The sequence below is a fragment of the Podarcis filfolensis genome, assembly GCF_964270895.1.
Source record: "Podarcis filfolensis genome assembly, chromosome: 10".
NCBI lineage: Eukaryota > Metazoa > Chordata > Lepidosauria > Squamata > Lacertidae > Podarcis > Podarcis filfolensis.
In genome coordinates, this window is record NC_139612.1 from 23,904,260 (window position 1) to 25,057,692 (window position 1,153,433).

Consider the following 1,153,433-nt stretch of genomic DNA (forward strand, 5'->3'; position numbering starts at 1 on the left):
AATGATGAGCCAGACAGCAGTATTTGGGCTAAAGATGGGCAACATTAAATAACAATTAGGATCTGAGAAGGGTAAAAGCATTAAATAATTAATGTGCAGAATCCTGTGAATCTGAAGCATATGAAAATCAAACCACACCCATAGGTGCTAACTCCCTGGGGCCCTGGGTGCCTGAGCACCCACAAATTTCGATGCCAGGGCCATGCACGCTGCATGGCACCCATGGCCTAGCCACCCACAGTCGCAGGGCCCAGTTGGCACTCCTGACCACATCTCTATTTTTTGAGTGAGCTCACAGCCTCAGAGTAGTTAACTTTTCATTCCTAGTCCTGCTGGCTTGCACAATAAGTGTGCTAAATGTGTAGTGCTGACAGGGTCCTATATTCTTTGTTCTGCATTACTGGTATATTTTCCGTTTACTAGGAGGATCCTAAGCTTGGTCTCATATTTGTTCCTGTGTAAGTGTATATAAGGGATGCGGGTGGCGCTGTGGGTTAAACCACAGAGCCTAGGACTTGCCGATCAGAAGGTCGGCAGTTTGAATCCCTGCGACGGGGTGAGCTCTTGTTGCTCGGTCCCTGCTCCTGCCAACCTAGCAGTTCGAAAGCACAAAGTGCAAGTAGATAAATAGGTACAGCTCCAGCAGGAAGGTAAACGGCGTTTCCGTGCACTGCTCTGGTTCGCCAGAAGCGGCTTAGTCATGCTGGCCACATGACCCGGAAGCTGTATGCCGGCTCCCTCGGCCAATAAAGCGAGATGAGCGCCGCAACCCCAGAGTCGGCCACAACTGGACCTAATGGTCAGGGGTCCCTTTACCTTTAAGTGTATATAAATATTGGTGTGTGTCCAAATATTCAGGAACGAACCCTATATTGTCTGAGTGACAGCTCAGAAATCATTAAGTGTCATGCAAACTGCACAGCACAGGTCTCTCTAGATATAGGGACACGTTTTAGGAGAACTTCACAAAGAGGACACTCGTGGACGGATTTAATCCCTTTCACAGTCAGTGAATCTTTGTAAGCACACAGGCATGCCCAATGCCTGAAAAAGCACTGCTGCACTGGGCTACCCGAGTAGTTTACATGGGCATGAACTACTAAATTATCCCCATTCATGTTCAAATTACCTTTTACAGCCCAATCTTATGTACGTTCACATATAAGTAAGTCCTATCATTGAGGCTTACTCCCAAAGCAAGTGTCTGTGTGACTGCAGCCTTGTTCCTGTCTGAACAGGTCACAGTGGGGCACAATAGTTGGAGAAAAAACATGAACATGGTGAGCTGCCTTAGACTGAGTCAGACCACTGGTTCATGAAGAGTTTTGTACTGTCCACACGGACAGGCAGGGCTCTCTCCTGGTCCTACCTGAAGATGCCAAGGACTGAACCTGGGACCTTCTGCAGGCAAATCAGAAGCTCTTCTACTGAGCAGGCCTGTTATTGCTTTGGAAGCCTCACGGATTGTCGCCAATCCAAACGGCTATTGCTTAAACGAGCTTGTTGGCTGAGCGGATCTGCCAGGAACATGTCTTCCCTGAGATGTCATCGTGAGATGTCAAAAGCATTGGTGCTGATCTGCGCTAACTAGGAGACCGTATGAAAGGGATGTCATCCATTCAAGGAACAAGATGTGGTTAAACAGCAAAACAACAATAATTGCCCCTAATTTCCCAAGCAAGAAAGACACAAGCCTGCAAATATCAGAAGAGTCTCAGCCCTGCGTTTCCATGCGATGCTTTATTTCAGTTCATGAATAATGGATACCGTTCTTTCTGTGTCTCGTTGCTTCGCACAACGCAAAAAGATGTGCATTATGCAAATATAATGTCTTAAAATGGTCTCCTGTCAAATACATATTGTTTTCTGTTTCTGTTTTTAATGTAATTGACAAAACACTTGATAGTACTGATTATGCCTCCCCCTGTAAACAAGTTGTTTTATGGGTATCAGCAGCTGTGTTTATGCCTCTATGAATTTCTGACTTCAATATGAAGTTGTCATTGCACTGTGAAAGAGCACTGCACAAAATCCTAAGCGTGCTACACAGCAGCTGGCAAATAAATAAATAAATAAATCCTTTCAGTAATAAAGACAGGTAAAACAATATTGGTATACTCCAAAGCAGCATCAAAAAGTTTTATTGGATTTGCTCTTTTAGATTTTACGTACATGTTTGTACTTTAACTAGGAATACCAAGGAATATAGGAAAAAACCTAGATGTTCATGCAAAATTTATGGCATGATTCAATCACCTTGGCTAAAGCAGGGCAAGGCATACTCACATTAGCAAAATCCCAGAGGTGTATTCAAGACTAGAACTGCACTACTATTCTTGGTAATAAACAGAAAGACCGAGAAACAGTTATTATGCTCATAGGCATAATAACCCAGCCCAGAAAGTTTCCAAGCCTGAGAAAACGTTGCTCTACTTGCTTTCATTTTATTTTATTTAGACAGAATATTGTTTTGAAACTTTTGTTAGATGCCTTTTGGGCACGTCAAGGGGACAAAAAGCGAGGTGTGCGTGGTAACACTAAGAGTACAGGTATTTCCTTTCCTGTTCAGAAACAATTTTATGCACAGTGTTCTGAATTGATATAAATGAGTAATGTTATAGCACTGCATAATGTGGTCAACGGGCAAGTTCAAGTCACTCACGTTTATTTTGAAAAATCTTATGGGCCCTCTCCAGTTATAATATCAAGCTGTGTTTTATCTTTATGACTTGTGTAAATGCACAATGCAAATACCGGTAGATTTGTGGCCAGTGTAGGTTTTGGCATGCCAGCCACAAACAACTGAGGATCCTGAGAGCCGCACCAAGGAGGTACAATACAAACACACTCAATATATGCATATATTAATAAAGTCCTTTACTAAGGAGCAGAATACATTTTAAAGATTGCCAGTTTTAAAATATAGCATATTTTAAGCTCCACTGTCAAAAACATCACTCGATACCTTGCCATGTACCAGGCCACCATGATCCTGCTGAAAGCTGATTTCTTGTTCATGCATTCCAGCCTGTAAATGAACTTGATCTTTTTGCCACAGTTTTCTTTAATTTTTCACTGCCTAAGGAACAGGGAGGGGAGGGGTTACTGTATTCAGCATTCTCTCTTCTGTATTTTTGCATTAGTTTAACCATCACCAATTTTCAAACAGACTCCAGCCTAATTCATATAATATCTCTTATAAACAAAAAACCATTGTTTAGGGAAAGTTAGACTACAGCAGCGTCCTTAACTAAGAAACTGCCATGGTAAATTGTGCAGCGGAAACATGCAAACCACTCTCAATGATCTGGTTGTTCTCCTGTTGTGTGTTTGAGCTAGTCTGATTCACTCCTTGCTTACTAGAAGAGTACTTCACAGTAGCCATGGTGAATCTGTCAAGTTTATCTGTTTCTCATTTTTCAATCTCAAGTTCAGTTCTCCACAACAATTTTGGGTTGTTGTTGTTTTTACAAATCCTCATGAAAATTCATCAGCACTTTAGTGTGAATTTCTCTTTATACAAACTTCTGTATGCAATTTTGCCTAATACACATGCTTTTTCTAAAACAATTTCCTTACTATAATGTGTTTTTATAGGTTATTTGCACCTATAGGTGTGTTTCAATGCAAACTTGACCCTAGTATATGCATTTTCATACACAGTATCAAATTTTATTTCTGTCACAAACCAGCATAAGATAAAACATACAAATAAACTGAACACATAAGACTTAAAACAGGTAGGGGATACACATTATTTGGCCCTTCAAAATTCAGAAAGGTGCAAATTTTTTAGGAAATGTTTCAGTTTGCATATTGCTTGGGAAAGTGCAAACTATCTGGGTTCACCTTTAAATGCAAACTAAATTGAATTTCTCCCCCATACTTAAATCATGGTAAGTCCAACTTTAAGTTGTCAGTCAATAGGGTTGCAGAATAGAGAGCAAAGGCATTGCAGTATCCCTAGAACATGGTGGGAGGAAAAAGCTTTGTCGTACTCATTGCACGATCCATTGCAGGATTCTTAAGAAGCAAACTTAATGATCTTTGAATGTCACATGAAGGTGGAGGGTGGACCTCCTGACTATCCTATGGAAGGTTACTGGTGAAGGTTACTGGCCCAAGGAAGCTGCTCCATGCAGAGAAAGGGCTCCTATACCATTGCTGGGGAGGCAGTGAGCCTGAGCATGATAATCTAGGCAAGACACTCTGTAGCCCCTCTACTGTTCATGCTTCTAGGAAGTCATACTTGTGCACTATGAGAAATACTCCCAGGCAGATTAGGATTCTGGGGCGAAGAGTGCATCTAATCTTGACCCAAGGGTGCTCAGCAAACAGCCTTGTGTCATTCCTTATCGCTAGGTGAAGGTGGAGTTTATCTAGTTCTGTAGGATTTATTTTTCTGCGCTACCAATGCAGGGTGCGACTGCAGCCTCTGTATGGAGTTGGACTTGAGAGTTACCTGTCTCTAGGTGTTGCTTCTGAGGAAAAATCCAGGCCCAGTAAACAATAGAAAACTAAGCAGCCTTATTCACTGAAATGGCCAGGGCCTAGAGAAGCTCAGAAGACAGCAGGGGGTTTCAAGTTTCCAAGAATTGCTAGCCATATGGTACTGCATCTCACAGGTAGTACTCTGGCTAATGGCAGGCATGCCACATTGGGGGGTGGGAAGAGATGGTTCAGTTGCTTGGCGAAAGGATTCCTGCCATGTGCTGAGATTGCACTGCGCTCCCCGCAATGTACAAAGTGCATCATATTCTCAGGTTTCCTTTCTGCAGCTTCTGTTGAACATTTTAAGGCCTTCAAATGCAACCTTTTTGAGATGGAAAACAATAATCACGGATAAGAAAAACTAATTGCCAGATTCCTGTGTGGCTGGCAAATGTGAGTCTTTCTTCACTGAAAACACCAATTCAGTAGTCAGGCACAGTTTTAAAAAAGGGGGGAGCAAATGATAAGATTTATTAGGAGAGCTATACTAAATATAACAAGAAGTATTTTTCCCTTGAAAAGGCATTGTATAAATCCAGTGTAGTCTTCGGGACTCTGCAGACATCATTTTTATTGTGCATTCCTGATGATTTGTGCTCGTGCTGCTATCAGAGAAGTCACATGTGATTCTACTTTAAATACTGTTTGCACCTACAAAGGTTGTGGGCTTTTACACAGCTTCATTTCTAATCAGCTTCCTGCCTGAAATCCTGTAATATTTTATACCACCAGTCTGGAGAAGCCGGTTGATTTATTTTGTGGCAGGATGATTATATTACTACAGACTGATCTAAGAGAAAGGTAGAGTATGGCAGCAGGGAGAACCACACAACTCACAAGCCAATATGGCTTTAAATATATGTGGCTCCAGCTGCTTGGAACATAGATTCCTGCCAGGGGATAAGATGGATTACATTGCCTGCATTATAATATACAAAGTAGATCATGTTTTCAAGTTTTCTTTCTGAAGCTTCTGTTGAAGCTTCCAGGGCTTGATGAGCACTTTAATATTTTGAAAGTATTTATATAAAAACAATTCTGGTACAAATTCTAACAATATGAAAAAATAAAATGATTACCAGATGCTGATGATAAACTGGAGCGATTCTTCCCTGAGAGCACCAATCCAGTATTCAGGCATAATAATAATATAGAAAAGCAAATGTTAGGATGTATTTAAAAAGCAACTGCACACACCTAACAGCAAATATAATATTATTAATATTATCAATGTGTTTTATAAATCTGCAGTGTAGTATTTCATTGATTTTGTGACTATTTAAGGAAATTACTGCGGACTTCTCTTTTCACAGGTTTTAATATACGGAGCCTAGGGCTTGCCAATCAGAAGGTTGGCCGTTCGAATCCCTGCGACGGGGTGAGCTCCCGTTGCTCGGTCCCTTCTCCTGCCAACCTAGCAGTTCGAAAACACATCAAAGTGCAAGTAGATAAATAGGTACCGCTCCGGCGGGAAGGTAAACAGCGTTTCCGTGCGCTGCTTTGGTTCGCCAGAAGCAGCTTAGTCATGCTGGCCACATGACCCAGAAGCTGTATGCCGGCTCCCTTGGCCTGTAAAGCGAGATGAGCGCCGCAACCCCAGACTCGTCTGTGACTGAACCTTACGGTCAGGGGTACCTTTACCTTTACCTATATTGTTTTTAGGCCTTTCTTCCTATTCTTCAACTTCCCTGAATCACCCTCACATAGCAGAAGGCCTGTCTATAAGGGTGGAAGGGGTAATGTGCAACACTGTTTCTTGAGCACAGAATCATATGAGTTGGAAGGGAGTATGCAGCTGCCCTTACGGGGATCGAACCTGCAGCCTTGGCATTATGAGCGCCACGCTCTAAACCAGGCTTCCTCAACCTCGGCCCTCCAGATGTTTTGAGACTACAATTCCCATCATCCTTGACCACTGGTCCTGCTAGCTAGGGATCATGAGAGTTGTAGGCCAAAAACATCTGGAGGGGCGATGTTGAGGAAGCCTGCTTTAAACCAACTGAGCTATTCTGTTCTGCCCCAGTTTATCCTCCACCCAAAACACTGTCTTGCTGCCTGCTGTGATAAAATTATATAATTTACACCGTTTACAAAATCAATAATGTGAATTATGTGGCCATTGCCTTATTCCACCCCATTCATTTTGATGCAAATGTGGGGGGGGGGAGAAACCTAATCAATTACGTATCAATCCTGGACTCAAAGCAACAACAGTGAATAGCAATTATATTCGCTGGATTGATAAGCAAACACCAGCAATTTCTACTCCTGTTTTCGTCAAAATACTCAGACATCCCTAGGTGCATGCATATGTTTGTGTGTGCAAGATTCAGTCTGTGCAAATGCAAGCACCTTAACAATCATAGCTACATTTCCAAGCTTGAAGCAAGAAAGCATCCTATTATTTTTTATGTTTAAGTATCTTTTAAGTATCTATTTAATTATTACCATTAATTCCTGTGACTGATGCCATGCTTTGCCGTGAGTACATCTTTCGCCTTAATAAGGAAATGTTGTCGGAATACGTTGTCAGAGAGCCACATTTAAATGGTCTCCCCAAGTTTTGTTCTTTGTTTTTGCTAATGGCTAATTCAAAAACATGAGAAATTATGTTATGCAATATATATATTTTCATAAGAAAAAGTTTTTTTCTGAATTAAAGGATTAAAACGAACTCTAAAACAAAAAAAGCCATGAAATATTTAGCTAAGGCAGAACAGAAATCAGAATGTAAGTAAACAAGTATCATATGTACAGCTTTCACTGCTAGAATAGCAGTCGCTTTAAGAATTCTGCTGACTTGAGGAGGCATATTTTTCTACGTAATAAAACCCAATTTAAGGCACACATAGCACAGTCATGTGTTGTATCCAAGACTTCTGTTCCACTTGTCCAACAGATTTCTTCTTAGGAGTGGAACTTCTCCCTCCTTCCGCCTGCAGTCCCACACCCGCCAAATCTGCTGATGAAGGCTGAAGGACCCTCGAGAGCAATTTCAGGGGCATGAAGGAAGAAGAAGTCCTGTTGCTCAAGTGGAATACTGCTTGCACAGCACCAGAGACAACCTTTAGTCTTTCCAGTAAAACATGGGGAGCACTCAGGAACAACAAAATGAAAAACTGGCATTAGGGTTCATCTTTCCCATAAAACCTGCTTTAAAAATTTCTTCCCCTAGGATCTGCTTGAGATGGGTTGAAAATTACTGAGGCCCACTGGTCACAGAACAATGTTGCAGTGGCAGAGCCTGCCACAAAATGGTGGCAGATAAAGGCAGCAGACACCACGTTCTGTTGCTATCACTGCATTCTTTGCCACGGTGTTTTCCTTGTGGCAGGGACTTGCATTGCTCAGCTTTCCAGAAGCTGAAAACAGATGTTTGTTCTAAAAGACTGTGTTTCAGCCTCCCAATTTTAAGGAGAATTTACTGATCTAGAGGCTCTAGATATGCTTTTAAAAACGTATATTTTCCTTCCAACCCTAGCATGACTCTCAATGTATTTTTACTTATCTCCTGTAATTTCTTCTCCAATCCTATTTTCACAATCAACTTGTATTTATTTATATTTATCACATTTCTATCTATCTATCTATCTATCTATCTATCTATCTATCTATCTATCACATTTATATGCCAACTTTATCTTCCAAGGAGCTCAAGGTGGTGTACATGGTTCTCCTCCTCCCCATTTCATCCTCACAACATCCCTGTGAGGTGAAGAAATGTTGACTGGCCCACGGTCACCCAGTGAGCTTCACGGCTGCGTGGGGATTCGAACCCTGCTCTCCCAAGTCCTAGTCCAACACTCTATTACGCCACACTGGCTTGTACCTTTTTCTCCCCTCCAAACTCCCAGTTTCTTTCATCCCTGTTTCCTGGTCATTCTACATTCACTTTTCCTGTAACCTCTTTTCCCTTACACCCCCTTCTTTTCTACTCCCAGTTTAATTATTATTAATAATAAAATTTTAACCCTTCATTTCGCTTTCCAATTCCCTTCAACATCTCTTTTGGCCCTTTCCCCTCAGAGGAGGGAGACCTTCCTTCCTTCCCTCCCTCCCTCCATCCACCAAACATCTGTCTCCCAGCCACTTCTGCTCAGAATGCAAGGACCTTCTGGTGATAGCACAGTCGAAAGGCTGCAGTACAGCCAGATGACAGGGCAGGCAAATGATGAGAGACTGGACAGGTTGTGGCACTGAGGCCCACCTCCACTGTTCGAGAATCAGTGCCATGAAACACTGTGTTGAATAACAGACACACTACGCAAGGCTCTTAACTGAGTAGCTTGGCCCTTGAGTGCATTTTCTTGAACGGGACCTTTGTGCAAGATTTTCTGAAAGCTTGGTAGGCAAAGGAGACAGGTATTTGACAGGCCTCTTAAATACCACACAGAGAAATGCAAAAATAGACCCACAACTCTTTGCAGGTGAAAGCTAGCTGTGTGAGCGGATTCTGTAGGTTTATAGTCCAAGGGCAGGAAGTGTTCTGGGGGGGGGGCATGGGGGAAAGTGCCTTTTTACTTGGAATTTTCTGCAGAATGACAACTGGAGAGGAAAGAAGCATTCCTCAGAACAATGCAAAGCAGACTGTGTGGCTTGCACAGGCTCTCCAGCCAAGCTAATAAGCACCGAATGGATTCTCCTCTCGTCTCTGCTCAAGGAATTTGTTAATTATGAAATTCCCATAAAGTACTGTTTAGTTGATGTATCTTAGTCTACAGTTGTTGTTGTTGTTGTTGCTGCTGCTGCTGCTGCTGCTGGGTTTATGGTCACATAGTCATAGAATTGTAGAGTGTAAGGGGCGACAATGATCACCGTCCTAGTCCAATTCCCTGCAATGCAGAAATCTTTCACCCAACGTAGAGCTTGAACCCACAACATGGAGATTAAGAATCTCATGCTCTACCGACTGATCTAAGGGTGAAGACACTTTACAAATTAGCAGCCTGTCACCATCTGCCTTTTTTTTGGGGGGGGGGGACCAAAACTTTAAAAAGTTTAAGTTACTGTAATCTAGAGTTCTGATGTATGGGGTAAACCAAAAAAAATTAAGTATCCTGAACAATCTACTTGCAACGATTCCAGACAACCAGATTCCTGCCACGCAGCAGGACAGAGCAGCTTTCAGGCAGCACCAGAAAAGATGAAGGCAGGAACTGGGAGCCTGAATGGTGCTGCAAAGGCTTTTAACCTATTGCCCCTAGCAGGGTGACATTGGGGTTCTGCTTCAGGCATCTTGCACCAGCACTTCAGAGAGCATTCCATCATGCAGGAAAATTGGTGGCAGCTGAACAAGAGGCTGTGTTTTGTGCTGGACAATATAGTGCAGGCATAGGCAAACTCCAGCCCTCCAGAGGTTTGGGACTACAACTCCCATCATCCCTGACCACTGGTCCTGTTAGCTAGGGATGATGGGAATTGTAGTCCCAAACATCTGGAGGGCCGGAGTTTGCCTATGCCTGATATAGTGAATTGGGCTCGTATGCAACTAAGTCCATGGAAATTAATGAACCTAAATGAGCTGTGTCCATTAACGTCAGTGGATCTGCGTCTGTGGTTTGTTAAATGAGTTTCCTAATATACCTAAGCCTACAGGCAGCAATAGCCTCCCGGCAGAAGCATCACTGCTATGTACATGGAAGGGGAGGGGAAAGGTGGCAGGTGAGGTTGGGAATCCTTGATGCACCAATGGAGCTACTCTGGTGTTTTCACCAGAGCAGCCATGCAGCCACGGCCTTGCCCTCTCCCTCTTAGTAAAGTAGCAGTGACACGGCTGGCAGGAGGACATAGCTGAGGCTCACCCCACTGAGGAAGGTGCTCCTATAGGTTTCTATAACCAAAGGACATTTTCAAGGAATCCAACTAACTGAAAGGCAAGGCAAAGCAGGCATTTGTAGCATAATCATTTCAAGTACATTTACTGGCTCTTACAGTTGGAGAGGAATCTAGCTCCATCAAACAGGTCTATTTCAGTCACGGTATGAAAAACATTTAGAGACCAGAGGTATCTATAAATAAAAAAATCATCAGAAGATAAGGAACTTGGTTTTATTAACATTTATGCATTGTAATATATTTATGCACTATTACCTTCATTTCATGGTTTATTCAACATCACAAAACGTAAGAACAAAGGAAACTGCTTTATACTGAGACAGGCCGTTGGCTGGCCGGGATTATTACAGTCTACAATGGCTGAATGAAGCTCTCTGAGGTTTCATGCATGAGTATACTTCCCTCGTGCTGTAATCCTGTGCCTGATTTACCTGGGAGTAAAGTCCCATTGAGCTCCTTCAGACTTACTTCTGAATAGACATGTCTAAGATCGCTCTGCTAATATATAATTTTAGAAGCCTTTCTGCCCAGATGCAGATTATTTTTTTTTTTAAAAAAATCAAGGTATGTCTAGGATGGATTGATTTAAATCATCAAGAAAGGAATCTTAATCAAATCATTAATCAAATTATTTAAAGATCTAGTTACTTAATTAAATATTTCCTAAAATGAAGTGCACGCTAATTGCTTAAGGTAACCACATTGTTTGATAACTCGAGTACTAACTGAGCAAATTGCAGCGATCAGTTAATTTCCGGGCATCAAATAGGATTCAAATGTCAATAAGATAGATTGGAGGATAACACCTGTGGTGATGTGCCCCACAATTCTTTCTTGAAAACAGCATTTCAAAAGACGGCTATTCATTCATTTTTATGAAGGTTATATATAAAAGGTCAGATTTAATTTTCAAACATGCTTTTTTAAAAAAGAAAAAAGAATATTATAGCAGGAATTTTAAAAATCCAAATTACATGTTAATAAATTATGATGATGATGATGATGTGTCTGTGTATTATTTATTCCCTAAGAACACAGGTGGCACTGTGGTCTAAACCACTGAGCCTAGGGCTTGTCAATCGGAAAGTCGCGGTTTGAATCCCCGTGACGGAGTGAGCTCCCATTGTTTGGTCCTAGCTCCTGCCCACCTAGCAGTTCGAAAGCACGTCAAAGTGCAAGTAGATAAATAGATACCACTCTGGCGGGAAGGTAAACGGCGTTTCCATGCGCTGCTCTGGTTTCGCCAGAAGCAGCTTAGTCATGCTGGCCACATGTCCCGGAAAATCTGTCTGTGGACAAACGTCGGCTCCCTCAGCCAGTAAAGCAAGATGCGCACCGCAACCCCAGAGCTGTTCGTGACTGGACTTAACTGTCCCTTTACCTTTACCTTTAATCAACTGTATATGTTATTTAAAAGTACATTCATTCTGTGCATTTCTGGTAGTGAAGGAATGATTCTGCAGTTGATTCATTCTGACCCTATATCACTGTGGATGCACACACTTAATGCACTTCACATGAGTATGTTGTGAAATCCTGGAACTGCTCTTAATACACAAACACACACCAATCATCCTTTGTGTATAGCAAGAAAAGCCACTTCAGGAAAGGGCAATTGGGAGCCCATTGTTATTTCCTCACTCCAAATCATCTCCCAAGTTATTTGAAAATCCCATGTCAGTGGAGATGAAAGCTGCCCGGAAAGGGATTTGGAATGGAGAATGGTTAAATATATCCCAGCAACACTTCAAGTCACCCATTCCCCAAATGGCTTTTCCTGGTTGTTGTTGTTGTTTTTAATTGCCCCGAAGGAGAAATCCAGTTTCTCTGTGAAGTACAGTACTGCTGCAATTACAGTGGAAGATACAAACTGAAATTGAATAAGTGCAAAGAGATTACTTTGCTACTTCAAGCCCTTTTCAAAAGCACAGCGTCCCCTCCAATAGTTTGCATTTGCTATCATGCAATTTTATACTGCATGCAGCAGCTGCTTGCATTCCTACTCACTTATCATAGAATGAAGGAATTTTCGGACTATAAAAATCTTCCACATCAAAGAAATTCCTGCTTTCCCAGGAAATATCAGATGCCTATTGGGAAACAAAAACAATTAAATAATCTTCAGAGACAGGTACCGGTGTGTTCAGAAAAATCAGTACTACTAGACACTGGAATATAAGGGTTGATTAAGAGCACGTGTAGGATTTCTAAAAGGTGCAATGCTGTAAATTGACTTATTTATTTGGAATCTGGATAACTCAGAATTTGATACTGGAGTAGAGGATCTTGGTTTTTGTTTTCATTGTCAGGGATGAAAATAAGTGGAAAGACTATTTTAGGCTGTGCCTATAGCATATGATTTGGTCCTTTCTTAGTATTGCAATGCCAGCGCTACTAGCCGTTCTACAGATGGGCAGTTGGGCAAACACAATGGAGACTTTCCTTCAAGGATGTAACATATAGACATATAGAGTCATTTAAAAGTGGGGATGTATCTATTGCAGCGCCAGATATAGAGGATAATGCTTTTGTAAAGAATATAAAAATGCTGTTCAAATCATGTCATCATGGGGGAAAGTCTGCATTTGACTTTCCTATGTCAGAGAATAACATTGGACTTAATTAAAAAGCATGCAAGTGGGTGGGTGATGTCACACTTCCTTAAGAATTTCAGAGTTAATCAGAACAGAAACACTAGAAATGTAATCATATCTGTAGAAGTCAAGAGATGGCTTCTTTAATGATTGTGTGAACCACTGAAATCCTGAAAAGAAACATGAGTGGGTTCCAGTAATAATGCATAGATTTCACAGCCACTGTCTTATTAATATTACACACAGAGAGAAAAGATTTTCAATATCTGACAAGGAAACAGAACCAGGCTACATAACATTCTATCCACAGTAAATACAGTTATCACATGATAACCTGAATGTATTAAATTGCTACTGCTGGCTATAGCCTTACTAGTCTGCCATGTCATGGTAATCATACATAATCACAAATAGTGCTTGTTTCTTCACCCTCAGTGCGGAGCTGTGTGGTGAAGAACATGAAATTGATAAGGATGAAAACAAGAGGTGTGCACTAAGCATGAGATTTGGTTCCGACTCCCACTCAACATTCTGAAAAAAACAGCCTGAGACAGTAGAAACCAATTTTTGAGTCTCCAATTTGGCTCAGGGTCACAAAACAAATCCCAGTTCAGAAAAACAAAGCTTTGTGGCCCTCATATTCACTATTATAATTATTATTTTAATATGACTATAACTTCCCCAGCTTATTGACAGTAATGAGTGAGATCTATAGCTGAACAGCCCCTAGCAAGTAGCTAAAGTCTTTCAAATTACATACTAATAGGTCCAGTGGTTTGTTTTTTTGTGCTAGACCTTTTTTCAGAATTGGATAAAATCTGGTAGCCCCTTCGGAGGCAATTATGAGGCAAACCAATGAAAACCATAAGTTTCAGGACAATGCCATTTACCTTTTCGTGATCTTTATTTTTCTTCGGAGGAGGCAGTTTCCCAAGGGAGTTTAAAATAGCTCCCCTTAAGATCATAGTGCAAATATGAGATGAATTCAGCTTGAAACTAAAGTTCAAATCAGTAAGGGCTCTCATTTTTTCTTTTGCTGAGCTCCACGCAAGAGCTCTGATACAGTACACATCCTAGGAAATAAAAAGTGTAGCAGTCAGCAAAAACTGGGGAAAAAAGGTGTTTTGTCTAAATCACAGCTTAAATCCACAGGTAACTTAAACTACCAGGTTCAAATCCCCACTCAGGGATGGAGCTCACCTTAGGAAAGTCAACACAGGAAGCTGTCTTATAATCAGTCAGATCATTGGTCTGTCTAGCTGTCTAGCTCAGTATTGAGTGGCAGCAGCTCTCTAGGTTTTCAGCAGGAATGCCCAGCTCTACCTGGGATTCAACCTGGGATCTTCAGCATATTACTACTGCCCCTCACCAGAAGTCACTACTTTTCAGCTCCTAACTTACTTCACAGGCCTCCCACAAAGATGAAATGGGTGAGAGAACTGCGTAGATCACAGACAGGCTACAAGGGTAGCATTACTCCAAACTGTACAGTTCAAAACAGCTTACAATAAAACTATATATATATATATATATATATATATATATAGTTCTACAAACACAAATCGCACAATGATTAAGCTAAGAAATAAACAGAGAAAACAGCTGAACTTTAAAGGAACACTTCAATGAAAGGCACAAGAGAGCAGCAGCCTTCCTTCTACCAGCACCCGCCACAGTAGGAAGACATACCTAGAGAAGATGTTCTCCAGGCATCCCACGACCACAGAAATGGTCCTCTATGCTTCTCTACATTCCTCACCTCCAAATAGAGGAGGAAACAGAGAAGAGCCTCTGCCACTGATTTAAGGTGATGAGCAGGTCCAATATTTCTGATAGCTAAGACCCAGCCAACTGAAGAGCTTTAGAGGTTAAAACTAGCACTTTGGAATGTACCCAGAAATTAACTAAGAGCCAGTGTGGATGCAAACTGTGGTGAGATTATGACTGAAGCCACACCACTGCATTTTAAACCTTTCTCAAACTGTGGTCTGTGAGCTCCAGATGATCCACGTTAACTACCAAGAATATCAAGACTTCATCCTGGCATGGACCAATTGCAATGATAGCGGTAGAGAGTGCTTTGACAAGGGGCAAATCATCACATAGGGCAAAGAGGACCCAGTCTTTATTGATTTCTGTAATATGCTGCTGGTACAGACTGCTACTTTTTCCTTTAAAAAATCACCAGTTGAAAGGGCGCTTCTCAGCAGCTTGGCCTCAGGTATATGGTGATGCCAGCATGGGGGGATTATTCATCCACTGCACTAAAAAGGCAAGACTACGGTTATTAAAATATGAATTATGTATGTGCTTTGATAAGTAGAACACCAAAAAAATTATTAAGAGGTTCACCAAGAGCCTCAGGAATTTCCAAGTGGTCTGCAGGGGGGCGAGGAGTTTGGGAACCACAGATTTAGGAAGTATTATTAATCCAGTGTAAGCACTGCACATTGTTTTACATTGTTATACATCTTGCTGTTAGATTTCTGAGAACAGGGCAATCCATGTGGATTAAGGCAACTCCCCGCCAGAATCCTGAAGGTAATAAAGGAGCGTTAACAGTCAAGAATGATGTATTCTAGGTCTCTGTGTGAAAAGAAACAAAAGAAGCTTCAGATTTGACTCAGACAGACAGAGAAACATACACAGAGAAAGAGGAGTTTTTATAAGCTAACAGCATCAGGAGATTCAAAGCTGCTTCTCTCTGGAGATCAGATGAAGGGTGGTAGATTTGGTTGGCTGATATGAATGTTAAAGATGTACCTTCTCCTATACCCAACCTGTATATCTGTAAATAAACTAAAACATTACAAAACACTGTAAGCATCCACTGTCCTTCTTCCAAAGGAAACCAAATTCAGCTACGTGCTGAGCCCTGGAATTTTTCGTCACTCAAGAGAAACAAGGAGAGTGCAACTATATGTTTGTGTTCAAGTAACAGCAAGTTCTACTAGATTCATAGACATAGTATAGCAAATGTTTACCGCATCAGCTTGTGTTTATATACTCAGTTTTATGGTGCAGCAGTCTAATTTTTATCAAATCATGAAATGGCTTTGTGCAACTGAGGCCTTGGACATGGATGCTTGCTTCAACTCTTCATGAGTCTGCAAAGAAATCTGTTATTTATTTTATTTATTTGGGCTTACCTCTTAGAAAATATGGCACAATTTCCCCGACCAAAAATCTTAAAATTCTACAAGGGTATAAAGTGGACATACAGCGAATCCTATAGTTACACGAACCACAGCATTACTACTCACAGGATTCATGGGGTCTAAATCCACAGCTCTTGTAGCATCACATATTGCTTTTTTGATTTTGCCTAGGAACAGAGCAGAGAGAGTTTCTTCTATGACTAGCAACCACCACAAAATATTATATCAGGCTTCGTCAACCTCGGCCCCCCAGATGTTTTTGGCCTACAACTCCTATGATCCCTAGCTAGCAGGACCAGTGGTCAGGGATGATGGGAATTGTAGTCTCAAAACATATGGAGGGCCGAGGTTGAGGGAAGCCTGTATTATATCAACTTGCTGCTTTTCATTAGTGCACATACAGGCCTGGTTTGCACATCACATTTAATTATGATTAAAAACAAGCTATAGTTTAGTATGAATGCACTATGTACTTGGGCATGCTGGTGAAAAGTTCTTGCTTCCCTCCTCCTCTGCTCCTGCTAAGCTGCCACATCTGAACCTGGTTCAAGGTTTGTTTCTCTCCAAACAAACCTTGAACCTGCTTCAAGGTTTGTTTCTCTCCAAACAAACCATAAGCAATAAGCCAAGAACCAACCTGAGTTACCACTAGTAGTTTGTTTGGAAAGAAACAAACCATGAACCCACGGGGAGGAGCAGAGTGAGAACTTCTCGGCAGCATGCACAAGAATCCTGTACATTTGCATTAAATTATGGTTTGTTTTTAACTACTGTTTAATGTGGCATGTGAAACGGACCACAGCCTTAGTAATATAACTCAGCATGAAGGCCAACTGATAACTTTAGAAAGCAACCAATCTATATCACTGCAAACTACATTTTGTTACTAAACCCAAAGACAAGGCTACATGTAGGGCCAGAAAATGTTGAGTTGCCATCCAGCTGGTTGGCATGTACTGTAATGCTTAAATCAATGGTTTAGTGCTATGTAAACAAGCTGGAACAAGTGCAACAAAACCTTTGTCTCACCTACCTATCTTCCTCCTGCAAAGAGAATGACTTCATTATTATTTAGAATTATTATTATTATTATTAAATTTGTATACCACTTTTCTGAGCCATAATTCAGCATCTTCTGCAAAGCACAAAAAAGGCTTCCCACTTACTTGTAAATGTACCTGCATAAATCTATCAAAATGCTGATAATGCAGTTACTTGATCCATTTAAGAATGCACATGTGTAAATCTGCCTCTGTTGTCTGTCTCCATGTAAACCATTTCAATGCAAATTCTATCAACGCTGCTAGATGTTTTGGTACTTTCAGCTCACTGGGTTGTTTGAAGCAAGCAAAAAATGCAGGAAACCTGCCATCTTGCATTGTTGCTGCTCAGGTAAACTATCAATTACATGCCTAAATGGGCACATAATTGGATTTCTGTGCACAGTAATCTATTCAACAGGTGGTGCTGAAGGAAAAATTTTCGACTTATTTTCCTAAATAAGTACAAACATGTCTTAGTTTTGGATTTGATATCCTGCTTTATCGCTACCCTAAGGAGTCTCAAAGCGGCTAACAATCTCCTTTCCCTTCCTCCCCCACAACAAACACTGTGTGAGGTGAGTGAGGCTAAGAGACTTCAGAGAAGTGTGACTAGCAACAAGGTCACCCAGCAGCTGCATGAGGAGGAACGGGGAATCGAACCCGGTTCACCAGATTATGAGTCCACTGCTCTTAACCACTACACCACACTGGACTGCAGGCATTTGTTTTTACTTAAACAGGCAAGAATGTTTTCTCTATGACTAGGTTGAACCGGGCACAGTTTAACTTAAGCTTGGCATAAGGGTGAAAGTGAAGCCTCATTTTTAAGGGAATCCAAGATCTGTAAAATATGGCATCTTAACAGAGCTGGATTGGTTTCGGACTAATTGCAAAACAGGCTTCAACTCTGAAGTAAGTGGTTGAAATTGTTAGGATATTTCCGTTCCACCTTAAAAGGGAGCAGGCTTTGTGAGTCACAGAGTCTGCGTATTTCCTGTTCACAGGAAGTTTATGTTTTCTATTGCTTTCGTTTCTCTCTTTTTGCCTGAACACGCAAGCAGGCAGTCATGTTTTTTCTTTGTTCTGACCAACGCTGAATAAACTTCTAAATAATGCTCTCCTGCTGTGCATCTTTCGCTGTGTGAATTCTGCTGATAGAGCGTGCATCAGCCCAGGAATGTGGCAAGTTATTTCTGGAGCTCATGTCGCTAATTGCTGATACTGTGTGTCTACGGGAGATCGATGGACGTCCGGAGACGACGTGGAGTCATGATGGACTTTGTCTCCCTGGCAGTATCCCAACAACAGATTATGGGCCCAGATTCACGGCACTTACAGGAGAGTAAGACTGCGACAGACTGCTGAGATATGTGTGGGAAAAGCAAAAGCAAAGACATTTCTGTTTGCCGCGGCAAGAGTCTCTGATGTCCGGCTGGCCTAATTGGCCTGGGAGCCGAGCCAAGCAGGCTTCGTGATTTATGAGGAGCCAAGATAAGGAGTCTCTGAAGTGAAAAAGACTCACGGCTCAAGTAAAGAGCTGGAATGGAGTTTTTCCAAGCCTCTGAAGCTGCTGAGTGCCCAGAGTTAAACAGGCACAATTATGAGACCTGGGCAAAATGGTGTGAGAGTTTGCTGCGTCAATCTATCTGTCCAGTTCCTCTGACAGATAGATAGAAGGCCCGAGATTCGAGGGCCATGGACGTAATAGTCTTATCCGTCTCTCTGGAGGAAATTAAAACGCTAGCTGGCAACACGACTGCACGTCAGATGTGGAATGCTTTGAAAGTAGCTCATCTGCCGGTCATCCCAGCCCAGAGTTTGACTGCATTGGAGGTCCTGGCTGTTTCCCAGAATGCGAGTGAATGCAGCGATGCCGAGGGCACCGGTTGCAAGCTGCAGGGGGAGCTGACTGTGATGTCATCCCAGGCAGCATTCCAGCCTCCAGGGGGAGCCAAGGAGTCGGCAGCTGAGAGCTCTGTTTCCCATGGGAGCCAAGGTCAACTTTGCAGAGGCCGGAAGGCCAGAAGTAAACAGAGACGGATGCCTGCAGATGGCCCGAAGCAGAAGGGGGGTGAAAGGCCCACGCCAGTGGAAAACAAGGCTTTGTTTGCTGGCACAGCTTCACCAAAGGCTAAAGGCAAGGTTGATGGCCAGGAGCAGGGGGGCAAGCAGCAAAAGCCCACGCCGGTGGAAAACAAGGTTTTGCTTACCAGAAAAGCTGATCCAAAGGCCAAGGCCAGATTTGTTATTGATTCTGGATGCACCCGCCATCTGACAAATGATAAGAACCTGTTTATCTCCTTCAAACCTCAAGATGGTGAGATCCACCTGGCTGATGGAAAGACGTTGCGAATTGCAGGAGTTGGGACTGTGAAACTGGCAAGTCTGCATACAACCATCAAAGATGTACTTTATGTTCCAGGTGCTGCAGACAATTTGCTCAGTGTCCCACAGCTGATTGGGCGTGGCTTTGAGATTTCCTTCAAGAGGAGCGTCTGTGTCATCAGGAAAGGCAAAGAGGACATTTTGCATGCAAAGTTTATAGATGGTTTGTTCTGTTTAACTTATGATGACAATGCTGTTGCTGTGTCTAATGCTGATTCTTGTTGTGTTGCACAAACTAACAAGGTTCTTCATGCAGGATGCATTCATGAAGCATATCGAAGATTTTGTCACATGTCTTGGCAGGCGCTGGCCAAGATGCCTGGGTTGGTTGAGGGTTTGAACATCAAACCCTGTAAGTTTCACATGAAATGTGTATCTTGTGCAGAGAACAAGGTGAAGGTTGCTCCAAAAAGCAAGGAGTCTAGCAGGCAGGCTTCCAAACCCTACCAGCTAGTCCACGCAGACCTGGTTGGTCCACTTGCGCCCTCTTTGGGTGGAGCAAGGTACTTCATGGTTCTAATTGATTCTTTTTCCAGGTACATTCATGTGTCTATGCTTGAGCAGAAATCGCAAGCGTTTCCTAGGTTCAAGGCATTCTGTGCTTGGTTGGAGAATGTTCACGGTAAACGTATCGGCTGTCTCTTTACTGATCGGGACGGGGAATTCACTTCTCAGCAGTTTGAAGCCTTCCTGACTGAGAAGGGAATCCAGCATGACTTGTCAATGCCTAGATCGCCATGGATGAATGGACTTGCGAAGCGAGCAAATCAGACTTTGCTTCAAGGCCTGAAAACCTTGTTGCATGATGCCAATCTCCCTGAGAAGTTTTGGGGGGAAGCTCTGTCGACGTTTGTTTATTCCTTTAATCGCAGACTGTCATCACCTATTGGTTGTACCCCCTATGAGAAGATGTTTGGTAAGAAACCTAACGTCAAGCACATGAGAATCTTTGGTTCTGACATGTGGGTACACACCCCACAGAGCAACAAGCTTGGGAAGCGTGGGGCACATGGTTTGTTCATGGGGTACGAAAAAGGTGCATACAGGGTATGGATGACTGATTCTAAGTCCATTAAGTTCACAAAGAGTGTTGAGTACAATCCTAAGTGGGGGGAAAATGTGGGAATTTTCCAGAGTTACCCAGAGGAGGATGAAGGTGATGTGAAAAAAGCAGATAGTGTTGAGGAAGAAGAAGAAGCTGAGGATGATGATCAGAGTTCGGATTCCAGTTCAGTGGGTGGCGCTGCTGCTGGTGTCAGTGACAGTGATGACACAGCAGACTACAAGAGCGCAAAGGCCTCAGTCAGACCATCTGATGCGTCTGACAATGAACTGGAAGAACCATTGTTCACCACTGGTCACTTTTCTCCTAAGAAGGAGAAGATGAGTCCAGAAGACTTGCGTCTAGTTCTCAGGTCTGAAAGGGCGACCAAAGGCAGACCTCCAAAGAGATTTGCTGGTGAGTTTGCTAAGACGGCAACTGCTGTTCTTAGTAGCTCAGAGAAGGTGTGGGAACCTTCAAGCTTCAAAGAGGTTCAGGAGTTAACCTCTAAAGATGCTGAGCCGTGGCTTAATGCCATGAAGGCTGAAGTTGATTATTTGAACAGGAACCAAACTTGGGAACTGGTACCGGTAGTCCCAGGAATGAGACTGGTTGGCAGCAAATGGGTCTTCAAGGCCAAGACAGACCAGAATGGCAAGGTTGTCAGACACAAAGCCAGATTGGTTGCCAGAGGTTTTTCACAGGTACCAGGACAGGATTACCACGAGACCTACTCACCCACCGTCAAATATGAGAGCAAATATGAGTCAAATATGAGTCAAATAAGATCGCTGCAGAGGAGATACTGCATGTTTCCCATCACGACATTAATACAGCTTTTTTGTACGGGGTTTTGGGGGAGGAGCTGTTTATGCTTCCGCCTGATGGAATGCAGATACAGAAGGGAATGGTCTGTAAACTGCGGAAATCCTTATATGGTCTCAAGCAGAGTGCCAGGTGTTGGAACACAAAACTCACTGAGACATTGCTTTCTCTAGGTTTTCACCAGGGCAAAGCTGATCCATGTGTGTTTGTCAAGGAGGAGGGGCAAAACAAACTATATTGTTTATGTTTTGTTGATGATCTTCTGATGTTTTGGAAGAATCAGGCTTTCTACCAAAGCACCCTAGCTCAACTGAAGGAGCACTTTGACATGAAGGATCTTGGTGAGGTATCCAACTATCTTTCTCTGCAGGTGGAGAGGGACCAAGCAGGTAATTTTCTGGTACACCAAACACAGAAAATTGCTGATGTATTAACCAGGTTGAATTTGGTTGATGCAAACCCAGCAGACACACCGATGGTGACAGGTTACCAGGTAGATAGTACTGCTGAAGCGTTTTCTGACACTACGCTGTACAGATGCATTCTAGGCAAGTTGAATTTTATTGCTAGATGTTCAAGACCTGACATAGCTGTAAGCACTAACCTGCTTAGCAGACATGCTAACAATCCTACTGTTCAGGATTGGAAAGCTCTGAAGCGCATAGCCCGTTATTTGAAAGGGACTTTGCGCTACAGGCTGAGGTCCACCAGTCAGAAGACTGGAGGTCTTGAAATCTTTGCAGGTGCTAGTTTTGTTTTTTTTTTAAATAAATTTTTATTAGAGTTTTACAAAAGAGAAAAATAAAAATTCACAGAATAGAAAACCATAGATAAAAATAAACATTACAAAAAAGAAAACACAAAAAATACACAAAGAAAAACAACAGCTAATTAAGAAAAACGAAGTTTAGAAAAAGAAATAAAACAAATCCATTTTTCCCAGTATCCTCAAATTCATGTGCTTATGTTCTTGACCTCCTCACACCTCCCCCTTTTTGTGTTCCCGTTTACATACTTAATTCAGCAAATTCTTACCCTTTTTCAAATATTTTAACTTTGTACCATAACATATTATACATCGATATTTTCAACCATTTATCAATACATTTTTTACATAATCTTATTAACTTTTGTCACTAATTACCACTTATTACCAATCCAAGCATAGTTTTAACATTCATTAATTTTATAGTATTTCTGAAGATAGTCTTTAAATTTCTTCCAGTCTTCTTCCACCAACTCTTCTCCCAGGTCTCGGATTCTGCCAGTCATTTCCGCCAATTCCATATAATCCATCAGCTTCATCTGCCACTCTTCCAGGGTGGGTAGCTCTTGTGTCTTCCAATACTTTGCGATGAGAATTCTTGCTGCTGTTGTTGCATACATAAAGAAAGTCCTGTCCTTCTTTGGCACCAATTGGCCGACCATGCCCAAGAGAAAGGCCTCTGGCTTCTTAAGGAATGTATATTTAAATATTTTTTTCATTTCATTATAAATCATCTCCCAGAAAGCCTTAATCTTTGGGCATGTCCACCAAAGGTGAAAGAATGTTCCTTCATTTTCTTTACACTTCCAGCATTTATTGTCGGGCAAATGATAGATTTTTGCAAGCTTGACTGGTGTCATGTACCACCTGTATATCATTTTCATAATATTCTCTCTTAGGGCATTACATGCCGTAAATTTCATACCTGTGGTCCACAACTGTTCCCAGTCAGCAAACATGATGTTATGACCAACATCTTGTGCCCATTTAATCATAGCAGATTTAACTGTTTCATCCTGCGTGTTCCATTTTAGCAGCAAGTTATACATTCTTGAAAGTGTTTTTGTTTTGGGTTCTAACAATTCAGTTTCCAGTTTTGATTTTTCCACCTGGAAACCTATTTTTTTATCCAAATTATAGGCCTCTCTTATTTGAAAATAGTGCAACCAATCTCGCACCTTGTCTTTTAATTTCTCAAAACTCTGCAATTTCAATTTATCTCCTTCTTGTTCCAATATTTCCCAATATTTCGGCCATTTGGCCTCCATATTGGACTTTTTCAGTGCCTTTGCTTCCATTGGTGACAACCACCTTGGGGTTTTATTCTCCAGTAAGTCTTTATATCTTAGCCAGACATTAAACAATGCTTTCCTGACAATATGGTTTTTAAATGCTTTTGCAGGTGCTAGTTTTGGAAGTGACACCACGGATGGTACAAGCACTTCTGGAGTATGCTACATGTACAACCACTGTCTGTTTGACTGGCTGTGCAAGAGGCAGACGACAGTGAGCCTAAGTTCCTGTGAAGCAGAACTCAATGCTCTGACATTTTCACTCATGGATTGTGAGTGGTTGATGCAACTGTTTAAGGACATCGGAGTTTCTGTGAAATGTCCTATACAAGTGTATCAAGACAATAGATCCTGTTTGGCTTTGCTGAACTCAGAGAGTTGCAAGCAAAGAACCAAGTACTTGCAGATTAAGCTACATCGTGCAAGAGAGTGTATTCAGAAAGGACTCATTCAGGTGTCCTACATGCCAGGAAATGAAATTCCTGCTGATCTGTTGTCTAAGGTTGTTAATAGAGAACAACTTAAGGTTTACGTACAGAGGTTGCAATTGGGTTGAACCACAGGTACTACAGGTTACACTGAAAGGGGGAGGATGTTAGGATGTTTCCGTTCCACCTTAAAAGGGAGCAGGCTTTGTGAGTCACAGAGTCTGTGTATTTCCCGTTCACAGAAAGTTTATGTTTTCTATTGCTTTCGTTTCTCTCTTTTTGCCTGAACACGCAAGCAGGCTGTCATGTTTTTTCTTTGTTCTGACCAACGCTGAATAAACTTCTAAATAATGCTCTCCTGCTGTGCATCTTTCGCTGTGTGAATTCTGCTGATAGAGCGTGCATCAGCCCAGGAATGTGGCAAGTTATTTCTGGAGCTCATGTCGCTAATTGCTGTTACTGCGTGTCTACGGGAGATCGATGGACGTCCGGAGACGACGTGGAGTCATGATGGACTTTGTCTCCCTGGCAGTATCCCAACAGAAATAGCCAGGTAGAGGGGTTTTTTTAGAGAGAGGGATCCCACTTCCTTAATGATTCTGAACTTACATTACAAAAATATCAGCCGGTTGAGGTAAGTTGGCAATTGAAAAAAAAAAGGATTGATTTGAATTGATTGATTTCAGAAACAAAACCCAAAGTATCTGCCCAGGATTCAGTGCACAGATGTCAAATCCCATACACACTAGGAACACTGACGATTCACAACAGAATACAGGATGCATCACAGCAAGATGAGGAACATGTATGCAATTCTGTGAAGACCTTCAGATGAATGTATACAGCCTAGGGGAGGTAGGGTCACAGTTGGTGTGATCCCAATCCGCCCACTACCTGTTGATTTTCACTGAATTTAGAAGAACATCTGCCTTTGGCACGTAAGACAGACTCATAACACTGTAGAATCCAAACTCAGATCTTATCACGCTGTTCCATAGTGATGCCAAGGCGGGTAGAATATATTTCAATTTGACGTATTACTTTTCCTACACAAGCATGCTTATTGAGCTTGGCTACAGAAGCAATATGTCTTACCGCATTTTACATATGCATAAGCTCTCCTCGCAAACGCAGGTGTCTGGTAGTAAGATCCAGAAACACAGCCAACATGACAGACACTCTGGAGAAAAGAGGATACTCTTGTGAGCTGCAATATTATTATATTTAATACAGCCCTGCAATGTGATCTACACAGCTATGCCACATAAACACTGCCATTGTGAATCTAATGGAATTCTTGAGCCATTCACATTAGCTCCATTGCTCTTTTATTTATTTCAAATTACTGGTCTTATTTACCTCAGCAGGGTTCTATGAGATTACTCCCCAGACTGTTCAGACTCCTATGGGGATGATTTATGTCATCATTCCAGTGCAGTGTTTCCCATAATTGTACTGAGTTTAAAAAACATTAGAACCCAAGGGGCTAGACAGGGAACTATAACATTAGCAGCATGCTCATATAAATCAATTTATTCCCTTGCAGAGAAAAAGGAACGGAGACAGAATTTAATGAGATTGTATGGGAACTACAAAGGAACCAACAACACTTTTAATAACTTATGTTTAATCTGAAGTACAAATAGATCACAGAAATAAAATTTGAAGGCAAAACAATACACACTCTCATTTTTCCATAACTAAAAGTGCAATGCTAGATGCAGAAGCATGTCTGAGAGTATATTAAGTTCAACAGTAGTTACCTGGGTGTTAGCTGCTTAATGCAATGGGACTTACCTCCAGATAAGTATGAACAGGACTACAGTGGTACCTCGGGTTACAAACACCACGGGTTACAAACACCTCAGGTTACAAACACTTTGGGTTACAAACTCCACTAACCCGGAAGTAGTACCTCGGGTTAAGAACTTTATCTCAGGATGAAAACAGAAATCGCGCGGCAGTGGGAGGCCCCATTAGCTAAAGTGGTACCTCAAGTTAAGAACGGTTTCAGGTTAAGAACGGACCTCCGGAACGAATTAAGTTTGTAACCCGCGGTACCACTGTACAGCCTTTGGACAACAAGAGAGTTAAAGGAGTGCTAAAGGAGGAAAATGAGATTGCAGAGAAGCTGAATTAATTATTTGCATTTGTCTTGACTAAAGAAGACGTACGGAAGATCCCTGAGCAAGTCTGAAGAACTGAAGCAAATAGTGGTGAAAAAATGAAGTTTTAGGTAACACTGACAAATTCCAAGAGTTCTTAAAGAACTCACATGTGAAACTGCTGATCTTCTAACAAAATCTGTAATTCATTTTGATTACTTCCTTTTGTACCTGAGAACTGGAGAGTGGCCAATATAGCACTTTTTTTAAAAAAAAGGATCCTGTGAGGGAACAGCTGCCATTTGTGGTGAAGCTTCCCCAATAACTGCATCTCTAGAAAAGGATTTTGTTGAGTTTCCACCATACAGCTGTTAAAGGCACAATAAAAAAAATTCCCACAATGCCATCCCTAAACCAAAGCCTAGGCTGCCATCACGCATCCGATTATTTGGGAGCGAAGCCCCATTAAACACAAAGAGACTTACTTCTAAGTGGGCATGTATACCATTGTACTGTGAGTTAATTATGAAATGAATTCTTAATGAAAGCCTGGTCTTTGGCACAGCAGGAAACATGCCTAAGCTCTTTGCAAAGTTTACACATTTGTCTTTTTGAGGGAAGAGGATTTCTAAACATCCACCCACACTTATTGTGTTATATCTACAGAAGATAACTTTAAGGGGCTACCTGATCTCAGATTAAGATGCATTTTGGTTGCTAGAGGGACAAGGAAGGCAAACTATCATGGTCTAGAAAATAAGAGAGAAGTAGGAAAAGGGCACTAAAGGGGAGGAGAAAACAACAAGGATTTCTATTGCCTGGTGCTCACTTATCAATCACAGCTCTCACATCACTCATAGGCTAGAAACACTGACAGGTGGGAGGAGCCAGGATGACTCATTTCAAAGAAATTGCTTAGAAGGGTATCTGCACATTTTGCCGAAAAACTTTCTTTCTAGGACAGCTAGACATTTACTTAAAAAACCCAAAAAAACTATCAATAAAGCCCCAATGCCTACATAATGTCTAATCAACATACTAAATAACATTATCAACACTACTTAAGTGACTCTACAGCAGTGGTTCTCAAACTTTTTTTCTCTGCACCATGCTTTCAAAACAAAAATCTGCTTACACAATGGTCTTATATCGTGTTTTGTTGCACTACAATTTGTATTCTATGGAATTCAAATTGCAATATGATAAAATATATAATAAATAAAAGAAGCAATAAAGATACAATTACAATTCATATAGTTTCTAGTATAGCACATTACAATTGCTACAACAAGCAGATAAAATTAAGCAATTTGCCAAGACTCTGAGCAATTTTCAATTTGTCAGTGGGGGGAAAGGTTTGGGAATAACTATGGCATAAAATATCCTAACATTTTGAGAAATTATTTCTTGCTAAGAGTCTGCAATGCCAAAATACTCATTTAGGTGTTAGTTCTCATGTGATGTACAGTAATTGTTAAATGTTACCACAACAGTAGCTTGTTAACCTAATTCCTCCTAATCATGGGGTGAATAGTATGTTATTTAAAAATTATGTACGTGAACAATGCATCTAAAACTGCATTCCTTTGATTCATTAAACTTCTCAAAAGGTAACAATTAAATGAAAACAATATGTTTCTCTCCCTACAATACAGAACTGCCGTACAAATTGTACACATAATACAAATGTTACGGAAGTTCCATACCTTGGGGACATTTGCAGCTTCTATTGCATTAGTAAACGCTTCCACAGCATCGCGGTGCAAATCTAATTTTTGGAGAGCAACACCTAGATGATAATAGCTTTCAAACACCTAAAATAAAAAAACCAGGATAGCACATTATTTATAATATTTTAGTACTGGAGTTCAAAATAATGAGTAATACCCACTAAAAGAAGATTTTGTGCTATGAAATAAGAATGCAACCAGGATTATTGGGACTTATAATCAAGAATGACTATTCCCCCAATGTTTAAAAGACAATATAAATAGATTACAGGCACACACACCCATTTACATGGGGGTTACATTTCAAGGTGGTTTCATGTTTGTGAAATCACGTATAATTGAAACCCATTGGAAAAGCCTACAAACACCGTTCTGCTCCAACCCGTTCCATACTTTTAGTGATGTTTCAGTGACATCCTTATGACGTTTCTGGGTCACTTCCAGGTTCATCGCGATGCACATATACATGGTCGCTTACATATTGAACGCATGTAAGCTGGGGGCTGCCTGGATACCGTAAAAACAAAACAACCGCCAGAACAGCTATAGGAAGCTTTGGTACCATACTAATTATAAAAATATCAGTCAATCAAAAACCAACCCATGCTTTACAGCCAAACCCACAAGTGTGTGCTTTGGTCCTATTTTTCTTTTAAATGCTAAACTGAAATTACCAGCCGTATACAGCTATGACCAGGAACATATTCTGCAGGAAACTTCATTTTGTTCAAGGAAGATAGCAGCTTTCTATAGTATTCAATTGCCTGAAAACAAAATAAAAATAGCATTAGGACCTCAAGCTGGGGTAAAAACTTCCAAGCTTCTGCAAGTAACAAAATTTCTGTTTCAAAAACAAAAAGCAGGTCAGAGCAGTTGCTCCTTTTTGTTGTTGCAAGATTCACATGAATGAAATATAATTGTGTGTATATTTGTGTATATGTATGTATACACACAACAGTGTGTATTTGTATCCAATATGACTCATGTATAAAGCACTCATTTAAAAACAGGAATTAAAACATATTAGAAAAGGAAAGGAAAATCACACTAGGCATCCCATTTCTCTCAAGCTCTGCCACACCCACTGGTGGAGGAACGGGGGTGCGAAGGGAGCCATCACAGCAGCCCCCCCAGACACGCGCCGTGCACTCCCCCCCCGGGCGCTGGGCGTCACGCCCCCCAAAACTCGCACCACGCCTGTGGGTGGTGCGCCACGCCCCTGTGGGCGGCGTGGCCCCCCTGGATGCATGCCACCCCCCCGGGGGGCGTCAGCTGCACCCCCGCCTGCTCTCTGCCCCCGGTTGCGGAGCATGCAGCTTCACCACTGGCCACACCATTGTGTCAAAGGAAGAAAACAAATGACTGTAATTCTAAAAGGAATGCAAAAGTTTAGTGTTTCAGAATGGTGTGGTGGTTAGTGTTGAACTAGGACCTGGGAGACCAGGGTTCAAATCCCTGCTCAGCCACGAAGCTCACTGGTGGTGACCTTGAGCCAGTCACAATCTCTCAGCCTAACCAACCTCATAGGGTTGTTGTTGTCCGTTTTCATCAGATTTAGGAGTTATGCAACCCCAGAGCCATCTGAAGACTGCCCTCTATAGGGAATTTTTAAAATGTTTAACATTTTATTATGTTTTTTATATATGTTGGAAGCTGCCCAGAGTGGCCGGGCAACTCAGTCAGATGGGTGAGGTAATAATAATAGATTAAAAGCGGTTCACAACAGAAATAGGTAAAAACATGCAGTAAAAACGTACTAAAAAGTTCAAAATAGGCATCAGTTAACCAGTGTGGAAAGATGTATTCTTACTTATGCCGTTTTAAAATGTGGGGTGTGGTTTTTGGACGGTTGGAGAGAGGGATGTCATTGGGCTGTTGTTATTATTTTTTGGTTTTATATTTTGATTTTATTCTGCGAGCCGCCCTGAGACCTCTGGGTATAGGGCAGTATATAAATTCAATAAATGATAAAGATTAGGACGTCACTATTTAAAATAGAGAAATGACGTATGGAACCCTACGTCACACAAACGAACGTGCAGCCCATCCAACATAGAAACTGAGGTGAAACTTCTTCGCGCGGGTCAAGCCAGATTATTATATCCGGGGGAAAAATCCCCGCGAAGGTTTCCACAGCCAGATTCGACCGGTGGAACCCGAAGGATTCACCACGCGCAGCTTTGAGAGGCGCGCCATTACGCGCGCTCTCGCGCCCCCCGGGCAGCCGCCCCAGCGAGCCGGGAGGAGGCAGAGGCGCCCGTTACCTCCCGCCAGCGCTTGGCCCGCTCGCAGCCTATGGCCGAGTGCAGATACGTGCGCGCCTCCGTCTGGACGCGCCCCACTCTGCAGACGAGCTTGGAGACGGCGGCTTCGAGGTCGGCCTCGGCCGGGTCCTCCGCCCCGGCGCTCTTGGCGAAGGCGGCGGGCTTCGTGCCGGCCGAGGGAGGCGCCGGACTCCCGCTTTGCCGCCGGCTTTGCCGAGAAAGGCGCCCTTGCTCCATTGCGGTGGGCGAGGCGCGCGAAACTGGCGAGCCCGGCGCGGCGCGGTCGCCATGGCAGCCTCCCCCTCCCTCCGCGCTTCGGAGCCGCAGCCATGGAAACGCGCGGGAAAGGGGCCGGACTAACGCACGGCACCGCAGCCCACTTTCTCTCTGGGGTTCCTGTTTGAATGGGGGGGAGTGTCTCCGTTTTGCACCGTCATGAATTGAAAGAACCCTATAAAAATCCTCAGGGCGTCTCCACCAGACGTCTGCATTCAGTAGGGAGAGTTTGGGCTGCTTGGCAGGCAATGCAATTTTTTTTATTTATTAAAAAAATGGGAGTAGTTTCGCCTTTGCTGCAACGCAGGTGGACGCGTTTTGCACGTGGGGGAATGTCTTGCAACTCTGCCAGTGTTATGTACCGAGTTGAATAGAATCCAAAAGGCAGCAGTCTAATTGGTTCTAGAACAATAGGATTCAGAATGCAGCAATCTGATTGTTCTTGAACAATAGGATTCAGAATGCAGCAGTCTGATTGGTCCTAGAACAATAGGACCCAGAATACAGCAGCCTGTTTGGTCCACAGGAGCCACCCAATCCAGCTCCAGGTGGAAGTGAATCCGCAACCTGATTGGCCAACAGGAGAATTCCGGAATTAGCCAATCATGTGGGGCCCATTGTGTAAATAATGCATATAAAGCAGACATTCTGGGGGAACTTCCATTCCTCACTACTATGAGCTGAATAAAGAGCATGAAATCCACTCGACTCCGAGTATGTTTCAGCCTGCTTCAGACGTCCCTGTTGCCGCCGTCGGGGCAGGCGACTTGGGCACAGCTACGCCTCTATGGGAGGGGGAAACACGCAGACGTAACGCATTAATATTCTTTTAATTTCTGCCGCCTGTCTGACTGTATCTTCCAACTTTTGCGTGCCTTATTTCTGAGTAAATGCACCCAAGGCCACGCTGCTCCTCGGTGGATGATCATTCCATGTATGGGTTAAATTGTCTCTTGAGGACCGCGACTGCAGAGTTACCAATGAAGAGGCCGGGGGAATTCATTTAATTCAAATTATCCTTTTCTGAAACAATGAGAAACCTTTAAAGAGACGTTTTTGCCTTTGTGTCGCAAGGCAGGCTTAGGAATAATTCACTCTGACATTCTCTCTTGCAATAAGGTAACTGATTTTAAAAGATACATACTAAGTTGTCATTCCAACTATCTTTATTCAGACAGCCCTTCGTAATAAAAGTGATTTCCCCCCGCCCCATTTCTCTGCTGATGGCAGATTTCCGCCACCTAGTGGATGAACTGTATGCTCTCCACTGGAATTCTGTGCAAACACTTTGTTTTCTGCAGACCTGTTTGTTCAGCATTCCTTCTGATTTATGCAGCGGTTGACTGTTTACATATCACTGCAGCCATTGCGCTTTCGCCACTGGGTTTTGAAGCTGTGCATGCACAATATTAGCCACAAGCCACAGCTAGCCTGTGATTTCTGGAGAAATACTGCTGCTAGGTAAGTTTCCCCAATAATCAGCCACTAAATAAATAACTTAAGTCACATTCACTTCATAGTCAAGTTGAGGTGCATACATTTGAAACAGGTGTTGTGCATTATATGCAGAAGACAGCTTCAGGAATAGGAGGCTCGGTGGGAGGGGGTTGCACGGTTAAGAAAACCAAATCCCACCCCTTCTCTGATGTGTACAAAACATGCAGGTGTGACTTGAAACACATCAAAAGGATGAGATCTGCATTTTAAGGTGCTAATGTGTACATAGCAGTGGTCTGAACTTTAGTTCTCATTTGTTTACCACAGGCATAGGCAAACTCCGACCCTCCAGATGTTTGGGACTACAATTCTCATCATCCCTAGCTAACAGGACCAGTGGTCAGGGATGATGGGAATTGTAGTCCTAAACATCTGGAGGGCCAGAGTTTGCCTATGCCTGGTTTACCAGGTGGTATGACAATGAGCATTCAACCTGATTTACTTACGAGGAGTTTACACATCTTCTCAATTCTCATCTGCTCATTCCACATGTTTCAATGGATTTTCCCATCACTTTCCAAACTGCAAAGAGTCCAGTTTGTGTTTCTTTGTTTTTATTTTTAATTCGTTGCACATAGGTCCCTCCCCACAAACCTTGACAGTTCAGGCACCCATTCAGTTTTCTGGAGACCAGCTGGTAAATGTCCTCATGTGACTCTGCTCAACAACTGTCTTCATGCAAATTCTCCAGTATGAGAATAGGAAGAGTCATTACCATACAGTGAGTGACTGCAAGGAAAGCCATTAACTTGAATGGCTTGTAAAGGCAATACTAAAAGTAGAAGCATTTGTGTTGAGCTCAGGTTAATATCAGAGCATTAGGAGAGAGTTGAAGGGCACCTTTTCATGCTACTTTGGTACTCAAGTGCAGAATGCAAACAATGTTTACTGGGCATACATGTGCATAAATTGCTACTTTTACCCTTCAAAATATATGGCACTGGGAGGCATTTATTTTCTGTTTATTTTTTTCATAGATTGATATACTTCGATACAAAGTATTCCCATGGTGGCTAACTACTTAAAACGTTAAAACATAAAACAACACATGAGACAAAACAAAAGTAAAATTAGCAGTAGATTTTGAAATTGCAGCTTGTATTACTTGCTTACATGTGTTTTAGTAAGAAAAGCAGCATGCATGCTCTTCATTTTGTACAATGCAATCCTATGCATGTTCACCCAGAAAAAAGTCAGAATCCAATAGGACTTACTCCCTAGCAAAACTGCATACAATTGAAGGCTTAAATATGGCTATATTCTGTATCCTATATACTACAGCTGGATAAAAACAACCCAACTGTACAATTAGTTTCAGACACTTAAGGGGCACCTGGTCTTCTTCTTGAAAAGCAACCAGCAACAAACACAACATAACAATTTGGTTTTGAAACAGGATATAGTCCAAAGCTGCTGCATATATGGCAAAGCAGCCTGCTGTTCAATTTTTTTTTTACACAAGCAAAAGAGAAAAAATTACAGTTCCATTGGGCATTGCCAAGCTTCTTTATATGCCTGAAATAGCTCCTTGGATTCCACCCAATGCTAACATTTATAAACTATGCATCTCAATTAAATAATAAAAAATCACATGTGAAAACGTCCTAAATGTTTGTGTCCTTGCTTTTAAATAACTCTTGACCACCAGGGGTCCTTCTTCCCTTAATAGTGCACAATACAATATTGCCTCACATTACAGGACAGTTTGCCACCAGAAAAAACAACAACTTTGCATAGGGGTTTTGCTTTTAACAGAAACTAGATACAGGACATTCACAACCTTCAAACACCAAGTTGACAGCAAAACGCTTACTGTACAATGTTAGGCATTTTAAAATGGATGGCCTGTTCCATTTTGTCACTAGAGGCAAAACAAGGTACTTTCCCTTCCCCGCCACCATCTCTTGCCACCCACTTACTGAAGTCTTGCTTGCGGGGGTCACAGGTGCGTGGCTTCCAGGTTCCCGCAAAAGGTCTGCAAGGTCTTGCTAGAAGCCACAACAGCTTTTCCTTACTTCTTTGGTGGTGGCAGTACAAAGGGGTGGGTGACACCCATGGCAGCGCCAGATAAGTAAGGAGAAACGGTGGCGAGCTCTCATGAGAACTGTGATATTTCATGATATCTTACCAGAAGCCGCCACAGCTTTTCACTTCTCTGGCAGAGGTGGGCTGAGCACTCTTGTGGCGCCACCCCTTGGAATTTTGCCACCTGAGGCGGCTGCCTCAATCTGCCTGATTGGTGGGACGGTATGTTCAGCATATTTTTCTGAGTATACTTGGAACAAAGGCCCAAATCAAAACTTCAGTGCTCAGAGTTTCCTGGGGCGAGGGAAAGCAAATGAAGTACATCATAATTCCCAACAGCACCCCATGATGCAAAATCAGCATTATTTAGGCATTTACGGGCATAATTATGCCACACACTTAAACTGCCAATAAGCAATCCTGTCTTTGTTTCAGCGGCAGGATTAACTTTTGTGGCATAACTTCTTTGCTTGAACTATTAAGATTGCTTTTACATAACCTATCAGTGGCCCTGTATTTGCTCAGTCCCACACCTCAACCTGGCAAGGTATTCATTAACTTATATTTACAAATTGCTTTTCTGGATCGGATTCTGCCCATGTAAAAGCATGCTGTAGGGAGAAAAGAGAAACATCCAGCTCTCTGGTGAATGTGTTTGCTGTTCTTTGCAACAGTTATACAGTACCTGAATATACCTGAAGGAGCGTTTTCACCCCCATCTTTCTGCCTGGACACTGAGGTCCAGCGCCGAGGGCCTTCTGGAAGTTCCCTCACTGCGAGAAGCCAAGTTACAGGGAACCAGGCAGAGGGCCTTCTCGGTGGTGGCACCTGCCCTGTGGAACACCCTCCCACTAGATGTTGAAGAGAGGAACAACTACCAGACTTTTAAAAGACATCTGAAGGCAGCCCTGTTTAGAGAAGCTTTTAATGTTTAACAGACTATTGTATTTTAATCTTTTGTTTGAAGCCACCCAGAGTGGCTGGGGAAACCCAGCCAGATGGACGGGGTATATTATTATTATTATTATTATTATTATTATTATTATTATTATTATTATTATACTATCTGAACTGACAGCCCTAGAAGCATTGACAATCTGTTCAGCAGCAGATATTCTTGCCCACACCCATCAATGCACATAAATATTTTTAGGCTGGGCTCCTGTTCTTTCTTTCATGGCACACTATACTCCAGATTGTATGTGCTGTTCTCTAGATGGCTATTTTTTACAACTGATAGTCAGCTGCTCTTTGTAGAGTTGATTGTTATATACAGGATGTATCAGTTGGTTTTTCAACAGTGGGCACTAAAGATCAAAGGAAAATCTCCTGATAGATGGGTATTGCTCTCCAGCTTTTGAAATGACATACCCATCGGGAATGAGGAAAGGGAGCAAAGAGGCTGGGTGGGAGGGAGAAATTTGCAGTTTCAATTGTCATAGAGAAGCACAAGGAAAAGAGATGAGAGTTTCTAGCTCACATTAGCCAGATCTGGGGATACAGCCTACAGGCAAGTTGCACAACATGTTTTGCTTCCTGGGGACAATCTGATGCCACATCAGTGGCGCTGCTACTTGCTGAAAGAACACTTATTTGCTGCCAGTATGCTCTGTTCACATGAAGCAAATGTTTAAAAGATACCATAAATCTCCAGAGTATTCTTTCATCCCAAGAAAATTAACTCCTGTAGTTCTGCCCCAGAAACCATTTATCCCCCCTTGGACAACGATAGAGAGCTTGTAACAATATGAAAATTCTTACTGTAGGAAATTGGACAGGATGACCTTCGGATCCAATTTGGTCCTTCAGTGTGCAGTGGTTATGTGATGTAATTTGCTCTCTTTTTGGCATAATCCCAAACTTCAGCTGATTCAGTGTTTTGTGCTTTAAGCTTATTAATGGTGCCTTGTCACTTTGCAGGTAATCTATACTGTATTCCTCAGCCTGGATAAAAGTGGAGTGAAGGGCTGCTAAGTAGAGGATACAACTGGGAAACAAAAGAAACCATAATTATTGATAAATGTTGAATGTGCCTTTCCACTCATCTGCAACATTGTACGTTCTTCGGGATTTTAAATGGGCTGCATAGATGTGAGTCTCATTCCTTTGGAACAAGCTCATTGCTATTCAGGACTTTAAATCAGTGCATCGTGAAGTGCATTGCAAACAGTGGCAAACCAGTCTAGAATACAGCAAATAGTCAGGAAATGCAGTTATATAAATCCATTCCTGAACTGAAAACGCTGGAGCTGGTTCTGATAGGCAAATGTAGTTGTTTACGATTCATCTCTGTATGTGAATCCTTTGTTATAAAGCTCAAACTGGCAGCAGACTGTAAACTGCTTGGATGTTTTTCCTCCCCTTTTGGCAGGAAGCACTAACTGTAATCATGCCAGACCTGGACTCTTAGCTAAGCACCTGATTTTTACAACGTTGAGTTGTCGCGATTTCAGAAATACAGTATTTGATTCTGTACCTTCTGACAATGACTTTTGCTTTCTTTGGGCTTGCATTTTCCTGGTGCTTTAGTTAAATGCTAGTTATACAAGATGTCAGCATGGCAGGTAAACCTTTAATCCATGGAGATATTCCCCATATACATGCCTGATTGTCACTCATTTTGTGTAGTGTTAGTATACCCATGGTGCAGTCAGGGGAGTCCCTGATTGCTGGCATGCAAACATAAAAAGCAAACACACACAAGAAGAACACTTCTGCGTTTCTGGAAAATTACCACAGCAAGAGCCATGCACAAAAAGAGTTAATAGTGTCACTGAGGGCCAAGCTACATGTTACAATAAACATGTTTTTAATAAAATAAAAGAGTGCTTTCATTTTGAAGAAAAAGCAGGCACAGGACTTCAATCTGGAACGTATTCTGAACCCAGAATGGGGACTGTTATGCATTCTGTGGTCTGTGTTTGCCTGAGGTTGAGTCTGGACTAAGGATTCTGAGCTCCTGTGTTCTGATTCGATACATGATGCCCAATCACAGAACATTTCAGGATTTGGGCCTCTGCCATTGGCCCTTGAACTCTGAGTCAGGATTCGCAGCTTGGGAGTTTAGACACCCAATCACAGTAGGAGTGGGAGTGGCCCAGGCTTTCAGAAATGTATATAAGCAGTTGCTTTGCCTCTGTTTCCCACTTATGTAGTTCAATAAAGGTTCTTGCTGTTATCACTGTGTCTTGCCTCGTGGGAACCCACCTACACTTCATTGTTTTCTGGCAATTTTTTTTACTCCCAAATGCTGTTTACTGCAAGTAGCACATTTAACGGGCAATAACAGCTGGGAGGGACTTTCAAAAGGATCTACCCAGTGCTATGTCTGGGATCAAGCAGCCTTCATTGAACAGGTTAATCACTATAGATAGAACTTTCATACACTAGATGTCATCTCAAACAATGCTTTTCAACAGAGACAATTCACACATTTGGCTGAGAGTCTTAAAGTGTTGAGAAAGTATGTGATGTATACACATGTGTGAAACCAGCCAAACATTTGCACTGCTGCAAATCAAGGGTTGCCTTAATTGTATAATAATAAAAAAACCTAAAAATGTGCTTTGCAAAGGAGTAAATCCCATCTACCTTCACTTGCAAATTTTATAACACAAGACAAAGCAGACACTTTATGATGTGCCACTATAAACATATGTAACCTTAGAGAAAGCAGATGCTAATTTTTTTGTTTATACTGAACAAGAAACGGGAACCACAATACAGGATGTTGCGCCATCTGCAAGTGTCTGTAGGTGTGGGATCTAGATGCATCACCTCAAAATCAGACGTATTTTAAATAACCACAGGAATGAGAAAGAACCTAGAAACTGCATTGCACCAATGCACCATAGTTCTAGAAACAAATGCTTAGCAGGCTTTTTAAAGTTCACTCTTAAGAGTTACGGAGCCTACAGAATGATTAATAAAAAGCTTTGTTGCACAGATGTCAGGAATTAGGTAAGTATACTGAGAGTGGATTTTATTGCAAAAATGACACACTCTCCTGATCCTTCCAGCTGCTCAATATTCCCTTAGTCAATAGCCTGGATGTGGTTCCCTTGCTTGCTTTGTGCTGAAGTTTCCTATACTCCCCATCCATTCTGTCTGATTAAGGTATTGCAAAATCATGTCATTTAATTCCTTAAGGTCATCAATGCTCTTCTTTTCTAGCACTATTTTTCTTGACACTTCATCCATCTTGTCTCCAGTGTGAACTATGGAAGAAAAGGCAATGTTTAAACCAGCACTCAGATTGTCAGATTGAATATGGTTCATAATACAGGGAATTGCATAATCAGGAAATTGCACCCTTCTCCTCAGCAGGCTGAAGCAACCTGCTTCCAGGCACAATGAGTCAAGGCATAGGTGAAGGCTGAAATTAATGTATGAATGGTGAAGCAAGGTTTTAAGAACATTTACGTTTACAAGACTGCTGCATTTATTACTTTGCAACGTCCCAAGCAAAGTTAACTGTGCTTAAGAGTGGGGGGCACCAGCAAATATACAGTTTTATCAGAAAATCATGACTAATAGTTTTTTGGCATCCACACGAACCCTGATCCACTGAGCCAAAGACTGTGTTCCTCTGCATTTATTTGGTGTTCATCTCTGCCTTCCTGGAGTAACATTTCAGCAGCAGGTCTCCATTTTAAATGACTTTAACCTACCCCCCCTACAATATTATACATTTTATTATATCATGTGATTTATAATTTCAAAACATTGCCTTTGTATTACCATTTGTGACAATCATAATCCCAAATTCCTCTGGGTTCCTCCCTTTTCATGTACAGAATTTAGCCCACCTCAAACTAACTTCCAGCCAAAATCACACCAACTGTACAATTTACACGCCCACATACTCCCATTCTCATTCTTTCCCATGCCTATCCTAGGAAAGTACAAAGGAGAGAGAGAAGGGGGTTGGAGAGGAACAGGAGAATCACATAGCATTTCTAAAACACCATATGAAGGGAGATCAAATTGCATTACCCAAGTCTCTTTTAATATAAACCACCTGTTCCCTCCCTGCCAGTTGCAAAACAAGGCAATGTTGACTGGATGGTGGGTTTTAGATTTCCATTCACATAAGATCAGCTTCTTAGCTATTCACACAGCTTTATACTAAAATATTTTTTATTGCCACTGTGAGCATTGTTCGTTCATTCATTCATCTATTCATTTATCCATTGTGCCGCATATCAAAGATGAGAGCATGCTACAAAACACATAGAATCTAGGCCATTAAATTCCATCCTATCCTCCCCTTGCAATCGATATCGTAAGAACTAAGGCATGCTTACTTACCTATTAAGATTATTACAAAAGAAACTAGTGCCAAGCTGACAATTAAAGTAATGATCAATGTGACAAAGAACCAGCTTTGGCATCTCATGCTGTTTTGAATTGTCAAACACCTCCGACTGTGTAAGTTCTCTTCCCAGACTGCTGTAAAACAAAGACAAAATTCTAAGGGGACAACATGCAATGGCCTTTGAGAATAAACATACCAAGTTGGCTCTGGTTTTAAGAAGACAGTAATGGGAAATGCTAATAATTTCTGAACTGGAGCCATGTATTCCCCCTGCTAAGTAATGCACCACCATCATGTCATTCAAGAAACTCTTAATTACAGCGTCATAAGCAATTATTCACTTAAAAGAGGACTTAAAACGCATCACGTGCTTACTCAATAGACTGTTACTTCAGATGTGTCCATGTGTGTGATTGGCCCATGTGGGGAGCCAACCAATCCAAATAACTTTATTGTACTAGCCATTGACCATGACAAATCTGAATCAAAAATAAATACAAGCAAAAGGGGTGCCGTGCCACAAATAATAGTCTCTATTTAGGTCTCTGTGCCTCCCTTACAGTTCACTGCTAAACTGTCCAGAGCATGCTTCCTCAAACTTGGCCCTCCTGTTGTTTTTGGCCTACAACTCCCATAATCCCTAGCTAGCATGACCAGTAGTCAGGGATGATGGGAATTGTAGTCTCAAAAACATCTGGAGGGCCGAGTTTGAGGAAGCCTGGTCCAGAGTCTTCTTTCTGATCTTTTTGGCTGCCAAAGCAAAAAGGATGTCTTTATGAGTCACTGAAGTGTTTACATTGCTAAGAAGCCAAAGGACCTTCTCCGCTGGGGAGAGACATCTTTCCTGTACGGATGGTCGGGTGAGAAATCGCCTCCTGGGTCCAGTGTATAGTGAGCAATATAGTAAAAAGTGTAAGATGTCTTCCACCTGTGGTTGCCCATGGGAGGAGCAATTCTGGCCCTGGACTGACTCCAGGTTGGTCAATGGACAGGAAAGGCTATAAGCGGCTGCTTGTTTGGAGTCCTTGCCTGAGCGACAACAAATTTCTGACTTTGATGTTTTCTTCTGCCTTCCTTTGACTCTGACTTCTTGGCACACTCTTGACTGGACGTGAGGCACAGAGAAAATTGTGACGACATAATAAGTAGCTGACTTTTAACAACCTCCTAGGACAGGTGTGGGGAACCTTTGACCTTCCAGTTGTTATTGAACTACAATTCCCGTCAGCCCCAGCAAACATGGCTAGGCATGGAAGGAAATCCGGCGGGTCAAAGTTTCCCCACAACTGCCCTGATTCTTCTCTGCCAGGCATGAACAGAACCATTTTTAAAGTATCTGTCACAGAAAGCCCTCAGAGAATCAACAGAGTGGACTAGCATAAATCCCTACTTGAAGAATTGGCTGTACTGGACAAATTTTGAGAGCAAGCCTAATTTTTCTAACACAAATCTTCGTGCCTGAGGAGAAACCAAAGTTTGCAGACTTTTAATAGTTGTCCCCCTCTTTCCCCCATTTCCTCCAATTCATAACAAACCTATTATGTGTTAAGTATATTGAGTTCCATCACGATGGAGGCAGCTTCCCAGTCACAGGAATGAAATGTGGAATACCCTTAGGGTGGGCTTTCAAACACAGTAAGCTATCTTTAACAAATGTCTCTTGTCCGCTCTGCTTAATGGGCAGTCCTTAGAAAGTGAGCTGGCCAAGAGAATTTAGATTAAAGTATTGAAAACCATCCGTGAGCAAGAAACCCTGCCAAGCTGCTAACAGTGTGGCGCTGCTGTGTTCTTGGCCAAAATAGAAATGCAGCCTTGCGTCTCTACCCAAGCTAAACTGAAGGGACCTATTTCAGAAGCTCATTTAAAATGGTTCCAGGCTTGCTGCGTTATATATCGCCCATGTTGAGATCCAATATAAATAAATGAGCACCTGATAATGCATTTCAGCACATAAATATGGTGGGGAGCCAATGTGGTATAGTGGTTAGCATGCTGGACTAAGACCTGGGAGATCAGGGTTCAAATCCCTGCTCAGCCATGAAGCTCACTGGATGACGTGGGGCCAGTCACTGTCTCTTAGCCTCATAGGGTTGTTGTGAGGATAAAAATGAAGAGGAAGAAAGCAGTGTATGCCACCTTGGACTTCTCGGAGGAAAAGTGGGATATAAATGTAATAAACAAAACAAAATAATGTAGAAATTTCAGTTTTCATATTTATCTTACCATACACAAAGGCATTGCATTAATTGGGTCATTTAAAAAATCTCATAAAACCATTACTTGAAAACATAATAATAAAATTCCCAAGGATGTTTGCAATTTAGAAAGCTGATCACAGATTCCTGCGTAAAAACAGCTGACAGCCATAAAGAGGGCATCTGTCTGAATGTTAGAGGGCAAGAGCACACATCTCCAAGGCTGCATTCCCAAACCGCATACTGTACTGGAGAGGAGCCCACTGAAGTCAAACGAAGGGAAAACAAATGGCTCTGAGAAGCAGTCCTTTAAAAACTCAAAGCCTGCATTGATTTGCAAACTCTAGTGCTAAGATGAATTCACCATACTGGAAGCCCACAGTAACCCTTAGCAGCGCTGAGTGGCACCACATAATACGGGTTATCAGGACACACACACCCCTACCCCTCTCATGTTTTATAATATTGTTATGAGTTTCTGGGTGTGATACCTGTATAATCCTAGCAAGCCTTAAAAGCTAATCAAGCCAGGCTAGCTTCCTGGTGAGATAACAGCCGGTAACAAAAGAAAGGCAATGGGCCATTAAGACAACAAAGGAAAGGCGGCTCCGTGCCAGATAAAAAATGGGTGGGCCCCCTCCTCCAGCTCTTAGAGAGTTAGAAGGACAAAGCCTGTGTTTGGAGGGCAGAGTCAGTTGTGATGCGACCTAGAGGGAAAAGCTGCAGACTGGCAAAGGGCACCACGCTGAGGGACTCAAGTCACTTGGAGATAGTCCTGACACGCCTGTCCATTTGATCACAAACAAACCATTCTACAGCACACATTTTACCGAGAACTTTCAGACAAATTGTATACAGGCACGCTTTCTAAGTTAAGGACAAGCCACAGGATTCTGTATCTGTTCCAGGATCAAAATGTGGAATGCTGCCAAGAGACAATAACTTCCAAAGAACTTTCAGAACACTGTAAGGGAGTTGAGCACAGAGAGCTAAAAATAATATTTGTTACCATGTGTACAGTAGAGACAAATACACATGAGAATAAAATTAGGGTGGAGCAACTGAAAAACGATTATCGGATGTGGCTATATGGAGCGGGGAAACTTATCTGTCTTGTCAAGGGAATATCATGGTCAACTGAACCCCTGCTGAAGAAACGATGATCCCAGAAAGGGTTGCATTTCCACAGCAGAGAGGGAAGCAGTGGCCCTTCAGATGCGCTTGGACTTCAGCTCTCATCAGTTCCACCCAGCGAGGCCAATGGTAAGAGATGATGGGAGCTGGAGTCTAACAATATCTGGAGGGCCACACAAAACCCTAAAATGTATTTTATATAATTGACTTTTTATTTCAATTATTTGTATATAGCATTGTTGTTTTATTGCTATGGCCGATGGCTGGCGCATATAAAGATTGTTTCTTTCTTTCATTCTGGAGGGCCACAGGCTCCCCATCCCTGCAATAGTGAAGTTTAGAGTCAAATGATTCAGATCGAAATAGAACAACCAGACAAAATGAAAATCTCATATCCTTCAAGCTGGTTAAGGGCACATTCTGAAGACAAAGGACGTAGCCAACTCGATGAAGCTAAGCAGATCTGGGTCTGGTCAGTGTCTGGATGGAGGATAATCTGGGAAGAATGGTGAAATATAAGATCTATCAAATAAATAAATACGGCGTTTTAAGGCAGTCCTAAATGTATTGATTTGGGAGCAAGCACAGTGGGACTGACTTCTCTGGGAACATGCATGGGATTGTGCTGTGCATGCAGCTAATTAATTCAGCGGGGAAATATACGGCAGCTAAAAAGTTCTAGAGAAAGAAAGAGGTACACATTGAAAGCAGCTAATGGACGAAGCACATTGTTCATAGCCTGAAAAGCAGTGAACAAGTAGACAATTAACAATTTTTTAACAGCCTCAGCATATTGTTCTATTTATAAAAAAAACAAAACCCTGTTTTATTTTCAGAGTGACTCAAAGCAGCTTAGTAGAATGCAATCACTACCAGTTCAGTGTTTATTCATAAATCAGTGATATTATCATATAACAGAAAGATCAAAGGAAACAGAAGACAGAGTCTCTGTACCGTTCTTTAACTGTTGTGCAGAACAGATTTTTTTGGCCACTGCAGTTTTTATTACCCCTGGAGCACTTTGGCACGACAAATGGCAGCTGCCAAAATTCACTCTTTGGAAGAAAATATATATCACCACTAAGCCCCATCTTCAAAGAAAATCATAGTTTGCACAGTTGTGTAAATAAACCTATAGTCATATATTTTGAACTATTATCTTTAAAATGTGCACAGAAGACAGATAGATTTAAGTTATGTCTCTCACACAAACCACGCTGTCCACCTATTGTGAATGCCAACTTGTTAATTTAACCTTGCAAGGTGCTGACTCAAGTTGGAGTCTACATTGACTACCCATGGTTTAGATGCACTGTTAACACCTGGTCCCTTCTTACTAAACCACCCTGAGAACACATTTATCTAGACAAATAAGCCACAAAATGAGTAGTGTTAATCTGATATCCTGAAAGGTCGTTGACAAATGGTCTGCACCATACATACCGGCGTGCCGATATCGATCTGCACAAAGATTTTGTTCATTTAAGTTGTTCAAAGAATCAACTGCATAAAGCTTCCTTTCTTTATGAAAGTTTTGCAAGTCACTTTCCACAGAAGAACTCTCCATCACCCCTATGATGAAGAAGAAGAAGAAGAAGAAGAAGAAGAAGAAGAAGAAGAAGAAGAAGAGAGTTTGGACTTGATATCCCGCCTTTCACTCCCCTTAAGGAGTCTCAAAGCAGCTAACAATCTCCTTTCCCCTCCTCCCCCATAACAAACACTCTGTGAGGTGAGTGGGGCTGAGAGACTTCAAAGAAGTGTGACTAGCCCAAGGTCACCCAGCAGCTGCATGTGGAGGAGCAGGGAATCAAACCCTGTTCACCAGATTACGAGTCCACTGCTCTTAACCACTACACCATGCTGGCTTCTTTTTTAAATGAAACTTGGCAACATGTCTCTAATCAATATATTTGCTCTTCTAGGCAGCAAACACCTATGATGGCAGCCTCCAAATAGGAAGCTGTTGTTGTTGTTTAAGTCTAACTTAGGGGCATTGATTTTATCACCAAGGTTTTCCGTATGACCTTGATGGCTGCTGGTATGGAGTTCAGTACCTCCTATGTCACCTGCTCAGTAAATATGCCCTCAAAAATCCAGAATGCATGAGGCACTGTTTGCTTTTCCTGCTCAGCTCCTGTTTGCAGTGACTCAGCTTCTCCTACTTTGAACACACATGCTTACACTTTTGCTAGGACCTTTCCCGGCACTCTGAACAAAGGAGAGGTGCCAAGAACTTGTCTCTGTGAGCGATCATGGTGATGGTGGCTGACACAGGCACCTTTCCCCCCCATTCATGGGGCAGCTAATGGGGGGACATGAGAAGTCTCGATCCTGTTTGCCGCAGGGCATGATTTGAAGAATGTGGAATGAAGGAGAAGACATGAAAACTAACAGCAGAAATGGAGGAAAATACTAAAGGGTGCAGAGAACCCCTGTAGCCAGGGTGCACTGTCTCCCTAGAGTTGTGTTTTGCCACAGCCCCCACCCCCACCCCCAGATTTGTTGTAGTAAAATTATCTTTTTAATTTGTTACAGGAGCAATTTAAGAATAGGATACTCTGAAAAATTCGGTGAAGAAGGCAGGGAAAGTGCACAAGATAAGCATCATCTGGAAGAGACAACCCCAAGTCTGCTCATGCAAGACTTTCCCTAAGAATGGATTTTTCATTATCACAACCACCCTATAATTGATCCTGACCAAAAAACAACAACCCCAGCCAATATAGTACCATGACCTTTGACAAGTTAAATATTAGAACTTTGTATTATGGGCTAGCATTAAGACTCCACCCCTTGAATTTTCCTTTGTTCTGCTTTCCAGGTTCAGTTTCATTCTTAACGCAGCCGGTAATGAAGAGGCATATTTGTATGCCTGCAGTGAGTAGTAAGAGTTTGTTTATTCTTCAGTTATTAAGATGAGTAGCGCAGGACTGGGTGCTTATTGCTAAAGTGTGAGATAAAGAGATAACTGAAAGCAATCTGAAAAAAATATCTACCCTAACTTACCCTTTACTTGTTTAAAGTGCACTCTATACTCACAATTAGGGTGGCTATTTTTTCTTCTTCTTGTGTACCTGATGGCAAAGAGTGTACACAGCCCTAGAGGAATAAAAACATGGCTGTGTACAATCTACAGTTAACTGACTGGTCACTCAGGCCTAATTTCTGATTTTCCCCAATGTGTGAAGCTCAGTATGAGACTTTTTCTGGGTTTCTGGGCAGAAAAATGAATGCAGCAACCAGTTTTTTTAAAAATCCATTTGCATTCCACAATTAGTTTCCAGTTGTTTTAGTTAGTACTTTATATAACATCCAGTTAACAGGAAGGAAAATCTGAAGGTCAGGAACAAGATTAGATTGAATTTTTGAAAAAACAAACTCCACACAAATCTTTAACTTTGCAAAGATTATTTTGTTTGTTTTATACCTTTCAGTTTCACCTTGTTCACTGTATCATTAACATCCCTTTTTCTTATAAAGCAAAAAAATATGCCAGTCATTTAATGCCTGGTGCTCAAACTAAATTTTCTGTTAACCTACATAATGGGCTATGTAAATATGAATTTTACTCTGCATGGAAGAGAAGGAGTAAGGGGAAAGGTCACTACCTTTCCCTCCTCCTGGCCTTCCCGCATCCTCTCCCACAAGTGAGTAGAGCGGGAAGTTGGCTGGGGCCATGTGCTTCCCCACCCCACAAAAAATGTTGCACTCAGAAATGTGGTCATCCCACCCAATAAGGAAATCTGGCTACAGGGCTGCTGCAAAGGAAGTTCTCAAACATTGCGAGAAGTTTCTTGTTTCCAACTTGTTCTGATGCAGTGCACAAATGTCTGCTCGGCTTCACCTTTTACCCTTCTGGCAGTTCACCAAGGACAAGCTGAATGACATTAAAAATATCTGGCCAACTTTCTTCCCTGTGCCTTGGTTTCTGTGCCACAAGTCTCCTGAGTCATCTTTTCTTCAGTATTGACTGTAAGGGGCCCTTATGCTTTTATCTCAAACTGAAAAATTAGACTGCTTCTTAGCAACGTGGAAGTATTACAGTGGTACCTTGGGTTACAGACACTTCAGGTTACAGACGCTTCAGGTTACAGACTTCGCTAACCCGGAAGTAGTACCTCAGGTTAAGAACTTTGCTTCAGGATGAGAACAGAAATCACGCAGCAGCGGCACGGCAGCAGCGGGAGGCCTCATTAGCTAAAGTGGTACCTCAGGTTAAGAACACTTTCAGGTTAAGAACAGACCTCCAGAACGAATTAAGTTCTTAACCCAAGATACCACTGTATTCACTGTATATCACTGTACCTCAGTCTACCTAAGTGAGGTGTTGGAGCAGGAGTGAGCAGCTTATTTTCCTGCAGGATTGGCAACGGCATTTCCTGGGTCTCTATTTGCCCGTCTTCCGTATGCCAAATAAAGAAGCCTTTCTCGGTGGAAACAGAGGAAGAAATAGGTTCCATTGGCAGGGCTAAGGCTTAAATTAAATTAAATTTGGAAAAGTCCAAAATCCATTAATTATGACCAACCAAAATGTCATACGCCAAGCTACTGAGTCCACCAGAACTCTTCATCAGGCGAGATGTCCTACTTACACTGTTGGAGGCAGCAAGCCTCTGAATGCCAGTTGCTGTGAACAAGGCCAGCCCAAGACATTTGGACCTTTGAGGCAAACCACAAAATGGCAGCCTCCTCCCTGCTAGGGAAGAAGAGGAGCGTGAAGCTCTACATTGGGAACAAGGGGGGAATAAAGATCCACATTGGGATCTGCTGCCCCTGTGGATTCTGCCGCCCAAGGCCTTGTCTCATGGGTGGGGCAGCCCTGGCTGTGAGTCACAACCGGGGAAAGTGCTTTTGAATTCAACTCCAGCTTGCTGCCTTCCTATAGGCATCTAGTTGACCACTGTCAGAAGAAAATATTGGACTAGATGGGCCATTGGACTGCTCCTGCAGGTTCGTCTTATGAATTTCAAGCAAAGTGGGGGAAAGCTGGCTTGGTATTACAGCCATAATAGGTTGGTTAATTCCCCCTTCCCCCCTTGTATAATATTTTTAGAATGGACGTGGCTATGGAGATGTGGCCGTAGGGGCTGTCATGAAGAATGTCTGCACATCAGAAAGTCCCACTGTACCACTGGTGTACGTTTGAACTGCCATATATAAGCTCTGTGGTGGGTAGAACGTCTGTAGGATGACATAACTTTTTCATGCAGCGTGTTGGCACTTGCTCCCACAGGAAGCAGTGATGACCTCAAACATAGATGGCTTTAAATAGAGGATTAGGCAAATTTGTGGCAGACAAAGCTATCAAGGGCTACTCGCCATTACCTCCACTGTCAGAGACCTCATGCATCTGAGTATCAGTTTCTGGGAAACTGGGCAGGTGAGCAGAATACTGTTGCACTCATGTCCAGGTATCCGGTTGGCCACTGTGAGAACAGGATACTGGGCTAGATGCTGAGCCATTGGCCTGATCTAGCAGACTCATCTTATGTTATCTCTTACTCATACTTCATCTCTTATGCACAGCATTGCAGTGTCGAAATGAGCTGGTTGGCTCTGTAAAGGTAAAGGTAAAGGGACCCCTGACCATTAGGGCCAGTCATGGCCAACTCTGGGGTTGCGGCGCTCATCTCACTTTATTGGTCGAGGGAGCCGGTGTACAGCTTCCGGGTCATGTGGCCAGCATGACTAAGCCGCTTCTGGCGAACCAGAGCAGCGCACGGAAACACCATTTACCTTCCCGCCGGAGCGGTACCAATTTATCTACTTGCACTTTGACATGTTTTCGAACTGCTAGGTTGGCAGGTGCAGGGACCAAGCAATGGGAGCTCACCCCGTCACGGGGATTCGAACCGCCGACCTTCTGATCTGCAAGTCCTAGGCTCTGTGGTTTAACCCACTGTGCCACCCGCATCCTAAAAGTACTAACAGCCAATCCTGAGGCACAAAGATGAAATCCCTGACAGCTGCATCAGCTTTCATCACATGTACCTGCACCATTCTGCATGCTTATTTGCTGTCAATCTCTCTTAGAACCGAGCATCAGGGTACTATATATTCAAATACAAGGAAGCTAAGCAAAAGGTTCCCATTAGAAGAAAAGAAATGGAGGAAAAAATACTGATAAGTGATAAAAAATAAGATTTGCAGAACTTTTCTGAACTAGTGAGGATTGCAAGGAAAGCTCTGTTTGCAATGAACATGCCCATTCTGATCGAAAATATGTTATATATGCAACACTGAGTTCAGGACGGAGGGATTATTGCTCCCATGGGAAACTGTGACACAGGGAAGGGAGCCATATCAAACACAGCCATATAATGATTCATTATTTCTATTTTTGGTTTCCCTCAACAAAGGACCAGACACAGTGCTTTAACCCAAGTTGCACAGAATTCTAAAGGTTCACCACCAGTATTCATAGCGTTTTTTGAAATCCCTGAGGGAGATGTTTTCCTCAACATTTCCTGTTAAGAGTATCAACAAGCAAGAACTATGGAAGAGTCTTCTAATTAACTCTGCTCTAGTCAATGTAATTTGCTTTGACTGACTGGTTTTAAGTATAGTTTGAAAAAGCCAGCTGTCCTGCTATGCACTTAAGTCTAATGAAAAATTAAAATCAAGAAGTTGCATGTGATTTGTGTTTTCTTTCCCTTGAGTGTGGCTGGAAGCAGAAGCTAACAGCATGAGCACTCAAAACTCAGCCGCTCTTAACACGGTAACTATAACCTTTCGTGCATTTGAGTGAGTTGGTGTCAGTATTGATTTGGTCTTTGACTCATCACTTGTCGTCCCCCCCCCCCCCCGTTTAATTTATTCAGGATGAAGAGAGAAGTTAGCAGAAAAGGTAACTGCAGTTAACCAAAGATCTGAAAATAAATCCAACTAACCAAAGAATAAATATTAGCAGATTTAAAACCATAAAAACTGAAGGTTACTTACATCTTTAACCATGTCCAGAATTCAGAATAATTCTCCAGAGTCTAATTCTAAATCATTTTAGAAGAATTCTGGTATTTTGTTCAAGTAGAAAACATACTGTATGCTATTCCTCTTGTCCTTTGGAACGCCATTGGAGTGTCTCAATTAAACTCACAAGCTTAGCTCTGAAACACAGTGTGCTTTCCATCTATATTTAGTATTCATTTGAGCCAAGTTGTCAGGTTTCAAATACTTCGCTAGAAGACAGTATAATTTTTAAACACACTTATAGAGAGAAAAATATATAGACAGGGTAAAGTTTATAACATTCGTGAATAGATATGAACCCACCACGTCAATAAAATATGCTGATGATGTGCAATGTTGTTCTCCGGTATATAAAAGTTGCAAACATGTATGTATTCACTATCCATTGGAGAGAACTGAACGCCTCAAGAGTTGAAGCTGATACAGCTGGTTTTCTCATCTAGTTGCACCATACCCTCCTGGGTAGATTGAGGCAGGAGCCTCATTGTTACGGTAGACAAAACCCATTCAACATAGCCAAGGCTTTTAACTGAATTATGGTCCTGCACCTCTCCACTGGTTTCCTTGTCTGCTGTCGCATTGATCTTAAGTCTTCTTTATTTATTTAGTATTCTAAAATATTTATAGGATGCTTTTCTGAACAAAAAAAACCCCAGCGTACATAGAGGGGTTGCTAACCTTTTTGGGCCAATGGGCAAATTTGCAGACTGCAGAAACTGTGCCTGGTGCCAAACACACACAACTACAAGTGCATGTCACAACCTATACTGTTGACTACAATATAATGCTTCCTTTAAGTCGAATTTCAGTGGAGGGAGGGGACTGTGCAGATGCCCCCTGGCTTACAACAATTAAAAATATTAAGTATTTTTTAAAATAAAAAAATCAGTATTATTAAAACATAAAACAAATTCACCAAAACAGATTCAATACTTGAGTAACAATGCTATTCCAGCTTTCATCCAGTTAGCAGGACAAAAATTACTCAGTGTACTACGTTTGCTCTTTCCTTTTTACCATTTAAAAAATAGATTTAGCATTACAAAGTTCTGGTTGTTTAATTGACACTTTGGGCACTTTTAGTAGGAAAGTGACTCAACTATTTAAAATAAATGGCATACCGGCCAGTGGCCAGTAGTCAATTTTCTCAGTGCATATGCAAATTCGCTTGTCCTTTCGTTTTCATATTTACATAGAAATACGGTAATTAATATTTTCACATACTGGTAAATAAAATCGTATTGGTTTGTTTTACTTCCAGCAAGGAGGCTCAGGCGCAAGATACCTGAAGTTTCACACATTTTGAGGGCTTGCTCTTAGATGCAGCTGGTGAGGAAAGAAGCCTTGTATATATATATATGCTGCATTGAGAGAAGTTACCACAGAACATACAGCTGACATTAGGGCAGTTTGTGAGATAAAGGGAGGAAAACCCACCGAGTCAATGAGATAGGGTCTGAAAGGTAAAGCTGCTGGGAAATAATTTATAATGAGTTGAAAAAAATGTTTAAAATAACTTTTTCTAAAAACCCCAAAGCTTTTCTTTTAGGAATTCTAGGTGCCAAAATCCCAAGGGAGCAGAAAAGGCTATTTATGTATGCGACCACAGATGTTATTGACCCAGAAATGGAAAGAATATAGAGTCCCCACCAGAGAAGAATGGCAGATCAAATTGATGGATTATGCCGAAATGGCTAAAATGACCGGAAGAGTCAGAAGTCAGCAAGAGCAGAATTTTAATAATGGGGGAACATTCATAATTTATCTTAAAAACCATTGTAAATAACACTTGTAGTTTAATGGTGACTTTTGGACATAATGGAGATGTAAAAGATTTGGATCAGGCATAGGCAAACTCGGCCCTCCAGATGTTTTGGGACTACAACTCCCATCATCCCTAGCTAACAGGACCAGTGGTCAGGGATGATGGGAGTTGTAGTCTCAAAACATCTGGAGGGCCGAGTTTGCCCATGCCTGATTTGGATTATCATAAAAGATGCAGGAGGAAATGATTAATAACAACAGGACCCACAAAAGGGAGGAGGGAAGTCCAGGCGATTCTTTGGAATCTTGTTTTATGTTGTGTATTGGATATGTGATTGTAAAACTTTGATCAGAAAACCAAATAAACAAATCTTTAAAAAAAAGAAAGGTGAAACTGCTGTGATCTATTTTAAAAGCAATCCTTAAAAAGGTAAAGGGACCCCTGAGCATTAGGTACAGTCGTGACCGACTGGGGTTGCGGCGCTCATCTCACTTTATTGGCCAAGGGAGCTGGCAGACAACTTCCAAGTCATGTGGCCAGCATGACTAAGCCGGTTCTGGCGAACTGGAGCAGCACACGGAAACACTGTTTACCTTTCCTGCCGGAGCGGTACCTATTTATCTACTTGCACTTTGAGGTGCTTTCGAACTGCTAGGTTGGCAGGAGCAGGGACCGAGCAACGGGAGCTTACCCTTTCGTGGGGATTCGAACCGCCGACCTTCTGATCGGCAAGTCCTAGGCTCTGTGGTTTAAACCACAGCACCACCCGTGTCGCTAAAAAGCAATCCTTAGGAACTGCTAAACCCTAGTAAGATTGTACCCAGCATGTGTACCAATATCCTAAGACCGTAAGAGGGGTTGTGGGCATCAACAGGTCACTTGTCCCTGACCATTTGCCGTCCTGGCTGGTGCTGTTGGGAATCCAACACCTAGAGGCCCACCCCTGGTGTAGAGTAGTTGGACGAATGGTCTGACTCCCTGCATTTCAGGGGGTTGGACTATATGACCCTCAGGTTCCCTTCCAACTCTACAATTCAGTGCTTCTATGGCAGCTTCCTGTACAAGGTTCCAACCCTTGTAAGACTTTTTTAATTAAATGAAAGCATATTTAAACCTAATTTTGATACAGCAAAAGCTTTTACAGATTACATCTTACTTCTGCTGCTGGATGGTACTGTGAAGATGTGCGTGTTTTCTGGTTCAAGGGTATCTAGGTCACATTGCACCATATTGGATATTAGAACATAATGATGCAGTTGCCTTCCATATAAGAAAAATAACTCATCAGCTATCAGGTCCTATTAGATCCCAAAGTCTCAAGTCTCATTTTTAAAATGAGAAGAGTAAGCAGCAGGTAATATCTACATCTAGAAGCAAAACTAAGTCCCCCATGGTACAGAATGGAAGATGTGCAGAAATGTTTAGCCGGTGATTGAAAATTGGGCACTTGAGCCACCTGTTGTTGCATAACCCCAAGTAGTGAGAAATTCTGGAAGCAGTGCTACCTGGGTGTGGCATCCATTGGAGGAGAAAGAACAGGACACTTTCATACACTGGTACCTCAGGTTACATACGCTTCAGGTTACACATTCTGCTAACCCAGAAATAGTGCTTCAGGTTAAGAACTTCATGATAAGAACAGAAATTGGGCTCTGGTGGCGCGGCGGCAGCAGGAGGCCCCATTAGCTAAAGTGGTGCTTCAGGTTAAGAACAGACCTCCAGAACGAATTAAGTACTTAACCCGAGGTACCACTGTATTTGATTTAACAAATATAGAAGAGATGTAGAGATGAAAAGCGGTGCACTTGTGACATGTTAACTGCCCCAGATGCCTCTATCCCACCAAGATGCTTTCAACCTTCATCTCTCCCTCCCTCTTGGCTTCTGCATCTATTTCGAACAGGTCCTATTTCCCCTCTCACCAATGTTTCTGCACCCACCATTATTCTGCGAACTTGGTGGGAGCGTCACCTTTGCCAAAGATGTACGGCTCTTTCCTTCTATTTCCCAACCATCTCTTGGCTTCCATGGAGACAATTCACCCAACCATTGTATCATTACAATATTAGTAGCCAGCTGGAAGTTGTAGCATTTAAAGCTGAGAGGAAGGCAGACTTGGAATGGATCTCTCCTATCATGAGGTACTGGTATAGAAACATCAAAATTCTTAGCCCAGCTGGACAATTGTCTAGCACTGAAGTATCAGGTTGAACTCAGGTTACTGTGGAAAGAGAATCTGGAATGGAAGATTTGGGGTGCTATAACAACTTGCCTGATAAGATGCTATCACCAAGGCAAATATTTGGGAAAGAAATTACTTTTGCCATTTTTATGGACCTTTATTGTTTGTTTAGGGACGCGGGTGGCGCTGTGGGTTAAACCACAGAGCCTACGGCTTGCCGATCAGGTCGGCGGTTCTAATCCCCACGACAGGGTGAGCTCCTGTTGCTCGGTCCCTGGTCCCGCCGACCTAGCAGTTCGAAAGCACATCAAAGTGAAAGTAGATAAATAGGCACCACTCCGATGGGAAGGTAAACGGTGTTTCCGTGTGCTGCTCTGGTTCGCCAAAAGCAGCTTAGTCATGCTGGCCACATGACCCAGAAGCTGTACGCCGGCTCCCTCGGCCAATAAAGCAAGATGAGCGCCGCAACCTCAGAGTCGGTCACGACTGGACCTAATAGTCAGGGGTCCCTTTACCTTATTGTTTTACAGACAGTTGACTTGGTGATATCATCTTGTCAATTGCAGTAGTCATTGCATCACCCCCCCCCTTCCGTTCATTGTTTTATTGATTATCTTTACTCTGCAATTCTTGATCCTTTGGAATAAAGCAATACCGGCTTGTCCATTTCATGGTACATACTAAGCAATATATTACATTAGTGCATTTGTCCCCACTTGTTGAGATTGACTTGAACTATGATTGGATAGGGATTGTTACAGCTTCTGAATCCTGTGCATTCAAGTACTCCATTTGACCAAGTTGCACCTCATCCAGGAAGGATACAGATGAAACTGACCTATGGAAGGCACAAGCCAGGGTGGTGGAAATGATCATGCCCTGAAGTCACACTCATCTGTCCTCACTTTCATTTAACTTAGACAGACCTTCTGACTATAACTGATTCATCAGCCATTAGAACCTTTTGCTAAGCTTTGGCTTAGGTAGAGCTAGGTTGATGAGAGTTCAAAAAAATATTGAGAACATATTGGCAACCGCTATTCTAGAGGACCATGTGGCATTTCATGAACTTTGGTGTATCACATTGAATTCTCTTCTGGGTAAGGACAGTCCTTCCAGCATTCAACGTTTAGCTAAGGGAATTACTGCAACACACTTTGCACAGAACTACCTTGTTAACTTATAAGGTAGGTGGCAACCAAGAAGAGGGCCTTTTCTGGGTGGCAACTGAACATGAATCTCTACCCAGAACAGTTTGGTTTTCTCCCCCTTTTCCTTTCTGGCAACAAGCAATAATTATTTTTGGCTGAACTTCTGGAGGCGAAAGATTAAGAACATGTAGTTTTCATTTTGTCTGCTGTTTTACTCCTGACATTTACCTGATTTGGGGATTTATGAGCTAATAAAAAGTCTAGATATTATCTACATATAAGCAGCTGTGGATCACCGAAGACAGCAGTGCCAGCACCGTTATTAATATTTACAAAGCAGTCCTACTGATAGCTCAACTCAATTTTACAATTAGTGTCAAAAGTGCTACTTCAGTTTAAACAGTTGTAACCCTTTTATTGCCGGTATATAATTTCCATGCAACACTCTTTCACACAATTTCATTTCAGACAGACACTTTGAGGAAAAGCAGCTTTCAGATATAAATAGCTTTTATTATCCAAGTTTCAGCATATGATGCGTAACATTTCTTGAAAGATTTCATGTGCTACTTCACTGTAAAGTCTGTGAGCTAAGCTAGAGGGGTCACTGCCACAGCCGGGATGTTTCATTTTAAAACACGGGTCTATAAAATAGCTTGTTCAGAGGCATGCTTAACCCTACAGATATTCTTATTAGAATCCCCCCCATCTTATTAGATTGCTAAAAACAATGAACCTTGAAACAAAGCAACCCTCAGCACCATTTAACCAAGTGTTAAGAATTATGCCAGATTCACGAGCTATCTTACTCACCAATAAAGTGCTACAAAAGCCGCCTCTCTCCCCCTCTCTCATCAGATTACATTCTAATCTACAGTACAGATCCATTTAGGGAGCTAATATACAACATTGTTCTATAGAAGGGCAAGAAGATATCTAAGAGATACATAGTTTTTAAAAGTCTCATTTCACTTTGAACACCACAATTAATCACACTAAACAGGAATTCAATTTAACCGAACGAAGTCGAAGGTCTTCAGAAGAGCTTGCTCTAGAACACTTCTCCCACATCGGCTCTTTTATCACGGCACTTGTTTCGAGCCTTCGTCCGGGCTTTGAATGCTGCAGAGTTGTACAAATGCTATAAAAACAGCAGAGAAATGCAATCAGCGTTAACATTCCTTCTGACAAGGTTTTGGGGTTATGCATTCATTTTGCACAGACACGCCCCAGTGTATTTGACAACAGTCAATGTGCAAAAATGAGAAAGATTTGTTAAATCTTGTATGCTGCCAGCTGACCTTTACATAGTTCTGCATCACCGAGTTCTAAATAATTCAAGTGGTGGTCTTAGCATTAAAAATTAAAATTACAACCACAATACTTTGTTGATGCAATTGTTGCCTAAGATATCGCACGGCTGGAAGAAAATTCTGCAATCCTTATGATTGCTAAGCAACCATGCCAACATAGTTGGGCTTCTCAGATTTATTATCTGTTTCCGTTCTGATTTTCCACCATACAAATGTATCACCAAGAACCTGGTAAGAGAGCTGATCGTAACACTGATATCCTGGTCACTGTGAAAGCAGATATGCATAGTAACTGTTGCCAGCAGCTGCCACCACTCCCCAACAGCACATTATGAAGGCTGTGCACACAAGTTGTGTATCAAGATAAATGGAATTCTAAGGGAAGGTTTACATACTCAATAAACGTCTCTGCAAAATGTTCCTGAAGAGAAATGGAGTTGCCAAAAGATTGCAGTTCAAAGATGCTCTGCTTGCAAAGGGACACTTATGTGGAGTCAAAGCTAACCACATAAATGAAGTCCCCATGTGAATGTCTATAAATTATATCACAACAACTGAAGCAATTTTTCCCCACCTGGTGAGACCCTTCTCGAGGGTTAACCCTTCTCATTCCAGCTTCAAGGCCCCACATGGCTTTTTAAAAGCTTCCATTGGCGCTAAGGCTTTTTAAAACCCTAAATGCTACATCAGGGTAGGGACAAACTGGGAGGAAGCCCTGTGGAGCAGAGGTCCCACAACACAAGACAGCATTTATTTTTGCAGGTCCCTCCGCCATGTGCTACTTTTATGATTCTGGGGACGGACTGCTGTTTATTTTTACACTAACCACTTCCTTAAAAGAACTATTTAAACTTATGAACTTCATAAATTTGGAAGCTGCAATATAGTGCTTTCCTTAGCCATAAGGTTAACTAGAAATGAACAATTTGATACACAATTGGAAGGTGTATGTTTCAGGTGCATGGGTGGCTGAAGTGCACTAGCAGAGAGCCCTCAATAATATGGTCTGTGTATACTTAGGATCATCTCTTCTCCGGCCTGTTGAATTTATCTCAGCCATCACCCCGGTTCTCTGTTATGCCACCTGTACATCCAAATACAGAAAGCCATTCACAGTTGCTATCTACAACTGTGAAACCACCAGCTTCTCTAACAGACTAGAGGGCTGTAACACCTTCTGAAAGAGTAGGCTGTCGGCCCAAACAGTCAAGATGGAACAGATCAAGTTCTTTAAAGTTATTTCTATCAACAAAGTCAAAAAGCAAAGGCTTTTTAGTAGTACGGCTCTGCATATCTGGGGAATTTATTTGGGGGTGGGGGACACCTACTCCAACTCTATCTGTACTGCTTTCCCCTCTTCTTTTCACCAAATTATAATGTCTGCCATGACGGAGAAACCCCAAGCCCAGGATTAGGCAGTGCTGAGCCACATGCTCAGGTTGTGCTACTGAAAGCTCTCTGAAGGTAGAAAAAGACCAAGCAAGACTCAGTTTCAAGTTAGATCAGGGTTTCCCAAACTTGGGTCTCCAGTTGGACTACAGTTCCCACCATCCCTGACCACTGGGGTCCTGGCTAGCTAGGGATGATGGGAGTTGTAGTCCAAAAACAGCTAGAGATTCATCTGGGAAACCCTGAGTTAGATGCTTTTGTCAGGAGACTAATTCCTGTGCACCCCAGGGCAAGTGGCAAAATCACAAGGCAGAAACTGCACCAAATTTCAAAACCAAACCAAACCATACCAAGTAAATCAGCTTAACAGAATGTGAGTAACATACCCTTTCAAAACGGGGAATCTTCATGGATTTAAGAGTTGCCTCATCAAGCATCAGTGGCGGCCCGAGTTCAAAGACATTCCGGAGAAGCTCATTGGACTGGATAAAACAAAAAGTCATTAGAGTTGAGCAAATGTTGCACCTTCAAGTGTTCAACCATTGCTTGTGACATATCGGCTGTCAAGAGCTGCTAAATGTGATTGTAGTACCATTTTTGTTTTCTTTCCATGGCTTTCCTACTCAAGTAGAGATGAGGTAGCACCATAAAGCAATTTCCTGTTCTCTTACCCCAGTTTGTGTTTTTAAAGTAGTTTAAAAGGCAATAAGTACCACTGCCATTCTATTGAAAGTTTTTAAGTTTACCTGCAAATGGTATTGCATCCCCGATCCTAAGATTTCCTTGAAAGTATCGTATGTTTGTTTTTTAACCCAGCAGTCAATGTACATGCGTTCAGGTCCAAATTTGACTGTCTCTGTAGGGAAGTCATGCTCCTGTCAAAATAAACAAGCAGTCAATCTCAGGAAAGTGTGGTTTTAGAAATGCAGCTTACAGCTGAATGCACCCTAGCTGCCGCTGCAAACTAAGACAGTACATTGCTTGACTCTATTTGTAAAAATCATGCTAATTTCATGACTTATTCTCAAGTGGAGATAGCTGAGCCAGACTCCAATGTATGCCTCCCAAATACTGTTGCAGGCCTTGGATTCTCGATAATTTGCTCTCATTATAAACATCAGATTAAAATATAAGAACTAAAAACAAATCCTGTGAAACACAATTTTTGGACCTAGTTGCTATCTCAATGTACTGGGTCCCCATCCCCCCCCTTTAATGAAAGCAATTCAGGAATTATTCATGACTCAAGATTCACCTTTGACTACAGGTTAGTCCTCTGACAGCAGTTTGCTCTTTAGACAAAGCCAGTATCTCTACTGAAAGACCTGAAGTTTCAAAAGCACCCCTCCCCAAAATGCTATTCCCTAAGCAAAAGTGGCCTCCATGGATGCCGTCATTAGTATTAAAAATAAAACAAATGAGATCAGGTACAATATATTCAATAGGTGTATCTTAGAACTGAGCAACGTCCCTTATACTAAAAAGAACAAGCTTTTCAAAGCACTTGCTTTTCAAAGATGAAGTCTTAACCAGTAACATTTTATACATTTTTTTACATTTGCTCATTCGTCTTTACCTCTACAGCTCGCAAGACATCTCTGAAGACAGACCGCTGTTTCCTTTTGTCCACTTTAGCACGGTGCTTGTTCCCATCTGTAGCTAGAGCCTTCAGTTTCTGTGTTAGAAGCTCCATATCTTCATAAAAGAAATCCTAGTCAAATGATGAGGGGGAAATAGCATGTTATTTGTGGGAGTTGAACTTCTTGAATATTTTGCAAACCGTATTTCACATTTCCGTTAGAATGGCTCAACTGTCATACAACTCTTCATTAAATGGAGAGATCAAGTTATAACAATACTAAAACCTAAGCGTTCTGAGAGGGTGCAGGGTAAAATAGCCCTCCCTTTAAGGGCAAAATGTCTTCTGAAGTCTACATTTGCTCATTCTATCCATCACCCTGAAATTTAGAAGAGGCAGATTATTCTTTGTCCTAACTGGAAACTGTAAATTAACCTGATGGTTATTGTGCATGCTTGGTTTTGTTGTTTTAAATTGTTTTGTTGCTGCGACCTGCCTTGGGACCTTTTGGTGAAGTGTGAGAAATCAATATATTATTATTATTAAGGCTATAAAGTGTCTTTTAGTAGGGGTTTGTTTGGGAATGTAGCCATCATTTCACTGCTCTGATGTGAGTAGCTTCAAGTGAGTAGATGCTGAAATGGTTCTGCATTTCAGAACTCTGGTTTAACAGGTCTCCTCTCTCCATTCATGACTACTAAAACTGAGTCAGCTATTGATTCCACCTTTTACCTCCCACATTGTTTATATGTGTGTTTCAGTAGCAACACTGAATATCTTATGTTTCCTTCTCAACTGACTACACCTGTCTGCCCAAGTTGCTCATCACATGATCCTATGTAATGTCTTTATTGGCTGTTCCTATGAGTGGAAAAATTTACTAGTGACAATCATTGAAACAATGAGTAGGCTGAAGGACTATTTGCTTTTTGGCAGTGTGTATGAGCCAATGTTAATGAGGTTAATGCCATTAACCAAAGTCAAATGCTGTAATCAGAGCTTAAAGTTTTGAACGCTCATTTAGATATCGTGCAATGGACTAGCTGTCTTGACGAATCTACAGTTATTCTTTTTTCTACCATCCTGGGTCACCTAGAGTTTTTATAGGTACCTTACCAAGACAGGTACATAGTTAACTTGAGACTTTTTTCTTCAGTACTGTTAAAGAAAACAGTAAAGATATTAATAAAGCCACTTTAAAATATGATAAAGCAAATTATGGAAGTCTGAAACAATAATGAACTAAGATGATCTTATTGTATCAGCTGCCTATATGCTACCAGGTTCAATTCAAGATTTTGGTATTTAAAGAAACTTGCAGTCATTGCAGGTTGTCCTGCCTCATGCTGTTGCTCTGTTTTTATTAACTACATTTTAAAAAATTCTCATTGAATTTTTATATATTGATGGAAAGCACCCTAGAATGATAATCAAGTTATGGGGGCAAGTCTACAAATTTGGAGATATAATTTCCCATATAAATGGTATCTCATGTAAGTTTATGATTATGGGAGTGATGTGTTCTCTCTCTCTCCCCCTCCCATCCTCACACACCGAACTAAAACAATGAAGGGTCACACAATCTATCGCACTCAAGGGACATGGTAAGACATAACATAGAGCATGACTTCAACTCCTCAGAAACATGATCCTGATTTTTGCAGGTGTTTGATTAGTTGCTACTGAAATATTACATTTGATCCAGATTCCAATAAGACCTATGTATGAACAAATGTTATTCATATGCAGAAAGCCATTATGTCTCCATCAGAATACACAAAACTCCCAAGATATAGCATAAAAGCTATTTACAAAAATATGCTCTCCATCTTTCCCTGCAGAATCATTCTCTGAACTTACCCCATCTGTTTCTCTTGCTAGTTCAAACAGAAGAGCCAAGGATTCCCCAGCAGCAATCCTCATGTTGACATCGTCACAGGATAACAGGATGGGAAATTTATGCAAATGCCTAGGAAATTTGGGAGCATGTTATTGATCTGCGTTACTGCACACAAAGCTATATTTGATTTAAACTGCACTTCTGGGTATGGTTTCCAAGGGAACAGAATACGCACATTTCAAGTTTCTTCTTCACTTCATTCATTGGGCAGATGGTTAACAGAAGCGTCCATGACAAGAGAGCGCTAATGTGAAGAACTGTATTCTGGGTACTGGAAATGCTATTTGAATTCCTCTCGTTCTGATAGGATTTTGTGAAGATATTTTCCAGGCATTCCATGGTTGTATACAATTCCTGGTTTAAGAAACAGACCGAGACCGTTTAATTCACTGTTTGATCTGGAATGGTTAATTCATAGCTAAATAATACCGTTCATAAAAACGTTTGCTTACTGTGATATCATCAGTGGCAATAAAGCAACAGACTCCTAAGCAGGTGGCACACTAGAAAAAAAGAAACAGAAGTTAATGCTTTTAACTTTACTGCTACATTTTGTCCTCACAGAACAAAAGACCAAAAATGAGTGAGTCTGTTCTAATTAAAAGTGGTTTAAATCATGTAACATGCTTCTGTCCTTGTCTTCAGACAAGATAACAAAGCATCCTTTAACAGATCAAACACACACTTTGCAAGTGGTTTCATACAAAAACAAGGGATGTTTACAGTTTTGTCACTGTCTTGGCCAGATCTCAATGTTTAAGGAAGAACGTTAGAGGAAAACACTCCCAGCTCCCTAGTGGTCTCTCCTTCCTTCCTTCCTTCCTGGCTAGCTCTAATACTTCCAAGGGACATTACCCACCAAACCTGCAAGAAACATTCTGAGTTACAATTGCTGTTTTTATCACCGTGCACCAGGGGTCACCAATGTGGTGCTTGCAAGCAAATCTACACCCACAGAGGCCTCCTTCTCCCTGGCGGTATCAAACTTGAAAGAAACGTTTTAGAAGAGGTTGTAGTGTATGCTTGGTTGCAGGTGTGTGTGTGTGTGTGTGTTGTCCACAACTGCCTCTCCATCCTGTGGAAGTTTCCATGGACCCAAAATGGTTGTCATGCGCTGTCGCCAGCAACCCTACCACGGAGAGTAAGCGTGACACACAGGCATTGCCTGAAGGTTCAAGACTAAGTTATAAGCCTTGATGCCAAGTCTTCCAAAGAATAAGACACAAATTAACCAGGGAAACATTTTTAGGCCCTCAGGTTCCAACACACATGTCACTGCAATATGGGATACAAGGCATCCACTTGCATTTCTTCATCCCAAGTACCAACTTTTTACTTACAGCTTGCCTTGCTTGTACACTTGCTGACGCATCACAGAGAATCTTCTTCAGAATCGGCGCAAGGGTCTTATATATTTCCTCACTTTCAATTCCTGACCCCAGCTGCACACAAAGCAGACAAGCCAATCCTGCTGCTGCACGCTGCTCATCGCTCTTGCCTAAACACAGAAAGCCAGTCATGACTTGGTAGAACTAAATGCGACAGCAATTAAACCTGATAACAGAATAATGCTATTTTATAGGAAGAGAGATGCACATTACCTTTCTTTATACAGCGTTCGATGCTATCTGTTAGCGTCATTCTCCTTTCCAGGATGAACTCGTACAGTATTTTTGAAGACAGGGCATTTTTAAGACCTTCAAGAGCTGACTGCCTTGTCTTCGCACTATTGGGGAGTTCATGGTAAAAGGTCAGTTGAAAGCTCTGTGCTGCAAATTTCAATCTGGTTGTGTTATGCATGCTTTAGATTCCACCTCTACCTCCTTCCCAAAAGGCAGAACAACATTTAAGGCTAAGATTTGCAAAGCCAAGATTTGAAAAACTACTTATCAGAGCTTCCCATACTAGCACTCAACCTCTGCTGTGGCAGACACCACATTCGCCCAATTTCTCATTCTGCAATCCTTAATGTCTCAATGCCAAGGAAACACTGCTCATAAAATGTTTTCTCTTCACAGCTCTTTTCCTTTTCTAGGCATAGGGAAAGACTCTTAATCCAACATCTTTAGGAAAAGAGCATTTGAGGGAATGGTAACTGGAGGAAGGTAGATATGGCAGGGAATAAGACTCAGGTTTAAATTGAATAAATTCCCAGTGCCTTTAGAAAATGACAGAGTGCTTTCTTGAAGTAGTGGTGAGCTGAGAAATCATGGCAGGCAAGAACATTGAAAAATGATGTGGGTGGAACAAGCTGAAAAAAGTCACTTTCCCTATTATCTATTCCCAAATTAAGACATGATGAAGGCTGACTTATACAGTAGCTATCCTAAATGTATCCTAATTCATAGGATTTGCTGCCAAGCTAAGATACAACTTCCTGAACAAATCTGCCCTTGGGTACAATAATTATTACTTATTAAACTTCTATACTACCCTTCATCTGAGGATCACAGGGCAGGGGTACAATATTATAAAGCTCCTATGACCTCATGGGAAAGCTCTAGCCCACAATTTGCAAAATCTTTTAAGCCAGCCTCCTAAACCAGGTATCTTCCAGATGGTGCTAGACTCTTAATTTGCCCACCAACCCCAGACAGTGCTCAAGGATGATGGGACAGGAGCCCTAAACATCCGGAGAACAAACATCCAGATGGCCAATTTAAGCTTTTACTTCTCAGACCTCCCATACCTCTTGTCCAACGTGAGGTCAATTAATCCCTTCAGCTTGTACTCCAAATCTTCTTGTGTTGCTTCCTCATCAACTTCAGGCCCTACACATATGTGACAAGACAGTACGATTACAATTAATAAACCTAGCCTCACAGAATGAGTCTTCAGAGTCTTGTGGAAATTATACATATCTGATTTAATCCGTGTAAGGTCTCCTCCACTTCTGCCTGGCCACCAAGCCTTCAGTGGAGGATCTGCTCTGTGTATTTCTGGTCTGACCCCGTAATAAATCAATTCATTCATACTTGATCTGCTCTGTGTTCCACTGCTGGGCAATAGTGGAGTTGGCAGATAGATGGGGCTGGACCTCCACTATGGCAGCCAGGTTTAGGAACTGGCCCCATTACTAAAGGTGTTTTGATGCCATGTAAAAACATTTATTCATTTGTGGAGGGGGAGAATAATCTGGACAAATAACCCCCCTAGAGTTTCTACTTGTACAGTGGACCCTCCGGATACGAATCAAATTCATTCTGGGAGTCTGTCTGCAACCCGAAAAGTCCGTAGGCAGAAACGCTGCTTCTGCGCACGCCGCAATTGAGCGCTTCTGTGCATGCGGCATAACCCAAAAGTTATGTATCCAGAGCGGTACGTAACTAGAGGGTCCACTGTATACTCTTTCAGAAAGGGGGCTTTGTGAGTACCCAACACAACTATTACCTTGTAGTAAGCAAAACTTGCTTCACTCAATGACTAGTCTACTCCAGATAATGTGAACGTGTAACACAAATACATGAAACATAAATTCTTTGACTTGCCTTAAGTTTCATAAAGGAGCTACAAATTAGACCCCCCCCCAAGTTATCTTGAGGGTTAGGTGCTTTTAAATAAAGTAGCATTTCGAAATAAAATATACCACATTCAACCCAAACCAAACTCTTTCCAAATGTAATAAGCATTTCATGTCTGCAGTAGTTTCCTAATAAGACACAAAGGTTAACATACCATCCTCAGTGATGCTGGAAGGATCACTGAAGCCACTGCAGTGACTCATAGTTTCAATTGATGCATCTTCATCACTAAAAGACTGCATATTTCTGTGCTGGGCACCTAGGAAAAGCATTTGGAGCAGTCAACATTAACACAGGGTAATACTCTGGAATGTCTACGCCATCAAGACCAATATACTGCCAATTTTCTATTTCTAAACCCTAGAAGTAGGGGTCCACTGCAGACAGAATTATGTGTTGGGAAGGAAGACCAACTGACAGCTATATCTCAAAGACAAATTATTTCAACAAGCCATAGTTCTGTCTTACCGTATATGCGTGGCAGCCTGTTTTCAAACTATTCTGCTATCATCTATTCTTAACTGCCTAAGTTCTTTTAACCTCCCAGTATCTGCACATTAAACGAAGTGTAACATTCTTCTGCTGTCAACCATTTGCAACATGCTACCCGGCAGAATTTCTCTGGCCAAAGAACAGCCTTGTTGGCATAGAAGTAAGCTTTTACTAAAACAAAATGGGAGGCATGCAGTCCAACACACAGCAAGTATACAAATGTGGCAGGAGCAGTTTAAAAGACTACCCTATTATGCATGTTGCATTTCTAGACTTCATCCAACTTCATTTGCAGGCCCAATCACAACTATTACTATGGGGCACCACTAAAAAAACCACTAAATATAGATATTTTTATAAAGTTTTAAAGTCACAGTATCAAACTCAGGTAGAATAAACAGAAAGCATCAGAATTCTCAACTCTTGGGGCGGGGGTCAAGCAATATCTAGCCAATTTCACTGGGTTAGAATTGCTGTATACTTACCACACTGGCCTCACGTTAATTTTATCAACAGCAACAACACATAATTACATCACTGAGGTTGCATAAATGTCTAGTGACTAATCGTCTTCCAAGATGCCTAGTTCTCATCTTTTTATTTTGAGCAATGAGCAACACCTTGCTGCTTTTAGACCTATTAGATGATACCTGTCACAGCCTTGCAGGTATTTTCAGATTACCAGGAGAACCGGAGAGTTTATTTCTGTGTATAATTTAAATGGTACCTAAGACTGAAATATATCACTGCATATGAAACAAAGCTAAACAGATTAGATTTGAGCAGCAAGTTGTATTATTAATCTGTGCCTTTACAATTTATATTGCATTTTGAATCTTTTCCCATCAAGCACACAATATGGGTCCGATTGCTCAATCTTTGTGAGCATTTGTTTAGGATAGAGGCCTGAAGGAACATAACCACATAGCTTTATTTATTGCTTCACCACAAAATCTAAAGCTGTCCATAGCAAATACCAAAATGATTGGAGACTTGTCCTCCCATTTAAAGCCTTTCAGTGTCCACAAATACATTTACATAAGTTGTTCTCTGTCTCGATTTCATCTTGGCCCGATATACCTAAAGGAGCATCTCCAACCCCATCATTCAGCCTTCTGAGTCTTCTGGCGGCTCCCTCACTGCGAGAAGTGAGGTTACAGGGAACCAGGCAGAAGTTCTTCTCGATAGTGGCACCCTCGCTGTGGATCACCCTCCCAACAGATGTCAAGGAAATAAGCATCTATCTGACTTTTAGATGGCATCTGAAGGTAGCCCTGTATCAGGAAGTTCTTGATGTTTGATATTTTATTATAAAGTGCTGGAAACCGCCCAGAGAGTCTGGGGAAACGGGCAGGGTATAAAAAATAAATTTATTAGTAGTAGTAGTAGAAATAGTAGTAAATCTGTCTGTGCTTGGCTACCGAGACCATAAACACATGACCTTTCAAACACATCTATTTGGAGGGGATCCCTAACCTGGCAGAGAGAGAGGACCTGAAATACAGGCCAGGTGGCAACCTTAACAGAGAACAAGAAGCTCGCTTCCCGCCACCCGTGGGGGGAAGCCAAGCAGAGAACTACAGCCCCCATTACGCCCCGTGGCGGGGGCGCATGCGCGCCGGCTCCCTCACCTGACGTTCCGCGCGGGTTACCTCCTCCCCGCCGCTTGGACTTGGGCATGGCAGCGGCCTTGTAGCGGCGACGGCTTCGCGCGCGGCTCCTTCCCGGTGCTCCCTCTCTGGGGTTCTCGTCGGCCTGGCTTTTGTTTCTCCCCCTCGCCCGGGCAGCGCTGACAATCAGCCGATGGAAGAGCAGGAGCGCTTTTTATTATAGAAACGTCTCTGTGAGGCCGGCTTCCCGGACCGAGGCAGCGGATGCGATTGAGGAAAGCAGGCGATAGGCAAAGCTGTAGCAGCGGCAGAAATCCCCGTGGATGCCCGTGAACGGAATCGATACATGTTTCTCCTCTCAGACGCCAAGGAACTAAAGGCGGGGGACTGACGCTGACGTGGCTTTTATAGGGAACCCAGCGGAGGCGGAGGCGGTGTAGTGACGTTACAGGGGCGTGGCTTGGAAACGACCAATGGCAATCGCAGGTTTCCGTGACGTACAAGAGGGGAGCCGCGCATTGACCTCTGGGGCGTGTGGTCCCCCCCCCCCCCAGCATCCCTTTCTCTCGAAGTTCCGCGGTCGTTTACAAGGGCGGTGCCTCTTGCAGCTGCCGCTTCATTTCTTCACCTTCCAGACATAAGGGATCGTTCCAGGCCCCCGTGGCATGCTGGGAACTGTAGTCTGTACCTTTTCCGGGGCCATTGCGGCACACGGCGGTCTCACGTCGGCCGCCTTGCCTCCGTCGTTGTCCTCAGATAACCTCCTGGTAGTTCACTGTTCCAGACAGAAACTGAGGCGAAGGTTATTCGCTTGCACAGCCCTCGAGCGGAGGGTCGGGATGCATGAAAAGATATCAGCTCCTCCTTAGCCCTGGAAACTTTGAAAGCCCAAATAGCACTTTAAGTATATTTTAACATAGGGACAGTGATTTATTATTTTTATTCTTTTATTATTAAGTTTATATACTGCCCCATGCACGCAGTTCACAGGATAAAATCACAATATAAAACCACAAAATACATAATCAAAATAAAAACAAGAACAACCCAATAACTCCCCGCAAATAATCAGAGAGGGAAAACAGAATTTAAAACACATGTACACAATACTTGTAATAAAAAAATAAGACTTGAAGAAATCACACCCTAAGTAGACTGGTAGTAAGTACATAGTTACCAGCATACATACTCTCCAACATTTCTCCATTGAAAATAAGGATATCCTCTTCAATAATAACAATCCTAATACAGTCACTCTGGGCAGCTTCCAACATACATAAAAATATAATGAAGCAATAAACTTTTTTTTTTAAAAAAAACCACCTTTCTTATACACTACATGCTTCAGATGATTTCTAAAGGTTGTACAGTTACTTATGAAAATAGGGATGTCCTAAGGAATAGCGGGACATTCCAGGATCAAATCAGAAACTGGGACAGCTTCTGTAAATCCAGGGCTGTCCCTGGAAAAGAGGGACACTTGGAGGGTCTGCAGAAGACACATACTTTAAACATATATTTGATTTTTCGGATCATTAGGATTTGGACATTGATACCCTTACACATGTTTATTCACAAATAACTGTAATCCTATCCCCACTTACCTGGGAGTAAACCTCACTGAATTACTTATGATTGCACAGCACGTCCCACTGAGTTTAATAGAGTTTACTTTCTTTTCTGTTTACCAGATTGGAGTGCAAATCTAAATGAAAATACCTACAACAAGAAGAGTACAGTAGGGGACATTTTTAGTACAGATTATTTTATTATGGCACAGCTTTTCATAGGCACCTGTCTACCAAAGTACGTAAGAGTCCTGCTGAATCAGAGCAAGGGTCTATTTAGTCCAGTCTACATAGATCTGGGTGACATGGGTGGCGCTGTGGTCTAAACCACAGAGCCTAGGGCTTGCCAATCACAAGGTTGGCGGTTCGAATCCCCGCGACGGGGTGAGCTGCTGTTGCTCGGTCCCTGCTCCTGCCAACCTAGCAGTTCGAAAGCATGTCAAAGTGCAAATAGATAAACAGGTACTGCTGCGGCGGGAAGGTAAATGGCGTTTCCGTGTGCTGCTCTGGTTCGTCAGATGACCACATGACCGGGAAGCTGTACGCCGGCTCCCTCGGCCAGTAAAGCGAGGTGAGCGCCACAACCCCAGAGTCGTCTGTGGCTGGACCTAACAGTCAGGGGTTCTTTACCTTTACATAGATCTGGGAATCTGGAGAGCTTCCCTTCTTGTCCCCCAGACAACTAGTATTAAGGGTTACCTGCCTTTGAATACTCAGTCAATTCCTTTGAAGAACCTCAAATTCTAGTGTTGTGAGACTGGGAGAGAATTTTCTGTCCAATTTATCCAAACCACATACAATACTATAATCTCTACCAAATCCTGCCCCCTGCCTGGTTGCCTTCATTGTTGATATGGCTGATATTAAACAAAAACCAACCAACCAACCAAGTCTATTATTTCTGTCCCTTGTAGCTCTTGTAGACTGTAGTTTACAAAAGCGTATGCCAGCATATATTCATTTTTAAAGCAATTTAAATTGTGCAATCCGATGCACAATTACTTAGTATAGGAGTAAATCCCATAGAACAGAGTGGGGATTAGTTTTGAGTAAAAATGCATGGAATGCATTGTCAAGTACTAAATAAAATAATATTACATCACATTTGCCCAGACACTATATAGCACTGATGGTCAGCAGAGAGCAGGTTTGCCACATGACCTCACTTTCCATTTGTAGCAGTTGTATCTGTGGAAGCTGCTAAAAATAGAATATATTTCTTATTTCTATGTCATAAACAATCTCTCTAGTTACATAGGTTTAGGCTGATTAATAGATACATGTGGTAAGAGACTGAGATCATTATGACTAATCTATTGTGTATAATTACTTAGGTCATACATTTCACAACATGATGACAAGAGCTTAGAAACAATTACATATACAAACTCTCTCTGTGTGTCACTCCCTTCAAAGTCAACTATGAACATTCCTTACATTAGGTTTTCTCCTATATAATTATTGGTCTGAGCTTGAGCCAAACTATGACAACCAACTTTGAAATCTGGATACTACTGATATTCAGTTCCAAAAACCAACATCCTGTCGAAATCCATGTTTCCTGGGGAAATTGTCTATCCAAATTGTAAACGGGACCTTGGCTTTCAGATGGAGACAGAACAGTTTTCTTGTTTGATGTTAATATTTCAGCATAGATGGGTGTCCTGTCTATAACCAAGGTACAGTTCACCCCCCTTGCTGAACAGCATTACCTTAATCTGTGTATGTATGGCAGTATACTAAATATTTAAACCTTTGGAAGGAATTTCACATTGTCTCTGTTCTATGGCAGCTGGGAGCCAGGACATTGTCCTTACATTATTTACTTTAGGCATCAGCTTAATATATATGTCTTCTCAGGCCTATGGTATTGGATCTAACTTTTTAGAAAACATACAGATTCAGGGCTAGTCTGAATTGTAATTGAATTTACTTCTGTTTGGTTCAGTGCTGAGGCCACAAGTATTTGCCTTCTGCTCCTCGGTTTGGATTGCATACAGTGACCAAAACCAACTAGCTTTCTCTGAAGCAACAGCTGGGATGTCTCAGATGATGCCTTGCTGTGGTTTCTGCTTTCAGTTCAGATTTTCACAGCTGCACGAAATTTGAAGGTATTAAAAAAAAAGCATTTAAAAAAACCAATTGCGTGGAAGAACACCTGCTACTTCTACCTTTTTAAAGTTATAATAACTAGAAGAATGGAATTTGTTCAGTCAAAGCAGGGACAATGGCTGGGATGAGTGAAGACAGTGAACTATATTGGCGTGGGATGAGACAGAAAACTGCACAGCACAGAAATTCTATGGGTGTGTGTCTGTGCAGTGTTTAATTACACAGCACCAGAGCTTTCTCTTGCTCTAGGTTTTTTTTGGGGGTGACATTAGAATACCATTGTAGTGACTAGTAGGGACTGACTCAGAGCTTTAATTATAGCAGTGGCAGGAAGTCGGACAGGAAAGGGGTTTTCTAGGCAAGGTGTAGTTCTACTAATCTATGTAATATACTTTCTGGCAGCAGCATTCTATTCCAGAGCTATGGTAAAGATCAAATTCCAAAGCTCTTTTCATTGGTCACCTGGAGAACTGGCTTTTTGATGTTGCATATTAAGAGACAAGGATTGTAAACTGTTATATACATGCATGTTATTTATAGGATACCCTATGACAAAAAGTTACCTAGGCAACTTGCAAAATAAAAACAAATGCAATAAAAATGCAAGATGCAACACAGCATTAAAACAACAGCTGAGGGAGGCAGTGGAAGACAGGGGTGCCTGGCGTGCTCTGGTCATGAAGAGTCGGACACGACTAAACGACTAAACAACAACAAATATGATTTTAAAAATACATATCAGTAGAGCTACAATTAAAAGGTACAACATGAATTAAAAGGCTTGGGGAAATGAAAAAGTATTTACCAGGTGCTAAAAAGCCTTTAATATAGTTGTAAAGCGGGCCTCTCTTGGGGTACCACCAGTGTTCAAAACTCCCATTGTTCTAGGTGCATTTTGTGACAGGGAATTTCATTCATGCGAGCAGGTTCTGAGCTCTGGGCGCAGTACTGAGCCTAAGATTTCAGATTAAAACTGCACAGTAGAAGGAAAGGAGGAGCCTTTTCTGCCTCCCCACTTCCAGCCACTCTCTGAAGACTAGAGAAGGCACCATCATAAGAATATTAGAGTGGCAGGCAGGGGAAGTATGGATTTGAGGGGTTTTTTTTGCATTCCTCAGATGATGACTAAACCATGTGGAAAATGAACATAAGATTTTAGCTGCAGCCCATTCATTTTCAGCTTTGTATTCTTGTTACAAAAATGGCGCGCCTAGGCACTCCATTGCGGTGCCCATAACCTAGGTTTACAGTGCCATTGAGCTCCTAGCTTTCATATTTCAGTTTCTAATACTGAGTACCACCACTGAAAAATGGTCCTTTCACCACCGCAGGGGAACTCAAAGAAGAATCTCATAAGAAGATCTCAACATCTGGGTAGGTAATTGAGGGAGGAGATTATTGTTCATGAAGTGCAATTGGAAGCACTGTGGAATAAATGATGAATTATAAATCTGTAAAATCAGTACATTTTTAACTTTAGTAATGCCCTACAGTACATATAGCCAGTTTCACAATGACAGTGTTATTTGTGCCTTGGCATGGTCTAGTGTTCATATATGTGTACAGACAGCTACATAAAGAAACATAACTTCTGAACAGAACCTAAGGATTTGCATTCTTATGTATCATTACTTGCTACTGTCATTACTTAACTGTTTGACTGATTTATTTGCTCTATTTTTTAAAATAACTTTGATTTTTTTTTGAACAATCAAGCAGTACATAAATTGCATAAAAATAAAAATATGAAGCCCCATTGAACTCAGGAGATTCAATGTAAATTTTCAGAGAAGTAGGCTTTTGAACACTAGATTTTTCCTTAGAAATTGGAGACTTGATCATAGTACATCATTAAGGATATTCAGTATGTGGGAATAGATACCTTCATTTTAAAGACAGAGGGCACTTCCTTAGTCTAAGTCATTTAGATTGCTGCATACACATATATTTCTAATAGCTTTTGTACGCAGGTGAAGGTACAATTGACTGAGCAGCATGAGCACAGTGAATCACCCTGAGTTACAGCGGGCAATTAGCAATTTCTGCCGAACTCTAATAGAGGCTCGCACACTGAGCAGCATTGCATTCTGGGAGCTGTTAGCTCTGCAATCAGCATTCCAAAACAGTGAGGCAGATATTTATTTAAAGCATTTTAATCCTGTTCCTCAGCCAAAAAAGTCTTCTGGAGAAGTTTACAAACTGAACCAACTAACCAAACAAACAAAAACTGTTAGGAGTGGGATCTGCTTCCTATTATTGTTCCCTCTGATGCTGTCTGGTAGCCTAGTAAAAGCCAAAGGGAGCTGATCTTTTAGTAGAGCTAATGAGATGGCGATTCTAAAATAGTATCAATCAGCTTGAACCTGTACGCAGAGAGCAGGTTGTAGTGGCCTTTTTGAAGGACCCAACCCACACTTCCCTGCCAATCAGTGTAGATCAGGGAAGGAGAAACTGTGGCCTTCCAGATGTTGTTGGATGTCTGCAAAAGCACACTGTGAGTTCACCTTTAAATAGTTAAGTGTAACTATTGTTTAAAGTGATATGTAAAACCAGGCCACTGAACCCAGTATCACATTATGGGTACAGGAAATGATTCTTATGGTTTTTAGCCTTTTTGCAAGATGAGGAGAAGCATGGTGTGATGGCTTTAGGGGTTGCTTGTGCGTAAGTTGCCGCCGCTCTGGGCTAGGTTGGCTGGTTAAACCATTTCTTGCTGGACAGCCATCCACTCCGTGGCTGTTCAGTTGCTGGCAGAATCCGTCAGTGGGCGTTTCTTAAACCTTTTCCAACATAAAAGTTGTTTGACGCCCAGTCTCTTCCTACTCTCCCTGCGCGGAAGTCTTCTGCGCAGGGAGGGCATGGGTAGCGGAGGACCTGTGCTCTCCCCGCTGGTGTCCAGTGAAGAGTCCCGGAGCCTGCTCTCTGCTTCCCCCATTGGCCCCCCTCTATCCCTGGTGTTGCGCTGATTTTCTTCCCCAACAGGAGACCTGCCCCTCTCCCTGCTTGGCCCCTCTCCAGCATCGCTGTGGAGCCTCGCCTCCTCCTCCTCTAGTTCCGATGGCAGTTCCCTGACACATGGTCTGCATCCTTAACCCTTCAGCAGCTTTGGGCTCCACCCTGGCTAGGCATGCCAACTCTAGGGGACAGAGGTGTCATCAGCCCCCTCAATATTCCTTAGCAGGGGCTCAGCCCTCCTCCCCTCATATTGAGGGGAGAGGGGAGGCCGAATCATCAACCTGAGCTCTGTGTAGCATCAAAGGCAGGCTCCTCCTGAGCGCAAGAGAGGAGCAGCCGCGGCCATTGAAGCTGCACGGCACTGGGCAAGGCCTCCTCTTGACGACGAGTGTGTGACATCACAGATGCGCAATGCGCATCACGTGCATGATGTCACACGCATGCTGTACCACTGAGCCCCACAAATATTCGGCCCAAAGCAGCGCCTCTGATTCTGCCTAAACCCTCTAGAGCTTCCTGGGTTCTCATCCCCTGGTTAGGAGGTTTTTCAGTTCATGAGTTAGTTCCGGAAAATCTTTAAGCATTTGATAATGAGTTCAACTGCTGTATGAAGCACTATTCCTTTCAACATTAATGTGCAGGGCAATTTCCACTCTTACCAGCGATAATGACTTTGGGTCATGCTGCCACTTCTCTGTTAGTAAATAAGTTCAGGTAAAACTGAGGAACAGCCAAGCCAACTTCTTAAGTGTAACTTCAAAATGCAGTTAAATTGAGAATCCGCTACTGCGTGTGGTGCCATTTGTTGCATGGAAATAGAAAACAAACAAACACATTTTATTATTATTATTTATTCATTTTTTACATTTCTATCCCAATTTCCCCCCTCATGGAAGCCAAGATGACATACTTGTGGTTCCTGCACCCATCAGTGCTCTAACCAGACCCAGACCTGTTTAGTTTTGGCAAGGTAGTGGCAACCTGTGCCATCCTTTAAACAATATCCAGAAACCAGATATTATTTATTAATTAAGTAATCTCTATACTGCATTATATTTTTAAGAAATATTTCAAAGCGGTTTACAGCATATGAAACCAATAAAACACAAATAAAACAATCTGAAGAAAGTTAAATATAGAGCATACAGTCAAAGCAACATAACAGAAAACTAAAATATTATCTTAAAGATTTCAAAATAAAACATTACAAAGGAGGTCAACTACAGAATACAGTGGTGCCCCGCAAGACGAATGCCTCGCAAGACGGAAAACTCGCTAGACGAAAGAGTTTTCCGTTTTGGAGGTGCGTCGCAAAACGAATTTCCTATGGGCTTGCTTTGCAAGACGAAAATGTCTTGCGAGTTCCTGCGGGTTTTTTTTCCTCCCCCCCCCCCTTCTTCTAAGCCGCTAAGCCGCTTATCCGCTTATCCGCTAAGCCGATAAGCCGCTAAAAGCCGCTAAAAGCCGCTAATAGCGCTAATCCGTCAATGGGCTTGCTTCGCAAGACGAAAAAACCGCTAGATGAAGAGACTCGCAGAACGGATTCTTTTCGTCTTGCGAGGCACCACTGTACTTATTTATCATAGTAGGGCTGGTGAGTGTGGGCCTCGCCCCCTAGGCCAGGTGGAAAGGGCATTGTAGGGAACGGCCTTCACGCCCCACAGCCGGGCAATGTTCCTCTGGCCTCATAAGGAGCCTCTTCAGTAGGGCTGGTGAGTGTGGGCCTCGCCCCCAGGCCAGGTGGAAAGGGCCTTGTAGGGAGCGGCCTTCACGCCCCACAGCCGGGCGATGTTCCTCTGGCTTCATGAGGAGCCTCTTCAGTAGGGCTGGTGAGTGTGGGCCTCACCCCCTAGGCCAGGTGGAAACGGCCTCACAGCCGGGTGATTGTCACTAGACCCCTCGCTAAGTTCATATTGAAATGTAGCTGATGGTGTATACCCTCAGCAAGTAGAGTACTTTACGTTTTACAGGAACACAGGGCCGTAGCTAGGGGGTGGCCAGGAAGGCCCCCGCTGGGGGCACAGGCGGCCCCCCCCCTGCAAAATCGGCTTTCTAATTGCCCATAAATATGTCTACAAATAAAAATATTGATTATTGCCTCATAAGAATTGAATGGGGGGGTTGGAAGAGAGGCAGAAAGAAGAGCTAATTTGTCTGTGGCTAGGGGGCGCAATCTGGACGGTTCTGCCAGGAGTGCAAGATCACCCAGCTATGGCACTGCTTGGATGCCCTCTTTATCTATCTTTTTGTTGGGATAGATTACAAAGGCAGGAAGCGTATAGTTTGACTACTTCCTACAACTTCCTCTCAGCTGACCATCTCCAGAGTGCAATTCTCTTTCTCCAACATTGTCTCTATGGAAGGTAGCAAGTGAGTTATCTGCATACTCATCCACAATTGAGAACCTTGGATCTGAAGGGGTTAGGTCACTTAATAATGAAAAAATAATAATACATTGGTCTTACGTTCAAACAAAGCCCAAAGGAAAAATCAGATGACTATGTTTAAAAATGTGTAGGGAGCCTGTGAAGATCAGTGCTCAACCAGGAAGGGTGAGCTGATCACCCTTTTCTCACTCCTGGACTGTTCTTCCACCTTTCGTGTTGACATCATCTGATTCTGATTCTAATATTCTCCTAGCCCCTTCCTCACATTCTGCAGGGTTACCGTAGAAACAGCAAGAAACAACTTTGCATCATCGCTATTCCGTTGCCCACTTCTTACCGGACGCTCGATCAGTAAGCAGTGCGAGGAGTTCTCTCAGCACTCTCTATTTGTGTTACTTCAGCATTCCTATCAACATGGCAGGTAGGAAATTGTGCCATCGTGATGTTCACATGTTCCGCTTCATTGTCCCATGAAGCAGACAGAGAAGCCAGCTGAGAAATTAAGGATTTATAGCTGGGGAATGGATTAAATCATTGGACAACTTAGAGACGGTAACATACATACAAGTGGATGCTATGATAGACAGCAAAAGAAAAGGGAGAAAGGGAGATGCCCTTAAAAAGCTACCCCAGTTAGTCAAGGTCCCAGTACCCCGCATGGGGCTTAGATAAGACATGACTAAGGCCCCATTCAATGGCCTTCAATGGGACTTAGTCTTGAATATATCTTTCACTAGATATGCCAATAAAGTCTGAGGCTCCTTCAAAATCACATTTATTTTTGGTACTACTGTCAATCTACATTGCACTTGTCCAAAGCAGCTTACAAACCAAGAGTTTCCAGGAAGCAACAACACAAAACATCAGTTTGGGAGAAAAAGCAGTAGATAAATATCCATGAATGATCCACATTGATCCAGAACCAAAAGCACTTTGGTTAGATCAGGCTTCCTCAACCTCGGCCCTCCAGATGTTTTTGGCTTACAACTCCCATGATCCCTAGCAAGCAGGACCAGCGGTCAGGGATTATGGGAATTGTAGCCTCAAAACATCTGGAGGGCCGAGGTTGAGGAAGCCTGAGTTAGATTCTGTTCTCATGTGAGAGCCTAAAATAGGAATTGTTCTTTAGATGAATGATGGTCTTTGTTTCTGTTGTAACCCCTATCTCACTGAATTATAGAAACAGGTAAGCATATCAGGTGTAAGATTTAGTGGGTGCCTGTGACTTCACAAGGTATCCAGATTAACCCAGTCAAAATTGGGGGGTACCAACCAGGGGAGGAGTTTATCGTAGGGCTTGTTGTGACTCAAACTTGTCATAACTTCAGTTACTCTTCTTCTAATGGATGTCTTTTCTATCCTTGCACCTTCAGTTAAGGCCAACTGCCCATCACTGCATCATAACATTCTCTGGCCAGTTAGAATCTTGGAGGTCACTGTGGTGACAGCTGGAAACAGGTTCACATAACCCCAGTTCCAGGGGCTCCCATTATGGATGCTGACTTGAATTAACACTCAGCGGGGTGCATTTGAGGGCCCCTAGGGGATATCACCCTCATAGAATCATAGAATCATAGAGTTGGAAGAGACCACAAGGGCCATCGAGTCCAACCCCCTGCCAAGCAGGAAACACCATCAGAGCACTCCTGACATATGGTTGTCAAGCCTCTGCTTAAAGACCTCCAAAGAAGGAGACTCCACCACACTACTTGGCAGCAAATTCCACTGTCGAACAGCTCTTACTGTCAGGAAGTTCTTCCTAATGTTTAGGTGGAATCTTCTTTCTTGTAGTTTGGATCTATTGCTCCGTGTCTGCTTCTCTGGAGCAGCAGAAAACAACCTTTCTCCCTCCTCTATGTGACATCCTTTTATATATTTGAACATGGCTATCATATCACCCCTTAACCTCCTCTTCTCCAGGCTAAACATGCCCAGCTCCCTTAATCGTTCCTCATAAGGCATCGTTTCCAGGCCTTTGACCATTTTGGTTGCCCTCCTCTGGACACGTTCCAGTTTGTCAGTGTCCTTCTTGAACTGTGGTGCCCAGAACTGGACACAGTACTCCAGGTGAGGTCTGACCAGAGCAGAATACAGTGGCACTATTACTTCCCTTGATCTAGATGCTATACTCCTATTGATGCAGCCCAGAATTGCATTGGCTTTTTTAGCTGACGCGTCACACTGTTGGCTCATGTCAAGTTTGTGGTCAACCAAGACTCCTAGATCCTTTTCACATGTACTGCTCTCAAGCCAGGTGTCACCCATCTTGTATTTGTGCCTCTCATTTTTTTTGCCCAAGTGCAATACTTTACATTTCTCCCTGTTAAAATTCATCTTGTTTGTTTTGGCCCAGTTCTCTAATCTGTCAAGGTCATTTTGAAGTGTGATCCTGTCCTCTGGGGTGTTAGCCACCCCTCCCAGTTTGGTGTCATCTGCAAATTTGATCAGGATGCCCTTGAGTCCATCATCCAAGCCATGTTTTCCCTGAAAAGAAGGGGAATAGCAGAGCATCTTGAAAGACAGAATCTTTTATGGCAACAGCAGTAGGGCAGGGTGATTCATCCACGGAAGAGAGAGGGGGAAGATGGGAGAAAGATTCTTTCTCAATGGGATCATAAGCAACTGGATATCAGGAAGACGTCAAGGCAGCAAAAGAAGTCCAACCATTAGGATCTTCCACAACCCTTTTCAAAGATCCAGTTGTTTAGAACCTCCAGCAACAGGAGCTGGGGAAAAGACATCTCTCCTTGCCACTGCACAGGGACTTTGCAATGGCCACACCTATGAATCAATTATATAGACCACCTCACCTCCAGCTAGTCCAGGTGCAGCCTCCTGGACTTGGACCCATCCAGTCCTGGCCTCTCTACCTCAAAACAGGTCTTTGAAACCTGGAAAAGATGGAAAAAAGTAAAACCAAAATTATCAAGGGGTTGGAGTAATTCCCTTATGTGGAAAGGTTGGGGCCTTTCAAAGTAAGTACGCTCTCTGTCAGCCCTCGTAGTTGTATTAATTCTAGAACCATTAAAAAGCAAACTAATCAATGTCCTCTCTCATACAGGAGTGGTTGCAAACAGAAATGAACAAGATCCAGGCCTCTTTGCAGAGAATATACTTTTATGCACCTCTGACTGTATCACAGCAGGCAAAATACTACGTACAGAATTGGAACAGTTCTCCAGGGTCTCAAGATTGCAAGTTACTTTTAAGAAAGCAGAGGTAATGTTTTTCATACACCAACCTATCCAACAGACTTTTATAGCAACGTTGAAGATTCCAATAGCCAGGAAAAGTTTTAGATATCTGGGGATGCAAATTACCCAAAATTTAAACAAGATGTATGAGTTTAAATATAGTGTGGTTTGGAAAGCTCTAAATAGGGATATAATACATTGGAATAAATTAAGACTCTTCATTATGGACAAACCAGTTGCATTTAAAATAACGATTGTACCTTCATTTCTTTTCTTCCAGACTTGGGTGAATGCGTGAGATGGAGGAGGACCCTGGAACCTATCCCTGAGGGTTTCAGAAAAAGCCTGCCTGCCTGTGGGAAGGAAGATAGGGGAGACCTGGCCATAAAAGGGATAGGCATACCTAACCCCCCAAAAAAGAACCCCCCAAAGAGAAAATTATACAAGGCCAAAAATGAAGCTGAAAAGGTGGAGAAAGGGGGCACCCAAGGCACCCGAGGGAACAAAATAACCCTTGAGGAAAGGCCTAAAAAACACTCCAAAAGCTTATTTTGGCCGGTGCCCCCTCCCTAGCCCCCCTCCCTGCCAAAGCCATCAGCCCAATTTGGGCAGAGGCTGGCACCCCTCTCCCTGCCCCCCCCATGTGGATTACCCCGAGCCATTAGCAGGACCATCTGGCTCGCATCCACATAGGTGGGCAACCATTTCTCACCTTTCCCTCCCTACCCACTGGAGACCCCTGCCCAGCATTGCTGGCGGGGGTCCCACCCTACCTGACCCGCCACCCTTGCCCACCCCCAACCCTCCATATTGCCAGACACCCAGCCCTCTGAAGTAACACCTCCAGCCCCACCCCACACAACCCCAGCCCATCAGGGGATTAAATATATACGAAGCCTCCGGAAAATATGAAACATCAAGTCAGGGGATTCCCTCCATTGACCAAGGTGAATTTGTGCCCGCTCACCACCTTCCCCCCACCTCCAAAACCTTCTGGCAGCGAAACAGGAGAATATTGACAACTAAATAGGAATCCCATCCACTCAGAACTCCTGTTTCCTGTCTTAACTCTCTCTGCCACTGACCTCATGGGCAAAATACACATGGATTGATACTAGTACAATTGCTGAATAGACACAGGAGCCATGCTTTCTGCCTTGAGTGAAAGCCATCTAAACCCAAGTAAAACTTCCTAGAGGTAAAGCAGGAGCACCCAGAGATACCTTGGGAACTGGAGGAGGCAGTGCCCCCTTGGTTATGGGGTACTACTCAGTAGAGTAGCTAGAGGGGTGTGGGAGGGATGGATTGCCCCAGGCAGCTCTGGGCCTGCAGGGCACCCGAGCTGCCGCATCCGTCCCAGGCGCCCCCCAGCTGGTGGGCACTCGGGGGATGTGATGCCTCAAGTGCCCTGCAGGCCCAGCGCTGCCTGATTTGGGGGGGGGATGAGAAGGTGTTTTGTTTCATTTTTACAGTTCTCCTGATTTTTACTGCATTCTAAAAGATTGCCAAATGGATATGCCCACCATGAACCCATGTTTGGTGCCATCATCTGGGAAGGAACAGGCTATGCTGGCCCGTACAAAACTGGAAATGACTCTTCTAAGATCATTTAATCATTTGCTGTGATTGTCTGACTTTGTACTAGAAATTATTTAATCTGTTTCTGTAACTGGATTCTGTTACGTATGTTTACTCTGAGTTCTAATTTGTTTATTTGAAACAAATTTTGAACTATCGAACCATGGTTGCGTCCAAAATATTTTCCTAGAACTCAAAATGAAATATATTATCGGATTCCATAAAGTTGTCCTAGCACTGTGTCAGTTCCTTTCCTCCCTCAGTATCTGTTTCTGTCAATGTTTGCCATTCCCAGAGACAGCAAACACCTTCCCAGCTCATGCAACCATGAACTGGCCCTCTAGATCACCACTGCTGACATGAAAGTGGGGACCGAAAAGGAGAGAAAGAGCATGATTTCAAGAATTAACGTCTCACTGCAAGGAATGAGTGTGGATCTTTTGATTTATTAGATGGATTGAAATATGGATTTTATCTGCCGTGTGACGATGCCCTGATTTGTTTCAGTTGAGAATCTGAAATGCTGCTATATGTGATGTGTATATTTCTTGCCATCTACTGGCAGAAATGCACTTCTTCATGCCCTTAAAATATATGCTGCAATATTTTTTCTGTGGCATGGAAGCATTTCTAAAGATGTTCGAGTCAAAGCAAAACAACTAAACCAATTTATATTTTAAGAAGCAACAAAATAAGATACTGAATTTCTGCACTGTTGGCTCTAGATTTCACCAGGTTGATGTCTAGAGTTGAGCGTTTCATTACCTTTTAAATGCATGCACCCTCTTCCCTAGCACTGATAAGGGCTAAATCAAATGTAACTGCAGCTATTTACTGGAGCTAATTTATATTAGAAAGAAGCTGGGCCAGTGGTCTCCCCAGTTGATTCTCCAAATTCACTGTAAAGCATTAAAACCATCAAATATTATGCTTAGTCAGCAACTTAAAAGCCATTACAGCTCATAAAAGCAGAGATGATGGGGTTCCTGTAGTTTTTGTTTCTGTGCTCATTTGGAAATCGGACGCACATCTGATAACATATACCCCACTCCTCTGTAAACTGCAAAAGCATAGTCCCTACCCAGAGCTCAAAGTAGATTCAACAAGCTTGAAGGCTGCTGGCCTTACAGGATCCTGTGGAGGCTAGAGATGTGAAACTCCACCCCCAAAAAACCCCCCAGAAAAATTGGGGGGAGTTTTTCTCATTTTTTATTATTCGTTTCCAAAAAAACCAACAACCTGGGGAAAAGAAACATAGGAAAATGCAGAAAGGCACCCCCCACATTTTTTTCTGATTTTCCCTAGGGCCTTCACATCTCTAGTGTAGGCAGAATGCAGTGGCGTAGCGTGGGTTGTCAGCACCCGGGGCAAGGCAAGTAATTTGCGCCCCCAACCCGTGGATTTGCGCCCCCTAACCCGTGGATTTGCGCCCCCTAACCCATGGATTTGCCCTAACCCCAGATGTTGCGCCCGGTGCGGCCCGCCCCCCCTGCACCCCCCACGCTACGCCACTGGCAGAATGGTCAACACAGCTCAGTCCTCCATCGTCTTACTGCTGCCCCCCCAAAACCTCCTGGCTGAGAAGCTGGTAGGACCCATAACACTCAGTTCTAAAAGCTTTATGCTAGTTAATGCTATTGACAATGACAATTTTGCTATATACATGCCCCTCGCTATTCCTACCCTGTTGCCAAAGACTAGTCAAGGGAGATTTTTCGTTCAGACTCCCCCTTTTGCCAAATGGAGTTTGCTAGACTGATGGAACAAGTACCTTTTTGCATGCCTGCACTGCTCAGAATTGCCACATTCACTGTGTCTTTCTATACTCAGAATAAGACCTGCTGAGTCCAATGGCACTTTCCCCCAGGTTAGTGGCTGCGATCCTATACCCACTTACCTGGCAGTAAGTCCCACTGAACTCAATTCTATTTGAGTTGCTGCAATAATCGAGCACCACCAAGAAGCCACTCTCAGCTAACTATAGAAAGCATAATCACCCAGCAGATTTATATCCCAGCATTATCTTCATCATCACCATCAACAGCTACACATGTGTATCTTAGCTTTCCTCCAAGGAGAGGTGGCATAGATGGTTTTCCTGTTTCCCATTTTGTCCTCACAACCCTGTAAGGTATGTTTGGCTGTGAGGTTGTGACTGGCCCAACATCACCCAGTGAGCTTCCTGACTTGAGTGGGGATTTGAACATTGGCTTCCAGCTACTAGTTCAAGACTCTAATCACTACACCACACCGATGAACAATGGATAGCTCAGTTGGCTAGAGCGTGGTGCTGATAACACCAAGGTTGCAGGTTCAATCCCTGCATGGGACAGCTTCATATTCCTGCATTGCAGGGGCCTGGACTAGACTAGAAAATCCTCAGGGTCCCCTTTCAACTCTACAATTCTATGCTTCTATGACTTGGGTGCCTGGAAAGAAATTTTGTCAGATACCCAAGCTATCTAGGCTTCTATTTATGCCAGGCTATTTAAGCCAGGTTTTGAATTATGGTGCTGGAGGAGACTCTTGAGAGTCCCATGGACTGCAAGAAGATCAAACCTATCCATTCTTAAGGAAATCAGCCCTGAGTGCTCACTGGAAGGACAGATCCTGAAGCTGAGGCTCCAGTACTTTGGCCACCTCATGAGACGACTCCCTGGAAAAGACCCTGATGTTGGGAAAGATGGAGGGCACAAGGAGAAGGGGACAACAGAGGACGAGATGGTTGGATAGTGTTCTCAAAGCTACCAGCATGTGTTTGACCAAACTGCGGGAGGCAGTGGAAGACAGGAGTGCCTGGCGTGCTCTGGTCCATGGGGTCACGAAGAGTCAGACACGACTAAACAACTAAACAACAACAACATTTATGCCAGAAATGCTATTCATCCTTTTCATTGGTCTTAACAAAGTATTTGCGACAACTTAGGGAATTTAGCAGCATATTTACCAGAAGTAAACCTCATTGAACTCAAGGGGACTGATTGTCTTCTGACTAGACATACATAGGTCTGCGCTGTAAATGTATGCAGTGCTGCATTTTAATAGCAACCGAGAAAGGGCTTTGGGGGGTTGGAATTCTGAAAACGGCCATTCATATCGATTTACAGGTGCAGGGGGTTTGTGTCGGGGGTGGTGCATGCTTTTAGTGGTGGAATATGAAGATGCTGCATTAAATTATGAATGTAAAAGTTAAGCTTTTGTTTCCACTTTGTGAAAATCAGGCAGACTTGCTGATACAGCATTTTTATTATGGTTAGCTGCATTTATTTTGCATCATGTCAACATACATCAAGGGAATCTGTGACCCATTTTTTGAAGGGAAAGAGAGACTCTTCGAGTGCATGTTTTCCCAGGGGTCCTCCCTCTCTGTATCTGTGCCACATTGCTTGCCTTGATTTCTCAGAAGGAAGATGCTCCTGAAGTCTTTGAAGTTCTGAAATTCTAAAGAGCTGAAGGAGTTCAGCAGTTCAGCATAACTCATACATCTATGCACAACTTTTTTCTCAAAAGACCACCAGCCATACACATCCTTTCCCTTCCCTTCCCTCTTCATCACCCACCAACTCCTCTCCTCCAGCACCCAACTGCTGCCTGCTGCACTCCCTAAACCATACCCTCTAACATTTCTCTGATGATTATAATGATGGTGATGATGTTGATGATTCCCCATCCATCTGACTAGGTTGCTGCAGACACTCTGGGAGGCTTCCAACATATGTAAGAACATAATAAAACATTAAACATTTAAAAAACTTCCCTATATAGATCTGACTTCAGATGTCTTCTAAAGGTTGTATAGTTAATAATAACATTAACAGCAATAACACTGCCACTCTGGGCAGCTTACAGCACATAAAAAATTATAAAACATTAGACTAAAAATTTCCCAATATGGGGTTGCCTTCAGATGTCTTCTAAAAGTCAGATAGTTGTTTATTTCCTTAACATCTGATGGGAGGGCATTCCACAGGGCAGGCGCCACTACCAAGAAGGCCCTCTGCCTGGTTCGCTGTAGCTTCACTTCTTGCAGTGAGGGAACTGCCAGAAGGCCCTTGGAGCTGGACCTCAGTGTCCGGGCTGAACGATGGTGGAGACACTCCTTCAGGTATACAGGGCCAAGGCCATTTAGGGCTTTAAAGGTCAGCACCTACACATTGAATTGTGCTTTGAAATGTACTGGGAGCCAGTGCGGGTCTTTCAGGACTGGTGTTATATGGCCTCGGTGGCCACTCCCAGTCACCAGTCTAGCTGTCGCATTCTGGATTAGTTGTAGTTTCCGGGTCACCTTCAAAGCAGTGGCGTAGCGTGGGGGGTGCAGGGGGGGCCGGCCGCACCGGGCGCAACATCTGGGGTTAGGGCAAATCCATGGGTTAGGGGGCGCAAATCCACGGGTTAGGGGGCACAAATTACTTGCCTTGCCCCGGGTGCTGACAACCCACGCTACGCCACTGCTTCAAAGGTAGCCCCATGTAGAGTGCATTGCAGTAGTCCAAGCGGGAGATAACTAGAGCATGCACCCCTCTGGCATGCGCTTATCTCCTTGGCTCAGGGGTTGTATAACAGGGAGGGTTGGTTTCTAGTAAGAGCAGGCCAGCAGACAGCCAAATTTGAGAGGCATTTGGATTTAATGGCTGAATACAAGAGAGAATGAAAGATGCTGTCTTGCATGCAAGAGAAGCAGCACCAGAATGAAGCAGATAATGTCGTTTTTGTGCAGTGGCACCATGCATGACAAATCCTGCCATTTAGGGAACTCTGCAGGAACTTAAAAGATATACAAAGTGATTTGCTAGACAATAAGATCTGAGTTCCTAAAAAGCCACCAGTGTCGTAATAGAACTCTGTGTACATTTCCAAGCTAACCACGGCAAATCTCTTGCTGCCCACCTGCACTGGGATCATTTAAATTCTTACAAAATATTAAAGCAAAGCAAGTTAAGCTATGTTCATTAAGCAGTAATCATAGCCTCTGGGTAGAAAGAACCATTAGAGAGTGATTGAAAGGGGAGGGTAATATACAAAGCTTGGATTATTATTTTTAATGTCTTAATGTAGCTACATTTTATGTCTCTTCAATTGAAATAAATGACTCCAGGCTGTCAGTATTCTGCAGGAAACATTCAAGTGCACAACCAGAAGTTAAGGCTTGCACACTTAAATTGGATTAACGCATTCTGTTTCCCTAGAGCAACAAAGGCGTTTTTAAAATTGACTTTTTGTGTTTGGAAAGTGATGGGGAGGCGCACTGATAAGCATGGGGTGAACAAATGATTGACAGGCAGACGTGTAAACACCCTGTAAGGAAGTGAGGATGAATGCTCATTGTCATATAACTGCCCTGTAAACAAATCAGAATGAATGCCTGAGAAAGAGCAGACATTGTCCAACCACCAGGCAAGCTTTGGGCAAGCAAATCAGGATGACACCTTGGAGAAGCCCCATAAGAAATTGAAATATTCTCAGAGTCCTGAAGTGACTTCATTCTCTTTATTGCAGCTTGTAAAACACTGGTTGAATTGCCCCCCAAACCTCAGGCTTTTATAAACATTATTTACACAATGAGTCCCGTCTGATTGGCTTATTCTGCTTCCCTCCTGGAGCCTGATTGGTCTTTTCCTGCAGGCCAATCAGTTGTTGCATTCTAGGATCCTACCAGCCTAACAGGCTGATTGACTTCTTCCTGGAGCCTGATTGGTCTTCTCCTGCAAGCCAATCAGTTGTTGCATTTTAGGATCCTACTTGCCTATTGTTCTAGGATCCAAGCTTAGTAGATAACAATTCCCACAGTTACAACCACCACCACCACCTTGGCACTGAGGAGAGCCTTTCCTGTGGTAAATGCTTGATGTGCTGAGCTTGTAGCTATGGGGAGAAGTGGGAACTGCCTTTCCTTAACAATATGCACCCACACATGAAACAACCACTTGGTCTCTCCAGCCTAACAGCGCTCCAGAAAATGTACTCTGAAATAAAAGTCGCTTCAGAGGAACTTGTCAAGACACTGCGCTGTTTACTGCTTATCTTTGGGGGTGGGTGGTTGACTTGGTGTATATTACCATGCCTGCCTTCCTAACATAAGAGAAAGGGGACTGAAACAAAATGCAAGGAATGAATATAAATATTACAATAAAAAATAAAATATTGTTTTCAAATAATATATTGCCTACTTTTTATGCCCTTTAAAAACAAATGTGTTGAGCGGCACGTATGCAAACGAACACGGTGTGTGTGTGCCAAACTGAGTCTTTGACCTAGGTGAAAGAAAGCCTAGTTTTGCCCCTGAGTTTGTGTGCAAATGTGCAAGGACAGTGTGCTTTCCTGCTCTGTCATTCTCCAGGCTGTGCAGCACAGAGTTGTCGCTTATAAAGAGGCAAGCGGTCGAGCAACGCAAGTTCTGCTCAGGCCAAACGGAATGTCTTGAAAGATGGCAACAACAGAGTGAGAGCGTTTGTGTCAACAAGCTCAGTGGTGGATAGACACACCCGCTCAAGGCAGACGGAAAGGAGACAGATAGAGCACAGGTGGAGAAAAAGAGACCTTTCGGGGCCAGATTCTTGTGAACGGCAATCAGGCGATAACAAGCCAATGGAGTATGTTCATTATGTAAATGGAAAAAACCCATCTCGGCAGAAAAAGAGGGCAGCCTTCTGAATAACAGTGATAAAAACACACACACAATCCTGATGCAGGAGTCCTGGGTAGATTATGGGGAAAGGCCAGGGGGTGAGCTGAGGTGGGGGAGATAGGGAAGCAAACTCCACAAATGGTTCCTTAACACACAGCTAAGCCTTAATCTGTCTCCTTGATTCCCATTATTATAATTGTCTTAGAGGCCAAGGCGTGAAGAGAAAGCCCTGGGGAGGGTCAATGTTTATCAGGAGGAAATGGCAGGCAGAGGCCTTAAATGCATATAGGACGTTTCAGGTCCAGTGGATCGCCATGAATAATTGAATAACTTCAGGAGCACCAACTTGTTATAATGGTGGCTGCCGTCGGGATGCTTCCAACTAGATGCATTATTCCTTGCACCGGCGTGCTCTCCTTCTAAAGTACAGTGGTACCTCGGATTACAGACGCTTCAGGTTACAGACTCCGCTAACCCAGAAATTGTACCTCGGGTTAAGAACTTTTCTTCAGGATGAGAACAGAAATTGTGCTCCAGTGGCACGACGGCAGCGGGAGGCCCCATTAGCTAAAGTGGTACCTCAGGTTAAGAACAGTTTCAGGTTAAGAACGGACCTCTGGAATGAATTAAGTTCTTAACCCGAGGTACCACTGTATTCTAGAAGGAGGATATCCCTACGCATTTTTTTTTGTGAGAGACCCGAAGCAGGAAGCAGCCACCGTTATGGGCAGTTAGCCCATTGTAAGGAAGGGAGATTACTGCGCTGAGGTATCGCTTCTCTGCAAGGCCCTGAACCCTTAAGCATAGGTGCCAGTTCTATGGGGCCCTGGTTCCTTTGCTCCCCCTTAAAATATTTAGGGGGGTCGTGTCCTCCCAATATTTTCTGCAAGTTGGCGTCTCCCTCCCTCCCTTGGGCAGCCACCTCCTCCCCAGCTGGGCACTGCTCTCTTTTCCTGGCTTGCCTTCCTACTTTCGGTGCCATTTCTGAGCATGTCTGAGGCAGGGCAACTGCTGAAGGGAAGCGGGCAGGCAGGCAGCCAGGCAGGAAGGGGAGACAGGTCGGTAGGAGAGGCAAGCAGGCAGCAGTGGGGTTGGGAACGGGCGGCGGACGAGTGTGTAGAAACTTATTGCATGTGTACAGGGGGTGAGAAGAGAGCAGGAAGGGCAGGCAGGGGAAGGTGCATTCCACAGAAGGGGGGGAAGTGTGGGGGGCTGGACACCGCCAATATTTTGTTAAAGTTGGCGCCTATGCCCTTAAGAATTGGTTAGTAGTAAAAGCTTACTGGGAGATGATATACAATGAAATGGAAAAAAAAGGTTAAAATAACTTTTGTTAAAAAAAACAACCCCAGAAGCTTTTTTTATTAGGAATTACAGGTACCGACATCCCAAAAGACCAGAAAAGACTTTTTATGTATGGAACAGCAGCCGCCTGGATGCTACTAGCCCAGAGATGGAAAGAAGACAAAGTCCCTACCAGAGAAGAATGGCAAACCAAGCTGATGGACTGTGCCAAAATTGCAAAGCTGACTGGATAACTCAGGAACCAAGAGAACAAAAACATTACAAAAGAATGGGGAAAATTTATAAGTTATTTAAGAGACCACATAATCAAGTTTGGAAGAAGACACAGTTTTAAATGTTTAAAATGGGACTCCAGGGGGGTGGAGTTCTGAAATTCAGAGGAATCTCTGTATATGGATATGTATTTGAATATTTTATAATTCTGTATTGTAAAATCAAATAAAAATGATTTCAAAAAAGAAAAGGGGGAAAAAATTGGTTAATAGTGAGGAATCTCTTATTTCCATTCTCTTGTTCATTTCCTGATTCCCACATTGTTGGTTGCCAATAGCTTTCACCCAGCCTTCTTTCGGTGCAACTTTCCTCGTTCCCGGTGATGTGTCACGCATTAACTTTCCCCATTTCCCATGAACTTTTCAATAACGTCTTATCAGCTGATAAATCAGCACCAACATTCCGATCTTGGCAGAGTTGCATCCATGAAGATTTCAGCACCTTGGCTGTTCCATTTATTAAGAAGGGGTCTTGTTCCATTTTTTCATATGCACTACAGTGGTACCTCGGGTTACATATGCTTCAGGTTACATACGCTTCAGGTTGCAGACTCCGCTAACCCAGAAATAGTACCTCGGGTTAAGAACTTTGCTTCAGGATGAGAACAGAAATCATGCTCCGGCAGCGCAGCGGCAGCAGGAGGCCCCATTAGCTAAAGTGGTGCTTCAAGTTAAGAACAGTTTCAGGTTAAGAACAGACCTCCAGAATGAATTAAGTACTTAACCCAAGGTACCACTGTACTCCTAGCACTTCTCAAGCAGGCATTTCAAATCTTTATTTGAAGCATAAACGTCCTCCAGTCATGGCATGTTGTGTTGTTTTTAATCTGCGCATTAGGCAATTAATATTTAATTGCTATATCCTTCCATTTCGGCACTGAGGAAGTGCAATCGTTTTTCAAGGTAAAGCCTTTTTTCCTCCCCCTAATTTGGTATGTTTTGTCAGAGCGAAGGAAGCAAGGAAGCTGTGTGAGGTATTACATGTGTAGTCTATAATGTAACAGGCCAACAGGGTGCAGTACTACGCTGCTCTCTGCTTCTCTTGAACACGGCATGGACCATTTTCTACTGTTAACTTTAAGAAAGAAAAAAAAAGAGGAGGAAGGGAAATGTTATTTCCATGCTTGTCACATAGAATGAGAGGCAGAAAATAGTTTGAGGGTGTCCGCTGCTAGAAAAATGTCAGATGACAAGGGGCAAAAGCTTTTGATTTCAATAAGCTCTTTGGCACCTGGTAGCTGCTTGAGTTTTTGCTGGGAGAGAAAGGCAGCATACAAATGGACTGACTGAGTGAACAATAGGCAGAAGGGACTGTGGACATTCTCCAGCCAGCAGATGAAGGAACAGCTAACAGAAACTGGCTTTGATTGGTGATGGTGAGGGGACCATGGCACTGTGGGTTTATCTTTCCTGTGTGCCCCAGGATTTCCCTCAAAGGGTCTACAGTACACGATCCCATCTTTGCATGGTAGGGGGGAAAGTGGATGGAACTGGGCCCATGAACCTTTGTACTAATGCAATATTGTGAGTACTGCTCAGGGCCAGCCCAAGACATGTTGGCACCTGAGGCGAATGACAAAATGGCGTCCGTCCCCCCAAGGAAGAAGGGGTGAGTGAAGATCTACATTGGAAACAAGGGGGGAATAAAGTTATCCCCACTCAGAGAAGTGAGGTGCACATAAGAATGGCATGCAACCACATAATCTCATGTCCAGTGAGGAAGCAGGAAGCAGCCTGGGCAGTGGAAAATGTTGCGGTTCTCGAGCATCACTCCTTAGTGAAAGGAAATCTACTAAGCTACCAGCTGGCCTGGGCTGAGCTGAAGTTCCTAGCGGCCTGTAAAAAATATGAAAGAGTGAAACTTACTATGGCATAGGTTTTAGTGCTAGAAATGTGGTGCTATAGTTACTCTTTAAAGTGCCATCATGACTTGACGTTCTTTTTGCTGCACTAATATACAGTGCTATTTTTCTAGAAAAAGAGGTGTCAGAAATCACCATGAACACCTCCTTTGTTCTCTTATAATGGCAATGGCACTCACCTGAGAGGTGCGAGAACTGAGTTCCGGCTGGAAAAAAAAAGCCCTGCTAATATAGCTTTAGGAATGCCCCAAAATGAAATAATAATTTTTGAGGTTGAGCCTTCTATATTTATTGCCACTGTTCATTTCACTTGATTTTGTATTTTTTTAAATAAAATTCTTATTGCGTGGCTTGTTATATATTGTTTTATGTCGCCGTTTTCTCCAGACTGGAAGAAGCATGGGATATAAAACTATTAAATCAATGAATGGCCACCCCTTTGCCACATGTCATCTGCATTGTGGCAAACCAATGGTACATTCACGGGCACAAGGAACTACAGGTGCACAAGTATAGCATGGCAGTGCTGTAGAGTGGGAAACTATTTTTGCTGCACACCTAAATCTCCTCCTGGAAGCAGTGGGTTGTAAAATGCACAAACCTTCTTTCCGTTCCACTGAGCCACTATCTGGTGGTGATAAACCACTGAAGAAACCACTACTGGGTGTAAAAGCAATGTACTGTCATCAGAAACGCTCCACTCAAATCAGCAGAGCGACACCTATCTATTTATCTTAGCTAATAATGCAACCAACTGCTATGTATTAAAATGCTGGCAATGATATGGAGCTGAGCAATTTCCCTGGCTATAATTCAAGGAGTAATCACACTGCATTTTCACCCCTGATGATCAAAGCACACACAAGTCAACTGATTTGTCTCTGTGGGTAACTTATAATAGATTGTTTTTCTAAAGCTATCTAATTATTATGAAACGTTCTTATATTTTATACTTGATTGCCTCTGCCAAACCCCTTTGGTTTTGCCTGCCTAGTAGGCATATGTTGAGCCAGTGGGGATAGACTGCGTGTAATATTTTTCTTGGAATGGCAAAAGGTGTGTGTAGCGGGGAGTTGTCCACTGTGATGCACAGTGTCACAGAAGATGATGTGAAACTTTGAATACTTAACTACTTAACTACTTAAATACTTAATACTTAGTATCCACTGATGCTTGGACATATGAGACTGAACTAGGGTTGATTCCAACATAAGAGGCATTCTGATCAGTCACCTAAGTTCTTAGCAGATATACATGTTGACTCCAAGATTTGCCTCTCAAGATTTGACGCCAATCATAGGCCTGGGGTCAATACCAGGCACCCTTGGACAATTGCTGGCACCCTAGATAGATAAAATCTTTATTTGCATCAGCCACTAGCCATAGCGGGGACACGGGTGGCGTTGTGGGTTAAACCACACAGCCTAGGACTTGCCGATCAGAAGGTCGGCGGTTTGAATCCCCGCGACGGGATGAGCTCCCGTTGTTCGGTCCCTGCTCCTGCCAACCTAGCAGTTAGAAAGCACGTCAAAGTGCAAGTAGGTATTATATTATATTATATTTATATTTTGGATATAATATTCAATTTGAAGATTGGGAAAAATTATGGAAGGAAAATTTAAAATTTACTGCATGCATGGTGTTGAAGGAAAATGTTATGAAAATGTTTTATAGATGGTACATTACACCGGTAAAACTTGCAAAAATGTATAAAACATGTAATAAGTGTTGGAAATGTAAAGAAAAAGAGGGAATGTTTTACCATATGTGGTGGGAATGTAAGAAAGTGAAGAGTTTCTGGGAAGCGATATATAATGAATTGAAAAAGATGTTAAAATATACTTTTGTTAAGAAACCAGAAGTTTTTCTTTTAGGGATCACAGGAAAAGAAAAAAGAAGAAAAGACTGTAAATTATTCCAGTATGCAGTCACTGCAGCAAGAATTTTACTGGCCCAGAAATGGAAACAAGAGGAAATACCGACGATTCAAGAATGGAGAATGAAATTGACGGACTATGCGGAACTGGATAAATTGACTGGGAAAATAAGATAGGTTTGAAACCAAAAGTTCATCGAAGATTGGGGAAAGTTTGTAGATTATCTGAAAAATGTATGTGATGTGCAAACAACGCTAGTGGGGTTTCAAGAAGCACTGTAAAAGTTTAAGAGGTATTGTCAAAAAGAAATAGAAAAGGGAGGGAAGACAAAGGGCAATACAATGAAGGGAATGCGTATTGAAGAGTAATTACGGATGATTACCAGAGAAACTGAAGGAAGTCCAAAAAGAGTAATTTGTTAAAATTTGGATAAAATTGTACAATTGTGTTGGAAAATTAATAAAAAATTAATATGAAAAAAAACCAAAGTGCAAGTAGATAAATAGGTACTGCTCCGGCGGGAAGGTAAACGGCGCTTCCGTGCGCTGCTCTGGTTCGCCAGAAGTGGCTTAGTCATGCTGGCCACATGACCCGGAAGCTGTACGCCGGCTCCCTCGGCCAATAAAGCGAGATGAGCGTCGCAACCCCAGAGTTGGCCACGACTTGACCTAATGATCTGGGGTCCCTTTACCCTTTACCTTTACTAGCCATAGCAATGCTGGCACCCTAGTTCTCCAATGGGGCCCACTGGTGCTGGTGCCTGTTCTGAGACCCTGCCTTACCAAGTGGTAGTGGTGGCCAGTTGGCAATGACACACATTTTCCCTAGAGCAACACCAGTCCTTCTAGTTGCCACGCTGCACTGGGACTGGCTGAGCGTGTTGTGTGAATGAGGCCAGAGGCCCATGATCTTGAGCAGGTGCACCTAGAAGTGCTTATTGTTTTGCACATCAGTGCCCAGTGCCAAGCCGTAAGTTCCTTTGGCATTAACATGAGACCCACGTGAAATACGTTCAAAGCCAAGGTGTCTACACCCTTTTCAAATTACACCCACCATCGTTTTTGCATTTGATCAGACATCCCAATTCATTTCTTAAAAATAGATAAATATTGTCTCGCTCCCTAGGCTTCCATTGCAGCCTGCAGAGAATTTAATTCAGTCTCATGTGTATCAGCCACCTGATGGGGGTTTCAGAGGCTTCTGCAGCACTCTCCAGCTGTGATCCTATTTTATTAAAAAGAAGTGGGGGAGAAAGAGATTGGGCTCATCTTTACAGGGAAATTAACTTCTAATGGCAGCATGCTTTCCAATTACATCTTGCTTTCCTGTGAGAGCAGGTGATGACATGAGTTATTTCTGATGCTCGGTAAACTGTTAGCATGTTTGGCCTTCCCACCCAGATGCCTCAATCCCGTATGGGTGGAACAATCTTCTGCAATTAATGCATATATTAACGATTGTTCACACTGCAAGTCCCATTGAACTGGCAGGACTTGTCTTTTGATGTGGATGGGATGCACAACCCCACAGGGCAGGGTGGAGACTCTAGTTGTAGGCAACCAGAGCTGGATCAGAGCTGCAATCTGTAGTGAATGTGTGTTTGGATGTGACTCCATATTTCCAAACCACAGGTTTTTCAGGGATGGTGCTGCAGCTGTGGGACTCCTTCTGGCAATAGCATTATTTAGTTTCCTAAATCAACCACAACCACCACTGCCCTGAGGTTCCTAAAAAATGTCAGTGCATTCACCCAACTTAAATTCATATCCAGCATTCAAAAGACTATGGTTGATTCAATACAATAAATCTGACAACACTATAGCCCACAACTCCTCCTTCTCCTTCTTATGTACACCAAACTGTATGTCCAATGCTTTACTCTTCCCTTTTTAAGGTGTAAGGTGCTTTTATAGGGACGCGGGTGGCTCTGTGGGTAAAACCACAGAGCCTAGGACTTGCTGATCAGAAGGTCGGCAGTTTGAATCCCTGTGACGGGGTGAGCTCTCGTTGCTCGGTCCCTGCTCCTGCCAACCTAGCAGCTTGAAAGCACTTCAAAGTGCAAGTAGATAAATAGGTACCGCCCTGGTGGGACGGTAAACGGCGTTTCTGTGCAGTGCTCTGGTTTGCCATAAGCGGCTTAGTCATGCTGGCCACATGACCCGGAAGCTGTATGCCAGCTCCCTCAGCCAGTAAAGTGAGATGAGCGCCGCAACCCCAGAGTCAGTCACGACTGGACCTAATGGTCAGGGGTCCCTTTACCTTTACCTTTAAGGTGCTTTTGCCGGTACCCTTTGGTCTTTTCTGTAAATTTTTTTTTTTACTTTATTTATTATTTCTGTATTGTATAATTTCAAACAGTTCCTCTTTTATACATTGTATTCAATTGCCGAATTTTTCTTAATTAATTAAAAAGTTATAGGAAATGAAATGAAACGCCAGGGCAGAATAAGGTGGTGGGCAGATTCAGTGTGGTATAGTGGTTAGAGTTTCAGACTCTTGACTAGGGAGACCCAGGTTCAGATCCTAACTCAGCCACGAAGGTCATGGAGTGAATTTTGCCCATCTCTCTCTCTCTCTGCCTCGCCTCCTTCACAGGGTGGTTGTGAACTGGAGGGACAGAGAACTATGTACAGTATGCTGCCATGGGACATCTATAACATATAAATAAATGTTCCAAGCTTCTATGCGTAGAAGTAATAGTAGTTAAAATAATATATTAAAAAAATGAAAGGGAGTTATCACAAACCAACAAACAACAAAGCTAAGATGATGTTCTCAGAATCAAGGATTCTCCACACGCAAGGAGGGTCTCTCAGTTTGCTCTCTCTGCCGGCTTTCAGGCCTCCATAGCAGGAGTGGGGAACCCTTTTCAGCGAAGGGCGACATTCACTTTTCATCAGCCATCCAGGAGCCATTGGTAGGCAGGACCAGAGGCAAAAGTGGGAAGAGCAACAAGTACTACTTTAACAGGTGGCTCATTTCTTCACATTTACACATCTATCTTCCATCCAGGCCAGCAATATCAGAGGTCAAGGACACATTCTAGCCAGGCAGAAACACTCAAGGAGGGTGTGAAGCAAGGCTGGTGAGCAGGGCCAGATTTAGGTTTGATGAGGCCCTAAGCTACTGAAGGTAATGGGGCCCTTGATATGTCCAGCTGTCCTTTGAAAACAACAAATTGTCACTGTTTTTTGTGTTGAATATATGCTATATGGTAATTTATGGACCTAATAGGTATCTAAAGCCATTTGCACATAACAAAATATGTATTTTATCAAAGTAATTGTTGAACTGAAATACAATTAAGAAGTATATTAATTTTGTTGTTGTTTAGTCGTTTCCGACACTTCGTGATCCCATAATTATTAAGCTCTAACTTAAAATGATGTGAGTTTTATGTTATTTGTTTTTTATCTTATATTTTGGAAATGTACATCCAGTTGTTTCAAAAATTTGTGGGCCCCCCCCCAAGAGAGTGGGGCCCTAAGCTATAGCTTGTTTAGTTTATAGTAAATCCGGCACTGCTGGTGAGGGTGGGGCTTAGTGGGGAGGGGAGGGGTTGCCTTGTGGGCCAGAAAGAGAGAGCTATTTTTTAAGCCAGCCTTTCCAGACATGTGGAATCATAGAACTGTCGAGTTGCAAGGGACCCTGAGGATCATCTAGTCCAACCTCCTGCAATGCAGGAATATGCAGTTGTGTGAATGCTGACATGTATTTAAATCTGGCTTTTACCTTTTCAAAAAACACCATTTTAAACAGTCATTTTAACTGCTTTTTTGCTGACAATTTTGTTGTTTTATTCTCTTTGCAAACCGCTTTGGGGTCTTATGACAATCAAGCGGTGTATAAATCTTGTGAAGTAAATAAATTAAAATAAAAATAAAAATGCTTCTACAACATAGGAGGTAAATCTACCCTCCTCCTTCTCTGCTGGCCCTGGGAATGTGAAAGTGTTTGCTGCATGGTGGCGCTTGCAACAGGACACTTATGCGTGCTTCTTATATACCCATCAAACTATCTTTCTCCTTCTCAGGGTTCTGTTGAATTCAGTACAGGTAACTGAAAGTAAGCGGGAATAGGATTCATAGCCCCAATCCGTCAATGAATCCGGCTGGGGAATCCTTAAAACCAAGGGCTGCTGCTGGAGCTGTCCTGCCATTCTTTCCCCAGGGTGAAAAAGAGAGAGAGAGAGAGAACACAATGTTCAAAGAGAAAACCTTGAAAAGAAGTAAATGGTAAAGCCAGACTTGAAAGGGAAGTGCAAGAGGAAACAAGGAGCTGGCAGGGTGCCTCGTTCCAACAGAAGAGTCTAACAAACAGCTCTCCAGTTTGTTCCTCTTTCCCGGTTGTTTTCCTAAGCAGCTTTCGGGCTCTGGAAGACTGCTTTGTAAAACAACCTAGGGTCGAGGCAAATGGTATACACAGTGCTCCTCATTCCTGAGTGCCGTCACAGGACTTGTTGAAGTGGCCCAGCAATCCACTGGTTGCATAATTGAAGCTTTAAAAAAAAGTGCATGCATTTTTATGCTCGGTCCGAGGTATACACTCTATAATTGTAATGATTGTTAACCACAAGTGCATAAGAAACCTTTTCTACTTACATGAAACTATTGTGCTTCATCCAATTTTAGGTTGTTGATAACACACTGCATTCCAGTGTTTTCTGTGTTTCACCGGTCATTCCCCCCCCCCCCCAGACCTGGTTTATGGAGATTTCTCCCTCATTAAAAATGCAATTACAGCACCAGTCTGTTCAGTCTGGACATACAATGCACTATTGGGTCGATGTGTCTTTAATTAGAAGCTTCCTTCTTTTGGCTTCTGTCCTAGAATTACTTCTTGTTCAATATGGCCTCGGCCAAGCTGGGGAACTGACTCTTTAATTGTCCCTTCATTATTCAGTTCCTTTTTTCCACTGTAGGGAGGGGAAGGGGGCTTTAATCCCTGGTGTTGTCTTCTCAATTAATAAGCCTATTAGCTTGAGTTTTCTGAAGTTTAGCTTACTCAGAAAATGATTGGGTTGGAGGAACACGTTCACTCCTCCAGATACTTTTAAAATAAATATCCTTTTGCATTGAGCATTCTTAGGTGAACCATCAACAAATGAGAATGGAGAAGGGAACTTATATATTCAGTTACCTTATTTCCTCTATTGAACGACTTCTGTTCTTGGGCCATCTGGCTGCAGAAGCACCTGTGAGATTAATAACATACCAGCTCTGCCATGTGTACAGTCACTGTTAGCTTAGTATTTGAGTCTAATTTGATGCCAACTGTGTCTGGGCAAGATGTTAAGAGAGTCATCTGGCTGAATAGGTAGGAGGTCTTTGTTATTTACAATTGGATTCAGGCAGTGAGGAAACTGACAGGACACCGTGACCTGCGCACAGCAGTGTGCCCCATGCCACTCCCATGTGGAAGGGTGAAGTATGCCCTTAAAGGGTATCTTTGTGTACACACACATGTACACAGTACAGCTGCATGTACAAGGTGCCAATCCTTTCCCCATAAATAGGAGTGCTGCTTTCCCAAAACCATCAGTGAAACCATGCTCCCAATACTGGTTTTGCCTCTGTCATCAGTCTCCTGTTTTCAACAGTCAAGAGTAGACCTTGGCTACAGCTCATAGTTAGCGGGTGGGGAGCTTAACCATGAGCCTGGGTTCTGACAACACACTAGGCCAAACCTTCATTTACCTCAGTGTGGCTTGCAATAAAAAAGACTGGGGAGGAGCTAAGTGGCTGTGCGCTCTTTGCAAGACCCCATTAAGCCACAACTACCATAGGAACCAACTCCTAGGGGTTGGGGTCCCTTCAGCCCCTCCAATAAAATATTTGAGCCCCCCCCATTGATGGGCATTACCATTCAAATGGTGCGCACACACCGCTTCATGAGATCCATTATACAGAGTGGAGTTTCCCTGTCTCTTTCCCTCTCCCCCAATATTTTGAGATGGCTCCCCTGACAACTACCATGCCATATGGATTGGCATGGCCAAACTTGGCACTCCAGCTGTTTTGGGACTACAATTCCCATCATCCCTGACCACTGGTCCTGTTAGCTAGGGATGATGGGAGTTGTAGTCCCAAAACAGCTGGAGGGCCAAGTTTGGCCATGCCTGGATTAGCCAAATGTGTATTACTTCATCTACTTAAAATGGCTATATGAGACTCTCCCCTTTCCTATGGTATTGATGTGCTGCTTCACTTGCTTCAACAGGTGGTAAATCTGCATGGGATGAGCTCCTGCTCATTCTGCTGAGTAAGGCCCTCAAGTATCGGCATGGTTGGGCCATGTGTGAAGACTCCCCACCCTAGCAGGGGACCTACTGAGAAGAATATTCTGGACTCGCGGCAGTGAGGAGGTAGATTCAACGAGGGAAGAGGCCTTGAAGGATGTGGTGTCCATGGGCCCTGCAAAGCATGGAGCTAACACACTGGCCCAAAGTGCACCACTGCAACTCAACCAGGACCAACCGCCATTTTGTTTTCCACTCCCAGGAGGCAGATGTAAGACAACCAGGCCTCGCCCCACAGCAAAGATCAACTGCCATTTGGGCACAGTTTTCCAGAACTATTTCCTACAGTGGTGTTAGTGCCTGGATCGCCTTATTTCCCCTCCCGCTTCCTTCCTTGACCCTTTCCCCCTTTTGTATCATGTCTATTCATTGTAAGCGATGAATATAAATGAGTGCATTGGCAGAAAGGCTATATATAAATGCAACCAAAAAGCGTCAAAATGCCTACAATTAAATACTCATTAGCTTCTGTGAACTAGGCAGATTTGAAATAACTATTTTAAACAATGTGGTCTGTTATTGCTTTAGTATATATATAAAAAACTTATATTTAATCCATGTGTAAGATGTTTTTGCTGCAGCAAAAGAGATGCTCATATATGTCTATTACGCAGGCATTGCTGTTTGCATCCAAACCAGAAAGGGGGAGGTGATGAATAGCTGGAAGAATTTAGCTCTTGTTGAAATAGGAATGCTCCAATTCCTATTTCAACAGCCATTTTTATGTTATAGCCATATTTATTCCTCTTCACCTGGGATTTTTACCTGAGGAAAATGGCAAAAAAGTCCCATTGATTTCCATGGAAACAAGCTCAGAAACTCTCTATTTATGTAAATGGTCTCTAATGTTCATATCTACTCTTAAGCACAAATATAAAATAGTCCTCTGGTGCCAGCTCTTTCGTAATCTATTCTGTCCCTCAGCCCTTTGATGATCACCTTTAATTAGTAACAGTGCAATCCTATACATGTTTACTCAGCTCCAGGCAGGTGTATAGGATTTCAGCTTCAGGAAGAATGCCTGTCAAAAAGTAGGCAATGCATTAAATATCATCTCTTGTTTCGCAACCATTTATAGCTTGCCCCTTGAACAGTTGCACTTAAATTTAGTATTCTTTTAGTTTGCCACTCTTGGAAGCAAAATAGCAGTGCCTGTCAAGGCACTTTTAATTTCTTCTTTCACGTCTGCAGCATTTGACTTAGCAAAAGCACCACCTCCTTCTGTATGGCTTTTCCGAGGGGGTGGCTTCTGTTAGTGTATTAAGTGGCAGCAATGGATGTAGAAAACCTGTGGCACTAAGCCTGTTTTCAAACTAGGTAATTTTCTGTTACTTGTCACAGGTGCCAACAACCATTTTTAAAGAGGAGCAAATGTGAACATCCCCCAAAGGTTGCCTGAAGTTCATTAATCAGGAAATAACGACTAGGTGACAGGCAGTTGCGCTACAATTTCTTTATAACTGCTCAGTAATTACTCACTGGGTTTGTGGAAGTTGCCATCAATTTGTCATGAGCCAGCTGCCTCAGGCCACTATTGTACACATATCTGCACAGGCAGACGTAAGTCAGCAGTTCTCTGCACAGCCACAATGATGGAACCAGAGGCATTTTCATGACAAGATTAAGGATTAACCAATGCTTTCCTGGCGAGTGAGTGTGTGTCGCAAGTTGCACCAAGAAATCACAAATGCCATGATCACAATGAAGTGTTCAGGTTGACCAAATTGTGTAACGGTCCTTGCTTTGCATAATTCTGATCGCATTTTTTTTTTTATTTCACACACTCCCGGCTTTCTCTTTTTTTGCACACAAGTGAGCTCGTCATGAACACATCAAACTACAGGCAACTCCCAATTTATGCAGGGTTTACATTCCAAGGCATCACATGTTTAAGTGAAATCACGTATACCTTGGGTTACAGACGCTTCAGGTTACAGACTCTGCTAACCCAGAAATAGTACCTCGGGTTAAGAACTTTACCTCAGAATGAGAACAGAAATTGTGCAGCAGCGGCGAGGGAGGCCCCATTAGCTAAAGTGGTACCTTAGGTTAAGAACAGTTTCAGGTTAAGAATGGACCTCCAGAACGAATTAAATTCTTAACCCGAGCTACATGCGCTTCAGGTTACATACGCTTCAGGTTACAGATTCTGCTAACCCAGAAAAAGTGCTTCAGGTTAAGAACTTTGCTTCAGGATGAGAACAGAAATCGTGCTCCAGCGGCCCAGCGGCAGCAGGAGGCCCCATTAGCTAAAGTGGTGCTTCAGGTTAAGAACAGTTTCAGGTTAAGTACAGACCTCCGGAACGAATTAAGTACTTAACCCGAGGTACCACTGCATTTGAAATACCGTTGAAAAAGCCTGCAAACATCCTATTCCACTTTTGCCCTGTCCCTTCTTTGTGATATTTTTGGGTTCTCCCCCAAGGAGTAACTGCATCCTTCCCTACTCAGCAGTAGCAAGACCACAAACCACTGTGCTCAGCTTCAGGTACCACTATTCAAAAGTAAAATGTTATAAAAAGAATGATAAATGAACACACAAGGAAACAATGCTGTCTCCTCCTTGGGGGAGAAGATGGTATCCCCTGCTGCCTAAATATGTGTTTTTATGATGCAAATAATAAACCAACTTCAACTGGAAAATAAGCCAAGGTTCTGATGTGGGGCAGCCCATTTGCTAATTCATGGAGGAAAATTGTCTGGCACAATACTAGACCTCTGCCATTATTTTGGGAACACCTTCTAAGAATTAAAGGAGAGCAAAATGTCAAAACGCCTTCATTAGTATGACACACTTAGGGTGGCCTTTAATAATTACTGATGTTTCAGCAGAATATCTTCAATTACAATATTGTAATTGTATTTGAAGAGTCACTATGAAGGTAGTTAAAACCATGTAGCCTAGATGGATAGTCATGTACTACTGTGAGTCTCGTTGCTCTGGATTTCTAGGTCTCATACTTCTTGTTTCTTTTTGCTCAAGGATACTCAGCAATGGTTGATTTGTCAAGATAACTTGTTCCAATTTGTGGTGATCAGAGATGACTAATACCTTGTTTTCACACCTGCCTGCTTATATCAACCACATCTCTGCATATGAATTCTCACCTTAAGCTTTTGTGTCATCTTTCCTGCTTTAAAGGTCAACGATCCCACCAAAGTTGGGGTCTTTTACTTTTTTCTTTAGAGCTGTTAGCATGGTTGCAAATTCTTTTCCTTGCAAAACAAACCCAGTGTAGTAAAAAAAATTTGTGTGCTCAAAACTGTCCCTATGCTAATTTATATGGTTAAACTAAAACGGTTTGAGAACTTGTTGACATTTTCCATATAACCATCAGTGACACCTTGTGACGACGTTCCTACCTTCTTTATATCAGTCATATCATTTCAATTAGGGAAGAGGAGCTTGTGGACTTCCAGGTGTTTTCAGACTGACCCCTGGCCATTCTGTTTGGGGTTGATGGGAGTTGCAGTCCAACATCTGGAAGGCTACAGGTAAGCCACCCTGACATAATTATATAGGCTTCTGATCGTGCTCCTTCTGGGGTAATTTGTCTACCTTTGGTCCCCACCCTGCACTTAGCTCTCACCTGTGACTCCTAGAAGCTGTCAGCATGTGACAGCAGCCACACCTGGGGGCAGCTTTGGTTGGCTCCCTAAACCAGTTGAGGGTAGCCGATGGGCTCAGGACTGCAATACCTCAAGGACCGCCTCTTTCCATATGAACCTACCTGGACCCTGAGATCATCTTCTGAGGTCCTCCTTCGTGTGCCTCCTTCTCGAAAGGTCCAGGGGGTGGCAATACGAGAACGGGCCTTCTCTGCAGTGGCTCCCCACCTGTGGAATGCTCTCCCCAGGGAGGTTCGCATGGCACTTTCATTATACAGTGGTACCTTGGGTTAAGTACTTAATTCGTTCCGGAGGTCCGTACTTAACCTGAAATTGTTCTTAACCTGAAGCACCACTTTAGCTAATGGGGCCTCCTGCTGCTGCGCCGCCAGAGCACAATTTCTGTTCTCATCCTGAAGCAAAGTTCTTAACCTGAAACACTATTTCTGGGTTAGCGGAGTCTGTAACCGGAAGCGTATGTAACCTGAAGTGTATGTAACCCGAGGTACCACTGTACACCTTCAGGCACCAGGCAAAAATGTTCCTTTTTAACCAGGTCTTTGGTTGATCAGTTTGACATCCTATACCTTTCTAAAATGTGGCTTTTTGGGGGGGGTGTTATTGGGTTGTTGTTTTTATTCTGGTTATATATCTTGTGATCTTTTCTGTGAACTGCTCTGAGACCTCCAGGTATAGGACGGTATATAAACATCATCATCATCATCATCATCATCATCATCATCATACCCTTGTTGAGTTAGGGACTTCCCCTACATGTGAAGATGGGCTCAGGTGGATTGAGCGGAAGATGCCAATGGTCAAAAGGGCAGTTTTGATTTTAGAACCCTCCACAATCACGATGTGGCTGTAGCATGGCAGCAATGCAAGAAGTAAAATGTTCACTGAATTTTATTGCATTCATTTCCTTCATGGTGCATCTTTCTCCCAAAACTCTCTAAGTTTTCCCCTATATTATTCTAGTTTTTTCTCCCTCCAGCAGGTTACTAGATTAGTATCCATAAGTAATAAAATACCATTTTCCAGTATGTCCAAGGAATGGATTTGTCAGCTCTGCCTAGGCAACCTGGTTCTTGCCCAAACATGAGATTCCATCCCTAAGGCAACGGGGGTGGGAACATGCTGTAGCTTTCCAGTCCTCAAGTTTAAGCTTGATATTGAACTAATATCTAAGTCCTTTCATGTACAAACAGCTTTCCTGAAAACTAGCTGCATATGGTTCAAACACAAGATGGCAAAGTCACCTTGGCTTTACTACTTCCGGCATCCTCACAGAATGATTATATCATTACTTGCTGCCGCCGTGTTAAGAACTACTTATTCATTTATAGTACTTATATCCCACTTTAGAGCGCTCAAACGTTCTTACAGCAACTTACTACTAGGGTGGCCACCTATTAACAAAAAATATTTCCACAATTTAAAAAAAATCAGACTCAAAAGTGGAGCACAGGAACAGATAGTACATGGTGATGATAGCATTATTCAGGTGGCAGTTTTTGGCCATTGTGCTTGGTCACCACCTAACAGACAGCAGCTCCTAGCAAAGGCAGAGAGGGCTGAGTAGCCAGAACCCACTCAGCCTGTGATAAAGGCAAATCTTCCCTTCCAGTGTTGGACTGAAGTTACTGGTTAACTTCCTAGCTCCTAGCACCTGCTTCTACCTCCACCAAGCTTCTGTTTATTGGCTTACCTGACCAAAAAGCCTCTTTCCCCCTGCCTGCTTTATGGTGGGATTTTGTAACCACTCAGAATATCATTTTGCAGATTTCCCAAAATTTGGTGTTCACTCCATCATGCACTAAAGGCAATGCAACCACCAGTCCTCTTCTTCCACATGGCATGGGAGCAACTACACATTTCCAAGTTGCAGTATTGTAAAGAATACTAAGCTTATGCCTGACAGACAAAACAGAAGAATAACCATCTAGAAATAATTTCACAGACTGGAGGAGGAAAGAAGTCTGCACCTTGAGTTACGACAATGCACTCCACATGCATAGAAAACAAAAAACCCAGTGCTTGTCTCCCATGGGAGATGGTGAGCTTCCCTTCCTTGGAGGTTTTTTTGGGCAGAGGTTGGATGGCCATCTTTCTTGGATGCTTTATTTGAGATTCCTGCATTGCAGGGGGTGGACTAGATGGCCCTCGGGGTCCCTTCCACTCCACAATTCTATGATTCCATGAAACACAAGATAGCAGAGAATGAAAACACTGAAGCTCAGTCACAGACCATTGTTTGCAATTTCTCTGGAACATAAGAAAACTACCTTATACTAGGGTCAGCCTACTTGTCCATTTTGCACTGAGCGGTCTACTTTGACTGCCAACAGCTCTCCAGGGTTTCAGGTTCAGATTTTTCCAAAACCTGCTATTTGCTGTTTTAAAAGTATTAAAAAAAGAACCCTGGAGATGTCAGGGGCTGAGCATGGAAGTTCTGCATGCAAAGGATGTGCTTTGCTGCCACTGAGCTTTGATCCCATCCCCTTGAGTATAGATAGCACTGAAGTGTTGGTGTGTTTTTTAAAAAAAAGTATTGTTCCTTTCTTTGAAGTCTTCACTTTTCTCTGAAGTTGGCTTCCTCCTTTCCTGCAGTACAGTATATAAAACCATCTCTTGCTGCAAAAGGCATTCACCATCCATTCATTTTGAAGCATTCCTTAACTCTGTCTCATGTTAGCTGTGTTCCAGAGAATCCCTCTTAAAAAAAACCCCAACAAAAACAAAACAAAATCCCTGGCATGTTTCCTTAGCTGTGGACATGCAATGTGGGGTAGCTATAAATTAATTTGCTTAAGCTTTTGTCTTGCATATTTCTAAGATACAGTTTGTTACAGAGGTTTACCTGTGTGCTTAACCATCCTGTATTTTTAGCTGTTGGTTTGGCACAGTAAGACCCTGAAACAAGTGTAATACCAACAAAATAACACATCAACACAACACCCAACTAAAAACAAATATACAGCTAAGCAGTAATATGAATGCCACAAGAATACAGGAAACCAGAAGCATTCTATTTTTGCCCAGTTCAAAATCATATCAAAGCATCAAATGTCTTGGCATGGCTTCTCAAGAAAAAGAACAACAGAAAGGGAACTTTGCAGAGAAGTCTAAAGCCTGGAGCTACCACTGAAAAGGCCCTATTCTATGTTTTCGCCCATCGCACCTTAGGCAGCAGAGGAGCATCTCCCCTGCTGGAAACCTGAGTATTTGGGTATGTTGCTAGACTCAAGGAAAAATTCTGATCCAATTTTTATTTTTACCATATTTTTTAATTAAATAAGAATTTTACAGATCTAGAACACCCCATGAGCCTCTCACTAACACTACAAGAACATCCTCCAACCCGACTTCTTAAAATTCATAATCTCTGGAGCACAAGATGTGACAGAGAGAGGGGAGGGGCAACAGCACAGTATCCATAGGAATAGAAGAAGAAGAAGAAGAGTTTGGATTTGATATCCCGCCTTTCACTCCCCTTCAGGAGTCTCAAAGCGGCTAACAATCTCCTTTCCCTTCCTCCCCCACAACAAACACTCTGTGAGGTAAGTGGGGCTGAGAGACTTCAAAGAAGTGTGACTGGCCCAAGGTCACCCAGCAGCTGCATGTGGAGGAGTGGAGACACGAACCCGGTTCCCCAGGTTACGAGACTACCGCTCTTAACCACTACACCACACTGGCTGTGGCTAATTCCTGTGTACTGTCTGCTATGAACAGAAGTGGTGCTCTGTGTTTGAACTTACGTATCTTTCCTGTTACCTAATCCTTTTAACAAGAGATACCAAAGATTGAACTTTCTGCACACAAAGCATGTGGTCTAACCCTGAACTATTGAGCCAAGTGTTGGAGCCAAGAAGAATTGAGCAGGACTTAGCAGCTCCTCTGCACCAGGTGAAAGTGTGAGTCATACACATGTCTAGTCCTAATCACACTCCAGTCATGAAATCACTGTATGAATTTACACAAACCATTCTCTCTTTGCCAAATCAGGCTAGGTGGCTATTGACCTTCCTAGCAGAAATGGAAAAACGGTATTTAAGAATAAACAAAGCAGGGAATTTGGAGCCTTGCGGACTAAAGCTAGGTGGCGTATACATTTTACCCAAACATGGAAATCTTTGCCAATAAGACGAAGAAGTTGTGGCAAATCTAGGCCTTTAGGGAATTGGATGAGGTCCACTTGGCTGCTATCTAAAGTTGCAGGTCCACTTGGCTGGTCTCTAAAGCTGCTTGGTCAACAGTGTTATTTACCCTAAGCAGAACTGTAACAATTCCGAAATGCCAAACTCACTCTGCTCCCACTTCTGTAACAAATATTGTCTCCCTCTTCAGTTTGGTGCCCCTCAATGTAGCTACATAAAAACCTAAGAAAAATCTGCTGGATCAAGCCAATAGTTAGCATCCTGCTCTCATAACAGCCAACCATATACCTATGAAAGGTACGCAGGCGGCACTAGAGTGCAAGACCACTCTCCCCTCCTGCAAATTCCAGCAACTCGTATTCAGAAATGCGCTGCCTCCGACAGTGGAAGCAGAACATAGTTAAGAGGGCTAGCTCATGTTCTTAATGTTTCTTAAATTACTGTTGGTGAATTATTCTCTTTACATCTGGTCTCTGGCCACCTTTGCCTCCTTCCTTGCTTATTTTCTCCAAATCTTTTCTTTTCAGTTCTAACCTCCACCCAGCCACCCTTTCCCACCTCCATCCCCTTTGACTTGGAACTCTCCCCAGGGATCTTTCAGCTTCCTTCCACTCTGGCCTCTCACCGGTCCAGATCAAGTTCTCCTCTCATTGTTACAACAAGCCTATGCATGTCCACGGCTAAGATCAGATTCATGTTACCGCGTTACTGGCCTTTCCTAAATGACGCTGTGTCCAAGTTAGCAGCAAGGGAAGAAGTGACAAGGAAGCAGTTCGCATACCACTGTGTAACATATGACCAGGCCCAGAGTAGAAATTAGCCTCAACATGAATATTTCACTCTATTATCTCCTGTATTTGCTTTAAACAAGAGATTTTATCTGAATGGAGGAAGCTGAAATCCTGTTCTGCTAATCAGACTCTAAACATCACGACATAGTATACATAAGGGGCTAGGTTGTCTCCTGTTTACAGCTGTAAAACAGCAGGCATAAAAGTTGCTTGATTGGAGATGTTCCGCTGAAAAAGCATCTATACCAATAAACATGACAGCATGTTTCTAACAGCTAAATTAATTCTGCATCTAGCGCTAGAGCTGCAATCCTAAACGGTTTCTCAAAAGCAAGCCTAACTGAATGCAGATCAACTCAGTAAATGTGCATTGTCTTGTAGTAATAATAATAATAATAATAATAATAATAATAATAATAATAATTTTTTATTTATATCCTGTACTCCCCAGCCGAAGCCAGGCTCACAGTGGCTAAAAACAGTAAAATAATACAGCATTCTAAAATCAATTCATTATAAAATCAGTTAAAATCAAATTGATGGCAACCATTGGGCTAGAGTTCTGTGAAGAATTACCAAAGAAGGGGGTCAGGCTAAAATAAGAACATAGAATTAGTTTCTAATTTATTTTTTTAGCTTCTCTCTCAGAGTGGGTCTATTGCAGCCTGTCAAAGTTACCAAATCACCTTTTGCTTTGCGAGGAAACTGCGTATTCAGAAAGATGCTTCACTTAATTATCAAGGTTCTCCATTATTTATCTCCTCACAAAGAAGTTGATTTAACACACTTGTCCGTTTCAGAGCCTCTATGTTAGAAATATCCTCGCTGATGACAGGCACATCCTCTTTCTGTTTCCCAGCTGTCAATTCATCCTCACTGTCCGAGAGCGTACAGAGAAGGGTATCGTTTTCATAGGTAGGAAAATAATACCTGGAAAGAACAGTGAAGAACAACGTCATACCTTGTCACTGAAAGTCCCCTTTACAAACATGCTTTTAACTGGCAACATTGGTCCTGCTTCCACACGGCATTACCTTACTGTTTGCATATCCCGGCTGACAAAGCCTAGTGTGGGGTATGCATATGAATATTACAACCATGTAGGTGGGTGCCAATCACATGGGAAAGAGAGACAATTTGAGACCTCCCACATGAATGCAATATTTGAACACATTTCCTAATACTGCTCCCCACACTGCTGGGGAAGCAGTCCCAATATTTGGATGGGCAAGTATATATGCACAGTATGTTTTCTTCCACATAAATCAACACATTTAGTTATTAGAAATCTTAACAGGAGTTTATGGGCTGTTTAAGGTAATAATACTGTATATTATTTCTAAACATCCACCCCGTTTTTGATTTATTCTGCTTGGAGTAATGACCTGGTTCCATCCAACTCACTGCACTGTGAGTTCTGGGTGCAGGGCAGGAGTTGGGTCCATTACTCACAGCCAAAGTGAAAATGTAAATTTGTGGTCGAGGACAGCTCACTTTCTAACTTTATCCATAACCTGGTAAAAGTCATGCACTCACCAACACACATATTGTATTCCTTGTATTATATCACTTGGGTAATACCCATGTTTCAGCCAAGCAAAGCGGACATTGCAGTCTGTTCTATCGCCCTTTTACTCTTAAGGTATGTGGCTATCAGATACTACACATAAAACTTATTAAGTCTTCGGAAAAGACCCATATGGTACAGCAAGGGCAGAGAATGCAGAATCCATGTCTCATTTACAAGACACTAAGCTGGTTCTCATGAAACAGTATGTCAAACTATGATTTACTGAGACTTTGCAGGCTCCAGGAGAGGAGCTCCCAGATATTTTGCTCCTCTCCCCAGTACTTTTTACTGATGGGTTGAGCTTAGCCAAGGTTTGGCTTAATGTGTTTATGGTTAAGCTGTCTCTGCACTAATTACAACCTGTAACCAAGGTTTGCTCTTGGCTACAGATCATGGTTAGTGATGGTTAGTCACCACAAGTCTGGGTTCAAAGGACACACTACTAAGCCGAAGCTTATTTTTCTCAGGGCAGTAAAAAAGATCTGGGGTGCAGCAAAGTGGCTGTAAGTTCCTTTCTGGTGGGGGAGGGCTGCACATTCACATGGACACACGGCTTACTGTGCCGTGCAAACCAGGTCACTATCATGCACTGAGCACAACACTGGAGAAAAACAAAAACACTCTTACTGTGGCTGATCCCACATGGATCTGGCTGGCAGAAGTGTTATATGTCTGGACTCTTCCATATGATTTACCAACTCCCTTTTCGATTGAAATTTCTCCTGGCAACTGTAGCATCGACACTGATGGACCTCTCTTCTGATGAAGTTCAACAATTTCACTTGTTGATAGAAATTCAAACCTAGCAGAGAGAAAAGGTTTTTTTTTTTTAAGGTGCAGGGGGAAAGGGGGACTGGAAGACACAAGCAGTGAAGGCAACCATTTTGGCCCATTAAAAAAATGAAACAAATCCAAATTAGGATAATACTTTTCTTAAGCCAACCAATATATCACAAAATAGCTAACGAGCTTTTGAGTTCCTAAGAAGTCTTCATCGGGCTAGGTGCTAAACAGAATATTGAGGGGGTTAGTGGGAGCAAAGAGAAAGCATTTTTTTTGGCTTATGTTCAACCCATGGAGTATGTGTCTAGTTGCAGTCTTGAGATGGAACAGGGAAGGAGGTATCTAAATCTTTTCTGCCGTTTCCCCCAATTCTCCAGAGCTGATTTGGGAAGGAAGCACATGTGAGAGGAAGCACAGGCTGCTTTGTTGGAGAAGAGTAAATCCTTGCACTAAAAGAACAAGAACAATACATACTGTCCTCAATCTGCTTATTACAGTGATTTCTTGAGAACCACTATATGTATCGCATGCTACCCTTTTACATTCAGGAAAGGTCAGAACTGCCAAAACTGAAACATTTGGGAGTGACATAGGTTGACCTCTGGTCCTGCACTTTTGAGAAGACACATTTCTAGCAGCAGTAGAGGTCCCTGATACAGTATATGCTTTTTACTCACCGTGCTCAGCCTTAATGTTTAGCAGGTCGAATCCATGAGCCTCCTGGAATTTGGGAAGAGCAAAAAGAGCTTCTAATTGTGAATAATTAAGAACTTTTCAAATTGAAAACATCTGAAGTTTATAAAGAACAGGTGCACCTTAGCAAGTATGCTGTGATTACAGGCTATGGACTACTGCTTCACGCTACTATTGTTAGGACGTTATAAGCAGCATCACAGGAAATTAAACTACCATTCCACCTAGCAGAGGGCTATTTTACTCTGCATGGTATTTGCCAAGCTTGCTCCTTAGAATTCGTTAACTGTGAACACCAGGGATTGAAACTCAGGCTTTCAGTACTCAGCGTGCATGTTCTATTAAGATAGACCTATTAAGAGAGACCTAAGTAGGATATGGGACACAGGTGGCACTGTGGGTTAAACCACTGAGCCTAGGGCTTGCTGATCAGAAGGTCGGCGGTTTGAATCCCCGCAACGGGGTGAGCTCCCGTTGCTCGGTCTCTGTTTCTGTCAACCTAGCAGTTCAAAAGCACGTCAGAGTGCAAGTAGATAAATAGGTACCGCTCCGGCGGGAAGGTAAACAGCGTTTCCGTGCGCTGCTCTGGTTCGCCAGAAGTGGCTTAGTCATGCTGGCCACATGACCCGGAAGCTGTACGCCGGCTCCCATGGCCAATAAAGCGAGATGAGCGCCGCAACCCCAGAGTCGGTCACGACTGGACCTAATGGTCAGGGGTCCCTTTACCTTTACCTTATGTAGGATATAGGTCTCTCAAGTGGATTACTGAAATGCTAACCTTTACAAGTGGGGCCCTGCAACAAAATGCTGCAGTGTGCCATGCTTCTGTTCAGGGTACAAGTGACTCTAAGCCACACCCACCCACCCCATCAGCCAGCCAGTATTCTGTGCCCATTGAGCTTCTTCAGTCCCCGCTGGGTTGTTTTTCATTTTCTTTTCCATTTTGTGTTTTATCAGAGAAGCCTGGACAAATTGTACCCAGTCCCAGCTGCATTAAAATATTTTATTTATTTACTACACCTGCCAATAATAACATAGCATGAGTACAAGAAGACTCGAATCAGTATGATGATGATGATGATGATGGTGATTCTAATCTTTCCTTATTATAAATGCAAAGTTTTAAACTCTGCCAAAACATTCTCTCTGCTGAAACTAATAAAGTACAGAACAGCTTTCCCCAATATGGTGGTCTTCAGATATTTTGGTCTGCAACTCCCACCAGCCCTGGTGGGCATAGAGAATGTTAAGGAATCATGGAAGTTGTAGTCCAAAGTATCTGGAAGGCACCATGTTGTGAAACAATGACATAAAACAGTGGGGTTTTTTGGACTAGAACAGGGCACCTGAACGCTATCAAATTATATCTTCCCCCTTTTCGAAAGCAAGATCTAATACAGAAAGTGGAACAATCATCTTACCTCCATGTGAGCATAGAGCTTTTCTGTAGTGTCGGCTTGCTTTTCACAGAAAAGGCACACTGCACAAACGGGATGTTCTTCCCAGCCGGACCAGTCTCTGCAAAAAAAGCAGTGCAAAAAGCCAGTTGAAGTTGGTGATTTGCAAAGGTTTCTGAAAGATATGGAGATGCTACAGACATGGGACCCAATTCTGCTTCAACTTATCCAACATGAAAGTAAACGGGAATCAACTTCACAGACTGTCAGGCAGCTACATCAATGCAAAGTAATGCCCCTTTCTGTGGAAACCGGAACAGAGTTGAAACCTATTTCACAAGAGTCTTCACCACATGCAAGGCAGCCATGATATTCCATTCCCCCACTGCAGTTTTCACCCCAAAACTCTTGAGCATTCCAGTCACTAAGCATACTCGGTCCTCATTGGATGAGTTTTGAGGGTTCTTTTTAGCTTTTCATGTTTTTTTCATGTAAACATTTTTTGAACTTCTGCAAACCTTGGGGCTCTCTGTTTCTCACAGGCCCTTGGCTACATAGCTTTCGGCACTCAGCATCTGACTCTGCTCTAACGGGGAGTGATAGCATAGGCTAGCTATAAGAATGCATGCAATACTGCCAGAAATCAACCCTTTGAACTGTCCTTTGGAGTAGGTCTTACCATCTCTAAGGTCTTACCACTACCCAAGGTAACGGAATTCCACAGCCCTTTCACATCAGGCTGCCATGCCCTCCCTTGCTAATCTGTGGCCAGGCATCTCTTCTATAAATCTAACAAGAACAGGCAGCATTCTTTCTCCTGGTTATGCAGACATGACTAACGCTTATTATTTGATAAGGCAAATCACTGTTTACAGTGGTACCTCGGGTTAAGTACTTAATTCATTCCGGAGGTCCGTTCTTAACCTGAAACTGGTCTTAACCTGAAGCACCACTTTAGCTAATGGGGCCTCCCGCTGCCGCCACACCACCGGAGCACGAGTTCTGTGCTCATCCTGAAGCAAAGTTCTTAACCCGAGGTAATATTTCTGGGTTAGCGGAGTCTGTAACCTGAAGCGTATGTAACCCGAGGTACCACTGTACTGCAGAAGGGTATGGGTGTGTTTACTTGTAAGGAACAAACGCAAGGTAAAGCAATACTTCATTTCCACAGAGGGTGGTTTGCTTCCAGTGTGCAGTTGGACAAAGCCACTTCCGAACTGGAGAGGAGGTGGGGTTGCGGGCCCACGCCCCCCCCACGCATGCGGGGGCTGACTCACAGCCCCCGCGAGAGTGAGGGAATCCTCGGGCGCGTCATCGTCCCGACCAGCCAATCGGCTGGCCGGGGAGGCGTGGCCTGGGCTACTTAGGGCTGACGTGCCCGAGGATTTTCCTCTCTTTCCCGTTCCAGCTGCTCTGGTTTCCCACCCCACCCTCTCTTAGGTTTAGCTCTCTGACATTGCTATGGACTTTGGTTGGTCGCCGTCAAGGGGCCTGGTAGGAATTTTTTCCACTTGGCAAATTGGCACCAGCCATTTGGTTTTTCGCCTACCTCGTAGCAAATCATCACAACTTCCTCGGCATTGGTGGTTAGGCATTGGTAGGGGTATTGTTATGTAAATGAGGGGGGAAGGAAGCGCCATCACCTTCCCCCAAAGCAAAGGGTAGTCCGGTAAAGGACTCTGGGGGGCGTTGCCCTGTCCGAAGCCTATGGAGGTGTGGGCCTAAGAGTGGTGACCCTGGGGGAGATCCTAGTTGATGTACATCAGCAGGACTCCCCCCACTGGTGGTTAACCCTTATTGGCCTTCATGCAATTGGGCTGAAGCCCGTTAGTCGATAGGACCAATGCCTAAGCCAATACCGCTCAATTCCTGCAATCAATAAAGTTGTGGCCTTTTACGCCCATTAACCTTAAAATACTGTGTCCTGTGTCTTTATTTCCCAAGTGGGGAGGGGGACTTGCCATGCAATGCCATCTCTATAGTAATCAAAACCATTAGCTAGTGGCCATGATCCGAAATAACAGCTAGAAAAGGAATTGTATTTTATTCCCACCGGCTCAGTTTCGCCTCCTCTTAACCCCCATTTCCTCTCCAACCCCTAACTCTAAATTTCTGAGAACTTTAAATGAAGGAATAAAAAACTGCTGCAAAATTTTGTAGTGCGCTGGGGCCTAGCTTTTCTGTGCTATCTCCCCTAGGGCACTTGCCCCTTTGCTTTGTTTTCTGACTCTCATGGGGGTTATGAGAGAATTGGGGAAATACGGTGGGCTCTGCTTCTTTAGAAGGGCAGTCCATACAGTTTATTGCTATGCCCTAACTGGAAAGGACATACATTAAAATGCAAAATTATTGTAAGTGGGGTGGGAATACATGGCATGTTGAACTGTATCTTCTATGGCTGTGGAGCTCCTCGTGGTTGCTAAAAAAACGCTGGAAATCCTATTCATCAACATTCTCGGCCATACCTACATTGTCCCCGAATGCCACTTTTTTTACAACATAATGTTGCCAAGCCCGCAGAACAGATTTCCCACCACTCTAAACTTTAAATACAACTCTTACTCTTCCTGGTTGTCCAACAATTCTCTGTCATCTTCGGACTGAACCTCTTCCCAGGTCTTGCCAAATTCCTGGAGGGGAAAGAAAAATGCACAGAGCAAACATGAATCCATTATACTTCAGCAACAGTCAATGCTCCAAGTCTTAGTCTTAGACAGTGGATGTAAATAATTCAAAATGAGGCCACTCAAGGTCATTTACAGCTAAATTAAAAACAGCTTAAAACACAGAAAAGAAAGCAATAATTAAAAAAAAACATTAATAGAACTAATATGTATATATGTATGTATCTATATGTATATGAGACCTGTTAAAATATACAAATCATCACACTACTCCTCTCCTTAAAAACAGTCAGTTCCCAAAACCAGTCGGAATAAGTTTTCACCTACATGTCTTACATTTTTACATTTCCAGTAAAGCATTTGCCTCCTTGTAATAGCTTGTTAGAGTTAAGATACTGTTGTTTTACTGTGGGAAAATGTACTATATGTATGTATGTATGTATGTATGTATGTATGTATGTATGTATTTTTATTGTTAGCCTGCCACAAAAGCCTAAACTGGCTGGTTTGGTAGTATAAATTATGTTTATTTTGTTTTAAAAATTGTTATATTTTGTGTAATTTTGCACACCACCTTGAAGGGTCAACTGTCCCCCAAGGAGGGTGTATATATCAGGTAATAAATAAATACAATAAATATTTAACTAAAAAAATATATATCATGAAGATTTCTAGGGCCAAATTGACAGAATTATGTCTGTGCCACCTTTAACATTGTTTGAGCACATAGCCTGACACGAAATCTAATATTGGGCTGGATTATGTTAAAATTCTGACTCTTTGTCAAGATGTGACTCTGGGTAAGTTGGAGTGCCACAGATACGACCCACTTTTATTTTATATCCTTTTCTGGCAATGCATGTTTTTTTTCTGGGGGTGGGGAAGACAGAAGGGCCATTATGTTTGAAGGAGCTACAACACTGAGGAGTAAGGTAAAAATGTTTGAAATAACAGTAAAGCACCATCTAGCTACTCAAATGCTAAGTGTATTATTAGCTAGATGCTTAGATCAGGAGTAGCCAGGTGGCATTTTATTTTAAAGGGTTTTTGCCTTATTCACACAACATTGTAGGTCCTTCAGACACAGTGTTCGTTATTACCACTTCTAGGTATGTCCTACCCTTGTTCCTTATTAAATAATAACACAGAAAAGTCACGGAGACAAGAGATTAAAATGGAGTCTTACAAATCTACAACGACCCTATTGCAATATTTTATAGCCAATGAAAACACACACACAAACACAAAAAGACCAGTCCCATAGCTCCATCAAAGCTGCTACAGCGTGTCAGGTAAACGGCGCACAGACATACATTTGTTAGAACAGCCTGCAACAAGATGTCAGTACAGATTAGGGAATTTGGATCCTGTAATTAATTCAGAGATGCTACTCTCGAGGGTAAACTCTCCAAGTGCGGCAGCCAGATTCATTAACGTTACCAGGATAGTGAGATAACTACCGGTACCTCACATTAACACCCCTCTCACCACACACACCCTCCATAGTACCACGCGGCCTCCCATGTCGAGTGGTCATGTCGAGCAGCTAGCTTTTTAATGAAAAGCTAATAAACAGGGGTGGGAAGGGGGTGGCAGAGGAAGAGTTCTCTTCCCTAACCACTTACAGTATAATGGTATCAAGTGGGGACGCGGGTGGCGCTGTGGTCTAAACCACTAAGCTCTTGGCCTTGCCAATCAGAAGGTCAGAGGTTCAAATCCCTGCAACGGGTTAACCTCTGTTGCTCTGTCCCAGCTCCTGCCAACCTAGCAGTTCGAAAGCACACCAGTGGAAGTAGATGAATAGGTACCACTGCGGCGGGAAGGTAAACGGTGTTCCCATGCGCTCGGGCTTCAGTCACAGTGTTCCATGGCACCAGAAGCGGTTTAGTCATGCTGGCCACATGACCCGGAAAGCTGTCTCAGGATAAACACCAGCCTGAAAGCAAGATGAGCGCTGCAACCCCACAGTCGCCTTTGACTGGACTTAACCGTCCAGGGATCCTTTACCTTTTTACCTAATGGTATCAAGTGACCCCAAGTTTAGAATAAACAAAAGCTTTAGATTTTTTAGGCTACATCAGGTTTTAAGTAATCTCCAGCTATACCGAAAGCAATGGGGAATTTTACCTCTTTCAACAAGTTCACTGCAGGAGAATTACAGAAGCAAACTGCCCAATGGCTTGTGCTTGTTCTCCGCTACTGGAATTAAAAGTCTTTACAGTGGTACCTCGGGTTACATACGCTTCAGGTTACATACACTTCAGGTTACAGACTCCGCTAACCCAGAAATAGTACCTCGGGTTAAGAACTTTGCTTCAGGATGAGGACAGAAATCATGCTCCGGCGGCGCAGCGGCAGCAGCAGGAGGCCCCATTAGCTGAAGTGGTGCTTCAGGTTAAGACCAGTTTCAGGTTAAGAACGGACCTCCGGAACGAATTAAGTTCTTAACCCGAGGTACCACTGTATTAACAGGACCATTTCATTATCTGCATAGGCACACAGGCACTCATGTAGTACGGCAGAAGGGTGAGCCCAAGGGCCAGGCAATCCCCTCCTTCCCCCATGCTCATTTACCTCTTCTTATTCCATGTGGTTGGTGGGGTTACACAAGCCTCAGACTTGCTCCTGTGTCCTGGCATATTGCAAACACACCTAAACTTTGTGAATAGCCCCTCAGACAGGCTTAAAGCAAGCCAGGCCAGTTAAACTTGTAAATTTGTAAATTGCCCTGTGGTCTTCCAATGAATGGCAAAATATAAATTTAATGAACAACAACAACAAACTGTGACACAGAAAACTACTTTAGAGTAACTAGCACACAGGATCTCCTAGCCATAAGGCACAAATAATCCCATTAAGTGAAATTCTAGTACACAGGCAATACTAGAAAAATTATTACTGCTATTTCAGTAACTCTTGAGTTTTATACAATATTTACTGCCCAATAAAAACACTCTTATAAGGCGATAGCATTACATTTCTGTCTTCTTAGAAAAATCAAACATGGTTTTGAAGAGCTGGTTCATGACCTCCAAATGCTTCAGGGTGTGCAATAATGAACGAGAGAGGCTACACATCTGTCATTTCAATTATGTCAGTCCACATTCAGTTAAAGAGAAAGGGAAAGCTTTAATAGTGGCTGGGAAACTAATTCAGCCTTAGTGAAATGCCAGTGCGATACCGGATATCAGAATGTTAGCACTGCAGTATAACACCTCCAATGCCTTGGGACCAAAGAACTTAAAAAGCATTCCTCAGTATCCACCATCCTGGGCCCTACGATCAGTAGGGGAGGCCTTGTTGGTGTTGACCTGTCTCCCCCTCGTTATTAACATTTGGGGGGTGGATTTAAAAACATGCCCATTCACCTTGGCTGAAAGAGGCATTTCCGTTTCTTGGCCACAATGAAATGCTAGTTTTGTCCCTTGGTCTCGCAGAACATGGCCAAAAAACAAGCAAGAGCAACAGTTACCTCATCCACTCCACATTTTACCAGATTCTCGGAAAGAATATCATGAAAGACTTGGTCAAAAACCTTACAGAAATCAAGATATACTATGTGGCAGCATTTCCCTGATCTACCAAGCTTTTAACTCTACAAGAGAGAGAGAGAGAGAGAGAGAGAGAGAGAGAGAGAGAGAGAGAGAGATTTGTCTGGTATGACTTGTTTTTGAGAAACCCATGCTGTGTTTTAGTAATCATAGCACCCTTTTTCAAGTGCTCACAGGCTGACTGTTTAATTATCTGTTCTAGAACCTTTCCTGGTATCGTTGTCAAGCTCCCTAGCCGGCAAAGCACTTGCATCCCATTGATTTAAAACTGGTGAGACTTAAAGCTGATTCAGTTTGATGGCATCATGCATACAATTTGCAAATCAGGCTGCAATTTCAGACATTCTTACTAGGCAGGAAGTCCCAGTGAACTAAAAAAATGAGTTGACACATAGAGGATTGCACTGTCAGTCAAATAAGAGTTGCATATACAGGGGACGCTCAGGTTGCAAACGTGATCCGTGCGGGAGGCACGTTCGCAACCCGCAGCGCTGTGTCTGCACACGCGCGGGTCGCGATTCGGCATAGCGTGATTTAGTGCTTCTGCACATGCGCCAAAACCCAGAAGTAACCTATTTCAGTACTTCTGGGTTCGGCGCGGCGTACAACCTGAAAACGTGCAACCTGAAGCGTCTGTAACCCGAGGTATGACTGTACATCAACTTACCAGATAATTAATGATATAAAATCTGTCATATTCTCTGTTTTTGGCGTTGATTCTGCGATGCTGCTTCTTTCTCATGTGGTCCTTGAGTGTGTTCTTATCTCGAAAGGTTTTTTCACAGTACAAACACTGCAAGCTAAGATTAAAAGTAAATAAATAAAATTACAAACTGGTGCTAGGGACATTACTGTAAGGAACTAGCCAGTTACTTCAAGTAACTATGATGACAGCAGCTTACTTTGAGAAAGCATTGTTAGATAAATTTAAAGCGAGAAAGACACCCCCCCCCCCGAATCAGGCAGCTCGTGGTTTTCAGGAGCATATGCTGAATTAGAAGGCTTAAGGCATGCGTTAACGCTCTGTTTCAGCAGCTGTTTTGATGCAAACTCCAACATAATCTTGGAGCACCCTGCAAGAGCTGGCATAGCTCAGTTGGCAGAGCATGAGACTCAATTTCAGAGTCGAGGGTTCGAGTCCCACCTTGGACAAAAAATAGCTGCATTGCAGAGGGCTGGATTAGAAGACAACAATTCTGTGATTCTGTGATTACTTGAAGGCACAATGGGAGTGCACTTTCAAAAGACAAACGTCGCCCAATGTCAGTTGATTGACAGGTAGGTGACCCCACCCGTTTTTAAAATTTGTCCCTGGAGGGGGAGAGCAGATATAGTATTGGCTCACCAGAGAAAAAACACATTAATCCCTTGTGTTAAAGGAACCACCACTGCCAACTGATGTAGTGTAAATATGTAAAATTAAATTATTTTTTGGGAATTATTGGTGGTTTGGCCTTGTATAATTTATATGACTGCTGATTTATTGGTACTACTGAGCTTTTTTTTTTTTACATGTTTACAATAACTTTTATAAATTTTCTGTATTGTATCCTCGTACAGTATTTGACACTGGAATAAACAAGTTACGCAGCCATGGAAGCAAAGAATATAAAAACACACACAACTAAATTTATGCAATAACAAATATATATATATACAAAAAAAAATATCAAAGCATAAACCACTGCAAGCACAACAGACTGAGCTTTAGCTGTTGGCATCATTTGGTACTGGATGAAAATGCCCTTCAACACAGAAAAAAATGGATTGACTTAATACGGCAAGAATATTATTTTAAAGATTGCTTATTGCAAGAGTGTTACAGTGTGGAAGAACCTTAGTAAGTCATGCTTCAGATAGCTTTGGGCAGAGTGACTCTGCTTGGCATTAATATAATGCTGATTGATCAGATTCCCATATATCTCATTCTGCTGCCTGAGCAAGAAGCACAGGGTCCCTTTGCGCGGATGCATGATTCGCAGATCAATGTAACTGAACTGATTTGAAGAACATTTTAACATGTTAGCATATTGCATTGGTAAGTAAAAATACTGCCCTCTCTCCAACCATCACACACACAAACACACATATTTCCTGCCTTCAGGTGCCCAGATTGGTCAGGGATTGCATTTAGAGACCATTTCCAACTTTTACTGTTACTTCATCCATAGAACTATGAAACAATATTACTTATTCAATTCCCAGGCTCCCTTTTATAAGCTCTTAAAAATCCATTTTCTACCAACTGAATCAGTTGCTTCTGAATACTCAAGGACCTATACATCAAGCTCTTTTTTTCATAAACACAATTCGGAGATAATCGAGCTGCTCCTTACTATTGATTTAATTCCAAACTTTTTAAAAAAATAAATAAATGCAAGAAGCACCCTCCCCACCTCCTTTCCAGTAGTGACTGTGGATGTACAATGGGTTGTTTTTATTTAGCGGATTTTCTGTGGTAAGGGGAAATTCAGATTAATGTTAAGGAAAGTATGGTTTGGGATAAGCATTTTCATGAAGACAAAACTATGTTTGTAAAAAACTGCAGTGGTTCCACAATGAACGCACATCTGGAAGCATCCCAAATCTTTGTACAGTGGTACCTCGGGTTACATACGCTTCAGGTTACAGACTCCGATAACCCAGAAATAGTACCTTGGGTTAAGAACTTTGCTTCAGGATGAGAACAGAAATCGTGCTCCGGCGGCGCGGCGGAAGCAGGAGGCCCCATTAGCTTCAGGTTAAGAACAGTTTCAGGTTAAGAACAGACCTCCGGAATGAATTAAGTACTTAACCCGAGGTACCACTGTATAAGTGACACTACTGCTCTTTCCAATCCTGATATACAAAAGCTATGTATATCAGGGACCTGGGTTCAAAGAGGAATGGTTTAGGTGAAGATAATGATGTGAAGAACCTCCAAAACAATATACAGAGTCTCTCGTGTACACTAACTTATTTGTTACAATTATCATATCCAGTCTTTGGGTAAACTTGGCTACTTAGCGCACCTGTCTAGTTTCTTCTGTAGAAGTTCCAAAAACTCCTCACAGTGTACAATGTTATCTGGCAGCCCAACATTGAATGCATGATCGTTTGCCATGTGATTGAGAAGGTCTGATCTACAAAGGAAGAATTCAAGCAGAGCGTTAGTTCCTTTAACATACTTTCACGGCAGCTTCAAAACATGGCTCTTTGGGTTGGTGGGTTGTGGGGGGAAGAAAGAGGCTGGTGCTATGGTTTAAGGAGCATCACTAAAAATAAATGTCCTTTCTCCCCTTTGTAAGTGTGCCTCTTTTCCCTGCAGAGGCCAACATGGAGAGAGGAAGAAAGCCCAAAGAGTCTTTCTGAAGCGGCTCTCTGTACTCGGAACACTTAAAATAGTATAAAACCGCAACTAAGTAACTGCACTGTTTCTTTTTTTGCGGCTAGACAAATTATTTCCACTTAACTGAAGAAAATGTGGATTTCACCCCTATAAAACCAACACTGAATAAGTTACAGCACTGTGCGCAGCTTTCCCAGCAGCGAAAGCAGTTGTGTGTAACTAAATGGGAAAATTTACATCTCAGATTTATCGCCACCTCACTGCAGCATTTCACAACCTGACCTGCCAGCTTGAAACCAAAAAGAATTGCTAATTTTAACCAATACTCTAATTACTCACCGGGGGCACCATTTGAGCAGATTTCAGTAGAAATGGGAGAATATATTAACGCTTTGCAGAGGTCACCAACCTTTTTGTGCCCAGGGGCACCTAGGCAAACTGGATAAACTGAACATGGCTCCCCTCCCAACCTATTCTATTGGCTACAACAAAACGATCCTTTCAGACCTAATACCAGGGTTGGGGAAGGGATCCTGCAGACACCCAAGAAGGCTTCTATGGGCATGTGCCAGTCAGTCCATCTTGGTGCCTTCTGAGTGGTAGCAACACAAGACAAACCCACACACCTTTTTTAAAAAAGGAAAGGACCTTGGCATGCAAAACAAGTACATAAATCAAATTCATTGTTTAGAACCAGGTACGTGATGAGAAAGAGCCAATGCAAAGCTAGAAGAGAATATTCCCACCACTAAAATGTGTGATGGGCTTGGTTTGCACACGGTTAACTATGTTTTAAAGATGAATGTGCAGCATGCTGGTGCCCAGGGCTAAAACCATGGGCAAAAACTCTTGGTTACGGATTGTGGTTTATTCTGAGAGACAAGCCACAAACCCAGCTTCAGACATAATACCAAGTCAAACCATGGCAATGTGTCCAAGATTTTAGCCCAGTATACTGCACAACACCTTGACAGTATTGTGGTTTAAAGTGATGTGCACAGCAGGCCACTGAGATTCATAGATCACTAATTCATAGATCTACTAATTCATAAATAACAATTCTGGTCCAACAACAATGGTATGTCAGACCGAAAGTGAGCTGTGTGCCCATGTCAACTAATGGCATAGTCAACTAGAATGCCAGTCAACTAATGATTCAGGACAGGCAAAACAAAAGAATTCTTTACGCTTCTTCTTTTATGGATTTCATTGCACATGATGTGATGATGGCCAATGGCTTACAAGACTTTGAAAGGGGATGAAGTCATGGACAATAGATCTATCAATAGCCATTAGTCATGATGGCTAAATCCTTGTTCCAAAGCATTGTGCGTTCCCCAAGTTGCTCATGGACTCCAAAACCCATCAGCCCCAGTCAGCATGGCCAATCATCAGGGATGAGAGAGGCTGTGGCCTTCCAGATGCGGCTGGACTACAAAATCTCCACCACTGCCTTAGCTAGTTGATGAGCATGTGTGAAATGGGATGTTGGACTGTATGGACCCTTTGGTCTTTCCACCAGCACTTTTCTGACACTGGGCTACCTGTAGGCAACTCTAACATTTTGCCAGCTATAAAATGCTGCTACAGCCACATCTGTACCAAAGCCTTATAGTGACATTTCCATTTCCCCCATTTGCATAGGCTTGGGATGTTCACGAGGATGAAAACGCGTAGTCAAACGTTCATCGCTAACCTGTTACCAGTAAACTCTTTATCACAGAACATGCATGCACCGTGAAAGTCGGTGTCATTTCTCTCTCGCTGCTGTTGCTCCAGATTCTCTCTCTGTTGAACAGGAAGAAAAACAACACATGCAATCACATTCATTTTTGAAAATAGCTTCATTGTAAATTATTCCTAGCAGTTTTCCATTGTCTCTCATTATCAGCTAATGAGCAACACAGGCACTTGATTCATTTGAAAACATGGTTTTCTCGCCGACGATTAGGTTCAAATGTTCACACAGCATGAAGGAAGAGTAACAGGCAAAACAGGAAGACCTGAAGGCTGGTTTAATCCAGTGCACTTCAAATGAAAACTGGAGAAAATGTATTTGCTCCTCCCAAAATAAGAATTTGGATGACACAAGGATTGATGGACTCAATCTGCGTAACGAAAAGATTTTAGCCTCGATAAATCAATATGATCATCAATGGCTCCTTGATGTATAGGTGCACCCTTGTGAATAAAAGGAGCATTTTTTTAAAATCTTAAATAATATAGGTTTAAGCCTTAAACCAAAGCAAAACATTTTATCATATATTCCTAACAGGTCTCCCAGAACACTTAAAAAAACCATTTTTGTATCTATTTCTAGGAATTTTCTCCTCCAGTTTAAATAAAAGCTGCATTTTACTGCTGAGTGTTCATAGTATGAAGCTGCATATTGCTTCAGGCAAGAGAACTGAGTTAAGAGAGGCTAGGTGTATCTTTTCCACGAGAGAGATTGAAGCAAGAAATCATTTATATTTTACACAAGTAACGGAAGACCTAGAGTGAGGAAACTGGAACTTGAAGATACTTAGGTTTCTCCTCAATGCACAGGAGATATAAAGAGCTCAAGATTTAAAATGTTGTAGAACTAAAAACCCTCGACACATTCTATATCATCAGGAAAAAACAGTTGTTTGGTGCCCCAGGGCTTTGAAACTAAGCAAGTCATCACTTTTTAAAAAAAAGATCCCTATTTCTTCACCCTCACACCCCGTAAGCACCTCAGCAGAGGAACAGGCAGCTTAATAATAATAATAGGCCAATGACTAAAGAATTCATAAGCCGTAATCAGCAACACCTAACGGGCACTGCATTGGCTACCCCTCTATGGTAAGCTTGAGTTGTTCTGGCAATTGGTTTATTTTTGAGGAAATCAGACAACCTGCTAGAACTACTTTGCAGGTTGAGCTTACCTATGCATGCCTGCTTCTCGGCAGCTGCAAAAAGTGGTGGACTCGGTATGTTTGAAAGAACACACACACCTCCCATGGAGCTTTCACATCTCCAAAACAACTTAACGAGAAGAAAGTTTCACCGCGGAGGTGCCATTTTAGGGCTTGCTTTATGCAAGAGCCACAGCAAGGTTTGAAAGGCCTGCTTTTGAACTGTCACTGAACAGAGCCTCCCCTTCAGCTGTTGAGTCATTAAGCGATAAGATGGCAAGAGCCCTAGAAACTCAGAGATATATGCATGTGTGAATCAGTTCAAAGAGAGCAAAAAGAGCAGAAGGACCTTTATCTAGCTGCTGCCCCCCCCCTTTCAAGAGGTTCCTATTTATTTTGCTTCTTCTGATGTTGGATAGCTCTGCAAATAAGAAGCCACGGCTGATAAACACATTCAGCTGCCTCTGGGAATGCTCAGCTGGTGGATTTCTGCAATTCCTTTGTTGAAGGAAGACCAGAGATTTATTGATAACAGGGTCACTAAGTAGGATTGGGCAGTGTTGCGGAGAGATCAGAATCCCAGGTGAAGAATCTTTACTCTTGTGGACAAACATATGACATATACTTTGTATTCAAAACTGCATCCTTGGATTCTTCTGAGTCATGTTCAGCACACCTTTAAACATACCCTCCAACATTTCTCCGATAAAAATAGGGACGTCCCATTCCATTATTCATTATTCATTATTATTATTATTATTATTATTATTATTATTATTATTATACCCTGTCCATCTGTCTGGGTTGCCCCAGGCACTCTGGGCGGCTTCCAACATACATAAAAACATAATAAAACATTAAACATTTAAAAAACCTCCCTATACAGGGCTGTCTACAGATGGCTCCGGGGTCGCATAACTCCACACCCTCCAACATTTATCCAATGAAAATAGGGACGTCCTAAAAAAAGTGGGACATTCCGGGATCAAATCAGAAACTGGGATGGCTTCTCTAAATCAGGGACTGTCCCTGGAAAATAGGGACACTGGGAGGATCCACTTTAAAGAAGTAAGTCCTACTGAGCTTTCTGGAACTTTTAAGTTAACTGTTGAGGATCAACTTCATTATTACTGAAAGAGGAAACCTTGGAATTAAATTAAATCCTCATTTTTTGTGCAGTTCATTTCATGTTTCGGGATGGTCACATGCAACACCACCTTACCAGCCTTTGTTGCTGAAGTTTCTCCCTCAGTGTTCTGTCTTCAGGCAAGGCATCACATAAAAGGAAGTAATTGTCTTGTTCCTCTGTTAAAAGATTACAGATCAAATGTCAGGAGAACACTTAGGTCGATACATTAAGCTTTTTAATGTAATACAAGTTTGAGTTATATTAAGTCACTGAGAGAGAGAGAAAGATGCAAGTGGTACGGTAATTCTATCCATTTAAGACAAACGTTCTTTCTAAGGGGTCTGTTCAGAAATTTCCTAGTCATGCTGGCAGTTGTGCTTCAGCCAGAAGCAAATCCATGAATATAGAGAAGCCCACCAGGGTATGCCGGTAGATTTTATTGGAACAAGGAAAATCAGCCCCAGGTCTTGTGTCTGGCTGCATTCAAATGTCACACTAAACCATGGTGTAATAAACACCCCTGCCAATTACTACTCCATGAAGAAATCTGAAGGTTTCCATTTCATTTTTATTAGCCACAGTTTAGCACTACTTTCAATCCTTACCTGTGATAAATATTAACTATAGTTTGTTGAAACAAGCCAGCTTCAGAACCCATGGTTTACTGTAACATCCAAATGCAGTCTCTGCATATTTCATACATTAAGGGATTAACTGTACACCAATGCTTCACACTGCCTGGTATGGAAAGAATTCTCCAAAAGAAAAAGAAAAAAAATCTGCATTCTGACTTTGTACTCAGAACAGGCTGAACTGGTCTTCTCACCCCAATCTTCCAGGCAGACAGGTAAAGGAACCAGCATCTGTTTAAAATGCCTGAAGCCCTTGTTATGCCTCTTTTTCTTTAGACTCTCCATTTCCTAAAGCTGAACTGCATTCTACAACTGCCAAGATTTTTCTCTCCTTTTTTAAAAAATGAATACCTGGTGCTAGGCCAGAAGCAGGGTGCCGAACTGATTGTGTCTCATAGCAGTTATTTGGAGGTTTATAATTTTATTTGACACAGCTACTATAGCCACCCTTATAAACCTCTAATCAGTGAAATGGAGCACTTCAGAAATATTATAACTAGTATGGGAATATCTATAATATTAAGGCAGAGGGCTCCTTCCCTAACATTCTATCATAATCATCCTTTGTTTGGCCCCAAGTATAGATGATGATGATGTATGCAAGATGTACAAAAATCAACACAGGCATTGCCCACAAGCTTATAGTCCAAGATATAATGCTAGACACTCACTCTTTGTATTTTAAAGTGAATCAAATAATCTGTTGAACTCAAGCCCACAAACAAGAGTGCTTCAGCATCTGATACAGTAAAAAGTGTCCCAACAAAATTGGTGGTCCAATGGCAGACTGTGGGGGAATTTTGCAAACCAGGGCTGTGCAGGCTACATTAACAACACACTCACCTAAAGCTGCTTCAGAATTTGTTCTTATCACACAACAGAAGTCTGTAATGGGCTGCTCTGAGAATCTTTTCTTCCAGTACAATGCATATCTTAAAAAAAGGGGGGGGAGGAAGCAAAAATGCAGGCAGCTATGTTACAAAACATTTCCCAAACTGTTGTTCGTTTCATTACACTCTTAATATGCAATTCTTGTTGCAGCATTTGGATACCCGAGCCACTCATTGCTACCAGTCTTTTGTAGAGGTCATTTTTCAAATAAGGCGACGTTTCTATTTAGCCAGAACAATCTTCCCAGTACAGATAAGTTGGAAATTGGAAATCTATTACCAGGTAATTTCAAATGTTCAGCTTGTATGAAGAAACCAGACACAATGACTAGTGTTTGATTTCTAAAAAACAAAAAAAATGGCAAGCTTACGGTGCTGAATAATCTAACCTTTTATACGGATTTTATTTGCCCTAGATTCTTTTCGTCTTATTACTTGGCTTTAAAACTTGATACTTACCAAAACATAAATGGGTGCTTTGTGCACGCTTGGTCACAAGTCTCTGGAAAAATGTATACTGCATGAATACCGAGACCTGCTTAGTAGTTTAATTATCCAACTTGACAGTAAAATACATTATTCCATCCAAGCAAATATCAAGAAACTCAGTTAGAGCCAGCTCTGTGCCCTAGTACCATATGGCATTCCCATGAAAGAAGGAAACTTCTGGATCTGAAAATACTAGAGCCATAATTTGGCAAGGAAAACAAACTGTCTTCGTGGGATGGGATGAAATGCAACAGAGGCACAGAAAGCTGACAGAGAACTTGAACACAGCAGTGCCAATAGTCCTACATATTGACTATGTATACTTTTTAAGAAGCAAATAGCCGCTTCTTAGTATCACATTTCCTGGTTTCTGGCACTGGCTTTCAAGTCTCTGTTACACGCTAACAAAAGTTATTGCTTTCAGCTGTTTTCCTTGCTCATCAATCAAGCATCTTAATGAACCAAAAGTGTGTGCCTTCAGTTCAATAGTGGACACAGATGTGGAGGGAAGGGTCTAGAGGAGTGGCAGATAGGGACCGGATCTCAAACAGTTGCTGGCTTCAATTATTTCCAGGTGCAATACAGACACCAATGTTTGCAAGCATAAAAATGTCCATGGAAATAGTTCACTTTACATGATGTAAAGTTGTGAGCATTGATCTGCACGTCTGAGGTTCTCTCAGGAGCCAGAAATTGAACAAGAGCTTTCTGGTTCTGCTGGGTAATCACTAAAGACAAAAGTGGCATGGAGATTTCCCTCTGAGCTGATGCTGCGTTGCTGAGAATCCATCTGAGAAGCTTCACAAATCCTTTTGCCTCTGATAAATGGTGATGCAGTGAGGCTGTGCTGGTCCTCAAACACCACTGAGGCATTTGGGATTGCAGCTGTGTACTCGCAGAGGTGGTGGGGGAAAGCAAATGATATTTTCTTTGCTCATCTGCAAGACAGATCCCGGCTTGTTCAGCAAACCATGTCTATAACAAACCATGGCTTAGTGTTGCATCCGAACTACCAATTTCATTTGTGGAGAACCTTTTGCAGCTCTGGACTGGATCCTGGATTCTCCACCCATGGGGGACCATTCTGACAGGTGGGACGCATTTTTTTCTCTGTGGTTTGTAGTGTGGTTTGAATTCATGTCACACTGCAAATGAAGGTCCTAGCAGTGCTTGAAGTCCATGCAGACCAGTGCCAACTTTAAACCCTATGTTCATCCAATGGAAACTTTGTAGTGCAGCCAAACCCAGCAGGCTTGAAGTCGCCACTGACAAGCAGTGACATTCCTGCTTTGCTCACTGGCTGCTGCACCTCTACCCAATGTTGTAAGTGGTGTTGGGGGAATTTGGGACCTGTACCAGACCTAGTTAGGATCCCAGAGCCCAGAGGCTCCATAATCTGACCTACCGTATTTTTCGCCCTATAGGGCGCACCAGCCCATAGGGCACACCTAGTTTTCAGGGGGAGAAATCAAGGAAAAAATATGATCCCCCCCCCGCAGCTCTGGGAGCAGCGGACAGGCTGCACGCAGCCTGTGCGCTACTCCAACACCTTCTTCCTGCTTTTGCGGGAGGTGGCGGAATTCCCCCACCTCCTATAAAAGCCAGCAGAAGCCGCGCACCCTTTAAAGAGCGCGCGGCTTTTGCCTGCTTTTGCGGGAGGTGGGGGAATTCCCCCATCTCCCACAAAAGCCCACAGGAGGGAGAAGGGAAAAGCCCCCAAGAGCGGTGCGCTCTTTAAAGGCTGTGCGGCTCCTGCGGGCTTTTCGACCCAGCTTGTGGGGCTGGTGATGGGCGGAAGTGCTGCTTTCCTACAACAGCAGCTAGAATACTCATTGCGAAGTACTGGAAGACGCAAGAACTACCCACACTGGAAGAATGGCAGATGAAGGTGATAGACTATATGGGCTTGGCAGAAATGACGAGCAGAATCCGAAACCAGGGAAGAGAAGCAGCGCAAGAAGAATGGAAAAAATTCAAGGACTATTTAAAGAAATATCATAAAGTTAATGAAAGTTAGAATGATGTTGGACTGGAAAGTAAATGGTTACTATTAGCAATGGTTAAGACAAGGAAAATAAGGAAGATTAGTCTAAATTTAAATTGAAACAAGGGAAGATTTGCTGAACAATCGATAAGAATTTGGAATACAGAAAGGGGAAGCATGAGGAAGTCGGGGAAGATAGGATATGAAATTAGGATATGAAATGATACATGTTTTTTGTTTTGTTTTTGTTTTTGTATGTTTATGTTTGTTGTATTGTGTTTTATGGAAAAATAAAAATATTTAAAAAAAAAAAAAAAAGGAAGTGCTGCTTTCCCCCACCAGCCTCAAAGCCGGGTCGCAGAGTAGCTGGAAGGCGTCGCGTGCCTTCCCGCTGCCCCCCCCCTCCTCTGGGGCTGGCGATGGGGGGAAGCTTTCCCCCACCGCCAGCCTCAAAGAGCAGACTCTTCTGGCTTCAGCGAAAGCAACGCGAAGCCTCCGGAGCTCAGGCTTCCTAGGCTTCGCGTTGCTATCGCTGAAGCCAAGAAGCCTGCATTCGCCCCATAGGATGCACACACATTTCCCCTTCATTTTTGGAGGGAAAAAGTGCGTCCTATAGGGCGAAAAATACGGTATATGCTTGTTCATTACACCCAGGTATACCTCTCCACTTCAGAGTTCTCTCCTTCCATCCAACCCTGCATGTCTCTATCTGCTTGTCTGATACTGTTCTCATCACCAACTCAGACTCAACATGTCCAAGATCAAGCTGCTTCTCTCTCCACCCCAGCCTTCCCTTTTGATCCTCCCCAGATCTGCCAACACCACTCAGACTGACTCAGCTTTATCATCAATTCTTCTCTCATTTGTTTGCCACATTCAATCAGTTGCCTTATATATACAGTACTGAAATGTAATAAACCAGGCCATGGCAACTCACCTGGATGCTGATAAGTGGACAGCATTTATTTATAGATCACCTTTCCTGAGTGACCATTCTTAAGTTTCTTGGAAAAATGAAACCATTGAGTCTGACATGGGGACAGATGATCACTCGGTTCCACTCACAAGTAACCTATGCAACTGTGAGTTTATGTATTTCAGTCTTCTTTGAACCATTTACAGTGGAAAAATTGATCCCATTCATTTTTGGTGCACATCAGTCGTCTCAAATCTGGCGTATTGACACATGCATGGTAAAAACTGAGTGCAGAAAAGGTCTTGATCTTTGCCATCTGAAGTCAGACACACATAGCAGCTTTGCAGATACCAAAGTGGAAAGAAGAGAGCAACAAAAAGAACACATGTACAGAATGGAATGCATGCTATGTGAAATTGCTAAGCAATAGCATTTAGTGTTTTGAATAAGGCTTGTCAATTAGAGAAAACATGTGCACCTTGAAAAGCACATATTGATGAGGGGCAGGTATATTGGTTTATTTAACACAGGCTGTAGATCAGGGATGGGCAACCTGTGGCCCCAGTCAGCACAGCTGTTGGTATAGGAACTTCTAGAACTTTAGTAATTAGAATATGCAATTAGCACTGAGGCCAATGCATTTCTAGAAGGGCGTCGTCATCACCTGTCAACTGCAACATGTAATACTTTTTAAGGGAAGGAAGTTCAACTGAGTTATCAGGATCTAGAGTTTACCATGGAAAGACAACGAAAAGGACATTTCAGGAGTGGATTCACCATGCCTTTCTCTCTACCTGTCCATTTTATTGCATGGGTTTCCTCTTCCATAAAGAAAGTGATCTACACTTGTATGAATCAGTTCATAGAGACGGATAGACAAGTTTTGACAGGCTTACAAGAAATAGCAACCAATCTGGAGAACTTAATATAAAGGCCTGAGCTCCAGAACAAAAAAAGGAAGCAGTTTGGTCAATGCAAAGATCTGCCTCCCTTAAGGTTCTCAACTCTCGTTCCAGCCCCCAAAAGGCTGATGCATCTGTTTTTGTGCTATGATCAGGGCTACTTTTGCAGAATGATTTACTCCCCATTTTTGAAGTTTGGGATTCCTTTGCGCACACACATTCACGTTCCAGCCTTGTTTCTACAGTCCCTGGGTCCAGCTCTCTCATCCAAGGCTCAGTTTCTTACATTAATGTCTAGCAAAATTGCCTTTTATTTATAAACAAACATGTATCTATCCTGCTGCATCATAAAACATTGATTAAATTATTATTTAATTTCTATACTGCTTAATATATTAAACATGTATCTAAAAAAACAGAAGAAACAGCAGACAACTTAAACAAAATATTACAAAAACACACAGTTGCATTAATACAAAGTTACTAATATATATAAATCAATATCAATTCATTTTCCTTCAGACACACATACCCTTTCAGCCTCCCTTTTACTGTTTTGGGGATCTGTCTGTTTTCTTTTGCACAATTGGGAACGTTATCCTGTGTTTTGGTTGTCTCAGTATATACCAGTTCTGGTTTCCTGGACATTTTCTGTCCTAGGTTGCTTTATCAAATTTTAAGCAAGAACTACATACCTCCGAAAATCTGCTACTAGCCTGACATCTGCAATGACAAGCTTGTGCTCTATAATCATGTGCTTCAGAAGTTGGTTTTGTTCTGATGCAGGAGAATATTCTTCACAGAATATACAAGGCACAGATGGAGAACCTTCTACAGCAGAAATGCCACCTGGACTTTCTGGCAGAGAAAGTGGCTCCAAAATGTAGTCTTCGTGGTCTAAAGAGAAATAATAATTATAAATCACAAATATATTATATTAGACTATCTCAGTGTCAAAAGCAATCTTTTTTTTTTAAGTCAGCAAACGGACTTGTTGTGCACTCCATAGAATGGAATGAAAAAGAATGGAAAGGTGTTTCTTTATTAAATTTCTATCCTGCCCTTGCTCCCAAATGAGCCAAGGGTGGCAATGAACTTCCTGTATGGCTGGTTTTGCATCAAAGACTTCTTGCATATTACTTTCTTACAGTGTTAGGTGCAGAGCAGGGGAGAGAAACCATGTCTGCCCAGCTTGGAGTTTGTAATAAATGTGACATCAGCCCAGGCTGGTATGTAGACCTCATACAGGTAAAATTCCCAGTTCACTTCAATGGAGGGCATATACAGACCTACAGGGCATACCTAACTGTGTCCACTCAGAAGTAAGTCCTACTAAATTCCACGGGGCTTACTCCAACATAAATGGGATTAAGCTTGTAGCCTTACTGCAAAGTGCACACAACTATCTGAAAAGCCAGTCTTCTGCAACATCCTAGTGGCAAGAATCATTTCACAGGAAAAACTTACGGTCTGCTTACTCAATGATTAAATGCTAAACCTTTGGCTACAAGTCAAATGTAAAATAAGTTCTACATGGACAGTTTCCGCTGCTCCCATTAGGAACAGCCAGATCAGGTGTTGCATCTCTAATGTCCCCAAAGATCAACGAGCAAATTTCAAGATAGGATTTAGCCACATACAGCAAAATAGTTCCCCGTTTGCAAATGAGAGGCTGCATTCTTGCAAGAGCGCATGTGCCGCGGCTGTCCTTTTATCTTGGTTATTGACACCTCACAGAGCACTACAGAAGGGTCACAGCTTAGTAGCAGAGCTCATGCAGCACATTACAAATTGGCAGAGGTTGACAACCTGTTTGGACTAGAGGGCACATCTCATATTTTGCGAGTGGGCTGGAGGCACCAGTCACCAAATGCCTGCCATGGAAAGGGCATGGCATAACACAAAATTAGAGCAACAATCATTTCCAACAACCATGGGAAGCCAACTATGTCCCGCTGGCCCTGGCTATGGAGATCACACATGTGTGCATGCACATTGATGCTTCTACTGCCTAATAGCAAGGGAGCATTTCAGAAAATATATACAAGGCAGCCACAATGTTCTCATTTCACAGAAATCCCTTAGGTACCTGCACATTTTGCTCCATGACCTTCTTTCTAGGAGAGCTAGAGGCTTGATTTTTCCCCCAAATGGCAGGTCAGAGTCAGGTGCACCTGCCCAGGAGTCCCACTGGGATCAGGGAGATCCCTGATCCATGGCATGTCCAGATAGGGGTGAAAAATAATCCTGCCTAAACTTCCCAAAAGCCAGTCTCAGAGAGTGTAGACAATGCTGAGCTATTTGAACCAGAAGTATGAGTTTGTATGAGAAAACTCCTTTTGTTCCACTTTGCCCTGGGATCCCAAAGCAAAATGACCAATGGGAGAATGGGGAAAGGGAGGGTATGCATCTTGCAGTGCAGATAGCGGACCTGAAGCTCTTAGCCCAGTTTCTTGAGGCTCTTGGTTGGAGATCATGTGGGTTACAAGCAGGAGGAAAAGCAAAATGCAGAAAGAGAGAAAGGAAGGGCAACAAGGGAGTGTCCTTATTTACCTTTCACTCTGGCATGAGGCCTCCAACAAATTATTCCCCCCTGCCACCCTGGAATGCAGCCCTCAAGGGAAAAAGGGTCACACACTCCAGTGTTACAAGGAAATGTGCATACCTGTAGATAAGGATAGAATAGGCTGCTTCTTCCTGACAAAACTTGGAAGGTACACTTCCTGCATACTTGTCTCACTAGCATAACCTATGAACAGCAGTCTGGAAGAAGGAAAGGTACTTGCAGTTCAAGCCTAACCATGTTCACTCAGAAGCAAGTCCTGCTGAATTTAATAGAACTTACTCCCAGGTAAGCGGAGTTAGGATTAGCTGAGGATAAAATTGACAAGAGCATTGTTGAAGAACTCTCTTTAGTCTCAACGAGGCAAGAGACACTCTACCTGCAATCATCAACGATACTGGAATTTATAGACTTAGTGTCTGCATGATAACATTTGTGACACAAGTCTTTAAGAGCAGGGCATATAGATATGGACATTGATGGGTCTGTCAGCTCATTGTGTAGAAATACAACTGTACCCAGACAAAATAAGAACATCTGCTGGAATGTTAAGTGTCTTTCTAATTAAATTCAGCAGTTGAATGAATCAATTCATTAGCAACAAGCCTGGTTTATTATCTCATTAATACAGCTGGCTAATACGAGGAGATTAGTTGAAAAACTTGACAACAATCCCAAAACAAGAAGGGATGCAGCAACAACAAAAACATACAGCCAAGAAAACAAGGTAGAACAATGAGATGGGGTTTTCAAACAAAATAAAAATCCTAAAATAATACTTAAAAAGAAAATAAAACAGTATGCCTGCTACATAAAGTTTTAACTAGAGAGGAGTTACATAATATTTATCTTGTGATCTTTGCTGCTTAGAATACTATGCACTAGATATAAAATTGCATGACATGCAGCCACAAGCCTTAAACAAGATATGCAATATTAGCAATTCAGTCTAGGGGCTGGTGATATCTATCATTATATTCTGAGATATCACCCTAAGAAGTTGCAGGACAATGCTTTTAGGCACAACTTTGAATTAGGGTTGCCATCATGAAGTCAGAGTACCTTGTAAATCATTTTCTCTAGTCCAGAGGCTTCATACAACATGAAAAAGAACAGGTACAATTACAGCACTTCTAAGCTACCATATAACTGTGCCTGTTTATTGTATTTTTGCAATATAGTGGGCATTACTGGACAGGCTGGGACCAATTAATTTGTGCTAAGGCAGCATTAAATGTCTAAACAGCCATCTGCTGGTCTACATATTGGGGTAAACCAATATGTGATGTGGCTGCCCCTGCCCTGGCTCTGGGTCCAAATGAACTCTGCATTTTGGACGCATCTAAGTAACACAGTGCACTAAGTCCAATACAAAGAAGTATGATACTCTTTACCCACTGAAAGTGAAGGAGGAAATTTTACGTATTTCAGACTTACACACGTTATATTCTACATTTATTGACATCTGACATTATAAACAGCTCCACCTAATGTGGGCACAGCTTTTAAAAGCAAGATAGAGAAGATCCTAATTTCTACAATTAAACTGTTCAGCACCTGGGCAATAGGGCTAGGACACAAATTTCACATTTTTTTGCAATGTCATGAACTTGGATTTCCTAAGTATGAAAATAGTCTCCTATATCTAAGCTGAGTGAATTTTTTAAAGACCAGCATAATAGATACAACCAGCTTTCTGACTAAAAGATGAGGGAAAGCTTATCAGTTGAGTAAAATTCATGAACGTTTTGTGAAATGCTTTAGATCTTCCTAATAAACTGAATTAGCATTTTGTTCAAGTTCATGGGAGTCATTTGTCTGTTACTTCACTCATTAACATGCTATTACTGCTACATGGGAATTAGCCAGAGCAGCCATGTGCTCCAAGACAGCACATCTCACAGATCAATCAGCCTCAGTATTCAGCAGTGATCTACTGAATGCAAATTTAATACTTCAAAAAGGCAACTCTGTCCTGCAGCTAAACTGGGTCAATTTTACATGAGCCGTGTATCGATCTTCTCAGACATTTGCTGCTACCCAAATACAAGGCTTCACTGCATAAATGCATCCAACAGTGTAGGTTTCAGAGGAGCAGAAAGTTACCAAAATCTTGTAATCCAAGTTTGCTTCAAACAGGTACTGCAGGAATCCAAGCCTGACGGAAATGCAACTGTATTTAACTGCAACATTGAACAGTTTTGTTCAGCACGGAAGTTTTTAGATGCTGCAGTTTCATTAGCATTAACAAGTGTTGCTATGGGTACCAGAGTGGAGGCGTCGGAATATAAGTGAATGGAAGAAATAGGAAACAGATGAACAAAAATCTTCAACAGTTGGAGGGAAACAGCCCAAATCAGGCCAGGCTTTAAAAAAGAAGACATCTTTCCTTCTCCTATTAGTTAGTGAGTCCATGTCACGATATAGGTCCTTTCTAAAAGAACAATGGAGTAATATACAACTCCATATAAGATATACTTGCACACATGTAGATCATTCTGGTAGATCTTGAAAACAAGAACATTTTTTTTAAAAGGAATAACTTTGGCAGCAATGGCGCATAGAATGCTATATTTGTTTTAGAAATGTTATTGATTTTATCTGTTTTAATCTGTGTTTTAATGATGATTGTTTAATGTATAATTGTTTTCTAATTGACTTTTAGTTGTACTTTATCTTTAGCCTTATTTGTATACTGCTGGGAGAGCTCTATGATCAAGCAAATTATAAATCATTTAAAATAAATATGAACATCATGGGGATAGCATATTATTCCCCGTGTGAACACCCAAAATTAATTGCCCTGCAGAAAAATATTGTCTGTCTCACTACAGGGAAAATGGACTAGTCCTGTTTTGTCATTAATATCTTCTTCAGCTACATCCTGTTATTAGAAAACTTTCAGTACATGGACTGCAGATGGATTAGAGAGAGTTGTGTCTCAGTTCGCTGGAGGCAGCAGGTTCGGAAATATATCAAGAGTTGTCACAGAGAAAGAGAAAATACCAACAGCCACTGGATAAAACTGGTTTCAAGACCCTGTCCCACGTCATGGTCTCTCAGTCCCCCCGCCCCCTGACAAGGCACTGTCTCAGCTTTAGAACACCAGATGTGAAACGCAAAGAGCTAACAAAATAAAAACCAGAGCATACTTTCTAATATAACTGATAAATACAGTCGTACCTTGGATCCCAAACACCGGAAGTGAGTGTTCCAGTTTGTGAACGTTCTTTGGAACCTGAACGTCCTGCAGCCAGCCAGAAGCTACGCCTTGGTTTCTGAATGTTTTGGAAATCGAACGGACTTCTGGAACAGATTCCATTCGACTTCCGAGGTACCACTGTGCTGAGGTACAACACATTCCTCCCACGTATATTCCAGGGTTGTTGTTTTTAATTATTAAAGGAAAATGCCTACTTCCGATTCCAACGTATGCAGCTCAAGCCATGGGTTGTGAAAGTTTTGAAATAAAGGAATACAGCAACTGCCTTATACAACTGGAAGCTAGTTTAGTATTGTCCACACTGCCCAGCAGCAGTTCTCCAGGAGGAGGAGGAGGAGAGGAGTTTGGATTTGATATCCCGCTTTATCACTACCCGAAGGAGTCTCAAAGCGGCCAACATTCTCCTTTCCCTTCCTCCCTCACAACAAACACTCTGTGAGGTGAGTGAGGCTGAGAGACTTCAGAGAAGTGTGACTGGCCCAAGGTCACCCAGCAGCTGCATGTGGAGGAGCGCAGACACGAACCCAGTTCACCAGATTATGAGTCTACCACTTCAGAGATTTAGCCAGGGTCTCTTCCAGCCCTACCTGGAGATGCCAACGGTTGAAGGTGAGTCCTTGGGCATGTGGTGCATGTGCTCTACCGTTGAGCTACAGTGATGTGAATTAACCAGTCCAGATCAAAACTGCCACAAATTGTTTGGTTAAAAGGCGGGGCCTGCTCCAAAAAATGGCAAGGCTGGGCCTTCGCGGATCAGCAGAGGGTGCATCATCTTGACAGCGATATTATTTTTGTTTTCAAGAGGATTGGATGCAGGCCAGGATAATCACTTTGCATATTCTACTTCTTCCAGGTTAGGAGGGCCACTGAGGGTCCTTTGCTCAAGAGCTCCCATCAGTAGCAAGACACCAGAATTTATAAGAGGGAAATCTTGTTTTTCCGATACTAAGTGGATGGATACCACCAAAAAGCATTCTACATTCATGTATTCGGACACTGATTAAGCTGCAACTGAACCACCAGCTCAAGGAAACATCTGTAGCTCCATCTCCCCCCACCCCTTTCCCCTTGTTCAGTTGATAAAAAAGGGGTGAGACCTGGTTAGAAAATGCTCTTATTTATGGCTTCCAAATCAAAAACTATTTTTCCCTTGGGTAATGGCCAATTCTGGAACAAAAGCTCCTTACAACTCTTTCTAAGTATTCCTTTTTCTAGTTCCGCAAGCTCCCAAGTTATTAGCATCTTACATTTCTTCCTTTCTGGTCACAAAACCATGGTGCCAAACACGGAACACAAACATATCCATGGCCAACAGCACAAACCTAGTACCTAAGCCGATTAACCCTGAAAATCACACTATTTTAGTTACAACAACCGTCTTTTCATTTTTCAATTCTCCAAAGCAAAGGGAACAGGGCATAACTATGTCTTTAAAAAAATGCAGAAAAACAATAGGGTTAGTATAAAATTAATACCACCACTAACCCAACTGGAGCTACAACAGGCTCTAGCTCTGCGCATCATTCTCTGCTTGTGCCTACTACCAATATGAAGACCCAGGTAATGCAGGCATCAGCAAGAACAACAGGTTGCTCACCCTTGCTTTAAATGGTCCAGTGTTATGACAGTACAAGCATCTGTGTCATTTCAATGATCAGCAGTGATTGCAGAGCCAAGCAACGGTTGGTTGAGAAAATGCTACATCTGCATTAATGGAGGAGGGTGTTATATGAGGCCACTTGAGGGTGTCACACACACATATGGATTATCCCATTATATTATTTACCACGTAGGTCTCCTTGAAAACCTTACTTTCTGATTTAGGTTCTCTCCGGAGGACAGAGATGGTGCACCAACTTTGTTTCTCAAAGCAAACGTTAAACACAGAATAAGACAGTGTGGTCTTTCTGCACGAGTGGCTCAGTCCTCAATTGAAGCAGCATAGATCCTGTTTAATTCTGTGTCACTGAAGCTTTGAATAAAGCCGACTATTTTATTGGCATGCTATTATGCTTCCTTCATTCCAATCTTGAGTGCCTTTGTTTCATAGTGGCAATTCTAGCAACTTGGCCCTTTAGTTCAAATGCTCACAACAGTAGTTTCTACTTCATTAGGAAACAAGATTGGTAGCGGCTTCAAGTCTTGCATCTCATTCTCAAACTCAGCTCTTTTGGCAAGCTTCAGTAAAAGTTTAGAAACACAGAAGATTTCCCCCCCTGCTAACAAGAGTATCTATATGCAACGTGTTCCAGGAGATTTTAAAAATGAACGCATCACATATTATCTGGATGAAGCCAGTAAACCTGGGATATCCGTTTCAAATAAATAAATTCAATATATGGCTTTGAACCCATTTCCATTTAAGTTTCACATGCATTTTTGTATATCACACCCCCTTTATACAGTGCACAACAGACAGAAGAACTAATAGTTTGCCACAGGTCAACCCAGAAATTTGCAACCTTTGGGGCGCAAGGGTATATTTGGAAATCTAAGAAATTTTCTTGGGTGGGCATGACGAAACACCCATCTCACCAAATAAAAAATTATGCTGCACATAGATTCCTCCCCACTCTTAGACAAACAAACCTAGAACACCTCACCCAAAATACATAGGGAGGCAAACCCCTTGCAAAAAAAGAAGAAAAAGAAAGGAAAAAGCCCAACTCTTACTTCCTTCTCCACACTGGACACCCCAGGATTAAACCAAGGCAATCACTGTTAACTCTATAAATTTTCGAACCCCGATATTATCAGTTCCACGGAGCAGCATCAAAGGAAAAATCCTTTCCTAGACTACGTATGTCAGTTCAGGCTGCTGCTAGGAGTTTGTATGTTTTAATGCTGCAGTGCTTGGGTGTGGCAGTAGGAAATTCTGTGTTTCCACCTACCCCTATATGCCCCCCCCCAATCAATTCAACCAACCTCCAGCATTGTGATGTGTGTGTGTGATGCTCATTTTTATTTTTAAAGAATAGCCAAGGGGCTTTATTTTATGTTCTATCTTAGGGCTGTGGTGCTTATCAACAAGATCAGAGATAAAAGATCTCTCTGGATACCCTTTAGAAAGGATCTCTGAAGAGCAGGCAGAGGAGTTTTATCTCCTGATCCAGAGATGTCCCAGAAGATGTATAAAAACCTTTGAATCAGTTTATAAAATGGGTTTTAGGTTAGCAGTCTCCCAAAAGCGATTTGTTCTGCGGTGCAGACCACCAACAGATCTCTGATCTATACCCCATTTCCTGGCCTTTCCCCAGATAGCCAATGCATTTACAATCCGCAAATGCTTAAATACAGCCAAATTGGCAGGTTATAGAGTTAAATCTATTTTTCTATTACAAATCAGCCTGGTAAAAAGGGAGTGGGTGAGAGGAAAGAGACATACCTTTGCTTTAAACATTAAAGTTTAATTCATTGCTATTCTAATAAAAAAAAACTCCTCAAGGCAATCACGAAACAATAATAATAATAATAAAAATGTTGTATTAGAGTCGTTCAGGAATTCCCCATAAGCTCCTTGAATGTCACATGTGTTTAGACAAGCCACCCTTCAGTGCTAGCACTCCCAGTGCGGCTTACGGTAATATTAAAGCAATCAAAATAGAAACAATAATACCAACACTACAATATGAGAGAAAAGCAGTAAAAAAACAAACCAACCAGCAGCAAAATTAAAAACCAGCACAAGCCATATTTAAGGGCCAAACCAGATGAGACTCCATCCATGCAATTAGCATTTGTGTAAATGACTTTCTAAAAGCCAAACAGCAGCTCCTGCTCCAGATTGGGACCATAGTTTGTGGGGTGATGTATGTGCGTGTGCAAATAACTCTCCCTCTCCATATCTCTCTCTCTCTCTCTCTCACACACACACACACACACACACACACACGTGTCTTGCTCCAGATTTGACCTCCCATGCCTGCTATCTACATTGGGGGAAAAGCTTTCAGATGCAAGGGGCAGGGGCAATATGGATCAGAAATGCAGCAAAAGCCCCTTTGCCTCACCCACAGCATTCTGGCTCAGGGCTCCCCTGCACCTATTTACTTTTTTTTTTAAAAAAAGGTCCCAGTTCCACAGATATCATCTTGTTTACTACTGCCCTTAAAGAGCCTGGGTTGTCTCCTGGGTGCTGAAAAACACGAGATTTTCAGGCAAGCCTTCCAGGAGAGCATTCCGAAAACAGGGCACAACAGCTGAAATGGTGCTTTGTCTAGTGTCACTCAAGTACCCTTCAAAGGCGCTAGAAAAGACCCTCTGAAGATGACCTCAGTGTGCAAGAAGGTTCATGTATTGCAGGGGAAGCACCAGCCAAGGACCAAGCCGTATAAGGCTTTGAAGGAGCGGTGGGGCATCTTCCACAGCTTGAGGGCTACATTCCTGAATAAGATGAATTCATAAAATCATGAGAGTTGTAAGGGGCCACAAGGATCATCTCGTCCAACTCCTGGCAATGCAGGAATCTTTCACCCAACGTGGGGCTGGAATCCATAACCCTGAGATCAAGAGTCTCGTGCCCTACCAACTGAGCTCTCTCTCCCTTCTGAGCAACATTTTGCCAGAGCTGGAGTCAGACGTAGGTCAGCAGCAAAACAATAAATCAACGGAGGCCAGTGAAGTTAATTATTTAGTCAAGGGAACAAACCGCTACTCTGGCCTAGTGGTCTCATCAACTCTTTCTGGGAGGTCTTGTCCCAATGAAGCAGCTGCGAGGACTGAAGGTCCCTGCCTTCCCAGAGCCCACTAGGACTCCTCTTCAGAGACTTTCTCAAGCAGCCTCAGGCTGCATCGGCACACAATCCTTTCATTTCTCTGTGTGTTCTAGGAGACCAGGGTTGAGGCAAGCTGGTCGCAGCAGAAGAGGGAGACTCCCCGGCTTCTGCCTCGGAGTCTGAACTGTGCTCTGCCGCAGCCTCTTCCTTTTCACAAAACCCTGTCGCCGCTTTTGCCTCTGAGACCTCCATCTCCCAGCCTGCTCCTTCTCCTTGTGACCACTCAACCCACCACCAACTGGCTGGCTCTGAGCTTTCTCCCCCTGGGGGGGTTCCCTGGCTGGTGCCTTCCACCAGTGCTCTGCACCTATCCGGTCCATGACATCTTCTGAGGGCTACATGCCAGGAGTGACAGAACCAGCAACAGAAGTGGACAGAGCAGTGGTTGCAAGTTTTAGCTTTGCACGTTTCAGTACCTACTCACATATACACCTCTAATCTCCACCCAGGCAGGCAAAAAACATTATCCGAGTTCAGCGACACATTCCAATCAGGTAAAAACATGGTGGGTGTGGAGCAAGCAAATGATATGGAGCAGGGAGGGAATATGGCCCAGGGAGAGTCCAGGGGGACAGACAGAGAGGTCTCAAGTGCTGTATTCGTTCCCCTGGCCTGAGATTCCCTACCCCTGCTTTAAAGATAGGCATGAGCCCTTTGAATGGTACTCTGGAAGGGATCCTCAGCCAGCGAAGCTGTTTTAGACCCAACAATATACACTTCCCTAAAGTTAAAAGGTAAAGGGGCCCCTAACCATTAGGTCCAGTCGTGGCCGACTCTGGGGTTGCGGCGCTCATCTCGCTTTATTGGCCGAGGGAGCCGGTGTACAGCTTCCGGGTCATGTGGCCAGCATGACTAAGCCGCTTCTGGTGAACCAGAGCAGTGCACGGAAACGCCATTTACCTTCCCGCCGGAGCGGTACCTATTATCTACTTGAACTGGCGTGCTTTCGAACTGCTAGGTTGGCAGGAGCAGGGACCGAGCGACGGGAGCTCACCCCGTTGCGGGGATTCGAACCGCCGACCTTCTGATCGGCAAGTACTAGGCTCTGTGGTTTAACCCACAGTGCTACCCGTGTCCCTAAAGTTACCCCTACTCAAATAATAAGGTTTAATCGTGATGTTAAACATAAGAAGAAAAGTGGTAGCATTTCAAAATGTTGAAATATACTATTCTGTATACCATTCCTATTCTAAAATTGTAATCCTATAATCTTAACCCAGGAAGAGCACAGGCATGCATAGTCTTGTGTTATTTGATGCTAAAGAACACAAGGTTTTTTTTACACTCTGCCAAGAATCAATACATGAAGCAGACTGCTTGACTTCCCTAGAAAGGACATTCTGTGCTTGTGGTGACACCACCTACGTGGCCCCAAATCACATATTGTGGAATGGGATTTATCAAAAAGAAGGGGGAAAATGCCACTATATGAAATGGTATGTGGTGGGGCAGGGGTTCTCAGGTAATCAGTGGGCATGATCATTACCTCCAGACTGTTGTATCTGGAGCTACGTATCTTGGTGGAGCATGCACACTTTTAATACTACTTCCCTGTAGCAGGGCTTACTTTTTTAAAAATAAAATAAAATGCCACTCCTAACAAGGGTGATTTCTTATTATTTGGTAGTTACTTCACAATTCTAGATAATTGTAAGAAAAGTAGGAGCAGGAACAAATGCTAATAATTCATGGGTGTTGTTGTTGTGCGAGTTAAATATAATGGACATAAAACCCAAGTAGAGATGTTTGAAACCTATTCATAAGATATATAGGAAAGGACTGGGTGCGGGAAGCTTGTTTTCCTCCCCATTTGTTGGATACTAGATGCTCTTGCTTCCAACCATCCATAACACTTAGTACAGTTATCAGATAATAACTTTAAAAGGTTTTACTTGTATGATAAAGATTTATTCGTATGATTTTAATTCAGTATAATTAACATCTACTATTTTAAGAAACCCAATTTTGGTAGTGATAATAACTGGAGCTTGGAATTTAATTAGAAAAGCTATTTCAGACATAATCACTTCTGCTTGTAATCATTACCCTTCTAACGGAACTGCACTAAAAGAATGTGCCTAAAACACCTGCTAAGGTTTTTCAGTAGGGAAGACATTGTTTTTACTCCTAAAGACAATTTTGAAAAGTCACAAGCCCGGAAACATCCTAAATTGCAATGTTAGCTGGAAGCACAGCCAAGACCAGATATTCCTAAGGGTCCTTTACGGCAGAGGAACAAGAAGGCTTTGGAATCTGAGAGCTTTCCATGAGTTTACTCAGGCCTTAACACAGCTGAGAATACTGCTGAATAATGAAATGGATCAACACCTGGGCACCTCTCTTCTTTTGCCAACCTGGCTTTTCCAGTTGTTTTGTACAACAACTCCCATCAGTCCCAGTCAGTATGTGCTTGACATACATTACTTCTTATCTTCACAACAAACCTATGATGGTGAGATGCAAGATGTGTGCAAGGAGATGGAGAGTGTGAAAGAGAATGGTAGCTTGCCTGAAGCCACTTAGTGAGTTCATGGCTGAGACAAGGTTTGAACTGATGACTTCCTGGCTCACAGGACACATTCGTCACCACTAAATCAGCTCTAAGATAAGTTAGGGTTAGAATGCCAAAAGCCACTCAGTGAACTTAATAGAAGAATGGGGATTTGAATCCAGATTTTTCTGATCTAAGGCATGTCACCATCCATTTAGTTATCACACTGACTCCTTAAACATCAGGTGACATTCCACTGGCATAACCTTATTGGTGATGGTTTTCCTACAAGGTGCTTGTACACAAAGGCCTGAACTTGAATCTAGGACACCTTAAGGACTGCCTGAGCCCTTATAAGCCCAGCTTTACCACCAATAGTATCCAGAGGAACGCTGTTAGTTGTCCATTGCATTTCAGATAGCTTCAGCTAGAACATAGGCATTCATTGTTGTTGGTCTCATGCTGTGGAATGCTCTTTCAGCAGATCCTTATTACTAACTTTCAGGTCTCTCTTGAAGACATTTTATACTGGTAGGTCTATTCAGTTTAGCTTTTTCCAAAGGAGACAGTAGTGGTAGTTATTTTGTATAATTCTCTTGATATCTCATATTTTACCTGCATATATTATTGTACACTGCCTTTACATTTTATGAGGGAGTAGTTTTATAAATATTTTTATAAACAGATAACATAAATATGCCGTAAATTAGAAGTCCCCTCACAAAATAGAGTGGCATAGAAATAATTCAAACAAACCCTTTTTTGTGTTCACCTGTGACAGAACTGAGCTGCTGTAACATAGTGAGTGCTGTTATGCACCACTATTATGTAAATATTCACAAGCAGCTTGTTTTCTTCTGCTTCCCTACCACATTGCCAGATTGATTACAATCAGACACAGGAGCAGGATTCCCCAGAAGCACAGTGGGAAAGGGAAGCAAGATCTAGAGATTACTAGGAGAACAACAAGTGCCCTGAAAAGATGAGAGATGGAAAAAGGCAAAAACTGCTCTTCAAGGGATGAACATCAAAGCACACTGAAATGTTGCACCTCAAGTATCTGTGCGCATACTGAAGTCTTGCAGTTTGTTCCAGTTCCTTCCTTATGCTGACTTTCATTACTGAATGGGATTTCATCTTCCTGAGGCTTCAGAGCTAGTGGCATGGCCTTTTATAAAAATCTGCAGGAAAGTGCAACAGGAGTAACTGCAGAAGCACTTGGTAGACCAACTGGCCATATCAGGGATGCATACTTATGATTCAGTAAAACCAAATTTTGTCATCTAGGACGCCTTTTACCCATTCTCTTGTACTTCAAAAATCTGAAGCATGTGCCACTGCAAGCTAAACCAATTTCTGACAAAGCTGGTGTTGTGTTCGATAAACACATGCCATATGTTTGTAGAAAATACTTGCTCATCCTGGATCTGTTTCCAGCCATTTCCCTTCCAGTCATCTCTTTACTTCAACTCATGCACATACGGTTCCAACGTTACATCTTCATTGGTGTTTAGAAAGAGACCGGCAAAAACAGGCATGTGCCTTTCTAGGATGGAATGCAACTGCAAGCTAAGTAAAATACATGGCAAAAAGAAATAACATTCATCCCCTTTCTGTTGCAGCAGCTTGGGCATAGCGTCCCAAAATACACCTGACAGTACAAGTTTATTCAGAAGGAAGACTGATGGCTTTCAACAGGATTTTCTCCCAAGCATTCAGGAAACTGCAGCTTGACAACACAGTCCTTTGCAAACTGACTCCCAAACACTTTACACTCTGATTGGTGGGGCTTACTCCAAGTGCATGCACAGAGTAACAGCCTGAATCCTTCAGACACCATGCAGAGACTAGCCACAGATCTGATTCACCTGCACTTGTAGGGTTCAGAAATATATTTGGGTGAAAAGCTATATAGAAAGAGCCCGCTCTCTGTGATGATCTAGCGGGCCAACAGCTCCACGCTGGGCAAAATATTCCTGCATTGGAGGGGGTTGGACTAGATGATCCTTGTGGTCCCTTCCAAGTGATTCAGGTATCTGTAAATATTTTAGAAAATTTAAGGAGGACATATTTATTTGGCTTTGAACTATTCAGTTTTACTCCTTAAGGGTGCACCTAGTTTCCTGGAAGTAAACCAACCGAACTCTAATGAGCTTACATTGAGGACCCACAAAGGAACACTGCCCTATAAAGTAGTAACGCCATGGTACTTCTCCCAAGACACGTGAAAGTATTTGTATGATGGTTTGCACACCGGGTGACGATGCCTACACGTGCTGCAGACCCTTGCAACAAGCAGGCAAGGAAACGCTGTCATTTCCCTTTCCTTGCCACGGCCTGTCAATTTTGCCACGCACCTAACTATATAAAGGGGTTGGCTCAGTCGGTACAGCACGAGACTCTTAATCTCAGGGTCGTGGGTTCGAGTCCTGCCTCGCAGGGGGTTAGACTAGATGACCCCTCGTGGCTCCCTTCCAACTCTACGATTCTAATGATACCACGGAAGAGGCTCAAGTGTCACGTCGGCACACAGCGCATGAAGCAGCCACCGGCTGTAACGTGGTCTCCGGAACTCACCGCTCTTCCTCGCCCGCTCCGCCGAGCCTTGGGGAGTTGCCATGGCCACGGTCTGCAGCCGAGAGGATATCGCGCGGCGAGGCTACGCAGGCACGCGGGGGATTCCACCGGGCTGGGCCAATGGGAGAGGACGAGACGCCCCTTCCCACCGCCCCTCGTCGTCGGCGACGCAAGGGATGTCGGGAGCGCCGGGCTCCGTCTTTTGTTGCGGCCGCGGGCTCTGCCCGTGAACACACGGCGCGGAACGGGAGGCGTGGCTTTCCGGAAAGACTACACTTCCCATCATGCAATTGGAAATTCATGAATGGGGGCGTTGAGAAAGAGGCGAGCGAGAGGGGAAGGCGGGGCAAGGGGGCGGGGCTGGCGGCGGCTGTCCCAGAGCGCGAGCTGGGCTCCGTCAATCAGAACAATGACTTCTCCGCGGTCGCCTGAGGAGCGGAGCTGAGGCGCGCACAAGCGAGCGGGAGCGCTGGCCGGCGGGCAAAGGGGGCTCGCCGCTTGGCGGTCGCTGCTGCTGCTGCTGCTGCTTCTGCTGCTCTGAGGCGGAGGGGAGCCGCGGCTGCTGCTCCTGTTATTGTTTGGCCAAGAGGGACCGAGAGCCGCCTTGCACTCTTTGGAGCATGTGGATTCCCACCGAGCACGAGAAATACGGAGTGGGTGAGTGAGGAGAGCTCCCCTCAAGAGACCTCCTTTGGCGCCCTTCGGCTTGTCCTCGCTTTGCCCTCCCCGGGTCTTGCTTGCTGCTCCGAAGGGGGCGAGTCGGGAGAGGAGAAGGCGAGGCACCCATCCTTTGCACTCGCCGCGCACCCTTTTGCTCCTTCCAACCTTGATCTTGGCAATTCGTGCATCGGTCTGTTTACTTTCCAGTCGGATGCTGTTGTTTGGTGCGAGCGAAAGACCCATCATTGCATGAGATCAATTCTCTTCCCGTTCCTCATCCTTCAACATATCACACACACACAGAAAAAGTGCCTTTTTGTGGTTTTGGAAATGTGGAGCAAAGGGGGCGGGGAAGGATTGGATCTCTATCTTATTATTAAAAAAATAATAATTGGCGACCATTGCTCGTAAGAAGAGTAAGTGGCTTTTTTAAAGAGTCTGCATGCAACGCGATATCCAAACAATGTATCCAATTAAGCAAGCAACATCGTTAAAAAAAGGGGGGGGGTGTTCCTCAGTCCTCTTGGCGTCCTGGATAAAAAAGAAAAGCAGACTAAGCAAGCTCTCGATTGTGCGAAAATGTGTATTTTGGCATAGGATTTAAAGACAGCCTAAAAACTGCTGCCATCTTTCGTGTAGATTGCGAGAGGCACCAATGCGCGGCTGAATGTGATGTGGGGTGTGTGTGTGTATTGGGGTTGGCCGAGGAGTGTTTTTGTTTTAATCTGGATAGTAACCTACTTCCAGTAGTGGTGTTTTTGTTCTCGGCTTTAATGGAGTACAAAAGTGTATGGATTGCCCAAGGAAACAGACAGGGTGGTGTATTGTCAGTTAGGGAACTTGCGATCCTGTTGGAGGAGGAAAGGCTGCTTCCATCCTCTCTTACAAAAGGTGAACAACAAAGGACGTTAGATGTTGACTGATGAATGTGGAATTTCGCATCTTTCCCTTCACCCCGCCTCCCAACAGCGGCATGTAGGTTTTCTTCTGATTTTCCTCTCTCCTTATACACACACACACAGCCTTGCCTCAACTGACTATTTAAAGCTCGCATTTTCTCTCTCCTTCGTCACTTACACCAGATTCTTCTGATACTACTTGGGGCTATTAATTTCAGCCAGACAGATAGCAAGCTTTCCGTTTTAAAGAAAACAAATGTTAAGCCTGCAATATTAATTATTTCTTACATTGTGCCTCATTTTAAATTTACTTTCTAAATGATGTGAACATCAAGGATATCTTCCCTGCTCTGGGTTTTGGATAGCAGTTGCCAATGGGCGATGGGGTTATTTTGCCCACCTCTCCTTTGGAGATGAGATTGCAGGGTCTCTTCAGCTGATAGACAAAGTGATGAAGAATTGCTTATTGTTTTGTTTCGTAGTTGCTGGCTAGTTCACCCCAATAGCAGCTGCTTTGATTGGCTTTACAGGTGAAGGGCATGGCAAGAATGTTGCTCGCTCTGGTCTTGAGGTATGCCTGCATGCTGAATTGCAGGTGTAACGAAAAATCCAGCTGGAATGCAAAGACTTTCTGTATATGTGTGTGTGAGATCTCTCTGTATTTAACCATGAGCATGGGAGCCAGGACGCATGCCATGCAACTGCTCCATTTGGAAATGATCCCAGATGCTGCTCTATGACCCAAATGTTAAATTATACAGATCATTGATGGGCTTTATTTTCTTGACTTCTTTATGTACCCAGTCACAGCTGGGCTGCTGGATATTGATTAGTCCTCCCATTGATCTTTGCGGGGAAAATACACACACTGAGCTATGCACATGGATTGAAAAGCCACTTTGGTATTTCCTGGAATGGCATGTGGGATATTATTGGTCAAGTATTTCAAGCTATAACATTTGCTTGCATTTTTTTAACACTTTGAAAGGGTCCCACCCCCCCAACAACTGAAACAGATTTTCCATACACGAAGAACAATCTGAATGCTACAGTTTATTTCATGGGAAGGAATACACACACACACACGCAATCTGAATTGCCAACCTAGAGTTGCTGGACCATAACATTTTCCTTGAAAGATGTCTCTCCCCAGTGAACTTTGTATTGTGCTCTGGTTGCGTCCTCTCTGTTGAAGTGGAAAAGGTGTGACAGTGTCGCTAAGCTATTATTCTTGTGATCTCAGGGGAAATACAACATACCCTTTCCTGAATAAAAAAAACAACCCTTTGAACATGCCCTTTCCTGATCTAAATATTTGGTTCTCTTTCTTGAATTGCTTTCAGCATATGCCACTGTGCTACACGGAGAATGCACCAGGCAATTGTCACTGGTTGAGTAGAGTACACGTGCTGGCTTATGAAGGGCTTCAGTGTTGAGACAGTGATCGCTTTGGTGTATTGCCTGAACATTTGCCAGAAAGAGGCCTTAGGCACCTCTTCATTAGCGCAGTTAGTCACCAGACAGGCAACTGGCTTTTCTTTCATCACCTTAAAAATGAATTGCTGTTGAAGCAAACCCATAAGAATCCTGAGATGTGAAGAGCAGCAAGTGCAGGGAAATGATAAAACGTGTGTGATGGGAAGTACTGTTAACTCCCTTATTACATGCAAACCTAAGAGCTGTATTTTATTAATATGAAGGGTTCATGATTTTTAGTAGGCCTTTGCTGCCTGCTTGGTGTACAGCCCGATACTGTGCATATTTGCACAGTAATGTCCTCCTGAGTGCTGTGGGACTTCTTCCCAAATAGTAAGCATTAGACAGCAGCTTCCAATATGGAGTTCCTCCCAGCCTTTCTCAACCTGTGGGTCCCCAGAGGTTGTTGAACTACAACTCCCATCACCCCTAGCTAGCAAGGCCAGAGCTCAGGGATGATAGGAGTTGTAGTCCAACAACCTCTGGGGACCCACAGGTTGAGAACATAAGAGTGCATATGGCAGCCATGCAGCCTGGCTTAAATACGTGTTTAAGTAACTCTTGCCTAGGATTACAGCCCTAATACTATATATATTCATACCAAAGCCCCAGTGTGTTCAGTGGGTCTTAATTCCAAAAAAGCACGTACTGGTATATAGATTCAGCCTTACGTTGCAATCCTAAACTCATTCACTAGGAGTAAATTCCTTTGAACACACTGGGACATACCTACGAGTAAACATATGATTCCTCTATTACTGTGTATGTAATTATGAGCCCCCCCCTGCCCAAAATATGACCAATTTGTTTTCAGTCCAACTTTCTCCCAGGTAAATAAGAATTGTCGTTAAGTTTGCTATTCTCCGCACACTTACCTGCAAATGAGCAACATTGACCATAAACATGCGTTCAGTTTGGTTATTATTTTTCATCCTAACGATTTTATTACAATTTTTAAGGTTCCTGCAGCCCAGTTAGAGCTTACATCAAACACCATCATTTGAATTTTGCATGTCCAAGGGGGCTAATGCTATAGAGTTGTTGCACTTTAGAGTATGTATTGAGCTTATTCCCATCCCCCCATGATTCTGCTCAGTGTGTCTGATATGGAACTCAGCCCATGCCATGAAAGATGTCCATAAAATTAATCTGGAAGCTGTAATTTTTTGTGAGATATTTAATTCTCCTTTAGCTCACACCAATCTCAATTCATTTCTTGAATATATCAGCAAACTGAAAGTTGACATGAATTCCATTGGTAACTTGACTTCAGGAGAACCTGTTTAAAGTTCTCCTATTAATCTAATTTTAACGTGGCCAGTGAACATTTTGCAGAGTTATTTTGTAAGTCATGGCTTTTAACTGAAAGTCAACTAGCAAAACCTGAAATGAATGGGCGAAACAAGTGTGGAATGTGTTCTTCCTGAAATTAACAGTGGAGGCACCTGGTTGTATCTGGGGAAGAATTTGGAGCTGGCCAATGTGAAATCAGTGTCATTTTAATATACTTTGCACATTGTTTGACTAGTTCAATGGGTTGCTCTTTTACCTGAGGTGAGGTAGCTAAAATAATGGCCTGGGGCCTCATTTAATAATTTTGGTTTTGATTTTAAGCACCATAGGCACAGACGGTGGGGAAAGCTGGATTTTGTTGTGGAAGCAGAAGGCGAAACCTTGGCTGGCTGGATATAGCTTATGAGCTGTTCAGCCTATGAGCTGTGCATGGCCTTCTCTTAGATTAGAGGATTAAGTTGTTATCTATTAAAAGTGATGAGAGACTCATCTGTCTCTGCTTATTTTGCCAAATGGAAGTGATATCTCCCAAATTCCCTTGGACTTCAGCTGATCCAGAATTTTGCTTCATGTTTTAATGCACTGAAATTTAAATACAGCTGGTCATGTTACTTATTCAGTAGAGAAGTCCTAGTTATTGAAGAATCTCAAGAAAAGGTACCCATGGCCACAGGTCGGCTGGGTCACTCGTTTTGCTCATTACGGAAGAGGAAAACTATGGGAAAGACAATTGCAAAGGAGAGAACCTTCCCATCATAGGATGTTTACACCTCATTCCTTTTCTAAACAGGCTTTTTTCCTGACTTGTCTGTTTACTCAGACCCTGTCTTTGAAAGTGCAAATTGAAAGACTCTTGGTTCATTTTTTGCTATTGTGCTGTTATTTTCTTGATTTTTGAAGTGTAATCTTTTGCCAGTAGTGATAATTTTTGGTGTTCCCAAAACCTGGCAGTTTCATGTTACTTCCTAGGTGGCATTAAGCAAAGCAAAGTATGCAGTTTTACTTGCAAATACGTACAGTTAAAATCGTCTGACACCAACAAAAATATATAGATATGATGATATGGATAGAAGTTATTCCAATGGCGGGGGAAATTGTTCTGTATCAAACTCTCCTTTGGTTCATATTGTCCAGGTTCCCAACTGGGAACTCATGTAACATGTGTGTAAAGTATTTAAAGTTTTCAGTGAAACTTCTGATGAGAGTGTAAAAAAAAAAGAAGTTATTCCAATGGAAGGAAGAAGGTTTATACATCTTATGGTGTTATTGCAATTCAGGCAAAAAGTACCATACAAAAAGTGACTAACATCTCTTCTCTCTGTTGATGGTGAAATCATATACTGAAAATATGCAAAATAGTTTATAGGAAGGAAAGTGCATATGGAACCAAATTTGATATAAAATCTGATCTCCTCAAGAAATGGAGCAGTATTATACTAAGTAATGAAAAAATATGACCCTGACAATATGATAGCATAGCACATGTAATATGAACTGTTCAGTTTTATTACATTATGCAAATGAGTCTTAATATCTGATAAAACCTTTATGATTGGGGGAGGGGGACGGCAGGCAGCCTTGCAATAAGGGCAGTCCTGTGCTTTCAAAACGAGTACTCAGGACTTAACAGAAGAGTTAATTTGCAGGGTTTTAACAGATTGTGTTGCACACAGTCACTATGTATTAAGGTGATCATTATTATGGTGAGCGGTTCTGTACCTACCCTCTGCTGCTGTTCATGGCTCAGGAGTGAAAGCACTGTCAGGGGCTCCCATTTTTGCTTCTTCCATTTTTTGTAACAGTTATGCAGCCCAGAAGTCAGTTAATTACATCAAATTTGCTTTAGACTTGAAAGGTTGGCAGATCAAGTAGTATCCATTCCGTGTGTGAAGATTTATAAAACCATATAGAATAATCATTTCTTTTCACCAGAACATAGCTGGAGTCCTCAAATCTCAATGTTGAACAGAAACATACATAATTTAAGTTTTTAATTTAAGAGTCAGAAGTTGAAGCAATGCCCAAGGTAACACTTCAGCACTGAACATTTGCATGCAACATTTTTTTTATTCAGAGAGTTGATGTCATGGACTGGCTGGATGCAGAGGAATGGTGGGGGGGGGCACACCTGCTGGGAAACCCCCAGGAGAAGAAGGCCAGAACCAGAGGATTGGTGGTGGGATGACGATGAGTGGTCAGAGGGAGAAGAGGATGGGGGTGGGGTAGGTGTTGGAAGCTGAAGAGGTAACAGTGTTTAGTGAGCAGGAAGAGGCTGTGCAAGAGAGAAGTCCAGAATCTCAAGCTGAAACAAGAGAGGAGAGAGGCAGAGAGGAGGGTGGCTGGTGAAGAGGCATTGGTGTCTCCCCCTCCTGCTGAGACCAGTTCCCCTCCCCCCGGTCTCCCAGAACCAGAAGCGGTATGAAGAGGGTGGAGCAAGCAGTGGCGTAGCGTGGGTTGTCAGCACCCGGGGCAAGGCAAGTAATTTGCACCCCCTAACCCGTGGATTTGCGCCCCCTAACCCATGGATTTGCCCTAACCCCAGATGTTGCGCCCGGTGCGGCCGGCCCCCCCTGCACCCCCCACGCTACGCCACTGGGAGCAAGTACAGATGCATTAACAGAGTCTCAGATTGCTTGGGAAGGACTCAAGGGACAAGGAAAGCTGTGGGAAGGTGGGAACCTTCAGTTCTCACAGCTACCTCATTGGTGTAATATCTACCAGGAAAAGTTGTTGTGCTCACTAGCCCTGGCCTCCTGAGCCATGTGTTTCTTTGAATAAAGAGTTAACTTCACTAACACTGTGAGTTATTGCTGACCTCCTTCTGGCACCTGACCCTGACACTCACCATGTGGGCTTCTGCATTATCAATTTGAACTGAATCATTTTCTATAAGGGGCCATCCATGTAGTTTATGCTCTAATCCTGAAAATATGCTTCTTTTTCATGTTGTCTTAACTAGCCATCTTATCACAAGAAGCAACTTATCTAGCATCTATTCCTCCATAAAGCTGGTTCATACATCCATGGGATGCTACTTGGTGTCTCCCCACTCGGTGACTTGCTCCTTCTCTAGAGTTGATATTGTTAAGCAAGTCAGCAAGTGGACATAGCAGAGTGAAGGAAGGAATGGGTGACACAAGGGATATGTGGAGCTAATAAATGCATATGCATGCCACAAGGTTATCTTATCAACCTTCTGTGAGATTTCACTGAGCCCAAACAGAATCAAAACTATCACCCAGAGAGAATATAGGCTTGTTCGCAGGTTACACTGAGCACGGGTACAAGCTGTCTGTACACATGTACAGGTGTTTGTATGAAAGAGTGTATCTCTGTTTATTTTTACAGTTCAGCTCAGGTGGTGCCCTCTTGGTAGCTCCACCACCCTTGCAAGCATGGGAGAGGGCTTCCAAAATGTGGCGCTTACATCAGACACGTGTAATTCATCTTCAGGTCATTTGCTGAAGATTCACCTCTTTACCATGCCCATTGACTGTTTAGATTTCTGTGATTTCTGTGATACCACCTCTATAGTCTGATGTATATTCCTCAGTTAAATTGTTCTGTTGGATTTTAATATTGTATGCCTATATGGCTATAATCTGCCCTGGGACCTTGTGGTAAAGGGCAGAGAAGGGAATCTCCTAAATAAATAAATAAATAAATGTGTTTCGTACAGAGACGGTACACTTGTTTAACATTACATATTAACTGTGTTGAGCTGAACTATTTGTGCACATATTTACTCATTGGATTAAATCCCTTATAGGAAGAACCTATTCCCATGTACCATAGTAGCACGATGGCAAGGAGTTGAAATATTCTGCTCTGTCTGCGTGGCAGACAGTCGTAGTTGCCTGATTTAAAGTTTGCTCAGTGCACCAACACTAAAACGTTTGCCCTTGGTGGGTGCTGGCATGAAAGACCAAAAAATCTTTAATCACTGAAACAGTTGAGCACTTTCAATTTACATACGATGTAAAAGCTACAGGGCAGTGCTCTTTTCTCAGTATGTCACTGTCTCATTAGAAAGAGTTTCCTATTGAAGGTCTACTGGGTGCATATACCTTCAGTGTAGCAAGAAGATAGAATCCAGGAAACAAAATACCTCAAGGTAGTATGTCAATGTTCCTTTTTTTAAAAAAAACCTGTCTTTATATTACCCAGTCAGGTATAATTACGGTTTTTTTCAGAGTTGCCACTTTAAATTAGCGTGCGTATCCCTGGCCTGCTACTATCTTCTCTGTTAACTGTATCACTAGTACAGCACTTCTGTTTGTGGAATGCAGAAAGATATGGTTATGCCATATTCCTACAGAACTGAATTTGCAAGAGGTGATGAACCAGCGATGAATATACCACTTATGATCATCTTTCACTAGGTGGACCAATGTGGCTTTAGTTTGTTTCCAAAAAGTTGAACAGCCTTTTTCCATATGTAGAAAATGGACACTTGACATTTCAACATGAACTATATTCCACTTTACATGCTGTTATTTTCTCCTGGTTTGTACAGAGCACAGTACAAGCATTAAATCATACTGTGTACCCCACTCTTCAAAGCCACTTAGTGTTCCCAGGATATCTTATGCAAGGTGATTGTGTGGCACTTCTCCAAATAGGAAAAACAAACAAACACATAACATCCATGGTTAACTTGTGCCCTGTTGCATGCAGTGTTAGAAACTGAGATACGAAAGCTAGGAGCTAAATGGCACCTTAAACCTAGGTTATGGGCACAACAACAGAATGTCTAAGTGCACTTTTTATAACAAGAATACAAAGTCGATAATGAAGGTACTGCAGCTAAAATTCATGTTCATTTTTCACATGGTCTAGTCCTTCCCCTGCCCACTACCCTAATGTTCTTAAGAGGGTCTCTTCTTCAGTCTTCAGATAGTAGCTGGAAGTGGGGAGGCAGAAAAAGGTCCTCCTTTCCTTCCACTCTACAGTTTTAATCTGAAATCTTGGGCGCAGTACTGCGCCCACAACTCAAAAACTTCTTGTGCTAATGAAAGTCCCTGTCGCAAAATGTGCCTAGAACAATGGGAATTTTGAACACTGGTTGCATGCTTACCTAATACGTTGTTTACAATAATGGTCATTTGTTGTATAGAACTTGTGACCTGGCCACATAAATTCAAAGGTCCTCTTGAAGGTAGAAATCACATATTGATTGTCTCAAACTACTTAGCCCTTCTTCCTAAAACAGCATTCTGTGTCCTGCTCTTGCACAAGCCATGGCTAAAACCAGTCTTGTTTGACTTCAGAAAGCTATGCCATCCAGACAATCAGTGGGCCCTGAGACAAGTCTGGGTGGTGCATTCTGATGATGATGATGATATATGCCCCACCCATCTGGCTGGGTTTCCCCAGCCACTCTGGGCCGCTTACAACATATCTAAGACTTCCCTAAACAGACTTTCTAGTTTCCAGGCAGCCTGTAACATTAGGCAGAGTGAGGTAGCTACCACAGGCAGCAGAAACTGGAGTGTGGGGAGGACACACACAGTCAAGGTGAAGTGCTGGAGGACAGAGCAGGGTTGGCCTTTCCCACACTCCACACCACCCAATTCAAATTCAGTGGAAGCTGCTGTCCAGCCTGCAGTGTGAAAATTTCAACAACAATCTTTATTACGGTCTAGAGACCCAACAAATCGTTACAAAGCAATACATAATTCATACAGCCTACCTCCAGGTTAAACAAGCATTTTGTTCAGAATATAGTGATCATTGGTTCTTGCAACCACCGATAAAAACTTTGCCACTGCTAATGTTCTAGCATTTGTCCGGTGAAAATAAGATTCAACTGCCAGTCCAGTCGGCTACTATATGGGGACTAGGGGTGGAGGAGGGGGCTTCAGGCTGAAAAGTGTCTTGGGCTAGCCATGTCCACACCACTTTTTGTTGGAAGTATTGCAGAGTGCCCACAGTAGGAGAAGAAAGGAGAGAGACTGAGCCAATGCATTGAGGTGGGGATGGGGAGAACAAGCCATAATATTGTTCTCAAATCTCCCAAGCCTGTTTCCCACCCAAGGGAAGGAACTGCCCATATCCTAATAGTAGTCTGCATGGTTGTTGTTGTTTTTAAAACACTTCACCTTTTAAGAGACTAATTTCAGAAAGTCTAACTGTGCAGTGGGTTGTGTGAGAGCAGAGAAGTGGTTGCAAACACTCCTGAATTGTTTCTTGCGTGGCTTAGTGGATATTTGGATGTAGAAAGCTGGAGATGCAGGGTATCATTGGGAATTATCCCTGTGACACAGCCTGTAATTTGCCCTTCTTTTTTTCCCTAAACAAACAGATGCAAGAGTCCATCTTTAGTCTTTCACTGTCTTATGGTAGTCAAGAGTTATTTGCAGATGTGTTGGTAAAGATCATGGTAATGACTCACAGTTGCAATGCCCTCCCTCCCTCTTTCTCATTACTTGACAACACAAAACAATTTCCCCCTCTAAACTCAGCAAACCTGAGAGATGAATTTTGGTTCTTTATGGATGGGTTGATATTTGCTTCATGGAAGGCAACTTTTGTTTTCTTACTTGAAAAGAAGGCTGGCTTAAACACATAGCTAGGTTGTTCTTGTTCTCGATTTGGATTGAAGTTGGTTTGGGGAAAATGCATCAATATTTCATATGAAATATGGATAGTAGTTAACGTCATGTGTACCCTTGCTTCCCAAACCAGTATTCGGAGTGCATTGAATGCAGAGTAATTTGGAGTGTGTACACAAAGTCTAAGATACTATCATTGATTAAGACCTGGGAAAATATGAGCTTAGTTGAACTCCATTCCTCTTGCTGATGGAGGTGACAGTATCTCAGGTGCAAATGTAAAACCAGCATTGTGGTCAATGTGTAAAGATGTGGGTATACTATCTAATCAGAGGATGGGTGTTTGATATACAATGAGATGTTAATAATGGTTCAGTGTTACGTTTCCCTCCTGAAGAAACGTATGCATTCAGTGTAAGTTGAATGTAAAATAGTGGCTCTGGAAAACAGTGATTAAAAGTAGGATATGATACCCCCCACCGCTATACTTTTTATCTCAATGAAAGATTGACTTTTCTTTCATTAAGATAATCATAAACCGGTTCTGCCACTACCATCAGCAAGAGTGGATAGAAATCACAGCCAGTTTTGCTCATAAATTAGAAGAAAAGGCAATACCTTTTAAATGAAGCTTACTTGTGGCAGTTGTTCTTTGTGAAAGATAAATAATGACAACTAATGCTGTACTGCCGTTCTTACAATTTCAGAATTCTCTTAGGTGACAGTAGTAAACCTAGTTTCCTGGGAGCAAGTTTCATTTACAATAATGGGACTTACTTCCAGTGAAAGCTGGTCCTCTGGGGCAAATGGGATACTGCTCCAGCAACTTCAACCTGCCATCATCTGCCTTCCTTTCTACTAACAACAGCAGGTGACCCTGGCTATCTGATTTCTCCTTCTCACTCTGCTGTTGCCTGTTGTAAAACTCAGCAGGGAAGAGGTTGGGGACAAAAGTGCAATTAGTTGCCTCTGCCTGTCTTTGTGACTCTCACTCTGCTTGCTGTTGGTCTCCCTACTTTCTGCCTTGATACTCCCAATGGCCACCAGACCCGGCTGCTTGCTTCTGAGAAAATACGCAATCAGAAATGAAAGTTTGATTAGATGGTGGTGGCAAGGGAGAGACCAACTTTTATCCCTGGATAATCTCAAGTGTGGCATAGTTAAATGCGAAAGTAATTTTAGTGGCGCAGCAATAAAACTGCTAGCCTATTTGCAAAGCTAAGCAGGGTCTTTGATGGTTTCAAACTGGGCAGAATGTTGAGATTCCTGCATTGCAGGGGGTTGGACTAGATGACCCTGGTCCAAAATCGTAGAGTTGGAAGGCACCCCAAAGTTCACCTAGTTCAACCCTCTGCAATGCAGGAATCTCAACACACGGTCTTCCATCCAATTTGAAACCATTCCGGACCCTGCTTTTACTTTGCAAATGTGCTAGTGGTTTTATTGCTCCACCATTAGCCATTGTCATGCAACTTTCAATCTCTAAAGGGTATCTAATAGAATGCCTTTAATGCTTGCTTACTTTAGAGGTGGTCCCAATACATAGTAGTGCACTATGGTATTGGCTTGGTTACCTCCTCTTGATTTTAAAGTGGCCAGTACTAAGCATGCTTATGAATGAAATTAAGAATGCAGTTGGAGATGGATTATTTTTAGAAGAGTGACTTGGCTTGAAAAAAAGATTACCAATGTTATGCATTCTGAAATAGAAGACTTCAGGAAAGAAGGTCCATGCAAAATCAACTGAAAGACACCACGTGTCAGACCGAAGGAGGAGAATGACATTATAGGAAAGATCTTGATATACATTTGATTTAAAATGCTACTGACAGCACACAGTATTTCTTGCATTCTTTCATTACTGTGAATATGCCAATCCCCAATTTTTTCTTACTGTCGTTTTTGCTGTTGCATTTTCGATGTGTAGTCGCTTTCTATTGAATTTATCTAATGAGCCATACCCAGGAGGATTGAATGCCGTATGAAGGCGCTATTACCTTTCCCATTAATGTAGAGGGAAGTTTCCACTCTTGCCAGGAATCATAACTTTGGTTCATTCTGTTCCCTCTCTATTAGTAAACAAGTTGCAGTTAGAAGCGGCATAACAGTCAACTTCTTGAATATGATTTCAAAATGCAGTTAAATTGAGGATCCACTATTGCATACATTTGTTGTATGGGAACGGAAAATCAAAATAGTATCGCTACGGTTTGAAAAACAGCCTCCCAAGGACTAAGTGATTCTGCCCTCTGTGGTGCAGCTAGGTAACTTCATACCTTCGACTCAATGACCTTCCAGGGTAGTGGTCTTCAGACGGCCAGGTGTAGTACTTCCGCCATGCATTGCACAATTTAAATTTATTTTCTCTCCACTGTCCCTACCACTGTTCTATGGAGCAGGTTTGTTTTCTCCTGCTCTGGAGCGTAGGACCTGAACAAATGGCTTCAAGTTACAAGAAAGGAGATTCCGACTAAATATCAGGAAAAACTTTTTGACAGTAAGAGCTGTTCGACAGTGGACAGACTCTCTTGGAAGATAGGGGGATCTCCTTCCTTGGAGGTTTATAAGCAGAGGTTGGATGGTCACCTGTCATGGATGCTTAAGTTTAGATTTCTGGATTTCTAGGGGTTGGACTAGACAATTATATGATTCTATATTATGTGTGAATGCTAAAACTCCTGTTCATATCTGCTTAGAGCCACCTTGATATCAAAGTTATAAAAACTTCAGTGTGGTAACTATCTGCCTTCAACTGCGTACTTTAAGTGGCAGGTGACAACTTTTTTGTGTGGGAAATAAGACTTTTGCATTGGGCTAGAACCATGTTCAACTTCATTTTTGGCTTACCGACCACTTGAGCTTAACAGACTCCCAAAGCTGTTGTTCAGAGAGCTTTCTGGAAGCTTATAGAGTTGGCAGCCAGCTTTATTTAGAAAACAGAAAAGTGAGAGAGAATGAGAATGTGCCACTAATATTTTAAACAACATAACAAAAGGCCTTTGTAGGCAATGCAGTAGAAAATGAGAACTTGCATTATTTTGGATTGTGTATGGCATCATTATAACCAAAGCTCACTTTAAAAGTGTGGTGTCGCCTGGGGATCCAGTCTGGGTTGCCTGTTTAATTGCACATGTGTTTATTTCTCCCTTTCTATTTGTTTTGAAGGCTGGTGTGAGTTAACATAGCTGTTAAGTAAGTTAAATAACCACAATACAGCTGTGTATGCTAGAGGAGGTAATAATGGCCTCAGCAATGACTGAATTCAAGCCATTCAGTTGCTGTCCAAACATTCTGCCAGCTTAGCTACTTGACCACCTGCTTATGTTTTTTCTCTTCTGCTTTCAGTTGCAGGCACAACCAGGCTTTCTTGCCCGCCCCCCTTCCCAAAATAGGTTGTTGTGTGTAGAAGTTGCATTTGCCTTCCATTTTCTCAGGAGGTACTTGGGTTACAAGTCTGTATATTATTATTTTTTTCGTACCATATAATGTCATTGTTCAGTGGTTTTCAAAGGGTGTGGCGCGCCACACTGGTGTGGCTGGAGAGGATGGCAAGTATGATGGGAAATTCCAAGGACAAAGAAACATTTCAGTGTAGTATGGTATAGTTGTACAGTGTAGTAAAGTATTGTATAGGTGTTGTGACGTGGGGTTTGTGATTTCAGCTCTCTTGACATAATACGCTGGAGACAGTTCTGTAGTAACACTTCTTTATTAAAGCAAACAAGACTGAGAACTGAGGAGGGGAGAGCTACATTTATAGGGACAGGGAACTAGCTACAAAGGATACATTTTGGAGGGAACAATATCAGGCAATCACAGTCCTGCCTTTTGGAGGAAACCAATAAGACAGAGGATCCAAATACAGCAGCTTAAATGAACCAATAGTAGCTGTACCCTCTGGAACCAAAAGGCAGTTACTTTACCCTAATGCAAATACAGACAACAATAATACAGATATAAAATCCTTTGACTCAATACACAACACCCCTCCCCCCCTAGTGAGCACTGCAGACGTAATCTCTCAGGTACTGTGGGGGCCTACAACTTCTACTTGATCTCCTGACAACAGGTGTTGCCGGTTCTGTTTTTTTTTTTTTTAAATACATATTTATTAAGATTTTACAAAACAAAGAATTTCATCATTTCAAAATGCATCATTTCCATACATAAAGCTCAAGAAAAACAAAAATATATGACAGAAAAAAAGAAAAAAAGAAAAATAGAAAAACAGAAAAAGGAAAAACACTCTTTCTTAAATTTATAAAGTTCCATACCCCTCTGTCTTGACCTCCTCACATCCCCCTTTTTTGTGTTCCACTTAACTCCAAACAAATTCAGCAAATTCAGAACCTTGTTTCAACCGTACTTAATGTTATATTCTAATTATTATGTCCCCATTTTCCATTTTTTTTTTTAATCCGTACCTCATCTTATAAAATATGACATAATATTGTTCTGTTCAAAACCCCTTATCCTTTTTTTTTCTTAGATTCTTCTTTTCACACACCTTTGACCAAAGTCACACAAACCCTGTTACTTTTACTTCCCACATCTTATTGACACTCAAAGATTTTACAGTATTTTTGTAGATAGTCCTTAAACTTTTTCCAGTCCTGTTCCATCGATTCTTCTCCCTGGTCACGGATTCTGCCAGTCATTTCAGCCATCTCCATGTAGTCTATCACTTGCGTCTGCCATTCCTCCACGGTGGGTAGATCCTGTGTCTTCCAATATTTAGCTAAAAGTATTCTTGCTGCTGTTGTTGCATACATAAAGAGTGTTCTATCTTTCTTTGGCACCCATTGGCCAACTATGCCCAAGAGAAAGGCCTCTGGTTTCTTGGGGAAGGTACTTTTAAATACTTTCTTAAGTTCATTATATATCATTTCCCAGTAAGCCTTAACTCTTGGGCAAGTCCACCAGAGGTGAAAGAATGTTCCCTCAGCTTCTTTACATTTCCAACATTTATTGTCAGGCAGGTGATAAATTTTAGCAAGCTTGACTGGGGTCATGTACCACCTGTAAATCATTTTCATAATGTTCTCCTTTAAGGCAATACATGCCGTAAATTTCATACCGGTGGTCCACAACTGTTCCCAATCAGCAAACATAATATTATGACCTAGATCCTGCGCCCATTTGATCATTGCTGATTTGACCGTTTCATCCTGCGTATTCCATTTCAACAGCAAGTTATACATCTTTGACAAAATCTTAGTTTTTGGTTCTAACAATTCTGTTTCCAGTTTCGATTTATCCACCTGGAAGCCAATTTTTCTATCCAAATTATAGGCCTCTCTTATTTGGTAATAATGAAGCCAATCTCGCACTTTGTCTTTTAATTTTTCAAAACTCTGCAGTTTCAATCTGTCACCTTCTTGTTCCAAAATTTCCCAATATTTTGGCCATTTAGCCTCCATATTGAGCTTTTTCTGAGCCTTAGCTTCCATAGGTGACAACCACCTTGGGGTTTTACTTTCCAGCAAGTCTTTATATCTTATCCAGACATTAAACAAAGATTTCCTGACAATATGGTTTTTAAATGCCTTATGAGCTTTAACCTTGTCGTACCAAAGATATGCATGCCACCCAAAAACATTATTAAAACCTTCCAAATCCAAAACGTCTGTATTCTCAAGAAGCAGCCAATCTTTCAGCCAGCAGAATGCCGCTGATTCATAATACAATTTAAGATCTGGCAGGGCAAATCCACCTCTTTCCTTTGCATCAGTTAAAATTTTAAACTTAATTCTGGGTTTCTTGCCCTGCCAGACAAATCTAGAGATGTCTCTCTGCCACTTCTTGAAACAATCCATCTTGTCCAAAATTTGCAAGGATTGAAATAAAAATAGCATTTTAGGCAATACATTCATTTTTATAGCTGCAATTCGACCCAACAAGGAAAGCTTCAAGTTAGACCAAATTTCTAAATCTTTTTTAACTTCTGCCCAACATTTTTCATAGTTCTCTTTAAATAAATTCAAATTTTTCGCCGTCATATTAATCCCTAGGTATTTCACTTTCTTAACCACCATTAAACCTGTTTCATTCTGAAACCTATCCTTTTCCATTGGGGTTAAATTCTTCTCTAATACTTTAGTTTTTACCTTGTTTAATCTAAATCCCGCCACATGACCAAATTCTTTTATCAGTTCCAAAGCTCTTTTCATACTGGATTCCGGCTCCTGTAAAGTTAGAACCAAATCATCTGCAAAGGCTTTCAATTTATATTGTTTGGCTCCGACCTGAATACCTTTTACAAATCGGTCCCCCCTTATCATGTTTAGCAGCACCTCCAGGACCGAGATAAATAATAATGGAGAGATAGGGCAGCCCTGACGTGTTCCTTTTTCTATCCTAAAATCTTAGGTGTTGCCGGTTCTGGATTGGATGTTACCTGTGGTAGGGGGGGTGCTATAGGGGTTTCGTCAGGAACAGATGGAGTCCCAGACATCGCAGGGTCCCCTACCTGTACCTCGTCATCCTGAGGACTAGCAGAACCTGGTTCCTTTGCTGAAGCCCCTGGTGACTGCACCTCTGGGCCATTTTCACTCTGGTCTTGCAGCTCTGCGTCGTTAGCCAGGGATGAATTATCTGACCCCTCCCTGCTGAGCGCCCGGCGCCTCAGCTGATCTATATGTCTCTTCCAAACTTGCCCATTTTCCAAGGTCACATAGTAGGACACTGGTCCACTAGTCCGGGTGACCACACCAGCCACCCACCGCGGACCTCGTGAATAGTTCCTCACCCAGACCAGATCTTCAGGGGCGAGATACCTTGTTGTGTCAGCCTCAGCCTGGGGGGTTTCTCTTGAATTACGGTTTGGCATTTTATCGGGGTGGACATAATCCAGCACCGTTACCAGTCTTCTACCCAAGAGCAGCTCAGCTGGCGACTTGCCCGTCGCAGTACACGGCGTCGCATGCTGCAAAAATAACATTCGCGCGATGCGAGCTGACCAGTTACCCTCCATTAAGCGCGCAATGGATTCTTTGGCTGTTCTTACCATGCGCTCAGCCTGCCCATTGGAGGATGGGTGAAAGGGCGCGGATGTGACCCCTCTTATGAAGTTATCAGCCAAGAATGCCCTGAATTCTTGGGATACAAAAGCTGCCCCATTATCTGATACAATGGTCTCAGGTAACCCGTGGGTTGCAAACAGCTGCCTCAACACCTTGATTACGGCAGCTGATGCCATGCTAGGGACCATCGCCACTTCTAACCATTTGGAATATGCATCGACGATAACCAAAAAGACCTTCCCCTGGAATGGCCCAGCAAAATCTAAGTGCAGCCGGCTCCAGGGAGATCTGGACTGCTCCCACCAGTGAACTGGTGCTCTGGCCACTTCTGGCCGCACCTCTTGGCATGCCTTGCATGTTCGTACCCATTGTTCTATGTTCTGGTCCATTCCAGGCCACCACACATAACATCGGGCTAGCGACTTCATCCTGACCATTCCCGGGTGTCCCATGTGAAGCGTCTCAAGAACCCTGTTTCTCAGTGGTGCTGGGATGATCACCCTATCTCCCCACAGGAGACAACCCTTATGCATGGACAACTCGTGCTGCCTTGTCGCATAAGGCCTGAATTTGTCTTCATGCGGACCACCTGGCCACCCCCTCCCCACCCAAGTGAGCACACGGGAGAGAACAGCATCTTTCCTTGTTTTCTCAGCTATATCAGTAGCCGTTACAGGAGCCCCCGGAAGTGTTTCCAGCATCATTATGTGCTCCGCTGGAGCAGGATCCACATTGCTCCCGCCAGGAAGAGGCAATCGACTCAGCGCATCAGCGTGGCACAACCGTTTCCCCGGCACATGGGTCAAGGTGTACTGGAACCCGTTCAGGAATATAGACCAACGCAACATTCTGGGGGAGAGAATTTGTGGCGTTTGTTTGTTCGGGTTGAACAACCCTAACAGTGGTTTGTGGTCCGTTTCAATGGAGAAATGGCGACCATACACATAATCATGGAACTTTTTGATTCCTGCCACAATTGCAAGCGCCTCTTTGTCAATTTGAGCATAGTTGCGCTCCGTGGGCGACAACGTATGGGAATAGAAAGAGATGGGCTTTTCCGACCCATCCGGTTCCCTATGACTCAGCACCGCCCCCAGGCCGTATTGAGAGGCATCACATGCCAGGACCAGCGGCTTCGACTCATCGTAATGAGCAAGGACGCTCCTGCTACTCAGCATTCCTCGCAAGGAGTCAAAAGCCTTCTGCTGCCCCTGCCCCCATCGCCACACATTCTTTTTCTGCAACAGTCAATGTAATGGTTCAGCTACCGAAGCTTTGTGGGGTAAGAACGAATGATAAAAGTTAATAAGTCCCAGGAATGACTGCAACTGCGTCTTGTTCTGTGGTCGTGGTGCCTCGATGATGGCCTTAATCTTAGCATCTGTGGGGTGGATGCCTGATGCATCAATTTTAAACCCCAAGAAATCCACGGTTGGCACCCCAAAACTGCATTTTTCCTTTTTCAGTTGCAACCCCACCTCCTTGAACTTGAGCAACACTGCACGGACACGCGCAACCAGTTCCTGTGGGTCTTTTCCAGCAATCAAAACGTCATCAAAAAATGGCAAGACCCCCGGCAGACCTCTTAACAGGCGTTCCATGAGCCCTTGAAAAATCCCTGGGGCCACACAAACTCCAAATTGTAATCTGTTAACTCTGAACGCCCCTTTATGTGTGACAATAGTCTGTGCTTCCGCTGATTGTGGGGTTACTGGCAGCTGTTGGTAAGCTTGTGCCAGGTCAATTTTGGCGAACACCTTGCCCCCAGCCAGTTTAGCCAACAGATGTGATACGACTGGAATGGGGTACGAGTTTCCCCTGAGTGCCTTATTGATAGTACATTTGTAATCTGCACAGATCCTGACTTCCCCATTTGCTTTAAGGGGCGTGACAATTGGAGTCTCCCACTTAGCAGAGTCCACGGGTGAGAGAACTCCCTGCTTGACCAATTTATCCAGCTCTGCTTCGATTTTGGGTTGCAGTGCAAATGGCACTCGCCTTGGTTTGAGTCGGATTGGGGCCACCCCAGGGTCCAATTCGAAGTCAACTGGGGGCCCTTTATAACAACCCAGTTTTCCATTAAAGAGACCGGCAAATTCTTTGCATAATGCCTCGCTCATCTCAGGGCAGGTTTGGATTGAATTAAGCCCTGATATACTCAGTCCCAGGGCGGGGAACCAGTCAGTGCCCAGGAGACTGGGGCGACTGCCCTTCGCAATCACCAGTTTGAGTACCGCCTGTTTGTCCCGGAACTGTACTCTCACGGCACACATTCCCATGACATGGATGCGGCCCGCTGAGTATGACTGCAAGGTTGCCGGGAAGGGCTCCAGAGGGGGCAACTTACCCCTGGGGAAGAATGTCCTCGCGGTCTGGTCCGACACGATAGTGAATCCAGATCCGGAGTCCACCTCCATGTCGCACAGCTGACCCTCAATCTTCACCTTGACGTGTGCCTTGCCTTGCGCTGGAAACTGCACGACCCTCCCGTTGATCTCCGTTACGTAGTGGCAGTCCTTTAGAACATGGTTTGCCGTGGACGGTCTGCGATGCTCCAGTCTAGTTGCTCCTGTCGCTCCCAGCGCCGCCGATCTACAGACCCTGGCGATGTGACCTGTCTTCCCGCACGTCCGGCACATAGCATCCCGGAAACGACAACTCTTCCGCTCATGGTTTCCGCCACAACCAGGGCACCTGCCTCGGTGATCTTTGTGCACTGTGCAGGCCTGACGCACTGACTCAACCCCACGGACTGGGCTTTGGCTCGGAGTAGCCTCTAGCTCGTCCATGGCATGCGCAACTTCTATCTTAGGGGCCTTGCGACTGGCATCAAGCTCCTCTCTTTCATAATTCTCCGTGGCAGCGGCCTCCTTCAAGGCTGAAGCAAGGGTAACCTCTTCTTTAGCCACGATGCGTCTTCTGGCTTTCTTGCTGCTCAGACCACCGATAAACCGATCCAGGAGAGTCTCTTCCAGACATTGGAAGTCGCAGTGCTGAGCGAGCTTCCGCAGTTCAGCTAGGAATGCAGATACAGACTCCCCAGCACGCTGCTGCCTCTTATGAAACTCCAACCGCCGGGCCATCTTGGTCTCAGTAGGCGCCAAATGGCTTGTCAGGCAGGCAAGAATATCTTTGAGAGGTGTCTCACTTAGCTTCGCTGGAGCAAGCAATGCCTTGGCCAGCTTGAAGGTCTCAGGCCCACAGTAGCTCAGGAATGTGGCCCTTCTTTTGCTGGCATCGGTGATCCCTTGAGCCACTGCGAAGAACTCAAAGCGTTCGACGTAGTCTTCCCACGTGTGGGGCTCTGATGGCTGGAAGGGCTCCAATACCCTTGGACTCTCCATTGTCCTGTGGGCAGGGTCGTCTTCTCAGCCGGCCAGTGAGTCTTGTTCTTAGCTACAATCCGGACTCTGAGGCAGGGCTGCGTTTAACCGCTCCTCAGCATTCCGGATCCCATCCTCGTCGCCAGTTGTTGTGACGTGGGGTTTGTGATTTCAGCTCTCTTGACATAATACGCTGGAGACAGTTCTGTAGTAACACTTCTTTATTAAAGCAAACAAGACTGAGAACTGAGGAGGGGAGAGCTACATTTATAGGGACAGGGAACTAGCTACAAAGGATACATTTTGGAGGGAACAATATCAGGCAATCACAGTCCTGCCTTTTGGAGGAAACCAATAAGACAGAGGATCCAAATACAGCAGCTTAAATGAACCAATAGTAGCTGTACCCTCTGGAACCAAAAGGCAGTTACTTTACCCTAATGCAAATACAGACAACAATAATACAGATATAAAATCCTTTGACTCAATACACAACAATAGGATCAAAATAACTTTTTTGGGATATACAGCCAGAAACAGTAGCCCCACATCTCTTCAAGAGCATGGGCTATTCTTCTACAGTTCTCCGCGACATATTGTTGTGACCCGGGATTTTCAACTTTGACAAATATGAACGACCAGAAAAGAGAGGCTTCTTTGTGTTGATGAGGGGATGAGAGTTTGTGTACTGAACCCCTGGCCTACCTGATGGCTAGCCAGTATGTCAAGTCCAAAGTTCAAAGACCACTGGTCAGTCCATGCAAGCAAAGTCCAAAGGTCAGGAAATGCAGTTTGGGATCAATCCAAGTGGGCCAGGTCTGAAGTCCAGCAGTCAGGATACAGTCCAGAGTCAATCCACAGTCCTGTAGAGGTCCAGGAACATCCAAGCCAAGGTCCATAAACATGGGCAGTTGAGCAGACACAACACCTCACCTCTGCTGCCCGTTTGTACTTTGCCTGCTGATGGCAGCATTTGGGCTTGACAAGGCATGTGACCCTCACCTGTTTCAGCAAGCCCCACCTGGCCAGCTAGGGAGCTGGGCTGTGGGCCCTTACCTGCCTAAGCCTCCTAGAGCACCCCTCCTGCTGCTCCCTACGCCTCAGAGCTCACTGAGTTTGTGGACACAAAGGCCCTTCTGGTTCTGGTGATTGGCCCTGTTGCTCTGAGAGAGTTACCTGTGGGCTGTGAAAGTGACTAAGGACTTGGCCTAATGAGGAAGATAAATTCATCAGCCACTAGGTGAGGTAATATCAGTGTGCTTTTTGGACTCTCTTCTTACACACCCACACACCCCAGTCACCCAAGATCTCAATGACAAAAATAGTTTTTTAAAAAACTTGTCAGTTTTAATCTGGAGCATTCCCAAACTTACTTTTCAGGAACCATGTTACAGAGGTTTTAATGGCATTGGAATACAAAATCATACTTGTGATTTAAAATAACACATTGATACAATTTTAAAAAAGAAAGAAAATGTAGGTCTATGTTAATTAAGAATTAATGAAGGCAGTTTGGGGTCAAATTTCTGTTTGCAATGCTTACGACATATCTCTTGTGCTGAGTACAGTTCCATATATTTGTTAAATACCATCTCTCTGACATGGAGGGTGAAGGAAAACAAGTTAACTGTAAGGAAATCCCTTCAACAATAAGCAGCAGGCACTGGTATAGAACTAATGCACAATTTTATCAATTGATCTGGCTCACGGGAATTAAAGGTTGCAACTGGCTTTCAGTATATCCTAGGGAAGTCAACAAACTCAGACAGCCAGAAAGATACCCTAATCCTAAGCCCGCTGTCATAATCCTTTGGATATTGAAGGATAGATGAAAATAGATGTGGAATAGTGTCATTCAGTACATTAAAGAACTCTGCTATGGTGAAATGTTTGAAAGATTTCTTGCATACTGAATTGTCAAGTATAGGAAATAACCCACAAGCTCTCCTACATACATAATTTACCAGATGTGTTAATAAACAACAGTATTTCCTAAACTACAAATGTTTCATTGGATTACCCAAGTATTTAATAGCTAAGCAAGTCAGTTAATATAGTGCTACTTGATGTCTGGCTCTACCAAATAATGTCATACATGACCGTATGGCCAGTGTGTATTGCTGTATACACAGACTGCATGAGAGAAGTGTTTTCTATCCTTGTGCACCAAAGGAACTGGAATAAAAAGTGATATTCAGCATTAGCTGTCACTTCTGTTTCCACTTGGTGTACCTTATTCACCTTGTGTGAATTATTCACCTTGTGTACCTTATTCAATTTTGCACCTTGACTTGATTGTATGTGCTATGTCATGCCTCCCTTTTTATTGATTTTATGGCTCACCAAGAGGCTAAAATTCTGAATTTGGGTCAGATACCTTCTGGATCAGATCTGGCCTCTCTGCCTCAAGGGGAATGACAACCCACAGTCTCCAATATGTGACAGAAATACTTTTTATTGCCTTGAGGATCCTGCTGAGACTGTAACAATATTCAATACAGTTCTTTCAAGAAATAAAGTACTGTAACTATAGAGCTGTTGTAAAGATTACCAAGATGATATATGTCTTATCACTTTGAACATATGAAATGCATTATGGAACCACGCAAAGCCTATTACAGATAGTTAAAAGCATTCATGTCGGTATGCTACGAAAGAGTCTCTGTATGTTTTAGAGGCAGAGGGCATGTTCTAGGCTGGGTGGGGACCTTCTTCTGTCCAAATGACACCTTCCCTCCTGGAGCTGCATTCCAGGAACAGGGAATGTCATAAGGAAAAGTGGGTGGGGCAACAAATGTGCCTCCATCTTTTGCACGGTAGGCTCTATTCCGGCCACATTAATTTTGGAGGTTTCTACCCTGAACAACCTGCCCAGCTGCATCTCTCCATTCACACAAGCAAGAGGCACTGTGACAATTCAAGGACATATGCCAGGCAAAAGTACTTGAAGGATGCTGAGCTGGGCCAGTGATGAGTTGTGACCTGGGAGAGTTGCAAGGTTGAGACAGAGAGATCTGGAGGATGCTATTCAAGCCCGAGATTCCATACCTATGTACTAAGCTGTGCATTCACGATGAGTCTCTCTGTCACCCAACATGAACTGAATGTACATCCTGGAACTTAACCCATATGTCTCAGCAGCTGTATGTGCCTGAACATCATTGGTAGCAGTGGACCGGTGGATGTTTCATTCTTACTGACAAATGCCTGGCAACTTTGCAAGGAAGTCCAGAGTTTCCAGAACACAGTTGGAAAAACCACTGTTTTTGCATGAATAGTTACCCTGCCTTTACGTGTGGTGGCGGTGAATTGTAAACAGTGAGGTTAGAAGGAAATGCAATGCAGAAACGCACTACTTTCAACCCTTCTCCAAATGAAATCATGTGTCTATAGGACTATAACTCTGGATAACACTTCATGCATCTGATGGAGTGAACTGAAGTCCACAAAAGTGCATGCCGGTGTTAGCTGATGTTGTGTTTTTTCACTTGTTACTGCGTTACACCTTCCATCATCCCTGACCATTGGCCACACTGGCTGGGGCGATGGGATGAGGCATGTTGGCTACCCCTGGCTTATGGCACAGTATAGGGTTGCCATATTTCAAAAACTGAAAATCCGGAAAGAAAAGTTGTTGAGCTGTTGTTGTTTTTAGTTGTTGAGTTGTTGAGCTATTTTAAAGGAAATTCTCATCTACACTTCCAACCTGGGTTGCCATACGTCCGTATTTTTTCCAGAGATTTAAGTGATTTCTGTCTGGGCACTGGTACAGAAGGCTAAATCCTAGCTATGTCCGGGAAATTCCGGACGTATGGCAACCTACCATAGTAAATGAGCTATTCAGTAAGGTGCCAGAAGACTTTGTTATTTTTGATCCCAAAGACTAACGCAGCTACCTCTTTGGAACCATCACAATTTTAAGAGTGGGTTATACATTGGTACATTCTTATTTGCATCCTTTAAAACTGTGGGTGATGTGAGTGTCGTTACTTCCAAGCTAGTCATATAAAAACCTCAGCCAACTTGCTATCTGAAATGTCCATCGGATGCCCAAGAACTTGGGCAGGTAAACTGCCTTTAAGATGAGAACTTAAAATGTTTGCAGCAACCTCTGACTCTTTATTGTGGTTCCCACTGAAGGAACACTGCAAACTGCCACATCTACCACCTGTACTTCTAGTTATAAGCTGTCAGTATCCCATAGATTTTATCTAGCCTTTTATCTGTCTGCTCCAGATTTTTGCAAGTGGGCAGTAGCAGGGACCTAGCGTAAATCATTGCTGTTTGGGCTGGAACTAAAGAAACAGTTTAATCTGCAATTAATTGAACATTTTGTATCCTATATGAAAATCTGTTTACATACCTTGACTTTCCATTGTTTTGATACTGCTTTATACAATAAACCATGCTTCTTGCTGATTTACTAGAAATTAAACCAGAGACCCTCTGCATATAAAGCATAAACTCTGCTGCCAAGCAATGGCCTCTCCTCTGAAAATATTTTTGTTGGTTTTTTAAACCCCAACAACTTGAGTTACATGATTCCATACCATATCACATGTTGAATTTGCGGATGGAAGAGTATTGAAAAGTAAAATGTTCTCCAAATTAACGAAACCCACAACTTGACTCTGCCCCATGCCATTGCTTTTAACCAAGCTTGAACCCTTTTGGTGAGGCATGCTTTATATCAAAATTGGCATGTAAACTGACCTTCCTAAACAGTGAATATGTGCTGCTCCATTTTCCAGCTTCTGCAGCATTTGACCTAATGTTGTGGTGCAAGTTTTGTATAGCATCAAAAGCCCGGAGCTTTCTTTTACACAGGGGATTTTGTTTCAGGTGGTGAATAAATTATAACTCGGAAAGTTTGCTAAAGAAGTCTGCTGCAAAAAGATTGCTTTCATTACAGTTTCTTGAAAAGATACAGGAGTGCATTTCGGGGTGAGAATATTATCGCTAATTATCTTCTCCATCTTGTCAAATATTTCAGGTACAACCAAGATTAATGTTTTGTGTGGCATTATTTTTGGGCCAATTATTCCTTGGGAAAGAATAGTTCTTGCTTAAGGCTCTGGAAATTTACTTTGCTATGCTGATTTAACTAGGATGTGGAAATGTCACAAAATGAACTATTGATATTGTTTAAGTAGTCCTGATGGAAAAGTCTCCGTTCACAAGCTGTTCTGCCCAGGGGAGTGTAACGTCCATTTATGAATAAATCATTGCACATTGACACCTTTTATTGTGTGCTACTGAATAGCAAATTTTTACTGTGAATTTTTTTAAAAGATTTTTTTGGTATCAAGCCATTTTTTGTTTACACCTCTCAAGTTTGCAGCTAAATACTAATTTTGAAAAGGTCACTTAATGTACCAACCCCCTATATATTGAGCACCAATATCTATATAGAACTTAGTCTGTTAATTAAATTGCTGGCCTTTGGGCAGATACGTTACTAGGGCAAAACACCGCACACATATGCATCTCTCAGGTGGTTGTTGTGCCAAATGAAAAAGATCCAGTTTGATTCATTCCTGTTGTTGAAAGGCAGCCCTTTGCCAGAATGCAACCCTTTGTAAAGAGTTGTTGCTGTTCAAAACTGCAAGGTGTAAAGTGCTGCTTAGTTAAGAGCAGGAGTCAGCAACCTTTTTCAGCCGTGGGCCGGTCCACCGTCCCTCAGACCATGTGGTGGGCTGGACTATATTTTTTTTTGGGGGGGGGGGAATGAACAAATTCCTATGCTCCACAAATAACCCAGAGATGCATTTTAAATAAAAGCACACATTCTACTCATGTAAAAACATGCTGATTCCTGGACCGGCTGCGGGCCGGATTGAGAAGGTGATTGGGCCGCATCCGGCCCCCAGGTCTTAGGTTGCCTACCCCTGGTTAAGAGGCTTTAGGTGGTCCAAAGCATAAAATAGAAACCATTCAGGTGATGCACAATGAATGAATGGAATTTAAAGTTAGATCCTCTTATGGATCACTGCATATAATTGGCTTGCTTCTGTGAAAAAGTGCCTTTTTTTCCAACCAACAATAATTCTCGGGGTGATGGTGGTAGTGCTAAAGATGCATGTTACTTACTTGACAGGCTTCACTAGAGTTGACATAGTTGAAATTTGGGTGGATTTGATTGCATGCCATTGCAGAGCTTTGAATCAGAAGGTCTCAAAGGAAGAGGAGGCTAAATGAGCCATTTGTATAAGTACCATAGTATAGTGTTCGACTATAGTTCAACTTTCGTCACCCAGTGAGTTTCATGGCTGAGTGATGATTTGAACCCTGGTCTCATAGGACTTAGTCCAATGATCCAAGTTCTAATCACAGCACCACACCTGTCATGGATTAGATTAGATTATATATCTGAGTTTCTAACACTGCTCAGTAGTGGTCTGACACAGATAAAATGGGGGAGGGGGGGAGACAGACTGATGAGGCAAGGTATGAGAGAATTGTGGCACTTAACTGAACGATAACATTTTACAGCTATATGCAGATGACAGATTTAAGGAGGAGGGCCCTGGAGCAGTGGTGGACCATCTCCTTTGGAAGCAGAAGGTCCCAGGTTCCATCCCTGGCATTTCCAGGTAGGGAACGTCCCCTGGCTGAAACTCCAGACAGCCGATGGCAATCCGTGTAAACCACATTGCTAAACTGATGGACCAGCCCTCTCTATGAAGCCGCTTCCTATATACAGTGGTACCTTGGGTTACATACGCTTCAGGTGACATACGCTTCAGGTTACAGACTCCGCTAACCCATAAATATTACCTCAGCTTAAGAACTTTGCTTCAGGATAAGAACAGAAATCGTGCTCCGGCGGCGCGGCGGCAGCAGGAGGCCCCATGAGCTAAAGTGGTGCTTCAGGTTAAGAACAGTTTCAGGTTAAGAATGCACCTTCGGAACGAATTAAGTACTTAACCCGAGGTACCACTGTACATATTAATACTTTATTTTAAAAGAATAACTCTATCTCACAGTGTAAGCAATGTCTTCTCTTCCTGTCAGCAACATACATACAGCGCTGCTGTGATATGTTACGTAGCCCGCGGGGAATGAAGCGCTCAACAAGATGAAGCACGCTCTTTGTCTCCAACACAGGAGCTCTAATACAGATCAGCTGTGCTAGAAATCTTCCCTTTGTGGATGTATTCAGCCTGTGCCAATATCCCCGTGAGGTATGAGGGAGCCTTTATCTTTTTTTTTTTAAGGGGTGGGGGGAGGGGGAAATAAATACCAGCCTTTTTGCCTCTCTGCAGATCCATCGCCAGCAAAGCCTTTGTCTTCGCCATTAAAATAGAGAAGTTTTTTTTTTCTCCTTATGGGGTGTCACCTTTGAACTTGACTGGTAGATTACAGATAGGGATTGGCATATAATGGTAATTGCCTTCCTCCTTGATCTTTCAGCGTGTATAAAAGTGTGTCTTTTGCAGCGGTCAAATTGTACATGTAGAAATGCAACACCTTTTACGGGAAAACGTTAGCATGTACTGCTTCTTGAATTAAGTGTAGAATTAATCTTCTGTCTATATACTTAGCAGGCTATTTATTTTGGCTATTTATATCCTGCTGGCCCACCCTGAAAGCTCAGGAAACTGGGGTTAGGATTATAGTTGAACAGAAACTATCCATCTTAAGCAGAACTATCGGCAAACTATTATTGCCGTACCAGCTTAACCCTGTCTGCCAAAACAAAGCACGAGAGAGCTGTGCAACTTTTCTATAAGCAGCTCATTTCCAGCAGCTCTGCAGGGAAACATACCCTAATGTTTGAGGGGGAAACAATCAAGGAATTTTTCTCTCAGAGATTTGAAGTCTAGGCAGGTGGGGGAAAGAAACCATTTCTCTCCTTCCACTGTGGTCATTTTTTGAGCAGGGGGGGTGCTCACATCTCTAGTCCCTCTGCCCCACGCTAGTCAGTAGGGGCTCCCTGAGACTGCTTTGGTTTTACGTTGGGAGTCATTATGGGGACACAGCGAAAGCCGCATTTGCATCCCTTGCCCTTCCTGCTCCACCATAGCAGGAAGCAGGTGGAGGTTGTAGGAATACAGGGAGCTGCCTTTTACTGAGTTAGCCCATTGGCCCATCTCTCTCAGTACAGTGGTACCTCAGGTTAAGTACTTAATTCGTTCCGGAGGTCCGTTCTTAACCTGAAACTGTTCTTAACCTGAAGCACCACTTTAGCTAATGGGGTCTCCTGCTGCTGCCGCGCCGCCGGAGCACGATTTCTGTTCTTATCCTGAAGCAAAGTTCTTAACCTGAAGCACTATTTCTGGGTTAGCGGAGTCTGTAACCTGAAGCGTATGTAACCTGAAGCGTATGTAACCCGAGGTACCACTGTATTGCCCATACTGACTGGCTGCAGTTCTCCAGAGGGAACATGCTAGAGCCTATGGCGATTGAATCTGGAATAAGGTGCGTAGAAATCAGATGCTCTGTCATGGAGGCCCTTCCTCTATAGCAAAGTTTCCCATAGTTGGATCTCCAGCTGTTTTTAGACTACAACTCCCATCATCCCTATCTAGCAGGACCAGTGGTCAGGGATGATGGGAATTGTAAACAGCTGGAGACCCAAGTTTGGGAAACACTATAGGATGAAGGATTATGTTTATATGATTATAACTGAGGCAATTTGTGTGTGCGTGTGTCGAGTTTTACATTCGTTTTGTGAGGTGACAGCCTTTTAATAGAACCATGGTCAAGTGTTTGTTAAACAGTGATATTCTCATTCTTTCTACTTCTCCAGTGTTTGTTAAACAGTGATAATCTCTTTCTCTCTTTCTCAGTCTCTCTCTTATAACTCCTCTGCCCCCACCCCCAGCTGTTTGTGTGTGATCTGATCTAGGTTTATACAGCTATATCCAGGGAAGATCCTCCTTCTGGTCCATGGCTGGGGGAGGTTAGAAGGATGTTGGGCACAAATAAATGGTCTTGGCTGCTAAGAGGGAGGTGTTTTGCTCTTGGTGACAGTTGCGTCTTTAATGTAATATAGATCTGGCCTTCAGTGAATTTAGAAAATCCCTTCAGTAACTGGTTCCAAACCACTGAGGGTTCTGTATAGGCCCGTGTTATATGATACTAGTCTTGGTATGTACTTTTTAAAAACATGTTGTAGTTGTGGGTGGGGTTTCCTTTTGTGGGTGGGGGTTATTTAGCTCTGCTTTTCCCCCTGCTCAAACAAGACACCAAAATACATAAATAGTACATACATTGTATTCCCAACCACCCAATAATTTTACGTATACAATATTTGCATTCAGTGGGATGCTAATAGAAGTCTGTTTCAACTCTGGGTCTTTTTGAAGTTCATATAAATCCATCTTCCTCTATGGAACTAGTTTCCTCTATAGGGGAGGGGAAAAAAATATCAGTCAGATTCCAGCTTGAGTTGTTGCCAAGCCTATGTCCTCCCACTCGTTTGGTGGTAAGTGTAATTACCTCACTTTGGAAGCTCAACCTGCAAAAATGCTTCCACCTAAATTGCAGACACGTTCCTGTGTTACTGTCAAGCCATCTGCACAGTTTCCCTTTTGCTTAAATGAATGGATTTACAACACAGCTTGCTTTAGAAGCCAGTGCATGCCAGGCTTAATGGATGGGGTATTGGGGATAGGATTGACCGTGGGCCAAGTGGTGCATGGGCGAGGAGTGTCCACAGTACTTTCTCTATTTGGATTATCTTAAACTTGATTGCATTTGCAACCCATTTCTCCCCGCACATGAGCTGAGGCAGATAATGAAGCTAAGCAGGTCTGGGAGACCACTTGGGAACCTCATGTGCTCCACCTTGCATTCCATAATAGAAGAAGAGCAGGATATAAATGTCCTAAATATATAACCTTGTTTCTTCCTGATCTCATGATGTTTGAGAGAAAAAACAATCAATCACTTATGCCTTTGCTGAATGCTGTAAATTTCCTTAGGAACGATAATAAAAACACAGTGCTGGCCATGCAGTTCAGTTTCAAGGTAACCAGCTTTAGAAATGAATATGAATTGCTTGTACAATTTTATTCCACTTATTGAATAGAATAGTTTAGGTAACCCATGAACCTGGCACCTTTGCTAGCTTGTGAGTCAACTTTGGGCAACTTTGCCCTGCTTCTAAATTTGGTCTTGATCTTAGTATGTGGAAAGGGGTGTTGCAAATATTTCACAAACCCTATTTTTGTCTGTGAAATGTTGCATGCAGAGCCTAAACAGCTTCCTGTGGGCACTTTCAAAGCATCATAGGTGTGAAACAGCGTTCTGGACCCAGTAACCAGCTTCCTTCTCTCTCAAAGAAGCCTTCTACGGAACAGCAGCATGTTTCTTCACTTACCCTTGGACATGATCAGCAGGAAACAAAGCCATTAAAATATGTAAATAACTTTAACACAATACTCAGTCTTTAATATCTAGAAAGGCATGAAAGATGGCTATTCCTTTGATTTTAATGCTGCTTTGGGCTTTGCAGGCACATTACAGTGAGAGTGATGTTTCCCTGTATTGGCATTTAATAACAAAAGTACCCTTTCAATGTTTTGCAATAATTAGGTACAGCGCATTTCAATTTTGGGATAAAATGCAAAGTAATATAATGGCACACTTACTTTATTAGTATTTTTTTCTGGAAACTGGTGACACAAACAGACAGACAGCAGAACAGCTTTGCAATTATGGATCCTAATGTTTTTCAGCCAGTTTGGAAATTAATAATGTAATGGAAAGTTTGGAGTGAAATATCTTACTGAGTTCTAAGTAAGAAATGGTGGCTGTTATCTAATGATCCCATGGAGAAGACCTCTGTTAAAGAACATGCAGATTTCTATTAGTTATTTGCCATAGAAAAGGGAGTATCTAATGATCAGACAAAGAATGCAGTAAAAGCCAGCCATGGGTAGAAGAGACATTTACTTCATATCTTTGAGAAACAGGATTCTGATCAGGCCTATTTTAAGGGAGCTCCAGTGTGGCTCATGACAGCTGGGTCACAAAAAGTACTAATCCATATTCAGGGCTAGGAAGCTGATGGTGTTAGGACAAGGATGGAGAACCTCAGACCAGGCACCAGATGTGGCTTTTTAAAGCCTCTCTATCTTGCCCTGGCGACTGTCTACTACTTTTCACCCTCCTTCAGCACAAACACTGAGGTCCAGCTCTGAGGGCCTTCTGGCATTTCCCTCATTGCGACAAGTGAGGTTACAGCGGATCGGGCAGAGGGCCTTCTCAGTAGTGGCACCCGTCCTCCCATCAGATGTCAAGGAAATAAACAACTATCTGACTTTTAGAAGACATCTGAAGGCAGCCCTCTTTAGGGAAGTTTTCAATGTGTGATGTTTTACTGTGGTTCTGTAGTTTGCTGGAAGCCACCCAGTCACATGGGCGGCATATAAGTAATAAAGAAGAAGAAGAAGAAGAAGAAGAAGAAGAAGAAGAAGAAGAAGAAGAAGAAGAAGAAGAAGAAGAACAACAACAACAACAACATTATTGAAGTCTTTACAACAACAACAACAACAACAACAACAACAACAACAACAACAACATTATTGAAGTCTTTGCCTGGCTGGGATGTGTTACTGAATTCTGATAAAGTGTGTGAGTATATTAGCCTTCTGTAGAAAGGTAAAATTTTACATACTTTGCTGTCTTCACTTTTGCCTCTGGCTCCACCCTCCACTGGCATGTAGCCCCCAGAAGACTGGCAAAAACAGAATGCAGCCCTCTGGCTGAAAAGTGACTTGCTAATTGTTGCTACTGTACTTCAGATGTTTAATTTCCAAGAATCAGTTATGGCTACATTAAGGATCGATCCCTAAGATATCTATACTCTGGGATCTATACTGAGCTATGGGGCAACTTAAGCTTTGCAATGAACAGGTCTGGGGGGGTACTGAAAGATTTCTAGGATGTCTTGAAAAGGTGGTAGAGCAGTCTGAAACCTTGTGGAAATTTTGTATAAGTAGGATAAAGAAAACCCCTCACATCAAGCATATCCTCAGGGTTTTGTGATGCTCCCTTGGTGTTCCTTCCCTTTTTGAAAATGATATCAGAAGGCAATCCCAGTTCTCCATTCTGCCAGACCTTCTGCAGCCATTCATTCATGATTTACATTCATGTCATAAAACCGGAGGAGAGGAGGGAATTCACATTGACAAAAAGGTATGGCTTTAGGAAAGGATAGCTATTCCCCCCCCTCACATGTACCTGATATTCTCTCTCGCTTCTGGCATGCACATGTAGGCATAACCCCACACCCCACTTTATGGCAAAATAGTCACCCACACATCCATATGTGAGCTTATACTTTTCCTTGTATTATTCATGTAAAACATGTATATCCCACCTCTGCTGGCTTACGTGGTAACTTACAACAGACAAATTAAAACGAGTTGATCACCAAATATGTTGCCTTGGATCCAAATACCAATTTGCCCAAATTGATGTTTCTTGGCTTTTCCTTGAGGGAGTACTTTCAAATTTCCCTTTTGCCCTCTGGAATTGCAGCTTTGGGGGAATTGAGAGTGGGGAACAAAAATTCCTCCTTCCACTAAGATAGATATTTGGACCAAAACCACTACTATCACAATTAAACCACGCTAGAATAGAAATAAACCAGCACGAAGAGCAGCCTCTGCAAAAGATACCACTAACAAATCAAAGAAACAAAACAGTGTACCTTTTAGAACTCACCCCCATAGCAATCCTTTTGTGCTTCAGAAACCTCTGGGTTTGCAACTTCTTCTATTTTCAGATGCGAGTGAATTTGAATTGTGTTCTGGTCAGGGAAAAAGCATTGCATTGCCGGTTGATGGATTAATACAAACAGCTGTTAGTATGGGGGGGGAAACCTTCTACTCTGTCAAAACAGCTACGAAAAGCAAGATTTGAACGAAAGCAGCTTATGAGCCCCTTGTATGACAGTCGCTACTTGCATCCTCAAGCATATGATGAAAGCAAGTATCTCTTAAACGCTTGTCTAAAACAGACGGCTAACCATTTAGATCACCAAGCAAATGACATGCTGGAATTGGAAGTAGGCTGTTCTCGCCTGCTTACGTTTCTGTATTTTTAAACTGCATCAATCCTTTGAAAGCTTTGTACCATCTTAGGTTTGTTGCCAGAAAGTTTGCTGGCCACAATAAATGGTCACAATACTCCAGGCGCAGTAACTGATGATAACCGGTAGCTTCCTGTGTTGCTAACAATATAGAAAAGGTTTCATTTGGTAGAGGAAATATGGGTGCTGTTTAAACAATGATTTCAGTGGCTGTCTGAAATTCGGGCTTCAAATGGGAGGAATTTTTTGTCCTTGTTTTCTTTAAGCCTTATGTTGGTAAATAAAAATTCTTATGAAAGTTTCACCTGGACTGCAAATACCTCTCTTTGGTTGCTCATTACTGTTTTAATTAACGCAACTGTAGTTCACATTAATTACTTTTCAATGATCAGAATTAGGGGCAAATTATGTGTGCTGATTAGATTTACTATAAATGCTGGCAGCAAATGTAGAAAACAGACTGTTAACCCTTGCACAACTACAGGAACTGTCAGAATCACCCTCTAAACTCTTACAGCAAATTGTCTACAAAACCAAGCCCATATAGTGTGAGATTCAAAATATTAACAACTGTAACTAATTTGTAGCACTCAGCATAGAATTATAGAGTTGGAAAAGGATCACAAGGGTCACCTATTCCAACCCTCTACATTGCAGAAATCTTTTGCCCAGTGTGCGGCTCAAACCCACAACCCTGAGAGTAAGAGTCTCATGCCCTACCGATTGAGCTGGGCTATTGCCAAATGGAAGGGTTGCAGCTTAGATGCTGAGCTAAAGTTTAAGGTTTTGTCCCTGGTGGGGCTGAGAGATGAAACAATGGTCTGATTTGATGTAAGTCAGCTTCCTATGTTCTGAAGCGCCAAAGGACCAGCAGCAGGACCTGCTGCAAAAGGTACCAATCAATCTTCAGGGCTAGGAAGCAACATCTGCTTCACCAACTGGCTCACTCAGATCTGAACAGCAATAAAATGGCTTTTAACCACATAGGGTTCTAACCTTAGGCGATTCCTGCAATGCTATGGTGCTTACCTTAATGGAAGATACCCGTCCTATATTTCACTAAGGGGAGCAAGTTTTAAACCTTCTACTGTAAATAATAATAATAATAATAATAATAATAATAATAATAATAATAATAATTCAATCCAGTGTAAAAAAAGGAAGAAAGGCATGACTTGGAAATATTCAGAATCTTATTAGCCAGGTAGCATAGCTGGTAGCTTTTCTTCACTCTGCAATATGGGTAAGTTCATTGCTAGGGATCTGAACGTGAATGAAAGAGCTGAACATTTGTTTTTCAATAGTAGCACAGGAATATAAAAGCATGTGCTTAATAACAAATAATTGAAGTGTTGCTTTTAAGTCTTTTCAGAGTGTCTCAAAAGTGATAACTAGCAATTATGTTTAATAGCATTTTGTAGTACATTCGCACACACACTTCATGTCTATTGAAACCCAATTAACAGAGGCTTCATGTGATCTTCAAAAGATGTAGGGTTCAGTAGTGCTTTAAACATGTTCAGCTGCTAGCAATCTGCTGTGACTCTTGCACACATGTACATGTAATGTTTTTTATGAAGAAATGTGCTTATATTTTGTTTCATTCCACATTACGTCTTGGCTGGTGGTTTCAGAAAAGCATAGTTGTTTGGCAGTTCTGAAATGTTGTTGGTATTTTTACGCAACGTAGCTGAGCCAAGCACTTCTTGGCAGAACGAATTACATGTAACTTGATTTGACTAACCGAAATAAAGGGAAAGGAAATGTTTCTGAACTACAAATACTGGATGTTGAGTAATCAGAGGAAGCTTTCATGATAAAGCGAAGTTCTGATTTGAAGTTGGCTGGGGGGTTTTTTTGGCCTCAAATTGTGTAAGAATTGCAGCTTGGTGTTGTGGAATGTGATGATGTCTTTCACTCTTCTGAGAAGAAGAAGAAAAATCTGAATAGAAAAAAGCGGAGATGGCGTCGATTGGGCTATTTGGGTTAGTGCCCATTTGAGCTATACATTTCACTTTTCTGACATGCCTCATGCGTACCCTCATAAACATCAGGAGATGTGTTGGCACAGAGTGTGTTGATGCTGCAGGGCAGAGCAGTTTAAACCGCCAATCTGTCGTGCTGGAGGGGGTTTGGATGAGGTGGAGATGTTCTCCCTCCCAGACCTGCCTGGTTCCTCTGACTCCCAGCTTTGCAGGAGGGAGCTCCTTCATTCAGGAACACTCTGAAGATGCCTGCTCAAATGGCAGGTGGGTGACAGCCCGTGGAAATCTTCCAAGGAGGAGAAATTCAGGGGAGAGGCAATCTGATGGATCCTTAGCAGGCCCTGCGGCCATCATGTTACAGCAACAGACTCAATGTGGGCCAGTCTGGGAGCTGATGCAGTGAAACAGCATTTTCCCCATGTCTTCCCATCTTCCACCCTGGCCAGTGCTAGCGGCAGGGCTGAAGATGTGGTGTTGGCTATGCTTCTCCACTGCCGACCCAGGGATTTGGCTTACCCTCTAAATGGGTGGAATGAACACGCATCCTTATCTCACAAAACAGTGTGATTAAAACTTTTACCCCAAGTCTGTATGTATTTTAAAATTTAATTTCCACCAACCAAGTATTAAAAACAAGCACCAACATAAAGCGAATGTAAAGGTAAAGGTAAAGGGACCCCTGGCCATTAGGTCCAGTCGTGACCGACTCTGGGGTTGCGGCGCTCATCTTGCTTTATTGGCCGAGGGAGCCGGTGCACAGCTTCCGGGTCATGTGGCCAGCATGACTAAGCCGCTTCTGGTGAACCAGAGCAACGCACAGAAACGCTGTTTACCTTCCCGCTGGAGTGGTACCTATTTCTCTACTTGCACTTTGACATGCTTTCGAACTGCTAGGTTGGCAGGAGCAGGGACCGAGCAACGGGAGCTCACCCCGTCACGGGGATTCGAACCACCGACCTTCTGATCTGCAAGTCCTAGGCTCTGTGGTTTAACCCACAGCGCCACCCGCAATTAAAACAAGTCACCCCAAACAACCCAGACGGTAAAAGCAGCACTGAAGAACCAAAGAGTAGAGAGGCAGAGCTGACAATACACACATACATAAAGCAACAACAAAAGCAAAGGCTTGTTTAAAAAGAAATGTGTTCAAGCGCAGTGGGACATAAATGGACTGTCACCCACTTACCCATCACCCTTAAGGGATGATGCAGCAGAGAAAACCAGGGCTGAACCCAATATATTTTGTTGCCTGAGGCAAAGGACAAGATGGTGCTCCACCTGTGCCCTTTGCTGTATGTTCAGTGGACTAGCAGGCAGCGTTTGAAATTTACCAGGTGCATTTTGAACCTGCTATTGGCCACTTGCAACCAAGTGAAGATGCCCAGGCTCCATCCGGAGGTGCATGCCTGGGGATCCTTGGACCTTGACTGTTTTCACACACTAGTAGCACATCCAGCAGAATTCTATCTGTTATCGTTTATCTGCACAATCAGTATGAATTTCAGGAACCAAAAAGTCATATTACAAAATATGACATTCTAGCTGTCTGGCCCAAAATGGGCAACTAGTCATTTTGTTTTGGTGACTGTATCTCTGGTTTAAGAAGCTGTTCTAACACTGATGGCAGGTGACTCTTACTACAACACTGGTGATGGGATAGCATAGGGTTGGCATACATCTGGAATTTCCTGGACATATCTGGAATACTTCAGTCGGAAGCAGTGTCTGGGCAAAAATCGAAAAAAATGTCCAGGAAAATCTGGAGTTAATGCAACCCATGTTGGCAGTGTTGTTTGTGGCAATTTTTCTTAAAAATAGCTCAAAAATTTCTCCTCCTTCTTCTTCTTCTTCTTCTTCTTCTTCTTCTTCTTCTTCTTCTTCTTCTTCTTCTTCTTCTTCTTCTTCCAAATTTGCCAAAAAGGCTCAACAACTTTTCAGTCTGGATTTTAGCTGATTGTAATATGGCAACCCTACGATAGCATCCTCCATTGCTCCTAGGGCAGCAAGCAAGCTTGAGGGTGGCACAGGTCAAGCCACGTGGGACACCCAGCTCTGCCCTCTATCAGAGGGAAATGGCAGGGCTGCTCAGGTGGGTTGTCCTCAGTTGTGCAGAGGAGGCTGCTTGAGTTCAAGCAGACATGAGTGGAAGCCCCCTGCAGACCTCCCCCATGCAGCATGGGGACTGAGGGAGGAGCATGCGATGTGCTGGAAGGATACAAAGCTACACGCGGTGCAAAGTGTATGGAATTTTTATGCAAATTTGTGCCGTCCTTTGTGAGTGGGGTGGATGGCCATGTTGGCATGCAGTGCACTGGGTGCAAAAAATCCTGGCAGCGGCAACCCTGTGTGTGGTTGCTGCTGGCACTCTTCAGCTTTTATTGGTAGAACTCTGCTTATATGGGAGGCAGGGGGCCTGCCGTTCTTTTGATTGTGACTTCAATTCTGGCACGTAAATACGACTGCAGGGATGTGGCAAATGCCATCCAGATAGAGAGACAAAATAAAAAAATTCCTTCCAGTAGCACCTTAGAGACCAACTAAGTTTGTTATTGGTATGAGCTTTCGTGTGCATGCACACTTCTTCAGATAGAGAGATATTATTCCAGCTATGTGGCTATTCAGATTAGTGTGTAATTTCAGATAATCTGAGATGCACACACGTTGTTCTATGGATCTGTAGAAAGTCTCTCTCTCTCTCTCTCTCTCTCTCTCTCTCTCTGTGTGTGTGTGTGTGTGTGTGTAAAGTGCCGATGACAGTTTCTCCAGTATGTAAATGTTGGCAATCCCTGCTTTCTGACTGTAGCTTCTGAAACTGAATCAACTGCTCTAGATGAGGATTTACCAGAACTGGGTAGAAGTGTGCTGTGACTTCTCACATTGTGCATTGACAACGTGTCGTTTTCCTGCAAACTGACACTGATTCATGTTTTATTTGCTGGCATGCCAATGTCTGCATTGCAGTGATTGTTCTATGCATTATAAAATTGCTTTCCTGCAAAGAATGGAATACATCTGAATTCCTGGAAATTAATAAGACAAAACAAAACCGAACATTTCTAGCCTCAAGGTTGTAAAGCAATTTAAAACCTGAAGTTACTGGTTCTGATCATATAATCTGAGATAGGAGGAGTAGGAGAATTGTGCTTTGTGGAAAATGACATTTGCAACTACCAGTCCCTATTTCCATGCCTCTGTCTATATCCCATAAGTCTCCTGTCCAAATGAGCACCCAGCTTCCTTCCTTGCTTTTTAAAAAATCAGTTTTATTAAAGGTTTTCAACATATAATACAATAAAAAACCAAACCAAGCAGATCTGATATAAGCAAACAATACAAAGAGAAAAGGAGAAGAAAGCAGATTACATGCTGTACTGTATATTTATTGCCCTCTATCATTAGTCTATCTTAATCTTCATTTCACATACAGTTGTACCTTGGAAGTCGAACAGAATCCGTTCCGGAAGTCCGTTCGACTTCCAAAACGTTTGGAAACCAAAGCACGGCTTCAGATTGGCTGCAAGAAGAAGTTCCTGCAGCCAATCGGAAGCCTCAGAAGCCCTGTCAGACATTCTGCTTCCAAAAGTAGTTCGCAAACCGGAACAGTCACTTCTGGGTTTGCGGTGTTCAGGAGCCAAAACGTTCGAGAACGAAGCTGTTTGAAAACCAAGGTACAGCTGTACAGAGATATGAGTCTTCCCAGCTCTCACCTGGGATAGCTTCCACCTTTTTCAGCCTCTCACCCTGAGAAGAAAACACTTTAACCTGTCTCCCGCACAGGTCCCTTCTTCTTCTGTCCATCTTCTCTCCTTATGTATCTTCTTTGGTCCCAAATATAAATCTTTATTTTATTTTATTTTATTTTATTTAGAATGAAAGAGTATGCTATTTTCTTCCTGATGAACTATTTGTTTTTAAGTGATTTCGTAGTAGTACGGAATTAAAAATGGAAGTCAACCTGCTCTTGTGCATGCCAAACTAATTAACGAGGCCTTTAACAGGAGATGCTTTGCCGTTATTTTTGGAGAGGAGCCCAGAGAGTTACAACTGTGTTAATGTTATTTTTATATTGTTTCAAATAATATAAATTGCAATTGCAATCCCAGTTGCAATCTCAACCAATATGCCATGGCTGACCAGAGGTTGTTTTTTTTTAGATGAAAGAATGCATTCTTTTGAAGAAAAAGAAAATGATGTGAACCAACCATACTAAGTTATGGATGACATCTATAGTGTTGTTTCTTTCAAGATTGTTGAAGGTTGATGTGACAGTATGTAGTGTAATTTATTTTGTCTACCTATAGTCAAGTGTATGTGTGTTTTCCTAAATATGTTTGGGTCTTCCTCCGAAACATACTAATCACTTCAACGACATTGTAGTATAATCCTATGCATATATTTGAAAGTACTGTAATGCCCCCTATATTCAATGAGACTTACTCCCTTGTAAGTTTATCTAGGGCTTGCCATTTTTGGCACAAAAAGCAGGTAACATAGGTTGGATCATTTTAGCAGACCTTGCTAGGCTGTTTTCTTCACGGGTTGAGAATGTAACTGTAAAGGATACAATAGTAGAAACATATTGAATGGATGACCTTCAGATGCACCTAGTCATTCCAGGAAATGAAGGTTTGCCATTGACACCAGCCATTCAGTTTTTGGACATCAAATGAATTTGGTTTCAGGCAACATAGTTTTCTCATCTGATAATAGCAACTATAACTGCAGCAGAAGCTTCCAACAGCTGAACTGTCGCAGATCAGTTTTCCACATCAAGCTGACAGTCATTTACATCTGACCTACTTTGCACCGGTTCTATATGAAGGTGGCGATCAATACCATGCAAAACTATATCACTCTTTATGTTTGTTTGCCTTAATTGGCAACACAGTCACTGTACACAGCGAAAAGGAGATACATGTAAAAATGAAGGGGGCAAGTTAAAAGATTAAGAATGCAATAGGAAGGGTTAGTAACTGTTAGTAACTCAATGACAGTTGAGGACTTGCAAGATCTATTGTTTTCTTCAATGAGCACATGCTGTGCCAGAATGGGGAGTTTTATCATGCCACTGGTCCGTTTTGGGTTGTATCCTTTCCCCCATAAGTGATGGATGGACACACACATTCTTTGATGAATTCTAACCATGTGTGAGGGACGCGGGTGGCGCTGTGGGTTAAACCACAGAGCCTAGGGCTTGCCGATCAGAAGGTTGGCGGTTCGAATCCACGCAACAGGGTGAGCTCCCGTTGCTCGGTCCCTGCTCCTGCCAACCTAGCAGTTCAAAAGCACATCAAAGTGCAAGTAGATAAATAGGTACCGCTCCGGTGGGAAGGTAAACGACGTTTCTGTGTGTGGCTCTGGTTCGCCAGAAGCGGCTTAGTCATGCTGGCCACATGACCTGGAAGGTGTATGCCGGCTCCCTCGGCCAGTAAAGTGAGATGAGCACCGCAACCCCAGAGTCAGTCACGACTGGACCTAATGGTCAGGGGTCCCTTTACCTTTACTTTTAGCCATGTGTGAAGAAGCATGCGTTAGAAGCCAAGTTCTGGAGTCAAAGTTGACTGAATCCTAAGTTAGCTGTACTTTGTTGCTGCTGAAATCCACAAGACCATTTAGTCAGGACTTAAGCCCTACAGGTTTCAATGGGAACCAAGTGCAACAAACTTAGTCTAGATCCAACCCAATGAATCCATACCTCTTGTCTCTGTTATAAGTGGATATAGTATAGTTGTTATAATACAAGTTGATTAGCATTCAGACAAAAGCCCAACTCCCAATTTTTCACCTTCCCCCCTTTTTACATTGGAAACAGTTCTTTTTCAAACAACCGATTCCTTTTCTCACTTTTTAAAGGGTTTCTTCCCCACAACCTCTGCTTTAATCCATTCAAGTTACAAGCATGGACCTAAACCGCATAATCTCATCCACATGCCGATCTGATTCCTTAGTTTACTTCTTGGTCTCCTGAATGTACCTCTTCCTCTCTGCCCCACTTTGAAGTTTAAAAATGCTAAATGCAGTCAAGAGCAGTACAATTTTGAGCATCTACAAGAAAAGGATTTATATAGTTATTTTGCAATTTGTACTCCCTAGACCAGTGGTTCTCAATTTGGGGTCCACGTAACACCCCTAGGGGGCTTGTGGCACCATTCACATAACAAAAGCTACTACAGAGATATCAAAATTTTCAGTTGAAAAACTGGGGGTCCTCAGTACTTAGCTAATTGGGAAAGACAGTTCTCAGCTACTCACTTTTTCTGCTAATCACCCCTGGAATGCCACCCAGGCCAGAATTTTTCCTGACCCCTCCTTACCAAAGGAACCGGAAATATCCCTGCATTACAGTTGTACCTTGTTTTGCGACAGGGATCCGTTCCAGAGTTGCGGCTGCTAGCTGAAATGGATACAAGGCAAAGTGCTGCGCCTGCGCACATGCACAGAGCGGTTTGTGCTTCTGCGCAAGCATGAAGCGTGATTTAGCGCTTCTGCGCATGTGTGAGTGGCAAACCCAGAAGTAACCTGTTCCGGTACTTCTGGGTTATCAGCGTATGTTCGCTGGAATGGACGCTAGACGAGGCGGACATTCGTGGAGGTATTACTGTAGTGGATTTCTGTTCTTACAGCCTTTTGATCCAGTCCATAGAAATGATGAACATATATTGTTTTAGTTGCAATGCAATGAATTTCGTTAGTATCTTAATTTGTATGCTATGCAATTGTGAATTGTATGCTATGCAATTTACAAAAGAGAATTGTGAAAATCTGAGCAATACCTTTATTAGGCTGAGCAAGATAATGCAAAATAGTTACAAAGACATCACTTATTGTTACAGAATTTTGGTTGGCCTAATAAAGGTTTTGCCCCAATATGGACTTTGGATCCCCACCCCCCATAGGCAAGTACCTTTTGTATTGCTGCATCTGATTTCTTTCAAAGACTTATTAATGCCACCCAAAAGCTGCGCTACTTCCTGGTTTTAGATTCCATTCACATATATGTTTGATTGTGGCTACCAGCTGGACCTAAGCTCACTTGTAGTGTTAATACATCACTTCTTCTTTTAATTGCATAATCATTGTTAATTCAGTCACTACAGCAGATCGATGACAATGAGCTATGAAGTACATGACTTCTAGTGAGCTGCAAGCACATGGAGTGTACTAGCTTAGTCAATTAGCATTTTATTGAAAGGAAGAGGAATCAGTTGGCCTAAAGAATTAATTGCAGGCTTGAAGTGTAAATGTGTGTGAAAGAGAATGAGAGGGACCATATAAGGGCAGCTTGTTTATATATGCCTATAAGGCAAGCTCATGTTCTGGTAGCCTTTGAGCCACAGAAGACTAGGATGATAGGAAGATGCAGGCGCATATATTGCCAAGAGCGCTTTCCAGGCGATTATTTCATTTCATTTACTATTTCGTGTATACCCCACCCTTCAAAGATGCATGCATGGTTCTCTCCCCACATCTTATCCTCACCACAACCCCGTGAGGTAGGTTAGGCTGAGTAAGAGAGACTACCCTTGTGGCTTCATGGCTGCTAAGGGGATTCAAACCCTAGCCTCCCAGGTTTTAGTCCGTCACTGCAGTTGCTGGACCATAGCGGATCTCTTTTTACATATACAGGTTGTAATGCAATGCATATCATTCAGGGGGAGTGTGTCCCTGTTAATTCTGCTTGAATGCTCAGTGACTTTTGATACCTTTGACAGGGACATTCTTTGGGGGCTTGCTCACATTTCTCTATTGGGCCCAGTGCCCAGTGCCTCTAAAACTGCCCAGAGACCCTTCTGCATGTGCCTCTCCACAAGAGATTCTGACGGTGGCAACATGAGAATGAGGCTTTTCAGTAGCTGCTCCTTGCCTGTGGAATGCTTTCTCCAGGGAGGCACACCTGGCGCCATCTCCATCTATTCTTAGGCACCAGGCAAAGCATTTCCCTTTTACCTGGGCTTTTAGCCCTGAATTTGAACGTTGGCAGGTACAGTGGTACCTTGGTACTCGAACGGCTTGGCTCCTGAACAAACTGGCTCCTGAACGCAGCAAACTCGGAAGTAAATGTTTTTTGGAAGCCAAACGTCCGACACGGCTTCCGATGGAGTACAGGAAGTTGTTGCAGCCAATCAGAAGCCACACCTTGGTTTTAGAACGGTTTTGGGAGTTGAGCAGACTCCCAGAACGGGTTAAGTTTGAGAACCAAGGTACCACTGTATTTGTGGCTTCTTTGAGTGAGACAGGTTCTCTAAGGCCTGTCTTTTACCAATATAGTAGGCTTTTAATGGTTGTGTTTGTTATAATTGGTTTTAGTGTTTATACTAATTTTGTTAAGTTACTTTGGGTCACTTTTGTGAGGAAAGCTGTTAAATAATAATGATGGCAATGGCAACAATGCTCTACTTTTAAAAGCCTGATACAAGGCAAGAAAGAGATATATCATTAAAAAAATTAACATAAGTTTAATTTACACCCATCCCACCCCCTCTGATTGTCAGTTTGGCTCATCTTGCTCAGAGAGTAGTTATTTCTTCTTCAAAGAGTTCTCCATGCCTCCGCCTTAGAATATCTTAGTATGTTGTTGCACTTTATCCCAGGTGCATCTCTCAGGAGAAGAGGCTATGATTAATTGTTTTTATGTAGACAACATAAAAGTCTGAAGTACGCTTTACAGGTTTTCAGTTGATGTGATTAAGAGCAAACTGTAATTAGGGCTCCAGCGTCTAAGAGCTCGATCTGAGGCAAGTTAATTTGTAAGTGAATCCTACTGCGTTCAGCAGGGCTTACTCCCAACGCAGCCTGTGCAGGATTGCAACCTTAGTCAAATGATCAATTGGGTTAATTGACTGAAAACCTTTTGATCAATTAAAAAGGTGCTCTCAATAACTTGAGCAGAGGGTGATATGAATTTTAAAATAAATTATTTTAATACACCAATGTAAACCAGAAGTGGTAGGCACTATCTTGGGGGCAGCGCTTGAAATTAGCCAGGCGCCAGGCACATTTTGCACCTGGCTGTTGGCCACTTGCGACCAGGTGAAGATGCCTGGATGCCAGGACATTGTCTGACATCTCCACCATCTGGCTGGCTGTCTCACAGCAGCATTTGTTTGTTTTTTGCTGCCGTGTTATAGCGTGAGTCAGATCTTAGCTGGAGCTGACAATATGCACCATTTATTTTCAGGTTTGTAAACTTGTCCCTGGCTAAAAGGGAACGTATACCTCTTACGTTTTTTAAAAGGTTTCCTACCCTTGCAGTAAACCATAGCTACGATTGACCACAGTTCAGGGTTTGCATGTAACATTAAACTGTGGTTAACTGCAAATGGAATCAAAACCTTCCAATCTCTTTGCTGTCATATTGGAGAGAAGGGTGTATGTGCATGAGGTGTTGTTAATCACCTTAGTTTTGTTACTGTTTGTCTGAACGCCATCACAATGGTAGAGTTTCTATTGCTTTCAGTTCCACCACATGTTCAGAAAAACATGACGTTTGCCTGTAATGTAATAGACATGAAATTGCTGTGGTTCTAACCATTACAAATTGCTAGTAGGAATCTCTCAATAAAATAAAGTTACCCTGAACCAGCCTTAAAAGTCATCTCTTTCTTGTTTCCATGGGTATCTGTTAGTCATGAAGGCAAAGGCATGCTTGTTTACATGAAAGCCCATGCTATAGAACAAAGTACTGTGAAATACATCTTGCACTGAAAGGTGCTTTGGAGATGATTTTGATGGTGGGAAATGGTCCAAGGCTATAAGTTGCATAAGCTTTTGAACATGAAGATAAGGTACATTTAGCCTAAATGTATAAGAGAGGGAGTCAAATTCATGTTTAGAAATGCTCTTGGGGATTTCATGATCCGAGTGATACTCTAAATTCAAGTGGTGAGGGAAATGGAAACTCTGTATTACACTGCTTTTGAACATAATGAAAAAATTATTGTGCTGAATATTCTGCTGTTTATGCTCATAAACAAGGGTGCTGTTTTTCTTGGGCCCAGTGTCTTATGATTCCAGCTGCCCCTGACATCCATGGAAGTCAATAAGAGCCCAAAGTGCTTGGCACTTTGGATCTTTTGAGCTTGGAGAAAACTTCTGTGCCATGATGATAATTGAACCATTGGATCAAGAGTTTGGTCCAGTTGTGATAAGTCACAGCCACCTCCCTCCCCACACCAATAAATGCAAGCTTGATATATCGAACGACTGCCGTCAAGTAGCTTTCTGAAGCTTCTCAATTTAGCAGTCTGTTTAACATTCACTGCCCGTTCTGTCTTGAATTTCACATGCAGACAGAGATGGTTGTGCACCGAGCAAACTGTAGTGAAGCAATGTGATAATGGCAGCAGTTGCTTTAAAGAGTGGTATGGCAGCGTAGTTACTTACTCCCTGTCTGTTGCTATGTGGGTGGAATATCTAAACATGGCTGGGCAATCACTGCTCTTTTCTCTCTCCCCTCCCCCTGCAACACCTCCCCTCTCCCAGACTTGGAAAACTGACCTCTATCAAATTCCCCACCCCCCAACCCAAAGGTAATAATATCTGGGTGCCTCTGTATCTTTCCGTCCTGATATATGCCAAGTTTTTGATGTACATACAAGGAATATTGTAAACTGTATTCCCTTGTAAGGTTTTTAACAGTTAGTCAAGAAGAAAGCTTTCTGTGCTGCTGCTTTCTACATGATGTAGGGCAAAATTCAGAAAGTCACCGAAACACATGACATTTGCTGGCTCCTTTGCTGCAAAACTGTGTTTGTTCTTGGAAACCTGGAGTTAGGCATGGAAATCCCCAAGTGCTCCATTAAACCCAGCAAAACAAGTCTTTGATTATTGTCTTTGACATATGGGGTAATTAATATAAATGAGCAAATGAGCAAATGTGTGTTTGTCTGTAGCTCAACAAGAGCAAGGGGGCTAAGAACCAAGGACAGTAGTGCAGAAGATGCCTTGAGGTCTGTGAGGACTTAAGCCCCACCCTCTGAATCTAGGAATCATCACTTTTCTAACTCTCAGTGTCGCTGAAGGGTAGAAAGGCAAATTTTAAGCAAAAACATGCATATCCTCTCAGTTCCATTTGATAGTTCATACTCCTTGATGCCAGAGTGGTTCTGAACAACCATACTCCTCCCTGCCCCATTAATATGACTATCCAAGGTGGAGGTAAGCTTTCAAGAAGCTTTCATCATGTTTTCTCCCTACTCCTCTTTCTCGATTAGGAAAAAATCTGAATGGGATTAAAGTGAGGGAAGAGATTTGGGAGACAACTAGTTTTGTGGTGTGGATTCTCTCCTGGAAAAGAGACAAAGTGGGATAGGGTTCAGGACAGAACTAAGATAAGATTAGGTGCTTGAGAGCTAGGGCACCAAGCCAGAAGGCAAGGTTTGAAACTGGAATTTGGAAAGGCTGGGAAAGGCTCACAGACGAGCTAGTGGGAAGCAAAGAAGCTTAGGACACCCTGAAGATAAGTGATAAAATTCCCTACCCCTCCCATGTTTGTTTGGGATACTGGCAGTCCATCTGGGAAATGGTGTTGGAGAAGAAAAGCCCCTTTTCAGTGTCATACCTGGCAGCTAGTTTTTAAACTTTCCCAGGGTCTTTAGGCAGAGACTGAGCTCCTTGCTGTAGGCTGAACATTTCTCTTGCACACTGGGGTGCATGTCATCCAATGCACAGGGTGTGTGTGTGTGTGTGAGAGAGAGAGAGAGAGAGAGAGAGAGAGAGAGAGAGAGAGAGAGCTATTATGATTATATCACCTGCATTGTAGGGCTTTCCAAATACCCTTTAGTGTGCACACAGTGCCATTTTTATAGGAAAAGAGGTGCCGGAACTCACCACAAATGCCTCTCTGGTTCTCTTATAATGGCATTGGCACCCACCTGAGAAATGCTGGAACTGAGTTCTGGTGAGTTCTGGTTGAAAAGAAAAGTTCTGTGTATACTAGATATTGTGGTAGCACCTTATGCCATCAAGGGTAAAATGTGAAAAGGAGTATGGGTACCTGGATAAGAGCTAAAGCATTTGACTGCTTTTGACTGTGACCTATTTCCATACTGAAAACAGGACAGAGTTCAGTGCTGCTCATTTTGCTCACTCCCCTATTGACTCATTTTTACACATATTTGGCTTTTTTCATTCAATAAAGCCAGGCATTCTCCCTGCCCTTCTTTTTAGACGTAGAATATACTTTGCCACTTGCACTGAAAACTTGCGGTTGCATGTTTATTAGCAGCAGATAAGGCATACCGGTAATTTATCTACTCATACTCATTTTTCTAAATAATGGATTTCTAACTAACTAAATAGTGGTGGGATTTTTAAGCATGCAGAATCCTTATAACGAGTTTAACTAAAGCTCAGTATACTAAGATGAGTATGCATACCAGTGTGATAAACAGCCCAAGCCAAACATCTTTAAACCATTTGAAGATGGAGGAACTTAGAAAGCTACCTTCAATGAAGTCTGCCTCTTCTTGCCTGCCTATTGTTTGAACCCTTTGGCTAGATGCTTTTGAGTAGCCTCATTGCAGAATGGACCCAAGGTCTGCTTAGACTTGTTCTGGATGGACAATTTCCCCCCTTGTGTCTGATCCTGCAAGGACAACTGGTTCTGCCTTGCAGCCTAATAAGGATGCAATATGTTTTTGGAAACTGAAATACCAAAGGGTAGGAAGAGGCATCTGTGCATTATTTTTTTTAAAAAATAATTTTTATTTGATTTTACAAGTAAAAAGTTATCACATTATCAAATACATAACCATATGTAGAGATTTCTCTTAATCCCTCAACTTTCGACCTTCCCCTCCATGGGTCCTATTGTGAACATTTTCACCTGCATATTATTACCTAATTCATATTTTGTATCTTTCCATATTATCCAATGTATGTGTTACATTACAAGTGTTGTTAAAATCCTGCTAATGTTTTCATCTGCTTGCAGTGGTCTCCTAAATAAATTATAAATTTCCCCCATCCTTTCTTGAAGTTGTTGTCTTCAGTTTTTTTTTTTAATTGTAAGAATATAGATGCAATGGAGGATTTATTTGGAGAGGATGGTTTGCAGGGTATGTCTCTGGTTAGTACAGAAAGTCTCTGAAGGGGCAACATTGTGGGATTGTTTGCACATTGCCTAGGCCAGATATAGGAGATCTGTGACCCTCCAGCTATTGTTGGATTCCCACACAAAGCAGAGGTAGCTGGTGTTGACCCATAAGGGGGGGGGAAACCCAAATCTGCATCAGCGTTTTATTAGGCCAGCCAAAATATCACAGAAAAGTGTGCAAGTATTCAAGTTCTCCAAACAACATCAGGAAATGGGTGTTAGAAACAGCATTTGGGGTTGTAGACTCCTTCCCTTTATCAGTGGAGCTGTTTGGGTTGATGGAAGCATGTGTTGCCCTTAAGCCATACTAACAGCAGCCACAATACTCTGTTTGTTTCTCTTTTACACCTATTGGGAACCTACTGAGCTACTAAAGTGAATTTAGGATGTTCAGGAAACTCAGTACACAATTCTATGAGGCTCAGTTCACAGGAGCCCAGAAATGTGCCTTTTCCACTAGCCTGTCTTGGGTTATTTATGTCTCTGCCTGGGCTTGACTGGTGAACTGATCATCGGAGAAGACTCCCTCCAGCACAGATAAGCATACAGTGGTCAGTGATGTTTCTTGACTTCAAGTGCAGAGATCGCCAGTGCGTTACAGACACAGTTAATCTAAGCTGACAAAAACAGACAGCAGTTTGCAAAAGACCAGTTCTCGGTGGCATGAATATTTTCCTTGTGTTTACACAGATAATGGGGTTCATTCAAAACCAATCATCTCTCCAGTGTTTAGGAGGTCCTTTTATTTCAGAGATTATGGCTGTGTTTGTGACAGATCAAGAACGAGCATTGTGTTGTCTTCCTTCAGTTAGCAGGAGGGGTGACGATCTATCCAAATGTCCTGCCATATTAGAATAGCTCAGTTGTTGTTGTTCTTCCTTGCTCAGAGTTATAGACACCAGTAATAGGACTCAGACTTGTTTCCCGGGTTAGCTGTAGATTTTGCTTAGCATTTTCCATGAGAAGTATATGTGAGCATCAGCTAAGCTAGTGCAACTGTTGGCAGCTTTAGGATCGTGATGGTGCATCATTTTATACTTCATTACCATAAGCAGTGTATTTTCCCACCTCCACCCCACAATTTGAGCTAGAAGAATTTGTAGTGAATATGTAGCTTCTATAGTAGCCTTGAAATAAAAACAATCCTATAAAGGTAGGATTTCTGAAACTTTCCTGACATAAATGGGTTTTTGTGTGGCAGTAATGCTGCATGCACAAAGACTTTTTATGAAGAATGCAACCTAATTGCCTATTTTATGAAGTGCACCTGAAATCACATCCTATATAGCAGAGCAAATATGGAGCTTCCTTAATGGTGTGCACAAGACATTTTGTTAATATGTATGTTTACTTGGATTTTAGCTACAGTGGTACCTCTACTTATGGACATGATCCGTTCCGGGGTGCTGTTTGCACCCCAAAAAGTCTGTAAGTAGAGCGCCGCTTCTGCGTGTGCATGTGATGCAATAGAGTGCTCCTGTTCATGCGTGAAGCGTGCACTGAAACCCAGAAGTATACACTTCCGGGTTTGCTGCATTCGCAACCCGAAAATCCGCGACATGAACCTAACGCAACTAGAGGTATGACTGTATTAGCCTTTTTGAACTGCAGGGGTAGTTTAAAGTTGTCAACCACAGCTTTCTACATTGTAGAGAAATGTCTGCTTTGAAGTTAACATTTGATGGCAAGGGTGGGCCTGGGAGCAAGCCCCATAGAAATCTTCTGCTCCCTTGGCTTGCTTGTTCCCTATACGATTCACTGCTTGCTCACTTTGAGTGTAAAACACGTATGGTGGGTCATGCTGCAATGATGGGTAAGAACCAGGAATGCTTGCAGTGCTCAGAAAGTCACAGGCAAAATGTGTGAGAAAGTGTGTAGCCATAAAAATCCTGCAGATGTTTAGCATGGCACACCTTGCCCCTGACGCATTGTCTCTGGATTGTTGCTGACTAAACAATTATGAATGTCCATCTCAAAGCTAATCTATCTTGGGGCTAATTCAAGTTTTCATTCGCTAGCACAATTGGGCCATATGAGCAATGCAACGTGCAAGGCGAGAATACTGGAGATGAGCAGATGGGGATCACACACCGCTTCCCAGCTGAGGGTTGCCAGTTTGTGGCATTGTGCAAGTTCCTTTCTGGTACATTATGCTGCCCATGTGAGCAGACCACTTAGTTTATCCTTTAAATATACATGTCAGTCACTGAACAACACAATGCAAATTCACTTCCACAGCGCCTCTCTGCTGTAAGCCAGCTAGTCTCCCAGTGAAGGAAAGTGGGAAAATGTAAATTTTCCTGGTCAGCACCTGTGTAGAAATCTAGCTATGCCACAGGGCGCAGTGTGTGCAGATTCCTAAAACAGCTATCCATGGATGAAGGGTGGATCAGTATAGGGTCAACACTCCTTTAGATATGGACCGTAGGAATCTGATATGCTGTACAATTCTAAGACAGTATGGTTTCATGTTTATGCAAACCAGCTACGATAACTGGATTTGCATAGCTTCAAATTGCCATATTAACATAAATTTCTGTCAGATCAGCAGATTATTTGAAAGGCAAGCATTATAATTGAATTCTTCGTTTTTTCCTTTTGGATCCAAATGGCAACAGTAGGCTAAACTATGGGCACATGCAGAGTTTTGCTTGCTTCCTTATTGAGTGGACGTTGCTTTTGTTTTTCCAGAACTCTCCTGAATTAAAATGTGCGCCAGAAACTGGGGAAGGGGAAGTATGAGCGTGTGGACTTCTTATGTTGGCTGTGGGGACAGTAATTACTATGCAGAAACCTTGCTCTGGTCGAAGTCTAAGGCACCCCTTGCAGGAAAGTGAAGCAATATCGGATCTAGAGGCAGTGCTATGCGTGTTTCAGCTCGATATCCTCATGAATCTCCTCCCTTGTCTAACTCTGTGCAAAATTCAGGGTTACGAGGGAGATGCAGCCTTCAAATAATTACAGAGTAGCTGGATCAAATGTTGTTTTTTGCCCGTTAGGAGGGAATTGGTAATGTCTGAATGGACCTTCCTGATTTTAGATAGGGGTTGGGGTTTTCATAAAATCACAGAATTGTAGAGTTGGAAGGGACCACAAGGATCATCTCCACCCTCTGCAATGCAGGAATCTTTCACCCAAAGTGGGGCTCAAACCCACAACCCTGCTCTACCAACTGAGCTAGTTTTGTTTTTCAGCAAAGGCAATGATGGCTGATCACGAGACTATTCCCCTCCCTCAAGTTCATAAGCTGGCAAGCAAGTTAAATGCTTTTGTAATGAATTTAACAACAATTCTGTATCTTATTCGATTCTTCTTATATGCTTACAGCTTATTTAACTAGATGGGTCACGTTGGATGTGTATTCACAAGCTATCCAAATCTAGGATTTGATCTCATGGGCCTATATTTGGAGGAGGAAAATAAATCTGCGGTTTACGTGCTAGATTCAGTTGCCAGAATTCCTCCATTGAAAGTACAGAAAACCCCAGGCACCCTTTCTACCTTTTCAGAGCTCCTTCTCAAGCATTTTGTTTCTTTTCATTCACTGTGTGACTTTCCCGTAACAGTCCCTCTTTTCATCTGCTGTTTCTAGCTGTTGTGGCTGCTGTGTAAAATGGCTTCTGGGAGCTGCTTTGGAGGGTCTTGGCCGGGAACCCAGCTAAATGTGTGAGGAGTTGGTTAGGTTTCGGGTGAACATGCAGAACGTTGCCAAATTTGTCAACGTCATTTGGGATTCAGGAAGGGTGGCGACAATTCCTCGTACTGTTACTGTGAAAAAGAAGGGGCTTGCCAAGAGGTCCAAGTTATGGTAGATAACTAAATGAAGGATTGCTGCTAAGTTGATCAATTCTCATGGCTGGGTTTTTTTTTGGTATATGTGTGGTGGTGGTGGTGGTGGGGAAAGATAAATAAACTGTCCTAACTTTATATCTTAACTATGTGAAGGGATATCTTAAGTTGGTAGAGCATGCGACTCTTGATCTCAGGGTAGTGGGTTTAACCCCTATCCTGGGCAAAAGATTCCTGCGTTGCAGCGATTGGACTGAATGATCCTTGTGGTCCCTTCCAACTGTACAATTTTATGATTCGCAAGGTTCTCCAAACATAGGGCAGCATCTATTCCAGGCATCCCCAAACTCGGCCCTCCAACTGTTTTGGGACTACAACTCCCATCATCCCTAGCTAACAGGACCAGTGGTCAAGGATGATGGGGATTGTAGTCCCAAAACAGCTGGAGGGCCGAGTTTGGGGATGCCTGATCTATTCTAACAATATATGTAGTAAGTTGCTTAATGGTACGTTTGTTTGCTGTGTGAATTAAAAATGAAAATAGTTATGTTCTCACATTATACCTTGTCAAATCCTTTTAGTTGTGTTTTTTGTTCATATTGCAAGTTGAATGAACTGGAGAAGAAGGTCTCATTTTTCATTCCTGGCCAGGTGACAGAAACTTTCAATTCCATTCTTTCCTGAAAGGAGACAGAGGAAAGAAAAAAATATGTGTTGTACTCAGGTCTGTGCTTTGCCTTCACAGTGTGCTGACACTTGGTAAAAAAATGAATGCAGCTGTACTAAAGTAGCGTCTAAAGGGTACTTGAGGTCATAAAAGAGCCCTGGGCCGTATCGTAGCTAGTCATTTGGAGGACAGCAAACACGCTGGAATGTGTTTTACTGATAGACAACAGAATTCAGCCAGGACACTTCCATCACCATCTGAGATAGAGATTGCGATGCTCTGTGCTAAGGAAGCAAAGTGGAATTCAGGCTGGGTTCAGGCTGGGCACCTAGCAGACTGAGGCAAGCCTGGGTATAGGATGGTTAAATGCAGAGCAGGGCTCAGATTGTGTTCTACAGCCAAAGCTCTTACGCTGCTTCAGCAGGGAACAAATGGAGCCTTAACCCTCTATAGCAGCAGGACAGCTGCCTCCTAATTGTTATTTCCACCCATACTGGAAGACGTTACTATACTTAAAAGGGGTCTGGTGCTCTCCATTATTCTCTTGCTGTGGCAGAGTTGGGGAGTCCCTGGCCACACCGCCCCCCCCAAGTTTGAGGATGACAGTGTCACATCCTCTGCCTCTGGGAGACACTGGTCTTTTGCAGGCTCCTTGGGTAGCACTTCTTTTGGGTTGTGCCTTGCATGCCTTCCCCTCTTTTGCTTTGAACTCTAACTCCTGGTCCCTGCCAGATTTCTTGTTTTATGCAAGTAATCCAAAGAGTTTTGCTTGAAATACTCACCATGAGAGATAGAAAAGTTATGAAGGTGTTGGAGTAAATGTCTCGTGTGCAAGGTTGTAGAAAGCCTTAAAGTATTTGGCTCCTGCTCTGCATTTGGGCTTCCTTTAGGCATCTGTGAAAACAGAGTGTTCAGCTAGTTGGGCTCTTACTCTTCTCCAGCAAGGTCCTTACTTGGGAATTTCCTCATCTCTTCCCAGTTTCCTTTTGGCTTACACTTCTTACCATGTAGTTGCACTTTGTTTGACTATATATCCCTCCTACCTAGCCAATGCTTGGCTATTTTTCCTCCTGCTTTTCTTCTACAAGATTGCAGAGAGGGAAAAAGAAACATTGGACTACAAATAGCATGGAAAGGGAACTGAGGAGATTAGCTAAGTTCCAGTGCTGTAAATAGAAAACATTCATTGCATTATGAAGCTTACTATAAATAGCAGGTATGAAAATTTTTGGTAGTATTTATGGGTTTATTTTGTGCTTTTCCTTAGGTGGTGGGAGTCAGCATGCATGCAGGAAACAAAAGTATTTGAAATTCTGAGCTGTCAGCTGGTTCTTTTCCTCTTGGGTGGTGATGGTTGTGGGCCTCAGTAGTGCTATCCAAACTATTTCATTTATTACATGAGAAGCACCACTAGCTGTGCAGGGGAATTCCAGTTTAAAGCAAACTGTAGAAATCCTCCTCTTTGCATGATGCCTTATGGTCATGACAGTGCTTCACTTGTGCAGAAGGGACTATTTTCAAATTTACTTTTTTGGTGCAGGCAAACATTAATCCTTTCCAGAGCAGCATCTATAGAGGTAAAATATCTCTTTAGCATCCTAGCAGTCCTTCATAAAGTAAATAGAACAGAGGTCATTCTGAGTGTAAGAATGTCTACCTCCTCCAGAGATGAAGATGGAACTGGGGGCGGAAGAAAGGAAGTTAAAATGAGATATTGAAATAATATTATTCAGATTCTGATGAGGCATAACAGTTCTTGCCCCTGAGCCCCTTCTACTTTTGCTTCTGGATCTGTGAGTGTGACATCACTACTGTTAATACTTATGTATATATATTGGGGAATGCTTCTGTAATCAGGTAAAAAGAGGAGAGGGAGGGAGGAAGAAAGAAAGAAACAAAGGAATGTTTGCTGCAGGGTACACTATCGGAACACTGGTAATTCTAGCAGCAATTGTATCACGTAGTGCTGCTACCACTGAAATTATGGGGGAAAGGCAGGGACTTTCCCCAAATATCCCCACCTATGCTCCTCAAATAAGGAACTGCTGAGACTAAACACACGTCTGCAGTGTGCAGCACTAGAAACTGGGCTTTCTGTGTTGTAGTTCCAGTCCTCTGAAATCAGTCACCAGCTGGAAATTAGAGAAGTTCCTAGCTTCTTGATATTTAGGTGGTTATTGAAGATACTTTTGTTTTTAAAAAGCCCCCCCCCCCCGAAGTACGACCTAGTCGTTTTATGGAATATTAATTGTAGAATTGTAGAAATGATTTTGCTGCTTTAAATTTAATGTGCCTGCAACCTTTTGTGTGCTATGTTATTTTTTATCTAACTGGCCACTGCTTCGGTAGCTTCTGGCTCCGGAGCGGTTTATAAACCTGCTCATAAATAGCAAATCATGAGAGACGCACTCTCCCTCCAGTTTAAGAACATAAAAAGAGCTCTGCTAGATGAGGCCAAATGCCTTCCTAGCACCTAGGAAGCTGGACAGCTCAGTTGGTAGAGCTTGAGACTATGGGTTCAAGCCCCATGTTGGGTGAAAGGTTGCTTCATTGCAGGGGATTGGACTGGATGACCCTTGCAGCCCTTTCCAACTCTACTTTTCTATTATTCGTATCCTGATCCACAATCAGGATATAATTGCAATGTTAATCTTCTACAGTTGCTTCTCAGAATCATGTTATCTCTGTTCCTCGAGAGAGTGTGGTGCCATACCACCTCTTAACTCCCCAGCCTGCTAAAAATAGCAGTTAAGAAGGCCATCACAAAAGGTGAGAGGACCTGTAATTAAAACACTGGGTTTTGCCCTGAAAGGCATTTTAATCTGAACAGCTTCAGACAACCTATTTGTTGAGCATTCGGTCTGATTTTTTGTTGTTGCAGGGAGACCAGATGACACTGGCTATTTAATTGTTTGTATGGAGGTTATAAGACATTGTACCAAAGCAAGTTTTATCCCACACTTTCCAGTTCATTTTCTTGCCACTTCCCTTATTGCAAAAAGTCCAATCTTAGGGGAGGGTAGATTTGTTGTGCAAAACGTCCCAATCAACCACAACTGTGCAACCTGAATTTTCTGCTTTGTGATTTTTGTAAATAAACAGCAGTGTATCATAGTGAAAGATTTTGTTGTATTCGTTGGCCTTCTTTAATCTACTATCTTTTCCAACGTTTTTCACTTGCATGACAACATACTGTCTAAAGGTCATTCCTCACTCAGATGAGCTACCCTTCTGCTGATGGGATTTGAGTATGACTTGTGAGAGAACTGCAATCCAACACTCCACTTCTCTCCCTGTGCTGCTTTGTCCAGTGTGTGATAAACACTTGCTGGGGAGAACACATCATCGAATTCTTTATTAATGTAATATATGTCCAAGACTGAAGTTTGAGATTTTGACTTGTAGAAAATCAAGTTATACGATGTGGGTTGAGAGCAGAAAGGTAATGGAAGCGTTCAGGTATACTGATGGCTTTGTATGAAGAATTAAAGGCTATTAAACATAGTTAACTTCTTAGAGGGAGGCTTCCTCTAATGGCCTCCCTCTGGCCAGAGCTAAATACTGCATGGGTAATGTCCGGAACAGTTTAGTACATAGGTAGGCAAACTAAGGCCCGGGGGCCGGATCCAGCCCAATTGCCTTCTAAATCCGTCCCACGGACGGTCCGGGAATCAGCATGTTTTTACACGAGTAGAATGTGTCCTTTTATTTAAAATGCATCTCTGGGTTATTTGTGGGACATAGGAATTCGTTCATTCCCCCCCTCCAAAATATAGTCTGGCCCCCCACAAGGTCTGAGGACAGTGGACCTGCCCCCTGCTGAAAAAGTTTGCTGACCCCTGGGTATGTGGATTGCTGTCGTCATGGGAATAGTTTGTATGCCACTTGAGCACCAGGAATATCAGGCAGAGATGCTTTACATGATGGTGAGCATGAATGTTGGTAGTTGAGTAGGCCACTGTAAATAATAGAATAACAGAATCATAGCGTTGGAAGGTATCAAGGGCCATCTAGTCCAACCCCCTGCAATGCAGGAATCTCAGCTAAAGCATCCATGACAGATGGCCACCCAACCTCTGTCCAAAATCCTCCAGTGAAGGAGAACCCACAACCTCCTGAGAGATCCTGTTCCTCTGTCCAAAAGTCCTTGCTGTCAGAAAGTTCTTTCTGATGTTTTGTTGGAATCTCCTTTACTGTAACTTGAAGCCATTGGTTTGAATCCTAACCTCCAGAGCAGAAGGGTAGCTGTTGTGTTGTAGTTGTGACAAAAAAATCCCCCAAACCAGCACATGATAGCACATGAAGACTTAGTTGCTACTGGGCTGAGCTTTAAAGGTTTTTGTGTAGCCCAGCAAGGCCAAAATTGTCATTTTTTTGAAATTTCAAACCCTCATAACTCAAAAATAGGATGACATGAAAAATTAAAATTTTAGATTTAAACTTAGTTTTGATCATTCAACAAGCATACACAATATTAAGAAAATTGGATGATGTGAGGTAAAAAGGTTGGATCACTTGATATGGAATTGCCCAAATGAATAAATGAGCAGGCCACTTAGTTTTAAATCGATCTCTTCTTTCCTTATGTAGTGACTTTTTTTGGGTAGTGAAATTTATGTGAAAAGTTCAAATGGGCCAAATTATCATAGGATGAGATGACATTAGTACCCATAGATGAACTGTTTCTATATTGCCAGTATACATGCATGCTGATAATCCAGAAAGCTGGAGCCACATCTCTCATTTTAATTGATCAAATAGTAGTACCACAGGTGAAGACAGGAATGGGGTGGGGAGCAGTTAATTTCAGATGAGCAGTGCTACAGCTCAGACTATAAGCAAAATTGAAAAGGATGTCTCTGTTCATCCTTAGGTGCTTGAGTAGAATTAGTTGTCCATGTTTCAGATACCTTGCATGTGCTGTCTCTGTCAGATGAAAACAGAGTTGGCTAGGTAGCTTATTCACAAAAGATTCTGAAAACTAATAAGAGCTGGCAGGCAGCCGCTAATTTGCATAGTTTTATTGACACAATATGCATAAAAATTGAATGAATGTTGTGGGCCCAAGGCCATTATTAGGGACGCTGTTCTTGATATTTCCAGTGCAAGACTAAAGGTGGCAGTTGTTAAGATGTTTTGGAAACGGTAATTGAAATGTCAATACATGCTCTTTTAGAAAAGCAAATGCTTTCCCAGGTATGTACATTTTGCTAAAGAGAACGTAAAAAACACACATTAATGTTGCATGAAAATCACATATTGCAGCCTACCTCTGTATCAGTGGAATTACAGGGGTGTGAAATTCTTAATGTTTTATTCAGCATCATTTTGCTTCTCCTAGGGTTGCCCCTGACTGTTCTTTTTTAGGGACCCCAAATCAAACCTACACCTCTCTCTCCATGCTTATCATCATTCCAACCAGTGGAAGCTTTCAGTGAAACATCCTGGCAAGAGGACCAAGTATACACTGTTATCCACATAACACTAGGCTAAACATACGTTTGGATTTTATGTGCTCCGCCCATCGCCGATTCAGCAAGAAGTTTGCAAAGCAAAATGAAGCAAGATCTTCCAGCTTTCATTTCTCCAGTCTTTATTCTCCTTGTGGTTTGAGGAAGTTGTTGATCATTTTTGACAGCTGCAGGAAACATGTTCTGTGCACACTTCCTCTTGTTGTACTGGATCGTGGGTAGAAAATGCATGCTTGCAAAAAAGAAAAAGGGGGGAAAAAGGCTCCAGGAAATGTAAACCAGATAGAGACTGTGAGGAAGAGAGCATAGCCTGTGCTAAGGAAGATAGTGATTACTGTTGGCATGATCTATTCAACCGGCGGCACTTCACCGTGGTAAATGTTGGCTGCTGTTGGGTTCATGTTGACATTTGTAGGTATTGCCCAAATGGTATGATATGAGGTTGAGCTGCATCTCAGTCGTAGAATATGTGCTTTGTATGCAGAAGATTGCAACTTCAATCCCTGGTGTCTCCAGGTAGGGCTGGAGAAAACCCCTTTCTGAAATCCTGGAAAGCCAATCAAGACCAGGGGTTTGAAACCTGCGGCATCTCCAGATGTTGTTGGACTACAAATCCCATCATTCTTCCCAACCGTTAGCTATGAGTGTCGGCAGCACTGAGCCAGGCTGACCAATAGTCTCTGTATAAGGTCGCTTTGCACAATCCTATGCCTAGTCTGGCCATATGTTCCAGATTGTAACAACATCCCCTCCACCCTCTCTGGTGGGAAATAAATGTTGGCTGGACATAGGTTGCAGTTCAGATGTGTATTAAACCAGTCACAAAATCTGTTCAGAGCAGGGAATCAATTTGTGTTGCCTTTCAATGGATGGGGGGAAGGTGTGACTTTAGCTGAACTTTGGCTTGAGTCTGCCTTTGTGTCTTTCCTCCCCAACACTCGTAAGCTCTGACTGGAAAGGCACCTTCTAATTTGCTACCAACCAATCTATTCCCGCATTGGCTGAAAGATTCTGGCATTGCAGAGCGGTTGGAGGGGGGTGAACCTCATGGTCCCTTCCAGTTCTATGATTCTCTGATACATATCTGTCACTTATTTGGGAAACTCAGTCCTCTTTTACCAATTGCTATCAGAGAAGCCATTCTTTGCTTATTGCATAAAGGTAAAGGTAAAGGGACCCCTGACCATTAGGTCCAGTCGCAGATGACTCTGGGGTTGTGGAGCTCATCTCTCTTTACTGGCCGAGGGAGCTGGCATACAGCTTCTGGGTAATGTGGCCAGCATGACTAAGCCACTTCTGGCGAACCAGAGCAGTGCACGGAAACGGCGTTTACCTTCCCGCCGGAGCGGTACCTATTTATCTACTTGCACTTGACGTGCTTTCGAACTGCTAGGTTAGCAGGAGCAGGGACCGAGCAACGGGGGCTCACCCCGTCGCAGGGATTCGAACCGCCGACCTTCTGATCGGCAAGTCCTAGGCTCTGCGGTTTAACCCACAGCACCACCCGCGTCCCTCTTGCTTATTGCATACTCTGCTGCATTAAATAAGGGAAGGTGGTTATATCTTCATGGATCCCGAGAAGAATTGGCGGCAGAAGCATTTGCTTCTCCATTCTGATCCAGTAGCAAAGCCATGGCCAACCTGGTGCTCTCCAGATTCTTTGGGCTGCAGCTGCCATCAGCCCTCGACAGCATGTGCAAAAGATAGAACTATTGTTCCCTGAATCCCTGGACAGAGATAGTCCGATAGTCCATGTATTGGTAACCTCTAGGCTAGATTACTGCAATGCATTCTGTGTGGAGCTGCCCTGCTGGGCTTGGTCCAAAAACTCCAGCTGCTGCAGAAGGCAGCATCTTGCTGATGTGGGTAGTTAGCTGACACCATTGTTAAAACATCTGCACTGGCTACCCATCTGCTGCCGAGCCAGTTTCAAAGTTCATGATTCCAGCCCGGACTTGTAGCGTGCTCTTCTAACAGTGATTCAGCAGGCGTATTTAGGATTCATTTTTAAAAGTTTGCCAAAAACTTCTCTATGCTTCCAGGCTTATGCAGACAATTATTACTATTTATTTAACCACTTTGTTAGCCAACCTTTGATTTTGGGTTTTATGTGGTTTTCATTGTGCATATGTTGTATACCGTGCTGCTTTTTAAAACATGGAATTCTAGTGTATAAGTTTTAAAAAATAAATAAATTAAATTTTGGTGCTTGAAATGGCTTGGCTGGGAATAACGCCTTAGGGTAGTGTGGTTGGGGATTTAAAAACTTTAAACTTGGGTTGCTGAAGGGATATTGGACATAAATACTCCTTAAAACTACAACTAAAATTATGCCCTTTGTATTGTTGAATTTGAATTAAATTATGCTGCATGGTTTTTGTGTGTGTGTGTGTGTGTGTGTGAGAGAGAGAGAGAGAGAGAGAGAGAGAAAGGTGACAGACCTTAAAAAAAAATGAATGGCTTAGCTGCATCTGTAAACATTTTTAGCAAATTGACCTCACATTTTCTTTTATCTTGGCAAGTATCCAGATGATAGAAGGAAACTATTTTGGCTTAACAAATCTAAATCACTTTAATACTGATAACTTAAAAAAAGGAACTCTTGAGCATTTTGCTTGGCAGTATCTACTTTACAGTCTTAATTTTACTCCCACCCCCTTTTTATTTCTGTTCTCTTTTTTTCTTTTTTCTAGTTAGGTTAGCTGTATTTTTAAATCTGATATGTAGTCTATTGTAATAACACACTTAATGATTCTTTCCAGCATTAGACAGTTCATTCACGTTGGATTGTTTTTTTGAGATGCGTGGAACTTTTAAAAGTCTCTGCCAGTTTGAATGTTTGCCGAGTTATGAGTAACTTGAGGGTTTGTTTTTGTTTCTTGGAAGTGCAGCTTAAAGTCAAGAGACATCCTGTAGCTGCACTTTCAAAGATGCTGATGTTTAGAAATTGCTCTGGTGTTTTTATTGGTTTGTAAGGCACCAGAGAAATCTTTCTCATTATTTCCTTTAAAAGAATCCATCTGTTCTATACTTGGTAGAACTACTACTTAACTTTGTAGTTTCCAGGAGAGTTATTTATGAAAAGATTGGCTAACACTGAGGCTGTTACCCAATTAAAGTGAACGTCATTGATTTAATAATTTAGTTAATTGATTTATTAATTAATTACATCTGCAAACATCAGGCTCTATTTTAGAATAAATGCAGAGCCTGTCACCTGTAGATTTTGTATTTGTATTTAAAGTGATCGCCTACCACCCCAATCTGCTGCCTCAAGAAATTGGAGACAACTTCTTAAGCAATTAGAATTAAAATAAATCTGTTAATGCAGAGGTAGCCAGTTGGGTACACTCCAAATGTTGTTGGACTACAACTCCCATCAATCTTGGCTCAGCATTGGCGAAGGTCAGGGATGATGGAAGTTATAGTCATAACAACTGGAGAGTTGTTTAACTGATTTACTAAACACCCAAAATCCTAGAAAATATATTTGCCAAATAAACAAATTATATTGAAATCACAAAATTTTGTCTCCTAAAAATAGGTAATGTATGCTGGGTATCAGGATGGCAATGAGTCACAGTGATAGTTGGGTTTACAAACACACCCCTCCTCGGTTGACGCAGCTTTCTAAACTTTCACTTTAGATTTTAACTACAGTGTAGTGCTTTCTCCAAAACCATGAATTGTGGTTAATCTTAAGTATGACTTGTTGAAGCAAGTCAGCTTCATAACTTCAGGGGTTTGAGCTTGGCTTGTTTCAAAGAAACTATTGTTAAGGTTAACTACAGGTTTTTTTTGGGGGGGCGGTTTCAGGGAAAACAACAAGCTGCAGTTAATCTAAACTGGAAGTCTAAGCTTCCCAATTCCTCTCATGGTCGTGCTAGAGAAAGAGAAGGGAATGGGATCTGCATGAGCTTGAGGCTGATGTGGTTTGTTCCTGTGATGATAAACCATGGTTTATTGTGATATCTGAATGTAGTCCCTGCAGTTGTGAGCTTGGCCATGAAATGGGATGCGACTTGTGTAAGTGAGAAGGTGCTCATTTGACCCTGATGTTGGGAAAGATGGAGGGCACAAGGAGAAGGGGACGACAGAGGACGAGATGGTTGGATAGTGTTCTCGAAGCTACCAGCATGAGTTTGACCAAACTGCGGGAGGCAGTGGAAGACAGAAGTGCCTGGCGTGCTCTGGTCCATGGGGTCACGAAGAGTCGGACACAACTAAACGACTAAACAACAACAACAACAAACAGCTTTTTGTACAGAATGGGTGTACTGTACATGCCCATTTCTCTATTTTTTTGTCCCAATTTCCCAACTATCTATGAATTTTCAAACTCAGTTTTTCCAGTACCTGCCATAGCCTTTCAAAAAGAGTAAATAAGAAGCTTCATTACAAAAGGCCGGGATCCTGTAACTTGCACCCTAAGTGAGAAGATACAGGTGTAGCAACTTTGAAGAAAGAGAGGAAGATGGGAGAAACTCTAAACTTAAGATGGAACATTGCTTTGCTGTATTATTGTGAAATTATTTTTGTAGTGTTTGTTTGAAATGCATCCCTGCTTCTTTGTTGTAAGCTGCTTTGAGCGTGATTTCTCTCTCTGTGTAAAAGTGGAATACAAATAAAATGAATGAATGAAGCCAAAATTCGTAATATTCAGTTACTCTTGAGAAATGGGAGTGGCCTGAAGATTTATAGACTGTATTTTAACCATAATGGCTCCTGAGGCATGTTACAAGAAGCAATTCAATTATTAAAAGGTTCACTTACTGTGGCTAACTACTAGCAGCAGAAGAATAATAATAAAAAGATGAATCAAATACAGTGGTACCTCGGGTTACAGATGCTTCAGGTTACAGACTCTGCTAACCCAGAAATAGTACCTTGGGCTAAGAACTTTGCTTCAGGATGAGAACAGAAATCATTTGGTGGCAGCGGGAGGCCCCATTAGCTAAAGTGGTGCTTCAGGTTAAGAATAGTTTCAGGTTAAGAACAGACCTCCAGAACGAATTAAGTTCTTAACCCGAGGTACCACTGTAAAGTAAATAGTAAAAAATAACTTGCTAACTCCTATTGCTGAAGCAAGTGGCTATAGCGGGGAAAGGGGAGGGATTGCCAAGGAAAATAGGCTGCCATGAAGAAAGCCCAGCCTGCTAATTCCTGGTTGAGGACAGCTCAGTGCCCACAACTGGAGCCTACTGGGGATGAGAGACCCTTATACAATGTGTATCTGCCTTTCTCTGTAGAGCCGCCATCTGACTCCAATGATAATTAGGCTGTCTTGGTTCTTACAGGAGTTTCATGCATAGCCTGTTGAAGTCTTGTCTCCTCCTGCTCACTCCTAGCAGGCGTGAGGGCAACTCGATTCTCTGCCGAGGCTATACCACACCGAACGTTTTCCTGCTGCTTAGCAGTCTGAAACCAGCTAATCCAGCACTTTCATTTCCCAGCCTCTGTGTCTTTTGACCTTTTCTCCGCAGGTCTTGCTGCCAGAATTGTCTGTCAGGCTGTGCGTGGGAAAGGTGAGCCGAACGCAAAGCATCCTGCTGAATGAAAAGACTGGGAAGGATCGGCGGAGGCTGCCTCACTCCCGGCTGCCGTTCTCCCCAGCGTTTCTTTCCTTTCAAAGCTGGGAACAGCAGGCTGTCAAGCAGCCTTCCTCCACATAAATTCCAATATTTGAGAGAAAGAGAGACAGGCTAGAAAAAAAGGGGGAAAACACTTTGGCAACATCTGTTTGAAAAGCCCGAGCCAAATTTATATTTGTGCTTCTGCGAATGTCATCACCGGCGGAGCAAAACAGAGCAGCAACCCGATGACAGGAGGATAGACAGAACAAGATCTCGCTCCCATGCGACAGATGTGCAGCTCGCTGAGCTAAACCAGTCTGTGATGTTCACAGGGTATTTCTGCAATCTGATACATGCAAACCCAAACAGAAGATTTAAATCCTGAATTGACTTAATAAGGCTGCTACTGTTGCGGGAAGAGAAACAGTTTCTAGAAGTGAGGGGTGTGTGTGTGTTTAAAAAAATAGACACGTGCTTTCCTCTCTTTTAAAGCCAGTGATAGAATCTAGTAGCTCCTTGGTTGATGCAAATGAATCTCGATGGATAGATTGCATTGTTCTACCACTGTGCGATCCACTTGTTGAAAAGGGCTGCTTCCCTATCTCACCCCCTTAATGAGCTCTGTTACCATAGCAACACCCACTGGCAAACAGGGAGATTACAGTACCACTGTTGTCCGGCCTATAACGTTTCTCTGCTCCTCTTGGCACACTGACCTAGAATATTGTCCTGCATCCTAGCACAGGGTTTCCTTTTAATTTTCTCCTTCTGGTAAACCCCGGAAAGATGCAAAAGTTGATTGCTTAGTGCATTGTGGATAGGGGAAATTCCTTATCATTAGCTTTCAGGCAAGTACGGTTAACTTCTGCGTTCATGGTTTTTGACTACTGCTTTGTTTCACCAGCCAGTTGTGCACAGGTGTGACTGTTTTCCCCCTATAGGGTCGGATTAGGTACTTTTTCCATTTATGACTTTGTTCAATTATTAATAGCATCAAGCCAGCGTGTTTCTGTTATTTTCCACTTGGCTGATGTATCTGAGTCAGCTGTGCTGGGAAGTCAGAGGTCAGCTTGCATAAAAACACTCCACACATGAGCGGTCTACTCGTGTGGGGCAGTACAAGCTTACACAAGGTTATCTGTACCCTTCCATAAACAAGGCAATTGCAACTCATTATCCCCCTGCCCCCCAGCTCACAGAAGGGTGAATGCGACCTTCTGTGAGTTTTTCCGCTTCCTCGCATGCTGCTCATAAGAGCTCAGGAAGCTACCTTATACTGAGGCAAACAATTGGCCCTTCCATCTCAGCCTCCGTCCCCTGAATGACCGTTGATCTCTGAGGTTTTAGGCAGAAATCACCCTCAGGCCTTCTTGGAGATGAACCAGTGACTTTATGAATACAAAACATGTGGTCAACCACATCCATTGTCTTCAGAGAACCACCCCTCTCTCTGATGCAGCATTCCTTGTTTATTTAAAGACTCCTTCAGATATCTGGATAAAGAAGCCCAGGGTCGCATTCTTGTATGGTTCTGCCAAAAAGAATTCATTGTCACGGTGGTCTCTGTTTGGCTGTCATAATAGTATGAAAGCCTTCATCTCTGTATCAGATGCCGCATTTGGTAAAGACGTATCGGGTGTTACGTCAGCCTATGGAAGTAATTTTTGGCAGCTTCCATAGGACAGATTGTTTAAATCAGCTCTCCAGAGTTCAGTGCAGTGTATGAACAGTCAGGAACGTGTAGATTGATCATTCCCCCATACATGTTCATCGGGGTGCCAATAAAATATTGCGGTGGTCACACGGCACGGCACACACACCCCATTTGAATGGCAATGCTCATCAACTTTTTGGGGGTCCAGCATGCTCAAATATTTTAGGGAGGGGGCTGAAGGGACTTCAACCCCTAAGAGTTGGCTCCTATGGTGTTCATTAGCTTTGTGTTTGGATGTTCTTTGGGATCAAATAGGAGATTGCAGCCCTGGCTTTGGAGAGGGTCATGAAACCCATACCTTGTCAGTTCAGATGTAAGAGAAAATGATTTCAACATAAGTGGAAGTAACTCTTTAAAGTGATGTGCATTGTGGGAGGGAGCACATGAGTGCAGCTCATAGTTCAGTGTTGTTTGTGATACTGGATGGGTTTTCCAGAAGGCAGGCATTAGCTGTAGTTCCTCTTTGTGGTTCCCCTTTTAGATTGACTCTGTCTATTGTGTGATGGATGGCACCTACCTACATTCTATATTCTGTGTTTTCCCCTTTCCAGAAATATTTAAAATGCAGCTGACTTTCTGAATTCAGTTATTTTGACCTTGCTTATGATCATTCATAAGTGACAGGCTTGACCTAGATAGGCAGCGAAGTTTGCTATCCTTCTGCACAAGAGAGAAACCTGAAGCCTTTCAAAGGTGTAACAACCCACCCCCCGCCTTCTAAAATTAAGCTCTATGAATAAAGAAATACTCCTTACTCTTTGGAAATACTAAATTAAATGCTCTTTAGATATAAGAACTGAAAGCATAATGTGTGTGAACTGACTCAAAAAGAACTGAATAATAGCTAAGAACTTGATATTCTGTGAAGGTGATCTTTTGAGAAGAAAATCCATATGAGAATAAATGTTTCTGTGCTATGTAAAATTCTTTGCTTTTTAATTCACTGAATTTAATAGGGCATAATTTCTACACTTGGAATTAGAAACCATGTGCTATTTTGTACAATGTACTTCTATATTAGCCAAGAGTAGTTGGTGGGATCCATGGAGCAGCCTTAGGGTTTGCACTGAAGGCAGCTACTTCGCTGCCGAAATGTCACCTTCCACCTCTGTGCAATTTCCACCATCAGAAAATGCCTGCAAAAATCTCTTCAACAAATGTAAATAGGGCATGACCTTCACAGTCAAAAGGACTCCCCGTCTTGGAAGCCTCTGGAGTAAGTTTCCACTTGTATCTCTTACTTTTGCTTCTGTTAATAATAATCTCCCACTTCTAGAGTGCTGGCTTCCTTCTCAAACTGAAGTTTGGGCCAAGTCAGGAGGGGAAAAAATACTAACTTTTCTAGCAAGGTGATTTGCATGACATTAACCATCATTCTTTGCTTACTGTCAAAATTCTTTAAGCTTGCAGTGACCTACTTAAGGGTCTTATGACAAGATTAAAAATGCCAGGGAATTTCATGCAGCAAAGTGTGCTTGCCTTTTAAGCATTCCTTATGTATATTTTTCACTTTTGTTTCTATGGAGATAATGGTCAGAATTTTGCAAGCTTGTGAGTAACTCTTCTTAGCAATTTCCTCTCTCTCTGGGCTCCTCAAAAGAGAAGTTGGTTTTTAGTGGATCTGTGTTTTTTTGTTTTTTTATTTAACATGCTTGCATGAAGACTATTCAGGAGCAGACTCACTTTGGCTGTAATTCCAGCTTGTCAGCGTTTGTTATAAACACCTATTTTCAGGGGCTAAGTCAATTATACCTATTTGCTTAGACCCACAGCTAGGCAAACTCCCTTTTGCCATGGACTGTTTCTCTCAAATTCAGGCTAACTCACCAGTGCATTAAGAGCCTTTTTAGGGGCTTATAAAACTTGGAAATGTTATTTACAATTGCAAAATAACAATGGAAATGAAGTAGATCAAGAGTAGTATACATCTGAGACACATGTTCTTGTTCAAACCTTGACCTCCACTACATGATTAAAATGTAATAATATATTTACATGAGTGTTGATAATATTAAATGGGTAACTCACGTATTCAGTGAACTAAGCCGTTTTATATAATCATTAAATAGAAATCTAATTTCTCTGAATATGTGTTATCCGTTTAATATTATGGCCACTCATGCAAATAAAATACATTGCATAGATATTGATGCCCTTTGATAACGGCTGCATTGAATTATGGATGCGGGTGGTGCTGTGGTCTAAACCACTGAGCCTCTTGGGCTTGCCGATCAGAAGGTCGCAGTTTGAATCCCCAGGGTGAGCTCCCATTGCTCAGTCCCAGCTCCTGCCAACCTGGCATTTTGAAAGCATGCCAAAAAGTGCAAGTAGATACATAGGTACCGCTCCGGCAGGAAGGTAAACGGCGTTTCCATGCGCTGCTCTGGTTTCAGTGTTCCGTTGCTCCAGAAGCGGCTTAGTCATGCTGGCCACATGACCCGGAAAAACTGTCTGCGGACAAATACCAGCTCCCTCAGCCTGTAAAGCGAGATGAGCACCGCAACCCCAGAGTCATCTGCGACAGGACTTAACTGTCAGGGGTCCTTTACCTTTACCTTTACCTTTAATATGTTAATAAGTTTTGGGCTTATGAGCAATCCCCTTCCCTTCTCTAGCATAATCATGACATGGTGGGTGGGAATTAACTAAGCTAAATTTTCAACTAACACTTAACATATTACAACCAAAACTGGATAAACTGCGGTTAGGGCAGGGGTTCTCAACATGGAGTTCTCCAAATGGTGCTGGACTCCAACTCCCATCAGCCCAAGCCAGCATATCCATTGTGTTTAGGAAAGATGGGAACTGTAGTGCAACAACAACTGGAAAATCATGCTTTATGAAGTAATATTGTTTCCCTAAACTAGAGGTAGCTAACTTTTTTTTGGGGGGGGGCTTAAACTATGGTAAGGGTTAATCACAATTCTGGGTTCAAACATAATAATAAAGCACAGATAACTGCCTTCTTGGACAAGGAGGATCACAGAACTTGGAGACTATGAAGTATGAAAATGTATCTTTTCATACTTCCTATAACTTTTCTTCTCAGGAGATCAGAAGGATGCTGTGTCTTGATTTTATTAGGCAAGGGTGCTTTGTTTACAAATTGCAGCTATTGTGGTCTTTCTACATAGGGCAACTGCAATACCCCTGGAAAATTAGCCATATAGAAAAATAACCCAAAAAGTGACTGGGAAAGCTTTTGTATATTGCAGAATGGGGAAAATGTGCAAGATCATTAAATGTACTCACATTATTTCTGCATTCTGGTTACACATTGAAGAAGTGGCTTGGTTGTTTAACAAACACATACAAAACAACTACAAAGTCAAATGTTTGAGTTGCCCCTTGGTCAAGTTTTCTAGGAGTTTGTTGGTTAAGGCTGGTATCTGTGGCTGTGATTTGGGATTTTTAAAGAACTAATTCCTATGCTAGAAATGGAGAAGTTTAAGCAAAGCAAAATACTGCAGGGGTGTGTTTTGTACCTTCAGCTGTCAGAGCTCAACGATATCGGAAAGGTCTATGTAGTTCATGTGTGATGATTTCTGGGTGACTTCGCTTGTCCCCATGTGGATGCTAACACAGCAGCCACGTCCTTTGTATAACGGAGATTAAATTGATCCAAAGATCTGCAGGAATGCAGCCTAGCATTCAATACCATTTTTTTACACCTCATTTGACTAGTCTCCATGTGCCAGATGTTGCATTCTTCCCTTGCGTAGCTAGCAATCCTGCCAAGTTCTAACGGTGGTAAATCTGATCTGCGTGAAATCTTGAGATCTCCATAAAAGCTTCGTGAAATTTGGACAAGCGCTAAGTTTGAAAGAATAGCAGATTTTAGTTGACGAAGCTGTTGGCTGGATTTTGAAGTGGTTCTTTGTGACCCACAAAGGATCAGAAGTGTGTGCTATAATGTAGTAAACTATCTCCTTTCCCTTTTTCTGCTTTCAAGCAACCCCATACAACTCAACGTATGGGGATGCTTGGGGTGTCGAATCAGTCAGAGGCAATGCTCTTGGATCACTTTGCCTTTGGCTCATGGGAAATGATGCAGATAACTGATGGGTCTTTTCATGTGTTACTTAAATAGCCTTCCACTCTCTACCTGGCATAACACCGGTGGTAAAACAGCAGTCTCGCTTGGAGTTTTGAAGGGACATTGGAAAGCTCCACCTGCTCTCCTGTGGGGCTCCTAATGCCTGAAATTCCTTCCCATTCAAATCCCACTTCAAAATCCACATTTTCTGCAAAAACCTCTTTCTTAAACTCCCTTTACTTCATCCCTGTGTGAAAGGAAGGTGAAGTTGATTGGCCATTAAGTTTAGTGAACGTTGCTTATTCCCTTATCTCAAATATCTGGTGACTGCAAGCTCTTTGAGTGTCTCCCCATCATCATCACCAGCACCACCTTGGGTGTCGCAGTGCTGTCAGGCTCCTTTCGCTTCAATCCTCTTCTGATCCTGGGAGACAGTGGAGCATGAGAGGTGTGCAGGAGGAGGAGGCATGGAAGCTCTTCATTTTACCCCAGCCTGACCTGTTACCCTACAGAACCTGCCCTTGTTGAAATACGTCTTCTCTGCAGTTATCTAAAGGTGCAGGAGCTTTATCCGCGGTTGCAGATTATTGCCCTGTTTCTCACCGTTGATTGCCAGCTGTTCGCAAGAACCTTTTGAGATGAATCTAAAAGTTTTGGTCTCTGGTGTTGCTGCTCCAACGTGGAGATGCACCAACGGCTCCAAAAGTGACCGAGTTCATACCTGTGTGGTGAATGTGAAAGAATAGCCTGTGAATCACTTGTAAATGTGAACATTTTAGAAGAAAGTCCTCTGGGTGTCTGAAGACTCTAGAGGGGAGATGGCAAGTTGAGCTGGCAGCTTTTCAACTGCAGAATTGGATCTCTCGGGCTGATAGCCTGGACCCTTCTTTTTATTTCATTACTACAAGTTTTGCACCAGTGCACAGTGATTGTGCTGGCTTCATTGGCATCACATCAGTGTAAAGGAGAATAATTTGATCTTCTTTGTCTTCTTCCTCCTCCTGCTGTGAGTCTAGAAATGCCATTTCTTCTCTGCTCTCTGTTTTAACTATAATCGCTCTGTTTTTTCTAGGAGGGGGGAATCTTTTGGCATCCTTTTCATGGCAGTGTCAATGTCGGTGGTCTTCTAAGTAAGCTAAGAGCCTGTTATCTCGGGTAGAGGTGGAGAGTTCACATAAACAAATATCCAGCTTCTTCACTAGCAGATAAAGAGGAGTCTCTTATTATGGTAAGGACAGAGTTGAAGTGTCAGCAATGCTATTTTCTAGCGGAGAACTGTATGAGTTGTTTCCTGTGTCTAATGCAGTTGGAACAGAAGGCTGTAGACGTTGCAGGGTACATTTGAATAGGATTAGCTGAACTTGACATACTCGGAGATCTTCTGTACTTTTTCAAATGCAGGTCTAAATGTATGTTGATTTCCCTACTTACATTCATATAAACATGATGTACATAGCTTAGAAGGTATGTTTCAGTCCACTGATCTTTGCTCTTCAATACTCCTTCCACCAGCAGTTAATACATATGCTTTAAGAGATTAGGCAGGATTATGCTGTAATAGCATCTCTCTCTTTGTCTCCACCACCACAAGCATGGAAGCCACCCAATAAGCACAATTATCACATCTGTTTGTTGGGACTAATGAATTGCAATGGCTGTCCAGAGAATGACAGCAGGCTGACCTTTTGGATAATCCTAATGAAATGGGAAGTGATTCTTTTCTTCTTCTTAACACTGGGATAGTATATATGGTAAAATATTTGAAATACTGTGTAAAGGTTAATTTTCAATGAGGGATGCTATTCCTCCTTCCTCTTTTATTTATTTTGGCATTGTTCATGTACGTTCTACATTCTCAGTTAGCATTTTTTCCTATGTGTTACACCAAATATATTATTTAATTGAGAAAGCAATAAGGAAACTGGCAATTTACAGCTAGGTAATGGCTCTTGAGAGTATGTCTGCATATTCTCTCCCACTTTTATTTAACGGGGTGAAGTATTTGATCCTATCATTTAAATGATTTCTCTGGGATCGAAGCTGGAAAACTGATGAAAGAAAACCAGAACGAGGGAATTCGGATTACAATTTTGCTGTTGGGATTTTGTTTAGGTTCACTTTTTAATGGCGTTGACTGAGGGGCAATCCATATGACTGTTGTGCTGAGCTCCCTATTTGGGAAGATCTGTACCATACATTTAAAAGACACCCAACACACATTTAAAGATTCATGTGCTCTAAATGTGCATTGAATGCACTTTAAATTTATAGAGTTGGTCTCTCTCTTTGTCTCTTCCCTCTTGTGGTGATTTAGTCATCTGGGTGATTCATCATCAGCCCAGAAAGGCTGCTGCCAGCCTTTCCCAATTGTGATATGTGAACATGAGGAACTGGTTAGTCACCAGCACACTTGAATTATTGCAGAAAATATAAGATTACATCGTTGCTGCAGGAGTAAGACTCTGTGTGAAACTCTTACCGTTCATGCCAGTCTGTCGATCGCAGATACATCAAAGGGCATGTGAGACCTTACAATACACTGGGTGGTCATAGAATCATTGTTGTTGTTTAGTCGTTTAGTCATGTCCGACTCTTCGTGACCCCATGGACCAGAGCACGCCAGGCACTCCTGTCTTCCACTGCCTCCTGCAGTTTGGTCAAACTCAAGAAGATAGAAACTCATGTTCGGAGCTTCGAGAACACTGTCGAACCATCTTGTCCTCTGTCGTCCCCTTCTCCTTGTGCCCTCCATCTTTCCCAACATCAGAGTCTTTTCCAGGGAGTCTTCTCTTCTCATGAGGTGGCCAAAGTATTGGAGCCTCAGCTTCAGGAGACTCATACAACTGTAGAGTTGGAAGGAACCACAAGGATCATTTAGTCCATGGGTAGGCAAACTAAGGCCTGGGGGCCAGATCCAGCCCAATCGCCTTCTAAATCCAGCCCATGGACGGTCCGGGAATCAGCGTGTTTTTACATGAGTAGAATGTGTCCTTTTATTTAAAATGCATCTCTGGGTTATTTGTGGGGCATAGGAATGCGTTCATTATTTTTTCCCAAAATAAAGTCTGGCCCCCCACAGGGTCTGAGGGACAGTGGACCGGCCCCCTGCTGAAAAAGTTTGCTGACCCCTGATTTTAGTCCAACCCCCTGCAATGCAGGAATTTGTGTTGCCCAACGTGGGGCTCAAACCCATGACCCTGAGATTAAGAGTCTCACGCTCTAGCTACTGAGCTATCACAGCGGGTGCAAGGTGTATTGCCATGCACTTTCTACCTTTTTCTTTCTTCCAAAGTATCATTGGGTTGTGAAATATATGCTCATAATCCTGGCAATGCATGTTAATTATGTGTGTGCATTATCACATATACACGTGTAATGTCCTACCACGCAAGTGAGAGATTCCTAGGTGGGTAAATGTGCTTTTGGGGGGATGTGTTGTTGTTTGTTTTTTAAAAAAACTTTAAATATCATCAGAGGAGTTTTGCACTCCATTATTGGAGCATGCAGCAGTGGAACATTTATAAACATACACTTTTAAAAAAATGGCACCAAGAAAATTGTGGACCATTTTAGTAGTGCTAATTTTTTAAAGGCAGCATTTGTGGGTTCATAGTGGATGACCCTTTTTTAAAACAAAGAAAACAAAACAAAGTACAGTCCATAAAACTCATATAACAGTCATATAGTGCTGCTTACCTACATAAGGTGTCAAAATTGCTGTATGTACAGCCGAGATCTGCAATCTCTAAGAAGTCTCAGTCTTCGTTTTATTGGAGGAGAAAGGACTTGATGCATATGGGAGAAAAATGTAGCCACAGTATATTTTAGATAAACTCTTCCTTTGACAATTCTGCAGGGAGAATGGAAATGGGCTTCACTTGAAAACTTTGCCCCCTTCCGACAAACCCGGGAAAGTTTGGAACTTAAAAATGCAAAGGGCTGGTGTATGTGTTTTCAAAGAGATAAGCCTAAAATAGCTAGCGGGTGAGATTAAAGTGAACAAAATGCAACAACAGGCAAAGCTGGAAAAATATTGTCACTCAGAGGTGTACGAAGTGCTGATTTCTGGCCATTAGTATTCCAGTGAGACGTTGCCAAGTCCAAAATGAAACCCTGCCCTTCAAACGGAAGAGATAAGAAAAGCAGTCAAGTTGGATGCTGTTTCCTTTCCTTTTATTTATTTATTTACAGAGGATATAAGGTCACTTGAGCGACATGTATGATACAAAGTTTTTTGTTTTGCCCAAAGTACATAATGTATAGTGTTTTCACCCTACCTTACAGGGCTGTATCTGAGGCACTTTTGAGTTCCTTGGATGAATGGGTAGGATGCAAACATAACAAAATGAATATTGTGCTTCTATCTCAAAGCATCATACATACTCTGAGGAATAGTTTACAATGTCTATAGTGGTAAGTAGAATCTTGCGGAGCTGGAAAAGGTTCACAAAAAGGCAATCAAAATGACCAGGGGTTGGAGCAACCCTCATATAGGGACAGGTTACAACACTTAGGGGCTTTTCAGTTGAGAAAAATTTTAAGAGATGACATGATATAGGTATATGAAATGGTGTATCGTGTTAAGAAAGCAGATATAGAAGTTTTTCTCCTTCGTAATACTAGAACTCATAGACATTCAGCGAACCTGAGTGCTGAAACAAAAGAAAGAACTTCTTCACATTGTGCATAGTTAAACCATGCACCCATAAGATATAGTAATGTCCACCAACTTCAAATTCATAGGCATTAAGGCCATCCAGGGCTACAATTCATGAAAAAAAGTGTTCTTCCTTCACTGTCGAAGACTGTACACCCTCTGGAGGGCCACAGGATTCCCTCATCCCACACACAGATTCTGACATATGGCCCTATTCGCTTTTTTGCCAATGGGCAAATGTGTGCTTCATGGCTGCTTTTTTCTGTTGAAACTTTGGTTTCTTATGAGACTTTGTCCTGGTGTGTTTGGCACAGACTACGTGGAGATGAGACTGAAGATTTATTTGTCATTTTTCTAGTCTGTATAAAGCAGTGTTTCCTCTTTCCAAAATTAGTATGTGTGAATATACAGATTCCCTTAGACAAGGGGAACTTGAAAACAATCTAAATATATCCCCTGAGTGAGTCTTTGCCTTTAGAAATGATGCAACACCGAGGACTCCTGCTCTAAAGCTTTTCAGCAGTATCCCAGCATATAGTTTTGTTCCTCTCCATACTCGTGCAGCTAATATGTCCCCACAGTGGGGAAGGGGGTCAGCAGACTGTTCACATACAATTCACTAGAAAATTATTTTCCCAGATTTTTTTTGTAGTAGTTATGTAGATGTTATTGTTGTTTAGTCGTTTAGTTGTGTCCGACTCTTTGTGACCCCATGGACCAGAGCACGCCAGGCACTCCTGTCTTCCACTGCCTCCCACAGTTTAGTCAAACTCATGCTGGTAGCTTCGAGAACACTATCCAGCCATCTCGTCCTCTGTCGTCCCCTTCTCCTTGTGCCCTCCATCTTTCCCAACATCAGGGTCTTTTCCAGGGAGTCTTCTCTTCTCATGAGGTGGCCAAAGTATTGGAGTCTCAGCTTCAGGATCTGTCCTTCCAGTGAGCACTCAGGGCTGATTTCCTTCAGAATGGATAGGTTTGTTGTTCTTGCAGTCCATGGGACTCTCAAGGGTCTCCTCCAGCACCAGAATTCAAAAGCATCAATTCTTCGCCGATCAGCCTTCTTTATGGTCCAGCTCTCACTTCTCACTTATGTAGATACTTAAAGCAAACAAAGATATTACCCTCCTAGTGCAACAACCGAGGGATGCAGTTTTAATACAATGTGCAAACTATTGGATAATCTTCTAGGAACAGGTAAAAGGATATTAGCAATGTCCAGCATATGCCTGTTTCTTCTGCTAAAGTTCTGAAAGACTCATTTGGGCAAGCTGTGTAATGAATCCTGCTGTTTTTGATGGAACGGATCCCAGGAAGACTTTCTCATTGATGAGCTTCATCAACATGCCTACAGGCTCCAGAGCCTCCTTGATTGTTGAGGCCTGCAAGGAAAGTTGTTATTATCCGGATTGCTAGAACAAATATAAAACACGACATTTGCCTTTCACAGTCTCAGCGGGACAAAATGCTGAGTTAATCAGCAGCCTTTAAGAGTGAAACTGAAGAGAGGGTCCCCCCCCCGCCCACTTTTTAAACAAAGTAATATGCCAGCTAGGGTGAGAACTGTGATTAGCAAAATTTCACACTTTGGGAAGCTGGAGCATTGCTGCAGCATGTCTGATGACTCCAGCTTGCAGCTATTGCTTTGGGATCGCAATAGATGCTGGAACAGATGTAAAATGAAATTTAGGGCTTAATGCCACTTCACACATTATTATAGTCTTACAGCTCATAATTCCTGTCTGGGAATACCTGGTTTTAGGTTGTGTACACATTATTAGATTTATGCACAGCTAGGTTGTCCTCTCTCTCTTCCCCCCCACCCCACGTGTGGATCAAAGCTGTTCTGGGGAAAGATGCACCAAAATGTTGTATTTCATAAGAAATGACAAGATAGATGTGGACTGTGGTAAAGTCATTTGTAGACTGCATCCCAAAACAGCAGTGGAGGCATGCTGGTTACAGAGTAAATGGGAGTGTGTGCATGGACTTAGATGCAGAGTTGGGGTGTGGATAGCTTTGAAGGTAAAAGGCAAGGTAAAGGACCCCTGGACGGTTAAGTCCGATCAAAGGTGACTACGGGGTTGCGGCGCTCATCTCACTTTCAGGCCAAGGGAGCCAGCATTTGTCCACAGACAGCTTTCCGGGTCATGTGGCCAGCATGACTAAACCGCTTCTGGCGCAATGGAGCACTGTGATGGAAACCAGAGCACATGGAAACACCGTTTACCTTCCTGCCACAGTGGTACATATTTATCTACTTGCACTGGCATGCTTTAGAACTGCTAGGTTGGCAGGAGCTGGGACAGAGCAATGGGAGCTCACTCTGTCGTGGGGATTTGAACCACCGACCAAGTCCAAGAGGCTCAGTGGTTTGGACCACAATGCCACCTGGTTTGTAGGAGACATTTTCTGAGAAGAAAAAGAGGTTCTAGAACTAGACTGTATAATGATGACTCTGAGGCTAGTTTCTCTGCAGGTTGAGATATATTTTTTGCACAAATACTGAGGGTCGTTTTTAACACCTTCCTTTGATGCAAGGAAGGGGAGAATGTACAAGTGAGGCAGGTTTTTGTGTGGTGGTGGACCTGGCGACAGCACACTGCATCTTTGAGCAGCTATTGAGGTTCCCAGAGCCCTGACAGGGACCAGTCCTGCACTAACACAACCCAGCTCCGAATTAATATTTTAGATATCCCACAATGTCCTGGAAATATGCCACCTTAGAGGCATTATGGGAAATTTAAATGGAGAGGACCTACCAAAGGCTACCTACTGAGGGAGTCCCCTCAAACCAGAAGCAGGCCTTGCATGGATGTTGGGTATGGAAGCAGTATATACTAATTCCACTCCTGAAACTTGTTAAATGATACATGAACTTTGCAAAAATCATGATGTATCTTCTCACCCCATTTAGGGAAAGTACTGGTTATCAACATGGTGCTATGTCCTTCCCAGGGAAACCTTGGCTTTCTATAACTTCAGCCACCAAACTAGAACTAACCTTATTTTGCTTGCTTGCTTGCTGTTGGCTTTATAGTGCTTTGGATTTTTAGTGAGGAAGTCTTATGCTCTATATTTTTGTTTCAGTTGTCTTACTGTTGTTTTATTCATTGACTGTTAGCTGCTACGGGTTCCCTTGGCAAGAAAAACCAGATATAAATTCCTAAAATAAATGTCAATAACGAAAGCTCCTTTTCTCCATTTTTTCCAATTCCTGCGCAGTCTCCCTTTTCTGTTGTTGTCAGTTAGAGGCTAATAGCAAAAACCCACACATAAATTTATTTATTTATTTATTTGGGAAATGAATGTGACCGGTTGCTGATGTAATACTGCTGAGGAGTGGACCAGAGACTCATGTGTTCACTGTTTACTTCTCCAGAGAGAATATATATAAAAGCTTATTCGAGCTAGAAGTTTTCGTTGCATTTATTATGTCTCTTGGAAAGTTACCTTCTGTCAGATTCTTGGCTAATGACCTTGCTGAATTAACGGAATGGAAAGGAATGGGCAGAGAAAATGGGTTTGTCTCAGCTGGGGTGGTAGAGGAGGGGAAGAGAGAATGTGCTGCTTTTACCACTGTACTCATCTTTATGGATAGTTAGTGTTGAATGGAGGGTGAAGATCTGTCAGCTCAGGCAAGTAAAAGACACTTTTAGAAATAATAACACACAAACGCAAATACATGGATATATATATTTCTGACAGTTGATGTACCGTTATTCAGCCTGGGAGTTACCTAGTGAATAAACTCTTGAGTTGTTGTTTTTTTTAAAAAAAAGACAGGTGGAGAATTTCTATTGCTTTTTAAATGTCCATTTGGAGCCAGATCATGGAACCCTTTGTCATAACCTTAGCACAGAGGCAACTAGCAGGGCTCATGAACCTGGTTGTATAACGTTTGCTTGTTTGTTTATTATTAAATTTGTATGCCTCCTTTCGTCCCTGGAGGCAGGAACAGGACCACTGAAGCACAATGCCGCTGCCGCCACCCCAATGCCAAACCCCCTCAAGGATACTGTGGTCAGTGGTATCAAAAATGGCCAAGAGGTCAAGAAGAACAAGCAGATTTGCACTCCCTCAATCTGGTCTCCCGACAAATATCATTAGCCAGGGTGACCCAGGAAGTTTCAGTGCCATGACCAAGCCTGAAACTACAGTCGTACCTTGGTAGTTGAACACCTTAGTTGTTGAACAAATCAGCTCCTGAACGCCGCAAACCCGGAAGTGAGTATTCCAGTTTGTGAACATTTTTTGGAAGCCAAACATCCGACGTGATTTCCGATTGGCTGCAGGAAGCTCTTGCAGCCAATCGGAAGCCGCGCCTTGGCTTCCGAACCATTTCGGGAGTCGAACGGACTCCTGGAATGGATTAAATTCGAGAAGCAAGGTACGACTGTACACAGTAACGGATGCAGATATTTAGTCTCCTCCAAGTATGCCTTCCTGAATCTAGACTTCCACCACCCTCTTGACAACCTTTCTCAGATAGGGGTTATAAAATAATTTTTAGTGTAAAATAATTTTTAGTGTGGCCCTAACGTTGCCAATAACTGTAAAAAGTGGGTGCTTTGTGCAGCTGATCATTTGTACTTGAATTACTAAAGAGAGGCTTCCATTGTGTCAGTTTGATTGTTGTTCCACCCCCCCTTTTAACCAAAAAGTAGTATAATTCCATTTGTAGCATTAGACTGCTTCTTTTCTTGCCCAGTCGTGAATTCTCTGGATAGCCTTGGGCAATTTATTCTATCTTCGTCTCATTTCCTAGTCTGTAAAATGGAATTATTAATGACCTACCTCACAGAGGTGTTGTGAGGTGGAATGAGAAAGTTGCTTTACAGAATGCTGTACTCTTAAAAGCAAGGTAGGAATCAATAATATAAGATTGTGATTGCCCAATTGTGTCTCAAAAAGCAGACATGATACGAAATCAATAAGGACTATCCTGATGCTGTAGTATTAAGTGTAATTTAGAGCTGAAATGAGTATTGGCAACAGTGTGAAAGTTTGCACAATTTTCGTTTTGACGCATCCAGATTTTGCCTGTGAAATTTTAAATGTAAAATTTGAATTTTCAGTAACAACTTATTATCTTGAAATTCAAATTGTCTCTTTACTACTTTGATTTTTTCAGGTGTCAACCGTTGCGAAAAAAACATAAGTAGCATTGCTTGCCATCCATCGCATACTAAATAGTGTTCTATTTCAATGAAGTACAACATTTCTATACTTTTTTTTTAAAGGTTCTCTCGTCAGCGCATGCCACATATTAAATGTTACCAAAAACAATTAGATTTCAAATGGCAGTATGAAGCATTTGGTCAATATCTGACAGCTAGGCAATGTACAGAAGTCAATTTTAGAAGATTTTTTTTTGGGGGGGGGACAAACTAGTTCACTTTCATTTATTCTATAAAGGAAGTTTATTAAAAAATAAATGGGAGTTGTGCTTTTCATGGGTAAAACCTAGAACCAATCCCCACCACCCAAAAGATGCTCAGAAGGCAACATATGTTATGTCAGATTTCCATTGCAGTATTGTCATGCACACACAGTGTGATCGTTGTCGTCTTGCTGCAATGAAAGGCAGTTAAACCTTAGAAAGATTATGAATGCTGAGGAAAGCGTCATTAACTTTTATTATATCCAGAAGCTAGCAGTCTTTAACTTTGTTCTATTATGAAGGAAGGAAACGTGCGCACTGTTAACTTGGACATTTGCTATGGGGCTTTCTCTCACAACGCATATGTGATTTATCAGCTGGGCTCATGCTGTTTAATGAGAACAGACCTCTGCAGCTATCCTGTTCATTGATAGAATACTATAGCGCTCTGTGACGAAGGTACTTGGTGTTAGGCTTATGCTACTTCGCATAGATTTGTTAATTTACGTGCGTGGTAGGGTAGTATTTTCAGGTTGCGCAAAACTTTATTGCTCTCTGTACGTGCGTGAATATATACTGGAAATAGCACTCACTTTTTCGAAGTGGTATTAAACAGACCCGGGCACCCTGATTGTTCCAGCTGTCTTCTGTATGGTATGTAATTAAAGGGTCATTCTTTTTATATTACTCTGAAATAAACTCCATAATTAGATCATTGCGCAAGTGAAGTTTAAGTGCCTCATTTCTCATTGGGGAACAATAAAATAAATCCAATTGCCGTTAATGTTCTCTCGCCCCTCACAAACATACCTCTTAAATAAATTACACTATTGACCAATATTTAGTGGGTTGTTTATTAAAAAATTCTTCGTTCTCCACCTTGTTTTCTCTGCCCACCCACAACCCATTTTAAAATGAGACAGAAATGTTTTCATGTACTGTAATTAAATCTATGGCTGCTTGAGAATAATTCTTTTGGAGAGTCATGAGCCTTCCTTCATTGCGCCAAGTTGGACAGAACCTTTGCTTGCTCACTGCTGATCTACCTATAAGAACCGAGTATATAAATTTGAAATAGGAAGAACTTCCATTGTGAGCATCATCTATTGTGAGCTGTGTGTAAATGCGTGTGGATTTGGTATTGCCATCCAAAGTTGTGTCTCCAGATTAAGTCAGGGTTAAGACTGGCTCATAGGAAACTGTCAGGATCCAGGAGTGCTGCAAGGGAACCCTTCCTTATTGGGTACCAATAAACATAATTAGAATAGCATTTTTGGAAGCCTATCTTCCCTCTCCTAAATCCTGGTGTAATTGGTATTGAGCTAGCCATTATTTGTAGTCGCCAATGAACCTTGCATCGTCTGGCAAGCGGTACCTTTCTCCCAAGCTCGCAATTCATGCTCTCACCTTGACAGCTTCTGGAAAGCTTCCCACTGATTGAAAAGTGCAGTAGAAATCAGGTTATCTAGGATAAGGATCCATGCGGTTCTGGGTGTCTTGTTTGCCAGGAGGCTGGCTGTCCTTGCCTCTGGAGAGCTGCCAACTGGATTTGTGGCTATCTGGTCTACTTTCACAGTTGCCTGATGCCACCTTTGCTTTCTGCTATGCCCCTCTGCCTTCTTTTGAGTAATTCTGCCAGGCACACGGGCTGAGCTGTATTGAAACTGACCTGGGCACAAGACCTCTCTTAGAATTCTATCTGTATTTTGCAGCAAAGCTCGTTAATGTGCTGGATCTTATTTCGTTCTTTGTTCTATCACTTTTGACAGGGTGCCTCTTTCTGCAAATGTGCCTACACTCTTTTGTTGCCTGTTTTTTGGGAAGTTTCGTAGCTTTCTTCCACCTCATTTTTGTGTTAAACCATTCTGGACCATAGCACTTCTCCCCTTTTAACTTGGTGGGTTACATACAATATAAATGGAGTTTAATCTCCTTCCCTTTTTCTTATACGTGTTCATGAGCCATCAGGAAACCTACGGCTCAATCTTAAGCATGGCCACTCAGGAAGAAGTACCATTGTGTTCATTGGGGCTTAAAGCTAAAGGTAAAGGGACCCCTGACCATTAGGTCCAGTCGTGACCGACTCTGGAGTTGCAGCGCTCATCTCGCTTTATTGGCCGAGGGAGCCGGCGTATAGCTTCCGGGTCATGTGGCCAGCATGACTAAGCCGCTTCTGGTGAACCAGAGCAGTGCACGGAAACGCCGTTTACCTTCCCGCTGGAGCGGTACCTATTTATCTACTTGCACTTTGATGTGCTGTCAAACTGCTAGGTTGGCAGGAGCAGGGACCGAGGAACAGGAGCTCACCCCGTCGCAGGGATTCGAACCACCAACCTTCTGATCGGCAAGTCCTAGGCCCTGTGGTTTAACCCACAGCTCCACCCGTGTCCCAAGTAAATGGATATAGGATTGCAGCCCGTGAGATAATATCAGATAATCTAGGGTAAAACTTGCACCGCCAACAAATACATGACACTCTATTAAATCGGACAACATGTTGGCCTTGTAGTCAGGCATCCCAGTAGACATAGGGCTGCCATATGTCTGGATTTCCCCAGACATTACCGGGACTTCAAAGGCAGAACTGATGTCTGGGGGGAATTTCCAAAAGGTGGTGCTTTGGGTTTTTCCTTCTTGAACTATGGCAACCCAACCCAGTACAGATGTTCAGGATTAGTCTTGACAGATGGACAGGGTCATTCACAGCAGTAGAATAAGAAGAATAAAATTGGAAGTATTTTTGAAGCGTGCAACAGTGTCCAGCAGTATTTGCAAATCCAAACACTAACAGAAGGTTGGATGGGGAGGGAGAAGGGAAGAAGAGCAAGTTTCTCAGCCAGGGGTGACCTCTGCCCATAGCTGGCATAATTCCAGCTTTTATGTTAAATCAACATAAAGCTCTGTGTGAGTAGTTTTGATTTATCTGCTTTAAAAACAAAACAAAAACAAAAAGCCCAAATCGTTTTCATGTTGTATGAAGCCATAGGGCACTATGGATAGAGATAAAATGGCTTACTTGTTTAGAAACAGGTTGGCTTTTTTATATAAGCAAAGAGAAGAAGTGCAGCCCAAAACGTTCAGCGCTTGTTTATATAGTAAAAATGTATGGAAGGGTAAGTGTAGCTAATTATGTTCCAACTGCTCACTTTCTTACATTTAAAAAAATAAATAAATCAGTATGTACTTTCAAAGGGAGGGGCAAAGCCCAGAGTTTGTATTTCCTTCTTATTGCACTATTGCGACATTAGAATACTTTTCCGTGTTTCATGAAGGAATTTTAGTAATGATAAATTAAATTGATAGCACAATCCTTTACATGTCTATTCAGGAGTGACACCCAATGATTCCTATGGGACTTGTTCTTGGGTAAGCATAAATAGGATTGCAGCTTAAGTTAGCGAACAAGTGCATTTATTTAGTTAGTTATTTTCCCCCAATGCTTCCTCCTGAAAGGTAGCTCAGGGCAGTGAACATAAAATAACACAATTAATCACAACACATTTAAACAATCAATCAAAACCTCATTCAGGTTGCAGCGGTTAATGCCTTCATCAAATCATAGAGTTGGAGAGTTGGAAGGGACCACAAGAATCATTTAGTCCAACCTCTTGCGATGCCCAACGTGGGACTCGAATCCATGGTGTCTCATGCTCGACCAACTGAGCTATTCAGCAAGAGCAGCTATGCTCCAAAGGCCTGGATAAACATTGTTAACAAATACACGTGCATATCTCATGGTCATTACAAAGTTAACAAACTTGCAATCCCCCAAGTGTAAGACCACAGGAATCTTCTGATCTTCTGGAATGCATTATCTCAGCCCTGTTTAGGGAAGTTTTTAATGACCGATGTTTTAATGTTGTTTTAATCTTTTGTTGGAAGCCGCCCAGAGTGGCTGGGGAAGAAATAATAAATAATAATAATAACCATTATTATTATTATTATTATTATTATTATTATTATTATTAGGTTTGTAAGTGTGAAGAGGTATTCTGCAACACACAAATAATAGGATTTTACTTTGCTGTTTCACTCCTTCTGAAGCAGAAGTGAGGAAGTTGTGGCCCTGGCCTAGTTTCATAACCCTGTCCATTTCACAAACTCAATCCACTTTACCCTGGTTCCTCACACACCTCCATCACGCAGTCCTGATAGGTTAACCATGTGGAAATGTGGTCCTTGACAGGTGTGGGGCAGAGAGAAGACAGATTCTCCAGTCCTGTTCTAGAGGGACATGTGCAGAGCTATGATGAACTGTTTAGGTTAGAAGCCTGTGCTGGTATTGAAATCTGTCGTGTTTGCTGCCACTGAGGACAGACCCCTAAGTGAAAGATACAAATGTCTATTTGGTCATTAATAGTGCCACATGCTTTGACTCCCCTATTTGGTCTTGTTCATCAGGAGCATATAAAGTACAGTAAGCCCACAATTTATGCACATCCAGCTTTACATGCTTGGCAAATAAATAAAAAAAGGGGGGGACGGGCATCCGGGAAAAAATATGTTGGCAATTGCAACCGCTATGGAACCCAATGTGTTTTGACTTTACATGATTTTGGCATTAGATGCCATTCCTGGAATGTAACCCCCACAAAATTTGCAGGTTTACTATGCTGAATATGACTAGGATAGCTCAGCTGGTAAAGCATTAGACTCTTGAGCTCAATGTTGTGGGTTCGAGCCCCACATCGGGCAAAAATAAAATAAAATCCTGCATTGCAGGGGGTTGGACTAGATGACCCTCGGGGTCCCTTCCAAATCAACAACTCTACTATTTCCATGAACCAGTTCACCCCACCCCCATCCCCTGAGTGTATCTAAGCTCAGTGGGGTGAGAGAGTGAACCGTGCCCACTCACAGAATATGAGGCATGAAATAAGCCTATTTGTACATATGGAGATTCCTCTTCACAAGCTCTGTCAACTGCAAAATAAAAATATAAAGTAATGGATTAATCTCATTGGTAGGGCCTAAATCCAAGTATGCTGATTAAACACAGTGTGGATGGGGAGGTGTAACAGATCAAGACTGACTCCAGCGCCCCACTGAATGTAGAATGTGGTTCTGGGCCTGCTTAGGTTGTTTCTTCTACGTTTAAGAACACATGAGATTATTCCTCTGGATCTCTCAACAACTTAACTGTTTCGACGTACAGTGGTACCATGGTTTACAACCATATGCCGTTCCGGAGGTCCAGTTGTAAACCAAAACAGGTTGTAACCGAAGGCACGCTTTCGCCAATGGGGCTTCCCCACCCCAATTTGGTTGCAATCCAAAAAAAGGGGACACGCACTTCCGGGTTTGACGTGGTTGTAATCCAAAATGGTTGTAATCTAAAGCGGTTGCAAACCAAGGTACCACTGTACTATTATTGTGAACAATTAAGTGGACAGAATGCATGGAATGCGTACTGAATTCATGCTGAACCCTTGAATCCCTTTGTTTTCCAAATAATCCTAATTGTAATAGGCTATTGTGTTGACAGTTCTGCGTTGATAACCGCACAACAATTGAAGTTGCGAAGGGTACAAAGGACAACCCCCAAATGTTCCTAAAATAGTCCGGTTTCGATTGTAATATTAAATGATTGGGAAGAGATTTATGAAAGGCAAATTTCCCTTCCACTCTGCTGCCCAGTGTGCTTGTTCCCACATTGTCCAGGAGAGCCTTCTGAAGTTTCTGAATATGTAACTTCCCTTCTGACTTATCATAGACCCCAAGCCCCTGTATTTTTCCAGTTTGACACTGAAGAGCGAGTCCTTAAACAAACCTTCCCCTCTGCTACCACTGCTGCTGTGGGAATTTGAAATGGTGCCCCTTTATGTCATGGGTTCGTACGCACTGTACGGATTGCCATTATCCATAACAAGACACATAACAATGACAATCGTTTTAATACTGACAATGCCTAGGAAAGTTTGCTTCCAGCCGTGCTAAGTTTCTGCTGAGACGGCTCTTGCTTCTGCTGAGACGGGATGATTTCCGCCTTTAGAAAGGCTATTTTGTAAAGATAGTTGTTTTGTACAGCTCACAACCGGGAGGCTGAAGAGGAAGTGTCTTCAGGATTACTGTTTAAGGGCGCCATTGACCTTGTGCGCTGCCCTCCTTCCTCCCCTCCTTCCTATTGTGGGACTTAACTCAAAAGCAGTGTCTTTGAGAGAGCAGCTGGTACTTTAAAGGCAATTTGTCATGTAGCTGGGACTTGAGAGATCATTGCAGTTCCTTGATTGGGCTGATAAGTAATTCTCCGTGCACATCTGCAATTCCACAGCTGCTTCCTCCTTACTGGAGTCTTGCTTTCTCAGCCAGTCTGATGGATTTCCTTTCATTCTTGTTGCACCCTTAGTTTTGTCTATTGAGCTTCTTACAGTTACTGATTTCAGTTGTGGGATTATGGAGGAGAGTGCGAGTTTTGGCCCAAATTGATATTTCTTTACCAGTATTACTATACCCATTGGTTAACATCAAAAAGGATAAATGGATTACCAGTGTCTAGCATATTTATCTTTCCCCTTCTCCACCCGCACGTTTGTTTTTGCCCACATTTTAGAAAACAAAACTAAAGTGTAGGTAAAGTCCCTTTGAAATGTTCATGTAAATAGAGATTCCTTTCTTCTCAGAGCATGTATCTTATCTTTTGCAGGGAACTTAAATGCTCTAGCAGTCCCTTTCAGCATCTGTACTCCTCAACTTAGGAATGACCCTGGAAAGTCACTCTCTCCTACTTTTTTTTAGTTTGGCCTTTACAAAGTTCTATGAGACTTGTAAGATTGCTACAACCACATTTAAACCCCATGCAAGTCCATTAAAAATAGAGCTGCCGTATGTCCAGAACTTTTTGGACATATCCCGGATTCGTTCTCCAAAAACAACAGCCAGGCGGATTTTTCAGAAATCGGTTAAAATGTCCGGGAAATTCCGGGTACATGGCAGCCCATATTGGAAGTGTATATTTTTGGGTAAATTTCCCAAAAACCCCTCAAAAACTTAGTGTTTGGGGAGATTTTGCAAAAAGCAAAAAAGCAGAAAAACTCATAAACCTTGGCCAAGGGAAGTGGATCAGAATAAAAATTAACACAGAAATTAGCAAGGCTAATTGCAACCATGAGTTGGGGCATCCTAAAATATTGTGGCAATTGAGATCCTTAGTGGGGGTGCAAGGGGAAAAAAAATCCCCTTTTCACTTAACCCCCCCACTGATTTCTATACCTTTTCTCACCTGAAAATCAGCAAAATAAAAAAATAAATCCCCAAAAGAGAAATACAAAATAAAACACATTCCTTCTCATACTCAGTATGTTTTGTCATTATCTAATTGCTACAGGTTTTATCTAGATTTATAATAAAGGGACCATTAAGTATCTAAGCACAGCCCTAGATTTTACTATGAATTTGTCTGCATATTTTTGCAGCTCTATTCAGAGTGATATGAAGAGACTCCCCCCCACCCCCTTATACTAGAAACTGCTCATTTCTGTTACTTATTGTTAAGGGAACACCTTTTTCTTTTATTGGGTAAAAGTAAGAAAAAGAAGCTCTTGCCACCTACCCACTAAAACCATAATCTGATATTTTTTAGTAGATACATCCATGGGTGTAGCTAGGATTTTTGTGAGGGAGGGGGCAGGCCTTTTGTATGGGGAGGCAGAACCTCAGTTAGCTATGTTTTTTATTTTTATTGAGGGGGGCAGCTGCCCCTCCCTGCCCCCCTGGCTATGCCCATGAATACATCTTATATCACTGTGTGTTTTAGAAAAATTAGTTCATTAATGGCCATGCTTTTCCTTATAGTGAAAGCTTAATGGCAAACATGTGGCTTGTTAAAAATATATATATGTTTAATTGGAATTTAATATCTCTTTCAGTAATTGCAAGTTTTCGAGGAGCAGTTCCCCATGGCTTATCACTGGAGATTGGAGACACTGTTCAAATACTGGAGAAATGTGATGGTAAGTGTTGACATTAGTACAGGACTGTCTGGTGGGAAGGTTGCCCAAGGTCATTTCACCTCATTACACTGAGGCAGGATCAGTGTGTTTGCTCTAGATGAGTGCCTATTTAATGGGGGAAAAACCAACTTTAATCTTCGATGAGAAAAGGCAACAGAGTTTGGACATTGTAACAGAAAATCGCCTGCAAAATTAAATGTTTCTAACCCAAAATATATCAGAATTAGTCCAGTCACCCAGATACTGTGGAGAAAGCAACCATGGTCAGTGGAGAAATAATTACAGTGATACCTCGGATTAAGTACTTAATTCGTTCCGGAGGTCCGTTCTTAACCTGAAACTGTTCTTAACCTGAAGCACCACTTTAGCTAATGGGGCCTTCTGCTGCCGCTGCGCCGCCAGAGCACGATTTCTGTTCTTACCCTGAAGCAAAGTACTTAACCTGAAGCATATGTAACCTGAAGCGTATGTAACTCGAGGTACCACTGTATTTTATGTACAGTAGGCGTTTTCAGTAGCCATGAAAGCAAAATCTAGACACTGCTCCAAATTATAAACAAGTACAGTGGACGCTCAGGTTGCAAACATGATCCGTGAGGGATGCACGTTTGCAACCCGCAGCGGCGCGTCTGCGCATGCCAGTGGCATAACGTGGGGGGTGCAGGGGGGGCCGGCCGCACCGGGCGCAACATCTGGGGGTTAGGGCAAATCCATGGGTTAGGGGGTGCAAATCCACGGGTTAGGGGGCGCAAATTACTTGCCTTGCCCCGGGTGCTGACAACCCACGCTACGCCACTGGCGCATGCGCAACCGCTGAAACCCGGAAGTAACCCTTTCTGGTACTTCTGGGTTTTGGCGGGTCTGTAACCCCAAAAAATGCAGCCTGAAGCATCTGTAACCCGAGGTATGACTGTACATTGTTAGTCACCTCCTGCAGAGGTAAGAAAAAATAACACCAAAATCTTTGGGTAAAGCATCTAGTACTGCTCATGTGATACTGGATGCTAAACTGTATTATTCCAAAAATGTGTGCTTGTCGGGAAAAAGGTGTAGCTTTAGAAATGCCATGAGCAGTGCTATTTTTCTAGAAAAAAGGTGCTAGACATCACAAGGAACTAGGGTTGCCATACGTTTGGAACTTCCTGGACATAGCCGGAATTCAAGCAACTGCAAATAGTGTCTGGGCGAAAATCACTGTAGTAGTCCGGGAAAATCCAGACCTATGGCAACCCATTAAAAGCTCGACAACTTTGCAAAAAAACGGATTTTTACTTCTTGAAATGTGGCAACCCTACCACGAAGACTTTCCTTGTTTTCTTATAATGGCAATGGCTCCCACCTGAGAAGTGCCGAAACTGGATTCCTGCGAGTTCTGGCTGAATAAATCCCTGGCCATGAGACTCTAGAGTTCTTTTCTCTCTTGATGTAATGGGTTAAATTTCTGTCTGTTAGACAAAGAAAATATAAATGCATACCCTCTGCTATGTTTCAGATTCTCCTTTTCATACCAGTGCTGAAAGGATATCTATTTATTTATGTGCTGTTGTTTACAACTCTCTGATATTTTTTTAATGGGTGTTAGTTTGTGCTAGTTAAAAACGAGTGGGGGTGGGTGGGTGGGTGGGTGGGTGGGTGGAAACTTCAATTGTGAACGTTTTTCTTTCTGCACAAGACCCATTAAAGGGTATGAGATTTGTGTTATGTGTCGCTGCTGACACAATAGCACGCTATGAATCCATCTGCCACTTTTTATTATTGTAGATGACATATGTCAGAGAGTTTTTCAGATAAAATGTAAGTTTACATATCAATTGTTATTATTTTTCTACAGGCTGGTACAGAGGATTTGCCTTAAAAAACCCCAACCTCAAGGTAAAACCACTTTTGTTGCTCACCTGAAATGCATGAATTATATGAATTATAAAGCTGCCACACAAAAACCAAGCTATTTGGCATAACCAAGTAGCAGTAACATTTAAGGCATAAAAAGGTGGCTGTAGCCTGTGGTAGGCTGATGATAGTAGCACTAGAAAAAAGAAGAATACACCCCCCCCCCTGTGTATACCTGAAGGAGCGTCTCCACTCCCACCATTCTGCCCAGACCCTGAGGTCCAGCTCTGAGGGCCTTCTGGCAGTTCCCTCATTGAGGTTACAGGGAACCAGGCAGAGGGCCTTCTTGGTAGTGGCACCCACCCTGTGGAACGCCCTACCATCAGATGTCAAGGAAATAAACAACTACCTGACTTTTAGAAAACATCTGAAGGCAGCCCTGTTTGGTGAAGTTTTTAATGTTTGATATTTTATCGTGTTTTTATTGTGGTTTTTAATATTGTTTTGAGAGCACCCAGATGGGCAGGGTATAAATAATAAATTATTATTATTATTATTATTATTATTATTATTATTATTATTAGGTTTGAAGAACAAGGAGGGAACAAAGGCTCTGAAGGGATAGGATCTGTCTCACACGAAGTAGTTTATCAGGAGGAAGTGGAATTGCAGATAATTAATTCAGCAGCTTAGCTACTCACCAGCCACTTTGTGTAGTTCAGGGACATAAGAACATAAGAAAAGCCCAGCTGAATCAGACCCAAGACATCCCTGTTCTCACAGTTATTCTCTATTAAACAACTTTCCTAACACACACACTCTCTGAAATGTCAGTGAGGGACAATGGTGGCAGATGCGAAGAGATGAGCAATGTTACGGTGATCGCAGATGCTTCTCAACCACTGCCCCTGATTCGTAAGCGGACCTGTGAATTTTTCTGACACCTCAGTCCTCACTCTTTACCTGAGTTGCTGGGACCCAACAATAATGCTCTCTTGGACCATTTGAATACAGAAAGTTCTACTGTACTGTATTGCCTTCCAACAAGTTTTGCAATAATAATGCAAACGTCTTCCATAGCATGGACCCAGTTTTTCTCTTCAATAATGCATTCATGCCATAATGCATTCATTCTTCCCTCTCCCCCTCTTTGGTGGTCTGTTGCACTTATTTAGCTCCTTTTCTCTTTCAGGGTATCTTCCCATCCAGCTATATTCACTTGAAAAATGCATGTGTTAAGAACAAAGGGTAGGTGGAGATTTTGGGATTTTCTGAAATTTTGGCAAAGGCTAGAAAACAGCAGTGGAGAAAGGAGAAGGCTGTTGTAAAAATTGTGTTGAAAACAGATAAATCTTTCAAAGTGAAACCCATGGCACCTTAAAGGCCTGGTGTAGATGGGTGGGAAATTGGGAGTGCCCTATGGGTTTGTGTAGCCACCATCCTTTTTAACTATGGCGCAGCATCACTTTATTTAAACTAGCCATGCAATCAGAGATATGGGTTTGAAAACTGTGTCAGAGTAACTACGATTAGGGAAAAGAGCAGGGCAAGTGTAATTTTGCAGCACAGTTAGTTTCCAAAATGAAAGGGAGGTAGAATTTCACATGAATGAGCGGAAGGAGTCTGCAACCTGTTGAGGCACTGTTGGTCTCTTAACCATGATTAGGAGTCATGTTAACCTTTAAATTATCACAGGACTCTTTTATTTCCTTGCACCAGATGTAACGGAGCTTATTTTGGAGTGCAAATAATATTGGTGGTTAACAATATCAGTCACTGAAAGACTCTAGATGTCATTTTAATTGTACATTCATAGGATTTGTGCTCATGATGGTATCGGTGTGGTTCTGCATAATCTTCTGTTTTTGGTCCTGCAAAAATTTTCAGGCCAGATATACTATTTTGTTTCCAATCAGTGCATATCCCATGTCTTCCTACTGAAATCCTATAACATTTCTAACCACAAATGTTATGGGTTATTTACTTATTTGGACAATTTAAATACCGCTTATATTTAAACACAACTCTAAGCAGTTTGCAACATAGATTAAAAAGTTTAAATAATGAGCAAATGTTATATATATTATATATATATATATATATATATATATATATATATATATATATATTCCACAAAACACAACCCACAACTTCTTTAGTATCCAAAACAAACATGACACATAAAAAAATCAGCTACAAAATTGCGCAGAAAATTCATAGTAAACATAGTAAACTATTATCTGAGCACCAGAAAGTAACATATTACAAAGGCCAATAGACTCTATAAATTCTACCCTTTTAAGTAACATGGTTGATGTGGGTTTGACCTACTTTAGTTGCAATATAGTGCAACAGTATCCCTCTAGATGCTAATAAGACAATAACACAGGGGAAGCATAACAGAACAACTAATGAAGTGGAATTATGTGTGGATGGTCCAGAATCAATCAATCAATAATCAATCAATCAATCAATCAATCACTAAAGCACTATTATTGCATCAGTGACCCACTCCAGAATACACCTGCCAAAAACAAAACCATTCTGGAAGAATAACAATAATTAAAAATTCTTAGCAGAGCCTGCATACTGGAAAGACTCTTGGTTATGATATATTTCCACACTGTGGTGTAGACTAAGCAGAATGGTTGATGGTCCATTGCAATGATACTTTGCTGTAGAATTATCACAGAACAGCTTGTTAGAGTCAGTTTCTCGGTCTCCATTAATGTCCAAAAGTTCTTAGGGATTATAAGCGGAAGGAAACTGCATACAGATTCGGTAATCCCAACCTGTTTTTGTGATCTTAAACTGCTTAGTAAAAGTAATGCCATTTTAATGCTGGATATTGTATTTCTTTTGATGGCAACAGGCAGTTTGAAATGGTTGTTCCCACGGAAGATTCGGTTATCACAGAGATGACGTCAACTTTAAGAGACTGGGGAACGATGTGGAAACAACTTTATGTGGTAAATGCACCATGTGCCTATTCTGGAAACAATTTTAGGAATAATGCTTATTTTTCTAAAGCAATAAAGTAGTTTTGTTTTATTTTATTATTTAAAAAACAAATCTAAGTATTTAAAAAATGGTAAACCAGTTATTTCATTAAAAATGTTAAAAGCCCTGTGTGTGGTCAGTGAGGTCAGCTTTGACAATGTTGGGGTGGGACAGGGAAAGAGGGTACCTGGATGAAGTTCTCTGATTTCTCCCAAGCTGATGATTGTTGCTGCCAGGCAAAGTGTGGAGATAATCTGTTGGGTTCTCCAGGCATAGTCATAGTTCAGCAGCCAGAATTGTAAACATAATACTAGTGTGAGAATTTAGTTGTGGGTAAATCACAGAGCCTAGGACTTGCCGATCAGAAGGTCGGCTGTTCGAATCCCCGCAACGGGGTGAGCTCCCGTTGCTCGGTCCCTGCTCCTGCCAACCTAGCAGTTCGAATGCACGTCAAAGTGCAAGTAGATAAATAGGTACTGCTCCAGCGGGAAGGTAAACGGCGTTTCCATGCGCTGCTCTGGTTCGCCAGAAGCGGCTTAGTCATGCTGGCCACATGACCCGGAAGCTGTACGCCGGCTCCCTCGGCCAATAAAGTGAGATGAGTGCCGCAACCCCAGAGTCAGCCACGATTGGACCTAATGGTCAGGGCTCCCTTTACCTTTACCTACTATGCAAATCATATCCTTTTATGTATATAATGCTTGTTCCATAAGGAGACATTTGCATGACAGCTGCTTTCTTGCAAATAGCAATTTCTTGTTCCATAAGGGGGCCTAACTGTGTATGTTGCCTCCATAAAAATTGCCCTCGTGGTTTAAAGCAGACACACACACTCACCAAAAATAGAACATGGAAATATCTGTTTCAGCTGAATATGTAGGTATGTAGGTAGCTAAATAAGAATAAGAAGTTAAAATTGATGTCAGTTGGATTAATTTTAGGAGTGAAGTAAAGACTAGATAACAAAATGTTAGAAGTAAACCTGACCTTTTAAAAAAAAGTATCTTGCATGTTTGCACTTTGAATTGAGATAAAGCAGATTTTTTTTACAAAGAAAGAAGCCAGCTTTGATGCACAAAAGTAGCAGAAAGACTGACCTTGAATTCTTGAAAATAACAGCCTAAACAGTACTTGCACAAAGCTAATCTAACAGATTTAAAGTGAAATCCAATGTACTACCAACATTAAAACGACAAAGTGCCGTTGATGACTTTAAAATATTTATTCCAATCCATATGAGAGTCCTTAGACTATAATCCTTCTATTCAATAAAGTTTGTTGGAATGACTAGAGACCATTTCAGACATTTGCCTTGCTTCCTGATAACAGCCTATAAGCAGCAGAAGATATGGGACTGTTGTGTGTCCTTACTGTACATAGAAAAATATCACAAGTAACCAAGACATATGGGGTGCAGAGAATGGGAACCATCCAGTTTTCATCATCCTTATTCGTGCTATAAAGGGTAGAAGGAAGGTAGTAAGTGGGCAGCTGGCACTTTGGGGTCAAGTTCCTTTCTCTGCATGATGGTAGACATACATGTGGACATGACCAAGCCAAGCCATTGCTGAGACAGAAGTGCGAACATGCTGGGAATGTGGCCTTGGAGCCACAGCAACCATCCAACAGCTTGACCTCCCCCCCCCGAACAAAAGTTTTATATGTCAAGATAAGGAGGCAATTTGGGAGTGCGAAGGAGTTTGAGGTGTAGGCATCAAGCCTATTACAAGACTATATTTTTATGCAGTTACAGAGCAAGATATACAGTCATATCTTGGATCCCGATCACCGCAAACCCAGAATGTTCTGGTTTGTGAGCATTCTTTGGAAGCCGAACGTCCAACAGGGCTTCCGTGGCTTCTGATTGGCTGCAGAAGCTTCCTGCAGCCAATCAAAAGCCGTGCTTTGGTTTCCGAACGTTTTGGAAGTCAAACCGACTTCCGGAATGCATTCCGTTCGACTTCCAAGGTATGACTGTATATGTATAAGTTTCTGCAAACCGAGGAACAGAATACCCTAGAGAAGCAAAGGTGTTCTTTGTTTTATTTTGCATTTCTTAATCTCTGTACCAAACTTCAGAAGCCTAAGAATTTGGTTTTATATATATATTTGACAGAGAAATGAAGGGGATCTCTTTCACCGACTATGGCATATAATGAATGAAATCCTAGACCTCCGGCGGCAGGTGCTCGTCGGCCATCTCACCCATGATAGGATGAAGGATGTCAAACGGCACATCACTGCTCGCTTGGACTGGGGCAACGAGTGAGTAAGAGATGATATATAAAACCAATTGCGTTTTCCTCCATTCATTGCATTTATTTATTACAAGGCAATTAAAAGGAAGCAACATGAAGAGCGGGCAGCTTTTACACAGGAAGATTTAAAGGGGGGGTGGGTCCATCACCATTACTGATGCTCGTGAAAAATGTATGTCCTTTTAGCTGCCTTGGGAAAAGAAATGGCCAGTCTCCGGGAAGCCTCTTGTTTAAGTGAAAGGCATGTCTGCACACAAGAGGGAATCTCTCATCCTGTCCCTTCCACCTGCAGCTTTATGCCTTTCATTTCATCTCCATCCCTGACAGCAGTGGCTTTTCCGCAGTGGAAAACAGAAGATGGGAAACAGTCACACCTTGACTGGAACTTCACTCAAGGATTTTTCTATCTTTAGCTTCTGCTTGTTGTCTACGATTTTGTTTATTTATTCTGGCAATTTATACGCTGCTTATTTACAGCCTTCTAAGTGTTGTACAGGCAACTTAACAATGCAATGATAATAATAATAATAATAATAATAATAATAATAAGAAGAAGAAGAAGAAGTATGAAGTGCTGCCTGCTCACCCTGCTGTCATACTTTATCCAGTTAGATGTGTGCTCTCACGTCACTGGAGAGTGCAAATATTCCGTGCAACGGAGGAGGATTGCATAAGGCTTTCCCACCATTTGGTACCTGCCCAGGAGGTTTTGAAAGACCTTCACAACTGTCTCTGTATGTGTATTTACACACATCCCCTAGCAGCATGCAATTCCAGCAAGGGCAAGAGACTCCAGTTCCCCTGGATTAGTGTATGATGGGGCCTCCATAGTGGTGGTGTCCTCAAGCATTATTGTGCATTTACATTTGCAATATTTTTTATTAAAATGCAACAGAAATTCCTGTTCCTCTTCTTCTACTGCTGCCTCCACCCCCACCCCCAATACCATAAAAATAAGCTCCGAAGGGTTAGAGGAGCCTCTGGAGCAGATTTTGGGGGGTTGTGAGGGAGGAGAGGAAACAGAAGCCTATTGCACAAGTGGAACTCCAACTGTACAACCCAATCTCATTAATGCTTCTTCTTGACTGAGATCACAAAACAGCTGAGTGTCTTGCACCAGAATTCAGTTTCATTTGGCCATGGGCACAGCCAGATTGCTTTCTATCTGTACGGACAATCTCAATTTATAAAGGGCAAAATAAAATTCCACAAAGGCAGAAGGAATTCAGAAAACCTTTGCCTTTTGCTCTCATCTGAATATTTGCTTGCAGACATACAGTAAATCAACATGCCATGTTAAAGTTTTTATAGCAAACAAGCCTTTGTATTTCTGTGCTTGCTAAACCCGTGCCATATCAAAGCCTTTCACTTCGCTTTTACTAAATGCATAATACCGTCACCTATTTCGGAAATGAAAAATTCATACTGTTATGTGTTGACGCTGAATGTGATCTGAATGTTGCCAGGTAAGACTCCCACTGATCTTGACAGCACCTTGCAGGGTTTGAAAAAACTAACCAGCTCATCTCTATTCTAGACACGACGCTGTAGGAAAAAATAAACACAGTGGGCTTCTCTCATCTCAAAATTATTTGGGACAATGGCAACAGAGGCTGAAAGCAGCCAGGCAGTTGCATTAAAGTTCAGGATTATGTTCTTTCAGGGAACTAATAGGACTAAAGTTTCTTAGGGAAGTTTTTAATGTTTGATATTTTACTGTGATTGATGTTTTAATTTGTTGGACGCTGCCCAGAGTGGCTGGGGCAACCCAGTCAGATGGGGATCATCCAAGTATATGATAATAATGATGACTATGAGAGTTGCCCACTATCGGGAACCTCTTTTGTGCTTTCTTTGCAAATGAATGGGTGTTTAAGCTGTAAAACAACCGTAAAAGCAACTGGCTCATCCATTCTAAAGATCCAACAAAAAATAAAATATTAAAAAACCAAACGTACCCCTGGCCGGACCCATTGTTTCTATGCCATTGTTGTAAGCCCTTCTGTATTATCTCCTTCCTGTGTTGTCATCTATGAGGATTGCTTTACTAGGGTTTGTTGCCTTTGTCTGAGCACATAACACGTAAGGGGCTTGCATGAGAATCGATCATTTACTGCAGTGCACATTAAGCTAGAGAGCAGGCAGAGAGTGAATAGAATATGGAATAGAATATGGGTGGCAGCAGAGTATATGTGGTCGTATTTCACAGGGGCCGAGACTGGAGATAAATCCAGATAATAAACCATGCATAGGGATGCTCCTATATGAAAGCAGAAAGTTTTGCGCAGATTTTGCCCCCTCCTAAAAGCGGTTTGCTCACCAGTTGTTTTAGAGGCAAGGCGGCAGGCATCTGTACATATTCCTGGGAGAGCTTTAATCTTCTAAATTAAAGGAGCTGCTTGTGCAATTTGCAAACCAAAGATACTTAAGTGTTTCTGATGCATCGCAAGATTAGGCAGGTGAGTTATTCAGATTTATGCCATCTGCTACCTGATTATTTCTTCCTCGGCATTTGTTGCACCAGTTGCAGAAGGGAGCCTGGATAAAATAACTGGCACATTCAGAGGCCTTGCAGCCTCCTTTCTCAGTGCAGCCCCTTAGACAGCCTCCCAAATGGGGCCCCTCTAGGAACCTTTTCATGGAGGGCTGTAGCTGGGGAGTAATCCCCTGCGTACTGGAAGACAGAGCTCTCCCCTCATGCAATAAGCACATTGTATCCAAGTTTTAGAAACAAGAACAGAAAAAAGATACAGGACAAACAGGGACTGCCTATATCCTGCAGGGTTGCAAACAGCTGATAAAGCTTTGAATCTGAATCCAACACCAAAAGCTAAAAAATGTTTCCAAAATGTATATTGTTATGATTTCCGCCCTGGCAGCTATGACCTGATACTCTCCTCCGTTACATATTGTGCTACTTTCTTATAATAGAAGGATAGACTTGTTGAGTTGGAAGGGATCCCGAGGGTCATCTAGTTCAACTAGGGATTTAAACTATTAATGTCTAATGTTATTATTTGACATCTAATGTCCTTAATAATAATAATAATTTATTATTTGTACCCCGCCCATCTGGCTGGGTTTCCCCAGCCACTCTGGGCGGCTTCCATAGAAAACCAAAAATACACTAAAATATCACAGATTAAAAACTTCCCTGAACAGGGCTGCCTTAAGATGTCTTCTGAATGTCAGGTAGTTATTTATCGCTTTGACATCCGATGGGAGGGCGTTCCACAGGGCAGGCGCCACTACCGAGAAGGCCCTCTGCCTGGTTCCCTGTAGCTTTGCTTCTCGCAATGAGGGAAGTTTTGACATTTGCAAACCAGTATTTTACATCCAAAATAAGTGTGCTAGATTAGAAAATAATTAAGTGTACGACTGCACGCGAATACTTTGAACATTAGGGTGGGGTATTGTTTAGAGCTGTTTTTTATTGCTGGGGCAATATTTAGTTTTGAATATGCATTTATTATCTAATTTAACGTTGCTGTATTTTGTTGTCAGACTGTTGTTTAACTCTGTTGGATATTTGTTACTATGAAATGTTTTCGTTAGTGCATCGCTTATATGACTACTTAAATTTTCTTAGGTCTTGTAATGGTTGCAGAATTGTGTGAAATGTTTTGATGTTGTGAATCACCTTGATCATGGTTTCCTGTGGGAAATTGGCATTCAAATAAATGATGCTGGCCAACCATTAAAAGCTCTATATAAATGGGATTAATAATAATTGTTTCTAATAATATTGCACTGGGTGCATGTTTTGCAATCATGTGGAACAAAGTGCTTATTTATTTATTCATTTCATTTCATTTCATTATTTCATTTCATTTCTATACCGCCTGCCTCTTTTGCAGCTGTCAGTGGATAAAAAGAATAAGAGATCCTAACTATGCTTTTAGAAGGTTCTAGCCAATGTCCTTTACCAACCAGACTTTCCATATTCCCTTGCAGACAACTAGGACTTGACTTGGTACCAAGAAAGGAATATGCTATGGTGGATCCAGAGGAGATCAGTATTACAGAGCTGTATAGGCTGGTAAGTAAATTTCCATTTTCCTCCAGCTCTCTAAGCTTGCAATCCTATACACCAGGGATGGGGACCAAATAGAAGTCTCTATGCCTCCTTAACTGACCCTCTGGAATTTTTCAACGCTACACCCATTTCCCCAGGCCGGCCACTTTTCAGTCCTTCTTCACACCCTCCATGAGTGTTTTTGCCTGGTTGGGAGGCTTCCAACCAACTCTCGTAATGCCTCTTGCTTTCTTGTAAGCTACCATGTGTTCACTGGAGTAAGGATGGGATATAAAGTAAAAAGGGAGTGAATAAACTGAACCTCACTATTTACTAGACGCAGTGACTGGCGAACAAGCTCAGCCAAAACATTTCAATCTCTTTCCAGTATTACCTAATGAAAAATCAGATGTGCATTACTGATGACTGAGGTTAAAAATAAGATCTGGTGGAGAAAAATTATGTTTCAGGCAAGAGAAAGGTAAAAGAAAAGGGACCCCTGACCATTAGGTCCATTCATGGCCGACTCTGGGGTTGTGGCACTCATCTCGCTTTATTGGCCGAGGGAGCCGGCGTATAGCTTCTGGGTCATGTGGCCAGCATGACTAAGCCACTTCTGGCGAACCAGAGCAGCACACAGAAATGCCGTTTACCTTCCCGCTGGAGCGGTACCCATTTATCTACTTGCACTTTGACGTGCTTTCGAACTGCTAAGTTGGCAGGACAGGCACGGGAACGTAGCCTTATTTTCAGCATTAGTCTATGGTATGCTGAATTTTATAAAGTACAAAATTGCAACCTGACTGTGTATTTCTGTTGATGGCCATATGTAGATGGAGCACCGTCATCGCAAGAAAGACACGCCTGTCCCAGCAAGCAGCCACCACCTCTTTGTTCAGATGAAGAGTTTGATGTGTTCCAACTTGGGAGAGGAACTAGAAGTCATCTTCTCACTCTTTGATAGCAAAGAGAACCGACCAATCAGGTAGATTCATTAAAGAAAGCAAAAATGTTCCTTCATGCATTCTTGTCTTCATTTGGAGAACAAAGAAATTTTGCCTTGCATTTGTTGACTCTTGGGTCTTAGGGAACCCATAAATGTAATCCCGAATTTGTATTTTAATTGTTGTTGTCTAACTTTTTGAATTGGAGTCTGAGCCACTGAACACATTGATCCAGTTGGTATATGAACATAGGTGGCTACTTGTTTTCCTTATTTGAAACGACCAATGATGGATACATGGGGTGATCAACACATGGGTGTTCAGCTCCAATTTTTAACGTGGTTCTATTTCATCTTATTTATCTAGATATTTCTATATCACCATTTGCCATTGTTGCCTCTGGCTACTGTTGATTTGCCATCTAGTTTTCCTTTGCTGCTGCTGCTTCTCCTCCCTTAATCAGTTGCATAATTGATCCCAACAAAGTTGGGAGTTGCATAGCAAGTAAGGTGTCTTTGTGATGTTGTGCAGTTCAATCAGGCTGAATAAATGTCACTACGGGCAAATGAGTGACAGCACTGATTCCAGATTAGTCATCGAGGTGATTGCGACAGGTCAGAGCTCAAAGTGAACCGGATGACATAACAAATGCTAAATACCAATCAGATTTTGCCCTGATGTCACAGAGGGCAGGTGAATTCAGTATTGGGTTAGAGCAAGTTGGTGATGAATTGTTGTCAAGGCAAGCGATTTTTCAGTGCTGCTGATTTTCATGAATTGCTTTCAGCACAGCCCTGTGCTCAGTTTCACTGACATAAATGGAATGTCCTTCTGAAAACATTGTTAGGATTAGCCTTTATTTAGCCACATCTGAATCCAACCGTTACCAGACATACAGTTTCACTATCTAATCACTCAATGATACAAAGTTTTGTGTTAACGGGGGCTGATTAATTCATTGCAAGCTGTTTACTTTGTATGGCAAGTGCTGCTTAGTTTTATTTAAAACTCACCTGTACATTAATACATCAAAATTTGCTAGATCAGAATTCCTGGAAATAGCAGTTTTGAATAGCTAGCTAACCAAAGTGACTGTTTTCCAGACACTATAAAAACCTGTGAAAATGTCTCTTTCCTTCCTGCCTAGCTATACTTTTCAAAGGTGAAGAAATTTATCACCATTATATGTTATGAAGACAGAAGAAAAGAGAACAGATTATATGGCACAGAGGTTATTTCCAGAGTGCAGGGCAGCCTATGCTGGCTGGGACTGTTGTGGAAAGCTACTGAGGGACACCAGGTTGGCAAAAGCTCGTGTTGGGAAATCCATAATTCTTGCCAAGCTCTGCTTCCTCTGCATTAAAAGCCATTAGTGGAATTTACGCTGCATTACAGCCACTACCTGCTGAGATTCCCCCCCCCCAACCCACCCCCAGATTTGTTTATAATGGATATGTGCTTGTGTGATTTTTGGAAGTAAGACAGAGTCTTTGAGTTGTAAATAAATAAATCACTGGCTGTCTGAAGACAGAATGCCCATTATTAACATATTAGACTAAGCCTCCGTCTCTTATCCATTGTTGCACTCAAAACTACTCAGGATTTAGAACCACGAGGTCTGTAAAATAGAATCAAAACCACAGGCATGCTGCCCTAATCCGTTCTTTGTCAAAGCAGTGGCAGTAAGCTTGTTCAGCTTTCTTGTTAACAGCAAACTTTGCCGCTGTATCTTGTTCACTAATCATCCTCCAAACTATTGTAAGGAAACATATTTTACATTTTTTTAAAAATTGTCAGCTTCATTATATATATATATATATATATATATATATATATATATATATATATATATATATATATATTCAAAAAAGAAGTCACAGAATATTTGTAGGAACAAAGCCTAGACTCCAAAAAGCTGCATGGCTGCTCCCAGTTGGATTGTTGATTATTTTCCTTTGAACAGCAGGCTCCGAGACCATATCGCAAACTGCTTTTGAAACTCCCTTAAGCTTCAAAAGGGATTTGCCGTGCAGCAGGGAGGATGCCATTTGAGAAATACAAGACATTAGCTTGGGCATGTGGAACTATCTGTGCTTTTGTTTTGGACTGTGCTCCTCTCACACACAATTCCCAGATAGATTTTTTAACTTCTTAAAATTGCACCCCAAATTCTGATTTCCCCAGCATGTTAATTTGGTCTGGTTTTTGGAGATATTTCAGGGTGGCTACCTGCGGCAGGCCTCTGAGCTGAACCAGATGAGTTGTTGGCAATAATAATAATAATAATAATAATAATAATAATAATAATAATATTTCCAGTGTAAGAATCAGTACTTCAGACTTCACTCCTATGCCTACCCACTTCACTGGGCAGATTGACAGATTGTGCCATCCTTGACTAGGATATTTGGGGATACTGTGGTCTGTTGTGATTAATAATTCTTAATACAAAAAGTATAAGGAGGCTGTTGAAATTTTAGCCCTCCGTTTTTAATTAAAAAAACAACAAACCTTGCTGACTACACTATTTGTAAGCATTTTCTTTCTTTGGATAATGTTCTTTAAACAATCTGGAAATGCTTTATTGCATGGGTAGGCAAACTAAGGCCTAGCGGGTGGATCCAGCCCAGTCACCTTCTAAATCCGGTCTGCAGACGGTCTGGGAACCAGTATGTAGAATGTGCCATTTTATTTAAAAGGCATCTCTGGGTTATTTGTGGGGCTTGCCTGGTGTTTTGACATGAGTAGAAGGTGTGCTTTTATTTAAAATGCATCTCTGGGTTATTTGTGGGGCATAGGAATTTGTTCATTTTTTCCCTTCAAAATATTGTCCGGCCCCTCACAAGGCCTGAGGGACAGTGGACTGGCCCCCTGCTGAAAAAGTTTGCTGACCCCTGCTTTATTGTTTTGAGAATTGAGGGAGGAAGCATGCAAAAAAAATATTTTTTTTTATAAAAAGGAAAACAACCTTCACTAATATTGAAAGGAAAAGGTGGCTTAATATATGGTTTCCAAAAGAGACACGAAGCCGTCTAGCCCCAGGCTGTAGTGAAAACCTGTAATTTCATCAGACTGTATTGTGGTATGCATGGAGACACTTAGCAGCTGGGTCCCTCTGACTGCAGAAAAAGAAAGCAGAGAGACAGATTGTGATTCATGTGAGAACAGCAAATGGGGCTGTTGCCTTCTCCTGTTTAAAGATGCAGGCATATATCACACGGACACAATTTATGGTTTAGTCTTTGACCTACGAAAGAGGGAATGAAATACTTTCTTCTACCACTGGCACAAGTGTAATGGAGCAAATGAAACGCCTCAGCCAGGCCAGTAATGTGCCAGGGAGCTGACAGAAAGCAAATCATGTGTGCGACGAGCCAGCAAGGATGTGTTGCCACGTGGAAGCCTCTTTCCTTTTTTTGCTGAAGTCACACTGTATTTACAAAGTATTCAGAGAACCCTCGATTAAAGGGGGCAGTTCAAACTTTCGGCAATATTTAATGATGACTTTATTATTGGAGGAAGCTCGAGTACACGTTGTAGATTCTTTCATTTTAAATTCTCAGGCAGAAACGCTGATTGTATTAGAAGGCATTTGTGCCTCTTCCCAAGTTTGATGATGCAGGGGGGGAAAGATAGCTCAGAGTGATACACTTAGTAAAAAAAAGTTTCTGAAGTGAGGAAATGTGTATATCAAAAGATTAGAAGAGAGGATTTTATGTATCACTTTGTATACAGTGGTACCTTGGTTGTTGAATGGCTTGGCTCCCGAACAAATCGGCTCCCGAACGCCGCAAACCCGGAAGTGAGTGTTCCAGTTTGCTAACTTTTTTTGGAAGGTGAACATTCGACGTGGCTTCCAATTGAGTGTAGGAAGCTACTGCAGCCAATCGGAAGCTACGCCTTGGTTTAAGAGTGGTCGAACGGACCCCCCAGAACAAATTAAGTTCAACAACCAAGGCACTACTGTATCTGCTTCTTCTTAAAGCAACATAGAAAGTGGGTCTGGAGGGATGGAGCAAGCTTGTTTTATCCTGCTATGGAGGTTAGGACCCAAACCAATGGGTTCAAGTTACAAGAAAGGTGATTCCGTCTAAACATCAGAAAGAGCTTTCTGACAGCACTGTTCAACAGTGGAACAGACTCCCATGAGAGGTGGTGGACTCTCCTCCCTTGGAGGTTTTTAAGCATAGGTTGGATGGCCACCTGTCATGTATGAGCTAGTAGAGATTCCTGCTTTGCGGTGGTTGGATCTGATGACCCTCAGGGTCCCTTCGAACTCTACAATTCTGTGATTCCATGTGTCTTAGGCTGGATTATTGTTTGCACTACAGCAGGAGCAGAGAGCCTGTGATCTTCCCAATGTTGCTAGACTACAACTCCCATCAATCCCACATGGACAGGGACTGATGGGAGGTGGAACCCAACAACATCTGAAGGATCTGAGGTTCTCCACCTGGGAGTTACACGTAGATGCTGCAGAAATATAAGGCAGTGTAGATGGTAGCATGAATTTTGTGGTAATAGGTAGGCATCTGCCCTCAAAACACTCCTGCCATGAGAGTAGAAAGGCAGATGCAGAGGCAATTCATGAAGATGGACAATGGACCATGGACCAGTTTGGGATGAACACTTTCGGCATGACAACCGCAAAGTAGTGCCACTCAGTACTGATGGGGGCACTGCCACTTATGCAAACGGATGCCTGCTAATTATTAAAATAAATGTCTACCTCCTTTGGTGTTAACATTCTTACTAAACACATTTAGCATTTAACGTAACTGCAGTGGTAATTACAATGTAGGTTTATGTGGAACATAACAGTTGCTAATTAATGAGGCTTTTTTACAAGAAAGAAATATTATGCTAATCTTAATAACTACTGCCAAGTCTTTATGCTCCTTAAATCTTGAACACTGCAATCATTTGTAGTGTACACGTGAGGACCATGAGACCACGGCTGTTTTCAAAGTCCTTTTGATCATAGTGGGAAGAGAGCTAAGCATGTGTTGTATGTTGCAGCTGAAATGATTGTGACCCAAATGAACTAGGACTGAATCATGTCCTAAGACAGAGATAGTTCTGCTCATTAGTTCAAATCACACATGAAGATCCAAAGGATATTACACTCTTTTAAGCTCCACAACTGCTAAGAATAATGGATTCTTCAGATTATCCCACTGAAGTCTGAAGGATGCAGCAGTGCTTCTGTTTTTCTGTTACAGAGAGTGCTGGTTTAATTGAAATGTACATAGTTTATACCCCGCAAGTGTCCCAGAAAAACTGGGATATCTTGTTTTTTATTGTGAGAGAACAGTGGTCATTTGGGTTGCTGTGATCTCTCAGGATTTCATGATACAATTGATACAATTCCTCCCCCCGTCCTTTTCAGGGCCACAATTTTGTGTAGTGCCATGCCCGAAAAAGTGCTGGGGGGGGGGGGGAACCATGGTGCGAAATCACAGCAATCAAAATGGCTGCCATTCCCTTGCAACAAAAAACAAGAAGATAGTATCCTGGATTTTGACTTCAAAGTCTTGAAGGATATGCATAGCCATAAATACATACAGCCCATTGCCCTTCTGGTGGAATTATCTATCAATTAATTTAAAAACCTTCTGTTGTTTTAAATGTGCACCTGCAATGATGTAAGCAAATTATGTGGTCTATGGATTTTTGTGACATTTAGTTCCAACATTTATTGGAATAAACATCTACTATAAAATCCTATGTAGTTCTGAAATACACACATTTTCCTTAGGTAATGTAGATGTTGCCTTTAATAAATTGCTGATATATAAAGCATAATCTGACACCAGAACCTATTTTACCATCTGCAATACATTGAGGTAGTTTGACCCCAGCCTTGCTTGAGGGCCCAATTACTGCATTTCTCAGATAAGACTGATTCTTTAATCAAACCTGCATTGATTTTTTTTTATCAGATCTTCAACAAATTCTGCTTATCTCTGTGCATTTTCAGAAACCCCACAAGAGGCAAAGTCAAGATTACATGGCCATGGAAAAGAATAAAAGTCATTTACCATCTGCAATACATTGTATTTAAAATTATGATTTATTATCTACAATGCATTTTTTAGCATTGCAAGTAGTACAGTCTTTGTATACCATCAGCCTTTGCTTCTATTTCAGTTGTATAGGGAGCAGAGCAGACACACAATAAGAAAATGATGTATTTGGGGTCAATTGCTGACTGTGGATGAAATGGAAATTGAACTTAGATTTTTCGGATGCAGATATTATCGACTAGTAGAGCTTTCATGTTAAAGCATTAAGAATAACATATAATTCTTGTCCAATTTTATTTTATTCTTTGGTAGATTTACAAAAGAAAAATAAAACAACAACAACAACAACACACCGATAAAGAAATTTTAGAAAGAGGCAGGATAAGATGCAGACACACACAAAAAGACTCCTTGGTGGTTGAGGCCTGATGAGCCTGCCAGTTGGCTGAGTTCTACTCAGTTGCAGCGAGTGGAACATAAGAGCCAGAGGAGAGAAAACTGTCATAAGAATATACATCTAGAAGCAATAACTCAGTGATGAGACCTAGGATTTTAGCTAGTAAATGAATCTGCATAGATTGGGTCTCCCCCCCCCCTTCCCATTGTTAATGCATTCAATGCAACAACTAGCAACCCATTAAACTCTAAAGGCCTGACTTAAAAGGCTTGATGCTAGCCATCGCTTCTGGAAATTTGCTGTACTGTAGTATGGGCAAGGGGTTTCTTGCCTTTTCAAGCAAAATTTTGCTCCCGAGTACTAAAAAATAATTTATGTAATTTCTCCCAAGTTACATGAATAACTAGCTTGGAAATTCCTGGGCACTGACTGTGAAAGATGCTGCCGTGATAAGATTTTCTGCTCTATGTGTGTATTCCAGGTCTGTGTCAATATGATATCAGAGTTCTATTACAGCTGACTGACGGTTCCTGGCTCCTTCAATGTCAGGTTAATCTGCTGCTCTCTGTCAACTTAAACACTGTTTCTTTCATATATCACCTTGCCCGCAAATGCACACAGATATATCATCCATATAGACAGAGAACAAGATTTATTATGGCTGCATCAATGCATTTTCTTCTGTCTCAAAGAACTAACTTTGTTGTTTTAATATCTTCCTCTTAATACCTTTTTCGAGCTCTTGCTACTTAAAACTAAAACTTGATTTTTCTTCTCCTAGCTTTATTCTTTTGTTTTGTTTTAGATTAAGCTATTCTGATGCTTAAGGGACGCGGGTGGCACTGTGGGTTAAACTACAGAGCCTAGGACTTGCTGATCAGAAGGTCGGCGGTTCGAATCTCCGCGACGGGGTGAGCTCCCGTTGCTCGGTCCCTGCTCCTGCCAACTTAGCAGTTCGAAAGCACGTCAAAGTGCAAGTAGATAAATAGGTACTGCTCCGGCGGGAAGGTAAACGGCGTTTCCGTGCGCTGCTCTGGTTTGCCCCAGAAGCAGCTTAGTCATGCTGGCCACATGACCCGGAAGCTGTACGCCGGCTCCCTCGGCCAGTAAAGCGAGATTAGCGCCGCAACCCCAGAGTCGGCCACGACTGGACCTAATGGTCAGGGGTCCCCTTGCCTTTACCTTATTCTGATGCTAGCCCTTCTGTTCATATATCAGATGCACCACATGGGCTGAGGTATGTCAAGAAGCAGAGTCAAGGGTAGGTCAGCAATAAAAAGTACAGTGTCAGTGAAGGTAACTCTTTATTCAAAGAAGCTAAAACAGTGCAGGCCTAGTAATCCTAACAGCTCTTCGTAGTAGGTCTTGCTCCAATGGGGCAGTTGCGAGGACTGTCAAACAGCTCTTACTGTCAGAAGGTTTTTCCTGAAGTTTAGTCGGCATCTTCTTTCTTGTAACTTGGGGCTGAAGCCCAGAGCCTCGCAGTCTGGTCCTCATCTCCACTGACCACTGAGGGAATGGCAGGTGTGGTCATCTGGGTATACCACAGCAACCATTCTTATTGAAAATAGGTTTTTTAGCTGGAGGAGGACTGGCCTGGCGTGTGCCTGGCCACAGATGCTCATTTTATTATTATTTACTTTAAAGTACCTTACAGTTTTGGAATAACAAAATGGTGCTTATTCCTAAACATGTTTATAGTCAGGACAGAGGAAGCAAATCCGTTTTCCTCCTGTGTCCGTGATGATGCTATAATTGATGAGAGTTTAAAGTTGCATATGCTCAAAGTGTTTCTTTCATTAGGGTTGGCATGCTGTGTGCTTTTGTTGTTGTTGTTTTGCTCTAACATAGCAGAAATGTAAAAGCATTTGTAAAAGCATGAAATGGTGGAGGGCGGGGAGAGAAAGAGAAATGCTAAAAGTTTGTCTCACAGCGGAAGTAAGATCTCCATAAGAGCATTAAGTCCAGGGTCTACAGTAAAATTACCTATCTGCACAAGAGGCATTCAGTTTATTCAGCACTGCTTTGAATAGAGGGAGGAACAGGGAATTCCCACAGGCTGCTTAATGTTGTTTCCGTAGGCCCAAGCCTAATTGCCTGATGGCTCGGAGGTCTGGGCAGGGTACTATTCCTTCAAGGAAGCAGTTCCCCAGAAAAAGTGGCACATGGTGTGAGGTAAAAGTGGGTCTTTGCATGCTTTTCTACTCCTCTTGGTAGGTAGTTTTGTGAACTTCTGTAGGCAAACCTTTGGTGAGATACCCACGCATGCATTCAGCATGAGCGGTAAATAGGTTTAGAGCTGTAAATATGCTTAGAAAAACATATTTAGGGGAAAAAAGAAAGGCAAGTAGTTTCTTGAGCAGCAAGCTCAGTCTCACAGAATGTGTTGCTGGGGAAATGGCTCTCTGTGCCGCGGTGGCAAAGAAACAGCAATCAATTTCGAAGGTGGCATTTTCTCAGCCTTAGCTCTGAAGTTTAGTTTATTAAATTTATTAATTGCTTCCCACAAGCAGTGTAAGCCCTGAAGTGATTTACAGAAATGAAGTAAAATACAGAGAATGTAATGTGTAATATGCTGCAATCTTCCTGATTGGCCCGTGCCTAGGATTTTGTTGTTTTGTTTTGTTTTTCAAATCCCTGACATGGCAGTGAGCCGCACAATTAGCATAATGTATAGTTAGGCCACTGGGACGCGGGTGGCACGGTGGATTAAACCACAGAGCCTAGGGCTTGCCGATCAGAAGGTCGGCAGTTCGAATCCCCGTAATGGGTGAGCTCCCGTTGCTCGGTCCCTGCTCCTGCCAGCCTAGCAGTTCAAAAGCACAAAGTGCGAGTAGATAAATAGGTATCGCTCCGGCGGGAGCATAAAGAAGGAAGAGAAGAAAATGGTGATAAACTGTTTGTACATGCTTCATCTATTGTGTAACAGCACTTAACCGGCAGGTCGGCTGCCCTTGTGGGATGGTGACACTCCCCCTGGATCCAGTGGTCATACTGGAGGTGTAGGGTTTCCTTCAGGCCCAGGAAGTAGATTGCAGCTTTCCTGCCTGTTTGGCCAATGGCAGGCAGGCTGCAGCGCTGGCCCTGCCCCTGGAACTGTGCGGACTGAGTTCACTCTGGTCATACTAGATTTCCGGAGGGGGGGGCAGTGGTGAGTATTTTTTTTTCTCCTGAAAACGGGATGGTAGACCAATTACCGTATTTTTCGCCCTATAGGACGCACCGGCCCATAGGACGCACCTAGATTTTTTTTTTTGGGGGGGGGAAATAAAGGAAATTTTTTTTATTCCCCCCCCAGCCCCCAAAATGGGTCCCAGAGCACACAGCTTCGGCATCGCTCTGGGAGCTTGCGGGGCTGGGGGAGGGGGAAGCCCGAGCTTCCCCCGGCCCCAGCCCCCAGAACGGGTCCCAGAGCGATGCCGAAGCTGCGCGCATCTGGGAGCTTGCGGGGCTGGGGGAGGGGGAAGCCCGCCGCCAGCCTCCAAACCACGTCGGGAGACAGCGGGATGGCGTGCTGCGCCTCCCCACTGTCCCCCGAGCTTGCGGGGCTGGCAGGGGGAGAAGCACGCTTCTCCCCGCCGCCAGCCTCCAAACCACGTCGGGAGACAACGGGATGGCGCACTGCACTGACCCCTCTCGCTTTCCAGGCTTCAGCGAAAGCCTGCATTCGCCCCATACGACGCACACACATTTCCCCTTCATTTTTGGAGGGGGAAAAGTGCGTCCTATAGGGCGAAAAATACGGTAAGTTTCAGAACCTCTGATCTATAGTGTGCATGATGAACAAGCACAAATACATCTTTAAACATCTGTACACATGAAATCTTGCTCATTCAGGGTTCCCCTAGACCAGTATTTCTCAACCTTTTTCTGACCGTGGCCCCCTTCCAACCTTATTTCTTTCCTCCCCTATCCTACCAGTGGAAAGGTAGCTATTTTGTTTGTAAACAGAACATGTTTTATTTATAATTTTTATAATTATATAACTTATATAATTTCACCTGTGGCCCCCTTGGAATATCCTGGGGGGCAGTGACAGATTTACATATAACCCAAACAAGCTTTAGCTTATGGCCCCACTCTCTTGGGGGGCCCCAAAAAAATTTAAAGGGAAAAAACCTGGATGTACATTTCCAGAATATAAGATAAAAAACAAATAAAATAAAACCTACATACAGCAACCGTGTTTTGTGTTCTGTAGGCTCCTATGATGTAAGTAATGGGCCCCGCCTGCTAGCTTGCTCCCTAAAATATCACTGGTTTGCTCATTTCTGTATATAGGGTGCCTACCTTCCTAATGGACTGGTTGCATGGCAACATGTGCAAATGGCTTTAGATACCTATTAGGTCCATAAATTACAATATAGCATATATTCAGCACAAAAAACAGTGACAATTTGTTGTTGACAAAGGAAAGCTGGACCAGTAGCTTAGGGCCTCATCAAACCTAAATCCGGCCTGCTGGGGGGTCCCAAGGAGCCATATCCCCCCCCCCAGTTGAGAAACACTGCCATAAACATATATACAATTTAAAGATAGCTATCTGTTTGTTATTCCTACTTCACATGTTTGCTGAGGAAAGCAGCAACGCACACATAGCAAACATGTTTGCTGGGTAAAATGTTTCAGTGCCATCCATCAGGCCCTCTTGCCCAAGACGTAGCTGCATATGTCAGGGCTGAGCTTAATTAAACTGATTGGGGAAACTTGTTTGGAAGCTTCTGTTTTGTTTTACTAACTGCAGGTAAGCTATTTCTGGCAGCTCCTCTTGGTAGTTGTCAGCATCTGTAGTGTAAGCAGACATGATTTATAGAGCGTGAAAGAGGAGCTAGGTGGATATGCGATATTCTTTGTCTCAGCTGCTTAGTCAAAAACCTCCTGGTACTTCCTGTCTTTTCTCCCCAAACCACAAAATTGTATTCTGATGCTCTTGTTGGACAGAAAGGGCTCATTCGTTTGGTTTTGACCTGCGGGCAGTGGACCTTTTTCGTAGTGAATTTTTGCAGGGAATTTGCAGAAATTTGAATATTCTGTTGCATGGGGAAGATGCCTTTCACAAAGGAGATGAAATATAGACCTTAATTGAGATTCATGGAGAAGGGGGAAATATTACAGCTCAAAGCAGTGACCCATATTTTTCATGCCTGATTTATGCTCCAGCAAATTGCAAAGTAGCCTACACCTGCTTTCCTGTTTGCAGTTGACACTTTGAATCCCCTAGTGCGAGGAAGAGTAGCGTGGCATGCTTATCCTTTACATCATAGAACCCCTTTATCGCCTGATGTTATATACAATGCATAGGGATGGGGACTGTGTCATAGCCTACCAGCAACCTCAAAACATTTACTGGCCTCACTCTCCTGGCCTCCATGTGTTCAGCATAAAGTGACAACAGTCTGTATATGTAGAGAGTCTGTCATTCACTACCAACATGGAGATGTTGGAGCCTGGACCAGCAGGCATATTAGGTAGTGTCACTGATAAGCTCTGGTGATATTTACTATTCCGAATTTCGGTTTCTGCTTCATTCATTTCATATTCTCCAAAGCAGACACTGGCACCCCAATTCATTCATTAGAAATCATTTAAACAGTAGCCAAAGCAGAAGTGCATTTTTTTGGTGCCAAGTAACAGTTACAAAGGGACGCAGGTGGCGCTGTGGGTTAAACCACAGAGCCTAGGACTTGCCGATCAGAAGGTCGGCGGTTTGAATCCCTGCGACGGGGTGAGCTCCCGTTGCTCGGTCCCTGCTCCTGCCAACTTAGCAGTTCGAAAGCACGTCAAAGTGCAAGTAGATAAATAGGTACTGCTCCGGCGGGAAGGTAAACGGCGTTTCCGTGCGCTGCTCTGGTTTGCCCCAGAAGCAGCTTAGTCATGCTGGCCACATGACCCGGAAGCTGTACGCCAGCTCCCTTGGCCAGTAAAGCGAGATGAGCGCTGCAACCCCAGAGTCGGCCACGACTGGACCTAATGGTCAGGGGTCCCTTTACCTTACTAACAGTTACAAAGTAAAAAGATTTTTATTTTTTTTGCACCAAAGCATATTGGAAAGAAGTATTTCTTTGTTGCATTATGCCATTGTGTAACCTGAGCCCTTTCCCTCTTGGTGGTTTAGTGTTATGTCAAACCCCAGTTTGCTGTGGTTTATTTGAAACACCTTCAAACTATTGGTTATGTTACAACAAGCCATTGGTAAGATTAACCATAGCTTTGGGTTGGGAGGTAATGCTAAACCATGGTTAGTAAAAAAAAACAAAAAACATTCCCATCATGATAAGTCATAATTTGTCTGAGTCCAGTCCCAAGGTAATGTCTTTCCCTGGGGTCATATCCATTGTGAATGCCACTTGTAGAACAGGGCTTCAGTTTGTTTTCCTCCCTTTGCACCACACAAAATATGCTCTGGGGTGTCTGTCCTGACTTCCACTCATGGGTATAATACTTGGACTCTCAGCTTGATTATTACCAAGAGGGGTACAAAATTCTGCATTCAGAATTGTGTGATGGATCTGCAGTTTATTGGATCTGCTGTATGCCAGCCTAGAAGGACCACGCCCATGACCTATTTAGGGTTTATAGGACTGAATCCAGCCCCTTTACCTTCTTTTCAAACAAATGAATTGGCATAGTTCCAAAACCAGTCAAAATACTGTAAGATTTTCTTTGTTGGCTAAGAGCAAAGGCCCATCTGGTCTATCAGTCAGTGCTCTGTACTAGCCAATCAGAGGTCTATGGAAAGATCTGACAGGTTATGAGGAAGGTAACTAAAACCCAAGTATCTGAAAATCACTTCTTTTAATCATGTGCTGCTCCCTGATACAAATTGTTCCTATTTATTCTAATATCCATTAATATTTCTATTGTCATTCAATCTGTACATTCCTCTTTAGTCGCAAAGCAACAAATTACAGAAGTTAGTCATGCAGTGCATGAAAAAAATGTTTTCTTCTCTGTGTTGTGAACCTATTGCAAATGTCATTTGATGACCCTGAGATCTACTACTTTGAGATGGAAAATATTTTTTCCTTTGTCCTCCAGACTGTTAATTTTATGAGCTTTTATAAAGCTATGCTCCATCTTCATGACCCATAAACGTAATCTTTCTGTGGTTGAGCAACCCAAACTGCACATTGTACTAAAAACTTAGGTACATTAGATGTGCTAGTTGGATTTGTAAGTGAAGATTGGATGGATATTTGTAATAGAGAGAGAGAATAAAAATGGCAATGGGATTTATTCATTCTGGTTAGTCTGAATATAATTACTGAATTGTTGCCGGGACTGTAGGAGCTTAATTACAAATTGAAATATAAATTGCATAAACCTGCTCACAGCAGGTTTCGTTATAAAGAGTGAATGAGGTCAAACATGATAGGGCTGGTTAGATGAAGAATTAGAGCTTCTTAAAGATGCTTCTCCATGATAATATCCCACGGAGCTATGTTACTCAGACAACATAACCACATGTGGATGCGGGATTGCACGGGTCTTTTGCTTCCGTGGGATTTTACTTTTATTTTGAAGCAGAGTTTAAAAATACAGGCAACAATACACACATACACACACCAATGTGAGATTATGAAAGGAGAGGATACACATCTAAACAATTCCGCTAGCATAAGGACATTTAGCTGTGCAATGAAGATAAGAATGTAAGAAATCCGCTCCACTTCCCAGTGGGGAGGAGTTGTGGTGGACCGCGTGGCTACCCACTTTGTCCCCTGTTGCCCAAGGGATCCCGGCCACGTCAGAGCCTGGCCAGCCAATCCGCTGGCCGGGGGGCTTGGCCGGGACAGTTTAAATTGAGGAGCGAGCCGGAGGACTTCCTCTTGGCTCGCTTCTTCAATCACCCGCCCTCCCTATATGCAAGTTAGGCACTGGCCTTGCTATGGACTTTGGTTGGTCGCCTTGGTTGTCCGAGGGGCCTGGTAGGAATTTTTCCACTTGGCAAGTTGGCACTGGCCACTTGGTTTTTGCCTACCTTGTAGCAATCGTCACAACTTTGTTAGGGTTGCGGTTAGGCATTGTTTGACCTGTGTGGAGGAGGGGAGGTGTGGCCATCACCTGCCCCTCCATGCTTAAGGGTATTCCGTTAAAGGAATCCGGGAGTGTTGATCTTGTCTGAAGCCCGGTTGGGGGCTAGGGCCATGACACGACCCTGACGGGAACACCAGGGGGAGCTCAAGTTGGTACGCATCGCCAGGGCTCCCCCTACCGGTGGTTTACCCTTACCGGACTTCCTGCGCAGTGGGCAGGAGTCAGATATAGTCGGGTCCAATCAATGCCTAAGCCAATACCGCTCACATTCTGTAATTCGATAAAGTTGTGGCCAAATTTGCCCAATAACACAAACCTAACCTGTGTGAGTTATTTTCCAATGAGGGGGTGGCTGCGGGGTCTTGACACACAAGAACCACTGGCCCTATCTAGTCCATCTAGCCCCATCCTAACCATCTAGCCCCATCCTGCTCTCCCAGTGGCTGACCAGATGTCTACGGGGTTCCTGCAAGCAGGACCTAAGTGCAACGCCGCTCTTCCCTCCTGCGGTTTCCAGCAGCTGGTATTTAGAGGGACATTGCTCCAACAGTGAAGGTAGGACATAGCCTTCATGGTTAGTAGAATCTGTCCAGTTCTCTCTTGTTCTTAAGCCTTTCTCCTGGAAGGAATAAGGAATCCTTTTGTTGACCAGCTTGCATTCATTTCTTCAGGGTTTCTCCCTTCCCTGCCCCACCACCACCTTTCTTCTTCTCAGCTGGGCTGTGTATACCTGTCATTTGTTTAGGAGCCTAAAGTGAAATTGGGTTACATTATTGCAAAGGAAATAATTTGTTCTTCCTGCTAATATCTGATTGGGAAAGGAATGGGTGATTCACTTTGGGCAGCTATGGGGAAAACCCGATTTGCTTTGCAAGTTTTTTTCGGGGTCAGTATTGTGAGTGCTGCATTTGTTAACAAAGACCTCTTAAGGTTGCAGTCCTGTTCTTGCTTACCTTGGATTAATCTACTGTAAACTCAACGGGCTTTATGTCTGAGCAGACTTGCATAGGATTGTAGTATAATTTCTTTCAAACAAAATAGCTTTAGAAACTTACCTGCTTAACCATAAGGTTAGCCTGTATAAACAATTCTGTTGTATATGAAATTTCCTATTATTTCAGTTACATGTAACCAAAACTTTATTTTAGGCCTGCTTTAAAAAAATAAAAATAGAAAGAGGGACAAGTAGTCATTTTTTACATGATTTGGGATTTTGTTTCTCTGCTGCATTTTTCAGTTATGGAAACTGAACATCCTGTTTCTTCTCCTACGATCTTACTGCATTCAAAATAGAAATGAAGGTCTTAGCACTGCAGCACTAGTGAACAGAGAGCTATAAATAATGCTTTGCAGTATTTTAGTATTTTTTACTCTGAATTATGTTTGCTTAGCCTGGCTGTGGGTGGTTTAGAGGAAAAGAAATCATGCTTGCTTGTAGCAACCATATTTGCAAGTGAGAAATTTTATCAGGAAAGGGTTGATATGAGAACCTTACTGCACTGGATTGTGTATTTCCTCTCTCCACTATGCACACACACTTGTTGAAGTGCTGGCTGGTGGAAACATTTCCTGTTGCATTTTGTTGCTGTATAGATTTTCTGTATTGCTGATGCTATTCTTAAAATTATATTGTAACATTAAGCTTTATTAGGCTTCTGTAATTTTATTGCTTCCCCGAATTGTACTGTTGGTTTTTAATGTTGCATCGTGCCTCAGCTGCCTTCAGGCAGAGAGGCTGTCAATTAAATTCCTTAAATGAAAAAAACGGAAGCAGCAGAAGGGGGGGAAGAGGTATTGGAAGCAAAGCAAAGGTTTTACTAAATTCGACATGGGCACCGTTCAGAGGTCAAAACATCTTTGCGTAGCATAGGAGCCAACTCCTAGGGGCTGTGGGGGCTTTGGCCTCCACAATATAATATTTGAAGGGGCTGAGCCCCCACTAAGTTGATAAGCATTCCCATTCAAATGGTGCATGTGCACTGCATCATGTCATCAGTTATGTGGGGCAGGGCTTTCCTGGGTCCCCACAATATTTTATTCAAGTTGGCACCCCTGTTGGGTAGCCTTGTCTTCATGCTGCAACTTTGAAACATAACATGGTGCCAAGAATAAACTGAAGCATTTTTGCCCACACACTCGCCCACCAAAACACACAGCTTAGAACTGGTGAAGGCTAACAGAAGCATGCATGCTCATTCTTTCTCCATGGTCACCTGGGGGGTTGAATCTCTGATCAGGCTGTGGCCACAAAGATGATCAAGTGCACTTCTGTTGTCTTCTCCTACCTTAGAACCATGAACAGGTGCTGGGTGCATGAAAGCTTGCCTCTGCTACTGGCTAGGGTTGTCATCATCGTCAACAACAACAAGAAGAAGAAGAATAATTTTATTATTTATATATCATCCATCTGACTGGGTTGCCCCAGCCATGCTGGGCGGCTTCCAACAAATACAAAAGCATAATAAAAACTTCCTGATACAGGGCTGCCTTCAGATGTCTTCTAAAGGTTGTGTAGTTACACATTTGCTGTGCGGGAAACACTGATGAAATGTCGGTGTTTCCCTTGGCAGTTGTAATGTATGGAGCTGCCTTCAGCAGCCGCAAGTTGGTATGGAAGTCTGTTAACTGATGTTATTTCTGGAGCTGATTCTACTTCTGCGGCTTATCACAACCCCCTTAAGCTGTTCTGTTATCCAGCCATAACTCTCTCCTCAGCATTCTTTTCATCCTCTGTGTCTTGTAATTGGTGTTAATTTGGTGATGTAATCAAGGTTCACATTTGCACTTTAGCAGCCCAGCGGGTCAGGGAGCAAGGCAGAACCAGCGATAAAAGACTCAAGGTTGTAACTGAAGCAAATCAATCATTGATGATAGACAGTGCTTTTCAGAGAACAATAATCATACAGAATATTATTAGCTTTGCAAAAAAGAAAAGCAATGTAAAGGGGGAGATGTACTGTAGCAATGAAGTGCTTAGATAATAATGTAGATTAAGAGTGGTGCAAGATTAGCAACAATCAGTCAGAGTTTAGTATTGCTTGCTCCTATCCTAACCAAAGATTTGGCCTCTTCAGTCCACCTAATTATCAAACATAATTTCTGAGTTTTGCACCATATACTAATTTGCACGTTTTCTAACACAGCTGGCTCATTCATTTGTATCCCAGCTTTCCATAGTAAACCATGCTCAAGGCGACTCACAACAATAACAAAATGTAGCAATATGAGTCATGAACAATAGAGCAATGAAAATACCTCATATTAATTAATATACCATATAAATAAACAATCCACTGGTAATTCATAATAAGGTCTAACAATAAACACACCATGTCACTCAGAAAGAAGCAAAAGTAATGCATATCCACAACTAAAACGCCAGCATCAAACCTCCCACTTTCCCGAGCAAGAGATGCAGCCTTTGTAGCTGGAGTCTGCCCTTTCAAGCCAGGTGACTAGACAAAAACAAGACACACTAAAATTTTGGAATAAATGGTTGCCAAGTCAGAGCAGTAGGTCACAGATATTGTTGTCCTCAGCTGGGTGAGAGTGCAAGAAGAAGGCAGAAGAGAGCAATGAAAGGAGGCTCTGAATGAACATCCTTTATTCCAATCGGGAACAGAACCAGCATTTTCCCTCCTTTACAACCCTTTCATTACTTACATTCTCTCTTGAGATACAGAAGGCACTCCCTATCCACAGGTGCACCAATTCCTAGAGGCCGAGCCCCCTCAATATGTGCATGACATCTCACGCATGACATTGCATGGCGTCACATATGGGCCTTGTCAATCCTCTTACGAAGATGGCACCTCTGCCTATCCATACTTCATTGAAATAACTGAAGGTATTTTTGTTTTGACAGACTTTCCCAGCTGAATGAAAATGTATTAGCCCCAGCATTGGTACTGTTTTTTAAACCTATCTTTTGGTGCCTGTTTTCAGTAGCATTTAAAAAATAATTATAGCCTTAATATATGTTTGTAAATCGCCTTGAGAGGAAAGTAAAAGGCGATCCATAAATAAATAATAAAAATTCTATTTTCTCTGATGATGTTATGGTTTCACAGTTGCTAAGATGCCATTGTCATTATCTTTAGCATCTTCACACATATGATGTTTACTTTAACCCCATCAGGTTTTCATCCCCCAAGATGCCAATTTCTCACATAACTACTGTATCTGTGATCCAGCAACAGTTCCAAGCAGCTTGCCCCAAAAGACTTGTCTTTTTCCAGCATTGTCAACCATTTCAGCCCATCATCGCTGCTCTCACGTTTGCTGAAATTGGCTAAAATTGATGGTTCCTTAGGCCTAGGAAGGACAAGCTTAACAGTTGGTTTTGATTTTCTCTTTAAAATGAGTGGTAAAAAAAATCAAAACATGTTGTTTAGACAGGAGGTGCCAAGTAGATGCATCGTTATTGCTGTTGCCGAGGAATAAAAGGACAGATTGTGAAGTGAGAGAGAGAAAGAAAGAGGGAAAGAGTGCTGTGCTGTCTTGCTGCTAAAACTTATCTTTAACTTTGACATGTTTTGGCCATGAACTATGAATGCTGACTTAAAGGAAATCAAAGCCAGTAAGGGATGCCATACCTATCCCACCCATCTGGTTAGTAAAGGAAACAGTTTTTGAATCATAAAATAGTAGAGCTGGAAAGGACCACAAAGTTCATTTTGTCCAACGCACTGCAATGCAGGAATCTTTTGCCCAAAGTGGGGCTTGAACACACATCTCTGAGATTAAAAGTCTCCTGGTCTACCGACTGAGCTATCCATCTAGCTTGCTTACTTGCTTGCTTTCTCTCTGTTGTCCAACCTTCACAAAAAGGCCACAAAGCCCCAGGGCTTCTTCTCCACATGCCCTTGACAGGATTTCACACAGAGTCCTTCCTAGCCTAAACTGGAGATGCCCAAGACTAAACACCGGACCACCGCTGTGCGTTCCACCAGAGAGCTACACCACTCAAAAGTTATCTGTTTGTTATACATAATCGACTATCCTATGTGCAGTTTCTGCTGCTGAACTGCACCACTTCAGACTGCAAGTGAGGAATGAAAGGTTCAGAAATTTCCCTTGTATAAAATGTTTCCGCCCGCATGCCAAAATCTGCATGGCAAGGAGATGTGTTCTGGTATATCCTTCTCCCTCCCTAGTATGCTAGTTTTTGTTTGCAAGTCATGCAGAGTTGTTTCCTCCTTTGCCCCAACATGCCAGGGCATTCAGAAGTTGGATTTCCCACAGGCAGTCTGAAGTGGTGCAGTTCAGTAACAGATAAATCACATTTTGTGTCTCTAAACTTTCTCACATTTGTGGAATTGGAGTACATAATAATATGGCAGGTGTGCATAGTTACTCTCCCTTTCCCACAAGATGTGAAACTCCTGTTTAGTGGTTAAGCATACTTCTGTAGCATTCTAAGCCCTTTCTTTTCCCGATATTTGCCCAAATAATTGAGTTTCTCATTCCACCCGTACATTGATTTGGAAGACAATGGGGGGAGAGAGAGAGAGAGAGAGAACAGGGGTCAGCAACCTAAGGCCCATGGGCCGGAAGCAGCCCGCGGAGGTTGTTTGGCCGGCCCACGAGCTGCCCCCAAACCGAGCCGCCCACTTGCATGCTGTGCTAAATTGCATCCTCAAAGAGGGCACGTATTGTGGTGAGACCTGGACAACCGACACCCTGTGTTGTGGGTTGGGTACAACTGGTAAGCCACAACACCCGATTGGTAGGTCCCTCGAAGCTGGGTACAATCTGGCCAATGGGACGCAGTTCAAACGGTTTGAGGGACCTATTTATGCCCATGCCCATGACCCAGAGCTTCCTCTTTCGGTGCGTGCATTCGGAACACCCGCCCACCTCTGCCTGCTTTTAGGGCTTGTTGCGCTTGACCTTGCTATGCCGTTGTGTGTCATCTGTCGTTGGGACAGGGGCATGGCAGGAATTTTCCCCACTTGGCTGATTGGCTGTTGCCATTTGGGTTTTGCCTGCCATGTAGCAAATCGTCACAACTTGTAAGGTTGCGGATAGGCTCTGGTTCAGGTGATAGGGATGGGAGAACGCTTGCGCCATCCCTATGTGTAGGGTATTCCATTAAAGGAATCCAGGGACTTGATGGTTTGGTCAACCCTGAGAGGGGGTTGTGCCCATGCCTGAGTCCAGGGGGACATTTGGGTGGCGGAGTTAGCCCGTTCCCGGCTTTCCGCTTATCTGGGTGTTCACCCTTGGCTGACCTTTGCTGGTGCCCTCGGTCATCGCTACCTGCATGGCAGGGAGCTAGTCGAACCAGAGCCTATGCAACCAGTCACTTTCTGTAATCAATAAAGTTGTGGCCTAAATTCTGCCAAAAACCAAACCAAAAATTTGAGTCAAGTGTGAATTTATTTAGGGGGGAGGTTTATGGGTCTGAACACGCAAACCGGCACAGCGTGGCGCGGGGACTCGCTTCCGCGGCGCCGGAAATTGCATCTGTGCATTCGCAGATGCCAAAAATCACACCTGCACAGACATAGACGCCAAAAATCGCAGGCACGAGTGCTCACGCGCACACGCAATCCGGCCCACGGAGGAATCTCTGTGGGACCGATCCAGCCCAGGCAAAGTAAACCTTCCCGACCCCTGCTCTAGAAGGTGAGAGAGATGAACATGGATCGGGTGATAATAAGCTAGAAGTTTGTGACGGGAGATGCAACTTACTACAGGAGTGTTTTCAACAAGTTTTTTCTTTTAAACACACTTTAAAGCAAGCTTGCTAAGTAGGTGGCAGACAATCAGCTAAATTTATATTTAAGTGCATGTTTTTAATTTCTTCAACTTGCAGAGGCCTGGGTTTTGTCAGGTGAGGGGGGTTACTGGTGACAGTCTAGAAATGTGCTAGCTGAGATATTTTTAGTACTGTGGCTGATCAGAGTAGGGCTTACATTTGAGAATGTTCAATTAATTTTACAACGCACACGCATAAATTCATAGAAACACATTGCGAAGTAGAGCGCATCATAGGCATTCACAATAACTGTTCTTGATTTTGGTGACAGAGTTGGACAGATGAACATAAAAAGGAAAACACGTCAGGCATATATCTGAAAAAGTGCTGTTCTTCTAGCCATTCAGCTTTTGATCCAGGAGTGTGATTTAATGCTAGAATGCATCTCAGGGTTTACTGGTCACTATCTTTTCAGCATCTCACCCTGCAGAGCCACAAGTTAGATCAGGGGTCAGCAACCTTTTTCAGCCGTGGGCCGGTCCACCGTCCCTCAGACCATGTGGTGGGCCAGACTATATTTTGGGGGGGGGGGAATGAACAAATTCCTATGCCCCACAAATAACCCAGAGATGCATTTTAAATAAAAGGACACATTCTACTCATGTAAAAACATGCTAATTCCCAGACTATCCGCGGGCCGGATTTAGAAGGCGGTTGGGCCACATCCGGCCCCTGGGCCTTAGGTTGCCTACCCCCGAGTTAGATGGGAAATTTGCTTGTTGTGTATGGATCCTCAAAGGCAACATTTACATAATCTTACTTGTTCAAAGTCCCGTTTCAAAGTGCTAGTTTTGACACTAGGCCTATTTCCATGTGCCACCTCCAAAGGAGGCCCAGAGGATAGTAGTGACAGAACAGGCCCTCTATGGAATGCTTTCCTGAGGGAAGCCCACCAGACACCAACATTGTCGTCGTTTCTGTGTGAAGTGGCATTGCTGTAATTCCTGAGGAGTGTTTATGCAGGGTTGTTGTTGTTTTTTTTTACTAAACTGTGTTCCCCCAAAATCAGGATTTAGTGCCTTTCCTTCTGGGCCACCAGCATGTGACTGTGGATTTGCTTCAAGCTTTGGAGACTGAGCTCTTCCATGGTACCACCTTGGCTGCAGTGCCAACCCTGCCACCTGACAGAGTAAGATCACCCCAAGGACCAGCCTCTCTATACCCAAGATGGTTACCAGGCACCCTTGGGCCTGGTACTCCAGCAGAAGTGGCCAATGTCCTTGGTGCCCCCTCCCTCCATTCTTCCCTCACCCTGGCCTCATGATCTGAGCAGCACCAGGGAGCTGAATCTAGCTACTGTTTTAATGCTGGTGTTGTAGCATAGTTTTGAGGAATCGTGTGCTGTTTGCCCTCTTGAACCTGGAACCAGTTCTGACTCCTGGCCCTCAGGCCGAGCAACATTTTCCCCGTGAGAGGATCCTGCCGATATAAGATCCTGTTCTTCTATTCCTCCCACATTCTTGCTAAAGGAATTTGGCCTGCATGCCCTGGACTACACTTCCTGCTTCTGATCTTTGGCTGCTGCTTAGAGAAGTTGACCCTTGCTTGTCCTGGACAGTGTTTTTCACCTCTTGGCCCCTTCAGACTGATGGTCACCTCTCCACAAACTCGGAAACCCAACCACTTGGGGCTTGATTTCCTGCCAGACGCTGACAGTTGCCCCCTTGGCAACAGGAGAATTGAGCTGCATCCGTTTCAGCTTGTTTTAAAGTGAACTGCAGCAGCCAAAGTACCCCTGATGCCTGCAAATTTCCTAGTTGGAATATGAGCTGGTGAAATTAAACCTGCAGAATGCAGCCTGTGAGAGTGTGATCTTCCTGAATTGCTGCTGGTTCAGCCTTGGAGAATTATATACTTGTACTATTAGTCCTTCTATTGTGCTTGCATAGATGTTCTGGTTGCTATTTTCGTCATTGCATATGGAAGACAGCATATGTGTGGCAGTCGCTCAGCCTTGGCAGAAGCCAAGGAAACAGCTGAAAAAGCTATAGTTAAAAAGGAATGTACGGAGTGATCTCTTATGTATGATGGGATTTGATGGTAAGATGATTGGAAGGTACAGCAAGTGAAAAAGAAAAGCCTTGTGTGGGGAGCCTGCTTTTTTCCAGTCTTAATTATTTGATCCTACTGACAACAAATTAGATGTCGGTTTCTTAAAATTGATGCTGTTTATGGCAAAGGTGATGAACAACTGCTGGGCCACGCTAATGCGATGCAGTCTTGTGTGTGGTTTGTCTCTGTTCATTTTGTTTTACAAAGTGTACCAGGGCAAGCTTCAAGCTAAAGCAGAGGAAAGGGACATCACTCATTTTCCCCCTTTAAAAATTGTATGTGGGTGTGTGTCTCTCTGTGTGCCCCCCGCCTCAACTGTTTTTGCCCTTCAAGGAAAACCTAAGGAAACTCATATATTTTCCTATGCAGGATGTGAAGCAGATGGGGGCTTTTTTATCTGAAAACAGGATGAGGGGAGATGATTAAAAATCTCCTTCCTCACACCACTCTTGTGTGAGCTTGGCCCTGCCATGAAGCAGTGAAGCAATTGTCTCAGGTTGACATATATTGTCTCAGGTTGGCATATTGGGGGGGTGAGCAGCTGCAGCCTCCCTGGCCATTCTTCCAGAACTCCCTGATCCATCCCCTTTGTGGGAGATTGGGAATTATGTGTGCCACAGAACTTATCCTACAACCACTAACCTAGCTTGCTGCCGTCGGGTACAGAGAAGGATGCTAACTAATGCTGAAGTAAAGTTTTGTGCCAGTACATGGGACGGTGAGGAGGGGGAATCTCCTTACATGTTCCTCAGGTAGCCATTTTTGGGGGGACAGTCCCCTGCTCTTTAATTTGTAGCACCCACAGCTTCATTTTGTAAGATGCAATTTCACAGAACATCACAGGTGGTGTTTTGGCTTCTAGAATGATGTTAATGTCTCTGTCTCTGTCTCTGTCTCTGTCTCTCTCTCTCTCTCTGTCTCTCTCTCTCTCTCTCTCTCTCTCTCTCTCTCTCTCTCTCTCTCACACACACACACACACACACACACACACACACTATTTTGGATGACCAGTAATGTTTTTCTTACAAGCTTTGTGATTATGGCCCTTCTGATTGACCTAATATCCTATATGTGCTCATAACTTCTGAAACATTAGCTCTGATGTGTTTCCCATTTGCTAATTTAATTAAAGTACTTTAAAGTGTCTTTAAAGATCACATCTGGCTTCAATTTAAAGTCAACATTTCTTGAAACCATTGCACCATTTCCGTGGAATTCTAGATTTTCACTTCAAATAAGCTCTCTTTTGCCACACAGCAAGAAGGTTTAACTTCTTTGCAGCATCAGCTATGAATATTGGAAATGTGTGCTGTGGAAACAGTGACAAAAACATGTTTACTCAGATGTGTTAGATGTATTTTCTCCTTCCCCAATATGTCTAAATTGTTTTTAATATTGCCCATTATATTACATTGCTTCTTTTCTTTTACAGCGAGAGATTTTTCTTAAAATTGAATCGGAATGGTTTGCCAAAATGTCCAGAGAAGCCAGAAAGACATTGTTCTCTTTTTGTGGTGAGTGGGTGTTTATTTTTGTCTGCATTTGGTAACTGCAAAAATTAATAAATCAAGACTTCGTTAATGGGGTTGCCTCCTTGCTGGTAGCCCAGTTATAGAAATAGAAAGCACACTACAAAGCACAAAAGAGTGGGCATAACTGTGCAGACTTATCATTCATTTTGTCCAGCATCCTTCCACTGGGTACCAGCAACTGTGCCAAATAGGTATGACAGCCACCTTGATAACTTGAATGTGTGGTTTTTTTCTGTATCTTACTTGCCAAGTCAAAGAAATCTCTTGCAACCCAAGGCTACACAAGTTCAATGGGGTTTCCTTTCTGGGAAGCTGACTTAAAACCACATTTTAAGAAGTAAACCTCATTTGATTTCTGCAGAACTTGAGAGCCAGTCCAGTTTAACAGAGAGGGTTAGGGAACTTGGTTATATTGATTGCAAGATGAATATACTCATTCCAAATTTGATGGGCAATCCTTTACTGACTTTCGCTTACCCCCATCACCAATGGCATTCCTTATCTTTGAGGCAGTAGAACTTCACATGTTACAGCCCTTTCAATATTTCACGATACGCTTGCCATCTTGAAATACTGTGTCCAGTTCTGAGTGCCACAATTTAGGAAGGATATTGACAAGTTGGAATGTGTGCAGAGGAGGACAACCAAGGTGATCAAGGGTCTGAAAGCCAAACCTTATGAGGAACGGTTGAGGGAGCTGGGTATGTTTAGCCTGGAAAAGAGGAGACAGAGAGGAGATACAATAGGTAAAGGTAAAGGGATCCCTGACCATTAGGTCCAGTCGTAGACGACTCTGGGGTTGCGCCGCTCATCTCGCTTTATTGGCCGAGAGAGCCGGCGTACAGCTTCCGGGTCATGTGGCCAGCATGACTAAGCCGCTTCTGGCGAACCAGAGCAGCGCACAGAAATGCCGTTTACCTTCCCGCCGGAGTGGTACCTATTTATCTACTTGCAATTTGAGGTGCTTTCGAACTGCTAGGTTGGCAGGAGCAGGGACCAAGCAACGGGAGCTCACCCCGTCACAGGGATTCGAACCATCGACCTTCTGATTGGCAGGTCCTAGGCTCTGTGGTTTAACCCACAGCGCCACCCGCGCCAAACCTTATGAGGAACGGTTGAGGGAGCTGGGTATGTTTAGCCTGGAAAAGAGGAGACAGAGAGGAGATACAGTAGCCATCTTCAAATACCTAAAGGGCTGTGACATGGAGAATGGAGCAAGCTTATTTTCTCCTGCTCCGGAGACTAGGACCCAAACCAATGGATTCAAGTTGCAAGAAAGGAGATTCTGGCTAAACATCAGGAGGAACTTTCTGATAGCAAGATCTGTTCCCACAAGAGGTGGTGCACTCTCTTTCTATTTCCAAACAGAGGTTGGATTGCCATCTGCTATGTGTGATCTAGTTGAAATTTCTGCATTGCTGTGGGTTGGACAAGATAACCCTTAGGGTCACTACCAACTCTACAATTCTGTGATCATGCATATCTGATGGATGGGACACACACTAGTTTCAAAATCCTGCATGGTACTAGCCACAGTTCAGCAATGTTCTGATATAAGTACGGTATACGCCATTGGTGCTTTTAGGTTTCAATCTTAAACACACACTAGTTCCAGTGACACTATGGGACTTATTTCTGAGCAAACATTTCTGTGAGTCAATCAAATACATTGAAGCTATCACCTCCTTGTTTCTTTATTTCCTAGACACAAGTAAACTTAGAAAAAGTATACAGTAATAACACAACAAAAATTACCGTATTTTTCGCCCTATAGGACGCACTTTTCCCCCTCCAAAAATGAAGGGGAAATGTGTGTGTGTCCTATGGGGCGAATGCAGGCTTCACGGACCTCTCCGCAAGCAGCGGGAGCCAGCGCTCGGCTCCCACGGCTTGCAGAGAGCTGCCTGTTTGGGGGCTGGGGTCGGGGGAAGCTCGGGCCTCCCCCGCCCCAGCCCCGCGCCTGGGGGGACAATATTTTTTCCCCCTTTATTTCCCCCCCAAAAAACTAGGTGCGCCTTATGGGATGAAAAATACGGTAATAATTGTAGACTGTTCTGATTCTCTACAGGACTTGGGAAGCAGTGAGCTCAGGAAAGACATCTACATCACTGTGCACATTATACGGATTGGTATGTACACTTGTTCCCCCAAAACCTTTACGTAAGAAGATGTTAGATAATGTGATAATTTCAGGCCGCATGTTTTCACTGTGCAATGATGGTTATCCTTATTGTCACTGCTGCTGGGCCACCACTTAGCACTCGGGATGCCCTACATTGAAATATTAATAATACTTTCAGAAAGGGTTCTTCTCATGTAATAATGCTCAACTGTGGTTTAGGGCCATGGTTCTTTAGCATTACAAGAATGAGCTGCAATGAGCTTTGCATATGACTTCTCCCTTCCTCCCCTCTCCTCCTCCAGTGAGGCCACAGTAAAGAGATAAGAAGCTTCCACTTTCGTTTATAGCTCACCCTTAGTTTAATATGTCTTACAAGCAGTGCTTTTTTCTGGGGGGGCGCAGGAGTACACATACCCCTAAACATTTTGTGACTTTAAGTTCGGCCTCATTGAGGGGCAGTAGTTCAATATGAGTAGGAAAATGAGAGTACCCCTAAACATTTTTTGAAAGAAAAAAAGCACTGCATACAAGCCTTAGCCTATGCTTAAGTTTCAACTAATTTCAACTAACTATGGTTATTTGAAACACAATGAACTACAAGTTGGTTTGTTTCTACTAACCCTAGTTAAGATTTACCACAGTTTGTTGGGGCTGGAAAAACCAGTGTTAGCATTATGTGTGAGCTAGCCCAGAAACAATCTCCAAGCTACTTTAGGTCTGATCTAGATAAGTATTTTGTGGTAATATTGAGAGTAGAGAGAGAAATTGATATATTTATTTTAGATATTTCTACAGTGGCTTTTGGTTTTAAAAGCTCTTTAAAAGCAAAAAAAAAGGACAATAAATGTAACAAACAAAAAATCATCAGGGAAAAAGCTACATATCTGGGAGGAAGGTTCTAATTTATGCTTCTCTCTGACATGCCATTTTTCTGTGTGAAGGGATCTTTTTTCATGAGAACACTAAAGAAAAAAAAATATCCTGCTTGCCATCTGAAGTGATGGATCCACAAGATAAATTATTTATCTAGACTAGGTTTTGGAAGTAGGAGGAGGGAAAAGACACACTGATCGAAATTAACAATGGATGTCATAAAATTGCTTGGGAAATGGCCACCAAGCAGCCAGCCTTATTTGGTCTTCTGCCCACACAAAATCATTTTCCTATGCTTCACAGATAATTTTCCTTAAGAAAAAAGGCACATTACACCATGTACCAACTGTAATGTGTGGGAAATGTACAGTGGTACCTCAGGTTACAAACACTTTGGGTTATAGACTCCGCTAACCTGGAAGTAGTACCACGGGTTAAGAACTTTACCTCAGGATGAGAACAGAAATCGTGTGGCGGTGGCGCAGCGGCAGTGGGAGGCCCCATTAGCTAAAGTGGTACCTCAGGTTAAGAATGGTTTCAGGTTAAGAATGGACCTCCGGAACAAATTAAGTTCATAACCAGAGGTACCACTGTATTTTGTCTCACACATATGTAGGAAATAATTTTGTGTATGCTGGCAGTTCTGTGACTGAACTTATCATATTTTTTGCTGCCTGATACCTGGACCTTGTTTTATTATTATTTTATTTTAAAAGCACTGGGTCATAGTATGTGATGATTTTTAAATAGCTGCCACCAGCTGACACTGGTGAACTTCTGAGAGAGAGAGAGAGAGAGAAGAAGAAGGAGGAGGAGGAGGAGGAGGAGAATAATGGAATCAGGCTTATTAACAGGCATGGGGAGTCTGGATCTCTCAATTCCTCCTAGGCCAGCTATTGTTACCTTTCTTGTGCCTTCCTTGGTTCCTGAAATTGCCTTTTTTCTGGTAACACCAGTCTATCTTGCATATGTGGGTGTGTGCATGAATAAAAACATTTATTTCCTTCTTAGAACAGTTTATCATATGGTTAACATTATTCTAGACAAATCTGATTTAATCCAAATACAATGTTAAGGTAGTGTAGGAGAGAAGAGTGGTTAATCTCCTTATTTAAAGAAGCTGTCATATGGATTTCATTGAGTTAACTCCAGTAATCTTCATCTATCATCCACAGTGGCTGCTTTCTCCTCCTCCTCCTCCTCCTCCTCCTCCTCCTCCTCCTCCTCCTCCTCCTCATCTCTAGCCAATTTGGCATTTTATGCCTTCCATTTTGAAATGCTGAATGTATCTTTATCTATTCTTGACTGCTGTTGAGCATTCTGTATCTGGGGCAATGCATATGTCGAAAATTGTCTGACTTTGGTGAACGATACAATATTAGAGTTCTGTTATTGAACCTTGCAAGTGTCATGCAATACGACAGGCAAATAATCTAGCAGGAACCCCAACTCACTAATGTGTTTCTAGCTGCTGTTATTTGTGCCACTACTGTTCCATAGGTAGCTTGCTGTGGAAACTCATCTGGATCCTGATATTTTGAATGCTTCAGGTTGGAGTGTGATTGGGCTCCAACATGCATCAAACAATAGGAATCAAATATTTAGTCTATTGAACCAGTATAAGCCAATGATTGAACCACTTACTATTCCCCCCACCCAAAAAAACAAACAAAACAGATTATCATGGATGCTCCACTAGGAGAGGGCTTCAGGAAGTAAACTTGTAGTACAAAATAACCTGTTCAAATCCAAAATAACCTAGGGCAAATATCATCCATCAGCCAAGGAGCTAAGGGCTGTTCGGTGGTTTATGAAATCTGTTATTAGCCAACTTGAGAATGATTTGATCAAAAGCAGGATATAAATCTAAACAAACACACATATCTAAGGTTTTAGAAATGCTTCCTATGCATGTTAAACTAAAGACTTAGTATTCTCCTCACTGCATTTTCTGTTTAAGCTGCATCTGCTCAGCCACTGATGGCTTCTGATCTTGCAAAGCCTAGAATAGACTGCTGTGTGTTTTTCATTTCACCGCAGTCAGGCCCCAGTGCAGGTTTTTAAGGGCAGGCAGTGCAACTTATTTTAACACGAAGGAGAAGTGACAGGCAGAAGAAGCAAGCAACAGTGTAGATTGTTGGGAATAATGTGCCTTTTGTCACTACATAAATTAAACGTATAGCTCATGTGGATTTATGAGAGAGCGGGAGAGAGAGCATTCACACAAACTGTTGAAAATTTGTCAAAACAGGAGTAATCCAGATTGAAGTGCAACTTTTGTGAACACATGGTTGAAAGTCAGTATTTGTCTCCATATGCTCTTTAACAATTGAATAGTTTTTGCTTAAATCTTCATTTGTAGTCCTGGGAATATTTTGTTTGCCCCCTTTCTTCTTTTTATCCATTATCATCATTGTCTTCCACATTCTCATGTTCTAGCTGGGGCAGAAACTTGTGGGTACCAGGTAGGCTTCAGAAAGTCAGCTAGGCTGGCAGAGAGAACATGCAACAATAGGTAATAAATTCAGATTCTGGCTAGCCAGGTTGAAGTAGGAAGTGGAACAGTGTAGCACTCTCTGTGATAAACTGTACAGCACCATGGATAGCTCCATGTCTGCCAGAAACTTTGCTCTGATGAAGCCCAATTCCTAGACTGAGTAAAACTATTCCTTTCCCTATGTAGCGCAGCTATGCCTCTTATTTTTCATAGATTAAGTACAGCTACAAGGAGAGCCCAGTTATCAGAATCACAGCATGTAGATGGTGAAAGTCTATCCCTTATCTCGCTCTCTGTGAGCTCCCTTAATATGACTACCCTCACATGACTATGATATAGCTAAAAAATTGGTACCAGTTGGGACTCACCCTCTCCCAGCCTTGATATTTGGTTGGTCATGGCTAGGGGAAGAAAGGGATATATTTTGCTTCTCCACACACTGTGATCCAAATAAAAATTGCCCCCACCCCTGCAGTGGGAGCTATTTTAACAAAAGCCAAAGATATAGCTGTTTTGGGCTATGCATTAAGCATAACATTTAGTTAAACTGTCAGATGATCCTGACTAGGTCTGAAGTGTGTCTGGACAAACTCTGCTCAACTGGAGTTTCAAGGAGTCCAAAGGAAGGTGTGTTGACGCCATTATATATATATTTGCACCCTCAGATGTGTTCTTCTAAGAGATAGGTGAGATATCTGAGCCAGACTGGGCATCCAGGTTTTGAACTTCTGGCATGGATTCCTTTACTTGAATGCCATTATTAGACAGTTCTTTGGGGACTGCATTGTGAGTGCTTCTTGAATAAGACAAATGGAACTTAGAGCGCTCTGCCAACCTATGGTTTAATGACAGCAGTTTGAATATTTACCACCCTTTCAATGCAGCTGGTATTTGGGGGTGGGAAGGTTTGCCCAGCTGTAATCCAATAACTTTATTAAATTAAATGCTGATGTTGGCAGATATATCCTCCTCCTTCTCCTCCTGTGCATGTCTGGAAAGATGCTATTTTGTGGCTCATGCGTCTTGTTTTATGTTTTGTTTGACAGGCCGAATGGGAGCTGGTGAAAAGAAAAATGCTTGCAATGTACAGTACCGACGACCTTTTGGTTGTGCAGTCCTCAGCATAGCGGATCTGTTGGCAGGAGACACAAAAGATGATCTTATTCTGAAAGTATACATGTAAGGAAATGTAAATCTGAAGTACATTAAAATAGTCCATGGGAAGAAATTGTGAGGTCAAATTTTGTCATAGAAATTTAATCTGATGTTTTCCCTCCAAAAAGGGTTTGACTTCCAAGTTATATGTGCAGATCCACATTTCATTGTACGTTCAGATTAAGCCATTATAGCCTATTGTGCACAGTTATCGTATAACTCTAGGTATGATACATTATCTTATCTGAGTCTTAATATCAGTCAATTATTAATGGCTATTTTCAGCCTCAACTCCATTCTCTGACCTGATCAAGAACTCTACCACACAGTCTATTGCAGCTAATACAATAAAGACTTCTGTGAAAATTTAAAGAACAATAACATCATGCAAAGGAGGATGCTGCCTTATGAAAACTTGCTCTCTGAGTAAAGATGTGGATTTAAAAGATGATACAAGAATCTTTTTTGCAGCAGCAGACTTTTTGATTTATAGAATTGTAGAATTGGAAGAGCCATCCAAGCCCAACCCCTTAAAAAGCTTGGAGCTATTCTTCATACTGCTTCTGCTAACCGTTTATAAGTCAAAACATCAAAATAGAATATCCTTGACTGAGCATATGTTCCTACACATCACTTGAAGGGCTCTCCCAATCTTTTGCCACCTGTATTCCTGGTAGTTTAGTTGCTACTATATTATAATATTTTTGATCAAATTAGCGGGATACTGAGTAGCCATGAGAATTTAATCAGGTCTAACAAGACACACATTCAGAGAGTAAGAAAGCAGACCAGAACCATACTATGTGGGTTGTTGACTTCTACCAGACTCCAGTCCTTGGTTAGCCATTCTCTGGGCAGGTTGTTGCTAGCACTTAACCATGGAACAAGGCTCCACAGAAACACCTATCAGATGTTTGCATGGCACTTGCTAACAGCCTCACATTTCACACAACTTTCTAAGCTGCCCAGTATCTGCTCTTATCTTGCTTCTTCTTCACTGACCAACAGATTATTTTCCAGCAATTTTGGACTAGCGGTTTCAACCATAAAGCAACATTATATTTTGATGCAGTGGTGCCTAACAACACAGTACTGTTGTTAGATTCGCACACAGTCTGTCAACGCTAGTGGCTGCAAGAAGCCAGACATTTTAACAAAGCGAGTAGCTCAGCAGCAGGGCACACAGGCTGCATGCAGAAGAGTCAAGATTTCATCTCTGCTTGTCCAGCAACAGCCAGAAATGCCCCTTGGAAACTCTGGAAAGCCCATGGCCACTACAGCAAACGGCGCTGAGCAAGATGTACCAATGGGTCCTTCCAATATGCTTCCATGTCTTTGTGTCCATAACATGCAGATTTAAAATATATATATATATTATTAAAGCATCTATTAGAAAGTTACAATACAGCTTTGTCCACTGCTATAATATCGCAGAATGATCACTCCAATCCCATTGGAGCTGTTTAGTAAATAAAGTGTAAGTTGTATTTTTGACCCAGTGGTATTATTTAGTTTCTTGGAAGCAGTGAAAAAGTATGTTTCACTCTCCTCTGACTTTGGACTTGAAAGTGTGAAATAATATTTTGGGAAATAATATGAGGGCACAGACTGCGATGTTATCAGCTGTACTCACTGGGGACTTCTGCTACTTTCAGGGTTAGTTCTTGGATTATGAATCGCCTCAGTGGCTCAAGGTCAATCCTTCACTGGACTCTTTCCCCCCATATTATAGCTGCTGGAAGCAATGGCTGTGAGAGCAATTTAGTGTGATGGAGCAATGGCAGAATAGCTTTTATTTTACTTTAATTTTCTGACAGTTCAGCCGAAAGTGTTCTCTGCTGGATTCCTCAGCAGTAGGCAGGTTGACTTGCCAATTTTGTTCTCCTTTGAGAATAGGACTGTTTATGTGTGTGTTTTAAAAATGCAGGACAACACATTAAAAAAAAAGGATTCTGGCTTCCTTTAAATAACAAATACATCTTAAAATAATTGCTGAATTATGGGATTTTAGCATTTTGTTTTTGCTGCTGCTATTGAAAATGTTTCTTGCGTGGAATTGGTACTCATGGCTCCCTCTCTAGTGGCTTCCCATTTTGAGTGTGGCCACTTCAAAGAAATTGCTTTGTGGTATAATTTTGTTTGACCTTTAGTTCCAAACAATCTATACGCAGTGGCCAGTCTCAATTATCTGTAAGTCATCTAGGGGGTAAACCAGCTTGGGTGGTTTACCCCCTAGACGACTTGAGTAAGAGGCTCACAGTTTAGAGCTCATGGTCTCTAACTGCTCAGCAGGTATTCCTAAGGTGCCATTATCTGTGCATTAGAATGTGAGCAGGCTGCCATATGTAATTCTCCATAGTGGCCCAGTGGGCACTATTGCTCATTAAAATGATGGGCACGCAGTCACCACTGGTCATGCTATCTCACGCCACTGCTGGTAAGCCTATTTGAGTGAGCACTGACTGATGTTGGGGAGCTGCTATGTTGGAAAGCACCCATCAGATGGTACTTGGCTTGGTGATTGTGTCAAACCTGGAGCTATCCCTAGATGCGTTACTTAGAGTTCTGTGTGTATAGCACTCATTTTGAACAATTCTCAGAAAGCTCCAGATACTGTCCTGGCCCACCCCAACTAAGGAAGGCACATATCTGATAGTTAAGTCTTTACTGACCAAAAAGAAGCACTTACAGCAACTCCTAGATGCCCGATGTCAGGAACTGGCTGGACGAAGAGGAGTGGTGGGAGGCACCAGCCTGGAAACCCCCAGGGGAAATCCCAGAGGAAGAAGACTCAGAGCCAGGGGATTGTGGTGGGACACTGAGGAGAGGTCAGAGGGAGGAGATTGGGAAGAGGATGAGCTGGATTCTGATGGGGCAACAGGGTTTGGTGAGCAGGGAGAGCCCGTGACAGGCAGCAGTTCAGACTCTGAGGCTGAAGCAGAGGAGGCCGCTTCAGACTCCAAGGACTCTCTCTCACCTCCTGGTCTCCAAGAATGTGCAGAGTAATGAGAAGAGCAGACCAGAGATGCACAGATGCATTTTGAGACTGCTTGGGAAGCATCCTTTTTTTAAGGAGAAGCCTTAGACAGGGTGGAAGGTAGGGACTTTCAGTCCTGGCAACTGCTTTATAGGGGCAAGACCTACTGGGAAGGGTTGCTGAGTTGTATGCCGTTTCCTTGAATAAAAAAATAACTTCATTGATGCTACCTCTTTGTGCTGACCTGCATCTGACTCCAGCCCCCCTCCCCACGCTTCTGGCCACTAGACAGCTGTCCCTCAGACCTGCGCTCTGTGGGTTAGTTGCAGCAACAGTGAGACCCAGCTTCTATACCTTCCCTTGATGTGTTGCCCACCTGCAACCTGAGACTCCTCCTGCATGGAGGTTGCTACTACTCTTCCTGCCTTTAGCCTCTCCTGGTTCTAGGAGACAGCGGGGCAGGGGAAGGTGGGGAGATTAGTGATCTGCCTGTTGCCAGAACAGCCTTACCTCCCGCCACATCCTGAGTGCCTCCCTCCTCCCCCACTGCCTTAGCTCTTGACTTGTGGGCTGTGCCACACCCCATACATTGCTGGTCCCCTCTCCTGGGTCACTCCCCTGATCCCCTGCCTCCCTGCCCCCAACACTCTTCAGAGCCCATAACAGATAAGCATTGAAGTTGTTTCATTTCACAGTTGGTAGCATTGGATGAGAGATACAATCCTGCCTTGGGAGATAGACCCTCTGAATTCGTTAACTAGGGAAAACATGTCTCCTATTGGGATTTTAAAACACTACTTCTTTTACAGGTGTAACACGGAGAGTGACTGGTTTCAGATCCATGAGAACATCATCAAGAAGCTAAACGCTCGTTATAACCTTACAGGATCTAATGCTGGTAAGTCATCTAGCTGATTTTCTTCTGCAAAATTTGAAGAGTCAGTATGGTGTAGCAGGTAGTATTTTAGCTTTCAGCGCAGCAGAAAACCTGGTATCAATTCCTGCTTAACTTCTAAGCTTTCTTGGTAGCCTTTTGGTCCAGTCCTGAGACCCAGGACGTTTAATTGATTCCTGCCCCCTCCCCCCCCAAAATGTGGATAGGCTTGCCATCTTAAGCTGGTCACCATCTTTCAGTCAACGTTGCCCATACATTAGCAAACAATTTTGTTTTTGCAACCATGAGGTCTGAAAATTTGCTTTTTATTTTAAAAACTGAAGGCAGAGCTTTTCAGAGAAAAACCTTCCTCTCATGAAATCGCATCATTCTCATAGCCTTCCATACAATTTTTGCCTGTGAATATATAAGGTATATAAGAAGTCGTGCTAATTTAAATGCAACTAATCACAAAGAAACAGTTTAAGAAAAGAGACTCAACTAGCGCCATCAATCATATGCAATTTTTGATGTGTGTTTTCAGCAGTGCCTCACAGCATTAGCGGTCTTATCTCTGCGCATGGCATTTTGATGGGCTTTGTGATAACGGTGATTTGCTGCAGAGCACATTTTAATGTAAGGTGAATTTGCCATTTTAAATTCATGATGCAGCGAAACCCTGGTGACATGGGAGATTTGAAAGAGTTAATGTAATGAGAAAGTCAGCATGCTGCAGTCTTAATTAAAAAGTGGTAGGGTCATGGTGTTTGCATTGCATTTAAACTTTAGTGTGTTATATTGCCCTGGCAATACTAAGAGTACTTCTTAGTCTTAATTATCCAAAAGTCATAGAGGCTGTTGTTGCATATGTTTGGGCAAGATATGTGAATTTTTTCATGCTGCTGACTTGCACATGAGTAAGCACAAGTTCAGTGAATGAGGTTTAGATACTTTTACAGATATATTTAGAGATGCAGTTATTACACTTAAGAAACCATGCATGTGTGTGTATTCGCCCATGAGACAAAGGATGCTTAATTTAAGCCAGAATGTTGTCTTATCCTGGTTTATGTAGTAGCTGTAATGTTAGTGAATTACAAGCTTTAAGTAATTCCATACCCAAGTGATCAATTTGGGGCTTTTTGCTAGAAATTTGAAGCATTTGAAGATTTTTTAAAAACAACAACAACACAATTCATTTTGGAAAATGCTGCATCAGAGATCCACGGACAACTAATTTACAACTTATATCCGTCATGTAAACTTCTATGAGCACATGATGCAGCCCAGAGGAATTTCTGAATCAGTTTTAATTTATTTATTCCATTATGATGGTGATTGTTATTATTAATTACCACCCTTTATTCAGATATCACAGGGCAGTTCACAACATAAAAATATAAAATGAAAATGCAGAATACATAACAAAGCAAAAGCAAAACAAACCAATAAACCCTCTCCCACAGACACATTTAAAAGGTCATAGAATGTTAATCTGCCAAACGCCTGGTTGAAGAGAAATGTTTTCGCCTGGCACCTTAAGATATGTAATGAAGGCGCCAGGCGAACTTCCCTGGGGAGAGCATTCCAGAAACAGAGCCACTGCAGAAAAGGCCCATTCCTGCATTGCCATCTTCCAGGGGAGGCACCTGAAGAAGGGCCTCAGATGATGATTGCAGGGTCCAGGTTAGTTCATGGTCCTTGAGGTATTGTGATCCTGAGCTGTTTATTCTGCCTTTCTTCCATGATGGACCACAACCTGCCAGGGCTCCCAGGCAATCTTCCACCTAGCTCCAGAAGCTACATATTTTCAGCAAGATTGAATTGCCTTCAAATGATGCCCTGAGACAGCATTAATGTCAGAGTCCTAAATACATTTACTGGCAGTGTAAGCCCCAACACAGCATGTCTTAGTTCCAAGCAGATGTATATAAGATTGTCCTGTAGGTGACATATTAGTCCATTTCTGTATTGATGTTTGTTCTTGTAGGGTGACAATATCGAAATCTTACAGACACCCTTTTCTCAATTCTGTGTGTGTGCATTGAGACCTTTCATTTCATTGAACAGACTTTCTCTGAACCTGTATGGTATTAAATACAGAAAGGTAAAGGTAAAGGACCCCTGACAGTTAAGTCTAGCCGCGAACGACTCTGGGGTTGCGGTGCTCATCTCGCTTTACAGGCTGAGGGAGCTGGTGTTTGTCCGCTCCACAGTTTTTCCGGGTCATGTGGCCAGCATGACTAAGCTGCTTCTGGCGCAATGGAACACCGAACACCAGAGCAGTGCACAGAAACAGCGTTTACCTTCCCGCCAGAGCAGTACCTATTTATTTACTTGCACTTTTTGGGGTACTTTTGAACTGCTAGGTTGGCAGGAGTTGGGACCGAGCAATGGGAGCTGACCCCATCACGGGGATTTGAACTGCCTACCTTCTGATCGGCAAGCCCAAGAGGCTTAGTGGTTTAGACCACAGCGCCACTCGTGCCCCTATTAATAATAATAATAATAATAATAATAATTTATTATTTATACCCCGCCCATCTGGCTGGGCCTCCCCAGCCACTCTGGGCGGCTTCCATAAAAACCAAAAATACAATAAAATATCACAGATTAAAAACTTCCCTGAACAGGGCTGCCTTAAGATGTCTTCTGAATGTCACATAGTTGTTTATCGCTTTGACATCTGCTGGAAGGGCGTTCCACAGGGCGGGTGCCACTACCGAGAAGGCCCTCTGCCTGGTTCCCTGTAGCTTTGCTTCTCGCAATGAGGGAACCGCCAGAAGGCCCTCGGCGCTGGACCTCAGCGTCCGGGTAGAATGATGGGGGTGGAGACGCTCCTTCAGGTATACTGGACCGAGGCCGTTTAGGGCTTTAAAGGTCAGCACCAACACTTTGAATTGTGCTCGGAAACGTACTGGGAGCCAATGTAGGTCTTTCAAGACCGGTGTTATATGGTCTCGGCGGCCGCCCCCAGTCACCAGTCTAGCTGCTGCATTCTGGATTAGTTGTAGTTTCCGAGTCACCTTCAAAGGTAGCCCCACGTAGAGTGCATTGCAGTAGTCCAAGCGGGAGATAACCAGAGCATGCACCACTCTGGCGAGACAGTCCGCAGGCAGATAGGGTCTCAGCCTACGTACCAGATGGAGCTGGTAAACAGCTGCCCTGGATACAGATTTGACCTGTGCCTCCATGGACAGCTGTGAGTCCAAAATGACTCCCAGGCTGCGCACCTGGTCCTTCAGGGGCACAGTTACCCCATTCAGGACCAGGGAATCCTCCACACCTGCCCGCCTCCTGTCCCCCAAAAACAGTACTTCTGTCTTGTCAGGATTCAACCTCAATCTGTTAGCCGCCATCCATCCTCCAACCGCTTCCAGACACTCACACAGGACCTTCACCGCCCTCACTGGTTCTGATTTAAAAGAGAGGTAGAGCTGGGTATCATCCGCATACTGATGAACACCCAGCCCAAACCTCCTGATGATCTCTCCCAGCGGCTGCATGTAAATGTTGAAAAGCATGGGGGAGAGGACAGAACCCTGAGGCACCCCACAAGTGAGAGCCCAGGGGTCTGAACACTCATCCCCCACCACCACTTTCTGAACACGGCCCAGGAGGAAGGAGCGGAACCACTGTATGACAGTGCCTCCAGCTCCCAGCCCCTGAAGACGGTCCAGAAGGATGTTATGGTCGATGGTATCAAACGCTGCTGAGAGATCCAGCAGAACTATTAAATTCATACCCTCACTCAAATAGTAAAAATGTGCCTACAACTTGGGCTCATCATTTGCAGCTGAGGTCTGCTGGTTGATTGTCAGCTCTTTATAGTAAATTATGTGGAAATTGTATTATAGATCTTTTGGTGCAAGGCGAAGCTGCACCATATCATCTAGAAAATGTTCTGTTCTGGCCTCTTTCCAGTGCTGTTTTTCTAGAAAAAAAGAGGTGCCGAAATTCACCATGAACATCTCCTCCCTTGATCTCTTCACATGGCAATGGTTTCCACCAGCAATGGTGCCAGAACCCGCCTAAGAGGAGCTTCCACTGAGATGGCTGACAAAAATCCCTGCCTCTTTCTATAGAATACATTTGTTACCATATTGATAATGAGCATCTTCCTGCTCCCATCAAGGAGGAAAGGAACTTATGTCTTCAACCTTCTTGAATTTGGCTCTCTTCCAAGTGTTTTGGACTCAGTTCCCATTGATAAGAAGATAAGAAGAGCCCCACTGGATCTAGTCCAGCATCCTATTTTCAAGGACGATTTGCCTAGGCCTGATGGGAACTGCAGTCCAAAACGTGTAGTGGGCACCAAGTTAGGAAACGCTTATTTAGTGACATGTGACCGATCATGCTTTTCTATGTAATCATCCCAAGCTATCTTTTGCTAGGTCTCTGATTCAGCTTGCTCTCGAATATGCCTCTGCTTAGTTCAGAAATACATCAACAGCACTTGAAGAGTTGTGTTTTATACCCACTCTCCCTGGCACCCATACGTTAGAGTGCTTTTGTATAATTGCTTTTGCACTCTTGTGACAGGATATTAATCTGCCATTTTAATCCTTCATTACACTTCTGAGGCAAGGAGATTATGTACATTAGATTTTGATGTGTTTAAACATCAATTGTCACCGAAGGCTGCTGTTAGAAAGAAATTCAAGGCAGGAATGACGCTGAGATCTTTGTGATTCAACATAAATACACACAGCATGGAAGCATTTCACTTTGTTCTCAATAAAAGGAAAGCCAAGGCAAATGAACTTTGGAGATTTTTTTGCTTGGTAATTATTGCTCAATTAGCTTTAATTATGACTTGACAGTAGAAGAGAAGTATTTTGAGATTTTTGACTAAAATAAAATAAAAGCTATGCACATATATCTAGTTCCTGGATGATGATTATTTTTTTAGATTATTCTTTTAAAGATTTAGAAACATGGGGCCCTGTTTAGAATTTAGAAAGATGGGGATTCTCTGAATAACACTATTTCTTAAAGGGTAGGAGATAGCAAAGCAAATGAAACAATAGGCGTAATTTCATTGGCCATTTGCACCATCAGTCAGTGGCTTGATTTCAACATAACATAACACTTAACTATGGTTTAGTGTTACTCATGCGCTCTCCCTTCTTTGTCCTTTTTTGATGCAACCACGAGGAAGAGATAAGAAGCTTTCATTTCTGTTTTCAACTAAGTTCAGATGCCATTATGTAAACAGTGGTATATCAAGCCAGGATCCGAAACTGTTTGTCTGGATTTGCACATAAGGGCAAGCCAAGGTTACTTGAAAATGGAATTCCCATGCAATGTTCATGTTTTGAAATTAATGGTCAGCTAAGGCACTCGAGTATTGACTAGAAATCAAGATACTGGAAATAATACATTTTGCTTCTCACAGCATGAGAGGGAGAGCACACTCTGATCTTCAAGATGAGCAACGCTTTGCCTCCTAGTTTATTTTGACAGCATTCAGACACAATGATAGACTGTAGCTTAGCATTACGGGAACAAGCTTCGAGCTTGTTGTGAGTTTTCTGCTCCCTTCTCCTCTTCGGACCAGAAAGTTTTGCTTACAGTTTATATATCTTCATGACTCAAATCTCAGGAAGCCAGGCGCGAAAAGATGATTTAAAATACAACCATGACTTCTGAGCCAATATAATTATTGAGGTGAGCACTGACTCATGATGAGGAGTAAGTAGTTAGTCATAGCAGGTGGTGATAGGACACAGCATGGTTTCCATGAGTTGGTTTTGACCTCTCACGTTTGACAAGCACTGCTTGTGGGGGGGGGGGATTTAGGATAACTGAAAGACAAAGTTCTCTGTGACATAGAACCGGCTGATGGAAATGTCTTATGGGGCCATTCTGGCAGCCTTATCTGGTTCCTTGCCCATCTTATGCACGTTTAGCAGAAGCCTCACAGTTACAAGAGAGGGGACAATCTGCCATCCATAATATAAAAACCAGCTCCCAACTCCAGTGTGACTAAGGAACAGAAACCAGGGCTGGGCCTTGCAGAAGAAGGGGCGAACCTATGACGATGGAACTGGCTCCATTTCCTAAGACACCCATTGAAGTCTCTAGTACCTAGTACAGTAATTAGACTGCAGTTTGGGACACAGCTGCTGCTGGATGGTGGAAGTGGTGGATTCCAGGCCCTTCCTCAGATCATGTGCTTCTAATAAGCAAGTTTAGCCTCTGATCCTTGAGAAGGGGTGGGGAACCACATGACCAGGGGACCAATGTGGCCCTCCACAGGCCTTTCAACTCGGCCCTCAGAACTCTCCCCAGACCATGCCCTGTTTTTGCTGGGCTGGAGTGTGTGCTTGTGTAATTCTTGCTTTTCTGGATGGAAGACAGAGGGGTGTGGGGGTGTAAACTAGCTTATAGATAGGTAAAATGTACTTTCATTGCTCCTCCCACTTTTCCCTTTGGCCCTGCCCACTGCTGACATGTAGCTTACTGACAATATTGCCTAGAAGGGTTCCCAGGTTTAACCCTTCACTCCCTCCTAAATACATAAATGGCTATCACTCACGCCTGAAGGCAAAAGTAGCAAGATGTCATGTTATCTTTTTCTCCCTCCCACATCTTCCATTCCTTGACTTTTCTTGCATCTCATGAGTGTGTCACTCTTCTAATTATGCTTGAAGACATGAATTTATCTTTGGTTCCTTGCTCTGTGGCCCATTGTGAACTTCATGCCATGATTTCCTGTAGAACATAGCAAAGCTAAGGCATTTTTTCCCTTCAAATTGTACATTGTAAGCTCCTCAAGGCAAGGACTTGACTTGTTACTCTGTAAAGCGCCATGGTGGCATTATATTATGGAATAATAATAATTATGATATGGAGGTAATATCTGCCCCCTCCCTACAACCTTATGTTGCATAGCTCTGCTTTGCCCAAAGGAGCCCCATTTAGTGGTTCTGGAGTGGACAACATGATGGTCTTCATCCGTTGTTGTCCTCCAGCCTCCATCAGCCCTGACCAGCATGGTCAATGTTCATGGATAATGGACATTGTAGTCCAGCAATGTCTAGAAGGCACCACGTTGGCTACACCTGTGAAGTGGTAATACATTTCCATGCGCAGAGCTGCCTGAAATCGATGCAATGTCTTCCCACCCATTCTGCATATCGTAATGATGAGCATGAGTCTCGCTGCACACAAATTGCGCCGGTTCTGCTCGATCCGCACTGCTCATTTATCGGTCAGAAAATTTCCACCCTCATTATTTTCACTGACTGCAATGCAATCTATTGTATTTCCCCTCTCATTACTTGCACTGGCTATAATAATCTAACACAGCCAAGTGTTCGAGCTGCTATGTGTGCAGCTGGATGCTCAAGCCATGATTATCTTCCTACGCCAGCTTATACTTTGTTTACATTTTAATGCTATTAAAATTCTGCTAGATTGGAAAGGTGTTTCGTTATATTGTTATAGCAATCTAAACAAGAAGATAATGTTCTATTGACTAAGCTCACTTTGAACGCCCTTGCAGCAATGGCTTAAAGTAATTGACAGCTACAGTTTTATTAAAAAATTCTATTATATAGGACATTCAGTAGCTGCCTTGTACCAATAAACTCTATTGTTAGCATCTCAGGCTATCATTCATCCTGTTTCAGTGGTACCTGAATTGTGCAACTTCAAAAAAAGTAGTTCTATTATGAAGCATAAAGACTCCACATAAAATTTGCTTGTAGAAAGCCTGGAAGGCAGTTGTAACCCTAGTTAAACTTGACACCTTTTCAGATATCTGTGCTATACCTTGTACTTGGTACAATATATACAGTATATATAAAATGGTTTCTCAACAATGGAGCAAACCTTGCATGAAAGTGAGTACTGGTCTCACGTGGCTTCAGTATATTTAAAAGGTAATACAGTGCCTGTCTGGTCCCAGTGGTCTTGGAATTTGCTCAGGGCTTATTAACACTTTATGTGCAAATGAGCTGGCCCACACTTTCGTTTAGTAGGCTCGCAAACATGGGTTACTTCTGATTCTTTGCACTCCAAGGAATAGCAGGTTGCAGCAGTATTCAGGAATGCTTTTTCACCAACTGGAAAGAGGGTTGCAATGCTTTTTATCAGGACCCAAATCAAGATGCTGGTACTTACCTTTTAAAGTTGTACATGACTTGGGACCTCAACACCTGAACAAGTAAGTGCCTATTTCACATAAACTTCAACATTTCTCCAAAGGAAATAGGGACACTCCAAACAACAACAACAACAACAACAACAATTTTATATATACCCCACATATCTGACTGGGTTGCTCCAGTCACTCTGGGTTGCTTCCAACACATATAAAAGCATAACAAAACATTGAGCATTTTAAAACTTCCCTATACAGGGCTGCCTTCAGCTGTCTTCTAAAGGATCAAATCAGAAACAGGGTTAGCTTCTGTAAATCTGGGAATGTCCCTGGAAAATAGGGACACTTGGAGAGCCTGTTTCCATACCAATGTGTTTTGTTGTTCCATAACCTGTGTTTTGTTGCTCGGTCCCTGCTCCTGCCAACCTAGCAGTTTGAGAGCACGTCAAAGTGCAAGTAGATAAATAGGTACCACTCCGCCGGAAAAGTAAATGGCGTTTCCGTGTGCTGCTTTGGTTTGCCAGAAACAGCTTAGTCATGCTGGTCACAGGACCCAGAGAAGCTGTCTGTGGACAAACGCCGGCTCCCTCAGCCAGTAAAGCGAGATGAGCGCTGCAACCCCAGAGTCGTCTGCTACTGGACTTAACGGTCAGGGATCCCTTTACCTTTACCTTTGCTGAATATTCTTCTTTAGTTGCCTACTTTTTTGGAGATACAATACTGATGCCCTGGGTTTGCAACATCACATGATAAACAGAAGCATGGTGAGTTGTGGCAGGAATCAAACTCTCTTCCTATTTGCCGTATTTGAATACTGGGAAAGATCCATCTCATACTCAGCTGCATGTACTGTGTGTTTGCAGGAGAGGGTGAAGACTGCAATCCACATGCACCTATGCAATGTACATTGAAAGTGGTATTTGAGCAAGTGAAAAGGGCCTTAATCTAACATCCTTGACAGCTCCTTCAAGTCCTGGGTTAAAAGCTGCTTTTGTGGTTGATATTCTCCTGCTTCCTGGGTGAAATACAATTCTCCGAAGGAAGTCTGAGGCAGATGAAAGAAGTGGTTGAAGAAATCTTTAAATGCTAATTAGATTTAAGGTCTTGAACTTTAAAGTGTTTAGGAAGAATAACAGGATTACACGGCACCAGGCAGTGCAGAATATCTTATTATTTTAGCAGACTACTTCTTTGAAGTAATTGTAGTCTGTATCAAATGTGTCTTTGTCTCTAAGAAGGCAATAAAAAAATCACTCAGTTAAATAAATGTTTTAAGCAAAGTTATTTGTTAAACGGTAATAAATAATATGGCCAGTGCTTAAAAAGTCCCCATTATAGTTGTGTTCACATGTGTATTTACACACACACATACGGGATGAGTTGAAAATTGAATTATCACATCTCTAATGTTAGAACATGTCATCTGTGGTCCCTTTTATCACGGGCAAAATATCCATGAAAATCAGAATAGAAGGTGCTGTGGATAATCTTTCTGGACCAATAGACTTCAAAAGGTGTAGCCATGTTGAATATGTTTTGGAAAATTTGAGACTGTATAATAGGCATGGTGAGCCTCAGACCTGGAGGCCAAATGCAGTCCTCCAGAACAGTGGCGTAGCGTGGGGGGTGCAGGGGGGCCCGGCCGCACCGGGCGCAACATCTGGGGGTTAGGGTTAGGGGGTGCAAATCCACGGTTTAGGGGCGCAAATCCACAGGTTAGGGGGCGCAAATTACTTGCCTTGCCCCGGGTGCTGACAGCCCACGCTACGCCACTGCTCCAGAAGTCTATCTGACCACTGGATCCTCAGCCACAACAATCACCAGACCACTACTGCATTTAGGTTTCGTATTCTGGTATTTGGAGGTGAACTACTGCTTGTGCAAACTAGTTTCTCGTGCACAGACACTACTGCAGACTACAGGAAGGGAGAGAGGCAATTGGAACATGCAAGTGGGAGGGAGTGGATGAACCCAACAGCCGAGCCGTGCTTTTGTTGCTACAAATGAAGCAAGCCAAACTCCGCCTATAATTTTTAACTGTGAAGCCCTTATTTCTGAATGTTGCCCATTTTATTATGGAACCTGATGATCTCTGAAGTCAGTTTGCATGGGAAAACGGATTTCCAATCTCTAGAACACTTTATGGTCCCCAAGAATTGGTGGTCTATACAGTACCTGTTATTGACCCTGTGGATTTATGTGCTTCTTGTCTAGATTGTTTTGACAGATGGCTCCTGGTGCTTCTCTGGAAAAGTGAAGAATGACTGCTTCTTGACTGTTTCCTTTTCCTTTTATAGGTCTAGCTGTGTCTCTGCAGCTGCTACACGGAGACATTGAACAAATCAGGAGGGACTACACATCCATGTTTACCCATGGAGTATCGATAACAAGAAAGCTGGGCTTTTCCAACATTATCATGCCAGGTGGGTTAAAGACTCAAGATAAGAAAAATCCTATCCTAAAATGGGAATTAAGCTCTGAGGTGGTTGAAAAGACACTTGTCAGCTGGATCAGGAAGCAGATAGATAGCTAGTGCAGCAAATTGTACAGCAGACTATATATGTTCCTATCAACCCTACTTCTGCAAAGAGGTGGGCCATGGGATTTTATACCAGCTGGTTCTTCTAAATTACCTCTAAGGGAAGCTATAGCTAAAGGGCATTGCAGCAGCTACTCCATGAGGTTACAAAGGATGATAATGGAAAGTTAACTTATTTTTCCTTGATGATTTTTGTAAAGCTTAGATTTTGCATCTTCCATGATTAAGCATGCTTGCATGGAAATAAATCGTGCAGAAAGCAGTAGGATCTAATTCCAAGTAAATCTTTGTACTTCTGGTCCAAGCCTTTGGAATTTCTGAATGACTGGTAAATCATACCATGGCAAAAAAAGTTTGTGTGTCTGTGTGTGTGTGTTTTAGGGCAAGCAAAACAGACATCGGGGAAGAACAGTCTAGACTTGAGCATGTCCAGGTAGGCATGATTGACAATGGAATGAAGAAAGCAGGAGTAAAGTTAGGATGATAGGAAGTGGAGAGGTTAGGGTGTCAAAGCAGTTTGATTTAGGTGCTTAGGCAGCAGCTGGCTTGCGTAGACAGGAGTGCGTAGCAAGAATTTCTGGGAGCTTTAGCTCTGAGAATCAAATGGAGTGTAGCTATAAATCATCCAGTCCCAGACACAGCAAGTATTGGCAGAGAACCACGAGTTCCTGTTGTTAAATGTTTGAGACTATTGCACACTTAATTGTTGAAAGCTAATCTCAGAGCTTTTAAACAGATAATTCTCATTTTTGCTTGGTCTGCATTTTTGCATGGTGTACAGAAGCCAGGAAGAACCCATTTTGGATACTACGTAGGTCCTTCCTCCCTTTTATTTCCTGTTCAGCTTTATGTTGATTGCAGGGGTGAAAGGTTAATCTTCTGCCACGTCCTGATTCTGTCCAGAATACCATGCAGATGATTCAAAGAATCTTCTCCCCAAAATACATCATAAATAACTGCTTGAAGTTCAGTGGTTTCTACTTGCAGTCCAGCTTTCCTTACCTTTTTCTGTGGTGTTGTAGTTTGGTAATTTGAGAAAATGCCATCAAGCACCCTGGAAGCTGGTGTAACTGATGCTAATGAGTAACAGCTTTTACCGAGCACCAGGCATCCCTATTAGCTCTATTCCATTCTTTGCTAGCGGTGCATGATATAGCGGCTCTCTGCTGTGCGTTGTCACATTTTCCTCTGGCTGCTATAAATAATTTTTCTTCTTTTGACTTCCCATTGTGAGACACAGTGATGTTCTGTGCCACTATGAAAATGCACATTACAGCGGAGCAGTGTGTGGCCAGCCGCTGGTAGACTTCAGCGGCTATCTATAAGCTGCGCTACTGCAGCTGTGATGGGCTTTGCTTAAAAATATAGATTTTGACATCAGCTTAGTAATTGGCTCCATTCTTTTGTGAGCCTACTGAACCACTTTTGTGAGGATACGGCACATGCTGTAAAGGATATTTTTTATTTGAATAGTGATCATCGTATCTTAATAAGAATGAATGTTTGTTTTGCTAATTGCGGTCAGGCAATATGGAAAATGAAAAGCAGAAGGTTATCCTTTCTGTCTGTATCTCCTGCAGTGTAGGATAGACTTTGTTCCATGAGTAACACACAGCTTTAATCAGATGGGATGGGCAACCCACAGGACACAGGCAGCAGTGGTCGGGAGAGTCACAAGCTACTTTAAATGAATTCAAATCTCCAGGGCCTGGTGAGCTGCACCCAAGAGTACTAAAGAAGTTTACCAATGTAATCTCAGAACCTTTGTCTATAATTTTTGAGAAGGGGGGAAAGGAAGACCCAGATATCTACCGACTGGTCAGCTTGATCTTGATACCAAGAAAGGTCCTAGAACAAATAATTAAACGGTCCATCTCTGAGCACTTAGAAAAGGATGCTGTGATTACTAAGACCCAGCATGAGTTTCTCAAAAATAAGTCATGCAAGACAAATCTCATTTCTTTTTTTGATGAAGTTACAAGCTTGGTGGATCAGGGAAATGCTGTGGACATAGTGTATCTTGATTTCAGTAAGGCTTTTGACAAAGTCCCCCATGATATTCTTGCAGAGAAGCTGGTAAAATATGGGCTGGATAAAGTAGCTGTTGGGTGGATTTGTAGCTGCTTGACCTGGCTTACTGATAGTACATGTGAAAAGGATATATGAGTACAGTGTGATGCAGCAGCAAAAAATGCTGAACCTATTCTAGCCTTCATCAACAGAAACATAGTGTCCAGATCAAGGGAAGTCATAGTACTGCTCTATTCTGTCTTGGTCAGACCACACCTGGAGTACTGTGTCCAATTCTTGGCACCACAATTTAAGAAGGAGATTGAGAAGCTGGAATATGTAGTGGAGGGTGACCGATATGATCAAGAATCTGGAAACCAAGCCTGATGAGGAATGGTTGAAGGAGTTGGGTATGTTTAGCCTGGGAAAGAGGAGACTGAGAGGAGATATGATCGCTATCTTCAAATGTTGCACTGATGTTTTGCTTTTGGCATTTGGTTGTTCACTGTGGGAAACAAGTACTGGACTAAATACAACTTTGATCTGATCCAAAAGAGCTCTTACGTTCTTAAACAGGACTATTATTCCTATATATCATGCGCAAATATAGTTTGTTGGGAAGAGGAAGAAGTGTCAGAGACTCAGCCATAGGCTTCAAAGTGCAGATAGATTTATAATCAGCATCCCAGAGAATATTATGTTGAAATCATTCTATTATGTTGAAATCACAAATCATCTGATTTTGTGTATGACCCTTGTAAGTCTCAGATATCAAGCAATTAAACCTTAAAGCTTCGGGTGTCAGTATTTCCCAATCAATTTCCAGCTCTTTTTAGACCCATCCTAGACCCCATTGATATAGGGAAAGCCCCCAGAAAATCCTCTTCTCCTTCAACAGCAGTAAATATTATTTTCTGCTTAGGGGCCTTTGTAATTAATCAACACTACAGAGCTCAGATGCTGGGTGTGAGCACCATCTACAGGGAAGTATTTTCATCAGATAAAAGTCTCCTTGAGGAATTGTGTTATTTGAATCTGTTTCTGTCCTCTCTGTACTCAACTGACTCTGCTATAAATCAAGAAGACAAAAAAAAGGTGTTGGATTTGTACAACCGGAATGCAGTTATTTCTTTTAAAGGGCTTACCATTATGAGATTACGCCCAAACTTGGAATGCAAGAACTGTGCCTTAGATTATTAACTGTGTTAAGAATTTAATTTCCAACTCTTTCAGATATTTGCTGTACATTTGTCTCCTGTTTGTTCCTTGTGACTTAATGAGTGTACCTGTACAAATTGGGTTCTGGGAGTACTGTCTCACATTAATTTTTATTGTTGTTACAGTATTCCAGTATTTATATACCACTTTTGAACAAAATGATGTTTCTGAAACAGTTAAACCTGTTTGGTTTTGGTTTTTTAATGAAAATATAAAACAATTCAGGTTGACTCCCCAAAAGGTTTTATACGTCTCAAAAGGAGCAGAAATTAACCTCTTGAGGAAGAGCAGAACATTCCACAGCTTCACAGCCAGAAAAACTAACAGAAATGCTATTCTAGAAGGGAAGGTCCCTGGAGCAAAGACCTGGCAGGCTTATACGGGATAAGAGCCTTAAAGGTTAAAACCAGCAGTTTGTGTTCGGCTCTTCAGGTGTTCTAGGACAAATGTGATCAAATTGCTGAATTCCACTTATTCCAGCGTGCTTCCAGGGAGTCACCATATCTAACTGAAAACTCCAAGGGTGCAAAACTCTAGAAAGGAAAGGACTGCATCTTTGTGCTATGGATGCAGTCTCTGTCCCAAAATGAGAACTAACACCAGGCTGAAAAGGACCAAGAGATGGCCAGAATCATCCAAAAGCAGAATCATCAATCTCATGAAAGAGAATAATGTTTCACATGTTCTCAGTTCCTTAAGCAAGAGGAACTTCTAAATGCGGCCTTTTACTAGATCAGTTTTCTGGTGACTCTGCATGGATTGGAGAGTCAGTGGTGTTTCATAATACAGTGGTACCTTGGTTGTTGAACGGCTTGGCTCCCGAACAAATCGGCTCCCAAATGCTGCAAACCCAGAAGTGAGTGTTCCAGCTTGCAAGCGTTTTTCGGAAGCCGAATGTCCGATGCGGCTTCCGATTGAGTGCAGGAAGCTCCTGCAATCAATTGGAAGCCACGCTTTGGTTTTCAAACGGTTTCGGGAGTTGAACGGAACGGAATAAGTTCGACAACCAAGGTACCACTGTACCTGTCTGATTACAAACATGCAAACATTCAGCATAGGGGGCAGCCCAGATCTAATCTGTAAAGCATTATCTGTTTCCAAAAGTAACAACTGCTACCCAGCAATTACTGCTACCCAGCAATAAAGCTCAGCTTTCTTTCTCCTTAGTTGGTTACACTGAGAACTGCCGTATTTTCTCTTCTGCAACACACATACAACAGGCAGAACCCTGTCTCAGCCCCTTCCCTGCCAGGCAGGTTTGCCACAAATTTCAGTAACAAGTACCCACCAGCCTTCGAGGTCATTATGCAAGCAATCAAGCTGTGCAGAAGCCCCAAGAGAGTCATCTCTTCGCTTGATGCAACCCAATATTATTCCCATAATAGTAATATTCTTCCATTCTTGCAGTCAGAAACTTCTTGCTGATTGCAAAGTCTATAAAATTCAATTGGGAACCCCTCCCCTTTACCAGAGTCCTTTGTCACAAAGTTTTTTCTGATTGTGTTAGCTATCGAAAAATAAGTTTAAAGCAATACAGTTAAGTAAATAGGGCTTGAACTATAACCATCCATAAAACTGTTATGATCTGTGGGGAATGTAGCCTGTATTTCAGATGCTGTTTATTTTTTTTATATATGAATGAAAGTAGGGACGATGCCTCATGTCTGCCAATGAATTTCGGTTTTCCCAAATAAAATCAGCAAATGAACAGGTGTCTGGTCACACTCGGTTCAATAAGTTCAATAAATGCACAATTACTTTTATCGCAGCCACTCCACTCTTTATTTCTTTTTCCTCCCGTGACCTTGATTTATTGGATTCACTGTGTGTTTTGTCAATAAAGGGTTGAGCTTGGAGTGACAGGGAGAACAATGTGCTCATAATGCAACTGTGTTTGATTTCCATTTTGCTGCTCTGGCAGGAACGCAACCAGCACCGGGGATTTAATGTGGGGTAGCTGTCAGGAATACCTGTTTCACTTTTGCTCTGCAGGAGAGGAAAACCTGTGCCCCTTCAAAATATTTTATGGGGTTGCAAATTTCATCAGCCCCACCCAGCATGACTAAATGTCAGGAATGATAAGAGTTGTAGTCCAGAAACTTTGCTAACCAGTCATAGTCTGCCAAGAAAGTAGTATGTGTAGTTTAGAATATTCTTTAGAAAACAAAACAAAAGAATCCTAACACTTTACTTTGGAAGACTGTTCCCAAGTCCAGGGAAGATGTCTTTAAAATTTCTGGAGTACAGTGGTACCTCAGGTTAAGAACTTAATTTGTTCTGGAGGTCTGTTCTGAACCTGAAACTGTTCTTAACCTGAGGTACCACTTTAGCTAATGGGGCCTCCTGCTGCCGCCGCGCCGCCGCTGAGCGATTTCTGTTCTCATCCTGAAGCAAAGTTCTTAACCCGAGGTAATATTTCTGGGTTAGTGGAGTCTGTAACCTGAAGCATATGTAACCTGAAGCGTATGTAACCCAAGGTACCACTGTATTTAGCTTGTTATATATTTTATCTTAGGACTTCATTTTTTCAGGGATTGTTGATGATCTTTCTTTTTTAAAAAAGTGGCCATGAACATAATTCAAGTAAAACGAAATAATTGGGTAGCTGACAAAAAGTGTCCAATTATCTAAGTTTTCCAACTCTTTTTAAAGGATTGGGGCTCACTTCAAGTAGACCACTTCTTTTGGTGGGACAAGCTGCTGCCATCACATAACTCCAAGAAGCTTGCACTGACTGCCCATATGCTACCAGGCTTGGTTCAAGGTTTTTGTATAAACATACAAGGCCCTTAACAACTTGGATCCAGGATATCTTAAGGACCACCTGAATCTTTACATCCCTGCTCAGTCACTGAAGTTTCTTTTTTTTTCTTGGAGGGGGGGTAGGGAGAAGTCACCATATCCACCAGGAGCAGTGCATTCAGTACTGTGGGCCCAATTCTGTGGAACTCTCTCCTATCTGAGATAATAGTAATAATATTAACAACAACAACAATAACAAGAATAATTTTATGCCACCCATCTGACTGCATTGCCCCAGCCAGTTTGGGCACCTCCCAACAAAATATTAAAAACACAGTAAAACATCAACCATTAAAAACTTCCCTGAATGGGGCTGCCTTCAGATGTCTTCTAAAAGTCAAATTGTTGTTTATTTGTTTGACATCTGATGGGAGGGCATTCCACAGGGTGGGAGCGACTACTGAGAAGGCCCTCTGCCCCTATAACTTCACTTCTCGCACTGAGGGAACCGCCAGAAGGCCCTCAGAATTTCACCTCAGTGTTTGGGCTGAGCGATGGAGGTTTATGCACTCCTTCAGGTATGCAGGCTATTTAGGGCTTTGAAGGTCAACGCCATCGCTTTGGCAGGCTTAGTTGAACTTCTGGTGCCTGATGAAGACTTATTTTATGTCAGCAAGCATTTTAAGTAATTTTTTAAAAATTCTTTCTAATTCATTTTAAACCAGTTTTATCTCTGTTTCACCTTTTGTGATCCTTTATGCTGCTCAGAGACTGCAGTGATAAGTGGTCTGTGAACAGCTGAAATATGTGAATGCGCATTGATCCATGTACATGGTGTGTACATGTTCTGGGACCATGGAATACCAATTCTACATGGAATGCCAATCTGTGTGACGAATTGTTCACATTTCCAACCACATCCTAAAGCATATTGAATCATCGGTGATTACCTTACTAGGGGATGGAGGCATTTCAAGATGGCCTACGTTTGTAATATAGGGTTGAATCCAACATAGCCACTGTGCGAGTGGAACATAGTTCTGCTCTCACAGCGTGACTTTCCCTTCCTCTCCTCTCCTCTCGTCTTTGCTACCCTCCCTGTAGCCTGTCACATCGCCTCAAAATTTGCCCCACTGGGTTGGGTAAGCCTCTAGAGCATAATTTGGGGAGTATGTGGGGACTGCTGGTGGGGAGGAGAGGGATGGGAAGCCCCACTGTATGACTGAAACACCACTTGCACAATATTGGAGCCCATAGTTTTTGATATTGAAGTATTTTGTGATAGGGTACAATGGGAAGGGGGTGTTCATTGTATTAATGATATCGTCTTGTGCATACAACATACATTGGAGGGCTGGGCACCATGACAAATCGGGGGTGTTTGTTTGCCTACCGTTTGCACCTATATTTTGGGATATGAACCTGGCTGTTCCTAACTGCTGCAGACAAGATAGAGGTGCCACCATTCTTTTTCGGCTGTGACTCCGATCTGGTGGAACGCTCTGCCACAAGAGACTAGGGCCCTGCGGGACTTGACATCTTTCTGCAGGGCCTGCAAGACAGAGCTGTTCCACCAAGCCTTTGGCCAGGGCACAGCCTGACTCCCTCCTTTGGCAATCTTCACAGAACTCTAGCCCAATGGTTGCCATCAATTTGATTTGAATTAATTTTGTAATTAAATTATTTTAGAATGCTGTATTATTTTATTGGTGTTAGCCGCCCTGAGCCTGGCTTCGGCTGGGGAGAGCGGGATATAAATAAAATTTTATTGTTGTTGTTGTTGTTGTTGTTGTTGTTGTTGTTGTTGTTGTTGTTGTTGTTGCTATGTGAGCACATACAAAGTCTTCTTACCAAGCTTCTCCACACAGGCAGGCGCTATGTTACATCCTTCTCTCGGGGTGTTTGGAGTCCTATGTATTGACCTCTCCCTTTCAGCTTTTTCAAGCCTTTTTCAAATATTCTGTGTCTGCTCTTATTAGGTATTCTATTGGGAACTCTTTCTTTATATATCTACACTCGCTAATTGCCAAATGGCTTTTCTTGAATTGAGATTTGGGCTTTGTATTGGTATATGCATCTCTGGGCAAATGCACGCATGCTTTGCTTAAGATCTAGTACGACTATAACAGATTTACACGAGGAATGGATTATGAAGTTATTTCCAGCTTGAATGAGTCTTGATTGTTTTTTGTCTTTAAGCATAGTATTCCCAGTCACTTTAATATTATCTGCAGCATTAATTAAAATGCTTCCGGCTGTGGAATGATGATTCTCTCCCTTAAAATAATACATACAAAATTAGCAACCAGCTTCTAAGACACTTACTGCTCTTGTCCTTTGTTCTGTTATAGAGCAATTATTGAAACACAGTTCGCTGCATAGTGGAATTTATTTTGTTCATAGTGCCTGTCGTAATATATTTTTATGTATTAAATAGGATTGTAACCTGGCTAAAGAAAAGTTACTTGAAAGGACCTCAGCTGATTGCATGCTCGCTCCTTCCTCACTCCACGATACAAACTGCTGCATGCAAAAATAGTTGGCTTAACTAATACCTTCAGCTCCCCTCCCCTCCTTTTCTTTTTTTTTTAAAGATGGGTGTGTGTGCTTTTTTCAGCCCAAGGACCAGATCAAGAACTGGCTCACTATCCACAGGCCATTTTGGGCAGATGGGTAGTGCTATCAGCTGATAGGCATTGGCAGTGGGAACCTTTGAAGTTGTCCATTTGCAAAGTACATTTGCAAACGAATGTTTCACCTTTGTGGGCCAGCAAAGCTCCCTGCAAAGGAATGATATTGCTTTGCAGACACGGTTTGATTTCAAAGCGCATCTGCAAATGGACAGCTTCCCGAGGCTCACTGATGGACACCATCAGCAAATCCCTCTTGGCAAGGAACAACTGGGAGTGCACCTCCCACCCACCCCACTTCCGGGAGAGATGCCATCTGTATGTTCAGCTGATGTGGAAAAGAGCTCTGTGTGCATACAGACAGATGTGTGTAGTGCAGAGGGACCCTGACTGAGCCAAAGGCCTCCCTCACATACATTGGTATTCGTAGTTTTCTGCCTTGCACCAATGGAGTCCTATTGCTGCAAGAGTGTTGTTACACCAGCATGGTCTTGCCAGCTTAATGTTGTGTTACAGCAGTACAAGGGGTTTAGGATGAGCCTTACCCTGTCCTGTGGGCATGTGCCTGAGAGAGGATCATGCTCTGATTATACAATTCTTGCAGAACGGATCCCATCTCATCATTACTATTATCTCTCTCTCTCTCTCTCTCTCTCTCTCTCTCTCTCTCACACACACACACACACACACACACACACACACGGTGTGATTACAGAGTAAATTTTATCTAGCACTCCTTCCTTCTGGGCTTATTACCCAATTTTGTATTACTTTATTTTGCTATTTAAAGCGAAGATCAAGGCTGTGTTGTTTCTGCTTGGGTTAATCTTCAACTGTTTCTTTCCCTCTCCTGCAGGTGAAATGAGGAATGACTTATATATCACAATAGAAAGAGGAGAGTTTGAGAAGGGAGGAAAAAGTGTGGCTAGGAATGTAGAAGTGACAATGTACATTGTGGACTGTGGTGGTCAAATCTTAAAGGTATTTTTCTTCTTCAAGCTTTCTCCTTAACCTTTCCTATTGTGTATTTTATTCTAAATGGTAACCTTCTGCAATCAATGACAACCCATAGATTTTATAACAATGTACACAGTCCAGCTATCCAATAGAGAGAAATATGTACACTAGGTATTCATGGGGTCATAATCACAGCTATCAAGCACACAAATTGCAACTTCTAGTTAGGCCTACGCAGCTTGTGTGACCAAGCTAAATGCAGCCCATGAATTATACCATGGCCTGCTGGACCTTCATAACCTTGCTTCTTTTGCAGTCCCAGGCAGGCCAAAAAATAAATAAATGAGGGAACTTATTGAGCCTTTGCTCGAGACTGTCAACTTTGCTTGAGAAGGTCAATGAAGGGTTGGCAATGTTCCGTAGATGCTTTTGACGTCTTTTTTCCAGAGTCCATGTTAATTTTGGCTCTAAAGTAATGCCTTAAACCTGCTTTCTTTCTCTCTTCATCAGGATTTTATCTCTTTTGGCTCTGGAGAGCCACCAGCCACTGAATTTCACTCCTTTGTGCTTTACCACAACAACAGTCCCAGGTGGGCTGAGCTGCTGAAACTTCCTATTCCTGTGGATAAATTCAGGGGAGCTCATCTTCGCTTTGAATTCCGACACTGTTCCAGTAAGACCTATTCATAAGTTGTAGTGCTTTGGAGTTGCACTAGGCAGTCTCGGAGCTTTTCAAATGCTTTTCGTGCGCACTGACTTAAGACAGATTTTCTACTCTTTGCAGCTTACTGGGAGAGGGAATCACATTTGAAAACCAGCTATCCACTGGCATTAACAGCTTTGCCTTAGCACTATCCTGCAGAAAGGGATGGGTTTTCTTCCATAACTATTGAGTGTATGAAACTCTTTACCAGGCTACGGGTATTTGTAGCTGTAAAGGTTTTCCTCAATATCTCTGCCATTATTATTTGCCTTTCTGATAGTATTTGTTTTACCTAAATACTTTTCACCCCTATGAGGGTTGGATGTAAATGACAATTCTATCAAACACAGTTGAGAAAAAATATCTGAAATTCTATAAGCTAAAAGCTTCCTGCCTACACAGACTGCTAGGGGAAATAATTGGAAGGTTCTAGAGCAGGGGTGTGTTCCTCCAGATGTTGTTCGACTCCCAATTCCCATATTCTCCACAGGCTCCCCCAGCTTTGTGCTAGAGCAGGGGTTCCCCAGCTGTGGTCTGCAGACCACTATTGGTCCACAAGCTTTATTCAGGTGCTCCATGGCATGTCTGTAAAAATACAATTAAAAATCATACAGCACCTAGCATAGCACATTACAAGCAGAAATATCATTACGTGGTCCACCATGACCTCTGGCAATTTCCAAGTGGTCTGTGTGGGGAAAACTTTGGGAACCACTGTTCTAGAGAGTTGCAAGGGTTGTGGGCTCAAATAATAGAATTATTAGGGAAGTGACATGTTTATTCCATGAGGTAAAACAAGAGCACAGAAATAGGAGCAAGTGGGTGATTTTTTTTCTGGAACATTTTACATTTTTCTTTTCTTCAAAGCAATGTAAGGTGATATTGAAGGAGAGCCACAATTTACAGTTTTAGAAGTCTTTGCCTTCTCTTCTTCAGATCTCTCACATTTGTATGTGGTGAACAAAATGGTCTGAGAATACAGCTTGCTTCTCCTTATCTCTTGCATTCTTGACTGTTGTGGAAAGGGATTGTTTAAAGATCTCTGCAGGTATTAGCTAGCTAGGATTTATTCAACTCTTTTAGTGACCTCAAGATCTGACTTTAGATTAGTTTCTAGTTTGGCTAGGATATAGATGTATTTCATCAACTTTTCTTAAAAAAAACATCACAAATAGTGATGTAAGTACAGAGTATTGCTCTTATGTTCCTAGCAAGCTGTCGCTTTTAAGCACGCTTACTTGAAAGTAAGTTGTTTTGAATTTGAATTTTCTTGCATTTTAAATATATCCAGAATCAGGGTAAGTATTTTCAAAATAGTTGGTATAATTCTGTAATTTGGATGAGTCAGGGATTGTGCTCAGTAAAGAAAGATGAATTGGAATGACACGTTATTAATTATTTTAGAACCGATGCTGCCATAAGGAAGTAGCTGCCTACAGTATTTTGGGGAATGATTCCGATCCTGGCCATGAACTATTTCCTGCATAGATTTATGCCATCATGTTGGCCTAGTTCACACATCATGAGAAGCTATAGTTCGTCTTCAGCCATGGCTTAATTGTGAATGTACCTCCCCCTGCTGCATAGGTCCCTCTCCACCTTACACACCCACACAGCCATACTCACACCCTGTGCCTGTACAACACAAGCAAGCCATTGTATGATATCACATTGTCCAAACCTGGACCGCAGTTTGTTTTAAACAAACTAACCATGAACACTAAGCCAGAAATCAAGTTCTTGGTTTATTTCTGACTTAACACTCACATAGTTTCAGTGTGGACAGCATGGCAAGCTGTACTGTGTATTGTTTGAGCTGCCCAGGCGCCATGCATGCTGGGAGAAAAGCCGCCTGCGGGAGCTACGCAACAGGGGCAATGTACATGTAAGACTAAGACATACTGGCTTATCACAACATGGAGATGAGACCATTGTAAGTTTCCTCCTTCACGCTCCCATGCTCCTGGCAGCCTTTGTTAGTCTCAGTTTTAATTGAAGCATGTCCAAATGTGTCCTATCGCATTGCTTTCTGTATGAGTTGTGGCTGTTTGCTGGATTGTGTCCTATTAGTAGTTTTGTAGGTTATGGATTTCTCACTATGGCAGAGGGCCTTCTCTGTAGTGGCGCCCACCCTGTGGAACGCCCTCCCATCAGATGTCAAGGAGATGACCTTTAGAAGCCACCTGAAGGTGTCTTCCCTGTATAGGGAAGCAGTTTAATGTTTTATTATGTTTTTATGTATGTTGGAAGCCACCCAGAGTGGCTGGGGAAACCCAGTCAGATGAGCGGGGTACAAATTATTATTATTATTATTATTATTATTATTATTATTATTATTATTTACATTTCTGACTTTTGGTTGTGGATGAGTGCCAAGTTATATATGCAACTCTGCTTTCGCTGAATCTATGCATTCTCATTTCCAGCCTGGAATATGGTGGATTTTTAATTTATATATGTGTTTCAGCAAAAGAAAAGGGGGAGAAGAAGTTGTTTGGTTTTTCTTTCGTCCCTCTGATGCAGGAAAATGGAAGGACACTGCCAGATGGCACTCACGAGCTCATTGTGCATAAGGTAATTTCCACTGGAAAGCAGAGGGAAATGTGATTTATTTCAAGAGAAATACTCCAAATGCCTAGGGCTGCCCTTAGATTTAGGCAGATTGAATCAGCTGCCAAAAGAATGCTAGGCTTGTCATTGTGCAAAATATCCTCTCATTTTATCCTTTCAAGCTTATGTTATTGGCTCTTTAAATCTTGTTATGCATTTCAATGCAGTACCTCGTACTGTGAAATTTCCTTATTAAATACTGCTCCTGTTTTGCTAACGTGTTGCATCTAGGTTGGCCAAATTCCCAACATTATCTAGAAAGTTTCTCTCTCTCTCTCTCTCTCTCTCTCTCACACACACACACACACACACACACACACCCTTTTAGCCACACTGAAATTTCTGTGCATTTGCACGCACGAAAAAGTTGCCTGTGTATCTTCTCCCTGATAACACCGCATGTGCTTAGCAACGGTGTGTGTGTTTTTCCCAGTTGGTCAGAGCAATGAAAGTTGTATGATTTAGGCAGTTGATATGGGCTAGAGCTGAGGACACCAAGGGCTTCTCCCTCTTGTCCTGCTGTTTTCCCTCTGGGAAAATCACTCTTTAGCGCTCAATCGGAGCAAACAGCAATTGGGTGTATTCCGATTTAGAGCTAAAGAGTGGGCTTTCCCAAGGGAAAGGATCGTGGCAAGGGGGAAACCACTCAGACCCATGCCTAGAAAGTGTGGGTCAAGTGGAAAACCACTCAGACCCATGCTTTCTAGGCATAGGGCAAGTGAAAGTGTGTACGAGCCCCCAATATGACCGGAGAGAAGAAGATAGCAGTAATCAAGATGAAAGCTTACCAAGGTGTGGACTACAGGGGGCAGACAGGAAGGACCACTTGCCTGTAACTGGACTGAATATAGGAGACAAAGGGAAGAAGATTCAAAGAAAAGCCATAGCTATGTACCTGTTAATAGGATGGATGGTGATGTTAGCAGATAATCAGAGTCAATAGACAGAGGGTGAAGTGAGAAGAAAGGTGTCCTATGTCTTCAGTTTATTCATCATGAGTCAACAACAAAGCATTTGAGTAGAAATATCAGAGGGGCACTTTAGAGTTGTGGGGCTGGGATGAAGAGAGATAGCAGAACTGGGTACTGAAAGTGTGTGGTATTGAATGACGCGGGATGTAATGAAGTCACCTTGGGACAGTGTTTAGAGAGAATATACAGTACTAGAGGGTTAGGAACAGATCATGAAGGAAACCCATTGGGAAGAGGTAATTAGCACATTATGCCATTCTCCAAAGAAAAACAGTTTTACGTGACAGCTTTGTGTTACGTTTTTATCTCATTTTTATATAGCAAGTTGAAATGCAAACTTAACTTAATTATTCCCCCAGTGTGAAGAAAATGTAAGCCTTCAGGATTCTAGTCGCTACCTCAAATTCCCCTTTTCAAAGGGGCATCTCCTTTCAAATAACCACCAAGCAGTAAAAACCACTAAGGAATCATTCTGGATAACATCTTTCCTGTGTTCGACTAAGCTTACACAGAACGGTAAAGTAACATGTTGGTTATTAAAACAGTGTAACAGCCAGTTAATGTAACAGGTGAGGTTCTTGAAATCGGGATATGCTTCTAACATGTCGTTTTAATCTTTGCAAGATAGACACAAATGATATTGAATAAACCATTGGTTTTATCAACACACTATTAAAGGAATTTGTGGGACTATTTGAGAGCAAAGTAAAAGCTGACATAGGTTGAATGTAGTGAACCTGGAATCAAAAAGTACTGTTGGATTTGCCTATTAATTGTTCTCTTGCTTTTTAAAAGCAATATCCTTATAATTAATGTTAATTAATTGCATTAACAGCTTGTTTTAGGGATAGGTAAACATCCTAGTAGGGATCAGGATACAGTCACGACTTTGGTGTGGTTATCTGTTAGGGCTAGTAATCTTGTCTATGCATTAAGCATAGCACACCAACAGATCTACTGAAATACAGCAAGCCCACAATTTACATACATTTAACTTGTGCGCGTTAATCTTTACATACTTGGCAAATAAAAATAATAAATAAATAAAAAGGGGGGGGAGAGGACATCTAGGAAAAAGACTTCAGCAATCCCAGTCGCTTTTGCACCCAATGTGTTTTGTGTATATGCAATTTTGCCTATGGGCATGATTACCCGAACGTAACCTCCGCATAAGTTGCAGACGTACTGTACGTGGAATTTTTTTAAAAAAGACAAACGTTTGCCAGTGTGATCTATTCATAAGTATGTTTCATTAGGTTCAGTGGGATTTAGCTGCTGATAAGTGCTGTTGATGACACTTTGACATGCCTAACTTTTGCTGGGTTGTGTCTGTTGCCTTTTCGCTCCCCTACTCCCACATCATGTAGATAAATCACACATTTGTTGCATCTCTAGCTATACACTGTCTCTGTTGCTCTGTGTCTTTGCTTTGTAGGAGACATGCTTGACCTTCTTAAGTGGCGAGCCCACCCAGAAAAAATTGCCGGCTGCCTCTCAAAATTGAAAGAAATTGATGGGTCAGAAATAGTAAAGGTAAAGACTCTTTTCACTGTTTGTTTTGCATTCGTAGAGAAATGTAATTTCCCCAACAGGTTATATAATAAAGAAAGCTTATTAAATATGTATTTCTTAAATTTCTCTTTCATCAAGTTTCTCCAAGATACACTGGACACTTTATTTGGAATTTTAGATGAAAATTCTCAAAAGTATGGCTCCCAAGTATTTGATTGTTTGGTAAGGTATACTTAATTATTCCATACAGTCTTATTTTAATTTTGGAAGTTGACTTCCAAAAGCACTAATAAACACCACTGTTGTTATTCTTAGGTTCACATAATTAATTTGCTGCAGGACAGCAAGTTTCACCATTTTAAGCCAGTTATGGACACCTACATTGAAAGCCACTTTGCAGGAGCACTTGCATACAGGTAAAGGTATATACACCCACCCCACTTCTGTGATTGTGATCTGTTTTATCAGTTTAGAATTTACCATTTTTAATTGTTGTAAGCTGCCATGGGACCTGCTGGTGAAGGGCAGGCAGTATGTGTAACAGTAGCACAACTAAATGGTTGCACATTGTACAATGACTGGTCATCAATTGACTGAAGGTAGATTAAATTAACTGATCTAAATAAAAGGGCAGTAGATCAAAATAAAATTCCAATGAGCTGATAAATTGATTGAGAATATATATATGAGAGAGAGAGACTATCAGCTTGAAATCAGTTCAGTTCTACTATTTCCATTGCCATTAATTGGTTTTCTACTTTTTGCCATAATGCTGTGTAATGCATATGTGACCCTTAAAACAAACCCTAACCGTGTCCTAACACCTAGAAATACCATATTTTTCGTTCTATAAGACGCACCAGACCACAAGATGCACCTAGTTTTTGGAGGAGGAAAACAAGAAAAAAAAATATTCTGAATCTCAGAAGCCAGAAGAGCAAGAGGGATCGCTGCACAGTGAAATCAGCGATCCCTCTTGCTGTTCTGGCTTCTGAGATAGCTATGCAGCCTGCATTTGCTCCATAAGACGCACACACATTTCCCCTTACTTTTTAGGAGGGAAAAAGTGAGTCTTGTAGAGCAAAAAATACGGTACTTAATTGTAAAACGTAAGAGGAAATATTTAACTGTAAAACGTAATTGTAAAACAACCAGGTCTAGATTCTGATTTGTGGTGCATTTTAAAACCAGTTTCCTGGTTTGGATGTTGTGGTAGTGAAACTGGCTTAACAAACCCTGGGCATCTTCAGTGAAGTTGGGTGCTCAAGGACAAGAGGGGAAAAGACAAGGAGGAAGTGCAAAGATACATGGCTCATTCTCTTCCCTAGTTACAGGAAGGGAGGCTGTGAGCAGAACAGAATTTGTCCAGTCAGTTTCTAGGTGGCAGATACATTTCCGGTCTCAAGTTAGGAGGCCCCAATGGGAGGATTTCCCATGGCTAAACAGTGGTATTTGTAAATGCCTTTTGGGGCAGTCCTAAAGCTGTGCCCCTCTTGGTTTCTGGAGCACATAACCAGATCAAGGCTGTTTCAAAAAGAAACAATTAGCAGATCAAAGGAGATAGTTGAAGGAATGCCTTCCTATTGTTCTGGGCGGGAGATACATATCTACGTTAGACAGATACATCCTGCTTCTCTGTTGCCTTGGGGCTACACGTAAATTTACCACTTAACATACACGCTGTGGACACGAAGCTTAGATTGGAGTCTCATGTAAAAGGAGAAATGCATTAAACTTTACAGCCCTTGATCAAAATCGGCTCCCAAGGAAGAGATATTTATATCTAAGGACGCGTTTTTTGTCACAGAGTGTAAATTTAACCGTAGGCTTTCTGGATAGTTGCCAGTATTTTGTTTGTTAAATTTCCCTTGCTAGGCATGTTTGCAAATTTTCATAGCTAGCCAAGCGCATTGACCATAGGGACCTAAGACGCTATCTTGCAATGAGTCAGATCGTTGGCTCATCTAGTTTGGTGTTGTCTACACTTAGATCAATCTTGCCTTTGCTGACTGCAGGAGGTCTTCAGGATTTTAGCCAGGAGCATTTCCCAGCCATATCAGGAGATGCCAGGAATAGAATCTGGGACATTCTGCATGCAATATGTATTCTCTTTCACTGACCTAGAGTCCTGCGTCTAAAGCAAGGTTTCTAAAACTTGGGTCCCTAGCTAGCAGGACCAGTGGTTGGGGATGATGGGAATAGTATTCCGAAAACAACTGGAGACCCAAGTTTGAGAAACTCTGCTCTCAAGACACTCCTGTGAAATGAAACTGTAAACAACAAAATCAATTTTTTTCTAAGTATCCAAAAAAAAAAAAAAGGGATCTTCTTTTGTATTTGCTCTTTAGTGGCATTACTTTGAGATTCCAACCTAAGCTTGCCACCTAATATTCATTTATCTGGGACATTGCGCCACTGTATTGAATGAAACTTAGTTTAGAGTAGATACTTCTAGGACTGCACTTTAAATTACTTACATTATTTTGATCTGTTTTAGACGTCGTGTAATCCAGTGTGTTATTTAAGTCTTTCACACTTCAGCCTGGAAATAAATTTTGTGTTATACTCTAGAGACCTCATAAAGGTGTTGAAGTGGCATGTTGATCGGATAACAGAAGTGGAAAGGCAAGCACACAACCAAGAAGTATTAAAGGTAACACAGTTTGTCAGGGGAGTGTGTGATCTTGCTTGTATCTCTCTATATCAACATGAATTTATGCCAGCTGAAGTTACTAAGACATGGAACTAAGATAGTATAAGGTTGTGTCTGCTTGTGCAAGGGCACTTTTCCACTTTTCCTTTTAGTGGTAGGCTCCATGCATCCTCCAAATTTGTCTTTGAAGCATCAGATTCCCTCTGGAGTAACTTTTAGGAGAAGGATGCAGCTGGCAGAAGGATAATGGGACTCATCCTGCTGCGAGTGTGTGCATGGAAATGCTTTGTGCGTTGGTTGGGTGGTGGTGGTTTGAAGTCAAACAGCTGGTGTGCACATAATACTAAACCATGGGTGAGCACTATGTGGACAGTCTTTAATAACTAACCATGGTTAGTTAAACAAGCTAGCCTCATAACCCATGGTTTGAAGTTGTTTTGTTTCACAACTAAGTATTGTTTGCTGTAAACCAAGATTCCTGCTTTGTGCATAATGCTAAACTGAGATTCTACGAAACGGAAATGAAACCTGGCAGAATTCATCCTCTTGACTGTATAGGCAGAGTAGGCAGGCAAGTGGAGTTGATAAGCCCAACCCTTTGCCTGAGCTCATTGAAGCTCATTTGCATAGCAACAAACCATGGTTAATTGCTCTTAACATGTAAAACTAAGTACATACTCAGCTCACTCACAGAATGACACAACCCTTTTTGGAAATCTGGCATGCATGTAGAAAGTAATAGATGATATTCACGTGAATTTTTGTCCATTTGTATTTGTTTGTTTCCATGTTAATAATGCAAGCCAATTTATGGAGTTTTAGACTTAGCTAAAACCTGCGTTAGATGTCCTTCAATGACTGATATACCCAAAATACGTAGCTGTCATAATTCCATCAGTGATGCAATATAATAGCAATAGAACAAGAAGAAGCTACTAAAGTTCCATAGATGTATGGATAAGAGCATAAACCAGCGCTTGATGCTGTCAATTAATTGTAGGACATAAATTTTAAAATACAGGAGCAAATTGGCTAACATTTTGTATTTGAAAACTGAAAGTAAACAATTTTGCCATCATTTCAACGGATTTGCATTTATTTTCCTAGTGAAAAGATTGTGAATAAAAGAAAATTGCTTAATAGCTTTATAGACACAAACTGTTCAGCTCAGAGGATTTTTTAAAGGTTTCATTATGATAAAGAGATCATATAACAAGTACAATAACATTATAAAACACTCCAGTAAAAATTAGCTCTGATGATTTTAAAAGTTTTTGGTCCCCCCCCCCCAATTACTTCATACTAGAAACCAAAAAATTAGTCACAGAATGTGAAAGTACAGAATGAACTGGGCATTTATGGGTCACGGCCTATAGCAATGATTGGAGAAAATTCTTCATGGCCATGATTCGGGGCCATAATGAAGCAGATTTTTGTCCAATAAAAAATCATTCACTGAAATAACATGAGGTTCTGTTCAGGGATGTGGGTGTGGGGGCCGACTGCTGGTTCCCTTCAGCTTGCTATTCCTTTTTCATATTAGTTTTTCTTCTGACTGCAGAGAGTTCTGTTCCTGGTATAAACTATTCCATTGCCTGGTTTATTCTTTGCTTAAACAGCGACCATTCAGTTATCTCTGAAACCAAGTTTTTATTTATTTATTATTAAGAACCAACAATGCAGACTTGTGTATTTCTCATTCGGCATGTGTAGGCACAAGAATATATATTTAAGTATATCATCCAGTCTCGGAAGCTGTTCTCTCTTGCTACTGGAGGGCAAAACGAGGAGGAATTCTGCTGCTGTATTCAAGAGCTTTTGATGTCTGTGCGATTCTTCCTTTCCCAAGAAACCAAAGGGGCTAGCGCTTTATCTCAAGCCCAAGTAAGTTAACAAGCACTTGCACTACACTGTTGCCGCTGTTCACGCTGCCTGGTCACAGATACAGGGGGAAAGCAGCCTTGTTCCTTATGTGATAAATTTACCGTTTCTTGCTGCTATGACTTATAACGTGCTTCATTTTGTTATTGACATATTGACAGCAGAAGTTGGGTTCAGACATCTGGCTGCATATTTTCCCCTCTATAGCAAGCTTTTGGCCCAAGCAGAGCTATGAGATCATTTTGTTCCACACTCACTTCCAAGAATATTGTCAGACTACCTGATCGTATTTTCTGCAAGTAGCTATGGATATTTTAAGCACTGTTCCCCTTATTCATCTTCACCATAGCCCCATTTGCTTTCTGGTCTTCAGTTTAGGACTGCAGTTAATTAACGATAATGCAATTTGCAATATCACTCATTTTAGAAAAATAAAATAAAAGCAATTCCCTCCAACCCCAAGCCGAGTTCTTCTGGCAAAGGAGATAATTTACGAAAGTTTTAACAATAGTTTAAAGTCAGATCCTGTCCTTATGCTCAGATTTCTTACCTGTCCCAATTTCTTTAATCTCAGGTTCATAGTGTATTTTGATTTCTCCCTTCTTTTCACTAGGCGGTCTTTCTTGTCTCCTTCCCTGCTGTGTACTCAGAGCTGCTGAAGCTATTTGAAGTGAGAGAGGTTGCAAATTTGGTGCGTGATACTCTAGGAAGCTTACCAACCATCACAAATGCAGATGAATCCCTTCAAGCTGTCAAACTCCAGTGCATTGGGAAAACAGTAGAGAGCCAACTGTACACGAACCCAGGTAGGATGGCAAGCACACAATTCATCAGTAGTTAAAGCAGCCTCTTGCCTTTGCTGATTATCTGACTCTTGGCCTGACTGGGGAAAAAAGCCCTGTTTATAGGTCACTTAGTCCCATGGCCAATGTTATGTCCATTGGAGATCTTTCAAGTGTAGTTGAAAGCACTATTTAATTCCTGTAATTGTTTTTTTTTGGGGGGGGTCTATCCCCATTTCAGGGATGCGGGTGGCGTTGTGGGTTAAACCACAGAGCCTAGGACTTGCCGATCAGAAGGTCGGCAGTTCGAATCCCTGCAACAGGGTGAGCTCCTATATCTCGGTCCCTGCTCCTGCCAACCTAGCAGTTTGGAAGCACATCAAAGTGCAAGTAGATAAATAGGCTCCAGCGGGAAGGTAAACGGCGTTTCCGTGTGCTGCTCTGATTCACAAGAAGTGGCTTAGTCATGCTGGCCACATGACCGGGAAGCTGTATGCCGGCTCCCTAGGCCAATGAAGTGAGATGAGCGCCGCAACCCCAGAGTCAGTCACGACCGGACCTAATGGTCAGGGGTCCCTTTACCTTTACCTTTATCCCCATTTCTGCACTGCCCTTTTTCTGTGTCCCTCCCCTCCCCCATTCCCCTCAGTCCCAACCGGAGGAGAATCCTTTTTCCACCCCTGCCCTGCTTTAAATAAAACTTAAAAATGCTTTCAGTTGTCTAAAGTACGCTGGTCTGGAAAAATAAAGCATGAAGTCCTGGGGTAAAGCCGAGACTCGCTGTGATCTGAAGTGTAATTAAACTCCCCTGTCTCAGGGGGTGAAAATGAACTCTTTACAATATTGCAACGATATTTGCTATTGAGTGCGGGAAAATGGCATGGTAAGGGAAGAATTCGTAGGCTGTACAAACAGATTGTTCAAACTTCTAAGACAAAAGAAGCTTTCTGTGGTGAATAGCTTTCTGTTCTAAAGCCAGATTTACCTGCTAATCAGATTTGTATAACACTGAGGGGGGTTTCGTGTTTTCTTCTGCAGAAGTGGAGACAAGTAGTGCCATTGGGTATAGCATTCAGTTTTCTGTGGCATAGCACAAGGTTGGCTCTGCAATGTAGCAGAGTTCATTTATGACTCCTGACTCTTCATTAGTTTAGACTAGATATATTATCCCCTCCTCTCAATTCAGATGTTCATAAATCTTCCTTTGGAGATATTGGCAATTGTGATGAAGCGTGATAAAGCTGAGAGATTAAACCCAATCGTCAAGTAGTTGTTTTTGTTTTTAATGCAACACATTGGGGATGTTTTCATCCAGAGAATGTGAGCTATAGAAGGAGAGGCTGTAGGTTTTGACATAGGAAATGCTTCTTCTTGTGGGAACACTTTTAATCAAATAATTCCGTATGTGGAAACTGAAGTAATATAGTGTGGTGTTCTGCATAGTCCCATCCATTGAAAGGACGGGATGATGAAATTGCTTCCTAATTACTTTAAAGGATAGGAATGGAGTGGAGCTGGGATGCCACAAAAGAAGAGTGTTGACTAGTTTTCTTCTTTCCTTCCAGAGTCTCGATATATTCTACTACCGGTTGTTTTGCACCACCTCTATGTACATCTGCAGGAACAAAAGGATCTGATCACGTGTGCACACATCCTAAGCAACATCTTTTGCCTCATAAAGAAAAATAGTTCTGTAAGTAGGAGCTACGTCATATGGAATTGACTTCTAACAGTAAAAGGAAAAATCAGTTGTCGGGGGGGGGGGAGTGAAATTATATTTGTTTCATGAATATGCCACATTGTTCTGCATTTAGTTATGATTTCTCTTGGCTATACATTTGGAAGAACCAGTAGAAAAAGTGTATTGAATTAGAGCTCAGTTAAGGTTGTGTTCAATCTAGGTGAATATTGGCTTTAAAATATTTTTTAGCTCCCCTTTTCCCCCAACCTGGTGCCATTCAGATGATCCTGAACCTCCATTGGCCCGAGTCAGCATGGCTGATGGTCAGGGGTGATGGAAGTTTTACTTCTTTTAACTATTTCCTGTTTATTTCCTTCAGAATAGTAGTTTAGTTTGTTAACATTTGGCTAAGAAAATAATGTATCTGCTTTTCATTAATACTGACCCGAACAGTCCATTTCTTCTTCTTTCTTTTTAAACAAACTAAAGGAAAAGTCAGTTTTGGAAGAAATAGATGTAATTGTGAACAGCCTGCTAGATGTGCTGCTCAGAACCATCTTGGAGATCACAAGCCGCCCTCAAACAGCAGGGTCCGCGACGAGGCTTCAGTTTCAAGATGTTACTGTAAGTGTCGCAGTAGAAATAACTGGATCGAATATTTGATTTATGGCTTCCCCTAATTTGTATCTGTGTATAAAAATGGTAAGAAAAGGGTTCTAGCCCCTGTGTGTTGTGTTCATCATCAACCTTTTATTCGACCGTCAGTCAGAAAAAAGTACATTTGTCAATACACAGTTAAAACATCCAGGAAGATTTTAGAACTTAGCCAACACTAAAATGGGCTAAACAGATAGCCCCATATCAATACAGTCAATTATAGTCTTCCGACGCTTAAAAGCTAAAAAAAGAAATTTGGCCACCAAGGAAGGTATAGCTCTAGTGACATTATTCAGCAGGTGTAAAACCTGGTTTTCTCCGGGTAGGAAGCTAAATTGACATAGGTGTGGGTCTATAAAATTTTGTCTAAGCTCTGCATAAGAAGGGCAAGTCAAAAGAATGTGTTCGGTGGACGTGTGTTGTGTTCATGTGTGCTTCAAAGAGAAAATGGCCATCCGCTTGTACAAAGGCTTCCCGTTGAATTTCAATATTGAGGAATTTGATTGGTCATGTACACCGCCACAACATCTTTTGAAATGAGTTGGAGGTTTAGAAATAGTCTAACAAATAAATAATAAAATAAAATGTGAGTTCCCCCTTCTCTCCCTCATCTAGCTTTAAAAATTCTTATGGCTGGCCCAAAAACTAGCCTGTGTTCCCTCTGTAGGATTTGCTAAACACGTGGGAGTTGGTCCTACAATGAGCATTTGAGGATCAGGTCTAGTGCTTAACATTAGGAGCATAAAGAGAGCCTGCTGGATCAGACAAAGGGTTCATCTAGTCTATATCCATCGGGGCCAGCCAAATACCTTGAAACATATATAGAAAACCTGCAAGAAACATCCCTCCTGCATTGCTTGTTCCCTGGATCTGGTACTTGGTAGCATATTTACATAAGTTTGTTTACTAGTCTTTTGATAGACTTGTGCTTCATGAAATTGCCCAATCCTATTTTAAAAACCATCTAAGTCAGTGGCAGCCATCTCATCTTATGGCAGTTAATTCCACAAGTTAATTCTGTGCTGTGTGAAGAAGTACTTTATTTCACTTGTGCTAAATCCACCATTCCATCAATCAAATCAGGGAACTTTTTGTTCTGATCTAGTGTTGTGAAGGAAATCAAAGTATGGAGTATGAGTGCCAAATCAGAAAATTCATGGGATATGTACAACAAAAAAGCAGCATCCCAAGTGGCAAGTAGGAACGTGGGAGAGGCTGCTCAAGTTTTCTAACTCTGCTGTTATCCTGTTCCAATTGCCTCTGCCCCATCCAGAGCGGAAAAGATATGGAGTCTTACGTTTTTCCTATGAGGAGAGAAAAAGCAGGGTGATTAGTCAGGGCAATAGCCAATGGTGGGCCAATAGTGGAAGGAGAACGGGATTAAGCAATCCCTTCCTCTGCTGTTTGTTTTGAAACTGGAAGCTTTCCTCACCTGCTTTTCTATTTTTTTAAAAAAAAGGAGATACACCTCCCTCGTATCTGGGTCACTTGTAAGTAAAAAACCAGCCTATGTCCTACTTTGTTCAATGATACAGAGAGGTTAATGTGAGTTAGGCTGTTCAAATCCTATTTCTCAGAGAACAATACAAAAGCTATGTAAGTGAAATAATGTCAGGTTGTGCTCTGCTTTTGTCAAAATGGGAGGTATCTTACACAGTGGGAGGCACAGAAGAACTCTTAAAAGAGCAGCTGACCTATTTTTGCAAAGGTTTCAAGGAAATATTTAGCACACCCATTCTTTGACATCCAGCCTTATTAGTCTCCCCCACTTAAAAAAATATTCCTGATAGAAAAAGGTTTCTAGCAGTGTATTCTAAATGCTACTTTGTTCTGAGGGGAAAAATTAAGAGGTAGTCTAATAAAAAATGTGAGAACTTTATTTTTCACTCCTCTCTATTGCCCCCCAAATTGAAGTACTGTTGACAGAGTTAATACGTGCCTTTCTTGCTATTATTTATTAAATCTATATATCGCCCTTCATCCGAAGATTTTAGGGCAGTTCACAACATAAGAATATAAAATGAGAGCACAAAACACATAATAAAATAAGAACAAAAACAAACCATTAAGCCCTGTCTCACAAACACAGTTAAAAGGCCGTAGAATGTGCAGTCAGCCAAAGGCCTGATTCTGTGTATAGAGGCATTTTTGCCTGGGGCCAAAGAAGGCCCCAGGCAAGCCTCCCTGGGGAGAGCATTCCACAAACAGGGAGCCACCACAGGAAAGGCTTGTTCTCGTGTTGCCACCCTCCAGGCCTCTTGTGGAGGGGTCACATGCAGAAGGGCCTCAGATGATGATCACAGGGTCCATGTTGGTTCATATGGGAGATATGGCCCTTGAGGTATTGTGGTCCTGCGGCATTTAAAGCTTTACAGGTCAAAACCAGCACTTTGAATTGGTCCTGGAAACTAACTGACGACCAGTGCAGCCAGGCCAGGATCGGTGTAATATGCTCAAACCCAGTGAGTAGCAATGCCATACGTCCAGATTTTCCCAGACATTACCGGGATTTCAAAGGCAGAATTGACGGGTGGGTGGGGAGTGGCGCTTTGTCCTGGATCCTAGACAAGTCAATTAAAAAAATCGTGTGTTTTTTGGCTCAGCAACTTTCGGGGTATCCTGGTTTTTACTTTTTGAAATATGGCAATGCTACCAGTGAGCATCCTGGCTTCTGAATTCTGCGCTAGCTGAAGTTTCTGAACCGTCTTCAGAGGCAGCCCCACATATAACATGTTGCAGTAACCTAGAGGCTATCAGAGCATTGACAACAGTAGTTAGTCTGTCCAGGCTTAGCTGGGCCACCAGCCTAAGCTGATGGAAGGCACTCTGCACCACTGAGGCCACCTGAGCCTCAAGCAACAGCAAAGAACCCTGAAGGACCCACAAGCTACATGTGTGCTCCTTCAGAGAGTGTGTGTCCTCTTCATAGGCAGGCAACCTTCATCCATCCGGTTTAGGGAAATAGCAACTAACAGTGTCTCAGTCTTATCTGGACTGAGTTTCAGTTTGCTGGCTCTCATCCAGTCCATCACCGAGGCAAGAGACTGGTCCAGCACTTGCACTACCACACCTGCAGATGTTAGCAGCAAGCTGTAGTTCTGGCAGGATGTACTGATAAGATTTCAGGATTCTCTACATTTTAGTTTTGAAAAGTCATAACACTGCTAAATTGTACAATAGGTTTTTTCCCCCCTATGTTGTTGAAGGCTTGCTGAATATAAGTCCATTGACTTTTGTTTAACAATTCGCATACGCAAATGTTGCTAAATAAGGCTTGTGGGATAAGTATAGCCTTAAGTTTGAGCAAGTTTTATTTTAATAGGTTTCCTTTGGAGAAAGAGGTGGCTTCCCTTTCCACAAAGCTGTATGGCAGTATTTTTCACACAGTCTCAAAGAATAGGCTCTTGGGGTCCTTGCACCATATCGTGTAAGCCGGGGAAGTTTCAAGTGCCACATCAAGCACTTAATTTTTAAGTGACTCACCGCACAGCATAAGGCAATTATATACTGTTATGTAGCAAGTTCATGCAGAACTGTACTTGCTTATGGCAACCTACTGAGCCAAATGCTCTTGAGATATTTGCGAAGAAAGACACCACCCAGTTTGAGTGTAGGTGGCAGGTTTGGTCCCCATGTGTTGTCAGGAACCCATTCTATGCTTATCAAAATGATAAATGAGCACATTTTATGACATGTAGGTGGACTTGCACAGAAATACCAGATTCGGCTTTCCATCCCAAATTCAGAAGCTGGAGCTGTCTTGCTATAGAAACAAGCTTAAGGAAAAATGGCATTTCCATCAACCTTGACTGCACAGTGTTTCACTAGTTCTGTGTGTCAGGGACTTAAAGGAGTGCACATGGTGACTTATAGCAGCCATAGGCAAACTCGGCCCTCCAGGTGTTTTGGGACTACAACTCCCATCATCCCTGACCACTTGTCCTGTTAGCTAGGGATGATGGGAGTTGTAGTCCCAAAACACCTGGAGGGCCGAGTTTGCCTATGCCTGGCTTATAGGGTAAACCTGTGCATGTTTACACACAAGCAAGTCCCACTATGTTCAATAGTGCTTACTCCCTGGCTGAGTATGTGTAGGACTGAAGCCCTGAAACATGTACTAAATGCAGTCTTGTCACCGAGACAAGACAAGCAAAGGGCACCAAACACTGTGATTTCTTCCTACACGAGCTCCTATTTATTTCAGCTGATCTCGAGTAGAAGACATGCCCATTTATGTTGCATATATGCTCAGTTGCTTCATTGGTTTTCAAGCCAAAAGATAACTAATCTGCATGTATACAGATAGAATGGAAAGAGATCTATTATCAGAGAAGTAGCTTAATTCACTTAGACCAGATTTTTAACCATATAAACTGTTCTTCCTTCCATATGGTGTGAGGCCTGCTTCCATTTCCACATTGGTACTGGTATAGATGTCGTGCTAGCATTGTTTTGAAAGGCCCCAAATGTATAAGATATTTGCTCAACATGGAAATTGTGTTTAACGAACATAAGCCATCCTTATTCTTGGAATATTAACAGCACTGTCCATGTTGACTGGTGGCAAAATCTATACATTATGCAAAATTCATAGTATTCAGCTCCATTTCTTTAATTATTTACAGGTGCAGGGGCCCCGCAGAATGTGCGGTGGGGAGGTTTATCCTTTGGCTCTCCAGTCGTGATTTGGGCAGAAATCCAAATCCACCAAATCCACCAAATGGGAGCCATGCAGAACAGGGTGGGGTGGGGAGTGTTTCTTTCTGGACCGTTGCTAGGAAGGGAGGGATGAAATATCTGATGGAAATATATCTCCTCACCCCACTGCTAATTAAAGAAAGAAACCAGTGATAAAGTTGCATGTAATGCCTTGAGCATAATGTGGCCTTCAGAAGTAAGTGCCAAAGTGCTCACTTGGACTTCTTTTCTAATAAGCGAGTTCTATACTGCAGGAACGTGGGTGGCACTGTGGGTTAAATCACAGAGCCTAGGACTTGCCAATTAGAAGGTCAGCGGTTCGAATCCCCGCAATGGGGTGAGCTCCTGATGCTCGGTCCCAGCTCCTGCCAACCTAGCAGTTTGAAAGGACGTCAAAGTGCAAGTAGATAAATAGGTCGTTCGAACTAGCAGTTCGAAAGCACATCAAAGTGCAAGTAGATAAATAGGTACCGCTCCAGGTAAACGGTGTTTCCGTGTGCTGCTCTGGTTCGCCAGAAGTGGCTTAGTCATGCTGGCCACATGACCCAGAAGCTGTACACCGGCTCCCTCAGCCAAGAAAGCGAGATGAGCGCCGCAACCCCAGAGTCGGTCACGACTGGACCTAATGGTCAGGGGTCCCTTTACCTTTACCTTTTTATACTGCAGGCTCAGGAAATGTGATTCAGTTGTTAAACACTGGGGAAAGAACTGCAGTGTTGGGTTTAAAATACATCTTTGCAAAGGGGCTTTCTTTGTTGTATGCTCTTCCCAGGGAGGTTTGGCTGACACTTTCATTATACACCTTTAGGCACCAGGCAAAAAACATTCCTCTTCGACATCTTTGGCTGATTGACAAACAATGTCCTTTTAAAATGTTTTGGGGGGGATTAGTGGGTTGTTCTTGTTCTTATTATGTGTTTTGTGTTTTTATTTTGTGGTTTTATGTTTTGAACTGCCCTAAACTAAGGCCTGCAGGTATAGAGCAGGTATACAAACTTAATAAATGATGATGAAGATGATGATGATGATGATAATAATAATAATAATAATGCTTGTCCTCTTACCTCCATAATCAATAGAAAACACATACTTTTTTTAAAAACAACAACAACCGTGTTTACTTTGTAATGCCTTTCCTTTCCTTTTAAAACCATTTCTTTCAGGGAGAGTTTGTTTCATGTCTTTTGTCATTATTGCGCCAAATGACTGACAGACATTACCAGCAGCTCCTTGACAGATTCAAGACGAGGGACGAGCTGAGGGTAAGTAGCAAGTCTTGTGCTTTAGCATCTACAAATGTTCTCATCAACTTCTCCCCCTTCCAGTCTATTCATGATGGTCCTGTTTTACTTAAGCGACCGTTGATATTCGCTTGTGAGACACAATCCAAAGCCAGTTGAACGAGCTCACTGATCCCAGTGGGAATCGAGCATGACCTAACTTTCTTAGGTTATTGTTTTAGGGTTAGTGGTGACTTGCTAATGTAAGGTTTCTCATATATACGGATCAGTGTGATAAAGTGGATTGTCTGCCGAGCTCAGTTGTTGAAGATTTGGGTTCAAATCCTTGCTTTGCGACAAAATGACTCTGGGGATGAGATAACAGTTCACCGTTCGCCTCAGAGTAGGTCCTGAGTTAGTCATGCTCGTTAATTTCAGTGGGTCAGTTTTGAGGTATGTGCACAGGGCAGGATGGGGGACAGAAGCCCTATTGCGCAAGCAGAAGTGCTGCTGCCAGGGCTGGTTAGGCAAATTCCACCCAATATAATTAAAAATATTCCAAGAACAGTTTAAAACCACCACATTCTCTCAGCTAATGATTTCAGAGTTGCCAGGAACAGTATCTTTTAGCCATCAAATGCCTGGGTAAACAGGAATGTTTTTACATTCCTCCTGCAAGTCAGTAATGAGGGAGACAGATGCATCTTACCAGAGCCAGCTGTGTACTATTGAAAATGCATGAATTTGTGTATATATAGAACCCAAGAACAACATGTCATGCGCTAAAAGCCTGGAAGTGCACATGGGTGGATATTATCTGAGCAGCTTCCAGCATGACTGCTACAGACTTCACCCCACCAGACCTAGAACACAGATCCGTCCATTATGAAGCTGTGATTTTATTACAGGCTATAATAATATTGACTTGCTGCCTCCAGGAATCAGGCTGTTTCAGTTGTTGTCGTTGTGCTAGTTTGGGAGTTTCAGGCAGGGAAATTGATGTTCAGGCAATAGATATCCATCTCTTCGCCAGTCCATGTTTTTCAAAAGTACCTATCCCTAGGATACCAGATCTAGTCCAGCAGAAGTTTCACAGCAAAGTCTGAAGACTTGCAGCTAGGTTGACACACTTCTACACATCTTGACAACTTCATTCCTCTTTGCAGGTTAAAGACTAGCATTAGGGTTACATCATAACAGAGCAGGGAATAGTATTGTTCATCATTAATTGTCTAAGGGATTCCCGTAACCCTCATAGAATTGTAGGGTTGGAAGGGACCACAAGAGTCATCTAGGCTGACCCCCTGCAGTCTTTTGCCCAACGTGGGGCTCAATCCCACAGCCCTGAAATTAAGAGTCTCATGCTCTACCAACTGAGCTATCCAGTCCCTCATGTAGGCATTCTAGATAGCAATCCAAATTGCTACGGCCCCACTAGCTGACTGTGCACTTCAGGTGCTGCAGGCAATCAGAATAATTTGATTTGTCAGTAACAGAATGTTGAGGGTAAACATCTGGATGATACACATCCAGCCTTCAATCATGTGAGTCCCCCACCAGCAGCCCAATCCGGTAGAAATTGTTTTCACATGCAGTCTACACCCTTTATTTGCGAAAAGTAAAGCCGAAGTTTGCAAATTTCAAGAATCACGTGTGTTACTATTTTAAAGGTTGAAAATGTCTGCGTGGTATAAAGATTAACTTTACATTTTATTTGTATCGCAGAAGTAATGCATTATTCAGCAGCCTTTGACAACACAATCTCCTGTCTGCATCTCACTTAAAAGCACGTCATTAAATCGTTTCATAATCCTTGTGAAGTTTCCTTGGAGGAAAAAAAAGGAGCTGCTTTTACCCCCCCCAATAACCTATTAGAATCTTGTTTCCTTCTTAATTGCAAGTTTTGTAATGTCAAATGCTAAAACGATTCGCTGCACATTTCTTTCTCTTACCTATGGAATATTTCTCCTCTGCTCTAGGATTTCTTATTACAGATATTTACAGTCTTTCGAATATTAATACGGCCAGAGATGTTTCCAAAGGACTGGACGGTGATGCGTTTAGTTGCTAACAAGTAAGACTGCTTAAATATAACGGTAACAATAGAACTGGTGTTAATGGGAATAGGACTGGGAATAATACTGATAATTTAAGAACCGGTTCTGTGGCCCCTGGGTGGTCATCTGAGCGGCCAGAGAATATTTCAAAGCTCCCTCTTCACAAGCAGAGAAGGAGTTCCATCCCCAGAGACGCCTTTGTTTTGGCTCTGGGAATAGCAACAGCCATCTGACCTTGGGCATGTGCAGGAGAGACTCTGAATCTGTAGAATTCAAATTCCTCCAATTTCTCCAACACACTAATGGCAAGAAAGGGAAAATGAATAGCAGCTCTGGTGCTGACATACAGTGGTACCTCGGGTTACATACGCTTCAGGTTACATACGCTTCAGGTTAAGAACTTGCTTCAGGATGAGAACAGAAATTGTGCTCCGGTGGCGCGGCAGCAGCGGGAGGCCCCATTAGCTAAAGTGGTGCTTCAGGTTAAGAACAGTTTCAGGTTAAGAACGGACCTCCGGAACTTAAGTACTTAACCCGAGGTACCACTGTACTTGTTTCCCCACCCCAGTTCTCCCTTTCCCCCTTTCACACTAGCCAGCGCAGGACCTGTAAGGTTCTGAATTTCATGGTTCTTTTGTCAAGGATTCCTCTTCCCTCCAGCCACATTAGGTTGCTCTGCCTGCTTGCAAATTGCATGTCTCCTGGCAGCGCATTGCAGACTAAAGACCTAAGTAATGTGAAATATCTTTTAAGCATTTATGCGTGCACATTTGGATGAATACAAGATAAAGTTGACGACTGCAAAGTCTTCCTATGCTGCTGTCTGCTAAAATAACATATAACAACTAGTTTTCCAGAAACACGAATGTCATTCTACTCTTACTATTGTTCCTGTAGAAACAGAATCATTCATTTTCGGTGGCCTAGGGACAAATGGTTACGAATTTAAGCTACATGTTGGTTCTTCAAATGTTTTGGTTCCTAATGAGAAATTAAACTTTTTAAAGAGTTTTTTTAGCCCTGTAGTTTTTCTAAGTGTATCTTTGAATTGCTGTTTTGAGAGGCAAGTTTGTGGTATGGAGAAGCGGCAGAGTTTCCTTCTCTCTTCAGCCAGAAAGCTTTTATGAAGGATGAGCATTATCTTGAGCTGCAGTAGGGAATGTGGTCTGATAGGGGTCTCTACTGGTCCTGTTTGTTGCCTTTATAGTCTGCCACTTCTGGCTTGATCCTAACAAGCCATTAAGGTTTATAGTTTATAGGTAGTATGGAATGCCTATGGTTTTCACATTAAATAGGTCAAAGAAATGAGGACGTGTCTTAGACCAGTGGTGAAATGAAATCAGACAGGAAGACTCTGGAGAAAGGAAAGCAATTTAAAAATTGACAAACACAAAGAACGGTGAAATCTTTAGCAGCTTACAGCTTTTGTCCCACAAAAGATTTTATATATATATATATATATATATATATATATATATATATATATATATGCCCAGCAGTTCATTGCTAACCATGGTACTGTTTGGTGTAATTTAAAATTGAAAAGGAGAAAAGATGGCTATGTTGTCGGTTGTGAAGCCAGAGAACTACCGTTGATTTCAAGTCAGGAACATATTGCATGCCAACAAATAGAATTCTAACATCAATGACTAGGTTGGCAAAGTGAAGTAAGCATAAGGATGGTTGCAAAGAACTGGCAGTATTTGATGCAAGTTAAATCCTTCATCAGCTGAGGAGGCCCAGAATGCACAGAGTATTTAAACACACTGTACTGGAAAAACATCAATAGCCTCATTTGAAAACTTAGTCCTTGGTACTAGGCATAAAACAAGTAATCATGTGAGGTCTTTGTACCTTTTTGCATATAATCTTACTTATTTAGAATAAATTATTTATGTAGGATGCAGCCCTGTGCACAATGACACGCGTGAAAGTTCTGCTAGTTTTCATGGCATTGGTGAGTTGGAGCTTGGAGTGAGGCCTCTTAAGTGTGACAGATTCTCAGCTATGGTACACCAGCTGAGCACTGAATCGGCTAGAACGTTGTTTGCAAGACAAAAACTGCATTATTCACAACATGTTTAAACGGGATGTGACAGTTTGTCAAGTACATTACAAACTTGGATGTTATGCATTCCTTTAAATAGGGATGAGCAGTGCTTCTTTTTTCTTAAAAAAAATGTTTAGGGGTGCTCTCATTTTCCTACTCATTGAAATACTGTCCCTCAATAAGGCTAAACTTAGATTCACAAAATGTTTAGGGCTATGTGTACCCCCAGAAAAAATAGCACTGGGGATGAGAAAACATCCAAATAAGTAATATAACTTTAGTTGCCTAACAGAATCTAGGATTTCAAAAGATCAGTTATTTTATACTCACAACAACTCTGTAAGACTCATTAGGAATAGGTATGCAACTACACTTTACTCAGATTGGAGCCTTTTAAATCAATTAACCTATCTTAGTAACATTCATTCATTTCACTGGGTCTGCTCTGAACAAAACTTATTTGTATATCTCCCATTGAGCTTCATGTTTCTGTGGAGATTTGAACCTGGGGTCCCCTGGTCCTCAGCCCAATACAATGACCACTTCACCACATTGGCTCTCGATGATTAGTTGAACAAAATTGTGGCCAATGGTGGTTTTCACTGGTGTTTTGAAGGATGCAAGAATGTAGTCTGCATAGTTTATGGAAACTTTATTAATCCTTCTGATGTCCTATGAGCAAACAAAATGTATGGTCTTAGGGAAAGTGTTTGGGGTTTTTTGGTTGGGGGGTTGGTTTTTCTTTTTTTAGTAGTTTCTGGATCTTTAAATCTCTGGAATAAACCAATGGGACTTTTGTTTGTATTGTGTATTCAAAACATGAATATCCCACAGAATGTTAACAGTCTTGCTTAGGGCTGAGGGAAGAGGCAATAAGTCAGGAGGTGATTGGTGGGGGAAAGGGTCCATCAGAAATAGATTTAAAATAGTGTATCAGTGTTGGAATATATTTGAGAGGAGATTGGTGTCTTTTCATACATACATACAGAGCTTTCAGCTTTGCCAGCTATACTTCAGCCCTGATGACATTGATTGTACTTGGCAAATCTGAGCTAAGGATGATGGTTCTATATTAAAGCCTACAAGTAATTAGTCCTAGATACATAAATTTTAGAAATGGACATATTAACTTTTAGGAAAAGAAATTGGTTGTGCCAGAACAAATAAACAAAGCTAGTAATACACAAAAGTATATTAATAGCTTTCCCCCATTGCTTTCCTTCATAAATTCTGTGAGTTGAAGAGATGTATTAATCAGAATATTTCATATCTCACATCAACATAACTAGATGCGAAATACATATTCCAGTAGCTTATAGACTCCTATTTCACAAGTTATTAAGATTTTATTATGCATCATTTATCTTGTAGTCTGCAGTTGGTTTTGTTGCCTTAATAAAAGAAAATAGATCATATATATAATTTAGCCACTATCATTACTAAAATATGTAATATTTTCTTCTTTTTCTAGTGTTATTATTACAACAGTATTATATCTTTCGGATGCCCTTCGTAAAAACTTCTTAAATGAAAGCTTTGATTACAAGGTAAGCTAGCGATTCGCTTCTGTAATAACAATCTTTTCCTCCTAAATGTCTGTTGGTATCTTCCATTCCACTCTGTTGCTACGCTGGGCTTCCAGTGCAATGAGCTCTCCTGAATTTCATTCCCTTCCTGTAGTCTCTGGGTAAGCAATAGTACTGCCACAGATTTAGGCTGATCAATGATTAGAGGATCGCAATCCTGTGCTGAAAGTCTTTCAGAATATGACTTTGTAGGACTTCTATTTTAGTTCATTTGGAAGTTTTAGAATGATCTGCATTTTAGGTTATCCAGCTGCCTGTACCTTTTCTTAGTTATTCTAATTTTTAAAGAGTTTTTTAGTTTTGTTCGTGGACATATGTGTTGTATTTACTGACCTGCTCGTGGTGTTAAAATGTGTTTCATTGGAACTTTTGATCTTAACAAACATTTTCCTTCCCAGCATCCCCCTGCACCAATTTATTTATTTATTTGTTTATTTATTTATAAACATGTCCCACTTACTTTTTTTTTAAAAAAAGCACTCATGGCAGCATACATCTAAATCATGGTCACCATAGTGTTGCTCAGCTAGGGTTGCCATATGTCCTCTTTTTCCAGGACACATCCTCCTTTTCATGGGTAGAGTTGTCAAAGCAATCTATAGTTATAAGTGGAAGTTGGCAAATGTGTCCTATTTTTTGCTCCTCAAAATATAGCAACCCTAGCTGTAGTATCTCTTAATAGGAGGGAAACAACCACACTTTGTGTTTGCGGCCACCGAGACCATATAACACCGGTTCTGAAAGACCTACATTGGCTCCCAATACATTTCCGAGCACAATTCAAAGTGTTGGTGATGACCTTTAAAGCCCTAAACAGCCTCAGCCCAGTATACCTGAAGGAGCATCTCCACCTCCATTGTCCAGCCTGGACACTGAGGTCCAGCTCCAAGGGCCTTCTGTCGATTCCCTCACTGCATGAAGTGAAGTTGCAGGGAACCAGGCAGAGGGTCTTCTCGGTAGTGGTGCCCTCCTTGTGGAACACCCTCCCATCAGATGTCAAGGAAATAAACAACTATCTGACTTTTAGAAGACATCTGAAGGCAGCCCTGTTTAGGGAAGTTTTTAATGTTTGATGTTTTATTGTGTTTTTAATATTCTGTTGGGAGCTGCCTGGAGTGACTGGGGAAACCCAGCCAGATGGGCAGGATATGAATAACAAACAACTTCTTCTTCTTCTTCTTCTTCTTCTTCTTCTTCTTCTTCTTATTATTATTATTATTATTATTATTATTATTTACTTCCAGATATGGGATTCCTACTTTTACCTGGCTGTCATTTTTATAAACCAGTTATGCCTGCAGTTAGAGATGTTTACCCCGTCCAAGAAGAAAAAGGTGTTAGAAAAGTAAGTATCACTATCACTATTGAACTAGAGAGCACCCAATATTTCTGTTACTCTTTATTATGCAAAGTAAGGTAGTGGTCTTTGGTGGAAACTATCCTGTGATGTAACTTTTTTTAAAAAAGAAAAGAAAAACCCATATTGCTGGATTTAAGATGCTTTTTTAAAAACAACAGACAGGGCAATCGTCACGATGGGCAATTCTTAACAGCTGAATTTATTGCTGACATTACTTAGAATGCTTTCATATGCTTGAATGACCCTTGCCAGAAAAAGAAAAGGAATACTTTGGGTATTCTGTATGGACCATCCAAGCTCTTGGATGAAATCTGCCTGGTGCATCTTAATTCTAAGTTATGTAGTTCCTGTTTAATGCAAGGAATGGGGTCGATGTGCAGGAGAAGTACACGTCAGGAATCAAAGAAAGGAGGTCTGCCTGTGAGAATAACTATATGTATAGCTCAAATTTTTCCTCACTGTTTTGTTGCAGTGATCCCCACTGCTGAAGACACATGCTGCTTTTTAAACTGAAGGCCTCATTACCTCTTTAGCAGTAGGAACTGTTATGGCAGGGAGGAAGACATCAGTTATGACTGCAGTTTTCTTCCACAAAAGCACACTCTTTGGAATTCCAGCTATCGTGTCTGTGTAATCTTGTGAGAACTCTATATTACATTGCAACCTAATAGCTGGGCCACACTCTGAAAATAATTCCAATTAAAAAACACATCTAGAAGCAGTTTTGGTTAAAAACATCCCCAAAGCAATTACAGTTAAAAATATTATTCTGTCCTATGATCAGGAGGTTGACAGGAGCAGGATTGTTCAGCTACATATTCTACAAGTACTCAAATTCCAGGAGCAAAATGCACAGAAGTTGCCCTTCTTTGGTTTATGATACAGTGAAATGATACAGTGGTTTATGATACAGTGAAATGATCTGCCAAATAATCTTTGGTTTTTAAAAATATATCACAGATACGGCGATATGCGGGTGACAATGGGATGTGAAATCTTCAGCATGTGGCAAAATTTAGGTAAGCTTTTTGGTTTTTCTTAAGATCCCGATCCATATATATGTATAAAAACTGGAGTTGCTTTACTTAGAAAACTGTGCAAAAGCGTGACCTACAGTATGTAAGCCTTAACAAATGAAGATTCAGAAGTGAAACAGATCTTATGTGTGGATCCTGAAAGCTTGCACTTGCTTCCATATCCTTAAATTTGGAGGCAATACTTATTAATACACTGTTTTGAAGGATTGTGGTAAACCATTGACTACTAACATCTGGTGAATGCAGTTTTGTGGCACATCTGCAGAAGGTGCTTCAGACCTTGAAGTTGATCATTCTAATCAATATATTGCTTGTTATCAACCATCACTCCTCCTCCTCCTCCGCTCTAGACTACAAAGTCACAAGCAATGTTAATTCCAAACTCCCAAATAGCCGGATGGAGTCAGGAACTGCAGTGAGAGCCTTCCTCTGTCAGTTGCCACTCTCACTTCCTGCAGGATTGTACAATCCCAGCTCTTCTAAGAAACACATGGGTGGAAATCGAGGCTGGAGAAGGAGGAGGAATGCAGATTCCCTTTCCCTGTATCTTTCTTAGCCATTGCAAATAACAGTGTGGAGCTGAGAATTTTGGCAAGGGTCTTATGTCAGTTTCTGCTTTACCAGGGCTAGATAGTCCCAGTTTCTTGAAGGCTGGGTGGTCCTGCAGATGCTGGACTACAACTGCCATGGTCCCTGCCCACTGGCCATGTTGGCTGAGGGTGCTGGGAGTTGTAGTCCAACAGGATCTGGGGAACCACAGTACCCCACCCCTGCTTTCAGAAATAGCTCAGACCATAGAGGTTGAGACTATCTCAGGGTTTGAACCCCACATTGGGCAAAAGATTCCTGTATTGCAGGATGTTGAGTTAGATGACCCTTGTGATGCTTTTCAACTCTACAATTCTATGATTCTGTAATACTCTAAAGAGGACAGGTGGCAACAGTGTGATTAGACCACCCCTTCTAACACTGCCAAGGCGTTTAAGCATCTCCAGCTTTGCCAAAAGATGTGGAAGATGTTTGGTTCAGAAACCTTGCTTGCAAGATGCTGAAGTCTAAAGATGCAAATGGTAATAATGAGTCAATAAAATCCTGTTTGTTACAAAGCTAATTGACTTGGTGGTGCAGCTGACAGTTTAAGAGACTAATATGCTGTAGCATTGGATAAGTATCTCTAGACTAAATGATTTATTGCAGAGTAATTTCTTCCTCCCCTAAGTATAAAAGACTGCTTACCACTTAACAACAAGCCAGTTACCTAGATGACTAATTGGGGTCAATAAAAGGCTGCTAATCTCTTAACTAATTGCCCCACTGATTAACCATCAAATTGATTAACTGATTCAGAGGGCAATCCTATGGCAAGATGTGCTGGGATGAGGGCACATCTCCATCTCAAATACCTGGCTCAGCTGGCATTAAGTTGCCAACTCTGGCTCAGCCAAATATACGCTGGCATAACTTTCCTATCCTGGCTCAGCCAGGAGCAAAGCTGGCTGAGTCAAGGCTGCTGGAATTCCCAAAAAAAGTGGTGTGCAAGGGGGTGTGGTGTGCTGGACCCAGAGAGGAGGGACTTAGGCTCAATCCCAAGCTTGTTCAGCTCAGTCACGTGACCTGGGAACCCAGCACAGAGCACTGTTTTAAAGGCTTTCTTTCTTTCTGCCAGGCTTAAGTAGAGCAGCAGCAATTTCTCTGCTGAACAGGTTTGGATCTGGCATAACGTTATGCCAGCTTAATTTACACTGGCTTGCTTCACACCAGCTTCTCAGGCATAGGATTGCTCCCTACACAATTATCTACTCACTGTTCTTTAATAGCAACAAGGACACCTTTTTTGAGGATATTCTGTTGTCACATCTAAATGATTCATCTCAGTTCTTTGGATATTTGGTTAATGCACTTTGGTTACATGCTAAAGAAGCTAACCTTTAATGACTATATTTAGCAGGGTCATTAATGAAGGACTGCCTTATTTAACTCATTAATGAATGGCTTCATTTTGGATAAGGTTATTTTACCCTAACGGTGAATGAATTACAACTTATTGTTGAATGAATTACAATATCAATGAATTAATGATGGTTCTAGCTAGTTGTCTTTTACTATTTTAATTTTGGATTAAGATACACATTTTACTGAAGCGTATGAAAGGGGTTAATTATTAGCTTATTCCATGTCACCACGAAATGATTTTATTCATTTGAATTTGTTTATGATTGCTTGTAAATAGTATAAATAGTCTTTGATTAAGGTTTATGAATTTGATAAGAAATTTTGGTAAGCAACTTATGATTAAGTGGCAAAAGGAGAAAATTGAGTATTGGATACTTCACCTCAGTTTACTTTTTAGGATTATTATTATTATTATTAAATTTATTACCCGCCCCGCACCCTAAGGTCCCAGAGTGAGTGAGTGACAACATTAAAACGCAGCATTACAACACAATATTAAAAACAGTTTACAGCAACTTACAATTACAGAAATAAGTACACCTGAAGTGTCAAAAGCCAGGGCAAAAAGGAGAGTCTTCAGGATTCTCCAGAAACTGTATAATGAAGATGCCAGATACACCTCCTAGAGGCGTAGAGACTCAGTTCTACAACTTGAGTTAATTTTGAATGCTTGTTTGCTGATCAGACTATTGACAAACAAGGTTTATATGGTCTATAATGAAATATTAGCTTAATAAAATGCAGAACTCACATGCTTTATGAATCACAGGGGGTGGGATGGAATGCAGATCCACGTGGAAATATTGTTTTGCTTCTTCCTTGACAGATGCTGGAAAATAATGATGATGATGATGATGATGATATATATGCCCCAAATGATGGGCAGGCAATGTTCTATAAAATGTGTGTATGGTGGGTTTAGTTTAGTTTTTGTTTTTTTAAAAAACTGTTAATAGAATTTACTGAATTATTATTGTAGTAGACACAAATGGTATGTTAAATCCAGAGGGAAAATAATTGTACTTTGCCAAAAATAGTCCAATGAAATAAAAGGGCACATTATACTGAAAGATAAAAAGGTAAAGGACCCCTGACAGTTAAGTCCAGTCGTAGACGACTCTGGGGTTGTGGCGCTCATCTCGCTTTACTGGCCAAGGGAGCCAACGTTTGTCTGCAGACAGTTTTTCCGGGTCATGTGGCCAGCATGGCGAAACCAGAGCAGCGCACGGAAATGCCATTTACCTTCCCGCTGGAGCTGTACCTATTTATCTACTTGCACTTTGATGGGCTTTCGAACTGCTAGGTTGACAGGAGCAGGGACCGAGCAACGGGAGCTCACCCCGTCGCGGGGATTCAAACTGCCAACCTTCTGATCGGCAAGCCCAAGAGGCTCAGTGGTTTAGACCAGGGGTAGGCAACCTAAGGCCCGTGGGCTGGATGCGGCCCAATCGCCTTCTAAATCCAGTCCACGGACGGTCCGGGAATCAGCGTGTTTTTACATGAGTAGAATGAGTGCATTTATTTTAAATGCATCTCTAGGTTATTTGTGGGTCATAGGAATTTGTTCATTATTATTATTTTCAAAAGGAGGCTGTGTCACCTGTGCTGGCCCTTGCTGGCTTGGGGGCTGTGGTTGCTGCCCCCCCCCCATAATCTGGGTGGGGGATATGCTTTGGATTTGTGAGTTACTGTCATTCAGCTCCAAGGTCCAGGCCTAGCTCTTATCACGGGATCCTTAGGAATATCATCATTTGCGTGTTCATTATACATTGTTTGTAGTGGCATACAGTATTATATTATATTCTACTGGAACTGCCAGTGTTGTTTGAAATGCAGATAAGCTCTTGTAACCTTCCCCCACCTAGGAAAAAAAAAGAGTCATGTATTGATCTTCTGTATTTTGAAAACACATACATTATAGAGAACTTGAAAATACTCCCACGAGCGAATTTGCTGTCAAGTTTCGTAATGGAAAATAACAAGACTCTGAAGGGTGCCAAACCAATTATATGTGAATATAATGTGAAGGGTTATATTGAAGCAACACAATGCATATTGTGTGCCACAACCCATGCCTGGGTCTCTCTATCTGTTGGTGCTATTAGCAGGGATTACTTCATCTGTTTGCTGCCATATCCATGCAGATTAGAAAACATTGCTAATCTGATGGGTAATACTAGTTTGTTGCCAGAGAGAACATTATGTTACTTCAGCCAACGTATTTCAGTAAATTCTTCATGGACCATTGGGCGGTTCTCAAATTAATAAAACTTCTTTAATTCCAATTAAAGAAGCACTCTTAATGGGCAACTTTCACCCTTAAGTTGTTTTGTTTTTGTTTGTAAAGGGATTCGTCCCCCCCCCCCCAAAAGCTAAGTGCCAGCTTCCTTTTCTACAGGTGAAATTTGCACTTCCATTATTGTGACTACAAAATGGAGGGTGGGTGCACTTTTTTGCCTCTACCTGATGTGCATATACATTCAGGTGGGTACTCAACACTTGCCCCAGTCTCTGAAGATCCAGGTACAAGAATGCCAGAACAGCTTGTTACCTCTAACACAAAAATGACCTTTTAGAAAACATGTACTATGCAATCTTTGCTTGTAGTCCTGTTTGATCATTGTTTCTTGAGGATTTTATTTATTTATTTCGTAGTCCCATTTGATTCATGTTGCATTCTAGTTAACAAGTTTGTCTGTGCAAATTGGTTTGGTAGAGAGACCCATTTCTTAGGAAAACACTTCAAGAAGGCCGAGCTATTTTTCTCCACATCCCTGTCTCAAAATCTCTGTGAGACATGAGCAGTCTCATCCATGTGTAAGATTAGGCCTATCTTTATCTTGTCCTTGGTTTCTTTCTCTTATATCTATTCATAAAATGATCCACGCTGAAAACGTTATTGGACAAAACGTACTGTAGATCTTTATGACGTCACATAACTCAATCCATCTTACAGTTATATCATTTCTGTTTTGTAGTACTTTATCCCTGAATGTAGTTCAAGTCAATCTGGCTTCGTTTTTGTTTTAGGGGAACACAAAGTCCATTTCATCCCAGCACTGATTGGCCCGTTCTTAGAAGTGACACTGATACCTCAACCGGATCTTCGAAATGTAATGATTCCTATTTTCCATGACATGATGGACTGGGAGCAAAGGCGCAGTGGCAACTTTAAACAGGTATTTTTATTTTTTATTTTGGTCAACTGGTTAAGAGAAGAGAAATAATTCCCTGACCCCAATGGGTAGCCCTCATGCTATGCTATATTTTGATCCTGGTTTGCTTTAAGAGCCAGTGTGGTGTAGTGGTTAAGAGCGGTAGACTTGTAATCTGGGGAACTGGGTTTGCTTCCCCGCTCCTCCACATGCAGCTGCTGGGTGACCTTGGGCTAGTCACACTTCTCTGAAGTCTCTCAGCCCCACTCACCTCACAGAGTGTTTGTTGTGGGGGAGGAAGGGAAAGGAGAATGCTAGCCGCTTTGAGACTCCTTTGGGTAGTGATAAAGCGGGATATCAAATCCAAACTCTTCTTCTTTAACTAACTCCAGTTGGAACAAACCAGTTTCCTGAGTTCATATATAAGGGGGTTTATTCCAAAGTGAAAACAGACATCATCCTCTCTCTCTTTTCATGTATGAAGAAGGGATGTTGTCAGAGATTGGACTCAAGGGGATGAGATGGAAGACGGATGGTGGAGATCACCCACCCCGTTCTCCTGACCCTGCAGGAGAAGAGGAATGCAGCATTGATTACTTGAGGGGTTTGAGGAAGGTCATGACTCAGAGACAGACAAACAGAAGAGTTGGGAAGTGTTAGAAGAAGGGCGGGGGAGACAGAGGCAGAGCAGCCAGCTGACATGTTATCTGTGCTGGTCCCATGGGTTAACTGTGAGGCAAGGTCCGAGTCCAGTCCGAGGTCGAAGGTGCAGTATGGAGGCAGTCCATCAAAGTTGAAGCTGGGTGCAGGGCAGGGAGTCGGGTGAGGTCAGGAGCTCTGGCAGGAAAGCAGGACACGGTGCAGGCAGGAACTGGCTACCAACAATGTTGCTCCCGCAACTTGGGACTGGGGCTGGCTGGCTTTTATCTACCCCGAGGCATAGGGCGGCCCCGGTCCACAGGTGACTCACCTCTCCTGGCCTGGAGGCGAGCAATCCTCTTGCGGGAACTTAGTTCCCTCCACCTCTCTACCCTGAGCCTCTGCAGCTCAGGAGAGGCTGGAGGGTTACCGGACCCAGAGGCAACCTCAGCTTCCCCTGACGGGGCTGAGAGTGGAGCACCTGCAGGCAATGGGTCCTCCATCATCTCAGGAGCCAGACTAGACTCAGCTGGTCCCCGTACCTGAGGATCCAGCACAGGTGAGGACCCTTCAGGCTCAGGCCCCAGCCCCAGCTCTGCTGGTTCTGGAGGCAGGAAATCCTGTGCAGGCTGGGATTCCTCAGGTTCAGCATCCAAGTCCGAATCCCAGGCCATCACATTATCACTGGAAGGTATTTCTGACCCCCCTTCTCCCAGAACTCTGCATTCATTAAGAGTGCAGGAACAAAGCACTCAGAGACAATTGGCCATGAGTGGCCAACCTAAGGGGAGATACTTTCAAGAGGTGCTAATATGTCTATTCCTATTGCTTGTTTGTTTAAAAATTTATGTACTACTACTTCAGAAAAAAATCAGAGCTGTTTACAGCAAAAGTACATAAAACCAACAATAAAAACCATACGGTAAAAAATTAACTTATTGAAAGTTAAACGCAGACATCAACTATTCTGGGAAGATGTGTTGTTCTTAATTACCTGCATAGCCCTGGTGGAACAGAAATGTTTCCAGCAGGCATTTAAAATTTGGCACAGAATGCACCTGATAAAACTCTATTGGCAGAATATTCCACAGGACAAGGCTGAGGACACTAAAGACTTGGGTAGAATCTACACACATATAAGAAAAAGTTGTGAAAATGCTTTTTTCTTACATTTTGAAAAATAAATTGAATTTTGCATAGCTCACTGTCGCCATCTAGTGTCACATTTGTATATTGCGCTTTACAACAAATTTAAAGTGTTTTATTTACAGCTGTGTAGCTGAGTCCTTGGTTTCTTATTGTTGTCCAATGAGCCTTGCCAACTCGAGGAATGACCAGTGATGCTCCTGCAGATGATCTTGGTGATCGAGCTGGGATATAAGGGTTCAGGTGATCCCCAAGCCTGACCCGGGGCCTAAGGTGTTCAGGGCTTTGTAAGTTAATATGACAACCTTGGACATGGCTCGGTAAATGGATAGGAAACTTTCTTGTGGGAATATTGGGTGATTGCAGGTGTGGGAGGTGCCTCTGTACCCAAAAGCAGTTGGCAAGTGCTGCTATCACAGGTGCACATGAGTGTTGAAGGGAATATGGCCGGAAAACCGAAATGCCTTGGTGCTAAGATATGATGGAAAGGGCAAAGAGAAAGGGGATTTGGTTTGCTAAAAATGAGTAGCAGAGGATTAAATAGCAGTGGAAATAACTGCATTTTGAGGAGGAATTTGAAGGTGAAGTTTGCTTCATAAATGGAGAAGTTGCAAGCATAGAGGGAAATGGTAGCTAGAGCAAGGTTGGCGTGATAAAAGGAAGTAGGACAGATAGCAAATGAATGTTTAAAGAGAGCAGCAATGGCAAGAAAGCAGATGAGAGTAGTGCATTGCATTTGGTGGGTAGGATTTCAGATTTGATCATAAGAAACTTGAGTTAAAACCATTCATCCATCTAGTTCCTTTTGAAATGAACTTTAGTGAGTGGAATGGCTGGCTGATGCCACTCACTGCAGGCAAGAACAGTAGTTGCCTGTGGCATGTAGTCATGTTCCAGGCAGCGGTTGAAATTCTAAGGCACTGCAGCAGGAGAAAAAACTGGAAAGAAAGTGTCTGGCCTCCTATGCAACAGATAAGTAACGGCTGCACTTTTATTGCTTGAAAAAATGATTGTGTGGAAAGGTCCTGTTACAGGTAATGCTTGTGTCAGTATATGTGCTATGGACTGAACTGGGGTGGGTGGGACTATAGTAGTGAATGTAAGGTTCTATCTATCTACTGTGATTTGTCACTAACGTGCCTCAGTGTTCACGCTTCCAAAGACTTGACCCTCGTGACATGTCAAGCCGTGTCACAATCCAATTCCTTTTTTTGCTACTTAAACAGTCTAAAAGATGCCAACTAAGGAAGTACTAACTGTGCCATCTGCTCTTGCAGTTTGTATCCTGCTCCTCGATGTATCTTCAGACCATTTCTCTCTGTTCCCTTTCCTGCTGCTTCAAATGAAGCAAAGCCACAGCGTCTGAATTTGGGAAGTGAAGTGGCAAAATAACTGGAGAGGAGTTTGCACAGATATCTTGCGGGGGTGGGGGGAGAGATTAAGGAATGAAAGTGGAGTGCAGTGAATGCAATATAAGCAGGCTATGATAAACTGTCAGTTACTCTATCAGGGATAACAATTTTCATATAAACAGGGTACAAGCATTCATATTTATCTGTGCATTATTCATTATCACGAAAGATGCCGGCTATCATTCATTCCTTAATAATTCTACAGTTAGCCTTTTCTCTGGGTTTTTCGTTCACTAATTGTCTTTATTACTGTACAGGAGGCAATTTACAGATGCAATATTAACTGCAAAGAGCCACCTTGCTACATTTTCTTGATAACAAACACAGCCGTGTGTGTATTTAAGCAATGGTCCTTAGCTACCAAACTCATATTCCCCTAACTGCTCTTGTTTGCTGGGTTGAAAATTAAGAGCATCTTTCACTCGTCCAAGCACTATTGGAGGAAGGGTAGGTTTCCGTAGCAGTAGATTTCTGTTTCTCACCCAGCGCTGAAAGAGGCAGGCAGGTTATGATCATGTTAATCTAGGGATTTACAGAAGGGGAATGGGGAAGAAAAAAGAGAAAGGCTTTTATGCTGATATACATATAGCTGTCTTTCATTTGCAGCCTGGGGTGGAATTTTGAGATGGGGAGTTACGTTGTCTGATGCATTTGTTTGGCTCCATAAATAGCTGCCTTAGCAGCACAAACGCCTGTAGTTTAAAGTCATGTTGCTCCTCTTAAATTGCTGCATATGTGCCATACATGAGAAGGCTCCAGTGAGATAATTTCAGCTCTACAAAGAATGGGAACAACGTAGGAATCTTACTTAAATGTTTAATTCTTCATGTGAGGACAGACAGCCCTTTGTGGAAAACAAAAACCCTTTAAATAGTTTAGCCAACAATGTATATACCCTCATTTTACATGCAGACATATGTCACTTACAGGTGGAAGCAAAACTGATTGACAAATTGGATAGCTTGATGTCAGAAGGCAAAGGTGATGAAACATACCGAGAGCTCTTCAATAGTATGTGAGTAATAAATGTCCTAACTTTACGGGTTGTTTTGTGATGGAGCGCAACTCCAGTACTGAAGGGGGGATTTTTGTCTTATTGAAATCTCTTTAATTTACCTAAACGAGTAAACAAGTCTTGTCCTTGTGTCTAATTACTAAGATTGTGGGGTTTTCCTGTTCGTTTTGAGAGCTAATTCTTTTCTCATTCATTTAATTGTTAAAACTGGAAGAGCTGGAAATACTGACTAAGAGCTCAAACAATATGTAGTATTTTGAAAAGCAAGACTTTTAAGAAGGTATTTATTAAACATTTCACAATACGTTGGAAACTATATTGGTTTCTATTCTGTCTCGGTCTCTCTTTTGCTAAATTTTCTCACATAAAACCCTATATTAAAAGTAAATAAGTTTCCCGCAGTGAATAAATATTATACTGCTATAATGTGCAATGTAGTGCTAAAATTTTAAATATTTAGTGTACAATGTGAAGTAAAAAGTTTATTTTTCTAGAGAACATGCATTGAGCTAATATAGTTATTAATTCTATGTATAACTTAAAGAAGATGGGGTACAAACCAATTAGATTGGCATTTTTAAGCAACATTGATTTCAATGGAAGTGATAAGCGAATACTTGCATATTTGCCACTGAAATCATTGGCATGAATTTGGCACAAATTTAAATGGATTATTCCCATATTTTTTGTATTTTCAAAAATAATGGTTTCACAATTCCCATCTTTTCATTTGAAAGAAGTCAATGATACAGTTAGAATCATAGACAGCTGGGTCTTGCATCTTTTACCCTCAAAATATTAGTCTGGGGGGGAATAAAGTACTTTGAGAAAGCTTATGAAGTAAAACAGAAAAATTAGCACATTTTGATGCAGTAGGTATGAAGCTTAATTTTTCATCATGTCTCCATTTTACCAAAAATCTGACAATTGCTACTTACGATGACTTCCAATAGTTCAAGAAAGTATAATAGAACAAACAGATGTTTTGACTCTAAATGCCAATTAGACAAGAGAGGGTTAGAAACATAGCTACCATATTTTTCGCTCTATAAGACGCATCAGATCACAAGACGCACCTAGTTTTTGGAGGAGGAAAACAAGAAAAAAAATATTCTGAATCTCAGAAGCCAGAACAGCAAGAGGGATCACTGCGCAGTGAAAGCAGCAATCCCTCTTGCTGTTCTGGCTTCTGGGATAGCTGCGCAGCCTGTATTCTCTCCATAAGACGCACACACATTTCCCCTTACTTTTTAGGAGGGAAAAAGTGAGTCTTATGGAGCAAAAAATACGGTAATTGGATGTAATAGCTGCCATCCAAATATCTGTATAGACAGACTATTGACTGCCAAGGCAGGAATCAGCTTCGCTAATTGGGCCCTTCTCCAATGTAGGCAGAACTATTACCTCACATGCTCTGAGCGTGAGGGACAGCAACTCAATTTTTGTCTCTGCACAAAAACTGTGAAATGCTTAAATATCAAGATAGCTTTCAAGTCCCCAAAGATTGAATATCTATTATAAAAGTATCTTTTCCCCCTCTCCTTTCTGATTGATTGTGAGACCACTTACAAAGAAAGAAGGATCACCTTTCTTCCTGGAACATACATCATCCCTTTTAAGGTGAATTGGCACAATGAGAACACCTGTGGCTGCTCTCTGCCTTGGTCTCGATTCTAGCTTATAGAAAGTTTACTCGTGGTTCATATGCAGTCTCGCACAACGTCCTGCCTGTGTCCAAAAAGAATATTCAGCTCAGTGTGTGCCCTCACCTGTTCTATTTGAAGTTCGGAAGAGCATTGCTGATAAGCTGAAAATTGTATTTTAAGTGTATGTTATATTAGAGTCAAACAGCCATACACATTTCATCTCTGTAGTATATGCAGTAGGGTACTTTGGAATGGGAACTTACTGTGTGTCAAACCCCATTGGTAGTGTTGATATAAGAGAGGATTGGTTAATGTCTGATGAGCTTGACAATTGCAATAATAATAATAATAATAATAATAATAATAATAATAATAATAATATTTATACCTCACTCATCTGGCTGGGTTGCCCAAGCCACTCTGGGCATCTTCCAACACATATAAGAATATAAAAAACTGTGAAACTTTTTAAACTTCCCGATACAGGGTTGCCTTCAGATGTCTTCTAAAAGTCAGATACTTGCTTATCTCCTCGACATCTGATGGGAGGGTGCCAGAGGGTGGGTGCCACTACCAAGAAGGCCCTCTGGCTTGTTCCCTGCAACCTCACTTCTCACAGTGAGGGAACCACCAGAAGGCCCTTGGAGCTGGACCTCAGTGTCTGGGCTGAACAATGGCGGTGGAAACACTCCTTCAGGTATACTGGGCCGAGGCAATTTAGGGCTTTAAATCAACACTTTGAATTGTGCTCGGAAACATACAAGCATATGCAAGGATCTGAAAGTGAGGCCAAAGTTGTAATATCATTAACAAAAGGGATTTTTTTTTAAAAAAGTCCAGGAGTCTGTGTTATACTTTGTGTTCAAAATCATTTCGTTCACCCATTATTTAAACAAAATATTTCCATCGTGTTCCATTGGGAACCAGTGCTTGAAATTAAAGCTTCGGTCCCACTTGTTTGAAAGGGGAAGTCCCATAAATAAAAATTTATTATTATTATTATTGAATGCAGTGAGTGGTATTCAACTAAGTTTTACTCAGAGTAGACACCACCCTTAGAGATTTGCTTCCAAGTCATTATACATGAATTGGGCTGTAAGCTGAGGTAATACTAGAAGCATGTACACTGTAGTTAAAGCTTCACAAAGTTCTAAGGTAATCTTCAACTGGTTTTCACTTTTTAAAGCTTGGAGCAACAGATTTAAAAAGTAGCTTCTAGTGACCCCCCATTGTAAAGAGGGCACAGATAGACTTTATTATGATAATGTGTTTTTATTTTTAACTGAACTTGCCCGGCAGTTCTTGAATTATGGAACAAATCATAAAGCATTAAAATAAATAAATCCCTAGGACAATTCTGTTTAAAACGTTCAGGTATTTATTGATTTCAGAAACAAGTCACCCACGTCACCTTCATTTAAAAAAAAAAAATTGTTTGGAGACCAGTGCTACTTAAAATTCTGTTATAATGAAATATCCTGCCAAATTGTAGCTATCAGTCTTCTAGCTGGTTTCAACTGGGGAGCTCTGAAAAGTCACAGATATGGCTGACTTGGAACTAAGAGGTGTACTAAAAATGGAGGATAGAATGGTTTATGGCTCTGACTTTCCAGTTATCCTGTCCTGCTTCACTTTATGGAAATTTCAAAGCAATAATGCCCTAAGGTTTTGTTTTTTTAAAAAAAATGTTAGAACACGGCTCTTTTGAAGCATAGACTTTAACAGTTAACTTATTCCCATCAGAAACCTTTTAATGATTGAAACATTTGTTATTTATTTCCATTTATTTTTTGAGTATTGCACATTTATTTTCACATATCAAGCGTGAAAAGCCAAGCTCTGTAGAAATTTCCACAACCTTGAAAACTGACTGGTTAAGATTTATATAAACTCTTTCCTCACCAAAATGTAGACATTGCATATAGATAACTTTTCACTTATTAAAAGCAGAAAAGCAAGTGGCACATGACACCGAGTTCAAATGTCATGATAAATTGGTGTGCAAAATAGAAGAAAAATACCTGCTCTCAAGAGAGGCTTCCAACGTTTGTAAGGTAAAGGGACCCCTGACTGTTAGGTCCAGTTGTGGACGACTCTGGGGTTGCAGTGCTCATCTCGCTTTACTGGCTGAGGGAGCCGACGTTTGTCTGCAGACAGTTTTTCTGGGTCACGTGGCCAGCATGACTAAGCCGCTTCTGGCGAACCAGAGCAACACACGGAAATGCCGTTTACCTTCCTGCCGGAGTGGTACCTATTTATCTACTTGCACTTTGACGTGCTTTCGAACTGCTAGGTTGGCAGGAGCAGGGACCGAGCAACAGGAGCTCACTCCATTGTGGGGATTCGAACTGCTGACCTTCTGATCGGCAAGCCCTAGGCACTGTGGTTTATACCACAGCGCCACCCGCGTTAAACAGTACACCCTAAAGAATCTTTACGGATAAACTTCCTCAACTAAATAGCTGACTGGATACATTCCAGTTACAATGGTGTTTGGGTGCACTTCCTTTTTATATGAAGAAAAAGACAGAGATATAAATTCCGACAAAATGGAGATTAGATGATGTTGTGATACTTTTTTTTTTTTAATTAGAGAATCACTCCTGAAATTTTGTTGCAATTTTGTTAATTTTAAATCAGTATGTGTGTTGCTCACATTTCATTAGGCATTTTTGTGATATAGCCTTAACACGGCACTTTTTGTATGCATAGATACCAATCTTCAACACTATGGTGCAATGTCTGACTTACATTAAATGAAAATTGTCTCTGGTTGAAGAAGTACTTCATTATACTTGCAACATCTCAAGCTTAGCTGTTGTGGTGATAAACCACAAGAGTGAAGTTTCTGATAGACAATTTTAGTCCAGGCGCTCTTGTGACAATCTCAAGCATAGCAAATTTCATAGAGAATTTTTCTATTATCAATGGTTTCACAGGACCTTTGTGACACCTCTCCATCCTGCACACAGCGTTGTTGTTGCTTGAAGTGAGGCTTTTCCATGTGGCCCAGAGTCTTGCAGAAAAATGGAACTTTAGATCTAAGTAACAGCATAATTACAAAGTGGTGTTGTTGTTTTTATTATTAATTAAATTTGTATACTGCCCTTCATCCGCAAATCACAGGGTGGACTACGCAAATCATATACAAAATGAGAACACCAAATACATAATCAATCAATTAGTTAATCAATCAATCAATCAATCAATCAATCAAACAAACAAACAAACCATTAACCCACCTATCATGAACCCACCTATCACGAACACATAGAATGTTAATCAGCCAAAGACCTGGTTATAGAGAAATGTTGGCTAAACCATATCACTTCTGAGAGATTATAGCAGCTCTCATTTTGAGATGTTTCCTCACCTTCAGCAAGTGTTTTCGAGAGGCTCTTTTGTCAGGAACATTTGCTTTGTACATTATCTTTGAAAGGTCAGCAAGGCAAGCGGTAAACCAGCAGAGTCTCTAATCTGTCCCAATTGCCCAGTGCCAGGAACTCACACTCAAGCCACCCCCCCCAAAAAAAAATCCTGGACAGAGAGCTTGGAGAAAGAGAGAGAGTCTGCATAGACCACAGCAATTTACCCTCCCCAACTCTCTCTTTTTTTATAAAATATTTATTAGGGTTTTACAAAAAGCAGAAATTTACAGAATAAAGAGAAAACAAGAGAAGAAAGAAAAATACAAAAAATACAGAAATACATAGGAAAAAAAAGAAAATACAAAATACAAAAAAGAAAAAAAGAAAAAACAAAAAAGTGGAAAAAATTAAAAACGAATCCATTTTTTTTCCATATCTTTAAACTCGTTTGCTTGTTTCCTTGACCTCCTCACACCTCCCTTTTTTGTATTCCCGTTCACATAGTCAGTTCAGCAAATCCTCACCCTCTTTCATTTATCTTAACTCTATATCTTAACATATTATGACTATATATTTTCATCCATTATCAATCCATTTTTTACATATTCTTATTGGCCTTGTTTTAAAAAGTAGAGACATCACCTTGCCAACAAAGGTCCGTATAGTTAAAGCTATGGTTTTCCCAGTAGTGATGTATGGAAGTGAGAGCTGGACCATAAAGAAGGCTGATCGCCAAAGAATTGATGCTTTTGAATTATGGTGCTGGAGGAGACTCTTGAGCGTCCCATGGACTGCAAGAAGACCAAACCTCTCCATTCTGAAGGAAATCAGCCCTGAGTGCTCACTGGAAGGACAGATCGTGAAGCTGAGGCTCCAATACTTTGGCCACCTCATGAGAAGAGAAGACTCCCTGGAAAAGACCCTGATGTTGGGAAAGATGAAGGGCACAAGGAGAAGGGGACGACAGAGGACGAGATGGTTGGATAGTGTCTTCGAAGCTACAAACATGAGTCTGAACAGACTGTGGGAGGCAGTGGAAGACAGGAGTGCCTGGCGTGCTCTGGTCCATGGGGTCACGAAGAGTCGGACACGACTAAACGACTAAACAACAACAAATTGGCCTTGTTGCTAATGCCACGTAATTTCAATCCAGCATCATTTTAACATTCATTAATTTTACAATATTTCTGCAAATAGTCTTTAAATTTCTTCCAATCTTCTTCCACCGACTCTTCTCCCTGGTCTCGGATTCTGCCAGTCATTTCCGCCAGTTCCATATAGTCCATCACCTTCATCTGCCACTCTTCCAGGGTGGGTAAATCTTGTGTCTTCCAATACTTTGCAATAAGTTACCCTCCCCAACTCTCAATTATGCCCTGATTCTGCACCTAGTACAATGGTACCTCGGGTTAAGAACTTAATTTGTTCTGGAGGTCCGTTCTTAACCTGAAACTGTTCTTAACCTGAGGTACCACTTTAGCTAATGGTGCTTCCCGCTGCTGCCGCGCCACTGCTGCGCGATTTCTGTTCTCATCCTGAGGTAAAGTTCCTAACCTGAGGTACTATTTCTGGGTTAGCGGAGTCTGTAACCTGAAGTTTCTGTAACCTGAAGCGTCTGTAACCCGAGGTACAACTGTACCCAAGTGCCATGGGCACAGCTGGGTGAGACCAACTCCACCCTGTTCCACCACCCAGGCCTCAGGGTTACAGAGTGATTCGTAATCAAATCATGGATGAGGGAGGTCTTACTCACAGCCGACTTGGCATTCAGCGACAGCAGCCATTGTTGCTTGTTCAGATTTAGCACAGATACCCCACAAACAGCCCATAAGCAAGCACATTTCCTATTATTATTATTATGCACCCACTACAGCTGACACGGTTTCTGTTGCCTCAATCGTAGAATTGTAGAATCTTAGAGTTGGAAGGGACCCTAAGGGTCATCTAGTCCAACCCCCTTCAATGCAGGAATCTCAGCTAAAGCATCCATGACAGATGGCCATCCAACCACTACAATACAGGCACAAGGAACCACTCTTGCTTTAAGTTTTTTTACATAACTCTATACCGGTGTCAAGCAAGGATTGTTGCTGAATGCTGGCAATCTAGCTGCAGGTTAAAGAAGCACCATTCTGGGTGTTTGGAAAGCAAACAGGCCTCTGGAGAAGGATCAAAGGAAGATGGAATAAAAGATTACAGTAAAGCATGCAGAAGAGTTTTTGCTTCGCGGTGTGCAGGAGAGAACACCAGCTTAGCTGGAATACCCTTCTTCTTACTTCCTATCGAGATATTGCCCGAGGAAGCGGAGGCTTGTTTTTGAGAGGCTCTCTTGTCAGGAATGTTTGTTTTGTGCATTATCTTTGAAAGGTCTGCAATGCAAAGGGTTTGCACGAATTCCTGGTGGGTGGGAGGGAGGGAGGCAGGACCTACCCACATGATATACTGGATGCAAAAAATATAAACTGAAAGTAAGCCTGTATTTAAATTGGCTAATCCATATCACTTCTGAGGGATTATAGCCCCTCTCATTTTGAGATGTTTCCTCACCTTCAGCAAGTCTTTGATATTCGGCAGGGGAGAAACCTCCAGGCGAGAGAACATTTTCCTTCGGCACAATTTCCTAATCCCCTCAGCACTTCTGCAGGAATCCAGTTCGTTTTCCTGAATACGTTAAAATAGATGAAGCCCAATCTTTCGGTACCCTAATTTATGTCACTCAAAGCAGTGGCGGAACTTCATGCTCTGGCACTGGGGGGTGGAGAGCAGATGGGGGCGTGGCTGGCGCGCGTCCCGGGGGCGTGGCGTGCGCCCTGGGGGTGGGGCATACCGCCTGCAGGGGCGTGGCGCCCAGCGCAGGTGGGGGAACAGCCAAGATGGCACCCCACCGGGATCGCGCTGCTGGGGACAGTGCGCTCCTCCCACACACCTCTTCCTCCGCCAGTGACTCAAGGGCTATTTCAGGCTTTGTGCGGATGTGTTTCCTGGAATCCTCCAGGCGAACCCTGTTCTGTCTGAAGGGGAAACATATGCCTCTAAACCCACAGGGATGTATGGCAGGAAGCTGGCATTGGCTTCAGCTTTCCAGGACATGGGCATATCCCTCAAATGTATGGCATACAGGAGTGGAACTGGCCATCACTTGATTATGGGATGAAGAGCTGTGTGTAAGCAAGCTGAAGTGTGACCTAAAAATAGTTTGGACTGCAACAACATGAACAATGTTTTCCTTTCCTCAGCGAAGACATGTTGGGGCAGTATAGATCAAGCTGTTGCATAGGATGTGCATGCTTGACTATTAGGTTGGCCATATGTCCTACTTTACAGGGAATAGTTCTCTATCTGTAAAGCTGCCAGAGGAATGTCCTCTATTTGAAGGACTATCCGGGTCAAGTACAGTTCAAGTACAGTTTTCGACTACTGCAATGCGCTCTACGTGGGGCTACCTTTGAAGGTGACCCGGAAACTACAAGTAATCCAGAATGCGGCAGCTAGACTGGTGACTGGGAGTGGCCGCCGAGACCACATAACACTGGTTCTGAAAGACCTTCATTGGCTCCCAGTATGTTTCTGAGCACAATTCAAAGTGTTGGTGCTGACCTTTAAAGCCGTAAACGGCCTCGGCCCAGTATACCTGAAGGAGCATCTCCACCCCCATCGTTCAGCCCGGACACGGACACTGAGGTCCAGCTCCAAGGGCCTTCTGGTGGTTCCCTCACTGAGGTTACAGGGAACCAGGCAGAGGGCCTTCTTGGTAGTGGCGCCCACCCTGTGGAATGCCCTCCCATCAGATGTCAAGGAAATAAACAACTATTTGACTTTTAGAAGAAATCTGAAGGAAGCCCTGCTTAGGGAAGTTTTTAATGTTTGATGTTTTATCGTGTTTTTAATATTCTGTTGGGAGCCACCCAGAGTGGCTGGCGAAACCCAGCCAGATGGGAGGGGTATAAATAATAAGTTGTTGTTGTTGTTGGCAACTGGCTAGTGTGTGTCTCATACAAAATGTGAAGGAACATAAACTTTTTTTCTCCCATCCCAGGAATACAATTCTGTGCTTATCTTTCTGTTAGCTGCAGGAAGTGGAAGGAGAAACTCACAGCTCAGCAGTCAAATACCTCATACATCTCCTTAGCATACTATTCTGAATTCTGCCTAAAGGAGAACTTTACCCTGTATATTTCTGTCCAGCATATTTGCTCCTCCAATGGAGGAGTGCTTAGTTGGCGCTAGCAATTGGGCCTTTAGTGTTGTAGCTCCAGCCCTCTGGAATGAATTCCCAGCTGAAATTAGACAGGCACCTAACAACATGGTATTTAGGTGCCTATTGTATATATTTCTCTTCAATAATGTATTTATTAGTTTTAGCATTCAGTCACAGCAGTAAAAACAAAATAAAAATAAGAGTAACAGAGAGAATCAAGGTTATGAAGCTACAAAGAATAAGCCACAGACGCATCAAAGTCCAGACCAGATCATTTCCATATATAATGACATTTATTATTATTTTTATTATTCAAGAAGGCTTTCCTTGAGGGGAAATTGGGCTTGGTGTTTTATCCTGCTTTTATATTGTACACTACTTCAATGGTCTCAGACCATTATGCAGTTTATAAATCTGTGAAATAATTACTCATTGTGAGTCTTGGGACCAGACTTTTGAGGAATGCTAGACTGGTCCAAACTGCCAATTGCTGACATTGTAGAGTCATTAAGCGCAAAGGGTAGCCCAACATAGCTTTGGGTTATCCAAGGGCTATTTAAAAGCCCTTGGGTATGTGGCAGTTGTGGGGAGCATGTTTGAAAAGTTTGCACATGGTAGCTCCCAACCCATGGTGAGCCAGTCGTTGCCAGAGAATTAGCATTTTTCAACGGGTGGTGGAAGTCAAATTCTACACTTGGTATATACAACTGGCTTTCCATATGCTGGTGGATGCCTCCACTGTGCTCTCAGATGGTTGTGTGAATAGCTCTTAGGTATGTTTGGTTCTCCTTTCCATAAGTTTCTGGTGTTGGTTGTAGTGCTTTGGCCCAAGTAACATAAAAGGGTACTTCAGTGCTGTTGCTTTGGAATGGCTTAACCACCCCCATGTCTGTTTCCCTTTCTAACAACCGAGCATGACAATGGACTGTCTCACCTTCCCCAATGTGTCCAACATCCCCACTTTTACAAAATACATACCAGAGTAACTATACAGATCCTCAGGATTGAATCAAAGGCAGGGGGACTGGAATGGGGGAGGAACTAGTTTTTCACAAAGAGAGAGAGAGAGAGAGCGCACAGGAGAGGGAGGGAGAGGTCTACAAATGCCCAAAACACCTTAAAAAACCCAGAATCCTTGTTTATGATTTGTGGGAGGGGGACTTGTCCCTGGAGGATACCTGTGTTATCAACATAGAAACGTTTCAAAGCTTCTCCCAAGACACTTCTACAAAAGGCATAGTTGTGATGGGGTCTTGAGCGCTTGTAGAATCACCTTTGGGCCGCCCTAGGATTCTAGGGCTCAGAGCTGGAATGTGAGAGGCAATCCTGAAGGACAAAGTCTCTGTGAGCATATGTCATGTGCCCTTCTGAGGCTTGCATGCTTCTAGATTTGGGGAAAGGACTTCCGGAACAACCCCCAGCCCCTCTCATTTTTAGAAACTAAGCAAATGCTAGCCGTTGCTCATTGGTATTATTGTCAGTGGTTCTATTTCTGTATTTTCATATTACTGCTGGGCTCAGAACCTTTCAATTCTAACTGACCTGGTGCATTTGGCTAAGATTTGCCACCAAGAAGCTACCAATTATTTAACAGTTAAATGAATGAGATTGAAATGCATAAATAACACCAAGCGAAAGGAAAGTGTTTGGGTTAAAAAAGAAAAAAAAAATTCTCCTCAGGAAAAGGCTTTTCCTGTGGCAGTTACAATGCAGTAAATTGTGTGGGTGCAGAACTACTGTCGACTAAAGTACGGAGGGGGAGAAGATTTGAAATCTCATCGAAAGGGAAGCAGTGAGATGGGAAATGCTCTCTTCTAGGTAACAAAATCTTCAGTTTCTTTTCTTGATGTTGAAATACAGGTCTAATGAATAGCACAAAGGGGTGAGCATGCAATAAATCCAGAATCTTCTGTGTGTAAAGGTTGTGAGATGTCTAGATATATTTGGAAAATAGGATGCTTTCTCTGTGTGTGTGTGTTGTCTTGAAGTTGGCTAACCTAAAAAAAAATTCAATTTGCCTTGTCAATGCTTCCTGGAGTAGAATTCCACTCTTTGGTCCTTATCCCAGGTAAGAGAATATTTGCAATTGTGCTTAGTTTGAAGGAAATAATAATAATAATAAAATCTGTGAATGAGCAGATACTGCTAAGGCATTTTTGGGTACCTTTGAGTATAAATTGGTTGTTATGGAGACCGGTAAAAATAAATGCTGATATTTTGCCCTGGGTTCATTCCTTCCAGCTTGCTGAAGAAAATTGAACGCGAAACATGGAGAGAAAGTGGCGTTTCATTAATCGCCACTGTAACCCGTCTTATGGAGAGACTGCTGGACTACAGGTGAGCAATTGCTGCATGATTTATAGCAAGAAATATGCCATGGTCTGAAAGTCTGGTGCCAGCATTCCTTCGAGAAAATTATCATTAGCTAGAATATGAAAGCACACACACAACATCAGATATCAAGTTTTCGGCAGTTCATAATTCAATGTAGGGTACAAGGGGGTAAGCCACATGTTTGATTGCCTCCCCCACCCCACCCCACCCACACAAAATTCTCCTTGCCTGTCGAAAGTTTATGTGCCAGGAAGAGTTGTCACCACCTTCCTGATACGATAGTTTTCTATGTAAAAGGTTCTTCCCCCAAAAAATAAATAAATCACAGAGCATTAGTAGAACGCCGTGGTTCTTCATATGTAGATCAGCTCTAAGAATGACTCTTATGCTTGTGCAAATCAGTTTCATGTTGCACTAATGTGCACCTCAGCTGTGCACTAGGTCTGATGGTATAACATCAGGCATATTGCCAGTGTCAGGTTGGGTCTTACTGTGCATCTTCTGATGGGTCCTGTATGGAATGCATTGCAACCCCCTCCTCACTTTTGACATCTGTAGGAGCTGTGGCAACAGACACAGCCAAGAATCGAGGACGAATTGTCTTAGGTTCTGCACATTTGGCATAGAGAGAGGCCATCTGTGGCCTGAAAACACGATGGCAACTAGACAGAGCAGACGAAAGATGTAGGAGGCAGGTAGCGCTAGTCTAAATTTTTCATGTAAGCCGCAGATAACTTGAATCCAAAGAAAGGAAGAGTCCACATCTGTCCAGCTTTTCCTTTGGTGGTACCAGTCTTGCAGATGGTCTGTTTAGTTTGATAGCAGTTCCAGGCATTGGGTGAGTGGTGAATAGCATATTGCAGCTCATCTTGCTTTGCAGGGCCTGCTCTCAAAGAAATGCAAAAGAGCTCTGGCTGTGCATTTGTTCTTTATATAGTTGTAATCTTTGCAGTGGCCCTGTGCATCACATCCTTGCTGCAGATTGAGGGGTGGGGTGGGCAGGAATCAGGCTTGCCTAAGGCCGCCTTGAGGGTATATGGCAAAGGCAAGAATCAAATCGCTACCCTGCACCATAACTCCTTTCTACTGCGGGGACCGAGCACAGAAAGATTGGCTGCATTCTTCCTACCTATAACATTCACTTGTGAGCGAGCATTGTTCAGCTCAGTGGGACTTACTTCCATGCCAACATGCTTAGGGCTGGGTTGCATGTGTTTTTAGATTAGGCCATGCATGAAATCTTCATTGCCAGAACCTAAACACAGGATCATTTTAAATTCCAGTCCCCTTTCTAATTCTAGACTGTGGGCAGTCTCACTCCATATCCCCCCCCTTTTTTGGTTTTGCATTTTTATAACAATGTTTTTTATTGATTTTCATTAAATAATACACAAAAGGAGATACAGATACATTGAGTTTCCCCTTTTCTCCAAACTTCTTCCCTCCCTTCCACAGCTCACTCCATATCCTTGAAAAAGAACAATCTGAACCATATTTGTTGTCCTTGCTTTCAATTGCATAAGATAGCCAGCTTATTAAAGATTTACAGTGTAGATCCAGAAAGATGCTTGGGTATATATGGTGGGATTTATATTATTATTATTAAACAAACAAACAAAGCTAGTGCATGTATATGATGCTTTACAGAGGAGGAGAGGATCTGTTCTTACCACTTAGGTCTTCCAGTTGACAGGAGTGGAACAAACTCTTGCCCATGGACCCATTGTTTAGTATCATAGCTCCACTAGCTTGGACAAAAAGAAAGATGATTTAGGATGGAAGCTGCAGTGTATCCTTCTGGGGCTGGGTTTCCCAAACGTGGGTATCCAGATGTTTTTGGACTACAACTCCTATCATCCTTAGCTAGCAGGACCAGTGTTCAGGGATGATGGGAATTGTAGTCCAAAAGCAGCTGGAAACCCAAGTTTGGAAAACCTTGTTGTAAGGCATGGGTGGGGAATCTTTCTCAGCCCAATGGATGAATTCTTGTTTCAGCAACCTTACGGATGACATGTTCCAGTGGTGGCCAGAGTCAGAGGCAAAAAGTATGCGGAGCAAAAAATGTCGAATTTACTTTCGTACAGTAGGTTAGACAAGCGGATTGGCAAGGCAGCTACAGCAATGGCTGAGATAATGTCGTGCTAAAGACCAATACCGAGATGAAGGTCTACCGGGCTTGTGTGTTGAGCACATTGCTTTATGGAACTTGCACTGGGCAGAAGCAACACCTCATTGCCTTCCGTATGTTCAGTGTCAGCAAGATTTTGAGGATCACATGGCAGGACAGTGTCTCAAACAAAGATGTGCTCTTCAAAGCCCACATTCTCAGCATGTTTACACTTCTGTCTCAGCGACATCTACACTGGCTTGGTCATGTACGCTGAGTGTTAGATAGCAGGATCCCAAAGGTTGTGCTTTACAGGGAGCTGGCTTCAGGCACCAAACCCATTGGCAGACCAACTCTGTGTTATAAAGATGTCTGCAGACATGACATGAAGGCTGGCAACATTAGCCCCACAGTGTGGGAATCCCTTGCAGATGATCACAGTGCCTGGAGACTGTCATTCATGCATCCACAGCAGTGATCAGAGGAGAAATGACTGCTGCGAGGAGCGCAGAGAGAAGAAACACCGTAGTGTATCTGTAACAGTGAAACCAGACACCTTTGTCTTCCCCCCGCTGCATTGAAACATGTCTCTACCATATTGGACTCTACAACCACAGCAGGTGCTGAAACTCTCCAATGGTTTGACCCCGATGGTGCACTCTTCTGTTGTCTCTCAAGACAGATGAATGACAACAACAACAACAACAACAACAACAACAACACACACACACACACACACACACACACACACACACACACACCCCTCATTGTCTTTTACCCTGGAATGCAAGAAACATGATCAGAGTTCCAGGACACATTCCAGCCAGCCAAAGCACTCATGAAAAGTGTTATTCATGGTCAGTGAGGGTTATGGCCTGTGTTAAAGGTAAAGGACCCCTGGACGGTTAAGTCCAGTCAAAGGTGACTGTGGGGTTGTGGCGCTCATCTTGCTTTCAGGCCGAGGGAGCTGGCGTTTGTCCACAGACAGCTTTCTGGGTCATGTGTGGGTCAGCATGACTAAACCGTTTCTGGCGCAACAGGACACTGCGACGGAAACCAGAGCACACGGAAACGCCGTTTACCTTCCCACCACAACAGTGCCTGTTTATCTACTTGCACTGTATGCTTTCGAACTGCTAGGTTGGCAGGAGCTGGGACAGAGCAATGGGAGCTCACTCCATTGTGGGGATTCGAACCACCAACCTTCCAGTCAACAAGCCCAAGAAGCTCAGTGGTTTAGACCACAGCACCACCCACGTCCTGTGTAGATGCGTTGTGGCTAGGGAGGCATGTGTCTTGGAAAAGATTCCAAGAGAGGCATGGAGAGCTGCATTTATCCCCCAAACTTGAGGTTCCCCACCTCTGCTCCACAGCAACCAATTGGCATTCCCCTGTTTCATCCAGTTCTGAACTCCTGCAGTTCTACCAGAACTCCATCCTTTTAATTCCTTTGCTCTATTCATTGGCTGTGGAGGAGCAGCCTGGAGTGCTGGGAGTGCAAACACTGCCCTGGGTCACTGTGTCATCTCCTCACACTGATTGTGGAGCAGCTCAGGCTCAAAGCCTGAATCTCTGGGCTGGCCAGAGGCCAGAGGCCAGAGATAGGGAATGACTCTATTCTCCCAATAACTGAACTCATTTACTTTTCACATTTAGATTACCGTCTCACCTGGTTGTAGTGGGAGGCTCTCAGAGGCACTCTGAATTTTATTGCTTCACGTGTTTTAGAGCTCAAATCTGGCATTGAAAAACAATTTTGGAGCGAAACCTGCAGGTTCTGGGGTTGAACACACTAGAGCTTTGGCTCACATTAATCCACATACCTGCAATTGTTTGTTCTCTGAGGGTCATTGGCCCTTGGTAGGGGAAAAAAGTGTCCCACTCCTGATCTATACAACAGAAGAAGGTCAGATAATCAAGGCAGAAACGGACAAGGGATGGATGTGCAAGTTTTGCAGTTATTGCATTTACAGTTTAAGGTCAATTTACCCTGAACTATGTTTTCATCCTCAGAGAATCTTATCTTGCATTAGGCTTCATAGTGAGAGTACTAGCTGACATATATTCTTGAATCAAATAGTGTATTTGAGTCAGTTAATAACAGAATTTATTTTGGATACATCGTTTTATCTAACATTCATAATTAATTCTTCTGCGCATGATTTGCTCTGTTTTTAAAACAATATTTTTCTAACCCCTCCAGGGACTGCATGAAAATGGGTGAAGTGGATGGCAAAAAGATTGGCTGCACCGTCAGCTTGCTGGTGCGTATCTCTGTCTTTTGAGAGATCTTAACTATGTCACTTTAAGGATCTGAATGTTTAGATAAGGAGCGTGTTTTTAATAGCTTACTTTCCAAACTGGGATTTAAAAGTACGCTTTCCACTGCATAATTAATGAATTCAAAACCTATTACAGAATCATGAAGTATTCATGTTGCATTTGAATATATATTGATAAGCCTGCAAAAATATAGTCGTCCAGCCCGGTTTGGGTTGTGGGTGGGTGTCTCTAATTATATGAGCTGGCAGGTGGGAAAGAAGCAAGAGAAGTGGGATTCTTCTGAGCACATATGCTACTTCGCTGGCAGTGAGGAAAGGAAGCAGGGATACTTCTTCCAACAGCCTTGCTTCTTGTTATTCAGGACAGACACCTTTCTGGTTTTTACAATTGATAGGGAATTCTGTAACTTTTTCCATCTACAGGTGAAATAATATTTTTCAAAGGGTGATTTTCTCTCTGAGAAATGTGTGATAGAGTGGGAGATATCCCTCCCCCCCTTTTTTTACTTTCTGCATGATTTAGGGAAACTATATTATATCAAGGTTAGTTGGATGACTATTTTATTTGTATGGATGGATGTATGTACAGTGGTACCTCGCGCGTTACAGGCGCTTCAGGTTACATACGCTTCAGGTTACAGACTCCGCTAACCCAGAAATATTACCTTGGGTTAAGAACTTTGCTTCAGGATGAGAACAGAAATCGTGCTCTGGCGGCACGGCAGCAGCAGGAGGCCCCATTAGCTAAAGTGATGCTTCAGGTTAAGAACAGTTTCAGGTTAAGTATGGACCTTCAGAATGAATTAAGTACTTAACCCGAGGTACCACTGTAATTGTAAGATTTTCGCCCAACGATTAATCCCTTAAGATCACAGAGTGGCTTATGATAATAAAGCACATTTGCATCCTAGCCTTCCTCAGAGGGCACCAGGTGAGAGGATGTGGTCGCTGTCTCCTCTGTTAACATTTTTGTCTCACCAAAAGCAGCCAATAAAAGCGGGGGCTAACGGATATAAAAACATTTTTCTACTTAATGCAGATTTCTACCGACCCTTGTAATCTGCTCAGGGGTGGAGGAAGGGGGTGCGGTGGGGGCAGACCTCCCCAGGTGTCTTCGCTGAGGAGGTGACATTTGGCGCGCCGCCCACCTGCGACTCCCAAGCCTACCCTGAGCCATCGGGGGAAGGGGAGTTGCGCCGCTTTACCAGCGGCATTCGCCCCTTCCCCCTTCATTTTGACAGCTGGGGGAGGTTTCAGAGTGGGCGGTGCGGCGAATGTCCACCATTGGCGGCTCGCTCTGTCCCCAGCTGCAGGGCGCTCGCGCCACTCCGTGCACCCGAACGGCTATCCCATGCCTGGGAGGGCACCCTCCGTGCCCGGCCCCCCTTGGGAGCATGCCTGCCCTGGGCAGCGCAGGATTATGCTCCCCCGCTGAATCTGCTAGTGCCTGGGGCAGCTTAGAACGATTTAAAATCATAATTCCATAAAATATGATTAAAAACACCACAATAAAGTATATTGAATTAAAGGCATTAAAATGCATTGAAAATAAAATAAAGGCAGAAACCACAGAAATAAAATGGCATTTACCGTGGATACTTAGCAGGCAAACGCCTGCCCGTGTAGCAAGACACTTTGTGCTTCGTAAAGTCAAGCCTTCCACAATACTGGGTGCGCCCCTGGAAAGGTGCTATCTCTCCTTGCATGTACACTTACCTGAGTGAACTCAATGAGGCTTACTTCTGAGTAGACCTGTGTGATTGCTCCTCCATTAATTTATTTATTTCCTCAAACTTACACACTGCTTAGCTGTACAAAAACACCACACACACCCTAAAGTGGTTTACAAAAAGATAAAACAATAAAATCAAGAAAAATTCAAAAGATTCAAAAATTAAAATGCTACAAGAGATTCAAATTGCCTCAACTTTCTAAGCACAGTTAATATAACAAATGTCAGCAAAACCATATCAGCCCGTACCACGTGCACATTTCAACCTGCCAAAATCTCCATGAAAATGGGCTGCAAACCATTTTTCCACCAATGGTGGACCAGTAAACTTTGGAGCTGAGTGGGGATTTTTTTTCCACTGCTGCTTTACCAATTGCAGAAATAGATGGTGGCCCCTTCCAATCTCCAAGTCATTATTTGCATCCTAATGTCCACAGAAATACATATCTTTCATCCAAAAGGAATTTCTTTGCCATGAGTACAGGAGCTGGAGTAAAGGAACTCAGAGGAGACTGTTACTGAGAAGCCCGAACTTTTGCCTTTTATATGAAGAGCCAAATAGGCTCTTAACCATTTTCTTAACAGCAAGAACTTGTCAGGTTAAGAAATGTGTCACCTTGGTGACACTTTAATTGCAAGTTGTTGTTTCTTTTTTATTTATCCATGGGCTCAGGCTGCTCTATTCTTTTCATCTCTCTGCCTCGAAAACCATCAATGTGGACTATACTTTACCATTCACAATACTTAACGAAAATGTTTCCACATGCCTCAGATTAGATTCCCCTGATGTGCATGTAGGCATGGCTTTACAATCCAGCAAATCCCTTTTGAATACACCTGTGGTATTTCACTTCACCAGAGTCCTTGACCTCTGCAGTTCTGCTTCACTCAAACACGGTGCTGCGTAGCTTCTTCCCACCAATGCTGCTTTCGATGTTTTGCATTGCTGTTTGTGTCTGACGTAGATCCTATGTGAAAGGGAAATTTCTGTTAATATCACCAGATGGAGTGATAAGTCATTGATCTTTCAAAGCATTCAGTTTTGGGAGGAAGGATGAAAGAATCTGTCTTTTGAATGACTACAGAGACAAATAGCATTTAAATAACTAGGATGGCCATATGCAAATTGCCAAAAAGGAGGAAATGTATCATTGCAAAAGAGGACACACATTTGCATGAAATTTGCAAATGCTTATTTATAGATAAGTCTTCAAATAGAGGCCTAGCAGTACACATGACCACTCTATTCAACACATTTAGACCCATACTTTGAATGTATTTCTACATCCCCCTTCCCTTTCCTCTAGGCAAGGTGGTCCATGAAGAGTTTGCTATGGGATTTTCATATGTTATGATTTTGCCCAGACTAGTGCTATTGACTGCTTTGTCTACAAAGAAAACAACTGCATTCTCTGTAATGGGATTGGACTAAATGAGTTGAGGTGCTGTGCTTTGATTCTTGCAGAGTGTGTCTAACATATACCATCTCTGAGAAAATATGCTTGTTTTTTCTGTGAAGGCTGATTCATACATGCAAGTCTTTGATCCAGTTTGTACATCACATTAAACCACAGCTAAAAACAAACTCTGGCTTGTTTTCTGATTGTGTTGACAGGAGCAGGGAAGAAGTGGAAGAATACCTTTTTAGCAATGTGCACCAGCACCCTGCACATTCACATTAAAATACAGTTTATTTGCCTACTGTAGAGGACTATTCATGTAAAAGCAAACTCACTGTACAAAATCTGAAAAACCCATGACCCTATTTGAACAAATCCCTATGCAAGAAGTGGATATACCTGGTGTGGGAGTGTATCCTTTCCACAATGCAGACAAGGCACATTTGTCTATTTTTGTTTTCTTCCAAACATTCTTGTCTGGATATAACAGTTAGGTATAAATTCCAATATACATAAGTCCCACTTGGGACAACTATGTGATTTGAGCCTACTATGTATACTGCTTTCAGCCTCAAGGAACCATTATTTTTTCTAATCCTTGAAAATCCAGTGTGTCCAAAGGTAGTACAAACTCATTCAAACCATACCCATACAGATTTCGCATTCCAACTTAGCTGAGACTCAGATGCCGTTTTAAACTATCTGTATTCAAAATGGCTGCATCTCCAGATTAGGTGTTTAGTATTGTTTCCCTGAACAGCTCTTTTCTTGAGGGGTATCTGATTATTAAAATGTATGCACATTTGTTAAATACAAAAACTATACAAATACATTTATTTTAAAACGTAAACTCCATCACCCTAGCTTCATTGATTTCTCACAGTGACTAAGAACACAATATAAAGAGTAGAAGAAGAAAAAAGCAAGTATCAGTTTGAAATTCACAGATAATTGTTTAAAATGTAATGCCCCCTGTGAAATATTTTGTCACAGATTAGGAACACTGAATCATAATTAAGTTTTTCCATTTTCAAGGTTGGAGCACTAGCGATGACTAAATGAACTATCTTTATCTTTCTCAGTCTCTCTATTTACAACATTATACTAATATCAATGTGTAATGAGGTACCAATTGGCAGTTATTCTGGCATTGTATGTAATAAAAAGCAGCAGGGATATGTATAGCAGATGTCCCACACTATGGATAACAGAAGCTAGATTTTACCCAGTGCACAGAGGTAAACAAACCCGTGGAAAATAATTACCCATAAGAATCAATGCAGATTTCTGAAAACATACCGTACATTTTGCAGCATCATTGGACCCCATTCCCAACTCCTTACTCATATGATTTAATTTATTTTGTTACCAATATAACCTATCACACATTTTCATCTTTTTTTTTACATTTTCCTCTTTTTTGTTAAGTAACACCTTTTTTGTTTTAAAAGACTAAAATGACTGCTTGAGATTCATCACAACATTTCACAAAAATGCTTTTTTTCTGATTCCAAAGCTTTTCTGCTATCTGATAAGGAATGGTTTTCAAGAGAGAGAGAAAGATCAGAGATAGGATAAAAGGCATAGATAATGTTGCTACCTTGTCTTTTATAACTATCATGCATTGCAATGTGTTTTTATTCCAGAATTTTTACAAGACAGAATTGAATAAGGAGGAGATGTATATTCGATATATACATAAACTGTATGATCTGCACCTTAAAGCACAAAACTTCACAGGTAAACAATTCACCAAATAATCCTGGTAACAGTATATGTTTTGAGACACGGACGCAGATTAGTGGAATAAATAGGTGCAGGAATTCCTTCTATGTCTCAAGCTGGCATCTGTGTTTTTTTGGGAAAAGCTGGATATAGCAAGGCAGAGTCGTGGACGCCTGCATGGGAACTGATCTTATCTTCTCAGATATGCCTTCAAGTTGGTGGTATCCCCAAAGCTCTATAGATTTCAGTGCCTAATTTGGATGCAAAATATGGTTTGACTGCAGAGGTAATAGCAGGAGCAAGCCCCCAAAATATTATGCTTGAGGAAGAGCAACAAATCGTGCCTGCTCTTCCTGCATGCAAGTTGAGGTACTTTGTATACAAGGTCAGTTAACTTGGGGGGGGGGGAGACCACAAGCGCCTCCACCCTCCCTGGCAGTAAAAAAATACAATATTAAATAGCTCAACAATTCTCTGCCTTTTTATGATATCCAAAGCCAGCTGCCTAGGGTGGCCTCCTCAATGGATGGGCCTGCCTTGAGTAAGAACAACCTTTGGTTTGCTCAGGACCAAACGGGAGGGAACTCCTGGCACCTTTCAACTCTAGTGTGAAGCATTGAGAATCTTGCATCTGAACACCTAAGGCACCAACCTGTAACATAAGAAGCTACAAGGACCATTAAGGCCTGTGTAATAGGAGCCTCTCTGTAGGTGAGACGTAGTCACTTGTACCTGTACTGCAGCAGGTCCTCATTTGGAAAGTGAGTAACCTTTTCCTGGCAGACTTAGCTGCCAGGTCTTCCTTTGCTTTAAAAAAATGGAAATGGAGTAGAAATAATCCCACTTCAGGCTTTATCAGCATCCCTTGATATTGAGAACGTGCTCCCTGGAATCAAAGTGATTGACTTTTACCATTAAGCGTACCATCCCTGTACATTTCCAGGCACTATTCAGAGTGTTGGTGCTGACCTTTAAAGCCCTAAATGGCCTCGGTCCAGTATACCTGAAGGAGCGTCTCCACCCCCATCATCCAGTCCGGACACTGAGGTCCAACTCCAAGGGCCTTCTGGCAGTTCCCTCACTGCAAGAAGTGAGGTTACAGGGAACCAGACAGAGGGCCTTCTCGCTGGTGGCACCCGCCCTGTGGAACGCCCTCCCATCAGATGTCAAGGCAATAAGCAACTATTTTACTTTTTAAAGACATCTGAAGGCAGCCCTGTATCGGGAAGTTTAAAATGTTTGATGCTGTATTGTTTTTAATATTCGGTTGGAAGCTGCCCAGAGTGGCTGGGGAAACTCAGCCAGATGGGCTGGGTATAAATAGATATATAAATAATAATAATTATTATTATTATTATTATTATTATTATTATTATTATTTTATATCAAGATTATTAGCAATCTTTGTTGGAGAGAAATGATGTAATTGGAATCCATAGATGCTGCTAGTTTTGCATGATTGTATCTGTTTTTTCTCTCTCCCCTGGCCAGTGTGTTACGTGCCAATAATTCTTGGCAAAGCCCACTCCTTTTTAATGTCAAGTTTAAATCTTCCCTCGAACAGCTGGCAGCCAATGCTGCTCCTTGGTGACAATTGCAAATTGGGTTGCTAAGCATCGTGGATGTGTTTTCAAGAGACTATGTCTGCAGCTGATGGTTAAACAGCGGCAGGGCTTGATACATTTAACCTAGAGTGTGCTGGTGTGCTCCCTTCTGAGAACTGATATTTATCTATTTGCAGTCTTTATTTCTTATAAACTTTCTGACCTTCTACCAAGAGAACATTGCTTTTCACAGCGTGATTTCCTCCGGTTAGGTTTCCTTGGGATTTATTTTCCTGTATGGAGATTTGTATAACTGTCAGTTGTTTCTTTAGTATGAGTAATATTCAAAACAGAAATCTGGTGGGTTGAGAAATCTGCTGATCAGTGTATGGCCTGCAGTCCCCCTGAAGAGTCAGGTTGAGTATATACAAGTATATACTCCAGACTGTTGGGTATCAGGGGCAGTTGTGTTTTTTACTTTTTTTCCTATGGTGGCTTCTTATCTGTGGAACTCTATCTCCCTGGAAACCCGTGTAGCTACAGCATTACTGATTTGTTTAAAAACAAACTCCCATGACATTTTTATTTCAACCTGTGTTTTATAGGTAAATCTGCTATGGATTAATTGGTACTACTAATTTTTAAGTTGTAAAAATTTTTTTTTTCAAATTGAATGAGTTTATTTACTATTGTTATCATTCTGAATTTTTGAATATTGCCATCAAAGAGAAATGGTTCTCTGAAAGGCTCTTGCATAACTTGCTTGTTACAGCACACGAGAGGCTTGCAGATTTCTTTTTTCATTTTTAGTATGCATGCCAGAGACTGTATGGGAGATTGCTGTGGCATCTCTTCATTGCCCATGCATGTGTATGTCTCTGGTTAGATAGATGATAGATAGATAGATAGATAGATAGATAGATAGATAGATAGATAGATGATAGATAGATAGATATAGATAGATAGCCCTAAATACAAAACAGTTAATTAATTGATACCATTTAATTTATCAATATTATTCTCCGGAGGTTCCAAGATAGGGCAGTCTTGAATGATCAAGTATCTCCTCTGATAACAAGGCAGCACGGTTGTCAAGAAAACGACACCACGTGGGAAGTCCACATGCAACCACAGATAAGGGTACCTAGCTGTTGGAGGGCTCTCTGAGAAATGCAAACTGTTGGTAGCTCCTGGCTACCTGCCCAGACATTCCAGGTGTTTGGGCCTCTCATCAAGAAGAACCTACTGATTAACACGGACAATGTGTTAAAAGCTTGCAAGATCAACGTCTCTGCAAAGGGTAGCCCACAAGATCTGTCGGGATCTTCAAAGCCTTCAGTCAGAGGAATTTGGCACTCTCCAGGTGCCCGACTTTAATTCCTTGTTGACCTCCCCGTCAGCGACTCCCGGCAAGACAAGGCGAGGTCTCTATCGGCCGATCCTCCTCACGAACGTGAGAAGAACACAACCATCCCTCCTCCCTCACTCCCTGCCATCCCCAGGGAGGGGAGAGAGACAGACAGAAATGTCTTTACATGCCTTTATTTCTGTCTTTCCAGCAGTGCAGAAAAGAACATGTCTGCACTCCTCAGCAGCCACAGCAGAGAGGGAATAACTCCACCCATGTACTTCTGGTACAGGGTCATGTGACACTCTGAGCTAACATCCGGTGCTCAGTGCACATAATAGACTGTTCCTTGTTCCCACGGTACAGTCCCAAAACATCAACATCCTGTTTGGCTTTCCAGCCACCTGGAGCACTCAGCAGCATTGCTCCTTTTTCGTAACAAGATCTTCATGTGGGCAGAACAGCACCTGGTATCTTTGAAAGTGGCGCATAGAAAATGCAACTGTGGGCTTGTTCAGTCCAGCAATCAGTGAGCAAGATGGAGGGAAAGCTTTATCCCAATCTATAATAGTGAATCTGCAGCAGATTTGAGGACACCCACCCACACCTCGCCAGTTGATCTGTGTGCCTCAAAGGTGAATCAGGCACCTTGGTTCTGTTTATACTTCTGTTGTCCACCAGCCTTTGGCATGGATGCCCTAAGCAGGCTGACCCATGAAACTGTTATATATATTTCCTCCAGTGTGTCTGTTTTCCGGGCAAGAGCTGAAATGATCAGTTCTGCTTGCCTGTGCCATTTGTCATGAAAATATGCGCCCACTAAATTTTCTTCCTGTTTACTTCTAACACCCAACAGAGGCTGCATACACGCTCTTGCTGTATGACGAGCTGTTGGAATGGTCGGAACGGCCGCTGAGAGAGTTTCTGAACTATCCCATGCAGACCGAGTGGCAGCGCAAAGAATACCTTCATCTCACTATCATCCAGAACTTTGACAGGGGAAAAGTAAGTGGGTTTTTTGGTGGTGGTGTTTTCTGATTGTTTTCTTATTAAACCAAACTGATTCTTAATCATGGTTTGCAGTCAATATATTTTGAACTGCTGATTGATTAAATAACACTTTTCTGTACAAAGTGAGTTGTCCTTTAAAAAATACTTCTCATATAAAATCTGAGGTTGGACATTGCTATGCCTCTTAAATGCCTTTTCTGGAGTTATTTAAGCAGGGGCCAGTGGTTTCATCCTGCATTAAGGAGACTGCATTGAACAAGGAGTTGGGCTAGTTGACACCCACCATCCTTTACAGTGTTGCGATTCTACAAGAATTAATCAATTCTATAGAACATTTCAGTGCACACCTAGTTTTTAATCTCATTTAAAATATACAACCATATGCTTAAACCGACTGTTTTTTAAATATTTATATTTTATTGAAGTGATTTCAATTAAAAGAAATAATTTGATATAGGAAAAAAAGGAAAGGTGAGGGGGAGAAAACAATGACAAAGATACATATTTTTATTATTTTGTGTGTGTGTGTGTGTGTGTGTGTGTATGCAAAAATGCAATATATGATGTTCCCATACATTTTTATATAAATTGGTATAGTGTTATTATCCTAATACTCATGCAAATGTTAATAGCCTACTACATTTTGTATAAAGTCCATACAGTAGTATCTCAGTTTAAGAACGGCCCTGTTTATGAGCTATTCGGTTTATGAACTCCGCAAAACTGGAAGTTGTGTCCCGGTTTGTGAACTTTACCTCGGTCTAAGAACAGAATCCGAATGGTGGAAGGCCCCGGCGGCAGGAGGCCTCATTAGGGAAAGTGCGACTCAGTTTAAGAACAGTTTTGGTTTAAGAACGGACTTCCGGAATGGATTAAGTTCATAAACCGAGGTACCACTGTATATATTATCCTATTTATCCAAGCAGAGTCTGCGCCTGTAAGCAGTCCATTCATAGCTTGCTTAAACCGACTGTTTGCACATTAGCAAGCTTCTTGGCCAGTTTGCCTAGCTGAAAACTGGTACAGATTTAAACTTGGCATGGATAGATTTTTGAATATATATTTGATTTAATGACCATATTTTGATTGGATATTTAGTTTTTGTTGTGTTGTTTTCAAAGGAGAGCAATGCTGCATGTTTCAAATGGCCACGAAGCCTTGGGGAGTCTGTTTCTTGATGAGCACATCCCATGTGCTATCAATATGGCTGCTAGCCATGATGGCTGTGCTCTGCCTCAACTGTTGGAGGCAGTTATACTTCTGAATACCAGTTGCTGGAATCCACAGGAGGGGCGCGGGCTCTTGCGGTTGGTCCATTACCTTTCTCTGCTCGATCTGGCCACAGTGATCCATGCGATGGTCACCTCCAGGCTTGATTACTGTAATTCGCTCTACGCAGGGATGCCCTTGAAGCTGACTCAGAAACTCCAGTGAGTGCAGAATGCCATGGCGAGGCTCCTTACGGGGTCCTTGCCGTGGGACCACATTCATCCAGTGCTTTACCAGCTGCACTGGCTCTTGTTGGAGTACAGGGTCAGGTTTAAGGTGCTGGTTTTGACCTTTAAAGCCCTATGTGGCCTAGGACCCTCATACCTACGGGACTGCCTCTCCTGGTATGCCCCGCAGAGGACCTTAAGGTCCATAAATAACAACACTTTGGAAGTCCCGAGCCCCAAGGAGGTTAGATTGCCCTCAACCAGGGCCAGGGCCTTTTTAGCTCTGGCCCTGGCCTGGTGGAACGCTCTGTCTCAAGCGACTAGGGCCCTGTGGGATTTGACATCTTTCTACAGGGCCTGCAAGACGGAGCTGTTCTGCCTGGCCTTTGGGCTGGACTCATTCTAACCCTCCCCCCATTTATTTTTTTGATAGAACCCCTTATATGGGATTTTGTATATAAATTTTCCCTTGGCTCTTTTTGCTGGCCCATGTAGGACCAGCATGGATAGATGGCTCCGGTGAATATTTGACTACTAAAACGAGGCTGCATTTTAACCTGCATTTTAAACTGTATTCTAACTTATATTTTAATCAACTGTTTGTTGGGGGGTTTCTTGGGGTTTTTTATGTTTTTACTGTATTTGTATTCGGTGTTAGCCACCCTGAGCCTGGTCTTGGCTGGGGAGGGCGGGGTATAAATAAAAAAAATATTATTATATTATATATTATTGCACTTTCCCATAGGCATCTGACTGGCCATTGTGACAGCATGATGCTCAACTTGACTGGCCATGGTTTGTTTGGAGAGAAGCCTTGGTTCACACATTGCTCTGGCTTGTTTCCTTCCCGGCACAGCAGCCAGGAGTAGGATAGGACAAAAGCAGTTTTGTAAGTTAAACCATAGTTTATTTTAAGCTATGGTTTAATGTAGTGCGTGAACCAAGCCATTGGCTGAATAGTAATGTATGTACTCACAGTTCTCTCCCACAACTAGCACTGGCAGTAATTGCGGAACTCAAGTTTAACAGACCTAGATTTTAAGAACCCTAAAAGTTCTTATTTGAATAATAGTGCTGTGGAATTGAAACCGAAAAAGAACCTAACCCCCCCAAAAAAGTTCCTATTCTAGGAACAGTGCTATGGAATTTATTCTTGACTGCTGTTGTCATGTGACCAGATGCTTCTTTTGCCATGCATTTTGATGCATGGTAGACATACAGGGATGATTCAGGTTTATTTTGTACGACAAGTGCTCTCAGTACCTGTGAGTGCAGTTCACCTATCCCAAAAAGGAAGAAGCTGTATAATACCATATTGTCAGTTCTCATAAGCAGCTGTTTTCTGCCTGTTGGTTAATGTTCTCTGAAAGCGCTGGTTAATGCTAGATTGTACTGCCAACTGGGACACTTGAAACTCTGTTTGAAACAACTAAAAAGCGTTTAAGAGTCTTCTCTTTGCCGAACATTCCTTTTTTCTTGCTTGTCTACAGTGCTGGGAGAATGGCATTATCTTATGCAGGAAGATCGCTGAGCAGTATGAAAGCTATTACGACTACAGAAACCTCAGCAAGATGCGGGTAATGGAGATAGATATATTTGGCCATTAAGAATCAGTATAAAACTGGCTTTTGTTTAGTCAGCAAGGCAGCAATTTAATTTTTCCCATTGAAACTTTCATGCTGAAACTGTGATGCTCATGTTTTGTTTTGTTTTGTTTTTACTTAATCTTTTTTTTACAACAGATTCTTACAACCTAGCAATCCCTGTTCTAGGAAGGGCTATACATCGAAAGAGCAAATAAATGGAAAAGCTACGTTTGTTATTCTAACATACATGTTTGCTTGGGTCAGATTGTTGCAAAAAAGGAAAGCAGAGACCCTCACACTTCTATGTTATTTTAAAGCCATTTACAAATGGTTCAAATGCTCTGTTGTTTTTGTGAATGCTATGCAATTGCAGTGTAGTTCCTGTAGTATATTGAGAATGCAAACCTATATATACTTACCTGAGACCTTCTAAACTCAATGGGACTTATTTCGCCGTAGGCTTAGAATAGTACTACTAACCATTTATATACATTAATAAATTTCATCTGGGAAGCCAAACAATAGTCACTATACTAGTTGTGTATAAATAACATGTGGCAATGCATTTCTTTTCCCATTTCTACTGAGAGCCAGTGTGGTGTAGTGGTTAAGAGCGGTAGACTCGTAATCTGGGGAGCCAGGTTCACGTCTCCACTCCTCCACATGCAGCTGCTGGGTGACCTTGGGCCAGTCACACTTCTCTGAAGTCTCTCAGCCCCACTCACCTCACAGAGTGTTTGTTGTGGGGGAGGAAGGGAAAGGAGAATGTTAGCCGCTTTGAGACTCCTTCGGGTAGTGATAAAGCGGGATATCAAATCCAAACTACTACTACTACTACTACTACTACTACTACTTCTTCTTCTTCTTCTTCTTCTTCTTCTTCTTCTTCTTCTTCTTCTTCTTCTTCTTCTTCTAAAATCAACATTTTCATCAGCAGATTGATCAACAGACCTATTCCATATCACATAGGGTGGGGGAGTAAAAAAATGCTACTGGCCATGCCTAAACTCTTAAGTACTTAAAATTCGGGCAAGAGAACACACGAATTAGGCCAATTCAAGCCAAGAAACATTGTGCCAGGTTGAGGCAGGATTGTACTTTGCATTTGCCAAGCACCATTGACTTCAATACTAGTCTCTATTTCTACTCTAATTTATTTTTTAAACGGCAGTACAATGCTGCCTTCCACATTGATTGTTTAGACTGATGAATCTCTGAACACTAAACCACAATCGTTAAGTAACACTTTCGTTAATTCTACAAACACTGTGCTACCCCTCATGTTCAATTTGTCCTCCTGTCTATACAAATCCAGTTGTATATTGAGCAAATGCGGATAAGTTAAAAGATACATTCAAGTATCTTTATGTGGGCTGGGGAACTCTCGTTTACCTTGCTTGCATTTTAGCTATTGATATTGCTTATCTGATTTGTTTATTTTCAATCTGATCTGACTCAGGTGATGGAAGCTTCTTTGTATGATAAAATTATGGATCAACAACGTTTGGAGCCAGAGTTTTTCCGAGTTGGATTCTATGGGAAAAAGTTTCCCTTTTTCTTACGAGTGAGTATATAATGTATCTACTTACATTGCACTCTTTCATTCATGACTGAGCTAGCCCAAAATCTTTTGCCGCCTGAAGCAGAGCACTAAATAATGCTCTTTTCCCCAGCTATAAAGTCGCTCTCTCTCTCTCTCTCATACACACACACACACACACACACACACACACAGCTATAAGGCCATCGTGCTTCACCATGCAGACATAAATTCCTGATTTCATCAATACCACTAATTCCCACTGCTTAGCAGCTTGGGAAACTACCTTATAGAGAGTCAGACCATTGGTCCACCTACCTCAATATTGCCAATGGTGACTTGGCGGTAGCACTCTGAACGCTACTTAGAGATGCTGGGGACTGAATCTGGGACCTTTTGCATGCAAAACAGATGCTCTAGCACTGAGCTACAGCCCTTCCTCCAAACATATAGAAAACATGCTTACAGTAGCTCAGACTATCTAGGAGCTTGAAGGTGTGTGACAGGGTCAACTGCGATTCATGAAGCCTCCCCATTTTAAATGAATAGGAGAGGAACACTCCCCTGTGGTCATTCAGGTCATTGGCATGAACTTCAAGATCAAAGAAGTTCCAACAACCTTTTGTTTCACTGAGGCTATGCCTTCCCTCCGTTTTTTCCTCTTTGATTCTGATATATAGCTTTTATGAGGGGAAAGTGAGCATGCAATAATCTTCCCACCTACCTAGTTTATGTAGGCTGCTCTCTCAGTTCTCTCACCATATCACATATGAAAGTTGGGGGTCCCCACATTGCTGTGTGAGTTCAATGGAATATGCAGACAGACAGACAGACAGACAGACAGACAGACAGATACAGACACCCACACACACACTTACTAAAAGTAACATGACACATCATATTCTCTTAGGCGTTGTCTTAGAAGTCATTTGATTTTGTTGCAGTGTTTGCCTTCTGTAGTTCCATTAGTCAGTTCATAAACAACAACAGAAGTATTAAATAATTTGATTTACTTGAGATGGTAAGCCAGTTAGACGCTCAAATGTGACTAAAGAAGCATAATCCTGCATCCAGATTGCTAATGGGGCCCAGATGGTTGGAAATCATAACACTGGTTCTGGCATGACTGCACTGCCTTTCAGTACATTTCTGGGCACAATTGGAAGTGCTGGGTTTGTCCTTTGAAGCCTTCCACAGCTCAAGGCCTCATTACTTTCCAGAATGTCTCTTTCCAGATGAACCCTCCTTTACCCTCGGGTCATCATCAGAGGCCCTCCTCTCAGTGGCCCCTGCGGCAAAAGTACAGAGGGTGGTCATAGTGGTCCACCAGCTGTGAACTGCTCTCTCCAGGATAGCCTGTCTGGTGTAAGCATGGTCATCTTTTTGGTCCCGTGCCAAGACTTTGCTTTACTCCCAGGCATTTGATGGTTGATGCCTTTTCTCTTGCTGAAATTTCATTGTTATTCTTTAGCTGGTTGTCTTAATGGTGGAGCATAGTGTAAGTAGCCTAGAAACCGGAGATTTTAATGTTTGGATTTTCATGCACAATTAATAATTTTGTGTCTTATTGTACGTGTTTCCCTACGTTCCGTTTTATTGATGTAAGTTGCCTCGAGACCCTTGAGGTATATGAGGCAGTGGACTAATGAAAGAAGAAGAATAGTGATAAAGAGAACAATAGTAATAATCTTGCAGAGTGATTACGTCTGCAGCAATTTACAGGGCCCCTCAAACGCAAACGTTTAGATCAATGCCAATTTCTGAATCCTTTTGTAAACCATTCCAGGAATACAAGGTTTACTCGAGGTGTGGTATTTTTATCTCCTTCAAGGAATCTTTTCGGCTCCCATAGCAACGTGAAGTGGTTCGATTGTAAATAATAAGAATTCTACGCGGTTCATGCTCCTATAGTTGTCAAGTTGGTAATTGTTTGTGTCTGGTGGTTTTCAAGATAATTGTATCATCAAATCCTAGAGAACCACCATAAAGATGTATGGGGAAAAACCCAGTGAGTGAATTGCTTTGCTACAAGAAAAAAAATATATAAAAGGAAGTGCCAAAGGCGTATATTATTTACAACACACTGAACGTAGGGAAATTATGTCATATATGGAATTAGTGAGGTTCTTGTGCAAGTGGAGCATTACTGATCTGAGATACAGGGAACTGGAGTGGAAAGATATCTTTTAGTATCAGTAGCACAACTATTGAGCCATTCATGAGCCTTCCAGATCCTAGCGCCAGCAGTGGCTGCTGATCTGGCACAATGGCTAGAAAGGCATTAGAAAAGGCTGTCGCCAGCAAGTGGCAACTGAAGGAAAAGACTCTTAACAGCAGAGTCATGGGTCCATGGTAGAAGCAAGGGGATTGCTGCATTTAGCACTGCAGATGCACAGCCACTGACTACCTAGGAAAACCCATTGTGGACTTAGCGCCATCTCCTGCCTTTGGTGCCTCCACTGCTGCCCCATATGTTTTGCCTTCAAAGACATGGGGAGCTTCCCCCCCTAACTTCAGATCACTGCTCAGTAGTGGTGACCTCTTCCTATCCTTAAAACCCAGTGCACTGTCTTACTGTCAAGGAGATGAGTAACTATATAACCTTTAGAAGACATCTGAAGGCAGCCCGCTATAGGGAAGCTTTTTAATGTTTCGTGTCTTATTTTGTTTTTATATATGTCGGAAGCTGCCCAGAGTAGCTGGTGCAACCCAGTCAGATGGGTGGAGTAAAAATAATTGTTGCTGTTGCTATTGTTGTTTACTTTGTGCAGTTTTTGCACTTTGAGTAAAGGCCCTGATAAAGAAAAATAAGATACATTTCCCATAAGGGATATACAACTGGTCTGGCTTGCCTTTATAGTTTAGAAACATGAACAGCAGTCTACAGTGAAAACGAGATAAAATATCCACAGTGCTCTAAGAGGTTATTTTTAGTCTTGAAAACTAACCCAGATGCATTCCTATCTTCTTACGGCTCTTTCTCGAGGGGTTTGCAATACCTACAAAACAGAGTTTCTTTGTTTTGCTTCATTTCGATGGTAAAGAGATGGGAAACAATTGAAAAGAGGGAAAGCGAGTTAGGCTTGGGAGGAGTTCGAAAATCAAGGCACTCTTGAGAAATAAGCTGCAAATGCACTGAGATCATTCCAAGAACAAGAGTCCTCTGAGGCATATATGGAGCTGCCGTATACCGAATCAGCCCATTGGTCAGAATTGACTATACTGAGCTGCAGCAGCTGTCCAGGATTTCAGACATGGAACATTCCCTGCCCTACCTGGAGTTGTGGGGGTTGAACCCTGGGACGTTCTGCATGCAGAACAGATGCTTTGCCAGTGAGCTACATTCCTTCCCCAGTTCTACAGCACCGCTGGATATTTTCATCTTTATAGTTTGTTGCGGGTTTTTATGCTTTCTTTTGCAAATTATGTGTTTGGAAATAAGATCACTCTCTTCCTAAAACCATCTGTATTTTTAAGAACTGTTCTCTTATGCAACGATCACGAAGAATATCACATGGTGCAAAAGGTGTGATTACATGCAATAACTAAAACTACACACAGTCTGACAAAAAGGGGATGGAATAAGGGGAATTACAAAGCTTCTTGACTATGACAGTGAAAATGCTTTCAGTGTTTTTCATTTCTAATTTGGAGTGGGGGTGGGGTGGGGAGGAAACACCTTTGTGAATTATCTTACTGGCTAATGGTAGCCTCCTTTTTGTTGTTGCTGTTTTCACGTAACTCACTTTGCTTTTATTCCTCCCAGAACAAAGAATTTGTTTGCCGAGGGCATGATTATGAGCGTTTGGAGGCTTTTCAACAGCGGATGCTGAACGAGTTTCCACATGCCATTGCTATGCAACATGCCAATCAACCCGATGAAACCATCTTTCAAGCAGAAGCACAGTGTATCCACTCGGTTGACAGTACAGTTTGCCTGCCTTAATGCACACAGTTTCACCTGTAGCATGGTTGAAATGAATGAAATTCCTCCAAAAGCCCACTTTAGCAGTGCCGGTGCAAAGGATGGCTTTTTCTGACAGAAGTATGGAAATAATGAAATCACATATACTAGCAGTTAGATCACCTGTTCATTATTAGCATGCATGCTCCCCCTACCCCTTGGTGTAATCAAAGGAAAACCACTGTTAGCATTGGTGAAGGTGAAATGAACATTTTTTCTATTAGTTATGATGACCATGTTGCCAAGACAGAGCAAGACAGAGAAACAAGAGAGGGGTATTTAGGAGGGCAAAACTAAAGGGGCAGCCCTCCCATAGCCTGATGGGACCAAACATGCTCAGTGGCTGCATAATTATATTTTGGGGAAGGGGAATGGAATAGCATATCCTGAAAGAAGTTGTGTCTGGTTGACTCAGACGCTGGAGAGAAGCACTCCACATGGCACCATTTTGTTGTCCCAGTTGTGCTATTATATTTAAAAATCCATGGTGCCGCTGTTTGTGGACCCTATCTAAGCTTTTGCACACTAGAATACTCACAGCTATGAATATCTGTTATTTCATTATGTTGCTTGTGCACTAGACTGCGAAGAATTGTGGGATTCCTATAATTCTTTATTAACAGGAAGTCACACTTGATTCCACTGATATCATTACCCATTTCATGAATCTGGGTGGGGTTTTAAACAAAAACCATGGGAACTATATTTCCTGTGCTACCTGGTGACCACAAAACACAAGGACTCATTGCAAACGTTTCCATTGTGAGCATTCTCCACTGTCATTAGGTAAATTTTGGAATGGAAAGTGGGTGAGGGCTTGTGGTGGAAGCTTCTGATATCATAATAAGGGCTCAACGTTTATATTTTGTTTTCAAATGGCAAATACGTATCGTTTGTACGAACCTTCGTTTGTACTATAGAGTCCTTCCTTCTAGTGAAGAGGGTCATCTGTTTAGCTTTGCTGGTTGGAAAGTTAGCTTTGACCTTAACACGTTACACATAGACCTGCAAATTTATGCCGTGACACCAATTCCAGAAAGCCAGGAAGTGCTGCAAAGAGAAGGCATTCCAGATAACATCAAAAGTTTTTATAAAGTGAATCACATCTGGAGATTCCGATATGATAGGCCATTCCACAAAGGGACCAAAGACAAGGACAATGAATTCAAGGTATGATGTTTCCTCAGTTCTGGTTGATTTTAATTGGTTGGGCATGCTCAGGTTGTTTTTAATTCCTACCGCCTTTCTGGAATGAAGCGTTGGCCCCAATTCTCATGGGCATTTCATGCTCTGCCCACGTACTTCCAGAGTACATACCACAGATATGAGGCTAAACAAATATCAGAAAGATTGGTTAGTACTGTGCAGCAATTGTCACCAGATAATTAATCCTGCTGTTCTGGAAGGCAGTGAGGCCTGGAGATTTATGTCTAATTGACATAGCTGCAAAAGAGAGAATAACCTATTTAGAAACTCTGGAAAAGTTTCAAAATATTTGGCAGGGATTCCTTGAGCTATTTCAAGTTTATCAAAACCGTTAGTTTATTGGAAAATGTACAACAATTGATTTCATCTTTGTATTGCTGGGGTTTCATTTGTTTTATTTCCTCCTTCTGCTTTTTCTTTTTTTTTCTTTTCATTTTGGTCTGTGGATTTCTGGTTGTTATTATTATCCAATTTTCCCTGAAATTTGATGTTCCATTGGCAGGGGTGGGTTGGCTATTAGGAGAAAAGCAGTGGTGGAGGGATGAGTATGACTCGTAGGTTGATTGTGGATGAAAGAAAAAATTATAGTTGTGGGCTTTTCTGAAATTAATGTTTATGGACATCTTGCATGTGGCTTTTAAAAACCCCAACAGTTGCCTTTTGAAATGCCCCCTATGTGTGTGTGTATGTGTTCAAATTCAAAGCCTCCTTGGTATACAGAACTTTTTCCCCCCTGCATTGTATCCGGTGTGAGATTTTTCACTCATAAATATAAACTTCCCATTATATTTTTTGGTTTGCATCAATTACTGATGAGAATCCAAGGATAACTTTCTATAAACTGCTTTGAGGGTTCTTTTTTGTTTACTGTTTACAGTCAAACAATATATAAAATTTTATGAAATAAATGCAGACCAGATAACATTGGCTGAATATTTTCTCTTCCTACATACTTCTGGGGGAAAAAAACCTATTATCAATTTATTTATCAATTATCAATTACCTATTATCAATTACCTCTGTTCTTGCAATGCCTATTATCAATGACCTATTATCAATGACCTATTATTATTATTAAAATTACCTATTATCAATTTATTCTGGGGGAAAAAACCTATTATCAATTTGTTTTTGCATTTATATTCTAACTTTTCTCCAAGGAGCTTGAGGTGGTGTATATGGCTGCCCACTTCAGCTCCATTTCGATCCTGTGAGGAAGGTTGGTGACCGGCCTAAGATCACCCAGTCAGCTTCATGGCCATATGAGGATTTTGACTCCTGACCAATTTCCAGGGCTGAGTGGGGATTTAACCCCTGTTTTCCCAGGCTCTAGTTCAATACTCTTCACGTCCTCCTCCTCTTAGTATAAGAAGCAAGAGCCTTGTTTTATACCCCTTTCCTATACCATGTCTCAGCAAAGCTCCTGTTGCAATATTTGCCTAGATAAACTTGAAAAGAGCCGTGCACATCTTCCGATTGTCTGATGGTTGGACCTAAATTGTAGAGGACTTTAGGGTGTTAGTTTCTCTACGTATGTCGGTTGACCTGTGGATGGGAAACTAATATGCCGTGAAGTGGCAACAAATTCAGTAAAAGGAGACCCACCCCTGAATGGGATTAGTGCTGCTAATGGAAGCAGTCTGATTAAGAAGAGAAAAACCCAATCCCCTGGCTAGCGGTGACAGAGTTTAATGGAGTCACTGATGTAAAGTAAAGGTAAAGGGACCCCTGACCATTAGGTCCAGTTGTGACTGACTCTGGGGTTGCAGCGCTCATCTCGCCTAAGGGAGCCAGCGTACATCTTCCAGGTCATGTGGCCAGCATGACCAAGCTGCTTCTGGCGAACCAGAGCAGCGCATGGAAACGCCGTTTACCTTCCCGCCGGAGCGGTACCTATTTATCTACTTGCACTTTGACGTGCTTTCAAACTGCTAGGTTGGCAGGAGCTGGGACTGAGCAATGGGAGCTCACCCCATTGTGGGGATTCAAGCCGCCAACCTTCTGATCAGCAGGCTCTGTGGTTTAACCCATAGCGCCACCCGCGTCCTTTTCTATTCATGCTGCACAGGTAGAAAGGAAGGGCCAAGGGGGAAATGCTATGTCATCTTCCAGACTGGGTGCAATAGAGAGGTCTGAATCAGGCCCACTGCCATCATGTGCTGTGGTAGCAGATCTACTTCAGGATCCAGCATATCCTGTGCTGGCCCAGCCCTGTACTTCCCCAACCCATTTTTTGGGGTGGGGTGGAGGGTTCTGCTGGCTGTTTCTGGCAGGGGAACCACCCGTGGTCTCTTCTGCCCACCACTTGGGCTGATGCTTTGGAGTGCCCCTCGTTGGCGGAGCTCCTCTGCTGGCAGCAGAGACCAGCAGATTTAGGTCCAGGCTGGGTAGCGTAGCACCTGTCCTCCACCCACACCCACTCCAGAATAGGGGGTAAGGAATTTGGGCTGCTGTGTAATTGACGTTCCTTTGTTTCAGAGTTTGTGGGTGGAGAGAACCACACTGATCTTGGTGCAGAGCTTGCCTGGGATTTCACGTTGGTTTGAAGTGGAGAAACGCGAAGTAGTGAGTATGGATTGAATTTACCCTCGTCATTTTGGGTCCTGACCATAGTGATAGATGTATCAGTCTGTAGCCCCTCCATGCGAATTTTGTACGTGTTAATTCTGTCCGGTTTCTATATTCATCTGTGATTTATTTATTATTTAAAAAACAAGTTACTTTCATCGGTATTGATGATCTCCTTCTACCGGGCCACAATAGAAAGCGTCCTTTCATACTGTATAACAGTGTGGTATGCTGGTTTGACAGCCACGGACAGGAAGTCTTTACAGAGGGTGGTGAACACAGCACATGACATCATGGGCTGTCCTCTGAGTTTGCTAGATGGCAGCGCGGGAGACTGTTCCCTCAGGAGAGCGAGGAAAATTCTTAGGGATGACTCACACCCTGGCCAGCACTTCTTTAATCTCCTACCTTCAGGCAGGAGATACAGAAGTATAGTCAGCCGCACCAACAGGTTAAAGAACAGTTTTTATCCGTGGCTGTTAGGCTGCTGAATGGGAAAAAATAGTGGTGTAATTGACTTCTGACAAGCACACAGAGCGGAAACAAGACTGAATGTATTGGGGGGGGGGGGCTCGTTTAATTTCACTGCACACAGGTGGTGTAGTGACAATAAAGGTTTATTTTTTATTATTATTATTATTATTATTATTATTATTATTATTATTATTATTATTATTCCTCACAGGATAAGTGTTTAGATGCGTATTTTATATCAGTGCAAATGTGTTTTATCTCAAAGAAAATATGCTTTAGGCACATTTGTGAGCAAAGAACTATGTGACAACAATTCAAAGAGGAAAATCTGAAGAACAATTACCGTATTTTTCCGTGTATAAGACGCACCCATGTATATGACACCCCCTGTATTTGGGAACTCAAATTTAAGAAAAGGGGGGGGAGGGAGGCCTCAGAGTTGTTGAGATTTTTGGGGGGATTGCACAGGGTTGTTGAGCTTTTTTGGATTCCCCCCCAAAAATCGCTCTCCTGCATGCGGTGCTAAATTCGCTTCTCTGACCCCTTGCCACCAGAAGCTGCAAATTGCCCACCCAATTGCCACAACATCAGCCAATCAACACCAGCCTTTGATGCAGGATCCAATACCACACCCAATAGTCGCTGACTGCCATGGTAGCAACCAATTAAATGTCTACCCTATGCACTATCCATGTATAAGACAACCCCCACTTTTTAGCATAATTTTAAAAGAAAAAAACCAAGTCTTACAAACAGAAAAGTACTTTCCAGTCTGTGTATTAGTCCACTTCGTGCAAATTAGATTGGTTTATTTGCTGGCCAAATAAAATTATCCCTCCTGTCTAGTTGACCATCCCCCTCTGGCACTGTTGTAAATTAAATTAGTTAGCTAATAACAAATAGCAAATGAAATGGTATGGTATGGTATGGTATTTGGGGGTGGGGAGTGAACGAACTCAGTGCAGAAATTATTTCTTTTCTTCCATTTATATTCCACTCCTCTTCACCCATCAAACCCGAAATGACATAAATGTGGTCCCCAGAAGGTCTCCCATGTAGGCACTGATCAGATCTGCTTAATTTAAGCAAAATGGTGGTCATATCTGCCTTGGGTACACAATGCTCTGGGACCATATCCTGGGAACTGCTGAAACTGGATAGAAGCTCATCCCATGAAAGAGACAGAGAGAGGGAGAAATAAAGAAATTGTTATATAATTATTTCTGAATGTGAATAAACATTAACCAAGTGCATTTAACAGAAATGTAAATATAGAAATCTTATAGCTATAGTCATTGCGTATAAAGATTTAGTTCTAAACCACTACAACAAATACATGGCATGTATAGTTATGATATCTCTTCCATGCTGCTTTTAGCTGAGGTGCAGGGCTAAATAAATAGCACTATATAGTAGCTTTAACACCTCTTGTAAGTTTGGTCACAGATTTCACCCGACACTCTACATATCCTCAAGCTTTCCAGAACATCACTTGGAAGTGGGGTGGTGCTTAATTTCTCTTCAGTCAGAATAGCACATCGGAGATGAGGTTGTCAAAGCTGTCGGCAGTTGCAAAGGAGCTGCTAAGTCTGTGTCAAATAAGCAGATGCATTGCTGTTGATGGTTTTCAGGTGGAAATGAGCCCCTTGGAGAATGCTATTGAAGTGCTGGAAAATAAAAACCAACAGCTGAGGACACTGATCAGTCAGTGTCAGACTCGACAGATGCAGAACATCAACCCCCTCACAATGTGTTTGAATGGGGTCATTGATGCAGCGGTGAACGGTGGAGTCACCAGGTACCAAGAGGTACGTCCTTCTTACCTAAAGTGCTGGGGGTTAAGGTGTATTCTTATTTAAAACCCCTCTGCTCCACCTTACTTAGCTATATAATAATATTTAACTTAATCCTATCTGTCACACTAATTGGGACTGTTTAGAAATCTGATTGACTAATTAGGCTGAGATAGCATTTATCACCTTTTTATCCAGCCCTTCTTCCCAGATACAATCCCAGTACTTGGGGACTATATCTAGATCAGGGGTCAGCAACTTTTTCAGCTGTGGGCCGGTCCACCGTCCCTAAGACCATGTGGTGAGCCAGACTATATTTTTTTGGGGGGGGAATTGAATGAATTCCTATGCCCCACAAATAACCCAGAGATGCATTTTATATTTTTGGGGGAAAAATATGAATGAATTCCTATGCCCCACAAATAACCCAGAGATGCATTTTAAATAAAAGGACACATTCTACTCTAGCCAGTGTGGTGTAGTGGTTAAGAGCGGTGGACTCATAATCTGGGGAACCGGGTTCGCGTCTCTGCTCCTCCACATGCAGCTGCTGGGTGACCTTGGGCTAGTCACACTTCTTTGAAGTCTCTCAGTCCCACTCACCTCACAGAGTGTTTGTTGTGGGGGAGGAAGGGAAAGGAGAATGTTAGCCGCTTTGAGACTCCTTCGGGTAGTGATAAAGCAGGATATCAAATCCAAACACTTCTTCTTCTACTACTCATGTAAAAACATGCTGATTTCCAGACCGTCCGTGGGCCGGATTGAAAAGGTGATTGGGCCGTATCCGGCCCACGGGCCTTAGGTTGCCTACCCCTGATCTAGATAAACAGTCATACTCAGAGAAGTCTTATTGAAATAAATAGATACATCAAGACCATTAAATTCAATGTGCCTGCTCTAAGAAAAACTCAGTTGGATGCAACCCATATGACAGTCACCAGCAATTTATTAAAACCACAAAACCTTGTGCCATAATAAATGTGTTCAACTCTAAAGTGCTGCAGGACCCTACCTTGGTTTTGCAGACATGCTGATTAACACGGAATGGAAATTGACACATTTTATTAAGGCAATGTTCATCAGAGAACCTTGGTTTAAGGTGACAGGCAGCTGCTTATGCACCGTTAGATGTAGAAGTGAGTGAGTCACAGCACGGTAACAATAATACCTTGCAAACATGTATTACTGTTGAAATGAACTGACCGTGAACCTGCATTGCTCTTTTGAGCTGAAATGCAGTTTAAGGAGATGGCAGGCTGCCGTCAGGAGGACTGGGTTTGGATGGAAACTCTTGTAAACACGATGTACTTTGAACTAACATGTAGACCCTGTGCTACAATTATATTCTGCTCAGGCATTCTTTGTGAAGGAATATATCTTGAACCACCCAGAGGATGGAGAGAAGATCGCATGCTTGAGGGAACTTATGCTTGAGCAGGTAAAGGGAAACCCAAGCAAGCCATGTGCTGTCTGTTGAAATTGACATGAACCCAGGAAAAAGCACAACAAGGCAACATTCTGCTTTTCAGAGGGCTCTGGGATTTGTAGAACTGATGTTCAGATGGCAATGCTAAGGGCGAGTGAGCAAGCTAAGTGTTGTTAACATCATCCCTCTGATCTTTTAAAACTGCTATTTCTCTTGTTTTCGGCAGAGCAGCCTAAACTGAAGAGTGGGTGACAGGCAGAACTTTGCCACGTGACTGTCTGCATATATTTTAATAATATGCTGCTTGAAATGTACTGTAGGAAGGATTCCATCTGGCTTAAAACAGGGAATGAAGGGGATCAGAAACAAGGGTGGTTTTTTTTAAATCTTAAGATTACTTTGCGGTATTAATTCTGAGTCTCCTTAAAACTGGAGATGAATTATGCAGTCTAGCAGCTATGTCTTTTGCAGTTCACTGCCCTTTAAATGTCCATATTTCCAGCGGGATTTAATTTCTTGGAATAGCTTTTGAAATGTATGCCGTATGCTTACAGCTGGCTGCAGCAGCCCACAAGGATTGCTCTTGGTGTAGTGGCAAAGATCTATGTATGCAGAACTATGTTATTCCGTATCCAACAGCGTGCTGGTTTGGGCATAAGCCATAGTTTATTGTGATGTGAGCAAGTCACAGTGACTTCCTCCAGCGTAGTCATGAAAAGGAAACAGGAGTTTTTGCTTCTCTTTTTGATTAACTACAGTTTGGGATTTTATCTGAATCCAGCAGTGAGTTATGAAGCTGGCTTGTTTCAACAAACCATAGTTAAAATTAGTCATAGTTTATATGGTGGTTAATAAAACTATGCTTCATTTAAAAAATGGAAGCAAAATCTTCCTGTTTCTTCATAGCTATAAGGATGGAGAAATGAGGAGGGAGAGCTCACTGTGGTTCACCCAAGTCACCATAAATAATGGTCACCTTACATAATATCATGGCATCTGAACTTCCTCAGCTTCATAGTTGCCTGAATGATAGTTAATTTTTGACAGTAGCAATTTTGGAGTTTGGAGGGGGGAAAGTATTTGATCCCCTGCTAAATTTGCCCGTTTGCCCTCTGACAAAGAAATGACCAGTCCATGATTTTAATGGTAGGTTTATTGTAGCTGCGAGAGACAGAATAACAACACGAAAACCCCCAGAAACCCAGAAGACAAAAGTCAGCGATTGATGTGCATTATAATGAGTGAAATAAGTATTTGATCCCTTTGCAAAAGATGACTTAGTACTTGGTGGCAAAACCCTTGTTGGCAATTACAGATGAAAGACGTTTCTTGTAGGTGGCCACCAGGTTTGCACACATCTCAGGAGGTATTTTGTCCCACTCCTCTTTGCAGATCCTCTCCAAGTCAGTAAGATTTCGAGGTTGATGTGTAGCTACTCGAACCTTCAGCTCCCTCCACAGATTTTCAATGGGATTAAGGTCTGGAGACTGGCTAGGCCACTCCAGGACCTTAATGTGCTGCTTCTTGAGCCACTCCTTTGTTGCCTTGGCTGTGTGTTTTGGGTCATTGTCATGCTGGAATACTCATCCTCGACCCATTTTCAATGCCCTGGCTGAGGGAAGGAGGTGCTCACCCAAGATTTGATGATACTGTACATGATTAGAAATTGCTGTCATAGCAAAGATACATATGAAGACAAATACTAATAATCATTCTCCCTTTGTTGTGTGAAGGCCCAGATTCTGGAATTTGGCTTAGCTGTGCATGAGAAGTTTGTCCCTCAAGATATGAGACCTTTACATAAAAAACTAGTGGATCAGTTCTTTGTGATGAAATCAAGTTTGGGAATACAGGTATGTGCAATTCATGATGAAAGGCCCTTAGGTTGTACATAGTATATTTATTAAGCAACAGACAGTGACATCTTCTGGTTGTAGGCCTATATTGCATCACTGTAATTTATACCTTCCTGTTTCAAAGAAAAATGCATACTGTGGAGGGGGGGCATTAAAAAAGAAAAATCTAATTTCCTTAGTTTATAGTTTATATATTCTTTTTTTTACAAGATACTTGCCATATATAAAAGTTGTCTTCAAAACAGCAAAGTATGCCCTTAAAAAAATTATCCTGGTCCCTAATATTTTAAATTTAAATGTATACTTAGGAATTTGCTGCATGCATCCAGGCCAGTCCAATTCACTTTCCGAACGGAAGCCCCCGCATCTCTAGAAATTCAATCCCAGTTTCTATGAGTCCAGATGGTGTCAGAGTGATTCCCAGACGCAGGTAAGTGGAAAAAGTGGAGTTCCGTGTTTCCAATATTTGTACATGTTTATACAAGTGGACAAATGCTCACCAAAGTTGGAGAATCTTGAAATAGAAAAAAAATAATAATAACACCAGCTGCCAAGGGAGGTTATAGTGATTCCTTCATTTAAAGGTATTCATAAAAATAAAGTTGGGCAGGCATTTGTAATGGAGGGCAGAAAGCTTGAAGTAAGGGAGAAACTGTTTTAGGGCACAAATCCCATTGTTGTTGTTGTTTAGTCATTTAGTCGTGTCTGACTCTTCGTGACCCCATGGACCAGAGCACACCAGGCACTCCTGTCTTCCACTGCCTCCCGCAGTTTGGTCAAACTCACGTTAGTAGCTTCGAGAACACTGTCCAACCATCTCGTCCTCTGCTGTCCCCTTCTCCTTGTGCACTCAATCTTTCCTAACATCAGGGTCTTTTCAAGGGAGTCTTCTCTTCTCACGAGGTGGCCAAAGTATTGGAGCCTCAGCTTCAGGATCTGTCCTTCCAGTGAGCACTCAGGGCTGATTTCCTTCAGAATGGATAGGTTTGATCTTCTTGCAGTCCATGGGACTCTCAAGAGTCTCCTCCAACACCATAATTCAAAAGCATCAATTCTTCAGCGATCAGCCTTCTTTATGGTCCAGCTTTCACTTCCATACATCACTACTGGGAAAACCATAGCTTTTACTATACGGACCTTTGTTGGCAAGGTGACGTCTCTGCTTTTTAAGATGCTGTCTAGGTTTGTCATTGCTTTTCTCCCAAGAAGAAGACTAATCTCATTAGTCTTATAGTTTTGCAACAATCTAGGGCAGGGTTTCCAGCTGTTTTGGGACTATAACCCTCATTATCCCTAGCTGGCAGGACCAGTGGTCAGGGGTGATGGCAGCTGAAGTCTAAAAACAGCTGGAGACCCAAGTTTGGGAAACCCTGCTCTACGATACGGATGGGGACCCTGAAGGCCTCCCAGGTCCTCTTGGAATCCACCAGGCCCAGGCAGGATTGCCAGTGGCTAGGGATTATGGGAACTGTAGTCCAACAACACCTGGAGGCCTGCAGGTTCCCTCCTTTCTCTACTGTAGGATGAGCTGCTATTATTGACCCACAACATTCTCATGGTCAGTTGTGGTTTTTTTGTGTTTTTAAAAAACCATCCTAAAGAATATGTGGATCCGCATTAAAGTCCAATACCAACATGCGGAAAAGCAGTCTTGAGTGCTGACACATTGGCTGAGTACACACCGTACGTTTAAAGCACATGGCTTCCCTCAAAGTATCATGCGAGTTGCAGTTCATCCCTCACAGAGCTGCAATTCCTAGCACCTTTAACAAACTACAGTTTCCAGGATATATTTTTTTTGGGGGGGGAGGTCGTGTGGCTTAGTTGTATGATATGTGTGTGTGTGTGTGTGTGTGTGTGTGTGTGTGCACGCTATATGACAAACTGATAAAGGATCAGAGTGGATGAAAACTTGTTTTCTTCTTTGTAACAGCCCCTTAAGTTACCCAGCTGTCAACAGATACTCCTCCTCATCATTGTCCTCTCAAGCCTCTGCAGAGGTCAGCAATATAACTGGACAGTCTGAAAGCTCCGATGAAGTTTTCAACATGCAGGTACAAAATGTTCCCTTCGTCTACAACTGGATCAGTTTATATCTTTCTGAGGACTTTTCTAGTTTTGGGAGGTTGGGGGTACTATTTTGAAGGGGTACGGAGGGAAACAGCAGATGCTGAGGATGCTACAAGATTTATTTCATTATTTTTATTTGCGCTTCTAGCACATCCAATTTAATCAGCTCAGGATTAGAAATAAAGCTTGAAACTATCAATCCCCGTTGCAATATAAATATTGATTTATTGATTTAAAATACCCTTTTTATTTTATAATCCTGACAAACAAAGACTAATCATTCAGTAAGTGCTGGGGGGAAAGCTCTAGCTCTGCCTTTGGCAAATCTCCAGAGAAAAGCTGTTCTTCACTTAATGGTGAAGCCCACAAGGTTCAGTCTCGAACTGCCCTTTGTCATGCAGACTCCATATTCAAGAAGAGGATCTTAAATATATTAGCATCAAGGTTTGGTCTTACTGTATTCTCTTCATTGTGGGATGCGGGTGGCGCTGTGGGTTAAATCACAGAGCCTAGGGCTTGCCGATCAGAAGGTTGCGGTTCGAATCCCCGCAACAGGGTGAGCTCCCATTACTCAGTCCCTGATCCTGCCAACCTAACAGTTCGAAAGCACGTCAAAGTGCAAGTAGATAAATTGGTACTACTCCAGCGGGAAGGTAAACGGCTTAAGAAGCGGCTTAGTCATGCTGGCCACATGACCCGGAAGCTGTACGCTGGCTCCCTTGGCCAATAAAGCGAGATGAGCGCCGCAACCCCAGAGTCGGTCACGACTGGACCTAATGGTCAGGGGTCCCTTTACCTTTACTCTCTTCATTGGGAGTGGGGTGATAAGCCATGTTAATCCATGACAACAAACTGCAGAGCCATTTAAAATATTGTCACACATAGTTCCGGGTCTCTTTGGAGATTATTTGCCCTCATATTCCACTTTTAAGAGAAGATATTCTTATAGGTTTCCTATCAGATTTCTGTGATTATTCTGAGGCAATACCTGGACAGAGTCCTGGAGCTGACAAAGGAGTGTTGATAGCTCAGGATATTCTAGTGATGTATTTCAGCAGGATCTATTTTTTTAGCCATTAGTTCTTGATACAGATAAATGTATTAAGATAAATGCAAAGCTGGCACAGACACAATCCATTACATCAACACCCCTTCCCAAAACACGGAGACTGGAGAACCTTGGTTAACAATTCCTTCAAAATAGATCAGTCACAAAACAGGTCGTATCCCTCTCTCCACCCTGCCGTTTTTCTTGCACAGTAAATATGGGGAGAGACGTTTCAGTTTTTAGAGGAACGTTGTTCATCTTTTTAAAAAATAAATAAATAAATCTGACTCTCCAAAGTACTTCAAAGATCCCCACTTTGGTTCAGGGATCTCTCTCTCACTTGGGCAATCCTCAAATCTTTCTGAAGTAACCCCACTTCAGTTCATGATTCAGAGTCCATCCACAACTTTTGCACACCCCTAGTTTATGGATCCTGTAACCTAGCAACGTTTTGGTGTGCCAGCTGCTTTTTCTGGATACCTGATGTGGAAGTAGTGAACTTTCGGGTGTTTGAGTGTTGAAGCTGTGCATCACTTGTACTCAACCTGTGTACAGTATTTGGTAAATAAATTCAAATATTTAACTAGGCCACGAGTCTCCATTGAACTTCCAAAGGAAACTAAAGCCAGGTAAGGGCTTCACCCCTTGGAGAAGTGGAATGGGCATAAGAAAACAAAGGGATCATAGAGTTGGAAAGGATCCCAAGGGTCATCAGTTTAGCAACCAGAAATAATTTTCTATGGATAACATTCAAAAACACATTTTTTCATTTTTAGTATTTTATTATGGACCAATTTGCTAGTTTTATTTAGGGTGGCAAGTGCAAGATGAGAATATTTTTTCTGTAAATAAAATATTCTTTAAAGGTTGAGTACATTTGTTAATGTTTCTGATTGTTTGCTGCCTTTTCATGTTCCTTCCTATCACACAAAAAAGGCTCACTGTTAATCCTGACACACAAAGTTACTAGTTTTACTGTATGGTTTGTAAAGGCAATAAACGGTGCAAAAAGATGAGGTTATGGTTTTGGGGTGAGAAGTGAATTTCAGCTGCAACCAAGTACATTTGGGTACATCCCTTTGAAACCTTCTCAGTAAACATGCACAGGATTGCACCATCAGTCACCAGCTTAACACCCAATCATATATTTGCTGCAATTTATCATTTGTTAAATAAGTCAAGCCTTGGATCCTGTATGTTGAGCCTCTCCATAATCTACCATACCATGAATCAGATCATGTTGTTGTTCACCTGTTTATCATCATGTCACATGATGAGGACATTGAGATATTGTGACTCTTGTATTTCCAGCCAAGTCCATCTACCTCAAGCCTGAGTTCCACTCATTCAGCTTCACCTAATGTGACCAGCTCTGCTCCATCCAGTGCCAGAGGTTAGTGCTTCATTACCTAAAGTTTCTTCCGGAAGCTTTCTGGGCACTACTAAATGATTTTAATGCAACCCATTTCTCGATCACACCATTTGCAGTTCTGCAGTGCGAGGCAAGACACTGTAGAGTCTCTGTCCATTGTGGCCTCACCAGAATAATACACCAAACTGAAGGTCAGGAGAACTGTACTGATTCTGCAGGTTTCTCTTTTGTTCCAGGCTCGCCTCTGTTGTCTGACAAGCTTAAACATTCCAGAGAAAATTCTTGTTTGTCTCCAAGGGAGAGGCCTTGTAGTGCCATTTACCCAAATCCTGCTGAGTCTTCACAGGTAGGCATTGCTAAAGGTGACTTTGAGAGGGCAGTTGTCTCTCAAGTGAGCTTCTGCGGGGCAGAAATGGTATTGACCTACCTACCGAATTCAAACAGGTTACTTTTTGTGCATGTAAAAGATACAGTAGATCTTTTGAGCATTGTTGGTCTTCCTCATCAGATGATAGTGCTTAGATGTTTACTTTTAGGGTAAGTAATAATTCAGCTCCTAAATTTCTTAGCTTGATTCATTATGGCAGTTTCTTGAAGAATAGCAGAGAAGTGTTGTGAATGAAGAAAGCCCAGGATTTTTGTTTTTGTTTTCTCCTTTAGTGTCACTGTTTTATCATTTAAAGCAGGGCAGACTCCTTTACATAGGAAGTTCTTGTAACATAAGGTCAAAGTACCTACCGTTTTCCATTTACATAATGCTATTTATAATTGACAGCCATTCTTTTTAACGATCACATTTACCCTTGGCATATTTCTTGAAAACCTCTGTAGACCATTCCATCACCACACCATGCTATTAACAATGTAGTTCTCATGCTGAGACTTGGGGAAACCTTGGAGCAGGTTTCCTATGATTTGTGGAGTTTTGGCTCTGTTGGTAGAACATTATTGCAGTTTCAAAGGATCTTCAGAAACGAACGTCCCGTGGGTCTTTGTAATTCATTTTCTCCGATAGGAAGCTCTTGCTTAATAGTTCCTCTGTCGTTCTATAATGTGATCTCCTCTAGTCTTGTTATGACTTGCTGGTTGCCATTGTAGCTGACATTTACTCAGCGACAGCAAACATTATTTTTGAATCAGCCTAAACTTTTCTATCATCCGCTGGAGCAGCCAGGGCAGGAAATGGGCCCCTGGAGGAATGTTCTTGTGTTAAAGTGGCTTTTGGTGCATGCCACAAAGAAAGAACTGTACCATTTTTGCTCCCAGCCTGCAAACCCTTGCTTTGCCAAGTGGAATGAGGCCTCTATTCCGCGATGCATCCGAGATTCACCAAAGGAGCCTGAGGAGCACATATGCCCAGTATCTGCTCACCCAGAGGCTTACCTGACAGGGAAGTCTCACAATCTGTCAACAACCTGTGTAGCCCCCGACAGGGTAAGTAGAAAAAAACCCCCACCTATTTCTCATGCAAATATTATGCAGATAACGACTCAAGCAGTTCCTTTTCTCTGTCACCTCTTTAAACTAAATCAAAGAGAAGGACATTTTCTTGTGGTGGCCCTGTGGTATAGAACATCACCATCGAAGGGACTTCTGGGCTGTCACTAGAGACATGGATATGGGGTGGGAGAAATGGCCTACTGCTTTGTCACAGTTCACCAAGTCATTGCTGGAGGCAATAGCAGTTCCCCTGTAGCCTCACATTCAGAATTGGGTCCACCTACCCACATAAGAAGGGACGCAGGTGGCGCTGTGGGTTAAACCACAGAGTCTAGGACTTGCCAATCAGAAGGTCGTCGGTTCGAATCCCGCGATGGGATGAGCTCCCGTTGCTCGGTCCCAGCTCCTGCCCACCTAGCAGTTCGAAAGCATGTCAAAGTGCAAGTAGATAAATAGGAACCGCTCTGGCGGGAAGGTAAACAGCGTTTCCGTGTGCTGCTCTGGTTCGCCAGAAGCGGCTTCGTCATGCTGGCTACATGACCTGGAAGCTGTACGCTGGCTCCCTCGGCCAATAAAGCAAGATGAGCACCGCAACCCCAGAGTCGGCCACGACTGGACCTCATGGTCAGGGGTCTCTTTACCTTTTTTACCCACATAAGAGAAAGCACTGGATATTGAGATCCAAGTGGTCATTTGCCCCAGGAGAATAAAAACAACAGACCTGGAAGTTTCAGTAATTCATTTCAGACCATAGAAACCTCACTAAGAGCACTTGACAGTGGTGACCAGACTTGGGCGACAAGTCTATCATTCTAGCTTTCTTCATGTTCAGGGTGGCTGATCAGGAATCTGCCCATTTGCATGGTTCCTTTCCATGCTGCTTGCCTTTTGCTGTACTTCCCTACGTCACAACACCAGGACAAAATCATTATTTGGTAACGACGTGCCTCGTTTTTGTAAGGGGTGAATTTAGTAAACATGGGACGCGATGGTGGTACAACATGGGCTGTAGTCAAACTATTTCCATATTTTACCGCCGCCACTCAGATTTGCCCATTTTTAACAAATTCACAGGCTGGCCTGTTAGACCGAGTTGCTGACACATTTGGCTGGTCAGAAAGGGGGTCTGATCGTTTCCTGTTCTGAGAATATGGCTGTTGGCTGCGCTGTCATGACCTGTCATGCTTATTCTCCATCTTCTAATTGACGTGTCTGCATGTCGATGTTTCTAGTGATAAAGCTTTGCATACTCTTACTGTCTGCTCCAGCTTCATTGTAGTTGCCACACTTTTTTCCCTTTTCTTTCTTCGCAAGTACCCCACGATTCCCTGTTCTCGTTAATGTATTGTTTGCCTTGGATATCTGGCAGTTCTTGTCTTATGAGTTTGCTTCCGCTAATCTATTAGTGACTTTGGTTCCTTGACTGGTCCCTGTATACTCTCCCACAAAAAAGATCCGAAGTTCTTGCAAATGTTGCATTTGCTAACCTTGATTTTGACCCGTTTGCTTAACCAGTATTTAGGCTCTTGCATTGTAAATTGGAAATTACTGGTAGTTTAGCATTCACATCCAATGACCTTATGGGTGCTTTCTTCCTTTCCACTAGCTCTTTCAGGACCTGCTAATGTTATTTCTATATAAACATCTAAATCTACTTTATAGTCTTCAATTTAAGTGCATACCTTCACTCAGACTTCATTTGTACATCTTTGCCTCACTTCTTGTAAATAATCAGTAATTGCCCCTGGAGGGAGATGTGGGAACTGCCTTGGGATTTTTTGTATAGGTACCATTGACTAAATGATGTTACTTTATATTCTAGAATAAACTCTGTTTTGTTGCCTTCACAAACTTGGTCTAAATGGTTTATCTGATGACTGTATCTGAATTATTATCAAACTATCATTTTCAAAGGAGATTGTAAAATTCACCCAGTTGACTTTTGCTAACTAGTTCTTAATGACATATAGTAATTATTATATAATATATTCTTTACTAACTGTCCTTAAGAAAATCCCAGTATCATTGGGTGGTTAGAAAAATGGTGTATTATACGTGAGTCAAGTGTGGTTGTATGAATAGGATTTGCCCAGATTATATCAGATATATATTTTATTAAGTAGAGGCAGGACCCTCCCCTCCCCCCCAAAATCAGGAAGCTCTTTTCATATTTTTTAAGATCTCAAGAGTTTCTGCAGTTGAATTTGAACGTTATCAGAAGCATTTTAGCTTCCACTGGTTTAAAAAAAGCAAGCCTTGGGAATGCCTTATTTTTTCACTGTTCAATTCATAGCCCTTCTGCAGATTAATTATCCCTCGTTTTTCAATGCAGAAAGAGCTGACCTTTGGTTTTGTACATGGTATTTAAATTAAATTACTCTGTTTTTTGTCTTATAGCTGTCCCTCTTAGGACTCATAATTAAAGAAAATCCATATCAATCATGCTTTAGTCTGGGTTTTTTTTTAAAGATAATTTATTCCCAAATTTAATTTTATATTTGCAAACATATAAAGGTTTAATAAAAACATCTAAAGGTTTAATAAAAATGCTGTCATAAAAATGTTGTGATTTTTTAGAGAATTTTGTTCAATCACATTGGAGATGGTGCTTTGCCCCGAAGCGATCCTAATTTGTCTGGTCCTGAGAAAGGTAAGCATTTTCATTATTTTGACATTCATATCTCACCTTTCTGTAAAATATCTGTGGTGGCTCTCATAAGAAAAAAGTAAAGCAGTGCACAATAATGAAAAGTTGTCAAGCAGAAATAATATTCAATGTAGTGTTACAGTGTAATATAATATATATAATGGGTGACACCCCATTTAGTCATCTTCATAGGAGACCCATTGAAATAAAGGACTTACTGTAACTTAGTCATGATTATAAGCTAATGGATTGATTTTTATTGATTTCGTAAGTATGATTTATTCAGATACTACCTAATAGATATATACACGACTGTAATCAATTTTGCATTCAGCACTATATAGATTCCAGTTAAATACCACAGTGGTGTTCAGTTAAGATGAAATAGTGAGTCTAAATAAAATGTGAAACAATGGCTTCCTCAGTAGATTCAGGCAGAAGAGAGGCTGTGTCCTTGAAAGATAACCCTTAACCTGGAAGCTACAGAGTAAATTCGCTCTAGGGGCTTGAATCGAGAATTTGTAGCCAACTTTTAAAAACTGGCTTATATGTCGTTTAACTTTCGACAGCTTAGAATACCAATGCTGATTTTTGTCATCTTTATCCAGCTGTAAACAGCACTCCCAGCAGCTGGAGCCTGGACAGCGGGAAGGAAGCCAGGAACATGTCAGAGAGTGCAAAGCTTATGTCTCCTCCTGTGCCCCCACGCCCCACGCAAACTGGTATGTGGATACATCACAACTGTTCTTATTGTTGCAGGAATTTATGTATAGGTTGGGGGGGGGGTTGCCCCTCCAGCAGATATCATGCACATGCAGCCCACTACCAAAATCAGCACAATCACTTTTGTGACTTGTCCTCACAAAACACTTCATCACAGTTTCTTCCTATCTATTCAAAGGGCCTTTGCTTGCACAATACCAAATGTAACAATTCACAGATAAATGTATCTATGTACTGGCTCACTGGGGAAACTTCAGAAATTCATATAGACATGTGAGCTCAGCTACTCAGCAGCCCCTCTGCCTGAGTGATAATCCCTGGCATCCTGATACCTGAGTGCTAGACAGGTAGCCCTTCCACAAATAACAAACCCAGATGAAGACAAATGGGTGTGATTAACTTGGCAGGGAAACAGGGGTGTTTGGTGGAGGGCAAGGAGAACCATGGGGCAGGGTCCAGGATGCTCAGATTACTGCCACCAGACCTCCCCTTTCATGATGTAACCATGATGTATGCGTGATGTATTTGGGGGGGTGTAACATGGGGATTAGCAGCTAATAAAAGTTTGGGGGTTCTTTTGTTTGGGGTTCCATCTTGTTCCACCTTGTTGCAGGTGGGAGTCCTGTTGTGACAGTCTTCAATAAAGACCAAGCCTACTGGCTGCTGTTTTGCTCTGGTATTCCTGGCTGGTGTCCTTGGTTTTTGTCCAAGGGAGCCCTCATATTTCTCTGTTAACATTATCTAGTACCAGGCAAGGGAATGGTCTGCCACAGGCTGAATTCAGCTCAGGTTTCATCTGAGAAACCAGGATGGGTAGGTCCAGGAGCTGCATGGCTAGGAGACGCGCCATGAGAAGAGATCATGATAGCCAGCTGCCAAATGTTCCCAGCCCAGTAGAGCAATAGATGGCTTGAAGAGGGACAAGGCAAGCAGACTGGGAAGAGGTTATTTTTCAAGGATCTGGAAGGGACTAGGAAGGTGGGAAACAGGCACAGGGATGTTGCCAGAGGGCCTGCAGGCTAGTTTTTTGTCTTTGTTTTTGCAATGGGTCCCATATTTCTTGCCACTGCCTGCTCTTTTTCAACTACCTGTTTGTCCAAACACGCGCACACAATTGTGTTGCTTATGTTGTGTTGCTATTGGAGATAGCCTGGTGCCTCCAGCCTGGAGAGATATTTTATGAGTCCTCAGTGCAACTGGAGAGGGGGAAATAAGAGGACGTGTTTTCCTCCGTTCTTCGAGGGCTTTTGCAGATAAGAGAAGCCGCTGGGTTGAAAAGTTCTATCAGTGCTCTCTGTCTGGAGCTGCAAAGGTGAAAAGCAAGAACTGTGGGTTGCTGACTTTTATGGTAATGGAGGCGGGGGGCAAGATCCTTGCATTGCGGAGTTGCTTCCATGGGGGTCTGAGGACAAAGCCTAGGTTTGTTTTTAAAGGAAAGTAAATGATGAATATGGACTATAATGACTGGTCATCATGTTATTATCAAGCAACACTTATACATAAATAAATACATACTATATCATTCTGTCAGCAAGTTAAAAGCTGCTACAAAAAGGAAAAAAATAACACAAAATGAGGAAAATAGGGGAGTAAAAAACACCACGCCCACAAAGACTGTCGTAATTCACCAACTTTTTATCATAGTGTCTATGCATGTGTGTAAGCTTTGATATGTCCATTTTAAGCTTCATTATTATTCTCATTACAATAGAATTCTCAAATCTGTTAAATTCTCCCTTTTTTTAGCAGCATCACCTCGACACCTAACCTCAGTTTCCCCTTCTCCTGCTGGAAGATCACCAATGAAGGTAGTGGCTAAATGGAATTTCAACTATTTTGTGTTTCTTCCTGTTTACAATACGATGCTTTTCTTTTCTCCTTGTAATATTGACACATATTCTAGCATGCATATTGCCTTCAGAATCTTAATGTTTTGAGGGTAACTCATATCATAAAAGCTTAGCCCTTGAAACCAGCACATTCGTGTTTCCTTTTTATTAAAACAGCTTAGAGAGGTTAGGTTACAAGGCAATAAATAAAAAAAATCAGCATATAGTTTATTTATTGTTATGACTGTGCCAGTGTCTGTAGCAGCAAGTTGGTCCTATGCTTTCAGAAGACAGTGGCCATAAGCTGGAGTGAACACAGAACAACTCATGTGTTTTTATTTTATACCCAATGCCTACAAATACTGTTACTTCTCTTGAAAGATATATGCAGTGGCAATTGTTATACAGAATTGCTTCTCCTATCTTGTATTGCCACTGCCTGTTTCTGAGATCTGAAAAGTCTAAAGGTTTAATTCTGGGAAGCAGATTCAGCATTACAGTCTGCAGATTTGTCGTGAAAGTACTCATATCTGGCATTAGAGGGCACAGTGCTACCATTAATCCTAGAGGCGTTTATAGCATTGCTAGCGAATGGGCACGTAGTGATAAACAAGAGCTCTGCTCAGCTTCTGGTTTTGAAGGTGCAAAATGAGAAAACTGCCCTGCGTTTCTGGTAGCTGCAGAATTTCAGTGCACCATATCACACGGAACCCAGTACTTGTTGCGAAGGAACATTTATCCATAATTTAGCATGTTTTCTTCAGAGAAATACTTTCCTCCTCTACCTCCTCTTTTTTTTTGGTGGTGGTGGTGGGGGACTAATTCCTTTTCTTTTTACCCAGGGTTCAATACAATCGTTTACTCCATCTCCTGTGGACTACCATTCCTCGGGACTCATTTCCAACTCCCCAGTCTTGTCTGGAAGCTACAGCAGTGGCATCTCCTCCCTCAGTCGGTGTAGCACGTCTGAGACGTCCGGCTTTGAAACTCAAGTCATGGAGCACCCAGTACCTATTTCTAACTGCAACATGTCCGAAGAGCCCGTGAGAAAAGAGAGCAAGACTCCGCCACCTTACAGCGTTTATGAGCGGACACTGAGGCGCCCTGTCCCGCTACCTCACAGTCTTTCCATCCCCATCCCTACAGATCCACCAGCTCTGCCACCCAAACCCATGCTGGTCCGACCAAACAATCTGGAAAACAGTAGCAAGAGAACTGAACAGGTCCCTCGGCCCAGGCCTCTTCCGCGGAAAGTGTCTCAGTTATAACTTTTTAAAGAGAGGGTCATTTTTTTTGTAATGACTTAAGTGGAAAAAAACTACCCCACACACATCTAACATAGGCACTTTAATATTTTTCACAAATATTCTTTCCAGTCGTTTTCTTTTTTCTTTTTTTAACTGCTTAATATTATGTTGCGTATTTTTGGCAGATGAAAAGTACTAACCTAGAATGCCAGATAATTGCAAGAAACAGGACTGAAATGATTTCGTTAATATTAGGTACAGCAGATATGAATGCATACCAGTTTGAATCTGAAGTTCATTTCTCCCCCAAAATACTTTAAGTGAAACTATAATTCCCCTCCACAACTTCCTTTAACGTAATTCCCTGTACTTCTTAGAGCATGCGGAATAATATGATTTAAACTTAATATATAAAACCAAGGCATGTTCCTGTAACAAGATAGTTTCATTTCTACTTTTTGTGAACATTTTGGAGACTGTTCCCTTACCACTTTTGAACCTGTTTATTAATACATGTACATGAACAAAAGTGATTATGGGTCAAGTGCTTATAACTGCATTGGAAAATCATGAGGATATTGTTGTTGCTGAGTTCATGAAACAAAACACTTTGTTTGGGGTTACTTTCTTTTGGCACATTTTGTAAAGCATATGTATATACATTTTCATACTTTTTAAAAAATGACATTTTCAGCACTTTGGCAATGATCTGTCAACATGGCCTACATTTTCCAGTTTACTTCATAATTCCATATAGCTGCTGATAAAAAAAATTCCCATGGACAGCTGGTTGTAGAATTTTTGCCTGCACATTAAAAATTGTGTGTTTTCAGAGGAGGGAACTAACCTTTGAAGTGTTCTAGTATCTCAAATGACTGTGTCCTTTTCATTGTGATCTGAAATGGCCATTGTCAGCGCTGTAAAATTAGTAAATGCAAAGAAAACAACTGGGTGCAAATAAGTGTTCCTGAAAAATAATTGCAGGGGGGAATTAACTGTGGGTGAAACATCAGAACTATAAATCAGGATTCAGGCTTTAATAGTGAATTTTTTCTTTTTTCCTTTCTTTCTCCCAATCAACCATCTTGCCCATTTGGCAGCCTTTAAGCCTCCAGACTGCATACTGCACTGTACAACAGAAAGCTTAGGAAATATCTGGGTAAAGGCGGGTACCTTTCCCTACAAGTCCCTCACCCCTTGCTCAGTTCCTGACAACCAGCTGTGTAGACTCCTCCATAGCTCATGTTCATTCCAGACAGGGCAGCTTCTCATGCCACAATCTGTCCTCTTGTAAAGAGAGGACAAAATTGGTGACATGCCACATTGTTTGAAAAGGCATTCAAAATGCACAGAGGCGGGAGACTCAACATTTCCCTGCTTCTGCGTATTTTATATATGAAAAAGGAAGCAGCCGCAAGCGATTGCAAACGTGTGCCATTTAAAATCATCGCGGTATCTCTACCCAAGTGCAACTTGCGAAATTGCCTTTGGAAATCTGTCCAGCAAAGGAGGCTGCTCAGAGTGGAGACACTTTGCGCAAGGTCTGCATTCCCCCAAAAGCACGGCACATTCCAGTCTCCCCAAAGCTGGGCCGCCTTTCCGTTCTGTTGCTGTACATTCCACTCCCAAAACATGAAGGGAGCCTCAGGAGGGTGAGGAACTGTGGTCTGAAAAAAGGAAAACGGACCCCTCAGTGAGTAAATCAGAAACACTTGTCTGCAAATAGACATTCCGGATCGCAGCCCAAGTCCCTGCAGAACATTCTGTGTTGAAGTGCCCTTACTCTTGCCGGATGACGTTCTAGGTGGCATTTCACTCGAAAGCTCCCGTAGATCTGTTTGAAATTTCGTACTCAGTTCTAGGACCACAGATTAAATCACCTTGTATAAGCAATTTTTCTATCTCTTCTCCACTCCCCATCCCATTTTATGTACTGTTTGCAACATCTGTTTGACAACCGATACGTATGATCTGTATTTTTCAATCATACCGTTCAAAAGTTATCTCCCTCTTTTGTTGGGAAGTGTGTTGTGTGTGTTGATTTAACAGTTTGCTTTGTTGATAGCTTAACTCTGCAACATGGTGACCACTTTTTATATTCCCTCAACGAAACCTTCAGCAGGTATATGCTGCTAATGGTAGCTATAGAGGTTTTCTATAATAAATGTTCGAGTATTTTTGTACATAACTGGTTAATTTTAATAAGGAGTACAACTATGTGAAAAAGAAAAACCAGACAGTTGTGTATGCAGTAAGATTGTTATAATTATGCCAAATACTTTATGTAAGGGGGGGCACGGGGAAAAATATTTGTACATATGTGCTTTTAACAATAATTCTGCCATATTGACTCTACAACTTTGAATGTCAGAAAAATATATTAATATATGTTGAAATATCTATGTTTAGCAAAAGTGTTTATAACTGGAAAAGGAGCATATGAATTTTAGCTTTGTACGTTGCTGATTTTGAAGTCCTGAGATTTCTTGAACTAGCTCTCGCTTATCATAACATTTTCATGTCTGCATAACCAGAATTTTGAAGCTGTTAGCTTACATATTTATGCTGTTTTTTTTAAAAAAAGGTATTGTAATTTAAATAAAGTGTCACAAACTGGATAACAGACCTACTTTTATCCCTCTCCCATCTTATACATAGAGCTGAATCAGTGTGTTGCCTGGTCCTTCAGCATAGCCTGAATCAGTGTTATTTGCTCCTCAAGTCCGTTTTTAAAACATATTTGGCAGTAAGCAAAATTTTTACTCATGTGCACGTATTACTGACGTCTGCTTGACAGCAAAACTTTTAATGTAGTTTCTGTTTACAGATGGTTATACTGGTTGCTGAAGAACCGTAAATACACAATAAAATTGATTGATCTTTATTGTACAATTTGTTTTCTGCTGAGTGCTGAGTTTGTAAATTAGTTTGCCATGGAATTAAAGTTTCAGATCCTGTATTCGATCTAACTTCATTTTTGGTTTTAAAGGAGAGAGAAAAATGAACCAATCTCTTTGCTGATCATGTCTCCTTTGTCTGCCCTGCCCCTGCCGACTCAACTCAATAATAGCTTTCACACATTTGCCGGGAGCTTTTAAAGAATATAATTTGATTGGCTATTAAATGCATAGTTGCTCTAGGGAACAAAAGATCTTTATCCTAGCAGGTGTGTCTGTTGTGGGCAGATCATACTTTTCTATCCATCTCATCATCGTATTTCATCGCTAGACTGCAGGTCACAGCATATCCTGCCATAGCATGTCTTTTCTAATAGCAGGGAGGCATGTGGCAAAAATGTCAGTATGAAAAGCAGGGGTGTTGTGGTGGGTTTCCGGTAGCAAAGTGCAGGAACTCATCATGACAGCTCTCGCAGCCAGGTTCTCAAGGACAGCCCTAAAGCACCAGCAGCTTTTCGGATTTCACTGGGGAGACGGACCAGTTGTGTCTCTGATTAGTCGCATGGCATGACTGCAAGAATCCTCTGCATAGTTAAATGGATAAGCTCCATTGAACTCAGTGGTGCTTTTACTACATAGGTTAATTTTGCTAAACACATGGAGCCTTAACTATTAATTTCCATCTGTGTTTGCAGCCATCTGCAATCCAGCCTTTAGCTTTATTTACTTTTTCTTTTTTTAATGTGAACACTCTTGCAAAAGAAGCATTTTCATTTAAACTCCTAACATGAAGTATAGAAAAGAATGATCAAGAAAAGAATGATTCAGCTTCCACTAATTTTTCTTTTCCAAATCTCTGTCTTCCTCTGAGCTAATATGTCACAAACAACAGTAATACTTGAAAGACTTGTTATTGTCAAATTCAGCTGCCAGAGCAAGGGGAAGATCTATCAATTATCCTTCTCTTTCAGCAGATAGTATCACTCCTGCTCTGTGATTCATGCACTCTGTTCTTCTTGCACAACACCACTGATAAAAGTATATATCTTGCTAATGCTGGTGAGAAGCGACAGAATTCTCCTCGTATCATTTTTTTTACCTTTTTTACCTTTTTGTTAGATTTTCAAGAAGTGACTATACAGTAAACAACACCTATGTTTAACCAAGTGTCTAAAATCTGGCAAATGCTGTCACAACACATAGGACTCAGCTACACAGGTCAATTACAGTACAGTATAACATTAAAGTGTGTTATAAAATTTACACCAGGGGACGCTGTCCATGGAAATATGCATTAATAGCTATATAATTTTTTTCTTAGTGTTCTTTAAATCTGTAGATCCAACCCTAATAAGTGTTGCACATCAAACGTAAGTTTACAGTTTCATTTATAAAGGGGTTGAAGGTGATCCTTTTTTAAAAACAACAACAACCAACAACTAGAAATATTAAAGGCAGCCTGCTCCTAATTTCCCTAACTTGTTCAGTTCACTACAGACCAAGCATTTTATAGTTAACAGCTTTTTAGGTGGCAAAGAAGTGTTTGTACATATTGAGTTTAGTTGTTTTTTTAAAGAACAAATTAAAGCTTTTATTTGTGCTTCTGGGAAACAGTGCAGTCTCTTGCAGAATTATGTGTGCAGGAGGACTTTAAAATCCCTGCTCCCGTGTGAGCATCTTGTCATTTTGTAAATTTTGCTTAGTTTTACCACCTCCTCTGGTTTCCCCTTATTTAGTTCCTCACAGACTGTTTTCCTCTTCACCTGTAGGACGGACACACACACACACACACACACACACACACACACAAAAGGCAGAAAGGAGAGCACCTTTCATTAACCAAATAAATGAACAAACCAACTACAGAAGCGCTGCTCATATACGTCCACCAGCAGTGGTGCAGCTAGGTAATTTTGAACTCTGGACTTAATGGTCTTGATGGGGGCTCTAGATGGTCACAGAATCATAGAATTGTAGTGTTGGAAAGGGATCTGAGGATCATCTAGTCCAACCCCCTACGATGCAGGAATATACAGTTGCCCCATATGGGGATCAAACTTAAAACCTTGGCATTATCAGCCCCACGCTCTAACCAACTGAGCTATCCAGGCATGCTGTTACTTCAGATGGAAGCACAGGCCCCCATTGAGAACATCAGGCAATTAAAAAATAATCCTCAAAATGTCAAAGCCACACCCCTTTTTATACTGCCTTGAATTTACAGAGGCATGTGTGTCAATCTCCTGTCCTCTGGCCATCAGCTCTTGGACGTAGCTTTACTACTGTGTTAGGACCAGCTGAGCAGTGCAAAGCCCCCAAGCCAAAAGAGCAGGTGACTGATTGGGCAGCTGGTAGGTAAAGTCTGTTGTTATGAAGGAGCTGCTACAACAGATGCTGGGGGCATCAAAAACAGCCCTGTGGGGTAACACAGACCTATCAGAATCAATGCATTGGTTCTGAGCATGTTCAGAGCAGCAACAGGGAGTGTTTCCTACTCTGAGGAGCTTTTTTGTGTGTTTGGTTTAGTTTGGCGACCTTGCTAGACAGAGAAAGAGAAAACAAACAAGCAAGAGCAAGCCTCTTTCTGTAATAAATACCTATTTTTAAAACTTTGTCATTTTGCTAAAAAAAAGAGAAAGAAATGGGAAATTGGGAGGAGAGGTAATGGAAGCGTTGCAACAAACTCTTTAGCAACCATTTCACTCATTAAAAGTTGCACCCGCTGCTTGGTTGGGCAAGGCCAATAAGGCAGATTTGAGCCATGTAGCGTCCTAGAGTATTATTTCCAGAAAAGGTGTGTGGAACAAGCCCTTCCCCTAAAAGAGGATACAGCTTGAATGGAGGAAAACGCTGTCGCTGCTGTTTTGACCTTGCTCTAAAATGAAAAGTTTGGCTGCTGTGACATTGAAGATATCCTAAGTTTTCACCTCATTAGGTATAACTGACATCACTTGGATTCTTGTTTGTATAGCCGCAACAACAGACGTGCACTGAAAGACTGAAGTACTGAAGCAAGTTATTATTCAGACTTGTTTTTTTAAAAAAGTGTGTTTTTAAATGTATTGTGTATGCAACACCACCCTCAGATTGAAAGGCTTGTATTTGAATGGTGTGCGGTGTATTCCTTACACATGCAGCTTCACAAACTACCTGGTGACTTTCAAGCATTTTTAGAGACTATCCATGGAATGTATTAGAATATTCAGGCTTTCATTTCATTTCATATTGTTAAATGTCAGCAACAATAATTAAATACCAGCCGGTTTGTCTTTGAGTATGCTAACTGCTGTAACATCTGGAACAGTGAAATAACGAGGAGTTGTTGTTGTTTAAAAAAGAAAAACAAATTAGAAGATAAATAACCGTAACTGTTAATGACTTCTGTGATACAGTTCGTGAACTATGGAAGTATCTGTTGTCAACTTAAGTACATGTTTTGCTTCATAGGATTTACTGTTAGGATTGGCACCATTAGTGTGCATTTCATGTGTTCTGTTTATCCGAAAATGATTTGGCGGGGTGGGGTGAGGAATGACAATATTTTGCTGCACTCTGCTGATACGTTAGTGGCACTGTCATTACTAAGTTGGTCTTTCATGTAACTTGCTTCGGAGTTGTTTATATGCAAGTGAAGGGAACCTTCAAACTGGCTCAGACCCCCTAGTTGAGATTTTTCACTAGTAAGAGGCACCGCTCCATACCGAGGCCACAACATTCTGCTCTCCATTTTGATCAACCTTTTTTATTCACAATTATTTAAACCAAACAGGACTCCAGCCAACGCTACCAGCACTTCTATCCAAAGGTTAACAGGTAGCAGGCATAGGGGCTGTCAGTTTTTAACTTCAAATCTCCTGTGCAATTTTCCAATAGGTCACAGGATAAGGGGGACAAAGAAAGCTGTTAGTAGCAGATTCTGAAGATCATTCTGAGAACTGCATAACTTCCTTTGCAGAGAGCGCCAATATCTATTGGAAACATTTACAGTCAAACTTCCTTGGCTTTGTTGTTGAGGCGGCTGATTCTGTAAACCACAACGCCTGACTCCAACACTACTCTCCCCTCTTGAGGTATCTAGAGACTAGTATTCAGAAGCATGCTGTCTCCAATTGTAGACAGTGCTTTTCCCCCTAGAAAAATAGGAGCCAGTACTGTTACATTAAGTGTCACACTTTTTAACCAAAATGAGAGAGGTGCACTGCGCTACTCACCACAAAGTGGCTACAGTAAGTGTCACATTTTTAAATTACAACAAAAATAGGTGCTGGTACTGCGGACCCTTGAGTACTTCTGGAGGAAAAGCACTGAACATAGTCATCAGGGTGAGTAGTCACCGTGCTGAGAATTTGTCCAAGTTTGTGGCTTTCACTGTCCCATGTGGGAGCAAACGCCAAACACTGCCATTTACCTGGTCGTAAATAGATCTGAACTCTCCAAAAGCCCTTAATTAAGCAAGCCCTCTGCATTCCCAAAGGAAGCCCTATAGCCCTGAGTAAGCGAAGCAAGACAATCCCTTCCTTAGCCCATTTTAGTCATGCTAGTAGCTCTGCTGCGTTTCTGGTTGTTGACTTTGAAATAATTATATTTGTTCCCTCAATGCTGTTTGCTCGGAGAAATGTTTTGATTAACCAGCATTGTGTTATTGTGCTGAAAAGGAATTGTTTTATTTATGAATGCAGATAATAATGGTCCTGCATATGCTTCTGCTGCTTAGAGAGATGGTGGCGGAGGCAGAAGAAGAGAAACGGTTGCTATCGTCCTCTCCCATGGTGTGCCTGCTTTTAGGACAAATGTCCATCCAGGAAATTTTGCAGGAGTCTAATCACACTGGCGCTCTATAATTACACAGCTTAATTGTTTCTGGATGGTTTGAGAAATGCTTTGGTGCCATTTGTCCTTTCAGAATCTCACCCAGATGCTTATTACTGTGCTTATACATCCCAATGTACCTCTTACTAATTTTTCCCTGTTTGCCTCTTTCCAAACAAAGCAACCTTTTACATTTGGATTCATAAAACCGTTGCACCTCCCCTGTTCTGTTTTCCTGCTGGCAATTCTAGCCCTGCTTCTGTATCCCCGTTTTACCTCCAGTAATCTCTGAAATCATACCCATGCTCCTCTGACTTAATGCAGTGGGCAAACAGGTGCTCTTCATTTCCAGGTGGGAGAGGGGGGAAAAAAGCTTAACTTTTTGTAATACCCAATTTTCCCAGGCCACGTTCCATTAAGTTAAAACGCTGGAATAACCAGTATAAAAACTGAATTCTACTCTGCGGCTAAACATATTGAAGCACAATGAAATGTTTTGGGCCACTTTTGAAAAGCAGATCGCTGTATTTGCAGTATAAAAAAACAACTTTAACTACGGAAGACTGGAAATAAAAGAGTCTACATGGTTTTACACAACAATAGCAGCTTATTTCTAATTTTTTAACTGGCCTTGGGAGGGGATCTACATGGGCAGTGAGACCCACTTGAGAGTGCAAAACCCTAGCTGTTTAGAAACCATGAATTTGAAGCAATGACCTCCCTGCAATAATCTTGGGAAACATAGTTTACCCTTCACAGAGCGACAGTTCCCACCCCCTTGACAATCTACTGTTCCTAGGATTGTGTTTTCAATACATGGTTTGCATATATTGTAGCACAAGCGATTGACATTATGCGCCCACTATTCTCGAATATTTGTTGGGGTAAAGGTCTGAAGAGCAGAGTCTGCCCTCTTCAGGCTCTCTATATGATTGAGAACTCTGAGAACATGCATAGGGGAAGGTTCCATCTTCAGAATACTTTTGCTTTCCATTCCACCCATGACCATTCTCAACTGCAGAATTTTGAGAGACTACGAGGTGACATTTTGCATAACACAATAACATGGCTCTGGCAGCATTGCCACCGTGACAGATGTGTTTCACAGAAAAGCAAGCTGCACATATTTTCTCTCTAACCCCCCCTTCTAATGTAAGCTGAGAAGTGGTACCAAATGTTCAGCTGACAGCATGGTCAGAGGCTATTCAATTTAGGCAATATTTGTCAAAAGTGGTGTCCTGCATTTTAGCACCTATTATCTTTTGATTATGACCCCCGGATACTTGGTTTGAATGAGATCGGAAGAATTAAAAATGGCCTCACAAATCACTTCTTAATCTGGTGAAGTAAGCAGAGGGTGAAAAACATCCTGCTGTCATTTCGGTGAGTTGTAGGGACAAAAAAAATGTAAATAAAGGAAAATAAATCACTGGTTGGTTCACACTTCATCAGCTGCCTAACAACTTGTAGCCAGTTAATTATACACCCTTAAAATACATGTATAAGGGGAAATGATTCAGAACTCTTTTAATGGGATGCAGGATAAATACATTCCTTCTAAGCATGTAACCCTTCGTGTGCTTTTGTAAAATAGGTTCTCATGACAATGGAATGGTTTGGACCCATACCTAGAAACAGAAAACAATTGCGTGCATTCAAAAAACACAGTAAATAGTTAACAGTACTGTAGGACATAGCAGGAGCTGGTGCAAGGTGCTGGCTACAAGGATGTCAGGAATCCCTAATGAATACACTAGGACTGGGTGGCCCCTAGCCAAGCTCTTATCCCCTGAGCCTCAGTCTTCTCCATCTGTAAGAAGCCTCGGTCTTCTCCATCTGTAAGGTGGGCACAATTATATCAGTCTACCTAACAGGGCTGTGGTGGAGTGTTGTCAGGAGAGCCAAGGTATGCCACCATTTTACATCATGTTCCCAGCCAAACACCTTGGCTCTAGATCCTTTTCTTGTTGCCTAAAATCCTAGGCGAGGCCAAAGTTGTTTTAAATTTTGGTTTTATTTAATGCTGTGACCCATCCTAGGACCTTATGGTGAAGTGGAGGTAGCAAATAGATGAAGTTACAGTAATGATAAATAACAATGGCTGAGTTCCTTGTCCGCGCTTGTCTGGAGTGGCTCAGAGTGTACACAATGGCTCTAAAAATGAGTATGGGATTGCAGCCTTATTAAACGTTATCAAATTTAATTTGTATAGCGCCCTTCATCAGAAAACCTCAGGGTGGTTAGCAGAATAAAATGCAAGATAAAACGCAAGTAAATGATTACACCAAGTAAATAGTTGTGTTTGTGTGAGTGCTTAAAAGTATCGTCGCACTTTGAATTATAGCAACCAGATGAAACACCTGCTGTGCCTTTAGGGGCTTTCCTAATGCTGCACAGCAGGCGCCCAGTTCCCCAACTACGAAGCGCTTCTCTGGCTGACGAGAGAGGACCTCCCGGCTATTTTGACGCGGCGCTGGCGCGAGCCATCCACACAACCTCACACCCATTCGGCCACCTGCACTAGCGCCCCCGTTCCAACGCTTCGCTCTCATTCGCCGCCCAGGAGGGCTCGCGAAGCAACCCGATTGGCTGCCCTCAGCCCAGGCCGAGCTCTGCCAGGTGGCTGCTGAGGTAAAGTGGCGGGAGGGAGAGAGCGCGCGCTCCTCTTAAACCAGCTCGCCAGGCTCCTCCCCTCCGTTCGGCGAGGAGGAGGGACCGCGCGCGCGCGCGCGCGCGCTCTCTCAAACACCCACTTTACCTACCCGCCCCTCCTTCGCAACTCTCTCTTCCCTGCCGAAAGAGCGCACGCGCGGCTCGCCTCCTTTTTCTTTCTCTCCGCCCCCTTGGCGTGGTGGCGTCAGCGCCGAAAAGCGGTGAGTCGGGGCGGCGCAGTCGCGAGCGGCGTTTCTGTGTCTGAAGGGAAAACGGGAAGAAGGCGCTGGAGTTGCGGGGAGCTCTACGGGGGCCGGCGGGGCTCAAGCAGCCGAAGGCGTTTGGAAATGTGGGGGGGGGGGGGCGGCGGCACGAACAGTTTCGCGTTTTCGCCGTGAAGGGAAATAGAGAGAACCAATTGAGGGGTGGGATTATTTATTGTTATTCGTTTTGTGACGGTGTTCCAGTGAGCCCCTTGTTGTGGCGAAATGCAGCTCTGCGAGGCAGGCTTAAGACGTGCTGGAGCCCCCGCTCTAGGGCAGGTCGACCGTGGGGCTGTGCCTCTGAGGGGAGATTTCCCCGGTCAGAGGGGAGAAACTGGGAGGACGCGACCGGTCAAAGAGGCTCTTCCTCCGGTCAGCGCAGTGAGGAGGAAAGTCCAAGTTGCCGAGGAAGGGAGAATATGACCTGCTTGTGGTGCTTGCTTGCCTTCATTCTGACAGGAGGGAAAAAAGGCGCTAGTCCTCATCTTGCCAAGGGTATTGGGGGGAACGCCGGGCGTGCAAGCAGCTGCTGCAAAGAACAGCCTCGCCCCCCCCCCGCCTCGCCTCGAAAGGCGGCGGTGTCTGCTGCCATGGGGGGTGCAGCACCTTCCCTTGCCCTGAGGTAAATCAGGGAGTGAAGGGAGCTGCGGTGGATGCTCCTGGTCAAGTGTTGGAGGTAAAATGTCTTCACCACTATGGCCATAATAAGCCTGTGTGCACTTGGAAGTGAACATGCAATAGGTCTGACTGCGTTGCCTCCAGATCATCGGTTTAAAAATCCACCACACGTGTTGCGAAGGGGCTTCTCGTTCTGCAGCTGGCTTAGTGGGATGAAATTCCTTAGTCGGTGCACACCCACCCCCATCAGGTATTCCACCTATATGTGGATTTATATCGCTTACTTAGGAAACACCCAAGTCCAGCAACGCTTCTTCTTGGTCGCCTGTATGAGTTCATTTGTCTTTGCTGCTCAAATGACAATAAGGACCAGGGAGGAATCATTTCCACTTAAAGAGGAGTTATATAGAGCAGGGGGTCAGCAAACTTTTTCAGCAGGGGGCTGGTCCACTATCCCTCAGACCCTGTGGGGGGCTGGACTATATTTTTTTTGGGGGGGGGGAGTGAACGAATTCCTATTCACCACAAATAACCCAGATATGCATGTTAAATAAAAGCACAGATTCTACTCATGTAAAAACACGTTGATTCCTGGGCCGGATTTAGAAGGCAATTGGACTGAATTCGGCCCCTGGCCTTAGTTTGCCTACCCATGATATAGAGACATAAACTGAAGATGTGTGAAGTGGAGAGCTTTTATGAATAAAACCATATTCTTCAGGAACTTTTGAGGTTCACATGTATGACTTTCTGAAGCTAACCCAAGTGTAATTGTTTAATATTGAAAATTGGTGTTGGCATAGAACCAAATAACCTGCATCACAACATCCCACTTGTGCTGTTACTTAGGTTAACCCACCTGACTGGTGCAAGAAATGGGGATAATAAAATCATAGAATTGTAGAGTTGGAAGGGACAACAAGGATCATCTAGTCCAACCCACTGCAATGAAGGGATCTTTTGCCCAACGTGGAGCTTGAACCCACATCCCTGCTTGTGAATCTTTTCCCATATAAGAAAAAGCTTTGCCAGTTAAACTTTCCTATGGAGGCTGTTGTAAAAGCCACCAGAGCAAGGCCAGGTAAAGTGAAACAACAAGAGGAAACACTGTTACTATTTAAGTAGGCAAGATTACACACTTGCATTCAATGTTACTTAATCTAAAATATTTGCCACTTCTTGGTTCATAGTCATTACCTCTGATTAAAATCACCACATACCATAAGCATGCATTAAAAGGACAGTAAACCCACTTTATCCCCTACTCTTTGACAACCCTTCATTAATTGTAGTATTGAAAAGGTAACAGATAACAGATCTAAGCAACACTTGGAGTTCGTCTTCTATATGTAAATTTAATGGTCATGTTTCTACCCCCAATTGCCACAATTTCAGCAGCTAGATAGTCTTAAGTTCCATCATGGTCAAAGAGTTGTGGCATTTCTTCAAGATGAACTTATTTTCTGCAACCATTATTCTAGTGATGGTGTTTAGATTTGGAGCCCTATTTGCAAAAATATTTATATTTTATAGTGAAAAGGTAAATTCTCCACACACAGCATATATTGCATTGTTTACATTTCCTTTACTTTGGGCTATAGATGTGTTTGTTTTATTTATGATATTTACATTGTGTGTGCGTGTGTTTTAAAGCAAAATGTAGCATATCTCACAAAAGTATCCAGTTCAGCAGGACTTTATTAGGAAACACTAATTTCAGCAGGCTGCATAAGGAATAGTTGAGCACAATACAGTGATACCTTGGGTTACAGACACTTCAGGTTACAGACTCTGCTAACCCAGAAATAGTACCTCGGGTTAAGAACTTTGCTTCAGGATGAGAACAGAAATTGTGCTCTGGCGGCGCAGTGGCAGCAGGAGGCCCCATTAGCTAAAGTGGTGCTTCAGGTTAAGAACAGACTTCCAGAACGAATTAAATTCTTAACCCGAGGTATCATTGTATTTATTTAATACATTATTAGGAGAAATCATTTTAAATTTGGGATACTGTGAAGCTAAATGAAGGGTACCATATTATTGCTTGCAAGCTCTTGGAAGCGATGCCACCATTTGATCAAACAAAAATCTCCATATATTTACTTCTTACAATTGAGACAGACTTCATGCTTTAAATTATCTCTGCAAAATATTTAATCATACTGCAGAATAATACTTATTCAAGCAAGATGAACTTGATTTTACAGAATGTGGAGGTCAGTAACTCGGTATACTTTTTGACTCCAGAGTGTAAGCCTAGGTTTTTGGAGGGAAAAATTACTAAGATCCGGAGATTTGGGAAATGTAAACATAATTCAATCCTATTAAGGATGACTCACTGAATTCTTTTATTGCTGGTTTTAATGGGGTGGTTCTTTATAGAAGTTCTCTACACTATAGTTCTAGAATTAATATGTGCCATATTAATGGCACATATTAATGGCACAGTGCAACACCAAAGGATTCCTCAAATAGGTTTTCACTGTCCTGCGGATTTAATTCAGGTTGTAATAATGTGCCAAAGGATCAGGCTAGGATGCTTTGAGGTTACGCTGAGAACACTGAGGGCATTTTGTGCACTTCAAAGCACTGTAGCACAGACTCAAACACATGTGCCTCGAAGAAAAGGAATAGTAATAAAAGCAGAAACACAGAAAAAACCAATTTTCCTCATGCTGTTACAAAAAAAGGCTCACACAATAAAATTAAACTGAGTGACAGAACAGTCCATCTACTAGGACTTTGTAGTGAGCCATTGGATGTCACTTTGTAATGCTGATAGAGCTGAGATTTCTAACAAGACCAAAAGGAGGGGAAACCCATAAATGTGAAGTCCTGCTTGACAAAGAACCTTATATAGGCCAGGGACCCAGTGGTGTAGCTGGGTAATTTAAGACCCTGGACTTAATAGCCTTACAGTGGCAAGGGCTTTAGACTGCTATATGTACTACTTCAGCTGTGAAGCACACAAGCGACATTTTTTCCAGCCCCACTGGCATTCCATGCTTAACAACAGCTTCTGCATATTTGATAATGTTGGCGCAAACAAAAAACAGTCTGCCAACCCTGAATAATATTAATACTTTGAGTATGTGCATTTACTCATTTTAATTTCACTTAAATCAGCACCATTATGATAGCAGGAATAAAATGGACTTTACCCATATTCCAAACAAGTTTAACATTTGAGTAGCTGCACACTTAGCAAGTTCAAACTTAACTATCATTTGGAACATGTGTGGACCAGGGCAATAGTTTAAGGAACTTGACGGTGGACTGTGGCCACTGAGCCTTAATTTGGAGACATGCCTTTCTACATCTGGATTTGTAAAAGGGTTTCCTTAGAAACAAATGCCTTCACTGTCATGTTCAGTATATGAGTATCCAATAAATAATAGAATCATGTGTTTGCTTCTGTTTATTAAAGAACCTTGCATGTATGCCACAATGCTGGGAAAAGCTACAACATCCAGCTGATAAACATAATTCAATAATTAGTTGTGTTAATGCACAATGAATGGTATTGGTAGAATTCCCCCCTGCCCAACACACTGACATTGCCTAAAGCTTTCCCTTAGAGTTTATTAGCAATTTGACATAATTTCTTGAACTGTACGCTTTATGCTATTTTTGCAAATTCTCCCTGAAGCTGAATTGACGGGACAAATCTGGATGATCTTAAACTAGGAAACATGTCCAGCTGGTGACTCAGTAGAACGTGCTTTTTCTGACAATTTTACAAAGCAATTGGGACACTTAACCCATTTCCAGTGATAAGATAATAGGAACATGGTTGCAAACTGCTGAACTGAATGCACTTCTTAAATGGCAAAAGGAACAAATCAAGTTGTTTGAAATAAGCTGCTGCGTGCCATTGCCATTCCGTGCCTCTTGCCTCTCCTTATGAAAAGCCTATCAGGGGTCATCTCCCCACCCCACCCCAATTTGCTTTGAGGAAGGTTGCTGTGATTTTACTGCTGTTTATCTTGTAATACATCAGTAATACATTAAGTGCTTAGACTTGCAAATTTGTGAGTTGAGACTTTCGGTGTATTACTTGATGAGTTTTGGCAGGCGGCTTGACAAACTGTGTCTTCTAATGTGCAAACGAGTGTAGGAAATAAAAATAAACATTTAAATGTAGAGAGCAATCTAAATAGCATCTCTGCTCCATATGTTGTAGTACCTGCTGGAGACCCATTATAGTCCCTGGACTTTTTGTACACTAACACTTCAGTCCAGATAGCGCTGTGCTCCATCTGCTGTAATCTCTAAGCTGCACAGTATGGGCTTCCTTGGATTTTGACCTGTTATTTGCTGGTTCTTTTGATCTTTGCTAGGCAGGCAATTTGCCATTCTCATTCCCCACCCTTTTTGTTGTTGCTGTAAACTACAGGACAGTGCAATTTTATTGTTTATATCTAAGGCAAATACAAATGTGTGGACCCTAATGGTACATACAAGTAAAAGGGCACAGACCTTTTGTTTTCTGTTTCTAGCTTTCCTTGCTGTAGGATCTTCGCATAGTATGACTTTTTTAAAGGCAAAATGGGTGGATCTCAGTCTAAGAGTATAGTAAAGGTAAAGGTACCCCTGCCCATACGGGCCAGTCTTGGCAGACTCTAGGGTTGTGCGCCCATCTCACTTAAGAGGCCGGGGGCCAGCGCTGTCCAAAGACACTTCCGGGTCACGTGGCCAGCGTGACAAAGCTGCATCTGGCGAGCCAGCACAGCACACAGAAACGCCATTTATCTTCCCGCCGGAGCGGTCCCTATTTATCTACTTGCACCTGGGGGTGCTTTCGAACTGCTAGGTTGGCAGGCGCTGGGACCGAGCAACGGGAGCGCACCCCGCCACGGGGATTCGAACCGCCGACCTTTCAATCGGCAAGCCCTAGGCGCTGAGGCTTTTACCCACAGCGCCACCCGCATGTTCCCAATCGCAACTCCCCCTCCCCCCAAGAATGACTATTCTAAGGAATGAACACCTGGCTTTGGTCATTGACACATCATTTAGGTTGGATCCCTGTTGACATAAAGCCTAAAATGACTTGCGGGGCTCTGGAGTTGCATAATTTCTCTTTCAATAACTTTGAGAAGTGAAGGTTTGAAATAAAAAAAGATCAAAGAAGGCGCTTGATATTTGAATGCTTCCAAGTAATTCAGTATGCTAATATTTCAGTTTTTCATACCTGGATTCAGTTTTGTTACCTGTATTTGAGTGGTGATGTTAAACACAGCATTTCCTTGTTTCCGTCTTGTTAGGTTCAGTGTTTTTGCTTTTAAAAAAACCTCTGGCTCTACTCAATGATCTAGTGCTTTAGAAGCATTTTCTTCTGTTCAATTTTGCATATTAAGCAGCATATTTGTCTGTTTGCACAGCAAATATTCTTTTCCATTGCAGAACAACAGAGATTACAAAACATAGAGCTAATAATTCATCTGAAAGTATCTGCTATTAGACAATTGTGTAGAAATTTACCTGGTAAATGGCTGCTTCATCCGTTCACAGTTGTGGTGTATTTTTTATTTCCACAGTATAGGGGGACCAGTGGCAGAGACTTGATGATGGTGTAGTATTTGCAGTAGGTGGTGTGGATTGGCAGAAGCAGATGCACATTATCATAGTACATGCTTAGTGTGTATTTTCCTTTTCTTGGTTGGATGGGATTGAATCTTGGTTTAAAGATGTACAACCATGACTGATGTGCTTACTTCTTACCTGCAGGCAAGCATTCTCACACTGCAGAATAGTATTGTTTTACTTGCATTGCAAATGCTGTATCCCCAACTTCTGCAGACCACATTTCTGAGTCTTCCTGGGCAGTTTCGCACATCCAACCTAGAGCCTGGATAGCTCAGTTGGTTAGAGTATGGTGCTGATAACACCAAGGCTGCAGGTTCGATCCACGTATGGGGAGCTGCATATTCTTTCATTGCAGAGGGTTATACTATATGATCCTCAAGGTCCCTTCCCACTCTACAGTTCTATGATTCCATGTAATCAAGTGATGATTGCCAAAGATAAGACTAAGCTGTTGGGTTTTCATTGGGTAGTAGTTTGTTTACCTATTATTAGATATTTAGATTTATATCTCATATCTTTCTCCAAAAGAGCCATGGGCAGTAAACATGTCACTACTAATACTAAAACAATATACGGTAATTTTTTAAAAGGTGAAAAACAACGTTCTAAAAAACATCCTAAAAGCTCCTAAAACCTATCACATACTTTCAAATTAATACTTTCAGTTTTGCCAGGGACAGAATTTTCAGTCATCAAATGCCTGGGTAAAAATAACATCCTTAGGATTCTCCTAAAATTTAATAGTGAAGGAGACTGACACACCTTTCTAGGGATGCAGATGGGAGACCACTACTGAGAAGGCCCTTCCATCGGTGACTGCTAACTAGGCATATTCCTGTGGTGGAACTACCAACGGCCCCTCTCCTACAAGTTTATCTCTAACTCCAGATGGGCAGATTTACATTCCATCATTCTAAGTTCCCAAATAACCATGATAACATTAATAAACTAATATAAATAATAGATTAAAAACTGGTTGCCCATAGTCAAGCCTTTCTCAACCTTGGATCCCCAGATGTTGCTAGACTACAACTCTCATCTTCCCTAGCTAGCAGGACCCAAGGCTAAGAAAGGCTGCAGTAGGCCAACCTGTTCCTCTGTGTGATGTTTTTTCCTGGGAAGAATGAGAAAGGAAGGACAACAGTGCCCATCACCTTTGCCTATTGGCTACGCTGGCTAAGACTGATGAGCTGTTGCTGATTGTAATTCAGCAATATCTGGAGAGCACCATGTTGACTGTTCCTGTTTTAAGAGTATATGAAAAACAGGCAGCCATGCTGATCCACAAGGGGGTCAAACTCTCAAGTCCACAGATGGGCCATACCTTTATTTGGATCTAGCTAACAACAACAACAACAACAACAACAACAACAACAACAACAACAACAACAACACATATAAAAACACCATAAAACATCAAACATTAAAAGCTTCCAGATACAGGGGTGCCTTCAGATATCTACTAAAAGTTGTTTAGTTCTTTACCTCCTTGACATCTGATGGGAGGGCATTCCAGAGGGAGGGCGTCACTGCCAAGAAGACCCTCTGCCTGGTTCCTTGTAACCTTACTTCTCACAGTGAGGGAACCGCCAGGAGGCCCTTGGAGCTGGACCTCAGTGTCTGGGCTGAACAATAGGGGTGGAGACGCTTCTTCAGGTATACTGGACCGAGGCCATTTAGGGCTTTAAAGGTCAGCACCAGCACTTTGATTTGTGCTCGGAAATGTACTGGGAGCCAGTGTAAGTCTTTCAGGACTGGTGTTACATGGTCTCGGTGGCTGCTCCCTGTCACCAGTCTAGCTGCCACATTTTGGATTAGTTGTAGTTTTTGAGTCACCTTCAAAGTAGCTCCACACAGTACTCCAAGCGGGTGATTACCAGGGCATGTACAACTCTGGTGAGATAGTGCATGGGCAGGTAGGGTCTCAGCCAGCATACCACATGAAGATGGTAGACATCTGCCTGGACAGAGAATAATTGGGAATAGGTAATTAAGCTCTCCAGAAACCTTCATTGGGTTAAATGTTACGCAAAGCAGGAAGTGAGAGGATGAGGGAACACCCCTCCCATACAAAGTTTACGATGAATGTTGAAGCCATATGATCTCTTGTGGCCCAAAATATTGGAGATTACAGTCTGACTGGGCTATGCCTAGGATTCTGGGACAAAACAACAACAACGGCAATCCCTGTTTGCTTCTTGTTGACAAATTGTATTTCATTACAACTAATGTTTTGCTTAAATGCTATTGAAATGACTTTGTTCCAAATTCTTGCTTTTACAGCGGCTCTACTTTTCTTCCATCTTTTAGATTATGGCACAGACCCTAGGCATTGGGCGAAAGTACATCAAAGCCTTTTTGAAAGGCTTCTTTGTTGCTGTTCCTGTGACGGTGACTTTCCTTGACAGAGTGGCCTGCATAGCAAGAGTGGAAGGAGCTTCAATGCAGGTAACAATGCAGCTGCTTTTCCCCCAGTTCATTTTCACCTGCGTGGAGGCTTCAATTATAAATTGACAATCCAGTTTCAAAAGCAGGAGAAAAATGCAATTTTCAGCACTTTATGTAAAAGGCCTTTTCATTACAGAGAGGGCAGTTTCCACTGTGTTTGGTCAGGCAGGAGTTTCTTGTGTTTGGGGAGTGCAGAACTTAGCAGGGGTTTCCCCCCCTCCTTTTTGAGACCTATACTTCTATTTCTTTGAGAGGCTTAAGAAATTTAAAGTATTCTATCTGGCTAATTTAGAATTAAGAGAAGTATTACCTGTTCTGTCAATCATGCCTGGGTAGAATGTGGTGTTGGCAGGAGAGTTGATAAATAGATGGCATAGCCGTGCGCTGCAGCAGAAGTTGCATTGGGAAAGATGCTATGTTTGAATTGAATTGTATTTTTTTAATAACCTAAGATGGATCTTGGATTTTTAAAAATAATTTCCCTTTCAAAACCAACTTTTCAAAGAGAGATGTTTCCACAACCACTTTCTTTCCTTTTTGGGGGGAAGGGAGGAGAGTTTCTTCTAGAAACTTGATTCCTCCTGATCTTCTTTAATTTTTTGAAGTCCTTTATTTCAGTTACACACATGGCTTGCGTTATTTGTTTTACATCATGATTTGGAACAACCATCAGCCTCTCCCTCTTGCTTTTTCACAGGTATAATAATCCTCTCTGCTTGTACTTTTTAAACTACAAGTTGTGTAACTATACTCATTGAGTAAGATGTGCAAAAAAGGATTTATGCACTTGTATCCACTTAACGCGGGTGGGGCTGTGGTCTAAACCACTGAGCCTTGGGCTTCCCAATCGGAAGGTCAGTGGTTCGAATCCCCACAATGGGGTGAGCTCTTGTTGTTCGGTCCCAGCTCCTGCCAACCTAGCAGTTCGAAAGCACATCAAAGTGCAAGCAGATAAATAGGTGGGAAGGTAAATGGCGTTTCCGTGCACTGCTCTGGTTTTGCCAGAAGTGGCTTAGTCATGCTGGCCACATGACCTGGAAAAACTGTCTGCCGACAAATCTCGGTTCCCTCGGCCAGTGAAGTGAGATGAGCGCCGCAACCCCAGAGTCTTTCGCGACTGGACTTAACTGTCAGGGGTCCTTTACCTTTTTTTATCCACTTAACATAATCATTCATAATCAAACATAATCAGATTACAATGTGTTACATAAGCATAGAATTTTATTGTTGTGATCGGACTGTTCAGGTGTATATATTAATTTCAATATAAAAATGCTGTAAGTTTCCTTTATTTTAACTAACTTGAATTTAATTGTGTCTGATTTTAGTTAAGGCTTCCTTATCTGGAGTGTTTATAGCGTCAGAACCTCAGGGGAGAATACTCATTTTCTGATTAAGAGGCTTCTCTAGTTAAGGTAATCTTATAGTGATGGAGGGCGTGATGACCAGGACTGGAGTGCCCATGCTTTTAGTCCAGCTGGGTGCAGATCTTGAAGGTTTTGACACTGATGGCCTTTATGACAGGCATGTTTATGCCTGTCCCAAATGTCACTATACACCAGTTTTATGTGGTGCTACGGTGGGAAACGTGCCTCGTTTCTGGATCAGCACAATTGGAGACTGTTTTGACAATTTTTTAAAAAATAATATTTATTACTTTTAAACCTTACAAAAAGGAGAAAAGAAAAGAAAAAAGAAAAAGAAAAAGAAAGAAAAAACAATACAGTACGATATATAAACAATACACAACACAACATTAACACATTAAACAAAACGAGAGCAAAAACAATTCAAAAAACACACATCATACCATCTCAATACCCTCTCTTTCATTCCCTTGTTTCATCGACCTCCTCTCACCTCCCTTTTTGTATTCCATTTCTATTAATTATTTCAGCAAATCCTTTCCATCTTTCTCTATTTTCTGTCATATGGTTATCTTAACATATTTTAACCTTATTTTCCATTAATACTATAGTACTTATTTATACTTAATTCTTTATAACATTTCTACTAAAGCCGTATAATTCCATTGCAACATTTTTCTAACACTCATTAATTTTACATTATTTCCCTATATAGACTTTAAACTTTTTCCAATATTCTTCCACGTCTCTTCTCCCTGGTCTCAGATTCTGCCAGTCATTTCCGTCAATTCCATATAGTCCATCAACCTGGTGATCTTCTGTCCGAGGCTCTTAACTCTTTTCCAAGTCCCTTCTGCAAGTCTTCTTCATATTTATACATGCACTTTACATTGTCTTCTCCTGATCTTGTTCTTATTTTCCTTCCTTTGATGCTGAAGAGTAGATCTCGGGGAAATTCCCATCTAGCAATGTTTTTATTCCTTCTTGACAAGTCAGCTAAATCTCCATAGTTAAAACTAAGATTCAAAAGATATTTCAGGACGTATTTCAAAGTTCCTCCAAATCTGGCGGTCCCCACAACTCCAGTCTCCTCCTGACCCAAGTCCAGGTCCCAAAGGTCAGTAAATCCCTGCATGAAGGGATCTATCCAACTTTCCTTCTCCAGTCCAAGCAGGGCTCCAATCCTCAAAGTCTGACTTTCTCTAAATTCAATCATAAAAAGCATCAACTTATAGTCATCAAATTGCATCTGTAAGGCTGGGGCTCTCTCCCTCTCCACTTGTGCTACTTTAGGTTCAACAACAACAACTTTCTCCCCCGCCTTCTCCACAATTTGCCATGTCAAAGTAGATCCCTGTATCGATTCCTGAATAGTTTCTGTATTAATATTCACTTTTTGTTCCAAATTAGTCATTTTTTGTTCCAAGTTATCAATTTTTATAGTCATCGCATCCGTCTTCTTATGGAGCTGTTCCAGTGAATCATTTATCTTACATAATGCAACCACTAAGGCTTCTTCTGTCAACATTCTTAAATGCTCCAAGGTCAATCCCAGATTCTCAGTTTTTTATCTTGCAGCTGGAAATTCCCCCAGCTCAGCTCATGTAACAATTTCAAAGGCTTCCTCTAGGGGGAAACAATTTCTATTTGTATCAATCCTTTTAAGCACAGTTCAAGCAATAAAGTTAGTTTCAATTTTCAGTTACTTTTACTCCTTTTTAAACGCAGAAGGAGACAATGGAAACAATGTATTTCTCTTATTTAACTAGCTGTCAACAAACGATCTATTTACAGTCAATGAGCATTTCCAAAACGTCAGTCTTACTAGCAGCCCGTTTCCAGGTTCAGAGCGGTGGTAATTTGACTTTCTTCACTCTCTCCTGCAGGCTTACACGATCCAAAATTTCCCCCCTCTTCTCCTGCTTCCAAGGGGGGTTTGATGATTTTAGCCGATGGAAGTTTAATCCTTTACGGAAGGCTTTCCAAGACTTTAGCTTGCAGCCTCTTTGCTTCAGTCTATTTACAAAAGGGGAAGGCGGACTTCCTGTTTGAAACCTCCCCGTTTCAGTGCCAAATTAAGACGTTTAAAAATCCAATTTTCCGTTCTACTCACGGGTAGTTGTTTTAAAATCAAATTGTCCACAGGAAAAAGTCAGCGCTCTCCGGCAACAGCAATGCGGCTTCACTCCGTGAAAGAAGCGGTCAATTCGAAGCACCGTGCCACTCACCCCACGTTGCTCCGGATCCCCAAAACCGGGTTTCCCCGCGAGTAGGGGAGGCGCAAAAGGTGCCAGCCGAATCCTACGTTCGCAGGCTTCTCCCGCCTGTGATTTTTGTGGGTCCCCGCCTTCGCCGTGGCGGCCAGACCCTAATTTCCACGAAGCAAACTCCTCCCGATCAGAGGAATTCAGCCATTACCGGAGGCACTAACCCGGAAGTCTGACTGTTTTGACAATTATCCAGCTCATATGTAACACAAAACCAAACCCTGATTTCACATGAATGAGCAGGTGTGCTGGTTTCTGAACTGGAGATTATGGCTGGTGTGCTCATTCCCAGGTCCTGCAGCTGCTGTGCTCTTCAGAACTAAGCTATGGTTTGACTTAATGTTACATCTGAACCTGAGTTAGGGTTAGCACCACTCCATGCATTGTAATCAAGGTTTGTTCTTGAGTTTGAAGTTTTCTGGGTGAGTGGAACTGCATAGTCGCTAGGAAAGCATGACAAAGCTCTTGGTGGTCTGCATCTTTTCAGACTGCATGTGATTGATCTCATGTTCAAATGCTCCTCCAAAATTTGTATAATTTGTATATATCCATGCAGATGACAGGTTAGCAGGCTGGGAAATACCTAAACTAGAACCCTTCTTCCCAGTACAGGTGTACTTATGTAAACTGAGGTTAGTGGGTACTGTACATTATGTGAACTTTGAACCTATGGAGTAAAATGAGGAACTAGCACTTGGTGTTTGAACACATCCAAAATTATTATTATTGTTATTTAAAAGAAGTTATGGGATTGAATTGATAAGGATATATTCAACATCCAACTGACAGCGCTTCTGTAGGTACATGTTTTCTTTCTCTTGTTTTGCCTGAGGAAGGAAAACATGACAAATCATCTTCTTTTTCTTTATCTCACACTCCAGAGAGTGAATTATGTTGAATGTGTTTGAAAGCTATAGGATGTGATGGAAAGTGAAGTTTAGTCAGCATGATGCCTTTCACTCATCAATAACACACTTGCATCAGATATATGATTGTCTTGACTCTAAGCTTTCACCGTGCAATCCACAACGATTGGATTTGTAATAGACCTTTTAGACTCCTAGCTGGTTTTGTGCACTCATTATCCTATCTCATGCTGTGATTGAAATTAAAAGTTCTTTCAAAAAAGGAAGGAAATATGGCTTACTCTTCTCTTTTCAAATTTCCTTTTTTGTTTTTGTATTCTGAAGTCGGATAAATGTAGTGCAGCCCTGCAATTATGGGATAATGCTGCCGTGTTAAAATAACAAACCATTTATTCCAAATCAATTAAAATACATATCATTGTTCATTTTGTGCTGATTTTGCAATTGTTCAGTGCCAGAAGCCACATAGTTAAAACTTTTAAACCTGAGTGCAATTTACCTTATCGTGATCTCAGTTTTACATGAACTAGTATCTGATTAATGCACACCTTATTGTATCACGGTTGGATCATAATTTTCTAACCAGATTAATTTCTCAGATTATTACTGTTCTCTTGGAGCTAAGCCTTGATGCGATCACCCAGAAAGTTATTAACATATTTCAATATTAGCATATTTACTTAATGACTTGAACATATGTGAGACAGAATGCAGCTGGTGGGATAATTTAGTTGTTTGTTGCTATGGATTTTGTATCTTCTTTTTGTAAAGTTTGCGGGCTGGATCAGGGTTTCATGCAAATGAAACTTCTTTTTTTGTTCCATTAATTTTTATGTGTAAGCGCAAACATCACAGTACAGTGGTACCTTGGGGTGCGAACGGAATCCGTTCCAGAGCCCCGTTTGCATCCTGAAGCGAATGCAACTCGCGTCTGCACATGCGCGGGTCGTGTGTTGCCACTTCCGCGCATGCGCATGACGCCATTTTGACCATCTGTGCATGCGCACACGGCGAAACCCGGAAGTAACACGCTCCATTACTTCCGGGTCACCGCGGAGTGCAACCCAAAAATACTTAACTTGAAGCACATTTATCCCGAGGTGTGACTGTACTCTTAATATAAACTGGGAGTGGAAAGTCAGAGGTCATTGCACATGCTGAGACATGCAGGAAGTACTAGCAGTGACAGAACATGATTCATGAGCAGGGGTGCCATCTTGAATAAAATATTGGCCGGCAAGTAAGCCCCACTCCACATAACACGGCCTACACACACACACCGTGTGAACAGCAGTGCCCATCAACTTTGGGGGAGTCCTCTCAAATATTTTATCGGGGCAGCGACAAAGGGACCTCAGCCCCTAGGAGTTGGCTCCTATGTTCATGAGTTTCAGAAGCCAAAGGTAATGTGTCTTCCCCACCAGAGACCCTTTTTAATACTTGAGAGGTTTAGTTCTGTTGGCTTGAGGTCACAAAACTGAAAAGTGGACCTGTCATTTGACAGGATTTTTCAACTGCTCAGTTAAGAAGAAAGGAAGATAGGATGACCTAGTCCTACCTAATGTATATTATAAATATACTTAAGTTCATTTATTCTGTAAATGCCCATTGCCAACTGCAGTTATACAGTAAAACACAATAAGCTTTACCTATTTAGCAAAAATGAAAATGCAGCTTTCTATTTATAAGTATGATGCCTATTGTGAAACAAAACAAGGCACGTGAAATGAATGTGTGTGGTGGTTTCTCTGACAGCGGAACAATTCAAATGCATGGCTTCCATTCTGAGTAATTTGAATGATTTTGCTCTCAGTATATTCCCTTTTAAAATAGCTTTTATTTTCAAAGGCCAGTACAAGTCTTATTCAGTCTCTGTTTTGCTCTGAGAATGAGGAATGATACAAATTACTGCTTGATTAATAAAGCAGTTTTGTGGGGAAACCTAATTGGTAGGTAGGTGTGGAATAATAGTGAAACGTTGCAATTAACTGAGTGAGAACTGCGTAACTATCCATCAGTTATGGATGGTTTTCTTTTGCATAACAACATAATATATGAATACTGAATTAGAATATAAAAAGTCTGAGGTAGAATGCTAGGAATGTTGCACCTGGCCAGAATTCCTCTAAATCTTGAATTTCGGCCTTGAAATGTATTGTTATCAGTCATCAGACATATCAGCCTGTCTTGGATCACTTCAGAGACTTTTAACAGTTCGTAGTCTGATATAAAACCAACTTCTGTAGCAATGAGAACTGTTAGAAGGAGTAGTGAGAATTCTTCCCTCTGGTTGACAGATGCTTATGCTGATATGCTTCTAGAGTTTTCTAGAGGTTGGTAGAAAGCTATGTCTTATTCAAACCCCCAACTCAGACTGCTGTATAAAGAGAACCCTGTTACATGTTCCTTGAGGTTTGGACATTACTTGACTTTTCTGTGGGGTACAGTGAGTACAGTGGTACCTCGGGTTACATATGCTTCAGGTTACAGACTACGCTAACCCAGAAATAGTACCTTGGGTTAAGAACTTTGCTTCAGGATGAGAACAGAAATCGTGCTCCGGTGGCGCGGCGGCAGCGGGAGGCCCCATTAGCTAAAGTGGTGCTTCAGGTTAAGAACAGTTTCAGGTTAAGGACGGACCTCTGGAATGAATTAAGTACTTAACCCGAGGTACCACTGTATTATATTCTGCATTTAAAGGACTTCACCCCCTGGGCAGGCTGCCTCAAGGTATGGCAAAGAGAGATTTCAAAATTCATATGGGAAGGGAAGAGACCCAGAATTAAACATTTGATCTTAATAGATTTAAAGGACAGAGGAGGCTTCTCTCCACCCAATCTGAAATTATACTATGAGGCAGCCTGCATCACATGGTTGAAGGACTGGTGTAAACTGCAGGACCTGGACCTCCTGGATTTGGAGGGCTTCAACAATCGTTGGAGATGGCATGCTTACCTTATATACGGAAAAGCCAAAATCCATAAAAACTTCACAAACCACATAATTAGAAAACCCTCTCCAAAGCACATCAACTCCTCCTTGACTGGGAAGTCAAGGAGGAAGAGGTCACTGTGGCCATCGTTAAGTGGTCACAGGACGTTGGGTATTCAGTAACCATGCCACAGAAGCTTACCTCCTGGGGATCACAGATTTGGATATCCCACAAAAAATGAAGAGTATATTTTTATATGCCACAGTGGCAGCATGAATTCTTATCACTACAAAGTGGAAGAGTGATGAAATCCCTTCTATTCATGAATGGCTCCGAAAGTTAACAGATTATGTGGAGTTAGATAGTTTATCAGAAAAAATAAAGAACAAACCAAAACAGGAATTCATCTCAAAACGGGAAGTCTTTAAAGTTTATTTGAAAAACAATTACAGTAGTTTAAACTCTGTTGCAGTGTTTGAATAACTTTAGTAGTAGATTTAAGAAAGATCTGAAACCTTAGATAAATCAATAATTAGTTAATTTAAGACAAAAACGTGTACTGGCAACAAATAATAGATAATTGAAATAAGGAATGGATGGGAGGTCAGGTCTATAGTCCAAGGACCACTTTTTGTTTTATTGATTTGTAATTAATATTGTCCATATCATGGTTCGGTTTGTATTTCTTGTCTTGTTTTTTCTTTTTCTTTTTTGGTGTATCAAAAAAAAGGGGGGGAAGAACCTCACCCCCTGGGGAGGCATACCCCATTCTCTCTCGAGACATACAGATACCAACAGTCTAGAAGGAAGTGAAAAATAAAGTACGTTGCCCTGTGCTTGCCGGTTGCTGAGGAGTAGGCTGTCGGTCCATGCTGTGCATATCCTTTGCGTGCTGTGCCTGCCTGCCTGCTGCATAGCCTCATATGATAATTAAACTGCAAGCTTAACTTTCCAACAGTGACCCAGATTACCATCTGTCCAATAGGACAAGTACAGGTGTTTCCCTTTCCCTGCGGGAGCCCCTCCTGTCATGGGACTTAGACTGCCCTGGTTGCCCTAACAGATGATCTCCGCAGGCAGCTGGGTCGAGGCGGGTTGGGGCTGCTGATTCTTTTAGACCTGTCAGCAGCCTTTGACATGGCCGATCATGAACTTCTGGACCACCGCCTCGCTGACGTGGGGATCTAGGGTACAGTCCTTCAATGGCTGCACACGTTTCTCTCTGGTCGGGGACAGAGGGTGGCGCTTGGGGGTGGGAACTGTCGTGTGTGTGGAGTGCCGCAGGGTGCAATACTCTCCCTGATGCTTTTCAACATCTTTATGCGCCCCCTCGCCCAGCTTGTCTGGAGGTTTGGTTTGGGCTGCCATCACTATGCTGATGACACCCAACTCCATCTGTTGATGGATGGCCATCCTGACTCGGCTCCAGACACACTGATCAGATGTTTGGAAGCTGTGGCTGGATGGTTACGTGGGAGCTGGTTGAAGTTAAATCCTTCGAAGACAGATGTCCATTGGCTGGGTTGGGACAATATGAGATTGGGGGGCCAACTCCCATCTCTTGCGGTGGCGCAATTAGTGCCAGCGCCGTCTGTTAAGAATTTGGGTGTAATCTTTGACATCTCCCTTTCTATGGAGGCGCAGGCTGCAGCCATAACAAAGGTGGCATTTTTTCATCTCCGCCAAGCTAAGCAGTTGGCTCTTTAGCTCTCTCACCCTGACATAGCCACTGTGATCCACACGACGGTCACCTCCAGGCTTGATTACTGTAACTCACTCTACGTGGGGCTGCCCTTGAGATTGACTCAGAAACTCCAGCATGTGCAGAATGCCGTGGCGAGACTCCTTACGGGGTCTGCCGTGGGATCACATTCACCCGGTGCTATACCAGCTGCACTGGCTCCCAGTGGAGTACAGGGTCAGGTTTAAGGTGCTGGTTTTAACCTTTAAAGCCCCATACAGCCTAGGATCCTCATACCTGCAGGACTGCCTTTCCTGGTATGTCCCATGGAGGACCTTATGGTCTTCAAATAAAAACATCTTGGAGATCCCGGGCCACAAGGAGGTTAGGCTGGCCTCGACCAGAGCCAGGGCTTTTTCGGCCGTGGCCCTGATCTGGTGGAACGCTCTGTCACAAGAGACTAGGGCCCTGTGGGACTTGACATCTTTCCGCAGGGTCTGCAAGATGGAGCTGTTCCACCAGGCCTTTGGCCAAGGCACAGTCTGACCCCCCTCTCATAATTCTGTAATTCTCATAGAACTCTAGCCCAATGGTTGCCATTAATTTGATTCTAAATTGATTTAAGAATGCATTTTAATTAATTGATTGTGTGGTTTTATGTACACTGTTCTATTTTTACTTGTTAGCCGCTCTGAGTCTGGCTTTGGCCGGGGGGGGGGGCAGGACGGGATATAAATTTAAAAAAAATTATTTATTATTATTTTCATACATCCGGCTTGAAGATTGTGTGGCTGTTTTATTCCATCATATGTTGAGTGTGAAAAGAAAGGGGATCAGAAAGGGGACAGCGGATCATCATTTTTATTGATTTCTAGTCCCAGCTTACCATTGCCAATCAGGTAGGCAGATCCATATCAGGGGGAACTCTGAAAATGCACAAAATAGCAGTATACTAGTTAGTTAGTAGAGCTGAACTGAAATGTCCCCTTTTAACAATTGATGAAATTGAAGGATAAGCATTTTAGTGGGGAGGTGAATGGGGGGGGGGCTATAGTAGTGGCACTTCTCTCTCCTCCTCCCCTTTACCAAAAAAAAAGCAAAGAAAAAGCCCTTGCAACGATGCTATGTCGCAATGCAGTCTTATTCCAAAAGAAATGGGGGGCAGGAGATGGCAGCCACCAGCTCTAACATCTGGGGAAACTGGAAGTAAAATACAATGGTACCTCAGGTTACAGACGCTTCAGGTTACAGACTCCGCTAACCCAGAAATAGTACCTCGGGTTAAGAATTTGGCTTCAGGATGAGAACAGAAATTGTGCAGCGGCAGCGGGAGGCCCTATTAGCTAAAGTGGTACCTCAGGTTAAGAACAGTTTCAGGTTAAAAACGGACCTCCTGAATGAATTAAGTTCTTAACCCGAGGTTCCACTGTACACAGTTTGATCTCAGTTGGTTACAGCCGCAGGAATTTGTCAGGGAACTGTCATCGGAAGAACCGGAGGTGCAAGGGCTCCCAGAGGTTGGGAGAGACTTATCAGCTGAGGAGGGAACCAGCAGGGGGAGAGAAAGAGCTTCAAGGGAAAGTGAGTCGGAGGGATGGCTCAGAGACAATTCCAGCGAGAACAGTGGGGAGGTTTCAGGACCTCCTATAGGGACACCCACTCCTCGCCGGAAACTGTCACGCAGAGAGTCCAGAAGGCGTGTTTCCGTTAAGGAGCTTTTATGCTGGAAGAAATTCCGTAAACGCCCACTGTCGGATTCTGCCAGCGACTGACGGAGCCATGCTGATGGAGCTCCGTTACAGACAGGGGTTTGTGGACTTAGCCAAACCCTGAGGGACTAGAAATTTTACGCACAAGCAGCTCATCATCCCATCACAGAATTGATTCAACTCAGTTTTTTATCAAGCTATAAGGAGATCACAATAACTTTGGTACATATTTGACAGAGACTCCTTTCGATTGAAAGACACAAATAAGAGTCTGTTGGCTTGTTAAAAACACATTTATTATACTTGGTTAGAAATCCTAATTGGGAAGCTGGAGCTTATCATTTGAGCTATGTAGGTAGGAAACATGAGAAAGTCAGTCCTTTGTGTAGTATTGAACAAAGGAATTGTGCTTGTGGAATGACTTCGACTTGGGCAACAAAGCTTTCCTTTCCTCCCTCCCCTTACACATTCCTGCTCCTCCTCCTAATCTGACCTGAGTTTCCCCACAACCCTCCAGAGCAGATTTGGATGGAGTGTGGCAAGAGGAGAGATGGGGAGTTCCATTGCATGAACAGAGGTAATTCAAGGGGTACAATTACTCCATTGATACAACCCTTTGCTTTCTCTGTTTTTTAATTTAAAAAAACCTGTTAATCATACACAAAATCAGTAGCATCAGCAGAAGAAGCTACTACTGCAAGTGAAGAGCATAATTAAACGTTGTTTAGATTTTATGGCCTATAGCTGCTGAAATGAAGGAGAATATGAATAAACATCACTATTGACAAAATTGCATGTTACGCCTGATTACTTAATTACTCTCAGTGTGTATCGTTACATGGGAGCCAAATAAAAAAACACACCATTGTGGTATACTGGTAGTGTCTTATTAAATCAGTAAGTAATCTACTGAATATTGAAATGTTTGGTTCACTGGGTAGATCATCTCTCCCTGTATCATTCACTTGTTCCAATGACGGATGCTGCATTTTAATTTGGCTACATTCCTTTTTTTAATAGTCTGTACAACTGATTTAGGTCTGTGTATTTTCCCGGACAACACCATTTGCACATCATCTTCCTGCCCACAATCTGATCAGTTCTCCATCAAGATTTGAGATATGGAGCTGGTGCATGACCAAATGTGTTTCTTTTTGAAGGAGGATGGTGACAGGGCCACATGATAGCTATTCGGATCTCCACTAATGCAAATTATCACCTGTCTTAGGAAAGAGCTGTATGTCAGGAACAACCCAGGCCTCTTGCTGTGGACATTCTCACCTGCTCTGCTCCCAGATCTGATAGAGGGGGAAAAATTTTCATATGGAGAGGTTGCTCTCCTAGACAGCTAGAATCTGTGTAGACAGAATTATGAAACTGTGTGCTTATACATATAGGAACCAAGCATTTTTTTAACTCTGCCTCTGTCCAGGACACCTGATCTCATCTTAGTCATCAATTCCAGCCTGGAAAAGTACATGAAGGAGGAAATTGGTGGTGGGGAGGGAATGACTCTTGCAGCATCTTCAATTCTCTGTACTTTCTTTCCCACTTCCTCATCTCTGCATTGCTGACCTCAGTCTGGAAAAGTGGGCAGAGGGCCACTGGGGAGCAGAGATGGATTTAGGGTAGCACAACTGTTTCCGCTGCACTGGGCACCAAGCCTAGGAGACATTGCAGGGCATCACAATGGTGGCATTGTGAATTGAACAGAACAAGGTGAGAGACGGCGGGGGAGAGAGAGCACTGAATATTGGACTTGCACAGCACTGCTGAAATTTGAAAGACCAAAGTTTACCCCTGCTGGGGGAAGAAACCCTGAGAGCCACAGGTAGCCCACAGATTGCCCACTTATGTGTTAGCTTGTGCTACTTTTAAATCTTCTGGAATAACTCCTAATAGGTCTAATTGACAGCAGGGAATTCTACCTTGTGGGGGCCTTGGTTGAAACAAATGTGCCCCTTTTCTGTCGTTCGGTGTCAGACCTTGTGGACCCTTATGTAATGCGTCCTCATTGGGTCTCATGCACTTCATGTCTTTATGTGTGCACACACAAACCAAGCATTTTTGAAAACTCTGCCTCTGAATTTTTTTGAGATGGCTGTTTCTGTTGAGTCCATATTGGACTCCTAACAAATACCCAACAATAACCTCTACTGCTATTTATTTCCTGCTTTAGACTAATGCTATGGAGAAAAATAAGGGACGCGGGTGGTGCTGTGGGTAAAACCTCAGCGCCTAGGACTTGCCGATCGCATGGTCGGCGGTTCGAATCCCTGCGGCGGGGTGTGCTCCCGTCGTTCGGTCCCAGCGCCTGCCAACCTAGCAGTTCGAAAGCACCCCCGGGTGCAAGTAGATAAATAGGGACCGCTTTATAGCGGGAAGTTAAACGGCGTTCCGTGTGCTGCGCTGGCTCGCCAGATGCAGCTTGTCACGCTGGCCACGTGACCCGGAAGTGTCTGCGGACAGCGCTGGCTCCCGGCCTATAGAGTGAAATGAGCGCACAACCCTAGAGTCTGTCAAGACTGGCCCGTACGGGCAGGGGTACCTTTACCTTTTATGGAGAAAAATATCCCAGTTTGCTTTGTAGGAAGATGTTATTGTTTCTGTTTTTGAAACTCATTAATGAGCAGCAAAGTGGAATACACTTTCAATATAGAAATGTTATTTGTTGGACTGGGAACACTTCCTTCAGATTAGGAACAGTATTTTTAATCTCATGGTTTCCTGTATTCATTTGTTGTGTCTTATTTTTGTCATTGTCAGGGCAAAATGAAACTGCTCTTTCATTTCTTAACAAGTCATAAATCATTTTTACTATGGGGGTATTCACTATTTTCATACTGATTAGTTGTTTATGTAAGCATATAGTTTCCTCCTCCCCTGCATTTTGCTATGGAAGCGCACCTTCTTGCAATTGGTTTTGTGTTAGTCGTAGATCAACAAAACCTATCTATAGAACATCTTGAAACCCTTTTGTATAATGGGTGTTTCAACAGCCTTTGCATAATGTTATCAATATACATCTCATTGCATATTCCATTCTCTATACTTGATTTCACTTTGGTGAGCAGTAACATTCCCCGTGACCTTAAGGGTGAATTTTGTGATATTGAGAGATGTATCTGTGGCACAGAAGTTACTTCTCAGCCTCCTTCCTGTCAGTTTTCCCTGTGAAGCAACAAAACTCTCTTTTGTAGCCTGAGCTTATAGAGCAGCTTGATGAGGTTGAAATAGAGTGGTATCTTGGGAAATTCCATTTTAAAGGAATGACAGGCAGATGCATGTGTAAGTTTCCTAACTGGGTTGCATCAGTAGCCCAGGTGTTCTTTAAAATAAATGAACGTTATCTTAAAATGCAGTCTGAGATGATCAGGGGTGGTGGTCCTCCTTATAGATAATATATTCCATGGACTATACATATTAATCTTAGTTGATTGAATTTTGCTTTTCATACAACAGAACTCTCATCTCTCTCTATCTCTTTTTATCTTCTTCTCAGCCTTCTTTGAATCCTGGAGGAAGACAGGAATCTGATGTAGTTCTTTTAAACCACTGGAGTATTAGAAATTATGAAGTGCAACGTGGAGACATAGTTTCACTGGTGTAAGTAACTAAACTAAACTTCAATATATCTGCATTCTTCTTTGGTCCATTAATGTTCTTCAAAGGTTTTCATGTGAAATGCTGTTACGCAGTTATGGCTGCAGACAAGAACACAACAGATTCGTTGCATGAGTAACAAATTCAATTATTACTGTTGAATTCCAGATCTTCAAAGCGTTTATCATCATGCATTTGAAAGCGCAATGCCAGTATATGTGGCAATACATACTTGTGAATAAGAAATGCAAATGTAAGCAGCCTGCAGTGATGCAGCATTAATAATGATAATTATATGAATAATAAGACCACAGTGAAAGATGGTAGAAAAATATGTTGAATTGGTTGGATTAAAGATTTAGATATGTTGCCTCCTAATCAGATTCCTCTTAGTGTGGAACGCAATACTTGATCTGCTTTGATGTAGATGTTGGCATTGCTCCATTTCAGGAAGAAGTATGATGTGGAAGTTGGACCAAAATTGGTCATTCCTGAAACATTCCTGAATCAGTTGTTGACTTATTCATGGAGTGAGTAGCCATTAGGTGGCACTGTTTCTCTGTTCAATGCTTCCCTCCATTTAGATAATGTAAACTGTCCTGCTCTTAATGCAATGTAGAAATGGAATGTCGAATTGTGCAGAACAGACACAATGACATTAAGCGAATTGATGGTACATGCTCTAATGACAAAATTTATTTTTTAGCTTTATAATCAATGCATGCACTGAACAGACAGCTATGAGAGTTGTCTTTGGTTTTCCCCTGCTGAAAGTTGTCCACACTGGAACTGGTTGTTGGGAAAGGTATATTTTTTATGTATACTGTTAGAAATTCTCAGAGTACACAAGTAGCATTTATTGGTTGTTTCTGTATTAGCAGCTTGCTGTTGCATTTTGCAATAACGCTATTATGACTTTTTTTTGGTGATGATCTTCCAGCGGTAATGTTGTGAAGCTCATTCTTATTTATGTGCTTATTATATGCATAGTTGCTGCTTATGTCTGATAAGGCTCCAAAAACAGGATGCAACAAACCCACTCATAAGTAAGATTAATGCACAGATACCCATTTTCAACGACCTTGTGTTGGAGGAACTGTAATTACTTTGTGGAGGAGCAAGAAAACAAAGCACTCAGGCACAAGCACTGTCAAGGGGAAATCTGCCATATTTGGCCTTTGTTGCCTCCTTTGACCTTCCATGTCCTTCACTGGCTACTTTGGACTTCCACGTGCTACAGGATAAAGCTTTCTTCCTCCCCCGAAAAAATAACATTCAGGATTGCATGGCCAAAGTTGTCCTAATTTGTCTTAGTTCTTTCTCCTCTTAATGTCAAGAGAAACCTCACCAGTAATGTGTATGGGAAAGGGGTAAACTTTCTTGAAACGTTCCCGGGCCCCTTGGCTCTGTAAGGGTCTGGCTTGGTTTGGCAGCCTCAGACAGTTGAGAAGTAGGAGGAAGGTGCAGTGGTGGTGGTTGAAGGCTGGTACCCAGGGATGGAGAACTGCAGTTCCTTCCCTTCCGACTCCAGGGTGCCCAGAGGGGGAAACTGACCTGCTGGTTCTCCCTGATGCACTGCCCACATAGCTCAGAGCCTCATTTTGGAGGGAGAAAACTGCAGCCAGCTGGTGCGGGTAGCTGAGCAGGAGACAGAGGTGGCTGAACTGGAGTCAGAGGGGCAGAGGCTCTTGTTCCCAAGATCCAGGTGCTATCTTTTTAGGTGGGAACAGACAAAGTGTGCATCTGCACACATGGAATTTCCATAAGGCAAGGGAGTCTTGCAAGTGAACTTGTCATACCCTGTTGTTAAAAGCTGGGCGGGAGAGCCATGCCAATGGATGAGACATCTTCATTGCTTCTGTCCAGTTCTGAATCTCATGCCTTGACTTTGGAATAATGACTAATGGACCCTTGGTGTGCTGCTGAGCCTTTGCTGTTACTTGCCTGTATAAATATCTCTTTCTTATGTTAAGGTGCATGGTAAGATTCAATACACTACTGTGTTTCCCAAACACTTGGTTTCAAAGGATGGTTGTGGTTATGGTGGAAGTGATGCCCTAGTGGTGTACATCAATCAAAGGTTACAATAAAGACTATAACATTGTATGAACCCTTCTGAATAAATGGAATTTTGGAAACCTGAATCTGATAATCTTCATTTTTATGGAATTTCATTACTTTATGTTATATTTCAATAAACTTCTCCCTGCCACCTCTTCCCAAAAGATTTTGATCTGCTGAGAAGTTCAACAATGTGTTGTGAATTCTTTGGGTATCTTATTTCCTGTTATGCCCCATTTTCTGCCATTAAAAGTGGCACCTGAAGTAGTGTACAAGCACAATAAAATAATAATAGAACATAATTGAAGCAAAAACCCAGAAAGAAAGTAAATTAATAACTAGCACAGTCAGATTAAAATTCTATGCAGAGGAAACCAAATGGATGCAGCTTTTTGGTAGTCATAAATACTAGGCAGCGAAATGTAGTGTAAGTTATTGATGGTTTGAAATAAAGCATGCAGTGTCAGTGCATCCATAAATAATAGCCTCTTTAGTAAATTATTAGCTGAAAATGTTGGTGTTAAATCTGCTGCATCTGATCATTATTGTTTTTGAAATACAACGGATTGTAATCAGCAGCTGCTCTTTCCAAAGACATACAGCGCTTACTGATTGGAATTGTTGTGGTGGAATTATCCTGAGTTAAGCTTCCCCACCCCTCGCCTGATTTCATTCCACCACACTACCTAGGCACATCTTATTTTAGTTTAGATTTGTTTGTACCTCAGAGATGGCAGACATTAATCTTTGGGTTTCAGTATACTGTAGACAAAATGAAGACATAGTAGAATTGGTTAAACTGAGGGGGGAAAAGAATAATTTAAGAACATTGTCAAAACTGCAAGAGAAATTTGAGGAGGTATCCCAGCATACAGTTCTTTCCGCTATTTAAAATTTAGTGTGAAATGGTGGTTTATTAACAAAAATAAACCACAGTTCTGTAATGCAACAGGTACTGTAATGTAAAAGGAATGTTTGAAATTGAGAAAGAAGCACTAGCATTATAACCAGTAAAACTAATGCAATAATCTCATGTTTGAATGCAACCTAGGTGCCATTAAGCAAGCTTGGGTAATAAAGAACTTTTAATGGCTCAGACCAAATAGAAATAGATTCTTGGTTCTAAATGTTTTCTGAATGCTTTAAAGGCTATATTTGCACCACAAAATTACAAAGAAATTTAGTTTCCTTTGATATTTTCTAGTGTCTCATAGTTTGAGCCTCTTTTGTAACTCAGCTGGTACTCAAACCAAATGTTCTCTAAAACCATTATAGTTAATATCCATTGATAATCTTATTCATTCTGATAGTCTCAAGTATTGTCTGTTGTAATTATGCAGCACTGTCCACATCATCTAAGGTTTGTGATTAGAGTAAGTGAATCCTAAGAGCGTTAAATACATCAGTAAACCTTTGGAGTGCTCTTCTGATCTATGATAAGCAGCTTTCCCAAACTAAGGAATAGAAAGGAATAGGAGACCAGAAAAGAAAAGAAAGAAAAAAGTTAAGAGATTTGTAGCTTGAAAGAGACCAATTTAAAAATTTAAAAACATAAATTAAGCAAATCTAAACACCCACCTTAATCTTTCTCTCAAGGGTTTGCCAGTATTTTCTCTGCAATTGCTTTCTTCTGTGTTAAAATGATGCATATGGCTCTTTAGGAATTCTTAAAGTTGCATCAAGATGGGAAATCACCAGCATAAATATCCCATTTAGTATAGAAAAGCACAGCTGTTACTATATTTTAATTGGAAGCCTTGGTGCTGCCTGACTACCAAGCGAGACACAGATTCCCCTTTACAGATACATGCATTGGCATGGTTACAATGCCTTCGCCAGCCGAATAACATGTAAGGATTTGCACCCATGCAGTTCTTCTGAATCGCCTTTTCCTGAAACCAGTGAGCAGATGGCAAAACAGTTACGATACAGAAAGCAACTGTCACTCCCCTGCTGCATCCATTCTTTTCTCTTTCTCTCATAATACTAGAACTCAGGTCATCCAATTAAACTGATTGACAGAATATTCAGGACAGACAAAATGAAGTACCTCACACCATCATATATCAATTTGCTGCCGCAAGATGATGTGATAGCTACTAACACAGATGGCTTTAGAATGGGGTTTAGCAAATCCATAGATGAAACAGCTGTATCAGTACTATTAGTTATATGCAACCTCCAGGCTCAGAGTCAGTATGTCCTTAAGTACCAGCTGATGGGAGGAACAACTCCCCAAATCTTGCCCTCTTGCCTCCTTGTGTGGCCTTCTAGAAGCATCTTTCACCACTGTGGGAACAGAATTTTGTCTGATCCAACATCATCCCCAGATGTTCACATATTACAGTGGTACCTCTACTTACGAACGCTATCCATTTCGGGGTGCCGTTCGCACCCCAAAAAGTCCGTAAGTAGAGCGCCGCTACTGCGCATGCGTGAAACACGATAGAGCATTTCTGGGCATGTGTGAAGCGCGCAGATCGCAGGCCGAACCTGGAAGTAAACACTTCTGGGATTTGCCGTGTTCGTAACCTGAAAAAACAAACGTAACACGAGGTATGACTGTACTTATTTACATGATGGATTTCAAAACTGTCTTTCAGGATAAATTGTCCTCCGAAGGCAGTTTATGATGGTCCAAAATAAACATAATAATTTGCACAAAAACAATGAGAAGAGCAAACAAATGAATAAAGCAATTCACCAGCAAATAAAACAACTTTAAAATTGCAGTGGCCGTGGCAGATATAACAGGTATGAATATATAGAACCGTAAATCATACAAAATCCAACATGAATGAAAAAGTCTTTAGGCCCCTTGCAAATGCCAGTCTGAGAGGGGAGGCAGGAGGAGTGAATGAATTTCTCTGTGAGAATATTCTAGAGATGCATGGTCATCACAGAAAAGGTAGTTGCTAGCCTAGCAGCCCCTCCAGGTGGACCAGGAAGCAGAATCTCAAATGCTGAAATTGAGACCTTGGTGGTTCATACAATTTCCAGTAGTTTTTCAGGTAGCCTGGTCTTAGACCATTTAGAGTTTTACAGGTTAATGCCAGCACGTCAAATTGGGCTTGAAAACAAATAGGCGGCCAGAGAAAATGGTGCAATGTGATTAGGGCTGGGTGATAATATTGTCCTAAGCCGGTTTGAAGTCCATATTGTGATATTGGTTTCATAATTTTTGACTTGGAAATATATCACGAACAAGGATGTGTGTTTGTGTGTGTGTTATGCAAAAATAACAATGCAGGAAAAAAACAACCATGAAGCCAGCCATTGCCTCTACATAGCTCCATCCTTATTTTAGACATTGTAATATATCAGTATATCACTCGGCTATGAGTGATTGTCAAAGAATATCACAGTGTTTATTTATCTGGTGATATATCATGATGTTGAAAACCAGATATTGCCCAGCCCTACTGCTCACCTCTACATAGTTCCATCCTTATTTCAGGCATTGTGATGTATTGGTATATCACTATGCTTTGCCCAGCCCTAAATGTGATCAGAATGCCTAGCTTCTATAAATGTTCTTGCTGCCACATTTTGCAAGAACGGAAGCTTCCAAACCATTTTTTAAGGTAGACACACATAGCATCCATTAGGGTCATGTTTTTGTTTTTTTTTAATATATTAAGAGGGGTTTTTTTGGTCTTAATTTTGTCCTGTATAGCAAGCATTTAATATCTCTCTCTCTCTCTCTCTCTCTCTCTCTCTCTCTCTCTCTCTCACACACACACACACACACACACACACAATTGTAAGGATACAGAATTGGGGTCCTAATTTCACATTAAAGAGTTTAGCAGCAATGCCAAGCCTTTTGAACTTGGAGGTTATGTGGATTAATGCAAATGTGTTTCCCTGCCCCCCTGTTTTTGTTTTTAAAAGCCAGCCTTTAGTTGTCAATATCCTCTAGCAGGGAAGAACACTGTAGGAGTGCATGATCATGCATTTAAATACGTTTCCACAGCATCTCGGCTGTAAGGTCATATCCAACAGCAAGTTAAAAATAGACTGTGTTGAGTGTAAAGGGGAAGTTAAGCAGACACAAACAATGCAGCAGGCCTTCTGGGTATACAGGATGCCATTATCCTTTGCTTGCTAGTATTATATTTTCTCTCTTTGCAGTAGAGACCACATTTCCCTTGCTACAGCTGTTATAGAGCTTGTTACAGCATAGATACTGTTTCTAATTTTATTGGTTTTTCTCTAAGCAACACATGCGACATGACACAAGTAATATGTTTACAGTGTATTGTTTTTGAAAGGCATGCCTTTGATAAATGTGCCCAGTGTATCACTGCAAGTTTACAAAGAGTACTGAACCACACAACTGAAGTCTGGGAGTTATGCACAGTTTGGCCAAATATTTATTCAACAACCAAAATCCCTTCTTAGCCAGTCATTGTTGACTATATTGGGCTAGATGGTCTTCTTAGATATAATACAACTTTTAATGTTATTACATTGCTTTTTTGCTTTATTTCCCGTGTTCCGCCCGTGATGGATGTTGAAGGACAGTGTAAGAATACATATCTTGAAGATCAGGCAGTTTTGATATAGAGGACTACCTTATTTCAAAGGTCTAGTGAAACTGTCTGCTTTCCATCTCCCTTTCATTTTCTGCTTAGACTTCTTTTTGGGATAAAGCAATGTTAAGTTTACAGTAGTGAATATTTCCCTTTAGAAAGACTTAGCATGCCAGCAAGCTGCTTAGATGCATAAATTTATAAGATTGGAACTGGGGTGTTTTAACCAGCAGCGCATATTGTATGTTCGTATCACATAATAATGGGCTTAATTAATGATCACTTTCTCTTTAACCCTTTCAACTATTCTCCATCAGGTGTTTCTTGGCATCTTGATTGAAACAGCTTGTATTGTGTTGGGGAAATGTTGCCAATTTAATTGGTACCTAAGCTCTTCACCTTGAATTTACCTTTAATGTAGGCACCTTTACTTTAATAATGTACTATTATACTATTATTTAGAGGTAACGAACACCAAGGGTGTTTGCCACTCAGGGAAAAATATGTTTCGAAAATGGAGATAAAATCAATAAGTAAAACTTTATAAATTGATGGAAATTGTACCTGTTCCTTCTGGTTTGGTGACAACATAGATATGTGGAGTCAGACTCTCTATGCAGAAATATATGTGAAAGCTTAAGAAGGGCAAGATTTGCTTTGCTTTCAAAGTGAGGCCTCTGTTCACCGAGTTGTGAATTTCATGGGTGTTTTTATTATTATATTTATATCTCACTCTTGCTCCCAGGTGCTCAGCATGTAGTTTTCCCATTTCACAATCTTTCCTCACAACAACCCTGTGAAGTAGGTTAGATTGAGATATGTTGATTGGCACAAGCTCACCCAGTGAGCTTCATGGCTGAGTGGGGATATGGGCTTCTAACCACTGGGTCAAACTTTTCATTAAATAGTATTCATTAAATAGTTTCCAGCACCCACAGCACTCAGTTCTAATACTTAGGAATCCTAGATGATGACCATTTCATACAGTGTAGATTGCTTGCAATGGCATTAATAATAATATTAATAATATTAATAATAATAATGTATTTATATGCCACCCATCTGACTGGATTGCCCCAGCCACTCTGGGTGGCTTCCAACAAATTAAACAATTAAGCACAGTTAAACTTCAAACATTAAAGAACCTTTCTATACAGGGCTGCCTTCAGATGTCTTCTGAAAGTCAAATAGTTGTTTGTTTCCTTGACATCTGATGGGAGGGCATTCCACAGGGTGGGTGCGACTACCGAGAAGGCCCTCTGTCTGGTTCCCTGTAATATTCACTATAGGAATCAATGTGAAACTCATGTACAGATTAGAGCATTTGATGACAGATACACACATTCTTCTTCATGTATTTGAGAGTAGGGAAGGACCTCTGCAGTCCCCCCCCCCCAAAAAAAAAGAAAAAGGGGGGGAAGTCCAGTTACAATATACAATGTTGACGTTTGCATGGGTTTTGTGTTAATTCTTCTATGGAAGTGGTCTGTCCTTTTTTTCTACATGAAAAGCTCAATTATATGCAAAGATGCACATGTCAAAAAACATTCTGTACTACTTATCAGCTCTCATTTTCTTTCAATGACACCATTTAGATTTAAATGCATTTGGTGTGTAAGCAGAATTCATATGCTTGGCTTAAGTATAACTCATTGAAGGGTTCCTAAATGGTACATCCTGCAATTTAATATTTATGATTCTCATAATATTGCTAAGCTGGCCTAAGGGAGTCTTGTTACCAAGCTAAAAGATGTGAGGTCAGCTGCAACTGACTGTAACAGTATTTAAACGATTAAGCCATTTGTGGAAGAATGAATTCTGCAAACAAATATCCTGTACAACAAACTACCCATTCATTGTTTCTCTCATGGCAAAGAGAATAATCCTGTGATTAAAATATTACATTAATTATATACATATGACTTGGAATTATTAATATATTGTTTAAACTAGAAAACAGACGACTCAAAATTTCAGCTGTACATAAACGATGTTCAGAGAATCCATTGTTTTCTAATGAAGGCCACCTGAAGTTAATCATTCACTGCTTGAAGCAGATTACTCTGCTTATTTTTCCAAGTTCGTTGAGCAAAATGATAAAACTATTGCTTTTTGTTTCTATTTTAATCTATAGGTGGGACTTTTTGTTCATATCCTAATGTACTTCATCAAAGCTTCTGGAAGGAGTTAAGGACCAATAAAGATAAAGAGTTTCTGTAGACTGAGGTTCTCAACTGTTGTTGTATGACACCATCACCAGATAAAGACAGAGTGCGGGGAATGAAAGGACTAGGCACACAGAGATTGCTAATCCTGATTTATTTCATTTATTTAAAAAAAATATAAATACTGTATAGTAAAATCATAAAAAATTAAAAAAGCTTAAGCAAAAGAGTTAAAACAAACATCAGTAGATCGTGGGGTGTGTGTGTGTGTACTCTTAAATTGCCCACATAGGCCTGGCAGAATAGAAAAGGCATTTAAAATTTGGTGCAGAAGGTGCCCTCTGAAACTCTGTTGGCAGGCTGCTCCATAGGACAGGGCCGGTTTCTATAAAGATTTGGTTTTTTGTTGTTGACAAACAAGCCTAACCAACTTGGGGAACTTGCAAACAATTAGCAGAGAACAGAAAAACAGTCAAAAAGCAAGGAGCAGCAGCAGGAGGATCCAGTGATTGACCGTGTGTCCCCTGTGCCCCAAATTTGGATAGCAATTTCCATAGGGATAACCATGTTAGCCTGTTGCAGAAAAAAACAGCAGTCCTTGTAGCATAGTCTTCTTCAGCCTGGGGTCCCCACCAGCTTTGCAGTGGTTTCAGTCCTACCTGGCTGGTCACTTCCAGAGGGTGATGCTTAGGGAATGCTTTTCAGCCCCATGAAACCTTCAATGTGGGGTTTGTCAGGGTTCAGTTTTATCTCCCATGTTGTTTAAAGCTACATGAAACCACTGAGTGGGGTCATCCGGAGATTTGGAGTACATTGTGAGCAATATGTTGATGACACAAAGGTCTGCTTCTCCTTTACACCAGCAAGTGTGGCAGTGGATACGTTGGACCGTTGTCTTGCCTCGGTAATGGGCTGGATGAGAGCCAACAAACTGAAGTTCAGTCCAGAAAAGACTGAGACACTGTTAGTGGGTGGATTTCTAGACGGCATGGGTGGGAGGTTGTGTCTCTGAAGGAGCAGGCATGTAGTTTCTGTATCCATTGCTGTCACTTGAGTCTGGCCTTGGTGGCATGGAATGCCATCCTTCCAGCTGGTGGCATGGAATGCCATCCTTCCATGGAATGCCAGCTGGTGGCCCAGCTGCACTCATTTGGACAGTGATAGTGTATCTTCTGTTGCCTATGTTCTATGTTAAATCACTGCAATGCATTATATGTGGGGCTGCCTCTGAAGATAGATTGGAAACTTAAGCTAGTGCAGAATTCAGTGGCCAGATTGCTCACTGGGGCAAGACGGTTTGAGTATACAATGCCAATCCTGGCCTGGCGGCACTGGCTACCAAATAAATAGTTTCTGACCTATACAGTGGTACCTCGGGTTAAATAAGTTTCAGGTTGCATACACTTCAGGTTACAGACTCCGCTAACCCAGAAATAGTGCTTCAGGTTAAGAACTTTGCTTCAGGATGAGAACAGAAATTGTGCGGCGGCGCAGCATCAGCGGGAGGCCCCCATTAGCTTCAGGTTAAGAACAGTTTCAGGTTAAGAACAGACCTCCGGGAACGAGTTATGTATGTAAGCAGAGGTACCACTGTAAAGCCTTAAACAGCTCAGGACTGCAATGCCTCAAGGACTGCCTCTCACCATATGAGCTGACTTGGAACCTGTTATCATCATCTGAGGCCTTTCTTCATGTACCTCCTCCACAGGAGCTCCAGAGGGTGGCAACATGAGAATGGGCTCTTTCTGCGGTGGCTCCCCCCTTGTGGAATGCTCTCCCCAGGGAGGCCAGCCTGGCACCTTTGTTAGCTTTGGCTAATTAAACCATCTATGGCCTTTTAAACTGTGTCTGGGGTTGTTTTTGTTTGTTGCTATGGCATGTATATTCGTGTTTTTATATTGTAAAGCCCCTAGTGATCTTCGGATGAAGGGTGGTATAGAACTTTAATAAATTCCCATCATCTCCTGCATAGGGATGATGAGAGTTTCATCAACAGCTATTGTTGGACTAATAATGTTGGAAAAAGTAACATCGATTATGTTGTAAGCTTCTGTGGACATCAGCTGAAGTGGACTCCACATAGAGTTCTGCGATAATGAATTGTTGGCCTTAAAAGCTCTTTGATATTTTCCCCCAACTGCAATCTGGGCCTTGGGAGGTATCTGATGAAGTCAACTCCTGACACTTCTTCTGCCCTGTCCGATAAATCATTTAGCGGAAGGGATGTTCAGATCACTTCCCAGATGTATCTCAACAGATTTTATTTTTTTTAAAGCAGTGATAATTCTGTTTGTGCGAAATGTATTTTAGTAGAATGGAAAGAGAGTCGGTAATTATATGCACAGCAACTCAGCAGCGTTTTCAGTTCACAGGTTTTGCTAATGCAGCAACAGATAAACCACTGAGGGAAATTTGAAGTTGAAAGGCTCTTCATCTCGCCATTTATAAAAGGCCTCCTGGGGCACTGTTCTAGAAATTTCTTATTGGTGACCATTTATATTGTAGTGCAGTACTTCCCTTGTGTACTGGGTACCAGGTTCAGCAGTGCAGCACTTGGCTGCAGCCCTTGGGGTGCTACATCTTATCCTGAAGATAGTTGCACTCAAAATATGAAAGCTAGTAGTAGGCATGATGCATTTAGTAGACTTAGTTGCTCAAAGTGTCACTTCCAGATGTGCCAAATCTATTAATTCTACTTTAAGTGGCACCTTCTTTTTAGTGTATCTGTTACTATACTGAAATCTACTACTGTATCACTGCTGAGTGATGTGCTTGTATACTTGTACAGGTGAGGTCCATGGCTGAGCTCCAAGCTCGGCAGAGCTTTCAGTTTTCTAGAAAGAGGCAAGTACTGACTTCCGCAGTTGATAAATCAATAGAACAGTTGGAAAACAGACTTTTCAGCTGCCTCAAGTGACATTTAAACAGCCCAGTTTCCTGCCCCCTTCCCCAAGCAGATAGTTTCTTGGGCTGCAAGTGACGTTGCAAGTCTTTGGCTTTGTGTTGCTGGCTACTGTTTGCAGCCTGAGATCTTGGGTCACTTTTAAGTGCCCATCATACTGAGCTATAAAGAAAGAGCCTGAGAAGCACAGCCAATCCTATGCAGTCTGGGAGACATCCTTCAACCCCTGGGGCTGTACCAGGCTGATTTGCAGTCCCAAGATTGTGGGCACTGACAGCGAAAGAGAGTCCTAGTTGGGATACACCTGGAATGCATTCAGTTACTGTGGAATCCAACACTGTTTGTCAGCATCCATGCTGTCAGGCTGCAAATGGCAGACCTGGTCTAGGAGTCCTGGCACGGCTTGCTACTTTGTGGAGCATTTGCACTTTCCATAAACTCCAGCTATAAATGGTGGAGTTGCACACAATCCACAGTTTGAATGCAGCTAAGCTTGAAGGGGCTCGCTTGCATGAAATTGTTTTAATTATTAGAGCAAGGGTGCTCCTATTTTTGAGTTCCCCTACTTTGGAGTTTTGCCCTGCCCCTAGTGTTTTATGTTAGCAACAGTTAACACTTCTGTAGAAGTATCAATATTTTTAAAAATAGGTATTATTTCATTTTTAAAATAATAAATAAATATTTAGAGATTTATCATTAAAGCCACATTATTAAGTCAAATGCTGCATGTATTGGGCTGTGTGCAATAAAAAAAATGTAGGTCCTACCAGGGGTCAGCAAATTTTTTTCAGCAGGGGGCCGGTCCACTGTCCCTCAGACCTTTTGGGGGCCAGACTATATTTTGGAAAAAAAATGAATGAATTCCTATGCCCCACAAATAACCCAGAGATGCATTTTAAATAAAAGCACACATTCTACTCATGTAAAAACACCAGGCAGACCCCACAAATAACCCAGAGATGCATTTAAAATAAAAGGACAAATTCTACTCATGTAAAAACATGCTGATTCCCTGACCATCTGCGGGCCGGACTTAAAAGGTGATTGGGCTGGATCCAGCCCCCCGGGCCTTAGTTTGCCTACCCATATGCTATACCATATGAACCATATATAGCTAATGTAGTATAGCTAATATACAAGAAAGCTACAGGCTAAGTATTATTATTACTATTTATTAAATTTTTATACCTTCCTATACCCGTAGATATCAGGGTGGTTCACAACATAAAATTTTAATATAAAAAACACAAAATGCATAATAAAAATAAGAACAAAGATGTATAATGAAGGCGCCAGCCAATCCTTGTGGAAAGCATTCTACAAACAAGGAGCCGTTGCAGAAAAGGCCTGTTCTTATGTTGCCACCCTCTGGACCTCTCGTGGAGGAGGCACACAAAGAAGGGCCTCGAGAGGATGATCTGAGAGTCCGCGCAGGTTCATATGGAAAGAGGTGGTCCTTGAGGTATTGCGGTCCTGAGCCATTCTCTCTATTCTTTCACGAAGTTTTGAAATCCAGTTAGCCATACCTCATTAATTTTTTCTTTAGCAACAAATAAATGCTCTTAATTGGAAACTATCATAATTATTTTTACTATAAAGGGAGTATGCAGGGGAGTTTTTATGAGATTTATTGATTTGTTCCTTCAAATTTATAACCTGCCTTTTGTCCCCAAAGGGACCACTAGCAATAATAAAACCACATTTGGGGGGGGGAAATGTAAATCAGCTTATGAGCATATTACAGACAGTAAGAGTTCTGTTGAACTCTTGCTCAAGTGAACTCATGCTTTGCATCGTAGCACACAAATGTATTGGGGCTTTTGCCATTATATGACAAAAACGATGGAAAAGAAAATTACAATATAAAATTTAAAGGGGTTCCTTCGCTGATTCGGGGGGCGCAAATGGTGCCCGCTGAGTCCCACGCTCGCAGGCTCCTTCTGCCTGCGATTTCCGATCGGGTCTCCGCTTCGCCGTAGCGGATAGACCCACTTTCTGCAGGGCTTCTCCCTCTTACTCAGAAGGAGCCGTTGGCGCCGGCTCATTTTTCTTGCATAACACTCTTCTGCTTGGTCATATACAGCCTTTATGTGAGCACAATGTGCTTTTCCATTAGTGAATACCTTTGTATCTATCCCAAACTCTTCCATAAGCTCCATCAAATGAGTTCTTCATGCCACAGAGCAAGCTAGCGAGAGTCCTTATTTTGTGTAGATATCAAAAAATATGTTCAGGTGAGTGCTCAGAACAACATTTGGTTCCTCAAGCTTGGCTTTACCTTGGTGTGGCTTGAACGTATTTGACAGTATAGTGGATGTTTATGATCCTTGAAAAAAGCTCCTATGGGAACTTCTCTTCAGTTTATGAGCCAAATCTGAACTGGCATAAATTTGAAGTTTCCCTGAAATCACCGAGGCTATGCTAAATTACTCTAGCTGATGACCTTCCCCTCAAAGTTCTCAATTCATTCTGCTGTGTAGCCTTGCTTTTTGCAGAGCATGTTACATTTCATGTAACAGTTTACTGAAATGGAAAATGTCACACACCTGTCTTTTCAGGGAATGAAAATATAGTCATTGGTGACTGTCTTGCAGAACATTCAGCATTAAACTCAGAGGAGCTCTGATCCAGAAAAATGGAAGGGGAGATCTGCATACATGGCTTCTGTTGTCATTTTCAAAACAGCAGTACTGTTTTGTTCTTCATCTTTACCTCCTGCTACTGTTCAGGACAATTATGTCCTGATTATGAATATATGAGTATGAATATACTGTATATTACCCCTTGAGTGGGGTGAGAAACATTTTCCAGATAGAGGGCTTCATTCCTCTCTGGGCAGCTTTCTGGGGCCACAAGCCAGTAATGAGCAAAACCAGAGGCAAAAAGTGGAAAAAGGAGGGGTAGTAGACTAGTTTCTGCACTCACACATGCACTTTCTATGCCCCACAGAAGCATCTGAGAGGAATTAGCACAATTCAAGTCAAGTAAACCATACACAAGGAGGGTATGAAGTAGGTGTGGTGGGTGTCGCCTGAAGAGAATCACAAAGGTCAGATAGAGAGACATAGAGCACCACATTTGGCCTCTGGTTCTGAGATTCCCCACTCGTGCCTTACTGAATCACACTCATCATTTCTGTATCCACACCTGGTTCAGTTCAGCATAACGTACCTTCCTTCTTGTGATGACTAGGAGGTCACACTGCTGATGACCGCACACATATCCTTGGACATCCATGCCCTGACACAAATGTCTGCACTAATGTCCAGAGACATCGTAGCATGATGATTGCCCAAAAGGGGATCATAACTAAATGAATTCCACTGACCAAGACATAGAAGCAATTCTAGGCTTGCTTTTCTGGAAACTTTGGTGAAGCCGCTGGTGCCACATGGACAAGGAGGAGAAGGGGCCTCTACCCCACTTATACACCACAAACGGAGTCCACAGTGGTAGTACTAGCAGCGATGCTTTAGGCGAGATGTGTCACATCCACGTCAACACTGTAGTTTACAGTGCCCTTGATGGATACCACTGCTGATTCCTCTGTATGGAAAAATAAAGGAAGCTGGGGTTTTTCCGTCACTCTCTTGCCTAACGTGGAAGCACAACTGACTGAGGTGTTCTCACACCGATTGCAGCAGTGTCCCAGTTAACATGGCTGCATGGGGGAAACCAAAGGGAGGAGGTGCCACTTCATAGTTGGCAAGGATGGTGCATTAAGTGGCTATTTCTGTGGTTATAATTCCCTGCCTTCTGATCTGCTGATTGCCCTAATGCAAATATATAAAAAATAACATGGACCCTACAAAGTGTGGAGATGTGTACTTGGCATATATTATAGCAGCACTGGTCATCCAAATGGATTTTGGGTGAAAGCTATGTTGGGATTCTGAGGTGAGATACCCATGCAGCAGAAGCTGCCCCCAGATTCAGTCAGCACACAGAAGCAACTGAAGGTCCAAAATAATTTACTGCTGCAGAAGATCAGGCTTCAGTAGTACAGTTTTTAGGCTTTGCATATACAGATATATCCAAGTAGAAAGTATTTCTGTTGCTGCAGCAGTTCAGGCTGTAGCACAGACTGCGACTCACTGACTAACTACAGAGCTGATATGCATTGATCACTTGTATTCAGTCTGAGCATGCAAAGGGGCAAGTGGGAATGTATGGGGCGAGCACTGCCCCTTTGAAGATGCTGTGCATGCTGGGAGCAGTCCCCGGCTAATGTGTGATCAGGGTTAATTCCATCCCTGTGTTGGAAGTGTTATGTGCAAGTAAGGCAGTCCCTTCAGAATATGCTAGTTGCATGTTGACTGGAGAATTTATCTGGTTCATACAGCATCATTGAGGGGCCTTCACTTCCCCACTTCCCCTTTACTCATTCAGACTGAATGACTGAAGAGGGCTTAATTGCACAATGTCTTTCATGTGTTTGCTGCAAAAGGAATTAAGTCTGTTTTGTGCTTCTTGAAAATATCCTAGCATCTTCTAGCTTGCTTTTTCTTGTGCCAATATAACATACCAGTTGAGAGTTGGAGGACGGATGTGTGAGAGAGAGCTTATTAATTCCATCAAAGTTGAGATTTTTGCTGCAATCTGTGCAACATCTTGTTTAACAAGCCACATCTTTCCAAACTCTGCTTTCATTTATTCACTGCAGATGTTTTCTAATTTTTAATATAGGTAATTTCATATTGGTATGGATTCAAAGAACTGTGAGTGGAAGTGGGTGGATGGGAATGTATTGGCTGTGTTCTATGAATAGTAGCACAAGCTGGTTGAACACCTTTTCAGCTGGCGTGCCAAAGTATTGGGGTTTTCATTAGCTTTTGAGGAACGTTAAACAAAGGAAGAACCAGACCATAGATATAAACTGAAAGGGGCTATATAAAGTTTTGAAAAAGAGCATGTACAGTGTGTTTGGGGTCACTGTTCTCATGCCTCGCTCTTCCGATAGATCAGAAACAGACTTTCCACAAGAGCAAAAAAAGAGTCTTGCTGGATCAGACCTAATGCCCATCTAGTCCAACATCCTGTTCTCTCAAATGCAACAGTACTTTCCCCACTTGTGATTGCCAGCATCTGGGGCAGGTAGAACATAGCCATCATGGTTGGTAGCTGTCAGTAGCCTTATCCTTCATGAGTAGATGGTGCCTCTTTGCTAGCAGAAGGGCACCTATGGACCCAAGCCTATGTTTAGAATAAAGTAAACATGACTTGTGAGAATTGTGGCCTCCCCAGTGTGGCAAAATTGTTTGACATGTGCTTACAGAATAGTGAAGTCAACTGTGGGAAGAATACAAGCATTATAGTCAAGACAAGAGCCACCAGGGAATAGAAAACAGCAGTGTGGTTTCAGGACTGACACTTGGGACTGATCTTTCCAAGATGGGAAATAACTAGATTTGATTGAAAGAAAAAAAATGTAGCAACAAATATTGGAGGCTAGTATCTGATTCCCAGTCCTGCCAACCGCCACATGAAATTAGTAACAGCAGTAAGCCCTGGTTTCTGTTTTAGAGACTTGTGGCTCCCAGCCACTTTATTTCCTCTTGGTACTATTGATACTGGGACCCATTTGAATGAAGCTGTGTACTAATTGGTTCGATGGGATTTTTCTCCTTTGTGCCATGCCAACTCTAGGGATGAGGCAACTTAAAACTGATATTCCACTGTGCCTACGCACTAGTACTATATTTCCATTTTTCTTTTTAAATCCTGCAGAATTTTAGATATTTAAAGACATCCTGAAAATTATTTTTGGCTGTAATTTTCTGACACTTCCAAGTAAGTAGATAAGTGACTTCTCACCTTTATGCTCTTGAAATCCAGATTGCACCCAGAAAAAATGTGTGATAGTTTTTTAAAAAATCATATGATATTCTTGCTAAGGGAACTTTTTGTTTGGTGTTCATGCTACCTGGCAGCTAATAGTTTGTTTCTTCTTATCCCCTACTAATAATTATACATTTTAGAACTTCAACGGTGATTTTCAGGTTTTTCCACTCAGTGATAATGGGGGAGCAGGAACCAGCATCAATGACAGGCAGGGCATCAGCAAGAGTGGTTTAGTGTTGCCATATGTCTTTCAACTGTCATTGTAAATGACCAATTTAATGAGAAACGCTTGTACTCTACATGAGTGATTTTTGCCTGTCTTGCATATAGTTCTTGTATTCAGATTAAGGGATTTTGTGTGCTTTAGCAGTGACATTAATCAACCATCTTAGAGGCAGGAATCATAACAGTGAGTAGCCCCTAAAGACAGGGTGCTGACAAAGATAATGAGATTTTTTACTTTTATTGTAACATGAAATTGTAATCATAATTTTTTGTCATAATTTTTATTTTAATAACAGATTGTCTAAATTTCATTTTCTTTCCTTTTCCCTCCCCTCTTAAGTTCTACCCCCTTTTCAGTATTGTTCCCTTTTTTGTATGTAATACGCAAGGAAATAAAATTTTTAAAAAGAAAAAGAAGAAGAAAAAGACAGGGTGCTGACAGAAACTTCAAAATGAAAAATTAGTAGACTGATACTACCATGCAAAGTGAGAGCATTGAACACACAAAAGAGAACACATCTTATTATGTAGCAAAACGGAGACTTCTTCATGCTTTCACTGTAAACATGACAAAATGTATAGCTGGTGTTTATGGGTATTTATGGAGAGTACCGGATTGTGAAGGCTGATTTAAAGCAACCCTATACACGTGGGATCAAGCCCCACATGGGGTGAAAGACTCCTGCATTGCAGGGGGTTGTTCTAGAGATGGACCTTGTAGTCCCTTCCAACTTACAATTCTATGATTCTGTGTCTTATCTGAAGTAATCCCCAGTGAGTTCAATGGTACTTACTCCCCTGTAAGTATGGATAGAATTGCAGACTTAATTTAATTAGCTGCTTGTCAAAAGAGACAATTTAAAGGAAACTATAGGGTGCACTTATGTTTTGAAGTAGTGTTGTAGATGCTGCTTAAGGGATAGCACAAGTAGGTTTAACTTAAAAAGAGCCCAGAGGATTAGAATGGATATTATTGAATAAGTGTTATTTCCTTGGCAGTAGCATTGCCAGCATTTCTCTTGAGTGTGCATTAAGGAAAGTATAGCAGGGAGCTCTGAAATATGCGCTGTGTGAAGTTACTATGAAGCTGCTTTTTTTTAGTGGCCTCGGTGTGTGGGCTGAGTTATGAGCTCTTCAGTGCCAGGAGCTGACTAGAAGAGTCTTCTCAAACCATTTAGGGAACAGACTGATTGTTGGGCTGGATCTGCTTAGAAAAAGAATTTGACCTTGCTTACATTTGTGGCATAATATTGGAATTGTTATTACCACATGTTTTTGCACGGTGAAGTACCACTATTTTTCTATATAATACCCGAAGGAAGATAGAAGTCAAGCAGCAGAAAACACTTGAGTTTAAACACGTTGAGCATAGCGAGGTGGTTGATAATGAAATATGGTCCTGTGGAGTGGTCATATAAGAATGGGAAATTTGAAACCAGAAAGGACAAGTGATGAGAGAAAGTTTAATGGTTTTATGCAGTGACTGATGGTATAACTTTAGGGAGGTGTCAAAGTTATGCAAGGCCAGTGTTCCATTAAGCCTGGTAATTGCTTTTAATGACAGTCAGTGCTATGCGTGGAACTTAAAACTCATTGACAGATATTTTCCTTGGCATTGCAGTCCGTTCAGCAAAAAGAGGCCATTACTTTACAGAAAAGCACACACTTTACCTTCTTACGTTATGGTGAGACGGCAAATTGAAAGTCAGGTTTGCAATATGTTAAATGTCTGAACAAGTAGCTCACTGTTGAAATGAATAGTTGTAAAATACTGGCTAAGTGGGAAGTTAAACTCAGTAACTAAAACTTTTAAAATAGACACTGGTGTTCCTTATGGATCGGCAAGCAATTTAGTATGTACATAGGATATGTATCTGTTGTGATTTAATGGAGTGGCCAGAGGACATTCTTCTGAGGATTGAGATGAAGAGACTATTAGAATTTGGAAATTAAAGGACGGAATACATTAATCAAGGAGGAATTTGGGCTAAGCAATGTTTTGACAAGGATGTGTCTCCTTGGGAAGGCTTTTTCATTGCTGTTAATATAACCTCCCCCTCCCCTCCCAAGGTACTGTGGAACATTTGCATTGTGAATCAGCCTCTTCTTTTTGATTTTCAATACATTTGTAAATCAGTGTGTATGTAACCTGTTACAAGCCCTTGAGAGTGTGACCTGAAGTATGTCTTCTAAATAAAATACAAATGAAGCCAAAACATCAATCAGAACCCTAGCACAGACATTATTTCTCTGTTATGAATTTCCTGACTTGGTTTCTTCCTCATAAAACAGGGGAAGAACAGCACCATCCAATCTATGGTGCTGCTTAGATATGATTCCCCCCTCCTACTGATAGCATTATTTTATTCAAATTATATTCTATAGCGAATTGTGGGAAATGATGGGTTGTAGTTTGAACAGTTGTTTTCAATATCTGTTGAAATTGCCTTCTGTGCTGTTCTCAACCATATGTCCCAATATAGGATGTTGCTATCAGAAAGTGAACCATTCATCTTTTGAGTGTGACTTTTTGGCATATTGGTTAGACTACAGATGGCATCAAGTTGTCCTTAATAACAGCATCGAAAGATGCCTGAACGTTGTCAGAAGCTCTGGAAGTTAATTTCTGTAGAATCGTTTGTTTTTGGGAATCCGACCATTGGGTAAAAATAAATGCTACACAATAAAATGCCTTAACATTGTTAACTATGGTAATAATACCATGGCATAGTTGCAAAGACAAACCTTCATTTAACACTACCTTTTACAGTAAATATATTTTGCATTCTTGGTCTCTTCAGAAGCTGCTTGAAATACCAATGAAACCACACTTTTTTTTTTTTGGATAATATAACTGAATACAACTCATGGAGGTAACACACAGGAAGAGATCTTGTAACCTGTTGACAAACTAAATAGCAAAAAGACACTGGTATTGGATAGCCACCACCCCAGAATTTATTCAGAACTTACTGTATTTTTTCGTGTATAAGACGCCCCCATGTATAAGACGCCCCCTACCATTGGGGATCCCAAATTTAGAAAACGGGCATATGCACTATCCGTGTATAAGACGCCCTCAGATTTTAAACCTTATTTTAAAGTAAAAAAATCTTGTCTTATACATGGAAAAGTACGGTAATTGTGAACGTTCAGGTGTATAACAGAACAATGCTACTTGTAATTAAAATTTGCCTTCATAATAGTTAACAAATCCCCCATAAATCTTGGGTTAGGAGACAGAAATTTTAAGGCACAGATTTCTGGCCAATTGGAGCCCGATTTTGTGTACCCCCCCTTTAAAACATATTAGTAGCTATTTTTACTCAGACTAACTTTGCAAGCCTATAGTTCTCTTAAATGTGTCTGGCACTTGTTTCTTTTCTTAGGTTTAATATTTCATGTAGCATGAAGAAAACAGTGACCAAAAATATGGTAAGATCTGGTCAAATGCCCAGGGGATTGTTCCTTTCAGGTAACATTACAGTGATGGATCTGTGAAGTAAATTGAACCCTGTTGTTTCTTTCAAAAAAGAGGAAAGGAAAATAAGTGATTCCCCCCCCCCCCTTTTTAAAAAGGGTATAATGCTATAGGATGCTTGTACTTTCCACTGGTTGTACAGAATGATTATATAGTAAATAGAAAAGGCACTTCCATTCAAACTCAGGTTTTAATTTTTCGAAAATATAGATGGGGCATGGACTACAACTCCCATCATCCATAGCTTACAGGACCAGTGGTCAGGGATGATGGGAATTGTAGTCCCAAAACATCTGGAGGGCCAAGTTTGGCCATGCCTGTTTTAGGCCACTGACAGTTTACAACTGAGTTTGTGATAGAATTCTTCATGTTCATGATATGCAAATCTTTTCTAAAAAAATTGGACTGGATTTTTTTTTAATTTTTAAAACGAATAAGCAGACACCATTGTAATACTGCATGCTCACTTATGAGCGTCACCTGGTTATATGTTATAAAGGAGAACTGTTTGATGTGCTCAGTTATATAGCTCTGCAAACTCTTAGCTGTGGGCTGATATCAATATTGAGCAATAAATCTACTGTTGACAAATTGCTTTCTAGGCAGACATCTTAGACTGATCGAATTAAGGGCAGGAATTGATTTCTAAACTTAGAATCAAGGTGCACTGATGTGAGATACAGTGTGTACAAAACGATAAATAAATTATAAACCTGGGATTTGGAAAAAATAATAATTCCTATTTACTCTTCATCTTCAAAGGTGCATAGGCCGTCTGCAGTGCAGCTTGAATAATGATTAATAGGTAGATATGGAGGGGAGGGATGCAGCTGTTAAAAGTTTCAGCATATCAGCCATAATTACGTTACTCATTGGCTTTTTACTAAACAGCATCTCATCCAAACTCCCAAACAACTAGCCTGTGTTTTCAGGGGAAATGCTGCCCCTTTCAGCCCAGACTGAACCATTTCTAGAATGGCTATTTCATTGACTATGAGCACCTCTATCAATGAAGGATGTAATTTATACACAGTTACATGGGAATAAGAGTCATTGAGCTCAATGGGGCTTACTGATGATTAGACATTTACGGTATAGGATTGCACTGTTGATATGCTTCCAAGTAAACATGCACAGCTTTGCTTTATAAATGTTACCACCCTACTTTGTGTAACTTCTGTTCAGGATCTACTGACCCCTAGTGAAATACAATTTTATTTGGATGCATTTAAACACACACAAACACACCCACACCCACCCACCCACCAGGCAGTACTATTATTGATATGGAATTCCCCTCCCCCTCTCAACTTCCAATTGCAGCAAGCTGAAGACCATTTCCTGTTTGGTAGGTAACTAAAATCAAATTAGAGGATAGGAAAATAAAATAGTTTTCAATGAGAGATATGGTTACATGTCCAGTACATTATGTTATGTAGACGAACAAACTACAATTTAGACTGACTGAATTATAGGAAAGTCGCTCACTTAGTTCTATATTGATTTTATTTAATTTTTGCTAAGGAGAAAAAGCATTTACAAAGGTATTACTTTACTACCCTTTCAGGCAATTGAAAGGGCAACAATCTGTATTCATAAAGGGATGATGTGCATCAGAGTGAACCCAGAAAAAATCCAGAGTGAATTTAAACAGTATTTTTAACAGTGTGCCATATTGTTCTGTAACTTTGTTCTGCATTTCAGAACTCATGTACAGATTAAATAATAAATGTAGTGATGACCATGATTATCTTCAGTTTGAAACTCTGCAAACTGGCGTGCTTCCCAGGGGCAGCCCCACCATTTAGAGTAAGGTGGCTGATATTGGGTGTCATATTGTATTTTTATTTCTGGGGAGGAGCTTCTGGTATTTTTTCCTTCAGGGGCCAAAATAACTTGACCAGCCTTGGCTCCTGTGTGGAGAAAAAGTGGGGCAAGAATGACAATGTGCTTCCTTGCCTCAAGCAGCAAAATAGCTTGAGTCAGTCCAGATGTTTTCCTAAGGGAAAGTTTAGTCCCTTAGTTTAAAATGTTTAGTTTAATGCACTTAGTTTGTAAAGTAATACACTTCAATACACTTAGTTAATACTAAGGGTTTTTTATGGAAAGCAGCAAATACAATATAGTGCTTGATGCACTATTGGCTGTGATTCTATAATTTTCTTCAGGTTTTGTTCTAATTCACTAGTCCCCATTTCATTACACCTCACATGCTCGACAATAAATTTTAACATAAGTGAAATTGAGCATTTTAATGTTCTTGATGTTGGCATTGCCTTGACACTTCTTATAATTGAAATAAGAGCAGATCTTAGGATAAAACAGAGGTTTGGGCTGTAATTTTACCCAAAGAACTGGCTTCACACATAGCAGTAAGGAAAGCTATAACTTGGTCTGAATGTGTGGGTTCGCTGAGCAAAGCTGCTGCATTGCTGTGACCATGGCGTGTCACTCCTGCAAAGGTTTGTTATTGGGTTTACAGTTTGTGGTTTGTCTTGAGGTGACAATCCATGAGCCCAGGTCCTGATGGTATGTTATGCCAAACCATGGCTTAGTCCATGGTTATGTGGCAGCAGATGGACCAGCCACAGTCTCCATAGCGTGCAAGCTAGTGCAGTGTTTTGTTCACAAGTGTTATAATGTTGGTGTGATCATCTTTGTTGAAAATGCAGTAGTTTCTACTTGTCAAGCACCACAGATAATAATAGTTGCTTAACAGCTGTTCTGGAATTACAAATTGGGTTTTCCATAGGCCCCTAATGCTCATCTATGAACGTGTTTCTCCATCTTGCCCTACAAATATCCAGTGTGCGTAGAACAATGCAAGTGATGTTTTTCATAGGCTTGGGGTCATGAAGTTCACAGACAGGTTGGAGATACCATCACTGAATTGTAGGCATTCAGTTCCTGCTGTTGGAAGGCGCAGTGCTGAATGTTTATTCCCTCTATATTATGATTTAATTTCTTATTTCAAACAATTCAAATGCCACTATAGCCATATGTGGAATATGCACATGTGGCACATAACCATGTGAAATTTTCACCTGGGGTACTTGCCATTTCACTGCCTTTTTTTTAGCACCAAAGTGGCAATATTTGTTATCCTTGTTGGGACATTAGTCCTTGTACAGTAGCTTTCCCTGAGTTCTGTACCTGACATTTCCCGAATGTCATTAGACTTGGTGGAACGTTTAAACCAGAGGGAGGGAGTATGGGATAATTGAATGTTAAGCCCTTTCAAAATGGGCATTTCGATCCCCAAAGACCTGCGTAAAGTGAATAAAAGAGTAGATGCAGTTGCCAATTTTCTACTTGGTGACTAAATATAAGCTGCGCAAGCAGAAGTAAGACCCAGTAAACCTGGCTTGCAAAAAAAAAAAAGTGTAAAATTGCTACAAGCTTTAAATTCCTCATCGGGTCAGGAAGGCAGCTGTTTGAGCATATATTATCTAGAGGGCTTTCTTCCTCCTGGTTCTTGAATTTTAACTATGCCAAGAGCTGCTCTGTGTCTTGATATCATTCGCCACCATCCTTCTTCATGTGTTGTAGGCAGCCCCTCAGCAAAAGATACTTATCAAGCCAGAGGAAACAGCTTAAGCTATTCTTTTGTTAGCTTTTAGAAAGCATAGGAGCTCCAAATGAATCCTGAAGTTCCTGGGCTGCCTGCTTGCAAGCACTGTGCATAAGAAACTCTTATTATTGTAGGTCACTGAATTCATTTTTAAAATGCCAATTGACATCATTCCTTTAGGGAATTGTTAGTTGCAGCCTCATACCGGAGTCTAGCAGAAATGTGGAAAGTTAGGGTTTTTTTTTGTTTTTGCTTTTGTTTTGGAAAGGATCTCACTTCAGTGTGTAGAAGAAGTTCAGGTGGCACCTTTCCAGCATTTCAATTTACCTAAATGGACATAGCTGGTTTACTAGAGATTTCCACTGTGGCTGTCTTGTTTTAACATGCTTTGGGAAATTGGCACGATTTCTCCTAGCCTTGGCACGGAACTTGATGACTCCGGCTGATACTTAGCTCCTGCTTTAGCAGAAATTGGTACTGTAGCACCAATAATGGCCACAGCTGCTTAGTCGAAAATGAAAATAGGAATACTAAATGCATGAAGAGAAATGACCAAAGACAAGCTATCTAGAGCTATTTGTGGAAAAGAGTGATTTCTGATTGGGAAGCCCTAGCCAACTTGTTACTCATTATATCCTCCTGACATGTTGCGTACATTTTAATATCTGTCAGGTAGTCAAGTACACTGCATTCTTACCATCATTAAGCAATACGATTTGCTTTTCACTTCATTACAGGGGAGCCCAGTTATACTGCTGCTCAAGTTAAAAAATCTGGCAACTGCTTATTCCAGAGATTTAAAATAGCCACTTAAAAAACAAACCAACAAACCCTGAAGTCTCAGAACTTCAGAATCCACTTTTCAGCCTTGTCAAAAGCTTCATTTGTAAGTCTGGCATTCAACCATTTCAAATAATTCTTACCCTCTGCCCTCTTCTCTAAATTAGAAAATATGATGTGAGATAGAGGCTGTATATTTCATTTGCCACTGAATGAAATGACAGGGTAGTGTATCTGGATAAATGTTAATGAACAGGACTAATGTTAGAAAGCCCTGCATATTATGACTATCACCTAATTCTCTTTTTGTATGACGTCCAAGGAGTTTAACATTCCAGTTGATCAAGATGAATGTGAACCCTCCCGCACTGCCCAATTCTGGATTTAACCCACATACTTATTACAAATAACTGGAGAAGTCTTTGGAAAACAAATGATCATATCTGATACAGTATCTTATTTTATTTACCCTTCCTTTTCATGCTATGAGAAGATCACATTTATCTTCTGGAGTGTTAAGCTGCTTGAAGGCTTTTTCACATGTTATAATGTTCTTCCTTGGAATGGATTCAGCTTAACCATCCTAAGGCTTACTGAATGCCAGCTTTGACCATGTGGCATTTAAACATATTTTAATGTTCATTGGTACCATACTTCTACTTTGCTGAATATTCAAGAGAACACTTATTTCAGTAGCTAAAGGGAGCCAGCACTTGTAGTTAATAGTAGCTAGTAGCTAATAGATTAGAATGTTAACCTGGGCTTTCAGAGCCACTTTGAACCCTGCTTATCATGCGAGCATCTGTCAAGATGTAATGCTAAATCAGCAGTAGCCTTCCAGAGGTAGCTGGACCAAATCTCATCATCCCTGGCCAACATGAGCAATGGTTAGGGCTGACTGTGTTGTACTACAACAGCATTTGCGTGCTGAGGTCCCCCAAAACACCCCTACCCCAATAACTCACACATCACTCATAAATTTTTGTTTAAGGTTTTTGGCATAGTTTTGGCCACAACTTTATTAAACATACAAATTGTGAGTGGTTGCTTAGGCATTGGTTATGACTATCTGTCCCCCCGCCTGGGGACAGAACTGACTTCCGGGCACCACCGAAAGACAGTGTGGAGGAACAAGATCAGGGATAACTGGAGCTGCGACACAGACCCTCAGCTTCTCCCCGCATGCTCCCAGGAGCTTACGCGGCCCGCACCCTGCACCAAGGGTTTGGACGAGAGGATGGTAAGCCCCTGAATTCCTTTAACAGAATTCCCATGCAGCAGCAGCATTGGAGGGGCAGGCACAGCCAATCCATACCCCTCCACCAACCAATTTAAACCAATGCCTAACCGCCACAGAGCCTTAGCTCACCGCCAAACCACTCACAAATGCAACCCTTCCTTCAATCCCAAAGCAACCGTAGCCAACCAGGTGTCGTTCCCTATAGGGGAAAGATGTACCCTAAAGGGGGCAGCAGCCTTGAAGGTAATCACAGGGTGCAAAATCACGGAACCACCTGAAGCAAGGACCTATTTTATTTTACTTTATTATTTTATTTTATTTTATTTTATTTTATTTTATTTTATTTTCCACTGCCTTATTAACATGCTTTCCGGCCTCTTCGGTGGTAGTTTGCCTAGGCATTGGTTCCCGACTAGCTGCACCTGACCTCAGCAGGGCAGCACTGACGACTGGGCCCCACCATATCGTCAGTACAAGCAAACATTGTGGGGGAGCAATGAATCCCAAAGCAACCGCATCCAGCCAGGTGTTGTACCCCATAGGGGAAAGATGCACCCCATCTGCCCTAAAGAGGGCAACAGCCTTGAAGAAAACAGCAGGGTGCAATATCACAGAGCCACCTAAAGCAAGGACCTATTTTATTTTATTTGTTATTTTATTTTATTTACTTTATTTATTTTATTTTATTTTCCACCGCCATATTAACATGCTTTCTGGCCTGCTCGGTGGTAGTTTGTTTAGGCATTGGTTCCCGACTAGCTGCACCTGACCTCAGCAGGGCAGCACTGACGACTGGGCCCCACCATATCGTCAGTACAAGCAAACATCGTTGGGGAGCAATGAACCAGAATCAGACTCAAGCTCACCCCAAATGCTCCCAGGGACTCTTGCGTGGCCCTACCCCTCGAAAGGGGTTGACAAAAGCATGGCAAATCTTTGGATTCCTTTAATGGAATATCTTTGCACATTGGAGGGGACAGGTGCTCCAACCCCCCCTCCAGATCACCTTGAACCAATGCCTTAAACTATTTTGAGTCCAGGGAGAGCTGCCATCAACTCGAACCAAGCCCTCTTGCATGCAGGAATGCAAACTTATGCTGGAGGAAGACGGCAAATCATTCTCGCCTAGCTGTACCACCAGCACTGCGGGAGGACCTGCACAGGTCACACTTGACCGCACCAAAGGAAGGATCTCCTCCCAAAGCATTCCCCATCTGGACATCCAGTATATGTTCACATGGGCAGGAAGACTGAGATGGCGCCCCAGTCCAGACTCGTCAGCGCGCTTGCCAGCCGAGTGTATGCTATGGCCCAAGTGCGCCCAGCTGCTCCTATGAAAAAAGGAAATAACAGACAAGCATCAGCACAGACATCATTGTGACACTTCCTGATATAACCCTTGTCAGCGTCAGACTTCCAATGACCCGTATTCACAATCCTGTCTGCTGACAGGCCCCCAGTGTGCAGCCTTTGCAGCAGCCCTATTCAGAAGGAATGAGGCGTGTTCAGCGGTAGGCAAGCCGCAGGCCGTAATAACTGGTGCACGACGTAAGCACATTGATGCCTGGCTAACAGGAACCCATTTTCATGCACTAGGAGCGGGCCAGCCCCCAGGGGAATGAAAAGCCAAATATTTCTGGTATCCATAACTGGGCAAGGGCCCTCCTCACCTGTAACGGGAAGCCTGATTGTGGCACTCCTGCCCTCTAAGTCTGTTTTAGAGTTCCCAACTCTAATGACAAGCTCCAAAGCAGATAAGGAAAAGTCCTGAAGCAATAAGCCTCCAGACTCTCAGCCCCGTGCTGGCTCCAACAACCATTTCCCCAACCCTCAGTGCACCAAAATGCAATGGAATACTGAAAGGAATCTCGCCTTGATCTTTTACCAGCAGATAAGCTTTAGCTTGTTGCAGATACTGCATAGGTAAAATTGACCGACTTCCTGCCCACTGTCCTATGAGGTCGGAGCCTATTCCAACCTCCCAAGGCCCTGCGCACTACAAACTTTATACAAGGGTCTCTGAAAATTAAAGCTTCAGTATAACAGACATTGCAGCGGACTGAATTCTTATAGTTATAACAGCATGCCCAATCTGCAGCAGGTGGACCAAATACTGCAGGATCTGCTCAGAGGATGGGGGCCAGTTCATCTGAATGGCCAAGGACTGCCAGCTTAAGGCTAAGAAATCCAACCAGGCCTTCCCATAAGAGCTAAAAGCAGAAAGGGAAATGGAAGCTGCTGCTCTCTGTAATTACTAATTGTTGTCAAAATGCCACAGGTGGTCTGGAAAAGTCTGGCAGTAGCTGAGTGTCTGGAGCCCAGGATCCGAAGCACTCCATCTGAAAATGGGATAGAGTGTCAGTGACATCATTAGAGGATCCCGTAATCAGGAGAGCAGAAAGCACAATATTAAACCTTAAGCGGCGCAGCTCAAAAGCGTGAGCGGAGGGGCGGAGACTCTGCTGGAGCGTGAGGACTGTTTTGCCAAGACGCTCACCACTACCTGGTTATCAGACCAAAAGCAGATCTGATGTTCACTGAACTCCTCGGGCCACATGTGAACTGCTACTACAATGGGGAAAACTCAAGAAAAGTTAGGTCACATGATTGCCTCACCATACCGGGCTTGAGGCCATGGCTTTGCACACCAGCAGCCCCTGAAATAAAAAACCAAAGGGCAAAGATCCAGCAGCATCAGCATGAACCTGAAAATCCCTGTGCAAGTTCCAGGTATCCTGCCATGGCCAACTACTATTGCATACATTTAGGAATTGCAACCATTGCATGAGATCCCATTGCATGTATGAGAAAGGTAAGGGGACCTCAGGCCGCAGGCAGCCTGGCCTAGTGGAAAGGGAAGGGGCAGCCTGGGGCAACCACTCTGCATGCAAGATTAATTAAGTGACCCAGCAAGATCGGATCTGATGAAGCATCACTTGCTACAGAGGAAGTATTACAAAATAACTTCCTTCAAGGCAGACAGCTTCACCATAGGCAAGTGGTATGTTTTAGCAAACGATATCCATCTGGATCCCTAAATAAAATGGGAATATGGGCAAAAGGTATTGAGGTATTGCTTGCCAGCTTCCAGCCCCTGCTTGGGCAGGGGGCATCTTGTGCTGCCATCATAATACGTAAATTTACAGGGCCGACGCTGGCCAGAACCCCTAAAGAAGTCCCGACAAAGCTGCTGACGAGCCAGCTTCCTTTTCAGACACACACTCTGTGCAACACAACTACACACTCCATGCAATGCAACTACACACTCCGTTCAATGCAACTACACACTCCGTGCAATGCAAAAACGCACTCTGTGCAATGCAACTACCCTCCGTGCAATGCAACTACACTCCATGCAATGCAACTACACGCTCCGTGCAATGCAACTACACCCTCCGTGCAATGCACACACACTCTGTGCAATGCAACTACACACTCCATGCAATGCGCCCACACCCACACACTCTGTGCAATGCAACAACACACTCTGTGCAATGCAACAACACACTCTGTGCACTGCACACCCTCCATTCAATGCAACTACACACTCTGTGCAATGCACATACACTCTGTGCAATGCAAAAAACACTCTGTGCAATGCAACTACACCCTCCGTGCAATGCACACACACTCTGTGCAATGCACACACACTCTGTGCAATGCAACTACACACTCCTTGCAATGCGCCCACACCCACACTCCGTGCAATGCAACAACACACTCCGTGCAATGCAACTACACTCTGTGCAATGCACACACACCCTCCATACAATGCACACAACCTCCGTGCAATGCAAATGCAAATCTCTCATGCAATGCAATGCAAATGCAGCCCGTGCAGCGCTGTGCCCTGCAACGCACAGAGCAAACTGCAATGCGGGCACGCAAAGGTGCTTTCTCCCGCTTGCATATTGCAAACGTGGCGCCTGTTACATCCCTCGCAGTGAGGGAACCACCAAAAGACCCTCGACACTGGACCTAAGTGTCCAGGTAGAGCAATGGGGGAGCATGCAGCTGTCCCATATAGGGACCAATCCTGCAACCTAGGCATTACCGGCACTATGCGCTGACCAGCTGAGCTATCCAGGATGATCCCTAAAGACCCAGGACAGCCTCACCCTGACCCCTGTAGAGGTCCAAGGTGATGTCTGAATCATCATCCCTGCTCCTCTTTGCCCTCCTCCTGGATTGCAGCCTTCAAAAATGCTTCCTTCTGGAAGAAGGCACCTGGGGCGTCCACAAGTCATCCCCTGCAGGAGAGGCAAGCTCTTGAGGCATCTGCAAAAGCCCTGTCATAGTCCGCAAAAACTAAACAATGTAAGGAACCGGTGAAACCAATGCTTCATGGACCACATGGGGACACTATTCAGGCCGGAAACGCTTCCAGGCCATCAAATTCTAGGGCAAAGCCCTAGGATCACATGCTAGGCCAGGCATAAATGTTTCCAGTGAAATAGCAGAGTTGAGGTAGCCCACAGCTTGTCCAGTACCCCTGCTTGCCCTTTTAGAGGGAAGCACCCCTTCAAGAAACCCAAAGTTCTTTTATCACAAATGGGCCGAACTACCCAGCAAGAGAATAGCCCAAAAGGAGCAATTTGTTTTGTTTTGTTATAACAATGGCTAAGAGGGGGATATGAACCCTGTCTCCAGGTCCTAGTCCTACTCTTTAGCCACTAACCCACAATGGCTCGTCTCTAAAATGGCAGTCGCCACTATCAGGGCAAAACAAACTTAGTGAAAATAAACTTATTCAGAAACAGCATAGTTCAAGAGCATATACAGAGTGCTCATAGACATTGGAGGCACAGAGAGCCTCTGCCACCCTGTCTGCCTCAGATATACATTAGCAGCAACTGAGCCTGCAAGCAGGTACATTCTTATAGAGAGGTCAGAGACTTAAAAATTAACTGCTACCTGTAGCAGACTTAGGCTTGGAAGTTATGTGCAGGCCAAATAGGCCTCCCTGCCTCTGCTCTTGAGAATCTTAGTCTCATAGCAATATTAAAGGAACTCAAAATAGTGCTCCCGCCCAAGGCTAGATTAAAATTTGGCCAACAGCGCTGCACACACTCAAATAAAGCCAACCTTCGGGGATACTATAAACGAAAGTGATTCCAGCTAAGCTGGGAACAGCCCTGACTAGCCCCACAATTTACAACAGGAGAAATGGGGGAAACCTTTTTTGCGAAAGAAAGCCCCTAACGGGGACTCTCTCCCTATTGGGAAAGGCAAGCCACAAATACAGGGAGAATCTTCCAACAGGGCAGGGTAAGGGATGGGGTGGGAAATCGAATAGGAAAAAGGGGAATTAAATTATTTAAGGGGCTAAAGAGGATTAAAAGAAGGGGGAAATAAAGAAATGTAACCAGACAATGAGAAGATTGCATCACTGTCCTCCAGACAGTCCAAGTGCTCCATGTGATCCGGTTCCCACATTGAAAGAGAAAGCAGCTTGCTGTGAACCTTGTTTAAATAGCCTGTTCCCACCCCCAAATTGGCAACATCAATTTTATCCCAGCAACTCAAACAGCCAATCCTTGCCAGGCCCCTCTATCTTATACTGCCTGGCAACTATGGGGTGTCTTGCTAGGCCCCATCCGCAACACGTGCTCTCCTTTAGTGAGAACACGCTATACAGTATTGGCTACCTCTGAGAGGAATTGGAACTGGTAGGTTCCTGATTTGCAGTCCATGGTTTCGTAGAGACCCAGTGTTATATCTGTACTGAGCCTATGATCAACTCTCATGCTTTCACCTATGGCATTGAAGACTACAAACCATCTACTCAGATAGTATGCCAGGGACAAAGCTGAACAAAAATCTCACTGCGATTTTTTTTGAGAATTAAAAAGTCCTCTTTCACATTTTTATATATGTTCTTTAAAAATGTGTACTTGTTTCAGATGCCAATGAAATGGATCACTAGAATAGTGCAATATGTTGTTTGGGATCTAGCTAGGTCCACATTTCAGGAGGTTTTGAGTTTGTGTTTCTCAAACAGCAGTTTCCCAAGCCTTGTGGAAAGACGCTTTTGAAACCCAGGAGACTTTTAAAACTAGTTTGTGTTGTGGCATAATTGTCCTCTGTGTGCATATTTATAAACACACACACACACAACATAATATTTTCAGATGTTGCCTTGTTGTTGTCTTGAAAACATTTGCAACTACAAAACTACTAAATGAATATTCTCATGCAAGAGATGTGAGAGCTGTTGAGTAGTCCTAGTCAGATGAAGACAAATTTTGCATTTCATATGCCTGCAGATCACCTCCTTGTTTATTTATTTATTTCAAACCCTTCCCTTCCCATTAATATGGAACTCAAAATGGATGGGCCCCTGTTAACCTTTCTGAAAATAATGATCTGACTGAGATCATGCTTGGTATATTCCAGCTCAGTAGGCATATTCTTTGGGAAAATTATAAGCAAATGGCAAGGATGGATTATGTCCCAAGAAGCAGCCCCTATAAGACATTTGTATGCATAGTTATGGCTGAAATGCAATTACATAAGTAAACAGTTTGGTTTCTCCAGTTCTCGCTATCATATCAGAAACAGGTTTTAGCCATACATAATTCATCTCCTCATTCCACTACATAAGAGAATGAGAATTTAGGAGTACAAAACTGACTTGTAAGGAGGATTTATTAGGAAGCTCTGACCCACAATTATCTGGGAGAAGATAGTTTTGGCAAGTTAGTTTTTCTCATGGAGGTCAGTGCTTTCTTTCCATCATTCTAAATTTATTGATGACAAAGTATATAGTTTCAAATGGTTTGCCAGGGACACACCAGATGCCTGAATTCTGGACTGGTTTATGGCTAATTTAAAAAGGCTAATTCTTTCCCCCCTCAAACTTACAAGTGTGAATATATTTATTGTCAAAGCAGTCAATAGTTTGACAAGCTAAGTAAGTCCAGGAAAACCTAATTGGGTATTTTCCATTCCACATAGCATTAGTGCTTATTTTTAAGAGAGTCCTGGGAGTAGCTGTTAGTAAAGATATTGATTACTACTCTGCTGTTAATAGTTGGTTGAGTAGGAGGCTAGCACTTCATAGAAGCTAAACCAAAATTTAAAGGGGTGAAAATGTTGTTATTTTCACACATTTCTAAGAGACTTGATATGCTGTATTCTCTCTGTGTATACAATTGTTTTTTTCTAAAGAGCTGACAGAAACCAAGGGTCATGATCTTTTGTGTGTTGCTAATTTAAATGAAGACTGCACATGAAATGTCTAGGGATTTACTCTGTATGAAATACCTACAGTGATTTGTATCATAGTTTCTGTCTAAAATAATGTATCCACAATAATATAACTAAAAATATTCAATTTTACAAACAAAACTGTCCAGATATATTTGGTGCTTGGTCCCTCAGCTTTGGTATTAAAAGGGGGAAAAAAGTTTTTATAATGTATCTGACTTACACCCCCCCATTTAGTTTGTTGAGTGCTAAAATAAGTGTGTTTTTGCCTCTTGGCTTTTGTGAATGCTTAGTCTCAAAGATCTCATTGCGGTATATCAAGAAAGTAATAGATTGTGCCATAGAGCCTGTGATCCCACTATAGAAAGCAACCCCTATAAGAAAATAAATATTTTTAAGGGTGTGTAGTGTGTGAATCTATACATAGCTGAAATGCTACTAGTGGTAGCTTCATGGAAAATGAATACTTTCTTAAAGCAAACACTGCAGTGCTCATGCATAAACATAAATTTTGCATAAAAACAGATGATCTAATTTGAAGTGTTGGGATGGCACGGTTTCATTATTAAAATACAAACCTATGTGTTTGGTTTTGCATTGATGACACAATGCGTGGTCTATAATGCATACCTTCTGTCAGTATAAGCAAATATGAAAATATGAGCAGCAGTTGTATGCACTCCAGTATTCATGTGCTCTGTGTCCTTTCTGGGGTTTAGCAGTTTGGGTTCAGCTTTCATACCAAAAAACTGCATTAAGTTTATGATTACTGTAGTCCATATACAGTTGAATGCACTTCTTCTACAGGGGTGTGTGTGTATAGAAGCAGTATTGTAACCTCACACATGGAGACATATATGGCACAGGGGTGCAAAGATCCGCTCCCCCCCCCAGGTTGCTCAGTCCCAAGCGCACAGGAGGGCAGAACTGGCCGGCCACCTCAGCGTCTTGCTGGCTCGGTCGCCCCCAAACTCGTGGCGCAGAGCCGCCCGCAGAAGAGCCCACTGCGGCACTCTGACCAACGGGCGGGCTATTCTCCAGACTCAACTCTTGAGCCCTGGACTCTCGGCCTGGCGCCCCTGAGAGCCCGGTGCCTGGGTGCCCCGGACCCCTAGCACCTATGGGTAAAATGGCCTTGCATGGATTCAGGACTCCATTGGCTGTCTCAGGAAGAATCAATTTGTCTAATATTTATGCATGTTTGTATCTATGAAAAACAGTGGGTTGAAGCTAAATATCTGTATTAAATATCTGGTGATCAAGTGAAATTTAGTGATATTTTTTTTAAGTCCTAGTCATGTAAGGGCAGAAAGGGTTTGTAGTTGGACAAAAGTTGTAATAATTGTAAGATGAACACAGTGGATCTCAGTATTAGAGGAATAGAATTTTAGATGCATTAAGTGTAGTGGAATGTCCTATGAAACACTCTGAGAATAATCGTGTTAACCTGTCCCTGACATTGTAATGAGTGAGCTGCAGACTTCCTGTATGTGCACGGGTCTACAGCTTTTAGCGCAAGACTTGAACTGTGTGTATGGAAGAAGGTCATGTAGAATCCATTAGCAAACTTCTTTTTTCCTCAAATTTTAAAAATATAGTCTGCTTTGTCAAAATTAAGCCAGAGCAGTGGTTGAATATTGCTTATCGAAAACTGGAATCCTGTTGACTTTTACGATTTATTTTTAAAAAACATGCCAGCATAGCTTTATGTGTTATTTCAGATTTTGATCTGGTTGTGTTTATCTTCTGTTCACATATATTTTTCTTCTCAGGATTGTAGGTTTTTGCATTCCCAGTAATGTTGGGCATTTGCACAAGCAGTGGAGCTGGCTGTCTATATCCACTCATGATTGGAAATAACAGATGGAGGCGATGTGAAGATTATCACAGTCAGTGTCATTTGAGGTGGGGAAGAAATCAAAACCAAAATGGGGTTGCTAATGGTTGGGATTGCTGATATTCTGGACATATGCAAATTGTTTATTTATCTTAAAAAAATCTGATAGTGCTGTAACAAAATAAACGTCTGGACTGAAAGGAAAACTCTAGCAGCGTTGAGGAATAACAAAAGGGTGTTTATTGCTAGCAATAAAGGCTCAGTGAGATCACTCTCCAAAAGCTGAGCAAGTCCAAAAGGGTGGGGCCTGCTAATATACATAGCTGTTATCTGTTAAACAATAAGGTAAAGGTAAGGGACCCCTGACCATTAGGTCCAGTCGTGACCGACTCTGGGGTTGCGGCGCTCATCTCGCTTTATTGGGCGAGGGAGCCGGCGTTTGTCCTCAGACAGCTTCTGGGTCATGTTGCCAGCATGACTAAGCCGCTTCTGGCGAACCAGAGCAGCACATGGAAACGCTGTTTACCTTCCCGCCGGAGCGGTACCTATTTATCTACTTGCACTTTGACGTGCTTTCGAACTGCTAGGTTGGCAGGAGCAGGAACCGAACAACAGGAGCTCACCCCATCACGGGGATTTGAACCACCGACCTTCTGATCGGCAAGTCCTAGGCTCTGTGGTTATACTCTCACATAAGTATTATGTGAGAAATAATAGTGTGGACTAAATAAGCACCGTATGAAAATCTTGCTGTGTGTGTTTAAAAAAGAGAGAGATTAATTGAGAAACTGAAACGCTGATGAATCACAACCTGCAGGGAAATGAGCAGAACAACCTGGTATCCTGAGTTAAGCACATCCATTGAGTTTTTATCATATCGTTTTAAGATGGCAGGGTTATATTAGTTGAGTTTGTTATGTCTGTGCACCTCATAGTATATTGAAGAATAAATGATTTCCATTTACCATGTCATTTTCACTAGGAAAATTGGCTTTCGAGTCAGGCAGAAAAATGGCCTGCAATGCAGATAATCAGTAATACAAAATGCCCCGAGTGCTGGCCGTAAGGACTCAAGAAGGAAGACTGGAGGTTTTGAGGTTGATGTATATGTCACGATTTATAACACTGAGCTCACTAGGTGGCATTTGATGTTTTAAGGGGGAGGTTATGCAGTGCAAAATGTGCACCCAAAAGTGTATTGCTTTTCTTTGTCAGTCGCTTGAAAATAATACTGTCAGGTGCTGTAGAAATAAAAAGAAGTAGTCATATTCCAATAAGTTGGGATGGTTTCTAGCTTTTGAACAGATTTAGCCAAATTTTAATTGGAACATAGGCTATCAATTGTGATTAGCTGTAATAGCTAGGAGTGGTGTGCCAGTGCTCTTCTGATTAGCAGTTGCAGGGGAAGAACCAAGATAGGATGGCTGTCTTCATCACGCCTTGTTTTTATAAACTTCCCAGGGGTGTTTGGCTGGCTACTCTGGAACTTTGGTCTAAACAGTTTCTCAAATGGGTTTCCAGCATAGCTGACAACTTTTCCCTTTTCTTGTGAGGAATCCTATTCGGAATAAGGGAATTTCCCTTAAAAAAAGGGAAACGTTGACAGCTATGGTCTCCAGCTGTTTGGGCACTATAGTTCCCATCATCCCTGGCCATTGGTCCTGCTAGCTAGGGATGATGGGAGTTGTAGTCCAAAAACAGCTGGAGACCCACGTTTGGGAAACCCTGGTCTAAATACAGCAAGATAGCTCTCATGTTGGTTAGTGCATAAAGTACACACAAACTAGGATTAGTTCAAACAAGAAGAAGAGGAGGAGGAGCTTGGATTTGATATCCCGCTTTATCACTACCCGAAAGAGTCTCAAAGCGGCTAACATTCTCCTTTCCCTTCCTCCCCCACAACAAACACTCTGTGAGGTGAGTGGGGCTGAGAGACTTCAAAGAAGTGTGACTAGCCCAAGGTCACCCAGCAGCTGCATGTGGAGGAGTGGAGACGTGAACCTAGTTCACCAGATTACGAGACTACCGCTCTCAACCACTGCACCACACTGGCTCAGAGCATGGTTTATGATAATGGTTTGTTAGCAAAAGTCACCTCCCCCCGCCATGGGCCACATTCCCCCAGGTTAAGTCTATAGGGGCAGAACTAGTGGTGGACAGAGATGGAGAGGTGGCACACTCCATTTTCTCTCTCTTTTTCTCTCTGTCACTCCCTTTTTGCTACTTAGAAGAAATTATGCCAAGAACTGCAGGTTTCTCACACCAGGATTAAAATTATTGGCGTTCTCCCCATTCAAACATGACAGGAGACTCTTTGTTAGTTTAAAAGCAAAGGTAGAGGCCTCCATTCTCTATATGACCACCCTGGAGAAAAGAGGGGAGGGTGGACTGCATGAAAGGTTAGTCACAACTCTTTCATCCATTTCAGTAGAACTGACATGTGACAAGTTAAGCAGGTGAGTTAGTGGGCTGGCAGAGGCAGGGTTGAGCTGCCTGCCCCTCTTCTAAGCCCAGCAGAGAAACCAGGTGGGCTGTCAGAAGAGTAATGTCCCTTCCTCCATGGTCAGTATAGAAATACAGCGGATCTGTTCCCCTACCTGCTGTTAACTTTTCTGGGCTTGTTTACAAGACTGGATAAACTTGTTGTGGGTCCATCCCATTATGTGTTCTTCCCCTGCTACTGCTCATCAATGTGCGTGTATGTGCAGGGGCCCCAGGGGTGATCCGTTGTCTGAGCCTGAAACATTAAATGGTGCTCTCGGTCTTGACCCACAAGCAAACTTGCCAGTTGACTGTCAAAGAAACTCACTTCAACTGGCCAATGAGAAACTCTGAAGCAATTTGATCAAGAAAAGTTGTGCTTTGTATTTCATAAGAACAGGGTCTATGCTTCATGGAAATGTGGGGCTTGAGGACAACAACAGTCTGGTTGGAACACACGTCAGTGAGGCTCACAGTGACTCAGTTTGGATGTAATGCTGGCCATAAATCATAATCAGTGAAGTAAGCTTCTCCCTTTTGAGAAACAAAGGACAGAGTGGCAGGCTCAGGGTTACACATCAACAAGCTTTTGTGGTCGGTTTCTCTCAGAACCTTGGTTTTCTCATTGTGATTTATCTGGCAAGAAGCAAACCACGAATGTTGCTTCACATATAACGCTAAGTGAGTTGGCCAATTTTTGTTTTGCCGCTATCCTAAGGGAGGAGCAAAACAGGGCTTGCTTCAGCTGCCTGCACCAGCACAGTTTGCACACAGGTTAATTTCCCTTAAAATGTGAATGAAACAATTGTGGAAATTTACTTTTCAGTACAATGGTACCTTGGGTTAAGTACTTAATTCATTCTGGAGGTCCAGAAACTGTTCTTAACCTGAAGCACCACTTTAGCTAATGGGGCCTCCTGCTGCCGCCGCACCGCCGGAGCCCGATTTCTGTTCTTATCCTGAAGCAAAGTTCTTAACCTGAAGCACTATTTCTGGGTTAGCGGAGTGTGTAACCTGAAGCGTATATAATCCGAGGTACCACTGTATATAATCCCCCCCATTAGATGAAGAACTAGTCAATGAGCACGTAAATAAAGTTGATGTTCATGGGTCTCACTTCAGCATAATCATTTTGAATATACAAACTTGCACGCCAATTAATATATTGTGAAATAACTGGATAGTTCATTGGGGGGCGGGGTTGTTTTCCCTCTCCCCGTTTGTATTTGACACTTGGGTAATATTTGACAGATGGCATCTTCCGTTGCCTGCTTCTCATTGAATTTAGAAAACGGCTGAATGTATACTCCTTAAAAAGTTGTCACTTGCAAAAGCTTGTTTGCTCGAAGCAGCAGAAAGAAATGACAAACAAATCAAAATGTGTAGCATATGAGAGGCTATTAGATGTGTGGCTGGACAATCTCTGGCAAAAAATTTTTTGTAGACAAGTCTTTTAATTAGCTTAAAACATTTTTCCGTTGAGCATGCAGCGCACGTTCATCCCCTTGACGGCACCTTCATTAGAATGTTTTTCACACCCTGATATATCATGCTGTGAACCTGACACACAGCTTTGATAACACTTAATTTTGAGACAACTATTTCACCATTTTATTTGTGAGAACTGCGATTGCTGGCACTTTTTAGTCTCTGTTTCGCGGTGACTGTCAAATGGTGGCAAAGAGCTTGATTTCCTATCAAGTATGTGAGATATTCATGCAATAATACTAGTGCCAGTGGGGCATTAGACACCCGCAGTCTTATCGGCTTAACCTCACAGGACAGCTGCGAAGATAAAGGGCAGGGGTTCCTAGGGGTAGTATACAAATTTAAGAAAGAGATACAAAAATAAGGAAAAAGCTCCTGAAAAAAAGAGTTTCTTTGGAATAAGTTGCAGTATTGATGAGCTGGTCAGTTCTGATCTTTGCGTTTGGAGGGTCTCTCTGCAACTGGCCCCTCTAATATGCATATTTTTACACACGGCGTGCGGTGTTAGCACAGCAATTGCTATTTCCTATCACTTTGCTATGATGCTGCTAGTATTATGACTTTGTTTTTAATTTTCCAAAATTCTTACAACTGTTCATTGTTGGGATCCAATTTATCATGCCATCTACAGAAATGCATTTCTGACCATAGCTGAAAATGTTCAGCTTGTCAAGTACTCAAACAGCCATGCTTATTACCACTAAAAGATGAGTTCTGGCTGTCTCTGACACTAGCTATTTTACACTCTCACTGGGGGAAATAGAACTGTTATGAATATATTACATAGTAAAGTGCACCAATCATAATGATGCACAATAAGAAAACCATGCAAAATATATGTCAAAGCCTCAATGAAGTTTCATTGCACGTTCCCCCCATGTATGTTGCATATATTTGTACTGCAGTAGTTTTTAAATGAAAGTCTCGTGCTCTGTTTAAGATTTTGAGGTTGTAAACAAGAAGTGCAAATAAATTTTTGTGTGCTTGAATCATGGAATGCTAGATTATTCTATTTAATGACCAAGCAATGTACAATCAGATGCCAGTTAACACATAACATTGTAGCTAGGATATTAGTAACATGCCTGTTTCTTGAAAAAGTTAATATATTGGAGATGACAGATAATGATGCATTTATCTGCAAAACTATATGGTTTATAATATTTCAGAGCCAAAATGTATTAAAATAATTATACAAAACGAAATAATTGGAATGCAACCAACAAACTGCAGAAATTTGACACTGGGCAAATCAGTCCTGGCTTCAGCAAAGCAATTCAGATTGGAACATTTTACATATAATAATGGTTGGGCTTACCGTAAATCTCAGCCAATTGCAGGAGGAGGAAAATCCAGAATTCGGATGTAGTCTCCAAGAATGCCTCTTCATATTTCTTCAGTAGAAAGCTTGGGGAGCAACAGATTGCTCTTGGTTGGCCTTGTAATTGCCATGGAATAGCAGGAAGTATGGGAAATGCTGCAGAATTTTGTTTATAGAAACATGACAGCCCCCAACTGTATTCGTGCTCCTCACTGTCAACATTTAAAAGTTGGTTAGCCTGTATGTGGACCCAGACCCATCCAGTGTCTCCATAGATTATTTATTGATTTTTATATAAAAATTATTTACATCTTAAGTGTCCTCACTGTGAGCGGGGCCATTATTATGGAAAACAGAGACTGGGGACAATGAATTAGAAATTGTTGTCTCTGTGTTCTACAGTTGCTGCCATAATTTCACTATCTGGAATGAATAGTTTTCATACTCATTTAATATAAATCACCAAAACATATTTATGTGAATATGAAATTTGGATTGTATACAAGTTAAGGATTTCTTATGTTATTAAATTTATATTTGAAAGAATGATTTGTAATTGCCTATTTATACATTGAAAGAAATATATATATATATATATATATATATATATATAATTTTTAAAATTGGGCATTTTAACGATGTGTTGTTTGATTCCCCACTTCTGTAATCGGGTACATTTCTAGTTAGTATTTGTTGTTTGTGTAGCAGATTTGGCTGTTAAGTGGCAGAAAATTCAATAGCAGCTTTAGTATGATGGAAAACGAGTAGTTTTATAGGGGTAGTAATGGTATCTGTCACACGCAGGTGGAATAAAGCATTATGAGCAGGGTTGTTGAAAATAAGCATAAAAATCTATTCAGTAGATGAAATATTCATGCTGACTGTTCCAGGTTGGAAGCATGGTCAGTTTCAAATGACTGTGTTTCCCTGTTCATTACTCTTGAAGGTAAAGCCAGGCTACAGCTGTTTAGAATTATGTGAAGCCTGTTTTATTGGCTAAATTTATACTGAGTAAAAATTACAATTAGCGGCTTGCATGAGACTTACTGTTCCATTTGCAAGGAGTGTATTCTAGCAACTAGAATGTTAAATCCAGGTGGAGACTCTTAACAAGTCTGTTCAGTTCAGACTTATTTCACTGCCTACAGAATGGTGACTTGCCACACATAGGGCTACTGATAAGAGAAACGATTGTGGTGTGTTTTGCAAAATTATTAAGAGAAATTGTAATTTTGGAAGTATTTGGGTAAAATAAACAGGGTTACAGATGCATCTTCAGGAAAACATTTTGGTTTAGGCCAGAGCTTTCCAAACTTTTCATGTTGGTGACACTTTTTAGACATGCATCATTTTGCAATACTGTAATTCAGTTTTGGACGCGGGTGGTGCTGTGGGTTAAACCACAGAGCCTAGCACTTGCCGATCAGAAGGTCGGTGGTTCGAATCCCCGTGATGGGGTGAGCTCCCGTTGCTCGGTCCCTGCTCCTGCCAACCTAGCAGTTCGAAAGCACTTCAAAATGCAAGTAGATAAATAGGTACTGCTCCAGCGGGAAGGTAAACAGCGTTTCTGTGTGCTGCTCTGGTTCTCCAGAAGTGGCTTAGGCATGCTGGCCACATGACCTGGAAGCTGTACGCCGGCTCCCTCGGCCAATAAAGTAAGATGAGCGCCACAACCCCAGAGTCGGCCATGACTAGTCGGTCAGGGGTACCTTTACCTTTACCTAATTAGTTTTACAAGCAAACCGGAGGTAAAACTAACCCCTTTCTAGCCCAGAGCAGCAAGGGGAGTGTTCACATGACATACCCACACACTGCAGCGACACACTAACATGTCACAACACACACTTTGAAAGCTCTGTTTTAGGTAGTCATTCACTGCCTAAAATTTTAGTTTATGTAGTGGATTATAATACTTAATTTCAAAGCAAATCAGTTGGTCGGCTCCGAGCATGATATCACTCTTCGTCTCTACAGAGATCTTTCTCTCTATTCACAGTAAAGTTTCCCTTTTAAACTGATTCAGTTTTTAAAAAAAGATATGATGTCATCTGTTGATGACTCTTCTTTTTCTCTGACAAAGTACCTTTGGTCTCCCCACCCCTACCCCCCCACTCCTGGCTAGCAGTTTAGTTCCTGGCTACCTTAATTCCTGATATTGCAGATTTACAATTTGACATTGCTTTCTCAGCAGCAGCCGTAATTCCCTATTAAGACAATGCATGTCTCCCAGGAAATAAAATCTCTCCCCCCCCCCACCAATGCTGGTGCTCTTTGGCCTGATACCTAAAAAGGAGGAGCAGGAGGATATTGCCATGCTCATAAAGAGGTTGCCTGACACTGTCCAGGAACATAGTTTATAATTATCTGCTTTTAGTTGCAGCTGGTCATGGTTGCCCATATTTCCTCTTGGAACATTTCACTGTCAAATCAAATGCATTTCACGGTTGCATGTATTTGATGCCCTGTCTTGTTGCACTGTGTTAGAAATACGATTTCTGTTGGGGTAGAAATGAGACTAACCTTTAGTAGCAAATGTTTCTACTCCTTGTGTGTAGGGGCACTCATGCATAAAACCCAGCCTTGCCATTAAGCTTCATAATGAGCATAACGCTACACATGAATCTGCATTTTAAATGCAACAACAGTGAAGAACCTGTGAACTGCCTGAAATAGCAAGGTAGGCCACAGATTTGCCCTCCCCCGCCTTAAGTTTAGAAGTAAGAAAACAGGGAATTTGTTCTTAACAGCACTTATAGAGATGTGATCCTATGGAATGTTTTCCCCTTTAACACTGCAATCTTATACACATGTCTGTTTAGCAGTAAGACCCTTTGACCTCATTGGGATTTGCTCTCAGACTGGGGTGCCAACTTGAATAAAATATTGGGGACAGGTAAGTCCTGCCCTGAATAATCAGTCACAAGACACGCCATTTGAATGGCAATGCCTATCAATCTTTTTTGGGGGGCGGCCCCCTGTAATATTTTTATTGGGGGGACTGAAGGGACCTTGGCCCCTAGGAATTTGCTGCACCTAAATTTCCTGAAAAGTGCTCAAATTAGCCAATAATTACAGGACTCTGGATAAGGTCCTATTTCAAAGATCTTCTTTAGTTGGTAACGGAGTGGAGGGATTGAGAAGCACAAGGCGTCTTTTGGTGTATTTTTGGTGAAAAATAAATGCACCTACGTATGTAAAATGAGAAGTGGCTGTAGATTTAAAGCAAAGTCTAAAGGTTTTATCCAAATTTCATCCTGTGAGTGGACCCATTTAAATTATTTTCACCCATTAATTTACATCGATTCTGAGTAGAACTAAAGTTAGTGACAATCCCTAAGTGTCAAGTCTCTTGACTTGGTGTCCCCTGCATTAAAAGTGAATTATTATTTTTTTGGCAGCCTTTGCAGCTTCTGATGAATGGTAGAAAATTTGATAGAAGAGTTTTCTTTAAACGACTCTTAAGCAGCAGTAGAGTGACAAGCAGAACATTAACCATGACAATGACATAAATAGTATGCTTACTTTTTTTTTTTTTTTACTATTTCTACAGAGATCTGTTCATTGAAGATTAATCAGAGTGGAACTTGTAGCCTTAAGGGGAAACGAAATTGTATTGTTCATGTGGGTGGAAAGTACTTTTAGAGATTTAATTACTGTATTGATGGAAGCAGTTATAAAATTACACAAATAAGAAGTCCAGCGACAGAAAGATTTAAGGAGTAACTGTGTATTACTATGTAGCAGCAATACAACATTTAAAGAAAAACAGGTTGATTCAGTTGATGCTCTTCCAAATCCTGAAAGAACCAGCTAAACATCTCAGCTGAACACACAGTTACTGCTTAAATCTTTATGTCGCTGGACTTATTTGTGTAATTTTATAACTTCTTCCATCGATACAGTAATTAAATCTCTAAAAGTACTTTCCACCCACATGAACAATACAATTTCGTTAAAGCTACACAAATTTAGTGAAAGGGAAAATAATTTTAATTCTAAACTTTAAGTCTAAACAGGATGTTACTTGAGTGTGGATCACTGTTGTCTTACTATCCCTGTCCTGGAGAGGTCACAACTGGCACAACAGCCTAGGCTAGCTGAAAGCAGTCCAGTGCCACTGTGGACATTCAAGTAGGGATGGCAAATAATCATCTTTGGTTTTCTCCAGTTTCTTGTTTCCCCAATATGCCTTTTCATGCACAGTTCTCCTAATACACACCTTTCCTACACACACACACACACACACACACACACACACACTTCTGTACACATATTTTGCCACATTGCAAAATTTGGAGCTGTGCACATATGGAAGGATAGTTGTGTTTCAGTTCAGTAAGTGCAAATTAGGTTGAGGCATATTAAAATGTGAACTGAACAAACCCTCCATCCCTATCCTAAAGCGATAAACCTTGATCAAAGACTGCTCCCAAACTTTGAACCTCATCTTTCAGAGGAGGTACAAAACAGATTGAGTTATCTGTCTGCAGTGCCTCTGTTTAACCAGGACTGAATTTATGCGGACTATGGGACTTCATAACACAAGGACCATTGGTCTGAACAGTTGGGAGAACAGTTGTTCTCCCAAAGCTCCTCTCTCTGAATCTAGCCACGTAGAAAGGAGCAGAGCCATACTATATCATAGTTCCTCCTCTTCCAGGAGGACATTATGGTTGATTTATCAAAAACTGAAGTTCCAAGAGAATCAACAGGGCTCTACCCCCACCTTGCCAAGAAAAGATAATCCTTATATTGAAATAAAGCAATAGAAAACTCCAGTGTGAAATATGTTCTATATTAAGTATAGGAAAACTGTCATGTTAATATCCATTTGTTGGAATGAAACTTGTGTTGAAGTAGTTGTAACATCATTTTATTTGGATTTGACAGGCTAATCATACTCTAGTTTGTTAATAAATCAAATAGTATATCCTGATGGGTAAAGTCATTCCTTCCTTGAAATGTGATGGGTCTCTGAAATTTAAAGCAGCATGCAATGGATATTAGATGCAGCGCTGACAAAATTTAGAAGCATCTGTCACTCTTTGAGCTCTAAAAATGAGAAGCTGAACCTCTAACACAATACTGAAGGAATTAAAGAATGGTAGGGCCTTGCTGATGCACTTATTCACTACAGTCTTGTACACCTTAATCCTGTATGACTAGCAGTCACTCACTTATATAGTCTTGCGGAGCCTATCTGAATTTACAAGTGCCAGGAAAGATTAAGATTTATTTGGAAGGATTGTGGAAGAAAAGAACATTACTTCAATCATGTCTGACAGGGTGCAAGTTGGAAAATTCCGAAGTGTTTTGTAAATTCAGTGATGTGATATGTTTATGGACACATATCAAGTAATATAGCCAGTAATGTAATAAACAACTTATTAACTTAATTTTAAATTAAATCAACTATATTTCCGAAGCTGAAGTGCTGCTTGAATTATGGGGAGAAAGTCTGGGACCTTAACTAAATTCAAAGGTCTGCCCTTGCCTCATTCATTCCAACTTGTGGCTTCTCCATGGTCTTCTAAAACAGTAATTAAGGAAGACGCCATTAAGGTCTTGTCTGATCACCTCTAATTAGAAGAGCTGTGTGTTGAAGCCTCAGCCAGTACAGTGGTACCTCGGGTTAAGAACTTAATTCGTTCTGGAAGTCCATTCTTAACCCGAAACCGTTCTTAACCTGAGGTACGCTTTTGCTAATGGGGCCTCTCACTGCTGCCGTGTCGCTGCTGCACGATTTCCGTTCTCATCCTGAGGAAAAGTTCTCAACCCAAGATACTACTTTCAGGTTAGTGTAGTTTGTAACCCAAAATGTTTGTAACCCAGGGTGTTTGCAACCTGAGGTACTACTGTATAACCAAACAAAGCTTACACAGTGGCAACAAGAAGCCAGTGAATAATGTAACAAAGATATAATATGGGAAGGAAGCAACTAGCATGTTTGGTTTGGGGGCTTGAAACTCATAGTGCATACAACTACATACAAATTACAGTATAATATGGAGAATCATATTGTCAAAGCCTACGTGCAATCCTTGTGGGTCTATGTGATGATGGGGTTTATTTCTGGTAGAAGTGTGTACTGGTGACATTTGTCCACTTCCCAAAACTCAATCACATGAGTTTTTAACCACTTTCTGGTGCTAAAATGCTCCTCAAATAAACTGGGTACACTTTCTCCTTGAAGAAAATACACACAAAGAGAATTTAATACACAAAGGGAGATTTTTCTTTTCTCTTCTATGAGGGATAATATTATTCCCCTTTATTCTGTGTAATATGTAGATTGGACTTTAGATGATGAAGTTGTGATGGAAAATTGATATAATCTTCAACACAAAAAGTTATGGACATATTAAAACTATTATTTCAGCTGTGTGCTATAAATTTTCATTTCCAGGGAAATTGATCCTATTTCTCTGATAGATTCAAAATTCACATAATTTTAACAATGTAATAAATCCCAATACAACAAATCAGAATTTGCTAGATTATGTTATGCCTTGAAGAACTTTTGGCAAAACTGAAGTTGTGCTATGTTAAAATATCAGCCTTTGCCAACTCTAGTAGAATACATATGGATAGTGTTAGAAACTCTGATATATATGCTAGGCACCAAATGGTTCCTTAAGCCAAGGCTACAGTCGCCAAACCAGAATGTCTTGTTGCCCTTTTGGGGCCAGGCAACTTGAAAGTCATATTTTTCAATACAACTTTTTGGTTCCTGAAATTTGCTCTGATTGTGCAGATAAAATCATATCACAGATAGGATTCTACAGGGTTTGTTGCAAGTGTGTGAAAACAGCCGAGATCCAAAGATCCCCACACATGCACCTCCAGATGGTGAAGATATCAGGTGTCATCCTGGTACCCAGACATCTTCGCTTGGTCACAAGTGGTCAATAGCCAGGTGCGAAATGCAGGTGGGGGTTTAAGTCGAAAATATTTGGAGCATACCAGGTTGACAGAGGCTACTATATCAGTATCAAACTTTATTTCGGTCACAAACCAGCATTATATATTATGCTGATGTAGTCTACTACTTTTGGTCATTAAGAAATAATGTCCTGGAAACCCCAGAAGGCTACCTAATATTATCTGTAACACAGAGCTTAATCAGACAGCCGTTTATTGCAGAGCAGCAGACCACGGAATATGCCTCTGGTGCCCAGCTATAAAACGAACTTTTTACGTGTTTAAAATGTGTTCCAGTCTTTACGTCTCCCTAAATGAAGTGAAGCCAAAAGATTTTGTTGTAACTATAGGCCTGTCAGCACTTCCTTTGTACACATAAAATTAATTATGTTATCCGTAAAATCCTATCAGCCATGGAAAGGAAATAATTAAATCCCAAAATGATTATTAATTTAAATAACTATTGTGATTGCCTATCAGATATGCAGATATCTGATTTTTGAGTTGACTGATGTTGATGGGTTGACAGGAATGAAAGACTATCTTACGCCATGTAAGAATTGTTTACGGATGGATACAAACAATAATAGGAGAAGCGTGGAGCTAAAAGCTGTGACAATCATTGAATAATGTGGCTATTGCTACAGGGAATTCTGAACTGGTATGCTTTCTTTTAGCTTCTGTGCAAAGTGATGAGTAGTTTATCTTACCATGTTGTACGCATTATGAGAGATATTTGACTAAGTCATGTTCTGAGTAGACCTTTTGAAAGCAATGGACTAACTTTAGTCCATTCACTTCAGTGTGTCTACTCTGAGCATGACTTACTTGGATAACACCTTATATTCCGTTTCCAACATTTGATGCATGTTTTGTTTCTAATGCAAGGTCAATCAGTGGTTCTCTGGAATAGTGTTTAAGTCATTCTTGTGCATTAGTTTCAAACATGGATGCTGATTGATTCATATAGCCTCCTAAACCAGTACCTTTGTACGCTACATATTCATTTTCAATAATGTTTTTAATGGAAGTCACAGACTTGTGTTAATCATATTTGTTAGGCTGATTCTTGTTATAAAATACATGGAAGTTCTTTCCAATAAATATTGGTGGGCTGTCTTACGGTATGTGTAGCACTGCACATCATGTACAATACCATATATTTATTTAAAACTATCCTGCCTTTCTGCTTGGCTGCAGACCCCAAGGTGGCTGACAATTTGGAAAAATTAATAAAGATAATGAGTTCTAAAACTCTGGGAGAGAATGCTTTGAGATGCTCACTCTCCTGGTGTTACATGCCGCTGCTGCTGCTAACCTGCTGATTTTCAGATGGTTCACTGTGAGAACTTTGGAAGGTGGGAAGAACAGCTTCCCAAAGTGTATTACCTAGCAACCAGTCCCTGGGGCATATTGACCTCACTCAGGCAGCTGGAACAATCTACAACTTTGGCCTCTTCCTAGTAGTGGGGTATTGATAAGGGCTTGTGGTGCACAATGTTGGAGAATGACACCTCCCCAGAACTGCTAAAAGTGTGGCTGTTATGCAGTTCATACTCTGTTGCCCACTTCTCTTTGGGCTTAAATATATGTCTGTTCACATGCAATGCCACTTTACATTTTTGAGGGTGGTTTTACATACCAGCATGACAGTTGGATGGGGTAATATGATGATAGGTCAAGTAACATAGAAAATATTAAGATAACTAAGGGTATACGGAGTGCTGATAAATGGATAAAATAATGATGCATAAAAAAAACACAGAGAGAAGAACAAATGCTGAAATAAAAGCATGCAGTTGCATGGACTTGAATAGTACTAAGCAACGTGATTATTGATTAGTTCATAATTATGAGCAGTAGGAAAGGTAGCAGCCTGCTAGACATGATCTCATATCACAAGGAACACTCCACTTGAGGCTTAAAGAATTAGAAGGAAAGGGGCTTTTGAACAGAATTATGTGACAGAGCATGGTATGAAATCATAAGCTTTGAAAACAGTTTTTTTATGTATAAAAAAATCTCAAATTGGAGGGGGGAAAGACTCTTCTAACATTTTAAACCTGTTGCTATTTCCTTTTGCCCTTAACCCAAGAAAATAGTGGCACACACTGAGAACTGATTTTCAAGCTTGTTTCTAAGGCCAGGGAAAGTTCAAGCCGTCAGAGAGGATTTAGAGAAAGGTCACCTAGTTTTCCTTAACTGGCATGAGTAGGATGCCCTGTATTTGATTTTCTAAAATCCCCTTTATACCTTTGTGGTCTGTGTACAGACATACTTGACAGTTTTATGACTGTCTTGGGCATCCTTGTCATGCATAAAGCAGCCCACCCCCCTTTATTTGCACATTTTCATATTCTGTAACCCCAACATTTAATATTCTTTTTTTTTTTAACGCTGCAGACAAAAAAAATGCATATGGTCTCGGAAATGGTGACAAAACGACACCAGGCTAATCAAAGAAGAAGCAACCAGTGGTAGCTTCAAAACAGATCTGGGTACAAAAATGATGTGCATATTTGGATAACATAAAATTTCAATGAGCTCATTGAAAACTAGGGGTTTTTTTAGGAACAGTGTAGAAGCAAGCAAATATAATATGTGCATTATGTTGTTTCTATAAATGCACATGTAATTAAACTGTTATGTGATTTCCTAAAGTTAATGACATGACTTGTGGAGATGCCTGAGCTGATGGAAATGGTATAGAATAATGTGCAAAGTAATTTGATTAATAATTGAACTGAGATTAATAATTCAGATGAGATTAATTTGCATAAAATGATGCATTAATAAGCAAATGGCTAGCATTCAAGTGTAAGAAATGAGAGAGGGATTTCACACAGTCAAAATGGTTAGTCAGACATTCTGTTGTTCCTTTCACTATCCAAAAACACCGCTTACTCTTAAACAAGACAAGAATACTTATCCGTTGATCTCTTTTAAAGTTTAGCTTAGCTATACCAGCTAACTTGAGAAAATGACTTTCTAGTGCTTGGTTTGCACTTCCTAGTGGAACGGTTATGGGTTATTTATGACTTTGCCTACCAACCCTTTCCCATTAATTGTCTGTTTTGAGAACTGCCTAGCCATTTCACAAACATGCCTTGAGGTGGGTGTCATGGTGCACCTTTCTGCACTTTGCTTCGCTTACCCTTAGGCACCCATTCTCAAAGTTAAATCATAGTGCATATTATGACCATCTGGAATGGAAGCAGTAGAGGGAGAGCCAAACAGAGCTGGTCTCTCAGCACAGCTGAGAACATGTGGACAGTGTTACAAGAATGAGCAGAGACAGGACAGGAGGAAGGCAGTAACTGCTCATTTAGCAGAGCCCAACCAAAGGTCATTTTAAAAAGCTACATCCAAGTATTTATGAAGTTTAAAGTCCCACCTCCCTGCAATAGTCTTGGCTGCAAGAACTCTAAGTTTTTCATAGCTTTAAATGCACACTTTTGGCAAGAAAGAAAAGGAAAAAAATACTAAGTGTGGGACAAATGATAAACACTCACAGAGGTTAAAAAAAAAGGCTTTGATTGTCATTGCTTGGAAGGAAATGCAGGATATTGGAGTAGCCGGTTATTTTGTGTGTGGCCTGAACTTCAAGGTCTGGTCAATGCTGGAGACAGAAAACTGGTCTTGACATACTGTTGCTCTGACCAAGCTTTGACATTCTTATTTTAATATCTGCAGTATCCCAAAATGCTGTTGTTAGTTGCTGCTCGTTAGTCTTAATGATTTCACAAACTGTCTAAGCCATTCAAGATCATCTTGCCAAAAAGCACCTACATAATATATACCAAAACAGAATCCGGACAACATCCTCTTCTGCCCCACATATGCATAATTCTGTCTCCGTTAAAGTACCCTGCAGAAATTGTCATTGATTTCACCTTAGCCATAATGTCACAGACTATGCACATAAAGTTTAAGGAGCCAGAAAGTATTATATGGCAATCATGTTTTATCCCTGTATAATTGTATTTTAATGAATTGCTTTCTACTCCAAATTATTTTCTTTTGCTTGATTTACTTGACAGCATGTATAGAATAGCAGACAGAATTTGACATATGATATAGGATCTGACTACTGTGGAATTCTGAAAAATCTCTTAACATTATAATTAATTAATTAAAAGAAGTATGTTTTTTTTCTACTACGTTGACACTTTTTTTCTACAAGCGGTATATAAAGTGCTCCTAATAGACTTTTTAAAAAGTATATATTTTATTGGCTTTTGTTTTTCCTTAATAAAATCAGTTAGGATCATGCAGTTAAAGTAACTGCAATCAGAACACAAACTAAATTGGGAAAGGAAAGAGAAATACGGGTAGAATAGATTCTGACAACGTTCACACCAACTATTCCAAGTACAGATTCCAAGCGTATGAGTGTTTGTTCTTTTTGTGACATGCTTTGTGTTGTTATGTATTTTGTATTTTCATTTTGTATTTTTATGTTGTAAACTGCCCTACGATCTTCGGGCGAAGGGTGGTATATGAATCAAATGAATGAATGTAGCTTGTTCATATGTTGTAAAGGTAGATAGGTCTACTGACTTGAGTTTCTACTGAAATGAGGCTGCATTTTAATGTTGTATTTTAATCTTGTTTTTAAGTTGCATTTTAATCAATTGTTTTTATACTTGGTGTTAGCCGCCCTGAGCCTTGTCTTGGCTGGGGAGAGCGGGGTATAAATAAATTTATTATTATGATTATTATGATTATGATTATGATTATTATTATTACTGTTGTAACACCAGCTCTTTGACCAACAAGCTTTATGTGCTTCACTTTTTTCTTTTAATTAAAAAGGGATAGACATCCAGAGGGAAAAAACCAAACATCTGGCAACCCCAGCTGCCATTGCACCCAGTGTGTTTTGGCTTTTGGCACTATCCCTGGAAAGTAAGCCCTGCATGAGTTGAGGCTCCCCTGTACTGCCATTCTTCTAAAGGGGGCAGGCTGAACTGATCCTTGCAACAGGGGAAAGAGCAAAAAGTCCCCATCCAGGCTTGCTATAGTCAGCCCCAGGTCACTCGACTCTTCCATAGCACAATTTTTTGCTCCCCTCCCCATTTTTTTACAAGGGTCCCACAACAAAGTTTCTCATGGGAGTAGAAGGAAAGATGATATTTAACAGCCAGCCTTTCCCAAACATCCTTGGTGACTGTAACTGATAGCAGAGAAACATAAAAAGACCCTAGAAGAGGCCCATGGCATAGGTGTTGCAGGCACATGGTTTTGTCAGTGTGAGGCGCTTGCCAAGAGGTAAGATTTGTGATGAGCCTCCAGATTTGACACTGCGGAGTCACGTTTGTCAGTAGGCACTTTGCATCTTTATTTTGAGGGAGGAATGTGGAGGGGAAGTGCCCCAAAGGAATTTGTAGAATAAGGAATTAATTTGTTGGAATTAGTTGGTGTGTCGTGCAGATACCTTGTGGCTTGCACACATGAGCAGCCACCATGGAACTTTTTTGGGGGGGCCCTTTCATCATAAATATTGAGGGGCTGTGACCCCACCCCAACTTGGCATCTATGGTGTGGGTTACCCCTCAGGACAAAGATGGATCTGGGTAGTGCATTAATTTTTGTCACATTAACCTGGCCCCACAGTGTCAGGGGTAATTGTGCCCGCACTGCAAATAAAAGAGCTTAATTAAAACTAAACTAAAAACCCAAAGCCCAACCACATCCTGTTTTTATGGTATTTCACATCATGGAGCTCTGCCCTATGACACCGGAAGGCTATGCCCTATAAATCTCAGGCTTTATGATATGGAAAACCTGGTAGGCTTAAATAGAAACAACTAATGCATGTAATAAAAAAAGTTCGCAGTATGGGGGGAAAAACATATTGCTTTATACTATTGAAGTTTTGTTTTGCCATTGTACAGCCTCAAGTCATTGCTGACCTAGCCAGCAGCTAGAGGTGAATGTTGTCGTGTTCTTCAGAAAGAACAGTAAATCAAAATGTTTTACATCTTGTTTTGAAACGATAAATCTGATCTCTTATCATTTTGGGGGAATATATATAGTTACGGGAATACTTCAAGCCTGCTTTTGCTTCGAGCATGGAAGAGAGGGCAAGAAGAAGGGCTATGCGGCCAGACAGGACATTAGTCCTCCCGCCAAGAGAAGAGGCAGACTGGTGGAAACAGCACCTGGTGTCATGATCAGTAGAAGGAGCAGGAAGAGGAAAGGCTGCCAAGTAGTGAAGGTGCTGAGCCTGCCAATAAATTCTAGTTAGGATTCTGCGTGTGCTACTTGCTACTGAATACCAGTTGGTAGGGATCATGAGTGAGAAACTGCTGTTGTGTTCATGGTCTTCTTGGAGGCATCTGATTGGCCCATATGAGAAAGAGGATGCTAGACTAGATGGTCTGATTCTGCAGGAGTCTTAGGTTATTATGAGGTATGGTAAGCCTGCACCCACGTCGCCTGCTGTAGTTCAGGTATCCCAAATTCCAGCCAGATATGGGGGTCAGGAAGAAGAGGAAGGTGTCAGTCTCTATAATCTTGTCAGACCAGAAGTTCAGCATGACCAAAAAGCATAAGTTGGGAATTCTCCTTTTTTTTTAAAAAAAAAAAGCAGCAATCTCATCTGTCAATAAGCATAACTGGCATCATCCTGTACACACGTAAGTAAATGTGTGACATAGGCTAAAGAGCACGTAGGGCTTATGAATCGGTGAGGAATTAGCCCCAACACCTAGTAAACAATTGGCATGGCCAGCTTAGACACTGTTGAGAGGTGGAGACACAATCTCAACTCCCTATTTGTCTGCTCTTGGTATTGTCAAAGATGCCCTACCAACTGGGGGCTTTGGGAATCTGGTCTGTAGTAGTAAGGAAATATGAACTTTTGCTAATAATACAGAATGCTAATATCTAGATAAGAGTATATATTAAGAGCTAACTTAGGGCATCAACCTTCCTGGTACAAGTACAAGCACTCCACACATGGAAAGAATTTTACATCACTCCCTGGTGGCTTCCTTCCTACTGCAAGATGTAAACCTTAGCTTTCAAAATATTCCACAAAGTCAAAAAAAAACCCTGGCTACTCCATTTTCCAGCATTTCCTTTCAACCAATGACAATCCAAGTCTGAATTTTTACCTCTGTGAGTTTTCTTGCATTCTGAAAAAGGTACATGTTGCACACACATTCATTTATGTATCCGTTTTTGGGATTTAGTTGTGCCTGTTTTATGGACTCCCAAGTCCTTTTGAGTTAAGCAAGGCAAAAGTAAATGTTCAGAAACGGCCTTTGTGACTTCAAGGTAGTGTCTTGTTTGTTTTTGCCTTAAGAGAGAAAGATGACCTTTCCTTGTTTGTCCATGTTTTGGCTGAGCTGCATGTAATAAATAATGAAATTGCACAGGAAAGTTGTCAGGAACATGACCACAGAACGCATGCCCTCAATCTGTTTTCTCCCAGGTAATCTGCTTGTTCGATTGCTAACAGACAAGTAGGGTGGGGGGAGGGAAGGTGATTTACCATGGTGTCAAAAGCAAGGTATCAGTGAAGGTCGTTGCCAGGAATTTTGCTTGGTCAGTGATCCAGGGGAATCAATCTTGAGGAAAGGGCAACTAGGCAAATTGAGACGAGAAATGGTAAGGCACAGCGTGAATCTGTGGCTGTTGTTGTTTTACGGTACTATCAAATTATGAGAATCTGAGAGTTGTGAATGCATCAGTAAAGTAGGGTTCTTACCAATGTGTGGTGCCAATGTAGTCAAGGCTTTTTTCTTCTGATGTTCAGGTTAGGGGAAGGGCCATAGTTTAGTAAGAGAGCATAAGGTCTTGTGCAAAAGTTGTGCAATTCTATCCTTTACATCTTCAGGTAGGGCTGGGAAACTTTCCTACAGGAAAGTTTCCTATCAGATAGTTCTGATATCCTGGATAGCTGCTTCCAGCCAATGTGGAGAATAATGAATTAGATGGACCAATTATATAACATGTATAAGGAAGTTCCTAAACCTGCAAATCCCACAAAGTGCATAATTGACAGTTTTTGTCTGGATTTCAATAATCTAGCTGCCTGCGATAGCTTGGTGAAATCTTTGCTGGGGAAGAACTATCCTTCTTCTTAACACTGAAATCTGAAACAGCACTAAATTAATCTTATGGTAGCATAACTGGCTTTTCAAGCACACACACACACACAAATATGAAATGTTTTTTTCTTGGGCTATTCACCTTCTACCGACTCTCCCATAGTCCTCATTTTAGAGCTCCTTAATTGTCTGGCCTTGAGATGTCTGGTAATCTTTTTAAGCACTATCTTTCCAAAATCACATAAGTAAGGGATTTTTAAAGGGTGAAATAGCAAGCAGGCATAATCAAGCAGGCATTATAGTAGAAGAGGTAGCACACATGAGCTAAGCAGAGGCAAATTGGTTCACTTGGAACGAAGGATCATATTTCAGGCCTAACTGAATAAAGGTAGAAGAGTGTTTGGCAAGGAAACATCATATTTTATTCTACTGAAGACAACGGAAAGTAAAATGGAATATAAAATGTGCAGCAAAAGCCAGATACATAGGATTTGTTTCACAGAATACAGTTTTTCCCTATTCAAGCGGTTCTGACTCTTGCCATGCTTATCTGGGTAAAAGCAAACAAACAGAAAATTTACCTATATTTAATGGACAGATGACCATAGTATTTCAAATGAATGCAGTGCAGTTTAGACCTGAATAATACAAACTTTTTCATAAACAGAATACAAAGCAGAAAAAGGTACTATCATCAAAAGTGCAATAGAATAGGAAAACATAATCTAAATGTATGCTACAGTAACTAATATTTTGCTAATGAAGTATAAAAAAACAGCTGAAATTAAGTATAAGATCAACATTTGAATCCAAAAATGTTATTATGTAATCATGAATTTGACAGTAAAAATCTATTTAGTCTGCATAATATGCTTGTGCGTGAGGTTCACTAGCCTCATTCTCCTATATGATGCCTCTAGCCTCTTGTAGACATTCAATATGGGAATGCATTTTCAAGGAGGAATCAACTTGTTTTCATTGTAAAAACAAACCATTGTTTTTAAAAAGCCATTAGATTTATAAAGCACTAAACATATTCAGAACTATCCTGTAAAATACTTCTGTGGATTCCTGATTCACCTTGAATTATGATAATTCATTTTTGTAAAAAATAAACTGGACACAGACACTTCTGTTTTAAGTTTACTGTATTATTGTCAGTTTATTGAACAGTTTGTTGTACCCTTTTTCCTTGAGAGTGGTCTGAACAGATGGGAAGCTGAGCATCACAGCAGTACCTAAAATATGAATTGCAGTTTGAAGGTCTTATTCTAGGACAAAAAATACTGCTATATAAATATGACACATAATAAAGAAATTGCATGCAGGTCTTGGTAATGAGTTTGCAAACGGAAAATAAATGTTTTCAACAGCTGTTTGAACTCATACCTCCACAGTGGAAAGCGGCTTAATTTGCATAATAATCTCTAAAGCAAAAATATTATGTTCCTTGCTGATTGAAGAAAAAAAGTTACGTTTCAATGCCAATTACTGTTTACCTCAGTTTTTAATTACTATTTGGTATCTAATGAAAGAGTGTAAAACACTTGGTGTGGGAGGGAAGCTGGTGGTAGCTTAGTCATTGCCTCCAGGTATTAAAAAGCATTCTTATGCTGAAGAAACTGAAGTAGCCTTCTTTTGTTTCTTTAAAAATCTGTTTACATTTTTATATGTTTTTGTTAAAATGTTACTGCTAACCGTTCAATATACAAATGCTTTCATACTGTAGAATTATCTTCATCCATTCTGTCACTTTGACATGCGCTCCCACAATCTTTAAACAGGAGTTAGGCTTCTGGAACCATTATTTGACAGTTTCCTCGAAAAGAACATAATTGCAGGTAGTAATTTACTTCAAAACAGGATAACAAAGCACATAGATAACACATCCCCCCCACTCCTTTCACAAGAGACAAGTTTATCTTCCTTAGTTCTACAGAGAATCCCTAAAACCAATCGTCTTAGCAGTCTACTTCCAATATACGCTGGATTTACAGGGGAAAAATTACCTTTAGAAGTCTTTCTACCCACCTGGGCACCAAATAATTGAAGGAGCTCCTCTTATTTATATTCATTTAGAGCATTTGTACATTGTACATTCAGCTAAAAGCACTCTCAGAGCGGCTTACATACAGTCAAAACAAGATAGTCTAACTCTAAGACACACAAGGATTGAAGAGGAAACTGAGGCATTGATTCTATGATTCTATAGAACAGGGAATATACAGATCAAAATACAGCATTTGGGTTGACTTTAAAAATAATTTCCCCACTACATCTTTAAGAACATCTTTGGATAAAATCAAAGGCTTCTCTAATCCAGCATCTGTTTTCCCACTCTGTCTGATGCCTATGGACAACTGTTCTCTCCTGCTGTTGTTCATCAGTTCCCATATTGAGAAGCATGCCATCTTTGATGTAGCCTGTAGCCAGATAGGCACTGAGAGTCATATCCGCCATGAATTTGTCCTTTTAACAAAACATACAAATCAAGAGACATCACAATACTCTGCTTTTCTCCCCCACCCCGCTGCAAAACATCAACCCTAGCTGTAGATTGCAGCAGCTTTCTTGTTTCTTGATTACAAGGGGAAGAGAGTAAACTATCATTCATGTGTGGTTGTGTTATCATGGAATACACACAAGCCACTCCTGATGCTTCATTGTTGTCCGAAAGCAATAGGAACACTTGTGTAGTTGCTCTTTACCTTGGCCCAATTGTCATAAACCCAGCTGACGTTTTTAGCTCCACCACTGGAGCCCCAAGCTGGGAGGTAGTGCTTCTTCTTTCTCAACTTTATCCTGAAAACTAGCCAGTTTTCAACCAAATACTAACTGGATTTGGCCAGATAATGATGGAATACTGGTCCAGCAGCTAGGCTGCAAGAGTCAATCTGTTTCTGAGGTAGGATGGGACTACTCCGTTTGGTTAACAAAACGGTGTATTACACTAGATCATAAAATGCAGGGTAAAATGAAAAATTGCTTGGGAATTTTAGATAGTAGATGGAATTCAAATGTCTGGCAGTTTGTCAGATTCATTAAGATACATGAAAAGCCCTAAGGTGGCGATAACTAGGTGGCAATGTCTTGGTGTGCAGTAGAGCTGTTTTCCCTTTTCTGTACACTGGAAGCCACCAGTTTAATGCCATTGCCCCTCAAATGCTATTGCTGTCTGTAAACCTTATTTTCAGTGCAGAATTTCACGCTTGTCAGATTCATGGCCTGTGTGATATTGGTGGTTGCATCAAATGATGTCAACACTTTCTTCAAATAGCCTATGTTTTGCATACTATTTTACTGCCTCCACCAACTATTTTGTGAAGGAGAAAGTCATCCATGAAGCTCTGAATTTTGGGTGTTTAAGTTTAGGCAGGAGATTGAACATACTAATTGTGCATCTGTCTGCCTGTCTAGCTGTAGAGGTATGTGCATGCAGTGCTATGTTTCTAGAAAAGAGGTGCCGGAACTCACCATGAATGCCTCCCTTGTTCTCTTATAATGGCAATGTTGCCCAGCTGAGAGGTGACGGAACTGAGTTCCGGTGAGTTCTGGCAGAAAAAAGCCCTGTGTACGTATATGTAAATGGGTGTATATTTCCACTAGCCTATCCGTAGTTGATAAAATCAATGTCCATTTGCTATTGAATAGCATTCTGGGTAATTTCCCTATTAAAAACTTTGCCTCTATTTTAAGAGCTCAATTCATCAGTCTTGTTATGTGCTGAAGTTCTCACCCTGGGTCAGCAGGGGGATACTGTAGATAGTTTTCGCTCAGGTCCACATATGCAAATAAGGGATTGAAAGTGACGTTCAGTGATTGGATAGTTACAGGAAGTTGTTACAGTTGTGTTGTACTGGAGCTCTATATAAGCAGGCTGGCTGAACCCTTCAGTTAACTTCTGTTCTGGCCTGTGAATAAACAAGAGCTGTTTGAAGGACTGCTGTGTCGTCTGATATGTTCACCCACAATTTAACAAGTCTAATGACACAAGTGATCAGACTGAGATTATTTGAGAACCATACCAAGCTGATTTTGCATCCTGTTGTGCGGTAAGCAAAGTAGCTGCACCAACACAATGAGGAACATCAGTATTGCCAAGTTTGGAATGGTCTAATACTTTGTTAGGGTGCTCTAGCACAGAAATGAAATCAGATTATGTTTGGCATGATCAAGACTAGGAATGCTAATCTAGTTTTGATAATCTCTTTTCATTATGAAGTCCCCATGTCAGTGCAAATCTATGCAGGTGACATGTGATGATACTAATCATGTTTTGAAATGACTGGTGGCAAAATAGGATGGGGTCTTGATGCAAGATGCCCCTGCAGATATGCCCACTTTACCATGCCAGTTTGTACCAGGCGGCTAAGCAATAGCATCTCCTAAAAGTTGTTTTGCTTTGTTTTTTTATAAATAGATATAAGTAAGTGCCAAGAAGAAATGTACATAGAGAATTGGGTGAACATAATATCATTATGAAGCCTGAGTTCCATGCATATTGATTGATTGGTTCCCGTGAGGCATCCTAAAGCAATTTACACAGAACAATTGCATATATAAACAGCTCAAACATTTGCATAAATAAAAACAGCTAAAGCATTTGCCTATAGACAATTACAAACCATTTTATATATAAACAATTTAAAACCACAACACACATATCAAAGGAATTCAAATCCAATACAGATACCAGCTGGGGGAAGTCTTCACTTACAAGGCTTGTTGAAAGAGGAACATCTTAACAGGCACCGGAAGGACAGCAGAGAAGGTGCCTGTCTGATACATAATAGGAAATAATTTCAAATTGTAGATGCTTATATTTAAGTGCCAACTCCAACATCAGGCCTCTTGGCAAGATATTTTCTGCCAGATGCTGTCTCCTGCAGAATGCAGCGACTACCTTCTATGTGTCCAAATTCCAAACTGTATAGGGCTTTGTATACCAGCCAATCAGCATCCAGTACAGACGTACATAACATATTTCTTATCTGAGAGTTTTAGTTGCGTAATGGTGCATGCACATACAACCCAGTCAGATGGGCAGGGGATAAATAATAAATTTATTATTATTACTAGGGTTTCCTTCCTATGACCAATTGTTTTTGAGGTAACTTTGCCATCACGGCTTATCTGTCACCATATGAATTGATAGTTCTACAGGTTCCTTTTAGGTACTGGCTAGAGTCGTGACAGTGTAGGAATAATATTCATTGGCATGTTTGATGCAGAGATCTAAATAGAGACTATTATTTGTGGCGTGGCATCTCTTTTGCTTGTATTTATTTTTTATTCAGCTTTCTCATGGCCAATGGATAGTACAATAAAGTTGCCGTATTTTTCGCTCTATAACATGCACCCGACCATAACACGCACATAGTTTTTAGAGGAGGAAAACAAGAAAAAAGTATTCTAAACGAAACAGTGGATGTATGATTTTTGTGGTTCATGCTGTGGCCACAGACATGTGATCTGACAGTGAGTTTGGAGTAGCCCAATGCAAAAATCCTGAGGATCCATGTGGATCCATGCTTTGTAACCACATTTTTGCACCACTGCGGCCCCAGACAACAGTGGGTGCGTGATTTTTTTTTGGTGCAAGATGTAGTCATGGACATGCTATGTGATCTGATGGTGAATTTGGGGTGACCCAGTGCAAAAATCCTGAGGATCCATGTGGATCTGTGCTTTGTAACCACGTTTTAAGTGGGGAGGGAAGGAAAAGCACTCAAGGGACAAGGAGCACGCGTGGGGTGTGTGGAGAAGGATGCTGCTAATAATGCAGAAGCGGGGTTTAAGGGGAGAAGGAGCACGCGTGGGGTGTGTGGAGAAGGATGCTGCTAATAATGCAGAAGAGGGGTTTAAGGGGAGAAGAAGCGCGCGTGGGGTGGGTGGAGAAGGATGCTGCTAATAATGAAGAAGAGGGGTATAAGGGGAGAAGGCTCCTCTCCTCTCCCACTTTGCTCCTTTAAAGCAAGCAGGATCTGCTTTTCTCCCTCCTCCCGCTCATCCCCAGCTTAGCGAGCTGAAAAACTTTGCTGCTATGTAGTGAGCCGAGTGGGGAGAGAGGGACAGAGAGTCTGCTTGCTTTAAAGGAGCCAACCGGACAGGAGCCGCTTACACTCGTGTAAGCGGCTCCCCTCCTCTCCCGCTTTGCTCCTTTAAAGCAAGCAGGCTCTCTGTCCCTCTCTCCTCCCCACTCAGCGGCTCTTCTCCCGCTTTGCTGTTTCAAAGCGAGCCACGGAGGAGGGAAGGAAGGGGAACCATGGATCCTCTGCTCACGACTGCAGCAGATCCCCCCTCCATAACACGCACAGACATTTCCCCTTACTTTCTAGGAGGAAAAAAGTGAGTGTTATGGTGCAAAAAATACGGTATTTGGATTGGATTGGATGTTTACATGTACACTTTTTCCCATGTAAACTTTTTAAATATTGGTATCAAAATACTCTGGTTGAGGTAAAATTATAGCTATTTGTGCTATATGCACCATATATTATAGCTTTTGTCTCCTATTACCTTAATTTTGTGGTTCCCCCCCTTGTGATCATTATAGTCATTAGTAGGGATTACTCTTTAGAACTCCAAAGGTGAAGGCAACAAATTTTGGAAACAACATGTTTTTTAAAAGGAAGCTTCCTTTCCCCTTTTTCTCTTTCTCATATGAACAAATGCCTTAACTAATCTAGTGTGAAACAGATGTTTTCTCTAGCCTCAAGTGGGCTATAGAATGAAAGAAAAATTATCCCTCTTAAAAATAAAGACATTCAAAGTTTCAAACTGCCATATAACCCTACTTTTTCTTTCCGTTATCTCTGAGTTAGAAGAACAGCGTTTTCTGCTCCAGATATCCCTGGATGACAGATGGCTACTTGGAGCAATTGTTATCAACTGATGTTAGTTTAATGCTACTAGTGGTTGTCTAGGGGTTCCAAACTTAAGAATTATTACGGCATGTTTAACTTGCCAGGGCCTTATTAGAGGAGTGATACTTAATGATCCTTTGGTACTTTGGACAAAGTTGATCTAGAAACATTTCCAGGAGATATAAAAGCAGGCTCCATAATAAGAATAATTGCAATTATTTATTGACCACTTGTTACGTAGCTGCAAAATGTTTTGTACTGTGCATATTTAGATCACACAAAGCAATGAGGTTTAGATACAATTATTGAAATATGTAAAATGACTTTGATAATGCTCTGATTAATCTAAAAATATTGTTTTGATATTAAACGTAGGAGAACAGGTTTTATTCCATCTGGTAGACGACTGAATATTATGCCATTCATTTCATTTTTCAGTTATATAGTATTATCATTTAGTATAGAAAATATAGACTACTACTAATAGTATACACTAATATACTAGTATCTTAATGTAGCTTATTGCTTTTATTGCTTATTGTGCTTTACATGGTTGTGTCATGCCCTAAGATGTGATGAGGGGTGAGATATATCTATGCCATAGATAGAAATATAAGCCAGTTAATATGCAAGCGTATTGCATAACCACCAAACTTGTTCCATGGTTGACATCTGCTTCAGATTCTGCTCTGTGAATCTGAAAAGGTGAAGGTGACACCGTACTACCTCATTATATTTTTACATCCTGCTGAGTGATTTCATACCCTGCAATAGTTCTTCCATTTCTAGAGACTAGCTACAGTTTTTGAATGTGACAAACAACATATATATTTAGTTCCTGGAAACCTTACATCAGATTTCCCTGTTACACTTGAATCAGCTACACAAGGAATGCATTCTGGTGACATGAGTAATGACTTTGCCTAGGCAGCCCTATATTTTAGATATAACTAAATCTGGATTGCAGCGGTACAAAAACTATAAGCTATAAACAAGAGGTCATTAGTCCACACACACACACACACACACACACACACACACACGGATCAGAGGTACTTTGGATGGGGGCACAGATCTAGTAGGCTACTGGCATAAAAGAAATTACTAATTGTTTCAGATAAGGTGCTATTGGCAAGGATTACCTGTACATTTGTGTGGTTCTTCTTCTGTTAATATATTGTTTTTGGAGGCTTGTTTTTAAAGGAAAGAAAATGTACTACAGACTGGGTGGTATGCTTTCTGTGAAATAGAATCTGGTGCATGGAGCAAATCTGGTTAACTGTCTGTAACTTTCTAATTCTAGAAAATTTTGTACTCTCCCCATGTACTAAGAGGAACGGTGAGGGCATTTAGGAAGTGCTCCTGAGATGGTTCAGGGTCTGCATAGCTTTGGAACTGTGTTGTTCCAGAGCTTCCCTAACCCTGAACCAAAAAGCCTGTTAAAAGCAAAGAAAAGTATTCCTTTAAGCATTTGTGTCCAGAAATGCTTTCTGTATTACAAATCAACTTACAACCCCTTCTCTCAATAATACAATCAAAAGATATAAGTAAAAAAATAATAATAACACAAATCAGAATAATGCTAGTTAAAAGTAGAGTTGCCTTTAACAACATCTAATTGTTAAGCATTAAAAGAGGACTGAAATGGTGGTGTTATTTTTTTAGGGGGGGGGAATCATCAGTGCAAAGCAGAAAGAGGAGGAAGCATGGGTCCAAGTCATTTTCTGCTTGTCCTGTGCTTTCCAGGCATAGGTCTGAGCAGTTTCACCTTTGCCCTGCTACTTTCCCCAGGAAAGCCTGCTCTTTAGCGCTAAATCAGAACAAATAGCAATCCATGAAAAACCCAATGGTTGTTTGTTCTGATTCAGCACTAAATCATGGGTTTACCACCCTGTGTCCCAAATGCATCATTTGGCCTAGAGGCTAATCTTCCCTCGGTAGAATTATGGATCTGGTGCAGGACACTTAACTATTGGCTTCGCCTACACTCAAATCCCCCTGGTCTAATATCCCTAGTGCTGCAAGATTGTCACAAGAGCGCCTGGACTAAAATTGTCTGTCAAAAACTTCACTTTTGTGGCTTATCACCACAACAGCTAGTGGTACCTCGGGTTAAGTACTTAATTCATTCTGGAGGTCCGTTCTTAACCTGAAACTGTTCTTAACCTGAAGCACCACTTTAGCTAATGGGGCCTCCCGCTGCCGCCGTGCCGCCGGAGCACGATTTCTGTTCTCATCCTGAAGCAAAGTTCTTAACCCAAGGTACTATTTCTGGGTTAGCGGAGTCTGTAACCTGAAGTGTATGTAACCTGAAGCGTATGTAACCTGAAGCGTATGTAACCCGAGGTACCACTGTACTCACTTTGGGTTTTAGTAAAGCAAACAGTCTAATTTGTCACCGCCTAAATGATATTGAGCGTCAGAACAACTTGGCCACAATAAGGAAATTTTGCCCATGATGTGACAATTTTCCACCTTCCCATTTTGACACTCTGGCACCCTATCTGCATAATCTAGCAATTCTAAAATATAGACGTGCTTTTACTCTCGCAAGATTGAATGTATTGCCCTTGGCTGTACTTGAGGGACGATTCCAACAGATTCCACACGAAAAATGCTTACAGTATGCCCTGTAGAGATGGCAGCACCGAATCGGTGGTGCATGCCATTCTGGCTTGAAGGCTTTATAAAGACTTGAGGAATGAGATTATCACCCCTCTTTTATTGTCCATTCTGGGTCACCCAACCACTGCCACAGTGTCGTTTCTCTTGGCAGATCAAGATGAGCAGGTGAAAGCAAAGGTTGCAAGGTCTTTAGCTGCAGCAATTAGAATAAGTTCCACTATTTGACTACTGATTCAAAACCCTAAAATGTATTTTATATAATTGACTTTTTATTTCTATTCTTTGTATATCGTATTGTTGTTTTATTGCTGTGGCCGATGCCTGACGCAAATAAGGATTAATTAATTAATTAATTCATTCATTCATTCATTCATGGGTTTTCCTGGGAGGAGGCAGCAGGGCAAACAGAATTGTGGATGAGCCCTATCTCTCATATTCTTCGCTCTCTTCCTTATACTAATCTGGCACTGGCTTCTATTTGTCATAATTCTTGTGTTCCTCTCTTGGTTCCTCATCATCTCCATTCCCATTGGCAAACTCAGGTTATGTTTCCAGTGAGCATTGTTACAATTTATATACATTGATTAAATAAGTTGAAGTTCTTGGCCCCTATGGTATCAGAACAGCTTATCCAATAGCTAACGTGGGCTCAGGGATTGATCTACTAACAGTCTATATGCCCTGTGTTTTTCAAATTCCTATGATTTCTATTTTTTACAAATTGGCAAAGTTTCTCTGCATGTTCCTTAGTTTCATTTGATCTCTCATATTTTTATAGCCATGATAAATGCTTTTAAAACAGCCCATATGAATAGGAAGCAGAACTAGGAAATTGGATGCCCATAATCCATACATATGTATTGGCCCTAGGGATACTTTGAAGAAGTTGCTTCTGTGAATTTTGATGTGAACTGATCTGTACCTCCCAGACTAATGTGCAGATTAGAACATAATTATCCTTTGGATTTCACATGCGCCTAAATTTTGCCATTCACTACTCTGCTAAAAATAATGTACCCAAATCAGTTATACACTTTGTTTTTCTTGCTTTTACTGAGTAGAAAGTTCTCAGGAAGCAGATTTATTTATTTATTTAACTATGGGAAGCGGAGAGGGGCCTATGTGAATGTATTTAATTAGGCTTGGGAAACATCATGTTTTAAGATTAGAATATCACTGCAAGAGAGAGTTGTGCATCTTTGGTGCTATTAAGGGACTCGTGTCACATATGCATGCAGCAGACCTTAGAATGTTTTACTGCTTGATGGGGAAACATTGGTGTCCTTTTTATATCTGTGCATTGTTAGTGCTTCAAACCCCTGTACTGTATTTTTAGCCTTTCAATTAGGACCCTGTAAAAGCTTTTCTATTCCTACTTTGTGGGTCTTTATAGATTTATCTATTTGCTTGAAAACTGTTCTTTGAATTAAGGTTTGCAAAACTGGATTGTTCCAAAAACAAACACGGCAGTGTGTTTGAACATCCTGTCCTTTGCTTTCTGTGAATTAACTGTGTTGATGATTTATTTCTGTTTGTTAATTGCTATATAACAGCTATTTTAATTTGGAATGCTTGTTAGTAACAGTTCAGTGGTCCTCTGAGGGACACTAGATAACCTTTTGTGTCTTTCTTGGGAATTAGTCAATGCTCCTTGGAGATCTTTATTATTTTAGGATAAATAAGCCTATCATAAATACCAGGAGAGGCTGGGGATTTGGACAAGATGCTTCTGCTGTACTTTTCAACCTGAATTAACAGTAATAAAGCCTCTATTTATTCAATAAGTGTGACTAATTAAACAATAACAACAGGCAGAACTCTTTATAATACATATACAGTGGTACCTCAGGTTACATAGGCTTCAGATTACATACGCTTCAGGTTATATATGCTTCAGGTTACAGACTCTGCTAACCCAGAAATAGTACCTCGGGTTAAGAACTTTAATTCAGGATGAGAACAAAAATCGTGCAGCAGCAGCGGGAGGCCCCATTAGCTAAAGTGGTGCTTCAGGTTAAGTACAGTTTCAGGTTAATAACGGACCTCGGGAACGAATCAAGTACTTAACCCGAGGTTAATTACTGTACTGTACTGTAATATGTATAGTACTGTACTGTAATGTAATATGTATAGTTCTACACAGTGGTGGTTGGTAAGCATTGGAGCTGGTGGGGCAGTGGGCAAGGCAACTAATGGAAGAAAGAGCCAGCCAGGGGGTCATTGGAGATGGAGTCAACTTTTTCTCGATTTCTCCCCCTCTTCCTCCCTTGCAAAGATACTGTGGTCTGCAGCTGGGCCAGTGAGTCGTGTGGCTTGAGAGTTTCATGATAACATGTTTATACAATATAATAAGTTATTATGTCTCCCTAGCTGTTGATTCAAAGGATTTGTCCACCACTGATACAGCTTTTTCATTTACTACTACTTACTTTTTCAAAACTGCAGATAGAACTCTGGCAGAAGAGATGCACCAAGAAAAAAAATTGAACTATTACAGGCATCTCGTGTGCTAGTCTGTGACCTTCATATTAAAATACATTTCATGTCATGTTGTTGAATGTCAAAATATCTCACACGATGTAACCCAAAGAGCAATTAAAAGCAGTTAATCTCAAAGATCCAGCAGTAGGTTTATTCATAGATTTCTGTTTCATTTACATTTTATTTTTTTCTAGAGGAGCCTCTTGTAAAGCATAATGATGAATACTATGCAGGAAATCTTAGCTGAACAGGAAAAGAAAACAAATCTAGAAAGATTGTGTCAATACAAAACTTGATAAAAACATAATCAGCTGAAAGCTGATTTGCTCTTGCAATCCTTTGAAGGAATGCAGGTATTTTTTACATAAAAAGAGAAGAATTTCTAAGGGTAGTTACGTTCTGAATAGTAAATATGTGGCGCCCAAGGATTTCTCTTAAGTTACAGCAAGTGAACAATAATGATCTTTTCTTTTATGCTGTCTCACACAAACATGGTTTGTTATACAAAACCACATTCTTGGTAATACCTGAAACAGGCCATGTCCTCGTTTTTTCTGCTTCTCTTCTATGCCAGACGGTTACGTTTTAATTAGTGTACTAGGATATCAAACAAAGGTTTTGGAACCTCTAGTCAAAGGACGTTGTGACAGTAATGAAGGCATGGTGAAAAAGGACTTCACATGGATTTTTTGTTGTTGAAAAGATAGAAAGCAGCCTGTGTCAGTAGGAGTGGTACTGCTTGGTTCAGTTAAATCAATTCAGTTCACCTGTCACTAGGAAGCAACCCTATACAAAGCCTGTTTCTCTCACTATTTACCCTACTGTTGTCTACCCTTGACTAGCAGCAGATCTCCAGAGTTTCAAGCAAAGGTCTCAACATTGCTCGCAACCTGATTCCTTTTTTAAATATTAGGGAAATGAATATCCAGCAAAATGCAAACAGGTTAGGGATAAGTAATGTTTTAAACTTGTAATGTATGGCAAAAATATAACTCTGTTCTCATCCCAGGACATAATTTAACATTAAAGTGCCTGGAATATCTCATTTTATGCCTTAATTGAAACTTCTGCTGTGACATTATAGCATCTCTAACCACCATCATCTTCTGCCACAATCATGCCCTTCTGCCTTGAACAAGACTTCTGTACTATTTCCACATGTCTATTGTACTAATCTAGGATAAACACGTAGACTTTTAACAATGGGGAATGCATGGTCTTGTGCATGTTAAAAAGAATAGCCAGTGACAACATTAAATCACCTTTAAGCTCAAATCTCAAGCTCATTTTAGATAGGTCAGTAAATATGTACGCTCAGACAGCTGTGACTATAATGCAGCATAAAGACTGGGCTGCGTAATGGAAGTTTTGATTTGTTTTTAATGGTAAAACTAGATTTATAGCAGAACAGAGCTGGGTTTGTGACCATGTCATTAACAAGTTATGAAATGCTATAGAAAAATATTGTTGTTTAAATACTCACACATCTCAGTTACTAGTGGCATGGGAACAGAATCATTTCAGGTAACGTAGTCCAGGGAGATAGACATGTTAGCTTGTTGTAGCAAAAATAACAATGCCATAATAAGTGTGCTAGTCTTTACTGTTCTACAATATGCTTTGTTGTTCAGATAACTCAGACTATTTTATATTATTTTTTGAAAAGCTTTTATAAGCTTAATATTTTAAAATCTCTAAGTCGTATGCAAAAACACAATAAAGCAACACTGATACAACATAATAATAAGTAAAACAGTATTATAAAAACAAATATTGAAGACTAACAAGGTGCAATCATAACCAAGGAAGTGTCATCCTGGTAGCTGAGCACATGAATACAGCCAGCTTTGCTTTTTCCTAAACTTCCTTGCTTTCCCCCCAGTCTCCTATGTCTGATAATATTTTGAAATTTGGAGTACACCACTATATGTAAAATATAATAGCACAGGACATTTGGTGGTAGAGACATACTCTTTCATTTCAGCTGAATGTCCTTCAGCCTGGCCCTTTAGAAAAGGCCAGAATCTGTATTTGCATGGTATTGTCTCCTGTACACATAATGTTAATGAGGGACACCAGGCTGAAGTTTTAGCAGACATTGATGCATCAGTGGATGTAGTAGCTTAGTGTGTATATGATGCATAGCAGTCAACTTACAGATTTGAAAATAAGGGGCCAGCAGCCTCAAAAATAAGGAAACAGCAGCCAAAATAAGGGATTTTCTGGGCACAGGTATGTTCAACTTCTGAGCCCCTCCGAGCCAAAGGCAGAAAGCCCAGCTAGCAGCCAAACGAAGCCTCAAGCGGTGATTCCCACAATGCAGCAACCCGGCAAAGGGGATGCAGCAAGGAAAACCACTGTCACCTCTCCGCTGGGAAGCGCTGAGCAAAGGCAAGTCCCCAGGCAACGCGGCCGATTTGATCGGCACAAGGCATGCAAGCTCCACCCCCCCAGTCATTCTTAGACTCCTTATTGGGTGAGCAACGCAGCCAAGCAACACAGTTGGAGCCTCCCTCCTCCCTGGCCGGCAGGGAGGGAGGGAGAGGAGCTGCTTCCTTTGAAACCTGGGAAATTTAAGGGACATCATCAATAAGGGAGTTTCCCGCCAAATAAGGGACGGTTGACAGCTATGATATGATGCAGTAGTGGAAAAGTCACCATTAGGGAAGACGGTAGTGAAAAGCTAGGACATCTGCTAATGTATGGTATATCCCTAACTCATTCTGAATTTAATGTGCAGTCCCCAGTAATACTAATACACTACTACAGTGGTACCTCAGGTTACAAACGCTTTGGGTTACAGACTCCTCTAATCTGGAAGTAGTTGCTCCGGGTTGTGAACTTTGCCCCAGGTTGAGAATGGAAATCCCGTGTCAGCAGGCCCCATTAGCGAAAGCGCGCCTCAGGTTAAGAACGGTTTCGGGTTAAGAACGGACCTCCGGAACGAATTAAGTTCGCAACCCGAGGTACCACTGTATGTCATAATTACTAAGAAATGCTCAAGCAAGTAAACAGCTGAAAATAAAAGCAAGATGAAACCCTGTACTCACAGGGTCTTTTCTATGCAAGCAGCATATAAGAGCAAGGTGGGCTTATCTCCACACACTCAGTTCAGTAAAAGGTTAGCCGTCTTATGACTGACAATTGTGAGCAACTCTGGGAGCTCCAAATTTTTTATTTTATTTTTTGGCTGGAGAGCAGGAAAAAAAATGATTTAAATAGTAAAGTTCTTCAGTTTTATGGGATTGCATATTATGTGGTTTCTCATAAAACAAGATCCATATGGCATCTTACCTGATACAGCATAATGTGCATTTATTTCATTTCGTAATCATTCCCAGCCCACAAACATGTGGCAGCTAACACAAACATACTAGGTGGGTATAAGATAGAAGCCCCACCTATCACTGTCTTCTTGGTTGGCTGTGATGGCTCTAAAATATTTGCCCACCCAATCAGAGCATCTCAAAATATTTTAAATTTCTTCTGGAGTGTTGGCTGCTCTATCTGCTGCCCAGACACAAACTTTGCCAAACCTGGGTGAGATAGTGTGAGAATATAGCCCCTAAGCCATATAACGATGCAGAAATCTCCTTTCTGTTCAAACACGCTTGCTACAGTATTGTGATACTATGGAGTGCAGCGTGAAATGCTGGCTAATGAAGCATTGCTAATAATAAGGCAATATGGTAGATAAGATTTGATAAATTGCTCTTTCTAGCAGCACTACAGCTCCACTTCCAAATAACTGCCTCATCCAATCATTTCTCTAAGCAAGTTTCCAGATTGGTGGATAAATGAAGTGTTATGTCTCTTCTCCCTTCTGTTTTCTTTTATACTCTGAGCTGGTCCTGTGAAAGGGAGATTCATTTATTGTTTAGTTGAAATGGAATGACTGCAATCCTACAAACAAATTGGGCCTCGGTTAGGTGTGCTTTGTCATAAATAATCGCAGAGGAGATTGGATTTCTCTCCTTGCCAATGTACTTCAGCTGTACATTAAGCTCACAGCACATAGAAGGGACTGAATCATTGCTCACTTGAATGATCACTGAACAACTCACACCTGTCCTTGTTTTGCTGTGCTGTTACCATCTCTATTTCCCTAAAGCATATTCAGCAGAACTTTATAGCAAAAGAAACTACCCTTCCATTTTTCTAGGTTTCTTCCTTGACTCCAGTCATTTCCCCCCTTCATATAAAATTCAATGATGCATGACTCTCTGAGCATTATTCTTCAGGATTGGGGTGGGAGGGGCATCATTGCATAGACTAGTTCATAGCAGTTTCATGGTCAGGTCAGCAGATAACCATATTTCATGTACAGTATTAGGTCACCTGGAAATGTGGAAGCATATATTTCCATCTGTGTTATAAGTCTTGCAAGCAGCTATGTCTTCCTTTACAAAAGCTTCTTTTTAGTTTTGCTCTTTTTCAGACTTTTATAGTCTTCAGTCCTATAGCCTTACTCACATGCATGGCGGTAGCATGAAGTGTCCAGCCAGGAAGCTTGATGTTCACTTAGTACAAACCATTGTATTCTGTCTGTCTGTCTGTTTGCTTGTTTGTTTCAGTCATGATATAAATAAACCTGGTAGCAATAAAGGGTTGGATGGAGAAAGGTTATAGTGTACTGTATTTTTCGCTCCATAAGATGCACCTGACCATAAGACGCACCTAGTTTTTAGAGGAGGAAAACAAGAAAAAAAATATTCTGAATGAAACAGTGGATGTATGATTTTTGTGGTTCATGCTGTGGCCACAGACATGATACGTGATTTGATGGTGAGTTTGGGGTAGCCCGATGCAAAAATCCTGAGGATCCATGTGGATCCGTGCTTTGCGCCATTGCGGCCCCACACAACAGTGGGTGCGTGATTTTTTTGGTGCAGGCTGTAGCCATGGACATGCTATGTGATCTGATGGTGAATTTGGGGTGACCCAATGCAAAAATCCTGAGGATCCATGGGCTTTTACCTCTCCCCTCCCAGGCAGCCTCCTTTATCGCTAGCGTCCCTTATCTCCCTCCGATCTCTTGCCGACCAGCTGCTTAGCGGCTTTGTTTCAACACCCACTTCCCTCTTTCTTAAAAAAAAAGAGAGAGCACGATTTGCTTTTTGCCCCTGGGCAATTCGGCTCCAGGGACCACGCATTTGCTCCATAAGACGCACAGACATTTCCCCTTACTTTTTAGGAGGAAAAAAGTGTGTCTTGTGGAGCAAAAAATACGGTATATTCCACTGCCTAAGCCCTATCAGCACACACTGCCGGAAAATGGGGGAGAGGATTTTTGTCTCCCCACTTCCCTTTAACCCTTTTAAAAATTTGCTCCCATTGACACAAATGTGAGGCTGGCATACTTTATTTGACCCTTCTGGATGTGTGTCAGAAGAACCCACCGGGCATGCATCCAGAAAGATCAAAGAAAGCTTTGGATTCAGTGGATCTCAGGCCTCTCTCCAATATGCCTCTGTAACACCCTGTTTTCAGTCTTCCTTCCCACAGAAAACTGGTGGTGGTACAGTGATGGTGGTAGAGCTTTCTCCTGCCATATCAGGGAGGCCTTCTTCAATGATCATGCCTCTCTGCAGCCCCTAGCTGTCCTCTAGCTGCCTAAGATTGTTCCCTAAGTTAGTTGACCTTAAGTCCTATTGATTTAAATAGGATCTAAATTCAGCTAAGATGTGTAACTATGACAGCTGTCACAAGTCATTGCAACTCTTGGTGAGAATACACCATATAAATACCACATGGTTTCTCTAAAGATAAATTCAGCAGGTCCCTCCCCCCCCTTAAAAATGATAAATTTGAAAAGGCCACAGTGGAACCTTTCTAAATCTATGCTGTTTTGTGAAAGAGAAATTATGTTTAGTGTTTTGCCAGTGAATTTCATAATGAGTAAGGTCGAAGGGTGTACAGCATATTTAATTTCAGATGGTGACTAACACACACTGAATACAGCAACTTGAGGCCTGCCTAGCCACACTTGGAGCTTCCGGACAAGATGAGGAAATTTTCATTAGACCAGAGTGGACTGTCCTGGAGATGAACCTCTGGAGGAATGTGACACAAAAAAGCAGGACTGCCAGAAGCCATGCTGTGTCTCTGGAGTGTCAAAACTGAAAAATGAACAGTGGTTCTAGACCTCAGAACACACCGTTGGTCTGTGAGAACTCAGAAAAGGATGCAGTGATGACTAAGGTCCAGCATGGGTTTCTTAAAATCAAGTCAAGACAAATCTCATTTCTATTTTTGATTGGCAAACTGCATTGCAGGGATTGGAATAGATTGGATGGGATCCCTTCCAACTCTACAGTTCTATGATTCTATGAATATACAAGAGAGAGATATAATTCCAGCTGGTATTATTCTTGCTAGCTTTCTAAAAATTAAGTATATAGCACCAAGAAAATAAATGACTGCTTAATCTAAAAAAAAAAAGGGGGGGGGAACCATGAGTTATCTGCCTCATGTTTGATGTATAACAAAGTTGGGATGCTTATAATACACAGTATAGCCCTTGCCCGGGCATAGAAATCCTGATCAGATCATAGAATCATAAAATGGTAGAGTTGGAAGGGACCATGAGGGTCATCTAGTCCAACCCCCTGCAATGCAGGGATGACCAATGTGGGGCTCAAACACACCACCCTGATATTAAGAGTATCATGTTCTATCAACTGAGCTCTGAGAATGCTCACTCTAGCTAAGCACTTGTTTATATTGAAATAAGTATTATGGATCATATAATGTCTTAAGAGTTCTGATTTCAAGAAGGCTATTCTTATTCTTGCCTCTTTATTCCTCTAAGGCTAGATGGAGGAGTAAAGACAGCTGAGACATGTTTTAAGGAAAACCTAACAAAGCAGCAGAATTTAGACTTACAGAATAAATGAGAAATTACCCTGATGGCCTCTCATGATGAGATGGCATTGACAGCGATAGTGAGAAAGCAAGAGGGTTGGAGAGGGATGTTTATTTTGGAGAGTGTTGTATTCAAGAGGACAAAGAGCTATTTGAGTTGAATTTTTTTTCCAGAGAGAGTCTGTGATTTCAGCTTGTCAAGAATTGACAAGTAGATTTGTAAGTCATCATCACAGAGATGATAGCTGAATCTATTACACTGACTGTGATTTTCCCAAAATAGAGTATAAAAATGAACAAAACTTTTATACGTCACTGTCGTCTCAGAACCATTATCTTTTTGACAGTTGGCCCTTTCCTAATACGTTTCTTGGCTAAAAGTTGCATCTAAATAGCTGTGCAATTGGAGTGAATTCAAGCCACTTAATTCACACCTAGTTCCTATCCCCCCCCCCCGCCAACTTTTCAGTGTTCATATTTAGAATTTCAATAAACACACACACACACACGCAAACGGGTTAAACAACTTCAAATGATTTGGGGTAAAATATCTGAATCTACTGAAAGTCCCCTGACAACATTGTCAGTATTAAACTGGCTCCTACATAGTAATAAACTCAAAATGGTTTTTTTCTTGATGATGTCTCATTTGAAGATTTATTAATTTATTTTAGATATTTCTAAGTTGTCTTTCAAGACTATATCCTTTCCAAGGTGGCTAAATTTAGCAAAAACCCTACAGATTTATTAAAAACAAACATTAAAGCTTACAATTAAAATAACAACATAGCAGACAGTTTGTAAAATGTCCAAAACTATAAAAAATTGAACATAGCACCAAAGAGTTACTGGTATATTCATATTTTATATGAATAACACTGTTTTATCTGCTCTTCATTCAAAACAATTCCAATAAAGGATACAATAAAACATATTTTGTAAATCATTACAATAATAAATACCTTAGAAACTTCTACTTAAGTTTTAAAAGTAAGGATAAACAGTCATTCTTTAAGGTAAAATATAATATAACCACACTGGATGAAAAACTGCCATATGGAAGTTATACCACAGGGACATGTAAAAAAAAAAAATCGATCAGTTGAGACATTTTCCTAAAGGTGCAATACTCAACACAAATTCTAAGAGGCACTGGGAATTTTTATTCAGTGAAGTATTCTGGGTTTGTTTGTTTTTCTTGTAGTGTTAAGTTATAGAGAAGATTGTTTTAATATGACATTTCAGTAGTCCCTTTCATCATGGAGAATATCTAAGATACAGTGGTATCTCAGGTTAAGTACCTAATTTGTTCCGGAGGTCCGTTCTTAACCTGAAACTGTTCTTAACCTGAGGTACCACTTTAGCTAATGGGGCCTCCCGCTGCTGCTGCGCCGCCGCGTGATTTCTGTTCTCATCCTGAAGCAAAGTTCTTAACCCGAGGTACTATTTCTGGGTTAGTGGAGTCGGTAACCTGAAGCGTATGTAACCTGAAGCGTCTGTAACCCAAGGTACCACTGTATGTAATGCAGAAGAGGGCAAATGCTGGAATTGTCAAGAAGCCAAAAGTGACTTTTTCCATTGTAGCAAAGTTGTAGGAAAGGAAGTAATTCCTGGAAAGCTAATGAGATATTTTATTCAGATATCTTCATATCTTGTTGCTGAGTCACTGAGAACCAGTGCTGTTTTTCTAGAAGAAGAGGTGTCAGAACTCACCATTGTTTTACAATGGCGCCCACCTGAGAGGTGCCAGAACTAAGTTCTGGCTGTAAAAAAAAGCCCTGTAGAGAACGTTTATTTTAACAATCACTTGGATTTTCTTTGCTGAAAATTGGAAATTTAATCAAAATCCCAAGGAGACAATTACTCAAGATTTCGAATCACTTATCAATAATTAAACTGATTGCTTTTCCAATCTTCTTGTTTAAGTAGCACATGATCCGAGCCTAGTGTGATGGGATGGTGAGCTGCTTGTGCGTAAAATCCTGATCCCTCAGAGTTTGGCTAAGTTCCCAAACCTCTGTCTGTGATGGAGCTCCTTAAGCATGGCTCCATCAATCGCTCGTTGAATCGGACAGTGGGCGTTTACGGAACTTCTTCCAGCATAAAAGCTCCTTGACGGAAACGCGTCTTCTGGACTCTCGGCGTGACAGTTTCCGCCGAGGAGTGGGTGTGCCTACGGGAGGTCCTGAAACCTCTCCACTGTTCCCGCTTGAAGTATCTCTGAGCTCTCCCTCCGACTCACTTTCCCTTGTAACTCCACTTCTCCCCCTGCTGGTCCCCTCCTCCGCTGAGTGGTCTCTCTCACCCTCCATGAGCCCTTTCACCTCCTTCGTCTCAGATGACAGTTCCCTGACATCCACCTCCCCTCTAGGGCCCCCTTCACCCCCTTCCCTCCCCTCCTCTGCGGGAGGCGAGGGAGCAAAACCCCTGAAGGAACCTCCCTCATCTTCCGAAGTTTCGAACACTTCCCTCCACCTTTTGCTGTTCCCGGTTTCCAAGTACTCCTCCTCCTCGGAGTCTGTACCCTCTTCCAACTCCGATTCCCTGAATCCCTCCAGTTCCTCCTCATCGTCGGTGGTGCCAAAGTACTCCCTCCGGAACCTCGCTACTGGTTGAGGTTTCCTGGGGAACCTTTGGTGGAACGTTTCGATCAAGACCTCGTCATGGACCTCCTCTGCCTTCACCCAGGTGTTTTCCGACTCCGGTTCCCCTTCCCACGCGACCAAATACTCCACCTGATTACCCTTCCACCTGGAGTCGATGATTTCCGCCACATAGTTGCGGCTTTCCCTTTCTTCTATGGCTGGCCCCCGTGTGGATACCCCTTCACCTTCCCCCCTGTATGGTGACAGTAATGACCTGTGGAATACTGGGTGCAGTTTCATGTGGTTCGGTAACCGGAGTCTGAAAGCCACTGGGTTGACCTGTTGGATGACCTCAAATGGTCCCAATCTTTTGGGTCTCAATTTCTTGCAACTACCCTTGAACGGCAACCCTTGGGTTGATAGCCAGACCCGACTCCCCACCCTAATTGTTTCACCTTCCCTTCTGCTCTTGTCTGCCTGCCTCTTATATTCTTCTTTGGCCCTTTCTAAGTTGTGTTGGAGTTGACGATGGATCGCTTCCATTTCTTCTACAAAAAGTTCAGCGGCCGGAACACTCCATCTCTCTCCTCCTTCCCCTGGAAACGCCCTGGGGTGGCACCCATAATTAGCCAAAAAGGGGCTCATCCCGGTGGACACATTCTCTGCATTATTGTAAGCAAATTCCGCTAGCGCCAACTTTTCGACCCAATCGTTTTCTCTGTCATTGACATAACACCTCAGGTATTGTTGAAGGATACCGTTTGCCCTCTCCGCCTGCCCATTGGTCTCAGGGTGCCTGGCAGTCGAAAAGTTGACCTCTACGTGCAACAAGCTCATAAGCTTCCTCCAGAATCTGGACGTGAACTGTTTCCCTCTGTCGGAAACCAGCCTCAAGGGGGCGCCATGCAGCCTAAAAATATGTTCTACAAACAATTTTGCTGTCTCTTCCGCCGTGACTGCATGTGAGCAAGCTACAAAGTGACCCATCTTAGTTAACTGGTCTACTACGACTAGTATGGCGGTTTTCCCCTGGGATTTGGGCAGATCAGTCATAAAATCTATCGACACCGCCTCCCACGGTCGTTCTGGTGTGGGTAACGGTTCTAAATACCCCGCTGGTGCCCGCCTTTCTCCTTTGGCTCTCTGGCATTGGTCACACCTTCTCACATACTCCCGTACATCCTCCCTCACCTTGGGCCACCAAAACTCCCTGGTCACCAACCACATGGTCTTGTGTTGCCCAAAATGCCCCGCTGTGGGATTGTCGTGCAGCTGTTTGAGTACTCTCCCCCTCAATTCCCCTTCGGGTATATATAGCGCCCCTTTGTAATACAATGCCCCGTTTCTTTCTTCAAAACCTCCGGGGTCTTCTCCCTCTCCCCTTAAACCTCTGAGCTTATCCTGGGCGTACTCATCATTTACCGTTCCCTCTACCAGTTCTCTTTGCCCCACCCAGGCCGCACCACACACCCAGTGGTCCTCTGGGATAATATGTCTCTCTTCTGGCGCTCCCTCCCCCTCCAAATATTCAGGTTTGCGAGAGAGAGCGTCCGCTCTGATGTTTTCTGGACCTGGCACATAGCAGATTTCAAAATGGAATTTGGAGAACTCCTGGGCCCATCTCACTTGTCGTTGGTTGAGCACTCGTGCCGTTCTCCAATACTCCAAATTCTTGTGGTCCGTACATACTTGTACCTTATGCTGTGCACCAATTAGTAAGTGTCTCCATCTCCGGAACGCTTCGTGAATGGCGAGTAGTTCTCGGTCATATACCGTGTAGTTCCTCTCGGATTTGTTCAGCTTACGCGAAAAGAAGGCACACGGTCTCCATTCCGACTTATTGCTCCCTGGCTGAAGCAGCACCGCCCCCACCGCGCGGTCTGAGGCATCAGTTTCCACTCTCATGGGTTTTTGTAAATCCACATGCAGGAGCTGTTCTTCCGAAGCGAATGCCTTTTTCAATTCCTCAAAAGCGTGCTCCGCCTCCGCCGTCCAAACGAATTTCTTCTTGCTGCTCAGACAGTCCGTGATGGGAGCCGTTAAGTGGGCAAAGTTCTTGATGAATTTACGGTAAAAGTTCCCAAACCCTAAGAACCTTTGCACATCTTTTTTCGTTTTCGGCGTCTTCCATTCCAGCACCGCCTGTACCTTGCCTGGATCCATGGCTAATCCCTTGTCTGATAGGCGGTACCCCAGGAATTCCACCTCCTTGGCGTGGAACTGACACTTCTCCAATTTCACCCACAACTGGTTTGCTTGCAGCTGGCTCAGCACTTCCCTGACATCCTTTACATGCTGCTCCTCATTCTCTGAATATATCAGCACGTCATCGAGAAAGGCCACGCAATTCTTGTAGAGCAAAGGTCCCAGTACATGGTTCATGAGCGATTGAAAACAGGCGGAGCCTGCTTGTAATCCAAAGGGCATAACGAGATATTCGAAAGCCCCTAGGGGGGTGAACATCGTTGTCTTCCATTCATCCCCCTTCTTTATTCGTATCAGGTTGTACGCTCCTCTCAGGTCCAGTTTCGTGAATATCTTTCCCTTCCTCACCCTGGTCAAAATGTCATCAATCCTGGGCATGGGGAAAGTCACTGGTTCTGACACGGCATTTAGCCGCCGGTAGTCCACGATCAATCTCGGTTTATCCGTGTTTTTTTTGTCCACAAAAAACACTGGGCTGCCCCCCACCGCTCTGGACTCTCTGATGAAACCTCTCTTCAGGTTTTTGTCAATAAACTCCCTCAACTCCTGCATTTCCCTGTCTGACATGGCGTACAGCTTGCCCACGGGGAGCTGGGCCCCAGGGACCAGGTTAATTTGGCAGTCAAAGTCTCTATGCGGTGGTAGTTTATCTGCTTCCCTTTCGCTGAAGACCTTGCTCAGGTCAGCGTATTGTTTGGGCACCTTCCCTTTGTCCGCCACTTCCATCCCTGCTAGGGAGGCTTTTGCCCCTTCTGGCACCTTTCCGTCTTTGCAGTGTTCCAGGCAATGTGCTGACCCAAAGGAGACCACTCTCTGATGCCAGCCCACTAGCGGGTCATGCAACGCTAGCCAGCTCATTCCCAAAATGACTGGCGCCCCTCCCAGGGTGGCTACACTGAACGCTATCCTTTCAGTGTGCCTTGCCACCCTCATAACCATTGGGACGGTCTGTAGGCTAACTTCTCCCCCCAACAGCTCCCTCCCATCGATCGTGGTGACCTGCAGGGGGTTGCTTAAAGGGAGTGTCTGTATCTGGTGTTCAGCTGCAAACTCCTTGCTCATAAAATTACAGGAGCTGCCTGAGTCCAACAGCGCCTTGGTCTTTAGTGGGTATCCGTTTGCCAGCTCTAGCAGCACCTCTATTACTAGAGCTGGTCTTGGAGGTTCCGGAGTGGGCACTTTTACTGCTCCTTGGCCTGTCTGCAGTGCCCTGACAGCGGCAGACAGGCGTTGGCTTTTACTGGCTCCTGGACTTCCTCCTCCTTCCCCCCAACAGCTCCCACCATCCCTTGCCATTCCTTTCTTTGTGGGCAGACTCTGGCAAAGTGACCTGGCTGCTGGCAGAGGTAACATTTCTTGGCGCTCTTTCCCTCCTTCTTCCTCCCTTCACTGGGATTTGAAACTGCGCGCGCGCGCGCTGTTCCAACTTCCATCGGCTCTCCGGGCGGGAAACTGGGTTCTGGAATCTCTGGAATGCGGAAATCCCTCCAACGCTCTCCTTTCCCCTCCCGCTTCTCCAAGGCTCTTGCCTCCTGGCGCGCTCCAATGGTCAGCGCTGATTTGGTCAGCTGGTCCATAGACTCCGCCCTGGGCGCCCGGGAAAGTTCGTCTTTCACCGCCGAAGAAAGCCCCTCTTCAAAGAGCATTTGAATGGGTTCCGCCGATAGGTCCCACCCCAATTTATGTATCAACATTGTAAACTCAGTCCAGTACTCACGAACCGATCGGCTCCCCTGTTTGCAAGCCATCAATTGTCTGCGCACCAGTCCCTGTTCAATCTCGCTGGAAAACATCAAATCCATGGCGCGAAAAAACTTCCTCGCGTCCTTCAGCATGTCACTATTCCCTGCCATCAGGGGCCGGACCCAGTCTCTCGCCCCCCCTTCGAGATGGCCAATCACAAACGCCACTCGCGATGCCTCATCGGGAAAGTCGTTAAACTGCAGTTCAAGAGCATACTGCATCTCTGTCCTAAAGGCTTGGTAGTTCCTGGGGTCCCCCCCCAAACTTCTGCACCATTCCTGGCATCTTTCTTGCTAGTGTAGCGCCTTTTGCCTTTTCTGCATCCTGCGCCCTCCTTTCTTCTAGCCTCGCCGTTTGCATTGCTAGCTGGAGTTCCAAAACTCTGTACCTTTCTTCCAGAGTTGGACCTTCTCCAGCTCCTGCTGCTCCTCCGGCTCCAGCTGGGTTGCTCATGATGCCTCTCTGCACAAGCTGCTTTCAGGGTCTGTCCGATTGCTGTGATGGGATGGTGAGCTGCTTGTGCGTAAAATCCTGATCCCTCAGAGTTTGGCTAAGTTCCCAAACCTCTGTCTGTGATGGAGCTCCTTAAGCATGGCTCCATCAATCGCTCGTTGAATCGGACAGTGGGCGTTTACGGAACTTCTTCCAGCATAAAAGCTCCTTGACGGAAACGCGTCTTCTGGACTCTCGGCGTGACAGTTTCCGCCGAGGAGTGGGTGTGCCTACGGGAGGTCCTGAAACCTCTCCACTGTTCCCGCTTGAAGTATCTCTGAGCTCTCCCTCCGACTCACTTTCCCTTGTAACTCCACTTCTCCCCCTGCTGGTCCCCTCCTCCGCTGAGTGGTCTCTCTCACCCTCCATGAGCCCTTTCACCTCCTTCGTCTCAGATGACAGTTCCCTGACACCTAGGAACCAAGGCCAGCACACCCAAGAGGCACCTTGAGGCTGTCATTTCAGGTGGCAAGTCGGGGGTCAGTTGTGAAGGGCAGCAGAACTGGGCCCTGAGTCATGCGCCACTTCCTGCCTCCTGCACTTATTGCCCACTGCCATCTCCTCTGATGCCACACCGCCAGCTCCTCCAATGCTTCCTGCCACCACAGCCTGCTCCTTAATTGCCCCCACCTCCATGAAGAGGAGGTGGTGGTAGGGGGCATCAGAGGTGCAGGCAGTGGGGGCTGCCATTTCCTGTTTTCCTTCAAGTGGCAAAACGTCCTGGGCCAGCCCTGCTAGGAACCAGTTATACAATAGGATGCATAGCTCTCAGCAGACTTTTCTGATCTTGGTTTTATATAACCACCAAATCTGTATCTATTCTAGATCAACATCATATTGATGCAAGCACACCCTTGCCTTTGCCTTGTGTGGAACTTTAGCATTATAGATGAATGTAGCACTAATGATGACTATTGCACTTCTTCCAGCAACAGATAAATACCATATTTTTCTGTGTATAAGATTTTATTTTGCTTTAAAAATGTAAACAATTGGGGGTCGTCTTATAAACGGACAGTTTACCTTCCTACTGCTGCCCTGAAGAAGCTGCCAGAACTAGTGTGCACACTTCTGACAACCATTACTGGCTGACTGCTGGGGGAATTTTTTCATTTTTAAGCAAATGTCCAGGTTTGAGCACGTGTTTGGCGTGATTGGGGGTTGCGGTTTGCCTTCTCGGTTTAAAAAAAAAAGTTCAACAACTTTGAGGGTGATTGCCCCCCCAAAAGCTCATCAATCCGATCATCCGGATTTCTACTTCTAAAGATATGGCAACCCTAGAATATTGATTTCTTAATTTTGGGTTCAAAAAAATAGGGGTCATTTTATACATGGGGGTGTCTTATAGACAGGAGTATTTTCTTTAGTCTCTGCATAGAAAATATATCCCTTTTCCAACTTGCAGCGACAACCTACATATGCTACCTTTGCGTAAATATTATTACCACTTTGCCATACCACCTTTACTTTTTGCTGAGAAAATGACTGAAATGAACAGGAGGGAACTTAATGTTTTCCATCCAGCACAAGAGTGTTCCCCCAGATACATCCCAAAGTCATTGACCAATGGCCAGGGAAGATGGGAGTTGTACTGAAGGGCTACAGATTTTCTGCCCCTGCTGCAATGTGTGGCGGTGGTTATGATTTTTATTCCTCTTTGCTTACTACAAAAACAAATGTTAAAGGCAAAGCGATGTGTGCTGCTTCCATATTAATATGGGATTTTTGAACTCTCAGCATCACACTGTGGGCTTGCTAAACTGAATAGTGGATGCTGAGAATAAGGGGGTTTGAATGTATTTGACTATGTTGAAGGTATTTTAACTTGCAGCTAAATGGGCATGAATCGTGACCACAATATTCTATTTAACGCTGCTCCCGGAGAGGGCAAATGAGCTCTGTTTCTTTAATGCTGTGCTCTTTTCCCACTGAATGACTGCGCCTTGCCATCAATTTTAAATTTTCTATCTTCAGGGAATCATTCCCACATTAATTTATGTGCCAAAGCACACTGCATATTGCAGAGCATCCTGAGGGCGGAGAAGTGTTTTGGAGAGTGCTTTCAGGTCACAAGAGGCTTCTTGGGTCTTGCCATAGCTCTATGTGATTAGAATGTCCTTCTGCTTGGTAAGGAACATCAGATAAGCTTGCAAGCAATCCCACTGTTACATTATAGGGAAGGGAAATGGTTTATTCCTGTGACCATCAATAGCAAAGTGCTTTGTAAGTCTCCAAGGCTCATCTCACTATTTGCTCACTCAGTGGTAGCCACTGTGTGGTCCTTCCTTCCTACGGGTGTTGCTGGACTGCATCTCTCATTATCTCCAACCATTGACCATGCTTTAGAGGCTGATAACCAACTAGATCTACTGTCAGGGACTGTCTGGACACTGAGAAGTAGTGGCTGGATTCTGATGAATGGGCACCGGCAGAAGAGGGGTTGGAGACTGACTTGGAAGAAGGGATCAGTGAACCGGGGGAACCTGTAACAGCCAGGAGACAAATGTTAGAGGCAGGGGAAGCTGCAGGATTGGAGACTGGTGTAGAGACAGAGGCTTCCGCAACTCCTCCTCCTGCCCACACCTCTCCTGCTCCACTATCAACCTAGACCACAAGAGGATTGAAGCAGGAGGAGGAGCAGAAGGTTACACACAGGTGGAGCCTGTGTCTGCTTGTGTGCAGCTCATATGGGGAGATACATAAGTCAGGGTCGGGTGCGGGGCTCACTGTTGTGGCAACTGCCTCATTGGGTGCACATCTAGAAGTAGCTGAAAGTTGTAGGGCTGGTGGATTGCTTTTTCCTAACTTGCAAGCATACTTTTGACAATACATTCCTCACTCTGAATATTCTTTCCTGACCGCTCTGTAATATCTGCTGAGCACCGTTTTGGCTACCCTACACTAACACTGTGACTGTCAGTTTACCAGAATGTAAACTCTCTGAAACTGTGTTTTGCCTTAGTTGCAAGGTATTTGCATAAAAGCAGGCAACTAGTTTTTCTCATTGCAGTTTGGTTTTCAAAGGTCTATTATTATTCAGTGAATGAAATTTCAGCATGAATCAGTATCCTTGTATCGTGGTGATTTTACACTAAGTATGTTGCTTTGTCATTCATCGTCTGTCTTCCCCATGACTATTCTTTCATATACATTCTTTAAAAAGCATTTTATTTTCGTGTTACTATGGAAACAAGACACCATATTACAATCTGAGCATATGTCTCCATGTCAAGATGAGGGATGTTGGGTGCGACAGGATGATTATGAATTCAGTCTCTCCAGTTTGCTCCAGGTCCACAACCCTAGATGTAGAAAAGAATAGTGTCTGAGGAAACAGAGAAAAACCAAATCCTTTCATTAATGTTAATTGCAATCAAGTGTTTATAACTTGGGATATATTCTGCTGTTGCTTGAGTTTTGGGAAGCATCTGCAGTATGGTTCCTTCCCATGCTTTTTTGTTAATGTGAAGATTTTGGATTTAATTGGTATAACAATGCATAGAATTCATGATAAATGTAAGACTTACATGACAAATATGTGTCCATGTTTTTGCCACCTTGTAGCCAAAATACGAATTCATTTTTAAATAATGATACTTAACACTTCTACAACACTTACAGGTGTTTAAAGTTAAATAAGTTATTAGATTATTTTATTGTTTTATTGCTTGTATGTTTGCTGCCCCAAGTGCCTTTGGGAAGAAAGGTGGAATATCAATTTGATAAATAAAGATAAAATAAACAAACTGCTTCACATGCATTATCTATTTGTGATCCTTACAACAACCCTGAATTGTAAGCCTATTTCATCTGCCTTATTGAATGTGAGGGCAAGACTGGCTTGTTTAAAGTGCTAAATGGCTTTCTATTTACTTCGGACCCATCTCTCTGCCTTTTAAAATAGTTATTCCATACCCTGCAACATTTTTCTGATGAAAATAGGGACATGGTATTCCATACCCTCCAACATTTCTCTAGTAAAAATAGAGGTGTCCAATGCTATTTTTCTAGAAAAAGAGGTGGAACTTATCGTGAATGCCTCCCTTTTTCTCTTATAAGGGCAATGGCCCCAACTGAGAGGTGCCAGAACTGAGTTCTGGTGAGTTCAGGCTGAAAAAAAAGTCCAGGGCATGGCCTATTCCATGCCCTCCAACATTTCTCTTATGAAAATAGGGGTGTCCTAAAGAAAAGCAGGACAATCTGGGATCCAATCAGAAACCGGTACGGCCTCTGTAAATCCAGGACTGTCCCTGGAAAATAGCGACACTTGGAGGGTCTGTTATTCCTAACTTTTACCAATAAATGCGAAGCGAACTGTGAAACTTCACATGGAAGTTAATGGTTACAGAAGGAGAACTACAGTGGTACCTCGGGTTAAGAACTTAATTCGTTCTGGAGGTCTGTTCTTAACCTGAAACTGTTCTTAACATGAGGTACCACTTTAGCTAATGAGGCCTCCCGCTGCTGCTGCTCCACTGCCACGCGATTTCTGTTCTGAAGCAAAGTTCTTAACCCGAGGTACTATTTCTGGGTTAGCGGAGTCTGTAACCTGAAGCGTCTGTAACCTGAGGTACCACTGTAGCATGATTTAAATGAGAACAGATAGAGCCTAAGTATGCTCTCTTGATCTCCACACCCTCTGCTGGCATAGTTTGTGACACGGTCTGGCACTTGTCAGCTGCAGTAAGAAGACAACTTCTTGCTTAGGGGTGTAGATCTGTGCACTCAGGGGACCACATGGATCATCTGTGAGGCACCTGTTCACCTCTGTTGCCACAGTAGGCTTCCCCGCCACTTCACCCTTCAGAGTATCTAGGATTGCATGCCCAGCAGCCTAGAGACACTAATGGAATGGAGTCGTGTAATGAACACAGCATATTAGATAGATGAAAGTGGTGTGATTTCTGAACAAGTGTTTTTCAAGCAAGCTTGATTTTCCAAATAGAGAGGAGAGATTTGTGTCTTAGTAATGTAATATGTTAGAATGATGGGAAGATTTCTTTATTTTCTGAGCGGACTTTCTTTTATTAAACTGAGGGATAGACAGCAATATTTTTCTTAGAGCCCCATGCTGAATATTTGTAAGTAAACGAGCCCGTTCTGACGTTAATACCATTCTTGGATTTACTTAGTGGTATAAAACCATTCTTCTGTTTATGGATATAAAGCTAAATTATATCAACGGTGGCACATTTATGTTGTGTAAATAATTTTCTCATGTTCAGTGATGTGCATTCTTTAATGCAATATGGATTTGTGCCTGGATTCTAGAATGAGTCACCATCCAATAATGTTCAGATTTCTGAAAATGGGGAACTGCAATGTATTGAGCATCTGACAACGTGCAAGGAATGAGACTTCTTAATTTCTTCTAAAATTTAGATTTATCTTTCATTTCTCAAGTGAGAGCAGGCACCAGTGCGAATAAAAACTGGGGGGGAAACAACGACACACCACATGCATTGTTTTAAGCGAAATCTCCTTACCTATGGCCCCTATAGAGCAATTGGAGGAGACGCTTCGCTTATATATATTTTTGTGGAGTTATTTTCATTTTCATTCCCATTCTTTTATTGATTTAAGAATTTAAGAAGTAAGCTTGAAGGCAAATACACTAATCAGATCACTGTAAATTGTAACAGATGGGCAACCTTCATAAGAGATCAAACAAAAAGCTCTCATGTTGCTTCTGGAGAAGTTTCAGGCCCTGGGAAACCTCCAGAGGAAGAGCTTTCCAAAAATTATGAAGCAATATGTCCCTGGCCTTAGCCAGTGTGTTTGTAACACCGTACACATTTGTGACACCGCTGTGCCTGGGAACGTGCTATGGCCCTTTGCAGTTCCTTTGTGCTTATTGCTCAGGTGGAACCTGATGAGGACTGCCAGGCCAGCATGTGTGATTCTTCCAAGGGCCTGTTCAATTTACAGGACCATGAGCTAATCTGGATTCTGTCCAACCTAGGATCAGAAGTTGGTAAGCATGCTTCAGTCATTCCCATAAGGCTCAGTTTGTCTTAATTCCTGTTTGAGATGGTGCACTGAAAATTGTACATTTACCTGAAAAGGGAACTCTAAGCCAACCCCAAGCCCTTGTTGTGGACTTACAGAACAAAAAGAGAAGGACTGCTTTTTATGAGGTGCTTCAGATTGTTTGATGTCTCACATCAGTTACAAAAGAATAGACACACATATACACATCTCACCACTTTTTCCCCCAAAATATATGCTTATGGCAACAAAGAAAGGTTTGGAACCAGGGCTTTTTTTCAGCAACTCATGGGAACTCAGTTCCGGCACTTCTCAGGTGGGTGCCATTGCCATTGTAAGAGAACAAAGGAAGCGTTCAATGTGAGTTCCAGCACCTCTTTTTCTAGAAGAACATCACTGTTTAGATCCATCCTTGTGCGTATGTGACCTTGCCCCTCTTGGCTGATAAAAACTATCAGGGAGGGGACAGCTGGCTGGGATAAATGTAAAGGGACCCCTGACCATTAGGTCCAGTCATGACCAACTCTGGGGTTGCAGCGCTCATCTTGCTTTATTGGCCGAGGGAGCCGGAGTACAGCTTCCGGGTGATGTGGCCAGCATGACTAAGCCGCTTCTGGCGAACCAGAGCAGCGCACAGAAATGCTGTTTACCTTCCCGCCAGAGCGGTACCTATTTATCTACTTGCACTTTGACATGCTTTCGAACTGCTAGGTTGGCAGGAGCAGGGACCGAGCAACGGGAGCTCACCCTGTCGCGGGGATTCAAACCGCCAACCTTCTGATTGGCAAGTCCTAGGCTCTGTGGTTTAACCCACAGTGCCACCCGTGTCCCACCCTGCATGGATAGGTATAGCCTAATTTCTGTTGTCTGTGCTCCAGTAACCTCTAGGTTAGATTACTGCATCATGTTATACATAGGACTGCCTCAGTCTGTAGCTCAGAACAACTTCAAGGCTCCTGTTCTCGTCTTATACTTCTTCATCTGCATAATGTAGACATGGATCAGAAGGCTCCTTCAAACAGAGGACCATCCTTTGTAAAGTTGGATGCACGGCCACTCTAGCAAGAAACAACCCTGCAAAGACTTACACTAACTCTGAAGAACTTAATCCTTTCTCTGTGCTTTTTCCAATTAGATCATACTGACATGGAGTTACAATACTGTTTCTTGTCCTGCAGTTCCTTTAATTGGAGAGCATAGTTCCAGAATAGTGCTTCGTGTTGGTGTTTTAAGTTCCTTTTGCATCAAAGGGATATACATGTTTACTCTGTCCCTGCTTATGCAGAAGGAAGCCCCTGCTTCCAGGATCCTGTGAACCAAAGAATAATCGAATTGTACAGTTGGAAGAAACTTTGAGGATCATCTACTCCAACCCCCTGCAGTGCAGGAATATGCAGCTGTCCCATACAGAAATCGAACCTGCAACCTTGGTGTTATCAGCACCACGTTCTAACCAACTGAGCTGTCCAGCTGTATCATTTTAGGTTTTAGGTGGAGAAAACTGCTCTTAGTTTTGGATTACAGTATATAAAAACAATTAAACATGGTTCCCCCCCTTCATTGCCAGTATTATACAAATATATATGTGAGGTTTGTTCTGCCAGTAATACATGAATTTCCAGGACACACAGGGCAATTCTATATCTATTTACTGCTCCATGAAATAATTCCTGATATAACATATTCACTTGCCAGATATTGTGCTGCTATGATTGACATGTGTCGGAGGATGGTATGTGCCACACAACAGGTCTAAAACTGAAGGTTACATTTACCAATTTTATATTCTGCTTGATTTATGTACCTTTTTAAAAATAAAAATAATAATTCTCCTGGTCTATCATTATTAAGAGAATGAGTATGCCCTATTTCCTATTTAGCATGTTCTACTTCTGTATGTAGGTGCTTTTACCTTATGCTGGCTTATGACCCTAAGAAAGATTTGACTTGACTACAGTATATTATATTTTAGTTGGCTGGAAAAAAATATTTCAGAACTCTTTGCATGCTTGGTTTGCATTAATCCACCCACCCACCACACCCCTTAGCAATATGCCCTGGCATAATTTTAGAAAAACTCTCTTTAACCAAGAGCTGTAATTATAAAAGAACCATGGTTTTAAAGTGAAATAAGACCTTTTACTGTACCAAATGCTCTTTATACATTTCCATTTATGCTAATGTCAGTAGCAGTGAAATCAGTTTTAATCTTCTTTTTATTGAACTTTATTATTTAAGCTGAGATAAGCAAACAATGAAGCATAATGGAATCCTTATTAAAGAAGAAACACGATCAAATATAGAGATTAAAGAAATGCATCTTGCAGAGACTTGCAGAAACTAGATTTTATAATGCCAAGTTTTTTGTGTGTGCATGTATTCTTTTCTTTTCATGTATTGCAGTGGAAGAGAGCAGTATCTTCTTTTTCCTAGTACTTCTTTAATAGAGAATTTCATTGCAGTGATTCTCAGGAAATCATTTCTGAATTGTAAATGCTGTGCGGTGATGGGTTAAACGAAGTGCTCTATAGTCCTTTAAATGACATTGCTTTAAACAATCAAATTGGTGTACTTCAAGGTATGAATGGAAGATTGTATTGCTAGTGATTTGTTCAAGATATATAATTTGACTGGTACGACACATAAATGCCTGCTCTGGGACACAGTATGCCTTTAACAACTGAGACACATCTGTGAGCATCTGTGTACTTGATAGTCGCCTCCCTTCCAACTGTACTGTGGATTCTCAAAAACATTGTGGTGGTTCTTATTCATTTAATATCCTTCTGCTTTTTTGGTAAACCTATAAAAATAGCATCCCAGCCTTTAGAAGTCATGTGCGTATTTTTAGCAGTCATGGATAATTATAGAGGTGGGTGAAGAATTCACAATGAATAATGCATTATGTGAATTTAGCTCTTTTTGTTTGTAAATTATTCATAAATCATTAATGTTTTTTGAAAAAAATGTATTATTCATAGTTCTTTAGCTGTACTAAGAACTGCAGCACTAACTACATTAGGAACCCCTATTAGTCTTTCTTATCTGGATTGCCTGAGTTATGTGCTTTCACTCTGACCTCTTCTTTGTAGCCTTCTAGCAATTTTGTAGGCTGGACCTCAAGAACTCCTGCTGTGCTGATGTTGATATTTGTAGCCCACTTGGATAATGCCTGTATTACACTTCTTACTGAAATATAATATCTTGAAAAATTCAGTGTCAGGGATCAGCAATCCAAATAGATTTTCCGCCAGATTTAGAACAAATATGATGATCTATTGAGAACAAAGGTTAGGGAGCCAATCCAGTGACCCTGATTGTATTCAGAGTTGGATGTACAAAATGATGTGTATGAGTGATGATACCAAGGCATGAAAAACTATAGCCAGACTGTCTCTGTGCAGAAGAAGCTGGAGAACCAGCTTTATTTGCCGAAGAGTAATACCACATGCCATTTGGGCATTCAAAGAAATCTTCCCCATCACATTCTTTCATTCATTCATTTATTCTATACAACCCTATACCCGAAGGTCTCAGGGAGGTTCACATAAAATATCAAATATATAAAATCAAATCAAAAACAACCCAATGACCTTCCCCCCAAAAGCCAGCATTTTAAAAAGGGGTATACGATGTAGATCAAGTCAGGCATAGGCCTGGTTAAAAAGGAACGTTTTTGCCTGGCGCCTAAAGGTGTATAGTGAAGGCACCAGGTGAACTTACCTTGGGAGAGCCAAGACGGTGAGCCACTGCAAAGACGGTGAGCCACTGCAAAGAAGGCCTTTTCTTGTGTTGCCACCCTCCTGACCTCTCGAGGAGGAGGCACGTGGAGAAGGGCCTCAGAAGATGATCTCAGGGTCCGGGTAGGTTCATATGGGAAGATGTGGTCCTTGAGGTATTGTGGTCCTGAGCCGTTTAAGGCTTTATAGGTCAAAACCACACTTTGAATTGGGCCCGGAAACTTATCGGTAGCCAGTGCAGTTGGACCAGGATTGCTCAGACCATCTTGCTCTGGTGAGCAACCTGGCCGCTGAATTCTGCACCAGCTGAAGTTTCTGAACCATCTTCAAGGGCAGCCCTACGTATAATGCATTGCAGTAATCTAACCTTGAGGTTACCAGAGCATAGACAACAGTAGTTAGGCTATCCCTGTCCAGATAGGGGCGTACCTGGGCCAGCAGTCAAAGCTGATGGAAGGCACTCTGGGCTACTGAGGCGACCTGAGCCTCAAGTGACAGCAAAGGATCCAGAAGTACCCCCAAGCTATGAACCTGCTCCTTCAGGGGCAGCGTGACCCCATCCAGAGCAGACAACCTCCCAGCCATCCGGTCTGAGGAACCACTCACTAACAGTGCCTCAGTCTTATCTGGATTGAGCTTCAGTTTGTTGGTTTTCATCCAGTCCATTACTGAGGCAAGACCCTGGTCCAGCACTTCCACTGCCTCACCTGCAGATGTAAAGGCGAAATAGAGCTGAGCGCCATCAGCGTACTGCTGACAACATACACCAAACATCCGGATAACACCACCCAGGTTTCATGTAGATGTTAAACAACATGGGGGATAGAATTGAGCCTTGCGGAACCCATATTGGAGGTTCCACAGAGCTGAAAAACACTCGCCAAGTAAACATCCAAGTAGGACTGGAACCACCTAGTTCGGAGAGTCGCTCCAGAAGGATACCATGGTCAATGGTATTGGAAGCCGCTGAGAGGTCGAGAAGAATTAACAGGGACATGTTTCCCTTGTCTCTCTTTCGGCAGAGTGCAACCAAGGCCGTTTCTGTGCCAAAACCTCATGACTATGAACCTAATCATACAGGAGTACAGTCTTATCCAGGAAAAGCCAAGCTTCACCACCAAGTGCTGATGAACCACCTGCATAATCAGGATTGAACTTCAGTTTAGTGGTCCCTTTCCAGTCACTAACTGATCCCAAGCATCAGTGTACAACCTCTACGGCTTCACCCAAATTTGAGGAAAAGGAAATAGAGCTTGCTGTTACCAGGATGCTGATGGTGCTGCAGACTAACACCTTAGATGACCTGACTCAGTGGCTTTGTTTAAATGTTGAATAGTGTATGTTACACAATAGAGCCCTGTGGGACACCATAGCACAGTTGCCATGGGACAGTCTCCCCACCGTATCAAAACAGCTGTCCTGCTGGGAGTGGACTGACTAGTGAACACCAGCACCACTTTCCCTTCTGTGCTGCAAAGGACAGCGATCTGCAGCCACACTAGCAGAGACCAGAACCAAAAATCCCTGCAATTTGTTAGAGACAAGTTGCACTAGGGGATGGAAAATGGAAGGAAGGCCCACATGGCGAGAATGCCCAACCCACCTTAACCTTCCACCTTGCTGCAGAGCAGAAGGGGTCAGAGCAGTCCTAAATTGGCCAGCTTTGCTTCCGCATGATTGCCTCATCCCTGTCCACCTTTTCAGAAATTCATATCAGAGTCTCCTTCAGGTAAGAGGGTGTGGGGCAAATTGATCCCCACTAGTGGCAGGAATGCCATTGTGTGTTCCTCATTCAGGGCAATGCAATTGACAATAACAAATAGTCCTTTGCGTTGACTCTTTCAATGAAATCCATACAACTGCCATTGGAGAGTTGGTTTGTTGCTTGTTCCACATTTAGTAACAGGATATTCAAGCCTTTGCTAGAAAACTTAAATCAGTGACATCATCTTACAACAGATACTCTGCCCATGGACTACAGCTGTTGAATTTCTCCAAACAGAGGGGGATTCATTTCCAGGAGAGATGGAAATGCAGTGAATAGACATTTATGCTATAGTCCAATGTCAGGCAATCTGAAATATTTTCTTTTACAATTGTTCTTGAAATTTCAACCTTAAATCTGAGGCAAGTTTAGTGGATTAGCTATAATAGTTCTAGAATATACTATGCCAACTGAAAACTGCTTTAAAGGCAATAAACTATTGTTGGAGATAAAATGCAATGTTTGTATGGTGCTTTTAAAGTATTGAATGGATAGTCCTTTGTGGGTATTTTATTTTGCCTTACTCACTTGGAACGTATAGCTTTTGTTTCTGCCGAGACAAGTGAAATGTACATCTCTGATATTCAGGATTTTGGCCAGGAGTTGAATGCAGCAGATTTTTATACACCACCTTGCCCTTGACCCCTTTAAGGAGCCCCAAATGATAGTAGAATCCATCAAGAGAACATTAGTGATGGTTGCCGTTGTCAACATGTCATGAGCTGCTGATATAAATAGCTGTATCATTCAGAATAGACTTGATGAAGGGAACAAATTGCACATTTTTATTCACTCATGGAGAAGGATAATATTTTGGGGGGTAAAGCCAAACTTATATTTAATGATTTTGTCCTGGTAAATATAATGTACCAATGATCAACCAGAATGTGCTTTTTCCTTTTTAATTAAGAGCCACTAAATAGGAATGGAGCAGAGACAGCAAAATTTACAAAATCAATCAAGAGCATGCCTCATTCCTCTTCTGTTTAATGCACACATAATGTAGAAGAAAATATCATCCACGTGACAAACTGAAAAAATACTTTAGTGGACCTACATCTCTGTAATATCATTTGCTACTACTGCTTTGCATTCTGCCTAGCCTTGAAGCTGAAGGCACTTCCTTTGGAGTAGGAAAGTACATTCCTTATGTCCCCTAGTCATCTCCAGCTGGACTTAACCCTGTGAATCTTGTGCCCATTCTTCACTCTACTGACCGTGGTTTGTTTGAGGAAAACAGAGCATGATCCATGGTTTGAACATTAACCGTATTATGGGGAGTGTGGTTTGTTCCCTCTGCATGTTAACTGGTAAGAGCAAAGAGGCTCTAGTGGATGTGTTCATGTTAAACAACTGACTATGGTTTGTGACATGCAAAGGAGCACAATATATATCATATTGTTAGTTACAATGACAACTAAATGGTGTATTTAAGACAAAATATGCCATGAAAACTCCATGAGCACATATGCCACAGGTTTCTACTGCTTATGTAGGGAATATGCATACATCTAATATGTGGTGACATTTAGATATGAGTGCATTAAATTATTCTGCATATCTCAGCCTCCATTTTGGGACATAGAATTAAGACATGCTAACATAGGCCCCTACATCGCTTGTGATATTTGTTTTCTTAGAGAAGAGAGCTCAGAATTTTTATTAAGGGTCTGTTTATATACCTGCAGTAAAAATAATCTAATAAAAACAACAACACATAGAAAGTTTATACAAAAATTCTGAGCTTTGCAAGCTATTATGGGATGATAGTAGCTATATTTCATTTTATATATATGAGGTCTTTTCCTCGTTTATATTTTTATTGGGTTTTGTATATATAAAAATGCATTCACAAAATGAACAGTAAGCAATAACATATAACAAGTGTAACTTAAACCTTGTGCCTGTAGTATTATTTCTGTTTGTTTCAAAATGTTTCCTACATAAGTTGATGCATATTCTTTGTTTCTACCTGGTTTAAACTATGATGCAGAAATCTGTTATTTAAATAAAATTATTTGAAACTCTTCTGGATGTTTCCAGAAATATCTTGGGTTCAGGGCCAGTTCTCTATGTCTCTCTGTCTCTGTCTGTCTGTCTGTCTGTCTGTCTGTCTGTCTCTCTCTCTCTCTCTCTCTCTCTCTCTCTCTCTCACACACACACACACACAGAGTTGTAGCATTGGTTGTTGTTGTTTCCCTATATGATCTTTTCTGTGTAGAGGATTTTACAGTGACCACCTTTTGTCATAACTGCAGAAAAGGTTCTAGGTCTCACTGGACTGTCTGGACTGCATTGATCCTCTTCAAAACTGTGGCCCTTATGAAAGGGCATAGCGTAAAAGTTTGTTTTATTTCTTTATAAAAAAAATAGTTACGTGCGTTCAATATGTACATGCATAACACCGAACCCAGAAGTGACCTGGAAACGTAATAAAGACATCACTGAAATGTCACCAAAAGGGTGAAAGAGAGCAGGGAGTGGGATGTTTGTAGACTTTTCCAATGGGTTTCAGTTATGCACGATTTCACCGATGTGCTCGGTGCTTCGGAACGTAACCCTCATGTAAACAAGGGGCTGCCTGCATATCACTAGTCATAAAAGATATATTTCGTTTGCAACAAACAAACATAAAATCTCAGAAATCTGCTAAATATGAACATGTTAACTGACTCAGTCATAGAAAATATTGCTAGGGCATACCATATAGCTTCTTGCAAAGCAAATATCATCACCAGGTTGGTACTGGAGAATATTTTTCTGGTAAGTGCATTTGTGGATAAGCACAAATATAAAAGACTCCAACCAGTCCCTGGGTTTCCAGAGAAAAGGATGGATCTTTACTTTAAGTTGGGCAGGAGAGACAGATTATGTTCCTTCTTCCAAAATATTAGGCATAAGTGCTGGGAGACTTGGGGGAAATTTTGTCATTCTAGCCTGGCCGACACTGTCAGGTTTAGCTTGTGAGCAGACCAGAACTGAGGCCTGGTTTGAGCCAATGTCAGTATCAAAGGGGTGAAAGACAGAAGCCAAATGATTGTCAAGTAGTCAGGAACTATAGCCCTGCTGACCATAAATTTGAGGTCAGCTTAAATATGTATGATTGAAGCTACCTGGAAGAATAGCTGATTTGAAAGATAGATAAGCTAAAGGTTATAAAGGGCCACTGCTTCTGATTGCTTGAAAATATAAAGCATTTTAGTAACTGTGATTTCACTTTAAGTGAATTCTTATTAGCCATTAATGGAATGGAAAACCCTAAAGGGCACTAGTTTCAGTTTATCATGTTTTCATGCCACAGTTGTATTTGATTCAACATGATTGCTTCTATTAATAATTATTTCTAATTGGGGTGCTAAGTGGTAATACTCTAATCCATTTCTAGCTATGTTTTGAAAAGCTATTAATGTTTGACCAGCTGCACCGGAATATGAATGGGGATGTACATTCAAATAAACACCTCAGTTGAAAACAATACTGTGCCAATAGATGGCATCTACGCTAAAGCAGGCATTCCAGTGTGCATTTAGATCAACATTTTACATACACACCCAGTTTCTGGTGCAGCAAGGGACACCTGTTTGAAAGAAGACAGGTAGAAACTGAGGTTAAAATGCATCTAATATTGTAAAGCAACATGAACTTGATTGAAACATTTGGCAGGACACACATTTAGTAAGCAAGACTGCAATCTTATGCAGTCCACTGACTGAAAGGTTATAGAATAGGATGGAAGTCCTAGTGTGCTTGGCAATGTGCCTAATATGCAAATTGTCGTGTGACAAAGGTATTTGAGAGCAGAAGCAGTAAAGGAGTCTATAAATGTTGTGAAATGCTGAAAAGCTGCAGAATCATTTAGCATGCTGAATCACTGTGACTCATCTTGAGGATGACTCATTCTCTGTACAGTGGTACCTCGGGTTAAGATCTTAATTTGTTCTGGAGGTCCATTCTTAACCTGAAACCGTTCTTAACCTGAGGTACCACTTTAGCTAAGGGGGCCTCCTGCTGCCGCTGTGCCGCCGGAGCACGATTTCTGTTCTCATCCTGAAGCAAAGTTCTTAACCCGAGATACTATTTCTGAGTTAGTGGAGTCTGTAACCTGAAGCGTCTGTAACCCGAGGTACCACTGTATAAGTATTGTATCTGCTTGCAGGCAGACTCAGTCTCACTCAGTCTCACTCAGTGTCTGTGTGTGTGTGTGTGTGTGTCTGTGTGTGGTGGAGCCTGTGCTCTGTGAAGCCTGTGCTCAATGGAGACTCTGTGTGACTCAGTAACTCTGTGTATGCTCTGAAGCTAGTTTGATCTTCTGTTCACTATGCTGTTATTTGCAAACAAGTTTACTTTAACTCAGTAAAGCTTTTATTCTTTTACTGAAGAAGAATGTGTTATTAATTTACGCTGCACATCACAGACCTCCTTACAGATGCACCATCAGGCAGTGCTTTATTCATGGTGGGACGCAGGGGTGCACATACCCATAAACATTTTGTGATTCTTTGTACTTTTGTCCATTTATTGTATTTATTTTCCCCAATTTGAACTATAAAATGGTGATTTTCTTGAGTCAAAATGAGAGTACCCCTAAACATTTTTTTTAAAGAAAAAAAGCATTGCCATCAGGCATATATCACGGGTCAAATGGCTCAGTCTAGGAATAGGTGGGATGTGGGCGGCACAGAAGTAGAGACAGATTTTTTAAAGACCTAATCAAGCAGAAGTTATAGAAATGATATGAAACAGAGTTCCAAGTGCAAGAAAAAAGCTGGAGGAAAGGGTCATATAGTATAAAGAATGGAATACAGTAGCACAGTTGAGTGAGATGGGGGAAAGTGCACCCCCCTCTCTTTACAGGATGTGTGCACACTTTACAGCTGTTAATTAAGGAGAGAGGGGAACTGCCAATTGCAAAAAAATAATTATTCTGCACATCATTTTTTTGTTTTTATTTACTATTTTTTAATTAAATACATAAAATGTATTGACAATAAGATTTATGTATAGACACTATCTTGCAATTTGTTATCGTTTCTTAATTACATTTCTTAATTAAATTGCTACTCCAGGTAACTCATTATCAGTAAGATAACTTTGACACAAGAGCTATATGTGTTCACCTGCACCTTACCAATAAGATACGGGTGATAGCTCTGCATTTTTTCAAGGTGGAGCTATACCTGTTTAGCTGCAGGTAATCTATTCTGTTTAAGTTTAAACCAGTTACATTAAGAAATCTTTCAGATTGCTGTGGGTTTGTTTTTTTAATTAAAATGTGGTCTATAGATATTTAAATAAAAAAATAATTCTAATCTTTAACTCGTCTCCAGGAGTCTGAATGTTTACATGGTTTTGCTAGGCCAAGGAATAGCATGCCATTGCATTGCATTCAAATGAAGACCGAGCTATCATGTGATAATTGCAATAATAATGCAAATTAATATTGTACATCCTGCTGTAGTGTAATTTAGTGTATAATATAAATGTTCCATAAACATTTAGGTCTATTAAACAATGTTTGGGGCTGGGAGCAGAATCAACAATTTGGAACTTAACAATTTCTTATCCTAGAGTGTACTGTTAGGGAATTTTAAAGAACCTAGTATGTGCTCTCCTGAGAGATCTGAATAGCAGGAATCCAGGTTTATTAACATCTGAATGCATTACATAACATGATGTGACCACAGATAACTATTATGAGATTATGAGCTCAGTAACAATAATGTTGAATGAATCGGACTAGAATAGATTTTAATCTTCTGTTCTCCCTGTAATGTTCTAAATTCTCATTCTGTATATCTCTGTGAGAGGAACTTCATTCCTTTATTAAAACCTCAATATCTGCATTTGTATTTGTAATGCTGGAAACACAAAATTGAAACTTGTATGCTTGTGAGGGATATAAAGTCACATTTTAATAGAAGAGGTAAATTGCTCCTTCCAAGATTCAATAAACTGGAAGAGCATTCATTATAAATGTAATAAAAACTTATGAGTCCCATTTTATTAAAATTACTACCCCAAGTTCCTGACAGGGAGTGGGATTTCTTAGGGGAGAACGTAGTGACATTTTATGTATAGTAATGTGACTTATGTCTAATGTGAGGTCCACAGAAGTGAGACTGGTGATTTTAACATCGTTCCTTAAGGACCCTTCTAGAGTTAAAACTATCCAGTTAGCTTCCTAATCAATGTTTATTGGTAAGGTAGAGAACTGGATATTTTCTATTTCTTGAATGATGTACCACAGTGTTTTTAAAGCAGGGTTTGGGGAAAAACCTAGGGGTTCCTCAGAAGCCTTTCAAATGTTTCTCAGTGGACTGGTTCTAACATGACTTAGTGTTACAAGAATGAGCCTAGATGATCCTAATGGTTGTGCATTTCCTTCCTTCAGTGTGGTTGAATGGAGGCATTAAGGAGCTTTCCCTTCCAGGTTTTGTTAACCACAGTTTGTCATGTCATCTGAACTGGACAAGATGTGGTTATTATTAACTATGGTTTGCTGAAACAAACCACAGTCGCTGAAAGTCACTCACTCACTGAGAATCAGTGTGATATAGTGGTTTGAGCAGCCTTTCCCAACCCCAGATATTGTTAGACTACAACTCCCATCAACCCTGACCATCCATGATGACTGCAGCTAATGGGAGTTGTTGTCCAACACCATCTGGGGACCCAAAGTTGGCAAAGGCTGGGTTGGAGATGAGAATAGGACCTGGAAGGCTGGGTTTCAAATTGCCACCCAGCCATGAAACTCACCAAGTGACCCTGGGCCAGTCACCGTCTTGCAACCTAATCTACTTCACAGTGGTGTTGTGAGAATGAAACATGATGGAGAACTATGCATACCACCTTAAGCTCCCTGGATGAAAGGTGGGATATTAATGTAATACTAAAAATAATAAAAGGAAATCAGCCCTGAGTGCTCACTGGAAGGACAGATCGTGAAACTGAGGCTCCAATAATTTGGCCATCTCATGAAAAGAGAAGACTCCCTGGAAAAGACCCTGATGTTGGGAAAGATGGAGGGCACAAGGAGAAGGGGACGACAGAGGACGAGATGGTTGGATAGTGTTCTCGAGGCAGTGGAAGACAGGAGTGCCTGGCGTGCTCTGGCCCATGGGGTCACGAAGAGTCGGACACGACTAAACAACTAAACAACAACAAAAAATAATAAACACCAAATTTAAACCATAGTTTAAGAAATTGGCTTGTTTCAACTACCCATAGTTAACATAAGACATAATTTAGGATTTAGGTGTAATGATAATCTGTGATTAATCTAAAATGGAAGTGGAAACTTCCAGTTTCCTCCCTGTGGCTATGCCAGAGGAGGAGAGAAGAGAGGGGAGATTGTCATTGCAATGCTAAACCATAGCATTGTGTGCAAACCTGCCTATGAGAAAATTGCTGACAATCCCCCCCCCCCGCCAAAAAAAAACCACTTGTCAATCACTACCAATCTGTTGCTATAGCATGTAGGCACACAACATTATCTAGTGTGTTATTTTAGATCATACTGTCAGTTTACAGGAAGGGTTAAGAGAGTTGGGCAAGTTCCCACATGAAATCAGTTCATAGTCTAGTATACAGTATGCCCTGGAATCATATTCTGAGGCAAATGTCATGGGGTACAAGTCAATACTGAGAAGGTTGTCTCATGGTGGAAAGTTGAAACTGAAATGATATATAGAGTCAGTGCTATTTTTCTTTAAAAAAGAGAGGTACCAGAACTCAGCAAGCACGCTTCCTTTGTTCTCTTATAATAGCAATAGCGCCCATCTGAGAGGTGCTGGAACTGAGTTCAGGTAAGTTCCAGCTGGAAAAAAATCCTGTATAGCAGGCATAGCCAAACTCGGCCCTCCAGATGTTTTGGGACTACAACTCCCATCATCCCTGACCACTGGTCCTGTTAGCTAGGGATGGTGGGAGTTGTAGACCCAAAATATCTGGAGGGCCGAGTTTGCCTATGCCTTCTGTATAGGGTTATGTTGTAAATTTTCTGCAATCTGTGTTCCATACAATAAAATAAATTACAATAAAATGTATTGCACACCATCTTTGAAGGAAGAAGCATAGTTTTGATCCTTTTAGGACTCTCTTTTCTCATTGATTTGCTGCCTGTGTATCATTAATTTTATTGCTGACCTTTAGGCAATTAGTATGATTTTGTTTATCAATCTTAGAACAATGTAAGGTTGTTGGCTCTACTTACGATAAAATACCTTTTGCTTGATGGTTGTCTCCTCTCTTATGAAGTAGTACTGGATGCTACAGAAGGTATAAGACCAATAAATGTCTTAGTAGCTTCAGGTAAACTGCTATTTTTTTGTTGCTTTAGGAAGTATGTTCACCTTAGAGACCCCTTTTGAGTTATTAATAGACCCAAGTAGTGGAAAAGAATTAATGAATAAGTTTTATCTCTTATTTTCTAATCTAATGTCTAAGCATTGTAGTTTTATGAGAAATAGGATAAGTAAAAAATTCTAGCAATAGAATGGCCTTTCATCTAGAGAAATGTGACTACCAGACTAATATCTGTCAATGGTAAAAGAGTATTTTTTTTAAATGAAAGATTATATTGTACTGTTGTTTTAAATACATTGTGGAGGAGTTTGATTAGCAGAGAGTAGTACATTTTCTTTAAAAAGTATAGTGTGGCGAGTAGTATCTCTGGATATGGACTATTGCTGTTGTGTCTAAATTCTTATATTTTTAAATAGACTCATTCTGATTTGCAAAATATGAAGTTTATTTGGAAATTGACCTTTTTATGTTTCGAAATACACTTTTTAAAATTGGTGTTATTTTGGGGGGGAGGGGTGTCCTTTGTAAATACATATATTAATCCACAATAATTTACAGAGGTCTTGTATTTGCTTTTCCTCACATTTCTTTGTGTTGCTCTTAGTTTTATACTTGGCAAGTGAAAACTGTCAAGAGAAATAAATGCCGGCATCAAATCAAAGCCTGTGAAATCTGGTGTCTAATCAAATCACACCTGGCATCAATCAAATTGGCTCCAAGAGTAGCACACTCTAGTTCAACAAAGGACAGCATGGATGGTGACGTGTTGTATTACAGCTGAGTAGAAAGGAAAGCCCGAACAGCAAAGAGAAACTAGCTAACTTCAAGATGCACGTACTTACCAGTGAGAGAGCCAGTGTGGTGTAGTGGTTAAGAGCGGTAGATCCGTAATCTGGGGAACCTCTACATGCAGCTGCTGGGTGACCTTGGGCCAGTCACACTTCTCTGAAGTCTCTCAGCCCCACTCACCTCACAGAGTGTTTGTTGTGGGGGAGGAAGGGAAAGGAGATTGTTAGCCGCTTTGATACTCCTTCGGGTAGTGATAAAGTGGGATATCAAATCCAAACGCTGCTTCTTCTCTTCTTACTCTTTTCCTGTCTTCCTCTCATCAAAATTAGGTTTTGTTTTGCTAGGAGGTAAAGAGAGTTGTGATGCTTCTGAAGTTTTCCATTTACTCTATCTATATTTAAAGCTCCTACAACCTTGTGGACTGTATCACCTTCAGAATTCACATGTGGAACCAGGAGCGGAGGAAGGTGGGTGCAGTGGGGGTGGTCCGCCCCGGGTGTCACCACTGAGGGGGGTGACAAAATGCCAGGCGGCACTCACTGCAGGGCCTGCAACACGCCCAAGCCACGTGTCTCTCCTGCGAGTGACGTGGTGGCTTGGGTGTCTGCAGGCTCTGTGCTGCCCCAAACAGTCCACCTGCCACCTCCCTCTCGGCTGTAGGGTGGCTGAGTGGAAGGAGGCAGGCAGATTCCTCAGAGGCCCTGCGGAGCGTCTTGCCCCGGCTTGCCCCACCCCGTGGATGTCTGGGCCCACCCCGCGAGTGGCTGGCCCGCCCCTGGGCTCAGGGCATGCGCGTCACCCCAGGCGCCCAATCGGCTTGCTCCGCCGCTGTGTGGAACCACTTGTCTGAAGTGGACCTAAGTGCAAGTTCCCTTGCTATGCAGGTTTTCTATATGCATGCCATTATCGCAAAACTTTGAACAATAATCAATTCAAAACAACCCAGATAGTGCAAAACTTTTGCCTGATGAGCAAATTCCAGTTAATATGTGTTAGAAAATGCTGCTGTATGGGAAAGGGGGAATAGAGCTAATATTCAGAACTCCATTTTTGTGTTTATATATGGTGTGGTAAATTCATTGCAATAATATTTCCCAAGTCACTTTTGCTTGGTGATTATTTTTTTTAAAATGTGCCTCTGTATGGTGACAGCTGGTATTTACCATGGCAGGAAAACTAATAGGTTCCAAGACTGTAGTGAACCCCAACTGCAAATTCAATTACATAAGGAAATGATTTGCTTGTTGGGTGTTAGTTAGGGTTGCCATGTTTCATCAATGTTCTCATTATCATTTAGGTTCCTGGGTCATGCAAAATATTATCTAGTGCCATACCCAAAATCCTCTAGAGAGTGGATCCAAATAAGCTCTCTTATCTAGTATTATTATCGCAATTCACATTCTATGCAGTGTTAAAACCGAGAAATTGGCTCTGCTCTCCCATGTATTTACCGTATATGCAATTATTCAAAACGGGGAAAAAACACTTGACATTACTTTTTTTTTTGTTCTTCCTCACCAGGCTTTTAATTTCCTTTCATTTAATGTATTTCCCACCCTTCTTTCCTTTGAACCCCAAAGCAGTGTACAAATATTTCTCAGGTGATCACCCCTCCATGCACTGAGCAGATATAGCAAGTTGGTGTCTTCAGACCATACCCTGGAACCAATATCCTTACCTTACATGTGACACAGCAACAGCTATTGGGGCAGTGGATCGTGATGATGATGGACAATGAATAATATATGAGACAGTGGCAGGTATGAACCTATGAATCTACCTTTAAGCAGGTTTCAGGTTCATTGACACCCTGTATCATAGACTCATCCTGTTCATGTGTCTATGAAATTATGATGGATGTTCATGAAATAGTAAATTCCATTGTAACCGATGAGTTCTTTATTTAAAATATACGTGTAACTTTCTCTGGGCAGGACTCATTGCCTTCAGATGGTTTCTGGTTTATCTATTCTGCATTATCAAATGTATAATGATATTTCATGTTCTAAAACCTTGTGGGTTATATCCAACAGTTGCATGAGCAGAAGGTAATTCATTCAACCATTGGCTACAACCCATTACTTTTATGTTTGGATAGCAGTGTTGATTAATAAACTTTAGGAGGGAATGAGTTATGAAGAGTACAGGTGAATAAATAGGCTCATAAAAACCCTAAATACAATGATATCCTGTCAGAAATAATAGACATTTGTCCAATAATAAATACACAATTCAGTAACACACTACAGTGAACCAGGACAAGCTACTTAATGTTTTCTTGAAGGTTAAGACCTAGATATAAATTGAGAGGAAATAAGGCAGTAGAACCAATGTAATACATATAATTTTAAAATATTTGTGAAATACATGCAGGAAAGATGCAGATCAATTGATGTTGGGTTGGAGTGTGCAACAAATAATGGATAGTGAGGAATAGAACTGAAATAACCTATTGCATTCTTTATGAATGAACACCATTAGTCCAAATAGCAAATAAATGGCGTGTGCATGTAGGTGATTTTTTTTTTTAAAAAAAACCCCACACTGCACATCTATGTTACTTTACATTAGAAGCAGGAACCTGGCTGGGCACTCAAGGAATAGAAGATGATTCTCTCACTGAAAACTCCTAAAACAAGTACAGCAGTCATGAAATAAGGGGAGATGCCCTCTTATGGATCAGTAACTGATAAAATAGGGAAAAGTGTAACAAGTGAGGTATACAAAAAAATGTATTGAGATCAGTGCTTTTTAACTTGTTCATGAATAATATTTTATAGGTAGGAAGCTTTGGAATGTACCATATTCAAATGTGTATATAAAGGGCTGGATTAAGACCTAGATTAATCTTTCAAGCATTGAAAAAATCATGGTTCCCTCCTTACATAGTTCAAAATAATAATAAAAAACTAAACCATAAAATGAAAAATGAAAATAAGAAACGAAGCAAAGCATAGATTTATTGCAACACATGACAGGATCTGATTTTCTTCCATTATTGCAATCTATGTTAGTAGGACATCCCTGGTTTAGATGGGGATAAGTAATAAAAAGAAAACAGAAAAATGAGGGACAGTAAGAAAGCCTATCAGAGTTCTGATTTCCCCCATCATGACTACTTGGGTGCTTTTTGTTTAAAAAACCCAACAACTATCAAATGACCTTTTTTAAAATAATACTCATTTCTGTGTGTGTCCCTGCTTTGCTGATGCCCTAAGCATATGCTTAGTCTGCCTGTTGGGTAGTCTAGCCCTGTATATACATTTAAAGAGATGGTTTTTAGTCCCTTATTTATTATCTACTCAGTATTTTGATTATGTTGTTCCTTTCGTTTTTGATGATGCATTCTACGGTGGACCCAAATGGATCTCTCTTTTTTTACAGAGTATTTTTCAAAGATTGAGCATTTTCGTGTGATGACTGGGGGCTCGAAAAGTCTTTGTGTTGCAGGAAAAAAACCTAGCAAAACTCTGTACTTAGGGAACAGAGGGGACAAGGGGGTTAGAAAAAGTGCTTCTCAGAATGTTTCCTTTTTTTTACTGATTTTTTTCGTCATTACTTCACACCTTTCTCTGGAACATCACATGCAGCTATATTTTCAAGGGTCTGTCTGTCATCAAGGCAGATCCCTCATCTGACTGAACCTTGTGTCTAGAAAATGATTGTTCGTAGGATTCTTAAGTACAGTGTCTGGTGGAAATGCAGTTTTGCAGGCTTGTTCTCCTGTCACTTTATGCAACATAAGAACTGACGGTGAAGTCTTGTCACTAGGTGAAACCTAGCAGCCTGCTAGCACCATACTCTGTATAATCAGTGCTTTTTTCTGGTGGTTTATGAAATATTAATGGGACGCGGGTGGCGCTGTGGGTTAAACCACAGAGCCTAGGGCTTGCTGATCAGAAGGTCGGCGGTTCAAATCCCCGCAACGGGGTGAGCTCCCATTGCTCGTTCTCTGCTCCTGCCAACCTAGCAGTTCGAAAGCACGTCAAAGTGCAAGTAGATAAATAGGTACCACTCCGGCGAGAAGGTAAACGGCGTTTCCGTGTGCTGCTCTGGTTCACCAGAAGCGGCTTAGTCATGCTGGCCACATGACCTGGAAGCTGTACGCCGGCTCCCTCGGCCAATAAAGCGAGATGAGCGCCACAACCCCAGAGTCGGTCACGACTGGACCTAATGGTCAGAGGTCCCTTTACCTTTACCTTTATGAAATATTGTTGTAAACTGCCCTGAGACCTGTGGGTATAGGGTGGGGTGTGTGTATTTTCTTTAAATAAATAAAATGTCGATAGCATCATACTAGTTGTTCTTACTGCCTCTGAAATCCTTACAGCACATTCAGTGAATATAATTTTGGCACAGAGGAGCTGCTTTTTCTGTTAAGCAAAGGTTTCCTGGCTCACAGGAGCCTGCCTTGCAGATGTTTGGCACCTCTTGAAGAATGTATAATATAATGTGCAACTAGGCATAAATTATTTACTGCTCGAGGCGTCTTTTTTCTATTTTCTTAAAATGCATGGAGTGTTAAAATAAACCATCTTATTGCAGGGTTTTTTTTTGGTTTTTAAATAAATTAAAAATAGTATCTAATTGGTGGCAACAAAGTACAGAGAAGCTCTTGAGATGGTTTTGAAAAAGCAAACAACACACACACACACACACACACACACACACAAAACTACCCTGGAATTGAATGACATGTCAAATAACAAAATGTTGTTGTTGTTTTAAAAATAAGAGTACATTTAATGTTATAGTTGTATTCATTACTTTTCAAACTACCTTGGGGTCTTTTTTAACAAAATAATAAAATAGTTACTGTGCTATTTTGTCCCTGCCCTGCCCTGTATCCAGTTCTCATTCTATGGGGAAAGTTTCATTAAGTTAACGTGTAACTGCTTTTAGAGAGTTGTGACTTCAGGAATTCCTTTGTATCCAAAGTATGACAAAGCACCATGAGTTCCATCATTCTGCCTCTGTGCCTAAGGAAAGCAGGTGGGTTTGCCTTTTCCCAGTGTGGTGTAGTGGTTAAGAGTGGTGGACTCGTAATCTGGTGAACCAGGTTCGATTCCCCGCTCCTCCACATGCAGCTGCTTGGTGACCTTGGGCTAGTCACACTTCTCTGAAGTCTCTCAGCCTCACTCACCTCACAGAGTGTTTGTTGTGGGGGAGGGAGGGAAAGGAGAATGTTAGCCGCTTTGAGACTCCTTAGGGTAGTGATAAAGTGGGATATGAAATCCAAACTACTACTCTTCTTTTTCTTCTTCTTCTTCTTCTTCTTCTTCTTCTTCTTCTTCTTCTTCTTCTTCTTCTTCCTCCTCCTCCTCCCCCTCCTCCTCCTCCTCCTCCTCCTCCTCCTCCTCCTCCAGATAAAGGACTCCCAGTAGGGGATGACTTGTTTGCAGGCCTCTCAAATCGTGCTGGCATCAAGGTGCTCCCATGTTACTAAATCCAAGAAGGTCTTGACTTATCCGAATAGCTCGCTCATGACTTCACTACGACTTGTGGTGTCCTCAAAAGTCCCCTCTGAAGTTTTTGGCTTAGAAAAGTTGTTTAAAATTGCAGAGCTGTTGAGAATATGACTAAGAGGCCACCTTAAACCTCATCTTCGCTGCCCCTCCTTGGGCCATCTCTGACAGCAAGCTTATGCAATGCCTTCAAGAGAGCCTTGATTATTTTTCACACTATTTCTTGCAGCGCCTCAGATCCTTGCTTTCCTATTAATCAATGTTATCCCTTTGGCTAGAAGGCGCATAGCGTAAGTACTTTAGTGACTCAGACCTGTCTGTCACTTCTTCCAGCAAAATAACTTTGCGGTATTCCACATTAGATTCCTCCCCTCCCCCCCCAAAAAAAATGCTGAAATAGGAGCAAATGCCAAGATGTATATTTCCTACTGCAGTATCCTGGTGATGCTTTTCCAGTTAGTTCAAAATCTGAATGAAGACAACAGCTTGTCTGCTAATAAGACACTGTCTTTGAGCTGTTCGTTTAGGATCAAAATGAGACAACATGGGATGATGATGATGATGATGATGATGATGATTTGAACTGGGCCACATTTCCTGGTTCCCAGCATCAGCCATCTTTATTCTGGTGGGTACTATTTTCCCTTTTCGAGCCCACCTTGAAAAAAAGCAAAAGCTGAGATGTAGTGGTCATAATATGAAAAACACGACCCTGGGGGATACCACTTGGTATCTTGCTACCACTTGGTAGAGATTGGGGGTGGTGGTGGTGGTACACAACCGTTGTGATAATTTGTTTTGGGAGTATGGGCAGTACCGCATCCCGTCAGTGCAATGGGACTTCCGCCCACTCCTACCCCTGTGCATACCTCACAGCGGTAGGTTCAAGGACTTCAACAGGAATACAGTGGTACTTTGGTTCTCAAACGCCTTGCTTCTCAAACATCTTGGAACCCAAACACTGCAAACCCGGAGGTAAGTGTTCCGGTTTGTGAGCTTTATTCAGAAGCCGAATGTGCCCCATTTTGAGTGTTACGCTGAGGTCTGTCTGTTTTTGCGGCTTTTTGTTTTGTTTTTGTTACTGTGTGGAACCCAGTTCAGTTACTGATTGATTGATTGTGTGACTGCAGTACATTGTTGTTGTTTAAATTATTTATATTATTTATTATTTTATTATTATTAATTGACATCCAAGGATATCATAGACAATCTTAAATACACATACAAAGAAAAGGTAAAACTAATAATAGTAACAACCTTAAATAATTATACCATTAAATATTGATTTAAACTTTTACATATAAGTGCTCTTTTCTTATACTTTCTAACTAAACAAAAATAAACCAAAGTAAAATCCAATAAACTAAACTATGTCAAAATAGACTTCTTGTCATTTCCCGATATAAGTTACATTTACAACATTGAATGTACTTATACTTCTTACCTTACTCTTAATATACTTCCTAATACTTATAACATATTGTACCATTTTTCCTTATTTAATAATGTTTAATTTACACAAGGGTCATTCAAACACTGCCATAGAATTTATGTCATTATTATATTTTTGTAGGTATTTCTTGAACATATCCTATTTTTGCATGAATGATTGTTTTGTATTTCCCCTTAATCTATTTGTCAATTGAGCTATTTCTGCATAGTCTTGTAACTTATTCTGCCATTCCCTTACTGTTGGTACTTTCCCCCCTTTCCAGTTCCACTGCAGTACATTGTTTATTGCTTTCATTTTATGGATCAGTGGTCTCATTAGATAGTAAAATTCATGTTAAATTGCTGCTTTAGGGATTGTTTTTAAAAGTCTGGGACAGGTTAATCTGTTTCACATTACTCTCTATGGGAAAGCACTCCTTGGTTTTGGAACAGAGTTCCAGAACAGATTAAGTTTGAGAACCAAGGTACCACTGTAAAAGCACAGGAAAGTAGTAAGAATAAAATAAAATAAAATAGCTTCTGGACAATAGATTCAGCAGAAATTCCTCCCAAAGATTGTGAGGCAAAACCAAACATGCTAACCACAAAAACAACCATCTTAAGGGTATGCCTAATACTATATATCCCTGATGTTGGGAAAGATGGAGGGCACAAGGAAAAGGGGACGACAGAGGATGAGAAAGATGGAGGGCACCAGGAGAAGGGGACGACAGAGGACGGGATGGTTGGATAGTGTTCTCGAAGCTACCAGCATGAGTTTGACCAAACTGCGGGAGGCAGTGGAAGACAGGAGTTCCTGGCGTGCTCTGGTCCATGGGGTCACGAAGAGTCGGACACGACTAAACGACTAGACAACAACAACAAATACTATATATAAAGCATAAAAATAGCAGTGGCGGTAGCATTCTTGAAAAGCTTATAATAATAGAACTGTGTTTACCTTTGCAGCAAAAGAATATTTAGAAACTGTAATTAACAAAGCATCCTATGTTTGGAATTTGTGTATCTTTTGTAGAAGTAGATAAATAGCCCTTTCCCCTAAATCACTAGAGCCTGAAAAATAGGCTGTACTTGGAAAATTTAGAGAAAGATAATACTCAGCAAGATTCCCATAAAAAGCAACAAGGATATAACAGCCAGTGCCAAGCAGCTTAGAGATCAGTGCTCATAGCTACTGGCCAAATATTTAATTTAGCATGAAAATGGTGTGAAATTGTGTTTCAGAACATAAAATCTACAGGAAAATACAGTGTTATTGTTTGTTCTGACACTGAAAATTGGCCACTTTCTGTAATTTCACATAACAGTGAGATATTAAGAATTATCCATTGACATATCAACAAAGCCTGACAAGAAATGGTGTTGTAAAAATCTTTTCCAATCACAGATGCATAGCAGTTGTCACCCAAAAGCAAATAAATGATAGCAATTAATTTCTGGGCAAGCAATTGGAAAAACTACAACCTTTAATCTCAGTGGATAATTATTCCAGTGCCTTTCAGGGCAGCTCAAAACTCACTGAGGCAACACCCCATATTAGTTCACTCTTGGCATTAAGTTTTTAGAAGGTTACAGGCAAAACTCCTGATTCTTTGTGGGCCACTGAGCTGTGATGCACGTATGGAACTGCTCTGTCTGCAGAGACATTTCTATTTGCTCTAGTGAATGGATCAACTCTGCATTTAGAAGGAGATCTTTGCAAGTAATTGCTGCCTCATTTTACATGAGTGGTAAAGTTTGCTCATGCAGACTGTGTTGCGTCTCGAGGCCCCAAGACCCACCCCCAAAATAAATACACATGGAGACTTATATTAGTTTAATTTTGGGGGCAAAATTTTTGGCCACAACTTTATTGAAATACAATCATGTGAGCGGTATTGGCTTAGGCATTGACTCCCCACTATAACTGGCTCCACCTCTCAGGGTGATCGTTAAATGGGGTAAACCAAACGAGGGAGCTAGGTCGATGAGGACCAACCTAAGCTCAGCCTGGGGTTCCTGTGGTCCTGGCATGGACCTAGCCCCTCAAGCGGACTTCGGATGAGATCCAGGACCCCCAGATTCCTTTAACGGAATACCCAGTTCCTGGAGGGGCAGGTGATGGCCGCACCTCCCCTCCCCACAATCCAACTGAGCCAATGCCTAACCGCCACCTTACAAGTTGTGACGATTTGCTAAGGGGTAGGTGAAAACCAAATGGCTAAAGCCAATCTGCCAAATGGAAAAATTCCTACCCAGCCCCTGTTCCAAAACAGGCGACCCAAACCAAAGCAAGGCCAAGCGACTCTAACTAAACTAGGGAGGGTGGGCGGGTGTACAACAGTGCGAAGCAAGTGCCCCTCCTTGCGTCACACTGCCATTTTTAAAGCCCCTGGGATAATGCCACCCACTGGCTATTGGCTAAAATCGCCTGGTGTGATCCCAGGGGAATGGCCAGGACTTCTTGCTCCTCCCCCCCCCATTTTAACCCTATCAGGTGAGCTCTTGGGTCCTGCGCGCAACCAGGACCCTCTGTTATGAGGATCCCATCTAACTTTGGAGTACTCACAGAGCTCTGGATCAAAAGCTCTGTAAAATGTACATTTCTTTTCTTTCCATAGGGAGAGATGTGCATGTTTGGTAATGCGTGATAACCGTAAATAGGAAGATGGAATCAGATAAGTTGGAGGTGCTGTGGGTGGGTAGTTCCTGTGTCTAGGAGTTGGTGGAATTGCCTATCCTGGGTGCGGTTGCACTCCCTCTAAAGTAGGCATGGCCAAACTTTGCCCTCCAGATGTTTTGGGACTACAACTCCCATCATCCCTAGCTAACAGGACGAGTTTTCAGGGATGATGGGAATTGTAGTCACAAAACATCTGGAGGGCCAAGTTTGGCCATGCCTGCAAAGGAACAGATATGTAGTTCTGGGTTGCTTCTTGAAACACTGTTGTCACTAGAGACCTAAATAACCGCAGTGGCTAGGAGCCTCTTTGCAAAGCTTCAGGTGGCACATCAACTGCAGACATTTCTCAACAAGCATTGCTTGTGTCCGGTTACCCTTGTTCCAGTAAATTCCAGATTAGATGACTGCAATGCACTCTGTGTGGTCCAGGAACGGTCCAGAAATTGGTGCAAAAATGGCAGCCATGGTGCTTATGAGGCAGTGGGTCTAGCACAGGCTTTTGGAGGAGTGGTGGGCCCAAGAATTGTTAATTGATCCCCTACAGTTGGGTTGATATGAAAGTGACAAATAATTTAATGCTACCTTTTTATTGTGTCTTAGACTTATCAAGCCCATGGGCTTTTTGTGTGTCCAGCATATAAGATGCATATTTGTTTGCTTGTTTGTTCATCCAACTTTTCCTCAGATGCTCATGGTCTGTGGGTATAGGGCGGTATATTAAAGGAAGGAAGGAAGGTGGATTAAATCTCAATCTCTCTCTCTCTCTCCTCACTTTATTGTTAGAAACAACTTGCGTATTTGCCTTTCTGAACTGGTATTTGAAGCTGGGATTGCCAGGTCAACCATGGTGCCTCCCTGTGTCTGTAAAAAAAAAAAAAGGTAAAGGGACCCCTGACCATTTGGTCCAGTTGTAACCGACTCTGGGGTTGTGGCGCTCATCTCGCTTTACTGGCTGAGGGAGCCGGCGTACAGCTGGTCATGTGGCCAGCATGACTAAGCCACTTCTGGTGAACCAGAGCAGTGCACGGAAACGCCATTTACCTTCCCGCCGGAGCGGTACCTATTTATCTACTTGCAATTTGAGGTGCTTTCGAACTGCTAGGTTGGCAGGAGCAGGGACCGAGCAATGGGAGCTCACCCCATTGTGGGGATTTGAACCGCCGACCTTCTGATCAGCAAGTCCTAGGCTCTGTGGTTTAACCCACAGCGCCACCCGTGTCCCTCCCTGTGTCTGTGCCCAGTGCTAAATACAAAATGATATTTATGGCATATTGAGGACTTTATTTATTTGTTTGTTTGTTTGGTATAGCCAAAGCCACTCCAAAACATAATACATAAAATAAAAATGGAATAAAATACATTAAACCTTAATAAAAAGTTATTCAACAGAAATTAGAAACATTTCTGTGTTTGTGCTTCTAAGGCTGTTTGTCTAAGTGGGGTTTTTAAATATGAAGGTTCCTGTACAATACAAAATAGTATGAGGATGTCAAATTTATATTTAATAAAGGTTAGCTCTTATTATTTAAAAATGGCAGGCTTTCTTTGTGCCTTTGTTGCCAGCCTACATATAGTCAGCTTCTAGCATATAATAAACGTCAAATGTTCACCTATTGATTTGCAGCTCCATGTCATAAGACCTCAAATAATGCAGCATAACCAAAAATAGTAGGACAAATTCAATCTCAAAAAGAGCCACTCTGCAGGATTTCTTCCACTTGCAAAGATTTCACCAACAGCCTTGATCCTGGACTCATTATAAATGCTATTTTGATGAATGAATCCCATGACATTTGTAAGAGGAGATATATAAGCAAAGGCCATTAATTATAATTCAGACATTGTGGGGAGGTGGTTGTCTTGGAGAATTTAGGGTCACATGGATTGCACTGAAGTCGGTGGGAGGGTTCCATTGAATTCAGTAGTTTTGTCTCCAGCTGTTTTTCTTCATGCTTATTCTTGGACTTGAATTTTCTTAATCTAAGTATCTCTTCAGCTGAGTATGAAAGGATTAGAAAAGCTCTGTTCTGCAGCCTTAACACTTAGGGCAGACTTACTTATCATTAGGTTTGGGTAGGCAAGGATACTTCTTCATTCAAAAACAGAAAAGCTTCCTGTTTAATGTACAATGCAGTTTTTTATGGTTGTAACCTGGGCGTCTACTGTTTTGTGACTCCTTTTTTTTAAAGAGTGGAACACTGGTGAAAAAGAAAAGCTCTTTGGAGGGTATATATCTTAGTTGGTAGAGTTGGTAGACTCTTAATCTCAGGGTCATGGATACAAGCCACACGTTGGGCAAAAGATTACTGCCTTGCAGGAGGTTGGACTAGATGGCCCTCGTGGTGCCTTCCAAGCTTACAATTCTATGATTCTATGATATCACATATCATATATGCATGTGTGTTTCATATAGGGAGTGGGAGGTGATTCAGGGTTCCAAGGAAGACCTCTGTGGGCACATGTGAATCTATAGCCATGTACATAAAGGGAAAAACTAGGCTGAGAACCTCTGTGTGACTTAGGTGATTGCTCTTACATATTAATAGCATCCATGGAGGGTCTCATTAATGCTCACAGCATGGGAAATTCCTGCAGATGTCTAAAAATATCCACGCTGAGGGGGATGCTGCTTTGTATTTTGAACCTGATTGCTTAGAAAGGAAAGCCTTTTTCAAGACACAGAAAATCCCACATAAAAATGATGTTGGATGGACAGCATATAACATATACTAATCCTTTGCAAAGTGTATTCATGAATCTGCTAGCTATTTTGGACTTTTTCTGAGTGTTTATCCTGTATAATAGCATTATAATAGTATTTTCCATGAAAACATGGGTTTTTTTTAAAGGAAGTATTATATGACCAATGTGTGTTAATTATATTTTAATGGGACGGCAGTCAAAGTAGTCCTACTATTTATAGTTGAGAGCAATGCTCCTGCTCTGGGGTTTGTACATCCTAGTAGCCAGTGCGGCAACTTTTGTTCTGCACAGGAAGAAACTTGCTTCCTTTTGAGAAATTGTCTTGATTGCAACCTGAAGTTATGTAGAAAGCTCCAATGTCAATTTGATGTAGGATATTAAAGTCAAGGAGTCTCACCTTTAAAAATCAGACTACAGTGGTACCTCAGGTTAAGAACTTAATCGTTCTGGAGGTCTGTTCTTAATCTGAAACCGTTCTTAACTTGAGGTACCACTTTAGCTAATGGGGCCTCCCGCTGCTGCTGCTCCGCTGCCATGCGATTTCTGTTCTTATCCTGAAGCAAAGTTCTGAACCCGAGGTACTATTTCTGGGTTAGCGGAGTCTGTAACCTGAAGCGTATGTAACCTGAAGTGTCTGTAACCTGAGGTACCACTGTACTTCAATCTTGTGTTGCATCCTAAGGGCAATTGTGTGCCATTGTTTCAACTCATTTAAATATAACTCCAGTTTGCTTTTTGATTACAAGGGTTTGGAAATGCAGACAGTCTTTTTCACAGTTCATTGCATACTGGAATGTTGAAAATTGTTGGCTTTGCTTCCTGTTTTCATTCATAGGTTTTCCCCCTCCATAAAAAAGTTAAAGGACCCCTGGACAGTTAAGTCCAGTCAAAGATGACTATGGGGTGCGACGCTCATCTCGCTTCAGGCCAAGGGAGCCGGGGTTTGTCCACAGACAGCTTTCTGGATCAGGTGGCCAGCATGACTAACTGCTTCTGGTGCAATGGAACAGTGTGACAGAAGCCAGAGTGCACAGAAACACCATTTACCTTCCAGCTGCAGCAGTACCTATTTATCTACTTGCACTGGTGTGCTTTTGAACTGCTAGGTTAGCAGGAGCTGGAACAGAACAACGGGAGCTCAACCTGTCACATGGATTTGAACTGCTGACTTTCTGATCAGCAAGCCCAATCAGCTCAGTGGTTTAGACCACAGCGCCACCTGCTTCCCTGTACTTCTCCAATGAGTGGTTGATAAATGAATTAAAGAACCATAAAGGTAGTGTAAGTGGTCATGGAGAGAGGAAAGAGGATTTCTTTTTCAGTTGACTATTTATTGTATCATATCCCTCAAGCATTTTTTTCCTAGTCAAATTCAAATTGGTGAGGATTCATAAGTCCCGTGTTAGTGCTGAGGAATTTAAATGATGGCTCACAATCTTCATTTCAGTTGCAACAAGTTTTGTAGTCTAACTGAAGAAAAGAATGTCAAATAATAAAGAGCTGAAGAATGAACAAATTACTTTGGGAAGTAATGAGATCTTTGCAATATAAATGGAGACCTGGGCACATTGTAAGTCTTATTAAAGTCTTCTTAGGACAGATTCTGTTCCACCTCAGTTCTCAAACACATGAGAGAAGAATCAGGAGCTCTTTGCATGCTTATTTACACATACACACACATACACATGTATGTATGTATAACATAATTTAAATACAGTCATACCTCGGGTTACAGACACTTCAGGTTGCGGTTTTTCAGGTTATGGACTGCCAAAACCCGGAAGTACCGGAACGGGTTGCTTCCGGGTTTTGGTGGTTGCGCATGTGCAGAAGCGCTAAATCACGCTTTGCACATGCGCAGAAGACCAAATCGCAACCTGCGCGTGTGCAGACGCGTCACTGCGGGTTTCAAACGCTGTGGGTTGCGAATGTGCATCCCACATGGATCACGTTCGCAACCCGAGCGTCCACTGTATCTTCTTAAATATTTACAGTAGTCCTACAGAAAATTTCAGGAATGCCTAATGAAGATTAACTTTGAACTGAATAACTGAAGCAAATCATTTATTCATTGAAAAATCAACTTATATATATTGTCTTTTCTGGAGACATAGATACATTGTTTGTAACATCTGCTGTCAGCAACAATGGCTCCTTAACAGGAAATGTTTTAACATGCAGTTTATCCATTTATTTTATTAAATGGTATTTTTAATCATAATGAAAATGTATGATTGCTTAACAAAGCAAAAAACATGACATTTACTAGATTTTAGAACATGTACAAACAGGCATCATATTAATTCAGTACAATTGGCTTTTTCAAATGTCTGCGTACGCTAGTTAAAATGTGATGCAAACCACCAGTAAGGAAATGCTGTGTTAGCTCTCTCGTTAGAGGTTCAACCTTTTTTATGTTTGCCATCTAATTGAAGCTCCCTTCACCTGTTGTCCACATACCACTTCTCTGAGTAGAACCCCTTTCATGAGGATAACATGTGAATGGAGTTACAGAATGCCTTGTACATCCATGGAAAAAAGAGAGACTCTGATTACAGGTAAGACCTCTCCCTTAGAGCAGGTGCTTCTAATCTCAGCTCATTGCATACAGTGAAGATACCAGGTGGCCTGACATCTGGCTAGTTGATAGGGGATCAAATACTTCTTTCACTCATTATAATGCACATCAATCTCTGACTTTTGTTTTCTGGGTTTCTGGGGTTTTTCCTGTTGTTATTCTGTCTCTTGCAGCTACAATAAACCTACCATTAAAATTATGGACTGGTCATTTCTTCGTCAGAGGGCAAACGGGCAAATTTAGCAGGGGATCAAATACTTTCCCCCCTCACTGTACATGTACTCTGGCACTTGTCATGATGTTCTGTGCGCTGGAAGCTGTTTAGTCATGCTGACCACATGGCCTGGAAAAGCTGTCTGTGGACAAACGCCACCTCCCTTGGCCTGAAAGCACAGATGAGTGCTGTGCCCCATAGTCGAATTCAACTAGACTTAACCAGCCAGGGGTCCTTTACCTTTATATACAACATAAAACATCTGGATGTTCCCCATCCCTGTTCTAGCACAACCTGCCTTCTCTTTCAGTTCTTTGCTACTGCCTATTCCTACTTCCCCCTTCCCATTATGTGCCTGAGTGTCCTCTCTTGAATCCCAACTTCTGTATTTCTTATCTTCTCACATTTTCTATCTGAAATTAAACAAATCTTCGCATGACAAGTATACATACAGACAAGTCTTTACATCTTGAAATGCTTCGTTTCTTATTTAATGGAAGGCAAACTCCTGGTCATCGTGAGATTTCACACTCATCCTTGGTAATCTGTCTTTAGCATCCACCCATGAAATAAGTTTTCACACCTGGCATCCTGTTAAACTCCCCTTGCTGAAATCAGGTTGAGCTGCAATCAAATGCGGGGGTGGGTGGGATGAAAAGATATTCATTCCTTTTTTAGTTCAGAAATATTTAAGGCCAAGTTGTATTTACACATTTTGTCCTATAACCATTTAATTCACTATGCATAGACTTCTGCTATGGCAGGTAACAACTGTTTTTAACGCAGAAAGGTTGATGAACAAAAAGGGCCCAAGTGATGCCTTATTATTAGTTTGAGCATGTATTCTTTCAAAGCTGGTAATTTTTCTGTGTTCTTGTATGGCAAATTGTGTTTGGAATAGAACCCCTCTGAAAAGAGAGCTTGAAAACCCACCATTATCTGTCCATTCCATTGCTTGGCTTGTAGCTCCAGGCTGCTTACTCATGTGAAAGCAAACACATTTTACATTTAAAAGCACTTTAGCTCTTGGTTGGATAAAGTTTCTCTTGCAACTGGCAAAGTCAGAACAACCTCAAGGCCCTGCAAAAAAAAGGGAAAAAAAGTGCATTTTCTGTACTTTGGTACATAAAGAATGGAATATGTCAGTCAAAAGAGTTTTCTAAATAAATACAAATATTTTTGAAAACAAAATGATTTCCCTTCTAACTTCTTTTAACAATGTCATTTCCGGTTTGGGCATTTTACGGTTAGTATTTTCTAGCATCTTGCAATAAAAAGATACATTTTAAGCATTTCAGTAGCTCGTTATTTTCTGCCAGGGCTATTAACTCTTGTATATATAAAGGCACAGTTTTACACATAGATATTATGGTCTGTTGCATTAGGAAACAAATGGTTTGGCCAATGTAGCTGCCATATTTTAAGCCCAGAGATGTCTAATCTGCTTTCCAGTAACTGTGCTTGGGTTTTCCCCATTTCTTTGCCACAGATTGACCATTGAACATTATTGAAATCTTATGCAGCTTTGCTGCTGAGATATGGTTCTATAATGATCACTGCTCCTTAACTGAGACAGCATGGGTTCCTGTGGATCAATGACCACCCTTGAGGGATTTCCTGGCTATTATGGTTGGTGTTCCTGTTGAAGCCCTAGTTGCCCCCTGGAATGGAGAGATAAATTGGGTGGTTGACACAAACAATCGCTCCCAAGTGCCATCTTTTGCTGTGCAGAACTGTGTCTGCTTGATATACATCTGATCCTAGGGTCATGAAGTAAGTGGGACGACAACTAGAGCCCAAGTGAAAAAAGCTCATGGTGAGTCTGATTGGACAGAAGTGAGAACTCATTATCCAGAATACCCTGTGGCAATGATGGAGGTGAAGAAATAGTTCACCGGTGCCACCATTGCATCCTCAGTGTCATCCAGTGATGCTTTTCTGGGTGGTGAAATCTGACCTTGTGAAATCTGACCAAGGGGGAGATGTAGTAGAAGTTGTGATTCATTTACAAAAGTCTTTGAGTATATAATATCTTGTATCTGGCATGATGTTGACTACACAATTAATGCAGAGTCCTTAGTGGTAGTGTCTGGAATGCTACGTATATGGTCTGCATTTGTTGAATGGCATTCAGTTACTGGAGTCTGAGCATGTGCACAAGGTGCTTAGTTGAGTCTGACCACTTGCATATTCAATTCTTTCTCTTGTTAGTTTATTAAATCCAGCAGGGAGGAGAAGTCTATCTGGGTTTTAAATGCCTTACTGGGAGAAGGAGCATCTCCAGCCTATTTAAAAGAAACCACCATTCAGCTATTCCTGAAGAAATCTATTGTGGAGCCCGTCATTGTTAACAAGTCTAGTGGCTAACAATCCATTCCTGGATAAGGTGATTTAAAGAGTGGTAGTTGGCCAACTCTGTTCTGTCTTAGGTGGAACTAATTATCTAGTTCCATTTCAGAAAGTTTTTAGACCTGGTTTTGTCACACAAAGTGTCTTGGTTTATTTCTGGACTGGTCCTTATCAAGAAAAGAAACACCAAGCGGATTGCAACTCTGTTGATTCTTTCAACTCCTTAGCAGCTTTTGACACCATCAACCATGGATTCCATGGAATTCCTAATTTGACAGTTGTTTCCAGAAAGTGCTGCTTGGAGAATTCCTTAGCAGTCACATTTTGGGGTTCAAGAGGGTTCTGTTTAACAATTAAAGGAAACCAGGTGTTTTGTCTGAGGTGTCACCAGAATGTGGAGGACACTGTTTCTCATCATACAGAGGTGAGACATTGACTGTCCTGAACTAGCACTTTGGCACAGTGATGGATTGGATGATGGTGAACAAACTGAGATACAATCCGCATAAAGTTGAGATACTGCTGGTAGGGGGTTCAGCCTGTTCTTTTTTTAAAAAAAATAACTTTTTATTTGATTTTCAAGAATATAAACATACAACAAAACCAATTCTGAGTCCAAATACCGAGATTACTCTGAATCTCCTGACTTCCCCCCATCCTTTCCATGGGTCCTATTGATCCTATTTTCTTTTCTTTTTTTTAATCATTTTTATTAAGTTTCCCATTTTAACAAGCCAATCAAATCACATTGAATGTTCCAAATTATACAAATACATATAAAATAGTCCAAATATTCTGCCTAAATTATAATTTTTTTGTTGGGACTTCCCATGCTTCAAGTTCGGGGGTGTGTGGCTCTGATCATCTCATATCTCTTTTTTTTTTTTTAAATATTTTTATTCGAGAATTTTTTCCATATAAACATAACATACATAAACATACAAAGACAAAAACAAAACAAAAAAACATGTACCATTTCATATCCTAATTTCTTGTACCTTTCTTCCCCGACTTCCTCATGCCTCCCTTTTCTGTATTCCAAATTCTTATCGATTACTCAGCAAATCTTCCCTTATTTTAATTTAGATTTAAACTAATCTTCCTTATTCTCCTTGTCTTAACCATTGCTAATAGTAACCATTTACTTTCCAGTCCAACATCATTCTAACTTTCATTAACTTTGTAATATTTCTTTAAATAGTCCTTGAATTTTTTCCATTCTTCTTGCGCTGCTTCTCTTCCCTGGTTTCGGATTCTGCTCGTCATTTCTGCCAAGCCCATGTAGTCTATCACCTTCATCTGCCATTCTTCCAGTGTGGGTAGCTCTTGCGTCTTCCAGTACTTCGCAATGAGTATTCTAGCTGCTGTTGTAGCATACATAAAGAAAGTTATATCCGTCTTTAACACCCCTTGGCCGACAATACTCAAGAGAAAGGCCTCTGGTTTCTTGGAGAAAGTATATTTAAATACCTTTTTAAGTTCATTATAGATCATTTCCCAGAATGCCTTAATCTTCGGGCAAGTCCACCAAAGATGAAAAAATGTACCTTCAGTTTCTTTACATTTCCAACATTTATTGTCAGGCAAATGGTAAATCTTTGCAAGCTTGACTGGGGTTATGTACCACCTATATATCATTTTCATAATATTTTCTCTTAAGGCATTACATGCCGTAAATTTCATCCCGGTGGTCCACAACTTTTCCCAATCAGCAAACAAAATATTATGACCAATGTCCTGAGCCCATTTAATCATGGCTGATTTAACCGTTTCATCTTGTGTATTCCATTTCAGCAGCAAATTGTACATTTTTGACAAGTTCTTAGTACTGGGTTCTAACAGTTCTGTCTCCAATTTTGATTTTTCCACCTGGAAGCCAATTTTACTGTCCAGTTTAAACGCTTCATTTAAACGATGATAGTGCAACCAATCTCTCACCTTCCCTTTTAATTTCTCAAAGCTCTGCAATCTCAGTTTGTCCCCTTCCTTTTCCAAAATTTCCCAGTATCTTGGCCACTTGGACTCCATATTTAACTTTTTAACTGCTTTAGCTTCCATTGGCGACAGCCACCTTGGAGTTTTATTTTCCAGCAAGTCTTTATATCTAACCCAGACATTTAATAGTGCTTTTCTGACAATATGATTTTTAAAACTTTTGTGTGCTTTAACCTTGTCATACCACAAATATGCATGCCACCCAAAAATATTGTTAAAACCTTCCAAATCCAAAATGTCTGTGTTTTCAAGAAGCAGCCATTCTTTCAGCCAGCAGAAAGCTGCCGCTTCATGATCATCTCATATCTCTGCTGCCTTGAATAGTCTTTCCAATAGTTCTTTTAAGTCTTCCTGTTGTTAACCTTCCTTCTTTCACGGCCTCTGAGTTGTTTCCACAAGCGAATTGAAATAAGCAATGATCTATTGATCCTATTTTCAACTGCATACCAATACTTCACCAATTTTTTAATCTTTCTATCCATGCATTCTGTTACATTTCAAGTGTGTTTAAATTCCTGCCAATGTTTTAATCTGCTTAAAAAATCTTGTATATACATTATAAACTTTTCCCATTCTTTTTTAAAGTTCTTGTATTCTTGGTTCCTGAGTTTCCCGGTTAATTTTGCCATTTTGGCATAGTCCATCAACTTGGTTTGCCATTCTTCTCTGGTCAGGGTTGTCTCTTCCTTCCATCTCTGGGCTAGTAATGTCCATTCAGCCTGTTCTTGATGGGGTCACACTCTTCCTAAAGGATCAGGTTCACAGTCTGGAGGTGCTCATTAATTCATTCTTGCCATTAGACACTAAGTGACCTCTGTGGCTCACACCATTTATCTCCTTTGGCTGATGTGCCAGCTGTGATCTTGCTTGGCTAGAGACAGTTTGGCCACAGTTACCCATGTCCTAGTATTTACACTATTGCAATGCGTTATAAGTGGGGCTGCCTTTAAAAATGACAGAAATTACAGTTAATCCAGGATAGAACCCAAATACTATTTATTGGAATCAGATAGTTTTACTGCATTATGTTTGCAGCTTGTCAGAGGCATTGGCTTCCAGTATCCATCTGGGCCCAATGGTTTGGAGCCAGGTTTGCTAAAATACTAACTTATCATTTATGTACCAACATGAACCCAAATGCCTTCTTCTGAGGCTGTTCTCAGACTACCCCTTGCTCAATGAACTGAGGTGGGTAACCCCTAAGGAGTAACATGATTCGTGGCTTTAAAATAAGCACAGGCCACATATAATATATTATAATGCACTAACATGCCTCTCGTCTTCCATTGGCTTTACCCATTCTGGCAGCATATTTTCAATACAAAAGTTCAACCTGTCATTCAGAAATCTGTGTATTCTACTTTCCTCTCTGAAACCGCTGGAACATATTACTTGCATATCTACTTGAATGGGATTTTTCATTTGTAGCGGAATGGGAAAGCATATAGTGCCTATTCACAGTCAGAAGTTCACGGGCAAGTTTATGAGGTTGTGTGTGCTGCTTTGAATTCAGTACTTTCTTTACCAAGGTAACTGAAACGTATAGAAAACCTCTATAATGTTAGTATTTGGTTATATTCTATCTGACCCATACAGGGTTGTATCTAACTAAGTCATACACAGAGAAAACCTACTAAAATCATGACTTAGTCATCTCCATAGATTTCAGTGTGCCACTCTGAATCCCAGTTAGTTGACTATAAACCAATATTTACAAATAGTTGCTCTTTTTCCCTTTAGCAGTTAAAGTGAATGTTAATAATACAACAAATATTTCTTCTCACGTGAAGTTTATATTTAAAAATACTTTTTATATGATGTGCCATAAATGTTAAAAAGGATGCTTATGTAGTCGCATACACTGCTATTTGGTTATCTATGTTACTGTGTAATGTAGAGTTGATGTCCTGTACAATCAAATACTCTTACTTGAATATTTGCTGTCTTTTAGTGCATATTGGTCTTTCCATTTTGTTAATTAAAATCAGTTATATTTGTGTGTGTGTGTGTGTGTGGTTAAAACCTTTTAGCATTAGGAAATAACTGTAAAGTTCACTGTAGCACAGACTTTGGATTTCTACAAAGGTCATTACTTACATGTTATTGATTAGGTGAGTGTGTTTAATCACTTGCCATTAGGAGGTTACTGTGTCACCTAAATCCTATTGATTCAAATTGCGCCAGTGAGGCAGTAGCAATATATCTTATTGTCTGTTGTGTCTTTCAGTAGCTTTGTGCAAAATTATGCTCTTTAGCTGGAAGACGATCTAGATTAGAAGGGGGTTTTTTGTTTGCTTTTTTGCATCACTAGGAACGAAAACGGAAAAGGAAAATGGATGATGGAACAATATGAATTAAGTTTCTGAGTGCCACAACTTGGTTAAACATTAAGTGTTTTACAGCTTGGGAGTTACTATTATGATTCAGTCATTTAGGTTGTTCCCATAAAGAGAGTTCACTTATTCTTTTATTGGCACTGGACTTCATTAAAATACCATGGTATCTCACCATAAAAAATGGAATGAGTGACCATATTGGCTGTAGACCGGAGGTTTAAAATGGGGCCATTATTCAGCTTTGTTACACATCAGATGGGGAGGCAGGAAAGTTATTGGCTGAAACACAATGTCACGTGTTATCTATGTACCTATAGCGATGTGTCCATCACAATAGGTTAGCAGTCATTTTGTTTAAGTTTCGTTTCCAATTAAAAACTTGTCATTAGGCTAGTAGATATTTTATTTATATATTATTTATAATCCAGATTTCTTTCCCACCCTTCTCTATATGGTCCCATGGCAGGTTAAAACTTTGGCTTTACCAATATTATGCAATATTAAAATCAGTTAGAACGATTTAAAATAAGAACAGGGTGTGTCCCAAATGCACACACACACACACCACACATATATATCAGGTGTCAAAGGCCAGGGTAGAATAATAGAATAACAGAGTTGTAGAGTTGGAAGGGACCCCAAGGGTCATCTAGTCCAACCCTCTGCAATGGAAGAATCTAAACTAAAGCATCCATGGCAGGTGGCCATCCAACCTCTGCTTAAGAACCTCCAAGGAAGGCGAGTCTACCACCTTCTGTGGGAGACTGTTCCACTGGTGAACAGCTCTTACGTCAGAAAGATTTTCTTGATGTTTAGTTGGAATCTCCTTTTTTCTAACTTGAAACTATTGGTTTGAGTCCTACCCTCCAGAACAGGACAAAATACAAGCTTGCTCCCTCTTCCATGTGATAACCCTTGAGATATTTGAAGATGGCTGTCATAGCTCCTCTCAGTCTCCTCTTTTCCAGGCCAAACATACCCAGGTACAGTGGTACCTCGGGTTAAGAACTTAATTTGTTCCGGAGGTCCATTCTTAACCTGAAACTGTTCTTAACCTGAGGTACCACTTTAGCTAATGGGGCCTGCCGCTGTGCCACCAGCGAGCAATTTCTGTTCTGATCCTGAAGCAAAGTTCTTAACCTGAGGTACTATTTCTGGGTTAGCGGAGTCTGTAACCTGAAGCGTCTGTAACCTGAAGCGCCTGTAACCTGAGGTGCCACTGTATGTCTATAGCAGACAACAAAAGCTTATACAGTGAAGGTGCCCAATTTATGGGTGGAAAGTGCCATAGTTTAAGGGCTGCAACAGAAAATACCTTCTCTACTCCTATTCAAACCTCTGAAACCATTCTTTTTTTATCAATAGACTTCATGTGCTTTTTCCAAGAAATGATGCAAAGAAACTCACAGTGAAAGAGCAAGCCCACAGATCCCCATCCCCTGGCCATGACTAGTTGCTATTTTCCACACAGGTTGTTTGATCACTTAATGTCATCAAAGCTGTTTTTGAAGCTCTGGGTTTGGTGCCATGGTGCAAGCCCAAAGTATGGGAGATTGCACCTAGGAAGAGACGGTAGAGAGAGCAGTTGTGTATGCCTGCCTTGCTTCCTTCCCCTATGTGATTTCACAGCCTGGGTGCTGTGAATGAAGGCAAAATCCACTCAGGCAAAATGGTAAAGCCAGAAACTGTAATGATAGTGGATATCAATAATTCTGTCTCTTCTGAAGAGCATATGAAAAGTTGGAGCTGGCTTTACTTTGAAGCCGCTGGCAAGCCTGCTTTCTTCTCTAGTGATGTGCGGGTTTAAAATTCACTGACCTACCCTCAACTTTCAAAGCTGGCTCTTTTCCAAGGCTCCTGTTTACAGCGGCTGCAGGACTCTTTGCTTAGCAACATATTTAATGGGGCCACGGGGAATTTGGACTTCCATCTAAATGAGTTTAGAATGCCAAAGAGGAGGATCAGGAGTTCAGGTGGAAGAGAAATGAAAAGAAACACTTAAAATACTGGGTCATTGCAAGTAACCACCTCCTTCCTTCTGGCCTTCATAAGGATGCAGTTTTATATGTGCTTTTAAAGTCCCCACTGCAAAGCAATAGCATTCAGGGGTTTCTCGTATTTTTTTTATTTTTTTTAATGCAGCAGAAGTGTAAAAGTTTCTTTGTCAAGTGCGTGTTTCTTCTTTCATCCCAGTTGTCTGGGATGGAACTACTGCAGGGAAGTGAAAGGCGTTTAGTACTTCAGTGCTGTGAAGAAAACAAAGGGGTTGGGGGATGGGGGATGCATATTAGGTAACAAAACGAAACAGGATATTCTATTGACTGTGGATTATTATTATTTTTTGCACTTGCCTGTTTTCAGTCACACATCGATTAATTAAACAGGGAAGAAAGTTTGTGGTTTTTTTAATACTCAAGTGTAAATAATAAAATTACTTGCATTTGCATTGCTGCTTCTTAATATTCCGGCTGCACATAAAAGCCTGTATGTGACCCGATTTTGTGAACCTCTGTAGTGGTTGATGCTTTGATGGTAGTCCTATTGATGGTAGTCCTATTTACCTCTCCACATGTTTATGCTGTGTGCATAGGGGAGAACGGGACCATGGCTGCCAGCCCACACATCTGTTAAGGGGAGCCCATTTCACCACAAATATTGATTGCTGCAATCTCTCACACAGCTATGTTGATTTCAGTGTGGATTTACCCATGCATAATTCCAAACTGAAGAAAACACTGCCTGTAATCATATTGTGCGTGTAAGCACTACACTGATGATTAAAGAATCAGATCACCAGACTAATGTTGCGCTGTAATAAACTGGCAAAGTGGTTGTTGCATCTGTAGATTAGCTTTTGCTAAAAATGGCATTCTGATTACTTGGAGGTATGTCTCAAGTGACTCCCTGAGCCAGATTTTTAATTAGCTCAGTTTCTAATGTGGATGTTCTTTTCTTCCTGCATAGTTTTAATCGTCTAGACTAAAATGTTGCGCTGCACCACAAATGCCAGAGAGGAAGCAATGTTTGCTGACCCAATTCACATTAAAAACCACACTTTTTTGTAACAGTATTAGTTAACCAGCTATATGTATATAGTTGCTCTTTGAAGTCCAGGTTCATTATTTATTTTGAAGCATATGAGCGTTTACATATATTCATCACTTGTACCAGTGCAATCTTTACTCAGAATCAAGCCCCATTGTATTCAGTGAGTCTTGCTCCTAGATAAGTGTGCATAGTACAGAAACTCTCTTAGTGCTTAGTCTTATGTACACCAAAACCCCGTTTAGATCACACTGCTTATGCGGCATTGTGTTGCTAAGTGTATCACAAGGTATTCACAACATGATAGTTTAGATACTTTACAGATCTGGTGTTGCATCCCATGCACAGATGTGTATTCATGATTGTGGCCGCTCTCCAGTTGACAGATAGATCAAGCCTTACACTCCCATTCCTCCTGAATTCCTCTCCTGCAGTATTGCCGTGGTTGGAATGTGGCCTATCATTTGTATGGGAAATTGAAGCCCCAGTCTGCACATTCAAAGTCAAGCACTAGCTCAAAGCCAAATAGAAGTGGACTGGAATTAGCGAAGCTAGCTGCAGCAGCAGAAACAGAAACAGAAAGGTGCATTGGAGATAGAAAATTCTGATCCAGGAGGCCATAATATAGAGAAGTTAAATCTCTGCTCTTTAGCTTCCACCTCAGCTCACATTTCCTAGCCCTCTTCTCCAGCTGTCAGCATCCTCTTCAGGTGTGAGTGAAGGGAGACATCTTTGTAGGAGGCCTGGATTTGGAAGAGATCCAAAGCTGACACATCTCCACTCTTTGGTCTTCAGCAAAAACTCTTCAGTCTCAGGTAGCCTCTCCTGCTTCTCTTGGCTAACAGCAATGACCACTGCTACTTATATAGAAGGTTACTTGTATGTCCATGTGCAAAGTTATGCTTCATTCCCCATTGTGGCTTGCCTCTGAGTAGACATGTATAGGCTAATCCCACAAAAAAATACAGCAGTTTACAATATCTATATTTCTGAATGTGCTACAATCAAATTAAATTAAGAAGGATACTCTCAGTAGATAGCTTTAACTTTTATGCAATTAACACTTCATTCTCTTACGTTTCTCAGTGTCTTTCTCAATTAAAGCAGCAAAGGTAGGAAATATGATCTCTCCCAACCCTTTTGATTATTGAATAGACATAATGAGGGGGGGGGGGAATGGCTTTAAAAAAAAAGAGAGAAATAAATGCTGCCCAGTTGTTGATTTGATTTGGATCAATTGTTGGGAAAGGCGGGGGTGGGGGGGATTAAATTGGTTCTGTCTCCATAGCCTTACACATAATTTTTAGTGAAAGTGCAGTGGGAGGAATTATTTTCTTTGTTTTGTTCTGCATAAATCTGAAATAATTTTCTCATTAATGTAACTTCAGCAATGAACTCTCTTGCTGTGTTTGGTGAACTCTAAACAATAGTCCATCTTGTTGTCGATGGAATGTACTTTGGTGGAATGTATTTAAAGCATAGACCAAACCAAAGCAGCAGGCATATAAGTGATAATGGCCTTTTACTCACAATTGAAAATTTTATTTGTACAGATACAGACTCTTTATATGTAGAAATGCACCTTTTGGAGTTCTGTGCAGCCTTGCTTTATTTTCAGGCAGAATTGGGTTTTTGGATAGTGTGAAATGAGTGATGGAATGCTTTTTGTTTGTTTTTTTAATGAGGAAACATGACATACAGTTATCTGAGGAAGGATATTATAAAAACATATGGATCAGGCCAACGGCCCATCTGATGCAGCTTCCTGTTCTCATAGCGGCCAACCAGATGCCTATAGGAAGCCTGCAAGCAGGACCTGAGTGCGACAGCGCCTGACAAGTAGACTAGTAGACTGCGCATAATTGCATGCATGCAGTGCTGGGACTTTAAATGCTATGGTGGCACTACAGCTTGAAGCATGAAATAATAAGAACATCAGATTTGGGGATCCATCCAGGGCTGTCACTCTTGTCTGCTTGATGTTCTTGATGTTCCACATGTGGCCTGCCCTTTGCCTTCAGGTCTTTCCATCCATAGCTGGATGGAAACTGGATAGATGGTGTTATGTACTGAGTTGAATAGGATCCAAAATGCAGTAGTCTGATTGGTCCTAGAAAAATAGGATTCAGAATGCAGCAGTCTGATTGGTCCTAGAACAATAGGACCCAGAATGCAGCAGTCTGATTGGTCCACAGGAGCCACCCAATCCAGCTCCAGGTGGAAGTGAATCCACAACCTGATTGGCCTACAGGAGAATCCCGGAATTAGCCAATCACATGGGGCCCATTGTGTAAATAATGTATATAAAGCAGACATTCTGAAGGAACTTCCATTCCTCCTCACCACCATGAGCTGAATAAAGAGCATGAAATCCACTCTCTACTCCGAGTATATTTCAGATGGATACTGGCTTCTTGTCTGATTCTGATGTTAATGAATCCCTGTTCCCAAGTACTTGATGGTATTTCTGAAAATGAAGCTAGTTTGGTCAAACATTACACTCCTGAAAGGGTTGCTTATTTCCCTGTCAGACCTCTGAACACTCCTATATATTTTTTTGGCCGCTTTGGAGAGATGAGCAATTTGTTCTGCAGCAACATGCATTTGCGTTTGTGCATGCATACACACACACAGAGAGAGAGAGAGGTAGGGAGATTGAGAGAGAGAACACTGTGTCTTCTGCAAATTTTTGAATGTTTCAAACTGCATTGCCAGGAAGTATTCTCCCAGGACTCTCTTTTTAACCTAAATAAATCAATTCTGTATAGGTATTCTTGTAAAAATAGACCTTTCGGGTTGTTTCAGATGTGCTCCTTTGAAGAACTGCGCAACCTACCTGCACTTTTAAAACAAATATGTCAACATGTTGTGGTTCTCTTGGCACAAAGGTTTTTCCAACCTGTTTTTTGAGTTTCAAAACCTTGCTGTAACATATTTCCCCCCTTTCCCTAAGCCAATTATCAAAATTTTGTATAGTGTTGAATTTGGAAATGACCACATCCTAGGCAGTGATTCATACATTAAATAATTACTCAGTAGCACCACAGGGAGTAACTTCAAGATGTGTGTCACTGGGAGAGGCTTCTGAAGTTGCACTGAAATGCTGGTGGAGGTTCTGTTATGACTTGCTATGTAACATTCAACTGGATGGAGTCATGCTTCTCCCCTGTAGTGATGATGTGTGGACAGCACACATGCCTATGACCTGTGTTTTCCCTTGATTGAGATGTGTAGGTTCCTTCTTTAAATATGTCAGGCACTCAGTCCATGTACCAGAAATTATCTGTCACGTGATGTGACAGGCTAGAAGCACAGCTTGGTGGAGTGCATTCAGCAGTGAGTTGGCCCAGAATAAGCACTGCAGATTTGACTGGGTTGATCTGTTTCTCCAGGACCTGGAGGATGCTGGGTTGTGCTATCTGAATCCAGTGGGGCCTGAGGGTGAATTACACAGGAACCGTGAACAGAATATGTGTGAGTCAATTATATATCCCAAGATTTACACTTCTACAGAAGAAAAACGCACCTTGCAATAAATGCTGTTAAAAAAAATGAAAATGAGACTTGTGCATTGGGAATTATTTCTCTGCCAAGCAAAAGATTGTGTGGTCTGTAATGTCCTGGCCTTGTGAAAGAGCACAGTTCTATTTCTATTGTACAGTTTGATTAATCCCATAGGAGACTGATTGTAGCTTCAGTGGCTGTTAGAAATGGTTCTTTAATTCCCAAACATATTTGCTTGACTTCCAGCTATGCAGCTCAGGCTAAAAAGCACAGTCAAGGGTTATTTTCTTATACATTTAAAGACCTTAGGGATACATATTCAACTTGATCAAGTGGGTGTATGGGGCAGTCACCCAAATGAAATCCACTTCTGTTGGGTCCCCTACTCCAACCCCATTTTTGAACTGCTCTTCCATCACTGTTTGTCTTTAGGAGTTTTCAGATTCCCATAAGAATGAAAGAGCCCAGAATTTGGAGCCCAGCATGATTTGATTATGGTGAATTTGAGTCAGCAGCTACTTTAGTGGGAGGCAGATGGGGCTGTTTTCCACTCTCATAAACTGTAACATTAAAAGGGACATCAGCTAATTTTGTATCTGGAAGAGGCCATCTGGACTCTTTTCAGCTGTACTCATGCTCTTAGGTAGTTCTTTTTTCATTCATTTTACTTAACATTAGATTTTCTTTCCTGGTGTGGTGGGTTTTATTGTTTGCTAACCTTAAAAAGCAGACACGCTTTGAGAGCTGATGCGGCATAGTGGCCAAAGAGACAAAACTGAAAATCTGGGAAAACCCAGTTCAAGTTGCCTTTGCCATGAATTCAGTAGAATTTGGCAAACCACTGTCTCTCAGGCTCAGCCCCCTATTTCCAATATGGACATAATAATGCAGCCTTAACTTACAGTGTTGCTGCAAGAGTACTGAACCCTCAATTTGGGGACCTAATCCTGCCCCCAAACAATCCCCTCTCCCCCCCCCAGCACTTCTGATTTGGGTGCTAGTGGCAAAATGGGGGGGGGGAGCCCATCAGGAAAAAAAGATGCAAAATGGATGTTGCTCAAGCCACACACCCTGAGTGCCACACGCCAAGAACACCCGTAGTTAGAAAAAGGCACTAATGCCACCCGGGTTTCCATTAACAACTCAGAATTGAGGAGTATTCTAAGCTAGGTACCTGATGAATTGCAGAATCTTCCTTTATGCTCTATGGCCTGGAAAAGCAAGCATCAGGATACTTCCTCAAGCTAGAAGCAGGCAAATGTGTGTTACATTTAGAGCCTTTAGATAATTCAGTCAGTCCCTTCTTGTTTTCTGCCTCAAGATTCAGTTCCTTTTGCATTTTCTTCCATTCCACTTGAAAATGCCACATCCCAGACTGGATTTGCCAAGGTTTGAGCTTCATCACCTACTGCTACTGAATACGTGGCTTGAGGTCATTGTGTGGCAGCTAAACCAGACGTTTCCTTGGCAGTGTGACAAAAAGTAATTTAAATAATCCTAGAATGGAGAAGACCATTTCCTTACCTCCATGTCTTCCTTGTCAGCCAGCAGTCTCCTTGTGCTTGTCACAGTCTCCAGGTGTTCTCTTCCTATTGGTTCTATGATATCAGCACCAATATATATTATAAGTTTGAGTTTGGCTCTAACTTAAGATATAGAGGACCATAAAGCAGAGGTGGGGGAAAGTGTTTCCAATAGATGATCAAGTTAAATGGTTGCCTCCTGGGAGTTTGGCTAGAAGGGCACTTTTGCTGCAAAGCCCTATCTCATGGCATATCTGTCTAGTAGTAAAGGACTAGAAAGCCTGCGGTTTCTGTGACATTTGGTATATTAAGTGCTTATTAGTACAGATCATGTATGGTTCACTTGCAAATCAAGGGCTCGGGAGGGCTTTTAATGGAAACAGCGAGCAATCCAATCAATTTGAAAGGCTCTAATTGGTCTTTATATTTGCAGATAGTTCTGTAGAGCAAAAGCTTACACTTCCTAGGTTTTTCTCATAGCATTTACAAAGCAAGTTGTCAAAGTTTGGAAAGGGCCTTTTTGGTGTGTTTTGTACTCTTCTTTCTTGACGTCAGCAGCCATATGAAGCAGAAAATTGTTGTGTGTGCTTCAGACACATTATAAATACTTAACTGCAGTATTGCTTGGACCTACAGCTTTTTATTGCCTTTTTAAAGTTTTCTTGCATTATTTTTTTATTTTATTGTTTTGTCTTTTTGTAAACCACTTTGAGGTTTATTTGGTTTTTTTTACAATCAAGCTTTTTTATATATAAATCAAGATAATTAAACAGTTGGTCTGTGAACACGTAGAAAAGGATTCTGCGATTACTAAGACCTAGTGTGGGTTTCTCAACAAGTTATGCCAAACAAATCTTGTTTCCTTTTTTTGATAAGTGTTGTAAGCCTGGTGGATCAGGGGAATACTGTTAACACAGCATATCTTGATTTCAATAAGACTTTTGACAAAGTCCTCCATGAACTTGCTGTTAAAATATGGTCTGGGTGAGGTTACTATTAGATAGATTTGTAGTTGTTTGACCAAATCCAAAGAGCACTCACTAATGCCTTCTCATTAAAAAGTGACAAGTGGGGTACCACAGGGTTCTGTCCTGGGCCCATTGTTCTTCAACATCTTTATAAATGACTTGGCTGAAGGAATTGAGGAGATGCTCATCACATTTGCAGATGGCACCAAACTAGGAGTTGCTAATACTGCAGAAGACAGAATCAGGATTCAAGATGGCCTACCATGCACACCCTGAGCTAGGCTGCTATCCTCTGGTGTGGTGGGGGATACTATATCCTTTTGTCAGTGTTGAAATGATTCAGTAGCTGTCAGTCTGGTCAGCTTCTGTTCATGGAAGCAGAAGAGTGCCATATTGCCCTTTGCCTCAGGCAGCAAAATGTCTTGGGCCAACCCTGGCATTGGCAGGCAACTTTTTCACACTCTGAAGTTGACTCATTGTAGCCAAAGTACAATGAAGTACAATGAACATTAGGGGTAGGGGGCTTGGTTAAGCACACAGCATTAACTTTGGAGACTATACATTAAACCAAACTGAGTGTTATTACTTGGAATGTCTCCAAACTGACATCTTCTGGCTAGAAAGAGACAGAGCAAGACTGTTTGGCAGGAAACTATGAGGTTTTGAGAAGAGCAAAATACTTAGGAGCTCAATAACCACTGTGCAGTTTGTTGGTTGGCATCAGTGGAGGTAATTATGTAATTAACGGAAGTTGTTAATTGTGTTGCTGGCCATCCAAATTGTATGATTTGTCAGTAAATTCATTTTACAATAAAAGAGATGGATGGATGTTGAGAAAGAAAAGTTAGGGAACATAAGTGCTGCTATATTATCCTGTGAGCCTTGTTAGAAGTGCAAGAGTTGTAAAATGAGGCGGTGAGCACCCTTAGGAACTTTTGGAGGTGGAGGACATATTTGGATGTCTGCCCCTCTGGGTTGTGACCTGTAAGGCTAGACATGGAATGCCTTTGGGACTGCCTGATCTCACCCACCAGGAATTGTGGGGCCCTCATCTAAGACTTGGGTCAGGGTTAGGGTGTCCATATTCATCTTAAGAGTGAGGCTTATGTAATGGGCTATAATCAAACCATGTGAGGTGGCTCACCCAGGTTTGGTTGGGTTCTGGTTGCTCCCACATGGTGCTTACCCTCTGCTGAGATCTGTATTGAGTAAAACATGGTCCTAATTCAATCCCACATACTCGTGTCTTGCCTCTTATTTACCTATTCCAGGTGAAAATTAAGGAAGAAGAGATAGCAAACATGGGGCTGGTGTATTATCTTGTGCACTCTTATAGAAGAGCAAGATAGCACCTGTATGTATCATTTTTCGGGGGGGGGGGAGACCTTGATCTTGTTCTGCCTACTATGTGGTTGCTTATTTTTGTTATCTTCTGCACCTGCCTGTCAATGGTAAAACAGAGATAAAGAAATACACCTGGGATGATCCGTAATGAGACCCTCTATAATGAGCAATATATGGTGAATACAATGGAATTGTTAGAGGGTGGGTGAAAGCTCTTAATAGTCTTACCCAGCTGCAGTTCTTTATCTTTCTTTCAGTACTGACAGACAGGCATACAAGACAGCAAGCAAGGAGATAGCAGGTAGGACCAGATCAAGCTATTCATTTACATAAGAAGGGCACAGGTGTTATCTTGCTGTTTTATAAGGGCACTTAGGATATGTCAGCTTCTGTGTTTAAATGGTGAATAAAATGTCCATACTGCACTGTCATCATCATTCTTTCTCCTTTTTCATCCCTCAGAAAATATGTGTTGATCTTACCATTTTAAGAGGGAAAGGCTGATGGCCAGTGTTGTCTAAGACCTTTTTTAAAAAACAACAAACCAAGCAACCAAAAACATTTCTTACCTTTCTCTTCTTTTTGCAAGATAGCTCTTTAAGTAACCATGATATAAGTATTTAGATTGTAGTGCTGTGTCATAGCTTACCTGTATAAGCAGTTAGTGAATGCACTGAACCACTAGAACAGCCTTCTCTAACCTGGCCATTGGATATGCTTGCTTGGGGCTGATGAGGGTTATACTCCAGCTCTCCGCAGGTTAGTACACAGGAGAAGAGGGAAAGCTGATGGATGTGCAAATATATATATATATATAAATAAATATTTGTTCCTTTTCATTCTAGTTAGCCGGCTTATGAAGTATGAATGCGGATGAAGCAGTGGATGGGGAAGCCACTGTATGAGATAATAAAATGTTGGCAGTGAATACACAGGATGATCATAGAATCATACAGTTGGAAGGGACCGCCACCTGCAATACAGGAATCTTTTGCCCAATTAGGAGTCTCATGCTCTACCAGCTGAGCTATACAGATGTTCTGTTACAACTTGCCTCAAGTATAAAGAGTAGAAATATGTAAAATTGTAAATGTTTGGGTAGTCTGCCCTGAGTCCAAATGTGTGGGAGAATGCTCCTCATATATCTAGGCAGTAGTACATGTAGACCTGGACCTTGGAACTGATGTCCAGAGCCCTGTAGCTCAGGTGGTCCCAACTGGCCACCCAGAGAGCAGCTGATGGAGGGAAACCAGCAAACAGGCCCTGCCGGAGCATGCCATGACCTGTTGGGACTAATGTAGGTTGACACAGCTTGCTTGCTTTCAAAAGCATTTTATAGTCAGAAGAAAGCTGACCAGGCATGCACATGTTCATAGATGCCTTTTATTTTTACTTTTAAAACACAGTGGGTGAGTTTCAATGCTGGTGCTACTCAGAGTAGTCCAATTGACATTTATGGGCACGGTTGACTTAGGTGCTGCCTAGACAGCATCTTAAAAAGAGAGACATCACCTTGCCGACAAAGGTCCGTATACTTAAAGCTATGGTTTTCCGAGTATTGATGTATGGAAGTGAGAGCTGGCCCATAAAGAAGGCTGATCGCTGAAGAATTGATGCTTTTGAATTATGGTGCTGGGGGAGACCCTTGAGAGTCCCATGGACTAGAAGAAGATCAAACCTATCCATTCTTAAGGAAATCAGCCCTGAGTGCTCACTGGAAGGACAGATCCTGAAGCTGAGACTCCAGTACTTTGGCCACCTCATGAGAAGAGAAGACTCCCTGGAAAAGACCCTGATGTTGGGAAAGATTGAGGGCACAAGCAGAAGGGGACGACAGAGGACGAGATGGTTGGACAGTGTTCTCGAAGCTACTAACATAAGTTTGACCAAACTGCGGGAGGCAGTGGAAGACAGGAGTGCCTGGCGTGCTCTGGTCCACGAATAGCTGGACACAACTAAACAACAACAACTTAGGTGCATTAATTGTAATGAGTCTGCTCTGAGTAGGACTTGTTGAAATACAACCCAATTATCCTTTTCAACAACACAGTGGTGCTCTTTCCAAGTAAATGTGTTTAACTTCAGGGCAGCCAAAGCAAACCAAATTTTATTCCAATACTTATGATGGTGCTGTGATTAAAGTGAATTTAAAATGCGGAACTGCACATGCTCACAGTATTTATTTATTTTCCAGTCAGGTTTGGCAAACTTTGTGTGTGGAGGTGGTGGTTTGTTTTCCTGTAAAGTATCAAGGCTGCAGAAGTGGTTGTAAAGCATGTAACGGCAACATTGGGAAGAGATATATTAAGTGACTGCTTCACAGCTGAAGTATTTCACATGGCAGTCTAAAGTGTCCCATCCTACCATTAAGTCTAAGATCTAAAATTCCCTAGTTCCACAACTCTTTGGGCTTTGGGTGAAAAGCAGAAATATGGTGACAGGAAGACAGAGTCACTTAAGCTTCTGTGTATTGTAACATCTAGAAGCCACCCACATTTGGCTTTGTAGGTATATACACCTATTTTTTATTTGAATAATGACAATAGTTTTAAACCACTAAGGAGGGCATCGTCTACATTCTGTTTCTGTGTTTGAATGAAATCCTGACATGCATGGTTATTAGACATCTATCTAGCTTGTGTTGCCTCCCCTAATTTTTATTTCAACCTTTTGCAAGTGGCACATTTAGGAATTATTTTTAAATGATGATAAAATTATACAGCTCTGGAAAATGTGGGAGAGTAAATGGGATTGCAGCTATGGTGTACAAAAGCATGGCATAATTAATATGTGATTCTTAAGCATTTTATAAAACAGGACTCTTTCCCGGAAGGAAAACCTACATTGTATACTTTAAATTTACCAGAAACATAATTTTCTCATATCAATTCAGTTCACTATTTTTAATAAAAACTTTAAGAATACACAATAGTCCTTTTCCATTTAAAACCATCGAGAAAAAGTGTATGAGAGAATGTATTTATTTATGAGATTCACTAAGTAGAAACATTTTAATGTTATATGGATCCTTACCTAAGTTAACCTAAGAACATCCATGGAAGGAAATTTTCTGATTCCTTTTTCCCAGCTGCAATCAACTGTGCTCCCCAAAGGCCTTTTTTGAGGGGCCCTTCAGAATAATATGGGCACAAGGGGGGGGGGTGCTAGGGAGGGATGGAAAACTTTCCACCAGCCAAACCTAGTGCTGATTGACTTCTGCTCATGCTACACCCCCATGTTCCACCCTGCATTGTCCAGGAGAGCCTCCAGCCATCCAGAAAGACTTTTGGTGGGAATCCAGATGAAGTGAACAGGAAAGTTTCATTCTGTGAACTTCCTTAACTTATTGCAGAAGCCATGTTACCATCATGCTTGTAAGAGGCAAAGGTATTAAACCGTGTGATGCATGGAGCACATTGTGCCTAATTCTTGACAGAGGGATACTATTTCCAAATTACAAAAAACGTGCATGAATGTTAAAAAGAGGGTCTTCTCGGAAGTGGTGCCCACCCTGTGGAACACCCTCCTATCAGTTGTCAAGGAAATAACAAAACCCCACCTATTTAGTCCTCAACATTTCCCACATTTTGCTTGGAGGATCTGCATGGGGCTTCTACTCATGCTCACCTGAATGTGAGTAGAGCCTTTTACACAGTTGGAGAGCCTGATAAAGTAAGGTCCTTGACTACTAAAGGTGTTCTACGTGCATTCAAGTGAACATGGGTAAAAAGCTCCCTTAAGACCTCTAAATAGGAAATGTTGTATGACTGAAGAGGTAGGGTCATGCACATGGGGCTGTTGAGGGGAGGACTTCCATGTGCCCCCTGCCCCAATCCAGCTCTGTATTTTCAGGCAAGTGCCTGGACACACATAGAATGGTTTGAATCTTTCAAGCAAAAACTTCACTTAAGTATCAGTTATGTGGAAGATAGCATTTTAGATCATTTGAGTAAATTATTCTGTTTTAAGGAAAACTCTGGGTGGAATATGGGACACGGGTGGCACTGTGGGTTAAACCACAGAGCCTAGGACTTGCCGATCAGAAGGTCGGCAGTTCGAATCCCCGCGACGGGGTGAGCTCCTGTTGCTCGGTCCCTGCTCCTGCTCACCTAGCAGTTCGAAAGCACGTCAAAGTGCAAGTAGATAAATGGGTACCGCTCCGGCGGGAAGGTAAACGGCATTTCCGTGCGCTGCTCTGGTTCGCCAGAAGCGGCTTAGTCATGCTGGCCACATGACCCGGAAGCTGTATGCCGGCTCCCTCAGCCAGTAAAGCGAGATGAGCGCTGCAACCCCAGAGTCGGTCACGACTGGACCTAACGGTCAGGGGTCCCTTTACCTTTACCTGGGTGGAATTCTGCATTATAGTAAATTACACAAGGAAGCATAGGCACTGGCTCCAGGGGGCTGAGGCTATTTTTTTAAAAGGGGGCTGCCCCCCTATTGTTGAGGCCAAAAATGGAGCCGGGCATGGAACGCTGTCAGGATGTTGTGTGACGTTGCACATGCACTGTCAGGATGTCACATTGGGCCCCCTCAATGTTCTTTGGAAGATGGTGCCTCTGCAGGGAAATGTAAGAACTGCTGATTTCATCCAAGAAATAAGTTCTTATTGGCATACTTATGGCAAAGTGCTCTTTGTGTGTGGCTATTTTTTTTGCCATTTATCTCAGCTGCGTTCTTTGAAACAATGTAATTCTAACCCCTGAGCTATATCAGTAACTGGTTTTAAATGTACTTTGTCTCATAAGACAAACATACAAGATACATGGACAAGTTCTTGCTGACCTATACAGTGCTGACTTTATAATAGGTCATATTTCAAGTACTGTGTGCTTGATAAATAGCCTGCCTCTAAGAGCTCTGTCCTCGGTGCTGAAATCTCTCGTGATGTATGGGCACGTCTGGCTGATAAATTCTAATGTCGGCATGTGTGTGATAGCGATTCATCAGGTTTGTAAAGAGTGTGCTCAGTGAAACATACTGAATTCATAAAGATACATATTCTGGATATTATAGAATTACCACTGGGACCCACACACATCCCATTTTGGCCTTTAAAGCTTCTGTGGAAATCTCTTGCAGCTTGCAAGCAATGACTAAAAATGACCCAGAAAGAATTTGTCATAATTTAAGATGAACTTTTAGTAATTAATGACTTGCTTTCAAGGGGGATTTGTTGTTGTGACAATCAGTGGCAGACCGAACACAGCAGTCTCTGTATAGAAAGAGGACATATAAACACTAAGAAATTACTGTGATTTGTTTAGATAACATTCTTGGTCAATTTCTTATCCAGCATAATTAAAAGTCTAGACAGGTTTTTTTGGGTTGTGGAAAAATTGCACACTTCCTACCTAACTAGATTTTTGAAATTTAAAATGTTGAGTAAATTTTCAGACTCTTAAGAAATTAGAGTTACTTAATTTTGGGCTTTGGGGCAAATTTTAGTTTTTAGTGTCCTGCCTTCAAATTATATTTTGACTCTGAAATGTCACATTTTCACATCCTAATTTGAATGAATTGTCAATCCCAAAGAATAGGTCCTCCTATCTCTCCAACTTTATTTAAAGCAGGGGTGGGGAGCCTCTGCCTTGTAGGCCAATCACTAGGTTTCCCCATTTGGTCCATAAGGCTGTTTTGGGCAAGCCATGCCTATCTGCCCTACACCTGATGTCATACAGGTAAGGGCAGAGCTTTGTCAAAGCTTTCTTGAGCAGTTTCCAAAACACCTGACAGCGATTTGGTTGGCTTACTCCCATCTGCATCAGCTGATGGGAAAGGTTATCCTGAGTGTTTTTTCTCTGCTTTGTTTCATCTGCTGACACCCAAACCACCCTCAGCCTTCTTGACTGAGTTGTTTCCTGATGATTCAGGAAATCAATGAGGCAGCATTGCATACTTTTTAACTATAGAGCCTCTCTTTCTGCTCTTGAATCTCAGCTACTTACCTTTTTCTAAGGACAAAGCTGCTGGCATTCTACTCACCTCTATACCTTCCCTGCAGAACCCAAATGGTGCCCTCATCTTGTTGCACCATTCAGAAGTCAATGCCTGCCTTCATTTATCCATGTCTCCCTTATAGTGACACCTGAAGCAGGCCACTTCATCCTGCTGTTTGTGCAGAGCTGGCCCTGTTATTTTCCCTACATATTGGCAATTTCTGCCTTGCTTTTTCTCAGTTCTTGATATTCTTGTGAATTCTTTAAGAATTTGTTGGACATCAGCTCTGACACGAACAGGCTACACAATCCAGTTATTATCACTGTAATCATGTAACTTATTTCCAACTCCGGTGGTATACATTTTCCTCAAAATTAGGGGAGACTGTAAATCACAATTCTACACTTTTGTGGCTGACTCTTATTTTGGTGATGATGGTTATTTTGGTTGCATCTGACCTGCTTTCATTTTTACAGCTCTTTATTTTTGTTGTTATTGATCATTTAATCTCTATTGGATTTAGGATTATTATTATTATTATTATTATTATTATTATTATTATTATTAGTCTTGAACACAGCAAACGTACCAGAAAAGCAAATAAATATTTGCAACAGAAAAGCAAATATATTTTCGATATACCAAGCCTTGATACTCAAATGTGCATATGCAGCCAGGCTGAGTTACCTAGAATTCTTCATTTGATTTGAATGGAGTCTGGGTAAATCACAGAATCTAATCTGGTTGATTTCTTTGAGATATGCAGTTTGAAGGCATGATACATCTAGAGAAAAGATTCATTGCTAACAATAGTTACTTCTTGAATGGTTTGCAAGAAAACCCTGATGGATCTTTCCAAAGTCCCATCTAGTTCAAAATCCAGTTTCCTATTGTGACCAACCAGCTCCCTCTGGGAATAATATCAGCAGGTCACAACATTCTATTAATTTTTAATCCAAATACTCTTTCAGTTCAAGTGGTGTGGCCCATTTAAGTAAATGCAGATGTTCACACAGCTCATCTTGTTTCAGTTTTCTACTCAATAATAGCTAGTCTGTAAAATCAGAATGATTATGGTAATGACTTGTATGAAAATGGATCCATGACTTTGGGGAATTCAATTGTTTTAAAATATACAAAAATGATTATAGTACTATAATTTTTGACTAGAAGCTGCTGAGCGCTTCATAGATTACAAATTAAATACAGCTTTTTTTGCTGTTTTGTTTTGTTCTTTTTAAAAACAAAACACAACGTAGTGGAAATTAGCCCTGGTGTTCAGCCAATGAAACACCTTTCCTAAACATTTATGTGAATACTTCAGAAAGTGTTTTATTGTGTCCTTTATTGCAAGTACACAGCCTGAAATAGATTTGATGCAGTCAGGCCTGCAAGTTTGTGTGTATTTACTGGATATTAAAATGTTGGTGTTGCACAGCATGTTCCAGTAAATCCCAAAAAGAACTTATTTAGAAAGAAAGAAGTCCAAAATATTTTGATTGTACTCAAAAATGTATTTTTCCTCATAAAAAAAGTTTCACATACTCACTGTTTCTACTCTACAGAATTTGTCCAATTCATCACACCACGGGTCAATTCTAGTTCACTGCAAAAACTCGTGGCTAATGTGTGTCATATAACACAGGAGGAGGGTATTACTCAATTCCACTATTTCTACATTTAATTAAAAAAACAACAAATACATAAAATTTTCTCCTCTACTTGCACTGTATAGACAGCATTGAGTGCCTCTTAGATTGTAAGAAGTCACACTATAAAGTCCTAGAAAACAATTTGGTTGGCACAGAATTCTTCAAAGACAGGTGTTTGTTTTAAAAAAATACCACACCGGCAAATATTTGTATTTGTAACTATCACCATCTGCTAAATCCAAGGTTTTGATTTTTGTAGAGGGATACTTTTTTTTTTTGCTTTTTTATTGAGCACAATTATTTAGTCTTGTGCACCCCAGTTTAGCACACTAGTACAGTAACATTGGTATCTCATGACATATCAGCTGGAACACCTATGACTGTTGCTTGAACTTCGAGCGCTGTGCTTTTCTCTTTGTTAGTATCCCAAAGACTGATTAGAGGAGGGTAAAGCTCACTGAAGGAAAAGGATTGTTTCTTCAGGTAATTCCTGAAGTAGCTGTGTCCTGCATCACAGTTCATTTCATGAGAGATGCAGCTGAAGAGAGAAACCACACAAAAGAATCCCACAAGTGTAGCAAGACAGACAAACAATGTAGTGATGTTGTTCTCATAATTTGCCATTGTTGGATCCAACCCTTTTGTTGCAATGTTGACGCACTGCCTTGCATTCTGTAACTGGACAGTGGGGATGTCCATACAAATTGTATATTCCGTGGATGGGGTTAGATGTGTAAAATTATAGACTTTTATATGGGATGGAATTCGAGTGCTCCGAGAAGCCAGAGAATTTCCATCTTTTGGAAAGGCAGTCCATCTGATGGCGGATTTCACTATTTTGGAAGTTGCTTTCCAGGACAGAAGTACAGAATTAGATCGCACGTCTTCTACCTTAATAGACAAAGATTTATGGTTATCCTGGGGAAAAGAACCATCCACATTAATCATAATGGATTTTAAATCTGCACCGACCAAATTGGTTGCTATGCATGTGTATAAGCCACTTTCTTTTTGTGTTATATCACTGATATCTAGCGTTCCTTCTGAATGTACATAATATTTAAGAGAAACAGTGTTGGGCAAAAGTTTATGTCCAGATGGAGTAATCCAATACACTTCAGGCTCTGGTTCTGCTGTCGCTCTGCAGTGTAAAGAAATATAGCTGCCTGTTTCTATATTTATGTTGGAGGGAAAACTTTCTGGGGCTATCAGTGGAAGGCAGATTTCCATCATTTCTCTAAAATGAACCTTCCTCACATTCTGGCCTTGAAATTCAGGAGGATCTACACAAAATAATGATTCCGGCTCCATGAACCTAATGCTAGTTTTATTCATATTAATCCATCGGATGACGCAGTCACACCGGATTGGGTTGCTGTGTATGCTGATTTCCTTGAGATTAGGCAAAGATTCAATTGTACTACGGTACAGGGCACTGAGTGCATTACTGTTGAGCATGAGTGATTCCAATCGGGGAAGTCGATAGAATGCATTTGGGTGTACGTATGACAGTCGGGGGTTATTCGTAGCTTCTATTTTTCTCAAGTCTGGCAAATTGTCGACTGCCAGGTTATCAATAGATATCAGTTCAGGCATATTATTAATTCCCAATTCTTTGAGGTGTATCATATTGCTAAAATCTCCTCTTCGTATTCTGTTAATGGGGTTCTTGTTTAAATCTAAAAATTTAAGGTTAGTAGCCTTTTGAAGAGCAGTGTGGGGCACTTTTACTAATCTGTTGTCATAGAAAGAGATGCTTTCTAAATTGTCAAGGCCAGCCAAGGCATTATCTGGTATTTCTGTGAGATTTATGCCTGCTAAAACCAGGCTCCGCAGATTGATAAGGGGCTTAAAGTTCATATCTTCGATTCTGATAATTGGGTTTTCTCCAATCATAAGAATCTCCAGATTAGGAATAGCTTCAAACCACTTACTGTTGATCACTTGCAGACTATTGGAATTGAGATGAAGTCTAAGAAGATTATAAAGACCTGTGAAGGCTCCTGGTGCAATTGTGGAAAGCAGGTTGTGATTAATGTAGAGCTCTTGGAGATTGTTCAGCCCAGTGAGACATTTGTCCGGCAACTCTGTAAGTTTGTTTTCTTCCAGATACACTGAAAGAAGTTGGGGTATCTTCCGAAGTTCAATATTGGCCACTGATGATAAACTGTTCTGAGATAAATCCAAACCAGTAAGGTTTACTGGGAAGTCTGCTGGGTATTCAATTTTTTTAATGTTGTTTGCCTGTAGAAGTAGAACCTGTGTGTCAGCAGGCAACTGGGTTGGGAACGTTGAGAGACCTACATCATTGCAATCCACTGTAGAAGCTTCCATGTATATGGATCTTGGAGTGAACCACGGTCTTATATCACATGTACATGACTGTGGGCAGTCTGCTTTTTTATCTACAGCTTGAACTAGCACAGTGATAGTTAGGCCAAGTAAAAAGTAAATTTTGAATGGTATGTCCTTCATTTTAGCTCACTGTTCCAGAAAAGTAATTGGCCCTTAAGGATTGGACAATTACAGTTTTTTAAGTTCAATAGGAGATGGTCATTTGAGAAGACAAACACTTGCATTTGTCAAATGACGCATGCTGCAGAAGCACAACAACCCTCTCTTTCTTGGAAATATGTGGCTCCTTTGCAGTCACTTTGTCCAGTTAAGAGAGGCATATTTGGGGAACAATAATATTGAGTTGTATTTGAAAAATGTGGTCCACCCAGGAGGTTGTCAAAAAGGAAGCAGAACAATCATATAGTAGTGTTAAGTTTAGATTCCATGATGTCTTCCTTCTTTTTGTTGTTGTTGTTTTTGTTGAAAAGAGACCTTCAATATAAAGAGAGAGAAAACAATTAGTACTTGCTACTATTAAACAATATAAGCAGAAATTTTTTTGGGTAAAAAAATATTGTGTTGCTTACTGCAGGTGATATTTAGACAACCTGGCAGACAGATCCTAAAAATCTTTATTTTCTAAAATGCTGGCATCTGGAGACAGAATACCAATGTAATAGGGGTGTGTGTGTGTGTGTGTGTGTGTGTGAGAGAGAGAGAGAGAGAGAGAGAGAATCACTAAGTATTCAGAAATTTTAAGCATTTGCATGTTGATACAATTAGCACAGCAATATGCCTAATAGTACATATGTCTGCTTGAAGGTAAGCCACATTGAGTTCAATGGAACTTACATATTAGGACTGCAGGTTTCAATTTACAGCTGAACTTAAATCCACTGTGTGTGAATGTAAATGAACAAGTTCTTCTCTCTGCACTGGTTCTGCCCTCTCCTCCCACTGGTGATGTGGTACCTACTGAACAAATGTTGATTCATGTGTCACCATCATCTGTAGTGAGATCGACATCTACTAATGTGTGTACATTTTTGGGATCATGACCAATATGTTTGCAAGTATGAGTACAATAAGAATTCAAATCACTGTAGAACTTCACATGTTATTAAACATAATAGCAACTCAGTTTTTTCCCAGAAGGCTGGCAGGGTTGGTCTGTCACAGCAATATCGGCAGCAAGTCTTGTGGCACATTGCTTGGCACACAATATTTTCAATAAACAAACAAAATGGTAGGCAATACATGACTGACAGATCAAGTTGCATTCTATCTTGCACTGTTTTCCTTTTGTTTCCTGCAGTCATAATTCATACTGGTAGCTTTGTTTGCAAACTTGTATTATGATAAGGCCAATGGTTCACTGACATTGATAAATGTATTTTGAGATGTTGCTGGTAAAAGATAGTAAACACTGCATCCCCTGGCAAGGATGTCTTCCAATATGTAAAGCATAGAATAGTCTGAACTAACATCTGATTTGGCTCCTTCCTTTCCTTCATTTGTTGGCATTGAATGCTAATCTCCAAGACTGACTTGCAACTTTTAGACAACTAGTGACAAACGTTATCTGAAATAAACACTGCTGGTGTCAGCAGGAGAGGCATAGTATCTTTCTCAGAAGTCATCTATATTTCCCTTTTTAAAACATATTTATATTCTGTTTTCATCTGTTCAGTGCCACATAATTGTATTTTGCTCTTTTCTGTTCCTTTATGTACACACTTGTACATACATGTGTGCACATGCTACATACATAAACAGTGGAGATATTCTTCGCCATTTTTATTAGGTATCTGTGTGTTTCTACACACACACACACACTACTCCATGGTACTGAAGGCAGTTAAATAAATGACTTCAGTAATCCCTGCAACAATCCGTTAAAGTAGGTCACAATTATCCCTGTACAGCACTGGGGCTGAGTCTGTGAGATAATGGCTTGCTTAAGGCCATGTAGTGCCTGAGACAAGTTTTGGACCAGGGATGCTTTGAGCCACAACTTAATAACTTAACAAGAAAGATCCTTAGACCAACATCTTCCAGCTTCTTGCTCCATTGATCTTTCTGACTTCATTGGGACTACTTTGGAGCAAGCCATTTGACGATTATAGTCAAATGGCTTGGGGGCTTTGCATCCCAGTTCTGCCGCTTACTAGCTAAACAGGGATTTCAGAAACAGTTTTGAAACTGCTCTGGGCATTGAGGAGGCAAACGACAAATTATTGGCACTATCCTTTAAGCATCAGCAGTAGACTTTCCAAAGCGTATTTCTATTGTTGGTTGTTCTCTTCCACTTGAAATGCTGCAGAAACCTTCAAAAGAGGTTTAATTTGCCATGGTGTTGGTGCCATGGCCAATGGCTGCACTGCAATTTGTTTAGCTGTGCTTATGAAGCTTTTGTCCTACCCTTCTTCCAAGATGCTCAGGGCAGCAGATATGATCCTCCCCAATGATTAATCCTCAAAGTAACCTACTGGGGTAAGTTGAGCTGAAATATAATGGCTGGCTGAAGGTTATTCACTGAGCTTCATGACTGAGTAGCAGTTTGAACCCTGCTGTAATGCCTCCAAGCCTGTAGTATTGGGTGATATCAAGTGGTGTCGGTCCGCTTGCACAATGAATTTCTGCTTGTGCATTGGGGCTTCCTCTCCCAGCTACAACCCCTATACACACACACTCCACCCCCCTTTGTATGTAGGTGTAAAGCTTTCTAACTTGCAGTGTCTTAATGTGTATAAATAAAATCATCAGACAATGTGTGAGCTAAACATGTCAGTGAAACATTATGTTGTTTTGAGGTTTTCTAATGCATTTTTTTGTGGCAAGGGGCCAATATATATGCAATGCAAAGTAGCAATGGTACAGAATAACATAATCAAAATATAATCTGTTCCATGAAATTAGGTACTCTTCAGGCTTGCAGAGAAAAGAACATTTGCACAAATGGTTAGTTAATAAAAATTCTGGCATTAGCTTCACAAGCTGAATTACCTGCCACCTTGCTGTCCCTATTGTTGGATGTGCTGCTGGTGACAAAAGACTTAAAAATGGGCTTCTTTTCTGTATTAAAGATTTGGTGGGGGAAAATTTTCTTGGACACTAGTGCAGTAGTTTAGAAGAATTATAAATACGAAGTTAGCACTACAGAAAGCTCTTAGGCAAAGGCAAGACTTCTTCTATTAGGGTCAGTGTTACCTTTCAAGTTTATCCTTGCTAATGCCTTCAGGTAAACTTCATTATTGGTTCTTTCAGATTTGATCTAAAGAAAAGAAAGTCACTGGGCAATGAACTCAAGTAACCTTGTTATTTTACAGTAGGACTGGATACTCTCTTAGTATTGGCTTATTTGTAACATTGCAGAGCATTGGCTTATTTGTAACATTGCAGAGCATCAGCCCAGAGTAAGGAATGAGCTTAGAAGGGGAGAGAAAATTGTGGTGTTAGGGAAGTGAGAATCCTTGGTGATTAACTTGCTTCATATCCATTGGAGAACAGGAAATTTCCATTTGGAGCTAGTTGCAGGCAAAATTACATACCATATGCAGACAGTTATGGAATTATGTGTATAAATAAAATTATATAAAGTGCTTTGACAAAGTGCTTTGACTATTTGTAGAATTACTTTCCATGAGTATATCTAATTCTCAGTCTAAACTAGTGTCCATCACCACATTGTATGCATTATTCATTGTGTAAAGAATAATTCCTTGAAGGCACTGCCAATAAATTTCATAGGTGGCCCTCAGTTCCATTATCAATAAGAACCAAGATTCTGGTGTTTAAATATGTGTTATTTTGGTCTGAAATAACAAGCAGAATAACAAGCAGCCTCATGCTTTGCATATATACTTGAAACAATACTGAAATGATTATTTAGCCGTTGTATGAAGTGTTGGTAATGGAAAAGGACATTTTGGAAATCATTTTGGCATTGCACATAGCTACTTCTCGCCTTTCTTTGTGGTGGGAACAAAAGATCCACAAAGTCTTCCATTAATTACCATTTTTTGTCTGAATCAGGTTACTATGGTAACAGCTTTGGAACAAGCCAGGTTATTAGGGCAGCTTCAAACCATGGTTTAATATCCTGCTTTATTTCAAAGCTTTTAACCTTAGTTTTCTGGTTCAAGCAAAATGGAAAACAGTGGTTAATGGAGGAACTTCATGGTTTGTTTACTTGTGCATATGAAGAGAGGGACAAAGAAGTTGTGTGTTTGGCCAAAAAGGTTTGTTGTCAGTGTGTCAAGAGCATACTATCCTCTCACTCGACCTGAAAACACTTAAAAGGAAATGCTAGTGACCTGTATGTCCAAGACCAGGCACTCTACTACACATCTAATGGTTATTCAGAACTAACATTTTCTTCATACTAAACTTCTAGGCACCAGAGTGTCGAGTATGCAACAACTTCCTATCTAGTTACCACCTAAACTGGAGGTACAACATTTTGTGTGTGCTATACTAAGAAAGAAATGCGCAGTTGTCACAAATGTAACAATATTAGCACATTCTTGGCCCATTCTCTGTGAAATGAAATTCAGAAAGGAGAAAGCTACTTACTCCTCCACCCCCTTGACACATGTGTGATTATTTTGTAACCTGAAACATATAGTGCACTTAAGCATGAGACCCCAACATTTCATTGCTGAAGATGAAACTTGGCTGAACGTAAATTTATATTTTGCATTTAATTTTGTGGTGGGTGGATGTGCGTGCATGCAGCAAATTTCATTCCTCTTTCCAAGGTGCAAATACCAGAATGAAATTTTGATAGTGTGAGTGCTTCATTTATTAATGAGTGAGACATCTTACACACGTCTCCTAATGCTCAGTAAAAGTGTTAAGTTTATATACAGGAGGAACATATATGTCTGAGTGTAGACTGCAAACTTTCTTGTTAAAAGCTAATATGCCTCTGGCAAAAGAGCTCTGTGCTGCTGCTACCTGCCAGCTGCTACTGGCATGCTGAGAAATGATCAAGCTGCTCATTTCCTTCCTGTTTGGCATTTAAGACATTTCTAGCTTAATATACAGAGTTATTCAGTATACAGATGACTTTATACTAAAGTAGATGGATTGTACTACTCTATTAACTTTACAAACACAAAGCGCACATAAGCACAAACTCTTCCACGGTTTAATTTCTTTATCATCCTGTAGCAGCAAATTGAGGAGCCTTGTTGGGGGGGGGGGGTTATGACTGCTTTCCTCGCTGTTAGAGGACACATGCTGGCATTTGTGCTGGACCAGTGACAAAATCAGGCAGAGCCAGAGCTCTTTCTCCTTTTCTGCCACCTCTTTTCACTTACATCCCCCCCATTGTACCCCTTTCCTCATTTTTCTCTTTGACACCCACATGAAATTAAGCTGAGGGCTGCAAGTTGCTCACTCCTGCTCTAGCACGACCAAGAAATTGAACTCAAATCCAGAAGTTGAGCCCTGGGTTGGCTCTTAATAGCTTGGTCTTATTTCATGTCTGTGTGACAAAGTAAATGAGTTGCAGCCTGGGTCTCAGTTCAGTTAGGGTAAAAGTTTCCGTTTGCCACAAGCACTAAGGTCACCATTATTTGGGGCAAAGGATGGGTTTTGCATTGCAAAATATGTGTCTTCCCTCTGCCTCCGTTCCCATCCATTATAATGATAGCTGGCTTCAGTACTACTTAAACATTAAAGAGCAAACTCACTAGATCTCTTTATGCGCCATATATCTTAAGAAAACAAAAGCTTACTAGAATTAGGCACTTAATATGTTTGTATTTCAGCATTTCTGCTAGAGCTGGAAACCTTACTTTGGAAGTGTTTTATTTGCAGCTGTTCAAGGTTCTGTTCTGTAAAGGCCAACTGCAGAGATATTTGCTTGTTATAGCAAGCTTTTGTTAGGAACTAAGCAAAATTAATACAAAATGAATAAAGACACGTGAAACGTAAAGCAGGTCATGTCAGAAACATGTTGGTTATCAAAAAACAGACATTAAATCTTACTTTCTACATAGCTGTTTTCCTCCGTGAACTGAATATCTTTGTTGGAGGTGTACAGTCTGATTATATGTATATATATTGGGATTGAAGGGCCATTGGGTTTATTGGGACTCATTCTATTAGTGAGGGAGAAATTCAGCTCACATTTTAATGCAAACCCACCTAATTCACACTACATGAACCAATACAGGAACTGAAACACAGCTATCCTTTGAAATTTTCACTTCTCTGAATTTTGCAGTGCCAGTCTCCAACAACAAAATGTGCACATAAAGGTGCATATTAATATATAGTAAATATTGCAGGTGCATGGTTTCTGTTATTAACACCATGATATATCGTGATCATGGACAGAAAATTGGTCTAAACTCTGGAAGCCCTGTATTAGCCTATTTAGCCTTGAGTGCCATTGTATCTCAGCTTTACTTCAATGGTTAGTACAGTGGGAACCCACTTACTGGGCCTTGCTCTTTTTGAAAGATCAGCAAGGTAAAAAAATAAAGTACTTTGATAAATGGTAGAAAGTAGTAGCTTGATAAAACACAGCACAAGCCACGCTGTGATGGAAAAACCAAGAGTTCACTCCAGTGGTTCTTCAGACTATTCTGCCTTAAACATCTAGTATAACTATGTTATTTTTCTCAGCACCAGTATCAATATGTTGCTTTTTGTAAGCATCATTAAAAATAATTTGCAGCTGTAATATTACCATGTTGAAATGCATCCTTTGTTAACTATGACAGCAACATTGGCTGCTTAAAAAAAAAAAAATCCCAGATACGTTCCGGACTCTCGAACAGTGTGACCCTTTGCAGACTAATTATCTCTCATGTAGACAATGATTGGTATGCCTTAATTAGGCATGTGCCTCTTGCTGTCACTGATGACTCATGCCTTGGTTCTCAAGGGATGTGTGGATCTCTTATTTGAGCTGGAATGGATAAAAAGAGGACATTGTTTTTAATCTTTGGAGCTAAGAACCAGTTAGATTGGGCAGAAAGGAATGCAATCATAAGGCACTAGAAAACTCTTCCCACCCACTCCGTTTAGTGTCAGAAAGCTTTATTTAAAAAACGTTGCAGTCTGAATGTAACATCCCCTGCTGCTAATGAGAAAAGCAGTTCGTCTCACATTGGCCCATTTAGAGGTAGTGAGGAGTCCCAAAACACAGCTGTATTTACACAGCCGCCTCTCAAAGAAAACTCAGCTAAAAAAAAAGGCATTCCGTAATTTATGTTACTTAAGCTTTTCTGTAAGAGTTGTCAAATAAAAAAGGGGAAGAAGGGTGTTAATTACCTGCCTGGACTAGAGAGAGAAATCTGAAGGAAAACAACAACCAGTATTGGGAATGAAGAGCAAAACCAAATATTCAATCACATTAGTTTAGTAAGTATATTCTGTTCTGGACTGATGATGTGTAGTTTTCCCAGTACATTTAAATCATAGTTAGCATCCTTATAATGTGAGAAGGGGATTCTGATCTTCAGATGACTCAGAAAAACAAGGAGGTTATTTATGCCAATAAATCTTGAGAAAGCACTATATGTGAACCTTTTTGAAACAGCATGAGCGCATGCTTTTTCTGGAGATAAACCAAGAGAAACCTAGAACCCAAAGTTTGGATGACACGCTAAGCCAAAACACAGCTCAGCTCGCAGCAGAAGTTAGGGGGAGGCATGTAGTTGTTGAAATCTCCTTTGTAGGAACTCTCACACTTGTACATGTTCACTGAGTCATAGATAGGCTTAGGATGACGTGCAAACCAGCTCTATGTGAGTGAGGCAAGCGCATAAGAACAAAAAGGGGAGTGTTAATGCAGAATGAGGGGAAGAGTATCATGAGTGCTGACACTATCAGATTAAAGGGGTTTAATAGTAGTAAATTAGTATTTTGATACAGCAGCCTAGACACAAAATTTATTATTTGTAGGAAGGAGCGGAATATTATGGACAAGTAACATGGCAGTTCAGATCTTCCATCCTTAATTGCAGTACAGGAGGGCTTCTGCATGAACAGCTTTTTTGTTATCGGTGCAGTGATTCTTTGAATCAGCTGTTCTCTTTTATTAAATTCCCTTGAGACAGAGGGAAGTCTTCATCCCAGCTCAAGACAGTGCCAATAACTCCCTAGTATCCCTTCCCTGCCAAGCGTCGTCTTACCATTTATTTAATGTGCTCCTCCCTCAAGGGAAGCGCCACCCTCAAGTTCACCCTCTTAGTCGGGACGTTGGGCAGTCTTACTCACAGCTTCATCATATATTATGGGTTTGTTTGTTTTTACGTTGATAATCTCATTGTAGGAAAATTGTAATCCATGAGAGAAAAGAAACGGTAGCACTAGGAAAAGAGGATTGATGGCCTCACTTTTCCACACATTCATTATAATCTTTGTTCTCCCGAGAGCCTTCTTTGTCAAATGAGGTGGAAGCATTTTGAACTGTACCACTTCAGATTGCAGGCATAGGGTTGTATTTTTGAATGCTTCTCTGTGTCCAAAAACTCTACATTATCTGATAGAGAGGGCTAAACCCCTTTCTGAAGCATATACTGTATTTTGTAGGAATGTTACGATGTGGGGTTTGTATTTTGGGGAAGTATATACTATCCATAATTATTCTGTCTCTAACGTCTCATTCTGAATATTGTGCATATCACTTCTGAAATTGCTATATTTACATTTCCAGAGGATCTCTCTTATATTTATGGAGAGAAGTACTGGCACTGAGGTTCAAGGTCAATTAAGCAAACTGGATTGATCCTTGTACAATGGGATGGGTGCATGATTTTATCTGTATAAAGTAAAAGTAATTGGGCTGTATTTAATACTCCTTTCCCTTGACTTTGCTTGTACTTGAAACAGTTTACAGTAAGAGAATAATTACAACACTTCACTTTTTGAGCCAGTATCGCAATCCTAATTTCCCCCCCTTTCAGCTCTCTGGGCTAGATGTTGCCTGAGGGAAAGCCAAAGGCTTAAAATGTTTTGTATGGAACTAAGACAGGATAAACTCTCAGTCTTTGGGCCGTTAGAGGCAAACAATCTGAAAAGTTCTTATGTCACAAGAAGCCTATTATACCTAAGGACATTTGAGACTATCCTTCTTCTAAAAATAGGTTAGAGAGTACTATAGGAATTTTTAGTTCTTAGCTTTGCAGGGTTTTTTGTTTTTGATTTTAAAGAAGAATATAACCATACTCTGTTCTGTATACTGTTTCGTATATTAACTGTCTGGTCCTAATTGGATGCTTGTTTCCATTTATTTATTTATTTATTTATTTTTTAAAAACCTGCCAGAACTGTAGTAACCATGCATTTTCCATCAACACCTTTTGATTTCTAACCCACCAGCATCCTTTCCTACTTTTTAAAAATAAAGTCTTGTAATTTTGCCTTTGATAACCTCAGCTAACAGTTACACAGTTGTTTTTGGCTCCGTCTCACCCTGTGTTTGTCATCAAGCCAGTCTGATTTATCTTCATAGTTTTTTAGATGGTGGTATTTCAGATGCTGGAAATGTGTGTGCGTGTGTGCGCGCGCTAAGGGTTATTTATCTCTTAATTATAGATTCCCCTGGTGAAGAACCATCTGTGACTCAAAATGCATTGGGTTATTTGAACAGAATTGCCTGCTTTTGTTGATCTTTGAATAGATCTGTTACTGCAACCACTCTTTAACAATATTGCTTGGAGAGGTAATAGAAGAGACAGAGATATGTACAGTAGCAATTTTGGAGTGTGTTGCCATTGTGCCAGAGGTAGCAAAATATCCAGTGGGAGATATGCAGGGCTGCTCTTACCCATTCATTCATTTCATTCATCTCAGTTAATCATTTGCCTGAATAGCATGTATATGATTGCTCTCATTTAAAGTGCTATTTATATTGGCAGCATTCTTAATGTTTGGCTGGCTTCAAATCCCAGATACTCAGTTGTTGTTTTCCTATCAGCAGTAATGTACATTTTGTGTATGAAATATACAGTGATTCAGAAATAGTCCTGTATTGAATAACTTCATGTATAGATCAACATGATAGCTACGCTTCTGAAGTGCTCCACACCTATGAAGGACATGCCTGTTCAGTTGATTCAGTGCAGGAGATTGTTCCTCTGTTGATTTTTCCCTGATGAAAAGGGATTCTACTTAGAGTTGATAAGAGTACAGTGCTGAATCTGAATTCCACTGATGTCAAGTTCTGGAAGTTTCAAGCAATAATAATTAATAATAATAATAATAATAATTTTTATTTATATCCCGCCCTCCCCAGCCGAAGCCGGGCTCAGGGCGGTTAACAACAATAAAATAACACAACATTCTAAAATCATTTCATTATAAAATTAATTCAAATCAAATTGATGGCAACCATTGGGCTAGAGTTCTGTGAAGATTGCCAAAGGAGGGAGTCAGGCTGTGCCCTGGCCAAAGGCCTGGTGGAACAGCTCTGTCTTGCAGGCCCTGTGGAAAGATGTCAAGTCCCACAGGGCCCTAGTCTCCTATGACAGAGTATTCCACCAGATCGGAGCCACAAAGTAAATATCTGAATTAAGAAATAACCCTTTGAAATGTATGAATGGTTTCTGTGGACTAATCTATACTGGTTATAACATTATAAATGTGTTATAAAAATGTGACACCAGGGTGCGCTGTACAGCAATCAATTAAAAATTGCATTGAGAGCTATATAGTGTTTTCTTTCTTAGCGTTTGTTTTTTTATAGTTTTTTTTAGAGAGTGTAGATCCAGTCTGTATGTAATATAGAATATCACTGTCAGTCAATGTAGACTATACTGGTCTATAATACGGACCAGTATAAGGCAGCTTCCTATGTTTCCCCCCTAATATTTTCACGCCACATAATTCATTCTTGATTTATATGTTACAGTGAATGTCCACAATCTGGTGATTGTTGCAGAATCAGAATCAGAAGAATCTTTATTTGCATCAGCCACTAGCCATAGCAATAAAATAACATAAAATGAACTGAAGATAGAGGTAAAAACGTAACTATACAAAATACATTCTGGAGGTTTACATCAATAATCAAATAACAGATCTTATTCTAATTGCCCCTGCTAATTTTTTTTTGCAGTTTTTGTTGTCACCTGATTAAGTGATTGTTGCATTTTGACACTTAGCGAACATGGACATTCACAGTTAATTAATGCCTGACTGGAAAAAAGGGAAAATATAACGTAATAGATCCATGGTGCTAAATGTTTAGGTTTGGTAAATATTAGGATTTAATTAGAACTTGTATGTTATAAGGCAGTCTCAGTGTATAATATTAGAAGGGGGGGTAATGTAATAGGTTTGAGGTGTTTAATTAGCATTTATGTGTAAAGACTGTGTATCAGACCATGCGAATGTAACCAAGATCCATGTGTATTGGCATATGTGTGTGGACCTGCTTCTGAGCATCAAGAATTAGTGTATAGTTAATTAAGCTAGTTAAACTTCCTAAGTGTGTACCAGCCTTTAATCCTAGTCAGTCAACAAGTGTTTTCTATTCTGTTGGAAGCCACCCAGAGTGGCTCGGGCAACCCTGTCAGATGTGTGGAGTACAAGTAATAAATTATTATTATTATTATTATTATTATTATTATTATTATTATTATTATTAAAATCTTCAAAGAACTGGGTATTAGAATGCAAATTAATAAAGGCAGCTTTTAGGAACAGCAGAGATGGTACTCGGAAGCAGAGAAGGAACTGTGCTTGTATTTGCCCTGGAGACCAAGGTAGGCTGCAGAGTAAAAAAAGGGTGTTGGTGATGCTGCCATAGGCTAAACTTGAGTGTTTTGGGGTGCTGCTGCTGTGCACTAGTCTCCATTGTGCCTAATTTCCCCCAAAGAAACACAGACCTTGGTGGTGGGCAAATACACCTGGAATCTCGTGCACCGCTGTGCAGAGATTGAGCTGGCTTGTAACAGCATAAGTTATTTTTAGACATGCACAAAGCTTGTTCCACACACCATGCAAGCTGCAACACATGCAGGAGAATCAGCAAGGTATAGTGGTTAGACCAGCATTTCCCCAACTTGGGTCTCCAGCTGCTTTTGGACTACAATTCCCATCATCCCTGACCACTGGCCCTGTTAGCTAAGGATGATGGGAGTTGTAGTCCAAAAGAAGCTGGAGACCCAAGTTGGGGAAACACTAGGTGGGCTAAGACAAAGGAGACTCAGAGTCAAATCCCTGCCTAGTGATGAAACACTCTGGATGACTTAGCCCAGTCAAGGTCTCTCAGTCTAACCTATTTCATAGGGTTGCTGTGAGGGTGAAATGTATTGGGGGGAGGGGAGAGTTATGTATGCTGTCATGATCTCCTTGGAATAAAGGTGGAATATAAATGCAGCAAATAGCTTAAATAAATATATTAAAAAAATTATCATATATTTTCCATTGGTTTCCTCAGAAACAGTTTCTACAGATGATTAAGTACCATTTGTGCAAGATCTCCAATGAATCTAGTTTGGAATTCTGCTTATACAGATACAATCCCAAACTCTTATCTACTGGGCATTGTTGCTTATCTGTTCCATGGCCTTGTCTCTGTGGTGTGTTTGGCAAGCTGATATTCTTTTGGGACAACATTCCCCCCATATGTAAATGGTAGATTCACAGTCTTAGAAATAATATGCACAGACACCAGTAGATGCAGGTTAAAACAAAAACAAGACAAATGCAGAAGAGAAAATAACTATGATTATCGATTTGTAGAGTTTGTTATTTGGGTTATTCCAGTGACTGTATCAACAAAGACTTGCTGAAAAGAAAGTTAGCTGTTCTTAGTCTTGCCAAGACCCTTCTAAATCTTTGGGGAAACATCCATAAAAGAAGCATTTATTTTATAATTACTAGAATAATTTTGAAAGATATCTTGGTCTACAAGGGATAATACAATGGATTCACAGTGGAGCAATAAGCATAAATGAGTGTTTTTACATTTACTTAAGACATCTGTATAGTTGCAAAGGCAGTTGTGGGACACTAGAACTGACAAGTGATAATTGGCAAAGCGGATATTAATCATTAGAATGCTTTTTGTAAAAGCTTGAAAATTGAGGTTCTGGTCTCTGTAGTGTTTTATATTAGCTGGAGTGGGGTATTTTTGCATGCTCATAAATTAGCAGCTTGTAGAGATATAGCCATATCTAATTACAGGGAAAAATGATTTGTATTTATTTTTAATTATAGCTTTTGCTCAGCTGAGCACTTCATTAATAACATTGCATGTTTAGTTTATTCTTTGTACATGATTGGCAAAACAAATTATATTTCCAAACCTGAAGCTGTCATCTGGGCATGATTATTTAAATATACCTAAACTGTTCAATTTCTCTAATCCACAGGACAAAACTTTTTGTTTTGTTTTGTTCACAGCTAAGACAGATCACCATTTTGTTCACACTGTACTTTATGCAGTATATAAATGGTGTTGTTTGAAAGCACATAGTAAAACACAGCAGCGGGTAAAGTGATTGGCTGAAGTCCTAAGATACCTATTTACTCTGTGTTTTCAGATATGTGTATTGCCCTTCAAATATTATTTGATGGACATGGTTAACCTACTAAGGGAATGGAAGCACATTTCGCTTACTCCATCATTGAGAGTTGATCTCATTTTCCTGAAAGCAGATACATTGCAAAACAAAACCTAAATTCTTTTAAGATTCCCCACCTCTCCATCCCTGGAAGAACCATTGGTAGTAGTAATGATACAATGATACACCTGATAAAATACAAAACACAGTCTGACAAATTATAGTGGGAGAGGTGAGCTGGGGGGGGGGCAACTTTCTGTTGCCAGCAATAAATATTGGCAAAAGTCCCCTTCTCACATACAGTGGTACCTCTGGTTCCGTACTTAATTCGTTCCGGAGGTCTGTACTTAACCTGAAACTGTTCTTAACCTGAAGCACCACTTTAGCTAATGGGGCCTCCCGCTGCTGCCGCGCCGCTGGAGCACTATTTCTGTTCTCATCCTGAAGCAAAGTTCTTAACCTGAAGCACTATTTCTGGGTTAGCGGAGTCTGTAACCTGAAGCATATGTAACCTGAAGCGTATGTAACCCGAGGTACCACTGTACTTGACACATGCAGGTAGACACACACATGCACACAATTCTCCTTCTCAGCTTCTCCATGCAAGTAAACAGAGGAATGAATGTTGTTTTGCCTCCTCTCCACTCATCAAATGTTCAGTATGATGACCAGGGATGGGGCAAATCACATCCCCACCAACACTGTGGCTGACTCCCCATTTTTTTCTCGGCCTTTTGGCTAAGATCAAGTGCAATTTTTTGCTGCTGTTTCTAAAAACAATGTAGGTTCACAGGAGGAAACGAAAGTACATGTTTGTGGGGTTTGATCAAGCCTCTCTGAGCTGTGAGTTAGCCATCCCTGGATTACAGTATTAAAGATGGTGTACAAGACTAGCCAAAGACACTTTGCTGCCTAAGGCAATGCAGCAAATAGTACTCTCCAACTTCCTGGACATGACACCCCTGCCATTTCAGGATTCTGGTTCCTTTTATTGGCCCACATTCATCTCATGGCTACTTTCTGGAAATGGCCCTGGAAGTAGGATCGGAATCACTGAAGTACAGGGCCCCCAAGTGCTCTGCTTTAAAAACCTCAAAGGAAGGAGAGTCCACAGCTTCCCAAGGGAGACCGTTCCACTGTTGAACAACCCTACTATATCCATTTGTTTTTCCGTATGTACTTTAAAAACCAACAGGATTCATAACTTTGCCTAGAAATGAAATAATTAGCCCTGGTCTGTTAACCAGATTGCCATAGATTTAGCTGTTAAATACATGCAGTCGGTGCTCAGCTCTAGCCACATATGTAGCTTTACATACTTATTGTGCCAATTGATACACTGGGTAGCTACTTAGTGTAGTATTGCAGACTGAAAGAGATGCTTTGGTTGAGTCCAAGGACTTGTATGTGCCGGGTAGGACTTTTTCTTTGATGAGCAGACCACTAAACCATATCACAACTCACTTTAGAAACTTCAGAAGTAGTTTGTCCTGAAAGCACACGTCTAAAACACCCCCTTGACTCTACAAAACTGGCATTACGGTTGTGTTTTTTATTTAAAAAAACCAATTTCCTGAGTAAAAAAATCACTGCTATTACTACTAAAGCAATCCTACATTTACATTGTCCAAAACGCGCAAGAATACCTTCCCATTAATCAACTTTCTAGAACCAGTGCCCAGGCTGCCCATTGATGCACAGTTACTCATCACCACTCATGGTGGTGAGCGTTATTTTTAATGCATTTCATTTATTAAATGTGTTTATGTGCATTGCTACAAATTTTACATGAGCAGCACATTTCATTGAATAAATTTAAACACATCTAGACAGTGGCGTAGCGTGGGGGGTGCAGGGGGGGCGGGCCGCACCGGGCGCAACATCTGGGGTTAGGGCAAATCCATGGGTTAGGGGGCGCAAATCCACGGGTTAGGGGGCGCAGATCCACGGGTTAGGGGGCGCAAATTACTTGCCTTGCCCCGGGTGCTGACAGCCGACGCTACGCCACTGCATCTAGAGTATCATAGTACAACTATATTCCAAACTACTTTACGCAAGTTAATGGGTTAAAACTCTCTCTCTCCCCCCCCCTCTCTTTCAGCAGAAATTTCTTCCAGAAACACACAAGTACACTTTATTTCACTCTGTATGTGAGTCTCACAATCACTTTGGCTGTAGGCCTTCTTTGCCAGTCCCCAATAGGTACCCCCTCCATGTGAAAAGGCAGATAATTATTTGTTACTGGCATTCTTGACAACATCATTTTGCAGAAATGATGCGGGGTGGGGGGGAGAAATAATGATTGGAATAATTCATTATTACTTGTTGATTCTTGTACGCCAAATTGCCTCTTTCAAACATTTGTATCTTCAGTGTGCTGTGATGGAACTAATGGGAATAGCAAAACCGCCACCACTGTTACATCTAGGGGAGAATAGATTGTGTGGGCGATAGCTACCAAAGTTAAATGAATCAGTTTGCAGTTAAGTCAGCACTTAGAATCTAATCAAGGTCTTAAACGGCAAAGGCTTGAATGGGGTATCTGCAAGCTTATCCCACTCCACACTGCAGAGGTAAAAGAACAATCACCACCTGTATCTTTAGTCCATCCTGCTTCTATACAGCTGCTTGCACCTGAATACTGAAAACTGATAGCTGCTTCCTACATTGCATAGTCACAAAACTTAGGTTTGCCCTCTAGCCTATGCCTAGTGCAGACTTCCTGTTTGTTCCCAGGAGCCTTTAGTGGTTAATGCAGATTGGAGTCTTCAATAGGACAAGTTCTGTTATTTATTTAATCAATTTATGAATCACATTCCACATGAGTCTCAAGGTGATTCAGAAACATACCACGAACACAACTTTAAAAGTTTCTTAAAAACTACAAAGAACAACTGGTGATAGATTGAAAAGCTATAGAGTAAACCACCAAATAGTGACATTTTTACCCAGCTGAAAAAGCTTTCTGAAACAGAACTGTGTTCGGCTGTTTCTGGCAAGTACAAATAGCAGGTTCCTGTGTCATATCTAAACAGAAATGTTGTTCCACAGAACCGGGGCAGCCACAGTGAAAGCCCTGCTCCAAATTACTGTGGAATGGACTTATGCTCTTTTGGGAACTTTAAGGAGAAACTGTGCTACAGAGTGCAGTGATCTGCTGGGTATATAAGGGATAAAGCAGTCTCTCAAGTAATCTGGTTCTGAGCCTTTTAGGAACTTAGATGTTAATGCCCAAACACTGATCTTGGCCGGGGAGCAGACTGGCAGTCAATATACCAGGTGGTAGTTTGCCCCCACAAGTAAGTGAGCCTCTGTATTTGCAGTAAAGGTACCCCTGACCATTAGGTCTAGTCGTGGACGACTCTGGGGTTGCGGCGCTCATCTCGCTTTACTGACTGAGGGAGCCGGCGTTTGTCCGCAGACAGTTTTCTGGGTCATGTGCCCAGCATGACTAAGCCGCTTCTGACGAACCAGAGCAGCGCACGGAAATACCGTTTACCTTCCTACCAGAGCAGTACCTATTTATCTACTTGCACTTGACGTGCTTTCGAACTGCTAGGTGGGCAGGAGCTGGGACCGAACAACGGGAGCTCACCCTGTTGCGGAGATTCGAACTGCTGACCTTCCGATCAGCAAGCCCTAGGCTCTGTGGTTTAGACCACAGCGCCACCCGTGTCCCACCTTATTTGCAGTAGCAGGGCATAAATTTCTAAAATATATAATAATAAAATAAATGCCCAAATGAATCTTGAACTTGGTGATCCAGTGGTCAAGTAAGTTAAATGTCAATTGAGATGCACGATGGGGTGTGTGATCTACCCCTCTCCAATTCATGCAAAAGTCTGCATGGATTTATTCATTCCACACTCCCATTATACCTACAGTGGTACCTCGGGTTAAGTACTTAATTCGTTCCAGAGGTCCGTACTTAACCTGAAACTGTTCTTAACCTGAAGCACCACTTTAGCTAATGGGGCCTCCCGCTGCCGCTGTGCCACCGGAGCACAATTTCTGTTCTCATCCTGAAGCAAAGTTCTTAACCTGAAGCACTATTTCTGGGTTAGCGGAATCTGTAACCTGAAGCGTATGTAACCTGAGGTACCACTGTATTTAAGTGAACAATTTGTCCCATTCCCTCCCCCTCCTCTCCTGCAAATTGTAGAAGTAACATGATGGAGCTTTATGCCACGAAAGCTCTTTGATGTGCAGAGAACAGTGTTTCAGAGACAAATCTTTGGGAAGTTTCATTATAGCTATCAAATTATGCCTCACTGGTTTTTAAATAACAAGTCTATGCCTGTGACATTTAATCAGAGCTAGAATGGCATTTATAGAAACTCATAATCAGGATTATTATTTTACTACTTCCACCAATTAAAATGTGTTGGGTTTTTTTTTTTTTGGTCCCTTGAAAGACCATAAATACAAAGTCCTTGTTATTCTTGCATGTAGTTTTCACTTACCTTTGAAACAATCCTATCTTAAAAATATTTAAATATTTGTTTGGGAAAATTAATTATAAAATGCTTTTTAAATGTTATATGCAATACAGAGTAATTTTCAGGGGTTTTTTCTTTTTTAGTAAAAGGGAATAAAAGTTTGAGACCACAGCAAACATTTACAATGAAAGGTATTTTCAACTGAAAATATGCTTCGTCTTGACTTTTACTACTGTTAACAGTTTTATCAGATGATGGTTTCAGAATTAGAGAGAGAATATTTAATGACCTGATCCTGCAACCTGCTGTGCCAGCACATAAAGGCAGAGGGTGAGGCATAGGAATTGCTATGTTTATGTCTGAAAATGTGCTACAATTTTGCCACTGCAATAACAACCTTCTGCCATTTCTGCCAGCTGGTCAGAACTAATATAGAGGCTAATGATGGGTTACTCCAATAATTGTATTTCTGTGAATGAATGTAGAGAGCCTTTTCTGAGTTGGATCTACATAATAAAACATCATTTTATTACTGTCTTACTGTCCTCCAAATCCCTTCCAATAGTATTTGCTTTCTTGAACTACCCTAGTGTCACCTTAACTTGTCCACCATTAATGCATGACTGTACTGCATCTTATCTGCTAATCTTCACTTTCCCCCCTTTTCAACACTGATTGACAGCCTTTGGTGCAGGAAATGTATCATTCCTAAATTGTTTAAGTGCTTAATGTGCCATTGATCTTTTCACAGAATGTGAACACAGTCCAAAGCTCCATGGAGCTAAGGATCCACATGGAGATCCATGCAGTCTTACAAGCTGGTCTTCTTTATTTTGTTGAACATCCCATAGCATAGAAAAAAAGATGGCAGTAGCTCAGTTAGCAGAGCACATGGTTTCCATGCAAAACAGCCCAGGTCTAACCCATGGGAACGTATTGTATATCCTTCTGGGAAAGACTTCTGCCTGAAACCCGGGAACACTGTTGGTCAGTGATAGAAGTACTGAGTTGGATGAATCATTGGTTTTCCTCTGTTTCCTGCATTTCTCTGTAATGAGAAGTATGGTTCTCAAGAGTGTGTGTACATGTATATAGCAGAATTGCCTGGATGGTAGGCTCTGGAGAAAGAGCACAGCAGTCTCCTGCAGGCAGAATCTGTTGTTCTGCTTTGACTCTGTATGCTTTGCCCATTCAGAATCAGCATGTGACTTTTTCAAGGCATGGCGATAAGCATTATCAGTTGCTAATGTCTGTACCACAAGCTGCTGAGTTGCAGGAACTGGTACAAACCTATACTTTAATAGCATTTAAAAGACCTTAAAATATTCTTAATTCTAAAATATTAAAAAAGATATGGGTGCATATTTCATTTTCTTAATATCTCCCAAATGCATTTTTAAATGTTTGATTTAGCAGTGATACAATGCATTTTAACTAGTTGAATAAGTAAGGAACAAAAGGATGCTTTAAGTGCAATTTCCGAAATCGACAAATGATATACTAGCTTACCTTTGGTTATATTTTATTAGGATTCACATCCATGGTAATTGTTTTCCTTCCTCATACACTAAGTAGTAGTTCGAATAAATATATAGCGTATTAGAAATGCCATTAAGCAAATGATTCTTCATGGAATTGTTGAATGAAAGAATGAAATGAATTCTTTTCTAAACACAGCACAAATTTCCCCAATTATTTTTGAACTGATTGTTCTGTATTGTAGCCCAGGGGAGTACAAACATGCTATTTGTATGGGCTGCACTCTTATTTCTTCAGTCTGATTGAATTAAATACTAGAATAATAATTTAATCATCTACTTCTGAAGGTGATCCACTACGACAATGCAATGTTTATATCTAAAACAGTGCTTCTCTCTTCTGGCTTGGTGTTTAAAGGGTTTGTGTATGATGCTGATGCTGATGCATGCTTTGATTACTAAGTTTTCAGTGTCTGTCATTTGTTTTGGAAACCATCCATCCTTGCGTATTGTCATGAGATATAGCTCATCAATTGAATGGCCATTTCTGTCTTTACAAGAAAAATGAGACAAGTCAAGAAAATAGAGGTAGCTGGTTGGTGTGAGTGTTCCTGTTGGAATGACTATGCAAATTGCTGCTGCTATTTTTGACATGGATGTTTTTCTGTCTAAATGTCCACCAATGGTGTTTTGTCAGAGATGGTGCTTCCATGTTGTTATGTTGGCAGGAGCAGTGAGAAGCTGCCAGATTTCTCTGCTTCTCAGCCCTTGTCCTTTTCCAAGCATATCCAGAAGGCAACAGAAGCTTGTCCATCTGTTCACACCTCACTCTTACAGTAGGAGAAGGGGGAATCTGATCTTTACAGCTCGAATTTCAGAGCTGTGTACAGAACAGAAGCATGACAGATGACAAAGAAGGGAACACAGTGAGACCAAAGATGGATAGATATGCCAGATGGGAAACTTGGAAAATAAGACACTGTGGCACTTAGATGAATCAAAAAGGAGACAATCCAAAATCTCCTTCCGTTCTTGAAGAGGTGTAGTGATCATGATCAGACCAAAGCCCCAAAGTTTGGATACATGCAAGAAGAGGAAGAAATGATACGTCCTCCAGTATTTTCAAGAAGGAAGAAAGCTATTATTCTATAAGCAAAACTACTTTTCTGCATGGAAGTTTACAGCAAGAAGAAGAAGAAGAAGAAGAAGAAGAAGAAGAAGAAGAAGAAGAAGAAGAGTAGTAGTAGTAGTAGTAGTAGTAGTAGTAGTAGTTTGGATTTGATAGCTCGCTTTATCACTACCCGAAGGAGTCTCAAAGCAGTTAACATTCTCCTTTCCCTTCCTCCCCCACAACAAACACTCTGTGAGGTGAGTGAGGCTGAGAGACTTCAGAGAAATGTGACTAGCCCAAGGTCACCCAGCAGCTGCATGTGGAGGAGCGGAGACGCGAACCCAGTTCACCAGATTACGAGTCTACCGCTCTTAACCACTACACCACACTGGATCAACCCAAAGTTACAATGTTTGATTTGGAAAGTTCTTTAATCCCACATATGATGAAATTAGGTGTGATTGTGCAGTGGAGAGGGAAAGGTCATTTACTTTTCTTTTATGTTTTCTTAATACTAAAATCTGGCTCTGGAGCTAAACTTTGGTGATTCCTGACTCAGATTGTCCTGGGAGCATTTATCTCCTACTAAAGTGGCTCTTCCACTAGTACATTCTTCAGAAACTGTTGGTTCCTAGACTAAGTGGACATAATGTGGTAGAATAAAATCTGTTTTATAGGATGATAATATGCTCCAGAGTGTTTGGGGAGTCACTTTCATGTCTCGGTCTAGATCTAGATCTGAGTCCCTTCTAGAGTCCAGTATTAGGCCTCATACCCTGAATCTCTCATAACTCGCATCGTCTGGAGCTCTTTATTCTTTTGACTGCTTGTTGAGCTTATGCAGACTCCTTTCCCTTCTTCATGCAATTAATAGTTATAGTCGGTGTTCATGTATTTAAAATTTGGAACCTGGGCGTCCAGGTCAGAGACTAAAGCTCTCAGACATGTTTGCATCCCGATACTTTTTTGAAAAGGTAACTGCACATTATCCACAAAATGTGTCTAATTGACACATTTTGCATGCATTCAGTTCTGAAGGCATCTATGTGTCTGCCATAGAATGACTTCCGCGAAAGAAAAATATTTGAACTTTAGAGAAAAACTGTGAAAAGTGTTGCTCCCGTGTTTGACCCACAGCAGGGTATCATAGAGCTTAAGTGGGTCATCACAAACTCGTCTTGCTAATTTTAAAAGAACTCAAGTGTGACAAATTGAGTCTGGATCCAATCTATAAAATTGAGGAGGAGGTGTGGCTATGGACTTGCGGAGTTCAATAGAAATAAGAGTTGCAGTCCACAAAGCTCCTACATGTATACAGAAGAACTTGCCTTTTGGTAGACTGCTCCAGGTTTCAGTCACATAGGCAAAAGTATCCTAGTCCAATATTCCAATTTAAGTCAGGATCCTCGCATATAAATGCTTAAAGCACACAACCTACCTATATTAGCTTGATATAACCATATTTTTCATTCATTTGCCATGAACTCAGTGCCAGGAAGCCACAGTTAATTATAGCCTGCCATTATATGCATACTAGGAAATTGTGGTTAATAGTTAACCGTGGTTAACTGTAACTTCCAAACAATCCAGAATATGAAGCCATGATTTGATGTTGGCCTGTGTGGAAGGCAATAATCATAGTTCCAAATTCACTTGTAACAGGAAACTATGGTTAACTGTGACTTTCTGGTTTGTGGAAAAGGTGCAAGGAGCTTGTGCATATCTTGGCTTCTTCAACCAGGATTTGATTGTGTGAACCAGGTCACTTTCTTTTCCCTGGTGCTGCTTCCTATTTTGGCCTCAAATGTGGAACAGGGCATGTGGGAATTCTCCCATCTGGCTGTGCCCTACAGCATATTATGTTCCTTTTGTGTTGTATAAGACTGTTGTATTAGTTTATGAAAGGAACCAGGACTGAGTTAATGTAAAATAGAAGGGTGAATGTAGGAAGACTGAATGAACTTACTCCAGTGAAAAAAACCTGTGGAACTATGCTAGAACGTTTTGTTGGGGACTGTCTGCTGGATCATGGGCATATCAAAGACATTTTTCTCTCCAGTCTATATAGGAAGTGCAATTAACACAGAGAGAGGTATTAACATTTACTCAAAATGAATGAAATATATTTTACTTGAATGAATGCCTGTCTCGGATGGTGTTTCCAAGAAGGGAAAAAAATCATGGCTCAAGCTGGGATCTATGCTGTCACTTTTAATTATTGTAATTACTATACAGTAGAGGAGTTTCATTTTTAAAATTGTTTTTACTTAATCTTTACTTCTTGTCTGCATGCTGTCCCTCGCTGAGTAAAAGGAAAAAAAAAACAATTTAACATATTATTATGGAGTGGTATGTTTCTGTGGGAAATACTTAATGCTCATATACAAATGAAAGCCAGTTAAAGACGAAAGATGAGAAGACCCCAAGATAGGTTTCATTACAAAGGATTTCATTTTCTTGCTGTTTCCTAGGACCACATCAGAACCATACATTTAAAGCACTATTATACCTCTTTAACAGTCATAGCTTTCCCCAAAGAATTCTGGGAAGTTTCATGCTAAGGATACTGAGAGTTGCTAGGAGATCCCGTATTCCCTTCTCAGAGGTACTGTCACCAGAGTGATTTAACAATCAATCCCTCTTCCCAGGATACTTTGGGAATTGTTACTCTGTGGGGCTAATAGGAGTCTCCTAACAACTTTCAGCACCCTTAACAAATTAATTATTATTATTATTATTATTATTATTATTATTATTATTATTATTTTATTATTTATACCCCACCCATCTGGCTGGGTTTCCCCAGCCACTCCCAAGCTATGATTGTTATGATAGAGCCACAGATATGGCATAACTTTATTGATCTTTACAACTTACACAGTGTAATTAATACTGGACAACTCATCCAAACAGTTCTAGCTCCAGGTTTTGTAGTGCCCTGTCTTTTTCAGTGATGTTCCCTGCCTTTCTCTCTGGGCCAAGTCCAAACAACTACCTAGACGGAGAGTGCCCAGCATTTGAAGGATTCTGCTGTTTCTCCTCACTCTTGTCCAGAGCCAGATTTAGGTTAGATGAGGCCCTAAGCTACTGAAGGTAATGGGGCCCTTTATATGCCCAGCTGTCCTTTGTCAACAACAAATTGTTGCTGTTTTTTGTGTTGAATATATGGTATATGGTAATTTATGGACCTAATAGGTATCTAGGGTGTGGGTGGCGCTGTGGTCTAAACCACAGAGCTTAGGGCTTGCCGATCAGAAGGTCAGTGGTTCAAATAACTGCAACGGGGTGAGCTCCCATTGCTTGGTCCCTGCTCCTGCAACCTAGCAGTTCAAAAGCACATCAAAGTGCAAATAGATAAATAGGTTCCGCTCCGGCGGGAAGATAAATGGCATTTCCGTGTGCTGCTCTGGTTCGCCAGAAGCGGCTTAGTCATGCTGGTCACATGACCTGGAAGCTGTACGCCGTCTCCCTCGGCCAATAAAGCGAGATGAGGGCAGCAACCCAAGCGGTCAGGGGTCCCTTTACCTTTAACTTTAATAGGTATCTAAAGCCATTTGCACATAACAAAACAAGTATTTTATCAAAGTAATAGTTGAACTGAAATACAATTAAGAAGAAGTATATTAATAGTGAAATGGGGGGGGGGTGCAAGAGAGTGGGGCCCTAAGCTATAGCTTGTTTAGCTTATGTGTAAATCCGGCACTGCTCTTGTCCCTGCCCAGAAGGGGAAGGTAAACAGGCAAAGACAGTAGAGTGACTCCTTCATGACTGACAGCCTTGGCAGGTACCCTCTGACATGAGGCCTGAATCCAAAGCCGAGATTAGTCACAGCAATAGGGAAAGATAGGAGTGTAGGGACTGATGATCTGGTGCTCCTTGCACACAAATAGCTCAAGGAAGTGCTGTTGCCTAGAGGCATGAAATGGTGGTAGATGGTGGTGATGAGCAGAAAGAAACTGCTACAATTAAGACCTTTGTCTCATGTTGAGTACCCAGGCTATGGGTGAACAAGGAGATTCCACCACAGTTGAGACTCCTGGGACCAAGCAACCTAAAGCTGGCACTAATTTCAGTCCCTTGTTTAGCCTGGCTTGCTAGTACAGGGGTCTAAAGTGTGCTTCAGAAGTCTTGTGTTTGAGCTTGAATCCTGAGCCTTCTATATCAGATTGCAACTATTTCCCCCCTCTTGGACATATAGGCTGGTATGTGGTGACCATGTTTAGATATTCCGTTCATAAGTCTGATGTCCCAACCTGCACTTATCTCCACAGCAAGATATTGAGGGTGTTTTTCTAGGAATGTTTGACCATCTTTTGGCAGCTGGAAAACTGCTTACAATCTATTATTTCACTGGCAATAATCTTAGTCTATGCCTTTTTGTTTTTAGCTCCTTTATGCAGTTCCATTCCTCCAAGCTGGGCTGCTTGCATTCTCTTAATTATCTTTTTAGTTGATAATGAATCTGGATGAATCTCCATATTGGTAGTAACTCCAGTTGAGAAACCTACTTGGCACAAAGATTCCATTTCAGTTGGCAGGATTCTCTACCAGATCCACCCACCCTAACGCCCATAGCAGCATCAATTTATTGAGTGGTTTTCAAAAAGCACAAATGTAGCAAATAGAGAAACAGAGGCCAGCATTGTGATGAGCCCGCAAAGTGAATGCCTTTGCAGTACGGAATCCCCCTGTTCTAATGTCATAATGAAAAGCAGTTCTAAGATCTGCCCTTTCTCACAGGTCTGCCTCTTGAATCTTGCCAGCCTACTAGGAATCAGCAGGACAGGCATTAGCAACCCTACAATAATTTCTCTTACTTTATGAAAGGGCACAGTGGAAGTAACGTTCCCATTTTACCTTCTGTCAGGCTCCTTTGCATCATCACTTAGCAGTAGTCACAGATAGGGCCATCACCACTCCCTTTCTTTCTTTCCCTACCTACCCCAGGACCCACAAATATTAGCCATGGCAGCAAGAAGGGACGCAGCGGTAGTAGAGGCTGTCCCTGGCAGAAATGGACACAAATACTGTGTGTTTCCCACAAGGGACATGAAGTCCCTGCCTGTGGTACTGCCATTGCTGCCTTACCTTTTCCTTCCTTGGGAAATATTTGTGGGCTGATCAGGAAAAGAGGTGATGGTAGCAGAGGTAGTAGCAGCTACTTCAAGTGAGTGTTTTGCACACCCTCTCGTTAAGCGTGCTGAAAGGATGGAGCCCCTTTCAAGGCAAATGGAAAGGATTCTTGTGCATTTCCATTCCAGCAGATGGGGCAGAGCTTTGGATTTACTATACAGGGATGTCCAACCAGATAATAAAATAATAATAATAATAATAATAATAATAATAATAATAATAATAATAATAAATAATAATAATAATAAATTATTTATACCTTGCCCACTCTGGGTGGCTTCCAACAAAATATTAAAATATGACAGTCTGTCAAACATTAAAAGCTTCCCTAAACAGGGCTGCCTTCAGATGTCTTCTAAAAGTCTGGTAGTTATTTTTCTCTTTGACATCTGGTGGGAGGATGTTCCACAGGGTGGGTGCCACTACCGAGAAGGCCCTCTGCCTGATTCCCTGAAACTTGGCTTCTTTCAGCGAGGGAACCACCAGAAGGCCCTCGTCGCTGGACCTCAGTGTCCAGGCAGAACAATGGGGGTGAAGATGCTCCTTCAGGTATACTGGGCCAAGGTAGATCACTGCCAGTCTATTTATAGAGGGAGTAGATGGCTGTCTCTTGGAAGCTGGACATGCCTGTACTATAAGGACTACTCAGGATGAAAGCTTGCAGTGAAACATGAACCCAGAGCCTGAGAGAAGTTAGCCTTTGTAGGATCAGAAAAATTCTTGCCAAAGAAGGGCACACAGAATAGCTAGGTAGTCTAGCAAATTAGCCATTTGAACAAAAGTAGATTAAATCAGATCATTTGGTAAAGGCTTTATACTATCACAATTCAATTTCTATTCTACCGTATGAAAGTTCTACCAATACAGATAGTTCGTTCCTGGTTTCCTATGTAGTTATTATGAAATATGTGTTTAATTCCTTGTGATTTATTCCCATGTCTAGCAGGTTATTAAATATTAAGGAAGCTAACTCTCCTTCATTGAGAGGAATACTTTTTTTTCCTAACAGTAGGTTCTTCCATTTGCTGACTTTTTGCACTGTTATTTTCTTACAACAGTGGGTGGGTACTTAGTACAGCCCCACTTAATCAACACCCAGTTATCCAGAAACTGATTAACAGATGATTGCTCAAATCCTGTAGAGCTTTGCATCTTGGAATGCCATTTCCTGGTGATTTGAAGATTGAGACATTTTATATGAAATCCTGTTTTTGTTTTACAAGAGAATTGGAGGGGCAATTGAGGACAGAGTAGATGGGGGCTGAGTAGAGATTCAAGTACAGACTCAGGCCAGGTCTCTGCTTTAGAATTTTGTTTCAGCTCCAAGTTTAGTTCCGTTGCATAAAAGATCATCATGCATTTGCACCAATCTCCCAGCTTTGTCTTTACAAAAGATTGGTTGAAGCAGGAATGACAAAGTAAATGGAACCAATCCTTTTCCTGTGTTCAAACAGCTGAGTCCTCTAGCAGTACAAAACTACTGCTGAAGATCTTAATTTTCACAGAATCACAGACTTGTAGAGATGGAGGGTCATCTAGTCTAGCACCCTGCAATGCAATAATAATACATAGGGCTCAAACCCCCAACACTGAGATTAAGAGTCTTCAGCTGGGCATTGCTAGTCCTGGAGTCATACTGTGCTTCAGAGCCCACATTTATTACCCCCAAGCAGACGACTACAGCTTTGTGGTAGCACCAAAAATGTACTTTGAGTTGCAAATTATGTTCATAGCAGAATAGTCATGCAACAATGATTGTCCAGATCTAGTCAACAAACATTATTTCTATGCCGAACTGGTTTTGTGAGCAACACCACAGAAAGAACGAGATTTTACCCATATGTGAGATCATGTTGACCCATGCTTTACCCATTAAAGTACCAAACATATGTTCACCTGAGTGTGATGCTGTGGCATTTCCAGTGAGCATGGATTTCTCATTTCTTGCCCACAGCATGGCTGCATGAAAATATTGACTTTATACTAATGCGGGCGCAGGTCAGATACGAACAGCTTCCTTGAACTTAACTTATGGAAAAGAATATGAGCAGGTGAAAATCCGCAAGTAAAGAAAAACAGAGGAAAAGCCCATATGAACTTAATCTTTGTACCTGCCACTTTTCTGTATGGGAAGAGATAGAATTTTCTGATATTGCTCATTTTAAAACCAGGGGTCGGGAACTGAACACCCTGTTACATTCTGCAGGGGTGTGAGCCTGTAAGAATAAGAAAGTATCATTTAAAACCTGGGAAGGGGAACCTGTGACCCTGTTGGACTATAATTCCCATAATTCCTGACAGTTACCTGGGCTGGTGGGGACAGATGGCAGTTAAAATCCAATAACATTTTGTTCTGCCTTACTGTATGCTATTGATGTTGATGTTTTCATTTACATTTTATTGTTATCCACTCTGGAGTTGTCAACTACCATAGATATTTTCAACCTTTTCAGTCCCCTGGACCCACATTTAACCCAAACATGCATTTAGGGGCACATTTCTTAAACTTTTACTCTATATTTGCATGGTGGAAGTGCTCCTGTTGTGACACACCTTGGATCAGGCTAAGATTCAAATACCCCAATGATCTATGATTAAGAGTGGGGTAGAATTTTTAAAAAATAAAATAAATGGATGGCCACAGGTTCTCCATCCCTACTTTAAAGATTTCTGTTTCTAAAGACTTTTCAGAATAAAGTGCTTCAAAAGGAGAAATGTCCCTGTGGTTTCTGTGGTGTTAGTGAAGGATCATGAGCTTTCAAGGCCAACTCAGGATAGAAAATAAAAAGGTGACACAAAAAATGTAAGATAGAACAGAACCACTGGATCAACCAGCTTTTCACAATCCTGGGACAGGCTATCTGATATCCCAGGGATTTAAAACCTTCAAAGAAATACTTTGTGGTCTCCCTAGGCAGCTGATTCCAATGTTTCCTTCCTTCCTTCCTTCCTTCCTTCCTTCCTTCCTAGTTCATTACTAGGAAACACTTGTGAAATCCACACCACCACCACCACCTTCAGGGACTCTATTTGTTTCCCCATGGGTTCATATCCACTGTGCTTGATTGATGGATAGCTATTGGGTAAACCACACCTCTGAAGCAGTCCTTATGCTTCGATCCAGCATGCCGAAATTGGGTCAAGCCAAAGTGATGAGCTTCCCAGCAAGAAATGTAATATAAAGACCAATAAGGGCCCTGTTGCATGCAGTAGAATCAAAGGGAGTGATGCCATTGCTAACTGAAGGTGGTGTTGAATCAAATGACAGCAATTCTCAGGCCACTCTGAAAATTAGGTAGGATGCTTTTGACGTGCTACTGAGAATTGCATTTTAATTATTTTGTTGTTGCATTTGTTTGCAGTGTAAAATTTCCCCAATAACAAAGTTCTTCACAGAACCGTATCAAAATGTTGCTAACATGGAAAGAGAAATCAGTAAAATAAATGAAAGCAGGGATATTTATTGTTAAGGATTCCAGACTGAGTTGGTGCCATAATAGAAAGCAACTACAAATCCTGTTCCATTGTGAGAGTGGAATGGGCCACCCCAGATCTCCTTCCCATCTTATTCTACATATTGATCCATCAAAATTTTATTCCAATCTTTTCCTAAGGAGCACATTGTGATAGACAGGGCTTTCCCCAACTACATCCTCACAAAAACCCTGCTAAGTGGGGTTAGTCAGAGTGAGTGTGCCTGGTCAAAGCTGCTCCAGGGAGTTTCACATTTCAATGTGAATCTGAACCTGGGTTTCCAAAGACTCTAACCACTGTATCATGTTGACTCTCATACCATGATTATACCATGATATAATATTGCATTTTAGAATGTGGTATTTGAACATCTTTATACTAGTTCAGTCACTCTGCCTTCCTATTTGCAGGTATAAAACCGTTAGAGTAAGACAGAAAAATAATAATAATTATAGACATGGTTCCTGATTCCTGAACCTTTTAATCAATAAGCAGATGAAGGAGGGGAAGTGGGTCCCTGTTTCTTATGTCAAAAGGTGAGTACTGTTTAAAAGAGTCATTTTAAAATATGTGCATGCTAGGCTGGAAAAAATATAGTGCAGTACTTTCTGTGACATACTTGCCTGAGGAGAGTTTTACATAGTATTCTAAAAAGTCTTATGTATAGGACTTAAATCTTTTTGCCCCCAGTTAGCTTGGCTATGGAGAAGAGGCAAAGCTTTATGAACATCAAGAAAGCTTTAGAAGGTTTCAGAAATTGTTCTAGTTTTCTCGCGGACAGGAACTGGGTCTTCAGATCTTCCCTTCTATAGATCAAGTGGTTTATCTTTGCCTGATCCCAGAAGGCAACTGCTACAATTGCCTTCCTGCCTTTATAGAACCTATGAGACAAAATGTTTTTTGTCCTAAACTCCTGTGCTGTGCACCTCAGTACTTAGGCACACTTTCCTTGGAGTAAACCCCATGGAACACAATAGGACTTGCTTTTGAGTAAACATCGACTGAATTATGTTTGATGTATTGGATATTGGGCTAGCTTATATACAATTACCATGGTAGAATGAACTCTACTTGCCTACTTTCCTCCCTCCCTCTCTCATACCTTTGTATCCAGGTAAACATCCTATTAGATTGAAATGTCTAACCTTTAAAAGTCTAATCACAGGGCTGAAATCATTCGTCTTAATTTGTTTGCATTTTTAAATGAGAGGTGCTGAGGTTTGAGCCTGCCATAGAATAATGTCCTTTGTCCTAGTACCCCATGCCATTAATACAGTGGTACCTCGGATTAAGAACTCAGTTCGTTCTGGAGGTCCATTCTTAACCTGAAACTGTTCTTAACCTGAGGTACCACTTTAGCTAATAGGGCCTCCCGGTGCCACCGCGCCACCGCCGCACAATTTCTGTTCACATCCTGAAGCAAAGTTCTTAACCAGAGGTACTATTTCTAGGTTAGTGGAGTGTAACCTGAAGCATCTGTAATCTGTAAGGTACCATTGTATCTTACAAATATGAGCTGGCTACAATGTTTCTGTGGAGCCAAAACACTCTGCATGTGCTCCAGTGACCTCTGTTTTCACAATTGCTTCAAGTACCCCAGGACTTGGCTTTTAGTGTTTAAAACAAGCTCCAGTTAAGCCCTAGTGGTTCAAATCAATACCTGAAGGCAGATATAGACTGCAGTCATCAGCATGCCTGCTTCAATGCCAATTGGATTGAAATACGTTGGACTAACTGTAAAGTCAATTTTGTTCAGGATCGCCATGTAGCAAGGTATGTTTATTGAAATGACTTTTTACTTTAGTTACATTATACTAACATATGTCACCACAGTAATTGAATCACTTCTCCTTTCTTCATCTTTCTTTCACTTCTCTCTTCTGCATCTTAACAATGAATCCTGCCTGGTTCTCAAGGTCCAGGGTAGTGGCTCCATAAGCCAGTGGTTAATTTTTCAAGCAGTCCTGGAGGGTCTTCCCAGGGTTATTTACTATTGAAAAACTATGCTCTTCTTCATAATGAATTCCACCTAAGCTTGGCATTCAAGATGGGGGCTGACTCTTAAGGTCAGATATAACCCAAGCACTATGTCAGGCCAAGCCCCTTGGTTTGTGTCTTTATGGGAATTTTTGACATATTGCCAACCTATCCTACTCCCAGTCGCTATAATGAGGGGTTGCTCTGTGCGCTTCCACACCTTGTTCCTACTCAAGGCTAGATTAGACGATAGGTAAGCAGGATGAAGATACAAATGACTGCTAGAACCCTCTTAATTGGCTGTTCTCCGGACAAACCAAATTGTGCCAATAGGACATTGCTTGGGGGTGTTAGGCTGGTGGTAAGACAGGGCGAAGGAAACATCATTGTTGAGAAACAGCTAAATTATCCCTTTCCTCCATAACAGTGAGGTTGTCTGAGTCACATTGCCTGAGCTTTGCAGAAACCATAAACCCAGAAACAGTGCTTTTCCTGGGTTGATCCTGCATGTACCAGACGGCTTACTAACAGTACTTGCCTCCTCTTAATTTTTTTTAAAAAAATCCTACATTTGTGTCTTTGACTACAAAGTCTGAGTAAGTCTTTGTAGACTGCAAAGTCTTCTTTTTCTGTTACACTGTTGTTGCATGCCCTTCAACATTTCTCTGATGAAAATAGGGATGTCCTATTCCATTATTATTACTGTAACTATAACTAACTAACTATAACTGTAACGATAACTAATATACCCTACCCATCAGACTGGGTTGCCCTAGCAACTCTGGGCAGTTTCTAACATAAAACATAATAGACAAAAGCATAATAAAACATTAAACATTAAATGCTTTCATATTGAGGGCTGCCTTCAGATGGTTCAGGGGTCGGATAACTCCATATCCTCCAACATTTCTCTGATGAAAATAGGGATGTCCTAAGGAAAAGTGGGACATTCCAGGCTCAAATCAAAAACTGGGGTGGCTTCTGTAAATCTGGGACTATCCCTCTAAAATAGGGACACCTGGAAGGTCTGTTGTTGTTGGAGAGATGAGGTTACATATTTTTCTGTAGCATGTTCTCCTTCCCTCCACCTTCATGGCACATTTTCTTCTAGAAAGGAACTGTCAGAGGGAAGCTGCTTTATTTAGGGTCATTAGGTTGTGGGTAGATGAGAATTAACTGTGGTGAATCAGGCAATGCTACCTGTCAGCACTAGACTGGATCCATCTAGTTAAGAAGAAAATCTCTTGGAGATTTGACTTGTCAGATATCTGCTATTAGCCACACACATCTCTGACACGTTCACAAATTATCCATGTGAAATACGGATGCTTGGCAAAATCCATGACCCCTGACTGTTGGCGCTGTCAGCAAATGTCTGTTTAGAATGAAATATTTTAAACTAACTTTGGGGCTGACTTTTCACCAGGCCCTGGGGAAGTAGCTTGCTCTCTTAAGGTTTATGCCATTACAATTGTCACATGTTAATTGCTAAGGGGATGTGACATATCATCTTTATGCTGATTTGTGGAACGATTCCATGCTTGATTTGTAGACGATTCACATTGTATGTATGTTTCACAATCCTATGTATGTTTCCTCAGCAGTAAGTTCTGCTGTGTTCAGTTGGACTTAGTCCCACATAACTGTGCTCACACTTTCCTGGGGTATACTTCTGAGGAAACATGCATAGGATTATGAAGAATGGCTGCAGCTAGGAACATGCCACTGCCACTAGGAACATGTGCTTGGGAGTTATGAAGTGATGGACGTGAGGCAGGAGTTGATAATGCAGGTGAGCTGCGCACAGGTGAGCTGAAAGCAAGCTGCTGGCCAGCTCTGTGGAGCCTCCTTTTATTGACACAAATATGCAAACCAGGCAGATACATTTTGGGCTGTGACCTTTACACATCTTCCAGTCCCGAGATTGTGGGGTGGTACAAAGTTATTTTGGCACCTGTTTCCACTGTGTCATTTTCCCTGTGCATAGTGTATGACGAAGGAGACAAAAGGTCTCAGAGACAAAGGTTACAGACAGGGCACCACAGACTACTGAGATCGCAAAGGGTTAGACAGAGGGTATGATGTTCAGATAGCTGTGGCTTTGTCTGTGGGGGGGGTGTGCCCCGCCACCCAAGGTCACGCGGTGCAGGCAGACTGTGGCTGCCTGCGGGTGGGGAGTGTGCTCCCTCCGGACCCCACTGCCCACTCCGCGATCATCCCTACAAGTTATCCTCATTGAACTCATTGGGATTTACTTTCTCACTTATGCCTTAGTAAGCGTGCATAGGATCGGGCTGCACGTGTAGCAATTTGCTGTACATTCTTTTCTTGCACTTAGCTATTGCAAATACCTACATGTGAACTGAGCTTGTCCTGCGCAAAGGCATCCAACTCAAGGCAGAAAATGAAATTTAAAAAGCAAGGATGTTAATAAATATAGAGATTTTACAGCAGAGACCACCATGTTCTATATATAGCAGAAACAACATATAATTAAAAAATCTGTACTTTCCACAAAATGAGGTTTGCTGGAGGCAATCAGTTTTAGCCAACCTCTGTTTAGGGTTGAAGCAATTACTAGGTCTACGCTTATCGGGGAAAACATTTTAACTTGTTGTTTTGCCCTTTCCTCCACTCTTCCTAGGTGGTGTTGGTGGGGCAGAGCCTCCCTTAGTCCTTGACGTTGATTCAAACACTCCCCTGCTGCCTTCTTGCATAGGGAACACAAGGGGATTATTTCTGCTTTCTTTCCTTTGACACTTCCTACACTGTTGTAGCTTTCAATTCTAAGTGGAGTAGTGAAGCAATTCCCAGTGGATATTTTTGGTAGTTGTTCATATGTAAGTTACATGCTGTGAGTCTCTAATTTATTCAGCAAGCCATTGCAAAAATTGCCAGGCCCCTAGATACAGCACTGTGCAAACAGTCATTTTTTTCCTTAATGCAGGTAGCCAGATATCCAGGGAATTCTCGCTACGGTTGAACCTAACCTTTTTTCCCCCTTACAAAATGTTTTGTAGATTATAATGCATTTTCTTGCACAGCAGTTATTCACATGACAAGAGCCTCCCGGTAAAGACTCCTGGGATAATGCAAGTAAATAGTAGGCATTTTGAAAAGCTCCCCCCCAACCCTCTTTAGCATTTTGTTCAACTATTGCAGTGTTTAAATAGAGATTTTTTAGCAGCAAGGGATATGGGTAAGTGGTTTCTTTTTCGCTTAACATGATTGTAACAGATTCACAGATATGTTATTCTGAGCTGTTACCCAGCTTGATATAAATACTGTGGAGAATTTTTTTTTTATCTCTAGAAGTCAGCAGGCTTTTGCCAGAATGGAATTTGGCTTATGCCTTTTCTGTGAACAGCAACAGTTGCTCATAATGTCGCTGCTTTACTTTAATGCTGATTTTCTTGGATTGCATCTTTTGTTTCCACAAATACAGACAGGCATGATTTGGCAAGGAAGCATGTAGGTTAGGAAGTCATGGACCCAGTTCAGATGTTCTGTGGTCCCATGTGGGGCTTGCAACTTGGCAGGGACTGTGGGGAAGCACTGATTGTATGAGTAGTGGTTTCCATGTGCGGCCACCATGATTTGCAGAGCTGTATCGCATGCCCCCCGCCCCTTTCGATGCTGCTGTAAGGCATAAACTATGGTAGCACTTGACAGACCCTATGTTGAGGTGCCCATTCATAAATTGCCACCTACAGTCTATTCCTGCCAAGTCATTGACCTGTTGGAGCAATCAAAGCAATTCCATGGAGGCCACTAAACTTCTAAACTGAGCCTTTAGCCCTTGTGATTTTCAAACATTATATCTTGATGGTGGTTCTATCAAATGTTAAATCTTTCAAGGCAGTCACCCATGCCATTTGCATTTTAGTTAATTCAGCTTGCTCAAACTGCCCCAGCATTTCACATCACAATATACCAGGTATATACTCTTATACCAGATTGTGTTGCTTGATGAGGTGGAGTGCCCTGACTGGTACCCTTGGTTGTCACAGTGTTCTTCAGCTTTGGATTCCCAGATGCTGTGAGCCTGTAACTTCCACCATTCCTGACCAGTGGCTAAGCTGGCAGGGGATGATGTGAGTTGTAGTCTATCAACAACAGGGGACCCAAGGCTTGACCTATAAGAAGCACATATATGCCATCAGCTGGTGTGTATGCTCTCGTAACCTCTAGATTAGATTACTGCAATATGTTATACATAGGGCTGCCTCTGAAGAAACTTCTGCAGATTTCAGTGGTCAGGATGCTCAGTGAGGCAAGACAGTTTCAGCATATGACACCAATCCTGGCCCAACTGCATTGGCTGGCAAATTGTTTCCAGGCCCAATTCAAAGTGCTGGTTTCGACCCACAAAGCTTAAATGGCTCAGGACCACAATACCTCAAGGACCACCTATGCCCATACAAACTGACCTGGATCTGAAATCATCATCTGAGGTCCTTCTTAGAGTGCGTTCTCCTAAAGAGGTTTTGGGAGTACAACATGAGAATGGGCCTTTTCTGTGGTGGCTCTTGGCTTGCGGAATGCTCTCCCCAGGGAGGCTCGCCTGGTGCCTTCATTATACTGTATCTCCTTAGGTGGCAGGTGAAAACTTTTCTCTATAACTAGGCCTTTGGCTAATTAAAAAATATATATGGCCATTTAAACTTTGGGGTGTGTGTATTGTTTTTGTTCATTATTATTGTATTCATTTTTTGTTTTTATCTTGTAAACCACCATGTGATCTTCAGATGACGGGTGGTACGGAATTTTAATAAATAATAACAATAATATGCATAAGAACTGGGCATGGTGTACAGTCACTACACCTTATGGAGAATGCGCACATAACCTGTCCATGTAGAGTAGTGTTTCCCAAACTTGGGTCTCCAGCTGCTTTTGGACTACAATTCCCATCATCCCTAACCACTGGTCCTGCTGGTTAGGGATGATGGGAGTTGGAGTCCAAGAACAGCTGAGACCCAAATTTGGGAAACCCTGACATAGAGGGATAGGAGTCTAGGTGGGCTACGGGCGGTTATCATGCATGTGTCTGATCCAGGCAAGCACCCGAAGCTGCCATTACCAGTTGCCTGCCAAGGCTCTTGTGCCAGCTGGGAGACTGCTGCCAATTCCACTCAGGTGGGTCCACTCAGTAAGGAAGAAGAGGTAAGGGTCCCAGCAAGAACGCTTTGCCCAGGGGCCTTCTGAAACCTAGAACCAACACTATGTGGCAGTATGTACCACAGAGTATGGAAAGAAGCACCTCTGTGTAGATGGAGAAAGGGACATTGCAAATTTAAAGGTGTGCAATTATATGAATATGGTTACTTTTGTGAGGAGATGGCAAATCTGCCGCTGGGCTACAGTGTTCTAAATTGAGAGCTCATGTGATATAGTGTTATTCTAGATCAAACAAACAAAAAATACAGCCACCCATAGAAAAGTGGCGTGTCAGGAAGAAGGCTCTGCTAGAGTCCTTTTCCTTGATGACTACTTTTCTCTTTGAATGGTTTTTTTTTTTTTAAGGTGGAACGTTTTAATTATCTAAGCATCTACTTGCAGTCTGCTGTGGGACAGCCTACAAACACGCTTACTGCTCTTGTTATTTCTTATAGTTTCCTATAATAAATGGGATTATAGTATGCATGTTTGCTGGGAAAAGATGTCAGAGCATTCAAATCCTAGTTAGCTAAGGTTTCAAGGAGGTTGCTACTAGACACAGATGGAGCTTTGTTCGTCTTATTTTGTAACTGGCAGAGTGGTTGCTGATTGTGTGCCAACCTGAAAAGGCCTAGAAATTCTCTCCAAGGAATGAGAAAACTATTCTAAATCACTCCAATATGGCACTGGTGAAGGTCTGATGGGACTTGGTAGATAACTCTGGTTTGTACTACACCACGACTGAGATCATGTTTCTATGCTCTCAATGTCTAGAGCAACACCTAGTGTAACCCAGAAAGGAGGAGGAAAATCATCCATCTGTTGACTAATGCATCAGCTGCAGACAAAGAATGGCATAAATGATGTTTTCTCATTGACCAAACCTTTCAAAAAGCAGTACTGATCTCTAATCAGTATAAACATATCAGATTACTTTTTCAAATTGCACAGGCCAGCATTTCCTCTTTTCAAGATGAATTTGACCTTGCTATAATTGAACTTTTCTGTGTTACTGTGATTTCTCCTCAGCTAGGGTGATTGCATTCTGTATTACCTTGAGTTAGTTCTGGTTTTCATTAAGTTGTAGTATTAGACTAATATTATTGTGCCAACATATTTAAAAGTCTCTTACAAGTTCTCTCTTTTTGAACACGTTTGTGCAAAACACTTTATAAATTGTACCATTTTTCTTGTCACATTTTAGAAGTTTAGTTTGGAAACAATCAGCTTCTGACAGTGGGGTAAAAAGTTTTTGATCTGTTTTTCAGCACCAGAAGTTGCCATTAAATGAGGAATTCCCAAAATTGCTGCTTAACTTGCCTAAACTGTATTTTTTTATGATGCTGGAAAGGAAAACCATAGTGTTTTATCAGTTGCCACTTTTTGGATAATATTACTTTTGCTTTTTTTAAACACAAGCTTGTCTTATCTTCTTCTCTCACAAGAGTTAGCACTAAAGTTAGCTATTGAATGAGCTTGTATGTGCATGCTCTGTTGAAAAGTTGCAGCAGCCTTTCTGGCTGTGGCAACAGATGTTTACTACTATGTATTAGTCAGGAACTGGTTGGGAGAAAGCATGTGGGTCTGTAATTGACTGTAATTCAAGTCCAAAGATTGGGTTACGTCCATATGCCTGATGAAAATTGAGTGTTTTGCTGGCATGAACCAGTAGCACTCCCTCTCTTCCTCCTTGCAGGGGTGATATTCATGAACACAGCATTTTGACAAGCTCACCTCAGTTAACAGCTCCAGCATGAATTTCATACATATCTCAACAATGAGCATCATCTTTTTAATCTTTTCAATAGAGAATTTTGGCGTAGTACACTGGTATCACACCAGCTTCATCTAGAAGAGGTATTAATGGGTACTTACCTACCTAGTGTGTTTGTATAGGCTGCAATTTAATAAACAGGTACCTCTCCAAACCACATGTACCTGGTTGTTCCAAATGTACTGATACCACTACCAACTCTCTGGGGAGAAAAAATTTAAACTCACAGGCTTGCAGGCAGGTAGTCGTCCTTTAACATTATATATTATCCCATTCTTCCAGCAGGGTTTGCAGCATGTTCTTCAAAAGACAGGATCACCTGTAACATTGGTATATAGCCATGGCTAAAACTACCTTGATTGTTCTTTGGACATGCATGAGTGTGGCTCCTTGCTCTTTTTTTGCAGGGGTGATATTCACAAACATGACATTTTGAGAAGCTCTATGGCATACTACCACAGCATTTGCCTATTTCTACACCACTGCTATGTGGAACAAGGTAGCCTAGACGTAAAGTGACCAAAGTCAGCTTAGAATGTTATTGACTAAATAAAAATGAGCCACAAAAGTCCTGAGTACGTATCGGGTGCGGGCATTCAACCCCCACTCCCCTTGACCCTGCTTTCATTCAAGCGGTGCACTAAATACATCACCAAAGATGCAGTATGATTTATTTCATTACTGCAGTGTAACATATTTGCATGAGCTGAAAGCCGGAGGGTTGCAGCTCTCCTTGAAAGAGGGAAAATGTGCTCGCCAAGGTAGATTTCATGCAATGGTTGTTTGCTTCTGGGTGATGAATCAGGCTCAAGGGTTCTTTTAAAAAGAAAACACACACACACACACACACACACACACACACACACACACAAGCAAAGCCGCTGGATTTTATGCAGCTTCTGAAGAATGACAAGCAAGCTTGCCAGTAACAGGAGCAAATGCATCACCACCTTTCCTAGCCTGAACAGGGAAAGGAACGCTGCCTTAAAACTCATTCATTATCTGAGGGAAAATCAAATGTGGTGGCATATTGCCGCGGCTGCTTTATTGCCATCATTTAGAAAGGTCAACTGAATTAATCGACTTCTCGCCAAACATACTGTTAAGCTCCCCACTTCCTGACATATTTATGAGAAAGTGACAGGTAGGGAGAAGATGACTTGTCGTTTCTGCTGGGTTTCTTCCCCCCCTTTCAATTTTACACTGCAGAACCAAGATTAACTTTCGGGTTGGAGTTGTCCAGGAAAATAGCTGCTTTGGCACTGGGAAGGGGGATGGGTATGGGAGAAGAAGTTCCCTCCGGTGTTTTACATGGGAAGGAGAGGAGACGAGGGATCCATTTGAGGAGATGTGTGGCTCCTCAGTTGGTTTCAAAACATGTGTCCACAAACTGTATAAGGTCTGTAAAAAATAAATTTTAAAAAACTATTTTTATCATATTATTCAGCTGCTGTTATTTGCTATTTCTCTTTCCCTCATTGTGAAGTGATACCTCTTAACAGATATATTAATGGGAACCTTTTATTATTATTATTATTAATAATAATAATAATAATTTCTGCTGTTGTACTTTAATGGCTGTATTATGTTTAGGGATGTAGCACGTGTTTGCTTACATTAGATATATTAATCTCTCCTTCTCTCTCTGTTTTACACACACACACACAGGCTAGCCTGACAAGTCAGTTTCCATTACCTACTTTATAGGTAGGTTGTCGTCTGCCTTTATTCTCAAGCAGACCATTTTGCTGATTCCAAATGGCAATGCTGGTCAAAACGGGGCAGAACTATTAGAAACCAAGGTTTCCCCCCACCCCCTTTTAAAAGGAAACACTTCTGAGCTTTTCTGTGGGGCAGGGGGGAACAGGGTATATGATAAAGGGTCAGAACTCAGAGTGTTCTCCAGTGAAAAATGCACTTGCTGGCATTGTGTTGTGATCCTTTGAATGACCACAGAAGCTTAGACCTCTTCTGGTTAATGCTGTCCTTTTTACCTTGCATATGTCAGTTCCAGCTGCAACAGACATTCCCTACTGGCCTTTCTGACTGTCAGGGTTGTGTGTGTGTGTGTGTGTGTGTGTGTGTGTGTGCTTGCGTGCATGTGTGTCTATAAGTCATTTGCCACAGTCCTTAAAATGTAGTCTGGCAGAAATTCAATAACTGTTTGCGATATTCTCATTCAGCCTTCTTGCTCGGTGGCTTTTAGCTCCCAATGTGACATATAGTGGCATTTTGCTGTAATCCAGCTATTGGAAGCAGGTTAAAAAGGCAGCCCGGCGTCTCATGTAATTGGCTCCCAAACACAGAGAAAGTGTGCTGTTTTATTTTTTGCACTGAAAACCCCGAGAATCGGATTATACAAACATACTGCTTTTTTTTGTTTTTGTTTTAGCCGAGTAAAACACCCATCTGAGTGAGTGTCCTGCAAAAAAAAATAAAAAATAAAAATGTTTTAGATTAATGAGGATTTGGTGGAGGTGGTGAGAAGCTGGGAGCACACAGGGGTTCCTTTGTATTTCTCTCTGAAAGAGTAAAATGTGGAGGAAGGGGGGGAAGAAAGTCTCTAAAGGGTTTCAACTAAAGCGGAGAAGAAATGCATAAATAGTATACAGCATCAAACCCCCCCCCCCAACTTCCGATAAACAAGGCACTTACCTTGCAAAAAGAGTAGTTTCAGTCCTGGACGCCTCCTGCATATTTGAATCCGTTAGTTCAGGTGACCACATACCGCTGGTGTGATGCTAAGGAGACGGCTCTGGGCACGCAGAGATAGGGCAGGCGATGGTTGTCTCTATAGATCCTGTAATAGGAGGGAAATCTCCGTGCAGCAGGCTCAGATCCTTTTACTTTGAGCAGCGAGCTCTGTGTCGCTGGCTGGCTGTCGGAAGCTCACAATCCAATGCAGGAGGGGGAGGAGGAGAAGAGAGAGGAGGGGAGAAAAGAGAGATGCTCGCTAGCTTTTCTTCCTCCTCCTCCTCGTTTCCATGGTGGTTACTGGTGCATCGTTCACCCGATCAGTTGTCACACTGACATGGTGCTGCCTGCTCAGCGGTCATTAATAACTGAATACCCTCCACTCCCCAGAGAGCAGCCAATAGCCGGAGAGTGCCAAGACGTAGCTGCTGGGGTCTGGTTGGTGGAGGCAACCTGTCTGTTAGATGACATTGCTGCTTAGGGTACAAATAAGCGGGGGAAGAGACCCATTCTCGGCTTCTCGGCATTCTTTTCCCAGACACCAAAGAAAGAGGCATGATTGGATGCGCTGGGCTGTATTTAATGGGTTTAGGGCAAAGACCGAGAGAGCGTTCAAAGAGCATGATCCAAACTAGGTAAATCCCTTCTCAGGCTATGCAAACTCATTAGTAAATGAAAAAGCATTTCTCTCTCTCTCTCTCTTTGCAGAGTTGTGATCTACTTGCAACACCTTGCACTGTATTGCAGCTTCCATATGTTCCACCCCCCTTTTAATACCTAGGTTTTTGCTTGGTACTGACTGGCAGCCAAATCCATCTTTGCTCATTTCCAAATATGGAGTCACTAAGCAAGCAGCCAGAGAATCGGCAGAATTAGTAAGCAGATAGGTACCCACAGAAATGGCGAGTTTTGTTTCTCCTCCTTATGTGTACAGTTCATTGGATAGCTGTAAATCAGCTGGGGGTTTTTGAGCCATTTTTCTTCTTCTTTAGTTTGTTTCATGCTTTTTCTCCATTTCTAGGCAAAGTAACCTATCAGAAACCTAGTCTGAAAATTTGCAGAAATATAGGACGGGCTCTAAAGATATGTTCTTAGTGCAAAATACAAATCTGCGTTCGGTTACTTCTAAAAATAGTCGGATTGCAAAATATTGCTTGCAAGTTCCCCAAGAAGTTTTGGTAATCAACAGGTCAAATCTGAGAAAGGGTTGGATTTACTGTACACATTCACGGATATAGCCCAGCTTTTGGGAGGCCACCCTCTAGTGGAATAAAATAAAACTTCTCATCTGTTTTCCTCAGCATGTCTTGGACAGTCATATGTAATAACAACATTAGGAGTTTTCAGTGACTGCAAGCATGACCTTTTAAATGAAATTAATAGTAGAATACTGTAAGCTACTTTTTTTGCATGTAACAAACACACATTTAAATACAAAAAGCTGCTGCTTCAGTAAGATGACATACTTCCATTGTTATACAGTTTTACTAGCACTGCAGGGTGTTACATTCTGACTTCATTGGAAAGTTTTAAAGGTGGATAGTCAATGTTTCACAGCTCAAACTGGTGGTTTTGAACTTTTAAAATATTATCTAAGATCATTATCTAGGTGCTCATATCTCTTGTATTGCCTTTCTAAATCATTAGGATTAAATATAAGCAATCATGTGTTGCTTTCTGAATTATGTCATTCATTTCCCCCCCCTAAAAGAAAAGAACCCTGTTTAATAGGATAATTCAGAGAAAGCTGGCTTATACCAAGTTAGAATATTGGCTCATCTCTGTCAGTATTGGTTGCACTGGGGTTTCCCAAACTTGGGTCTCCAGCTGTTTTTGGACTGCAACTCCCATCATCCCTGACCAGTGGCGAAGTTGCATGCTCCGGCACTGTGGGCGGAGAGCAGGCGGGGGCGTGGCTGGCACATGTCCCAGGGCATGATGCGCACCCCAGGGGCATGGCGCGAGTCCCACAGGGACGTGGTGAGTGTCCCAGGGGCATGGCGCACCACCCGCAGGACATGGGGCACGTCCATGGGGACGTGGTGCCTGGTGCGGTGGGGTGCACGCGCCGTGTGTCTGGGGGAGTGGCCACAATGGCACAAAGGCCTGCCAGAGTTTTAGACAGGGGTCTTTCCAACCTCTGCCTGGAGAGTAGAGTGATTCCACTGAGCTTTCTATGGGCCTTCCCTTAATTCTGAGCATGTTTACTCAAAAGTAAGTTCCACTGTGTTCCATGGAGCTTTCTCCCTACAAGTATAGGTTTGCGGTCTTAAGAGTTTTTAAAGCAGGCATTTGAAAATCATACTGGCATTCATTCTGATGTAGTGTTTCACTGCCAGGGGTTTTCTCCCTGGTGAACACTGAAATTCCCTCTGCTTACTTAGGTCTTTCAACACACTTGAATGAAGGATATAGCTTTGGATGCTCAAAGGGAGCTGTTCTGTTGAAGTAAATGGGGAAGCAGACAGGCAGGAATTATGTGTGTTCAACAGAAGATGCTGGGCCTCAGAACCTTTCTTGCATGTGGGCAGCATTTACTAGATCACACAAACTTTACATGCTAGTATCCTAAGTTAGATACAGTATGAAATATTTTTGATGGGAGTGTCGGGAGATTGGGAGAGGAATTTCAGGTTGTGCACTTATTAAGTAACTACCTAAGTGGTTCATTTTGGTTGATTGCTGTGGACTGTATAATTGGAGGTGTAACTAATCAAACCAATTCAAGTACACTCTCATAAGGGGAGTAAGGTGCTATAATCTAACATATTTTAAAGCACTTGCTTGATGAATTACAGGTATACTCTACAACAATTCTAAGCAATATTTAAATAATATACTTTATTCATAGCTGATAAATGTTTTAATTTTCAGTTGGATTATTTTTCAAGGATGCTTTAACGATGTCCCAGAATGCTTGCAAAGAAAAATCATTTTTATAACTGAGACAATTATGATGATTAAGCTTCACTAGAGGTTCCTTTCCTGTTTATTTCACTATGATGATTTGTAAGTTTTGAAATAGCAGGGTATTCTATTAAACTGGGTGGAGAGAGAGAGAGAGAGAGAGAGAGAGAGAGAGAGAGATGTAGAGATTGTATTTAGACATATAATTAAAGCGCTGAGTGAGGTCTTCTGGAGGTTTGGTCATCATCAAAAGTAAAGCAATGGAAGAGCTAATTCCAGGAGCAAAAATCCCACTGGGTGTGTCTGAGCCTTTTTGTATACAAACTGAAGTAGTTCTTGGATCCCAGTCACTATTCTGCATCTTATCATGATTCCAGCAAAGCTGTTTGGGTCCAGACAAAATCAAACTGGGAATGTATGTCCATCTGGCTTGCAAATTCAAAGGTTCTAGAAGGGATGGAGCAAAGGTAAAATGATGGGCACTGTTGGTGGACTAGAGGGAACCTCACATTTCCAAAGCAAATACATCAGCATGAACAAAGAAGTCCCAGAAGCAAAGTTTCTGTGAATTAGACACACGTAAGCAAAAATTGAAGGTGAGCTGGTGTGGTGTAGTGGTTAGAGTGTCGGATTAAGACCCAGGAGACCAAGGTTCAAATAAATATATAAATAAGAAGTCCAAGACCCAAATGTGTGCTTGCATCCAAACTATCTCAGATTCCCATAAAACAATATTAGGGTCTCTTATCAATCAAGGTTTGGCAGCTTGAGTACAGAACTGATCAGGGACCAGTTGCTGACGCCTCCACCATAGAGAAGTTCTAAAACACTTGACTAATAATTAATATTGATGGGTCATCAGTTGTCATTATGTCTGAAAAAGATATTAACTCGCCTCTTTTTCAAGGAAGCCATTGTAAGCAGGACTGCTTACCATCAACAACAGCATCCGGCCTGTCCTAGGAGCTTGGACATGACCAGTGAGTTCATAGTTTCGTTGTTGTCATTTTGAATGGTAGATATCAGTACTATAGCACAAACTCCTTTGGACAGCAATCCCAGTTTCAGAAGTTTGGCAGGTTATTTGGTATTGATTTACTTACTTGTTTTTCTAAAAGGTCATGTGGCATTTTGGCTTTTTGAGCTGATGGAAGAAGTTAAATTGAAATATGCTGAAGAGAAATTGCTGAAAGCAGGCTTTGGGTGGGGAATGTGTGACCCTCCAGATTTTTTTGGAACTCCAGCTCCCATCAACCTGACCCAGGAATGATGGGAGTTGAAGTACAACAACATCTACACGTTGCAGATTGCCTATCCCTGAAGTAGTTTGTCAAGTGGATTCAAAGTTCATAAATGGCAGGAACAAGCAGCACAAAAACAAGTGGGCAAATGTCTTCAGCAAGTTTTTGCATGTGGTTATGATGATTACTCAATTGCGCGCAAGTTAGAATTCTTGCCAAAGAGCATGCAAAGTCTCTCTTAAAAGGAAACTAAAGATTGAGGTGATTCCTGACAGACAGAAGCTAGGGTAAATGCTGTTGGGAGAAATGAAACATATTGAAAATGCTAAAGCCTTCCCAGCTTCAAAAGTAGAAAACAAATCCTCTGGGACTGATGTAAGAACACAAAGTGTTTCTTCACCAGTTATTAAATTTTATTATTATAAGAAGAAGAAGAAGAAGAAGAAGAAGAAGAAGAAGAAGAAGAAGAAGAAGAAGAGTTTGGATTTGATATCCCGCCTTTCACTCCCTTTAAGGAGTCTCAAAGCGGCTAACATACTCCTTTCCCTTCTTCCCCCACAACAAACACTCTGTGAGGTGAGTGGGGCTGAGAGACTTCAAAGAAATGTGACTGGCCCAAGGTCACCCAGCAGCTGCATGTGGAGGAGCGGAGACGCGAACCCGGTTCCCCAGGTTATGAGACTACCGCTCTTAACCACTACACCACACTGGCTCTGTTATATAAGAATATAACAACCCTACTTTACTTTCCTTAAGAGAAAGAACACACACACAAACCTTGATTTCTTTTTAAAAGCATGTTAGTTTTCTTTTTCTCGCAACCTGGCAGCAGTGCCATTCCACTGGCTGCAGAGAGAGACCAGAAACTCCTTTTCTTGAACCATTATCATTCCAGCTGGGTGTTATAAGAACTTTATTATAAAGACTACTGCTGGAGTTAGTTTGTTTCTCCCTCCTCTCATTTCCTTTTCCTTTTGTTCTGTGGCTTTTAGACTTCTGCCTGGTGGGGCAGGAACTGTCTCATTACTCATATTTGGAAACCACTCTGGGATCTCATTTTGGCTGAAGAGCAGAGTCAATATGTTTCACATCATGCATATTCACACATTTAAAATATTACCTATGAATTTTAGTATATTATGTGGCTTACAGCACAATCCTATCCATGTCCACTCAGGGGTACTCCCAGGTATTTGCGGTCTTTGTATGCGTGTGTTTTAAATTTCCTGATTGCTAAATATATTTCAAGACCATAAATCCCCAACAACATTTCTACATTTAATGCAAATTTGTCTTCCATTGTGTTTATAGTCAGCAATTCAAGTGCAAAGGCTTCACTAAATTCATTTGCTATTGGCCAGTGCTAAAACCCTTAACGGTGAAATAGGAAGCTTGAAGGAAAGAAAAATGGGAAAATAAAGAAAGCTGCACTACAGTGAAGTAAAAACGTCTAATAAAGTAAAAGCTTTTTTTTTTTTACTGTTTTCCTCAAGGATACAATATGTATATGAAATAAAGTTGGAAGGCATCAAAATTATTTAGATGCATAATAGAAAGGCTGTAAAAATTCCTAGTACAAATACTGAAATGCACAATTTGTCCCTTGTTTACAGTGGTATGTGGAAAAGAAAAGAGTGGAAAACTCGTCCTTTCTTCAGACCAGGAATTCAGTCCTAGAAATAATCATAGGGTGGCCCATGCAGAAAATGTAAGGTTGTTTTTTGTTGTTGTTTTGCAGTATTCTCAATAAAGAGCTAAATGAAAACATAACCCAGTTTATGTTCCTTCAACTTTCCAGGCATTTAATTTCCTAAAATATAACAGCAGGACTCAAAAGCGACAACAGGTGAAACAGCGAAACATGCTTATTATATATAGCCTTCTCTTTTACTGATCATTATGGTAGGCTCAGTCAGCTTGTTAGTTCTGTTAATTTGGGGAAGTTATAGGTACATTCAGTTTTAGTAGAATAGTAGATTTGTAAAGTTGGAAGGGTCATCTAGTCCAATCCCCTGCAATACAGGAATCTTCTTGCCTGAGGTGGGGCTCAAACCCACAACCCCACAACCTCAAACCCACATGCTCTACCATCTAAGCTATTTGTTTTCAAAATATTTCTCAAATTCTAATATAACCCAGGATGTATATTCAGACCAGTCAGTTGGAATTATTTCAGAGAGATGTTAGTTAACATGGGCTTCTCTTTCCCTGCCAGGAAGAGAATGAGAATATCTGTGATGAGTTCAGCAGCCATGTGCAATTTGAACTTCCCTTATTCACAGAAATTTTATTTATGTACTCGAGGCAGTGTACTTGACTGTCCTCCTCAGTTTTACCCCCACAATGTGGTTAACCACACAGCTACCTACAAAAACTTATGTCTGAGGAACACTGTTATGACTAAAGAGGAATGAGCAAACATTGCTACTTGGGAGTAAACTCCACTCCCAGCAGGTAGGTGCGTGGCAAATTTGCCAACTGCAATTTTAGGTAAACAGCAGCCCTCCCTACCAGCCTTTGGGAAACCATGTTTTGCTACTGGTACTAATGCTGCTGCTGTCATTAGAGCATGAAGAAGAGTCATAGCTCAGGGGACAGGGTATCTGCCTTGCATGCAGAAGGTTGCCAGTTCAATCCCAGGCATCCGTATCCTTTATAGGGCTGGGTTTGTCCCATGTGAAACACTGGCAGTCACGTACTGAACTAGATTGACCAATAGCCTAATGCAGAACAAGGCAGCACCATATATTCCTAGCATATTTCTCATTACGTTAAGTAGAGGAGAAGGCTGAACCTTGTTATAAAGTTTGAAGGTGCTTATGTGGACATAAACCCGTGCATACTTCTTTAGTTTGAAAGACTGGAAGGTTTTACATGAACAACTTTTATTCGCCAGAATGAATAGAAGTACTGTATCAAAACTCTGTCCTCTCCCCCGCCTCCCCTCCAAAGGAAAGTTGACACTTAAATTTTAAGCAATCAGAAAAAAATATCTCCCCCCTCATTTTTTAAAAAACTGACCATATTATAAAACTTTCATTTTTTCCCTTAGTCTTTTACAAGGTAGTTCTGTAAATGTGTGAGAGTCCTCTTTATAGGATATTCAATTTAAGAAGCCAGTAAAGCTGAATATTATTGCAGTGTACATCATAGGGGGAAAAAGAGAAAAAAAGAGGACAAGCTGTTGTTAGTTTATATTGCGTATTACCTTACTATATACCCTTATGTTGTTTGTGTTTTTTAAATCAGGGCTAAGTCTTTAAAGGATGGAATTGCTTTTTATGCAAATGTTGCAAATGCTTCTTTGCTTTTGCTCCATAACTTGGAGAAGGTACATATAGTGGTACCTTGGGTTAAGAACTTAATTCATTCCGGAGGTCCATTCTTAACCTGAAACTGTTCTTAACCTGAAGCACCACTTTAGCTAATGGGGCCTCCTGCTTCCGCTTCGCCGCTGGAGCATGATTTCTGTTCTTATCCTGAAGCAAAGTTCTTAACCTGAGGTACTATTTCTGGGTTAGCAGAGTCTGTAACCTGAAGCGTCTGTAACCTGAAGCGTATGTAACCCGAGGTACCACCGTACTTGGAGAATGAAGCACCGGAAGAAACTGGTTTTAGTCATGTCGGTTGAGAGTTCTGGATTTTAATGAAGATGGGGCCCTGAAACAAAGAGTTGCTGTGTGGAGTGCTTCTGTTTAGGCTTCCAGCTTCTCTGCTCCATTCTGTGCTTCTTCCTCACCTCTCCCTTTCAATTGTCAACCAGCATTCTGCAGCCACCGAGAAGGCTCACTCCTCATTTAACTGTTCTGGGCTTGTTTTGGCAGGGACGTGGGTGGCGCTGTGGTCTCAACCGCTGAGCCTCTTGGGCTTGCTGATCGAAAGGTCAGCAATTTGAATCTATGTGACAGGGTGAGCTCCCGTTGCTATGTCCCAACTTCTGCCAACCTAGCAGTTTGAAAGCACACCAGTACAAGTAGACAAATAGGCATTGCTATGCTGGGAAGGTAAACAGTGTTTCCGTGTGCTCTGGCACTCGTCACAGTGTCCCGTTGCGCCAGTCATGCTGGCCACATGACCCGGAAAGCTGTCTGTGGACAAACGCCGGCTCCCTCGGCCTGAAAAGCAAGATATGCACCACACCCCATAGTCATCTTTGACTGGACTCAACCATCCAGGGGTCCTTTGCTTTTTTACCTTTACCTCTCCTTTTGGTTCCCACGTCTTATTGTTTAGTGGAGCAATTATGAGTATCCATTTCCATCTACCTTATTTTATTTTTCCATTGATGACTATGAACAGCTCCATGCAGTACTCTTGTATGTTAGCGGCGTGCTTTTGTCTGCATAAACTTGAGTCAGTATGAGTGTGTAGACAGATGCCCTTGACTATCAAATTAGAGACACAGCATCATGGGCGTAGCCAGGGAGGTTCAGGGGTGTGCAGCTGCCCCCTCCTAAATCAAGTAAATAAATAAAAATACTTCACCAACTTGACCAATTGCATTTCAGAGAACTCGGTTATGCCCCAACATAATGCCTGCCCCCCTTAAAATAAATCCTGGCTTCACCCATGCACGGCATATTATTTGGTTTCAGTGATGTTCACATTCACTATTGAAAGAACAACAGCAGAAAAAAAGAATAGATGAATGGCAGGATTTGCTTTGCTACTTATGAATGAAATTCTAGCGCCTTTTCTACAGTTCTTGTAGAAAGCTCATCTTTTGGCAAAGATAAGCCTTGGTTATAATTAGGTGCATTATTTACCAGCATATACAGTATACACATGCACACAAACATTTTAGACACTGCAGCTGTGATCATGAAGGTATTTAAACTTACTGTGGACTGAAATCCCAAACCGCTGCAAAACAACACATTAAACATCACATAAATAGAAACCTCAGTGTTTTGACTTTCCCAACCTAGTTAATCATTTGCTTTTCCCTAGGCTGAACTTGACTGAATGCTGTGATGGGGGTGGCATATGGCTGGTAGAAGTTACTAGATTTGTTCTATTTTAGGAATGGAAGCAAGTAGTAAAAATTTGTCCCTTTTCCACCCTGAGCCGATATACCAAAAAACTTAGAACTTTAGTACTTAGCACTTTGGGGTTTTTTTATTTACTTTTTTTCTTTTTGAGAGTGGGGGCGGGGGGAAAGAGAAAAGTAAAATATAACATAATAGCTGCCTTTAAATATTTGAAGGGCAGTCACATAGATGACAGAGCAAATTTCTGATATGAATAAACATTAGGAAGTATTTCTGATGCAAGCTGTTCAATAGGGGAACCGACTATCTGAGAATGTGGTGGACTTCCTTAAAGGTTTAATGTTGTGCTCTTAAAGAAAACATCATTAGATCCCTTAGATCTATCCAATTACCGCCCGGTTTCGAATCTTCCATTCCTGGGTAAGGTGATTGAGAGAGCGGTTGCTGAACAGCTTGGTAGGTTTCTGGATGAAACATCGGCTCTCGATCCATTCCAGTCCGGCTTCCGCGCTGGTCATGGGACCGAGACGGCTCTGGTCGCCCTAACAGATGATCTCCACAGCTGGATCGAGGCGGGTCAGGGCTGCTGATTCTTCTAGACCTGTCAGCAGCCTTCGACATGGTCGATCACGAACTCCTAGACCACCGCCTTGCCGACGTGGGGATCCAGGGCACAGTCCTCCAATGGCTGCGCTCGTTTCTCTCTGGTCGGGGACAGAGGGTCATCGCGCCACTCCTTGGTGTGTGGAGTGCCTCAGGGTGCGATTCTCTCCCCGATGCTTTTTAACATCTTTATGCGCCCCCTCGCCCAGCTTGTTCGGAGTTTTGGGCTGGGTTGCCATCAGTATGCCGATGACACCCAACTCTATCTGTTGATGGATGGCCATCCTGACTCGGCCCCAGACACACTGACCAGATGCCTGGAGGCTGTGGCTGGATGGTTATGTGGGAGCCGGTTGAAGTTAAATCCTTCGAAGACAGAGGTCCTCTGGCTGGGACGGGACGATATGGGATTGAGGGGGCAACTCCCATCTCTTGCGGGGGTGCAGTTAGTGCCAGCACCGCCCGTTAAGAGTTTGGGTGTAATCTTCGATACCTCCCTCTCTATGGAGGCGCAGATTACAGCTATAACAAAGGCGGCATTTTTTCATCTCCGCCAAGCTAAGCAGTTGGCCCCTTATCTCTCTCGCCCTGACCTAGCCACTGTGATCCATGCGACGGTCACCTCCAGACTGGATTATTGTAACTCGCTCTACGTGGGGCTGCCCTTGAGACTGACCCAGAAACTCCAGCGGGTGCAGAATGCCGCGGCAAGACTCCTTATGGGGTCTTCGCTGCGAGACCACATTCATCCGGTACTATATCAGCTGCACTGGCTCCCGGTGGAGTACAGGATCAGGTTTAAGGTGCTGGTTTTAACCTTTAAAGCCCTATACGGCCTAGGACCCTCGTACCTACGGGACCGCCTCTCCTGGTATGCCCCACAAAGAAACCTACGGTCTGCAAATAAAAACATCCTGAAGGTCCCAGGCCTCAGAGAGGTTAGGCTGGCCTCAACTAGAGCCAGGGCCTTCTCGGCTGCGGCTCCAATCTGGTGGAACGCTCTGTCACAAGAGACTAGGGCCCTGCGGGACCTGACATCTTTCCGCAGGGCCTGCAAGACAGAGTTGTCCCACCAGGCCTTTGGTCAGGGCGCAGCCTGACTCCCTCCTCTGGCAACCTGCACAGAGTTTTGCTTAATGGTTGCCATCAACTTGATTTTAATTAATTTTTATAATGAAATTTTTAGAATGTTGGTTTATTTGATTGTTTGATTATTTGATTGTTGTTAGCCGCCCTGAGCCCGGCTTCGGCTGGGGAGGGCGGGATATAAATAAAATTTATTATTATTATTATTATTATTATTATTATTATTATACAAACAAACAAACATCAAGCTAAAATTAAGAATAAAAACAGTTATAAAAGGAGGAAGAATAAAATTTCAAAATAATAAAATAATCATAATAATCAGCCCTATGCTTTTAACTGGTAATAAGGCTTAATAATAAGATTTATAAGTTTCCACAATGGTTGTATTCATTTCAGAACAATTGCTGCCTTTTGGATCAATGCCCTCCCCCTTCCAAGTATTGGAAAGAGTTGGAAAGACATATTCTTTCCTTAGAAGTATAGCCTAATTCAGCCATCAATCAGAGTTCCTGATTCTGTGGAGGTAGCCATGTACATGTTTGCATGCATTAACCTCCTTCAGATGGAAGCCAATCATGCGCCAGCCAAAGACATGGGCAGCATTGCATTGGCATCTAGGCAGTGTGGCCATTCCATGTGGATCACCCCTTCACATATCCATTCTTACCCATTCTTACCCAAGAATGTATGAATAAGGCTTTTCTTTTGTAGACCAGGTTGGAATCATAACAGATCACATCAGTATCTAGACTTGGAAGATCTACACGCTCAGTGTCTGTAAGTCAGTGGCTAAGTGGTCGGGAACGCATTAGCAGTTTCCACATAGGAATCAATGGAAATCATTGACTCGTTATGTGAACGTTCCCCCAACAAATGGTTCCCTGATAACCCATTGTGTTCAGATAGTGAGACCTGTGTATGCAAGTTTAGCACATTATTTGCATTTAAAAAAATATTTAGCCCACCTTTCAGGGTGCACTGTCCTCAGAAGGCAACTCGAAAACAGCCTTCTCTAATCTGGTACCCTCCAACTCTCATCATCCCTGACCATTGGCCATGCTGGCTGGGGCTAATGGGAGCTTTAGTCCACATCACCTGGAGGGCTCCAGGTTAGGAAAAGCTGCTCCAAAACAGCAGCTTTCCGTACGTTTTATTATGTACATACTAAAACATGTAAATCACATTGAAATGTAATGCCAAGGGATACATATGATGAGGGGTGTTCTACAATAAGCAGACATTACTGTCGATGTGATTGATGTAGTTGTCTGAAATTTGCCGTGATGAAAGAGAAGAGAACCACATCTCTGTTGAGAAAGCAGTACACAATGGCATCAAGTAGTCTAGTCTCTGCCGATAAAATGTAAACAAGACCCTCAAAGGTGCAAAGAAACCACTTCAGGTATTCTGTACTCTGTTTATTCACAATTGTGTGGTTGCTACTTGAGAGACAATGACAAATTTCAGTTGCCTCTCCTGAGTGCAGTAGTCTTTTCAGTGCTCATAGTTCCAAAGAGCTGTTTGTATGGACTAGGAGCCGCATTTATACCCAGATGTTGGGGAGATATGCAGCAAGCTGCTGTCTTTGTTTTCCTGATGCTTCATCAGTACAGCAGGACCAGCCTTTAGGTATCAGCTGGGCACCCTGTACAGTGGTACCTCGGGTTAAGAACTTAATTTGTTTTGGAGATCCATTCTTAACCTGAAACCGTTCTTAACCTGAGGTACCACGTTAGCTAATGGGGCCTCCCGCTGCCGTCACGCTGCTGCCGCACGATTTCTGTTCTCATCCTGAAACGAGGTTCTTAACCCGAGGTACTATTTCTGGGTTAGCGGAGTCTGTAACCTGAAGCATCTGTAACCCGAGGTACCACTGTAGGTGCATGGACTTCAGCCATGTCCATCAATGCTGATCGACTGATGCTAGCTGGCTCTTGCTGCTTACTTTCAGGTAAGACTAAATTCAGAGCTGTGAAGGGGATCCAAAATCTGCATCTGTCATTGTCTTGGTCCACAAATCCATAGACATGTAATAACTAGAGACTTACAGACATTGGTGAACAGTCTGGGTTCATTTGGGAAATATCTTTTGTCTCTGCCAGGGCAAAAGTGACAGTTGTCTTGAGGGTGTGTGTGATAGGCATTTTGTCTAGCTGTGAATGGATATCCCTGCCAGCCAGGCCCCCTAACAAACCAGAAGCTAATTTCTGATCTCAGGCTAAGATTGTGCAATACCATAATCATGGGTTTACTTTGCTTTCTATGATGCCATAGTTTATACAGTGCCATTGATATTACAATTAAGTATTAAGACCACCCTGTTCGTGACAATTCAGAACAAAAGATTGATGCTGAACTTGGGTGACAGTAATTTCTGGTAATGGCCAAAACGGGCTTAGATTTCATTTGTATTCAAGCTTATTTGCTTACATCTGAAAGCCGACTTAGCTTCAGGCTTGTACATATCTGATACACCAAACGGAGCAATAAATCTTTAAAAGATATAAATGTTTACAGTAGCAACACAACTTGCAAATAGAATTTTTAATGCGTGTTTTTAATTTGCTCTTTTTATTTGAAAACCATAAATAGTGCAAATTGTCTTTGAGTCAAATGATATCATCCATTTAGAAGAAGATAGATTATATATTTCAGTGAAACGGCAATATCTTCTGCTGGGGAAGAAACAAAAAGATTTATGCATCTGTGTAATTTCTGCAGATTACTATGTTTAGTAAAAGTTCATTTTAGCAAGAGGAGAGAAGAGTTTGGCTTCACCAATTATTTTGTTTGGGTCCTACCAAACTAAGGGCTGTTAAATATATTATAATCCTATAAGTGGTGTGGACTTTGGCAGCTCAAATTTCAGTGATGCCTTGTGAGATGCCAAAATCCTGCACCCCCTACCTCTTGCCTTGGACTTCATAGTTGCAATGCCTGCACCTGGTGTGACCATACCAGTCATGTTCCCAATAATAATAATAATAATAATAATAATAATAATAATAATAATATTTTTTAATTTATATTCCACCCATCTGACTAGGTTACCCCAGCCACTCTGGGCAGCTCCCTGCAAAATATTTTTTTAAACCCCCCTCAAACATCAGATCCACTTGTGATCTTGTGTGTTTCAGAACTGCAACACAATTGGACTGAAAACTGGTACCCAGTCATAGCTTAATGTGTTACTACACTTGCTTGTAACAAGTATCTCTGTTCACATTAGCAAACTAGTTCTCTGTGTTCAGTGAATAAGCCCTTCCAAACTGACTGGGGGGGGGGGAAATAGCTCAAGTGCTAGGGGAACTTTCCCCCAATTCAAGCCTGGCTCTATTTGCCAGAGAACTCTCAGGTCAATTAGCCAGGTTAGAGCTGGCCTAGAAACTAGCATGTTTTCCAAAATACACACAGCGCATCAGGATAGTGAAGTTACCTTGTAAGGTAGCCTGGGGAGCAACAGAGAAAATGAGTTTTATTAAGATAGTAGAACACAATGACAACTTGATCATTAATGTGAAGCATGTCCCATAGATGGAAGGGTAAAGATGGAATGACAACTGAGACAATGGCAAGCCAAAGAGGCGGTGTGGTGCTACTTTGGCAGTGGGAGGGGGCAAGGATAGAGTTGGTGGTGGGGAATGGGAAGGGTGGTAGAACCAGAAGTAGAGTGAGGTGTGCCCTCCCTTCCTTATGTTCTGTATGAAGCTGAAGAAGGTAGAGTGGGAACCTTGGCATTAGGCTAAGTCCAAAAGGTAAGAGAAGAGACTTTCCTGGCCGTGGGGTCGCCATGTTAGGCAGAGTCTACTGGAACTGTGGGACGCAGGTGGTGCTGTGGGTTAAACCACAGAGCCTAGGACTGGCCGATCGGAAGGTTGGCGGTTCGAATCCCTGCGATGGGGTGAGCTCCCGTTGCTCGGTCCCTGCTCCTGCCAACCTAGCAGTTTGAAAGCACGTCAAAGTGCAAGTAGATAAATAGGTACTGCTCCAGCGGGAAGGTAAATGGCGTTTCTGTGCGCTGCTCTGATTCGCCAGAAGCAGGTTAGTCATGCTGACCACATGACCCGGAAGCTGTACACCAGCTCCCTCGGCCGATAAAGCGAGATGAGCGCCGCAACCCCAGAGTCAGTCACGACTGGACCTAATGGTCAGGGGTCCCTTTCCTTTACCTTTACTGGAACTGTGAGTCCCCAAAAAGTTGTGCTCTCAGTCTCAGGTTACATCTCCCTTAGCAAGTTTCAGTTCCTTGGGCCTTTTAAATAAATGCTGTGTTTTATCTTGTGAACTGCCCTGAGATCTTAGGATGAAGAGCAGCATATAAATCTTCATCATCATTATCAATCATCATTTAAGTTTGATTTCTCTTTCAGTTATACCCTTGGCACAGAAAAACGAATAATTGTTTCTTTTTTATTTATGTAACTTGTTCCAGTATGGCTCTTGCTTCTGCATGGGAGTGGCCTACTGGCAAACCGTTTGCAATGGTGATGCAACCCTGTTGTTTGAAGAAAATAAAACACTGAAGGAAAGCGCCAACTATCGTAGCTGGTTAAGTACATTCAACTAAAACTTTTCTCATATTTCAAGATTTTTTTCTTTTTCTTTTTCTTTCCCCCCTTATCTCCGTTTTACAGGAGTCTGGGTAAACTGGTGATATAGGATGCAAAGTTTTGGGTATTGCTTCATTGAGGTTTTCAACAAATTGCTAAAATTGCTGCCGGCTCATCACATGTAACCAAGGCAGAATGCTTCTCGCACACTTCTGTTTGCATCTCACAAGCTGTCAGTGATACCAAGTTCCCTCAGCCTCACTGGTATAAACACACAGGTTTAAGTGCCTGTGCTTCTTTAATTTTCCACTGCCACAAATTTACTCAGAATGCTTTGAAAGCCTCCTGGTAGCATCCATTGTAGTCTTAGGCATGAGATGGGCACCAACACTAGAGACAGGATGAGCTTTAAACTAAGATTATAGGGATAAACAAGGGAATACTCACATATTGGGTTCTTAAAGTGTTTGTTCACAGTTTCTGAAGACCCAAGAGACACTGCTTCTGACACCAGCCTCTTAAGTGGCTTTTGCTTCAGGCCAAATCCCCATAACCTCTGCCTTAGCTAGCTACTTCCACAACTCAGTCCAGCCACAGTGGACAATCTGCCTCTGAACCCCAAAGCTCTTCTGGTTGAACTTCCAGCTGCTTGCACAGTTGAGCCCAATTGTGTGACCCTCCTCTCGCAAGACAGGGTAACCTCTCAGATGAACTCAACCACTAGCTCCCTTATTCTGATAATCACCAAACAATCCTCACCCCACCCCAGCTATTCTCTGGGCATATTCCTCAGCCACCTCTCTTCAGACCTAAAATTCCTACATTGCAGGGGGTTGGCCTAGAACTAGATGACCCTGTGTGTTTTATTCTAGGATACCACAAGTGCAATCCTTGGAAGAGGGTAGATTTGAAATCAGGTTTTATTTATGTGAATACCATAAACACTCCTGCAGGCCGTAGGCTTTGTGACTTGCTTGGTGTCCTAATGAAAACATACCTATCAGGTTGCATAGCTCTTGGGGGTTGAGGGTGGATCAATTCATCTAGATCAGTGAAGGCAGTGAGTACCATCTGTTGATATTGCAAGAGATCACACCACTTTCTTGTTAATCAATTCTGCAATAAATTCCGTTGATCTAAGTGGTTGCTGTGAACAGCATCATAGTTCCTCATGTTGCAGAAACAGGCACATGCATCTAAGAACTTGATTGGGGCATGGTTCCCAGACATATGCAAATGTGTGTTTAAAGGTGCTTTTATGACCCGTGTCCTTTACATATCACTGAGAGAAACACTGTTGTAGTAATCATAAGTGCTACCCTGTGTTGTGGGTGGGTCATCATATATCTTAAAATGTGGAGAGGGGGAGAGATCATGATTGATTAAAAAAAGACATGCATCTTAGCAGAAAACACCCATAACTTGGCTGAAATATTTATAGGAGGAAACTAGACATATCTGCACTATAAACATAAAGAAAAAGTGGAAATACTTAAAAGTGTTAAATGTGGCGCTGGAGGGAAACAATTAAAAGTAATGAATGGGAGGTTGGTTAGGCTGAAACAAAGCAGAATATCAGGAGGGAAAAAAATCTTTCTGAGAATGGGTTGCATTAAACTGTGAAGTAATCTCCCCAGGGGAGTAGTAAAAGCCACATGGTTTAGCACATTAAATAAGTCACTAACAAAACTCTAGGAATTTCACTATAAGGTATGAGGTTGCTAACAAGAAGATCAGCTACATTACATGCTCGACCCATTTTTCTTCTAGTAAAAGTTGTGGCAGTGTTTTAAGCGTTTTTTTAAAAAAAATAAAAATAAAATAAGGCTTGCTTTCTTGCTTGCTTTGAGATGGGCTTCCCCCTTTTTATGATATTAGAAAAGAGTAAGGTTTGATTTCATATTGCCAGCGTGAGGTCCTCTGGCGGATGAGGGCAGGAGTAGTCTTTTCCAGAGACTCCCCAGATTTTCCTCTTACCTTGACGAAGCAAGTCAGATCACTCTTTCTCATGCGTTCCTTTCATCTAGGCTTCTTGCTTCTTTTTTCTTCTTACCTTGGACCCATCTTCACCTCCTCCTGCCTTCTGCTCCTTGGAATCCTACCTTCCAAAAAAGAAAACAAAAACCCAAACCTTTTTTTAAAAAAATCCTTGTGGCGATCACACAGGGTCCCCAGATGTTTAACGGTCTATTGATCCCTGTGCCACCACTGTGCTCGCTTCCCCGCTGCCCCCAACCCGTGACTCTCGGGTAAAACACTGAGTCCAGACAGTTGTTAAAAGTGAACCAAATAAGTTTATTTTATAAACATTAACAAGTTTATGGTTTCTCAGATAATATTCCTGTCAGTATCTTAACTTTAGTTTCTTTACCGGCCTATACCTTCCTAATACCTTCTGACTGATTAGCTCAACTTTTTGACTGACTCCTCTTAACAAATTCTCTCTCACTCTCACATAAGACTAGCCCAACCCACAGACTTATCCTCTCTGTCTCTTCTAACTCCAGACTGTCTTCTCAACAACTCTAACTCTAACCCCTAACTCCTCTCCTTGGGTTCCCATTGGTTAGTCATTTTACAATTAGTTAACCCTTTCCTTATGAACCCAGTATGATGTCACACACCTAGGAGGGCAAACGCCACAATCCTCTTTACTTTCCATCATCTGATGGACTCTTCAGAAAAGGGGAAGGCAGTTTCAGCTTCCCTGCTTCATGGAGGTCATCGTTCACTCTCCACACTTCATGATAATGATGTTAGGGAAGTAGGCACCTCCTTTTGGAAAAGTGATGGTTTGAACTTGGCGAGTACGTAACAACTGACTAGGGAGCCGCCTACTTCCACAAAAGAGCACTTCTTCCTTCATCCACCAGTTGGAGACAGATCCCAAACCGATGACCCTATGCTGGTGGTATATATCTGCACTTCAGATGAGTACCAATCCTACTATTTACTTGTGGGTAACTAGCAACTACATTTCTACTACTTCCACAGACCATCTTGTTAATTATCTGCTACTTTCATGGTAGACTGCTCTACTTTGTTTGGCCTCATAACTCAATTCAGTCTTTTCCCTTTCATTATTTTCTAGTCTGGGAGGCTCCCAACTGTGCCATCTTTTTTTATAATACAGGAGCAAAGAGGCACATTAAGTTGGAAGACAGCAGGACAGCAGGAACAATGCAACTCAACTGCCCTACATTACATATCTGCAAACTCCATTGATTAGACGACAGGTCACAGCTAACAATCCACAAAGAGTATTTTACAGTGTTTTCTTACCGAATGCAACCCTTAATTGACTGCTTTATGAAAAGGATATGGATGCTTTTGAAACAAAATTGAAAGAAATTTTCTTTCATTTTTAAAAGCACATGTAGGGTGCATGTGGCTTGCTCTGTTTTATTTATGTTCTTCCTCAGATACTTTCATATTTCTTGTCATCTATTCAAAGTAAAAATAAAAAAGCACAAAAGCTAGATGCAGATGTTTAAATACTGGAAGCCTGAGCTAGGATCCAAACAGTAGCTTAGGCTCATGCAAGTGTCCTGAACCATCCGGTGTCAATTTGACATTTTCCTAATGCCATGTCACAAACTTCTTGAGAGTCCTTCTAGGGATGTGGGTGGGTGTGGAGTTTAAAATGATAATAACAATGAAAAACTATTTCTAAAATGCATAAAGTTAAAGGACCCCTGACAGTTAAGTCCAGTCACAAATGACTCTGGGTTTGCAGCGCTCATTACAGGCCGAGGGAGCCAAAGTTTGTCTGCAGACAGTTTTTTGGGGTCATGTGACCAGCATGACTAAGCCACTTCTGGCAAAACCAGTGCAGCGCACAGAAATGTGTTTACCTTCCCACTAGAGCGGTACCTATTTATCTACTTGCACTTTGACGTGCTTTCGAACTGCTAGGTTGGCACGAGCAGGGACCGAGCAACGGGAGCTCACCCCGTCGTGGGGATTCGAACCGCCGACCTTCTGATCAGCAAGCCCTAGGCTCAGTGGTTTAGACCACAGCTCCACCCACGCATAAGGATGCATAAATGCCTAAGGAGCCCAAATAAATACAAGAGATTCCCCACTTCAGAAATATCAATCTTCGACTTGTGGAAAATGATCAGAACAGTAGCAGGAGGTAGATCTGCCACACACACACACACACACACACACACACACACACACCCTCACCCCTTTGCTGTTTACTAATCCAGAACATGCAATGAGGGCTATTTGTCCTGGTAAATAAATAAGGCAGCAAGTAATAGCATATCTAATTATAGCCCCAAATTGTACTTGTTTCTGCTATAGGAGAAATCCAGGGCTCAAAATTAAATTTCGTCTCCTGACTGCTTGCTCACAGGTAACAACGGTGTTCAGATGAAATTGGTATGGCCAACACACCAACACTTTAGTCACATGCGCTGATTTTAACAGAAAGTGTTTTATATGCATTCATTCAATCCAGGTTAATGCATTTCAAATGTGTTTATATGAATCTTTGCTTTTAGAACATCCTCTTGTAAATCATTCATGCAAGACTTTGCATTCTCTCGTGCGCTCGATAGATCTACATTTCTGTTATGAATTCTAAACAGATGATTGTGCCTACAAATCCAGCAAGTATCCAAAACAAAAATACTTATGTGGTGGCTACAGCCAGCCACTTGAATATGACAGAATTTAATTTGTATCGGATATGTGCAACTTTTGCCTCTCTGTGCGCAGAGTATTTTGCTGAACAAAAGAAAGGGGGGGGGGGAAATATAATCAGCTCTAAACTGTGAGTTTATGGGATAGCATAGTTAATATATTCCAGAATAATATGTTAAAACATGGATAGAAGATATAATTTATCTTCAAAGGTATCACCCACCAGCACCTCTAGATCACCTTAAGATGGTGATGATAAGCATTTATATAGCACATTTCAAGCATCCAAAGTGATTCACATATCTCAGTCATCCTTAAAAAGCCTTGCAGGTTATGGCATTATTATTACCACCAAGTTGCAGGTGGTTGCTTGCAGCTGAGAGAAGAATATCTTGCTGTGATAACCCTCTCACTGCATTCATTTCTCTCCTGATTTCGACACCCACTTAGTCACTTGGGAATCAATTGTTAAGCAACCCAGCATTGTACATGCATCTCTGTAAATGTTCTATGGGAGGTGGGTGGCACTGTGGGTTAAATCACAGAGCCTAGGACTTGCCGATCAGAAGGTCGGCGGTTCGAATCCCCGCGACAGGGTGAGCTCCCGTTGCTCGGTCCCTGCTCCTGCCAACCTAGCAGTTCGAAAGCACGTCAAAGTGCAAGTAGATAAATAGGTACCACTCTGGCGGGAAGGTAAACGGCGTTTCTGTGCGCTGCTCTGGTTCACCAGAAGCGGCTTAGTCATGCTGGCCACATGACCCGGAAGCTGTATTCCGGCTCCCTCGGCCAATAAAGCGAGATGAGCACCGCAACACCAGTCGGTCACGACCAGACCTAATGGTCAGGGGTCCCTTTACCTTTACCTAAATATTCTACACTGGTTTTCCCCATATTATTGTTGTTGTTGTTTAGTCACTTAGTCATGTCCGACTCTTTGTGACCCCATGGACCAGAGCACGCCAGGCACTCCTGTCTTCCACTGCCTTCCGCAGTTTGGTCAAACTCATGCTGGTAGCTTCGAGAACACTGTCCAACCATCTCGCCCTCTGTCGTCCCCTTCTCTTTCCCAACATCAGGGTCTTTTCCAGGGAGTCTTCTCTTCTCATGAGGTGGCCAAAGTATTGGAGCCTCAGCTTCACGATCTGTCCTTCCAGTGAGCACTCAGGGCTGGATACTGGACACACACGATACTGAATAATTTAAACAATTTTTAAATCTTAAAAGATGAAAATACCTGAACTGCTTCTTACACCTTTGGAGAGAAGAAATCAGGGTTTGTTTACGCTGTAAATGTTATTTCACACTTCAGTCAGTTACCTTACTGTGTAATAAAATACCCTGAAATTAAAATGACCCTTCTTCACAAAATATTACTGTAGGATTCATTTAGTATCAAGCTGCCTTGATTTCATCTTATTCCTACTGGAACAGAAAATGATGTCCGACAAATGCATCTGGAGTGGGTTTTTAAGCTGTTGAAAGCACTGTTGTGAAATAAATGGCTTCTGCTTTTGGCCTCAATTACATCTCAAGATCCCCTAGTTCTGCATTCTAACCTGCAGTCCATATACCCTACATTTCCATTTGTCAATGATGATGTTTAGCATGTGTGTATGTGTGTGTTGTACAAGCTGCTCTATAGAGATTTGTTTCATGTGTAATAGGTGAGATTAAAGCACTATTTAAGAAACAAAAATGCAAAAAACTGAAATCCACTTATTTTTGAATATTCAAGTCTAACCAAAAATATTATATTTCATAATACACACACACACACACACACACACACACACACACACACACACATATATATATATATATATACACAGCCTTTAAAAAGAAAAGAAAGCAGCACACAACTAGACAGCATAGCTTAATTGTATACTTAAGGTTTATCTTAAACATTATAATATGTGGCCTCATCGACACTATACATATTAAGCAGTATCATAGGTCTTTAATCAGTAATGGCTTTCCTGAAAGTGTCTTGGGAACTGTAGTTTGTTAAGGGTGCGGAGAGTGTTTAGGAGATCCCTATTCACCTAATAGAGCTATAATTCTCAGAGTGGTTTAACAGTAAATCTCTGGAAGAGGTTTGCTAAGGAATGCAGTTAAATGAGTCAGTTGAGATGACTCATTCCCCACAATGCACCTGGAGGCATTTTGTGACTCTCTTACCTGTGTTACTGGGCAGATTTGGCAAGTAATTTTGCGTATAGAAGGGCTCAGATTACAGCATACTGTGTGAGTCATGGTAGAAGATTGCAGGAGTTGTTGAAGGCTATGTGTTGGAACTGTGGATTTGAGTGAAGACTTTCTGAAGAGATTGCGGAAGAAGTTGGAAACTTGCTGCACTTCAGAACTCAGAGAACTCTGTCAGTAGCAGGACTTTGAAAGCAACTGAACTTAGAACTTGGCTGTGGACTTTAACCCAGCAAGGACTTTGAAGTAAAGAACCCTCTCTGGGCTCAGAGAGAGAAGACTATTTGTAACATCTGTTAATAGTGTGTGTATGTATAGTGGTGTTGGCCTACTAAAGACAGCTCTGCTAAACAGCTATGTTCTGTAGTGATCTTAACTGCTTGATTACGCTTCTGCGGTGCATATACCCAACACCTGTAACAAGGTTGATCCTAGAAATGCAGTTAAATGCTATGTTCAGTGCTTCTCTTTGATATCAAAGTTTCCAAAGATGCACAATATGTGCTATTTTCAAAAGCTTTTCATCTCTTATTCTGCTACATGTCTATATGTGTCTGTATGTTTTCTAACAACAGTGGTGTGGCAGATGCACCTTGTGTGAGCCTCCTAGTGATGGAAAAAGTAAGGAGTTAAAAGTTAGAACTTGACAGTTTAACTATCAAGATAGGACTTGACTGTCTGTGAGAACTCAAATAGGGCTTGTCTGTCAGTTAGTTACAGGTTGGAAAAGGCCAAGATAGGGATCAGTTTAGAACCTGGTCAGTCCAAGCAACTCATGCCATTAGCTCTTGAAGGGTCCATCAGTCAGCCTGCAATAACTTGTAAATGTTGCTCATTTTAGTACTTTAAAATTTCAAGCTGTCTTCTGTGCCTTGGCAGAAAAAGGTGGTATACAAATGCATCTAATAATTAAATAAATGATAACCTGTCTTTGGGGCAGAATTTCCCCGGCGTCGCTTATGAAAGTGCTCTTGAAGTTCAGAAAACCTTATCTCAGCTCCACTGACACCTGAATATCTCAATGACATTTGGAGTCGAGCAGAACAAATATAGAGCTCTATTATTCTTATCTGACTTCATCTAACACTAACAGCTTGATGCTATGCTCGTTTGCTCTGGGTCCCACTCTGAAGAAAGTTGCACTTCAAGTAAGTGTGGATAGAACTGTAATCCAAAGGCCAATTCAAGTCTTAAGGTTCTAATAAGAATGTCGGTGAAAAGTGTTTTAGTAAGTTGGAACCAAATTAATATTACAACCCTAAAAATATTTTCTCAAAAATAAGTCCTATTGCATTCAATGCCCTTCACTTGCATGACTCATCTCTGCCTTTTTACCTCCCTCTTCCGCCTCGCCTGCTTCAGCTTCTCCTCTAATTATTGATTACTCTCTGCCACAGACTCTCCCCACTCACTGAGTCCTGTGACACCTTCAGCTTCCCAGTCGTCTCCTTCTAGCCACTCGTTGTTGTCCCACCACCACTCCCTAGGATCTGAGCCTTCTTCCCTTGGTGGTTCCCCAGTTGGTTCCTCCCACCATTCCTCTGTGTCCAACCAGTCCATGACAATGAAGTACTAAGGTGTAAAATGTGTTTAGAAAGAAACTGTCACTTGTCAATGGCACCCTCTCAACTTTGCAGCTGTGTTTTTCTTTACATGTGTGAGAGGAAAGAGTATAAAAGCTATATAATGTAAGAGTTTACTTAAATGTTGTGTTGAGGGGGAGAAAAGTGATATGCTTGGATTCATAAAATGTAATCTATCATCATTGAGCTACTTACACCAAAGGAGCATAATTGAAGTAAGTGAATTATTCAACAACAAGCTTGATGGCTGTTAAATTACAAGCCCATGTTTTAGCAGCATCACTGATGATGGCAGGATTACTCTAGAGCAGGACTAAAAAGCATTAAAATACTTTAATTTCTCATTTTTAGCAATAAGGTAATACAAGTAATTCTGCAATTTCCAAAGAACTCTTTAAAATATCCATTTTTTTGTTGGCTACCTATTTGATTTTTGTGGGTCACTTCCAAATATGCTTTGTGTTTAGATTTGCAAAATTTGAAAAGCCGCCACAATGCAATCAGTTCCAGTTAGATGGGATTGGTGCTCTTCATGCATCCTCCCCCACCCCAGCATCCACACAATATTGTTGCATAAAGATGCCATCCTGTACCCCCCTCCACCCTCAGTTTAATCTGGATTTATAATTTTCTGGGAGAATGTTGCCAGTGATCCATTTGAAAATTAGCCCCCATCTGGAAGCAGCCCTGAGGTCTTCGCTGATTCTCTTAGTGTGCTGAGGTTCATTGGTTGTGATCTTAAGTTGGAGAATATCCTGATTGAATGAACACTTGTGTTGTTATAATGACTTGATCTGCCATTAACTGAATAACTATACTGGGGTGCTTGCCAATAAAAAAAACAAGCAAACAAAAGCCCTGCAGTAATTTTTGACACTTGTATATAGCTGCTGTTTGAATACAAGTGTAGCATCCTTCTCAAGTGTGCTAGCAGGCCTCCTTTCTTTTCTAATCTTCAAGGTATGTGTGGTACTTGGAGAGCCTTTCCAAATCACACTTGTGTTTCAAAATCAGCAGGTACTTCTTCAAATACTTTCCATGCCTTTATTGAAGCAAAGCCAACTGAAGTTTTAAGAACTGTGTTGTGGAAGTTAATACAATGCTTTTGAAAGAACCTTGTGTAGGACAACAAAAGTGAACTGCTATGCTCAGCTGGTATGGAATAGATCAGCCTGGGCGCTTCACGTAAATGAGGACTGACCTTTTCCTCCCATGGTGCTTTGCTTGCTCAGCCACGCCAAAGTAGCATAAGTACAAGTTTAGGCAAATTATGGTGGTACAATATGCAAACTTAGATCTGGATTAGGGAACTTGGCACCTGTGGCTAACCAGATGTTACTGGACTCCAACTCCGATTATCTCTGACCTGGTGCTTACTGGGGTTGATGGGAGTTGGGATCCAGCATAGAGTAATAGAATTGTAGAGTTGGAAGCGACCCTGAGGATCAGTCTAGTCCAGGCCTCTGCAATGCAGGAATATGCAGCTGTCCCATACAGGGATTGAACCTACAACATTGGTGTTATCATCATCTGGATGGCCACAGATTATTGACACCTGCCATAGCCTTCTGCCACATGTCCCATCCTTCATAGGGTGGTTGATCTCAGTGGCTGCTACTGCCAGTGATCATGAGTAATGGGAGGTGCTCAGTGGAATAAGTAGTGTAGAGAGGCTTTTAAAACGCCAACACTTCTGTAAAACAAATATACATTCCATGAAGTTGATACCAGCCTGAAGACCAAACTGGACTGAAGATCAAATGAGCCATTACATAGCAGATGCATGGAACGGCCTCCCAATTGATTTATTCCTAAATGGAAAGCTGGCATAGAAGGCTGCAGACAGAAGGAGGAGATACTTCGGCAGGTCCGTAGTTTAGTGGAAGAGCCTTTGATTTGTAAATTAAAGGTCTCAGGTTTAATCCATGGCATGTCCAGGAAGCGTCTGGGACAGACCTGTCAAAAACCCTGGACAGTCAGTGCTAGCCATGCTGAGCTAGATAGACCGGTGATCTGACTCAGTTTAAGGTAGCTTCTCCTATTTTCCTATGGATTCTTTCCCATTCAAAATTGCTCTCCCTAAGCTAAGTTTCCACCTGGGATGGGTGGGTGGAAAGATCTATCTTTTTTCTCCAGCAGGAAAAAGAGAAGCTGGGGCAACAACTGAGAGTAGAAAAGGATCAAGAGGGGAAAAGATTAATTAGGCTATTCCTTCCTGTCTGCCTGCTGTTCTTCTGCTTCTGATCACTGCCTCACACAGCTGCTTTTTGTTTCTAGAAATACCTGTTGTGTAAGGCCTCAGGTGACCCTGAACCTTCAGCCATAGTGCATGTTATACACTATCACTAAGCATGCACACAAGCTCAAGGGTTTGATAGGGGCTTCAGTAACTTGTAGGCTGGGACCCTGGGGAAGAGAGTAATTGTTTGGTAGTTCTGTTTTGATCCATTGGTGATCTTCCAGTTCTACCTTATGGCTGGTGAACAGTTAGGCATGGTGTGTGCATGCTCCAGGCAACCGGAAGAGAAAGGAGCAAAGAGTGGGTGTTTAGGGACAGGTCATGCCCCGAGTCTTTAAGTGAGATCAGGTTGGAAAGGATAGACCAAACCTCAACTCAATACTGCAGGATGCAACTGCAGTATCCCTGATTTGTGGCTTTTCAGCCTCTGCTTAACTGTATCCTGCAAGTTGGAGTCCACCACTTCCTGAAGCAATCTATTTCACTGACAAATGGGTCCCATAAACCATTAGGTGAGGTCAATAACTGATCTTTTGTTTTGATGGTATATTTCTGGATTTCAGCTATATGATGAAAGCACCAATACCAGTCATTGACACTGTTGTCCCCCACCAAGGGCCTTATTTCTCGGTCACACTGGGAATCCTATTCCCTTTGTTTTCCCTGTGCAGTTAAGCAAGATGTCTACTGTGCATACAGGTAGATGGCTGGGTGTTGTACTGATGAACTGTTGTAGCTTCTAGGCGGTGACCTTGAAGTGAAGGCCTCGATATCCTTCTCTGGAGAGTGGCACGTCCTCTCAAGATTGCATTTATCCTGTTTCTACAAATTAAGCAATTTGCTCATTGCCGCAGTTGTTTCATGAGAGAATAATCATCTTCCTGTGGGGATATGATGAAACAGTTTTCTGTTTTCACTCGCTTACCTTTATTCTTTTCTGCTGCTGCCAGCAAGAAAAGAAAATGACAAAGTGCTCATTTCTTTTGCAAAGGGGGAGCTAGCATAACAACATCATAAACACAGTTGAAATAATATTTGAAATGATAGTCATAGTGGTTGTTTTGAATAGAAACACTAAATGGTTCCAGGCTAGAACAAATGATTGTTCATGAACTCTTCACACAGTGTAATTCTGTGGGAAGGTTACATGATAAAATCAGTGGCATCCAGAAAATAGTTGCAAATTGCTAAAATGATGGGATAACTTGCTTGGCATTTAGGCTAAATGTTGTTGTTTTTAAATTTGTTTATAATAATCACCTGGGTGCCTTTAATTAACAAAACCTGTGCAGTGTTCAGACATTACCTTGAATCAGTTTATGATTTGCTGTGTTGTTTTCCGATCTGGAATCTGCTCTACATACCACAATGCTCACATAGAATGTTTAGGTACATGCTGCTTCTCATATGGGAAGGGTTTTCTCATTCATTTATGTGCAGAAATGTGAACCAATCTACAGAGGAATGTCATTGCATGCAGACTGACTCTGTCTACTGAAGTGAATCATGGCCCCATGTGAGCATCAGTGTAAATGTGGATTCCATCATTTGTAATCGGATGTTCATTGTATGTGCTGCCTGAGGTCAATTCACATTTTGAGTATCACTGAAAACAGCCATGCACCTGTTAGTATTTTTTTTCTGAGGCAAAGAGGCAGAATGGGAAGGGAATCCCTTGTCAAAATATAGGGAGCAAAATGCTTTTCAGTTCTACCATTGTGATTCAAGACCACCATACATTATAATGTATTTAGTAGCTGGTAATATCTGTTGAAGTGGAGAAAGAATTTTCCCCAAGAGAAATTCATTAAAAGAATACAATGAGGACTGCAACTTCCAAGCTGACCTTTTGATTTGCATGAGGAAGCTCTTAGCTGAAACTGTTTTTCAGTTGCTGGTGCCTGTGTGGGGGAAAAAATGCAAGCTGTGTCAGAACTGCGAGAAAACCTCTGCTTTTAAAAACACTCAAAACTTATTTTTCAAGGTGATGTCTTGAAGAGACTGTCTCTTATTTCAGATTGCAGACATGCGCCTTTTGTTCCTGTTCAGTTCACACTGGCTTTTCCATGGCAACGTACTGAGATATCAGGGGAGGAGGGAACAAAGGGAAAGTAAGGATTTTCAGGGTTTCTTAAAAAGAGAGAGAGAGGAAAGGGGTTATATTGATGAAATAGTATACTATTATCTAGAGGATGGAACTTGATCCCCACTCCACAAAATATCAAAGAAGGCATCCAGATACTTGCCATAAAATGTTGGTTAAATGATCCATTTGGTAAAACATTTCATCAAAAACAGTTCATCCAAATTTCATAATTATGGTTTTGGTCAGCGAGACAATGTCTAGTTTCTAAAGGCTTATCGTGAAAAAGATTGTGTGTTACAAGGTGAGCTGTTTTACAGAAGGTCTGAGAAAAATTTTACGGAAGGTCTGAGAAAAAGAATCCCTGACAGATGGCTATCCAACCTCTGCTTGAAAACCTCTAATGAAGGAGAGTCCACCAGAGAGTTCTGAAGTAGTCTATTCCACTGTTGAATAGCTCCTACTACCAGAAAGCTATTCCTTATCTCCTTTCTTATAATTTGAATCCATTCATTTGGGTTCTGCCCTCTGGAGCAGCAGAAAACAAGCTTGCTCCATCATCCATATGACAACCCTTCAGCTATTTGAAGGTGGCTATTATATGACATTTAGCCTCTTCTCCAGGCTAAATGTACTTCATCCCTCAATGGTTCCTCATAAGGCCATGTTTCCAGACCCTTTATCATCTTGGTCACCCTCCTCTATACATAGCCCAACTTATCAATGTCATTCTTAACAGTAGTGCCCAGAACTGGACACAGTACTCTAGGTGGGGTCTGAGCATGGCAGAATAGAGTAGCACTATTACTTCCCTAAATGGGACATGGGTGGTGCTGTGGTCTAAACCACAGAGCCTAGGGCTTGTCGATTGGAAGGTTGGCGGTTCAGATCCCTGCGACGGGGTGAGCTCCCATTGCTCGGTCCCTGCTCCTGCCAACCTAGCAGTTCAAAAGCATGCAGTGCAAGTGGTTAAATAGGTACCGCTCCAGCAGGAAGGTAAACGGCGTTTCTGTGCGCTGCTCTGGTTCGCCAGAAGTGGCTTAGTCATGCTGGCCACAAGACCCAGAAGCTGTATGCCGGCTCCCTCGGCCAATAAAGCGAGATGAGCGCCGCAACCCCAGAGTCATCTGCAACTGGACCTAACAGTCAGGGATCCCTTTACTTATAATGCTAAAATTGCATTATAGCTTCTTTGCTTTGGCCATCACACTGTTGACTCATGTTAAGCTTGTGATTTACTAAAACCCCTAGATCCTTTTCACATGTACTGCTGTCAAGCCAGGTGTCTTCCATTTTGTATCTGTGCATCTGATTATCCCTACCTATGTGTAGAACCTGACATTTGTCACTATTGAAATTCATTTTGTTAATTGTGGCCCACTTTGCCAATCTGCTAAAGTCACATTGAATCCTGATTCTATCTTCTGCGGTATTAGCTACCTTTCCCGGTTTGGTTTTACCTGCAAATTTGTTGTGCACCCACTCTATTACTTCATACAAAAGTCATTTATAAAGATGTAGAACAACACTGGACCGAGAACATAACTTTTTGGTGCCCCATTTGTCAGTTTCCCTCAAGATGACAAGGAACCATTGGTGAACATTATTTGGGTTCGGTTAGTCAACCAAACACAAATCCACCCAACGGTAACATTGTCTAGCCCACATTTTACCAGCTTCTCTGCATGAATATCATCTGGTCTTTGTCAAAGTCTTACTGAAATCAAGTTACATTGTACTATTTATCCAGCTGGGAAATAAATATATGTTTGGACGATCATTCCAGCAGGGAGTGAGAGCTGGGGCTGCGCACACTTCTTTGCACCTCCCTTCCTCCTTCTGCAAACTATCATCTTTGTACTGAAGCTGATGCATGTCAGTAGGAGGGTGAAGTGAGGGATCAATCCTCAGACCCAACGTTTGTTCCTAGATTCATGAAGCATGGTTTACGAAGCCTTGAACTATACAAAAAAATTAACTAAAATTGTCCAGTGGCACCTTAGAGACCAACTAAGTTTGTTCTTGGTATGAACTTTCGTGTGCATGCACACTTCTTCAGATACACTGAAACAGAAGTCACCAGGCCTTTATATATAGTGAGAGGGTGGGGAGGGGTATTACGCAGAAGGCTGGTGGGAATGGGTGATTGGCTTATAGGTGTGGTAAACCTGTTGACGAAGCCTTGAACTGATGTCTAAACCAGGAAAATTTCAGAGCGTCTGTTCTAGATTAAATTCTAGATTAATTTCAGAACAAAGGGTAGTTGGTTTAGGCATACAACATTGCTATTATCATTTGGAATCTCCTGAGTAAATATAGATTCCATTCACAAAATATTGGAATAGTGGCAGGCTTGGATTCAAATCTGACTGCTGTCTTGTCTCTTAAAAATTGCCAGGCTGCTGCAGCTTCCCAGCTTAGCAAACCCAGTCCTCTTTTACAGTGTGGCAACCCACAGAACATGGACTGGTGGTTGAAATCAAAGAATCTAATTTGTGTGAAATCTAATTTGTATAATTATCTGACAGAGGAAATCTGCACTTGAAATAATTTCCAACAATTGGTTTGCTGTTTTTGTCTTCTGTCAATTCATGGCAATATTAAATTAGGGAATGACAGCAAAGCTGCTATGTTTACAACTGTTGTAATTCTAGGAATAATAGCCCCATTACAGCTGGGAAAGTAGTCTCCTAATGCTGTACATAGTGCTTTTGCAACATAATAATCAGTCATTTGTTTCCAATCATTAATAAAGATACTCTTGTTTCTCAGATTTTCTGGTGTATTTGCACTGAAAAAAGGTTACTGGCATTGACTGAGGAATGAAGTATGATTGGGTAATGAATAAACAAGCAGTTAGAGGGCATCTGAACCCTCTGGGGCCAAATAACATGTAATGTGGGAGAGCCAAAATAAAATCTTCTGATATCTTTATTTTAGTAGCTTCCTTTTGCATTATATCCCCCTCATCTTAATGGACATACACGCCAGTTGCTAATAGCCTTGCTTGGGCAAAAGAAAAAATTTGGCTGTGGGAAGTAGAGACTGTCCAACACATGTGATTGACTTGTAATGTAAAAAAAAAATACTTGGAGGACAAATCTTTGAATGAATCAATAAGATCTTGCATCAGAATCCGTCACCTGAAGCCAAATTATTCATGTTGAACATTTTTAAAGATTATTTGGAAAAGATGCTGTACAAAGATTTCATTTTTTAAAAAAAAGGTTGGTGTGAGCTTACTTGCTCAGCTTGCATCCTAGCTTCTGGTAATTTCTACAACAAACTTCTTTATTAGTTCCAGATATAAGAAGGACAAACTCCTTAAGAACTATGTTGTGCATTTGTAGTGAGAGAGCACTGCTGTAGCTCCAAGGTCTGCCCATAGCTGGAAAAACTAACCCTTGACAGCTCTTTTAAGCTCCCCACACAAAGACATGTATACCAGGGGTGTTCTGAATCCAAAATGGAGGTGCCTGCAGAATTTTGACCTTACCTGAGGTGAAGTACAAGAGATGCCTGAATTGTACAAGAGATGTACAAGAGATGCCTGAATTGGAGCATGTAAACTCAACTATCTAGAAATTTAAAAGCTGCACATGAACATCTACAAAAATTGAAACTATAAGCTTTCTATGTAAGATAAAGGTGCTGGAGAGACATCCAAAATGAACTTTAAAAGTGCCTAGCACAAAAGTCCTTGGACCTGTGTGCCTGCAATTTGACAGGTTTCTTACTCAGATGCACCTCTCTCTTGCTGAGAATTTTCAGACCAATCCCCGCAAAATGCTCAGAATATTCCTAGGTTATTCCTTTTCACCCATCCCGAAACAGTAATGGCTACCTTACAGGAAAAACAATGCAGTTATCCTCCTCAGAGGGGTCTCATTAGCCCATGATACATGGAACTGTAGAAAGAGAGCACACCTTCATAGTGCCTTTATAATGTGTGCAGTAGTCCTTATCCATCCTTAGAGAACTTGTTCAGTACACAAAAATAAATAGAGAAAATAAATTATCATTTGCAAGGCATTATATTCATGTTAAGCTACTGCTATAAGCATGGATGGGAAACCTTTGGCCATCTAGAGGTCACTGGAGTCTCATCAACCCGCAAGCATGACTAATTATAGTCTAACAACATCTGGAAGGCAGCAGGAATCATATCTCTGCATTATAGTTTGAAGTATGATTACTCTGTTCCCTTTCAGTTTCTGGTTTTGTTCTTCATGATCTTGTATTCACTTGTCTCTTTAGGGTTGGTGCTCTGCAAGCTTGTTAGCACATTTCAGGGGAGACAGTGCTTTGGCTCCAGACTTCTGGAGGCCTCTGTCTTTATTTGCAATAGTTGGACTTCTTGTGGGAAGATGAGCAGAGAATATTCATTACTTCTGTACTCACTAGAATCATAACACACTCTGTTTATACTTTTTAAAGTATTTGTCTCAGTTTGCATTGCATAACCAAAATTAGCTTCCCTACAACCACATATTCCCATCATATCTTGATTGCTTTGACAATGGCGAGGACTGGCCCTGCTATTAGTCAGAGTGGGCAATCACCTTAGGCAGCTGGTTTTGGGTGTCATGAAAGAGCAGCAAATTGTTTGTTATGTAATTTATTGTTCCATTATTACTGTGAAGATGTGGGCTTTGTGCCTTTTCTGCCTCGGGTGTCAGAATAACTTGACCACCTTTGACCACCAGCTACGTCCCTTGACATGTGCGGTGGGTGGAAGGGCAACATTACCTACCCACTTCTGTGAGCAAAGTGTCTTTGTGCTGGCTTGATAATGGTTGTATGTCACACATTTGCATACGGAATTGACATCCACAATAATGTACTGTTTTCTGTGAATGCAGAGATAATATTGAGTGTTGCATCTGTAAAAAGTGAATGTGCAAACCATTCTTCTGATAGAGCTTCCATTCTATTGCTTATCTCAGCCCATCTAATCTACTTTTGGATTTGGTTAAATACCAAAAGTAGGCATTCCTAGGTGGAGGGTTTTTTTGGGGGGGCGTCCTTCTTTTCCTACTTATTTATATTGCTTGGTTTTATATTTTTGTAAACTGCCTGGCATTTTTGTACATGGCTTAGAGAGTTTGGTTTGTTTATTTGCTTACAATCAATAAATATATATACTTTTGTTAAATTGAGAAATGTAACTTCTGCTTGCGGTCTTTTTTCATTCTGCTATATGTATCTCACTTTCTGGTCTCCAATGTCTGCAGAAGTAATTCAGACCATCCTGCTTACTGGAAGTCAACCACTTTAACAGTAGAGCTATGCTGATCTGAAAGTTACCAAGGGGTTCCTGTTGTTGAAAGCACTGCCTTTGGAAAGAAGGGCACAGTGCTTGGATGTGGAGGTGAGCTGGGACTTCAGAATGCTTGGGCAAAGGATATGAAAACTTTGAAACAGGGGTTTGGCCCAAATAAACCAGTTTGTGTTGTGCACCATGACTTTTGAATGGCAGGGGTTAGACCAGGAGTAGGGAACCTGTGGTCCTCCGGGTGTTGCTCAATTGCACCTCCCACCCCACCCCCCAGCAAGAATTGCCAATGGACAGGGATGATAGGAGTTGTAGTTCAGCAACACTCAGAAGGCCAAAGGTTCCCTACACCTGGGGCAGACAGTTCCATCACTTGGATGCTTTGTTCTTTGAACTCTTTGATAATTGTCATTGATGACCTGTGATACTTTGTTTCCTGTGTTTTCTAATATTTTGAACTTTAACTTAAAGGTAAAAAGGTAAAGGACCCTGACAGTTAAGTCCAGTTGCAAATGACTGTGGGGTTGTGGCGGTCATCTCGCTTTACTGGCCGAGGGAGCCGGCGTACAGCTTCCGGGTCATGTGGCCAGCATGACTAAGCCGCTTCTGGCGAACCAGAGCAGAGCACGGAAACACTGTTTACCTTCCTGCCGGAGCGGTACCTATTTATCTACTTGCACTTTGACGTGCTTTCGAACTGCTAGGTTGGCAGGAGCAGGGACCAAGCAACAGGAGCTCACCCCATAGCGGGGATTCGAACTGCTGACCTTCTGATTGGCAAGCCCAAGAGGCTCAGTGGTTTAGACCTAGTTCTACTTTATCTTTGATCTTGCCTTCAAGTGAACCCTGCTTTTGCATGATAATTTACCCAGTACCATAGGCCTTTATCCAAATCAAACTCATTTCCAGTATTTGATAATACCTGTTTGTGATGTAGATGCCTCTGTTTCCTATTAAGTGCAGATTAAAAGTAGGTCTTTAAAAAAAAATGGTTAAGCTTTAAGCAAGTATCTAGAGTTCTAGCCATTTATTATGTGGGATCTTTGATGTAGAATTAGCTTTTTAAAAAAGAAATCTACCAGTCTCTCCTGCCCCAAATATTTTTAATAGTGATTTTCTTTCTGACTTCCATTTATTAGATGCATGTTTGTTGTAATTATTTTTTATATTAAACTGTTTTTTGTTTTACATTAAACTGAGTTTCACCTAATCCTCCTTTATAGTAGTGAACTATCAAGGCAATGTTTTAAGGTGCTGTCTGTTCTAGAATATCCTAGCTATTTATATGTAAATAGGCAAGCTTTCTGTAATTGGCCCAAGAATACTCTGCTAGCAGCCCAATAATCTAATCTAAATGGCACCATTTTTGCCTTTCTTATCCATTCATAATGGCATTTGAGGGCAAACAGTTTGATCCTCCTGTCAACATTACTTTGCTTTGCAATAATAGAAAAAGAAGGAAACTTTGTTTTAGGGATTAAATCCAGTTTTCCCCCCCACCCCTCTCTCCAGCATGCTGTGAGAAGAAACAAGAGCACAACACCTGAATAGGGAACAAAAAGCCACAATTAGCTTTTAAATGCAAGGGGAGGAATGTAAATTGCTTGATACTTGAACAGGGAGGTGAAAAATGGGAAGTAGTTGACAAGAGGATTGAATCTAATTGGGAGTTGTGCTTTTGCATGTCTTTGGCTCTGGAGATCAGGAGTACCATACTATACAGGAGTAATGGGGAAGGTTTCATATTCAGTAAATGTTTCCCTTTCCCTTTTGCGAACAAGGTGGGCCTAATTAAACATGAGACTTGACACTCTTTTTGAATCACACTGCTGGAATTCTATGAATATGTTGTATGTAGAGCTCATCAGCCTTTTGATTTGAATGTAGATCTTCTTCAACTGTTGCATGCATTTTATCACAATTATCTAAAGCTCTTGGAACTCTGTAGGCCAATCAGCTGGGAGAGAAAGTGTCTTTTTAAAGATGGAAAGTTCTAAAGTTGTTTTATCAAAGGTGTGCAAATCAATAGCTAATATGTAAGGAACTACAGTGGTACCTCAGGTTACATACGCTTCAGGTTACATATGTTTCAGGTTACAGACTCCGCTAACCCAGAAATATTACCTCGGGTTAAGAACTTTGCTTCAGGATGAGAACATAAATCGTGCTCCGGCGGCGCGGTGGCAGCTGGAGGTCCCATTAGCTAAAGTGGTGCTTCAGGTTAAGAACAGTTTCAGGTTAAGAACAGACCTCCAGAACGAATTAAGTACTTAACCCGAGGTACCACTATAAAAAAATTGACTATTTACTCATCCTGCAAATGACTTACCTAAGGGTTTATAGGAATGGGTACATAGATCCTAACATATATCCGCCATAGAGGCCTGATCCATGGACATAGATGACTTTGTGTCTACTCTAGTAGTCACAGGGCTGATCATGCCACACACACATATACATACCAAGAATCACCAGGTGCACTTGGGGCAGGGAGGCCAATCTACAACATGCAGAATGCATAAGACTCTAAGACCTCAAATCAGGGGTGCAGAACCATTATCAGATTGAGGTCCACATTCCTTTCTGGACAACCTTTTGAGGGCCACATACCAGCAGTGGGAAGGGCCAGAGGAAAATAATGAATAGAGCAAGAAATATAAATGTTTCCTTTGTAAAGGTAAAGGTAAAGGGACCCCTGACCATTAGCTCCAGTCATGGCCGACTCTGGGGTTGCGGCGCTCATCTCGCTTTATTGGCCGAGGGAGCTGGCGTACAGCTTCCGGTTCATGTGGTCAGCATGACTAAGCCGCTTCTGGCGAACCAGAGCAGCACACCTTCCCACTGGAGCGGTACCCATTTATCTACTTGCACTTTGATGTGCTTTCGAACTGCTAGGTTGGCAGGAGCAGATGTTTCCTTTGTATAGTAGGCTACATACACACCTGTGTGTCTTCCATCCAGACAAGCAAGAGGCACTAGATGTGTTCCTGCTAAGCAGAAACATTTGGGATATGTCCTGGGGAGAGTTCCCAGTGCCAGATAGAGAGGCCTGCAGGGTTGAATTCAACTTGGACCTGAAGTTCCACACCTTTGCCCTAGATGTCCCTGTGTGGTGCATCAAGGTTTGTAAAGGTAAAGGTAAAGGACCCCTGGACGGTTAAGTCCAGTCAAAGACAACTATGGGGTTGCGGTGCTCATCTCACTTTCAGGCCGAGGGAGCTGGCGTTTGTCCACAGACAGCTTTTCGGGTCATGTGGCCAGCAGGACTAAACAGCTTCTGGCATAACAGGACACCGTGACGGAAACCAGAGCGCATGGAAATGCCGTTTTCCTTCCCACCACAGCGGTACCTATTTATCTACTTGCACTGGCATGCTTTCAAGCAGCTAGGCTGGCAGGAGCTGGGACAGAGCAATGGGAGCTCACCCCATTGCGGGGATTCGAACTGCCAACCTTCTGATTGGCAAGCCCAAGAGGCTCGGTGGTTTAGACCACAGCGCCACCCACGTCAAGGGTTGTATGGCAGCCCTGGCAGTGCCCATCTAGAGACTGAGCAGTCATAGGGGCAAGATACCTAAATACAAAATATATCAGCCTCTCATTAAGTATGAAGCCATGACTGCAAAATATAGTATACATTTCTTTACTCAGAAGCAGGGTCTCAAGGGAATCTACTGAATGTTGTGCCCATGTTTCCTTCACATAACCATGTGTATGTTTGTAAAGGAGCTAAGGACCCTGCATTTTGCTCAGACAAAAATTTCAGATATAAACTGAAGCTGCATGTTTATGTTAAACAAGACTTCAATCCTGCACACACTTATTCAGGAGCAAGACCCATTTAATTCAGTGGTAGTGAATGATACATCCATAGGATTCGGCTGCATATGTTTTATACTGGAAATCAAGGAAATAGTGCTTGCTCCTCAGTATGCTTACTGAAGTAAATGAGATCTCATACTGTGCCTATTGGTTTTGCGAGTCCATAAGAAAATGGGTATACATATACACTCGGCCTCTTATTAACATTTATGTTTCTAAATGATGTATGCTTGATCACTGCCTGGAGCAAGCAACCTGCACTTTGCAGTTATGCTAAACTGTATTTTATGAGAAATATGGAGAGGTATGAATAATAATACAAGACTGAGGACAGAAGCTATCAGGGATTTTTTTATTTTTTTGCTTTGTTTAGTTTCCTTAATATGTTTCTACCTCTTCTGTGCATCCGGCCGCACATTATTTTAAAAGATGCAAAACAACTCATTCTGCGTCTGCGGTGTGTTATGAAAATTTCATGAGTTCTGTAAAGTTAGTGAATGTTTATGGTGTCTGGACAGTAATGATGAATGAAGTATTCATGAAGAACCACTGTTGTTTTTTAAGAGGAATTTTCATTTCCCACTGATCGGTCGCAACAGTTTCAAGACAGAGGTTTGACGGATTGCATCACAGCTGTCTGTCATGAAGTAGCGATCCTGTGAGCAAGTATCGCTGGGTGGGGTTTCTCAGGCAAGTGGCAACAATTACAGTGGTACCTCAGGTTAAGTACTTAATTCGTTCCAGAGGTCCGTTCTTAACCTGAAACTGTTCTTAACCTGAAGCACCACTTTAGCTAATGGGGCCTCCTGCTGCTGCCGCACCGCCGGAGCACGATTACTGTTCTCATCCTGAAGCAAAGTTCTTAACCTGAAACACTATTTCTGGGTTAACGGAGTCTGTAACCTGAAGCGTATGCAACCTGAAGCGTATGTAACCTGAGGTACCACTGTAGCCCCCAAAGTGGGAGCATATGATGTGGCTGGCTGGTTGCCAGCATTCCCCAGCCCCTATAAATCTTCAAGTTAACCTGGTGGGGGAGGGAGAGAACAGGCCATGTTTTAGACTTGCTGTTTGATGTTCTGTCGCTGGTGCCAGAGAAGAAGCCAATAAAGCTTGTTAACCCGTTCGGTGCCAGCGTGTGATTGCTCAAGCTGATGATCCAGCACGTGAGGATTGGTTAGTAGCTTGGAGGGAGGACTTGGGAAAGCGACCCCCTCCTTGACACCATCATACGGAGATGTTGTGCGAATGAAAACCTTGGGGTTTGCTTGAGGACAAATGCCTCCACATATTGTGGCATGCATTTAAAAGATAGTGTATCTGGTGCATCGTCTTTGGAGATGTGGTTCGCTGGTATACACCTTGTACTCCCTTTTAGAAGCCATGGGAATGATAATCGCCCCGTATCCACTCTCAAAGACCGCTTATTAATGCAAACATCCTTGCAGATAAATGTTGTCATTTAAACCGTTAGCATGAAGAAGGAACTCCATCTAAGGAAAGAAATATCCAGCCCCAGCTCCGTTATTTTCTCTTATTTCCTCAATATCACCAGCTTCTGTTTTATAGCTCCTCATTCAGTGCACAGCTTTAACATCAGGGCCATGTGATTGGGGGAAAAAAAGGAAAATGTGTATTCTTAAGCCAGGCTGCTTAGCATACTGTTATTAATGCAGTGTTGTAACAGGAATGGACTTCTGGGTGTATGGGGCCATAGTTTATACTTTATTTTAAAAGAACAAAAAAAAAAAGGAACTCTGAAAAAGCCGTCTACAATTGTCTCCTGTTTGTTCAAGGACTTTCTGTAGTAGTTGTACCGCAATGCATAGTTTCCTATTTGAATCATTGGGGTTTTAGGCGTTTTTGTTATGCCGAGAGGAGATTTATGCCGAGAGGAGATTTTGTTACCAGAACATCATGCTTTCATTGCAATCACCCTTTCGTTTGCACAGCATATGTAGCCATTATATACACTTGAGCTAGTTTTGATATAGCCAGAAAGAGAGGCTGTAACAATATGGTGGAAGGAATGCAATCACACTGATATGAGCATGTTCAGAACTGGGGAAATGATGCAGGTTTCATTTTGACTACCTATTTTAATGCTGTTTGTCATTATAGATAAGATCCTTTATCTAGCATGTCAGAATTGCTTTCCATTTTATTACAGCAGAATAATAGTACAAGATCACTTTACACCGCTGAAATAAATTGGCTTAACAGTTTTTGATGGCTCTATCAGAGCCATAAATACAATGCCAGACTTGGTGGTTTCAGACCCCCTTTAAATTACCAAAATGAAATGCCTAAAGAGCAGCCCCACAACAAAGACAAAGAAGTCCCGTGGCAATTTGGAACTGCATTTTGAGCATGATTTGGTAGAGAAGAGCATCCTTCATCTGGGGTGCAGAGAGTGAAAATGCTGGGTTGAAGGTGGGATAACTGATTTACAGTGAAAGTAAAAAATAAATGAATAAATGCTCACATCTTGGAACCATTCCCATTTAATAGAAACAAAATAGAGAATTGGATATAATTGGACTTGATAAATAAGTCCATAGTATATGTAGAATTACGTACCCCACAAGTGCCGTGGAAAAACCAGGACATCCTATTTCCCCCCTTGAGAGCGCAGCTGCCAATTTGGGTACAGGGATCTGCAATTTCACCCCAAGACCTCGCCCCCCAAAACGTTCCCTCTTTTACACAACTGTTATGAAATTTGTTTCTGGCAGTGCTAATTATGGGGAAGGGTACCTTATGTATGTATGCATGCATAAAGGACTGGGTACATTTTTTAAAGGAACATTAGAGAACAGGTTTGTAATCTTTATTGATTCAGTAAAGTTTTATGCACAGAGTAAAAATTGCCATCTGATTAATGGGTTGAATTGACAGCAAACACAAACTGAGTCTTTGGACTCTTTGGGCTAAACAAGCAACACACTTATGTAGGCCTTTTGCCTCAAAAAGTGCGAAAGAAATCCAGATGGTGAGTTTTACTTCCAGACTTTGTTTTTCAGCATGAAAAAAATTAAGACTTCTAACCAAAGAGATTTGCAGCAGTTTCCAATCAAGTCCACTTTGGGTTTCCTAGTTTGATTTCCTTATTTTAATTGCAAATAAACACTTTGAAAGGGGCTGTGATAGCTGAATAGTTTCTTCCAGCAGCTAAGCTGCTTACTTTGTTAGGCAATGTTAGTGGAAAACTGAAAACTCTGTGGCATCTGAGGATGCATCCGTTAGGATGAAAGCAGAGCTTTGAAGGCCATAGGAAGGATTCAGGAGATGAATTTCATTCCTATCATCTGTAATCTACCATTAAGAAGAATGAGAGCTGGCAGATACTTTGATGTCCTTCTATGGAGCCAAAACATACAGAGAGATTTTGATTTCTGCCATGAATTTGGTCACAGAGGTCTTTAAATTACTTCTGCATTACACATTTATCTAATGTATGGTTCAGTTCTCCCATGTTAGAGTCAGTCTTTGCTTTGTATTATTTCTAATTTTAGTTCATGAACCATGGTTGCTTAGACTTTAAACAGCCATTTCTTACCTGTCAGTAAATGAATCATGATAAAGGGTAGCCTCTGCCACACAACATTTAAGAGACTTATTTGTGGGGAAGGAAAATTGCATATGTCGAGATACAATGAATTCTGTTGAGGGTTAAATAGCAAAAAAAAAAAAAAAAAAAAGGAGCCTGAAAGAGGGTTTGAACAAAAGTTATAGCCTAGTTTCTGTTCTTCTCTTGCTTTATTTTTCTTATCTTCATCCCCACCCCATTTTCCTTAGCTGTCATCGTATAATGTGGACATAATTATTTCTCAGACTTAAACTGAATCATTTTTATATGACCCAGGAGACCCAGCAACATGTTTTTGTTACTGAGTTAATTCATTTCACTCCTATTATCCATACTCATTCTCTTCATGGTACCTCATGAAAAGCACAGGCTATTTGGAAGTAATTTATTTGTAAAAAGAGAGAGGATGATTTGCTAGGTCAAGACACACAGATTGGTACAATAGAGTGTTTCTCTTCCCCCAAAAGCTCAACTGCATCCCAATTTTAGGTACTAGATCTAAATAATGTGAGCCTTGCTTACATTATATTAGTAATGTAGCAAGAGAGAATTGCTGCCTCCTTACAATTCTCCGATTTCCCCAAGTCGTGTTTTGCACTAGGACCCTCAACTACATGTCTAGGTGTCAGAAACATTGCCTCCACTTGGCTAAATTTGGCATTGAAAGTACAGTCATACCTCATGTTACGTTTGCTTCAGGTTGAGTGTTTTCAGGATGCGTCCTGCAGTGACCCGGAAGTACCCGAAAGGGTTACTTCCGGGTTTCACCACTCGCGCATGCACAGACACGCAAAATGACGTCACACACATGCGCAGAAGAGGCGAATCCGCAGGTGCGGGTTCCGTTCCTTTCAGGTTGTGAACGGGCCTCTTGAACGGAGGTACCACTATACTTAACTGAACAATTCCTTCATACAGCCCTTCCAATGTCGTAGCTATCATATATATATATTTTTAAGATATTTATTAAAGTTTTACAAAAAGAAGAAAGTTACAGGGTAAAAAAGAAAAGAAAAAAAAATACAAAAAGTACAAAAATACATAGAAAAAAAGATACAAAATACAGAAAAAATAAATAGAAAATAGTTAAAAACAAATCAATCTTTTCATATCTTAGATTTCGTTTACTTATTTCCCCGACCTCCTCACACCTCCCTTTTTTGTATTCCCGTTCACACGGTTAATTCAGCAAATCCTTACCCTCTTTCTTTTTATCTTAATTCTATATCTCAACATATTATAACTTTATATTTTCATTCGTTATCAATCCATTTTTACATATTCTTATTAACCTTGTTGCTAAGGCCGCTTGATTTCAATCCAGCATCATTTTAACATTCATTAATTTTACAATGTTTCTGCAAATAGTCTTTGAATTTCTTCCAATTTTCTTCCACCGACTCTTCTCCCTGGTCTTGGATTCTGCCAGTCATTTCCGCCAGTTCCATATAGTCTATCACTTTCATCTGCCATTCTTCCAGAGTGGGTAAATCTTGTGTCTTCCAATACTTTGCGATGAGTATTCTTGCTGCTGTTGTAGCGTACATAAAGAAAGTTCTATCCTTCTTTGGCACCAATTGGCCGACCATGCCCAGGAGAAAGGCCTCTGGTTTCTTCAAGAAGGTATATTTAAATACCTTTTTCATTTCATTATATATCATCTCCCAGAAAGCCTTAATCCTTGGGCACGTCCACCAAAGGTGAAAGAATGTACCTTCATTTTCTTTACATTTCCAACATTTATTATCGGGCAAGTGATAGATTTTTGCAAGCTTGACTGGTGTCATGTACCACCTGTATATCATTTTCATAATATTCTCTCTTAAGGCATTACATGCCGTAAATTTCATACCTGTGGTCCACAACTGTTCCCAGTCAGCAAACCTAATGTTATGTCCAACATCTTGTGCCCATTTAATCATAGCAGATTTAACCATTTCATCCTGAGTATTCCATTTCAACAGCAAGTTATACATTCTTGAAAGTATCCTAGTTTTGGGATCTAACAGTTCTGTTTCCAATTTTGATTTTTCCACCTGGAAGCCATTTTTTTTGTCCAAATTGTAAGCCTCCCTTATTTGATAATAGTGAAGCCAGTCTCGCACTTTATCTTTTAATTTCTCAAAACTCTGCAATTTCAATTTGTCTCCTTCTTGTTCCAGAATTTCCCAATATTTCGGCCATTTGGCCTCCATATTGAGCTTTTTCTGAGCCTTTGCTTCCATTGGTGACAACCACCTTGGGGTTTTTATTTTCAAGTAGGTCCTTATATCTTATCCAGACATTAAACAATGCTTTCCTGACAATATGGTTTTTAAATGCTTTGTGTGCTTTAACCTTGTCATACCACAAATATACATGCCACCCAAAAACGTTATTAAAACCTTCTAAATCCAAAATGTCTGTGTTCTCAAGAAGCAGCCATTCTTTCAACCAGCAGAATGCTGCTGATTCATAATAGAGTTTAAGGTCTGGCAGGGCAAATCCACCTCTTTCCTTTACATCAGTTAGTATTTTAAATTTTATTCTGGGCTTCTTGCCCTGCCAAACAAATCTAGAAATGTCTCTCTGCCACTTCTTGAAACAGTCCATTTTGTCCAAAATTTGCAATGATTCAAACAAAAATAACATTCTTGGCAATACATTCATCTTTATAACAGCAATTCGACCCAACAAGGAAAGCTTCAAATTTGACCATATTTCTAGATCCTTTTTCACTTCTGACCAACATTTCTCATAATTGTCTTTAAATAAGTTTAAGTTCTTAGCGGTCATATTAACCCCCAGGTATTTTACTTTCTTAACCAATGTTAAACCTGTCTCCTTCTGAAACCTCTCTTTCTCAATCGGTGTTAAGTTTTTCTCAAGAACTTTAGTTTTTAACTTGTTCAACTTAAATCCTGCCACATGACCAAATTCTTGAATCAGTTCTAATACACTTTTAGTACTAGATTCTGGCTCCTGTAACGTCAGTACTAAGTCATCTGCAAAAGCTTTCAATTTGTACTGTTTGGCTCCAACCTGTATACCTTTAATCAAACGGTCCCTTCTGATCATATTTAGCAAAACCTCCGGGACCGAAATAAAAAGCAATGGGGAAATTGGGCAGCCTTGTCGTGTCCCTTTCTCTATCTTAAATTCCTCTGTCACCACATTATTAACTATTAGTTTAGCCTTTTGTTCTGAGTAAATTGCACCTATACCATTTTCAAACCCTTGACCAACCCCCATCCCCTGAAGATTTTTCTTCATGAAACTCCAAGAAATATTATCAAAGGCTTTCTCCGCATCTACAAAGATTAAGACTGCTTTAGTGTTAATGTTCACTTGCAACTTCTCCAAGATGTTAATTATATTCCTCATGTTGTCAGACAAGTGTCTACCCGGGAGAAAGCCAGCTTGGTCTTTATGAATCTCCTCCACTAATACTTTTTTCAGCCTTTTAGCCAAGATATCTGCAAAAATTTTGTAATCCACATTAAGCAGGGGTATGGGGCGGTAGTTCTTAAGTTGTGTCTTTTCAGACTCAGTTTTCGGTATAAGTGTAATATAGGCTTCCTTCCACGACTCTGGCGCTTTTTCCCCCTCCAAAATTTCATTGCAGACCTCCTTTAGTGGTTGAATTATCCAATCTTTCAAAGATCTATAATATTTTGAGGTTAAGCCATCCAGCCCTGGAGATTTGCCCAACTGCATATTCTGGATGGCACCTTCCACCTCCTGTTCTGTTATTTTATGTCGTAGCTATCAGTCTTAGAAGGGGGAGGGATAAGACAACAGGTCCTTTTTACTGCTCATAGACAAAATAAATAAAACCTTGTTATGTGAATCCTGACATATTTCCCCCCTCTTAAGCAGTATAGTATGTGCATAACTGAATTGCAACATGCCTCTTATCAAGTGCATTTCTTTATAATTTGACATTTAGACATTATTGCAATAACTCTTTTCACTACAGAACTGATTTCATATTTGGTGATTTATTGATCTCCCATCTCACAAGAAACCATCAACCCACCAATGAACTACACATCATTACTAGTGTCAGGCCCATAACTCAAGGTGGGACCATTCTTTTGCCTGCAGGAGTCCTCTAGTTAATGCATTAATGATGGGCATTCACTCATCATAACTCATTTTCCTAGCTGCTAGTATTTTCTCTGGCTTCAGGACCACATTATTATGATGTCAACTGATATCACCTAATCTGAACATACTGTACACTGAAAATTTTTGCTCTCCACATATGTTGGCAGATGATGAGATGACAGAACCGTAGAAATTGCTCCCGCCCCCCACTTTTTACATGAAACATTTTTTACCTTAATTATTTGGGCTTATTCAGGCTTGGCATGTGGCCTCATCAGAGAATGCAGTTAAGATGTTTTTGCTGTTCAGAGGGGTGCCTCTCCAGACAATTGAGGGGGGCCGTGCATGATGCCATGTTCCTCTGAACATTGAGGGAGACTGGCCCCTTTTTTAAAAAAAATAATGGAGTGCCCACAGTGCCTCAGTGCCCAGGAGCCACCCTTGTTGGTATCCTGTCTATATAAATACAAAACCATATTTATATGCATACTTGTATATGTCGGACTTGCGTTCAACCGAGCGACTCTTCCACAATCGCCCTCTGACGATAATTAACAACCTAAGCCTTTGATGAGGCTCTAAGCACGTTCCTCATTCAGCAGAGTTTCAAAGTAGCAGAATGTACGAGATAGTATGAGCTACATGCTAAGAGTTTTATTACTAAGCTACGCAGACAGAAAAGAAATACATCCTTTCTCTGTGAGAGCAGAGAGCAACTGAAAAACAAAGGAACAGGAAACCAGTAACATCACATCCATCTCCTGTCTTCCATGAGACTTCTAACAGCCTGGAATCTCTGGAATGTAAACAGAGTCTTGTGACTCCAAGAGCACTGCACAGTGGCAATACACAGAAACTAACAGTATACTCCTTCATCACTTTAGCCACTAAGGTAGCCTAGGCTTGTGTGTGCTTGCTGGGCTTGTAAAGGGAAGCTAAACACCACTGGGCACTATTTGCAGTCCAAGGGGTGCCGAAACAGTGGAGGACTTCAGCATGGAACACATTAATCTGTGTACACGTTGACCCTACACCCAGACTCTCCACCCAAGACAAGGATTGCTTTCCCTGATTAACCTACCCACCCCTTTCCATCTCTCCCACCTAAAGAATGCTCCAGCAAGGTCTCTTCTCCTGTGTCTCATTCTCTTCTGCAGTTCTTCATCTGCATACTTCCCCTTCAGGTCCTCCCCATGGCAATTTTCAATTTTTTGTTGAAGTAGCATGTATAGGTTCCTCCAGCCCTGCACCACAACCATGACAAACACTTCCTTTTTATGTTGTTCTCGTCATTGGCCAATCTCACTTGCTGTGCTATGCTGGTGTTTGTGTGTGTGTGTGTCATGTGAAAATATCCACCCGTTGGAGCATATGTCACAATTTACACCAACAAAAAGGAGCTTGGTTATTCATCACTGCTTCATTGTTATAACTCCAATTGCAAAATGAAACAAAGTAAAAGTAAGCTGACATTTCAATAACTGTTCAATGGCCCGTGGATTTTACTGGTCTTTGTTTTCAGCCCACTTTGATCAAACCTAAATCTGACAAGCATAAAAACAAATTAAATCCTTGACTGGCAACAGTTGCCCATTAAACATGAAGCAATGGATAACAGTTTTATCATAATAGCTGTCACCATTATATGCAGCAATTGCCTTATTATTTCAACGGTTTTTGTAATTACTGTGCCCAACAATGGGATTTAGAGCATGCACCTTCAATGTACTGTTTTCTTTCTCTCAAGATATGTAGTGTGAAGCCCTGGTGATTATTTTAACATAGGCAGTGTGTGGGGCAGATATTTTGTTGTGTTCCCTACCAATAGGGGCCAAAGAAGATATGGTTGAACTTCCTGAAGCGAAAGCTTTTACCCCATGGGGCTGGGGGCTGGGGGCGGGGAGGAGGCAGAAGAGGTCAATAGAAAAAACAAAAAAATTTTTTTAGCACCTTAAAGACCAACTAAGTTAGTTTTTGGTATGAGCTTTCGTGTGCATGCACACTTCGTCAGATACACTGACGAAGTGTATCTGACGAAGTCAGATGTATCTGACGAAGTGTGCATGCACACGAAAGCTCATACCAAAAACTAACTTAGTTGGTCTTTAAGGTGCTAAAAAATTTTTTTTGTTTTGACTATGGCAGACCAACACGGCTACCTTTCTGTAACGAGGTCAATAGAAGGAGAAGATACAAAGGAGCTTCCTGAAGGCGAAAGAAATTTTGATTTTATTGTTTTTATCAATTTAATCAGATTATTCCCAGCTTTTTCCCTATCCTAACTGGTGTTGCTGGTTTGGAGTCATAGTTAAGGTTGAAGGAAATAACAGAGAAGGTAGATAGGGATTTAGATTCTTGAGACAGACTTTAGGTCTTCTCATTAGTTTTTTTCTTTCTTCCTACAATCATGTGGTATATGAATGTTATGAAATAAATAAATAAATAAGGCTGAGATATTCAAACTTAGAAGCGAGGCCACAGTTTGAAACCTTATAGGACTTTTAAAGCTTTTGCAATTTGGGACACATGGCTAACCCTGCTCCAACCTCACCCTTATAACACCCTGTTTTGGGACTTTACATATCTACACAGAGGCCATATTTCCTCTGCTGTACTTCTTGCGGTTTCAGCAGAGGCGTCTGCAACAGTGGAGCCTTTCCCAGCTGCAGAGACTTGCTGGAGCCCAGTGGCTAGGGATGTCCACTCAATCCCAACCCCATCCAGCAGCACTAGGTATGGGTTAGGATTGCAGCCTTAGTGTTCTTTCTGTGGTCACGGCTGTGATGTACATTTAAAGCATGTGGCTTCCCCCAAATAATTTTGAGAACAGTAATTTGTCAAGGATGTTGGGAATTATAGATCTGTGGAGGGTGAAATCTAGCTCCCAAGATTCGTTGAGGAAAGCCATGACAATTAAAGTGCTTTAAATTTGCTTTAAATAGATGGTATGGTTGATGTGACCCACATCAAGGTGGTCCTGTACTCCACACAGGTAGAGGGATGGAGGTAGATCCCTAGGCTAAGGAAAATCTGGGATGTCGTGTTTTTTTTTTGCTAGGACATAGGTGCAAAAGTCACCCACCTGCTTCTTTCAACACTACACATACACCCTTAATGAAATGTCTATCCTGCTGTACAGCAATAAATGAGATATTCTGACGGTTGCAACAGCCCTAGTGTTTTGAGAAGTATTAATATTTATGGCAGTTTTATAAGCTTGTTACTCCACTGTTTCAGGAAGATCGGCCAATTTACATTATTAGAATTGGCAGTGGGAATCTTTTGGGTTTTTTAACGCTGTTAAAAATAAGTGAAGCAACATGTTTTATTTTTATTTTTAAAAAAGATATCAAAGGTTACAATGAGAAATTATTCATAGTATATCTATTTAAGATGCTTTAGCTTGAAAACTAAAATTGTACAGTTTAAGATGTTAAAACACATGGGTGGCTTTTACACCTCTTAGACTCCACCTGTAGTCAGATAGCTGCACACAACAGGCCATATTATAGAGTTACAGAAATATGGTACATTTGTCATCTCTCACACATATTCTGATCATTGGGGTCGAAATTCTAAGTAGGCAACTAGTACTTTCAAAGTAGTTTTAAACCAGTAGTTTCAAAGTCCTACTCAGTACTTTCCCCCCAAGAAATATAGTTGCCATGAAGCTATAAGTGAACAAGGGAAGTGTTCATGGTGAGTTCCGACACTCTTTTTTTAAATAGAAAAACAGCACTGTCGCCAGGTGACTCAGGGCACTCCTGAACAGATGGTGGTTTGACAACCGCCATATTCACCGCCCACAGAGTTCACACTGTTGTGTTGCAAGTGACTAAGTGTGCAAGGGCTCTCATTGCCCCTTATAGGTAAGGGTGTACCAAAGAGGGTGGCCTGGATGTTCATTATTGAGCTTAGTGTCTCATGTGTTGCCATCTCACCTTTGCGGGATGACATTTATCTTTCGGAGTCCTTGCAGAATTGAATCTCTGCTAATTTTTAATAGCAGGACAGGAACAACAAGAGAACCCAGGGAGTAGTTCCTTCACTCACTCGGGGGGGGGGGGGTTCAGCCCAGTGTAATAATATGAGGAGCATTATCTAGCTTTTTCTCAGTCGCCACAGAACTGTCAGAGAGCAGTTCCCATGCTTGGATTGGCTGGCATCTTTCCAGCCCATCTTGCCTTGGCTGAAAGAACTTCTGCAGTGGCGGGGCCAATCGTGTTGCTATCACCTGTGGCTGTTCAGGGCATGCTTTGCCCTGCAAGTTCCTTGGGGCTCATAGCATCGTCAGCTCTTTCTCTCTAAGCTCCTCCTCCTGCTGCCTCTCTTGCTTTCTGTCCTCAACCTCGGTGGTACCATCAGGTAAGGCTTAGGGAAGAAAGTCTAGAGCCCCACTCCAAAGCATGAGCAGTAGCTCCAGCACCACCAATGCAGCAGGCTTCAAGTGTCACATGTTACCATCTAAAGATGGTACGCCCAGAGCCTGGCTGGACTATGACCCAGTTTGAAAGAGGAAGGATGCTTTAATGCACCAGTATTGGACAGTCCAGGCCATTTTCCAGCCCTCATTCCAGCAGCTCCTGCTTCGCATTCTGCTTTATCTGCAGGATGCCACAGCCCTTGTGGGTCACCATAATGACTGTGCCACTGCAGCAAAAAAGATAATGTGGAGGAGACTGCAGCGGCTGGAATGACCCCCCCCCACACACACTCCAAAGGCTGTGCCTCTCTGTAGCAGAAACATGATGTGAAGCAAGCTGCAGGCTATATAGCTTTTAGAACAATGGTCCTCAATGACTAATCTTGATTGACAGCTGTGGTGAAGTGGCGGCATCAGGGGAGGCAATCCATTGCTCAAGGCTGGTGAGCATCAGATGCTGGGAGGCCAGAGCTTGGTTCAGTGATGGAACTGGCAAGCATCTGGCTGTACCACTCTCCTTCCAAGTACATGTAGGCCTCAAACCTTAGATAACTACACTGGGTGAGTGCTGGACTCCCAGGCAGGCTTAGGCCCTTTCATTCCATGTATTTAGAGTCAGAGTTAATGATACTGATAGCTTGGCATGGTCTCTGTTTTATTTTTATATAATGATTTGTTTTTTTCCGAAGTATGGTCTTGCCAGGTTGAGAGATGAATGAGTACAGAAAATAGCTATATTAGAGAGGGCTGCTAAAACCTGCTGTCAATAGATTCAGTCCCGTGGCAAGTTGCAGGAGCATTATTAGATCAGTTCTGATGAACACAAAGGTTTCTCCCATTTGTAGTTTAAGCTTGGCCCACTGCCTGATTACAACACTGCCTGCTCTGCTGAAGACATGTTCATATACACAATCCTAATCTTTACTTTTGCCACTGACTTCTGGGAAACGCTAGGAACATTTCTCCAGGGAGTCTGCCAGCATGCTGAGATAGTTAAAACTGTATCTGTCCAATTAGAGCTCAATTGAAAATAAGCCGGTGGCTACTTGGTTTAATAGTGGGGGATACGCAGACACAGAAATTTTATTTCTTAATTTACTATGCAAATGAGAAAATACATTTGAAGTAAAAAATGTTGCCTCGAAGCAGTGTGGCGGAGCACAAACAAAGCTCTGGGCTTGTATATAATTTGCGCTCAGTGCCAGCTGCATTGCATGACAAAACCTTCGGATTTTCCGTTGCCTTCCGGCTGCTTTGTTTGTTCAAAACCTATTTTACATTGTATATTTATTTATGGAAATCATTTTCACCCACTGTCCTATTGATAAACCCTTACCTTTAACAATCATTCAGTTCCCACAGCCATGCATTCCTTAAACAGAATTTTGTATCACGTTCACTGCAGAAGCAAGATGGCATAAGGAGGCTTAATACATTTATTTATGTTTCTTCCCTGAGGGCTTGAAACGTGTCCTAATTTTATTATTGCAGTAGATGTCTAAGGTAGGCTGATATGAGAGGTAGTGATTCTCTAAGTCAGTCCTGCCCAACTGATGCCCTTTTGGACTACAACCCCAATAACTGTAACTCACAAGGTCCGGAGGGCACCAGATATTCTAAAGCGAGTTTGGCACCTAGCAGAGATTTCAGCTTGGATCTTCCACATACAAACCCAGCACTCAACAGTGATAATAATTTGAGCAGCAATTAATTGCACTCTGCCAGTATATTTTTGTCCTGCTCCTCGTTCACTTCTTGGAAGAGAGCATGTAAAACAATGTGTTGGCTTGCTTCTGCCTTCTGAAGTGTCAGCACAAGTGTCAACCATCATTTGAAGCATTTGTCTACATTTCCAAAGATTTGGGGAACTAGATTTGTCCACAATCTTTCTGCACCCAGGGCTTCAGCCCTTGATGGCCACTGTCCCATAGTTGACTAAGCTGGCTATAGTGTGAGACCACAGAGCCTAGGGCTTGCCGTTCAGAAGGTCAGCAGTTTGAATCCCTGTGATGGGGTGAGCGCCCGTTGCTCGGTCCCTGCTCCTGCCAACCTAGAAGTTCAAAAGCACATCAAAGTACAAGTAGATAAATAGGTACCACTCCAGCGGGAAGGTAAACGGCATTTCCGTGCACTGCTCTGGTTCACCAGAAGCGGCTTAGTCATGCTGGCCGGAAGCTGCACGCTGGCTCCCTCGGCCAATAAAGCGAGATGAGCGCCACAACCCCAGAGTCATCCGTGACTGGACCTAATGGTCAGGGGTCTCTTTACCTTTACCTATTGTCACTATGCAAAAGGCAGATTTCCTGCTGTTACTACTGAAGTACTCTTTAGAAAAAGCTGCTCATTTTTTTCATGGACATTTCCAAATCTTCAGATATATAGTGCTGGTATAGTGCTATATATACCAGCTATATATACCAGGATGGTGGGCTGATGCCATGATGTGTGCTCTCTGAGCCACACAGAAAGTAAAGAGCCTTGTGGCTTCTTAATGCCTAATACATTTATTCTGCTTATATGCTCTCCTGGACTAAAATCCACTGTCAGATGCATGAAGCCTTATCCTCAATAGCAAGTATAAATTTACCTGGGGCTTTCTTGGGCGGGGAGAGGAGGATATAAACAGTGAGGTCAGAGGGAAATGAGAACCAGAAAGGAATGATGTGATAATTATGTAATTAACTATAGTCGTTTGCAACAAACAGCTGTGCTGGTAACAGACCTACTGGCATGGTAAGTCAATTAACACATGTAGTGTGATAAAAAAAATCCATGGTGTGATTCAATCCATAAGCAATAGCTGAATCTTCTGACGTATTGTAATTCAGAAGTTCCACATTGCAGGCTCCTTCTGTAATTCTTCTGTTTCAGTACTGACTCCTTAAGGCCAGTTACGGAGTGTCCTGGGAGGTTATATTGTTCTCCTTTTGGTTTTTAAATATTGACATTACTGAAGTCAGATTTGCACCCATTTATTCTTTTGTATGGAGACTGGCCTGCTGGCTCTATGTGCAGAAGGGCATTGCTGACGGATGATGGCAAATATCACATGGAAACATGAGCAAGGGAGTGAGCCTCTGATGTTGTGCGTGGCATTGTTAGCTCCTTGTAATAGTGCTGCCAGAGTTGGCATCTGGTCTGCCACAGGGGCTGGCCCCTGTGGCGATCACACAGGGTCCCCGGACGTTTCACCGTCTATTGATCCCTGTGCCACAACTTTATTTCTCGCTGCCACCACCCAGGCCCTACCTGGTACAATACTGAGTCCAGTCAGGGTTAAATTGGAACATAAACTTCTGTTTATTTATTGCAGTTTAACAAGCGTGTGGTTTCATAAACGGTATTGGTCAATTACAATCATGGGGTGCCTATCCAGACCTATAACTTCCGCTACCTGCTCTCAGTAAACCACCTCTCAGATATTTACTTGTCTTCCTAGCCCCTAACTGATCCTGACTCAGCTTATTTCGCTACACTAACTCAACCTACCCACAGACTCTATCCCAATTCACTCCAACCAACCACCGAACTCCCAACAAATTCCCCCTTCGCCCCTCCCAGAGCTGGTTTTATAGTCCCTCTGACTCCACCCCCTGGGTTCTGATTGGGTAACTTGTTTAACTATTTCACCTCCAGCACTCTCATATGTTAATGTCACAGCCCCCATCTCTGTTGTATCTGCTGTTGTGGCTTGGGAGTAGCTGTTTCAGGTTAGGGAGGGGGGCTGCCTTTAAGTAAGCATAAACCTGATATCCAAGGCCAGGATATATCTGTAAATCATTCCAGATCAAGCTGTAAGAGAAGTCCCACATCAAGCTCGCTAACAGTAGTTCCAACATGAGGTTACCATGCAAACCAAGTGGCCAAGCTATCCTTGTCCAGGAAAGGGTTCAGTTGGCACAGGAGTTGGAGCTGGTTGTGGAGGTCATCTAGATCCGTACTTATATTTGGAACTGGAATGTGTGAATGCTGAGATGTCTTTTATAAAGTTGTAGAGCTATATAGACCTTTTTTAAATGCATGGTGAGGACTATTGTAGTCGCAGGATCCAATACAATGAAAATATTACTGCATCATTGCAACATTTGTAATCTTTGAGTTATTTAAATATGAAAAGCCTGCTTATTTTTCACATCACCTTTCAGGCAAAAAGGAATCACCTGGACTGCCCATGGGATTATTCGTTGCTATTGTTTCATAGCTTTGTTGTAGCTTTTTCCTGCTAGCTGACTTCATTGCCTGCTTAGTCATTGTTTATGTACGTGGTTGTGTAGCTGTTCACTAGTCTGAAGAAAGCTGTGATATTTCAGGGCATTTTCACACCTGATTGAGCACAATAATGTGAGGTATAAAAAAACATGTAAGTTGGAAGCTATGCGCCAATAGCTTTTAATTATATCAAGGCTCTCAGCTGCCCCATGCAGACTTTTGAAATCCATTAAGCATTTGCCTTGTTGTGAGCAATGGAATAAGATGTCAGTACAGATAACAGGTGTTGGTTTTAAGTAAAAGTTTCCATGCCTGAGTAGACTCATTATCTACTTAAATCCATTTGCATTCCAGCAACCATTCTTGAGATGTGGACAATGGTTTAAGCTGCTGATACATGTAATTGTAATCTTGATGGTTTGTTTTCCAACATCCATCAAATGAATATCAGTGCTATTATTTCAGATTAAAGGAAATGCTCATTTGTCATAGAAAGGCATTGAGCAAGTGCAGTAAAAAAGCAATAAGGACAAGGAATGCTCAGTGAACACAGATCTCTAGAACATTTATTGAAACAAAATCCAAAGTGAACATTTCTCCATCATATACAAACTATGCATTATTAACTGATGAGGTTTGCATTTCTAGTGCTTTGCCATAGTATAAATACTCAAACTTCAACATACTGTATATTAGCAGAATTTCCCAGATTTCCTGACAATCTCATTGACAGTTAAGTTATATCACAAATAAATAAAGAAGCTTTTAGTAAACGTGTGGTAGCACTGAAGGATATACTTCATTGTTAAACACATAGATTGTGCCTTTGGAGACTTGTGCTGGCATCCTAGCCATGTCCACTCAGAAGGAAATTCTGTTGAATTCAGTGGGACTTGGATCTACATGAATTGAGTTAAGGTTTCAGACTAAGCCTGCAATCCTAACATAGTTTTCTAGGAGTAAGAAGCTATTAGATACAATGGGATTTGCTTCCATGCAAGCATGCATAGAATTGTAGACTTATCCGAGATGAATTTATTTAAAATCATTTCTTGACCGCTAATTTATTTTTTTAAGAATGAATTCTAAGCACAGGTAAAAACAAAAAATCAGAAATAACAGAATCCAACCTTATGGGCCAAGGAAAACCACAGCAAAAAGACGTATCATTACAAGATGTCTGAAGTAACTAACAGATGATGCTTCAAATATTGCAGAGGCAAGGGTATTCCACAATGCAGGGCAATGGCATAAAATCAGGGGTCAGCAAACTTTTTCAGCAGGAGGCTGGTCCACTGTCCCTCAGACCTTGTGGGGAGCCAGACTATATTTTTTTGGGGGGGGGAGGGGATGAATGAATTCCTATGCCCCACAAATAACCCAGAGATGCATTTTAAATAAAAGCACACATTCTACTCATGTAAAAAAGACGCTGATTCCCAGACCGTTCGCAGGCCGGATTTAAAAGGTGATTGGGCCGGATCCGGCCCCCGGGCCTTAGTTTGCCTACCCATGGCATAAAATTCTCATTTTCAGGTCACTGCCCTGTTGTCTTTGAATGCTTTTCTGTACTGGCATCCTCATTCAACCTCCCTTGAATCTGGAAAGAATATAGCCCTGTTCAGCTGGCTCACCCTTCACGTACAGATCATGCGAGTGGAAAAGCCTGGGTGCACTTGCAGAGCGCATTCCCTTTATTGAGTTCCACTTAGTCCACCAGGCCACCTTCCACACGTTCAATTGATAATGTCTGAACCAGGGACCCTGATCTACCAACATAGGTTTACCATGTGATTTAGAACACTGAACATGCCAGGTTCTAAATCACATGGAAAACCTGCTTCATGAGTAGAACAGGCTCCTTGCTTCAGAAGTTACCCTTCCAGTGCACAAAAGGCAACTCAGCTGAGTGACAAGAGCATAGGGTGGGATGTCAATAAGCACATTCCTGCTCGTCTATTCACACCATTCTAACTGCATGGTGTGGGGATAGATACCTGAACGGGGTTTATTCTTGAAGAAACTAGAAATTATTTCCATTTTGAACATGGCTGTTTTGCCTAAGAATCTTGTTACTTTCGATGGGTGTTTGAGTAGACTGTAGAAGTGGGAAAAAACCCTGATGTGTTGTGTCAAAATATTTTATGAATACTGTCACATTCTCCGTCTGATCAGAGACCTCCTCATATGTGCACGAACAAATATTTAATGAAAATTATGTCATAAAGAGCATATGCTTGAGAATACATTTCAAGATATGTCCACTCCCGTATCATTTCTCAGACAATTTTGTCAAAAGTAGTTTACTCACTGTAAGCTAGTGGGTCTTAAAAAGCCAGAGTTTCTAAAGGATTGTGCCTAAGTGTATTGCATTAGTTTTCACACAGCCTAGCAGCTGAAACCTAGTATAACAAAAGGGAGCATATGAATGTTTCAAACAAAATAAATTAGTTTGATTTATTTTGTTTAGTCCTTTCCTTCTTGTTCCATTTTTCTGCACAGCATCACTTTCAGCTCTGTATTGAAATAATAGATAATAGTACATACTGTTTCACTTAGTTGTGTAAGAGCTCAGTATTTCTAACCTGAGTCATAGATTACAAGGCAAAATAGAGCCTTACAACTGTCAATCAATGTAGTGATTGACCCAGTCTTCAAGTTTAATGATGCAAAATATTGTGCATAGAAGGAAGTTTGTTCATGGCTTATATAAAGACAACTGGAAATGCTGAGTATAGTTCTTTCTCTAAATCAGAATTTACCCTGTCAGATTTTCAGTCCCCCCACAATTAGAGAATATTTATTTTCCAGATAGTCATCTTAATGTGAATTTAAGTGCCACACCCCTATGTTTCTCTATGGTTACCTGACACCAAAATGTTATAAATGCAATTCCTCTTCATTTTTGTCATTAGCTCTGTATTCCACTGAACTGCCATTATGGTAGGAGGGCAGTGGTTCTAGTTGATGTTTCAATTTCAGACTACAAGTTCACCTCTATGAATTTTGATTTATGCAGTCATTAGGCACTGTTAAAATCCTGTCAGTTACAACTTGGCCAAAGAAAGGGAGAGGCTAATTTTATCATTCAGTTCATATACATGGTATTTCTCTGTCATATAATTTGACATTCTAACTTGAATTAATGCCACCTAGAATACTGTAAAGTTCAAGTTTGTAAAGGAAACAAGGCCAACCCTGCTCTTAGACAGATGCTGGGAGCAGGAGGGCATGGCAGCAGACCCTTTCCTCAGCTATTTCCATCCTCCTCAGCTGGTAGCAGTGATGCCTGCTTGTTCCTAGGCTAGACTTGCTTAGTGACCTTCTCTCTGTGTCACTGGGTGGGCCTCTGACCAAGTTAGAGAGCAGAGCAGCCAGCTCAGGACATGCAATCCAGCAAACACGTGTGGCTCTGTTCACAGGACCCCTGTCTGTGCCATCATTGCTGGCTGAAACATTTGTTTGGATGGGCAGCGAACAGATACCAGGTAGAGCAGTGGGTGAATAGTAGTGAAGTATTCGCAGGCAGACCCCAGTGTGGAATGTGACTTGTCCTATACTTCCTAAGCTAACCTTCTGCCCTGACATGTTGTGGAGGACATTGCCCTGTCATCCTTGTTGGAATAAGATTTAACTCTCAGTCTGGTCTGTTTCTGTACATGGAATGTCCATTGCCTCAGGCAGCAAAAATTATTTCTCTAAAGGAAATCACTGTGTTTCCAGTGGATAGGGGGATTATAAGGTAAAGGTAAAGGGACCCCTGACCATTAGGTCCAGTTGTGGCCGACTCTGGGGTTGCGGTGCTCATCTTGCCTTATTGGCTGAGGGAGCCGGCATACAGCTTCCGGATCATGTGGCCAGCATGACTAAGCCACTTCTGGCAAACCAGAGCAGCGCATGGAAATGCCGTTTACCTTCCCGTCGGAGCGGTATTTATCTACTTGCACTTGGATGTGCTTTCGAACTGCTAGGTTGGCAGGAGCAGGGACTGAGCAACGGGAGCTCACCCCATCGCGGGGATTCGAACCGCCGACCTTCTGATCGGCAGGTCTTAGGCTCAGTGGTTTAACCCACAGCACCACCCGCGTCCCAGGGGGATTATATGATGGGTTAATTTTCATGATCAATTGGCTTAATTGTGCAAGGGCTCTTTGATTATCCAGATTACGATCTAGTGATGATAAGTACATATTTCAAATGGACTGCCTCATTGGGATGCCTACTCGCAGTAACAAATGTTTACATCAAGGGCATGAAAGCATACCATGAATATCCTCTCGACCTGATCAGAGTATTTCTTGTGCTAAATATGGATGCCGATAATGGTTGAATTCATTACACGCCTCTCACTGAGGGGTCCCAGGGCAGGTTACAACAATTTGAAATTCAGAATTAAAAACAGTTAAAGCAGGTTACAGTCATGAGAATAGGGTGAGCCTTGGAAACACACGTCTCAGGTATCAAAAGCCAGAGTAAGCAATATGGTGTGTGTCTTCCAGATGTGGGTGACAAAGGCCATCCTGTCTGACCATTGACCATGCTGGCTGGAGCTAATGGAAATTGTAGTCCAAAACATTTAGAGGGCACCATGTTGACTCCCCCTGTTCTATATTTAGAAGCAATAATTTCGCCTGGTGCAGTCTCAGTTGCTGATAGAAAAAAGCCAGGCTTCTATCAAATCCCCTGAGTTTGGGACAAAGAGAAAGAGAGAGCCTTATTTGATCAGACACTGGTCTGGGTGGGCCCTTGGAATGATTCCTTATTCTGTTTCAATGTGTTAGTCTATATATCATGCAGTGATTAAAGCAAATTTGGGGAACCTCTAGCCACAGCTGTTAACGTTTTCCCTTTTTTAAGGGAAATTCCCTTATTCCAAATAGGCTTCCTTGCAAGAAAAGGGAAAAGTTGACAGCTATGTCTCCAGCCCAGGGGTTGAATGGCTTCACATCTCTTATCTTGCCCAGTTCTTTCCTCATGCCAGGCTCATCCTCAAGCTACACTGTCTCCCCAGGTCACACGTCTCATCAGCCTTGCTTTTCTCCTTCCTAAAGTTCTTTTGCCTGGATGTGCCTTTTGCTTGTCTGGAGTGGGTAGCAGTAGTATAATCACAGAATCATAGAGTTGTAGAGTTGGAAGGGACCCCAACTGTCATCTAGTCCAACCCCCTGCAATGCAGGAATCTCAACTAAAGCATCCATGAGAGATGGCCATCCAACCTCTGCTTAAAAGCCTCCAAGGAAGGAGGGCCCACAACCTCCCCAGGGAGATGGTTCCAAATGTCAAACAGCTCTTGCTGTCAGAAAGTTTTTTCTGGTGTTTAGTCAGAATCTCCTTTCTTGAAACGTGAAGCTGTTGGTTCAATTCCTACCCTCCAGAGCAAGAAAAAACAAGCATGCGCCTTCTTCCACGTGACAGCCCTTGAGATGTTTGAAGATGGCTATCATATCTCTTCTCAATCTCCTTTTTTCAGGCTAAACATACCCAGCTCCTTCAACTGTTCCTGATAAGGCTTCGTTTCCAGGTCCTTGATTACCTTGGTTGCCCTCCTCTGTACTTGTGTGTGCTTGGAATGTAACCTGCTGTATAGATGTAAGAATCGCTTCCATCGCTCTGCCCTTCTGCTGCTCACCCTACCCACTTTTGCCTCTGCCCCACCCATCTTTGGCATGGAAGGTCACCTATGAGGAAATGTGGCCTTCAGGCTCCCACCCTGCCGACTAAGGGGACGTCTAGTTCAGAGGATTTACCTCCACCACTTGTGTATATGGCCTCTTGCCAGTGGGTATGCTTATGGAGCACCTGATTACTCCAGTGGAAAGATATCAGGGGTCATCAGCAAAGTCTGTACAACCAATTTTCAACATGAGTGTGTTCTTGGGGCAGGGGGACACAATAAAAGCCAAAGCTCCATCTAATAATAATAATAATAATAATAATAATAATAATAATAAATTAATAAATTTATTTATATCCCACCCTCCCCAGCCTAAGCCGGGCTCAGAGCGGCTAACAACAATAAAAGTAACACAGGTTACATAAAATCACAATCAATCTAATCCAGCATTCTGGTTCCCTGGATAGCTCATGGTGCTGGTAATGCCAAGGTTACAAGTTTGATCCCCATAAGGGTCAGCTGCATATTCCTTCATTACAGAGGGTTGGACTAGATTATCCTCAGGGTTCCTTCTGACTCTACAATTCTGTGATTCCATGACTTTGGCTGGCAAGAGACCTCAGAAAGCCTGAGGGCAGCTGGTATTCAGTGGCATACTGCCCTCCTCAGTTTGTCTCATCATCCTTTAATCCCAGTTTGTGGCCATCACCACTTCTTGTGACACAGTGAAAGGTATTTCAGCTAACAGAATGAACCAGTAACAAATAGAGTCATGGGAACGACCCCAAATTGGAGGTCTTTTAAGTGCAGCTCTAGATACATCACAGGCCTTGCAGATGTTAAAATGTCTCATTATTCTTTATCCTTATAAATTTAATCCATTGACTGCCCTAAACATATAAAGCAGATCTAGGCAGTAGCGAAATGTGATTTATATGAAGAGAAATCAAGCTATACAGACTCTTGTTAACAAGAAATGCATGAAAACAAAAAAATTCTTGCTGGATATTGACCCAATAGGAATCTATTTAATCTGATAATGTGTTTTAAATGACAGTCAGAATGAAATTTGGGGGAGTTTGAAAGCAATAGCCATCATATGTAATAATCTTTCACACATTTTATCTATCCTTTGTAAGACAAGAAGCCCTAAACTGTAGCATTGCTAGAGGCTACAAGACCTGTCATTTGGAAAGAGTGTGGATGCTGCAGATTGGGTGCCCTGCCGTTTAATGGGTTTTAGATATCAAATTTCAGGTTTTATGGCAGAAGCAGAAATAAGTAAATATTACATTAGAGAAATGTGATTTTCACTGTTTAAGGTAATGAGTATCCCATTCAAGGAATCTCTATATACACCTTTATAGGCTGCTTTAAGGGATGAAAGCAGCTCCCTTAAATAAGTCTAAATCGAAGGAGCTGCAGATGGAGAGCAAAATAAGAAAGGTTATAGTATCATTATATTACAATACACATAAAGGTTCAGCATGTGCCTTTCAGTGTCACAAGATGTTGTGATGGCTTTTAAAGAGAATGAAACAGGGAAATGTGTTGGGATTCTGAGGTGAGATACCTAGGTAGTGGGAGTTTTCCCCAATTCCAGTCACCATCAGAGGCAGCTTAAGGTCCAAAATAGTTTACTGCTATGGAAGATTCTGCTTCAGTAATCAAGTTCCAGGTGTTGATATGTACATACAGTTTGTAGGCTTTTGACTTTGGCAGATATATGCATACAAGTAGAAAGTATTTCTGTTGCTCCAGCTTCAATGCATAACACAGACTCCAACTCACTCATTGACTGACCGCAACACAAGACTCCAGACCCTAATGAGCTGACATGCCTTAATCACTTACATAGACGTCACTGGGTTGTTACCATAGCAACTGGCTTGGCTGACCATGCACCTATTGGCTTATCTCTGATCATGGAGTGATTAAGCTCATGAAGGAAATTAGCTCCTTCCACGATGTCCAGTTCCTCCAATAAAATATTCTACTAACTTGTCCCAGGAGTACAGGGTTTCCTAGCAGTGCAAAATGACGCTCCTCTTTTGCTCCCCTGTACACACCCTGTGACCTCCCCAAATCTGCACCGGAAGATTGGGGGAAAGCCTAGAACAGATTTAGGGGTTGCACAGGTGTGGGTGGGTGTTGAGTTCTGTTGTGCAAGCAGAAATCCTTGAGGTTGCAAAACTACTTATTTAGCTGCATGTTGAGCACAACACATAATGTTGATGATTGTGATGAACATTGTTGGAAAGGGGCTGATCCATCATGATTAAATGCTCTTCCTGAATTTTCCCTTCTATGCAAGTTCCTCCTTCCTCTTCCCTTTTCAGTGGTGTTGTTTATTTCTTATGACCTGCCCTTCCTCTCATGTGAGCCCAGGGTGGCTAACAACAACAACAAACAATGTCAGCTAACTGTAGCAGAGCTTCATGTCTGCAGCAGTATCAACCAGGCTTAGCTCTAACCAAGGTGTCTAGCTGGTTTGCAACCCATCGTCAAAGCAAACCCTGGTTAGGGTTGGTGCAGATATTACCTCAGTTGCACTATGCTGGCTCATGTTCCACATCATGGAAGGCAGGGGAGAATTCACTCAGGAGAGGGGTAGAGGAAGGATGAAGGAGCATGGGGTCTCAACCATGGTTAAGATACTGGCTGCGTGACGTAGGCACCACAAATCTAGTCTTTGAGCTATCCTGGATCCCCCCACCTTTTGTGTTCCCTTTGGAAACTCAGCTCTACTTATCTCGTGACAGGCTGTCTCGTTTCCTAATTAATATTTCAGTATTTTGGAAATGACAAATGCTAATGTACGGCAATAGGAGTTCAGTGTATAAAAGCCTTTGCTTACAAAGATTTATTGATCTCTTGCTAAATGTTGTGCCTTCCACAATATCTGTGTTCAATAATGACTCACAACAAGGGTCGGGGTGAGTTCAGAGGCATGATATTTAATCTATGTTCTAATCAGGTGCCACAAGTGCAAGAAAGTCTAGGGATTATTTTAAAACTTAATACAGGCTGGCTTGCATTCCTTTTCCCCACCTATCTAGAGATGGCTAATGCCTGTCTCTTTATCTTCTCATTACTCTGCTTCATGGTTTATTAACCTCTTCCTAATGCTGACAATTGCAAGGGATGCTCTTTGAATTTGGAGACAGGAGATAATTTTGTGAAGACTCATTTAACTTTAAAGGGGATGAGAGTGAATCTTTCAGACTTTGCTAGCTTCCTTTAAGGGGGGCGGGGGGAGTTGATCCCTGCTAATGCACAATGCAAATCTCTATTCAAGGTGTTTCGATTTCATCCCCACCTTCCACTGCAAGGTCTTCAAGAATAAATCAGTGTCAAATAAAATTCATTAAAAAGGAAGCAATTGAAACACCCACATGACAGTAACAGAACCACCACCAGCAAAAAAGACAGGGAACAAATAATGTAAAATATTATATCCAGTGATAGTTCTTCAGTTTACAGAAAGTTTTTTGTATCCAGCAGAGACTTCTATGAGCAGGAGGGCGGGGTGGATTTTTGCAGATTCCTCTTTCCCATTGGTAGGCAAACTAAGGCCCAGGGGCCGGATCCAGCCCAATCACCTTCTAAATCCGGCCCACGGACGGTCTGGGAATCAGCATGTTTTTACATGAGTAGAATGTGTCCTTTTCTTAAAAATGCATCTCTGGGTTATTTGTGGGGCATAGGAATTTGTTCATTTATTCCCCCCCCCCAAATATAGTCGGCCTCCCCACAAGGTCTGAGGGACGGTGGACCAGCCCCCTGCTGAAAAGTTTGCTGACCCCTGCTCTCTCCTTAGGGGTCTCCTGTGCACTCTAGAAATCTGTTTCAAAGGATGAGGGATCCATGGGCTGAAGGAGAAAGAGGAAGTTTAGGAAAGACATTTCCCTTCATACTGTGACTGAAAGGCAGCACTGGATACAACCCAAAACTATTATTAGCCAGAAGCTTGAGATAATCAATTGGTTCTAACCCGACACTTAAATAATATGCGGACTGGCAACAAATAAGTGTCTTGTGATGTCCCGTAATCAGGGCGATACCACAAAAAGGTTCTTTCCTTTTCCCAGCAGCAACTTTTGAAGCAGGGCTCAGATGATGACCTCAGTGAACAGCAGGCTTCTAGGAGATTAGACGATCACACATATCTAGATGACTGTTCTCTAAATATGCCTTATCAGAATGTGTTGCCCTTTTATGCATTACCATATTGCAATCTACACTTCCTTACATTGTGTCTTCCTAAAAGCTTATTTTGCAGATTAATCTGAGACTAAATTCTCTGAGTGTTGTTTTTTGTCAAGTTATTAGCTTTGATGTAAATTATTGCATATCTGTTAATTAAGTAATGATGCACTGACTGTTCCATATGTCTGCAAAATAACCAAGCATTTAGGGAGAACAATAAGGTTGGGTTAAAGCTCAAGTAACTACAAGCTGTTTATAATTGTTTTGCATATTGTATTTCTTTTCTGATGCAATGAATATTCACCAAGGGAATTGTGATTGTGAATGCAGTGTTTTGGCGCTGGATGCAAGCCAAATTATTTTAACTCCAGGGACTGAATACATGGGACGCACAAGGACAACTTGCATAGATTGACTATGAAGTTGTCAATCCAAATAGATATTAGAAGCAACGCTATGCCCTGGTCTATCCTTAATACCTGCATCAAAGTTTGATACATATGGATAAATACTTGAGTGAATTCATTAACATTCTCTAATAAACTGCTACATGTTACGAACCATTGACAGCATTAAGAAATCACAGTTAATGAATGCATAATAGGACAATATGTTTATTTAATATTGAGCATTTTGCTTAGTATATTTGTTTCTTACCTGAAAAACGTTGAGATGGGTTGCTGATAATGATTAAGCATCTATTCTGTGGCAAGCTAAAATTGGATGGTAATGTGTTCAACTAGGGAATCCAAGATGTCATTTGATCAGGTAGAAGAAAAGACCAAAACTTGCATTTTATTTATATTTATTTATTAAATTTGTATACCACCTTCACCCGAAGATCACAGAGTAGATCACAACATATGAATACAAAATGAGAACACAAAATGCATAACAAACAAAAATAAACCAATAACCTCCCCAAACACATTTAAAAGACCATAGATTGTTTAATCAGCCCAAGGCCTTGTTATAGACTAGAGCATTCCAATAATTGGGGCACAACAACGGAAAAGGCCTCTTCTTGTGTTGCCACCTTCTGGATCTCACATGGAGAGGGCACAGAAAGAAGGGCCTCAAATGATGGTTTCATGCATCTGGGTTGGTTCATAGGGGCATAGGCAGAATGTCATCAATCAAGACACATTATCTTTCCAAACAATGGTTCAGATCCCGCCGCTCCCCTTCATGGTAATATCTGTGGCTGTCATGAATACTTTGAATTTAATTGCATGAATTTGAATGAGAAAGATCCTCAAAAACCCCAATGGCAAGTTGCGGTTGCTGATAAAGGCAATTAGCCGATGAGACAATGCACCCTAAAACATGGCTTATGTAACAAGGGTGTCAGGAATGATTACTTTTCTTTTCTGCATAAAGTTTTACTGAAACTTTTCCATAATACCATGCAATCATATCCTAGAGAATCATCATTTTCATTGGGCAGGGGATGGATTAAACATCAGATCTCACAGTGGAGGAAAGCTTTCTTTGATAATTCCATTCTCCCCCACCCATTTTTACATTTTACTGAGGTCCCTTCAATACAACCTGTATATTTGTTTGCACAGTTTGTATGGAAGTGAGAAGACGTTGGTTGTTTATTGAGCATTCGCTCTGATTTTGTTGCAGGAGGGTGAGGTGATGTTGCATCAAGCAGTTGTTATTCCACAGGTGTGTTTCCCGGTCACTTTCCTTATCACAAAAGGGCTGATTTGGGGAATGGGAGTGGTTTTGTTGCAAAAGAGCGCCAGTTCAACTTACCGTATTTTTCACCTCATAGGACGCACCGGCCCATAGGACGCACCTAGTTTTTTTTTGGGGGGGGGAAATAAAGAAAAATTTTTATTCCCCCCCCCCAGGTGTGGGGCTGGGGCGGGGGAAGCCCGAGCTTCCCCCGCCCCCAGCCCCCAGAACAGGCTGCTATCCGCAAGCCGTGGGAGAGCTGCGCGACTTCGCTCAGCTCTCCCACGGCTAGCGAAGAGCTGCGTGAAGCCGGAAGCCTGGGGCATGCTGAGCTCAGCTCCACGGCTTGCGGATAGCTTCCTGAAGCCTGGAGAGCGAGAGGCGCACTGACCCCTCTCAATCTCCAGGCTTCAACGAAAGCCTGCATTCGCCCCATAGGACGCACACACATTTCCCCTTCATTTTTGGAGGGGGAAAAGTGCGTCCTATAGGGCGAAAAATACGGTAAACAGTGCAAACTGAATTTGCTGTTGTATGAATCTGACCTGCAATAGCAATGGCTTGGAAGCACTTTGAGATGCGTTTTTGGTACCTGTATCAAACAGTGTCGAGCAGTCACTGAGGCATGATCACTTGGTTAAAAACCCAGACAGTTTTTCATTAAGAATTCACAGATATCCAGATGTATTCATTTTTTTCATTTTCCATGTGTTGTACAAATGATTTAGCCTGAACGGCTGAATGAATCTCATGCATGAGCATCTTCAACAAAAATATAAGGTTTTCTTTTTTTCGTTTTGTTGTTTCATGAGAAATGTAATAGTATTTCATTGTTCCCAACATGTCATTGTAGTCTTCTAGTGCCTCTTGTCAGATATAAGTAAGCTATTCGTTTGTGCATCTGAAAAAGGGTTTGTAAATAAATCATTGTATATTCTGAATATAGCATCAGATCTGCTTATCTTTATTCTTCAAAGATCCTTTTCTAGGATAACCAAGATTTGCATGGATACTGTGACTGCATTCCACCCCCCCACCCCTGTTTCTTCAGCTGACACTTGGCTATGGAGGCCACACACAGCTCTGCCCCCCCTTTAGTTATCTCGAATGGCCAATGATTCATAGTTAATTTATAGCAAAAAAAGGGAGGAAATGGTTGATTTTGTGAGAGTTCAGTCACTGTGTGTGTTCATTATTGGCTTTTAAATGTGTTGGTTGGAAGGGGTTTTTTTGCTTGGCTTTTGCTTTATTATGTATTTTGTGTTCTCATTTTGTATTTTTATGTTGTGAACCGTCCTGTGATCTTCGGATGAAGGGCAGCATGCAAATTTAATTAACAACAACAGCAACAACATATTCGTTCACCTCCTGTTGTTTCCATATGTTGGAGAACAATGAAGTGAGGGACTTGTGGAGGCCTTAAATGTGGTTTAGAACTCTGGAAAATCAGGTTTCTAAAACATGCAGGGAATGTCCATGAGTGCAAGAGTCTCTTCACTTCAGAAGTTTGTGCACCACTAATTTGTGCAAGATGGTAGAACTTTTATGGGCAGCAGGATAGAACTAATGTCCTCTGCCTTTGATGCATGTTTACTGAAGACATTACAGAACATCTGAAGAGGGTTAACATTTCTTCAGTATCTGGTTTTTGTTATGTACGTGAAGGAATTTGAATTGCATGTTTTTACAATGCATGCTTTCATGCACCCTGTGAATTATGTGTATACTTAGGCAGTATACTTAGGCAGTAACATTATACTAATGTCAATACTTAGAGCCAAGAAAGTTGCCTGGCTTGTTCAGCAATGGACTCCTCCATTAGATTTCCACCCTTGCTAGACCTCAGGAATTAGAAGGGACTTGGGCATCATGAATGCTAAGCCCCACATACCCACAACAATAGATTCATCATTTGCTGTACTGTGTTGGTAATAGAAATGTAGAAGTTGCGTTCAGTTCCTCAGAAAATAAAAAGGATATAAATGGAGGGTGTCTTTTTAGACCATGAAATCTATGCAACATGTTGTGAAACAGCCAATATGGGATCCAGGTAATGGTATTCTCATTATCTAATGGGAACATGGATTCCCATTCATTAAATATGTTTAAGAACCCATTCCTTTTGAAAGTTTTCATAACCCAGTCCATCAGATGCCCTTGATTCTCCAGCTGGCCTGCATTTAAACTGCTGACCTGGATAGCATGCTCTAATTACAATAGTAGCATTTGGTATTTGTTTCAGGCTATTTTCTTTCGGACTGTTGACCTTCATTTCATGTTGCATTCTTGCCTTCAGCTTGAGACCTGTTAACACGCGAGAAGGCAAATTACCTTATGGTAGACCACGTCATAACGAAACGGACTGTTCCGTAAATGATTCAGTGTTACCTTGTTAAAACATGGGAGCTGCGCGGAGTACAAATTAGCAAATCCTCCAAGGTTTTGAAATGGGAGGCTTAATTTTGTTGCAGGTGTTTTAGTGCTCACAGAGCTGATGTATACATTAATCCCCGCAGGAATTTAAGAAACAGCTTTGAAGGGATCTTGTGGAGTCTTTTTCTCCCCATTTAATTGGAGACAGCATAAAATGTGCCAAATTAGGTCTTTTAACTCTTCCCTTTTATGTCTAATTCCTTGTACCTTTTCCACGAAGGAAAAGGGCGGAAGCTGAAAGAAAACATTTATTATTCCAGACTGAGAACACATTTGTCTCAACTAACCAAACTATGGAGGTAGCAGGTGTTGTCTTGCTGTCGAGGTTGTCTCCCAGGGAATATGGAGGTACCGAAAGTGGAGTGATTTGTGACAGTGCCAGATGCGCACGGAAAGAACTCTCATCCCACATGAATGACTGGGGGGGAGCTTTCTCTATACTTGCTTCAAGAAATACAGGGGACCTTGCTTGAGAACAGTAAATTCTCCTCGCAGCCCGGTGAAAATGAAGTTGAACACATGGCACAAAGCATTCTTAGGCCAAATGGATAGTGACTTGGAGAAAAGAGGCGTACCTTAGAGACTGGTGATTATATTCCCTCCCTCCTAGTTATAATTGCATATTTGTATTTGTGAAAAACCTTCTCATGCTGAACAGGCCAATCTACCTGCTGTTTTGCTTTTGTTATTATCATTATTATTTTCCTTCGTTCCAACAGCTTGTTGGCTGTCATCTTGCTAATTGTTGCATCGGATCTTAGCCCAGACACAAAAGAACATCTAATGCTTACCAAACTGGGGTGACCATGTTGTCAGGCCACATAAACATGCACTCAAAAGCATTTTAAAAGGCCAGGCAAATTAGATTTTAACTTGGTGCCCAAACCCAGGGACAATGTTGAAACCTCTCATGTTCATCTGCAAACAGATGAAGATTTATGTGGACATATAATGCTAATCCAGAAAGAAGAAACCATCAAACATTTAAACTTTTAAATTATGCTTTGCATTAACTAAAACAGACAGATATTTTTCTCATACTTCTACTCCAAAGGACTCATCTTTTGGCTCCATTGCCACTTGGAGCATTAAAAGGGTGTAATGTAAATTTTGGTAGTTCTTTCAATATTGATGATTCATTTCAAAGATGTGTGCAAAAACTGCCAGTAGAGAGGAAACCAGAATTATGAAGTCAGTATCTCGAAACATTCCTGCATACGTCGTATACTCGTTGTGCATGTAAATCATATGGACTGGGCAGAACTGGATTACTTACGGGAGGAGTGCAGGAGAAAAGGTCAGAGCTCTCTAAACAGAAAATATGAAAAATCTCTTCTGCAGTAATTTTCACTCCCACCAATATTTTCTCATACTCCTGAGAAATGGAAAATCACCCCTTTTCTTCTTTGTTGTCTTCTTTTAGTAAAAGAAAGCTGCAGTTTTACCTGTGAAGTTTTTCATTCATTTCTCTTGAGTATGCATTTTTAGGTTTTTTAAAAAGCCATAATTCTAGCATGCCAAAGGCAACACTGTCCTGAAAACCTTGGCCAGGTTCCTCTTTGCAAACCTCTTATTGATATTTTGTGTTCCAAAAGCCCATAACATATACCGGTTGTCAACATGTTTCACACTATCTGTCAGAATGTCCCAGTCATGAAGGTGGAGTCTTGCTCACTTTTTAAAATCATGCTCAATTTTTTAAAAGTTAAATAAACTTGCCAAAGCTAATGTGTTAATCACTGTCTGTCTGTCTTTTCATAAACTTTCAAACTTCTAATGAACAAAATCTTGGACGTTTTACAAACACTGCTTTAAAAACATCATTTTTCATGTTGGTCATCTTTATGAGTGTCTGATAGAACACTGAAAATATAAATAATATATCAGTGCTTCTAGAAGTCAGTTTCTACTGAAATTCTCTCTGTAGTATGGTTCCCTTGCCACCTTTCCAAGGTTTCTAGAATCTCTCAAATCTTCTGTTTATAAAAGAAAGAATGGTTATGAAGTAAATATTCACCACCATTTACAATATGGTATTAGTAATGATGTCTATATTGGTGCCTTCATTTTCTGTATTAGATGCTAACTGAAAAGTAAGTCATTCCAGTGAGCGTTTGGTTTTTGAGATTTCACCATTTGCTTTGTAACCTACTGTTTTAATCTGCTGTTTTGCAGTTGTTGGGGTTTTTTTGTTATCTTGTCAACTTTCTGCCTTTATTATGATTGTTTTTATAGCTTTTTATGTTTTGTAATAAAATAGGCCACTTTGTGGGGTAAAAATGAATCTAATCAAAGGGCTGAGTGATTGCACAGGTTTACATTTTGTCACATTTACTTCAAAATAATTTTGCAGCCGAACAAGTAAGCTCCTAGTAAATCACAAGAGAGTCTTAGGGTGTTCTGCCACTCTCACAACCCAAGAGGTTGCTTAAAACCTATGCAGATACATTGTAGACTAAATATAGACCTGAGGGTTACACAACCTTGTGTATATATGGTAAAATATGATTTTCATCTGACAACAATTTGACAAGTTGTTGTCAGATTCTGTATCAACATTGTGGCTTAAATATGGACACCATCCTCTGTGAAACCAAAGTTGGTTCCATCCCAAATCATTCACCTTCATGTATGATATTTTAATGCTACCATTTCTCAAGTCATTTCCTTCCCATCATACTTGATGTCTCCAGATCAATAAAAATTAGATGAGGATGCCAAATTCTTTACACAATTGAGCTTTTAGTTTCTTGCCCTGTCAATGTGTATTTATAATAGTGGCTCTTTCATAAGCCCAAACCTCCTTTATTCACGCTTGTTGATCTTCTCCATTTTCCCCTCTCCCAGAGTCCATACATTATCATCTTGCTACAATGGGCACATATTTGCAGCTTGGTTGTTCATTCAATAAAAAGTGCCTTTGTTAAGGCTGCAAACCTAATTTAAGTCTTGCCAGAGACAGCTGTTAGGAAAGGATGCCTCAGTCTTTCATGGTTTATGTGGCTGCTTGTAGCCTTTGATCGGGAAATATGTGAGGCATTTACAACAGAAAACCCTTTGCTGTTTCACAGCCGAGAAATCGAAGGGTGTTTTAAATTCTATGAGGACCTGTCCATCAGCAGATCCTGGACTCAACTACATTAGCCATGTTACAATGTGTTATAAACATGTGACACCAGAGGGTGCTGTAGAGCCCAAAATGTTGTCTATGTGATTTTACATAGTTTATTTTCTTTTGTTATAACAATTTAATTTATGACTTATTTATTGTGATTTTTCCCCTGTGTGTAGATCCAGCCTGTTTCATACCGCTAAAGCTTAGCTCCAAAGCATGGTTTGTCAGAAATATGGTAGTGGGGGCAGGCCTTGCTGTCCCTGCTCCTTGCCTGAGGGTAATGCCTTAATAGAATTAATGTGATTTAAGGATTGTCTTTATTACCAATCTTCTTTTAGCCAACAAAAGCCAGTTCTTTAAAGTTATACACTCACACAAAGCTAACCTGATGTTCCAAACAGAAAAAGACCTTTTTCACTTGTCTCAAGTATCTATGGAATGGTTTATAAAAACCAGTAGTTTTAAAAGGTGAATTAAAAATGTATGGAAATGCTTTTAAAACAGCAGACTGTTACACAAAGGAAGGATTGCCCTACCCACCCAAAAAAAAAACTGTGTGCAGTTTTGATGTTGGTACAGGGTCAGCAGTAAAAAGACTGTTTTGATCACTGGAACACTTAAATTTCCAGTCATTTACAATGATGCGTAATTGGGGAATTATTTAAAAAAATAATTAGATATGTGTCAACATAGTCATCTAGCGCTAGTGAATTAGTTTAGCGGACTATTGTATGAAAAGTTCAGGTGACATAGTTTCCAACAGAGTCTGATGTGAAGGCAAAGGTCAAGGTGATCAAAGTGTGATGCCCTTTTAGGACTAGGTGGAAGTGAGGTCAAACAACCTGCAGAAAACTGCAAGTAATTAATTGAGTCTCACTGTTAACAGTGAAAAGGTCAAATACACATAACTGTAGCAATTAGACAGCTTGCATTCTTAAACAGCCAGCCATTTAACTTCAAAGTGATTAGACTGGAAGCCTAGGAACTAATTAAAGTGAGATTTTAATTCAGAAGACTTTGCAAGATATTTCAAGTACTTTCAGGCTTTCTGATTTGACTAGTCACATTGCTCTGCCACCCACCAGTTAGTTTTATTGCACTGAAGCATTTTAATTAGTGTCTTCAATTTGACTTTATATCTTGAGTCATTTCCACAAAAACCTGGAAATGCTATTGCTCACTGTACTTTCACTGGATTTCTTGCACATATATATATATCACAAAAAGCTCCATACGTAGAATAAGCAGAACCAAAAACAACTAGAAAGTAGCAAAATACAAGTTAGGTGGGTTGACTTTACACACACACACACACACACACACACACACACACACATTATTTTGTTCAAATTCTACTTCAAGAAATTGGCTCATGCCAATGTTGCAACTGAAAAAGGAAAAGAAAAGAGGACTGAAGATAGAAAGAAAATGATAATTATGGAACTGTAGAAAGCAGGCCTCAAATGAACTTTAATTATAATTCCTGAACTAGCAATTGAACAGTTTTCAGCAGGCTTTGTGAAAAGTTCTTCCATGAAAATGTCCATAGATTTGCTGAGTAAAAATGGTCAGGCTTGGGAGTCTTTCCCTGGGCGCTCCCAATGGCAGTATGGCCCAAATTGTTGAATATCCCTCCTGTGTCAGTTGCTGGGGAACATGAGAAAGCTATTCTATTCATGTTCTGCTTCCAACTTCTGTTGTTTCTCCAGCTGTGGCCTTATTGAGAGAAGGCCGCTCTCATCTCTGGTTCTGGTTATATCCCAGCTGGATTTCGATAATGTGCTTTACATGGGGCTGCCATTAAGGCAGTTTTGAAGCTTCAATTGGTGCAAAATGTGGCAGAAAGTACATTTGTATCATCTGAGAATTCAGCTCTCCAAACATCCAGGTAGCCCGGCGTTTCTGGAGTACCTTCACCAGGGAGATTCAAAGGCTCTCTTGTGGGTTTATAGAAGAAAGAGCTTTAAAACCTTTTTTATTCCATTCTGCTTCTGGATGATTTTATGGCACTCTGTCTTATTAATGATTTTGTCTATGGCTGATATTAATTAATAGATAGATGATAGATAGATAGATAGATAGATAGATACAGTAGATACATGATGGATAGTTTTAAAAGCCAGCAGTGTTATTATATCATTGGATTGTTTCCTAGGTTGTCTTGAGGATGGTGAGCACTCTAAAAGACAGGATAAAAACACTCTACTAAATAGTAAAATGTAATGCTGTTTGCTGAGTTGTTATAGCGTATAGTGTTACAGCACAGGATAGCAGCAAAATGCAAGAGAAAATGCCCGGAAGGCAATTAATCCTTCATACAATTCTGTGACAGGGAAGAGAGAAATGTCTGCAGATTCCTTGCACCGGATAATACTTAATTTGCACCATTAAGCAACCATGGAAGACAAGGCAAATCTTTAAAGAAAAAAACCCCAAAAGAATGCTCCTAAATGTCATGGGGCACTTTCCATCCTGTGGATTTCACTACTAGCACACCTATATGGATTTTATTCATACAGGGGCGAGGCAGGTATTACCACCAGTAAAGCCATAACCAGGAATATCCATCCCCCAATAACCCAGCACTGAACAATGAAGCTAGGATGTTTCTGTTTCCATCAATTACGGCTGTTGTGAATGGTAAAAGGTAAAGGTAAAGGGACCCCTGACCGTTAGGTCCAGTCATGACTGACTCTGGGTTTGCGGCGCTCATTTCACTTTATTGGCCGAGGGAGCCAGCATACAGCTTCCGGGTAAGGTGGCCGGCATGACTATGCTGCTTCTGGCAAACCAGAGCAGCGCACGGAAACACCGTTTACCTTCCCGCCGGAGCGGTACCTATTTATCTACTCGCACTTTGACGTGCTTTTGAACTGCTAGGTTGGCAGGAGCAGGGACTCAGCAATGGGAGCTTACTCCATCACGGGGATTTGAACCGCCGACCTTTCGATCAGCAAGCCCTAGGCCCAGTGGTTTAGACTACAGCGCCACCCGCGTCCCTTGCTGTGAATGGTAACTGTGCTTATTTTGCACACATTTAATCTGCAACATAATTTTCACAGACCATTGGTGGTTTTTTTGCCTTTCATTGTGACCCCATCTGGAAGAAAGAGGTAGGGAGATGCAGTGGCGTAGCATGGGGGGTGCAGGGGGGGCTGGCCACACCGGGCGCAACATCTGGGGTTAGGGCAAATCCACAGGTTAGGGGGCGCAAATCCACGGGTTAGGGGGCGCAAATCCACGGGTTAGGGGGTGCAAATTACTTGCCTTGCCCCGGGTGCTGACAACCCACGCTACGCCACTGGGGAGATGGATGAATTAGAGCCGCATTCAGAGGAGGTCTGCAGAACTTTAAACTGTGTGGAAACTACAGCTGGGGTAGGAGCCAGTTATCACCATTCCCCCCACAACTGTTACTGCAGATGGTTGAGCTTACCCTCTCCATGTTGCATGCAGTGTTACCTGCCTGATTCTCCCATGCCACACCTTTAGATGTGGAGTGAGTCACATCCAACTCACTACCCTCCCCCTCTGCCCAGGTCCCATGGCTTTAGGTGTTTGAGCTGGCCAAAAAAGGTCATTTCCCAGCCCCATAGCTCTAAGGAGCCTTTTGGAATCACCTATTTCCATAACGTGCTTCCCAGTTGTTATAATTTTTTGCACTGTTCCGCCACCTATCATGTCAGACACAATTTAAGCCACTTCTCCTGATCGTTCCCAAAGTAAACACACCAATATTCCTTGGCAGAAGGATCTCTACTTGGTCCCAAAGAGACTGGAACAGTGCTGGAGATCTGAAAGCTAGGAGCTAAATAGCACCTGCAACCTAGGTTATGGGTGCAATGACAGAATGTCCAGGCACGCTTTTTTTATAAGAAGAATACAAAACTGAAAATGAATGAACTGTAGCTAAAATATTATGTTCATTTTTCACACGATCTAGTTCTTCCCCTGCCCACCCCCCTAATATTCTTAAATGGGTCTCTTCTACAGTCTTCAGAGAGTAGCTGGAAGTGGGGAGGCAGAAAAAGGTCCTCCTTTCCTTCTACTCTTCCGTTTTAATCTGAAATCTTAGGCTCAGTACTGCGCCCAGAGCTCAGAAACTCCTCAGACAATGAAATTCCCTGATGCAAAATGCTCCTAGAACAACGGGAGTTTTGAACACTGGACTGGTTTTACCTGTAACGATACCTGTAGTGGATGGGGCAGTATCAGATTCCATAAGGTGTCCAAGGCCCGTCTATTCAGAGCACACACAACATGCATGTGCAAAGTCAAGCTACAGAATCTGACCTCATTCTTTAATCCCCCACCTGCTGTCATATAAAAATAATATACACTTCCCAACTGAGCATAACACTTGGAGCATCTTATGAAGGAGGCGCTAGTCTGGGGGTATGGAATCTGTCCCAGAGTTGCTCCAAAACCCATCAGCCTCAGCAAACGTGCCCATTGGCTAGAGATTATTGGAATAATCAGCAGCACCTCAAGGGCCACAAGTTCTCTGCCCCTTCTCTAGTCCATGAAAGCCACAAATATGTTAGTCTTTAGTCTTCCCCTGGCCTCTTTCTTGTTTTTTGCTGGGGCAGACTAACATCACCACCCCTTGGAAAACTGAAAAACCTAGCTTGCAAGAGTGAATGAACAAAGCAGTTTAAAAACACGAGTGCTGATCCTGATCTTTTCCTCAGAACAATTAGGAAATGCTTCAAGGAGAACGAATAGTCTTTGAGTATTTCACCTTTGTTGAGTTCTTGAGGAGATGAGTCCTTATGACATGGATTTCTACCAGGCTCCCCCACCCCCACACACCAGGTCTTTGGTGAAGCCTACCTGCACAACTAGAATATAAATATATTGACGATAATCACTGTTGTCATGAACTGCCTATGGGGTTCTTATGTCCCAGTTTGTGTAAGCAGGGCAACTCATTTTTAAGATTGCTGAAGCTAAGATCACACAGTGGAGTCACATGCTGTAGTCTGAAACTAGGGAAAAAGGTGCACCTTGCTGCTGCTTCTCTTTTGATTTCTTCTCTGATATGAAACAGCTTTGAAAAAGAGCCTTCCTCTCTTGAAGATATGAGAGCTGTATAGGGAACGCAGTTGCTTACCCAAGGCACAGTGGGTTAGTTAGCACACCAAAGACACCGAGGAACTACAGGAAATCGGTTCAAGTAGAAATTTGAGAGGTTATTGCAGCCAATGGACCACCGTATATAAGTGCCTCTGCCATATAGGCTGCGTAGGCTTGTTCTGTTTGGTATTTTTCTTGGTTGTGTCCTGCTTTCAACTTGGTATCATCAGATGCAAGGGAAAAACACAAACACAATTGCCATTATAGATCTCCTGGCACACGATGTCCTGGCAAAGTACGCTAGACAGAGATTCAATTGCATTTCAGTTTAATTCAAGCAGTTGCACTTTGTGGTTGGTGTTGTGTTATATTGAATCAATTCAGAACATTATTTCATTTGTCCAGTTGTTCAGGGTGGTACTCTAATGCCTGGATTTTATCTGCCTCAGGGTATAATGTTTACATTGAGGATGTTCTTTGTTCCTTTAAAAAAACAACACAGTTTAGTGTTTCGTCTTGTAAACTTCTTGAGGGGGGAAAAGTCCGCTAAGCTTCAGAACTTCTCATTATAGAGAGAAATAGTTATTTGTGACAAAAATAGTTTTCCTAGTGTTGTGAAATACCCCAATTAAAACATTATTTTTAGCACTGGAAATGCTGCACTCATCAAGCCTCACTGAAGCTTCTGCTCAACCAGTTGGCATAATTCCCCTCTCAATTAAGTGAAATTCTACATTTCTGAGATGTATATGAGAAATGTTGGGGATTTCCCCCATATGGTTCACTGCATCTGTGTTCATTAAGACTGAAGTCCATTTCTTAACACAGAGTCTAGAGGGAATCTTAAAGCATCTGAAGAATTTCAGTTGCTTCAAGTCTCTGCCATTATTAATAGCATACTTGTTTACTTCACAGGATATTTGTTTAAACTGGCTTTTTTTTTTAAAGTGACAATCCATTAGGATATATATTAGAGAACTAAATTTTCAAAGAAAAAAATTCTATGTTCTGGTCCAAACATGCAGTGGTTCAGTTCAGACATGATTATGGTTTGGTGCTAAATGAATTAGCTGTGCACTCTTTATGCTCACTCTTTTCCTCTCCCTTCTCTCTTCATGTGTTCTGATTTGCTGAATGCTTTTATTGGGTTAACTGAAAATGCACATACATAAAATAGCCAAGTAAAACAGCAAATAATTACAACTGAAACTTCTCTCCCAGCTAGCCAGTCAGAATGATCTTGTAATGCAGGGGTGGAAAATCGATGACCTTACAGGTGTTATTGGAATGTTATCTCCCATGAGAGTTGTAGTCCAACAACATCTTGATGGCCACACATTCCTCGTCCCTGCTTCTCAAATATGCTAACCATCTCTTTGGAAGCAGAACAGCTTGGGTGCAGTCTATGTACGATGCTTTGCAGTGCTTATGTTCAAATTGTTGAGGACTTTGTGTCAGATCTTGAAGATCAAGACAGAAGATAGAATGGGATGAGATATTCTCTTGGGCATATTAGCCTCATCTATTTTTATATTGCATTGAATGATTCTTGATAATGAGCAATAGCATCAGATTGCCTTTCTCTGTTCCCTGCTTATACCCATGAACTCTGTGTGCCCTTTGAAACAGAATCCACTTTTACGATGGAGACATAATCTAGACTGACTCATGATGGAAGAGAAATCAAATTTCTTTGCTCTTCAGATAGTAAGGTACTAATGTATGTTGAAAAATATAATTGCATTTGCTTCACTGTTGTATCTGACTATCATATCTGACTATTATCCAGGAGTTCTGGGCTACTCTCTCTTTTATTAGAACAGAAGACTTCATGCCCAGCAGGAAATTGCCTCATTTAGTATTAGGAGACATTTCATAAATCCCTTGTGAGAGTTAAAATGAAGCAACTGCCTTCCCTTGCTTAGCAGGGATCTATAGCTAGACCTCCATGGGCACCTGTATGGGGAAAACTCTAGCGAGATCTCTTTTCCAGCCTCCTGAGCTCAGATTGCTTTAAGCAGCTATTTGTTTTTTTTAAAATATATTTATTGAGGTTTTACAAACAAAGGAAAATTACAGAATAAAAAGAAAACAAGAGAAAAATACAAAAAATACAAAAATACATAGAAAAAAAAGATACAAAATACAGAAAAGATATATAGAAAAAATTAAAAACAAATCAATTTTTTCATGTCTTAAATTTTGTTTGCTTATTTCCCTGACCTCCTCACACCTCCCTTTTTTGTGTTCCCATTCACATGGTTAGTTCAGCAAATCCTTACCCTCTTTCATTTATCTTAACTCCATATCTCAACATATTATAACTATATATTTTCATCCGTTGTCAATCCATTTTTACATGTTCTTATTAACCTTGCTAGCTTTAAGCAGCTATTTGAAAGCAGATAGTTAAAAAAATAATAAAACAAAGACTTAACTAATGAGGAAAGAAAAGAGAGAATCAAAAAGTGGAAAAGTGGCACTGCTATAAAAGTGTAATGATTAATAAAATGTTAATGAGCTTTTTGGGAACCGTTATCTGCCGCGGAGATGAGCGCTGCCCATTCAGTATACTTAAGCAAACTTCAGCTCTTCAATCGCTGCTTGGGGCCAGTTTTAGCATATTCTCTCCAATTTCATCTCTGTGTAATCCAGCACCCTGAGTAGAATGTGTACAGTATGTGTCATATGTGGATATATACACCTTGTGAGGTCCCAGTCAAGCTGTTATTGCTTGACTTCACTCCAAATTCATCTCAGCAGCTTGGACGCCACCACTGAATCTCAGCTGCAGGATTCCATGCACAGTCATAAGGTTGGTCAGGTACTGGAAAGATTATCATTATTAAAGTGAATGGATTGGAGGGGGAGGAGGAGGAGGAGGTGGCGGCAAAGAAACATCTAGCAGTCCAACCCTGCAAAGCTGGTGTTGTAATAAGAGGCTCCATGCAGATAACAGGGTACAAAGTTGCTGCTGATGATATGATTGTCTCAGAATTCAGAGGTGCGGAAGTCATGATGCTTGATTCTTGTGCACTGTTGGAAAAAAGAATGAACAACAGTTGGCAGTGTTATTTACAGTGGATGCTCGGGTTGCAAATGTGATCCGTGCGGGATGCATGTTCGCAACCCGCAGCGTTCATAACCTGTGTCTGCGCACGCGGGGGTTGTGATTTGGCGCTTCTGCGCATGCGCAACTGCTGAAACTTGGAAGTAACCTGTTCTGGTACTTCCGGGTTTCGGCGGTCCAAAACCCCCCAAAAATGCAACCTGAAGCAGCTGTAACCCGAGGTATGACTGTATTGGATTTTGTTATTTATTTAATTTAGATCCCACGCTTGCTCCTGAAAGAGCCCAGGGCAGCATGTATGTACCAACAGTTCAGGGATAGAAGCAATGATTGCTTACTATTAGTTGTTGTTTTTAAATCTGTGCATCAATTTCACAGATTTAGCACAACTCGCACCTAGAAGACATGTCCTGGGAGGGTCCCATTTTCAGCTCATTCATATAGCAGGCTACAGTGCACCAGGATCATAGCAGATGGTATCATCTTAAAGGGTGAATGTTAGAAGAAATCTGGTACCAGACCCTCCTAGAAGAAATTCTGTTACCCAGAAACGCAAGACGATATTCTGGTTTGAAGCACTGAAAGCCATTAACGACTGTGGTGAATATTCAGTGTCTTCTTTTGAAGCCAGTTTGATAGGTGAGAAAATATATGTCATTATTAGCAGAAAAGTAATCACTTTGTCTGTGGATGTTCTTACATCAGATTGAGAATAATGGTTCTTCAAGGTCATTGTGATTATTGCTGAATTGGGGTAAATTGAACCATGAGGTCAGTAGCAACATTAAGATATGTATACACTAATGAAATGAAAGTTGTTTGGAGGGGGAGCTCCGAATAACCTTTAAAACCAAGTGTGAAACTATGGAAGAATTTTTGAAAGGGTACACTTAAAATTTGATGACTGTCTTCATTAGCACAAATGAACTATACATAATGTAGCTTAAAAGCAATTTTGCTAAAAGAGTGTAATTTCCAGTAAGATGAAGTGAATAAAACAAACCTGATTTCTTCCTTTTCCTTTATGGCAATATCTGTGCCTGTTGGTAAAACAACACGTCTTGTAGGTGGAAATAGTGGCTGCTGACTCCTGGCAGTGGTGGTAAATCGCACACCCAATCCCAAATTTAACACATTCCCAAGTTTCAGCTTTCTTTCACTTACTCTCTCCCCGGAAAAGTGAGTGCTCAGTTCTCATATAAAATCATAGAACTGTAGAGTTGGAAGGGACCCAAAGGGCCATCTAGTGACGTAGGGTTGCCATATGCCCTCTTTTTCCAGGACGCATCCTCTTTTTCATGCGTAGAGTCATAGCGATCTATAGTTAAAAGTAGAAGTCAGCAAATGTGCTCTTCAGAATATGGCAACCCTAATAGTCCAATCCCCTTCAATGCAGAAATCCCAGCTAACTTTTCATTCATCTCCACTGTAGGGGAAAACATGGAAATGGTGGGGTCAGGTGGCCATGAAATAAAAAAAGAAAAGAAAAATCTGTGATAATTTTATACAGTGTATGCAAGATATCCACCAGAGCCGTAGTAAGGGAGAACACAATCCACCTGCCTTTGCTGTGTTAAGTAACACCTGCAGTGGGGCAAGACACCATTGTTGTGATTCAAGCCTAAACAAATAGAATCAAACTTCTTGGTAACTTCTTGGTCAGTTTTATGTTGGTTGCTCATATAAACATTATTTAGTAGGATGAAACTTACTACTGTGTTGGTTAATTCATGAACTTCGTTCACTGTGTGAGAGGAAACTGGATTTTTAGCATAGCCTGGCCACAGAGCGGTTTGCTCTTATAACCTCTCATCTAGATTACTTTAAATGGCTTGAGACTCAAGTATCTGATGAAACACCTTTCATTTTTTTCAGCTGACCAGGCCCTGGGATCTGCAGTGAGGGTCCTCCTCATTGTTTAGTGGGGATGGCTTGCTGTGTAGTGGTGTGAGATAAGGCCTTCCTTAGTGGTGTAGAATTCTCTCCACTCGGAGTCATGGGTGTTTTCTGTTGGGATTCTGTTGCCAAGCCAAAATCCATCTCTACATCCTGGCCTTCAAACAATTTGTTTAGGTAGTTCCAGATTCTGAATTATGGGGTGTTTTATGTTTGCTGTTGTATTTTGTCTGTATTTCATAGAATCATAGAATTGGAGAGTTGGAAGGGATCTTGAGGGTCATGTAGTTCAACCCCGTGCAATGCAGGATTCTCAACTAGATCATATATGACAGGTGGCTGTGCAAGCTCTGCTTCAAAACCTCCAAGCAATGAGAGACTCTACCACCTCTCAATGCAGTTTGTTCCACTGTGGAAAGGCTCCTACTGTCAGACAGTTCTTTCTGATCTTTAGTTGGAATTTCCTTTCTTGTAACTATCTGTTCTGTGGTTTTAAATTATTGTTGTATAGCCCTCTGAGCTGCCTTGAGATCCTTCTGGATGAAGGACAATATTGATATTGAGCAAATGCAAGTCATGTGTGCACTCAAACAAATGCAAATCACAATCAGAAGTGCATTTAAAGGCTCCTTGTTCCTTTAAGTCTGCTTCTGGGTATGTAGGGTGGGTGGGTATGGTTTGTGGAAAATGGGCTTGCATGCTAAATTATGACTCCTGCTGGACCTCATATGGCCTACTGGGCTGAGGATCCCCACTACTGAGTGGGAAAGTAAACACTGGTCAAGCTTGTAAGTTGGACTAGCTTGTAACCAGGGTCTTCTAGTTAGAATCCAGGAATATACTACAAACCATTTTTATATGGTGTTCTTCCAGACTGTGTTAGATTTTCTCAGTAAAAATAATATTTTACATAGGGGAGGATTGTGTATGCCAGATGATTTAATTTTTATTTCATTTTGAGTTCATTTTCAGAAATAAAGGACCAGCATGGATGCTTATGCATGCTGTAACACTGGCATTTAATGGTGAACCCTTCTTTGAATAAATGTATCCATTTTCAATCTATACTGATCACCACTGAATATTCTGTGCATTTATTTTACACCAGCAAGAGGGTAAATGACCCTGGCCCATTCCTCTATTTCTCTGGCAGTGGTTTTCAGCCACAGTGGGCTGAAATGTGAGCAACAGCAGTGACTTCACTTAGCAAGAGGATGATGACGGATGCACATCAGGCAGAATAGCAAATCATCTGATGACTTAAGCAATCCTCATTTCATAGCTGATTTTCTTTTCATTTCCTTAAAACAATGAGAGCTTTGCTGATTGAATCACCTTTCCCCTCTTTTTGCAGGTCTCCAAGAAACCCGGAGCAGAAGATCATTAAACGAGTGATTGCTCTTGAAGGAGACATTATAAAGTAAGTATGGTATGCCATTGTCTCTGACTCCCTATAAGAATATAATACATTTTCAGTAGAATTTGAGGTGGTAACCCAGGCAACTATGATATCCTGTCACTTTGGAGCTGTATATTATTAACAGGAGTATCAATGCTATATCTTTTTTTTAATGAGCCACCTATTTCGGCACCCATTAAAGACCTCAACTTTTCAGAAAGCATTTAAAGTAGATATATTTATCCCAGTCTGTGTCTGCATTGGATTTTAATTGGATATGTATATGGAATTGTTTGTATATATGAAACTGTGTTTACTCATTTATGCTTTTACTCTGAATTCACTTTGAGATACTATGTGAGAAGTTACTCATAAATGGAATCAAACAAATAAATAGTCCCAGAACTTCTGGACTTGTACCCAGTTGGGGAAGGTTGACTTAGAGAATGAATCATTAACAAAGTTGTCATTGATGCTATAAATCTGTGCATTTTGCAATAATTCAGTTCTAAAAATTATTAAATTCATGTACAATGCAATTCTTCTTGAATTGATTCAATGCTGTTTGAGTTTTTGTTATTAGCTGATACATTCATAAACGCAAACAGTACTGAATAGTATGTTAATGAAAAGATTTAACAACTTGCATGCATGTTTGTAGCTTCAAATTATTGCATGTATTGGATTTCGGAGATCTTTAATCTGATAAACATAGAAACATTTTCATTACAATGTGTTGGGGAACATGAATGGCTTTAATTAACAGCTAGTGTGTGCAGTTGGCCACCTCTGCAGTGAAACTTAGGTGGGAATGGAATTGCCGTCCAAGACTCAGGATGTTGCAAGCACATAGCACATAGTGTTGGCTGCTGATGTGACTAAGGGCAGCTAACCAGTCAGTTAGTAGGCGCACAGTAATAAGTGGTATGGCCTTGCCTCCAACATTGCATCTCTATGGTTACCTGAAATGTTGTAAATATCCGTCTGTCTGTGATTCTTATTTTTGTGTGTGTTAGCAATTCTACTAGCAAACTGCGACAATGACCACCAGTGGCCTTGATGTGGATTGTCTAACTCTATTTAGTCACCTCCTGTCAGAACACCATTAGCATGTCTTATCTGAAAGGTTTATTTGAAAGTAGCTTTATCAATTATAGGTTGAAAGCACATGGCATTTTTAAAAAGCAGACTTTTAATGTCATTAACAAAAATTAGGTTAGTTTCCTTTTTCATATTTGCTGAGCACTACAGATAAAGTAAGTAGCCACATCAAGAAAGTCATTAGTTCCAAATAAAGTGTGTCTTGTAATTTTATGGTTTATGTATCAGTTATGATGATGATGATTTTAGGCCATATGTTAAGGGTGAGTTGGCAGAATCATATTCTGCCATTTTAATGAGAAATTGGGGGCAATAGGTTCTAAAGCTTATAGTTAGAAATGGTTCAATGGACTGGCATAAAACTTGACAGTGTAGGAGAAGTAAGTTTGAGGATGGTCCATACCAAATTGGCGGTAGGAAGGATTATTATTCTGAACTAGTTAAATGTTTGACAAGAGACTTCCACAAGTTGACAGGAGCTGTGTTTCTACCATAGAGCTTTGCTGGGGCAGCTCTGGGGAACAGATTTCATCCATTTGTACCGTGTATTTTGGGAAATATTAAGGGGAACAAATAATATGTGTCATTGCCCATGCGTTGTGTAACAAAAAGCCATTTTTTGTGGTCAGTCACTTTCGAATTCATTAGGGCAGTGGTTTTCAACCAGGGTGCTGTGGCACCTGGGGTGTCTTGAAAAATGGTCATGGGTGTTGCGGGCAACACTGCACTCATCCCTCTTTCCTTCAATCCCTCCTCTGATGCCCTCTCACGTCTCTGCCTCCCAAAGGCTTTGCACAGCTGTTTGTTGCAGCAGCCCTGGCTACAAGCTCCCCAGGCAAATGGTGTCTCTGGAGCTGGCCAGGGGGTGTTTCCCATGACCCTGTGAGGCAGTGTGAGGAGGAACCACGTTTTGGGGTGGGGTGTGTGTGTTAAGTTGTGGGTGAACATATCAGACGACACAGCAATTCTTCAAACAGCTCTTGTTTATTCACAGGCCAGAACAGAACTGAACTGAAGGGTTCAGCCAGCCTGCTTATATAGAGCTCTACTACAATGCAACAGTAACCACTTTCTGTAACTATCCAATCACTGAATGTCACTTTCAATCCCTTATTTGCATATGTGGACCTGAGTGAAAACTATCTACAGTATCCCCCTGCTGGCCCAGGGTGAAAACTTCAGTACATAACAGGGGGAAGCTCAGAGACCAGGGGTGGCAGCTGTGGCTGCCCGGAGGATCCCAAGGAGAGGGGAGAGGAGTGGAGGCTGAAGGAACACTCCACAAGGGAGGTTGTTCAAAAAGGGGTGAGGGTCTGCCAGCTCTGCAAGCAAGGGGTGACATACTTTCTTCTTCTTTCTTCTTCTTTGGCGATCACTCATAGCTGAGTAAGATTGTCTTCCATAAACACAATTTTAACAATGTGTCCGTAAGTGACTGTGGAGGCCAATTCTGGATTCACACGTCCTTCCACAGTGGGGACATTGGTTCCCGGGCGGCAGTTGATTGCGGTGTGGGTTTGCCAAGCGTTCCTTCCTCTTAGCACGTTTCTCCCTTGTGTCCTGAGTTTGAGAGTCTTCAAAGCCCACGACACCTTTGGCAAAGGCTGTTCTCCAACTGGAGCGCTTGCAGGCCACAGAGTTGCCACAGAAAGAATGTAGTTGGTGAAGGGAGCTGTGGACCCCAAAATGTTGAAAACCTCTGCATTAAGGTGAGACACCTGGAAATGCTTGGTAGGGACCCACTGTGAGAGAATGTCCAATGCAGCAAGGAAGAGGATGAGTGGAATGTTGAGCATCAGGCAAAGAGGACTGGTTGGGAAATGGCACTTCACAGTTAGAGTGATGGTTTGAGGAACATAAAATGGCACCATCAGTAAAAATGCTAAGGGAGAGGGCAGGAAAAGCTAAATCACAGTGTGCTTTGTCAACACTGAACGCTGACTGACAGTTGGGGGTGGGCAAGAATGGAAAACTACGAGGGAAGGTAATAGAACGGAGTGTTCTGAACAAGAACACTTGGACTACAATGTTTGGTTTCAGATCCCACTTGTAATATTTCACAAATGTTCTAGCACTTCTTAAGAACCTTTTCTCAAGCTGCAGCTTCTGTTACATGGTGACCCAGGTAACAGGTAACCTGTGGGTGTTCTGATACACACACATTTCTTTGCAGACAGGGAGTGTCCCAGTTTTATGTACAGTGGTACCTCTGGATACGAACGGGATCCGTTCCAGAGCTCCGTTCGCATCCAGAAGCAAACGTATCTAGTGACGGCACGTCTGCGCACGCACGCACGCGCGCGTCGCTTTTCGCCGTTTCTGCACATGCGCGTGACGTCATTTTGAGCGTCTGCGCTTGCACAAGCAGCGAAACCCGGAAGTAACGCCCTCCGTTACTTCTGGGTTGCCGTGGAGCGCAACTCGAACGCGCTCAACCTGAAGCGCATTCAACCCGAGGTATGACTGTATTAGTCAGAGGCTGTTTTGGGTGCTTCTATACTGGGCATATTATAATTGCCCAATCAAGTGTAAATGAAAATAAAATCATATACATACCAGCTCGAATCTAGACCTGGCAATCTCAGTGAAGCTATTGGGGGGGGTGCCTTTTAGATCACTGCAGGGGAGTGGCTTCACATCACACAGTTCCCCCCCTGAGCAGGTGGTCTAATCAATTCTCCCTTGGGAACTTTTCTGAACAAGCAGAAACGAATGCTTAGCCAGATGCAGGGCAAAATGAGTAGCATTGCAATCAAGTTTCCGTATATACAGCAATTGTCGCAGTGGAAAAACCCAACAAAAAACGTAAAACTTAATTTGCTTTGCACAGTACTTTGGCTAGGAAATCATTAAAGAAATGATACGAATGCAATCTGCTTAACTGATAGTTCTTTGGGGGGGCTTAAAATGTCAATTCTGTATAATGTATTAAAAGTAAACGTTGGTACTAGAAAACCTATTGAATCAGTAGAAATTAAATATTGTTGAAGCCCATTTATTCCACATGTGCAACTGAAGGCACAATAATCTATAGTACTGTATCACAAATGCCTGAGTCATGATATGCATGGCAGCAGAACAAAAAAATGTATTATTCTTAAGTGTGACTATGGAGTTTTATTAGCACAGCTTGTTTTTAAACATGTAAGTAGTCTGCTTCAAACAATGTATTCTATTCAGATAAGATCTGTATCTTGCCCACCATTCCAAGGAAGTCAGGCTGGAATTTAAACCTTATAGTAATCCTGGTTGGTGGCTCACATGTTTCTAGAACAAAATATAGTTGATTCCACACCTAAGGTTTGTGCACTCCTACAGTAAATTGTGTTAGTTTGAGAGATTCATTGAGATTCTGAAGTCTTCTGTGGCAAGTATGCATTCAACATGTACACTTTGTTCAACTTAAACAACAACTGTTTCTAGGAGTCCACTATAAAATAACAATTAAAACAAGTTTCTGAGTGGTTCACGCTAAAGCAAGACTAATGAGCCTTTTTTGACATTCATCCATATTATGGTTATGAGGTTAAGCAGGAATGAAAATTACTGTTATCTTTTCCCTTGTTATGGAACTATAGTTGACACTTGGTACTGGCAAAATAATTTATGTGATGAAGCCGCAATTGATTTTGTACAGGATAGGTAGCTAGTCATTATATTTGGGCTTCAGCATCTGTGGCAACACATCCTCTGTTTTGGTATCTAGAAGGGTCATTGCCTGATCAAATAAGTTCCAGTCCCTTATCATTATGCTATGAACTACTAATATGCCACTGAGGTGGGATAGGTTTTCCACTGAAGCTGTATAACTTCTGGACAGGATCATCTAAGTCAGAGGAAGATGGCATGAACTATTTCCTTTTAGCCATAATCCCAATAATGCTTCTTTGGAGTGTGTGTGCATGTGTTAGATTTGAACTACTTTGTCCAGATCTCTGTTAACATTGAGACTTTTTAACCTTCAGTATCAAACCAGGGACAAGCTTTCCTCAGGTAGACATTGGAGTGGCAGAGTGAGTACAAGGGGAAGATTAGGCTATGATCAACAGCAGGAGATGGTGGTAATAATGGTTTGGATCCAAAGGTGCATGTCAAGGAGCTGTCAACAAGCCAGGTCATTCATAGGGCAGGCACACGCACAGGAGACACGGAATGCAATTTGGCTCTGTATTAACAGAAAATAACAACACAGAGTCCTCTGGTTTGTATTAATCTAGCTGAGACATTGCTGAAATTGACCACTAGCCCAGCCCTTCCTCTCCAGCTTTTCACTCTGCATCGCCCCCAAGCAGATGAAGGCTGCATTGAGGGGGTGAGCTCCTCCTCTGGGGCTCTCTGGCCCATTGCTCAGCAACATGCTGGACTCTTCTAGAGCAGGGTGTCAGAGGAAGAGAATCAGCAGGGACTGGGACTGTCTGTGCTCACGCTGCGACTCTTAACTCTGTCCTGAAAGACCTTGCTTCTCCTGGCTCCCCCCCCCCCCCGATCACTCAATCCCCCTGCTTCTAGTACCTCTCAGCTTGTCCCTTCTGCAGACTGCAATTCAGTGTCCCACCACCAGGATCTAGGATCTAAGTCATCATCTTCTGAGCCCCTCCCCAAGGGGCTGTTGGGCGGGTAGATCCCACCATTCTTCCTCATCCCTGACAGCACAGCTGTCTCATGCAAGGCACCCAATTGCCTGAGAAGACGGGTGGAGGGTGGGGAGATCACAGGGGAGATCTGCAGAGAAAATGGGGAGGTGGGATATCCTTGCTTTGTGATGGAAGCCCATTCTGTTCCTCAGCAGGCCTCAGCCCAGGTCCAGCTCCGAGGGCCTTCTGGCGGATCCCTCACTGAGAGGGGAGGTTGCAGGGAGCCAGGCAGAGGGCCTTCTTGGTAGTGGTGCCCTCCCTGTGGAATGCCTTCCCATCAGATGTCAAGGAAATAAACAACTATCTGACTTTTAGAAGACATCTGAAGGCAGCCCTGTTTAGGGAAGTTTTTAATGTTTGAAGTCTTCTTCCATTTTTAATGTTCTGTTGAACATTAGAGTGGCTGGGGAAACCCAGCCAGATGGGTGGGGTAGAAATATAGAAATAAAGAAATAAAAATTATTATTATTATTTTATTATAACAGAAGTTAGGATTCAAGCCAATTCAAGACAATATATTGGTGCAGGCAAGCTTGCATCTTCCCTGCTTTCCCCATCTCACCTATAGTTGTCCAGAGCAGAATATACACTACTGCTATTGAATGTAAGGTAAACGAAATATGGATCTTTCACAGAAGGGTTTACATCATTGAGAGCCAGCTGAATGAAGCTCTTGAGTTAGTACTAATCCAGATGCTACTAAGGCAGCAATAGTAAAAGATTTGGAGAGCAAGTCAACATGCCAACTTGGCATACAGAATATATTGTGTGTACATATTATTTAATATGTATGTATTTTATTTAACCAGAGGCAGATTTAGGGGAATACAACCAGTTCCCCGAGAGGGTGCCACAGGGGGCACCACAACAATGAAGTAAAATGGAAAGTGAGAAGCAGAGGGTACTGAATTTTGATGTCACACAGGGCGCTACTGAACTTTGAAAGCCTAAAGTCTGCCACTGATTAAACATCTATGAGGTCAAGGGCATGACATTTTTGGTGGTTTCCCATCAAAGTTCAATTTCTCTCTTGGAGACTTGTCATGACCTAAATCTGAGTACAGTGGTTCCTCGGGTTAAGAACCTAATTCGTTCTGGAGATCCGTTTTTAACCTGAAACTGTTCTTAACCTGAGGTACCACTTTAGCTAATGGGGCCTCGCGCTGCCGCCACACGATTTCTGTTCTCATCCTGAAGCAAAGTTCTTAACTTGAGGTACTATTTCTGGGTTAGTGGAGTCTGTAACCTGAAGCTTCTGTAACCTGAAGTGTCTGTAACCCGAGGTACCACTGTATCTTCTGGAAATGCTGTTTGAAAAATACTTTAAAAGCAGTTTGAGATGGCTAAGGATATGGTTTTATTACGCTGAAGTTTGAACATTTGTAAGATTTTATATTCAATGTAATGGTTGGTTTTTTATAGAAAAGTTTTGCATGGTTACTTTTCTAAGCCTTGGAGATAGGGCAGGCTTCTAATACAAAGCGAAAGAAGCAATCTTGACGTTCAGTTTTGTCCTAAGCAGCATTTCTGGTGAGTAGGTTTCAATTTTGCATATAGTGAAAAATAAATTACTGCTAAATCTTTCCTTATAACACAAAGGGCAAGTGATACATGCTGAAACAGATTTTAATGGAAGTTTCTATAATTGAAAACCAAAGCGCAGTGACCTACTATTAGAGGCTAATAAGTGATAGGGTTTTTCAAAGGATGGAATATATTGGCGAATGAGGCAATCAATGTACAGATTAGACATAGGTATATGCTAAAAGAAAAGGTGACCTTTTATGAATTTTAGAAAATAGCTTTGCCGTGTGAGGGAGTTAATCAGAATTTCATCACTTACGAAACCATCTTTACAGGTCAGAAGGAAAATACCAGCAAAACTCCAGAACTGGAATGCAACTTGTAATGAGATTGGGCAGAAAGGGGGATCTTAATTTTGGGATCTTATGATCCACACCTTCAACATGCTGCCAATGTAATACTGAGACAGGACAAGCATGTAAAAGGGGGTGGGATTTAGGATCTGAAGTGATAAAAATCATTCTAGTGTTTCTAAACCTTCCACAGTTGTTAAAACTTTAATTAAACAGGTTTACAAGGAAAGGAAGAGAGACTAAGTTCATAAACGAGACAGCTATGCTTTGTAAATGAAGAAGAAAGCTAATTAAAGCGAGCATAGCAGCGTAATATTAATTTTTAAAAGCACTTCTAGCATATTTGTAGTAAATCTTGCCATGGCTACTACATATTTCCTAATGAGTTATTCTACAATTTTAACTTCAGCATATTTGCTGCCAAGTTTCCCCAGCTAGGTAAGAAAATTGTATCCTTAGGCATTATGCTAATATTTATTTCAGCACAATTAACTCTTTGAGCCCCTTGACTAAAGGCAAAGCACGATGCTAAGATGTGGAAATATGTTTGAGTAATAGAATCCACCTGTTTCTGATAAGAGTGGAATCTGAGGGCACCACACTGTTCTCTATAGATTGATATGTGATGTTTCAGTGTTAGGTACAAGGCTATGAGCCAAACTATGTCTTAAATTTAATGTGTAGCATTCAGTTATGTCTCTGTTGTTGTTGTTTTTCTTTTCTTTTTCTTTTAATTGCAGGTACAAGAGGGGCCAATTTGTATCAGGATCACAGTGCAATGAGAGGGGAGATTTGCCTCTTCTCTTCCTGGTTGCCATAGGAATAAATATTCCTGCCTCCCACATGGTGCCAATTGGAACTTTCTTATTTACTCCCGGGTTTTTTTTGGGGGGGGGTTTATTGGGGGTGGGTGGGTTTGTAGCTGGTGAGAGAAGGGATAATCCTCCCCTCTCTGCACATCTTTGTATAATCTCTGTTTGCCCAAGTCGAAATGCAAAGCAAATTTTCTCCTAGTTATGTAGCCTCTGCAGATTCTGTCAGCACAATTCCAGCAGCTTGTTTCTGACAGAGAGAAAAGAAGAAGGAAACGAACCAATTACAAGCAGAAAAGTAGATACAGAGTCTCAGAAGTGCCGGTTTGAGGCTTCTATCTCTGTTTTTATCCGTTCTTTCTAACAGAGGCCATCTTTTGAATTGACACAAATTGGGCTCTGCCCACTAAGCCACTTGCATGCTGAGACTTAACTTCCCTTCCTCACAGTGAGGATTTAACAGTTTCCCTTACACACACACACACACACACACACACACACACACACACACACCTTCCTTGGTAAGTCATTTTGCCGCTGAAAACATAAAGCTCTGATGGAACATTTGCTGTTCCCTTTGGTAAGGAACGTGTTAAAGAGGCATTCGCCTGAGCCTCAGCAAGAGAAACATGAAGAAGGTGCTGAAAGAGAGTCTGCGATGGAATTAAGAGTCATGTTGTAGGCTTGGGTGCCATGCTAGCTCTCCCCAGTGCTATTTTTCTAGGAAAAGAGGTGCCGGAACTCACCATGAACGCCTCTCTTGTTCTTTTATAATGGCAATGGTGCCCAGCTGAGAGGTGCCAGTGCTGGAACTGAGTTCCAGCTGGGGGGGGGGAATGGCCCTGGCTTTCCCTGTTCTAACATCCCCACCAAGAAACAAAATCCTGGGAGGAGATGTGCAAACTGGGTCACCCTCCCCATGGCTTCCATTTGGGGCTGAAGTAAACATGTTTCAGTGACACACACAGAGGCATGGGGCTCTCTGTTCCGTGTTACTCAGTTTAGGTCTGGGAACACCAGGAGGTGAGCCTAGGAAGATCCCTGCTGGTCAGATCCAAGGTTCAGCATTGTGTTTCCTGTTAAATAGTGGGTAGACATAGTAGACGACGCAGCGATTTCTCCAAAGCAGCTCTTTATTTGTAAGCTGGAACAGAACTGAACAGTAAACAGCTCAGCCGACCTGCTTTTATAGGCAGTCAGCTGTCAACATTGTAGCAACAACAACCCAGGGTTTCTCACCTAAAGTAACTGACGTGGACCTGAGTGAAAACTATATACACGATATTCCTGGTGGCCAGGGTGAGAACTTCAATACATAACATTTCCCACAGTCACCAGGCAGAAGCCCGCAAGCAAGACATGGAGTCAAGAGTTCTCTTCTGTTGTTTCTCCCAGCAACTCTTCTTCAGAGGCCTACCATCCTCTGAAACCTTGAGGTTGCATATAACCATCACAATTAGTAGCCATTGCTAGACTTTCCCCTTAAGTTTAAGAATGCGGAACAAAATTAAGTTCTTGCTTTGGACTTAACAATCTGTCCAAAGCAAGAGAGGTTTTGCTGTTCAGAATGTGGACTTGTTCCAGTGGCATATATATATCCTTATCCAGCAAAGTCAGTATCATTTGAAAGAAGAGAAACCTGTCCCAGCACTATAGACTTTGAAGTAAGTGGCAGATATCAAGCATCTTTAAGTTTCTTTGGACTGAAAGGGCAACATTTGTCAAATCGGTTTTCTGTTTCTTGAGGAGATGAAGCTTTTGAGTTTAAGGAAGTGCAAATGTCAAGAGTTAAGAATGGGAACAAAGAAGGTTTGCACCAAAATCAAAGATTCCATCACAACCTGAAGAGACTTTGCAGTTTACAGTGATTAATGTGGGTTGTGCTTCTGTTAAATAGATGTTGAGTGAACAGTGCCCCTCTCTAGAGCCGTTTACTTAAATCATTCAGTGAAGGCAAGGACTCCTGACTCTTTCTGTGGTAAATGGTTCTAAATATTACAGTCAAGGCCAGAATTACTCATCATGTAGAAGTTATTTTTAGTATAGTCCTGTGGTGAAGGAATGTGTGCACAGCAGTTTTCCCCCAATGTCATTACCTTACATTTTTTATGTTAACTTACAATTTATGGTGTTTTCTGTGCTTTTATTTTTTTTTTTAACAATGCTGAGCTGAAAATTTCCTCTGCCCTCCATACTACCGCCATCAGCTAGTGAGTAAAGAATTTGCATTTGAAGATTATCAAAGGGGAGGGAAATAATTTTGGTGAAATCCTCATGGGTTGGGTCTGCATCAGGGATTGACTGACTTTTGAGGCATCTGAGGAGTATCTGTGAGCGTTCTCTCTTTCCTCCACAACTCACCTCTGCAGTGGCCTTCACCCTGTGGTCCATGCTTCAATTAAACCGCAGGGAAAGACATGATAAGGTGACTCCTTCCATGGGGTATTTTCAGATCAGGAAATCAAAATGCTGGAGGAATGTTTACTGGAAAGGAAAATGTCCGTATTACACTTAGCCACCTCTGCACCCACAAAAATTCTAATGAAGTTCTCAAGCACCCTGATATGGAGGCAGAAAAATGGAAGCTTCTTTTGTAGGAGCAGAAAACGTACTGAGAAACTGAAGGACAGATTTCAGTGCAGCGCTAATCTTTACTGCATTCGATTCTGGCACAGCGCTATATTTTTACTGTATTTTTTCTCTGTAATACAGAATATATGCTCTGTGGATAACCTGAGACTAGTAATCAGTAGCCATACAAGTAAAAAAATAAATAAAAATCATTTGCATTGATATAGGTTTATATTTGAATGGAATGGAACAGGAAATTGATCTTTCTTTGCATCCTACTTGTTTCTGTCTTTTTGCGCAGTAAAGCATTGCTTACCAGACCGGGGACCAATTGTGCATTTAGACAAACAAAGCATGACAATGTATGTTGTGAGAGACCATAGATTTGTTATAAAGAATGCAACAGGAATGATAGCCATAGCTGAATCACTGTTCATTTAATTACACAGAAGGTAACTATGTCACACATTTTACAGCAGTTGACATTTTAAGTACATCTATAAAGCACATATTGAGTCTATAAAACATGTTTAAATACCCTTACCTCAATCCAGCGGCTCTTGTGCAAACATGAGGCCAGCGTCAGAAAATGTTCAATGCCCACGAAGCATTTCTTGCTTCTGCAATATTTCTGTATGCAAATCAGAACAATGAACAATTCTGGAACATGGCCATTGCTTCCAGTCTCAAGAAAACTGCAGGACTTCTTTATGCATCCCATACATTTCTTCCCCTTTCCTCCCCTTTTTCTTCTCTGCTCTATATCTCAAGCTGCCTTTGAAACTGCATGAGAAAGAACCTCTATAATAGTTTGTGTTGTGTTACTTCTAGGCACCTAAAGGGACTTGCTGGATTGCACTCGCTGCCTTTCATTGTGAGGACAATTACAGCAGTGGTTGTGAACTACTGATGAATTTAGGCTCTCTTTTTAGATTAAACAAAATACAGATTGGGAAACAGGCTTGCTTCAGAGAAAAGGGAAAGCAAATGTAGCTGATGTGACATTCTCAAGTACCTAGAGTTCTTTATCTGACAGGTTGGCAATATTTCAAATTTGTAAGCAAATTTGAACAATGTATTTATTTATTTGCATTTTAGGATTGCTACGTTTGGCAATCATAATACTGTTTCCAGCAAGCTGAAAATGGGATTTGTGTCCCTTGTTTGAATTAAATGTTTTCACTTACCCTCAAAATGACACCCCCCCACCCGCTGAAAATTATGTTTGGAAGTCATCTCAAATATAACATAGCCTCTTCGCTTTAGCCTCTGTTCAAATATTAAGAGTTATCAGTGAAGAAAACCTTAGATTCACCCTGACGTTATTCCTTATGATTGAATTTATTGCTAATGATGTGGTCCTCCAAACAGCTTGCTTCCCCCCACTTTGTGCTTCTGCCATTATGATAAACATTTAGACATGCATGCAACCATTCAGGTTGTCACATCTAACCTTTCCTCCATTCCTGAAACACAGGGCAGATAGCAAGCAGGGTAAATAAATCTATGTGGCCACACCCAGAAATCAAAACCCTTCCTGATCAAAATACCTGGACAAATAAGAATGTATTTGCCTTAGTTTGTCTATTCCAAGTATCATCTGGGATGGAGTTCCATAAATGGGGTGCCACCACAAAGAAGCCCAGCCTAACCTCTGCTGATCGTAATGTGTAGAGTAATTGGTAATGGGGAAGACCAACCCACAGAACCTCCCTTTTGTTAGGATTCATCTCCAGCTTATTGACCATCATCCAGTCCATTGCTGGCTCCAGACACTGATTCAGCTCTTGCACATCCTAGCCTTATTCAGATGGAATGGAGAGATAAAGATGGGAGTCATCTGTAGGTTGATGGCACCACAACCTAATACTCCAAATGACCCCCAGTTGTTTCATATATGTCTTAAATAGCATTAACATTGAACGTGTTAATTTTGGTGTTTGGTATGAGTAATTAATTAAAGGACGCGGGCGGCGCTGTAGGTTAAACCACAGAGCCTAGGACTTGCCGATCAGAAATGTCGGCAGTTCGAATCCCCATGACGGGGTGAGCTCCCGTTGCTCAGTCCCAGCTCCTGCCAACCTAGCAGTTCGAAAGCACCTCAAAGTGCAAATAGATAAATAGGTACCGCTCCGACGGGAAGGTAAACAGCGTTTCTGTGCGCTGCTCTGGTTCGCCAGAAGTGGCTTAGTCATGCTGGCCACATGACCCGGAAGTTGTACGCCGGCTCCCTTGGCTAATAAAGCGAGATGAGTGCCACAACCCCAGAGTCGGTCACGACTGGACTTTATGGTCAGGGGTCCCTTTACCTTTACCTTATGAGTAATTAAATCCAACAGCTCTCCTTTTTTATAGGAATTAGCACAGCTGCATTCATTCCAATAAAGCCAAACCAATTTTTATTCCCAAAAGATTCCTAGTAATCAGTAGCCCTCCTTGGGTGTCTACTGCCAGACATGTGAAGGGGCCCATGGAAACACACAGGCTAGCTCTGCCTCTTTGATAATGCAATGGGCACCAGCAGTGCTCCTGAGACAACACACAATTGAGTCTGAAAGGGCATTATTTACTGCACAAAAAGTTTCCAATGTTAGGATGAGAATCCTGCCAATAAGCATTCTTGTCCTTGTGTCGAAAATGCTTCGTGTGATTAAGGTGGCCCCTTCAGACCTAACCAAAGGCACCTCCATTTAAAATTGTTTCCATTGCATGCAACGTCATTCAGGAGGCAGAACTAGACCAAAACATTCTCATAGTTCCTTTTGTGAGTTTGGCAGGAAATGTCTGAAGAGGACTCAGGTTATCAAGTCAACTGTTGACATTGTCACACAGGATAGCAGAGATTTGCAGAATAAACTCTGGTACTCTTGTCCATTTGAAACTTGCCCCTAGCGAATATAATAAGGCTCTCTATGCAACAGAAAGTTTCAATTAATTTCTATTTACTTTAAGGTAAGATGCAATGACTGCTTCAGTTAGTGATCTGCATTGATGGAATGCATTGGCTAACAATGAAGATTAAGCCAGTAATGATGTTGTAGCTGTCCCAAAATCGCATTTCTTTTTCATAACACACACTTCTTTTCCATTTAGTGCTTTTTATTAGCCTTGATCAGCTCGGGTCTTCCAAGTTCACAGCAAGCCCCTGTTCATCTGTGCTTATGATACCTACAAAACCCCATTCTCTAAACAAATGCCTTGTGTGCCAGTAGTTTCTGGCATGACTATTTAAAAGTCAAGGCATATATAAAAATATACAAAAATCAGTCACCACCTCTATGATTTAGGAGGGCTCAAAAATGGAGCATAGCTATGAAGAGCTCTAGGGAGCACCACAAGCCCAGTAGATAGGAATCATTTGCACATTTCCTAATATGGAAACGAATGGATAGCAATCCCTGAACCGCTTTGTTCTCACCTCATTTGAGTTGGTGAGGTATTACAGCCCATTGCTCAGTGCCAATCACCTTGAGGATAATTCCCATGCCTTTCATAACTTTGCATTTCGCTGACGCTTCTACTGAAGCTTTGGTCCCTGGAGGCTAAAATGCAGAGATTCCCTAGAAGCTAAAGCAGATAGAAGTGTTGTAAAACTTGGGGGTCCCCCCCACCTCGTCATTGAGCATGTGACAATGCAGTTGTTCCTTAGATCTGAACTGTTAAAATACCCATATCACAATTCATTTGGTAATAATGAAAGTCCAATGTAATTAGGAAAACAAGTAGATCATTTTGTAGTGATAAGAAAGTACAAGAACGCTGTATCTTGAGTTGTATCAGCTTCACAGTGCAGAATTATTCATATGTAAATGTATCAAAGCACTTAACATTTCAATTACAAGTGAAGATAGTAATGATTTTTGACATCTTATAATTAGCTTTAAATATCAAATAAGAATCCACTCATGAGAGAGAGGCTGGATTTTTTTCTCCCTTTTTTTCTTTCTTTGTCCCTTGGGGTAAATACCCTGACATTTTTCTTGTCTGCAGGTGTAATCAAAATGAGAGGAGCGCAAATGAGTCCCAGCTTGCCTTTTCTTACCTGTGGAAGACAGGAGCTGTTTCCCCCCTCCTCACTTACCACAAACTTCTTCTTTTATTATATCCTTCTGGACACTAACAGCCCTACACGATATGTTGGAATCTGATGTGTATACCTTTCCACAAAAACATGAATAACAGTGGTGTAAGTCCATGGTCATCCTTGAAGCAGTGATTGAAGTCAGGGCCGACCCTATCATTAGGCGAAATGAGGCAGCAGATCCTGGGGCAGTGGTGGCCAGCAGCATCATCCTCCGTGGCTGTTCCTCTTAAGGCCCCCTGGTCGTTCCCCTCTCTTGGATGACTGTGGTTTGTATGCTACATGGTATTTCCTTGATTGCTGCTTCAGATGGAGGACAGCAGTTAGGGGGCAGGAGGGCCATGGCCACAGATGCAAAATTCGGAGGGGGCTCAATGAGGCTTCCCTATGCAGGCGCCGGCTTCTGTGGGGATCCCCACCGCGGCAAAGGCAGCAGAGCTGCCTGCTCAGGGGTTGCTGCTGCAGCTGCCCTGATGAGCCCCTTCCTTCCTGCCCGCTGCTAGGAGTCTCTGGGCCCTAGAGCCAGGCCTTAGCTTGCCGCTGTGTCACCGGCAGAGGCTGACAACTTCAATGGCACCATGCAGGTCAGTGGAGGGCTCTGTCCACCTTCATTGCGCTCCTGAGGGCACATTCTGGAGGCCGTGATACCCTCCCTTCTCCAGGCTGAGCTGGCCTGTGCAGAGGCCGGCCCCCTCGGTAAATGGCCGCCCAGCCATAACTCATTTGCTCAGCACGTCACGCTCCCTGGACGGTGGTGGGAGCAGCCCAGACCTACGATGTGTGGGCACAGATGGAGGGAGGTGGGCAACCACAGCATAGCCTGGTGTGTCACGGCTAAAAATTGGCCGCTGTTTCTTTAATGCTTAAAAAAGCTGAGTCAGCATGAGTTAGCGGCCTGCACTGGGTTGTATATATAGAGTGAGAAATGTTAGTTTGGTGTTGGGTGGGTTTGTTAGTGAAAGCTCGTAGTGTTGATGTGTGTACAGTTGGTCAGTCGCTTTTGCAGAAAGACTTTTAATAATAAAAGCAGAAAGTACTCTGCAAAGATACTCTTCTCGTGGACTCTTTTATGTTGACAAGGGTCCGAGGACCAGGCTGAGGCAACAAAGGGAGGTCAGAACCTTTTTTTTACAAACACTGACATGGTGCTCCTCTCCGTGGGTGTCTGGGAGATTCGCCCACTAAGGGCCATGGCAGCCAGTCGAGCTCCCGCTCCCCACTCCCCGTGGGTAGCCAGGTGGTGCAGCACAGCCCCTCTTGACTCTTGGTGGTGGGGGGATCACTCCAGTGGTGTCAGCAGTTTGCCCACCTTGGGCACTGGCAACCCACGCTATGCCACTGGAGGACACTATCCCATCCCTAGCGTTTTGTCCTTTTTTAAAGCAAATTTTGTAATGTTATAATGCAGAAAGAAGTAATATTGAACTGAGATTCACTCAGCTTCTGAATGTGGAGTTGAGATGCGTCCCATCTTGTTCTTTGCCTCTGGCAGCAACATGTGTCTGGCTGACTCCGGTTTAAGTGCGTCCTGCGGGACAGTTTTGCTCCCTCCCCCCCCCACTACAGTTTGTGTAGTGAGCTGCTCCTGAGGGTTGAGGGACGCTATGTGTTGAGACATGGGGAGCTGTAGCAGGATGGAGATGGGCAGTTCAGTGGAGCTGACTTTGCACAAGAGTTCTCTGAATCCAAGTTTATGTGTAGTGAGGAATGTCCTAGGAAAACAACCCATGTATACCCAGGGGCTGCTGTGCACACGACAGGAGGCCTATAATGTGACATTATTATAATGAGAAAAGGAGCAAGAGCTTGCTTTTTTTTGATCGTTTTTCTAATTGCATGCTACAATGAACGGAATTTATTGTAGAGTAAAATCAAAGAAGAATTACAAACTGGTCTGGCCTGTTTGAGGCAGAAATATTTAGATCAAGCTGCTGCAGTTTCAAATACGGTTACAATCAGCCGTGTGCTACTTTTTATCAATCTGTTATTTAATAAATTGTCTCTAATGATGAGTGGCTCATTGTCATAAGCAAAATTTAATATAAAGTTGCTGAATACTTGAAGGATTTTTAAAAGGTATTCTTGTTGAGATTTATTATTTAAAGTTTGCTCGAGATCATTCTGATGAATTCCTAGCTCTTTCAAATATCACCCCAGAGTGTGTTTTTGAGGGTTCATTGGCAGTTCCTAGACATTTAAACTAGCTGAAGGAGACTTGGGCCATGTTTTTTGTTTGTTTGTTGTTTGCATCATTGTATTGTCTCGTCAGGAAAGAGCATTTGTATGGTTTCTAGGGCAGTTTGGTCCTGAGTGATTCTAATTTATATTTACAATGACTTTCATTTAAAAAGAAATAAAGAAGGCAGCCTCATTTCACTGTCATGTTTTATTTGGGCTTTCTCCTCCCTATAATTGTTACAGGCCTCTCTGGTGGAATCTACACACGTATAAAAAAAACGCTGCGAAAATGCTTTAAAAAAAACGTTTTGAAAAAGACATTGAATTCGGCATAGCTCACTGTAGCCATGTAGTGTCACATTTGTATATTGCACTTTACAACACATTTAAAACATTTTAAATGGAACTGTATACCTTAGTCCCTCTGTTCCATCCAGATCTGGCATAGTTTGACAGCAGATGGAGGAGGAGGGAGAAGGAGCCGAGGCAGTGCTGGAAGGCTGGCACACAGGTGTGGAGGGTGTAGGTCCTCCACTGGTGACTATAGATGGCTGGAGGAGGAAGTGGCTCTGCCAACTCTTTGTTGCCCCTTCTGTCAAGTGCAGAGCCTCATGGGGGAGAGAAGGACTGCCAGAGAGGGTGGCTGACTAGGAGGAGCTGGAGCTGGAGGCAGGATATAGTTCCATCTGCCCCACCACTCCCTTTGCTGCTGCCCTCTTCCCATTATTCACTGGTTTCAGCAAGGAGATCCTTTACTTGGAAGAAGTCAGAGTTCTCTGCTGTGTCTGAAGTAGGGAACTCAGGCATTGTGTCAGTTAACAAGACAGGATAAGAAGCCAGGATCACTCACCACTGAAGCCACCACCATGGCAGGAGGAAAGCAGTGGGGTGAGGCAGGTACATGACTATGGTGGTCATCTAAAGCTTCATAAAGCAGGGCTTCTAGGAAACCATGGATGTTCCGAGACAGCCAGTGTGTAAAATGCCTTCTGAGCATTTAACTGAAAAACACGTGGCTGTAGGAGAACAAATCCAGGAATATGAATGCTAATAGCCTGATACATTTCATTTTGATGTGAATGTTGTCCAACTGATTGCTTCTTAAAAATACAAAGCGAAGAATGCCTCACTCAACCCATTTTGTTAATTACAAATAATTTATTTATTTTTTGCTAATGTGGCTACTTATAGCAAGCAACTAGTCATGTTAAGCTTTATATGGAGCGGCTTATTGAATTAAGGCAGGTGGGAGGAGTGATATTTATGGCAATGAAATTGAATTATTTTCATTATATGGTTGTATAAACCTGCACTCTCGTAGATGGTGGCGCTGCAGCAATTTTTGTTTTAAAGAATGTTTTGTACTGTTCAGGTCACAAAAAAAGATTAAACAAGGCAACAGGTTAACTTTGCCCCTATTCATTTCTGCTATGTCCATGTTGTCACAAATGAAGAGGTGAGGTAAGAAAACAGCTGAGAACTCACTCACATTTAACTCCTTGTGTACTTTAGTGTACGGATCCTACAAAACCATTCCGACCCTAGATCCATCCTTGCTGTGTGCAACGCTTGGGCAAATCTTTTTTACTTAAGCAGGCTAGTAACTATCCAGACATGAATTACTAGAAGGTATATAATCTGTGAATATATACAAGTGGATAAGCAGCCTTCAGGTCTTGTTTTGGCCTTTTGCTCTGAGCACAAAGGAAGCTGAGAATTCGGATCACTTGAAGGGGGGAATAATAATCCCTGCAGATTTAGAAGGATAAGCAGGTGCTTTTGGATAGGTCTTAAGGTGGCCAAAGGTATATTTCCTGAAACAACATTTGTCGTCTTGAACAATTAACCTGGAGTGGTTTCTTAGTTAAATACTCCATTTTATCATTACACACATAATATTCCCCTGATTTTTAGAACCAGATCCATCCTTTGGTAATGTACTTTTGGGGAAATGAATAATAAGGCACTACAACTGAGTGCTTTTAAGTAAATTGTAATTAATTGCATGTGCAAATGCATCGACGAGGCTTGGCTTTGCAATTAGATAACTAATTGCATTGAAAATGGCATTGCATGCTTAAATAGATTTTGGGGGCTTCCAGCCCACCCAGTTCATTCTTGCGTGGCATTTAAATGTGTGATTGGTGCTTTGCTGTTTGGTATCACTTGCCAAATGTTAAAAAACAAATGCATGGCCAATTAAGCATGTAGTTTATGTTTGAAACCCCTGCGTTGCTGATCAATTTAAAGAGGGCTTTGCCAGTTCTGTAAAAACAAAAATGAAAAAACCCCATCAGTCTAATGTCATAGAAACTAGTGTAAGTAGATTCTTGCAATGGTATCGTGATCAATAGTTTCCCTGTCCTTCTTTTCACTAGACCTGACATCCCGTTTGGTAGCACTGCTTTGTTCTTGTATGATATAGTGTAAAGGCCTCTTCTCTAGTAGAGGTTTGACACCAGCAGTTAAATTCTGCATGACAAATCTGTGTTGTTGTGGTAACTCTTCTACAAATGATATGCCTGAAATATATATTGCTCATCTCTGCGTTTATTCTTTGTCTGCTCTTGCAGCAGTGTCTTATTCTCTGATTTATTGGATAGTAGTTTATAGTAACATCACCTTGACCTCCACTTACAGTTCTTTTTTATTATCAATCCTTGAAATACACATGGTTCCTAGAGGTGAACAAAGCATGCCTCTGTGTTTCCATGAGTATTATTTCCTGCCCTCCAATGGCACTGTTTGTTTGTTGTTTGTTTTCAACATTTGTTGTCTACTTTCCCCCCAGTGACCTTCAAGGTGGAGAACAAATATACACAAATTATGACTAGAAACCAAAATAATCAAGATAACACCACACCAAAACAGCATAGGTGTTGAATGTTAAACTTGAAAATGAGAGGCAGTAACCAGGATGTGGTTCCTAAAAGAAAAACTAAACTAAAATGCAAGGCACACTTCCTTTGGTGTCATGCTCCAGGATCTCAGCGGCAATGCGGAAAAAGCCCTGCCCTTCATTGTCCACTCAGGGCTCATCTAGACTTCCATTCTCCTGCCACTTCCCTCTGGAAAAGACCGATATGTACCGCAAAATTGGACCACATGTCAGTTGGGTTTGCAGTGGATTGATAGTTGCTCTGATTCAGTGCTATAGAGAGGGTTTTCCTGGGGAAAGCGGTGCAGCAAACGGAGAAGTGCTCATCCCTGTCCCTAGAAAGCATGGGACAAGTGGAAAACTGTTAGGATTCATGCTTTCTAAGCATGGGACCAGGGCCAGATTTAGGTTTGATGAGGCCCTAAGCTACTGAAGGTAATGGGGCCCTTTCTATGTCCAGCTGTCCTTTGTCAACAACAAATTGTCACTGTTTTTTGTGTTGAATACATGCTATATGGTAATTTATAGACCTAATAGGTATCTAAAGCCATTTGCACATGCAACCAGTCCATGCAGAATGTAGGCACCCTCTACATAGAAATGAGCAAACCAGTGATATTTTTAGGGAGCAGGCGGGGCCTATTACTTAAATCATAGGAGCCTACACAACACAAAACACTGTTGCTGTATGTAGGTTTTATTTTATTTGTTTTTTATCTTATATTTTGGAGATGTACATCCAGTTCTTTTTCCTTTATTTTTTTGGGTGGGCCGCAAGAAAGTGAGGCCCTAAGCCAGTGGTCAGCAAAACTTTTCAGCAGGGGGCTGGTCCACTGTCCCTCAGGCCTTGTGGGGGGCTGGACTATATTTTGAAAAAAATAATAAAAATGAATGAATTCCTATGCCCCACAAATAACCCAGAGATGCATTTTAAATAGAAGCACACATTCTACTCATGTAAAAACACCAGGCAGTCCCTGCAAATAACCCAGAGATGCATTTTAAATGAAAGGACACATTCTACTCATGTAAAAACACGCTGATTCCCTGACCGTCTGTGGGCCGGATTTAGAAGGCGATTGGGCTGGATCTGGCCCCCGGGCCTTAGTTTGCCTACCCATGCCCTAAGCTATAGCTTGTTTAGTTTATACATAAATCCGGCACTGCATGAGACAAGCAGAAGCCTGGACGAACCCTCAATTTGTAGGTGTGGGGAAGCTGGCCAAGAGCTTCTGGAAAGGATGGTAGAACAAGGGTGCGCATGCAGAGTAAGATGCCCCCTTTTTGTCCATCCAAGAGAATCCAGAAAACCATTAATTGGGGGGGGGAGGTTTACATGACTGTCTACCTGCAGACATGGGGTGGGGGTGTGGAGTATGCAATGGATTATCTCCTTCTCACTCCCCATTCAAGGCAAGAGAAGATTAAAGGATAAAAAGATATCCGAGCACTTAATGGCTACTGTGTTGGAGGGGTGAGGACAGGGACTGATACCTGTTCACCAGCAGGTATAATAATCCTTATAAAATGAGACAGGCTCATTTCTAATCAGTCTATATAGTTGTAAATAAATGATAGGTAGGAGAGAGACCATTAAGCAATGGGTCCAGTCTCTTCAAGAGGGAACAGTTGCCGAAAACATTTCTCTTTTTGCTGATGTTTCTCTTATATTCTGTAGCACAATCAGCCTATGCGGCACTTTACCGGACTGAATTGTTTTTGCTAAAAGCTTGCTACAATTTTTTTTTTAAGTTTAATTAGGAAGCTGATCCTTTGATCAGTTTCCAGAATAATATCCATTTGCTTCCCTTTTGCTTTCTTAAGCAGTTACAATTAGAGCACATTACCGTTGATAAAATTGCTTGCAATCTTCGGCACAAAGCCAGAAAGCATACCCCCATGGGACTACTCATGAGTAAATGGTTCAGAATTATAGCTTTAATAGCTATTTATAAAAGTGGTTTGATTTAGAATGCTAGCATCCTCTTTGTAAAATGAATCCCAAAAACAAGGCAATCTAAAATGTCACTGTTGGATTGGATTCGGAAAAGTGTGAGCAGCAATTTGCTCATGCAACACGGCTTTACCATTTCCCCCTCCAAAGAAACTGAATAGATCACCTCCCCACTTCAAAAAGCTGCTTCTGAGGGTCAGGGGAATGACATATGGAACTGCAGGAGGAGACAAGAATTGGAAAAAAATTGGGTGGAGGCAGTTTTAATAAGCGAAAGTATCTTCCAATCATTCAAGAGATCCTTTGATCCCAACCATTGTAATTTTGGTTCCTTTTCCCAGTTCTGACATACTGCATTATTATAATTAATGCTACATGCTAAGTAGTTGCTTTGGGATGCCTTTGAGTGAAACACTTAATATACATTATCTTGCAATCCTCAAAGCTATCCTGCAAATTCCAAGATTTCCATTTAAGTAGGTTTTGTTGAGAATACTGGAGTATGCTTATACTCTAAGGCAGCTGACATATTGAGAAGTGATTATAACAAATAATAACTGAAAATGTTGATACATCTGTGTATGAACTTGCAGTGGGGTCTGTCTTTCTTTCTTTCTTTCTTTCTTTCTTTCTTTCTTTCTTTCTTTCTTTCTTTCTTTCTTTTTGCTAAACATAGTTTCCAGGTCATGCTGCATCCACTTTAGTCATTACATGTGAATCTTGCAAGAATTCTATGTTCTTACCCCACAAACAGCAGATTCCCCCAGAAAATCTATCTGTATACTTTTCATTTTTGCTGCTCCTTTAAATATTATTTAAAGTTCACTTCCTTTAGGAGCTTGTGATCTTTTCTATGCACCTTTTCACCTGTCAGCCCAGTACATGATGGGATTTGCAATTAAGGCCCGGTAAACAGGTCAGCATTCTCAGGATTCTTACATTATGCTAGGTAGTACTGAATATTGCTAGAGGGTTCCACAAGTTGGAAGTGGCCATGGAAAAGTCCCTCTCACACATCCTGTCAATCTTAGCACCCGCCCATGTGGAGAGGCAGAGAAGGGCCTCTCCATCTGATCTCAGAGTGCAGGCAGAATGATATGGGTGGAGGTGGTTCTTGATTGCAGCGATTCCTGCAGAAGTTGTATGCAGTTACAGTAATGGCATTGTGCAAATACTGGCACATATTTACGGTTTTGTAATGCAGGGGTGCTTGGAGTTTTCAACACACACTCTTCTGCACTTCACAAAGACATTCGCCGCTCATTTCCACTTTGCCTTTGCATTGTGTGTTGACGCAATTCATTTAAGGATGCTTCTCAAACACTTCACTTGTGCAAGATGTCTACATGTTGGTATGCCTCATCAATTCATTTTCATCCGTATTTCATCAGTTAGTGTTCTCTTTGAACAGAAGCACTCATTTGGAAGGGCTTGTGCTGAAGAAGCTCCAATGTATTATTCCCTTCTTTATTTAATTTATAAAATCTGGATTGTGGGTAAGAATGACTCGTCTGTCACTTGAGTAGCGCAGCGTTGCTGCATGTCGATACGTCTCCTTGAAATAATTTCCATCAACACTTTGCAAGAGGATAGGCTTTGCAAAGAGAAACGTTTTATAATGCTTATTAGACTTTAAAAAATCCACACGCAGGTAACTGCCAGAGCTGCAGGTTCCATTGGAGGCCTTGACTAACAAAAGCTTTTTTTAAAAAAAAATGTATTCTTAGTTGATACTGCAGTGCAGAACAAGACACACGGCAACAGAGCAGTTTAAAAACAGAACAAATTAGAATTACTGTATCCTACTGCAAGAATGTCTGCAGAGGACAAAGAAGAGATTTCAGATCTTTTCTTTTATGCTTCTTCCATTTCATCACTATCATTCAACAGCTTGTCTTTTATGCTACAGTGATTTTTACTTCAGTGTTTTGGACATATGTAGCGAGGGGAAGGAGGTGGCGGGGAGAGCTTTGGTTCTCCCTGGTTTATAATCTGTGTTTGTATGCATTTTGCTCTGTCTTCTTTCTTTCATTTTCAGGATATGAGTCACATTGATTAAATGGATTTAAAAGTTATGTGAAAATGAGTGTGTGAAAAAGTGTGTGTGTGTGAGAGAGAGAGAGGCGGGGGTAGATGCCCAGTAAATGGTTCCATCTCTCATTTTTAGAACATTTGCAAATTGTATTGCAAAGCTATTGCAAGGTATTTGTTCTGTTGTGGTTTTCTGGATTTCTCTACACCCCATCCCAATCTTTTCTCCTCAAGGCACAGAAGAAGCATTCTTGCCAGAGGTTAATAAAATGGGCACAAAATGTGAGCACCCTGCTTTGGTCCTGTCCCCGCAACCTTTCTGCCCGGACACTGAGGTCCAGCGCTGAGGGCCTTCTGGCGGTTCCCTCACTGCGAGAAGCCAAGTTACAGGGAACCAGGCAGAGGGCCTTTTCAGCAGTGGCGCCCGCCCTGTGGAATGCCCTCCCACCAGATGTCAAAGAGAAAAATAACTACCAAACTTTTAGAAGACATCTAAAGGCAGCCCTGTTTAGGGAAGCTTTTAATGTTTAATAGGTTATTGTATTTTAGTATTTTGTTGGAAGCTGCCCAGAGTGGCTGGGGGGACCCAGCCAGATGGGCGGGGTATAAATAATAAATTATTATCATTATTATACTACTATTCATAATACAGTGGTACCTCGGGTTAAGTACTTAATTCATTCCGGAGGTCCGTTCTTAACCTGAAACTGTTCTTAACCTGAAGCACCACTTTAACTAATGGGGCCTCCTTCTGCTGCCACGCCGCCAGAGCACGATTTCTGTTCTCATCCTGAAACAAAGTTCTTAACCTGAAGCACTATTTCTGGGTTAGTGGAGTCTGTAACCTGAAGCGTATGTAACCTGAAGCGTATGTAACCTGAGGTACCACTGTACTTAATTAATCCAGTAATGATTTGCTGCCCTTTCATGACACCCCAGATCTCTTGCCTGAGGCAGCTCCCACACTCTGCGAAAGGTAGGCCTGGCCCAAATATATATATATTCTCATTGCTTGCATCAATTATTGTAAATAAAGTGCATTCTAATTTGAGGTGGAGCTTTATTGGTGGGAAATTTCTATGGTCTCAGCAAAGGCCCCCACTCCATTCAATGCAAAGTTATGTCACAGCTGAGAACGCAGTGTGATTACAGCTTCTGGCTTTTTGCTACTTCTGCTGTTATCTTTTCTTTCTCTAATAAGACACTTTGGTGTAGAAAACTCAAAAACTTGTCTGGACACGATGAAGCAGAGCACACAAACACCACCTTCAGACTATTACTTCAGGATTATATCCCTTCACAACTGAACGGACCATCAGTTAATTTGGCAATACTATCTTTTGCATAGCGGCTGAACATTGTCTCTAATGAAAGTATTAACATTGCCACTCCACAATTTTAAGGTTTTCCTCCAGTAACTGTAACTACATTTTAAGTTCCACAGTTCTTGCATTTAATAACTCCATCTCTCTTTCTTTTATTCTTTTCTCACCATCTCTTCCTTTTTTTGTATATTGCCAGTATTCAGTGTACTACTTGAGTTAAACCCTGTTCATAGGTGACTTTAGTACTTCCATTTACAAAATTTGCTGCTTGAGAGCCACCTTCCAATTATCCATTTCAGTTCTTGCTGGAAAGGATAAGCATGTTTGCAAGGGGAAAGTCACATAAAAGTCACTAAACTGTAATGAATTGTCCTCTAAAGGACCTAAATTGGTTTGGGCTTCATCATGGTATCTCTCCTGGTTCACCAGCTTAGTATTCATGGTAACAATTGATCCTTGAAGGTTACTGAGTCTGTCCTAGATTTTATGGGTATTCAGACTAATCTACTCAAGTCTCTCTCAGTTTGCAAGTGTGTTGACTCTTACCAAATGGTGGTTACAATTGGATGCAAACTTTGAGTTATCAAACCCAAACGAGTCACTGTTCATTTCTGCCAGCTACAAATTACTTGCGCGATAAAATGATCCTGTAATGTTTTTGAAGATACTCAGGATCACAGCCTGGAGAAAATTACTTTTCAAAGTGCATTGTGTACTGATGATTCCTCATGGGCCCTTGCTATTAGGCTTGGACAGTTGGAGGACACCACAAGAGGCCATTGTACAATAGACATCATGCTGGGACCTCAAGGAAGAAGCTGAACTCAGAAGTGTGACCCCTAAGTTTATGATTTTATAGATTGGAACCAAACCCTTGAATTGAGTCTGGAACAATATATGAATGTGGATAGTCAAGTTGAGATGGCGTGTGAAATTTTCCTACCATGTTGTTTGTTTAAATCAGGGGTAGTCAACCTTTTTATACCTACAGCCCACTAATGCATCTTTCTTGATGGTAAAATTTCCTTACCGCATATTTTACAAGTAGTTCTGTGCGCAACCATGCATAGTGCAAGATTTTCTATATAAATAATATGTTAGAATGGATTTCCAACTATTTTGGCAGAAACCCTCCCCCATTGCCCTATATAAAGATTGAATAAATGAGAAACTGAGAGAATCTAAACAGACAGAAGCATTTCCACCAGCCTCCCTTCCTCTTTCAAGACTGTCCTCTTTCTTTGCCCACAAAAATAACTTTCCAATATCAATATCGCAGTGGGGGGAAAGATTACACAAGGGGAAATTGCTCTAAAGAAACATGTTTGAGGATTCTGTTTAGAGGGAAGAAAGGGAAGATCACTTGGCATATGGAATGGTGAAGTAAGTGGGAGGGGGGAGCCGATGGGATCATGGAATGACAGTTGACAAGTGGGGATTTAGTCAGGTGATGGTTGGGAATGAGAAAAGAGCAGGGGAGATTCGCTTGGTTGGAGCAACTAGTTCTGATTGCAATCATCCCAGTCTTCAGCATATTGAGAATTCATTTTCATTGTTCCTCAAATAAGCCCTTGTCTGTTGCTAACCTCGGGGAATTGTCGCTGAAATCCACATGTAATACGTTTAAACACCAACACCAGTACCAAAACCTACATAGCACAGTTGGCCCAGACAATCCAAAACTAATATCTGCCAGAATGAGTTGAGTTTGAAATAGATGTATCTCTGGCTGACCCAGCTGAGCCAGGGCCTCATTTCAGACATTTGCATGCCAATGTTAGTCCTCTGTCCTAGCTGCGTCAGGGCATTCTGGTAGGGGGCTTGGGTGGGGAAAAGTTACCGGGATTTTCCAGACAAAGGGTGGTGTAAGTCAAACTGTTTTTAAGGCTTGTCGTCTCTCTGCCAGACTCATTCCCTTTCAGCTAGCAGTATCCCTGCTCCTGAACAGAGTTTGGAATAGGGGTGAATACACTAGCATAATCTATCCCGACAGAAGTTATGCTGGATTTCTCTGCCTGAGACTGGCACTGCTCCTTGAGCTTTTTTTTTTTTTTAAAAAAAATATTTTATTAACAATTTCAGCATAACAAAATTTCAAAGCATATCATATTCATTATTTCCCCCCTTTCCCCCATCCCCTCAAACCCTCCCCCCTCCCCCAGAGACTTCCCTCAGCTCCTCTCTCTGATTTCTCAGCACATATTATTCTCTGCATGTTATAAACTTGTACATATCCTTCCGTTATCTGTCTATCATGTTATCAACCAATAAATTAGTGTATGTTTATTCAAACCCTGCCAAGGAGTCCAGTTCATTTTGTTGTCCTTTTAAATAATTTGTGAAAAGCTCCCATTCTTCCTTAAAGTCACAGTTGTCCTTGTCCCTCAGTTTGTATGTCAATTCAGCCAATTCTGCATAAGTCATCAGTTTTTCTTGCCACCGTTCATTTGTTGGGATTTCCTCATTCTTCCATCCTTGTACTATCAAACTCCTTGAGCTTTTAAGATATATTGGTAATGTAGTTTGGGCTTCTGGATCTTATGAAGACTCCCGAGGCTGTGAGAAACTGCGTATTATCATCCATCTTGGTACTTTGATTGGTCAGGCCTTCAGACAGAATGAAGGCCTAAAGAGAGACACCTTATTGCTGCTTCTTGAAAGTTGGTTTTGGAGAGAAGGAAGGGTGTGGAATGGCTGCACTTATTTATGAGCCAAGCCAAGCGCCCGCCCCCCAAACCTAGATAGATTTCTGGTTTAGATTATTAAAAGTATCTCCTGTTGCATCTCATCTAGTTGGTCCTAGGAGTACATGTACCAGGAAATGGGAGAGAACTAGCTGTGCATCATTCCAAGTAACTGTTACATGAAAATAGAATAAACTTGTGGAGTATATCTGGCTCATTGAATGTTTTTATCTGGCACATCCTATAATGGTTATTATATGGCTTAACTGAATCTAATAAAGTTTGAAGCTGATCCGTCTTCATAGGATCTTTAATCTGATTTTAATAATAATTAATATATTGTTCCTTCACATTGGAGCAGTTATTTAAATAAAGATTTATGGCGTAATAAAATGATACAAACTAGATGAAGTATTTTTAGGCAGCAACAAATGCCACAGCTCTGTTTAAAAAAAGCTGTTGAAAATGTCGGACTTGGCAGCCATCTTCTAGTGTCGCAGGGCATATTAGTGGTAATGGGCTCCCTTTATTCAGTTTGCTAAATGATCCACAAGAGCTGCTTTTCATCTTGTAAATTATAAAACAATTTTTGTTGGTTAGGAATTCTAATAATGGTCCTAATTTGGATCTCTTTGTCCGCATTTTATGGACTCCTGCCAAAATGTGTGTTTTTTTGCTGTTCTTTCAGTTTTCTTCAGAGCTGGAATATTGCTGCTCACATTTCTCTTCAATGGTACACCAACAATGTTTTGTTTAAGTTTTCTATAGTTACAGTATCTCTCTTGTGACTTAAAAGTTATTTCTCCCCTACATTTGTAAAACTTCAGAAAGAAAAAGATGTTTATAAAATATATTGACTTAAACCTAAGAATGCAGTACAGTGGTAACTCAGGTTAAGTACCGTATTTTTCGCTCGATAACACGCACCTGACCATAACACGCACATAGTTTTTAGAGGAGGAAAACAAGAAAAAAAAAATTCTGAATGAAACAGTGGATGTATCATTTTTGTGCTTCATGCTGCGGCCACAGACATGTGATTTGACGGTGAGTTTGGGGTAGCCCAATGCAAAGATCCTGAGGATCCATGTGGATCCATGCTTTGTAACCACGTTTTTGCACCATTGCAGCCCCAGGCAACAGTGGGTGCGTGATTTTTTTGGTGCAGGCTGTAGCCATGGACATGCTATGTGATCTGATGGTGAATTTGGGGTGACCCAATGCAAAGATCCTGAGGATCCATCTGGATCCATGCTTTGTAACCACGTTTTTGCACCATTGCAGCCCCAGGAAACAGTGGGTGCGTGATTTTTTTGGTGCAGGCTGTAGCCATGGACATACTATGTGATCTGATGGTGAATTTGGGGTGACCCAATGCAAAGATCCTGAGGATCCATGTGGATCCGTGCTTTGTAACCATGTTTTTGCAGCATTGCAGCCCTGTTTTTGCATCAGATCATTGCTATGTGATCTGATGGTGAATTTGGGGTGACTCAATGCAAAGATCCTGAGGATCCATGTGGATCCGTGATTGGAACCACGTTTTAAGTAGGGAGGGAAGGAAAAACATAGAAGCGACAAGGAGAGGGGTGTGCAGAGAAGCAGCTGGCTAAGAATGCAGGAGAGGGGTTTTACCGGAGGGAGGAAAGGAAGGCAAAAGTCCCCCCCCCACAAGCCAACCAGCTCTCTCTCCCCCCCCCTCCCAACCTGCATGTTGCCTTCGAGTCCCAGACGCACGGAGAGGAATCTGTTTTCCACTCTGCTTGCCTGGAGGGGAGGGGTTTTCTCTGCTCTTTGTTCCGTCTGAGCAAACACAGTAAGGAAACAGAAGCGGGTGGGCAGTAAGACCCTGAGGCAGAATGCAGGAAAGCCGCAGCTTCCTCTTTCCTCCCTTCTCCGGACGATTTGATATTTGCCTGATTTTTGCCTTCACTCACGCTTCTCAGCTCCAGGGACCACACATTCGCTCTATAACACGCACAGACATTTCCCCTTACTTTTTAGGAGAAAAAATCTGCGTGTAATAGAGGGAAAAATACGGTACTTAATTTGTTCTGGATGTCTGTACTTAACCTGAAACTGTTCTTAACCTGAAGTACCACTTTAGCTAATGGAGCCTCCTGCTGCTGCTGTGCCGCCGGAGCACTATTTCTGTTCTCATCCTGAAGCAAAGTTCTTAACCTGAAGCACTATTTCTGGGTTCGCGGAGTCTGTAACCTGAAACGTATGTAACCTGAAGCGTATGTAACCTGAGGTACCACTGTATTTGCTCTGATTAACAGGCGTGAGCAGAAAAGACCATGATAAACATCTCAACCGTTGTTCTGTCCCAGCTCCTGCCAACCTAGCAGTTTGAAAGCACGCCAGTGCAAGTAGATAAATAGGTACCGCTGCGGCAGGAAAAGAAACAGTGTTTCTGTGCGTTCCGGCTTCCGTCATGGTGTTCTGCGGCACCAGAAGCTGTTTAGTCATGCTGGCCACATGACCTGGAAAGCTGTCTGTGGACAAACGCCGGCTCCCTCGGCCTGAAAAGCGAGATGAGTGCTGCAACCCCATATTCACCTTTGAATGGGCTTAACCATCCAGGGCTCCTTTACCTTTTTTTTTTTTAAAAAAAAAAAAACTTTTTTCGATGCTTAATCCATTGTAAGTGTACTGCAACCTCTCTCTCATGTGGAATCCTCAATTTCAGCTCCTTCCTTATTTGCACAAAACATTTTACACTCCCGCTGCACAACACAGAAAGCAATTTCTACATTGATGCTTATCTGATTCTGTACAAGAAGCATGTTACATCCTTCAGTTGAGTTTACATGAGATGGTTTTGTGGTACCTAAAATACTTCACACTGTAGCACTGTAGCACTGTCTTACCTTCTTTTGCTGTTAATCTAGTCCCTTCCCCCTTTATACATTTTGCATTATATACTAGTTAAAAAATACACTAAGTAAATAGGCTCTGTGCAGAGGTGACCAGGAGTGTCCATTCCTTTTAATAATAATTATTATTTGTAGTCCAAATGTTAAAAAGAAGCCATCCATGCACTCCAGCAGATGGAGAAAAACAGTACATTCTATAAAAAATATGTTAATAGATCATTATATTTAACAAATTATGTACATAAGTAATAAAATTTAGAATTACAGTTCCCATGGCAACTATAACTGTGGCTCAATTCACGTGTCTATTAACCTTTAATACCATAAAAATTATCTAAGAAATGTGCTAGGGGACTGTTTTTCCTATAAAACCAGTAGTGCTTTTTAATAAAGCAAAAACAAGTACCGCAGTGCAATACTATGCCTAGCTGAGAAGTAAGACCAATTGAGTTCAATGGGATTTACTTTCAGGTATATATTATAGCGTTACAGATTAATGCACACTTACCTAGGAATAAAGTGTGTTAAACATGACTGTTTTGACCATTTGCATCATCCTAATGGCCTTTGTTAGATGTATGTGTATGTTGCATATCTAAAGTTTTCATTTTTCCATCTTCTTGTGTTCCCGCTCTGCTTTTCTTTAAATAATGAGGCACATCCTTCACTGAGAAGTGTGCGTGTATGTAAAAGGCAGACAGATTGGACAGCACAAGTGAATTCTGATCTGCAGGGATTTGTTTCCTAGTTCCTTAAATTGCATTCGCAAGCCTGTTGTCACCCAGATGTTGCTGTTTACTGCATGCTTCCGGAAGACAACTAGGAGTAGCCCAAGGTACCTGTTAAAATCAAGATACGCAAACAAAATTATATTTGTCTGACTACCTGTCTTTCGTCTGAATACAAATGTTATCCGTATTTCAGTGCATATTGCATTTGTTCACCTTTATTGTTGATATGTCCGCATAATATTATAATGCAGGTGTTGCCAGTCAGTGACAACTACAGATTATACTGTCATAACTGTACAACGACCGATTATACAACTACAGATAACAGTTGAGTATTCGCTGCACCCCTCCCATATCCTACTCTTGGTGGTCTCATTTTCTCTCCTTTTGCTGTCATTCTCAACTTCCGTTTTCTTTTAGGCTGCTGCAATACTGCAGAATGCTAATGCCAAAAAACCCACAATGGAACCTCAGACCATTTCCTTACTCCAACTCATGCACACATTTTAAATGTATCATTCGTGTATCGGTCATTCATTGGAGTTTAGGATTTCAAATACAGTGGTACCTCGGGTTAAGAACTTAATTCGTTCTGGAGGTCCGTTCTTCACCTTTATTATTAGACCAACCAAAATGGTGTACTAGCTTGTGAGTTCTCCCTGGTACGTAAATGGGGAGGGGAAGTTGGTGAAGTCTTGGAGCCTGAATCTGATGCAATCAATCAATCAATCAATCTTTATTACGGTCCAGAGACCCAACAATGGGGCCTCCCACTGCTGCCGCGCCACCACCGCACAATTTCTGTTCTCATCCTGAAGCAAAGTTCTTAACCCGAGGTACTATTTCTGGGTTAGCAGAGTCTGTAACCTGAAGCGTCTGTAACCCGAGGTACCACTATACTGCCGGGAACCTCCATTTCTGAGAAAGCTAAAAAACAACAACCTGGCTTCTTTTTTGAGCCACCAGGCAGCAGATCATTTAAGAAACTGCACTGTTTGTAGCACAGCATATGCAGTAAATCATGTGTACCGGAAAACATAAAAGTAAATGTTAGAAAGCCTTGCAATGACAGCAGCACTTTTTAAGAGAGGTGCTCCTTCAGTGAAACATTTGTAGTGCAGGGGTGGGGAGGGGGGATATAAACATGCCCCAAATAAACTTGTTGTTTGGGCAATCCATCACACCTGTGCAAGGAGTGCTGCAGTAAAGTTGGACAAATTATTATAGTCATCTCCCAGCCCCTGGGCCCTCTCTAGAAACCATTGCTAATAGAATCCATTGCGGGAGGAGAGCTGAGGCCACGCTCCAGCCTCAGCTTGAGAATGTAGTAAGTCAAGCAGCACTGATTCCAGGCCCAGTTTCCCCAGGTGACATTGGTCACATGGCGCCTGGGTTTTTGCTGCCCTTTTTATGGGTTTCTTGTGTGTGTGTGTGTGAGAGAGAGAGAGAGAGAGAGAGAGAGAGAGAGAGAGAGAGAATGTGGAGGATTTATTGGCTGTGGTATGATTGTACTAATGGTACGACTAGGGCCAGTCTCTTTGTCAGCTGAGGCACACCCTGAATCAACAGTGAGGCGTTTCTGGACTCCAGCATCTGTGCTGATACTGGGCCTGCTTACATGTAAAACAACAGATCAGAGACATCAAAAGGGTAATATACTACCAGGAAAACATTTTTACTATGCTAGTTCTTGTGGCATTCAAATGCAAACTTCAGTAGAACTGGAGCCATCCAGATCAGCAGACAAACTTATCACAATTGTATCTGAATTTTCTCCTTTTTAGAGGAAGTACGTAGTAAATAATCATGCAAGCACTACACTCCTTTTTACTCAGTTGAATGCTTTAATTGAGATTTAAACCTAGGAATAACACAAATGACCTAGGAATAACACAAATGAACACTATATAAGTTTCTCCGAAAAGGGAAAAGGAAATTGCTTGCGCACATCAGTCAAAATGCTTTCATTACCACCATAAAATGAACATAGCAAATTAAATGTAAGGCGTATATATAGTCCCTGAATGAATGTCAGAAGTTGGGAAGCTCTCACTTGAAAAATTAATAGAAAGCCTGTGATGAGTCATTAGCAGTGGCTGTAAGGGAGGGCAATTTAATTGCTGGTGAAAGCATTTTCCGCAAAGCATGTGGCAAGCAAGAATTAGTTATTTGAGTAAACACAGCACCGTCTCTGAAAAAGCAAACCATTCAATATAGGAAAGTTGGGGGTGGGTTAGATGTACCTGATGGCAGCTGCGTTGGAACTAAAGTGTGCATGTCTCCTCACCAGTATTTGCCTTCGCATATTCTTTGGAATGCATCAATATGGCTCATACCACATATTATGTATATTATATATTTCGTAAGTTAGTTGGTGAGTAATACAGGAAGTGAAAGTGTGCCTGCTCCCTCTCCCCACAACCTCAGCACATTTAGTAGGAGGTATGAACCTCTGTGTAGTGTGTATCCATGACTAGGAACTTTCTATGTGGGGTTCTCTCTGGCAAAGATCCCACAGGATCTACTCTGCTGAGCTCATGGCAGTCGGGAGCTGGGTCAGTAGACACAATCCTATCACAAACACTCCTCCCCCAAACAGTTAAACACACACACACAAAGAGAGAGAGAGAGAGCTTTATTGCTAAACATTATTAAACATATACTGACTGCAGGTGTGACACTTTTTTTGGGAAAATGGAAGGAATCAACTTAGACATTCAGACACCTTTTATATGTTTTTGCTTCACATTAAACCAATATCATCAAGTATACTTCTAGCATATGACATATGAAGGACCAAAGTGCAGTGGTAGAGCATCTACTTTAGTTGGGAGAAACTCCTGACTGATAGTCTGGACTTCAGCAATGGCTGGAGGGCCATCAATTCCCCATCTGTGGTCTGAACTGTCCTAGCCAATGGCTGCCTTCACATTTCATGGCAACAAATGTTGTGGGTTAAGTTTGAAGTGTTGGGTGTCCTTTCTCACTATGCCTTGGATCTGCTACTAATCAATTCCATTGGGTGGCCAAAAGCTCTAGCACCGTAAGGAAGTGAAACAATTCTATCCACCTTCTCTATCCCATCCCATAATTTTGTTATTTTCACTAAGGTAGCTGTGGGCCTTGTGACTTCCAACGCACAGCTCTTTTTACAGTTTTAATGCTTCTTAAGAGAGCTGTACATTTCCTGTTTCAACGAGAACAGAAACAGAAACCAGGAGCTAGGAGTTAATGGAAGCTGCAGCATTAACTCTCACTGCAATTTGCTGTGTAAAGCTAAAGAGTGTGTTGCTATGGAAATAGCCTCTAAAACAGCACCTAAGTTCCTTCTGCCAAGAGTGTGATGCTGGTTAGTCTCAATCATTGTATTCCTGGTAGCCATTTTTAGGGCACTGGCCTCTTTATCCCCCTGGCCAAGTTGCTGCATGATTTTTGATCGTGTAAGAACCTACTGCAACCTCATATGAGTCCCATTCTCACAAGTTACATTGCTCGCTTGCTTAGATGAGCACTCATCACCACCTATTTACACAGAAGTGCCAGCTTCAGTAATGCAGCTTTCCTAAACAGAGGGCCCTTCATGAGTTTTGGACTACAGCTCTTATTGGTCCCATGCAGCATGGTCAGTGGTCTAGGGTGATATCCAAAATATATGGGGTGCACCAGGTTGGGTAAGGTCGCACTAATGTCTCCAGCAACTCAAGAGTTCATGAAGATTCCATGCTGCTCCACCTTGATTGTGATTTGGTTGGCGCAATTACAGTGGTACCTCGGGTTACATATGCTTCAGGTTACAGACTCCGCTAACCCAGAAATAGTGCTTCAGGTTAAGGACTTTGCTTCAGGATGAGAACAGAAATTGTGCTCCGGCTGCGTGGCGGCAGCAGGAGGCCCCATTAGCTAAAGTGGTGCTTCAGGTTAAGAACAGTTTCAGGTTAAGAACGGACCTCCGGAACGAATTAAGTACTTAACCCAAGGTACCACTGTACTTTGATTAGTCAAGGCCTCTTAACACATAGGTTTAAGCACAGCTTGCTGAAGCAAGGTGTGAAGACAGCTTAATGTGCTCTTTATATCATGATACTTACCTCATAGATAAAAGTCTCTGAAATGATTTTTAATATTAGTATCGTTAGCACCATTTTCACATTTATAAAACCATCTGTTAGAAACCTTGTGGGACAACAAATAGAAGCATGACCTAGAAGACCTAGTATTAATGAGCATAAGAAGAGCCTAGCTAGTTGAGTGAAAATGCACATCTAGTCCAGCATCCTGTTTTCAACAGTGGCCAGATGCCCTTGTGAAGCTTCTAGAAAACCCACAAGGTGGCTATAACAGCACAGTCCAGTTCTCACTGTTGTTCCCCAGTGACTGGTTTTCAGATGTGTGCTATCTCTGGTCCTGGAAGTAGTATATATAACCATCATGACTAGCAGCCACTGGAAGCCCTGCCCATGAATTTGTCTGGTCACCTCTTAAAGCCCTCCAATTTGGTGACCATCCTCACATCTTGTGGTTGCTAATACCATAGTTTAACTATGTGCTGCGTGGAAAACCTTTCACTATCCAGCCTCGTGGGATGAACCTGGGTTCTATTATTATGAGAGAAAAGAGAAACTATCTGCACCAGGCCCGCCATCTTTCTTTTAAACAAGAAGCACGCAAATATTGTTAACTTTTCATCACAGGGCAGTTGCTCCAGACCCCTAATCAATCCGGTGGCCATTTTCCGTATCTTTTGCTGCTCTACAATATCCTTCCTGAGAGGCAGCGAACCAAACTGTGCAAAGTATTTCAAGTCACAACATTTATGCAGCCCCATAGAGTTGTACAAAGAAATTATAATATTGGCAGTTTTGTTTTAGACCCTGTTCTTAATGAGGCCGAACACGGACTTTGCCTTTCACAGCTGCCTCACACTGTGTTGATTTTTTCATTAAGCTTTCTTTGATCCTAGTATTCCTTTTCCGGTTTGTCACTGGGAAATACTGGAGTGCAGGAAAGGGTCGTGGTGGCTCACTGATAGAGTCGTGAGCTCAGCATGCAAAAGATTGCAGGTGCAATTCTCTTTTTTTTTTTTTTTGTAATTCATTTTTATTCAAATTTACAATAACCAATCCAATTACAATTTAACATCCAATTTAACTTATACATCTTATAGACTTCCGTCAGCCTATCTGACAATTTCCATATTTTTCACAACTTTTCACATTCCTTAAGTTTATGTTGCACTTTAACAATCCTTATTTTATCCTTTCATTTAAGCGACATTCCTTACTATTCTCATCACAAAGCTTCCTGAAATCCAACAAGCGTTATTTCCAGTTCACATACAGTTTTGATATACTCTGTAAATTTATTCCAGTCCTCGGTGAATCTCTGATCGCGTTGGTCTCGAATTTTACATGTTAATTTGTCCATTTCTGTGTATTCCATCAATTTCATTCTCCATTCCTCTCTCGTTGGCATTTCTTCCTGTTTCCATTTTTGGGCTATCAAAATTCTGGCAGCTACAACTGCGTATCTAAATAGTTTCACATCTTTCTTTTCAACATCGTTACCTAATATGCCTAGTAACAGTGCTTCTGGTTTCTTTACAAACGTATATCTCAACATTTTTTTCATCTCGTTATAAATCATTTCCCAGAAGCTTTTCACTTTCTTACATTCCCACCACATGTGATAAAATGTTCCTTCTTTCTCTTGACATTTCCAGCATTTATTACTAACTTTAAACATCTTTCCTAGTTTCACTGGAGTTATATACCATCTATATAACATTTTCATCACATTTTCTTTTATCGTAGTACATGCGGTGAACTTCATTCCCTCTTTCCATAACCTTATCCAGTCCTCAAATTGTGATTGCAGGTGCAATTCTCAGCATCTCCAGGGTTGGGCTGAGGGAGAGAGGGATCCCTCTAGTACCCATGAGAGTCCTATGGAGCTAGATGAACCTACTGGGTGTAAGGAAGCTTTCTATGCTCCTGTGTAACCAGGTGATGGGAACATTAGTTGGTATTATGGGCTCCTGATCCATTACGGAGCATAATTGTTTCCACCTTGTGGTCCCAGGGAGAATGTTGAACCTCTGAACCAATACCTGGAGGCATTTCTGGGATGAAATAAAATTCAAGCAAAACAGAGGTATAGTGGGCTGAGAGATCACCAGTTATAGAAGTGCTCCTAGGTTTGCTGTTGGTTGGGAAAGCCCAGGTAGCATGAACTGCTGGAAATGCCATTTACCATTTATCAGTTTTGCTCAGGCCTAGGCAAACTTGGCCCTCCAGATGTTTTGGGACTACAATTCCCATCACAGGACCAGTGGTCAGGGTTGATGGGAATTGTAGTCTCAAAACATCTGGAGGGCCAAGTTTGCCCATGCCTGGTTTTGCTGGTATCACAACTGCAGTGTTATCTGGAGAAGTCTGACCTTGCCTTTTTAAGTCATACCCTAGTCGTGTCCATATTAGGATAATAATAACAGCAGCAGCAGCAACAACAACAGCAGCATAATAACAACAGCATAATAATAACAGCAGCAGCAGCAGCAACAACAACAACCATTTATTTGTGCCCTGCCCATCTGACTGGGTTTCCCCAGCCATTCTGGGGCACACTGCAATTTGCTACATTATTATTACTTGCAATGTGCTACATTATTATTATTTGCAATGTGCTACATTATTATTATTTGCAATGTGCTACATTATTATTATTTGCAATGTGCTACATTATTATTATTTGCAATGTGCTACATTATTATATGGGCTGCATTATTGACTATTTATTGTTCACGCATTGTGGGTTTTTGAATTGTACGCTGCTTTCGATGGACTTGCCCAGAAAATGGATGAAATGATTTATTTTTTTAATGCCAACTTAGTGCACCCTCTCACCCCCACATCCACCTCATTACAAAGGAGACCCTAAAAAGACCAAGCCTGGACCTACTACCCAGAGAATGAGGGTGCACTTGCTCTGGTTTGTTTTTTGTTCTGGTTTGCAGTTTTGTTTTGTTTTGCAGAAATACCATCCCTTTTGTCTGAATTCATAGTAGAGCTTGAGGGAAAGGGAAGAAAGACTGAGTTGACAGGCTGGTACTGTTTTATCTCTTTGTGCCAATCTCTCCCCCTTCTTGACACCACCAAAAAGTGGGGGGGGGGGATTTCTGCTTTCCTCCTTTTTCAGAGGCTCAGGTATGAGAGATTCTGGGGAACTTTCTTTCTTTCTTTCTTTCCAGTATTCTTTATTCGTTTATTTAATAACTTTCTACCTTGCCTTTTAGGGAAAGCCTTTACAAAGAAACTTACAATAAAAAGGTTAAAAACAACTGACCAAAAAAAGCATATTTAAAAAGCATCAGGTAAAGTCAATACAGGGAGCTAGAAAAATAAAAGTAAGAAAAGGCTTGGTAGAATTTTTTATTTTTTAAGTGTCGAGCTTCTGTTTAAAGCAGAGATGGCGAACTGGATGTTGGATTTCTGTTTGTGCCACTGTGCAGTTTTTGGAGTCACAAGACTCTGTTTACATTCCAGACTGTTGGAAGTCTCACGGGAGACGGATGTTGATGTTACTGGTTTCCTGCTTCTTTGTCCAGTTGGTTCTCTGACTTCACAGAGAGCAGATGTATATTCTTTCTGTCCTGCGTAGATAGAAATAAATCCTAGCTATGTAGCATATATTTCTCACTCTTCTGCTGCTGTCTGTATACTCTGCATAATGGGAACTTGCCTGGAGCCTCATCAAAGGCTTAGGTCGTTAATCACAGTCGGAGGAGATTCTGAAGTACGGAGGAGGAGAGCTATCTCAGCTCGGTTAAACGGAGTTCCGATACTGGAGACCCTGCACTCCCCCCCCCCTTCATCTACTACTCCCTGGTAGGTAGGGAGCATTCCAAGCCCAAGAACCACCAGGTTGAGCAGAGTTTGGAGTACACCAGCTGAAATCCCTCATCTTGGCTCAGCCAGAAACACACCAGCATAAGCCAGAGCTCAGCTGAAACATTGGGGGATTGACATGTAAAGGGTTTGAACACCTCTGCTGACCCCTGCAGCCACATACATAGTGCTGTTAACCAGTGTGTTTTTTTCTGAAAAAAAGGTGGGGGGACTCACCACCTGCAGTGGCTAAATGTAAGATGTGGTTAATAAACTCAAGCAGACAATGATCTGGATTAGAAATGGGCACAACTTTCTTGATTACAGAAATAGGTGGATTTTTGGCTCAGGCATTGGGTGTACAGTGGTACCTCGGGTTAAGTATTTAATTCGTTCCGGAGGTCCGTTCTTAACCTGAAACTGTTCTTAACCTGAAGCGCCACTTTAGCTAATGGGGCCTCCCGCTGCCACCGCGCTGCCGGAGCACGATTTCTGTTCTTATCCTGAAGCAAAGTTCTTAACCCGAGGTACTGTTTCTGGATTAGCGGAGTCTGTAACCTGAAGCGTATGTAACCTGAGGTACCACTGTATATCTGTTCCAGCCCCTTCCCCACACCAGTAAAAAAAATTGAATTCTTTAATTTAAAAAAGGTCAGGGAACTCATTCCTCCCCCCCGAGTTCTTCCTTAAAAAGCACACACACCCTGCTCTTAACACAGTAAGGGAGCAAAGGAATGACTGCAGAGTGGAAGCACAGATGAGTTTTGCAGGGATGCAATTCCACAACTGTGGAGCCACTTCTGGTGGTGCCCTGTCCCTGGGCCACACTTAGTAGTGTGCCTGAGATCAGGGCTTCTGACACCGATCTTAGACCTGGTACTAGATCATATCATATGTAGTCTCAATTAGACATTTTATAATACATAAATGGAAAAGCACTGCCTTTGTTCAATAGAATTTCCCCACAGCAATGGCACGAAATGAAAAGCTCAGTGTGAACACTGCCACGATGCTCTCACAAAAGTCAATAGGAAGTGTGCCATTGATCTTAATGAAAGCAGGATTGGGTCCTCCGCATGTATTAAAAAGGTGAGGGGAAATTGTCTTCAAAGCAATGCTTCCGAAGTTTCCTTTGTGAATTAATGTCAGAAGAACACTTGGTTGATATACTAACATTAAACTATAAAACCATGCTGATAGAGCGAGAAGTCACCCGGCTTAATGAGCGATCAATTCACTCAATACTGAGAGGTTATGGGATGTAGAGGTGGTATTTAGGAAGAGAATGCCTTCTTCCCCTTTGTAGCTGATAAAACTGGTTTCTTTAAAGATCTCCGTTTTGATGTGCTTTACTGCTTTGCAGAGTTTTTGTTAATAATATATATATATATTATATTATTGACTTAGGGGAAGTGAGGGAGGAGGTAAAAGAAAGTGATGTTAATGCTGCTGGGTCTCAGAACAAAGTTCAGCTTCACGAAGAGTTTGTCTTTTTAAAATGAAAAGAGAGACAGACAGAGGCTAAGTTACTCCTTAATAATGATCAGTACTGGATTGTGCCCAAATGATTTCTTTCAAGGTGCTGCTTCTTGAAGGTGGAATAGAGTAGCAAATAGTCGTTAAGTCTAAAAAGTGTAAAAACCCTCCTAGGTTAAGTAGCATTTCTGACTGCAAAGTGTTCCATATTTCTCTTAAGTTCCCAGGTCAGAAGTGCACAAATTCAAAGGATGTTCAGCAAATATAGGTCTGATTTGACAGGATAAAGGTCAGGAGGAGAGAAAAAAAAGATTCACGAATCCTTATAGTTACTACTGCTAGTGGGATGATTTTGACAGAAAATTATAGGAGAGGATTTAAGTGAAGAATTTTGTAACAAGCACTCCAAAGGTGTTCATATATGCTCTTTTGCTGCACTGTCAATGGATCTCTGTTTTTAACCTTTGCCAAGGAACAGTGTGCATCTTCAGGGTGGGTTTTCTTTTTTAAAAAGACTACTGTGAAGGTGAATTTTGAAAGGGAAATGCTTTTGACTAGTCTTCCGGGGGCAGGGGCGGAGATCCAGATTTTATCACCTGAAGGCCATTGAATAAAATAAGTTCTGGCTTATACTCTGGGCCTTTCCAGGCAGAAGGGCAACTGTAAACATAACAGCCCAATTTCCATTAGCTGTAAAATGGCTACTGTTTCCAGCACTGCTCCCATCTATATGTAAAGAAAGGATGCAGAACTCTATGGACCTACAAAGAGGGAGCCTTCCTGCACAATAAGCAGTTCGAAAGCACACCAGTGCAAGTAGATAAATAGGTACTGCTGTGGTGGGAAGGTAAACGGCGTTTCCGTGCGCTCTGGTTTCCGTCACGGTGTCCCATTGCTCCAGAAGTGGTTTAGTCATGCTGGCCACATGACCCAGAAAGCTGTCCGTGGACAAACGCCGGCTCCCTCGGTCTGAAAGTGAGATGAGTGCCACAACCCCATAGTCGCCTTTGACTGGACTTAACCATCCAGGGGTCCTTTACCTTTTACCTAGATTACTACAGCTGCTTTTAATATATATATATATATATATATATATATATATATATATATATATATAGAAGTTCATGGAAAGTCTGACAGGCTCTTCTGGACCAAAAGCGTAGAAGTTCATGGAAAGTCTGACAGGCTCTGAAAACTATGCAAGTGAGAGGGGAAGGGACTTGATGGTGATACAGCTTGTGGGAACTGAATGATATGTGCCAATAGTTCTATGGCACATTTAACCCTAACCATTATATTGTGGCATGAAGTTTTGTGGGCTAGAGCCCACTATGTATAATGTTAGAATTCCTGCTCCATGATTGCAGTCATGGGATTTTTGTCTTTCATACGACGTGATATGTTTTGACTCCACAGAGTGGGAAGTGACGAAGACAGGATGTTTGTCTTACTGTGTTCCGTGAAGTGGGACTATTGTCCTTTCTTCTTTTTCTCTTTGCTGTCTGATGCTAGAGAGAGAGAGAGCCATGTTGCTGTGCTCCATGTGTGTTTATATGTAAATAAAGTAAATTAGCCAAAATGCTGAGTTGCTGAGGTCTGTCACGCAAGGTGCGCAAACTCTGCGGATCTCTAAGTGTGCCGGTGTTGGTTGGCATCGGTCACTGTGATGTTCGGGCTGAAGAAAGCTTATGAAGCTCCCGAACGATTGACCAGGAGGGAGGGAACATGCCAGTCGGACAAGTGTCTCTGCCAGGGTCCTACTCGAGTGTAGGCTGAACTCCTGACATATGATGCTACCATCTTCTGAGGTAGCACAGTTGTGGATGGCCATCTGTCATGGATGCTTTAGCTGAGATTCCTGCATTGCAGGAGGGTTGGGCTAGATGACCCTTGGGTCCCTTCCAACTCAACAGTTCTAGGATTCCTCCCCACAGTGAGGGGCTGCTGAGCTAAGCCTGTTCTCGCCTTCAAAGCACATGTTCACTGGACATGAAGGGTCAGAGTGAGATGGTACCCCCAAGCCTTTGTGCAGTCAATAGAAGTTATGAAATGGGTTTGTAGGCCTGTAGCTGCAACCTGGGTTCCTGATTCAGTGGAAGAGGATCTGTGCAAATAGGCTCTTTCACTGGACATGCAGAGATCAGGGCAGGACTTGCCAGTAGGAAACTCTTCACCTTCCACTTAATCAGATGCACAGATTGAAGGTGAGCCCAGAGCTGCTGTTTACCTGAAACGTGGATTGATGCTCTGAATGCAGGTAAACAGTACTTTTAATGGTTATTTTGCATTGTTTTTATGGTATTTCAAGCTTTACCGTATTTATATATACCATTGTGTACTGCTTCAATATTTTGTGTGCGCTAGCAATATAGGAATGTGTTTTCAACTGAATAGATAAAATAATTTTGCCAAAAAAGCATTTATTGAAGCTGTATGGTGTGGCTAATTTAGTCACAGCGGCAAAGTCCCTGGCCTGCTTCTGGGGATCTCCTGGGGACCTTTACAAATCGATGCTTGTAGGAAACTGGAATATAACACACACAAACACACAATAGCAAACCTAAGGTCTTCAGTGCTTGGGTACAGTGGTAGACCTTGTAAGCCCTAAGGAACAGCAAGAAAGAGGAGGCATTCTGTTTCCACTTCTGTCCTCTTCAGTTTACGTTTCAATCCGGATTATAGAATGTGAGGGAGGAAATCTGAACGTGTGTATATTTGCAGCTGCTCCAAATGTTTAGACAGTTGGCTGGAAATTGGAACCAGATGTTGTATACTATGATCTCCCTGTTCTTTGCCTCAGACGAAGTGTCAGGCTCGACAATACCAACATTTCATTAATGACTTTAATTAGAACTGTAAAGAAATCATGGAACTAAGCACCTGTGACGTTCTTTATCTAGAAATGTCTACAGATGCTTCTTGCCAAAAACTAACATACAAAGAAGCTGAATTATCCATAGTGTTTTCTGCTTCAGTTAAAAACTGATTGTTCTAGACTACACTTTCCTGGTGTGTAAACAATGTGCTGTTTCCCTTAAAATGCAGTTAAATATCCATTTTCTCTTTCCTGTCATCCAGATTTTACCTGCATCCAAAGTATAAAATTCCAAACAATTTGAATAGATTATTAATACAGGGATGCATTGTTATTTAAAATTGTTAATGCTTCTTAGAATTTAAATTCCCCAGACTTGCACATTTTTTGGCTCTGTCTTTAAACAGTAATTTCTTATTTAACTAGCAAACAGGGGCATATTATTTCCATTTATATTTGTTATTTTATGATGTTCTTAAAAAGTGTTCTCTTACAGCATGGTCCTGTGCATATCTACATAAAAATAAATCTCATTGAGCGTGCATCATGTAAACATGTGCAGGATTGCAGCCAGAAAGATGCATCACAGTATATGTAGTAAGTCTTAATATCAATAGCTCTTGCAAAACATCTTTCAGAGTTTATAATCCAAACCTTTTAGTATGCACCATGTATGTTTGCACGCTGTTAAGGATCAAAGTAATGGTCCTTGATCACTGTGATGATGTGGACTGCGATCTTGCTTAATTAAAATCAATGGGACTTTTGCTATTGACTTCAATAGAATCAAAACTGCATCTGTGGAGATCAATGCCTCAGCTTCCTGACACTTTCAGTTCTTAATTATAAATGTATAAAAATGCTGTTTTATGATTTGTCCTCTTCCCATTGGCACCGATCATGCCATAGTTTCTGGAGAACAGAATGCAGATACTCCCCCCAGGATGTTGTGGTAGACTGTGGTAGTTGTTATATCAGATAAAGAAGCACTGTCATGAACTGGCAGGACAATGGAGAAGAGGAAGAGAATCCCAGCGAGAGGTGTAGCTGCGACTGGGACAACCGGGGCAAACGGGATGGGGGAGGAGAGGTGGGTGTAGGAAGTTGTGATGGAGGGGATGGGGGCCAGAGCAGTAGGACCTATCACCAGAGCCAGAGGGACCCCTGTCTCCATGATCATGGCAGGCTATGAGTCATAGGGAGAAGTGGGAGTGGCCTCTAGGAGGCTGAGGCTGAGGCAGGCAAGGGCCCACAGCCCAGCTCCCTAGCTGGCCCATAGCTGTCAACTTTTCCCTTTTCTTGTGAGGAATCCTATTCGGAATAAGGGGGTTTCCCTTTTAAAAAAGGGAAACATTGACAGCTATGAGCTGGCCAGGTGGGTCTCCCTAGCTCAGGGAGGAGGCACGTGATTCCTGAGCTGGAGTAGGCTCAGAACAGGTGAGGGTCACCTGCCTCATCAAGCCCAGGTGCTGCAATTAGCAGGCAAAGTACAAAAGGCTGTTGATATCAAGCCTTGTCATTCAGAGGCATTTGGCACTCTCCAGGTGCCCGGCTTGATTCCTTGTTGGCCTCCCCCGTCAGCGACTCCCGGCAAGACAAGGCGAGGTCTTTATCGGCCGATCCTTCTTCAAACGTGAGAAGAACACAGCCACTCCTCCTCCCTCACTCCCTGCCATCCCCAGGGAGGGGAAAGAGACAGACAGAAATGTATTTACATGCCTTTATTTCTGTCTTTCCTCAGTGCAGAGAACAACATGTCTGCACTCTCTGATACCCAGCTGCAGAGAGAGAATAACTCCACCCATGTACTTCCAGTACAGGGTCATGTGACACTCTGAGCTAACATCCGGTGCTCAGAGCACATAATAGACTGTCCCTTCTTCCCACGGTACAGTCCCAAAACATCAACATCCTGTTTGGCTTTCCAGCCATCTGGAGCACTCAGCAGCATTGCTCCTTTTTCGTAACAAAGGCAAGCAGAGTTGAGGTAATGTGATTGCTCAACTGCCCATGTTGCTGGACCTCAGCTTGGTGTTTCCAAGGATACGCCAGCATCTCTGTGGGACAGTGCTTTAATTTTGGACATGTGGATTGATCCTGGACTGGGGACTTGACATGCTGACTTGCAGCCAGGTAGGCCAGGGGGTTCAGGACAAGCACCCTATTTGATATGTAAGCCAGGATCCTTCTCATGGCCATGACTCAATTGAAGTTAATTATACTGCAAACTATACCAAGGTGGCGTCTTAATTATTTCTCCATTGCCTTCAAATTTAAAACCTATGTATCCACATACTGTTTTTCTCCCAATCCTGAGTTGTATTAGGAGAAAAATGCAGCAGTTCAAGTGAAAGACCAAGAACTGAGAGTGGCAATCTGCTTGAAAAACTTTAATTGAGCTTGTTGTGGAAGCAATAATGTATTTATTTCAAGTTCGTGTGGGAAAACTAATCAATGTGTCCTCAGTCATAATGTGACATTATGTGCATGGGTGTGAAACTGATGGCTATGTGTTTGGTGCATACTGCAGCCCAGTGAGGTGGAGTAGATTTATTTGTGCTCCATTGTCTCAGCACAGCGATAGAAAAGGCCCCGTTTGTTGTGCCCACCTTCCATGCTTCAGGCAGAAAATGGACACATAGCAGACCTTAAGGGCAGGGGAAGCAGTGGGGAAGCTTTTTCAGTCAGAGAGCCACATTCCCTTTGTCTCAGCCTTCCAGGGGTCACATGCCAATGGTGCATGAGGCAGGGCCAAAGCAGATGAACAACAAACATTAAATGTGCCTTTGTGCAGTAGGCCGGTTTCTACACCGAATCACACCACCCCATCTTCCAGCCAGACAAGTGAGAAGCACGATCAGAGTTCCATGACACATTCCAGTCAGGCAAAAGTTGCTGGGATGCAGAACTGAGCCAGTGAGGGGTGTGGCCTGGGGAGACTTTCAGGGCCAAACAGAGTCCTGGAATGCCTGAGATATCCCCCACCCCTGATATGTTCTTGTTCAGGATGGTTTGAACTGTCTTGTGTCCCTTGGTGGAACAGCAGAATACAGACATGAATTTGGGTGATGTAGCAATATTTCCTGAAGTTTGTGATGGAGGTTTGGCTGCCTTCATATCCTTGAGTTAATATATATAATATAATTTATATATAAATAAATATGCATTATATATTATATATATAATAAGAGCAATAATACAAAATGTGAAAACTTGAAACTATTGCATAACTCAAAAACACAACACACATTTTATAAAGCTGGAGAGAACATAATTCCGTTAGACCATCATAAATATCACATATGGAAGGTCAACTGGGGGAGGGGAATCTGGGCCTTCTGAAATGCCTGCATATGCAGTAATTTGACATATTTCATAGCCATGGGACCCCCCTCATGGCTACCAACCTTACTTATCTGTTCTCATTCTGAAGCAAAGTTCTTAACCCGAGGTACTATTTCTGGGTTAGTGGAGTCTGTAACCTGAAGCGTCTGCAACCTGAAGTGTCTGTAACCTGAGGTACCACTGTACATACATCTAGCTACGGTAGACTGGTGAGTGGATGGGACCCACCATCCTGCACAGGTTTGAACATGCTGTCTTTTTGGTCCCTTCCAGTTTCAGTTTATTATGTGTTGGGATTTTGGTTTGGAGTTTTTCAGTTCACCTATGCTTTTACAGTGCAGTTCATAATATATAATTAACATCCAGAGGTTAAAAACTCCCACACATTATGACCACAATCCAATGAAGCTGAGCATGTTGAAGCTTCTGTTGTATTGTGGCCTACCTATACAATAAAATGCCACAGGCGTTAGGAAATCTGCAGTGGTTAGCTGCCTGAGAGATAGCAATTATACAGGATTCTTCTATTCTCAGTAGTGAAGGACAATAATAAAATCAGCATGCTAATCGCGGGTGTGAATTGATAATGAAGTGATATGATCATGGCGCTTTCTCACAATATAGCAAGCAGAACACATTTCATAATTTTAACTTGCAAGATGCGCTATTGTCAACGGGGTATTAAAGGTTTAGAAGTGAAAGAATAAGCACAATAGAGAAATATGCTTTTTTGTTACAGTCTACTTTTTTCTTCCTTACTGGATCTGCCAGCACATTAGCCTTTTAAATGAGTTGAATCTAAAACAGGAACTGCTGCTCTTCCTTCTATTGAAAATTACAGTTCTCTTGTTTTCCTTTAAATGGCAAATTAAAACCTTGGGCTTGTCTGTGGCATTCTTCCTTCTCACCGAGGACTGTTTCAAACAAAGGCAGCCTTATGGGTAGCTTCCTGGTGCTTATACCCAAGCAGGGCCGGCCCAAGACTTTTGGGCACCTGAGATGAAGCACAAAATGATTTCTCCCCCCGCTGGCCGGGCAAGAAGGGGTGAATGAAGATCAGGAAAAGGGGGGGGGGCGTGATAAAGATCTGCCTGAGGAACAAGAGTGGGAGGAGACATGTATCACCCCCTGTTCACTGAGAGGTGATATGGGTGAGGGACTGCTGAGGAGATGGCAGATGTGGTCTCCAAGGAGCATACTGAAGCTGTTGTTGTCACAGCAGTAGCAGTAGCAGTAGCAGCAGCTGGCAATGCATTCCTTGGAGGCTGGATCTGCTGCCCTGTGATTCATTTTTTTTTCTTTCCCAATTTTTTTTATTCATTTTATAACACTATTTGTTTGTTTATTTAACAACACAAACAGAAAAACAAACAATACAAACAAATTCTTATTTTTTCTAAACATTGTTAGGTGAGCTTCGCCAAGTCCCCCCATCTGATTTTCCTTTTACCTCATCTTTAGCAGTTTACATATACAGTGGTACCTCGGGTTACATACGCTTCAGGTTACATACGCTTCAGGTTACAGACTTTGCTAACCCAGAAATAGTGCTTCAGGTTAAGAACTTTGCTTCAGGATGAGAACAGAAATCGTGTTCTGGCAGCGCGGCAGCAGCAGGAGGCCCCATTAGCTAAAGTGGTGCTTCAGGTTAAGAACAGTTTCAGGTTAAGTACAGGCCTCCAGAACGAATTAAGTACTTAACCCGAGGTACCACTGTATCATAATTTTAACCATTTTTTAAATCACATTTTAAAATACACTATCTTCTACTTCTAACCCTACAGCCTATATCCACTTCCAAAGCTATTCTAAGATTTAAATATTAACATATTTTTTCAAATATTCTTTAAACTTCTTCCAATCTTCTTCCGCCGTCCCTTCTCTCTGGTCTTGGAGTCTCCCAGTCAGTTTGGCAAGTTCCATATGGTCCCATGGGTGTGCCAGCCCTGTACCAAAGACATAAAAGGCAGTGGACCATCATTCTTCCCACATGTTGATGCATCTTGGTATGCAGTAAACGTTCTACAGTGGTACCTCGGGTTACAGATGCTTCATGTTACAGACTCCGCTAACCCAGAAATAGTACCTCGGGTTAAGAACTTTGCTTCAGGATGAGAACAGAAATCGTGCGGCAGCAGCGGGAGGCCCCATTAGCTAAAGTGGTATCTCAGGTTAAGAACAGTTTCAGGTTAAGAACGGACCTCCAGAACGAATTAAGTTCTTAACCTGAGGTACCACTGTATAATGTAAATACAAGAGCTCATGAGTGGTCCTTTACCTCTAATCTTGAGGTTTCCAGAGCATAGACAACAATAGTTTGGCTATCCTTGTCCTAAGGCTGAGGTAAGGGGGAAAGAGTTACAGAGTGCAACAGAAAAATAAACGGAAAATTATAACCTATAGAGGAGGCAATATAATGAAAGTCTTCTCTCCGACTTGGGGTGATTCTTATTTCGAACAACAACTCCTAGACTTCTAATGTGTACAAAATAACCTGTGCTGACTTTCAGCTAAATTGCCCCAGGCTTCATGAGCTCAGTTTAGTCTACAATATTATTGTCATTTAGGAATACTTGCACAGATATTGGTATGTACAGGGGGGTGAGGAGGTCAAAATCTGCGCAAATCCAATGCCTATCTATACATTTGATCATTAAAACTTCTAGGGCAATGATAAAAAGGCTAAGTTTTTTTAAAAAAGTTATCTACAAAAGGTATCACCTCTCGGAAGCACCCTTGGAAGATCAAATAGATCTGTGGATGTAGCAGAAAGTAAATGGTGCGAGGAGGAGACAATGAAAAACCACACCAAAAATAAAATAAAATAGGAATTGTACAAAGGGATGAGGACCAGGAGATGTAAGATGTGTGGGGATAAAAAGAGAGAGAGAGACAGAAAAATATCAGAAATGGTTTAAAAAACTGGGTGTCCTACGTTTGAATAGTCTGGAAATGTGAATCCTCTTCACAATGCTTTCTGTGCTTGTTTCTGAAGAAAAATGGCAGTCAAATATAACTAGGAACATGGGATCAGGAATCACAGATCTGAAGCTGATTTTATGCCTCCCACCCAAATTCCTGAAAAAAATCCATGGTGAAGAGACTTTGCCTTTTGTCCATAGGGCGGGGGCTGCCCGTACCATAAACCAAGCTTCATTCATTACTCAGAAGAGAGCCTTCAGCGCAGTAACCCTAGAATTTACCTATTTCTTTATTTCATAAAATGTATACACCACTTGATTGTAAAAAATAATAATCTCAAAGCAGTTTACAAAGAAAACAAAACAAATTATTACTAAAACAGTTGCACGCTATTTAAAACATGAAAAAAGCAGCAAGAAGCAGGAGCAAGGTCATACACCCCGTCCCACTCTCTTCAAAGGTCATCCATCAAGGCAACCAATGCCAGCTCAGCCCAGTGTCCAGGACTGAACTCAGATTGGAAGGAATCTAAACATTTGTCATGCAATGGTGCTTGCAGCTGCCGCATTATAATCCTCTCCATCATCTACAACTGGTTGATAGTTGTTCCAGTCTAAGGGGATCAGGGTTGATTTCTGTAGGAACGGCCATGCTACTGCCTCTTTCAAGGCAGCGGAGATCATCCCCTCACACAATGAAGTATTTATTATTTATTATCATCATCAGCATTATCATCATCATTCCATTTATATACCTCCCTGTATCCAAAGATCCCAGGGCAGTGTACAACAGCAAGAGCATAATTTACGCAGTGTACAGTGGTACCTCGGATTAAGTACTTAATTCGTTCCCGAGGTCCGTACTTAACCTGAAACTGTTCTTAACCTGAGGTACCACTTTAGCTAATGGGGCCTCCCGCTGCTGCCGCACGATTTCTGTTCTCATCCTGAAGCAAAGTTCTTAACCCAAGGTACTATTTCTGGGTTAGCGGAGTCTGTAACCTGAAGCGTATGTAACCCGAGGTACCACTGTATTGCAGTCCTGAGCTATGTAAGGATTTACAACACTAGCACTTTGAATTGTGCCCAGAAACTAATTGGCAGCCAGTGCAGTTGGTCCAGAATTGCACCTGGGGTTTTCCGCCGCGGCCCTGCCCCTAAGACACCCGTAAGACCTGTTCCTTTCAGCCTCGACCTGCCCCATAGCACATACAAACCAGGGTGCCACAGGCAGTTTTTAAGAGCAACCTGGTGCACGGCAGAGGGGGTTAACCACACTCTGGCCCCAACCAGTCAGCCCCACACTGCTAGATCTAATAAGCTACTAGCCCTGTGGCCCCGTGCATGTAATCACATTGCAAATTCAAAATTATCATAAATACCAGTGGGAAGAATCACATGCAACTCAAATGTGCATTTGTGACATTGTGGCGGGTCCTCCTTTATTGGCTCTCAAAAATTTGGCTGCTGTGCCGCCATCATTTGCTGGAATAAATTAGATGATTTGTCTCACTTCACATTCCCCCGTGAATGTGTTGATATATTTCTCACCTTGGTTCACCTCCTTATGAGCAAGTCATCTTTGACCTTCATATTCTTCATTCCATTCCCTTTTCACTTATATGAATGCAGCCGGCAGAACACCAGATTCCATTTCTTGAAGAACGATTCAAAGAGTATTTGAGAAATTGTAGGTTCCTTTTGCAAATGAAACTTCCCAAGAGGTTGCTAGCTTGACCTTTTCTCCCTCCCTCTCCAACCCTTGGATCATTTAGCCACTATTAGTAAATAAAGCAAATATTGGCACATAGATTTATCCCATTCGATCCATGCTATTGACGAAGCAGCTTTCAGAGAAAGGTCTTTAACATTTCTGGAACATGATAATCCGACCGATATTTTACGAGAAAAACAAAAGTAATGATTTTATAGAAGGCCAAGTAATTCTCTTAAATATAGCTTTAATCAATGGCAGATAGGAATTAAGGATGAATGCTATTAAGCCTGAGGCCATCCTAATTTGAGACAATGGAATTATCAAAGGAAGGGTGGTTAAAATTAAAAGGATTCAGATATCTACGTTTGATGGTGCCTGCACTGAGATATGAATTTGTACCAAGCTTCTTTGATGAAGAATTCTCTGTAGCAAAATCGCTGCAGCAACTTTGTGTTTTCCAAGGGCTTCCTTTGTTAGTTTGATTTAATAATGTTAGATAGATACCCATTGCCGTCTGTTCCTCTGTTATCTGGTCTTTTATTTTAACACTTTGGATCTCCCCCCACCTCTGTTTTTGGGATAGAGGGAGTGATATCATCCTACTGGCTGGGCTCACTGAACCCTCCATGCATTCAGAAGGAGATGATGTCTTCATAGGTGCAATTGTATACAAATAGGCTATGAAAGTGCCAACAGAAATCTTACCTTCTGTAGGGCTGTCAGTTGTGGAAAGAGAGCCCACCTCCATTCAGCCTTTTCTACTGACTGCATGGAGACTGGGCCCATAAACATTCCTGGTACATCACACACACACACACTTTCTCTTTCACACACATTTCATGGTATCCTTTCCTCTTCGCCATCGGGAGCAAAGCTATTATTGCTGGCTTCCCCTTCCTTTTACTGACCACCACCTACCTTTTCACTCCTGGGCCCAAACAGTAGTAGTTTCAATTCATAGATTCTTCCACTCATGTAGTCTTAGTAGAGGGATGGTGACGCTCAGGCCAGGTGGGAGGCAGATGCCTGCGGACTCTCTCTCCAGACCACACCCCATCCAGGCCACCGCCCTCACCAGCTCTGCCTCAAGTGTTTTTGCCCAGCTGGAATGTGTCTTTGGACTCGATTACAATATTTCTTGCATGTTTGCATGGAAGGTAAATGGGTATGAGTGGGTCCATGAAGGAACTAGCCTCCTATACAAAGACAACATTCTAATTTATTGCTCTGCCTGCCACGGGTCTGTGGCCCCCAGAAAACTGCCCTGGAGGGAATGCAGCCCTTACCCTGAAAAACCGTTCACTATTCCTGTCATTGTATTAAACAGGAAATCAGGAAAAGGAATAATAAAATGAAAATGGATTTGCCTGTCTCTGTGCTTGCGCAGAAAGAAAAATGAGCAACTTGAGCTGTAATAGGGACTTGGCTGAGATCCTTGCACACCTGCTTACTCTGATTACACTATTGTCATCCCAATATGTCTCAACACAAGTATGGGAAAAGGCATATACAACCTCTGGGGTTTTGAGATTATGAATTTGACTAATTGTACATACTGTTTCCTATTAGTAAAACTGCTATCATATAAGATGCTTGTAATTATCATTTATTGCTCTATTTGGCTTCTAATTCAGCTGTTAGCTGATTATTATCCTAGTAAATTGAAATACTGCCAAGCTGATATTAGATTTCCAGTCTGCTTTCAGGGATGAAGTGGTTTTCTGGTCTGGACAGCTCGGCACACTGAGATACGGATCTGTCTCACACATATGTTGGGATCACAATTACCCACCTCCCTCATGTCATATTTTGAGGTCTTCATCTTTGTGTATAACCAACTGCACAGATTTCTCAGCTAGGCCCTACATGGATTGTGTTCTGTGTGTGTTGAACCTGAGAGCACACTATGCATCCATTTTGCTAAAGTTGAGCCATATCTGGTCAATGGCTGAATGAGAGATGGCCTGGGCACCTCGTGTCCATTGCCTTGAGTTCCATGACTGAAGAAGGGTGTGCGATAAATGTACTGTAACAAGAAAATGAGCATGATGTCCAACTCATGGACATTCTAGGCGCAGACATGCTGGAGGGAGCAGAACAAGACCCAGGTGTGGTAAAAGTGGGGTACTGTATATATATTTTAAATAAAAAAATGAGCTGGGTGGGATACCAGTTCCTTTCCCATGTAAACTGTGCTTACATAATGCTCTGAGGTGGCCTTTTTATTCATGGTCCATCTCATTCAGTAATGTCTATTATATACTGACTGGCAGCAGCTCTCTTGAAGATAGTGCAAGATATCGGAGGAACTAATTGACTCCCTGGGTAAGCAAAGCTGTTATAATGATTGATTGCTTACTTAGCACTTACTGACATAAACTTGACAACCTAGGAAATACCCAGATAGACAAAAACAGTAACAATCATGATTGTAAACATACATTGGGAAATCTTGTTCAGCTGCAGTTCCTGGGTGATGGTAGTGCTGGTTGTTCTGTTCCATATTTACACATACACACAATATTTCAAGAGCAGTACTGGATTCAACCCCGTGGAGGTCCCTAGACAGTTGAAATTTTGGGGACCCCCTTGTGTGTGCACTCTTACGGGATAACATTGAACTAAGAAAGCTTGATTGTAATTTTTGTTCAAATCAGTATTACTTTGATCCATTGTTGTGGGGTGCCTAAAAGGTGTGGGTGCCTATTTAGTAATCTAGCACTGTCCAAGAGTGACAGAAAATACAGGGGATGATGTCAACATTGCGTATTAATTTGGAGTTCTTCCTCTCCTCAAAAGGAAAAGCTTTAAAATGCAGGTACAGGTCGTGGAGACTTCGTGGACGAGGAAAACAGCAGGCGATGATCCTAGGCATTACAACCAAAGTGGTTTGACCAAAGACCTTATGTGGCGAGTTCAAGGGAGCAGAGTGCAAGAAAGCTCTAGATGGATTCAGTGCATGAATATGGTCATGGCTTGAGATGTGTCTGCAGAAAGGCAGATCAAGCCATGAAGATAAGACTCATGAAAAGCTTTCATTCTCTAATCAGTTTATGCATAAGGTGAAAGTGTGAAAGTGAAAGTGTCTATTCCACCTGTCTGTTCATAGAGTCCAACAATCCACATGAAAGGTTGTTGCAGTTCCACAGAATCCTTTCACAGAGTCTAAGACAAGAATTTCTGGAATATTAGCCTTGTTTCGCCGTCCTAGCTTCATCAGTAGTACAAACTCATATATGATATCACAGGACAATGGATCTTATAGCATAGTAGTAGCTGCTGTTAAAGTGTATTGTTGTTTTGCATAGTTTGTAAACCAGCTTACTAAAACATTTTTGTGGGGTTGGTGGGGTTTTTTTGAGAAATGTAGGGATATAACATTCATAAGTGCTTAGGTATCGGCAGCTCTCACTGTTGCTGAAACAGAGTGTTCAGTTCTGTGAAAATTAAATTCTTAAATAGGTGGTCACATTTGTTTTAAGGCAGGAAATTGCTTGGTCTCCTGTTTACCCTTCATCTCTCATTTTTCCTATCTGTCTAATCCAGATTGTTTTTGCAGTTTTGAATGCCTTCATCACCAAAGGTGTACCTCTGCCAATATGCAATCAGACACAATCTGCTGCTTTGATGATCAGCATCCAAATTCATACAGACAGTCTGTGGTGATTAAATGGTGCATAGTACTGTGCAAAGGTTTCCTGCAGTTGGGCAAAACACACACACACAACCCTTGGATGTGATCAAAACATCTGTGTATCAAAGAAGCCCAGGGGGCTTTTCTAGTTCCCCCCTTATTTTCCCTTTCATAACTTCATCTAGGTAAGCAAAGCAGATGTTTTATATTAAAAGGTGACTTTTGAGAACTCTGTACTAATGCTTGTGTTAACTCCCAGAAACATAGTTAATATGAAGTTGCCTTAATGATAACGTAAATAGGACAGTTCACTGGCATCTTGTCTCATAGTGGTCAAATCTTAGAAGCTCACAGGTGTTTCTGGTAGCTTTCAATTCTATAATAATTTTATCAAATGTTCAAAACATATTTTGTTTCAAACCTTCTGTGTATAGTTTAAACGCATTCCCCTAAGAGGTGTACAGTGGTACCTCGGGTTAAGAACTTAATTCGTTCTGGAGGTCTGTTCTTAACCTGAAACTGTTTTTAACCCGAAGCACCACTTTAGCTAATGGGGCCGCTGCACCGCCGCTGCACGATTTCTGTTCTCATCCTGAAGCAAAGTTCTTAACCTGAGGTAATATTTCTGGGTTAGTGGAGTCTGTAACCTGAAGCGTATGTAACCTGAAGTGTATGTAACCCGAGGTACCACTGTATTTACAGGGTGAGGGCTCCATTGTTAGTTGTTGACTGGCTGCTCCATAGATGTGGTGAATGGCTTGCCCGCAATACTTTCAATTGTGAAAGGAGCATACCTATTCCTTCCCCCTCCTGTCGGGCACAGTCCACCCTCTTTCTGCAGACCATGAATGGAGAACCTAATGCTCTCCAGGTGATGCTGGACTCTAACTCCCATAATCCCTAGGAACTAGATATGCTGGTTGGGGTTGATGAGAGAGTTAGAGTCCAACAGCATTTGGAGAGCCACAGGGTCTTCATTCCTGCCATGCCAGGTCTTTGATCTCATTATAGGGTTTAGGAAAACCTTGTATGGAGTATTCGTATTTGTAGCTCTCCAAAGACAATTTAGTAATGTTAGAATTGGAGTTCAGGATCAAGTTGTCTGGTTAGGTGATGGAGGGAAACAGAGAAAAATAAGGAGGAAATGGCAAAAGCCTTGGCAGATGCAACTCATAAGCAAACTGAGGTCAGCAGATCTATCTGTGTATTCAGTTGTGCGTATTTACAAAGTCCTCTAATATTGCACTGATTTAGGTTTTGTGGTGGAACATTTTACTCTCTGCTGTTAAGTGCTAGGTGTAGAAATGGAATCATTTACATTCATTTGTCTTCCAGATGGCATCTAAAGGTACTGGGACACCTGAGGTTTCCCGGCTGCCCCCACCTACAAGGTCAAGTCAAGATTAATCATATCTCATTCATTATATCTGATCCCAGTTACTCTTGTTGGTGCTTACAGCTGGTCCTAAAAATGGAGTTTTCTCTTCTTTTGTGGACAGATGGTTCGAGTACCAGACAGATCTAATTTCTACATGTCAAGAGTGAAATTATCCCCTAGCAGAGGATAAGCATAAGTGCATCTGTTAACTTTTAAATCATCTGAGACATAAAAGCATTAAACTGGGCATAGATATCCATCTTTGAATTGTAGTCTTTTTTCAATGAGTTGCTTTAAGGAAATTGCTTCTCGAAATGTTCAGCACTCTTCAAAATGACAGAGTAACGCAGCTCTATTGATCCTCCAAAATTCTTTTTTAAATATAAGTCATTTTTGTGAGCAAAGGTTACAGATGATCAACCTGTCTTGAGGCAATCTTTAGTAATTCATCTTGAAAAAGTTAAGCAGAAAGTTTGTGTTGACTTTACTAAAAAAAAAAAAAAAGTTGGTTCTATACTGATATGGTTTGGTGCAGATGAAATGCTAGGTCCCTGAAAACCATGGGTTGCAACTCAGGGGCCATTCTTATGGAGCTCATTCCCTTTCCCTCCCAAGTTCACTGTTGAGATCTAATTTCCCCCATTGAATGCTTATTTACATGTGCATGGGTGCTAGCCATGTTTCCCAATATGAAAATACGGTCTGAACTTCTTTTGCTTTTTTCCTGAGCCATGATCATAGAGCAATCTGGTTAGTATAAGTAATAGATAGCGTCAGTATGCATATTAGTCTAATGCTTGTGGGTCCTGCTAATTGATTGGTTTGAATGGAAGAATAATGGCTAGATGTTGGAGTTTTGAACTTTTCCTGGTCCAAAAAGGAAAATTCTCTTACTTCTACATCTACCTTTGTGTAGTGATGCATACTGAACAACACTCCCATTATAGATCACTCATGTTATCCCTACTTCCAACTTTTAAAAGTTGTTTGTTCTGAGGCTTCTCCACATGTTACTCTGAGCACAGTTAAAAACTGTCTCTATGCATGTGCGCATATGTATTGATTTGGACAGCTCATTGATTGTGTATACAGGTACACAGCCTGGACACCCATTGGACATTACATATACAGCTCAACTTTTTGTGTACTTGCTGAATGTTACACGTGAACACCAATGTAGTCTTTGTTCTGGCCAGTGCTTCACACAGTGTTGTTTCCTAACAATGCCAGATAAATTTAACTGCCCAAGAGCCGCCCTTCCACTGACAGATGAAAGCAAAACACAGAAAACAGCTGAGAATCAAAGACCTTTCAAGCAGACCATGCTAGAATTTAGATTCTAACTATTAGCTGCTCAGGGTTACCTTCCTAATTAGCTACTTTCTTGGGCAACTAAGCAGATATTGTTTCATTTCATACTTGCAAAACAGAATAATGTTCATTTGAAGAGCACTAGCTTGACTGCTTATCCTAACATCCTAGCATTACGATGCATCTAAAAAGTATTTATCAACCCATTAGAATTACAACTGTATACATTTATTTTAAAGAAATATATATCCTGCCTTGTCTAATAATCCAAGCCACCTTGGTTCCGGCATGTCAATGTTATATATGAGCTACTGAACTGTTTCACAGGAGAAGTCCCTTCGCTCCCTTATCTGGTGGGTGGTTTTGTGGGTGGGCTCTGGGCCTCCCTGGTAAACCAGCCTATAGCAGGCCAGATCATCTTCCCAGCCTGCGGGGCCTTTTGGCCTCTCAGGGCCTTGATACGCAAAGGCATTCAGATGTTACTCCCCATCAATGGGTTCACCACATGAGTTTTTTGGGTGGTGGAACACACTGACTCAGCCCTGAATGAACACATGTGTTAAAAAATGTGTTTAGTCATTTAGTCGTGTCCGACTCTTCGTGACCCCATGGACCAGAGCACGCCAGGCACTCCTGTCTTCCACTGCCTCCCGCAGTTTGGTCAGACTCATGTTTGTAGCTTCGAGAACACTGTCCAACCATCTTGTCCTCTGGCGTCCCCTTCTCCTTGTGCCCTCCATCTTTCCCAACATCAGGATCTTTTCCAGGGAGTCTTCTCTTCTCATGAGGTGGCCAAAGTATTGGAGCCTCAACTTCACAATCTGTCCTTCCAGTGAGCACTCAGGGCTAATTTCCTTAAGAATAGATGCGTTTGATCTTCTTGCAGTCCATGGGACTCTCAAGAGTCTCCTCCAGCACCATAATTCAAAAGCATCAATTCTTTGGCGATCAGCCTTCTTTATGGTCCAGCTCTCGCTTCCATACATTACTACTGGGAAAACCATGGCTTTTACTATACACACCTTTGTTGGCAAGGTGATGTCTCTGCTTTTTAAGATGCTGTCTAGGTTTGCCATCGCCTTTCTCCCAAGGAGCAGGCGTCTTTTAATTTCGTGACTGCTGTCACCATCTGCAGTGATCATGGAGCCCAAGAAAGTAAAATCTCTCACTGCCTCCATTTCTTCCCCTTCTATTTGCCAGGAGGTGATGGGCCCAGTGGCCATGATCTTCGTTTTTTTGATGTTGAGCTTCAGACCATATTTTGCACTCTCCTCTTTCACCCTCATTAAAAGGTTCTTTAATTCCTCCTCACTTCCTGCCATCAAGGTTGTGTCATCTGCATATCTGAGGTTGTTGATATTTGTTCCGGTGATCTTAATTCCAGCTTGTTAAAAATATCTGGTGTTAATTTGAGCTCTTTCATTAGGGCAAAAAACTAGGCGGCTACTTGCTTGTGCTGAGAGCAACAGTTTTGACAATGCTGGATGATTTTTTGAGGCTGTTCTTCAAAACAATCTTGCCATGTTAATGGGGCACAATGGTGGGGTGGGGCACAATTTCTGACCCCACCGTGTTTTGGACCATGTGTCCTCTCTTATTATTGTTAGGCACAAAAACATCCACAACACATGCCTTTTAAAAGCATGTTTATTTTTCAATTTAATACTGAAAGGGTAGTCCTTTTAACCATGCTGTGAATCTTCTCCACCCTGTTGTAAACTGGTGCCCCTGCTGGTTAACTCGCGCTAACACATTAGTGTCTCAAGACTGTCCTGCTAGGTTTCCGGCTACGTCATGAGTCAATGGCGGCTGTTCTTCACAGCGCTCTGTGGGCTGCAAGGAAATTTAGGCAGGGGAAGGGATGATTTATGAGGCATAAATCATCGTGATACTCCTCAGTGTGGTCTGGGGAGTTCACTGCATCACACAGTGCTGCACAACCCCATGTCTGCTGACCTGAAAGGCAGAGTGGGAGCAACCCAGGAGTGTGCCCTTGCCATGGACGAGCCTCTGTTACCGGCATGATTTGTGGATGGTTCCTTCTTAATCTGGACAGTTGGCTTTAATCAAGAGGCACTCCGGGACCAACATATGCTAATGGGCTGCAACCAATCAGCTGCCGAAAGTACCAGGCTTGGCTTTCTGAAGATATTTGAATGTGTTTGTTTTTTTAAGCTTGAGAATTCTTACAACAGCCGGGAAAGGAAGGGGGGTGACAAGGAGCTTTGTGCTTCCTTATGGTTTTCTTTCTGTTGTTCTCCCCTGCACAATGAAAGAGATGTGTGTGGCCGTTGATTTGTTACTCTGTGTGACATTTTGAAAAGAGGTGAAAGGCTTTTGATCTATGCTCAGTAAGAAATTTAATAAGGTTTTGCTGTGCCCCCCCCCCCTTGATCAAGGCTGAATGGATTTTATCTACGACCATTTCTGGACTGGGGTGTTTTTTGAGGAATGCAGTGAGTGGGGGGAAAGAATGAACTGCATCTGAACAGATGCGGAAAAGAGGCTGAATTTGAGAAAAGATCTTGCTCTTAACTGTGTGCTGAGAAAGAACTGCAGAGGGGATTTTAATGGTGGAAGCCTGGAAATGCACCCTGTGAGTTATTTATGGCTGCGGGATGTATGCTAGTCTGTAAACCAGGGATCCCCAAACTTGGCCCTCCAGATGTTTTGGGACTACAACTCCCATCACCCCTAGCTAACAGGACCAGTGGTCAAGGATGATGGGAATTGTAGTCCCAAAACATCTGGAGGGCCGAGTTTGGGGATGCCTGCTGTAAACAGTGGAAGGAATGGAATGTGATCTTGGATCATCCAGATAAACACTGCAAACAAGTGAAACAATGGAAGATAGGAATGAACTCTCTAAGCACACCAGCTCTGGAACAAAAATGTATATGAAGGACTACACACATGAACTAAATTTTATATTTATAAGATGTAAAAGAGGCACTGTTTGTAAAGAGGAAAAAACAGTCAGCTGGAAGAATGGTTTAACGGAAAGTAAAGGATGACAACTGGACACTAGATAAGAAATGATGCAGCTATGGGAGTAAATGACATATGTTTGCAACAGGAGTGGGAAACCTGATTTTAAAAAATTGTATTAAGTTAAAGTAATTCAGTTTGTTTTGTAATAATTTGGAAAAATAATGAAAAATAATTTTATATTTTAAAAGTGTCCTGCTATTCTCATAAATCCATCTGCATTTATCTTTTTGTGTCCCCCCTTTAAGCTGCAATCCTGTTCATAATTTTTATCTAAAGAGTAAGCCACATTAAGTAGTATAATTTTAATGTTTTTCTTGCAACTTTAGGAAAAGCATTACTTATTTAGAGAAGGCAGCATAACAAGCCCCGTCCTAAAATGGAGAATGGTGCAAATATTACTGCTAAGTTCAAGGTTCCCCTCCTAACTGCATTTTATTTCACCAGAGAGCATTATTTTGATTCTTTTGATTCTTAATTTACCCTTTTGTAGCATCAATGGCTTTCATTCCTCCCCCCATCATTGTTTCTATGACATTGACACTGCAAATGGAAATGAACTTTACTCTGAATAGAGGGATATGTTACCCAAAGTGCCTAATGCTACTCCTACTTATGAAGAGCAGAAAAAGTTCTCTGCAGGAAAAATGCTTTGATATTGCACCGTTTCTGGCTGATGAATCTTTTGCATAACTTTGTGATTCTGCTTTCTGTGATTGTATGAAAAGAAAAAATGAATGATAGTTTTTATTTCATTGTTAATCCATGATTCATGCCATTTTAAAAGGCATAAATTCTTCTTCTTTTCAAATCACCCTAAGTGATGAATAGGTCTGAACATGATTTCTAGAAACTTCTGTATAGTACTTTGTGAGTTTGAAAATTGGTGGTAGACCTCCAGGAACCACACATTTTGTGTGTGTGGATTGACAATTTTAACCCAATTTGTATTTTACCCAGGTTTCTTTATTCCAAATGCTTGCTAATAAATATTTTATAAACTTTGAAGATTACTTTTTCTCTCAAAAAAAAGTCACTGCAGCTTGAAACTGCAGTGGGGGGAAAAAGGAAGAGAATTGGGGAGAGATTTAAAGACTTATTTTATCTATTCTGTTAATGAGAATGTCCTTGAATCCTTCTACTTTTATTTTTGATCTCCTCAAGAAGTGATATCGTGTTGTTCTTAGATGGCAATGCCAAACCAAACCATGTCTTAGCATCAAATAATGTGCAGGCTCTTAGGAAGGAGCTTCCATCAGCTTTGATCCTTTTAGTTCAGCGCAGTGCAGCTGCTAAACCAACCTGCAATTGTGATTAAGTTTAAGCACATGCTCAGGTTCAGACGGGTTCAAATGTTGGCTTAGCTGCTGCACCACACCGCACTGCACCCAAGCTAAAAAGACCAGGAACGAGCAAAGCTGGGAGGAAAAAATTTACTAGTCTGGTAAGCCACAATTTGGCTTACCGTGATATGCAAACCAGGTCACTGTCTTCCTTTCTCAAGAAGACCTAGGGCTTCTTTTAATGTCAAATGTTGGTTAGTCAGCTTTGCTGTCACTTTTGAAAGGGAGCAAAAATGCCTTGTTTTCTTGTTTTCTTTGTATTTCTGAATTGCTGACTTTCAGCTGTATTTTATCCCTTTAAATTTGTAAACTGCCCTGAAGCCCTAGTTGATGGAGCCATATATATGAATGCCCCAAAGGAACAAGCAGTTGATTGATATTTATTGCGGGAGATGCCATGCTGCTGTTAATACACAAATGAGTGGCACACAGAGGACACTTTCATCTTCATTTTGCTCTTTCAAGTAAAACCAGAAGCATTCTTCACAACAATAATTAAAGGCAAGCGGCAATCATTAAGTAAATGCAGCTTTCTTAAGTCTGCAGCTCAGTTTGCATGCACAAGTGATTTATTGATTTTCTTGGAAAGTAATCCAATACAAAATTTACTCTGTTTTTTTTATAAAAACACACACACAACAAAATTAAATAATGGATGATCCAATTTGTTCTAACATGAGTTTACAACTGTAGCTTGCTATTAATGTAACTAAGTGCACAATAAAATAAACTTTTAATTTTATTTTGAATTTTGGATCTCCTTGCTAAATCGGATTTGTATTGAATTTGTCTTTTTTTAAATAAGAAAATACTCTTGGTGCACATGCACAGGTCAGATGAAACTTTCAGATATCATTGTACTTCATGGACTCCCTGATGGGCTAATAATTTCATAATAGAAGCAGTAAAGCACAGTGTGGCACCCCCAACTCCTCAAAAGCACTGCAGCCATTTCAATGATTTATTAATTTTTCTGTTAAGCCATTCTTATTGGTGAATTGCTGGTGTATTAAAATATCAGCCAGATAAAAAGAACAGTAAGATAGCCATTGCTACATACAATGCAACTTAAAGAAATGTGTAAAATATTTCTCATTAATTTTAAATACAGATATAGAAGGAATAGGCTAAATGTGTGTTCTGCGCAGTGCAACCCTACTGGGCTTTCTCTGAGAAGTTAAGGTAGTGGTGGTTGCTGTAGCCTTTTCTGCTGTAGCCTTCTAAGTAATACCGCCCATCCCTGCTTGCAGCCTGGCCCTTCATAATCTTACCAGGGCAATTCCAGAAGCTGGCAGGGGTGTTCACTCCAGTGTCCAAGGGAAGTGGGTCCAAGCAGCACCCACCATCTTTATCGCCCCTCAGTGCCTGATCCAGAGGCATTTGGCAATAACTGAGATGGTGGTGGCAGCTGCAGGTGGCTTCATTCAGCTAATCCAAATAATAGCTGATTCAAATAAGAGTTAAATGATGGATGGCATCAGCCCCAGTGGGTCTCCATTGGACTGTGGGCCCCAAGATGTATCAGGCCATGCTGGGTGCTGACAATGGGTCTGACCTAAGCGATTATAAGGCAACACAGGGTGCTTTGGGAAATGCTTGGCATGACATTGGTATGGCATCAAATGCTTTTTCGTGATACCTGAGACTGTACTAGAAAATTTAAGGAATAAACCCATGTCTTGTCCTTCAGGATTTGCACCTAGTCCCTTTTACTCTTCAGTTGCAGCACCATGACTTCAAATAGAGGGCTAGTCGAAAGCTTAGTATATGTTTACTCTAGTCATAGAAAATACATTCATTCAGTTTTATAAATAGAGGGTATAACTGAAAACCATTTTTTAAAATTTCTTTTTCCACTTCGCCCCAAACTCCCTTCCTAAAACTGCTTATTATCTCCATTATTATTAATATTATTATTTCTTGCCACAAACAAATCGGGACTCCAATATCTGCTAGGATAATCTGGCTGTGCTTATAAAGGAGAGCACCATTTTAATACTGTGTGTGACTGTGTGTGCACTTGAGTGCATGTATGGTCACACAACATGAGCATACTTTATGGGATAAAACAGGGCCAAGATTACCATTAGACAAAGTGAGGCTGCTAGCTTTAGTACTACTAAAAAACAGCAAACAATCAGTTATTTAGTATATTATTATGTTTATCGCACGTTGCCGGGGGGGGGTGTCATTTGTGTGTTTCCCATCTCAGGAAGCAAATTTTTTTGAATCGCCTCTGGGGTTGCCATATGTCCTCTTTTTCCAGGGCACATCCTCTTTTTCACATGTATGTAAATTGAGAGTCGTTATAGCGATCCATAGTTAAAAGTAAGGTAAAGGTAAAGGGACCATGAGGTCCAGTCGCGGACGACGGGGGTTGCGGCTCTCCTCTCGCTTTATTGGCCGAGGGAACCAGCGTACAGCTTCCGGGTCATGTGGCCAGCATGACTAAGCTGCTTCTGGCGAACCAGAGCAGCGCACGGAAACGCCGTTTACCTTCCCGCCGGAGCAGTACCTATTTATCTACTTGCACTTTGACGTGCTTTCGAACTGCTAGGTTGGCAGGAGCCGGGGACCAAGCAATGGGAGCTCACCCCATCGCGGGGATTCAAACTGCCAACCTTCTGATCGACAAGCCCTAGGGTCTGTGGTTTAAGCCACAGTGCCACCCCCGTCCCCCATATTAGTTAAAAGTATAGTTAAAAGTAGAAGTCGGCAAATGTGTCTTCTTTTTTGCTCTTCAAAATATGACAACCCTAACCATCTCACAACTATAAAAAGTAATGGCATTTTATATCACCTGTATATGCACATACACATATACAGATATTTGGATTTTTAGCCCAGCTTTTAGGTGGATTACAACCGATCAATAAAATACAACATTAAAATTCTAAAGATGTAAAATAAGTCAAAACAATTAATCAATTTAAATCTAAAGCAACCAATGTCATCCTCCTCACCCTCAATAAAATGTGATGCAGACAGAATTTCTTATACCAGATGTAATGATCTGAACAACAGTATTAAGCTGATGTACAGAATGGAGATTTTAGAATGCATTCATGCTTTTAAGAAGTTCTGTAGGACCTCTTTCTTTTTCTTCTTCTTTTTGCACATATCTATTAGAGCAAATTGAATGTTTGAAGTTTCTGGCAGATGCCTGAAAGCAAGCTAATTCAATACAATAAATAATCCCTGTACAATGCAGCGTGCTTAAGGATAATGCAACAGGTACACTTATTCAAGTCCCAGGTCCTGCATTTCTACTGTAATGATTTATCAGGTGTGGAATGAGAAAACAAAAAGACTTGTGAGTCATAGTTCTGTGAACGCTTGCCATGCCCTTTCAACTGACAGCACTCCTTCAGGCAATTTTGGCCTCATAACCCCCAAAGCTTTGATCACCCCAGTGTCCAAGTCTCTTTCTGGTTGTTGTTCAGTTTTTTGAAATGTTCCTTCCTCTGCAAAAGAGGTTTCTGTTTTTCTGTCTCATTCTCTGGGTCTTTGAACTCTGCTGAGGCCACACTTCTCACCAGCCGTGTTCCATGCCCTCCGTGGCTGCTTTGGCATGTTCTTCAACTGTGACAGTGCCTCTTGTTTACCCAAATGGTGAGATGTGTGCATAGGAATGTGGATTAGCATGTGGTATATGAAATGTCCTGTGGAAAAAAGAAGGCTCACGTTCCACACAACCTTCCATTTCATAAAGCATTCTGTGGATTGGTCAATGAATCTAAAAATATGTTAATAGCAAACTATGACAATGTAGCCAAAACAGGCTTACTGAAAAAGAAAAAGGGAGATATCAACATGCTCGGTGGAGGCCCAATGTTTGCAGAAGTAGGGAAAATGTCTACTTCTGGTAGTGTGTGGAAATCCAAAAACAACTAAATGAGTACAAAGCAGCTTAATCCATTCCAGGAGTCTGTTCAACTCCTGAAACCATTTGAAAACCAAGGCACGGCTTCTGATTGGCTGCAGGAGCTTCCTGCACTCAATTGGAAGTTGCGGAAGCCACATCGGACATTCGGCTTCTGAAAAACATTCGCAAACCAGAACACTCACTTCCGAATTTGCAGCGTTCAGGAGCCAGTTGTTCAGGAGCCAAGCTGTTCGACTACCAAGGTACCACTGTATTCAAAAGAACTTTACTTTCATACCTGAGAAGACTATATTTACAATCTAACGCTTATTCACTTTGTTCCTTACAGAGAGCTCCTACACAGGTTTCTTCCTCTTAACGTTTAGGGATCTTCCTCTGTCTGTTTCACTTCACACAGATCACACTGACACAACACTGTCCTTAGCAGTATCCAAAGAAACCTCTCTCAGCAGCCATTATCCCTCACAAACACACAGAGAAAAACAGAAAGCAGTTAAAAATGACAGTTACTGGAATAACAGTCACAACAGAATGGAATGTCTCTCTCATGTGACTCAGTCAGCCAATCACATAAGGGCTACTGCCAAAGGAAAAACCCCAAGTTAAAAATATACAGTAATTTAACATAAGTGAGCATTCCCATTTCAGGATATTGAACCATTATCCTTGACAAAAGGGAAGAGAATATTTTGGAAGGTGGCATGGCTGGTTGGCTTGGACACTGAATGAGAGTGCTCTGCACTGCAACATTGTGCTGCAGATCCAACTTCTGTTACTGAATGTAAAGCACGTAAGGAGACATCATTCGTGCACTTCCTTTCAAGTCCCTGTGAATTACAGATTAATTTGCACTTTGTGGAGAATAAATGTAAAGCCTTCGGATCAATGAATCCCCACCTTCTCTCGTAGATTAGAATGTATGTGAGGACAGTGACAGAGGAAAAGGCCTAGCTTTAAATACTGGAGTGACTGCACAGAACAAGAAAATCCTAGTTAAAGGCTTTGAGTAATATATTTGCTTTGATCATGCTAATGACCATTTTATAACTCGTACAATGCCTAATGTGACAGACTGGAAACAAGGGAAGCTTCTTTGCTCTGAGACTGAATATTTCATGACAAAAAAATGGTCTCGCATAGCATTTTTTAAAACTGATATTGAAAAAGAAAAGGACAACGGCTTGAAGGCATTCAACTCCCCACCATCACCCAGTTTCCTCTGAGAATTCTTAACAGAATAATAATTAAAAAAACATATGTTATTGTGTCTATTATATTTTGATAACTACAACCTGTATAGCTTCAGGGGACTTTAGCAGTGTGTCACATTTATAAATAGGAATGTATCACTGGTAGAATTCCGAACTTACACAATTTCTTTGATAGCTGAGGCTTAATATAGTTCTGTGTGTCATTAAAAATGAAAGCAGTGATAGCAGGTCTTGATTCCGACATCTTGGCCTCTAGTGCCTGATGGTCCTACTGGTCTGCGACCAAATTGTTTCAGCATTCACTGATATGTGGCTCTTCACAGGGCCTTTTTTCAGCCAGAACGCACCAGAACTCAGTTCCTGCACCTCTCAGGTGGGTGCCATTGCCATTATAAGAGAACAAGGGAAGCGTTCACAGTGAGTTCTGGTGCCTCTTTTTCTAGAAAAATAGCAATGGCTCTTCACACATTCCACAAGCTGTATTCTAGTATTTATCCCAACCCATCCACCCAGTAGCACACTGATTTTCGCTAACCCTGGCAGTGATTGCTTGAGAAACATTATGGGATTTGGGTGCTACATTTTCCCACTTCCTCCATTGTTCTCCCCCCCCACACACACATACATTTTATTATTTTTACAAATAAAAAAAACAAACACACTTCAATAAAATCATACTGTATGTAAAGATTCCCCAAATCTTGCGACCCCCTCCCCCAATCCTGTCCATGGAGTCTTATCTTAAATATCTACAACTGCATATTAATACGTACTCCAGTTTTTATATCAAACCATATCATCCATGTTTTTTACACTACAAGTGAGTCAAAAACCTGCTCTTGTTTCCATCTGCTTACAGTGGTCTCCTAGATAACTTATAATTTTTCCCCATACCCAATTGTATCCTCTTGGTTTCTGAGTTTTCCAGTCAGCTTTGCCATCTTGGCATAGTCCATCAACTTGGTTTGCCATTCTTCTCTGGTAGGGACTTTGTCATCTTTCCAATTATGGGCCAATAACATCTGTGCGGCTGTTGTTCCATACATAAAAAAGTCTTTTCTGCTCTTTTGGAATGTCGGTACCTGTAATTCCTAATAAAAAGCTTCTGGTTTTCTAACAAAAGTTATTTTAAACATTTTTTTCCATTTCATTATAGATCATCTCCCAGAAAGCTATTTTTATCTTATAAGTCCACCACATATGATAAAAGGTACCTTTTATTATTGTTCTCAACCTCCAGGTCCCTTGCATCGATCCATTGGCTTGTTATCCCCTATTTTGTTTTGATGTTTTGTTTCCATTGTGTGTGCTCATGGTTTTGGCGTGGTTTGAGTTGGCTCTGTTTGTTTGAGCAAAACTCAACTGAATAAGATGACGTATGAAATGACCCTTGTTGCCCGTTCAGGCAGCCACTTCCCCGCACACCTGAATGCAAAACAAAGCTTCCTGCAAACCACTGTTTCCTATTTTGTCCAAACCTGGAATAAAGCCAGGCTGGTTTAAGAACAAGCCATGTTGCTTTAAGAGCCCATCTTGTTCTGAAGCTGGTAACCATGGTTTCCTGATTTGGACGAAATAAGGACTATGGCTAATTGAATACTTCCACATTTTATTTGGGTGTACCATGAAGGGTGCTGGAATGGTGCTGGAGGAGACTCTTGAGAGTCCCATGGACTGCAAGAAGATCAAACCTATCCATTCTGAAGGTAATCAGCCCTAGGTGCTCACTGGAAGGACAGATCCTAAAGCTGAGGCTCCAATACTTTGGCCATCTCATGAGAAGAGAAGATTCCCTGGAAAAGACCGCGGTGCTGGGAAAGATTGAGAGCACTAGGAGAAGGGGACGACAGAGGACGAGATGGTTGGACAGTGTTCTTGAAGCTACCAACATGAGTTTGACCAAACTGCGGGAAGCAGTGGAATACAGGAGTGCCTGGTGTGCTCTGGTCCATGGGGTCATGAAGAGTCAAACACGACTAAATGACTAAACAACAACAACAACCATGAAGGGAGAACAGAAAGGCTTGGTCATATCTTGGCATATTAAGCCAAGATATGGTTGTTCCTTATGTAGTATTTTTTTCCAATAAAGATGTATTAATGTTTAGGAGTACATGGCTTTACATTCAAGCATAAATTTGGCATTCACGAAATTAGAGTGTGTGGAGTGCTTATAAGGAGAGAAGAAGGCTTGTCTTTTTGGAGTATTTAATCTGCATGTTTCTATTGAACAATGGAGTACCTACGTGTTAATTTTGTATGAACCTCCTTCTAGCTAGCATGAAATTCTATGGTGTGTCTGTTCCATGGAGCTGTTCCTGTGAGTTAACTGAGGCTGTTTTGAACTATGGAAGTGACCTATAATAAGTCTAAGGGTCAACCTTCATGTTACACATAGTGCTTTGTGTCTCTTTCTTAAATTAATATTGGGGTCACAGCACATGGGAAAGGGAGCTTTGTGCCTTCTCTCCCTAGCTGTGAAGTCCCAAATATCGCCCCACCTTTCATAATATCTGTGCCAGTAGGCTCTTTATCATTCTCTTTTCAAACCTTGTAACTGCATGAGGGTGGGCAGTATTGGAGGGGAATTGAAAATGGGAAGGTTGGAGACAATAATAATAAATAGAAGCTGATATGTGCTTTAATCCATTTTTAGCTTAACAGTTTATATTATTTTTATTTTTTAAAAACCACACCTGCTTTATTGACATTTTTAAAGTTTTAGAAAGCCTTTTGTGTTCATCATAAATTGTGACCTTCTGTTTCACTTAAGCATTAAAACCAGTGTTAGAAACTGAGATATGAAAGCTAGGGCTTAAATGGCGCCTTAAACCTAGGTTATGGGTGCAACATCAGAATGTCCAGGCACACATTTTTTTATAACAAGAATACATAACTGAAAATGAATCTTCTTCTTCTGCTTCTTTGGTGATCACTCGTAGCCAAGTAAGATTGTCTTCCACAGACACGGTTTTAACAATGAATCCATAAGTGACTGTGGAGGCCAATTCTGGACCCACACGTCCTTCCACGGGGGGGGGGGGGGCATTGGTTTCTGGGCGGGAGTTGATCACGGTGTGGATTTGCCAAGCGTGAAAATCAATGAACTGCAGCTAAAATATTATGTTCATTTTTCACATGATCTAGTCCTGGGGTCAGCAAACTTTTTCAGCAGGGGGCTGGTCCACTGTCCCTCAGACCATGTGGTGGGCCGGACTATATTTTGAAGGGAAAAAATGAACGAATTCCTATGCCCCACAAATAACCCAGAGATGCATTTTAAATAAAAGCACACATTCTACTCATGATTCACGGACCGTCTGCAGGCTGGATTTAGAAGGTGATTGGGCCGGATCCAGCCCCTGGGCCTTAGTTTGCCTACCCATGATCTAGTCCTTCCCCTGCCCACCCCCCTACTATCCTTAAGAGGGACTCTTCTCCAGTCGTCAGAGAGTAGCTGGAAGTGGGGAGGCAGAAAAAGGTCCTCCTTTCCTTCCACTCTGCAGTTTTAATCTGAAATTTTAGACGCAGTCCTGCAAATAGAGCTCAGAAACTGCTCACACTAATGAAATTCCCTGTCGCAAAATGCGCCTAGAACAGGGGTCAGCAACCCGTGGCTCTGGAGCCGCATGTGGCTCTTTTACACCTTTGCCGCGGCTCCGGGGCGGATACTAGCGAGGGGAGGAGGTGCATTGTGCGCCCCGACACTCCCCACTGTGGTGGGCGCTGTACTGGCTGTGACGTCGCATGGGGGCGGTGCGTGCGTTAGTCATGCACCGTCCCGACGTCACCTTCCCGCCCGCTGTCAGATCGCAATGGTTTTGCGGCTCCCAGTTCTTTTTTTCTTCGGAAACGGGTCCAAGTGGCTCTTTTTGTCTTAAAGGTTGCAGACCCCTGGCCTAGAACAATGGGAGTTTCGAGTACTAATTAAAACCACCAGTTAATGCGATATATGGACATGATCTAAAGTTCTGTGTGCCTTTATCCATACAGGGTAACACTATTTGTGTAGTGGAAATTTCCCTGCCTATGACATCAGGTGCTCAGAGCAGCTGCATTTGTCTAACCCCCAGGGAATTGGGGTTAATGTAATCCCCGCCCTCTCCACCCCCATCTGCAGTATGCTGCAGGGTGTGTAATGGAGAATAATGATAAAAATAACATCATTCCAGGAACAAAATTTATGTGTCTTGGGTGATTATCATGGTTGTGAATTTGTCTCATTGGAACGTCAGTCCCTGCAGTGCTAGAATGCTTCCTGATATCATGTGAGGGTTCAGAACAAGCTCACAGCAGAACGTCACCTCTTGAACTACTTGTGTAACTTGCTCTCTCCTAGCAAGTTTTCCCCAGACGTATCTCGCTTTGCCTTTGAGGTTACTACTGAAACCCAGAAGTCTAAACAGAAATAGAATAGTGGCACAGAGCTCAAGGGTGCTTCCTGCAGTCTGCAAATGGACTCTGGAAATGTTCTGCTCTATCTGTGAACAAAGACATTGTGGGGACTATTTCACCGAATTTCTTCAGGGAGGGGAGAAATTGCTTCAACAGTTTCTCAGGGATGAGGCTCATTATTACCCGTCGGAGAAGAACAACTCCTTCCTTCGTTGCTTTCAGATTTTTGTTGGTAACGCGAAGGGCAGCAGCAGCAAATGTCTTGACAGTCTATCTCCCATTTTGCATCCTTCATAATCCTCCACAATGCATTATGGGGCACATATTGTAGCTGCTGGGGCAGGGTGTTATATTTGGATAAAATTGGGAAGTGGGAAATCGAAGGTGAGAGGCAAAAGAAAAATCTCAGAAGTTTCCTCTGAGAAATCTTAGTTTAGCTCCACCTGGAGCAAATATTCAGCAGTGAAAAAAGAATTCCACTCCTAGAGCCCCAAATTTCAGGCTTTAACCCTAAATACACTTTTTCGTAAGGGAATCCAACCAAACACAGTAGGGTTTTACTTCTCAGTAGGACTTTACTTCTAAGCATGCACACAATTGCATTGTAAGCGGCTCCAAAAATTACCAGGGTTATATGCATGAACCAGCCTGGTGTGGGGCCAGAACTAATCTGTATGCTTTAGTTTCTATTTTGTTATATTGTGAAAAGCGATCAGTATTGGTTGTTTGCTTTGGGGGCTGAAATATTTTTTGTTTTTGTTTTATACCACTAACTGTGTGATTGCATTTCTCTTCAGAACCATAGGCTACAAAAAGAAATATGTAAAGGTTCCCCATGGCCACATGTGGGTAGAGGGTGATCATCGTGGACACAGCTTTGACAGCAATGCTTTTGGCCCGGTAAGTCATAACCGTTTTCTCCATGTGTATTTTATACCACATAATATACAGTAATAAAAACTTGTGGGGATTCGGTCCCCAAAAGTTTATTTTAAAAGACAAAGTTCTGTAGGGGTCAGGCCAGTTTGTCTCATCATGCTGTTGCAGGATGCGGGGAGAACTTTGACGTGTTGGTTGTCTTGTTTAAGAACACTTAAAGCAGGGATAGGAATGGTTGCAGCTCCCATAATCTCTGACCACTGACTATGTTGGCTGGGAATAATGGTAGCTGGAGTTCATCAACATCTGGAGGACCACAGATTCCCTGTCCTTGCCTTAGATAAACTTATTCCTACACTGGTATATCAGAACAGGTCCTGAGGGGGTACTGTTTAACAGCAGAAAATTCTTATCACTCTGAAATAATTGATGCTGTAGGAGTTTTCTGACTTTGAGTGCTATTACTGTGGCTTGATATTTATTTAGTGCCAACGGTGTGCTAGGAGCCAAGTAGGACACAGAAAAGCCCAGAGCTTTGTATAATATACATCAGGAAGACTTGCCTGGGACAGAGATGAGGGGCTGACAATGACAAGTGAGATGGGAATATTGAAGCAGAGGCTGTGTGATGCCCCTAAGATAGTCTGGGAAGTCTTTTGAAGAGAAGTGGACCTTGCAGAGGGCACCTTATAGGAAGGCAACTATACTCTGTAATGGCTGTTTCAACACGGTGATCACTTGATTTTGTGATTCTGGAAGGGAGGTAGCCAGGTGAACAGAGATGAGAAGAATGATCAGAGAAATGGAGATGACAGAAGCCATGGATGAGTCTTTGTGGGGAAAAGCTATGATAAGATATGATATTCAGAGTAAAATGGGTGAAGAAAGAATGTAAGTCCAAAAGCATTCAGCGTGCAAACTGTGTCTAGATTCTCACAGACAACAACAACAGCACCAGTCTATTTTGATATGTGTGCTGTAGCTGGGAGCAGATTGTTGGAACTGGTGATGGGTTTCCAGTATAAGTAAACAAGATGATATGCTTAAGATGTCTTTGGATGGAGATTGGGACCATGGCAGAAGGGGCTAAATATGGAGGTGAGGGCAATTCAGAGACAGAACAAACTGAAGGCATTCCAGTCACTATGTGACATAAGCAATTATAGAAGACAGTGTATCTTGCATAAAGTAGCTAGCTGCTAGAGTGGCATTGGAAATGACACTGTACAGCAGGATGCATCCGTCTCATTAATGCTGCTTTAGGTGACATTTTGATACCCTGGTGTATACCACTCCCTGTGTCACTGCATAAATGAATGAATGCCATCAATGCATGCTATGAATTGATGGAAATGTCCTTGAACACTCCAATTTGTAGATCAAGGTTCTGAAAGTGTACACCCCTGCTCTTTGTGAAGCCTATTTCCCCACATTGTAATTTTTTCCTTTTTTTCATAAGTGTGGAACGGACGAGCAAAAGGAAAAGGGCATCGTGGTGGCAGAAGTGAATCCTGTCTCCTATTTTTCTTATAACAAAGGTCACTCAAGTGCAAAATGTTATCTATGTCAAAACTCTGATTTTGGGGTACTAATGCATTTCCCCATGAAACAGCATGTATAAATACTATCTTTGGAAGATGGGTTGCATTTAAGGCCATCATCTACTGACCTTCACGCTCTGCTGTCAATTTTAGCCAAAGAGCTTCCATAATGTAGATAAAGCCAGACGTGGTTAAACTTGTAGACAAGCATAATGAGCTTCATGGGACACAGATTCAAATGGTTAAAAAAAGAATCACACACACACACACACACACACACACACACACACACACAAAGTTCTTTCCCCACTCCTTCAGGATATAGCCTTAAGAGAGGGACTGCGGGCTGGAACAATAAGACAATTGCACTGGGATCATTCAGAACCTACTGTGCCACATTGGGAAATGTAAAATAATATAAGATCAAATAATTAGGTTACTTCCTGTATTTGTCTGATAGAATAGTTTTCATTAGGGACGCGGGTGGCACTGTGGGTTAAACCACAGAGCCTAGGACTTGCCAATCAGAAGGTCAGCGGTTCGAATCCCCACGACGGGTTGAGCTCCCGTTGCTCGGTCCCTGCTCCTGCCAACCTAGCAGTTCAAAAGCACATCAAAGTGGAAGTAGATCAATAGGTACCGCTCCAGCGGGAAGGTAAATGGTGTTTCCATGCGCTGCTCTGGTTCGCCAGAAGCTGCTTAGTCATGCTGGCCACATGACCCGGAAGCTGTATGCCGGCTCCCTTGGCCAATAAAGCGAGATGAGCACCGCAACCCCAAGAGTCAGTCATGACTGGACCTAATGGTCAGGGGTCCCTTTACCTTTAACTTTATAGTTTACATTTTTGGAATGTAAAAATGAAGTTTCCTGGTATTAAGACTGTGTGTGCATTCTAAACAATGTAAGGGGCATATGCTAAGTCCCCATTTTTACCTTTAAAAAACCTACTTAAAAAGCATTTAATACTGTAATGTTTGGGCTTAATTATTATAGGATCAGAATTAAAAAAATAGTGATTTTTAAGAATCATGATGGATATTTGAATTCTTTGAAACAAAAGTGGAGTACTATAGTAATGTTATACAATGGGAAGATACAGATGTGAGGGCCCAGAAAAGAAAAATCAGAGGAAATTACACACCCATGTCCTTCCCCCTTCACCCCCTCGGCCTTCACATCTCAATGAAAGGAATGCAAGTCGGACTCTAGCCAGTATTGGTCCGCTCCCCCCTTTTACCTATTTCTTTTTCTAGATAGGTGGATGATAGAATGTTGTGGTTGTTAAAAAAACAAACAAACTAGGATTCAGAACGATGCAATAGAAAGTGTGATGCACTGAAAACAGGAACCTCTGAAAAATATAACTGGGCAGCTACAAATATAACTGTTAATTACTTTGCAGCGCTAGACTGAATTAAGAAAAGCAGGCTTATTGTATTTTATCATTCAGAGAATAGCTTTGTTCTGTGCAAAGGAGCAAATGTACTGTAATGCTGTTACTTTGATATTGCCTGGTTTAATCTAGATTTTTAAACAAGCCGTCAAAGCTATTTATAATGACTTTTTAAAAAAACCACCCTGTACTGAACTGCAGCCAATAACCATTAAAAGAACTTATGGCTCCCCATTCCTTTTCTTAAAAGTGGAAAATTATATGTTGAGTGATTTTGCTTCCATTTGTATAGTACTTTTCTTTAAATTAACCCATGCTTCTAGCAGGTTTTAGGAAACAATATTACAGTGTAGTTTAACTGGAAAACCAATAAAGCACAATTTTACTGAGGTTTTTGTAGGTTTGCTTTTGCCTTGGCTTAGTTTAGCATGGCAGCCATAAGGACTGAAGTGGCTGCAAGCTTCTCTCCCAGAGCATGCACTGAACCCAGGCTTAGCTTAGCCTGTTGTGCGAACCATGCCACTGAATGGATGCAAAAGTGTTTGTAATAAGCATCACTTTAGATGTGGATGTAAGTGTATTGCAGAATCACGCAGTAGGTGGAAATATGGCAACACTAGGAAATCCAGACTAGAGCATACCCAATGAATGGCTTTTCAGCCTTTCTTTGAAGACATTCAGTGGTGCAAAGCCCAGAACCACATCAGGTAATTCATTCATTTGTCAAACTGCTCTTAACATCAAGACGTTTCTCCTGGTACGCAATCAAAATCTACCTTGCTGTAACTTTGGCTCATTGGATCTGGTTGTGTCCTCTGTGGCAGCAAAGAACCAGTCCTTGCTCTCCCCTGTGTCATAATTCTTCATGTATTTGGAGAAAATTACAATGTCCCCTGCCCCTCATTCATTTCTTCTCCAGGATAAACATACTCAGTTCCTCCAAAGTTTCCGCAGAAGAGTTGTTTTCCAGACTCTGGATGATCTTCATTGCCCTCTTCTGAATCCTCTTTTTGTAATATACAGACTCTATGGCCTTCTTAAAACGTAGCCTCCAGAGGTGGACACAGTACTTTAGATGAAGTCAAGTATGAGGTCTCATAGAGAAAATTCACCTCTTTAGCTATCACTATTGCACACTTTATACATTCTCCAAGCACAGAGTCCACAGGTGCTTTATGAAAGTTGACCCGAAACTCAAATTTCACTGACATCGTTGTCTGTAGTTTTGTTTGCTATGTTATTGTGGAATTGCTCTCAGACAGTCAAATTACCAGTGCAGTCTCCAAACTATTTGCACTGGTGTACTGAGACTATATTGGTTCTGTTGAAGTAGGTCAAAGTAAACCTTCTTAATCTGTTTTATGAACTGCACTCTAATGAAGTAATAAAATTCATTTAAAAACCCTTTGGGGGGTGTTGATGAATTCTAGATTTTGGAGTTGATTTTTCTATTTTATAGGTTTTTCACATAACTTAAATTTGCAAAAAAAAAGTTTCACATTCACAAGGAATTTGAGGCTAAGCCTGTTTAAAGGGGCCTCATGTATGTGTACTTAGCCCCATCGTTCAATATGAATTCCTCCTGCCCCTTTTTGTGTTGAAAATAATATCTTCAGTGTGGTGCTTTTTTTATTCATCAGGGTTCTGAATTCCAAGGTAAGACTCCTTGCTGCCAACATTGCTCTCAATGTGATAGTAGTGGCAATGGATGTAGCAGGATGAAAAATTCAACTTTGAAAGTGGGATTATCTGTGTAGGCCTGGCTGAGTGCTTTCAATAGGCTTGCCCTCTACATGCAACTAATTTGTGAAGAGGACCCTATTGTGATACATGTTCTATTCATAATCCATCTGAAGGTATGTGGCTATCTCAGCTGAGGTTGGCAATGTAAACAATGTTTCGTGTGGTTACATTGCCACTTGTAAAGTTGCTCACTAAAATACTGTGCTTGAGCACATGAACTAATGTGCCATAAGGGCATTTAAATAATGGAGAATCTTTCCTCCTGGAGTAATAACAGTTTGCCCTGGCAAGTGGTTTACTGCAAGGCTATGAAAGTTGGCAAACCTGATGAGCCAAGTAGGCTAGCTGTATATGTATGAACGTTAACCAGGGGTGAAACTAGGCTTTATTTTACCCGGGTCAAAGACCCAGTTTGGCAGCCTCCCATGTGCCACAGAAATAAAGGCTACCAAACAAAAGAGAGATAAAAACTAATAACAAAGATAACAGAAATCTGACTGGTGTTGAGAAAAGAATAAGAGCAATTCTAGCCAAGAGATCATCAGACCCTTTGGCGAACCTTTCTGGCATGTCTCTGACCTCTTCCAGAGAAGGCTTAAGGGGACCCAAGGGATTGTTGAAGGGAAAGAATTACTGATTACGTTTCTTCACAGATCTTTGAAGCTATAACATACAGTAATGGGGAATGTAAATATCCTTGATACGTTGTCTTATTGTGGAAATTTGAGAGCTATTTATCCCACTGCACTCTAATGCTAAACAGAAAATATAAATCCCTCTTCATCTTATCCACAACTGCATTTCAGATTGGATTCAGTGTTACTTAACCAGAATACAGCTGGAAAACAGTAATATACTCAGAGTCAAAAAAAGAGAAAAGTGTGCATAATTTGATTTAAATTTGAAAGGGACTGGTGGGCATGCAAAAATTAAATAGCGGAAACAAAACTAAAATGAAATATTGCTTTCAGGCAAAATTCATGGAAAAGTGATTTAGTGAAAAATGATCGCATCCTGAGTTGCAGAATATGGATGGAATCCCTATATGCCCTTCCATTTCTAGAATGGCCTTTGATCCAGTGGGTCTAAATCTGTTTCGGTTGGTAGGGGGATCCTTCAGAACAGTGTAGAGGATGGTGCGGAATGGGCTGGGGCTGCTGTGGGTTGGAGAAACCAACCAACCTCATCCCTGTTCTGCTTTCAAAAATGTACAAATAAAGTTTATTAGTCATATTCACCTTGTTTGCACACATCAACTGTTATGTTTCCGATCTTTGTCACTTATGGACAGCTTATCAGTGAACTCACAAACCCCGGCACAATCTGAACATCGAAAGCTGCCTTATATGGAGTCATATATGATTTATTTGGAATATATAGAGGGTCCTTATATGGAATCAGGGAATTGCTCCATCCAGTGTAGGACTCTTTGCTTTTGGGAGCTTCCCAGGTTCAAAGACAGCCCCCACCTCCACTTCCCCGCATCTAAGGTTATCTTTTGGGATTCCAGGCCTGGGATCTTCTGATTGCCAAGCAATGTGCGATGGACAGTGCTCTAAAACTATCATACAACAGGGGAAATCTCTTATCGAGAAGGCACCATCAGTTGTGCACATCGATTCAAAATCTCCTTCCCTTGCATCTTAATTGGGCCAGGGAGGAAAACTGTTGACATACCATCACCACTGGCCAGTCAAAGCAACAGAGGAAGTTGTGTGCCTGATTTTATTTATTTTAAATATTTCAAAAAGCTCGTGGAGCTGCTTGCATAAAAATCAATAAAAACAAGACAGTCCTTGCCCACAGGCTTAGAATTTATAAGACCTGATATGAAGGTGGGGTGGGGGAAGGATGAGGAGGAAAGAAGACTCAGGCACCAGTTCATAAAGTTTACATAGTAGTTCTTGTCATCGGGAGCAACTTTCTTTTGCCTACATTTTACTTCAAAGAGAGGAAGGTTCATATGATTTATTGTGTTGAAATCTCGGAGTTGAGGTAATTTTCCATCTGGCCCAATCAAATCATGCCAGAAGGAGCTAGCTAGAGAGATAAAATCTGCTCCCTAAATGGGAGGGTATGTGAAAAGCACAGGCAGTGTTTTTCCATGCAGCTTGTAGCTTTTGAAGAACGCACAGTCTCAAAGCTGCACAGAATGGATATGTACACGGCAAGCAAATCCACGAGGAGTAAACAAAAGAGATCGAGAATGTATCAAGCGTTAGAGAGCTTCTTGCAATGGTCATCACAGATCGTAGCGTGTAGAACACGGCGTTCTGTGAATATCTAAATGTGAATGTGCTTCGCAGGCTGAAGGCATTCACTTATTCGAAGGGTTGAGTGCAGAGCAGTCTCATTAAGAAGTGTGTGATTTTTTATTTTTTTTAAAAAGAAGTGTGTGAAATTGCTGGAGCGCCTAAATGGTTAGCTCTGCTTATAGATTTCCTGCTCTGCCCAGACTATGATCCCAAAAGGCACTAAGCAAATCTTGCAGGATTAAGCACGAGCTGTCCAGAAGTGAAAAAGGCTGTTCCAGGTGTCAGTGGCAGGACCTGGGAGAACTGACAGAGAAGACGCACATATCGATCTGAACTATTGTAACCAAAGCAGGGCCTTATGAATAGAAGAGCCCTGCCATTCAAGTGAAGTCGCAATGAATTTAAAGGGATGGCGCTCTGCTATTTCTGGATGGCCACTGACCGTGTCCACTGCCTTCTCCATTAGGGACTCTTAGGAGAGCTAACAGCCACTGGTGGCAAGTGGACTGATTCACACTCTTCGCCAGAAAAGTCGGAACTGTTATTTCCGGTTTCTGAGGCTACTAACTAGGGCTGTGCACCAGATTTGTCTGAGGCTTTACCCAAATCAGGCATATTTGTGGGGATTTGGATGAGCTGGGGTCATACACCTACAGTATGAGGGACGCGGGTGACGCTGTGGTCTAAACCACTGAGCCTCTTAGACTTGCCGATCAGAAAGTCAGTGGTTTGAATCCCTGTGACGGTGTGAGCTCCTGTTGCTCTGTCCCAGCTCCTGCCAACCTAGCAGTTTGAAAGCACGCCAGTGCAAGTAGATAAATAGGTACCAATGTGGCGGGAAGGTAAACAGCATTTCCGTGTGCTCTAGTTTCCGTCACAGTGTCCCGTTGCCCCAGAAGTGGTTTAGTCATGCTGGCCACATGACCCGGGAAGCTGTCTGTGGACAAACGCCGGCTCCCTCAGCCTGAAAGCGAGATGAGCACCGCAACCCCATAGTCATCTTTGACTAGACTTAACCATCCAGGGGTCCTTTACCTTTTACCTTACATACAGACTGCTGTGAGTTGGGTTGGACTGGCCCAGAGTGATTCACAGCTGCCAGTGGGGTACAGCAATAGGCAGCAAATAGAGGCAGGCAGGGTGGGAAAATGGCACAAAAAAGCCAGAGAGCTACCTGACCTCCAGCAGTGAGATAGTAGGCCCAATACCATGATTCTCCTTCCTGCCTGACAGCCTGCCTCAACTGCTGTTGAGCAGAGGCATTGTTGCTTTTTCTTTGCATGGTGCTGTGAACCTCTTCACCTTTTAAAAACTTTTTCTTAACTGTATGTTAAAATAGAGGCTTAAAACTCAGGAGCAGATAAGAATTTTTTTAATGCACAAATACAAGGGCATTTGGATAGTGGAGTTTTGATTGGTGGTGTCACAGAATGGCTTTTGTAGGTGACGGGGATGGTAAAGACAGCTTGATAATTTTTTCTACTTCTCAGTTTGGCTTGGAAAAATAATCTTGCCAGATAATTTCTGGTGCTAACTTTGCTACTGATTAGTTGAAATTGGCAAGTTTTTCCAATGTCCTAACTGGTAACCTCTCTCATTCAAGCAGTTTTTATTCTTGGAATGCTACATAAATTCTTTTTTCTTACATTGGCCTTTGGCCCTTCCAACTCTCATAAAAAATCTTTTTGCTACATCTTGGCTGTTTGACACACTTATATCATATAATTTTATTACCGTCGATTCTCAAGTTAACCTTCCTTAAGCATCAGCAATTCAGCTGCATTTCGCAAAGCTAAAAGGCACATCATGTTGAAACCCTTTCTTAGAGCTATATGTAAAAACACTGTATGTGAGATGATCTTTGCCGTCCTTAATTTATGAAAATGCATGCTATCTTCCTGCTGTTTTCTGCAAAAGAATATACATACAAAACATTAAGTTATGTTAGCAGCACATTCATTCATTTCAAAATGGTTGAGGCTTCAGAATGGTTAGGTCACTGCTAGGGATACAAGAGAAATTTGATCCAGTTTGCATTTAAAGGCAGATCCAACTAATTCACACTTTTCAAAATAATACACAGACTGAAACAGTCATTCTCCAGAAGTATTTTCTGAATTTTGCAATGCAATTCTTCAGCCAAGTTATGTCTATAAAAATGCATATAATAAGGTAAAGTGTACATAAAAATGCATATATTCATAGGAAATGACATACAAAATGCATTATAATATGGAGAGTTTAAATATTAGAGAAAATATGTTTTATCAAAAGTGTGCATATCAGCCAAAATTACATAAACAATGATGTCCTGTTCCCACGGCTGTTGTGCCACAGACAAATAAAATTGTTCATAATAATGATGTGCATCCCAAGAAAAATTCCACCGAAAATGCTGATGAATTTTCATGAGTACTTAAATAATAATAATAAAACAACTGACTTGAAAATGTAGCAAATTGAATTTAAGATTAGAAAATGAGAAATTGAGAGAACTGTTGGTGCCTAGGTACACAGAGAGAGACCTCGCTGGGCTTCTTGCACCAACTAGAGAACGTCAGGCAGGAGTGTTCTCCCCCACAAGCGACCCTTGGGAAGATCCATCACTCTTCTTTCCCCACATGCTTCTGCGAGACACATCCAGAGACATGTGCACGCAATACAAAAGCAGAGTCCAAGCAGAAGCTAGGCACTGGAGGTGTGGATTTTAAAGCTACTTTATTATGTACAAAACAGAACAAAGGAAATCATGGCTCCTCCCTCCTTCTTCATCTCCAAGAGAGAAGAAAAGCAAAAGTGCAACATAACGGAACAGTGTAACTGAACTTCCGTTCACATGACTCCAACAGTATGGAATGTCAACACAGACATGTGATGAAAACAATCACACATCCTGCAACGGGAGGAATGAAATCCCAACAAGAACCAGCATTGATAGATCTGCCCCTCCTTGGTTGTGTCTTTCTGATCTGGAAATTCTGGTGTTGTCAGAAAACAAAGTATTCAAATTAACCCATCTCACTTTTCTTCCAAGCTAACTCACGTTCAATAGTTGAGTTCTTTTTGCAAAAATCCAGGTGGTCTTCTATGGAATATGGGTTAATCAATATATTTAGCCTAATCTTTTAAAAAAATAAAATAGTACTAATTCTATATTGGTTGTAAGTACTCAGCTTTATGGTGTTATAGCTCTCTGTCATGGTTCTGCTTTTCCCAATGCAAATGACTCTGAGCAATTGCTCTCCTTTTTCATTCTAGCAGCTTTGAAAATATTTCAGAGCATGTCCCTATTAATCTCTTTTTCTCTAGGCTATGCACATGTTTTCAGGTTTTCCATATCTATTTTGCCTTCCCGAACCACTGTTATGCCTAAATGTGTGATACCATGGCTAGCTAGTATAATTTAAATACCAAAGAACACGGGGCTGCTTTATAAAACACTCTTTTGTTGGGTCCTCCCCCCTCTTTCCTGGGATATCTCTCTCACCCACACACGTGGCTACACAAGAAATAGTATTATTTCAGAGGTGTGGAATTTGCCAAGAAAGATTTGCAATGCTGGTATTGTTTCAGAAAACATGCTTTCAATGGTGCCGACTGCTCTATGAATTTAGTAACTTAAGGAAGTGTGCGTCACAATTTCAGCAGTATTTAATATGTTATTCTCTTGCTTCCTGCTCATTGCTGTTGAATAACTGCATCCTAAATGGGTTCTAACGCTAGGGAAAACTGAGGGCCAAACAAACTGGTGGGGCCAACACCTTTTTGTAATTTTGAATCTTCCCTGTTCACTGATAAGATGGGGCTAATATACAGTTCATATCCAAAGAGGTGTGCACATGGGAAATTGAAGCCTCCCTTAACTTAGGGTTGCCATATTTCACAACATGAAAATCTGGACAAAAAAGTTGTTTAAGTTTGTGAGCTATTTTTTTTAAAGGGAATTCACACATACACACACACAGCCCACTTCTGATATGGGTTTTCCTGGACATTTTCTAAAATTCCACCCAGATGCTATTTCCAACAGACGAATCCTGGATATATCTGGAAATTTCCAGACATATGGCAGCCCCATTAACACCCCATGCTCATTTGCTTCAGTCACTTTTCTGGTCAGAGCAAGGGTAGGAAAAAAAAGAATCTTATACTTTGGACTCAGCCCTTTCTCACCAGTGTTTGTTTCTAATGTGTTTCTGAGCCCAATTCAAGATGCTGCTTCTGACCTATACAGACCTACATAGCTCGGGACTTCAGAACCTAATGGAATGCCTTTTCCTGTATGCCTTAAGGCAGGGTTAGTCAACCTGGTGCTCGCCAGAAGATGTACTCAAATTTCCATAAGCCCGAGCCATCATGATCAGCAGTTTGGCAATATTTGGATGGAACCATGTTGGCTAACACTGGCTTAAGGTTATCTACTGAAGTCCTTCACTACATGCCCATCTAGCTCAGCGGTTTATCATGAGAGGGCCTTTTTTGGTGGTGGTCTCCCAGCAAGAATGTCCTCCCTAGGGAAGTTTGCCTGGTTGCCTGCATTGTTGTCTTCTCCGTACCAAGCTGAGTCTAGCATTTTTGTTTCCCCATGCCTTTTTAAGATCTTGTTTTAAGTCTGTTTTGTAGTTGTTTTCATTTCTGTGCTGCATGTGGTATTTTATTATGCTAGTTTGGTGTTTGGCGCTTTTGGCTCGCTTGTTTCTTGCAGCTTTTTATTCAAGTTTGTTTTCATTGAGATGGTTATTTGTGTGTGAGCAGCCCAGGACCTCCACACACACTGCCCAGGCTTGTGCCCCAAGGAGGTCACTTTGGTCTGCAAATGCAATGGTCTGACTTCACCCCCAGAGGTGCACTCCATTGTCTCTGAGACAGACTGACGCCTGAGCTTATTATGAGATGCCTTATAAAAACATACAATAAATACTTAAATATCAAGCATGACTGCCCCAATCACATCTTGTTTGATCTTGAGAATGGAGAATTTGCCAGTTTTGTAAGATTGCTCAAATACAATGATAAAGAGCAAATTAAAAAAAGATAAAATGAACTGTAAATGGTCACAGTATGTAATGAAAAGGGAAAGAGAATCATATCAGCTAATAACACCTGCTTTTAAAAATGTCTTCCAACCTCTTCTGGGAATCTCAGGCCACTGAGAATTAGCTGAACTTAGATCCAATTGAATTAAATCAGTTGCACTTAGATCCAATTGAAATCCAAGTCATTACTAGTTTTTCACACTGATTTCACTGGGACAGGTTATCTCTAATCCTGAGTATAGAATCAGTTTCTTAACCTCTTTCAGAAGGAGGTTCCATTGGGGTCATGACCCTAATGGTCAAGCTTCTAGTCACTGCTGTCTTGAGCTTCCATAAAGATGAGACAGTGAATGGTGCTTATTAACTAGACTTCTAACCAGATGGATCATCCTTGAATGTTTGCCATTGCTGCCTTATCACATTAGGATGGGAAACCTGTAGCCTTCCCAATGTTGTAGGATTACAACTCCCATCATCTACGGACATTGGTCTTGCTGGTTTGGGTGACAGAAGTTGAGGTCTGTCAGCATCTGGAGTTACCAGAGGGTCCCCATCCCTGCAGTAAATACTCAGTCGCGTTATCCAGAAAAAGAAGTTTGGCTGCTGTCTGAATATGGGCAGTATCTTTTTAGTTCAAACATAGTTCTGGTTTGCTTTTGCAATAGTAGCACCAGTTTTCTGGGGTTTTGCAGTCTCCTAACAAGTTCCTCAGAGAACGTGTGTGTGTGTGTGTGTGTGTGTGTGTGTGTGTGTGTGTGTGTGTAAGGCAGTAAATAAGGGAGCAGAAATAATTACTACTACTCCTTCATACTGAATAAAGCTTGGTGCAGTTGTAAGGTTTAATTATGGTAGTGAAGAAGAGACTTCTTTAACCAGACCAGACAGGACTGTAACACTGTTCATGTCATCATTTCAGATATGGCCAAAATGGAGAACCTATTCTGTACTCCCATCCTGTCTCCTAAATGATGTTGATGTCCCTTTTTCATTGGAGAATGCAATCCAAATAAACTCTGGCCTTCTAAGCAGTTCACTGGAACCGTAAAGAAAACTAAGCCTCAGCACAGATTAACTCCCTGTTTCATCATTGATTCTAAACAGCTGGGAGTATATATTCAACACAGTAATATCATTTTGTTATATACAAATGTCACACAAGTTTAAGTTTCCAGGTATTATTTAGGTTTAACAAATGCAAACAAAGGGAAAGAGTTGACTTCCCTCAAATATATTCCTCTAAAAATGAGAGCTGTGGAATTGGCCCTGGGGGTCCACAAGAATTGGAGACAGTGAGTTGCATCCAGCTAAATTATACTCCAAGTAGGCCTATTGAAATTAATAAAGCTAGATTAGTTTTGTCTGCTAATTTCAGTAGGTCTATAGGACTAGCTTTGGATACAACCCCAACCATCCAAAAAATAATTATGGTGTATTTCTCCTGTTGACAGCTGGGTAAAAAGTGTGGGATATAATGTGTGCAGACAAAGACCTTGGATAAGACCTGGAAAGCAAAAGCTATCCGTCGTTAATGTTGCATAATCTGGTTATTCTGTGAAGGATTTAAATTAGTCCCCAGAAATCTGACAATGTTTCATTTTAAAGGCATAATTGAAGGGTTGGGTATCCCCCCCTTAAAACAAAAATGAAAAACTCCTCTGAGAAGCATCTCTGGTTTTGTAAGAAACTTTGATAGTGGAAGTCCCCTGTGAGTCCATTTTAAAATATATGCATTTAAAAGTAGATTGAGACCTTCTCTAGAGAATCAAGTAGAGTGTATTTTAAAGTGAAATTCTGTTCCAGAGAAGAGTAAACTTCATCTATATTTTGATTCCCAGGATGAAAAAATCTGTCTCCGATATCTTCAGTTACCCCAACTTGCAGACAGAAGTAAATTTTATTGATTTACACTTTTTTTTTTTGCTCCAAAGGTGTTGCGTTGCCATCTTCTTAAAAAAAAAAAAATCTCTTGCAAAATTACTAGAATGTGGCTTCCTTTTCATGTAGATTTTTGTCTACACTGACTTATGCTGTAGTTAATGCCATAGTAGAGCTATTTGTCAGGAGAGTATGAAGTTTTCAAGAGTGCAAGATGCTATTAAGCAAAGAAGAAAATGCTGAGTACTAAAGGACAGCAGTTAGCAAGGAGAAACAGAAGGTTCAATTTTGCCATTCAAAGGCAATGAAACAACAGCTAAGAGAATCGTGGTTCAATTACATATGATTTAACCCACATTGCTGATGATTAGTCAGACTAATGATATGAACTTGGCTTGGATAAAATTCCATTGTGGGAAATTTTGTTCTATAATTGACCAGCTCACAGGCTGAATTAGTTACCCGTACAGTACAATAGGATCTTAGAATGGTAAGTTTTAGGACCTAAAACTTTCATGACAATGCATCACGAATATCAATTTTGAGTGCTTGACTCAATGCTCTCACATATTTCATTTAAATGAACATGGAGATCATATTACAGAGATCAGGGGAATTCTTCCGATATCAGTGCTTAGTCTGATTCAATTTTAACTTTAAAAACATTTTTTTCTCATATCTACGGTTATTGTAGAAAACCCAGAAGTATTTGTTTTATCATTAAGTGAATGGAATATCCATCAATGAGCAAGCAAAACAAATGCACATTTTACATTTATTTGACAACTGCTACTTCGGTGCAATCAAATCCTGTGTCTGAAATAATCTATCAGGATAGATTCAATTTATTGGCTGCCATAATAAATTTTGTATGGGTTTATTATAAAATTTATTGGACCATTCCTTCTAGTGTTTCAGACCTGGGAGTGGAACTGAAATGGACTCAAATGTAAAATGCTAGGCAAAATAGAATGACCCAAGGTATTTTGTAATAGAACCTTACAGAATATACTGTACCAGTTGTGTTCTAGTTTCATACAGTTCTAGTTTCATACAGTTCTGGAAGGTATTGCAAATGATTATTGTTTTAAGTGGTAAAAACAACTCATCATATATAGACGAAACAAACTGTGCCACAACAACCCATACAGTAATCTACTGGACATTTATTTATTCTTTTCATGTATTAGCCTCCTGATTTAAAAAAAAAATACAGTCAGCATAAAATAATAACATAAAACACACCAAATTGAACAGTTAACAATAAAGCCAACAAAATTTACCCAACAACAATTTGGCAATACAGTATGACCCAGCATAAATCATATCACTTCATTGGCCATAAATGAATCAAGAGAAAACAGACTTCCTTAAATTACCTCACAAATTAGGTCTAGGACCAAATAAAATCCTGTTTCTGTTTCACAAATTTAATTTAAAGGCTGGTATTTCAAGTTCTATTATAGCTTCTTGACAGAAACAAAACACTGAAATAAATATAAATATGTACAGAATGATATTGATGGAGCCAAGCTTTCACTAAAATGCAGAAAACAAGCTAAATAAGTAAATCACAGATAAAATGTTTGTGTGTAGGGGAATTATGTTCCCTGACATTTATATTACAGCATAGTGTTTTATTTTACAGCCACTGACCTCACAGCAGAGCACCTTCAAGGGACTCCAGCAGTTGTTAAGAGGAAAATCAGGCAGTGATGCGGCAGCAGGAGTTCTGGCCTGTTCTGAGAGAAAAATTGGAGGGGTGCAACCCAGCTAACCCAGCCCATCCTTGTTTGGCCCTCACCTCTGTCACTAGGTGGCTTTATATCCTACCTACTTCCACAAGCAGCTATTTAATCTTTAGAATATATTTTACAGGCTCAGCTAACTCTTTGATGGGGTAGTGTGTGAAAGCAATTAAATGGGACAGGAATAACAAGGTCTCAAAGATAAGCCAAAGCAAATTTAGTAAAGGTAAAGGGACCCCTGACCATTAGGTCCAGTCATGGCCGACTCTGGGGTTGCGGCGCTCATCTCGCTTTATTGGCCGAGGGAGCTGGCGTACAGCTTCCGGTCATGTGGCCAGCATGACTAAGCCGCTTCTCGCGAACCAGAGCAGCGCACGAAAATGCCATTTACCTTCCCACTGGAGTGGTACCTATTTATCTACTTGCACTTTGACATGCTTTCGAACTGCTAGGTTGGCAGGAGCAGGGACCGAGCAACAGGAGCTCATCCCATCGTGGGGATTCGAACCACCGAACTTCTGATCGGCAAGTCCTAGGCTCTGTGGTTTAACCCACAGTGCCACCCGTGTCCCAAAGCAAATTTAGTTTTTATTAAAGGGTTTTGTTTTTGTTTTTTTTGGGTAAGGCAGCAATTTAAACCATTTTTATGAAGGTGTTCTTAGAAGAAAAAAACCTTAAGTTTGAACAGTTTGAAGATCATTAAAGCAATCCCAGAAAATAGCTGAACTTAGTTTCTCTATTCAAGTTAATAGTCTATTATATTTATGGGAAAGTGATTCGTCTACCTGTTTTGGGGCATTTGGATGCCTGCTGATATAACATTGCTGAATTTGGAGTGATGGTTCCTGGGGTGGAGGAGCCAGTTTTTGTCTCTGTCTGGACACCATTTTGAATTAAGAAGACAGGCTGAGGCATTCCAAATTGCATCAACTCAGAAGCCTTGTGAGATACTGTAGACCAATTTAGTGTGGCACTTCCCATGATCAAAGTGTGGCTTTTGGCTTGTTTGGATACTTTTGGACACCCTTTTGAGTCCAAAAAGAGGACCAAACTATTACACACAGCACAGATTTGGATGCCTCTGGAGATATAGCTGCCCAATTGGGAGTGAGAGCAGGAAGATGCTTTTGATCTATATTCAGAAATGGTTTGATGCCATTTTGAACCAGCCCTGCACTACACTTGGATTGCATGTTCCTGTTCCCAGCAGGGTAACATGCCTGGGCAGTCAAACTGAGCAGAATTGAACCACTCACCGGCTGGTGAGCAGAGGGTGGGTGTTAGGTGGAGGGGCCTGCTTCATCAGTGTGTAAGCCACAGTCTATATGCTATGGAAATAGATCACAGGAGGATATAAAATGGAATGGCTGAGAGCCCTGAGGTCCTAGCGTGGGAAGAGGAGATCTAATCCCAGGACTTCGGAGGAGGAAACGTAAGAAGAACCTGTTATCAACTCCCATATCACCCTCTCCTTGTATGCCCTGTGGAGGACCTTAAGGTCCACAAATGACAACACTTTGGAGGTCCCAAGCCACAAGGTGGTTAGATTGGTTTCAACTAGGGCCAGGGCCTTTTCAGTACTGGCCCCGACTTGGTGGAATACTCTGTCACAAGAGACTAGGGCCCTGTGGGACTTGACGTCTTTCCGCAGGGCCTGCAAGACAGAGCTGTTCCACCTGGCCTTTGGTTTGGACTCAGGCTGACCCTTATGTTTCCCTCCCCTTATGGTTTTGATCTATGGGCTACTATTAAAATGAGGCTGCATTTTAAAGTGTATTTTAACCCGTAATTTAAATTGGTTGGTTTTTCCCCTATTATGTTTTGATTGTAATTTTGCTGGTGTTAGCTGCCCTGCGCCCAGCTCTGGCTGGGGAGGGTGGGGTATAAATAAAATATTATTATTATTTTATTATATTGTGCCAGTGCTGGGGGTTGGTCTCTTAATGTCACGTATAGACCCACAGAGATGGCATCAGCTGATGCAAGAGTCAGTTGGGAAGGGGCAAGTGAAGTGGGTCTGAGCCTAATTTCGAGGAGGTGGGGGCGCTGTGGGTGCAGGTGCTCCAGAGGGTGCCAGACTGGGGACTCAGAGCAATGAGAGAGAGAATGACCAATGGCAGCTTCCTTGCCATGCCATGCCGATCTTGTTTTATATAAGCCACTGGAAATCCTCTGCTGCTCCTTGCAAGGAAAAGCTGCAAGGGGTGCTTTGCTGCTAGTCAAACTAATTGCTTATCTTCAGTCCTCCACTAAATTTGCCTTGCTGAGAGACATTCTGAGCCCGTGATTGAACAAATAAGAAATGCTCTGTCAATTATGTAGGGTAATTTTGACTGGCTTAGCCCAATTTAAGAATAATTGACACATATTGTGTGTATTATGTTTCAGTTCTCTTCTGAAGTATGAAGAAATTGTGTAATAATGGAAGTGGCTATAATTTTCTGGCCTGATTGCCTAGGCTGTGTCAAGATGCCTCCTTTTCTTCTGGTGCTGTGTTTAAGCCTCAACAAGTGGTGTCCCAAGTTGCCCAGGCAACTGGTTGGGCAACTCTTTCTGTGTCTTTCAGAGCAGTGCTGCAGCATAGCACAGTGCTGAAAGCCAATAAAGTTCATGCAGTAGAGGGCAGTGGTTCCGGCAGGTGGCAGATGAACTTTGCCTGTCTTCTTCACAACCCCCTTTAGGGTTCCTGAGGAAGCAGAGGGGTCTGAGTAACAAGGCTGCAAAGCTAACTTGTTTGCCTGTTTTGGTTCAGCTCGTGCAGTTTCCCAGGTGAGGAGTCACACGGCTTTCACAAAGCACCTTAAGAATTAACACATCCATTATGGCATCAGAGGGGAAATGAAATGCAGAAAGAAAAGAAACTGATAATTACATGATTAACAGTGGCACTTTCTTAAGTTGCTATTGCGTTTTCCCTGAAGTGAAATGTCAAGGCAAATTTGAGGTGAAACGTCTGAGAAATTGTAAGGGAAGCCAAGAAAGTTTCAAGAAAACTAGTAAAATGTTCTTTTGTGTGTGCATACATTCCTCGTTGGCCAGTGCAGGGCTTGCTTGTTTCTGTTAGCAAAGAACCTAAACCTGATTGGTGAAAATAAGTTTTAATTGGTTTGGAAGATGGGTAAGGGAGCCCAAAGATAATGGGTGGCCATTTAACACACCGTCCTGGCTGCTGCCCCTTTAGTTGTTTCTCTATGGAAAGGGGTTGGACAGCAGCCCCATTTCCCACCTAGCTGCCCTGCTGATTATCTTGCTAATTCTGGATTACACTTAAAACTAGAACTGCAGCCAGCTGCTCCCCCCTGTGAGTGCAAGACGTGCATGGGGGCAACCACAAGTGGAAGGAATGGGCTCGCACACAAAAGGGTCTGAAAGTGAAAATGAAGGATGCCTGCTGAATCTTGGGTGTTCCGCCCTATGGGTGCAGGGGCGGAGGAAGGGGGTGGGGGTGGTCCGCCCTATGTGTCATCACTGAGGGGGGTGACATTTGACACGCAGTCCGCCCATCACTCCCAAGCCTACCATGAGCCGTCGGGGGAAGGGGTGGAGCTGCAGCTTCCCCCTTCATTTTCACAGCTCGGGGGAGGCTTGGGAGTTGCAGGCGTGTGGCGAGCCGTTGCCCCCCACTCCCATGCTGCTTCCTGGGGGGGGGGGAGCCTCCCCTGAGCTGTAAAAAGGAAGAGGGAATGGAGGAAGGCTGCTGGCAAAGTGGCACGGCTCCCTCCCTCCCTGCCCAGGAAGCAGCCTTCCTTGGGCGGCTCGCCCCTGGGACACTTACCATGGGCTTCGCCCCCTTGGATTCTCATCCTCCCCCCTGGGATGCTTGCCATGGGATGCCCCATGGCCCTGCCCCCAGGTGCACAGCATGTGCCCCACTCTGGGTGCCGGAACAGCTAGCTCCGCCTCTGCCTGGGTGACTTCTTGTTGACGCCACCCAAGCCTCTGTGACACAGGGAACAACAATCTGGATGATCTCAGGGATCAGGCTGGGTGTATGCAAATATGCTTATGCAAACTTTATAAAAGTCACTCTCCTCTTTTTCTATTTTTAGTGATCCAAACCTTATTTTCCAGTGGAAAATAGGGCTTTGAACCCCGTGGGCTAACTACAGTGTCCATGCCCTTGCCCGCAACAGTCATGTCCCTTTCTGCTACAAGATGTCTTGCAGAGCTGCAGGCTGCCCACCCCAAGAAAGTTAAAGACAGGGTTAAGAGAAAAAGGATGAGAATATCCTACTCTCTTACTTTCCATTCTCTTGCCACCTGAAATGAAAACAACAACAATGCCTTCTGCTGCTGACCTTTAGTACTCTGGGTTTTTGGGGAGCACAGTTTCACACTCCAGAATATACAACTGATCATAAGTATAATCACTTATTTTGTATTCTGTTGAGGTCAGTACTAGAAATCCTTTTGACTTTGATGGACCACTGGAGAGAACTCCAGGGCTCCAGTAAACAAACAAACTGAGCCCTCCATGTGCAGGAGCTTCCTGTTCTATGCAGTGTCATACACTTTGGGAAATATTCAAGTGAACATAGAGAGCTCCCCTCTTGCAGAAGAAAATAAGAATCCCTGGCGTGCCTCAGATGATGGCTTGTGCCTTTTATGGTGGTTTGACTTTTCAATTAATATTTTATTTTTCTCACCCAAATGCTTTTAAAATCAATGCAGAATCCTGCCTTTTCTTTAAAAAACAACAACAATTTGATGTGTCTATAACCTTGCTATAGGTAAACCAAAGCTGCAAAACAGTAAATTAATACTCTTGGAAATCATGAGTAATCAGGGGATAACTAATCCAACTATATGAAATGCAACATCAGGCTTCTGGTAATAACAGTTTTCTTTCAAAATCTGACTGTGTAATCTTTAGAGACTCCTTCAGTGTAAATAGACTATTTTGTTTTCAAAAGGTCTGTCTGTCAGCATTACCAAGTGCATTGTAACTTATCTGCAAGCAATGTGTTTCTAATTTTTTTTTTATCTGCCAGCATTCAAACCTGAATATTATATAGAAGGCTTATATAAAGCCCAAATGTATTGCTGATCATTGTGTGCAATCTAGTCTCAGTTGGAGCCTCATTTATACTGAATGTCTTGATTTAAAGTAAACTGTGTGCATACTCGTGGTTGCTTTTCTTTCGGCATCTGAGAAATCTCAGATGCCTTTGAAAGGGCTCCCTCACGTGACATGTCTCTTGAAAAGCATTTCATCTGCCAGACACAGCAGCCATTGTTAGCTTACAGGAAAAGAAACTATAGGTTTCTGTTTATATAGAAGGCGAGGAAAAGAATTTGGTTTTGTAGGGTACCTTCCACAATTCAAGGTATTTTGAAGCCCCTTAAAATTCTAGTAGACTCCAAAGGTTGTGTTAAAGTGTAAGAGAAAAGAAACTGCAGCAGCTATTAAACACAATAACAGCTCGAAAGCAAAAAGCAAAAAATCAGACGTGGCCATTGGAAAGCAGTTCACGGTGGAATGCTAGGAAGAGGCTGCTAGAGTGAATTAATGAAATCTATTGCTTTATTTAAAGTACGGGGGTTACCCTGTTCTCCTTCTGAAAAATGCTTTCCGGGAAACGGACAACAGTCAATAATTATGACAGCTGCTGCCCTGAGACGTACAGTCTACAATCCATGACACAAAAGGAAAAGGGATTGGCAAGGAGGAGGAAGAAAGCAAACTCTGGTACTGCTTCTTAGGTACTGAGTTCCTATAAGTGTTCTTTCTAGTAGAAAGAGGCAAGGCAAGCTCTCTGCATCTGCCCCCTGTCTGTCTGATGGATGGACCCAGACAGGTTGGTCTCCATCTTGCCATGATGTTTTTACTGGGATGCAGGGGGAGGAGCCTCCAGGTGACCCTCCTTCAGAACTATGGATGAAGAACCCAGTTTCCAGACTCCAAGAAGCCATCACTGCCATGGCGCCAATTGTTTTTTTCCCATCTGAGCTATTGTTTGACAGACCTAGTTCAAAGCCGGTAGATAATATGTTGCATGAGTGCTGAGACTGTGTGCATCAAAAGCCAGTGTCCAATACTGGGTGTTTGTGATGGTTTGCAAAAGGGTCTCTTGCTGTCCGCCTTCCCTCGTTTTTTCACAGCATGGCTGCTTTGCGCACTGCTGTGCAATATGTCTTGCCATCCTGTTTTTTTCTTTCCCTGTGCATCATTTGCCTGGATCAGTTGACAATTCCTGCAGGTTGCCTTAGGTTGTACTCAGTATAATATCCTGGCAGAGCAGCGTGTAGCTCAACCTAAACACTTGCTTTTCAATACACAAACTGTTTCACAGCTCCTGCTTTTGCAAATCAACCCGCCTAGCATTTGTTAAAAAAATAAAAATACCACAATGAAACAAAAACTAAGCAAAAGTATTTACCAGTGTTGGATGTTCATAACAGCTACATCTAGTCACCTGGGATATGTTTAGTGTGAAATGTTGCTGCAGTCACATATGCATATTTGCTTACAACCTCCCTAACCATACAAAGGAGTGAGTCTTGACTGATGAACTCAAATGGATTTACTTCTAAGAAAGCATATTTAGGGTGTTTATGTAATTTTCTCTGATTTTACAACTGCCATACATTATGTAAGGCGTATTTTGATTCTGTTGTCTTGCAAAGCTGAACTTAAAACATAATTTGCACCAATCTGTGAACCAAAACACAGCCATCGTTCCAAATTCACACTTGCCCGAATTTCCAAGTGCAGTTTGCCAGCCAAATAATATGTACTGTACAAAAATCAGTCTGCTATGGTGGTGTGCATAAAATTCATAGATTAGTGAAATGACACACAAAAAACTTAACAGCATACATTGTATTAGTGAAAGGTGCATTATATCAGGGTAAGCTGCTGTGCAGAAATGTGTACAGAAAACATGCATATTAGCAGAAATCCACACTGAAACGCTGATGGATTTTTAAAAATAAAGTAAATCACAACCTGATATGGAAATGTGGAGACCCAAACTTACGATTGGAAAAATGAGAAAAGGAGAGCGATTGAAATAGCTGTATTCTCCCATTTCTAAGCTACACACACCTGAGTGCAGTATTCCAGGTGGTTTGGTGGGGATTTTTTATTTTATTTTTATGTGCAGGCTTTCTGACACCACTATTATAGAGCTGTGCAGTCTACCAGCAGTGCAAAATTGCTTTGCTGTTTATGCTACATATTACCATTACAGTAATTTTGCCTCCCTGCAGCTGCTTAAGGTCTTCTCTGAACCTCTTACGCAGGCAGTTCTCCCCCTCCCGATGAACGAAATATATATGCTGGGACTCCTCTGCACTTCTTGTTCAGTAAATGACTTTCCCTCTGCCCATTTAAATTTTTACTCAAAGGACATGTCTCCTGCTGGATCTTTCAGTAATATTTCTCTAGGCACAACAGGAATAAAAGAGAGCAGATAGGGAAGCAAACAAAATCAAACAGTAGGAGATCTGACCTTTTGCAGCACCTATTATGTATATTTTATGGATGCGGTTCTGTTGTGTGTTCAATTTTGTTAGAACTGCACTACTGATACATAATTTATACTGGCCACCCTGGGGGCAGTGACTGCATCATCGCCCATACTTCACAGAGAACATACTTTGGGCACTGTATCTTTCGAAAGTCTGGATTGTTTTGTTCCATGTCCTCAATGACTCTAAACTTCTTTTACTATATCTGCTGAAATTCACCCCCAAATTCCATCACCACACCACTAGAGACATCCTAGAGCTCCCAAGAACATAGGAAGTTGCTACTCTAGGCACCCTGCACCAGCTTAGATGTTCCTTTTCCATGGCTAGAGAAAGAGGAAGCAGCTGCCACTATAGGTGTACAGTGGTACCTTGGTTCTTGAACGTCTCCATTGGCGAACGTTTCGGAACCCGAACACCGAAAACCTGGAAGTAAATGTTTCTGTTTTCGAATGTGCCTTGGAAGACAAACGGCTTCCGCTGTGTGTTTTTCTTTTTTAAATCATTTTTATTGATTTTCCAATAAAAAACATCCAATTAATATATCCAATCATAATACTTCAATTAAAATAAAAAACTAAAATAAAAAAGACCAAATTATAGTCCAAATTATATTTATTAATTTTTTGAAGCTCCCCACGGTCTGGATCTCTGAAGTATATCTCCACATCTTAGTCCTGCTTCTCCTCCTTGTTTCCACATTTTCCACATCTTGATTTTAAAGCTTCATAAGTCTTTGTCCCTGGGTCCACGATTCTTAATCATGTCAAACATCATGTACTTTCATCCGTCAAATACAGCTTTGTTAATATATATAATATATATTTTTCCACTGTGTGTTTTTAAATTTTCTCAATTGAATTTGCAGACAGCCCTTTGCGCCTCAGTTTTCGAACATTTTGGAACTCAAACAGATTACATTCAAGAACCAAGGTACAACTGTATTGGTATGAAATGGTAGTGGCGCAGGGAGGCATTCCACTGAATGAGTAGAATGAGGAACAAGGTTGATAAGCTACAGTTATGGAGACAGGGAAGGCAAACCTGGATTAGAGGAAGGAGAGGAAAGTATTGATGTTCCTTTTCCCACAAGACTTATTCCATCATAAATTGTCCATTTTGGTTGTAGCCAGTGATTTTATTTAAGATTCTGGTTGCGAAGGAACTTCGCCTCATCCCTAGATGATATGTGGTAGGGCATAACCACAGTTTTTACTGCAGTGTACCAGGTAAAGATTAAGCAGGTGTCCCCATGTAAATATTAAGAGGGCCCAGGGCAGACCTTTACATGCTTACCTATAGTTGACCTGAAAACAATGTGATCTCTGTGGGTCTGCCTTTAAAGAGTGTCTGGATACTTAAACTGAGGTGTTGGCTTGAATCCTAGGGGAACAGGTGAATCCCATGTTACATCAACTGCATTGATTTCCACTCTGTTTCAGTAGTTAATTCAAAACACTGGTTAAAATCCTAAACAGCTTAATTTGTCTCCTCGCTAATGGATGACCAGATGCTAAAGACTTTCCTCTTCAACCAGTCTCTGCCCCAATGATTGAATTACGGTAGTTGTTGACACTGCTGCCACCCCTGGTCTTTAAATCTAATTGTTAGAGTGTTGGATTATGACCCAAGAAACCAAGGTTTTAATCCCCACTCACTGGGTGGCCTTAAGCAAGTCAATGTCCCTCAGCCTAACTCCTCTCACAGGGTTGTTGTGAAAATAAAACAGATGTGGAGAGCCACATCTTGGAGGAAAAGGGGGGATAAATAAATAAAACAAAATTATGATATTGAGATACTCTTTCTAATATGTTGCGAGCTGCCTTGAGCACTGAAAAAAACTGAAGGATAGAAAAGCTCATAATAATGTTAATAGAAATGTTAATAATAATTATAATTGGCTTCAGTGAGAACTGAGAACCATCAACATTGGCTCGATCTGTTGACTTTTGCATGAGCCAAAGGATGGGCAAAGACTTATTTAACTCCTACTTCCCAGTGTAAACCAGCAACAGAAGCTTCTTCATATTTATATGAGCAAAATTTGGGTTATTTCTTTGTGTGGGGTGGGGAGCACCTTGTATATACTTATCAGCATAAGCCGGAAGGGGTTAAATGAGTCTGTTTCTGCTGACATGTCTTTGGATACCAAGTTAGTTAAAAAAAACAACCCTGCCCTCTGGCTCTATAAAATAGGTTGTTTTATGGCATTGTCAATAGACTTAAGGGAAATTGTGGCCTAAGCATTCAGAGTTAAGTGACATGAAATCCAATTCCTTTGTGTTAAATGAACACCCAGTATAGAGTTCGCTGGGTGTTATATCAAATAAATCTTTTAACACTTTGTCATGCCAGCAGCATTGGTGCAGTATTCAAAAATAGGTTTTATTTAATTTGGTTTTTGAAAAAAATGTAAACTAATAGACATAAGGGGTACAGACTTTTTATCCTAAAAACAGAATACATAATGTAGTTTTGTTTTCCATGTTGATTAAAAGGAAAGTATAACATACATTAATATTTTAATTTCTACTGTTTAGTGATTTTCATTATTCATTTCAACTGCATTGTTTTTTCCTCCTGAAATTGGGTTTGTTCAGAGTTGAATTAAACTTCAGTTCAAAGCATACTGACGTGGAATGCTTTTGCATTTTCACTGATATCAGAGAAAAATAGACTGCTAATTCCAGGGCGGTAGCTATGACAGTCTTGTGTAGGAAAGGCCATCGAAGAGTATTGTGGCGTTTAAAGCTAACCGGTTTATTATGGCATAAACTTTTGCAGACTCAAGTTGAGTTTGCCAGATGCACCTGATGAAGTGGGCTTCACTCTTCGAAACCTATCAAAGGTTGTCTATCAAAGGTGTCATCTGAGACTGATATTGTGAGCACCAAAGTCTTGTGATTAATATATTATTTCACTTTCTTTGAAATGGCCATGTATCCATTTTCCATGTGTGCGGCGGTTGAGACCCCTCACCCCTTTCCCTGGCTGGGTGGACGGCCAAAAAGGCAGATTTCAATGGGCTAATCAGAGGCCCTTGTGGGCAGTGTCTTGCTGGCTGGCTGGGTATTGCTTGTTCCCATGTCTGGCCAACCAGCATATAAGCCAGCTATGCCTGATTCCTTCAGCAGAGACAGCAGAAGAGCAAAGTACAAAGAGCATTGTTGGAAGAAGAAAAGCTGAAAGCAGAAGTTTATTCGCTATTATATTAAGCCTGGTATCCTTAACCTTTCACTAGAAATGCACTGGACCTTTTACCTCAGAACTCTCAGCTCATTTTAACCAATATCAGTCAACATGGTTAGGTATTTGTTCATTTGCTTTTCACTTGCTTTATTTCCATCTCTGGAGGACCAAAAAAAAGGATGTTGAAAAGAACTGAAGAGGAAAGGACTTTGGTTAAACTGGAAATTATTATTGCTTATTAACATGACAACACGGACACTCACAGAATTTTTTTGCAGCTTCAAAGCAGTTATATTGAGGGTCACAGGCTAGGAATGCATACATGACCTAATATGAAGTATTTTGTTTTGAACTTTAATTTAAAGCTTTGTTTAAAACATGTAGATGACACAAACTGAACTTTAGACAGCCCATCGCTTAGCAGCGATTAGATGAGCAAGGCATTTCTCAAATGGGAGGTTATTGCTGATGTGTGTCTAAAGCTGTAAATATTGTTTAAAGTTATTGTTGTTTATTAAAATAATGGCTAGGCAAAATTAACAATATCTAAATCAGCAACAGTGAAAAGAAACAGAACCGTTCACACAATATGAATGCCCTTCATCCATCTGCCACTTTTGAATAACCAATATTCCATTATATCTAATTATACCCAATTATACCTACCTCTCATATTTTCATTATCCACTCTTCCAGTGAAGGTGTTTGTCGTACCCCCGCCCCAATTACAACAAATTATCTTCTGTGTAACTGTTAAAAGTGAGCTATCATTTCTATATTGTCTGACACGACCTGTTTCTTTATATCTCCAAACAAGATAACCACTGGATCTGCTAGCAGTTTATAACCTGCTATTATCTCAATTTAATTCAAAATATTTATTCAGAAAACGCCTTTATTATAGGGCATGATCAAAATATTTGAATCATATCAGCATTTGATACTCCACTCCATTTGATATCATTCACTCCTAGGTATATTTGATTCACCCTGGCAGATGTTGAGTACCAATGAAAAATAAATTCACATAAAAAAACAAACCACATATTTAAGCTTGGTACTTTGTTAAACATGGGACATTTTGTCACACCCAATTCCAGAGATCAGATGAAATCTCAGGGTTCAGATCTTTTCCATTGGAAAAATATATAAAATAAGGGCATAAATATTAGAGGGAAATGGTACAGTGTTAAGTTATCCTATTGGGATCTCCCTGACCTTGTTTCGGGTAAGCTGATCCGCTTTTTGGAGAGCTCAGAGATATTAGTAACCTTTTCGAATGCAGTTATGTTTATTACCAATGCAACTATATGTTCTATGACCTCATCTTGTTACTTTGTAAATAATGTTTGTGCAATATATAAGCTTCTATAAAGACCCTTCCACAAGTCCTGTACCTTAAACATTTTTTTCCCTGTGTAAAACCTATTATAGCTCACAATAAACTGGGTGTAGGTACATTTCTTGTTTCGGCGATCTTGTATTGCCTAGTTCACTGGTAACGAAGTATTCTCTAAATATTGTGGATATGAAACTGTCCTGAGAGGGGTGGAAAAGTGACAGTATGCTGTTGAAAACTCATGTGGCTGGTAGCTAGATTAATATTTCTGATACTCTTTATAATTCTGTTTATAAAACTGTGTCCATTAAAAATGCACACCTCTGCCTTTACCTTCAAATCTCTTCCCAATTAATGTTTTTTCCCTCCTTTCCTCTTCAATGTCTCCCTGAATAGCCTGGGCCCAGGGTCCTTTAAGGACATCCCAAAGAAGTTCCTTCCCTGACTTTTTGCCTTCTTTTCTCTTCCCACCCCCTTTTGTTCTGAGATGGTCTGTTTGGTTTGCAAAGGTGAAACCTTTGTAAAGTAACACGGCCATGCTGTTGTTGTTTATTTAACACACAGTTACGTATGTGCTAGACACTGAAGACCTATAGAGCACAAGGTGTCACTGATGTTTCCCCAACAAGGCTCACAGCCTGATTTAGGATATGAGTAAGTGCAAGAGAAGGGAAAGAAATTGCCTATAATAAGCCGGGCTGATTTGCAATTTATATTTTCCCAGAGTAGAGTCAAATGTTATGTACTCCACATGGAGGCCATGGGAGATGTGAGTTTGTCTGATTTTGCTCTGCACAGCTGCCACAAGCCCAGCAGTGACCAGGACACCAAGTCTGGGGCTACAGTGTTACCGGCAAAGAAACTGAACCAGCTTTGTGGTGCTGAGCCTGATCCTGGTGAACCACTGAACCAGAGATTGGCAGGCAGGGAACCATTAAACCAGTGTTCATGGATCGAGAGACAGAACCGTGATGAAGCCCTTCCCAAGGAACCCAGTGGCTGCCATGCTACCTTGCTAGTTTAGTGGTACAAAGACACATCCTGGAAGACAGGAAAAGTTCATGTCTTCAGGCCAGTAGTTTGGCGTTTCAGTTAACTCCAGATCTTCCAAAACCGAGCACAGGAGAGGTCTACTGGCTTAATTTCATTTCCAATCCTTGTTGGAGCAAGTTGACCACCAGGAGCTCTCCTTGGTGCAATGACCAACCTGCCTTGATCTGCAGGCTCAGAACAGGTAAACAGTAGGGCGTAACAATTGTGCTAGTGTCTTTTGTGCATGCATTAGCCAGTTGTGTGGAGTATTACTATCTCTGAATGTCCCTGGATGCAGGTGGGCCTGATGTGAAGAAATTCCATGCAGTTTTCTAGGAGCCCTGTTACAGTAATTAGGCCCCTGTCAAGAACTGCTGTGGCTGAAAGTGGGGGCTTTCAGATCTGTGGGTTGTAACATCTGTCTAGGCAGTGAATGCCCTTGGATTCTGGACTGGCCTTCACCTACCAGACTGACCACTGGAACTTCCTGGACAAGGAGGGTCTGTGGGAGAGCATCTTGTTGTAGTTAATGAATGAGCAGCAAGGTGTTCCTAAGCTTGGGGACGTTACTGTGTTTCTGTTATGTACTGAGTTGAATAGGATCCAAAATGCAGCAGTCTGATTGATCCTAGAACAATAGGATTCAGACTGCAGCAGTCTGATCAGTCCTAGAACAATGCAGCAGTATGATTGGTCCACAGTAGCCACCCAATCCAGCTCCAGGTGGAAGTGAATCCGCAACCTGATTGGCCTACAGGAGAATCCCGGAATTAGCCAATCACGTGCGGCCCATTGTGTAAATAATGTATATAAAGCAGATATTTTGGGGGAACTTTCATTCCTCACTACTATGAGCTGAATAAAGAGCATGAAATCCACACTCGACTCCGAGTATTTTTCAGTTTCCTTTGGGTGCCTTTTAGTCCTGGTTCATCCTTTGTTCTTGACTTCTGATTTTTGTCCTTTAGCCGTTCCTCATTCACCTCTAGCCTTTAACAAACATCCCTGTTCTGTCAGTGCTTCCCAGTGTTTAGTTTGTTTAGACCAGTGGTTCCCAACCTTTTTTAGGCCATGCCCCACCTAAGCATCTCTAAAATCTGATGTGCCTCCCCCCCCCCCGTGACATATAATTCTTATTATTCAAAAAGTTAGCTCCTATTCATGTGGAGGAAGCCTAAAAGACCACTAACTGTTAATAACTCATTCTTGAATTGCCCCCCTTAAAAATCAAATTGCCCCCCCTGTGGGGCATATGCCCCATGTTGGGAACCACAAGCTTATACCCTTAGTCTATTTCCAATTTTTTGATCAGTTTCTTTTCTTAATCATTACAAATACTTAGTGACCAAATAGCCTTGAGAAAAAAACACCTTCACAGCTGTCAGGTTGTTCTGTAAATCATAATTAAGGTTGCAGCCCTGTACTCACTTTCCCAGGAGTAAACCCTGTTGAGTTAAACGGGACTTACTTCTGAAAAAGATTGTGCTATCAATCTTATAACCATCAGATGAGGTAGACAAGTTTCTTGACATTGAGTCAAGGGTCTAGAAAAAGAGGCATTCACATATTAACAATTAATCCCTCTTCCCAGGAAACTCTGGGAATTGGACGTCTCCAAGGAGAACAAGGGTCTCCTAACAACCTCTCAGCACCCTTAATAAATTCAGCTCCAGGGATTATTTGGGCAAAACCATGACTGTTTAAACAATGCAGCTTTAAATGTATAGAGGAGAAAGAAACCCACACCGGGGAGTAGACACACCTTCATTCTAGTCTATTGCATTTGCACATATCTGTTTATGAATCTAAGACAACCTGCTGTGCCCATCCTCTCTTTTTCATGTAATGCAACTCCTGAGAGATCTTTTGAACTGTTGATAACCTATTTTTGAATGCTTACGTTTTTCTAGCAATAAATTTAATGAGAGCAAAGGTCCTTCTGGCTGGAAGACAAACTATTGCAGAGCAAATGGTGACAATGCACAGAAAGTGGAGTGGAACCTTTATTTATTTATTTAAAATATTTACAGGTCACTTTTTAAGGTCAGACCCTCTCAAGGCTTCCAACATATAATTCACAAGTAGTACTGAATAATCCATTTTAAATCAACTCAGCAGCTTTGTAAATGGGTCCAGCTTATTTTTCCCGTTGGCTTTGGAATTGCTTTACACAAAAGGATACACCTTCCTATTCTTGTTTCTCCTCAACAACTTTTAGCATTTTCTTTGGAAGGGATGTGTGGAGAAAAGAAAATCAAAGCTGCAAATGAAAGCAGACAGATAATTAGGCCTTGTACAGCTGTTTTTATTCTGTGTTTTCCTGATTTGGTTGCATTTCATACCAAAGAGTCTAAAGACACACATACACCTACCTAAAGTGCAGAGTGTCTTCAAACTCCAGCTGTTTTGTTGATTTTTCATCTTTTTTGTTTCTGCTTAGCAGTGGCAAAATGGTGCACAGATAACCATCTGTACTGCAGCTGCTGCCAGGGGGTTTAGTTTCTATTTGCCTTTTGAACAAGGGAGCTTGTATCTCTGGGCATTCCCATCTCTTTCTCCCCATATGTTTATGGCATATATTGAGGTTTAAAGAATTCTATAAGGTGAGAAGCTGAAAAACATTGGAGTTTGCTTAAGGCAAAGACAAGCCACTCCAGAATTTGAACAATCACCTGTCCATTCCTCCCACTCTTTTGCTTCTGTACCTTGAAACGACAGATTGCAAAGTGAGTTTCATTACGTAGGTAATTTTCACATTGTTGCCTTTCTTACATCATTATTTCATTGTGATTTTGGGTCAAAATATAATGAAACAGAACTTTAATAGGAAGGGAAATTTGTATAAGCAATTTTGTACAAGCAAGAGCTCACAACCAAATTCTAAAGAATAATCTAGGGCTACATTTGTGCCCAGTATTATTTTCTGCTATTTCAAATAAAAGCAGTTACTTCTAATGCTTTTCGCAGTTGGCATCAAATACAGTGGTGTTCCCATGTGCTAATATAATTTGCAACTCATTAAATCCATCAGTACCAATAAAATATATTTGGACCGTCATCCTCAATAATATGATGTATTACCTGGATGTTGTGATTGTCACCCGATACCAGTCTCTATGTGCCTCCTCTGAGGGCGGTGTGGATGGTGGCAAGTCAAGAACAGGCATTCTCAGTGTTGGCTCCTTGGAGGGGTATGACTGGCACCAGGCTAAAACAGTTTTGTTTGCACAGGCTTTTGCTTGTTAATCGGTAGGCTAGTGAGCTAGGTTTTCTGACCTTTTAGTGATCAGCTTTTAGTGGTGTGGATGGGATTTGTTCCCTATCTTGGATACGGAAGCTCAGATATTCTGGTTTATGATTTTTATATGGCATTACAATGTCTTTTATGTGACCAGTCCCTTTGGGACACTCTTCTGTCTGTGAAGAGTGATTACAAATAAATATGGTGGAATGTGTTAGTTCAAAATAGGGTAGCTCAGTTGGTAGAGCATGAGACTCTGAATCCCAGGGTTGTAGATTCAAGCCCCACATTGGGCAAAAAATTCCTGAATTTCAGCAAGCTGTACTAGATGATCCTTGCCCCTGAACCGTCTTCAGAGGCAGCCCCACATATAACACATTGTAGTAATCCAACCTAGATGTTACTAGACTGTAGAACACATAAGTTAGGATATCCCTGTCCAAATAGCTGGGCCACCAGCCAAAGTTGTCAGAAAGCACTCTGCACCACTGAAGCCACTTGGGCCTCAAGTGGCAATAATGGATCCAATAGCATTCCTAAGCTAGGTTGTTGTTTAGTCATTTAGTCATGTCCGACTCTTCGTGACCCCATGGACCAGAGCACGCCAGGCACTCCTGTCTTCCACCGCCTCCCGCAGTTTGGTCAAACTCATGCTGGTAGCTTTGAGAACACTGTCCAGCCATCTCGTCCTTTGTCGCCTCCTTCTCCTTGTGCCCTCAATCTTTCCCAACATCAGGGTCTTTTCCAGGGAGTCTTCTCTTCTCATGAGGTGGCCAAAGTATTGGAGCCTCAGCTTCAGGATCTGTCCTTCCAGTGAGCACTCAGGGCTGATTTCCTTAAGAATGGATAGGTTTGTTCTTCTTGCAGTCCATGGGACACTCAAGAGTCTCCTCCAGCACCATAATTCAAAAGCATCAATTCTTCAGCGATCAGCCTTCTTTATGGTCCAGCTTTCACTTCCATACATCACTACTGGGAAAACCATAGCTTTAACTATACAGTTTGGCAAGGTAATGTATCTGCTTGCCTTGTTGGCAAGGTAATGTATCTGCTTTTTGTCATTGCTTTGTCTAACCCCCCTCAAGAGCTTAGGATGAAGTTTCTACTTTGCAGTGTAATAGACTACCAAAACCTGAAATAGTGATTGCTCCTGTCTCTTAAGGAAAGAAGGGTGCGTTCCTGACAAGTCATTTTCAAAGGCTATACAAATTAAAAGTCTTCTAGGACAGTAACTTTCTTATGGGACTAATTTGGAATACATGTGTGACTTTGCTATTCATAATCCAAATGCTGCTAACTACATTTTTGTTTTTAAAAATACTATATATGTGCATCTATTATTCTACATTTCAAAATGACCTTTCGCTGTTGAGTCACATTTGTTGCAATGCGTCTCTTCTCCTTTCCTCATGAGTGTAAATTGATTAGAGGGCGTGTAATTACAAGCAAGGAGGGCCGGTGTTTACAAGTCTCAATCTCTGGCCCTTGTTTTACCTCACTGTGAAGGTTAAATGCTGGCAACACAATCTGAATGTTAATATCTTATTTTCATGTTCAGAATCTGATACAGTTTTTGATTCCTTAGAGTAACTGTATTCAACAGTATATGCGGCCCTACTGGGAACCGAACAAAAATGTCATGGCAGAGGGGTGTGAAAATACACATGAAAGCTTCTTAGTTTCAGGCACACAAAACTATAAGGAGGAGGAAGCCTATAAGGAGGTGTGGAAATCTGTAGGAAAGGAAATCACCTAGAGGGTCTGAGAAATCCACACTGGGCTTTGGAAAGATGCCCTGCTTTATATGCTTCAGGCAAGAGAGGTCTCTAATGATTGTAGTGTTTTATTCAGTAAATCCCTTTGAAATCAATAAAAGCTATGTGAAGTTTGTTTATTTTGTTTTGTTTTTTAGTTATCCGTTCGGTATTCCAAGCCTGCCAAATGATCTAGACCAGAAGGAAGGCAAGAGGCCTCCAAAAAGCAGCAAGGGTGGGTGCTAGTTCATTTCAAAATCTAGCTTGGAAAAACGAGAGGAGGCTAAATCAAAGGCTTCAGTCCGTTTTAAGAAAAAAGAATTCTGACAAACAGGAAGAGGTGCAGAACTTGCTGTGACACTGAGCAACCTGTTTGTATTCCTTCATGCCGCTATAGAATGGTTGATTCCTATAGTCTTGAAAGACCTACATTGGCTCCCAGTATGTTTCCGAGCACAATTCAAAGTGCTGGTGTTGACCTTTAAAGCCCTAAACGGCCTCGGCCCAGTATACCTGAAGGAGCATCTCTACCCCCATCGTTCTGCCCGGACGCTGAGGTCCAGCACCAAGGGCCTTCTGGCGGTTCCCTCATTGCGAGAAGCAAAGCTACAGGGAACCAGGCAGAGGGCCTTCTCGGTAGTGGCGCCTGCCCTGTGGAACGCCCTCCCATCAGATGTCAAAGCGATAAATAACTACCTGACATTCAGAAGACATCTTAAGGCAGCCCTGTTCAGGGAAGTTTTTAATCTGTGACATTTTAGTGTATTTTTGGTTTCTATGGAAGCCTCCCAGAGTGGCTGGGGAAACCCAGCCAAATGGGCGGGGTACAAATAATAAATTATTATTATTATTATTATTATTATTATTATTATTATTATTACTACTACTACTGCTACTACTACTACTACTATAGTGTACTGGAGTGGGGGACAGCTCTGGGACATTTTTCAGCTGTGCCAGGGCAATTGAGAGGGCATTTTTAAAAAAAGAGGTTGTGCATTTATTTCATTTGATGGATTGCCTAATCAAATAACACAGTTGCTTACAGTTTTGAAGTCTCCTTGAAGAAAAGGCTACGAAGGTAATTGTGATGAGCTCCTGCACTTTGAAATTTGCCCAACCTTTTGGCACGAGGGGTGGGTGTCTCTGTGTGTAAATTCAGTTCACTTTCTCATTTTAATGCAAGCCTACCTATTAAGCCGTCCCTGAAACAGTGTGCAAACTGAAACACATGTATCCTTCAAAAGCCATTCTTTTGCAAATTTCGTGATGCAGTTCTTCAGCAGGAAATGTATATATTAAGGGCAAGCATGCATAGGAATGCATATGTTTGTACAAATAATAAAATATATTTGGGGAACTTGCTTGCAAAAAAATGTGCATACGAGGTGACATTCCATACAAAAATGTGGATGTTAGGATGGATGTTCATTCAAATATTGACACATTTCCACAAGGACATTTGAAACAAAAATTTCACCAACGTATCCCGAAATGTAGTGATATGAACTTAAGATTGGAAGAATGTGAAATTCAAAGAAACCAAACATGACAGATTTGTCCCTAGACTACACTATTGTATACTGGTAACTTTCAGTTGGGGTACTGCATGAAATATAAAATATTATGGTTATAGTTAAAGGTATGGTTTTCCCAGTAGTGATGTATGGAAGTGAGCGCTGGACCATAAAGAAGGCTGATCGCTGAAGAATTGATGCTTTTGAATTATGGTGCTGGAGGAGACTCTTGAGAGTCCCATGGACTGCAAGAAGATCAAACCTATCCATTCTTAAGGAAATCAGCCCTGAGTGCTCACTGGAAGGACAGATCGTGAAGCTGAGGCTCCAATACTTTGGCCACCTCATGAGAAGAGAAGACTCCCTGGAAAAGACCCTGATGTTGGGAAAGATGGAGGGCACCAGGAGAAGGGGACGACAGAGGACGAGATGGTTGGACAGTGTTCTCGAAGCTACTAAGTTTGACCAAACTGTGGGAGGCAGTGGAAGACAGCAGTGCCTGGCGTGCTCTGGTCCATGGGGTCACGAAGAGTCAGACACAACTAAACGACTAAACAACAACAACAACATGGTTACTACCCACACCAGTCCTGCCCCCTCAAGCCTGTAGTATCAGCATGGGAATTAAGTGTATTATGTACCTGTTCCCAACTTGTATCTTAATACAGACTTCATTAGTGCAGTGTGGCATGTGGACATGCAGAATTACCATCTGTTCCAAAAGCTAATATAAGAACCATTCCCATGTTAGATACTCAGGGGTGCTTTTTTGTGTTCTTGTTTCCTGTGTGTATTTCTCCCCACTCTCTGTCTTCAGCAGCCTTGACGTGATCCACACAATGCATTAAAAATATGTCCAACATTTCTGCAGTAATCTCTTTTAAGCCCTTGTTCTGAGCTATGATATAGGCATATCTGAGATCTAGCATATCTACAAGCCTTCAAAAAACTCCCCTTGGGAAAAGAACAGGGGTGCCTATTTCAGAGTTTATTGAATATTTGATATGATCTGTCTCGTGATTATGGGAACAAAAGGTCAAAAATCTCATTTACAAAGTTTTCAGCTATTATGTGAGTGACTGTTTTAGAATTATGTACATAAACATCAAAGAAGACGGGTTTTTGTGACCTTTATAACAAAGGACAAATTCTTCTTTTGTGCAAGGTGGTGCAGCTCTGAAATTTGCATCTGGCTCACTTCTTACGCCTTTGCAATTCTCTTAACCTCATTGGTTTTACACTGCGCAAGTCTCCCCATTTGACAATGTGAGCTTATTTACCACTTACTAAACATGGGAAGCGGTTGTAAGGACTGGTGTCATGCGATGTTCCTAATTGCTGACTTAAACTTCCTTCTGTGCCCAGTGTGAAATGGCTGTTTCTCAGAAACCTCGGAAGACTCAGCCTCAGCGGAACTATTCAGGAGTGAATAAAGCTGAAACTTAATTATGATGGTGACATCTTTGTCAGCACTTTAAAATAAATGCCAGTAGACTGAAGAGGCACTGACAGTGCCATGAAGACAATGGCACTTAAAAGTCCTTGGTTTTCTCTTTCCTGGCATACACTTTCTCTGTATCCGTGGTTAAGTGCAGTATAGCCTCAGTCTAGCAATCTGGAGAGTCTGCCAAAAGGGTTGATTAATTGCAGAGAAGTTGTCTAAGGGGAACATTTGTGAACAATGCTTTAAACTCTCTTATATAAAGTGGGTGTACGAGCTACAGCTCCCATCATTTGAGAGCCAATGTGGTGCAGTGGTTAGAGTGTCGGACATTGGAGACCAGGGTTCAAATCCTGGTTTGGCTGTGAAGCTCATTGGGTGACCTTGTTGGCAGAGTAGCTAAATTGCAGCTGGGAAGCCAAATCATGTGCAGTGCTGACTCTTTTCTTGAAATTAAAACAATGTCCAAACAATTGTTAAAATATTCAGAAGCTTTTATGTGTAGAACACATAGCTAAAGAAGAATATGTGCAGAATATTTACATTTACATGCTTATCCAAGCATGGGTTTAATTTTTCTTAGTTCAAAATTACAGATTCTTCCCAAAGCATTCAAGCAAACTGTGTCTTTTTCTCTTTCCAGTACTTGTACACAGCCTTCTGTACATTACCCAACTAGACCATGCAGTTCCTTCTGAGAGGTTTCTACTTTCTCATTCCAGCAGATTTTTCCTTATTGCTTCTTTGGGAGAACATCAACTTCTATACTTCTCTCCTCTATTGCATTTAGAGAGAGTGTTATCTAACATTGTCTCTTTGGTGTTCACGGAGAAGCAGTCGCTACAGTCAAGTCACTCAAACACAAAACAAAATGGACAATGTAATAAGATACATCCCATGTGACCAAAAAGTTAACCTATCACGCAACAGTTACTGGGGAACATTCCAGAATTAAACACACAGTAATGCATTTAAGTGTTCCCGATTTCAGTAAATTAAATCACTATACTTAACAGACCTCAGCCTAACTTACCTCAAATAATTGTTGTAGGGATAAAGTGAGGAAGGGGAGACCCATGTGCACCCTTAGTGGAAAATGTGAGATATAAATGAAATAAATAAAACCATTCTCTCTGATGGAAGGGTGGGGCAAATGGGAGGTGGAGTCCTACAATATCAGGAGGGCCACATCGCTGACCTATATATTTGCTTCACCCTCCTTTGCTTCCCAGGATGAAAAAATTATGGTCTTTTCCTCTGGAGAGGAAGAGGTGCAAGCTGGATGTTCCCTCGACTTAAGTAATAAGAGCAACTCATATCCTCAAACTTAATCTCTTCTGAAGCTCAGAAGGAAAATTAATGGCAGCATACAGTGGTACCTTGGTTCTCAAACTTAATGCGTTCCAGAAGTTTGTTCCAAAACCAAAGCGTTCGACAACCAAGGCGCAATTTCCCATAGAAAGTAATGCAAAATGAATTAATCTGTTCCAGCCTTTTAAAAATAACCCTGAAACAGCAATTTAACATGAATTTTACTATCTAACGAGACCATTGATCCATAAAATGAAAGCAATAAACAATGTACTGCAGTCACACAATCAATCAATCAATCAGTAGCTGAACCAGGTTCCATGCAGTCACGAAAACGAAAACAACAGAGCTGCAAAAACAGAAATGCAAAATAAATAGCAAAAACAGACAGACCTCAGCATAACACTCAAAACGGATCACGTTCAGCTTCCGAAAAAGGTTTGCAAACTTACTTCTGGGCTTGCAGTGTTTGGGTTCCAAGTTGTTTGAGTACCAAGGCATTTGAGAACCAAGGTACCACTCTACTCAATAGTTGGAGATATGAGCGGTTTCCTTTTTCTAGCAGGCCGTTTTTTTGTTCTTATGAATTCTTGTGTTCTTCACTTCAGGGTGAATTATGTGAATGGAGAAACGTATATGTGCTCATGTAGCCTGGGGCAACTTTCATGTTCAACTGAAGGTGCAATAGCTTCCCCTTTCACTGTTGCCCAACACACAAAGAACTGGGATCAGAGACACTGACTCCTAGGAGCTGAACCCATTTAAGCCCCACCAATATTTGTTGGGGGAGCTGGGCCCCCTCAATATTTGTCCAAGTGTCACACCATTGTGCAATCCAGGGATGCGGTGGCTCCCCCCTTCCTGTGGTGTGTGTTGCAATTACACAGACCATTGGCTTCAGTGACACTAAGCAAGATCAGCTTGGTTGAGTGGAAAGTTTTAGAAAAGGCCCTGCAAGCTTTAGAAAAAGCCTTTTTTGTTTAGTAATGTGTCTGACAGTGTAAGCTTGCTCTGGAGTTTAACAGCTAATTAGGCTCATATTGCATGAACTAATAATCCATTACTACTTTCTATGAGATATATGAAAAACCAATTTTGCTTAGCTATGAACAAGTGGCTTGTATGTAACAAGTGCAACATACCAGAATACCATCTTGGCAAGATTTATCTGTACAGAACATCAGGTGGAGCAGAAATTAAAAGGAAAATTGATCTTAAATGTCAATAGCTAGAGAGTACAGCAAACTCCTGTGAAAACTCTACAAAACTGTTCAGCTGTCCAAACTTGACCTTTTAAACCTACCATGCTGTTTCCACACTCAAATTTGGATAAAAATCTGTGCAGATCTTTGCATGGAATAGAGCAGATGTTTCTGGTCCTTCTGTCTGTAGCTTTTAAGTTTGTGTTGCAGTAGGAACTGACACAAAAGAAAATGGAGCTGAGAGGCCTGCTGACATAAGCGAAAAGTTATTTATGAATAATAAAATATATTAGCAAACATTGAACATCTTATATCCAGTATGTTTCATCAGAAGCATTAAGCATGCCAACCAAAATATTTTTTTCTAGTTCATTGTCTTTTATCAGCATCATATACATTACCAAATATTCTTAAGGTTTTAATTTGGCCCTTATGATCCAGTACATGTTTATTTGAAAATGTATCCTGTTAAATTCAGTGTAAGCTTGCACAGCATTGCAACTTTAATGACATACTTCCCAGTCCCAAGTTTTCTGACTACCTCTATTCTTACCAAATGTATGTATGAAACTCGTGTGTGTGTGTGTGTTTGCGCACGCGCGCGCACACACACGCATTATATAGCCTTAAGACAACCATTTTTAATATATAATTCATTTGCATTTAAGTTATGGCAAGATTTGGTTTGTTTAGCACAGTGAAAGACAGGCTGTGAATAAAATGGTTGTTATTGATTGCATTCTACCAGACTTTCTGAATGTACAAGTCAGCTTGAGTGCTGCAAGCTCCAGAAGATGTTTTAGCATGGGTTGAATGTAAAATGCTAATCCAACGCTGAGAAAAACTCTGCAAGTTTGTGAAGTTAATACAAACACTCACAAATGCACATTACCAAACTGCTGATTTTCTTCCTTTCTGACAAACCCGTTTCACGTAGATGGGTTGTGATTTTCTTAATGCCTTGAGTATTTTTCAGTCTCTACAGGTATGGCATTTTAAATACAGAACTTCCATCACTAAATGATATTCTTCACTCAACTTACTACAGAATTAAACTGTGGACCTAGAGAGCGTATGCTAAGGAGTATAATCCTTCCCTCTCAGTAGCTGCTTTCACAAAGTCATCAGGTCTTTAAATAAATAATAAAATGTTTTCCACCCTTGGCTTAAAAAGAAAAAAAAATGGAAGGCTCCAGGAACATATATACTGGCATGTTGTGGGTGAAGCAGCTGTGTGATTTGTAGGTCTGGCACACTAATACAAAAGTTGAAATCTGCACAGGGAACTTGTAGAAGCATTCCATTTTCACTGCTATTTAAAGTTAATACCTTCCTTGAAAGAATAATGTGTTCCTTTGCTTCAAATGCAACTGTACTCCAAATGAGGTGATAAAATGGAAGCATCTGGCTCCTTGATAGATGCTTGTAAGAATAATGATGTAACAGCAGCTCCCGTCATGCTGTTGGTCCGAGTTCCATGGAGAAACCAAAGCCATGCTGGAAAGTACACTGTTGCAGGAATAACTGCTTTAAAGAGGCACCTTAGCTATTGGAGCTGGAGCCAACCTATGCAACTAGTTTGGGAGCTATGCTTCAGACTTCACCTACTAAGTGTTTAAGTCAGTAGACAATGTATTGCTGAGGCAGGGCCATAACTCGCTGACAGAGCATCTTGCTTTTCATGCAGAAGGTCCCTGGTTCATTCCCCAAAGGATTGCCACAGGCTGCAGCACAGCTAGGAGGGCCTGAATATTTTAGTAAATGGGCAGGCCTGTATGGAAGAAAGCATTGCTTCAAGTAACCTGCCGTTTACTGGAGAATGAGGCCATGAAATTTTAGAGACTGCTTTTATACCCGCCAATATTTCTCTATATTCTCCAACATTTCTTCAGTGAAAATAGGGGCATCCTATTCCATGGCCTCCAATGAAAACAGGGACGTCCTAAGAAAAAGTGGGACATTCTGGGATCAAATCAGAAACCGGGACAGTTTCTGTAAATCCTGGACTGTCCCTGAAAAATAGGGACACTTGGAGGGTCTGGAATCCTATTGTAAACACCTGTAAGGTGTCAACAAGGCTGGTTAATCATTTTAATGCTCTAATACTGTTCAGTGTGCCTGTGCTTGATAAAAAACAACAACTATCAAACCTGCCTTTAATTATTCCTCTAATAATCTGAATAAATTAGCCTTAACACACGTATTGTATAGGGAAGAAGTACAGCTCAGCTGTACCCAGCAAGCCACAGTGCGGCTTCACTTTCAGCCCTGAAGTGTGAAAATTAGAAGGTGCTGCAGTTGCAGCGCCGCTGATAAAATTATGTATGGCAAGTGACTGCAGAACATTTAATACCAGGGATGATTAATTGCCTTTATTTCTTAATATCAGCGTGACATTCTATCCAATCTTACTCTGTTATTTCACACAAGCTGCATCGTATGGCCAGGATCCCAAGGGCAAAGGCAAGGGGAGGATCCACCAGGAGCATCTTCTGCGGAAGATCTTTCAAAACGAATGGGACTTCTGTGAGGATCCCAACATGGCGATGCCGTTTCAGATAGGTAGCACCCATTCTTTAGCATGAGACACCCCCCCCATCCTTTTTGAAAAACTGAGTTCGGTTCTTGGATTGCATGCCATTTCAGATGTGTGATTTCAAACATAGGCAGATTTTACCAGAAGAGAATGATTTGAGTGTGTCATATTTTTCCTCCACAGGCTGTCAGCCCAAAACTGCTACAAGGAGAACAAAAAAGATGCATTTCTTGTTTGATAGGAATTGGAGAAAGAGAAAGCAAATTAAGAACTGCAGAGGAAGAGAAAATAAAGCAAACTATAGGGAGCTCGGGAATACCAATGTTACAGCATCCTAACTGTTTCAGTTTGTGTGCGTCTGAGCATGTTTCTTATTCTCAGTCCTAATATTTTTTGGTTGCTCTCATAATTCATGTGTTGCGTGGCATTCATCATGTTTTCCTCAGGAATAAGAGTCTTTCAATTGCTGCAAAGCAATCATTCTAGAAGTTGGGTAATATATTGCACGTTATATGTGCTGGTAGAAGGCTGTGTGTAAGAAACGAATGTGAGCAGTTTTTGATATTTCCTGAAGTGGCTATACATCTTTTGCTTGACACAAAGCAGGATCTGAGCAACAGGATTAAAGATCACACACCTCTGACCTGAAATAATGGGCTATCACCAACAACTTTCCTATTTCCTCAGACTTAATGCTGTCATCTTGCGTCCATTTTCATTTTCTACCCCTTTCTGCTATTTTTTATGTGTGTTGCTACTGTAGTTGATCTATGGCTGATATGCCAGGGGTAGAATGGATTGTCAGTGGTTGTTAGGAGAGAACTATTGCCATCACATTTTCTCTCTCTCTCAAGCAATGCTGCAACTGTAGTTTAATAACACTGGTTTTTCTTTCGACAAAACCCTGATTAATCCCAGTATCACAAATATCCTGCAAGCTAGTTTGGGTAAATATACTTGGGACACTTTTAAATACTATTGATTTCAATGATTCAGGTAGGTAGCCGTGTTGGTCTGATGCAGTCGAAATAAATAAATAAAAATTATTTATTTTTAAGTCCAGTGTTAAGTTGTGGGTGAACATATCAGACGACACAGCAATTCTTCAGACAGCTCTTGTTTATTCACAGGCTAGAACAGAACTGAACGGAAGGGTTCAGCCAACCTGCTTATATAGAGCTCAACTACAAAGCAACAGTAACAACTTTCTGTAACTATCCAATCACTGAACGTCACTTTCAATTCCTTATTTGCATATGTGGACCTGAGTGAAAACTATCTACAGTATTCCCCTGCTGGCCCAGGGTAAGAACTTCAGTACATAACACCCAGTAACACCTTAGAGACCAACTAAGTTTGTTCTGGGTATAAGCTTCCGTGTGCATGCACACTTTTTCAGATACACTGAAACAGAAGTCACCAGACCCTTATATATAGTGGGAGGGTGGGGTGGGGTTTTTCTCAGAAGGGTCATAGGAGATGAGTGATTGACTCAATGGGTATTGTAAACCTGTTGACGACTGTTAATGACTGCAATTAGTCCTACAGGAAAAAGCAAGGGATAGTATGTAGATGACCAAAAATAGCTTTAGCATATGTAATGAGACAAGAATCAAATATCTCTATTCAGACCAGGTCTCTCCATAGTTTTCAGTTTAGTAATAAGTTGTAATTCAGCAACTTCTCTTTCAAGTCTGTTTCTGAAATTCTTTTGTAATAAGACAGCTGCTTTGAGATCCTGTATTGAATGTCCTGGGAGATTGAGGTGTTCTCCCAGGATGTTCAATACAGCATCTCAAAGCAGCTGTCTTATTACAAAATTATTACGACCCTTCTGAGAAAAACCCCACCCCCCCATCCCACTATATATAAGGGTCTGGTGACTTCTGTTTCAGTGTATCTGAAGAAGTGTGCATGCACATGAAAGCTTAAACTCAGAACAAACTTAGTTGGTCTCTAAAGTGCTACTGGACAATTTATTAACTTATTAATTTATATTGATTTCAATGTGAGAGATTTCAACAGGTGCTTAACTCACTCCCTTTTTGGGATAGATTGGGTTCCTATGGTTCCTCTGTGCCCATTATATTGAAATCATCTGGATAATCTTGTATCGGTTTGACAGTCTTAATATAGCAAACTATATCTTCATGAAGTGTGTTTTCTGTTCATTAGAACCTTTCTTAAAATATTGCTCTATCCATCAGGATGAAAATTAGCAGTAATGAATACATAAAAGTTGATATATTAATTTTCTGCTATGAGGGTCTGTTACTCAGTTCTATTAGGTTTTGTAAAAAAATACTATTCTAGATTATTTTTCTAGGATGCTAAAATGTGCATATTAGGGAAGGGAAATGGACAAGCTCTTCAAATGTGCTGGTAAAATCCAATTTTAAAGAGAAGTTTTTGATTTGTTCTGTCTTTGAAAACAAATGTCTGAAGAAGCCTTGGTTATAATTTATTTAATTTATGAATTGCTTTCTGTGAGGTATCCTGAAAGGGGGGTGTTTTGGGCCTGTAATTCTGCTCTTTTTCTTTATAAAAAAAACCTTAATAAATACATATTTATGTGTTATGTATTTTCTCCCGAAATATATTTAAAATGTGTGTGTGTTTTACCTATTTCTGCTGCCTCATCACAACATTTGTAAAGTGCAGTGTTCAGTGAATAGTGATGCTCTCACCTGCACATTAGCTGATGAAGTATAGATCTGGCTGTTTTGTATACATCAAATTTTCAAACATCCTTTGTGAAAAATATGAGTGAGCCAATAATGTGAAAGAAAGGGGAAAGCTTTCTCAGAACACTATTCTTTCAGGGGTGGGGGGTGGGACAAGGAGTTCATGAGACCATTAAAAATGTGGTCTTCAGTTCTTGCTTTTCCTCTCTTGCTTTCTTCAACGCATTGGCAAGCTTTTCATTCTGACTTCTGGGCTTCTTTCTGTCTGTATGTGGCAACCTCATCGCACATCATCAGCACAAAGTGGAGCATTGTGTCTATTTTTACTAACAAACATCCCCGTAACATTTGAGCAGTAATAACACGGTCCTGGGTTGTAAATGGAAATGTATGAAAAATGAATAGGATGCCCTACTTCACACGTATGTCTCTCTGCAGGGTGGCAAGTATCCTGCAGAGACAGAAAGGGGCAAAAGTGTGTGCATAATGGTGTCCTTCCTCTGCTCCCATCCTGTTGACGTGCCCTTTTGACATTCTCCCAGTGGCACAGGAGCTGCTTGCTCACAGCTGAGTGGCTCCTGTGTGGCTGGGAGAAAGTCTGAAGAGCGCATGAGTTCAGTGAGAACCCAGTTACCTTCTCTGCTATCTCAATATGTTGTTGTTGTTTAGTCGTTTAGATGTGTCCGACTCTTCGTGACCCCATGGACCAGAGCACGCCAGGCACTCCTGTCTTCCACTGCCTCCCGCAATTTGGTCAAACTCATGCTGGTAGCTTTCAGAACACTATCCAACCATCTCGTCCTCTGTTGTCCCCTTCTCCTTGTGCCCTCCATCTTTCCCAACATCAGGGGCTTTTCCAGGGACTCTTCTTTTCTCATGAGGTGGCCAAAGTATTGGAGTCTCAGCTGTCCTTCCAGTGAGCACTCAGGGCTCACTGCCTTGCCGTGACAAAGGGGCTTGAATAACTCAGAGAAGCTATGAACTATGCCGAGCAGGGCACCCAAGATGGACAGGTCATAGTGGAGAGTTTTGACCAAACGTGATCCACCTGGAGCAGGAACCGGCAATCCACTCCAGTATCCCTGGCAAGAAAACTCCATGGACAAAGACAACAGGCATATCTTGAGATAGTGTGACCAAAAGTGTGCTCAGTAAGCACTGAAGGAGGCAAATGCTAGAACCATCTGCTTTATTTAGATTCACTTTCCGGATATTTCATTTTCAGCTGCCTCTGGGTGAACTCTTCACCACAACTCCCTTTGGTGTTGGAAATCATTTTGCCCATGTACATAGCTTTTCACTGAAAGACGTTTAATCTAATGTGCCTTTTTTGTTGTACTTTCACCCACTAGGGAAAGATTTGTTTTGATGGCTTCGCAATCTGCTTTGGCTTTTACACTTCCTAAATACACTGATGTCATCTACAAACATGTTATCTTATTGCTCAGTCCTTCAGAACACTTTTGTTTTGTTTCGTTTTGAAGGAAAGCACTGGTGCGCCATCAGATCCTTGGGGTGACCTCATTACTTCCATCCATTTTAGATTTTAATTTATTCCTGTTCTTTATTGATACTGCTCCATAAGACTTGTCATCTTACCCAAAGTGTAATGTTTATATAGGAGACTTTGGCGACCTATTTGATCGTTGGACTTTTTCAGTGCTGGAATATAGAATATTTTATTTATTTGCCATTATTGTTGAATCCCAGCTTTCTTCTCAAATGAGGTAATATCTACTACTGGATATTTACCTACATGATTGTTGACACTCTGAAGAAAACTTTATTTGCAGTACCCATGCTGGTTCATCTTCAGCGAGGCTTGTTCTTCAGTGTGTTTAATAATTCCACCTTCAGTGGGGCTTTCTACTAATTTATCTAGGACAGAGATTAGGTTGAAGACCTGTAACTTCTGATGTCCACAGTGGATACCTTTTATAAACTGGTGTTTTGTTGGTTCCTTTTTTTGAGTATTTTGGTAAAGAGACAGATTTTAATAATAAGTTGTATATTTGTGTTTTTTAAAAAAGCAATTCCACATCTAAATTCTTTAAGGATCCTCAGATGAACATCATCTGGCCCTGGAGACTTCTTTACAATTTGAGAATTAGCTTCTTTAATTTAGGTCCTCAAATGTTATTCCCCAAAATAATGATTCAGATGTGGGTATCTCTCTAATACAAGGGACGCAGGTGGCACTGTGGTCTAAACCACTGAGCCTAGGGCTTGCCGATCGGAAGTTGGTGGTTCGAATCCCCGCAACGAGGTAAGCTCCCGTTGCTCGCTCTCTGCTCCTGCCAACCTAGCAGTTCGAAAGCACATCAAAATGCAAGTAGATAAATAGGTACCGTTCCGGCGGGAAGGTAAACAGTGTTTCTGTGTGCTGCTCTGGTTGCATCAGAAGTTGCTTAGTCATTCTGGCCACATGACCCAGAAGCTGTACACCGGCTCCCTTGGCCAATAAAGCGAGATGAGTGCCGCAACCCCAGAGTCATCCATTAAGACCAGTGTTAAAAAAAATTAATTCTTCCTGGTGGCTTCATGAATCTTGTCAGATGTCAGTTTTTATAGCCCAGATGTATTGTATGCTTAGCCACAATTTTGACATTCCCCATATTGCTTGCAAAATGCCAGGTGTTTCTAGAATATTCCCTATTGACTGAATTTTACAAACTAAATCTTACCCCCCCCCAAAAAAAAAGTGTTCAGTTGCCATACTGCCGGAGGCTTGAACAGAAAAATATTATTTGGTGCTCTTTTCTCCATCTGATGAAAACTGCTTGTGCCCAAGATTGTTTTTATTTTCTATCTACTTCCTACACCATCACATTGCACAGATTAATTCCATGCCATCAAATGATATGAATCTCAAAGCTGCACTGCTGGGATGTGTTGTTCTGGAGGCCACACATTTCAAAACATTTGCAAATGTTTCCAAAGCTTGATGATCACTACACAAAGAGATTCTTATTTGCATGATGCATCATGCTGTGTACATGAGTAAGCACCTAGGGAAAACCAGAAGACTAACAGTGTGGTCTTGTGATAGTTACTTAGAATTAAGCCCCATTAATGTCAATGGGTCCTACTTCCAAAACTGAACTGTGCATCACTTAAAGAGAATGCATAGGATGTGTTGCCAACAAAATTTATTTCGGGTGAGTTTGTGTGGATCATTGGATCCTACTCCTAGCGGCCGAGGGGCCCCAATAAAATATTCGAGGGGGTTGGGCCCCTCAAAGTTGATGGGCTTTGCTATTCAAATGGTGTGCGTGCACCATGTCATGTGACTGATTACGCAGGGCGGGGTCTACCTGCCGCCCATATTTTATTCAAGTTTGCACCTCTGGTGTGGAAGAAATTAGCAATACAAATTAGTAGGTACAAAAACCTCCCCCATAACTATCACAGTTTAGCACAGAAGTTAATTTCTGCATGATCAGTGGAGCACCATTTCACTTGCCATTCCTCATAAAGGGAAAAGTTGTGGCTTTTTTTCCGCCCCTTAACCTACAATACCGGTGTCCACGTGTTTTATTTCATCAAAGGAGGAGGTGCGGGGCCTTGACGCACAACAATGTGTGTAAATAGAGCGAGGAGAAGCTCACAGGTCAGTATTTAAAATGTGTGCTGCGCTTTGAGGTCTTCTTGAGAAGGCGACGCTGGTCACTGTGTGGCGACTCGGTGCCACGCAGCTGGCACCCCATATCACACAGCAGCCAAGGAAAAAGTGATTGGGCAGGGGGTAGGGTGGGAGAAGAGTCCTACATTTAATGCAGCAAATGACAGCAGTGAGGAGGCAACACTAAACTAAGGGCACTCTCGCCCAACTATGTGCTTTCCCATCCTGTGCTGTGGATAGCGTTGTCATTTTAGCGTTATGGTGGAATGCCTGATTAAAAAGAAGCATTGAAGTTAATTCCCAACATGCCCTATGGCAGCTTTTTCATTTCGCTCAGAGGTGGGAGCAGGTGGTGTCATTTAGAATTAAATACATCATGTCTCTGTTGGCAGGAAAATAGCAGTCTGTGATGAAATGTCCCTACAATGAATCTCATTAATTGTTTGCCAATTTGTGGTGATTTTATTGGTATTTGCATATTGTAATTCAAGTACAATGAGGGTGTTGTATAGTTGAATTCGGCTCAGCACCGAGCTTAGCTAAAAGCAATAAAAGTCCTGAGTGGTTGCAGAGGAAGAAAAAAAGAGAGAGCGCTGACTTCAGTAGTGCAGATCCGTCTCCTACATCTGTTTACTGAAATATTGAATCGGTATTTTCAATTTCATAGACTTGCCACTCAAGAGACAGCTATATGGGGCTGTGTTGATTAATAATGTTTGCGCAGTCTGAACTATTAGCATCTGTGCATGATAAAAATGTGCAAGTCTTTCTTTTATTACTCTGGTTGTGGAACGGAAATGCTTACGACTTTCTGGCTCATTTTCAGTTCATTTGCATCGTGTGCCCGCACACTACACAAAGTTGTGGTACCGAGCTGATGGTGTTGTGCCACAGAGAGCGAAAAATCCCAGGCACCCATGGGGAGCTGTCATTTGTGATGGAAATGAAGTAGCACTTGTTTAGTTACTTGCTTCAGTGAGATAATACGATGCAAATATAGAACTGCTTGTTTCTGGGACACCTTAAAGACCACCTGAGTCCTTTCTACTCCAGCTCAATCAGGGAGATCATCCAAAGGAGAGTTGCTAGTAGTTCGTCTTGTTTTACAAGCTCAGTTAGCCTCATCTAAGGCCTCATATCACTATAAACAGTCATGGTTTTCACCAAAGTATCTTGGGAACTGTAGTTTAGTAAGGGTGCAGACTCTATGGAGGGGTGTTAGGAGACGTATTCCCCTCACAGAGCTCCAGATCTCAGGGTGATTTTACAATCTTTCTTCTATGAGATGTTGTGAGGGCAGTAGGAGTCTCCTAACAATTCTCAGCACCCTTAACAAACTATAGTTCCCAGGATGCATTGGAGAAAGGCATGACTGTCTAAAGTGGCATGCACAGGTCTACCCAGACATGTAATCTTATCATGTAAGGTAAAGGTAAAGGGACCCCTGACCATTAGGTCCAGTCGTGACCAACTCTGGGGTTGCGGCGCTCATCTCAATTTATTGACCAAGGGAGCCGGCGTACAGCTTCCGGGTCATGTGGCCAGCATGACTAAGCCGCTTCTGGTGAATCAGAGCAGCGCACAGAAATGCCGTTTATCCTCCCGCCAGAGCAGCACCTATTTATCTACTTGCACTTTGACGTGCTTTCGAACTGCTAGGTTGGCAGGAGCAGGGACTGAGCAATGGGAGCTCACCCCGTCGCAGGGATTCGAACCGCCAACTTTCTGATCAGCAAGTCCTAGGCTCTGTGGTTTAACCCACAGCACCACCCGCGTCCCTGATCTTATCATGTATATTTGCTTTAAAACTGCTGATTATATTTATATTTTGATAAATCCTATGTCACTTTGTTTTTAACATTTAATTTCATTGGCATTTTTAAATGAATGTTATATGTAAACAGCTTAGATGATTTTTGTCGCTCAAGCGGTATATAAATCTTGTCAGATAAATAAATGAAAGTCGGCTAAAATTGTAAACAATTTAAATAACGGAAACTGAACCCAATAGGAGAAATAAGATAAAATCAGCTCCTCAAAGCAGTCTGTGGCTGTCATAATCCTGAAAATGATGGCACTTATGTCTATATCCCCCAAGTGCCTCCATGTGAGAACTCTCCAGCCACAAGTTCAGCATTGTATTGACACATTAATGTGGGGACCCCAACATGGTGAAGTAGCCTACAGAGATTTGTTCAGAAGCATTAAATCAAAAGCCTGGGATAGCTCAGTTTGGAGAACATGAGACTCTTAATCTCAGGATTGTGCATTCGAGTCTCTTGTTGGGCAGAAGCTGCCTGCATTGCAGGGACTAGATCAGGCATGGCCAAACTTGGCCCGCCAGCTGTTTGGGGACTACAACTCCCATCATCCCTAGCTAACAGGACCAGTGGTCAGGGATGATGGGAATTGTAGTCCCAAAACAGCTGGAGGGACAAGTTTGGTCATGCCTGGACTAGATGACCGTTGTGGTCCCTTCCAACTCTACAATTCTATGATTCCATGAAAATCACCCAAATTATCAGCTGTGCTATATCTCTTCCATATTTCTCTAGTTACGAACTATTTCTTTCCATTTAGATTTGCTCATTGTTTCTTCTAGAGCATGAGGCCTTTTTACAGAAACAGGATGCTGGGTTGCACAGCTTTCATAGACTCATAGAACTGTAGAGTTGGAAGGGACCTTGAGGGTCATCTAGCAGGAATCTCAACATGCGGTCCCCCATCCAATTTGAAAGCATACCAGACCCTGCTTAGCTTTGTATATGTGTTAGCAGTTTTATTGCTGCACCATGCTGGGTTTCTGACTTACCATAGTTATTGCCTGGAATAAATTTCTGCTCATTGCTTAGTCCTCAAGGCAAACCTTCCCTTCTTGAACCATGCAGCTTGGTTCATTTATCTCAGTCAACACATACCTTTTCCAGGTACCTTCTCTTGTAGCATACTGTGGTTGGCACAGTTTGGGCCAATTTGTATAGGACTAGTCGCTAATGCATGAGTAATGGCTTTCCACCCACATCGTTTTGCCCGGACACTGAGCTCCAGCGCTGAGGGCCTTTGGCGATTCCCTCAATGAGAGAAGCAAAGTTACAGAGAACCAGGAAGAGGGCCTTGTCGGTAGTGGCACCCGCCCTGTGGAACGCCCTCCCATCAGATGTCAAAGAAATAAACAACTATCTGACTTTTAGAGGACATCTGAAGGCAGCCCTGTTTAGGGAAGTTTTTAATATTTGATGAATTATTGTATTGTAATATTTTGCTGGAAGCCACCCAGAGTGGCTAGGGAAACCTAGCCAGATGGGTGGGGTATTATTATTATTATTATTATTATTATTATTATTATTATTATTATTATTCCCTTCACCTACTGTGGATTTTTATTTCCTTTTGGTTCCTTCCAACTGTGATTTTTTTAAACCATTATTTCACTTCATTAAACTTTTCACAATATCAAAGCAAGCTCTTGTTTATTTTAAAAAATAAATAAAGTAATTAATTATTTTCTAAACAAGCCACATTCGTGATCCGCACCTTAACAATGGCAGCTAACAAACAGTTCATCTGACATTTTCTTTTGAAGAAGGATTAGCTACACTTGCAGCTTTGCAAATAACTGTCTATCACATTCTCATCTATGGGCATCTGTTGCTTCTATAACCATCTTGCATGCGAGAAAAACAACTTCTCTTTCTCTGATCTCCCCATCCACCCACCCCAACCTGTCTGTATTTCATGTCAAAAGTATGTATCCGTGCTGAAAGAAAATCACTGAACCTGATATAACAGTGCTTCATTACTTTTGTGTGATTTTAATGCTGGTGTACACTATAACCGTAATGTTATCATAATTACTTTGTTGGTCTTAGGTTACAATTCATTTTTATTCACAGTAAATGGCGGGGGTCTAATTTCACTTACAAGGTGCTTCTCAGGCAATTAATGTTGGACTTTTTTTAAAAAAGCAATCTACTCACTTTGTTTTTCCTTACCTGCTATAGCAGGGATAAGCAAACTTTTTCAGCAGGGGGCCGGTCCACTGTCCCTCAGACCTTGTGGGGGGCCAGACTATGTTTTGGAGGGGGGGAAATGAATGAATTCCTATGCCCCACAAATAGCCCAGAGATGCATTTTAAATAAAAGCACACATTCTACCTATGTAAAAACACCAGGCAGGCCCCACAAATAACCCAGAGACGTATTTTAAATAAAAGGACACATTCTACTCATGTAAAAACACACTGATTCCTAGACTGTCTGCAGGCCGGATTGAGAAGGCGATTGGGCCTTTGGTTGCCTACCCATGTGCTATAGTTTAAGCATATTGAACAGCCAACCTGCTTTTAAACAAGCACTTCTCCCGAAAAATTCATTCGGGAAATCTGTTTTATAATGGTCACATTAAGCAAAAGAATGTTGCCATCTGTTTTGCTAGGTTCTAGACCGCAAAAGCAATGTCATAGATGTTAGGACCTTGTGTCATACTTTCTAAAATCCTTTGGAGGCCTTAAAATGACCCGCCTGTGACTTTTTTAGCCCTTGCAAATTGTTGATTTGTCCTTTCTGATATATATATATATATATATATATATATATATATATATATATCCATTCTAAAAATAGAAATCCCTTTGATCCACACCCACGCTGTCCTGAACATGAAAATAATAACAGAACAGAAAATAATAACCTGCCCCCTAAATTGTGCTTTTTATGGCCAGATGTGAAATCTGAAATAGCAACTCTGTCCCTCTTCTGACTCTGAATTCTCACTTACCTAGTTTTTTTAAATTGCTCCCTAGCTTTGTATTTAGATCAGTGTAATAAAGGCATCCTCCCACTTACGGGTTTTGTTACACACACGGCGCCGAGAAATAAATAAATAAAATTGTATCTGGAAATGGTGGCAGAGGGCTGAAGAGTCCTTGTGGCTCATGGGGACACTCTCCCCAGAGCCCAAAAAGGATGTCAGTGAGGCTGGAGGAAGCCCAAAGTGACTTGAGGCACAGTGGGGCTTTGTTTAGGCTGCTCGGCCTTCCCACATTTTTTTTTTTTAATAATAAATTTTTATTAGTTTTACAACATATATTAACAGACAAAAACAGACAATTCACAACATGACACATTAACAAACGAACATATAAACACGTATAATTTCATCACCTTTTTTTCTTAAACCTTATTTCAACGACTTCCCCATACCTCCCTTTTCTGCATCCCTGTTTTAAACTTTTTCAGCAACCCCTAATTTCAAATACTTATGATTCAATTTCTTTACTCCTTTTTTCTAACCCAATCGTTTATCGTTGCAATTCTGTTTTACATTACCCATGACATTTTAGCACTCATTAATTTTACAACAGTTCTTAAGGTAAACTTTAAATTTCTTCCAATCTTCTTCCACCGTCTCTTTCCCTTGGTCACGGATTCTGCCAGTCATCTCGGCCAGTCCCATATAGTCAATCACCTTCGTCTGCCACTCTTCCAGCGTGGGTAGTTCTTGTGTCTTCCAATACTTTGCTAAAAGAACTCTTGCTGCTGTTGTAGCATACATAAAAAACGTCCTATCTTTCCTTGACACCAATTGGCCCACCATGCCCAAGAGGAAGGCCTCTGGTTTCTTGTGAAAAGTACACTTAAGTACCTTCTTAATTTCATTATAGATCATTTCCCAAAAGGCCTTGATCTTTGGGCACGTCCACCAAAGGTGGTAGAAAGTACCTTCAGTTTCCTTACATTTCCAGCATTTATTATTGGGCGTATCGGCCTCCCCACATAACAGCTGCCACGCTCGGTTGTGCAGCGGGAGCTGCCACTTTCCCATGTATCCTCCAGTTGAAGAGAGAGTTGTGTAGAAAGAGAGCTGGAGAGCAGGGGGAAATAGGCATTTAGAGCCCTTTTAGAGGGTTCTCCTCATTCTACATGATTTGACTTACACACACGGGACCCCGGAATGTAACCCCTACATGAGTGGAGGACGCCTGTACAATAAAGTCTGCGTACGAGCCAAGGCAAGCTTCCTCACCTGTGGTCAGACTCAGCAATAATTTCTTATACGGCATCTGCGCAGTAGTTTTAATAAGAAATGCAGTGGGTGGAATTTAGTGGTGAATGGTACAGATATCAAAATGGTGCCGGGTAGTCCTGAGCCAAAGACCAGAGCACAAAAATGTTTGTGGTTCTTTTTTATCTTATGTGTAAAAAAACCCAAAACAACCAGTTGTGATAACACAAAATAATCGCATAAGCAAATTAGTTTCTCCCGAGGCAGAAAGTCTTGGTTTAAGGCTGTTTAAAATGGTCTTGTATTTATCACATCAAACCATTCTAGTTTGGTCGGAGCAGAACCACAGCTATTAGGAAATGGGATATGGAATCAGTTCTAAGAGGTAAAGCCCATTATGTGCCCTTTCATATCTACAGGTTAGCCTAGACATCTGCTCTGAAGAAACCTATGCATAAGCAGCTGTTCACATGTTGGCATATTCTGGTCAAACATCCATGCAAATGTATAGATGTCCAAAGGTATCCCCAACCTATGTTGTTGTTGTTGTTGTTGTTGTTGTTGTTGTTGTTGTTGTGTGTATAGCCAGTAGGATGCCCTGTTCCTCCTTCATGACACACATGTGGAGGCAGCTACTGTTGATGGTGGAACTTGAGGCTTTCGATTTCTTAAGTGTGTTTTGGTGCTTTCTTGTTGATTAAATTCCCACACACTCCTTGATATCAGCTCCCAGTTTATTTGCCTCATTTTGGTTATGAAAAAGCAGCGATGAAAGAGATAAAATGCTGTCTTTTATTAAATGACCTATTTTCTTCCCACATGTTGGAAGGAGTCATTGCTTTACTGAGCGATGAGATTTCAGTATTTCTGGGACGTGCTCTGTGACCACAGTTCTTCAGAGTATTGTATGCTTATGTTTGCTCACCTCATTGAGCTTAAACATGCCAAAGAATGTGCTGGATTGTGGCACCTGTGTCTAATAATAATAAAAAGCAAATGGCTGCTGGCTCCTGGAAATCTATTTTAACAGGAAGTCTGCTTTGGTCCAGTTCCCTGAACTCCTCCCAAGCCCAATTGATGACTGCTCAGCTGTGCCTCACAGTTGTTAGGTGCTGACTTCCAGCTGGAAGACTGAACATTCGCCAAAATCTCACTGCCCAGCACATCAGATCGGTCCCCAGAGTATGCTTGAAATTAAGGGATTGACTATCTGCTTAGGCGGCCATGGAATGCATTGAATATTTTGTCTTTTGCCCTATCCTGCTTCAAGTTAAGTCAAGTGTGAAACAATAATAAGCAATAATAGCTACTTTCCTCATCCGATCTACTCATTGGCTTTCTTTTTTTAATGCTTTGGTTAAATTTAACTGCATGTCTTCAAGTTACTACCGCATCATTACAAAATGATAACTAGAGGTGTTCAGTAAATGGAGTTTTCACCCTTCAGGGAATTTTGATAAATTAAATTTGGTTCCCATTTTTAATCTGGTAGATAACCTGTCACAGAAGCTGCATTGGTTACATTATGTACCCATTGTTAAATACCAGGTGTGTCATTTTATAGCTGACATTCGTACGGATGGCTGTGAAAGCAAACCTTTGAATGAGGACTCTTGAAAGAGGTGACTTTCCCATGGAAAGATTCGTTGTTCTTTCCAGAGATATCTCCTGGATTCAGAGATATCTATCAGAGGTTATTATTCACTAGATAAATAGGACTTTAGTCTCTAAGGGCCACTTCAGATGCAAAGATATTACCTACACAGAGATGACTTTTGCGTAGGAAAACAAATGTAATCTTAAGTTTAGGAAAGCAAATATAAGTTGTGAAAGTTGCAAGTGTATTAGAAGCCTTCGTTTGCAAACAAACTTATTCCTGGTCCTTTTTAACTTTGGGTGTGGGAGGGGGATTTCCACAATTTGGACAGTTGCAAATATGCCAACTGGGACAGATAATAATAATAATAATAATAATAATAATAATAATAATAATAATAATAAATTTATTATTTATACCCCACTCATCTGGCTGAGTTTCCCCAGCCACTCTGGGCAGCTCCCAATCAAGTGTTAAAAACAGTACAGCATTAAATATTAAAAACTTCCCTGAACAGGGCTGCCTTGAGATGTCTTTTGAAGATAGGATAGCTGCTTATTTCCTTCACATCTGAAGGGAGGGTGTTCCACAGGGTGGGCACCACTACTGAGAAGGCCCTCTGTCTGGTTCCCTGTAACCTCACTTCTCACAATGAGGGATCCTCCAGAAGGCCCTCGGCGCTGGATCTCAGTCTCCAGGCTGAATGATGGGGTTGGAGACGCTCCTTCAGGTATACAGGATGAGGAAGCTTAAGTATGTTCTGTGTCAGGTTCACTGGAACTCAGTCATAGATTTGTTTTGCCCTTGTTTTTTGCATGGAATCATAGATTTGCAGAGTTAGAAGGGAACCTGAGGATCATACACCCCGCAGCACAGGAATAGGCAACTGTCCCATACAGGGATCAAACCTGCAACCTTGGCATTAGCAGCAGCATGCTTTAACCAATTGAGCTATCCAGGCTCTTGTGGTAAAAATAAATAAATCCACACATATGCACTGTCAGGAGCTTGTCCTACTCTCGGGTAGGACCCTGGCAGAGACACATGCCCGACTGGCATGTTCCCTCCCTCCTGGTCGATTGTTCGGGAGCTTTCCTTTGCCTGAACATCACAGCGACCGATTCCAACAGACACCGGCACACTTAGGGATCTCCAGAGTCTTCGCAGCTTGCGTAACAGACCTCAGCAACTCAGCATTTTGGCTAATCTATTTACGTATAAACACACACGGAGCACTGCAACATGGCTCCCTCTCTCTCTAGCATCACTTCACGGAACACAGTAACACAAACATACTGTCTCCTTCACTTCCCACTCTGTGGACTCAAAGCATACACTGTCATGTGAAAGACAAAAATCCCATGACTGCAATCACGGTGCAGGAATTCTAACAGGGGACCAGCTGCTGTGAGCCAAAGCCTTTTGCCCCCCCAATACCCCCCCATGTCCAAAAAGCATGGAGGCGAAGCACAGAGCCAAGCATGGCATGGCTGCAGTGGCAGGCTCCTCCTCCTCCTCCCCTTCCTGCCGCGGAAGGGAAAGGGGGGTCAAAGCACCCTCCACTAGTAGCAGTGCCAGCAGGAGGCAGAGGCAGAGCTTCCAGCCATCAAAGCTGCGCAGCCACCACGTTCGGCTCCTCCTGACATTCTGACGTCATGCGTGCAACATCACACATGCGACATTGTCCCCCCATCACCTTTGCAAGCTGGCGTTTCTGTATGCATCTTGTAAATTCTTTCCAGGCACTCTTATCATACAATTCACAGCCATTTGCAAGAGTCTGACGTGACAAAAGTTAAATTTGATATTCAGGTCTGCAGTCCTAGAGCCAGGTACCTGAGAACAAGTCCCATTGAACTCAGTAGAGCTTACTCTGAGTAGACATGCATGGTGATACAATGCTGTTAAAATACCATGAGTTCTTTTCCGCTTTGTGTAGCAATTTTCTTATACTTTACTATTCAGTGTTAGTTGTTAATTTCATAAAACAAATGTTCCTGAAAAGAAGGATGTCATCGTGTGAGGTGACTTAAGAAAAAAGTGCATTTATTTACCTATCAGCACCTTTCAAACAGGCTGTTGAGTTGCACAGGAAAGTTGAGGCAACAGAGGTGTTAACAAATAGATATAAGTAACATTGTAGTATAGGGACGCGGGTGGCACTGTGGGTAAAACCTCAGTGCCTAGGACTTGCCGATCATATGGTCGGCGGATCGAATCCCCGCGGCGGGGTGAGCTCCCGTCGTTCGGTCCCAGCTCCTGCCCACCTAGCAGTTCAAAAACACTCTTAAGTGCAAGTAGATAAATAGGGAAGGTAAACGGCCTTTCCGTGTGCTACGCTGGTGCTGGCTCGCCAGCTGCAGCTTCGTCATGCTGGCCACGTGACCCAGAAGTGTCTTCGGACGGCGCCGGCTCATGGCCTCTAGAGCGAGATGAGCGCGCAACCCTAGAGTCGGTCACGACTGGCCCGTACGGGCAGGGGTACCTTTACCTTTACCTAACATTGTAGTATGGGCTGGAGGGCAAGGAATGGATTTTTGATGGGCATAGCAGCACACAGGGGAGTGGAGGGTTAACCCCTCCCTGCCCAGATGTAAACCCAATCAAATGCCTCTTGCCTGACAATTAGGCTTGAAAACAGCCTTCCTGGCTGAGAAGGCCCCGTGGGCCATATCCGGTTTACAAGCTGGTGATTCCCCACCCCTAGCCTGAAGACCAAAATTATATTTACCACAATTGAAAGATTAGGTTAGACTCAAATGCAACAATACCTGAAATTATATACATTATATAACTATATGTTTGCTCACCTTATATATATATGTATATATATATTTAAATGCATACAGTGCTGCAGCAAGTAACTCACTTCTACCATTACTAACAGGATTCCTTGACAGAGTCAATGGTCACATCACTGCACAAATCACAAACATCCTATTAGGAAAAAAGGGAGAGCTTATCTTAGCGTGTGACAGATGAGCTTATATCAAGGGCTATATGACAGCTGCCAGATGAGCCAGTAATTGTGCTGCTGGAGAGGTTCCATTAAAAACATGCTAAGTGTGTGTGCAATGGCAAAAAATATTGATAAACCTTCTGTAGAATTAAAATTGTGTTTGCGTGTGCACACCTGTTTATAAAGCACATTTCCTTTATAATATTGAAATCTTAAGGCAGGCTGCATATTTAAAAACTGAGAAAATAGAATTGAGAAGAATAGGCTTAAATTGGCTTCGTCAAAAGTATGCACTTGCATACGCCCTCTAAATTTTCCAGCTTAGACAACTAATAGTATGTACAATGAGGTATTTTAATGTTCTTCCTCCCCAGGGCAAGGTTTGATATTGTTGCATATCATGTTTATGCTTATGATTCAAAGGTTCAAGTACAAAGTGTCCAAAATGATTGATTAAAACAATGCCTATGCACATCACTCGCCCTTTCTCTGATTCTCTCTCATACACTAGGAAAAATAAATTCAGAAGTAATAGGGGAAAGAGTTTTTACTGAGAAATGTGCTGTGGTTGGCTTGACAGTTTTTCGCTATCGGATTCTACCAGAGGGTGTGTTTACTCAGCTTTGTCCATATTTTAATGTGTAGTCCTGGAATGATAAGAAAGATACTATGGCTGGAGAGTTTAGGCTTAAAAGGAGGGGGAAGTATAGAAAATGCAGGCTACGATAGCAATATTAAGGAGAAACTATATATTATGAGAAGTGAGGCTGTTGCTGAAAACTGAATCCCAGTTAGGGATGGAGGATAAATCTGCAGAACTCAGATTCCAGAGCCAATTTACCTGATCCAATCTGGGCAGATCATGACCCAGATCAGATCATGTGTTCATTTTAGAATCCACAGTCCTGCAGATCTCAGAGCTGGTTCATGGGCTCTAGTGCTGCCAGCCCCTGTCTGCTTGGCAAGTTTCGTTTTCCTATCAAAAGCTCCTGAAGAAATATTCCAGACACTCAGATCCTGTGGTGGCTAGGAAGGCAAGGTCTTCTCGTCACCACATTTCAGTTGAATAGAGCAAGTTGTGGGACAATGTGACCTCATGTTTCATTTCTCTCAGAGGGAGTGGTGCAGCCAAAAAACATGGCTGCCCCCCAGTGTTTACATGGTGAAAGGAGAGTTTGAGTTCTGGCACATTCTTTTGAGCAATTGAAGAAGATTATTGTGTGTAATGAAGTCTATGTGTGAGAGAGAGGAGCAAGAGAAGGGGACACAGTGAGGGTGGGCGTTATACATGTTCATATTTGTGCTATTGGAAGTCATGTCCGATTGACGATGCTTGGGGAATTTGATGTCTGTGAACTGCAATATGAACTGACCTCGTTCACATCTCCCGGACTAACATGCAGATTGGAATGCGGCCTGCAGTCACATGGCAGCTTATTCCATCTCCCTGATGTTTCCCTAATGTTAATTCCCTAATTTGCACATTTTACTGGAGCTTTTGTGCGGTGTAAAGGCCACTTCCAGAAATCTGTCAGAATCTAGTGGAGGTTTAGCACTTGTTTTCATATTAATTGGTCCAAAAAAACAACAATATTTGTTTGCAGCCCAATTAACCCAGAATATCACAGAGGTGAATGTGTGGAAAGGATGGGGGCAGAGGTGCCAGCTTGTGATGGCAATGTCATGTGTGTGACATTGGGAGGAGCTGGGGGCGGAGCCAAACATGGCGGCTGCATGGCTACAATGTCTGGCAGCTCCTCCTCCAGCTCCTATTGGTCCCAGCACAGTTGGGAGGATGCTTTGACCCTCCTTCCTCTCTGCGGCAGAAGGAGAAGGCACCTCCATACTTTCTGAACATTGCAGGGGCTGGCCTTGACCCCAAAAATATAGGGGGACAAAAGTGCTTGGCCTCTGAAGCTGGTGCCTCTGAGTGGGGGAGTAGCGATGTTGTCCAAAGATGTTTGCTGTTGTGTCACACCACACCCAATGCTGCGAATGAAATTTAGTGCAACGTGCCGGCATGTCAGTCACAAAGCCACAGCTCCATAACACGCGCTTCAGTGTGCGAGGGACATTAGAAAACGTGACAGAAGCATAGGCATTATAATGAGGAAAACTAAAGCAACATTTCCCATGTCTTCCGGGTTGGCGCCATCGCCGAATGGCGGACTCCCTCCGAGCTCCGGAGGGAGCCGGCTCGGCAGGGGCTGGGTTTTACCGCACCGGCGATGCGGGGACCCTTAGAAACCACGGCCACGGGGGCCGTGGACTTGGAGACTCGGCTAGCACCGCTAGCGCCCTCCCGACTCGTGAAGGAGCCTTTTTAAAGGCTACGGATCGGGTGCCGGGGAGAAGCGTGGTGCTTTGAGTCCTCTGCCATCCCTGCCGAGCGAAGCCGCATGCCATCCGGCGGAGAGCGCTGACTTCTTCCATTGAGAATTTGGACTTTTAACAACAACCCGTGAGTAAATTGGAAATCGGGTTTAAAAGAAGAAAAATTTTTGGGATTTGAGACGAGCGGGGGGGGATCTAAAAAGGAAGTCAGTCCCCCTCCCTATTGTAGACATTTTAAAACAAGGATTGGGAAGCCAAGGCCCAAAAAGAACGGTATCTTTGCTAAATTAAGAATTCCATGATGGGAAAGTACAAGAATTGTGCTGGAGGAAGAATTGAAGGAGAAGGAAAATGCACCCCCCTCCCTGGGAACCGGGGCGATTGAGGAGTGAGCCTGGTGAAAAGAGCCGGTGATTTTGACAGCTGTCAAAGTAGCTGTCAAAGTCGGAATATTAAAGAGGATTTTATTACAAGGACCTTGCTGGTCAAATTTGTTACAACTTGATATAATTTGTTAAGACTTGAATACAAAATGGCGAAAATACGGAGAACAATCGGATTTTTGGAAACAAAGTTACAACAACCCCCCTAGAGGAGTTTCGGGACATTACAAAGATGGGCGTAAGCCGGGAAAAATACAACACTCCGGAATTTCACAGAACTGGTTATCTCCTGGGAAAGCTGCAAAACGGAAACTGAATCTTGTCTACAGGGTGTTTAGACTAAAAGGAGACAACAGAATACCTTACTGAAGAAGGAAGGGACTGAACGCAAGTTTTTGTTCCTGAATAACAACAACCCATGTAGAGTTACTAAACTTCTGAATAAGAAAGTTTTAGCAGCGGAACAAGAGGAAGCTGGACTATAACCTTGAAAGAACAATGGGGGGAATTTTATAATTTGACATTTTTAAAGATTTAGGAATTAATTTTTAAAGAAAGTAATCCTAGAAATGGGAAATAATTCTGCAAGGAGTTGGGGGAAAAATGGGATTGATGGACTTAAGATTTCCAGGCTGGAAACATAGATTGGAGGATAAGGGAAATTAAACCGGGGAAGGGGAGGGAGAATTAGAATCCAAAGGCTTGCAACTATTTTCTGAATTGGTTTTCTTTTTTCTAATATATTTTTTATTTTTTTATACTTTTATTCTGTGTGCTTTTACTTTAATGGGAAAAAAGGGGGACATTGTGGAAAGAAAAGGGGGTGGGCTATGGGGAGAGATCTTTTGCTTTTTTTTTATCAAGGGTGTTGCATAAGGTTTGTATAAATTTAAATTTGAACAATGGGGTATATAAATTGTGCTTTAAATCAGAAATAGAACTTGTGGAAACAACAATATGAAAGGGGAATACAGTAGGGGTGGGGGAAGGGGGGAGTCCCAGAAAGTGGATGTTTGAAAATAAGGTTCTGAATGTATCTTCATAATTTCTTTTCTTCTTTTTCTGTATTTTGGAAACTTCAATAAATATTATTTAAAAAAAAAAAAAAAAACATTTCCCATGTCTGAATGCACCCACCCAAGTTTCACCCCTTTCCTACGTTTTGTTGCAGTTCTTGGCTCAAAAAAGATTTAAATACATAAATGTGCACATCCCAAATTAGTCTGGAAACAGGGTGGAACAGACCCGTGTTCAAAAGTGGCTTAGATTGGAATAATCTGATTGTCCCCCTGTGTAAGATTCAGCAAGTGGTTTATAATGAGCCATTGTGCAAATATGTTTCTCCTTTAGATAAATATTTGGAACATCTTCTGTTAGTGTTTGATGTGTTCCTTCTTCCGGAGACTGCTTCCTGCTTCATTTGCTGATGTTTTGCTGTCTCCAGAGAGGCTCCTTTAGGCCCACAGGGCACTTGTCACTTAAGATGAAAGTTCTGCTGGCTGGTGAAGGAGGCGGGTGCAGAGCCAGCCACTGAATCTTTGGCACATGGGCAGAGCCAGACAGATCTTTGCGTGCTTGCATCTCTGTGCAATATTAGAACTAACAAGAAGGGAGGGGAAGTGGATTTTTCTTGATCAGATGTTATACAGATTCAGGGAGGAGTCGGGTTTAAGAGTCATCATTTTGTGTGTCTTCAGTGTATCTACTAGCCAGTTCCTTAGTAGCTCAAGAATTATAACAAATAGTAATTAAGTTGCTGGCTTGAAGACCTTTTTGGGATTGAATGTGCGGAGTGCAAAACCGTTACATTTCTTTCTCTCCAAAACAGGAAGCATAATTTGTTTAGTTTAAAGCATTTCTTTTTCTTTTCCCCAATTGGTGATCAGGCATTAAAATCCAAATCTTGTGTTTCTGTTTTATAATCTGTTACCATGGTGATATTAACATACACATAGGGTGATAGCTTTGTTGTATGCAATCAAGCTGGATAAAAATGTTGATTAAAATGGATACACAGAATCTCTTCATAAGGAATAGAGGATAAGCAAATATGGAAGGTAATTGAGTATGGTTTGATTTGAAGTTTGTTGGAGATTAGCTTGATCATATAAATTGTTCCTTAAATTTTCTTGCTTTAAGATTTCATTGTGTGCACATTACTTGGGTTCGAAATGTCTGTATTTCCCTTTAAGAAGTCTTAATCAAAAAGAATCTTAATCAATGTATCTAACTAATGGTCCAGTCCAGAGGCCTGCTGCTTCAAGAAATAAATGTGAGAAATGGTAGAAGCTTAGCAGCTAAGCTGTAATTAAGGTTGTATTAGCATTTTTGTTAGAGAACTCCATTATAAATATTCCCTGTTGACTTAAATTGGGTGTGCAGAGTGCCAGGGTTGAAATTATTTTGTTTATTGATTTATGTACATACCCACACACTACTAAATTGCTCGAAACTTCCTCCTCCAACATGGCAGGTAGACTTATGTGGTATCTAGCTTCAATGCCCTTGAGCACCTATCAGTCAGTTCAGCACCATTGGTCATCCTCTCTCAGAATTTGCCAGATAAATTATTATTAACTGGATCACAACTTTAAGAACACACACACACACACATGAATGGAAGGGGGGAGAGAGAGAGGATAATGGAAATGAATAATACCTTTAACCCCTGATTATAATTCTACCAAGCCATTCATAACACACAAAAAGGACTGTCCAATCACCTACATGTGAAAAGAGGGCTGGAACCATGTTTGCTGACCTCTGCATCCTTTGGCTCCTTCTGTGATGTCTGCAGTAGAATATTGCAGGGGGGATAACCTATGCATACCCTACAGGTCCAGGCTCTTTGCCTGACGAGGAATCCTGAGTTGTGGCTTCACAACTGAGTGTGGAGCTTGTGAGCAAACATATGTATGACCATAGGCTCTCCTTCTTTATGTTAGCCTGAATGTGCAAATGTAGAGGAATGGTCTCTACCATGTGCTGGCAGGTGCAATCCTGTTCCCCTCTCGATCTCTGCATATTCCTGCATTGCAGAGAGTTGAACTAGATGTTTTTCAGGGTCCCAACTCTGCAATTCTATGATATATTTATTCTCCTATATGCAGATGATGGCATTCTAATTTCACAGACACAGTTATATCTTAAGTGTTTACCAACTGGCTCGCTGGTTATTTTGTGGGAAGGGGGGATTCTTAACTATGCAAAATCGAAAGATATGGCATTCTCTAAGAAGAACTTTTGATATTATTGGATCACAAAGAATCAAATATTTTTTGAGCATAGGTTTTATATGCTTGTCAGCTGGAAAACCGAGGGCAGTGGAGTCCTTAAGGCATTCCTAATTTGTCTCTAGCTAAGGTGGGAACACCTTTGTATGATATATGGACACCCCCCACCCTGTCAGTGTCCCCAGATGTGAACACAAACCAAATCTGAAGCTAATGAACCTGTGCTGCTGTGAATAGCTAGTGGGGATTAATGATGATGATGATGATGATGATGATGATGATATATTATTTATACCCCAGCCACTCTGGGCGGCTTCCAACAAAATATTAAAATACCGTAATACATCAAACATTAGAAGCTTCCCTAAACAGGGCTGCCTTCAGATGTCTTCTAAAAGTCTGGTAGTTGCTGTTCTCTTTGACATCTGGTGGGAGGGAGTTCCACAGGGAGGGCCCCACTACCGAGAAGGCCCTCTGCCTGGTTCCCTGTAACTTGGCTTCTCACAGCAAGGGAACCTCCAGAAGGCCCTCGGCGCTGGACCTCAGTGTCTGGGCATAACAATGGGGGTGGAGACGCTCCTTCAGATATACTGGATAGAGATATGAAACTCACCAGAAGGGAAACCACTGTGCACTGTGGTATTATGAACACACACTAAAACTGTCTGATTGTATGTGAGTGTCTGTATTTCCCCCCAATACCGGAGCAGAGGCATACCAAGCAGTAGACCTGGGGTGGTGGTGCAAAAATCACCCCAGAAACGACTCAAACTCCAGGCAGGGCTTAGCAGATGCATCTCTCTTGGTTGTGTGCATCTCTCTTGGTTGTGGTGCCCTTCTCCTCCTCCTCCTTCCCACATGGGGCTTCAGTGGCAGCGCACCTCAGCCACTCAGCACCACCCCAACACTGGGGAAAGAAGCCACTGCCACCTATGGGAGCCCAGCCAGAGCTGTGCAAGCTTTTGCTGGGGTTGTCCCTGCCAGCCATCTGATTCCTTGCTTGACTCAGGAGCAGCAGTGAAGGTTGAGGAGAGAAGCGCACCCCCTGCGCCACTGTGGTAGTAGCAGGGGCAGCTGTGGGGCCTGTGTGGGGTGGCGAGCGGGCAGGGCAGTGCCACGGCCATACTGCAGCAGGCATGGGCAGTGTTAAAGAGGGCTGCGTGAGAGAGGGAGGGAGCAGAAAGGGGAAACATAGGGACAGTCAATTTTCAAAGAAGAAACATAGGAAGTACAGTACTAACTCAGGTTATAGACTCCGCTAACCCAGAAATAGTACCTCGGGTTAAGAACTTTGCTTCAGGATGAGAACAGAAATCGCGCAGCGGGAGGCCCCATTAGCTAAAGTGGTACCTCAGGTTAAGAACAGCTTCAGGTTAAGAATGGACCTCCAGAATGAATTAAGTTCTTAACCCGAGGTACCGCTGTATTGGCTTCTCAATCCAAAATTTATATTGGCATATAGACAAAATTCTGGAAGTTTCATTACAATAAAATCATTCAGCAAAATCCAGCAACTAAAATACTGTTGTATAACATACACAAATCCTCATTGTGTGTTGCAGAAATCTGGCCACTATCTCCATAGCGCTGGCGTATACCGAGGCTGTTTTAGGATAGTCCTGAGCAGGGAGTGTGGGCCCCTTCAGCATTCCTTCATAATGTGTGGTGCCAGGGTTTTTTCCCCCAGCCAGAACTCACAGGACCCCCTTATGGGGATCGAACCTGCAATCTTGGCATTTTCAGCGCCGTGCTCTAACCAACTGTGTTAATAATAATTTTAAAAAAAAACATTGTTGGCATATTTTCTGCTCTAAAACATGACAATAAGTATTTTTTGCACATTATAATTCATAAATGTTTTTGCTTCCTTGTTGCATACGGCAATCAGTGTAGAACAAGAAGATACTTTAAAATATGGCTAGTTCCTTGAGTGAAAATTCCCACAGTTGAGCTTTTCCTGTGACTTTCTAAATTTCAAGGGCTGTGAGCAACCTATGTTACATTAAATTGCATATGCGTGACCTACATGCCCTGGGCTTGTCATTGCAAAGTGGTTGAGTAGGTTCAGAGTTTTTCAAGGGATAAATTAAAAAACACTTCATGGTAAAAGAGAGAGAGAGAGACTTGACATGGGAAATATGACATAGGTAGACGAATGCTCCGTTGGATCAATTTTACTGCATTTGTAAGCAAACAATTACTGCATGGAGGATTTTGATTTTTCAAGTGAAATGTTTGCTGGTGTTGTTCATTATCTTCATTACCAGCTGCAACTGTACTGTAGAATGTTTATGTGTGTTTGGATCTGTTTTTAGCTTATCACTAATTTTAACCATTTTTTGAATGTTTCAAATGGTTGTTTTTTTACTGTTTTTTACTGATGATTTTATAGTTTTAATCTTTTGTAAACTGAGGGTTTTTTGTTTACAGTCAAGCAGTTTATAAATTTTATGAAATAAAAATTAAGATTAATAAAGTTTTTTAATTGAAGTTTTTCCCCCGAGTACTGAAAAAAGTCATCATGAAATATAAAGTGGGCATGTCACAAAGTAAACACTTGCTTATCAGACAGTGAAAACCATAAAAGAACACAATATGGTAAAGACAGAGCCCAGCATTCTCATTTCCCAATTGCTAGTGATTGCTTTGCTTTGCATAGCATTACTTCTTTTTTTAGTTTAGTTGTTTGTTGTGATCCAAGCTGTGGTTCTAGCGAATGTCCTGAAAAAAAGAGAGTGAGTACAGAAGAATTATCAAATGATGGCAGTAGATACACTGAATGCCCTCAATTCCTTTGAGATAATCCAGTTTGCAAAAGCATATGTTCTGCAAACTGAGCCCACTGCCTCAGGGAACAGTACATATAATCCAAGTCTGTCAGCAGTTCGCTAACACGCTGGGAAGAATATCAATAAGTATATAGAGGAGCCAAAGTTCTCACTCTCCTTTAATACTGAGTCTTCAGCTCCATTCATTATACCACAGTAGGTTCCTCAGGTTCTGTATTTTGACAAGACAAGTATTACTGCGACAACGTGATGGATGGCAGCTTAATATTACAATGCATTTGGGATCTATGGAATATTGTTAAGCATCTTGTTCTACGCCAAACATCCAATGTTTCCATCCCCTGTTTCAAAGTGAGCTTTCGTTGGTTATGCAGGCAGGCCACTTTTCTTTGGCGTGTCTGCCAGTTCCTCCATAATGCATGCCCTCCAACATTTCTCCTATGAAAATAGGGACCTATTATTATTATTATTATTATTATTATTATTATTATTATTATTACTACTACTCCACCTACTACTCCTACTACTATTTTATTTGTACCCCAAACCATCTGACTAGGTTGCGCTAGCCCAGGGGTAGGCAACCTAAGGCCCGGGGGCCAGACGTGGCCCAATCACCTTCTAAATCCGGCCCACGGACGGTCTGGGAATCAGCGTGTTTTTATATGAGTAGAATGTGTGCTTTTATTTAAAATGCATCTCTGGGTTATTTGTGGGGCCTGCCTGGTGTTTTTACATGAGTAGAATGTGTGCTTTTATTTAAAATGCATCTCTGGGTTATTTGTGGGGCATAGGAATGCGTTCAAAATATAGTCCAGCTCACCACATGATCTGAGGGACGGTGGACTGGCCCACGGCTGAAAAAGGTTGCTGATCCCTGCCACTCTGGGTGGCTTCCAACGTTTATAAAAACATAATGAAACATTTAACATTTTAAAAAACTTCCCTATACAGGACAGCCTTCGGATGTCTTCTAAATGTTGTCAATCTCCTTGACTCAGGAGTCACATAACTCCATACCCCACCACATTTCTCTGATTAAAATAGGGACATCCTAAGGAAAAGCAGGACATTGTGGGATCAAATCAGAAACCAGAATGGCTTCTGTATATCCGGGACTGTCCCTGGAAAATAGGAACACTCAGAGGGGCTGATAAAGGAGGCAGGTATGAGCAGAGTAGATTCCAGATCATTTTCATTTGGTGACTTTATACACTCCTTAACAATTATTACTATTATCATCATCATCATCATCATCATCATCTCTATTATTAATTTCAAACGTAAGTTTGGTGTGCTGTGTCCAAAATGGTTTATCCATTTGTTTATTACACAATTCTGGGCAGACACATGACTAAAGTTGCAATCCTAGATCCACTTACCTGGGACTAAGGCCCACTGAATGCAGGAGGAATTACTTCTAAATAGACATGCTTTGCATTGTAAGTTGGGGTTTGTGGCTGCTTCCTCAGATAAGAAAGTTGTGTTGTGAACCTGCCTTTAGAGACATCTCTCACAGGAGCACAGGGACCTTGATCACCTCAGCTGATATCTACTCAAATTCAATTTTTCTCCTTGAATCCAATTATACTGTTGACCATCAGTATACATTCCTGCCAGAGAGTTTGACAGATTCACTGTGTACGGTTTGAGATAATGTTTTCTTTTATTTGCTTCCACACTGGCTGTGTTAATTTAATTGAGTGACCTCTAGCAATAGATGTATTCAGCTGTTGCATTTCACTAAATGTTTTATGATACTATATGCTACAATAGTCTCCTTTACTCATTGTTCAAAACTACAGAACTAGGGTGAAGCCCAGCTAAGTCATACTCAGAGTAGACTCACTGAAATTAATGGTCACTTGAGCAGATTTATTTTATTGGGTCTGCTCTGAATATGACTTAACATTGGATATCCATCCTTAATATCCTGGCTGCTTCTTATAGGAAAGACTGTTTGGCTTCTCTTGTCACTTCTATTGAATCTTCTATGACTGCACAATTAACATTTGACATTCGACTGGTGTCAAATTACACATCATTTGATGCTCTCTGTCTTTGCATATGGTGGCAAGAAATAGAACACTAGCATAAACAGCAATAATCTTCCACGGTTGCAGCAGAATAACAAATATTCTGTTCAACAATAAGGTGGGCATTTTTAAGAGGAGAGGCAGTTTGCACATGGTTCCACTACTTTAGAATAGGGTCAGTGTTTGATTGATGGTAGCTAACAGGTATATGGACATATTTTATCTTGGATTTAACTCTATCTGCTTTGAAATACAGTAGTCAAGGATGTTTGGACTGTAGCCACTAAATTAGTAAGACCCAGTTCCAAACCCAGTGTTATGAAACATTAATCCCCTTTCACTTGCCCACACTGAATGCACCTTCTATTTTGTTGCCTATTCTTATGGCATAATAGTCTTCCTTGTCGTAATTTCCCCCTAAACAATTTTGCCAGCTCTCTAGAACGTTTCTTGACATTGCATGAAAAATAAAACCAGGCTGATAGAGAGAAAAAAGTTGGGCATGCTTCTGAAGCAACACAATTAGCAGCCTAAGATGATAAGTGTGAATATTTTTCTTCCTTCTTCAAACTGCCTTTCTGGTTTCAGTCTGCACCACAACACCACTTTTCCAAATTTTAGGTTGCTTCTTTGTGTCAACTGTAAAAGCACTTGGTGGCTTTCTGCTGCTACAGTGATTGCACTTGATAAAATACTGATGATTCAGCACAGCACAATCATGGTTGACTTTCTTGAAGGATTTACTCTGCAGCTATGAAGAGTAGAGCACTTCATTTTGAAAGGGAAGAGTCATTCTCAATATCTTTATAGGCATCTTTGTTCACTACTGACTTAATTTTTTAGTTGATTTTCCACTTTGGCTGTACTCTATGGAACACTCAACACAACTCCATAATGTTTCCCAATCATCTGAAGTGGCTTTGGGGGAAAAATCAATGGGTTGCAACTGGAGATTAATATATATATATATATCTCAATATGAATGTTGCTATTTGAGTCTCAGTCATTAGTGTGTGTGTGTGTGTGTGTGTGAGAGAGAGAGAGAGAGAGAGAGAGAGATTGATTTAAATACAGACTTATTACTTAATATAAAATTCTGGGAATATAGATGGTGTGGGAAAACATCTTCATTACATGTGTGTGTCCCATTTTATTCAGCAAATAGCTGTTACTGGAAGAGGAGATAGGATGGGCTGATATCATCTTCTTTCTAAAGCTTCAGTTCTTTCTTTATGGAGGGACAGCATCAATGTTGTCTATGCTTTGTAACCACATAAGTGTATTCAGAAACACAAGGGCATTTCTCACATGAAGTATGGTGAAAGGGGTTGTGGAATTGTGTGTTTAGCCCTACCCCCAAGGTTACACAGCTCCTTCCACCCAGTGTTGTTTTTTTCTAGAAAAATAGGTACGTACTCACCATGAAGTTGATACAATAAGTGCCATACTTTTTAACAACAAAAAAGAAGTGCTGGTAGTGCGTACCCTTGAGTACCCCCTGAAGAAGAAAAAAGCACTGTTTCCACCCCATATTAAGGCATAACTTCAGAAGTTGGCTCCTGTTCTGCAGGTGAAGAACAGGTGAAGACTCCCTGTATAATTTAGGGCCCTGGGTAATCAGGGCAGTAATCATGCATAGAATCGCCATGTGCAGAACAGTTTCCCCACTTCAGAGGTGGCTGGCAATGGTGGAGCTTGCCATGCGATTATGTTTCATGCTTTCACTTCAGTAACGTCTGAAGAGAGTTCCTGTCTGCGTTGTACATATCCTTGTGTATATTTTGGCGGGAATTTTTTCATTGTGAAAGAAAGAGAAAAGGACAAACCCTCTGCTGTTATTTTAAATAATGGTGAGCCCCCTCCTGATGAAAAGTAATAGATTTTCCTCAGCTCCTCAACATTATTGCAATATTTGGGGGTTGTTTCCACCACATCCCACATCCCAAACTGAGGAAAAAGTATAGGCCGAATACCTAAGCCCAACTTTAAAATAATCACCGCTGGAATTCACAACTCTCTCCATCGTGGGAGTTGGCTGCACAGGTTTGTTTCAGGCTGGAAGTCTCCAGCTGGGTTCAGAAACATTCCTCAACACAGCCGTGTCAGGCGCCACATTTCAGAAGAAATTCTTCACATGACGGCTGGCATGATTGGGACTTTTACCCAGAACAGTGGGGCTGCTGTTCCCACATGGACAGATATTTGTAAGGCTATCTTGGCAGGATCACAGACTTGATTCTACTGTGGCAAACATCACGCCCACAGCTTTCCATCTGATAGTCTGCCTTCCTGTTGGACAGAACTTGCATCTGCTAGCTTTTAGGAACAAGTAATGTCTAAAAGTTTATGCATGCAGAGAAAAAGGACAATAAAGGGTTAATTTTGGTGTGCTGGTTAATTTGGGTGAGTTTTATCCTGCACCTGCAGCTAGTTAAGCAGGTGATGATGACTCAGCACAATCTACAGTAAAAATGCTGTTGTGTTCAAGGCAAGTTTGTTCTTGGCCCCTGCCTTTGGCCAGAGCCTAGTCTGTATGCTGTAAGGAGACTCTACGCTGCTGGAAAGACCATACCAACAACTGTATGTAACTGAAATGGCATTATAGCCAACTCTTCCTGGAACTTGATTGGTGTTTCTTTGTTCTTTTGGCACACTCTGCTGGCATTAGGACGGGCACTCTGCATATGTCCCAACATCCTGCCCTTTAAGGAACAGGTTTGTTCCTTTCTTGCCAAAAGCGGCCGACCCAGAGAAGTTGAGAGGGACACAGCAGTATGTGATGAGACCTTTGGTGACATGGTAGAGCAATGTTTCTCAACCGTTGGTCGTACAATTAACTGGCTTTCTGTGAAGTAGCATTTGTCAGAAAGCACTTCAGCACAGGCTTGGAGAAACTTTGCCCAACCCATGGGGAACCGCAGAAGCAGTAGCTTCCCCACTGAAGCTCTAGAAGTTTCTATAGATGTTCCACTCAGCTTTGTGGCTACACAGTTGGACTACTTAAAGAACCGGTAAGCAACTTCTCTTTCTGCTCCGATACCTGGCTCCTTGAAAATCTTACTGGCGCCTAAGTTTGGTACAAATCTCACACCCCTACTATTTAGTCTGAGGCCTTGTGAATTTTCATCCTCCTCTCTGTATTCGTGGGAAAAGATCCTTGGCTGGCTGGTTTTTAATGATGCTGTGGAACTTTATAGCAACAATGGAGCATTGTCCATTGTGGAGCTGCCACTAAACTGCTTGGATGAATAGGAGCCAACTCCTGGGGGCCTTGGGGGCTTCGGACCCCACAATAAAATATTTGAGGGGGCCAAGGGCCCCTCAAAGTTTATGGGCATTCCCATTCAAATGGGGTGTGTGTGCACTGCGTCATGTGGTTGATTATGCAGTGCGGGGCTTACCTGGGCCCCCGCAATATTTTATTCAAAGTGGTACCCCTGGTTGCTTGTGATTGTAGAGAGAATTGTGAGGTGCTTATGTGTATATATGTGCAGTAGGGTGCTGCATACAGATATGCCTATGTGCCATCTATTATAGATGCCAGCAGTAGACCAAATTTCGCAAGTGACCGGTAGGCAAAGTGTTTGTTTTCTTGGCATCTGTTTGCACAAACACTTTGAAGGAGGCTACAGAGTGTATTAATAAGACATACCTTCTGCCATGAGTGACTGATAAAAGGCAAAGACAAGAGATACTTTGTTCCATGGATTGATTGCTCTCTCCCCATGCAGCTCACATACCCCCATACTTCTAAGGGGTTGTATATATCATTGTAATCCAAGATTAACTTTATTTCAATGAAATAAATCTTTTGTAATGTATTATATATGATGTCCTGGAGTACAAAGAAGTTTGTGTGTGTGTGTGTGTGTTATCAGAACTGATTTTTCTTATTACTTAAGTTGAACTTTTTACTTTTCATTTCTTTAGCTTGTTTTTTCATCTCATTTCTTAAAGGCTTCTTAATCTTGCATTGCTGTTGAATATCTTTAAGATTTAAGGATGGAGGAATCGACTAAGAAGAAATAGAATTTTTTAAACAGAAAAGAAAAGAAGAAAGAAACACTGTTTTTTGGCCTCAGTTTAATTTTTATTCAGTGTTAGGAATTTATATTCCACAGTCTATGTAAAAACATTTCCATGGTCATATTCATCTCATATTACTTTCTAACTTTTATGCTGTAAAGCAATGTATTTTCTTACAGTCAAAAGGCAAGTTTTAAATATTTTAACATGCAACTAATTTACAAATGATCTGGTGGGTTTCTATAAATAGCAGAATTTTAATGGTATGATTAATCAGCCTCAAAATAATTAAGTACACACTCTTTATGAAAAGATCAATTACAGCAATAAAATCTGGGTAGTGCATTCCTTTTGAAGAAATAAACTACTTAATTTGGCTACTTCTTCCACAAGTGGTGGACATGTTATAGAGCATGCATTTTTGTAAAACGATTGTCCAGGCAACATCATTCTTTACTAATTTTAATGGACTAATGGATCTGGATTATCTGGCTTGTCATTTCAATTTTTTATCAGATTTAGACCCTGGAAAGAAACATGAGAAATACTAAATGCTCTAGTTTTTGCTCATCGTTGAAAATGGGCAGAGATACATTTGAAACAAGAAGGACTAGTAGATTTTTGAGATACTCTTTTATTAGCTAATTTGATGGCACTCCATAGTGCGTCAAATGTGTTCAGGCTTCATAATGAAATAGGGAGCCTGGTAACTGTTTCGTAAAGCACTCTTTGTCATTGGTGTGACCAATTTGAATGCTTCAACACAATATGAAAGGTAATATTCTACCTACTGTAAATTTATTTCATCTTACAGAAAGGTGTATAAGGAATGTATGTTTTAACTTTTGTATGTTTTGATTCTTACATCAAAAATGCATATATATAACAAAGCAAGTAGAAGATAAACAAAGCTTGTTTACATTGTTGGAAAGGAGAACTATTATAAGAATGGCTATTTGGCTTTTTCCATTATAGTCATTTCAGTGTCAGTTGCATCTTAGGCTACCTTCTTGTTTATGTTTATGGTTTTCTTAAATTCTTACTTCCTGTTTTTCCAAAGTGGCATACAATTATGTTGTAACAATTATTGTGGGGAAGGCATAGAAACATTATTCACAGAATCATAAATCTGGAACGTACCCTGAGGATCATTAAGTTAAATCCAAATATGCATACGGGAATCAGGCCTGCAATCACGGTGTGATTGACACCATGCTCTTAACCAGCTGAGTGATGCTTCAGGACTGCCCAATGAGCACCCTTATCATCATTCAGTGACGATATCTGATTGTTTGTCACAAGGACCATAAATACAGCTGTTCTTGATTACAGCGTATTATAGGATCTTCAAACACAGTCCATGCAGAGCATAGGAAGTGACCAGGCATGTCTGACAGAAACCATTCCCTTCCATTCTTTTGCCAGTTTATTTTTTTCCTTTGTATTCAGTACTTGCTATGCGTGGCAGTTACGGCATGTGAGATTTAAACAATTTTATGTCAAAATGTCCTCAGCTCGGTGTTTTTCTTGAGAACATGGGACATTAAATGCGTCTGGGTATTTGCAACCAACGTAAGATGAATGTAATTTGTACTTGAGATGAATGAACTAACGTGAGAGGAATGTAATAAATAAATAAAATAATACTTGGGTATCTATAAGCGGAGCACAAAATCTCATGTGAGAAGTTGCCTTTATTACAGTGCGCTTTGTTAATTCTACTTTAATCAAGCTGCAAAGCCTATTCTTTCGGGGTCAATTTCTTTGTTAGTGTTCAGTTTAATCTGCTGAGGGACATTCCCTTTGTCACTCATCTCTGGCCTTACAGTTTCTCCATTCAAGCCCAGGTATTACAGCTGATTTTCTTTAATACCTTGGCTTGAGCACATTCTACATTTAGATCGCCATAATAATGGCTTGGTTCTCATTTATGCCATTTATTTCTTAATACATAATTTTCAGTGCCTGCAGCAGTTCGCCATCTTGAGTCCTATTACTTTTTTGTGACCTAATTATCTCCAGCCTAGCCAATTAGTGATGAAGAATATGAAAAAGAGAAATATGCCTATGTACCGAGTGTATAAGTGGAAGAGAATTGAAGTATAAAACATAATTGGGTGTGCTGGCCAGTCCATTTTAAGATGAAACAGAAAAAAGACCAGTGCTGTTGTTTGGCAAGTTGCCAGTCCCCACCCCCCACCCCCCGTTGCTCTCAATTTACAATCAAGTGAGACATTATCCAATGAGAAAGTATAACTGTAGGCCAGGGGTGGGGAATGGGATGTGACTGGCGGACTGGATCCTGACCTTCACATACCTCTGTGGGCGATTTTGACCAGTGAGTCGGGTTACCCACCTGCCCAAGCACCTGATGCTATCATGAGGTCAACTCCTCCAGCTTTAAAGCCAATCCCTATGGGGCCTGCTGTAAGGGCCAGTCTTCTGCTGAGTGAAATAAGCCAGGTTATGAACATAATGAAGTTCTTTCAGTCTTGGACCCAAGTATCCTTTGAAGTGCCTTTCCCATTTCTAGCCAATATAAGTCCTGAATTTGGCAAAGGAGACCCTTTTGGTTCACCTGGCTTACTGTACAGTGTCAGGGGTAGGTATTGGGATTCCCTTTTCCTAGAGATGTGGTTATTCTCTACAATGATGGGCTTCTGGGCTTAGTCAAAACACATTTGTTCACGCAACCTTTTGGTGGTATTGATTGGGGTCTCCAAGGTTCTGGAATTTGAGGAGTACAGTGGTACCTCGGGTTAAGTACTTAATTTGTTCTGGAGGTCTGTTCTTAACCTGAAACTGTTCTTAACCTGAAACACCACTTTAGCTAATGGGGCCTCCTGCTGCTGCCACGCCGCCGGAGTGCGATTTCTGTTCTCATCCTGAAGCAAAGTTCTTAACCTGAGGTACTATTTCTGGGTTAGCGGAGTCTGTAACCTGAAGCATATGTAACCCGAGGTACCACTGTATAATGTCTTCTGCTGTATTTTTATTGATATTTGCTGCTACTTTTGTGCTAATGTAGGAGTGGGAAACAGCTTCCCACCCCGAGGGCTGCTTTGGAAGGTATGTCAGGTGACCCAACTTCAACGAAACATCTTTCCTTTCTTCCTTTGCAGCCCAGCTTCAGTTCAGATGGGCTACAAAGGAAAATCCCCATTGAAAGTGGGGCTTTCAGTCAGCACCAATCAGCTGATTGCTGTCAGCTACAAGTCCCACTTCCAGTAATGTTTGGCTGCATTTAAGAGCTGCCAGTCAGATGATCAGCCCAGATTTCAAGCTCCATTGGACAATTGGGAGTTTGTATCATTGCAGCTGCATCTTTACCTACCCCGCTCATGATCTCATATGATGTATGGAGCAGACAGGTGTGGCTTGAATGAAATGGTCATGAGGGGCCAAACTGAGATTTATGCTGGGCTTGATTTGGCCTGTGAACTGGAGGTTTTCAATTGTTGTTTATTTGAATTTATATTTTTGTCTGTGTTTTATCGATGTGTTTGTAAACTGCCCTGGAATCTATTCAAATGAAGGGTAGTCTAGAATTGCATAAAATCCTTTTAAGAAACATAGACCATACTGAGATCCAGTCATGGAGAAATTACAGAAAGTAATCTTTGGAGGACAGGTTTCTTTAAATGTACAAGACAAGTCGTTCCTTCAACTAGGCTTTTATTTCTGAAAAAAGTCTTAATTCTTAAGTGGTTGCATTGCTAAGAAGTTTTCATTACCATCTATTGGTTTCTTAACCATGTTATAAAACATATCTTTAACTCCCCATGTGCATAGTAAAATGGAGGCATTGAACCGAAAACTATATAATTAAATAGAATATTTTCTCCAATTGAAAATATTACCTTCTACTACCTCACATAACATACCCCAAAGATGCCTATATTTTTATGTACAGAAGTAGTACATCATTTCATTATGTAATGATTATTTCCTTATGAAATAATTTCTTTATGAAATTACATCATTTCATTATGTAATTATGCTACAGAATTGTAACTTAATTACCATTATGTGGTAATGGCAGATGTCACAAATTAGATAATGGGATAGATGAACCATTGGTCTAATCAACTATGGCAGGCTTTATGTCTGGAGCTAGAATATCCCCAGGAGAGTTCGCATAAGCGCATGTAAATTGATCAAGTTTATGTGACTTTAACTAGGGCTACTTAGCGAGGATTGTCATAAGCTCTTGCTTCAAACAATTTCCCCATTGCAAAGATTCATTGGGTAGATATGTGTTATCCTGATCCAATGGTAGACAGACGTGGTGAATGACACTGCTGTTAAATTAAAGATAAACATCTTTCAGGTGCTTCAGATCTCTGTGCATAGGTGGTTGTTGTTTTTAATTTCATCACTAAAAGGTCCCTATCCCCCGAAAATCCTTTTAGCAGAGAAGCTTTATGTTCACATATAAAAATGCTGGCAACCCCACTCCCAAATGCTTCACATCTGGGGGGGGGGATGCTCTGGGAACATGAATGTGGGCTTTCCCTTTAATTTATTCACTCTCATTGGCCATCATAACCTGCCAAAAGTTGCTACAATAGTATCTTGCTCTTCATCTCTGCAAAGGAGACCGTGTAGAGTGACTCTCTTGTCCCCCAGTCCATAGTTGATTGGATGGGTATCACTATTCATTTTATTTTGTTACCCTTGTACCTTGCCTTTCTTCCATCATGAAATCCAAGCTGTAATCCAAGTCATTCCCTGGTGGTCACCCAACCAGGCAAAGTGGTGGCCTCATGTGCCTTCAGACCATTAGTAAATATTAAATCACACAGAGAGATTTGTAAAGAACTCTAGATTTAATTCAAAAGCAGTCTTAAGGAGCAGCAGTTTTAACCTTTTTCCATTCTCTAAATGGACAGTGTTCTGTAGGTCTATAAACAAATGTTATAGGCACTAAGCCTTTGACATTTCATTTCAGTTTAGTTACCTTTCTGTTAACAAGCAAAACACCAGCCAGCCGCAACTGAAAGAGAGAAAAAAACAACCTTCCACACATTTATTAGTTTCTGTATAATAACTTGAAAATAAAAATAAAATGTGCTTGTTTTTACAGTTCTTGATGAAATACCTAGCCCACTGCTTTATGAATTCTCCAGCTTAATAGCTCCTGCTTCTTCTTGCCTACAGCAGAATTAATGTGAAATGTAGCCTTCTAACTTCCAGGCTCTAAGAAAATATGTTAGTGATGTTTATTAGGGGGGAATAATGCCCTTTATTCTTTTCTAGTACTAAGTCTGGAGCTAACAATTACATTTAAACATTAATGCAGCAATTTTGCTCAGAGCCATGAATTTTAGTGACATTCAAGCATACATAGCTGGGCGTGCATAACTAGTTCGAACATCGCAGTGCAAGGACGAGGCCTAAGGGGAGGAGACAGTTGTAAGTTTGTAAAATTTAAAAGTAATGAAATTAATATGCATAACTGTATGATTCGAGAAATGTTTATTGGCAAAAAGGAAAACTCTCCTATGCCATGGACTGTTTTTCATCCTTTAATTAGTACTTTTTGTTTAGGAAGGCAAGCGAACATTTAAAAAAGAAACAACCTGCAAAGCTGCCTTATGGCTGACTTAGATAAAATGAGAACTACTGCACAAGAGTACAAAATCTGGGCTGCATTAAGTGATCACACTTAACCCAGATGACAAGGAGAGCTAGTGCTCAGGAGTCACAATTCAGGAGCGGGACAAGAAGTTAAGAACTGGATGGCAGTGACCCAGCTGTCCCAACAAGTGTCACCTTTTACCCTGTGCTGGTCCCGTAGGGTTACCAAAAGGTGAGGTCCAAGTCCAGTCTGAGGTCGAAGGTGCAATATGGAGGCAGTCCATAAAAGCTGAAGCTGGGTGCAGAGCAGGGAGCCGGGTGAGGGCAGGAGAGCAGGACAGGGTTCAGGCAGGAACTGGCAACTTACAAAGTTGCTCCCGCAACCTGTGACTGGGGCTGGCTGGCTTTATCTGCCCCGAGGCATAGGGCAGCCCCGATCCTCAGGTGACTCGCCCCTCCTGGCCTGGAGGCGAGCACTCCTCCTGCGGGAATTTAGTTCCCTCCGCCTCTCTGCTCTGAGCCTCTGCAGCTCAGGAAAGGCTGGAAGGTTACCGGACCCAGAGGCAACCTCAGCTTCCTCGATGGGGCTGAGAGTGGAGCACCTGCAGGCAATGGGTCCTCCATCACCTCAGGAGCCAGAGCAGACTCAGCTGGTGCCTGCACCTGAGGATCCAGCACAGGTGAGGACCCTACAGGCTCAAGCCCCAGCCCCGGCTCAGCTGGTTCTGGAGGCGGGGAATCCTGTGCAGGCTGCGTTTCCTCAGGTTCAGCATCCGAGTCTGAATCCCAGGCCATCACACACCCACTCCGCTTGCAAAGCTTTTAAAGACAAGGCATCTGGTACTTTCACTCATGAGACTCGTATCACCTGGTGGGAATGTCAGGATTGCAAGCAAGCTCTCTGTTGGAGCAGGTGGGCCTGCTGATATCTGGAAAGGTAGTGCCTGGTACTAGACGACAACACTGCGTCCTCCTGCTCAGGCTACTATTGCTTCATCTCAAGCTTTCCCCCTTGGCTGCTCCAAGTCCTGCTCAACTTCCACTGAGACTTCCATCACCACAGTAAGGTCAAAGGGGAGAGAGGCATCCTGGCTCCTCCTCCTAAGTCAGAGAGGAAACGGGAAACCCCCTCCCCTCCAACCTTGGTTTCCTCAGTTCAGCCCCTGCCCCCTATTTTCTTCTTCCTCTCCCACATCATGCAAACCCCAGCCCCATCGCAACATCAACTGACATGAGAGTTATTATTAGAGTCAAAGTTATAAAAAGTGACCTGCCACTTCTCTGCTCTCAGTTGCTGTCCTCTGATGGGGGTAAAGATTGTTGATGGAGTACCTATGGTACATTATTTGTGTGTAGCATAGCATGTAGGTTGACATTAACTTCATGTATTTAACCTTTGCTTTTCCCACAATACTAGATTTATCATTTAATACAGCTTTCCTTTTGATTTGATCATTAGTTTGATTTGATCATTGATTTGATCAGCATCTGAAATAGTATCATTTCCTCTTTTGTTTCATAGAGGCTACAAAGCTGTTCTTTTTTGTTCATATTTTGTTCATATTTTCTCCCCCTTTCAAAAAAAAAAATATCGTGTTCAAGTGGAGAAATAACAGACACAGAAAACTCCACACAAATACTTAACTTAAGAATAAAAAGGAAACATTCCTTCTTCACCTTAGACATTTCCTGATTTCTTCACACTATCACTTCAGTTTTAAATTGCACAGAAAATGCTGTTTAGTTCAACTAACCTATGCATCTAGAATGAGAAATAATCTGAAAAGTTAATGGATGTTGGCAGATCCTTAAATGTGAAGACTTGTTACAGCAAAATAATAAGTGATGTAGTGTGGTTCTGACTTAAACAAGAATACATGACAACTAGATTTTGCCATGTCCTCATGTGCAGCAGTGGAGAGGTACAATACAAAGAAAACTGTTATAGTAACACTAAGTTCCATTTTTGTCACAGATGTCCATCCTTTAGTGGAACAGAACACCTAGCTTTAAAAGGACGATAGTTGTAAGCATATTATACCCATATCTTTCTGTCTTGTAACACACATTTCCCCTAGTTTCAGCTCAGTGCAAGTTGCTTCAAGCACCTGGGAGAAAGCCTTGTTTTCTCTCTGTCTCACTAGAAACATAGGCCAGAGGAATAGCTAGTAGAGGCTATAATATAAATCACCATGTTTCTTCCCTGGAGCCTCAAAAGTTCCCTTTGGGGTACACTGCTTAGACTGTCACTATTTCCGAGAGTTGAATTTAGGTTGGGCAATGATAGCCGAATTAATTAAAGCAAAGTAAACGAGTGGCCTCAACATGCAGGATTAAGTTTTGTGATGTTGTTTTGAGGCAGCAAGCGATACACCCCCTCTTAACATTTTGTTTGCCATTGCAGAACATTTTATAATAAAGCCATGGCATTTTTCTGAATAAAGTTGTGGCCTTTTTAAATCCCTTTAACCTAAAATACTGGTGTCAAGTGTCTTTATTCCAGCAAAGGGGTAGGGTTCAGGGCCTTGCCACGCAATAAAGCCATGACATTTTTCTGGAGCCTATGTATGTAGGAGGTTGTTTTATACTGAGTCAGACCATTGGTCCGTCTAGTTCAGTATTGTCTACATTGATTGGCAGTGGCTCTCCAGGGTTGTTGGGCAGGAAGTTGCATCAGCCCAATCTGAAAATTTCAGGGATTGAATTTTGGACCTGCTGCGTACAAATCTGATGCTTAAACACAGTGCTACAACCCTATCCATAAAATACAGTTCTGTGGTGCAAATCTATTCATGTTTAATCAGAAGTAAGTCCTGCTGTGTTCAGCGGGATTTAGTCCCTGGTGAGTTTGTATACAATTGCAACCTAAAATTATGCATACATATATTGGCTATGTCCAATATTATTTCTTTAGCCTTAAATGGAGCAATTACCCTTTTCTTCCCTCTACTAAGATTTTTCTCATATTTGTTGTTCTGACATATGGCACATTGCTCAGCCCCTCTTCCTGTACCTTTCTGGTATCAGTGATGAGGTGGACTGAGTTCTGTTGCTGACCTATGTAGTTTTCTTCAGCAAAGGATTTTCAAATTTCATGTCTGGCTGTAGCAAATGTGCTGTTTAGAGTGACCCTGCTTTATTATATCTGGCTTCCTCAGGGAGCTTCGCTTCACTGTTTGCAGATTCCCCTTCGTCTCAGTATTGTCATGTCATACAGCGGTATTTAATGAATTGCATTTGGAAACAGATTCTACTCAAGTCAAGGTCACTGTGATTTTAAAAAACCCATAACCTTGCCTTGCTAATCCACCCGGGGGCGTTATGTTATTTATGTCACAATGAAAAAGAATAATAGAATAAATACTTTTGCAGGACAAAATAAAAATACTAGCTGCAGCTGGCATATGTTCAGCTTTTGGCTGTGCGGTCTGCCTAGTCCATCATCATCAGCATCAAATGGAAACTGTCTCATTAAATGCGGGTGCACAGTCTTGGGGCCTTTTCAGTGGTGGATTTGTCATACACAGTATATGCAGAATTAGGCCCCCCAAACCCAGGGAGGCTCCAAGGATATCTGAATTAATGGATACATGAGAGGGATACCTTTGAAACAAGATTACAAACAATGAATTGCCATTGTTGAATTGTAGTATTTGAGTTGGTTTCCATGCTTCATTTCTCCTGCTCCCCAATTAAAATCAGTGGAGGCTGATCCATTGGGGGGGTGTCACCGAATCAGAACCTGTGAAGACCTTCAATGGCAGCCCTAAACATAGATTCCAGATACTGAACTTTTTTCTTTTCTTTTCTTTTCTTTTTCTTTTTAAAGCAAGCCTCTAACCCTTCTAGGAATTATTATTATTATTATTATTATTATTATTATTATTATTATTATTATTTAAAAATGCTTCTAAGCAATGCTAAATAAGTCAGCCTTCCTGCTCTTGCTTGTCAGTGTTCTTAGCCAATGAGTGAAGGCGGAGCTGTGATTGACAACTGATTTTTTGGGGGGACACCAGGCAGTAGGAATTCCTGGGGTTCTTACAGGCCCGTATTTATAATGGTGCAATTAGAGTATGCATGCAGTTGAACTCCCCTACCAGGAGGAGCCACAGGTGCTCAACTTTCTTCCTTTGTTTTTTATATAAAAATCTCTAGCCCATTTAGAAAGAAAGTTGCAAAGCAACCCTGTGAGGTAGATTGGGTTGAGAGACAGTGACTATTCCAAGGTCACCCAGTGAACCTCTTAGGTGAGTAGGAATTTGAATCATGGTCTCCCAGGTTCTAGTTCAACACTCTAATCTCTACACCATACTAGCTCTTAGTTGATTTTCCCTGCAAGAAACTTTATTAAAATAGATGACACCAAAAAAAAGTCTGAATGAAATAAATGAAGCACCAGTGTGCAAATGTACAAGTAAAAATAATCAATTCTTCTAGTGGATACGATAAATGTTACTCCAGACTACCATCAGGCTAATATGGAAGATTAATTCCCTATCTCCTTTTCCTCCATCCAAATCAGGGAGTCTCAGGTTCAGGCATGAAGTACCCTGCAGCAAGTTCAAGAGCTTCACAGGAATAGTTAGCCGAGCAGCCAGAAACATCTTGGCATTTTTGATGGGGAATGGCTTTGTTTCAGACTATGAAATGATTTAAATGGCATATAATCTGGTGCTTCCTTGCCCCTTAACACCCACAGATGATGTGGGTTCTGTCGCTGCTGTATTCCATAAATTTAAAAAAACCCACGTAATTCCAGGTCCAAACCCTCCAGCAGCGTGAACTTTTGCGCAAGGGCTAACCACGTTGCAGCACTCGGAAATAGTTCAAAGTTGAAATTTCAAATTATACTGATGATGTACATATGCACACAGTTAAAACTTCAGAAATGCAAAACCTCCACATAAACTAGTGGCATTTGTACATCTCTCTTTCTCTGTACTCCTTAAGGCTTTCATGTTTCTCTGATAAGATTTGGCAGGTTGTAGTACTGCCAGTGTTATAGCCACTGGAAATAATAGCCCTCATCAGAAACAAATGTGACACCCCTGTGAAGTCTTCCCCAGAGCTTATCTTAGAGACCATTAAGTCACTTTCATACATGTGTCCTTCGTATTTTATGGCTAGTGCTGGAATCTGCTGACTTAGTTCAATAGATACATTTTAAATCTACTATAAATCCTGTTTAATTTATTTTTCAAAGTAAAACTACATTTAAAAAGAAGTTAACGAAGTAGAGATTTCTGTAACCTATGTCTTACAGCAGGACAAAAAAGGGAGATAGTGATAATGCTATTAAATATACTCTGTACTGGGTCGTATCTGCATGACTGAACCACAGACTCAGCCTCACAGTTTCACTTAGTGCTTGATTTCCTTCAGCTTCCCCAGTTCTTAGTGTTATCCTTATGGCTCTTCATTATTTAACTCATCCAACCTCATGACATTGAGAGATCAGGCAACCGTTCTGTGGTGTACACTGTAGGTGGTTTCACCTCTACCAGAGTGATTAAAAACCCCCCACAGATTTTCATGGTGATTTTTACCAATCTGGAAAGATACTGATCCAGGACAGATGTTGATCCTGGTTGTAACTGCTTGCTCCTGATGTTAGTATATAAAACCATAGCTGGAAATTGAGCTGGTAATATAACAAATGACACTGAGTTTTCTATTCGTTCATTTATTTTGCAAAAGTATATACCTCCTACTCACATAAAATATCAATATATTGTACAGCATAAAATACTATAAAATAATACAAAATCACAGAAATGAATGTTTCATCTGAAATGACCTTTCTCAACGTTGGGTCCTCAGGTGTTGGAATACAACTCCCATAATCCCTGGCTAGCAAGGCATGTGGCCAGAGATGATGGGAGTTGCAGTTCAACAACAACTAGGAATCTAAGACTGAAAAGGGCTGATCTAAAAGGAAATTCTATAACTTGAACTCTGACTTGAAATTCAGCTCTCAAATCAAGGAAAATGGAGGACATTTTGTCATCAGCATAGGAAGAAATCTATCACAGTAGGCAGAAGATAAATATATAATTTTTAATTTAACGAGCTGTTCACCATAGACGTGATGTTAGAAGAGAATATTTTTTTCCACTGTCACAACCGCCTCAGTCAATTACAGAAGCTAAAATCACATACCAAAAACTGATGGCAGGAAACTCCGAAAGCAGTTACATCAATGGCCAAACAATGGCCATTTGCTGTTCTACATTTCACTCGGGCTGCAAAGCATCTGTCAAAACCTGTGAGTACTCTGGAATCCAGTCAGTTTCCTAAGTCTCCAGGGGAAGACTACAACGTCTGACTCACCAGTCCACCAGTGACAGAGTTATGGGGCTTAGTGGTTTCAGAAACTAATGCTCCAACCATTGCAACTTCATCTTCATAACTCATTAACAGTCCATGCAGACATAAATGCATTGTGACACATTACTTAAGATACAGCCATTTTAGAGTCTGAATTCCAGTGAATTCATGGAAGGGACAAAAAAACTGAATGCTGCAAACTCTGAAACAGTTTCACATATAAGTGTTGTAAACTGTGGCTCTGATTTAATAGCCAATTAACTGGGAGTAAGGCCTTTTGAGCTCAGCATGACTTTTTTTCTGTGTAGACTCTTCTATATACACATATTTTGCACATATTTATAATAATAATAAATAATAAAATGAAGCAAAAGGTAAGACTGTTCCACTTGCTCACCATGTTGTCCAACGCCTTGATTATGGATGCAGAGTCCAGAATGTGAAGAGGTTTCCCATTCACCTTTTTGACGAAAGAGACAATTAACAATCTGCAATGAGAAATCTTCAAATGGTTTCCTAACATTAACATCTCACAGCTGTGGAAGAGACTTGCAAGTGAATATATCCATGGAATATTTCCAGGCTAGCAGGGATTTGCTGTAAGTTAGTTAACCTTAGTTACACGGAGACCTTTTGAGAAGGCAGACAGAGAGAGAACTTAATTAACCATTGCATGTCTTTTAGTAATTGGCCTGTGGTAATTCAGAGAGTTCATTGATCTGGAACAGAGGTCAGCTCGTAGGAATGAGCGTGCTGGACTTTTCTGTTGGTGCATTTGATCAAATTATTAGCACTCACAGTGAAGCCCTTTGTTAAAGACATGGGATGTGGGGAGATAATACTTCAAGTCCTCCATTTTCTTCTGTCTGTATAATATGTGCTGTATTTTAGTGCATATGCTTGATGACAGATTTTTAAAAAGTCATGTGCTTGAAATCGCACACAATAATGTGTGTGTTTATGTGGGGGGGGGTACACACAAAAATCTTCCCCCACCCCATGCAAAAGCCACCCTTTTAATTCATACCACATTTGAAATTACCTTCCAGTAGTGCAGTATCCTGTTTCCATCAACAGTCAGGCAGATATCTCCAGGTAGCCCATGTCAGGTCTGACAGCCCACATTGATGCCCCCACCCCCATCTGCCCACTGTTTGTTCTGCTGATTTTGGAGACGTTGCTAGAGTGGCTAGGCAGAGCAATACCTTTACAAAGGTACTTCAATTGTACGTTTTTATCCTCAAGACAACCCTGTGAGGTAGGTTAAGCAGAGAGATAGTGACTAGCCCAAGGTTACCCAATTTGTTTCAAGTGTGAGTTTGGGCTTTGGGTTCCCCAGTCCTGGTCAGACAGTATGTTATGCTGATCCTTAACGATCCTGCATCCCAAATGCAGCCACATCACACATTTACCCCACTGTTTGCTACTGGCTGCCAGGATAGCTTGAGTGAGAAACAGATCTGCCAGCAGGAATAGCCTGGTAAAGAAAAATGTCCATAAGCCAAAGGTAATACAGTGATACCTCAGGTTAAGAACTTAATTCGTTCTGGAGGTCCGTTCTTAAACTGAAACTGTTTTTAACCTGAGGTACCACTTTAACTAATGGGGCCTCCTGCTGCCGCTGCACCGCTGCTAGAGCACGATTTCTGTTCTCATCCTGAAGCAAAGTTCTTAACCCGAGGTACTATTTCTGGGTTAGCAGAGTCTGTAACCTGAAGCGTCTGTAACCCAAGGTACCACTGTACGAATAAAGTCTGGAAATAAAAGGATTTAAAATCATACCTAAAAATATTGAACCCTGGGGTTGTTTTATCCCTCCACAGATGAGATCCTTGGAGGGAGGCTGAAATGTGTCTGCAGTGATACTTAATGCCTGATTTCCAGTGTAATCAGAAATGGGAGGCTCTGATTCAGTGATTGTCTCTAATTGACAATCTCTGCAAAAGTACATTATGTAACACTTTTTCTGCTCTATAATCTGCGTACTCCTAACACCAATGCAAGCAGGCTTTCAAGCACAAAATTAAGGACTTGCTCACAAAAGTAACACTATGTAATTGATTGAATGAACCTTAGGTTGTTCTATAATTGGAGATGCTACTCTAATACTAATGAAACATCAGGTTCTTTTTAAGATACAAGTATCTGCACTGCAAGAAAACCCCTCTTAACTGCCGTGTGATAGGCGGGAGCTCAGATATTCTGCACTGAAAACCTTAGTATCTGTGACCTCAACCTCAATTTCTGGAAACAGAAAATGTATAAATTAGGTAGGGTGTTTGTTTTTGTTTTTTGGTCTGTATCATTTGTGCCATTTAAGGGCTTTGTCTCAGAATATGGGAAGCAGAACAGAAAACTGAAATATAAGAATAGAGAAAAAGAAAGGTCCACAAGGTCAGAGAGAGATAGAATGTGATAGATTGTGCTAGACAATGACCTGTTTCATTTAGCTCTGGCTTGTTTGTACCACAGGGGTCACTTTGGTCTCCCTTGCATTTGATGAGAATTTCTGTTTAAAAAGTGCCTTCAGTGAAGGATTGGCTCAAAATGTATCTGGCCTGGAAGCAATTTTATTTCAGGTAATTATAATCTTTTGCACCCCTGGCCAGTGGTGTTTCCCCAGTTTTGTGGTTGCTTTTCTGAGATCTGAACCTGACTAGGCTCACCAGCTGGTTTACTTAGGATCAGCAAACCTTAATCTAAAATGATGCTTGCTCACTGTGGTTTGTTGCTGTGCCCAGACTTAATCCTAGCTGTGTTGCTCTGCTTCCACTGCCAACTTGGCTGCAGAGATGCGAGGGGAGAGGGGCTCAAAAATGCACATGCTCTTGTGGCTAAGTGACTCTGGTCACAACCACGCCTGCCAGGAACTGGCTGGATGAAGAGGAGTGGTGGGAGGCCCTGGCTGAGTAACCCCCTTGGGAAGCCTCAGAGCCCAAGGAGTGGCAGTAGGACACTGAGGACAGGTCAGAGGATGAAGGGTGGGGAAGGAATGATTGGAGGCTGAAGAAGCAACGGGCTAGAGTGAGAGAGAAGAGCCAGATGCAGAAAGCAATGCAGACTCAGGACGGGAAGCAGAGAAGGAGGGGCCAGAAGCTGCAGAAGGATACACAAAGCTTGCCTCTCTCCTCCCGTCTTGTCTCCAAGGTCACAGAGAGCATTGCAGAACAAAAAGCACAGGTGACCCCTCCCCAACATGGTTTAAGGCTGTTTGGGAGGCATCCGGCTTGGAAGGAGACTTAATGGGAAGTAGAAGGCAAAGACCTTCAGTCCTGGCAAGTGTTTCATGCGGGCCAGTCCTGTTGGTAGGCATTGCTCCCTGGTATGCTGTTTTCTAGAATAAGGAGCTAACTTTTCTGCTTGTCTCCGCATCTTGAGTTCTGACCTGCATCTGAACCCTGACACTAGGGTTACCATATTTCAACAAGTGGAAATCCGGACACGAAAGTTGTTAAGCTTAGCCCAAAGTTGGTGAGCTTTTTTTGCAAAAAATTTTTTTAGGTTTTGAGCTATTTTTAATTTTGCTGGAATCTACACTTCTGACATGGGTTGCGATATGTTCAGATTTTCCCAGACATTTCTGTGAAATCCATTCAGACACTGTTTACAACGGCCAAATCCCGGATGTATGGCAACCCTAGACAACACCATACTTTAAAGCTGTGTTATATCTCTTTATATAGTCATGATTTCAGTGGCTGACTTTGGCTTCTAAAGTTCAGCGGTGCCCTTTCTGCCTCTCGAACTCCATTCTACAGCATTGTTGTGCAGCACTGCACCCAGTGTAGCCACACAGGTCACACTGGCCTAAAATGGCCTCTGATGGCTTCTCCCAAAGAATCCTGGGAACTATAGTTTTTAAGGGTTCAGGGAGTTGTCTGGAGACCCCTCACAGAGCAACAGTTCCCTCCACCCTTTATGAGTGATAGTTCCCAGAATTCTTTGGGGGGAAGCCATGGCTGTTTAGAGTGCTATATCAGTGACTTATCACCTTCTCTCTGGCAGAGGTCTGTCCCTCTCTTCTCTTTCTCTTCCTGGCAGTAGGCAGTACTCAATTATGGGGGAGAAGTGTGGGTCACCAAATCGGAGAAATGCTTTAGTGAAAACTTCCAATGAGATTACAAGGTCAACAGATGTGCAAAAGCTCAGTACTTCCAAGCCAGAGACACTATCAAGCTGCTAACAAGGGAATCTGAACCCTTACGCAACATTTGGAATTTGAGACGTTGCACTCAAGTATTCTGAGAAGATAGCAAAATGATTATACATCTTTTAACAGCGGCCAGAATGGTAATTACTCATAAATGGAAACAGAAGTACCCTCCAACACTGAGAGAGTGGTTGGCAACTGTCTGGGAGGCAGTATATATGCTGAAACTCAGAAATATTTTCAGAACTGGAGAAGACAGATAAGATAATAGAAGCTTTGTTGTAAAGTGCTCAATCTTTCTTATGTATTCAAACAATATAGTGCAGGATAAAATTATACTGTTTAAATGTATTGGATAAGTTGTGAAGCTTTTGATATATTTGGAAGTTTGTTTGTTTTTTTCATCCCCAGCACCCCCCATCAGAAGGAGTTTTGGAACATAAGATCAAACAGTATTTATTGATTTTGTGAACTTGTGTTAAACATTTGTGTATTCTAGTGTGGCTTATGAATTTTAATGTTCTGTTTTTTCAGAATAATAGTAATAATAACATTTGCTTTTTGGTTTTGTCAGAAAAGCCATGAAATTCTACAAGGTTTCTTATTCTAAATTGCTTCTTCAGGATATGAAAAAAGATTCTTGCAGTGGTCATGCATATCCTGTAGGTAACATGATATGGATGAAGTGGGGAGGGTTGTATTAATTAAACCACATAATTTCCCTAAGCCTGCAAGACCCTAGCGTAAGTGATGATGTCATCACTTTGCACCAGCACAAAGCAGCCTAATAAGAACCTATAGTCCAGATTAAGTTTCTGGATATTCTGGAAATGAATGCATTTACTCTGAGTTATATCTGGACCAGATTTTATGTTGGATGGGTGGAGGCTATCTATCCCGAACACATTAAGTTCTTTCTCCTGAGAAAAAGAAGTAGCTATGGAAGAGAGAGTGGTCAGCACCCAAGAAGGCTTTATAACAAGCTCACTTGTGACACTTATATCTAGATCTAGTACAGTGGTACCTCGGGTTACATACGCTTCAGGATACAGACACTTCAGATTACAGACTCTGCTAACCCATAAATAGTAGCTCGGGTTAAGAACTTTGCTTCAGGATGAGAACAGAAATCGTGTTCCAGCCGTGCAGCGGCAGCAGGAGGCCCCATTAGCTAAAGTGGTACCTCAGGTTAAGAACAGTTTCAGGTTAAGAACGGACCTCCGGAACGAATTAAGTTCTTAACCCGAGGTACCACTGTAATAAAATGGTCATAGACCTGGTCCCTAAATAGGAAAACCGAGTCTGACTTTTTTTTGGGGGGGGGGTGACTCCGCATTTGTGTTTTCTACCAGATTCCTATAGCCTGAGATCAGAAATACGTAGAATGTGAATTTTCTTAAAAGCACCTAAGCACTGGTGGAGGAAGAGGAGTGCGGGGGGAGTGCACCGCCCCCAGCAGCACGATCCCGATGGGGTGCCACCGTGGCTGCCCTCCCTCCCATGCTGGGCACCATGCCCCCAGGACACGTGCCACGCCCCTGGGACGGGCGCCAGCCACGCCCCGACCTGCTCTCCGCCCCCTGGTGCCGGAGCATGAAGCTCCGCCACTGCACCTAAGGACATGCTTTCAGCACTTTTACTAATAGTAGGTAGGTTCAGGAGCATATAAAGAATACTAATTTATGCTTTTTATGCCCTTGGTATTAAGTTTCAGCAACATTTTACAAGCGCATTCTAAAAAGCAAACATATTTATCCCCAGTGAACTATGGCTTAATTTTGAAGAGAACCATATAAGCAGATAATTTGCCATAAGATTGTTTTACACCTACAGCTGAATATCACAATCCATTGTAATAGCCTTTCTTGAAGACAAGCAATCTAATTTGACCCAGCAGGTTTTCCCCCCATCTGCAGTACATTTTGTTAGTTCTGTAGGCAGAGTGCTAGCTAAGTGTTCCCATTTTGGCATTGTGTTTACGTTGCTCTTAATTATGCAGCAGTGTATTTTTACACTGGGCTGAATTTCCATTAATTTTTAAGAAACAACAGAAAAGAAATCCCTAGTTTAATAATTTCATTGCCTTTTGCACATTATTCATGTAGTTCAGCTCCCAGAAAGTATGAGGAGGGGTGAGTATCTGTGAACCTCCAGATCTTGCTGGACTAAGAACAAAAGAGCCTGTTGGATCAGACCAATGCCCTACCTAGTCCAGCATCATATTCTCACAGATGCCTACAGGAACCCTGAAGGCAGGACCTGACACACAACAGCATTCTACCCACTTATGATTCTAAGTAACAGACACTGAGAGGTGTACTGCCCCAGACAGTGGAGATAGAACACTGACATCATTGCTGCCAGCCACTGATAGACTACAACTCCCAGCATCCCTACAATTGACCATACTGGCTGGTGCTGGTGGGAGTTAGAGTGCACCAGCTCCTGAAATGTCACAGGTTCTTCAACCCTGGTGGAATCTACACACATATAAAAAACGCTGTGAAAATTCTTTTTTTAAAAAAAGCATTTTGAAAAATACCTTGAAATTTGCATAGCTCACCATCGCCATCTAGTGTCACATTTGTATATTGCACTTTACAACACATTTAAAGCGTTTTATTTGCAGCTGTGTAGCTGAGTCCCCTGTCTTCACAGAACAGTTGTATTCATTTCCAGCTGCGACATATCCTGGAACATGGCTGTGTCACAGTGAAAGACACAGCTTCATAAAAGACAGGAAGTGGGCTTCTTATATGTGTCACAGTAGTGCACCAAACAGGAAGTGTAACAGGAAATACTTTCAGACTCCTCTTTAACACACACACACACACAAATTAGATCATATTTTCAACTTCATTAATAGGGCAATATGAGGAGGCTTATTTTAGATGCAGCATAAAATTCATTGAATTTGCATAGTGTCACAAAATATGAATCATTTGGGATTTTAGGATTACGCACTAGTGAAAATGCTTAGGTTCAGAAGGTTTATCAACTTGAAATATGAAAGCAGCCCATCTCGAAATCTGCCATACCAATTTAAGTGTAACATTTCCTGGGAACTGGTGTATAAATCCAGCAACAGAAGTGATCTGGTATCAATAGTGTGCATTGTTAACTAACCAAATTATATTCAAGTAATTCAGCACCTGTTTAATCAAGCTACAAAATATTAAATTAGATACAGGCCACTTCAACTCCAGTGATTTGATTATGTAGAAGAGAGAGAGAGGAGAAATTGGTGCATACACATGATTCCTGGGAAATTAAATCATGAGAATTAGCTAGAGATATTCCTTGGGGGTGGTTGGTGTCTATTTGCATAAAATTCTGAACTTCCTGCTTTTTTAAAAAAATTCCTTCTTAATGGGAAATAGCTGAAGGTACCCAAGCCTCTACTATGCCCAAGATTAATTCTGAAGAGCCTCAGAGTGATGAAAAAATACAGCCTTGAGTAAATGTAGCCATTTTATGAGAAAATTGTCCTCACGTGCTCAGACTGTTTTAAAGAAATTCCACATAGCTGCCAGGGACCTCTGATCTAAAAGGATATGTAAAAGCTTGTCCTTTTAAAACATGACCTCTTAATTGGGGTGCACTCTAGGCTTTAAGTTAGTTTAGTTTTGTTAACATCCATAAGAAATCCTGAAACATATAAATACTTAAGTCATTTGTGACCTTTTAAAAATGGTATTTCATATTCTGATTGAAAGGATTTTGCCTTTTTATTATTAGGAACTTTTTGTCATGTTATTTTTCTTTCTTTTAGAGTTTAGATGAATTGGCCTCCCCAAAGTTCAGGGGCCTAAGCAACTGCTCAGGGATGTCTGGTGTTGCATCCAAACCCATAAGGAAAAGTTAAGAGTTCTAGAGAGCAATTTGAATGCACTTTCTGGCCTTTTTTATTTTTTACTGCAGCAGCAAAGATCTTTGAAAGCAAAGATGTGTGTAAAATTCTGCTGCAGTGGTAGTAACAGTGGTATGGGCTACACCTGATGGTTACCTCAGGCTGTCATAAAAAGTTGTAGGAACACAATCCAAATGCTCCATCTAACCCTTTTCCAAACCCTCAGGATACATGCTGCCTAATTAACACCAAGGGAAACCTGAGGTTAAAGGGCAGAATATAAATGTTTCTATCTATCTATATTTTCAAGGTATTCCAAGAACCAGCCTTCACATTTTCTGGTCAGCTGAGCAATCAGAAGCAGTGATTGAAGACCTCCTGTCTCAATCATGAATAATTCTTTAGAACAAAATGGTTTTGCTGGTCCTCCAGATTTTCAGGAATACTGCTTAGGGCCTGGATTGGGTCCAGCAGCAGCCAGATAGACGTTTTCCTCACTATCTCCTTTTCCCAAACTTACTTGTATTTGGCAGTGAAAAGGGTTTGTGGCACAGTAGTTAATATCCAAACATAATTGCGCAACCTATTCCGGTCAAAGTTCTGGCTGGCTTTATGTTGTGAGCAGTGCAGAGCTATTGCTTTTTGGTGTTGCCTGCCAGAATGCTGATGAATTTCTAATTCATTTGGTGCCTGGCCAGTTGGTCAGAAGATGTCATGGCTGAATTCAGAGGACTGGTGGGAGGCACCACCTGAAGAACCCCCAAGGGAACTCCCAGGCCAAGAAGGTTCAGAGCCAGGGGCTTGGTGGGATGACAATGAGTGGCCACAAGAAGAAGACTGGGAGGACGAGGTGTCGGAAGCTGAAGAAGCAACAGGTTTAAGTGAGCAGGAAGAGACTAGGGCAGAGAGCAGTCCAGAATCAGGCAGGAGAGAGGTGGGCAGGAGACAGAGATGCGGCAGGCTGCTGAAGAATCCAGTGAGTCTCCCCCTCTTGCTGTGACCAACTCCCTCCCCTTCTGGTCTCCCAGAACATGCAGCGAAATTGAGAGGGCGGAGCAAAGAGACACAAGACGACAGAGCCTTAGTCTGCTGTGCCTTAGAAAGTGGTGGGGAGGCAGGGACCTTCAGTCCTCTCAATTGTGTCATTGGGGAAAGAGGTACTGGGAAGAGTTGCTGTGATCACTAGGCCTGAACTGTTTTGGTTTCCTTGAATAAAGAGTTCACTGACACTGCTGCTGTTGTTTTTTATTGCTGACCTACTCCTGACTCCGACTCATGACAGAAGACCAGATGAAAACCTATTAATAAACCTAGTGCTTTATTTGGAAAGTGTGTGTGTGTGTGTGTGTGTGTGTAGGTGTAGCTTGGGAATTGAAAACACAGGTTCTTATTACATATGTAATAGTGTACTGAGACTTCCCTGTCCCCCCAGTTCAGTGATTATGAGGTTTTGGCCAGGAAAGAAACATGACATTTCAGCAGTGTTACGTGTAATCTCAAGGTAGTACATAGGAAGCTGTCCGGTGCTGAATCAGATCATGGGTCCATTTAGCTCAGTATTGCCTGCACTGACGTCAGAGTTTCCAACAGGGTTTTCTCCCAGCTGTATCTGAAACTGACAGGGATTGAACCTGGGACCCTCTACCTTCTTCTCCATTGTGTTGTGTTATGCATACAGAATTATTATTATTATTATTATTATTATTATTATTATTATTATTACCCCAGCCATTCTGGGTGGCTTCCAGCAGAATATAAAAACATAATAAAACATCAAACATTAAAAACTTCCCGATACAGTTCCCCTATTGGATACCATTTTGATCATAATCCACCCAAAGGGTGATGGGTGAGTGCATAATCCTTGCATTGACTAGTGCACAGCCTGGTGTGTAAAACATGGTTCCACCTCCACGAACGGAAAACCTGCTGGCAGCTTGAGTTTGCTTTGGCAGGGCTCTTTTGTTCAGTGTTTGGAAGCAGTTCTAGTTCGTGGCCATTGTATTTATGAGCTACTTAGCCTTCGCGGAGGCAGGCGATGCCCCAGTGCACTGTGAATTCTTTAAATCTATAAAAAATAAAACCCATTTGCGAAGAATCACACTTCAGGTAGTTAGTGAAGTCTTGCTAAACCCAATATTTAGACTGTCATTTAGAAGCTAAATATAGGGCCAGTTAGAATTGGAAGTTCCTTAGGCAAGGCATGTGGTGCCAAGCTAAAGTATTCCCAGGCAAAGCTGCCCAGAGAGTGCCATGTAACAGGCACATGCAAAAAGGATAGAATCACAAGGATAAAATACTTTCATCTCCCACATAATTTGATTGGAATGAGTTCTGACTATGGCATAATAGGCTATGTAACATATGCATCCCCTGTGGGAAATGAAGAGAAAATTTGCCGATAATAGTCCTCTCACCAGCAAATGGTGCTGCATTAGCTTTTAACTTTTCTATGTCAGAAAGGAAAAAGTGATGGGAAGGTTATGGACGAGAACTCTTAATATTTCTCGGGTTTTGTTTGCTTTAGGAAGAGGGCACTTTCGGGTTTGCTGTCCTGGGCATTCCAGTACACTCCTGGAAGCCACTTAAACCAGAGGCCAGGATCATGCATCGGGCCCTGTCCCCAATGCCCCCACAAGCACTGATTCCACTTCTTCCCTCTGTTTGTTGAATGTTGAGTTCTGAAGGGAGGTTGTAACCATGTTCACATGGCTGTGATTAGAAGCCTCCCAGCAATTGGAAGCCTAGTGACACTGGGGCACAGGCAAGATATTAGGGGTGGGGTTTGCATGCATGCTTCATGTTCACCCAAACACTTGGAAAGTGGACCCCCCACTTTCAGACACAAAGCAGGAAGAGAAGGGAAGAGGGTATTTTCAGTTGTAGTGATGCCCCCATGATGCCTCCTCCTCAGAGAAGCAGACCAGATGCCCACTTTGTCATTTTTTGAGGTGCCATTCAAATATGTTTTTATCCTCCCATTTTTTTAAAAATCACTCTTTATGTTCTTTTAAATCACTGATAGTTTAAATGTGTCGGTTGCCGCTTGTCTTTTTAAAGGCATTTTTGTGCTTTTGGAATTGTTTTGTTTTTATCGGGCATTCTTGATTTTGTTGTGTTTTGCTGTGGGTCACACGGGCATTCTAAGCCCTTGAGATCAGAGGTAGGGAATCTTTTCCAGCCTGTGGGCTGTATTCCTTCCTGAGAAATATTTGCATCTCAGTGGTTGTATAAAACATACAAACATTTGCAAATATATCTTTAAGCTTATTTTAAAATACAGGCCTTGATCAGATGCCTCAATATCTTCTTGCATATTATTATTACACCTGTGTTTTGATTGCCTCTTCCAGGTCTCTCTTGGACTTCTACACGCTCGCGCAACCCATATACTCTGGCCTCCAGAGCGCTGGCAGAAGTTGCAGCCCAAGCTTCCTCCAGAACGCCAGCTTCTCCAAGATGAGGAGGAATGACCGTTTCACATCTGGTGGGAAGCAAGTTATTGTCTCTTGAATTAACTGTAGGAAAGGGGCAAGAACAGCCAATAACAGAACTGCCAAATGTGCAGAGTTTCTGCAAGTGTGTGTATATATATATATATATATATATATATATATATATATATATATAATCACATGAAATGGTGTATCCTTAGTTCTGAAGCAATTGTGTCTTGATTTGAAATTTCAGCTTACTGTCAGCTGTACGGAGCTTGAAATGTTTCATCTATCCCAGTATCACTATAGATGCGAAATGTGTCATTCCCCCCCCCCATTCCATATTTTATTTTCCAGGGGATTTGATATTTTTGTGGGGGGGGGTGGGGGGCATGGTGCCAGATCTTAAAATGAATATGGATTGTGAAAACATGAAGTCAATCATATAGTTCATTGTTACTGCCAAGACAGAATAAATCATTTTAACATTTTGGATTGCAGAAGAGTTGTTTGTATTGAATGAATAGCATTTCTGGTCCCAAAAAGCCTGTTATACAATCTGTCATAAAAATAAATAAAACAAAATGCATTTTTCATGAAATGCTTTTCCTTCTTTGTGTGTTATTGATTTCATGATTAAATTGAACATGCTTTTGTTTAGCATTAATGTTTCATATAAATACTTCCGATATATCCAGTCGCTGATGGGATAAATACATTCTAAATTGAAATACATTGCAGCCATACTGTAACAGTCTCTTTAATCAGCAGTTAAGTATAATCGCAATTGATAATAATTTCTCTGAAAGAATATGAAGAACTTCTTTAATTCTATAAATACTTTTTCTGCTACATATAGTAAAACTTTACAATATTATAAATGAAGGAGGATTAAATGATTTTCATTCACAGCTAACATTTACTGTTAGACATCATTTCTGTATTTGATTTACGTAAAATCATCATTATTTATGCAGATATATTTGCCTAGCTGAAAAGTAGCATGGCATGTTTGGAACTTTTGCAGTGCAACCCTGCACATGTCTTCTCACAAGTTAGCCCAACAGAGTTCAGTGAGATTTACTCGCAGGTAAGGGTATGTAAGTTTGCAACCTTATTCTCAAAAGGTATGGTTTGGATTGATTTCATTGGCTCTACTCTTGAGTATGACTATGTTTGGATCCAAACATATGTGGGTTGTATCCAATGTTACTCATACTCTGAGTACATCCATTGAAATTCATGGACATGACAAACGCAGGTGGCGCTGTGGGTTAAACCACAGAGCCTACGACTTGCTGATCAGAAGGTTGGCGGTTCGAATCCCCGCGACGGGGTGAGCTCCTGTTGCTCAGTCCCTGCTCCTGCCAACCTAGCAGTTCGAAAGCACATCAAAGTGCAAGTAGATAAATAGGTACCACTCCGGCGGGAAGGTAAACGGCGTTTCCATGCGCTGCTCTGGTTCGCCAGAAGCAGCTTAGTCATGCTGGCCACCAATAAAGCGAGATGAGCGCTGCAACCCCAGAGTCTGCCATGACTGGGCCTAATGGTCAGGGGTCCCTTTACCTTTACCTTTATGTTTGGATCCAAACATATGTGGGTTGTATCCAGTGTTACTCATACTCTGATTACATCCATTGAAATTCATGGACATGACAAACTTAAGTAAATTAATTCCAGTGGGTTTACCCTGAGTAAAACTTAGTTGATACAACCCTATGTAAATTAGGTAAAGTTAGCATTTTTCAAATTATTAGTATGCATATTTACATGCTGACTTCTGACAGCACCCTTAAAGTGTGGACCAGTTTATTTTTCACTGAGGTTCAGATTACATCCTCTTTATTTCGTAAGATTATTGCTACTTCACCTTTCTCTTGCAGCGGTAATTCTCAGGGTGGCTTGCAAAAATTACAATAACCAAAGAAATGCAGGAATCAATGAAACATTAAAACTATCCAGTGTGATGACTTTTTTTGTACTGTTTTAGGCCATTTATCTTTTAGAGGATTATTGAACACTTCTCTCTTTATTCATGCCATATTGTTGATTCATTGATTTGGGACAACTGTTCAGAGTACTGTTGCTTTAGTCTGGACACTTTAGCTGTGAATACACTGCTTTTTCTGTGCTGAGTCTACAGTTGTCTCTGTTACCAAGTTGTCCTGGCAGGGATCACATTGATCTGAAATTTATGTAGATTGAATTGATAATGATCAATTTATTTAAAATCTTCTTCAGTAGCTATTGGTCCATCAAACATCTGAATGCATGCACGACATATCTTCTTGTAGTATTCAGTAGCTGCACACATAGTTTACTTCATACATCTATATGATGTAAAACCCGTCATGACCATTGTGTAATTTATAACTCCTAATTGAAGAGTCTGTCAACGAGAGTCAATGTACAGCACCTAGGAAACAGCTTTCCATTGACTATCTAAGTTGAGTAGGCATGGAATGATGACTTTAACACTGAGAATCCAAACTTGTTGCCATTGAAATCCAGTGCAAAATACTGTGGGTTTGAAACTGACTTTGGCCAATACAGTTCATTTGTTCTGTGGTTAGCTCCTAGGGCCATCCAAGAAAAGCAGCCATATTTGGGGTCACTGAGGGCACAGTTGAATAAGTGCTTTTAAGTTTTAGTCCTTCACTACCCTTTTCATACAAAGATCCTCAGAATTCATTCTTAAATATCTGACCCAACCCTGAACTCCTAGCTGTGCTATTAACAAAACATTCTTTGGAGCCTGTGCTACAGTTATGTACCATTATACTGAAAGGAATCATACAGAGGAGCAGAAGGGCATAAAAGGAGTGACCAGTCAATGACACTCACTCTAGCCAGCATTCAGCATTCAGGATTTACCTTTTAAATGGCATTTCATCCTCTGGGCATTTAACCAAGGCTTTCCTGTTACATCCCTCTTTTCTATACTATGGATGTAAAAAGATTTCCATGGTCTCAGTCTTTATGCTACCACGGGCAGCAGTCAAACCAACACTAGGAAAACAATAGTCCTAGGAGATCATCATCTCTAATGTACCAGATTTTCCCAGCGTAGTAATCTATAATGCTGGCAAGACTCGCTGAAGTTAGCAGCAAGTTGAAACCAATACAATCAATAGATATATTGGTTTTAAATTATTCTCAAAATGTAATTGTTGTTGGCACCTGTTTGTATTGAGAGGCAATGGAGTGCGTCTCTGGGGATGAAGTCAAACCGCTGTGTTAGCAGCACCCAAGTGACTTCCCTGGGGTGCAAGCCTGGGCAGTGTGTATGAAGTTCCTGGGCTGCCTAGGCAACAAGACCACCCACCCTCATCCTTGCTGATGTGAGCCAAAGGAAAGCAGAGCAATACATTTGGCACCAGCTTGGCTGTTGGAGTTGCCAGGAGGAGTCGTACAAGGTGCCACCCAACCGTTAGGGTGTGTAGGGTTTACTCCTTAGTCGCCTTCTCCTGAAGATATCCCACAAGGCAGTGGGGGTTTAGAATAAGAGTTTTCCTTCTCCTAGATGGGCTACCTTCCCAGGTGGACTAGCCCCATCTGCCCCTCACTTCTCTTTACCGCTTGTACTGAAACTGCCTTCTTGACCATTGAACCCACTATTGATCTTGTCTGCTCAATCTGCCAGAGCCTATCTTTGCATCTGTCTGACTCAGCGAGGGTTTGAGACCCATTTGCTACCCTCGTGTGGTTTAGCAGATCATTTGACACTGTTCCTGGGTATGGCCACTGTCGCATGCTGACAGGTGGGAACTGAATGCAGGGTGGGGACCAAAGATGGATACGCTTATTTCATGTCATTTGATTCCTCATTCAGGGCTGTTTCTTTCACAGTAACTCCAAATGACTGCAAGGCCTTTGCAAGCATTCCTCTCTCATTCCTGAAGTGCACTACTAGAAACAAGATCCGTGTAGGTTACATATTCTAAAGAAAACACAAGTTCGCTTACTGGTATGCTGCAAAGGCCTCTACTGTTCTGATAACATGCTAGAAGCAATAATTATTTCCCTGTTGGATAGTTTCACTGTTATTATGTAGCACAGAGACTGTCAACTTTTCTGGGCCCATCAGCCCATTTGCAAACCAAAGAAACATTCTTGGGGATGAGAAAGATGCTACAGCTCTTCCCATCTCAATTGTAACACATAGCCAGTGTGCCAGAGGCTTGGGAAAAGAGCCTTCTGGTGGCTAAAGCATTCTTAAATGCTTTAAATTATGATTTAAATTTCAGCTGGAGGGATGGGACACTGCGGGCACGTGGAAAGGCTTCTTCAGGCATGGTTACCCATGATTTAGAATACTGCCAAGCCTATCCTAAGCTGTGAAAGGATTCCTATGGTCACCCAATCATTGGTCCTAACAATATAGCATGTTGGATCCATACTCAGTCCCTTGCCAGCAAATCCAAACCATAGATTGGTTCAAACATATTCTTTTTTAAACAGGGATTTATTTATTTTTATGAGAGAACTCAAAACAGGACATTTCTGTTCTGTGCTGCTCATGCTGCTTTCTTGAAAACATGCATATGGCTTGGTTTTTTATTTCACATTTTCTACATCTACTTCCTCTAACAGAAGGACCCCAGGGAAAACACTCAACCAGAAATGGCCCAAACACTGAGCAGAACAAAAAGGAGAAGGCGTGTGTGTGTGTGTGATATAGTTGTTAACTAAATAATTTTAAATGCCATGTTTCAATGCAGAAATCAAAAGCCGTTTGCATTGCTTTCTTTGCTTATAAAGTAAAAGAAGAGGTGTCAAAGTGCTGTAGGTGCCAGCACAAAATGGCTGCCATAAGCAGTAAAAAAAGGCTTTATTTACATATGTTTTATGGCAAGTTCAATGGGTTTTTTTGTTTGTTTTTGAAAAAAAGTAAAATAAACATTTGAGGGGAAAATACATACCCTGGCATAATTTACTTTAATGCTTCTTTATAAGTCTGCAGTTATGTGTGTTGCTGGAAGCAGTTAATAGATTAAGGTCACAGCATAGATGCTAGAAAATGAAGGGTTCCCTTCATTTAGTGGGCGGTAACTGGGCTAGTACACGGAAAAGACTTAAAATGAAGGAAATCTGAAAATAACACCGTCCTGATCCACGAGACAGTCAGAAGGCTAGAAGCCTCGATAGCTGCTTGTAAATTATTCGTAAATTGGCACCCTGAAGGCATTTTGTGACTAACGATAAATAAAAAAATATATAGTGTAAACATTCCATATACGATTTCTTTTCAGCTGCAGCTCCACACAATTTTAGGTGTGTGTCTAAAGGTGTCCATCTCATGTTTGCCTTCTCTATAGTCCATATAGCAGTTAGGCAAACATTCTTTCAAGTCTCACCACAGAGTTTAAGAAGTCGTGTCAGCCACATTGGGCCCTAGTTGCCCATATTTGTGTTTTCAGGCTGTAATATGCATGGTTCTGGCAACAGTTTGTGGAGTTTGCTTGAGGAGATTAGGCTGTGAAATTCTGAGGGAGGACCCTTAGTATCTTAGTCACTCCCAGTTTGTCCAAGTCCACCACAATATTATGTGCCTTCTTATATACGGAAAATTCAAGTTTCTCCCTGTAACAGGCTTTCTTAATCTGGCGCCCTTCAGATGTTTTTGACCATAACTCCTATCTCACAGGGACTGGTGGGAATTACATTCCCACATATGGGGAGGGCAATAGGTTGGGGAAGGCTGTTCTAAAAGATCCTCTGTTAGATATGCACTTCAAAGTAGGCACTGCTGACACATAAAGTGTTATAGAGCAACCGGAATGTTCCTTCCAGCATGTGTTGCTGCCGCAGAACAGCTTTATGCACACAAATATGTGTGTAATAGTCTGCTGCAGCGATGATAACAAAGGTGATATAGGATGGTGCCCTCATGCTATAGGTTGGTGTGAAAAGTTGTAGAAACACAACTCAAATTTTCTATCTTGCCATTTTCTAAATGCTCATGCTGTATTGTGTGGGAACCTGCATGATAAAGGGCGGGTGATAAATGTAGTAAGTAAATGCATAAATATTCATGTTTTGATATACTTTTGAAGAGCATTTCTATCCAAGCATTGAAATGTCGTCATCAGGCCATTGGTATACGGTGATACCGTATTCCTGCTCAAATTATTTCCGCCTGGAATGTTGATAGTTAGCCATGATTGTTAGACTGCCTCACTGTTTAGTTTTCAGTTGCTCTCAATCTTCTGGAAGATATTTATAAACGCAGCTTTCCCCCCCTTTTTCGACATTAGATTTTCTTAATGAACAAAGACTGAGGGTAGGTTCCCAGGGTAATGCTGTAGCAAATGGGGCTAATGTAATCACATGCTTATTAACAAATAATTAACCAGAGCAAGGGCTTGGTAACCAGAGTTGATTACATGGCTTCTGTGTTACAGTCTCTTATGATGTCCATGTCTTAAAAATAATGATGATACATGGATACCTGTTGTCAGGGCTTTTCCCCCAGCCAGAACTCACCTGAACTCAGTTCCAGCACCTCTCAGGTAGATGCCATCACAATTCTAAGAGAATGGAGGAGTTCCGGCGCCTCTCCTTCTAGGAAAATAGCACTGCCTGTTGTTGTTTTTAAATTAAATCCCTCAATATAAATGTGTTTCTCTCCATGATCAGCAGAGCCCTTTCTTAGCATTTTGTTGCCAGGAGATGCCGGTTATGTGGTGACATGCAAAAGGGACTTGGGTAGTAGCTACCACTAGTAGCTACTCCTTCCCAGTAGTACATTCAGTGTCAATTCTGTTTCTCATTTTCAGACCAGGTATTCACAGAACGTTCTATATTAGCAAGTCAATTTTAATTATGAGAAACATTAACCCGTTTTATTTTAAGTTTTTGTGTTTTATCTGTGGGCATTTTGCCTACTCACGTTGCTGTTGTAATGGCTTGTTGTTCTATTTGTATCTTTTAATTGTAATATTTGATGTCCTTACCCCGAGATCAGTAAGAGTGAAGCGGTAGGGGACTCAGTAAACAAATAAAGCATTTTTGCCCCTCTCTTCAGCCAAAAATAGTATCCCCGAGCAGCGTACAAAGCTCAGAAATAAGACAGTTCCTCGTTTAATTTTTTAAATGATAAGCAACTAGGAACCATTTTCTCCCTCATCCTAGCAGAGCTCTGTGAACCTGCCCCAAGCAGTTTGAGTTCTCTCTGACTCTCTCTCTGCTCGAATCGCAAGGGCCATAAGAAAAAAATGCCAGATGTTTTTGCCCAATCCCAGCTCTCTTGACATCTGGTAACCCTTTTACAAGTTCCTTCACAATGCTTGCTGGGAAACAAAGTCCAAATGCAGAAAAGAAGGAAAGGCAGCAATGCCCATTAACTTTGGGGGGCCCAGCCCCCTCAAATATTTTATTGGGAAAAGGGTGAAGGAACCTGGGCCACTAGGAGTTGGCGCCTATGATAGCCAGATAGCATTGAAAGTTGCCTTGTTGTTGGCAGCTCAGCTGAACCAAAGAATGGAAGGTTGACCTTAGTTAGCAACATACATACATAATACGGTTCTATTATTCATGAATTCTTCCCCATGAGACTGCAGCTGGTACAGAGTGGATTGATCTGCCTCCAGGTGGGAGTTAATCTCCAGGAGAATATTATACCCATGTTTTAGAATCCGTATTCCAGTGAACTTCCTAGCAATATTACAAGCATTCGTTTTAACCTTATAAAGCCAAACCTTTACAACCACCTTTGCAGTTTTGATACCGTATTCTCAGAAACAGCCTCCTGGACTTTTGCTCTTGCATCATTTCTAGCTGCGGAAGTACATCGAGAATGGTGCTGCTGCAGGTGGATTCATGTGAGATCATGGGCAGATTCACCCCAGACAGTGAAAGCACAGTTTGTTTATTTTTTTCAATCCCAGAATTGAAATTGGGGCTGTTTCAACTGCTAAGAATACACAAGCTGAATGAAGAGAGTGTTTACATAGAATTGCTACATCTCCTTAAGGGTCTTTTCAGATGAGTGTTTATTATGGGATGGGTGAGCCTTCATTTATGCAATTTTTTTCACAGTGTCAGCACAACAGGCAGCACTGGCATCAAAACATCAACCCACATCCCTCCATTTAACATACAGTGGTACCTCGGGTTAAGTACTTAATTCGTTCCAGAGGTCCGTATTTAACCTGAAACTGTTCTTAACCTGAAGCACCACTTTAGCTAATGGGGCCTCCTGCTGCTGCTGTGCCTCCAGAGCACGATTTCTATTCTCATCCTGAAGCAAAGTTCTTAACCTGAAGCACTATTTCTGGGTTAGTGGAGTTTGTAACCTGAAGCAAATGTAACCTGAAGCGTATGTAACCCGAGGTACCACTGTAGTTACCTTTTCTGCTGACAACCACTTTACAATTAAGTCCCCCTCCAGAAGCACCCTAAATCACATTTGATGTTTAAATACATGTAGCATTCCATTATTATGTAATTTGTATTTTCATGAATGTTTAAAAGTGCTTTCTTGCATGGTTAAAAGTGCCCCTTTGAGTTAATTCCATGCCTGTGAAAATTCCTTTTAAAAAAGCAAAGTAAAAAGCTATAAAACTCTGGCTTCTTACAGAAAGGATTATGTAAGACCTTGATGTGAAAAGGGGGATGGGAAGGATTTGAGGATTTTGTGAAGTCTTTTGCCTGGATTTTCTGTCTTAGTTTATTACTGATTATTTTATTTATTCCTTTTGCATATCTCTGAAACGACTCTAAACCTTTGCAACAAAGAAAGGGAGAGATACAAAAAAAATTAAAACCAACATTTCAGCCAGAAGACAACAGCTCATTCAGACCAAAGAACAAGATCCGATATTTAACCTTCAGCTATCTTCAAAAGTCAACGACTATTAAGCGTTCAGTACATCACTTGCATGAAATCATGGAAATATGACTCAGGTGGTCTTCCATTATGAAATTAGAAATTATTTGCTGCACCGGGTTGGGGGGTAGTGAGTCATATCAGTGGAAGTGGAAAGTCAAGGTGGGGGGGAGGGAGCTCTGACACTACAACCTTGACTTCATAGCCGCAAGAGTGCTTTATGATTGTATTGTACTGACACCCAGGCGTAGATGTGAAATTACCAAGCATATGCTGTGGTATATACTTTGAAAAACCAAAAAACTCTGGGAAACGTGAAATACGTTACACCATTTAGCTCTCTGCAAAATGTTGGAAGGTGGCCAAGAAACTATATAATCAGAATAAAACATTAGCAGAGTGCCAAATGATTCCTTAGAAATAAGCCATACCATCTGTATCAATGTCATAGACAATATGGCTGCAACCCAGAGCTGCCGCCACCCCGGTCCCACCTGGTTTGTATGGTGATCCCACTGCTGGCTAAAGCTGACAAGAGTAACAGCAACACACATTGTCTTTCCCCTTGCCAGCATCGGCAGAGTACTGCATGCTCTTTGCAGCTTCACAATGTCATTGCCCACCCTTTGCCTCAGAAAGATAGTTATAAGGCCCTGTGTCTCAGAACTGAAAGCTGTTATAGCCCACTGAAGAGACCAGTCTTAAAAACTAGTCTGGAAACAAAAAAATAAAATAAAAAATGAATAGCTTTTTGAATCAATAAGCTCTCAAGCAGCCCAATCCACAGTTCTCTTAAAGTGAAGCCCGTTGATTGAAGACAATTCAGCCCCATCAAAGTCAATGGAAATCTTCACGTTTCATTTGTGCTGGCTTTCCAAAGCCGTAGCTCGGGGGAGGGGGGGGGAGTTTGATGCAAGATTTCACTTTCCAGTTTTTAGGAATGCTTTAAACTTTATATAGGTGGTCATTGGTATTTCCTCTTGGAGTAATTACTTTTTTCAGAGGATAGTTAAAAAATGCCCATATATTTTGTGTATAGATAAAGATAAACATGGTGGTGTTGTTTTTAAGGTGCAACAAATTGTGGGAATTAGACTCTAGTTCCCATTTGCAGAGTATGCAGAAGACAACCCTAGGTCATTTGACCCTTTAATTAGTTCTCTTTCTCCCTCTTGCAAGTGTCCTTATTTTCCAGGGACAGTCCTGGATTTAAAGAAACCATCTCAGTTTCTGATCTGATCCCAGTGTCCTGCTTTTCCTTAGACTGTCCCTATTTTCATTAGAGAAATGTTGGAGGATATGGAGTTAGGAGACCCCTGAGATAAGGTAACTATACAACCTTTATAAGACAGCCTTATAAAGGCAGCCTTGTATGGGGAAGTTTTTTAATGTGAAATGTTTTATTATGTTTTTATATGTGTTGGAAGCCACCCAGAGTGGCTGTGGCAACCCAGTCAGATGGGCAGGGTATTGATGATGATGATGATGATGATGATGATGATGATGATGATGGAATAGGACCTCCTTATTTTCACCCTTATGTTGGAGGGTATGTATAAAAACCATGCAAGACACTTTCTTTTAAAGTTTAAAGAACACAGAACTTTTACTTAGTGTGCTTGAACTTGCAGATTAAAATATACAATGCAGGCGGATGTTTCTTAAATTGCTTATACAGTGGTACCTCAGATTAAGATCTTAATTCGTTCTGGAGGTCCGTTCTTAACCTGAAACTGTTCTTAACCTGAGGTACCACTTTAGCTAGTGGGGCCTCTTGCTGCTGCCGCTCCACTGCCATGCGATTTCTGTTCTCATCCTGAAGCAAAGTTCTTAACCCGAGGTACTATTTCTGGGTTAGCGGAGTCTGTAACCTGAAGTGTCTGTAACCTGAAGCGTCTGTAACCCGAGGTACCACTCTACGTCTTGCATAGATTAAACTGTTACAGACTAACTAACTCTGAGGCAGACAGCAGCACAACACAACATACCTCCTACTCTAACTGTTAACCTAGACTGCTGTAACTGTACCAGCTGCCATAACTGCCTCGGGTGTATAACGTCACAGCTCTTGCATGCATTTTGGATGCTAACATCCCACACAAATTGCCCAAGGAAGGAGAACTGTTCTTTCCCCCAGATCACTTCTTTAAAAAGCCATTCCATTCTTCACCATTTAGAGAAACAATTAGATTCTTTCTTTCTTTTCATTGACTAGATCAGCTGAATTATTTTATGCAACACATTATTTCCCTTGAGCACACACTGGAACATGGAAAGGCACAGCCATCACTACCATGAGGCAGAGGGAGAAATGATCTCAGGTGGCAACTGCTGTGGGGTAAGGAGTGGTTAGAGCTCTGTAGTCTGCCCTGTGCTGTCTAAGCTAACTTGTGCTCAGGTGCAGTGGAGGAAGCACCCAAGTAAGATTCAGCTACCAGGGTTTTGGCATGGAATGAGGAGGAACTGCCGTCTTCTCATCTCAGGCAAAAGAAAAGGTCCTGAGCCAGCCCTGTGGACCTGGTGGTGGTCATCTTTGAATTGTATATATCATTCTTCTGGGGTTCACAATGTCCAAAGTACTTGTTTTTCCTGCTGGCATTCAGTCTTAGAAAACATAAGAACATCATAGAAAAAAGGGTCATCAATTGCACTTCGAGACCCCCAACCACCCCCCAAAAATGAAGACACAGTGGCACGGGATTTTCGTTTAAGTTATTGGACAAAATTTAGACCACACCTTTATTAAATACAGAATGTGAGTGGTATTGGCTTAGGCATTGGAATCATCCAAACTATATCTGACTCTCACCCGCATTGTGGGTAATCTGATAAAAGGGTGAAACACCGCCAGAAGGAGCCACACCAGAGGGGAGCTCACCCCTGGTGCCCCTGTGGGGTCCTGGTATGGCCCTAGCCCCTACCGCAGGGTTTCAGATAAGACCCAGGCCAACCCCTGATTCTTTTAATGGAATGCCATTGAGCTTGGAGCAGCAGGTGATGGCTGCACTCCCCCCTCCCCACACATTGCTGAGCCTAACCGCCAAACCTTACAAAGTTGTGACGATTGCTACATGGTAGGCAAAAACCAAATGGCTCTGCCAATCTGCCAGATGGAAAAATTCCTGCCAGGCCCCCATTGCAAGACAGGCGACCAACAACGTCCATAGCAAGGCCAACGCACCAGATAAAGGGGTGGGTGGACAGGTGATCCGCTGCGCGAAGGCAAAGAGATCCAGCAAACATTGCACAGGGATTAAATAATGTTTCACGGCCACCCCCCAAGCCAAGCCATTGGCTTTAGGACCAAGTGACTGCAAAACGACCAACCAGAGTGGAGCAGAGCATAGCCCTGCCCACACCAGGAGGTGGGAGATGCCTGGGGGACTGAGCGCAACACGTACCCTCCTTGAAGAGGATCCGATTTGTAACACACACACACACACAAACCAGCAAGGGGAAAGCTCCATGTGCATGGGAAATAGATAATCTGTGACTAATCTGTGACTATTCATACATTATTCACCATTGGCTCACCTGTTTCCAGAAAAATAACAATTTTCTTGTTGAGAGTGGGGCTCCCTACTGCAACATGGGATGAGCAAATCTGTCAATGTTGGTTTCTCACGGTTTCTCACTTTTTCAAATCTAAAGTTCAGTTCACCACATTTCTGCATTTAAATAAAAATTCCTCGCCAAAATTTGTCGGTATTTTAGAGCACAGTTCCTTAATATGCACATTTTTTTGCAAGCTATTTCCCCTAATATAATACACCTTTGTGTCCTTTTAAAAACCAATATATGCTTTTTAATGCAGCTATATGACTTTTGACAGGGAGCTTCATTGCAGTTGATACATTGCTTTGCAAATTAGTTGGGTTCATATTAAAATGCAAACTAAAACGAATCTCTCCCCCGTTGCTATCTCTAACAGAGGACGGTCAGCTCCACTTTCCGTTTCTGTGCCAGGAAACCACCACTGCCATCCTTGCCACTTAGGAAAGAAAGTGCAAACTTCACTAGTTAGATCCATTTCTTGATGTTATCCAAAGCCCCAGAGCACACTTGCTAAAAATAAGGTTTTCATGTGAAAGGAAAATACACCAGGTTCTGAAGCTAAAGGGAATGAAAAACTTAAGCCATCCACTCACCATCTGCTGGTTCATTCTTGTAACCTTTTTTATTGTGCTCATAGGAATCACTGAGCATTCCTTTGGACCTTTTGGCATGAGCAAATTATGCTTCTGGTTTTGACAATTAGCTTGCGTTCTTTTAATTTCTTATTTCAGGCAGGAGATAATTTTTCTTTTCTTTTTGAAATTTTCTGTGTAGTAATTTGAAGGTCCAACTGATCGCTTCTAAGAAAACCAATCTTTACTTTTCACATAATTTTTTAAAATTAAGCTGGATGTGTTCTGCCCTTGAATGTATCAATCATTGTTCCATGCTCTCAAATAATCTGAAAAGGCAGACAGGCTCTGTACCTGTGATTGCCAGTTGCTGGGAATCACAAATGAGGAGAATGTCTGGAGGCGGCTGGATGGTGGGTAATGGATTGAGGTTGAATCCTGACAAGACAGAAGGACTGTTCTTGGGGAACAGGGGGCGGGCTGGTGTGGAGGACTCCCTGGAGGAGCATCTCCACCCCCATCATTCAGCCCGGACACTGAGGTCCAGCTCTGAGGGCCTTCTGCCGTTTCCCTCACTGCAAGAAGTGAGGTTACAGGGAACCAGGCAGAGGGCCTTCTCGGTAGTGGCGCCCACCCTGCTGAATGCCCTCCCATCAGATGTCAAGGAAATAAGCAACTATCCTACTTTTAAAAGACATCTGAAGGCAGCCCTGTTTAGGAAAGTTTTTAATGTTTAATGCTGTATTGTGTTTTAATATTCGATTGGGAGCCACCCAGAGTGGCTGGGGAAACCCAGCCAGATGGGCGTGGTATAAATAATAAATTACAAAATTATTATATGTAAATGCTGTTGGCAGTCGTGTTGTTCTTGCAAGCTTTGTGGAGGCATCTGGTTGGCCACTGTGAGAGCAGGATGTTGGAATAGATCAGACTTTGTCTTGATCTGGCAGAGATCTACTTATGCTGTTACATTCTTAAGGGTTAGCAGGTATTCCAAAAGTCAAACTAGTTATGCTGTTAGAGTTTGAAGACTGTTTTTCTTTTTAAAGAAATGTTTAATGGATCTGTTCATTATATGTTTTAAGTTTACATAACATAATTTCTGAGTTTTAATGCATTTCTTTTTTTATGTACTTTTGAAAAGATTAAAATATATTTCTTTCAAAAACGGCAGCTGACTGTTGCCTGTTAGAGGCAGATAACAAACATTACGTTTTAAAAATATATGCAGCATGCATTAGCAAAACGCCAGCAAGCTGCTTCTGGTGCCACTAGTGAAAATCTCTTTCTCTTACAAGTGTGATATGAACATCATAATGCTTGAAAAGTGTCAATTCTTCAGATCGAAGGTCAAGTGAGCATCTATGGGGCCAGGCTTCATGCAAATAAGTCCCACACTGTTAAGGACTTTATATACTAATAGCAACACCTTAGCAAAGACAAATACTTGAGATTTTGATCATAATTACAAAGTTGTTGCCTTAATCCGTACAGGCACAGATGCACTGTGGACTCCTATTCTCTATGGTATTAGTGGACCTGCCAGGATCTCTTTGTTAAATGTGTAACTTCACATGGTTCAATGCAGTTCATCTGCGGCTTGCAATTAGCTTCATATCATGGTGGTTTCCAGGAAAATAAGGTTGGGTCAAAAAATATTTTGATCCCGAAGAAATCTCTCCACCTCCACAACAACACAATCCCAGCAGTGTTCTAAACCCCCAAAGAGTTTTGAATTGTCTACATAAGTGCAGCTGGCTTTCTAATGCAGAAAGAGTACAGCTCATCCCTGCTCTTCTTCAGACTGGACTCTGGAGGGATGGTAAATACCTGAACGGGGCTTGAATCTGACGTCAAACATGGGTATTGTTTAGCAGACATGTCCAGCATCCTAAAACCATGAAGTTATGACAGCCACAGCCACAACTAATGACAGAAATCAAATGGCCAAAGGTGTCTAGGTGACCTGCTCACAAGCAGATATACTCAGTAGGCAGCCTCCTGCAATCACCACAGTGCACTAGATAGGTCATTTGTTCTCCATCCTATCAATTTAGGATTGTGTGAAGGGAAGCCATGCTGTATAATTCTGCAAGTCTACTGGACTACTGCAATGTGCTCTACGTGGGGCTACCTTTGAAGGTGACCCGGAAACTACAACTAATCCAGAATGCGGCAGCTAGACTGGTGGCTGGGAGCGGCCGCCGAGACCATATAACACTGGTCTTGAAAGACCTACATTGGCTCTCAGTACATTTCCGAGCACAATTCAAAGTGTTGGTGCTGACCTTTAAAGCCCTAAACGGCCTCGGTCCAGTATATCTGAAGAAGCGTCTCCTCCCCCATCGTTCTGCCCGGACACTGAGGTCCAGGGCCAAGGGCCTTCTGGCGGTTCCCTCACTGCGAGAGGCCAAGTTACAGGGAACCAGGCAGAGGGCCTTCTCGGTAGTGGCGCCCGCCCTGTGGAATGCCCTCCCATCAGATGTCAAAGTGATAAACATCTACCTGACATTCAGAAGACATCTGGAGGCAGCCCTGTTCAGGGAAGTTTTTAATATGTGACATTTTAGTGTATCTTTCATTTTTGTTGGAAGCCGCCCAGAGTGGCTGGGGAAACCCAGCCAGATGGGCGGGGTACAAATAATAAATTATTATTATTATTATTATAAGTCTCGATTTGTGTGCCATGGTTGCGAAACCCAGAGCCTCCTCAAATATGACAGCAACACTGATCTCTCCCTTCTCTCCCCACGCGGAAATAGGGACCTTTAAGGCAGGAGTATATGAGAAATCTTAGCATTGACACCTCTTTTCAGTATGAGGGTAGAGGTCTGGAACTTATGAGGCAACTTATGATTCTGATCATGTGCAGAATCTTTCCATTGACAGTGAGTACCCACAGATTTCTTCACCCCAGAGCAACCCTGGGCTCGTTCCACAAACTTAGCATTAAGGTGCAGGCCTGGTGTGTTTGGGGGCCAGAAGTGTCCCTATTCTCTATTTATATGTTCAACACTGTTTTCTTTCAATTCAAGCAATGGAATTGGGCTGGGGGCACATGCAAGAGTGAATGGATGTGAACTTTATAGGCAGGGCAACAAGAAATGATTCTGCACAGACAGGGCGAATGGGTGAATGGTTCAGTGAAATCCTAATTCAGGCAGCTAAATCTCAGGATGCAGTTCATTCCCCATACTTTATAGAAATATTTCAGGAGGGGGAAAATTATTGAGGAAGTTGCTGCTTAATTTGTCTCAGGAAACTTTCCTTGTGCTTCCCCTTTCTTCTCTCTGCACCACTTAAGATTCAGTTACCAGTTCGATTTGGTTAATAATGTTTACTGTTCCACTGAACTGCTTTTGGAAGGGCAGCACTGATGTTAAAAGCAAATAATGAGGTACAAAGAAGCAGGATTTGAAGAAAAGAACTAATCGTTTTCTTTGCCTGAGACATGCTCACCCTACGTGTATTCATCACCTTTGCTCCTTCTATTGTGAGAGGATTCTGGTTGTTTATGTTTCTGTCTGTGCTTATGTGATGGGATGAGAAATCAGATTGGAGGTTAATGTTCTCCAGCTTGCCTTGTCTATGAGGGCAATAGTGTTTTACAACTGAGGGGCAGAGGTAAAGCTGTTAGAAGCCTCTCTGCTTGTATAAGATTTCTCTGGTAGTGCTGATTGGAACTTTGGTAAGGCAAAGGAAGCTCATCTCTCCAGAGCTGTTCATTCCCATTTTGGTCCATAATGTAGGGGATATTCACTCTTAGGGGTGCAAGTCTATACATGGTCATCTTCTCAAGGCTTCTCAAAACTATTGCTTCCTTGTGGCAGCTACTACATACAGGAAGTTGTTTAGCATTCATTGCCATGTCTTAGGTCATAGAATTGCCTCCCTGATACCATCTAAAGTTTTTTTTTATGGTGGCTTGAAAGAATGTATGCACACATGCTATTTTGGTAGTTCCACCACCCACAGAAGTATGAGGATTAGCAGTCCCTAAATTCTGAAACTCCTTCTCCTCGGAGATGCTTTATGCAGCTTCTCTTATATTCTGTGGACAAGTGTATTTAACTTGGCCTTTGACAATTTTTGTGGGAGCCACCTCTATAATGCTCTGTTTTGGTTGACTTATCCTTGCCACTGTTTTGCTAGTTTCCATAACTGTATGATTTTATTATTGCATTGATTTTTATTGTTGTAACCCACCCTGAAACCTTATGGTGAAGGGCAGGTAAGAAACTGCTTCAGTAAATTAGCTATGAAGTCTGGATGGAGCAGCCACCATGTGAAGTGAATTTCAAGCTATTGTGGCTCAAGGTAGTCATGCTGGTCTAGCAGAACAAGTGTCATAGATTTCACAGAACAGTGTTTAAGATACTGGAGGCAAACTTTCAAGTTCCATAGAGTTGTTCCTTCTTTCAGATCGAGTCCTTCCAACTTCAAGCATACAACTTTTGTCCAAGCCATGTTGATGCATACTTAGCTAAGTCTCCTCCTGCCATAGCAGATAGCAGAATGAATAGCATAGGCTGTAGCAGAAGTGGAACTGTAGCAAAACAGAAATGTTGTTGATTGTGACAAACACAGGATGGGATGGAAGTCATTGCCTCTTTATACCCGTAGTCCCAGGTTAGCCAGTGCTGAAGCTCATGTTGAGTCATGGTGACAGGATAAAGGCCACCATGTGGTGTAAGAAGAACTGAAACATTTTGTGTGAATTCCAAATTTGACAACATGTTAGGTTTTTTTTCTTTTTTACATTTCCCATTTCTCCTGTTAAAATTAGGGGTTTTTTTGGTTTTTTTTAAGAAAGCTTGGGGAGGAAAGACCCTAAAGTGATAATGTTAATTTACAAAAGGAAATATTTGTATACTCCTCAGTTAAGCAGCATTCAAAAATCCAATTAAGCAAATAAACATTTATTTTTAATTTTGGTAACAGGTGTGAATGAGAAACATTTAATTGAAGATCTGTCTTGCCCCCCACCTGCAATTATTTCAACTTTTTCTGGAAAATTCATGTTAGTAAAAGAAATGTGAGATGAGAGCAATTTTGCTGAATACATTTATTCTGAAGGAGAATTTAAAGGAGCATGGACTAATTATCAATTTCAGTTGTTGTTGGTCTCCATTTACTGTTGGTACTCAGGTTCAGCAAAATGGTATAAGGTTTTAAATGCTAGCCCCCCCCTCTCTCTCTCACACACACACACACTTTGTGTTTTTAATATTCGATTGGGAGCCAGCCAGAGTGGCTGGGGAAACCCAGCCAGATGGGCAGGGTACAAATAATAAATTATTATTACACATACGCACACACTCCTAGTCTATATATCATGCTGGTGGGTTCACCAAGACTGTATGGCATCAGAGCTCTGTAGAATCAGGTGATCTTGAGAGCCAGTAGGGTTCCTCTTGGTGCTCTGTATAAGAACTTGATTTGACTTGGCTTTTTAATGTGGACAACTACTCGCCAGACTATTGCCTCTGACCCAGCTTGGTCCTGATAATATTTAACATGACATGTAATTTTTATTTCCTGGGTTCTAGGCATTCTGCCGTGCTCCTTACTCAGATGGCAAGGTTATTGCAATTAAAATCTAAGCACACGGAAATGTTGACTTGCGCAGAGCAAAGCAGCATATAGAGTCAAAATCTTTAATTATAGGATGAAAGGTTTAAAATGGCAACTAATTGTGAAAGCCCATGTTCAGCACTTTCCCTGCTCCATCTCCTTGAAGAGCAGCCCATTAACTAAATTGGCTATATACTGGACAGCCGATGAGCAGTGTTTGTTTACAGTGGTTTACTCCCAAGCTTTTGAAAAGGTTCAAAATGCTTCTTTCGCCTGCATTTCTGCCTCCATGCATGAAAGGGCACCATATGAATGGAGCTAATTAGTTAGCAGGGGAAAATCTACACTATAACATTGCAATCAAAGTTGATGGGGCTCATCGAAGGCTAGGCATATTACAAGGCTTGCCAGTGCTCAAACAGGAATTATATAATTCCCTTAATTGATGTAGATTGTTAATATTCTGTTTAGAAAGTAGCAGGCTGCAGTGCAAAGTGAATGGGATTGACTTTTTTCTTGGCAAAAAGGGTGCATAATGGTTATATTGCATGCAAAGAAATTCCCATTTATATCTCACCCCCGACTTTCTTTTAGCAGGCTAGGTCTAAACAGTATCACTTAGGAAGTAATTTTATTATACATGCTTAGCAAGTCAATTTTCCACTCTCGGAGAATGTATAATAAATAAATAAAAATTGCCTCAGATGTTCTTCTACTTATGTTCCTTTTAAGTTCCACTTAGAGGATATTCTGTCCTCTAGGGAGTTATATAATGATGGAATTTCCTCAGATTTGGCTGCGGTTTTGCATTGCTAAATAAGAAATGCTGCTGTTGTGCCTCTGGTCTGCTTTTGGGCTTTCCAGGTGGATCTGGTTGGTCACTGTGGAAAACAGGACATTGACCTAGAGAGCACAGCAAGGCTCTTTGTAATGTTTTCTAAATGCTGTAGCATTCCTCAGTATTCAGAGACTAGAAGGGAGCTGGGCAGTTCCAATGGATGTATGAAATTAAATTCTCCATCCCATAATCACCCACCTGCTTCTAGGGATGAGGGAGAAATACAATTCAGTTACCATTAAAAGGTGAACTTACACAATCTGCACTTTTGAAAACAAAACAGAAACCAAAAGACAACCACCATTCAAAACTCATACTTGCGTGGCGAGTTCCCGCCTCCCCCCAGTGTAAATAAAGACACAGGACACCAAAAATTAGGTTAATGGGTGAAATAGGCCACAACTTTATTGGTTACAGGAATGAGCGGTATTGGCTTAGGCATTGGTCCTATCGACTATCCGGCTTCAGCCCTATTGCATGAAGACCGGAAAGGGTTAACCACCAGAAGGGGGAGTCCCGCTGATGCACATCAACTAGGAGCTCCCCCGGGGTCACCACTCGGGGGCGTGCCTTAGGCCCACACCTCCATAGGCTTCGGACAGGGCCACGCCCCCCCCGGAATCCTTTATCGGACTACCCTTTGATGTGGGAGGAGGCAATGGCTCTTCCTCCCCCCCTCTCATCTACTTAACCCAGCTGGAGCGACGAAAAGAGGAGGAGCCCTCGGCCGTGCCGGCCCTAAATAGGGCAGGCCACGGCTCCCAAGCCAACTGATTGGCTGGCTGGGGAGATGACGCGGTTGAGGATTTCCTCGCTCTCGTGGGGGTGTGACCCAGCCTACGCGTATGTGGGGGTGGGCATGAAGCCCGCAACCCCACCTCCTCTCCAGCTCGGAAGTGGCTTTCTCTGAATTTTGCAATGCAGTTCTTCAGCGTTCCATATACTAGGGTAGTGTCTAGGTCTGGGTATAGTTTTCTCCAGTTCTTGGATCTGTTAATCATCTTTCCTATCCTGGACTCAACTTTTGGGACTGGTGACTGCATTCTTTAGGTCTCTTCCCTATGGTGTTCCTGTTCTTTAGTTTCTCTGCCTTCTGGGATATTTCCCCCTCATTTGTTTGTCATCCTTAGTGTGAATTTCTAACCCCAGTCAAACTGACACCTTTCCCCTTATCCCACAAAAGCTGGGCTGCAAGCTGTTACTGAGTAACTGAACACTCCACGACACCATACCGGTGCCAAAAATCAGTATCATATGTACCATTAGTCCTGTGCTACAATATGAATTTTCTCCATAGAAGATCAAAGCAGAAACTGATAAATCTTAAGTGATAGGAATCGCAGCTGCAGCTAGAGAAAACTTTTCAGAAACTCCTTATGAACAATCCAGAGTAGAGGCATGCACTTCATCTTGGTAACCTTTGTTCATCTTTATCAAAATAATGTTTATTTATTCTCACTATTTCTATAGATGTTTTATGCGAGCAGGACATCCAAATTTACCTTTAAATTGGCTGTGGCAAAATAATCTGGCAATTTAGAGCTGTGCCTCCCCAAGAGGTTTGCTAAATGTAACAAAATCCTTTCAGTTTTTGAGGAAGGCACTTACTGGTCCAGTAGTGAATGCTTTGGGGAGCAAGTGATTTAGAGTTTGATGTTATCAAAGGGGACTGAGTAGTACAGAATCTGAAGTTATGTTTATTATGTTTATTTGATGGATCAAATGCTGGTACTGTTTGCAAACCCTTAATCATTTATTTGAAGGTAGCAGCATGCTTAGTTATTTTCACAGGGTTGGAAAGATACTTCATCAATTACTTCAGAGAACTGGTTCAAAATGCTTTACTTGTCACTGTTTGCAAGAAACTAATTATTTGTGCATTCTAAGAAGACAAGCAGAACCAGAAAGCCTAAGCAGCAGTGTGGTGGAATTTAATGTTATATATGAATAGTCAACCTTTCTGGTTTCTTATACAGTATTCTCTAAAAATGACATTTGTAATGATTCATGCATTTGCAATGTATGTGAGTTTGTGTGCTTCATTTGATTTTGTCTGTTGTTTATTCTGATTACCTATTATTCTCATTTTAACGTGTGTTTTCCTTCTTATTATTTAAAAGAAAAAGGAAGACCATCTAAATTCATCACGAACGTTCAGAGAACTCTAGTCCAGAAATTACTTAATAGTGTTTCTATGGCCACAATACTGTGTTTATTGACCTGGGAATAAGTCCCACTGTCATATTTCTGCATCAACATGCCTAGTACCTATGAGCCTATGAGCCCCGCTGATGCTTGCAGCACAATCCCATGCATGTTCACTCAGAAGTAAGTCCTATCAAGTTCAGTTGGGCTTATTCCCATGTTAGTGTTTTAGGATTGCACTCTTAAGTACATCAGACTTTCTCTGGTTGCCATCTTATAACTCCATTTTTTAACCAGTGGTTGTGTAAACTAAGTTAGGGAACCTCTGATCCAGGGGCCAAATGTAGCCCCTGGGCCATACAATATAATAATAATAATAATAATAATAATAATAATAATAATAATAATAATAATAAATTTATTTATACCACGCCCATCAGGCTGGGTTTCCCCAGCCACTCTGGGCGGCTTCAAACAAAGTATTAAAATACAGTGGTCTGTTAAACATTAAAAGCTTCCCTGAACAGGGCTGCCTTCAGATGTCTTCTAAAAGTCTGGTAGTTGTTATTCTCTTTGACATCTGGTGGGAGGGCATTCTACAACGTGGGTACCACTACTGAGAAGGCCCTCTGCCTGGTTCCCTGTAACTTGGCTTCTTGCAGCGAGGGAACTGCCAGAAGGCCCTTGGCACTGGACCTCAGTGTCCAGGCAGAATGATGGGGGTGGAGATGCTCCTTCAGGTATACTGGACCGAGGCTCTCCTTGATGCTTTGCCTGACTGCAATGTGTCCTTGAAGTCTGATAATGCCTCTTGCATTCCTGGATAGGATGTCATGAGAGGTACGTGAGATTGTGTAGACCCTAGCTTACTTTACAAAGTTAAAAATTATATTCATTATTGCTACAACCACTTTTGCCTCTAGCTCTGACCACTATTAGCATGATGTACCTGGGAGGCTGCCCAGAAGGGAGCATGACCCTCAGGCTGAAGCATGTCCCCCATTTCTGGTGTATGTCAGACAGTTAAATAAGATAACTCATGTGAATGATGTTTACGTGCAACTTTATTGGTCAGCATCCAGTCCCATGTTATATGAGCAGAGTTGTGTCAGGTTGGATAATGGGATTGGGCAGGGCTCCTGACTTCACAGAAATCTATCAGAAATGATGTGGGGAGGCTAGAAGCCTATGGGACAGGATCTCAGACTATAACTGGATAAAGCCATTTGGAAAATGTAGATGTTATAAAAAATGAATGGTACTATGGGGGGGGGAGCAGTTTTGAGAAACTCGCTTAGGCAGTCTGGTAATTTATTCTAGAAATCGACCTTGACGGTAATGGAATTATGGCAGCAATTGGAAGTTTGCAAATTATTGCCGGAAAATAAAATAAAAAGTTACAGAAAACATCTGCATATTGCACCACAGAGAAGTAACAATAAATACTATTTGCTTTGATCTGCCTGTGACTTGTCATAGTCTAAAATAGTATATGAGTCTTTCAGAATTATGATAATAATAGGAACGTAATTCTTCAGCTTTCTATTTGATTTCTACTAGAAAAGCAGATTGTAATGTTTTATGCACAATTAGAAATGTGCAGAAGAAGGATGGTAATATTAAGATGACATCATCTAATCAGATTTCAGGGTACCTACCAGGAAAGAGGATGTCTTTTACCTTATACATGACAAATGTTTGCATTTTCCTGGTGATTTGGTTTTGAATCCACAATCCAATTAAGCCCGAGTAACTGGATTTAAATGTTATGCTGGTTCGGTGCCATTAAAGTGTTTTGAATCTGATTGAGCTGGATTGCCAACTGGAATTTTGCATCACCATTGCATAGATACCTCTTTGCAGATATTTATCACAGAAAGCCTCTCAGTTGAGTAGGTTCCTGCATCTCTTGGCTGTAAATGGATGCCACTTCATTCTGAATACAGGGGCTTTAAGCACAGCCAAGTGCAATGTAGGTCAAATTCTCCCACAGTGCAACCAGTCCTTGAAAGAGGAAGGCAGTAGTTCAGTTCTCCACATTCTCTTTTATTCAGTCTGAACCACTGGACTGAGAAGCCACTTTTCCTATTGTGCTCAGCTACCATGATTGTTTTCCTGAGTGTTTTCTTCCATTTCTCCTGTCGTATCCTCATCCTTCTTCGCTTTGCAGCCACAAAAAGCTGATGGGACACCAGGGCAAGCTGATCACTCACTAGCTTACAAATCCTTTGTTTGTTTTGATGCTGGAGATCCTATTGCTGCACAAAAACAGGGTTCACTTATTTCTCAGCAATGGCGGTCACAGGAACAAGAGCCACCAATTGATATTCGGGCAAGAACACAATCTAAACTGGGCCTGAACACTATATAAATGCCCACTTATAGCACACCACCTTCATTCTGGGCTTGAAAAGATCTCCTTCCTCTAATTCCTCACTCCAGTCTCCTTTCCTTGGATTTCTTGTCTTTTTCCTTTGTAAAGACATTCACAATGCCTCTCTTTCTCTCATTTTATTCATGTGAGTCAACAGATGATGATCAGATGATCAAAAGAATCTTTATTTGCATCAGCCACTAGCCATAGCAATAAAATAAAATAAAATAAGGTACCGAAGATAGAGGTAAAAACTTAACTATACAAAATACGTTTTGGAGGTTTACATCAATAATCAAATAATAGATCTTATTCTAATTGCCCCCACTATTTTTTTTTTTTTTGCAGTTTTTACCGTCACCTGATTATCTTCATCTGCTAGAACAGTGATGGGCAAACTTGGCCCTCCAGCTGTTTTGGGACTACAACTCCCATCAACCCTAGCTAACAGGACCAGTGGTCAGAGATGATGGGAACTGTAGTCCCAAAACAGCTGGAGGGCCAAGTTTGCCCATCACTGTGCTAGAAGAAAAGACACAGTAGCAATGTCTGAGGGACACGGCATGGACAGTAGTAGAGGGGTAATAACCTCACTCCTCAAATCTTTATGAAAATGAGCCACTGACTCAATACTGCCATATCCACATGGACATAACCATTTTTCCAGCGGAATTTTTTGAAATCGATCCTCAATAACTGCCTGAACAACGGGATAAAAATTAAGATTTGATGGTCTGATCCTCAAACATAAGAGCACAAGAAGAGCCCTGCTGTTTCCACAGTGGCCAACCAAATGACCGCAAACAACACCTGAGAGCAATAGCACTCCCCTTACCTGTGATTCCCAGAAACTGGTACTCAGAGGTCTACTGCCCTAATGGAGGTGCAACATAAACATTAATAGCATTTCCTTTATGAATCCTGTAGGTCAGAATATGCTAACATATACCGCAAAGGCTCCAAAGGGTGAGCGATGAAAATGAAAATTGGAACAGTAGAGGATTTTATCTTTTGAGGGATTTTTAGGAATATACGTAGGCAGCCCATAACAACAAAAAACTGACTACTAAATTTCAAGTTATGAATGTAGATAGGCTTCTTGGATCAGGGAGATTTTCAAGGAAATGATCCCCCAAATTCCACTGCCCACATAACAGGTAAAGAATTTTTGAGAGTCCATTTGCATCTGACGTTGAAAGAGATACCAGAAATAATTCACTGAGCCAGTTCAGTTCAAATTACACAAAGTGGGCCTCCCCCCCCGCCCCCATTTCATTTTTAGAATTGCTCCAACCACTAATGTGTCATAAAGTTTGGTGTAATAAATTCTGAGGAGAAGGAAGGAATGGACTTGGAGCTCCTGAGTGTTTCAGGCAGTGACTCAGGAAAAACAGAAAGGTCACTGATTGAAGTTAAATATGACGCTGAGCTTTGTGTTTCACACACACTGTTGATATAGGAAATATATAAGTTGAAGAGGGATTTTATGTGTGTAGCTTCAGGAGGAGTTATTAAATGTGGGGTTTTTTAAAAGGGTTTAAGGGTTTAAGAGTGTTTATAAATGGATTACAGGCTCTAATGGTCCTTGCACTGCGCAGTGGCGGTAAACGCCAGCAAGCTGTCTATGCCATATTGCGCTTTTTTGCAACAAGAGGTAACCAACACATCCCTTCTGCCATCAAGGTTTTTAATGCTAAAGTTAGAGCCCAACTGCTCTATGGAATTTCAATCTGGATGTCAGGGTTTACCCAGTCAGTGGAACGAGTGAAGGCAGCCTTTCTATTTGAGATTTTCGCTGTCCTACGCGGTGTACCTTATGAAGCCTTGTGTCTAGAGGGCGGCCAACATAAGCTAAAGACAGTTGCCTGGATGACTTTCTTTTATGCTGGCTAAACATTTGTTTTTCAGCAGACAAAGATACTTTACTTAGCGAACTTCTGTCAGACCACTTCCCTTCCCCAGGGCTACAACTGTTTTGCACAAAGTTACGGCAATGGGCTTTCAGAGGATCTCCTGGGTGCTGTGGCTTTTCCAGTCGCCAAGGCCATGATAAAAACTAGGCTGTAGGACATAGACCGCCAGGAACTAATCTCAACTGCAGAAAAAAAAACATGTTCCCCTCTTTATTTTTGACTCTCCTGGATGCAGGAATTTAACCTTAATTATTTACAATTTTTGTTTAACCCACAAGAAAGAAGGGCTTTTTCGTTGGCTAGGTTCAATTGTAATCCTTCTAACCTTCCTTGGGGTAGGTTTGCGGTTATGACAGAAGGAAATAAGATCTGCCCATGTGATGTCCACCTGGTGGAAACTCTAGCTCACATGGCCCTTAACTGTAAAATATATGATGATCTCCGCCAACAATTCTTAGACCACCTATATATCTCAATATGGAAACCAGAGACAGAGGTCATACGCTTCTTATTACAGGGGGAAACCAGGAGCTCACCAAGACAGTAGCAAAGTTCCTCTATTTGATTTTCTGCCACCAAAGTAAGCTACAGGACCCTGCCCTTGCTGGAGTCCCACAGAGGTGAAATATATTGCTCACCTCTTCTTCCCTTTGGCAAATGACTTTACTGTTGAAATGAACGACGAGATCACATTGGCCTATTTATTCTGAATGTTTCTAAGTGATGCCAATAAAGGTTTGATGACGATGATGATAAATGGATTATTTAGATTTTGACCTCTTTTAAAACAAATAAAGTAAAAGTAGCCAACAGCCTCAAGATGAACAGAGCTAGGAATTGATATGATGGTTAAGGAATCTACACCTAAACACATTTCTGCCCATTGGTACTTGGATCATCCTGCACCACAAGTGGAAGCTCGTATTGTAGACGTTAAGGCAGCTTGCAGAGCTACTTTGCATTAGTGCAGTTAAGTTATTTTGGACTCTTAGCTTAAGGGCCTTACTGTTTTCCTCACTTCCCTCTAGGTGGTAATGTCTCTTTCTCCACTTATTTCAAATGCAAAACATTCATGTCGTTCCTTCCCATACCAGTGTTGACTTTTACATATCCTCCAACATGTGCAGGCACAAACTTGAGAGATGTGTCTTCCAGGGTGTGCGCCCAGCCCCCCCGGAACTTTTTTTGGGGTGAGATCACTTGAAATCATGGCACCCAAAATGTCTTCCTTGTTCTCATGCAAAAAAAAAAAAAAAAAGAAGAAGGGGAAAAAAGAGATGTCCTGGTTTTCCCCAGAGTTGCAGAGACTGTGCATAACAGATTGGTGCTCGGGTTAAGAACTTAATTCATTCTGGAGGTCCGTTCTCAACCTGAAACTGTTCTTAACCTGAGGTACCACTTTAGCTAATGGGGCCTCCCACTGCTGCCACGCCACCACCATGCAATTTCTGTTCTCATCCTGAAGCAAAGTTCTTAACCCGAGGTACTATTTCTGGGTTAGCGGAGTCTGTAACCTGAAGCATATGTAACCCGATGTACCACTGTATAGACTTTTCCTATGTTAAGTGGGGTTTTCTCTCTGTTGGAAAACCTTGTGGGAGAAATCTTTTGAATTTATTATTATTAATAGATATTTAACCTCACGGTGCTCAAAGAAGCTCTCAAGAGTAAAAGCTTGGACAGTAAAAAATGGAAGTCATATAAGACGGGAACTGAGTATAAGGAGTGTACACTATTGAATTTACAAGGATTTTTTTAAAAAAATTATCAATCTTTATAGACATATTAAGAAATTATTGGCTTTCTGGAAAGCAGTTCTGTAAGTTTTAAGACTCCTGCTTCTACACGTGCACAGTAATTTTATTGGTCTGAAATTGTTGGAGATGCTTACGAGCATGGTTTTTACACATGCTTCTCTTGCGCATAAATCCAATGATCGTGTCTTGAAGATTAAATATTAAGGAACAAGGCAGTGTAAATATCTAAACGTAGCGGGAAGTGAACAGCAAATCAATTGGGTTGGGGTGCGGGGCTAATTCTCACAAACATTTTTAGGTAGCAAGATGTGGAGGTACCATAATATTTGCTGGATGGATTTCCATTCTAGACAAACATTCTAGAAAATATTGGCAATTTCTGGTCTCATTTCTCTTGAAATCCTCCAGCATCCCTGCTTAGCATCTTTTTTTCAACAAACTCATCTGGCCAGTTGAGTGTCATGGTTACGCATGTGCTTTGCCTGGCATCTATCTCTGTGCTCCTTTGGAGAATTTCATTCTCACATTTTGAGAACAATAATGAGAACAAGATATCATGGTGCACTTTAGAAATCTGGGTTTGGAACCAAAACAATTAAATCTGAGGAGCTGTAATGGGGTTAATTATAAAGTGCAAACTGCATCAGCTTTAATGGCTGGGGAGGAAAAAACCTGTTTCAGAGCTCAGCATAGCTAGTGTAGATGAGATGCCATGATGGAGCCTTTCTTAAGTGATAGAAAAATGTTCAAGTGCCCTACAAAATCATTGCACTCTGAAGTGTTCCCTGGGGTCCTAAAGAAAGGGAGAAAGCTGAAAAATGCATAAGAATCTTTTGAAAGGTGAATTATTTCTCTCCGATTATATTAGAAAAATGACCATTGTGCTTTAAATTATTACAGCCACACTTTCTGATTTCAGTTGAATGCCACAGAAATTCAGAAGCACAATCATATTACGGCTGAGAATAAATTGTTCAATATAACCTGGTGGGAAGGAAATTGTCTTACATCTTCCAGGGGTCATAAGAGTTTCCTCAGTGTCGGCACGAAGCCTACTGCAAGACATAACAGATAATTGAAAATGTTGCATTTGTTAAGTCTACTCATGTGAAAGTTAAAAGGAGTGTAATGAAATTCAGGTTAACTTATAATATTAATGCAGCGACATCACACAGAATATGTCCAACACTTTAATGTTTAATGATACCGTAAGTTATGCTTACATTTTATATTAATCAGGTTTTCTCTTCTGTTCAGGAGTATGAAATCCAGAAGCTCAGCATACACATGAAAAAGTCCCATGTTAAAAAAGTACTTTATTCCATAGAACAGGGATGGGAGTTGTAGTCCAACAAAAATGGAGGGCGCCACCTTGGTTTCCCAAGTGGTATGGCCAATGGTCACGAATGATGGGAGTTGTTTTTTATCTGTTTTTATATTTGTTTATGGTTCTCTTTTGTAGGCTATCTTGAAAATCTAGATTAATAAAATTATGTGTTGTTGTTGTTTTTTAAAAAAGGAATGATGGGAGTTGTAATCTAGCAACAACTGGAGGGCCACAGGTCCCCCATCTTAGTGCGCCTAAACTATGGAACTCCCTGTCTGTAGACACTAGGCAGACATATTTGCTGTATTTTTTTTTAGCTTAAAACATTTTCATTTAGGCAAGTCTGTAATACATGTAGAAGTTGCATGTGCTTTATCACTTTTTAACTCCTGTTGACTTTAATCATCTATTGAATGTTTTTACTGGTAAATACCTGTTTTAAATTTCTTTTTATGGAGAATTTAACTTTTCCATTTTCTGTTGGTGTAAACCACTTACAGTTTGTTTTATATACAAGTGGTATATAATTTTTTGGTTAATAATAATATGATGGGAGTTGTACCCCAACATCCAAAGGGGCATAAGTTCCTCATTCTTCCTCAAAGTGTAAGAGTGTCAAAATGGTGGACATGCTCACTGCAGATCCGAACTACTTCATGTTCAATTCTGCATGTTCGCAACGTGCCAATCTGCTCCTGTGAACTGGTCCTGTGTGGGCCATACCTTCTGAAAAAGTGATACGAAGGGTCGAAGAGTTCAATCGTTTTTGAAAACTCAAGGCCATGATCAAAATGTATGTCATATTCTGAATTACTTGTGGCGTTAGATTTGAGACCATTCTTGTTCACCGTAGTAGGTTGCACAAACTCAAAGGCGAAGGAGCCACACACAATTGTAGGTGTTAGGCTCAAAATTATTTTTAAGCATTTGGTGTTGGAAGTAACCATTTTAGAAATAATACAGTGTGCCAAGCAATTTACCTGTCATAATGCACTCTGAGCTGAATGTAAACTAATGAGAAGCGCTGAAACTGGGAATAATTAAATCTGTCAGCTGTACCTCAAGCTATAGAAGTGAAAGGGTACCACTCTGTCCTATATAAAGCAAATGCACTGTAGTTTTTAATGTACTCCCTCCAGATAGATTTGGTCAATTAAACAGAAGAAATGAGCAAGATAATAAAGGTTTCACAAATTCAGCTCTTTCCCTGGCTTCTGAGGGGCTGGTATTCTCTTGGTACAATAGCTGAATGAGTATGTTCGATCAACCAACAACGCCTTTGCAATTTTGGGCGGAAGCTGTCGCAGAAAGGCAGATGTGGCAGCCTGCTATATATGTGAGACCATGGTGTACTTCATTCTCTGGTGGACTGAGCTGGCTGTGGCAGAAGTGCTGCTCATAGTGCTAGGCAGCTGAACCTTGCTACACAGTGCACCAGAGCGCTGCTTGGTTAACAGCATGATGGGAAATGAAAAGGGCATCTAGATCCAGAACTCTGGATCCAGGGCCAGCGTCTATCATTAGGCAGACTGAGACCGTCATCTCATAATAAATAATAATAAATTACCTCAGGTGGTAGATGCTGATGGGAGGAAGGATGAGCAAAGTGTTGGAGGACAGGGAATTAGCTTCTTCCCCTTCTTTGGCAGTAGATAAGCAGAAGAAAGGAGCAGGAGTCTCCTTACCAGTTAGAAACCTTAATGATCACAGTGAGAGAACAAAGAATCCCCTTCCTAGGAATGGCGGTGCTCCCAATTAAGGGTTCCACTCACTTCCTCCCTAGTCAACCCCGTCACTACCACATCTTGTAACCTGATCTCGCAACCACTGTGCTTTCTGTGCTGCCACCTTATCCGTTCTTTTTGACCTTGGGCTGAGCGGATGAATGCTTTCCAGAGACAGTGAATCTGTCAGCTCTCTCTCTCTCTCTCTCTCTCTCTCTCTCTCTCTCTCTCTCTCTCTCCCAGTGCTTCTTCCCCATCCAGTATTTCCCAGCTTCTGCCTTCTGAACTATGTCCCTCTGCAAACCACTGTTCCAAATCTATACTGTCCTCCTGCTCCTGGGAAGATTCAGGGGGAGGGGGAGGCTCCCACCATTCCTCCTCAATGCAGCCCTCCTCAGCATGGTCCCTGACACAGAGCTGGGTGTATGCCATGTGGCTTGTACTGCACTCCCTATGCTACCCTATTCACTTAGGTGCAGTAAAAGGGGTGCTGTTCCCTCAGCAGTGTCAAAATAAGATCCCACTGCCAATCTGATCATCTTCTGTCTATGGAATGAGTGACACCATTCTGTCCTTTGCTTCAGGCAAACCTTGCAAGTGTTGAGTTGGAAACGGGACTCTGCTTCCAAAGTAGAAACCAACACAAACCAAATGGTCTTTGCCATTGGTGAGTTTCTCTTAAAAGTGTTTCATTTTTGATATATCAACCTCAGATTGTGGGGTAAGGAGTTACAGCTTCAGGAATCTGCTTTTTAGTTTTGCCATCGCCAACAGTGTGACCTTTCGCATAAGGAAATTTATGTTAAAAGAGAGCTGGACTAAAAGGCATGAAGTCATCCGATAAATTGCAGATGAACCAATATTAATGCTGATGAAAACAGGATGTAGAAGTTGGGATGGTGAAAAAATATCACCGTGGGACACATTAGGCAGTTGCTTCTCGGAAGTAATAGATAAAAGAATATATTATTGATGTCTCAATGTAACAAAAGATTAAAAAAAAGAAGAAGAGCAGTGGTAACAGCCACAGTGAGTGGTGCTGAACAGGAGATGTCATTTTGCATGAGAAAGAAAAACAGCTATGATTTGGGGGAATAATCACTCCTTAGGTTTTCAGATTATTACTCTGACAGGGAGAAAGAATTAAAAGATGATGGTTCTCGGCAAACATCCAATATGTCAGTGTTTGACCTTGAAATTTCAGATTTGTATTGTTTTCCTGCAGAGAAAGGGCTTTGATTTCTAACCATTTGGCATATCAAAAAACAAATATGTATGTGGCAACAGGGGTAGAGAAGAGGAAAAACTTGCTGTTTATCTGTAGGTGTCCTTGAAGGTTGACTTGAACCAAGTGTTTTATTATGCAGTTAGAAATAAAAATGGTTGAAGCTTAGAAAAATTAGTGTGACATAAAGACAGGAACCCAGGCACATTATAAAGCATGTATAAAGGTCCTGAACAAGGTTCAGTTGCAAATTTGTATCTATTTCCACATGGTCAAGCTCCATTTGAGTTTTTCCCACCCACATAGAACCACTAGATTGGGGTGATAGCTAGGCTGTGATACAAAGTTCGTAAGATAGTCTTGTGTGCTGCTGAGTGCTTTTGCTTGTCCTCTGCAATTCCAGTTTCATTTTAAACCTCTTGAAATCACAGTAGGCTGATGCAGACAAACATATAAATAAATAAATACAGAGGTGGCATGGATCTTGGAACTCATCTAGTTTAATCTCATCCACTCTATTCAGGAGGCAACTGCAGCATCCTTGCTATTCATCCTCTGCTTAAAAGTCTCCACTGAAGCACAGCCCGACAGATTGTTTTACCACTGAGCAACTCATAAACCAATCCACACCTTTATTACTGTTAAAAAACAAAAACAAAACTGTGTCTGGGGATAGTGAATACCACCTAAATGCAAAATATGTACTAAGAAGTTTGCCTTTTGTTCATCATCTGGTTAACCATAGCAATTTATAGCAATCAACAGAAAATACATAGAAGGCTGAAGAATGACCCCTTTGAGAAGTAAACAAGGAGGATGTAAATAGCTGCTGTTAATCATAGTACAACATTTGCAATAAAAGTACACGTGCCACTGAAATCACAGCATGGGCAGAAGCTATCAACCAATGGCACCTCCCAGAAACAGTCATCTATTGCAGCCGATGGAAGCACATTTAGCCATGCCAGGGTAAAAGCTTTGAGATATTTAGGAATTTATAAGTTTAGCTGAAGTAGGGAAAGTGAAGGGTGCATCTCTCTGTCCCTACTCTTAAACTGTGTGGATGAGGGCAGGTGAGCAAGCAGTGGCAACCCAAAAAAGAGAAACCTTTAAAGCCCTAAACAGCCTCGGGCCTGTATGCCTGAAGGAGCGTCTCCACCCCCATCATTCAGCCCGGACACTGAGATCCAGTGCCGAGGGCCTTCTGGCGGTTCCCTCATTGCGAGAAGTGAGGTTACAGGGAACCAGACAGAGGGCCTTCTCAGTAGTGGTGCCCCCTCTGTGGAACGCCCTCCCATCAGATGTCAAAGAAATAAGCAGCTATCTTATTTTTAGAAGACATCTGAAGGCAGCCCTGTTTAGGGAAGTTTTTAATATTTAATGCTGTATTGTTTTTAACGCTCGATTGGGAGCCGCCCAGAGTGGCTGGAGAAACTCAGCCAGATGGGCGGGGTATAAATAATAATAATAATAATTATTATTATTATTATTATTATTATTATTATTATTATTAACAACAGGACCTAGGAGGGGTGGGATTTGCAGGAGTCTAGTGATACAACCCCAGCCATTGGCCTTGGGGTTATGAATATGGATTTCAGGGACAACCCCAAGCAAGGAGAAAACAAAGCAAAAGAATGTAACTCAATCATCCTAGCAAAAATACCAATCTGTGGCTCCTTCCCCAACTCTGTCCCTCAGATCACATTGATTGTAACAGACTGGTTGTGGATTTTTTGAAATTCTCTTGAAGCTCCTCTCAGCACAATATTTTAAGAAAATATTTAATTCTTTAAAAGAAAACTGCTGTCACTTGTCAAGCACAAACATGTCTAGCCTTTTGTTGCATTTGTTTTATGAAACTTCTTGCACAGGAAGGTAAAAGGTTTTCACAGGGGGAAAAAATATATTGGCTGTTCCACTGAGGTAGAAAGTTGTTTTTCTGTAGCTGGTCATTGGTCTTCCATTCCTGGGTTATTCTTGTCTGAAATAAGCAATTTTTATTAAAAAGGAAATAGATATTTTTAGCTGGCCAGATGCCATACCAAAAGTAATTTTAATATACACCTTTCTTCTGAGAAGTGAGTTTCTTAAATAACATCTATTTGCTCTCTGAGAGGATGCTAACAGTGTCATGCAGCACACTCCATTAGCATGGAAATGGATTTTTTTCCCCTTGTCTGTAATTTACTTTCTTCTACTGTATTATATTATAGCTGCTGTTCTCAAGAAGGGACTGAAAAAAATCACAGTGTACTCTAAAAGTGTGTGGGATTCCAATTGTTTTATATTGTAAATAATTCTAATACATTTGACAGTCTAATTGCAACATATACTGTAGTTCTTTAAACATCTTCAGATTTTGAGAGAGATTTAACACATCAGTCCACAAATGTGTAAGATTAGGAAGTGTGTGTGCATGCATTATTCATGGTTTAATTTGAATAATGTAGATGGGTGATGAATTAACATTCAAAGAAGATCAGTGATGTGAAAACACCACATGAACGTGGGAATTCTGGGATTCAGCCATTTATAACAGAAAAAGGCTCTGAAAATTCTGCATTATTTGGGTGGTACCTGTGAAACAACCCCATGGAGCAGCAATATTTTTTTTTCTGTGGCAAAGTTCAAATTTCAACCACTCAAAGTATGCGAAGATTGTAATGGAGTAATTTTTTTGCACCACCCTTTGAACATTTTCAAATTTCAGATGCATTTCCTACAACAGAATATTCTCGCCTAGAATTATTATCGCTGCATCCTCTAAAATATTTGACTTGTGAGTACTAAAACATACTATAAATATCTCAGAGGTATAGCCTGGCAGGTAACTGTGGACCAGTAGCTATGTTTTCTAAGTAAAAGACGTGCCTGGATTATGTTTGTAGTATTGTGCAATGTCCAAAACAATATGCAACCATATATTAATGTGGATTTAATATGCATAGTTATTTAATTGCTATAGTTAAGTATGTATATATTTTTACATTCTTGATGGTATTTTTGAAACTTGTACTCTTAATTTCAGGCATCCCACTGACAAAATGGACCTCCATAATTCACAAAGCAATCCAAATGGCAGGACTCACCTTTTCTAATGCCTTCCTTCCTTCCTTCCTTCCTTCCTTCCTTCCTTCCTTCCTTCCTTTTCTTTCCTGTAGAAGGAGGAAAACATATCTGCTTCATATTTTTCTCTCAGTTTTGTAGGGAATAATGAGGAACTGAGAACATGATAGTTTCTTTGGATCCATGTCCTCTCACAGTCTTTTTTCTTTTCTTTTAACCTTCCTTGGAGTCCAGATGCTGAGTAAAGGAAGGGTTGAGGATGTTCCTGCAACAGCAGGGACTGCTGTGAGCCCCATGATCCCAACTGGTTCAGAACTGGGATAACAGTTGTTGTCAAAAGAGGAGGCGGAGGGTGCAGAGGATGCTGTCAGCAGGGACCAGGCTGAGGGCAATGGTGGGCTTCCTGCTTTAGAGCTAGGGAAGGGGAGGCAGTGGGGGAACAACAGCAGGAGGAGTAGGAGTTGGGGAGGCTGAACTCTACCCTGTTGCCAAGAACTCTTTGTCACCTCCACCACTGGTAGCAGACCTACACTTCCATTCAGAAAAGCATGCACCTCCCCAAACACTAGTCTTATTGGGAGAGAGTCTTGTGAGGGAGCACATAATGGTGGCAGGAGAGGTGTGATCTTCTTCATAGCTTGAATCTAGTCCCAGACCCCTGATGTCTAATCCATACCTGTATACTTGAATTGTTGAAAGCCTTGAATAAAGCTTCCTTACTGGATGGAAGCCAGGGCAGTGAGCAGCTCACAAATTCAGATCTACCCCCCTGTAAGGATGGAATTCTCTCTTCACCCTCAGAGAGGGTCCAGCATGCCCTGTGACCCTTGGGAAATTGTCTCATGGACCATAGATCTGATGCCTTGATGATTTTGTGAGATGCATTGATATTTTTTTTTCTTTTCGAAGTGCCAAAATTATGCATTGGTTTTGTACCAACTTGATAGCCAATTAAGGCATCCATTGTGGTTTGAACATTGTTCAGCAGTTCTGCCAGCGTGTGACACTTGGTTTCTGTCATGGGTCTGAGGGCAATGGCATCTGATACCCAGAGCCTTTCATATTCTAGTAGATAAAACCTCCAGCTGGCCATTCCTGCCTTGTTTGATGTGATTAGCCAAGAAGGGCAAAGATCCAACATGCAGCTGGTTGGCCAAATGGATGCAAGCAGCTTGCCCACATCCTCAGGCCTCAATAACTGAAACTCCTTTAACAATATCTGACCTGACTGTGCTCTGGATGCCTTCATTAATTGAACTACATTAAATATGACTACAAGTAATGAGGGGAAACTAGGATTAAACAAAGGATAATGGTTAAAATAAAAGCAAACATCATAAAGAAAAGACAACACAATAGTAACTTCCTCTAGGAAGGCAGAGAGCAAAACAGCTAACCCGGTCCCTCTTCCTTTAGTCCTTGCTGCTGCAACTGAGTAGCTACCTTTATTCTAGCGCTGTCTCCACTAAACAACCCTTTAACCTCTAGGATGTATTTCCTGTTCTAGCCAACATTCTGTGTTGGGTAATGTGGTAATGCAATTAAGTGTGAGATTAATATCAGGGTCTCAAACAAGACAAAGCAAATTGAGCAAAATCAACAATTTAGACAGCTATTGAAATGATGCGTTTTTAAATTTATTTGGGTGTTGGTGTGAAATGGACTGATTTGAAATCAGTTACAGATAGGTAGCCGTGTTGGTCTGCCATAGTCAAAACAAAAAAAAATTTTTTCCTTCCAGTTGCACCTTAAAGACCAACTAAGTTAGTTCTTGGTATGAGCTTTCGTGTGCATGCACACAAAAGCTCATACCAAGAACTAACTTAGTTGGTCTTTAAGGTGCTACTGGAAGGAAAAATTTTTTTTTGTTTTGATTTGAAATCGTTAGAAGAATTCACACATTAGAGCAAGTGGTGATAATAAGGAAAAGACACATTGTCGCAGCTACTTTTTGGGACCCCAGAATGGGATATAATAATGACTTAGATAACATACACTCAAGTTTCCCAAATTCAATCAAGTATGAGATGATGTATGCAGAATTAGGTATACACATGATGGAATATTGGGCGTGGACTAGCACTATAAAATACCGGCTGCGTTGCCATTTTCATTCCCAACCTTTGAGTCTGATTTCCGGTTTACTTAAGGACTCCTATAAATGCAGATGGCTCCAACTTATACACAGCAAAATTAGATCTATTGGTATTGATTTGGAATTATTGTATAATTTTAGTGAGCAGTATATTTATCTCAATATCTAAATTAGATTAAGGGATATGGAAAAACAAAACATTGAGTCAGCTGTAAATACTCTGCTCCCTCAAGTTCTATGATTTAAATACAACCAATAACAGGATCACTTATATCTCAAAGTTAATAATTCCAGCCCAACACAGGGCATTTATGTTAGCCCTATTAAATGTTTTTCCCTCAGCTTTTGTGCAAATGGCTTTAGATACCTATTAAAGGTAAAGGTAAAGGGACCCCTGGCCGCTTGGATTGCGGCGCTCATCTCGCTTTATTGGCTGAGGGAGCCGGCTTACAGCTTCTGGGTCATGTGGCCAGCATGACTAAGCCACTTCTGGCAAACCAGAGCAGCACACAGAAACGCCGTTTGCCTTCCCGCCGGAGTGGTACCTATTTATCTACTTGCACTTTGACGTGCTTTCAAACTGCTAGGTTGGCAGGAGCAGGGACTGAGCAACGGGCGCTCACCCCATTGCAGGGATTCAAACCACCAACCTTCTGATCTGTGACTTCCAAATAAAAGCAGCCATTTTACAATTGCATTCTCTCTAGATCCTACTGAAATGGACAGTGTCTATGGGTTCTGTCATGATAAACTCTTATGCCCCAATATTGACTATTATACTGAATGATAACAAAGAGAACCATATTTACACACTGAATAATTTACCTAGCAATAATCAGGAAGAATTTCTATCCATCCCAGAGCAAAGGCCTTTATGGTTCCATAATGGGCAACAGCTGATTACTTTATTTGTAGGCTATTAAAAGTTTCTGTTCCTAGCACATGTTCACGGCACAAACACACTCAAGAGATGGTGCCTGGGGCAATGTCTCTAGCTCTGTATGCAACACAGTGAAGAAAATGATCTCTCTCCCTAAGACCTTGTAAGGCTGTCAAGGTCAGCAAAACTTTTGGGTTATATGCTGTTCTAAACCAATTGCTGAATAAGTTACCAACATTCCGCCCCCCATGCATATTGTTGTGTATTTGATCGTGCTTCCTCCACTTTTTTTTGGCACAGAGCTCTTTCTCACATTTTCTATCTGTTTACCTTGGAGCACCTTCACTTACATTAAAATTAACATAAAAGGAAGTGAGGGGCAAAAACCCCAGCCCAGAATGTAAGTGTTAGCTGGAAGCTTTGCAACATTTGTGAAGATTGTCTCAATTTCACTCACTCACTGATAAGGGTGAGAATCATTATTTCCTATGAGTGCCTTTTGAGTTTAATTTTGCTAAAACATAAAAGCATATATAAGCCTGTACTGTGGTACCTCAGGTTACATACTGTCAGGGAACTGCCATCAGAGCCAGAGGGAGAGGGAGGGCTCCAGAGGGGTTCAGGAGAGCGTCCCGGGAGGGAGAGAAGCAGCCCATCTTCTGGGGAAGGAAATCAGCGTAGCACCAGTGGAGAAGGGGGGCAGATGGGGGAATCGGCGAGGTGGCTCCATGACTCCTTGCCGGAGACCAGCGGGGAGAGCACGGGTCCTCCGCTGCCCACACCCTCCCTGCGCAGAAGACTTCCGCGCAGGGAGAGTAGGAGGAGACTAGGCGTCAAAGAGCTTCTTTGCTGGAAGAAGTTCAAGAAATGCCCACTGACGGATTCTGCCAGTGATTGAGGCAGCCACGGGTGAGAGGCTGTCCAGACAGAAAGGGTTCACCCAGGTAACCTAGCCAGGTGTGGTGTCGATTTACGCACGAGCAACCCCTAGAACCACTACACAACGCTTCAGGTTACAGACTCCGCTAACCCAGAAATATTACCTTGGGTTAAAAACTTTGCTTCAGGATAAGAACAGAAATCGTGCGGCGGCAGCAGAAGGCCCCATTAGCTAAAGTGGTGCTTCAGGTTAAGAACAGTTTCAGGTTAAGAATGGACCTCCGAAACGAATTAAGTACTTAACCCAAGATACCACTGTACATTGATTGAGCAGGCTTGTTTTTCCACCATCCCTCTGAGCATATGAACCTGCTGCATCAGGTGAATGGCCCATTTAAACCAGCATCCTGTTCTGAAAGCAGCCAACTAAATGACTGTGGGATACCTGCAAACAGGACCTGAGCACAAGCCCACTCTCCCTCTCTGCAGTTCCCAACCACTCTGCATCTATTACACTGCTTATAGCTGTATGCATGGGGGAACAGTTTGCAGTAAATAATAGACAAATTGGTCCTGCAACCCCTTGGCTTAAATACTGTGGCAGAAGCAGCAATGAAGGAGACACTGAGTGGCAGCCTTAATAGTGATTACAGCTCTGTGGTTCTGGGGTTTTATCTCATCTGGTAGCAGACGGACTCCATCTGAGAGCCAGTGTGGTGTAGTGGTTAAGAGTGGTGGACCCATAATCTGGTGAACCGGGTTCGTGTCTCCGCTCCTCCACATGCAGCTGCTGGGTGACCTTGGGCTAGTCACACTTCTCTGAAGTCTCTCAGCCCCACTCACCTCACAGAGTGTTTGTTGTGGGGGAGGAAGGGAAAGGAGAATGTTAGCCGCTCTGAGACTCCTTCGGGTAGTGATAAAGCGGGATATCAAATCCAAACTCCTCTTCTTCTTCTTCCATGTTAGTTTCAGGTTTAGGTTTTTGCCTTATTTACTAAATGCTTCATCTGCTTATCAAGAAACAAAAGTAGGTGGGGTCACTATTCCGGTAGAGTGCCATCACGGCGGTTCCCCGGACACGTGTCACACCCCCCCGCGTGCCGGGCACCACATCCCCACAGATGGTGCGTCACGCCCCCAGAACATGTGCCACGCCCTCGCGGGCAGCGTACCATGCCCCCGCTTTCTCTCTGCCCCCGGTAGCGGAGCATGCAGCTTCGCCACTACATGACTCTTAACTTTATTCAGTGAGCTGCATTCCAGCCATGTAAAAAGAAAACAAGGGTTTTGGTACATACAGTGGTACGTCAGGTTAAGAACTTAATTCATTCTGGAGGTCCATTCTCAACCTGAAACTGTTCTTAACCTGAGGTACCACTTTAGCTAATGGGGCCTCCACACGATTTCTGTTCTCATCCTGAAGCAAAGTTCTTAACCTGAGGTACTATTTCTGGGTTAGCGGAGTCTGTAACCTGAAGCGTCTGTAACCTGAAGCGTCTGTAACACGAGGTACCACTGTACTTTAAACATACATATGTATAAAGTGGGGTTTCTCACTATAAGCTACCTGGCTGACACTTTTTATGAAGGGTATTTGAATGCCTCTCAGTTGTCAGTTTGCATTTCTAAGTACAGAAAGTATTGATCTGATGTGTAGAGATCTTTCCTATTGTTCTTAATTCAAGAAGGTTCTGGAAGCTTCTCTGTGTGAAAGAAACAAGCAGAAGGTTTGTGATGTTTGAGTTATTCCTTCAGAGAAGCTGAGTACAGTTGGCTTAAACTGGTTCTATTATCTCTTCCAGTTGAAGTCATGTTGGCTATAAATATAGGCCAGAAGGATCCTGGGTTTCACTTTCACTTTCTATCTCTTTTTCTTCTAGCGTTCTGTGTTCTGTACATAGTATACATAGTGTTAAGGTTTAGTTTTATTATACGTTATTGTAAGTTTAAGTTAAGACTGCTGCAACTGGATTTCTTATAGACAGTGCCAGTCCTGAATGTATTAGATTTGTGACCATTATGCTCATATGCCTTCAGTAGCAGTAAAGCTCTGCTGGATGAAATACAATTGCCTCTGGTCTATTTTGGGGGAATCCTGCAACATGTTTAAGTTTTTTTCTCTGCTAACTATATGCTGGAATCTGCTCTATATCAAAATTGAGTAGAATTTCAATGGCATCAGTTGGGTTGAATATTTCAGTGCATTTGACAAAATGAAATTTTGCCATTGCTACCAAAGGTTATGCCTTACGTGTGTTCATACAATTCTACTGCTGGAAAAAATAATTAAAGAAACTGTCCATGTTTGGTTTGATTTGAAACTGAACGTACTGTACATAATCTTGCTTCTTTAGATGAATCTTGTAGAGTAAGGCTCTCCAATGTTTTTTACTGACAAATGTGCTGGCCTCTTTGGATGTTGTTTGGGGAAGATGCTCACCTATTAATTTCCAGTATTGCCGGTCTCGCTGTGATAAGATTTTTTAAGATAACCACTAAAGGTTGGTTTGCCTAAGATTAAACTCTTCTGATGCCCTCTCCCCCCAAAAAGATTAATGTCCTGATGAGTTTTGAAAGGTCTGCTTCACAGGATTAAGGAAAAAGCAGCAATGTGCATGCACAGTTTTGTATGTGAATGTCAGCTGCTGAAGCACTTGTCAACGAAAGATTGGGCGAGAACCAAGAATCAGAAGAAATCTAACTCTAAATGTGAATGTCTTCAAATCTGAGTAGATCCCTGATAGATTGTATTTATCATTTTGTAAGATGTATATTTTAACACCTTTTCCTAGCACAGTTAGTAGTTAGATATATCCTTGTAGATATATCTGGAGAAGTAAACATGGGCTTGCATAATTTATTTGGTGTTTTTTTTAAAAAAAAATTAGGTTGCCTTTCCAAAACAATGTCTTTTCAAGGCAACTTAAAAATCACATAAAACCATAAAATCAGAATTCCAAATGACTATGCAATATGCAGGCAATATAAAATGATAAATTCTAAGCATCACAGCTTGCCAAAGCAGACCAGCTCAAAGCACCTAAAATTAACACTAGCTGGTATAGATAAAGCAAGATCAGAGTTCTAGCACCTGAACCTGATGATCACAATTCTTTTTTTCCAATTATATTTTACTAAATTTCAACATTTTTAACATATGCAGTCTTAACGCAATTTTGTCTTTTCTCTTATTTTTGATGACTTCCCACCCCTTTTCCCACTGTTGTTTTCCCCTCCTTCTGCTGCACCCTGTCTTCTATCTATCAAATCGTAACCACAATGTAATAATCTAATAATTTATGTTGCTCATAGCTCAAATTCTGCTCACAAGTTCACTGGTGATCACATTTCCTTGTGTGTATACATGCCTGTCTGTACGTTTGCTTTATGGAGTTAGATTGAGATAGGGTCAAAAACATCAGATTAATTTACTAGATGAGCTTGGGCCTGTCAGGTTTTGCTTAGCCTAGCCCTAACAGGGTTGTTGTGAGAATACCGTATTGGCCCAAATATAAGCTACACCTTTAAAATTCATGGGGTGGGGGAGGCAATACCCGAATATAAGCCGCTCCCTTAAAATTCCGCAGGCACTCACACCAGTTCTGTTTTACCGTATGTCTGTTTCAGCAGCGATATCATAAAAAACATTTTTTGTAAGGTCGCGAATTTAAGCTGCACTTTAACTTTTCACGGTTGGAATTTGAAGGAAAAAATGTGTGGCTTATATTTGGGCCAGTATGGTAATTGGGCAAATGATGTATCCATATGCCATTCCTTGAAGGCAGAGTGAGAGAAAAATGTAACCAATAATAATAATTGTTATGTTACTAGCAGCAATTTTGTTTTGCTAATATTTGCTTGGGTCTGCTTTCTAGAGACAGGATAATATGAGGAAGACTGGGACTCCATCACATTGTGGTCAGGTTCGCAGAGGACCTTCAATGTAACATACCCTTTCCCCAAAGCTATTTTTGTCCCGCATACAGCGTGGACAATGTGACAAGTTGCCTTAGTCATTTGCCAACTATGGCATATGGTTTATAGTGTTGGATTAGTATGGGCAGCTGTTCTTGGGATCTCTGAGTAGTACAAGGGGAGTGCCCTAGATCTATTTTAGAAGGTAAACACATATGTTTTGAGACATTACGTAGGCGAATAAGCAAAATAGCAGTACAAGATAATCTTAGCTTGTTAGATATTTCCATTCTCGTTGGAGGTTGAGAGGCAGTGGGTGGATAAGAAGCAACTATGACTCACACTCTTGTGTGTGATAGTTGCAACCAGTGTGGAGGCCGGCAGCCACAGATCTGAATATGGCAATGTGCTATGTTTACTATATGTTTCAATATTGTATAATATCTTTTTCATTTCATAGAAAATATTCTAACTGTGATCTGAAGGCAAGGAGGGCATAGGGGAGTCCGTTGGTGGATTAACTACCTGTTCCATAGCCTTCCTTGGCTTTCACCACCAGGGTGAAAATGGTCTTGTGCTGCATCTGTGGACCACCATGGTCAAGCTAGGTTACTCAGTAATGTTACAGGCTCTGGCCATTCCTTTCAGATTCCCGCCACAATCATAAGTATGGTTGATGGGAGCAAGGGGAGGGGATGTTTTCTGTTTATGAAATCCAGGATTAGGGTTGGGGAGGATTCCAGTTTCCACCACTTTTTGGAGTGAACATTCCTATTTTCCTCCTCTTGGAGGAGGAATGTTGATCTGCAGATTAAGTCAATTGATCAACTGAACTGCATGTGAGTTTACGCTGCGCTTTTAAGATGGTTGGAGGGCTGGTTTGTTCTTCCTTGTGATAGCCAGCCCACAAGCGATTGAGGCCTAGGTGGACATGAGTGGACAATCATTATCACCAGGACGTTTCTAACATGAAGTTTCCTTTTGCTTTTCTGTAAGTGTCCCCCCTCCCTTATGGTATAGCAGAAGGCTTGCATGAATTTGCAAGACTACTCTGGTAATAGGGATCTACCAGCTTAGCAAAATTCAGTGAATGTGACCTTTAGGGTCTGGAAAATATGGGTCTGGAAAGTACTCAGGTACTGTAACCACAGAACATAACAGGAAGCTAGGTGGCCTTGCTACAGTCATATATGAAACTGCTAATACAAGCAGGGAACAAACACGAGAGCCCCCGCAAGTGGGGAGAAGACCAGTTAGAGCTTAGCATACTTTGTCCATGCAGAACTCTAGCCAATTCAGAAGCTTATAGAGATCGATCATGAGCCCAGGTACATCTGCAAAATGTATAAGTACCTGCTTACCCCAATGCTCAAGGCACAGTGATTGTATTCACCCTGTGTCTTGACTGATGCATCTCTCAGTAAACTGAATGCCTTTTCCAGCCACCAGCTCCTCAATTAACTTTAACAGAGGAGGCAGTGCTGGAAACCCTTTTTTGGGGTGGGTGGGTGTGTTACATTTGCATAGAAAACAAGATGGCTGCCCACATGTACAATTCTCCAGGAAGGGACTGCACATTGTGATGTACAGTCACTTCCGCGGAACATTTTAAAATAGATTCTTTTAATGTGCAGCCACAAAACTTAGCAGCATAAAGTGTTTTTTTGTAAAGATAAAGGAAGAGAGAGGTAGCCCTTAGTCCACCTTGTTGTTACTACTTTCTTCTTCATCAACCCTACTTTCTTTTTAGGACCCATCCTCCCATAATCTGCTCATAAATAGTTATAGAATGGAGTTTCAGAATTAAATGAAATTGGCTTGGGGCTGAACTATGACATCCCTATGGACATCTGTATTCCATTATGGGCATCCATACCCAGGATATGGGACTAAATGCCCTTGGAGATACATCTAGCTCATTTGTTATTAGTTTTCCACTGCCCCTTTAACACATTCCTTTCAACAGTCTTAGACCTGATACTTGTGTGATTTTGCTACTAGGCTGTATAAGGTGCTGCTGCTGCTGCTGCTTTTTAAACTTACTCATTTCTTTAGTTACATTTTCAAACAGAATTATAGAATTGTAGAGTTGGAAGGGACTCCGAGCGTCACCTAGTCTATCCCCTTGTGATGCAGAAATCTAATAGTTCTATTTTATTTTAAAATCATCGTCTTAGCTGCCTCGAGTGCTTCATTTTGGAGTAGAAATCCCACCATTAAGAAATGTGGACTTTCCTTAGGCAATGTAATATGTAGTTTGTCTCGGTGTCACAACATGGAGAAGTGTTTCAGAGAGGGAGAAATGACATTTTGGCACTGTTTGACTCTGTTTGGATTTCTGCGAGAATTAGATTTCCCCCCCATACGCAATTTCCCCCTCCTTTGAAAAACCGATTCATTAATTCAATAGAGAGCATTAATCGTTTTGGAACGCTTAGCTGGTTGGCACTGTGCAAAAGGCTTATGATTCAGATGATGCATTCTTTTCCTTTCAGTAGTTTTTCAGTAGTTTAGGAGGAACAGTCATATTCATTATGGGGATGTGGGTTGAAAATAACACCTCTAGAAGACGTCCTTAATTAATAAAGATCTCCCAGCATGGTGTTAAATTATTCATCTCACTTTTTTGTATTTTAAAAGTCATTCCAACTGGGATAATACTAGGAAATGTGCTTACCACTAAAATGTGGCACTGCAGTTAAAATGCACAGTTATAATTGATCGCTTCTTACTATTAGTATAAGCTTTCCAGTTTGCAACTCTGCATTTCACCACCGTGTGATTAAATCCAACACACACACACACAGAGCAAGAAAATACAACAGTACAAAATGCTACAGAAGAAAGAGAGAAAAATATATAGGGAGGGGGGAGAAACAAGCCCACATCTGCAACACACACACACACACACACACACACACACACACGTTTCCCTGAAAGAAAACATCACTTTTCATCTGTCTGTATCACAGTTCTAATATTCCACTTTGGGTTTTTTTGAAGTTGGAAAGCATTTCATGCAGAGATGGTTTATTGTAGTTTTAGACTACCAGCCGATCAATGTTCTGATAACTTTCGTTCTAATTTTGATTACTTCTGCTACACTCTATCACATCTTGTATGAATTAATCTCACCAGAGTAATCTATAGACGACAAGACGGTTGTCAAGCTTTAGTAAAGTGCCACTTTTCTGCGCTCTTGGCATCAACGTTGGGGGGTGGGTGGGATGTGGCCCTTCATTTCAGCTTTTTTTTAAAAAAAAGAATTTTGACAATGGCTATCACTGCCATTTTTCATCCAGCTGCACAATCCAGTTCAGCCACTGTGCTGCTTTCTCAAGTGATGTGAAGAATGCATTTTTGTCCCCAGTTAATATTTTTTTGAACTTCCGAAGATGAAATATACAGCAGAAAGCCATTATTTTCTGAGTGATTACACCAAGGAATGATATTTACTGGTGAGTGGATAACAACAACAACAACAGCTTATTATTTATACCCCGCCCATCTGATGGGAGTGAGTTCCCTGGCAAGGCTTATATGGTGGTAGAAGAAGCAGGAATCAGGGTTTGACTGGCACCAGGCTGCGAGCCACCATTTTACATTTTCAGTGTCCCACTGTACTGCCACATGAGAAATTTAAATGGTGGATTCTAGATGCAGGCAACTGTTACCAATCAGAGGATTCCAAGCAGATGTCACCAGTGGGCCTTCCTAGCAGGGCCAGCACACCCATGAGGCAAGGTGAGGAAACTGCCTTGGTTGGCAGGATCCGGAGGGGCAGCAGATCCCACCCCCAAGGAATGCATTGACATGATGGCGACAGCTGCAGTGCACTCTGTGGAGGCCAGATCTGCCACTTCCTTGGCAGCCCCTAAAACGCTACCTCTACAGCAGCCTCTTGTTAAATATGAGGCACTGTTCTCCTCCTATCCCTAGGAAGGAAATGGCAAAGGTCAATTCTCTCTTGAGTCTCTCCTGAAATCTGCACCCACCTGGTATGAAGTTTAATTGATTCCTCCACTTGTTCCCAATGTGGACTTCCCCCCTCCTTCTTTCTTATGTAAAAGGTAAAGGTAAAGGGACACCTGACCGTTAGGTCCAGTCGCGGACAACTCTGGGGTTGTGGCGCTCATCTCGCTTTATTGGCCGAGGGAGCCAGCGTACAGCTTCTGGGTCATGTGTCCAGCATGACTAAGCTACTTCTGGCAAACCAGAGCAGCGCACGGAAACATCACTTACTTTCCTGCCAGGGCGGTACCTATTTATCTACTTGCACTTCGTGCTTTTGAACTGCTAGGTTGGCAGGAGCTGGGACTGAGCAACAGGAGCTCACCCCGTCGCGGGGATTCGAACCGCGACCTTCTGATCGGCAAGCCCTAGGCCCCGTGGTTTAACCCACAGCACCACCCGTGTCCGTTATGGAGCTCTTCACTAATCCCTGGTTGGAGGAAAGCCACTTTGTGGTTTTCCCAGTTGCTAAAATGTCTTGGGCTGGCTCAGCTTCCTAGGCCTTGGTATTATCGCCATCATTACTATCATCATGGCTGTTATTTTTACCTACCCTTCACCTGCAGATCCCAGGGCAGATTACCTCAATTTAAAATTCAGCGTGAAAAACAGTTAAAGCAAATCATGGTCATAGGAAGAGGCTGTGTCCTAAAAGACACACAGATCGGTTGTCAAACTGTTGTAGTACTTAACGTAGCCATCTTGCTTAAATTTAGCCATGCAACTCTGGGTCTGGTCAGTCCTTGGATAGGAAAATTTGACACAGGAAAACATTGTGTGCCGTGAGGTATGTGGTTGAACATTTGAAGGAAGGTGTAAATAACTTTCAGGAAATGTGTTGGGTTTTTGGTGATGTCTATCATAATTCAGTCAAATTTGTTTGACTTAGTTTGGATGATTCTCTGGGCCTCTTGTTTATAAACAGCTGCATGCATTGCATCATGAAAATATACCACCATATATTTAATAACGTGCTGGAACAACTTATTAAACAAGTATTCAAATTGCTTCATAATTTTAATTTCCCCTAAATCTCCCTTGGGATCAATTTCTTCTTCTCTATAAAAATGATGAGTTCTTCCCTTCCCATTTCACAGTAGCATAAAGCTTAATTAAACTCCCAACTACATTTTTAGCAAAGCTGGAATGTAAGTTTAATGATTAAATTATGAACGATATAAACAAAGGTGATAGTGTAATACGAAGAGAGAGTACTGTGAAGTACAGTTTTTCAGGAGTTGTAAAAATAATATGTCTTCAGATGAAGATCTAAACTGGCCTTCATTTGCTTCCACTAGGATAAAGAAAGATTTCAGCGGACTGAGCGCTACTCCAGGAACATTTTAAGCAGCTGAAAGTAATATCGGTTCACTAATTATAGCAATAAAGAAATATAGTCTAACTACATCTCAGAATGTTACAAATGTTAACCTTCTGTATCAGACAGATGTAGGCAGTATTCCAATATGCTCTGCATGCATAATGTAGAATTATTTGCAGGCACTGAAGATAATCTTAAATGATGCGATGGACACAACTAATTTTAGAATGATGGCATCTCTGGTCAACGTGCATGACTTTCCAATTGCAAAGGATATTTTTTTTTTATTTTTTAATGTCCTGCATTGGAAGATAATTATCATCTGGAAAACAACTCCAAGACACCTTTGCAATTATATGCACAAAAAGCTGTTGGTGTGTGTGTGTGTGTGTGTGTGTGTGTGTGTGTGTGTGTGGCTTGACAACCATGTAGCCTTATATCTCCATAATCTGTGAAGGCCCTTTATGCATAAATCATATCAAATGATATGCGGTACCAGGACATCTTCAGTGGTAAGGGCATGCAATATGGATTTAGCAGCAGGTTGAGAAATGTACCCAAACTAACCTTTGCAGTACCAGGGCAACTGAGTGAATTGGAGCTGTCAAACACTGAAGAAACTGACGTGGCACGCAGCATTATTACGGCCAATAAGGATGTAAAATTACTAATGACCTGACAAACAATGGGAATATGTAGGGAAGGAATTTAAATACTAAGTAAGGAGCTGGTGGGGGCCTGGCAAGTCTGCTGATGCATTTAGATTGCAAGCACACAGAGAATGTGTATTGAAGCCCTTGATCTGAGTCTCCTCCACCACCAGTCTAAATTAGATACATTAAAAATGGTGATGATGAGAGATTTGCAGATTTGTCTGGAGGAGCAGGAGGATAAATTCCTATAGAACCAGTATTAGGGTCTAGGGTTTGCTTGAGCTGGAGGAGGGGGTACCCAATGGACTTTGCCCTCCAATGGCTCAAAGTCTTGGGTCTGGCAGTGGAAATTTATCCACATGAGAGCACATATTTCAAGCCCCAGGCCTGAGATCTCAAAGTAGCAGGCTAGCACAAGTTCTCATCATTCGCTTTGATAGGTATTGGGTGAAGTGTATATTGGGCACTTGGGAATATTTGTCCTTTACAATGTAGACATGTGCAAGGATGTGCGCCTAGGGCACAGACCACAGAGGGGTGTAATACTGACCAGTGGCGTAGCGTGGGGGGTGCAGGGGGCGGGCCGCACCGGGTGCAACATCTGGGGTTAGGGCAAATCCACGGGTTAGGGGGCGCAAATCCACGGGTTAGGGGGCGCAAATCCACGGGTTAGGCAAGAAGAAAAATCTTGGTGACAAATCTTGGAACACTTGATTGCTTGGGTAAGAGTTCTTGGCATGCAAAACCTGGCATTCTGTGGTACAACAGAAAGTTGTATAGTGCTAGCAATGGAAATGTTTTGAAGTTTGTAGAATATCTAGCCCCTTTTGATACTATCATGAATGAACATTTGCGAAGAGTTAATAAAGATGGCTACCTAGGGAAAGAGATCCAAAATGAGCTTACCCAGCTTCTAGCAGGTGCTATAAAGCAGGAATATTTAGTACATGCAATCTCTTTTGTTATTTATATTTTATTGAAGTGATTTCAATTAAAATAAATAAAGTGATACAGAAAAAAGAAGGAAAATTAAAGGAGGAAAGAACAACGAATATACATATTAAAAATTATATATATATTGCAGAAATGCAATATATGATATTCCCATACATTTTTATATAAATTGGTATAGTGTTATTATCCTAATACGTATGTAAATATTCATAGCCTACTACATTTTGTATATAGTCTTTCCAAATATTATCATATTTATCCAAGCAAAGTCTGCTCCTGTAAGCAGTCTGTTCATAGATGATGTCATATCGTCAATCCATTGATTAAAGGGTATCATATCTTTATTTTTCCATTTCATCAATATCAGTCTCTTGGCCACCATTAGGGCATGCAAACTCAGCAAAATACTGCTCAATTATTTTGGACTGCACACCTGACATTAATCATATTGAACATACAACAATGATTGTATGTTGATTTGGCTTCTAGTATGCACTGTGGTCTTAACTACAGAGCCTAGGGCTTGCCGATTAGAAGGTCGGCGGTTCGAATCCCCACGATGGAGTGAGCTCCCTTTGTTCATTCCCAACTCCTGCCAACCTAGCAGTTCGAAAGCACATCAAAGTGCAAGTAGATAAAGAGGTACCAGTCTGGTTGGAAGGTAAACGGTGTTTCCGTACGCTTCTCTGGTTTCACCAGAAGCGGCTTAGTTATGCTGGCCACGTGACCCGGAAGCTGTCTGCGGACAAACGCCGGCTCCCTTGGCCTATAGAGCGAGATGAGTGCGCAACCCAGAGTTGTCCGCGAATGGTCCTAATGGTCAGGGATACCTTTACTTTTACCTTTATGATATATACAGTATACGGGGGTGGGGGTGGAAATCTACTTAAGATGTACTTAAGGCCTGCAAGAATTAGGAAAAATCATTGATGCACAATGGAAACAAATATATCAATGATGAAGACCTGTGCTGTCAACTTTTCTCAATGGCTTAGAAACCTCCAAATTCAGGAGGAGTACTTATCATCATCCTACAACAAAACATCCTGGAAAATGTGCCTAATGTTTCTGTTGCTCTAAGGCTCCTTCTCACACTTTCAGTGGCAAGTGGTGAACACAGTAACTCAAAGCTCAAAATTATAACAGCTTACATACTCTCAACAACGCAGCAGAAAAGAGACTAGTTGGCCTGGCAACTATTTATCAGCTGAACGTGTCCAAGCATCAGCACTTGACCTGAAGGAAATGGTGGCAAAGCCGGCAAAGGAAATGGCATACGAAGATTCCCATGAGATTTTGATGTGCCTGAAATGGAAACATTTAAGAGACTTAAATTTTAACACCCCAATTTGCAAGATTATGCAAGATGCTTTGTGTGCTAAAACCTTTTCTTTTGTATTTGAGAGTGATGATCAAAGACAGCTGTATTACTTATTATTGTAATTTAAAATAAATATATCAGTTTCAAGTGTTGTGCTTTTATTTTATTTTTTTCTGTTTTTGAAAATTGAAGTTAGCAATTTGGGTGTGTGTGTGTACGTGCAAGAAGTTAGCCTTGCCTAGGGTGCAAGATGGCCTGGCACCTGCACTGCACATATGCTGAGACCCAGTTTAAGAAAACTGCTGCAGGACTGGGGCAAGCAAACACAATTTCCCCTCTGTGACCAAGCTTCAGGGGAGAGCAGCTGGTGCTGACAGTGGCCAAGAGAGGATCTGTGGTGACAGCCTGAAAGACAGAACCTTAAGCGGGTGGTGCTCTGTTTTATTCTTAGTTGGGTCATTTATATAACATAGGATTAAGAGAGGATATTGCTATTGTTTGCCTTTGAAACTGCCATGCCATTTGCCGCTGCATGAGTCCTTTGTTGGGAATCCCAGAGACCCCAAATGAAGAACTGTGAACACAAAAAGAAACACAATGAAAGCGTCCGAAAGCTTACAAAATTCATAACATTTGGGATTATTTAATTTAATTTAATTATTATATTTGTATTCATCCAAAGATCTCAGGGCGGTCCACAGAATAAAAATACACAATAAAAATAAGCACCAAAATGAAATAAAGCCATTCCAGTTTCTTGGGGTTACAGCTCATTCACAGTGTTCTTCTCGTGGTTCTCTTGCTCAGGGAAGGCATGTAACTTCAAGGAGGAAGAGGATGCAATTACTGTCAGTCCCTCCTGAGACATAGGCCATAGCAGATGTCAGCCCTAGACATTTCCATCTCTTAAGTTAGTATTGATATAGCTGCCCTAATGACAAGGAGAGGCTTGGCAGCCTGGTTCTAGGCAGGTGAATGTGAGAAGGGAGTTGTTGATGACCTAATTAGAATCAAAATTCCAAGCTCCGTTAACAACTTTTGGGAAGTGGAAATATACCTCTGGCTTGTGAGTACATTAGTCGTATCCGTCTTGCAATACAAAACTGCCCAATATTTATCTGCCGGTGTTAATTTGCATTTTTGAAGTTGCCCTCCAATTTTTTTTTAAAAAAAGTTTAGCGTTCTTTCTTTTTCATATGACTTTGACATTTATTCTTGGCAAGGTAAATAGTGTCATGTCTGTCATTTTTCTTTTAGAATTTCTACAATGGAGGAACAAGAAGCAGTTGAAAATGACCTGACCTTTTGGTAAAATACTCGCACCTCCTTTGTGCTCTCATAAACGGATCTTCAGGTTAAAGCATAAATTCTAAGACCAATTTGTTGAAGAAACAGTGTGATATCCCTCTTTAAAAAATATTTTACATTATGTAAATGTTCATATTGAGCAGAGTAACAGCCAGTCATTTTACATGTAAAGCCATTAATCAGTGGCTTTATATTCTGCACAACATGTAAAGATTGGTGATCAAAGCTGGGTTGGCAGCACATATTCAAATGAACTAGCGTCCTTTCCCTGCCTTCTCCCTGTCACATTTTATGAGATCATTGCTATGTTCAGAGAATTGTGCTTGTTTTCATGACACATCACGTGATGTAAACATAATGTGCAGTGGCTGCTCCAAATGATCTTAAGAGTGAAGCTGGCATGAACTGGCAGGACACTGAGGAAGGGGAAGAGGATCCCAGGGGTGGTGTAGCCACAATTTGTACACACCAAGAAAAGCTGGAGATGGGGGAAAGGAAGGTTGGGGACTTAGGACGTACTCAAGGGACATCAGAGGACATTGAAGGGGCAGCTACCAGGTCACAGGTGTCAGGGGAAGTGACACATTACCAGAACCAGAAATGTCTCCATCTCCATGAACACAGCAGGCTCTGAGGCATCAGGAACAGTGGAAAGTGCCTTTTAACAGACTTTAACACAGCACAGCTTACTAGTTGCTCAGGTGAACATCATGAGACTTGTTAGGTCTGGGAGGAGGGTTGTGGCCACTCAGCTTGATTAAGCTCAGGGCAGGTGAAGATCACATGTTTTGTTAAGTGGAGAGACACAGCTGGAGCAAGCTCAGTTGTATCAAGTAAAATTGGAAAGGGAGAAAAGGGAAACAAGGCAGAGACACTGTCTCTTCCACTTCTACCGTTGATGGACAATGGCTTGGCCGCTTTCAGAACACCAGTGGCCTGTGATTTTGGGACTGACCCTAGGATTCCAACCCTGGATCTTCTGCAGAGGTGGGAACCTGGCCTTACAGTTGGATTCTGAACCTTTCTCATTGCTTTGGACCTGAAACTGTATTTGACAACTGGACTGTCTGACTCTTCTCTAGCATTGCCCTTGGGACTGTGCATTATCAGGACTTGCCTCTGAGTATGTTGGGGTTTAGGGCAGCTGCTCAAATCAAGTGATACAATTGCATTTAGACCTCCTGTCTACCTGCTACTACCAAAAGCAAGCAGACACTTTGCTTTCGTGGCCAATGCTTTTGAGCTCCCCAAGCTTCTGATGAGTTCTAGACATGCCCCTCGATCAAAAATCAAGTCGGCCTCTGATTATGGATATTATATATACATAAAGGATGGCATCTCCAATGGTAGGTATGACTATATATATGATAACTTAAACTTTTTTGTTCAGTATAATGTATTATATGTTTTAAAAAATCAAGAGGGCTTCTTTTTCAACCATAAAAGGGTTATTATTAAATGAGACTTTCTTCCTCCCCTCATGACCTCTTCTGCTTCATATGCAAGCCTGTTTTACAAGCAGTATATAAAATGTAGTTCTCCATCTTAAACCTAAAAGGGCAATTTAATGTAAAAAAAAAATCAATATATGTACTCTTACTCACCCTATTTATTAGCTTCTTATTGCTACATATACCTGAAGCTGCCACTGAGAGCACTGGAGCACTCTGGGTACAGAAATCATAGGTGGCAGTGCTCCTTCCTGTCTCCTGTGCATTCCAATCTCCTTGATGGTGGCAGGTAACATTGTCCAAAGGGCTCCTGTGGCAACCTTGCCAGTGGCTGATGATATGGAAAGGTGCTCTTGCAAAAGAGGAACCAACTCAGCCGTGTGGAGAAGATAATGACCCCCTTCTACCATACATCTTCTGCTTCTGAGAACTAAGTGAAGGCAGCCCTATATCCTGAAGTTCTTAATGCTTGATCATAGAATCATAGAGTTGGAAGAGACCACAAGGGCCATCGAGTCCAACCCCCTGCCAAGCAGGAAACACCATCAGAGCACTCCTGACATATGGTTGTCAAGCCTCTGCTTAAAGACCTCCAAAGAAGGAGACTCCACCACACTCCTTGGCAGCAAATTCCACTGTTGAACAGCTCTTACTGTCAGGAAGTTCTTCCTAATGTTTAGGTGGAATCTTCTTTCTTGTAGTTTGGAACCATTGCTCCGTGTCCGCTTCTCTGGAGCAGCAGAAAACAACCTTTCTCCCTCCTCTATATGACATCCTTTTATATATTTGAACATGGCTATCATATCACCCCTTAACCTCCTCTTCTCCAGGCTAAACATGCCCAGCTCCCTTAGCCGTTCCTCATAAGGCATTGTTTCCAGGCCTTTGACCATTTTGGTTGCCCTCCTCTGGACTCGTTCCAGTTTGTCAGTGTCCTTCTTGAACTGTTGTGCCCAGAACTGGACACAGTACTCCAGGTGAGGTCTGACCAGAGCAGAATACAGTGGCACTATTACTTCACTTGATCTAGATGCTATACTCCTATTGATGCAGCCCAGAATTGCATTGGCTTTTTTAGCTGCTGCGTCACACTGTTGGCTCATGTCAAGTTTGTGGTCAACCAAGACTCCTAGATCCTTTTCACATGTACTGCTCTCAAGCATGTTTGATGTTTCACTATGTTTTTATATATGCTGTAAGCTGCCCAGAGTGGCTGGGGAAACCCAGCCAGATGGGCAAGGTATAAATATGATGATGATGATGCACAGCCCAGTTCTCTGCTCCCCTTTCGAGTAGCCACAGCAGTGCAGATCCGTTGTCTTCCATAGTTCAGCATTGGCTGAATAAGAAAGGAGCAGTTTGGGCACTGCAGATGAAGAGGCTGGAGGGGGGGTAGAGACAGATGAAAGAGGAAATGCTCTTCTTGTCCAGGCAGGGAGGGAAGTTCACATGGAACTCATGCTGCAGTCACAGTCCAGACTGGCTCCAATGCACCAGATCAGCGTTGTGTAGGAATGAGGAAGCAGGGTGCCAGTTGAATCATGTCTCTGCACAGTCTCTGGTGCATGTGTTCGTGTGAGAGAGTGGGTGCATTAGCACCATACATTTAAAGCACATGCAATTTGTTAAGGCTGCTAGGAACTGGAGCTCTGTTAGTGGTAAATTGCAGTTCCCAGGATTGGTGGAAGACATGTGCTTTGAGTGAATGACATGTGTGCAGAGGGGCTGCATTGAGACATTATTTCTATACCTTGTGTGTCATGTTAGCAATAGTGCTGAACCAATGTGATCAACTATCCTGCTCACTACACCATATCACTGCCCGGGTCATTTCTGGTCTTTTGTGTGACCATGAAGATGCATGAACACAACTCAGCGACTCTCTGTCTTGTGCCAGAGCAAAGGGGAAATACACAATGTGTTCCTTTTTAGACTCAATATGGCCTTTAGCAATGGTAGGATCACACTGAAGGTGAGCAAATTTTTAAAAGATGTGTAATAGTAGATGTATACAAAGTCCCTCAGGTTCCGTGGGAGTTAAGAATACAAAGGGATGTTATTCATAACATCCCTTTTTCTAAATAAGAATGTGTGCTCACTAACTGCGGCTTCAGCTGCTCTTAAAAGAAAAATCTGCCGATAGAGCAAAAGGGCAAAAGGGTGACATCTGGCATAGCAGACGTTGGAAGACAATTTTGGCATAAAGCCTGCATTAAACAGAGGAAGCAAGGGGGGGAGGAGATCTTGACATAAAAAGGAAAAGAACACTATGCAATCCTGACTTCTAATCTCGAACAATTGCAAAGCTGTCAAAATGGTTTAAAAGGGGGTGGTGTTTTCAGGGGAACCATAGCCCGGCCTTTAAATAACCTGCCTTGAGTTTTAGCAATTTCTCTCCGGAGCGACCAGCATTCTTGTAGAGGTGTTCTGCAGCTACCTCCTGAAAAGCAACATGCAGGGCTCTTCCTTTAATTTCAGGGGTGTGATGATGGGAATTTGCCTTATATCAGGTCAGACCACCAGATGTCTATGGAAGGGGCAGTCTAGAGGAGCCTTCACTGACCTGAAACCTTCCCGATGTTTTGAACTACAACTCCTATTAGCACCAGCTAGGGCTGATGGGAGTTGTAGTCCAAAATATTTGGTGGGCTCCAGGTTAGCGAAGACTGCTCTAGAGTCTCAGGTGGAGGTCCTTCCCATCAGCTGCTACCTGAACTTTTTACTGGGAGATACCTGGGTTTTCAAGCCTAGGACCCTCTGCATGTATAGCATTTGCTGGAGCATTAAGCTACCATCACTTCTTTACATAGTGGCTACTACACATATAACTGGGATAACATTTTGTAATAGGATCCGTTTTTGTGTTGAAAACATCCCCACAACCCTCTGCCTCACCTTCGTGCTCCTTTATCCTCATTGTGACCCCAAACTGTATGTTGGGGGGTAGGGAAGCAGTTAGAAATTAGCACAGGCCAACAGTCACTCTGAGTTTGATACACATTAAGGTAAATTCTGAATTAATGACTCGTAAACCCACTTGAATTACAGAGTTGTAAAAAGATAGTTCTATGACTTGTGAAATTTTGTTTTGATAATTGCCTGACATCTAATCTAGTCATAGACCTATACCTGGGCCATTGCAAGTGCTTTTCCTGTGCTGCTAGAGCTGCTGTAGCCAATAAAAATAAATATGTGAGGTATTGTATTGCCTAAACTGAACAGCAGTAATTTTTCTGTAGTTTGAAGCCATTTATGTGCCATTCATGCACAGCAGGAAAAAGAAGTGTGTGTTTGAGGTTATTGGACTGGCATAGGAGCCAACTCCTAGGGGCCGAGGTCCCTTTGGATCCCCCATAAAAGCTTTGAGGGAACTGGGACTCCCAAAGTTGATGGCCATTGCCATTGAAATGGTGTTTGTACACCGTGTCTTGTGATCAAGTATGCAAAGCATGCTTACCTACCGCCCCAATATTTTATTTGAGTTAGCACCCTTGAACAGGAGTTTCTCCACCAAGTATTTAATTTTTTTTCTTTTTTTTTTTACTTGTGAGGAGTTTTCTGGGGAGGAAATTTCGCCTACCATTTCCAAACATGATACAGTGGTACCTCAGGTTACATACACTTCAGGTTACAGACTCCGCTAACCCAGAAATAGTACCTTGGTTTAAGAACTTTGCTTCAGGATGAGAACAGAAATTGTGCTCAGGCAGCGTGGCAGCAGCGGGAGGCCCCATTAGCTAAAGTGGTGCTTCAGGTTAAAAACAGTTTCAGGTTAAGAACGGACCTCCAGAACGAATTAAGTATGTAACCAGAGGTACCACTGTATAGGTCTTTCATTGGATCATCTTTCGTAGGTGCAGCAACATGGAGTCTTCAGTTTTACACAACTGTTCCTCAGAATTTGCCTTGCATCATGACAAAATCATCCTAGTTATTCCTAGTCTTCAAAGTGCTGCAGTGACAGAAGTTGAGCCAGTGAGCCAGTGTGTTTTTCTTTATGGTATTTTTCTCCACCACGTTGACAGCCCTGGTAGTTTGAAATCGGGGATGAATAGGAATACTATACAATCAGGAATATTGGATACGTAGTCTTACCTAGGCCATGACAGAAGTAAAATACAAGGAGGGTTCATGGGAACAAAGGAAACAGACTGTGGTAGACTTTTGTGGAAGGTATTTTACAACTTTCTGATATACTATCCTGTCAGAAGAGTACTTTCTTGCTAGACCTTCTTCCTTCACTCAGCCCTTGGATGATGTGAGACATCATGAAGATGTATTTTCCCATTTTCTTGGTTACGAGTTACATTTCATGAAATGGTAAGAGAAATGGTTCAGAATTGACTGTTTCAATGAAGTATCAGAGTGCACCATTAGTTTGGGGAAACAGCAAAAGTGAAATTTATCCTCTATGAGAGTTAATTACATTTAGAAGCCTCGTCTTTTAAGCTTCCTGTAGACAACTGCCCAGCAACCAACTGTGGCACAAAATGTAGACATGATTCATCCCCTCTGAAATGAATATAAAGGACTACTGCTGTGACTTGTCACTAAGCTACGCAAATGATCATCATCTGATCTTTTTTAAAAATCATATCAGTGGCCTTCCTAAGAAATGTAACATACACAAAATAGCCTGCCTAATGTTTATAACTGAGCCACCAGTGGAAAACAGGGGCACAATGCAGCCACAGCCAAAACAGTCATGGTTGTTTTCAACAGGGGTGGACTTAGGACTGCCATATGTCCAGACATTACTGGGATTTCAAAGGCGGAATTGACATGGGGGGGGGGGGATTTCCAAAAGGTGGACACTTTCTGGGTGTCCTGATTTTCCTTTTTGAAATATGGCAGCCCTACCTAACTAAGTTTGATTCCTCCTTCCAGTAAGTCTCGTTCCACACCCAATAAGTGCAGGGTTCCTTTGGCTGCTAGTGCTGGGGTCTATAGATTGCAGCAAAATACTGGGCAAAGTTTTTCCCAGTAGGTTGTCTGTGTGATGGGCTCATGGGAAAAAGCTGCCCCGTGAGTCCTTGCAAAGGGGAGAGGAAAGCCTATTTAAGGCTGCTTCCCCTGGAGTTCAGGGCCATTTCTCCTCAAGAGCTTCCCGCTCACTTACTCTCAGGTTAGACCCTTCGTTGAGCAATTTGGGGTCGCTGGTTGACAGGGCCCGAAATGATTGTTTCTCTCTCTCAACCTGATTGGCTTACAGCACAGCAAGGTTCAACATTGGCCGACTCCTATGGAATGGGTCTGGGGCAGTCCAAACCCAGCAGACCCAATCCATCCACGTGGGGTTGTAGAATTATGAACTGATCCTGGCCCCAAAGCCATGCTAACTGTTAACCTGCCTTCTACTGTCAACAAAGATTTGGCCTGATTTTATCCCATCAGCGTTGTACAGTCTGGTCAGGTGCTGCTGTCATGGGTCACAAAATGTCCCTGCCTGGACAAGACAACATACTACGGAAAGTGGAGCATATTTATTTTGTGACATTTATATCTTATCAGAGTTATGCAGGAAAGTAATCCTCTTGGGGGAACTAGTCTAGGCTCAGGTTGATGAGTGTGTGTGAAAGAGTTATTGTAGTCCTGGTGGAATAATAATAATAATTTATTATTTATACCCTGCCCATCTGGCTGGGTTTCCCCAGCCACTCTGGGCGGCTTCCAACAGAATATTAAAATACAATAATGTATTAAACATTAAAAGCTTCCCTAAACAGGGCTGCCTTCAGATGTCTTCTAAAAGTCTGGTAGTTTTTCTCTTTGATATCTAGTGGGAAGGAGTTCCACAGGGCGGGTGCCACTACCGAGAAGGCCCTCTGCCTGGTTCCCTGTAACTTGGCTTCTCGTAGCAAGGGAACTGCCAGAAGGCCCTCGGCACTGGACCTCAGTGTCCGGGCAGAATGATGGGGGTGGAGATGCTCCTTCAGGTATACTGGACCGAGGCCGTTTAGGGCTTTAAAGGTCAGCACCAACACTTTGAATTGTCCTCAGAAACGTACTGGGAGCCAATGCAGGTCTCTCAGGATCGGTGTTATGTGGTCTTGCGGCCGCTCCCAGTCACCAGTCTAGCTGCTGCATTCTGGATTAGTTGTAGTTTCCAGGTCACCTTCAAAGGTAGCCCCACGTAGAGTGCATTGCAGTAGTCAAAGCGAGAGATAACCAGAGCATGCACCACTCTGGCGAGACAGAGTGGGGGCTGGTGGGCAGGTGGGGGCTCAGCCTGCATACCAGATGGAGCTGGTAAACAGCTGCCCTGGAAGGATGGGGTGCCTCCTGTCTATGAGGTCAGATTATTAAGATGCCCATCAATGTATCGCAGGGAGTGAAGAAGCTTCTGGGTGACAAGTTAGCCTTTGTTTTCAATGGCCATCTAGAAGATGTAGCATCATCTAGGGTGATGAATGCACTTGGTGTTTTCAGTGCTACACTATACATCTTTGAGAACTCAAGAGAACTCCACAGAGGTCTAAGAACATTTTCTGCCTTGTAGACTAGTTAATCATGGTTGAACACAGTCCACACTCCCTATATCCAATAGGGGTAGCATTATATATGCAAGAGTCCACCAGTTTTCTTGGTTCTTTAGAAATTATTCTATTTATTTTATTTTGAAATTAGAGTTATTGTAAGGAATTGTTTAATAGGATTTGAAGACATAACGAGCAAAGTTCTGGCAGTGAAACAGGAATCCTTCAGTTAAAATGAAGGATTTTGCAGAAAGAAATGTCAAACCAGCATTAGAAAGATGAAATTATTGGAAAAGAAGTGGTTTTCTTTTGATCCTGCCACTGTGGTTTTCAAGGAACTGAAGATAGACATGTAAATATAAAATACATCAATATGAAATCAGAATACAGGTAACTAAGGGTCATTAAGAAGGTATTTAAGCATTAAGACCATCCTGAATATTCAACCTGTCCTATTTTCTTGTAAATTATATAAGGCATAAATGTTTTCTACTACAACAACAACAACAACCCCACTTAGACAGTGAGAATATTCACCTTTTTTAATCCTGTCCAGAAATATTGTTTCTACTCTGTGCTGCTGTTTCTGCATTATCCCCTCTTCTTCTTGGTAACTGGCTGCATCCATCCAAAGCAATTTGAAAAAGTGAGGAAGAGAGGGCAATATGAATCAATAGGTGCACATTTTCAAAGACATCACAGAGATATCATCAAAAGAGAGCAGTGCTACTTGACACCACTGAAGATTTCTTGAGTAGTGAGGAGTTTGGGCTTATCCCAAATAAATAATGATATATAATTGTTACAGAAATGGTCAGAAAAGAAAATTAAATAAAGGTAGATCTTAAACAAAGTAAATGTCAATATCACTGTGGGTGGGATTTCATCTTCATTGAAATATGGCCCTGGACCACAGCTTTGGGTGTGGACAGAAGGATTTATGGAGCGGGTCTGCCAATGATCTGCTATTTTTCACTTAGTTCCAGGTATTGTGGTGGAAGTAAAGAGATTTTGTTGCATGACCTTGAGGCATGTGGGGAAGGAAGCTATACTCTTTACATTCTTAAAGTTTCCAGCCCAGTGAAGAATAGGTAAAAAACACTGTATCAGAGATCTTTGGGATGTGAGAGCTAGCTGCACTCAATCTCCTATTTCACTCTATTACTCCTCTGATCCAATGAGGAAAGAGGATGCCATTTTGAGAGCAGAAGACCCCATCTCTTAGAATGAAGAACATAGAAAAGAGCAGCCTGTTCTCTAGAGTGGATTAAATTTTGGAAGCCATTCTGGCTCCTTTGATCCACTGTGAAGTTTTTTATTCCTTATGAAAACTTCACTGAGTCAATTCAAATGCTTCTGGACTAGTTGTTCTGATGGTTTTGTCCATCCCTAGTCTGCAAATTTTCTTTTGAGGGCTTGGATACGTGGAACATTTGCACAAGGCATCAGTTGTGAACAGATAATACTGATGCTGTGGGCCCATCACAAAATGCTTTTTCTTGTCACCCCCCTCTGGTTCTGGCGGTGTAGCTGAGAATAAAGAATGGCATTGTGGGGTGGAACTAAAGCTAGAAATGCTGCCAATCTCAGGTTTGCGGGTTCGAACCCCACGTTGGGCAAAAGGTTCCCGTATTGCAGGAGATTTGCCCAATTCTATAATTCTATGAATTGTAATTTCAGATTGGCAAATTCAGGATTGCTCACTACATCCTTAGCTCTACCCATTGATCCAAAAGGAAATGAAAAAACTCTATTAGCAAAGGACCTTAGAAGCGTACCCAGGAGCCTATAGCTTCTGGGAAGCATAACAACTTTAATTGTCAATTCCCTTTATTATTAGCCCTGGGAAGGCTGCAAACTATAGCTCCCAGGATTCTAGGGGACAATGGACACTTCCCAGCATACTCAGGGACATTGATGATTCTTGCCTCTATGTCTTGGAATTTGGAGATGAAGCCTCTGCTGTTGCTGGTGCTCCTTGGTTCCATTTTTTCCTTTTCTCCTTGGAAGGAAAGTTTGTGCCATTCTTATACAACTGAACCCAGAATCCTGCAGGCACAAATAGATTTCCAACCGATATTTTTGTGGCTCTTTAAAGACATTAATGATGCTTAGGATGTGGAGAGCAGTTCGTTGCAAGCAACTTACAGTGCCAGTGCCACATTTTTAAATACTTGCTTTTTAGAAAAGCAGGATTAGAAATATAATGATGACTACATAATCATGACAAACATATTGCATAGCAATAGCCATTTTACATTGGCTTCAGCTTCTGTCAAGACCTCACTATTCAGTCATTCAGATTTTCTTGCTGCTTTGCACTGTTGCACAGGACTCTGTCCCCTGTGCAGTAAAGTTTTTCATCATCCTCAGAAACATCTAGCATGAGGCCACAGCTGGAAATAGATGCCAGACAAAATGGACAATTAGTTAGCACTCATGGGGCCACTGTTTTTTTTTCCAACCCCAGACCATATTTTCAGCCAGAGAGACAAAATAATCTTTCTTTGGTTGGTAAAAAAAATCACACGTTTTCAAAACCAGACATCATCACTAACAAGTTCCATGGGGAAAATGGAGTTGGTACAAAGAATCTACAAGGCACATCTTCTGAATGGAGACAGAAAAGGAATCCTTGGGAAAGAGATAAGAGATCAACATTTTCTTTCAGACTAACCCAGGCTCCTAGTTGCTTTTAGGAAAGAGATGTATGAAGTAACTGCACCTAGTGTTGGATGAGGTTCTGTGTCTTGGCTGGTTTATAGTAGTGGCTAACTGGCTGAGCAAGAAAATATTCAGCTCCAGTCTCACCTCAGCCAGATATTCAGCAGGTAGGCATGTGAAAAAATTGGTCCTCATTTTATAGGCATTTGAACAAAGGCATACAAGCACAGCCTAACTCAGGGGTGGGGAATCTTTGGCTAAATGTGGCCTAGCTACTCTCTTTTAACTGTAAGCTTTTTGCTACCTGTGTGTACTACCCCATGCCTTGCAATTAGGAATGAATGATAAATGAATGGATTTTTCATTTGGAAATAAGTTATTCAAATTCCCATTTGTTTTTATAACTGAAACAAATAAGGTTTGCTAGTTTTGTTTTTTACCCTTTCAATAAATGATTTCCCATGTCTGCAAACAATTGTCTCTTGGTCATAGCCTCCATGTGCAAATAGTGGGATATTAACAATGGGCTCCATTCTAGGGGTGCTGTTTCAGTTACTGAATCCTCTTAAATGTGATACACATGTGTTATTATTGGCCCATAGAAACCCCCAACCCTGCAGTGGAAGATTAGATCTCTTGTAGCAATAACATTTTCCTTAAAGAGGTGGATATCATAGCTCATCTACAAAAGCCCTTATAAGCTCAGATGTTATTTAAATAAAGGCACATGGAAATTAAAGCATGAATTGCTTCTAAACTGCATTTAATGCGAAGCAAACTATGAAGTCTAGAAAAGCGTGAACACCACCGTGACATGGATAGTTTACTCAAGAGATGACCTTTGCTGACCAAGAATTCCTTCTAAATGTGACAGTAGGTGTCTTCCACCACTTAGACTTGATGTTGATCAATGTCCTAATGGAAGAGAAACAAGGTAAATAACCCACTTGGGTTGTTGACTGTGAACATAAACACTTGATTATGGGAAGTGCTAGTGAAAATGTCATTGTATCACTAGCTACACGGAGACGCACATAGACTGTTGAGTTAGGTGCCATCTATAATAGAGGTGTGTTAATCATAGTTATGAAAGTGTCAATGAAAAAATATTTGCTTGCCAGTTTGAAGGGTACTTTAAGCAGCAACTTATGTTGCTTCTAGATGGAAAGGAAATTAATCCATACGAAGAAATTCTTCTCCATATACTGCAGAAGTACTTTAACCTTGGTGCAGTGATAACACTAGTTAATTTCATGACTGGATGTAAGATGTTGCCGTTATTCTAAACTTTACTGCCATCATAAAAGGAATTAATTGAATTATCATATAGCGGTACTGGCAGTGGTAAAATACTGGTAGCACATTCTCTATTTAACCTCAAGTTAATATCCAGGTGTAATAGGCTTATGTGGTCCTCTATATTTACATAAAGATGCTCATAAAGTTGCTTTTGGGCACTTATTTGAGAATAGCCACTACGTAAAGCCCAAAGGCTGGATCCAGGCTAGCAGAGCAATGCTACTGTGTCAGGGGAAGGATAATCAAGGTGGAAAACCAGGAAATACAGATTTCAGCCAGGCATACCAGGTTCACCAGCTACAGTCATTCATAGTCAGAGCTTGGCCACAGTTATCCATGCTTGGGTTTTTTCCCAGCTGAATAACTGTAATGTGCCCTATGGGGGGTTGGTCTTGCAAACAGTTCAGAAGTTGCAGCTAGTGCAGAATACAGCTGCCAGTGTTTTGATTATTTCAGCTAGTCAGAGCTATACAAGGTTGGTTATGAAGAGTCTGTACTGGTTGCCTGGATGCTACCAAGTCCAAATTGATGTTATGATGCTGACATATGAACCCTGGATGACTAGGGAGCAGCTCTCCCTCTGTTGTCCTGTCAGGACATCAAGATATCCTATGGAGACCTTTATTGATAGTCCACCTCCAAGCATAGCCCATTGTCTGATGATTCAAGCTATGGCCTTCTTGACTGTGACATCCCAAATGTGGGATGTCCTCCCCTTTGAGATACAGCAGGCAACTTTTGGTGCCAGTTAAGGATCTACTTCTTCCTTTGGGCTTCTGGTGGGAAGGTGGGCTGATACAACAAGGCCATTTGTCTTTATACTCAGAAGAAGTAAATGGAGTTAGTCTATGGAAAGATTTTAACAATGTTTTAACATTGCATTGATTTATTTGGTTCAGTTATGTTGTGCGTATGTATCTGTTTTTAGTATGTAAACTGGGATCACTTGACAATCAAGGAGGTTTAAAGATAAATCAGTTAGCTTATTAATAACAAAGAAAGTGAAAGGATACCTATGCAGGAAATGTTGTACATGAGCTCAAAAACCCTACATGACTGGGGAGACTTTGTGTGTGCAGGTGTATGTACATAATCGCCCCTTTCAGATGTGGCACTAAACATGCAGAGGTCAGGTGATGGGGCAGGTTGCTGGGACAGAACCAATGTTAGGCATGCATTCAGTGCACATATTATTGTGTGTGAGAGAGTGAATCACTTTATAATGAGGGTGAATTAAATGGCACCTGGATGATCTGAAAGCTGGCAGGCAAGTTTGCACTATTAGCAATGCCACACAAATGTGAGCACCGTAGAGCGCTGATGCATGAACTCACCACTGCATTGTTGCAAACTGTTGACAGAAATATTTTGCAGCAGTAGAGAAAATCCAATCTATGCAGAAGCCCTATCGTATACTACTCAGATACCTGGGTGATTCAGGCAACTCATTTCCAAGTAAATGTGGCCAGGGCCGAGGGTAAGAGCTGTATAACCATTAATCCTTTGTTTGTTGTAAAATGTGGGCTCTTGTTATTTTTCAATGGACTGTGTGCTTTCAAAAACACTGTGGTTTTTTAAAAGTTGCTCTTCATTTTTCATTTAAAAATACGGTGTAGGTAGGAAAGGTTTGTCCTTTTTGCTTATGCAGAGTAAAGATTGTGGATGTGTCACTGAAGATAAATGAACAACATTGCGGTTACAGAGGGCTCAATGGCAGAATCTCTTTTAGCTCTTAATAGTGCCCCCAGCTGAGCTACTGGTGAAGCAAATTTCTGATGGTAGCGGATGTGTTCTTAGTCAGCTTTGCCAACACAGAAAGAAATACTGAAAGGGGCTCTGTGTCTGATGGGACAACTTATTCATGTCACTAGGAATCTGAGTTTGCAGACTGTATGGATTGACTTACTCCCCGAAACCTCTCCCATGTGCTATATGGACGTATGTGGGCACCAGGAAAGTCCTGACACAAGTAGTCTTAAAAAGACTGGATGTGGTGTAGGAGCTCACCTATCCCTCAAATAAATTATCTCACACCAAGGTGAATTGTATTAGGATCATTGGAAACCTCTGAACTGGTTCTTAAAGATAATTTAGAATCTGTTGTGGATCCATTTTAAAGTTTCTACCTGTCACGGCTCCCGACTTGGACTGTGATGACATGGGAGATGGAAAAGGCTGGGAACAGGAACCACAGCCAAATAATCCCGGAAACACCCACCTTTCCAGAGATTCTGGTAGGAGGGGAGATCCCAGAACCAGCTCACTTCCTCTCTGCTTTCAGCCAGGGAGGAAGCCTTATCCTCTTCCTGGAATTATCAATCATGGGAAAAGACAAGCTGCTACTATAACTCTGCACCCAGGAGTAGCAGAAGGCGGCCTAGCCCCACCTCAGAGTGAAGGGTGAGGGCAGAGCTAGGGACCACCTCTTGGCCAGACTCTTCATAGATCATCTAAGTTCATAATTGGCTTTAGGCCACTGCTGGAGCAACATGTCCAATTTGTTCTTCTTCTTTTTTTATAAATATTTATTAAGTTTTCCAATATGTTCAATTTGCTCTTCTGAGACTGCCTGCCCAGGGAGCTGACCAGGGTCCTGATCTCATAACCATGGCCAAAACTTGCTCGAACCCTGTGGGTTTGCAGCTTGCAATGGAATACCCCAACCTATTGTCATGACAACCATTTACGCCTGGTTTCCTTTCCAGCAAGGTAATGTTAGTGTAATATTTATGGCGGTTACTTTTATTTAACTGCGAGCATGTCATTTTATGTTAAGGAAGCAGCGTTGCCTCCAAATATCTTCTTCAATTATTGATGAAGCAGCGGTGGTGTGTAGCACACTTTTTCTTGAGTTTTAGATAAACTCTCCTGTCAAAGGCATCAAGATAGGAGGAATCAATGTGCATTGTCATTTTGACAGGGCATACTTTCCTATTACTGCATTTATGCATCTGCTGGGGGGGTGGAGAGAAAAACATAAGATTTCCGTACTGATAACAGCGAAGGTACAAGAAGGTGTGAGTGACTGGCAGGGGGAGAGATGTTTGCATTTGCATTGTAGGGCACATTGACAGAGTCTTTGCAAATTTAGCCCAACCACTTGCTGAACAATGCCTGCTGCTTCCCATTCAAGTGATTTAATATATGACACCCACCATAATTCTATATTTGCTTATTATGGTGTAAGTCTTCTACCTTTCACTCCTGACACCTTATATATATTCATAGGATGCCTAAGCACAGAAAAGGTAATGATGACTCAGTTAGATGCTTCTAGCCCAGTAGTGTAAACCTCCTTCAAAGCCTGCCTTCATTAGCTAGGACAGATATGGATCTACTCAGTTTGCTTTATAACACCTAGGACTTCCATTCCTTTTTGTTGTTACTTGTTTGCAATATGCATTTTCCATGAGAGGAAGGGAACTATTTAATGGCTACTCTTCACCCCCTACCTTTTCCCGGGTTTTTCTGGCAACTCAAGGCTAAACTACATGGTATGTTCTAAATGTGTTTTTGCATCAAATGCAAATTGCATTGACTGCCGTGTGTGTGTGTGTGTGTGTGTGTGTGTGTGTGAGATATAACTAATGGGATCACTGCAACATGGAGGGGAAATGTAACCCTTTCCTCCCCTGCTTCAGTCTTGAGGAAAATCTCTTACAGCAAATAACAGAAGAGTAATTTTCTATAGTGCCACAACATTTACTTATACAGTGATATCTCGGGTTGCAGACACTTCAGGCTACGCGATTTCGGGTTGCACACCACGCCAAACCCGGAAGTACGGGAACGGGTTACTTCCAGGTTTCGGCGCATGCACAGAAGCGCTAAATTGTGCTTCGCACATGCGCAGAAGTGCAGAATCATGACCTGTGCGTGTGCAGACGTAGCACTGCAGGTTGTGAATGTTGCGGGTTGTGAATGTGCCTCCCGCGTGGATCACATTCACAACCCGAGGTTCCACTGTACCGTGGAACCTTGGTTCTCAAATGCCTTGGTCCTCAAACATTTCGACTCCTGAATGCCGAAAACCCAGAAGTAAGTGTTCCAGTTTTCAAACGTTTTTTGGAAGCCGAATGTCTGATGCGCCTGTCAGCTATTGTTTCCAGGACGTCTGCACCAGTTGGAAGCCGTGCCTTAGTTTTTGAACATTTCAGAAGTCAAACGGACTTCTGGAACGGATTACATTCAAGAACCAAGGTACCACTGTATATTTAAAATGCACTGTCTAATATAGGGAAAAATGTAGTAAATAGGGGGTTTACATAAAGCAATAAAAATACAAACAATAGCATTTAATAAAATTTCCTAAAAACTAGAAAAAACAGCTGTACATCTCAAGGAAAACAGGGGTGTTCACACTAACAACAAAAAGAAGGCCCAGATTTCATGACAGCTTGGGTCAACATACACATTTCAAAGAGATGTTCAAAAGTCATTACTGTCTCTGGCTCATGAATTACCCGAGAGTAGGTGCTAGCAGCACGTTAGGGCAAGAAAGTGTTAAGTTCTCCCTTCATACCTGCTCTAATAACAATGACTATTTTACACCCCAGTTGATATGATGTGTGTCCAATAAATCAGGGTGGGGAAGTTGTGGCCCTCCAGATGTTGTTGGACTTCATCTCCCATTTTTTCTCTGGCCAGTTTGCCCAATGGTAAGCAATGATGGAAGCTGCAGTCCAGAAACATCTGGAAGGCCACAGGTTTCCTACTGCTGTACTAAAAGGATGGGGTTGGTAAAATGTACTTATTGCTAATTTAAATGCACAATTTGCAGGGATCCCCCCCCCCAAAACTGTTTGACCTTGGTTGGAACCTGACTGCCCACAGAGTGCTCACTTCTCTTCAGAGTAATAGCAACATATGTTCCTTCCTGAACTCCCCTATAACCTTAACCCTGGTAATTGTCATGCGCTTTACTTCACTTGATCCATAATCAATTGAATCCCTAAAGGGAAGCCTTTATTTACCTGTTAACTAAGGGACTAAGGTAATGGAAAACTAGTGCTGGAGCAGGGACTGGAAACAGAATAGAGGATATGGGAGCACGCATTAGAACCCCTCCTGTAATGCCCCTTCCTCCTTATATTCCACCCACAACCCTTCTGCTTTTAACACTTGACTGACATGCTCCTCCTTGCAATCAGGAACCCTGCATTTTGCTTTGATTTAATATTTCTACACCATTTCGCCAAGAGTGAAGTTGAGCTCAAAGCAGCTCGCGCCAGCAGCAAAGCATCAACAAATAAAAACAACACTTCCCTAAACAGAAGACATACAGTCGTACCTTGGTTTATCGTAGTCCATTCCGAAAGTCCGTTCGACTTCTGAAATGTTTGAAAACCAAGGCGCGGCTTCCGATTGGCTGCAGAAGCTTCCTGCGCTCAAGCAGAAGCCGTGTTGGACGTTTGGCTTTCGACAAACGTTAGAAAACCAGAACACTCACTTCTGGGTTTTCGGCATTCGGGAGCCAAAACGTACAAGTACCAAGGTGTCCAAGAGCCAAGGTACACAAAAAGTACAATGAAAGAATTGAAACAATATCAAGTACAAAAATCACGAAATACCCGTCAGTCACACTGGATATATGTTAGGCCCTCCCATTAATCCCAAGCCATGAAACAGCAAATCTACCTTCACCCAACACATCTCTAGCTCTCAACTCGGGGAGTGGGGGTGGTATATGCTCCCCTCCTGTCTTTCACCATGGATGGGGGGGATTCTGTCAGGAGCTTGTCCTACACTCGAGTAGGACCCTGGCAGGGACACATGCCCGACTGGCACGTTCTCTCCCTCCTGGTCATTTGTTCAGGAGCTTCAAAAGCTTTCTTCTACCCAAACACCACAGCGACTGATGCCAACAGACACTGGCACACTTAGGGATCCGCAGAGTCTGTGCAGTTCGTGTGACAGACCTCAGCAACTCAGCATTTTGGCTAATCTACGTTATTTACATATAAACACACACGGAGCACTGCAACATGGCTCCCTCTCTCTCTGGCATCAGACAGCAAAGAGAAAAAACAAAGGACAACAGTCCCACTTCACGGAACACAGTAACACAAACATCCTGTCTCCGTCACTTCCCACTCTGTGGAGTCAAAGCATACCACATCATGTGAAAGACAAAAATCCCATGACTGCAATCATGGAGTAGGAATTCTAACAGATTCCACCAACAGCCTGGGAGAGAAACCACTGCTATCAGGGTTATCATGTTTCCTGGTCATGCAAAAGCTTGTAAGTACATTCTCTGGAAGGCCCCTTCAGGCCTTCATTCCTTATGTCAGAAGGTCAGGGTCCACAGGGCAGTGGCACATGTTTGGACATGGGGTGAGGCCAGTGTGTGTGGCCTCCTCGTGCTTACATTCCGTGTTCTGGGATAATGCCCAAACAGGGCTTCAAAAACCAAATGAGGAACCTGAAGCAGCCAAACTTGCAGGATGCCAGGCTGCAGAGGAATACCACACCTTCCCTGGTGATACTGAAATTGCCTGCTTTACTGCTAAAAATAATATTCGGTTTACTGCTAGCAACTGTTATATAGGAAATGTAAATTTGCTCTTTTTTTGTTCACAGGTTGTTTGCTTCTCCTAAAACCCTGACAATTTCTCATCCATCTTCTCCCACCTATAAGTAAAAGTGTTGACATATCCTTACTTTTTCGTAATCCCATTGATTAACGATGGTGCCACCTATGTTTTATGAGGATTAATCTCAGTCTTACATTTTCCGTCTCATCCTCAAATACCCCTGATTTCCCCCCCATTACACTTGTCCTCCACACTAGTTGCTTGTAATCATCCTCCTGGAACACATTACATGTAGTTTCTGAAAATGCATCTTTAAAAATGTAATATCTGATAGCTCATGTCTTTCACACCAGCAGTAATCCAAAATCACACTGTGGCTCCATGAATTCTACATAAAATAATTCATGCTATGTTTTCAGAATAGTTCCCTGCCAACAGCCCATGATGTGCATTAATATCATTAATGCATTAATACACAGGCGTATTTTTTTACAGCCATCTACAATGAATTATATTGCCAGAGGACATTACTCAGAAATGGTCACCTGCATAAAATAAAGCACATCTCTGATTTTGCACTTGCTAAGGCACTTACTCTTCTAAAACATTAAATAGCTATAAGGGAATGAAATAATCTAATACAGATGGGCACATTACTAATGATAGTGCAGCAGGCTTCATATAGCACATTTATAGGAGACACGCACACAGTACAAGGACATGAGAGCACACAATTTATCTTTATGCATAAAACCTCCCAGGAGCAGCATTCTAAATAAAGAAACATGATTCTGTCTGTGTTTCCTGCCACCGTCCTGAAAAGGAAATCGGTATATGTAACATATCCAGAGGTCTTGTAAACATGACACAGTCTACCTAGAATTCAGGCCTTTTACATCCCACTGGTGTCAATGGTAGATATAAGCATGTACTTAATTCCCCCCATTGAATTCCATGGGACTCAAAAGTGAATGGTTGCCTTGGGGAGGTTATGTCAGCCTTTCCCTCCCATGCAAGGAGGGGAGACCAGCCTGGCTGCAGCCATCAGCTAAAGAATGAGTAGCTGGCTGCAATGACTTTCTCCTGTCTTTCCCAGAAAGAACTCTGTGCCAGCCATCAGTTTTTCCTGGGTCTGAACAGGTCCTAGTGAGGGGATGGACACATTGGCCTCTGCTACCAGCCAGAGGAACAAGGCATGTTTTGGTATTGTTTTAATGTGCTGTCAGCCACAAGGCATTCATTAGACCCGGACAACAGAACATAAATCTTCAAAATAAGAGGTAAATAATGCTTAACTGACTCACAGCACAGCCCTAGACATGTCTGCTCAGTGCTCCTATTGAATTCAATGGAACTTTACCCATGACATTACCATTTTAATTTCATTAACAACTTGCATTTCAGATTTGTTGTGTTTTGTAAGTAGTTCTCTCCACCTAGATTTTCTCATCACTTCCATCTATTCCCCCACTTTACTGACCTGATTATTCTCGTTTTGTCCCCTCACCACAGTCCTTTTTCAACTTGAATTACTATGTCCAGTGTGACTTGCTCAATGAACTGGATAAGAAGCAGACTTTTAGCACATCTAGAAGAAAAAGAAACCGCTTAATGATTCTACAATTAGTGTTCCAGTCAATCTCTTCCAAGGTGATAACTGAAATCCCATCAGATCAATGTTCTTACAATACTTTAGTCCTCTCGAAAGGGCAGTAATATTACCTGGTCTGCCTCCCAATCTTTCTGGAGCAGAGTAATAGCATTGAATGTTAGGGAAAAGGAGAGACTGACCAAGTTTATTTAATAAGCTGAAGTGCTATTTTGTGCTCTTTTATTCCCTAAAATAATGTTCATCTTACTTTAGTTTTGGCATAATCAGTTAAGCAAATCTTCTATGCTGAATTCTACGGGTGTAAGAAAGTTCAGATGTTCCAATGTGCCCTAAAGGTCCCATTGATTTCAGTAGGTTTTTCCAATATATGTTTTGCTTATACTAAACTAGTTATTCTGGTAGAAGTAATACAGTATGCCATAAAAATGACTTATACAAAATTCTTAAGCATCTGTACCACTGCATTTCCCTGTGAGATGTATAAAAGTTATTGTAGGCACCAGTCTGTCTTAAGAGACAATGGAGTACGCCTCCGGGGGTGAAGTCAAACCGCTGCATTTGCAGCACTGAAGTGACCACCTCATGTTGCAAGCCTGGGAAGTGTGTATGGAGGTTCTGGGCTGCGCAGATAACAAAACTGCCCTCTTAGCCTTGCTGATGTGGTCCAAAGAAGAGCACAAGCTTGGCTGCAGGAGTTACCAGACGGAGGTGTCCAAGACAGCTTCCAACTGCCTTAGGGACTCCACTCCAGCTTTGTGTAGGGCTTACTCCTCAACCTTTTCTTCTCCCGCAGATATCCCACAAGGCAGCAGAGGTTTAGGATCAGAGTTCTCCTGGATGGAGAGCTCCATCTGCCCCAAACTTCCCTCTACAGCACGTGCAGAAACTGCCTTCTTGACTGTTGGGCCCACAATTGGTCTCATCTACTCAATATGCCAGAGCCTGTCTTCACATGCAAGGGAAGTTCCTAACTCACTGAGGGGTTGAGACCAGTTGGCTACTCTCACCTGGTTTAGCCAGCCATTTGAAGCCTTTTCCGGGGGTGTGGTCACTGTTGCCTGGGGACAGCTTCTAGGTGAGAGCTGAGTGCTAGGTAGGGACCAAAGGTGGACAAAGTACTCCAGAAGGAGCACGACGTGTTCCCCACCAGTGGTACTATGTCTCCTCTATCATCTCATACACCCTGATGTAAAATAATGTTCCTGGGAATGTTATGCTTTGTAACATCATGCCAAAAATGAGTTGAGAGATGGGCAGGGTTGGAGAGGAAGAAAAGAAAGCTGAAACAAATGATCAAACATGGTAGGCCAACTAAAGATCAGCCCTGCATCCTCTGCCTGCAGTTTGGCAAGATGGTAGGGACAGATAGCTGGAAAGAAGGTTCTCCTGGCCTTGCTGAGTTATGTCCCCTTTTATTTGATTCATTCACTGTCTGAAGGTTGGATGGTCCCTGCTGTCCAAGACAGTGGGCAGGGAGACCTTGGAGGGGGGCACTGACCGCAACCTGCCAAAGGTCCTCCCCAAAACCTAGTGTCAGCAGTGACCCCACAGGGAAAAGCATCCATAGGGAGACATTAGAAGAAACATTATAGGTTCAATTCACTAGCTACAGTATACATTTTTGTATGTGCAGTACCTACCATGCCCCTCTTCACGTGGTGAAGAGACAGAAATGTTGCACGGTGCAGCAGTGCTTATGTTAATTTCATACACAGTTTTTATATATATTGATATGATTCTCAGCCTATAAAATATTAATGTGACAGCTGACATCATGAGAAGATGATATGATGGTTTGGAAATGGCAGCCTAGTTAGCCTATTCCACATCTTTTGAGTAATACAGGTGTGCTTTTATTTCCTTGACTGTAGGGTGGTTTATTTTGGCAGCAGCAACCTGTCAATACTTCAGTGTAATTGTTTGTTAGCTGAGATGTTTTGAAGGTACGTAACATGTAGAGTATGTCCTCTTGGGAACAGCCATCCAGGATGTGCCTGCCAGAATCAGTGGTAGAACTTTTTCATATAGCAGGGATGTTTTCTTTCTTTCTTCTTGACTGACAAGCTGTCATTTGCCATCTTGTTAGCATTGCAAACAAGTGAGATGGCGTCTTTCTCCAACATCTGCTTAAGCCAACATCTAAGAACAGAAAGTGAGTTGTGTTACATGCTTCTCATTTCCATTCTCATGCTTCCGCCATCTTGATGAGGATTGAATGATGACTGCTAAAGTCTTGAAAGGAAAACACACTGGATATGTCATCTCTGCAATGTTTAATTCCTCTAGGATCTTTCGGGTTCATGAAGTTCAAGTGTGTGCTCAAAGTTCTTTAAACAAGTGTCTCCTCCCCACCCCACATTCAATTAGACAAATAGGACCTGCAACAAAATGTTGCAATGAGCCAGCCATGTCCTCTTCCAAGAATCTCCATTGCAACCCTCTGTGAGGAGTTGGGGGGGGGGGGGGAGAGGAGATTGCTCCAGTATACTCCCTTCCAAAGGGGTGTGTGCATGTACACACACACACACACACACACACACACACACATCCCTTCTTTCTCCTCAATTGTCCAATTTGCCTACAGTACTGTTGTCACTTGCCAGCTGAATTCACTGTTAGCAGGATGGTTTGAATTAGGGCTGCATTGTTTCATTATGCTGTAACACCAAGGGGAGCACTGTCTTTTGTAATGGAGAACGTTCCATAATGCATATTTAAAAACATCAGTCAATGTGCCCAGTTTGTTAATTGATTCCAACCCGACTACTTATCATTCCAACAAGTTCTGTGCAAAAAGAACGGGACCTTTTGTGTTTACAAAATATTTGAAAATGCCATAGCAGAGTTAAATTTGTTTCTCCTCTGCAAGCAAAGCTTAACTTAATAATCTCAGGCTTATTACTGCTTTGTGGGGCTGTTTACCTAAGAGTTACTAATAAGTGTGTGTGGGGAGGGGGTCATGGCTCAATCCCTGGCATGTTAACAAGATGACAAATGACAGTCTGTCAGGGGAAAAGAAAGAAAGAGAGAAAGAGAGAAAGAGAGAAAGAGAGAGAGAGAGAAAGAAAGAAAGAAAGAAAGAAAGAAAGAAAGAAAGAGCAAGCAAGCAAGCAAGCAAGCATGGATCAATCCCTGATATCCCCTGGTGGGGCTGTGAAGGAACCTTCCCAGACAGACCAGTGGTTTGACAGCTTCCTATATAGACCTAAATGCAACAAAGGTTAGGTGTGCTAAAGACCATTGATTTCAATAGGCTTAAGCAAGCTTAACTCTGCAGTGGATTTAGGCTATAATAACTACTATAACCACTTACAGCTGCCTGTCAGTTCTCAGAGGCCAATATTTTGCAAGCTGGACAGCCATTCATGTTCAACTGGATGACAGAGTAACATTCATAGAAAACCCCAGCTCTCTCTATAAATACATTTTGTATGAAATGAATATCAGGAAGATTTTCCTACGGCATTAAGGATTCCAATGAGAATATATAGGACATATGAATGAGAAGATATACTGGCTTAAAAAAAGAAAAAGTGATCCTTTCTCTCCACCTAAAGAACACCAAAGGGCTATACCAATGGATGCTTTTTATTTACCTTGTGGTCATCACTTTCAGCTGTGACTCACATTTTGCAAACACATTCAAAAATACTTTTGCCACCATTCTCTCAAATCTATAGGCTAGGGGAACATGAAAATTAAACAAGAGGATTAGGTGGCAGAAGTGAGATGGTGGGGTCTGCTTTCTCTTCACAAGTAGCTAAGGAACAATTTAAGAGGTGCTGTAATTGGATTAAAAGACTTGCAATTTTCTCTCACTTTTGGCGGCTCCCTTTAGGATACAAACTTTCAAGTACGTTTGCAGGAACTTAATTGTTCTCCAGAGTTCACATCTGTGTTACGGCAGCTTTACATTTAAAGTGTTTGGCATGCTCCCTCTAGACTAGAGATTTAAAATATTATGTATTACCCCCACTGCCATTTGAACAGATTGAAAATCTTTAGAACACCTTTGTTTGTTCTCACTTCCTAATTAATACTTTCTACTCCAGTTTGAGAATCTCAACAGCATTCACTTTTGTAACATTTTAAAATATCCAGCTGTGTGCCCTAGTTATTTACTTGCTGTATGAGCAGAAGTTGCCCTCGTCCAGGGCAAGTATTATGCTCGTTTTGCTCAAAGGAGCACAGCAAACATTTCTAACATAGAAGGGACTAAGTGTCTGTTTCATGTCCAGCTTAGCACAGTAGTAGCAGTGTGCCAGGTGTGTTGGGAAAGCTCATGAAAAACGTAGGTATGAGGTAGCTCAGCCTTCTCCAACTTGGACTACAACTCTCATCAGTCCCAGCCAGCATGCCCAATCATCAGGGATGATGGGAGTTGTAGGGCAGCAACATCTGGATGACACCTGGTTGGGAAATGCTGATTTCGCCCAGGAGAACCAACATTGTACCTCAGCTTGAGCTATTGCACTCAGATCTTGCTTGTAGGCTTCCCATAGGCATCTAGTTGGCCACAGTCAATACAGAATGTTGATGTGCTTTTGGCTGATCTATCAAGTCTCTTCTTATCTTCTTATGGGCAGACAATATAGCCAGTGCTGATTTGCTTTTTGTCCTCATCCTAGATAATTCAGAATGAACCTGAGAGGTGCCGGAACTGAGTTCCAGCTGGAAAAAAGCCCTACTTAATTCTAATTAATGCATGAAGGGGTTAAGGCCATAGAGTGAGCTGTTCTACCTGCTAGCTCACCTCGGGGGGGGGGGGGGGACTAGGTCAGCAAGACTTTGTTCCCTTCCAGTCTACCTGGTGAACACAGTGTGTGAGGAGGCTAAGATGCTTGCTCCACTTTAACTGCATGGCTCTCACGAGCCATTCTTATTTTCCTATACCAATAACTGAAGAAACTTATACCACTTTTTGACTAAGTTTTATTGCCTGTGTAACTTTTCTGGCTGCTCCTTGGAAAAGCAGATGAACCTGACCTCTGAAGAGCTTGTAAGTAAACCATTTTTAACTTTCCAAACGTGGTCTCTTTTTCTATGCTAGGGGAAGTGGGAAACTTTAGAAGTAACCTGGAAGGGCATATTTTAAAGGACTAACAGCCTCTGTTTCCATGCTTTGTGTTGCTGCATTTGTTGTAATTTTAAATCTCTGCCAGCGCTCTCACACCAAACAGTACTTGTCCCAAACCTGGATCTAGGCATCCAGGAATTCTCCTTTTATACTCATTTTTTCCTTGCACCAATAGTACAGTCCTCATATGAGGACTATTGCACCCAGTACTCTTCTTCTAGAAAAAGAGGTGCCAGAAATCACGATAACACCTCCCTCATTCTCTTATAATGGCAATGGTGCCCACCAGAGAGGTTCTGGCTGAAAAAAAGCCTGACGCCACCTCAATAAAATTCATTTGAACTGCCTAGAAGGTGCAGATTTAAAAAACAAAGATTTTCATGTTGAATCAAAACATTTCATTTTACTGCTAACTGCTATCTATTTCCAAACTATTCTGTCCTAATTCATGCCCGTTCTTGCCTTCCTGGAACCTGCATTTAATTGATACATTAAAAAGTCATACACGCGCTGTCATTATCAAGTCCTTTGTCTGTCATTCTCTTAAGAACTGCAGCCTAATTCCAAGTTTAAGACTCGGTTCTTCTGAATATTCAGATTTAAGCTTAATTTTATTCCTTCCTTCATTTCTGTCCTAGTGTTAGTTTAAATATTTACCCGGATTTCTGAAAGAAAAGACTATAGATGGACTGGGCAAAGGCAGCAGTGGTGCAAAAAGAATTCAAGCAACCCTCTCAAATCGCCTTTCAATATTCTTTGTTCCTGGCTTAACAGGCCATTGATCTCCTTTTCTTCTCCACACCTGAGCCATTTGTATGTGTGTGCAAATGTCAGTCAGTTATATACAACACCTTTGTTTCTTTTGTTCCAGATGTCTCATCAGCACATTATTTTCTGCTGATTCCCACTCACCTGGGGCTCCATGGGAGCAGTGCTTGCCGTACAGCCCAGCCAGGGCCCAGTCTCAACGCCATAACCTCCCATGCAGCCATGGGAAGGGGGGGAGACATCTGGCACCTTCCCCTTCCAGCTGTGCTGGATGACAGGGATGGGGCCTATCACAAGGACCACTCCAGACACAGGGGAAGGGGCAGATTGTGCCTGCCACCTACCAGTCCTTAAGAGTGCGACCTTGTAGAGAATGCTCCATTTGGAGGTCTTTGCTCCAGCATGCGGCAGCTAGACTGGTGACTGGGAGTGGCTGCCAAGACCATATTACACCATTCCTGAAAGACCTGTATTGGCTCCCAGTATGTTTCCGAGCACAATTCAAAGTGTTGGGGCTGACCTTTAAAGCCCTAAGTGGCCATGGCTCAGTATACCTGAAGGAGCATCTCCACCTCCATCGTTCTGCCCGGACACTTAGGTCCTCCTCCAAAGGCCTTCTGGCAGTTCCCTCACTGCGAGAAGTGGAGTTGCAGGGAACCAGGCAGGGATCCTTCTCAATAGTGGCACCCGCCCTGTGAAATGCCCTCCCATTAGATGTCAAAGAAATAAATAACTATCTGACTTTTAGAAGACATCTGAAGGCAACTCTGTTTAGGGAACTTTTTAATGTTTGAGCGTGTTTTTAGTATTCTGTTGGGAGCTGCCCAGGGTGGGCAGGGTATAAATAATAAATTCTTCTTCTTCATCTTCTTCTTCTTCTTCTTCTTCTTCTTCTTCTTCTTCTTCTTCACCACCTGCCCACCCAAGCTGAAAGGGACCTGCTCAAGATGAACAGGCATGCTGGTATGAGGACCTTGTTATGGTTATTCAGCCACCATATTCAGGGCCAGGGAGGATTCCCCCTCCCTGTAAATAAATTGGCTGGCCTGCAGGTTTTCACCTACCTCATAGGAGCAGTCACAACACTGGCAGGTCGAGCATTGGGTTGGATGCTTAGCTGATTGGGTACCCCGTTAAAGGGGTCCAGGAAAGGTGTCTTTGTCCAGACGGCCACAGTGGGGCCAATGGACCATAACACCTTTCCCAATGGCAGCCCAACTGGGGTCAACGCACCAGGTCCATGTCAGGTACAACTACCCAGCTCTGGGTCAAGTCCACCATAGTTATCAACCAGAAGGCGGGTTGTTGATACTGAATTCATACCCAGTGCTTTGGCCAAAACATATGTAATCAGCAAAGTTGTGGCCTATTTCAATCCAATACCAATCTCCTGTGCTTATTTCTCTGTTTTCTGGCCCTTACTGGATCTGCTGGCAAAAATTCCTGGTCAAATGCAAGAACCCATTTTCAAGTCCTTGTTCTTGTTTTGTCTGCTGCCTTTGATCTCTGTGTTGTATATCCACTTCTTTAGAGCTTGTTATCTGATCAAACTGTGACCAGTTTCACTGATAAATTGAGTTGTGTTTCCAAGTAATTCTCCCAGCAGTCTTGGGTGGGTGTTGCAACAAGGTCCCATTCACAGACAGACTTTGAATTTGTGATCAGCCTCGGGTTGAAGACATCTCTCATTATCTGTTAGTCTATAGTAAGATGACTATGGGGTTTGCAGTGCTCATCTCGCTTTCAGGCTGAGGGAGCCAGTGTTTGTCCACAGACAGCTTTCCGGGTCATGTGGCCAGCATGACTAAACCACTTCTGGCACAATGGAACACCATGACAGAACCCAGAGTGCACAGAAACACCATTTACCTTCCTGCCATATTTACCTTCCTGCCATACCTATTTATCTACTTGCACTGGCGTGCTTTTGAACTGCTAGGTTGGCAGGAGCTGGGACAGAGCAACGGGAGCTCACTCCATTGACGGGATTCGAACTGCCGACCTTCCGATCGGCAAGCCGAAGAGGCTCAGTGGTTTCGACCACAGCGCCATCTGCATCCCTTGTTAGTCTATAGAGACCCAACAGATCACTTTCTGAAACCTTTGTTCACACAAGTAAGTGGGTACACCCCATCAGAAATGGTTCAGTTTCTTCTGAGTGACAGTAATAGCTTTGTAACACAGAGATTGGCCCTCTATGCACTGGCTGCAAAACAACAGCACCCACAGTTAGGAAAAATGAGTTAGATAAAATCACTATAAATTGTTGTAGTGATTCGGAGCTTTAATCTGAAATCAAGATTGATTTGAGTTTGTTGGTGTCTCTGGTAACTTCTCTCTTATGTTGGCTTATATTGTGGATGGGGGTTCTGTATTATTTCATTAATACTATTGCTACAAGTTTATTATTGCCTTTGGCTAGAACAAAAAAAATTATGAACTGACCTGTACCCTCTTCCCAATTGATTGCAGATTGTAAACTGGCATTACTTCTGCATTTTGCGCAGCAATTAACCCACTGATTGCATCGAAGAAATGCTAAATGCTATTAATAGCAACCTTTGCACAAATTATAATGATATGCCAGTGCTCAAAGGCAATATACAGTACCTGTTATTAACAAATGCTGATGGGAAACAATGAGAACGTTATCGCCATTGCTAAGGACATTCTTATGGACAGAGACTGGAGTAGATGGGCTCTTGGCTTGATAAGGCAATGTCATGACACTTGGCTATTGAAATAGAAAATCTCATGCAAACCATCAGTACTTCACAAGTTTGTGTGTAGCTGTTTTGAGAGCTTACATGAATCATTTAAATCTGCCACTGTGCATTTATTTCAAAAATGGCAAATACATCCCAATCCATGGCTATAATTTTGTTTCTTTTATAAAGTTTTCAAGCTTGCAGTTAAGATATTTCTAAGCTAAGGGGTTGCTTTGTATAGTTAATCATTAGATTCACATTTATTCTGCTCCTTATATATTCATTAACATTTCTATAATAAAGAAAATAACTTCCCCCTTAAAGACTGTGCTATAAAGCTTTAATTTTCACAGTTAATATGGATGTTTTTCTGCCAATTTCCATGGCATTTTATTTCTTTCCATCCATCTGGCAAGCAGTCAGCATACAACTGATCCTTCTATACAAATTCCAAAATCTCCTTTTCTTTATGCTGCTCTCCATGGCTAGCAATCACAGGGAAGGATTATTATTTGAATTAATTCCGTAGAAAATGTCATCGTAACGTTATGGAAGATTTCCCCCCACCATCTATCTGGTTCAGAGAAAAATCTGTGCATTTTATTTTTTTTAAGATAAAACCTTTAAAAAAATTTAGTAGAGCAAGGTTGTGGCTAAGAGTATTATCAGACACTCCTTAAAAAGCCATGCAGGATAAACAGGATCAACCTATGAACTGGACTAATAAAAATGAAAAGAAAAATAGCACAAAATTTGACATTGTGCACATGAGGACTAATAGCAAATCATGTTATTGCTGACTCGGAATGAGAGAGGGAGATGAGTTCCTCTAGAACAGGAGAACCTTCTGCAATAACCAGGTGAGGGTAGCCAATGGCTCTCAAACTCTCAGTGAGTTAGGGACATCCTCTGCATGCGAAGACAGCCTGTGGCGGATTGAACAGATGAGACCAATAGTGCATCTAGTGGTCAAGAAGGAGGTTACTGCATGTGCTGTAGAGGGAAACAAGGAGCAGAGGAAGATAGCCCATCTAGAAGGAGGGGAAAAAACATTTCTGCTGTCTTGTGGCTATACTCAGTGCTTTTTTTCTAGGGGAAAAACGGGTTCTGTTACTGCATAGCATTGAGTACTGCCGGAAAAAAGCACTGCCATTACTTATGGTACATGCTATATGCCTCTGTGGGTATGGCAACTAGTTTTCATGGTTTTTACTGTCACTCCCATCCACAGGAGCAATTGTGTGCCAGCAACATATCTCACTCCCTAGTAGAAATATGTACCAGAGGCCTTACTTAATGAGTTCTGTGTTTGAGGAGCTGAGGAGCAATCCCCCTAAGCTAACATTAAGTGCATGGGCTTGAGAGAAGAGTCACTCCATGACATGATAGACACAAAATATGGGGAAACTAGTCTGTGACCAGATCATAGAATTTTAGAGTTGCAAGGGACCCTGAGTCAGCTAGGTGCCAGCTACAACCTGGCCACACTCTCTGTTCTACCATAACTGCTAAAAAGTTGCCAGCGTCCTTATGACCACCTTCTCTTTCTCTAGGTTTCCCCCACATGAATTAAAACAGACCAAGGGTCATATGAAGTTAAGGTCAAGGACTGCATTTGGCCCTCAGGTTTCTACTTTCCCCACCCCTTCTCTAGATTATTGTTCACCCTCTATTCATTATGACTTCCCTTCTCTAGTTGTCCATTGGTCCTCTGACATCTCTTAAAACCATTCACCTTATCAGACTTCTGTGATAAGGCAAGTGATGGGGCAGGCAAGTGTACTGGGAAGTGTGGGATAGCATAACAATATACCACCTCCCTCAGAATGAATGCTCCATAAATAGCCGACGTTCCCATTCCCCATCTCCCCACGAGTTCGTTGCAAACAAATTGGGAGGAATGCCCAAGAAACAAGTTGTCTGGAAACTACCTGAGTTGGTATTAGCAGGACTGTTCACAGCATCCAAACTGTCATATGAAAAGGGGAAGAAAAAAAATTAGTGAAGAGGATGGCCAGTTTTGAGGATGTCAATATACACAGGCTGGCTGCGTGTTGACAAATCTGATATTCAATTTGCACGTCTGATAGGTTGCAGGGGAAAGTTGGATGGAGTCCATCTCCCTCTCCAGGGAGTTGGTGTGGTCTGAACTCAGTGAAAGGGTGTGCATGACAGAGACTGAAGCCAAGAAGCTAAAAAGCCCAAGCGCCAAGCCATATTTATAACCCAAGTTGTGCTTTAACCTTTCTATAATGTCTGGCAATTTATTTGGGGGGCCTTCTGGGTATTGTATCCAGTAAATAGGTTTCCTAGGGAGGTAGGCTGTGGCAAGAGGAAAGATTTTTCTCTCTTATGATACATCTTTGCAAGGAGAAGTAGCATTTCAGTACTTAAGAGTTCACGGAGCATTTCTGAAAGCATTTCTGGTGGTGAAAATCACATTTTGCAGAAAAGCAGCGTACAGCAATTCTGATGACATTGACTGATCTGTTATGGGTTACTGTGAGGTAGCGGGGGGGGGGGGGGGAGTGTCAGCTATCCCTACTGTTGTTTCATTAATATTGATTCCCATGCTGCTATTTACAGTATTTATAGCTTAAAACATAAATTTGCCATGCAAAGTGTCAAAATCGCTTAAATGTGTTCTGGCGGCTGATTGATGTGCTTATAAATTTCATTTAAATACATTTGTATGTGAACAGACATCCAGGTATATCCTTTCCAGTTGTTGCAATATGATAGTATCATCATTCCTTAAATGTCTTTTATTACAAGACTGTAAGTGGTCTGTTAAGTTTTTGGCTCAAGGGCAAAATAACCCGAAGATCAGCATAATTTAATCATCAAAGTAAGCTAATGGAAAGTTAAACTTGATGTATAAGACAGTTCAATTCTCCCCCATTTCATCCAGTCTATGCCTATAGATTTTTTCTAAAATGGGTTAATTTTATATATTGAAATGTCAACCCAGACATAAATGCCTTTATGCATTTTTATAACCTTCTTATCTTGTGGGTTGAAAACTATTCTTATTTCTTCTTTATCTGCTTTGTAAATTAGAATTTTATTGGCCTGACAAATAATTTCTGGGGTGTAAAATTCAGGCATGGCGTGCATATATTTGATCTCATTATAGGATCTGTGACAAAAAAGATCTCCTTGCTGTACAAAACTATTTGTAGGAATAATACTGGATCACGTGCCTTTGTAGAATATGCCCCGTGAAAAACTCTTGAAAAACTGGCAAAGCCAAGAGATAGTTAAGCCTGTCAATAGGCACTGCTGTACACATTATATCACATGCAATACTCTTTGAATTCTTTGGGCTATCAATATTAATAGCCTCATTTATGGATAATTTGTGTATTGTATCAATGAACGTTGCTGGTGCTATTTGGCTGTGTTAACATGTTTGTGCTTGTTTTGACTATTTTGCCTGAGCAGGTATCTCTAAACTCAAATTTTCGGTTTAGGCAAAAGTAAGTGGCAAGTGAGTTAATCCTCAAAATGATTTGACAGACTGGCTTTCAGGACTGCTGCAGTGATGAGTGAGAAACATATACGACTCCTTTGAAGCATTTGCTTCAGTAAGCAATTGCTTATTGATAGAACTTTCTATACGTTGGGCAAGTCACAAGTGTGTGCACCACAGTATGTGTGTGCACCAATTGCCTTCTTTTAAAACTGTTTCAACATTATTAACATACAATCAAAACAATTTCATCTTTTCTTTTCTTTTTTGTTGACTTCCCACCCTGTTTTCCATAGAGTTGTTGTTTCTCCCCTTCTATCTTCTGTCTATTAAATCATAACCACAATATTATAATCTAATTATTATTTCTGTTGCTCGTAGATCAAATCCTCCTTGCAAGTTCATCATACTAAATAGTCTGCAAAAGGCGTCCATTCTTCCATAAAACACTCGTTGTGAGATTTTCTTAGTTTTGCTGCTGTTGTTTATCCATTCTTCTTTGGTGAGAACTTCTTCTTCCTTCCATTTGCTTCTTCCTTCCATTTTTTTTTTTAAAAACTCCTTCTGTACACATTCCAGTACATAAATTTTGATAAAGACTTGGCAACGTTTCAACAGCCAAACTGTTTTCCAGTCCTCTTCAGTGTTGTTTTGACTAGATTATCCCCATGTCATTTTACATCATGGGATTAAAGGCACTGATTTCAACCCATGGAAAACCTTCTGGTGGTCACATGCCAGAGGTGGGTGGGGCCTGAGGCATAGCAATGGATGCGACACCTCTCTTTATGCATTAGGACACAATCCAGCCATGTAAAAATCAAAGGTTTCTGTACGCATGCCTCCTCACTCTGTTCAGGGAATGCAAGAGACACTGATCACACCCACACCATGCATTTAAAGTCATTATTACACCGCTTTAACAGTCATAGAGAAAGCCGGGTCATTAAGAATGCCAAGACCCGTTGCTCTGTGAGGTAAGAAAACTATAGTTCCCAGGATTCTCTGGGACTCTTGAATTGGCACCATAAAGACTCAGTCCAGCCAGGCACAAGCACCCAAGGAGGGTAAGTAAAAGTTGCAGGGTCAGTAAAAAGTGTAACCTGAGGGGAGAGAGTTTTGTCCAGGGAGAGAATAGGGCCTGTGGAGAGTATTGAGTCCAGAATGAAAAGACATGAAGGGGTGCATTTCAGTCCCTGGCCAGGGGTTCTCCACTCCTGTTTTCAACTCTGGTTAAAACTCTCCTGAGGCTTCGAAAAAAAATGCTTCAGTTTCCCTGGATCCAGCCTCTCTGTTTTCATGGTGATTAATGAGATTCTTTTACCTTGTTAATCACTACTAAAAGCCTTAAAACTTTGTTTTTCTCCAGTTTGGAAATCTTGTAAGGAGGTGAACACTCAAGGGAATTAATGCTATGACAAGGTGCTTAGTTATAATAATTTTGTGGTAGGAAAATCAGACCTGCAAATTTGCTCCAGAGGGGATTGCCTGACTGGTTTTTAATTTTCACTTTGTCTCAGATAGCCTCGAATTTCACACATCCACGGGCCATCACTTTGATGCTTATTTTTTCACTTTCCTCCCCGTTTCTTCTCTAGCACAGTGTAAAAATAAGTTGCACAACGGACACAAAATGCCCGAGTGATGCTGCTGTCACACCGTTCCTAGTTCTCAGAACTTAGCACAGTTTCCTCCAACCTGGTGCCTTCCAGATGTTTTTGAATATAACTCCCATGAGCTTCAGGCAGCATAGCCAATGGTCTAGGACAGTGGTGGCCAAACTTGGCCCTCCAGCTGTTTTGGGACTACAATTCCCATCATCCCTGACCACTGGTCCTGTTAGGGATAGTGGGAGTTGTAGTCCCCAAACAGCTGGAGGGCCAAGTTTGGCCACCACTGGTCTAGGATGATGGGAGTTGTAGTCAAAACTTTTTGGAAGGCCCTAGTATGGAGAAGGCTGGCCTATGTATGGTGTAATATTGTGAAACAGGGTGGATGGGTGTGGGCTTGCTCTAAGGCAGGTGTGAGGAACCTTTGGTCCTACAGATGTTGCTGAGATATATTATCCCAGGCCAATGGCCCTGGTTGCTAGGGCTCGTGGGAGTTGTAGTTCAGCAGCATGTGGAGGGCCAATGGTTCCTCACCCCAGTTCTAAGGGTTCTGTCATTCAACATACTTGTCTGCATGGGATCATTTGGTGGGTTAATGAGAAGCTACATGCCATAGTGTTTTTCAATCCTTTCATCATTTAGGGCTTATCTTCACTTTTGCTTGATCCATATTTTGATCTTATTGGGTACCAATTATTTTCCCTGAGCCTAAGAGCTTCTCTTGTTCTGCAGCTGTGCCTTGTGAAAATCCAACCGTATCTGCTGAACTGAAGCTTGATGAAGCAAAATCTCTCTTCAGATTTCCCCTGCATACAGTGAGATCTGATTCAGCAGGTAGGACTGGATTTTCACAAAGCACAGCCACAGAACCACAAGGAAAGCTCTTGGACCTTAGAGAATTAATTGGTACACAATATGATCAAAATACGAGTTGAGTGAAAATATGGATGGGGCCTTAGTTCCTGTCTTTCAGGAGTACAAATCTGTTTGTCAAGGCTTCAAACTGGGTCATGCATCATTAACGGAAAGTTTCATTTCTACAAAGTTACAAAACATTTTCTCATATTCTCCTTTGCTTGATCCTATTCTTCTGGAAATTATTTTGTGCATGCACACACAGTTCTGGATTTTTAATAACAGCAGCAACAATCACATGTAATGTTGCCCCCATGCATTGCTCTCATGTGTGCCTGCTGTAGTTCTAAGGTGTTTTCATTTATGTATACCAGGGATGAGGAACTTTTTTCCCAGCCTGAATGTCCATGGTGGGTCCAAAAGTGGGTGGATCAACAACTGTTAATTTTAATTTCGTGCAGTAGGGTTATTTTCACATCCCCACAACCTTCTCTGACTTCGTCCATCAAAGCAGGAAACATTATGAGAGTTCAGTGACACATTCTTGTCAAGCAAAAATAAACACAGAAACACTCAAGGAGGATGTAAATAAAATAAACGTAAGGTGGGTGAGACTAGCAACACATGCAGGGCACAAATTCTCCAGCCCTGGCATAGAAGATATGCACATATGCTATAGCTGAAAGTATAAACAGGATCACACGACTTCAGAAAGAGAGCATATATATCCACCTGAAAATATATAATGTGCAAATGAAACAGAATCAGAGCAGTTGCAAGGAGAGTTACCATGGGAATAAAAGTCTGATGAAATTAATCTGAGGACAAATGGTGCATGTGAATGCACTGATAACTTGCAATGAATTTGACTGCAAGTGTCACATTGAAATCCCTCTCTAAATAGAAAAAAAATGACATCTTTAACTTTAAGCCTAAAATGGAGTTCCATTGCTTTAAAAATAAACCTTTTGCTAGTTTGATTCCAATTTAACACGGGACCCCAAAGCCCTGCTTATCATACATATCAATGCATTCTCAGTATCTGATGCCATTTGCTTTGGTGATGAACAAGGAAGTGAAACTTAATGAAAGGCTACAGGGTATAAACCTGGCAGGAATGGGGACATTTTGGGCCTCTGGCTGTTGCTAAATTACAACTCCCACCATTACTAACCATTGGGCTTGCTGGCTGGGGCTGATGGGACTTGGAGTCCAGCAATACCTGGAGGACCACAGGTTCCCCAAATGCCCAATTCATGCCTTATTCTTTATTTTCTCTATTCCTTTCATTTCTGAAAGGCTTGACATCTGTGCCTCAAACCAGGTCATGAAAAAATACATGAGAGTTCGATGCAGTTTTTGCTCAGAAATTTGCTTTGTTCTCAGGAAGTCTGACCTGGGTAACCTACGACAAAGCCTGGGTGTGCAAGGTGTTATGGCTGTTTTACTTACATTCCTTCAGAAAGGCACCTACGCCTGAAGGAAAATGTAAGTAGGCTTTTAATAGCCTGAACTTCTTTTTTTAAAAAAGAAATGTTTATCACATTTGTCTTATGCAGCAACAAAAGTTACAATAAAAAAGGATGGCATGATCATTAAAGTGTAAACAAACATTTAGCAAAACAAAAACCTGGGGATGCTGAAAGCAAATGTTTCCTCTGTTTTCAGAGTGGGTGGGTGGGTGAGGGAATTGGTGTCATCTGCAATTTTTGGCCGCAATGCCAGTGATGCATTACTCAAATTATTGGGGGGTGTGCCTGTGCAGGGCAGCGCAAAAAAAGTAAGAAGGCTGGGACCTCTCTGCACTCCCTCCCCAACAATTCAAGCACTGTGATGATGCATTGCTATGTAAACCACATTGTTTCAAAAAAGGAAGTCCAAGTGGCTTATTTAAAGATGTCCTAGGTTACTGGCTTGTGGTAGCTTGCTACATTATTCTGCAGAATAAAGATCAAAATGACAGGCTACCCAAAAAGGCCTATCATTTGGCTCTCGGCATCCTTTAATTACCTCTGCATAGGCCTTGTCAGAAATGGTTTCAGACCATTTCAGACCATAGGCTAGAGGAATTTTGATGTCGGGCAAAAGCGACATTTTCAGACCTTTCATCCTGGGCCTACCTTGCGCAACACTAATCATCTGAGTAGGTCAGGGTAAGCCTTGCTATATTTTATGTTTCTTGCTGAAGGCCTCGTGAAGCTTTCTCTTCAACGGAGGTTTGCCCTGTGGATTGCTACTTACTATCTGTGTGAGAGAAATGCAGCAATTGTTGTCTGACTATACAAGCCTCTGCTTTATTTGTCTTTCCCTTCCCATTTGTAGATTATCTACAGCAGTGGTGTCCAAACTTTTTTCAAAGATTTGATGAAGTGAAGGGCCGTGAGGGCTGACCAAAGGGCCGACCAAAGTTGTTGGCCTTTTTTTTAGGGTTTAAGTTATTGAGGGGTTTTTTTAGGATTTTACCTCAGGAAATAAACTGCCACAAGGGCCAGATTAGACCGACCAGCGGGCCGGATTAGGCCCCCAAAATGCACATGCCTGACCTGCAGCCCCGTTCAGGAAATAAAAAGCCCTCCACACATTTGCTGAATGTGAGACGAGGAGCAGATCTGACTTCCCATAGACACATGTAGGCTCCCCATTCTGACCTCCACCTAAACGTGAAAGTTGGGGGGGCAGAGCTTGCAGGGATGTGGATGTGGTGGCCGACAGGTGTGGTCCACTTTGGTGAAGGCATGAAGGCGGCTTCTGAAGAGGGCGGAGATTGTTGGACTGGAATTCTGTTGACTTTTGAAGACACATCTGTTTACACTGACATTCCTCGCTGGATCAGGCCAGGGGCCTATCTAGTTCAGCATGGGAAGTCTGCCAGCAGAACCTTGGGATAACAGTACTCTCCCTTCCTGCAGTTTCCAGCAACTGGGATTCAAAAGCACAAGTTCACTGCATTTTAGGAATCAGGAAATATGCTTGGAACTACCCTGAAATGGGAGTGTTGTTTCAGCTACTTTTTAGAAACTTTCCTCCCCTTACTGATGCAGGCAAACTCCTGCTCTTCCTGGACCCTGCCAATCAGACACAGGAGATGAGAGAGAGAGTCCAGCGTTTTTATTGGTTTGCGTAAAGCACATTGATTCAGCGGGGTAATTTCCAAGCTGAACACTGGGTGTTGTCCACAGGGACTTTTTATAGGGTTTATACACAAAGAATACATACAGAATCCAGTTAGAAGCCCCCCAAACATCTGCAGTGTAGTTTGGCAAAAGCCCATTGGATACAATTTTGCTACAGTGCCTACACCTGTGCCCTAATGTGCTAACCTTACAAGGGCCTCTTTTGGGTTTATCTGCTTGCTTCCTTCTTTTTAGAAAATGCTGACAACGCCTAATACATTAAAGTTCTGCATCTTGCCTACATGCCTACTGTAATAAAAAAATTAAGGTCTTATATATATAATAAATGTTCATAAATGTACCAACCAAGCACGTACATGGATATGTGGACCACATGTCTGGAGCAGCACAGGAAGACTGCCCTGAAACCATTTTGATTCCCAAACTGACCAAATGTTTTCTCTGCAAGGAGGGAGGGGGTGAGGGAACCTTCCCATTGTCTCAGGAATTGGGTAATCACCATCTCAAAGGAATGGGCAGACTACCAGGAAAGGCAGTCAGATAAGGCATTATCAGATAACCTGGCAGACAGGAAAAACAACATTCAAATTTCTGTTGTAGACCGCCTTTTCTGTGATGTAGGTATGATGTTTGTGGGGGGAGGTTTTGGGTTACACCCCTTCCGTGATGTATGTATGATGTATGGACGGGTGGTCTTGAGCTCCAGGGCAGGGAATTTAAAATGTCTATATAAGGGCAGGCACACCTTTGTTCTGCGTCCCCCTCCATCCTCCTGCATGTGAGGGGAGCACCCTGTTGCAACAGCTTTAATAAAGATCAGGCTTACTAGCTGCTTTGCTACTCAATATTCTCTGGTTGGCCTCTGTTATTTTCTCCTACCGATAGAGAACCCACGTAAGGACTCTATATGGGCTCTTGGATACCCCATAAGGGAAGAAGGGCAGATTTTGTTTTCAACACCTACTAGCAACATTAAAGGGAGAGGGGCCTCATAAAGGGTTTTGTCCTTGGTTCAGCCAGCATAGCTAGTTTTCTCCCTAATTCACTCCCAACGGCTGTTATATCTTATCTTTGGTGTCTCCAGCAACTGAACAGCAACTGAGCTGTTTGTGTCTTTTGTGAGCAAAGGGGTTTCAAACAGAACCCCAGTGTAAAGGGGGCTCTAACAGTGCCTCAGTGCCTCACTTTGAAAATTTAAAATAGGGCAACGAAGGTCAAGCAAAACAGTTTGAAGGAGTTTTGGGTTGTTAGTAGATCTTATTATTTGAATACGTAATAGGATTTTGGGATAAAAGCAATTATTATTGTTAGCAGTTAAAATACATTAATTAGCTGCAAATTGAGTGATGCAGTTGGAACTCCTTTTCGTGAAGTAATTGCCATTCAGCTACTATATGAAAAGTAATGTACCTGTAGCTTAACTACCACACATCAATGGAAAATAAATGAGCTTTCCCTTCTTCAAATACACTGGATCTGTTGAACTGTTGTGTCTTCTGCTGTTGCTTTTACTAGACTAAAAATGCAAAGACTTTCCAGATTCTATTGGCATTAAAACAGTGGATAACCTTTCAAGAAGTGTTGCTCACTTATGCAACCCTTATGCATCACTTAGTTAATTCCACTGCTTTAAAGCATTGAATTACCTCTAGTGTAACATCCCATTTCCTTTCTCATTTTAATTGAGGGAAGAAGAGGAGCTCCAGAGTCTGTCTCTGCTTTGAGAGCAATCCCTCAGCCTTTCGGTCTTATGGGGTTAGCTGTACTGTCAGATAAATCTGACTCACACCTGCTGCGTTGAAAAAGAAGTCATTTAAGTAGCTCGCACTGGACTTGTTTCTCTGGGCCTGTGCTCTGATTGAAATGCCTGCTATCTCATTCATGACATTTAAAAATGTGAAGCTTGCCCAGAATGTCAGCTTCTGCTCTAGCAAAGCAGCCGCATGTTGTTTTCCATTTTAATTGTTTTAGATGTAGGGAAATGCCTGCACCTAAGGAGTCGGGATGCTTGTGAAATTCTTCCCACCTCCTCGGACTTTGAGGTTTGAAATGATATGATCTTGCTTCCAGAATGGCACACATCTACTAGTCACCTGCCGTTCTGTGTTTCAAGGGCCACAGATCGCTGCTAGAACACATGTTTTTTCGTGCAAAACATCCCAGCTTCAATCCCCAGCATCCCCTGGTAGGACTGGGGAAGACTCCAGTCAGTTTTGACAAAACTGTGCCAGATGGACCAGTGGTCCTACTTGGGTGGAATCTACACACATATAAAAATGCTGTGAAAATGCTTTTTTAAAAAAACATTTGGGAAAATATATTGAATTTTGCATAGCTCACTGTCGCCATCTAGGGTCACATTTGTATATTGCACTTTACAATACATTTAAAATGTTTTATTTTCAGCTGTGTAGATGAGTCCTTGGTGTGAGGCAGTTTCTGATGTTCGTACAACCACAAACCACAAGGCATGCACAGCTGGCCTCAGTTTTCAGCCTGCCTTTTGTTTTCCTTACAAGATAGCAATGCGCAGTAGCATATGTGCACATTGATGCTATTAAACTTTCTTATTCTTGGAAAAAGATGGAATTGTCTGAACATTTTCAGGTCAGATTCTTACTGAGTGTGTAGCTTAGCACTCATTTACAGTTAGGCCTCCTAACACATCATTCTGTTTATTCTTTTTAATTAAATCTCTACATTGCCCTTCATCTGAGGATCATAGGATAACAGACAGCATTAATAGAAGGCATTTTGTAATGATAACAGTTTTGATATTAGAAATAATTTGTATCTTAAGGACAGACTCTTTGAATCTGTTCACTTTCTGTTTTTATTTCTTCTGGCCTTATTTTTTTTTATTTTTGGGGTGAATTTTTGATCTGCATTTGGAAGCACAGTTAATAAATATAGAAAAGAACTATCTAATCTCTATTAAACACAGGCAAATTTACCAGAGTTGCAGCAAGATGAAATAGTAAAGGTAAAGGTAAAGGTACCCCTGCCCGTACGGGCCAGTCGTGACCGACTCTGGGGTTGCGTGCTCATCTCGCTTAAGAGGCTGGGAGCCAGCGCTCTCGGAAAACACTTCCGGGTCATGTGGCCAGCGTGACGAAGCTGCTCTGGAGAGCCAGCACCAGCGCAGCGCACGGAAACGCCGTTTACCTTCCCGCTATAAAGCGGTACCTATTTATCTACTTGCACTTAGGGGTGCTTTTGAACTACTAGGTGGGCAGGAGCTGGGACCGAACGACGGGAGCTCACCCCGCTGCGGGGATTCGAACCGCCGACCATACGATCAGCAAGTCCTAGGCACTGAGGTTTTACCCACAGCGCCACCCGCGTCCCTTCAAAAACTTTTACTTCTTTTATTAAGTCACAGCTACAGACTTAATAAAAGTGTAGGATGTGTTCGTTGTTGGATGTAAGATGCTGATAAGAACATGCTTTATTTTAAAATAAATAAATAATCATACGCCATTGACAAAGAGTTCCCCCCCTCCCCAACTCAGCAAGTAATTACACACATTAGGATCAATGTCTAAAAATCAGCTACCAAAAGCAGTGACCTGAAAGAACGCCTCATTGCTAGAATAATAGAGACTTAAACAAAGAACAGCACAATTTAGTTATGATGTGGAAGAAAAGAGTAAATTACATTTTAATTTGTATCTGTGCTTTTGAATAGCTTTGCCTGAAGAATTTTTGAAGCTCTCTGCGAAATAGTCATTCAATCAGTTATCTATTTTCCTTCTTTCTGCATGGCAAGCAATCAGATCCACCGAGACCAGTTCAGGCTGCCAAACAAAAATAATATTTGATGAACAAAAAACCCCCCTGCAATGCTGCACAAATAAACTCTGAAAATAATTATCTTGTACTAGGGAAGAGGGGGACATATTAAGGACTCAAGTGGAAACAGCAGCCGCTCATGAAAAGGTACAGCATTGACTCAGAAGCTACCACAGCTAAGTAGAAACTTAAGGAGACTCCACCCTGCCAGTACAAACTCTGGACTTAATATTCTTATGGTGGTGGTGGGGTGTTAATATGTTACCTTGTTTACTTCGAAACTTGGTAAACCAGTCTTGGTATATTTGAGCCCTCCCGCTCGTTCCACAAAGTGGGGGCCCTGGACATCTGATCCAAAATCCCATCTTGGCAGCACTCTTGCGCCCTTGCTGATTTGTGCTGAGAAGCAGCAGCAAAGGCCAAGGTCAGCATAGGTCATCACTATGCTGATGGATAGATGCTGACTTGCCAGGCTGTTGGAAACACGCCCGGGAAGGCCACCAACTTCCCTAGACACCAGGGCGTCTCTCTGGTGGTCCTCCCTGGCTGTAAATCTCCCTCAGTCCAGAAGACTGGTGATAAGCGACCCCTCCCTCCTGAGAGGAGCATACAATGGTACCTTGGGTTACATACGCTTCAGGTTACAGACTCCACTAACCCAGAAACAGTACCTTGGGATAAGAACTTTGCTTCAGGATGAGAACAGAAATCGTGCTCCGGGGCACAGCAGCAGCAGGAGGCCCCATTAGCTAAAGTGGTGCTTCAGGTTAAGAACAGTTTCAGGTTAAAAACGGACCTCCGGAACAAATTAAGTATGTAACCAGAGGTACCACTGTACTTGTCTTCTGGCATATCATAGCAGAAGAAAGAGTCAATCAGTAGCTCTAAAACTACTTTATTTACAGTCTATATACAAAGACTCCATGTTTGTCTGTGGTCTTTGAGCACCAGTATAGAACAGCACCACAAACAGAAGTGAAACTAACTTCCAACAGTACTCCAACAGTACTGAGACTTCCGGTCTCACGCTCATTCAGACACTCACATGATATACACAAAACATAGTGCTACTGCTGGAGTAGCACTAACACAGGCATGCCTAATAAAGGCTTGGCCCACAGATGCCTAGCAACCTTACAGGCATGTCTGACCAATCAGCAGCATTCTTGGCCAGTCAGCTGACCCAGATGCCCGTCTCTGTCTGCTACTGCCTTGCAGCCGCCAGCCACCACAAGTGGCCAGAGCCCAGTTTGCCTAAGGGGCCTAGTCCTAAGTGTCGAATTTCCCAACGTGCCACCAAGCAGAATCACTTGGAATTTGACTTTGGTTTTATGCTTACAAACTGCTTTAAAGCCATCTTAGCAATTAAGCAGTATTTTATTTTATTTAATAATAAGAGAGCATCAAATGAAGAATCGGCTGCTTTTTACACATTATGACTTTATTCTTTTCTTTTTTATTGTTTTTATTAAAGATTTTCTTGAATTACAAAAGTACATAAGTGTCTCTGATTTCCGTTCATAGAATCTTTTCTACAGATCAGTTGTATTTGATGTGAGGCGCTAACGTTACAGGCAGTATAAAGCTGGCGAAGAAGAGAAGTAGGGAGAGAACAGTGGGGGGTAATATATTTTCATTCTTTTACATAGTGTATGTGCAAGGTTTTTGTGTCAGCGTCAACATGGGTAGGTTCTCTTTCTATTAATTTATTAGTTTTCATTGGTGGTAAGAGAAACTGCCCAGTGCATTGTTAGTTGGCTTTAGTTGGCTGCAGTGAGGGTTTTTTTTCCGGGGGGGGGGGGTTGTTGGGTCAAGTTAGCCATATTGATTTGTATGCTGTCGGTGGGCTCTTGTTGCTGTTTGTTTGGCTGTGTATGTAACGAAGGGGAGCCACACCGGGGTGAAGACATCCTCTTTTGTTTGTCCTCGTGTTTCAATTATGACTCTGAAATGTTTTATTTCTCCTGCTGTGCTTGATAGGATTTAAGTGTGGGGAGCAGACATAACAACCCAACGTGTACTTGCGAGATTCATGCAGCAATATGCTGCTCATTTTGTATAAAACAGCCTGAAATAATAGTGGAGACTGAAATGTCATGTCTCTGGTGCACCTGGACTTGTAGAGTGAGCAAGCTCTAATATGTCAAATGACTGGAGGAAATAAATATCTCTAATATAATAGTGCAGAAAAACTTATCACAAGGATTTCCTTATTATAGCATCAAGATAAATATGTATTGGCATGCGATACAAAAAGAGAGACAGTAATATGGTATCTATATAAATAAGGAATAGCATTACCTGAAATACAATATCTTTGATTTAAAGGCTCTTTCCTCTCGCAGCAGAGGAAGAGTGTATTATTAAAAGGCTCTAAAGCTATGGGAATTAGACTGAGCTTCTGAGCAACATGCATGTAAATGAGACTTCCACTCATGTTCTAGTGCCCCAAAGGTCAGAGCAGACAGGGACTGAGAAGTGAAAATGCCACAAATCTCAAAGGTCTTGGCAGCTGCTAGTTCACAGTGCTGGTCAGACGTATCAGCAGAGCTCCGGGTTTATATGCTCGGTTTAGCAACATGACATGGGGTCAATTTATGTATGCAAATCTGGAAAAGTAAGCTATTCAGAATAGCTCCTCTTTAGCAGACCTTGTAAGCCTGGCCAAAGGTTACGCAGGGAATTTTTGAATAGGCACTCATCTACAGCTCTTCTCCAGCCCCTGAAATGGATTTAATGAGTGGGAAATTTCTGAGCCTGTGCAGGGTGGGGGAAATGTTAGGGGGCAAGTGAAAGGAGTCATGTAAGGACTTTGCAGAATAATCACAGGGCCTCCCTGTGAAAGCAGGGATTGGGGATACCACTCGAGCTTAGCTCCTTCCCCCATTTTGAGCTGTTTGCAAACTTAAATAGGGTAAAGGTAAAGGGACCCCTGACCATTAGGTCCAGTCGTGGCTGACTCTGGGGTTGCAGCGCTCATCTCGCTTTACTGGCCGAGGGAGCCGGCATCCAGCTTCCGGGTCATATGGCCAGCATGACTAAGCCGCTTCTGGCGAACCAGAGCAGCGCACAGAAACGCCGTTTACCTTCCCGCTGGAGCGGTACCTATTTATCTACTTGCACTTTGACGTGCTTTTGAACTGCTAGGTTGGCAGGAGCAGGGACCGAGCAACGGGAGTTCACCCCATCGCAGGGATTCGAACCGCCAACCTTCTGATCAGCAAGTCCTAGGCTCTGTGGTTTAACCCACAGCGTCACCCACATCCCATTTAAATAGGGTGGCTCCCCTATTATTTTCTCTCTTGGAATCTTCACAAAAGGATGAGTATCAGGAAATTTTAGCCTAGTCGTTGGGTAGAAGGAAAGCACATAGGATCCAGAAGTGTTTCTTCATAAGGGGAAATACTTTTCCTGACTCAGCAAGAGATCTGTATGCAACAGGGAGGGTTTCTTGAGGAGTGGTTTTACCACGGCCTCTTCCAAGCAGGCAGGGACAGCCCCCTTTCACAAGGAGGCATTAATCACCTTCCTGGCCCAGCCCATTTTATCCTCTTCCCCATTTTATTCTCACAATAACCCTGTGAGGTATATTATACTAAGAGGTCACCCAGTGAGTTTCATGACTGAGAGGGGGAATTTGAACCCTGGTCTCCCAGGGCCTAGTCCAACACTCTAACAACTACACCATTTTGGCTCTTACATTGGCTCTCACTCCTTGCCCAAAACAGGGCTTGTTGTAAGTGCTCAACAGTCTGAAAGCTTTCCAGTTTTTCAAATGTTAAAAATATGGCAATAATAAATGTGAAACCATCATGAGCATTGAAAAGTAGTAGGAGACTTTTGCAGCTTCTAAACACCCTACAGACCAAGAAAGAAATACTGTTTACCAAGTGTTTCTGTTGTAAATTAATTCCCATCAGCTGGAAGAAAAAGTTGGATCTAGAGGTGGCAGTAAATAGTATACAGTCGTCTATAAACCTCAAGGTGGTTATTTATTGAATGCTACAAAATTATACACCGAGGAGTAAATTTTCAGAGCAGGTGTGAGACTGTGCAGCTGAATCCCCATTCATTCCGCTTTGAAAACTTACAAGTGATTACCCACATTTATAATAAAACCGATTTCTTTATGACTCTGCCCAACCTATATTTAACATCCACGGTTCTTGGGAGGATATCGAAGACCGTTTCAGTACAATATAGGCAGATACTTGGTGTACACAAAAATACATATCTGTAAATATACAACCAAAGAGGTGTTGCTGTTTACAATGAATCTGAGGATCCTTAAAGCTGTGAAGGAATTCCCACACCTCTCCATCATATTGAGGGTAATGGCTGCTGAAATATACTCAGAGTCGCAAAGTGATTTCATGCTCTTTATTCAGCTCATAGTGGTGAGGAGGAATGAATCAAAGTCCCCTCAAAGTATCTGCTTTATATACATTATTTACACAATGGGCTGCACATGATTGGCTAATTCCGGAATTCTACTGTAAGCCAATCAGGTTGTGGATTCACTTCTATCTGGAGCATGATTGGGTGGTTCCTGCCAACCAATCATACTGCTGCATTGTTCTAGGACCAATCAGACTGCTGCATTCTGAATCCTATTGTTCTAGGACCAATCAGACTGCTGCCTTTTGGATCCTATTGTTCTAGGACCAATCAGACTGCTGCAGTTTGGATCCTATTCAACTCAGTACATAACAGCTGCTTTTGCAAATAACTCATTTTCTAATCACCAGGTAGAAACAGTGTGTGAAGGGGAGACTCCCTTGCCCCTCCATTCTAAGTATGGTGATATTCTCACATGTAACCTGGTTTCTCTCATATCTGTTGTCTGCTTCCAGTGGGAGCTGTTCTTTGCTTCTTGGATCTCCTCTATGCCTTTCTTATGTGCTTTTGCCCAGCTGGCACGTATCCTTGAACTTAAACAATGCCTTCCGCTTGCCTGAATGATGTGTGGGTGTGGGGTGGAGCTTACAGAAAAGTTTGCAAACCCCTAGAAAGAGACGACTAATGCTGAAACATGTGCAGTGGGGATCAAGGGTCTGGAAACGGAGACTTATGAGGAAAGGTTGAGGGAGGTGGGGTATGTTTAGCCTGGAAAAGAGGAGACTGAAAGGAGATATGATAGCCATCTTCAAATATCTAAAGGGCTGTCACATGGAAGATGGAGCAAGTTTGTTTTCGCCTGCTCCAGGGGGGTAGGATGCAAACCAGTTGATAAAAGTTTCTGAGTAAATGTTCTGTCAGTAAGACAGTGGAGGTTTTTAAGCAGAGGTTGGATGGTCATCTGTCATGGATGTTTTAGTTGAGATTCCTACATTGCTAGGATTTGGACAAGATGGTCCTCAGGGTCCCTTTCAACTCTACAATTCTATGATTTTATTATTGTAATTTAAATTTTCTATTGACTTCATGGGAGTAGGATCTGCTTGACCAATCCAGGGTGCTGCGGAGTCTGAATAATGGATTATCAGAAAGGTTGGTGGTGTGCTACCTGAAAAAGCACAATGTTAACAGTTCCATTCATCCCAATCCATACATCAGATATTGTTGGAGGAGCTTTGATCCCTAACAACAGGTTCCTTGTCAATTCCAATGATGGAAACTGCTTTGGGCATGCTGTGAAAGGAACAGGGATATGCACATTTGAGATTGCGTGGGATTCTAAAACATGTGCCAGTCTATAAGTAAATTGGCATGGCATCTGTGCCTTCACCTTTTAAGCAAAAATTTCAAGAAACATATTCTTTGGTCTAATGGACCTGTTCAACTATTCAATGGTGTTCAGAGCTGGTTGCGTAGGTTGATTATTTTAGCTACTTTATATTTTACATAGTAAAATATATGCAGCAACAGCAAGCAAAACAAGAAAGCATATAGACACTTTACAGTTTCAGTGACCCAAGGTTCACTAAGAATATGGTCTTAATGAGCTGACTATTTTAATTCAGAATAGCTATTTATCAGCTCTGAAAGTGATACTAGCATTGTGTTTTGCATTAAATCAAATAAGCGATGCTTAAAGTAGGTCTCCTGGGCATGAAAACTATCCTGCAGCTGCATTCAGCAACTCCCCCATCTGGCATTATAGTTGGTGAACCTGTTATTACTACTTCCGAAGGTATCATAAAATGCGCAACTGTACACACGCAGATGCCAGAGCAAATTCTGATAGTGGTAAACAAATACTATACTATCTGCCAGCTATTGGGCAGCATAACATCAGGCATCATTATCTTTCAGCATTAGAGTCTGAGCATTAGACTAAACATGTGAAACTTTTTAAACCATCATGTTTTAAGGTGCAAACCACCAGCATATTTACCTAATATTTTTCTTCTTCTAAACTCCTCAACGTAAGGTCCATTAAAAAAACAAATTCTTATACAACATGGTTGACAATCAGGTACAGCAGGAAAACAATCCCAAGATCAAACACCATCTCTACCAAAAACCATCTAGATGCCTAATGCTACAATTCTACTCCTTATTCCATTTTACCCTCTTCTTGTCCATTGTTGTGATTATGTTTCCTGCATTTGCTCAGAACAGTTTTGCCTGCTCAACTCTCTCTTCACTTGTGAGCTCTCTCTTTATTTTCCTATACAGTGGTACCTCAGGTTACATACGCTTCAGGTTACATACACTTCAGGTTACAGACTCCGCTAACTCAGAAATAATACCTCGGGTTAAGAACTTTGCTTCAGGATGAGAACAGAAATCGTGCTCCGGCGGCGTGGCGGCAGCAGGAGGCCCCATTAGCTAAAGTGGTGCTTCAGGTTAAGAACAGTTTCAGGTTAAGAACGGACCTCCGGAACAAATTAAGTACTTAACCCGAGGTACCACTGTATTTGTTCTTCAGTCTTACTCCCTGCCCTCACCCAGTACAGAAGCCCTTGTGCAGAGAAATTCTTAAACCTGAAACTTTTCAAATTAAAAAAAAGAAAAATCTCCTTGGTGATGTCTACATTTCTTGATGAGTACTAGTTATACAAAAAGGTATGTCTACATTCAAAAACCTTTCTTCCATATTTTCCAAGTCACTCCATGTCAAGTGGTGTTTGTTCATTTTTTCCCTTCTTCTTTACTCTTACATTCTACTTTTTGATTTTTTGTATTTGGTGAAATGAATGTCGTCTCTTTGGGGTTAGAACTTCATTGCATTTGTCAGTGTTTAACACAGTGCATGTGCTTTTGTTGTACATTATTCATAGGAATAAAAATAAATTAGTGGTGAGTGCTTTCAGAAATTACCGCGTCCTTGTTTGTTTCTGGCAGTTTCTTGAACGTTTGAGGCATGTGGGATCAGAAATGCAAGTTGGATCACCTCATGCTACTTTTATATCTGTCATCAGAGAGGGAGAGGGAGAGGATCTATATCTATAAATTAGCATATGCAACTTTTATGTAAGTTTGTGCCATGAGTATTACCTGTATACCGACTCCTTCAAGGATTTAGCAAAACCCCTGACCCCATTAACAAGCTTTAATTGCTCTCAAATAATCCTATTCTGGCTCAGCAATGAAAATGGAGGAAGCTTCGAAGATCTCTTGTGTTTGTAGTCTCACTCCTAAAAGAAGTACTGAGGAGACCTGGGTCTTCCAAGTCCCTCCTTGTATCACCCGGCTTTCATCACCAGGCTGGGCACTGCACCCTGTTTGGGTGAAGACAAAAGCCAAGTAGGTGTTCAGCAGTTCTGCCTTCTCTCTGACACCCAGTTTCTCCACCTTCTCCATGCAAATGACCTACAACTCGCTTGCTCTTGCTCTTCCTTTGAACATAGCCGAAGAAACATGTTTTATTGTTTTAAACGTCTCTTGTAAGTCTGAGTTTATTTTGAGCTTTGGCCTGCCCGACTTTCTCCCTGCAATTGTTGGCTACTCATGTATACTCCTCCTTCATGATTTTCCCCATTCTTCCATTTCTCATACATGGTCTTCTTAAATCTCTGCCCCAGGGAGTCAGAGCCATGCCTGATTTCTGCTTGAATCCAAGTTATGTAGGCACTGCATCACGAGACCATCTCCAGAGCACTGAAGAAAGGCTTTTTATTATTATTAAAGGAGAGCAGTGGATTTTTTTTTAAAAAAAGGTTAATTAAAGCTTTTGACTTTTTTAAAAAGAAAGTTCTCTGCTAAGTAATAATAATAATAATAATAATAATAATAATAATAATAATAATATCATCCTCTGGAACTCTTCAGTGCTCTGCAAGTCATTTTTTGGTCAGCCACATTTCTTGGTAAGGCCCTCAGAAATTGCCCTTCTTTGTCTGGCATGTTCTAAACCAGTGTTCCATAAAGCAGGGAGACAAAGATGCTGCCTAGTTCTAAGTTAAGAGCAAGAGGCAAACCTCTGCATCTCCCCCATGCCCAGGGCATTTCAAAGTTCTCATACTGAATTCCTTTTCGACAGGTGATTTCTTTTCACCCATCCCTCACATGAATGGTCAAGGTGGAGCAACCAGGGGAAAATATCAGCACAGCACTAATTTAGAGGGTCATCTCTCGCAGTGTCAGTCGATCTCTCGCCCTCTGGTAGTTAATTGGTGATCAGTCACCAAATGATTTTCAAATTATTCCTGAACACCGTGTCCCCTAGTAGATGTCGGTTGCTTTGTCAATTGACAGTAAAGAATGATGGCCATTTGCATAAGCAAGTGGACTCCCAGCCTAGTCCTGCTTCGACATTCAGAGGCTTTCCATAGGCAGCTGGCTTCACTCCCTTATCTTAATTGAAAAACCTCAGAGTGAAGTTTGTAAATCGTAGCAATAGCCATAGCAGCACCAGTGATGTTTTTACACCAACATATTATAGTGAATCGTCCACTGAGCAGCTGGGAGTCTCCTTTTTTTTTACCCGACTGGTGCTGTTAAGTGGTTGAGAAGCACAGCTGATCAATTTTCTGGTACCATCTGGGATTCTTTGTATTGGTACTTCCCTTGCCACACTTTGTAGCTTTTGCATTGCAAAATTATGGGCTTCTGTGGACTGGAATGAACTTCAAGTCATGTTTCAGTAGTATTTCTTAGTATTGTTTGCTCTCCCCCTCTCTCTTTCTCATCATCCCAGAAACACTTGATAACCTTTCTGAGAAGAAGCTGCTGCATTTGTGCCAGCACAGTAAATAGACTTGGCAAGCCCTTTGGCAATAATTGATCATATCCAAACAGTAATTGAATTCTGTTTGCTGTAGACATGAAAGAAGCTCATGCCATGCAGTCGCTGCTGTGATAGTTGGCTCCCAAGTCATCCTATTTGTTTCACTGCTCTGGTTCTTCACTTCTCCTAATAGGAAGGGGTTTTTGTTGTTGATGATGTTTCAGCCGAGCTGTTGCTGCTACCCTCTTAACACTGTAGCTTCCAACGCTTCAATATCACCAATATTTTTAGCTCGGTAGATACATGCACTATGTAAAAAGGACAGATATTTGCTATGAATATTTCCTGAAGGACCTCCAAAATCGTTAACTCTCCAGGTCACTGTTGGAAGAGATGCACATTGTTTCCCTTCATTTCTGTATTTGAATGACAGCACCAGAAGAGCATGTGTTGTGCATGTTCAGTTTCTGCATCTGAGTAATGGCATCACATGAACATGTGCACAAACATTAGCGTCTTTTCAGCAGAAAAGCAAAATGCATTTCTACAGACGGATTCACTACATATTTTAGCATTTGAGTTACAATCCTTTCCCAGACCCTGATGTTATGTTATCAGTTCAACTTGTGAAAGGACTCTAATTCCTGGCACTGTATCTTTGCTCTCTCTTATCATGCAACTTCCCCCTGTGCGGCCAACAGGAAAGGGGATGGGTGTCTGTTTCTGTGGCTGTATATGAAAATGCCAGAGATGGGGAGATTAAGCTGCTGGGGCTTGGCAGACTGGATCTGGCTAGTGGGCCACAATTTAGTCACACCAATGTAGATCATTCAGAATTGTGACCCCATATCTGAGATTCTACATTTTATTTTTTAACTTCAAAACTCCACTTCATGGCTTAACTAGGGCTGCTATACCTTTAGGATTTCCTGGACATGACCGGGATTTCAAAGGCGGAAATGACGTCCAGGGAGAATTTCTAGAAGGCAGCAGTTTCTCCTGGATCTTTGGCAAGTAAACTAAGAAATCACAACTTTGGGGGTGTCCAGATTTAGCACACCGAAACTAGAAAGGGGACTAGCCTACCCTAAACCCACTTTCTTCATGTGAATTTAATGAATGAAAGGAACTTCTCATTAAATGTTTGTTAGGAGTATGTTTGGGATCATAACTCTAATTGGCTTGAATCCATATACCGGTACTCTGGCTCAGTGGGATTGTCAATCAACCTTGGACAGTTAATTTTAGATATACTATTTAAGTGAACAGAAATAGCTCTCTTTTTCTCCATTCCTCCCGTCAATCTCCCTTCAATATTTACATGTTAAAATGAAGAGTTAAAGAGCGTTTAATTAAAAGTCTACTGAATACTTAAAACCAACGCAAAAAAAGCTCAAGTTTTTGGAAGCCATCACTGCGATGATTCGTTTTCACTATCTGGCTTCGTCCTTAGAAATGAAAGGCCAAAAGGGCAGTTGTTAGGGAACAAAGTAGTGGGCATATTTTAGAACTTGTCACACACTAACCCATCATTCCTTTGGAGGGAAATGACCTAGTTATGCCTGAAAATGAGACCATTTTTTTTTCCTACAGTCAAATTAAAGAGTTTTATATTTCTTCCCCCCTCCCCTCCTTATTATCCAGGGTCTTCAAGGAGTCCAAACTGTGGGTGAAAATGAGCATGACCTATTAAGGGACCAATCCATCATTCCTTTCTTGACCAGGAAACCTTTAGGAGGCACAGAAATGCTGAAAACTTTATTCTCTTAGCACACCATAGAAGGAAAATGCTGTGAATCGGGGGGGGGGGTGTGTGTGTGCCCTGAGCCCTGCAAATCTATTGGGCTAGAACTTTGCTTGGCAGGCTCTGAACCAGGAGAAGCAGGGAGAAATGTGGGAATTGAATGGTGGCACTCGACTTGGACGTGGGTGGCGCTGTGGGTAAAACCTCAGCGCCTAGGACTTGCCGATTGTCAGGTCAGCGGTTCGAATCCCCGCGGCGGGGTGCGCTCCCTTTGCTCGGTCCCAGCGCCTGCCAACCTAGCAGTTCGAAAGCACCCCCGGGTGCAAGTAGATAAATAGGGACCGCTTACTAGCGGGAAGGTAAACGGTGTTTCCGTGTGCTGCGCTGGCTCGCCAGATGCAGCTTGTCACGCTAGCCACGTGACCCGGAAGTGTCTTCGGACAGCGCTGGCCCCCGGCCTCTTAAGCAAGATGGGCGCGCAACCCCAGAGTCGGACACGACTGGCCCGTACGGGCAGGCGTACCTTTACCTTTACCTTTACTCGACTTGGAGGAGTGGGGCTCTCCCCTTTCCACCTCAACTTTTGCCTCTTAGGAATAGGGACCAGGAATGTCAGCTCTCCACCCCACCGGCAACTTTCCTATGGAGCTGGCAGCCTTAGTAGAGGAAAGGAAAGAGGAAGGGAGGGAAAGAAGAAAGGAGAGAGAGAGAGAGAGCACATTACAATATATTGTTTCTAGAATATTTGACAAACAGGCTTGGGCACAGCAAGTGGTAGATGTCAGGAGACTGAGGTTCAAATCCTGTTCAGCCTCTCTGTGCAACTTACTGCATTCGGCTGTTGGGAGAGCAAAATACCAAAGAGGAGCATAATGATTGCAGCCACCACCAACATTCCTCCTAAAGCAGCATTTAACATTAATTCCTCCTCAAGCACAATATCTAGAAAATTTTGAGAGGAGCCAAAATAATTTTTATGAGAGTGGATAAATTTCCAAGAAGGGACTCTGCAAACCTTAAGTCCAGAGTACTGCTGAATTCACTTGAAGCAAAAATCAAAGCAAATCTCCTCAATTAAATTGGAGTAGGGTTTATTTTTCCCCAGCTACAGTGAATACTAACCTGGAAGACTCTCGATTTTTTTGCAATGGACGGTTCTAATCCCCAATGAGAACTTTCCCTCAAAAATGAGGGGAACACATTTTCAATGGTTTACAGAAATAATTTCATTTCCAGAATAGATGTTTACTTATTTTGTTGTTGTTTTAAAACACCCCCCCCCGAAATGTGTATATTAAAAAGGTCTATTCAAAGGAGTGATACCAAGAGTATTAGATGCTATAAAGAACCTAATCTCGGTTATGTACCTTCTGCATCTATAGGAGCTTGTGCTCTTTATCTGAATTGAGAATATAGGCAAGAGAACAAATAGTAGATTAACTGATCATAGAAATCTAGCCATACTGCTAAATATTTCCCTTTCTCTGCTACTGACACAAAAATATATCAGCCTGAAAATTCTTAACTCATTATAAAGCAGACTGATCATTCATAGGTGAAAACTAATCTCTGTGTCTCACTTTCTTAATTTGTAATGTACGGATAACACCACTTAATTACCTGCTTCATAGGAGCTGGCTAATTAATTAATATAAAAAAGCACTATGAGTATGAAGCAATAGAGTGCTGAGAGTTAGCAAACCTGTTTTTCCTTTTTAAGTCGAATATATCTCTGACTTTTTCATGTTTCAGGGAGCAGGACCCTTCAAACACTCTCTTTAAGAAATTCAACAGAGGCTGGATGTTCTATCTTATGAATGATTAATATTTAAAATTCTTCGTTTTGAAGGATATGTCTTTTTCCACCCACCTCCACAAAGTTCTTACTTAAAGTATCTTCTCCAGTTGAATTTCCAGCTCATATCTGAAAGGCGAGATGGAACAGAAATTTCATGCCCATAGTACAGTGTCATAATCATTGTTTTGTAGGAATCAGACAGAGCTGCAGGTATAATAGTGGACAGAATGACTTGGACTGGGTTCAAATTCCAGATCATCTATGAAATTCACTGGGAGCCTTTGAGCCAATTACTGTCTCTCAAACTAACCTTCCACTCACAGTTACTATTTTTGTTGCTTTATTTCTTTATATAGGTTAAGAATACAACTCCAAATGAGGAGTTTTGGGTGAGATACATACATGAGCCATACAGGAAATTTTATTGTGTGCTGGGGAAAAAACATAGATTTCCCCCATGAGTTTTCATGATGCTTTGTTAGTTTCCTATTTATGGAGAAAATAATCTGTATTTTCTTTCTTTTAAAATGGCAGATATACCAGCGTATTGCTATTCCTAGTGCCTCTGTTTTGGGGGTTTTAATATAAATGGTAATGGAGAAAGATGGCGTTCATGATGCATTTAAACTGTGCTCCTTCTTGGTTTTATTGAGCCTGAGTCCCACCCAATGGAAAACATTGACATATATGTTCCTTAGTAGCTACTAAGAATATGTACATTTTAGTGGCTTAAAATAAGGCAAGGTTGTTTCCTAGGCCGTGTTTCAAGTTGTGTGCGCACGTTGGCCTACATACCAAGGGGGGGAGGTATTCACCTGATGCACATTGCCTTCTTGGTTTTCCCATGCCTGCGAGCTCCTTGGATTTGTATTAATGAATCTGTCATCTGTGTATGTTCTGTAACCTGCACATGTGCAATGGCTGTCTCGAATGTACACATCTCAGCTTAACTGCGAAGTGAATGTGGCTTGCATTTTCAAATTGGATGGAAGCTGGTTTAAGGAAAAACACACCAAATAGCAGTATTTCTTAAGAAACCAAGGGATAGATCTGGATTGCAGCTAATGCCTTTTGTGCATGACTTCAAACACCAGCAATGGGGATGCACTGGAGCCAGAGTGAACAGCAATGTGTACACAGCCATAGTCTTTGATTTGAAAGGGAATGTTCTGGTGCTGTCTCACAGATCCCAGAGCTGTCACCAAAACCCCACATCCAATCAATGTTGTTTTCTTTCATACTAAACATTAGCCAGCTTGCCAGCGTTTCACAGATTTTCCAAATTCATTTGTCTGCCTAAAACTTGCAAATAAATATCACGGAATATTACACAATGCAAAAGAGCATCTGTTCTTGAATTGTCTTTTGAGTCTGTTCTATAATCTCTGAACTGATCTTCATCTCTTTAGAAGATTAGAGAACACACATCTATCAGTCTGAGAGCAGATTAGGAAGAGATTATAAAGATGGACATTTGAAGCGTGAATCATTTGCACTTTGGCATCGCTGGCTTCAATCCAATGGTGCATGAGGGCAACAGAAACTGAGACTGCCACCCTTTAAAGGCAATCAGAAATAATATCAGTCAGACTCTTGGGCAGAAAACTGAAATTTGGGAAGATGTACTAAACCCAGCCACCCATCTGGCTGCTTGAATACTTGGTTGGTGAGATACCAATTTTCTTCAAAAGGCTACATGAACACAGTCTCAGCTGTGCATTCATGCATGCAATCTCATGTATAACTTCCATTGGCATGTGTAATTTTCATTCTAGCTGTAAGGAGGCCTGATTCTGCATGCATTTGGCCACAAGCTCAATCTGGGCCCTGTGTACAACTGGTTCATATGGATTTCACTCATGTTCACTTTGTGCATTCCAGAGCTTTCCCCCCAAACCCTCCATGAACATAGCTGTTGTGGCAGGCACAACCCAATTATTTATGCTTTAGACATGGAGGCACAGGAATAACAGTGATATGCATTCCTGGATCCCTGCATCTTACATAAAATCAGAATTGATTATAAGCAGACAGCATAGAGATCTAGTGATGCTAAAAGGAGCAGATTTAGAAACAAAAAAGGAGACCTTATTTTTAAACATTTGGACTCGATATTGAATTGTCCTTCAAACTGCCGCAATATAATCCTCGAGTTTGTTTGCTGCATCTGTCAATGTGTATTGTATTGACTAATTTACTTTTATGGGGTTTTTATTTTAGATAGTCCATCTGTTTCTAGGAAAGAATATTGTCTCGTTAACTGCAGTGCAGCTTTTGCATGGGAGGGCATTGAGGCACTTGCTCATTGGAGCAGGTGCACATATCTCCTGCACTGGCTATAGGACATTCCTTCAGTACAGGGGCCAAATCAGCTCCCCCACAGAAAGTAATGAACTGGCAACCCTAGTGAGCCCATTAGTGTCATTAGAGGGAAATGTCATGAGCATCTGAGGAAGAGTATGCATGGTGGATTGAAGGTGGTGAATGGCCATGGAAATAGATGGGGGAAGTAATACAAGAGGAATGTGCGTCTACGAAGCAATTTTGAAGAGGTGCAAGAGAGCAGAGAAGCCATGTTCTTGTAGTCACTGGTCAACATTGGTTCTACCAAAGCTCAGCACCAGCTATGATTGAGCTGATTTCTTGTTGAGAAGGCCTTCTGCATCAGGGATGGGGGAGAAATTTGATTCCACTTAATTTGCACTTTTCAAAATAATCGTAGAACTGAAACACAATCCACACCCCTCTGAATTTTATAATGCAGTTTTCTGGGCTGGCTATAGGGTGGTGAGTTTGAACGTTGGCACTCAGCCTGCAGTTGGCATTGGGTCACCCTAGAGGCTGCTGTTTGTTTCAGATTTGGATTTGCTCCTGCTCTAATAGTGTTTCCCTCTGCAGGGCATCTTTAATGGATTGAGAGCTGGACCACAAAGAAGGCTGATCGCCGAAGAATTGATTGTTGGGTTGAAATAACGACAGACAGGTAGCGAGTGTCATCTGGGAGGCATCTCTCGAGCAAGTCTCGAGGAGTCTCTTTTATTGAATATTACAGCATTGCCATGTATGTGTTTATTGCTGATTGGTTAACACAATTACAAAGCAAAGGTTGCATATAGGCATTAATCACCAATAGATTAAAGGGTGAGAAAGGGAACACAGAATTGGACAGGCGTGAAAACCTCCTTATTAAACTTTTACTAGTGATTGATATAGCATTCATCCGTAGATGTGGTCAACTATGCATTAAGAACAGGTCAGGTACGAACTCAATGTGAACTGAACATTCTAGGAATGTTTCAGCTTAGAACGGTTTGCCAGAATCATGTGCAGAAGCAAAGCTTTCCTTCAATTGATGCGTTTGAATTATGGTGCTGGAGGAGACTCTTGAGAGTCCCATGGACTGCAAGAAGATCAAACGTATCCATCCTTAAAGAAATCAGCCCTGAGTGGAAGGACAGATCGTGAAGCTGAGGCTCCAATACTTTGGCCACCTCATGAGAAGAGAAGACTCAGGAAAGATTGAGGGCACAAGGAGAAGGGGACGACAGAGGACGAGATGGTTGGACAGTGTTCTTGAAGCTACAAACATGAGTCTGACCAAACTGCGGGAGGCAGTGGAAGACAGGAGTGCCTGGCGTGCTCTGGTCCATGGGGTCACGAAAAGTCGGACACGACTAAATGACTAAACAACAACAATCTTAAATAATGTGACCCTAGCTCAACACAGCCTCTAAGTCCATATCTTTATTTGGCCACCAGGTTGCAAATGGCATACAACCTGTGTATGTTTGAAGAATCAGGTAGGTAGCCAAGTTGGTCTGATGCAGTCGAAATAAATTAAAAATTAAATTAAATTAAAAAAATTAAAAATAGTCTAGTAGCACCTTAGAGACCAACTAAGTTTGTTCTAGGCATGCGCTTTCGTGTGCATGCACACTTCTGTCTGGAGAAATTAGCAATAAAACGCTGATGAATTTTCACGAGGACTTCTTTATAAATCACAAACTGATGTAGAAATGCAGAGAATTCAATTTAATACTGGGAAACAAATGAGCAACAGAGAAACCCAAAGTGACAGAGTTGCCCAGGTAGAAGGCTGAACTCGTTCTAGAGAAGAAAGGAAAACCAGCGAGATCCAATAAAGGAGAACAGGCATTCTAGTGTTAAAGTTTGGCAGTAATCATGACCAACATAGAATAGTCAGAGGATGAGAAAGTGGCAGAACAATTTGAGGAAATGGCACAATGTTCCCAGAGCGGGCCATTAGGAAGAAATTCAAGTAAAGCCCAGAAATGAGACATGGCTGTGATGGAAGTGGAAGAGTGGCATCATGAAATCAGAAAGATCCTCAGAGTGCAAGTATTTGTGAACAATTTGTAATTTTCTTGAAAGAAGTAAAAACCTTTAGAACAGTTGGGGACAACTGCACAGAAAGGGTGCAGGAGGAGTACTCTGAGAAGTGTTGCAAATCACAACCTGTGTTGTTTATTATACACACATACTTACCCTAAGATCCCAAGGTGGGTTACAATATTTACGAATGCAATATTGTAAACACTTAAAATGGATTACAGTGGTACCTCAGGTTACAGACGCTTCAGGTTACAGACACTTCAGGTTACAGACTCCACTAACCCAGAAATAGTATCTCGGGTTAAGAACTTTGCTTCAGGATGAGAACAGAAATCACGCGGCAGTGGCAGCAGGAGGCCCCATTAGCTAAAGTGGTACCTCAGGTTAAGAACAGTTTCAGGTTAAGAACAGACCTCCAGAACAAATTAAGTTCTTAACCCGAGGTACCACTGTACAATAAAACCAATAGGGTGGGTCCAATCAGGTGTCAAAGGTCAGGGTAAAGAGCTGCATCTTCAGCCTATGACAAAACAACAACAACAACTATGCAATGAAGGTGCTAGGGGAATATCTTAAGGATGGGATACCCAGCCAGTAATCTGCCTGCAGCATTTTGGACCAGCTGATGTTTCCGAGTCATGTTCAAGGGCAGCCCCATGTAAATCATGTTGCAACAATCTGGTCTGAAAGTTGCCACAGGCTGGAGTACAATGACCAAGTCATCTCTGTCCCAAACAGGCCACAGCAGGTGAACCAGCATTAGCTGGAAAGAGGCACTCCAAAACACCAATGGCCAGCTTTATTAAAATAAAAATATCTGGCCTGTGCCACTTTTAAAATAAAACCTCTCATTATCGGATCATCTTAAACTCATTCAGTTACAATACATGTGGCTGGGCCATGGGCTACATGCAGCCTGCTGTGGGTGCTCACGTCGCTTCTTTTCTGCTGAATTTAGCCCCTTTCTGCTGCCATGGTTTCGTGTCTGAGGATCTGTGTTGTATCTGTTGTTCAATGAGTTTGTTTCTTGATGAATAGAGTGTTTTTTTCCGCTCTGCCCCACTCTCCTCTCCACACATGAACACTAGTGGGATATGGGGCCCAAGCACCTACCTATCACTGGATTTGGCCCTCAGGAGCCAAAAGAGTGCCCACCCCTGAGTTAGGCTATTAACTTCTAATTGTATTATATATACTTCCAAAATATCTGCTTAAAGCAGAATTCAGAAATAACTTTGGGAGCTCCACCTGAGGTAAAGCATATGAGGAATTCCAGAGGAAGTTGAAAGACAGCCAATAAAATTTCTAGCAGAATTTATCAGGAGGTTCATTTCTGCACATCATTAAGATATCATCTGATTTCATCTAAACCAAAACGCACACACACACACACACACACACACACACACAAAACCCCCAAAGCAAATTGGGGTACTGGTCCTTAGAGTACACATCTGAAGCATTCTAAGGAAACAAAAAGTTCTGATATAACTAGTGAAATGTCTCAATAGTTGCACACATCCCTGCCTAATATGAAAGGCTGTGAGAAAAACAACAGTCAAACACACACACACCCACACACCCACACACACCAATTCCTTTCAAAGCATATTATTGTGATTTCCACAACTAACAGGCTATTTCTTGGGGAATATTTACTGATGTGAGCAAGGTACAAATTAATGAAATACTGTGAATAAGAGCCTCTTAATATTGCTTCTATTGAAATATTTCTGCAAGTGGCAGATGGAAAACCCCTGTAGACTGCAGTCCTAGAAGTCTTATAGGACTTAATTATTGCTGCCTTGTGCAGTAAAATGAAACTTGACTAAGTTTTGTGGTTTCTTTTCATTGCAGTATGTCACAGGCTGCCCTTCAAGAGGAGACTTCTGTTCCCTAGTTCATCATCACAACTGGATGTACGGTAACTTTTATTCCTTTTTGGAAATGAACATATCCAGTGAATTCATTACTTAAAATGACACTTTTGCAGTTCTAGGTTAAAATGTTTTCGAGTCCTCATCTTGTTGATCACAGACCAGCCAACGTTAGGTGTTAAATGTTGTATGAGCTAAACTGCACGTAGTGTTAAATGTATGACTTAAACGTTGCATGCGTGTGTGTTTTTAAACTTCAAAATTCGCAGCCATTCTATTCAACTGCAAATTGAGTTGAGTTCAGGATTTGGGACCTCATGAGGAGGAGGGTTAACCTTTCAGGCTGCAACCCTAAACTATGACTACTCAGAAATAAGTCTCATTGAATTAAGTGGGGCATTTCCCCAGGTAAATGGAGTGATCTTGCTTTTGTCCTGGTCCCATTGGAAACTACCACCCTGGCTAATTGGCACTGCAAGGACAATACTGTTGGCACCAGTGGTAGCTTCTTAGGAAGTAGGGGTGTTGGGACCACATTCTCAGGGCCACAGTGTGGGAAGAAAGAATATACTTGCTCCCTTCATGCTGTGATCCCAGTCCTGATCAGCCTTCACGCCAGCTGCTATTTGCTGTTTCAAAATATAGCCCACTGTTCTCTACAATATAAGGATTCTTTGGGCAGGTGGACAGAGCAGTATACCTTTGTCCAGGTAATAGATGGATGCTTCTCCCATCTCCATGGCACAAACTACTGGTTACACATTTGTGGATGAAGCCAACCTATAGTATGAAGCTGCTAGTCTGAGATACTCTGGAGGAGTTAAATTACATTCCTTAGGGTGCCCATGCTAGAGTAATTTTCCACGAGGCAGGGGGCCTTCTCCAAAAGCAAGTGATTTAAATATAGCAGCCAAAATGCTTTTAGAATTGTGTTTTCAGTCTTTCTGTACACATTTTTTTTCTTAGGAAGGGTGGTGTAAAGAAATATTTGGCACTGTTCTTTTCACAACCATACCTGGAATAATATGATGAAACTGTTAGAATTCCTGGTCTATGATTGCAGTCATGGGATTGTTGTCTTTCACATGACAGTATATGTTTTGACTCAACAGAGTAGGAAGTGACGGAAACAGGATGTTTGTGTTACTGTCTTTCGTGAAGTGGGACTATTGTCCTTTGTTCTTTTTCTCTTTGCTGTCTGATGCTAGAGAGAGAGGGAGCCATGTTGCAGTGCTCTGTGCGTGTTTATATGTAAATAAAGTAGATTAGCCAAAATGCTGAGTTGCTAAGGTATGTTACGCATGATGCACAAACTCTGCGGATCCCTAAGGGTGCCGGTGTTGGTTGGCATCGGTCGCTGTGATGTTTGGGCTGAAGAAAGCTTTTGAAGCTCCTGAACAAAAGACCAGGACGGAGAGAACATGCCAGTCGGGCATGTGTCTCTGCCATGGTCCTACTCAAGTGTAGGCTGAACTCCTGACAGAAACATGGCCAGGGAAGAAGGGATGAGTGAAGATCTATGTTGGGAATAAGGCGGGGAATCAAAACAACCTTACCCAACGGTTGGCATGAGAATCAAAGTCTGCCATGGGAAAAAGAGGGGCCTGCCCTAAATCATGTTGGGTGGGTGCAGTCCCTGAGGCAGCCCCTGAGATTTCCTTCCTTGGAGTGGAAGGGGAGCAGCAGTGTCTCCTACTTTGCTGAGGGAGGCTCCACTGCACAGCAGCCTCTTGGCAAACAGGAAGTGCTGCTGATGGTCTCCCCAAATGGTCTTCCTATTTGCCATGAGGCTGCTGCAGACGCAGCGTTGGGCAGGGGGCTGCCCAGGAAGTGGATGATCCAGCATCTAAGGAACACACTGTAGCCATCACTGCCATGCATTCCTTGGAGGTTAAGTCTGTAGTCCCTGTGGATCTTGCAACCTGAGGCGGCCTCCTCACCATGTTTCATGGGTGGGCTGGCTCTGCCTATATTTGAGTGACACAATTTCACAAAAAGAGCAGGCAGGGTAGCACATAGGGCATTGCCCTGCTGCTGAAGTGATGCACTGTGGGCTGCTCTGTTACACCAAAATGTTACAGTTGAATTTCTCATACAACTCTCCGCAAGAAAAAATCTACAGACTTGCAACGAAATTAAATATGAAGATATAGCAGACAGGTTTTCTATAAGAAGTTCCCAAGAGCTCCTTTGGAAGCTTGGCTTATTAAGGATGAGAGAAATACTTTGTATCTCAACATGTGAAGAAGAATAGCTTTTGGGATGCATGGTGGAATTAATGATTTGTTGTGAAGCCATAAAGTATTTATGTGTATATGAGGTGTCTGTATATATATACATATCTATATCTACCCACATCTATATATTATTTCTCAAGTTGGGGGAACACTATCTCCCTTCTCTCTCTCTCTCTCTCTCTCTCCCTCCCTCTCTAATTTTAATGAATTATTATAACTGTTTCGTGGGGGAAAGCCAAGAGAAGCCCTGCAAATTCAGGCTTCCTTTCCATTAGAATTATTTAATCAGCTCAGACATCATCCTACCATACTCTTGGAAAAGAGAAAAGTTACTTAGCAATTCTAAAGAAGCAGCAAAATAATTCACTCTTCCTCAGTCCTTCAGCAAAAGTAGATTAGAAAGCCAGGTCAGGCTTCCGCCTCTCTTTACTCCACTGAGACAAATCCATTAACTTAACAGAAACAAGGGCAGGTTGCCAGCAGTAGGTATTTAAGAAAGATGAGCCTTAAAGGTAAAGATATTGAAAGTATGGAGAGCAAACAGCAGTGTGTGTGGTCAGTGGCAGCTCTGTATAGTCATATACTTTATAGTATCATCCATTCTACTTTTACTGTATTGTTACCATCTTCCTATCAATGGATGACCTTCTGTGTCTGGTTGGTCATACGTTCTTTCCCTTAGTTCACCAGGATTTTCCTGAAAGGCTTTGAGGATTTGTGGCACACACAGAAGACCCTGAATGTCCATTGTCCGCAGGGAGAACCCATGTGAATTAATTATAATAATTAATTAATTTATTATTTATACCCCGACCATCTGGCTGGGTTTCCCCAGCCAGTTGGATATTGCTATGGTGCAGTTACGCCTGCATGAAGAGGAGTATATTTTACCACTTCAGCCTCTGCCATTACCTTCATTTGTGCAGACACTCAGCAATATCAAACATAAAGGCTGAAAGCCAGCAGACTCTGAGGGCATTGGCTCTGCATTATTAGCTTCAAGAACTGCAAAGATCCATGTTCACAAGGGCAAATGCAACTCTTTGTGCTGAGAGTACAGCTCTATCTCTTGTATCATTTCTGCTGGCCAGCTCACTTATATACACACATATATATATTGAGCTGCCTTCTTCACCATGTACATTGTTGTGGTTCAAAAAACAAGGCTTACTAGGCTTCCCTACATTTACACCAATGCTTTGGCTCAGGAGCCAGAGAAATTGGATATTATTTTTGTGGTGGAGCTTGGGCTTTCCTGGCTCAGCCGGCCCTCAACATAAGACCCTTCCCTCAGCTGAACCAATGATATGCCTGTATAAGTTCCTCTTCTTGGCTGAGCCAGGACTCTGCAGTCTCAGTTGGGCTCAGCCAATGGAAGCTGGTGTAACTTACACAGGTATACGCCCCCCCCCCCGAAAGGGCATTTTGGGAGCATGGCAGGGGTGGAACTGATGGGCCACTGGGAGTGTGCCATGTTCCAGTGAAGGAACAATTAAGAGGCCACTTTAAGTTCCTGGTTGTTGCTTTGAAGCCCCTTACAACTGACATCATGAGCCAAGTGGGGAGGCCTAGTGCGTCATGTTTGGCCTGCAAACAGCAGGTTCCCCATCCTGGACCTTTGAAGACCACCTAACTTGAAAGCTGGAGCCTGATGGATAACAAGCAGGTGATGATGCTTTGTTGACCTGGCAATGTCGGAAGACTAGGCATCTAGTATCCAGAGGTTTCAGTCTGCCTGCCTGTTAGAGAGGATGCAATTATAGGCACCCCAGTCACTGTGCACCTGAAAAAGCTTTGGGGATCTGAATTGCACACAGTTTCACCACCCTCCCTTACAACTGAGAGCAAAATTCATAAAAATGCAACATGATTTTGTAAAAATGCCTATAAAAAGCCAGATCTTTCACTCATGACAGACAGCAGAATAGCAACCGCAGCACAGCTCTAAGAGCGCATTTATAATCTTCAAAAGTAAAGTTTATTGTTCTCTTTGACTCATATTCTGAATTTGTGGTTTGTGTTCCGATACAAAAGTTTCCACTTGATTCTTTGAAGTCGAATCTACATGAAAGATGTGCTTTATGAGCACAAGTTTTGGAAGACTGAGAGATAACTGCACTATCTTTCTGCCCAATATACATCCTTGTAATAACTTCAGCAAAACATGATGAGAGCTTAAAGAGCTTATTTCTTTACCTGTTTGTTATGAGGATTATTTATTTCTTTAAGGAACCACAGAGCCACAGCTCTGGTAAGGCTAAAGTGTGATTTCTTATCTCTGGTTGTATTGCAGGGCTGATTTAGGAAGTAGAACCTACCTTATTAATTTCATTTTCATTGTAACAAAAGACTTTCTTTTAAACCCTTGCAGAAATACAGAGAGAGGATGTAGCTATAAGGAAAGGCTAACTCACCTAATCAAGATAACAGATAATAAAGTGTAGAGTTATTGAATTCCACAGTATAAAAATTACTATTATGTGTGAAGACAAAGAGTTATAGCTTTCCCCGCCCGCTATAGATCAGCACCCAAGCACAGAAATATCAGAAATTACAGGGCAGCAGTATTGCCAATTGCACTGTGATTTATCATTAAGACATTTATCATTAACACATTTATAAATTTGTTCCTTTGACAATCAAGTGCTTGTAGTTGAAAACTAGGTGAGGATCAGGGCCAGGCAGGCCCAGCCCAAGACATTTTGGCACCTGAGGTGAACCCCAAAATGGCGCCCCTCTCCCCCACCAGGGGAGAAGGGGTGAGTGAAGATCAACATCAGGATCAAGGGGAGAATAAAGATCTACATTGGGAACTGATGTCCCTGTGGATTCTGCTGCCTGAGGCAGTCCCCTCACCTTGTCTTATGGGTGGGCTGGTCCTGGGCCCAGTTAATTCAATGTGCATTTCTTTTAAAATCTAGGTGCTTTTAAGCAAACTAGCAGTTCCTGGTTTATCATAGAAAGATAGATTTGGAAGTGGGGGCAGGCTATAGATGCTATTTTAATCCGTTGGCAACAGCATGAATGTCTCATAAGTTTCATTGGATTGCCACCTGAGTAATAAAAACAAACAAAACAAAAAACCCCAGAGAGAGAGAGAAATGAAAAGCATATGAAAAGTATTTGGCCATCATTGCTACTTCTAGAATAAGGCAGAATTTTGCATGCCTGGATTACATTATCATCAGAACTAGCAACAAATCAGGTTTGTTTTACATCTAAATACAGAGATGCCTTTGAGTTAAAGAGGCAGAATCTCTTCCAACATGGCTAGAGTTATTTTTGGCTCAGCGTACATCCATGGCTCAGACAACTTGATCTTGATACATCAATATTTATGATAGAAAGAGAACTGGAAAGTTTCCTAGACCATTTGAGTCATGTGCATAGCCTGATCAAATTTACTGCATCGTTTAGTACAAAGCAGCTACATTACCTGGACGTAACAGCAGAAAACGGAAGCGATGCACATTTTGTAGTTAATACGTACTGAAAAAGAGGCAGATGGAAATAATATTCTTCATGCAAAAGGTTTTCCCTGTATTCATGATAAGAGGGTTCTCACTGCCATACATTTGGCTTCTAAAAAGATACATACAATCAAATCAAATGATAGGGGATGCAAAAATAAAGTATTGAGTGATGCTGACAGGTTTATAATTAGAATCTAAAGACAGAGGGCAAATCATGGAAATGGTGATTAAATGATGAGTAAAACTGCATACATCTCTGTTAGAGGCACCTGTTGGTTCAAAGCAGGAAGATGAATGGATATACTGCATTTCAACAGCAGAATGTGACACACACACACCCAGTACTAGCCACATAATAGAGCTGTGAAATGTGCAAATCTTAGTAAACCCTTACCCTGCTGTTGGAGCCTTGGAATAAATCTGAAATAAACCAGTGGGTGCTCTTCATTGATCTATCAAGGTCAAACACCCCATATGATTGGTTTATAATTTCAATCTGATATTTGCACACACACGCAAAGGGTGCTCTCCGCGGTCCTGTGTCAAAACTTTTTTAAAAAACAAATGGATTGCATAGAGCTGGACTGTAAGTCTCTGGATTATTGGTTATATGTAATAGAGATGGGAATAGTTTGAGTTATTTTATAATAGTAAGACAAGGCTTACTAAAAACCCAGGCACTGTTTAAGTAGACTATACTGTGAAGACAGTACTTTTCCTCCTTTTCTGGAGCACACATGTATTATACTCTAATCATGTGGGTTTAAGTTTTGATTGGCACAAGCCCCACCCCCTCCAATATGAACAATGATGAAAGAAAGCTCTGGGTATTGCAAAGTTCAGGCAGAAATGTCAAGTGCTGTAAGGCCCTTACGATGGTCTCCAGAGAACAAATGCCCAATGTTAATCAACTGTTTTCTTATCTTGCTAGAAATACTCAAAGAGTGTTTCATTTCATATTTGAAACATCTGATTTCTATGTAATCCTGAGGAACCTTTTAAAGGCAAAACCAGCCACAAGAAATCCTGTCACGATTGCACTAACAATAAGGGATGAATAGCAATGTGAAATAACTTGCTTTATTGCTTTCTGATGTTATTTTTGGGACTAGTCAACTACACACACACATACACACACAAAATCTGAAAGGACAGAGAGTAATTTTAACTAGATCACTGCTGCTCAGATCATTCATAGTTTATATAGCTGTATTTTAAAGTGCCACACTTGGTTAAGACAACTACAGTGGTACCTCGGGTTACATATGCTTCAGGTTACATACGCTTCAGGTTACAGACTCTGCTAACCCAGAAATAGTGCTTCAGGTTAAGAGCTTTGCTTCAGGATAAGAACAGAAATCAGGCTCCCGCGGCGCAGCAGCAGCAGGAGGCCCCATTAGCTAAAGTGCTGCTTCAGGTTAAGAGCAGTTTCAGGTTCAGAACGGACCTCTGGAACGAATTAAGTACTTAACCCGAGGTACCACTGTATGTGGTTGTATGAAGGGGTTAGAAAAAGAAGGAGCCATGCAAACTAAAAAATATAATTACAGTGGTACCTTGGTTCTTGAACTTAATCCATTCCGGGAGTCAGTTCGACTCCCTAAACCATTTGAAAACCAAGGCGTGGCTTCTGATTGGCTGCAGGAGCTTCCTGCAGTCAAGCGGAAGCCGCATCGGATGTTCAGCTTCCAAAAAACGTTCAGAAACCAGAAGACTTACTTCCAGGTTTGCGGCGTTTGGGAGCTGATTTGTTTGACAGCTAAGCCGTTCAAGAACCAAGGTATGACTGTATATATGCAGATGCTCCCTGATCTTTGCAAAGCATACTGCAAGAGGAGACAGTTTTTGTATCAGACCAAGCACCTTAAAAGGACCCCATGCATGCAAAAGGTCATTTTGCAAGGGATAAAAGCATCTATTCTGCACCCTTCTCATCCCCCCCCCCCCATTTCAGTAAATTGTCATACTGGCAGATGGTGTTGATCAGCATTTTTTGAGGAGGGGTGGTGGTGAACTGAGGCTGCCAGCTGACCTGCTCAGCACATGGGAGATGGGAGACATATTCGATTCAGTTCCCATTTAGATGCAAACTTCACACTTTCTAAAACAATATGTGAACCAAAGCACAAGAATCCTTTGAAATTCACACAATGGCTCATATTCATAGAAATAAGAGGGGGAAGTAATGCAAGATGGAAAATGTTTTCACAAAGCAATCTTGAAGAGTTACAAGCGGAGAAAGAAAACAAGCTGTTGTAGTCACTGGTCAACATGAATTCTACAGATATTGGAGACCTACAACATGCTAAATGCAATAACCACAGAAGTAGCATTCACAATACAGTAGTACCTCTGGTTATGTACTTAATTCGTTCCGGAAGTCCATTCTTAACCTGAAACTGTCGCGCGATTTCTGTTCTCATCCTGAAGCATAGTTCTTAACCTGAGGTACTATTTCTGGGTTAGCGGAGTCTGTAACCTGAAGCGTATGTAACCTGAAGCGTATGTAACCCGAGGTACCACTGTATATATTTGGTGCTCCTGAGGTGGTCAGCCCAAAGACCCAAGCACCTTAGCATTACAGAAGGGGTGAGGAAATTCAGGCTCAAAGTCTGAGTGTGGCCTCCAGGACTTTTCTGTCAGGCCCTCAGGACTCTGCCCAGACCATGCCCTCCTGAATCACACCCTTCACTGCCCACATTCTGTGCCCTCCAATTGGTTTTAGCTGGTTTGAATTTCTCCACGATCTGCGCTATCTCTTGCTTACTTCAACGGAGAGTGGCATGTTTCTGGCCACACCTGCTTTTGCCACACCCACCACTGGCATGTGCCCCCCTCAGAAAGATGGCCATGGGGGAATGTGGCCCCAAGAGCTGAGAACATTTCCTCACATTTCACCTCAGAGTTCAGCGGTAGAGCGGCAGATTTTGGAAGCGTGGGAGAGGAGTGGAAGTTTTGGTTGAACCTAATGGCCACTGAGTCGAGCAAGGGCTTGTGTCTTCACGGTTCCCTCATGTGTCCAGGCTTCTGTGGCAACATGGAAGTTTCTCCTGCACAAGTTTTGCCTTTTCTGTCTTTGTGCTACTCTCCCTTTTGAAAACCAAAAGAGAACACCTCCTCCTTATGTGTAGGTAGGTCCGAACGGGGCCACCCACTTTGCAATTAGAAGGAATGAATTTCCTAGGGGAGGGAAATACCTCACGGAGAAATAAATTGTTTTTCTAAGTAGAAATGGAATATTCCATGAAAAGTTTTCATGACCAGCAATTTTTTTAAAAAAGAATAATAATCTTGATGTCTGTATTACTTACTTTTTCATTTAGTGCATTCTGGTGGTGCTAACTAATTAATTAATAATAAAGCTATAAAAATCATGCTGGCGATATTTTCTGCATGATCTGCAATTCTGTAAAAACAGAGAAGAATTGTTTTGAAGTTTTGTGGCTATCAGGGAAAATTATTATACCTTAGGGATCTTGCATATGTAACACACATTTGGTTAAATATTCCACCTCCTTACCACCCTCCCTTAGCTACTCAGCCATCCACTCAAAATAAAGTTCATTTTCTGTGGACAGTGGCTTCTTTTGTAACCAAAGTGTGCACACAATGTGCCCTTGGCTTAATTTCAGGCTGGGGGCAGGAGGGGGGAAAGGGGAGGAAAAGAAATAGAGGAGGAGGAGGAGTTCCAGAAGAAAGTGTGTTGTCATAAGTAGTATGTGGAACTACGTTTGATTTATGTCAGGTGTGGGCTCTCCAGATTCTGCTGAACTACAACTCCCATCACAACTCCCATTGACCATGCTTGCTGGGGCTGATGGGAGTTGTAGTTCAGCAATATTTTGGGGTCAAAGGTTCCCTGCTCCTGATCTATTCCATAATCCTGCTAGTCAAGGGGCTTGAAACTGTCACCTGCTATTTGGGGGCTTCTGTATTGTGTGACAGACCCATTCCCCGCCTGAATTGTTATTTTTTGTGTTTTTGCAATGTTATGGAATTTTCTGAAAGGTAGTTCAAAAGTGGAATTAGGCTTGTTTCCATAGAAACAATGGTTGCACAGCTATACCATGAGCGAAAAAAGAAAGAAAAAAGAAAAAGTGTTTGGACAAATGTTCCCTAAAAATAATATATATACTCAGTCACTTCACCCCCCATCGTAGTGATAATAAACCTTTTTCATAATTGACTGGTTTTGATTAGAATCTTAAAGGTCAATGCCATAAACACAGTTAAGAGTGTTTTGAATAATTAACACCTGCCTATTACGTGACTATTGCTAAAATCTTTCTTCAGTTTTTTGTTTTTTAGACATTCACCTCTATATTTGTTTAGTTTGGCTAACTATTACAGAGGTAAATACACTAAGATGCTAAGACCACCACTTAATCTTCATTTAAATCTGACATATAGGTCTGATGTCTGGAGTTGAGGACACTGAATCTGACTGACATCTCCTGTACTGAATAGCGCTGTGCTGAAACCAATCTTCTCATTTCTTAAAAGTTTTCTTCTGTTCCAAAGAGGCTTTCATTTACCTGCCTCATAGTTAGGGATCTTTTGAATTCCTTTTGGATTCTGGGTGTGTTTTGCACGGTGGTCAAGGGCGGCATACATTTGTTTTGCTTTCCAGTAAACATTTTTTAAGCACTCTGCAGCCTCCCTGGCTGTCCACGCTTCCTGATGGAAGGAGTTACCTCATGCTATCTTCCTCTGGGATTTAGTTGAAGCACAAGCACCGAGGAAGGCTGCTGAGTGCAGACTACTGGTGAGGCGGTTTGTAGAATTTAAAAAGTCACCTCAAAAGCAAACATTTTTCAATCACTCTGCAGCCTCCCTGGCTGCCCACACTTCCTGATGGAAGGAGTTACCTCATGCTATCTTCCTCTGGGATTTAGTTAAAGCACAAGCACCCAGGAAGGCTGCTGAGTGCAGACTACTGGTGAGGCGATTTGTAGAATTTAAAAAGTCACCTCAAAAGTAAGGCAGGTGGAACAAAACTTCTGCACTCCAACCCTGAGAAATTCCCTGAACGTTCATCTCTCCTTGGACCATTTTTAAATGAAATTTCTGCTCTCATAGACAGAAATAGTTAAAGAAAAAAGAAATGGGAGAAATTTTCAACATAGCTCTGGTACTAATGCTACCTCTGTCTGTGGATTCTACGTGCCAATTACCACGTTGCTGTGTGGTTTAGGAAGTGTCACCCATCATGCCTAATCTTGAATAATGACTGAAACATGCACTTGACCCCAAGCTACTCCCATAGATGATAGCTTGCAGATATATGTTTAACCAAAGTCTTACAAGTGGATCCTAAATTCTCAAGCATGTGGATGTACAGGACTTAAGCATTTGGGAATTTGGGAGCTGAGGAATGTTTAAAAGCCAATGGTTGCTGTTACATATAGCAACACTATGGGTGGAGGCTTTTGACAGCCTATATGGCAGCATCAGGGCTTCTGTTTAAACAGACATTCGAGAAGCAGCAGTTGAGCAGTTCAGAACTGTGGCAAATTATTTATACCTATGTCTTTTTTTGAGAATGACATGAGCCAGCTGAAGTGTTCCTCGTAGACACAAGTCTTTCTTAGAAGCATACACATGTATAAACACTTCTTCCATTATATTTTTAGACACGGGGTAATGTGGGGGAACTCTTGGGCTTTAAAGACATAATGGGGGGAAATTTCTTAGTCACTCTCCATTTTGACAGTTCAGTTGCTCTCAACCCAACAAGTCAGCTTTCTTTTTTACCCTGTGGAAACAAAGATTTGAGCACCCATAAAATCTCCCTTGTATATATGTTGTTAAGATGGTGAAGAACACGACAAATATGGCTTGTTGTTTTTAACAATATGCCTTGCCATGTTTAAAAATGTGAAAGCCTGTTTGAATTATTCCCCCCCCCCCGCTCCCCCCAGTAATGACACACAGTTGGTAAACACAGATAACATAGTAGTCAGAAACAATTTTGAGCAAAGAATCAATATTTTCCCACTTTGGACTAACTTCAAGCTACCTATTGATGGCAATAATAACAACTTCTTGTAGAGGTCAACTTTTTTTGCTCGCTGTACATTTTTTTTAATGCCTTCAAACAAAATCCTATATTTATTGGAGATGTTGGAAGTCTACTGCTGGATAGAGCAGCACAAAAGGACTGAAAAGAATAATGAGAATTTCTATAATAGTGGCACTTCCCTTCATTAATTTCAGTGGGTCTAATCTGATAGAATTTAGTTGGAAATAGCTTCAGATTTCATAGAAAGGCAGCTGCGGGTTGCATCCAACTAAATGGTCCTAAGTTAGCCGTATCCTTGAATTTTAATGGATCTGCTCTGAGCATGACTAACATTCAATGCAAGCCTGTGGTTTGCATTGTATGAAATACAGGGTGCATTCAGGAAGGAGACAGAATGTTGAGACCTGCTATCTGGAGTTAACTAGAACTCAGGATACAGTCTTGAGTGGAGTGTACAAGTGTTTATGTCTGCCGCTTATGGAATGAGTGTCTATTTGCCTCTACTATGCTCTCCTAATATGTCTGCAAATCAATAAAATACTACGAGGACACTGCACATCTCCTCCAAAGAAAAGTTACTTTGCCCAGGGATGCCTCATCACTTAGAAGTAGGGATAGGCTGGGACAGACTCTCATTCACTTTGTCTACATTTTGAGCACACTCACAGAATTTCCAAGATGCCTCAAAAAATTCCACCCTGAGGACTTCCGGGTTGGTGCCACTGTTTAATGGCGGATTCCCTCCGAGCTCCGGAGGGAATCGGCTCCGTAGCGTCTGGGTCTGGCCGCTGCGGCGAAGCGGGGACCCTTAAAATCACAGGCGCGGATGCCTGTGAACACAGAGACTCGGCGGGCACCATTTGCGCCCCCCCAATCCGCGACGGAGCCTTTTTAAAGGCTTCGGAACGGAGGCAGGGTAAGGCGTGGTGCTGAGAGTACTCCCTCGTCTACGGAGTGAAGCCGCAAGCCATTGACAGAGAGCGCCAACTTCTTCTAAGAGTGATTGGATCCTAAAACATCAACCCGTGAGTAATACGGAGATTGGAACTTTAAAAAATTTCTTATCTTGGATTTGGAACGAGCGGGAAGGGGCTAAAAAGGAAGTCCACCCCCCCCTCTTTGTAAACAACTTAAAGCAAAGGACTGGGCAGCTAAGGTCGAGAGAATCTGTTTCTTGCTTTTTTTTTAACTAAAGATCCTGACCTCACGGTTTGGACATTATAAGAGGATATTCTGGAGGATAAAAAGAATTTTGGGAGCTGAAACTACACCCCCCCCTAGACCCGGGAACGTCCGATGAGAAAGCCTGTTGCATGGAAGATTTTGACAGCTGTCAAGTGAGCTGCTAGTCAGCTAGTTGTCAGCTGGAAAAAGAGAACATTGTTTCTGCTGTTTTTGCTGGTTTATTCGGGATAACTTGTTGAAAATAAGGTTGATACAAAATAACTGGACTTTTGGTTTTTGAGCTGAAAGGAAGATCAAGGAATTAAATCCCCCTAGAGGGGTAACAAGGATACTACATTACAAAAATGGCTGGAGTGTCTAAATTCCAAGCAGAATTGGACAGAGCACTGGTTCTCTTGGGAAACTTACAAGATGAGTACGATGCTTTGTCTACAGAGGTAGCGCTATTACACTGGACAGTAAACAACAGCTTGGAGTCTGATAAGGATTTGAAACAGGAAGCCTATTCAACTGAACAAATAAATGAAACCGAAAGCGTAGACACGATGGAGCAATATGTTCTTTTTGAAGAAAACGAAGGAGGAGATGGAGGTTTGCAGGAGTCAAAGGAGAGCTACAATATGAGGCCTGACATGATGACAAAAAAGGATAATAAAAACTGGATGCGGAAAGCCTGGTTTGATTGGGAATTTGGAAAATGGAGAGATCCTCTTTTGAGGAGATCTGAAGACCTGAGGATTATAAATTTGTTGAAGGTGGAAGCTGGAGCTGTGGGGACATTTGGATTTGAAAGAAATTTGAAACAAGAGTTGGAATACCCCATAGGCTTTGCTTTTGCTTTTAAGTATGGAGGACTGGCTAGAAGCAACACCGATTCTGTTGGGCCAGAGCCCCTCCGAGACCTGGGGCTTAACATCAAGGTCTATCAAAGAGACCGGCAGAAAGGAACTGAGAGAGACATAAGGGCCTCCGACCTGAGATCTCCAGGCTAAATAAATAATATAAAGACTGATGGATATTGGTTGGGGACTGGAACCGGGAGAAGGGTGGGTGGAGGTTGGGAATCCAAAGGGTACATAAGGATAATTTGCATTGCTTTGTTTGTTTTATATTTTGTTAGTGGTAAGGAAATTGGGTAAACCGTGGAAGGGAAATTTTGGTCGACCTTAGGAAAAAGGTTCAAGAGTAAATTAATGAGGTATAAGTATTGATGTGTAATTTTAATAAGGTGAAATTGGTTTTTTTTTTCTTTTTTTTTTAACTAAGTGAGAATAAGGCTGTTAAAAAATAAATGGAGGAAATGGAAAAAAGAAGTAAAGTAAAATAACAGTATGTTAGAATAAATGTTTAAGTTAAGGTGAAGAAATAAGTTAAGGACTTGCTGAATTGACAATTTAAATTGGAATACAAGAAGGGGAGGTGTGAGGAGGTCTGAGAAATAAGGTTGAGGAAAATAAGTATCAGAAACTGTATGTGTTTTTTCTATTTTTTTTGTTTAGTTTCGAATATTTTGTTTATTTTTTTTTTGTTTTTGTTTGTTGTGTGTTTTCTGAAAATACCAATAAATATTTAATTAAAAAAAAAAACAAAAAATTCCACCCTATAGCCCATCATAATGATTTCCATCTTGCCTCGAAAGGTATGTATTTCTTCCTATTCGGATTAATGGCATTTATGTGGGAACACTGAGAAAAGAATAGATCATATGGCCAATGTAGAAGAAAATGATAGACTTTATCCCCATTTCAGACACTCCTCATGGAGAGCTCTATCAAGTGTTGGGAACAAGAGTATTTTTGAGTATATTATGCTGGATTGCAGCAGAGAGAGAGAGAAAGAAGTACACTGAATAGCAGCAGACACATTCAGCACTTTAAAATATTCACCTGAATCTTGAGCTGAGGCAAATCAACAGTGCTGTATTCACAAAAAGCAGAAGCATTTCAGAGACACAATCTGAATTTAGTCATGGGCACTTCTTCTTCTAAACTCCTATTGATACATGGAGTTTCACTAGCAGAAGCAGTTATTAAATGGATTAAATTGCATTCACAAAAGTGCAAAAAAAGGTTTTCATTAGATCCTGGAACATGACAATTTAATCAATGGCCTTGGTTTATTAAAGTTACTTCCCTCCCCCACCCCACCCTGAAAAAATGAAGTTGTTATGTTTATAGTTGCATTGTTCATGCCTGGATTCAAATGGGTTTTTTAAAAGTGTGTCTGTGGGGGGGCGGGAGAGAAGGAGAGGGAGAGATGTAGGGATTCAATAGTATGATTAATTCAAAGAGAATCCATTTGCTTTTCTTTCTTTCTTCCTGGCTTATACTGTGAATGAGCCGTTGCTCAATCGACTATGATATTCTCAAGTTTAAAAGGATAACTTTGCAATTCAGCATTGAAAAGGAATAGGCAGTGACAACAGCGGTGAAGAAAAGGATGAAAGCACACAGGGAGGCAGGCTCATTGTGCACTGCCCAAACAGGCCTGGGATCTAATACTTTTTGTGGGGGGGGGGTAGGGGTAAAGCGCTAAAGAATATGGTGGTGATTCAGCTGTCGGCAGTTTTGGAAGAAACAGATTATCTGGACTTGTTTCAATCTGGGTTCAGGCCTCAGTTGGCCACAACAGCCCCGGTCATCCTGACAGGTTACTTAATTTGACAGAGGTTCGGGGAAAATGCAACCCTGTTGCTACAGTTGGCCTTTGATACCATTCTCAGTGGCCTTTGATACCATTGGCCATGGCATACTTCTGGGCCATATTTATGGCTTGGGAGTTGGTGGCACTGTATTACAGTGGTGCTGCTCCTCCATGCTTTTCTTGTCCCTGAGAACAGCAATATGGAGAGCAAATGTGTACATATTGGCAGCTTAGCTGTGGCACACCTTATATGAAGCCACTGGGAGCAGTCATCAGGAAGTTTGGGCCACAGTGCAGGGGTGGCCCCATTTATGGGCAAAATGGGGCATAGGCCTGCCAAGATTATGAACCCTCCCAAACCAACAAAGCCACAGACCAGCCTTTGTCCAGTCTCTCACAATCATATTAATACATTTTCAGTTACTGAGAGGCTTTCTCGATGCTTCTGTCCAACTGCTCTTCTGAGCCAATCAGAAAAATCACTAGTAGCAGATTTCCCCTACCCACATGTCCAGGGACAAGAACTTCACCACAAAATTCAGGGAACTATGAGTTTTGAAGGATGGCTGTGTCTCATGTCAGATCCACAGCATACCTTTAAAGCACACCCAATGCACATTTAAAACATATGTCTCTCCTGCCCCAAGGATAATGGGAACTGTAGTTTGTTAAGGGTCCTGGGAATTGTAGCTCTCTGAGGAGGAAACTACAATTCCCAGCAATCTCTGGAGGAAGCCATGTGCTTTAAAGGTGCACTGGATATAGTGCAGATCTGTCCTCAATTTCCATCTTGTTTCATGAAGTGTGGATTAGCTAGATGTTTTAATTGTTTCATCACTTGTGGGTTTGCCACCTTGGGCTCCTTTGAGAGGAAGGGTAGCATATAGATGAAAAATAATACTAATAATAAATGGCATTTAAATATGAACTGAATGGAATTTCTTCCCCATCCTTATTCCCAGTAGATGTCAGGGGATGAACCTTGAACTGTTTGCATGCAAAACGTGCATTTGCAAAAGGACTTGGTGTGTTTCATCTCCTGCCCATCACGATCCTTGTTACTTACTAGGCCTAGACAGTCTGGTGTATGATACTTAGGCATGCCAACCACATAGACCAAAGAAGCGCAGAAAAGAGAAATAAACTCATAAGTTATCTTAATTTTATTTACACACATATTACAGGATATGTTGTACATAAGGGAGTTACGGACAACACAGATTCAACGTATAGACTGAATAATTATCAATTTCAGTTGCATAGCTAACTAAGGCAGGGAACTCTGGGCACTCTTAAAGTTTGTTTGTTGACTTTTGGCTTGACGAAACACTTTTTGCTTGCACATGCTGTTCCTCCTCAGTGCATAAGGTCAGGAGATGGATAAAAGGCATCCTATTGTGATTGCCACCATGACTGTGACTTTAAACAATTGAGATAGGTGTCTAACGCTATAACAGCCGGTGTGATCAGGTAGGCAGCTGAGCAGAGCTAGAGGGTAGGGGGGCTTGCCTCTTGACTGCTGGTTGAATGGAATTTGCCACTCACCTCAGGCAAGTGACAAAATGCATGGCTGCATTACGTTGAAAGATCACATAACCCAGAAGTGCTTGTTAAACTGGTGTCACTGTGTTGCCACAAAAGCAAATTTGGACAAGCGGACGACAACTGGCAGGTGGTTTATATCTGTCAACATGCTGAACAAATTCTGTCCGTAGAGTGTACCTTAGACTTCAGAATTTGGTAACCCTCTTTTTCTTTTAATCAAGGTTGTTATCAGAACGAATTGAAAATGGTGCCTAATAAATAGACAATATTTGAAAGGAGATTGTGTTCAGTAGGGCAAAGGATCCAAGCAAATCTCACCAAGCCAAACGGCCGGTTCTGCATATGGTGGGCCGATAAACAATTTCTGAGCCACTCAGCACAGCTGCCCCTGAAATCTGCCAAGGAGCCAGATGCCATTTTTGGATAGCTTGCTGCAAATCCTCTGACGGTGAATCATAGGATTCTGACCTGAGCCATATTAAAGATGACATGGAGATTAAGGAGCCCTTGCTGACCATAAATTTGGAACGAGTCAATACAAAAGTTGTGTCGATACTTAAAAGAAACCAAATCCCATCATTACTCAATAGGCACACATTCCCAATAGATGTGTTGCCTGACATGGCCGTGGAGGGAAAAAATCACAAGTCAGACAACATGGTCAAGCTTTAGCAGCATGTTTGAAAACTTTATCTGCACAACTGGTCATATTGAGATTCCCTTTGAAATGTGCTCCTGGCATTTCCAAAGGCATCATGGCTTTGTAATGGGCAACTAATTGTCTCGCTTGGGGAAGTTTTTGGCCTGGCCACTTTGAAACCATCCCACAAGAAGAGAAGGAATCCAAAGCTTAAGTAGGCTTACAGACTTTTATCCCAAATTAGTTTTCAGATCATTGTGCAGACACAGATGCAGCTTTTACAATGCAAAGCCCTCTCTACGGATGTTCCAGCTAACTGTCTAGATATATATTTAATGCTCAACCATTAATGTATTTACAGCTCCCACAATTTGCTATAATCATTCTAACTTTGCCACAAACATCCTTCTTTTAATTCTGGGTTCATTGAAAAGATACTCAGGACTGTTGAGATCAGTCATGTTTCTACTACTGGTGCATAAGCTGAAATAACTAGATTGGCACATGATAATTGGCAGGCAAAATCCAAGTTGCTAACTAAAATTTTTGATCTGCCATTTTGATTGTATTTTCTCTTCCGCTTTTGCTATGGCTTTCCCTGCAGCAACCTGAACAAATGAAAGACCAGCTTCTTTAAACTGAATAGCTTTACACCAGTAGGATAGCATGTGGCCCCAGCTGTAGAGAAAGCATACCTGCAGCTGCATATGGTTCCTTCGGATTCTGGTCACAGGTTGTAATGTAGAAATCCGGTGAGAAAATAAGGTTGTCCATTGCCAGATTACTGCTCCTTTCTGCCCAACACTGAAGGGTTTCTGGTTGGAGCAGACTGGTGTCTTCCACCAGATGTATTGCATGCATGTGCAGATGAATACATTGGCTGAGAGCGGACCCTGGAGATGGTCTATTTAGCAAGCAACATCCCACCCAGTGCACCCCTAACATATGGAATACCTATTTTTCTGGATGCATACCAAAGCCCATCACAATATCTTCCAGGGGCGGTGTCAGAAACAAAGATGATAATGATGATAGCAATTACCCACCCTTCACCATAACGTCCCAAGTGTACATCTAAAAAAGGTAGTACAGTGCAATGAAACAAATAAAGCAATCCCACCCAAAATATTACACCATGCAATAAATGCATATTGAAATGGATGGTGTATAGCAGAATACTAACAACAGTAGTCCAACTGGCAAAGACCACACATAGTTAGACACACGTAGTCCAACTAGCAAAGACCAAGGAGTAATGGTGCATCTTCAATTACACTTTAAAGATGTATAGAGATGGTGCCTCTAGAGGAGATTCTGGGGGCCATTACAGATAAGACCATTTAGCAGGCCACCACCCCCAATAATAATTATAATAATGGTTTATTATTTATATTCCACCCATCTGGCTGAGTTTCCCCAGCCACTCGGGGCAGTTCCCAATCGAGTGTTAAAAACAATACAGCTTTAAATATTAAAAACTTCCCTAAACATGGCTGCCTTCAGATGTCTTTTAAAAATAAGATAGCTGCTTATTTCCTTGACATCTGATGGGAGGATGTTCCACAGGGCGGGTGCCACTACCGAGAAGGCCCTCTGTCTGGTGAGATGGTGGCATAAGAAGAGGCTCTCTTGCTGGTCATAATATCCTGACTGGCACATAGGTGAAGTGGCATTCTTGCAGGCATTTGGGGCCCAAGTCATTTAGGGTTTTATTGTTTTTTTTATCTGGGAATTGGGGGGCCAGGAATAAGCTGTAAGGTGGAGTTTTAATATCTGTAAGATATTTGATTTTGTGCTAGATAAATATATATGCAAAATTTAATTATTATCAAATCTTTCCTTTCCGAGATTTCAGACTAGGCCAGGCTACAAATCTGATAGTGAGATAGACAGATACTCTCACTCACTTGTGCCAGAAAGGGAAAGCAAATTCTCTGGCTTCTAAGTATGCATTCTTATTCTTGTATTTTCCTTTCATCTGTTTGACTGCACATGGCTGTGGACTCTGCTTCAGAGATGAGAGTTGGCAGACAAGTTTTTTATTGTTTGCGGAGCTCATTGCACTGCGAGGAAAATCAATGAGCTTGAAGGCAGGCGCCTTTTGTTTAAAAGGGATGGAGATTAATAGATATTCATACAGCACATCAGAAAACAGGAAGGAGCTGTAGGTAAAGTTACCTGTGTTTTTATTTATCAGATGGCTTTTCTCTTTGCAAGTTCTCGTTACAAGCTGTGGATGAATTCGATGAATTCATTTTGAAGAAGCTGCACATTCTGGCTAGGTCTGGTGTGACAGTGTTACAGAAGGACGTATGAGCGGATGAAAAAGAAGAGGGAGCTGTTTGAGTTCACAGCATGCCGTTTCAGATATCAAAGGACTCATCAATAGTAATTGTATATTCTTATTTTCCCCAAAGACACACCAAGGACACACTCAAAGTTTTCATTAATTTCAGAAAACAGCATGCCGCAATTCTTCCCAGTTCATAAAGATACTGCATTTCTGTAGCAGGTAGCAATTCCAACATTGCTGTTTGCCCAGTATTCTTTTAAAGTGCTGTATATTAATGCCCAAAATGAGATTACCACCGACGAGGGTTTGATTCCCTGAGCAGGCACAGAACCAGACCAAGGAATACCACTAGGAGGGAGCAAATTGCCAAAGAAAAAGCGGCAAATACTTCAGTGTCTCAGGCTTTCTGCCCTAGGTCTTGGAGTCAAACTATATCTATCAACGTCAGAACTGGAAGAAAGCAAGGCAGTTGTGGGAAGGGCTTTTTTTCAGCCGAAACTCAGTTCCGGCACCTCTCAGGTGGTGCCATTGCCATTATAAGAGAATAAGGGAGGTGTTCATGGTGAGTTCTGGCACTTCTTTTTCTAGAAAAATAGCACTGGGTGTGGGGATCCCCCCCCCCCAGGATTTTAATGATATACAACTCCCATCAGCCGCACCAAATATGACCAATAGCCAGAGATGATGGGAGTTATAGTTCAGCAATATCTGGAGAGCCTCAAGTTCCCCACACCTGAATTAGAGGAATGGGGTGATTTGGAGCAAAATGAATGCTGACCCTTCTGTCCAGATATTCCTATCCCAAACTGTTTCCTCCCCTCCACTGAAAACATCAGATTTGCTTCCAGTCCTGGAACCTCATTGGAACAAATATGGCTTTGAACATATTTCTGGGGAATAGAGATGACTAAAGGAAAAGTTTAACACCCACCTCATGCTTATCCCTAATGTACTTTGAATCACTCTCATATTAGATGTGTGTCACATACAGAAACAAAATACTTTCTTGGGACCGATCATTCCCCATGAAAGATGGGAACATTGGGTGACTTTTGTGGGGTTTAAATATTTGAAGAATTCTCAGATGGATCTTATTTTAAAATTCTCTTTTAAAAATAAAAAATGCTCTCTGGCTGCTCTAGGACAGAATGGTCCTTGGCATAACTGTGATCCATGATAGAGCAATACCCCTGACTTCTGCTTGCATAATGTTGGCTGTAACTGTATATGTTCTTGTAAGCCATGGATGGCGAAGCTCTAGCCACATGGGCTTCAGTTCCCATTGGCCACAGTCACATAGCCAATGGTCAGGATGAGAAGAGTTGCAGCCCAGCAACAGGTGATGGGAGGGCCATAGGCTCAGCATCCTTGCCCGAAGCCATTCTGGACTGTTTTGGGAAATAGCCATTCTAACCAGTGAAGAGATCTTGGGAACCTGGTAGGTAGGTCAATGAAAATGTCAGTTCAGAAGCAGTGGAAGAAGCAAAGTCCATGCAAGGGATTATTAAGAGAGGGAGTGAAAATAAACAATCAGTATTGTATTGTTATATAAACCATGGCACAGTCACATTCCATCTTAGGATAGTCCGTACAAACTTTAGAGGGTGGAGGTGTCATCAGCCCCCTCAATATTCCTTAGCATGGGGCTCAGCCCCCCAATATTGAGGGGGCGGAGGAGGCTGAGCCCCCGAGTCAAGCACAGTGCAGCACGGCATCAAAGGCAGGTTCCTCCTGAGCACGAGAGAGGAGGATCTGTGACCATTGAAGCTTAACAGCCCTGGGCAAGGCCTTCTCCCGATGGCGTGCCTCCTCCCAGTGGTGCATGCACATCATGCATATGACATCATAAGCGAGTGTCTTGTGTCACGTGTGACATCACAGGCATGTGACGGGACACTGCACCCCCCATTCTTCAGCCTAAGGCAGTGCTTCTGGCCTGATTCAACAATATTAAAACTAAAATCACCCTCTCCATCCAGTGGCTCAAATGCTTAGGGAAAATAAGCCCAAAGTTATCCCTGGGAAGTCCTTTTCTAACCAGTGATTTGCATTCTCTCCATGGTGTTTTCTGCCTATCCTGTGCTGGATTTTAAAGCAGGGATGTTCATAAGCTGACCATGACATTTGATCTTTTTCTAAAATGTATGATGGTTTAATAATAGAATGTTTAATGTCACAGTGGATATGCTAGTTACAAAATAACAAAGCATTCATTAACAGTTCTTATCTGGGTAGCACCTTATGGGTGTGGGGGCAGTCAGAGAAGTGGCAAAAAAGGAAACCATTGCGTTTGATATGAACAAACAAACGAGTTAATGGAGTCACAAAAATTCCCCAAATGGAGCCAGTGATTTATCAGGAAGAGGTACAGAAAACAGAGTAACTTTGGTAAATAGGGGTGGAAATGCACAGAATTTAGCTCTTCACAGCAGCAATTATGAGATTGAAGAAAAGAAATGAAGCAGACAATGCATAAATGAAATTTACATAAACTGCATTTCTCTGCAGGACACGGAGTAATTATATTACTTTAAAATACGTAGAGTCATTCCTGAACTGGTATTTCACAGTTGACTTTAATTGTCATTGTAATTTTGTAATGAATCCTAATGATATTATAGTCACAATATCAGCATGCCTTGCAAATCAGAGTGTGAAAACAATTTGCTTTATCTTACATTGTTTTGTATGTATTCTTCCCTGCAAACCAATAGACTAATTAGACCACTAGAAGCATTCCAGGGAAGCAGCAAGAAAGAAAGTAGGAGTTATTTGCACTTATTTCACCCATGCTTCCAAGCCTCATTGGAAGCGAGAATCTAAAGGACCTACTCCAATAGGACCTTGCCCACACAGTAAGATCTTCTACTGATGTCCTACTCCATACGTTTCCACATTCAGATACAAGGCGGAGACTAAGACAGATAGAGCCTTCTTCTTTGAGCCAAACAGACAGGGCAACATCCTTCCTAGCTGCAATTCTTAACATTTCACTGTCAGTTAAAACCTTTTCTTATTTACCAATGCCTGAATACTTTGGGGATTTGGTTGATTTTATGAAGTTGCCGTTCACACAACATACTAAGCCAAACCTTGGTTTAGTGGGCTTGCTTTCCAGCCAGCTACCAAAAAAACAAGTTGGTCTTCCCCGAACCCCAGAATTGTACACCTTAGATGATAAAAAAAGAGAGATTTATGTTGGGCTCTGGCTCTGGACTCACCCAACTCTGATCTTGGCTCAGTGCTGCACAGGGCCAGAATTTTTGATTTCAAGAACTGGCATGCTGAGAATGTATTGCTGTATCACCAGGAAAAGATTATATTTTGCTTTTGAGCATAGGAGTGGAGACCGTGATATGCAATGCGCCTCTCTTCTAGCTCACCTTGCAAACTGATTGGGCTTTTTCAGCGTTCCTATATATCAAATATTTACTTGGAAAATGTCATTGTGGTGGAGGAGTACCAGAGAGATTGTGAAAATAGAAGCCAACTCCTGGGAGTGAAGGGGGCTTTGCCCCCCCATAAAATATTTCAGAGCCCCAAGCTCCCCAAAGTTGGATGGCATTGCCATTCAAATGGTTGTGTTCACCAGGTCATGTGATCGATTATGCAGGGTGGGGCTTTCCTGGCTCCCCCTCCCCAATATTTTATTCAGGTTGGCACCCCTGCTGGTGAATGTGCATGTGCCTCACCTATCCTGTCAGTCAAGATGAACAAACTCACTTGATTATGAGGTTCTTTTTAGCTAAATGCTAAAGAAACTGGTAGATCAGCTTTTTTTTTCTTTTTAAAAAAGAACAAAACATATACACATACTGATTTGAATTATAATGAATGAGCATTACGAGGAAATATGCGTCCCCTGTTAGGACATTTGCTCAATTCAAGAAGTCATAATGGTTTGGCATCCTTCAAGAGTCTTTTGTTTTTGTCTTTTCATAGCACCACACACTGTGTTGATGAGGCATCATGCATAATAACCAAGGGAGAGACACACAAAGAGATAAAGTTGCTTTATCCAAGAAACAGCCTGGGATTTTTGATCCGGAAAGATGTTCAAGATACTGCCACTGAGATTATGATGCCATCTAATAATAGTACAAGTAAATTATTATTTATTGACTTGAGCTTACATCAGGAACACAAACAATGAAACTTGTGTAATTGCTCCAAGTATACTACTAATTACTTATTTCCTTTGTATCTTTTTATCTGGAGAGAGCTGCATTCCGTCCTTTACAAAAAAGGAAAAAGAATATGATTGACAGATGCATTAAATGCTGTCAGGAAGACAGATTAGTGTTAAGGTATTTGTAGCTTCTCTGTGTTTTGATTAATATCATCTTGATAAATATTCTTTCTGCCGGCAATAACAGCACTCAAAGAAGCAGCCTCATGCCATTAAAGTTTTATTAGGACATAGGTGCTGGAGAAACTCTTGTTTCATCTTTATATTCAAGATTTAACATATTTCGCTCCCAGACTTTGGGTTCTGCTTTTTTTGATAGAGTTATCAAAGTCATTGCATATTTTCCCCAAACTCAAAAACGCTTTGTAGAAAATGGAATAATAATAATAATAATAATAATAATAATAATAATAATAATATCACCAATAATTAAAAAATGCAGTGTTAAATGGGGGGGGGGAGCTCATCAAATGTAAAATCACAGAAATGTAAGTCTCTTGGGCCCTCTTCTGGCATTCTGACTAATCCACATGTAAGAGGTGGCTATAGGGACAAGCATGATAGACTCCATGTGTGACTGTCCAAAAGTCAGTGGCGTAGCGTGGGGGGTGCAGGGGGGGCGGGCCGCACCGGGCGCAACATCTGGGGTTAGGGCAAATCCATGGGTTAGGGGGCGCAAATCCACGGGTTAGGGGGCGCAAATCCACGGGTTAGGGGGCGCAAATTACTTGCCTTGCCCCGGGTGCTGACAACCCACGCTACGCCACTGCCAAAAGTAGGCTTCTGCTTCTGCTTCTGCTTGCATAGGCTCCCTGTATGGGAGAGAACTACAGTTTTCCAGAGTTCTCCATAGTGGTGGTGGTGATGATGATGATGATGATGATGATGATGATGATTTTATATGTCACCCATCTGACTGGGTTGCCCCAGACACTCTAGGTGGCTTCCAAGAAATGAAAAACATTAAGCACAGTAAAACATCAAGTGTTTAAAAACTTCCCTAAACAGGGCTGCCTTCAGATGTCTTCTAAAAGTCAGATAGCTGTTTATTTCCTTGATATCTGGTGGGAGGGTGTTCCATAGGGTGGGTGCCACTGGTGAGAAGGCCCTCTGTCTGGTTCCCTGTAACCTCACTTCTTGCAATGATGGAACTGCTAGAAGGCCCTCAGAGCTGGGTCTCAGTGCACTGGCATAGGGATAGGGGGTGCGAGGGGCGCCCCGCCCCGGGTGTCATGCCTAAGGTGGGGTGACAAAATTGCCCCCTGGGTGAATCACCAGCGCTCCAATCCTCTCTGGGAGTGATTTTGTCACCTCCCCGACGATTCACTTGGGGGGCGATTTTGTCATCTCCCTGTGGATTGCTGATGCGCCGATTCACTCAGGGGGTGACAATCCACTTGACGCGATGATCTGCTGGGGGAGGGCGATTTTGTCACCTCCCTGTGGATCGCTGATGCAATGATCCACTCGGGGGGGGGGGGCAATTTTGTCACCTCCCTGGGCGGATCACTGACACAACGCTCCTCTCAGGGGGCAGATCAGCCTCACCCTCTGGGAGGATTGCCCTGCCCTTGTGTACACTACTCCGGGTGTGCAACCGCCCAGCTCTGCCACTGTCTCAGTGTCCTGGCTGAACAACAGGGGTGGAGACAGGAGAACAGGAGCCTCCATGAGTATAGGAGTTGATATGCGTCATACTAGTGCCCTGAACATAAGAGTCACGCTGGATCAGATCAAAGGCCCATCTCATCCAACATCCTGTTCTCATGGTGGCCAACCAGATGCTGATGTCAAACCCACAGGCAAGACCTGACTGCAATAGCACTCTCCTCACCTGTGAGCTTTAGTGACTGGTACCCAGTGGCATGCTGCCTCTGAGAGTGGAAGCAGAATACAGCCATAATGATTAGCAGCCATTGATAGCCTTGCCCTCTGCTGGTGTGTCTAATCCTCTTTTGAAGCCATCCAACAACCACAGGGAGGAGGAGCAGCAAGGTCAGAAGATTCTGGGGTGAGCAGTAGGCCACTTGCATATGGGTGGGCCTCATCATAGATAAATCTCAGTTGGTAGAGCATTTGACTCCTAATTTCAGAGTCGTGGCTTCAAGACCCATGTTGGGCAAGAGATTCCTTCATTGCAGGGGGTTGGACAAGATGAACCTTATCAGTCAGTTGTATTGCACATAGCCAAAGGCTGCCACAATGTACGCAGAATAATTCAACAATTAAAAGAAAATATCCTGGATTAATACAAAAAACTTAAAACATTTATATTATCAAGACATTACCTACTCTAAACTGAGCTATAAAAGTACCTTAATATACAGGTTAAGACATTAAACAATAAACAATAAAATCATCACATGGCCACTAATATATTAAAAAATAATGTTAATTAATACAATGTGCACTTATATTCAGAGTTTGGTGATAAAGATAGACTGCAGCTTGATGTAGATAGGGTCAAATAAATTCATCTCCTTTACAGTTGGTGGCTATCTTGGCTATATAATTTGCTCTAATTTTCCTAGCAGCAGTTGCTAAGAGTGCTACATGCCAGGTCACATACTTATCTCTAGATGAACCTTGTGATCCCTTCTAACTCTACAGTTCTATGAGTCTATGTGTCCCATGATGCTGACTCTTGACCCCTGACCCCAGTCCAGTGTCCACTTCCCCCAGCTTGGAAGAGAGCTATTACTTCAGCAGTGAAGCAGCTCAGATTAGAAGTTTATATAGGTGTTTAAGGCTCCACCCCTTCCTGGCTTCCTAAATAATCTCAAAAGCTGGGCATTTTAGCAGTGGTCCTGGGGGAGATGAAGCAAGTTTGTGGGGTGGAGTGGAGTGGAGGGTCTGAGGGCTGACAAGGAACCCAGGCAGCTGATATGGGGCAGAGATATTCTGGTCCATTGGCTCTTGAAGGTCACTAGTAATGTTTGAAGTTTGCAAGAGGGTCCTGATCTTCTTTCTCTTTCAGAGGAGACCTCACATTCAAGATCTGCGAGGGCCTGAACTTTGTCAACCTGTTAGCATTTCAAAATATAGTTGTACTCCAGTCACGTGAAGAATTCCAAAATTAACATATCAAGTATCTCTACCCCAATTTTTTTTTGCAAGCTTTGTTATTAGCAAACAGACATGCCCTTTAAATCAATTGAAGAGAAATGCAATATTCGTTTTCAGGTACCGCCAGAAAATGCCACCCCCATCCCAGCGGATGCGCGGCCCTTGCCATATGGCTGATAAAACTGGCTCTGGATTTCAGTTCTGCAAGCCTCACAAAAGATAGCTATACTTTCATGCAGTCAAAAGGAATTTCAAAATTAATATCACAAAAGTCAGGTAGCGTATCTTTGGCACAGGCAGATGTGGTTCAAATTTGCCACAAGTTTTTGTTACTTGCAACAGCCGTGCCCTTTTCACATACAGATGAGAAATTTCATGTGTGTTTTCAGGTAGCAGGAAATAATTGCGATTTTGGATGCTTGGTCATACAGAATAAAGGTGGCGTGTAGAGCTATCTGGCAGGAGAGCTTGGTACACTGATTTAGTAGAAAATGAACTGTCAAGGCACACTGGGCACATATTTCAGCTTTTTGAGCTATACTGATTGCACAGCCTTTTAGCATTAATTCCAAATGGAGACCTCTCATGCAGATTTTAATAGAAAATATATATTTACTGTGAGAAGAGATTGAAGAATCGAGTGGGAATAAAGCAGGATGAATGGCTCCATGTTGCCGTTTGCAGGAAAAGTGGATATAAGAAATGGCCCTGATCCATAACAGAGTTAGGTGCACTTAGGTTGAAGTGCTAAGCTCCATGGGCTGAGTACTTATTGTACTCAGTAGTACTTTGGTTTAAGTATGTCTAGAGTTGCAACAGAAGGCTAGAATGGTGAACACCAACACACTTATCTGGGCATAGCTGTTGTAGAACTCAGTGTGACACTACACACTAGAATCTGAGCTGTGTATAATTAGGACTGTATACATAACTATACCTTTAAAACACATTTGAAGCACATTTTCCCCTCAAAGAGTTATGGGCATTGTAGTTCAACCCCTCACTGAGTTACAGTTACGCCAATACCCGTAACAAACGACAGTAGCCATGGTTTTTTGAGCAGGAAAAATGTATCTCGAGTGTGCTTCAAAGGTATAGTATGCATCTAGCCCAAATTATGAGTAAATCTGCATTAGAATTCAGCTGCTAGGCTCCTGAATTGTTTTAAATTAAAGACCTTAGCTATATGAAATGAGAAAGTTGGGTTTTATATATAGAACTTCAGGATCTTGGTCGGTGCCCAAATTTTTCATTTAAAGTAGTGGTCAGAGCAATAGCTAAAAATGGGAAATAGTTGAGAGCAGCAATACTTATCAGAGAAGCTTCCTGTAGAAATATATGATGATTACATAATATATTGCATTTAGTTGGTGGGAAGTATCCTTTTATTTTCTTGAATAAAATTCTGCTTGTCATTCTTGTGGTGTGTGTGTGTTTTAAAAAAGAACATTGTGTAACTGGCAAAGTGGAGCTCTCCAGGTGTATAGAAGGCAATGTTTTTTTTTTCTGGAGGTATGCATATCCCTAAACATTTTGTGAATTTGTACTTTTGTCAGTTTACTGTATTTGTTTTTTCCTGATTTTAACTATAAAATGGTGATTTTCTTGAGTCAAAATGAGAGTACCCCTAAACATTTTTTTTAGGGGGGAAAGCACTGATAGAGGGTATATAACTTGACATAGATTTTAATTAAATATCGAAGCCCTTCCCATCACAAATATTGACTCAATTGCAGTAGGAGTGTATGAGCAGGGAGGACTGCCCTGTCCTCACCAGTGAGCAGGGAGAAGGCAGGTCCATGTGTTCCTGGGGGGTTCCTGCCACCACCAGCCCCATACCTTGCCACCAGCCTGCCCCATCTTGTCAAGCACAGCATCACTCTGCTGTGTCCCCCCTTCAAATACTGCTGCCTCCCCCCCCAGTTGACTTCCGTGAATTAAACGCTCCTGAAGAACTGGGGTATAGTTCACCATTTCCCTCCATGAAATTTTGTGTTACTCTAATTAGTTTTCTAATGAATGAGCATGACTTAAGAACTACTTCACCCATGTAGATGTGTGCCAATGGTACTCTAGTGCCTTTTATATATACAAGATGTTTCTTTTACACATTATAAGATCTCTGTTTTTTAAAAAAAGATCCTTGAACAAAGCACCTAGTTCCACTTCTAATTCTGAGTATAAAAGACTTTAAATTCTCTTTTCTCGAGTTCTTCAGAGAGTTAACCTCACTCTTTAAAGGTATTGTTCTTGGATCAACAGTTAGATCTGAATAGTGCCACTTTCTAGTTCAACTTTATAATTTCCTGGGATATGAATAACCAAGCAGTCGATTTGTACTGCAGCTTGGCAAGTTATCTCCCTTAGGAATGAATGCTAGCTTTTTGCGATTGTTCTTAAAATTCAGGAGTGAGGCAAACTCCATGTCAGCATCAAAATATCCAAGATCTTTTTCAACCTTTTTGATTCAAAGCATCTTTGTGCATGGTTAGAGATCAGATTGCGAGGATTTTACCACATCAGTTTCCAAACCAGAACAAAACTTTGGAACCTTTAGAAGATGGAGCAGAAGTACTGTTTGAAGATTTGTTTTTTCCTTTCTTTTTAAAATTTCTATTTGTCATCTTCAGCACAAGACTGAAATATCCTTTATTTTTTCATGTTTATGTTCAGAGTTTTCTTCTTCACATTTCAGGATTTAATTTATTCTCTTATTTACTTCACAAATACCCGCTCTTTCTCCAAAACTTGCAGATGCTTGTCTATCTAGCTAGCCAACAGGACTAGCTATTCTGTGATTGTAAAGATATCTGTAGTATAATTCTGTTAAATATTGCCTCTACTGGGGACTGAGTCTTTAGGGTGGATTGACAGATTATGGGTGTAGAAATCACTAGAATCTTCTGGGATCTTCCTGAACTTTCTCAACTTAACATATTAACTTGTCTAGTTCCATGAGTCTGTGACTCAAGGTCACTGCTTGGAGACAGGGTGATAGATTCCCTTCCACTGAGCAGTTCTTCATAACTTCTTTCTTTCTGTGTGCATTTTTAACTATTCTGACTGTTTTTGTCTATGCAACTGGATATGCTTTTTGAGCAAAGTTTAAGCCTTACTTGGGATCCAGTAAGTTTCTGTACCCTTTTGAACTTTTACTGAAGAATTTTGCTGCCCCTCTGTGTATGTTTCCTTTTGAGCTCTGCCCATGTCCTGGAGTTTCTCAGGTATGGAGTCAGGGAGTGATTGGATTTTGCACCAGTCCTGACACTCTCCACCCACCAAGGTTCAAAAGGAAACACCTTGTCTTATTTCAGTTGTCTTCTGAAAACTGCACTGCTTAGAGCAGCCTTCACAATACAGTGGTACCTTGGGTTACAGATGCTTCAGGTTACAGATCCCGCTAACCCAGAAATAGTACCTTGGGTTAAGAACTTTGCTTCAGGATGAGAACAGAAATCGTGCGGCGGTAACAGCGCGGCGGCAGCGGGAGGCCCCATTAGCTAAAGTGGTACCTCAGGTTAAGAACGGACCTCCAGAACGAATTAAGTTCTTAACCCGAGGTACCACTGTATGCATTTTCTTTAAACCAAGTCAGGCATGGAGAATCCTCTCCTCCCCTCCTCTCAAAGGCAAGAAGAACAAGCAAGTTCGTATTTACGGTTTTTATTCAGTCATCTGGGTGCCAGACAAAACAGTCCATGTCTCCATGCCTACTCCGAGTCCCTCCTCTTCCTTCCCCAACTGCATCCTGAGTCCCTACAGAAAGTTCCAGGACTCACACGCCTCTGCATTCTCTGTTCTGGAATGCAAAGTGATTGATGAGCCCTTGGAGAAGGAGGCTCCCCCAGACTCTCCCAGGAGGTCTCTGCTGGCTGCTCTCTCACGGCCCCCTCCTCTTCCACAATCTCGTAACTTGGCAACTCTTGATTCGCCTGTAATTCAACCCTGTCTCCTTCTCCTCTTGAAACTGCTGGAAACAAGGGGAGGGCGAGATTTTCCCCTCCTCCTCCTCTTCCGGGAGGAGCCGAGTCCAGTCAGTCCAGTCCCTGACAAATATCAATTGATGTTTTGTTGATGTTTTAAAATATATTTTTAACAGACTGAATTTGTGGCATTTTATATGTTGTAAGCCACGTATTAAATTAGGTTAATGCACTGAAACCAGCTATGTCCTAGAGAATATGTCCTAGAATAGCTGCTTATCCCAAAACATTTCCTCCTATGCCTTCAAAAATTTTGCCTTCTCCAAATTTTGCGATGAAGTTCTCCATGCCCAAGAATGTGAACAAAAATACCTATATTAGGAGAAAATGTGTGTACAAATTCTGTACGAGGATTAGTTACAATGGCCTGTGAAAAATCCATTTCTAAATAAGGAAATGGCTTGCAAAATGTGCATATTGGGCAAATTCCCATGCAAATATATGTATAGTAGGAGAAATAGCACACTGAAATTCCGACAAATGTCTATGTGTACTTCTCTTTAAAAACAATCTGTAAGGAAATGCGGTTAGAAAAAAATGCATAAACTGCGAGAAACCAAAATTGACAGATTTGTCTATCCCTAAATGGGATGCAGAATGCGAGCACCCAGGCCAGCTCCAAAAGGTGGCATGGGTTAAGTATTTATTGGGGCCAGAATGGCTGTGCTGCCATTATCTTTTCAACATTGGGCACCCAGAGAGGTCAGAAGTAGCATGTGAAAATGTTCAGTTTGCATCCTCCATCTCTGACAATGCCAATTGGGTACGTATTTCCTCCTCGCCATCTTAGAATGGCTTGCCCAGACTTCCATGCACAGGTTTGGAAAACTCTAGAGGCATCACTGATAAAAAGAATCAAAAGGTAGGAGCACAGGTGCATATGCACTTCAAGGCTCAAACCCTCAACTCGTTGGATGCCCTTGAGCAAATTACTCTCTTTCGGTGTTCAGTATATGAATACTGCTTGATGTCTGAACGATTTTTATTTTTTTGAAGTTGTTCCTGAAACAGCAAACAAAAATTCACAGTTCTTGGGGGAGTTTTCAAAGCTACTTTAGTTAACATTGTCTGAAAGGGAATGTCTCAAAAATAACTCGAGTCTGGCGCAGGAAAGCAGACAGTTGATAGTAACAGCCCGTCTCTAAAAGCTTCCCTTTCTTAGCAAATGCTCCCCAAAATGGCTGTATGAATAAATAAACAAACAAAATCTAAGTAGGAGACCTTGCGGGCATCAGTATGCTTTAGGTCCAAGCGAATCATTTCTTCTTTGGCAGCCAAGAAGAAACAAGAGGAAAGTGTATCCTAAGGCTCCACACTAAAAGCTCTTAAAGACACCAGTTTGATCAGGATCCCAGGGTATTAAATGAAGGAATATCTTAAGGCACCATTTTGATGCAAATCTGGGGGCTTGCAATTCACTAAAAAGTGAGATAAATAATTTCAGAAGAGAGGATTGCTTTAACCCAGTGCTGTTTTTCTAGAAAAAGAGGTGCTGGAACTTACCATGAACGCATCCCTTGTTCTCTTAGAATGGCAATGGTACCCACCTGAGAGGTGTGGGGACTGTGTTCGGGTGAGTTCTGGCTGAAAAAAAGCCCTGGCTTTAACATTGATTAATCTACCCATTTTAAGGCTTTTATACTCTGCCTATTTCAGCACTGTAAAGTTCAGGAGATTAAATCAAAGCATTTGGCTGGATACATCAGAGATGGAAATTAGAGCACCCTACAGAATAAACGTTGTGTGTTCAACTAACTCTTACTCATAGTAGACCCATTGAAATCAATGACCGGCCTAACATTTAATTTTGATCCATTAATTCCAGTGGGTCTGAGTAACAGCTGAATACAACCCTATATCAGTAAATCAGGTGTGGGGAAATTTTGGCCCTGCAGATGTTGCTGAACTACAGGGCCCATCATCCTTGACCATTGACCATACTTGTTGGGGCTGATGGGAGTTGTAGTTCAGCACCATCTGGAGGACCAAGGTTCCCAACACCTGCAATAAGTGATTTAATATGTAAATAGGGTAGTCCCACCACCATACTCTTTCAATTCTGATGCATTATTCAATAATAAAAATCCTTAGCTTTTTCTATTTACACCATCATTAGTATGATTTAGATAATGGGTTACCAAGATGGTACCCTCCAGATGGACTACAGCTCCCATAATCCTGAATGTTCAGTGTTCAGGGATGATGGGAGTTGTAGTTCACCTGAAACTAAAGGAATGAATAATCTAAAGCATGCTTTGGTGATTAAAGTTGACTAACACTTTTTTCTCTGAATTCAATAGGAACATTTTAATAATCATATGTCATTGATGAAGGAACCTGAAAGTAAGAAAGCCACCTTTCTGCCATTCTCTTTCCGGGAGTGCCGCTGTCAAATATGGGCTGCAACTGCTAAATCTTACCTCATGTATAATACCCAAAGCCTTTATTTTACATCCTTCATACTGGTGCTCTAGCCATTCTTTACATTGATTACTTGATTACAGTGTAATCAAGTTTTTATTTTATTTTAAAGAATGCTTTATGGGAGAGGTCACTGGAAATTCTAGAAATGGCATCTGCATTCTGATGTGCCTCATATGCACATGTGGATCTAGTTTCTGTCCCAGCCCATGATACAGGACTGTGTCAGGAGAACTGAGGACCATTTTGCAAAAGGGTGTGAAATACTAATAAAGGATACTCAGTCTTATGCATCTTTCCAAGTCAGCTCAGCCCTAATTTTGACAAGAGGTCACATTCGACTATTGTAGACTATGCTTTTCAGGCGTGCCAAGTCTAGGGGGCCAACGTGTCTCTGGTCCCTTCTTTATTGGAAGGGCCTGGCCCTCTCAATGCAAGTGTCTCTCTTGCATCTGACTGGCTCCTCCAGAGCACTCGGCTTTCTCCAAACAATGCAACATCGTGGCGCGTAAGAAGTGTGACATCACACATATGCAACCGGCGATGCTTGTGTGATATTGCATGCACACAATGTGTGCCGGCCACCCAGTCTTGGGGGCAACCTTGCACCTTTGGTGCTTTTATGGTTTCCAGTATTACTTTTATAGTGCTTAACTGTAGTTGAGCTTCTTGTGATTGTTTTTTACGGAGCCACTAAGACCCTGGACATCACATTACTCTGGACTTATTCCTCAGTGGATTACTGTGCACCTTTTTACATCTGTTCTGGATGGTTTGACAGCTTTATACCTTGTCCTTTAACTACTTTAAAAACAACAACCCAAGAACAACGTCGGTCTGCTTTACTACTTGATGTCCTGATTATTTCTTAATGGTTGGCTTTATTGATTGTGAGTTTAGTGCAGCAGAGCTTCATGTGCTTCTGTGCCAGTAACCCAAAACTATATCATGCTTGTCTTACAAGTTTTGCCCCATGTTCATCAGCAAATTGCCAAGTCCTTGCAACATTAGTCTCCCAGAAGTCAGCTCATTCACATACTTGTGTTTCCCTACAAAATAATATGTGGCAAACCCTGTAAAAATGAACAGCCAGTGTATAATTTAAAGGACTGTAAAACTTTGATTTAAGTGGAAGGGTTTTAAGCATTAAGCAGTTCCTCATCTGTTGGCAGGGTGGTTTTTTAAAGCTTTCAAGCCACAGGAATCATAAATAAGCAAAGATCCTTGAAAAGTTCTAAGGTATTGATTTATTTATTTTTTACCAACTAAGGAAATTCTTCTGCACCTCATGCACTTGACAGACATTTATAGCATCATGTAGGGTGACGGGATATATACGGCCCATACAGTTTTCAGCAGTGGTAAATTTCTCCTTCTGTACTCTTGGTGAGATTCAGGAGTAGGTGTGTTTGGCGGAGCAAGACTTAACAAAAGAAAGCAAAAAATAAAGCGTAATGATGCATTGTTGAAATGATCTGTTGATTATTCAAAGTTACCCACCTCCATTGATTGGGCCACTATTTATTTATTGAAAGGTAAATAATATAGGCCTTAATAAAAGTCATGAGTGACAATTGCAGTTTTGAAAGGCACATGGTTTCACCCTTTTCTAACATACAGAAGGCAATGTGTCAAAGAGCAAGTTGGCTGTAAATCACACTGTTCAAAGTTGGAGTTAACTCTTTATTAGCAAAAAACAACAACATGATCTTCACGGACTTGGCTGAGTGCCAGGCCTAATGAGAATATTAGCTGCTCCCCGGTAGGTCTTACCCCATGAATCAGTCCCTGCCTCCCCACAACCATGTAAGTCTCCTTCTCTCCTGAGCTTTCCCCAGGCAATTGGAGACTGCCCCTGCATGCAGTCTAGGCTGCTCCTCCCATTTCAGCCCTCTTCTGGTTCTGGGAGATGGGGAAAGAGGGGAGCTTGTCACAACAGGACAGGACACACTCATGACTCTTCAGCAGCCTGACTCATGTCTGGCTCTTGGCCTCCCTCCTTCCACTTGCCAGGTTCAGCTTCTGCCTCTGATTCTGGACTTCGCCATGCTCACAAAGCCTTGTTACCTCTTCAGCTTCCAACATCTCCTCTTTCCAGTCTTCTCCCTCTTCTCCCTCTAACCACTCACTGTTGTCCCAGGACCACTTTCTGGGCTCAGAGCCTTCTTTCCTTGATGGTTCCCCACCTGATTCCTCCCACCATTCCTCTGCGGTCAACAAGTCCATGACACAATTGCCTCTTTGGTGTTGAACATGCATCACCTAAAAACAGGAAAAGAAATGTTTTTCATTTTAGAACTGTTTTTTTAAAATTCACATCCAAGTTTAGGCACACATTTAATTGACTAACCAATCAATTAATCATGAAATTAATCGACCAACATTTCTTGTAGTTTGGTGACAGTCCCAATATCACAATTAGGAAAAAGGTTGTCACAGCTGAATAATATAACAGAATTAATTGATTTGAGCATTCCAGCAGCCACTTCTTATTTTTGAAACACAGCTAAGACACTTTTAAAATAGTCTGCATTCCAGCTGGACTAGTGCAGCAGGAGGCAGACAGGCCAATAGTAGTTGCAACAGAAGTGAATGACAGGCACACACGGAGCCAATGACAAGCAGAGCAAACCAGTTCTAGTTTTGCCTCCCACCTGTTTCCCTACAAGTGCACCCTGAGAGTAAGTTGGCAGGCAGAACCATCCTCTGGCCTGGATGTAAACTTTGTGCATGTGGCTGAACACATGTAAAATCCTGCACAAGGTCGGCAGCCCTGATTTGACAGGCTTCTTGATCATGTGGCAGGTTCTAAGCAACCTAAATGCAACCTAAAACCAATATTAAATAATATATATTGTGATGGATGTGCCATCTCCTGTCTTCAAGCACAAAGACACAGGCATGTCACAGACTACCTGAAGTACAGAGACCACAGTTTGGGAACCTGTGTTCTAATATTTGCTTCTGAAGAAAAAAATCCCTAAATGAATGACACTTTTCAAGAGGCACAGCAATGTTCATAAAAACCTCCTTTGGTTTGGTTTGGTTTGGTTCACACTAGTTTCAGTATTCCTTAATTTTCTGTGGGTTAAATAGAGTGGGTTAAATTAAAATTTCACTGCATTGGGGTTTTTCTGTGGCACTCAAGGTTGCATATTGCTAAGAAAAATAACAAGGCTCAGAGGCAAATCAAAAGCTTTGAAAGTTTTTTCTTATGCTAGGTTGGGTGTCTACTAAATTTATTGATCCCTTGGATGATGAGTGCAAGCATAACTCATTGCTGTTGGAAAGATGAGTTACTCAGCCTGGACTTATAAGTACCCTCTGGCTCTGACAGTAATGTACATTAGTGTTAGCTCTCCTGTGAGACAAGGGGACCAAGTGAAAACATTAAAGCAGGCGGCTTAGCCTCATTATTCCTTCTCTTCACTGACCTTCAGTAGCACAGGAAAGGTTTTGCCATGGTGGTTCAACAGCAAGCAATAGCCAACACACAGCACAGTTCTATACATACCTATTCAGTTGTGAGTCCCATGGAGTTTAATGGGGCTTACTCTCAGGGAAGTAGGCATAGGATTGCAGCCTAAATGTGCAATTTAGGATCACAGCTACAATGTTCGGTGCACTGATATCAGCACCATGTTCTGAATATGGGAGCAAGAGGAAAGCAACTTTGATTACCACCCACCCAAATCCAGCTACGTACCAACCTCAGTATTTAAAGAGTCCTGTCTCAGTCACAGAGCCTTGGGGCATGATCTACACAGAAAAATTACAATGGGAAGGAAAATACATGAGTTTTGTATTAATCACCCACACTGACTCCCCTAACCCATCAATTCACTTTCTTCTGACACACAGCACAGCTCTTCTTTTCCATATAATTACATGCAGGGTATATATTTATCCCAGTGTGATGCAAGAATCTTATCACTATCCAACCTGCCTTGGCACGGCTTCTAGGCACTCAGTGGCATCTACAACCTGTGTTGAAATGGCTCATACTGCCTACCAGCTCTGCTGCAGCTGTCAGGGGATGGCCCATGACCAAGGCTCTGGTATATTATTTATACCAATTGGCAGACTTCCGCAAGTGCACAGATACCATTCAGAACTTCTCTCCAAATGGGCAGAAATATGGGCTGTCATTCTCCAAGGAGGAATCTTTATCCTCTCAGGTCGTTTGCCGACAATATTTATTTTGATGGAAACCATGAGTACTGTTCTGAACAGCAGCAATCGCCTCTTATACAGTGACAATTAATCACACCCAAACACTTTACACCTTATTAAGGAATCAGTCTGCAAAACAATTGTCTGTGAAATATGGAAATACTTTTAGTAATTTATTAGTTTGTTTGGCGTTCCAACCCCTTAGGGGATTGGGAGTTGGAGTAATAAATGCAATTGAACTAAATAAGGGTTGTATCTGAATAAAGAGGTGAACCGATGCAAGAGATTTGTTTGTTGACATATACTTCTGTCTAAAAATCAATAAGGAAGTATAAAATATTCCTGTGGAGTACTGCCTGGGACTTGGAATGCATTTTAAAAGGCTACGTGCAGGTGGTGTCCCTTTATCGTTCTTCCGCAGTGAGATCTGCAAGACCCTGAATTTGGAATCCATGCAAATTGGGTGGTTTGTGGCACAAACCCAGATACTGTTGTGCCAGGGTCACAAGGGAAGGTCACAAATATGATCAGCAGAGAGACTGACATGCCTTGAGTTGGAGCATCTTCTTGTAGAAGGGCCCAGGTTCAATCCCCAGGTAACTCCAGATAAAGATGGGAATGTCCCCAGTCTGAAACCCTGGGGAGCCATTGCCAGTCAGAGCAGAGTGAGCAAGGAGCATCAACAGATTGACTTGGTATAAGGGAACGTTCATGTGTTCCCATATTTTCAGTGTAGGTTGATGGTACTGTACTAGCAACCCCTTGTCGGGCAGTTACACATGGGACTTGCAAAGTGGTTATGTAGCTGTCAGGATGCTGTCAGCAGCTCCCTGCTGGTTGCCCAGGAAAGTGTAAAGACAAGGGAAAGTTTCTTACAGTCCTTTCTTATTTCAAACTTTACATAGAGACGCTGTGGAACCCAGCCTCTTGGATAATGACTTTGTCCTGAGTAAATCTCCATCCCCCTTCTCTCCCACTTCCTCATTCATCATTCTCATCACATCCTCTATGGGTACCGCTAAGTGCCCTCTGTCTTCTAGCTCTTTGCTCTCCTACTTTTAAGGCTCGCCGGGTTCTGGGAGATGGAGGTTCTGGAAAGCTTTCTAATGACATGTCAGTCAGCTGCTGCTCTGGCTCTCCCATTATTCCCCAACTTTCTCCCTCATCTGCCTCTGAGCTGTGACCTCCCTCAAACCCCTGTTGTGAATCTATACTGTCTTCCTCTTCATCCTCCCTGGAAGGGTCAGGATGGGGAGGCGGTCTCTACCATTCCTCCTCTTCTGCCCAGTACCTGACAGTGGCAGAGAAGCAGACAGAGGACACACTGTCATGGGCAAAGGCATAGAAAAGACTCATGTGATAACTTGATGGCTTGTCTTTGGGGCTCCTGGACTTGTTTCTTCTGTAGCTCCTTTGACAGCCACAGGCATGGTGCCCTGTATTGCTTGTCCGTTAGCCATCCCCTGCTTACTGACTGAGGATTTTGGCTTTAGACCTTGGTGTGTGGTATTGTGCTGTGCTGGAGACGCTGCAGAACTTGGTCTTGGCATCATTTCACAAGAACATGATCTCAGCATCCCAGAAGTGGGTGTTGGTGGGGTAAGCAGCAAGCCCAAGCCTCAGTGGCTGCTGTATGAGCAACCTGGGAGAGTCCCACCTCTGGGATCCTAAACATTATTTAAACTCAGGTCCTTCTTGTGGGAACCCCAGAAGAGGCATATGGTTGGCCATTGTGAGAACAGGGTGATGGTCTTGATTGGCAATTGTCCTAAACTATCAGGCTGGTTGCAGATCCTATACTGAGCATAGAGTTGCCAATGTCTTCTCTTGCTTTAACGTTTGATGTTTCTATGAACTCTTCCATGTGTTTATTTATATTTTGCTGTGATTATCTAACTGCTGACTTTTTCAAAATATGCTGACATGATTTGTAATAGTTTGTTTTCCATTGCCATGTTATATTTTGATATTCGGGTGTCTAGCGGTTCACTCTTGGAAGGCAGCATTTCAATAAACTTAACAGAGAGATAAACAAATGCTGTCTTACTTTACACTGACAAAATAAAATGACCTGAAAACTTTCTTTGGAATTCATACTAACAGCCCAGATGATAGAGTGCTCTTTCCTTTGTACAAAAAAAAGAAAAAGAAAAAAGCTTTTAGGAAGAAGAAATATCGACTTTCATATTTTAAAACAAAAAATTAATAAGTGACAAAGAGGGAAATAGACATGAATGGAAACACATTTCTGCTCTCCATAAGCTCACCTCATCTAAGTGCTATGACCTACCTTTTATTTATATTGGTTCCACTGAAACTCAGGACTTGGCTCATCTCCAGAGGTTTAAGCAGCTCATTGTGTTGATAGGGAAACAATGTTGTGTGCCAGGTTATGGGATTCATTTTCTCAGGATTTTGGATTGTCATCTACACATCTGTGGTCTTTGCATAGCTTCCAGGCATTTGTCAACTGGGTCATCTAACTTCCCGGGAACACAGTTTGTCTTTGCAAAACCCGTTTTCACATTTTCTTCATATTTACTTAGACAGTTCTACAAAAATTGCAACCTGTCACAGATATTGAATTTCACTTGGCCTAAGAGAAACTTGTTACAAGCAGGAACCTGATAGGTGAATTGAGGAAGCCAAAGGAAAGACTGGTAGTGTCAGCATAGCTATCTGTGTTAGTACACCTTAAATTACACTAATGTAATGTAGTTCAGTGTTCAAGATTGGATAAAGCTCCAAGTTGACTGAGTTTCTTCTATTCAAAATTTTAATTTACTGCATTTACACCCCACCTTTCCAAAAGCTTAAGGTGGCATACATGTTTTTCCATTCCTGTTTTTGTCCTGACAGCCACCATGTGAGGTAGGTTAGGCTGAGAGAGTGTGACTGACCTAAGGTCAGCCAGAGAGCTTCATAACTGAGTGCAGATTTGAACCCTGATCTCCCAGGTCTAACTCTGACCTAAATAGGCAGGAAGATGTGGGAAAACTTAGTTGGGAGAGAAGTGGGTAGGTGAGCAGCCTTCGGCACCTTCAAAAGTTATGGGCGCTTCTAGAAGCCAGCTGCTCTAACACTTAGTCTGGCTATGGAATGTTTTTGAAACAAATCCGAGTTGTGGGGGCCTGGGAGGGGATGTGGGGAAGGAACACCTCCCTGCTCACTGGAAGGTAGGACCCAGGAAATGGGGATATGACTAGTCTTGGGCAGGATTTGACTCACCACAGGTAAGTAATGGAGATTCCTGCACTGTCCGTTCCCCCTTCAGATCTGTTGCTGTTGTTGCTAATTTGATTTCTTATACAGTCAAAACTCAGCTCCCGAACTCCTCCATTTTGGAATGTTTCGGCTTCCAAATGACGAAAACCCAGAAGTAAATGCTCCGGTTTTTGAATGTTTTTCAGAAGCCAAACGTCTAACATGGCTTCCACTTGAGTGCAGGAGGCTCCTGCAGCCAATGGGAAAATGAGCGTCTGTTGTCAAACATTTGGAAGCCAAATGGGCTTCCGGAATGGATTATGTTTGACAACCAAGGTTTGACTGTACCAAGGAGGGGGCTGGCTGGGGCTGAGGGGACAGCATCTGGAGGATCAAAGGTTCTTCTCATTAATAAATGTTGCTCCAGTTCAACTCATTTCATGCACCTCTTTATTGGATGCATAAAGCTGAAATAAGCTATGTTCTACTTTAGTATAGAAATGCAGCTTTGTCCTGGAAATATCAGGGGGTGGGGAGGAATTCAAAAATGTGAATGCTACAAAGTTTCTTTTTTGAAAGCAGAGTTGATGTTACTTCAATTGCTTTAATGCTTAGAAGCAAACCCCAAAAGTTTTATTCTTCCAAGAGAATATTTGAGCTGAGGACCAGAGGTGAAAGGTTTATTCTTGGTATCCCTTCCAATGTTCTACTCCAGAGAAATACTGTCTCAGGTGCTGCCTAGTTTAGAAATGTTTTACTCTAAATTCTATTTGAGAAAGGCCCTTTCCTTTAAAAAAGTAAAAAATAATAATTACCCATGAGACTATATACATAGCTGCTTCTGCTTCACATTCTTGACAAGTCTTCCCATGGAAAATATGGCAGGGAAAATGTCGAAATAAAATGACTGTGATATTTATGAAATTGACCTCCTTTGGAAAATAGGATTTAGATTTATTTTATCTTGTTCCTTTGGTTACTGAACATATTGTACTAAAGCCAGGACTAAGCACTCCTTTCTTAAGCGATGTGGCATGCAGGCTTGCAATAGTATTTTATGGTTCAAATCTCACCAGTTTCTGACCCTGTTCTCATTTAGGTGGTAACCTGTGTCTGAGCTGTTACACTTCGGACTGCAGGTCGTGGCTCTCATATAACCTTTACTCAGGAGAAGCCCTCTAATTAGAAACTGTATGCTGAGGGTAACTGTTAGCCTAGTCTTCAACTTAACAAGCTATTTCTGCTTGTTCGGCTTTTGTTTTGCATTTAGAAGTATTCAGTCATGTGAGCCCAGGCAAATCTTTGCTACCTCGGCAAGAACTAGCCAACTTCCTTGCCCCATGAGCTGTGTGTGTGGTACAGCAGTGGTGCTAACATCTGTTTAACACAATAGCAATTATTGCAACCACAGATAATTAATTGTAAGACCCACCAAAATGGATGCCTTCTACCCCAAGTAATAGTACAAGCTCAGTGAGCATTCGGGGTTGTATCCAATTTTAGTGCTACTTAAAGCAGAACCTTTTACTGCTTTTTAAAGCTGTGGCAGCCATGTTGTGTTACGCCACATACACTCAGCAGCCATTTGGGGACTTTCTCAAACTCCCCAAGTGCCCATTGGCCCCCTTAGGGGCCCTAATGATCTGAGCCCCAAGAAGAATTCAGCTGTCATCCAAAGTACACATTCAGTCTTATCCCAGGTGAGCCTTGCTCCAGAGTTTTCCCCACAAGCCCAACTCAGTGAAAAGAAAGTTGAGTTCCATGGCTTGCACTTAGGCCAGAGCTAGATGTGACACGGGATGTCTGACTGATATAAGTCGTCCCGTGTCTCTTTCTGATAAGGAAAATGCATGGCCCAACACTACCTTCTTGCTCCCACAAGCAGCCACCAATGAAATGGAGCAGCGTGGGAGGAAACATGCAGCAAAGTGATGCCATGTCATGCATCTTAAATTACTAGACTACCGAGGGACAATAGACACAGAATTCTGGGCAGCAGCCACACGCTTTCTCCCACCTCGTCTACTTCTAGCTTCCACCCAAGTTATTTTTGAAAGCCAATGGGGGGGGGGGACAGGACCCAGCCCTTTGTCTGCACAGGAGTGAAAGGCATAACCATGGCCCAAGATTATGCCTATTGGATGAGACACCAGGAGGCCACCATTATATCACTGGCCCAATGTTGGAGTGTCCCAAGCCTGAGATGTTCCTTAGCCGAAAAGCCTGAGCACCAGGAGGCAAAATGTTCATGGACTTTGATTTTCTTTGTGAACCAGAACTTCCTTGAAGTTTTATGGCTTGTGCCACAGTAATTAAACAGAATCAGATGGGCATATGGGTAGTTTCAGGGTTAAAGAGTGTCTGAAAAGTAGGAAAGAAAAGCAAAGGGGGGTGGAGGGAAACCTGGCTGATTCTCATCCCCAAGCCTTAAGATTTTGGCTCTGCTGTAGTCATAAATTTTATTTATCTCAGTACCTAAATATCAAGTGAGCTTAGAGGGTGAATTAAAAAGATCCTTACAACTGAATTACTGGAGGTTTTAAAATACAAACAAACAAAATCTCTTTTCCCAAAGTGATTCTGTCAGATCTTTGGCATGGCTGTAATAAATATCTTAGTGCTGGAAGCTTGACTGAATGGTAAATTAGAAGACTGCTTCCTCTTGCCAAATGTGACTGGAAGCTTGCAGTCTACAATTAAAATCTATTTATTTTTCTTGATGTCAATACAGTAGGTGCCAGAGATCCAGAGCATAATTCAGAGACCTGGCACCATCATGTAGCCATCTACCCATGTTTCCCCTTACATCTTCCTTAAAAAAAAAAGCATTACAATCTGATTAGCCGCTGCACTTGTTATTTCCTCTCAATGCTTTGGGAGCAGTAACCAGTATTGCTTGATTTACGGCATTAATTCAGAGTAAATGAGTTTGTAGGCTGAGAACTCTTAGTTACTAATGTCATCAGGTTAACACAGAAGACAACAAAGCTTTCGTGCATTTTTGTTCCTTTTTTTTGCTCCTACTATTGTCCATATGGTTTCCATGCGGGTTATTCTTTCCAGGGGACAGAAGGGCTGAGTCGCGGTGGCTGCATTTCTGAAGGTATAAACAAGAGATGGAAGATTGCTCACCACATTCTCAAATAGCAGGGGGCTCAAGCCCCACGACACAATGAGCTCCCTTCTAAATTAAAAAGAGTGTTTAGGTATTTTAATAGCATAAGATCTCTGACTGATTAGCAATACAGTAAAAGGAAATGAGACCACTAGGGTGGCAAACTAATTACTGCATGAGCAGCAGTGGCTTGAGAAGGTTAGCCAAGATAACCCTCAAGGTCATGAGCAGTTAATAAACAAATTACGGAAAAGCCCTTGAAATGACCATAAACTGAAAGCCATTCAATATTTTGGAAATGCGCTGCGAGGATTATGTGTTGCGAGTAAGCACGTCAGTAGAACAAAGCCATCTCTCAGCCATTCCGGTGTGGAGATTATGTTAATGAAAAACGCTTGAGTAGTTTGAGGGACGCTATCCCAGCATTCTCTTGTGCAGCTAGTTAATTTCAATAGAGGCTGGGCAGGAGAACTTCCCAGTGGGTTGTGAAAGAATTAGGGCTTCTTGCTTTGCTTTTGGACCAAATCAGAACCTCACTTCAGAAAAACTTAAGTTCCACATCTGCCCAATCACTAGTCCAGCAATTTACTTAAAACTAGCAGTAACATTTTTATCTTGGGTCAGAATTGGATGCAATTACTTTCTCAATGGTTAAATTGAAATTGAAATACTTTATTGTCACTCGTATAACTTGTATACAGTGAGATTACACGAGCACCCCCCACTCAGCTCTCTTAGTCTTAATTCCCGTCGTTTACTGACGTACACCCACCAAACCCGAAAGTCAGTTGCCTTTGGTGTGGCTAATCATGCTTCTATATCTTCTGCCTGAGGGCAGGATATCAAGAAAGTGCCAGCCAGGGTGTGAATCATCCCTGAGTCTTTTCCTTACTCTCCTGAGGCAACGTTCTTCCGCCATTTCATCCAGCGGATTCACGGGACAGCCCATAATATTTTGTGCTGTATTCACCACCCTCTGTAGGCACTTCCTATCAGATGATGTCAACCCAGCGTACCACACTGTGATGCAGTATGAAAGGACACTTTCTACTGTGGACCGGTAGAAGATGATCATCAGGTGTTGATTGACATCATTCTTCCACAATACTCTGAGGAGATGGAGTCTCTGTTGGGCTTTCTTAACCACCTGGGATGTATTTATTTTCCAAGTAAAGTCTTCACTGAGATAAACTCCTAGGAATTTAAAGGAAGAGACTCTCTCCACACAGCCCTCCCCGATGTACAGCAGGGCTAGTTCTCCTCTCTTCCTCCGAAAGTCCAACACCATCTCCTTTGTCTTGCTGATATTAAGGTGCAAGTTGTTCCCTAGGCACCATATAGATATTTTTTGGACCTCCCCTCTATACGCTGATTCTTCTCCACCTGTTATTAAACCCATTATGGTGGTGTCATCTGCAAACTTAATAATTGCAGTAGACAGGTCAGATGATACACAATTGTATGTATACAATGAATACAGGTAGGAACTTAGCACACATCCCTGTGGTGTGCCAGTGCTGATTTTTAAGGAATTAGATGTTACATGTCCAATCCTCACTGTTTGTGTCCGATCTATCAGAAAGTCTTTAATCAGACTTTAAACCAGAGCAGCGCACGGAAATGCTGTTTACCTTCCCGCTGGAGTGGTACCTATTTATCTACTTGCACTTTGACGTGCTTTCTAACTGCTAGGTTGGCAGGAACTTTTATTCTCGGTGCCTTTAAACTTTTGAGTTTTTAAAATGGGAAACTGCCTTTTTATTTAGTGGCAGAATTGCAGTCATGATAGTCCATTTGGATGGGAGAAATACTGCCAGATTTCTGAAGGAAAGGCCCAGGATGTTGTCTGAAAGCACATGACACCATCACCTCCCTGAAATTTGGCAGGTCTAATTCTGGTCAGTGCCTAGACGGGTGACTGCCTGGGAACCAGGTATACACCACTGCGGGTTCCAAGGCAGAAGACAGGTGGGATATTAATAAAATGAAAAAAAATGAATGAACAAGAGTTTCCCTGCAAGAGCAACCTTTACTGTTTGGGAGGGTTAAAAAGGGTTCAGGTACACACGCAAGTGGTAGGCAACTTGAAAGTTAAATTGGGGGCGGGGCAGAACTGAAGAGGTTTCACTTGCCTTTGTGGTTTTGTAGGTACTGTGTACAAAAAAATTTAAAATGGCATAGATTATAGTGGTGCCGGTAGGCAAGCCTTCCTTTATGTAGAACATCAAGTTTGTATAGACATTTTGTTAAACAAACAGAAACATGGCATAAGGTTACATATTGCCTTTTCCATTATACTTATTTTTCAGGCAGTTGTAAGTTCTGGAATAAATCTGTTTACCATGTGGTTGAGCACCACACATGCCCACACACCACCTGATTTCATAAGATAACAGGTTGTACCGTGTGGTAAATAGCTATTTTAAAATATTTCATTCTCATAGACAGCAAGAGCCTCTGTTCTTTCTGACACAATTTTTCAAAGATTTGTGGTTGCACCTCCTGAAAGTACACATATTTTTTTGGGGGGGGGACACCTCATCTTTGTATGAACAAGACCAGTATTTTTCCAGGGGGTTGACTCTTCAAGTTAACCACAAAGCCTAACTTTATGTCAATACTGAATTTAAACAGAGATAAACAGCAAGCCTGCATCCTATTCTGTTTTCTATTTCTATGTTGTAAGCATTTACTCTTTGAAGTTCTTCCTTCTGTTTGTAAAATTTATGATAAAACATTACACTAAATATGATTTTAGGCTCAGTTATGAATCTCTCAAAAACAAGATAAAAGCCTCAGGCATTCATTCATGGATGAGTATCCATGGCCCTATACCAGAGAAGTTAGGTACATTGAAATGATGGTTCATAGTACCTATGTGACTACCAAGCATAATAGTGAGTAAAAGTACAGGACTGACAGAGATGGGTGGTCCTTTCAAATTTCCCATTTGTAACTGATTTGCTGATAGAAGATACATTAAGTGTATATCCATTGAATAATTTCAGTTCATCGTTCTTTAAAACATATTGGTTTCAAAGCTAATAAGCTTCCAAAACTGCCACACTCCCAGTTATATCATTTGGACCATGATGGAGCCTAAAAGTCCCACTGAAGTCTATTTTCCTTCAAACCTTGACTGGGTATTTGGATCTGCCCAGTTAAAAGCAACACAGACCTGCAGGGCGCTGGAGTGGAATGGGGCTTGGGCACTGGGATTATGGTGTAGCCTGTGGAATGCCATTCCATCAGATGGGTGGGGAATAACAACAACAACAACAACAACAACAACAACAACAACAACAACAACAACAACAACAACAATAATAATATCAGTTTGGGGCAAACCTGTAATCGTTACATTTAAGCCAAAAAAACAGTCTGTTCATTTTACCCAATAGAATATTACACAGTCTATGTTTAGAATCCCCACCTCCAAAACAATTGCTGGCGTTCCCTTTCCAACCCCTTCCCTTTGTCCTTTGATTTTGCCATGTACTAAATGCCTTGTACTAAATAGCACAATGGAATGCTTCTTCAGGAACTAGTGCACGGTGTTAAATTGGCACATTGATTTTAAGAGCATTTATCCACGATCAAAACAATTGCTTGAGTGTAATTATTTTGCGTGGTCGTCCCCTCTGCCTCCGCCAAATTGTTTAAGCTAGCACAATGCAAAGTTGAAATTTCCTCTCCTTTTAATATTAAACTTGCTCAATATTGCCGAGACTTTCTTTCCATGTTTGATCTATAAACATATGAAGAGAAAATGAACTTCATAAATCACTGGCGACAGGTTCATGAAAGTCCTGCTCTTTTTAAACTGAACAGTAAATGAATATAGTGAAAAATCCAAAAGCGAGTTTGGTAATAAGAGTACATTATTCTTCTGACCTCCGGATGACCTCTTCTATTGTTTCGTAAATTTTAATGACTATCCAGTTGCCTCTTTTGTCATTCGGCAGTCGGGGTAATCAATTAAACCACAGTGGGCAACCATTTGTCTCACAGGTGTTTACTTGCTTTTGGTGCGTGATTCGTTTCCAGGGCCATTAATTCATGGGGAGCCAAACACGCTGAGAAATGCCCATTCTTTTCCAAGGCAAGGAGGCATCTATATTTCATAACCTTCCTTTGCAGAAAGCCCCTATTGTTCTCATGTAGATTCACAGATGTTAAAGGTGGAAGGAGAATTATGATTATTTAGTACGGTCCGCTTGCATGAGAAAGGGGGCTGATTTCCACAATTTAAGCTGCAACGCACCTGCAAAGTCCTCCCTTCTGAGCTCAGCAGAATTCTTCCCATTGGCCTTGATGGGAACAGAATACCTTCTCAAAGGCTAGAGGACAAAAATCACCACATTTATCAATGGGTATTCAGTCTTATTCTCAATAGTTGTCACCCCTTGGGAATTCTTGCCAGGCTTAACTTGTTCAGCAAGAAGAATGTAGAATTAGTTATTATAAAGGTCTTTCACTCCCTAGAGGCAAAATGATTACAGTTCTCTCTTTTCCTGCATCCTATTATCTCGGAGATTTTCCTGACTGATGGTTATAAGAATAGTCTTATAATTATTACCGTACAAAGCTTTCTAAATGCTTCAGTTAGCAGTACTAAAAAGTAGACAGGCATTCTAGTGCCTATTACTGCCATTTTGAGGGCCTGTTAAAATGCCCACCTCATGTGGAGACGCCATGATTCAATTTCGAATGTGCATGGAAGGCAAGATTAAGGTTGGGGCCTCCTTCAGCATTTTGTAAAATGCTTCATTTGGCTCAGATTGCTTTAGATACTATTCACTTTGAACTAAATTGGGACCTCACTTTAGTAAAAGAAACACAATCCTGTCCTTCTAGTCCATCACACCATTATAGAAAACAAGGTCATGCGTTAGAGCAATAGCCCTATTAACAAAAACACATGAATGATTAGTAAAATGAATGGGCAGTGGCCTGTTGTTATAGCAATCTATGTTGTCAATGTTAGGGGGATATTTATTTATATAATAATTTTTTATCTTTGACATTTCTCCCATACCATTGGGCTGCATTCAGGCTCCTTCCATCCATCCACAGAAGGCCTTTAATCTGGTGGAAGAATTTAGCTGGCTGTGAGGAAAAGGCACCTCTTGCCAATTCTTCCTTCCCCTTCAAGTCCCAAGTACCACCTCTCACACTGTTTCAGAAGTGTCTCCCACATTCTTTAATGTGGGAGGTGGCATGGGAGGCTGTGGTGAGGGGGGTGACTTTCAAAAGTGGCGTCCCCTGACCAGCAGAAGCTGAAGGGATCCTGCTGTCAGTGGCAGTGACGTTGGAGCCAACTCACAGAGCCTCCAACTTATTTTGCATTCAAGAACTAACCAAATCCAGGCCTGCTTAACTTCAGTATGGTTGCTATAGCGTGCTGTGGGAGTTAAAAGCTTAGCTGTCATACACCAGAGTCCAAGAGGTTGTTTGGTACTTAAAGCCATCTATGACTCAGCCTCTATTGGCTTATTCTATGAATAGTGTATTAATGGTCCAAGAAACTTTACACTCTTGAAAAATAACATTAGCTGTATGGGGCTCAGGGGGGAAAAGCTTGCCATTTATTCATGTTATTATGCAAATTGAGCTTTAATGTCATTTTCCTGATTTACTGACTTCTCAAGCGTTATACCAGCTCAAATTGGTGCAGGTGGAGAATTATATTTACATGTAGAATAACAACATTAGTTTCATAATACTCTATTATAATTTGCAAGCTATTACACAATTGGGCATTTTGACAAAAAACAACAACTCCCTACTCATGTTCTTTTGTTTGTGATTTACTTTAGTTTTTCATTAACTTTACCACTTTCCATGACCAGTCAACATTTCACTCCCACTCCCCAAGTCCTCCCTCTGTGAATCAATGCCACAATGTATACTTGAAAGCAGTCCAGGAGTTATTTCTGTAGAAATAAATTATACACCGCTGCTCTGGTACTTACGCCCAGTTCCAGGGCATAATTTGGTATGTTTTGAATCTATGGAACTCATGTTGTTACGAATAAACAGGACAATAGAAATGGTTGTCTGCAAGCCATTTCCTCCTCATGCAAACAGTTTTAAAAAATTAATTGGCCTGATTAAAATCAGGTGGTTTTGCCTATTGATATTGTTACAAAAGTTGTGTGCCACCCACACTCTCTGCCAAGCTGCTGGAAGATTCCAGGTGGTTCCAGGCACTCCCCCAGGGTCTGTGTTGATTTGGAGAACTGAGACATGGTACAGGATGCCATAGTTTTAATAAATGTAGTTTATTCACATATTTACATCTTCAGTCTGCATGAAGGGAGTCTAGATCAATCGCATGGTCATTTCAAGAGGGGCTTGTACCCCACAGCAGTGCAGCCCTGGATTCAAAGGTACCTCTCCCAGCCAGCCTTCAGCCAACCTGCCCAAGATGGATCCCAGTTTGTTCTCTCCCTTCTTCTTCCCAGCACACCTTGCTAAAGACTCTCTTTTCCTGTCACACCCAGTTAACCTGGCAACCGTCTGTCTGCCCAGGCCCAAGATTCCTCTCAAATGGGCCATCAACACCTTTTGACATGTTAATGCAGGCATCCCCAAACTCAGCCCTCCAGATGTTTTGGGACTACAATTCCTATCATCCCTGACCTATGGTTCTGTTAGCTAGGGATGATGGGAGTTGTAGTCCCAAAACATCTGGAGGGCTGAGTTTGGGGATGCCTGTGTTAATGCCTCTATCCCAGGTGGTTTGGAAAGGAAGCTTAGCCTGTATTTCCCCACTAGCCTACACGTTTCCCTTCAGTACTCAAAAATCCTACCATTTATTAATGTCTCGGGTTGGGGGGGGGTCACCCCACAAATCTATAACAATGTCAATGAAAAAGGCAGCTCTCTGCAATTAAAGGCAGTGCAAGTGGAGTGTCCCCTACAGTGAAAATAAATGGGAACCCACTGTGAGGAAAGCTCCATCTGTGCAAGGGAGCCTGCCAGACTCCTCCAGAGATAAGGAGTTGGGAAATCTGTGCAATCCACTCAGAACCCCAGTCTTACTATTACTGCAAAGGAAGCTTGGTGAATCCTTTATTCCTAAAGCAGGGAGTTCAGCAGAACATCTCATTATAAGGCTTTCACACCCATGCATGCCCTTCCCTTTACAACCCCTCCAACTTAGACATACTTCTGGTTTGTCCACACTTTTTCTTGTCCTGTGCTTTCTTAGGCATGGGTATGAGAGGGTTTTGGGTCGTTTGCACCACCGCTATCCCTGGGGAAGCCCTCTGTTTACCACTGAATCAGAGCAAACGTCAGTTGGGCTTTCTGTGGATTGATGTTTGTTCTGATTCAGCAGTAAACAGCAGGTTTTCCCTGGGAAAGTGCCTAGAAAACATGGAACAAGCGACACTATGGATGAACCCTCTGTGTTCCTATCATCCTGACCAGCCACTGGGTTAAAAGACTCAAACAATTTTTTCCTCCTGGCGCCCTTTGCCTCACAGCTTGCTTCACTGCTGGAGAATATGCTCTGCCCCTTATGCACCACAATGGACATGGGAGCATCCTAGGTGGCTGACCCCAGCTGTATGACATTACTTCTGGTCTGCCTGTGTTTACACCTGGTTGCTCCAAGGATGCCAGAGACGAAGCACTGGCAGCAGATCTCTGGTCTGCAGTGTGTAGATTATAAATGCTACATTTACAATTTAATCCATAATCTCCACTCTGTGCTATGTGATTTCATAAAGCCTCACTTGTCTACTTATATGTTCCACAGTCATTGCAAAAAATATATATGGGGCAAGCAACCAGGAAGGATGATGTGAATGATGGTAAATGTTGCGGTTTCATTGCTTGCAGTATCTTCTCTGTTACTGATATTTAAAGAGAACGACATCATACTCAAAGGAGTGCTTGATTAATTGTTCATGTGTAGTGAAACTGAGCTCGATAAAATACAGAAAGAAAAACTTTTTTAAAAGAAGAAGGGAGAGGATGCTGTTTTATTAAAAGCTCCAAATCTGTCATTTTGCTGTGTAAATAAGCAATCCACAAACAGGAAGCCATTATAAATAGTTACAATAAATTTGATTTGGAGGGGGGGAAATGCAAAGCATATTACTTGTCTAGGCTGGTGCCTCCTTTTTCATTGCTTTCCCTCTCTTTGTCTTTTGATAATTTGCTGAAAATATTGCGGCCTACTTCTAATGGACTAACCCATGCAAATTTAAAATGTGCTTCAGTATATGCCTAATAAGATGTAAGTTGCATTGAGTTCACTTTGACGTACTCATAGGTTTGCAGTCTTAGGCTATTATTGATCCATCTTGCAGAAATGAAAAGCACACCTTTCAAGGGATAACTGCTCAGGACCCTCCTTCTGGCCATCTTGTGCTCTAATTATGCCCACAATTTCATGTCTTTTTTTACATGACCCAGAAGCCCTAAGCATATACTGCTCATGCCTATGGACATCATAGAATCATAGAATTGTAGAGTTGGAAAGGACCCCAAGGATAATCTATGAGCAAGGGGTGGAACTGCACTGATTAGCCATGCCCCTGATGTTGCACATTCCATCTAGATATGCATGTACATCTTGAATCTCTGTAGGTGTGTATGTGCACAAGATCTGGAACTCTAAATGATCAGTGTTCCAGATTCCATGGAATACTTCAAGTGTATATCTATATGAAGGCCCCTTGCCTACAGGTATTCACAATCTACATGCAGATGTCAGGGAGGAGTCTAGAGAGAATGTGCAGTGTTGGTGGTGGGGCTATACATCACAACCCACCGTTTGCTCCTGTGTTGATGTATGTGAGATATATTAGCACCCATATAAGGCTGTAGTTTGTGCCCAGTCGGGTGTGTGTGTGTGTGTGTGTGTGTGTATTGAATTTCCATTTACTTTACATTTGAAACATCTCACTACTCTACTTTTCCCCCTCTAACCATTCAGCTCCTTCATTAGCCTGGTGCTTAGTTCCTAATAGTTCAGGTTTTATATCTTTATTCAACAAGGAAATTGGGAAGCTAAGGAGAAGTGCAACCTCATCAGCCAGCCCTCAGTTTGAAATCCACCATTCTCTGTTAGAACACACTTGATTCTCATTTCTCCTACTGTTTCCCCCCCTTATGACCTATAGGAAGCACAACTGTGTGTCCACTGTCTGATTCTTTAGCCAAAGGCACAAGGACCAAATACGTATCTCACACACTTGTTCTCAGGTTATTCGGAACATGTGTTCACAGTATTATATTGCTTATAATGAAAGGGCAGAAGGATTTAGCTCACTTGAGTAAGCCTATTCCCTAGCAGTTCATTTATCAGTAACTTCACAGCTGCTTTATGGCTTATTTATTAAAATAAAAATTAAGAAGAGAAATCTGTTGATGTCAGATTTATTCAGAATGAGAAGACTTGCCACCTGACATATCTGGGTAATTAGCGAGAGGGGCTTTAACAGAAGGTTGGGGTTGGGCTATGATATTGCTTCATCTCATTTTATCACTTTTCAGCTATGGCCAGTGCATTGAGTTGTCAGTAATTTTCTAGCATAGATGATGACACAGGGGTGTTGAAACAGCTTCTCCTTTTCTAGTAGCCTCTGTATTACAGTTTCCTCATTGGAATGCCATCTCCTGTCAGGGACTGGGCAGAGGAATATTAGGATATTTCCGTTCCACCTTAAAAGGGAGCAGGCTTTGTGAGTCACAGAGTCTGCGTATTTCCTGTTCACAGGAAGTTTATGTTTTCTTTGCTTTTGTTTCTCTCTTTGCCTGAACACGCAAGCAGGCAGTCATGTTTGTCTTTGTTCTGACCAACGCTGAATAAACTTGTAAATATGCTCTCCTGCTGTGCATCTTTTGCTGTGTGAATTCTGCTGACAGAGCATGCATCAGTTCTAGAATGTGGCAAGCTATTTTCTGGAGCTCGTGTTGCTAATTGCTGATACTGTGTGTCTACGGGAGATCGATGGACGTCCAGAGACGATGTGGGGGCCATGATGGGCTTTATCTCCCTGGCAGTATCCCAACAGTATGGTGGAGACTGCCTTCCTGGCCTGACCCTTCCAGAAAAGAAGAAGAAGAAGAAGAAGAAGAAGAAGAAGAAGAAGAAGAAGAAGAAGAAGAATTACAACAGGGAATTGAGGGTGGTCACAGCTCAGAGGCAGATGAGGGGGAAAGTTGGGAAATTACAGGAGAGGAGGAGAAGGAGGAAGAGGAAGCATCAGGAGGGCAACAGCTGATGGACATAGTGTCTTTAGAAAGCATTCCCGATCCCCCCTCTCCCAGAACCCAGCGAGCCTTGAAAGCAGGAGAGCAAAGGGCTCAGAAGCAAAGGGCCTTCAGCGCCACCTTATGAGGAAGTGGGAGAAAAAGTAGGTGGAGAGTCATTCAGGACAATGCCATTATTCCAAGAGGTTGCGTGCCAAGCCTCTCTTTGTAAATATTGAATAAAAAGCAAATGGTAATAACTTGTCCTGGTCTTATGGATGACTCTTACAACAGAGGCACAGACATCCAGAGCCTGCACTGCCAATTGACAGTTGGCCAGTGGCCTTTCCAAACTATGCACATCTGTGCATTCTCTCTCCCTTTCTTCCCAATTCCCAAGAGTCCTTCATATAAAATGTTTCAATCTTCTTAATCAGGATAGCACGAATTGCAAGGGCCTTGTCTGCCTCAAGCACTGGGGCATGTTAACATCAGTGCTGAAAATCTATAACCTGTGTAAACGTAGGAAGGCGAAGTGCTGGCATCTCCCTTGATAGCCTTCCGACACGTCTGAGGCAGTGCGAGAGGGTTGCCATTAATGTGCCTCAAATGTATCAGCGTGTATGTCAACAGTTATCTGCCTATGAATCCCTGGCACTGAAGTGATAGTGTCAGGTGGTTGCAGCCTGAGGTGGAACACTCTAAAGGGCACTGGTGTGAAAACACCCTGAAATAGTCAGGTTCATTTTCTCACTATCGAGACAACACCTACCCCAATGCCTCCGAGAGACCATAAATGAAATATTATGTGACCTGTGCCAATTGGAAAGAGAGCAGCAGAATGAAATTCAGCAAGGACAAATGTAAAGTGTAACACATGAGGAAACTCACTCTCCCTCCCTCAAATATCCAGGGACTCTAATATAATGCTTGCAGAATATTCCTATCTGCATGGACTTCGCAATCTGATGCAATGTTTTTGTGTGAATTCTTTCAGCAGGTTGAAAAACGATGTATGGCATAAGTCACACATGTAAGTCACACATTCATGTCCATTGCTCTATAGTGTATTCATCAGTTATTATGGAAAATATGGAGACACTGGCAGAAAGGTAGCTATCTCCTCACAATTGGAGGGAAAATTCTCTTTGGGATACCCAGCAGCAAAGATACATGCATGGAATATTCTCTCTCTCTCTCTCTCTCTCTCTCTCTCTCTCTCTCTCTCTCTCTCTCCTCCTCCTCCTCCTCCTCCTCCTCCCTCCCTCCCTCATGGTGGGGAATAAGAGCTATGGACCCACTCACAGTGCCCCCGACCCCAGTGTGTGAAGACAATAGCAATGGCAGGTGGAACAAACTCAACAAGTTGTCTTGGCCACAACTTTTTTGATTACAGATATAGGTAGGGTTTGGCTCAGGTATTGGCTGTATATCCATTATTTGAGCAGGGTTGTGCCTGGGATAAGGGCCACGTCAGGACACAGGTCAACTGAGGTGGCCCAACCCCCAGCCACTGCTGGAAGCTGTGTGGCATGCCTGCCCCATGCTTGGTTTCTTGTATAAGAAATGGAAGGAGGGGAAATCATGAGGGAAGAGCACGCATGAGTAGCCAACAGTTGCAGGCAGGTCAGGCGGTCCCAAACTCAGAATGAGCTTGGGCTTGCAAGAGAGGAATAATAATAATAATAATAATAATAATAATAATAATAATAATGGTTTTTTGTCTATGTTCAAAGCCCCAGCAGCATGCCCAATGGTCAAGGATGATGGCAGTTGTAGTCCAACAACATCTGGTGTACTTGATAGAAAGCCACAGACTGAGAAATAACTCTAGACTTTGTCATATCTGCATGCAATTTTAAACTTATATATTTTAAAAGATACTTGCTGTAGCTGAAATGTAGTGGGGGGTTTTTTGAAGAAGAAGAAGAAGAAGAAGAAGAAGATAGAAACAGTCTTCTTTGTTTGTTTGTTTTTTAAATGCTAGTGCAAAGGAAGCTGCGAGTCACCATATCCACTTTTTGTCTTGTACGCTGTCACCCTGGAAATGTCAGCACCACTATCTCTTAGTTAGCACCATACCAGATGCAACGTGATGATCTGTGATGTGCCTATCAGCCATCCAGTGATGATTTGATAGAAATCTTGTCAGTTATGCATGAACCATATTCCACTTAAAAAAATCTATTCAGCTGCTTCAATTAATTATGCTTGCAGAAGGCAAAAACTGTCACTGGTAAGTAAGTGCCTTATCTGTGATATTTTGACTGATTTGAGAATTGAGCGATAATTGTTTTTGTAATGATTTTCTTCTCTTAGAATTATGGGGATTAATCACCAGCAGGGTCTCGGACTAAAGAAAGAGAACGCGATCCATTTCTCTACTTAATGCAACTAAATCAAGCAAATAAATTAACGTGCAGAAATGACTGACTGGAAGGCTTGTTTGTTTTTTAAGTGGTCAAATATATTTTCAAACGTGAAACAACTGTACATGCCCACACTGATGTGTGGAGCTAACGTTACATATTAATTTTGTATTTAGCCTACATGCTAAAGCAGTAGACTTCAAACTTTTCCAACCCATGGCCCACTTTTAACCCCAACATGCATTTAGACTCTCATTGCTTAATTTTTAAACATATATTTGTAAGATAGTTGTAAGGCTGTTGCCATACACCTTAGCTAGGTAGCAGATTCCATGATCTCCAGTTGAAGACCAATGTGTTGCTGAAACCTCAAGTTCAACTCAAGATCTACGTCAATTTGTATAAGTCGATTACGGCAAAGCTTATGGCATAATAAATATGCTTGCCTCTAAGCTCCAAAAGTCTTTATTTTTGACTACAGATAGACATTCGAATTCAAAATCATGCTGTATATGATACTAATACATACCAATACAAAATCATACCCATCACTGTGAGCTGGTCCTGATCTGAGAAAGTCAGATACCCGATATGAGAAAGATGTGTGAATTCTGAAAGACGGAAAATATGCAATAAACACCTAAAAATGCTTTTTTTTTTGAAGATTCTAATTTCAGAAGGAAATGGCCCCCTATAACTGTAAGAAAAAGTAATGCATATTTTAAACAATCACAATTAGGTTTCATATCTTTCAGAGCAGTTATAATCAAATTGCTACTAGAAGTTATTCACATTTATAAATAAGGAAACTTTAAAGATTAGTTTGTATAAGGCTCGTATAACCCTAAGTATTATGAAGTAAACTAGCATTTCTTCCATCAATGAACTAAAAAAAGAAAAAAAGAAAAGCAGAGCAGAAACTGCTTATGGGTTTTATAGTGGAAAATTGTAGTAAAACACTCTTTAGTTGTTGGTTACTTAGTAGTCTTTATAAGATTTTCAAACATTGACATAAGTGCATGTTGAAACATAATAATTACAATGATATATCAGTTTTTAATACCTTTAATTCTAAAGGCTAGAAAAAAAATCAATGGAAGTATAATACTGAAAGCTTTAATGGAATAATAATAATTGGATTGCTTTTTTAAAAGATTATGTAACACTCTGTTTTTTAATCATTGCCCCCGCTTTTTTTGTTTGCTTGCTACAAGGCTTAATGAAAGCCAAATTCATTTAGGCTACATAACATAGAAGGAAATTACATTCAACCAGTTGGAGGGAGGGGATCCTTTTAGTATGTTGCTGCTTTTCTGTATCTCTTGTGTTTGGCAAAAGTCCCAGTTCACTGTCATATGCTCATGCAAGATTATATCTGTTTAGTGTTCACTCATGTTTGCCTTGAGGTAAAAGATAAAGATTCCAGGTTCCTTTTCAATATGACATTTTATTCTGTGGTAGGACTTATTTTGCTCTTAAGACTATCTACTGGGTAGGGTGGAGGGAAAAGGAAATGTATCAGGACTTGGATAAATCCTGACCCAAAGCAGGCAACCACTTTGGAGAGATTTAGGGCACATTTGAGCCATTGCAGGATCTCCCTGAACTGCCCCAAACTGAACTAGGCACCCCCAAAATAAATCAGAGCAGTTTGGAGATCTAAGTATTTAAAAACAACCACCACCACCTGTGTGGTATGTCTGCGAAAATTGAAACGTTTCTTCCCAAGATTGCCACAAAATGAAAATGCAAGGGGAGAAAGAGTTTTTTCATGACAGGCAGAATTAGCTTCCAATCAGAGGGAATGGTTTTACCAGGGCTCTCCCAATCACAGTGAATTGGGGAAAGGATGTCTCCGAAATTTTTTACACATCACTTGGGAAGACAGGCAAACTAATACCAGTGTACTGGAAGAAGCAAAGTTCACCAGTGTCGAAGCAATGATTCTTCAACATCAACTTCGTTGGACTGGTCATGTTGTGTGGATGCCTGATGATCGTCTTCCAAAGCAACTACTCTATTCCAAAATTAAAAATGGAAAGTGTGATGCTGGTGGTCAACAAAAGAGTTTTAAAGACTGTCTCAAGGCAATTTTTTTAAAAAATGTAGTATAAACACCAACAATTGGGAAACACTTGTCTGTGAGTGCTCCAGTTGGAGAACAGCCTTTACCAAAGGTGTCATGGGCTTTGAAGATACTCGAACTCGGGACGCAAGGGAGAAATGTGCTAAGAGGAAGGCACACTTGGCAAATCCACACCATGATCAACTCCTGCCTGGAAACCAATGTCTCCACTGTGGAAGGATGTGTGGATCCAGAATTGGCCTCTACAGTCACTTATGGACTCATTTTTAAAACCGTGTTTATGGAAGACAATTTTACTCGGCTACAAGTAATCTGATTGCCAAAAAAGAAGAAGACTACCTTGTTCTTGGTCTGTACTGTTTGCTATCTCCACTAGTGGAGCTTACTTTGAAATGTGAGACTTTCAATTTATTCTACCCTGTGCCACATGCCCACACATGCATTCCTGTCAATTCAGCTTAATGCTTAGTTTTTGTGACTCTTGGTGCCATTTGAGCCTGAAGTTTTTGTTTTTCGTACCTTAAGACTCCCTAGTGGCCCATAGGCCACAGGCTGAATCCGGCTGAATCCAGAAGTGGCCCTTCTCCCAATCTGATCAAGAACTTTAGATGATCCGCATATGCCTGAGATCAGGAGATAAAACCCTTCTGCCTCCTCTGCTTAGCACTGAGATTGGGAATCAGGGACAGCCTGTCTCTGAGGCGAAACATAAAGGTGTCATCTCCCGTCACAGCCACTGCCAAAGCCTTGCTTACTGGGGTCACATAGCTGTAGCTTCTGGGTTCCTATGGCATCTTGCTGAAGCCCAACCACTTCTCCTCACTTCTCTAGTGGCTGTGGTGTAGCAGTGGGAGCACGTGGGGCACCCCCACTACCATGGAAGAAGCACAGAGGAGTTGTGGAAAAGGAGGCCATAAAGAAACAGTCCGGGTGGGGGACAGCAAAGGAGGAGGAGGAGGAGGAGGAGGCAGTGGTGGTGACGTGTGGCATCGTGCTTGGGGCCAGACCTACTGCCCCTCCCAGCTGCCCCCAGCCTGCCGCCTGAGGCAACTGCTTCACCATGCCTCATGTGTGGGCCGGCCCTGATGGAAGGAGTTGCATAATTAATAACATCTTTTAAGTGATTCTGGATTCTGACTAGCTGCTGCTTGTTTTCTTCCTAGAATGTGTTAATTCTCTGGGAGTATACGGTCATTGGTAGGTGTTTCACTAATGATGCAAATCATTGCAGCTAATACAAAGCAAATCCTTGCATTTATAGCTATACCAACCTCTAGTCTTCTAATTAGCACACACACACACCATTAATGTGAAGAATTTGCAAAGATATAATGCAAACACCGTAATTTATTTCACCCAGATTATAAGTCACTATAGTGCAATTTCAATTGTACGAATGCAGCTGAGCTAATATTATATTTTGCCCTTATTCCTCAGCATTATTAATAGGGAGGGGGAAATATTTTTTTTGGGGGGGTGCCTGTCACATAGCAGCCTACTTCACATTGAGGAAAATAATTTCCTGTTGCTGTAATGGCTCACCCAAAAGGTAACTCCCCACTGTGCCTATCACTTCTCAACAAAGTTTTACATGTGCATTTAAAAGTAATTTATACAATTTATAGGCATTGTTATTTCACATTTGTTAGCGTCCTATTACAATAAATCAGTAGTCTCTAAGGTGCCACAGCACTGTTTGACTTTTTATTGCAAATAACATTGGTAATGTCACCTAAGCTAGTAAACAAATGTTTGATTTGGATGACACCCCCACACCCCATTTATGATGAAATCTCTCCTTAGTAATGTGCATGTACTGAAATGCTAGATTATTCCTGTATGTGTGTCTAGGGATGCTATGAGCATTTACAGTAGTCAACAGAATGGAAAAGCTTTCTGGAATATTTAGTTTACAAGGAGAATGCACCCCATACATACACATACATAAAAGGTAAAGGGACCCCTGACCATTAGGTCCAGTCGTGACCGACTCTGGGGTTGCGGCGCTCATCTTGCTTTATTGGCCGAGGGAGCCGGCGTACAGCTTCCAGGTCATGTGGCCAGCATGACTAAGCCACTTCTGGCGAACCAGAGCAGCGCACAGAAACGCTATTTACCTTCCCGCTGGAGTGGTACCTATTTATCTGCTTGTACTTTGACACATACATACCCACCTGTAAACTGTTTCATCTGCCACCAAGCAGATTTACTGTCGTTTTACTGTATAACATTTTGGTAAGGGGAAACGTCATCATGCTAGAGCTTGCATGGCCACCAGTAAGCAGCCACATGAACTTCAACATGACAGTAGCTGGAGCAGTGAGCAAGCAAAGCAGGAAAGCTGGCAGTGCAAGTAGGTAGGCAGACAGGTGGATTTCCCAGGTGAGCCTTCCCATGTTCTCATGGCTGGGGATGGTCAATTAAAGTGTAGAGGGTGGAGGTTGGCAATGGAGTAGGGAATTGGTGGGGTTAGCAAGCAGTGCAGGCAGGGGCAGTAGCCCCTAATTATTCAAATGTGTTCATCGGTTACACCAAGGCCTCTGGACAACTAACAAGATATATAAATAAATCCACAATGCAAAGTTGTTGTTTTTTTTAAAAAAAGAAATCCAATACTTCCATTAATCAAAACTAGATATAAAAGAAAATTCCCAACCCCAATAAGCAACATTATAACCATCAGCTGCAAAGAGGAAGTTACCGTATTTTTCGGCCTATTGGACGCTCCGGCCCATAGGACGCACCTAGATTTTTTTTGGGGGGGGAAATAAAGGGGAAAAAAATTATTCCCCCCCCCACAGGCGCGGGGCTGGGGCGGGGGAAGCCCAAGCTTCCCCCAACCCCAGCCCCCAGAACGGGAGCCAGAGCAATGCCGAAGCCGCGCCGGGCTCCGGAGGGTTGCGCGGAGCTTCCTGAAGCCTGGGGAGCGAGAGGGGTCAGTGCGCACCGACCCCTCTCGCTCTCCAGGCTTCAGCGAAAGCCTGTATTCGCCCCATAGGATGCACACACATTTCCCCTTCATTTTTGGAGGGGAAAAAGTGTGTCCTATAGGGCAAAAAATACGGTAACTCTAAGGTCCCAAGACTGGGTGGGCTGTTGATAAAACCAGTAAAAATTACTGTTCGGGAAGGACAAAGATATAGGAAGTTGGGATGAGCATAGTATGCTGATTTTTCACTGAGGGTTTAATTGGAAATAGGCAAATGTCTTCCTTTCATTTCTGTTCAGATTGCCAACTTCTAACCTGAATGGTGTCCATATGACTCTCTTTGAATAATGCCTGGGACATTGTGTCTCGTGTACAATCTCCATTCTGTCAGACGCCAGCAGATTAGGCAACTGCAGCTGTTCCCCTTGCTTTAGGTGGGATACGAGTTCAGTCATGGGGAGCAGACACCCAGATTTTCCTCCATGATTTTTCATGTGCTGAACGCTCTGCCTGGATCCAACAGAGCTCATTCCTCTTTGGTAAAATACTCAGCTACCTCCTTGAAGGTCAACAGACCCTGATCTGAGTGTACACAACTATGCATACAGAAACTTTTCCCACTTCTTCAGTGAGGTGGCACCTCCATTGCCCTCCTAAATGATCTATATGGACAGAATCTTCTTATCCAGTGAAGTCTTCTCTGCTTAATGGTACTCACTGGCCATTTTGCATAATATTCCCTTCACATATTCTTCCTGCTTCTTGTGTTTTCTCTGGCTCAGTAGGAAGTCTTCTGCCAGGAAAACCAACCACACACGGGTCTCTAGCTCACTTACTCTAGCCTAGATCTTCATTTCTGGAAGCAGTGTGGTCAGGAACTGCTCCAGGATCCCCAGATCAAGGAGCTAAGTCTTCATGTGCTTTTTGCCACTGATGGCAAATCTTGTAGATTCTGATGCAAAATATCTGGGGCCACTGGTCTCCTGGTAGAAGAACTCCTGAAGCATTCTCACTGCAGAATGACAGTCTCTAAGCTAGCTGTGCCCCTATTCTTCTTTTCTGGAGCACTCCACAATTTTCCATTTCATTGACCACAGAGCTAACTTCCTGCCTAAGGCCTATGGCTGTGGAATTAAAATCTTCATAGGGCCAGGACACTGGTCTTGGATACCACTATAGCTCCTCAGGGTGGGTGGGAGAGAGATGTAATCAGTTAGACACTTTTCTCTTGTGGGAGTGAATATGTAGTGAAGGCCACCAACATCTGGAGAATTGCACTGGAAAGAGAAATATTACCCTTATAGAGGGTGATGATGATGATGACGATGATGATAATAATAACAACAACAAAACAACAACAACAATTATTATTATTATTATTTATTGTTATTTGTACCCCACCATCTGGCTGGGTCTCCCCAGCCACTCTGGGCGGTTTCCAACAAAGATTAAAAATACTTTAAAATGTCACACATTAAAAACTTCCCTGAACAGGGCTGCCTTCAGATGTCTTCTAAATGTCAGGTAGTTGTTCTTCTCTTTGACATCTGGTGGGAGGGCATCCCACAGGGCGGGTTCCACTACCAAGAAGGCCCTCTGCCTGGTTCCCTGTAGCTTTGCTTCTCGCCGTGAGGGAACCACCAGAAGGCCCTCGGCGCTGGATCTCAGCGTCTGGGCAGAACGATGGGGGTGGAGACACTCCTTCAGGTATACTGGGCCAAGGCCTATGGGAAGCTCAAAAGCAGAAGCCAAGTGCAATAGCACACTTCCCACCAGTGATTCCCAGCAGCTGCTATTGAGAGGCAGTAGCCTTTGACAGTGGAAGTAGAACGTAAGGCAATCAGTGAGAACTATTCATGGTAACCATGTTCTACCTCCACTGCAGAACATAAGGCTCTCCTCCATGAATTTGTCTAATTCTCTTTTAAATCTACCCAAGTTTGTGGCCACCTCTAGCTCTTCTGGGAGCAAATTTAGCTTTGTGACAGCACAGTATCTCCTTTACATGCAGGTTTAATTCCTGGCACCTTCAGGTAGACATAGGAAGGTTCCTGATTGAAAGGAGAACTGGACACAAATGGCCTTATCATCTGTGAACAGAGAAACGGGGAAACTCTTTCACCAGATTCCTATAGAGGGAGGAGAAATGGTCAAATGTCTTCTCAGGGGTGGGGATCACCATTAGCAGTGGCAGAAACACAGCTCATTTATTCCCCCCCCCCAAGGGTGGTTTCCTCCTCCTCCTCCTCTTTTGCATCAGGCATGTTGGGAAAGCCAGCCACCTATTTGCTTCCTCCACTATGCTCCAGACCTAGTTTCATTTTACGGTATGGCAGAGGCAAAATGTTGGCCATTACAAAAATGTATTTTGAGCAAATTTTGTGAATTCAGAAGAGGAAAAAATGAGATTTTTAAAAAACTTTTTTTATTGAGTTTTCAGGTTGTTTTACATTTCAAAATAAACATTTTACAAACTTTAAAATACCCAGTGAGTTCCCTTCTTCTCCTTCCATGGTTCATGTTACATATCATACATTTCTACATATTTTACTGTAACCATTCAAATCACTTTTCCAATTTTGCATCAATCAGATATTGTTTACAATGTTGAATTTATCTTAATATTTGCCAGCATTTTCAGCTGTGTACAATTATTTTCCATATATTCAATAAATATTTTCCACTCTTCTTTAAATATATGTTCTTCTTGCTCTCTTATTCTGTATGTTAAGCCTGCAAGTTGTGCACATTCTAACATCTTAAATTGTCAGTCCTCTTTACATGGGACCTCGCTCACTTTTCATTTTGGGACTAACAGAACACGGGCCGCTGTTGCTGCATACATAAATGAACTTTTCTGGCATCTGGGGATTTCTTTCTGGGTTATTCACAACAAAAAGGACTCTGGTTTTTTAGGGGAAGGTAAATTTAAACATTTTTTTCAATTCATTATAAATCATTTCCCAATATTCTTTTACCTTTCTACATGTCCACCACATAGGAAAAAAGGTTCCTCCCATGTCCAACACGTATCTGATTCTGTATATACATCTTAGGCATCCTACTCACAGTTAAATACCATCTATGAATCATTTTCAAATAGTTCTCTTTCAGAGAATAACACGTGGTAAATTTCAAATCACTCAGGGAAATTTCCCAAACGTCAGGGCGGAAATGAGAAATTTTTAATCCACACTATCTGAAACCCTGGATGCTGCCTGCCAGTATAGAATTGGATGGACCAAACATGTGACTTGGTAAAATGCAGCTGATGCTCTATATCTGAACATTCCTGTAGCACATATTTTATTAACTACCAATATACGAGGCAGAGATTCTACCTAGTGCCAAGGGCCAAATATCCGGGAGTGTGTTAAATGATCCTGACATAATCATACATCCATATAGCAAACTGTGCCTAAGCCCTGATCTCATGCGCCAAAACTGTTATTGTACACTCTCTCTCCCCCTCATTTTTGCAACTCTCCTAATAAGAAATTTCATAACAGAGGAAAGATTGAGCAGTCTTAGTTGCTGTGCTTCTTAATCACGTCTAATCCACCAGAATCATTTCACATACTGCAGGAAACAGAACCGCTCCCAAGCTCCTCCATGATTTTGTAGAGAAGTTGATATATCCCAAAGAGAAGCATGCTATAATGCAAGTAATATTTTGAAAAGCAATATTAAAGTCCTACTGGAGCTGTGCTGTTCTTCATAAACCCCAATGAGAGCTGATGCAACATATTGGGGTAATTCCTGAATCACATATTTTAATAACACCTATTTTGAAACTACTAAATTTATTCTGTTCTTACTTCTTGCTTTGTTTAGCTGAATTCTAAATACGTCAGTGGCCAGTAAATAAAGCCAGGGGTAGTACTAATAATTGGGGGATGTGCTTATAATGGGCAGGGCCAGGCCACGACATTTTGCTGTCTGGAACCAAAAGGGAAAATATCACCCTCCCCGTTATCGAAATTTATCTCCAATTTGGTGATAGGACACCATCCTATAGCACAACTGAGTCACTTAAGTGAACGCAGGACAGGTTACATAGCTCTGTCATTAAACAACCCACAAACACATTTGCCATCTGGGGCAGCAGCCTCACGGTCTGTTTTCCTTGGTCAGGAAGATGGGAATTTGGTAAGACTTCTTGCTTCAGCAGCAAAAGAGCTCACTCTGGGAGCTAATATAGGTGCTCCACTCTTCCTGGCTCTCATCCATGCCTACATCCAGGCAGGTGCTTCCATACAATTCCCCTGTTCCAAGTACACTTCAGCATCAGTTCTGGAGCACATGTCTGTTTGTCTATCTCTTCTCTTCTTAAGGCCCTGAAGGAGATAGGAGAGGAGGCTTATCACTGACCCAGGCAGCTGATATGGAGCACATCCAGTTCTGGAGCAGGGATATCTGGGTCCATTGACTCTTCAGTGTGATTGGCAGTGTGGCGATCCGCTGGATCTGATCCCCTTGTTCCTGCCCCTTGAGACCTCAGGACTAGGCAGGGCTGAACTCTGACATTCGCTTTGTCTAATGGTAGAGCCAACCCTGATAAGTATGAGCATATGTCATACCTGGGGATGGAGTGGGATAGGGAGCATCAACTACATCTCCATCTTCTGCACGTCTCCCCACTCCACACACATTTAAGTTAAGCAGGTAGTGAGCAGAGAGAGGACCTTAGCACAGAATAAATATTATTACATAGCCGTAATGAAGTTAAATGCCTTGTCTGCTCCCTACCCACCACCCCAAGAGGACTTGTGCAATTAAATGAAACTCCTTTTCAGAAGCAAGTAAATTCAAAACACATTATTCTTGGAGAACAGGTGAGGTCACTGCAGGCAAATGTTGCCCCATCTTCAAAATGTGGGGGAAATAAAAACCCAGGTAACTACCAACTGGTCAGCTTGACATCGATACCAGGAAAGGCCCTACAAAAGATAATTAAACAGTTGGTCTGGGAGCACTTAGAAAAGGACGCTGTGATTACTAAGACCCGGCATGGATTTCTCAAGTCATGCCAGACAAATCTCATTTCTTTTTTCTTTTTGTTAGAGTTGCAAGCTTGGTAGATCAGGGGAACGCTGTGGACATAGTGTATCTTGATTTCGGTGAGGCTTCCATAACCTGGTTTCAAGTTACAAGAAATGAGATTCTGACTAAACATCAGGAAGAACATTTGGGCAGTAAGAGCTGCTTGACAGTGGAATGGAAGGTGGTTGTTAAGCAGATGTTGGGTGGCCATCTGTCATGGAAGCTTTAGTTGAGATTCCTGCATTGCATCCGGTTGAATCAGATGACCTTCAGGGTCCCTTCCAACTGTACCATTCTATGATGTCAAGAGATTTTAAAAGATATGAAGAAGGTACTGAAATGCTGAGCATTTCATTATCTATTCCATCCACATTATTTTTTCTTTCTCCAGTTTATGCAATGTATTCAATGGAATAGCAATTTCATTTGTATTCACCTTGTGCCAGCTGAGTAGATTGGCAAGAGTATGCAGAACTAACTAACAGGTAAATCACTCAAAAATGTCACCTGTGCTGAAATGGGGACAAGACGAAGCACTGAGGACACAGAAGAAAAATATTGTTGTTGATAGACTACCCCATCATATTGATATATGCCTTATGAACCAGAGAATGCTGACATGTCTCTCATTAAACATTGACTTACAGAAATAACCCAAGAACTTTGATTATGATCTGTGCTCATTATCACCATCATTACTGTACCCTGCTACACAGTATAAAGAAAGATGGCAAGTTCCCTCTAGGCAGAACTTTGGATGTGGGTTCCAGCATACATGAAAATAAAAATAGTTATCATTACCATCATCACCATTTCATTTATTGATCACTTCCAATGAAGTACAGTGGTACCTCGGGTTACAGACGCTTCAGGTTACAGACACTTCAGGTTACAGACACCGCTAACCCAGAAATAGTACCTCAGGTTAAGAACTTTGCTTCAGGATGAGGACAGAAATCACGCAGCGGGGGCACGGCGGCAGGGGGAGGCCCCATTAGCTAAAGTGGTACCTCAGGTTAAGAACAGTTTCAGGTTAAGAACGGACCTCCAGAACGAATTAAGTTCTTAACCCGACGGACCACTGTATCCCAAAGCAATTTTATGGCATGATCACTACTCCAAGAGAACATGAAGGCCCAAATCAGGCACATTTGCAGGTGGACTATGGAAATATTAAACACATTTTGCAACATACAGCACAGCATGCAACCGTGATGGATACAGGACTTCTAGCAAATGCAAAGGACACAGAATATCACCAGCTCACAACATTTCTGTTAACAGTAATATTTCACAAGAATTCTGCAGCACTAAGCTTCTTTCTCTCTCTTTTTGGACTTGCTTGGGAAGAATTAGTCATGAGTAGGGATGGATAAATAGGAGGCTATAAACGGCACTAAATCTACATCCAATGTTGCTGGCTGCTGGAGGTTATGCATGTTAAACAACAGCTTGAGAGGTGAAAATAATGGGCTGCATTTGAAGGGTCTGCAGAGCTAAAACTTGCATCTGTCTGACATTTTCACTTTGTAGGTGTGTATGTAAGTCACCACCTAGAAAGCTCAGTAAGAAGACAAATTGGAAATGAATGAAATTCTATGAAAATAAACACAACTCCTTCTACATTATGTTCCATAAGTATCCATACCATCAAAAAAAGGCCGGGGGGGGGGGGGGAGAAAAGAAACTATAGCTATGAGACAGGGTTTTTATTTATGCTTTGCATGGAGTAGGTCCCATATTCAGTACACTGTAAAAGTCATACTTTGATGCATGCTTAGGCCATACAGATACTGTACTTGTGAAAACAACTTTAAACTGGGTATCACATATGCCCGAATGGTAAAAGCCAATGGCACTATATCTCAAACTTTCTTTTCACCTTTTTTGTTTGTTTGTTTAATATAATTTTAAAACAAATATTTTGATTCAGTCTTCTATACACAGTGAAAAGCAGGACCGAATCCAATGTTGCAGTGCAGATTTTCACAGAAATTCCACAGATTTTTCCTGTGCAACCCCAAAGACATCTCTAGAAAGGCAACAATCTGGAACATATGCTGAGGGTGGGGATGTAGGAGAAAGAAGAGGAAGGGCAAGTTCTCTGGTGCAAGAGAAAGTACGTTGCACAGGCAGAATGACAGTGCTGGATACAACCCATAATTATTAACACCAAGCAATAATCAATAGGTAAAGAAGGGTGGACAATTATTGCATTTGCACGTGCTTTAACTACTAGGTCCTTTGACAGCATTTCAACTGTTCTGTAAATCCGAAATGTTAGCAGTTGGGCATCTTTGCTTGGAATGCAGAAATATGTGAACACCGCAGATGTGGTTTGCAAAATACATTGACTCTTTGAACTAGAGACTCTGAAGGCATGCAGTTTGCAGTTAGGGATATAAAAAGGCATTGTTTTCTGTTGCAGCCTGTATTTGTCACATGCAGCACAGTTTCATCTAGACTTGAGGTTGCATTTTGCTCAAAACTATACCATTTGTCTCACTGTCCACTCTGGAAAAAAATAGGTACCTTCCCTAATATACGTAATGAATTATGCAAATTGTGTAAATTACACTGTCATGATGTTATTCCACTGCATTCATTTCAATCCAAAGGGTGTGTGTGTAATCAGTTATGGATCATTTGCAGATTGAAAGCAACAGCCACAGGGAATACTGTAGGAGATTTCCGTTCTGGACATGGGACAGATAATTGAACCTCAGCAATTTCTGCTCCCATTTCTGTCAGAATTCTTCGACATCCCTAGTTGGGATGTGACCTTTACATGAAGAACATTCAAAATGGATTTGTCCTTGCAACTTTGTCTCCACCAAGCATAGGAGCCGACTCCAGGCACCCACAAAGTCAATGAGAAAAGCCGGCAGGCCGCTGTGAAAGCTTCCATGGCAGATGGCCATCCAACATCTGCTTAACAACTTCCAGTCAACCACCTTCCAAGAGAGTCCATCCCACTGTCAAGCAGCTCTTACTGCCCAAATGTTCTTCCTGATGTTTAGTCAGAATCTCGTTTCTTGTAACTTGAAACCAGGTTATGGAAGCCTTACTGAAATCAAGATACACTATGTCCACAGCGTTCCCCTGATCTACTATGTCCACAGCGTTCCCCTGATCTACGAGAGAAAAGCAGTTCAGCTCTGCCCTCTGCAGCCAGCCAGCGAGACACCCTTTTTGGGGGTGGGGCTTGGACATGGAGGCAGAGTCTCTCTGCCTCCGAGTGTGAGCCCCTCCATGCGGCAAAGGGTATCTCACTGGCTGCAGAGAGGAGGAGGAAGAGGAGCTGCCGCTGGTCGCCGCAGCTCGGATGTGCAACGTCACACACACACGCTGACACGTAGTGCAGGCAACAGGAACCCATAATCCTGAGGGCAAGATGGCATCCTGTCACCAGAAAATGATGCCCAGTACCCTGTACTGATAGTTAGTGAATATAAATTGTGAATTAGTGAAGTTTGCAACTTGTAAGCGAAATACTTTTGCCACAGTGAACAGTGAGATGAATAATGTGCTTTTAGGCAAAAGACAAACTCCTGAGGAAAATGTACTGCTTGCGATGAATACAAAGTACAACAGGAAATGGGGCCACCGTACAGCCCTAATCGGAACAGATTCAAAGTACTTGCCTTCAGATTCTCCTGTTCAAAGATATATTTTTTTAAAAAAGAAAATAGTGACTTATAATGTTTAAAGTCCAAAACTGCCTTGAAATAGCATCTTATTTCTTGTTAATGTTAGTCATACCAATGTTCCTGTAAAAATTTATATACGCTCCATAACTGTGCATTTCTGATCTTTTGTACTTCATCCCAAAGCAAAGAAAAAAGCAAATTCATTTTTGTGGGAATTATTTTCAGGTTCAAGACTTTCTTTAGTTATATCTATTGCACTGATCCGGTCTGACTCCTGTATTTTTTTGTCATCGTATATTTGAGGCGTTGACAACTCAAATTACTACCATCCCCTAAAGAATACCCATTTGTGCCTCATTTTCAGTAGCACCTCTGATGTCTGAAATATTTGTTTCTTTTCTAATGACACCCTTTCCCCATTTTATTTTATGTGCCTTTAGAGATTGCCCTTGCAAACATATATTGGAATAACTTTAACTGCAAAGAGCAGTGATAGGTTGGGGCTAGGAAGATAAACCTTTCTTTTAAAAAAAATGCAGAAAGACTTGAGAAAACTACCTTCACATTAATTCAGTGTTGCTGACAAGAAAATCTCTGAAACAGGGAATTTTGATGTGGCTAATGCATTCATTTGGTGTTAAGGAATAATTTGCAACTGAGCATCTTAAAAGAAGCTGCTTACTGATTCTGATAAGCAGCTTTATTGCAAATGAGTTCTGTTAATTGCCAACGGCTCTTCAAGTAAGAACTTTTCTGCATGGTTTGGTGAAGAAAAATATTGAATATAGATAATGGGTGACCCAAATTCCGATTTATACCATGATCATTAGCACCCAGGCAACTTAAAGCTAATAGGTTTGACGTCTCATACCCCAGATGTAGTACCTTACTAGATTTATCTGTTTAAATCTGGAGTTGAATGTGGGGGCAAGTAGAGATGGATACAGATTTAGAATTGTATACAGCATTGTCAAGAGGAAAGGAGTGCATGCTTTATACTAGAGTTTATTGCACATATTCTCAAAGGAAACTTTAAAATAGTTTAGATGTAAGCTGAAAGCATTATCCCCACTACATCTTTAATAGCCCCCTGCCCTTCTCTAATAGTGTCATTAAGATGGCCCCCGTTGAGGGTCATGGGTGACCGTCAGTCATCACTGTGTAAGAGTCCAGTCAGTCAGTGACATATTTTTATCTGTTTACACGCATACGAAAGTGGGGGAAAAGGTGGAAAATGAGATACGAAATGCGTCAAATCATCATACTTGGCTGATAATAACTGGATATATTGCAAAAGTAGTACAAATGATGCTTGCTTAAAAATTAGCTATTCATATGTGAGAACTTATCTGACTTCTGCCATGCTTGAGCTCCACTCTGTATGAGAGTTATTGGAATGTGGAGTATCTTATAAAAGTATCTATTCAGAATGTTCTCTTCTCAGAAACCTATTTTCTGTTGCATAACATTTCCCCCCACATATTTTATTAATACCCACCTATCTATAATGAAGATAAAGAGAGGGCTGATTGTGCTTAAAGGGACACTTCACACTTTTGAAACTCCTTTTTAGGCAACCCATACTGATGCTGTTGCTACACACAGCATAACTATTTCTATGCATTACTTTCTTTGTGACAGTTTAGTGAGAATGCAGAGCATCCAGATTGCAGGAAGGCAGACTGCATGTATTTCAGCTGACATGCGTGCTAGGGAGAGACAGTAAGTTTGGATATGCTCATTACTGAGATTTGATTAACGGTGCATACTGTAGCTGGAAGGTATATTTTTTTTAAGTATGTTCTTTTGAATTTGAATTCAACAGGCACTCCTCACCTGCCACCCCCTCCCCTTAAACACCTGACAGCCACCTCCTCCCTTCCTGCCAAGGATGCACAATAGCTGCCTCCCCGCTGTTACTAATTCTATATTATTAACTGCTATTATGCGTTAGGGTATCTCTGTGCTAGTTGTTAGTCTTTTAGTGTTGTTATGAAAGGGGTGTTTTTTCCCAGGTGATATGTAATGGCAGCCCTACTCAGAGCAGACCTGTTGAAACCGGACATCAGACCGCTGGACATAAGCAGTGTCTCATTTGGATATCAGCCATGTTGGGTTTGGGATTCGTCTTTTGTTTACATCCTCAACCATTTTGAGACGCATGGTTTTCACCATGATTAATAATAAAATCCAGTGGGAACATGTACATAGAGGGCAGCTGCCAAATTCACAGACCTCTTTGCCCAATGGCAGCTGTTGACCAATCTTCTTCTCTGGCGATCACTCGTAGCCGAGTAAGATTGTCTTCCATAAACACAGTTTTAACAATGAGTCCGTAAGTGACTGTGGAGGCCAATTCTGGATCCATACGTCCTTCCACAGTGGGGACATTGGTTTCCAGGTGAGAGTTGATCACTGTGTGGATTTGCCAAGCGTGCCTTCCTCTTAGCGCGTTTCTACCTTGCGTCCTGAGTTCGAGTGTCTTCAAAGCCCATCACACCTTTGGTAAAGGCTGTTCTCCAGTTGGAGCACTCACAGGCAGTGTTTCCCAATTGTTGGTGTTTATAGTACATTTTTTAAAATTTGCCTTGAGACAGTCTTTAAACCTCTTTTGTTGACCACCAGCATTACGCTTTCCATTTTTAAATTCGGAGTAGAGTAGTTGCTTTGGAAGACGATAATCTGGCATCTGCACAACATGACCAGTCCAACGAAGTTGACGTTGAAGAATCATTGCTTCGACACTGGTGATCTTTGCTTCTTCCAGTACACTGGTATTAGTTCACCTGTCTTCCCAAGTGATGTGTAAAATTTTTTGGAGACACCGTTGATGTAATCTTTCAAGGAGTTGGAGATGGCGTTTATAAGTGGTCCATGTTTCACAAGCATACAGTAAGGTTGGTAGTACAACAGCTTTGTAAACAAGCATTTTGGTTTCCCTGCGAATGTCCCGGTCCTCAAACACTAGTGCATGGAGAAGAATATGGGGAAGCAAAGGGTTGTAGCAACTGCTTTGTGGGAAGAAGGTCACAGGCTCAACCCACAGCATCTCCAGTTAGGGCTGGGACTGGGAGTGTGTCCTCCCTGAAATTCCCAAGAGCCACTGCTGGGTCAGTGTAAGCAATACTGAGATACTAGATGAACATATGAGTCGACTCAGTACGACAGCTTCCTGTGTTCTCTCAGAGTGGCTGCAGTCGCTCATTGCTTCAGTGCCCATGCTCTCTGGTAAAAACCAGAGGCTGGTTAGAAACTGACAAAACAGTTTTGGGTTTTCTTTTTCTTTTTTGAATGAAGTAGAGTTGCTTTAACATTCAGTAGCTACCCATAAGCTTCCTTATCACGGGCAAACTGAAGGAAACTGCACCATTTTGGGGCCTTGTTTTTTTGTTTTCTTGCCTTTCTTCAGAAGGCACTGGTGGGGGGGAAATCTATTCAAATAAATTATCATATCCCACTGATATCTTATTTTGCTCTTGTTTGTTTTGTTCCCCTTTCATCCTTCCTAGACTAAAAGGGGGGAAAAGGTGTGGCTAGGGTTGTGTCACCTCCTCTAGACAGAAAAGATTGAGTTATTAATAACATTAATTATAAGATACATTTCATAGGATAATTATTGCTCACATTGATTTCTCGCCAGCCTTTTTTGTGTCTCATTGCATTTCTGTTTGGAATGGGAGTACCATCAGATGTATCAAATACAGCCTCTAACATTTTCAGATCATGTTTAAAACCAATTTTAAAAGTGTGCTAAGCTGTCAACTAAATTTGAGGTGCCCACGGATTAATTTACACTGTAGTAGATGTTGGGACAAATGGCAAGAAGGTGTCCTTGGTAACTTTTTAATTTTATTTTAGCAAAGCTAGATGGAAAAAATACAGCTGCTGCTTATAGTGCTTATCTAGCCTTGTAGGGCTGAAAACCTTTAAAGAAAATCCACAATGCTCAGCAGGAAATCCATTCTGTATCATAGTCCTCTAAAGGAGAAAGATTAATAGCTACCTATGATTTTTGTAAAGCATGATGTTGATGGTAGAAGAGTGAGAATCCCCACCCTATATTCTTAAGTGCATCCTCCCTTTTATAGGCTTTTCTTTATAGGAAGACTTGAACAAAATTCATCAATGCTTAAGTTTAGCAAATAGAAGCCACCTGTGTGAAACTGAGCCATATGGAAGCAGGGGCTGGCCTAAAGTCTGAATCTTTGCAATTTGACTATTTGCCTTGACAAGCCCCTGTGTGCTTTCCTAGTTTGGATTTTAATCCAAGCCAGGAAAGAAAACTTTTTTTCAGGAAAAGAACTTCTACTTCCCGCTGGCACCCACCAGCCCACCTGGCTTCCACTGCTATGGGCACAATGGAAAGTGGTCCTTTTCTTTCCCCTTTATGTATTTGAAGTGCCTGCTGCACGAGGCCAGTGACCCACACTTAAGTCCAACATCTTGTTCTCATAATGGCCAACAAGAAACCCATGGGAAGCTCACAAGCAATATCCCAAGCACGAGAGCATCCTCGTTTCCTGCGGTTTCCAGTAACTGTTATTCAAATGCGTACAGCCTCCGACTGCGGAGACAGAACATAGCCATCATGGCTAGAATCCACTGATAGCCTCATCTTCCATGAATTTGTCTAATCCTCTTCAAAAGCCATCCAAGTTGGAGGCCATCACTGAAGAGACCCTTGCAGTTTAACTAAGTGGCTACAGAATCCACAGAATGAGCATTACATGTTGGGATGAATCTCACATGGCGGTCTTGTCATGTGAAGCTTCCATGAGGCAAGATGCTTGGTTAGCCTTCATGGCAAAGAAGAATAACCAAATGAATATATCTAGCTCTCACCGATCCTTACCATCTCCATCCCTCAACTGAACTCCTTTGCCTGAAGGGTCTTAAAGGAGCTGCAGGGAAAGGCAGCTATTCAACCAGTTGGGCTTTTGGAGGGCATAGAAATGTGATAGAGGCTCTCCTCTGCTCTCACGGACTATTACAATTAATACAAAAGAAGAAAATCCATTCATGCTATGTGAAATCCTTTGCACCTTTGCATTGCCCTTTTCAAGGGTGTGTGGGTGTGTGACGGTGTTTGGTTTAAACAATAAACGTTGTTCTCCAGGCCAGTTGTGACATTCCTCAGAGTTATGCCAATTCTACTCTTCAAGGTGTTTTTCTTTTCCTTTGGTCTCCTTTGGCAGGTCCTTGTTAGTGCACCTAGCAACATGACCTGCATTTTAAAAGTTGCATCTGTTTTATTGAGATTTGAGGCAGATGCCCAGTAAGGTTTCCTACTTAAGAGAGACTGGTTTTTATAGATAACTAAAAAGGAAGAATTGTTGCTAGCCAAGTGTGTGTGTGTGTTTAAAAATGCTTTAAATTTATTCAACTTGTAATGGATCCAAAATTCATAGTTTTACCTTAGAAGTGCTTTTTAAAAAATCTTTCATAGCTAGACTTGGCGGTGTTTTACATTGCTCTTCAAAAGAGCCGCTGTGCCTGGCAACCCTCATGTTCATTAATTTCATTAATACAATGGCTTGCGTTGAATGGCCTTTCATCTGGTGTGCATCTTTCATGCAGTGGGGTGCCAAGGGACCAAGAGCTCAGATTCCAGAGTGCCCAACAGGGAGCGCTGAGCAAGAATTAAATGGCAATAGAGCCCTCCAAATCTTTCTTTAAAAAAAATTCAATCACATTTCAAGCAGCAGTGTCTCTGTTAAGTGGGATCATCTTAATAGATGGTCCTGGTTGTGGGCAGGTTGTGAAGCCATCACCCTCACCCCAGGGTGGCACCATGATTACCCCGGGCTATTGCCCAATCAATTTGAATGAGTGATCATGGGGGAATGTATAAAAGCAGAAGTGCGACGTATGCCAAGCACCTGTTTCACACTGCTGAACACCTGCCCACCCACCCTCCCTTTAATTTAAGTGTCCTTTGGCCTTGCTTTGGACTTCGGTTGGTTGCCCATCTTGGGTCGGGGACCGGGTAGGAATTTTTCCATTTGGCGAATTGGCTCAGACCACTTAGTTTTTGCCTACCTCTTAGCAATCGTCACAACTTTGTAAGGTTTGGCGGTTAGACATTGGCTTATTGTCGAGTGGGGGAGGGGAGGTCGGCCATCGCCTGCCCCTCCATTGTTCAAGGGTATTCCGTTAAAGGAATCCGGGGCCTGGTTCTTGTCCGAAGTCCGCTTGAGGGGCTAGGGCCATGCCAGGCCTCTGGAAAGACCGGGGGAGATGCAGGCGGGTTCCCCCGAAGCAGTTTCGCTTTGGGTGGTTTACCCTTACAGACTTCCTGCAAAGGGGGCAGGAGTCAGAGATAGTCTTTGGCCAATGCCTAAGCCAATACTGCTCTCATTTCCTGTAATCAATAAAGTTGTGGCCCAAAAATTTGCCCAATAACCTTAAACAAAAATTCTGTGTCTGTGTGAATTTCTTTATGCTAGTGGGGGGTTGGCTTGAGGGTCTTGCCACGCAAATAGTAGCAGCTGTGACTATGGGAAAATGGAGCAGCTAAAGTGTACAGTCGTAGCTTGGAATCCCAAACACCTTGTGAGTTGAACATTTTGGCTCCTGAACGCCACAAACCCGGAAGTGAATGTTTCGGTTTGTGAACGTTCTTTGGAACCCAAACATCTGATGCGACTCCCGTGGCTTCTGATTGGCTGCAGGAGCTTCCTGCAGTCAATTGGAAGCCGCACCTTGGTTTCCAAATGTTTTGGAAGTTGAACGAACTTCTGGAATGGATTCTGTTCGACTTCTGGGGTACCACTGTATGTCCTACCAGTTCCTGAAACAGGTTGTCGAGCGGCAGTGTGGAAGTATATGCCAGGAGTAGTAACCTTAGGCTTGGGTGGTAACTGTGGCCCTCCAGACCCTCAGCACTCTTCTTCATCCAAACTCACCTCAGGCCACATTCCTCACTTTAGTGCTTTTGCTAGTCTGGAATGTATCCAATGAACTCCCTGCTTGAGTAGATGGAGGATAGAGAAGGGTGTATGAATGTGTGTAAGACTAGCCAGTTTCATGCCCTCCAACATACCTCAGATAAAAATAGTGCCATTGTCCCTGCCCCCTCACCCCCTCACCCTCTGAGGCTGGGATGCAGTGGCTGAGTGAAGTAAGCCAGAGCCAAAACTTTCTTTGGGGTATTCATGTGACTTGGATCTTGTTCTCATAAAAAACAACAGGAAGTGACACTTACTGAGTGGGGGGTGCTGGAAGGGAGTGGGAGGCACAGATCTTTAAAAAGCATAACACATTGAAATGCTGTGCTGAAAGGAAGCTGCTTGCAAAAACAAGACTCTCTGTGGCACTGTGAGAAGCCATGATGGCTAGAGGGTTTGGGGGACATTCCTGGGATTTTCAGGACAATTGCACAGTATGCAGTGTACAAAGGTATAATTTGTATTTGCATTTGTTCCTTTGTCCATGGTAGCGACTTTACCATGTTGACAAGGATAAAGAGAATTAGGCAAGAGTTGCATTGTCAACATAAGCAAAAACACATAGAAGTGAAGCTGAAAAAGTTGGCCACAAAATAGATAGATGCCAAATTAGTATTTATATTTTTAACGTAACATGGGTTAAAAACAAAACAAAATGGGAACTAGCTTCCTTATTAAGGATAACTGTTACTTCGTTTCAACTATCCATTATTTCGTGCACCGCGAGAGCAGCACTTCCTGAAACATAGCGAGCTGAATTCAAGAGCTTGTGAATGTCGCCACTTAAGGGCACTGTACAAGTTAAAGATGGATATATGATAGATGAGCTAATGGAAATGTGTTTTATTGCCTGTCAAATAGGTCAGAAAAGATCTTAAAATGTCTTCCATGCCCATTTTCAGGCATCTGCTGTTAACTTGGATTTTGCAAGGCGTTAGATCCCTTTTAAATGCACGATTGCTCCCTTAACCTCTTGTTCCTACTACTATTCTATTCAGTTCGCTCTACGGACTGCAATGCCATATTCACTTTTGTTCGTAAAGGCAAAGGATGGTTTTTTGGGTGGTGGGGTGCCCTCTACCAAGTGGTCCAAGTGGTGGAGGCCAGCTTTAAATATCTTGCAACTGAATTCATACTTGGCAAGCAAGGAGAAGAATTTTTATGAGCTTGGTTTAAGAGCTTCATTTTTTTTTCTTTTATAAATCTCTCTGTGTGTATCCTGATTCTTAGATAAGAGAAACACTTATCTGAAGAAGGCAGCTGGACTGAGAAAGTAATACATTTTAGTAAAATGAAGTCTGCGAGTTCAAAGTACAAGAATGTAAATCATGGAATGCTCAGACACGGCTTATTCTGAAGTAGGATCCTAGCCATGCAACTGATTCAGTGTTGTTGGGCAAGTTTCACTGTCTTAGACCGACATATGTCACAAGGTTGTTGTGAGGATAAAGTGGAAGTCTGGAAGTTATGCAATGCCCTGAATTCCTTGGAAGAATGGCAAAAAAGAAACATTTTTTTTTAAAAAAAAAAAAACTTCTGCAATGGCACTGGACTTGCGTAGTTGTATCTGGGTGGAAACAGGTGTTTTCTGATCCTGTTCTATTCTTGACCGAGAGAGACAATAAAGTTATTGCCTAGTTCCCAACTGGCGTGTTCTCTAAGTCTTCCATAACATTAGTGCACAAATATTTCATGTGATTTTGGGAACTCGTTTGTTGAAGAGGTCAAATTTCATAGCAACGGAACAAATCTTCTCAATGTTATAAGGAACATTCTTGCGTGTGTGATTTGAGCAGACCATTAGCACACCTTGAACACAGAGCTGCTCTCACAACTCTATAATTAGAAAGAAACTCATTTATATAATTTAATGTTGGCAGTAAGTGGTGCTTCATTACTCTCCACAACTTTTTTGTGTCATACTTGAATAGAGACTTCACACATTGCCATAATTCTTTCCTCCTGCCTGTCTGGAGTTCCTCTAAACTGGAGGATGAAAGGAGGGAAATGGAGATTTTCTCACTGGATGCAAAGTTTAACAGCAGGTTTCTTCAGTATCCCAAATCAGATTGAGAAGAGGGCCTGTCCATGGCTCAGTTGTAAAGCACATGCTTTCCATACAAAAGATATCTCTGATTAAAAGGATTCTGGGTATCAGAGCCATAAAAGGCATTCTGCCTAAGACTTGAAGGGCTACTGCCCACTGAAGCAAAGACCACTGGGTGAAATGGACCAAATGCAAGGCACCTTCCCATGTTCTTCTCTCCTACTATTTATTTATATGGTAAAAAAGCCAGCCCGAAATAAAAACAACCTGTTGCCATTGTTATTATCGTCTTCCATCAGTAGACATTTTAGGTACCTGCGGCATCCATAATGATTCTAGTAGTTTAAAATGTAGGAGTTGAGTCTAATAAGCTCCCAAGTCTTGTTCGCCAATGTCTCTGAAGACCAGTTGCTGGAAATCACAAGTAGAGAGAGTTCCCCTTTGCAGGCTTCTCCTGGGCATCTGGTTGGCCACTGTGAGAACAGAATGCTGGACTAGATGGGTCCTTGATTGATCCAGCTGTGCTCTTCTTAGGTTGCATAAGCTCCTCCCCTTGTTGATTTAGAATAGCTCAGTCAGTAGAGCATGAGACTCCTAATCTGAGGGTTCTGAGTTCAAGCCCCACCCTTGGGGGAAAGATTCCTGCATAGCAGGGGGTTGGACTAGATGATCCTCGTGGTCCCTTCCAGCTCTACAATTCTATGATACTAAGTACAATAATTTGTAGCTGATGTCATTTTTTATTGCATTTAGTGATCACAACTATTGTTTTAATCTTGCATTTGGAAAATTATTACCATCTTGTTACCTGACAAAGGAGTATGTTCTGGGAGCACATGTTTATGTGATGAGATCTGTGTCTGATGATACGTTATTAAATAAATTTTAAATACTGATTTTTTAAAAAATTATCAACACCTATGCATAGAATCCGTTGTGTACCTGATCCATTAAAATATTATACCATATTCTGTGACAATATTCCACTTGATAACTGTGGTGAATTTCTGTTCATGTGATTCCTATACGTTTAGTGAGAAATCTGTGGAACTATGGATCAGGTTTCACCACAGCAAAAATATTAGGGCATTTAATTTAGAGACTAGACCTGACTGTGATAATTTAACCTCAGAAACAATAGCCATAGCCCATCCAGCCTAATGTTTCTTGCTTTTGCTCTTTTTATGCTTATAAATAAGACAAGGATCTTGAAACTGTCAGTGCAACTTCAGGTTTATCAGGGAAACAGTAACAGATTAGTAAGATTAAGAATTCTTAGTCACACAAACCTTGTGCACAGCGGGGGGAAATGTGTCTTCGTAATTCACTAGCTTGATTATAGCCTGTCTTGTTTATTTCACCTCTTTGTGGGAGACTTAGTACGGGCTCTGACTAATTTATTCCAATGCTTGTCATTGTGTAAACTTGTCTAAATTCATAAACATGGAGCAGGCGAGGCTTCCTCTTCCCTGATATATTATTGCCAGACACAAGAACAAAGGTCACCACACAGTGTTGCAGTACAGACTGCTCCTGTCCACCCATCTTTAAGGATGCTCCATTCTGTTCCCCACTCCACAGTCAGTCAGCATTCCAGGACCACTTAGCATGTTCTAGCCTCATTATCCTATGTGTGTGCCTTAGGGTTCTGCCCCAAAATGTGGCATTTTCTGCCTCTTGCACATGGATGGTACATACGATTCGTATAGTTCAGTCATGTATCTCTAAATGTATGTATGTTTCCGAGCACACTTCAGAGTGTTGGTGCTGACCTTTAAAGCCCTAAATGGCTTCGGCTCTGTATACCTGAAGGAGCATCTCCACACCCAGTGGTGTACAAAGGGGGGGGCAGAGGGGGCGGTTTGCCCTGGGTGCCACCCTGCGGGGGGATGACAAGATGGGATGGGCCGTGGCCTCCCCTCAGCTGTGGAGAGACGAAGGGTGCGCACGCAGTCAGTATGGGCGCCACTCATGGCATCCGTACGGGCTGCCACTCGCATGGCATCCATACAGGTGTCCGTACAGGCTGCCGCACATGCGCAGTCTGATCGGGCTGCCAGGCGGTTTGCCCTGCCCATCGGCGTACAGCCCCAGGTGATGGAGAGGGCTCCTTCGCCACTGTCTACACCCATCGTCCAGCCTGGACACAGAGATCCAAATCTGGGGGTCTTCTGGTGTTTCCTTCATTGTGAGAGGTGAGGTTACAGGGAACCAGACAGAGGACCTTTTCGGTAGTCGTGCCTGCTGTGTGGAACGTCCTCCCAGCAGATGTCAAACAGATTAGCAACTATGTGTCAGGCTGCCAGAATAGCCTTGCCGACTGGGGTGTAAATCAGGAACAGGAAAGCAATTTGAAGGCAAATAACTTTATTGCTTCACAACCAGGGCCACCCAACACCGACGTTCTCAGGGTATGAAAGTTGCAGAAGCCGGAAAGGCCTCCCCTCCTTTGCTTATTTAAGCATTTCTCTCTGTGCATTCTTCCGGCATGAATCAGCTTTTCTTACCTGTTCTTTCCGTTTTTCAGCTCTCTTTTCTCGCTCTGAGAAAGGGGGGTGGGGTAGAAGGGGCCAGAAGAGGACCGTCCTGCAACATGGAAGATGTAGCCTCTGCTCTCTCCCAATCAGGGTCTGTGCCCACAGTGTGCCCCTCCCCTTCACCCCCTTTTCTCTTTGCTGTCTAATGAGAAAGAGGAACTACTGTATATAAAAGGCTATGGATATCAGTTTACAGAAAACTCCGATATGAGTGTTCATGAAATCTAGTTTGTGGCACAGGTCATCATCCAACAAATTTTGAACACTGCTTTGCAGAACCTGTCAACGTATGTTGTAGCAGGGTTGGTATCTGAAAGCAGCAGGGAGGTATAGAGTTGTCCTGTGCGCCTTGGGTACTTATCGAGTAGTGAGGAGATAAGGCTAATACGAATGTCTCTATAATATAGGAACTGGAGAAGCACATGCTCTATTGTTGAAAACACAGGCTGGCATTTTGATGAGAATGACATGTGTTGAAAAAACCTTGCATGGATGAGAAACATCAAATCCCCTGTTGAATTGAAGTTCTTTGAGGGTTGTTCAGAATGTAATGTTGCCCTTGGGTTGCGAAAGGATCTCTCTTCAACTCCACAGTTAGAGTCCTATGGAACTGATGCCTTGCAAAAAAAAAGGGCTGTAAGATTTAGCCTTTCAACACAAACCTCCTTCTGTGGCCTGAGTCACAGCAGCAGCACTTCACTGTGTCTTCTTTGAAGTGTTTTGTTTTGATGCCCTGCCCTGCCTACTCAGCCTTCTCTCAATTAGATTCTCATCTGAGCATCTTCTTCCTATTGCATTCTCTTTTTGGAGGATGACATTTTGTACCCTTCACATATAAGCATTACTAGAGAAGCCGATCCCACAGAAAAAAATGAAATCCTGAAGCATAATAATGTGCAATAAAAAGAAAATAATTCTAAACATATAAAATAGTTGGTCCAATTAAAATAATCTTCTCATTTGTATTAGACCACCTATTCTTTCATATGCTTAGAAGTGATTTTCGCCCCCTGAACATTATGCTTCAGAATGTGGTCTGAAAATTACCATGTTAAATGCTCAAGCCAGGATCACCAAGCTCATACAAAAACCCCCAGCAATGTATTGCAGCCATGGACTTTTTGTGCCTCTTTTGCTCCAGCTAATTTGGATATTTCTCAGTGCATTGTAATGGAAAAACACAGCACAACAACAACATCACTCACAGTCGTTGAAACTCACATGGCATAATGTTAGCTAACAAACTTCCTTTGGTCCAATAAGCATAAGCAACACAGTGTTAATGAAGTGTATGAAAGACAAATACACAATAAGCAAGGTTTGTAGGCTCTTTTTCAGCTTAATTCGTCATATTAATTTTCAATCTGACAAAATCAGCATCCAAACATATATATTAGACATGCAAATGAACTTCTAATTTTGTTATCCTGAACTACAGCAAGGTTAACAGAATTACATTAAGCCTTTTTACCACTGAAAGCAAGCGTGATATCTTTTTATGTTGTAATTTAGCAGATTTAACACCAAAAGCATTCAACCAGTTTTGTGCTTCGGTTCATTTTTATTTTGGCATCCACTATGTCAGGATCCATGGAAAGCAAGCTCCCTCTTTGTTTTGCACATATGCACAAAATGCTCTTGTAAAAATGAATGCTTGGTCATCAAGTTCATCAAGTACAACTCTGGTATACGGAATAAGAGTATACTGTAGACCAAATATCTCAATGCAACACATACTATAACTCAGAATAATGTGATCTTAAAGAATATGAATATACAGTCTCAGATCAATCTTGAAGAGATATATACAATCTTACATATTACTATTCAATGTCCCCGGGTTCAAGAGTGCAGATTCTCTGTGTTAAATCTTGTAGCTGAGAAACTGTGTACGGGAAGGACTCTGACAATGAGACAGCCAGGTAAAACTTTTGTTTCGTCACCCTTCTTCAGCTCAGTCCAAGTACACTGATGAACAGGCAACTTAATGCTCAACAATTAGGTCAGCTCCTGCCTTGTGTGGAGACATAGATGTCTCAAGGGACAATGAAACTGAATGGAAATAAAGGATTCTCAACTGTCCATGAAAGATTCCAAGACTGTAACTTGGATCACAATTGGCATTCACCTTATGAATAGTGCAAACATATACATATGTACTCAGAAGGAAGTCCCACTGGATTCAATGTGTTTACTCCTTGTAAGTGTGTTGCACATTTACATCCTACACTTAAAGCACTTTAACAGTCATGGCTCTCCTCCAAAGAATTCTGGGAGCTATAGTTAAGGGTGGTGAGAGTTTATAGGACACCCCTATTCCTCTCCCAGGATAGGAGCCAACTCCTAGGGGCTTCAGGGGCTTCAGCCCCCCCCCAAAAAAATTTGAGGGGACCAGGGGCCCCAAAGTTGATGAGCACTGCCATTCAAATGATGTGGGTACACCATGTCATGTGATTGGTTATGTGGGGCGGGGCTCACCTGCCCCCCCAATATTTTATTTGTTGGCGCCTCTGCCTCCCAGAGGTGTTTTACAAGAAATCCTTCCTCACAGTGAACCCTGGGAAATGTAGTTCTGTAAGGGGAACACAGGTTTCCGCACATCTCTCAACACACTTGACAAACTAGAACTCCCAGAATCAACAAAATAGAGCTCCCCAGAGTGGCTGGGACAACCCAGTCAGATGGGTTGTGTACAAGTATGTTGTTGTTGTTGTTGTTGCTAAACCATGACTATTTAAAGTGGTATCAAAGTACTTTAATTGTACAGTGGTACCTCGGGTTAAGAACCTAATTCGTTCTGGAGGTCTGTTCTTAACCTGAAACTGTTCTTAACCTGAGGTACCTCTTTAGCTAGTGGGGCCTCCCGCTGCCACCGTGCTGCCACCGTGCGATTTCTGTTCTCATCCTGTGGTAAAGTTCTTAACCTGAGGTACTATTTCTGGGTTAGCAGAGTCTGTAACCTGAAGCGTCTGTAAGCTGAAGTGTCTTTAACCTGAGGTACCACTGTATGATATCAATAAGGCCTGAGATGGACACTTTTCTGTCTCAGAATACTGCTTTAAACAGCTTGGCGTTTCTACAGGACTTGCATGGCGCCATTCAATTTGATCCACTTTCTGGACTTTGGTCATGAATGCCTCTTATCTTTCCTGAAAAAATGTGAGGAATAATGGATATTTGAGCGTGAGATTTGGGGTTGCAATAGAGTTGATCCTATGGCTGCTAAAAATCCTATTATAGCTGTCCGAATGTTGGAAGTTGTTAATCAGCTGAATAATGCTGGGTCAGCAGACATTAGGTAATAAAAGGGCAGGACGAGAACAGCCATAAGATTAGAACTAATAAAATCAGCTGCGTATAATTTACGAACAATAACTGAGGCTAGCTGTAATTGGTTTGTCATTTGTTATCGCTTCAAAATAAAATACATTCTTATTAGAAGACTCACTATTACAAGGCAGTTTCATCTGCCACACCTTGATTCATTGCATCGTTGGTTTCTTTTAAAAGCACAAACTTTTCCTGTGGAGGAATGCGGCAAATAAATTGATAGGGTAAAATGTACCACATGGATCATTTTTGCACAAACACGGATTTCATTCACTAATCTTTCTGGGGTGTATGTAGAATATTTGCAGCTGACTAAAATGTATCTCATTGTACAAGTCTGGACAGGTGCCTTAATAAAGAATATTGAAAGTACAACGTTGAAACATTATCTGGAAAAAGACAGGGGGAGAAACTACAGAATTCTCAGCCCTGATTATAGTATGATTCCTAACAACAGGGCTAGCCCAAGACATTTTGGTACCTGATGCAAACTGCAAAATTGTGTCCCCTACCCATAGCTGTCAACTTTTCCCTTTTCTTGCGAGGAATCCTATTCGGAATAAGGGAATTTCCCTTAAAAAAAGGGAAAAGTTGACAGCTATGCCCCTCCCCTCCCACCAGGAAAGAAGCACACACCTTCCAATGTTTCTCCAATGAAAATATGGACATCATATTCAACAACAACAACAACAACAACTTTATTATCTATACTCTGCCCATCTGACTGCGTTGAGCCAGCCACTTTGGGCAGCTTCCAACATATACAAAAACATAATAAAACATTAAACATTGGAAAAACTCTCCTATACAGGACTGCAGATATCTCCTAAAGGTTGTATAGTTACTTATCTCCTTGGCTCAGGGGGTCGCATCATTCCATACCCTCCTGATTTCTCCGATGAAAAAAGGGACATCCTAAGGAAGTAATGGGACATCCCAGGATCAAAGCAGAAAGCAGGATGGCTTCTGTAAATCAATAACTGTTCCTGGAACACTTGGAGGGTCTGGAAGTGCTGAGTGAAGATACATCAAGAACGGGGCGTGGGGCGGTGGGCAGAATAAGTAGCTACATCGGGAACCAGGGTAGAAGTAGACCAATGGCGGCACTGTCAGGGCTGCTGAGGAGCTGGCAGATCTGGCATCCAAGGAGCATACCGTAGCACCATGGCAGCAGCAGTGGGCAATGCATTCGTTTATTATTATTATTTTTTAATCATTTTCATTTTATAGTTAAAACAATGGCTAACAGGTAAAAGTAAAGGACCTCTGGATGGTTAAGTCCAGTCAAAGGCGACTATGGGGTTGCGGCACTCATCTCGCTTTCAGGCCGAGGGAGCTGGCGTTTGTCTACAGACAGCCTTCCGGGTCATGTGGTCAGCATGACTAAACCGCTTCTGGCACAATGGGACACTGTGACAGAAACCAGAGCGCATGGAAACGCCATTTACCTTCCCACCGCAGCGGTACCTATTTATCTACTTGCACTGGTGTGCTTTCAAACTGCTAGATTGGCAGGAGCTGGGACAGAGCAATGGGAACTCACCCCGTCATGGGGATTTGAACTGCCAACTTTATTGAAGCACTGGGCATACTTAGAAATGCATCTCTTTATAATGCTTGTGGCTTATAATGTGATCAGTACAATTTCTGTTTATTTCATGTACACTTTTAAAATAGAAGCTGACACTTTAAAGTAAAATTAGCTTGGTGCTTATATTTTTCTTTACTATTTCTTTCTGCATGCAAGGAATCTGAATTGTTGTTCCATAAAATGGCGAAATGTTCCCATTACATAAAGTTCCTGCAGAAAATACAAAACTAATTCAAAATGCAGCTTGAAACTAACGGTGCCCTAGTCTCCCCCCAATAGTTAAATACACACACACACATTTTTATTTTCACCAATTTTAGTTGTATAGTAACTTTGGTTTTAAATATTATTCATGGGAAATCAGGGGGTTTATCCGGTCAATAATTTTTCCACCCAATTCTTAGGGCTCCCAGAAGGCTTGCAGGTTCAAAGCCGGCATTTTGTTTTATTTCTTCTTATTCCTTTGGATTTTTATACCGACATTCCCATAGGCCCAAGCCAGTTTCCAGCATGCATAAAAGTAGATGTGCAATCTCAAAAACCGTGCCATAAAACCTCAAGATACAATATCCATAACACTTCCAATGTTAAATAAAAGGTTATCGAAATAAACCCTCACCCCCCAAATAAGCATATTCATGCTTTAACATAGCCACTTAAAAAAAAAAAAATCAACAGAAGTTGAAGGAGTCCCTGCACAGTGACAGTGAGTGCAACCAGTTCAGTTGCACTTGGTGCTGAACCTCAGGGGTACCCCTAGGGGTGTCACAACTATTACCTAGAATAGAGCGCAAGAGGCAGGGGGTGCTGAATTTTGGCATAACGCAGGGTGCTGCTGAAATTTCAGACCCCAAAGTCTGCCACTGCACTGAAGTCTGATGAATATCTATTGGCCTGGTTTGCCTACCCCTAAATAGGAATGCCGGAAGCTGTCTTCTATTCCACTGAGTCAGACCACTGGCCTATTCTCAGTCCACTTTACCCAGTGAGGACGCGGGTAGCGCTGTGGTCTAAAGCCGATCGGAAGGTCAGCGGTTCAAATCCTCACAACGGGGTGAGCTCCAGTCGCTCTGTCCTAGCTCCTGCCAACCTAACAGTTCAAAAGCACGCCAGTGCAAGTAGCTAAATAGGTACCATTGTAGCGGGAAGGTAAATGGTGTTTCCGTGCGCTCTGGTTTCTGTCATGGTGTCCCGTTGCGCCAGAAGCAGTTTAGTCATGCTGGCCACATGACCCGGAAAGCTGTCTGTGGGCAAACGGTGGCTCCCTCAGCCTGAAAGTGAGATGAGCGCCACAACCCCATAGTCGCCTTTGACTGGACTTAACTGTCCAGGGGTCCTTGACCTCTACCTTACTTTACTCAGTGACTCTCCAGAGGTTCAGACAGGGAACATGTCCAGCCCTACTTGGCAATGCTGAGGATGGAACCCAAGACCTTTTGCATTCAAAGGAGATGCTTTGCCCTTCCCCTATTTTTGACCCTGTCAGCTGCTAATCCATTGAATCAGATACGTTTCAGCAATCATATATGGCCATTTACCAATGGCCAACCCCAATCCCTTACTGTTGTTGCTGCTCAAAACATGTGGCAGCTCCTAATACAAGGTATTAGGAAGGTTGCGTAGGAAGTCACATGCTAGATTTCAAAAAATTGTTCAAAGCTTTTTTTTTATCGCTGCCCATCTGAGACTTTTACTGCTTCCTTGCTGTTACACAAAGGAATGTATAAGTCTAAATTAATCGGAATGGTATATTAGTTGAAGGAAAACGGGGGCACACTTGAGTCCATTTTAAAGTAAAGAATATGAATATGCAGCCTATTAGATGTATACCATAAGCATACACTTCCTATTCATGGTCATTATAGTGTGTGATCATTCTAATGAAAGAATATTTTTTTAAAAAACGAACCAACCTATAAATTGGTTAATGTGGCTAGTGCTAGATTTGTTCAGAATTATCAGTTCTGAGCATTTTCTCCAGGCAAAGTTAATTGCACCTTAATGCAAGAGTTAAAAATATGTGTGTTCATTTCAAATTATGTAAGTAATCTTAAACCACACAGTAGCTTTTATGGGGAATCAGTTTTTAATTATGCTAGATAAATGACTGCAATACTTCCTTGTTAAGAATTTCATTTTCTCAGATGGAAATCAAATTATATGTAAGGAACAATTTGTGATAAAAAGGAGCCCCTCAGCTTGCTAACATAAAATTTAGGTTCTTTGAATGCTTCTAATAACTGTTCTATATGAGAATTGTTATTCACAGAAATAACATATCTTTTTATGGCATGTTATGGCATTTAAAACATAACCAAGTTAATATATAAACCTTTATCTCAAACATTTATTATTTCAATAGAAAATGCTGTAGTCAAGGGAATATGCATCGCCCACAAATGTGATGCCCTTTCAGTTTACTGTAGACAATTAGGAACACAAGAAGCTATCTTATGCTAAGGGGTTATGCACTCCTCCACTTGCCCCACTGCTTCCCCTGGGGAAAACCCACAGTTTAGCACTGAATTGGAACAAATGGCAATTGGGTTTTCTGCAGATTACTATCTGTTTTGATTTAGTGCCACTCTGGGCAGCTCCCAACAAAATATTAAAAACACAATACAGCATCAACTAATAAAATCTTCCCTGATGTGTTCTTAAAGTCAAATAGTTGTCTATCTGTTTGACATCTGATGGGAGAGCATTCCACAGGGTGGGTGCGTACTACCAAGAAGGCGTTCTGCTTGGTTCCTATAGTTTCACATCTCACAGGGAGGGAACCACCAGAAGGCCCTCAGAGCTGGACCTCAGTGTCCGGGCTGAACAATGGAGGTGGAGATGCTCCTTCAGGTATACAGGTCTGAGGCTGTTTAGGGCTTTAAAGGTCACCAGAACTCTGCCCCTCTCATGCTTCCCACAGAACATCCAGGGTTTGGGTTGAAAGAGAGAGTGTCCATGGCAAGAGGGCATTGGTTTTCAGTTACATCATTCCCAGAACCTTACTTCTTTCGGCTCTAAGGTGGCCCTCAATTCTTTGTTTTCTTGTCCCCTTGCTGTGTCCATCACATACAGATGCAAGCAATATATTCCTGTGGAGAAAAGGCATCGGGGTGTGTGTGCAGTTTTCAGCAGTGAAATGGCTAAGTAGAAAAGGGGTTAAGGAGATTCATGTACATCTGCTCTTTGATCTTAGCATCTTCTCCGCAAAACTGTTTCCATTAAAAAAAAAAAAGTTGAATGTTACCAAACAAATGTGTGCAACATCCACTTTGGTCTGGAGAATGAGGTCTTGAGATGATGAGGATATTCACTGTAGCTGCTAAGAAACATCATACACTCCCCACTTTGTGTTATAGCTAAAGTGAAGGACCTGAAAATTGTGCTCAATGTTTAGAAACATCATCTGAGCTGGCTTTTACCAACAGGTTTGAAGCTAGAATGAAAGGTGGGGAGACTAACTGGATGTTTGTGTGGTCCTAACTTTGAAAGTTATGACATTGCCGAGTAAATGACACACCATGGAGCCTTTGAATGTGACAAGTTGGATCCTCATAACGGATGGTCCATGTTGCGCACAACCCCGGGACTCCCCCCAACTGGCCTGGAGATGGGGCTTTGCCCCGCTCTGGGATGGTGGTGCCACGATCACACCAATGGCTCTTAGCCAATTGTCATGGCAGGATGATTGGGAATTTATTATTTAAACGGCAGTGCAATGTAGGGAACCCCTCTTGTTTCGCGCTGCCAAACACACAGACACACAACCTGTTTTGGAACGGGGGCCGGGTAGGATTTTTTTCCAATGTGGCAGATTGGAAGTGGCCACTTGGTTTTTGCCTACCTCTTGGCAATTGTCACAACTTTGTAAGGTGTGGCAGTTAGGCATTGGTTTGGAGGAATGTGGAGTGGGGTGGTACAGCCATCACCTGCCCCTCCATTTGATAGGGTATTCCGTTAAAGGAATTCGGGGGTCTGGATCTCGTCTGAAGCCCAGGGGAGGGGCTAGGACCATGCCAGGACCCCTGGGAACCCCAGGGGTGAGCACCAGTCAATACCCATTGTTGGAGCTCCCTCTGCTGGTAGTTTGCCCTTTGCATCATTATTGATCTTTTGTTGCCGTCAGATGGCTGCGAGAATTTTAATGTTACAGCACCATTCCCATGTTAGGTACTTCCATTTCACAGCGCATATCCTAATGCATACTGTAACCATCATTTCATAGGTCACGATTACTTTAATTTAACACAATTTCTTAAAAATCAGGTTTCCCGCTCCTGTTGCAAACATATGTCCATTACTTCCTCATCGAGCCACTTCATCCTTCTTTCATCTCCTCATCAAATTCTTCTTTTGATGTCAGTCCATTCTCACAGATGACCTTTATTGTTTCCTTACATACAGCACCTTTGTTGCTTCTCATAAATACAAATTCCATGTCACTTGTGTAGTCCTTCATAAATGTTCTCAGACCTGGTGTACTGGGAGGGTTAATTGCTATCTTTCACCAACTTACATGCAGGCTACTGCTATGAATAACTCTCAGATAACATGTCCACTCTCCGCCATTAAAATTCCACTTTGGGGTTCTTCCTCAGCACACAGCTAAAAACAGATCCTCTTTTACAAATGCAGCTTCTTGCCAGATTTAATCTGCAACCATTTTCTTCTTTGCTCCATTACACTCCTGATCCAGTCCAAATATAATTTTAAATAAAGTCCATTCAACCTTGGTTGAGGGGGGAGGGCATAATAAAACATTGTTAAATTCTTTGTTGAGCATAAATCAGAAGCCTCCCCTCTCTCTTGTCCTCAGTGCCATCACTCCCTTCATTGGAAAATATTTTCAGAAAAACCCTGGTTGTCTGTATCCATGAGAAACCCTGAAAGTTGTGTTGAAAACAACTACACAAATTGTCTTCTGAATGTCAATTTTTGCAAAGCAGCCATAAAAAACCTCTTGCTTTCTATGTCTGGTGAATAAAATCATTTAATCTCATCTTGCTGCTTTCAGTAGAGTAGGCCCGAGATGGCTTTTTCTAGTAATTAAATACTGTCACTTTATTCTTTCCAGATGGGCTTTGGCAAGAGTCTAAGACTTCCCATTTGAAGATTAAAGGTCTCTGTTTCTTATGGAGTTACTATTTATTTGTCCTTTTAATCACAAATCTCACTTAAGTCTTCCTACAGAGGCAGCAATTTCATAATCCTTTATGATATGTCAGGTAATATTCATGAATGAGATTTCAGTTCCAAATGACTTACATTTCCTTTTCCTTTTCGAAAGCAACATTTCATTAATCCATTAAGTCTCAGGTAGACATTAGGATATGCTACTTAGCCCATGGGCAAATTCTGTCTTTGTGCAGGCAGTAATGAGAAATTAACTGTGTCTCTCCAGTGGTGGACATGGGCATACACTTCAGTACTTGACAGAAGGTGGGCAAAATCTCAAGCAGTTCTGCCAAGCACTTCAAGGAAGTCACTTCTCATGTATATCCCTGGAGCAACGAGTAATGCTTTCTGAACTAGGGACTACAATATCACAAACTATGATCTCATTTGTTCACCAACTTCTAAGAGCCTAATTTTATCCTTAAAATAAATCATTCTCATTAATGAAACCAAATGTTAGTACTGTAAAAGTATTTAAGGTACTTCTGCTTGTGTAGCTCATGGCTGAGATGCAATGCCAAACCATGATTTGCTTTTGTTATGTGAGCAAACCTCAGTTTGCATGCTTCCCTCTTTCGTCCTCCCCACACATTGTCCCAAATCCCTCTTCCTTAACAAACCATAGTTTTCTGTTACACTGAGCTAGGCAAATGGTGGTTTGTGCAAACCATATTTTGGCTGCAAAATGGTACTGAAAACTATGATCAAATCAGTGCCCAATTTATATATAGGCTAAGTAGGCTGAAGCCTAGGGGCTCTAAATCTAAGGGGCCTCGCCAGCCCACTCACTCCCCAGCGGGCAGTCTCCCCTCTCCCAAAATTGCAAACCCAAGACTTCATGCAAGGGCAGGGCAACTCAAGCCGAGCAACTATGAGACTCAGGGCTAGCCAGTGGGGCCCAATTTAAAGCAGTGGGGCACAACTTGAATTTTTTTGGGGGAGGGCAGTTCACAGCCAAAATCTGCAAAATCCTATAGATATAAATAAATCCATCTACACTGCCCTGGTGCGGGGGTCCCCTTAGGAGAGGCATGTGGGGCCCAATTTGGCCCAATTGTTCCAATTGCCTTACAGTCAGCCCTGATGAGACTGTGCAGACTGATGAGACCACCTTCACTCTGGCCAGGCCTTCAAGAATAATATTACAACTTCATTTTCCTAAAAAATAATGCTTATTCCACAAAAGGTATATATAGATATAGATATAGATATAGATGATATAGATATAGATATAGATATAGATATAGATATAGATATATAGATATATTCAGAAGGGAGCATAATCTTAAACTATGCAGCGTGAAATTGTCAGTGTAAGACACACATTGAATCCTAATATATGTTTATTTTGGCACAGTACAGGATGTAAATTAGTTGCTCTATAACACACATACACCAAACACATTTGTTTCGAGAGTTTGACAGCATTTCCCCGCATTGTGTCATTGGTTCAGAAGAAATAGCAATCAAACATACTCATCATTAAACAGACCAAAAAAAGGCTCAGTTTCACAGGCATGATATTACTTTAATATTCACTCTCACTTGATGACCGTGCACTTTATGGATGATAACTTCGCGTTTCTTAAATCCCCCCCACCCCCGGCAAGCATCTGTTTTGGGTTATAATTATACAATTAATGGATAACTCCAGGTACAAGGACACCTTGTCTGATTTTGCTTATGTCTATATTTTTCAAATTCAGGTTTAGGAATTTGCTATCTTTATAACATGCAGGAAAAAAATGGCTCCAGTTGTGCAATTAACTTTGCTATCAGTAATGGGACAAGCTGGTGCGCTAGCAACATCTGTGGTCCATAATTTTCAGTGAAGCAACAAAAGTTCAGACGTTTCATTGCATGGTTTTAAATTGTACATTATATATAATACTGAGCAGCAAAAAAAAAAAAAAAAGCAACTTGGTGAAAATAAAACTAAAGGATTTGTGTAAGCATTTCTGAAGACAGCATATTTCAACAGATTTGTCCCAATGCTTGTCTCCATATAGATATAAGAACTGATATACATAAGTCTGGTATGTTGCCTTGGCTGTCAAGTAAAAGCAACCAGAGTTAAATCAAACCCATTATCTTTTTATGCAGTATGGCAACCATTTATTTCACTTATGTGCAGGGGTGCCATAATACTTTGAAAAAGTATTGGGAGCAGGCAGGTAACCCCTCCCCGCATAATTGCTCATGTAATGTGGTGCATGCACACCATTTGAATGGCAATGCCTTTCAGCTGGGAGTGTCTCCCTCAAATATTTTATTGCAGGAGCGGAAGACCGCTTGGCCCCTAGGAGTTGTGCCAGGAAGATCAAATGAGAAGGCCACCTCAACTAAAACTCATGGAAACATATGGCAGGAAGTACAGGATTAAGGACTCAAGTTACTAGTCATACCTCAGGATAAATGTGCTTCAAGTTAAGTATTTTGGGTTGCGCTCCGCAGCGAACCAGAAGTAACAGAGCACGTTACTTCCGGGTTTCACCATGCGCACATGCGCAGACGGTCAAAATGACGTCACGCACATGTGCAGAAGTGGCTTCAGGATGCGAACGGGGCTCCGGAACGGATCCCATTCGTATCCCGAGGTACCACTGTATTGTCTCTCTTTTGCTTAGTTCTCAGTAGATGCAAGATTGTCTATTGCATTTTTTTTCCAACAAAATGAACATTTTTTAAAGAAAATAATTACCCTCATGATACGTGTCATTCTCTCATGATGTCTTTGCTTGTATGCAACATGAGTCACTTGTGAGTGGCCCACTGAGTCTTCTGCTTTCAGGAATTCTTTGATGGGCTCTCCTCCTTGCCTGATCAGTGCAACATTCACACTAAATTCATGTGGGACATACCCTGGGAACAACTGATTTGCCTGGCCATGCAGGGTTGTTGTTTTGCATGAGAGTCAAAGTGGCTAATCTCATAGAGGCAATGCAGACCACTTTTCTCAATAGTTTCAGTCAAAATATGGACCCAAAGGAAGGAAAACTGCACCAGCAGAGTGGGCTGCATTTGTAACAGGTAGACATTATGAGAGGACTGGGGAACCTTTTTCAGACTGAGAGCTGCATTGCATTCCGGGATCCACATGCCAGTGGTTTGGGAGCTCAGAAGCAAAAGTGGGTGGAGGAAAAAAACCAAAACCTTAATTTTATCTTGGTAGAAAAGCCTAGTTTTAACACTTGCTCTTACCCAACTCTTTGTCTTCCATTCAGGCGAGCTAAAAGAATTATCTGAGTTCAAGGACATAACGCAGTCAGACAAAAACACTCGAGGGTAAGGAGGAGGCCTGGGCTGGAGTAGAGGGTTTGGCATCAGTACATCCCCAAAGGCCCAATTCAGAGGCCTGGAGAGCGATATTTGCCCCCTGGGCCTAAGGTTTGCCACCCCTCCACTATGGGAGCAGAAGTCTTGACTTCTGTTTCACTTCTAAATGTGCTTCTCCCAGCAGTTTTTTTTTTTAAAAGCCACAGCTGACAGGATTCTTTTTAAACCACATATCACACAATATTTGTCTAGCGCAAACAACACATGTGGCAACATTGCACCTCACTTCCCACACCAGCACTTAGCAATGTGATCAATTAGCATTTAGACCTGACCTTCGTTGTTATCATTGCAGCAGCACCCCAGATGATTCCATTGCATTCAGTGTAGGTGTCCTTTCGTTTTTCTGCTAATCTGCAGAGTATACATTTTGATGGCAATCCTACATGTTGCAACTTCTTCAAAGGGCACAATTAAAAATGTGCCAGTAGCATGGAATATGGGCAGCAACAATGAATACAACAGGTGAAGTGGGAGGTTACTGTGGCCACAAAATTTCTTGGCAAGTTCCAAGTTTCAGACAACTTCTCTGCTCCTTTGATACCACATCCCAAAACACATGGTGGCAGGGGGGGCAACTTGAATAATTCCCCCCCCCCAATTTTTTAAATTGTTTTTTCCATTTTTTAAAAACAAACAAACATATAAACGAACAACATAAATCTCAACCGTATTTAAACCAAACTTTGTATCATTCTTAAGTGACTTCCTCATATCCCCCTGGTTGAATTTCAGTGTATAACATTTTAACTGTTTTCCAAAACCTGAATTCTTAAAAAATTGACTTAAACACTTAACATCTTTCTTTCTTTCCAATTTAGCATTAAACATATTAATTCATCACATTACATATCTAAATCCTAAGACTATCTGGTATTTGCAAGCTTTTTCAAATAATTTAACTTAACATATTTAACTAAATAGTCTTTTAATTTCGTCCATTCGACCTAATAATCCTCCTCCTTCTGATCACGGACTCTTCCAGTCAGGTCGGCCAGCTCTGAAAATTCCATCATCTTCAACTTGAATAAAATATTGTGGGGGCCCAGGTAAGCCCCACCCCACATAATCACATGATGCAGTGCACACAACCCATTTGAATGGGAATGCCCATCAACTTTGCGGGAGACCAGCCTCCTCTAATATTTTATTGTGGGGGCCGAAGCCTCCATGGCCCCTAGGAGTTGGGCCTACACATGCTGGTATAACATTGATAGGAGTGACAGAAATCTCATGCCCAACATAGTGTAGACCAATATAACGATCCAATCCTACAACTTAGTGTGGGGCGGAAATGGCAGTCCTTGAGCTGGGCTGAGGCCACGAAGTGACACCCCACAGGGGCTTTCCGTGCCCCTAGGATAGCATCAGGCTTTTCAAGTGTAAACCACCCTGAACGGCATCATGTTAAGAGTGCAGTCTCATGTGGGCCCAGGCCACTGCCTTCTGTGGGATGAACAAAGTTACTTTACATCCAGCTCACCATATCTGCTTCGTGACAGGTATGCTCTGAGCAATTGCTTTCTCTGTTCCCAGAACTGACACTTGCATAATGTCTCTAGTGGGAAACTGTAGGATCTTTGAGACCTCAGCCATATATATCAGAGCCAGGATACCTTTTATAGAACTGTTTTATATTTGTTTCTGAAACTTCCAAACAAAATTCAGAATGAGATGGGCTGTTGGATCCAACGGTTATTTTTAATTAAAAATAAAAATAAAAACACTGATGTATCTTGAATGGCAATGTACATCCTATTATTCTGCCAGCAGCTACCTTCACAAAGGTGGACAGTTTCTCTGTTCTATGGTGGCTTTTAAAGCAAGCTGATCTATTTTTCACCCTCAATCTTATGATCACTGAATGACCATTCAATGCCTTTCTCCCTACCTCTGAAATCTGAATTTCCATTGAAAAGATGATAAACTATGAACTAAAGTGCATATATATATATATATATATATATATATATATATATATATTGTCAGGGAACTGACATCGGACCCAGAGGTGGAGGCAAGGCTCCCAAGCGATGCTGGAGAAGGGCCCAGCAGGGAGAGAGGCAGCTCATCGGCTGGGGAAGGAAATCAGCGTAACACCAGGGATAAAGGGGGGCGGATGGGGGAATCGGAGAGGGGGCTCCAGGACTCCTCGCCGGAGACCAGCGGGGAGAGCACGGGTCCTCCGCTACCCACACCCACCCTGCGCAGAAGACTTCTGCGCAGGGAGAGTAGGCGTAGACTTGGCGTCAAAGAACTTCTTTGCTGGAAGAAGTTCAAGAAACGCCCACTGACGGATTCTGCTAGCGACTGAAGCAGCCACGAAGTGAAGGGCTGTCCAGACAGAAAAGGTTTAACCAGGCAACCTAGCCAGGAGTGGCAGCAACTTACGCACGAGCAACCCCTATAACCATTGCATATATATATATATATATATATATATATATATATATATATATAATCTCCTGTATAATGATTTGAAAATACAGTGAAGACCTAGCTAGTAGTAGTTTGATTTAGGCTTTGGATGTTGAATGATATCATCAGGCTACTTTTAAAATGGAGCTCCCAGAGGTATAAAAAAGAATAGATTAAAGTTAGTTGTATTTGGAAAGAGGGGGGAGGAGGATGAAAGACCAACCTCATGCCTGGCTGTGATAAGAACAGGAAGTATTCGTTTGAACAGAAGTGTTAAATGGCCGTATTGTGTGCTGTTCCTGATCTCCGATGAACTCATTGTGGTTATGAAAATAAAGATAAATGGTTATGATTCCCTTTGTTATACTTTGAAGAGAGCCATCAAAAGGATCATCCGTCATGAGGTTTGGTAGTTTTAAAGTTCATAATCGCTTGATAAGTGTGAACTAGGAAAAGCACTAGGAAATGACCACCATCTTAACAATAATTAAGTGTAGGGGGAAAGTTTATTTGAAGCTTACCTTTATTATGATCTGTCCCTCCCTTAATTCAGTGACTTTTAAATAACATTAAAGTGTTGGCTGTTTTACCAGAAGAATAACACAGCTGGCTATCAACTGATAAACCATAATGCAGAGTAATATATAGCTGAATGTTTTGGGTTGAGAACAAAATGTGAATATAAGCACTAAGCTATAACACTGTAAATCTCTGTGGGAGGGTGCATAGTGGAGATGCAGCCAATGGTCCCCTAGGGATTGGTGTGACATCGGCATCCACTATCAAGTAGAGCTGCAGGAGCTTAGAAAAACCTGCCTGGTGAGCAAAAGCTCTTTAGTAAAATCACATACTCCAAGCTATTAACTAAAAAGAGCCTAATTAAAGCTTCACGCTGTTCATCTTAAATATATCCAGCTGTTTCATATGTTACAGTATGTCAAAGTGGAGCATAAGCATATTTAAAAAATGAGAGCGTATAACATTTTTTGTTCAGTTTGTACCTTAGACCACCCATTCCCTCCAAAAGAGAACCCCACTTGGAAAATGTGCTGCAAATCACAGCACATGTACAGATATATTAATTCTGTAAAACTAAAAGCACGTTTAATTTTATTTTTTTAATACAAATTCTGCTTCTTTTTGAACTCCCTAACTAGTGCATTGCTAACCATCCCCTGTTGGGATGATCAGACTTTACCTGAGAAAAGATAATTGCCTTGATAATTCCCTTCCTTTTTCTCATACTGGTGAGCTCAAGAAAATGGAAATGAAAGCCCATTAAGACACTGATGTTGCCCATTGCTCAACCCACCTCTTAAACTGGATTGTAGAGTGATCCGTGAGGGAGCAGTAAGCATCCTAAATATCACTTAATATGGATTGTTTACTCTCCTGAACAACTTTTCACTGTGCCATCAAGGTACCTGGGTTTTCAGTGACAAAGCTGGCTCTAAGAGCAGCCACAAGCTATGAACCTGCTCTTTTGTGGGGCTGCAACCCTCTCCAGAGGGTTGAACCCTAATTCTCTGGACCAATTACAGATAGGTCTCTGGACCAAGGAAAATCTACTAGAGAAGCATACCCTCCAACATCTCTCTGATGAAAATAGAGATGTTCTAGTCTTCTTCTTCTTCTTCTTCTTCTTCTTCTTCTTCTTCTTCTTCTTCTTCTTCTTCTTCTTCCTCCTCCTCTGTTTATTTATACCCCATCCATCTTACTGGGTTGCCCGCCACCCTGGCTGTCTTCCAACATATATAAAAAAACATAATAAAACATTTAACATTAGAAAACTTCCCTATACAGGGATGCCTTCAGAGGTCTTCTAAAGGTTTTATAGTTACTTATCTCCTTAGCTCAGGGGTCACATAACTCCATACCCTCCAACATTCCTCCAAAGAAAATGTCCTAAGGAAAAGCAGGACATTCCAGGATCACATCAGAAACTGGGATGGCTTCTGTAAATCTGGGACTGTCCCTGGAAAAGGTCTGTGGATGTGAGAGACATTTTATTCAGTTCACATTTAAAGGCAACCTAATTCATACTTTCTGAAACAATACACATACTGAAAAACGGTCGTCTTCCAAGATGTACACTTCTCCAGATTTTGCACTGCATACCAAAATGTGGCTATTGAAGTATGTATAAAAATGAATTTATTAATGAAAATAATATACAACAAAATGCATGTATCAGGAAACATTTGCACTAAAATACAGATTAATTTCCATGAGGCTTTAAAAACCAATATCGAAATGTGGAAAACTGACCAGCTCACAGCTTTGTTTCTTGGAGACACACTCCCAGCAGATAGAAGGTTGGGGAACTTTGCATCTCAAATGGTAATGGTCTAACAATGCTGTAATTTTAATATACACAAAAGTCAGAATGCCCTCATTACAAAACATTAAATTTAATGTGCCCCGTTTTAGGTATTCTTTCATTTATTTCCTGTAGTTCCAAGGTTAGTAGAGGTCTTGGCATCTCCATGCCGCAAAGAGATACAGTTGTACTGCTAAATTGGTTTTATTGTCCTCTTTCACAATACATTTGCGTCTTTAAAAAGCACATAATTAGCTAAGGGATTTCATGTCTTCACTTTTAGGCAGAACAAGAAATAATAGGTTTTAGGGCAGAATTAATTCTACTGCATTCAGAATAAAGTGCATGCTATATGCATTAGCATGTTAAGGGGAATCACTGTTTTTGTCTTCTGAAAACAACAACGCTGTACAATTTAATCCTGAATAATTATTGGAGCTTTATGAGCCTTCATCATTGTCCAGCTTTTTATTTCTAATCTATATGAATGACCTGTCATCTCTACTCATCAGATCATTAGGAGAGATTTATACAGATTATGTGGTGATTTATTGTGAGTCTGTTAAAATCTCTGCATGCCGCTGGTGCCTTCATTTTAGGCATGGACAACATCAGTGATTTGCCCGAGTTAAATAATTTATCACAGGAAACAAAACAGAGATTGACAAACTGGGAACCTTAAAGTGAGTAAATTAATCTAAGAGAGATTTTGTAAATTTTCCATGCACTCACCTCTGCAGTGAAAAAATAATACTGTTGCACACTGCCCCATTCTCTGAGTGCTGCGAGATACCAGTGGTTTCAGGTGCTTAAAATGTGTTAGCTACCTGAAACTTATCTCTTCCTGGGCTAGGCTGGACTGCTGGAACCAGAGCACCCTGAAAGCCTACCCACTGAGCATGTGCCAATAGCTAACTTTAGGAAGAAAAGGGGGAAATAGTAGTTGCCACACTTTATGCTGGTAAATATGAACAATCTGAATTTCCAACACAAGGAATGACACCAGTGTGGGTTACTTGCTGGTGAGACAAAACCTCCTGAGTCTCATGCTTGCCTGTTAAAGCTAATATGCTTTAAACACTGCATCCTTTCACTTCCACTTTGTGGAAGGCAAGCCTGTGAAACATTAAAAACTAATTCAGTCTGTGGAGTGTCTTGCTGCATTGGAGTCCATGCATTTACAGATGACTCATAATTGTTGTATCATTCAGATTAGATGATTGAATTTCCCCCGGCTTGCTCCTTCCAACATATACAAGTGTCAGGCTTCGGTGAATCGGTTTCCTCCCCCGTGGCAGTAAATGAGAAGAGCAAACAAAAGGAACATCTTACCAGTTAGATTCTTTAATAATCACAGTGAGAGAGAAAAGAACACGTCTCCCTAGAAATGGCGGTGCTCCCAGTTAAGACTGCCCCCCCAGTCCCTATTAATCTACGTCATTCCTACATTTTGTAATCTGAGATTGTACCCTCTTTACTTTCTGTTCTAACACTCTCTGAGCTCTCCGTGTCTTTGGGGAAGGGGGGGGGTGAATGCTTTCCAGAGACAGTGAATCTGTTAACTCTCTCTCTCTCTCCCAGTGCTTCTTCCCCATCCAGTATTTCCCAGCTTCTGCCTTCTGAACTATGCCCCTCTGCAAACCACTGCTCCAAATCTATACTGTTCTCCTGCTCCTGGGGAGATTCAGGATCAGGGGGAGGGTCTGGCTCCCACCATTCTTCCTCAGAGCAGCCCTCCTCAGCCCGGTCCCTGACAACAAGTGAATACGTGACCAGTGTGAGAGGAAAGAGATTAGGTATTCTTACCTGTACAGCTGGCTTTGCGTAATTGCGTGCCTTGAAATACTCATGGTTGTATTCAGCCTCTGCAAAATTTTTCATTTTAATTAAATAACTTTCAAATACTCCAAAGCAGAAGCAAAAGGAGGTGACCTGGATATCTGGTTGGGTTAGATCCGTTGTGATGAACAATTTGTGCTGCGGTCAAAAGTACCTTATTTAATCCTACAGGATATATATATAAAAAAGCATCAACGGCAAGCACACCATCTCCAGGACACAATAACTCTGCTTGAATGCAAAGGTTTCTGAAATCTCTGCATTTATATTGAATAATTTTCCTCCTCTCTTCAATCATTAATTTTTTCTATCATTTCAGTAATATATGTACATGGACAGAGTACAGCAAATTTTATACATTCAGCATCACTATCTGTGGCGAAAATCTTTTTAAAATCCCAAGAATGGTCTGGTCTCTTTACTCTGCAAATATAGGCAGTGCTATTTTTCTAGAAAAAGAGGTGCTGGAATTCTCAATGAACACCTCCCTCGTTCTCTTAGAATAGCAACGGCACCCACCTTTGAGGTGCTAGAACTGAGTTTTGACAGGTTTCAGCTGAAAAAAGCCCTGAATATAGAAGCCTGGGCATAGTTTTACTGGTCCCCCCCCAATTTTGTAAGACATTAAGACCACACCGACAACATATGAATGAATGAATCTTTATTTGCGTCAGCCATCGGCCATAGCAATAAAATAACAACACCATATACAAAGAATAGAAATAAAAAGTCAGTTATATAAAATGCAATTTAGGGTTTTGAATCCATAGTCAAATAGTGGATCTTATTCTAATTGCCCCAGCTAAAAACCTTGCTTGTATCATGTTCTTTTGTCTACATGCATTTTGCTGGGTGATGGTTGGTCTTAATACTGCTGGCAGGAAACGGTCTAGCTCATCTAAAGAGATGATATATGTTTCATGTCTTGAATATCAAAAAACATGCGAGGAGCAATATCGGATAGGGAATTCACTGTGGAGCTGCTGCTTATTTTAAAGACTAGCAGCAAAAATCTTGATGCTTATAATTCTCACTCAAGTCGTAAACCACATCTATGTGTCTTGGGATATACTACAGTTAAATGAATACAATAAAAGAAAGTATGTATCTATGGGACATTTACATAAACTGACAATGTGGCTCTCACAGTGGAGTATTTATTTATTTATTCCATTCCTATTCCGCCCTTCATCCGAGGATCACAGGGTGCTTTACCATATAAAAACATACACAACATAGTAACAATCAAGTCAGTGCTACCATCTCCCACACCTGTCTTGGTTTGGGCACAATATCGTTCAAGAAAACGCTGTCAGGTAATCTATTTGAGATCGAAACTTCATGTTTGCATGAATTAGGTTAGCAGCAGTAGCTTTAATAGAATAAGGAAAACTCTGATCCTAAACCTTTGCTGTCTTGAGGCTATGATCATTCATGAGAAAGGCTTTGGAAGTAAACCCAGAAGAGTAATCCAAACTGGCTGCCTTGATGGACATTTTCAGGAGAAGAAAAGGCTATGGACTAAACTCTACACAAATCTAGAGTGGAGTCCCTAAGATGGTTGGATGGTAACTTGTGCGCCTCCTTCAGGCAACTCCCACAGTCAAGCCATTGCCAAACATATTGCTCTTCTCTCCTTTGGACAACATCAGTGAGGCTTTAACATGAGAAGAGATTTGCAACTATCAGACCAAAGGCCCATCTAAGTCTAGAAGCCTCTTCCTCACATCTGGCTGCCCAGATGCCTCTAGGAAGAACACAAGCAAGACATGAAGGGCCATGGTTCCGTGGAAGAGCATCTCAAATTGAATCCCTGGCATCTTTAGATGGGACTGTAAATGTCCCCAGTCTGAAACCCCAGAGAACCACCAGATGTCAGTATAAACAATGACAAGCTAGATGGACCAATGGCTTTATTTAGTATAAAGCATATTGCTATCTAAGCAATCACTGTCCCATGTTGCTCCCCCAAATGGATATTCAGTGGCATCCTGCCAGTGAATATAGATGGTCTATTTAGCCATCATGGAGTCTATACTTCATGAATTTCTCTAATAATCTTTGAAAACCATTGTGCGCAGACGCGATTTCCGGCATCCGCACAGTCGCGATTTTTGGCACATGCGTCTGTGTAGACACAATTTTTGGCACTGCGGAAGCGAGTCGCCACTCTGCACTGTGCTGGTTTAGTGCAGTGCACAGGGACTTGCCGAGCGGGTGGCTCGTGGGCAGTTTAAACGACCCCCGTGGACCACTTGTGGCCCATGGGCCGCAGGTTGCAAGCCCCTGGCTTAAGCTTTCACCACTGTAAATAATTTGTGTCTCATCTGTGAACTTAGCCACCTGATTTCAGATCATTTATGAACACATTCCTTATTTGTTATGACCATTACCATATTCACTCAAATTTAATGCTCACCATTTTTGACCAACTGATGTTGCAAAATTTAAGGTGCACATTAGATTCAATGGCACATTTACATTCACCAGCAAATACTTTTTGGTTTCAAGGTTCTGAAAATTGAGGTGCACATTAGATTTGATGGCAAATTGGACTTGAGTAAATATGGTATTTTATAGTAATAAGCTATTGGACTATTACTATTATGGTAATCGTGCTATTGCATTATCATTTATCTCTCCTTTCCATTACAGGGATGAGGTCTGAGTTTATGAGTCCGACCTTATACTATCCAATTTAAGCTACTTTTGTGAAATAATAACATAAAAATAAAAATGTAATATTGACTAGAATGGATTTTTTTTCCTGGGCTTATTTCCCATTCTGGTCAATATATCACTAATATACCATCTATATGGGTTGTACCTGAATAAAATATAATCTACAAAAGTTTTAAAGATTATTCCTCGATTAATGGTAGTCTATTAATCTCAGTTATTTATTGGTATAATAAGCTTAAGGCTGCACTGTACATTATAAAATGTGGGGAACAATCTTAATAACATTCCATAAGGATTAATAGGTGTTTACCATATCCATGCTAACCTTTCCACAATAGATTTATGATTTCTTATTAGATTATCATCTGTAAATCTGAAAGATTTATATGAATGCTATAATATTCAGGTCTAGGAAGGAAGGATCTTAAGCAGTGTTTTCATAAATCACGGTTGTTTGATTACTATTGGCCAGAAATACTTTCTGATCAAGATCTGTAGCTTACATTACTGTTCAGGGAGGAAGACTGTCACAACATCTCTGAGACTAAAATGAAAGCCATCCATCAGACATGGATGCAAGCAGTGATTATATTTCTTACCATTTAAAACTCAGTACTTTTTAATTAGTAGTCTGCAATATCTGATAGTTTTCTTTTAAGGCTATCAATCCAAAATTCTGTCCTCAGGCTTAGCTGGAATAGACAATTATAAAGTCTGAAGGGGTGACGCTTGCTCTTGGTGGCACCCCAGTCTGTGATATTAAGCAGAAACGAACCAGGAACATTACCTCTGTGTGGAGCAACTGTTGTCCGTTTTGCTCCAGCAAAGCTGGCCATTTACACATTGCCGAAAAAGAAGAGAAGAGAGGTCACATCATAGCTGTCAATGTATCCCATTTTTTAAGGGAAATTCCCTTATTCCGAATAGGATTCCTCGCAAGAAAAAGGAAAAGTTGACAGCTATGGGTCACATATATGCATAAAACCAGCCCATGCAGATGCATCCATATAAATTTAGAATAATTCCTGACATTTTAATAGAAATACATTCTGGGGAAGCCTTTAACCAGGTGATCTGTGTGCCTGCTCTGTTTGCTGTCTGAACGCCAGCTGTTGACAGGCAAATTCAGGGCTCCTGCTCCTCTTACTTAATGTTGTTTATCTTTAAAATGAGTGTTGACCAGACAGGCCTCCTCTGTAAAGTAGCACAGATGGCCATGATCAACCCATTTGCCAGAGCCTAGATTGTTCCTAGTCATAGTTGCTAGGCCTGCAAGGAACAGGCCATGCTCCAAAATCTCCTGAGTCATCTTCAAGTTGCCCTCCTCATATACTTTAACTCCAGCTTCTAATGATCCCTTGAGAATATTTTTAAATTTTGAAATGTAGCTGGCTAAAAAGAGGGGGGTGGGGATGAAGAGAGTTGAGAAAGAAGTGTGCGTGAGAGAGCATCAAACATGGAAGGCAGAGAATGGCTCTTTCCCCCATCACAAGGAGATTCTTGGGGTACTGTAGGAAGCTGCCTGATACTGAGAGATGATTGGACTATTGAGCTCTGTGTTTTCTTCTCTCACTTGTAGTAGATATCCCCACTATGTTTTGAGGGACTGAGAATAAAATAATGAAGCTGTGCCCCCCCTTCAGATTCATACCCACAAACACTGTGACAGTGGTCACACAAAAAAAAATTAAGGCAGATTTGTATTACTTTTGTGCATAGATTGTAGCTTTATTTTTTTTTTAAGTTTTGAATATCTTAAAGGGCCTATGATGAGTTCTGAAATATGGTAAGATTCAATATGATAAGATTCAGAATCATGGACTGGATTTTCTATGTTATTTCACTCACTCACACACACACACACACACACACAGAGAGAGAGAGAGAGAGAGAGACACACACACACATTTTACCTAGTATAGGCATTTTGTACAAATTACTTGGTTGGAAAACCGCATTGCAAAATTCAGAAATATGCAGATTTTGACAGACAGCTGTGTTTTGGTTTTACATAGCAGTAGTTTGGAAAGTGTTTGCCTTAAATGTGAAGTGACTGTACTGCGTTGTGCTATATATGAGGATATAAGAGGAAACTGAATAGCAGAGGCAGAGGGAAAATGTTATTTCCTGGTTTGGAACTAGAAAACCTAGTTTGTATCTTTATTTTTGTGTGCTCCATCAGCAAATATGGAAAAAAGGGACCTAAATTATATCACTTTCTCATTTCTTGCCTCATAATTCTAATAACCTAGTACTCAAACATTTCTACCCAACTATATTTTAAACATCACGCCATTTGCTTTCTCCATTATGGTTCGTCTCATTTCCTCTAAGTTTTTTGTATTTATGTATTTCCTTCACTTCTCCTTGCAAATACCATATTTTTAAAACATTACTGTTACCTATTTTTTTATAAAAACTGTAAAAATGAATGAACGCCCATGAAGAAATTATAAGTATGATTTCCCATGATTTGTGGTATTAAAAATGATTGTGCCCAACAAACATATTGGTGTTCATTTATGAAGGAAGCAGAGATGCTTGACCACCTTATTTTATAGTGGTGGATATGATGATGAAGTTAAGTAAAAACTTCATTTTTTTAAATACAATTTTTATTGAAATTTACAATCACCAACCAACCCCCACCACCCACCACCAAAACATCACATCTTGTTACATGTATCCTACTTTGTGTTTCATAGATCCATTAGCTTCCGTCCTTCCCTTCCACCAGTTTTCCTATTCCATTCTATAGTTTACAGATTCTTTAATTATAAATTATGCCATGACATGAGAATTATTTCAATCCTGCCAACGTTTTCATATTTGTACAATTCTCACTTATATAAACCATAAAAGTACCAAAAAGAATGGAGTAAATTTATAGTTAAGTAAAAACTTCAAAGCAGCTGGAGATTCTCAGCAGACAGAAGAAGGAACAAACAAAGAAATGAAACTATTGATCCACCTACTAATTAGTATTGCTCTAATTGGAAAATGTTCTTATTTTTTACTAATAGATTTATATGGATGCTTTGCCATTGTCTATGCATTTTTGTACACAATACTCGGCTCTAGAGAACTGCATTGCAAAATTCAGATGTCTGAATGTTTTAAGGATGTCTGTGATCTGGTTGACATATTGTAAACAGAAAATGTGAATTTGGTGAGTTCACTTTTTTATGTGAACTGAATTGAGTCCCCTCCCCCCAATCACTAATTAATATCTATCTATCAAGTGAAAAGAAGAGCAGCCTAGTATCTCATAAATGAATGAGCAGGGATCTAAAACTGGGAATCTGGGGGCTATGGTTGTCTGGGGGAAAGAATTTCCCCTTTGCCTCCCCTGTGGATGGTAGAAAGTCATAAAAATGCAAAACTCCAAAACTTTGGTAGGAATTTGATTAAGGACAATGACAAAAGCATCTCTATTGATAACTATCCGTATATATATAAAGACATGTTGTTCTATATGGCTCATTGACTGAGAGACAAGGATTTTCTTTTCCCTACCACTATTATGGAAAATATTGATCGCAAGCACTCAGCAAAGGCAGCCATTCTTCCCAAACTCTCCAGAGCTTTTTTTTTAAAAGAAGTCACTTCAGCTCTCCTTTTCAGCCTGCTTTTTCAAGAGTATTTCCTTTTATCTGGTACTGTTTTTCACATGGCTACTTTAATTTGATGTACAAAGTAAGTTAGAAAAATCTTGTGACCTTGCCATTGAAGATGAATGACACGACCTAAATTGTTTTCATTGTCAATAGTGAGAAACATTTTGGCAACACTTCCCTTCCACTGTCCCCAAAAACATCACTTTGTCTGGAAACTGCCATTAGTACCCACTTTGGTTTCCAAAATCATGCTGGCAGGATATTTTTTAAACGTCTAATGAAATGATCCGATGTAAAAGATCACCAGTAAGTTCAATATTCTAGGACAGGATTTCACTAACATTGAATAACTCCAATCTCACCTCATGATGAGTAATTGTGTCATTATTCCTAAAGTCCCATTTATTTAAGTAAAAATAGTAGCCTGACCCATTACATAATTTTAAAAGAACATGGCAGAAATATTGCAGACATTTCAGGCTAAAACTAAACATTTATTTTTTTGGTGTACACACTTGCTGATCATTAGAAATTGTAGTACCATGACAAATAGATTGCATTAAAATTATGTTAAAGACTGTCATTATTTTGGAATGACCTCATAGCATGACAAAATAAACTTTGCTACAGTTTATAACTTCCTATAATGAATGTTGCTATACCTTGCGTTATCTAGCTTGATAGTATCCTGGAATACACTATTTGTGCCTATAAAATTAATAGCCCAATCAAACCAGCTTTAACCCAAGTATTTCAGTTTAAATCCAACTTCAGGAAAAGCCCCAAAAGAAGTAAAATAAAGTGGTTTGTGTCAAATTAGTGTTTGCAGAGCTTCTGAGGCAATTTTTCTCTCCCCCCCCCCCCCAATTCAGTGCCAACATCCATACTATTCTGAGGTGGTTTTCTCTGGAGAGGGGGTTTTTCTCTGAGGGGGTTGCAGCGGGGCGGTTAAGTTGCCAAAGTTCATTTCAGTCCCTATTCCTCTGACAAAGGATTTGCCAGATCAAAATGTCTCTTTTCACTAATGATACTAATGATGCTGGAGGTATACGTCTAATTATCTTGACCCATTTCAGTCTGAGTTCAGACGTGGGTTGAATACAGGATTGGCATTGGAAACTCTCATGTATGGCTTTATTTAGGAGAGGGCTAGGGAATGCAACCCTGATGCTCTTGTTTGATATACTGTTTCCTTGTGGCTCATCTCTGTGAATGGAGAATTGGTGGCACTGGGCTTCCATGCTTCCACTCCTGTTTATGGGATTATGTTATTTGCCCTCTAGGGAGTTGTATTGTGGGATGCTGTAAAGAACTAGTTTGTCCCCACTGCTGTTTAATATCTATATGCAGCTGCTGGGAGTGGCCACTAGGAGATTTGGAATACGAAGGTTCGAGTGACACCTAGTATGTGTCTCTGTTACATCTGAATCAGGAGAGGCTGTAAATTTTATTAACTGGTGGCTGAGGGCAGTTGTGGGCTCAATGAGGCCCCCAAAGCTAAGACTGAATTCTGGCAAGAGGGAGAATTTGTGGGTGAGCAGTTCCAAGGATTTGAGGAATTTAGCAGTTCTGGGTGGGGTTACACCCAATGTGAAGGAACACATACATATGCATATACTGCAGGCCCATGTAACCTCAGTGACAAAGATCACCTATTATGATCATCAACTGGTATGCCAACTATACCTTTTCATACACTGATAGTCTCACAATTGGGCCACTGTAATATCCTCTAGGTGGGCTTCCCGTGAGGTTGTTCTGGAAGCTGCAGCTGGTGCACAATACAAAGGTCAGGTTGCTGAGTGGAACACCTGACCATTCATATATTGCACCTGAGCTGAGGGAACAAATTTTCCACAATGTGTGTGTGGCCATTGAGAAAGTTGTCTGATGAAGTCTGCTAGACCCTGTGGGTCACAGGTGGGCTGCATATTGGAACTTATCAGACCATGACAGATTAAGGATGAAACTGTGTATCTTAGTATGTATTTCTTATTTGTTTGAGAAAAGTTCAATAGAAACAACAGATGAAACTGGAAGATCTTATTCAAGTATGCTACAATGAAGCTAGTGGTTTTGACATTATGACATGAGCAACTTTTCCAAAATAACTCTCAAGTCTTATCTGTTGACAGTGTTTCAGAGAAAACAAGGCCTACTTGATTAGTCTTTCTAAATATATCCTCCTAATGAAGAAGCATTGGTTATTGTTCCTCAGGATGACTGAAATGAGAAATTCTCTTACCAAAATATGCACAAATATTCATGGAAAGAATCCTGTTTCCTTCTATCATATACATATATGTGCAAAATATGGATAACAGCATGTCAACAGTGCTGTTGAAGCAGAAAAGCTTTGTTTGGAAATAAAATGCCCCCAATGTGTCAATATGAACTTGGATTCCAACATATGCAAACATTTGATATTCTTTTTCTGCCTTAAATGTTTAAAAAGTAGCAGGATGATAAAAAAAAATGTTAGGAAATGTGTGCATGAAAAAGAATTAAGACATATAGTGTGCTCTCTCTCTCTCTCTCTCTCTCTCTCTCTCTCTCTCTCTGATGAAATAAACAAAATGACCTTCTGGTGCAAAGACACTGATCATGGGCAAGGGACCCTTCAGTACAATTGTTAAAAAATAATATTTCTAGCCTGGTAGTTACAGACTTCAGTGGCACCATTAAAAACCACCTGAGTGGCATTTGTGTTAATGAAACACCTAAGATCTTTTTCAGGAGATAGGGCCCCTTCCATACGAAATAGTAAGGAAATAAATATTAAAATGGAAAAAGAAAGAATTACACACACAACACATATCCATGAAAATATCTCATTGTACATAGATAAGCCAACAGACAAACATACAACACATTTATAGAAAACTAATCATTGTCCTGGCAATTAGTACAGTTCATATTTATTTATTTATTTATTTATTTATTTAAATGTGATTTTTTTGTTCAGGTTCCTACTATCACTACTAATATGAAATCGTACAGAATAATATAATGGATGAACCCATGCAAAAGTGATATTGGGTGGTATTCAGTAAAGTCGCACTCAGAGATCAACAAACACGAGTGGCTTAAGTCAATTTATTTCAGTGGGTCTACTTTGAATACAACTTAGTTGGATACAACTTGCAGACCAAAAATCTTTTGAGGAAATTTCTCTGTTTCATTCATTTGACATGTGGACTACATGAAAAGCAACTTCTTCAGGTTATTATTTAAACACACAGCTCATTTTAATTGTTCATCAAGGCTGAGCTTTAGCACCACCAGTTGGGTTTTGTTTGTTTGTTTGTTTTTGTTTTGCTTTAGGATTGTTCATAGTCCTTTCAACAAAGGTCCTGTAGTCCTTTCAACAAAGGTTGTGCTGTAAGGTGGACATATGGCTCTTAAAAAACAAAAACAAAAAAACAGGGTTTGGATACCTTCATGTCTTTGTCTTGTGCATATCACTAATCATGCATCAGAACATATGGGTCAGCCTTCTTCTTCAAAACAAAACTTTACTTCAGAAATATAACCTTCAAAAGAGTGATTGCTCCACAGAATTCACAAAGATCAAGTTTCTCAAGCGCCGCCCCTGCTGTCAAATACAGCAGCATCACAAATAGTCTGTGCTAGACACAACCTTTCCTTCAGCTAAACCTTTCCACAGATATCTGGCAAGCTCCACAATTAATGTGCTTTCTGCAGTTCTTTGGAATCAGTATTTCTCCCACATTAGTCGGCATGGCTCTTTTCAGTCACCTCTCTATTCAATATATCAAAGCAGCTATTAGGAAACACTTGCTACCTTGAGATCATGTCCTTTGCATGCTTCAGTTCTCCTGTGAGAGAATACATCTTCCCTTCTTCTGATGTCTCTCACAGTGACAGCATTTTTCACTCGGAGGCAACTAGTATGCACTTTAACATGCAGAGGCAAGAAGCAAGCACTTTACGTCATTTTAAATATAGAGACATCCTGCCCAGGCAACTGTGTGAGCTGCAAACAAATTCCTAAGTACTTTGTGGGGTGGGGAGAAAGAGAGACTTGTGCATCAATCAAAAGTATCATGGCAGTAAAAATAGGTCAGTGAGACCTAATTATACCAACTGAAAACATATAGCCAAAGCAACCATTCACGCTGAAGTGAACATTGCAGAAGCATTTAGGTTTGCTTTTATTTTTCCCAAAACAACAAAAATATACACGTCAGGGAGTGTGGAGGAAACAAGATTAGGAAATCCCACTATAGCACATTTGTTCTTGTTTCTTTTCTTTTGTGCTGGGCTGTTCTCATTCTGTGACACCAGTCTGAGCCATTGGAAGCACAAGTTGCACACAAACTGAGCTGAGACATCGAAGCCAGCCCTTGCAGAATTCACTTCAGAGCCTGAATGGGTCACACTGGAAGGTGGAGAATGGAAGCAAGAGCTGCCACCTTGACCTGCCAGGGGAGAGGTTTCCTCCTCTCTTTCTCTTGGATACTAAAGGGGAAAGAAAAGGGAGAATCTGAAATATGACCTTCATTATTGTCAGAGCCCCCCGAGGTCCCAGCTCACAAAGGACCAACGCTGCTTCGTTGTTAAGTACAAAAGTCTTTATTGAAGTTCAGTTTCACTTCCAGAGCCGCAGCGTGCAGCTCTACGTCTCAACTATCAGACCGCTGATGCTCCGTCTGAGTCTCCTCCCCCCAGACACCAGTTTAAGACTCTAGCCTTACTCCACCTCTTCCTCTGTTCTTTCCGCCTCTGGTTCCGCCTGTCCGTTGGGGTCTCGCCCTTTCTAGACTCTTCTGACGCTGAATCCCCTGAGCCTTCCCCCTCCCTCCGGCGGGCTTTAGGAGCTGGTTCCCCATCCGGGTCTCCTGCTGTCCCCCGCGCCTATACATTTGAACTTGGCGCGCGCGCCCAGCCAGCAACTTTCCTCCTGACCGTTTCACTGCTGCTGTCACTGCTTCCCCCTCTGGGGGGGCTAGCTGCAACTGACCTCCCCTCCGTTGGAGGCGTGGTCAGCCCTGACTCACTTTCTCTCCCCGCTGGAGGAGATGCTGGCCCTGACACATGTGACTCTTCCCCCCCACTACGCTCTGGTGGAGAAACTGGTCCTGATCCCCCGCTGCTGCTTTGGGGTTCCCCGCTGGCTCCTTGTTTCTGGTGCGTCCCCCCTGGGACCCCCCTTGCCCTGACCGTCGGCGCCCCCTTCTGGGAATCTTCTGATTCGCTGGAGAAGCTCATGGAATCTCTCGGCCCACTGTCATACTCCCCTACGCTGCCCTCGGATTCTTCCCCTTCGCTCTCCATTTCCTCTCTCCCCTGTGCTCCTGCTCCTGAGCCCCTGACAATTATTATGAATAAATGAATGCTGGATGGTAATCAAAGTGTAATAGGAACAGAAGGGCAGCAGACATTGGGTGTTGTCATATCTACCTCTCAGGCTTTGGGGAATCGGCTTCCTCCTCTGTGGCAGTAAATAAGAAGTTCAAACGAAAGGAACGTCTTACCGGTTAGATAATTTAATAATCACAGTGAGAGACAAAAGAACACGTCTCCCAAGAATGGCGGTGCTCCCAATTAAGGCTCACTCCCCCCTCCATCCCTATTAATCTATGTCACTTCATGTCTTGTAATCTGATCTTGTATCCTCTGTGCTTTCTGTTCTGAGACTTTCTGAGCTCTTCTCGACCTTGGGGAGGGCAGTGGAGGAATGCTGTCCAACAACTGTGAATCTGTTAACCTTCTCTCTCTCCCAGTCTTCTTCTTCTTCTTCTTCTTCTTCTTCTTCTTCTTCTTCTTCTTCTTCTTCTTCTGGCTGCTCCTCATCCAGTATTTCCCAGCTTCTGCCTTCTGAACTATGCTCCTCTGCAAACCACTGTTCCAAATCTATGCTGTCCTCCTGCTCCTGGGAAGATTGAGGCTCAGGGGGAGGGGGTGGCTCACACTATTCCTCCACAGTGCAGCCCTCCTCAGCAAGGTCCCTGACACTACCTTTTGGGGGAAGACTAAAAAGTCAGGGGTGGCATAGTAAACGTTTGCATTTGGAAGGTCGCAGTTTCAGTCCCTGGCATCTGCTAAGTAGGGGGTGGTAAAGATACTAGTCTGAAGTCCTGCCAGTCAGTGTAGACAAGAGTGACCTAGATGGAGTAACACTGTTGCCACTGGGGCAAGACTTTGCATCAGAAATCCAGGGTTCCACTCCACAGGATGAGCAGAAGGGCCTTTAAATGAATGGAGGTGGACACACAGCATTTTATAAATGTAAGCCTGCCTATCTCCTCCCCCTCAGGAAGAGATAAGCTCCCCATAGTAAGGCATCAGGACTGGGCTGATTTAAAGATGGCTTGGTCCCTATGCTCAGATGTGTACTTTTCTTGTTCAAGAGCTCAGTAGAACACAGAAGGTGTCACATTCAGTCCATACTCTTTCCTATTAGTGTTGGGAAAGATTCCTGTCTGAAACCCAACGGACAGCCCCTGCCAGTCAGACAGTACTGAGCTTGGTGGCCTATGGTCTGACTTCCTAGAAAGAAGTGTTCAGTGATCCAACACTATGCCTAATGATTTGCCCTTTTTCTTACCCAGTAGCTGCACTTTTTATGTAAAGGCAAATGCTTTTTTGTTAAGTTGCATGCTTTCGAGCCAAGTCCCCAGCTGCTCTCCTCTTTCCTTTTAAGAAATGACAGTCTTATGCCAATGAGGATGGAGTGCTTAGCCAGCAGCCTTTTTTGTGCTAGGAATAAGAACATTATATTAAAAGGTGGAAGGGAAAACCATCTGCACCTGAGGCAGAATTAAGATCACAATGCGTCGCATTAATAAGGAGGACATAGATGAAGGCAAAGATGAAGCATGGGCTTCTGCAAAGCATACCGAACAATTGTACCCATTCAGATTCACAAAATGGTTGTGGCATTCAGTGTATCCCTTCAATTTGGAGACCTATTAGTCAAGCAGAAAGGTGAGAATGGAGACAACAAATGCCTTTTGTCTCGCCGACTGTTGCAATAGTACAAGGGATGGCAGCATTCTACATATTCAGTTAGCTGTATAATAATAGTGGGAAGATAATTTGCATTGTCGGTGAAACATATTCATTGACCACTACCCCAATACAATCCTATTGCCACTAATGTACTTTCTCAAACGGTGAGAGGTTCCAGGGACGGCACTTACTTGATTTTGGTTCCCTTTGGACGGTGAGATAATTGGAGGCTTAAAGAGTTTCTGTAATGGCTCAGTTTATTTATAAATACATACACTCCCTGCCCGCCCACCTCCCAAAGCTGGACTCAACTGGTCTTTTCCAGAGCTCAAAATCAACTCTTCCCTTTCAGCCATATTAGGACTCAAGCTGCCATTTCTTTGTTCTTATACACACAGAGACCTAGAAAACATTGTCCTTAGTCAGGGGAAAGAGCATGTACCCCCTCCCCTTAGGACTGAAAGACTTTAAGCAGTCCTTTTTTTAACCCATTAACTCTTTAAAACCCCTTTGAAGTTGCCACCTTATATCAGATGATTGGCAGGTGGAAAGCCCTGCCCACATGTTAAAGTGGTATTGGCTTACATGGGGTAGGAGAGCTGTGGTTCCTGCCTGCTGTGCTCAAAAGGTCTTCCTCACCTCTGCTGCTCTGGAATAGGTCAGTCAGTAGAGCATGAGGCTCTTAATCTCAGAATCATGGGTTCAAGCCCAGTGTTGGGGAAAAGATTCCCCTCATTGGACTAGATGACCCTCATGGTTCTATTCTGTTCTGTTCTGTTCCTTCACATCCGGAATGAATACTTGACAAATTAAGCATTTGTTTAAAAAGCTGTAGAATCATAAGAGTTGGAAGGGTCCCTGAGAATCTGTTAGTCCAACCCCCTGCAATGCAGGAATATGTAGCTGGAGTTGAACCTGCAACCGCAACTTTTTCAGCACCATGTTCTAAACCAACTGAACTATCCAGCTAATAACATAACAAGGAATATATTGTGCAAATCAAACCACATACTTGCAGTCTGGTACAATCTGCACAGAGGGTGGAAGGCTAGAACGAGACAAAGAAGAAGGCCTCCTTCTGTAAGAGACCTGCTCCCCTAAGCCTAATGGTCGCAGAAGGCCAGGTGGGAAATCTCTCACCTCTGCCTTCAGAGAGTTTGCCTTTTCCAAATGTTGCAGGTAAATTCACACCCAAATTAAGGTGGAATCTACACACATTAAAAAAAACGCTGTAAAAATGCTTTTTTTAAAAAAAAAAAGTTTTGAAAAATACATTGAATCTGGCATAGCTCACTGTTGCCATCTAGTGTCCCATTTGTATATTGCACCTTGCAACACATTTAAAACATTTTATTTGCAGCTGTATAGCTGAGTCCTAAGGCTGGGAACAGCATTTCTTAGCATGTATATATAACACTTCAGAGTGCTGTGCATATTTTACATGGGTTAGTTTGTCAGCAGTGGCTTAGCGTTGGTTGCTGGCGCCCAGGGCAGGGCAAGTGTTGTGCCTCCCTGGTAGACCCAGCAGCCCCTTGTCCCCCCCACACTATGCCACTGCTTGACAGCAACACTGTAAGGGAGTTGCGTCATTAATTAGACACAAATAGGAAATTTGTCTTTTCTCCTGCACAGTACTGGATACAGACTGTTTATGTTTATTCATTTTCACCATATGTTCTGAAATGAGACAAGTGTATGTTTTCCATATAGCACAGGTGGACAGAAGACAACAAATTACCCAAATCACGGCAAGCATTCTATGACCTAAGAGCAACCTGACAGTAGTAGCAAGAGGGCATTGGCTAAAAGCACAGTTTGATTGCTTGCCCTTGTAAACTAGACAGTTGACCCATGATAAATGTGCTGTATCAACAATGTCCAAAGCAACCTTGAGAATACCTGAACATAACTGCTTTTAAGCAGATCCAGCTGAGAAAGAAGAAGTTGTCTGAAAGACTCGAGGGCTGGACGGAAGCACAGAGAAAGAAAACTAGAACATGATGAACTAACAAAAAACATAGTTGGAATGGCTATTAGATACTAAGGACAGTTTCACTAAAGTATTCCAAACTAAGCTAGAACATCAACACAGTTTTTTATGCTCATCTAACAAAGTAGATGAGACAAAGGAAATGTGTGAATAGCACTCAAGTATCTTTCAAGTTTTGAAAATAGCAGAAGCAGAGGGGTCAAATATAAATCAAGACCATGTTTAGGAGAAGTGGCTTTTCTGATTAAAAATCCTCCCCTGCTAAAGTTATTGTGTGCCCTGTTAGGAAAAACAACACACACACGCACGCACGCACACACACACACACACACACAGCAAATAGCAGCTTGAGGAGGCTCATTACAATAGGGCATGGGAGGGGTTAAAACTTTCCCTTTCCTCTAGCAAACCCTCTGATTTGTTTCCCCATCCCATGGCTTCTATTTGAGACCACACCTACTGAGGCCTCCCTGACAAAGGCGGAGAAGCACTTAGGCTACTTTCTTAGTCCAGCATTAGAATTACTATGGTTGTTAAAACACTATAATTTTAAAGTTCTCATTCATATGTACACTTGCCCTTTGCCATCTACGATGCTAATGCTCAACCTTGTTTTGACCCTGAGAAAGAAGAAATATGAATAGCATGGTTCAAAGGACTTTTGTTCAAGAGGGAAGGATTACAAAGGATACAGTAAGGACTTGGCAGGTTTTGTGCTCAAAAGACGTGGCAACTTAGTCTGTTTCCAGAAGTCAAATATTGCTCTAGGAGAAAACATACTGTGGGCTAATAGATTCTTTTCATTTTCCACAAGCAATGACCTTTTAAAGTCTTGGGAGTTTAAATAAGCTCTCTTTTTTTGTTACAGCTAAAACAATAGCTCCAAACTAATTTTTTTAGGTGGGGAAATGAAACTGAATTAGCTACACATTAGGAGAGTCTCTCTTGTCCCCTCTTTCCTCGCTGTGCTTCTCTTTCTATCTACTTTCTTCCCACGTGACCATTGCCTCCCCCTCTTAATGAGAATACCATCTCCTATAAATCAACCATTAAACTTTATGGCCCGGCAGAAAATTAACAGTAAAAATGTCAACAACAAATTTCCCTGGCCCTCCAGAAACAAAGAAAAACATTCCTTGCTTTCCTCGAGTTTCTGGCATACGGAAAGTTAACAGAGGATGTTCTGCTCATAAAATTCAATGGCTTCTCCTGCAACACATGATGCAGCTATAAAGGGGAGTAGATTGTGCATATTTTGACAGACCAGGAACTCTTTAGTATACATCAGTGTTCTTTCTTGAATTACTAATAGGAACACCTTACAGGCTTTACAAATAAGCAAGTTTGCAATGCTTCCTAGAAAAAGGTTCAACCTCTGTTTGTGTAATGCCAAATAACTGAAACTTAGGATTCTGGAATCAGAGATTTACCTTGGACATGGGTTGAACTTTGATTATCTGCATCTGTATTCTGGACCAGGGGTAGCTGGTATGCTATTTTCCAGATGCTGCTCAACTACAACTCCCATCATCCTTGACTACTGGCCATGCTGGTTGGGCTGCTGGGAAATGAACTTCAACAGTATCTGGAGAGCATCATATTGCTGACTATTTGAAAGACTATATGAATGCAGGCAGAAAATGAACTGTGGCAGATAGGTATAGGTCTGCAAGCACTTTTTATTGGCCTTCCTCCTGGGCTGCAAACAGTAGCTTAACCTTCAGAAATTTAGCTGAATCTTTATCTGACATTGAGATAAAGCAAGCGAAGAAAGCTCTCCATACTTTTTATGCATGTCAAGCCACTGATAATGACATAAAGGCACATCCAATAAAAAAAGTTGGCAATCTCTGGAAGGCTGACCTTGTTTAGCAAGAGATACCAAGACAAGTTAATATTTGATTTTGCAAGAAGATATATTTTACAGTTATCCTAGTTGTGCACACAAAATGATGTATTTTAGCAGATTAAACAAATAGTTATAGCAATGTTTTAAATGGAATGTAGGCATGCAGACATTTGACACTTGGAATCCATATGCCATAGGCACAGAAATCTCAGCTTTTGAGAGAAAGCCAAGATAGTAGCTCCTCCAGTTGATGAATATGAGCCTGAGCACTTCCTAGCTGTAAAATGAAAAGGGTCATCGTACAAATGGGAGCGTTCCTCCTATCAAACAAGGTAAAATGATTTCAAACCATCTGCAATACACATTAAAAATGTAGCCACTAGTGCATTTGCCATCTGGTTTAGTGACTTTTTATGATACTCTAAAAACTACCCTCCAATGGCATCTCCTTTTTTCCACTGGTGGGTGGTGGTTGTAGTTACTATCAATGTCAAAACTCTTTGTCTACAGGATAGAAATCAACCTTGCCAGCATTTCAAAAACTGGCCAGTAGTTTTGCTAGTACACAGCTTTGGCAGTAAAGAAGCCATTACTGTGTCAGTGAATTTTAGAAGGGGGAAAAAGAAGAAGAATCTAGGTGGAATTCATAAAGCATTCCCATTTGATTCATACTTGAGAGGGGCTGAAATGTAATTCCCGATACAAGCATAAGAAACCCCCCAAACTCTCATAAGCATGTACAAAACATTTCAACAGGGTATGCACCCAAGGCTTTTTTGTTTAAAGGTTGATCATTTATTGAATACATACTTGTATTCAATCATAAAAGACATTATTTCTATTCATCAAACTAAAAAAACCCTAAGTTTAACTTAATGAGCAACTAAACATAAAAAATACCATTTTAAATTTAGAAAGGGAGAGAAAATACCTTTTTTTTTCTTTTGTAGGTGTATACCAGATATATAAGGGATGCTGATGGCGCTGTGGGTTAAACCACAGAGCCTAGGACTTGCCGATCAGAAGGTCGGTGGTTCGAATCCCTGTGATGGGGTGAGCTCCCGTTACTCAGTCCCTGCTCCTGCCAACCTAGCAGTTCGAAAGCACGTCATAGTGCAAGTAGATAAATAGGTACCGCTCTGGCGGGAAGGTAAACAGCGTTTCTGTGCACTGCTCTGGTTAGACATGACCCGGAAGCTGTACGCCGGCTCCCTCGGCCAATAAAGCGAGATGAGCGCCGCAACCCCAGAGTCGGTCACAGCTAGGCCCTTTACCATTACCTTTACCAGATATATACATAGATAGTCAATTTTCATTATCTGTATCTTTAACCAGATGAGGTAGCCAAAACTGACCAAAACAGATTAAGATTTCTTCATTTTCCATTCCTAGAGTATGCGATGTTTCTCACCAGATGAGCAAAAGGTGACCAGTGGAGCTCAAATGAAGACAGATCTATGAGACATAGACAAGTGCAGTCAGAAGAAAAAGGCTGGAATGGACCTGCAGCTTCTGCCTACATCTGCCTCCTTCCTTAGTGCCACTGCTGGAGGCAATCACCTCCCCCCTGCTTTCAGAGACAGATGCTGGCAAGAGCTGCATATCTCATGCAGATGCCTTCCAGCCTTTTTTTCCTGCCTACCTCTATCTCTGCCTGCTTCCCTCTTCCTACCTTCTGCCATTGATTCACTCTCACTACCGCTTTCCTGCAGGTTGTGGCAGCTGACGGAGCCAGATTGCCACTCTGTACTTTCTCCTCCTCACCATGATATCATTTTTTGAAACATTTGGGGGTGCCTGGGCTGGGGTCATGTGTGAAACTGATTGTACAAATATTTGTAGGGTACATCGAGGACTAGACACTGGAAACAGGTAAGTCCAGTGATTCCTCAACTGTTTGCATGAGAAACTATTTCAGGGAGGACCTGTAGCATATGAATGACTTCTCTGTTAGCATGGACGAGAAGTGAAAAATCCAATCTTTATTCCTTCATAAAAGAATATGGGCAAATGCAACCTTCAGTTCAGCAAAGAAAATCCTTTTCAATCACATTATCACTTTGCTACAGAAGAGCCACGTATTAGAAGAATAAAATTGCAGATATATATTCGGGAATGGTCATTTATGTGCATGTTGAACCTAGTGATATTTTCACTTGAGAGCGATTTAGATTTCAATTGAATTTAGGGTCTTCATTGATTCCTTAGGTCACTGACAGTCCACAGCGCTTTCAGTTTTCAAATTGTTCTCTCTTATATTTGAATTTGATGTATGCAAACAGGGACTTGCTTTTTTTAAAAAAAATACTTTGCTGCTCTGACATTTTATAATTCCAATTTTCAAAGAAAACTTTGCAAAGTAAGCCACAAAATAATGTCCTGTCTGTTGTAAGAAGAAAGGGAGGGGCAGGGGAAGGCACAATTCATGCGGCTAAGCGGTCACTGATTTGTTCAGGTAATCTTCCTTAAATCCCATCTGTTCTTTTTTGATTCTCCAATTGACCTTCAGTGTGCGTTTTGTTCAAAAGCAGGGTGAAGATTAATTGGTTTTAGTTCTGATTTGTGCCTAGATCTCAGAATTAAATGATGACAGTACCTGAGAGAATTAAAGGAAGCAAAAAGAATTTTATTCAGTTTAGTTAACCTCCACTTTCCCCCTTGGGAAGAAGAAGGCCAGTTCAGAGATGTTTCAGCCTAAGGACAAGGGGGTGCCCTCTCCATTTTGGGTACAGAAACTGAGCAGCCTGCTAGTGAAATCTTATGTCAGCACTTCATCTTCCACTATACCTGAGGGCATCAGGCTACTTTAGGAGGCATGCACAGTGAGGAACAGCTGTGGGGCTCAGGAGGAATTGCTGCTTCTCAAGCATCTTCCACCTGAGGCAGCAGCCCCCCTTTGTCTAACAGTAAAGCCAGCCCAGGATTTGAGGTGCTGGCGATCTTCTTCCTCTGCCTCACCTGCTTCTGGGGTAAGCCCTCTTGTATCAGAGCCCCATGAGTTGTTGCACACAGACATAAACTTGCAACTGAGAATGACACTTCAGGCATCAGATGAAGTAGACTGTTCATAAACGCATATGCCATAATAAAGGCAGGAGTTGTGAGCCTGGTGCCCGTGGACTTCTTCCTTCCTCCCACTGAAATTAGCTTTAAAGAAACATTATGTGGTAGCCAATAGAATAGATAGCATCATATGTTGGTGTAGGCTCCCACAGCAGTTTCTCTGGCTTGCAAATCCAAAAAGGTTGGTGGCTCCTTGGTGTCCCAAGACCTTACCTCTGTGGCTTATCATGTGTCTGTGACTGTAACCCATAAGCTATTCCTGCTATAAAAACCAAGGGAGCGATTTTAACCCCAGCTGCTTCCTAGAGGGGCTCAATGGAGCATCAGGGCTACCGGTACATCCACACCCTCACTGTCCATGCTAAGTGGGCTGAAGGTGGGGGCCTAGATTGAGCCCAGTGCCATTGTGTGATGGCTGTGGGACCACCATGAGATCTGATGTATCACTGTCTCAGCCACATCTGCAGAGCTTCCTGATTCAAGTCCTTCTCCTGGCTGCCAGTTGTGGAGATCCTGCCCATGGAACGGGTAGAACAGGGAATTCCATGCTGATAAAAGGACAGGAAATACATTCCTAGAGGCAGAGGCAAGTTGAGGGCCACCTACGCGCAGTCCAAACCCTCCTGCCCCAGCCTGGAGCAAAACGGGTTTTGATTGTACTGTCAATTATCTCTATTGTATTTGGGAATATTCCAGGATGAGTGCCGAATGCATGCTTTGTGGGTTGTAGGTATAATCTTATCAAAATTAATCAGCAATAGTTTGTTTCTGGAATTTGAAGTATTGGTAATTTAAGGCAGAATTTCAAACAGCCTTACAATAATGAAACATATGATTAATGTCTGCACTGTAATTACCTTGTTTTCCCCAAATATGCCAAGGTTAGCTTATGGACAGGAGGGAAAAGCAAACTGGCAAGTCGCCTTACCGTCCAACTGAGTATCTGATTCCAAGCTAATTATACACCTGAAATGATACATTCATTTTCATGAATTACAATAAGATGCATAATCCAGCACTGTTAATTGTTTTTCTTCCCCTCACCATAAATTGCAGTGGTCGTTGGCCTTGGAAAAATAAAATCATGGAAAAGGCACATTTGCACACATATTAAAATGTAATATACAGATACAATTTTTAAGTGCAGCATATTCACACATCCTACATAGAGATCCTACAATGCTACTAATAAAAAAAAAAATCAGTAGATTTTCTCAGCTGACTAGGGAAATCTTATTAAGCCTTGAACATTCTGTTGTTGCTGCTCCTCAAGGTTGAGCTCCAAGGCCAAAGCAACTCCTCAAAGCTTCTGGCATGGAAGCCTTCAATGAGCAATTGCCCTTGGTGTTTTACCATATTGCTTCCTCCTCTGCTGTGGAGTCCATAAATCGCCTGGGACTGTGGCTATAGAGCCTTGTGGTAGCGCGCAAAGTGCGTTTCATGAATGGCCTAGTTATCCCGCATGATGATATCTGGATTGGCAACCAGGCCTTGTTCCGGGATGATGGTGTTCATCTTTCAGATCGCGGCAACGACATATGGCTGGCCGACATCATTAGAAGTCTTGGGGATTGGTTGCAGCTGTGAGGGTATTGGTGGTGAGCCTCTTGGGCTCGGGTGGCGGTTAGGCATTGGAATGTGTTGTTGGTGTATAGAAGGGCAAGGTGTGGCCAACGCCTACCCCTTCACTTATGGGTATTCCGTTAAAGGAATCCGGCGGTCATGGATCCTGTCCGATGCCTGTGTGGCGGGGGGCCATGGCACGACCCTCGGTGACATCAGGGGAGAGCTTATAGTTGTATTTGCATCAACAGGCTCCCCCGACTGGTGGTTAACCCCTCATCAGACTCACCCCTCTCCGAGTGGGTGGAGTCAAATTTGCTGTGGTCCAATGCCTAAGCCAATACCTTCTCACATGCTGTAATCAATAAAGTTGTGGCCTTTTCTTGCCCATTAGCCTAATATACTGTGTCCATGTGTCTTCATTCCCCAAGCAGGGATCGGGTCCTCGAATCACAAGTTGGTCATGACAGTTTATTCTGCTGCTTGTCCTACCTTGTTTCCTGTGGTAACACAGATACAGTTTTTTCCCACTGCTGGCATGAATGTATTTTATAAATGATTTCATACTTGTAAACCACTTAGAAAATCATTTTGGTATGTAAGTGGTATATAAATTAATAAATGATAACAATGTAAAAAAACACATTTGGCAGTATGACAACTAAGTGCTTCAGATGCCTCCTTCTTTGTCAGTCAAGCAGATTATAAATATGAATGGATCAAACACTGAGCATTGACTTTTGTTTATAACCTCACCAGTTTCTAAATAACTTAGTACGTTCCTGGGGCTAAGTTAACTCTGAATTTTGGTTTTCAGAAACTACAGTGCTGAACACATGGAACATCAGCAGAAAACCCTGAGAATATTTTGTCTTTCTTCTTTTTCTTCCATACTGTTGTTCATTTTAGTTTCTTAGAGCTAAATGGAATAAATAGAATTCTTCATATTCTATTCTCTGTATTGTAAGGAAGCATTGAGTTTCACACAGGAAGAGAGGTCTCCGTCAATGTTAGAAAAACTCACTCATTGTATGAAAAAATATGCTGTGAAGTACCAGCCAATGAAACTTTTGCAAATGTTGCTGTTTTCTTAAAGTTAAGCTTCAGATCCCACTGAACTGAGTGTTGATGCTGCATGAGGTAGACCCCTGAAATCTTTTATTATTGTCTCTGAAACATTTTGATATTCTTCAGTTACAGAAGAATTCCTAAATCTAGTTTCTAAAGGATATCACTTCTTGATACCCCCTCACTGCATCCCAGCAAATGTGGAAGAATATATGCCTCTGAAATAGTTTCTTAGTTTCCAAAAGAAAATTTATTTGTTCATGCAGGAAAGAACTTCCTATTTTGACTGCTCATTTTCAATTCTTCCTTTTTTACTATTCTGTTTTAATATGTTTAAACGAGTCACTTTTTATAATAAAATAAAATAAAACTAGTACAGTCAATCAGTCGATAAATAAATATGTGCAAATGGATGGTTTTCAAAAGATTTATGCTGCTAATTATTTATGTAACCAAAAGGCTGCTTTCATTGCTTTCCAGGTCATATGAGACAGAATGACACCTCAAGGTAATGAGCCCAGGCCCACTGAACTCAATGAGACTTCCATCTGAGTAGACATGTAAAGCATATTTTATCAAAGAAAACGGTGTTTGATTTTGCTGTTTGCAGCTCTTTTTTTTTAGTCAAGGTTATAAATGCATGAGCAGAAATTGTGTGTGTGTGTGAGTGAGTGTGTGGAGTCAAGAGTGAAGAAACAAGTTTTAAAAGGGCATCAGCATAAACAAAAAATATGAACATCTCATTGATTTTTTTGTTGCCAATAATTGTGCATAGTGGCATAGGGCCTTCTAACGTTGCAGAAATTTATATTTAAAGGAGATTCCGATTATCCTCCTGTGCTGTATACTTTATCCTCCTTAATACTTCTGCACACTGTATTGATTCACATAACCTTTGTCTTGTAGTTCAGTTGATGCAGTTCTTCCTATCTGAACTTAGACAGAAAGCTGTTGCATAGTGGTTAGGCGACCAACAGGGATGTGCCAGAAAGTTCCTGCTTCAAATTTAAGCTGTCATTAACTCATAGGGAAGGGGGTGGGAGCTTGAGAAAAGACATGATCTCTCAGTCTAAGCCTGCCCTCAGTAATATGAAATAATATGAAATATACCCTTCTCTTACATGATTCCCACATCTCATGTGGTGAGACATCCAGCAGCAAAGCCAAAGAGAAAAATTTGCTTTGAATAACAGAATATTGGAGACTTACAGTGCAAGCTCTGTAAGAGCTTGCGGGCCCAGGCACAAGGAACCTTCGGTCAGCAGTGCCCATATCCTGGGAAGGTGCAATAAACAATAATCTTGGGTTCTAATGGGCCACAACTTTATTGATTGCATACCATATGTATGCACATCTAATGTGTCATCAAATCTAATGTGCACCCTAATTTTTGCAATGTAATTTGGTCAATAAAGGTGCTCATTACATTCAAGTAAATATGGTAGATAGGTTTTGGTATGTATTCTGAATCAACCAACTCAGACTCTTGGTTTATTATTTTGCAGGGTTGATCCTGGTTAAGAATCTGCCTACGACGTGCATCAAATAGGGGTGACCTCTCATACCACCATTTTTTTGTGGGGGGGAGTGCTATGGCCCATTGGCCCCTCACTGGGCATCCGGACAGAACCCTGGAACCCTTTAATGGGGTACCCCCAATTCCCTGGTGGGCTCCCAACTGCTTCCCCCCTCACCCAGACTAGGGATCCAATCCAGTGCTTTCCCCACATTGCTATGAGGTAGGCAAAACCCTCTGGATGGGCCCAATTTGTCAGCAGCCAATGGTCACACTAATCTGGAAGTTCACCCTGGCCTTGCACCATGGTTGCCCAGGGCTGCAATCGCCGCTTGTCATCATACGAAGTTAAGCAGTCCTTGCTGGTTCAGCCCAAATGTCCATCTAGTCTATTTATGCTATTCTGACAGTGGCCAACCAGACGCCTATGGGAAGACTGCAAGCAGAACAGCGCTCTCCCCACATTGTGATTCCCAACAGTTGGTATTCAGAGGCATGCCGCCTTTCTTTTTGAATTTGTACAGAGCATGATGCGGGTGGTGCTGTGGGTTGAACCACAGAGCCTAGGACTTGCCAATCAGAAGGTCGGTGGTACGAATCCCCACAACGGGGTGAGCTCCTGTTGCTCGGTCCCTGCTCCTGCCAACCTAGCAGTTCAAAAGCACGTCAAAGTGCAAGTAGATAAATAGGCACCGCTCCGGGGGGAAGGTAAACAGTGTTTCCGTGCGCTGCTCTGGTTCGCCAGAAGCGGCTTAGTCATGCTGGCCACATGACCCGGAAGCTGTACGCCGGCTCCCTCGGCCAATAAAGCGAGATGAGCGCCGCAACCCCAGAGTCAGTCACGACTGGACCTAACGGTCAGGGGTCCCTTTACCCCTTTACCTTTACCTATGATGCACCTGCAAGTTTCCAAAACTTTCAGTTACTATCCTTCCCCATTACCTAAATGTACATGTAACATTGTATCATCCATCAAAATTTTGCAATTCAGCTCCCCAGGCAATCAGCATGTACAAAAATACGTATTCTCAGGCAAAGCGTGCATGAGAAAACATACATTCTTCACAATGGTATGCAACACTGTATTATATTTTGTGGAATTCCAGAACAAAAGGTGAGAAATTCACACTAAAGTGCAGATGGAATTTTCATGAGGACATCTTAAATACATATAAATAAATAAACTACAAATGGAGGCAGGAATATGGAGAACTGAAGATCTGAAAAACGAGAAACAGAGAAAAACCCAAAATGAGGGAATTTGCCCATCCCTGAAATCAACACTGCAGAACAATAGCAGGTAACCAGGCCGTGGCACTAATACCCTGCAAATGTCTTAGAGGAAAAGGAGGTCTTCAGCAGGCAGCACAAACTAATATCATCTCTGCATAACAGAATGTTTTATAGAGATTGAGAAAATTCAGATTTTAATTTGGTAAAGAGATAATTAATGTCCCCTTTTTTGTAAAAAGAAGAAGAAGATGGTGACAGAAAACTATCTTGTTAATTGAAAATTGGTGGACCAAATAAAGAAGGACCCTTTGCTATCTTGGGTTCAGTCTAAACAGAATAATGACATTGCCTACAATTTGCCACACACAATTAAGCATGGTTAGGTAAGCTCCATTGAAATCAATTTCACCTATTTAGGGTGTTCATCCCAGCATGGAAAGTTGTGCAAAGTCCCCCTCCATAAGCACACATTTCATTAGCATTCTTTCAAGTCTACTGTATGTCAAGTGGGAACCTTATCTTCCAATAGCAAGAAACATCCTTCCACAGGGAAGACCACCTATTTTTCAAGAAATATTACTGAACCCAGTGTGGAGGAGCAAATAGTACCATTGCACCAGAAGCAGAACTTCTGTATATTTGGCAAGAGAGTGGATAAAGTCAGAAAATTCCCTACACTGTTCCTAATTCTTTGACACTCCCCACCCAAAATCAACCAAACATTTTGCAATTGTTGTTGTTGAGAAACATTCCATTTCATTATTGGTTGGGCAATTTGAATTAAATTAGCAATACAAATGATGTGTATTTTGCGGCTCTTGGTAAAAATTGCTACACTTAATGAAGGATGTAGATGCTACTAACTATTCATTTATGAAATAAATAAAATAATTTATTTTAATGTTGTTTTTCATGGTGATGTACATATAGTCTGAGACAACAGTGCATAGCTTCTTACTCTTCCACTTTCACCACTCAGAAAATTCAGGCACCCTCCATTTCAAAAAGAATTGGCCTAGTAGTTTGAGTCACATTGATTTGAGTCAAATTGATTAATTTTTGTTGTATGTTTCTCTAATGAAAATAGGGACCTTCTATCCCATTATTTATTTATTTGTTTATTTATTATTATTATTATTATTATTATTATTATTATTATTATTATACCCTACCCATCTGAATGGGTTGCCCCAGCCACTCTGGGCAGCTTCCAACAAATATAGAAACATAATAAAACATTAAACATTTTAAAAAAACTTTCCTACCTATACAGGGCTGCCTTCAGATGTCTTCTAAAGTTTTTAAAGTTACTTATCTCCTTGGCTTGGGGGTCGCATAACTCCATACCCTCCCAAATTTCTCCGATGAAAATAGGGACGTCCTAAGGAAAAGCAGGACATTCCAGGATCAAATCAGAAACTAGGACAGCTTCTGTCATTCCATGACTGTCCCTGGAAAATTGAGACACTTGGAGGGTCCGATATTTCAACAATCCCAAAGTTTGAGAGCCGGTAGCACAGACAATTGTAAATGTGTGGTCAACTGTTGTGCAACAACCCCATTGAAGAAGATAACAGTGGTTACCCAGACCTTGTTGCTGGTTTAAGCTACAGGGTAACAAGAATGTAGGTCCACCACTGGGCCAGATAGAGAGTCCTGAAGAGCCACATTTGGCCCCAGGTTCTCCTCAGGGGAGCCTAAGTTTCCCCATCCCTGCATTGTGTGTCGAGGTCCCCAAGCCACCCCCTAAATAAATCACAATTTACACAGAATTTTTGTTTAAGGTTTTTGGCATAATTTTGGACACAACTTTATTAAAATACATAATGTAAGTGGTTGCTTAGGCATTGGTTACTACTATCTGTCCCCGCCCAGGGACAGAACTGACTTCTGCAACTCTGCAGAAGTCCGTAAGCGAAAACATTTTTGGGGAGAGAATGGAGCTGGGCACCAGACCCTCACCTCTCCCCGCATGCTCCCAGGGGCTTGTGCGGCCCAAGCCCCTTGCCAGGGATTCGGACAAAAGTATGGCAAACCCCTGGATTCCTTTAATGGAATTCCCTTGCGGCAGCAGCATTGGAGGGGCAGGCACAGCCAATCCTTACCCCTCCACCAACCAATGCCTAACCACAACCTTACAAGTTGTGACAATTTGCTACGCAGTGGCAAAAACCCAAATGGCACCAGCCAATCAACCAAATGGACAAAATTCCTACCAGGCCAAAAGCAGACGACCCCATGACAGACATAGCAAGGTCAAATGCAAAAGCCACAAATTAGGGAGGGTGGGTGGTTGATCCTGTGAACGCAGAGAAAGAGAACACTCATTGCTGCGTGCCAAGTATATAAAACCTTCGGGCCATCCCACAAATTGGCAACATCAAAATTTCCCTAGCAACCCAAAATAGCCCAATCACAATCTAGGCCATCTAAATGATCCTGCCCAGCAACCAAAAGAGGGTGTCCTGCTAGACCCCACCGCAACATTTGCTCTCCATGAAGGAGAACACGCTTTGCATCTTGCTATGAGTCAGGAAAGTTCTGCAATAGGTACTGATATGCATGCACTCTCTCATGCCACAGGAAACGTTGCATGAAGTGATGGTAGCAGTACAAGGTGACATCAAAGCATAGCGAATACAGTATCGATTCATTCAGATCTTTGGGTCCTACTGACACATTGCTGATCTGGGTCAGGAAAGTGCCATCCAATGTCACATTGCAATTTCCTGTCCTTATTCGGTGGTTTGTTACCCCATGCCCACTCAAGCAAATGCACTAATACCTTGGAGACTCTTGGGGGTACGAGACTCCTGGTGGTTGCTTTTCCGCTTACAATGAGGGTCAGCTTGACCTGTGATGCTTCATTGGAAAGGAGTTTTCTGCTTCAAGGAACCAGCTTTTTTGTTCTCCTTTCTCTTACACGTAATGCACTGCTGCCACAGCCTGGGTTTCTGAACTTTGTAGTAAAACAGCACACAGCACGAAACATCGAGTTGTCCACTGCCATCCCTGCCGAGGAAAAGATTGAACTTTTTATTTCCTGCAAGGGGGAAAAAAAGCAAAGCCAACTTCTCCTGTGTGATGCTATCCGAAATTATAGAGAGCTCTTCAGTTATTTGAACTGACTTTTCCCCACATTCTGCTTATATAAATCAAGGCAAATGCCACAAATTAGTGTAGCGCTTTGTAGAGGCTGCCACAAATGTGGAGAGAGCCAGAGATGAATCCAACCATTTTTTTATGGTTTATCTGTTTAGTTAGCTGTGGGAGTGGCTAGCTTCACGGAGTCTGAATGTTAAAGCAAACTGACTTCATTTACCAGGGTTGGGCATATATGGCAGCTTGGAATGCAGCGATCCATCAGGCTATGCACTGAGACCTGGAAAGCAGAGTTAATATGCCATTTGCTCACAGCAGTAAGAGCAATGATGGATAGGCACTGGGCTGGTGTGTGTGTGTGTGTGTGTGTGTGTGTGTGAGGGTGCAGATCTCAAACAATGGTCTTGAAGGTCTTGGCAAATGGCACTACTTGAAAAATTGAACCAGAATCTTAAAATAATACGAGGACAGGAGAAATATGGTATGATTTTATTGATTTTGCTATTTTCAAACCAAAACACATCACACACACACCCTTTGGGTCGTCCTTCGGTTGCAACCAAATTAATTTTTGTGTGTATTTGAACTCTGATTAGATTATGCTAGTGGAGAGGGGAAAGAGAAGACTGAGAGTTACTTGTATGCATTCTAACAGAATGCTTGCAAATTCCCATGGTCATCTTTATAACTCGCCGTAATAGGTTAACTGAAACTTATGCCTTATAATGTCAATGCCATTAGTTTATTTCTTAACTTTTTATTGGATGCGTTTAGTGTTTACTTTTATATCTTGGTTGTGTTTGTTTTTTTTTAAGAAATCAATCAGATTATGCATTTTTTGAAATTTTGCAATGCTGTTTCAATTCAATTCAATTCAAAAATGCACACAGAAATGTGTATTTTATGGATAAAATGGGTTCATCTGAATGCACCGAAAACCATTAAAAACACATTTTTAGGTGGAAGAATGTGTCCACAATATAAAAGAGCTGTGTACAATTTAAATGATGTATTTTTTATTTCAAAAAATGTTCAAAAAAGTAATGGAAAAAATGTATGACTGAGCACATGAAAACCTGCCCTGGATCAGAAATCTCTAGACTAGAATATGGTTTGGAGCAATCTAGTGAGGCCCAGCATAAGCACCTGACATGGAAGAGAAAATGTTGGAGGCTATCACGAATGATTCCTTTGTTCCTTTTGTGTTTTCTTTGGCCTAGCACTCGCCCAAGAAGTGCTGTGCAAAGCTGTGCTTTCAGGAGTGAAATACTAAGACTTGACCAAAGATATCCTTTCAGAATGGAGAAGAAGTCTAATCAAGAATGGGCTCTCCCTATATTGTGAGGAAATATACCTGTGGTTGCCAGGTACATGGGAGAACTGGGAAATAGCAGCTATTTCCCATTTCTCCCAAGTGCCTGGTAAGGCATACCTGGTTCTCCTAATCAGTTCCTGGTGGCATCTAGAAATATTTACATTTGTACAGAGCATCTGCATTTTCAGTCATTAAAGGCCATCCAGTACAATTAATACGGTCAGTTCCTTCAGGCAATCCATATGCAGGTGTGAAATTACATAAACCTGTATAAGCAGGTTTGTGTAAACTCAAGCTTTTGTACTGATCTTGGCTTTCTGGCTACATTATTATTTTAAATGGTCTGTGCACAGTTGTCAATGCACCTGCTTGTTTAACATATTCTGCCAGCTAGTTTGGCAGCGTCACCTTCTCCAGTGAAAGCAATTTGCTTGCTAAGCAAATTGGCAAGTGGACCTGTGCTTACTATTGCTTCTTCCTGGCATCTGTTTCTTCCTATATTTATCTCTTCAACCCGTATCAAAGTGATTTTTCTCTACCAATTATTTTGCCCTTTGTTTTTGCAAAATTGGCAGCAGATGGACAAAACTATATAATATCCACAGCCTCTTTACGATTAAGGTCATATAGTATAATTAGAACAGGTTAACGCTGTGCCAAAATTTCGGTTTGTGTGTTTTACTATTCTCCATCAATTAATGAAAAAATAAATTGCATTTCTAAATTAGCAAAAGGGAGAGAAAATTTCAGTGAAATTCTCATTGGCGGAGGGTAGCATTTTGTTCCAATTACTTTACTTTCCAAGCTGCTGGTGTCGTTTTTGTTTTGGTAAATGTCATTTCTTTCATTCTACAAATCACTTCTCAAGTCTGAATTCAGTGGTCTTCCCACGTGATCACATTTCCTTTTAAAAATGTGATATTCTTGAGTGGGCTAGGAATATGGGACAGCTATCTACTGTGCAACTGAGAGAAAGTAAAAAAATTCTACTTTGAAAGAAATCATGCAGAAATACTTTTGATACTGTAAAAAGTAAGGATTTCCCATAAAAAGTAATATCAGTGAACACTGATCTAAGGCACGATAGCTAGCCTCCTTGGCCTTCGAATATTTCAAAGTCTCACGGAAGACATCATGAGGTAACTTGCCACCACATAGGAGGCTGCAGAGTAATGAGGGAAAGTTTTAAGTGGTAAAGGTCTCTCACACAAACACACCACCCTCAGCCACTTTGCAACAATAAAGCAAACTCAACTCCATACCCACTGAAATTCTGAAGACTTCTATAAAAAAATTTTAAGTGTGCTGAGAATGTGGGAGAAAAACAGAAGCTTATTGCACACACGATGGCAGCTTTCAAGAAACTGGAAGTTAGAACAAAAATAGGACAGACTTAAAAGTCAGCATGGTGCTTCCATCTCTACGTTCTGAGCACCAGACATTCAACATGGCCGTGAATGTCGAAGCCACAACCTCTTTTAATACTTTCCTAAGGTTAGCCTTGCAGCCACAGCTTTAGAGATAGGCTTCCTCTCCCATGAGTCTCTGAAGCTCACCTTGGCCCTTGCTCGAAGACCTGAGGTGCAGGAAAGTGGGAGAACAGGCCTGTCCACACTTCTCTACTCTATGGCCATGGTAGCAGCTCTGCCTGAGAAAATCTTGCACTAAGCAGGTTTGCCCTTAGAGGTGCTCACAAAGAGATCCCTATCCTATCCATGGTAAATGTAGGCATGGAAATAAACCCTTTTCTCTCTTCCTCACATCCCCCACCTACAGCACTTGAACACAAAGGCCAGCCTTCATAGGGCCAAAGTAGGTGTGATGGTTGTCAGACACTTGGCATTTTTATTTTTACAGTGGTACCTCGGGTTAAGTACTTAATTCGTTCTGGAGGTCCGTACTTAACCTGAAACTGTTCTTAACCTGAAGCACCACTTTAGCTAATGCGGCCTCCTGCTGCTGCCGTGCCGCCAGAGCACGATTTCTGTTCTCATCCTGAAGCAAAGTTCTTAACCTGAAGCACACTTTCTGGGTTAGTGGAGTCTGTAACCTGAAGCGTATGTAACCTGAGGTACCACTGTATTTTAAATACAGTGTAGCATTGGCCAGGCTGTAGGAGGAGAAGGGAGCAGAATCTGGACTATGGCATGTGGGGAAGATTGTATTTAACTTTTGCCCTTTCCCCACCACAATCCCAAACAGAATTGCAACCTCTCCGTGCCTGCTGTTTGTGATTTCCTCAGTGATATGCACAAACAATATGGGTAGGAGGGAGATACTTCAAAGCAAGTCCACTGCTTTTTTTAAAAAAAAAAGACAGAGAACTTGCAACTTCATTTTCAACTATGTGCAGCCCATCCTCTCTTCATTCCAGGCTCTGTCACTTTTCCGCTCCATCATATTAGCATTTTAACAATGTATACTGGCATTTGTAAAATCCTGCTTTCATGCTGCTCTTTAACATAAATGGAGCAAACCAGCAATGGGATTTAAGTGCAATATGCATACCCATAACACAGCTTCCTGATGCACAGGAGTCTTTGATTGCTGCCAAAAAAATTATTTGAGTGTGTCTTTTATCTATTCACCCAGCATACATTTAGAACTGTAAAATATACATGTTGTTAAAGCTTCTATTCTCTCTTTTAAAGGGGGGAGAAGGGGAATAATAAGCTAGGACAAATTATCATACTTCTAGACCATATAATATTGAAATTCATGAGAATGTAAAATTAAAAGAATACTGATTTACATTGCTCTGAACTACAATGATTCATCAAAATACATAGAATATATGTTAAACGAAGATTTGCCTCACTCTTCCAGGTCCCCGGCATTTGACATCTACTTAAAAGAAGCTTACTTGTTCAAAAGCTTTGCCTTTCACCTCTGTTACCTGTTACCTCTGTTACCACCAGCTGGAAATGGACTGAAAGGAAAGTAGTTGAAATGATGTGGTAGAAGAATCACTTCCCACCGCAACCCTAGCTCTCTTCCAGCGGGGAGGTGGCTGTCCATCTGTCTGGTTGAGCTGGCCTAGAACTTGTTGGTATTTTTGTTTTTGCTTAAAAGAAAAATATACTAGTTTAAAATAAATAGGTGAATTTTCTGGATTCCAAGATCCAGGTTTGCGCAAAGTACTCTTTGGTGAGAGAAACCCAGCAAAGATTTAAAATCAGAAAACATGCAACAAAGCAATGTGTGGGAATATAGGCGGTTAGACCTTTAAACTATCTCCTAAGTTGCTTCCAAAGTTCCCTACTTCCTTTAGCATAAAAAACACCATATGTTGGTAAGTTATAAATGGCTTACTTACAAACCCTTCAAAGGTCAGTTTCATGTGCTTTTCCATATAGCAGCAAGAAAACACAAGCAGTATAACTTAGGTTACAAAATTGTAAATATGTATAAATTATTTGTATAGGAACACAGTGACCAGCCCAGGCCACCTTAATGGTAGAGTTCACATGGTGGAGTGGTTGGAAAGTGGAAGAACAAAAAGCTTGATAACCTTTCTTCCCACCTAAGACTCGAAAAGTGGAAATTTGCCCTAAAACTTACTCCGACCATAATGCTGTGAAAATGGAGATGAAATTAACACCAACCGGTTCCTTCAGATGGAGGATGAATGACACCTTGTTTAGAGACCAAGTGGTTACCAAGAAGGCCCAAAAAACCTTGAGAGACTATTTTGAGATAAATATGAACACCACCATTGAAAAAAGAGTAATCTGGGACGCAAGCAAAGCAGTTATGAGGGGGTTTCTAATTCAACAGAATGCAATAAAGAAGAGAACTCAAAATGAGAAAAAGACAAAATTTTGGAAAAAATAAAAGAGGGTGAGAAGAAACTGACAGCAAAACCAAAGTCACAAGAGATTCTGAGAGAAATAAAGTTATATCAAGTTCAATATATGAAGATGATGAATCAGGAAATAGAATGGAAAATTAAACAGATGAGACAAAGGACATTTGAATCGGCCAATAAATGTGGAAAATTGTTAGCTTGGCAAATGAAAAAAAGACAAAAACTTAACACCATTACCAACTTGGAAGTGGAAGGAAAGAATATTCAGAATCCAGTGGAAATTAGAAAATGCTTCCAGAGGTACTTTAAACAGTTATATACACAAGGGCCACAGAAAGAGTTTGATATAGACCAATTCTTAAAAACAAATGGACTACAAAAAATCTCTCAAGAAAATAAGTTAATGTTGAACTATAAAATAACAGAACAGGAGGTGGAAGGTGCCATCCAGAATATGCAGTTGGGCAAATCTCCAGGGCCGGATGGTTTAACCTCAAAATATTATAGATCTTTGAAAGATTGGATAATTCAACCACTAAAGGAGGTCTGCAATGAAATTTTGGAGGGGGAAAAAGCACCAGAGTCGTGGAAGGAAGCCTATATTACACTTATACCGAAAAATGAGTCTGAAAAGACACAACTTAAGAACTACCGCCCCATATCCCTGCTTAATGTGGATTACAAAATTTTTGCAGATATCTTGGCTAAAAGGCTAAAAAAAGTATTAGTGGAGGAGATACATAAAGACCAAGCTGGCTTTCTCCCGGGTAGACACTTGTCTGACAACATGAGGAATATAATTAACATTTTGGAGAAGTTGCAAGTGAATATTAACACTAAAGCAGTCTTAATCTTTGTAGATGCGGAGAAAGCCTTTGATAATATTTCTTGGAGTTTCATGAAGAAAAATCTTCAGGGGATGGGGGTTGGTCAAGGGTTTGAAAATGGTATAAGTGCAATTTACTCAGAACAAAAGGCTAAACTAATAGTTAATAACGTGGTGACAGAGGAATTTAAGATAGAGAAAGGGACACGACAAGGCTGCCCAATTTCCCCATTGCTTTTTATTTCGGTCCTGGAGGTTCTGCTAAATATGATCAGAAGGGACCGTCTGATTAAAGGTATACAGGTCGGAGCCAAACAGTACAAATTGAAAGCTTTTGCAGATGACTTAGTACTGACGTTACAGGAGCCAGAATCTAGTACTAAAAGAGTATTAGAACTGATTCAAGAATTTGGTCATGTGGCAGGATTTAAGTTGAACAAGTTAAAAACTAAAGTTCTTGAGAAAAACTTAACACCGATTGAGAAAGAGAGGTTTCAGAAGGAGACAGGTTTAACATTGGTTAAGAAAGTAAAATACCTGGGGGTTAATATGACCGCTAAGAACTTAAACTTATTTAAAGACAATTATGAGAAATGTTGGTCAGAAGTGAAAAAGGATCTAGAAATATGGTCAAATTTGAAGCTTTCCTTGTTAGGTCGAATTGCTGTTCATAAAGATGAATGTATTGCCAAGAATGTTATTTTTGTTTCAATCATTGCAAATTTTGGACAAAATGGACTGTTTCAAGAAGTGGCAGAGAGACATTTCTAGATTTGTTTGGCAGGGCAAGAAACCCAGAATAAAATTTAAAATACTAACTGATGTAAAGGAAAGAGGTGGATTTGCCCTTCCAGACCTTAAACTCTATTATGAATCAGCAGCATTCTGCTGGTTGAAAGAATGGCTGCTTCTTGAGAACACAGACATTTTGGATTTAGAAGGTTTTAATAACGTTTTTGGGTGGCATGCATATTTGTGGTATGACAAGGTTAAAGCACACAAAGCATTTAAAAACCATATTGTCAGGAAAGCATTGCTTAATGTCTGGATAAGATATAAGGACCTACTTGAAAATAAAACCCCAAGGTGGTTGTCACCGATGGAAGCAAAGGCTCAGAAAAAGCTCAATATGGAGGCCAAATGGCCGAAATATTGGGAAATTCTGGAACAAGAAGGAGACAAATTGAAATTGCAGAGTTTTGAGAAATTAAAAGATAAAGTGCGAGACTGGCTTCACTATTATCAAATAAGGGAGGCTTACAATTTGGACAAAAAAATTGGCTTCCAGGTGGAAAAATCAAAATTGGAAACAGAACTGTTAGATCCCAAAACAAAGATACTTTCAAGAATGTATAACTTGCTGTTGAAATGGAATACTCAGGATGAAACGGTTAAATCTGCTATGATTAAATGGGCACAAGATGTTGGACATAACATTATGTTTGCTGACTGGGAACAGTTGTGGACCGCAGGTATGAAATTTACGGCATGTAATGCCTTAAGAGAGAATATTATGAAAATGATATACAGGTGGTACATGACCCCAGTCAAGCTTGCAAAAATCTATCATTTGCCCGATAATAAATGTTGGAAATGTAAAGAAAATGAAGGTACATTCTTTCACCTTTGGTGGACGTACCCAAGGATAAAGGCTTTCTGGGAGATGATATATAATGAAATGAAAAAGGTATTTAAATATACCTTCTTGAAGAAACCAGAGGCCTTTCTCCTGGGAATGGTCGGCCAATTGGTGCCAAAGAAGGATAGAACTTTCTTTATGTACGCTACAACAGCAGCAAGAATACTCATCGCAAGGTATTGGAAGACACAAGATTTACCCACCCTGGAAGAATGGCAGACGGAAGTGATAGACTATATGGAACTGGCGGAAATGACTGGCAGAATCCGAGACCAGGGAGAAGAGTCGGTGGAAGAAGATTGGAAGAAATTCAAAGACTATTTGCAGAAACATTGTAAAATTAATGAATGTTAAAATGATGTTGGATTGAAATCAAGCGGCCTTAGCAACAAGGTTAATAAGAATATGTAAAAATGGATTGATAACGGATGAAAATATAAAGTTATAATATGTTGAGATATAGAGTTAAGATAAAAGAAAGAGGGTAAGGATTTGCTGAATTAAGCATGTGAACGGGAATACAAAAAAGGGAGGTGTGAGGAGGTCGGGGAAATAAGTAAACGAAATTTAAGATATGAAAAGATTGATTTGTTTTTAACTATTTTTTATTTATTTTTTCTGTATTTTGTATCTTTTTTTCTATGTATTTTTGTATTTTTTGTATTTTTTCTTTTTCTTTTTCTTTTTATTCTGTAACTTTCTTCTTTTTGTAAAACTTTAATAAATTTCTTTTTTTTTTAAAAAAAAAAGATAACCTTTCTTCCCAAAGTAAGGAGAAGTGACCTAGCTAAGCCTGGCAGGACAGCTTACTCTATGGTTTTAACCCTTTCATGCAATAATTAGACTTGCTCATGTTAGTTATATGAGGCTGATATCCCACAGAAACTGCATGACTGGGGTCAGACATGAGTAACAGAGATAATTTAGTCAGGATAGCAGAGTGCTCATGTACTCAAGGGAGAAGCAGAGACAAGAGAAGAGCTTTTCCAGAAATGTATTGAGGAAATAACATAATGGCAATTAATCACTGAGCAGTTGAAAGCTTTCCAGGGAAGGAGAGAAAAAGCGATGGTGGGGTTGAAGGACAAGTGATACAACTGCAGAAGAGGAAGAACCTGAACTTGTTGTAGAGAAGGTGGTGTTGCCATCACAGCAAGCAAACAGGCAAGGAGCAAGCAAGCAGCTGGAGCACCCAGATCCAAATCTGCCACCCATCGCCACTCTGCCCTGAAGCACTTGCCTCATCAAGGCTCATGGTCAAGGCCGGATTTAGGTTTGATGAGGCCCTAAGCTACTGAAGGTAATGAAGCCCTTTGTATGTCCAGCTATCCTTTGTCAACAACAAATTGTCACTGTTTTTTGTGTTGAATACATGCTATATGGTAATTAATGGACCTACACAACACAAAACACTGTTGCTGTGTGTAGGTTTTATTTTATTTGTTTTTTTATCTTATATTTTGGAAATGTACATCTAGTTTCCCCCCGCCATTAAATTCTTTGGGGTCCCCAAGAAAGTGGGGCCCTAAGCTATAGCTTGTTTAGCTTATACGTAAATCTGGCACTGCTCATGTTAGTACCAACCTCGATGTCACGGCAACTTCAGGAAATGCTGGCATCGCGGAAGACTACAGAGTTCAGATTACTGGAGAGATGGTTTGTAAAATGAAAGAAAAGGCACTCGGAAACATACAAAAGAGTGCTGAGGGCACACTGGGTGCCTCAGGGGATCAGAGGGTGGCAACTTTGTCTGATCTCCTAAAAAACACAACTCAGCAACTTTGGTCTCTATGCCGCTGCTGCCACCTCACCTCTCCTGCTCGGCAACCCAGCTGTAATTCACAAAGCGACTCCACCCCATTCAGGGTGGTTCAGTTGTTATCTATCCAGGCAAGCAGAAAGTCTGTTAAAATATTAAAGAAGGGGGGAAAGGAAGCTGAGCAAGGAATTCATGCATGCTTCATATGCTCGGAAAGTGTATGATTATATCAGAAGGGGCTTGGTGATGTCCCCTTGACTGTTTTCTATTATTCATTGGTTTTGATGACTGCCTGGTAGTTCAGTCCTCCTGTTGCCCTCACTTTCTGTAATGTCACAGTATCATTATTCCTCTTGACAGCAAAGCTTAAGATCAGATTCTTAAAGATTGTTATGATAATTCCGGGCTCCAAAAGTCAAAGCTAATCTGTCCACAGTCTCTGAGACATGTCCTGCATATCCTTTCCGTTTTCTGCAAGGGGATCCAAATACACCTTACATAATTTGGTGCAGATGTTTCAGCCCTATTGTTGTTTATGCATCTGAAGCATAAGGGGGTTTGGATTGTTTGGCCATTTCATAAAAAACTAAAAAGCTGTATCACACACACACCGAGTACGGTAAACCCGTAGCTCTCCAGATGTTGTTAGTCATCAACTTGCATCAGCCCCAGACAGCATGACCAACAGCCAGAGATGATGATCCAATAACATCTAGAAAGCCACTCGTTCCCCATCACAAAAATAAACAATGGAACCATGGACTCCAGTTACACTCTGACCTCTAAGCTGTTTTGGGAAGAGATGCTGGGCCTTGGTCTATAAAAAAGCCCTTGGGACTTTATGGAATTTATCAACCCTCAGCAGGTATTCACTTGCAAGTAGATTCTTCGCAAGTAGGTACTTTGAGCTGTAAAGGAGTCACCAGTAAGTCTCTGTGAAGAGTGTCAAAGAGGGGGCAGTCCAAAATTATATGGTATATTGCATCTGGTATACAGTCGTACCTTGGAAGTCAAACGGAATCCATTCTGGAAGTCCGTTTGACTTCCAGAACATTAGGAAAACAAGCCGCGGAACCCGCGTCGGATGTTCGAGTTCCAAAGAACGTTTGCAAACAGGAACACTCACTTCTGGGTTTGTGGTGTTCGAGAGCCAAAACGTTTGAGTCACAAGGCATTCGATTTCCAAGGTACGACTGTATTCATACCACAGGAGCAAAGTCTGTTCTAAAAGGGTATTTTTTGAAACCTTCCAGACAATACAAATGACAGGAATCCACTTAAAAGGGCTAACATAAAAGCTCTATGAGGCAAAGGGGTATCTAAATTATGAAAGTAATTCGGCATCATTCCATGGTGACGCTGTAAATCTAAGTAAGTAGATGAGCATTAGTAAAGGTGAAGGTACCCCTGACCATCAGGTCCAGTAGTGACCGACTCTGGGGTTGCGTGCTCATCTCACTCAAGAGGCCGGGAGCCGGCGCTTGTCCACAGACATCTTCCGGATCACGTGGCCAGCGTGACTAAGCCGCTTCTGCCGGACCAGAGCAGCACACGGAAACGCCGTTACCTTCCCGCTCCCTGCCGGAGAGCGGTCCCTATTTATCTACTTGCACTTTGAGGTGCTTTCGAACTGCTAGGTTGGCAGGAGCAGGGACCGAACGACAGGAGCTCACCCCGTCACGGGGATTCGAACCGCCGACCTTCCGATCAGCAAGTCCTAGGCACTGTGGTTTAACCCACAGCGCCACCTGCGGTCCCTAGATGAGCATTAGGGCTGTGCAATAAATTGGCATATATTGAAATAACATTGTGGTAACTATTTCAACAGGGCAATATATCGGGGAACAAAAGGTGGACACTTAACAGCTTCCCGGGGGTAGCTCAGCTGAACGCAGGCACATGTCTCCAACTTTGTTTGCTCTCTCCCTCCTAACCTATAAGAAATGTTGTTAAGCCCTCACACAAACCAGCAAACTCTTTCAGCTTCACCTGCATCTTTCCACTTACAGCTCAGCTAATTATTCAGAGCCTGCTAACAATCCAGGAGGAACCCCCAATGGCTAGACAGTCCTAGGGTTTGCCGATTGGAAGGTTGGTGGTTCGAATCCCTGTGACAGGGTGAGCTCCTGTTGCTCGGTCCCTGCTCCTGCCAACCTACAGCAGTTCAAAAGCACGTCAAAGTGCAAGTAGATAAATAGGTACTGCTCTGGCAGGAAGGTAAATGGTGTTTCCGTGCGCTGCTCTGGTTCGCCAGAAGCAGTTTAGTCATGCAGTTATGGTCAGGGGTCCCTTTACACACACACACACACACATACCGATATATATATATATATATATATATATATATATATATATATATATATATATATGTTCTCTCCAGTTTCACAGTGGGGAGAATTCAGATCAGACCTCTTCAAACTGATAGTTTTCTCTCACTTTCTTGCAATGGCCCATTACTGGTGGGTTTAAAGATTTGAAAGGGATTCCATTTGCATGGTTAAGGTGCAGCTCTCCCATTTTTACAGCATGTATTAAATTCCTGCAATGTATGCTCTATTTACACAAGGAGGTGACATTTAGAAGCAAGTCATGCAAATTTTATGGGTGGTTATACATTTTTATGGTTTCTTTATATATTCTAGAAGAGGACGACTGAGGTATTTGAACAAAAGGCAAGATAATAGGGAGATCAAAAAAAGCAAGACTCTCTTTATTTTTATTTTTTTTAATCCATACAATTTTGATGATGGTGGTTCATATCAGGAGCTAAGCCTGATAAATTTCCCCTTTAGTCCTTCATGATCTATTGCTCTGTATTTGTTTTTCCAAACAGTAGGAACTTACTCCCATATGAAAATCAAGAGTAAAGTCCTTAATTTCTGTGGTCTGTAGCACTGCCTCTTCTGTGGTATTGGCTTTGGCCCACCAGTTGGAGAAAAGTGAGGGGGAATAGCAATACTTTATTTTTTACTCTGAAGAGGACATTTTATCCCATGTGTGAGGAGCCTTTGGACTTCCAGGTGTTGCTGAACTACAACTACCAACATTTCTGGTCACTGTCTGTGATTCCTGGGGCTGATGGGAATTGTAGTTCAGGAATATTTGGCGGGCCAGTGAGATATATAAAAACTTGCAGAAAATGATAAAAACTGGAAGCCAGGAGCAAGACCTTTTAGAATCTAGTATTCTGTCACAGAATATTTCTACTTGCTGATATTTTTGAGCAGGATGACTATAACTAGAAATTAAATATGCATTTCTCTTATTTATTTCTTTAAAACCAATCTATTTTTTGATATTTCAAGCAAGCTGACAGTTGTCACAATATTTGAAAATAATTTATAATGATGCTATGATTTACAGCAAGTTGCATCAAGCACATGTTTTTATAGGATCGTGTTGCTTTTTCCACTCTCATAGTGCTGTTTCTGACACCAAAATCTAACATTTTAGTAATTAATTTTGTTCTTTATTAACGGGGTCTTAGATATAAATCACAGTCACTAGTAGTTGCTAGCCTTAATTTCCATGATCTCCCCCCCCTCCCTCAGTCCATATTTCAATGGGAAAGAAATAATGTCTAAATATATATTGATGCAATTAAAATATGCATATTGCATTTGTTTCCTGGGAAGCAAGACATGAGGAACATGTCTTATTCCCTTAGATTTGAAGCCCCAGGACAGAGTCATACATCCACCTTTATCCTGTCCCCTCAGCACTAAATGTCAACGTACCATCCATGTGTGGTGGCCAATGAGCCTTGCCTTACGGACGCCATCCAGTCATGTTTACTTCAAGCATAGACCAAGTGAAGCCCTTCTGCATATGGCAGTTTTGGTCCCCTCCAAGTTGCAGCCAATGAAGGGGAGTTTGTGTGCAAAGAAGCCATGTCATGCATCTGCTGTAAATAAACATTACCAGCTCGTGAGAGGAGATGTGTGGCAGCAACCATTATGTAGGGTGGCCGAGGGGGAGGCAATGGGCAGATGCAAGCCCCACGCTGCCATTTCAGGTTGCAGGCACCTGAGCCACTGCGTCACCCCTAGGAGAGAGTGGCTCGGGCGCACTGCAGGCCCTGTGGTAAGTGCCACCCCCACCGTGTGGCACCCAGTGCACCTTGCCCCCCCAGGTGGGCCTCTGAGGAGAGGCTGACACCACTGAGGCCCAGCCCCACGTGACATGCCATCTCTTGCTAGCTAGGAATGATGGGAATTGTAGTCCAAAAACAGCTGGAAACCCAAGTTTGGGAAAGACTGCATTAACTTTACTGCACATGTATGCAGAAGCTTCTGCACTTTTTTTCCATTTCAGGGTATTTTTAAAATACCCTCTGCACCAACATTTCCCCCTCTTGACAGGGGAAAGAACTGCAATACGAATGATAAGGAAAAAGGAGTGTGTGTGTGTGTGTGTGTGTGTGTGTGTGTGTGTGTTCTGGATCCATATTCCTACTCTCCCTTTTAAAATTCGCACTTTAGTACAGTCATACATCTTCTCCCTTTATTTTTTAAAAAAATCTTAATTGTCAAATGCTGGAGGCTGCAATGTCACAAAACCCAATAAATTTAAATTATCACTTGTGGCTGATAGATCTTAGCAACAAATTATCACTGTATTCATCAGAGAGATTAGCACTTATAATCACAGTTAGGGAAAAACACACACATCTAAATTAGTGAAGCCCCCACCCCCCAAAAAAGTTTGCCACAAGCAAGATGGATTGAGAACAAGATTCCAAAGTATTTTATGTTTTGGTTGCAACTTGCTGACCTTGCGTCACCAAGTAAAATATTATGAAGAATCTGCTTTTGTGCTAAAGAATAATTAGCATCACATTTTAAATCATAATTATGCCTCTTGGTACAATCTATTTGCACCAATTAATTTTATGCTATCAACGAACTGTGGGCCCAACTGTTGCACCAAATGAGACAGTGGTGATGAACTGGCCAGGGTTGAGTTATTAATTAGGAATGTTTTATTCACATTTTCATCCCTACCATCTAAAAAAACCAAACCTGACTCCCTGTCTCAGAGCATCAAGGTCTTGTTTTCTCTGGTCACCAGCCAAATGCCCTCATGATCCTGCTGCGCTAGCATCAGTGTAATATAGCTGAAATCTAAAACTGAGAACAAAAATGATGCCCTTTAAAACTACAGTCGGTTTAGCAGTACCAGCATGAACTTCTCCAGCACCCATGGCAACAACACAGACTTCCATTAATTACAGCACATTGACAATGTCCTCAGAGAATCCAGGCATGGATGGAACCCATCTGTACCTTGTGACAGCCGAACCGCTACATGATGTCAACTTATCCCAAATCACATAGAAGATACAACAAGGCGATCATCCACTGAATTACATGGTATGCAATCTTGATAGCCCCTCAAACAGCGAAGTTAATGCAAGCGAGGTTACTTCCATGGGCAGCAATCACATAAAAGACGAGCAAAGTAGATGAAAGTATTTACTTGAATACCTTTCAACCATCTCAAATGGAGAAGGTATATTGTGCCAGGCTTCTGTTAGAAGTTTGCCAAGAACTAGGAGTATATTTTAGATCATATCACATGGCCAGTAAAAGCTAATAAATATTTTGGCTTCACTATATATCACATTATATGATCCACAGAAGCACTTTCTCTGGGCTGTAAATTTAAGGATTTATGAGGGGCCATTATTTATTTATTTATTTATTTAATCGGAATCAAAGGGAATATAATATAGTGTGCTTTACTGCTCCAAAGAGAGAAAGATTCATGAAGCAAACATACCTGAGGCCAGCACTGTAGGAACATTTCCCACATAGTTTTGCTAATGCATTTTGCTCCACCTCTTGGTCTATATACAAAGGATCCCCAAGCTTTTCCGGCCTGGAAGCGCATTTGGAAATCTGAGGAAACTATCGTGGGAAGCATAATAAAATGATTACCATAAAAGGCCAGCCCTAGTCACAAAATGGCTGCCAAGGTGTATGCAAGCTGTCATGATGGACCAGTGACTTCCCAAGAAATGGGTAAACCATATACCGGTAATTGCTCCTACAAAGCACAACAAAATATCCTGTTTCTCAGAAGGAAAACTGGTGATGCTCAAAGAAACACATCCACCCTAGCCGCTTCTCTGCCCACCCCCTCAACTGACACAAAAAATTAAAATCAGACATGTCTATATATCATATATAAAGAGAGGGAGAGCATGATGGTTGTTCTCTGTTATTGCAATATTTGAACAAGAAGCATCCAATATTTTTGTCTTCTCGCATTTATTGTGATTAACCTTTCTGCGACTCAGTGTGCCAGCTGTTGTCTTCTGCAACTTTCACTTACCTGCCCTTTCACCTATTAAATGAAAATCATACTTTCGTGTATCGGCTAAGCATTCCGCTGAACTGTACTTTATAATCTTGTTAGCATTCATGCTTTGTTAATGAAATTTGATCAGCCTATTACGGATGCTGGACTTTTTTGTAGGTAGCTCTCCACTTTGTGTCAGAAGTAATTAGATCAGGTGGCAACTGATGCTGACAGGAGCTTCACCATTTGAGTAACCATGCCCTCAGTGTCACTTTGCATAAAGCAAAGCTTTTTTCCTTGTGCCTTATTTTTCTTGAGATTTCAGAGTGGAACTTTGGTCTTAATCTGACATGTTCCCAGACTGGGACCCATGTGACTTTGCCTTTTCATCTTGAAAAGGAAACAAACAAAATTCCCCATTCAGAATGAGTTTTCATAAAGCTCTTTCTGGAATTATGGCGTCTAATTATATCATGTCACCCCGCCATGGCTCCCATTTTAATACACACTCCCATATTTCTGTTAACAAAAGACATTACATTCGGCAAATCTAAACCAATAAATTGCTCTTCACACTAATGATCCTATTAGTCAAACTAACAAGCTGACAAACTAGGAAAGAGATTATGTTACACCAGTGTTTTCTAGACACCACCTGAAGTGACTGGTTCAAAAACAACTGCAGTGTAGTTTAAATATCTTATAATTCTATTAAGCACTTCTGTGCTTGATTTAATGCCTGTGAAATCACCACCAAATAGATGTTTACATTGAAGTGAGGAAATCTGCATTCTGGCTGCTCTTCTAGATTTTGTTTGTGCATTTAAAAGGATGCTGCAAAAACTGAAACCCTGTTTGTAGTTGGGGATGATTCACTGATCGACTGTGTGGATAAGGCCAGATACCCGCTTTTACATTCCTCATACCATTCAACAGCCCCAATTTTAGTGGGATATCCCGGAATTACAGAAGCCACTCTGGATTCTGACTGGATCCTAGAATATCCTATTGTTTGGTTTCATGACAGAGCGCCAGACAAAAAGATGCTCTTTTTTCAGGTCTTGCAGTCTGGCACAAGTCAGCTGGCTCACACCAGAGCACCGTACCAAAAGACAAATGATGAAAAAAATGAGCACCCCGATTTTGATCAGTGGGATGTTGGGGGTGAAGCATTTATTCATATCAGTGTTTTCAGGCCTGATGGTGATGACCAACTGCTTTACAGAGGGAAGTCATATGGATAGTAGACTATGTGAAAGAGCATCTAAGTTAGGGACAGATACTTTAGTCAGAATCGGAACTGGAGTTTAGGATATTGCCAAGAGAGAGAAAAGCAAAATATAGAAGTACTTGCTTTTCGCTACTTTATTCTAGGTGAGACTATTTGTCCATCAGCCACAGTGTTCGGTATATTCTGACTTGCACTGTTTCTCCAGAGTAGAAGGAGGTCTTTCTCTTCATCTGCTGAACAAAAGCTTTGGCATTCGAAGCATGTCCTCTGTCACTGAGCTTTGGTCCTTCCCCAAATTGCCTTCCAGCTTTACAGGAAAATCTGCAGTTATCATTCTCCTGTCAGTTTAGGCACATCACATCCTCTCCTGGTTTCGGTTGCCTATGCATATAGTGGCGCTCCTAATGATATTCCTTTGGGTCATTATGAGGATACATGACATGAGGTTTGCAAAGGCATTTGTTGTGAACAAAAATTAAAATGCTATCTAGATAAAAGTGGGAAGGTCAGAGCTTTCTCAGCTTCTGAAACCCAGTCAACCATTCTGGAACTCTTCCAGACCCACAGTACCACGCCAACAGGAGAATGAGTTTTCAAACCTTTCTCAAAGTCCAAAAATGTGCAGTCATCCACTCAGCAGCTGGGCCCATAACCAAAGATGTTGGCTATTTGCAGTTTAGTTGTGCTGCAGAAAACTTGCTGGGGAGACCACGCATTACAAGGAACTCAAAAATAACTTTATCAAGGTTTTAATAACAAAAACAGAAACTCCTTTTACACTAAATATATCGACAAGCATGACCCAACCACCAACCCATCCCCCAGGGTACTGAGAGAGCTAGGTGCTGCTCTTTATATACTATACCCAATTGCTGACACAGCTTAATTAACACAACTTAGCAGCACCTGCTGTACTGTTTCACAGCTGTAAAACTGGGTCACATTATTTGCTCTGGCCCTTAAAGACTTACACATCTTGTGGAACAATAATGAACCTTCACATTTAAAGAGACCATTCAACAAAAAGATGCAATAAGGGGGAGGGAATACTACTTGGTTGATGGTGCTTTTGTAGAAATAAGATCCACGTTGCATGCAAAAGGCATTCTCCCTAACATTTGTCAGGGAAAGAATGTATGTGTTTTTAAAAGTCATTATTATGGCACTGCATACTAACTTCTATTTGATCGGCTGCCAAAAACATTGGGAAATACCACCCACCCAACACATGGCATGAGAATGAGAACTTCAGAAAACTCCATGTTGAGAACTAATTTATTTAGGACAATATCTTTATGAGAGCTGTAAGCTGGTTCACCTCCCAATGGCTTTTCCTCTATGTATGCTACTGTGGAGTGATAACTCATTTGGCAACCAGACATTTTTGAAGGAAGGGATAGGAAGGTTTTCTCTCTCTCTAAAGGGAAAAAAAATGGTGTGCTTTTGGGTATGGCCTCTGACCTATTGAACCGGGCATATTGCTGCTTCTCTCAGAGTTAGACAGATTTAACTCTCCAAAATATATCACAAGAAGATCAAATACTATGCTACAGTTTAGTCAGAGAAAATGAGGCAGAGACACCAAAATTATTAGTGAAACCCATGATGAAAATGGATAGAGCCATATATATTTCTGCCAAAAATCTCAGCTGAAATGGTTTCCAGATTCAGCCCAATTCACACAAAAAAGCAGAATCCAAGAGCAAGCAACACTATCTGACTTCCCATTCCCTTTGCTTGCAAAAGATTGTCTGGGATCTGTCTGTGCTGCTCACTGAACCACAGAATAGGAGCCCGGTGTCCTTCCTAATAAATACTGCAGAAGCAGAAGAGGAAAGCAGATGAAATACAGGAAACTGGGATCACATAAACCCTCAGGATGTTTGTGTGTCCTCGGTTTCTCCTACGGCTTTCTTATTCTTATCTGAGCTAAATGTGAAAGATCATGGCAATGGGCATCTACTGCAGGTCAGCCATTTCTTGCATGAAGGCCTATCCACTTTGACAAAAGCTTCCTGATGTAAAAACAGGACTCAATTAAAGTTGTCCCATGGCATTGCATCATGTCACATTGGGTTACATTGCATCATGTCATGTTATTGTACACTGCAATATGACGCCTCTGAGTGGCATAGCGGCTAAATGTGCCGGAACAAAATGATGAATGTGAAGTGACTTGTGTGTTCGGGGTGGTGTGTGTGAGTGTTTAATGTTGCATCATCTTTGGGGCCATCATTTACAAAGCAGGAGAAAGTTTTCGAGAAAGACGGCTGTACTTCCTTATAGTTATTTATATTTAAAAATGCTCAGTATAAGGAACCTGAGGGCCTGGAAACCAAGCCTTATGAGGAACAGTTGAGGGAATTGGTTATGTTTAGCCTGGTAAGAGGCTACTGAGATATGATAGTCTAAAGAGCTGCCAAATGGAGGATGGAGCAAGCTTGTTTCTCCCGCTCCAGAAGGTAGGACCTGAACCATTGTCTTCAAGTTACAAGAGAGGAGATTCTGAGTAAATATCAGAGGAGTTTGACTAGATGAGCATCAGGGTCCCTTCCAAACTTACAACTCTATGAGTCTATGAAGCAAGGAAAAGCTAGTATAGAGGGCCTCAGGCAAATGAGATTTACTTGAGTACTTGAGTGTAAACATTGAAAACTCCTGCCAACCTAGCAGTTCGAAAGCACATCAGAGTGCAAGTAGATAAATAGGTACCACTCCGGCGGGAAGGTAAACAGCATTTCTGTGCACTGCTCTGGTTCGCCAGAAGTGGCTTAGTCATGCTGGCCACATGACCCAGAAGCTGTACACTGGCTCCCTCGGCCAATAAAGCGAGATGTGCGCTGCAACCTCAGAGTCGGCCACGACTGTATCTAATGGTCAGGGGTCCCTTTAGCTTAAACACTGAAGATAGTATATCCACAACACAATCTCATACACCTCTACTCAGAAGTAAGCTCCAGTCACTCCAGTAAGCTTTCTCCCAGGTAAGCCTGTATGATGGCAGTCTTAAAAAGGAGAGGATACAAATGTATGTGGCAGAAACCCCAAAAGTCACTTAATCAAATTCAAGTGCTTCTGTGTGCAAGACAAAAGTATATATAATCCTCATGCTTTTTTGGGTGTGGGGGCTCACTGACCTTATAATTCCCCATGCCAGAGAAATGGCTTTTAGGTAATACAGGGGTACAGCTATTGAAAGGCACCCTTTGAAGCCTCATTGCTGATGTAGAAATTCCCTATGCAGCCTTTTTATCCCAGCCAAGGAGTTTTAGATTAATTTTCATACATATCAATGACTCCACTGTCTGCCACTGCAGCCGGAATTAATTTCAATTTTACAAATTCAACATTGACCCTTGGTCCACAAGCAATGGTAATTTCCTACCCCTTTAGATTTAATACAGCTGAGTAGATCTATGCAACAACAAAAATGTGCTCTGTATTATTTCTTCCAGAAAAGTGGACTGTTCTGTTGTTCTATATATGGTATCATTATCACTTGCGATAAAATGCTAAATCGTTTCAATTTTCCACTCTTTAGTGGCACAGTAGACATCTGATGAATTCGTACGTTAGCAGTTTCCAAAGTGGTATAATTCATTCCTTTACTGATTCTTGAAGTCAAGGGGGGGAAATGTACGGAAGTCAAATGCCACGATCCAGAGATGCACACAGAGCAGACACTTCCATAATAAAAGTCTTTTTCATTTTCCCCCTGAATTCCAGTCCAGGGATTTTTAAAAGTAGGTTTTCCAATTGCAGAAATTCACAGTCAGACACCCCACATATTTTTTTAAAAAAGGCAAGTGAACACAAGGTGTGCTTTACTCCCTGCTTATTCTGTATCAGTGACAGTTTCTCCAAGCAAGTCAATAATTCTCTTTTTACAGTAAGCACCAGGGCAATCTAAGTCAGTGAAACACCAGTGCAAGGCCTTTGGGTGATCCAGAAAACTGCCTAGGTATTCCTGCTGCTTTTTCAAACTTGCGCTGCCAAAACTGGTATGTCTCTTAACACTGAACTTTTCTGGTTTTCACCAAGATTGCCTATTACACACAACTCAGCTGGTGGCTTAAACACTGCAGTTAATAGGACTTGCATGCCCTCCAACATTTCTCAGGTGAAAATAGGACATCCTATTCTTCATCAGGAAGCTTCTCCTGCGTTTGACCTCACCGTACACATAGACGTCATATGCACATATACATCCGTTCCCTTGAGCCAATTACAACCTCTCATCCTAATCTACCTCATGGGATGGTTGTGAGGAAAAAATGTGTGAGGAAAGCGATCATGTACAGCACCTTCCACAGATAAATGAAATGAAATGAAATTTTAGTTGTAAGCTGCCTTGAGTCCCTGTCAGGGAAAAAGGTGGGGAATAATAATAATACTGTAATAATAATAATAATAATAATAATAATAATAATAATAATAATAATTGTCAGAATGATTTGGAACATACCAGTAAATCCTACAGAACTCAGTGGGACTTAGTTCTGAGCAAAAATGCTCAGGATTACACAGTTACCTGGGAGTAAGCTCCATTGAATACAGTGGGACTTACTTCTGAGTAAACATGTAACGGCTTGCAATGTAAGGCTCAGTTTACAATAAAGGAATAAACACTCCACATGTTTCCTTAAAAACGTGTATGGCTGCTGAAGCATTGTAATTAAAGAATTTAAAGTGGATTGGTGACATTTTCCTTCAAAATTATAGAAAGGGCTTCGTATGCCAGCTTCACCATTTCCTTCATTTGGTGCAAGTATTTTATTTTCAGTATAAACAGGACCCCATTTTGCTTGGCTTTGCAGTCCTGGTTCTGCGAAGTTCTTGCAGTGATGAGTCACTGTTAGTTCTCTCTCATTTTAGAAGAAATACCACAGAACAGGCCCCACCTCTTTCTTTGGGGCCCACAGGCCCCTCCCCCTTCCATCTCTCAATTTATAGCAATTGCAGTACAAACTTAGAGAGACTCCTGGACTGACAGCTACTTGTCCCAACAGATGAACTAGGTAAGCTAAGGCACACAAGGCTTCCGGACACATTGAAAGGGCAGTGAAGATATACATGCTCCGGGAAGCATCTCCTTCATTCCTCTCTGCTGTGACATAACCAAATCTGACTATCTTCTTAGTGCTATAATATTATAATGTTAAAGTGATCCCTGATTGGCTTGTATCATGCCATAAATGACAAAAAGGTCCTAAACAAGGGTGACAGAGCAACAAAACCTCAGGCTAGAAACAGGCATACAGTACAAAAGTTGGCAAAGGTACTATTTCACACACACACACACACACACAATGAAAGAACATTTGTGTGTGCAAGACTTTGAAATGGGTGGATATTTGGCAATGCTCTCGTCGTTCTCTATGAGTTTTCCTTGTGAATACAGAATGTTGGCCTTACATTTTAATATCATACAGTTCTATTGCTTTCGTGAACATATAATGTCTGGTTACATCTACTCTCAAGCAAAAATCACCAGATTATCATCATCAACATCTAAGAATGGTGCAAAGTTGCACTAATTGTTTCTCCTTCCTAGCAGCCTTTGGGTCTCTGGCATACAACCTTGAACCTCCTTCACACACAGGGAAAGAAAACAAGCAGATACTCTCATACAGACCTCCTGCAACTTTTTAGTGGAATACAAAGAATGCAAAAATATTATTTCTGGCTACCCCAATCTCTGCCTAGTGGTGTATGAGATTCCAAGGGGTCTTGGCACTCAGCTGTGAGTCTATGTTCCTTTGGGGAAAATGATGTGCAGCTGAGTCTGCAGTGTCTTTGAAATCTCATCTATTTCCACATAGAGAGAGATTTTGGAGCGTTCACATGTCAAGAGGAGGCTGTCCTTCACAGCAGCCCAGCACTGGATCCCCAGACAACTTCATGCCTCTCTCCCAATCTGCTTTCAGCCAGCTCACCAAGACCACGGGTCAGCAAGGTTTACCTCGCCTGGGCCGGTTCACTCCAGTGGAGATCCCTCCGTGGGCCTGATTGCCGCCGCCCCCTTCGATTTCTGACTTCTGCGTCTGTGGAGACACAATTTTTGGTGCTGCAGAAGCAAGTCCCCGCGCTGCGCTGGTTTTAGCGCAGCATGCAGGGTCTCACCGAGCAGGTGGCTTGGTTTGGGGGTGGCTCATGGGCCGGTTAAATGACCCCCGTGGACCGCTTGTGGCCCAGGGGCCTTAGGTTGCCGACCCCTGGCCAAGATGGTTCTGGCCTTCACAGCAGCTCATCAAGTTCTCCTGCTTCTTCCTTAACCTCTAAATTTCAAAAGGGCATGTGTTCCCTGTGTGCCACCCCGTTACCCTGGCAACCTCCCCCTCTCAACTATGCTATTGTTGTTTGCTAACTTATAACACAGTTGGGGGAAAGGACAGCATCTGCCTGGTCAATTGTTCATTAATGGCCCAGCACTTAGTTCTCTTTGCGTTCCTAATGGCATCACTATCTGCTATCTCCCGAACAGGAAAGCTGGTTCAAATTGTATTTTTAACTTCCCTGGCAACCTCCTTTCATAACTTCAAATATCTAAATTCTACCATTTATTCATTCCTAACATTCACTAACTCTGGCAAACTCTGGTACCCCCAAACTCTGGTACCTCACATCTGTAACAATATGTAAAGGATAAGCAAGGACATAAGTACAAAGGCTGTGTAAGGTTGCATTTCTCTATGAAGGCATATTTCCATAAGGAAACCTTAACTTCTCATTTTACAAACCTAATAACTTCAAAATGATATGCAAGTTGAGCTGCAGGTGTCTTATCTGATAAAGGTCTCATCTCATTTTCAGTTTAGGTCTTAAAACCATTCAACTTTGCAGTTCTCTCCACTAACATGCTCACTAGATGACAATTCTCTTTTCTGATACAGAGTGCTGGAAGCACTACATATGAAATTATTCAAGATTACTATGGTAATTCCCTTGCTAAATTCCCAGCTGTTTTCCAAAGTGAAATGCTACTTTTGAAAAGATTTGAAGATTTCTCCCCTCTCTTTCAGACTTTGAATATATTATTATGTTTTTCAGATTTCTATTTGCATCCACTACTAATGCATTCATCACAGTAGCAATGTATTAATTTATAGCACTATTTTAATTCAATACATGCCTTCATCTCCTCCCACAAGATATTTCATTACTAGTGTTACTGTTTCTGATATGCTTTTAACTTCTCCCCAAATTCCTAAAGGCTTTTTTTCTTCATATGGATGAGAAACTCCAAATTTCTATTGATTTCAGAATAAATTGTCTGAGAACTGGGAGCTGGACCAAACTGCTCACCATTTTGTGTGAACAGAAGAATCCAACAATTGTCTTGCTGGGTCAAGGATCCATCTAGTGAAATATACTGTTGTCCAACAGTGGCCAGACAGACATCTCTGGGAAGCCTGAAAGCTGGCTATGAAGACAGCAGTCATCCATTGCCTCTTGGATTGGAGGCACTTATAGAATTAGCGGAGCTTTTATTAACTTTAAAAACAAAACAAAACCACAAAACAACAAATAATGAAGTAACAAAACAATAGTATAGAACAGCAGAGCCCTGGAGGGATACCAGAAGGGCCACCATCACAGAGAAGATGGAACAGGTTTTGCAGGACAAGAACCAAAAGTTTAGTAATGAAACTTTTCTCCTGATTGTTCAAAGGGAACCCAAAAAAGATGTTGGCCTTAAAAAAAGTCATCTGGAAATTCTTTTGATAAATCTTTGGCCAGCCCTAGAAGATGCCCACTTGTCCACTATTCTGGGAGCTGGTTGCAAAAAATAGATAGGACTTTTTTATCACTCCTTGAAAAACGTCTTCAATTCAGATACCCTGGTGTCAAAGATAGGATACACAGCAGTATAGTGGAGGGAGAACATAGGAGGAGTGAAGCTCCAGAATGCTTCTCAAAGCAGAAGAAATAACATCATCTGCTGGAGCACCAGAGTAATTAATGGATCTTTCTTGCTTTGACAAGTGACAGGCTTTCTAGTTTTGCCATTATTTGTGACAGATTAGACAGAGGAAGTTAGAGAATCATCTTGCCATTCTTTGGCGGTCAATTGATCCCGGTGAACTGCATATTGTGCAATGTACCATTCCTTTTTAGTGTGCATAATGGATCAGCAAAGCTTCCTGAATTTTGGACTCTTCCTATGAACTCTCCTAGGAGCATGGCTGTCACGATGAGCTCCATTATACCACTGATGAGAAACACTAGTTTTGGATAGGAGTGCTAAGATTTTGTTTTTATTGTTATTGTTTATATTTGCATAGCACCTTTCATCCGAAGATACCAGGGTGGTCCACAACAGAAAAATACAAAATAAGAATACAAAATAAATAATAAATCCAAAAGTAACCAATAACGCCCCCTTCCACAAACATTAAAAAAAACCTGTAGAATGTAAATCAGTCAAATACTTTGTTGAAGGGAAATGTTTTTGCCTGGCACCTAAAGATATGTAATGAAGGTGCCAGGAGAACATTCCCATGTTGCCACTCTCTGGACCTCTCTGAAGAAGGGCACATAAAGAAGGGCCCCAGATAGTGATTGCAGGGTCCAGGTTGGTTAATATGGGCAGAGGTGGTATTTGAGGTATTGCAGCCCTCAACCATTAATCATTTTGTGACTATCACTGGGTTTTTAAAAATTCAATGGTCTATAGAATAGCCAGCTTCTCCTAACCTCAGTCAGTTTCACAGTTCAGTATTCTTGTAATCCTTAACTTAGAGGAAAAAGTTTCCACTGACAACTTTTAATGGAATATGGAAGTACAAATGAGTTTCTGTTGTTGTCAGTGTTGTTAAAGAAAAAGACTTATTCTGTTGGAAAGCTACAGTTATGCCATGAAATTCAAACTTTACGGTCTTTGCAGCCTTTCTCCATACTACAGCTGAAAAGAAATCTGAGAAAGGGAATCAAAGCTGTTTTGAGAAATATGATAAACAGCTGTAGCTACCTGTTCTGTCCTCAGATGTAGCAAGACAAAGGCACATTGTGATGTTCCTTTGGACAGCATTGTGCGGCAGATTCAATTATGTGCTAATGAAAAATTCAGTGTCCAAAACACTTCATGTCAAGGCTTATTCAAAAGCGTGAAGTTTATTATACAGTGTGATCTCAGCCCAATTAACATTGAAATGTAACTCCATTTTAATCAGCACTTTCCATCTGTTGGTCAGAAATGGGAAAATCTTTTCTAGCAAACAGACACTTCCACTTTGCACCTGCATATGTTGCAAAATACATCCACACAATATTGCACATTCCATAATAGGGCTACAAGAAGGGTGAGAAAGAAAAGGAGGGGAGGCAAAACCATCAAGCAGAGCAGACCTTGCAACTTGTGAGAGGGCCTAGATGGGACCTTGTTTTCAGTGCAACAAGCTTTATATGCCAGAGTTCAAATTCACTGACTGGGAGTAAAACTAAAACTAAACCTAACTCCACAATGGGAGACAAACAAGGAGCTGTATTGGGCAGAGTCATCCTGTTTGTGCAAGATTTTCCACTTGTGCAATGGAACTTCCTATTCCTCTCCTCCCACAGCCCCAGCCTCCCCACATCTCTTCCAAAGGGTTGGTGTGTAACCCAAAACAGATTTGGGTGGTATATGTCAGGGTGGAGAAGTTCCACTGTCTAAGTGGAGATCTTTGTACAAATGGGATGACTTCACTGGATACAACTAAAGTCTGTAACAATTTGCACTAAAAATCAGTCAATATAGAGGAGCTACTGTAAGTAGAATGATTTGTCTATTCCTATTTATGATCCATGCCACTTTCCCATGTGTTCAGCCATGCCTGTTCTGCCCTATTTACATATTAATCTGCCACTTTAAAAAATAAATAAATGCAAATATTCACATTTAAAAATACCAGTTTAAAATATTTTAGAACATTTTCTCTCTCAAAAGACTCATTTCTAAACATAGTTTTTTTAAAAACAACAATGAGATATCCTTAAAAATGCATTTTGATATGTTTTTAATCTAAGAACTGTATACAGCATTGGAGGGGTAAAAAAAAATAATCTGTAGAGAGCTAGGTGCCAATCAGGTCAGTTCATATCACAATTCTTCAAGCATCCCAACTTTTAAGGTACTCTTAATATTAAAAGACCTACAAAGTAGGGCTGTGGAATAATTTTTTTCTGAATCATGAACTGAAACAGACTGATTTATACCACTTTGTCCTGGATCAGGCCAAGGTAGCTGCAAAGCACTGCAAAGTGGAACAGTTGCACCCAACCAATTTGTAGCAATTTGTCTGATCCAGAACTGAAATCAGACTAGATCCAAAAGTGTCTAGAACCAGATGGTTTCCAAAATGTTGCAATTATTAAGCGCAACACCGTATAAGGAGAACACCTATTCAAGGGTCTGAATCAAAGTCCTTTTATGTTATTGGAGTTATTTTCATTGGCTTCAATGCATTTTGGATTAGACCCCCGAAGAGGTGGTTTTATAGCCTTTCTAATCTTAAGGGCTGTCAAATAGACTGAAACAAAATTGTAAAGCTTGAGTAGCCAATGAAATTATATTGTATCAAGCTATATTTGGAAAATGAAGAAGCAGAATGGAACGGGGACAATTTATTGGCAGCTGGAAAAGGCTCCAAAGGGGAAGTGATCAAAGGAGACTGTGGGGAGTGTCAAACTGATATGCTGAGGAAAGCCCCCCAAAGTTACAGAAGTATTTATTCCAAGGACAGTGTGCTAATATTATCTCAATGCAGTGAACATAGCTGCCCTTCACAAATGGAACAAATTTAATGTACTTAGTAGAAAGCCACAGTTCCAAGACACTTGCAAACAGCTCAGAAGTCACTCATAGTCTTTGTCATTCGAATAAATATTTCTGAAGCATTTGGATGTTTTCACTACATTTTTCCCTGTGGTGCTTTAAAGCCTTACAAAGTTGCTTCACACTGATTTTCATTTTTGACTAAACACTGTGGCGTTCCATTCCAAATAAAAGATAATGTTAAGGAAGAAACACAATCGAGAGCATGGCTTGGCATGGAGAAGGTTTCACTGAGCGACTTGCCTCTGATGTTGTTTCCCATCTGATAAAAAAAATAAAATTTCTGATTTGAAGGGGCCCCACCGTTTCATTTTTCTCTTCTTATGGAGGTTGGCTCTGTTCCCTAAGTCACTCCACATGCTACCAGGTTTAACTGTGACAATGTTCAAAACACATTTCATAATTGGCAGAGGTGCAGTTTCTAGTCTGCATCTGTTTTATTCTGCAAGCATATTTGTGGACCTAGATGTAGTGGAAAGCTGAGGGTGGAGTGCAGAGAAAGAACCAGATATGGAGGATTGTTTGAGATCAACAAGGCCACAAATTAATTGGCAACAGCAGCTGGGAGGTTGGGCTTGACACAGAATAAGGATCAATTCATTGCACAGCCAATGTACTGTGAGATTTGTAGCCCTTGACGCCCAGGTGGTGTGCTGGGAAGCTAATGTGGTTATTGGGCCCAAGTGAAGACCAATAAGAGTAGGCCCAATGGCCAACGAGGGCCCCCTCAATTCAATTTGCTCTCTGAGGTAGGGTCATGGCTGTTGAGGCTGCACACCCTAAATCCATAAGGGGCTCCCCAATGGTGGGAAGCTGGGGGCCCATCCTTGCTTTCCCAAATACTAATCCTGGTCAAAGCCAGTTCCTGCCAAAGAAAGTTGGGGCAAGCGATTAACAAAGAGAACTGTATGAGAACCCTTGTTATGAGGAAGACAAAATCCTGCAGGAACATCAAATCATCCTGTAGGCAAAATTCTCTCCCAGCCTTGTCAAACAGTGGCCACATTCACACCATACATTTAAAGCATGATGATACCACTTTAAACAGAATTCTTGGTGCTGTAGTTTGTTATGGATGCTGAGGGTTGTTAGGAGGCTACTATTCCTGTCTTAGGAAAAAAGCCAGAAGGAGACAACCCAAGCTGGATATAGACAGCAAAAGGGGAATAAAAGGCTATGGTCAGACAGGTGAAATTAGAGTAAGTGCATGCAGTGGTAGTAGGTGTTGGATGGATTTTGATGAGTAGGAGAAGATATTTTGCTTAGTAATTATCCTTCCTATTTCTCACTTGTGCATGAATGCAAATACAATGATACCTCGGGTTACAAACACCTCGGGTTACAAACACTTCGGGTTGCCTCAGGTTACAGACGCTTCAGGTTACAGATGCTTCAGGTTACAGACTCCACTAACCCAGAAATAGTACCGTGGGTTAAGAACTTTGCTTCAGGATGAGAACAGAAATCTCGCAGTAGCGGTGCGGCGGCAGCGGGAGGCCCCGTTAGCTAAAGTGGTGCTTCAGGTTGAGAACAGTTTCAAGTCAAGAACGGACCTCCAGAACAAATTAAGTTCTTAACCAGAGGTACCACTGTAAAGTCTTCTGGGAGATTAGGAAGGAATACTTCATCTCCTTCCCCCTCTGCTTTTCATGGGCTGAGCCTGCATGAATGGTTAAATAAGAGGACTGGACCACCAATTCTGTTTTGGCTTCAAGCAAAGCTCAGTCCCCTGTAAAGTGATCAGATGCTTAGATGCTCATCTGCTGTCATTATAAGTAGTCATAAAAGAATGCCTGTGATGGAACCTAAATTCAATTTTTAACAACTGAGTGTAATATATATCCCTTAAATAATGAGCTGTCAAGTTTAAACACTTGGACCTTCTCAAGCATGATGGATCATCTAATCACTTAGAGAAATTAAATAGGCAAGACCCAGGCTGGAAAAGCTTCGGACATGTACTTTTTAATGGAATTCATGGAATTACAGAGCTATGCTTCTGATTTTAAGGACGATTCATCCTCTTTGTTTACAGCAAGTTAAATGAATGTCACCTGACACTCGGCAAGAGAGTCTAAAAGTTGTGTCTATCAGTCTTATAGGAGTTTTCAATTTAGATGCTGGAAGCCTTCAACCAATGATTGGTTTTATCCTCAAAATGCTAAGGAAAGGAATGGGCTTTCAATTACAAATACTGCACCTTGCCCTTTCACTAAGACTCAAAAAAGCAGGTAACAACTTGCTCATGAGTTATTCATTCTCTCAACAGGTTAGTGTCTCTTTTTTCTGCCCAAGATTTGCAGATGAGGCATTGGTTCCTTCCTGCCCAAGACTGTTAGTGGTTCCATTGCTAATCTCTTTCTCCTCGATGGTTTGGGTACTGCTATCATAGTAACAGTACAATCCTCAGATGTAAATCCCAGTGAGTTCTAAGGGGATTACTTCCAGAGAAATGAGTATAACAGCCTAAGGATGAGAGCCAATGGTAGTGGTACTCCGAGTAGAGTTATTGAAATCAATGGATTTAAGTCTACTGATTTGTATTGGGTCTGCTCCAAGTCTCTCTCTAAACTTTAATTGTTATGGCTACTAAAATGAGAAATAAATCCAACCTTAAATAGACATGGCAGATATAATTCCATATATTGTGAACGTGGGACATGTGTGGGTACGTATCTGTGTCATTTAATAAATAAAACGGTAAAGGTAAAGGACCCCTGACAGTTAAGTCCAGTCACGAATGACTCTGGGGTTGCGGCACTCATCTCGCTTTACTGGCCGAGGGAGCCGACATTTGTCCAGAGACAGTTTTTCTGGGTCATGTAGCCAGCATGACTAAGCATGACTTTTGGCAAAACCAGAGCAGCGCATGGAAACACCCTTTAACTTCGTGCCAGAGTGGTACCTATTTATCTACTTGCACTTTGATGTGCTTTCGAACTGGAGCTGGGACCGAACAACGGGAGCTCACCCTGTTGCGGGGATTCGAACCACTGACCTTCTGATCGGCAAGCCCTAGGCTCAGTGGTTTAGACCACAGTGCCATCCATGTCCCTCAATTTAATAAATAGAAGTGGATAATATTGAATCTAATGATGCAGAATTGGTACTTGTCAGCATATAGATGGCAGGTATATGTTTTGTATGAATTTTTGTTAAAAAAAAAAAACAACCATTGGAAAACCGAAGAATGGAATTCTTCCAGTGAATTTCACTCATGTTTACTTTCTATCTATGTTATTGTTTGTATGGAAAGATAATACAGAATGGGTTTTCACGAGATTGAATGGATGTCGGCTGCATTTTTAGTAAACAATTACAACAAGCACTCCCAAGAGCCCCCAAACTCACATGGAAAAAAATGCCTGAATCATCCCACCCCACCCCCCTAGAATACAAGGTTACAGCTGTTGCATTTCTATCTAGAGCACATGACAAAGATTTTGCCTACATAGGTCCTGGCATTCAATATTGTAAATGTCACATACTTTGAAAAGCTTCAAATATGCTGCTTTATCCTGTGCCACAAAACAATTACAGGGGCCATGTTCCTATCTTTTATCCACTAGCATTCCATGTAAGTAAATATATTTTAAAATGCGTTACAGTGTCATTTCTCCCCTTTTCAGCTGAAAACGCTGCTTTCCATCAGGTTCCTTTCTTTCTGGTTATGACAACAAGATGCAAGGCTTTGTCAATCAAAAGCGTATAGGCTATAGTGAAAAATAAAGAAGTGTTGAAAGCAGACATGTTTTGTGGGGATTACAGCCAGGACCAGGGCACGGATAACCATGAAGAGCAGCAGGTGTTATGTAGGTAAAAAAGGTAAAGGACCCCTGGACGGCTAAGTCCAGTCAAAGGCGAATATGGGGTGCAGCGCTCATCTTGTTTTCAGGCTGAGGGAGCCAGTGTTTGTCCACAGACAGCTTTCTGGGTCACGTGGCCAGCATGACTAAACTGCTTCAGGCCCAATGGGACACTATGAGCGCACAGAAACACCATTTACCTTCCCGCCGCAGTGTTACCTATTTATCTATTTACACTGGCATACTTTAGAACTGCTAGGTTAGCAGGAGCTGGGACAGAGCAACGGGAGCTCAACCCGTCGTGGGGATTCAAACCGCTGACCTTCTGATCAGCAAGCCCAAGAAGCTCAGTGGTTTAGACCACAGTGTCACCCGCATGCCTAAGTGTTATGTATGTCTGCTGATGGCCCCAAAGGGCTAGCTAGCAGTCAGTCCTTTGAGGCGATTCCCATGAAGGAAAATGTGTTAGCATGGGAAATCTACATGAATACAGGAGGGAGGTGGGTTCAGGAGCAGGACACTAGTTGCTTTGTTTTTGGTTCTCACTACGGATCTCTCCTGCAAAATTCGTATCCGTGTTGCTGTTGTTTTCAAACTTTTTGCCATCGGATATGATTGCCACATCAACAGGTTTTTGACACAGAACGCAAGAATGCTGCAGAGGATTGTGGACACTTCCAAGGGAGGGGAAGCTTCTCCAGCCTAAGGGTCACATTAACTTCTGTGTGACCTTCCAAGGTCCATGTCTTGGTAATGGGCAAGGCCAGAAGCAAAAAGAAGTGGGCAGCACAACAAATGTAAATTTTAACTTTGTTCACTAGGCTAGTTTCTACACACCCTTCTCTGCATCCTTCATTGAGACAAGCAGGAGGCATTATCTCAGGGTTCAAAGACACATTCCTACCGGGGATGAAGAAACATTTGGGATACGAGACAGGGCCAGTGAGGGGAGTGGGCTTTGGAGAGTTCTGGAGACCAGGAAGAGAGGCCTGAGGTTTTTCCACCCCTGTTCTGATACAGATCTAGTGAACTCAGGCCCAATCTTGTAATGAAGAAGTGTGTATAATATCATACCCTCCAACATTTCTCTGAAGAAAATAGGGACATCAATATTAATAATAATACCTTGTCCAACTGACTGGGTTGCCCCAGCCACTCTAGGCAGCTGCCAACACATATAAAAACATAATAAAGCATTTAAAAAAGCTTCCCTATACAGGTTGTATAGTTACTCATCTCCTGGGCTTGAGAACTGCATAACTCCATACTCTCTGATGAAATAGGAACATCCTACCATACCCTCCAACATTTCACCAATGAAAATAGGGATATCCTAAGGAAAAGCAGGACCAAATCAGAAACTGGGATAGCTTCTGTAAATCCGGAACTGTCCCTGGAAAAGAGGGACATTTGAAGGGTCTGTAATATTGAAAGCTGAATGAAGCACTGTATGGAAGCTCCTTTCTGTTTGAGTATACTCAGAAAGACAAGAGAAGATCAAATAATGATGTCTAAAAGCAAGCAGACAACAACAACAACAAAAACCACCTATGGTGCTAATCACAAATATTCCAGCACACTCCCATGACTGAAAAGTTTATGTACAAAGCAGCTGTTGTTTTCTGCATGTGCTGACTCAAGCAGAGCCACAGTGGGGAAATGAAATAAGAAGCTAGAGTAACTGCTGTAGAAGAATATTCAATTTGATATTCCATTAGAGCAGCCTTTCTCTAGGGGCCCAGCTTCATCCTACTGAGGAGAAAGGTACAAAAAACAGTTAGTATGGGATTTACCTTAGCTAGACCCAAGAGACTTGAGTTAGGTAATGAATTATTCCAACTGAATTAAGATTGATTTGCTCATTTACCATCCTAATACAGCAGCGGATGTGGCTAGCTGGGGCTTGGGATTTGTCGAGGGTCCCAGGTCTAAGATAGATCTTGTTAGTTTCCTATTCTCTACTGACAATCCAGTCTACGGAAAGGGATAGAGCAGTGAATGTCTCCATTATAAATCATCCTTATTGAGTGACCACTTTTATGGTGAGTAACCTAGCTCCACTAGAGAAGTTTCATATAAACATGAATAGCTTTTATCATTAGTTTATAGGTTGACCCAAAGAGTCATAAAATGCCCCACAAGTTAAATCATGCAGTTAATAAAAAAAAGTAAATAGCAATCACCTTGGAAATAATTGGAAAACCTTAACATGAAAAATATGGCTTCCAAAAATTATGCCCTTATACCATCAGTTTGTTACCAACTTAGCTATATATACATTTCATATTCCAGAACTAGACATTGCATTAGATGCTAACATTGCATCAAATAACAATTGATTTGTTGGCATCCATCTGACTCGGAAATAATTCAGCATGACTCCAGGGCTGAACTCAAACTGCTGCATTATTGGTCTCTGCCACTATTGGTCTTGTCCATCTGCTGGAGCCAGTTTTCACATACAGGGCAGGTCCCTAACTCATTGAGAGTTTGAGACCCCTCGGCTACCCTCACCTGGTTTAGCCAGCCAGTCAAAGCCATTCCCGGGGTGTGGTCACAGGTGAGAGCTGAGTGCAGGGTGGGGACCAAAGGTGGACAAACGACTTCAGACAGAGCAGGATGTTTTTCCCCACCAGAGGTACTACCCTTCCCCTAAAACCCCATAGACCCCTACGATTGGTTTACTAGATGCAAATTATATAATACACAAGCAGTCTAAGAGGTCATTCTGAACCTAATAAACAGATGCAGCAATGAAAAGTCTAAAATGCTTTAATGTTTCAATCTCTAGTGGTGCATAACACCCTTCTGTCCCACATTTCAAATAGGCCTTCTCAGTAGCGGTTCCCCATTTTTGGAATGCCCTCCCTAGTGAGGTGTGTCTGTTTTGATCATAAGTGACTTTCAGGAGAAATTTTAAAACATTCCTGTTTACCCAGGCAACATCATGAAATTAGCGCCTATGGGGTATGTGATTGATTTTAAATGTTTTTAGATGTTTAAATGTTTTGAATTTTTTTTAAGGTTTTGTCATTGTTTTTAAAATGTTTTAGGTATGTTTTTATTTTATTTCAAATTGCATTGTTTTAGCTTATTGAGTTTTGCTGCCCTTGGCTTCTTTGGGATAGGAATTTAATTAAATGATTGATGATAAAATCAGATTTTTGTGCCAAATTGATTGAGTGGTATGGAAGGTCAGATCTGAGCTCAGGACACCATCAAAAATAATAGGATATTCCTATGCACATGTGTTTCAAGCACATTACATCATGGAAACAATCAGTGTGTAAGTTGCAAGCTGTGTAGTGCAAATCATCATTGGCTTTCTGATTTCTTTTGTCAGATTCAGATAGTAAAATAAAACCAGATTGTTTCTGTTATGTACTGAGTTGAATAGGATCCAAACTGCAGCAGTCTGATTGGTCCTAGAACAATAGGATCCAAAAGGCAGCAGTCTGATTGGTCCTAGAACAATACAGCAGTATGATTGGTTGGCAGGAACCACCCAATCATGCTCCAGATAGAAGTGAATCCACAACCTGATTGGCTTACAGTAGAATTCCAGAATTAGCCAATCATGTGCAGCCCATTGTGTAAATAATGTATATAAAGCAGATACTTTGAGGGGACATTCATTCATTCCTCCTCACCACTATGAGCTGACTAAAGAGCATGAAATCACTTTGCGACTCTGAGTATATTTCAGTTTCAGAGGAACGTGATATTTGCCAGTTTCCAAAAGAATTTATCTGATCTTCACCTCTTGGGCAGGAATATGGAATTCATTAGCTTTTGCACTTCTCCAAATGTTGTTCACGGTCCTCAGCAATTTAAACATGTCACAATTGATATTTCCATACATAATGTGAGAGGAAATAACAGTGAAGTATGCTTTAAAATACTGTGTGTGTGTGTGTTCATATATAAATATGAATAAAGAATAAAGAATCACAGAATGCATAAATAAAGAAGAATGGAATTATAGGTTTAAACATGCAAACATATTATGGACCACAAAAAGAGAGATTAACCTATGCCTATGTTGTTGTTTGGAAAATTTGGGTCAAGCATTCCTTCAAGGCTGGTTTTGCACTTATTAGCCATCTTATGAAGTGACCTATACAAGACAGCACTGAATGGCATTCATCACCATCATGGTAGTGATTAATAGAATACCTATTGTTCTCTAGCAATTTACATTATGACCTTATTCAAATCTGTATATTTGGTTTAGAAGTGCTAAGTATGCCAAGATATTATATAGCCTCGACAGCAGATGCTTAAACATAATTGTTCCCTAAAAAAGCTCTTCAACTTCTGCTAACAACCTCGATGCCCTTATCTCTCTGAAAGAGAATAAATGCTCCAATCTTTAGGAACCGATGGAACATTGGTCTGTCAACCTCCATCTTAGCTGCTATTTTCACACAAGACAGAAATAACCCATGCTTAAAATAGTCCCTTAATCTTAACTTTGTTTCCTAGCTGTAGATTTAGGACCAAAACGGGGGGGAATCATGGAGCATAGGTTTATCAGTGACCATGATAACAAATGCAGTTCTAAGTTTAGAGACAGTGCACCTCTAAAGGCCAGTTGCTTGAGGTGGAGAAGAAGGGGAAGTGGGGCCAAGTTATCCCTTTGATACTCTGATTGTGAGCTTCCCAAAAAGGAAGGAGGAAAGGACAGAGCATGAAGAAAGTGTTGTCAGTGGAGAGGGGCCCTTTCCCCATCTGGACCCTCTGAGAAACTCAACAAACCTGCTGCACCGGAACTGGGTCTGGAGAGTGCAGCTGAATGGGACACAGCTGTGAGCAGCCTGAGAAAGTACCAACCACTCACTGGGTGACCTTCGGCCACTCACTCACTCTCAGTCTTGCCTACCTCAGAGCGTTGTTTTAATGATGAAAAGGAGGGAAACAGCCTTGAGCTCCTTGGAGTAAAGATGGGCTACACATGTACCAAATAAATACTTTTTTTGGTAGCAGGTCTATCATAAAGTGACGCTATGATCACACCATATATGCAACACTGAATGGGATCGTTAAAAAGGGCAGAGCTTTGTTATTACACTTTTAGAGAACTCATAAAATCTTTCCAGGTATCTCTAGCCAGATGTTTGTCTCGCATTACCTATAAAGCTAAAGTAATTTACTGCGCTGTCAATTTGTTTGATGCTGCAGGCAGAAGTCATTGGGATTTTATGAGTTGCTTTTTCTTCTTGATAGTCGCCATGCCCAAAATAAAGCTTCCCTCAAAGGTTAGTACATGACTGAGCATCTCCCATTAACTGTATTCATTATTAATTGAGCTTTACTCAGAAATAAAAAGGCTGATGGGAAAGATATGGAAAGCAGGTATGGACCAAGTTCAATGCTTTGTTGTCCAACTCAACATCTGAACATCAACTTAAGACTTGATCATTTATTGCTGCCAATTTGTGTTTAAAGTGTCTTTGCTTTTAAGCTGCTTTATTGTGTATTTTTATATTCTGCTTTATACAGTGGTACCTCAGGTTACAGGTGCTTCAGGTTACAGACGCTTCAAGTTACAGACTCCAATAACCCAGAAATAGAACCTCGAGTTAAGAACTTTGCTTCAGGATGAGAACAGAAATCGTGCAGCAGCGGCAGCGGGAGGCCCCATTAGCTAAAATGGTACCTCAGGTTGAGAACAGTTTCAGGTCAAGAACAGACCTCCAGAACGAATTAAGTTCTTAACCCAAGGTACCACTGTATTACATATTGTCTCATGTGAGCAACCTTGTATTCCTATCTTTGAGGAAGGGTGGAGCAGATAAAGAGATATTTCTCAGTAATTAAGACAGACAAACTCATAGCAAGCTGAAATTATTGTTTCTTAAGTCATTTCTTATAATGGACAATTCTACAGTATTTTCTTAGGCAGCACAATTATTGGGATATCAGCAAATATCTGTTACTTGAACGGAATATGAACTATCATCTTTTAGATTATAAGCATGCACTTTTTCTGCTTGAACCATTTATTTCAGAGATGGTAACCTGTGACTATCAAAATGATACTGGCTGGGGACTATGGGAGTTGGAACTCAACATCACCTGGAGGACCACAGGTTCCCCATCCCTGATTTGCATAACGGCTTGGCATACATTTCCTCTTCTGCGAATCATTGCAATACTTTTCTGCAGACTGGAACAGCAGATAATGCGGTTGGGTCCATGCAGTTATCCTGGTAATATCTGTTCTTTAGCAAATATGAGGGGGAAATGACATGATCAGTATCCAGACTGCAGATCTACAGCCATTAAAAGGAGCTAACAAACAGGTATTAGTATCTGAAGTATCTGTACATATAATTTATATGTATTATAGGAAAATCAGCAACTGACAAGTTGCAAAAGATGCTGCATGTACACTGACTGTTCCTTTGTTTTCATCAAATGGGCTTTGAAACGGGGAGAAAACAGCCTAGCATCAGAACATTTTATGTGTGAAATACCTCTTATTAAGTTGTCTACAGAGCATACAGAATGCAGAATAAGTGCAATATTTGACAAGAAAGAATATGTGTTAAATAACATAGTCTGACTGATGTTTAACACAAAATGGAAATGCTATTTCCGCATAGTGCAGACAGTTGATAAGAAAATGTTCCTGTAAACACTTTCTGCAGTCTTTTATATATTCACTCTGACTTCTCTGCAATCCAGTTAGTTGCCAGCAAGGGGGGGAGGGGTGTGTGGAGTCCTACAAATTCATTACCATTTTGGTAAAAGTTCTCGTGAGAAATATAGTTAAGGTTGCAGAAGCATGCTTATATCAACAGCCAAAGAAACTGCAAAAGCTGGTGACATGACATGACAATCTGTAACTGTGCCATATGATAAAATACAATGAAGGGTGGCTACAAACATGAGAGGGAGAAAAGATCCAAATTATGAAAAAAAAGGAATTTGTCAAGAAAGCAGAACCTATGTCCTTTGCCAGCCTAGTAACCCCCCTTTCCAAATTAGGTGTTCACATAATTTTTTGTGTTTTATCTCTTTGTTATTATTGGATTTTCCTCAATGGTAGGTGGATCTTGAGTCCTTCAATCACTGGAAGTATGTAACAGCTTTAACATGCTTTCCTTCTCATTCCTTGAATTGGACTATGGTGCTAAGCAGTAAACAAAAGTCATGTGGTTGAAAGATGCGATTCTCCATATTTCACGTTATTCTTCCCTATGAGTGGGGCAAGTAGCCTGTGTAACATATCGTTAAGCTTTTTCCACTCTGTATATTTCTGCTACAGCATGTTGAACCTCAAAAACCATTATTTTCACTCTTAGACCACTTCATTTGTAAATAAATATTGCCAATTTAATCCTGGTGTGTTTATTGTTGACTCTTTGGAGCATATTGGGTTCTACCGATCATTGCTAAATCACTGTCAGTAAGTTCTTATTTATACTCAATGCTGTCTGGCTTATAGTACACAATAATATCGAGTAAAGATCCCCAAAGTACAATTGCCAATGGCCCGAAAAGATTTTCTGCAGATAAACACATGTTATATAGATATGTGTAAGATGCACAGAAGCAGATCTTTGTAATGACATCCCATCCAGAACTAGTTATGAATCACCCAAGAATATTATGGAAGGTCCAATTTAGAATTAATAAAATAATAATAATAATAATAATAATAATAATAATAATAATAATAATTTTATTATTTGTACCCTGCCCATCTGACTGGGCAGCTTCCAACATATATAAAAACACAAACATTAAAAAAAAAACTTCCCTATACAGGGCAGATGCCTTCTAAAGGTTGTATCTGCTTGTCTTCTGATGGGAGGTACTTATCTGCTTGACATCTGATGGGACACAGGGTGGGTGCCACTACCAAGAAGGCCCTCGGTTGCATGTGCTAACAGCTGTTACTTATGCAGCGCAGCACAGGAGCTGACTCCTGGGAGCCATGGGAGCTTTGGCCAGGGGGCCCCCAAGTTGATGAGCATTCCCATTCAAATGGTGTGTGTGCACAGCATCATGCGATTGATTATGTGGGTTGGGGCTCACCTGGGCCCCCACAATATTTTATTCAAGTTGGCACCCCTTCAGTGCATCCAGGATGGTTGCATGGGCTGTGTAGCTGCTCTGTGATCTATATGGTGTGAATTTGGTCTTCATTGCATAACTATGGGATATTGAAGAGAGCTCTGTATCACAGCTACCGTGCAAAAATCTTTGAAAGACCATTTATTGAAAACACAGTGAACCCATGCTATGAACCTATTTTATTAAAACACTTTTCCTTTTCCAGTAATCTAACCAGACAGGCAACCAAAACATATTCCTATTTATTGACAAATTACTTATTCACCTACCTATTCATAAGATGAGACTGAGCAAAGGGGGGGGGGGGAAATAAATCATAATACACAGCTGGGAAAGTATCTGGAAGGGAAAGTAAGCCTTCCATTAGGGAACAAATCTGAAATTCTAGCTCATCCTGTTTGCATCAATCTCATCATATAAAAGTTTAATGTGGATTTCAAGGTGAGCATTAGTTTTAATTCATATGCTTTATGTTAAAATTAGAAGCAGAATTTTAAGGAGCTTGTGTCGCTGCAGGTAAAGACCACTTTTCAGAGGAGATCAGGGCATGTCATAAATGGAGTTGATGACGTTTGTCAATTTATAAATCTGCATATCATATTTATTGTACATGCTATATTAGCACCGAAGATGAGACAGCCTTCAGTACAGCTACTTACTGCAGAGAGATTTGCCGAGCCTTCAGTGTTCACTGTCTGTATCCCACCTCTCTAAGTAAATCATACATTTTCTCAATAGCTTCCAACTTGCTAGCCACTGCTCCTACAGAGGTGGTCCTGAGGGACAAGCTAAGCATGGCATTAAATGTGTATTTCTATTAAGTGCACAAGAAAGACGAGTGTAAACGTTCTTCCCTAACTGGAGACCCAACAGTTCCTCTAAAAACTGCTATTTGCAATGGGAAGAATGGCCCCATTTGCAACAATGGGTGCTTTCCTTCCTATGCAAATAGCAGCAATTTCCACCCCGAACTAAAATGGAGGAAAGCATGGAAGTTCCCACTCCTCACCTGCTTAACTCTCAAGAATTATCAACCCCTCAACAGCTGCTACATGCATTTTTCAAATCCTGCCCATTAAAAGCAAAGACAATTCCAGCATTGTGCCTAGTTCATCCCTGACAGTGCAGATACATTTGCAGAGTGCATAAAACATCAAACTGCACATGGTTCTGAATACAAGACTAGCTCTCACAAGACCACCTACAATTAGTGTAATTACAAATTATTTTCAGTATGAGTAGCCGGCAGCTTCCACTCCAGAGCCAGGTATGGCAATCTAAATAGTATTGGTTTAATGTCTAAAAGGGAAGCGGGTGGCGCTGTGAGTAAAACCTCAGCGCCTAGGACTTGCCGATCGCATGGTCAGCGGTTCGAATCCCCGCGGCGGGGTGCGCTCCCGTCGTTCGGTCCCAGCGCCTGCCAACCTAGCAGTTTGAAAGCACCCCCGGGTACAAGTAGATAAATAGGGACCGCTTACCAGCGGGAAGGTAAACGGCGTTCCGTGTGCTGCGCTGGCTCGCCAGATGCAGCTTGTCATGCTGGCCACGTGACCTGAAAGTGTCTGCAGACAGCGCTGGCTCCTGGCCTATAGAGTGAGATGAGTGCACAACCCTAGAGTCTGTCAAGACTGGCCCGTACGGGCAGGGGTACCTTTACCTTTACCTTTAATGTCTAAAACCCTGACTCCTCTTGTTCTTGTCCTTTCTGTTGTTCTGCAGGCAGTAACCATTTTAGGTGTGTCCAATATAGGTGTGATGGCACATACGTGCATTGCACCGAACCCAGAAGCAACCCAAAAATGTTACAAAAACACCAGAAAAAGTGGTGAAGCGGGACAGGGCAGGGCTGGAACAGGGCTTTTTCAATGGTGTTTCAAATATATGCAATTTTACTTAAACATGTGTTGCCTTGGAACATAACCCCCACGTAAACTGGGAGTTGCAACAACATTCATCCTGGGGTTTAAGTGACAACCAACATGTTCACTGATGTAAGGGACTTAAAGATGATTCATTTTCTCTGTATTGAGGCCTGAGGGCTTACATGTGGCTGCCAACAGACATTATGCTGTCAGCTGGTTTTTTTTGCCTGAATATGGATTACACTGAGCAAAGCTTTTATATTATTGTAATTCATCCATTTCTGTTACACTGATCCTCAATAGTTACCTGCTGTTATTTGAGCTGTCGTCACTGGGGATTTCCTGATTGTGGTTGCAAGAAATTCAACCAATATTTGTTTTCAACTCCTGCTGGCTGCAGTTATGCAAATTTCAGTTGCCACATAAACTACTGCTACATGGAGATCCTCTCGGTTCAGCAAAGTAGCACTGGCATGTGAGTGCAACCTGGCAACAAGACCAAGGTATTTGCAATGGGCCATCATAAGGTGATCAGATGTCTTCAAGTATTAACCAGTTTTTTTCAACCCATAAGTGTAAGGTATGCTTTTCCCCTTTGGTGGCTGCTGCAAGGGCAGTGCTTGTGAATGCCCCTGAAGTTTGGGACAGATGAATCATTCACCCATTTTTGCACTTTACCCCAGAAGAGCAAGCAGACTCATTCACATTTCTTCTCTAGTAAAGCTTATTCAACTCTTCCCACATTCTTTCCATAACAAAATAGAACATATATCTTCATTCTCTGATTTTCATCAAAGGCAATTGTTCGCCCCCTGCTCCAAATATCAAGTCTTTATTGAGGGGGGGAGCCCTTCTACAGGATCAGCTGGCCCAGTCCATCCAAGCTGGTGACCAGGAATTCTCCTATCTGCTTACTCCTAATATCTCTTGATATATGGTTTATTTACACACATATATAACCTGAGCCTACAATGCAATGCAGGAATCTTTTGCCCAACATGGTGCTTAAACCCATGATCTTGAGATTAAGTATCTCATGCCTTTGTACTCTTAATGGCCCATCACCCAGTTGATCACCTCAACACAGGAAGCTAGCCTGGCTTATATTTTAACACTTGCTGGTTCTAGGGGTTAACAGGTTCTCACATTCAGCCTGCTCCCACCACCACCACCAAACGCATAACAATATGTTTGACTACAGATTTCAGTTTACAAGACTGATATTTATTTGCTCATTTTCCCTATGCAAAACTAGTGCTTTGTGACACAATAAGCCATTTCCATTGTGCCTCCAAGGTCAATGAAATATTAATTAAAGACATAACATCTCATAATTATCATTCAATTTCATTATAGCACCACAATGATTGACTATGGCCATTTCCCACTAACATGTAAAGCAATGACTGTAATTACTAAGTAAGGACACAATCATTTCTCCCATTACATTTCCATGATCTCTCCCATTTAATTGTTTTATCTTTTCTTCCCACAGAACAATGGCATGCTTTGCTGCAGAAATCAATTTATTATCTCTATGGAGTCGTGATGACTTAAATGGAAAGTTTGTTGTGTTCAGACAGAAGCCACTTGATTGATTTTTGCCAATTTCCCCCAGCATTACATGCTGTCTTGGAGGTCCCCCTAATCTTTAAGCTTTTGAGGGCACAATGGGGCATAGCCTCTGGTGAGATGTAAGGCAGAAAAGGTCTGGAATATCACACATGGTTTTATAAACGTTCGAATCCAGGCTCCCTTTAAGAGCTTAACAGAGCTGCTGCTGTGAGCAAGATGTATACTACTGATCAACAAGAGAGGGGTACATTATTTAAAAATAAAAATTTCCAGTATCATAATGCCATTACACAAATCTATGGTGCAGTGGAATGCAGTGGAATTTTTCATAGGGAAACAGGGTCAGAGGTGCCAGCTTTCAAAGGCAGTCTGCAGGGGAGGGCATTGTGTGTGAGAGCATTGTGCCTTCCTCCTCAAGTCGAGGAGGAAACTTCCCAGGCTTTGGGAAGGAGGCACCAGGTTTCTGACAGGATGCTGGAGCCCTCCTGCCTCCTTCCCAAAGCTGCAAGCTCACGCCCTCCCCAAAACACCAGTGGGAAATGCCCTGCCACTTTACACTGGTAAAAAAATGTAAAGGCAAAGGACCCCTGGTTGGTTAAGTCCAGTCAAAGATGACTATGGAGTTGAGGCGCTCATCTCAGCTTTCAGACCAAGGGAGCCGGCGTTTGTCTACAGACAGCTTTCTGGGTCATGTGGCCAGCATGACTAAACCGCTTCTGGCGCAGCAGAACACTGTGATGGAAGCCAGAGCGCACGGAAACACTGTTTACCTTCCCGCCGCAGCGGTACCTATTTATCTACTTGCACTGGCGTGCTTTTGAACTGCTAGGTTGGCAGGAGCAGGGACCGAGCAACGGGAGCTCACACCGTCAGGAGGATTAGAACTGCCAACCTTCTGATCAGCAAGCCCAAGAGGCTCAGTGGTTTAGGCCACAGCGCCACCCGCGTCCCTTTTTTAATGCTGGTAACAGATACATCAGATGACATTTCTAATCACCTGCCTTAGCTCACTGTATGTATTCATTTTTCAAATGTGAGTCCTGGGATACTTTTTTCCTTGTGCAAAGGAAATATAAACAGCGACGGCTACAATGTTAAAGGAAATTTCAAAAAGCCGCAAAGAAGACATCCACATCCCTCAGGCTTAAATAACGTATTAAGAAATATTCTTAATTTGATGATATGCTTTAGGATTCAGAGCATTATGGATACAACAGCCAAGGGTGGACTTGGCATCATTACGTAAACAGTCCTCAAAACCACCCAGCTGAAAGAAATATCAAACAGATAATTTAGGGGCTATTTTATCATATTTTAAAATGCATCTTTTCATCTAGCTCTGACCCACGGCCTTTGCTGGAAATAACTTCCATAAGCAGTGGATTATGCTATGCAAATCCCATTGTTCAGATGAGGTTACTGATCAGTACGTATTCTAAACAGTCAGATCCCTCATTTCCCAGAAGAAAAAGAACAACATTCATTTCCCCATTTTCTCTTACAATAACATCTTCATATAATAACCACATATCACAAGTCTTTTGGGTCCCCCCCCCAATCCCTGTTTTCTTCAGCAGCTGCGCCTTTTGCCTCACGATACCCAAGGGGTATGATTATAGGCTAGTGCCAACACACCTCCTGCTGGGCTGAATTGCTTTAATATACTAATTACAACTGAAGTTGAATGGTTACATTTTCATCCCAAACTTTGTACATCAAAATGATCTCATCAAATGGCTATTTTATATGCCACAATAGAAATTGGGGTAAGGGGGGGGGGAGTGGAGGATACACGCCACAAAAGGAAAGAGAGGAGAAATGCTTTCAAGGCTTGTCATCTGCCACGGAAAGATTACCACCAAGGAAGTCAAACAACTGACACAGACTTTGCAAAAATCGCGGGCGAAAATAATATTTCCTGATAATTGAGCATCTTTGTGATTACATAAAAGCTCAAGCTTGAAAAGGATTCACAGTGTTGCCAGCATTTGCATATGCATGGAATAAGTCTCTGAGGATGATTTGAATTTAATCCAAAGATGTTGATAAAATTACCTCCTTCTGACACAAGAGTGCCAGCAGGGAAAGGGGGAAATGGCGTGTTCCTCTGTCCTCTGCTAGGACCGAACTCTTGCCCCCGGAACAATGGCTTTGGAAAGAATTGTGCCCCCACAATTAATCCGCAACACAGTAGCACCATGCAAGTGCTGCTGTGCTAGTGTGTTGGCTGATCCTTGCCTATTCTTTGGATAAACTGTAGTTATTTTGAGTATTCTTTAAATAAGTGGTGGGAAGTCGGTGGCCCTCCAAAGGTTGCTAGATTACAAGCTGCATGGTCCT

The 1,153,433-nt window shown here is 41.7% G+C and overlaps 8 protein-coding genes and 1 long non-coding RNA gene across 19 annotated transcripts; 3 read left to right on the top strand and 6 right to left on the bottom strand.

Moving 5' to 3' along the window:
• Positions 1 to 2,848: 2,848 nt before the first annotated feature.
• On the bottom strand, positions 2,849 to 30,245 carry LOC310743926 (uncharacterized protein). The gene is made up of 11 exons (XM_083574661.1): positions 29,959 to 30,245; positions 28,369 to 28,458; positions 27,671 to 27,778; positions 24,955 to 25,039; positions 16,184 to 16,245; positions 13,811 to 13,993; positions 12,334 to 12,416; positions 10,423 to 10,499; positions 6,940 to 7,077; positions 5,571 to 5,603; positions 2,849 to 3,079 (listed from the first exon to the last, which is right to left on the bottom strand). The coding sequence occupies exons 1-11, from the start codon at positions 30,193 to 30,195 to the stop codon at positions 3,015 to 3,017; spliced, it is 1,161 nt and encodes a 386-aa protein (XP_083430787.1). The 5' UTR covers positions 30,196 to 30,245; the 3' UTR covers positions 2,849 to 3,014.
• LOC310743932 (uncharacterized protein) lies at positions 21,437 to 440,717 on the top strand. Its single transcript, XM_083574676.1, has 4 exons — positions 21,437 to 22,116; positions 23,542 to 24,412; positions 439,829 to 440,333; positions 440,405 to 440,717. The coding sequence occupies exons 1-2, from the start codon at positions 21,438 to 21,440 to the stop codon at positions 23,985 to 23,987; spliced, it is 1,125 nt and encodes a 374-aa protein (XP_083430802.1). The 5' UTR covers position 21,437; the 3' UTR covers positions 23,988 to 24,412; positions 439,829 to 440,333; positions 440,405 to 440,717.
• On the bottom strand, positions 33,356 to 49,650 carry LSMEM1 (leucine rich single-pass membrane protein 1). Of its 2 annotated transcripts, none has more exons than XM_083574765.1 (4): positions 49,345 to 49,650; positions 43,846 to 43,974; positions 39,067 to 39,204; positions 33,356 to 37,973 (listed from the first exon to the last, which is right to left on the bottom strand). In XM_083574765.1, the coding sequence occupies exons 2-4, from the start codon at positions 43,967 to 43,969 to the stop codon at positions 37,795 to 37,797; spliced, it is 441 nt and encodes a 146-aa protein (XP_083430891.1). In that variant the 5' UTR covers positions 43,970 to 43,974; positions 49,345 to 49,650; the 3' UTR covers positions 33,356 to 37,794. The 2 variants fall into 2 exon arrangements, with proteins under 2 accessions (XP_083430891.1, XP_083430890.1); XM_083574764.1 differs by having other exon boundaries at positions 39,067 to 39,207; positions 49,345 to 49,529.
• On the bottom strand, positions 54,962 to 66,657 carry IFRD1 (interferon related developmental regulator 1). Its single transcript, XM_083574620.1, has 12 exons — positions 66,295 to 66,657; positions 64,326 to 64,430; positions 63,340 to 63,421; positions 62,252 to 62,376; positions 61,991 to 62,148; positions 61,103 to 61,153; positions 60,826 to 61,004; positions 60,611 to 60,719; positions 58,748 to 58,882; positions 57,918 to 58,046; positions 57,558 to 57,653; positions 54,962 to 55,610 (listed from the first exon to the last, which is right to left on the bottom strand). The coding sequence occupies exons 1-12, from the start codon at positions 66,341 to 66,343 to the stop codon at positions 55,521 to 55,523; spliced, it is 1,308 nt and encodes a 435-aa protein (XP_083430746.1). The 5' UTR covers positions 66,344 to 66,657; the 3' UTR covers positions 54,962 to 55,520.
• On the bottom strand, positions 107,266 to 146,479 carry ZNF277 (zinc finger protein 277). 2 transcript variants are annotated; one of them, XM_083574596.1, is made up of 13 exons: positions 146,263 to 146,472; positions 133,299 to 133,382; positions 131,329 to 131,530; positions 126,296 to 126,384; positions 124,914 to 124,996; positions 122,509 to 122,600; positions 120,496 to 120,606; positions 118,152 to 118,284; positions 113,872 to 113,939; positions 111,334 to 111,430; positions 109,897 to 109,939; positions 109,064 to 109,238; positions 107,266 to 107,796 (listed from the first exon to the last, which is right to left on the bottom strand). In XM_083574596.1, exons 1-13 carry the CDS (start codon positions 146,303 to 146,305, stop codon positions 107,604 to 107,606), a joined length of 1,413 nt encoding a protein of 470 aa, XP_083430722.1. In that variant the 5' UTR covers positions 146,306 to 146,472; the 3' UTR covers positions 107,266 to 107,603. The 2 variants fall into 2 exon arrangements, with proteins under 2 accessions (XP_083430722.1, XP_083430723.1); XM_083574597.1 differs by lacking the exon at positions 133,299 to 133,382 and having other exon boundaries at positions 146,263 to 146,479.
• Positions 146,611 to 396,999, top strand: DOCK4 (dedicator of cytokinesis 4). Of its 8 annotated transcripts, none has more exons than XM_083574286.1 (54): positions 146,645 to 146,919; positions 234,768 to 234,851; positions 236,683 to 236,723; positions 237,874 to 237,929; positions 239,554 to 239,650; positions 241,798 to 241,946; positions 245,894 to 245,978; positions 246,788 to 246,939; positions 271,606 to 271,687; positions 273,774 to 273,834; positions 278,244 to 278,376; positions 282,139 to 282,227; positions 292,611 to 292,736; positions 302,309 to 302,433; positions 302,920 to 303,082; positions 305,580 to 305,686; positions 307,053 to 307,209; positions 308,129 to 308,226; positions 308,344 to 308,427; positions 308,521 to 308,621; positions 310,777 to 310,858; positions 312,572 to 312,742; positions 313,353 to 313,545; positions 315,087 to 315,214; positions 315,692 to 315,826; positions 321,721 to 321,819; positions 323,757 to 323,851; positions 327,356 to 327,431; positions 328,715 to 328,815; positions 329,791 to 329,849; positions 334,851 to 334,999; positions 339,102 to 339,187; positions 350,441 to 350,467; positions 350,641 to 350,736; positions 355,044 to 355,104; positions 359,901 to 359,994; positions 363,728 to 363,876; positions 366,809 to 366,895; positions 368,364 to 368,468; positions 372,211 to 372,352; positions 373,412 to 373,578; positions 376,093 to 376,179; positions 378,288 to 378,464; positions 379,804 to 379,887; positions 381,609 to 381,728; positions 382,040 to 382,161; positions 383,665 to 383,785; positions 386,161 to 386,242; positions 386,458 to 386,567; positions 387,488 to 387,655; positions 390,239 to 390,311; positions 390,917 to 391,030; positions 392,778 to 392,839; positions 393,703 to 396,999. In XM_083574286.1, exons 1-54 carry the CDS (start codon positions 146,883 to 146,885, stop codon positions 394,126 to 394,128), a joined length of 6,075 nt encoding a protein of 2,024 aa, XP_083430412.1. In that variant the 5' UTR covers positions 146,645 to 146,882; the 3' UTR covers positions 394,129 to 396,999. The 8 variants fall into 8 exon arrangements, with proteins under 8 accessions (XP_083430418.1, XP_083430419.1, XP_083430412.1 ...); XM_083574287.1 differs by having other exon boundaries at positions 392,781 to 392,839; XM_083574290.1 differs by lacking the exon at positions 387,488 to 387,655.
• Positions 404,561 to 865,415, top strand: IMMP2L (inner mitochondrial membrane peptidase subunit 2). Its single transcript, XM_083574776.1, has 6 exons — positions 404,561 to 404,686; positions 413,240 to 413,377; positions 427,702 to 427,805; positions 695,211 to 695,276; positions 768,092 to 768,194; positions 864,731 to 865,415. Exons 2-6 carry the CDS (start codon positions 413,243 to 413,245, stop codon positions 864,848 to 864,850), a joined length of 528 nt encoding a protein of 175 aa, XP_083430902.1. The 5' UTR covers positions 404,561 to 404,686; positions 413,240 to 413,242; the 3' UTR covers positions 864,851 to 865,415.
• LRRN3 (leucine rich repeat neuronal 3) lies at positions 569,939 to 613,598 on the bottom strand. 2 transcript variants are annotated; one of them, XM_083574499.1, is made up of 3 exons: positions 613,171 to 613,598; positions 575,645 to 575,708; positions 569,939 to 572,926 (listed from the first exon to the last, which is right to left on the bottom strand). In XM_083574499.1, exon 3 carries the CDS (start codon positions 572,570 to 572,572, stop codon positions 570,449 to 570,451), a length of 2,124 nt encoding a protein of 707 aa, XP_083430625.1. In that variant the 5' UTR covers positions 572,573 to 572,926; positions 575,645 to 575,708; positions 613,171 to 613,598; the 3' UTR covers positions 569,939 to 570,448. The 2 variants fall into 2 exon arrangements, with proteins under 2 accessions (XP_083430625.1, XP_083430624.1); XM_083574498.1 differs by lacking the exon at positions 575,645 to 575,708.
• A 211,975-nt stretch (positions 865,416 to 1,077,390) lies between the features above and the next one.
• Positions 1,077,391 to 1,079,575, bottom strand: LOC310743210. Its single transcript, XR_014538884.1, has 2 exons — positions 1,079,378 to 1,079,575; positions 1,077,391 to 1,077,608 (listed from the first exon to the last, which is right to left on the bottom strand). It is a non-coding gene; the product is annotated as an uncharacterized lncRNA (long non-coding RNA).
• Positions 1,079,576 to 1,153,433: the final 73,858 nt, after the last annotated feature.

What these genes read in the sequence shown, in the direction of transcription:
- LOC310743932 (XM_083574676.1), top strand. Translation starts at nt 21,438, where the DNA reads ATGCAGATACAGAAGGGAATGGTCTGTAAACTGCGGAAATCCTTATAT. An exon ending in AGGTCTTGAAATCTTTGCAG is followed by an intron (nt 22,117 to 23,541) that starts GTGCTAGTTTTG and finishes ATGCTTTTGCAG; the next exon opens with GTGCTAGTTTTGGAAGTGAC.
- LOC310743926 (XM_083574661.1), bottom strand. Translation starts at nt 30,195, where the DNA reads ATGGAGCAAGGGCGCCTTTCTCGGCAAAGCCGGCGGCAAAGCGGGAGT. An exon ending in GTCATAGCTGTATACGGCTG is followed by an intron (nt 27,779 to 28,368) that starts GTAATTTCAGTT and finishes TTTTTATTTTAG; the next exon opens with GTGTTTGAAAGCTATTATCA. An exon ending in CAGTTTATCATCAGCATCTG is followed by an intron (nt 3,080 to 5,570) that starts GTAATCATTTTA and finishes CCTGTTCCTTAG; the next exon opens with GCAGTGAAAAATTAAAGAAA.
- LSMEM1 (XM_083574764.1), bottom strand. Translation starts at nt 43,969, where the DNA reads ATGGAGAGTTCTTCTGTGGAAAGTGACTTGCAAAACTTTCATAAAGAA. An exon ending in AGATCGATATCGGCACGCCG is followed by an intron (nt 39,208 to 43,845) that starts GTATGTATGGTG and finishes TTTGTTTTACAG; the next exon opens with CAGTCTGGGAAGAGAACTTA. An exon ending in TTTTGTAATAATCTTAATAG is followed by an intron (nt 37,974 to 39,066) that starts GTAAGTAAGCAT and finishes TTTCTTCCATAG; the next exon opens with TTCACACTGGAGACAAGATG.
- IFRD1 (XM_083574620.1), bottom strand. Translation starts at nt 66,343, where the DNA reads ATGCCCAAGTCCAAGCGGCGGGGAGGAGGTAACCCGCGCGGAACGTCA. An exon ending in ATGTCTTGCGAGCTGTAGAG is followed by an intron (nt 58,047 to 58,747) that starts GTAAAGACGAAT and finishes TTATTTTGACAG; the next exon opens with GAGCATGACTTCCCTACAGA. An exon ending in GGATGCAATACCATTTGCAG is followed by an intron (nt 57,654 to 57,917) that starts GTAAACTTAAAA and finishes TGTTTTATCCAG; the next exon opens with TCCAATGAGCTTCTCCGGAA.
- ZNF277 (XM_083574596.1), bottom strand. Translation starts at nt 146,305, where the DNA reads ATGGCAACTCCCCAAGGCTCGGCGGAGCGGGCGAGGAAGAGCG. An exon ending in AAATTCTGAAGCAGCTTTAG is followed by an intron (nt 124,997 to 126,295) that starts GTGAGTGTGTTG and finishes ATCTTTTAACAG; the next exon opens with AGGAACAAGACAATTACTTC. An exon ending in AAAGAGTTTACTGGTAACAG is followed by an intron (nt 120,607 to 122,508) that starts GTTAGCGATGAA and finishes CTTCCTTTGTAG; the next exon opens with ATCAGACCTTCTCAATCACA.
- DOCK4 (XM_083574286.1), top strand. Translation starts at nt 146,883, where the DNA reads ATGTGGATTCCCACCGAGCACGAGAAATACGGAGTGG. An exon ending in GCGCTTTATCTCAAGCCCAA is followed by an intron (nt 312,743 to 313,352) that starts GTAAGTTAACAA and finishes TCTTTTCACTAG; the next exon opens with GCGGTCTTTCTTGTCTCCTT. An exon ending in GAAACCTCAGCAAGATGCGG is followed by an intron (nt 366,896 to 368,363) that starts GTAATGGAGATA and finishes GATCTGACTCAG; the next exon opens with GTGATGGAAGCTTCTTTGTA.
- IMMP2L (XM_083574776.1), top strand. Translation starts at nt 413,243, where the DNA reads ATGGCACAGACCCTAGGCATTGGGCGAAAGTACATCAAAGCCTTTTTG. An exon ending in TGGAAGGAGCTTCAATGCAG is followed by an intron (nt 413,378 to 427,701) that starts GTAACAATGCAG and finishes TCTTCTTCTCAG; the next exon opens with CCTTCTTTGAATCCTGGAGG. An exon ending in GGAGACATAGTTTCACTGGT is followed by an intron (nt 427,806 to 695,210) that starts GTAAGTAACTAA and finishes CTCTTTTTGCAG; the next exon opens with GTCTCCAAGAAACCCGGAGC.
- LRRN3 (XM_083574498.1), bottom strand. Translation starts at nt 572,572, where the DNA reads ATGAAGGACATACCATTCAAAATTTACTTTTTACTTGGCCTAACTATC.